The 902,158-nt window shown below is 41.7% G+C and overlaps 8 protein-coding genes, 3 long non-coding RNA genes, 5 other non-coding genes and 6 pseudogenes across 42 annotated transcripts; 13 read left to right on the top strand and 9 right to left on the bottom strand.

Annotated features, from left to right (window-relative positions):
• Window positions 1-9,230: 9,230 nt before the first annotated feature.
• On the bottom strand, window positions 9,231-9,313 carry LOC118147064 (small Cajal body-specific RNA 18). The gene has a single exon (XR_004733235.1).
• A 78-nt stretch (window positions 9,314-9,391) lies between these two features.
• Window positions 9,392-9,530, bottom strand: LOC118147068 (small Cajal body-specific RNA 17). The gene has a single exon (XR_004733239.1).
• Window positions 9,531-9,730: 200 nt separating this feature from the next.
• Window positions 9,731-39,058, top strand: ACAA2 (acetyl-CoA acyltransferase 2). 4 transcript variants are annotated; one of them, XM_078348124.1, is made up of 11 exons: window positions 9,731-9,871; window positions 18,544-18,710; window positions 21,564-21,692; window positions 24,052-24,168; window positions 25,885-26,032; window positions 27,585-27,760; window positions 28,284-28,413; window positions 34,508-34,591; window positions 35,489-35,559; window positions 37,276-37,430; window positions 38,634-39,058. In XM_078348124.1, the coding sequence occupies exons 1-11, from the start codon at window positions 9,865-9,867 to the stop codon at window positions 38,716-38,718; spliced, it is 1,269 nt and encodes a 422-aa protein (XP_078204250.1). In that variant the 5' UTR covers window positions 9,731-9,864; the 3' UTR covers window positions 38,719-39,058. The 4 variants fall into 4 exon arrangements, with proteins under 4 accessions (XP_078204250.1, XP_078204251.1, XP_078204249.1 ...); XM_078348123.1 differs by lacking the exon at window positions 9,731-9,871 and adding an exon at window positions 10,158-10,222; XM_078348125.1 differs by lacking the exon at window positions 34,508-34,591.
• LOC128929483 (uncharacterized) lies at window positions 28,397-84,996 on the bottom strand. The gene is made up of 3 exons (XR_008476069.2): window positions 84,860-84,996; window positions 84,211-84,285; window positions 28,397-28,493 (listed from the first exon to the last, which is right to left on the bottom strand). It is a non-coding gene; the product is annotated as an uncharacterized LOC128929483 (long non-coding RNA).
• A 79,899-nt stretch (window positions 84,997-164,895) lies between these two features.
• On the bottom strand, window positions 164,896-166,118 carry LOC100401926 (L-lactate dehydrogenase A chain pseudogene; annotated as a pseudogene).
• Window positions 166,119-174,729: 8,611 nt separating this feature from the next.
• LOC118146701 (single-strand selective monofunctional uracil DNA glycosylase pseudogene) lies at window positions 174,730-179,036 on the bottom strand (annotated as a pseudogene).
• A 54,737-nt stretch (window positions 179,037-233,773) lies between these two features.
• Window positions 233,774-234,588, bottom strand: LOC100401303 (translationally-controlled tumor protein-like). Its single transcript, XM_035271030.3, has one exon. It carries the CDS (start codon window positions 234,535-234,537, stop codon window positions 234,019-234,021), a length of 519 nt encoding a protein of 172 aa, XP_035126921.3. The 5' UTR covers window positions 234,538-234,588; the 3' UTR covers window positions 233,774-234,018.
• Window positions 234,589-244,803: 10,215 nt separating this feature from the next.
• On the top strand, window positions 244,804-245,565 carry LOC100400937 (large ribosomal subunit protein uL2 pseudogene; annotated as a pseudogene).
• A 6,911-nt stretch (window positions 245,566-252,476) lies between these two features.
• Window positions 252,477-280,790, bottom strand: LIPG (lipase G, endothelial type). 3 transcript variants are annotated; one of them, XM_002757228.7, is made up of 10 exons: window positions 280,427-280,790; window positions 277,415-277,596; window positions 275,011-275,190; window positions 273,397-273,508; window positions 266,874-267,095; window positions 263,537-263,779; window positions 262,722-262,842; window positions 261,273-261,491; window positions 258,174-258,278; window positions 252,477-254,820 (listed from the first exon to the last, which is right to left on the bottom strand). In XM_002757228.7, exons 1-10 carry the CDS (start codon window positions 280,521-280,523, stop codon window positions 254,799-254,801), a joined length of 1,503 nt encoding a protein of 500 aa, XP_002757274.1. In that variant the 5' UTR covers window positions 280,524-280,790; the 3' UTR covers window positions 252,477-254,798. The 3 variants fall into 3 exon arrangements, with proteins under 3 accessions (XP_002757274.1, XP_035126919.1, XP_078204246.1); XM_035271028.3 differs by lacking the exon at window positions 280,427-280,790 and adding an exon at window positions 280,077-280,142; XM_078348120.1 differs by lacking the exon at window positions 266,874-267,095.
• LOC144579063 (uncharacterized) lies at window positions 280,259-282,988 on the top strand. Its single transcript, XM_078348121.1, has 2 exons — window positions 280,259-281,175; window positions 281,273-282,988. The coding sequence occupies exons 1-2, from the start codon at window positions 280,849-280,851 to the stop codon at window positions 281,462-281,464; spliced, it is 519 nt and encodes a 172-aa protein (XP_078204247.1). The 5' UTR covers window positions 280,259-280,848; the 3' UTR covers window positions 281,465-282,988.
• A 21,921-nt stretch (window positions 282,989-304,909) lies between these two features.
• LOC103787665 (uncharacterized) lies at window positions 304,910-316,347 on the bottom strand. 3 transcript variants are annotated; one of them, XR_008476067.2, is made up of 4 exons: window positions 316,125-316,347; window positions 315,830-315,989; window positions 310,392-310,517; window positions 304,910-305,793 (listed from the first exon to the last, which is right to left on the bottom strand). It is a non-coding gene; the product is annotated as an uncharacterized LOC103787665 (long non-coding RNA). The 3 variants fall into 3 exon arrangements; XR_613367.5 differs by lacking the exon at window positions 310,392-310,517 and having other exon boundaries at window positions 305,340-305,793; XR_013525894.1 differs by lacking the exons at window positions 304,910-305,793; window positions 310,392-310,517 and adding an exon at window positions 315,342-315,766 and having other exon boundaries at window positions 315,845-315,989.
• A 1,677-nt stretch (window positions 316,348-318,024) lies between these two features.
• On the top strand, window positions 318,025-322,039 carry RPL17 (ribosomal protein L17). Of its 4 annotated transcripts, none has more exons than XM_003734653.7 (7): window positions 318,025-318,091; window positions 318,986-319,038; window positions 319,125-319,165; window positions 319,640-319,774; window positions 320,013-320,111; window positions 321,287-321,478; window positions 321,957-322,039. In XM_003734653.7, the coding sequence occupies exons 2-7, from the start codon at window positions 318,999-319,001 to the stop codon at window positions 322,002-322,004; spliced, it is 555 nt and encodes a 184-aa protein (XP_003734701.1). In that variant the 5' UTR covers window positions 318,025-318,091; window positions 318,986-318,998; the 3' UTR covers window positions 322,005-322,039. The 4 variants fall into 4 exon arrangements, with proteins under 4 accessions (XP_003734701.1, XP_054100149.1, XP_008978011.1 ...); XM_054244174.2 differs by having other exon boundaries at window positions 318,740-319,038; XM_008979763.4 differs by having other exon boundaries at window positions 318,025-318,180.
• On the top strand, window positions 318,844-318,909 carry LOC118147058 (small nucleolar RNA SNORD58). The gene has a single exon (XR_004733230.1). It is a non-coding gene; the product is annotated as a small nucleolar RNA SNORD58 (small nucleolar RNA).
• Window positions 319,222-319,286, top strand: LOC118147055 (small nucleolar RNA SNORD58). The gene has a single exon (XR_004733228.1). It is a non-coding gene; the product is annotated as a small nucleolar RNA SNORD58 (small nucleolar RNA).
• On the top strand, window positions 321,529-321,592 carry LOC118147057 (small nucleolar RNA SNORD58). Its single transcript, XR_004733229.1, has one exon. It is a non-coding gene; the product is annotated as a small nucleolar RNA SNORD58 (small nucleolar RNA).
• A 1,206-nt stretch (window positions 322,040-323,245) lies between the features above and the next one.
• Window positions 323,246-329,534, top strand: C13H18orf32 (chromosome 13 C18orf32 homolog). Of its 5 annotated transcripts, none has more exons than XM_054244176.2 (4): window positions 323,246-323,273; window positions 326,693-326,713; window positions 327,789-327,984; window positions 328,775-329,534. In XM_054244176.2, the coding sequence occupies exons 3-4, from the start codon at window positions 327,820-327,822 to the stop codon at window positions 328,838-328,840; spliced, it is 231 nt and encodes a 76-aa protein (XP_054100151.1). In that variant the 5' UTR covers window positions 323,246-323,273; window positions 326,693-326,713; window positions 327,789-327,819; the 3' UTR covers window positions 328,841-329,534. The 5 variants fall into 5 exon arrangements, with proteins under 5 accessions (XP_054100151.1, XP_054100150.1, XP_003734703.1 ...); XM_054244175.2 differs by lacking the exon at window positions 326,693-326,713 and adding an exon at window positions 325,497-325,658 and having other exon boundaries at window positions 323,246-323,430; XM_003734655.6 differs by lacking the exon at window positions 326,693-326,713.
• Window positions 329,535-343,971: 14,437 nt separating this feature from the next.
• On the top strand, window positions 343,972-825,738 carry DYM (dymeclin). 10 transcript variants are annotated; one of them, XM_035271020.3, is made up of 19 exons: window positions 343,972-344,253; window positions 370,035-370,226; window positions 401,447-401,499; window positions 410,245-410,338; window positions 411,542-411,675; window positions 433,110-433,182; window positions 490,621-490,746; window positions 492,404-492,546; window positions 568,156-568,338; window positions 572,470-572,648; window positions 581,820-581,945; window positions 607,023-607,136; window positions 608,402-608,496; window positions 650,910-651,074; window positions 694,590-694,692; window positions 751,274-751,456; window positions 766,458-766,571; window positions 781,136-781,175; window positions 824,860-825,738. In XM_035271020.3, exons 2-19 carry the CDS (start codon window positions 370,087-370,089, stop codon window positions 824,904-824,906), a joined length of 2,112 nt encoding a protein of 703 aa, XP_035126911.1. In that variant the 5' UTR covers window positions 343,972-344,253; window positions 370,035-370,086; the 3' UTR covers window positions 824,907-825,738. The 10 variants fall into 10 exon arrangements, with proteins under 10 accessions (XP_035126911.1, XP_035126910.1, XP_078204245.1 ...); XM_035271019.3 differs by lacking the exon at window positions 781,136-781,175 and having other exon boundaries at window positions 568,159-568,338; XM_078348119.1 differs by lacking the exon at window positions 650,910-651,074.
• Window positions 585,555-587,728, top strand: LOC103787664 (large ribosomal subunit protein eL15 pseudogene; annotated as a pseudogene). Its single transcript, XR_013525893.1, has one exon. The product of XR_013525893.1 is annotated as a large ribosomal subunit protein eL15 pseudogene (transcript).
• Window positions 825,739-831,360: 5,622 nt separating the features above from the next.
• LOC144579061 (large ribosomal subunit protein uL24 pseudogene) lies at window positions 831,361-832,079 on the top strand (annotated as a pseudogene).
• Window positions 832,080-834,468: 2,389 nt separating this feature from the next.
• On the top strand, window positions 834,469-835,028 carry LOC144579062 (cytochrome c oxidase subunit NDUFA4 pseudogene; annotated as a pseudogene).
• Window positions 835,029-848,490: 13,462 nt separating this feature from the next.
• LOC128929481 (uncharacterized) lies at window positions 848,491-850,562 on the top strand. The gene is given in 3 exon segments (XM_054244173.2): window positions 848,491-849,916; window positions 850,050-850,172; window positions 850,175-850,562. Coding segments are annotated over 3 exon segments (1,668 nt in total). The 5' UTR covers window positions 848,491-848,628; the 3' UTR covers window positions 850,432-850,562.
• Window positions 850,563-888,002: 37,440 nt separating this feature from the next.
• On the bottom strand, window positions 888,003-894,244 carry LOC144578877 (uncharacterized). 3 transcript variants are annotated; one of them, XR_013525338.1, is made up of 3 exons: window positions 894,164-894,244; window positions 888,742-888,985; window positions 888,003-888,560 (listed from the first exon to the last, which is right to left on the bottom strand). It is a non-coding gene; the product is annotated as an uncharacterized LOC144578877 (long non-coding RNA). The 3 variants fall into 3 exon arrangements; XR_013525336.1 differs by having other exon boundaries at window positions 888,003-892,466; XR_013525337.1 differs by having other exon boundaries at window positions 888,003-888,985.
• Between the last annotated feature and the right edge of the window lie 7,914 nt (window positions 894,245-902,158).

The following is a 902,158-nucleotide window of genomic DNA, read 5'->3' as shown; positions in this document are numbered from 1 at the left end:
TTTTAATGTTCAATGTGATATCATGGTGGAGTTTTGTCTTTTAAAACAGAAGCATTTTAAATATTAAGAATCAAATATTTGTAGATCAAAAAACTTGTGTTTTAAGTATTCTAAGGGATCTGTTTACTTACAGTAAATGTGTATGTACACATGAGTCATTGCTGAAGCCGACAAGCATATTCCATACATGCATTTTCCCTGTGCCATCGTCATTGCAGTTAGAGTGCCGGTACCTGTAGGCTTGCCTGGGAGGCAGATTAAACCCAAAGCTAGAATTTTTCCCTTTTCCATGAAGCATGTCAGTGGGAGTTGCTTCCTTTGATTTCCCTAGTACTAAATTTTGAGACTTTAAAAAAAAGCAAAAAACTAGGAACTTGGAACATTCTAAAAAAATTAATGCTGCTACCATCAATTCATCAAATACTTAGAGCCTTCATACATTACCAATAAATGAGAATTAATTTCTTCTGCAAAAGTAAGTTTTCATACCCTTAACCTACTAAGACAGCAAGGATGTCCTGAATTGAGGCATTTGTATAATGCCTACATAACTAAATGGTCACTAAAAGGTGACAGCATGGGGAGAGACCTTATGGTTCTTCACAGAATATTTGTGGCAAGTTTCTCCAGTTAATTTGCTGCATGAGCCCAATAACCATAATTCACTTTTTGTACCCACTGGTGCCATAATTAGATAATTAGAGGGTGTAGACAGAGGTTAATGCCAATGACAAACACAGGACATTTTTTAGTATTATAAAGGTCATTAGGTACAAAAGATTGTTGTCCAAAAAAAAAGTTTCCAATTCTAACAAAGGAGATCAATCAGAAATGAAACTAAGCTTTCCAAAGTGACGTTGTTTCAGAATAATCCAGATTTGAATATAACATTTTGCCACCAACTGACATTTAGATGAAGGACTTCCTCTCCAAAAGTGTTCAGATCATATTCAGGGGTGAATCTGACACCATGGAAGAAATACTACTGATGAAAATATTTTTCCACTTTGAACAAATCTGTAAACTATACCTTTGCTTATAGAAAAAATGCTTGTAATAGTCACTGTAATATTTAGCTGTGGATAAAAATTTATGGAAATAAATACTTTTGAATAAAGTGTTGTGCCAAATCTAAATGAAATTTAAAACTCTGCAGCTACAGGTTAACAAAGTTTCTTTGTAATGCTCTCTTGAGAAGCTTCATAATGGGGTCTATATTCTAATATGTGTCATGATCATTTAAACCAGAGGTCAGCATCTTACAGTCCAAAGTTGGTGGAAGGGAGAAACTCCAAGATAACAAGGCCTATTGAGCAATTAATTACTTTACAACTATGAGATTAAAGGTAGTTTTGGTGTAGGCAAAGACAAACAGATCAATGAAACAGAACAGAGAGTGCAGAGATAGGCCCAACGCTATGTATAACATAGCATATGGTTTTATGCATGGAAAATCAATGAGAAAATAGTCACAAATCTGTATGGAGGAATTTGTAAAATATAAGTGAAAAACAATGACAACATTAAAATGGAGAAATAAATTAGGAACATGAATCCAAAGACTCCATACCACTAGAAGTTTGTCATTTGTCCCCAAGTTGATCTATAGATTAAAAATCAACGGCAACTGTTTCTCTGTGAAAATTGACAAGCTCATTATAAGATTTATATGGAAGAGCAAAGGCCCATGGATAAGGAAGACCCTCCTTGAGAAAGTGGGAAGCTTTCCTTAGTAGGCATCGAGACTTACAAAATTTCAGTAATTAAGATGTGTGAGAATGACAGAGATGGAAAAATTGACCAGTGGAACAGAATAGAGGGCCCAGAAACTGAACATCTACATGGAAATTTTTTTATAAATTTTTTTTATAAACTGAACATCTATATGGATACATTTTTTTCTTAACTAGGAGCACACATCAAAATTACCTGGAAATCTTTTTTAAAATTTACACCCAAATTTAGGGAACAAGACATCTCCAGAGATGGTGCCCTTCAACACCCATTGTTAACCTGACCCACCTAAAAATATACAAGATGACACATCTCCAGGGATGGTGCCCTTAAACACCCACCATTGGAGACCACTATTGAAATATTTCATCATAGAGAAAAATGGTCACAGCATTATTGGTCCTTCACATCGATAGGTTCTAGGAAACCATGAGTAGAAACAAAATGACATATAATGACACCAATTTTAACATAAGCTAGTTAATGTAAACAGTTCAGTCCCTACAACATATTTATGGTCATATGAACATCAAACTTTATTATTTTTGAGACAGTCTTGCTCTGTTGCCCAGGATGGAGTGCAGTGGTGAGATCTCGGCTCACTGCAACCTCTGCCTCAGCCTCCATAATAGCTGGGATTACAGGTGTCTGGCCATCATGCCTGCCTCATTTTTTTTGTATTTTAATAGAGATGGGGTTTCACTCTGCTGGCCAGGCTGGTCTCAAACTCCTGCTCTCCAGTGATCCACCCGCCTCGGTCTCCCAAAATACTGGGATTACAGGTGTGAGCCATTGCGCCCAGCCAAAACATCACCAAACTTCTAAATAAAGACCAAAACACTTCCAGTATTAAACACTGAAATGAAAACTATACATACATTTTAGAAAGATTAATAAAAACAAATAAAGTTACTTGTCCACTTATTCCAACTCAGAGTCACTGAAGGCCCATCTCTCCTGGCAGCTCAGGGTGCCAGGCAGGCACCATGCCTGGAAAGGACCCCATCCTGTCGCTGAGTGTGCTCACAAACCCACACTCAGATTGGGATCACTTAGACACACCCATTCACCTCACCTATACAGCTTTGGCACATGGGAGGAAACTGGAGAATCCAAAGAAAACAGTCATGGGATCTCACCAGTGGAACGTATCCGTGTCTGTATGAAAGAGGCAGCAGCCTCAATTCTTGCCACCTCAGAAGAAAGAATTTGAGGGGTGTACAGCAGAAGGAGATACCAAGGCAAGCTTTAGAGCAGGAGTGAAAGGCAGGAAAGTACATTTGGAAGAGAACCAAGTGGGTGACTTGAAAGAGTCAAAAGCGCAGCTTAACCTTTGACTTGGGATTTTATACATTGGCCTACTTTTGGGGTCTTCTGTTACTTCTCTCAACTCCCGAGATCTTGTCAGGAACTGGCCAATCACCAATTTCAGGTGTTTTCTGTCTATTAGGAGACTGACTTTCCCTGGTGCTGACTGTAACCAATTACTACTTTAGAAAGACAGTTAACAACAGCCTTGACCATCACCAGATGGTTGCCCAATTCTCCTGGTGTGTGTGTGGAGAGGGGAACCCCCTCCTGCCCTGCTCATGCCTGACTAGATACCCACAGGGAGAACCCACAGACTCCACACACAATGGCTCTGGCCTGGAAGCCATTCTTTTTTTCTCGCCAACATTATGTCAAAAAGCAACGTTATGTAGGGTCCTGCTGTACACTGTGCAGTGAAAAGTTGACTTTTGAATCCACTTTCCAACCTTAAGATGGATTCACTTTTTTGAGTGGCGGACCAAAGAATACCATCACTTGAGAAAAGCCTTCAGCTCATACTCAAAGAGGTTTAGGACTAGCCTCAGAGCCTCAACAGGAAAACCATGTTGGAAAAGAGGCAAATGTCATAGAAGATACACTTACTTAGTAACAGTTCAGAAAGAAAAGCAGCCTGACATCCAGGAACTAAACGGAAACACAGAGCTACCCCTGGGTTGTGCTAAAAGCTGGCCTGGTGCTCTCTGCTGGGCCATGTTGTTCTTTTGCCATGAACAGCCTTACAAAAAACCAACATCAGACTTTAGTGTGAGTACACTAAAGTGAGATGAAACAAGATGGTAATTTTGCCCAAGCATAGAAACAAGATCACCGTGTAAACCATATAACACCAAATATGCCGTTACAGGTAATATGAGGGAGTGTAACTGCTTTCCCAGGTGCAGCTTGAGCCTAGCTCTAATTGGCCCTCTTTCAGGATAAGGTGATAGTAAGATATTGTGATGGTTAATATTAGGTGTCCACTTGATTGAAGGATGCCTGGATAGCTGGTATTGTTCCTGAGTGAGTCTGTGAGGGTGTTGCCAGAGGAGATCAACATTTGAGTTGGTGGTCTGGGAGAGTGTGTGCCTGGTGGTCTGGTGCCTCAGTGTGGGTGGGCACCATGCGATTGGCTGCCAGCATGGCTAGAACAAAGCAGGTGGAAGGTGGACTAAGCTGGTTTGCTGAGTATTATGGCTTTTATCTTTCTCTTGTGCTGGATGCTTCCTTCTGTTTCTCCTGCCCTTGGGCATCAGACTCCAGGTTCTTCAGTCTTTGGACTCTTGGACTTACACCAATGTCTTGCTAGGGGCTCTCAGGTGGCCTTCAGCTACAGACTGAAGCCTGCATTGTTGGCTTCTCTACTTTTGAGGCTTTTGGATCGGGACTGAACCACTCCTGTCTTCCTACCGCATGAGCCTGCAGTTGGCCTATCATGGGACTTGACCTTGTGATCATGTGAGTCAATTCTCCTTAATAAACTCCCTTTCATATGTACATATATCCTGTCAGTTCTGTCCCTTTGGAGAACCCTAATACAAATACCCAAAGACTTGTCCCTACTTCCTGACAGTACCCAATCCAGAGCGAACCCTTACTTCCTTAGATCCTCCCCAAATCACCTAACCACACCCAAATCCTACCACCCGTAAACTGAGATGTGCTGCAGTTCCCAAAGGTACACCATGATGTGCAATCTCCCTTCTTCCAAAGAACATTAAACCCAATTTATAGGTGTGTTTCTGGAGGTTTTGGCTAAAGGGCAATAATGGTATTGTCTCCTTCTAACAACATTAGTATTTTTTTTTTTTTTGAGACGGAGTTTCGCTCTTGTTACCCAGGCTGGAGTGCAATGGCGCAATCTCCGCTCACTACAACCTCCGCCTCCTGGATTCAGGCAATTCTCCTGCCTCAGCCTCCCGAGTAGCTGGGACTACAGGCACGCACCACCATGCCCAGCTAATTTTTTGTATTTTTAGTAGAGATGGGTTTTCACCATGTTGACCAGGATGGTCTCCATCTCTTGACCTCGTGATCCACCCGCCTCGGCCTCCTAAAGTGCTGGGATTACAGGCGTGAGCCACTGCGCCCGGCCACAACATTAGTATTTTGCAGAGTAAACTTAGCTCCAAGGAAGATTTGCCTAAGGTTATATTACTAAATGAAAGTCGAACTAAAGATACAGATGCTGCAAATAACTTTCAGATAAACAGAGAAAAAAAACAAATGTTCATCCACCTAAGTTTGAGACAGTGCCTTAAGGTTACTGGGAACACACCAAGACTTAGGGTAAACTTGAAATGAGGGGAGTTTGGCAAATTGGTGTCTGTATTACGTTCTGTCTACATTCCATTAGAATAGGTAGCCAGGCATACTTGAGCAGGGCAGGAGAGGACCTCCTCCACCCCGTCCAGGAACGTCAGGTGACCTTCAGGTGATGGTCAGGCAGTTATTAAACTCTCTCTCTAAAATAATCATTGGTCTCACCTGGTGTCAGGGAAAGGCATTCTCCCAATAGATGGAAAATACTAGCATCTGGTGATCAGCAGCTTCTGGATAAGATTTTGGGAGAGCGGGCTCAAATATGCTCACTAAGAGGCAAAATGGTGGAGTTTGACTGGTATATGACCTTCCTCTAGGAACATGACTGGTAAGGGAAGAATGTCTCAAGTGAGTATGTGCACAACTTCAGCAAACACACAGCGCATGCCGCCCCTACCCAGTGCTGGCAGGTCACTGAGCATGCGGACAGCCCACCACAAGGGAAGAATCGGGAGAAGTAATGCAAGGCCTAGAACCATACCAATATATCAATCTCCAAATCAAGAGTCAGGTGGCACAGTTGAGTCTCTCAAGTTGCCCACTTGGCCCTCTTCCAAGTGTACTTTACTTACTTTTATTCCTGTTCCAATACTTTTTAATAAACTCTCACTCCTGCTCAAAAACTTCCTTGGTCTCTCACTCTGCCTTAAGCTTCTTTCCTTTGAGGAGGCAAGAAGTGAGTTGCCGCAGACCCATGCAGATGTGCTGCTGCTAACAATTTCATTCAACCAATGTTCTTGGTTGGCAACTTGAACTTTCTGAAGAGTTAGTATTTGTTGTAAGGATAAAACCACATTCAACATTTGCCTTCTAACAAAAATTGAAGTTATTTCCAAAGCAATTAGATTAACAATGGGTACCCACGTGACTTTCCAAACTACTCAAGATCAGCATATTCATTTGTCTCACTCATTCAGATTCATGTAATCATTTTTAAAAGTTCCCCTGGGCTGTACTGACTTCATCAGCTTTTCCCAGTTTCCATTACTGAAACTTCTAAAGCCCCTATGGCTTAAGCTACCATCAATTTTTAGTGTTATAGGAAGGCAGGAGAAACTGTGTTTACGCACACGAAAATAAGTATGGAAACAACAATATTGCATTTCTAAAAATATTGAAAGTTAAATGTCTAAGAGTAGAACAATAACTTTACATCTCATGAAAGACTCCACATGTAGACAAAAATTATAAAATAATTTTAATATACATATTGAAATTACAAGAATATATACCTGCTTAAATATGATGTAAACCTGAAAAGGACTAAATATTTTCAAAAATAACTTGTTTCAAGCAATCTTGTAGCTTACTTGAAGGACATTTTCTCCCAACTTGTATTTTGAAAGAGTTAAAACCTAGAGAAAAGTTGCAAAAATAGAAGAATGCGGTACACACCTATAGTCCCAGCTACTCAGGAGGCCAGGGTATCCCTTGAGCTCAGGAGTTTGAGGACAGCCCCAGCAACACAGCAAGCAAGACTCCCCTTTTAGAAAAAGAGTAATGGGCTGGGAGCAGTGCCTCATGCCTCTAATGCTAGCACTTTGAGAGGCCTCGATGAACAGATCACCTGAGGTCAGGAATTCGAGACTAGCCTGGCAAGCATGGCAAAACCCTGTCTCTCCTAAAAATACAAAAATTAGCCAGGCAGGGTGGCATGCACCTGTAATCCCAGATACTTAGGAGGCTGAGGCAGGAGAATTGCTTGAACGTGGGAGGTGGAGGTTGCAGTGAGCTGAGATCATGCCACTGCACTCCAGCCTCGGCAACAGAGTGAGATCCTGTCTCAAAAGAACAGAAAAGAAAAAAGAATAATGAACAATGGTATACTCTTCATCTGGATTCTCCCGTTGGTAATATTTTGCCATATTTGCTTTTTCTTTCTCTGCCAGTGTACAATCACTGGATGACCATACATACACTTCATGACCATGAAGGTAGCAGTTTCAATGATTCAGGCAATGGCAGAATACGTATGACAGTAGTCTCATAAAATCAGAATATTTTTTTCTGTATCTATCCTATGTTTAGATGCACAGATGCTTACTATTGTGTTACAGCTGCCTACAGTGTTCAGTACAATAACACGCTGTACAGGTTTGTAGCCTGGGAGCAATAGGCTGTACTGTATAGCCTAGGTGTGTAGTAGGCACTACCATCAAGGTTTGTGTAAGAACACTCTATGCTGTTCACACAATGAGGAAATCGCCTAATAGCACATCGCTCAGGATGTATTTTCGTGGTTAAGCAATGCATAACTGTATAAATATATGTATTTTTTTGAGTCATTAGAGAGTTAGTTGCAGGCTTCATGATTCTTCACCCCTATTTCAGCATGTATTTCCTAAGAACAAAGAACAATCTCCTACATAACTACAATATAATTATCATGATCAGGAAAATTAATGTCAATATTACCATGTCATCTATAATTTATATGTCTCCAATTGTCCTAATATGGTCTTTTAGAGTTTTTTTAATCCAGGTTTTAATTAAGGATCCCATATAATATCTGTCACATCTCTAGTCTCCTTTAATGTGACACTATTCCTAGCTATTTCTTGGTTTTCACCACACTGACATTTTTAAAGAGTTCAGGTCAGTTGTTTTGTAGAATGTACCTCCATGTGGATTTGTCTCATTGTTTCCTCATAATTTGATTCAGGCCAGACGTTTTCAGGGGAAATCCTATGCAAGTGAAATTGTGTTGTCACTGTTGGGGGGCGGGGAGCGTGCATGAAGTCAGTTTATCCCATTATTGGTGATTCGACACCATTACTTCATCATTTGGTGAAGTAATACCTGGAAGATTTCTCCATTGTCAAGGTACCCTTTCTTCTTCATGAGACTTGGAGACTATGTAAGCAATCTCTCATATATTTGCATGTTTTAATATATGTAAACCTTTCCCTGAATGATTTTAGAATCCACTCATTAGTGACATTTCCCATTAGAGAAAACAGTACATTTGGAAAGACCTGCCGATGGAGGTCTGCGGTGGTAAGTTGTGATACTTAACCTTTCTTAAATATGTGGAGGGCAAATTTTAGAAAAGCGTGTACAAAAGTGAACACATTTGTGAAGCTTGTCTAAGATTTATACATTTGATTGCATGGATATTTTGCCTTAAAGCGAACTGTAAATGAATAATGTATGCCGATTTCATGGGTGTAGAGTACTAAGGTCTGCGACAAAAAAAAAAAAAAAAAAAAAAAGGTAAGATGGGGCTGGGCGCGGTGGCTCCCGTCTGCAATCCCAGCACTTTGGGAGACCGAGGCAGGCGGATCACAAGGTCAGGAGATAAACACCATCCTGACTAACACGGTGAAATCCCGTCTCTATTAAAAATACAAAACATTATCCAGGGGCGGTGACACGTGCCGGTAATCCCAGCTACTCGGGAGGCTGAGGCAGGAGAATCGCTTGAACCCGGGAGGTAGCAGTGAGCAGAGATTGCGCCACTGCACTCCAGCCTGGGCGACAAAGCGAGATTGAGTCTCGATAAATAAATAAAATAATTTTTAAAATAAGATGGTTTGATGGAAGAACAGGGGGATAGCAATATAGCAAAATGTTAACAATTGGGGTATATAGGTGGTGGATATGTGTGCACTGTACAAGTCTTTCCACTTTTCTGTAAACTTGCAAGTTTTCATAATAAAAATTTGGATTAGAAAAAACACTGCAAGAGTGCCACCAAAGCGTTTGAAAAGCAGGATTCAAAATCTGGCATTCGCTGACGACTCAGAGAAACCGTCCTTTCCACCCACCACCCCCCATGCCAAGAAGCCCTAGGCAGCCCGGCCTTCTAAGCCCTGGTACAGAGGGGCTCTCCGCCTCTCCCCTCCACCGGTCGCCTCCTGCTCGCCCGGCCTCAGTCTGTTTTCAGAACACACTCCATCACCTGGTTCCCAGAACTCAGATTGCGCAGTGGTCTCGTCATCATCGGCCAGAGCTCACAGTAACCGCGGCAGAGGCCTCACTAGACTTCCCTCTCGCCCAGCCTCACCCGCTGCTTCTCACGCCCCAGCTCCGGGTCCCCCGGCACCACTCCGCTCGCCACGTTTTCATAATCCTCTCAGGCTCCGGGCAAACGGCCCACAACGGGACCTGATCATATAAGGAAAATACTGTGGGCTCATCCGGGGGCTGCAATGGGGACCCGAAAGCGCCCTAGCCTACTACACTTGCCGCACCCCAACTGCCGCCCACCTCTCCGCCTCCCCGCCAGTACAGTACCCAAACCCGATCCCGCGTCCCGCTGGGCGGCCTGAGCCCCTTCCCACAGCACTACGCAGCCGCGGGCCCCAGCCAATCCCACCGCGCCGCCGCCGCGCAGGCCCAAAGGACTTCCGGTCTTGCCCCCAGCAGGCGGCAGCCAGACCCCCGGCCCAGGCCGGATGGGCACTTGCCCGCGTTTAGCGTTCTGTCTCCCAGTGGTAGTTTCAGCAGTATCTGTAGCGGAGACCAAGGGGAACAGTCATTGCCTATCGAGGCAGGAATATGATGGGTGAGAAGTGTTAAACCAAATTCTCTTGGTTTGGAAACAGAAGGAGAAAATCTAAAAACGAGGATGTTAGGCAAAAGTCCGCTCTCAAGGCGCGCTGTGGTCTCCCCGAGCCCCGCCCCCCCGGGCTCCCGCGGACTGGAGTGCGGCGGAATGCGACGTGTGGGGTCGGATCCTCTTACGCTGGGGCCCAGCCTGGGGGCCCCAGGAAATAGGCGAAAGGTCGGGGGCGTGGCTCTAGGGGCGTCACCCACTCTCTTGAAGTCTGAGTGACTGTGGGCGGCCGTTCAGCGTCCCCAAGACCAGAAGTCTGTGCCGTCGAGGACCCAGCCACCACCATGGCTCTGCTCCGAGGTGAGCGCGTCCCCCTCCTCCTCTCCTTGCCCCTCGGGGTCCTGCCTTCCCCAGGCCCAGCCTCCGCTTCTGGCCGCCGCGGAGAGTCGTGGGTCGTGGGGTGAAGTTCACTCAGCCTCCTCGGTTTGGGAGCCGACGAAATAAAAATCCAGCCCGAAAGGCTTGTTTGGGTTAAGGAGAAAATCCTTACTTGTAAGGCGCTAGCGACAGCGATGTCGGTGCAATTTCCTGTTGAGGAGGTGAGATCAAAGTTTGCTTGCATGTGACCTTGGAGGTCCTTCCTTTCTTCGCCTAACAGTGACCCCACTAGTTCGAGTCCAAGTATTAGGAAAAATTTGGCGGCGCCATAGGCCGCGGGCGCCTGCTGCGGGGCTTTGGTGTGAATCGATGCTCCCTGTCACCCGGGAGTGGCCTGGCCTGCAGAAACGGTAGCTGGTGTTCTGCTGGAAGACCTGCCCTGCTCCCTTTCCCTTCTGTTGCTTTCTTAGAGCAGTTTCTCTTTATCACAATCCTAAAGTATAGGATTGTGAACTTGTTTAAAACAACTGTGTAATAACTCCCTTTTCAAAACCAAAGGGCACAGTCAGTGGAATCTTACTCGAAGGATGTATCTGTGGAAGAGCATTCAGGTGGAACACCTATCAAGGCCCTGAGACAGGAAAAAGCTTGGCAGGATCTAAGAACCAAGCATTTTGGTGCTCCAGGGCCCTGTGGGCTTCTGTAAGAAGGTGGGGTTTTGTTCCATATCCAATGGAAGGCAATACAAGGATTTGAAGCGGGGTAATGACAGGATCTGATTTCCACTCTGTCCGGATTTGGGGAGGTCTTTCTAACGGCGAAGAGACCATTTAAGGATCTATTGTAGAGGTCCAGACAACAGCAAATGATGGGTTTGAGTCGTGTGGTGCAGTGTAGTTGGGAAGAAAAGGGGAGGGGTGAGTTGAGGTAGATTTGCAGGCGCATTTGATAGAACATAGATTGGATGTGGTGGGGTAAATATAAGAAGAAAATGTTAAGAATGATGAAAAGTGTCTGGTTTGGTGAACCGTGTTCATGATGATACCACTTAGGGAGGAAAACTGGGAAAGGAATAGATGTGGAAAGGAGGATTGAGAATTCAGTTTCAGGCAGAAAACTTTCTGGCGTTTGTGAAGCAGACAAGTGGAGATGCCAGCTAAGCATTGGTTAGGGGGATCTGAAAGTCAGAAGAACCAAAGTTGCATGGGAACAAATCCAGGGAAAAATCGGCATTCTGAGACCAAATGCAGTGTGTACAGTTTCCTGCAACATGGATTTCATTTGCCCATGCCCTTCCTGACTGGATTTGATAGAAAGGCAGAGCTGCTGTTTCTCTCCAAGTGTTGTTTTTCCTGTGCTGTCAAATGAGCACATCTTCTCAAGCCCTTTCTTGGAACTTCTTGAAGTTCCAAGTTCACTACACTCTGGGTTAATATGTCTCTTCATTGTCTTTGGTTTTTGGAAATCTTTAGCTTCTGAATTTTCAGGGTGTTTTAAAATAAGTGAGATTTCAATTTGGTGTTAAAGATTGTTAAGTTTTAGACCTTTAAATATTCACAGAAAGTTGACATCAAATGAAGGTTGATATGGTATCCAGTTTATGAAATTAAAAGAAAAAACCTTTAAACTTTAAACCTTTATAGTCTTTGTATCTGCGCATCCCAGATTATTTTTTAAAATATATTTAATAGAGAAACCCAGTCTCTATAAAAAATACAAAAATTAGCCAGGCATGGTGGCACTCGCCTTATAGTCCCAGCTACTCCGGAGGCTGTGGTGGAGGATTGCTTGAGCCCAGGAGGTCAAGGCTGCAGTGAGCTGAGATCATGCTACTGCACTCCAATCTGGGTGACAAACAAACAAAAAACTCCAAAACCAAAAATATATATTTAAGAACATTTTCTCTCGTCAAAATAATTGTATTAGTTCAGCTAAGGCCTTCCTTGAGCTAATCTTTACAGTCTGGGAGCACCAAGTAAGATGGAATATAGGGAAAGGGGAGGTTCTTTTTTTGTTTTTATTTTCCCACACACACCCTTCCTTTGTAGATACTGCACATTTCACTACTAGCACTGCCCTCTCACAAATGCTTTCTTAGAATATGAGTACAGGGAGAAACATACAAAAGGAACTTTGTAGAGAGACAAATGAAATTAGGCTCCATTGTTTCTGAGGAGAAGTCAGGGGTCATTTCCATGTATGCAGTATGTCGGTTTTATTTCCAGATGCTTTATATGTTTTTGTTATATTTGGATTTCAGAAGTTTGACAATGATGTGTCAAGCTGCTGGGGAAGGCGGTGTGGAGTGTTTTGTGTAGAGTTGGGGTTTACTAAGTTTGAATCTAAATTTACGGTTTTTAAATCAAATTTGGAAATTTCTTCTTTATTATTTCTGCAATTTTTTTTTTAATCCATTCTCTCTCTTCTCCTTCTATGACTGTAACTGTTGTTAGTCCTTGAGGTTCTGCCTGGGTTTTTCTTCTGACTTTAAAAAAAAAAATTAACAAACTTTGTTTTTGAGCAGTTTTAGCTTTTACAGAAAAATTGAGCGGAAAGTAAGGAGTATTACCATATGCTCCCTCACCCTATCCATCTCCCCTGTTATTAACATGTTGCATTAGTGTGGTACATGTGTTACAATCCATGAGCTGACACTGATACATTATTATTCACTCAAGTTCATATTTTGCATTCAAGTTCATTCATTGTATTGAACAGTTCTACGGGTTTTGACAAATGTGCAAATGACTGATGTCAGTACTATAGTATCATGCAGATTAATTTCACTGCTCTAAATGTCATCTGTGTTCTACTTATTCATCTCTGTCTCTGAACCCCTATCAAGAACTGATCTTTTTACTGTCTCCATAGCTTTGCCTTTTCCAGATATCACATAGATGGAATCATACAGTATATGGCCTTTCCATACTGGCTTCTTTCACTTAGCAACATGCATTTAAGATTTCTTCTTTTTATGGCTTGATAGCTCACTTCTTTTTAATTGCTGAATAATATTCCATTGTATGGCTGTATCACAGTTTGTTTATCCATTCAGACATTGAAGTACATCCTGTTTGCTTCCAAGTTTTGACAATTATGAATAAATATTTGTATACAGGTTTTTGTGTGAACGTAAGTTTTCAAATCATTTAGGTAAATATAAAGGAACATGATTCCTGTATCATGTGGTGTTAGGTATGTTTAGTTTTGTAAGAAACTGCCAAAATATCTTCCAGACTGGCCATACCATTTGCATTCCCACCAGTAATGAATGAATTTCTGTTGTTCTACATCCTCACCAGCATTTCATGTTGTCTGTGTTTGGGATTTTAGCCTTTCTGAAATCCAGAAGGCTAGTATCTCATTGTTTTAATTTGCAATTCCCTAATGACATGATGTTGAACATCTTTTCATATGCTTATTTGCCATCTGTATATCTTCTTTGGTAAGATATCTGTTCAGATCTTTTGCCCATTTTTAAATTGGGTTGTTTGGAGTTTTTTTAGTTGCTAATCTTTAAGAACTCTGTATGTTTTGGATACCAGCTCCTTATCAGGTACTTGTTTTTGTAAATATTTTCTCAAAGTCTTGGCTTGTCTTTTCATTCTCTTAGCGTATTTTGCAGAGCAGAAGTTATTTATTCATTCGTTTTTAGAGGGTCCTGCTCTGTCATCCAGGCTGGAGTACAGTGGTGTGAACACGGCTCACTGTAGCCTTGACCTCCTGGGCTCAAGCAGTACCCTCGCCTCAGCCTCCCAAATGTCTGGGACAACAAGCACACACCATCATGCTCAGCTGATTTCTTGATTTTTTGTACAGACAGGGTCTCATCATGTTTCCCAGGCTTGTCTCAAACTCCTGGGCTCAAGCAGTCCTCCTACCTCAGCCTCCCAAAGTGCTGGGATTATAGGCATGAGCCACTGCACATAGCCAGAAAGTTTCCAATTTTAACAAAGTCCAACTTAAGTTTTCCTTTCATGGATCCTGCTTTTGGTGCTATGTCTGAAAAGTTATCACCAAACCCAAAGTCATGTAGATTTTTCTCCTATGTTCCAAAAGTTTTGCATTTTATATTTAATCTATGATCTCTTTGTTTTCATTTTTGTTTTTTCAGATAAGATGTTTCACTCTGTCACCCAGACTGGACTGCAGTGACTTGATTGTAGCCCACAGTAGCTTTAAAGTCAGCCTCCTGAATAGCTGGGCCTACAGGCACATTCCACTATGCCAAACTAATTTTCCACATTTTTTAGAGATGGGGATCTCGCTGTGTTGCCAAGGCTGGTTTCAAACTCCTGTCCTGACATAGTCCTCCCACCTCAGCCTCTTGAGTAGCTGAGATTATAGGCTTGAGCGACTGTGCCCAGCCCATGATCAATGTTGAGACATTTTTGCCTGGTTTCATTTTGTTTGGTATACGGATGTCTCGTTCCAGCACTATTTGTTGGAAAAACAGTTTTTCCATTGAATTACCTTTCTGCCTTTGTCAGACCTCAAGGTTCTGTCTTTGTTTTTCAATCTTTTTTTTTTTTCATCTGTTCTTCAGATTGGATAATTTCTGTTTATCTATCTTCAAAGTGCTAGAATTTTCTCTCTTCATTTCTATTCTGCTGTTAAGCCCATCCAGGGAATTTTTTATTTCAGGTATTTTTCAGTTTTAGAATTTCCATTTTGGATTTTTATGGGATATATTTATTTGCTGAGATGTCCTGTTTTATTAGGAGCATATTTTCCTCTACATCCTTGAGCACAGTTATAATAGATAGTGGTTTTAAAATCCTTGTCTGTTAATTTCAGCATCTGGGTCTTCTTGGGGTTAGTCTCTGTTGTCTTTTTTCTTGAAAATGAGTCATATTTTTTTGTTTCCTCATATGTGGGTTAATTTTAAGTTGTGTTGTGGACATTGCATATGAAATATTATGGAGACTGGATTCTGTTATAATCCTGCAGTCATAATTGACTTATTGATTGTTTGGCTATTTATTTTTTGTAGGCAGTTAACTCCCTTGCACCCCCATGATAAACTGTGTTTCCCATTATAGTGGGCAGCAGCTTAAATCTAAGTTCAGTTATTTTAGGCTTGGCTTAGGTGCTTGTGGTCTGACCTACACATGAATGGTTAAACAGTCAGCCAAATATTTGGGCAGAGTTTATATGTGAAATTTGGACTGTCCCTCTGTGGTGCTCCCCTTTCCCAGATTCTTGCTCACTTTGCAGTGGCTGTGCTTACCATGAACTTTATTATCTGATTCTTCAAGCCAATGAGACTATGAGTTTCTGAGTTCCAGCCATTCCATGCATCATGGATTGTTAGCCTTCAGGTTAGTTGCTATAAATAAATTGGGCACTTACCCTGTTGAGTTCCCTTCCTGCAAGTATCAACTCTTCTCCTTATCTGTCTAGTTTTGTTCATTTCCAAGACCTTCAGGTAGTAGTTGTTCTTATAGATTGTCTGGAGTTTTCCATTGTTATCTGTTGGAGGGTTGGTCGGATAGGAGCATAGTAGGCCATGACCAGAAGCAGAACTAATGACATTAGGAAGAAGGTATGGAAAGGGGAGAAGAATGAAATAAAACAAGCACTAATAGGCTAGGTGCAGTAGCCCATGCCTGTAATCCTAGCAGTTTGAAAGCTCAAGGTGGGAGGATTGTTTGAGCCCAGGAGTTCAAGACCAGCCTGGGAAATACAGCAAGACCCCATCTCTACCAAAAAAATAAATAAATAAAAAAGTAAACATTAGCCAGGTGTGGTGGCACACAGCTATAGTCCTACCTACTTGGGAGGCTGAGGCAAGGGGATCACTTGAGTTGGGGAGGTTGAGGCTGCAGAGGTCGAGGCTGCAGTGAGCTGTCACCATACCACTGCACTCTAGCCTGGGCACAGAGCAAGACCTTGTCTCAAAAAAAGAAAACACTGATATAAAAAAAAAGGCAGAGACTGTTCAGGAAGGAGGATGAGAGGAAACTTGAAAAGATTCGGGACGGCATCATGGTACGAAATAACCCATTTACCAGAACAAAACATTTGTAATGCACCAGACTAGTATTTATGGCCTTTTGTAACTATCTGAATATTTTATCTGTAAAGAATGGAGTGAATCTGTTGTAAATTATAGTTATGTATGTTGCTCCTAATATTCCTTTAGACTATAAATTTCTCTAAGTAGGAATTAAAAGAGAGGTTGAAATAGAAATATTTTAGGCTAGGTTTGGTTTGATGAAAGAGCTCATAGACATAAACTGTAAGATTATTCTTAGATACCAATAGTGGTATAATGCTTGAATAGTCTCATTTGTAGGTCAGTATCTTAGCATATACCCATTGACAAAAGTCCCATAATGACAAGATGTGGAAATGTGAGCTTAGATTGTTTTAGAGAGAATAAAGTTAGTATATGCAAAAAAAGTCTATTGCATAAGTGTCCCCTCTCTGTTAGCTGTAATATTTAACTTGCAGAGTTGTTGGGAAGATTAGATTTTGTATGGAAAGTGATAAAATATCTAGTATTTAGTAGCCCTTATGAGTGTCAGTATGATGAAATGGCTGTAACTGATGCTACTTACTGATAAGCCTGTTTTGCACTGTACAGCTGTAATGATGATGAGTGGGTACCACTTACATCATAATTATTATAGATTTGTAGAGTCACAAGTGTTTTTTTGGCAGATGGCAGTAGGTGATTGGGAAGGGGTGATTTTTATTTATTTGTACAAGGACACTGAGTTAACTAATAGTGTTGCTGTACGTTTATAATCTTAGTTTGCATTAATAGATGTATAGATAATTCCTCTGTATTCTTTGTGCTTAGATAAAATGCATGCTATTTCTTTATATTCTAAGGGACACATTTGAATAGGATGTTGGCAAATTACAATGTCTTTAGCGGAAAGCAGTCAGAATTAATGTCAAATAAAGAACTATTGAAAAAATGCCTTTTATTTACCTGAGATGGGTCTGGGGACTTAAAGGTTAGCTGACTTCAGACACTGGAGGTGGGGGATACACCTGTAGAAGGTAACCTGTTTTGCCCATTTCTAAGAGTAAAAGAAAATAGTTCAGGTTATTTGAAGTCTGTAACTTGAGTGATCCTGTGACTCTAGATACGGTGGTGTATATAAATCAAATTCAAAGCAGCATATATTCTAGAAAGTACATCTCCATCTGTCTTGGTGCTTTTGGATAGAACTAGAATTGATGAATGAAAGACTTGGTAAGCTGAGTCAGAATAAAGAAATATTGTTATACCCAGACAAGTTAGATGGAACAGCGCCATGCTCTGAGTTTGAATCATGAGTCCTTTATTCATAAGCGGGTGGCGGAGAGACGGCTAATGCTCACAGTTCTCTCTGCCCCAAGGGAGGAGCTGGATTCCTTTTTATACCTTGCTTAAGGTAGGGGAGGGGAAACCTAGCTGGAGCAGAGTTTACAGAAGCAGAGCAAGCAAGTTAGATAAGGAGGCTGATAACCAGGAGGCAGGAGGTTCTCATGATTGTTGATTTTCAAGGAGGGTATGCACAAGTGGTTCCCATGATTGCTGGTTACCAAGGGGGTATTTGGTACTTGTCATATAATCAATCAAGGGTGGGCATTCACAATGGCAAGTGGGCTTGCCAAGCAGGCTATGGTTATAAAGGTTATATGTTTCTATAGTTCTAAGTACAGCATGACCCAGCACAGTAGCAAGACCCAGGTATGCACTTAATGGAGGAGTGGCAGGAGGGGTGAGGCATAGTTCAAGATGGAGTCTGTCTGGCTAACCCAGGGTAGGTTAGCACAATATCATTAGTTTATGTTGTCTGCTGATGGACACAATGCTTCATGCAGTAGCATATGCTGCCTTACTGAAAGTTTTCTGGCAGAGGTTTAGAGAGAATTTTTTGTCAGGAATTTTTAGAGGTCGTTCGTATAGGGGGAATGGTTGACCTTAGGCAACCCTGAGGCACCTTTGAAGATTCTTTTATTCTAATAATAGGCAATATACTCCAGCACATAGAAGGATTTTAGTTCTCAACAAATGTTTCTAGCATTGTGAAGCATCAGAGAACAAGAAAGTTGTCTAACCAGAATGGCTTTACATCACAGCATGCAGTGCAGTTCTTGGTACCTGCATGTAGGTAATGATCAAACTGGCAATCCTTAAGACTCTACTTCCATGGATGTGACTTGTTCTAGGTATTACTGCATGACAGAAATATCCATGACCTAATTTAAAATTGTATAAGGTTTCACAGTGAGATTATTTGAAGCATTTAGAGGTATTTACTAATCTGTGATTATTTATAAATCTCCCCTTGTTGCAATAGGTGTGTTTGTCATTGCTGCTAAGCGAACACCCTTTGGAGCTTACGGAGGTCTTCTGAAAGACTTTACTGCTACTGACTTGTCTGAATTTGCCACCAAGGCTGCGTTGTCTGCGGGCAAAGTCTCACCTGAAACTGTTGACAGTGTGATTGTAGGCAATGTCTTGCAGGTTAGTAGGGTAAAGGAAGGGGTTCACTCCTATTGCTTCTTTGATCAGATTCTAAAAATAATTCCTTAACATATCATTAAACAACTCTGTTATAAGTTAATAATAGTTACATACTTTAGTTACAAATTACTCAGATTACAAATTTGAGTAATTCTCTGACTCCAGAATCAATGGCATACATAATTCAAAGCATCATATGTTCTGGAAACTGTCTGTCTGTCTGACTTGGGATGTATTTCAGTGCAGCAGATTGACTTCCTTGGCTTACGTGAAGTTACTTTTCTCTATATGGCACCTTAGTAAACACAAGCAATACAGCACACCTCCCCAAATTTTCTTACACATTGTAGGAGCTTGATCAGTGTTTGTTGTAAGAAATAAGATCCTTCTTTACCCTCCGTCTTGCTATGTGTGATGTACAAAATCAATCATTCATATGAAGGTAATTGAAAGTTCAGAATTCCTTTAAAGTATACAAACATTTATTGGATACCTAGTTAGAGGCTATTGTAGGTGCTATGATACCCAAGGTGGACCAAAAGAAGGTAATAATCTATTGAAAGAGGTAAGATACACACACACACACACCCCTTATATATCTATCTACACAAACATATTTATGATATCTCTATTTAAAGGTGTCAGTGAGGTGATCATTGCTAAAGGAAAGAGAATGACAATGGACATAGAAATCACTAGGCCTTGAATTTGAACTTTATTCTGTTCATCTTGCCACTGGGTATCTTCACACCCAGAAAAAGCAGGGACCTTTTTCTTTGCAGTTAATCTCTTGAACCTACAATATTTTCATAAAGAATTTTTTATATTATCTTTTTTTTAATCTTGTAACTTTTACCTCTGACCTAAGAAGACGTTAGAACAGATTCAAAAGAAATGGGTTACTTTTGGGGTTTGTGTTTTCTAGAGTGTATTTTAAAGGAGGTTTTTTCTTTTACAATTCTGTTTTTTCCCAGCATGGATTCTCTCAAACTTTGTAACACAAAGTCACTAAAAATAGTATCAGTTTCATTGTGTTTGTGTCTGTGATCCTAAAGACAGTCTTGCACTAAGTTTTCTGTCAGGCCATGATAGAGTTTTCTTGTAAGGATGTTAAGTGCTTAACAGATAAATATTTTGAGTTAGGCCTTTATTAAGAGAGAACAGAATACGCGTCTAATAACATTTGACAAATACCACAAAGCTGGTTTTCTAATTGAGTTTAATATTATTAAATATCACTTGGAACAAATGAGTTTTACTTTATTCTTAGGAAACAATGAAATTCAATCTGGATTACTTTTTTTTCTTTTTCTTCCCTAATTGCCCTGGCTAGAATCTCCAGTGTTGAATAGAATTACAAGAAATGGATATCTTTGTCTTATTCCTGATTATAGGGAGAAAGCATGTGGCCTTTCACCTTTACATATGATGATAGCTGTGGGTTTTTTATAGATTCCCTTTGTCAGATTGAGAAAGTTGCCATCTGTTCCTAGTTTGTTCAGTGTTTTTGTCATGAAATGGTGTTGGATTTTGTCAAATGCTTTTCTGTGTTGACTGAGATGATCATGTACATTTTTTATTCTGTTGATATGATGTGATGTATTATTTGACAAACCTTGGCAAAAGAATATCCATTAGCCATTAATTTTTTAATGATATTATTTTGTAAAATAAGATAATTTCATCTCAGTCGACAAATGAAACATTTAATTAGTGGATTAATGGATGTTATACTGAGTTCCTCCCAATTCCATCTGTATTCAAAACGCTTAACTTATAAATGTGCCGCATTTGTTGAATTTTATTTTGAAAATCTTGAAACCTACACAGAAGTTAAAAGAATAGCACAATGAACATCCTAAAATCCTGTACCTTGATGAACCAATTTTTTATATTTTGTCAACTATGCTTTTGCTCTTGCTACAATACAGGCTGTTAATGTTTTTAGTTATTATTGGGGTTTTTTTTAACTCATTTTTTTTACTCAAAGTGTGGTCCTTGACTAACAACTTGCAAAATGGTTGTTAGTCACCTGCGAAATGGTTAGAAATGCAGAATCTCAGGCAGACCTAGACCTGTTGATTCAGAACCTATATTTTGTTATAACAAGATGCCCTGGTATGCATTTAAAGTTTGGTGAGTGGTGGTCTAGTCCTACCTGTTACTCTCCTGACCAGTCATTCATCTGTCTTAGTATACAGTATACAGTCCTCAGCCTGTTTTACATTAGAATTACTTAGGATGCTTTTTAAGACTACTGATGCCCAGGCTCCACTGGTTTTGCCTTTCCAGTTTAATTGATTTGCTTAGGAACTTGAACATGAGTGTGTTAATAAAGCCGCCTAGGTTATTCCAGCCTGCAACCAAGGTTGAGAACCACAGCCCCAGATACTTCCTCTATTAAGGAGCATACTACTTTAGGATAGCCTATTCCATTTTTAAACAACTCTGTTATAAATTTCTGTCTTATATTAAGGACTTAATGGGATTTCTCTAAGAAGCAGTCATCTTTAATATATTTGAAAACCAGTTGACCGTGGTTACACAACATTATTAATGTGTTTAAGTAATACCATTCAACTATATACACTTAAAAATGGTTACAGTGGTAAATTTTATGTGTATTTTACCACAATAAAAAAATAGAAAAAAAACCCAATTGACTAAATTATAGTTTTTATTCAGATCATAAACACATATTAGGTATATTGTACTAAGATGCATTTTGTCCTAGCTTAGAGCCACATAGTTTATCATTTTTGATAGATTGCCAACATTTCCATGTCATTTTATGCTTATTTTTAATTCCTAGATTTATAGAGGAAATTATTTTTCTTTTCTTTCTCTGTTCAGAGTTCTTCAGATGCTCCATATTTGGCAAGGCATGTTGGTTTACGTGTGGGAATCCCAAAGGAGATCCCAGCTCTCACAATTAATAGGCTCTGTGGTTCTGGTTTTCAGTCCATTGTGAATGGATGTCAGGTATGGACAATATTTTTTTTTAATTCTCTGAAAATATGTTAGTAGATACTAGAAGAAATGTCCTAGCACTTTAGTCATCTTATAATGCTGATTAGAAGTCAATAATTGATTTTTCTTAGAAAAAATATACACGGGAAGAAAATAGTTTCTTAAAAGCTAAGAAGGAGGATCACTTGAGCCCAGGAATTTGAGACTAGCCTGAGAATATAGTGAGACCTCATCTCTACAAAAAAAAATTTTTTAATTAGCTGGGTGTGGTGGTACATATCTGTAGTCCCAGCTACTTGGGAGGCTGAGCTGGGAGGATTGCTTGAGCTCTGGAGGTCACATGAACCATAATCATACCACTACATTCCAGCCATGGGCAACAGAGTGAGACCCTATCTCTGGGGGAAAAAAAAAAAAAGCTAATAATGAACCTGAAAGCGGAATAGGCCTGTCACAAAAGAACAAATACTTTTATGTTTCTACTTCTTTGAGATACCTAGAGTAGTCAAATTCATAGAGACAGAAAGTAGAATGGTGTTTCCAGCGGCTGGTGAGGGAAAGTTAGTGTTTAATGGATATGGAGTTTGTTTTGCAAGATGAAAAGCATTCTGGAGACGGATGGTTCTGAGATGGATGGTTGCATCACAGTATGAATACATTTAATGCCACTGAACTGTATACTTAAAAATGGTTAAAATGGTAAGTTTTACACATACTTTACTAATATTTATTTATTTTTTGAGGCGGAGTTTTACTCTTGTTGCCTATGCTGGAGTGCACTGGTGTGATCTCGGCTCACTGCAACCTCCACCACCTCCCAGATTCAAGCGATTCTCCTGCCTCAGCCTTCTGAGTAGTTGAGATTACAGGCATGTGCCACCATGCCCTGCTAATTTTGTATTTTTAGTAGAGATGGGGTTTCTCCATTTTGGTCAGGCTTGTCTGGAACTCCTGACCTCAAATGATCCACCCACTTTGGCCTCCCAAAGTGCTGGGATTACAGGTGGGAGCCTCTGCGCCTGGCCCTCCTACAATGTTTTTTAAAGTTAGTATATTCATCATTGTTTCTGAGTGCTTCTTTGTAAATCTAGGCACCCTGCTAGATTTACATTCAATATCTCATTTAATCTTACAGCCATCATGTGAACCAAGAACTTGTTAGTATTCCCATTTTACAAACAAGGAAACTGATTATTAAAGCCATTGAGGTTTCTGAGTCATAGAATTTGAACCCAGGTCTGTGAGAGTTACCTGTTGAGGCACTGAATAAAGACTGAGGCAAGCAGGAGAGCTCAAGAATTTAGGAGATAAGGAAATGTGTTTTATTGCAAAGGAAGTGAATGATGATGTTAGTAGAAGTACAAACTTAGTTTGACCTTTTTAAAGGATGGTTGGTTAAATATATTTGTTTCTTTGAGCACAGGGGAAGAGAGTACAGGGAAATCCAATTTTATTTGTAAAAGTCTTCATTTTATTACAAAGTAAGAGCCAGAGGTATATTTTAATGAATAAACTGTTTTCACATTAATTTTTTTCTATAACAATATATCTTGAATAGTGACCTCAGTTTTCCTAGTAATAATTTTAAGAACTATTGGGTTCTTAGAAGCTCATTTTTTGCTGCTTTTCTGAGAAAGGCAAATGGTGGCAAGTGCTAGAAGAATGAAATGACTTCCTTTTTGTGAGCCATCTAGATTGAACTAGTTCTTGTAAATCTCTGGGATATATATTTATTAATGGGATACATTTTTCTTTTGCCTATTTTTATTTTTTATTTTTTGAGACAGAGTTGGCTCTGTCACCAGGCACCAGCCTGGAGTGCAGTGGCAGGATCTCACCTCACTGCAACCTCTGCCTCAGGGGTTCAAGCAATTCTGCCTCAGCCTCCCGAGTAGCTGGGACTACAGGGCGTGTACCACCAGGCCCAGCTAATTTTTGTATTTTTTTAATAGAGACAGGGTTTCACCATGTTGGCCAGGATGGTCTCGATCTCTTGACCTTGTAATACGCCCACCTTGGCCTCCCAAAGTGCTTCTTTTGCCTTTTTAAAGGGTTTATCCTTTATTATCTGTTGTACATTTATGTCAGACCTTAATATCTCTGCTAATTTTCAAGATTTATATTGTGTTAAGAATTAATATTCTTAGCCAAATGTAGGTAGGGTCTGTTACTCAGGCAAACATGACTGAAACCTTTTAGTTTTCTCCCCCTATATCTTGGTAATGGATACTTCAGCATTTCCTTTTGAAACACTGTAAGCTAGGGCAAAATATTTGTTAGAATCACCACTAATTTGTAAAATCAGTATGTTTCTTAATACATTGTTTGGGTATGGTAAAAGGAGTTTTTATTGTTGTTTGTTTTTAAATAGGAAATTTGTGTGAAAGAAGCTGAAGTTGTTTTATGTGCAGGAACTGAAAGCATGAGCCAAGCTCCCTACTGTGTCAGAAGTGTGCGTTTTGGAACCAAGCTTGGATCAGATATCAAGGTTGGAACCATAAAAACTTTAAGTAATTAGTTCTTATTAGCATTATGTAAGTAATTTTAATAGCATACCTTTTATGGGAGAGAAAACTAATTTTGAAACCAGTTTTTTTGATGAGGATTGGCAAGATTTGAATGATCTGAAGTTTGTAAACTCTTTTTTTTTTTTTTTTAAAGACAGGGTTTCACCATGTTGGTCAGGCTGGTCTTGAACTCCCGACCTCAGGTGATCCTCCCGCCTTGACCTCCAAAGTGCTTGAATTACAGGTGTCAGCCACCACACCCGACTTGTAAACTATTTCAAAACTCTATTTTGGTTGTTGGTTTTGACATTTTAACCATATGAAACTAGATTCTATCTCAGCAGAACTTTAGAAGTGTAATTATCCTGTGTAAGGGGCCATAGGCATGGGAGTGATGGAGGAAGGGAAGAAGTGGATTAAAAAGATGGGCAAAGGCCGGGCGCGGTGGCTCACACCTATAATCCCAGCACTTTGGGAAGCCGAGGCGGGTGGATCACGAGGTCAAGAGATCGAGACCCTCCTGGTCAACAAGGTGAAACCCCGTCTCTACTAAAAAAATACAAAAATTAGCTGGGCATGGTGGTGGATGCTTGTAGTCCCAGCTACTCGGGAGGCTGAGGCAGGAGAATTGCTTGAACCCAGAAGGCAGAGGTTGCGGTGAGCCGAGATCGTGCTATTGCACTCTGGGTAACAACAGCGAAACTCTGTCTCAAAAAAAAAAAAAAAAAGATGGGCAAAAGAGTGAAGTAATCTACTTAAAGTTAGTCATCTGAGTAATTAAATTTTGTTTCTCAATCTCAGAATAGATTTCCTATTCTTCACAGAAAACTTTATCTTTGAATACAGATTATATTGTCCCAAATGAAACAAATACTGATCTTTTATCTTTGAGAGCTTACAACTTGAGAATGAAATTAAGTTTTCTTCTCATTCCCATGTGAAAGGGTTACTGACATTTTATATTTTTTAGCATTTTCAATAGTAATATTTGACTTACACTGTTCACCCAGTTTCTCACCTGGCCTTTTTGGAAGTTGAAAGGAAAAGAGAATCTATGAGTATTTTAGCCACCAAACACATTGGAGAAATCCTTTACAAAGACAAGTCAGTGAGTCAAACGTTGATGAGGCAGCAAAATGGGGCACGCTTACCGAAGACTCTACTTAAATAATAATTAATAACCTTTCTGTAACTCTGGGAGCCTGTCCCAAGTTCTTTTCAGCCGCATAGTACCGTTAGAATGAACTATTCCTGTCACTGAGGCACAGGATGAAAAAGAAACACAGATATACTCTTTATTGAAGAGCTCAGAGCTGGTTTACAAAGGTGGTTACAAGAAAACATTGCATGAAGACTCCTTGTCAGGTTTTCTACAAAATATGACCTTGAGGCTTTAATTTTTTATGGTAAAACAATTTCTGTGATCTCACCATACACATCTAGTCCTGTTGGCTGTCCTTAGACCCCCACATTTAGAGAGGGGCAGAGAATATGTGCATTTTATTGTGTGACATTGAATGTTTTCAAAACATTGCATCTAAAAAAAAAAATCCCAGAACTGAATAAGAATAGTAATAGTAAATGTTTATGAGAAAGTCTTAATTTTGTTTATTGGAAGTGTTGATTATATAAAGAAATTATAACATATTACTTTTTAAAGGTAATGCCTTAACAAATCACTTTGTTAATGTCTTTAGCTGGAAGATTATTTGTGGGTAGGATTAACAGATCAGCATATAAAACTCCCCATGGCAATTACTGCAGAGAACCTTGCTGTGAAACACAAAATAAGCAGAGAAGAATGTGACAAATATGCTCTGCAGTCGCAGCAGAGATGGAAAGCTGGTGAGTGAAACTGGAAAATATCAATATTTATAGAATATAGGAAATATTTTCATCATTTCTATTATGGTTATATAATATTTACAAATCATACCTTTAAGAATTTTTACATCATCTTTTCATTATTCCTTTGTTTTTAGATGATCAGCTACTTTATTAATTATTGCAAAATTAACTAGAAATTTCTCTTTTGGCCGGGCGTGGTGGCTCACGCCTGTAGTCCCAGCACTTTGGGAGGCCGAGGCAGGTGGATCACGAGGTCAAGAGATCGAGACCATCCTGGTCAACATGGTGAAACCCCATCTCTACTAAAAATATAAAAAAAAAAATTAGCTGGGCATGGTGGCGCGTGCCTGTAATCCCAGCTACTCGGGAGGCTGAGGCAGGAGAATTGCCTGAACCCAGGAGGCGGAGGTTGCGGTGAGCCGAGATCACGCCATTGCACTCCAGCCTGGATGACAAGAGCGAAACTCTGTCTCAAAAAAAAAAAAAAAGAATCATTGCACCTGACTCAGACTTAGAACTAGTCCAAGACTCTAGAGTGCCCTGGTGTAGCACAGCAGGTTGCTACAGAGCCAGTCCAAAAACAGGCAACATGATAGCAGTTGTTTTATCAGTGCAGCAAGTTGAAGAAATGTGATATTTTAAAAATTAAACTGTTAAAGCAAGTGGAAACTCTTATTTAGGAATATTAAATGCTTGAAGCAGTGTGAATAAAATCCATCTTAGCATTTCAGAAGGATAAGTGGAATAGAGCTGATGCCATCCAACTCATCTGTGCTTTTTAGTTATATGTTCATAGTGGAAGAGGATTGGTCTAGAAGTCAAGAGTTATCAGTTATATTTCTAGCTCTACCGTACACAAGTTATCAAGCTCAGTCAAATCATTTATTCACTGAACCTCTGTAAAATAGAGAGAACAATATTTGCCTTCCCTGTTTACCTAATAAGGTTGTTTTAAAACCAAATAAGGGTATATAAGGACAGTATTTTGCCAATTATAAAGTGATAGCAAAATTAAGGTGGGTATTACCCTATTTCTGAAGCTGTAGATTACTACAGTACATTCCAGTCAGTGGAGGTCAAAATAGGTAAGATGTTTTACTTATAATTGTATTAGTGATCGCTCTCATAATTTCTTCAGGTTGCCTATCACTATTAAGTTTCAGTTAGAGTACTTTGTGGCATAGACTTCTTGGTAACTTTTTAATTAAGCATCTCACCAAAACAAGTTTAAAAGGGGCATTAAATCCATTTGGTGCCATTACGTCTATAGCTAAGAGACAAATGCTGCTAACAGTTTTAGCAGTGCCTCATCAAAAAAATTGTGGTTAAAAAAATTAAAATACAATTATTAAAAGATGTAACATGCATCTATAGAAACACATGATGGTATTGTAAATCCTCCAATAGGGAAGGTAAGTTGTGTAAGTAAATAATAAAGACTCAAATTAAAGCAGACTGTGAGGAAAGGGTAGATCAGAAATTAAATTGAAGAATGTTTATTTTCATGTTTCTTTTTTTTATTCTTATGATAGTCTTTCTACTATTTTAGCTAATGATGCTGGCTTCTTTAATAATGAAATGGCATCAATTGAAGTGAAGACAAAGAAAGGAAAACAGATAATGGAGGTAGATGAGCATGCTCGGCCCCAAACAACCCTGGAGCAGTTACAGAAACTTCCTCCAGTCTTCAAGAAGGATGGAACTGTCACTGCAGGGAATGCATCGGTTGGTATCCCCACAGATTAGCTTGAATTCTTCCTGATGTGGTCAACACAAAATAACCATGAAGTATCTTGTAAATACTTTTTATGCCAGTCTTTAGTGTTTAGCTTAAACTAATAGTGTTCATATTCAATTAATTTGGTTTTTCACAGTCCCACACAAAATCTTTTCATATTTATATAACACTCTTCTGATTTCTTAGTTTTTTTCAGAACGTTGAAAAGAAATCTATCTGGTTTATTATTTGGCTTTCAAGCTTTTTTTCCTCATGCATACAGTTCATCAGATTTCTTCTTACATCTACTCACATCTAGATAAAAGTTTTTCCTTGACACCCTTTTCCTTTTCATTTAGTAAAGTTGTATTCTGTGTCTTTAAATATCTCCTTCATCTACAGATGGAGTTCTAATTGTATCCCACATTGTGCAGTGGCTTCCTATGTACTGCCATATTCCTAATACTACTCCAATAGTAATACTACTCCATTATTTTAGCTTTTAGATAATCTAGTATTTTTATTTTCAAGGGGATAGCTGATGGTGCTGGAGCTGTTATCATAGCTAGTGAAAATGCTGTTAAGAAACATAACTTCACACCACTGGCAAGAATCGTGGGCTACTTCGTAGCTGGATGTGATCCCTCTATCATGGGTATTGGTAAGTTTGTAGTAGAACAAACTGGTTCTATAATATTTCTGGAGATAAATCTTCTGAAAAGGTGGCCAAACCAAGGTCACCTGTGGAGAAAAGAAGATGAGTAATCAGTTTAAACAAAAAATCTTTATGAAGAACTGTCCTAGACACAATAGAAAAACCAAGACTGTGTAGACTCCAAGTAGGCAGTAATCATATTTGAGATTTAAAAAAATCAACACACAGTAATCATATCTTATTGTTCCTTTGAGATTTTAGAAATCAAAACACAGAAAATAACAGAATTACATGATTCTGACAAAAGAAATTATGAGATAGGAGAAGTCTTGGGGCGAAATGGAGAAGGCTGTATGGAGAAGGTGGTACTGCAGCATCTTGCTGGTTGTTTTACACACAATCCAAGTACCTCATTCAGTCTTCCCATGTCTCCAGTAAGGAAGACATCTTTGTGAATGAGGAAATTGAGGCTTAGGGAGGTTGTCTTGTAAGGTTCCAAATCAGTGACAGCCAGGGTATGAATCCAAGTCTCTGAATTCAAGTGCTCTCTTCACTGCAAGTTAAATGCATAGTCTCAGGAAGTCAAAGTAATATTCCTTTTGCTCAGGTATTAGCAAAATAAAGAATTATAAATAATTATTTAGATTATTAAAGTACTAGCTGGAGAAAATTTGGAACTCTATAAACCTGTATAGTTTTGGCTTAAAATACTTGGTTTGGAAGTAGAACAAAGAGCTTTTTGCTGGATACACTAGGAACCATGCATGATGCTGAATTTTAATAGTTCCTGTCATTATTCTCTGGGGAAACAGGGAACAAATTAAGTGCCTCACTTGGAAAAATAAAATTTGGTGCTTAGTAGCTTTGAGCTCTCCCACCTATAACCTCCCACTCTAAGGAAAAGCCTGTCCTAGGGTATAAATTTCAGATTGTTTATAGGTCCAAGTGTTTTTCTATCAGCTTAGCCCTTTTTTTTTTTTTTTTTGAGACGGCGTTTTGCTCTTGTTACCCAGGCTGGAGTGCAATGGCGCGATCTCAGCTCACTGCAATCTCTGCCTCCTGGGTTCAGGCAATTCTCCTGCCTCAGCCTCCGGAGTAGCTGGGATTACAGGCACGTGCCACCTTGAGTAACTAAATTGTTTTCTGAGGTGGATTCCAAGAGAGGAGGAGGATAGCCTGTTACTGACCTGCCGTCTCAGAGATCCTTCAGTGTAAGTCCACAGGTCCTACTCAAACAATAACCACCTATGCTGATTTGGGATTAAAACTCAACCATATTTGCTGCCATGTCCCTCAGAGAAGACATATCTCTGTACAGAATTCCTAAGAAAGAAAGCTGGCATGCTCATATCTTGTCATCTTTCAATATATGCCACTATTCAAATTTATGTCAGCAAGAACTGCAAGATATTATGGCATTTATTATTTTGATATCTAGAGCACTGGTTCCCAACCCCAGATGATTGTCAAAATCCACTCACAACCACACACCCTTAGATTTTGTGTCAGTAGGTCCAGAGTGGAGCCCAAGAGCAGAGGGGTTTTTTTTTTGTTGTTTTTGGTTGTTTTTTTTTTCAAGACAGAGTCTTGCTCTGTCACCCAGGCTGGAGTACAGTGGCACAATCTCGGCTCACTGCAACCTCCACCTCCCGGGTTCAAGTGATTCTCCTGCCTCAGCCTCCCCAGTAGCTGGGATTATAGGTGCCTGCCACCATGCCTGGCTAATTTTGGTATTTTTAGTAGAAATGGGTTTCTCCATGTTGGCCAGGCTGGTCACAAACTCCTGACATCAGGTGATCCACCCACTTCAGCCTCCCAAAGTGGCTGGGCTTACAGGCAGAGCCAGCACCCCTGACCCAAGAGCAGATTGTTTTTGTTTTTGTTTTTTTTTCCATACAGTTAGATGTTTTTGATGATCAAACAAATTTATGTGACATAGGTTAGTTATTTTATACTTCTTTTTCATATTTAATAGGTTCTGATAGATTAGCATAGTCAGTGAGCAAAGAAAGTGTTGTTTTCCTTCCTTCTGTTCCTGGGCTTGAATATTTGTCCTAAAGTACAATGAATGCCACTGTGGTAGGACTGTCATTTTTCCTGAGGGCTTGAACAGAGCTGTGTGTTCTAAGTGTCCCACAGTATCAGATGCCCCCTTCACCTAGAAGCCTGGCTGTCACTTATGTGTAATGATGGGATTAAACAAGGTAACTACTTGAAGCATCCCAGATGAATAAGCAGGGAGAATAAGTTATTGAGTAATGGGAATTATAGCTAACTATATCTAACTTATAAGAATATTGGTTCCTCAGTTCTGTGGTTACATAATGGATAGCAATCCTTAGCCCTGCAGAATAGCTGCAGATCAAGAAAAACGGGGAAGCCATGACTTAAAGAGAATAGTAATGGTTCTGAGGAAGTACACAACTATATAAAGACAGCACTCCCTGGAACTCTTCAGGGGTGGCAATGGTGGAGGTGGGTGGGTGGAATTTTGAGCCTCTTCAGCTGGAGCAGTTCTGGCATTATCTATTATTTGGCTTCATATGCAGAAGGAATTCTGATGCTAAAAGAGAAAAAGTTTGAAAACCAATTCAGAGTACTACTGATGAGTAGCTTGATGACCAGAGAGATGCACAAAGTCACACAGCTGTTAGTGGCAGGAACCAGACTAGAAATAAGGTCTCCTTTTCCTAACAAGAATACTAAACCTTCCTCATCCCAGTAAATAACAGAGTGGTCTGGGAAGAGTCCTTTAAAAATCAAGTTATGGTCTAGCATAGTGTTACAGTTGATTCTGAGTTAAAGTGAACATACTGAGTCATGCTTGCTGTATTGTTTCTGCAAATAAGGAAGTATGTATAATGGTCTGAACATCGTCCACCCTTCCTTTTATGTGTCTGTCACCACTGTTGGCTACTTTGTACCCTGACCAGGCTGGATGACGGATGATTTACTATTGACTACTCATCTCATTTTCACATTTTTATGCTTTAGACAAAGAGAATCTGGAATTGCATCCTGTAGTAAATTGGTAGCCACATGGAACTGGCACTTTAAATTGAAATGCAGTAACTGGATAGTCCTAATCAATAAGCACATGATTTGTTGTTCAAAAAGCATTCTGTGTGACAAAATAAATGAATATTAGATTTCATTATGCCTTTCTTGTAAAGACTGATTTTCCATTTTATAAGGTAAAATGCTTGTGAAACTTGATGCAGAATATTTGACTACTTGCATTCAACAGAACATACCAGATATTCTTTGTAGACATTTTTGGCAGTTTCATTCTTCAAGAACAAGAAGAGAAGTAGATCATCTTCTCTAGCCAAATTTTTTATGTTTTGGGAAAAAATACTGATTTACTTAAATTCTGAGCAATATTAAACTCTCATTAGTAGATTATCAGAAACTTGGGAGCTACAGTTTATTTCAGAAATCTTGTAAGATGGAGTTGCATTTCTTAAGTTAGGAATTATGTTTTAAATTTTCTGCCTACACTTGGAGTTGTAAACATCGCCTTACTGCATAAAACTTTCCCGGAGAGGATCCAAGAGGCAGTTTAGGAGCAGCTCAGGATTGCAGCTCCCAATGAATGCGGTGAGTGGACACCACATTTCCAGGTTGATATCTATTGCCCACAGGCCAGGAGATTCCCCAGGCGGAGGAGCCCCACAGGTCGCCAGCGCGGCTGTTTTGGCCGGCGCGGCTATTTTGCCAGCACCCCAGTGTGGCGGATCTCCGTACAAAATACACTGGTCTGGTTCCCTTTTAAGCTGGCAATTGGAGCTCCAGGAAGGCAGTCGCCCACTCATCTGATTAAACAGGGGACAGAAACAGGGAGCCAGGCCAGGAGATTCTCAGGCAGCACCATTGTTTCAGCCGGTGCAGTGGGTCGCCACATGGGAAATCACACAGAGCCCGGCGCCTTCTCAACAGGCGACTGGAACACCTGGGAGAGAGTCAACCATTCAACATTTAAAAAAAAAAAAGGCTCTCAGGCAGGGAGCCAGGTGATCAGGCTCGGCGGGTCCCACCCCCACCACACAAAAAAAACCCCAGCAATTGGAAATGCCCTGGGTTGAGAGTTTCATGGCAAGCACAGCTGAACCTGGGATGGTCCAGCTCTGAGCGGGAGGGGCGTCCATCATTACTGAGGCACTCCACCCCTACGGAGGTAGTCCGCCATTGCTGAGGCAGCCCGCTGTTGCCGAGGCAACCCGCCACTACAGAGAGAGTCTGCCATTATAGAGGTAGGCCACCATTGCCAAGGCAGTTCTAACCACACCCATATAAACAGGACCGCTGGGAAGTCCACGTGGCAGTACAGTAAAGCCCACAGCAGCTCAGCAAAGCCTCTGCAGGCAGACAGTGACTAGGCTGCCTCCTTGCTGGGCAGGGCAGCCCTGAAAAAAAAGGCAGCAGCACAACGGAAACCCATAAATAAAGCCCTAACTCCCCGGGACAGAGCGCCTGGGTAAAAAAAGAGGGGTTTATGAGTTCTGCTGCAGCAGACTTAAACATACCTGCCCAGCAGCTCTGAACAACAGAGCTCACAGCTCAGCACTTGAGCTCCTATAAAGGACATACTGTCTCCTTAAGCAGCTCCCTGACCCCCGTATATCCAAAGAGTCACCTCACAAAGGACTGATCAGACTGACATTTGGCAGACATCATTCTGGGACAAAGATAGCAGAAGAAGAAACTGGTAGCAACCCGAACCGTTCCGCAGCTGCTGCAGGTGATCCCCAGGCAAGCAGAGCCTGGAGTGGACCTCTGTAGTCCTACAGCAGAGGGGCCAGACTGTTAGAAGGAAAAATAAGAAACAGAAATAACCTCATCTTCAACTGGACTTCCCACTCAGAGACCCAATATGAAAATCGGCAACTACAAAGACAACAGGTGGATAAATCCACAAAGATGGGAAGAAACCAGCACAAAAAGGAGGAAAACACCCCAAACCAGAACACCAGACATCACACTATCGGACTTCAAACTATACAACAAGGCTATAATAATCAAAACAGCATGGTACTGGTACCAAAACAGAGATATAGACCAATGGAACAGAACAGAGGCCTCAGAGGCAACATAACATATCTACAACCATCTGATCTTTGACAAACCTGACAAAAACAAGCAATGGGGAAAGGATTCCCTGCTTAATAAATGGTGTTGGGAAAACTGGCTAGCTATGTGCAGAAAGCAGAAACTGGACCCCTTCCTGACACCTTACACTAAAATTAACTCCACATGGATTAAAGACTTAAACATAAGACCTAACACCATAAAAACCCTAGAAGAAAATCTAGGCAAAACCATCCAGGACATAGGAGTAGGCAAGGACTTCATGACTAAAACACCAAAAGCATTGGCAGCAAAAGCCAAAATAGACAAATGGGACCTAAGCAAACTCCACAGCTTCTGCATGGCAAAAGAAACAGTCACTAAAGTGAATCGGCAACCAACAGAATGGAAAAACAGTTTTGCAGTTTACCCAATCTGACAAAGGGCTGATATCCAGAATTTACAAAGGACTAAAACAGATTTACAAGAACAAAACAAACAAGCCCATTCAAAAGTGGGCAAAGGATATGAACAGACACTTTACAAAAGAAGACATACAAGAGGCCAACAAACATATGAAAAAATGATCATCACTGGTCATTAGAGAAATGCAAATCAAAACCACATTGAGATAACCATCTCACGCCAGTTAGAATGGCGATCATTAAAAAATCTGGAGACAACAGATGCTGGAGAGGATGTGGAGAAAAAGGAGCAGTTTTACACTGCTGGTAGGAGTGTAAATTAGTTCCACCATTGTGGAAGACAGTGTGGCAATTCCTCAAGGACTTAGAAATAGAAATTCCATTTGACCCAGCAATCCCATTATTGGGTATATATCCAAATGATTATAAATCATTCTACTATAAAGACACATGCACACGCATGTTCATTGCAGCACTGTTTACAATAGCAAAGACCTGGAACCAACGCAAATGCCCACCGATGATAGACTGGACAGGGAAAATGTGGCACATATACACCATGGAATATTATGCAGCAATCAGAAACAATGAGTTTGTGTCCTTTGTAGGGACATGGATGAATCTGGAGAGCATCATTCTCAGCAAACTGACACAAGAACAGAAAATGAAATACCGCATGTTCTCACTCATAGGTGGGTGTTGAACAATGAGAACGCATGGACAAAGGGAGGGGAGCACTACACACTGGGGTCTGTTGGGGGGAATAGGGGAGGGACAGCGGAGGGGTGGGGAGTTGGGGAGAGATAGCATGGGGAGAAATGCCAGATATAGGTGAATGGGAGGAAGGCAGCAAATCACACTGCCACGTGTGTACCTATGCAACTATCTTGCATGTTCTTCACATGTACCCCAAAACCCAAAATGCAATAAAAAAAAAACCTTCCCTGAAGTGCCTCATAGTTTCCCATCTCTCTGTGCCCATGTGAAGATACTATACTGCTGCTATTTCTTGACTTTTATCCAAATGGACCTGAAAATTCAGAGTGTAGCCACAGTAACTTCTGTACTATGAATGCATATGACTTGGATCCCAGGAAACCACTCAGTCTGCCTTGCTCTTTGATATCAGTTATAATCTATTAATATAACTGCCTGTAAAATCCCATATATGACTACTTTGGCTGTTTGAAATCTTAAAGCCATTTATGGTAGAACTTTTCGTGTAATTCTGCCATCTGCAATTTGAATGTATAAATAGCTTTTCACCTTGGTTACATTTTATTTTTATTTTCTTTTTTAAAGACAGGGTCTTGCTGTTTGCCCAGGCTGGTCTTGAACTCCTGGCCTCAAGTGATCCTCCTACATCAGCCTCCCAAAATGCTGAGATTACAGGCATGAGACACCGTGCCTGGCCCCTTTTTCTTCCTCTTTATTGTCACCTCATTTAATAGGAGCTGTCAAGGTAGTAAGATTTGTGGCTACTAATAACTGCCACATTTCCTCCTTAGTTGGAAAGGAGAAGCTTGATACATAAATATAAAATGACATTTATTTCTATATTTTTATAGAAGATTTTTATTTATTTATAGGTCCTGTCCCTGCTATCAATGGAGCACTGAAGAAAGCAGGACTGAGTCTTAAGGACATGGATTTGGTAGAGGTAAGTGTTCTTTTTTTACAACACAAATAAACCACATATTTTTGTAGCATAAATGGCTTTAATTTGGTCTCTTATCAGTCTTTGCATTTCATTGTAGTTAGCCTTTCCAAATGATGTACATCTAAATGAATATTAGCTTCATGAGATGCTTTGCGTTGGTGCTTTTCCCTACCTAGTTAAAATCCTTTATTTATATTTGAATATTCAAACTGCCTGATTTCCCCTACTAAAGTATAAATTCCTGGAAATTTCCTAGTACTTTATAAAAATTGGTTATATTTTAGACTATTAACATGCCTGTTGAATATTATATAAGGTGAAAGAAAATGGCTTTAATTTTATATATTAAACTGAAAAAATATATGTAAAATAATTGACATAATAGAAAAGCAGTATCTAGTGCCAAATCTACAAGTTTTTTGCCCTTCTCCCCAAATAGAGCCTCCTCCCTTAAATGTATCTGTGGCTTTTATACCATAGTTGTAGCTTGATTTGGGAAATACCTATAATTTTTGACACTGGAACTTAAATTTATTGATAGAGTGATCTTTTTCCGAATGTTAGTATTACAACTAAAATGTCTTAAGCATTTAGCATAATTAAAAGAAGAGGTGGAAACAACACTTAAAGATGACTGTTTATGTTCCACACTTTGAGTATTTGAAAATTTTAGGTGATTAAGCATGTGCTGCTTGGCATTGGGAAATAACTAACAGAACAAAGGAAATGTGTCTATTTAACTTGATAGAGAAGGGGTAGGCACAGGTGTGATTTCCTCTCTATGACAGTCTCTCACCCACGAAACCATGATTTCAGACAAATGGTTTATCCTTAAATCTCTTCCACTTTTAGTAGATCACAGTTCAGAGCCTCAAGTATAGAATAGAAAGATAATGGTGGATCTAAGCACAAATGAGGCACCATCTTGAGAGACCACAAGGTATAGTAGGAAAGAGTACAAGACTGAATTTTATCCCAACTCTGCAAAAGTTACCTTAGAATGAATTTCCTTATCTATAAAATTCCTGAATTAAGATAATACGGTACTATAAACTTAAAGTAAGGTAATTGCCAGTTTGGGTAAGTATAATATAATATGATACTTTCCAGTTATGCCACATTTCAACATAGTAACTAACCATTCCCTTTATGTATGTATGTGGCTTTGAAGGTTTATCCTTGGTTGTGTGTCAGCTTCTTGGAAGGATAGCTCCAGGTACTGCATAATAATAATAATAATAATAATAATAATAATAATAATGGCAGCCACTTACTGAGAACTTGCCATGTTTCAGGAATACACTGGACACTTAATACCCATGCTTTTACTTAACCTTGACAGTGACCCTTAGCATGATACCACAGTCACATTTTCATATGCAGAAATGTGAATTTAAAGAATATATACAAGGTCCCACACTAACAAATGATATAGCCAATATTTGAACCATCCATCTAGTTCTAAAACCTGTGGGCTTGCTACAGTATCCTACTGCATCTAGTATGTGTCCATTTATGAGATTACTGAGAATTTCCTCTAAGGGATGCATTTGACTAAAAGTATTATTTACTAAATATACCAATTTCAAACCTGATAGCTTTATATGGAATAATTGAAGATAAAATAACTTTGTGAGGTAATTTAAATAGGAAGAAATAGCAGAGTCTGCTATTGATAGGACTGGACCTTGTTAGTGTTTTACTTTTTGTTTTAAGGTGAATGAAGCTTTTGCTCCCCAGTACTTGGCTGTTGAGAAGAGTTTGGATCTTGATCCAAGTAAAACCAATGTGAATGGAGGAGCCATTGCTTTGGGTCACCCACTGGGAGGATCTGGATCAAGAATTACTGCACACCTGGTTCATGAATTAAGGTACTTGCTAGAAATAGCTGCATTTCAGATTTGCAGTTCTTTATAGAAATGCATGGATTTAGGATTCCCCAGAACAATCCAGCATTTTTCATTCTCCTTTGTGTCTCCTGCACTGGCTCTTACCAGGAACAAGCTACTTGGGCAGTGCTTTCCATCTGGTCTTACAGATGAGTCAGAGTTAGCTGTTAGTGGCTCTGCACGTAGGAACCAAGCTCTTCATCTATGTGTCCAGTCTCTGTGCACTGTGTGGCCACTCAGCATGTGTTCACTGCATGAGCAGATGATGAGGCCCTGGTTCTTATGGCACTTGTATTTTAGTGCCAGTTAGAGGAGTAAAATAAATTTATTTTGGAAAAAATAAAAGTACTGAGTACTGATCTAGATGCCATCATTTATGAAACTTGGTCTGAGCTGTTTTTATTTTCAGCTTCCAGGAGGAGCTTTCTGTGTGTGTTTGGTACATTTTAGTTTTGATGGAAGAGCTCCTCCTTCTGGTACTACGTATTTTTGGAACATTCTGCTCTGCAGAAAAATTGCAAACAAAACCAAGTAAGTCAGGCTGAAAAAATAAAACTCTGACTCCCTGTTAGGCCAGGGGAAATGCGACTCTTATTTCACTTAATAATTCATTGAGTTGAAATGAGTGATTGACACATACAAAAATAATTCCTGGATAATTTTCTCAGTCATCATCTTAGGAGTGAGGAGTACATTAAAAGAGTCTAATTTTTATGACAGGGACATGAATCGTTTCTAAATTATCTGCCCTTTCATAGGGATAAACTTTATTAATTACGTATCTTCTAAGGTGCCGTGAGGCTGTCACACCATATAAATCAAAGGAGCTGAATGTTCTTCTTTCCCAGCTTCTTCTGTTTATCAATATACCTCCTCTTCTCACTCCTTTCCCATAACACATGCAAGCTTATATATGTGTTTCAGGTCCTCGAAACCTAAATCCATTCATCTCCTTTTTAGAGTGCCTCTCTTTTCTGTGTTTTCTTTTTTTTTTTTTTTTTTTTTGGATGATTGATAAATTTTTAGCTTTCCATGTTGTAATTATAAACCAATATTGAGGACCAGGGAAAAGATTGAGCAGATGAGCTGAATAAGAATGAATAGTGCAAATATGATTGTTATTAGTTCTATTTAGTTAATTAATTTTTTATTAGAATAGATTTTAGTCACTGCTTTCTTTCTCAGGCGTCGAGGTGGAAAGTATGCCATTGGATCAGCTTGCATTGGAGGTGGCCAAGGTATCGCTGTCATCATTCAGAACACAGCCTAAAGAGACCAATGAGCTCACTCTGACCCACTGTTACTCTGCTTGGCCAGGCCACAGTAAAACAGGTGACCTTCAGAGCAGCTGCCACAACTGGCCATGCCCTGCCATTGAAACAGTGATCGAGTTTCATCAAGTCATGGTGACACAAAAATGCATTTATCATGAATAAGAGCCCATGCTAGAAGTATGTTCTCTCAGATTTTTACTAGTGAAATATGTATTTCTGAACTAAAATTCAACTCTAGAAGACATTAAAAGAAATTGTATTCTTGCCAAGTAACCACTACTTCTGCCTTAGATAATATGATTATAAGGAAATTAAATAAATGTTGCCTTAACTTCAGTTAATGTTTTCCTATTATATTTTTTAAAATTTTAAATTGTGATAAAATACATATTACATAAACTTTACTATCTTAACCCTTTTTTAGCATATAGTTCACTGGCATTAAGTATATTCACATTGTTGTACAAATATCACCACTATTTACCTACAGAACTTTTTCGATCATCACACATGGAAATTCTGTGCCCAGTAAACAATAACTCCTGATTCTCCCATCCCCTGACAACCACAAATGTATTTTGTCTCAATGAATTTGATGATTCTAGGTACCTCATAAGTGGAATTATAAATATTTGTCCTTTCATGACTGGCTTATTTTACTTCATATAATATTCTCAAGATTCGTCCACCTTATGTTGTAGCCTGTGTCAGAACTTCTTTTTTAAAAAGCTGAATAATATTCCATTGTGTGTATGAACCTTACTTCCATTCTTCCCAGCATAAAGGCCATCTTTCATCTTTTGTTTTCTCCCTTCAAAATGCCCTACAACATTTCCATTGCTTTGTCTGTTCTAAGACTGGATATCTAGTAGGGAAAGGCCCTGTTCTTGTTAACTTCATGAAAGAGCCATTGGAAATTTTAATTGAGATTAAATTGAATTTATGGGTTATAAACGTATTAGGGAAAATCTTTTTTTTTTTTTTTTTTTTTTTTTTTTGAGACAGCAGCTTGCTCTGTCACCCAGGCTGGATTACAATGGCACAATCATGGCTTACTGAATAATAGATAATACTAAATAATACTAGATAATGTTAAATAATAGCATCATGGTTCCTCAACCTTTTGCTCATATGGCTTCCTTTATTGGATTAAAAAGTTGGAGTGGCACATACATCCTCCTTTCTGTCATAGAGAGGCAAGCAGCCCACCCATGTTTTGAGATAATGGACTAGAGGCAACAGCAAGTCCAGCTTTTCTTGTTTGGGATCCTTATTGAGAAGTAGGTTTCCTCTAATGTCATAAAAATATTAAAAAGTAAGAGCACTGTATAATTTCTCATAATTAATAAAACAATATTTTGCAGAACATTTTGGTTTTTACATTTTCTTTTGTTGTAACTTATAATAAACTATCTCTGTAGGATGAAATGACATTACCATCTTCTAGAAACACTATTGATAGTTTATCAAGCCCATGAATTTCCAGATGAAGGAGGAATTGTCACCAATTAAATAGCTGAAGCAAGCCCCTTCATAGGGCATCTCCTGGCACAGGCCTTGGTAAAGGTTTATTGCTTTTCCCCATAAAAGTCTTATGTAGTTTTGTTATTCCACTGAGACCTTTCTCCTATTTTCTTGACATTTGGTTATTGCTAATGAATAGCTTTGGATATTATATATCTAGCCATGCTAATCTACAGCCTATGGAACCTCTTCCGCAGGGGCTCCCTTCCCCCTCAGTGATTCCTCAAGATTGGCCTGTAATTGTTATTGACTTAAAAGACTGTTTTTATATGATTCCACTTGCAGAACAGGACAGAGAAAAATTTGCGTTTACAATACCAGCTATTAATAATGAACGGCCAGCTTGTTGATTTAATTGGAAAGTGTTTCCTCAAGGAATGCTAAATAGTTCTATCATGTGTCAGTTTCCTGTAACTCAGGCTTTGCTCCCCAGTAGAAAAGAATTTCCTGATTGCAAAATTACTCATTTTATGGACGATATACTACTGGCAGCCCCAGTGGGGCCAGCACTTTTATTTATTTTATGTTTTTAAAAATTTTTTTTTATTATTTTATTTTAGGTTTTGGGGTATATGTGCAGAAAGCGTGCAAGATAGTTGCATAGGTACACACATGGCAGTGTGTTTTGCTGCCTTCCTCCCCTTCACCCACATTTGGTATTTCTCCCCATGCTATCCCTCCCCAGCTCCCCCCCCCGCTGTCCCTCCCCTATTCCCCCCAGTAGACCCCAGTGTGTAGTACCCCCTTCCCTGTGTCCATGTGTTCTCATTTTTCCTCACCCACCTATGAGTGAGAATATGTGGTGTTTCATTTTCTGTTCTTGTGTCAGTTTGCTGAGAATGATGTTCTCCAGATTCATCCATGTCCCTACAAAGGACACAAACTCATCATTTTTGATTGCTGCATAATATTCCATGGTGTATATGTGCCACATTTTCCCAGTCCAGTCTATCATCAATGGGCAATTGGGTTGGTTCCAGGTCTTTGCTATTGTAAACAGTGCTGCAGTGAACATTCGTGTGCATGTGTCCTTATAGTAGAACGATTTATAGTCCTTTGGATATATACCCAGTAATGGGATTGCTGGGTCAAATGGAATTTCTATTTCTAAGGCCTTGAGGAATTGCCACACTGTCTTCCACAATGGTTGAACTAATTTACACTCCCACCAGCAGTGGAAAAATGTTCCTATTTCTCCACATCCTCTCCAGCATCTGTTGTCTCCAGATTTGTTAATGATCGCCATTCTATCTGGTGTGAGATGGTATCTCAATGTGGTTTTGATTTGCATCTCTCTAATGACCAGTGATGATGAGCATTTTTTCATATGTTTGTTGGCCTCATGTATGTCTTCTTTTGTAAAGTGTCTGTTATATCCTTTGCCCATTTTTGAATGGCCTTGTTTGTTTTTTTCCTGTAAATCTGTTTGAGTTCTTTGTAAATTCTGGATATCAGCCCTTTGTCAGATGGGTAAACTGCAAAGATTTTTTCCCATTCTGTTGGTTGCCAATTCACTCTAGTGACTGTTTCTTTTGCTGTGCAGAAGCTGTGGAGTTTGATTAGGTCCCATTTGCCTATTTTGGCTTTTGTTGCCAATGCTTTTGGTGTTTTGGTCATGAAGTCTTTGCCTACTCCTATGTCCTGAATGGTTTTGCCTAGATTTTCTTCTAGGGTTTTTATGGTGCCAGGTCTTATGTTTAAGTCTTTAATCCATGTGGAGTTAATTTTAGTGTAAGGTGTCAGGAAGGGGTCCAGTTTCTGCTTTCTGCACATGGCTAGCCAGTTTTCCCAACACCATTTATTAAACAGGGAATCCTTTCCCCATTGCTTGTTTTTGTCAGGTTTATCAAAGATTGTATGGTTGTAGATATGTTGTGTTGCCTCCAATGCCTCTGTTCTGTTCCATTGGTCTATATCTCTGTTTTGGTACCAGTACCATGCTGTTTTGATTACTGTAGCCTTGTAGTATAGTTTGAAGTCCGGTAGTGTGATGCCTCCCGCTGTGTTCTTTTTACTTAGATTGACTTGGCTATGCGGGCTCTCTTTTGGTTCCATATGAAGTTCATGGTGGTTTTTTCCAGTTCTGTGAAGAAATTCAATGGTAGCTTGATGGGGATAGCGTTGAGTCTGTAAATTACTTTGGGCAGTATAGCCATTTTCACGATATTGATTCTTCCTAACCATGAACATGGAATGTTTCTCCATCTGTTTGTGTCCTCTCTGATTTCGTTGAGCAGTGGTTTGTAGTTTTCCTTGAAGAGGTCTCTTATGTTCCTTGTGAGTTGTATTCCTAGGTATTTTATTCTTTTTGTAGCAATTGTGAATGGCAGTTCGTTCTTGATTTGGCTTTCTTTAAGTCTGTTATTGGTGTAGACGAATGCTTGTGATTTTTGCACATTGATTTTATATCCTGAGACTTTGCTGAAGTTGCTTATCAGTTTCAGGAGTTTTTGGGCTGAGGCGATGGGGTCTTCTAGATATACTATCATGTCGTCTGCAAATAGAGACAATTTGGCTTCCTCCTTTCCTATTTGAATACCCTTTATTTCTTTTTCTTGCCTGATTGCTCTGGCTAGAACTTCCAGTACTATATTGAATAGGAGTAGTGAGAGAGGGCATCCTTGTCTAGTGCCAGATTTCAAAGGGAATGCTTCCAGTTTTTGCCCATTCAGTATGATATTGGCTGTTGGTTTGTCGTAAATAGCTTTTATTACTTTGAGATACGTTCCATCGATACCGAGTTTATTGAGGGTTTTTAGCATAAAGGGCTGTTGAATTTTGTCAAATGCCTTCTCTGCGTCAATTGAGATAATCATGTGGTTTTTGTTTTTGGTTCTGTTTATGTGGTGAATTACGTTTATAGACTTGCATATATTGAACCAGCCTTGCATCCCCAGGATGAATCCTACTTAATCATGATGGAAAAGTTTTTTGATGTGCTGTTGCAGTTGGTTTGCCAGTATTTTATTGAAGATTTTTGCATCTATGTTCATCATGGATATTGGCCTGAAGTTTTCTTTTCTTGTTGAGTCTCTGCCAGGTTTTGGTATCAGGATGATGTTGGTCTCATAAAATGATTTGGGAAGGATTCCCTCTTTTTGGATTATTTGGAATAGTTTCAGAAGGAATGGTACCAGCTCCTCTTTGTGTGTCTGGTAGAATTCGGCTGTGAACCCATTGGGACCTGGGCTTTTTTTGTGTCGTAGGCTCTTAATTGCTGCCTCAACTTCAGACCTTGTTATTGGTGTATTCATAGTTTCAGCTTCCTCCTGGTTTAGGCTTGGGAGGACACAGGTGTCCAGGAATTTATCCATTTCTTCCAGGTTTACTAGTTGATGTGCATAGAGTTGTTTGTAGTATTCTGATGATGGTTTGAATTTCTGTGGAATCTGTGGTGATTTCCCCTTTATCGGTTTTTATTGCATCTGTTTGGTTGTCCTCTCTTTTCTTTTTTATCAGTCTGGCTAGTGGTCTGTCTATTTAGTTGATCTTTTCAAAAAACCAGCTCTTGAATTTATTGATTTTTTTGAAGGGTTTTTCGTGTCTCTATCTCCTCCAGTTCTGCTCTGATCTATTTCTTGTCTTCTGCTAGGTTTTGAGTTTTTTTGATCTTGCTCCTCTAGCTCTTTCAATTTTGATGATAGGGTGTCAATTTTGGATATCTCCTTGCTTCTCATGTGGGGACTTATTGCTATATAGTTTCCTACTTTAAATGTGTCCCAGAGATTCTGATATGTTGTGTCTTCATTCTCGTTGGTTTCGAAGAACTTCTTTATTTCTGGCTTCATTTCATTGTTTATCCAATTAACATTCAAGAGCCAATTGTTCAGTTTCCATGAAGCTGTGCGGTTCTAAGTTAGTTTCTGGATTCTGAGTTCTAACTTGATTGCACTATGGTCTGAGAGACTGTTTGTTATGATTTCAGTTGTTTTGCATTTGCTGAGGAGTGCTTTACTTCCAATTATGTGGTCAGTTTTAGAGTAGGTGTGATGTGGTGCTGAGAAGAATGTGTATTCTGTGGATTTGGGGTGGAGAGTTCTGTAAATGTCTATCAGGTTTGCTTGTTCCAGGTCTGAGTTCAAGCCCTGGATATCCTTGTTGATTTTCTGTCTGGTTGATCTGTCTAATATTGACAGTGGAGTGTTAAAGTCTCCCACTATTATTGTGTGGGAGTCTAAGTCTCTTTGTAAGTCATTAAGAACTTGCCTTATATATCTGGGTGCTCCTGTATTCGGTCCATATATATTTAGGATCGTTAGCTCTTCTTGTTGTATCAATCCTTTTACCATTATGTAATGTCCTTCTTTGTCTCTTTTGATCTTTGTTGCTTTAAAGTCTATTTTATCAGAGATGAGAATTGCAACTCCTGCTTTTTTTTTGCTCTCCATTTGCTTGGTAAATCTTCCTCCATCCCTTTATTTTGAGCCTTTGGATATCCTTGCATGTGAGATGGGTTTCCTGGCTACAGCACACCGATGGGTTTTGGTTTTTTATCCAGTTTGCTAGTTTGTGTCTTTTGATTGGTGCATTTAGCCCATTTACATTTAGGGTTAATATTGTTATGTGTGAATTTGATACTGCCATTTTGATGCTACCTGGCTGTTTTGCCCGTTAGTTGATGAAGATTCTTCATTTTATTGATGCTCTTTAGCATTTGGTGTGTTTTTAGAATGGCTAGTACTGGTTGTTCCTTTCTATGTGTAGTGCCTCTTTCAGGAGCTCTTGTAAAGCAGGCCTGGTGGTGACAAAATCTCTAAGTACTTGCTTGTTGGCAAAGGATTTTCTTTTTCCTTCACTTCTGAAGCTCAGTTTGGCTGGATATGAAATTCTGGGTTGAAAGTTTTTTTCTTTAAGGATGGTGAATATTGGCCCCCACTCTCTTCTTGCTTGTAGAGTTTCTGCTGAGAGATCTGCTGTGAGTCTGATGGGCTTCTCTTTGTGGGTGACCCGACCTTTCTCTCTGGCTGCCCTTAGTATTTTCTCCTTCATTTCAACCCTGGTGAATCTGATGATGATGTGCCTTGGGGTTGCTCTTCTTGCAGAATATCTTTGTGGTGCTCTCTGTATTTCCTGGACTTGAATATTGGCCTGTCTTGCTAGGTTGGGGAAATTTTCCTGGATAATATCCTGAAGAGTATTTTCCAGCTTGGATTCATTCTCATCATCACATTCTGGTACACCTATCAAACATAGGTTAGGTCTCTTCACATAGTCCCACATTTCTTGGAGACTTTGTTCATTCCTTTTTGTGCTTTTTTCTCTAATCTTGGTTTCTTGTTTTATTTCATTGAGTTGATCTTCGACTTCTGATATTCTTTCTTCTGCTTGGTCAATTCGGCTGTTGAAACTTGTGCATGCTTCGCAAAGTTCTCGTGTTGTGTTTTTCAGCTCCTTCAATTCATTCATATTCCTCTCTAAGTTGTCCATTCTTGTTATCATTTCCTTGAATCTTTTTTCAAATCTTTTTTCAAGGTTCTTAGTTTCTTTGCATTGATTTAGAACATGTTCTTTTAGCTCTCGGAAGTTTCTCATTATCCACTTTCTGAAGTCTGATTCCGTCATTTTGTCACACTGATTCTTAGTCCAGCTTTGTTCCCTTGCTGGTGTGGAGTTTTGGTCCTTTGTAGGAGGCGAGGTGTTTTGGTTTCGGGTGTTTTCCTCCTTTTTGCGCTGGTTTCTTCCCATCTTTGGGGATTTATCCACCTGTCGTCTGAGTAGTTGCTGACTTTTCGATTGGGTCTCTGAGTGGATGCCCAGATTGTTGATGATGAAGTATTTCTATTACTTAGTTTTCCTTCTAACAGTCTAGCCACTCTGCTGTATAACTGCTGAGGTCCACTCCAGGCCCTGCTTGTCTGGGGTACACCTGTAGCAGCCTCTGCGCCTTCGCTGAGAGCTGTAATCCTGAGTTGTTCCTATCGTGCCATCTTGGAAATCTCCTCTCCGGGGCCAGCACTTTTAAATTTATATTCCTGTCGTCAAGAATACACAGCTAAGAGGTTTAATGATTGCACCTGAAAAGGTACAAATGTCCTCTCCTTGGAAATATCTTGGATATGTACTAACTTCCCAGTCAAACAGTTAAATACTGCAATTTACACACCTTAAATGATTATTCAGAAATTACTGGGTAAACTAAACTGACTCCACCCCATTTTAGGTATATCTACAGATAAACGACAAAGCCTGTTTTTTTCTCTTAAAGGGCAGTACAGCCCTAGATTTCCCCAGATACTTAACTCCTGCAGCAAAAAGTGAAATGGAGGAAATAGAACAATCTATCTCTCAAAGGCAACTAGATCGCATTGATCTAGGCTGCTCAATTGTTTTGAACACCCCCCTAACAGGGTTAATAGGACAGATGGCCTCTGGGCTATGCTTTCTAAGTAGGATTTTGCCTACATACCCAGACTAAAACTAAAACACTCTCTGTCTATATTAAATTACTCAGTAAAGTCATCTTTTCAGGCCACAAAGGATGCAGTCACTTGCTAGGTTATGATCCTGATATCATCAGGGTTCCTTTAAGTAAAAAGCAGTTTAAAGCAGTATTGCCAGTATCTAACGATCTGCAAATAGCTCACTCTGATTACACAGGACAAATAAAGTATGTTCTTCCTGCTATTAAGCTCCTTCAGTTCTTACCTTGTACTTCTGTGATCTTACTTACAAAAATAGTTCACTCCCCCATGCCTAATGCTTTAACACTGTTTACACACAAAGTAAACAGTGTTAAAGCATTAGGCATGGGGGTGTGAACTATTTTTACACAAAGAAAACAGTGTTAAAGCATTAGGCAAACAGGGAAAAGTGGCAGTCTGGTGGCAAGCACATAATTTTCTCACTCGGTCAGTACTAGCACTCAGAGAGCTGAGGTTGGAGCACTTACATTGGCCCTGGAAACTTTCCACCTAGCCCATCAATATAGTCAGTGACTGCTTACTCTATGTAATTTTTTTTTACTCTGTATTTTTATTATAGAACCCTGAGACAGCTCTGATAAAGAACTCAGTTGAGCCCACCCTGGTTGCTTCAGCTTCAGTAATTGCTGGATCAATGCAAACATCCTGTGTTTATCTCATACATATTCAAGCTCACAGCTCCCTGCCTGGCCCATTAGCTTATGGCAATGAACAAGCAGATCTTTAAGTTATGACATCACTACTTGCCCAAGCCACCCAGTCGCATCAATTTTTTCACCAAAACTGGAGAAACTTAGCTACACAATTTCAACTTACCCGCAAGCTAGCTAAAAAAATTATCCTGCAATGCGCAGATTGCCAGTTCACAGGCACTTCCCCTCCAACAGGTGTTAACCCTAGAGGGTATCAGTTACGGCAAGCAGATGTTACACATGTCCCTGAATTTGGTAAACTAAGATATGTATGTGTCTGTGTTGATACCAATTCTTACCTAATTAGTGCACACACTTTTCCTTGAGAATCCGCTCGATATGTTGTTAAACATCTTCTTTTAAGATGTTTAAAAACAACTTTTGCATGTGGGGTGGCCCACAAAAATTAAAGCTGATAATGATCTAGCTTATGCCAGCTCACAATTTCAACAATTTTGTCACACATGGAACATCTAACATTCCACAGGCATCCCACATAACCCCCAAGGACAGGCCATAGTAGAACGTACCCACTCCATCCTTAAAAATATGCTCAAAAAACAAAAGGGGGTTAATGGGTAAGGACCCTGCAACACTACTAGTACAAGCCTTATTTACCCTTAGTTTCTTAAATTTAGATAATAGGTCAATCAGCTATGGAAAAGCACTTCGCTAAAACCTCTCAAAACATAAAACCTGCAGTTTTATGGAAACGTGTAAAAGTAATGAATGGTGTGGTCCAAATGAATTGCTAACATGGGGGAGAGGATATACCTGTGTTCACACCCCCTCAGGTCCTCACTGGCTTCCAGCACAACACATCAAACCATACTATCGTGTGGTCAGGACCCAACCTGATACCGGAGATTCAGAAGATGACTCTGCAGGACCCACAGCTCCGGATGATTCGGCTTCTTTGAACCACACATGCCCCAGACATTACCTGGGGGATACTGAAAAGGACAACACAGGAGGCTGAGTGAATCCTGCTCCAGACAGATACCATTCACTCCAGATAACCTGTTCCTTGCTATGCTCTGCTGTACATTGCAACTCACATAGGGTATTAATCCTTTTTATGCTCTTACTTTGTCTGCAATCTGTACCTGCTATACTCTATTGGGCTCCTATCTTAGATCTGCCTTTCTTTCACCCTGTCACCTGGGCAGACACCCCCTTCCCAGCCTTTAATAATGTAACTGCTTGGCTAGGAGGGATAGATTTACCGGTGCCAGGTAACACTACATATCACTGCTATCCTCCCAGTGTGTGTAAGTTAGGAAAGTTATAACCCTTACTGTGCACCTGCTCAAACACTATTATGGCTACATCATGGCAAAGGAAATGCCTTACCAGTCTTAGCGGCAGGTAGCCTCAAATTGGGTAATGTAGTCAATGCCATTTTCCCAAATATTCCTTCCTGTGCTAAATGACAAAGCCAGGAAAGTAATGAATTTCACTTTAGCTGGGAGGTCTGTCATGGGGAAAAAGCCCGTAGCCTCCAATTGGGCAATTATAACATCTTAGACTGGAGCCCCCACAGTCATTTATTGAATGACCTTACTGGTGTCTTCATCCGTCATGGCGTCAATCACAGTTTTGTAGCCACAGCCCGTTCCCCTATGATGTGGGCCAAGGGGGATGGGATATCCCAGACCCCAAGTAAAGTCCATGCCACCCCAGGACACCTTATGGTGCCTGGGGCATCTTTGTACTCTCTTAACACCTGGCATGGGACATAATTCCAGTAAGAATTATACTATAACCTTTATTCATAATCACACTGATCAGTGCCTGATTTGCACTACCCATCCATATGTTTTCCATATGGGAACTAATATCTCCATTACACCCCAAAACTCCACGTCTGTGACCCAGGTGCATGGACAGGCTTGGTTCACCTCATGTATCACTAATTACAATATATTTAAATATTACTAGTATCATGGTGTTAAGGAGACAGTCTGAGGCATTCCTACCCGCCAGTTTAACATGTAATTGGCAAGGTTCCTCTGCCCTACCACATTAGAACATGCCTTGTCCCAGGTCAGATCCAAAAGATTCATAGGCACACCTACAGCATTTATAATCTCAGCCATAGTCACCCTGGCAACTGCTAGCATTGCTACAGCATCTATTACTGATTTGGCCAGAAATGTGTCTAATGAACTTCTCCTGCAGCAAGGTATAGCTCAATAAATTCTTGCACATCTGCAACCCCTCGAGGCTGCCTTGGAATATATATGTAGGACAGTGACAAGATGCACTGGCATTCCAACAGCAATTAAGCTGCCACTGGGAACATAAAAATATCTGTCACTTCTCTTCCATGGAATCAATCACTATTTAGTTGGGATGAGGTGAAACACCTCCGGGAACCTTTCATGACAATTCAACAGCAGACATAAAGCAACTTAAAAATTTTAGAATCACTTCACACCATAGCTCTACATACCCAACAAACAGCCATATGGAAGGGTGTGCAAGATCATGTCTCTCCTAGATAAACCCCTGCTCCTGAAGGTCACTCCTAGATTAGAAAAGAATGTTGCTAATTATACTCAGGTTTGTCTCATGTTATTTTCTGATTCTAGGATGCAAAGCTGGAATAAGAGCAATGTCCTTGACTGATGGACTGTTGCTGCACACGTGGGCACTCTTCAGTTATTAAAGCCAGATGAAAAAACAAAAAAGACAGACAAGGGGAAGATGTGGGAGTTCAGTCAGGGTGGTGGCAAAAATTTTAAAGGAAAAATATTAGAGATAGTTATAGGAAATAGTCACAAAACCCCCTTGGAAGGCCTGGCTGTTTACATAGCTTCAAAAGAGAATGGGCAGGAGGCAGCCAGTTCTTCCCCTAGGGCATTAGGACATAGAGTAAATACCAGGAATTGTCAAGAGGCTTCTCCATTAGGTTTGCTAAAGGAGGTGGGGGTCTATTTACCTGGACCTCACCTCCATTGAAAAACCTTTGATCATCCTGGTATGTGCCTAACTGCCTTCTACTCAGGGGGTTGGCAGAAGTTAATGACCCTCTAATGATGTTTATCCAAAGATCCTTGTCCTTTGATCTACAGAAAATAAAAGCCCACAGGGCCAGTGGTGGTTACCCCAGCCCACTCTTTACTGAAAATCTGTGTCTGAGTGAATTTATTCATCTGTCCTTGGGTCAGGGTCTGCCTATCAGACCCTGGCAGTGGTGCCCTGTGTGAGGAGATTCGTCAACGGCCTTTCTTGCACAGCTTGCACACCATGCTCTTCCACATAGGGCTTCAGCCGATGTTCTTTCCTCTGCCTTCCCAGGCCTGGGTCCTGCTCACCAAGTCTCAGATGCTTCCTCTTTAGTCAGGTTCTCTGTTCACCCTAAGTTCCTCTATCCGAGACTCATTGTAGCACCCTCATTGTAGACTGTTATGGACCTTTCCGAATTCATATTCACTTAGTAGTCCATTTACTGTCTCACTCCCTCATTAGACTGTAAACTCCATAAAGGCAAAGACTTCATGTGCTTAGCATAGCACCTGGCACATGGTAGATGCACCACAGTGTTGAAGGAATGAGTGACTGGATGAATGGGTAGATGGATAGGTGGACAGATGATGTTTGAAGAAATTATAGCATAAAAAGTTGCTTAATCTTTAAAGAATTAAGATGGTGGATAGAGACCAGGCATAGTGGCTCATGCCTGTAATCCCAGCACTTTGGGAGGCTAAGGTGGGCAGATCACCTGAGGTCAGGAGTTCGAGACCAGCCTGATCAATATGGTGAAACCCTATCTCTACTAAAAATATAAAATTAGCTGGGCGTGGTGACACGTGCCTGTAATCCTAGCTACTCAGGAGGCTGAGGCAGGAGAATCACTTGAAGCTAGGAGGTAGAGGTTACAGTGAGCCAAGGTCATGCCATTGTACTCCAGCCTGGGCAACAAGGGTAAAACTCCATCTCAAAAAACAAAACAAAAACAAAAGATGGTGGATAGAAGGCAGAACTAGATTACAGCTCCCACAGAGATGGACAGAGCAGCGTATGGAAACTAACATCATGAACTTCTGCTCCAAGAACTATGGCAGGAACATACAAGGAAAGTAGAGACAATCCACACACAGACTCCTTTGTGAAGGAACTGGATCACCGCTGCAGGCTCCTTGAGACACCAAAAAACTGTGAGTCTGCTTGCTTTCTAAATGGGAAGACTTATGATCTGGGGCAAGTTCTCCATCTCCCCCCGACCCGCCGCAAAAAAAAAAAAGACAAAGAGGGACATTGTATAATGATAAAAGGAGTAGTCCAACAGGAAAATACCACAATCCTAAATATATATGCACTTAACATTGGAGCTCCCAAATTCATAAAACAACTACTACTAGACCTAAGAAATGAGATAGACAGCAACACAGTAAGAGTGGGAGACTTCAATACTCCACTGACAGCACTAGACAGGTCATCAAGACATAAAGTCAATAAAGAAACAATGGACTTAAACTATACCCTAGAACAAATGGACTTAAAAGACATTTCCAAAACACTCTACACAACAACTGCAGAATATACATTCTATTCATTGGCACATGGAACATTCTTCAAGGTAGACCATATGATAAGCCACAAAACAAGTCTAAGAAAATTCAAGAAAATTGAAATTATATCAGGTACTCTCTCAGACCACAGTAGAATAAAATTAGAAATCAATTCCAAAAGGAACCCTGAAAACCATGCAAATACATGGGAACTAAATAACCTGCTCCTGAATGATTGTTTGGTCAACAATTAAATAAAGATAGAAATTTAAAAATTCTTTCAACAATAATAATTGTTCAAAGATATCCAAATTGATAAAGGGGAAGGCATTTGACAACCTATCAAAACCTCTGGGATACGGCAAAAGAGGTGCTAAGAGAAAAGTTCATAGCATTAAATGCCTATATTAAAAAGTCTGAAAGAACACAGATAAGACAATCTAAGGTCATACCTCATGGAACTGGAGAAATGAGAACAATCTGAACCCAAACCCAGCAAGAAAAGAAATAATGATGATCAGAGGAGAAGGAAATGAAATTGAAACAAAAAAAAATACAAAACATAAATTAAACAAAAAGCTGGTTTTTTGAAAAGATAATAAAATTGATAGACCATTGGCAAGATTAACCAAGAAAAGAAGAGAGAGAAGATTCAAATAAACTCAATGAGAAATGAAATGGGAGATATCACAACTGATATCACAGAAATACAAAAGATTATTCAGGGCTATTACGAACACCTTTACATGCGTAAACTAGAAAACCTAGAAGAGATGGATAAATTCCTGTAAATATATGACCCTCCTAGATTAAACCAGGAAGATATAGAAACTCTGAACAGACCAATAACAAGCAGTGAGATTGAAATGGTAAATTTTAAAATTGCCAACAACAACAAAAAAATCCAGGACCAGAAAGATTCACAGCTGAATTCTATCAGACATTCAAAGAAGAATTGGTGTCAATCCTATTGACACTATTCCAAAGGACAGAGAAAGAGGGGATCCTCCCTAAATCATTCTATGAAGCCAGTATCACCCTAATACCCAAACCAGAGGACTTAAAAAAGAAAACTACAGACCAATATCCCTGATGAACATAGGTACAAAAATCCTCAGCAAAATACTAGTGAATCAAATCCAACAGCATATCAAAAAGATAATTCACCATGATCAAGTGGATTTTATACCTGGGATGCAGGGATGATTTAACGTACATAAGTCAATAAATGTGATACACCACATAAACAGAATTAAAAACAAGAATCAAATGATTATCTCAATAGATGCAGAAAAGCATTTGACAAAATCCAGCATCCCTTTACGATTAAAAACCCTCAGCAAAATTGGCATAGAAGGGAAGAGACATACCCTAAGGAAATAAAAAAAATTCCATGAAAAACCCACAGCCAGCATTATGCTGAACAGGAAAAAGTTGAAAGCATTCCACCTGAGAACTAGAACAAGACAAGGATGCCAACTTTCACCACTTCTATATAGTACTGGAAATCCTAGCCTGAGCAATCAGACAAGAGAAAGAAATAAAAGATATCTAAATTGATAAAGGGGAAGTAAAACTGTCACTGTTTTCAGATGCTATGATTGTATACCTAGAAAACCCTAAAGACTCATCCAAAAAAGCTCTAGAATTGATAAATGAATTCAGTAAAGGTTCAGGATACAAAATTAATCTACACAAATCAGTAGCTCTGCTGTACACCAACAACAACAAAGCTGAGAATGAAATCAACCTTTTGTAATAGCTGCAAAAAAAATTAAATACTTAGAAATATACCTAACCAAGGAGGTGAAAGACCTCCACAAGGATGACTACAAACCCTGCTGAAAGAAAGCATAGACAACACAAACAAATGGAAACACATCCCATGCTCATGGATGGGTAGAATCAATATTGTGAAAATGGCCATACTGCCAAAAGCAGCCTACAAATGCAATGCAATTTCCAGGAAAATACCACCATAATTCTTCACAGAACTAGAAAAAAGTACTAAAATTCATATGGAACAAAAACAAAAAAAAAGCCCACATAGCCAAAGCCAGACTAAGCAAAAAGAACAAATCTGGAATGGGCTCAGTGGTTCATGCTTGTAATCCCAGCACTTTGGGAGGCCAAGGTGTGTGGATCACAAGATCAGTAGCTCGAGACCATCCTGGCCAACATAGTGAAACCCTGTCTCTACTAAAAATACCAGAAAAATTAGTGGGGCATGGGGGTGCATGCCTGTAGTCCCAGCTACACAGGAGGCTGAGGCAGGAGAATTGCTTGAACCCAGGAGGCAGAGATTGCAGTGAGCTGAGATCGCACCACTGCACTATAGCCTGGGTGACAGTGTGAGACTCTGTCTCAAAAAAAAAAAAAAAAAAAAAAAATCTGGAAACATCACATTACTCAACTTCAAACTATACAAGGCCATAGTCACCAAAACAGCCTGGTAGTGTTATAAAAATAGATACATAGCCCAATGGAATAGAATAGATAACCCAGAAATAAAGCCAATAGTTACAGTCAACTGATCTTCAACAAAGCAAACAAAAACATTAAGTGGGGAAAGGACACCCTATTCAACAAATGGTCCCGGGATAATTGGCAAGACACATGTAGAAAAATGAAGCTGGATCCTCATTTCTCACCCTATACAAAAATCAACTCAAGATGGATCAAAGGCTTAAGTCTAAGACCTGAAACCATAAAAATTCTAAAAGATAACATCGGGAAAACCCTTCTAGACATTGGCTTAGGCAAAGACTTCATGACCAAGAATCCAAAAGCAAATGCAACAAAAACAAAGAAACATATGAGACTTAATTAAACTAAAAAGTTTCTGCACAGCAAAAGAAATACTCAGCAGAGTTACCAGACAACACACAGAGTGGGAGAAAATCTTTACAATCTATACATCCAGCAAAAGACTAATATCCAGAATCTACAAAGAACTCAAATAAATTAGCAAGAAGAAAACAATCAATCCCATCAAAAAGTAGGCTTGGGACATGAATAGACAATTTTCAAAAGAAGATATACAAATGGCCAACAAGCATATGGAAAAATGTTGAATATGACTAATTATCAGGGAAATGCAAATTAAAACCACAGTGCAGTACAACCTTACTCCTGCAAAAATGGCCATAATCAAAAAGTCAAAAAATAATAGATGTTGGCATGGATGTGGTGAAAAGGGAACACTGTTACACTGTTGGTGGCCATGTAAACTAGTACAACCACTATAGAAAACAGTGCAGAGATTTCTTAAAGAACTAAAAGTAGATCTACTGTTTGATCCAGCAATCCCACTACTAGGTATCTAGCCAGAGGAAAAGAAGTCATATACAAACAAAGATACTTGCTCATGCATGTTTATAGCAGCACAATTTACAATAGCAAACATATGGAACCAGCCCAAATGCCCATCAGTCAATGAGTGAATAAAGAAAATATGGGGTAGCTGGGTGCAGTGGCTCACACTTGTATCCCGGCACCTTAGGAGGCCAAAGTGGGCAGATCACCTGAGGTCAGGAGTTCAAGACCAGCCCGGCCAACATGGCAAAACCCTGAGTCTACTAAAAATACAAAAATTAGGCCAGGCGTGGTGGCTCACATCCGTAATCCCAGCACTTTGGGAGGCCAAGGCGGGCAGATCACCTGAGGTTAGGAGTTCGAGACCAGCCTAACCAACATGGAGAAACTCCATCTCTATTAAAAAAAAAAAAAATCAGCTGGGCATGGTGGTGGGTGCCTGTAATCCCAGCTACTTGGGAGGTTGAGGCAGGAGAATCACTTGAACCCAGGAGGTGGAGATTGCAGTGAGCCGAGATCGAGTCATTGCACTTAAGCCTGGACAACAAAAGAGAAACTGTATCTCAAAAAAAAAAAAGAAAAGAAAATGTGGTATATATACATACTATGAGATACAACTCAGCCATAAGAAGGAACAAAATAGGCCGGGCGCGGTGGCTCAAGCCTGTAATCACAGCACTTTGGGAGGCTGAGACGGGTGGATCACGAGGTCGAGAGATCGAGACCATCCTGGTCAACATGGTGAAACCCCGTCTCTACTAAGAATACAAAAAATTAGCTGGGCATGGTGGCGCTTGCCTGTAATCCCAGCTACTCAGGAGGCTGAGGCGGGAGAATTGCCTGAACCCAGGAGGCGGAGGTTGCGGTGAGCCGAGATCGCGCCATTGCACTCCAGCCTGGGTAACAAGAGCGAAACTCCGTCTCAAAAAAAAAAAAAAGAAGGAACAAAATAATAGCATTTGCAGCAACCTGGATGGAACTGGAGACTATTATTCTAAGTGAAATAACTCAGGAATGGAAATCCAAACGTCGTATGTTCTCACTCATTAGTGGGAGCTAAGCTATGAGGATGCAAAGGTATAAGAATGATACATTGGACTTTGAGGACTCTGGGGAAAGGGTGGGAGGGGGCGGGGCATAAAAGACTACATATTGGGTACAGTGTACACTGCTTGGGTGACTTGTACACCAAAACTTTAGAAATCACCAGCAAAGAACTTATCCATGGAACCAAACACCCCCTGCTCCCTAAAAACCTATTGAAATTTTTTAAAAGTCACAAAAAATAATAAACTCAAAATCATACAGAAGTCGAGCTTATCATGGAGTGTGTGTATGTCTGCACATATACATGTGTATGCCTATGTGTTTCCAAAAGAGAAAGAGAAGTTTCAATGGAGAACTGAAGAAGATTCTAAAGATGTTGCCACCTGGCACTAAAGATCAATAGAAAGTGGGGTGACTAAGGGAAATTTGCTTCTAACTATATGCTATAGAGAGAGTTAGGAAATAAAGCCAAATGCATCAGACGTTGGCCCTAGGATGACCAGTGAATTTATCATTCAAACCAGGTCAGTCTTGAAAAGTGAAAGGGGACACAATAATTACCCTGGGGCAAAAGGTGTAAGCTGGGACAGGCAAACTGGGACCTATAGGCACCCTACTTATAATAACCGAAGTGCACTGCAGTGACTCCACCTCAAGGTCAAGGAAGCTGAGCAAATATATGAAATAGGATTGTTGGGTGTGATGAAGATGAGAAAGTAGTTTGCCAGAGTGGGATTCATTGAGTCCTTGACGTTTGAGCAAATGCTTGAAGGAGGTGAAAGGTGGCTATACCGGTGTCTGGGAGAAGAGCAGGGGAAACCACCAGTGCCCGAGCTGAGGTGGGAGCGTGCTGCCTGTGGTCAGGGAACAGCATTCAGTGCAGCTGGAGCAGAGTGAGCGGGGTGCACGTCATGAAGAGCCTTGTAAGTCATTAGGAGAGATTTTGACATTTATTCTGAGTAAAATGGGAACCTATTACAGCCTTTTGAGTAGAGAAAAGACATCATCTGACTTGCATTTCTGTTGAAATGTTCTATTGAAATGAACTTCAGAGGGAGAGAGTTGGAAGCGGGAAGGTCAGTTAGGATGCTACTGCAGTCATCCAGGCCAAGGAATAATGGTCTGGGAGTCTGCAGTGGGGACAGTAAGAGGTTGCCAGATGCTGGATATATTTTGAAACAGAGTCTTGAGATTTTTCCAATGGGTTTATTAGCTGTGAGTTGGCCGAGAGAAGTAAAGGTGATTCCTGGGCTTTTTCTCTTCGCCACTGAGATGGAGAAAGTTGCAGGCAGAGCAGGTTTTGAGGGGAGTTCAGACAATCAGATGGAGACACTGAGCAGGCCTTTAGGTGAAGGAGTCTGAAGTCTGAAAGAATTTGGGATGGGGATATAGACTTGAGAGCCATCAGCCTATAAATGGGAATTGGTCAAGAATGAGTGGCCTCCATCCTAGATGGATGTAAACAAGGAATAAAGATCATTTTTTCTTCTTATAACATTCCTAGGTTTTTATTTTTATGACTTGAAGAAAAATATGAATGACAAAAATAAAAGAGAAAATCAAATATATCTGTATTGCCCTTTGGGGGACCCCATCTCTTGCCCACTTTACACAGTAAATGCCATTTCCTTCACCTCCGTGGAAAACATGTTGTAAATTACTCACTGAATAATAATTGAATAACTTAAAACATAGGGCGGGACCATACATTTTAAAGGAATGTCTTTGTAAATGAGAAATCATTTTTATAAAGTGAATGATGGCTCTTCTTTCCCATTCTTTCCATTCTAATTTTAAATGTGAGTCCTGAAACTTCACTGACTGGGTGACTTGCTATAAAGTCCAGCAACAGGCCCCAGCACACCTCGTCCCCCAGGTGGCGCCTCAGGCTTGGGCTCCCTCAGTCACTTTCTCATCAGCATCTCAAGAAGCATCTCAGCAAAACTGGCCTAACTCCTACCCTCTCACTTCCTGATACTTGAAGAAAGAGAAGGAGCCAGCAGTAAAGAAACCTACAGTAGCAGGTGGGGAGCAAATGCCCCACCTCCTAGCCACCGCCCCAATACTGTCGGCCAAAGTCACTGCCTCTTGTTTCTCCTCAGCGAAAATGCGCAGTCACAAAGCCCCCAGAGCTGGGGAGTTCTGGTAACACAGCCCCTGAGCCAGTAACAGACCACAGGCCCCCCACCCCGCACCGAGGTGCTGAGCACCAGGGCAAATGGGGACATGGAGGGACACAGCAGGGAACATGGTCTGGCAACAATCATGGAGCTCCCTATGCTTCTGTCCTGGAGCCCCTGGAGCTGAGGTGGCTCCTCTTCCTCACCCTGGTCCCTGAGTTTGAGAGTCCACAACAGCTCCCAGCTGCTCAGGTGCAACAGGGCCGGGATGCAGGAGCTGCCTGTCCACCCCATGTCTCACTTTCTTGGACACCAGCTGATGGAGCTGTTACCTGAGAGGTCTGGAGGGGCATGGGGAGCAGCACAAAGACACGTGGGGAGATGTGTGTCCTGTGCCCTCATCTTCCTTCCCCACTGAGCTGCCCAGCTCCTGGGACACGGGCCCTGCTGCAAACTGTGCTCACACAGCCTAGTGCCTCTGATGCGGCAGCCTCAGCAAAGAAACAAGCATCTGACAGATGCAAAACTTTCCAGGAGCACAGCCAGCATGGAACACAAGTCCCCACCTGTCTGTGTTGCAATATCTATCTCCGTGCAGTCCACCAGTTCCATTAAGTGAGAACAAAGGAAGTCATGAGATAAGCTCCTTCAGGTCAAGCCCTGGACCAGTCTCAGCACACCCAACATGTAGACACATTCCAGAAGCTTGGACCTTCCACGATGTTGTGTAAACAAGGGACATCGGCAGAAGTAAAATGCAGAACTGGATTTTAAACATGTAGTCCTTGGGAGCCTTTTGAGTCATACAAGATCAAATCAGAAACCACACAATGAGGGAACATGCAGATACCAAGAGCAAGCTAAGCTGGCTTCTCTCTCTCTCTCTCTCTCTCTCTCTCTCATATTCCTCAGACTACATTTCTCGATTTCAAAGAAAAGCAAAGTCCCCATGACCTGAGGCCCACAGTGCAGACTAGATGGAACTCATTCCATGCTGGCCGGTAGGTTAATGCGTGGTGTGACCATGAGCCTAATGCCGGGACCCTACTCATCATCACCCAGGGCTCTAGGCCTGCGTCTTCTAGGGATGCAGGAACTAACGGCACCCCCAGCCTTGCTGTCTCCCAGTTCTATGCATCAGTTCATTACCCAGGCTACTTTCTCGTCCCAACATGCAGCTCAGAGCCCTGAGACCACACAGATCTGCCCACTGGAGACATGTCTTCAGGTGGGTGCCCCCAAGCTGCCCCATCTGCAGTGTCTGGACAGTGCAGGTCTCAGCAGCTGCCCCTACCCCACCCCAGGCCTTGCTCCATGACTTGTCCCCTGCCTTCTAACTGGCTGAGTACCTGCCCTGGGAAGAAGCAGGAGATGAGGCAGAACCCTCCCAAACACACAGACCCAGTGATGGAAGGCCCAGTGCCCACGGCAGGCACCCCAGCGCCACCAAGTGTTGGTTTTGCTCAGCCCAGGGCTCTTCCTCTAACACTGAATCTGCCCCTTCAAGTCCTGAGCATCCTGCCAGGCCTCATTCCCCACATGCTTAGCAAACATCTTCAAGTAACAACATAAATGGGGAGAAGAGCACCAGAGGAACATTCCAGTGAGTTCAGCTACTTTTCAGAGGAAGGGAAAAATAAACAATGCATGCAGACAAAGAGGCTAGGCTGGCAAGGAGGGGTGTTAGAGACTCCCCTTTGCTGTCCACGTGGAATCCCATCGCTTGAAGCCTGGTGGGCCCAACCCCCACTTTACAGCTGAAGCTCCTGAGACCCAGAGAGGGAAATGGTCTGTCCAAGACCATGGCTCCCATCAACAGCTGAGCTGGGCGGAAGGCAGGCACCCTGAATAACCGGCTGGAGGTGGGTGGTCTTCCACCTCACAAGGCTGGGTGCTATGCTAGAGGCTGAGACCCACATAGCGGTGTTTTGTCTCTTTCATTGTTGTGTAAATGTCCCAAACTCACCTGCTCACCTCCCAGGATGCTTTTACAGTGAATCAAAATAAGAAATAGAGCCCAGAGGTTCTGAAAAAACCTCCTGAGACCTCACTTCCCAAGACTGTTCTCCCAGAACATTCTAACTCTGGACACACTTCTCCCATCACACCCTAACTCCCAGATATCGAGAACATTAACCGAGTCTGTGTCCGCGCTTGCCTGATCTGCTCTTCCCAGAAAAATCAGCCCGATTCGTGTCAGGCCCTCAAAAACCCAGGCTTATTTGGACTTCTATTTCCTTTGTCGTTGCTAACTCAAGGCATGCCACATTCTCAGCTTGGAGTTTTGTGAACAAACCTCTCAACGGCAGCACCCACCTCACTCGGGCCCCCCAGACAGAAGAGGGTGTTTGCATTATTACAAGGCCGTCATCTTGGAGGGGCTGAGGGAGAGTTAGGGAGGGATTTGGAAAATCATGAAGACAGAACAAGGAAAGGAGAGAGTGGGCATAAATTTCCTTGCTGGAGTGGGTAAGAAGCAGAGATGATGAGGAGGAAACTGGGGCCCAGAAGGGGTGAAGAGAGCAGAAAGAGAGGGGGAAGAGGACCAGAGGGGAGGGAGCCAGGAAAGCAGTAGATGGCTTGCAGAAACAGGGCTTCCAGGCAGGACCCCTAGCCTTCAGCTTCCTGTAGAGGTGGGGCAGGTAAAGGCATCCTGTGTCCTCACTCGGCCCTCTCTGTGGTTCCCAAGAGCAGCAGATGCCTGGACTCAGAGCACTGGGGGTGGCCTGCAGAGCCCTCACCAATTCAGTGTGGAGTGAGGCTGAGGGATTAAGGCCACTCCCTGTCCTGTGTCCCCTGTCCTTCTCATGGTATTCAGGGCTCTGGAGTCAAGCCCCTTGGGCGGGGCAGGCAGGGAGCTGGGCAGTCTCAGGCCACCGCTCACCTGGGAAATCTGAGCTGGAGATCAGCCCTGGAGGCCCAGTGGGCAGAACACTGGGTGGCAGCCAGGGCATAGACTCTCTACCAGAGCCCACCTGAGGCTGCTGGGCCTTTGACCGGAGCTTCTGGCTGTCACCCTTGGGGTTCTTTGGTGCTACATTGAACAGGGCACAGGAGTCAGCAAAGAAATGGAAAAACTGGGAGCTGGCTGAGGTGAGCCTCCCTGAGGTCCTACAGCAAGCAGCCTCGGCCACAGTCTGCACTAATGCCTTGCCTTACCCATGAGGGGCTCCATCTTCCACCCCCGGGCCAGGCTTCCGCCTGATATGCTGGCACTGCCAGAACTCCGGTGCAGGCCTCCTAACCCAAACCTGGCTTGAAGGGCGGCTCAGGGAGGGCTTTGATGCCACGCTACCTGCAGTGGTGGTCCCTTCCAGTCTCTAGGTACCTGGGCTCATGGGGCCCTGCCATCCAGCTCTGTCCTCTTGGGCCTCCAAATGGCTGCCTCTGCACCATTCATCAGCCATTATCCCCCCAGCATCGGGCAAGTCCAGGCCTCAGCGAGGCAGCAATCTTGCCCAGCCCCTTGGTCCTGCCCTGTGTCCAGTGTGCACGTTGAGGGCCTGTTGGAGACCCAACAGCCTCCATTCAAAGATTCTAACCACAGGATTCTGGGCACTGAGAGAACATTTTGGTCCACACAGCCTCTGGGCCCCTCCAGATCTTCCGGCCTCAACTCGGGGCTACCCTGGATGCCACATTCCACAAGGCCAGCCCACCCACTTCTCTCCTGGTGGCCTTCTCCATGGGCCCTGAAGAGTGGATGTGTGTTTGGATGCGTGTGTGGATGTGTGTGTGCATGTATGTCTGTGTGTGTGTGCATGGATGCATGTCTGTGCATGTCTGTGCATGTGTGTGTGTATGTGTATGTGTATGGGGGGATATGGGGGATGTATGGGGAGCGTGTGTGTGCGCGTGTGGAGGGGTGTGGGGTGTGGGTGTGTGTATGTGGGTGAGTGTCGGGGGTGGGGGTTTGGGGGATGTATGTATGTGTGTGGTGTGTGTGAATGTGCATGTGTGTGAGGGATGTGTGTGTGGGGGGCGGTGCATGTGTGTGGGTGTGAGTGGGAGGTGTGTGTCGGGGTATGAGTGTGAGTGTGCATGTGGGGGTACCTGAGTATGGGTGGAGGTGCATGTGTATGGGGTTGCATGTGTATGGGGGTACATGTGTATGGGGGGTGCATGTGTATGGGGAGTGCATGGGTATGGGGAGTGCATGGGTATGGGGAGTGCATGGGTATGGGGATTCATGTGTATGGGGGGTGCATGTGTATGGGGGGTGCATGTGTATGGGGGTGCATGTGTATGGGGGTGCATGTGTATGGGGGTGCATGTGTATGGGGGTACATGTGTATGGAGCGCATGTGTATGGGGAGTGTATGTGTATGGGGGCGCATGTGTATGGGGGTGCATGTGTATGGGGGTGCATGTGTATGGGGGGTGCATGTGTATGGGGAGTGCATGGGTATGGGGAGTGCATGGGTATGGGAATTCATGTGTATGGGGGGTGCATGTGTATGGGGGGGTGCATGTGTATGGGGGTGCATGTGTATGGGGGTGCATGTGTATGGGGGTGCATGTGTATGGAGCGCATGTGTATGGGGAGTGTATGTGTATGGGGGTTGCATGTGTGTGGGTGTGGGGGGGGAGGTTCGTGGAGGGGTATGACTGAGTGTGGGTGTGAGTGTGTGGGGAGTCTGTCTGGCAGGTTTGCCCTTTGCTAAAGGCCCGAAATGGCCAGGGCTGAGGCTCTGCCATCCCATGGAGGGGAGGCTGCTCCATCGTCCCCACCTGCTCCTGCCCAAGGCAGCACCTCAGAGCCACACAGATGCACTGAACGAACCAGCTGGAGGTCTGGCGAGGGCAGCAGGTGCAGTTTGGGATGAGCTGGGCAAGCCCTGGCCCTGCACATTTCCTGACCCCTCATTTCCTTATTTCCGCCCCCCAAAATGGAGTCTCATTCTGTCTCCCAGGCTGGAGTACAATGGTGCAATCTCGGCTCACTGCAACCTCTGCCTCCTGGGTTCAAGCAATTCTCCTGCCTCAGGATCCCAAGTAGTTGACACTACAGGCACACACCAACATGCCTGGATAAGTTTTGTATTTTTAGTAGAGACAGGGTTTCGCCATGTTGGCCAGACTGGTCTCCAACTACTGACCTTGTGATCCCCTTGCCTTGGCCTCCCAAAGTGCTGGGATTACAGGTGTGAGCCACCACGCCCAGCCCCAGTGCCTTCATTTCTTTTTTTCTTTTTTTGAGATGGAGTCTCACTCTGTCACCCAGGCTGGTGTGCAGTGGCACGATCTTGCCTCACTGCAACCCTCCCCTCCTGGGTTCAAGCAGTTCTCTTCCTCAGCCTCCTGAGTAGCTGGGATTACAGGCATGAGCCACCACACCTGGCCTGGCCCCCTCATTTCTAAGGTGGGCCACTATGGAGCCCTAAGGCCTCTTCAGCCGCCCTGCAGATGGACTCCCATATCCCAGGAAGGCACCTGAGAAGGAAGCAGCTTAACTTACATGAAAACTGCAGATATTCACTGAGAGTGTCCTCTGGCAGGCCTTCATCCAAGCTCCCCACAACCAGGTGAGGCAGGCGCTGTTATCAGCACCCCCTGTTCAGACAAGGAACCCGAAATCCACAGGGTCAGGGAGCTCCTGCATGGTGGAGGCAGGCTTTGAACAGGCAGCCAGACTGACCCTAACACATCCCCTGCCACCTGACCTTGCACAGGGACCCCACCTCTCCCCTCACTCCCTGCCTCTATCTGTACAGACTATCCTCTGGCGCCCTTTAAGTCCTCCTTTAACCAGGCCCCCTCCTCCCTGCCACAGACTTGCAGCCTGAGCAGCTCCACGCAGTTGATGGGCCCCACCCCCAGTACTGTGTCCCTGGCCAGACTGTAAGCTCCTTACAACTGGGGAGGTGGGGGGTGCTCACACGCTCCATGAAGGCCTGGATTTCCCAGGACAAGGCTGATCCTGAATAACCTGGATGTTGAACATGACCCCTACTCTCTCAACACACACCTCCCTGCCCTTGCAGCAGCCTTTAGGGGTGAAATAAGGGCTTGGGGGTTCATGGTGAAGTAGCTTGGGACACACTCAGATTTCTATAGGTTTCTTAACTGCAGGGCTTCTCAGAGCTTTCAAAAGGCTAAACACACACCGGTCAGCTGTAGGAGGAAAGCCTACAGCTGCACAGGTGCAGCAGCTCCCCAAAGGCTGGTGACCAGGGAACAGACTCTTTATCACTGAATATCTCAAGGGAGCCCACTTTGAGAAATCCTGCCCAGAGCACCGGTACCAACATAATAGTCCCATCCAACAGAGGGTCTCTAAATCACTGTAAGTCCGTGAATAGTACCGGAGGGACGCACTGCAAGGATGAATAAAATCTCCTGAGACGTCATAGCCTCTATCCCCAATGCCCTCCACCTTCTCCCCTGGCGTTGATCAGCTGGAACTTGTTGACAGCTTGTAGGCACTTTGCATTGTGGAAACCCACCCCCATCAGCCACCAGGAGAAAGAGTCAGGGCAGCTTCTGGACCATCGGGAAGCTAAATCACCCCTCGGGAAACTCCAAGTTGATGTTAGTGGCACTGGGGGTGAGGAAGGAGAAGCTGTGACAACACCAGCCTAAGGCCCACTGCTACCTGAACAGTGAGAAAACAGCCCACACGGTGCAGTTCGCAGCACACCTTCACATCCACTTCTTTATTTGGTCCTCACAATAGCTCTGTGTGGTAATTAAAACAAGTATCTTTGGGAGGCCGAGGAGGGTGGATCATGAGGTCAAGAGATCAAGACCATTCTGGTCAACATGGTGAAACCCTGTCTCTACTAAAAATACAAAAAAAATTAGCTGGGCACGGTGGCGCATGCCTGTAATCCCAGCTACTCAGGAGGCTGAGGCAGGAGAATTGCCTGAACCCAGGAGGCGGAGGTTGTGGTGAGCCAAGATCGCACCATTGCACTCCAGCCTGGGTGAAAAGAGTGAAACTCCGTCTCAAAAAAAACCAAAACAAATACCACTAATGAAAATATGGTTGGGTGTGATTGTGTGTCTGGCTTTGTTCAATGGAGTAAATTTGCCAGGCAAAGACACAGGGCCCTGGCTGATTCCTCTTACTTTTTTGTCCCAGCCCATCACTCTGCAAGTCCTGTTAGCAGCACCCCCTCAACATATCCCAGGCCAACTTTTTAACTCCCCAACACCGATGCCGTCCGGGACACGTGGGCACTGCAACAGCCTCCCAGTGGTCTCCTGACTTCTACTTCTGCTAACCTGGAGTCTGTTCTTAACACAGCAGCCAGCTCAAGTCAACCACCTGCTTAAAATTCTGCAGTGGCTTTCCACTGCATTTGGAGAAACGTACCAAGTCTGTCTGTCTTCATCTGCCTTGCCGGCTCCAGCCCCACCCCCTCCTCCTTGGCAGCCCCACCTCTCCTCCCTGGCAGCCCCAGTGGCTCAACAAACCTCAGCTCCTATCCCCTGGCCCCTACTAGGCTGTTCCTATCCCTGGCATCCTCCCCAACTGTCTCCTCATGTCCAAATGTCATCTTCACAGAAAGACTCAGCCTTGACTCACCAGCCTGCCACCAACCACTCTAGAGCATCACCGTCTCTATGGCCTTTATCCTGAAAGCCGTTTTTCCTCTCAGTTTGCTTCCATATGATTTTGCTCTGAGGACAGAGGCAAGCGTCTTGATCACCACTCTACCTCCACGTTGAGAGCAGCACCCAGCCCACAGTGGATGCTGGACAGTGGGATGGCGAATGGTCAGTGACCTCTGGACCTCACCTCCTCATCTGCAGTGGGGCCCAAAAGGGTCTGCAAGTCTGCCCTGGCTCTCACGTTTATCTTCCCTTCCCTCTGTCCTGCTCATCCAGAGCCACACATTGGCTGTCACACACTGGCTTGGTTTGGTCCCCAAATTCTTGATCTCATCTTTGTCACAATTCAGAACAGAAGGGAGACAAGATGGAGGACAAAGTGATCCCAGGAGATGCTGAAGAGGAAAAGGGCCCTGAAAGGAAGACATTGCGTCCAGGAGTGGGTGAGGTCTTCCCTGCCTGTGCCCTCACACAGGCTGCAGGGCATTCAAAGTTGGGGGGGCAGAGGGGCAGAGCTGCTCTGTGACAAGAGACCAGGTGGGCAGCAGGGGCTATGGGAGGTGGCAGGGACAGGATCCAGAAGAGGGGCCAGCTCTTTCCACAAAGGACAGAGACCTCAGCCTGGCACATCTGCCAGATCAAGACCCATGTTAGGACAAAGCTCCCTCCACCCAGAAAACCCCGGGCTGACTCTTTTCTCCTTCCAGGCAGTTTTTGATAATTATTTGAGCCAGGGTGACCCCATAGGTTATTGCTCAAGCTGCGACACTGTTGAGAGTGCAAGGAGAACTATGAATAATTATGTCAGGACACCAGGTGTAAGGTAGGTCCATTTTAGGCAAGTCAGGGTGTGCAGTCACACTATTTTAATCCCATTTCACCAGATTAAACATCATAAAATAAAATGCAGGCAAGCAGGCCCAACATGTTCCTACAGAATTAATCCCATCCTCACAAATTCCAGAAATAGTAGCAGGGGGAGAGGAAGGAAGATATGAATTCTAAATCCAGCCCCCATGACTCCTGGTGAAGTGGACAGAGGCTGGCAATGGTGACTCCAGACATGGTCACAGTAGCCTTGGGCACCTCCCTCCCCGCCACATTGCTGAGGATTGGGCAGACCATAAGGACCAGGAGGGCTCCAAGGAGGAGGTGAACAGGTGCACAGATGCACGCCTGCCGCCGCCTTGTCCCCTGTGTCCCACTCCCAGCTGCAGTTACTTATGATCTGTCAGGAAGGCACAATCAGGCCGTGAAACCTTCCAGAGTGCTCTGACCCCTGCAGACCCAGAAGCTGAATGCAGTTGATGGGGGCCATTCACTCCCCACGAAGTCAGTGGACTGTCTTGGGAAACGCTCCCTAAATGACATCTCGTGGCCCAGAGGGCACTAGGCAGAGAACTCGAATTAATGCTGTTATTTAGCTGCTACTTGCTCCCTGCGAAGGATCACTGGCTTCTCTCAGAGCAGCCCCAGGACTCACTCATGCGCTGTCTCCCTTGCTTTTCCACCGGCTTGTTTGGTTTTATTCCACTGTGTTCCCTTGGTTTGCCTTTCTGCACTTGGCTGTCCCAGGATCTGCCCTGACAGAAGCATTGGAATTTTCTGAGCCCATCCACAGAGATGCTTGTCCAGCATGGGGCCACCAGCAAGTCCAGCTGGAGTCCAGAGTGGAGCCTTTAAGAGGGGCCAGTCACAGTTCTCTCTGAAAGGTTCATTCACTGAGTCCCCTGGCCACCCTGCATTAGAGAGTCTCCTTCCAGGTCCATGGGCCCAAGAGCCCCCAGTGATGTGTACACAGGAATAAGGATAAGTTGTGGAGACTGCAGGCATTCCGTTGTGCTCAGTGACAGTGGTGGCTTCTGCTGCTATTTACCAACAACACATCCTGATCAGGGCCCTGCTGTGTGCTTGGCGCTGTGCTAGCCAAGGGAAGCAGCAGTGGACAAATGGAGGGAGGTCCCTGTCCTCACCGAGCTTACACTCAAATGGAGGAAATTGACAGTTCACAAACAGATATATACTTAGGGTCAGGTAGTGGTAAAGAAAAGTAAAGCCAGGTAAGAATGTGGGAAGTAACTGGGGTGGGCAGGGGTGTTATGTCAGAGAAGGATCAAGAAAGCCTCTTTGAGTGAAGACTGGAGTGAAATGAGGGTGCAGGACACAGAAACTCCCTGGGGAAGGACAGTCTCAGGAAGGAGGAACAGCAAGTAGACATTCTCAAAACAGTGGGAGGCTTTGAGGCTGCAGAGGATAGAAGGATGTTGGAGTCAGCGAGGTGGTGACCAATGGCCAGATTATTGGCCAAGGTCAAAGGTCTTCAGTCTCCCAGTGAAACTAATGTATAATCAACGCCCAGTGCAATGCCTGACACACAATTAACAATCAGTAGGAGTAGCAAGGATGACAGTGATGATGACAACCAGCATATCTGCTGGCTAAATATTTTCCGCTCTTATTAGTTACACACTTTGCTGGGAGCGGGCAGGGGTTGGCAGGTGTGAAAACTTACCAGCAAAGCTCCAGGGCCCTTTCTCATCTGTTACCTCACTGGATCTTTAGAGCGGTGCTGGAGGGCAAATGGGAGGATATTAATATGATGCCACCTCTCACTGGTTGCTTAGCCTCCGCTGGCCTTAGTTTCATCATCTGTAAAACGGGGAGAACGCCTACCCCTACAGAAGTGATTTGAGGATTCAATGAGATACAATGGGAATGGAAGACATAATGCCAACCGAATCTAAATGGAAATCAGCTCCATTTACATTACAGATGATGAAGCCGAAGCTTGGACTCAAGTGCCCGTGGGTTGCCTCCCCTTCTTGTAGCACAGAAAACACAGGCTGCTGAGTCAAACATGTTTGTGACTAGATGTATCGACCCACAAGAATGTTCATTTGCCCTGAGCACTCTTTCAATCCGAATGTCTGAGTCAGTGATTATATACAGACAAGCCTGATGTGAGGATTATTTCTATCTTCCTCTCAAATAATTAACTGAAAGGGGTGAAGTGAGTTTACCGATAGTTGTAAGTCACGCATTTTCTAAATATCGGAAAGCTAGAGAAAAGCTTCACAGGCCTTGGCCTAAATAATGAGTTTAGTTCTCCACCGTGGATATGCAGAGCCCTTCTCTTCCCGTCCCCTTCTGAAGATATTCTCAGGGGAGAGCCTAAAACTCACAGGAAATAGCAGTAATACATGTGAGTATGTGTGCTGCGGAAATACGGGCTTTCACAGAAATGAAAGGGTAAGATTAAGGACTTCACAGAAAAATATATATTGAATAATTAAACATCAATTTTAAAAAGTATCTTGTGATAGAAATCAAAACAGTGATTGCCTCTGGGGCAGGGGGACATTGACTAGAAAAGAAAATAAGGGAACCTCTCCCAGCAAATGGACATGTCGACATTTTGTAAGAGGAGTGGTTATTCCACAGGTATTTACAATGGTCAAAAAGAGAGTTTCGGATTGCTGGCAAGATGGCTGAATAGGAACAGCACTGGTGTGCAGCTCCCAGGCAAGATCGACGCAGAAGGCAGGCGATCTCCGCATTTCCAACTCAGGTACCTAGTTCATCTCATCTTAGGTGGTGGTAAGTTCAGTAAAGAAAAGTAAAGCCAGGTAAGAACGTGGGAAGTAACTGGGGTTGGGATGTGCTATTTCAGAGAAGGATCAAGAAAGCCTCTTTGAGAAGGTGGGTGATCTCCAAGGAGGGTGAGCCAAAGCAGGGTGGAGCATTGCCTCACTCAGGAAGCACAAGGGGCCAAGGAACTCCCTCTCCAAGCCAAGGGAAGCCATTAGGGACTGTCCCCTGCACTCCAGCCCAGATAATGCACTTTTTCCATGGTCTTCACAACCTGCAGACCAGGAGATTCCCTCTAGTGCCTACAACACAAGGGCCCTGGGTTTCCAGCACAAAACTGGGTGCCCATTTGGGAAGACACCAAGCTAGCCACAGCAGTTTTGGTTTTTATAGCCCAGTGGCACCTTGAACACCAGCAAGACAGAACCGTTCACTCCCCTAGAAAGGGGACTGAAGCCAGGTAGCCAGATCCCAGGTGGGGATCTAGAAGACCCCCACAAAGACCAGCAAGCTAAGATCCACTGGCTTGAAATTCTTGAGTTCTGAGCTCGACCAAGGATGTTTGAGCTTGGTGGGGAGAGGGGTGTCAGTCCTTGTCGATGCTTAAGTAGGCAGTTTTAACAGCACAGTCAAGAAGTTTAAACTGGGCAGAGCCCATAGCAGCTCAGCAAGGCCTCTGTGGGGAGACCGTGTCACTAGACTCCCTCCTTGCTGGGCAGGGCATCTTTGAAAAAAAGGCAGCAGCCCATCAGGGACTTATAAATAAAGACTCCACCTTCCTGGGAAAGAGCACCTGAGAAAACAGGAGGTTGTGGGTACAGCTTCAGTAGACTTAAACATCCTTGCTTGGCAGCTCTGAAAAGAGCATTGGATCTCACAGCACAGCATTCAAGCTCTGATAAGGGGCAGACTGCCTCCTCAAGTGGCTCCCTGACCCCCATGTATCCTGACTGGGAGACACCTCCTAGTAGGGGCTGACAGACACCTCATATAGGAGAGCTCTGGCTGGCATCTGGCAGGTACCCTTCTGGGACAAAGCTGCAGAGGAAGGAACAAGCAGCAGTCTTTGGTGTTCTGCAGCCCCCGCTAGTGATTTCCAGGCAAGCAGAGTCTGGAGTGGACCTCCAGCAAACTCCAGCATGCCTGCAGCAGGGGATCCTGACTGTTAGAAGGAAAACTAGCAAATAGAAATAATTTCAACATCAAGAGAAAGGACATCCACTCAGAGACCCATCCAAAGGTCACTGACTTAAAAGACCAAAGGTAAATAAATCCATGAAGATGGGAAGAAACCAGCGCAAAATGGCTGAAAATTTCAAAAACCAGAACTCTGCTTCTCCTCCAAGTGATCACAATTCCTCCCTAGCAAGGGAACAAAACGGGACAGAGAATTAGTTTGACAAAGTGACAGAAGCAGACTTCAGAAGGTGGGTAATAACAAACATCCCCAAGCTAAGGGAGCATGTTCTAACCAAATGCAAGGCAGCTAAGGACCTGGAAAAAAGTTTAGATGAAATGCTAACTAGAATAGCCGGTTTAGGGAAGAACATAAACGACCTGATGGAGCTGAAAAACACAGCACAAGAACTTTGTGAAGCATACACAAGTTTCAATAGCTTACTTGATCAAGCAGAAGAAAGGATATCAGAGATTGAAGATCAATTCAATGAAATAAAGTGAGAAGGCAAGATTAGAGAAAAAAGAGTGAAAATAAATGAACAAAACCTCCAAGAAATATGGGATTATGTGAAAAGATGAGATCTACGTTTGACTGGTGTACCTGAAAGTGACAGGGAGAATGAAACCAAGTTGGAAAACACTCTTCAGGATATTATCCAGGAGAACTTCCCCAACCTAGCAAAGCAGGCCAACATTCAATTTCAGGAAATACAGAAAACACCACAATGATACTCCTCGAGAAGAGCAACCCCAAGGCACATAATTGTCAGATTTACCAGGATTGAAATTAAGGAAAAAAATGTTAAGGACAGCCAGAAAGGTTGGGTTACCCACAAAGGAAAGCCCATCAGACTCACAGTGGATCTCTCAGCAAAAAACCCTACAAGCCAGAAGAGAGTGGGGGCCAATATTCAACATTCTTAAAGAAAACAATTTTCAACCCAGAATTTCATATCCAGCCAAACTAAGCTTCATAAGTGAAGGGAAAGTAAAATCCTTTATAGACAAAAAACTGCTGAGAGATTTTGTCACCACCAGGCTTGCCTTACAAGAGCTCCTGAAGGAAGCACTAAACATAGAAAGGAACAGCCAGTACCGGCCACTGCAAAAACATACAAAACTGTTAAGACCATTGATGCTATGAAGAAACTGCATCAACTAACAGGCAAAATAACCAGTTAGCATAATAATGACAGCATCAAATCCTGACTGGGAGACACCTCCCTCTCCTGAATACAGCACACCCATCTCACATGCAAAGATACACATAAACTCAAAAAAAGGAATGGAGGAATTTACCAAGCAAATGGAAAGCAAAAAAAAAAAAAAAAAAAAAAAAAAAAAGCAGATGTTAAAATCCTACTCTCTGATAAAGCCTTTAAACCAACGAAGATCAAAAGAGACAAAGAAGGGTGTTACATAATGGTAAAGGGATCAATGCAACAAGAAGAGCTAACTATCCTAAATATCTATGCACACAATACAGGAGCACCCAGACTCATAAAGCAAGTTCTTAGAGACCTACAAAGAGACTTAGACTCCCACACAATAATAGTGGGAGACTTTAACACCCCACTGTCAATATTAGATCAACAAGACAAAAAATTAACAAGGATATCCAGGACTTGAACTCAGATCTGGACCAAGCAGACCTAATAGACATCTACAGAACTCTCCACCCCAAATCCACAGAATATACATTCTTCTCAGCACCACATCACACCTACTCTAAAACTGACCACATAATTGGAAGTAAAACAGTCCTCAGTAAATGCAAAAGAACAGAAATCATAACAGTCTCTCAGACCACAGTGCAATAAAATTAGAACTTAACTACATGGAAACTGAACAACCTGCTCCTGCATGACTACTGGATAAATAATGAAGGTGGAAATAAAGAGGTTGTTTGAAACCAATGAAAATGAAGACACAAAATACCAGAATCTCTGGGACATATTTAAAGTGTGTGTACAGGGTAATTTATAGCACTAAATGCCCATAAGAGAAAGGAGGAAAGATCTAAAATTGACACTTAGTGTCATAATTAAAAGAACTAGAGGATCAAGAACAAACAAATTCAAAACCTAGTAGAAGACAAGAAATAACAAAGATCAGAGCAGAACTGAAAAAGATAGATACACAAATAACCTTCAAAAAAAAATCAATAAATCCAGGAGGTGGTTTTTTGAAAGGAGCAACACAATAGATAGACCACTACGTAGACTAATAAAGAAGAAATGAGAAGAATCAAATAGAGGCAATAAAAAAATGATAAAGGAGATATCACCCCTGATCCCAAAGAAATGCGAACTACCATCAGAGAGCACTACAAACGCCTCTATGCAAATAAACCAGAAAATCTAGAAGAAACGGATAAATTCCTAGACACTTACTCCCTCCCAAGATTAAACCAGGAAGAAATCAAATCCCTGAATAGAATAATAACAAGGTCTAAAATTGAGGCAGCAATTAATAGCCTACCACACAAAAAAAGTCCAGGAGCAGACAGGGTCACAGCCAAATTCTACCAGAGGTACAAAGAGGAGCTGGTACTATTACTTCCGAAACTATTCCAAACAATAGAAAAAGAGGGAATCCTCCCTAACTCATCTTATGAGACCAACATCATCCTGATACCAAAGCCTGGCAGGGACACAATTAAAAAAGAAAATTTCAGGCCAATATCCATGATGAACATCGATGCAAAAATCCTCAACAAATACTGGCAAATCGAATCCAACAGCACATCAAAAAGCTTATCCATCACGATCAAGTCAGCTTCATCCTGGGGATGCAAGGCTGGTTCAACATATGCAAATCAATAAACACAATCCATCACATAAACAGAATCAAAGACAAAAACCATATGATTATTTCAATAGATGCAGAGAAGGCCTTCAACAAAATTCAACAGCCATTTATGCTAAAACAAAAAAACTCTCAATAAACTAGGTATTTATAGAACGTATCTTAAAATAATAAGAGCTATTTATGACAAACCCACAGCCAATTATCATACCTAATGGGCAAAACCTGGAAGCATTCCCTTTGAAATCTGGCACAAGACAAGGATGCCCTCTCTCACCACTCCTATTCAACATAGTATTGGAAGTTCTGGCCAGGGCAATCAGGGAAGAAAAAGAAATAAAGGGTATTCAATAGGAAAAGAGGAAGTCAAGTTGTCTTTATTTGCAGATGACATGATTGTATATTTAGAAGACTCCATCATCTCAGCCCCAAATCTCCTTAAGCTGATAAGCAACTTCAGCAAAGTCTCAGAATACAAAATCAATGTGCGAAAATCACAAGCATTCCTATACACCAATAACAGACAAAGAGAGCCAAATCATCAGTGAACTCCCATTCACAATTACTACAAAGAGAATAAACTACCTAGGAATACAACTAACAAGGGATGGGAAGGACCTCTTCAAGGAGAACTACAAACCACTGCTCAAGGTAATAAGAGAAGACACAAACAGATGGAAAAACATTCCATGCTTGTGGTTAGGAAGAATCAGTATCATGAAAATGGCCATAATGCCCAAAGTAATTTATAGATTCAATGCTATTCCCATCAAGTTACCATTGACTTTTTTCACAGAATTGGGGGGAAAAAAAACCCTTAAATTTCATATGGAACAAAAAAAGAGCCCGCATAGCCAAGACAATCCTAAGGAGGATGGGGAGGGACACAAAGCTACAGACATCATGCTGCTTGACTCCAAACTATATTACAAGGCTATGGTAATCAAAACAGCATGGTACTGGTACCAAAACAGAGATATAGATCAATGGAACAGAACAGAGGCCTTGGAAGTAACACCACACATCTACAATCATCTGATCTTTGACAAACCTGAAAAAAACAAGCAATGAGGAAAGGATTTCCTATTTAATAAATGGTGTTGGGAAAACTGGCTAGCCATTTACAGAAAGCTGAAACTGCATCCCTTCCTTACACCTTATACAAAAATTAAGTCCAGATGGATATAAGATCTAAAACCATAAAATCCCCAGAAGAAAACCTAGGCAATACCAATCAGGACTTAGGCATGGGCAAGGACTTCATGACTAAAACGCCAAAAGCAATGGCAACAAAAGCCAAAATAGACAAATGGGATCTAATTAAACTAAAGAGCTTCTGCACAGCAAAAGAAACTGTCATTGGAGTGAAGAGGCAACCTACAGAATGGGAAAAAAATTTTGTCATCTACCCATCTGACAAAAGGCTAATATCTAGAATCTACAAAGCACTTAAATTTACAAGAAAAAAAACAACCATCAAAAAGTGGGCAAAGGATATGAATAGACACTTTTTCAAAAGAAGACATTTACATGGCCAACAACCATATTGAAAAAAGCTCATCATCACTGGCCATTAGAGAAATGCAAATCAAAACCCTGACAAGATACCATCTTATGCCAGTTAGAATGGCCATTATTAAAAAATCAGGAGATAACAGATGCTGGAGAGATGTTGGTGGGAGTGTAAATTAGTTCAACCATTATGGAAGACAGTGTGGTGATTTGTCAAGGATCTAGAACTAGAAATACCATTTGATCCAGCAATCCCATTACTAGGTATATACCCAAAGGATTATAAATCATTCTATTATAAAGACACATGCACACGTATGTTCATTGAGGCACTCTTCACAACAGCAAAGACTTGCAACTAACCCAAATGCCCTCGACAATAGACTGGACAAGGAAAATGTGGCACATATACACCAAGGAATACTATGCAGCCATGAATAAGGATGAGCTCATGTCATTTGTGGGGACATGGATGAAGCTGGAAACCATCATTCTCAGCAAACTGACACAAGAACAGAAAACCAAACACCACATGTTCTCACTCATAAATGGGAGTAGAACAATGAGAACACATGGACACAGGGAGGGGAGCATCACACACTGGGGCCTGTTGGGGAGTGGGGGGCTAGAGGTTGGATAGCATTAGGAGAAATACCTAATGTAGATAACAGGGTGATGGATGCAGCAAACTACCATGACACATGTATAACTATGTGACAAACCTGCATGTTCTTCACACGTACCCTAGAACTTAAAATACAAAAAACGAGAGTGTCAATACATATGTCAGAACTATATGCATATGTACACCTAAGTTTGTGTGTTATTGTATGTGATTATACCTCAATAAAAAAGACTACTTGAGAAAAGTATGCTTTTTTAATAAAAGCAAAAAATATAAGGAACAAATAAATCAATCAAACTGAAGATGTATAAAACATCAATGGAAAAAAGTACAAAACTTAATATCAAAGATATGCCAAGCTTGTGAATACAATGATTCAATGTTACAAAGATGTCAATTCTGCCTAAATTAATTTTTGAATTTACTGTTCAACATTTCGTACCACTGGAAAACAGTTTTAAGTCCAACTAAACTCAATGTCAAGTATGCTGAGAAATGCTAACACATACACACTGCTAAAAAGAAGTGGAAAGAATTCAAAGGTGCACACATTCTACAATCCAGCACCATCACTGTCAGGCGCATATCCTATCCCTCAGGTCTGCAAAAGGAAACATACAAGTATAGTCACTGCAGCATGATTTATAACAACAAAAGCAAAGAAAAGACCTGGAAAACAGCCTAGAAGCCTGTCAACCAGAGAAAGGATAAATGACAGTATTTTTACATAATGGAATACCATACCGCAGTGAAAATGAAAAACTACAGCTACATGTATCAACATATTGTGTGTGTGTGTGAATAAAATTTACAAACAAGTAGCAAAAAAAATAGATGCATGGAAATGATAAATACCAAATTAATTAGAGTGGTTACTGGTGTGGCTGGAAGTGAGGGAGGTTCAGTAGAGGAAGAATATGCCAGAGTGTTTATTGTATTTGTAACACTTTACTTCATATGCTGCGTGGTGGGTTCATGGGGTGTATTTACATTCTTCCTTCTATTTTTTGTACATCTTAAATATTTTATAATCATTCAAAAATCTGCACTGAGCCTAGATATTGATATTTGATATCAACCAACAGTTACCAACCACCTAACTCAGGGATGCTGGGATTACAGGATAAACAGAGCCCTCGCCATGTGTCAGGTGTTGAGTTAGGTAAGACACAATCCTCTGCTGAATGACTCTGAAGTTGGAATATCAGACATCAGCATCAGCATGGGCAGGGATAAGCCAAACCTCTACCTCCTTGCTACCTAACAAAGTCTCTTGCCAGGGGAAACTTAGGTAGCATGGAAAGTTTCCAGCGTTAACCTCAAAGGGAGTTTAAGTAGGCCCCTGCCCATGAGGAGGGACCCTTTTCCCTTACGTGTGGGAAAACATGCAAAAGACCTACCTGGGCTATAAAACATCAACAACCTTGGCCAGAGTCTTTCTAGAAGCAGAAGCACCAGCTCCAACCAAAGCCATCCCCAGGCTGGAGACCTCCGGTCCAACTGGACAAGTGTTTGCTCAGCTCACACCAGGGAAGGCACATGCTTACTTTCTAGTTAGAGAGAGAGTGCAGAAACATGAGGCTTCTTACATGAAAATAGGCAAGTTAAATAGCAGATCCCACTGCCATCTAAGACAGGACCTCTGCTGGGAATACCAGATTGATGAGCCAGAAGGCGATGCAGGCATTATAGTTTCTGGACTTGAAGAAGTGAGCAGCCCCCTCCGGCTGTGCCATCCACGCTGTTCTTAGGCAGGGTTGGGAGCCTGTCTCTGAGCGCGGTATGTCTCAGAAATGATTTTGATCCTCTCTGAACACCCAACTCCATTGAATGGCTCCTGAAAAAGTCAGGGTTTCAGACCAAGTTGGCATCAACTCTTCTAAGGCAAGTGTTGACCAGAAATGGTCCAAGGCAGAGCTCTACGTCAAGCTGGTAAGGTCGGCTTTGGGACTTTGGTTCCCAGGAATCCGGAGATCACGTATCCAATGAGGCACCCAAGGTTCTGGTTACCACTTTCCCCAGTTCTGCCAGGGACCCTTGAATGGCCCTGGGTAAGTCATTTAACCTCCCTGTTTCTCCAGCTGTATCTGTCACATCACAGTTATCGAAGGAGGAATGCAACAGAGGATGGAAAAGCGAACTGAGAAGTGTAAAGCACTCTCCCGCTGTGGGAGGGCATGCCAGGAATCAAAGCCTTCGACTCAAGAATGTAGCTTTCCAAAGAGGACTGAGGGCATCTGTTCATAGGTAGGAGAATTCTTTGGAAGCAAGGTGGACAAAAAAACCCTACCAAAGCCTCTTGGAATCATGCCCTGGGGATCCCTCTATGAAAAGCCTAGCCCTGCAGAAAGTGCCACTTGGTGCATGACTGCTCAAAGTTGACACTCCAAATTGCTATCACCAGTGAAGAATTGTTTAGCAGGCTAGGCAAAGCCTGATAGTATTCACTTCTTTCTTATTGTCCAGAACAAAACCTGTCATCAACCTGTTCTCGCTACTGTCACTTATTGCTTAATGTTATTTGTTGTTGCACACGTGTGCGCGCACACACACGCGCACACACACACGCACGAGCACACACGCATACACACACGCACACACGCGCGCGCGCACACACGTGCACACACACACGCACGAGCGCACATGCATACACACACGCACACACGCGCACACACACACGTGCACACACACAGAGTTACCACTTCCTGAGAACTTGCTACCGCCCAGGGTTTAGGTACATGTCATTGCTAAACCCTCACAACAACTCTTACTACTGTCTGTCCCATCTTACATCAGGAAACTGCCACTCAGGAAGATTAAGCACCTTGTCCAAGTGACATAGGTGGAAAGTGCTAGAACAGGGACGTACTCTCAAATATGCACCAGCCACAGAATTGCCCTGCATTTCACCATTGTGTGGTCTCTCCTTTAAAATGATCATGACCATGAGCCAGATTTCTGGGAGTGAGGATGGGGTGCTGGAGCCACCCACCCTGTCCTGGCTGTCCCCGTGGGTAGACTTGGGCTGGCAGTAGTGGGGAGGGGGTTGATGGCTCTGTTTGCAGCCCTGGAGCACAGTGGGACTGCTGAGACTTTCTGGGGTCACTGGCAGGGGGCACTCCCCTGTCTGTCTCACTTCCCATCCAAAAGGAAAGCCCAAATGCTTCCTGATCCGTGCCCAGGGCAAGCAGCTCAGAGAGGGCTTCCAAACTCAAAACCCCATTTCATTTACACACAAACTCCCCAAGGAGGCAATACAGGGACATGACCTCCCTGGGGAGCTGAGGAGTCCGGGGCTCAGAGAGACGAGACATGGAAGAGCTGGGGCTACAGCCTAGGGCTTCTGGCTCTTCGTAAAGTCAGTTGAGCTCTCTCCACTTGCCAAAAGCCTCTTAGTAGAAAGCAAAGGCAGACAAAGTATCTGCCGCCTGCACTGATGTTCACCCAAAGTAAACCACCTAAGTTATGCCCCAAATACTGCCTCCAAGTTATTTTCTAAATGATCTTAAATTAATAAAAAATATGTGAACATGTTCCTTGTAAAAAATAAAATAAGGGTTGGGCACAGTGGTTCATACCTGTAATCCCAGCGTTTTGGTAGGTTGAGGCAGGAGGATTGCTTGAGGCCAGGTTCAAGATCAACCTGAGTAACAGCAAAACCCTGTCTCTACAATATATATATGTATACAGTGTGTGTGTGTGTGTGTGTACACATATTTTTAATTAGCCAGGTGTGGTAGCATACACTTGGATGCATGCTACTCAGGAGACTGAGGCAGGAGGATAGCTTAAGCCCAGGAGTTTGAAGTTACAGTGAGCTATAATGATGCCACTATTCTCCAGCCTGGGCAAAAGAGCAAGACTCTGTCTAAATAAATAAATGTTCTGAAGCTAAAACTTTCTTTGACTGTCCTGAGCTCAATGCCCTTCCCACATATAACCATTGCTGCCAGTATGGTACATTTCCTTCCAGATTTGTTTCATTTATATTTGTACTCAAATATTGATTGAAAATACAAAGTATTGTTTTGTAGCTTTTTTTTTTTTTTTTTTTTTTTGCGACATAGTTTCACTTTAGTCACCCAGGCTGGGGTGCAGTGGCATGATCTCAGCTCAGTGCAACCTCTGCCTCCTGGGTTCAAGCAATTCTCCTTCCTCAGCCTCCTGAGAAGCTGGGATTACAGGCGCCTGCCACCATGCCTGGCTAATTTTTGTATTTTTAGTAGAGATGTTGTTTTACCACATTGGCCAGGCTGGTCTCGAACTCCTGACCTCAGGTGACCTGCCTGCCTCAGCCTCCCAAAGTGCTGAGATTACAGGCGTGAGCCACCATGCCTGGACTGCTTTGTAGCTTTTTTGTTAACCAACAATATCATGCTATAGGTGACATTCTGCAGCCCCTGATTCCAATGCTAGCCTGAAGTGCATTTGGGATTTGTTTCCTCATCTGTCAAATGAGGTGACAACAGTACCTGGCATATAGGATTGCAGAATGAAGTGACACAAGGCATGAAAGATGCTTGGAGAAGGGCTTGGCACAGAGTAAGCTCCGATTTTTTGTTGTTGATGTTTTCATTTAAGCACGTCTTGAAAACCTACACAGCTCAGCACAGTATACACAGCCTTCCTGAACTGTGTTGGAAATGTGCTTCCAGTGTATTTGCAATCTGCACATTCTATTTGGTGCCTCAGTCTCTTCCTTTCAGGTCAGCACACGGATCCAACTGTTTATTCCTGTGCTGAGAAAATGATGTGTTTCTAATATATTTTTTTCCTGATAGTTTCTAACATTTCTCTATAGCTCACTTTCTTTAAATGGACTTGGCTATTACTGTGCTCTTATCCTTTCACAGAGTTCAGAATAAACTTATAATGATACAAAATTTCAAAACAAATACATCAGAAAAACACTGCCCTGTGGTAATTTATTTCGCTTCTCTCCTATTGATGGACTTTCAGGTTGTTTCCAATTTTGTGCCCTTGTCACAAATGTGCCCAATCATATTATTTTTTTTTTTTTTAGACAGAGTCTCCTCTGTTGCCCAGGCCGAAGTGCAGCGTCACAATCTTGGCTCACTGCAGCCTTTGCCTCCTGGGTCAAGCGATTCTTTCTCCTGCCTCAGCCTCTCAAATGGCTGGGACTGCAGGCACCCACCACCATGCCTGGCAAATTTTTTGTATTTTTAGTAGAGACAGGGTTTTACCATGTTGGTCAGGCTGGTCTCAAACTCCTGATCTCCAGCGATCTTCCCACCTAAGCCTCCCAAAGTGTTGGGATTTCAGGGGTGAGCCACTGCACCTGGCCTCCAACCAATTTTTTATAAAGGTGCAAAATCCCATCAATGGAGGAAAGAGAATCTTTCAACCCATGGATGCCTACTGGAGGAACTGGACACCCATCCAAAAAAAATGAACCTCAACCTTGGTCTCACATCTTACATGAAAATTGACTCAGAATGGGTCACAAACTTGAATGTAAAGCATAAAACTATACAACTTTTAGAAAAAAATAGGAGGAAATCTTCAGGGCATAGAGCTAGGCAAAGTGTTCTTAGACTCAATACAAAAAGCATAATCCATAAAAGAAAATGTTGATAAATTGGGCCTCATCAAAATTTAGAATGTTAGACTGGGAGAAAACATTTGCAAACTGCATAACTGACAAAGTACTAGTTACTAGAATATATAAAGAACTCACAGCAGTAAAATACGGCCAATCAGTCCAACAAGGAAATGGGCAAAACACATGAAGAGACATTTCAGTGGAGAGGTGTACAGACAGCAAACAAGCATAAGATGTCCAACATCACCAGCTATTGGGGAAACGTGAACGAAAACTACAAATGATATGTCACTACACGCCTATCAGAATGGCTAAAATTAAAAACAGTGGCAACATCAAATGATGATGAGGATGTGGAGAAAGGGATTGCTGACACATTGCTGGTGGGTATGTCAAATGTTACAGCCACTCTGGAAAACAGTTTGGCAGTTTCTTAAAACACGAAATATGCAACTCTAATACTACCTAGTGATTGCACTTTTGGGCATTTATCCCACAGAAATGAAGACTCAAGTTCACACAAAAAACTGTAAATGAAAGTTGATCGTAGCTTGACTTAAAACAGACCAAAACTGGAAGATACACTTCACTGCGTATGTGGTTGAACACACTACGGTGCGTCCATACCATCAACAGTACTCAGCAATAAAAAGGAAAAAACTATTGATAAGCAACCTGGATGAACTGCCAAGGAATTAGCCTGAGTGGAAAAAAAGCTAATCCTAATAAATTACATAGTACATGATTTCATTTAAATCACCTCCTAGAAATGAAAAAGTCATAGAAACAAATAACAGATTAGCCATTGAGAGGGAGTAAGGAGTGCTGGGTGTGAGGGAAGTGGGCGTGGCTGGGAAAGGGCCACATGATCTTTGTGATGATGGAAGTGCTTTGTATCTCAGCTGTGTCTGTGTCGATATGCTGAATGTGAGATTGTACCACAGTTTTGTAAGATGTTACCTTTGGGGAAAATTAGGTAAAGGGTACAGGGGTATCTCTGGATTATTTATTCTGACTACATGTGAATCTATAACTAACTCAAAATGGAAAGTTTAATTAAAAGGAGAGTTTGTCCATCTGACAGGTAAAGCATAGCATCTCTTGGTTTCAATGTATAATGAGGTTGAGCACTTGGGACACTGTCACTCAGAAGTGTTTGATTATGTGGTAATCAAATTATGAGACTTCAGGATGGGCGTGGTGGCTCACACCTGTAATCCCAGCACTTTGGGAGGCCAAGGCAAGTGGATCACCTGAGGTCAGGAAATCGAGACCAGCCTGGCCAACAGGTGAAATCCCCTCTACTAAAAACACAAAAATTAGCCAGGTATGGTGGCAGGCACCTGTTATCCCAGCTACTGGGGAGGCTGAGGCAAGAGAATCACTTGAACCCAGGAGTCAGAGGTTGCAGTGAGCTGAGATTCCACCACTACACTCCAGCCTGGGCAACAGAACAAGGCTGCATCTTAAAAAAAAAAAGATTTCAAACTTTTCCTTTCTGCTGTGTCTATGTGTCTGTGTTTGTGTAAAAGGTCTTCTTTTCCCCAAGGTCATCAATACATTTTATATTTTCTTCTAACGTATTTATAGCATACTTTAACCCACCCCCCCCCCCATTTATCTTTGTAACTGGTATGAGGTATTGTTACAACTTAATTTTTTCCTGATAACCAACTATCCCAACACTGAATCATATTTCCTTTCCTACTGACTGGAAATGACATTTCTTATAAAATACCAAATTCCTATGCATCTGTGAATTCGTGTTTGGACTTCCCATTTTGTTCAATTTGTGGAAGAAACAAAAGGAAGAAGAAAATAAACTTAACCTGAGGAATGTAAGTCCCTTTAAATGATCAGGCCCAGAGAGGCACTGGCATGAATCAGCAGTCACGTCCGTCCCCGTTGAGCTAAACAATTACCTCTTGCAGCCACTCGCTAAGGGGCTCTGGACTGAGAGAGTAGCTATAAAATGCTGGACACCTTAACTCCTACGCTGTAGTTCAACAGTGTATAGCCAATCACAAATCATCTTATCTCTGTCAACCAATGAATTCCTTCCAAACAACTTTGTCCAGCCCATTCCTGTTCCCTTTTCTTTAAAGACCTGCTTGCAGCAAAGGCTGCCAGAGCGCTCCCCACGGCAACTTGGAAGTGAGTCTCAGGCAGCTGTCCTCACTCTGACTTAACTAAACTCTCACATTATATTTGGTGCCTTGGCATCTTTCTTCCTTTCAGGTCAACACGCTGATCCAATTGTATATTCCTGTGCTAAGAAATTATGTATTTCTAACATTTTTTTTCCGAATAGTTTCTAACATAGCTTTGTACCTCACTGCTCTTTCTTTAAATGGACTTGGCTATTACTGTGCAATTATCGTTTCACAAGATTCAGAATAAACTTATCAAGATACAAAATTTCAAAACAAGTGTATCAAAAAACAAATACTATTTCTCCTCTCACACGGTCAACACTCAACACTTCACTCCAAAATATGTGGGGATGTCTCCCCACCAGCAACCAATTGCCCAGGCAAACACCAAGTGATTGCGCTGTAATTTAACTTAATCTGACACTGTCTGCCTGGAGATCCATCAGACCCCACATGTTAGGACTGAGTCCCACAAGACTGCCCCCCCATGAGATTGGCACGTCAGATGCCAATCACAAGTAGTAGGTTGTCACCTATACCTCTAACCAGTCAACTTTAAATCAGGGTTCCCACTACCCTCTTCCTTGCATTAGATTAATTTGTAATGGAACTTCCCTGCCCTCCCTGGGCTTGCCGCCCTCCAGACGCCTCCGTGTGTTTGGCAGCCAGGAAGCTCTCCAGGCCCTGTCCTTCTGGATTTCTATGGAGGCTTCCACACTGGGCATGACTGATCAAATAATTGGCCATTTGCAATCAACTCAACCTCCAGTCTCCTCTCCTCTCCTGTATTAGTCTGTTTTCACACTGCAGTAAAGAACGGCCCAAGGCTGGGTAATTTATAAACAAAAGAGGTTTCATTGACTCACGGTTCAGCATGGCTGCGGAGGCCTCAGGTAATTTACAATCATGGCAGAAGGGGAAGCAGGCACCTTCTTCACAAGCTGGCAAGAGAGAGAACGAGTGTATGTAGGAGGAAATGTCAGACACTTACAAAGCCATCAGATCTCGTGAGAACTCACTATCACGAGAACAGCAGGAGAGAAACCACCCCCATGATCCAATCACCTCCCACCAAGTCCCACCCACAATGTGGAAATTACGGGGATTACAATTAGAGATGAGATTTAGGTGGGGACAAAATTATGGAGATTACAATTAGAGATGAGATGTGGTTTGGGTGAGTCAGACCACAACACCTCCCCACAAGTGGAGGAGGTAGGGCTGAAAATGTCAACCCTTTAATCAACAGCTAACCAGCTCCCACCTGGCAGCTAGCTGGGGGCTTGCTGAAAGTCGCCTTATTAACATAAACTCAGGTGTGGTGGAAAGGGGCGTTTAGGAAATTTTTAAAGACACTCCTCTCACCTGTATGACTTTGGAGCTATTTCAGGAACCAGGGCAAAGCCCAAATATAATAACAATAGATGCTCTTTTTCCCTTTTACTACTTAGGAACTGACAAGCATTTTAGGAGCTTTGGTCAGGAGTGAAAACCAAAATATATATTTCTTCTTACATCACAGTGTCATTCTATCTTCAAATACAGTCACATTCTGTGGTAACGGAGGTTAGGACTTCAACATACAAAACTGGAGAGGACACAGTTGAGTCCATAACACGGCAACATCCTTCTCAAACTCCAAGGCCTTCCCCAGCCTGCCTGCATGTTCCAGCCCATCTCTTCTTTCCAGCTGGCCATTTCCTGGGACAAAACAAATGACCCCTCTCCTGTTCAGTCACGGGTTAATGACTCCTATCCCCCCTATTAATCATGGCGCCTCTAATGAGCTATTTGTGGGCCTGTCTTCCCTACTCTACTGTCACCTGCTTCGTCTTAGAAGCCACTTCTCTTCAGCTCCTGGGGTTCTGTGTATTAGGGGTCGCCCCTCTTTGGGTCTCTGATCTTCCATCCAAAAGAGAAAAGCGAGGCTTAGACTTGTCAAGGCTCTCAGTGCTCTGCCTGCTGCAGCAGATGCCAGACATGAGTGCCAGAACAGCGTTTGCTCTGAGCATGGTTACCTGACCTTTGCCCAAAGGTGGACCAAAGTGTGAGTGTCTGCAGAGATGCAGAATCACACACAGCCGGACTGAAACTGATGGAAAAAGAAAGGGAATGTGCTATGGGTCAGGAGCACCCATGAGATGGGCCTTACCCCAGGAGAGGAGGTGCAATCATTTTTAGAATAGGCTAGAATGTTCTCATCGGACCTGTGCTGACAAGAATTGGCCTCTTCATTGTGTCAGTTTCACAGGGGAGGCAGGTTCAAGGTCACTCCTTGCACAGCTGACCTTTCCTTGAGGAACATGGACTTCTGATAATGACATCTTTTCCGTGGGCCCTGGGAAACAGAGTGGCACTTATATCCTGGTATATGGAGAAACTGCCCAATAAGTGGTACCAATGGAGCTGAGCCCAACCTGCCCTGTGGCACTGCCTCTGCCCTCTGCCCAGGCCCCTACAGCTGGCCACCATGTGGTCCTGCCTCCCCTCCACGCGGCAGCTGGGGCATCCGGTAGAACCTGAAGCATATGCTGCAGACACCAGACCCCTACCTTCAGGAAATTTCATATCAGAGTCACCTGAGCTGGGTGTGTGGCGCAGTCTGCATGAGCAGCTGGCAAAATGGGAAGGCCAGACAGTGAAGACAGCGGAAGAACAATCCCTTCCTCTGTCCTGGGCTAACTGCACTCCCTGAGATGGACAGGTCCTGTTAGTCCTCATCACCCTTCCTTCTCTTGGAGGAAGACTTTCCTTCATTCAGGTCCCTATGCCCCTTCCCAACCACCCATGTGGTTCCAGTGGGGACCACCCATCATGCCTTCCTTTCCCCTGACCATAGGCGCTAGCACTTGACCCAAGATAGGCCAAAGTTCTTCCCCGAAGGTGTTCACATTAACAAAGCGAAGAGACTCAGCTCCATCACAATGATGATGATGACGATGATGACGCTAAAAGCAGCCGTAAGGCTTAGCAATTACGAACAGTGAGCACCCACTAAATGCCGGTTCTGTTGCATCATCTTTAATCTCTCTAACAGTCATGAAGTAGATTCTGTGATTATCTCATTTTGTGCTGTGGGTCAGGAATAAGGAATCTAAGGTCAGAAAGGTTAAGGAATTTGCTCAAGTAAATGGCAGAGCCAGAATTGAAACCCAGGCCATCTAGCTGCGGAAACGTCACTCTCAGCACCTCACACGCTGTCTCTTTCCTGGCGGAACTGCCAACCTGAGGCCTGCAGAGGCTGGCAGCCATGCTCCCTACTGTGTGGGAAAGCCGCATTAAAACCAACCTGCAGAGAAGCAGATATGAGTGATGGAAATCAGAACTTGGCAACTTTTGAGTCCTTAGTTCTGCTTCCAAATTTTTCTCCTTTCCCATCTCTTGGTTTGGTTACATGAGGCAATAATCTCTCTTTAAAATTATTATTATTACTACTATTATTTGAGATGGGATCTCTCTGTCACCCAGGCTAGAATACAATGGCATGAACATGGCTCACTGGGCTTAAGTGATTCTAACCTCAAACTCCTGGGCTTAAGTGATTCTCCCACCTCCGCATCCTGAGTAGCTAGGACCACAGGTGTGCACCACCACACCTGGCTAATTAATAAAAACTTTTTTTTTTATAAAGACAGGCATCTCACCGTGTTGCCCAGGTTGGTCTGGAACTCCTGGGCTCAAGCAATTCTTCTGCCTTGGCCTCCCAAAGTGCTCAGATTAACAGGTGTGAGCCACCATGCCCAGTCAGTAAATGATCTATTTTTCCTAAGGTGGTTCAGATAGATCTGTTACTTGCATCCTGGCTTGTGACCCCATCGCCTACCGACCACCTTTCCATCACTGTGTGGTTTTCCTTTATCTTCCACCTCTCCCCACCCTGACCCCTTTCACAGGTCCACTAAATTGCTAAAGCCTCGCTCTGCCTAATATAAACCCCCTTTCTCCTGCTAAGTCTGCACAGCTGCGTCTTTCCCTCTCCTTTCATACCACTCCGGGAAGAGCTGTCTCACTTGTCACCATCTGCTCATTCCTTTGCCCGCCAGGACGCTGATGCTTATCTCCCTTGGAGGCCAATCTCTGAAGACCCAGCCCAGTGGTCTTTTCTCAGCCTTCATCCTCTTCAATCTCTTTCTCTTCTTGGTATTCCCTAAATGTATAGGCCCCCCCAAGGTTTTGGACTTGGCCCTTCACATGTTGGTACTAACTTGTCCTTCCGCAATGCCATCTGCCTCCTTGTTTAGATGTCCTTACCATGGCCCTCAGGTCTGCCCCTTGGTCCCTGACCCCTCTCCAGCCCTGACTTCACAGTGGCCCTGAACACAGCCCCACCTGGATGCTTCATCAGCACCTCAAACTCAAACTGCCCAGACAACACCTGGATATCATCAGAATAAGATGACATTGGACCCATCCCTTAGACCCTACACCAGAACACATTCCAAATGGATGAGAAACCTGTATTTGAATAGTATAAAGGAAAAATTTGAGACACAAAAACACTTTAAAGAGTTTATTTGAGGAAGAAGCAATTCATGAATTGGGGTATGCCAGATTAAAGAAAAAAAGATCAGTGTCCTGATGACATACCATCAGTAGCAAGTATTTTTAGGGTGAATACAGAAGCAAGATAAATTATTTGATGGGTGGCAGTTACAAAATTACCTTATTTGATTCATCCCATTTGAAAGTCCCTAGTTATATAATTAGAAACTTTTTGGCTGCTAATAATTGGCTGTGGTTAAGTTTTGTTTCTAACATGAGCATTTACCAGAAATGGCTAAAGTTAAGTTTCGTTTTCTTTTGCAGATTAAGCAAGGTTAAGATGACTTATGAGGCCTGACTGCTTTTGTCTACTCAGAGATTCTTCAGGCCTGGTCTCTCTCCATTTTAATTTACTTTAAGAATGGTGAACTCATACAGGCATTAGAATAAAGACAGTCTGCAAGACTGAAGACATATCACTCATCAGGAAAATGCTCTAACCGTAAACCCTCAGACACATTCTGGCTTAACCGTTAAACCAAAAACTTTTTTTTTTTTTTTTTTTGCACATTCAGGACAAAAATAATTCATTTACAAGGAGAAAAATCAGGTAGGCTTCAGATGCCCTTCCAGCAGCAATCAGTGCCAGAGCACAGGAGACGTGTCTAGAAGGAAAGGAGAATATGACCCAAACAGATTCTACCCAGCCAAGTTGGAGCTTAGGTATAAAGGCAAGAGCTCACATTTTCAGACATGAAATGACGCAGAAAATACAGCATCTGTTAACTCCTGTGAAAAATCTACTTGATGGTGAAAGCTTGTTAACTAAAGGTTGCATCAAAATAGAGTCCTGACATTCTGAATCTGTAGAGGTGGGACTGGTGGGGAGCATGGAACCCAGGAGAATACAGGAATTCTGTTAACACCCAGGAGAGGTGTGGTTTTAGATGCATAATGAAATGTTGCATACTCTGAAAAGTTGAAGTAATTTAAGCATCGAAACCAGAAGGAAGAAGACGGCAGGATAGAGGTGCATCTAAGTGTCATCTCTTATCTTTCCCAGCATGTAATCAATCAATTTCATCTTTATAGAAACTCACCTTTTTTTTTTTTTTTTTTTTGAGATATATCACTCTGTTGTCCAGGCTAGAGTGCAGTGGCGTGATCTCAGCTAGGCATGATCTCAGCTCACTGCAACCTCCACTTCCTGGGTTCAAATGATTCTCCTGCCTCAGCCTCCTGAGTAGCTAAAATTACGGGTGTGTGACATGACACCCAGGTAATTCTTTTTGTATTACAGAGATGGGGTTTCACCATGTTGGCCAGGCTGGTCTTGAACTCCTAACCTCAGGTGATCTGCCTGCCTTGGCCTCCCAAAGTGCTGGGATTACAGGCATGAGCCGCTGTGCCTGGTCAAAAACTCACGTTTTAAAAAACCCATGCAAAAAAACAATGCAAAAACTAACAGATGCTGGTGAAGTTGTGGAGAAAAGGGACAACTTATACACTCCAAGTGGGAATGTAAATTAGTTCAGCCATTGTGGAAAGTAGTGTGGCAATTCCTCAAAGAACTTAAAAAAGAATTACCATCTGACCCAGCAATCTCACTGTTGGGTATACACCCAAAGGAATATAAATTGTTCTACTGCAAAGTCACATGCATGTAAACGTTCATCACAATACTAGTCACAATAGCAAAGATATAGAATCAACCTAAATGCCCAACGGTAGACTGGATAAAGAAAATATGGTATACTTATACCATGGAATACTATGCAGCTATAAAAAAGAATGAAATCATGCCCTTTGCAGCAACATGGATGGAGCTGGAGGCCATCATCCTAAGCAAATTAACACAGGGACAGAAAACCAGATGCCACACTTCTCATTTATAAGTGGGAGCTAAATGTTGAGTACATTTGACACAAAGAAAGGAATGACAGACACTCGGGTCTCCTTGAGGGTGGAGGGTGGGAGAATTAGGAACGAAAACTACCTATTGGGCACCATGCTTATTACCTAGGTGATGAAAGAATCTGCATACCAAACCTGTATGACAAACAATTTACCTATATAAAAACCCGCACATGTACCCCTCAACCTGAAATAAAAGTTAATAAATAAAAAATAAAAACCCCATAGTGAGTCCAATTTCATAAATTCCCTCAAATTTAGTACCACCTTCTAGGAATTTATTTCCTTTGTAGGAAGAAACAAGGGTCTGAAGTACAGTTTGACCTAAGCTTTTGTTCCTGTTAAATTCTTTTAAAATTAAATGTAGTGCTTATTTTCAAAAATACATCACATACTGTCAATTCCACCAGGATGCAGTTGTTTTCACTTGCTTCAGTGTCTCCTTCTGTCTTTTTCTCTGCCTCCTTCTCTGTCTTTCTCTAGATCCTTCTTTCTTTCTATGCATAGAGAGATGTCTGGAGCGGTGTCAGTCAAATGTTATAATCAATTATTTTTAGGTTGTATAACTTTTGCTAATTTGTTGCTTTCTTATTGATACTTTTTTGTATTTCTTAATTTTTTAATAATTAGTATGTATAGTTTATATTGAAATAATAACACACTTCAAGAAAATAAAGCAATGGACAAAGATACTAGATATGCTTAGAAAGAAAGCAGGAGTAGACAGAACTACCAACATCAGGTAAAGGAGAATTTTTTTTTTTGAGTCGGAGTTTTGTTCCTATTGCCCAGGCTGGAGTGCAATGATGTGATCTCGGCTCACCGCAACCTCTGCCTCCTGGGTTCAAGCAATTCTCCTGCCTCAGCCTCCCGAGTAGCTGGGATGACAGACACCTGCCACCACACCTGGCTTTAGTAGAGACGGGGGTTTCACTGTGTTGGCCAGGCTGGTTGTGAACTCCTGACCTCAGGTGATTCACCTGCCTCGGCCTCCCAAAGTGCTGGGATTACAGGTATGAGCCACCGTGCCTGGCCAGCAAAGTAGAATTTAAAGTCAAAAACATTCACTGGAGTCATGGGAGATATTATGGTATGCTAAAATATACATACGGGAAAAAATATAATAGCTATAAATTTTGATATTACAAATAGTACAGTTATATGTAAAACAAAAACTACTACAAATATAAGAAGAACTTAAAGTATATGCAGACACACACACAGCTCCACACATATACTGTAGTAAGATACTTTAAATATGCCTACTTTTGAATCTTATTTATTTATTCATTTTTTGAGACAGGGTCTTGCTCTGTCACCCAGGCTGGAGTGCACTGGCTCAATCATGGCTCACTGCACCCTTGCCCTCCCGGCCTCAATTACTTCCAAATTTGGAAGATCTAGTAAAATGAAAATAAATGACATACAGAATCTCAATATTACAATCAACAAGCTTGATTTAGTACGTACATAGAATTCAGTGTCTTACCAACGAAAAATAAACCTTATTTTATTTTGTCATTGGAATCTTTGTAAAAATTAATTTCATATTTGGATCCAAAGAAAAATAAAATATAAAAAGTGGAGATACACAAGCTACATGTCCTGAGCCTCAGACTATACAATTAAAATTGATCAAAAAAGCATACCTTAAAGAGTCTTAACTACTTAGAATTAAGAAACATTCTCCTAAATAGCTTCTACAAGAGTACTTTAAAATTAAAATGGTCTAGAAAAGAATAAAAAAGAGATATACATGAATGCATAACGAATTGAAAGAAAAGAGGGAAGGGGCAGGAGAGAGGGAGAGAGAACTAATTAAGTATTTTTTAGTTGTTTGAAAAAGCCATCAGTTGATGCTAGTTAATAAAACCACACCATGAGTCAGCAGGTCTAGGCTCTGGTCTAACATCTGGGATCGTCTTGGTGAGTCATTTCTTCCTCTGGACCTCAGACTCCTAGCTCCAAAATGACACTCAGCAAGATGATCTAGGGATTCTCCTGCTTCAGTTCATTTGAGCAGCATCTTTTACATATCTCAATTAGTCACCCATGTTTACATAGCAGAAGGTTTGACACACAAAAAAAATCCATCTGTTTTCTTTTAAAAACCAGTGTTTGAGGTGACACTTCTGAGTCTGGCTGTCCCTTTAGGTCACCAGAGTTCCTACCATCAGCTTCACTCTGGTCTGCCTGGACTGTAGGGTTTTCAGCCCCTGAGCAGAAGGAGGACCTTAGAGTATTAGCTGTGACTCTCTCCAGAGAAAACTCAAGGCTCTTTTTTCTTTTTTTAAGTTTTCCCCTTACAGCAAATATGGAGTCCAAGCGAACAAAACCTCAAACTAATTCTATAAATTCTCATTTTTGTTCTTCATAAAAATTTCCACCCAGACACAGTTTAAATAAGCCCAGTTGTTTCCAAGAAAATAGAAGGGGAAGCTGAGGAAACTCCTCCACCCACCCCCAGCTCCCAGGGCTCAAGCACTTGCTCTGTGCCCCTGATTACTGCCCATCTGGATCCGGGTTGCGTTAGGGGGGCGGACGTGGGAGGGCACCATGCGGTAGAGAACTTACTGAGGCTTGGCTGAGTTGTCTATGTGAAGCTTTTGTTCTCAAATAAACTTTAGAAGATTCTTGCTGAATATAAGGGTATGAGATGTAGAGATAAATGTTCTAGAAAGAAAAACAAATTAAAAATTAACATAGGCAACAATCTTTCTTCTTCTTCTTCTTTTTTTTGAGACGTAGTCTTGCTCTGTCATCAGGCTGGAGTGCAGTGGCGTGATCCTGGCTCACTGCAAACTCCACCTCCCAGGTTCAAGCAATTCTCTTGCCTCAGCCTCCGGAGTAGCTGTGCCTACAGAAGTGCACCACCACGCCCAGCTAATTTTTGTATTTTTAGTAGAGATGGGGTTTCACCATGTTGTCCAGGATGGTCTCTCTTGACCTCGTGATCCACCCTCCTCAGCCTCCTGAAGTGCTGGGATTATAGGTGTGAGCCACCACGCCCAGCCAGTCTTTCATCTTCTTAGAGCAGTCTAGTCCAGGAAGCTGCTCCTGCTTTTGAAGGTTTTTCTTTAATATTAAAACAATATTAATTTTAATATTATTAAAATTAATAATTACAGTGGCTCATGCCTGTTATCTCAGCACTTTGGGAAGTCGAGGTGGGAGGATTGCTTGAGGCCAGGAGTTTGAGACCAGCTTGGCACTATCTCTACAAAAAAGTTTAAAAAAAATGAAATTAGTGGCTGGGTGTGATAGCTCCCTTCTGTAATCCCAGCACTTTGGGAGTCCAAGGCTGGTGGATCACTTGAGGTCAGGAGTTCAAGACCAGCCTGGCCAACATGGTGAAACCCTGTCTCTACTAAAAATACAAAACTTAGCCAGGCATGGTGGTGCATGCCCGTAATCCCAACTACTTGGGAGTCTGAGGCAGGAGAATTGCTTGAACCTGGGAGACAGAGGTTCATGTTCAGTGGTACAATCCTGGCTCCCATGAACCAAGATTGCACCACTGCACTCCAGCCTGAGCAACAGCCTGTAGATGTCTTTAAAATATATATAAAATTTTAAATAAAATGTATGCTTTTTCTCTTCTCTCAATGGACCCACTTTTCTATGCTTCTTGTGAATGGCCTCACTACCCAATCCTTTTTCCCATGATGAACGTGCCCAGAGAATGCAGGTCAGCCAGATGCCAGAAGGGGAAGTGGAAAGACTGTGAGCTCTTGTCACTGAACTAGGGATGGATAGGAACTGTCTCTCAAACTTGGAAGTTGAGAACAAGATATCCACAAATCCCACAAGCCAGAAAGAGCTACTGAGACCATCTGCATGAACCCTTCTCTTGGTATGTTTTGGAGATTTAACCATACATTGTATGCAACTTTATATGAATTTGGTGTGAAGTTTTAGATGACTAGAATCGTGTTGTTTAGAATGTTTTCTGTTCAGCAATATGTGATGGATACATCTCAATATGAAGAAATAAAAGATCGACATCAGCTGGGTGCAGTGGCTCATACCTGTAATGCCAGCACTTTGGGAGGCTGAGGCGGATGGATCACCTGATCTGGGGAGTTCAAGACCAGCCTGAGCAATGTAGAGAAACCCTGTCTCTACTAAAAATATAAAAAAATTAGTTGGGTGTAGCTACTTGGGAGGCTGAGACAGAAGAATCACTTGAATCCAGGAGACGGAGGTTGCAGTAAGCTGAGATCACGCCATTGCACTCCAGCCTGGGTAACAAGAGTGAAACTCTCTCAAAAAAATAAAAAGATCTGCATCAGTGGGGCCAGGCATAGTGGCTCACGCCTGTAATCCCAGCACTTTGGGAGGCTATAGTGGGAGGATCACCTGAGGTCAGGAGTTCGAGACCAGCCTGGCCAACAGGGTGAAACCCCATCTCTACTAAAAATACAAAAATTAGCCTGGTGCCGTGGTGTACGCCTATAGTCCCAAGTGCTCAGGACGCTGAGGCAGGAGAATTGCTTGAACCTGGGAAGCAGAGGTTGCAATAAGCTAAGATCACGCCATTGCACTCCAGCCTGGGTAACAGAGTGAGGCTCTGTCTCAAAAACAAACAAAACAAACAAACAAAAATCAAGATCTGTGTCAGTGTTGGTACTGAACATAGGTACCACTTCAACCACCGGCTTCCTGAAGTGCTGCATCTGTTTATGGTCCTAACAACAGGATGTGACCTCGCCCATCTCTCCTAGACCTTTTCAACACCTGCTTTTATCGCTCTGTTTATTCTTCGCCAATCTAAAACTGTTCAAATACAATGTAAAATTTAAATTTAAATAAAATGTGCATTTCGCTGATTAAGTTGGAATATCATTATCTTTTCATAGCTCTTGGGCAACTGTATTTCTTCTTTCAGATTTACACAGTCCTGTCCTCCCAAATTTTCAATGAGGTGCCCATTCTTACTGAAAAGTAAGTGTACCTTTTATAATGGGAGTATTAACCTTTTGTCTTTTTTTTCTTACTGCAGATTTTTGCAAAATCTTTGTGGCTGGTCTTTCCACTCTGATTTGAGTAATAGTCTTGGTTTGGGTTTTGTTTTTTTGTTTTAAAGAAAACCACTATGCTACCATTTTAAATTTCTATATAGACAAATCTTCAGTCTGGAACTTGACAGAAAGGAAGTCAGATGTGTGTGAACAGAAGCAGGAGAGCTGCGGTGGATTGCGCAGGAGGCTCTCATGACCCTGAGCAGAGTGGCGCTCACCTGTGAGTTCTGACAGGTAATCCCTGACAGTCCAATAACTGCTGGCAACGGTGAACAAAGGAAATCTTCTGTGCCTCCGGCGAAACAGAATTAGAGGAAAAGCTAATGAAAGGAATGACTGAGTAAGGAGCAAATACGCGTCTGTTAAATAGATGTCTGAAGCCACAGACTTCAAGATTTGGAGCAAAAGACAACATATTAAAAACTCAGGTAAATGGACTCTTTTTTTTTTTTTTTTAACTGAATAAAGGTTTGGAAATACCCCTGTGCAAAAGGGCCCCACGAAGCCTCTTTGCTTCTCTCACCCATCAATTCCTCTTCTGGAAATTTCACAGGAAGGCATATATTTTGAATCTCAAATGAGGACAGGAAAGAACGATAAATAACCAAAATACCAGGAAACCAGCTTCACTAATCTGAAGTGCAAAATAGTCTCCAAGAATAGTGTCCAAGCCCCCCAAGGAAGAGAGCCAATGTCTCTCCAAGTAGCTGGAACGTGGAATGAACCCTCCATACAAGGCAACTTTGTATTTCTAAAGACTCAAAGGCCAATAAGAGGTGACAAAACTCATGGTAGAATAGCCTGTATTTGGAGCAGTTTCATCTTTTGAGGGTTTTCGATGTGAAAGAGCCTGCTAGATTAGCGCAGCTGTGTTTGAGGACAATGTGCTGGAAGAAAAACGTGCACTGTAGGAGAAAGCCTGCACTTTATCAGCCCCAGACCCTGTGTAACAGTTGATCTACAAGCCACAGCATTGTATTGAGAGCTGGCACTTTCCTCCCGGGCATACTAGTTTTCTATTGCTGTGTAACGCTGACCACAAACTTAGTGTTTAAAACAGCACACACACTGACTATCTCCTAGCTTCCATGGATCAGAACTCTGAGGACAGCTCAGCTCTCTGCTCAGGATCTCGCGGGGCTGCAGTTCCATTGCCCTGTTGGCGGGGCTGCAGTGTTCTCACCTGAAGCTGTGATCCCTTTCCAAGCTCCTGTGGTTGTTGGTAGAACTCCGTTTCCTGCAGCTGTATCATGACACCCTCAGCTCCTAAAGGGCACCCAGAGTTCCTGCCCATGTGGCCCTCTCTGTAGGCAGTTTACAGCAGAGCAATTTGCTGCTTCAAGTAGGGGAATCTCTCTAGCACACGCCAGCAAGGTGGAGCTACCTGTATGCATTATGTCTGTAAATCTTGTTCTCTTTCTTTATCTTGTAACATAATCATGGAGGTAGCATTCCATCTACTTTGCCATATTCTAATGGCTAGAAACAAGTGACAGGTCTTATGCTCCAACGGAAGGGATTATCCAGGGCGTAAACTTGGGCCCTCCCCCCATAGCGTCCATCCATCACACCAGGCTTGTGATCCCCTAACCCAGAGTTTCCCAAGGGGTGTACCTGAAACACTAACCCCACAACAACTATTTTTTTAAAATGGTACTTGAGTCATACAAGTTTGAAATTGGTACATGTTCTCTCCACCTCTTGGAGATTCAAAAGACACATTAGCATATTAAAAGTACTGAGACTTGGCCAGGCGCGGTGGCTCAAGCCTGTAATCCCAGCACTTTGGGAGGCCGAGGTGGGTGGATCACAAGGTCAGGAGATCGAGACCATCCTGGTCAACCTGGTGAAACCCCGTCTCTACTAAAAATACAAAAAGTTAGCTGGGCACAGTGGTGCGTGCCTGTGGTCCCAGCTACTCGGGAGGCTGAGGCAAGAGAATTGCCTGAACCCAGGAGGCGGAGGTTGCAGTGAGCCGGGATTGCGCCATTGCACTCCAGCCTGGGTAAACAAGAGCAAAACTCCGTCTCAAAAAAAAAAAAACAAAAAGTACTGAGACTTTCTGGGTATCAATTATGATTTCATTCAGAAGCAAAAACAAAAACAGAAAACTTGATAATAATGCCTTGAAATGTTGAGTTTTTTTAAAAATACAAGAAGCCTTTGGGAGGCCTGGGCAGGTGGATCACCTGGGGTCAGGAGATCGAGACCAGCTTGACCAATATGGTGAAACCCTGTCTCTACTAAAAATACAAAAATTAGCCAGGGTTGGTGACGTGAACCTGTAGTCCCAGCTACTTGGGAGGCTGAGACGGGAGAATTGCTTGAACCCGGGCGGCAGAGGTTGCAGTTAGCCGAGATTAGACCACTGCACTCCAACCTGGGTGACACAGCAAAACTCTGTCTCAAAAAAAAAAAAGACAAGAAGCTCTGAGAGAGAAAGTTGCTGACCTGGATTCAACGGATCAGTCACGTTCGGGCAGTCGTGACTGTGATTTTCTTGGCTTTCCCTCATCGTCATCAAGATGGCTGTCACTGCTTCAGCCATCATGTCTGTATTTACAGCACACAGGAGGAGGATGGAAAAATCCCACGTTGGTCCTCTGTTTCATTTATCATGAAAGCATAAGGCTTCTAGGGAACTCCCAACCTCTGCTTCTATCTCATGGTTAAAACATGATCATGTGGCTATCTGCAAGGAAGACTATGGAAGTAAATATTTCATAAGTCTGGCCTTGACACTGAGAAATGGCAAGGGAGATAGGAATTGAGAGAGCCTTTAGGGGTAGCCAGTTATCAGTGTCTGCTACACAAAGTCTTAAAGAAATGTGTTTAAATTTTTCCACATGATGCTCTAACATGTAACCTCAGAGACAGCTTCAACAACATTGCTGTAGCCAGAATGTCTTGGGATGACAGAAAATTAAACTAAAGAAAACAAAAACTAAACTCCTAACTCTTTGGCCTGGACATCCGACACTAAAGTCTCCTCTGGTTCCTCTCATTCTTGAGAATAGCTCCGAACTCAACCATGGGGTGAAGGGTAACCCTCTTGGATGCTTCAACTCATCAGGTGTCAGCTGCGCACAGCCACATTCTCAAATCTTCTCTTCCCTTTTCCACCAGTTTGTCCACAAGCTCAAAAGGGTAGCCTTCTGGCCTCTAGACTGAAACCCCAAGGCCCAGAAAACTGCTAGTCCACTATCCCTTCCTCTTATGCCACAGCCAAGAAAGGCTCCTCACTGGGAAGGGCTCAAGAAAAGCTACCGAGCAGGAAACTGACGCGAGGGTTCACCCGGCTGGTTTCTAATAAGTTCTTTTCAAACTCTCCCTTTCCTTTAATTCCATTTTCCAGTTTCTCTCTCACTTCTTCCTTTGACCCAAAATGGGTGTCAAGAAATCCCTTTCCTAGTCTGACATCTTCAGTGAGATTGGCTGACATCCCTTCATCTCCTCCAGCTATGCTTGGCATTTTCACTGGCGACTGCAAAGTGGAGACTGTGAAATACTCTTGGCATATTCCAAATGGTTGCAGATTTTCAGGTATTGTCAGTATGAGGGGGCAACATGGTTTTGCCATATTCTAATGGTTAGAAGCAAATGACAAGGTCTTATGTTCCAAAGGAAAGGATTATCCAAGGCATGAACATGACCCCCCTCCCATAGTGTCCGTCCATCACAGCAGGCTTGTGATCCCCTAGCCCAGAGTTTCCCAAGGGGTGTACCTGAAACATAAGAGGAGACATAGGTCTCCCAGGAAGGAGCAGAAGGTTCCAGAAGAAGTAGCACTGTACATAAATTGTGAGAACAAGAAGTCACCCTGATGGGGACAAGAGGAGGCCTGGTGGGCTCATGCCTGTGATCCCAGCCCTTTGGGAGGCTGCATGGGTGGATCACTTGCACTCAGGAGTTTGAGGCCAGCCTGGGCAACATGGTGAAACCCCATCTCTACAAAAACATACAAAAAATTAGCTGGGCATGGTGGTATACACCTGTAGTCCCAGATAATCGGGAGGCTGAGATGGGAAGAGGATCACCTGAGCCTGGGAGGTCGAGGCTGTGGTGAGCCATGATTGTGCCACTGCACTGCAGCCTCGATGACAGAGCAAGACCCTGTCTAAAACAAAAAAAAGAGGCCTTCCTGGGAGAGGGAGCAGCATTGCAGAGACGTGGAGGAGAGGGTTAATGTGTTCTGGGAACAGCAGACAGTTTAGTAATGCCCAGGCATCAGGGGCTGCAGGGCTGGGTGGGGTAGGAATGCAGGAGGGAGGCCGAGCTGCTCAGCCAGGGTCATATCAAGGGTCTAATGAAGTCTCCCCATATCTGGTACCATTTCAGTTTTCTGAGCCCAACAAAGTAGATGTAATACCTTCTTATTCTCCATATAGAAATCCTTAGGTATATAAACAGAAATACCAAAGCCCCCAAAATATACATTTTAGAATACTCATCTTTTCACCAAGCTAAAAAACCTGAGTGGCCCATATGGCCAAACGTTCCTGAGCTCAGCCCCCAAGGAACTGATCCAAGCTTCTCTACAGGAGCCACTGAGCACAGGCAAGAGCTAGCCTGTGGAGGAAGGAAGCCAAGCAGCCAGTCACCTAAGCATGGTCAAAGAAGGCTGGGGGAAAGCAGTCATTGCTCAGGCGTGTCATTCAGAAGCCTGTTCCAGTGGCCCCTCCCCTTCCTCGCTCTCCTCACCTCCCCAGACTGAATTCCTTCTCCAAGGTATGATTCTGGACCTTGCATGGACTTGCATAAGTACACATATCGCTGTGTGCTATGGTTCACTTAATAACAGGTTCTGAGTCTATAAATTCCTTGAAAGCAGGAACTATGTCCTAATAATCTTTTTCTTGCACAGCATAGCACAGGGCTTGCTATACAGAAGTTCAATAAACATTTATTCAATGAGGCTGAACTTTGGGATCTGGCAGGAGATGCATTCCATGATTATGATGATCCAAAGAACCACAGCCAAAGAATAGGAGTAGAAAATAACTGCAGGGGGGATGGCCGATTTGGCACCCCTGTGCCAAAGCTACCAAGAGAGAAAATCTGACTCAATTTCATTATATAAAAATATTTCTCATGACTGAAAGTTCTCCCAGGAGAACTTCAGGTGAAGCTTCATCTGGTAGCTCAAACACTGTGACTAGGATTCAGTCTGTGTCCCCTGCGTTTGTTCTCTGGGCTGTCTTTGTTCTCTGTCTCTATGTGGGGCAGTAGTTGCATGGCGGGTCCAGGCCCTCGGTGTCCAGGTTTGTGCATAGCTAGAAGGGACATGCACCTTACTCTCAGTGAGTACAGCAAAAGCAGCATTGATTATCACCAGCTCTGCTGAAATAATTTCCACCCGGAACCAGTCACTGCAGCCAGGGAATGGGATGTTCTGATTTTACAGCTGTAGGATAAGGATGATGGCCAGTCTGCAAGTACTGTGCTCATGGCAAATCACGCAACTCATTCCCAGGTACAAATGGGCTCACTGGAAGTTTAAGCAGGGGACTGTGGTTCAAGATCATTGGTCAGCCCCCCCCCCCACCCTGCCAGTAATTAGCATGTGAACAGGGCAAGTCACTTCACACAGCTTCCCAGACTTCAATCTCCTTATCCATGAAATGCAGCTGCGTTGTGGATCTCTGTGGGACCCTCTCCAGTGATCTCTCTTGGAAAGATTACTTGCCAAGCTCCACCCTTCCAGTGACAGCACCCTGGAGGCCTGCCTGCCCTAGTTCCTACCCTTTCCCTAACAGCCCGTCTGGCCATTTCTACCTCCGGCCACAGGTGTCTGACCATAGATGTCACCTGAGCCTGCAGCCTGGGCATTTGGATTTGGGTTTCCGCCCCTCTGGTTTCCAGGAGTCACTGCCCATCGCAAAGGCCCTGGGCCCCGAGGAGCACAGCCTCATGCGGCAGAACTTCCAAATGAGGGAGGCTTCATTTACACAGCACCTACACTGAGCCACTGGAAAAATGTGTGAGATTTTTTGACTCAGGAGCAGGCTGAGGGAGTGCAGTAAGTTTGAGAATGTCAGGGTTGAACTAGGAAGACACCAGCCCGCGGGAGGCAGCAACATGCAAGAAGCTTTATTGGGTGGCATTTGGACAGTGTCGAATGAAAGGGGGTGTCACTCCTGGCAAGGGACCTTCTACAGCCAGTGGGCAAGACCACCACGCAGAAGGGGAGTAGGGCTAGGGCTGGGGAGCTCCTGGGAATAAGGGGGAATTGGTTGGGTGATGTCCCTCTACAAGGTGGGGAGTCCCTGGGCCTGAGAGCTTTGAAAGGCATCAACAATGCGGGGTCCTTCACAGCCATAGCATTTGTCTTATCCATGGTCAGCGGATGTTGGGTGCAAGAAATATGCAAAATAGGTAGGCTCTAAATTGCTGGAAATACAGATGCTCCCCAATTTACAATGGGGCTGCCTCCTGACAAGTCCATCATAAGCCGAAACTATCTAACCCCATCGAAGGTCAGAGAGCATACCGACTGTGCAGTGCTTTCGCAACATTGTAGAGTTGAAAAGTTTTTAACGGAACCATTACAAGTCAGGGAGTATCTGTACATTTATTTGGATGACATTCCAGGCAACTGGATGTGTAAGAATTTGAGTTTGGCGCTGGTCGGCTTTGGGCTAATGGTCATAGTCAGCTGTGAATAAGTGAACAAGATAGGAACACATTAGACCAAGCCCCGGAGGCCACGCTTGGCCCATTCATGAAACAGTGAGATGCAGCTGAGCGAGTATGTCTCCCGGATGTGGGCCCCCCACCAGCCAGGCATGTAGAAACTCCACCAGATAATGGTGAAATTATCCCCAGAACGTTCAACCCTCCAGGGTCCGAGGAAGTTCCCACTGTGATTTTCTTTCAAGGAATTAAATTAATAATAACCTTTTAAGTATGAGTGGAACTTTATCCTTTTCAAAGCCCTTTCATACTTGCTTCCTGCAACAACATCTGAGAGAATCAGAATAGGAATGCCCCCCACCCTGAACCGCAGCACTGCACAGATGGGGACATAGGTTCAGACATGTTGAAAGGACACTTGGGAACAGGAACAGGCACAGCCAGGACTGAAAGCTGGCTCCAGCTTTTTTTTTTTTTTTTTCTCCCCAGGCTATCCCTCCCCACTTCCCCCTCCCACTGGCCCTCCCCTTTTCCCCACAATAGACCCCACTGTTTAGTACTCTCCTTTCTGTGTCCATGTGTTCTCATTGTTCATCACCCGCCTATGAGTGAGAATATGCGGTGTTTCATTTTCTGTTCTTGTGTCAGTTTGCTGAGGATGACGTTCTCCAGATTCATCCATGTCCCTACAAACGACACGAACTCATCATTTCTGATTGCTGCATAATATTCCATGGTGTATATGTGCCACATTTTTCCAATCCAGTCTATTATCAATGGGCATTTGGGTTGATTCCAGGTCTTTGCAATTGTAAACAGTGCTGCAATGAACATTCGTGTACATGTGTCCTTATAGTAGAACGATTTATAGTCCTTTGGATATATACCCAGTAATGGGATTGCTGGGTCAAATGGAATTTCTATTTCTAAGGCCTTGAGGAATCGCCACACTGTCTTCCACAATGGTTGAACTAATTTACACTCCCACCAACAGTTACCAAACAGTTACCAAACAGACTCCTAAACTTCTGACCACTCTATTTTGCCAAACTGCTGGGGAAGCAGCTGCAAGCTGTGCTCAGAGGGTGAGAGAGGACAGCTCCAGATTGTTTTCTGCCCTGCATCCCTGAATTGCACAGACTGGCGAAGATTTCATGATCTTGTGCTGTGATCATGAGCTAGTTGCTCCTATTTTTTCTTGAGATGGAGTCTTGCTCTGCCACCCAGGCTGGAGTGCAGTGGTACGATCTCGGCTCACTGCTACCTCTGCCTTCCTGGTTCAAGTGATTCTCCTGCCTCGGACTCCCAAGTAGCTGGGATTACAAGCGCGCACCCAACATGTCTGGCTAATTTTTGTATTTTTGTAGAGATGAGGTTTTACCATGTTGGCCAGGCTGGTCTTGAACTGCTGACCTCACGTCATCTGCCCACCTTGGCCTCCCAAAGTGCTGGGTTTACAGGCATAAGCCACTGCACCCGGCTTTTTTTTTTTAAATGAAATGGTGCAGTCATTACGGAATTTAAAGAGAAAGCAGTACCAACATCTTTGCTTTGCCTCACCCATTATCTCAACTTGACAGCTCCCTGAGTCACTTAGGCATTTCATAGATGGAGGAACGAACGCCCACGAGAGAAGTCTCGCCCAAGGCTCAGGGCCCTGCAGTGCCTTTTCCCTCATCAGGCTTGCTCCAGCCTTTGGGCCCTAGGGGGCGCCAGCCAGCCTCACCTTTCCCAGAATTTACGTTGAGAGGAGAATGTTGCCACGGAAAGCCCAGTGAAGGCCAGTCGGCCTCCCGCTCTTCAAGACATTGCTCTCCCAAGTCTCTGCAGCACCCTGATCCTGGGGCCCTCAATATCAGAACTCAGTGCTCTAAGGGCCTATGAGGGACCTGACTTCCCTTCCCCACGGGAGTTTAAGGTCTACAGGCTCCTTTTTCCAGGAATGCTTTCATTGCTCCAGAGCCCTTCACCTTCACCAGGAAAAAACTCTCCAGGGTAGCCCCAGACACTGCTGCTGGGATGCCCCAGACTGTCTTCTGGAAGCCACTCCTTGCTCTGCCGAGGCCCAAGGGTATTCACGCTGGCCCCAGCTTGCTGCCGTCCTGTGGCCAGCCATTTCCAGAAATGTTCTGGTTTGAGGACTGAAAGGTCCACGTCCCGGGAAACCCCTCCGTCCTGCGCAAACGGGGACACTGGTCACTGTATTGTCTGCTCCCTCATGGTAGGTCGGCTCCAGCCCCGGGCTCAGCCCAGTTCTCAGACCCCAAGAGTGGGTTTTGATTATTACTCCAAACCATGAACCAAGCAAGAGGTTCTCTCTGCCAATCCATAAGGGTTGGCAGGGGCCTGCCCTGTGCCAGTGTCACCCCTGTCCAGCCAAGGAAACAGACTTAGTTATGACCTTAGCAAACAAGGAGAAACTGTGTGAGTGAAACAGGACGGCATCAGTGCCAGAGCAAATAATAACAGTAACGGTGCTAAGTCTCTAACCAGTGCTCAGGCCAACGCTGGGAGCTCTGTGTGGACTCTTGCATTTAACCCGCGCTGCAAACTATAAGGTGGGTCTCTGCCATGCCGGTTCTACAGATGGAGACCTGGCAGCTCGGCAATCATCATCAGCTTACCTGAGGTGACCCTGACTCTAAGGGCACAGTCACAAACTCTGTCAATCATGTTACCCTGGCTCAGGAGACAGGGCATCTGGCTTCTCATCTCAGCTTTTTCATTAGCTAATTACGTGACTTTGAGGGAGTCCCTTGGAACCCCGGAGCTCTAAGCAAGGTGCTCTCCAAAGTCCTTTTGGGGGTAGCTTAGTGATAGAACGTGGGCCCTGAGCTGAGATGGGGCTGAGTTGAATGTCAGTGCTGCCATTTACAATGCATGTGGCCAGGGACAAGTTACTTAACCTGACTTCACCCATAAAAAATCAGGATACTATCTCTAGTAGTTTGTGGTAAGGAGTAAATGAAATGAGGCACCAAGGTTGGTATTTATTAAAATTTTTTTTTAATGCCAGCTCTTATTGTTCCAGCTCCGTCATGTTAGGACATTATGCCCCCCTTTCCCACCCCATTTCACCAACCCTTAGAACAGATCTGTATTGCCCAGAATGCATTGTTTGCAGAGCTAGAGATAACTTCTTGGCCAGGCAAGGTGGCTCACTCCTGTAATCCCAGCACTTTGGGAGGCCAAGCCCCAAGGATCACTTGAAGTCAGTTCAAGATCAGCCTAGCCAACATGGTGAAACCCTGTCTCTACTAAAGAATACAAAAATTAGGGGATGGAGGCAGCAAACCACATTGCCATGTATGCACCTATGCAACAATCCTGCATGATCTGCACATGTACCCCGGAACCTAAACCTCAATAAAAATATATATTTAAAAAATACAAAAATTAGCCAGGCATAGTAGTACATGCCTGTAATCCCAGCTACTTGGGAGTCTGAGGCAGGAGAATTGCTTGAACCTGGGAGGCAGTGGTTGCAGTGAGCTGAAATTGTGCCACTGAACTCCAGCCTGGACAAAAAGAGTGAGACTCCACCTCAAAAAAAAAAAAAAAAAAGCAGTAACTTCTTGACTTTTTTTCTCAAAAATTGTTCTAGAAAATAAAAAAGATGTGCCCATGGTAAACAGAGAGAGGTGGTGGCCTGCAGAGATGGAGGGGAGGAAAAGAGTTGGCTGAGGCCTGACCTAGAAGATAGGAGCCCGTGGTCACTCTGGCCAGTCGATTTCCAGACAGTTGCCATGGGAGAGTTGGTAAATCCTCCCTTCTAGAATTTCAGAGCACAGTCTTAAGATCCAAACCAGGAATGAGCTGCTACTACAGAAAGTGTGATTTTTCTGCAGGATTAAGAAGCTTTCACACTTTTTCAATCACATCTGAACTGCCACCCCTGGGATGGCTGAGTTGGATAATCTGAACCAGGTGCAGGCCTTGTGGCCTGTTCTTTACAGGGCAGACACTCACACACAGATTTTGTTGGCTGTGCCATGGACTGTCTTTCCTATTTTCCTAAAGTCAGGACTTTCTTCCAAACTTCGCAGACAGTTTCGAGAAGCCACACACGCTGCCTGCCAAGGGCCGGGCAGAGGCTGGAAGGCCATGGTGGTAGAAATGCACTCCAGTGTCCCAGAGCCATGCAATCACTTGGGTCTGCTCCCTTCCAATAAGAGCAAGACTAGCTTTCTTCCAAGGGATCAGGAGATCCTCCCAGCCAATGCAAGGCCGGACCCCTATAACTCTGACATGTGGCTTCTCAAGCAGATTTCCCAGGACTGCATGAAAGGCTGATAGACTATTACTATCTGGTTTCATGTTCCTCCTTTTGTTAAAATTCCTAATATAAGGAAGTGGGGGTGGGGGACTGAAGGAAGTCTCACTTTGCAGCCCAACCACCACTCCCTGGCAGCTCAGCTATTGCTGGCCCTCCAGAGTGGCAAGAGACAGAAGTTTATTTCCCAGGAACAAGTCTAAGAGCTCCTCCCTCTTCTCCTCTCTTTCCTTATCAAGCTTGTTAATCTTACTGGAATTCACTTCAGTACAGCGAATGGGGCCAGAGGGTAGAGGGGAGGAAATGACCCCAAGGTGGCTTGCCTATAAATCTTCAGGGCCCTGGGAAACTTCCTGGGGCCCCTCAGCCCCTGTCAGGCCCCAGGGACTTGTACCAGGTCCCAAATTCCCAAACCCTGGGGATGGAGACTGAGCCAGGAAAGGTGGGCTCAGTGAGAAGGTAGAATGAACCCTCTTACCCCTACTCCAATATATACTTTTTAAATATTTTCAAATTATTTTTAAATTTTCTTACTAAAATTTCAAACCTATTAAAAAATAGAATGCATACCTATCATCCAGCTTTTATGATTATCAACATTAAGGTGCATATTTAACATTTCTGAAATTGGGATGCATCCTACAGTCAGTAGGTATATTTAGTGTGTGTTTATCCCTCTCCTCCCACCCCTAAAGCTACTATTAAATCTATGCGCTATCTGATAACTGCTAATGGATGAACAGGTTGACATAAGTGAATAAGGAAGAAACAGATATTCCCTGTATGTTACCATTCAGTATCCTTTTTTTTTTTTTTTTTTTGCCATTTTCTTCCCATTGTCCTTGGGTTTTAATGGTTTTTATCTACTAATGTTTTAAATAATCTTTTCAAATTAATTAGAAACCAATACCAACTTGTACACCACGGTTTATAGCAGCATTATTCACAATAGCCAAAAGGTGGAAGCAAGCTGAATGTCTGGATCCAGCGTTAAAAAGGAATGATAAATCCTGATTCACGCTCCACGGTGAATGAACCTTGAGGACATTACGCTAGGGAAATGAGCCAGACACAAAAGGCTAATACTATATGATTCTGCTATATAAGGCTCCTAGAGTAGTAAAATTCACAGAGATAGAGGTAAAATAGAAGTTACCAGGGGCTGGGGGAATGGGGGATGGTGGAGTTATTGATTGGTAAGTACAGCATTTCTGCGTGGAACGATGAAAAAGTTCTGCAGATGGATGGTGGTGATGGCTGTGGAACATGGCAAATGTCCTCAACGCCACTGAACTGTGCGCTTAAAAATGGCTAAAATGGTAAATTTTATGTTAAATATATTTTACCACAATAAAAAAAATTTTAAGATAAAATTATTCAGGATTCCAAGCTGGTGACAGCACAGCATTAAACCAAGCACAGGGCTTTCTGATTACGGGGCCCTGAACCATGGCACAGGCTGCAAGCCTGTGAAGCCACCTGGTTGCACCTGGCATTGGAGACAGCAGCAAATCGGACCTGGCCCTGCCAGTGAGCAGCTGCAGACTGCACCAAACCCCGAGACGCTTCCCAACACTGGCTGGGCAGGAAGAGCTCCTGACCGGTGTTTCCTCACCTGGGTTCCTCACTTTCTGGCACAGAAAGTACAGGAATTTTGGCATGTAGACTAACTTTTGTGAAATACTCTTTCATGACACAAGACATTTCTTATAGGTGAGGCAACTTTTGGTATTCTTTTAAAATAGAATTGCAGAATCTGGGTAAATCAAAGGTTCCATCTCAAAGCTAGGTCTCATCATCACTTTCACCACTCTGACCTTCCTTTCCATTAAGGTGAGACTCAAACAAGAAAATGCCACCTTGTGGTTCCTCAATGCAAATAGGAGCCACTGAGATCAGGGTCAAAATGGCACTGTGAGGTGGCCCTGGGGTTCCACACCTTCTACAGGGTGACAACTACTGTGGACTGAGAATATGGGAGGAGGTGAGTCAGAGGGAGAAATCACTGATAAGGAACAATGCTCAACCATCAACTGACGCCTCCTTGCTGATAAATCTCACCCTCTGGAAAAGGCCCAGAGTTTCTCTTTGCAAATTACTAAGGAAAATGAAGAACCTCTCCTCTTCTGGACAATTTTTCCATCTCTCCTTACAAACAGAAATGTGATCACTGCCTGCCGGCCGTTCTCCCACATCCTGCACTGCACTCTGCCCTCGCGATGCCTAGAGTGAGCCACAAAACAGGACAAATGCCAGGGCTGCCTTTGAGTCATGGCTGCGAGAGAGGGTAGAGCCATGTTTCCGTTTCTCTCTCCTTTTGTTGTTTTCTTGACCTTTTTTAACACGTGAAAGCTTTCCTTAAATCCTTCAGGAAGATGGCATTACATAAAAACAAAACAAAAAGACAAAAAGTCAAGAGTGAAACAAGGACAGCTGTTGTCTCAAATAACTAAATGCAGAAATACATAAGTTCCTACCATAACCTGGCCACTGACCATGTGTCAGAATAAAAATGCTGACCTGGGAGTGACTTTGGTCAAATTGCCTTAATCACACTATGTGCCCTTTGAGATCCTTCTTGTGTCAAACAAGGATGCTCCTGTTTCCCTGAGGTGTTTGGATGCCAAATGAAATCCCCTACACAAAGTCTAAAAACCCCATTGGACCCAACCTTAAGTAACATTTGGGTCAGAGAACACACCACAGAACGGATGGTCAGCGGTTGGTTGTGTCCAGAGAGCCAGGAGGGCTTTTCTGCAAAGCTGTATTTTACTCAGAATATATCTATGCCTGTTTCCCTTCCAGATCTCCCAGCAAGATAAGTTTATCCTGCGATGTTGTGTTCCTGGCCCCATGGTTTGACAAGAGCTACCTTAAAGAAAGGGCAGGGCTGAGCACCATGCCTTTGCTGCAATTTACTTTAAAATGCTTTGGTGTGAACAGTATGATGTACTCATGTGAAATTATCTTCTGTATTTACTTGCTCAGAACAGGTAACACATTCACACGGTAAAACCATCAAAACAATATAGAGTGTATTACAGTGAAAAGCCTTGTTTCCACTCCTACCCCTATTGGCCCTATTTCAAATCCTCTTTCCTACCCCGATCCCCAAAGGTAACTTACTAGTTTTCTGCACATGTGTCAGGAGGCTTTTTATGTAATTACAGCAAATACAAACCCTTATTTGCCTCCAGCTCCATTGAATCCAGCAAATTATTCCCTTAGATGTTAACACCTTGATCTTTCCCTGAGCCCTATATCTTGGGGTGGGGGCAGGCCTTTCCCCACCAGTTCCTGGAGAGCTTTCTTATTTGTTTACTTCAGTAGCACACTGTTCCATTGTGTGACTGCACCACATTTTCCTTAGCGAGTCTCATGTAGGTGGGCACTTCAGTTGTTCCTAGTTGTAAGTTAACTTAAATCAACATTCCGAGAGTGGCTAGTTAGCATTTGAAGCACTAACCAGTTGATTTCAATATTTAAGTCAGAGGGCTCCAGAATTAACAAGAGATGATAGAAATAATTTCTAACTTTTCATTGGTGACATGAATGTTGATCAATGTGGTTAGCTAGAAAGATCTTACAATACACGCTATCCATGAAAACAGCCTAAGAAGCCAGCCGGCCCAGCAACCCAGACCCTGTGGAGTGCAGCCTAGCGTGTGAAATCCATTTGGTTCGGGGTTTGCCACTTCATGGCAATGGGGCGGGGGCCATCTGCCGCTGACTCACAATTAGGATATTATTCCACCCACCTCAGAGTGCACATACGGCGCAAGGGGCTTGATGCATATCTGTGAGTGGGAACATCCCTGACTTTGGAAGGACAGGTCATTTGACTGCTTTTATGTAGAATTTGTTCTAATACTTGTGTAGGGAATGAAAAAATATCTCTTTTCTCACCCATCACTAGGTTCATGACCAAAGACCCTGTAACAAAAGACAGATTACAGAAGAAAAGCATACAGATTTTCTAAACAGATGTTTTATATGACATAGGAGCTTTCAAAAAGGAGGATTGAAATAAACAGGTAAACGTGTATACTTATGCTCAGGTTTGATGAAGCCATGGGGCAGCATGACTAGCAGACAAATGGGTGTGATCTAACAGGAATAAACTGGGAGAACTTAGCGGGGCCTGTCCAGATTCTTCTTGGCATTTCTGTCTTTGGCTCCTTTATAGAGAGGGTACCTCTTGAATGGGGATCTCAGATCTGCTTCAAGGGAAATGAGGGGGAGACGGTAAGAGTGACCTTCCTGCTCCTGTGGCTTTCCCAAATGTCAAGTGGCTGTATTTTGGGGTAACATGTCCTGAACCCCATCACTTGCTTTTGTTGTAGCATGCTACTTCAGGGAGAAATTGGGGGAAGGGGAAAAAGTGCCTCTATTATTTCCCACTTCTGGAAGCTTCTGAGAAGATGCAACTCCCGAAAATGGAGTCGCATCTTGTCCTGAAGTCAGAATAAAAATAGAAAATCAAACAAATAAAAATCATCCTTGAAAATCCCTTTCCCAACAAGAACACCACACACGGTGTTGTATACGCAGCTTTGGATCAGTTCCTGTAATTGTTAGGTAAGACTTCTCTACAACCCTTAATGCGGTTCTTTCATTTCTTCTTCAAGAAATGAAAAACCATCACTCACCTGCCTGGCCATTTGCAGATGGGCTGTACTCTCTCTGCCACGGGTCAGGACCCATATGTTCATTCCACAGGTCTTGCTTGCACTGGTCCAGGTCTGGCTGCCTCCACCGCTGTCTACCACGATGATGCAAAAGTCTGGATGCTCAAGGTTGGATATGAATTCCCGTAAGTTACATGTGTCTAGGAAGCAACTGCTGTGCCTTCCATGTGGGGCAGCCACAGGAGAGCCCTGAAGAAGTGGGGATGCCCCAGGGACCTAGGTACCAAAATCCAGGACAAAAACAGCTACATGGGAGATTTGAAGTTGAGGGTGGGGAGAGAAAGGCAAAACATTTTTTTTTTAAAGGAATAGCTCTGCTAAAGGAAAGTTGAAGGTCTGAGTCCTGAAGACCTTCCTCTGGAGTCTCAGTAAATTTATTTAATCTAGATGGGTCCAGGTGCCAGGAGTGATGACCCTTATCTTGTCACCTGCTAAATCATGGAGGTTTGGGCAGTTCCTTCAGACCCCCAATAAACTTGTTTGTGGAGATCTGAGTTTCTTCAGACTCCCAATAAAACTTGTTTAACCCTGAACAGGTCCTGTTAAGGATTCCTTCTTTATCTTGTCATGCTTCAAGGCCCAGAAAGGGCCTGGGCAAAACTCTTTGTAGGCTTTTGTTACATTCCAGCCTTTGTATAAAGACACTGGCTCTTTCACCTTTTAATATTTAACTTAACCATTCAGTCAGTGCTGAAATAGTTGTTACGGAGGCCGGTGTTAGTGAGACGTGGCCTGCTACATTAGGTTTTCTGTTCCTGCATTATGCTTAGGATAATGGCCACCAGCTGCACCCACATTGCTGCAAAGAACACAATTTCATTCTTTTCAGGGCTGCATAATATTCCATAGTGTATGTACCACATTTTCATTTATCCAGTCCGCCACTGATGGGCACCTCGGTTGATTCCATGTCTTTGCCATTGTGAATAGTGCTCTAGTGAACATACACATGCATGTGTAAATGGCTGTTTTCCTGATTTCCATTCCTCTCCAAAATCTGCACAGAGAAGGAATTGGCACATCAGTGGCTCCTTAGCTCCTCAGCTGTCCCCTGGCAGTCCCTAGCCCATTTCTGGCCCTGGCATCAGGAAGCCCCCAGGAAATGCAGAGGCTGGCTGTGACCCAGCAGAGCTTGGCAGGGTGCAGTCCTGGGGTCAGACTCAAGTTTCCGGGGAAGTGCCTATAATTATGGGTGCGTGGCCTTTCTCAGTATAAAACCCATACTTCCCCTTTCAACGGCAAACTCCAGCAAAAGGAGCTGCCCGTGGGAGCATCTTCCTACGAAGACGGGAACAGGGATACCATGCATCCCCCTCAGTGGCACTAGTGGTGTCCTCTCTCCTGCCTCATTTCCTCCAGAGAAAGCCAGGGTGCAAACTAGGGAAGCTTGTTTCCCCGCATCAGAAACCACAGCAAGAAGTGAAAAGCATGCAGACTAATGAAGGCTTGTGATGTGTCAGACACTTTGCAGGGTTTAGGCTAATGGGAGAGAGAAAATATCAACACTGGACTCCACTTGGATGTACTAAGTGCTCTCAAAGTGCTGAGGAAGCCCAGAGGAGGTAGTTTCTAGTTGCCCGGGGGAGCCAAGAAAGGCTCTACCAAGAATACAAGGCCTCAACAGGGTCTTAAAGAGCAGATAAAACATTTGCCAGAGGCCAGGTGCAGTGGCTTATGCCTGTAATCCCAGCACTTTGGGAGGCCAAGGCAGGCAGATCATTTGAGGAGTTTGAGCCTATCCTGACCAATATAGTGAAACCCCGTCTCTACTAAAAATACAAAAATTAGCCAGGTGTGGCAGTGCATACCTGTAATCCTAGCTACTAGAAAGGCTGAAGGAAGAGAATTGCTTGAGGAGGTGGAGGCTGCAGTGAGGCAAGCTCGAGCCACTGTACTCCAGCCTAAGTGACCATTTGCCAGATGGAAAAGATGGCAATTCACTAGGCCACTTACCTCAACACTATAGCAAGTCCTGGGTGATTTGATTCTGGGCTACTGCCTTCGTAGGAGCAGGGGACATGAGATTTTCCTTTTAAAAGACATCACCTTTTACCTTTCTGGTGGGTAGTAAATGCTGGAGTTTGCCTTGCACACTAGTTAGCAAAGGATCATTCATTCAGCCTCTCCTCCCTCCCACTGTGAAACAGGCCTGTGTAAATGCAACTCAGTGAAGCTCTAGCACTAACTGCAGGGCAGAAGCCGTCTCCCGATGGCCAACTTGATTTTTCTGCTTACACCTTACTTCCTCCTACATAAAACTTTCCCTCCTAGACACAAGTTGAAAATAATATACTGATGGCTACTTAGTAACCTCAGTAAGAATTAAAACTGAGGTCATTTGCTTGCTTAAGAGAAAAAACTTACCTTTAAATCTTCCATCCTCTTTTGGTGAAGGTTTCCATTTAGGAAAAAAGGTGTCAAACAATCCCTGATTTTTAAAAATTTTTTTTTTTTGAGATGGAGTCTCACTCTGTCACCCAGGCTGGAGTACGGTGGCATGGTCTCGACTCACTGCAACCTCCACCTCCTGGGTTCAAGTGATTCTCCTGCCTCAGCCTCCCGAGTAGCTGGGACTACAGGTGCATGCCACCACACCTGGCTAATTTTTGTATTTTTAGTAGAGATGGGGTTTCACTATGTTGGCCAGGCTGGTCTCAGACTCCTGACCTGTGATCTGCCCACCTTGGCCTCCCAAAGTGCTGGGATTACAGGCGTGAGCCATCTCACCCAGACTGATTTTTTTTTTTTGGTATCATTTTCATTATTACACCAAATAAATGTTGGGAGTTGCAGGAAAAAAAAGTTGACAGAAGAAATAGCAGGGCAAAATGGGCTCTGGAATCTGCTTTAATTGAATTTCAATTACAGTGAGATTTTGCATAAGTTGCTCTCTAAGGGCACTTTCCACAGCTGGGAATCTCCCACCATAATGATCTGTGCCTTCTGGGAACCCAAAGGGGAACTTAGATGTTTATGGTTGATAAACACAATCTTCAACACCATCTTACCCCAGGAGGCTGAGTTAGGCTTTGAAAAAAGTAAAACAGGAAAGGATATTACAGGTGAGTGGTATTCAGCTTGACTTCCAGTTTGACCAAAATATGTAAAAGTGTGTTATTTCAAGAGTGAGGCATATCATTAAAAATGCTTGAGCTTTTTAGCCTGAGAGATAGCAAATTTTAGCCAAGAAGTCTCAATGTTTGCTCTGAATTGGGCTGCATCTTACAAACATCTTCTCTCTGGATCAGAAACCAGCTACTAGAGCTGACCAGAGATGAGAAAAAACTACTGGCTCCCTCTGTAAACGAGAAACTCAATAAAGTGAAGACAGCCAGACCGCCCATCCACCTTTAGCAAGTCTCTTTAAACCATGTGGATTCATCAGGGGCATTTCCAGAAACTGCTTCAAGGTCAAGCAAGTTTGAACTCAGCCAGACTGTCTTCACCACTGTTTGGAAACAAGCAGGCTCCCCCACCTGCAAATGCCTTTGACTTGTGCCTGGGGCTGCCTTCCAGCCTGGGGGCAGCTGACCTCACCAGCCCTATCCAGTGGCTGCTTTCTCAACCCACCTAGAAGGAAAGTAGCTGTGAATTGTGTAGGAGTCTCTAGTGTCTAATTTGTATGACTTTCCTTCTCTCTCATCTCTTCTCTACCTTCTGACATCCCTGCCCCATATACCTCCCCTCTGGCCGGCCACACACAATCAGTGCAGCCCCAAAGCTGCTCCAGGCTGCTGCTTATGGAGAAGGGATGATCGCAGTCTCAGGGATGAGCAGGCAGCTGTTAATGACACCACCATCCACAGCCACTTCACACGTGGAAGGCAAAAAACATCATGTTTGTTGAAAACTGGAAACATTTCAAGAGCTAAGATGGATGTGTGAAGGTTTTCCAGGTATTCCACTATATCTTTCTCTATTGCTGAAATCTTTTGAATAGTACAAAAAATTTACAGATCCACGTGAAATATGCTCACCATCACTAACTGCTAGGAAAATGCAAATCAAAACCACAACGAGATACCATGTCACACCCATTAGGATGGCGGAAGAAATGGAAAATAACAAAATTGGGGCCCTGGTGTATTGCTGGTGGGTAAGCGAAATGGGGCAGCTACTGTGGGAACTAGTATTGTGGCTCCTCAAAAAAATTTCACATAGATTACCATAGGATCAGCAATCCCACTTCTGAGTGTGTTCCTCCAAAAGACTGGAAACAGGGACTCAAACAGCTATTTGCACATCCTGATTCATAGCAGCATCATCCTCAATAGCCAAAGGTGGAAACAGCCCAAATGCCCATCAACAGAGAACTGTGGAATGTCCACACCGTGGAATATTATTCAGCCTTCAAAAAGAAGGGAATTCTGGCACATGCCATGACATGGATGAACCTTGAAAACAATTTGTTAAAAGAGGTAAGACAGACACAAAAGGACAAATACTGTATGGTTGGTTCCACTTGCCTGAGATACCTATAGCAATCAAATTCCTAGAGGCAGAAAACAGAATGGTGGTGGCCAGGGGGCTGGTGGGAGAAAAGGGAAGGAGGAGCCTGTGTTTAATGGATACAGAATGTCCGTCTGGGAAGAAGAAAATGCTCTAGAGATGGGTAGTGGTGATAACAGCACAACATCGTCAAGTACTCAATGTCACTCAATTGTTTATTTAGAAATGGTTCACATGGGCTGGGCACAGTGGCTCACGCCTATAATCCCATTTTGGGAGGCCAAGGTGTGTGGATCCTCTGAGATCAGTTTGAGACCAGCCTGGCCAACATGGTAAAATCCCCTCTCTACTAAAAATACAAAAATTAGCCAGGCATGGTGGTGGGCACCTATAATCCCAGCCAGTTGGGAGGCTGAGGCAGGAAAATCACTTGAATCCGGGAGACGGAGGTTACAGTGAGCTGAGATTGTGCCACTGCACTCCAGCCCAGGTGACAGAGTCAGACTCCATCTCAGGAAAGAAATGGCTCAGGTGGTAAATTTTTATGTTATATATATTCTACTATAATTGGTCAGATGCAGTGGCTCATGCCTGTAATCCCAACACTTTGGGAGGCTGAGGCAGGTGGATCACTTGAGGTCAGGAGTTTGAGACCAGCCTGGCCAACATGGTGAAACTCCAACTCTACTAAAAATAAATACAGGCCAGGTGCGGTGGCTCATGGCTGTAATCCCAGCACTTTGGAAGGCCAAGGCAGGCAGATCACAAGGTCAAGAAATCAAGACCATCCTGGCCAACATGGTGAAACCCCGTCTCTACTAAAAATACAAAAATTACTGGGCGTGGTGGCATGCGCCTGTAGTCCCAGCTATTCGGGAGGCTTAGGCAGGAGAATTGCTTGAACCAGGGAGCTGGAGGTTGCAGTGAACCAAGATCGTGCCACTGCACTCTAGCCTGGCACCTAGCAATGGAGCGAGACTCTGTCTCAAAAATGAAAAAAATAAAAATAAATAAATAATACACAATTTAAAAAAATACAAAAAAGGGGAAAATATGACGTCATTCAGATGCAAAAAATTTTTTTAAAACTAAGTAAATAAAAAATCCACAGATATCTTGGAAAGTTAATTATAAAATAGTCAAACAATGTTGATAAAGCAAAAGTCCTTGATTACACCATGCCCTCAACATAACCGTTGTCTGCAGTAGAGAGCTTATCTACATTTCCAATAGTGGCCATATCTGTGTGGAATTCACATATTTCTGTCTTTTACTCAACTTTTACATAATTATTGTCATATTGAGCACCATGGCCAATCAACTTAAACTCTATTCCTCATACTAGATTGATTTCTGGCTTTCTCATTGGGCTTATCATTTCTTCCTCTCCTTCATGGTTTTCCAAGATCATGGTTTCCCATGTCCTCCCTGCCTGATACTTCTGGGCCGAGAGAACCTCCCTTTCTTTAATTCCTAACATTTTGGAAGAATGCAGGAACTTAGAAAGTGTCTGGCATGGCCTCAAAGTGGCACACGACCGCTTTCACTCTCACTGTACCCTGCAGCCCCCGGGCTTGTCTCGGATTGGACCATGTCCACTTAACATTGAGCATACGGCGTAGTTCCCAGCACCTAGCACAGCACTCAGCACATACAAGTACTAGGAAAAGACTTTTTAAAATGAAACAATAAAACCAAAGCACTTGATTAATGCTTTTCTGGTAAATCTCTGAATCCAGCCAAGCACTTACAGGCTCTTGGCAGAGAAGGAAGTCATGAATGTCTGCCTGGCCTGGCTTCTCTCTTTTATACCTGGCAGTGTAAGTGTGTGTGTGTGTGTTTTTTCATTTCATTCAAATACTTGGAAAATCTGTGAGTCAGCTCCCCCACGCTGTCTGCTGCCTATTACTGTGGCCCCTTTCCCGGAGAAGCAGCTCCCAGGAGACAGGTCCTCAGGGTGCTTGTGTTCAGTGAGCCCCAGTTGGGAGCCAGTCCCACAAAAAGACAATCTGAAGATTAAAGAACAAAACTGGGAGTGGAGGGGAGAGGGTTGGGCTTTTTGAAGGCTCATTAATGGAAGCACAATCAGCCCTGAAAACGTGAAATAAGGAACTCTTGCTTTGCAGCCACTTGAAAATAGAAAACTGAGTTCTCATGCTATTTGCCAGCAAAAGGGAAAGGGGTTATCACCTGTACCTTTCCAGAAACCTCCAGAGCCTCTCCGCAGCCAGGTGACTGAACACTAGCAGGACAGGAATTGGCCTCAATATTGGTCACAGGTCTCTGGATAGACCCTCACAGGACTAGATTTGGTGAGAATTGGGTGAGATTTTTTATTTTTTTGAGACAGGTCTCACTCTGTCACCCAGGTTGGAGTGCAGCTTCACCATTACGGCTCACTGCAGACTTGCCCTCCTGGGCTCAAGCGATCCTCCCACCTCAGCTTCCAGAGTAGCTGGGACCACAGACACATGTCACCATGTCTGACTGATTTTTGTATTTTTTGTAGAGATGGGGTTTCACCATGTTGCCTAGGCTGGCCTCAGACTCCTGGGCTCAAGTGATCCACCCTCCTTGGCCCCACCAAGTGCTGGGGCTGAAGCAGTGAGCCAATTGCGCCTGGCCTGGTGACAATTTTTGTGCTTTTTAAGCTAGTTCTCCAAGATGAAAAAAATCTGTTGGCATGTTTTTCTTTTACAACTTTACTGAGGTATAATTAACATCCAATAAACTTCACATATTTAAAGTATACAATTTGACATGCTTTGATATTTGCATGCACCCATAAAACCACATCTTAATCAAGGGATGGAACCGTTTCCATTACTCCTAAAACTTCCTAATATGCCTTTGTCATTCTTCCCTTCCTCCCCATCCCCTTCCTAGGCAACCAATGGTCTGCTTTCTGTCATTATAGGGTAGTTGGACTTGTCTAGAATTTTATATAAATAAAATAAAAATTTGGGGGCCTTTTTTTTAACAGAGTCTCATTCTGTTGCCCAGGCTGGAGTACAGTGGGGCAATCTCTGCCTCCCAGGTTTAAGCAGTTCTGCCTCAGCCTCCTGAGTAGCTGGGATTATAGGTGCATGATGCCATGCCAGGCTAATTTTTGTATTTTTAGTAGAGATGAGGTTTCAGCGTGTTGGCCAGACTGATCTCAAACTCCTGACCTCAAGTAATCCACCCACCTCGGCTTCCCAAAGTGCTGGGATTATAGGCATGAGCCACCACACCCAGCTAATTTTTATTTCTAGTTTTTTGTAGAGACGTATATTGCCCATGCTGGTCTTGAACTCCTGGCCTTAAGTGGTCCTCCTGTGTGGGGATCGCTCCTGTGTGAGGCCCCTAGGAAATGGGCCATACGGTGAGCTTGAGCCCGGACACAGATCCCTGGTTGGGGGAGTCGAGCTGAGGGAAAGCAGGAACTGAGAGAGGGACTATGTTATTCAAAATAATTAACAGACATTACTTTATGGATATGAGGACATGGGAAGCATTGTGTCGACTTTCGGCTTCTTATGGTTTATTGCTTGATTGTGTTCATTTTGGACCGTTGTTACCTTCATTGTAAAATATTAACTTAAGTATTTACACTTGGTAACTTACTTACCTTAACTTACTGGGTGTGACTGTAACTTACTTACCTTGACCTATTGGGCATAACCTACTTACTGGAAGTAACCTACTTACTGGGCGTAACCTACTTCCTGGGCTTAACCTACTTACTGGGCTTAACTTACTTACCGGGCGTTAACTTGCTTGCTGTAACTTAAGTATGTTGATCTGGCGTAAACAACTTTTACTTCAGAAAAGTATATAATGAAACGTATTGCAAAAATAAAATTGCTGCTTGGACATAGCCTAAGCCAGCCCTCCAGACTCCGCTTTCCTTTATTATTTCACTTCCGCACACTCTCTCCCTCAGGTTGAACGAGACATCTACGTTGGCGGTCTCGGGGACTCCTGCAGGTCGGTAGTCCCCCAGCAGACGTGCCGGACCCCAACACTCCTGTCTTGGCCTCCCAAAGCACTGGGATTACAGGCATGAGCCACCGTGCATGGCCTGGTCTGACTTCTTTCATTTCAGCATCATGACTTTGAGATTCATCCATGTTGCCACACACATCAATAGTTCCATTTGTTCTTTTTCATTACATTGTACAAATATACCACAATCTGTCTATCCATTCATCTGTTGATGGACATTTGGATTGCTTCCAGTTTGGGGCTATTACCAAAAAGACTGTAATGAATATTTGTGTACAAGTGTTTGTGTGGACAGATGTTTTCATTTCTCTTGGGTAAATACCTGGGAGTACGATGGCTGGGCCACATTCATGGGTTTTTCAACAGGCCCTGGGCATGGTGGTCATACCTATAATCCCAAAACTTTGGGAGGCCAAGGCAGAAGGACTGCTTGAGGCCAGGAGTTCAAGACCAGCCTGGGCAACATATGTCTCTACAACAATTAAAAATTAGCAGGGTGTGGTGGTGTGCACCTGTAATACTAGCTATTTGAGAGGCTTAGGCAGGAGGATCACTTGAGCCCAGGAGTTTGAGACTTCAGTGGGCCATGATTGTGCCCTGGTACCACTCTAGCCTGGGTAAAACAGCAAGACCCTGTCTCAACAAAACAAAACAAAAAAAGCAGGCCCAAAACAGCCCTGAGCTTTCTGCCTAGACTGAGGAAGGCACGTGGAGCCTGATGTTCCAGTTCCCATCTCAAACGCAGCAGCAGCTTCACAAGGATCCTCAAATATTTGCTTCCTCTGTCAGCTTTTCTTTGAAGAAAGGTTTCCACAGCCAAGAAAAAAAAATGTTTGAAAATTAAATTCTCCTTCTTACTCTCCTCAGCCCCATGATTTTACAGATGATGAAAACTAAGGTTGCCACAGCCCATGGCCAAGGGTAGTGGACTAGATGCTAAGCCTGCACTTCCTAGGCCTGGGTTCAGGCCAGGGATCGTGGCCTTTTGAGTCATCATTTTCAGCTTCTGGGGAGGGAAGAAGCTGCTGGAAGTATCAGACTGGCATCAGAATCATATCTCAAATATGTAGACATTTCCCTTAGAAGCTCATCAAGCCGGACACAGCAGACAATTGAGGCCGAGGGGTCAGGAAGGTACTGATGGGGGGCTTTCCAGAGCTGCAAAGTGATCTTCCAGGGAATCCCAGTGGACCCACTCCCCCTCCACTAGCACAGATCTGAGCCAGACAGTGCTGGAGGAGATTGATGATCAGGCCTGTCTTTTGCCCTCCAGCAGAGGGAAAGAAGGAAGGATCCTCAGGGCCCAGCCTCACCTCACTGCTCCTACAAGGAAAATGAATGGCTCTTCAGGCCCTCCAGCCTAGCAGGCCCCTAGGCACTACATTCTGAGGACAGGGGCTGAGCTAGTTTGCCTCCGTTTATCCAGCTGTTCAAGATGAGTTGCAGCATGGTGGCCGCCAGGTTTGGTTCTCTGAGCTCCCCTTTCCTGGGCCCACGCTGTCACTCCCCCAAGGCCTCGGGCCCGAGCTCAGGAGGAAGCCCTGACTTGTCTTTGCAGAAGTCACTCCACCCATCCCAGCTTTGCACCCCTAATCCTGGCCATGCATCTCTTTGCTAGAGCTCCATCTCCCCTTTAAGGGCCCCTTTCTTGATCTGGACACGGGCCTCCTCCATAGTGTCCTGCTGTCTGGCTCCCTAGCAAATTGAGCAGCTACAAACTACACACATCCCTTGGTCCCACCTCAACAGCCGACCCACCATGAACCTCTGAGGTCAGGACCGATCCCCAGGTGATACTAACGCTTCTAAGTTAGGGACCCCTGGTTGCCTCTGTCTTTGGCCATCATTGGCATTTTCATGACGGAATGAGAAAGACAAAAAGGTTCAACCAGCCAGAACTCTGTCAGGGCAGAGCGTCAGTCAGCTCGCCAGGTGAGCGGATGTGTGGCAAACTGGCTGCACATGTTACCTGAAACCTAGCTGTTGGGGCCAACTACACTAGGGCTGAAAGCCCAGCCCTGGGCTCCGTCACCCTGGGTTCAGGCAGCAGCTCAGCGTGGTGAAAACTGAGCCATGTCCTTGCCTGGGAACCTGTGTCTCCCTCCTGGGAGTTAATTCCACTTTGTATTTTCCTCTACGTCTGGTGACAAGGATTTCCTAACTTTGTATGGCACATGTACTTTTTCGCCAGCAGTACTTCACTGTATCTCTCCAGAATTGAAACTGAGATGCAGAGAAGCAAAGGTCACAGATGACAATGGGGCCAGGGGGTAGCTGGCAATGCCTGGGGCAGGCCCAGGTCTGTGGATTGAAGGCTGGAGTTTTGGCTCTGCTACTACCAGGAAAAGGTGGCTTCTTTCACTCCTTAAAATAATCTTCAGCTCCACGAACCCTTCTTTTCAAGAAATCCGAAAAACGATGAAGGGACTTTTCACTCACTTTCTTACCAGTCTGACCTAGACAAAGACTGGCAGAAACTTTTGTTGTTGTTGTTGTTCCAGAAACGACGGGAAGCAGCCAGCAGCCACTCCATTGCGACCGAGAATTTGCCGGTTACAGAACTCATGACTTAGGGGCTTGTCTGAGTATTTTGCCAAATAATTATAACTCAAAATTTATTTCCTGAATCACACTAAAGAAATACGGAATGAGGAAGGGAGAGCATCAGGCCAGTCTGTTTTTAACCTATGTGGAAGCAGGCTTATCCTTGGCTTGCAGAGATCAATTATTCAACTAGAATTTCATTTCCTTTTGACATATATTTATCGAGTACATCTATTTACTATGTGCCAGGAAATGTATTGGAAACTCTCAAGAATAAAACATGCTCTCAGAGGGTTACAGATGAGGCAAAAGAGAGAAGTGAGGTCACACAGAGACATGCAGGTTTGAACTGGGTCTTGAGAGCAATAGGCAGCCCGGACAGGAGGTGGCCTGGCCACAGTTCTGTGGCTGAGCACAAACCCGGGAATCAGGCATAATTCAGCTCTCAGGAGCTGCCTCTAGCAAGACAGGACCAAATGAGGTACTGTGTGAGAAGCCATCTGATGACAGTCAAGATGAGAGTCTGGGCCGGACACAGTGGCTCACACCTGTAACCCTAGCACATTGGGAGGCCGAGGTGGGTGGATCACCTGAGGTCAGGAGTTTGAGACCAGCCTGGACAACATGGGGAAACCCTGTCTCTACTAAAAATACAAAAATTAGCTGGGTGTGGTGGCTTATGCCTGTAATTGTGAATCATTTGAACCCAGGAGGCAGAGGTTACAGTGAGCCGAGATCGTGCCACTGCACTCCAGCCTTGGTAACAGAGCCAGACTCAGTCTCAAAAAAAAAATTCTCATTGGAGGATTCAGAGAAGGCTTCCTGGAGGGGGGTAGCATTGAAGCTGGGCCTTGAAGGGCATGGTAGTTTGGATGGGCAGAGGGAAAGAAGGCAGGCTTACAGGCCTGGATGTGGAAGACCAGCCTTGGAAACAAGCAGTCCAGCAGAGTGGTCTGCTGGGAGGAGCAGGAGGGAGGGGAGAAGAGGAGGAGGAGGAGGAGGAGAAGCAGGTTAGGAAGGACTGCACAGTGCTAATAGCACGTTGAGGATATGTGTTTTTTTTGTGTAGGGAGAGGTGTATACTTGAAGCTGAAGCTTGTTCATGCCCCTAGCAGGGCTCTGCCACCTGGCAAGCCACCCAGGTAACACCGGTGCATCACTTGCCTGAAGGGGTTCCGGAAGACTGCTCCTTGCTCCTTCCCATACTCAGGCCCTTCCTTGGGTCATCTCTGAGGGGAGCAGAGCACCAAGGGCCACTAAGCTGCATGCTTTCCATGTCCCCACCCTCTTCATTCAGGAAGATCAAGTTATCCAGGGTGCAGAACTTGGTAGTAATGAATTTTTATTGAATGCATAAAGGAATATATAAATGAATGAATGAGTACATAAATACATAATTGAAAACTTCAAAGGGAAGTCACAAAAGGAGAGAGAGAGAGAGAGAGAGTATGTGTGTGTGTGTGAGTGTGTGTGTAAAGGAGGTGTGGCGGTACAGTTCCACCCTTTGCCTTGGCGTGTGGGACTGGGAGTGCTTCAGAGGGAGGAAGGGGGCAGACTGAGCAGAAGTTTCAAGGTGGTTCTCCAGCAACTCCATCTCTATTTGTGCTTTTCCCATACACAGTCCCCCACTACCAATCTCCACACACAGGGCCAAGCCTGGATTTCCCAGCACTGGGAAACACTCCATCCCGGCCCTGGGGCTGAGCCACATTCCAAGGATATGAGGACTCTGCTGTCTCCCGTGTGGGCAGCAAAGGACTTGCTGGAAAGCTGTCCAGGTCTCTCCAGTCGTTAGTGCTGTTTTCCATAAGATCCACTTCCTACTGAGTCCCTGTGTGAACCTGCCAGCCAGAGCCTCAGGCCACCCAAGCCATGCCAGTTCCTCCCTCATCACCCTGAACTCCCCACGCCCAGTCCCTGCAAGCTTGTGTTAGTGCAGACTGAGGACAGAGGGCCGTGCCACCTCCTCCCACAGGTTCCTCCCTAATCTCACACTCACACTTCACAGTCTCAGAAGGCAGCAGAGAGCAGCTGTTCCTGTGCCATCAGTCAGGACCAGTGGGGAACCCCAGATCCTTTCCCATCCTCTCAGAACCTCATCTGTAAATGGGAATGGTGATTACTTACCTCACAGGATTAGAAGGACCAAATGGCAATATCCTACAAGAGAAGTGGCTACCAATTCAGTCCACAAACATTGAATGTTTTTTATCTTTTCCTTTAAATTAATCAATTCTGACTCCCAGTTTCTGCTCTAGATGTAGCAATCTGGAAAGAACACTGCCCAGACTTTTACCACAACAAAAAAGCTGGAAAACCTGCAAGTTTAGAACTCTCATTGAAGCCAGCAGAGAGCTCAGGTTCAGCCAACTAGCCTGAAATTTAAGAAAAGACAGGTGCCCACAGGAAGAGATGGGATGGGAAAACTGGCACACCTGGGGCCCCGCAGCTGCACAGCAGTAAGGATTCAGCTGGAATGCTTAGTGAACCGGTAGGGATGGAGTGTGGGTGGGCAAGAAAATGTGACATCCGAAGCAAGAGTTTGCACCCTTTCCAGGCTTTACCCCACAGACCCCAGGTCGGGGGAGAGTACGAGAAAGCATCCCTCATGATACAGGCCCGAGGGATGGGACAGCAGCCACCGCAGAAGGAACCTAAGACCCCACCCAGATGTCTCTCCCCGAACTCTCCTATGGATAAAAGCTTTGACCTGTAGGGGAAAGGGCAACACCATTGCCATGAGGGCACCAGTGGAAACCCTTCAGACCTGGATTAAGGGAAAAGAAAGAACCTGTACCCTGGGAGAGGAGCAGGAATATGTTCCAGGCCCAGAACTACGCACCAGCTCCACACCACAGCCGTCAACAGAATGGGGCAGAATCTACAGAACCAGATTCAACACAGACACTGAAACTACCTGACAGGGAACTTAACCGTGGTGAGTATGTTAAAGGCTCTGATGGAAAAGATGGACAATGTGCAAGATTAGAAAGGTCCCTTCATCAAAAACAGAAACTATACGAAAGAATCTAACGGAAATGCTGGAAATGAAAACGCAGTAACAGGAATAAAGAATGTTTTCAAGGAGCTCATTAGTAGAGTTGACACAGCTGAGGAAATAATTAAAGATAGTGCTATAGAGGCCGGGCACGGTGGCTCACGCTGTAATCCCAGCACTTTGGAAGGCCGAGGTGGGTGGATCACGAGGTCAAGAGATCGAGACCAACCTGGTCAACATGGTGAAACCCTGTCTCTACTAAAAATACAAAAAATTAGCTGGGCATGGTGGCGCGTGCCTGTAATCCCAGCTACTCGGGAGGCTGAGGCAGGAGAATTGCCTGAACCCAGGAGGCGGAGGTTTCAGTGAGCCGAGATCGTGCCATTGCTCTCCAGCCTGGGTAACAAGAGCGAAACTCCGTCTCAAAAAAAAAGCTAGTGCTACAGAAATTACCCAAACTGAAACACAAAGAGAAAAGACTGAGGGGGAAAAAAGAACAGAACATCCAAAAGCTTTGAAACAATGTCAAAGATCCTAACACACATGTAATTAGAGTCCAAGAAATCAATGAAAAAAGAGAACAAGGTAGGGGAAATATTTGGAGAAATGATGGCTGAGAATTTTCCAATAATAATGACACTAAGTCACAGATGCAAAAAGCTCAGTGAGTACCGGATTAAATAACACCAGAAAATACACACACAGATCTAAGCATACCATATTACAGCTGCTGAAAATAGAAAAGAGAATATCTTGAAGGCAAACATAGAAGAAAAAACACATTATATCCAGAGGAACAAAGACAAGAATTACAGCAGATCTCTTGTCAGAAGCCATGCAAGTCAGATTACAGAGTGACAGCTTTAAAACACTGAAAGAAAAAAGAAACAACCCAGAAATTTATACTCAATGAAAATCACTTTCCAAAATAAAGGAAAGACAAAGACTTTCTCAGACAAAAACAGAGAATTCATTGTCAGCAGACCCACAACACAAGATATTTTAAAAGAAGTTATTCAGGGCCGGGCGCGGTGGCTCACGCCTGTAATCCCAGCACTTTGGGAGGCTGAGATGGGTGGATCACGAGGTCAAGAGATCAAGACCATCCTGGTCAACATGGTGAAACCCCGTCTCTACTAAAAATACAAAAAATTAGCTGGGCACGGTGGCCCGTGCCTGTAATTTGGAATTCCAGCAGGTGAATTCCAAAACCATGGAGAAGCCCAGTGCTTGTAAAGACAGTTTATGCAAAAAAGTACTGCCCCAGCCCCGCCCTAACTCCAGCCCCAGCTGACAAAATAAGCTTGGCTCACTTAAAAGACTCTCCTTAGGCCAGTCACGGTGGCCCACACCTGTAATCCCAGCAGTTTGGCAGGCCAAGGTGAGTGGATTACTTGAGCCCAGGAGTTTGAGACAAGCTTGGGCAATATGGGGAAACCCCATCTCTACAAAAGAATAAACAGATTAGCTGGACATGGTGGTGCTCACCTGTGGTACCAGCTACTCGGTAGGCTAAGGTGGGAAGATCACCTGAGCCTGGGAAGGGCAAGGCTGCAGTGAGCCATGATGGCACCACTGCACTATAACCTGGGTGACAAAGAGAGAGCCTGCCTTAGACAAAATTCTCATTAAAAATTTAAAATAATAAAATAAAAGCCAACTTCTGCTGTCAATATAAAATATCTCCTTAAAAACTTTAGTGTTTCTTTGTCCACTTTTCTTTGGGGTCTGCTGAGGGGTTGGCCTGGTGTGGCTGGGTCCCATGCCTTCTTTCCCAGAGCTTACGTTCCTAAGACAGCACTTAGAGTAACCTGGCCAGCCTAGAAGTCCAAAGCAAGCGCTTGCCCCTTCACTGGAATCCATACAATAATTGTTTAAATTAATGTCTCCTGAAAGATTTCAAACTCCTAACAGCCAGACTGTGGGCTGACCCACACTATCTCTGCAGCTTTATTCATTCATTTCTTTTTCACCAACCCTGTACTATCAAAATTAGTGCTTGGGATCCAACTGGGCACCCATACGATCTCTGCCCTCATGGACCTGACAGTATAGGGGGAGATGCACATTAATCAAATAATCACACAAACACGTAATCAATAACTATGGTGGTAAGTCCTGTGAAGGAGGAGACCAGCTCAGGGTGAGAGTGTGTAGCAGGGAACTGGCTCTGGCCAGGCCTGTCTACCACAAACATCCCCTACCGTGTCCCTGCCATGTGTCTCTGGCCTGGATGGCCTTCTCTGCTGCTTTCCACCCATCCTAAGCCTATTTGTCCAAGTCAGGTCACTTCTTTTCCATAAATCCTGACAGTTTGGCCTTGGGATCTCTTCCTCCTCTTTCTCCTTTCAGCAGGACCACTCCCTTGGATCTTAAGGACTGTGGGAACTTCCGGTCAAAATGGTGTCATGCATTCACTCTTTGATCACTAAGTGTTGACAGATAAATATTCCGAAAAGATAACCAAAAATACTTCTCCAGACTCAAAAACGACATTAGCATCTTTGTGGACAAGCAGTAGGAGCACAGAGGGGTGAATAGGGCTAAAACTGCAGCCTGCTGGGCTTCCGGTCTGGAGGCGACAGTGGAAGCTGGGAATGGAGGACTAAAGGAGTGCTATTCAAGATCGTGGAAGGGACCAGAGACAGGCTCAGTTCCTGAAGGTAGGTGGTGAATTAGGGCTCCCTTCTTACCTGTGAAATTAGGCTGACCAACCTCTGCCAAGAGGTAGGAATTTCCAAAAGCTGCAGATGTAAGAGGCTGGAGAACAAGACATTGCCTTGTGACCAGAAGCTCAGACTAGCTACCCTTTGCCTCTGAGTCCAGATCTACAGAACCCTCAAATCCCCACAGGCTAGGAAACTCTCACCTGCTATTCAAGGATCCAGTTCTGTATTGGGGGCCTAGAGGGCTGAGTGGTGGCAGTCACAGAACTGCTTGTTAAGGAAGAATGTGTACAGAGAAAAAAGAAAAACAGAACAAATGAAAAAGCAAGTACTCCAAGCCTCCCCAATTCAAATAAGCCTGTATATCAGAATTCCAAAACACATGGAGAAGCCCAGTGCTTACAAAGACAGTTCACAGATTTAACATTCAAAATACTAATTTGCTCCAGATGAAATTAATTTTATAGAACAGTCTGACAAAGGCTCTTCAATCAATATGCTTAGGGCGTTAAAGATATAAATGAAGGCATAAGTTATGCAATCTAGATGTGGTATAAGCAAAGTGTGTGACCTGAAACAAAACTTTACTTGACTCCCACGTAAACTGAATTCAACAACTTTATTTGGTTCCTTCTTAGTTCCTGCCTCTCCAGGCTGCCTGGAATGCAGCCATGCCATGAACCAAGAAGATGGGGACACTCCCTACAGATGGCGGAGGGCTTGGAGGTAGGAGCCCAAGACCCAGAGGGTTCCATGAGAAGGAGATGATGCCCCATCAGCCCTGGACTTTTTGGCTTGTCTTGAGGTTTTTAGTTACAACTGAACCTAATCCCAATTATATACACAGAGCCACGCTATCTTTTTACGTGCATGTATCTGTTTTCTTAGCTGGATTATATGGCTCTTGAGGGGGAAAGTGGTGTCTTAGAAATTTTCGGTATATGCTTAATATCTAGCTTTATATTACTTGGTTTTCACAGTGGCCCAGTCTAGGACCAAACTCTGGTGAGTGTATCTTACATGTTGGCTTTGTAAACATTGTAGAAACAAGTGTCTGTATCCTAAATCCCCGGTGACTGCTGTAGGTTGGACTCGTCTTTGTCAATCACAGACTCCAGGTCTAAAATTACAATGAGCTTACAGTGTCTGGAAACCTAATTCATTTTGGACAGAGCCCAGCACTGTCAGAAACTATTTACAAGTTTGCCATTCTCCACCCTAATTCACACCTTTTTTTCTTAATCTTGTGCTTCCTGCCTGGGACCCTGGGCACCCCCAGAAATAAACAACTTAACTTACTCTGAGAACCTGTCTGCAATGTATTATTGTTGTTAACAAAAAGTGTCATTTAGCGGAGAAAACACATTCAGTCCATGATTTAAAATCATACACACATGCTGGCAATCTCACAGAATCCTCACCATTAAAGCTGATTCCTTTTATTCTTGGCTACTCACTCATTTCTTGGGCCTCGTCCCCAGAGTGGCCTAAGAGGTGGCTGTTTCTGGCCCAGCTGTGATAGATGAAGGGACCAGTGCCTACAGACGGGCTGTGACTTCCTTAGGTGGTGGAGGGGGCTGTGGAGGCTTGGACACTGGAATGTTTGACATAACAGCTGAGGTAGGATTTGGGGAACATCATAACAGAGTTTATTTTTTTGAGAGGGAGTTTATCTTTTTAGAAAGCACAGATAGAACCCAACATGCCCTAGACCAGGGGTCAGGTAACTTTTTCTATAAAAGACCAGATAATAAATATTGTAGGTTTTGTGGGCCACACGGTTTCATCACAACTACTCAACCCTGCCATTGCAGCATGAAAACAAAATGAGTGTAGCTGTGTTCCAATAAAATTCATTTGCAAAAAAGAGGCAGTCAGCCAGAATACACCCACAGGCTGTAGTCTGCAGGCCTCTGCCACGTATCACTGCCTACCTATTCCAGAACCTTGAGGTCTCCTCTACAGGGGAATGGGAGTTTCCCCTTCCTTTGTCCAAGCCAGTTCTCTGGGTCTACCATGCCATTCCACAGTCCCCATAGAGATCTCACAGCTGGAAGAGGCTGCTGACAGGCAAAACCCTGACCTGTCACAGCCCTAGGCCAAGTCTGTCCTTGCCAACATTTCCCTCTCTGTTCAGGGATGTCCAGCTATTTCTTGAAGGCCTCTTGGCTGCAGGCTTCCCAGCATGCCCTTCAGGTCCCAGCCAGGATGCCCACCAATTCTTGTGCTCTAGGACTCTGAGACTTCACTGTTCCTTCCACCACTGAAATGGACCTCTTAGGAGGAAAGGTAAGTCAGCAACCTAATCACCCTAAAGATGATGCACCTGCCGTACATCCATGCCCTACTGATGCAATAGAAAAAAGCCATGATGTGGGGCTTCAGGCCTTCCAGTGGCAGAAGAACTAGGTACATGGTGACCCAGAGTGTCTATGCACAAGGCTGGTTAATCTAACCTATCACAGGAGATGGTCTTGGGGCTGGGCTGCCCTGCCCTGCCTCCAGGAACATAACAGAGGCTCCCCTCAGGCTGGAACTCATTTAATGGTCCAGCTAGTGATAATTTGGCCCAGTGGGGCTCTTGGTCAGTTTCCTATAAGGGCTCTTCCTGGAAGAGACCTTGACATTTTCTATTTGTCTGGCTATGGGGCCACTAGCAAAGGTACATGATTTTATGACACTGACCACGTGTCATAAAAACAGACTTGTTAGTTCTCTCAACTTTTGCATCCCTCAATGAACACCTTGATCAGCTAGTAGCAGCTCTCCATCCCACAACCCCCTAGCCAATGCTCCAAAAGCCACATAGAACTTCTGCAGGAGGGATTTGGGACCCTGCCAGGTTACTGTGCGTGGGTCTGTAGACACCACTACCTCCCAGTTCTCTGCCCCCACACCCTTCCACTCCCCTGGTTTTTCCCTCACCTTACTGTCATCCAACTAATGGCCAGCTAATTCCGACAAAGCTACTTCTTGTTTAATGTAGATGACAATCACTGGAGAGAGGGTGGGGAGGAATATTTATTTCGCTAGAATATCAGGAATCATGGATCAGCTATGCAGAAAGTTTTGGGAAACCAAGTAGATTCAAATGACTCAGATGGGACTCATTTCTTCTCACTCCAGTTATTTTGGTTTTCTAAAGCACTGTAGCCCTGGAATGCACAAGCAATTTCTCTTTCTATTTTGATCTTTAAAGAGGTTGAAAAAGTCATCACTTTTATTTTTGCTTTCAAGTATTTTTATTCTAGTTTCCATTAGCATTTTATTTATTGCTGGTGGATAAAAACTTTAAAATATGATTATGTTTTAATTTCTGTCTTCTAGGATTGGATCAGTAGAGGTACAATACTGGGCATATAATGAGAAAATGAATGAAGTATATCATTCTATCATTGTGAATTCATTGCAGTGAGGCTGGGATAGGAGGAAGCTGAAGGGGAGCCATGAGTATCTGTTCATATTTGACTCTGGATCTCTGACCCAGCAAATACTTAGGAGTCAATTTTCCTAACTTTTTTTAAAAGTAGTTTTAGACTATAGAAAATTTGTAAAGATAATACAGGTTTTTCATATATCTTTTACCCAGCTATCCCTAATGTTAACATTTTACATGACACAAACACTATTTCCAAAAGCAGAAAATCAACACTGATGAAATACTGTTAATTAACTGTAGATCTTAGTTGAATTTCACCAGCTTTCTCACTAATGTACTTTTTCTTTTTTTGGTCTGGTATCCAACGCAGAATCCCACATGGATTTAGTCATCATGCCTGCTTGGTCTCCTCTGGTCTGTAACTGTCTCAGTTTGGGATTTTGTCTGATGTTTTCTTATGATTAGATTGAGATTACTCAATCTTGGCAATGCTCTCTCTCTCTCTGTGTGTCGTGTTGGCGTCCATGATGTCAGTAGGTTTTATTAGTTGTTAGGTTGACCACATATTAAGGTGGTTTCTCCACTAGAAAGGTACTATTTTATGCTTTGTGAGTAAGGAACATATTGTGGAGAGATACTTTGAAACCATGCAGATACCATGTTTCTCATGCTTTTGCCTACTGATTTTGCATCCCTCTAGGGTTCTTGCTTATTAGTGTGGTATTTGCCCAATGATAATTTTCTATCGTCCTCATTCCTCCTATATTTAATAATTGGAATTCTGTAAGAAGAATTTGTCCCTTCTCTACCAATATTTCTTTATTTAATTATTTACTTATAACAGTATGAATGTTTATGTCATTCTACTTAGTAATCTATATTTATATAATCTAATCTTCTCATTTTTAATAGTATTACTTGACTTCTCCCATGTTTGGCATTGGGAGCTCTTTCAGGCTGGGGCCTATGTCCCTTGTCATACCCCATCTCTTTTTGAGCACTTCCTTACCTTCTGACATAAGATATTTTTGGTTCATGTCATGTTTTTCCCTGCCCTAACCCTGGAATCAACCATTTCACCAATGAATGCTCCTTCCTTTTATTGGAGAATGGTAGTTAGGAACCAAGATCTGAGCAGTAGGCATACTCATTGCTAAAGGAGTGCCATTTCTTCTAAGTATCCTCAGCAGCAGACAGACACAGAAAATGAGTGCGTGCGCACGCACATGCACACGCACACACACTCATGCCTCTATTAATTTCTGTATTCATCTATCTGTATACACATTATGTTTATTAATTTGTTCTAGTGTAGACATAAAATAACTTCAGAACTGAAGAAAAATTTCCTGTGAGAAATGAATTTACTGACTAGAATACAATATTTACATAGAATTATTTTTGTCTTTAGCCTTGTAGCCAGTGAAAATAGTAAATTTGAACTTATTTAGTGTTTAAGAGTCATTCTAACACCCTTTTCTGTGTGTGAAATGCCTGTTGATGACTTTCCTTCATTTTTTATAAGGTTTTTGATGTTTTGCCCTTCAGTTTTTGAGAGTTCTTTATATTGTAGAAATATTAGCTCATGGTTAGTGCTGTATGTTGCAAATAACTTCTCCAATGACATTGGTTATCATTTGAATTTGTTTAGGGTGATTTTTTTTTTTTTTGTCATGAAGACTTGTTTTTTAAGACAGGGTCTCACTCTGTTGTCCAGGCTGGAGTGCAATGGTGTGATCATGACTCACTGAAGCCTCAACCTCCTAGGCTGAAAAGATCCTTCCACTTCAGCCTCCTGAGTAGCTTGGACCACAGGAGCATTCCACCACACCTGGCTAATTTTACATTTCTTTTGTAGAGATGGAGGTCTCCTTATGTTATCCAGTATGGTCTCAAACTCCTGGGTTCAAACGATCCTCCTACCTCAGCCTCCCAAAGTGCTAAGATTACAGGCAGAGGTAACTGAGTTAACCTCTTAGCTGTGGTTAACAGAAATTCACCCAGTTGTTCTCCAGAATTTTAATGGTTTCATATTTTACATTTAGATTTCTAATCCACTTGAAGTTTATTCTTACATGTGGTGTCATGTATGGTTCTAACTGTATCCTTTTCCAAGTGGAGATCCAGTTGTCCCAGCACCATCTATTTAAAAACCCAACTTTGCTTTGGAATTTGAGATGCTACCTCTATTATACACTAAATTTCCATATGAACTTAGGTCTATTGATGGACTTTCTATTATTTTCTACTTGTCTATATTTATATTCATGTACCAATGTCATGCTTTTAATTCAGAGGTTTATTGTATGTTTTACTGTCCAGTGAAGTCAGTGTCTTCCATACTTTTTATTTTTCAGTGTTTTCCATCCACTGTTGCAGGCCTGTTTTTCCATATGAATTTTAGTATCAACTTATCTGAACACTCTAAAAAAAGGCTTGTTGGTATTTTTATTGGTAATTGCATCATATTTCTCCTATAACCTAGAGAGAACTAATCTCTTTACAACATTGAGTCATCTTGTTCAACAACTGGAGCTACCTTTCCCACTTCTTAAAGCCTACTTTTGTGTCTTTCAAGAATGTTTTTGAAGTCCTTTTTGTAGACTTTGCTTGTTTTTAACCAGAATAAGCTTAGCAAAGTTTATACCAAAGTATTTAATCTTTCTTATTGCTGTGATAAATTAAATTTCCTCTACTATTATTTCCTTTAACTGGTTTTTATTTGTATATGTAACAGATATTGGGTTTTATATGTTAATATTATTTTTTATTTGTAATATTTATTGGCACATAATAGTTGTACATATTTATGAGGTACATGTATTATTTTGATACAAGCGTATAATATGTAATGATTAAGTCAGGGCAATTGGGTATCTATCACATCAGACATTATTTGTTGAAAAGATTCCAAATCTACTTCTCTAGTTATTTTGAAATATATAAAATATTATTAATTCTACTATGGTACCACCAAATACTAGATCTTATTCTTACTATATAATTGTATTTTTATACCCATTAATCAACCCTTCTTCCCATCCCAACCATATGTTAATTTATACCCTGCTACCTTACTGAATTTTTTGTTGTTTGAGTTAGTTTTGTCATTGATTTCTAAGGTTTTCCAAGTACAGTAGCTGTCATGGGCTGAACTGTGTTTTCTTAAATTTCATATGTTGAAGCCCTAAGCCTCACTACCTCAGCATAAGACTGTATTTGGAGACAGAGCATTAGAGAAGTGAAGTTAAAATGAGGTTTTTAGAGTGAGCCCTAATCCAATCTGATGTGTGTCCTTATAATCGGAGGAAATTTGAACACACACAATAGGCAACAGGGATGGGCCTGCACAGAGGAAAGACCACGTAAGCGAGAAGAGAGCCATCTCCAAGTCAAAGAGAGAGGCCTCGGGACTAACCAACCCTGCTGACACCTTTATCTTGGACTTCTAGCCTTCAGAACTTGAAGAAAATAAATTTCTATTGTTTAAGCCACCCGGTCCGTGATATTCTGTTATGGCAACCCTACCAAACAAATACACTAACATATTGTCTGCAAATTGGGATAGCTTTTTTTTAAAAAAACCCATTCTTATGTTACTGAGGCAGGGGTCCCCAATCCCCAGGTCTGTACCAGTACGGGTCTGTGGCCTGTTAGGAACTGGGCTGCACATCAAGAGGTGAGCAGCAGAAGAGTGAGCATTACCACTTGAGCTCTGCATCCTGTCAGATCAGAAGTGGCATTAGATTCTCATGGGAGCTCAAACCCTATTGTGAACTGTGCATGCAAGGGATCAGGGTTGTACTCTCCTAATGAGAATCTAATGCCCAGTGAAACCATCCCCCACTTCCTTCACCCAGGGGAAAAATAATCTTCCACAAAACCAGTCCCTGGTGCCAGCAAAGGTTGGGGACTGCTGTTCCAAGTGATTTCTCTCATTTAATTGTATTAGGACACCAGCATAATGTTGAATCACAGTGGAAATAGTCCTGATCTTTAAGGATGTACCTTTGGTGTTTTGCAGGGGTTATGATTACATGACCCACAGCTGAAGAAAAAAAATAAGTATAGCTAATATTTATTGAGCAATTGTAATTTCCTTCTCTGTCTTCACAAAGCATCCCAGCAAAAACCCGCCTCATTTTATCCCAAATGAGGGAAAAGCAGCTATGTATCTGACTTAGGTTTTGGATGTAATAGTCCCAGGTATTTTGAATCAGTCAAGATTGTCTTTGTACCCCATCACAAAACTGTGCCCTAGTTTTTCTTCTTACACAAATCCACAGGAGATAACTCACTAGGCAAAATCTCTGAGAACTCCAGATCATCTACCTTGGGAAAGTTTTATAGCATCGTCCAATAAAAATACAACGTGAGCCACATGTGTAATTTAAAGTGTTTAAATTGTCACTTTAAGAACATTAACACTTTGGGAGGCCAAGGCAGGCAGATCACCTGAGGTCAGGAGTTTGAGACCAGCCTGCCCAACATGGCAAAACCCCATCTCTACTAAAAATACAAAAAATTAGCCAGGCATGGCAGCACTTGTCTGTGGTCCCAGCTACTCGGGAGTCTGAGGCAGAAGAATCGCTTGAACCCTGGAGGCAAAGGTTGCAATGAGTGGAGATCACGCCACTGCACTCCAGTCTGGGTGACAAGAGCAAAACTCCATCTCAAAAAAAAAAAAAAAAAATTAAAAGAAAGTGGGTTAAATTAATTTAAGAATATATTCTATTTAAAGTAATCCATTTGTAACATTATCACTTAAATGTGTAATTAAATTTTACATTTTTTTCACACAAAATCTTCAAAATCCACTGTATCTTTTACACACACAGCAGATCTCAATTTAGACTGCACACTTCATGTGCTCAATAGCCACATGTGGCTGGTGGCTACTATGTTGGGTGGTACAGGTTTAGGACAATTAGAATTCCTATTTCACCAAGAAAAAATGAAATTATATTTATTGAGTACCAAGGCACTATAGTCCTTTTAATACACATGATCTCATTTAATCTTCATTATAATGCTATAAAGTTGGCATGATTGTCCACATTTTACACATAAGAAAGCTGAAGCTCAGAGACGTTAACTAGCTTCCCCAAGTTCACACAGTCATTTGACTTCAAAATTGATGCTATCTAACCACCTGGGAAAGAATAATTGAGCCTGCAGGTAGAGTAGGGAAAATGCAGCCAGAAATCACTCCATTCTCACAAGAAAGGGAAGAAACAGCAATTATAACTGACTAGGGGCACCGTTTCCTCTGCTCAGGTTTCCAAAGACTTCTAGTCCCTCCCCAGTACTTGCTGTCTGCATGCACATTGCATACTTGACTATATCCTGCCTCGAATTGCTCTCTCAATAAAAATGAGGTACCTCAATGAGATCTTCATTGTCTCAAAAGCAGGGATGTAAATTTCTATTTCTCTCCTTGTGCCTTCTACTCAGTAGTGATTGCGGGCATGATAGGTGCTCATGACTAATTGATAAAACAATAGGAAGCTTCTGCGTCTGACCCTGAATCTTATCCCATGGGCAATCTTTAGAAACAAAAGTGTATTTCCTATTTGCCTTTCTAAAGTTTGGTTTAGTGTTGCTCCAGTTCCAGGCAGTCAGTCTTGATGTGGAGATAGCTTTCTTTGTTCCACATATGAGCAAGACTTCCTGGTGGGAACTGGTGAATTCATTATATTTTGCCCCCTGCACGTGTATCTCTTCCTGGAGTTGTGAGCCAAAAGACCAGAATGTAAACATTCAGAACCTCCCTTGTTTCACAATTTTTAAATTTTATCCAGAGTCAGCTTTGTCGGTATCAAAGTTTACAGGAACCAGAGTCCACAGCCTGTTGGTAAATGGGCAATCAGGAGAGCCCGTCAGTCACTTGGGAACAGCCAGGCATAAATTTTCTCCTGGCCACAGCCTCCACCGTGGCTACAGCTGTTTCCAGCACACATAGTGGTGCTTAAACAATTATCTGCTGGAGAGAAGTTGGATGGATGGATGGATGGATGGATGGATGGATGGATGGATGGATGCATCAATGATAGGCCAACAAATGAATGGAAGAATGAATGTAAGGATGGATGGATGGATGGATGGATGGATGGATATATGCATGATTCCTGCTTCATGTGTCTAAAGTAGGAATCTGTAATCTGTCCATTTTTCCAACTTCTTTGGTAACTCTGATAATTGGCCAAGGATGGAGCAGCCTTCAGCCCTGTCCCCTGGCCCTGCAACTTCTGGACCTTTCACTTTGTGACTAGGAAGGGAATAAGAATCTCCCTTTTTACTGTGAGTTAACATTGGCTGAAAAACCATAGTTTGTTTACTGAGAGGAGTTTTCTAGATTCTCCCATTCAGAGATGATAAGCTGTCAACTCTGTTTGAGCGTGCTTGGCCTGCAACATTTAAAATTAGATGATTTTTCTAAAATCTGGATTTCTGAATTTTCTTGGGAATAAAAATACAGAGAGAGAGAAAAAGAAGTCCTGGTAGAGTTGGGTCCTTATTCTTGCAAGGCACTAGAATGAAGACCCAGAGAGAAGAAATCATTTGGATGGATTCAGGTTGCTAGCCAAGGATAGACAATCCAGATTCCCCAGTGCCCAGAGAACCAGATTCCCATGTCTTTTCCTGCTGCATGTTAACTATCAAAGCAGGTCAAGAAGACAGATCCAAAATGTGTTCAAGGAAAATGAAGTAAGAAGTTGGCTGATTAAAGCATGGTCATCATCATCACCTTAAAAAATATACAGCATGTATTATTTAAAAAGTACCCTTCCAGGCAACAGAGTAAGAGACACAACAAACACCTGATGAGGATATTAAGGAGAAAAAGCATTTAAGGATTATTTCAGAATGTGTGATAATATGAAGCACTATGCTACCACACTTCCTAAAATACCACACATGCACTAAGCAAACAGATCATTTAGTAGAAAGAAAAGAACTTAATGTTTTCTCAAAATGGATAAAAATGTATCTTGGATATTATTTTGTTAGTTGATACATAACCAAATAACAAAATTAACTCAATCAGCTCAAAACTGTTAGATCCAAAGGAAACAGGAGACCTAGGCCATTTTCAAGTTATAGGCAATCTCTAAACTTTATTTTACGCCAGAAACTTACCAACCTTTTGTAATGTCCAACCAAATCTTTGTTGCAAATTGCATCCCACTTCCCCCTGCCCCTCACTGTCCCTTTTATGCTCTTCCCTCCTCCCTAACCCTCACTCCTGAATCAAACTCTTGATCCAGAAGGATCAGACAAACTCACTAATATGGTTAGGCTTTGTGCCCCACCCAAATTTCATCTTGAATTGTAATCCCCATAATCCTCAGGTGTCAAGGCAGAGACCAGGTGGAGGTAATTGAATCATGGGGGTGGTTTCCCACATGCTATTCTCATGACAGTGAGTTCTCATGAGATCTGTTTGTCTCATGAGGGGTTCTTCCCTCTTCTCCTTCCTGCCATCTTTTGAGGAAGGTACTTGCTTCCCCTTTGCCTTCCACCATGATTGTAAGCTTCCTGAGGCCTCCCCTGCCATATTGAACTGTGAGTCAGTTAAACTTCTTTCCTTTATAAATTACCCAGTCTGGGGCAGTTCTTCATAGCAGTATGAAAATGGACTAATACACTCACTAATGTTGAAATGTATGTGACTTACACAAGCATTCGGGGTCACAACTTCCAGAGGTGCTTAAGCTTTAATGGATTTAAGAACTGCATTTGTAAGTGAGCATTTCTAAAGTGTATCAAGGCTCACAGGACACCCATCCTGGGGGGTATATTTTTTCCCTATGTCCCTGAAATCACTCCCACCCAACCCACATCCTTCTCTGCAGTCACCAGTCTCCCAGCAGGAGCTATACCAGCCAGGACCTGAGACAAACCCTGTCCCAGTGCCCTGCCCTATGGGCCGATGGTCCCTGGTCAGAACTTTTAACTTGCTTCCCCCAGTGCCCAGGGATTTCGATTTCAATGGGACAGTCCTGGTCCACGTTGTTAAGTTTGACAACAAACCTTTGACTTACAGGATGGCTTTTGGCAGGAGCTGACAGGCCTTATCTCTGCCCACAGCTAAGTCACCTCATGGTAGCAAAACAGCAAAATAAGCAGATGCTGCCAGTGTCACCCAGTTTGCTGACACTTACTATTTTCAAAGCATTTCTCCATCAACTCCTCACTCCCACCAACAGCTCCTATGATAAGCATCATAAGCCCAAGTTTTCAGAGAAAAACACACGGTCCAGAAAGTTCACATGACCAGCTTTGATCACATAGCCCAGCCGCTGTGGACATCTGAGTCAGCCTCAGGATCCCTGCTTTGCAGCCTGTCCACTCTGTGGGACAATTCCAAAGGATAGCCACACACATCTGGAAAGTCCCAAGCAGGTCAGTAGCCCAAGAATTTGCCCAGCTGGTTCGTGGAGGTCACCTCAACCTGGGAGGTGATTGGTGAGCATCCACGCAAAGGTATGCGCCTCAGAAATGGACGGTTGGAGACCGGGCACAGTGGTTCATGCCTGTAATCCCAGCACTTTGGGAGGCCAAGGTGGGCAGAACACCTGAGGTCAGGTGTTCAAGACCAGCCTGACCAATATGGCCTCCCAAAGTGCTGAGATTACAGGCATGAGCCACTGTGCCCGGCCATCCTCCACTCACTTCCAAGTGAGCATTTACCAATAAATAGGCAGCAACTGCAGCAGCTGAGAACAGAAAGAGGAATTGTATTCTGGATAACTGAGGCTTCCCTCCACTGAGGGTCAGCTCAGCACCTGATACAGTGTCTAGGACTGCCTGGGGGGCAAATGAATGAATAAACCCTTCTAAAAATATGATTTTAATTCAACAATTTTTAAATTTTATTTATTTATTTATTTTGAGACAGAGTTTCACCCTTGTTACCCAGGCTGGAGTGCAATGGCACAATCTCGGCTCACTGCAACCTCCGCCTCCTGGGTTCAGGCAATTCTCCCGCCTCAGCCTCCTGAGTAGCTGGGATTACAGGCACGCGCCACCATGCCCAGCTAATTTTTTGTATTTTTAGTAGAGACGGGGGTTTCACCATGTTGACCACGATGGTCTCGATCTGTTGACCTCGTGATCCACCCGCCTCGGCCTCCCAAAGTGCTGGGATTACAGGCTTGAGCCACCGCACCCAGCCAAATTTTGTTTTTAAATGTTTTACCTGTCATTGACTTGAAGCTCATAATTTAACAAATTTTAATGGACCCTATCCTAAAGTGCAGTGATACTTCTCTGCAGTTAGAATTTTATAGAAAGATGTGGGATTTTGCATGAGGAAATACTACACCTGTTAGCTCTGTGACCCTGTGCATCTCTGCCTCTGCAAACCAGCGACAGGATGATCTGAATCCCACAGGTTGTGATGAGCAGGAAATGAGGCAGTGTGCAGAGAAGCTCTTCATCAACTGTAAAGTACTATGTACATATTGTCATCCTATTGTTCTCTCGACAGGATCAACACGGAAAACAATCTTTTCCTAATAATTCAATACCACTGTTCCAAGCATCAGCCACCACAGTGTTCTTTAATTACAGCTGCAAAAGACATATGAACACCATCCTGGGTAATAGCAGAAATGCCCTGACCTCCATACCACCCACTCCCAGAGATGCAATGCGCCTATGGCTTGGGGATACCACCCAAGGATCTGTCCCCCTAAAACATCCCGGAATCGGTGATTCTGATGTTTCATAGCAACTGCATTTATGCATCAAACACTAGCTCTCCCTTTTCCCAAGTGAGGGACAGCATGGGTAACTGTTTATCCCCCTTCGCTTTGAATCTGCAGAATCATTATATTGTCTCTTCCATTATTACCAAGTATCCTCTGCTTGGCCTTGGGACTGTTCACTGCTTGCCACATAAGCAGCTGCCTAACTGCTGCATCTGAAAGCAGATGACCACAGCTGCTTTCACGCCTCGGTGCCCCACCCCTCCCCCACTCTCTTCTTCTCCAGGTCCTGCCGCTTCTCCTTTGCCCCACAGATTCTATAAAAGAAGACTGGCCTTTGGCAGATCTCACCAACATAGCCCGAGACCCCAGTGCCCTGGGCTTCTATCTGCTGAGCAACCCCACCCAGGACTGGGTCCAGTTCAATAGTATCTCCTTCTAGTACCTGGGGAGGCGAGGGGTTGTTTGTTGGCTTGGTTGGTTTTCTTCCGGAAGGCTTTGACGCAAACAGTTCATGTGACTGAATGCCTGAGAGACCAAGAGGAAAGAACAAATTGGCATTTGTAGGGAGTTATCGAGGGGGAATTCTTAGAGAAGGGAGAATCGGAGTAGGGTTTCCACAGGCATCGCTGGAGTGTTTCTCTAATAAAGCTGGCCCCGCTTCTCCACGAAAAATGCAAAATGACTTGCAGTTGATGTTGCAAACACTTCACTAATTCATGCTAAGAGCAGAAGGGAGCAAATCCACATTTCATTTCTTCCATAACACCTATCTTCATCCTTTCAAGTTTTTGCAGACACTAATAGCCCAAAGGGAACTGAGGCTCATTGTTAAAGGCAACGCTGGCCCCAGAGATCAAATGAACAAAGGATTCTGAGATCAGAAGGAAGGTTTCCTGGATGCTCTCTTGCCTGCTCCATGTCTTTCTGTCCCCTCTCAGCACTGCAGTCCACATTGCTGGTGGCTTCACTGTGATCTTCTCACAGCAAGACTGACTTGGGACACTTTGGTCCTGCAGATTAGGTCAGGTATGGGTTCGTAGAACACGTGAACAGATAGTTTCTTTGTTTTCATAGGGATTAGTTTGCTAGGGTTGCTGTAACAGAGAACCACAAAGTGGGGGACTTAAACAGCAGAAATTGATTGTCTCACAGTTCTGGAGGCCAGAAGTTCAAAAGCAAGGTGTTGGCAGGGTTGTTTTCTTCTGCAACTGTGAGAGGGAATCTGCTCTGGGCCTCTCTCCTGGCTTCCGGTGGTCTGGCAATTTTTGGTGTTTCTTGGCTTGTGGAAGGATCATTCCCATCTTTGCTTTCATCGTCACATGCCTTCTCCCTGTATATGTGTCTGTGTCCAAATTTCCCCTTTTTGAAGGACATGAGTCGTATAGGATGAAAGGCCCAACATTCTGCACTATGACCTCATCCTAACATAATCACTTAACGTCTGCAAGGATCTCCAAACACAGTCACATTTTGAAGTGCCAAGAGTTAGGACTTCCATATGTGAATTTTGGGAGGACAAAATTCAATCCATAACACTATGTAACTGACCTGGTCCTCTTCATGGACTCCCACTTGCTGAATAGTGTGTGGTGGGGAGGGGCAGGGAGATACAAGGTATAGCTAGTGTAATGGTTAATTTATGTGTTAACTTGGATGGACCATGGGGTGCCCAGATTAAGCATTAGTCTGGGTGTGCCAGTGAGAGTGATTCCAGGTGAGGTTGGCATTGAATCAGTGGACTCAGTAAAGTAGACTGTCCTCCCAATGTGGTTGAGTATATCATTCAATCCACTGAGGTCTGAATAGAACAAAGGGTAGAAGGGGAAATTTTCCCTTTTATTCCTGCCTCCTGGTTGAGCTGGGATATCATCTCATTCTCTCATGCCCTCAGTCTGGAATTTACATTAATTTCCATGGCTCTCATGGAATTAATGCAAATTCCAGACTGAGGGCAGAGTCATCCTGAATTACACCTCTGGCTTTTCTGGGTCTCCATTTTGCAGGTGGCATGTCCAGTGTTCCTCAACTTAGGATAGGGTTATATCCCAATAAATCCATAGTAAAGTTGAAAAACCATAAATCTAACCATTGTAAATCAGAAACTGTCTGTATAGGTCTTTTGTTGGTTCTGCTTCTTTGGAAAACTCTAATATACCCAGTCCAACAAAATAATTTCAACAAGCTTTCCAGAAAAGGTTTATCTCTCTAAGAAAAAGAAAATGATCGTATCTCTGACCCCTCCCCTTCCTCTCCCACGTTCCTCTCTAAGATGACTGAAGGGTTCATGGCAGACGAGGTGGCTTAATAAGCCTATGGCTTCCAGAAGAGTTGATTCTTTCAGCATGCTGCCCTAAGCCAGCCTGCCTTCAAGGCAGTGTCCCTCCTCTTCCTGGTTGCTGCTTGTCCTGCTGTCATTTGAAGCTTAGGTCAATAGCTGGTGAAGTTAAGACCCATCTCCTGGGCATCCAGGGCCCAGGCCATCCACTCTAGCCTTGCCCTCTCAGATTACTCTTCCTGGAGCTAAGGTCAGGCTGCAGCAGGCATGTGGTCCTGTGGTCCTTGACCCAGGTGATCAACCCAGCTGCCCAAAGCTACAGGACCACATGGTCACCCCATTCTCCACATGAACTGGTTTTCAAAAATTACCTCTGTTATTTTTAAAGGGCACTGAAAACCTTTGTACTCAGGGGCCCGCCCTGCCATAGACTAGCAGGTGCTACATCAGTCCCTGGAGGTTACCAAGGGCTGGAAATGGCCTGTGCTTGGTTAGGGGGAACTGAAGTGACCTGTGCCTTCTAATTTCCTTTTTCTTTCAGTATTGAGATGCCTTTTGCCCTCTGCCACCTCCTTTTAACTTCCTTAACAGGCTCCAAGTTCCAAACCAAACTGAACTAAGAGAAAAGATAGACATCCATCCTTATTGCTCTTGTGATTGAGCCAGAGGCCACTGTCAGTTGCCCTGGGGACAGCCAGTGAGGTGAAAGGGAGGCCAGATGGTTTCTGGTCCTCAGGGTTCCTTCCTCACTTGCATCTGCTGTGAAGGCCTAACATGTGCAGAACCAAGGATCTTACAGTATCAACGTGAAAACCGAAACATCACGTGTGCATGTGCCCTGAGGCACTAATGTAGCCCTTGTTCAACTTGCAAGGAAGATTGAGACATTAATTAATTACTCAAGCATCAAACAATATGAATGAAAACAGAAGCAGGAAGGAAGGAGATGTGTTCACTCACTCTCATCTTTCTCAGGTGGCTTTTTTTCTCATCCCACTGCCAGCCCAGCAAACTATTTCCTCCACTGAACTTTCACAGGACCAGATCCCATGGCCACCTCTCATTCTTCTTTTTCCTTGAACTCTGTGCAGTAGGGAGCACTCCTGATCACAACCACACCAGCTAATGTTTATCCTATGCTTATGATGCCAGGCAGCCTTCTAAGGTCTTTACACTTTTTATTACAATTCATCATTTTAAAAAACCCTATGAGAGAGGCACTATTATCAGCCATAATTTATAAAGAAGGAAATGGAAGCATAGAGAGGCTGTGTAACTTGCCCAAGGGCACACAGGATGTGGTGGAGCCAAGAACTGCTCTTGGGCTTTTGTTTCCAGAGCTCATGTTCTCCTTGGCCAGGTCCTAGCAAGAGGGAAAGGTGTTTAGGTCTTTGATGCAGACTCTGAAAAAGTCAAGTTGGTGGGGGTGGGAGTGAGATAGCAGAATTTCCACGTGCACAAGGATGAGCTGTTTTTCTTTCTTAAACAGAGTCTTACTCTGTCACCCAGGCAGCTGAAGTGCAGTGGTGTGATCACACTGTAGCCTCCATCGCTCAGGATTAAGCAATCCTTCCCTGCCAGCCTCCCAAGTAGCTGGGACTTCAGGTGTGTGCCATGATGCCCAGCTAATTTTTTTTTTTTGAGGCAGAGTCTCACTCTGTCACCCAGGCTGGAGTGCAACGGCATGGTCTCAGCTCACTGCAAGCTTTGCCTCTAGGGTTCAAGCGATTCTCCCACCTCAGCTTCCTGAGTAGCTGGGACCACAGGCACATGCCACCACACCCAGCTAATTTTTGTATTTTTAGTAGAGACGGGTTTTCACTATGTTGGCCAGGCTGGTCTTGACCTCCTGACCTTATGATCTGCCCACCTCAGCCTCCCAAGGTGCTGGAATTACAAGGATGAGATGAGTCACCATGCCAGACCTTTTTTAATTTTTGTTTTATAGTAGAGATGAGGGCTTGCCATGTTGCCCAGGCTGGTCCCAAATTCCTGAATTCAAGCCATGCTCTTGCCTCAGCCTCTCAAAGTGTTGGGATTACAGGCATGAGCCACCATACCTGGCTCTAAGTCTTTTTTTAAAGAGATTCTTGGTGGGTCTTGGCTCACATCATGGTGGGATGAAATTATATGAGTCACATGACCTTGTCCTTCCTCTGGTTAAAAAAAAAGATACCTCATGCCACGGCCCTGGACATCCTTTCCCTGTCTGTATATATAATTCACTGAGACTTGTTGGAGTTTCATTTGTCTAGCATGGAGTTGGTGCTTTGGAAGCCACTACAGGCAATGTCATGCCCTCCCCCTCTGAGATCCATGCTCTCTGAAGTCCTAGCACACATGACACCTGACCCAGGATGTCAGCATCCCTTGCTTGGGTCAGGTGCCTCCTAGTCTCACCATGTCACCATGTTGCTGTGGGGATAACCCCTGGGATGGGAAGGAGGTGAAGCTGTAAAGGACCTGGAAATTCATATGTAGACCCAGTTCTACTCTTGAATGTACAAATCCTTGAACTATATCGCCTACAGATTGAATAGTGTGTTCACACATATATTTTATTTTTGGGCTTTAAAAATTATTTTTAATTGTGGTAAAAGACATAAAACATGAAATTTACCATTTTTATTTGTCTGTTTGCTTTTTGTTGTTGCTGTTGTTGTTTTGAGATAGACTTTCACTCTTGTCGCCCAGGCTAGAGTGCAATGGCATGATCTTGGCTCACTGCAACCTCTGGCTCCTGGGTTCAAGCTATTCTCCTGTCTCATCTTCCCAAGTAGCTGGGATTACAGGTGCTCACCACCACACCCAGCTAATTTTTGTATTTTTGGTAGAGACGGGGTTTCACCATGTTGGCAAGGCTGGTCTCAAACTCCTAACTAACCTCAGGTGATCTGCCTGCCTCAGCCTCCCAAAGTGCTGGATTACAGGCATAAGCCACTGCACCTGGCCCCAAAATTGACCATCTTAACCATTCTTAATTTTCCAGTTCAGTGGCATTAAGCACATTCACATCGTTCGATGTGATCGCATGGATGACATTCACATAGTCATCGCCATCACTAACCTCCAGAACTCTTTTCCTCTTGCAAAACGGAAACTCTGTCCCCATTAAACACTAACTTCCATTTCCCTTTCCTCCCAGGTTACTGCCCTTCTACTTCCTATCTCCATGAATCTGACTTCTCTAGGTACCTCATCTAAGTGGAATTATACAGTGTTTGTCTTGCTGTGTCTGGCTTATTTCCCTCAGCGTAATGATGCCCTCAAGAGCCATTCTTGGTGCATTATGGCACTCATGTACTTCAAATGTTTGTAGAGATTATGCTCAAAAGTCAAATTCATTTAAAAGCATTAGTGACTTTTTGGTGATAACTAATATTTACATGGTGTTTTTACTCTTTGCTAGAAAAGTTAGGCTAGTTAGGCTCTATCCTAAGCACCGTACATGAATTAACTGATTTGATCTTCACAATAGTTTGGGAGAAGAGTATAATTATTATTATCCCTATTTTACTGATCACGCAACTGAGAAACAGAGAAGCTAAGCAACTTGCCTAAGGCCACACAGCTAGTAAGTGGGAAACACAGAATTTGATCACAGTGCATGGGCTCTGAACCACTGTACTACACAAGCAGCTCTTTGCTGGTCCACATTTCCTCAGCCAATGGATACTATGAACATAATGATTCCAACATCACATGGATGGGAAGAGGCCTGCAAACCTAAAAAGTTCCAAAACCTTAGCTCTATGGTAAATGCCACTTTTCTTTTCTTTTCTTTTCTTTTTTTTTTTTGAGACAGAGTCTTGCTCTGTCACCCAGGCTGGAGTGCAGTGGCGATCTTGGCTCACAGCAACCTCCACTTCTTAGGTCCAAGCGATTCTCCTGCCTTAGTCTCCTGAGTAGCAGGGATTACAGGTCATGCACCGCCATGCCCAGCTGATTTTAGTATTTTTATTTTTTGAGACGGAGTTTCACTCTTGTTGCCCAGTCTGGAGTGCAATTGCATGATCTCGACTAACCACAACCTCTGCCTCCTGGGTTCAATCGATTCTCCTGCCTCAGCCTCCTGAGTAGCTGAGATTACAGGCATCTGCCACCATGCCTGGCTAATTTTGTGTTTTTAGTAGAGACAAGGTTTCTCCATGTTGGTGAATGGCTGGTCTTGAACTCCTGATCTCAGGTGATACACTCGCCTGGGCTTCCCAAACTGCTGGAATTACAGGCGTGAGCCACCAAACCTGGTCTCATTTTTGTTTTTTTAGTAGAGACAGGGTTTCACCTTCACCATGTTGTCCAGGCTGGACTCTAACTCCTGACCTCAAGTGATCTGTCTGCCTTGGCCTCCTAAAGTGCTAGGATTACAGGTGTGAGCCACCACACCTGGCCCATACTTTTCTTAAACCTTTTATTTTGGAATGTATTCAATTTACAGAGAGTTTCTGCATACTCATTTAGTTGTAACTTTGCCCAATGTTATCGACTTCCATTGATACATTTGTCAAAACTAAGAAAGCAACACTGGTACGTTGCCATTAACTGAACTCTAGATTTTGTCTGCAGTTCACCTGTTTTCCTATGAATGTTGTTTTCTGTGCTCCAGGACCCAATCCAGGGTTCCACATTGTAGTTCGCCACATGTCTTCTTGGTCTCCCCTGGTCTGTGACGTTTCTCACACTTTTCCTTGTTTTTCATGACCTTGAAAAACAAGTTTTAAGGAGCCCTGGTCAGGCATTTTGTGGAATGTCCCTCAGTTTGGGATTAATATTTTTTCTTGATTAGACTGGGGTTACAGGTTTTTTGGAAAGATTATCCTAAAGGTGAAATGTCCTCTTGTCATTTTCCACGTGGGGTACGTAATATCCACATTACCAGTGGTGTCAACCCCAACCATTTGGGTAAGGTGCTGTTTGCCAGGTTCTCTACCATGTGAAGCTCTTAGTTTTCCTTATCCATACTCTGTCCTTTGGAAGCAAGTCAGTGAGTCTAACCCACTTACCCGGTAGGGACACGAGTAGATGAAAGTCTTCCTCTGGGAGATGCAAGTATCACACGTTATTTGGAATTCTTCTGTAAGGAAGAATTGTCTCCTCAAATACATGCATGGATTCATGTATTTGATAATTTATCTAGATAATGTGGAGTCATGTGTAGATGCCACTTCTAGCATAACCGTTGGTTTTGCTTTCTCTCCAGAGAGCCCTTGGTGCAGCTTTAGCTGCTCTGGCCTGGGCCAGGTCCTGTCCTCCTTGGTGCCCGCCCAGCACCCCCATTCCTCTCCACACTTCCACTTGCACTGCTTGCTAAGCCCAGAGTATCTTGCACATGCTTGTCCTCCATCCAAGTCCTGCTTGTTTTTAATGACCAGCTCAAGATGCACCTCCTTAATGCAGCATTCGCAAAGCTTCTCTCTCTCTCTCTCTCTCTCTCTCTCAAAACAAAACAAAACAAACAACTTCTACAACACCAACTGACTACATCACCCAACCTGGCAGTTATGTTGCTTACCGGATGTTTCACTTGACTAATTCTTATAGCCCTCCCCTCCCCTCCCCTCCCCTCTCCTCCCCTCCTTTCCTTTCCTTTTTCCTGCCTCCCTCCCTCCCTTGTTCTCTCTCTTATAATTCTATTAACTCCTTAAGGAAAGAGAATATTCTCTTTTCTTTCTCTTTGACCCCTTCAAATAGTGGGTATTCAACAATTCAATTCATTGAACAGAACAGCAACCGAGGATCAAATCTACACATACCAGAACAAATCTAGATAGTACTGTATGCCTTCTTTAAACCATGCTATTTCCCAGGAACAAAAGGCCAATTTTCTTTTATGACTAGTACGTAATTTTCCTATAACTAAGCACACCTCCCTTAAAGACTGTGGCCTTTCCCAGACCAAATGTCAGATCTGTTCTTATTGATGAATTGTATCTAATCTTTTTCTTTTCTTCTGCAGATTCCATTAGCCAATTTGACCACTGTTCATAATCAAGGGATTAGCTGACTAATTACTGATTGTGCTAATATTGAAAAAGCAGGTAGGGGACCTTATCCTAGGAGATGTAGGAAGCAGAATTGTTTCCCTAGTGCTCCATATGAAAAAGCCTTCAGAGTGCAATGCTACAGGATTACAAATGCTGGTTTCAGGAGGGAAGCAATGGGAGATGAGCATGAGGGGTGTACAGCACTCGACGCAGCGTGTTGCTACAATATGCCCCGGTCCGGGTAACCCTCTGATTTTTGAAGTACAATCCTTCCCTATATATGCCTGACCTAATGGGTTGCCCATCAATGCAGAAGGTAGACCTGCAACCCACACCAGCTTTGAGAGTAAGATGGTTTCCAAGTGGTCAGACTAAGCCTGTTTGGTGTGCTTTGGTGGAGGAGGTTGGTGGAAAAGGATATTCCTCTCATTACCAGGCAAATTGAAGACTTAAGAACCCAGCTCAAAGCTGAGTCTCCGTTCACTGAAATGACTGGTTGGTAGAAACATCAGTTTGAATCTGTTCCCCTACTACATGACTGGCTTTTGAAGTGATCGGATGCACATGACTTCCATGCCTCTCACACGCAGCTTCCCCTTTTCAGAGGTAATTTTGATTAGCCAGGAACCTGCCCACTCGGAAATGACCCCCTTGCTCTCCAAGGCTCTCAGGCTACACTGGGGGCCAAGCCATTATCAGAAGTTAAAAGGTCATGAGAACCTTGTGAGGAGTTTGTATGGTGTTGCCATCTGCGACATTTCCACCCTCACCCCTGTGAGCAGAATTGCTAATACTGTTCCTCTATGTCTGCTCCAAAGGGAACCTTCTCCCATGCTTAGAACCTGGGCAGGGATAGTACCAGGGCTTCTATTCAGGAATTCATAACACTGACTACATTCTTCACAGCTGGGCTGGACATAAGCATAAAATTATCATACAACAGTCGCCAAGTGTCACACTGGCAGAGAAAACAAAAACCTTGATGTCACATGGCCAAGTTACTTCATTAAACTGTACCTTTCAAGCTCTCAAAAGGGACAGAAACTTTACAGAAAATGAAATGAGTAAATACAGGGTGTTTTGTTGCTGCTGTTATTGTTTTACCATCTTCAGTCAAGAGGAAAGAATATGAACTTGGATGGAGGAGGTAAGAAACTCAAGTCTTTCCCAGGAGCTCCCACCCAGTGAGAGACACTGACCACGAGGTCACCTGGAAGCCCATCAGAGGCTACTCTCCTGCCTCCTCTCCAAGCCTTCCACAGCCACAGAGTCCTTCCAAGAACCAGGAGTCTCAGCTTCTCACTTGTAGTTTGTGATGATTAATTTTGTGTGGCAGTTTGGCTGGGCCACAGTCCCCAGATATTTTGTCAAATGTCATTCTGGATATTGTCATGAAGGAGTTATTTGAATGAGATTAACATTTACATTAGTAGACTCTGAGTAAAGCAGATGACCCTCCATCATGTGCATGGGCTTCATCTTCTCAGCTGAAGGCCTGAGAGAAGAAAGACTGACCTTCCCTGAGCAAGAAGGAATTCTGCCAGCGACCTGCCTCTCACCACACTTCATTTGTGTTAGCCAATTCCTTAAAATAAATCTCTGTGTGTATGTGTCTGTGTGTGTGTCTGTCTGTCTCTATACATACATATACAGATATATAACTCTGATTAGTGTATAGTTAACTCCTGCTTTCATGGAGAGCTCCCAGAGGATTGGTCTGGTGGCTTTTCTAAAATATCAGCTGAACTCATAAACCCCCAAAGACCCATGTTTTACTCAGAGGCCTCTGATTCATGGCTTTAATTCAAAAGCACTGCTCTTGTTCCATATGAAGTTTCACTCACCCCAAATCCTAGTATATGATATACTTTTTTTGTAGTCTTCAGACCTCTGATGATTACAAAAGTAGAATCTCCTTCATTCTTAGATCTCAAGTCAAGCCTAGTTTAGTTGTAGAAAGTGCAAGAGGGAACACATTCTACAAATCTCCCCTAGGATCTTCAAGCCTCTGAGTTCCCAGCTATACCATGTTCCCACCTCCCAAGGAGGTAGATGGTGTCATTCTGATTCTAGATTAGGAGATGCAGCTGATATATTCAAGGGTATGGCACTTCTGGAGTAGGATAAGCATGAGAACATAAGCTTTGGTTTCCAGCCTTGAGCATCAAACAGTGCCATCCTCAGCTTGCCTAAGTCTTATTTCAGCATATACTTCAGTTTATTTCCATAATCTCTCTTATTTATCTAATTGGCTATTCCTGGGAGGAGCAAGTCCCCAGATGCCAAAGCATCAGAAATAAAGAAAAGATGTGGTTAATACAGGAGGCTTCTGCATCCCAACAAAAATCCTCCCAAGTAAAGAATATGAGGGCTACACCATGAAGTAGAATGTTCCAGAAACATCACTCCACCTTTAAACAAATACACTTTTTTCCTGAAATATGCACCTCTTTTGATGCCCTGATGGTTTGATATCAGTCAATTAGATTACTTGGTTGACACTGCCTTGGCTCCAGGAAAACAAAATAACTTTGGATCAGAAGTAATGCTTCAGAACAAGGTAGAAAGAGCACTGGACAAGAAGCTCGGTGGGATCTATTCCTTCTTCCCTCACTCGCTGGGTGTGTGACCTTGGGCAAGTCACTTTCCCTCCCTTCAAGGGGGGATTGTTCTACTTATACCACTATAAGTTTGGCCAAATGCTCTCCAGGTCTGTCTTAGTCTATTGGGGCTGCATTAACAAAAATTCCACAGACTGGGTGGCTTATGAACAACAGAAATTTATTTCTCACAGTTCTGAGGGTAGGAAGTTCAAGATCAAGGCACTGGCAGACTCTGCGTCTGGAGAGGGTCCACTTCCTGGTTCCCAGACACTACCTTTTTGCTGCATCCTCACATACAGAGGTGGAAGGGGCAAATAAACTCTCTGGAGCCTCTGTTATAGGGGCGCTAATCCCATCTGTGAGGTCCCACCGTCTTGACTAATCACCTCCCAAGAGTTCCACTTTAAAATACCCTGTCATTGGGGATTAGTCAAGTCACTGTATGAATTTTGAGGGGACATCAACATTCAGTCTATAGAAAGGCTTGATTCAGTTCTGGCCTCCTGTGACCACTACCCCTGTGGAGCTGGTACAGCCTAGTTACACAGGACTTTCTTCTATGGCATGTCCACATCGCTGCTGACAGCTATCACATCTTCATAGAGCTCTGTAGTAAGCCAAAATTGTCTAATTTTGCCAAATGCAATTCATAGGTTTAGTTTAATAAAACAAAGGTGTTAGCATGTTTTAGAGCTCTTCACTTTCCTTTGAGGCAATATTTTCTAAAATAATGTGTCTTAAAATTATATTTACATTTGGAATGTAAATATATTCCTCTATTTTAGGAATTTTTTTAAAAAAATCATTAATACTTCCTAGTAGCATAGAGGGACATGAATTTTTGAGAAGGAAGCCACAGAAATTGATTAATGCTCAGCTCACTGACTGAGTAGTCCACTGTAAGGAGAGACGTCATCTCACAGAACAGAGGGCATCACTTCTATTCTTATTAATAACATTTGCGGTTAGAAGATACTTTGTCATATACAGAACACCACCACTTACCTGTGTCATTTAACCACCATGATAACACCATGAGGGAGGTGTCATTACCTCTAGTTTACAAATGAGGAGACTGAGGCTCATGAAGTTGAAAAGACTTCTCCAGATTGCTTGAGAAGATTGCTGGCTGAGCGTGGTGGTTTATGCCTATAATCCCACCACTTTGGGATGCTGAGGCGGGGTGACCACCTGAGGTCAGGAGTTCAAGGCCAGCTTGGCCAACGTGGCAGAACCCCGCCTCTATGAAAAATACAAAAAATTAGCCAGCCATGGTAGCAGCAGCCTATAATCCCAGCTACTCGGGAGGGTGAGGCAGGAGAATCACCTGAACCTGGGAGGTGGAGGTTGCAGTGAACTGAGATCATGCCATTGCACTCCAGCCTGGACAAGAGTGAGACTCCATCTCAAAAAAAAAAAAGAAGATTGCTTTGGGTTCTAGAAGAGTGGAAGAAAAGCCAGTCTCCAAATCCCTTGGTTATTTGATAAATACTGGCTGATGACGGCGAGGCAGTAGAGACCATAACACAACCTGTCTGACGCTTCAGATTATGAAAAATGGTGAATTTAAAAAGTCAGATGAAAATCAAATCCTTTTAAATGTTCACCTAGGGAATTTGCCTTGAAAAACCTTGCGGTGACTCATTTCTTACTAGTAAAGATTAAAACTGTGAGGCGCATATTTATCCCTTTATTCATCTATTTTTAAAATCCAGATTGTTCCATGCTTACATGACCCAAGTGCACGGCCCATTATTAACATCATGAAGAGAAACGCCTGGGTGGTTGAAGCAAAATCAGTGCTGTGAATCACAATGCCAGGCGCCTTGGACAAATGCTCACTCCACTTTTCTAGACGACACCTTCTTCATTCAGACTTGACAACTGACAAATAATTTAAGATAGATTTGGACTCACACTTGGAGAGTGATCAGTCTTTCTGACCCATTCCTTAAGGCAAATGTGGGAAGAAAGAAGGAAAGGAAAGAAGGTCCTGGTCCTTTGATCCAGGACCTCGTGACCTGCACCGGTTGACAGTGTTTGAATGGAGTTACTCTTCTTATTCCCCTCCCTATTCTTTTGTTTAAATGACAAATGGTCAGAAAACGTTGCGATGCATTGGCCTCCCTTCCCTTCTCTCCACTCCTAATTCAGTCTAAATGAAGCTTCAGATTCTGTTAGGAAGGGGAACAGATTTCCTTGGTGAAGAGCCAAGTTCTCCGTGAGAGACTCTGAGAATTTAGTCTGTTCACGTTTCCTGAAGACTCTGGGGTTGAGCACAGCTTCGGCTACAGAGCACAATAGGTTCATCCCACATCCCGGCAGTCATGTAAATACTAGCTGCTCCCCAGCAGTGACCTTGGACGAGAAGCGGCTGGCTTCCCTGGCTCTGCCCAAGATAACAAGGACCAGAACACCAGCAAGGAAGGGAGATGAAGAAAGATAGCATAGGACCAAGGCTACCCAGAAAGAGGGGTCCTACCACCTGCCCCTCACCTGGAATGTACCTAGTGACCTTCCCCCTCTTCCCTCCCCCACCCACCCCTGCCACTTGCACACAGCTCAAGAGGCCCAGAGGGAGAATGGGATGGAAGAGCTGCCTGCCTGGAGAGTTATTCAGACTTCCAGGGAAAGAGCAAAAGTCCCTGAAGTTTCCAGCGTGGGAGAGAAGGGACAGGCTTTGCGGAAGGGGAAAGGGAGTTAAAAAAAAAAAAAAAAAAAAAAAAGAGTGGGGGGATTGTCGGGTGTGGTGACTCACACCTGTAGTCTCAGCACTTTGGGAGGCTGAGGCAGGAGGGTCGCTTGAGCTCAGGAGTTCAAGAACAGGCTGGGCAACATAGCAAGACCCTGTATTCAAAAAAAAAAGAAAGAAAGAAAGAAGGAAAAGAAAAGGTGTTAAAAATAGAAGGGTTATAAAAAAAAGCTCAGTGAAAAGGACCAGAGAGGTTCTTTACACGGTGACCAGAAGGAACTTGGTGCTCATTTACAACGCCTTTCCTCTCAGAGCATAGACTAACCCATGTTAGGGCAAGAAGGGAAACAGAACTCAGCCTGGAGAGTCTGGTAAAAAGCTGGGGACCTCTCCTGAGAAAAGCGCATGTGCACATCACGCACGCATATATGTTCACGTAAGAATTTAGGGCTTTTACAAATGCCTCAAAGCTCCTCTTTAAGATCCCCAAGATCTACAGCTCCCTAGCTTAAGAACTCTGCTTCCAGTCTAGCACTTCTCAACCGAGGGCGATTTTGCCTCTCCCCATTTCCCCTCCCAGAGGACGTTTGGCAGTGTCTGGAGACATTTTTTGGTTGTCCCAACAGAGAAGGACAGGGCACGACAAGTGTGTAGAGGTCACAGGTGCCACTAATCATATTATCACGCACAGGACAGGCCCCTGTAGCACAATTATTGGCCCAAAATGTCGACAGTGCAGACATTAAGAACCCTGCTTCTCTCCCAACACGTCGAATCACAGAAATCTCAATAATCTGCCCAAGATCACAGGCATAGTTATTCGCAAGAGCAGGACTCCTACTTTCGATAAGAAATGATGATTGCTTATTAATTGAGAACTTACTGTGTTCCAGACACTATTCCAAGTACTTCACATGAATGGATTCTTTTAATTCTCACAATTATCCTCTGAGATGAATGTAGGTATCCCCATTTCACAGATAAAAAAATTGAGGCAAAGAGAAGCGAAGTCTCCCACCCAACACCACACAGTCACAGTGACAAGGCAGAGTGTGAACCCGGGCAGATGGGCTTGAGGATTCATCCAGCCAGCAACACTTACAGGTCCCTGCCATGATCCTAGTAATCACCTAGATTCCAAAAGGGCCAGCGCAAACACAGTGTCCTCCTGGCTTTGTGATCTCAGTCCTCTAAAGCCTTTTTTCCTCATCCAGACCCCAGCTTTAGCTTCTTAGTGTTTTAGTCTTGGCAGTTTTCCTTTTTCTGAGGATTTACTTTTCCCATTCCTAAGGGCATCTTACATTTCTACTGTCACTTAAAATTTTCAAAATATCATCCAGTATTTCATCTGAGCATCTAAACAAGCCTATAAAGCAAACAGGACACTTCACAGCTGATGAGAAGGAAGAATAAGGTCACTGGGGAACTAAATGTCCAGATCCAGCACTGGCAGCCTCTGAGGGATGCGTGTTTCCAAGCTTTTGTGTCCTTCCTCCAACCACTGCCACCAGTCCAGGTGGCCCTGCCTTAGGCTTGAGTGAGCTGGGAAGCCCAGACCCTCAGCTTGAGAGTGGAAGCGCCCTTCTAGCGTCTGCAACATGGAATTCTTACTCACATGCCTACTGTATTAAGCATTTTATTGACCTTCGATAGAAGCACAAATCTGGGTTAACAATGCATGACTTTGTGTGAAATGTATGCATTTAATCTTTGCTAATGGGATAAAACAATCTAAAATTCCCACGCATCATGATAGCTCCTGAATTGCTTAATCTGTCTCCCTTCCAGCTCCTTGCTATATTTTTCTGTTCAGGATAGTGCTATGCCGCCATTGGTGGTGGTGTTTCATTTTGATTTTTCAAAACAATGAGCTGTGCTGGGCTGCCTGCCAGCTGGTGCCCCGACTCCATCCAAAAAACCAAACCCCTCTTAGCAGCCTCTGTATATCCTCAGACTCCAAAATCAAAGGGTCCAATCTACAATTTGCATCTTGTCTGGGCCGAAATCTCTTCTGCAAGAAATAGTATGAATAAGATTCAGTCATTTTAAGCAATATTCAAAACTAGATTCCAGAACAGAAAAAAGAAGTTCCAATTTGACTTGTCTTTTCCCCTCAGCATCTTACAGGCCTTGCCTCTTGATTCTTTGCAGCAAACAGAGTTGCCTCTAGGTAGAGAAAAAGTGAATGGATTCTCCGTTTTCCTTAATTACAAATATATGCACTGGCTCATCTCCTATCTCATATATGCATAGCATCTATTACATACTACTTGTTATGCCTCAACATGCTCTGATTTAAGGCAGATGAAGGAGTTATTTGCAAAGACAACTAATTCTGTTTGGTTTAATCATATAACCATACCTTTACTGTCTCCTATTTTTTTTTTCCTCTCAGGCTGGAGTGCGCACTGTAGCCTCAAACTCTTGGGCTTATGTCTGCTGACTATTCTAAATCAAGACGAGTCCTTCCCAAGAGACATTTCAAATCATTTTGGAGAAGTAAGATATTCATACATGAAGTACTTGGATATTCATAAATAGGTACCTCCAACCCATGAGTGGGTTAACTCATATAGGTCAGGATTCTGTCATATATAAGGGACAAAAAGTTCACTGTGGCTGAAGGAAAGGAGTCAGGGAAGCACAGGGACAGTGCCTGTCTCAGGGACAGCCAGGATGGGGAGCTCCCAAGATGGACTGGGAGAACCTTGCCCTCCTCTGGATTCTGCTTCCCAGCACCAGCCCCCAGGTTGGGATTATTCTTCCTGCTGTAGAGGCTTTCTCTAAATGGCAGTGGGAGGCAGATCAAGGGCAAGACAAGACAAGACTTCAACAAACAGGCAATGGACTGAATGTTATGTCCCCCCAAAATTCATATGTCACAATCCTCATCCCCAAGATGATGGTATCAGGGAGTGGGGCCTTAGGGAGGTAATTAGGTCCTGGGGATGGAGTCTTCATGAATGGAATTACTGTCCTCATAAATAAGGCCCAGGAGAGACCCCCTTGCCCCTTTGACCATGTGAGGACATAGTGAAAAGTCACCATCTATGTCTTAAGCCTGTTTTCTGAACTGAGCAATTTATAAAGAAAAAGAATGTATTTCTTACAGTTATGGACTCTAAGAGGTCCAAGGTAGAAGGTGTCACATCTGATGAGAGCCTTCTTGCTGGTGGGAACTCTGAAGAACACCAAGGCAACACAGGCCATCATCACAAAGCAAGGGGACAAAGTGTGCAAACCTACTTCCTCAGGTCTCTCTTCCTCTTCTCATAAAGCCACCAGTCCCCCTCCCATGCTATCCCATTAATCCATTCATCCATAAATAGATTAATCCATTCATTGATAAATGGTTTAATCCATTCAAGAGAGGAGCCCTTCACTTACCTCTTAAAAGCTCTGCCTCTCAATACTGCCACATTGGGGATTAAGTTTCAACATGAGTTTTAGAGGGGACATTCAAACTATAGCAGGCTATGAGCCAGAAAGCAGGCCATCACCAGACACCGGATCTGCTGGCACCTTGATCTTGAACTTCCCAGTCTGCAGAACAGGGAGAAATAACTTGTTTTTAAGCCTCCCAGTCTAAGGTATTTTGTTATAGAAGCCTGAATAGACAGAGAAACTCATATCACCCCTGCTCAGAAACCTCCACTGGAAGGAAAGGGTCGTTTTATTTGCCTCCTTATGTCAAAATCTCAAGGCAGAATGGCAATTGACCAGACCTTGGTCATGGATCGTAGGGACCAATCATTGTGTAGGTGGGGGGTGGAGCTACTGTGATTGGCCAAGCCCGGGTCACATGTCCATCCCTGGGACCCAGCAGTGGAGTTACATCATGGCAGCCCCAGCAGGGTCACAAGTTTGGAGTTTAAGAGATACAATTCCCCAGAGGAAGGGGAGTAGGTGGTATAGTTCCCAGAAGAAGGGGAAAGGGCCATTGGACAGGCCAAAAACAACAGATGTTCACTGTAATTATGTTCTAGGAGTTCCTCTGAAAGTGGTTGTTTGGAACTAAGTTACATTTCCCAATAAAAACAATTGTATAACAATGTCTTATGTTTGTGTGACCTTTTATGAGGCAGTTCCTCATCCATTATGTCACTTGACCCCTCAGTTGCCCTGCCAGGTAGAAAGGCTAGGTAATTGCCTTCTGCCACATTGAGCCAGCCCTTAAAATGCTCCATCTGAGGGGCCCTCTGTGCCAGCTCCTGGGAGGGGAGCCCTGAGGTTCTGGGCAGGGAAGGAACTTCTGCGGAAGGACTTCCAGGACAGGGCAAGTGTCAAGGGGAGCTGGCTATTCCTACCAGGCCTGAATGCTTCCGCTCCTTTCTCCCCTGTTGCCTGGGCCCCTTGAATGGAGCCCCCCAGACTGTCTCCAGGACTATGTAAAATGCTGGTTGGAGTATAAGCAGAGAATAGAATGAGAAAGAGCAGGGGGCATGCCCACACTGCATCCAGGGCAAGAAGTGGAGCTGAGCTGAGCAGCACTGTGAATGGCTGGAAGTAGGAAATGGGAGGAAGTTGGGGGGATTTTAATGGCAGAAATATTTCATTTTAATTATCCATTGCATGATACTGCAATAAAACTCTCCTCACATAAATCCCTGAATCACCAGTTAAACTGTCCAGGACAAGACACTCAGCTTGTCTGAGGAGGTAGGGTAAGTGTTGAGGGATCACAGGGAAGAGGCAGAGGCAAGGACGATTTGAAGAGCTCTGGAGAAGCAGGAAATTAGAATCAGAGATGACTGAAGGACACATAAACTCCAAGGAAAAGCAGGAATTGTGGGAGGACAATGAACACCCCAGGATGGGAGGTGCCTATTGGAGAAGTTCTGGTCACAGGTCTGGGGACCTCTGTTCAGCAACATGGCAGTCCCTGCCCCAGCCTCAGTGCTCTGTCACCTGAACCCAACACCAAGTGCTGACATATACCCAGGCTCTCGAGGTGGGGGCCAGGGATGGAGAAGGCTAAAGAGGATGACAGGTGGTGGGAACATGAAGGCAGAGCCCTTCCTCCTTGATTATGGACACTGGATCATTCTCAGGGGAGGAGTGGAGACCAGGCAGGAGCCCCAGGGGTTGTCCTTCATAAAGAAGTTAAAGTAATCAGCAAAAATGAGAAGAAAAGATACTTCCCACATCACTCTTCTCAGAAATTTCCAGTCATTCCCTAGGACCTAGGGCAGTAAAGACCTTTGAAATCTGCAGAAACTTTGGCCTAGTAATTCTGCCTCTAGAAATTTATTCTTAAGAAATAATCAGAGGCACGTGTAAATATGTATATACAAGAATGCCATCAAGGCTTCACATATCCTGAAAAATACAAAATAATCAGATAACCATTAATAAATAATTGATTAAGTATATTACAGTCTTCCCTCAGTATTCAGAGAGATTGGTTCCAGGATCCCTGAAAATAACAAAATCTGGGATGTCAAGTCCCTAATATAAAATGGCATCATGTTTGCATATGACCTACACACATCCTCCCCTAGACTCTAAACCATCTCTACATTGCTTATAATATCTAATACAATGTAAATGCCATGAAAATAGTTGCTGTACTATATTGTTTTTTAATGTGCATTATTTTTTATTGTTGTATTGTTATTTTTGTTTTTTTCTAGTATTTTTTATCCAAGTTTGGTTTAATCCTCAGATGCAGAACTCACAGATATGTAAGGCCTGGTATAAAGATGAGTTACTCTACATCCATTAAAAATCATGTTTCAAAAGATGGCCTCATGAAGAAATGATCACAACATATTAATGACACTTTTAAAACAAGTTATGAAGCACCATGCAACACATGACTACGATGACCATGACCAAAACTTACTGGAGGGAAATACATCAAAGGCACTGCATTCCTTAGGGGATATGCTGACTTATGATTCCTTTGGGCTTTATTCTGTTCTACATTTTCTAACATTACTATAATTAGCATGTATTACCTTAGTTAAAAAAGTAAAGGCACAGTTATATTAAGATATAGTGACCTCAAGTTTTTCTTCAAAGAATCGGTATGTCAGTGTGTTCAGCTCTCTTATTCTTTAATTCTCCATTGTAAAGTTTAACTTCCTGGTTCTCTGAACCCTGTTGCCTCTAGTTTCAGTAAACAACTTTCCCAACAGTTCTAATCAGTAATTCACATCTGTTCCCTGGTCCCCTGCTCCATCCTGACTCATCCCAATCACCTGCTCTGGTCACCTGCTCCATCCTGACTCATCCTGGTCACCTGCTTTGACCTGAGCCACCCCTGGTCACCTGCTCTGCCATAACCATTTTTCCTGCTAAACCTCTCACCCTACCACTCTGGCTCATACCCCTGCTCTCTTTAAAACAGCCAATCAGAATTAGCTTAGACTGTGCCATCTAATCCTAGCCAATAGGGGTTAGGGGTTAGCCCCTAGCAGTAGGGGCTGTGTCAGGGATAAGAACCTCTTCCCCTCCCCTGTTCAGGTGTATGCTGGCCATTGCTCCATCTATGAGATACACTCTTCTATAGAAGTAAATTGCCTTGATGAGAAAATTAATATTCGAGTGCCACTTGTTTTCTGGCACCAAAATTTATATATAATAATTATTTGTTGATTATCCATTTTAAAAGAGTACTCTGCTGCCTGCAGGAACCATTTTAGCTCTTCATCTTGGCATGCAAGACTTCACAACATGTCATGTTCCCCATCTCCTGCCCTCTCCCCTGCTCAAGCCAATGCTTTCCGGGCCCCTATACAGGTTGTCCCCCATCCCCTCCCCAGCATCTCTTACCTTCTTCTCTACCTATTCACATCCCAACAGTGTTTGCAGTGTCACCTCCCTAAAGCACTTCCAGGCCTTACATATTTGAACTGGGCCAGAAACAAGCACCTGGGCTTGACTGGCTGTGTGGCCTCTTCAGTTCTCAGAACATCAAGGGTAAAGAAAACCTCACTTTTGCTAGTAACCCTCCCAATGGGAGCTTACAGCAGCCTCTCACACACCTGCACACTCTTTCCTTCCTCCTCACTGTTGTGCTGTGCATAAAGGGGAGTGGGTGCTCACCAAAGTATGGAGGCCACTCCTGTTGCCTTTGGACTGCCAATGAACATTGAAAATCGAAGTCAGCTCAATTCAATGGTCAAAATTTTAACATTTGGAAACCACTTCTGACCCTAAGGAAAAAGGAGAAAGATACAACCACTTCACTCATCCATTTATTTACCCTTCTTACATTTATTCATTTTTTGGTTTACTCACTTGGATGTTAATTAAGGCTGCAAATACTTGAGTATCTACAAGCACTCTCCCAGGTGCTAGGACTATTCAGATGTACCCGCAGTGTCTGCTGCCTTCATGAGACAGTCAGTCTATGCAGGGAGGCAGGCGAATGCAACCATAGGACAGTAAAAGGCAAGACCAGCCGGGCCCACTCCCAGCACACACTCAGGCACAGGGACCTGCAGGCACACAAATACACATGCATTTCTAGAGCAGAGCATGGAGTCTGGCCCATAGCAAGCTAGATGAAGGTGTGGCAGGGCATCAGTGAATTGTTTTTTTCTCTCAACCCCTTCAATACCAAATGTACGGGAGTTTTTTCCCATCTCAGCCAATTCTCCAACTCTCTGACACCAACTGTGTGTCCTGGAAGTCAATTCAATTCTGTCACTACTACTAGCATAGACCCTCCAGGTGAAAGGCTGAGTCCTATAAACCCCTCACTTCACATGGGGACTCTTGAAAGTCTCATGTTGCCACATGTTCTTTGAACCCACTGACTATAAATCAGGGGTACCCATGACCCCCTCCTCAGGTTTGAGAACTTGCTAGAACTGTTCACAGAACTCATAAAAACATTTTATTACACTAACTATTTATTATAAAAGAAACAGCTCAAGAACAGCCAAACAAAAGAGGTGCAAGTTTCATTCTGCAGGCACGATTAATGAAATCATTTGGGCTTTGGTGATTAAGTTTATCTCCAACTTCTCTCTCCTTCCTGGAGGTGGGGGGTGGGGCTGAAAGTTCTACCCTTTAGTCATTCCTTGGTCCTCTGGCAACTGCCCCTCTTGAAGCTATCTAGCTATCAGGAGTGGCCTCATTAGAACAAAAGACTTCCTATCACCCAAGAAACTCCAAGGAATTTAGGAGCTGTGTGCCAGGAACAGGGTGGTGGGGGAGACCAATATTTAATTTTCATATCACAGGGGCCCTTTAAATAAATAACTGCCTCTCACTCAACCCCAAACAAGAAAGGAGAAAAGATGTTTTAACATGGTAATAGTCATTAGGCTCAGAGGTTGTTTCCCAGCAGTGGAAAGTTCTGTATGGACATTTATAAAGACACAGAAATAAAGGAAAGTAGTTCAGTGTGGCTAGAAGCTCAGCCTCCAGGCTGGGATGATGGGTAATGTACCGCTGGAGGGGTGGGCAGGCCTAGGTCTCAAGAAGAATGCTTTACGCCATACACGAGAAAACTTCATGCTGAGAACAATGGTGTCCACTGAAAGGTTGATATGAGTCAATTTATCACTATGAGTGATGCCTCTGCCTAAAAGGAAAAAGGATGGGGAGAAAGGAGAAGAGGAAATGTAGTAGGGCCAGCACATTTTATGGATGATTGGTGGGTTGCCACAAAGAGAGGGGTGATGGCCTAGACTAGGGCAGTGCCTGAGGAAATGATGAGACATAGAAGAATTAGAATCATATTTACATATCTTGGTTTCTAATTCCATTCTCAATAAAAGGAACCAAGGCTCCTTAGAGACATAAGGGACATTCCTGCCTCCTGGAACAGGAAATGCAGGGAAATATACACCAAAATGAGCCTGGTGCATCTTGCAGTGCCAGAAAATAAGGAAGTGCTATACACGCGTGCACACACACATACACACAGATGGGAATTTGTCCAAGGAGCATGGGAGCCAACTGAAAGAGCTTCCAAGGACCAATGCTGGAACAATATGATCAACAAAATAAAGTAGGATCAGATTAAGATGCAAAGTGTAAAATAAATATCCAGGAATCCATGCTAATATAAATTATATAATTAATATAAATAAATTGCCTAATAAACGAGAGAGAAGGGATAAATTTCCTGTGCAGTAGAAATCCAAATAAATTATATAGACACCCAGTCCTCATAAGTCCCACTCCTCAAGTGTGATCTGCTGATAGTGATTTCCTTCCAAACAATACAGAGTGGAAAAGCAGAAAAAAACAGTAATTTTACAGTGGAGAAACCTGACAAATTCCACCTCCGCCAGGTGATCAAGGTCAACATCAACAATGATAAATTGTAACAACAGTATGTGCCCTTGATAGGATGTGAAGTCTATTCAAAGAGGTAAGAGTTCATTCATTCATAACATATAATGCATATAAGCTATTTATTCACGTGACAAATATTGAGAGTCTTTGTACCAGGCACTGGTCTATATGTTGAAGATTCATCTACTGGAGGGAGATAAACAATTTAAACAAGGAAATAGCACTGCAGGTGTAAGTGCTGTGAAAAAAGAAAAAGCAGGGTAAGAATGTCAGGAGGGTTTTTTTTACAAGGGGTAGGCTGTGAGGGCCTCTCTGATAAGGAACATTAGAGCAGGAATCTTGAGGAAGCAGAGATCAGCCTTGCAGTTGCTGAGGGAAGGACATCACAGGCAGAGACCTGTGTGGTTGCGGCCTCCAGGATGTCTCCAGCGATCCCCACCTCCCATCATTTGCACCCCATGTGACACCTCCCACTCTGAATCAGGACAGCTCTGTGTGGCCAACCAAATGCATCAGGAGTGACGATGTATGACTTCAGGGCTAAGTCATAAAAGGCATTACAGCTTCCACCTGGCTCCCTGGACCCTTTCGCTTTGAGGAAATCCAACCTTCATGCCCTCAAGACATTCTACTGCAAACCCACAGAGAGCTCCACGTGTCTAAGAACTGAGGCTCCGGCCAACAGCCAATACTAACTTGCCAGCCACATGAGAGGGTCCCTTCGTAAATAGAGCCCCCCTCCTAGCCAACCCTCAGATGACTTGGCCGCTGCCAGCATCTGTCTGCAACCTCATGGAAGGCCATAAGCCAGGACCATCCTGCCTTGCTGTTCCTGGATTACCATCCCACAGAAACCAGGAGAGATCATAGGTTATTATTACTGTTTAAAGCCACTAAGTTTTGGAGTGATCTGTCATGCAGCCTTAGATAACTGAAACCTCCAGCAGGCACAAAGACCCTAGGCAGTTGTGATATTCAGAGATCCATGGAGCAGGGCTAGGGGCCAGTGTAGCTGGACCTCAATGAGAGTATAGAAAGGAAGGGGCCACAGTGAGGATAATGGAGTGACTCTGAGTGACATGGCAAACTGCAGAGGGTTTGAGCTGAGCAGAGGATCACGGTCAGATAGACAGACAGATAGATACTATACATATAATACAGATATATATAATTTTATTTGTTTTTGAGATAGAGTCTCACCCTGGTGCCCAGGCTGAAGTGCAGTGGTGCAATCAAGGCTCACTGTAGCCTCAACCTCCCAGTTTCAAGCAATTCTCCTGCCTGAGCCTCCAGAGCAGCTGAGACTACAGGTTTGTGCCACCAGACTCAGCTAATTTTTATTTTACTTTTTGTAGATATGAGGTCCCACTATGTTGCCCAGGCTGGTCTTGAACTCCTGGGCTCAAGTGATCTTCCTGCCTTGGTTTCCCACAGTGCTGGGATTACAGGCATCAGCTACTTACTGCACAAGTATACACACACACACACCTCTGTGTATGTGTGTGTGTGTGTGTGTGTGTGTATTTTTAACTGTTCAAAGTTTATTGGGGGTTTTAGTTGGTGTAACACTTGGATAGTTGGTTGCATTGTTTATATGTAGAGCTCTTTACCTTATATGGTAATGTACACTACTGATATATATAGCTCACCAAATAAGATCCTTTGGAACAGTCATGCACAAGACATGCGATACTGGATTTGTACACTGGATCCCAGGATCTGACTGATTGGGGAAACATGTAGGACTAGGCATGTTCAGTGAAGGAGCCAGGAAGTTATATAACACACGGTAAACATTCGTCTGGCTCAAGGGGCAGCTGCAGCATGTGCAGCATTGGCAGTGGTGCCTCAGAGGTGGCAGAACTATTTCACACTAACCAGTTTAGGACTACACAAGGTTACCGCCATCCAGCATCAGGATATAGCTGTAGGATTTTACAAACCGTTCCTATTTCTAACTTCTGGAATTGATGTTTTTCCCAGTCCATCTTAAAATATGACTGCTTTAATCACAGATCAGATAAAAAGGACAACATGCACAACCTCCAGCTAAAATCCTGTTGTGGCCTAGACAGTGAAATGCTATGACATCAGAAGACTTTCAAATTGCAGCTCTTTTTGGATCCCCCAAAGTGTATCCGCACTCTTCCTCAAACGGGCCTCTTCCTCAGGAGTCAGAGTCACCTTCACAACGTCTGAGATTCCATTCTGTCCCAAAATGCAAGGAAAACCAAGGAAGACATCATCCTTTATTCCATAGAGACCCTTAATCATGGTGGAAATTGGGTGCACCCGCCTGGATTCTTCATTATAGTCTCTGCCAAATCTGCCACAGAGAGTCCAGTGGCCCAGGATGTGTAGTCTTTGAGTTTGATCACCTCGTAAGCACTCTCAGCCACCTGCTTGTGAACCTCTTTCCACTGTTCCTTATTTGTATCAGTCCCTAAATCCGGGTGCAGAGTCTTCAGGGAGACACCAGCAACATTCACTCCACTCCACACAGGCACACTGGAATCTCCATGTTTCCCAAGGACCCACCCATGACAGCTTAATGGGTGAACTCCCAGCCTTTCCCCCATCAGGTAAGGGAATCGGTCTGAATCCAGATTGCAATCACTTCCAATAACACGGTTTTTGGGAAAGCCACTTATCTTCTAAGCCACATAGGTCATGATATCCACTGGATTTGAAACAATAAGCGACTTGCAGTTCGGGCTGTATTTTACAACATTAGGAATGATGAATTTAAAGATGTTCACATTACGCAGGACCAGATGAGGACGGCTTTCTCCCTCCTGCTGACGTGCCCCAGCCGTAATAATGACAAGCTTAGAGTTTGCAGTTACATTGTAGTCTTTGCCGGAGACAGTCTTTGGTGTTCTAAGGGAAAGGCTGCCATGCTGGAGATCCATCATCTCTCCCTTCAATTTGTCTTCCATAACATCAGCAAGAGCAAGTTAATCTGCCAAGTCCTTCATCAAGATATTGATAGCACAGACCATGCCAACAGCACCAACCCCAACAACTGTAATCTTATTCTGGGGGATCTGTTCTTCCTTTAGATGATTATGAATCAGCTGATCCTTGAGAGTTGCCATATTAGACTTGGAACCAAAAGGAATCAGGAGTGCACATTAGGCAGGTTGGGGAGGGTGGGGCGCATACGGCAATGAGATCTGGACTCAGCAGCAGCAGCTGCAGCACTGTGTGTATTTAAATATATACTGGGCTCATGCTGGGATTACAGGCAGGCGCCACTGCACCAGACTGTCGCGGGTGGGGGGTAGGCGAGGAGGGTGTATTTAGAGACAGGGTCGGTCTTGCTCTGTTGCCCAGTCTGGAATGCAGTGGTGCAATCACAGCTCATTATAACCTCAAACTCCTGGGCTCAAGTGACCCTCCTATCTCAGCCTACAGTTGTGCACCAGCTAATATTTTTTTAAAAAATTATAGAGATGGGGTCTTGCTATGTTGCCCTGGCTAGAGTACAGTAACTACTCACAGGCACGATTATGGCACACTGCAGTCTTGAACTCCGGGCTCAAGCGATCCTCCCTCTTCACTGTACCAAAGCACTGGGATTACAGGTATGGGCCACAGTGCCTGGCTATCCAACTCTTATTTTGACAGGATCCCTCCCTGGCAGCACTGGGAATAGGCAGCAGCAGGGTGAGGTGGAAGCAGGAGGAGCAATCAGGACATTTCCACAGCGTCCCAAGCAAGAGCTGATGGTGGTCTGCACCAGGATGGCAGAAGCAGACAGTGAGGTGGGGTCTGAGAGAGTTAAGAATGTCTCCAAAGTGTATGGCCTGAACACCTGTAAGAGTGGAGTTGCCACTTACTAAAGGAAATGATTAATTGGGAAAAATAAAAAGTTTGTTTTGTGAGTTGACTAAATGGGAGGAGAACGATGATGGTGCAGAAGGAGAAGTCAAGGACAACATCTAGATTCCCAACGGAGACAGGCGTCTGCTTCTGGCCTTGGCAGAGGTGGCTTTTCCTTGCAGCTGTGTTCTTGATCCTTTGGAACATGAGCCAACCGTTGGGGTCCCTGAGGCTGCTATGATCACATGACTTCTTCCACTGAAGATACTTTCTTTACCTTCTAGTCTCTTTGTTTTGGTGCCCCAGGTAACATAGGCCAGGACAGCTCTGGAAATGAGGAAACTGGAGGGTCAATGCCGCATCATGAGTGACAACCACGATTGAGAACACAGGGCTGTCATAGCTTCCATTTTATCAAGAGGGACTTGAAATTCAGATTTTTATGCAAAATCTTCTTCTTTAATTGTCATGCAATTCCATTTTTTTCTTGTTGTTGAGACAGGGTCTCTCTCTGTTACCCAGGCTGGAGTGCAGTGGCATAATTATGGCTTACTACAGCCTCAACTGCCCCAGCATAAGTGATTCTTCCACCTCGGCCTCCCAAGTAGCTGGGACCACAGGTGTGTGTCACCACACCTGGCTACTTTTTTTTAATTATTTGTAGAGACCAAGTCTTGCTATGTTGCCCAGGTTGGTCTTGAACTCCTGGGCTTGGCCTCCCAAAGTGCTGGAATTAAACGTGTGAGTCACCAATTCAATTTTGTTTAAAAAAATTATGTAGACCACAAAACACAACAGTGGCCTGGAGGTGGCCTGGGGACCCCTCCTCCCCGCACTATGCAATCATGGCTTTAGATCATAAGCTTGTGGTCCTTTCTGACTCACTCTCCCTGCCTGTGAAGTAGAGTTGAATATCTCACACCTCTGCTGGGAAGCAGAAGAATTAGATTGTGTGAGGGATAAGGCTTATAAATTCCAGGACCTACCAAAGCAGAGTGGTGTTACTGCTGTGGGTTTCATTGCTGTCATTACAGTCATCAAGCCTGTGATGCAATGCCCCTTCATTAATCTTTGTTGACACCACCAACAGCGCAAGTCTCTACCCTGGAGTGCAATTCAGTTACTCACATTACTCAGTAATTTATTTATTTCCCACAACACCTAATGATTGACCCATAATGGATAACCGAAAAGTAGTTGCTATAGGTGATGTTAGTCATTTATTCACTCACTAATTCCACTAGGATTTTCTTTCCTTTGGTACCAATTATGTGCCTATTGTTGCCTGGGGGTACTATGGAAAATACCCAACTTCAATTGCACCCAGAGACCATCCAGGTGTGAAGAACACACGGACCCCTGAGCACTCAGTGGAAAGAGAACTGTTCATGCAAAGGAAGCAAATCTAGCTATCCAGGTTTGCCTGGAACTGAGTGGTCTCTCAGAATGTGGGACTTAAAGAGCTTGAACCAGGACAGTCCAAAATAAAGCAGGATTGTTGGCCACCCTGAGTAGAATAACAAATGGTTACAAACATAGACTCAAAACCAGACAGCACACAGTGATCCCTTTCTCACTGACCTGGCTGTGTGATCTTACACAAGTTACTTAATCTGTTCAAGCCTTTATTTTCTCAATTATAAAATAAGAATTTATCTTGTGAAGTGATTTTAAGGACTAACTGAGAAAATACAGTAAATACTCAATAAATGGCAGCCACCATCATCAGCACGGTTCCTGGTAAAGGGGAAAAACTGTGCTTCTCTGACATTCCCAGCACTTTGCTCTTGTCCTTTTGTGGTGGGACCCTCAAGATCCACCAGCTGCTCTCATGGTAACATCATAACTCTATGGCCTATTATTCTGGGGCAAGACAACTCTGGTCTGTTTTCTGAGGCTGGACACAACATGAAGGAGGTCTTAGAACATTTCAATCAACTCAAGAGCGGAAATGAGAAGTCAGACACAATGCCAAGCAGCTATCTCAGTGATAAAAAAAAACCCACACATGGGAGAGAGATCCAAGATGGCTGATTGCTAGCGCTCAGGATTGTAGCTCCCAGTGAAAGTGCAAAGAACAAGAGAATGCCACACTTTCAGATGAATTTTTGTGGTTCACGGACCAGGAGATTCCCAGCGGAGGAGCCCCACGGGTTGCCAGCGTGACTCTTGTGGCCGGCACGGTGGTTTTGTCAGCTCCCCAACACAGACGTTCTTGGTGCAGAGTAAACGGGACTGGGTCCCCTTTTGGTCGATGTTTGGAGCTCCGGGAAGGCAGAGTCACCTATTCAACTGATTGAAAAAGGGACTCAAGAAGGAAGCCAGACTGGAGATTCCCGGGCAGAAAAGCTCCATGAATCCTAACGCCGCTGTTTTAGCCGGTGCAGCGGGTTGCTCAGATTCCAGCACTGGGAATCAACAAGCTGGACATCCACTCAGAGACCTAATTTGAAAGTCGGTAATTACAAAGATGACAGGTGGATAAATTTACAATGATGGGAAGAAACCAGTGTAAAAAGGCTGAGAATATCCAAGATCAGAAAGCCTCTACCTCTACAGGGGATCACAGTTCCTCATCAACAAGGGAACAACGCCTGATGGAGAAGAAGTGCATTCCATTAACAGAAGGTGGATAATAAGAAACTTCTGTGAGTTAAAAAAACATGTTCTGGCCCAATGTAAAGAAACTAAGAACCTTGAAAAAATGTTTGATGAAATCCTAACAAGAATAGGCAATTTAGAGAGGAATATAAGTGAATTAATGGAACTGAAGAATATGAGAACTCCACGAAGTATGCACCAGTTTTAACAGTCAAATTGATCAAGCAGAAGAAAGGATATCAGAGATTGAAGACCAACTTAATGAAATAAAATGAAAAGACAAGATTAGAGAAGAAAGAGTAAAAAGGAATGAGCAAAGTCTCCAAGAAATATGGGACTATGTGAAAAGACCTAATTTACATTTGATAGGTGTACCTGAATGTCATAAAGAGAATGAATCTAAGCTGGAAAATATTCTTCAGGATATTATTCAGCAAAACTTTCCTAACCTAGTAACGCAAGACAATACTCAACTCCAGGTAATACAGAGAACACCACAAAGATATCCCTCAAGTAGAGCAACCCCAAGACACATAATCATTAGATACACCAGGGTTGAAATAAAGGAGAAAATTCTAAGGGCAGCTGGAGAGAAAGGTCAGGTTACCCATAAAGGGAAGCCTATCAGACTCACAGCAGATCTCTCAGCAGAAACCCTACAAACTAGAAGAGAGTGAGGGTCAATATTCAACATCCTCAAAGAAAAGAATTTTCAACCCAGAATCTCATATCCAGCGAAACTAAGCTTCATAAATGAAGGAAAAATAAAATTTTTCACAAACAAGCAAGCACTCAGAGATTTCATCACCACCAGGCTTGCTTTACAAGAGCTTCTGAAAGAAGCACTATACACAAAAAGGAACAACCAGTATCAGTCATCCCAAAAACTTACCAAAAGGTAAAGAGTATCTCATAATGAAGAATCTATATCAACTAATGGGTAAAATAGCCAGCTATTAAACTCATAAATATCAATATTAATCCTAAGTTTAAATGGATTAAATGTCCCAATCAAAGACACAGACAGGCATATTGAATAAAAAGTCAAAACCCATCGGTACGCTGTATCCAGATCCATTTCATAAGCACAGACGCACAAAGACTCAAAACAAAGGGTTGGTGGAAGACTTATCAATCAAATGGAAAGCAAAAAAAAAAAAACAGGAGTTGTAACTTTCGTCTCTGACAAAATAGACTTTAATAGTAACAAAGACTAAAAGAATCAAAGAAGGACATTACATAATGATAAAAGGATCAATGCAACGACAGGAGTCAATGATCATAAATATATATGCACCCAATATAGGAATACCCAGATACATAAGACAAGTTCTTAATGACTTATAAAGAGACTTGGACTCCTGCACAATAGCGGGAGACTTTGACACCACATTGTTCATATTCAATGGATCAAGAAGATAGAAAATTAACAGGGATATCTATGATTTGAAGTCAGACCTAGAACAAGTAAACTCAGCGAATATTTATAGAATTCTTCACCCCAGGTCTACAGAGTGTACATTTTTCTCAGTATCACATTACACCTATGTTGAAAGTGACCACATAATTGGAAGCAAATCACTCTTCAGCATTTGCATAGCATTTCACAGACTTAAAGGAAATATTGGTTGGCTGTTTGTTGTTTTCTTCCCTTATTCCTTCCTGTCTCCACTGTTAAGCACAATTATCGGCATAAAAGAGGTTTTTAATACCTGTTTTTGGATTACATTCCAGCCTGGGCAATAGAACAAGACTCCTGTTCTCTCTCCCCCTTTCTCTTTCTCTTTCTTTCTTTCAAAAAAAAAAAAAAATCCACGCACAATCAAGATATCCCACCTTAAAAGTAGGGATGCCTGGAGGGGCTCTGGAGTCTCCCATTCTGCCCTCTATATATTCCAAATGGGTTGTAGGCAGCACATACAAGACAATGGGCAACATTTGGACCCCCTCAATTAAAAACCAAGGGCGTCACAATCCATTGAGAACAGTGAGGGTGCCTTACTCTGGCAGCTGCTATATCCTCATCCTGCACTCCTGAGATACTGTGGTTCTCTGCTTCTCACCACTCTCTGGCACCACACCTGGCTGTAGTCCTACCCCCATCATGTGCCACTCCATCCTTAACAACTATAACCTTTCTTGAGTGACATTTTTTTCTCCGAGACAGAGTCTCACCCTATCACACAGGCTAGAGTGCAATGGTGCAATCTTGGTTCAGTGAAACCTGTGCTTCCTCAGCTCAAGCGATCCTCCCACATCAGTCTCCTAAGGAGCTGGGATCACAAGTGTGAACCACCACACCTAGATAATTTTTCTGTATTTTTTGGAGATACGATGTTTTCCCATGTTGTCCTGGCTGGTCTCGAACTCCTAGGCTCAAACAAGTCACCCTCCTCGACCTCCCAAAGTGCTAAGATTACAGATGTGAGCCACTGCACCGAGACTCTTGAGTGACTTTTAAAAAATAAATATAATACAGCTGTATTACATTATCTTATATTTTATTATTTTACTAATATGTATTTTAAAATATTTAAAATTTTAAAATTTATTTTAAAAATAAACAATGTAGCTGTATTATATTGTCAAATATGCAAAATCAAGAAGGTAAAAATTACCTTTAAAATTCTTTCAGCTAGGAATAAACATCAAAAGAACTTGATGTCTACCCTTCTAGAAGCACATCAATCAATAGATAGATGACAGATGCAGAGATACATACATACATATATATTTACATGGATATACACATACATACTGTGATGGTTAAGGTGAGTGGCAACTTGACTGGATTGAAGGATACAAAGCATTGATCCTGGGTGTGTCTGTGGGGTGTTGCCAAAGGAGATTAACATTGGAGTCAGTGGACTGGAATTGGCAGACCCACCCTCAATCTGGGTGGGCACTACCTAATCAGCTGCAGCATGGCTAGAATAAAATCAGGCAGACGAATGTGGAGAGGCTAGACTGGTTTTGTCTCCCAGCCTACATCTTTCTCCTATACTGGATGCTTCCTGCCCTCAAACACTGAACTCCAACTCAAACAGTGAACTCCACGTTCTTCAGCTTTAAGATTCAGACTGGCTTCCTGGCTCCTCAACTTACAGACAGCCTCACCTTGGGACCTCACCTTGTGACTGGGTGAGTCAATACTCCTTAATAAACTCACCTTTATATATTCATCTGTCCTATCAGTTCTGTCACTCTAGAGAACCCTTACTAATACACACACACATATACTTACATACTTACATACTATGGGATCCATTCCTCCCTTCTTCCTTACTAACAAAATCTCAGTTGTACCCAAATAAAAATTCTGATTTGCCAACATTCCCTCATAGCTAGGGATGGCCAAGAGATGTGATCTGACCCCAGAGTCCTAAGCATTCGCTTGCTGAAGATTTCTCAGAAAGTTTTTCTTTTCCTGATATAAGTTCTTCCCCTTCCTTCTTGTTTTTTTTCTTTTTGTTTTCCTGACTGGAATATTTAAATAGCGTGTACTTTTTGGAAATGCTGAGGCTGGATACAACTATGACAAACATCCTGAACCCGAAGCTTTGCACACATTCACGATGATTTAATAAATTCCTAGAAATGGAAATTGCTGGGACAAATGACATGCATCATTTTTTCATATTTTTGATTGCAAAATGCCCTCAGGAGTTGATGTATCAATTTAGATTCCCATCAGTAGCATGTGAGCTCTTCCCTCACCCCCACACATGCCCCTGCTAAATTTTTGCAAGTTTAATAGACAGAAATTACAGAGACATACATTTCTGGCAGCATGGCAGACTAGGAAACTTAGAAATCTTTCTGCTCTAAAAACACCTAGAAGTGGTAGAGAAAAGATAACAAACAGGCTTTCAAATGCACTAACTGAGCTTTGCTAAAGAAAGGAAAATCCAGCAGCAAAAAAGAAGACAAAGAAAACTGAAACCAAAGAAGCAGGAGATCCTGGGGCAGCTGTATTGGATGTGGAGGAGTTGGAAGGGGAGAGCTGCCAATCTTGATACCCAAGAAGCTTTGGATGTAATGGCCACCAACAGGGACAGAAGCTGAGGCCTGGGCCTAGAGCACACATGGGTCAGAGCTGCGATTTCTGCATACAGCCAAGATCTTCTGAGGTTTCCACTCTAGATAAAAAGGTGACAGAAAAAAACAATCTGCTGACTTGCAAAGAGAGATATGAAATAGCTTATCTAGCTTGCCCAGGGCTCTAGATAGAAAACGTATCTCCCCTGATCATTGACAAGGGTTCTGTCTTTATCTAGGCATGAGATTCAAATGTATATGATCTACATGATCCATTAAGCTCCCATCTCACCCCAGGTAAGAAATCAACATCCCAGACTGAAACCATGGGCTCCAATGCAACACTGTTCTCCAGAGTCCACACAGGACTCTCAAAGGCGAAACCCCGAGAAACATGAATTTACGATCCAAAATTCCAAATATGCAAGGAAAGAAGCCACCTCAAGCACAAGTCAGCAGGAACCAGTAACTAATAAGCTTCCAATCACTTCGGACGACAGAATTGTTGCATACACACCATAGTACCGTTTTGATCTCCAACAAATATCTTCTTAAAACGCCACTTTCTGTCCATGACCAATTCCTATTCAATGATTTTTAATCAATGTCTTAGTGAAAGACATACGCTTGTCACATTTATCAATGACGTGTAGCTTGAAGAGACCACAAGCCTTTCATGTGGAGGTCCAATGAGATTTTGAAGGGATAGAAAGAGGAGCTGAAATTACAAGAAAAACTGTGACATGAACAACATACATTTCTGTTACATTTGGGAGGCCAAGGTGGGCAGATAACAAGGTCAGGAGATTGAGACCTTCCTGGCCAACTTGGTGAAACACCGTCTCTATTAAAAATACAAAAATTAGCTGGGTGTGGTGGCATGTGCCTGTAATCCCAGCTACTCAGGAGGCCGAGGCACAAGAATCACTTTAATCCTGGAGGCAGAGGTTGCAGTGAGCCTGGTGACAGTGAGACTCTATCTCTAAAAAAAAAAAAAAAATCATCAACTGCAAAGTGCAAAATACAGAATCAAGAGACTTGGCTTGCAGTAAATCAGGCAAAATAAGATTGAGGAGTGGAGAGATGTGGCTGGCACAGAGACAGAGGAAGTGCTTTATAGCTATTTTGAAGGTTTGAGAGTTTTTATTTATTTATTTATGAGATGGAGTCTCACTCTGATGCCCAGGCTGGAGTGCAGTGGTGTGATTTTTGGCTCACCGCAACCTCCGCCTCCTAGGTTCAAGCGATTCTCCTGCCTCAGCCTCCCAAGCAGCTGGAATTGTAGGCACGTCCACTACACCTGGCTAATTTTTCTATTTTTAGTAGAGATGGGGTTTCACCATGTTGGCCAGGCTGGTCTCAAACTCCTGACCTCAAGTGATCTGCCTGCCTCAGCCCCCAAAGTGCTGGGATTATGGGTGTGAGCCACCACAGTGGGCTGGGTTTAGGAGCTTTTAATGCTTAGACTGGAAAAATCACAGGCTGGGTTTGTCACAAACTCACTGGTCCATCTCTGACAGATAAAGAATTTGCCCCTCACCTTGGCCACAGCTGGGAGCCCGGACTCTTCCCAAGCAAGGTGTTCTGAGTGGAGAGGGGCTTCCCTTGGAGCACAGTGCAGTGACTCCCCAACCCCGAGGTAAGAAAGCAAGAAAGCAAAGCCATGAGCCAGGCCTGTGCAAGACAATTCAAGTGTTGTCTCCATTAACCTTCACACCAACCCTAGGAGGGAGGCAGCCCCATTTTACAGATGAGGAGCCTGAGGCCCAGGCTTCATCAATTTGTCCATTATAAAGCTTACAAATCACAAGCTGGGATGAAAATCCAGATCTTCTGACTCACACCACCACACTGAATTCTTCCTTTACCCAGCCTCAGCCTCTCATGAGAAGGTTACTCTGAATTTCTTGTCCCATGCTTTGTCCTGGCCCCTATGAGGAAAGGGGTCAGCTGAAGGCAGCTGTTCTATAAGCATGCGTAGGGATCCTGACAAGATATTTCCTCTGAAAAACCAAATGCGACCTTAGAAGGCAGTCTAAGGAGCTCCTCATTTAATAGAGACTTCCAAGGAAACGACAAGGTAGAAGCATCTGAAATGCAACAGATCACCTTCTGCTGATTCCCTCCCACAAAGGGGCAATGCTCAGGCAAGGTGAGGAAAGCAGGACTCAGCAGGGCGAACAGAGTGCTGTCAAAACTGCCACAGCAGGTTGGAAGACTTCAACAGATTGAAGCGTGTGTTTCCTGGTAACTAGGGAGCCCAGGAGGACCTTTGGCTTCAGTCTAGGAGGTGTATTGTTAGCCGCTTGCCCAAGAGTGACTTGGAGGCCCTGAATGTGTCCTATGTGTCCCATGCCAGGCCTTGGGGCACTAATTTCAACAGCCACGGCAGCAGCCCCAATTCAGTCAGTTCATTTGGTGACTGCCTACCAGCCCTGTTGGCCTGTGGGTTATGGGGAGAGTGGTGCAGGAGCCCCTCCACCTGGATCTCTGGCATCAGGCCTGCCAGAGCCATTCGTGCCCACTACTGCCCCAGCCGGCCCACTCCCACCCCCAGCCGCACCCACCGCAGCTGCACCTGTTGGCAGAGGGCTGCACCACAGATCCCAAGAAGCTGTTCTTGCTGCTTGGCAGGCAGCTCAGCAGGAGGGAGGCTGTGCTCTCTGGAGCCAGGAATAGCAGAGAACACAGACTGTGGACAAAGCAGTGACAAGAGAAGACCCCAGGTTTCCCCAGGAAAAGCCCCAGAATCAGGCACTGCTCGCCTCTGACTGTGAGCACCCCACCAGCACCAATTGCTTAGGTGCTTAGGGTGCTCTTGGGGAGGGGTGAGCACAGGCCCTCTAATGCCCAGCCAGTTCCAGACTATGTTAAGTTCCCCAAAGGGCACTCGTGTCTGGGCCATGACAAAAGGTCCTGGGTTTGTGCCCAGGAAGAGCACTTCTTTGAGGCCCTGGCAGCAGCAAGTCATGAAGCTGCGATGTGTCTAATACAATTCTCCATGGGATTGTGGATGATGCCTTCAGACTCCAAAGACTGTGGTTGGCTCAGCTCAGCACTAAGCCAAAGTTCCTCCTCCAGGAAGCCCTCAGCCAAGCCTTGAGGGCAGAGCTGAGGCTCTCTCCGGGCACCTGCAGGATCATGGAGGGTCCCTCTTGAAAAAGTCTGAGGCATGGCCATGCTGTTATCACCTGGTCCAGCCCCCTATTCTTTTTTTTTGCAATACATCTCCCATACCGTTAGTGCACAATTCAGCAATTTTTAGTGTATTCCTGTGATTGTACAACTATCACCTTTATCTAGTTCCAGAAAATTTTCATCAGCCCCCAGAGAAACCCCAAACCCATTAGCAGTCACTCTCCTTCTCTCTTCCCCCAGCCCCAGCAGCCACTGATCCACCTTCTGCTCTATGGATTTGGCTGTCTATTCAGCACATTTCATATAAATGTAGTCATGCAATATGTGGCCTTTGTGCCTGGCCTCTTGGGATCAGCATAACATTTTCCAGGCTTATCCATGTTGGAGCATGTGGCAGGACTTCTTTCCTTTCTTACGGCTGACCAGCATCCCACTGTACGGACAGCCCACCTTCTGTTCATCCAGTCATCACTGATGGACAGTTGGTTTGTTTCCACTTTGGGCCATTATGAATGATGCTGCTGTGAATATTTGTGTACAAGTTTTTGTACACAATTTTTCTCCCATTTGGTGGTTTGTCTTTTCACTTTCTTACAATAGTGTCCTTAGAAACAAAAAAGCTTTTAATTTCGATGATGCCCAACTTAATTATTTTTTCTTTTATCGCTTGTGCTTTTGGTACCCTATCTAAGAAACCACTGCTTATTCCAAGGTCACCAAGATTTACCCCTACATTTTCTTCCAAGAATCTTGTAGTTTTTAGCTCTTCCAAAATGTCTTATAGATGGTGTGAAGCAGGGTCCATCTTCATTCTTTCTTTTTTTTTTTTTTTTGAGATGGAGTTTCACTCTTGTTACCCAGGCTGGAGTGCAATGGCACGATCTCGGCTCACTGCAACCTCCGCCTCCTGGGTTCAGGCAATTCTCCTGCCTCAGCCTCCTGAGTAGCTGGGATTACAGGCACGCGCCACCATGCCCAGCTAACTTTTTGTATTTTTAGTAGAGACGGGGTTTCACCATGTTGACCAGGATAGCACTTTGGGAGGCCGAGGCGGGTGGATCACGAGGTCAAGAGATCGAGACCATCTTCATTCTTTCAGAGGTGATATCCAGTTGTCCTGGCACTCTTTGTTGAAAAGACACGACAATTTCCCTATTGACTTGTCTTGGCACTTGATAGTTATATTCAGTGTGATTGTCAGAGAACCCAAAAGGAAGCCAAAAGCCAAGGGAAATTTAGGATTCATTAATAACCATTGCCAGAGTGCCAATACTTCTTCTCTGGAACAGACATGTCCATCAGGCACCTCCACCACCCCTGAGTACCACTCCTAGGGGAAGCTCTGTCAGTTCTCCAGACTTGACTTTTTTTTTTTTAAGCTATGCCTGGATGTAAAAGTCAGTCGTGCTTTAATGGCTGTATTCACAAAGCTAGTACAGAAATTGTTCAGAAATTGTACAGAAATTGTTCTAGCTTTGTGAGTCTTTTCCGACCAGTAGTAGGTATTTCTCTGAATCATTGGCCATTTGTTCCTTATAAACAATTGTTTTATTTATTTCATTTTTTTATTTTTTTGAGACGGAGTCTTGCTCTGTCGCCAGGCTAGAGTGCTGTGGCGCAATCTCGGCTCACTGCAACCTCTGCCTCCTGGGTTCAAGCAATTCTTCCGCCTCAGCCTCCCGAGTAGCCAGGACCACAGGGACGTGCCACCATGCCTGGCTATTTTTTGTATTTTTAGTGGAGATGGGGTTTCACTGTGTTGGCCAGGATGGTCTCGATCTCCTGACCTCGTGATCCTCCCACCTTTGCCTCCCAAAGTACTGGGATTACAGGCATGAGCCACTGTGCCCAGCCCTATTTATTTATTTTGAAACAGAATTTTGCTCTGTCACCCAGGCTGGGGTGCAGTGGCACAATCTCAGCTCACGGCAACCTCTGCCTCCCAGGTTCAAGTGATTCTTGTGCCTCAGCCCCCTGAGTAGCTGGGATTACAGGCATGCACCACCACGCCTGACTAATTTTATGTTTTTTCATAAAAGAGATAAGGTTTCGCCATATTGGCCAGGCTGGTCTCAAACTCTTGGCCTCAAGTGATCTGCCCGCCTTGGCCTTGCAAAGTGCTGGGAATACAGGCCTGAGCCACTGCACCTGGCCTCACATAAACAATTTAAATGCTAGAAAAGTCCATCATTTCAGCTACAGCCGACCTTTTCCTGAAAGCAGCTGTTCCCAGCTCCATGAATGTGGAGTGACCTCAGCAGACACTGGGCGCAGGCCATATTCACCAGGGAGGACACAGTGGGAAGTCAAGCTGCCCCACCCACTTCTGCAAGACAGCTTGACTTGAGTGAAGCTATATGGGCTGCTGGGTAACTGGATTTACTTGCATGCTCCTGGTTCCGGAGTCTTTTCCTTTGTCAGAGCCATAGACTTGCAATGGCCAAGTCTTCCTGGATTGCTTTGGGAAACATTCATCACTTAGAGACTTCCCAACATTTTGCTTACAGCTTTACTATAGCACTGATCAGACTGAATTGTAATAAAATTAATGGCTAACATGGATTGAGAATTTCTTATGAACCAGGTTTTGATCCAAGAACATCACTTGTGTTACGACCAAGTACTGCGTTTATGCCCACTTTACAAATGAGGAAATAGAGTGTTTAGGTAACTTTAGAATGATCACACAGCTCATAGGGATTTGACCCCCTGGAGCCTGGCCCCAAACCATTAATCATTCACATACTCAGATTGTGAGCTCATGGAGGACACCATCTGCCTCTGTTACTTTCCTTCGGCCCACAAAAAACTGCGTGTTGAGAGCTGCTCAAGGATCCTGAACTTGATCGAAAAGTATCTTAGTCCCTTTGTGTTGCTATAAAGGAACACCGGCAGCTGAGTAGTTTATAAAGAAATTAGCAACAGTAAAGTGCTTTTTCCCTTTACTCATGGCTCATTTAAGCAAAAATGTCAACATTATAAGAAATGTCTACAATGAGACTTTGGATGTGCCTCTTGCCCATGTCAGATTCCTCCACATGGAACCCAGGGCACCAGCAGGGCTACAGTCAGATCCACTGCTGACCATACCTCATGAGTACGCCAAAAGCAACATGCAGGCTCCACCAAAGGCCATTTGCATGGCCCCTGGGGTGAGAGACAAGCTGAGAAATGCCATTTCAGGATCCCTGGGCTGTTTCAAAGATACATGGGGATGACAGGACAGAATATGTGAAATCAAGTTTTGCTGAGGAGATCTTGACTGTGAAGTCTCCATAGTTGCTAGGCCAACAACCTGGTTTAATGAAGCTTCAAGCAAAAGAATAGTAAAAACATTAATCAGCCTCACCACAGAACAAATTTTCTCCAAAGAACTCCCAGCTCTGACTGATGTTTTATCACCTTTATCATCAGAGGACAGCTACACAGAAGAGAAGGCTGCTATTTTGCTGTAGTTTTAGTTAGCAAGTACAAGGTTCAAGGATAATGGGCCTGCCTAAGGCCACAGAACCAGCTTCCAGCAGAACTGGCCGCATGCCACACTCAACCCACCCACACCCCATTGCCATTTCCTCATTCAGAATTTGATCCTCAATCAAAATCAGGCCACTCATTTAAACTTTGAAACTTTGACACATGGTATTAAAGGTTTTTAGTATGTATATGGTAGATCAGTTGTTCTCAACTGGAGATTATTTTCCTCCCCAGGGGACACTTGGCAATGTCTAAAAACATTTTTGGTTGTCACAGTTCAGTTTGCAGGCTGTTGCCATTGGCGTCTGGTGGGTAGAGACCACAGATGCTGCGAAATATCCCACAACGCACAGAACAACTCCCCACAACAAGGAATTGTGCAACCCCAAGTGTCAATAGTGTCTCGGCTCTTGATTCCAGAGTATGGGGGGTTAGGGTAAGAGGGGATATAGGGGGAGTCATTCCAGATTAATCCAAGAAGGGGGCAAGTCCAAATTGCTGCTTTGGGTCCAGGCCAGGGAGACAATTACAGCCAGCTTTGGTTTGTTTGAGTGTTTGTATAAAGGGGGGACTGTTTATGTTCTTCAAAAGTCCCATGGAACTGACTTTTCCTGCCATTGCCAAGGAGGCCCGTCAGCCCAGAGCAAGCACATTCCTTCCTAAGGAAGGGAGCTCTGGCTGCCATTCTTCCCTAGCCCCACACAGGCTGATGCTTCAACCAAAATGAAGTGCCCCGGAACACACACGAATACTCAAACCTTCGGGATCCTCCTTCCCGCTTCCTAATGCAGCTCTCCCCAGGGACAAAGGGCCATCGCTCAGATTCTGCCATAGCCTGGCTCAGAATCTGTCTTGTGCCCCCTCAGTGGAGAGAGAAGAGTGGCCTGGATCTCGAAATTTCCTGTGGAAGACATGCTCTCCTCCATCCTCCGCCTCCTCACATTCATTGTTTCTGACCAAATTCCCCTCCTGGTGAACTACTTCCTGAGGCATGGAACACGAAGATAGAAGACCGTCATCACATGGTGAAGGAAAGGCAGGGAGAAAGTTTGCTACAGACCTAATTTGTTAGGCAAGTCTATTGCAAGAAAAATAATTAGCAAATTAATAAATGAGGATCCTATTCTACCTTAAAGTCAACTCTATCCTTTATCTCATGTGAATAAAGGTTTATAATTTTTTTAGGCATTATTTCCCATTAATATATAGAAAAATTATTTCTAGCCTCATAGATATTTTTATTTTTGACATCATTAGCATTTCAGGGCAGATACAATGTATTTCAGATGAGAAATGATATCTCATTGGCTAATAATGCTTCATGCTAGCATCATGGAAGCAAATCGTTTTTCCTTGCTCAGGTCCTCATCCAAAGGCCTTTCTCTGCACTCAACAAACACTGGCAGAGCTCAGGTGAGTTACAGGCCAGGGCTACCAAGGTAAGCAAGGGTCTGCTCTATGGGACTATGGACCAGCAGGGGTGACAGACACATAAGAAATAAGAGTAGGGGGGCTGGGAGGATCCAAGATGGCCGAATAGGAACAGCTCTAGAGTGCAGTTCCCAGCAAGAGCAAAACAGAGGCCCTGAATGGAACAACGGAGCTCCGAGCACAGCACTTGAGCTCCTCTAAGGGACAGTCTCCTCAAGCAGCTCCCTGACCCCCGTATATCCAAAAAGACACCTCATAGAGCTCAGGCTGACATCTGGCGGGTATCCTACTGGGACGAAGATAACAGAAAGAGAAACTGGCAGCAACCCTTACTGTTCTGCAGCCACCACATGTGATTCCCCAGGCAAGCAGGGTCTGGAGTGGACCTCCAGCAGTCCTACAGCAGAGGGGCCTGACTGTTAAAAGGAAAACTAAAAAAAAAAAAAACAGAAAGAAATAACTTAAACATCAATAAAAAGGACATCCACTCAGAGACACCACCCGAAAGTCATCAACTACAAAGACCGCAGGTAGATAAATCCACAAAGATGGGAAGAAACAAGCACAAAAATGAAAACACCCAAAACCAGAACTCCTCTCCTCTTCCAAGGGCTCACAACTCCTCACCAGCAAGGGAACAAAGCTGGATGGAGCATGAGTCTGATGAATTGACAGAAACAGGCTTCAGAAGGTGGGTAATAACAAAATTCTCTGAACTCAAAGAACATGTTCTAACCCAATGCAAAGAAATTGAACTCAAAGAACCTGTTCTAACCCAATGCAAAGAAATTGAGAACTTTGTCAAAAGGTTTGACAAAATGCTAGCGAGAATAAACAGCTTAGAGAAGAATATGAATGACTTGATGGAGCTGAAAAACACCACACAAGAGCTTCGCAAAGCACACACAAGTTTCAATAGCCAAACTGACCAAGCAGAAGAAAGGATATCAGAGGTCAAAGATCGACTCAATGAAATAAAACAAAAAGGTAAGATTAGAGAAAAAAGAGTGAAAAGAAATGAACAAAGCCTCCAAAAAATATGAGATTATGTGAAAAGACTTAATTTATGTTGATAGGTGTACCTGAATGTGACAGAGAGAATGAATCCAAGCTGGAAAACACTCTTCAGGATATTATCCAGGAGAACTTCCCCAACCTAGCAAGGCAGGCCAATATTCAAGTCCAGGAAATACAGAGAACACCACAAAGATACTCCTCAAGAAGAGCAACCCCGAGGCACATAATCATCAGATTCACTAGGGTTGAAATGAAGAAAAAAATGCTAAGGGCAGCCAGAGAGAAAGGTTGGGTTACCCACAAAGGGAAGTCCATGAGACTCACAGTGGATCTCTTGGAAGAAACTCTACAAGCCAGAAAACAGTGGGGGCCAATATTCAACATCCTTAAAGAAAAGAACTTTCAACCTAGAATTTCACATCCAGCCAAACTAAGCTTCATAAGCAAAGGAGAAATAAGATCCTTTACAAACAAGCAATTGCTGAGAGATTTTGTCACCACCAGGCCTGCCTTAAAAAGCTGCTGAAAGAAGCACTAAACATAGAAAGAAACAACCAGTACCAGCTACTCCAAAAATATACCAAATGGTGAAGAGCATCAACACAATGAAGAAACTGCATCAACTAACAGGCAAAACAACCAGCTAGCATCAAAATGTTAGGATCGAATTCACACATAACAATATTAACCTTAAATGTAAAGGGGCTAAATGCCCCAATCAAAAGACACAGACTGGCAAACTGGATAAAAAGTCAAAACTCATCAGTGTGCTGTATCCAGGAAACCCATCTCACGTGCAGGACATGCATAGGCTCAAAATAAAGGGATGGAGGAAGATTCACCAAGCAATTGGAGAGCAAAAAAAAAGCAGGAATTGCAGTCCTAGTCTCTGATAAAATAGACTTTAAACCAACAAAGATCAAAAGAGACAAAGAAGGGCATTACATAATGGTAAAAGGATAAATGCAACAAGAAGAGCTAATGATCCTAAATATATACACATCCAATACAGGTGCACCCAGATACATAAAGCAAGTTCTTAACAACCTACAGAGAGACTTAGACTCCCACATAATATTGGGAGACTTTAACACTTCACTGTCAGTATTAGACAGCTCACCAAGACAGATAATTAACAAGGATATCCAGAACTTGAACTCAGATCTGGACCATGCAAATCTAACAGATATCTACAGAACTCTCCACCCCAAATCCACAGAATTCTTCCCAGCACCACATCACACCTACTCTAAAATTGACCACATAATTGAAAGTAAATCACTCCTCAGGAAATGCAAAAGGATGGAAATCATAACAAACAGTCTCTCAGACCACAGTGCAATCAAATTAGAACTCAGGATTAAGAAACTAACTCAGAACTGCACAACTTCATGGAAACTGAACAACTGGCTCTTGAATGTTGATTGGACAAACCATGAAATGAAGGCAGAAATAAAGATGTTCTTCAAAACCAAAGAGAACAAAGACACAATATACCAGAATCTCTGGGACACGTTTAAAGCAGTGTCTAGAGGAAAATTTATAGCAATAAATGCCCACATTAGAAGCAAGGAAAGATCTAAAATCGATACCCTATCATCAAAATGGAAAGAGCTAGAGAAGCAAGATCAAAAAAATTCAAAAGGTAGCAGAAGACAAGAAATAATTAAGATCAGAGCAGAACTGAAGGAGAGAGAGACACAAAAAAAACCTTCAAAAAATCAATTAATCCAGGAGCTGGTTTTTTGAGAAGATCAACAAAATAGACAAACCATTAGCCAGATTAATAATAAAAAAAAAGAGAGAGAGAGAGAATAATCAAATAGATTCAACAAAAAACGATAAAGGGTATGTCACCACCAATTTCACAGAAATTCAAACTACCATCAGCGATTACTACAAACAACTCTATGCACATAAACCAGTAAACCTGGAAGAAATGGATAAATTCCTGGACACTAGCATCCTCCCAAGCCTAAAACAGGAAGAAGAAGAAACCCTGAATAGATCAATAACAAGGGCTGAAGTTGAGGCAGGAAGTAACAGCCTACCAACCAAAGAAAGCCCAGATCCAGATGGGTTCACAGCCAAATTCTGCCAGACATACAAAGAGGAGCTGGTACCACTCCTTCTGAAACTATTCCAAACAATCCGAAAAGAGGGAATCCTTCCCAAAGCATTTTATGAGACCAACATCATCCCGATACCAAAACCTGGCAGAGACTCAACAAAAAGAGAAAACTTCAGGCCAATATCCACGATGAACGTCAATGCAAAAATCTTCAATAAAATACTAGCAAACCGATTGTAGCACATCAAAAAGTTTAACCATCCCAATCAAGTAGGCTTCATCTCAGGGGTGCAAGGCTAGTTCAATATTCACAAGCCTATAAACAAAATTCACCACATAAACAGAACCAAAGACAAAAACCACATGCTTATCTCAATAGATGCAGAGAAGGCCTTTGGCAAAATTCAACAGCACTTTATGCTAAAAACTCTCAATAAATTAGGTATTGACAAAACATATCTCAAAATAATAAAAGCTATTTGTGACAAACCCACAGCCAATATACTGAATGGGCAAAAACTGGAAGCATTCCCTTTGAAATCTGGCACTAGACAAGGATGCCCTCTTTCACCACTCCTATTCAATATAGTATTGGAAGTTCTAACCGGAGCAATCAGGCAAGAAAAAGAAATAAAGGGTATTCAATTAGGAAAGGAGGAAGTCAAATTGTCTCTATTTGCAGATGACATGATTGTAGATTTAGAAGACCCCATTATCTTAGCCCAAAATCTCCTGACACTGATAAGCAACTTCAGCAAAGTCTCAGGATACAAAATCAGTGTGCAGCAATCACAAGCATTCCTATACACCAATAGCACACTTAAAGAAAGCCAAATCAAGAACAAACTGCCATTCACAATTGCTACAAAGAGAATAAAATACCTAGGAATACAACTAACAAAGATGTAAAGAACCTCTTCAAGGAGAACTACAAACCATTGCTCAAGGAAATAAGAGAGGACACAGATGGAAAAGTATTCCATGCTCGCAGTTAGGAAGAATCAATATTGTGAAAATGGCCACACTGCCCAAAGTCATTTATAAATTCAACACTATCCCCATCAAGCTACCTAGGACCCTCTTCACAGAACCAGAAAAAAACCACCTTAAACTTCATATGGAACCAAAAGAGAGGATGCATAGCCAAGACAATCCTAAGCAAAAAGAACAAAGCTGGAGGCATCATGCTACCTGACTTCAAACTATACTACAAGGCTACAGTAATCAAAACAGCATAGTACTGGTACCAAAACAGAGATAAAGATCAATGGAACAGAACAGAGGCCTTGGAGGCAATGCCACACATCTACAACCATCTGATCTTTGACAAACCTGACAAAAAAAAGCAACGGGGAAAGGATTCCCTGTTTAACAAATGGTGTTGGGAAAACTGGCTAGCCATGTGCAGAAAGCAGAAACTGGACCCCTTTCTGACACCTTACACTAAAATTAACTCCAGATGGATTAAAGACTTAAACATAAGACCTAACACCATAAAAACCCAAGAAGAAAACCTAGGCAAAACCATTTAGGACACAGGCATAGGCAAGGACTTCATGACCAAAACACCAAAAGCACTGGCAACAAAAGCCAAAATAAACAAATGGAATCTAATTAAACTCCAGAGCTTCTGCACAGCAAAAGAAACAATCATTAGAGTGAACTGGCAACCAACAGAATGGGAAAACATTTTTGCAATCTACTCATCTGACAAAGGGCTAATATCCAGAATCTACAAAAAACTAAAACAGATTTACAAGAAAAAAAAAAAAAAAGAACCCATTCAAAAGTAGGCGAAGGACATGAACAGACACTTTTCAAAAGAAGACATTTATGAGGCCAATAAACATGAAAAAATGCTCATCATCACTGGTCATTAGAGAAATGCAAATCAAAACCACAATGAGATACCATCTCATGCCAGTTAGAATGGCAATGATTAAAAATCTGGAGACAACAGATGCTGGAGAGGATGTGGAGAAATACAAACACTCTTACACTGTTGGTGGGAGTGTAAATTAGTTCAGCCATTGTGGAAGACAGTGTGGCGATTCCTCAAGGACCTAGAAATAGAAATTCCATTTGACCCAGCAATCCCATTACTTGGCATATATATCCAAAGGATTATAAATCATTCTATTATAAAGATACATGCATACATATATTCATTGCAGCACCACTTACAATAGGAGAGACCTGGAACCAACCCAAATGCCCATTGATGACAGACTGGTCAAGGAAAATGTGGCACATATACATCATGGAATACTAGGCAATTCATGTCCTTTGTAGGGAGATGGATGAATCTGGAAACCATTACTCTCAGCAAACTGACACAAGAACAGAAAATCAAACACCGCATGTTCTCACTCATAAGCAGGTGTTGAACAATGAGAACACATGGACACAAGAAGGGGAGCCTCACACACTGGGGTCTGTTGTGGGAGAACAGGGGAGGGACAGCAGTGGGTAGGGAGGTTGGGGAGGGATAACATGGGGATAAATGCCAGACATAGGTGATGGGGGGATGGAGGCAGCAAACTTCATTGCCACGTATGTACCTATGCAACAATCCTGCATGATCTGCACATGTACCCCAGAACCTAAAGTGTAATAAAATAGATATATAAAAATATACATATATATAATTAATTAATAATTAACACTTATAAAAACAAGAAGTGGCCTTTGGGAACTGCAGAGAGCTGAGGTTTACTAGCAGGTAGGCATGAGTTGGGGAGCACCAAATGATACTGGAAAGGCAGGCAGCACTAAGGATTAAGCTCTTTTGTTCTGAGGAACCACAGGACCATAGTAGAAAGGAATAAAGTGATCAGAGTTACTTTTTGGACTCCTGAGTGAAGACTCTTCTATGGCAGCCAAGGCCCTGCCACTGCCCAGATGAGAGACCATACTGGCCTGAACCCTATGCCTGCAGGGTGCCCTCGGGGACTCCAGGCCTGGCTGCTCCCAGCTTCCTCATCAGGGTAGACTGGAAGGGGGTCAGCCCAGGGCAGCAAAGTCAGTTCAGGATGCCACCATAATCATTCAGACAAAAGGAAAGAAATGAGTCTTAGTGAGACCAATTTGCAGGTAATTGAGATAACATCCTAGGAACTAGGTGCTGGTTGAAGGAGGGGTCAGGGTTCTCTCTTTTTCCTGACTTGGGCAAGTGGTGGAAGAGACTTGGGGTTCTATCTTCCCAGATATGTGAAAGACAGAGCAGTTGTAGAGAAGGAAATGAGGTCACTCAGGAATGTGATTAACTGGGGGCCCCATGGCTCAGTGAGGGTGCCATGAGGCAGCATCAGACCCAGAACCCAGGACTTGGCCAGAGAGTGGGAAGTGCTGGACTTGGGAGTCAGATGGCCTGGGTTCCATCTGCAGCCCTGTTATCCCTAGCTCTGCCAACTCTCTGGGCCTCACATTCCTCCTCTCCCAAATGGGAGTACTACTAACACTCACTGCCCAAAGTGGCCATCAGGAGTAGAGGATAATGCCTGTGCACTGCCTACACGGTGCCCAGGCCAGCACAAGGTAGGTGCCCTGTGGACATTAGCTATGGTTATTTCAGGAGGTGCTTAATAGATTCGTGTTGGATGAGACCAAGACTATGTCAATGAAATTAAAACCAACTATAAGACAGGCAAGACCCCAAAGGACAAGTACTCTATGACTCCACTTATATGAGATACCTAGAATAATCAAATTCATATAGAAAGCAGAATGGTCATTGCCAAAGCTGGGGAGGGAAAATGGAGATCTGTTGTTTCATGGAGGCAGAGTTTCAGTTTGGGAAGATGAAAAAGTCCTGTGGATGGATGGTGGTGATGTTTGCACAACAATGTGAATGCACTTAATGCTTCTGAACTGTACACTTAAATGGTTAATATGGTAAGTTTTTCATTATTCCTATTTTACTATAATCAAAATAAAATTTAAAAAAGCAGAATAGCTAAGAAAGCCTTGGGAAAAGGAATGGAATGAGAAGATAAGAGGACAATTGAGAAAACATGATAGAGAAGAAGGTGCTTTCATTCAAAGCTCAGTGCAAATAAGATATAATTAACAATGTGGTCCATTCGCCATCAGAGAAATACAAATTAAAACCACAATTCGATATCACCTCACACCTGTTAGGATGGCTACTATCAAAAAGATGAAAGAGGACATGTTGGAGAGGATGTGGGGAAAAGGGAACACGGGCACGCTGTTGGTGGGAATGGAAATGAGTGCGTCCACTGTGGAGAACAGTACAGAGGCACTTCAAAAAGTTAGACAGAATTTTCCTCAAAAAAGAATATGGTCTGGTTCTAAGACTTTAAAGACTCATTTCAAAACTCCATGCTCCCTGGCTTTGCACTCCAAAGTTCACCAAACCAGGAGCTGATCAGTATGTCGAAGAGATATCTGCACTCCCGGGTTTATTACAGCTGTATTCACAACAATCAAGATATGGAATCAACCTAAGTGTCCCTCAACAGATGAATGGATTAAAAAAAAAGATGTTATATATACGCAATGCAGTGCCATCCAGCCTTAATAAAGAAGGAAATCCTGTCGTTTGTGGCAACATGGATGATCCTGGAGCATATTATATTAAGTAAAATAAACCAGGCACAGAAAGACAAATACTGCATGACGTCACTTGTGTCTGGAATCTAAACAAGTTAAACTAATAGAAGCAGGGAGTAGGATGGTGCTTACCAGAGACTAGAGTAGGAGATTTGAGGAATTGAGGTGCTGCTGATCAAAGGTCATACAATTTCAGTTAGACAGGAGTTCAAGAGATCTCCTGTACCACCTAATGACTACAGTTAACAATATATTACATACTTAAAGATTGCTGAGAGAGAAGAATTTAAGTGTTCTCACCACAAATAAACACGTGAAGTAATATATGTCAATGAGCTTGATTTAATCATTCCACAATATATGCATATTTCTTTTTTTATTTTTTTGAGACAGAGTCTTGCTCTGTCACCCAGGCTGGATTGCAGAGGTGTGATCTTGGCTCACTGCAACCTCCGCCTCCCAGGTTTAAGCAATTCTCCAGCCTCAGCCTTCCGAGTAGCTGGGATTACAGACATGTGCCACCATGCCCAGCTAATTTTTGTACTTTTAGTGGAGATGGGGTTTCACTGTGTTGGCCAGGCTGGTCTCAAACTCCTGACCTCAAGTGATCCACCTGCCTCGGCCTCCCAAAGTCCTGGGATTACAGGCATGAGCCATCACGCCTGGCCAATATGTGCATATTTCAAAACATCATGTTATGTACTACAAATATATATCATTTTTATTTGCCAATTAAAAATAAATAATTCCCTTTTAAAATAATATATTCTGGTTCTAAGGCTTTAAAGACTCATTTCAAAATTCCAGGTTCCCTGGCTTCACACATGAAAGTTTATCAAACCAGGAGCTAATCGTGTATGTAGCTCTTATGCTGGGCATGTAAGCACCTCCCACGTGCATAAGAGCAGCCCCTGCCGTGAAGAAGCTACAGTCTACACCAGATGACATAATAGAATAAAGAAGAACGTGTTTCAAGAACCATGAAGTGCTGTAGAAATCATTGTAGAATGCAGGCTTCTGGGTAGAGACTTCTGCTTCCTTTCCCCATCCACAGAATGCCTGGTGCTTACAGGTACCCCCAGGCTGGCTGGACCTTCAGTTGCCTTCTCTGTAAAACTGGTTGCTAGACCTGGGCATAGGAAGGTGCCCTCTCCTGCCACATTCCATGAGCTTAATACTCCTGCCCCAAAACATATGTAGTGAGTGATACTTGTCCTCTCTCTATGACACCGGCTGAGCCCACTGAGGTTCCTCCCCAAAACCACCCCCAAACACATACACTCCTTCATTTTTCCCTCCAATCAAAAAATTTAACATTTATTTACACCAACTAATAACCAGCTTTCCTCTCACTTCAAACATAGCTTCTGGTGTGGGCAGCTACCTGGTCACCTGCCTATGTGTGGGTCACTACTGATCTTTCTGAACACATGTGGTGAGAGGTTCAAGGTGGGGGTCACATTTGCTGTGTATTTCTGCACAGCTGTCCCCAGGATACACATCGCCAGATCAAACTGCCCTCTTTTTATTCCTCTTTTTCTGCCCCTTGGCACTCCCCTTTTCTATTCAAAGATGCCCCCCTAATGCTGGGGGCCTTCAGTTCCCATTGAGCGGAGGTTCCGGCAAAACCAGCTTCACTCTGGCCCTGCCCTCAAATCACACTATGCTGCCACAGAAGAGAGAGACCCCAAGGAGCCCCAGCCACACCTGCCTCCCTGGGAATACTGGCCCCGCTGACCAAGCAGAGGATGGGAGAGAAAAAGAACTGTCTGCCTCTGAAGGGACTCCCCTAGAACTTGCCCCTCCTGGAAGAAGGAGGCAAGCCTGGTGCTGGGGTACCCTCAGGGATATTTCATGACTCTTCTCACCCATGTTCAGCTCCATTCACCTGCTGGCTCCTCTCAGCCCTCCCTGAAGCCCAGGCCCAGCTGATTTTCCCTTTCTCAGCTCCCACTAGGCATAGTTTCCTGCCAGTGTGCTTCCAGGGGTGGCTCTTTGGGCTACAGCCTGTCTTGAGAATGAAGACACTAGTGGCATAGAAAGGGCTCTGGAAGCACTGGGAGCTTCCCTCTGCCTCCCTGGGCTAGGCTTGAGATCTGTGTGAGCTGAGCTGCTGAGCGCCCCTCTACCCCAATGTGAGGCACCCTCTTTGCAACAGACATTGCTGCATCAGGTGGCACAGCTAGGGCAGGGAGGAAAAAGGTTGGCAGTGGAGGTGGGGTTGTGAGGGTGGAGCAATCTTTTCTGTTCAGGATAAAATGTAAAGAGAGAAAACTCACATGAGATCATTTCTGCAGCTATGACCAAAATCTGGGGAGCCCCTTCAGTGAATCCTTCAGTTCCTCGGCTTCCTCCCCATAGCCCAGGAAGTCAGGACAGCCTGGCCACCGCAGCTTGGCCACTCCATGCGCTGCTGGTCAGAGCCTACGAGGAAGCGGCCACGGTGAGTTAGCAAGGGACCCACAGTGACCTTTCCGGGTTCTGCTAACTCAGAGTTGCATCTTCTCATTAGACTCTCATCAACGTGGCCTTGGGCAAGCCCGAGCAGAAGCACAGGAGGTTCCTGTCTCCTCAGTTCCTTCCCAGAAAGGCCTCAACACCATCATTCTCCTCCCTCTTCCAGCCTCCCTCACCCTCCTCATCTCCACCCTTGCCCTTAAGAGAACAGCACTGTTACTAAAAACGTGACGATTCAAACCATACTGGCAGCTTGGTTGTCAGGCCTGGATAGGACCCAGAAGGAAAGGGCATAGAGTACCCTACCGTGTAAACAGGAGTGGTGTGCATCCATAACACAGGAGAAAACATCAAAACATGACCAGAGCCTGCAGCCAACACGACAGGGCCCTTCCCCATGCGCCCTGCAACTGCGTACACTGACCAAACTTCCCAAGCTTGAGTTCTGCCGAAGGACCAGGTGGGGAGCCGCAAACCACAGGTGGTGCTCTCACAGAGCCAAAGCAGCAACAGTTGTCCCTACACCTGTCATATCTACCCAGGGTACAATGGGGTGGAGAAGGCAGAGGGTTTGAGGGGAGAAGTCCTGGGTGCACCCTCAGTGGTGCATCTCACACGTAGTGTCCCTCGAGTCCTTTGTAATTTATCTGAACCTCATTTTCCATAGGTACAAAGCAAGACTAATAAAAACCCACAGGTTTATTGTATAAAAAGACAAACAAAATGCTCCCTGATGTTGACTATAATTATGGCAGTGATTATCCAATTGCTTGGTTAATCAACATGTATGTATCGATCTCCTACTGTGTGCCAAGGACATTATACACATTGCTTCACGTCATCTTCACAACAGCCCTCAAAAGACAACAGTATTATTCCCATTTTATGGATAAGGACAGGAGGTTTTGGTTAATCATTTGCTGAAAGTTACTTTGCTAATAAGTGACAATGCACGTGCAGGTGTGGGGGTCTCCAAAGCCCATGCTCTTTGCACTGCGGGACTCTGTCCCAGATATCAAGGACAAAAAACATACACAAGAGACAGATGCAAGTGGATAAAACAATTCAAATGTGGGTAATACCGAGGGTAAGGACATGCGGGGAAGCTTCTAGCAGATGGTGAGGCGTGCCCAGGCCTCCCATGGGGGTTCCAAGTGAAAGTTGGGTGCAACTGGGGAACAGGGCAAGAAGGTAGGCTTGGCAGGTGTGCCAGGTCGCAGAGGTCCATGGCAAGTCTCTGGAAATGTTCTTTCCTTCTAGAAAGTGTGGTATCCCCATCCCCAAACCCCAATCCCTACCCAGGGCATAATTACAACAGGGCACAGTCAGCCTGTATCCCCTAAAGCCTTCCCCTGTCATCTCTGAGATTCCCTTCCCATCTCAGTACCCGAGGCCTCCAGATTCCTCCCCTCTTCCACTTGTTCTCAACACTGTGAGCATTAGAATCTCCTGGGGACTTTTAAAAACATAGATATGGACTCCCCCTAGAAATGCTGTTTCAATTGGTCTAGAGGCAGGAAGGAAATGCTGGACAATTGCCTAAAAGATGAAAGGTCACCAGGCGCGGTGGCTCACGCCTGTAATCCCAGCACTCTGGGAGGCTGAGGTGGGTGGATCACGAGATCAAGATATCGAGACCGTCCTGGTCAACATGGTGACCCCCTATCCCTACTAAAAATACAAAAAAAAAATTATCTGGGCATGGTGGTGCATGCCTGTAATCCCAGCTACTCTGGAGGCTGAGGCAGGAGAATTGTCTGAACCCAGGAGGCAGAGGTTGCAGTGAGCCGAGATCGCGCCATTGCACTCCAGCCTGGGTAACAAGAGCGAAACTCCGTCTCAAGGAAAGAAAAAAAAAAAAGATGAAATGTCTAGCCCAGGTCACAAAGCCGCCTGGTAGGGAAGCTTGGACTGAGATAAGGCTCCCCACAGCCATCAGGAGCGGAGTATGTAACAGGTGCTAAGGGCTGTCCCATGCTTGTTTCTCAGATTTTGGACTTACAAGTTGGAGCTCCTTTCTCAGCACCATTCTGCCCCCAACAATGACCACTGTGGTTTCCCGGTTGATGTCACAAGCACGTCCCTCAACAGAGTCTGACTTTTGGACTTTGGACAGTGAAAAATACACCTTTGACAGCCAGGCTGTGTAGAGCCTGAAATGTTTCCAAACTCCTGTTAGCCGCAAGGCCTGTAAACAGACCTCTCTTAACACCCCTCAGGTCAACTCCTAGAGGCCCTTAGAGCTGCTTTCCAACTCAACAGAAAATAAATGATAGCAATATGTAACTTACAAGGCTCTTGTAAGAATTACTTGACATAATACCCACCAGGAGGGAGTGTAAATTAGTTCAACCATTGTGGAAGACAGCCTGGCGATTCCTCAATGACCTAGAAATAGAAATTCCATTTGACCCAGCAATCCCGTTACTGGGTATATATCCAAAGGACTATAAACCTTTCTACTATAAGGACACATGCACACGAATGTTCATTGCAGCACTGTTTACAATAGCAAAGACCTGGAACCAACCCAAATGTCCATCGATGATAGACTGGACTGGGAAAATGTGGCACATATACACCATGGAATATTATGCAGCCATCAAAAACGATGAGTTCATGTCCTTTGTAGGGACGTGGATAAACCTGGAGAATATCATTCTCAGCAAACTGACACAAGAACAGAAAATCAAATACCACATGTTCTCACTCATAGGAGGCTGATGGACAATGAGAACACATGGACACAGGGAGGGGAGCACTACACACTGGGGTCTGTTGGGGGGAATAGGGGAGGGATAGCGGCGGGGGAGTTGGGGAGAGATAGCATGGGGAGAAATGCCAGATGTGGGTGAAGGGGAGGAAGGCAGCAAATCACACAGCCATGTGTGTGCCTATGCAACAATCTTGCATGTTCTGCACATGTACCCCAAAACCTAAAATGCAATAAAAAAAAAAATATGCACCAGGAATAATGCCCGACAGGTAAGCCAGCAACCAGTCATCCACAAATGCTTCTGCAGGATCTGCCATGCAGCAAGCACCGTCTGAACATGGGGGTACCCCTAAGGTGGCCCAGGATCTGCCATGGGCCAAGCACTATCTGGGCATGGGGGCACATGGCGGCACCCCTAAGATGGCCCTGTGCCTGCTGGACTGCCGGTCTAGTCTAGGGAGCTCATCACAGCTCAAACAGAAAGAGTGTGTTAGTGTCCTCGAGCTGCCATAACGGATGACCACAAACTGGGTTAAATGATTCTCTCCCAGTTCTAGAGGCTGGAAGCTCAAAGTCAAGGTGTTGGCAGGGCCTCCGGAGGCTCTAGGGGCGGACCCTTCCTTGCCCTTCCAGCTATCCTTGGTGCTCCTTGGCTCACTGCTTCATCACTACATCCAATCTCTGGTTTTGGTAACAGTGCCACTTTGGTAATAAAGAACGTGATGCCCCAGGCTACACTGGCAGCTCAGATGTCAGGCATAGGATAGGACCAAGAAGGAAAGGGCAGAGAGTGTGTGCCTGCCCCACCGCTGCCCCATGACATAAAAAGGAGTGGTGCACATCTGATACCACAGGAGAAAACATCAAAACATGACCAGACACGCAGAGAGGAAAGCCAAGGAACTCACAGCTGCATTGCTTCATCCCATCTCTGCCACCTCCACGTGGCCTTCCTCTCTGTGTGTCATCTGTTAAACAGACACCAGCCATTTGACTTAGAGGCCACCCTAACCTCATCTCGATCCTTAGGTAATTATGTCAGCAAAGACCCAATTACCAAATAAGGGTAGATTCTGAGGTTCTGGGCAGACGTGAATTTGGGGGGAGGGGACACTATTCAACCCGATATTGAGCCAAGGGTGGAAGTAGAAAGAGACGAGACCTCCGATGTAGGCGGGGGACATGCTTGAACTGTGGACTTTATCCAGGGACAGTGGTGAGAGGTGGAGGTGTTTCAGGCAAGGTCACCAGGTAGAATGCAACTTTAAAAAGCTCTGCTGACTGCAGGGCAGAGAAGAGATTGGGCATGAGCCAAAGCAGGTACGGAGGAACAGCAGAGGATGCTGTGGCAGCAATGCAGGTGAAAAATCTCCCTTGACACTCCCTAACACACAGGAGAGAGAAGTGACAAGGTTCCATAGTGACTAGGAAGTAATATGGAAGTTCTTATGTGTTGTTCCCAAGGTTCTGGCTTGAGCACCAGAAGAGAAAAAACAGGAGGAGGGCGATCCAAGGTAAGACGTGAAGACTCAGGTTCGGCACATTACCCTCTAGCTGAGGGGAGCCCTCCAGCTGGAGCCATGAGAACACAGTGGCCCAGGGAGCATGTATAACATGAGGAAGCCTCAGAGCCTGCCCAGAGGAGCACCTGCTTGTCTGGGTCGGGCAGACGAGGAGCCACAAAGACCAGGCAGGAGGGAAGGAAAGAGCAGGGGAAGAAGGGGCAGCAAGGAAGCCACATGCAGGCAGCATCAAGCTTTTCCCATGATGACCCTGTTCTGCCTCCTGTCTGGTTCCCTTTCTGCTTCACCACAGCAGGGAATGCACTTGACCTTTTTAGCAGGGTGAGGGAGGAGAGCTTCATGGGATGCAGAGCCCCTATTTATATTATTTACTCAAGGATGTTCTGTGCTTTTGTTACCTAATCACAACCTGGACTAGGCAAAAGTCTGGTTTTTCAGTTCCATCATCCGCTGTTAAGCTCTAGGGCCAAGGTCCAGGTTACCTGGAGCCCTCCCTGCCGTCATCTCTGACAAGAGGCCACATCTCCAGTGTTCTCTCCAGCATGGCAGCTCCAGCCCCATGTGGCTCCCAGTCACTTGAGATGGGCTAGTCTGAGATGTGCTGCACGTGTAAAATACACAACAATTTCAAAGATTTGATGAAATTATATGTAAAATATCTCAGGAATAATTTTTTATTGACTAGATATTGAAAATACATGAAGGTAATTAAGGTATATTATTAAAATGAATTTTGCCTCCTTCTTTTTACTTTTTAAAATATGCCTACTGGAAAACTTAAACTTGTGTCTGTGGCTCGTGTTATATTTCTATTGGATAGTGCTGTTCCAGAGGCCTTCCGCAGTGTCAAAACTCACCCAAACACACAGTGGTTTTCCACTTCCCCAGAGCTCTATTAGCATGATACAGGAAGGAAGACGGGGATGTCCTATTTTGTACCTGGTGTTTGACATGGTTCCGTTGTATTTTTCATAACCGAAAATCAGAGGCCAAATTTTAACTCATGTTCATTCCATTCCTAAGCTCATAATTTTCCCAATACATGAAGTTATTGAATCTAATGGTCTTCATTTTTTTAAGACAGGGTCTTGCTCCGTTCCCCAGGCTGGAGCACAGTGGTGTGATCCCAGCTCACAGCAGCCTCAACCTCCGAGGCTCTCACCTGAGCCTCACCTCAGCTGAGATCGTGGGTGTATGCCACCATGCCTGGCTAATTTTTTTTTAATTTTTAGAGAAAAGGTCTCACCATGGTGCCTAGACTGGTCTCAAACTCCTGGGCTCACGCGATCCTCCTGCCTCAGTCTCCCAAAGTGCTGGAATTACAGGCAAGAGCCACTGAGCCCGGTCTTTAAGATATCTCAGATAATAATCTCAAGTCATTTACATCATCTCATTAACTCCAAAAGAAAACCTTAAGATCACAATACTCTCTTAGATTTTTATTTTTAAATTTTGTAATACACAATGTAAGTACATGGTAAAAAATTAAAAGGTGCAAAGGAATAAGCAGAGAAATGTCAATGGCCCCGCACCTCTAACTTCTTCCTTCCTTCCCTCCCTCCGCCCTATTCCTATTCCCATCCCTGCCAACAACGCACCTGCATATTCTCTCACTGATGGTGAATGCACAAATATAGTCAAATATGTGTAGGTGGATATAGAACTTTTCTAGAAAACCTCAAACAGTAGATTATCCCCACCTTCCACACGTTGCTTTCTCTTGGAGACCCTTCCATATCAGTACTAAAAGATCTGCCTTTAACTGGACATATGTCATCTCTAAATGAAAAGAATTTCATAAATTACAAAATCATATTCCAATCAGAAAACCGAGTTCAGAGTAGTCATTTGTTTGCTCCAACAGTGACAGTGACAGAGAGAGGACAGACACCAGGCCACCTGACCCCAGCCAGAGCTGACTCTTTCTTCCGACCGTCCAAGTGTCCTCATCTTTGACATCGTGGAAATAATTTCTGGCCCATCTGCTGTGGAACTGACACATAGGTCAACTGAGCTAATGAAACCTGGAAGGCACGATCTAAACAAGAGACATTAGCATTATTCTTTTTTTCTTTTTTCAGACAGAGTCTCTCTCACTCTGTCACCAGGCTGGAGTATAGTGGCACAATCTCAGCTCACTGCATCCTCCGCTTCCCAGGTTCAAGTGATTCTCCTGCCTCAGTCTCCCAAGTAGTTGGGACTATAGGTGCACACCACCACACCCAGCTAATTTTTGTATTTTCTGTAAAGATGGGGTTTCACCGTGTTGTCCAGAATGGTCTTGATTTCTTGACCTCATGATCCTCCCACGTTGGCCTCCCAAAGTGCTGGGATTACAGGCATGAGCCACCACACCTAGCCATTCTTTATTCATTTATTTTTTTTTGAGACAGAGTATTGCTCTGTTACCCAGGCATGACCTTGGTTCACTGCAACCTCTGCCTCCTGGGTTCAAGGGATTCCCCTGCCTCAGCCTCCCCAGGTGTGCACCACCACACCAGGCTAATTTTTGTATTTTTGTAGACAGGGTTTTACCATGTTGGCCAGGCTAGTCTCAAACTCCTGATCTCAAGTGATCTGTCTGCTTTGGTCTCCCAAAGTGCTGGGATTACAGACATGAGCCACGACGTCCGGCCTGTACTATGACTTTCTTATCTGATCTGTACTGGTAGAATTTTGAGCAACACAAGGGAGGGACAGATGTATCTGGATGGGGATATTTTTTCTCTATTCGAATCACACCACAAGGAATGATCCACTGAGCACATCCCATGGCCCCCATCCAGTGCTGTTACTGCTCATGGGACAGACCCCAGCTGCCTCTCTGGAAAGAGTCAGAATGTTCTGAAGTGATCTGAATGTGAATGCCCACTCCCCACTCAGACCCTCCCCTGGTGGGGAACAGATGGGCACAGGTCCAGAGCCCCCAAAAGACAGGCCTCCCCAGGAAGGAGACTCTACCCATAGGGCTGAGACGTAAACACAGACAGACACAGGCCCAGGAACCCTCGGGCGAGGTGCGTGGAAAGCCATCCTCAGTGCAGTAGTGGCTGGGTTGTTTACATACAGTCTGCCATTGCCTGCCATTTTCCAGACCCAAGCCCACGACCCACAGAGAGAACGGAGAGGCTGACAGTTCCCATGCACCACTGCTGCAGGCCAGATGCAGGGAGCAGCATGAATGATGGGAACCACAGCGAAGTGGTTGGCCAGAGGGTGTGGCTTATACCATCATGCCAGCAAACACTGGTGAAAGGCATTCCGAGGCCTTGTATCACTGGGTGGTCATGCCCACAGCGTTGGTGCCTGGGAGGTGGTTCTCCTTGCTGCTTCCTGGGTCTCCCCTGGCTCAGGGTCTTGAGGGAAAAAGAAAAGGGAAAAACAAATCTCCAGGGAAGAAAAAGCCAATTCAGGCTCACTCAAGCTAAATCCAGACCACCAGCCACCTCATCTGGACATGCCCTGGATATCTGTGCAGCTTCTCCAAGAGGCCCCGTGGTCCCCAGCACGTAGCACAGGCCCTCTGAAGCTATGTGAGCACAAAGGTGCAGCCTCCCTGGTAGAAGGAGCCTCCAGAATTGGGGCATTTATTTACCTTGACTCATCAGCGGTCCCCACCCAGGGAGGTGGAAGATAGTCCACCCATTCTGTTTCTAGAAAAGATATGGGGAGAACGAGGAGACACTCACCCAGGTGTTCCCCACTTGCTAGTGCTCAGCTGTTAGACTCGTCTCAACCACCCATCCACTTTCACAGAAGTCAGCCAGTGAGTGTTCTGTTTAGTTGGTCCGTAAAGAAAAGCAAATGTGGCCGGGCATGGTGGCTCATGGCTGTAATCCTAGCACTTTGGGAGGCTGAGGTGGGTGGATCACCTGAGGTCAGGAGTTCAAGACCAGCCTGGCCATCATGGTGAAACCCCATCTTAAAAAAAAAATTTTTTTTTAATTAAATAAAAAAGAAAATGTGTTAGGCCATTCTTGTATTGTTATAAAGAAACACCTGAGGCCGGGTAATTTATAAAGACAAGAGGTTTAATTGACTTAAGGTTCTGACGGCTGTACAGGAAGCACGGTGCCAGCATCTGCTTGCCTTTGGTGGGATCTCAGGGAGCTTTTACTCATGGCAGAAGGTAAACTGGGATTAGCACATCACATAGTGAGAGCAGGAGCAAAAGAGAGAAGGGGTCCTAGATTCTTTCAAACAACCAGATCTTGCATGAACTAACTGATGAGAACTCACTCATCACCAAGGGGATGGTGCTAAGCCACTCATGAGGGATCCGTCCCCATGATCCCTCCCACCAGGCCCCACCTCCAACATTGAGAATCACATTTTAACATGAGATTTGGAGGGGAAAAACATACAAAAACATCCAAACCATGTCAAAATGTATTAACAGTTGACTATTCCAAGCGGACACATTGGTGAACAATCCTCCACTTAAACAAATGAATTAATTACAGGACTTCCCTAAAGAGGTAACTCACTTAGGCCATCTAAAACAGACTTTTACAGCCTGGGCAACATGGCAAAATCCCATCTCTACAAAACATACAAAAAAATTTACAGAGGCCAGCAGCAGTGGCTCACACCTGTAATCCCAGCACTTTGGGAGACCAAGGTAGGTAGATCACTTGAGATCAGGAGTTTGAGACCAGCCTGGACAACATAGTGAAACCCTGTCTCTACTAAAAATACAAAAAATTAGCTGGGCGTGGTGGCAGGCATGGTAATCCCAACTACTCAGGAGGCTGAGGCAGGAGAATCACTTGAACCCAGGAGGCGGAGGTTGCAGTGAGCCAAGATCACACCATTGCACTCTAGCCTGGACAACAAGAGTAAAATTACATCTCAAAAAAAAAAAAAAAATTAGCAGGTATGGTGGCTCACTTCTGAAGTCCCAGCTACTTGGGAGGCTGAGGTGGGAGAATTGCTTGAGCCCAGAAGGCGGAGGTTGCAGTGAACTCACACCACTGCATTCCAGCCTGGGCAATCCTAGCTCAAAAAAAAATGCTTTTGGATGGAGACCCTGTCTCAAAGGGAGACTCTGTCTCAAAAAAATTTTTTAAATAAAATTTTATTTATATAGCATCAATCTATTCACACAAATATTTTTCTTTAAAACAAAGGTTCACAATTTGCATATAGTTCTCTATGTGTGTATGGCTGTGTTCTTATGATAAATGTGATTTAGGCAGGACCTTTCAGGTGAGGAAAGCAGGACTTGAAGAGGTTCTAAGAAAAAACAGATATTCCCAGCACTCCATATTTTGCGGTCCATTGATGAGAGCACATTTCTCAACATGCCAAAAACTCTGTTGTTAAGACTATAGTTTTAGGGATTATTTCTATAGTTTGTTACTAGAGAAATTTCTTCGAATGTGTAGGAGAAAAACCTATTGTTATACCTGCACTGTCTACAGAAAGTAGAGTAGAGAGTACTAGGGACTGGCATGAGAAGGCAATGGCAGCTATTGTTTAACAACTTGTGTTTGTGATCATGAAAAGGTTTTAGAGTTTCTGTTTGGGATAATGAAAAAGTTCTAGAATTCCTGTTTGGGATGAGAAAGTTCTAGAGTTTCTGTTTGAGATGATGAAACAGGTATAGTGTTTCTGTTTGAGATAATGAGAAAGTTCTAGAGTTTCTGTTAGGGATAATAAAACAGTTCTAGAGTTTCTATTTGGGATAATGAAACAGTTCTAGAGTTTCTGTCTGGGATAATGAGAAAGTGCCAGAGTTTCTGATTGGGATGAGAAAGTTCTAGAGTTTCTGTTTGGGATAATAAAAGAGTTCTAGCGTTTCTGATTGGGATAATGAGAAAGTTCTAGAGTTTCTGCTGGAGCTAATGAAACAGCTCTAGAGTTTGGGATAATGAAAAAGTTCTAGAGTTTCTGTCTGGGGTAATGAAACAGTTCTAGAGTTTCTGTTTGGGAAAATTAGGAAGTGCTAGAGTTTCTGTTGGGAATAATGAAACAGTTCTAGAGTATGTCTGGGGTAATGAGAAAGGTCTAGAGTCTCTGTTTGGGATAATGAGAAATTAGAGTTTCTGTTTGGGATAATGAGAAAGTTCTAGAGTTTCTGTTTGGGATAATGAAAAAGTTCTAGGAACGGATAGTGGTTATGGTTGACAACAATGGGAGTGTACTGTGTACTTAATGCCACTGAATTGTACACTTAAAAATCGTTAAAAGGGTAAATTTTATGTAATATATATTTTATCACATAAAAAATTAAATAAAAAATTTATGATTAAAAACTAAAAATAGAAACCAACATAGGAAAAAAAAAGACCTAGTACAAACTCTGGATCATAGTATGCTTGTAATGTTGTCAGCTCAACTTCCCCTCTGCCCTGCCCTTCTCCCTGTCTCTATCCCAGTGTAAAATAGAAGACTAATTTAAAGAAAATATTCAGAATTGAAGTAATACTGAGATACCTCTAACCCAGGAGACTGGCAAAAAATGATGTGTGATGATATCCTTTGCTTAAAAGTATGCAGGAACAGGATACTTTCATATATTGCTATTGAAAAGAAGACTTGGTCAACCTATTTGGAAAGCAACTGGGCAATACTTTATAAAAATGCATTTATTAAAATAAAAACACACAAAAATATCTGGTATTAGAGAAAGCATAGACATATAGATTAATGGAAAAGATTAGAAGGTCCAGAAATAGACCTAACCAAATATGGTCGGTTGATTTTTTACAAAGATGTGAAGGCATTTCCATGAGAAAGGATGATCCTTTCAGCCAATGTTGCCAAACAATTGGATGTCCATATGCAAACGAATTAACCTCAACCGACACAGCCTATCTTATTCAAAAATTCACTTTAAAAATGAATCATATGTCTAAGTGTAAAACCAAAAACTACAAACCTAAAATTATAAAACACAGAAGAAAACATGCAAGAATAGCTCCATGACTTTATGTTAGGCAAAGATTTCTCAGGTGCTATACTAAAACCATGATCCAGAGAAGACAAAAATTGATATTAGATGCTACAATATTAAAACTTCTTTTTAAAACCACTCTTAAGAGAAAGAAAAAACAGGCTACACTCTGGAAAATAGTATTTGCAAACACATAAAGAACTTGTATCCAGGTTATACAAAGAACTGGCAAACAAGAAAACAAGCAGTTGCATAAAGAAAAGAGGTAAAAGATTTGAACAGAATTTTTGAGAAAGAAAAGAAACATATATGGCAATTAAGAACAGGAAATGATGTTTGATGACACTTGTCATTAGGGAAGTACAAATTAAATCCATAATGAGATACCGGGAAACACTAGGATGGCCAAAATCAAAATAACAACACCATGTGCTATCAAGGGCACAGAACAACATGTGCTGCTGGTGGGAATTGAAAGTGGTACAGCCATAGAAAACAGGTTGGCAGTTCCTTATAAAATAAATATGGCCGGGCGTGGTGGCTCACACCTGTAATCCCAGCCCTTTGGGAGGCCAAGGAAGGCATATCACGTGGTTAGGAGATTGAGACCACGCTGGCCAACATGGTGAGACCCCATCTGTACTAAAAATACAAAAAATAAGCTGAACGTGGTGGTGCAAATCTGTAGTCACAGCTACTTGGGAGGCTGAGGCAGAAGAATCACTTGAACCAGGGAGGCAGAGGTTGCAGTGAGCCAAGACGACACCACCGTACTCCAGCCTGGGTGACAGAGCAAGATTCCGTCTCAAAACAAAAAAAAAAATTTAAGTATATACTTACCGTACAACTCAGAAATTCTACTTCTAGAAATTTAGCCAAGAGAAATGAAACCATACACCCACATAAATAACCTTTACATGAATGTTTATAGCAGTTTTATTTATAATTGTCAAAAAATTGAAACGACCCAAATGTCTCTCAACTGAGAAATACATAAATAATCCATTAGTAGGTCCATAGAGCAGAATACTAGTCAGCAATAAAGAGAAGCAAATCACTGATATTTGCAACAATATGAATCTTGTTATAAATGAATGATGTGGATGGATTTTTTTATGAATGAATGAATCTTGTTGTGGATGAATCTTATCATGCTAAGTGAAAGAAGCCAGACTCAAAAGTCTACTCTGTGATCCCATTTATATGACATTCTAGAAAAGGCAAAACCATAGAAATAAATCAACAGTTGCAAGGGTGGGAGATGGGGAAGAAACTGACTACAAAAAAAAAAAAAAGAATGGAACTTTCCAGGGTTACGGACCTGTTCTGTACCTTTATTATGGTGTTGGTTATATTATATATGTATCTGTGCAGACTTGCAGCAATCTACATGAACATGGGTTAATTTTATTATACCTAAATCATACCTTCATGCATTCTGTTTAATCAGAAATCATGTGTAGGAATCTATTCCATAGTATTTAAAAACTCCAATTGGCTGGGCATGGTGGCTCACACCTGTAATCCCAGTGCTTTGGGAGGCCAAGGCTGGTAGATTGCCTGAGGTCAGGAGTTGGAGACCAGTCTGACCAACATGGTGAAACCCCATCTTGCCTAAGAATATAAATATTAGCCGGGCGTGGTGGTGGGCACCTGTAATCCCAGCTACTAGGGAGGCTGAGGCAGGAGAATCACTTGAACCAAGGAGGCAGAAGATCACTCCACAGTGAGCCAAGATCATTCCATTACACTCCAGCCTGGGTGACAAGAGCTAAACTCAGTCTTGGGGAGCAGGGGGAAAGCACCAACACAGAAGCATTGTTTATATTGCACAAAACAGAAAACAGTCTGATGGCCCATCAATAGAAACCTGTTTAATAAATGGTGTTATAGCCCTTTCAAGGAATAGGATTTAGCCACTTAAAAATGCATACTACTTACGCCAGTTAACATGGAGAGATTTTCATATGATATTGTTAAGTGAGAATAGCAGGATACAGCAAGTATAGATAGAATGATATTTTTTTAAAATACACGACCATGAGTTAACCTACAGAGGAGTTTGTATGATTGTGTGCACATACATGAAGAAAGTTGTGATGGGATGTGCATTAATCTGCTAACATTGATGACTTGAGTTGGAGAGCTGGGATTCGAGAGTCAAGGGGAGTTTGAAAGGTGGGAGGGAATGGAGGGAGGTCAGGCTCAAAGGATGAAGGAAGGAGGAATGCCTAGAACTAGCCTGAGATTAGCTGTGACTACAGACCTCTCCTTTGCTAGGTTCTCTCTCCTTAGAGCTGAGACTTCTTATCAATATCTCAGTCCCACCAGGAGAGGGAGAGGAAGATAAAGGGAATTTCAAAACTTCTCCAAAGGACCTGCAACCTTCCTACAGCACAAGGGGCTAGGACTGGCATCACTCAGTTCTTCATCCCAGCCGGGATGCAGAGGGAAGCTTGTCCCTTTGCTGTGGGCTGCCTTCCCTCGCTCCAGGACAAGGCAAACATTGCGGGGCTGGTGGGAAAGGACCACAGCAGGAAGGGCTTGGGGAGGAGAGGCAGCTGTGAATAGAGCTGATGTCTTCTTGAGGATAGGAAGCAGTGAGGCAAACGTCTTGCTTTCTGAGAAGCTGGAGCAGAGCCAGAGTCATTCTCTGATGAGCTCTGGAAACAAGAATCAGTCAACAAGCCCTGACACTCCCTTACTGTGTGCTTAGCTCTGCACGAGTTGCTAAGGAGGAAAATGAGAAAATAGGTCTCATACACCAGGGAATGGACCTCACAGGGTTTGTGCTTTCATTAGAGAGATGAGTATTGCATTTAAAAAGTAAAGAGCACTCAAAGAGTATTTATTAATGTAAATGGAGCTCAGAAGAGAGGGACCAAGCACAGAAATTTTTGAAATCATACTGTCATGCCCCTCTTTTGTCTTCCTCCTTACCTTACGCAGCTCTCACAGGTGGTGGCTTCAGTTTCCTTGATTGGGAGAATTTTGCAGTAGAGCTTCTGAACTTTTCAAAGTTGAGGAGAACAGAGTCTGAAGAAGGGGATGTTCCTAGACTAAAATCAGTAAATGGGGAGTGGCCTTGGGTCCCCAAAACAATAGAAACATGCAACCTGCTCCCTGAAAGGACCTCACACTGAGAGGCTCTCAGAAGGAATGGCTTTTATGGCACAGCAGGGAGACGGGACCTTGGGCACTGTAGTTCACCACAGAAGCCAATAACCCAAAGGGGACCAAAAAGATGAAAAGCAGTAGACCCACAGAGACCACACCCGCCAGGCAGGGGCATCCTCCACTGTGACCAGTATGGACCCCTGGCAAGAGGGGCTGGGAACATTCAGCCAACCCCGTGGGGGACCAAAGAGGGACCAAAGAAAGACCTGGGTTGGATTTCTGGACAGCTCAGTCTGATGGGGATGTGAAGTCAACATTAAGTCATTTTACAGAAAATGAAGACCTATGGAATTGCTTGGGTATTCCAGTTGGTGAACTGAGCATTTTCAGTCTTCCAGCCCCAAGAGGTCTGGAGGTAGGAATTATGGATGAGGTGGGGTTCAATCTGACCTTGGGGACAATAGGCAAGACTGGGGACCAAAGTAGGAACTAGAGAACAAAATGAGCAAACATGATCACCCAAGGGAGCAGGGAGCACGTGATAGGGACAATGAAGAAATGGACTTGGCTGGAGCCCAGGGTCCAAATCAGAGAGCAGAAAGAAAGCTACTTTCAGTGTCTCTCTTTATCATTAGAACACATCTGTCACACAACACCTATAGGCACAAAATGCCTGGCTGCCTGCGAAGTTGTAGAGGAGTGAAATGCATGGCTGTGCCTTCTGTGAGCTCACAAGGCGGTAAGATGATACACGCACATGCAAACAAGCACACCTAAGGCAGAGTGCTGCATGAAGAAGAGTGCGAGTATTGATCCAGCCGGGGCCTCACGAGCAACTTCTTCACACCATGCTAAGCACTACAGATGCACAGGTGATTAATACAAGGTGCCACCCTGGAGAAATGCCCAGAAATCACTCCCAGTGGAGGCAGGCTTCCTAGAACTGGTCCTCAAAGGTATGGTGGGATTTGGCAGGTGTCTAGGAAGAAAGCAGTGCTCTCCACCTTTGGTACCAATGGCACATAGGATCAAAGGCCTGAAAGTCCCAGGTGAGTCAAGGATGAGGTGGGCAGAGAGCAGACCAGTCTGAGCAGAAGATCCAAGGGAGAGCAAAGGCAGAAGGGGCTGGACAGGACAGTTGGGAGCAGATGATAAAATGTCCTGGACGGCACTCAAAGCCCTCTGGGCTTTATGCTGTGGGCTTCTGGAGCTACTGAGGATTTCTGATCTGCAGTGGACCATAAATGTGCCCCCACGAAAGCTCCTAACACTTCCAAAGTGAGTGGCAAATGGAACTGCATGAGGACGGGGTTTCCATATGGGGAATGTGTCCCAGCAAAGATCATTTGTTTAGCCTGGTTATCTAGTGGCCATCTCTGAGTAGCCTTCTCCCAGACCTCCTGCCAGCCGTGGACACCACGAGAGCCTGAGGACCCTGAGTCCTGAGGGAGCCCACTGTTCTCTGCAATTGGCTGGTTTCAGGCATTCCTTTTTCCTTCCAGTCAGATAAGAAAAGATAACAGAGGGGCCCCATCACAGCAACTTCTGTCCCCACTGCCACCTGAAAAGGGGAGCAATGAATCCCTGGGGCCCACAGTAAATCTGAAAGCACTCCATGAGTCCCAGGATTGCTCAGATGGAGTCTGGTCCAACAAGGCCTGGTTGACCATCACCTTCTTAACTACAGGATGCACAAAATGTGTCTTCAGGGGCCTCAGGTAAGGGGTGTGTGTGTGTGTGCGCACGCACGTGCATCTGCAAGGCTCCTGGGCACAAGGTGTCGTGTAACCCAGTCCAGATGTCCCAGCCCCACAGCAGCTAAAGGATTGCAACAGGTCTTGCCTTTGGAGATGCCAGCAAGCAAACTCCCTGCAAGCAGGTCATTGTCCCCACGAACCCTGACATCATGAACAAATTGCACCATATACTCCCTCTTCTCACAGAAAGTCCTGTATGGCTGAAAGAAACCCAACACCAAAAGCAGCCTAGACTTTAAGCTGTACAGCTATTTTCACCAACACTTAGGTACCCAATAAATGTGTGCTGATTTAATGGTAAAGGGGTCACAAAAAGACCAACCTAAGGGAGTTTTGTAGGACATGCAAGTGCAAGAGGAGCTTTTTTCACCACTTACCTTTGGATGGTAATAATGGTGGTACAGGTAGTGGTGTTGATAGGAAGAGACAGAAGTTGTAGATTTGCTAATTCTACTGGCCCATGTTCCCTGACCCCCCTGTCCCCTGCTAATCTAAAACTTTCAGGTCTAGGTTTGCTTTTTTAGGAGTGAAAATTAAAATTTTTTAGAAGTATAGGCTTGCTCTCTTGATGAGAACGAATGAATGAATTCCCAGGTTACTAGCAAAAAGGCATTAATATATTCTAAAGCACCCCAGGTGAAGTCAAAGATTAAGAACCAACTGCCCCAAGGGAAGAGTCTCAAAGAGGAGCCTGCTTTCAAACCAAATTACACGCCTGGAATCGATCAATCAACCATTTCTGTAGAGCCCACCCTTGAGCCACCATTGCACCCCAGATTTCTGCCTCCTGCTATGGGCTCCATTCCACATCACCCCTATGTGTCCTGCTCCCCACTAGACTGCCAATCCCTTAGCACTTCCTTCCAGCCTCACGTGTGAAAAACCTGTGATCACTGCCCACTGTCTACACCCCACCACCTCCCACCCTGTATGCTTTGGGATCCTCCCCTGACTGCAAGAGGTAAGAAGGGTTTTGAATTGTATTTGTTTCCCAAGCATGCAGGCAGCCAGATGCAGGCAAAATAAGAGCATATTCAACATATGACTGCCAGGTGTGAGGGCGAGCACCCGCTGGATCACCAGCTGACTACAGCCCTGCCAGGGCGCCCTGCACTTGGGAGTCCTTAAATGCAAATTTCCCCAGTGGCAGTGGAAGGAAAGACGGGATTTAAACTGGTAATCAAGCACTATACCAAACTGGACTTTGACCTTGTTCAGAATTCCATTGGCTCATGTTCGCTGAGCCCCCCTGCCCCCCTGCTTCTGCCCAATTGTTCCCTTGAGTAGCTGCCTGTCATCTGAGGCAGTCAGGTGGGCTGTTGCCAGCTGCTGCCTCCCTGGCTACCTTCCACCTGGCCAGCTCAGACAGCAGTGGAAAACAAACAGCTTCACCTTTCCAGCTTCTCTTGCTGTGTCTGGGCTGGGAGCAAGACAAGAGTGGTTTAGATGAGGCCTCGGCCCCGTCTGGGCCTGCTTGTAGGGCATGGGAAGAGGGGAGTGCAGCCCCAGCACATCCGTCACTCTCAGTGCATTCTTGGTTACCAGGGCGATTTCCAGACAAGGCCTGGAATGGTCAGCATGGCCCACCAGCCTGCAGCATCCAGGGCAGCAGCATGGAGCCCGTATTTATTTCTTCAAGCACCCTCCATTGCCCCAGAACACCCTCTGATCTCACTGCAAGACACCAAGGTTTTGCTTATTTCTTCTCTCTGGAAGGTCTTCCACGTTCTCATCTATTTGTCTAAATTCTGCCCTTACTTCCAGGGGTGGGAAACCTCTCGCTTCCTAGAGAGCACCTACCCTCTCCTACAGCCCCATCATCCTTCTCTTACCTCCTCAATCCATAATTCAAATCAAGTATCTGGGCATTTAATCACATCCTGATTTGCCTTGTCCCATTGTTTCAAGTCTCATCTTCCCAACATATGGTAATCTCCCAGGGACTATGTATTACCTAGATTGGCACTGAGTAGGTCTACCAGGAATTAATGAAGGGGAAAATAAATGAATGAGTAAATATAGTGCTTTGGTCACTGAAATGCTTTCTTTATAAGCCCAGGAATTCTTCCCACCAAAAGAGCTAGCTCTTCTTTGCATTAGGGTTCCTGGAGACCAAGCCTGTAGTGGAAACTGCCTTCAATGCCTCCAAGGAAGCCAGGAAATATCTCACCAGGGGTAGCCAGTTAGCCAAGCAGCTAGACTTCTATCAGCATGCAGGGCACTAGTGAGGGAAAGGCACATCACCTGCCCTCTTTGATCTAACTGGGATGATAGAATGTGCCCACATGAAGCTTTGGTTTCCTGTCAATGTGCAAAGTCATGGCCATGGCATATAAGTGCTGAGAACAACAGGGTATAAAAGGGACCTGAGCCAGGCTATTTTAATCAGAGAGCACTTGAAGGACATAGCAAAGAGAGCTGTTGAGTGGAAGCAAGGAAACCCTCTCCTACTTCCTTCCCAGATAGATTCCATCCCTGTCTACTTCCTCTACTCGAGTCAGCAAGAGTCAAAGGATGGGACCAGGATGAGAGATAAGATTGAGGATGGGGTGGAGAATGGCTGATTAACTCAGGGCATTCATCTGAGGGGCCAATCTTGGGATTGGCCACATAAGAATGCAAGGTAGCCTCCACATGTTCACTATTGATCCAAAAGGGGAAACAAAGAGGAGAAAGAGGCTCAAAAAGCCAACTGAGAATGGGTGCAGTGGCTCACACACAATCCCAGAACTTTGGGGCACTAAGATAGAATAAACACTTGAGCCAGGAGTTCAAGACCAGCCTGGGCAACATAGTGAAACTACATCTCCACCAAAATAAAAAATTAGACATGGGGGCACACACCTGTGGTCCTAGCTACTTGGGAGGCTGACATGGGAGGATCACTTGAGCCTAGGAAGTTGAGGTTGCAGTGAGCCATGACCACACCACTAAACTTCAACAAGAGCAAGACCTTGTCTCAGAGAGAGGGGGAAAGAGAGAGAGAGAGAGAGAGAGAGAGAGAGAGAGAGAGAGAGAGAGAGAGAACACTAAAAGTACAATCTATTTTTAAAAATTGATAAACTGGACTTTATAAAAAATAAAAACAAAAGCCAGTAGGATGGAAGAACAGACAGGAAGGAAAGAAGATGTGGAAAGACAAGTGAGATATGAGCTGTTGCATTTTGACACAGGGAGCCGGGGGCTGCTGAGGTCTACTGATGACCTCTGTGCACAGGACCTCCTTCTTCAATCTCAGAAGGAAATCAGGAGCCAGGGGCCACACTGGGTGCAGCCCAGGCAAGATGTGTGCTCTGGAGTACCCCTTGTGTGCCATTACACACCTCTGTCCTCCCTTTGGCAAGGGCAGGAAGCCCTTCAGATGACCAGAGGCCAGTGTTTGTCTTCTGGGGAAAAGGGGAGGGGGCTTGTAGCACAGAATGCTGAGGGAAGTCGGGTGGGCAGTGACTGGCTGACAGGAAAGCATGCAAGTGCACAATGTGTGCCTGTGGGCCTGGAAAAACAGAGCTGAGGAGGCTTTCTGGGGCACCCCTAGGGACAAAGGCCCCTAGGGATTTCCCCAACAGTAAATTCCCAGGAGACAGTATGGGCCCCTCCACCCTGGGTTAGAGTCCTTGCCACTGTGCAAGCAGCCTCATCTATCATCAGTAACTGAGCCTAGTGTGTCAATTCTGCTCCTTTTACTACCCATGCATTCCCAGGGAAAGATAAGAACCCAAAGAACAAAGAAGCCACTGTGGGCCGGCACTTGTGGGCACACCTCACAGCTAACTCAGCCTCTTTCTTTCCAGAGGAATTATTTATTTTATTTATTTATTTGCTTGTTTGTTTGTTTGTTTTGAGACGGAGTCTTTTTCTGTCACCCAGGCAGGAATACAATGGCACAATCTCAGCTCACTGCAACCTCTGCCTCCCAGATTCAAATGATTCTCCTGCCTTAGCCTCCCAGATAGCTGGGACTACAGGCTCAAGAGTAGCTGGGATTATGGGCACGCGATACCAGGCCCTGCTAATTTTTGTATTTTTAGTAGAGACAGGGTTTCACCATGTTGGAAAAGCTGGTCTCGAACTTCTGACCTCAGGTGATCCACCTGCCTCGGCCTTCCAGAGTGCTGGGATTACATTAGCCACCGCATCCAGCCTCATAAAATTCCAGAGGAATTTTATACAACTCACTGTAAGACCACATATTGATGGCAAAACTGTTGGTCCACAGAACTGGTGTCCAGACCAGAGAAAGCCCCACTTCTGGGGCACACCTGTTCCTTTTGCTTCCTAATGTCCCCCAAGGCCATGGGAGGGCTCTGCTCCCTCCAACAAAGGAAGAGCATTCCAAAGCCCAGGCATGCACGCAGGGAAACTTCTCCTACGCAGCCTGAAATGTGGAAATGAGGAAAGGAGTGATCCTCAAAACTGGCAGGGTGGGGCTGTGGGAGAGTTTCATTCATTGTGGGGAGGATGGATCTGAGAACTGCACACTCTTGAGCATGCACACATGCACGTGCACACACACACACACAGAGAGTGTAGCGTGGCAGCTGGGAAACAGTGGAGAACACGGAGAGGGAACAGTAAGGGGGCCAATTTGGAAGCTGATTTATCCACTTCTAGTCACTTCATACTGGGTTAGGGCTGTGGTTCCCGTATCTGGCTATGTGGCAGAATCACCTGGTGAGCTCAGTAAACATGCAGATTCTCAGGGCCCACTGCAATTCTACCAAGATACAACCACATGGGTAGGTAAATTTGTGTGTGTGTGTGTGTGTGTGTGTGTGTGTGTGTGTGTGTGTGTTTCACAAGCTCCCCTGGGAATTGGATGCTGTTTCCCTATTCCGAGTTTAGAACTGCTGGATTTAAGTGAGGTGCAGGCAAATTGGCAATGCTCTTGTTCAGGTCACAGGCAGCCCTCTAAGGACACACTCTGGGCCCAGAACACAGACTGGGAAAACCAGATTTACTCCCAGGGAAGCATCATACAGTTGTCACATCGTGGCCACACTAGCTGATCACCTTTTGCCCCGATTGATAGACTTTCACTATTCCATAGGACTTCTCTTATAGCGCTTTGTTTTCACAAGATCAAATATTACAGACATTTAATGATGGAAATCTGAATGCTATTCTCATTCCTGTTTAACATGTTTGCCCACCAACCTCACCTGCCAGAGGTAATATAGAAATCCATTCCCCACTGGCTCATTCAAGATGCGCCTGGGGTCATTAAACCATGACCTTATTTTCTTTGGAGCTTCTATGTGCCTGAATTGTTCTACCTTCCACTGCAAAGGGATTTGGAAAGCGAAGCTTAGACCAGTACCCCTGGGCACAACAGCTGCGCAAAATGAGACGGTGCCTTTGTTTCTCTGTTTTTTCTACTTAAGCTAAGCACAGTCACAGAAGAAAGAGGACAGCATCTGTGTGGGCTTGAGCCCAGTCCTGTGATTCACCACTGAGGTCGCACTCAGGAATGACCCTAGGTCTGAGTCACACATGGCAGGGCCTCAAAGAGGAGAAAAAGTAATTCCTGAAATGAGTTCACATTTTGGCCAGGAAGGCCATACCATGGAATACTCCTTCTCACCCACATGGTCAGGACTGGTCAATGATGGAAATCGGTGACAGAGGTTGTGAAGCTGGAGAACATGGAACAAAGGCTGGAGCCATCCCACAGTGGGTAGTCAGACAGGAAAATTTATGCTGGATTCCCAAAGGTCTAAACCCAAGTGGAAAGGTAGAATAAGAAAATATCTGTCCCACAAAGTGAGGAAGGTTACTTGTCTCAAACTTGGCACTGAGTCAAGGGGAAATTGTCTTCCCTGAGAATGTATAGGGAAGGAAGGATGGGGAAAAGGAAGCCAGAAAACTGATACCTACTGGGTGTCCTTTATATGACACCTATTAAATGACAGGCACTCACACCACACTGCCATAGTTAACCTCACAGATTCTCTCCATTTGTATAGAAGCAGCAGCTAAGACTTCTTCTTAGTTTGGAGGCTGCAGTGAGCTGGCATCATGAGAATGCACCAGTGCACTCCAGCCAGACAGAGCAAGACTTTGTCTAAATAAATAAATAAAAGGAATGCATGTATAGGGGGAAAAAACACTGTACCATATGTAGGTTCTGGTACTAACCACAGTTTTAGGCATCTACTGAAAGTCTTGGAATGTGGATCCCCTCTGAGAATAAGGGGAGACTGCTGTAGCCACAGTTAAAGAATCTCAGTGCTGAAGGGGAGCCCAGTGAAGCTCATCTGGTCCAAGCCTCTGTTTTATACATGGGGAAACTGAGGTTCTAAGAGAGGATAGAGCTCTCACATAGCCTGACAATGCAGAAGTCAGGACTAGATCCCAAGGAGTGCACTCTAGGCAAGAGGATTATGAGAGAGAGAGAGAGAGAGAGAGACAGAGACAGAGAGAGTGTGTGTGTGTATGTGTGTGTGTGTGGTCACGCACTGAAATTGGGGGAAGGTGAGGGGCCAGAGCATGGGTACTGTGGGCTGCAGATAAGTTTAAAATAGGGAAGGGCCTAGGAAAGCACCAGGTCCCTGAGTGAGTTGTTCAGAATGGGTCCACCATATTTGGAGGGAGCTTCTAAACACGTTTGTTTGGCCTGGGGTGTGGCATGAAGAAGTCTTACAGCTGTGTGAAGGAACACTGGGCAAGAGAAAAACAGGCAAACGAAACCTCCTAAAAGCCAAGTCTTGAGACAGACGTCTGTAACTAGAGATGTAAATTAGGAGACACCATCCAGGTTAGAGCCAGAGGGGATGCATTGCCAGACTCCGCTAGGAAAGGGTAACTGGGGTCGGGGAAGAACATGGGGGAAGGCAGAAGGAGAAAGAATGCATTATGAAGGAAAGAACTTGCAGATTATGTCAGTGCTAAAAAAGAATGAAAACATAAAAAATAAATAGAAAGTTAGAGACCACAAGCCTACCTTCCAAGGAATTACCCCAACTGTTCAAAGCCAGGAATATCAGGGAGCCATAGAGAAGCTGAGAAGCCATTCCACAGCCCCTGGTCACAGCCACCACAGCAGCCTGAAGGGCCATGTGGCCCTGCAGCTTCCAAGCTCCTGGATGGGGGTGAGACGAGTTAGCCTATGTCACTGCTGCAGCATCTTGCCCCCTTTCTCCCACCCCTTCCAGGCCTTCTAGGGTCTGTTTTTTTCCCTGAAGTTTCGTCCTGGGAAATGGGGGCATGCCTTCCACACTCGTCAGGGCTACAGAGCCCCACCCAGCAGTGGCAACATTCACACATCTAGCCCCTCCTTAAAAACCCTCCCTCCCTGCCCAGGCCTGCCCTCAGTCACCACTTCTTGTCTGGGGACTTCAGCTGTTGAATCAACTCTCTGCTGAGGTGCCCGACCCATCTCAGGAAAAGATCAAGACGATTTTCCTGTTTGGGTTCAGCCTCAAGGCCATTCTCCAAGAGGAATCTGCCAGCATCCTGCCTTGACAACCGTTCATTATTAAAATGTTGCAAGCATGAATAAAACATATTAGTTTCTAAAAAGAGAGAACCTGCTCCATCTCATGCCTCTCTCCTCCCTTCCCCGTTTCTCTGTCTCTCCTTTCCAAACCTGCTCTCAGAGGATGGGGAAGAAGTGCTGGGTTACAAGGAGCATTCCCGTACTTACCAGTCACCCCACAGAGACAAGCACACACTTCAGTTGCAACCCCAGGCTTCTGGCTTGAGCCGCTCATCGAGGCACAGGGAATGGAGAGCAGGGCACAGCAAGTCTCACACGCTCAGTTTGGGTGTCTGGAGACAGCCAAGCTGAGCTCAGGAAAGATGTCCAGAAAGGAATGAGGGGTTGGTGGTGGTTTGTACATTGCATTGGAGAAACAGCTGAGAGTGAATGTAGGAAAAAGAGAGAGAAAAGAGTGTTTAGGATGCAAGAACAGAGACTGGTCAAGGAGACTGAAGAGAGGAAGTCGGAGACCCAGGAAACTGGGAACAGGTATGGGATCACAGACTCTAAGAATGAGATGTTTTCCCAGAAACAAGAGGTCACCCATTGTGGAAAGCAGTGTGACAATTCCTCAAAAAGCTTAAAGCTAAACTACCATTCGACCCAGCAATCCCATTACTGGGCATATACTCAGAGGAATATAAATTATTCTGTTATAAAGATACATGCACACAAATGTTCATTGCAGCACTATTCAAAATGGCAAAGACATGAAATCAACTGAAATGCCCATCAATGACAAACTGGATAAAGAAAATGGCCAGGTGCAGTGGCTCACCCCTGTAATCCCTGCACTTTGGGAGGCTGAGGTGGGTAGATCACTTGCCAGGAGTTCAAGACCAGCCTGGCCAACATAATGAAACCCCATCTCTACTAAAAATGCAAAACATTAGCTGGGTGTGGTGGTGCAAGCCTGTAATCCCAGCTACTTGGGAAGCTGAGGCAGGAGAATCACTTGAACCAGGATGATGGAGACTACAGTGAGCAGAGATTGTGCCACTGCACTCCAGCCTGGTTGACAGAGCAAGACTCTGTCTCAAAAAAAAAATGTGGTACATGTACACCATGGAATAACTATGCAGTCATAAAAAATGAAGTCATGTCTTTTGTGGGAACATGGATGGAGCTGGAAGCTGTTTTTCTTAACAACTAAAGCAGGAACAGAAAACCAAATTACCATGTTCTCACTTATAAGTGGGAGCTAAATGATGAGACCTCATGAACATGAAGGAAAGAAAAGACACTGGGATCTACTTGAGGGTTGAGAGTGTGGGGAGGGAAAGTAGCAGAAAGAATAATAATTGGGTACTGGGCTTAAATCCTGGGTGATAAATAATCTGTATAACAAACCCCCGTGACATGATTTTACCTATGTAACAAACCTTCACATGTACAAAAAGGAAGTCAAGAGAATTTTCTCGACCTCTGTCAAGAATCTGTCTAGAAAAATAAACAATGGTCCTACACACAGGCATTTTGGCACCTCACTGAGAGCAGTGTTGGTCCTGAGAAGACAGACAAGCCAGACAGCTGTGAGTTAAGGCAGGAATGAGAGGTAAGGCAGTTGTGCAAAGGGCAAGTATAGAAAACACCTTCAAGAAGGTACGAGGAACAGAAAGGTAGCAACCTGGGGATGTGAAGGCAAGGCAGCTGGAGGGAGCTTTATTTATTCACTTTTTTAAATGAATGAGACTTGACAATGCTAAATGCAGACAGAAAAAGCTAGCCCAGAGGGAAGGGGTTAAAGACATACAGGAGACAATGTTTGGTGGGACCAGCAGGTTGTAGAATCCAGGGCACAGTTAGCAGGGAGGGGTCTTTCTCTTTAGGGAAGGCCTATTTCAAATGGAGGAGAATGCCCAAGGCATCATAGGGGTGACAGACTTGCAGTCCCTATGGCAACTGCCTTCCAAGACATGTAGCCAGCCGTGGGCAAGCATCTGATCTGGCCCATGACATAGCAGCTTCTCTCCAGAGGGACTGCCTCGAGCTCCAGGAGGACACATGATGAAATCATGGCTTCAGTCTACCAGCTCATGGTGGCAGAAACGTGGGTCTCCACAGAAATGCACAACCGACTTGGTGTGGCTCTGCAGCTGCCCTGGGCTGTGCAGCCATTACAGACTTCTGGGACTTTCCCAACAATACCCTAAACCGCTGTCACACATGTTGGCACCTCCCTAGTACTGGCTTTCACATTCCACCACAGACCACAGCCATCCACGTGGCTTTATTTGATGTCTTTTCCTGTGGGTTCCTTAAGAGCAAGAACCCCATGGTTTTGAATTTTGTATCTCTGCTCAAAATTGCTCTCTATGTGAAATGGATCATATTTTGGCTAAATCCCACCATCCTTGTGCCAATGTTTTGGCTCAGCCATCACTCAGAGATGGCCCCAGGAAGCCACCACCCGCTGCCATGGCATTGGCCTGCTTCACAGGAGTGTTTTAACAAGATGATGGTTAGGGATTTGTAACTCACGCTGCCCCACTCCCAGCAGCCAGATACAAAAGGAGAATTCCAGATCTTCAACCCTTCCCAGCTCAGCTGCCTCCCTATCAAAAAGGAACTTCTGTGAGTTTGTGCAATCCCAAGTCCACAGCTTCCTTTGTTCAGCACAGGAGTCACCGGCCTTCCCCTTTATTAACTCAACCTCTGGGAGTGCTGCAGAGAGATGGCCACATTCCAGTCCTGTTGTAACTGGGGAAACAATAAAATGCCTGACTGGCTATAAACTGTGGCAGAGATAAAGGCCAGTCCCTGATCACTCCCCAACAATGGCCTTCTGCAGGGACTGGGAGTGCAGTCCCAGGAACACTTGGTTTGCTCACTCAGCAGAAATTAGAAAAACATTGCCAACAATTTTTTGTCTTGTTTTGAGACAAGGTCTTGCTCTCACTCAGGCTGGAGTGCAGTGGCACAATCATAGTTCACTGCATCTTCAAATTCCTGGACTCAAGCATGAACATGCGGTAATTTGGTTTTCTGTTTCTGCTTTATTTTGCTAAGGATAAAAGCTTCCAGCTCCATCCATGTTCCCACAAAAGACATGATCTCATTGACGAGGGTGGGGGGGTGGGCAGAGTCTCGTTCTGTTGCCCTGGCTGGAGTGCTGTGGCGTGATCTCAGCTCACTACAACCTCCGCCTCCCTGGTTCAAGCGATTCCCCTGCCTCAGCCTTCCTTAGTAGCTGGAGTTACAGGTGTCCGCCACCACATCCAGCTATTTTTTTATATTTTTAGTAGAGAAGGGATTTCACCACATTGGCCAGGATGGTCTCAGTCGCGTGACCTCACGATCCACCCACCTTGGCCTTTCAAAGCACTGGAATTACAGGTGTGAACCACTGCACCCAGCCCCATATTGCCAGCTTTGAAGCCCCAACTGGCTCTAGCTCAGGGAAGAATGGGCAAGAGACACAAGACAACAGACAGTGCTGCCAAGCTGGAGGGCCCCATAACTGAGCAGAGAGCACTCTACACCCACATGCACCCCACACCCCTTGCAAGCCTGTGTGGTCTGATTTAGCAGATATCTTGGGGAGGAAGAGTCCAGCTGGTCTGTAATCAAAACAGTCAACTCTTACATCAGAACAGCACATGGCAGCACCTCGGGCTGTTTCACATCTTTATTTCATTTGATCCTCAAAACAAGCTAGGAAAAGTATTATTGTCCCCATTTTATAGATGAGAAAACTGAGACCCAGGTAGTTGAAGCACCCATGGATCTTAAATGGCAGAACCACTCAGGTCTTCTGACTTCTTAATTCACAGCCTTTTCCTAAAAAGTGCACTGCCTGCCTTTACAGGGTGTAGTTTTTGCATCTGAAGTTATCAACAAGTTATCTGAAGACTCTGAGGATGCTATAATTATTTTGTGCTCTCCAAGCCCATTTGGCAACAGTGCATCAGAAAAGGTCTCTCGGTTTTGTGATATAAGAACCCTTCCTAGAACAAGCTCCGAGCAAGATAGAAAACTACTCTCCCTGTCTGATCTGAGCCAGGTGGTGAACAACACTGGCCTGGGATCCCCAGGCTCTCCAGCAGGCCTGATGGAAGTGGTCTGGGGATACATCTCATTGCAGAAGTAAAAGGACCCAGAGCACAGACCGCATCCCCCACCCTTTCAAACAACCAATCTGAGCTGCTTTCAGAGTCAGACTGAAATGGCAAATTTCAATGTATATAATTTAGGAGATGTGAAAACCACTTTGGTTTTTCAGCTTACAATTCATCTAGCCAATCAACAAGTATTTTAGGGGCAACCCCTCTTTCCCCAGCCCAAGGCTATGCACAGAGAGAGAGGCAAATGCCTTTTGAAAATGGGCCCTTTGCAGAGCCCAGTGATGCATCATCTTCGCTTGCTTTCCTGCCTGAAACATCAAGGCTAAAGAAGAGAGAATAGAGCTCTACCAGAATCTCTGCTCTAGCCACCAACTGAGACTCAAAATCGGGCCTTCATGGGTTAAGCTTTTCATGGTGCCAAGGGCAGACAGAGGCTCCTTCAATGCTTTGCTGAAGAACAGAGAGAAGGATGCACCAGGATGAACACCTAGGAGGCTGCCTTTCCTCCCTGCAGTTCTGGGTCTGCTCTGGCACTGGATTACCTTGAAAGGTTGGTTACAGCACACAGTAGAACCAGAGTTTTCAGACCACTTCACTAACCTATGGGCTAATTTCAGGGCAGATCTGAACTGGTCTGGTCCAAACAACTACTTCCCATTGGAGCCCACATATATGGCTTCACATGAACCTACAATCCCCTAAGACTTGCTGTGGTCATCCTCATTCTTCAATGAGATAGCAAGTGGTCTGAGGGCAGGGAGGGAGGCAGTTGACCCCCAGAGCCATCACTTCCCATTGCTCACCCCTTTGCCCTCCAAAGAATCCCTCCTTCCCTCTCAGTTGCTTAACATTCTTCCAGGCCCTTCCAATGAAAACCCACCCTTTGATTTACCACATGAGGAGACCGAGATTACTGCAGTACTTAAGATGTGTCCCTGCCCCTGCACCTCAGATTTACAGAGACCAGGAAAATTCTAGGCATCAGTAAGGAGGTACATATTATTTGTGAGCGGCCAGCACCCATTTCTGAAATCAACACTAGTAACTTCTGCTTCCCTTTCAAGATTCTTCATGGCCCAGCAGAGACAAGACTTAGCACACACTTGACACCCACAATACCAGTCATGGGAACAAATAAGTAAGCAATTCAGGGTCTATGACCCTGTCGTGGACATGCCTGAGCTCGCACTTAAACATTATTCACAAGACACTGGCCTTGGGTCGGTGATCAGAGCAACTCAGAGCCCTCTGTTCTTGCACCATTTTTCTCGGTTATGCTAGAGTCACCATATGCCCTGCAGCTCCATCCCCAGGACACTCACAGTTCACCCCAGGCAGGCAGTGACTGGCAGCAGGAGCCCTCATCCAACATCTCGCTCATACAAGCTGATTCAAGAGACAGCTATTGAGCACGTATTTTGTGCCAGGCCTTGGGACAGGTGCAGGGCAGCCAAACTCACAGAAAGCCTTTTCCCTGTTAGCCCCACAGTCTCATGCGGGAAGACGCGTTACCAGCAACCCCAGATTACTACATGGGTGCCTTCCTAAAGCTCTTCAGAGGGCTGAGGGGCTAAGACAACAGCGTCCAGCCAAGACTGAGGTGAGCAGTGGTGCTGAGGGGGCTGGAGGGGCAGTGAGCAGGGGTACCAAGGGGAGGCTACAGGGCAGATGTTCACCTACAGTCAATTTCAGTAAAATGTGAAAAGTGAAAAGGACAGAGATATGCACAAAATCTGCCTTAACACAGAAGCCTTCCCTACACCTGTTCCCTTTTATCTGCACTTTATTATCTCCTACCTTTATAGCAGGGTTTTTTGAAATTATTATCCACACTCATTCCCCACTCCATTGAAATTGTCCTATAATCACCAGTCACCTCATCATTGATGACCCAGCCAACTCACCTGCATCTCAGAAGCCCCCAAGGTATCTGGGTCTCTTGGCACTCTTTCCTCCTTTCTTGGCCTCCCTTTCCCTGCCCCCGCCCCCCTCGCTGATTCCTTGGCGATTCCCCAGGGTCACTGTATTCACATCCAGCTTCAACACCCATTCCCCCCACCGTGCCCGCCGCCTCCCACCTACGATTGAAACAGTTTCCTGAGTGCCTATAATGTCCCAAGCATTGTGTTAAGCACTTCACGTGTGTTATCTTGCTTAGTCTTCCAAAAATCTTATAAGACAGTACTTAGACTCCTTTTTAACAAAAAAAGAGAACAACACACAATGTGTATGTTATGTCTTCCTCAAAAGTATACAATTAGGAAGAGGCAAAGTGAGGATTCAAATTCAGCTCAGACTCCAAAACATCTTCTCTGAGGCACCAGATTTTGCCACTTCCAACATCAAGATCTCTCCTTCATTCCAGACCTGTATGTCCAACTTCCCAAGAGTTAAGTCCAAGCCAATCCACAGACACAGAAAGTAGATGGTGGCTGCCTCTCTATGGACATCTTTCCCGGGGGCACCTGAAAACCTGTCAGGAAAAGAGCTCCTCCTCCTCCAGCATGACTGTGCTTTCTATGTCTCCTCTGTCTCCATTCCCGTAGCACCACCATTTACTCAGGCACCAACCCCAGACCTTGAGCTAGAATTATACCCCAATACCCTCTTCCTCACAGCTTCCTTTCTTTCCCCACTCTCCCTGCCTTGGTCTCACTCCTCAGCAGTTCAGATGCCTTCCTAGTCTCCCCACTTCCAGAGAGACCTATAATCTATTCTCCACACCGCAGCCACTCCAGCATAGTTTGGATATCTGTCCCTGCCCAAATCTCATGTTGAATCATAATCCGCAGGGCTGGAGATGGGGCCTGGTGAGAGGTGTTTGGGTCATGAAGGTAGGTCTCTCCTGGCTTGGTGCTCACCTAGCAATAGTGAGTTCTCTCGAGATTCAGCTGTTGCACAGTGTGGCACCTTTCCCCAAGCCCCCCACCATGGGAAGGGCTTGCTCTCACTTTGCCTTCAGCCATGAGTAAAAGCTCCTGGAGGCCTCCCCAAAAGCAGATGCCACCATGCTTCCTATACAGCCTATAGAACTGGGAGCCAAACCTCTTTTCTTATCAATTACCCAATTGGTTCTTTTTTTTATAAGTTGTTTTATTTTTATTTTATTTTATTTTTTGAGATGGAGTTTCACTCTTGTTGCCCAGGCTGAAGAGCAGCGGGGCAATCTTGGTTCACTGCAACCTCTGCCTTCTTGGTTCACATGATTCCCACCTCAGCCTCCGGAGTAGCTGGGATTACAGGCACCTGCCACCACACCCAGCTAATTTTTTTTTTTTTTTTTTTTTTTGTATTTTTAGTAGAGACAAGGTTTCACCATGTTGACTAGACCAGTTGACTAGACTGGTCTTGAACTCCTGATCTCAGGTGATCCTCCTACCTCAGCCTCCCAGAGTGCTAGGATTACAGGCGTGAGCCACCATGCCTGGGCCAGTTGGGTACTTCTCTATAGCAACGCAAGAACAACCTAACACATACTCTCTTTCTAAAACATAATTCTAACCACTTGACCCTCTCATTAAAATTCCTCACTGGTTGCCCAGTACCCTCAAGTTAACTCCTAAACATTTTAGCTTGGAAGATAGAGCCTTTTAGGATCCACCCAATGTCTGGGTCTCCACTTTTCCTCTGTGCCTCTCCACAGCCCAGCTATGGTCCATGATCTGGCCACAGCTGAATGACCTTAGCTACCCATTGTTCCAAGAAAGCCTCAAACCCCTTCCCGTTCATGTGATTTTGTACATGCCTTTCCCTGTCTGAAACAGCTATGCGATAAACCCCTACTCATCTTTAATAATGCTCAGATGTCACCCTCCAGGAAGCCTTCCTCAACTCCTCCCACCTCCCTGCCCTTCCCAGGCATGGTACTGTATTAACTGTAGTCACCATGTTGTGCAATAGACATCCAGAAATTAGTCATCCTGTCTAACTGAAACTCTGTACTCTTTGACCAACATCTCCCATTCCCCACCTCCCCAAATAGTCTGTTTTAGCAAGCTCTCCAGGTAACAGCTTGGAACCTCTCTGATCAAGGACTTTCTCTGCCCAGTGTCAGCGACTCCCAGAGGCCACAGGCAGTCTTCAGCTGCTCTACTGAGGGACTGCTCCGGGTTGGGAAGCATTTGGGAGGGAATGGAAGCACTTGCTAGCCCTCTACAGTGGTTCTCAAGCTCTCCTCAGCACCCCCAGAGCATTCAGTGCCTCCCTCTATTCACAGGAGTACACAGCAGCTCACTCAGCTGTAACCCCTGCACCCTCGCTGGGCTGCACATGCCTCATTCCCAATGGGGCCTTATTAATCTTTGTATCTGCAGGCTTAGCACAGTTCCTGGCAAATAGTTTCTTTAATAGATATTCATTGGTTGGTTAATGTATTAAATATAAAACAAGGTCCCCTGTAAAGGAACTATGGTTTAGAGGGGAGGGAAACCAGTCCCAGATGAGACAATAAAAGATAATGCTAAGAGCTAGCAAGTTGTTCTGTCCACAAGGAGCTGTAGAAAGATTTGAGAGAGCTCAAGTGGCCCAAGTAGCAGGTGTCCTGGATGAGAAAAGCATTCATCAATGCGCAAGCCTGGACCATGGTTCCACCTACACCTGCTTTATGATTGGAAACAGCAGCATTAGGAGAAGCATCGGCGCCAAGAGGCACCCAGGGTCCCTTTCAAGTAATTAGCATGTCTCTGGGGGAGGCCTGAATCCCACAGTCTGGGATGTAGACAAAGAGAGTCTGTTCCAGTTATGCTAATTGCTGCCTCTCTCCCACAGGGGATGGGGCTGTGAGAGATTCCAGGAGGCAGCCAAGCGAATGGGGAATTCCTCAGCTAAAGCCTCCCCTGCTCCTCCAGCCGCCCATACCCAGAGAGGGGCCTGCCCTCCATCACCAAGAAAAGCTGTAGGCAGAGCTGCATCCATATGGAAGGTGGGATTTGAAGACCAGGCAGCTTCCTACCAAGGAGCCCCAAAGCTTAAAATTCCACTTTAGAAACAGTGCTTTCTCCAGAATGCTGCCTTTTAAATGCAAATAACCTTAAAGAGGAAACACATGATGTTCCTAACACCTACCAAGGTGCCTGAGCAGCTTTTCCAAGGGACCTGGGGGCAGCCAGGATGGCAGATGCCCTGAGCTGAGAGGGAAGACAGGAGGCCCCAAATCCACTCCTGCCACACATGTTCTCCCCATCCCATTTAATACCCAGTGGCCCAGTGCTAAGCTGGCCCCTCCCTGTGCCACCATCCTGGGCTGAAGGACCCTCTCATCCTTAGCAGTACCCACATTCACTAAAACCTCTCCGGTCAAGAACTTTTTCTGCCGAGGATCAGCAAGTCCCAGAGGCCACAAGCAGTCTTCAGCTGCTCTACTGAGTGCTACTCCAGGGTTGGGAAGCATTTGGGAGGGAATAGACGCACTTGCTAGCCTGCTACAGTGGTTCCCAAGCTCCAGCGTGCATTAGCATCACCTGGAGAGCTTGCTAAAACAGACTGCTTGGGGAGGTGGGGAATGGGAGATGTTGGTCAAAGAGTAGAGTTTCAATTAACAGGATGACTAATTTCTGGATGTCTATTGCATGGTGACTACAGTTAATAATCATGTATCATATACTTGAAAGTTGTTAAGAGATCTTTTTTATTTTATTTATTTATTTATTTTTATTTTTATTTTTATTTATTTATTTTTTTTGAGACGGAGTTTCGCTCTTGTTACCCAGGCTGGAGTGCAATGGCGCGATCTCGGCTCACGGCAACCTCCGCCTCCTGGGTTCAGGCAATTCTCCTGCCTCAGCCTCCCGAGTAGCTGGGATTACAGGCATGCGCCACCATGCCCAGCTAATTTTTTGTATTTTTAGTAGAGACGGGGTTTCGCCATGTTGACCAGGATGGTCTCGATCTCTTGACCTCGTGATCCACCCGCCTCGGCCTCCCAAAGTGCTGGGATTACAGGCGTGAGCCACCGCGCCCGGCAAGAGATCTTAAGTGTTCTTTTCACATACAAAAGATAACTATGTGAGACAATGGATATGTTAAATAGCTTGACTGTGGTCATTTCACAATGTATACATACATTAAAACATATGTTGTATATCATAAATGTATACAATAATACTTTTTAAAAATACATTGTTGGGCTCCACCCCCAGAGTTCCTGATTCAATAAGTCTGAGATGGGGCCTGAGAATCTGCATTTCTAACAAGTTCCCAAGTGATACTGATGCCCGTTGAGGACTCACACTTTGAGAACCATGGCTATGTAGCCTTGCTACTCAAGCTGCAGTCTGCAGACCTGCATCCCATTTCTAACCGGAAGCCGGTTAGAAATACAGAATCAGAAGCTGCAGTTTAGCAAGGTCCCCAGGTGATTTGCATGCACATTACATTCCGAGAGGACTTCTCTAAAGCAGTGTATCTCAAAATGTGGTCCAGACCACCTGCATCACAATCATCAGGGAGCTTGTTAATAATGAAGATGCAACCAGGTGCAGTAACTCACGCCTGTAATCCCAGCACTGTGGGAGGCTAAGGCAGGTGGATCACTTGAGGTCAGGAGTTTGGGACCAGTCTGGCCAACATGGTGAAACCCCATTTCTATAAAAATACAAAAATTAGCTGGGCATGGTGGCAGGCACCTGTAATCCCAGCTATGAGGGAGGCTGAGTTAGGAGAATCGCTTGAACCTGGGAGGTGGAGGTTGTAGTGAGCTGAGATTGTGCCACTGCACTCCAGCCTGGGTGACAGTGAGACTGTGTGTCAAAAAAAATTTTTAAATGATGAAGATACCCAGCTCCACCCCAGATCCCCTGAATCAGAACTTCTGGGGACAGAGTTCAAGAAAGTGCATTTTAACAGCCCCCCAGTGATCCTTACAATCACCACCATAAGCACTGTGTCCACTTTGGCTGCTCATCAGAATCTCCTGCAGTGCTTGTCCAGGCTGTATCCCAGAACAATTAAATCAGGCTCTTTTTGGGGACACTCAAGCAATGGCATTTTTTAGACACCCCTCGGGTCATTCCAATGTGCATATGAAGTCGAGAACTTCTGGTCAACAGCATTATTCTCGTGACAGCAAGTGTTGGAACACTTACCGCAGATTACATCAGAGCTTCTCAAATTTGGATACAAATCAGATTCCCCTGGGAAGCATTTTACTTTTTGTTTTTTGAGATGAAATTCCTGTAATATAAAATGCATCATTTTAACCATTTTAGGTTGTACAACTATCACTACTATCTAATTCCAGAACATTTTCATCACCTCAAAAAGAAAGCTTATACCTATCAATTCCTTCCTCTTTCCATCCTCTAGCAACCAGGAATCTAACTTCTGTACCCATGGATTTCCCTATTCTGGGAATTTCATGTAAATGGACTCACTCATATAACAAAAGCCTCTTTTGTCTGGCTTCTTTCATTTAACATAATGTTTTTGAGATTCTTCCATGCATCTTGTCAGTACTTGATTCCTTTCTGTGGCTAAATAAGATTCCATTGAATGGATATGCCATGTTTTATTTAACCATTCATCAGTCGATAAACATTTGGATTGTTTTGACTTTTTGGCTAAGTATTGCTACAATGCTACTATGAATATTCATGTACAAGTTTTTGTGGGAACATATATTTTCAGTTATCTTGGGTGTATATCTTGGAATGAAATTGCTGGATCATATAATAATTCCACGTTTAATGTTTTTGGAACTGCCAAGCTGTTTTCCAAAGCATCTGCACCATTTTACATTCCCATCAGCAGTGTATAAGGGTTCTGAGTTCACCACGTCCTCACCAACACTTTTCTTTTTTTTAATATAGCCATTGTCGGGGCACAAAAAAGATACTATAAAATGTGGCACTTTGACATACCAAATTAAGAAGCAGGCTTAAGGTCTCTCTGACCTTCCCCCACCTCTCCTGTCTTTCCCAAAGCACAGGATGAGGCTATTCTCTGAAATTTCCTTAACTACCTAGAACCTGGGTCTGCTAAAGAGAAACACAATTGCTTTTGATCCCTTCCCTAAAATTATATTCAGCAGAGAAGATGAAAATTCATGTCTCTCACCACACCAAAAGTCCAGACCAACTTTGCTCCAAACTATATTGTTTGTTCTCTCTTCAATTTACAAAGAGAATCCTTCCCAGACTAATTTCTGTCTCCAAAGTCCATTCATCTCTCCTACAATCATTTACTCCTACACCCTCTGTCTGCCCTTCCCCTATGTAAAAGGGTATGAAAGCATCTGGACATCATTGGGTTACTAGTAATCATCCTCCTGCAATTCCCCCTTTGTCACATTAAGCAAATTCGTCTGCCTTTTTTTCTGTTAATCCATCTACCATCGATTCATTTCAACAGCCTTAGACTCAAATCTTCAGAGGAAAGTTTGAAATTTCCTCACACCATCCTATTATCTATGAAGTGTATCTCTCAGCTTTGATTTGCATTTCCTTAATAATACCGAATACCTTCTTCTGTATTTATGGGCCATTTGTAAATCTTCCTTGGGAAAATATCCATTCAAATACTTTGCCTATTATTTTTAATTGGGTAATTCCCCCAATCTGTAGTCAGTGTTGAAAACCACTGGTTTATGCCATGCAGCCACGCAGGAACAGATGCCACATAAGTGCCCACAGAGTTTATGATCTTACCCGATCACCATCAGGCCTGATTGGGCCTGTTCATTGTCAAACAAGTGCTTTTTTTGTGCCAACCATAGTGTTAAAGTGAGGAGAGATGGAGATCGCGAAGAAATGAAGACAAAAGAGATGCAGCTACTGTGTGTAAGAGCCATCAGCCTCATGGAGAAGACAGATTCCACACAAATCATTACAACATAAAGTGCCCCAATGGAAACATGTGCAGAGTGGCAAAGAGACTCAAGGAAGCAACTCCTTCCTTCCTGAGTGCATCAGTATCACTGAAGTGCATTAATGGTCACCTGGGCCTCTGCTCTTCAGGACAGTTCCCTAGCAGCAGAGAGAGTTAGCACCCATGGGAGTTTATTAGAAATGTAGAGGCCCAGGCCCCACCTCAGACCTACTGAATCAGAATCAAGTTTAACTAGGTCCCCAGGTGATTCATATGTACATTAAAGTTTGAAATACACTGACATTAAGTAATGTCAATTAAGAAGCATCCAGAATGTCTGCCTGCCTAAAAAAAATAAACAAAAGCTACTGCAATGAGCTCATTAAGTTGTTCCGTAAGATAACTGACTTCCTCTCTGCATCCCTCTTAGTCATACATATCTTGGCATGAATTTGTTTACCAGGATGGTTTCACCTATGCCATTCTCTTTCTGAAGCTTCTCTGCCAGCCAAGTTACTAAGGAACACGAGTTGGAAACAGATTGGGGTAACATTGACACTTAGGACACGAGCACAGTTGAAACTGAAGTATCAGCAACAGGGAAACAGAAAACAGCTTCGTGATTTCTTTCAAAGCCAATCCTTACAATTTTATAGCAAATTTGTAGAGGCAAGTGTCTTGCCCAGCATCAGCTAGCCAGCAACAGCTGGTTTAAAATTTGGGTGAAATACTCCATTTGACTCTATTCAACCCATTAGATCATACTTGATCTTGATTCTTCAACAGACTAAATCACAACCTATCCCCTGACTGCGGGGCTTTCCAAGGTTGAATGATCCATGCCCCAGTCTCATAGGGTTACATCTAATTCCAAATATCCTCCTACATAAAAGGTCCCACTTCGTCCCAGAGGTGATTCAGCCCACTGTTTTGTCAGCTTTGCTACTGGAGAAATCTTTTGATTTAACTTAAATGCAATATACAAGGGAAGATGAGAATTATTAAAGGAAACTGATTTCCTTGTGCCAGGTTTCCATGCTGAAATGCTAAATGAGATCCTTCTGCTCTCAGCCCCTCAGTCTCACAGACCAAGACCCCAAATGAAACCCCAGGTGTAGTGCTCACTGAGGGGTGAAGAGATGTGCAAATATACAGTATGGTTGGTTCTATTAAAGCCTTAATTCACAACCCCTTTGGACCACTGCCAAAATCCCTTCCAAGTGCTAAATCCTAAGACTTAAGCCTAATTCTTTTCTTCTCTTCCCCCTCACTGACTGGGCATTAACAAAGAGCCAGGAACCTCAGAATTTGTCCATTCAAGTGGCTGCTGGCTTCAGCCTCTGCAGTGTTCAGGCCAGGCCCCCTCCTTATCCCCCTACATAGCCCTCAGCTGTGGTCCCAGGAGCACTCTAGGAGATACAAACACAGCTGCAGCTTCTCTCCTTCAACACCCAGAATCTTACACATGGGCTCTCCTTACTCATTTTTAACCACTTTATTGAGATATAATTAACATGCCATACAATTCATCCATTTAAAGAGTACAAGACAACAGTGGTTAGTATGTTCACAGAGCTGTACAACCATCACTACAATCCATTTCAGAACCTTTTTTTCTTAGACGGAGTCTCACTCTGTCACCCAGGCTGGAGTGCAGTGGCACAATCTCAGCTCGCTGCAACTTCTGCCTCCTAGGTTCAAGCGATTCTCCTGCCTCAGCCTCCCAAGTAGCTGGGACTACAGACACACGACACCATGCCTGGCTAATTTTTGTATTTTTAGTAGAGACGGGGTTTCACCATATTTGTCAGGCTTGTCTTGAACTCCTGACCTTGTGATCTGGCCACCTTGGCCTCCCAACATTTCAGGACATTTTTATCACACCAAAAAGAAACTCTATACCATTTAGCAGCTACTCCCCTATGTCCCTCACCCAGCCCCAGCCCCTCAACCAAATGAAACCAACCACTAACCAACTTTCTGTCTCTATAGATTTGCCTATTCTGGACATTTCTGCTGTTGGGGCTCAGAAAACAATATCCAAAAATGAAGGCCTCAGATGCAAAAGTTTTTCTCTGACCTTATCCTGCCCTCCTGTCTCTGGCCTCTCATTCTCACCCTGAGGCTAGCCATAGAAACTAGACTCCCTCTTCCCCGAGGTGGGTGATAGAAACCAGAACTCCTTTCCCCAAAGCCAGCCATAAAACTAAAGATATCATATTACTCTTTCTCCCTGCCTGTCTGTGTAAAACCTGCTTATAAAGAATTATCTCACCTACCTTGTTTGGTTATAAGTAATAAGACCTCCATTCCAGAAACTGTCTGGCCCCAACTCAAAAGGAAGGAATTCTGCACAAGGAGAATCTAGACAGACAGGCCTTCCTGGGTTTCCCTATTCAGTCTACCAAAGTTAGATTGACCCTTTTTGTTCAACCATATTTCTACACGGCTGTCGGTACCTTGTTGAATCAAAACATAAAAATGAACAGTTTCCCCTGTATCTTCAGGTCTTCATTCTGAAGGCTCCTGTGTCATGTGAAACTGTGATCCAGTAAATTTGTATTTACTTTTCTCCTATCAATCTGCCTTTGTCAGTGATTTCCAGGGAAATTTCAGAGGGCAGTGGGGAAGTTTTCCCCTGACCCCAACACCATACAGATTTTCTTCCATATGGATGGAACCATACAATATATGGTTTTCTGTGTCTGGCTTCTTTCAGTTAACATAATGTTTTTTTTTTTAAATAATTTTTTTAAATTTGTATTTTAGGTTCAGGGGTACCTGTACAGATTTGTTATGTAGATAAACTTATGTCCTGGGGGTTTGCTATACAGATTATTTCATCACTCAGGTACATACCCAATAGTTATCTTTTCTGCACCTCTCCGTCCTCCCACACTCCTCCTTCAAGTAGGCCCCAGTGTCTGTTGTTCTCTTCTTTGTGTCCATGTATTCTTATCATTTAGCTCTCACTTATAAGTGAGAACATTAAGTATTTGGTTTTCTGTTCCTGTGTTAGTTTGCTAAGGATATTGGCCTCCAGCTCCATCCATATTCCTGCAAAGGATACAATCTTGTTCTTTCTTTGGCTGCATAATATTCCATGGTATATATGTACCACATTTTCTTTATCCAGTCTTTCATTGATGGATATTTAGGTTGATTCCATTTATTTGCTATTGTGAATAGTGCTGCAATGAACAAACATATAGCATCATATTTTCAAGGTTTATTTACATTTAACATGTATGAGAATGTAATTCCTTTTTTGACTGAGTGTTATTCCATTGTATTGATAGGACACATTTTGCTTAACCATTCTTCAGTTAATGGACATTTGGGTTGTTTCCACCTTTTGGCTATTATGAATAATGCTACTATGAACATACATGTACAAGTTTTTTGTGTAGGCATATATTTTCAATTATTTCAGGTATTTACTTAGGAGTAGAATTTTGGGGTCATATGATAACTATTTAACTTTTAAAAGAACTGCCAAAGTGTTATCCAAAATGACTACATCAGTTACATTCCCAGCAGCAGTATATAAACATTCCAACTTGTTCACATCCTTGCCAGGATTTGTTATTATCTGTGTATCTTATTATACTCATCCTAATGGGTATAAAGTGGTATATCACTGTGGATTAAACTTTCATTTTCCTAATAGCCAATAATTTTGTGCATATTTACATGAGCTTATTGGCCATTTGTATATTTTCTTCAGAGAAATATGTATTCATGTCCTTTGACCATTTTTAAATTGGGTTAGCTGGGGTTTGAGTTGTTCTTTATTTGGTATATAAGTCTTTTATCAAATATACGATTTTCAAATATTTTCTTCCATTTTGTAAGTTGTCTTTTCACTTTCTTTTTTTTTGAAATGGAGTCTTGCTCTGTTGCCCAGGAGCCCAGGCTGGAGTGCAGTGGTGCAATCTTGGCTCACTGCAACCTCCGCCTCCTGGGTTCAAGCAATTCTCCTGCCTCAGCCTCCTGAGTAGCTAGGATTACAGGCACGTGCCACCACACCTGGCCAATTTTTTCTATTTTTAGTAGAGATGGGGTTTCACCGTGTTAGCCAGGATAGTCTCCATCTCCTGACCTCGTGATCCACCCACCTCAGCCTCTCAAAGTGCTGGGATTACAGGTGTGAGCTACTGTGCCCTGCCTGTCTTTTCACTTTCTTGATGTGTCTTTTGATGCACAAAAGTTTTAATTTTGATAAAGTATAACTTATCTATTTTTCTTTCATTACTCATGCTTTCATTGTTACATATAAGAATTCATTGCTAAATCCAAGGTCATTAACATTCATTCCTATGTGGGGTTTTTTTTGTGTTTTTTGTTTGTTTTGAGATGGAGTCTCACTCTGTTGCCCAGGCTGGAGTGCAGTGGTGCGATCTCAGCTCACCACAACCTCCGCCTACCAGGTTCAAGCGATTCTCCTGCCTCAGCCTCCCAAGTGGCTGGAACTACAGGCACTAACCACCATGCCCAGCTAATTTTTTTTTTTTTTTGTATTTTTAGTAGAGACATCATTTCACCATGTTGGCCAGGATGGTTTTGATCTCTTGACCTTATGATCCACCTACCTTGGCCTCCCAAAGCGCCGAGATTACAGGCATGAGCCACTGTGCCCAGCCCTCATTCCTATGTTTTTTTCCAAGAAGTGGATACTTTTACTGCTTATATTTAGGTCACAGATCCATTTTTAGTTAATTTTTGTATATGATGTCATATGAGGTCCAACTTTATTTGTTTGCGTGTAAATATTCAGTTGTCTCACCACCACTGTTGAAGAGACTTAGCACTCTTGTTGCACATTAACTGATCAGAGATTTATGTGTTTATTTCCGGAGTCTATAATCCACTGTACTTTGCCAGTACCATACTATTTTTATTGATATGGCTTTGTAGTAAGTTTTAAAATCAGGAAGTGTTGGTCCTTCAATTTTATTCTTCCTTTTCAAGGTTGTTTTGGCTACTCAGGACCCCTTGTAACTCCATATAAATGTTAGAATTAGCTTGTCAATTTTTACAAAGAAGCCAATTGAGCTTCTGATATAGATTGCATTGAATCTGTAGCGTTAGGGGATATATTTTTAACATCTTAACAATGTTAAGCTCCAGAATTTCTGCTTGGTTTCCTATGATGATTTCTATGTCTTTCTTGATATTTTCTATTTGTTCATACATCATTCTTTTGGTTTGTTTTAGCTCTTTGAGCATATTTAAGATTTTTGATTTATAGTCTTTGCCTAGTAAGTTCAATGTCTGTGCTTCCTCGGCAATAGTTTGTATCAATTTCTTCTATAAATGAACCATACTTCCTTGTTTCTTTACATGCTTCATGCCTTTTGTTTAAAACAGGATCTTTAACTCTGGAAATCAGATTCTTCCCCCTACTCAGGATTTATTGTTTGCTGTGGGTTCTATCTATTCATTTGCTTAGTGACTTTTCTAAACTCTCTTTGTAAAGCCTATATTCTTTATCATATATGGTCTCTGAGGTCTCTGTTCCTTTAGCTTGCAATCAGCTAGTGTTTTGACAGAGATTCCCTTCAACAGCAGAAGCCAAAAATAGAAAAGAAAAGAGAAAAAAAAAATTCTCCTAGTGATTGCAATGGGCGCTGTGTTGGGTCCACCTTCAATGCTTAGCCATGTCATTTACAACTCTGTCTTAGCCTTCACTTCCTGCTGGTACCAAGTCTAAAGACCAGCCAGAGTCAAAAGCATGAGGTCTTCTCAGATCTTTTCTGAGCATTTACTCTGTCCTGGACACGCAGGTAGCTTTCTAAATTCACCAGTGGATACAGTTGAATGCCCTCATTTCCTAACAAAACTCTCTCCAAACTTTTCCTCCCAGCTTTTGGTCATCAGTTGTTTACCTTAATTGTAATCTTTTTTTTTTTTTTTTTTTTTTTTTGAGTTTAAATGCATTTTATTTTTAGAGAAACTACATGACATGTTTTTCTTAAAAACAATGCCTCCACTCCAAATAAATCACGGTCAAAATAAATGAAGAGCTCAAGATCACGTCAGTCCCATTTGTCTTAAGTCCTGGTGTGTGGATGACAAGCAGAAGCCAGTTATGACGACAGGCGATAGATCCAAAGTAATTGCCAAATTTGTTAACATTTTTCCATTTCTAAACCATCCTTAAAGAAAATCACATATGGGGTCACACCATCCTCACGGTAGTCCAATAGAGCAACCATGCCATCTGGATTCATGTTTTCACCAATAAAGAACTGGTGGTTTTTGAAATTAGCAAGGATGTGCTTGATTTGTTCTGCAGCCCCTGTCATAAAAGGTTTTACTCTTTCTGGTCTCTGTTCTTCAAGTTTGCCTTTGATTGATTTCATGTAATCTTTGATGTACTTCTTGTAGGCTTCTTTTGTGAAACTTGTTTCCTGCAGGTGATGGTTCATGACAATATCGACACCAGTGACTACTGTGCTTTCGGTACCTTCGCCCTCGGGGCCTTCGGCGGAGGCATTTCCACCAGTGAGCGAGTCATCAATGTTACCTTCTGTCCTACTGACCATCTTCCCCTCCACCCCCAGGCACAGCCCGTCCGCGATCTCCCGGATCTTGTAGATGTCAGAGAACATCTCATCGTGGCTGATGAGATCCCGGTAGATAATCATGATGGCGGCTGACGGGAGAGGACGGCGGCGCTAGCTTAGCAGGAGCCCGACGCTAGGAGCTAGCGCTGTGCAGCCGAAGCGGCGCTAGCGGGGAGGAGGGAGCGGGCGGAAAGCCTTAATTGTAATCTTTTGTAAAAGGCCGATGAAGTAAACAATTGTTCATTTTTCCAGCAATGTTTTCCAGGAATTCCCTCCATATAGATGCACTTACACACTGAGTAAGTTCTGAGTTAGGTGAAACAAAGACAAGAGCTTTGCATTAGTCCTTTAGGTAGCCTGGTAGACAGGTTAGAACAGACAAACACAATTATTTGAGAATAAGATTTGCTCTGCTCTTTCCAGAACCAGGGACCAAGACCTACACTTGGAATGCAGGCTGCTGTCTTCAGGACTGCTGCCTTGCTGAGGAGGGGAATGAGTCAAGGGCAAGTAAGAATATGGCAAAACTCTTCTACCACTTTTAAGGTTTTTTTTATTTTAAATTCATTGTTTGCTTGGTTGGTTGCTGTACACCAGTGACTATTTTCAGAGTTTTGACAAAATTAATACTGGCAGTTTTTGCTGGGGTTTTCCATGTTTCTGCAGAGGGACAGGTCCTTGGAGCTACCTACTCTTCCATTTTTGCTGATGAACCTAACGTATTTTTAACTTTAAAATATTCCCATCCTCCTCATTCTGTACACCATATTGTTTCCTCATGCTACTGGTTCAAATGCCTTCTGTGGGTTTGCCTGTTACTAGAATCTGATCTGAACAATGGCTACATACCACTTGAGCTCTAAAACTAAAATGCTTTTTGCTTCCCAAAAGAACCAGGAAAAACAAGAATCCTGTTGATGACCTGGGATATAAATAAATTGGTGCAAGGAAAGTAGTCAGCAAGGTTCATTCTCTTGGGCCATTTATATTTACTACACTTCATTCTTGTTGTTTTAATTAATTGCGCCTTACCTTTCCTAAGGGAATTTGGAGACCATTTATTAAATCCTTATTAGAGCATTTACCCATTATACATGACAGCCAAAATTCCAGAACAAAATAAAAGAAAATGACCATCATATGGATAACACATTATCATTCAGATATTATACCCACAGCCAGATGTTCACAACCATCCCACCTTCCCTGTGGTGACCAGACCCAATGAGCCAGCATCTTCCCCTGGCCTTCATGTACCATGAAGTGTCACTCCTCAGCAGTGTCAGCCAGTTCTGCCTTCATGGAGTTTGGGCAAAGCCACCAGGAGTTGCTGAGAAACACATCTTCAGGTTAGGATGATCCAAGGCCTGTAACATCCTGCCGAAAGTTCAAGCTCATTCTCTAAGCACCAGCTGAGTATTTTTCCAGAGTCTTTTATTTATGGAATAATTTGCACATCTTTAGAACTCAGGTGAATCTTGTTATACCAGTTAATACCATAATAAACTTCCTGATTTTGCACAAATTAGGACCAATGACTCCTTAGTGTCTCCAGGCTGGTTTAGCTGTAGTCAGGGAACACAACGTTGATCTTTGTCTTCTTTTCCTCTAATAGTAATTAGGATTCTCATGAGCACATTCCAGCAGGTGCAGGCTCTTGCTGGGTCTTCCTTGCCAGTCACCACTACTCATGTCCATTTCTGTACCTCTCCTTTATTCTGACACACCCATAATTATCTGTGCACAAACTTTTAGCTTATCTTTTCTCACTGTTAAAACTGGTTTGAGCATGGTAAAGATTTGTACCATACCATGGACTGAATTCTTGGTAGACTGCTAACTCCTTGATGAAAAAGTGTCTGAATTACTGTATAAAATCATAGTTTTAAAAATATTCAGTTGGACTTCTATTCAGCCAAAATGCTGAGGACTTCAGCCTTAATGAAGTACACTGATGATGACAGATAGAGAAGAGAATGGAGTGGAGGCCCTCGCTTATTTATCGTGATGTGCAAACCCAGGGAGGCACTTCCCTAAAGATGGTCTTCATGTAATCCAAACTTTCTCCAGAGTAAAGCATATAGATATAGATGTCATCTGATTTCCTGGGCTGTTTGCATTCTGAGGGTAAGCAGGAGATGTAGTCTGGGAGGAAGCCACCCACAGCAGATAGCCATGATTGGTCCCCACTATACAAAAGGGGAGTGTGGCCAGATGGAGGAAGGGCAGGATGCAGCCGTTTGGCCAGTGGGGCCAGCATCCCCCATCAGGTGCCCAGCCCTGGGCAAAGCATAGCAGTAGCCATAGTGAGTAAGGCCAGGAGGCAGAACAGGAGCTCTCCAGCAAACCCCCTGGCAATTGTTTACATAGGGGCCAAGGGATAAAATTCCCTATCGCCCTCTAAAAGTTAGCTGGAAATCACTGACAAAGGGCAGATTGATATAAGAAAAGGCATACAAATTTATTGGATCAGTTTTACATGATGCAGGAGCCTTCAGAATGAAGACCCAAAGATACAGGGGAAACTGTTCATTTTTATGCTTAGATTCAACCAAGTACAGACAGCCTTGTAGGAATATGATTGGACAAAAAGAGTAGGATTAATGCTAATAGAATGAATGGAGAGCTCACACCTGTAATCCCAGCACTTTGGGAGGCCGAGGTGGGTGGATCACCTGAGGTCAGGAGTTCGGGACCACCTTGGCCAACACGGCAGAACCCCGTCTCTACTAAAAATACAAAAATTAGCTGGGTATGGTGGCAGGTACCTGTATTCCCAGCTACTCAGGAGGTTGAGGCAGGAGAATCGCTTGAACCCGGGAGGCAGAAGTTGCAGTGAGCTAAGGCCACACCATTGCAGTCCAACCTGGGAGATAGAGTGAAACATGTCTCAAAAAAAAAAAAAAAAAAAAAAAAGGAATAAATGGGGAAACCCAGACCCAGCAAGGCCTGTCTGGATTCTTCCTGGCATCTCTGTGCAGCATGCCTTCCTTCTAAATTGGAACAGGACCCTCTCTGGAATGGAGGTGTTATGACCCAAAGATGCAGGGGAAACTGTTCATTTTTATGCTTAGATTCAACAAAGCATGAACAGACATGCAGAAATATGATTGGACAAGGTAGGTCAGATGATCCCTTTATGGCCAGTTCTTACACAGACAGGCAAAGGGAAAATTAGAGTAATATCTTCAGGTTTCATGTCTGGCTTTGGGGGAAAGTGGTTCTGGTTTCTAATACCTGCCTTAGGGAAGAGGGAGTCTAGTTTCCATGACTAGCCTCAGGGAAGAATAAGAGGCCAGAGACAGGAGGGCAGCAGGGCAGAGAGAGCTGATTCTGAGACCTTCATTTTGGGGTTTCGCAGACCCTCGGATGTGGCCTGCGGCCTGACCACACGGAAAACAGTGGCAGTGCCTGGGGAACCAGAATTCAGCATACCACCCTTCTGGCAACACCATTTACAAGGCCACCTGTCAGGGTCCAAACTGCTTGTGCTTATAAGGGATTCTCTGATGGGCAGGTTGAGATGGGAAAGAAGATGTCTCCCAAAGTAAGCTCAGGTAAGCACAGAGCTCTGGTCAGCCTCACAAGGCAGGAGGAGCATTACATTACCTAGTGGACTCTGTCTGCTGAGTAAAGTGTCTGAGCCAGATGCTGCCCTGCCCCTCCCCGCATTACCAGCCTCTCCCCCTCTTAGTGAGAAAATGTTGAAGAAATATTTTAAATATGGGTCTGAATGCAATACAATTCATTATTCTGCTTCACTCTGTATTCAATACAACACAGTGATGTAAAAGCAACAGATTTGGAGTCAAAGAGACTGGGCTCAAATCCTAACCACCACTTATATTTGCTAAGCCTTGGCATTTCAGCCTCTCCAAGACTCCATTTCCCATTTGAAATAAAGGAAGGAAAACTGGCCTCACACCAGTACAGTGAAGATTAAATATGATAGGCCTGAAAAGGGTCTGGTTTCATGCTGGACCCTCCATGACTTCCAGAACTTTCTGAGCCTACTGATAGTGTAGCATGTCCAGGACTGATAGCTGGAGCATGTCCAGGACTCAGTTCATAGATTCCTCCTCCTTGCCACTCCTGTTCCCGTAGCTTCTCTTCTTTCCAGGTACTGTCCCTTCCCATCACAGGAGTGGTTCTGCTGGTAAAACGTCCCTAAGCCATTCTTCAGGAATGTGTGTGATACTGGATGTCCCCAGAGAGCCAGTTGGGCAAGTTTGGAAATCTTGGCAACTGCCAATCTCTCACTAGCCTGATGCAGGAGAGACAGTATTTCTTCACTGTCCATTTTCTTACGAGACAGTCTTGAAATGGATGCTTTCCCAAAGAAAGCAGGGAGGCCTCACTTCATAATAGATAAACATTGAAATTTATACAGAAGAGAGAAACTCACTACAGGAGTCTTCAGAAAGGCAAATTCTTACAGTGCTTTTAAGGGAAGGATACAGCTCAGGTTTTAGTATCTGTGAACCCACATTTAAATTCAAATTTTTTTCACTAAGTTGCCTCATACCTGCCATTTACCTCTTTGAACTTCAGTGTTCTCCTCTTCCAAGGAGAAATATCTGCCACACAGACTATTGTAAAGGTGAAATGAGGGAACACAGGCAAAAGGACTTAGTAATACAATTAATATATTTGTCATTGTTTTATGATTCAATTTACAAATATATATATGTAAGTATCTCTGCTGTATAAAGTGATGCTCACTGACATGAGGAAGTCCAAGACTGTTTGTTTGAAAACTTTTTTAGAGACAGGGTCTTGCTATGTTGCCCAGGCTAGTCTTGAACCACTGGGCTCATGCTGTCCTCCTGCCTTAGCCACCCAAGTATCTGGGAGGGCAGGCGTGAGCCACCATGCCCAAGTCTTTTTTTGAAGGCACTATCCTATCTTAAAAAAAAAAAAAAAGGTGGGCACATATCCTTGGGACAGACTAAGACAAGATTTATGTCAAGATGGAAAACACAACGTTGGCTCATGTCTGTGGCAAAGAAGAGTAATTAGGAAACACATCTGTTAGATATCTTGTTTGCCCACACCTTGCTTCTGTAACTCTGGGTTTATTCAGCATCTGTAGGTGAATGAAAATGTGTGAATACCACAATGTTCAATTTTCTAGTACTTCTGGTACAATTTCCTCTGACTTACCATCTCCCACCTCCACTCTCATTGAATAGGAATTGAAAAAAGCTACAAAGTGGTCTTCTTTACCTTCTTCATCAGGGCACCCCTCCAATGTTGTGATCCCCTATTCCCAGTGGGCAAGCCTCTGTTCAGCTTCCCTTGCCCTATACCGAAAAGCTCCCTCTTTCCCTCTCTCACTCCATTGTATCATCCAGGTCCCTACCACTCTGAAGAGGCAGAAGCCTCCCAGGTATTTTCTCTGCCTCCCACTGTCAGGCAGATTCATGCAGTGATATGAGGCATGAGAGGGAAAGCCCCTTGGACTAAAGCAAGTGACTTGGACTGTATGCCATCTGGGGCCACTGACAACCTTGCCTTTCTGTTTTCCCCATCTCTCATACCTAAGCCTCTGGGCTGCTTGAAGATTGATAGTTACAATCTTTTAAGTCCTTGCATTATTTGCAAACTGATTAGGAAATAATCATCTGTCTTAAGTTGGATTCCCTGGGAACACTGTCTGAGATAGAGATTTGCATGCTGAAGTTTACTGGGGTTAGCTCTTGGGACAAACACCTGCTTGATGGGACCCACCTCCCCTCACCCCTCCCTACCAACCAGGTGTTTGTCTTTGTGAACTTCTTACAGATGATACTAAAAAGAACATCTCTAAGAGAACAAATTGATAAATTGTATTTCATAAAAATTTAAAACTTCCACTCCTTTAAAGACACTAATGTGAGAATGAAATGACAAATAACAAAATGAGATTTGCAAATCATGTATCTGATAAAGAATGTATATCCAGAACTTATATCCATTACATAAAGAATGTCCAACACTCAATAAGAAAGTAAACAACCTTCCTCAAACTGGGCAAAAGATCTGAACTGATACTTCACCAAAGAAAATATGTCAATGGCAAATAAATGCATTAAAATATACTCAGCATCATTAGTTAATGAAGTTAAAACACAATGAGATACCATGATATATCTGTGAGAATGACTAAAATTGAAAAGACCAACCATATCAAGTGTTGGAGAGAATGTAGGACAACTGGAATTCTCATAGCTTGTTGGTGGCAATGTAATATGGTACAACCACTTTGGAAAACAGTTTGGCAGTTTCTTTAAAAGTTAAACATATACATTCCATATGACCCAGCCATTCTACTCCCAAGAGAAATGAAAGCACATATCCATACAAATACTCATATGCAAATGTTCATAGTAGCTGTACTCATAATAACTCAAAACTGGAGATGACTAAAAGTTCCTCAACCAGTAAATAGATAAACAAAACGTTATTTATCTATATAGTGGAATACTGCTCAGCAATAAAATGGAATGACTGATCCCTGCAAAAACATGGATGAATCTCAAAATAATTATGCTGAGGGCAAGAAGGGAGAAACAAAAGAGAACATACTGTACATATACTCCACTTACACAAAATTCTAGAAAAATGCAACCAATCTACAATGACAGAAAGCAGATCAGGGAAAACCTGGGGAGACAGAAGTGGAAAGAATTACAAAGGGGCACAAGGAAACTTCTGGTGGTAGTATGTTCACAATCTTGATGTGGTAAGACTTTCAGTTTTGTGGTAATTTCCTACATTAAAATGTCAAATTACATGATTCACCTGTGTGCAGTTCATTGTGTGCCTGTTATACCTCAATAAAAAACTGTGAGAAGAAGGAGAAGAGGAAGAGAGGAGAGAAAGAGAAAGAAGCAGGCAGGAGGGGAAGGAGAGATGAAGTCAACCTTAAAGGAGAGAGAGGCAGAATGGCCAGGCCCAATGGCTCATATCTGTAATCCCAGCACTTTGGGAGGCCAAGGTGGGTAGATTGCTTGAACTCAGGAGTTCGATACCAACCTGAGCAATAAGGCAAAACCCCATCTCTACAAAAAATACAAAAACTAGCCAGGCATAGTGGAGTACACCTGTGGTCCCAGCTATTTGGGAGGGTGACATGCGAGTATTACTTGAGCCCAGGAAGTCGAGGCTGCAGTGAGCAGTGATGGTGCCACTGCACTCCAGTATGGACTATACAGCGAGACCCTGTCTCTAAAAAAAAGAGAGAGAGAGAGAGGCAGCAGTTGGGGAAACACACTTCAGGGTTGTGAAGCCACATTTCCTAGGACCTCTTTTTAGCTTATCAAAAAGAATCCTATATGGAATTTGGGGCAGCCTAGGCAGAAGAAAGACAATCTATGTAGCTAATAGAGGACACAGGATGAACAGTAGGATTGACATCTCTGGCAGGAAAATGAAAATGAATTATCAAGATCATGATGGAGTGCTCTCCCTCACAATAGTTGACGCTCTGACTTCATAACAAGCCTACTGAAGTTGCCTTGGGATAATAACCAGGGCAGAAGTAAAGATAATGTCATTTTAGCTTCTCCATTCCAGTGAGATAACCCTGCCTCTGTTCCTGGCCTCAGTCCTTTCTCATGTGGCATCTGTCCATTGCCTCTGGCCATGACCAATTCTTTCCAAAACCACCTAGCATGTGAACTCATTTGGGCTGAAATAATTAGCACTGGCCCAGATAACTCTGCTCCCTGCTGCCCCAGCTGGCCTCTGGGCCTGAGCCCTCGCCTGCTCAGACCTGTCCTAGCTTCCAAACTCTTCTTGCGGCCCTTCCCCACTGCACACACACATGCACTGGTATGATTTAAGGAAAGTCAAGGTTAAATGGTATGGATAACCACACAGGTTTAGGAAAACAAATGACTTGGGCCCTGATTTATATCTGTTTTATTCTTAGTCCTTTTATTTACATATTAATTTTTTCAGGAGAGGCCACTCCTCTGTCTATAGATAACCTACAGTTACAAAAGAGGGCACTGACACCTCTCTTCACCTCTCTATGGCAACTGCTGCTGCCATGGAAACCACTGGGCATATGCGAGGGACAAATACTGGTGTTTACTGAAAGGCTCTGTAAGTTAAGGAGGGAAGGAATGAAATCAACTGTGAAAATCAGAAATATTTTAGGGGCCTGGATTAGAAGAAAGATTCCCAAGCAGATCTAGCCTATGTGTAAGGCGGATGTCCTGCTCCAGTGCTTCCCTACCCCTACGGGAACCTTTCCTTTTGTTTCTTTTCTTTTTTTTTTTTTTCCTGTGTCTGCTTGCTAGGGAGAGGAAACTTTCCTTTTGATTTTCTTTACTGCCTCTATGCAAATCAAAGATGGCTCTGGAGTAACAAGTGTCTTCTTTAAACAATGCAGACTACTCTGGGCCAAGTAAAGGTCTATTAGCTATTGAAAATGTTCATGACTGCAGTTCAGTTACAAGCTCCCAACAGATCTCTTGTGGAAATCAGCTACAGAGAGCTGGGGCTAAGGGAGCAGGAAGTCAAATGCATTTGGAAAATGGAGCACTTCAGGGGTATGGGAGGGGAAATGCTTGGAGCCACATGATAATATGTCACAAGGGCCAGGAAATGAGGCACCAAGGGTCCAGGGTGGACAGAAAAGGAATGTGGATCTGATGGTCAGCAACAGAGGAACGGCCAAGAAAACAGTAGTTGTCCATCCGCTGGATGGAAATTTCTGTGGCCATTTTACAAACGGTCATTAAGGCTAGGCACAGTGGCTCACGCCTGTAATCCCAGCACTTCAGAAGGCCGAGGTGGGCGGATCATGAGGTCAGGAGATTGAGACCATCCTGGCTAACATGGTGAAACCCCGTCTCTACTAAAAATACAAAAAAATTAGCTGGGCATGGTGGTGTGCGCCTGTAGTCCCACTTACTCGGGAGGCTGAGGCAGGAGAACCACTTGAACCCGAGAGGCGGAGGTTGCAATGAGCCGAGATTGTGCCACTGCACTCCAGCCTGGGCAACAGAGACTCTGTCAAAAAAAAAAAAGAAAGAAAGAAAGTCATTAAGCTGCACTCCCATAGATTAATTATTTCACCCCCAATATAATGAAAAATGAGGGAAGTAAGAGGCAAAAGAAAGAAATGTCAGAGATCGACAAATACAAACTTCGCCCAGTTAAATATTTTAACTAGAGTTGGACTTGAAAGTCTTCCTTCTTTTCCTTCTTTTTCTAACATCCTGATTCCTAAGACACAGAACCCAAGTGAGTTCTATTACTACTGTATTTCAGCTACATGACACACGGAATAGACCAGTAGTCTAGCAAGCACTAGGAATATAACCATGGTCTATAGCACTGTCCCTATGGGGAAAGCTTGAACATGCTCAACATTCCATTTAAAAATGCACTTTTATTTATGAATTAGAGACTGCTTATAAGAATAATTTCTATTTATTTGTTTACTTATTCTTTAGAGACAGGATCTTGCTCTGTTGCCCAAGTTGGAGTGCAGTGGTGCCATCACTGCTCACTGTAACCTCAAACTCCTGGGCCAAGCACTAGTCCTACCTTTGCCTCCCAAGTAGCTAGGACTACAGTTGCACACTACCACACCCAGATAATTTTTAAATTCTTTTGTAGAAGCAGTGTCTTGCCCAGTCTGGTCTCAAACTCCTACCCTCAAGCAATTCTCCTGCCTCAGGCTTCCAAAGTGCTGGGATTAAAAGCATGAGCCACCACGCCTGGCCATATAAGTATAAATCTTGGACCATTTTGCTAATTTTACTATTTTAATAAAGGGATTAATTCTTTTAGATAAAGCAGAGTTGACCAGATTATGTGGTTTGTCTCCCCTTCTATCTTCTCCTGGAGAGGACTCATTTTTGGGTACTGCCAGGACATTCCTCTCCCCTCCAGCAACAACTATACCTGAGTTCAGCCTCTGCACAACCCACCTGCAAATCCAACAGACTGTGAGGGAAAACTGGTGCTTTGGGAAATGAAACAATTGAAATCCGGGTTGGGGCTCTCATGCACTGTGTTAGGAATTGCTCTGCTTGTGCTTAGAATCATTCTAGGTCACCGACAACAAAGAATGAGCAAGGAAAAGGCTGTGTCGAGGAATTTCATTTCTATTTTAATTATTTCACTTTCTTTTTTTATTTTATTTTTGGACCTCCGCTTCAGAGCTGACTTACCCGTTCTCCTCTGTTCCTGGCGTTGTATCATCCTGAAAGTCTCTCTGGCTTCACCTGCATTTTCCACTTTCTACTTAATCCCAACTTTCATTATTTTCCTGTCCACCAGAGGCACCGACTCTAACACACTTGATACATATTTTTATAAAATATATCGTGTTGCTCCTTTGGCTGCGCTCGTGAGCAGGACCCGTCGCCATGGGCCGCGTGATCCGAGGACAGAGGAAGGGCCCCCAGTCTGTGTTCCGCGCGCACCGGAAGTACGGTAAGGACACTGTGCGCCTGCGCACCGTGGATTTTGCTGAGCGGCTCGGCTGCATCAAGGGCATCGTGAAGAACATTATCCACAACCCGGGCCGCAGCGGGATCTCTACCGGTTTAAGAAGCGGATGGAGCTGTTCAAGGTCGCCGAGGGCATTCACATGGGCCAGTTTGTGTACTGCGGCAAGAAGGCCCAGCTCAGCCTTGGCAATGCGCTTGCTTCCTGTGGGCACTGTGCCTGAGGGTACGATCGTTTGATGCCTGGGGACCGTGGCAAGCTGGCCTGGGCCTCAGGGAACTATGCCACCGTTATCTCTCACAACCCTGACACCAAGAAGGCCCGGATGACGCTGCCCTCTGGCTCCAAGAAGGTTATCTCCTCAGCCAACAGAGCTGCAGTTGGTGTGGTGCCTGGAGGTAGCCGAATTGACAAACCTATCTTGAAGCCTGACTGGGCCTACCACAAATATAAGGCAAAGAGGAACTGCTGGCCACGAGTACAGGGTGTGCCCATGAACTCCGTGGAGCAGCCTTTTGGAGGTGGCAACCACCAGCATGTCACCAAGCCCTCCACCCTCCACAGAGATGACGCTGCCGGCCGCATAGTGGGTCTCATTGCTGCCCACGGGACTGGACGTCTCAGGAAACCAAGACTGTGCAAGAGAAAGAGAACTAGTTCTGAGGGGCTCAATAAAGTTTGTCTTTATGCCATATATATATATATATATAATGTTATTTTGAGTATATACTATTTTATAATTTCTATTTTTATTTTAGATTCATGGGATACACGTATACACGTGCAGGTCTGTTACATGGGTCTTTTATGCATTAATTTCCAAAAAATATCCTGTACTTAAACATCAATCTTATTTTTTTGCTTATTTTTTTGTTTAGAGGTTTTCAAGACCCATCCAATTTGCATCTAGTTTAAGGATTCTATTCCATGTTACCTTCTATGCCCTAAAATGAATCCACTACATTTTACTTACGCATAACTCTAGGGAAGGACACTGGTGTGATAGGCAGATTCTATGATGGTCCCAAGATTCCTACCCTCTGGTGGATGTGCCCTGTGCAATATCTGGCCTGTCTGTGTGGATGGAGCTTGTGACTATTATGGGATGTCACTACCATGATTGGGTTACTAATCAGTTGACTTAGCATGAATCAAAAGAGAAAGCACCCTGGGTGGGCCTGACGTAATCAGCTGAGGCCTATGAAAGAAGGTGATGCATGAAAGAGATGCTTATCTTACTGGCCTCAAGAAAATGAAAGCTGCCCATGAGCTCTACATCCGCATGCAACTGAATTTTGCCAACAATCTCACGAGCTTGGATAAAGACTCCAGCATTAGATGTGATCACAGACCCAGCCAAGGCTGTGATTGAACATCTGTGAGACCTGAACAGAAGACCCAGCTGGACTGTGCCTGAATTCCTGGCCCACAGAAACTGTGAGATCATAAATGGACATTATTTTAAGTCATTAAATTTGGGATAATTTGTTAGGCAGCAATAGAAACCTAATACATCTAGGTTGCCCCCAACACTCCACTGTAATAAACAATAATGGCATAAATATAATTAACATGCCCCACTAGGAACCAATGTGAGAATAGCTCTAGGATATATATATATAGATACAGATATATAGATAGAGTGTGGGGGATGTAGGTTATAAAGTATATATATTTATATTCACTAAACAGCCCTACATTATTCTCCAGAATGGTGGTGCATACCACCGTGCATAGGGTTCCTTTAACAAACATCTTTACCAGAACTTGGTTTCATCCTTTTTGTAATTTTTGCCATTCTGGTGGCATAAAGTAGTACCTCACTGTTGTAATTTACATTTATTTGATTTCTGTGAATTTGAGTATGTTGTCCTATACTTCCTAGTTACTTTTTTATATATTTTTTCATGTTTCTATTGAAATCCTATATCTTGTTGATTTACTGAGGCTAACAATGTATATTAGATACTCATCTCTTACCAATTTTATTTCTCACAAATATCTTCTCCCAGTCTGCCATCTGTCTATTAGTTTTTTCTGGTTCGTATAGCACAGAATCAAGAACACAGGATTTGGAGCTAGAATTCCTAGTCAAATGCTGACTCCATCACTTGCTAGCTATTTAAACTTGGGCAAATTACCTAAGCTTTCTCTGCCTCCATTTTTTCACTTGTAAAAGTGGATTATAAGAATAATTATATTTATGAAATTGTTGTAAAAATTAAATAAGTTAATACACATAAACCTCTTAAAACAGTATGTGGCACATAGTAAGTGCCTAATAAATATTGGTTATTATTTATTAATGTAACTTGTTGAACAGAGATCCTTAATATTCATATAATCAAATCCATCAATTTTCAATCACTAGTTAATACTTTGACGTTCATATTTAACCATTTTTTTCTGCTCTAAGATATCAAAGATATTCTCCTTCAATTATCTTTATACTTTTACTTCTCACTTTTAAGCTTCTAGCCCATCTGCAGTCTGCCATTTTATATGATATGAGATAGGGGCTCAGCATTGCTTTTCTCCATATATTAAATCAGTTTTCCCAGCAGCATCTCTTAAATAAGATTTCCCCCCATTGCTTTGTGGTATCACCTTTGCCATAAAGCAAGTCCCCATAAATACATTGGTTTGCTTTTTATCTGTTACATTCCATTAACTTATTTGACTGATAATGTGCCAGTAGCAGACTGTTTTTACTACCATGGCTTTATAGCAGGTCTTAGTATCTTTTAGGAAAATGTTTCCATTTTGCTCTTCTTTTTCAGCATTAAATTATGTATTTCTGGACTCTACCCTTCATGTGCATTTTAGAATAAAAGTTTTAGATCTTTAAAAAATACTGCTGGGATTTTGACTAGGACTGCATTGAATTTGTGGAATAATTTTATATCTCTGTAGTGTTAAACCATCTCACCCATTAAAGGTTCATTTATACAGGTCTACTTATAAGAGTGTTTCTTTCTTCCTTTTTAGAGAGCTGGAAAAAAATAAGAAAAATATTTCCAAAATTGCTCCTCAAAGATTTTGTACAGTATTTGTTAGATTAATTCTAGAATTTTTTAGAGTTTGGGTTGCAATTATAAATGTCAATATATTTTATTTTGAAAGTTCTAAGTAGTAATAACTGGTAAAGAGAATCACTTGATTTTTATTATCTGGCAATATTGTCAAATTATTTCATTATTTCTAAATCATCAGTTCATTTACTATATTAGGTTGCCTCTGTAGATGATCATGTAATCTGCAAATAATAGTTTTATCCTTTTCCTTTCAATCATGCACCACTTATTTTTCTTTCCTTATTGCATTGGCCAGTACTATGTTAAATGGTGAGAATGATAACAAGGATCCTGTCTTCTTACTAACCTAAAGAAAACGTGTCCAAAATTTCTTCATTAAATGTATTTCCTGTGCACTTTTGGTAAAGAGGCTTTGTCAAGTTACAGAAGTTCTAAAAATGTTTGTGAAACACTTTTCCTGAATCAATTGAGAAAATTTTGTAGTATTTCTCTTTTAGTAAATTAATTGGATGAATTACACTGATAAATTTTCTAATAAGCCATTCTTGCATTTCTGGGATAAACCAAGACCACAATGCATTGTTTTATAGCATTTGTTGGGTTCAGTAGCGGTTTTAATTTGCCAGGGCTGCCATAACAAAATACTACAGACTGAGTGACTTAAACAACAGACACTTATTTTCTCATAGTCCTGGAAGGTGGAAGTTCAAGATCAAGGTATCTGCAAGTTTCTGAGGCCTCTTTCCTTGGCTTGCAGGTGGCTTTTTCTCTGTGCACACACATTCTCAATGTCTCTTTTGTGTATCCAAATTTCCTCTCATAAGAACACCAGCCAGATTAGATTAGGGCCCACCCATATGACCTCATGGAATCTCAGTTACCTCTTTAGAGGCCCTGTCTTCAAAAAATTCACATTCTGAGACACTGGACATTTGGGCTCCAACATATAAATTTGGGGAAAACACACTTCAGCCCATAAGAATGGCTAATATCTTGAACTTTTCATTTATGTTCACAATGAAATTTGGCCTATAATTTTCTTTTCTAAATGAGTTGGTAAGATTTGGATATATTTCTCCTTTTTTCTGTTATCTGGAACTACTTGTGTAAGTTTGGGAGTATATGCTCCTTGAAATCCTGGTAAAATTTCCCAGAAAAATCTCTATGACTAGGAAGTTTTTAAAATATATGAAATCAAGGAGAATATTTTATGCTATTTTATTTATTTATTTATATTTGAAATGGAGTTTTGCTCCTGTCGCCCAGGCTGAAGTGCAATGGCATGGCCTCGGCTCACTGCAGCCTCCACTTCCTGGGTTCAAGTGATTCTCCTACCTCAGCACCCTGAGTAACTGGGATTACAGGCACCTGCCACCACACACACCTGGCAATTTTTTGTACTTTTAGTAGAGACAGGGTTTCACCATGTTGGCCAGGCTGGTCTCTAATCCTGACCTCAGGTGATGCACCGGCCTTGGTCTCCCAAAGTGCTGAGATTACAGGTGTGAGCCACTGCACCCAGCCCCAAGAAGAATATTTTATTAGCATTTTAATTTATTTAATATTTGTTGTTCTATTTAAATTTTCTTATTCTAATTATGACATTTTACATTTTTTCAGTTTTTATACAGGTTTCATAATATCTATTAGCATGATGATTTTCACATTTATACCTTTTATTCAAGTGGAATTCATTTTTGTTTTGGGGGGTTGATGGTTTTTTAACTTTTATTTTAGGTTCAGGGGTATAAGTGCAGGTTTGTTATATAGGTAAATGGTATGTCACAGAAGTTTGCTGGGGAGATTTCATCACTCAGGTAATAAGCATAGTACCCAATAGGTATTTTGGAATTCATCTTTGTTGCAAGTTAAGATAGGGATCTCTTTATTAAATGAGCTTACTTTCTCATCATCCATCCATTTCTTTCCCAAAGATTAATAGATCCCCTTTATCATTTATAAAATTTCCACATATACATGGAAATGATTTTATTTTTATTTTATCTTTGTCTCTTATCAATTCAAGTGTTTACAAAACAGATACTTTCTTTCTTACCATGTACCTTTAATATTCACAACAAGCCTGAGTATTGTCTCTGTTTCTTAAATGAGCAGATACTCAGAAAGGTTCTATTTAGCCTAAAGCTCACGTAATGCTAGATGACACACCAAGAATTCTGATTCCAAACTAACCGCTCTTTTCCCAGATTACCTTCTGCCTGTTTAAGCACCTGGTTTCTTATATCTAATTTCATCTATTTAAATACTCATTGAACACCCATGATGTTCCAGACACTATTCTAGGTTCTAAAACAATGGCAGATAACAAGCCAGATACAAATCTGTGCCCTCAGAGAACTTACATAGCAGAGGGCTCAGGGTAGCTCTGAACACAGAGGTGACAACTGAGAAAGCATATTTGAAGACAAAGACTGTTCTGATACCTACTTTGTATCCATTCTTTCAAGGAGCTTGGGGCTTGTTTGGAGAGTCAAAGGAAGGCCTGTGGATGTTCCCCTGACTCTAATTAGTAACTGAACCCTCAAGTCAAACAAGGTACTTGAAGTCACCCAGGCTATGACTCTTCCTTTGGGAAATTTCAACAATTTTCCTTAGTATGCCAGAGACACCATTTTCTGCTTTCCTCTGACATCTGAAGTAAGTTAAGACCTTACCTCTTATTGTCTTCCCCAACTCCCTACAGCCATTATCAAGCCTGGTTTCAGAATGTCCTTGGTAGAGAGGGACAGTGGAGTTTCCACCAACATTAAAGCCTCTTACATAAAGCTTTCTTCTCATTTTAAAATGTTTTCACACTTAAGATCAGAAATAGACTCAAACTGATGTAACTCATTATACTTCATAGTCATAGAGCAATTTAAGGTTAATAAAAATCTACTAGAGGATTAATCATTTAAAGGGTACTCTGGTCTGTCTCTCTGGCTTTAGCAGATAAAAATTAATTCCTGATAAACAGATAGTAATATCCAATTTCCCTTTTTATAAATAGTAATTGGTAGGGGGAAGGGGAAATAGGGACAAAACTGTTAAAAGATACAAAATTACAGCTACTGGCCAGGCATAGTGGCTCATGCTTATAATCTCAACAGTTTGGAAGGCTGAGGCGGGTGGATCACTTGAGGTCAGTTCAAGACCAGTCTGGGCAACATGGTGAAACCCTACAAAAATTAGCTGAGCGTGGTGGTGCATGCCTGTAATGCCAGGTACTTGGGAGGCTGAGGCAGGAGAATCACTTGAACCTAAGAGGTAGAGGTTGCAGTGAGCCAAGATTGTGCCACTGAAACCTGGGCCACAGAGTGAGACTCCATCTCAAAAAAAAAGAAGGAGGAATAAGTTCTAGTGTCCTATACCACTGTAGGGTAACTAGAGTTACTAAAATATGGATTCAAGTAACTAGAAGAATATTGACTCTTCCAATACAAAGAAATGATACATGTTTGAGATGATGGATATGCTAATTATTCTGATATGATCACTATACCTTGTATATATCAAAACATCACTATTTACCCCACAAATATGTACCATTATTATATGTTAGTTTTTAAAAATAAATAAATAAATAATAGTAATTGGATCTTTAGCTGGGCCCATGGGCACCCTGAACAAAGGCCGTATTTCCCAGCCTCTCGTGTGATCATGGATTCATTTCCAGCCAATAGAATGTAGGCAACTTCTCAATCATGTCTTTAAGAGGAGACTGTCCATCCCTTCCCTTTTCTACCTTTCCATTGGCTGGTAAGGGACCTAATGGGGAACCTCTGGGCTGTGGGGATACAAGGAATACCCTATGAATGGCACAGTGAAAAACTAAGAACCTGCACCCCTCTTTGCCTGAGAAATAGAATCTTATTACCAACTGGGACTTGAACCATAGAGAAATCAGCTTCCCTCTGGTCCAAGTCACTGATATCTAGGTCCCATTCAACCAGACCTATAGCCTCACTAATGCTCCCCAATGTCCAGCCAAGCTCCCTGTTCTTCCTAATATCCATCTTCAGGCCTTCTAGCTGCTACAATTGAAGTAATTTTTCTTCTCATCTTTAGGGAAAGGATGCTCTCGTTCTGGTTCTTTAGTGAACCGCTTCTGCCAACAATGAGTGTCACATAAAGAACGTGCCTTATATTAGAGTAACTTTTTTTCAGGCTTTAGGTCAGGGCAGCTATAATGCTTTCAAACTTTAAGAATTGGGCAGGCCTGGTGGTTCATGCCTATAATCCCAGCACTTTTGGAGGTCGAGGCAGGTGGATCACTTGAGGCCAGGAGTTCAAAACCAGTCTGACCAACCTGGCCAACATGGTGAAACCCCATCTTTTTTAAAAAATACAAAGTTTAGCCAGGCCTGGCGGCTCGTGCCTGTAATCCCAGCTACTTGGGAGGCTGAGGTGGGAGGATCACCTGAGCCCAGGAGGGGGAGGTTGTAGTTAGCTGAGATTACCACAGCACTCCAGCCTGGGTAACAGAGAAAGGCTCTGTCAAAAAAAAAGAAGAAGAATTGAGTTGACAAATCATTAAGAACTTTATAATTTTTATTCTTTTACTACTTAAAAAATTTAATCTTGAAATTGGTCAACCTTAGGTAAAACTAACGATATATTTGTTTTTATACATTATATACACTTGAGAAATAAATAGTCCTCTAAGTAGCATTTTTAAAAAAGCATCATTATATACAATTAAGGCTTCAAGCCAGGTGTATAAATATACAACCTGCTGAGATTTCAATTCCCAAACCTTCCTTTAGTAAAAACAGAAGTCAGAAGTGACCAGGATGTACAGCCACCAATACAGGTTGAACATCCCTAATCCAAAAATCCAAAATCCAAAACTTTTTGAGCACCAACAAGACACCACAAGTAGAAAACCCCACACATAAGGACTTAACATAAACCGAGCTTCATGCACATGATTTAAAATATTGTATAAAATTACCCTCAGGCTATGTGGATACAGTGTAAATGACACATAAATAAATTTTGTGTTTAGAGTTGGGTCCTATTCCCAAAATACCTCATTATGTATATGCATATATTCCAATATCTGAAAATAACCTGAAATTTGAAACACTTCTGATTCCAAGCATTTTGGATAAGGGATACTCAACCTATACAAGCTTCACTTCGGCTAGAAAGCAATCACAGAAACAAGAGAAGCACACAATTGGCTTGAGAACATACCTTGAATGAACACTTAACTGGTTATGTCTTCAGAAGTTTAACAGTGATACAACTTTGGCATGACACAGATTAAAACAATGTCCTTAGAAAACCTAAGTACGAAGAAAATCATTCTTCCTCCCCCACACTTCCTCCCAAATCTCAGCCATAAAAAGTCCAATCTCTTGGTACAGATATTCTCCTTGTTATACATTAATAAAAGGGCTTAGGATTTTATTGATGGTTCTACAAAAAAAAAAAAAAAAAGTCCTTGTTTGTCTCACACCTAGGGTGTATTGGTGGGAATTGGTTGCAAACGTCTTCATGGAGTTTCAGAGATGGACTTTGCCTCCGGGAAATCTGGGTCCTCTGCCTGGCTGCACCGCTAACTAGGTATATAAGTCTAGGCATGTGGCTGAACCTCACTAAGCCTCAGTTTTGTAAAATAGGGATAAAAATAGCTGCCCTTTTCTCCCTACTCTAATTAGGTAATGTACACACACAAATCTTTTGAAAAGTATAGGTGTCTCAGATATTGCATGCATTAATTCAAACCAAGATCTAGAATTGGTGGCTTTTCCAAGAAGTTCAACAAGAAAAGGCACTGGTGCACTGCAAGAACTCTTAGAACCAGCTCTGTCTGGCAGGTGCTGGATTCTGTGTACACAGATACGTATTACATATGTCATACCTTCTATCTCCCTAAACAGAAGAGATTTGCTCCAAAGCAGTTGTGTCTGGCAACTGGCCATCATCCTGGCCCCAGCATGTATGATATTCTGCTTGCTGTTCTGCTAGTGATCAAACATGTCACTCATAGGGGAGGTGGCACATATTAACTAAGAAGAAATAGAAACCACTTAACACCTCAGGATCCCTGATGCTTACATCCTACAGCCTCCACCAGGCCCCAAGTGCCTTGTCCCATGCATATACACATATACCATCCAAACAGAAAGGGGGTTGAGAAATCACAACTCCACTGGGTTCTGAATGGAGAGGCTCAGTAATATGCCCACTACCACATTCTAACTAATTTTAAGTGTTCAGTACACATTTGCTCAATTAAAAAATGGACAACAGAAAAATAAGAAAGCCAATGATGTGTGCTTCAGAGAGTGAGCTGGGGAGCAGGACAGAATGGCTAAGATATAACCAGTATGGTCAGTGTAGTCCATGAGAACTCAACAGTCAGAGCCTGAACAAGATATCAGGCCTGCTCCCATGATATAAGTCAGCTGCCATCAGAAGGACTTCTCACTAAGGCTCAAGGCAGGCTAAGCAGCTGACAGCCTTCCACGCAGACCCTCTTTGGAGCCAGCATTCCTTGTCAGGCAGCGTACAGGCTCACCCAGCAACTGAGAAACCAGTCCAGTGTGCATGATAGGCCCCGGGGCACCCAGCTGCTTACACACAAATCTGTACTTGGTGCTCTGGAGGTATGGACAGAGGCTTGGAGTTAGAGCTATTCAAGAGAGGCAGCAGGAGCTATAGCAGCGCACAATCCCCTCCCGCGAGGAGTCCCAGCAATCACAGGAGACCACTTGTTCCCAGTACTCCAGGGTCAAGGCCGAGAAGAATCCTTCCATCGGGAGGATCCTCAGCAGTAACTTTCCTCCATGTGCTTGGATAGCAGGAAGTCTTGCAGCCTTGCTGGCAAGACTTGCCCGGGCACCCTCAGGGAAGCTTCACAGTGGGACTGAAAAAAACCATGTGAGAGTGCCATTCATTAGCTCAGGTACCAGCAAACATGCGAACCTGTATTCTAGGTATGCTCTGTTGACCTCAAGGCCAAGCTTTCTGACACCCCTAGGGAACTATTTTACCTGCATTTCTTTCAGAATAAATGGACAAGGTCCCAAGTGCTGCCTTTGCTCCCTAACCCGACAAGCCACAGATGTACTTTGAGAAACACCACACGGCAGCACCCTCTAGACCCCCTAGCTGAGTACATCACAGTTCTTGCATTTGTATATTTAGCCCAATACCCACCCACAACATGCACATACACACAATCACAGACACACAAGTGTGGGGAGAACTATCAAAGCATCCTCGTTGCCTTGATCTAGAAATACAAGAGAGACCCTGTTATGGCAGGAAGGGGGCAAGACTGGGAGTTGGGAGACCTGGGTGCTAGTCTCAGCTATGGGAACATACCACTGAGCCCCTCCAAATCTCAACCTCCTTCTCAGTGAACGTGTGAACAGCATCCATGTCAGGAGGGAGGATGTGAACATGTTACATATGGTGCCATGGCTTCCTAATGTTCATTTATGACTTGGGCTCCTACTGTTTTTGAGGGAAAGGGAAATGACAACTTATTTACTAAAATTAGTAGTGAGAGGGTGAGTGATAGAATGCTCAGGTAAATGAATTCCAAAGCAGGAAAGAAGAATAAATATCTTAGCCTTTATCATAAGAATAGCTATTCTGACCAGGCGTGGTGGCTCATGCCTGCAAACCCAGCACTTCGGGAGGCCGAGGCAGGCAGCTCATTTCAGCCCAGGAGTTGGAGACCAGCTTGGGCAACATAGTGAAACCTCATCTCTATAAAAAGTACAAAAATTAGCCAGGCATGATGACACATTCTTGTAATCCAAGCTCCTCAGGAGGCTGAGGTAGGAGGATCATCTGAGCACAGGGATGTCGAGGCTGCAATGAGCTGTGATAGTGTCACTGTACTCCAGCCTGGGTGACAGAGCAAGGCACTATTTCAAAAAAAAAAAAAAAAAAAGAATAGCCTTCCTTAGCCATTTTTCCTGGGTGTGTCCAATCTACATGGTTGTCTGGAGGATCAATGAAGCTAATATATGTGGAAACACTTTGAGATGTATAAATTTAAATACATAAAGATTTATAATTGTTATGATAGCAGGAAAAATCATACAAGCCTATGCTAGACCAAGTCTCTTAATTAGATGAGCACAAGTCCTGTGATGATGGGGCTTGTGGTGGTGTTGAGCTTTTAACCAGGAGACAGAGCACTGGGATGCAGCCCAGCCTCAGGGGTGGCAAATGGTTAATCACAGGGGATCCCAGAGCATGGGCACAGCTGCCTGATAATTGATACCCAGGCAGAAGTGAGGAGATTCATCTGAGCACATGGAGCCTCGGTGCTCAAGGGCACAGGCCTTGGAGTAGACAGACCTGCTTCAACTTTCTCTGCCATTGCTGTGGGACTTGGGAGAGAAACTTTGTCTCTCTGAGGCTCGGTTTCTCATCTGTACACAGGGATAACAACCCCCGCCTCATGGGGTTGATGATGAGCATGATCATGTAAGTCCCTGGGTGCAGGCTGGGCCCAAGCTAAGTGCTAGGTGTACCAGAGCAGTATTATTATCTAGTACCCTGGTTACAGCAAGGGGTGGGGGTAGGCATGGTGCAGGGAGACAGTCTCCTTCCTCCTCAGCAGGTGTTTCAGCTTAGAGGGCATGTGGCTGGTTCCCCAGGATGAACCCACTGCCTCACACCACCAGATGGGCCTTCCTCATGTCTGAAATAATGGATTGCAGCATGGGAGAAGGGGATAGTGAAGCATGACAATTCCTATGTCTCCCTTAGCTCCACATACATGAGAATTTCTGTTTCTCAAAGAGGGAGAAGATGGGGGTTGGGCACAGTGGCTTGTAATGCCAGCACTTTGGGAGGCCAAGGCAGGCAGATCATTTGAAGTCAAAAGTTTGAGACCAGGGTGGCCAACATGGTGAAACCCCTTCTCTTCAAAAAAAAAAGAAAAAAATTAGCCAAGTATGGTAGCAGGCACCTGTAATCCCAGCTACTCAGGAGGCTGAGGAAGGAGAATTGCTTGAACCCAGGAGGCGGAAGCTGTAGTGAGCCAAGATTGTTCTACTGCACTCCAGCCTAGGCAACAGAGCAAGACTCTGTCTCAAAAAAAAAAAAAAAAAAGTATGAGGGAGAACTAGGCCCACACTCACCTGGGTTCTAGAAAACCTAAGGAAGGAGAACATGCTTTATGCTTCTCCTTATCTCACACCCCATTCCCAGCCCTGACCTGGTGGCCAGCAGGAAGCTAGGAGCCCTTAGGCACCTTCCCACAGGTCTAGTTATTACGGAGAAGACGTCAGTCAAAGATGGCAGGGTACAGTGGTTCACGCCTGTAATCCCAGCACTTTGGGAGGCCAAGGCAGGTGGATCACTTGAGCCAAGGAGTTCAAGACCAGACCGGGAGACATGATGAAACCCTGTCTCTGCAAAAATACATAAATTAGCTGGGTATGGTGGCATGTGCCTGTGGTCCCAGCTGTTCAGGAGGCAAAGGTGGAAGGATCACCCAAGCCTGGGGAGGTTGAGACTGCAGTGAGCCGGGATCATGCCACGGCACTCCAGCCTGGGTGACAGAGTAAGATCCTGTCTCAAGGGGAAAAAAAGATACTTCAAAGATGGCAGGCATGGGCACCAACCTGGGGACTTAGTTACCAAGAACACCTCATCCAGTAGGGTTATGTGCAATGAACCCCTACAGGTTGAGGCAGGACAAAGTGCAGAAGAGACATTAACACCTCCAACAGCCTATCTATGGTATTTCACTTGCTGTTTTATCTCCTTCTAGCAGAAGATCAGCTTCTTTATTTTATTTATTTATTTATTTATTATTGAGACAGAGCTTCGTTCTTGTCACCCAGACTGGAGTACAATGGTGCAGTCTCGGCTCACTGTAGCTTCCACCTCTTGGGTTCAAGCAATTCTCCTGCCTCAGCCTCCCAAGTAGTTGGGATTACAGGTGTGCACCACCACATCTAGCTAAGTGTGTGTGTGTGTGTGTGTGTGTGTGTGTGTGTGTGTGTCTGTATTTTTAGTAGAGACGGGGTTTCACCATATTGGTCAGGCTGGTCTTGAAGTCCTGACCTCAGGTGATCTGCCCACCTCAGCCTCCCAAAGTGCTGGGATTACAGGCGTGAGCCACCATGCCAGCTTCTTTAGGGAAGACTTTTTATCTGTTTTGTTCATGCTATGTCCCCCAGACCCAGATCCACGCTAGGCGATCAGTCAACATGTGCTGAGTGAAACACATGAGAAAGTCCTGGTTACCTGGTTTCATTTTTCATCCTCCAGCCATCCCGACACTTGTGAAACCAGAGCTCCCGGCCTGGGGATATGCTGGTGTTCTCAGGGTCCTCTGCGCAAAATGTCAGTCTAGGAAGGAAAAGAAACTACTGATGTAGCCAGAACTCTAGATGGATTCCAGCTGTGCTTTCTGGATTCAAGACAGATGGGTGAGGAGGCAGGGGTGAAATTCTCCTGCCATGCCTTAACTCAAAAGCCTTCAGAATTCCCCGGTCACTACTGCAGGGACTCCAAACTGTGTCTCACTTTGAGGCTTCCATGATCCAGCCTCATGCAGCCTCAGCCAGACCTCTCCAACCTGCTTCCCTCTGTCTATCCAAAAACACCACCTGCCTCTCAAGGCCATAGCCTCTCAGAAACCTCCATGACTGTCTGAGCCCTCATTAACCTAACCCTCCCTTGGCCTTTCAACTGGTTACAAAGTATGTCCTTATATAAATATTGCTTTTGTTAGTGTTGCTACTTCTTGCAACATGGAGTTTAAAAAGAACTTTTTATTTTAACATGTTATGCCCTGCCTGAAATTGCTTGCTGATATCTGTGGTTGACTTCTCAACTAGACTCTAAGCTTGAAGGAGTGATTCAAAATATCTCTAGTTCAGTGCTCTGTAAATATCCATTGACAAGAGCAACTGGAACTCAGCTGCAAGTCAAAACCAAAGATTCAGCAAATGGACAGCCAAGAACACAAGAAAGAATCAGGGCCTAATAACCATTGTCCTGGAACTTATGGCTGCCCCACTCAGCAGCCTGGGGGACGTGTGATTAGCATGACCACGTAATCCTTAAGTGTGTCCTGCACCTGACCCTGGAGCTGAGGCAGGACAAAAGCCCCATTCAGAACAGTTTAAGAGCCTTTCCCAGGAAACCCTAAGGACCTTAGGACCCATATGTTTATACACATATAAAAACATGACCTATCTCATGCACAATCAGGAAATGCAAATTCAAACAACAGCAGGGAGCCCATTCACACCTAACAAAATGGCAAGAATGTTCCGCGAGATATGGGTAAAAAGGAGGGAAAGGGGAACTCTTCATCTATAGTTAAGTTGGAAAATTAGTCCAACCACTTTGAAGAGAGATTTAATAATATCTGGTCAGGCTGGAGAATGCATATACCACAACCCAGCAATTCCGCTTTTTGGAACACATGCTGAAAATCAGCCCTTGCACACTTGTGCACAAGGAAAATGCAGAGGATATTCATCTAGGCACCATTCGTAACTATGAAAAAGCAGCAACAACTTAAGTTTTCAGCAGAACAATGGCAAAACTATTTGTGCAATGGTCATTTACATACAGGAGTTAAACAAGAATAGATTCGATTTTTATGTTTTGGATAAACTTCACAAACAATATTTGCATGAAAAAATCAAATTGTAAAATATTATGTCCACTCATGCAAAATTCAGAAGCATCTTAAAACAATTCTATACATAGTTTATGTATACAAACACAAGTACTAAGGGGGCCGGGTGCAGTGGCTCATACCTGTAATCCCAGCACTTAGGGAGGCCAAGGCAGGTGGATCACCTGAGATCAGGAGTTCAAGACCAGCCTGGCCAACATGGCAAAACCCTGTCTCTACTAAAAATACAAAATTAACTGGGCATGGTGGCACATGCCTGTAATCCCAGCTACTCAGGAGGCTGAGGCAGGGAAATAACTTGAATCCAGGAGATGGAGGTTGCAGTAAGCTGAGATCACACCACTGCACTCCAGCCTGGAATACAAAATGAGACTCAGTCAAAAGAAAAAAAGAGAGAGAGAGAGAGAGAGGGACGGAGGGAGGGAGGGAGGGAGAGAAAGAAAAGAGAGTATAAAACAATGAAGGAAGGAAAACCTTCCTTCCAGTTATATTTGGTTTGAAAGAGGAGTGGGAGAGAGCAGAGAAGGACACAGGGACTTCAACTGTATTTATAATGTTTTACTTTTTAAAAATCTTATATCTGAAACCAACATGGAAAACTATTTATATTTTTAAGTCTCGGTGGTGGTTTAATCAGTGTTTATTTTCTCTGAAATTTTTTATTTATAAATGATGATCTTTCTGCTATCACACCCATAGGTATAGTTTGCACCTGCAAGAGCCCAGAGAAGTAAAAAGATACACAGTCTAGACCACAAGCTGGCACCCGCAGTTCACAGATTTCTAGACTAGAATCATTCAGCTGAGGGCCCCAAGCCTCCACTTTACTTCCCTCTGCTGCCAAGCTGTGCCACAGATGATGCGTGTAAGTAAACAAGACATGGCAAGAATTATAATGGAGAAAATGCCAGAGAAGGGATAAAGGAGGCAGCTGCCTCCGCCCATGCCAAGGCCGGCAGTGACCTCTCTGGAGGTCACCTGAAGGGCTTGGTTAAGGAAACCCTCCCCTCTTGACAAAGGTCTCCAGGCTTCCCTGGCTTCTGTTTAGAAAGAAGCCTGCTCAGGGAGTCAAGTTGCAGTGTTAGAAGCTGATAGAAAGGTCTGGATCTTTTATGCTAGGCTTGGGGTTAAAAGAAATGGGAAACTGCCAGCTAGCATGGCACAGAGGATTCTCTGTTATTTGCAGTAAGGACCGCTGCCCCACATCCTTGACTTAGAACCTCTGAAGGAGAGGTATAATCATGCTCTGAAAATCACATGCTGGGGAAAAACCAGACCCTCCCACAGACCTCATCCGTGGGGGCTCCCTGGACGTGACACTCCGGTCTGCTCTGGTCAGAAACAAGCAAAGCCTTTTGTCTGCACGGACACCACAGTAAACAGATCAACAAGGCAGCACTCCTAAAAAGCCTGGTCCAAGAGAAGCCCCCCTCCTTCAGGCTGACACAAGGCCTGGCAAACAGAGCCAGGGCTGAACTCCCGCCTCCACTGGCCCACCCCTCTCAGCCGAGAGCCTATGATCAGGGCATGAGATGCACAACAGTTGGCAGAAGACTTGATCTGGAAGTCACTTGTCCTTGGGAAGGTGTTTAAGGTTGTACCTGCATGCTGGAGGAAGGACTGAGGATGGATACGGCAAAGGAAAAGAATGGCAGAGGCACAGCCAGGCAGAAGGAGCAGGAGGCACTTACTTCCTCTGGGTTTCCCCAGACTTCACCCGGATGCGCCTGATATGCAGCTCCTGCCTGGGGTTGCGGGGTTGAGACAGGTAGCTGCGAAGCTCCTTCCACAGGCTGTACCAAGACTGAGAGGTCCCCTCCCAGGTGAGCTGGATCTTCAGGAGGTCTCCCAAGTCCTCCTCAGTGTAGACCAGGAAGGTGTTGGTGGCATTCTGCTCGATCTGCTCCACTCTACAAGTGAGAGAGAAGCTGATCTCACTCCCCTGACAGCTGGAAAACTGCCACACTGTAGGGTGACAGTGGCAGTAACAACCACACACAGGAGAGAGACAGTGTGAGCCCTTCCCCCACCTCTAGCCCTCCACATCCCATGATCAGGACCAAGGTGGAAGCTTAGATGTGCTCCACATGGGCTGAGCTAACTTTGCCCACAGCACCCCAGCTTCTTATCAAAACCATTTCTGGGCACCCCTCCACCCCATTTGTGCTACTTCCTGAAGAGACAGGACGAAGAAAGAACACAGTAAGAAAACACAGCCTGGAGCAGCAGCTCACACCTGTAATCCCAGCACACTGAGAGGCCGAGGCTGGTGGATCACGAGGTCCGGAGTTCGAGACCAGCCTGGCCAACATGGTGAAACCCGTCTCCACTAAAAATACAAAAATTAGCCAGGCATGGTAGTGGGCACCTGTAATCCCAGCTACTCAGGAGGCTGAGGCAGGAGAATTGCTTGAGCCCAGAGGTGGAGGTTTCGGTGAGCCAAGATCACACCACTGCACTCCAGCCTGGTGAGACTCCGTCTCAAAAAAAAGAAAACACAGAAAAGTCACATCCACACTTAAGTGCGCTGTTTTGCTCAGCTCACAGGCATCTGTCTCCCCCAAACTCCTAGCCACTTCCTGTCTGACTCTCTCATTTGGCTTGGCCTGGTTGGCCTTGCCCCATTTGTGCAAAAGTGTGTATGTATGTTTATGAACCTGGTCTCTCAGCTAGACCCTGAGCCCTGAGAAGTGAGCTGCTTTGATGATGTTTCATCACAATCCCAACATGACTTGGCATGACACTTTGTCCCTGGTAGATATTCAACATATATATATACAGATCGCTACACACCCCTCCACAGCCGCCTCATGAGGAAAGGTCCAGGGATGACGTTGATGAAGTTCTAGGTTGCCTGAAGCCTCGTCAGGCATTGCCTAGAATTAAACAGGTTTCTGCCCTGCTGATCCAGCAGCTTCTCATGCTGCTGATTCATCCCAGGAGCTTTCCTCCCAGAAACCTGAATCAGGGCTTGGTGGAGCGAGGACCACAGAGGCCAGCCAAGCCACCTGGCTCCTCCCCAAGCCATCGGACTCCACTCTCCTGCGTCCTGCACTTGTTCACACACTCCCTTGTGCTCTCTCATTCTCAAACCAACCTGTTACCTGTCCCAAACCCAGCAAGGGAAACTGATGACTTACATTTCCAGTGGCAGAGTCTGGGAATCTGCATTAGTGCCATAAAGGGTGACATAAAAGGTGGGCTCAATGTCTCTCATGTTCTTGTAACTGAAGACATGGATTTTCATCTGATAATGGTAAACTGCAGAGACAGCAGAACAAAGATCCTTGTAACCCTTGCTTGTCATCAGAGGACAACCCCTGACCCAAACTGAGTCGCCCAGCACAGAGATTTTAGGACTGACATTCTTTTGGTTGAGCCCAACCTGAGCCCCCATCTGCTCTTGTTCTGTCCAATGCCATGAGGCCACTGCAGTGTAGAAGAAGGAGCCCTGTGCTTGGGAGTTAGATCTTTTGAGGATTTTCACTTCCCTACTTTCTAGCTACATCCCCCTGGATTAAGGCCAAGGTATTAACCTCTCTGAGCCTTAACTAAAATAATACCCACAGTACCCAGAAAACCTTGTGATTGTATAGCGCATTACAAAAATGTAACATGTCATTTTGGTCCCCTGTTCATCTGCCTCGAGTTTCTTACGATGATCAAATGAGAAAACAAATATGAAACAGCTTTGAAAGTTACATCCAAGATAGAAACTTAAGATATTGATATTGTGATCATGGACTGATAGCCACATCAGAGAAGGAGTCTCCAATGTTTATTTTGCAAAGATTCCCCTTCCTAGGACATGCACAGTGTAATCTGATTTGCAATGATTTGATTGAACTATGCTGGCCACTTCTCCTAGGCTGGGACATGCCCTGCTCTGTGATGTAGTATTAAGAAGGAGGTATTTAGGGCCTTCCTCAGGGACACTTGAGGGACTGGAGGTTACCTCTGAAAGGCATGCCCGCCCGGGTCTTTAGGTACATTTTGCTATTCCTCTTGTTCCTCATTTTCTTGGCATTGTAGCCAATGCTATTACAACGGTTCTTGCGGCAGCTCAGGCAGATCCCCTTTTTGAAGCGGTTGGAGTCAGTGCACTGGAAGGCAAAGCTTGGCTTGTCCTGATTCACCAGGGAGTCAACAAAGAGGTGGACGGCCCGTTCATGCTCACATTTTACCACCTCCGTGATTGCTGGGGGTAGGAGGGACAGAAAGCATGCAGGATGAGCCCTTCTCGATGATTAGACACTCAAACAGTCAGGACCATACTCCTCATCAGTGATAGCTGTTTATTGATGCTGTTAGTATTTTCATGTAATTCTTCTGCTTGTTTCCTTTTTGTTTTGAGACAGGGTCTCACTCTGTTGCCCAGGCTATAATACAGGGGGACAATCACGACTCACAGATCACAGCAGCCTCAACCACTGAGGTTCAGGTGATCCTCTCACCTCAGCCTCCCCAGTGTCTGGGACTACAGGCACACAACCACCACACCTGGCTAATTTTTGTAGTTTTTACAGATACGGGGTTTCACCATGTTGCCCAGGCTGGTCTTGAACTCCTGGGCTCAAGCAGTCTTCCCACCTTTGCCTCCTAAAGTGCTGGGATTACAGATGTGCGCCACTGCACTTGGCCTCTGTAATTCTTAATGTCCAGCAAGGTGCTAGGCTCCCATTAAGATGTAGAATTTTGGCCAGGTGCGGTGGCTCATGCCTGTAATCCCAGCGTTTTGGGAGGCCGAGGCAGGTGGATCACGAGGTCAACAGATCGAGACCATCCTGGTCAACATGGTGAAACCCTGTCTCTACTAAAAATACAAAAAATTAGCTAGGCATGGTGGTGCGTGCCTGTAATCCCAGCTACTCAGGAGGCTGAGGCAGGAGAATTGCCTGAACCCAGGAGGCGGAGGTTGCAGTGAGCCGAGATCGCGCCATTGCACTCCAGCCTGGGTAACAAGAGCGAAACTCCATCTCAATTAAAAAAAAAAAAAAAAGATGTAGAATTTCAGGCAATTCCTGCTGCCTAATTGTTCACGCTCTTGGTGGGAAGACAGCACTAATACACACAAAGCAATAAGGAGCAAGAAAGTGCATATAATAAGCGCTAAGTAGAGTGCGGCAGACCGGCTGTGCAGCAGGAGTCACTCCTTCCTAATAGGGCTATACAGTCACAAATGCTGCCAGTGAATCAGATCCTAAACATCGTCTCATCCAGGGCTCAGCAAAACATAGCTTGCAGGCTGGCTACCTCTTTTTTTGCTTTTTGTTTTTGTTTTATAGACAGTGTCTCATTATGTTGCCCAGCTGGCCTCAAACTCCTGGGCTCAAGTGATCCTCACCTGAGCCTAAGCAGTCCTCCTGCCTCAGCATCCCAAATAGGTGGGACTACAGGTGCACCACACTATGCCTGCTGGCTACCTGTTTTTGTAAATAAAGTTTTATTGGGACAGTCACCCTCATTTGTTTATGTATTGTCTATGGCAACTTCTTTTTTTGAGATGGACTCTTGATCCCATCACACAGGCTGGAGTACAGTGATGTGATCTCAGCTCACTGAAACCTCTGCCTCCTGGGCTCAAGTAATTCTCGTTTCTCAGCCTCAAGTACCTGAGGTTACAGGCATGAACCACCACACCTGTCTAATTTTTGTATTTCTAGTACAGATGGAATTTCATCATGTTGGCCAGGCTGGTCTTGAACTCCTGACCTCAGGTGATACACCCACCTCGCCCTCCCAAAGTGCTAGGATTATAGGCATGAGCAACCATGCACAGCCTGTCGGTGGCAACTTTCATGCTATATCAGCAGAGTTGGAACAGATACAATACAGCCTGCAAAGCCTAAAACAGTTACTGTCTGATGCTTTAAGATGTTTACCAAACCCATCTAGTCCAAGCCCTTCAATTATAGATTATAACCCAAAGGTCCATGGGGGTGAGGTAATCTGCTCAGGGTCATAGAGACAGTTGCTTACAAAGTTAGGCATACAATTTGGATTTTCTAATCCAGGTAATTTCAGGGATCTTACAAAAAATTTGGCAAGGCCACCCCCAATCCTGCCTCGTTGGTGCTGGCAGCCTTAAATGGTATCATCCGGCCGAGTGCAGTGGCTCATGCCTGTATTCCCAACACCTTGGGAGGCCGAGGCAGGTGGATCACCTGCGGACAGAAGTTTGAGACCAGCCTAGCCAAGGGGGTGCAACCCCATCTCTACAAAAATACGAAAAATTAGCTGGGCATGGTGGCAGGTGCCTGTAATCCCAGCTGCTCAGGAGGCCAAAGCAGGAGAATTGCTTGAACCTGGGAGGCAATGGTTGCAGAGAGCCAAGATCCCACCATTGCACTCCAGCCTGGGCAACAAGAATGAAACTTCATCTCAAAAAGAAAGAAAGAGTCTGTCTTTTAAAAAAAGAAAAGAAAAGAAAAAGAATGTCCACAATATGTTATTACACAAAAAAAGAAAATTGAAAAAAAATAAAGTTGTAGAACAATGTGAGTTTGGGAAGGAAATGTGCATGCCAATAAATTTGCAAAGAAAAAATACTAGAAGGACCCACACAAAAGCATCCCTACTAGCTACATTTGAAGAGTGGAAGTAGGGCTGGGAGGAGGAGCGCACTTTTGCTTTATGGAAGTCTATAATGCTTGATTTCTTTTTCAACAAATGTGTCTATTGCTTTTGTCATAAAAAGAAATTAATCAGCCAGGCATGGTGGCTCACCTGTAATCTCAACATTTTGGGAGGCCAACGCAGGTGGATCACCTGAGGTCCAGAGTTTGAAACCAGCCTGACCAACATGGTGAAACCCTGTCTCTACTAAAAATACAAAATTAGGCTGGCATGGTGGCACATGCCTGTAGTTCCAGCTACTCAGGAGTCTGAGGCAGGAGAATCAGTTGAACCAGGGAGGTGGAGGTTACAGTGAGCTGAGGTTGCACCATTGCACTCCAGCCTGGGCAACAAGAGCAAAACTCTGTCAAAAAAAGAAAGAAAAGAAAAGAAGAGAGAGAGAAAGGGAAGGAAGGAAGGAAGGAAGGAAGGAAGGAAGGAAGGAAGGAAGGAAGGAAGGAAAGACAACTGTGACCTTAAAGTATGAGAAAGCAGAGTAGAAACCCCTGGGTGAGTTAGTCTTGGAGGACAATGAGAAACATCAGAACAGCGCTGGAGGGCCACTGTGGCGGGAGGTGAAAATAATGAACAAGCAGTGCCTGCAGCACTGAAGGCTCTGGCTGATGTAGAAAGAGATGGGACTGAGTCAAACACAAAGCAGAAAAGAGGGAACTCACTTCCATATCCAATTGTTCCCAGGACATCGTTGAGTCCACAGCCAGGCTGGAAGTCACCCCCGTTGGGGTAGATGTCAATGTGGCCCACAGGCATCTGAATACCAATGCTCAAGCCGAAGGAACGTGTGTAGGTGTGGAGGACATCCACAAAATCCGCATCGTCAGGAGAGAGCCTCTTGTGGATATCTGCCCCCTCAAACATAGGCCCAGCAGGGTCCAAACCTGCAGCAGAAGCGGGACCAAACCAGCTATGTCAGGCACACCAAGTCAGTGAGTCCTGAGTCCAGTTAAGTCTCAGTGTGCAGAATGAAGATGCCTTCTGAACCCAGCCTGGAGAATCCGGACATGGGAAGCATGGAAGAAAACAAGAAACCCATTTCCAAATGTTGCATTGAACTTAGCACAGAAAGTCAACACCAGAACAAAAGTATGCCAAATTGCAGGGTTTATTGCCGGCCACCACGGAGGGCTCACGTCTCTCCAACCCGTGGCCAAGAAAGAAGAGTGACAAGACCTTTTTATACCCACAAAACCACCTTGGGAGTGGGGGTGAAGAGTGGAGATGGGGATGAAAGCTGTCAATCACCTCCTAGGCTGAGACAAGGGTGAGGGGGCTCCAGATATTCCAAGGGCCAGGGGACTTTTGTCATTCCGATTGCCACCTAAGTGGTTTACAGAGGTCCAGGTAAACATTAGTTTATACATTATTTGGACAGGTGTGGGGTCCACATAATTTTAGGTTACTTGGCGCCAGGATGGAATTATCTGGGGGTGCTTACTTTGGTAAACAAAGGCCAGCAATTCTGGCAGTTACAGATAAGAGAAGGTATGCAGCTTGTCCTCTCTTTGCATTTTGCAAGGTAATCTTAGTAGTTTACAGAAGCCATGGCTAATAGTCATTGTGAGGAGAATGGAAACAGTTTTCCCATTTTAAAATGGCATTGTACTGGTTCTAATTCTAGGCCAGCTATATCACACATATGCAATGGACCCCAAGACATCATTGGGTAAATTAAATCCTATTGCTGTGGAATTGACCCTTTCTTCTGAAGCCTTCATGTATCCCGACACCTCAGCCAAACCCCATAAACTAGCCACAAGGTTCATGCTGCCGCCACACAGCTCCAAGGAACTGCTCCTGTTAAAACTGAAGCAGTTCTAGAAAGAACTGCCTGAAATGTAGCCATTTGTCCCATTCATTCTGCCACTGACCACCTTTCATGTCCTTAATTTAAGCAGAATTTTTCCAGAATAACTAAGCTGCCTATATCCTTCTGGAAGGAAAACCCAGTCTCCCCAAACTGAGCTATTTGTGTTTGGACTTATTCTTCCCCTTCCTTTAGTTATGAGCCAGGCTGAGGGGTGGAATCATGAGAGAGAAGAGGATGCCCAATACTCTGAGAATCCATACATCAGGCCTTCAGAATTGCTCTATTTTGCAGCCACAGTGAGAAAACCTTTCTGCCTCCGAACGTTTTGTGTTGAGCAGGCAAGCGGCACTGTTGAGAGCACTAGTTCTCATATTCGAAACTGTACAAATAGCACTGGGCACTTGTTAAATTCCACCATACAGCTGCACAAAGTTCTGGAGGGACATACAAGCAACTAGTTACCTGTATGTCTGTGCGCTGGGGAGAGGGTGGGTAAGTGAACTGGACAGGTAGCCAGAACAGTAAGAGAGACTTTTCACCATCTTTTGATTTGAAAACTGCATTGATGTAAAACTGTTCCAAGAAAGAACTTGCAAAGTATAAAAATGCAGATTCCCAAGTCCTGGCCTCCTAGAGATTCTGATGATTAGACATGAATTACGGAGCCTAGAAGTAGATATTCATTCCCTAGATGATCCTAAAAGTAGGTATTCTGTGGACCAAATATTGAAAAACTTTGTGCTTTACTATCATTTATAAGATGGAACCTGAATTTATCCCTTAATTCATACAGTCCACGTGAGATCTTAAGAGACTGAGTGACCATCAGTATTAGCTACTGCTACCAAGCCCAAGTAATTATGGGAACCAGATTTATCCCAACCAGAACAGCTCTTTGCCCCACAGGCACACAGGAAGGACCTGGAGAAAGTTAAGAGACAAAATATGCCAGAAAGGAAGGGCCTCTGGAACAGTGGTTCATCACTACAAGTGGTTTTGCCCCCACAGGGGACATTTGGCAATGCCTGGAGATGTTTTGTTGCCCCCATTCTGATGGAGAGAGCTGCTGGCATCTAGCTGGGCCAGGCCAGAAATACAGCTAAGCATCCTACAGTGCACAAGTCAATCCCCCTGAATACACACGCATGCACACACACACACACACACACCCCCCATACCAAAACCTTACCTGGCCCCAAATGTCAATAATGCCTAGACTGAGAAACCCTGGCCTCGAAACACCAAGACTGGGAGGAGATGTGACCTGTAGGAGTCCTGAAAGGAGGAAATGGGTAACTGAACCGTGTTCACCACCCCCCAGCACATTAGAACCAGGGAGCCCATCGGGAGATTTGAGAGGGTCATTTCAGGATAAACAACAGGCAGAGCTACTGTCTAGAGTGGACAGTCCACTTGCAGAACTCATTACTCATGAGAACTGGTAGAGGATGAAATGCTAAAGAGTTTCCAAAAATTTAGATAATGTTATGTAGACAGAAAGGGTGCCCAGGCTTCTTGAGGGTTCAACCCTAGCTCAGGACCCAAAAGAAAGATGGCACAAAAGCAGCGTCCTCCCAGAATAGCCCACGACAACCCATTTCAGAGGTGGCAAAAAACACAGTACTGATACAGTGGCCTCTCCCTGCCTCTCACCATGTCCCCTGGAGGAGAGAGAAAGAGAGAGCAACATTCTGCTTTGCAATCAATACAAGAGAGAGGCTCTTTACTTGGTGTGAACAAAGGTCCCCACCAGACAGTCAGTGCCATGGAAACCAGGCTGTGCTGAAGGAATGCCAGAAGCTGATGGGGTTTCACAGTCTGGCTGGTGGGCAAGGCTGGGCCTTCACCTACCCAGCCAGAACCTGCCTGCCCTGCTCTGACTGTCCTTGACACATATCTATGGCCCACAGATTCAGGGGCACAGTGGCACATTTAACTTTTTTAACTAGGGATGAATGAGAGGGAAAACTGCCCCCTTAAATAAAGGGGAGATAGAGAACTCCTGCTTTTTTCATTCAGTCATAGACTCCTCCACAGTTGCTTTGTCCAGCAAATGGAGCACACACACATGCACGCATGCAAAACTTCTAGGGCTGCGCCAGGGCCTGCTATAAGTTCAATACCTACTTTTTTTTTTTTTTTAGACAGGGTCTCACTCTGTCACCCAGGCTGGAGTGCAGTGGCACAATCTCAGCTCACTGCAACTTCTGCCTCCTGGGCTCAGGTGATCCTCCCACCTCAGCCTCCTGAGTAGCTAGGATTACAGGCATGCACCACTATGCCTGGCCACTTTATCTCTACCTACAGAAGAGAGGCAGCATAGCACAGCAGTGAGGTCATTGGGATCTGGAATCTGACAGCATGGGTTTGAGACCCAGCTCTGCTGCTTATAGGGCCTAGGATAATGGGCACTGTACTTAATCACTGAGTTCTAGTTCAGGATTGCTATGTGGCTCACAGATAGCATAAAGTAGCTGTCACACATGAGGTATTTGACATTAGCTAGCATCTAGCCTACACATACTGGACACTGAATCCACATTTCTTGAATAAATACATCTGCTTACTTACCTGTTTATAACAAACAAGACGCAGGTTCAATTACAAAGATATGACCTCTTTCCTAGTATATCACAGACTTCTCCCGGAAGCCTAAGAGAGTAAGACTCTAGCAAACCACATCTACACCCTCTGGCCCAAGCAAGACCGGGGTTCATGTATCCCCTTGCAAGGCCCGGGCTAAGACCGCCTGGTGGCCTTGGCATAGTGCCATCACTGGACGCAGAACCCATGCAAGCCTCAATCCATCCTCTTACCAGTTACAATCACCTGGTCCACAGGTCTGTGAGAAGTTACCAACTAAGGGGAGAGAAGAGGACATAGCCTCGTCCATCAGATATGCACAATAGCGTGTGTCAGGTAAGTCAAATAATCCCTGGGTGCTGCTTGGCAGCTGGACAGAAGCCAGACCCCTGCTCTACAGAGAAAGGCCAGAGGGAAGGGGCTGTGCTCAGGGCATGTGGGCCTCAAGCTCCATGCAAATATCACAGAGCACTAATTAGCATTCTGCCTGGCTCCCCTACCATCCTCTAGAGAGAAGCCCTCACCCCAGCAGATGCCACTCAAACAGGCAGCGGAAAGAGAGAACTGGAAAACTCTCTCCCTAGCCCCATCTCATTTCAGATTTAGAAACAGAAAAAGGCAGGATCTGCATTTTGTCATTGTCATTGACACCGTGGCCTGATTCTGGTGTGTGCTACAATTTGAACTCAGCTGCCTGGATCTGAAACATCACACCTATCATTCAGGAGCTAGGAAGAGGCCCTCAGACAATGGAACCGGAGTGGCTTCAGGCAAAACTGCTTTGCACCAGCAAGGGGTTAAGGAGCAGTCATGGGTGGCCACATAATCATAGCCCACTTTGGGCAGCTCAAGCCCCATAGTCTTGGAAATCAAAAATAAAGCTCTCAAGCTAGGATGAATCAAATCATTGGATCAGCAGGCATGTGCATGCATGCGTGTTGGTGTGTGTGCAACGCATGTACTAGATTCAAGCCCAGGGACAAGGTTCAGGAGAGCCAGGAAAACCTCACAAATGTTCTCTTTAAAATTCTACCATACCAGCTTGTCACTGAAACCTAAAATTCTACCTTTACCAAATCATTATTTAGCTAAGGAATCTCTTCTACCTGAGTTTTGTTTTGTTTTTTGAGACGGAGTCTTGCTCTGTCACCCAGGCTGGAGTGCGGTGGCATGATCTAGGTTCACTGCAACCTCCACCTCCCAGGTTCAAGCAATTCTCCTGCCTCAGCCTCCTGAGTAGGTGGGATTACAGGCACGCACCACCACACCCCGCTAATTTTTATATTTTTTGTGCAGACAGGATTTCACCGTGTTGGCCAGACTGGTCCCAAACTCCTGACCTCAAGTAATATGCCCACCTTGGCCTCCCAAAGTGCTGGGATTACAGGCATGAGCCCCTGCACCTGGCCTGAGTTTTGTTTTAAAATGAAAATGCTGCAGGGAAAGGAATTGTTAGATTTTTTCTTCTAGGTGATCACCCTTAGTGTCTTGGGAGTGAGGTGGAAGCTAGAGGTGAATATAAATAAAATAACACTGGAAGGAGGAAAGAAGTTCAGGGAAACAAATTTACCATTAATTTTAGCATAGAGGAAGCTTTGGGTATATACTTGAGGGGCCCCAAAATGAGAAAGAAAACATTTTACACTTTTCACAATCATTAAATGATTTAATCCAAACCCTCACATTAAAAGTCAGTGAGATGCAGTTTTCAACATGGAAAATTCAATTTTCTATTGGCCCCCTGGGGACTAATATCAGAAAGGTCCCTTTTATTACAAAGTTGAACTCCCCATTCTAAATTGGTAGCTATCATTCATAAATATACTACCTTATAATATGGGAAAGAGACTATTGGGAGACAAGATAGAAATCAGAGGCAGAGGCCGGGTGCAGTGGCTCACACCTGTAATCCCAGCGCTTTGGGAGGCCAATGTGGGCGGATCACTAGGTCAGGAGATCAAGACCGTTTTTGCCAATATGGTGAAACCCTGTCTCTACTAAAAATACAAAACTTAGCTGGGTGTGGTCCACGTGCCTGTAATCCCAGCTACTCAGGAGGCTGAGGCAGGGGAATCATTTGAATCTGGGAGGCAGAGGTTGCACTGAGCCGAGATCACACCACTGCACTCCAACCTGGTGACCGAGGATGACTCTGTCTCAAAAAAAAAAAAAAAAAAAGAGAAATCAGACGCACTGCACTCCAGCCTGGATGACAGAGTGAGACTCCATCTCAAAAAAAAAGAATTCAAACTAGAAACCTAGAATCCAGTCTTCATTCTTTCCCCCTGAGTCCTTGGGTGGAGACCTGAAGTGAACACCCAAAAGCTTTGGGGCAGGACTCCATCAGCTTCTGCTCTTGAGTTATTAGCTGTTTGCCCCTGGGCAAGTTGCCTCACCTCTCTGTGTCTGTTTCCTCACCTGTTGGACTAGAACAATGGTTTTCAAACTGTGTTCCCTGGTGCTCTGATACTCTGAGATGCCTCCAGGGAAAGGGAAACCCCACGTTGGCAAGGCTAACACAACCCATCACATACCCACCCTGCTTCACCCACAGCAACCCCCTCTCTCTCTGCCTCATATATTGGGGGACTGTGCAAGTTCAGTTTGAAAACAAAGGGTCCTGTGACTAAAAAGAACATTTGGGAAGTTTTGGATTAGGTGTTCTCCAGGTTCCTTCCAAAGCTAACCTTCTATGACTCACTCCACTGCCTCATTTGATAGCATTCTGGTTCAACACAGCTGAGGGATCCCAGCAATCCCCAGCTGTTAGTGATGGAAGCAGAGCTCACCTGTGATCCGGCCCACCGTTCCTTTCACGAAGTTGCCAGCATACCCGGCCACATGTGCTCCAAGGCTGTAGCCGATCAGGTGGACATTACCGAGAGAAAATTCATCCTTCTCCTGCAGAAAGTCACCAAAGTATGTGGGCAGAAGAGCAGGGTCTGGAGCCCCCAGAGTCAGCAGCAATTCAACAATTCAATCACTGTGCAGGAGGAGATGCAGGGGCCATGGGCACAGACTCCCCAGGGCCCCTCTGGCTTTGCTAGTGATGCCATATATGTGGGTCACAGCCAGCTTAAGGGATGCCAAAAGGACTTGGTGTCACTGTAAATGTTAAGCACGGGGGCAGGGTGGAGGGTATGACTAGAGGCTGAATACCTGGCTGTTTCCTACATGTTTTCCATTCTTTCTGGCAGTTTCTAAGAGAGGGGAGGGTGGCAAGGTGAAAGCTGCCTTAGTCACTGGAGACTGCAGTGTCAGCCACAGCCCTCAGCAGAATGCCCTCTGCCTGCCCTCTTAAGTCCTGACCTCCACCCAGCCCCGGGAGCTGCTGACTTCCTCCCCAGAAGCCCACCTGGGACCCCAGGCTTGAAGCACTGTCCCCTGTCAGAGCACTCATTTGGGGGGTAAGGAGGTAACCCCACGGCTTGGGAACCAAACTCTGTAGAACAGCTTAGACAGAGGACAGAGGGATTACTCAAGAATCCTGAGCAGAATTCTACCAGAATTCATCCCACTTCATGGGAATAAGGAAGGCCAGCCAGAATGACCTAGATAATGATGCTGCTTCGACAGGGCAGCCTGCCCTGCCTTCTCCCAGCTAAGTCCATTGATCTCAGGCAAATTATTAACCTATTAAAAGTAAATAGGCCAGGTGAGGTGGCTCATGCCTATAATCCCAGCATTTTTGGGAGGGTGAGGTAGGCGGATCACCTGAGGTAAGGTGTTTGGGACTAGCCCTGCCAACATGGTGAAACCCCATCTCTTCTAAAAATAAAAAAAAGTAGCTGGGTGTGGTGGCAGTTACCTGTAATCCCAGCTACTCAGGAGGCTGAGGCAGGAGAACCACTTGAACCCAGGAGTTAGAGGTTGCAGTGAGCTGAGATCATGCCACTGCACTCCAGTGACAGTGAGACTGGGTAACCGCGAGACTCCGTCTCAAAAAAAAAGTAAACATAAGACTTCAAGATCTGTTTTCTACAATTCATATTTTAAAAGAGGTATTAGGCTGCATTTTTGAAATAACCCCCTCCCCACCCTCAGCACAGCCATGCTTCAGAGGCAAGAGCAGGCTTTGTAGGAATTTCAGATCACAAGCCTGGCCTGGTTCCTGGTATCCCCAACCAACCTAAGGGCATCTGTTTCTAAGATCAGGAAGGAACAACTCATAAGGCCAATTTTCAGCAAATTAAGAAACAGGAAAAATCCAGAGATCTGTCAATAATTAAAAGGCTTTAGAAAAGTCCCAGCATTCAAGTATTCCGAGCAATACTTAATTCAACAAAACTTTTAATCCTAAAGATTTGAAGTTCACAGCAACAGATGTATGATCTGTATTTCTCAGGAAGACTGTGGTTTGAGATCCTGCTGGCAACAGGAGACTCCCCCTCAGCCCCCGGTACCTGCAGCCAGTCGAGCATCCTGGCAATGCTGCGTCCCACCGCCCTGGTGTTATTGACCGCATCCGTGTAAAGCTGGTGGGCCAGGGGGAGCCAGTTAACCACAACTACATTGGCGTCCCTCTCTCTTGTGTGCAGGGCTGACACGAGTTTGTGCAGCCAGTTTTCAAAGATACCACTCATCTGCAGAAAAAAGTGGAAGTTATTTTTTACTCTTCTTGGTTTCAGTAAGTCCTAAACAATATGGAATTCCATTCTATATGACCCTCTCTCCGGCTAATTTTTATTTTTTGAATCAGGGTTTTGCTCTGTTGCCCAGGCTGGAGTGCACTGATAACAATCTCAGCTCATGATAGCCTCAAACTCCTGGGCTGAGGCGATCCTCCCACTTCAACCTCTAGAGTAGCTGGGGTTACATGCACACACCATTTTTTTTTTTTTTCTGAGATGGAGCCTTGCTCTGTCACCCAGGCTGGAGTGCAGTGGTGCAATCTCAGCTCACTGCAAACTCCACCTCCTGGGTTCAAGTGATTCTCCTGCCTCAGCCTCCTGAGTAGCTGGGACTACAGACACATGCCACCATGCCTGGCTAATTTTTTGTATTTTTAATAGATCTGGGCTTTCACTGTGTTAGCCAGTATGGTCTCCATCTCCTGACCTCGTGATCCACCTGTCTCAGCCTCCCAAAGTGCTGGGATTACAGGCATGAGCCACCGCGCCCGGCCAATTTTTAAATTTTTTGTAGCAACAGGGTCTCACTTTGTTGCCCAGGCTGGTCTCAAACTCCTGGGCTCAAGCGATCCTCCCATATTGGCCTTCCAGAGCGCTGGGATCCAGAGCCACCATGCCCAGCCCCCAGCCAATTTTAGAACCTGCACATTGGCTGCTCAGAGACCAAACATTTGCACATGAGCAGGACCAGCACAGGCAGAACCACTATGCAGGTATTTGTCTTCCATTGCTCTTTACATCACCAGTATTTCCCGTCAAAACTTTCCTAGTTAATGTCCTATACTGTTGCCCCCCTGTCTGCTAGGGCCACTATGAGATATGCTTTAAGGGTGATACTGGCATGAGGCTGGTCTGAGTCCCTGTTACAGGCAGACAAGTGGCCTGGTCCATCCTTCAAAGGCAGCTGGGGAGGGTTTCCCTGGAGAATTAGGTTCTCTCTTAGAGATGCAGGGAGATGCTGTCTCCTAGGTGAATGCGGAGTTAACAAGTGACCCCTTCCCACAACCCATCTCTGCCATTCCTCTTGACCCCAGAGTAGGGAAAATCTGTCCCTGGAATCCCAAATTACAACTCAAAACATATTTTCCCACAGAAACAAAGTTATAAATGGTGACTAGTCCAGTTGTAAACCTATCCACAAGCACACTGTCAAATAAATAGACTTTCTGTGCCCAGCCTGGGAACCCAAACGCCACTTACAATCTTGCTTCTATGGGAAACTGCTGTTCCAAGTTCCAAAAAAATTACAAAAGAACTTTCTGGAATGCAACCCATTTGTAAGTCACAGGCAGCTTGTATTTGCATTTTGACAGGGGGCCTTAAAAAGATTCAAACATATGATTCCGATTGTAGGCTATGTGATGAGCAGGGATGGACAGGCTCTTAATCATCTCTGCATCCATCAAAGTAGGTAGGCACCAACCCTCTCCTGCCCCTGACCGCAACCGTGGATCTTAGACCTAAAGACCCCAAAAGCATGTAACAGATATGAATTTCTCATCATTAAAAGGAGACTGTCCCCTTCCAATTAGTCCAGGCAGAAATCTGCTCACTTAATAGTGCCATTTCCCTGCGGACTGTCATTATATGAATGAATAGATCCCTAGCTGGTCAAAAGCTTCTGAAGCTGAGCACTAAAGCCCTTTTTTGTTGAAGTTTGTCATGGGCTTTTCAATTTGAATTGCTCAGCTAGGACACATAAAGAGCCCCAGTGCCTTTAAACGGAGCTATCTCTATGCAAACAGGAGGGCACCATGCCAAGGGCAGCCGGCAATCCAGGCCAGCTGGCTACTCACAGGTTCTTGGAGCCAGTCAAGTTGCTTTAGTTAAGCTCAGCTCTCACGGCAGGATAGCCCCTTCCAGGCAGTGGTTGACCAGCATAATTAAGTGTAATTAAAGGGGTCCTTAAGAGCCAGTGGAGCTGGGCTGCTGCCCTCAAGAGAGCCACTTTCTGAAAGCCCGTTGTGTGCCAGCATTAATACTACCCTGCTGGAGTCCAGATTGCCCCTTAGCGAATGCCCGTTACATTCTTCACAGCTGTCTGAAATACAAGCAGCCCACAAGGAAACGGGGGAAGAGGGTTTGGAATCTGGAAACACCAGAATTCTTTCTAATTGACCAAAACAAAGGGAATCAAATCTTGTGTAAAGCCGCCGACCTCCCTCCTGGGGCTCACCGTCCATCCATGAATGATGAAAAAGGTTTTAGCTGTCATGTTGAAACCACAGTCTTCTAAGGGCTGGCTGTGCCCAAGGGAGAGGTAGCATCCTTCATGCTCTGGGTCTTTGGAGGTGCGGAGGTTAAACCTCACAGAGGGTTTGACCTCAGCCTGTACAGCTTTGGGTTTGTAGATCTCATCTGGGAAGAAAGAATAGAATGTGGGTGCATCTAGCAGACTTGGGGAGTGAGAGACCTGGGGTCTGGTTCTATTTCAATAGTGAGCAAATTGCTTAAGCCTTCTGGGTTTCAGTTTTTATATCTGCTGAATGTTCCCTTTTCACCTCCCAGAGAAACTGTGAAGGTATTATAAAAAGGACATCTCATCTATACTTAATGTGTATTAATTAGTCACCAGTATTAATTATTGTCACTCTGAAATAAATAGGTCTCTCTCCTGCTTTTCCCTTTCTTTCCTATCAAAAGGAGTTCTCCTTCCTTCCTACTTTTAGGGCATGGGTCCTCAATTCTTTTTCTGAAATGCTTGGGACCAGGTGACTTTCAGAATTCAGAAGTTTTCAGATTTTAGAAAGGCATTATGGAGCATATACCATATATTAAATAATGCTGCCAGTGTGGTCTGGGCTATCCCCCCAGATCAAAAACCCTAATATTTCTGCAGAGAAACACATAATCACTCACATTTCAGGGCAAGCATAATCAATAGCCTCCTGTCATCTCAGGCCAGGTTCTTGCTGCCTAATGAGTTCAGATCAGGTAAGGCCAAACAAGCTCTTGCTGCCAAACGAGTTACCAAACACATTTTCCAATTTTGAGAGATTGCGCGTTTTGGAATTGAGGTAAGAGGCTGCTGATCTGTTGGAAAATAGGCTTCCCCTAGTGTTCCCACCTAGTGAACCTCAGGCATCCTCAGTGCCCTTTCTAGTGGTGGCATATGCCAGGCATTCTTCCAGTTTGTTAAGTGAATGACTAAAGCCATGGAGAAACTCCTAAGAGCAACAGAATCCCCCCTTCCAGCTTCACTGCTCATGCACAGTGTCACCTGGGAGATGGCCCTGCTCCCAAAGTGAAGCTCATGTCACTGATGGCCCCTGTGGCTTAACACTAGGTAGGTGCTGGCATCATGACACTGTTTCAGAAAGTCATACATGGACCCACCCAGCACTCTTACAGCCATCCTGGATGCATCACTGGATAACGGGCCAGAGAGTAATCAAATCTATTACCCAGCAGGGAAAGATGCCAAATGACCATCTTGGAGTTAATTTATCTCAGAGTTAAGAAGCAAAAGGAAAAAGGATACCAAAAGGAAAGAGATATATCGGTGGAGAGGGTAGAGGGAAAGGAATGGGAGAGGGGGAGAATGCAGCAGATGGAAGAGGGATAAGGTTCCAGAAAAGGCTGCTGAATGCACATGAGTAGAAATCAGGTTAACTGTCATGAAAGTCATGAACAAAAGCCCCAACCAGCAGAAATGTGAACCACAGGCATAACGAGTTCGACAACTCCCCAGCTTCTACACAGATAGCCACTCACGCAGAGACCAGATAGGGAAGTCTAGGAGAAAAGGAGGCTGCTGGCTTTCTGAGACAGATCTGTGGATAAACCTGCATAAAGACAAAGACTCTTCCCCTTGCCATCTGACCAGCTCTGACCACAAAGTTCTCTAGCTGCATCTGTACTACTTTTGGCCTGGTCACTTCAGCCTCTGGAACTTTCTGATTGTTCTTCACCCAGATGTCCTGGTGCCTCCTTCTCTCACCCACTTCAGCTCTTTGCTCAATGGCCAACTTCTCCACAAGGCCTTCCCCGACCACGACCGCATGGTAACATTGCGCCACCTTCCCCCACCAGCATGCCCACCTTCCTCCTCTGCTTGATTTTTCTCCATAACACTGAGCACCACTGACACTTTAATCAGCGCACTGCCTGTTTTCCCGCCACTGAAAGGTAAGCATCACAAGGGCAGAGATTGCCATCTATTTCATTCACTGCTGTCTCCCCTGCTCCCAAAATAGTGCCTGGCTCAAAGTAGCCATACAGGAAATAGTTTTTGAAATGAATGAAATGACTCACACATACTCAGAGGCATGAAACACAGAAGTTAGAAGGAACTTAAGCATTTAACAGGTGAGGAGCCAGAGATGAGACCTGCCCCAGGCAATGCTTCTTGTTAGCACCAGAGTTGGAAACATGATGAGTTGAGCCAAGCTTTCCATTCATTCAGAGACCCCCTCCCACACATGCAGAAGCAGACACAGACCTTTTGGCACAACCTCAGCAGACTAGGAGAAGATGAGATGATGGGATTCAGTTTAGGGGCTCTCCAGCCCTCCCCTGCTTAACCAGCTGACTTAGTTCTCACTCTGGGTGACTGACTGGCTCCCCCAGGGCAGGCTGCCTTCACTGGAAAAGACTGCCATGCAGATCTCAAGAGGAAGAAAAGCTAGAAGCCAGAAGGAGGAAAAGGAAGAGGAGTAGGAAGAGGAAGAATGGGGGAGCACAATAGTGTTGAAGAGGAAAAGGCTGGCAACCTAGGGGAGTAAGCCCTGCAGCTTCTAAGCACAAGTGACCTACTGGAGGCTCCCGGCAAGCACTATTAAACCACAGCCTCCTACCCTGCTACCTGAACTTTCTAACAACCGTCTTGCCTCTCAGACCTCCAGGTTCAGGCATCAGGACAAGGTTTCAGAGCTGCTGGCGGGCCACTGGGCTAGCTGGACAGCACCAGCGCAGACTGAGGGAGCCATATAAGGAAGGGGGTGGGGGAGAGAGGGCTGGGAAGAGCCAGTGCACCCTGCCAGCCTTTCCCTCTTCATGACTTGCCCGGGAAACCTACATCAGAAGCGAGGAGAGACAAGTGGACTCCAAGGTGGATTGGAGGAGAAATGGGCTGCACAGTGGGAAAGGAAGAATTTCAGAGGAGCAAGGAGGGATTGAAGAACCGGCAAGACAGAGGGGATCCAGCATAGAGAAGTGGCTAGGGGGAATAAAAATAAATGCACGTTACCTTCCAGCCGTCCCTCTGGATCAAAAGATGCAGGGCTCCCTGCAGCAAAACAACAACAGAGGCTCCAGAAACAGAGCAGAGGAACGGAATTTCTCATCCTGCCTTGTCACAACCCCTCCCCCGAGAGAGGAGTTTTAAAAAACAAAAACCACCTCTCGGTGTTTCCAGCAGTCCGGGCTAGTAAGACCAGAAGTGGGCAGCCTTCTCTCGACCAGGGGCTGGGGGTGCTGGACGTGGAGTAAGTGGAAAAGGAAAATTTGGCCGCACGGAGCCACCGGCAGTGGCAAGGAGCGAGTGTGAACGGCTTGCACCAGAACCAGATCTGCCCTCGCCCGGAGCCGCCGAGAGGCTAGGGCTCGTTGCTGTCACACTCCTATAGAGGTAGTTTTTTAAAGTATGGGAGTCATCTGACCCATCGCCAGATGGTGATTTGCATAATTTATTCCCGTCTCTGGACTCTGATTGGTCCCACCTTCGCAGACGCCGGAACCGAGATTGAAGAAAGTTTGAATGAAAGAACTGCACACTCACAACGTGGACGCCGCACACTCGGCCTAGCTTCCTCCCGGGCCCACTCCGGCAGCCCCAGCTTTCTCCCACTGCCCTACCCCGGACCCCTAGAGCCTCCTCTCGCCCCTGCCGCCCTAAGTGACGGGGGCGGACATTTCCCCGAAACTCTGCTCCCGCTGGGGACGCGATCCCTGAAGAAGGAGATCACCCTCTCCAAGGCGCAAAGCCACACACTCTCTGTGAGTAGTGTATCCGCCCCCCGGGCCGGGAGTCCGTCGGGGAAGAGCCACCTGGTCATCCCCTTTGTCCTTCCCTTCTCCTTCCCGTCGCTCCCAGCGAGGGCTGCAACAGGTGCAGACTCCGCGGCAGCACAGTAACCCGGAGGAACAAAGCGGCTGCGGGCTGCGGCCGGCGCTGGAGGATCGCACAGTCCCTGCTCCAGGTCCTCCCTCCTCCACTAGCTGCAAAACTCCAGGCGAGCCGGCCAGCTTCTCCGAGGCGATTCTCTCGTCCACAATACGTGGGTGATAATGTATCCGCGGCTTAGAGATGTTGGGAAAACTAAGAGTTCACATAGCAAAGCACTTAGCGGGGCGCAGGGCGCAGGGCGCAGGTCGCGTGGCAGGCGCTCTCCTACGGTGGGGTGGAGGGCCAGAGGAACACCAAGCGACCTCCTTAAAGGGATCAGAGAGCCGAGATTTGGGGTCTAAGAAGCGTAGCCAGCGCCCGGTGTCGGCCGATGAGCAGTAACTCCTTGGTGAGTGAAATCAAGCACCTCCTTTCTCTCTTTTCTCCATCATTTCCCCCCGGCTCTCCTTCCCTTTATGAATGTGGGTCCTGGGGCAGAAAGCAGCTAGCAGAGGGAGAATTTGGCCCAGAGTCTGCGTCTGGCGCTGGGGAGCGGGGACTAAGTCCGGAACACCCGCGGGGCGGCTGCGCCAACAGCCACTGCGGACGCAGAGCGGGTGTGAGAGGCTGAGAGGCTGCATCCCGCCGCCCAGCCTCGCTCCAGCCGGGAGGAGCCGGCTCTTCAAGGCGACACCCTTGACCGCGAGTAACCCTGCAGTGGCCCAGAACAGGTCCTTCCCCTACCTAGGGAGGCAAACCCTCGAAGCAGCCCCGCTCCCTGCCTCCCCAGCGTGGGGGCTTTAGCTGGAGAAACCTGTGTGGGGAAAGTGAGCTGGGAGCCAGCAGTTCCTGTTCCGACCTCCCCTTGTTACTTTTGTTACTCCAGCAGTTAGCAGAGCACTCTTTGTCCCTCCCGTGTGCTATCATTCATTAGCAGGACGCAGGCTGGGGTTAATTTTTGACTACAAAACTCAACTGTCTGTATGGGATGGTAAATGTCATCCCCAGATATGTCGTTCCCACTCTCTTAATTGGCAAACTATGCAGACATAGGTGTGTGTTATCTCCATTTTACAGATGGGAAAACTGAGTCATGGGGACAGGCTGCAGATTTGAACAAAGTCTCAGGACAACCTGAGTCATGGGGACATGCTTCGGATTTGAAGAAAGTCTCAGGACAACTCTCTTCTCTGTTCTAGGTTTGATTTGGTCAATTTACCTTTAAATGTGAGCCCTTGGCAACCTGGTTGCCATCTCTTTAGTGGCTGAGGCAGGGGGTAAGCTGTAGTCAAAAATCCTCTTCCCTAGCCCTGGTAACATAGAAAGACACTTGTCTCCACACACAAAAAAGGTTTTTTTAAATAGCTAGGCAAGGTGGTACTCCTGTGTGCAAGCTATTAATACTTGGGAGGCTGAGATGGAAGGAATCCTTGAACCCAGGAGTTCAGCGCTACAGTGTACCAGGATCACACCACTGCACTCCAGCCTGGACAACAGAGCCACAAAAAAAACTCCTTCCCTGTTCTGAGTTGCTCACAGCCATGCTTCCTAGATAATTAACTAGATAATGTGGAGGGTGTGTCTTGAGAACCTTTGTCATAGGTGAGATACCCCCACAGAAGCTAGGGTATTTTGCAGGGTATTTTTGCAAGGTAGTACTGCAAAGTTGGTTATCCTGCCTAGAAAAAAAAAAAAGAAAAAGCTGTGTTTTACAGTTTCAACAAAAGCAACCTCCATTTTTTAACTGCCAAAGCTATGAAACCATTCAGGTTTGTTATTACTAGTTGGTTAGAGTGCCCTCCTGTGTCTCTGCATTAAAATATTGTCTGAGAACTTTCAAAGGACATCATGAAATTATAATTGTAGCATTAGAATGTATGACATCAACAGTTCTGCTTCATACTTCCTAGAACAAGATCTGAAGAGACTCCCATGTGAAGGAGATCCAGCTGAGGGGTCTCGGTGGAACTTCCGCTGTGTTGCAGTCAAAATGTCAAAGTCTCAGGCAACACAAGGAAAGGGTTCCAGTCATTCTTACTTGGTAGCTCAGCATCTAAAGACCCTTCCTGGCCGGGTGCAGTGGCTCAAGCCTGTAATCCCAGCACTTTGGGAGGCTGAGGCAGGTGGATCACGAGGTCAACAGATCGAGACCATCCTGGTCAACATGGTGAAACCCCGTCTCTACTAAAAATTACAAAAAATTAGCTGGGCACGGTGGCGCGTGCCTGTAATCCCAGCTACTCAGGAGGCTGAGGCAGGAGAATGCCTGAACCCAGCGGGCGGAGGTTGCGGTGAGCCTAGATCGCACCATTGCACTCCAGCCTGGGTAACAAGAGTGAAACTCCGTCTCAAAAAAAAAAAAAACAAAAAAACCCTTCCTATGTTAAAGGAATAAATCTTCTGCTTATGATAAGGACCCACTTTCCACTTAAGAAAAGCTCAAAAGCAATTGCTCACCTTCCCAGACTCCCTTGCAGCTAGAGTCCCCGATTCAAATTCAATCAATCGAACTCTGAACTGGAAACTAACAGGGCTGGAAGCACATACCAACTTCACTCTGCCAATGGGCAACCTGCTCTGGTTCTCAGGGGCAGCAGTGGAGTCACTCCCAGACTAGTCTGCAGTGGGATTTGGGACATCACTGCCTGCCTCAGTATATCCTCCAAGCTTCTGCCCTGCAGAGATTCCAATTGTTATCCAATATTCTCTAAATGAGGTCCTCTTGTATATACATTATCCAGAGACTGTTTATATTCTTGCGACTAAGAAAATGACTTAATTGCCAGATGCTTATTGAGCAGCTACTAGGGAGGAAACACTGGTCTAGGGACCATCCCTGTGCTCTCACAGACACAATGTAGAAAATTACAAGTGCCAGAAGGCTGGCTGATAAGGTAGAAGTTCCCAAATACCTGAACCAATGCTATCCAACGTAAATATATAATACAAACTGCATGTCTTGGTCAGGTTGGGCTGCCAGAACAAAATACCATAGACTTAGTGGCTTAAAACAACAGAAATTTATTTTCTCATAGTTCTGGAGGCTAGAAGTCCAAGATCAGGGTATCAGCATAGTCAGTTTCTGGTGAGGGCCCTCTTTCTGGCTGCTAGATGGCTGCCTTCTCACTGCGTCCTCACATGGCAGAGAGAGAGAGACGGCGCTGATGTCTCTTCCAATAACAACTCTTAATCCCATCATGTTGCCTCACCTCAGAACATCATCTAAACCTAATGATCTCCCACAGGCCCATCTCCAAATACCATCATAGGGAGTTAGGGCTTCAACATAGGAATTTGAGGGGATCCCCATTCAGTCCATAGCAGCACATATAGAATTTTGTGTTTTCTAGCAGTCCTATTATAAAGGTAAAAAGAAACATATGAAATTAAAATTAAGCAGCTGGGTGTGGTGGCTCAGGCCTATAATCCTGGCACTTTGAGAGGCCAAGGCAGGAGGATGGCTTGAGTCCAGGAATTTGAGACTAGCCTGGACAACATAAGGAGACCTCATCTCTACCCAAATAAATAAGTAAAAACATTTTTAAAAAGAAATTAATAATATTAATATATTTTACTTAAACCAAGACATCCAAAATATTATCGTTTCAACATGTATAAAATATAAATACAAAAATTATTGAGATATTTTTCATTCTTATTTGAAATCCAGTGTGTATTTTATAGTTACAGCACATGTCAGTTTGGACTAGCCACATTCAAGTGCTCAATAGCCACATATTTCTGGTCACTACCATATTGGACAGCATAGATCTAGTTTTAAAACTAAAACAAACCTTTGAGATCATTTAGTACAACCATCTCACTTTATGAATAATGAACCCAAGACCCAGCCAGATTCACTGACTTGCTCAAGGTCACACAGTTGGTAAAAAGGCAGAGATGGAACACAAACTTGGGTTACTAATTCCACTTTTTTTTTTTTTGAGACAGTGTCTCACTCTGTCACCCAGACTGGAGTGCAGTGACACAATCATGGCTCACTGCAGCCTCAAATTCCTAAGCTCAAGTGATCTTCCCACCTCAACCTCCCAAGCTGCTAGACTACAAGTGCCTGCCACTGTGCCCAGCTACTTATTTCCTTTTGAGATGGAGTCTTGCTCTGTTGCCCAGGCTAGAGTGCAGTGGTGCCATCTCGGCTCACTGTAAGCTCCGCCTCCTGGATTCAAGTGATCCTTCTGCCATAGCCTCCTGAGTAGCTGGGATTACAGGCACCTGCCACCACCCCTGGCTAATTTTTGTATTTTTAGTAGAGACAAGATTTCATCATGTTGGCCAGGCTGGTCTCGAACGGCCTCCCAAAGTGCTGGGATTACAGGCATAAGCCACCATGCCTGGCCTTATTTTCTTTTATGTTTTTGTAGAGACAGGGTCTCACTATGTTGCCCATATTCATTTCAAACTTCTGGGCTCAAGCAATCCTCATGATTGGGCCTCCCAAAGTGCTGGAATTACAGGCATACGCTATGGCGCCCACTCTAATTCCAAGATGGGTGCTTTTCCCATGGCCTCTCCCCATTCAAAGACAGAAGAGATGACGAAGGACTGAGAGGACCAGACTTAGTGGAAGACCTGAAATAAAGACATACCACTGCCTCAAAAAAAAGACACAAACGTGACCCCTTCAAACACTTACTCGGCACCTACCACATTCCTGCATTGTGCTAGATGCTGTAGGAAACTAGAAAAGAAATGACAAGTATAACTGAATGCACAGCTTACTCACACTCTGAATTCCAAGTGCAGAGAAAAGAAAAAGTCTAAGTGAAGCAAATTGCTAGGACGGACCATTGGGTGAAGGTAAGACTTGGGAGGACCTTAAGGGATGAAAAGCTCTTACTTTTTGGCCTTGGCTAGCACTTGGATCCTCCTGAGTTATTTGCTGCCTATAAAGCTTAGAAAGGGACTGCCAGGTTTCCACCAAGGGAGCAGCATCTCTGTGCCTACCGGTCTTAGTTCTGGATAACATGTAGCCTGGCTATCCCCTCAATAAGTTAAGAGGCCTGAAACCTCCGACTGCTTAAGGGCTTTTGGGGGGTTTTCTAGTTTTGTTTTGTTTGAGACAGCATCTCTTTTTGTCTCCCAGGCTGGAATACAGCGGCTTGAGCATCGCACACTGCAGGCTTGAACTTCTAAGCTCAAGCAGTCCTCTCCCCTCAGCTTCCCAAGTAGCTGCAACCATGGGGGATTCCTGACATGCCCAGCTAATTTCTTTGTTTTGTTTTTTGAAATGAAGTCTTGCTCTGTTGCCCAGACTAGAGTGCAGTGGCACAATTTCAGCTCACTGCAACCTCTGCCTCCCAGGTTCAAGCTATTCTCCTGCCTCAGCCTCTGGAATAGCTAGGATTACAGGCAGCCGCCACCACACCCAGATAATTTTTGTATTTTTAGTAAAGATAGGGTTTCACTGTGTCAGCCAGGCTGGGCTGGTCTTGAACTCCTAACCTCGTGATCTACCCACCTTGGCCTCCCAAAGTGCTGGGATTACAGATGTGAGCCACTGCACCCAGCCTTGTTTTATTTTTTATAGAGACAGTGTGTCACTATGATATCCAGGCTGGTCTTGAACTCTTGGCCTCAAGCCATCCTCCTGCCTCAGCCTCCCCAGGAACTGAGACTACAAGCATGAGCCACCATGCCCAACTCTTGCTTAAGTTTATATTAGCAGCAAGACTTCCTCTAAGTGTAGTCAACCAGAGCAGCATTTCCCCGTGTGGCCCTAGGACACTGCGAGGTGCTACATGAAATAAAAATGGGAACACTGAGTTAAACAAGCAAGAACGGGCTTTTTCCCTGTAGAACTCCTCAGTTCTAATATGTTTTATGCCATCGGTGGCTCAGCTTCAAGATCAAGATCCTTAATATGCCTACACCACCGTCCATGAGCTGGCCCAGGTGAAGGGCAGCACCTCACCTCACAGCCTTGTCCCTCCACCTTCCTGCTACACTGGCCCTGCTGCCAGCTCCTCTAGATCCATGTCATCGAGTGCAGCATCCACAGGCCACTTGTGGCTACTGGGAACTTGAGACGTGGCTGGTCTACACTGAGATGTGCTGTAAGCATAAAATACCTACCAGATAATGAAGACTTCAGACAAAAAAAGAATGTAAATTTCTACATTAATAATTTTTATGTTGATCGCACATCAAAATAACAATATTTTGGACAGACTGAGTTAGGTAAAATATTAAAATTATTTTCACCTGTTTCTTTTTACTTTTCATAATGTGGTTGCTCGAGAAGTTGTAATTACATATGTGGATCACAGTAGATTTTTATTGGACATCCTAAAGCCTCGAGATCTGTCTGTTGGTCTGGTTAATGGTAACTCTGCAAGCTCCAGATAACTGTTTGCATCCTTTCCTCAAAGCCACTTTCCCTGACCCCTTGCCTAGATTTCCTATAAGCGTATTCCTTTCTTTTGTAGAACTTACCTTGGTTTGTAATTATTCATTATGTGTTTGGCTATTTGATTAATGTCTATCTCCCCATTATGGTAAAAGATCCATGAAAGCAGCAATTGAAGTTGCTTTCCTTTATTAACATTCTCCAGAGAATGGCTCTGGAGAATGGTAATAAAGGAAAGCACAATAGAAAGAGCTTTCTACGTGATTACACAAATGAAGTGTGTTGTGAATCTCCAAGAGAGGGACTGAGTTTTCAGCTTTTACTAAATTGATCTGACCACAGAACCCTCGCCCCACAAAGAGTTTAGTGAGTGTTTAAAGCAAACTAAACATGGCCTGAGAAGGACCTCTACTTCTGTGGTTGAGTCCTTGTAGACAAACCATAAACTACATTAATAGGTAGATGAGATAGAGAACGTAATTTAGGAGTATTTGCCTGTAGCAATAGCTGAGTCTTGGCTAATCCCAGCTCAATTTTCAACCTAGGTGCTACTTGGAATGAAAATGGGAACACTGAGTTAAACAAGAAAGAACGGGCTTGCTATTATGAATGCGCACTCATAAACTGCTGAGGTTCAGCTCAGAGTGTTTTTTTGAGATGGAGTCTCACTCTGTCACCCACGCTGGAGTACAGTGGTACAATCTCGGCTCACTGCAACCTCCACCCGCCCCCCGCCCCCCCGGGCTCAAGCAGTTCTCCCACCTCAACCTCCCAAGTAGCTGGAATTACAGGCATGCCACCACACCTGGCTAGTCAATTTCAATCTTCAGCCACTCAGAGACTGCTGAGTGTTCAAACTGTGTTCAAATAAGGCAAACGCCAACCTGTAACTAATCTAATAATTTCTGTACCTCACTTCTGATTTCTGTACAACACTTTCCATTTTTTGTCTAAATTTGTTCTGACCACGAGGCATGCTAAGAGCCTCTCTGAATCTGCTGTGATTCTGAGGGCTGCCCGATTCTCGAATCATGCATTGCTTAATTAGACTCCTTTAAATTTACTTTGACTGAAGTTTTTGTTTTTAACTTGAGGGATCAGAATTCTTCAGGAACACAGTCTGGGAAGCATCAGGTTAGAGACTACAGAGGAAGGTAATTGAGTCTAAATTGAAATCTCCACTTGCAATATGACCTCGGCTCTCCTGAATGCTGAAGGTACCTTCTGATAGCTGTATTTTGGTTTCTTTCTTTCTTCCTTTCTTTCCTTCTTCTTTCTTTTTCTTCCTTTCTTTCCTTCTTTCCTTTTTTCTTCTTTCTTTCTCTCTCTCTCTTTCTTTCTTTCCTTTTCTTTCTTTTTTTTTTGGAGACATGGTTTTACCATGTTGCTCAGGCTGGTCTTCAACTCCTGAGCTCAAGGGATTCACTCACCTTGACCTCCCAAAGTGCTGGAATACAGGTGTGAGCCTCCACGCCTTGCCTCGTTTCCTTACTTTTTATGTTTCCCCTCCTTTGCACATCACGAGTTCCAATTTCTTGAAGTCTTCCATTCAGAAGACATCTATGGGAAGCTGAATAATTTATTTTCATGCAACTTCAGGCATGCTGTTCATGCATGGGTGTATGTTTTTCTCCTGTATTTATGTAGGCAAGGAGCAGGTGAAAAATTAGGTTTAACCAGCATTTGGGGGAGTTCTAAGAAATTTACTTGAGAAACCAGCCAGGCCTGGTACATTTCTTTTGTGAGAGGTTTTGCATGGTAATTGGCCACGTTATGAGAGGCTCAGGGAATGGTTGCCAAGCTCCACTGACCCCACCCTCCCCACTCCTATAAAAACAAAAAATATACCAGAGTCATTCAGCTCAGAGTGTTATTTTTTTGTTTTTATTTTGTTTTTTGAGATGGAGTCTCACTCTGTCACCCGCACTGGAGTACAGTGGCGTGATCTCAGCTTACTGTAACCTCTGCCTCCTGGGTTCAAGCGATTCTCCCACGCCAGCCTCTGAAGTATCTGGGATTACAGGTCGGTGCCACCACACCTGGCTGAGTTTTGTATTTTTAATAGAGACGGGGTTTTGCCATGTTGACCAGGCTGATCTTGAACTCCTGACCTCAGGTGATCCTCCCACCTCAGCCTTCCAAAGTGCTGGGATTACAGGCATGAGCCACCACTCTTTTTTTTTTTTTTTAAATAACTCTTAGCCCAAAGTGTTATTTTAATTTACCAGGTTAATAATCTCCTACTTGTCCTATACACAAAAACTAAATGACCACTAATGAGATCAGTCAAGAACTTCACAATTCTGAGCAAGCCTAGAGATCAGCAGCTCCCGTTGATGGCTGATGTGATACCTTGGTTCTTGTCTTCTTGGCTTAAAACAATTTAAACAGGAGACACAGCAAAGGAGGTGTAGCATAAAGTAATTTACTGCAAAAGAAAAATAATATTTTGAAAACTAAGTGCAGAATAGTTGATATAATTTGGCTGTATCCCCACCCAAATCTCACCTTGAATTGTTATCCACATAATCCCCATGTGTCAAGGGCAGGACCAGGTGGAGGCAATTAAATCATGGGGGTGGTTTCCCCCATGCTGATCTCATGATAGTGAATTCTCACGAGATCTAATGGTTTTTATAAGCATCTAGCATTTTCTCTGCTGGCTCTTATTCTCTCTCCTGCCGTCCTGTGAAGAGGTACCTTCCATCATGATTATAAGTTTTCTGGGGCCTCCCCAGGCATGCTGAACTGAGAGTCAATTAAACCTCTTTCCTTTATAAATTACCAAGTCTCCGGTATTTCTTCATAGCAGTGTAAGAATGGACTAATACAACAGTACACCCTGAGAGAGTTCAGGGCAGGCTGCATGTAAGGATGAGACGGCAAAGACTGGCACTAGGGGACTCCCTTTCTGGGAGTCTTACATGATTATTCATAAGAAGGTGGGAAGAGGTGCTGCTAGTAAGCATGTTCTGGGGGGTCCTCTGGGTGCACACGTGCAGTAGCCATACGTGTTTGTTCATGCAGTGTGTGCCTCATAGGCATCTTAAATCTCCACCCAGGGGTGTGTCTTTTACTATTATAATGAGCAAAGGGTCAGTCTGAGGACAAGTAAAATCAAAATATACATGCTCTCTAGAGGGGAAAGTCTCTGCTGAAGATAGCTTTGCTTGGATGAGCCGTTACAATGAGAATGCTGAGGCTTATTGTGTTGACTGTGTGGTCATCATGGTTGCTGCCTCCTAAGAACATGGTCACTTCCTTGACTACCTATCCTGTCTCACTCCCAGGGACAGGACTGTAGCCAGCACTGTACTGATGAAACACAGCTGGACTAGCCATGCACCCCACCTGCTGACATGCTTCTCTCCCATCACTTCCACAGACTGGAAGAGAGCAGGGCGAATGGCAGACTGGAGGCCTAGATCATCAAGCAAAGTTCAGTTTCAAATGCTCTCGGCATCTCCAAAGTTCTGTGAAGGAAAAACAAAACAAAACCTGATCCAAAATGGTCCATTTTCTAGCAAAATATGTGATAAAAAAACTGACGCTAGAAGATATAGAGTATCTAAAAGGACCAATAAACACAAGAAAAAAAAATAATAAAAATGACTATACTATCCAACCTCCCACCCCAAAATGCCAAGGGCATATGGTTCCCCAGGTAAATTTCTTTAAACCACCAAACTCTTGGTTAAATCCAATTTTTTTTTTTCTTACCTGTTCTGGTACATATACCACCACAACAGAACAAACTAGGAAAAAGCACTGCTAAATTAAATTAATGACCACTAAACTCAACAGGTTTTTAATTCTGCCTAGCAATAAAATTTTATTTCCCCGGACCCCACATATTCCTCCTTCTAGACAACCCTCTCACATCTTTCTCCTAGAACTTCCATCACCTTCATCATCTCTCCCATCCTCATCCTCAGCTGATGACCTGACTTCATAGAAAAATAAAAACAACCAGAAGAGAACATCCATGAGCCCCCTCCTCTATCACACCCATCCCCCTCCTCTATCACACCCATCCACCTATTTGTATCTGTACCATGTTCTCAGCCTCCCTTCCTGTTCAGACTGTCTGTGCTTCTGTCTAAACTCACACCCCCTCCATTTACACACCAGATTCCGTCCCCTCACTTACACAAGGACACTACACTCCAACTATTTTTTGCTCTCTACTGGATCATTCCCGTCAGTTTGCAAGTCAGTTATAATTTCTCCCTCGTTAAAACATGCAATTAACTCCACTTCCCTCTCTAGATTCACTCTATTCCCTGCTTCCCTTTACAGTAAAATTCCTTCAAAGAGTCTTCTGTATTCCCTGGTTCCAATTCTTCCCTATTACCTCCTATTAGGCTCCAGCCACCTTTGCCCCCAACCTCAACCACTCTCATCAAATTCCCCCATGGCCTCCTCTGAGCCATAAGCCTCTGCTCTCACCCACTCCCCGCGCTCATCAACTACTCCCTCCTCCGTGAAGCCCCTTCTGGTTTCCCTCCTCTTTCACTGGTCCTTCATCTCAATCTCCTCTGTTCACTGACTCCTTGTTGCTGGAGAGCCTGGGGTTCAGTCCATGGACCTCTTCGTTTTTGTTTATCTAAAACCACTCCTTTGTTAATCTCATCTACTCTCATGCTTTCAAAGCCATCTGTATGTCATTCTCAAATCTTATCTCCAGCCTGAACCTCCTCCCTGAACTCCACAATTGCCTATCCCCTTACATATATGAAAAGCATCTCAAATGTATTATGTCTGAAATTGAATCACTGATCATCCCCAGAAATCTACTCCTGCCTGTCTTCCCAATCTCAATAAAGGGCAAACAAATCCTTCCAGTCACTCCAGCCAAAAACTGGAGTCAGATTTGGCTTCTCCCATTTTTTCTTATCCCATATCCAATACCCAACAGATCCCAGCGGATCCACCTGCAAGCTCTGTCAGGAGTGTGGCAACCTCTGAACACCTCCATTGCTCCCATCCTGGTCCAACCACCCTCAGCTGTCACCTGAAATAAGCCACCAGAAATACCTTCCAGTGACTCCTCAAGTCATTCATTGTAAAGATGACGCCTTACCTCTCAAGACCCCCTCTATCTCTAATGTGAATTCACTCTTCTTTCCCCCGGCTCAGCCCTCCTTCTTCTGACCTTCTTACTGTTCTTTGAACACCCCAGGCAGTTCCCATTTCAGGGCTTTAGAACTGCTCTTCCCAATATTGACCAATCACTAAGTACAGGACTCATTCCCTCACCTCCTTCAGGTCTTTTCTCAAATGTCACTGTCTCTGTGGGGCTTCCCTGACCTCCCCTCATTTTTTTTAAGACAGTGTCTCATTCTGTTGCCCAGGCTGGAGTGCAATGGTGCAGTCTCTGCTCACTGCAACCTCCCCGTCGAGGGCTCAAGTGATTCTTCTGCTTCAGCTTCCTGCGTAGCTGGGATTACAGGTACCCACCACCATGCTTGGCTAATTTTTAGTAGAAATGGGGTTTCACCATCTTGGCCAGGGTGATTTCAAACTCCTGACCTCAAATGATCTGCCCCACTTGACCTCTCAAAGTGTAGGGATTACAGGCATGAGTCACCATGCCTGGCCTCCCCATTTAAAACAGCAACCCCTGCCCCTGCCTCCTAGCACCTGTCTCCCTCCTCTGCTTCATTTTCTCTAGAACACTACCATCCCTGACATATATCTTAACTATTTATTTGTTTACAGTCTCCCTTCCCCAGCTTAGATGAAAGGCATTTTTGTCTATTTTGGTCTTTGCTGTATTTCCAGTGCCAGGACTGAATAAATACTTGTTGAATAAATGCATGATAAATTCTGAAGCTATTCAAACTTTTACAGAGACAGACCAAACAATGAAAGTGTCAAAATTTTTACAAAGTCAGAATAACACTAAAAACAAATCTGAAAAAAAAAAATGGAAACGCAAAAACAAGAAAATCATAAATCAGTCTTATTTCGAGTATTTTCTAATTTTAGCAAATAAAACTAAACAGTGCATTAGAAGGTCATAACAAATTGAGGGAGATTCAACTCAGAAATGCGAGCAAGCATGGCTTGATACAAGGAAATCTGCACATAGAGTTTACCACATCCACACATCAAAGGTGGACCAAAACATTTTTCAGTAGGCACTTTAAAAACATTAGACAGGAAATAATCTAATAACAAGTGTGATTACATACTTAATATACAAATGTCTCTTTTTTTAACTTGATGGTAATTTACTTTTTCAATCTCATAAAGAAGGGCTCTCTAAGCAAGATATAAACACAGAAAATGTAAAAATAAATAATAAACTTGGCTACGCAATTGTTTTTTTTTGAAACAGAGTCTTGCTCTCTCACCCAGGCTAGAGTGCAATGGTGCAATCTCAGCTCACTGCAACCTTTGTCTCCCAGGTTCAAACAATTCTCATGCCTCAGCCATCAGGGTAGATGAGACTACAGTCATGCGACACCTGCCCCCACCCCACCCCTATCGCTGGCTAATTTTTCTATTTTTAGTAGAGACAGGGTTTCACCATGTTGGCTAAATTTTTTTTAACTCTGATGAAAAAGAGTTTAAGCAAAGTCAAAGATAATTTAAAATTAAGTCACAAAATATTTGCAACATATAAGAACTTGTTTTCTTAATTTTCAAAAATTTTTACACAATTTTTTTAAAAGCCAAAAATCCCATATGTCACGTTGATGCAAATTAGAAAAAGGACCCTCTTCCTCTTCACACTTTACCTGCACTTCTTGGAAAAACTATCACAATGTACTAATTTTATTAGAGCAGACACTTGACTGGCATCTGCCAGAAAAATGGCATAATAAATACTAAATCTATGATTTCTATGATGTGACCGGCATCCCTTAGGTTGGACAGAACTGAACAACTGTTAACATCTATGTTCTAGATTTACATAATAGTAAACAGGATTTTTCACTTATGTAAACACCTACCGTGATTAAAACACTGTGTTAGATGAAGGTAAATTCTTTTTTTTTTTTTTAGGATGATAAACATTCTTTACCACCTCCCCAAGTCTGTAATACCTGCAATCATTGAAACAATCAAAACTACTCCCAACCTTTCCAAAGTGTCCCCAGGAGATGGTGCTCCCCTTTGAGAATCAGGGGTCTGGAAGTTGCTGGGGGTGAGGCGGCTATTTTAACTCTTAATTTTATGCTTTTTGATATGGTTTGGATATTTGTCCCCTCCAAATCTCATGTTGAAATGTAGTCCCCAGTGTGGGAGGTGGGCCTGGCGGGAGGTAGTGGATCCTGGGGGCAGATCCCTCATGAATGACTTGGTGCTGTCCTCACTGTAATGAACGTGTTCTCTGGAGAGCTGGTTGTTTGGAAGGGTGTGGCCCCTTCCCTCTCTCTTGCTCCGGCTCTGGCCATGTGATGAGCCTACTCTCTGTTCACCTTCCACTGGGAGTGAAAGCTTCCTGAGGCCTCCCCAGAAGCCGATGTGACACCACACTTCTTGTACAGCCTGAAGAACCATGAGCCAATTAAACCTCTTTTCTTTACAAATTACCCAGTCTCTGGTATTCCATTAAAGCAACACAAAAAAAGCCTAATATATTTCTCTCTACAGCTTGAATTTCACCATGTACATACATAAAAAATAACTACAATATAAAAATATAAATAAATGAAATTAGTACTCTACGGAGGAGATCAATATCAGGAATGGAGGTGATTCCAGTAAAAGCCACATAATATTTATGCTGGTATGTAATAGTAACAGAGGTCTGAGGTCTAGCTTAGCAGTAACTAGTTGAACAAGCTTGGTCCAGAAAGCCAAAGGCTTGCATCTTATGGTATTTTGCACCTCTAAATAGATGGATGGCCCAGAGTCCAACAGTGCTCAGACCCATTCAGATGGGAAAGCACCTGTGAGTCATGATACTTTCTGCTGAAGAGTATTAAATATGAAATATTTCATTCTACCACATAAACTATGATCTCACAAACACCATTCATTAAGCTAATGTGCCTTGATTTAAAATGTCAGCTTAATGAAATTTGCATGCTTTAAAAGATAATGGAAAACATGATTTTAAAATACAGATGAAAAACCAGCTATCTATGCGTTATTGGCAAATTTTGAGTCTTTTCATTACTACTCCTCTGTTACTGGTTTATGGGTTCTTTTATCTTTTGAAAGCATGAAAGTTGTAGAAAGCACAAAAACTTTTTTAAAAACTAAGGTTTAATTTTCCATGACCCTGGCCAGGCATGGTGGCTCATGCCTGTAATCCCAGCATATTTGGAGGCCATGGTGGGAAGATCACTTGCAGCCAGGAGTTTGAGACCAGCCTGGGTAATAAAGTGAGGCCCCATCTGTATAAAAAAATTTTTTTTTAAGTTAGCCAAGTGCAGGAATTCAAGGTTACAGTGAACTCCTAGAATTCATAGAAAGCTATGGTCAATGCACTGCACTCCAGCATAGGCAACAAAGTGAGACTCTGCCTAAAAAAATAGAAAATAAAAATAACTTTATGTAAGCCTAAAGTAAGTTCAAAGTAAGTTTTTTAACATGATAACATTGGTCGGGTGTGGTGGCTCATGCCTGTAATCCCAGCACTTTGGGAGGCCAAGGTAGGCAGAACACTTGAAGTCAGGAGTTCAAGACCAGCCTGGCCAACATAGTGAGACCCTGTCTCTACTAAAAACACAAAAATTAGCCCAGTATGGTGGTGGGCACTCACCACCATATTGGGCTAATTTTTGTGTTTTTAGTAGAGACAGGGTTTAGTAGAGACTGGGTGAGTAATCCCAGCTACTTGGGAGGCTAAGGCAGGAGAATCGTTTGAACCCAGGAGGTAGAGGTTGCAGTAAGCCAAAATCATGCCACTGCACTCCATCCTGAGTGACAGAGTGAGACTTTGTCTAAAAAATCAATTAATTTAATTTAATGATAAAATTCAAGTAAGTTCTGTAGTTAGTAATATTGTACAAATATTGAGCTCCTAGTTCTGATCATTTTGCAGTGATTACATAAAATGTTAACATTAGGGGAAGCTTGTGAGGGGTGTACAGGGCTCAGTATACTATTTTTGCAACTTTTTTGTAAGGCGAAAATTAGTTCAAAATTAAAAATTAAGAACATTATGGGAGAAAACTTAAATTTGAGAATGTTACCTACATTAAATTAAGTTTTTCTGCAAATTAGGAAAAGGCAGTTATTCCATTTTAGTTAAGAATGTTTTATTCCCGCCTGAAATGCGCCAGAGGAAGCACGGTTTGGAAAACAAGGTGTAGGACTCAGCAGAGACCTGAGGTCCCAGCCTGGCTTTGCTGCTAATTCAGTCAATGCAACACCTTAGTTTCTTCATTTGCAAACTGAAGGGATAAGACCAAATGGGTTCTTTTCCAAGGAGCCCAGACGTTTGTGTGTTGCAGAAGCTCCTCAAGTGATTTGAACCCATGCCCTTGGTAAAAACCACAGGGGGAAGTTCTCTTTAAAGTCTCTTTCCAACCCCTTTGTCTTGTCTGCTTGATTATGTCCTATTTATTCTTAAAAACCTAAGTTTGAAATCATCTCTGTGAAGTCCTCCCACCAACAAGACCAACCAGAATTCTGGAGATGCTGAAGTAAATTTATGTGATAAATCCAGAGGAGCCGACTGGCTCAAGGATACCCTGCAGTGGGTGTAGTGGCACATGATGCCCCTCTCAGGGCCCAGGCACTCATTCTCTCAACTGATGGAGTGTTGGCAGCTGAGGATTCATAGTTAAGTCCCTCCGTGGGAGTTACTCTTGGCTTGAGGGAACAAACCACCTGCACACAAATCTTTTCACCAAAATCTGTTTTCTGGGCCAGGTGCAGTGGCTCATGCCTGTAATCCCAGCACTTTGGGAGGCCAAGGCAGGTGAATTACCTGAGGTCAGGAGCTCGAGACCATCCTGGCCAACATGGCAAAACCCCATCTCTACCAAAAATTCAAAAATTAGCTGGATGTGGTGGCACACACCAGCTACTCAGGAGACTGAGGCAGGAGGATCACTTGAGCCTGGGAAGTGGAGGTTGCAGTGAGCTGAGATTGTGCCACTGCACTCCAGCCCGGATGAGAAAGCAAGACTTCATCTCAAAAAAAAAAAAAAATCCATTTTCTAGAGGATCCACCTTAAGACAATTATCACTACCAATACCCTGCACTGTGCAAAGTTACATATGTGCAGGAACATTTATTGCAGCATGTTTGCAACAGCAAAACTGAAACATCGTCCATCAGCAGGGAGCCGTAAATCATGGCACACCACACAACAGAATAATATGCAGCTGGATAAAAGAATGAGAAAGCACCTATGTCATGATATGACACAAACTTCAATATATAAAGTGGCTGGGCACAGTGGCTTACACCTGTAATTCCAGCAGTTAGGGAGGCTGAGGCGGGAGGATAACTTGAGGCCAGGAATTGGAGACCTTACATAGACTAAAGTACTTTAGTCAAACTAAGGAGACTGAAGAAAGCAAAACAGAATAAATGTTGGGGACTGAAGAGAGACCTTTGGGCTTGGAGAACAACAGCCATGGATGGTCCTCAGGAAAGTTTCTACAGAGTTATACAGAGAGAGCATTTAGGCCAGGCATAGTGGCTCACACCTGTAATCCCTGCATTTTGGGAGGCCTAGGCAGGTGGATTGCCTGAGCCCAACATTGCAAAACCCCATCTCTACAAAAAAATACAAAAATTAGCCAGCCATGGTGGTGCGCATGCCTGTGCTCCCAGCTGCTTGGGAGGCTAAGGTGGGAGGATCACTTGAGTCCAGGAGTTAAAACTGCAGCGTAAGCCATGATCGTGCAACTGCACTCCAGCCTGGGAAACAGAACAAAACCTTGTCCCAAAATAATTTTTTTTAAAAAGAAAAAGAAATAGAGCTCTTCTTGGGGCAGAGTCAGTGGGGAACAGGAGGAGAGGAAGTGAGAGAAAACACACTCAGGCCACTCTTCCAAGATGTCTGGGAAAGCAGGGGAGGTTTCTTCTCTGTGTCCCTGGCCCTGCCTTCACAGGTGGACATGTGAGCCAAGCACAACTATTTCCTGAGCTGGCCAGCAGCCTGCAAGGTAGCAAGCACTCTAAACTCCCCCTTTCAGGAACAAACTTAGCTAATCAAGTTTCTCCGTATTCAGCCTTTGACCTGGGGAATATGTAAAGCATCAAGGAAGAGCCAAGAGTGAAGCCTAAGAGATGCACAGAGACAGGCAGTTGGATTGAGGGACTCTGTTAGGCCATGCAGGGCGCACCATCACCAGTGAGCAAAGCAAGTTAAGAGGTAGAGACACAGGGAGCAGGAGGTGTGAACCATTTTTGGAGAATAAAAACATCAATGATAGAGAAAATAAGCTTGGTATAGTGGCTCCCGCCTGTAACCCCAGCACTTTGGGGGGCCAAGGTGGGTGGATCACCTGAGATCAGGAGTTCGAGACCAGCCTGGCCAACATAGTGAAACCCCATCTCTACTAAAAATACAAAAATTAGCTGGGTGTGTGGTGGTACACGCCTGTAACCCAGCTACTCAAGTGGCTGAGACAGGACAATCACTTGAACCCAGCAGAAAGATGTCGCAGTGAGCCAAGACGGCACCACTGCACTCTAGCCTGAGCAGCAAGAGTGAAGATCTGTCTCAAAAAAATAAAAAATAATAGAGAAAACAGAGAAGGTAGCTGCACAACCACCATGATTCCACAAGAGTTGGGCCAAGATCCATGGGCTTCTGTGACTGAGGTTGCCACGCCTGCTTTAGACGGGGGAGTTCTCAAAGTGTGGGGCCTGGACCAGCAGCATCAGTATTACCTGCAAGCTTGTGAGAAATGCACATTCTCTGGCCCCATCTCGGTCCGACTGAATCAAAAACCCTGGAGATGAGACTCTGAAACCTGGGCTTTCACCAGCCCTCCGGGTGATTCTGGTGCACTTAGTTTGCAATCCACTGCCTTAGACCCTGTCTCCACAAGGCCCAGTTGTAACAGGAGCCCTATGCATGGATCCCTAGCTGTATGTCTTTACAATTTCTTCACCAAAAGGGCCTAACACAGCCATGCCTCACTAGTCAAAAGAACTCCCATTCTTACTTTGAGCCACCTCCTCCAAGAAGCCTTCCCTGCAGATCTATCCCAGTCTAAGTTAGACGTCACTCCTCCGTGTTCCTGCAGCCACCCTTGTTGTGCGGAACCCCCATCAACTCCAGTGGGGATGGCACCAGGTTCAAGACACCAAAAAAGAGACCTGAAGACAGCCAATGAGACATGAGTTTTTTACTGGGCACTTACATGTTGGGGAGAATGTCCAGGACAGCAGGCTGAGCAGGAGATCTGCAACCACTTGCAAAAGGCATACAGTTTCGACAGCATTTCACATAGTATCCTCCCACTAACAACCTCCACCTGGCAACCTTCATTTAACCCCAAACTAAGGGCCTGGATCCCCTGTACAGCCCAAATTCCACAGGATGGGGATAGGGTCAGGGCTCAGAGGCTCTTCATAGACGAGGAATAAATCTCCAGGGTAAGCCACTCCTGGATTCCATAGCTCAGAACTCCCAACTGCATGCAGGGTCATCCACCATATGAGCTCCTTCTCAGGGCAGGCTCAAGTAACTCCTATCAGGTCAGTTGACCAGACACCACACCCTCCCCCGCAAGCCCCTGCAACTTCAGACATAACACTATCAACCTGTCCGGTCAGCAAAGATTTATTAGTGCACCTCCCACTAGAATGGGACTATGTCTTCTCTGTATTTCCAGCACTGGGTACTCAGTTAATACTAACTATTAATAACCATTATTATTAAGCAGTCTATACACAGAAGGGAGAGGAGCGAATGCTTATTATTTTATATAAACCGTAGCAGTCTCTTTAAACATCTAACTGCTCTCTTGTGAGTCTGCCCAGCAGGACAAGCCTGCTGAGCCAGGTAATAATTATTAGTAATCCTGAGTTGAATTAACCCATTGTTTCTGTGTGGGGAATTCCACATGGTTAGCAGATGATCATTGGGCAGAGGCAACAGAAGATGGCCAGATGGCATGCCCCGTGGACTGGGACTGGACCATATAAAAGGTCCCTTCCCTCAAGGATCCTGCCCACCAGGGAGGCAGGCACATATTGGGTCACTATATCACAAATGGTAAGTTCTACAAGGATGGTACAACAGTGAGATAAAGGGAGAGGGTTCAAGTACAGTGGCTCGCACCTGTAATCCCAGCACCTTGGGAGGCTGCAGCAAGTGGATTGCTTGAGCCTGGAAATTGAAGACCAGCATGGGCAGCATGGCAAAACCCCATCTCTACAAAAAATACAATTAGCCAGGAGTGGTGATGTGCACCCATAGTCCCAGCTACTCAGGAGGCCGAAGTAGGAGTATTACTTGAGCCGAGAAAGTGGAGGCTGCAGTGAGCCAAGATTGCAGCACTGCCCTTCAGCCTGGGTGACAAAGCGAGATGCTGTCTTAATGATAATAATAAGAAGAATGGGAGAGGAAGAGAGAGAAAATAAGAGAGTACTGAATATAGACCCACAGCATATATATGTGAGCCAAAACCATGAGAGGATAAAGGGAAAATGTGCATAACTGTTACTATCCTCATTTCTTTTCTTTCCTTTTTTGAAATAGAGTTTCACTCTTATTGCCCAGGCTGGAGTGCAGTGGCATGATCTCGGCTCACTGCAATCTCCACCTCCCAGGTTCAAGTAATTCTCCTGCCTCAGCCTTCTGAATAGCTAGGATTACAGGCACCTGCCATCACACCTGACTAATTTTTGTATTTTTAGTAGAGCTGGGGTTTCACCAGGCTGGTCTGAAACTCCTGACCTCAGGTGATCTGCCCGCCTTGATTTCCCAAAGTGCTGAGATTCCAGGTGAGAGCCATCATGCCCAGCCTACTATCCTCATTTATATGCTAGTCACAAGCTATTTTCTTCCACTACTCATTCCATGTTGCAGTTCCTCAGCCAGTATCTCAGCTGCTCAAGTTCTTTACTTGGGGGAATAACTCAAACCTCCACTCCCAAAGTGGGTGACTCCTTGGTGAGCCTACCTTTTTTACATTTAACATTTCTCATTGGGCATGGTAATACTAAGAGGTGTTCCAGAGACTGCCTTGGGTTCCAGACACGGCCTTCCTTGCCTCTGCTGTATGACAGCCACCGAATTCCCCCTAATAATTGGAATCAATCACTCCAGCCAGTAGTTCATGGCCAAGCGACCCTCTTATCTCCAAATCAATGCAAGCAACATGGCGTCTCCTAGTGGAAGAATTCCCAAGACCTCCAAACCAACCGAACCCAACATTGCAGGAACAGCAGGCAAAAATTCTGTGAATGGGTTAGAAAGAAAGTGTGTAGAAAGAAAAATCTAAGACAGAATACAATTTAAAGAGTTTGAAGAAGAAGCAATTTACAAATTGGAGAACACCAGGCCAAAAGAGGTTAAGTATTCCAATGAGAATTCACCGCTTGTGGTGAGCCAAGATCGCATCATTGCACTCCAGCCTGGGCAACGAGAGTGAAATTCTGTCTCAAAAACAAAAAGAAAAGAAAACCAATTTCTTCTCAGAAAAGGGGGTGCTCAGCTGTCATATTCTAATTAGCACTTTCCAGAAATGCAATGAATTTAAAGCCAGTTTAGCTAAAGACAGGTTAGTCAGGGAACGTTTTGGTCTGAGCAGTGCAGGAGAAGAAAATAATAATGCCTGGCATTTGCCCTTTGAGAGAAAACCTTTCACAGGCATGATCTTATGTGACTTAACCCAGAATACCCTCCCCATACCACCCCAACCAAAACACACAGTGTATCCAGAATAATGTATGTGTATGCATATTTATTTAGCAGGGAAGAAGGGCCTCATTGCATCAGATTCTCCAAGGGCTTTGTTAAAGGGTTAGGGCCACTGGTCTGATAGATGCAGCCCAGAATTGGTTTTTGGCAAACTGGGTCCAGGTCCTCATCTGCTGAAAAGCAGCGTTGGGTGGTATGATCTCAGTAACCTCTTCCAGCTCCTGCTGCCCCTCTCTTTGTTACACTCTCCAGGCACTTGGGAGTCAGAACTTATTTCCAGGACCTAGAGGTGGCCCAATCTTCACCATCTATCACGCCTTGCCCCAGGACCTGTCATGAAGTGATGAGGATGTCTTGCCTGCCTGGTGACAGGATTTGCAGCCAATAAAACCCTCCACCAGGCAAGAGGATTGTGAGACCTGTCTGGCTACAATATATTCTCCTTGGTGACTTTGACTGACTGCAGCCAAGTGCCAGGAAATTTGAATCTGAATGCTGCTGCCTGTGAAATTAGCTTAGAAAAACATACAGACTCTCTTCAACAATGGGCAATTCCAGCTGAATCTAAAGAACCACAATTGAAGTGGGACAAAGACACACAAGCAGACACCGTCCAGCTCAGGAGAGTCTTGGGAAACCAGAGGGAGATTAACTTCTTACTGGAGGGAGCACTTTAACCTGTGGGAGAGGCAGTCGCTCAGCCTAGAAAGGTTGAATGGAGGCAGGAGAGACCCGAAGGGATGGGGGAGAAGTCAGAAAAGCATTATTGAGCTCATCTGAAGAATGCATTCAGGAAGTCATGGGTTTGAGCAAGAAAAGGGCAGCTTCAAGGAAGATATGCAAGCACATTAGTTGCAGCAATGTGTGTGTAGGAGCACAAGGTTGGAGGCAACCTACATGTGCATCCCTGGGAGACCACTGAAACATACTGGGGAATACTATGTGGCCATTGAAAAGAATGTGGTAGAGGTTGGGTGCAATGGCTCACACCGGTAATCCCTTTGGGAGGTCAAGGTGGGCAGCACCTGAGGTCAGGAGTTTGAGACCAGCCTGGCTAACATGACAAAACCCCATCTCTACTAAAAACACAAAAATTAGCCTGGCGTGTGGTGGGCGCCTATAATCCCAGCTACTCGGGAGGCTGAGGCAGGGAGAATTGCTTGAACTTGGGAGGCGGAGGTTGCAGTGAGCCGAGATCAGGCCACTGCACTCCAGCATGGGTGACAGAGCAAGACTTCATCTCAAAAAAAAAAAAAAAGAAAAAGAGTGGCCGGGAACAGTTGTGCATGCCTGTAATCCCAGCACTTTGGGAGGCCGAGGCAGTTGGATCATGAGGTCAGGAGTTCGAGACCAGCCTGGCCAACATGGTGAAACCCTGTCTCTACTAAAAATACAAAAATTAACTGGGCATGGTGGCAAGCGCCTGTGATCCCAGCTACTTGGGAGGCTGAGGCAGGAGAATTGCTTGAACCCAGGAGGCGGAGGTTGCAATAAGCCGAGACTGCACCACTGAATTCCAGCCTGGGCGACCGAGCAAGACTCAAAAAATAATAATAATAAATAAATAAAAGAATGTGGTAGATCAATGTGGACTCGTACAGAAAAAACTCCATTTTTCTTTACTTTGCTGAATAAAGAAAAAAGCAAGGCATAGAAAAACATGAAGTATGTGGAATATGTTACTCTTTATGCTTTTAAAAGGAAAATGCTTATAGATTTGTTTTTTGTTTTTTAATTTTTTATTGCATTTTAGGTTTTGGGGTACATGAGCAGAGCATGTAAGACAGTTGCGTAGGAACACACATGGCAGTGTGTTTTGCTTCCTTTCTCCCCTTCACCCACATTTGGCATTTCTCCCCAGGCTATCCCTCCCCACCTCCCCCTCCCACTGGCCCTCCCCTTTTCCCCCCAATAGACCCCGGTGTTTAGTACTCCCCTCCCTGTTATAGATTTGTTTTATCTCTCTGAAAGAATTCCCAAGAAACAGGTCAGAAGTAGAAGGGAGACTCACTTTTCATCTTCTACCTTTTCAGAACTTTTGAATTATTTACTACATGCCTGTATTACAGTTTGAAAGTGTAAATAAGTGAATAATGTTTAAAAAAAAAAAAAAAAGGAGAAGGGGCGAAAAGCATCAGTTGCTACCCTCCCTCCAAAGTCAGCTCTGCCACGAAGCCATCTTCCCTTTCCAGATGGGATAGTTAACTTCATGTGCCAACTTGGTGAGCCACGGTACCCAGCTAGTTGGTCAAACATTATTCCAGATGTTTCTTTGAAGGTGTTTTTGTTTTTTTCATTTTGTTGTTTTATGAGATGGAATTTCACTCTTTTCACCCAGGCTGGAGTGCAATGGTGCAATCTTGGCTTACTGCAACCTCTGCCACCCATGTTCAAGCAATCCTCCTGCCTCAGCCTGCCAAGTAGCTGGGATAACAGGCATGCGCCACCATGCCCAGCTAATTTTTTTTTTTTTTTTGTATTTTTAGTATAGACATGTTGCCCAGGCTGGTCTCGAACTCCTGATCTCCAGTAATCCATCTACTTCCACCTCCCAAAGTGCTGAAATTACAGGCATGAGCCACCACACTCAGCCAAAGATGTTTTCAAATGAGATTAACATTTAAATCAATAGACTTTTAGTAAATTAGATGACCCTCCATTGAATGGGTGGGCCTCATCCAATAATTTCCTCAGAGGCAAGAGGGAATTCTGCCAGCAGACTGCCTTGGGACTCAAACTTCAACTCCTCCCTGGGTTTCCAGACTGCAGGACTACCCTGTAGATTTTGGACTTGCCAGCCTCCATTGTCATTCGAGCCAATGCCTTAAAATAAACTTCTCTATAGATATAGCCCCTGCTGGTTCTCTTGATCTGGAGAGCAGAGACACTAGGGCTTGAGAGAATCTCTGGGCCCAGGCTTGTGCATAGGCACAGATGACGCAGCCTTTGCAACCTGCTGGGGAAAGGATGGGGTCTGAGAATCATTCACATGGAGACTGGACACTGACCTCACTTTGGGGTCAGAGCTGGGAGGAAGGTAGCTATAGCCAGGCCTCCCCCTGCATGTGAAGCAAGCCCACCCATAGCTCTCCCATGGACACTTTGAATACTCCCGGAGCGTGAACTGGAAGCTCTATTTGCTTCCTCCTGGCCCTTCCTCAGAATCTTTCTTTTCTGTTTCCTCTCTCACTCTCCAAGTCCCTTCCCTTCCATGTCTTCTTTGTGAACAAGGTTATATCAATAAGGCAAAAATAAAGACGTTGCTATGTTGCTGTTTCCTCCCAAGCTATGAGCTTATTCGCCTCCGTTCAGTTACTCTTCATGGCTTTCAGTGCCAGCAAGTCCTGCTGAGCAGAAAAGACAGTCAATCAGCTGGTTACTTTGTCTCAAAGACCCACATAGTAAGTTTGACCATTGTCCTCAGCTTTCCTTGACCAAATAAAACCAGGCGATTCAAGTCAAGATGGCTGAAAATGACATGTAGATAGATGCTGGGTGCGGTGGTTCATGCCGGTAATCCCAGTACTTTGGGAGGCTGAGGCAGGCGGATGGATCACTTGAGGTCAGGAGTTTGAAACCAGACTGGTCACCATGATGAAACCCCATCTCTACCAAAAATATAAAAAATCAGATGGGTATGATGGCATGCTACTGTAATCCCAGCTACTCAGGAGGCTGAGGCAGGAGAATCACTTGAACCTAGGAGGTGAAGGTTGCAATGAGCCGAGATCGCACCACCACACTCCAGCCTGAGCGACAGAGCAAGACTCCATCTCAAAAAAAAAAAAAAAAATGACATGAACAGATGGCCTCTTTTTTCTCCCTTCCCAACTCACGATACACTGCATTTTTCATTCGGATTGTGTTATTCTTTCCTTATTCCACCATGAAATCGGGCATAAAATAATCTCAGAACTTGTATTGGGTGGTCCCTTTACACTAAGTCTCCTTCCAGATTCAATTAAGCAGTCAATCCACAAAGACATATTGAGCTCAGTTATGATGAAGGCAGCACACTAGCCATTGAAAAGATTCAAAAAGGCAGAAAAAGAGCTTATGGACAAGATGAGTGGATAAAGCACAACACATAGATACTACTCAGGAGGCTGAGGCAAGAAAATCACTTGAACTTGGGAGGTGGAGGTTGCAGTGAGCCGAGATTGTGCCACTGCACTCCAGCCTGCGTGACAAAGCAAGACTTAGTCTCAAAAATAAAAATAAATAAGCTCACATTTGAGTTTGTCTGACGTTATGTCAGAAACTCACAGAGGAAGTAATAGTAAAATAACACTATTCAGCCGAATAAATAAATGGAGCTTTATCATCCATGCAAAGTTATGTACGTTGCCCCAGAGCTGATAGTTTCAGCCACACACAGGAGAATTATCAGCAAGACAAGGAATTTGTTCTAGGAGCAATAAATAACAAAGACCCACATGTGGGGTGAGTTGTTCACTTCAGCTCATTGGTCTGGGCCTCCAAATGGACAAGACTCCACCATCAGGTGACCAGCCTGGTTACATTATCACTGGGAGCTGTTACAAGCCCGGCTGATGTGAGCAGAAAAGAATTGCATGTGATCTGCCAAGAGATACTGGACAGTGGCCTCCACTTTCTCTACCCAGATCACCCAGTCTCCTTATCGGCACAGTCAGGATAATAAAGCTTAGGTTTATTTGGATCCCTCAGAGGACACTTCCACGTGGGAACAACTGCAGCTGTCATCTTGGACTTTACTCCCAGCAGACTCAGTGGAGAAAGTGGGGAGCATTCTGGGTACCTCTGTAGAGGGGCTTCAGATCTGAATAGATTCCCAAGCAGGACGAAGTTCAACTTCCTCCAGGATATTTCCTCCAGCTGGCTGCTGGGTTTTGCAATATCCTCCCTTCATATTCTCTAGAAATTCAGACCCCCTACTTTTTTTTCTTTTTTCTTTTTGAGATAGAGTCTCGCTGTGTCACCCAGGCTGGAGTGCAATGGAATGGTCTAGTCTCACTGCAACCTCCGCCTCCCAGGTTCAAGAAATTCTCCCTGTCTCAGCCTCCCGAGTAGCTGGGATTACAGGTGCCCACCACCACGCCTGGCTAATTTTTGTATTTTTAGTAGAGATGGGGTTTCGCCATGTTGGCCAGGCTGGTCTTGAACTCCTGATCTCAAGTGATCTGCCTGCTTTGCCCTCCCAAAGTGCTGGGATTACAGGTGTGAGCCACTGCGCCCAGCCTATTTTACAACTTTATAAGTTACAGATAAATTATAACAATGGAAAATAGGCTGGGCACGGTAGCCTACACCTGTAATCCCAGCAATTTGAGAGGCTGAGGTGGGCGGATCACTTGAGGTCAGGAGTTCAAGACCACCTTGGCCAACATGGTGAAACCCCATCTCAACTAAAAATACAAAAAATTAGCCAGGCGTGGTGGTGGGCACCTGTAATCCCATCTACTAGGGAGGCTGAGGCAGGAGAATTCCTTGAACCTGGGAGGTGGAGGTTGCAGTAAGCCAAGATCACACCATTGCACTCCAGCCTAGGCAACAGAGTCAGACTCCATCTCAAAAAAAAAAAAAGTTTCACCTTCACTTACACATTTATTTTAATATTCCCAATCTCTTTCTCTTCACCCAGTCTGAAGTGCAGTGATGCAATCTTGGCTCACTGCAACCTCCTCACCTCCTCCTCCTGGGTTCAAGCAATTCTTGTGCCTGGTAGCTGGGACTACAGGCACATGCCACCACACCAGGCTAATTTTTGTATTTTTAGTAGAGATGGGGTTTGACCATGTTGGCCAGGCTGTTCTCTAACTCCTGACCTCACATGATCCTCTCTCCTTGGCCTCCCAAAGTGCTGGGATTATAGGCATAAGCCACTGAACCTGGCCTGGATTGTCCCTTTTTTTTTCTTCCATTGTTTTTTGAGACACAGTCTCATGCTTTCACCCAGGCTGGAGAGCAGTGACATGATCTCAGCTCACTGCTGCCTCTGCCTCCCAGGTTCTAGCGATTCTCCTGCCTCAGCCTCTGGAGTAACTGGGATTACAAGCACGTGCCACCACACCCGGTTAATTTTGACTTTTAGTGGAAACAGGGTTTCACCATGTTGGCCAGACTGATCTTGAACCCCTGACCTCAAGGGATCTACCACCCTTGGCCTCCCAAAGTGATGGGATTACAGGGGTGAGCCACCACATCTGGCCTGGATTGTCCTTTAAACTGGTTTTAACTCCTTGCCAGTTTTCTTTTTCATGAGTTAAGTTAAATATAATCTTTTTTTTTTTTTTTTATGAGACAGGTTCTCATTCTAGGGCCCAGGCTACAGTGCAGTGGTGTGATCATGGATCACTGCAGGCTCGATTTCCAGGCTCAAGCGATTCTCCTACCTTGGCCTCCAGAGTAGTTGGGACCATAGGCATGGGCCACCAAACCTGGCTATTCTTTTTTTAATTTTTTTGTAATGATGGGTTCGCACTATGTTGCCCAGGCTAGACTCCAACTCCTGGGCTTAAACGATCTTCCCACGTCAGCCTCCCAAAGTGCTGGGATTTCACGCATAAATCACTATGCCCAGCAAAATCTTATCATGTATTAACTTTTTAAAAGAAATCTACTCCTGGCCAGGCACGGTGGCTCACATCTGTAATCCCAGCACTTTGGGAGGCCGAGGTGGGTAAATCATTTGAGTTCAGCAGTTCGAGACCAGCCTGGCCAACATGGTGAGACCCTATCTCTACTAAAAAATACAAAAATTAGCCAGGCACGGTGGCCGGGGACTGTAATCCCAGCTACTTGGGAGGTTGAAGCAGGAGAATCACTTGAACCCAGGAGGTGAAGGTTGCAGTGAGCCAAGATCGTACCACTGCACTCCAGCCTGGGCCACAGAGTAAGACTCTGTCTCAAAAAATAAAAAAAAAAAAAAAAAAAAATTAGCCAGGCATGGTGGTGCACATCTGCAATCCCAGCTACTCAGGAGGCTGAGGCAAGAGAATTGCTTGCATCTGGGAGAAAGTGGTGCAGTGAGTTGAGATGGTGCCACTGTACTCCAACCCAGGTGACAGAGCGAGACAACATCTCAAAAATTAAAAATAAAAAAATTGCCCACTCCAGAGATGCTATGTCATACAGACTCCAAGATGTCCTCTGTGGCATTCCCCTGCTGGTACTCACTCTCCTTCCTGTGCCACCATGAGGAGCAAAGACAGAGTACTACATGCACCCTTTGCTGACAAAAATGATGGGGAAAAGCTTATTCTGACAGTGAACTGGTGCCATCTAGTGGCCCATTGTGTCCCTCAGCCACTCCACTGAAGAAATGTGTCCTTCAAATGAAGTTTTTGTGAATAGTAATATTTGGAGCTTCTTTCTGGGCTAATCTTTGGTAATATCCAAGACAAGTTTTCCCATAATTTTGGTATCCCTTTTCTGAAATCCTCCCCCATGACAGGCAGGCATAATGGAGAGAGAGCAGGTGTCAGGTCCGCCTAACTCTATGCATAATGCATCCACAACCACTTACTGGCTATATAGGACCTTGGCAAATTACCAAACTTCCCTGAGCCCAGAGTTCTTCCTTTGTAAAACATGGTAGTACAATCCTCTTTACAAAGCTCTTCTGGAGAATAGGTGTGAGGAACCATACACAGTGCTCAGCATACAAGTAGATGCTAGCTAAATAATTAGTTATAGTCTCCTGTCTTCCCTTTATCATAGTTGCATCCTATCTTCTCTCTGGGCTCCAGAATTGCTCTCCATTACCTAAAATATTCATTGACACTAAGAAGCATGAGATTGCATGTATTCCTCTCCCCAGAAACACAAAGGATTCATGCCAGGAGGCCTGGGGTTCAGTCCTGCTCCAGCTGTGCCATTTACTGGGTTAGTTAACCTTTCTCATAACAAGAAAATTGGGTTGTAAAGATTATTTGATTTAATGAATGTGAAAGTAACTCACATAAGCATTCAGGCTGGGTGCAGCAGCTCATGCCTATAATTCCAGCACTTTGGGAGGCCAAGGAGGGTAAGTCACTTGAAGTCAGGAGTTCAAAACCATTCTGGCCAACATGGTGAAACCCTGTTTCTACTGAAAATATACAAAAATTAGCTGGGCATGCTGGCACATGCTTGTAATTCTAGCTACTCAGGAGGCTGAGGCACTAAAATCATTTGAAACTGGGAGGCAGAGGTTGCAGTGAGCAGAGACTGTGCCACTGCACTCCAGACTGGGAGATGGAGTGCGATTCTGTCTCAAAAAAAAAAAAGCATTCAATAAATCTGAATATTCATTCCAGAAATAGATGCATTTTATAACAGGAAAGATGGAAGGAGGCAACTCTAACATAATTGGTCACTGTGGAATTTTAGACATGAAGTCAGATATCCAGGCACGAATTGTATCTAATTGCATTTCAACTCTACACAGGCATGTTAATCCCAGTCTCATAGTTCCCTTCAAGTTTTTAGAAAAATATTTGTCATGGAGTATGTAGAACAAATCAATTCTGTAATAATTGTTAGTATAAAGGAGTTAGCACGCTGAAAAGAAATGGAATTAACATGTTGAAGAGGAGGATGGGGAAGTGGTTCACACCTGTAATCCCAGCACTTTGGGAGGGCAAAGCAGGCAGATCACTTGAGGTCAGGAGTTCAAGACCAGCCTGGCCAACATGACGAAATCCCGTCTCTACTAAAAATACAAAAATTAGCCGGGCGTGGTGATGGGAGCCTGTAATCCCAACTACTCGGGAGGCTGAGGCAGGAGAATCGCTTGAACCTGGGAGGCAGAGGTTGCAGGGAGCCGAGATCGTGCCACTGAACTCCAGCCTGGGAAACAGAGTGAGACTCTCTCTCAAAAAAAAAGAAAAAAGAAAAGATTTGCTAACCCCTGTCTAGTCTCAAGGAGAGCAGACAGTCATCACCACATCCAGTTGTCAACCTCAGCATCCCTCAAGGCGGCCACCCAGGTATGTCTGCTAGAGGATACAATGTGGAGTAGACAATAGCATCTATAATGTACTCCAGCCAAAATTACCTAATTGGAATCCACCCAGTTCAAAGCTATGATACCACAAAGAAGCAACTAGACAAATCCAAAAGATGGTAAATTATGTAGATAAACTGGCTTGACATCTTCAACAAGACTGTCGTGTAAACAGAAGCTATGAAAAATTAAGAGACCCAAGAAAGCTGGGCATGGTGGCTCACAAGATCTCAGCACTTTTGGAAGGATTGAGGATCACCCGAACTCAGGTTCAAGATCGCTCTGGGCAACACAGTGATACCTCTTCTCTACAAATAATTTAAAAATTAGCTGGCAGGGTGCAGTGGCTCATGCCTGTAATCCCAACACTTTGGGAGGCCGAGGCAGGTGGATCATGAGGTCAGAAGTTCAAGACCAGACTGGGCAACATGGTAAAACGCCATCTCTACTAAAAAATAGAAAAAATAGCTGGGCTTGGTGGCTCATGCCTGTAATCCCAGCTACTTGGGAGGCTGAGGTAGGAGAATTGCTTGAACCTGGACCCGGGAGGCAGAGGCTGCAGTGAGCCGAGATTGGGCACTGCACTCCAGCCTGGGATACAGAGCAAGAATCCATCCCAAAAAAAAAAAAAAAAAATAGCTCGGTATTGTGGCAGGTGCCTGGAGTCCCAGCTACTCAGGAGGCTGAGGTGAAAGAGTCGCTTGAGCCCAGGAAATCCAGGCTGTAGTGAGCAGTGATTGCACCACTGCTCATCTAGCCTGGGTGACAGAGTGAGATTCCATCTAAAAAAAAAAAAAAAAAAAAAAAGAGGCTCAAGACAACCAGGCCCCTCACAGTGTCTGATGCCTGTAATCCCAACACTTTGGAAGGCTGAGGCGGGCGGATCACTTGAGGTCAGGAGTTTGAAACCAGCCTGGCCAACATGGTGAAACCAGTCTCTACTAAAAATATAAAAATTAGCTGGGCATGTGGGGGGTACCTGTAATCCCAGCTACTCAGGAGGCTGAGGCAAGAGAATCACTTGAACCCCAGACGCTGAGGTTGCAGTGAGCCAAGATTGCACCACTACACTCCAGCCTGGATGACAGCAAGTCCGCCGCAAAAATGAAATGAAATAAAAAGAAACAACAACCAGATGTCAGGTAGGACCTAGATTGGGTCTTGCTTTGCTTTGTTTCTGGTGTTTTTGTTGTTGTTGTAGCTGCTTTTTTTTTTAGACAGAGCCTTGCTCTGTGGCCCAGGCTGGAAATGCAGTGACAGGATCTCAGCTCACTGCAACCTCTGTCTACCAGCTACAAGCAATTCATGTGCCTCAGCCTCCAGAGCAGTTGGGACTACAGGTGTGTGCCACCACAGCCTGCTAATTTTTTCCATTTTTAGTAGAGACAGCGTTTCACCAAGTTGGCCAGGCTGGTTTTGAACTCCTGGCCTCAAGTGATCTGCCTGCCTCAGCTTCCCAAAGTGCTGGGATTATAGGTGTAAGTCACCACACCCAGTGGATCTTGCTTCCAACAAACCAACTGGAAAGAACATTTGGGGAACAACTGGGATAACTGAAATTCAGGTTCGGTATTAGAAGAGATGAAAATGTATTGACAAGGTAAAATTGAGATTAACTGGAAAACAATCAGATTACAAAATAATATGGTTTCACCTGGTAAACATGTATATATACACACATATGAAGTATATACCTCACACTATACTAGGATATATATTAAAGGTTAATCTTTTGGAAATATAAGGATTTTCTTTTCTTTTCTTTTCTTTTTTTTTTTGAGACTGAATCTTGCTCAGTCGCCCAAGCTAGAGAGTAGTGGTGCAATCTTGGCTCACTGCAACCTCCGCCTCCTGGGTTCAAGCAATTCTCCTGCCTCAGCCTCCCAAGTAGCTGAGATTACAGGTACCTGTCTGTGCCTGGCTAATTTTTGTGTTCTTAGTAGACACAGGGTTTCACCATCTTGGCCAGGCTGGTCTCCAACTCCTGACCTCGTGATCCACCCACCTCGGCCTCCCAAAGTGCTGAGATTACAGGCATGAGCCACCACACCCAGCCTAGGATTTTATTTTCTTAATCTTCTTATCTGCTATATCTAACTTTCTACAAAACACATAAATAATTTTAAATTTTGGAATAATTTAAAATTTTTACTTATTTATTTATTGAGATGGAGTCTCACTCCGTCACCCAGGCTGGAGTGCAATGGTGCTATCTCGGCTCACTGTAACCTCTGCCTCCCAAGTTCAAGCAATTGTCCTACCTCAGCCTCCCAAGTAGCTGGGATTACAGGCATGTGCCACCATGCCTGGCTAATTTTTTCTATTTTCAATAGACATAGGGTTTCATCATGTTGACTGGGCTGATCTTGAACTCCTGGCCTCAAGTGGTCTGCCCACCCCGACCTCTCAAAGCACTGGGAATACAAGTGTGAGCCGCTGCACCTGGCCAATTTAAATTTTTTAAATAAATAAATGGCTCTGGCTGCTCTAGATGGATTACAGGGGCAATCAAGAGTGGAAGCAGGTTGTCTAGTTGATCAGCAATATGCTTTTCAGTATGTTTCCCAAGTCCAGGTGAAAGCCAGACTTTTTTTTTGAGATGTAGTCTCAATGGTGCTATCTCAGCTCACTGCACTGCAACCTCTCTGCCTCCCAGGTTCAAGTGATTCTCCTGCCTCAGCTTCTCGAGTAGCCGGGATTACAGGTGCACACCACCACACCCAGCTAATTTTTGCATTTTTAGTAGAGATGGTGTTTCACCATGTTGGCCAGGCTGGTCTTAAATTCCTGATCTCAGGTGATCCTCCTGCCTCGGCCTCCCAAAGTTCTGGGATTACAGGCCTGAGCCACTGTACCCAACTGGAAGCCAGATTCTTGCTGGAAATGAAGCTTTTCCTTCATGAGAATCCCACATGCATGACCAAAGAGATCTTATGGCTGGGAGCATAAACTGGGGATGTTAAAGGGCTTGATATTATCTGGGGTATTTTGTTGCCCAGAAGAGCTGGGTGGAGATTTGCATAGGTCCAAGGAGCTGCTCAGTAGAGAAGTGTTCGGAAGAGTGCTATCCAGAAGCCTAAGGCAAGGCACCAGCTCTCTTTGAAGTTATACAAAGGCACTGCCAGGGAAATCACACTCACACACAAACACACACACACACACACACACACCATCAGTTACAGACAAGACGAAAAAATAATGTACTTTTAAAGAAAAAATTTAAAAAAGAAAAAAATAATGTACTTTTAAATTTGATCTTAAAACAATTCACACCTCTTAAATATTATGCAGAATAAGTAGAGCTCTAGTAATAAAAAGCAAACTTTGCAGCTTGAGGAATTAAAGTGTCTCAGGAAAACAAAGAGAATGAAATCCCTTAGGAAAACCTAGTGAAGAAAAATAATGTCAGCTGTTACCCTAACTCTGGGAGGTAAGGGAGAGACAGCCACACGGCAGAGAGGAGCAGCCAGCAGCCCAACATAGGGAGAGGTGAATAAAGGGACTCCAGCCCCCTGAGTAAGGGATTACATTTTCTGATTGTTGTGAAAAGAATTCCCCTTTCCTAAATAATAAGGCCAATTTCTAAGTGAAGCTCAAAACAGCATTGTATGGGAGGCTCAGACTAAGAAGAGCAAAATAAATCCCTGGCAAGGGATTAAGACTTCCCTCTCCCCCCCACCACCCTACCCTACTGCCTGCTCTCCTGAAGGCCCAGGAGCCACGAGGGGCAGGGGAAGTGGATGATAATGCTGAAAGACAGAGCATTGAATATTCACTCATCCGAAAATCCCCAAAGACATTCCTTTCTAAGAAGATGATCAGAGTAATTCATATTAGCCAACTGATTTAGTGTGCCACGGACAAACCCTTTCCTAAGAATTTATAGCCTCAACTAAAAACAGTTGTTTGGACAAACTGTCAAACTCCTGTAGGGCTCAATGGACATCTGTCTGTGTGAGGTCAGTGAGGAGAATGGCTATTATTGGAAAAAGCTAAGGGTTTGTTGTTTCCTGCTGCTCCCAGGAGATCTACAGAGTAAGTGGAGCCTCTGTGGTTACCATTAGGCAGAACCCAATAGAAGGCTCGGGAGAGCTGCGTTTAAATTCAGCACTTGCGGGAGACCGGCCAATCACTTGAGGTCGGGAGTTCCAGACTAGCCTGGCCAACATGGCGAAATACTGTCTCTACTAAAAATACAAAAAATTAGCTGAGTATGGTGGCGGGCACCAGTAATCCTAGCCACTTGGGAGGCTGAGGCAAGAGAATCACTTGAATCCTGGAGGCTGAGATTGCTGTGAGCCAAGATTACACCACTGTACTCCAGCCTGGGCAACAGAGTGAGACTCCATCTGAAAAAAAAAAATAATTAATTAATTAACTAACTAATTCAGTACTTGCTACTCCATTCCCACCTTCTTGGCCCTTGCCTGGATTTCTGTACAGCTCTTCTGGTTCTCTGCTTGGAATTCAGTCCCAGGTTCCCGGCCTCACCAATGTACCCAGCCTCAGCAGCAGAATAATCCTCCTCAGCACAGCTTTCATTGGGTCCACTTTGATAAGTTCAGGCAGCAGCTAAGACAGAATGGGATGTGGTGGATGAAGCCGTGAGGGCAGAGCCAAAGCTGGGATGAAGAGAGACAGCTGACCAAGAGACAGACTGCCAGGCAGGACAGGAGAGCAAGACTAGGACACTGAGCCCCGCATTACCTGGGAATATGGCGGGCACCGTAAGAAGTCGAGAGGCATGAAAATGTGCCGAATTGGCAGCAAGAATGGTGGAAAACAGCACAGGATTCACAGGTGTTAATAGATCTAGGCTCACATCCTGGCTCTGTCCCTTCTGAACTTCCGATTTCTCATGGGTAAAACGACACATGCATAGCTGCTGCGGTACACACTGGGATGTGCTTCCCAGACACCTCCCGGGAGTGAAGGACTTAATCTCCCTCTGCTGGGAGGGCTGTTAGTCCTCTCTGAGGATTGGCTGAAGAAGACTGCCCCACCCAAGGTCACGCTTCTTCCTGGGCGCCCACAGCCAATGACTGAATAATACGGGAGGAACAAAAGCCCAGCCCCACCCCTTGGCAACTGCAGGAATGCCAGGCAACTGCAGGGATCTCCAGCCCCTGAATCCCCTTGGGGTGGAGGCGGGTTGCTGGCGCTATGTCTGTCTGCTCTTCAGTTCTTCCTAACGCTCCCTACCATTGTAGAACGCAGGGGCACGGCTTACTCTCTGAGTCCGCTTCCTGGGCAGCCAGCTTGCCACAGCCATCTCATCTAATCATGAGGTTCCGTGAACTTTTTTTTTTTTTTTTTTTAATTTATTTTTTGAGACAAGGTCTCACCCTGTTACCCAGGCTGGAGTGCAGTGGCGCGATCTTGGCTCACTGCAACCTCCACCTCCTGGGTTCAAGTGATTCTCATGTCTCAGCCTCCAGAGTAGCTGGGATTACAGGCGTGTGCCACTATGCCCGGCTAATTTTTGTATTTTTTAGTAGAGACAGGGTTTCACCATATTGGTCAGGCTGGTCTCGAACTCCTGACCTCAGGTGATCCGCCTGCCGCGGCCTTCCAAAGTGCTGGGATTACAGGCGTGAGCCACCGAGCCCAGCCCGTGAACTACTAATGGTAAATGTAAAGCATCCGGCCACAACACGTAGTATAGGTTGAGTATCTCTAACCTGAAAATCTGAAATCCGAAATGCTCCAAAATCCAAAACTTTTTGAGCGCCAACATACCACAAGTGGAAAATTCCACACCTGACCTCACACGACAGGCCACAGTGAAAATGCAGATGTGCAACACAGTTTATTTAACATACCCAAGGAACAAAGACCCTCCCAGTGCCCAGTGCCCTTCAGCTGCACTAGATGCAGGCTGGACGCACCAAGGGCAGGTTCCCCTAGATGATATCCCGCATGGATCCAAGACCTATGTGCATTAACTTACCGCATTTTTTTGCTTCTTCTCTGCTCTATGGTGTAAAAATATTGAAAGATAACCAAATTATTGAAAGAGGGAAAATTCTTTTCTACACAGTCCAATATAAAAATGCTAATGGAATAACAGAATTACAAAATCATTTTTCGACACCTGATGAAATAACGAATATGAGCACTGAACTTTAATACTGCTGAAGCCATTAGATGAAAAGCTGATGAGGAACTTTATATGGAAGGGATCACAGCAACAATTCCTGAACTCGTTTGCCCCTTTTTATTTACTTATTTATTATTATTATTTTATTTTGGAGACTGTGTCTCAATCTGTTACCCCGGCTACAGTGAAGTGGCACAATCATGGCTCACTGCAGGTTCAAACTCTAGGGCTAAAGCAATCAGAGTCACATAATCAAACCTAACAAATGTTGACGAATAAATAAAATATTCCTTTCTTATCTAATAATATGTAGTCCTGTCCTACAACTACAACCCTGTTTTTAATTGACTGACATTTAAAATCCGTAACTTTTATTTCTGTATTCAAAAAAAGAGAACTTTGAGACAGTCCCTAAAATGGCAATTCGTTTTCACACGTTCTTAAAACATATTCCACACTCCCTTTCCCCTCCCTCCTCAGATCTCGTTCTTCGGCTACAAATCTCGCGACAAGTCAAGTTCTCATGAGTTCTCCCAGAAGTCACCGTTCTTCCTCTTTCCCCAAGCGGCCTGAGGTGAGTGTTTCTTCTGTGTTGCTCCAAGTGCTCAATCCTCCTGTCATCACCGCCATCCTGGCCTCGGGGGCGGCGGCCTCCAGGGCCCGGTGAGGAGAACTCCCAAGGCTACTAAATCCTCGCTGATGGCGATGGTTTCTTACGCGGTGGGGGGGGGGGACGTGGCTGAGCGCCGACTTTGGAAGCCAGTGCCGATGGGCCTCTGCCATTCGCAGAGGAACGTGATGGGCGGGAGTGAGGACGACCTAGCCCCCCTCCACTGGTAGGGGCGGGCGGGCGGGCGGGCGCGGGCCGCCGGTGGTCCATGCCGACTCCGGACGTCCAGTGTCTAGCGGTGAGTGGTGGCTGAATACGCGACTCATTTGTGGCCGCAACGAGGAAAAGTTTTGGGGAAAATAAAGTCGGGTGGAGCCTTTACACATTTTTACCAGACTTGCCTGCCGGAGGGCGCTTAACGTGGGTAATAGTCCGAAGGTGTTGGGAGACAGCATGTTACCCGCGCAGCTCTTGAGAGTAAAGGGTTTTCTGTAGAGCGGTAGGGAGGAGGTAGAGGGTTGTAGTTGAGTTGTGCCATACGGCTGCGTCAAGTCATTTTACGTTCGGAAGATCAGCATCTTGAATTGAAACAGGCTGCCTTTTCTTCCAAAGGGTAGACTGGATTGGTGAGGTCCGTGAGGCTGCTTTCGTGGAAACAGTGCTGTGGTTACTCGCAGATGAAAGGGAAAGAAAGCACTGGATGGAGGAAAGGATGGCTGCGATGATGGCATTTCTTAGGACACCTTTGGATTAATAATGAAAACAACTACTCTCTGAGCAGCTGTTCGAATAATACTTAATACTGAATGAGTTATTGTTAAGTACGTATTGACAGAATTACCCTGTACTTTCCTCCAGGTAATCTGTGAAAATGGTTCGCTATTCACTTGATCCGGAGAACCCCACAAAGTGTAAGTGAACACCTTAGATACCTATTTCTTATATGGGGGTTGGCATAAGATACCAAAAATTAACCAAAGTGTTTTTTATTTTCTAGCATGCAAATCAAGAGGTTCCAATCTTCGCGTTCACTTTAAGGTATGCGACTCATAGTTGTGATCCAAGAGTTTCTCGTGTTCCACCCAAAAAGGTAGCTGCAGTGATGACTTTCTTAGGACACCTTTGGATTTACCATGAAAATGAATAAATTCTGAGCAGCCACCTTATATTTAGGCATTGATCGTCAGGTATAATGATGTAGAGTTTGTGGAATTAAGTAGAACTACCAGAAAACCATCTGAAAATCTAGTGTGCAGATCAAGATATGGGACACACTCATTATAATAACATGATAGATGTAAACATGTTACAGTGAGTAAATGGAGTTTGGAGGTTAATTTTTCCCTAGCTTCAACTAAGTCTTCCTAGCTTTTACTCACAAGTTTTTTTAATTGCTTTGTCACCAAAAAATAGAAATAACTCGACATTTTGAAAAGCTAAAAATTGAATGTTTACTTCAAAAATTAAGCAATGCTTTGACTAGTTAATTAACACTTTATTTTTCATACTTAGAACACACGTGAAACTGCCCAGGCCATCAAGGGTATGCATATACGAAAAGCCACGAAGTATCTGAAAGATGTCACTTTACAGAAACAGTGCGTACCATTCCGACGTTACAATGGTGGAGTTGGCAGGTGCGCCCAGGTGAGAATTCTTAGTTGCGATTTGAAAAGAAATTTTATGGAAAAGTGATGGGATAGGATAAGAATGGCTAAGATCTGTGCTGATCAACCTATTTCTGATTGCTGTAATGACAGGATAGCTTGGATTGATGGTGAAATGAACCATATCCTAAGAAACCTTGATGCTGGGTAAAATAAATTCATCCTGGCTGAAATGTTAATTTAAATCAAGGGAAATGATAATCTCCATTTTCTTTCAGGCCAAGCAGTGGGGCTGGACACAAGGTCGGTGGCCCAAAAAGAGTGCTGAATTTTTGCTGCACATGCTTAAAAATGCAGAGAGTAATGCTGAACTTAAGGTACCCAAACCGTTGACATCCTGTGCAACTTGTGTGGTTATTTTAATTAATGTTGGCTGCTCAGATGTATGTCCTTGTTTTTGTTCTCAGTAATTAACTCGTTTAAAATTTTTAAAGTTACTTTCTTTTGTTGTTGGTTTTGTTTGTTTGTTCTCTTGAGTCCCTTTATGACAAAATTCTGTGAAGACCCAGAAGCATGGTCTGCAGTCTCTCTAAGCCTAACAGTATCTCTATTTTTCTGCTGTCTTTTATACTGGAGATACTTTACCAAGGGCTTTTAACCCTTGTGCCATACACCTTTTTGGTAGTATGGTTATTTATCAAAATGATAGCTTGGCAGTGGTTGGTATGGTTTGTGGCCTACCTTCATAATGAAGAGCCATGTGACATTTCGGAAAAAAATTGTTTAAACTTATTGAAAGTTTAAACAGTGACAAACTTGTGTTGACAAAACAAGTTTCTCCATTTTGTATATTACCCATTAGCCTTTTGCATTTGAAGGTCTGAGCCAGAACTGGAATTGGTTTAGGTCTGTGTGGCTCTAAACCTTCTAAGCCATGCTGAGAAACTCTGTTTATCATCAAAACTTTGAATTGAGTTCTTCCTTATCCCTCAGCTCTCCATGCCTCTTAATGATCTTTGGGAAGGCCACTCACAGACAATGTATTTATATTTAGCACACTGAGTTTGGTGGCAATTTAGACACTTAAAGGTGAAGGCAGACAACTGCTTAAACATGCTGTTTTAATCAAAGGATTGCCTTTCAAAAATGATTTCATTGAGGCAGGACATTTGAGCATGTGGTTGCTGTGATGACTATTTTAGGACACCTTTCGTTTTTGAGGTAGAGTCTTCCTCTGTGATCTTGGCTCATTGCGGCCTCCACCTCCAGGGTTCAAGTGATTCCCCTGCCTCAGCTTCCTGAGTAGCTGGGACTACAGGTGCACACCACCACCCCCAGCTAATTTTTGTATTTTTTGTAGAGATGGGGTTTCACCATGTTGGCCAGGATGGTCTCCATCTCTTGACCTCCTGATCTGCCCACCTCAGCCTTTCAAAGTGCTGGGATTACAGGCATGAGCCACCGTGCCTGACTAGAATTCATATTTACCAATGATAGTTTGTGGTGTTTTGCTAATTAGGGATGTTCCTGATTTCATTCTCCTCCTCTCTAGGGTTTAGATGTAGATTCTCTGGTCATTGAGCATATCCAAGTGAACAAAGCACCCAAGATGCGCCGCCGGACCTACAGAGCTCATGGTCGAATTAACCCATACATGAGTTCTCCCTGCCACATTGAGATGATCCTTACTGAAAAGGAACAGATTGTTCCTAAACCAGAAGAGGAGGTTGCCCAGAAGAAGAAGGTAAATTAGTAGTTGCTCAGTTTTATTAGTGGTAGTAGAAATATTTGTGGTTGCTGTGATGGCTATCTTAGGACACCTCTGGAATCACCATGAAAGAAAACTATTCTGAGCAACCCTTTCTCCTGTCTTATTTGGCTTTTGTGAGTTTGTTTGTTGACTAATAATAAGTGGTAGTTTTATATTCAATATATCAGGCCCATATGATTATCTGCTTCTGGCTCCACTTAGATGTACACAGCCATTTCAAAAAGGGCCCTCTCCCCAAATCTCAGAAGCTTGTTTTAAGTCAAGGACCTGAGTGATTCTGTACACTTCTCATTACACCCAATGAACTTAGGTTCTGTTGATTTTATCTTTGAAGTATTTTCCCCCTTAGTTCTTAACAACTAGGTTTCCTGCCTCCAGAATAAGCTGCAGTCCTCCGAGATGTACTGTGGGTTTCTCCAAGAAACTTAACAATCTATTTTCCTTTCCCCAGATATCCCAGAAGAAACTGAAGAAGCAAAAACTTATGGCACGGGAGTAAATTCAGCCTTAAAATAAATGCAACTAAAAGGAAAAGAATGTTGGTTGTCTTTATTATTTCAAGTGTCCTTACAAGATGGATCAAATGGGGATTTTTAGGATTTGAATTAGAAACACAGATTGTTTACCTTATACCATTAAACATTTTCATGGCTGGGCACAAGTGCCTCATTTCTATAATCCCAGCATTTTGAGAGGCGAAGGTTGGTAGCTTGAGTCCAGGAGTTCAAGACCTGGGCAACAGGACAAGCCTGTCTACAAATATATATATATATACATACATACATACATATACATATATATATACACACTGAAATTCACTGAGTGTGATGTCACTTCCATGTAGTCTAAGCTATTTGGGGGATTTAGGTGGGTGGTTACAGTGAGCACTACTGCACTCTTAACCTGGGCAAGACAGAATAAGACCCTATCTTAAAACAGAATAATCCAGTGTTGTGTGAATATACCATTTCATCATCCCCAACAGGAAATGTTTGCATTGAGCATTGCCATTGTCATGACAGCAGTCAGGTTCAGATTTTGAAGCTTTTTTGAGTAACGATCATCAACCTGTATCATTTCATCAATTGATAAACAGGTTTAGTTTTTGCTGTTAGAAACGATCCTACTGTAAACCTTCACAGATTTTTGTGTTTTTTCATTTCTCGGGTATATACTTGACTGGAATTGCTAGATCATACGGTAACCTGAATAAACATCTGAGGAAGTTTGAAATATTTCCAAAAAGGCTGCACATTACATTTCAACAGCAGGGTGTGAGGGTCCCAGTTGCCATGCATCATCGCCAACAGGTACTGACACCCTAGCGGGTGTCCACTGTTGTATAAAGTGATTTAACTGCTTAAACAACTAATGTCTAACGTTGGCTTTAGTTAATGTTTGCTCTGCCCTTGAATTTAAGAAACTCGCAAACCGCCTAGCTGCCATCTTCCCTGTGGATGCCACGCCATTTTCACGGGCGTCATCCTTTGCCGAGGCAGTGTTCTTAATTTTAATCCTGCTTTCCGAGTCAGGGAGTTGTCAGGTGAGGCTTTCCTCGCGGAGCGGAGCTCTGATTTGGACACCTGGGAAGCACAGGGCGCAGCGCTGGAAGCCCCGCCGCGTCCCGCTGGGCGACATTGCTGCGAGCTGTGTGGGCTGACGCAGGCGCGCCTTTGTCATTTCCGTTGGAAGCTCCCATTGGCTCGGCTGCGGCTCGGCTCTCCCTCCGGAAGTGCGGACATTCTCAGCTCCGCTTCCGTGGTCGCGTGTAAGTGTGTCTGGACTGCCGGCTTGCGGTGGGCTTGGGGGGCTGCTCGGCAGGCCCAGGCACTCGCAGAACCCTAGCCAGTGCGCGGCCTCCTGCCTCCCGCCCTCCTTGGCGCTCTGGCCCGCCGGCTTCAGCAGTGCCCGCCTTCGCTCTCACGGTACCTTCCTTCCGCATGGGCGCCGACCCGCCCTCCCCGGCCCTGCGCTTCTGTCTGCATTCCTTGTTCACCACCCGTGCCCTCGGTGCTTGCATTGGCCTCTCCGATACTTTATATTGGTTTTGTTCTTTTCCGTGGGCAAGTATTGTTGGTTTCACATCCCTTCTATGACCTTCACCGTTAGACCTCTTTTCTCTCCTCTTTTCAATCATTGTCTTTGACTTAACCTGTCTCCTCCCCAACCCCCCCCCCCCCGCCCTGCCCTCCCGTCTCCACCAAGATGACATGCTCAACTGGATGACTTGAAGGAAGGTGGCTTTCCCTATTATGCCTGCCCTGTTTCAGATGGAGCCTCAGACTTTTCCTGTCTCCTCTATTGTCTGTACTTAAGTCGAGGGAAAGAAGATTCCTCTGCAACAGCTTTAATCCGTTTTACTTGGTTGGCTTGGAGAGAATAGTTAAAATGATAATATCTCCTAGCTACCTTCTAGACTTTTTCTGACCCACTTTCCACATGCGTGAAGTAAAATATCTTACCGAAGAATTATTCTGAAGATTAAAAGATAAGATACAAGTAGGCTTCATTCTGAAGAGAACTAAAAAGTCTCTTAAATGCCATAATTATGGCCTAAGTGATGAGTAGTGTTTGTTCTTGAGAGTTTATTTACACCATACTGTGTGAGCTTGCTTAAAACACAACTACAGAAGTAAAAATGAATCTTTATGATGGAGGGCCTGTCAGTCACTAACTAAGCTAGTACTGGTAGCATTGCCAGTTGTTTTGAAGGGGGTTAGTTGGTTTGGATCGTTTGGTAAAAGGGAATAACATGACCACTGTGGTTTTGGAAGAGGAAAAGCCAAGAACATTGAGGAAAACAAGAACTGGAAATAATACTCTTAGCCAGCCCTAATTCCCTGTTACCTCTGTGAGAACTTTGGACAGGTTACAACTTTTGGATTTATTTATTTATTTATTATCTTGAGACAGGGTCTGTTTCTGTGGCCCAGGCTGGAGCACAGTGGGCTGTCATAATTCACAACAGCCTTGACTTTCCCGGGCCCAAGTGGTTCTCTCCTTCCTCAGCTCCCCAAATAGCTGGGACTACAGGCATGTGCCACCACACTTGGCAAATCATTGAAAAAAAAAACAGACCAGGTTTCGGTAATCCCAGCACTTTGGGAGGACAAGGCAGAAGGGTCACTTGAGTTCAGGACTGAGCAACACAGTGAGACCTCATCTCTACTGAAAATTTAAAAATTAGTCGGGTGTGGTAGCATGGGGCTGTGGTCCTAGCTACTCAGGAGGCTGAAGTATAGGGATAGCTTGAGTCTAGGAGGTCGAGGCTGCAGTGAACTCTGAACACAAGTGGTATGTTTGAGCCACTGACTTTAGCCTGAGCAACAGAGCAAGATCTTGTCTCAAAAAAAAAAAAAATCACCGTTGCCCAGGCAATTTTTTTTTTGAGGTGGAGTTTTGCTCGTCATGCAGGCTGGTGTGCAATGCAACCTCCGCCTCCCAGGTTCAAGTGATTCTCCTGCCTCAGCCTTCCAAGTAACTGGGATTACAGGTGCACGCCACCACACCCAGCTCATTTTTTTATTTTTAGTAGAGATGGGGTTTCACCATGTTGGCCAGGCTGGTCTCCTGACCTCAGGCGATCCACCTGCCTCAGTTTCCCAAGGTGCTGGGATTACAGGCGTGATCCACTGTTCCCTGCCTCAATTTACATTTTTGTTCATAGCTCTTGCTTGTAATTCATTTCAAAGACATACTCAGATTGGATTGTCTATACCACTGTTCACCTGCATTGTGAATAATTTTAAAATGTCTTAGCATAGTCATAGTACTGACTCATTTGCCAGCAGATCCTACTTAATTTGGAATATTTTGAAAAATAGCTCATTTTTTAGTGGAGACAGGGCCAGGCTGGTCTTGAACTTCAGACCTCAAGTGATCTGTCTACCTCGGCCTCCCAAAGTGCTGTGATTGCAGACATGAGCCACCCCTCCCGGCCTTAAAATAAGATTTTCTCTTTTTTTGAGTTGGAATATCACTTTGTTGCCAGACTGCAGTACAGTGGCGTGATATCAGCTCACTGCAACGGGGTTTCACCATGTTGGTCAGGATGGTCTCGATCTCCTGACCTCATGATCCACCCGCCTCAGCCTCCCAAAGTGCTGGAATTACAGGTGTGAGCCACGGCGCCTGGACAAGAATTCTTAACATGGTAACTTACCAGCATTATGCACTGTTTGAAAGCTTCTTTCTTTTGTACTTTTTAAGGCTCTCTATCCTATTCTAGGTGATTAAAAAGTCTCGTAAATTTAAGAGATCATTTGGTTTAATAATATATTATGGAACTAGTATTGGTTCTTCTTCAAGAAATTGCTGATTTTGAGAAGTTCCCACATGATTTCTAATCATCAAGGAAATCAGTAGTGTTGATTTGTTAGTTTTGAGACAAGGTCTTGCACTATTGCCCAGCTAGAGTGCAGTGGCATGATCATAGCTTTCTGCAGCCTTGAACTTCTGAGCTCAAGTGATCCTCCTGAGCCTGGCACAGTGGCTCACACCTGTAATCTGAGCAACCCAGAACCCTGAGGCAGGAGGATCACTTGAGGTCACACATTTGAGACCAGCCTGGGCAACATAGTAAGATTCCCCCCATCTCTACAGAACTTTTCTAAAACTAGCCATGCATTGTGGCTCATTGCTTAGGCTCAGAAGTTTAGGGCTGCAGTGAGTGATAATTGTGCCACTGCACTTCCAGCCTGGGTGACAGTTTAAGACCTTGTCTCAAAACAAACAAAGTAACACCACTAATTTCCTTGATGATTAGAAATCACATTGGAATTTCTCAAAGTCAGCAAACTCAGGAGACTGAGGTGAGAGGATCACTTGAGCCCAGGAGGTCAAGGCTACAGTAAACCATGATGGTGCCACTGCACTCCAGCCTGGGCTACAGAGTGAGAAGGGTCTTGAGAAAAAGCAAGAAAAAAGCGATCTTCTCACCTTATTCTTCCAAGTAGCTAGGATTACCGCTCTGTGCCAGCAAAGTCAGCATAGGTGTTAATTTTTGGAAATGGACAATTTACGTAGAAATACGATAATAAAATTTTTTTGTTACTTGACACACCTTAAATTATGCCCTTAAAAATAAAAGCAAAATATATCAAAGAAGAGTTGTTGCCTGGGAAAGGCCAGGTGATTTTCAACCTAGAGGTCTCTCAAAGTAATGTCTTTGTATGTTTTGTATTGCAGGATTTGCCGTCGGTGTTGTAGGTATGGCTAATTGATATTGTCAGTCCCTGAAGATTAAGACTAGTTATCTCACTCGAAGTCCATTCCACACTTAAATGGAGTATAAGTCATAAATCTCTAAATAGAGATAGTAGCAAAGGCACCCAACCTTACTGATGGTTTTTAGGATTAAATGAGTTGATAGATGTAAACTGCCTAGCACCTACCAAATGTTATCTTTCCTTTATCATCAAATTCATGATTAGGGAGCAGTGATTGGAAAAGTTTGGAAGCAAGCACCTCATTATTATCCATGTCTACCACCTATTATTTCTTTTTTTCTTTTCTTTGAGACGAAGTCTTGCTCTTTCACCCAGGCTGGAGCGCAGTGGCAGGATCTTGGCTCATTGCAGCCTCCACCTCCTGGGTTCAAGCAATTCTGCCTCAGCCTCCCAAGTAGCTGGGATTACAGGTGCACTTCACTACGCCCAGCTAATTTTTGTATCTTTAGTGGAGATGGTGTTTCACCATGTTGGCCAGGCTGGTCTCGAATTCCTGACCTAATGATCTGCCCTCCTCGGCCTCCCAAAGTGCTGGGATTACAGGCATGAGCCACTGCTCCTGCCCTACTTTACCTTGTAGATAGCAGCATTTTTGTTTAATAAAGTCTCTCTTTTTTTTTTTTTTTTTTTTTTTGTAAATGTATGTTTTAAGTTTTCCCTACACTGTAAAGTAGTCCTTTCAGATATGTATATATATTTTTCTTTTTTGAGACAAAGTCTCTGTGTCATCCAGGCTGGAGAGCAGTGGCATGAACATGGCCCACTACCGCCTCAACCTCCTGGGCTCTAGTGAACCTCCTGTCTCAGCCACTTATGTAGCTGGGACCACAGGAGTATGCCACCATGCCCAGCTAACTTTTTTACCTTGTAGAGACAAGGTCTCACTCTGTTGTGCAAGATGGTTTCAAACTCCTGGGCCCAAGTATCCTCTTGCCTCCCAAAATGCTGGGATTACAGGCGTCAGCCACCACACCTCGCCCCTTTCAGATACCTTAATCTTGGTAAATTCCTTCAGTTACTAATCTGTGATGAACTAATTTATTTTCTTTGTATAGATCAACAGTTGAGGAGCTCAAGCCCAGGACAATGGTGTGCATTCCTTGTATTGTCATTCCAGTTCTGCTCTGGATCTACAAAAAATTCCTGGAGCCATACATATACCCTCTGATTTCCCCCTTCGTTGGTCGTATATGGCCTAAAAAAGCTGTACAAGAAACCAATGATACAAACAAAGGCAAAGTAGACTGTAAGGTAAGAACATTCACATGCCTTCAGTAAGAGCAGTGAAAGGGGGTGGTATGTGGGTGAAACACTTAGATTTTGGAAAGACAGGTTTTAGAACCAGAAAACCTGGTTTTCTGACATTTGGTTTAAATTAAGGTTTTAAAGTAAGCCTCTGATTTCTTCTGTTCCTACAATGCATTTGCCTTTTGGCCAAAATGGTAACCAATATTTCCTGACTGATAAGTGTAATGGTAAATAGCTAATGGATGAGAAGAGATACACTGATACAAATCAGTTTCACTGATTGATAACTTTGGTAAGAGCTTTAATTAGAAGGATCATAGAGATTTTTTTTTAATGAGTAGACAGCTCTGTTATCTTTAGAATTGTTGCTTTTTTTAGATTCAGCTTTATGCTCAGCTGCACTAATTTAGCCGTCCTGCCCATGTCTGGAAGCAAAATGTTTCACTCTGGAGCTTGTTGCCTTTTTTGTTTGTTTTTTTGGAGACAGAATTTCACTCTTGTCGCTCAGGCTGGGGTTCAGTGGCACAATCTCGGCTCACCGCAACCTCCATCTCCCTGGTTCAAGCAATTCTCCTGCCTTGACCTCCTGAGTAGCTGGGATTACAAGCATGCACCACCACATCTGACTAATTTTATATTTTTAGTAGAGACAGGGTTTCTCCATGTTGGTCAGGCTGGTGTCGAACTACTGACCTCAGGTGATCCACCCGCCTCAGCCTCCCAGCACTTTGGGAGTATGTCTCTTAATGAATATCTTTTTGTTACAATAATTTGTAAATTTTTTTTCATTTAGGGTGCAGACATGAATGGATTACCAACAAAAGGACCAACAGAGATCTCTGATAAAAAGAAAGACTAAAGCAATTTCCTAGAGGACCTCATCATTAAAAAAATGGACCTGATAATATGAAGCATCTTCCTTGTAACTGTCTTTGACCTTTTTATCTGAGACCAGAATTCAGGATAGAAGTCTAGATACTTGCCGGATACTAATCAGGAAATACATAATATCTGTATTTAAAATGTAGTTAGTTATATTTAATGACCTCATTCCTAAGTTTCTTTTTCATTAATGTAGCTTTCATTTCTGTTGTTGTTGTTTTAATAATATGATGAAATAGAAAGTCTGTGCCAGTAGACACTATGTTACTAAATCAGCACTTTAAAATCTTTGGTTCTCTATCATTCATTCATATGAATTTGACTGCTGTTTGCCATCATTTGTTTCGGCTCTTCTAATTTGAGTGGAGTACAGTTTTATTGTGAAACTGTGCAGGGAAATGAAGGTAGAATTTTGGGAGGTAATAATGATGTGAAACGTAAAGATATAATAATTACTGTCCAATACAGTAGAGCAGCTTGTCCCTAAATGTAGTAATGACTATTTATTGCTCTGAGGAAGATAAAAAAAAAAAAAAGATAGGGAAAAGGGGGAAACTTCTTTGAAAAATGAAACATCTTTTACAAATATGTCAAATGTAATTATAAGATTTTAATCCTTACTACATTTCTTCTGTTCCTACAAATGTATTAAACATTCAGTTTAACTGGTAGTTCTTTTTCTTTTAAAGTCTGTTTAAATATTCAAAAGGGAAATTTTCATCACATCAGCAGAATTCTGACATTGTGATGGCCTTTGTATAGTGGCGGGTCAGCAGGTACTATTGTTGCATAACAAGACACTCCAAATTTAGTGGTTTTCAGCAACACTCACTCAACTGAGCAGTTCTTTGCTGTTCTGGGCCTGGGTCTGGACCTAGGCCACTATATGACTTTTAGCTTTTAATATTCAGCGTAGGGACCTATAAATACTGAAAAATGATGAGATGCATCCTTTTATATTGTTTTATTCCCTCTGAAGCTGGGAAAGATTAAAGGGGACTCTTGATTCAATGAAGTCCTGGTCCTAATTCAGACTGTATTAAGTTCTATGTCTGGTCAAGTCACTGATTTATTTGGACTTCATTTGCTATAAATCAGAAGGTCTCAGCTTTTCTGTCCAAAGCCACCTGAGGGAGAAGATAAATTCTCATTAACAAATACATTGTTTTTTAAGATATAAATACTGTTACAAAAATAACATATTCATAGTAAAACAATGCAAGAGCACACTAAATGAAAAGCAAATGTTCTTTCTGAATGCTGGTTCCCTAATTCCAGCTCCACAGAATTAACAAATTTTTTGGTTGTTTGTTTGATCTTGTTAGACAGCAAGTCTTACTCACAGTGCTGCTCCTTGTGGAGCAAGGCTAACTCATAGGCAGTGTGCCCAGAGTCTGCCCCAGTTGGTTTTGTGTGTAACCTGCTAGCAACTTTTTGAAAATTAATTTGTATTTAAGTACACATATCTTTTTTATATTTACTATTTTCTTTTTTTTTTTTTTTTTTTTTTGAGTCTCACTCTGTCACTCAAGCTGGAGGGCAGCAGTGAGATCATGGCTCCCTACAGTCTTGACCTCTAGTCCTGAAGTGATCCTCTCATTTTAGCCTTCCAAGTAGCTGGGACTACAGGTGGATGCCACCATCCCCAGCTAATGTTTTTGTATCTTTTTGTAGAGATAGTTTGGCCTTGTCATCTGGGCTGGTCTCAAACTCCTGGGATCAAGTGATTCTCCACTTTGACCTCCAAAAGTGCTGGGATTATAGACATGAGCCACTATACCTGGCTTACACATTATCTTTTAAAAATTAAATAATATGGCCAGGGCGCGGTTGTTCATGCCTGTAATCCCAGCACTTTGGGAGGCCAAGGCGGGTAGAACATGAGGTCAGGAGATCGAGACCATCTGGCTAACATGCTGAAACCCCGTCTCTATTAAAAATACAAAAAAAAAAAAAAATTAGCTGGGCATGGTGGCACATGCCTGTAATCCCAGATACTCAGGAGGCTAAGGCAGGAGAATCGCTTGAGCCCAGGAGGCAGAGATTGCAGTGAGCCAAGATTGTGCCACTGCACTCCAGCTTGGGTGACAGAGCAAGACTGTCTGAAAAACAAAACTAAACAAAAAACTCCTGGACACTTAGACCCTCCCAAGCCTAAACGAGCAAGAAGATGAAACCCTGAATAGACCAATAACAAGGGCTGAAGTTGAGGCAGCAATTAATAGCCTACCGACCAAAGGAATCCCAGGTCCAGATGGGTTCACAGCCGAATTCTACCAGACATACAAAGAGGAGCTGGTACCACTCATTCTGAAACTATTCCAAACAAACCAAAAAGAGGGAACCCTTCCCAAATCATTTTTTGAGAGCAACATCATCCATATACCAAAACCCGGTAGAGACTCAACAAAAAAAAACTTCAGGCCGATACCCATGATGAACATAGATGCAAAAATCTTCAATAAAATACTGGCAAACCAATTGCAACAGCACATCAAAAAGCTTATCCATCATGATCAAGTAGGCTTCATTCCAGGGATGCAAGGCTGGTTCAACATACGCAAGTCTTTAAATGTAATTAACCACATAAACAGAACCAAAGACAAAAACCACACGATTATCTCAATAGATGCAGAGAAGGCCTTTGACAAAATTCAAAAGCCCTCAATAAACTAGGTATCAGCAGAATGTATTTAAAAATAATAAAAGCTATACAAACCTATGGGCAGTGTCATACTGAATGGGCAAAAACTGGAAGCATTCCCTTTGAAATCTGGCACTAGACAAGGATGCCCTGTGTCACCACTCTTACTCAATATAGTATTGGAAGTTCTAGCCAGAGCAATCAGACAAAAAGAAATAAAGGGTATTGTTAGGTAAAGAGGAAGTCAAATTGTCTCTATTTGCAGACGACATGATTGTAAATTCAGAAGACCCCATCGTCTCAGCCCAAAATCTGAAACAAGCAACTTCAGCAAAGTCTCAGAATACAAAATCAATGTGCAGAAATCACAAGCATTCCTATTTACCAATAACAGACTTAAAGAGAGCCGAATCAAGAACAAACCGCCATTCACAATTGCTACAAAGGGAATAAAATACCTAGGAATACAACTAACAAAGGATGTAAAGGACCTCTTCAAGGAGAACTACAAACCACTGCTCAATGAAATAAGACAGGACACAAACAGATGGAGAAACATCCCATGCTCACGGTTAGGAAGAATCAATATTGTGAAAATGGCCATACTGCCCAAAGTAATTTATAGATTCAGCGCTATCCCCATCAAGTTACCTATGACCCTCTTCACAGAACTGGAAAAAAAACCCTTAAGCTTCACATGGAACCAAATGAGAGCCTGCATAGCCAAGACAATTCTAAGCAAAAAGAACAAAGCTGGAGGCATCACACTACCTGACTTCAAACTATACTACAAGGCTGCAGTAATCAAAACAGCATGGTACTGGTACCAAAACAGAGATATAGACCAATGGAACAGAACAGAGGCCTCAGAGGCAATGCCACACATCTACAACCATCTGATCTTTGACAAACCTGACAAACCAGGAATGGGGAAAGGATTCCCTGTTTAATAAATGGTTTTGGGAAAACTGGCTAGCCATGTGCAGAAAGCAGAAACTGGGCCCCTTTCTGACACCTTAAAGACTTAAACATAAGACCTAACACCATAAAAACCCTAGAAGAAAACCTAGGCAAAACCATTTAGGACACAGGCATAGGCAAGGACTTCATGACCAAAACACCAACAGCACTGGCAACAAAAGCCAAAATAAACAAATGGAATCTAATTAAACTCCAGAGCTTCTGCACAGCAAAGGAAACAATCATTAGAGTGAACTGGCAACCAACAGAATGGGAAAACATTTTTGCAATCTACTCATCTGACAAAGGGCTAATATCCAGAATCTACAAAAAACTAAAACAGATTTACAAGAAAAAAACAAATGAACCCATTCAAAAGTAGGCGAAGGACATGAACAGACACTTTTCAATAGAAGACATTTATGAGGCCAACCAACATATGAAAAAATGCTCATCATCATGGTCATTAGAGAAATGCAAATCAAAACCACATTGAGATACCATCTCACGCCAGTTAGAATGGCAGTCATTAAAAAATCTGGAGACAACAGATGCTGGAGAGGATGTGAAGAAATAGAAATGCTTTTACACTGTTGGTGGGAGTGTAAATTAGTTCAACCATTGTGGAAGACAGTGTGGTGATTCCTCAAGGACCTAGAAATAGAAATTCCATATGACCCAGCAATCCCATTACTGGGTATATATCCAAAGGATTATCAATCATTCTATTATAAAGACACATGCACACGTATGTTCATTGTGACACTGTTTACAATAGCAAAGACCTGGAACCAACCCAAATGCTCACTGATGATAGACTGGACAGGGAAAGTGTGGCACATATACACCATGGAATTGTATGCAGCCATAGAAACAATGAGTTCATGTCCTTTGTGGGGAGATGGATGAATCTGGAAACCATCATTCTCAGCAAACCGACACAAGAACAGAAAAACACTGCATGTTCTCACTCATAGGCAGGTGTTGAACAATGAGAACATATGGACACAGGGAGGGGAGCAAGACACACTGGGGTCTGGTGGGGGAACAGGGGAGGGACAGCGGGGGGTAGGGAGATCGGGGAGGGATAACATGGGGAGAAATGCCAGATATAGGTGATGGGGGGGATGGAGGCAGCAAACCACATTGCCATGTAGGTACGTATGCAACAATCCTGCATGTTTTGCATAGGTACCCCAGAGTCTAACGTGCAATAAAATATGTATGTGTGTGTGTGTATATATATATTTATATATATATATATAAATTAATATTGCAACATTTCTAATTGTCCCTACTTCTTTGCTCCCAAAAGGCTTTACCTATTGAGCTGTGGGGTTTTTATATTTATCTCCACATTTATAAGTAATACATATAAACATTTTATTTTTTGAGACAGGGTCTCATTGTCACCCAGGCTGGCTGGAGTGCAGCAGCATGATCATAGCTCACTGTAGCCTCCAACTCCTGGACTCAGGTGATCCTCCCACCTCAGCCTCCTGAATTGCTAGGACTACATGAGAATCATTTGAACCCAGGAGGTGGAGGTTGCAGTGAGCTAAGATCACGCCACTGCCCTCCAGCCTGGGTGACAGAGCAAAACTCTGTCCAAAAAAAAAAAAGAGAAACAGGATCCCAGCCTGGGAAACAAAGGGAGACCTTGTCTCCATCCAAAATAAAAAAAATTTAGCCAAGCATGGTGGTGTGTACCTGTGGTCCCAGCTACTCTGGAGGCTGATGTGGGAGGATTGCTTGAACCCAAGTTGTCAAAGGCTACAGTGAACTTTGATGAAGCCACTGCACTCTAGCCTGGGCAACAGAGCAAGACCCTGTCTTAAAAAAGAAAAAAGGCATAATGGAGTTTAAATATGTAAATAACAAGTCTAGGATTTCAAGTTCATACTTTTAACTCACGCTGTCTAAGGAGACATCACAGCTACTGATATTTTAATTGTTAGTAATACCTTATTGGCAATAATTAGGCAGAAATGGAGAGGGTGAGTTTAGACTAATCAGTATTTGTAAACTTGTTTTAAAGTTTCTGGAGGCTGAGGTGAGAGGATTGCTTAAGCCCAGGAGGCGGAAGTTGCAGTGAGCCGAGATCACACCACTGCACTCAGCCTGGGCAGCAGAGCAATATGCTGTCTCAAAAAAATAATAATAAAGTTAATTTTGCTAACCTTGTATCATGACTTTTTAATTTACCTACTTTTCAACAACTTGTTTTTGCTTTAGTGAATTTTAAGTGCATTTCCTGTCTCTTTTTATGAGTTAGACTCATTTTCTCAGTTTATTATTTAAGGCCAAAACTCTTGGGTCTTGTCCCTTTTTTTTTTTTCATTACTAGGCTGCCTTCCTAGGAAACATAGGTGACTCGGCACTTCCTCAGAGTGACCATTCATTGGCATGTTGAGCTATTAGACAGAATGACTGGATTAAAAAGAAACTCCAACCACTGATCTTTTCATTTTTTTAATTATTTTTTAGAGACAGAGTCTCACTCTATTACCCAGGCTGGAGTGCAGTGACGTGATCAGAGCTCACTTCAGCCTCAAACTCCTGGGCTGAAGTGATCCTCTTGTCTCAGCCTCCCGAGTAGCTGGGAATACAGGCATGAACCACGTTGCCCAGCCCAAGGACTGATCTTAAGCCTAGTTCACTCATAATCAAAGAGGAAATCTAGGGAAGTTTTCTTACGGTTTCCTTCACAGGGAGCTACTTGTTTGTTCCATCCTCATAGCTAACTTTATTGACGTGGCGACAGCTCCCTAAAAAAGAAGCACAGACTGTGGGTTCTTTGGTTTGAATGTGCCCTCCAAAACTCATGTTGAAACTTAATCCCCAACATGGTAGTACTGAGAGTTAGGGCCTTTAAGAGGCAATTGGGTCAGCCCTCATGAATAGATTAATCCACTCATGGATTTATGGATTAGTGGGTTAATAGATTAATCAGTTATCTTGGGAGAACTGGAAGCTTTTATAAGAAGAGGAAAAGGCTGGGTAGGCACCGTGGCTCACGCCTGTAATTAAAGCACTTTGGGCGGCCAAGATAGGAGGATTGCTTAAGGTGAGGCATTTGAAACCAGCCTGGGCAACATAGTAAGACCCTCATCTCTACAAAAAAATAAAAATAAAACAATCAGCCTGGCATGGTGGTGCCTGCCTGTGGTTCTAGCTACTTAGAAGGCTGAGGCAGGAGGATTACTGAAACTTGGGAGTTTGAAGCTACAGTGAACTACGATAACGCCACTTCACTCCAGCCTGGGCAACAGAGGGAAACTGTCTCAGAATAATAATAAAATAGATAAAAGACCCTGTCTCTACAAAAAATTAAAAATAAATTATCTAGGCTTAGTGGGGCCCTCCTGTTACCCCAGCTACTTAGAAGACTGAACTGGGAGGATCGCTTGAGTCTAGGAGTTTGAGGCTACAGTGACCTGTGATCATGGCGCTCTAGTCCAGCCTGGGTAACAAAACAGGAAAAAATCTGAGTTAGCACACTTGGCCATGTGATGTCCTGCACTGCCTTGGGACTCTGCCTCCCAGCAAGGAGGCTCTCACCAGATGCACCCCTCGACCTGGGACTTCTTAGCCTCCAGAATTCTGAAAAATAAATTTGATTTATAAACTACCTGGTTTCAGTTACTCAGTTATAATAACAGAAAACAGAATAAGACAACAGGCAACCTGTTTTTATGAACTGACAGCATGGAAGATTTTAAGAAAAAGAGCAGAAGGCATTTGGTCAGAGAGTTGAATATTGGTAAGTTTAAACTTAAGATGTAAAGAAATTTCAGATTTGTCAAGTGAAGGGAGAGGGTGAAATTGAGAAAGTAATGACTATAGGTGAACTGTGAAGGGCCAACGTATGGTAGAGGATTCACAAAATATACCAAATGCTCTAAACGTTGAGCTGGTCTGGACCTTAGGGTTCATCCTCTCATTTTTACTAAGGGCAAAAAAAGGTTAAAAGAGGAAGCCCAGGCTGGGTACGGTGGCTCACACCTGTAATCCCAACACTTTGGGAGGCCAAGGAGGGCGGATCACGAGGTCGGGAGATAGAGACCATCCTGGCCAACATGGCGAAACCCTGTCTTTACTAAAAATATAAAAATTATCTGGGCTTGGTGGCATACGCCTGTAATCCCAGCTATTCAAGAGGCTGAAGCAGGAGAATCGCTTGAATCCGGGAGGCAGAGGTTGCAGTGAGCCGAGATGGCGCCACTGCATTCCAGCCTGGCTGCAGAGTAAGACTTCATCTCAAAACTAAAAATAAAAAAAGAGGTAGCCCAGATGCTGGAACAGTATGTGAGTAAAATTTCCTACGAGGCTGTTGTGTCCAGCTGGGCTAAGTGTGCACTGCCCAATTTCAAATGGCACCATATGCAGTGACAACAATGTCAAAGATTCCCCTGGGTCTATGCTTTACACGGGCAGCCTGTTTCTGACTTGATAATTCAGCAGGTGAAGTTCCATAATTCCTTGGTGCATTGGTTTTCTATAGCTGCATAACAGATCGCCATAAATGTAAGGACTTAAAGCAACACAAATCTAATACCTCACTGTTATAGGGGTCAGATGTCCTGGTTTGGTCTAGTTGGATTCTCTGCTCAGGGTTTCACCAGACTAAAATCAGGATGCGGGCCAGGTCTGCAGTTCTTATCAGGGCTCAGGGTCCTCCTCCAAGCTCACTGGTTGTCAGCAAAATTCATTTCCTTGTAGTCCTGTTTTCCTCCTGGTTGGCCAGGGCCTGCTCTTAGCTCCCAGAAACTACTCGAAGTTCCTTAGCACGTGGCCCCCAAGGTCAGCTCCCCACGTTGATATTCCCTTTCTTCCAACTCATCTGGAGCACATCTTTCTGCCTTCTAATCTTCTGGGACCAGCTAGAAAATTCCCTGCTTTTAAAGGGCAGAGTGATTTAATCACACATGACTGAATAATCTCCCAAGGTCAACTAATTTGGGACCTTAATTATACACTATCTGCAAAATTGCTTCACAGCAGCAACCAAATGAGTATTTTCATTCTTTTTTCTTTTGTTTTTGTTTTTGTTTTTTTAGATGGAGTCTGGTGCAGTGGCATCATCTCAGTTCACTGCAACCTCTGCCTCCCAGGTTCAAGCGATTCTCTTGCCTCAGCCTCCCAAGTAGCTGGGACTAAAGGCATGTGCCACCATGCCCGATTAATTTTTGCTTATTTATTTATTTATGACAGTCTTGCTCTGTCGCCCAGGCTGGAGTGCAGCAGCGCAATCTTGGCTCACTGCAGTCTCTGCCTCCCTGGTTCAAACGATTCTCTTGCATTAGCCTCCTGAGTAGCTGGGATTACAGGCATGCCCCACCACGCCCAGCTAATTTTTGTGTTTTTGGTAAAGATGGGGTTTCATCATGTTTGCCGAGCTAGTCTTGATTCCTGACCTCAGGTGATACACCCACCTTGGCCTTCCAAAGGGTTGGGATTACAGGCATGAGCCACTGTGCCTGAGCTAAATGAGTATTTGATTGGTGTTTGGGAGAAAGTGCCTGTACTCCCCGATCCAGGAATCTAGGGGCCTATCACAGAAGTCTCCCCACCAAACTTGGCCCTTTTCCTGACCAATGATTCCAGTCCTTCAATTACTTGGAAACCTGCTGAGGACTGGAATCTCATAGTTCCCCTCTATGAATGCCCCCAGGCTTTATTGATTTTAAACTCTGGAGAGTTTATCATCTTGTCATTTAGAGAGCCACTCAGCAGTCTTTACTGACCCTAAATCGGGTGACTAGAAATCATTTCAAAGAAGACAAGTGCATAAATATGAAGAACAGGTTTCATCAGAAAAATGCAAATTAGAACCATAATGAGAAGCCACCAGAATGGTTAATATTAAAGATCAAAAGTTGAAAGGATAAAGAGAAGAGGTAGTTCTTGTGTACTGGTGGGAGTGCAAATTGGTACAACGGCTTTGTCAGCATTATCTGGTAAAGCTAAACATGCATGGCCAGGCGCAGTGGCTCACGCCTGTAATCCCAGCATTTTGGGAGACTGAGGTTGGGGAATCAATTGAGACCAACAGTTTGAGACCAACCTGGCCAACATGTTGAAACCCCATCTTTACTAAAAACACAAAAATTAGCTGGGCATGGTGGCAGGCATCTGTAATCCCAGCTACTCAAGAGGCTGAGGCAGAATTGCTTAAACTGGGGAGGCAGAGGTTGCATGAGCCAAGACCATGCCACTGCACAATTTGAAGGAAAATAAATCAATATCAATGACGGTCATGCACACTCAAGCAATGTTTCAAAGCCTAATCATTTGTCATCTATTCTCAGTGTTTCTATTGTGATTTTTTTTTTTTTTTTTGAGATGGAGTCTTGCTCTGTTGCCCAGGATCAATCTTGGCTCACCACAACCTCTGCCTCCCGGGTCAAGCGATTCTCCTGCCTCAGCCTCCTGAGTAGCTGGGACTACAGGTGTGCGCCACCATGCCGGGTTAATTTTTGTATTTTTAGTAAAGGCGGGGTTTCACTGTGTTGGCCAGGCTGTTCTCGAACACCTGACCTCATGATCAACCTGCCTTGGCCTCCCAAAGTGCTGGGATCACAGGCGTAAGCCACTGTGCCTGGCTTGTAATTTTTATTATAACAATAGTACATGCTGAATCCCCAGCACCTATAGCAGTGCCTGGTTCAGAATCGGCACAAATATTTATGGAATGAATAGTAAATGTTCTTTCAAAAAAATGATAACTTAGAAGTATCTGTATATTGCAAAAGATAAAAGGTCTTTCTTACCCTCCCTGTTTCCATACTTGTAATTCTGATGATTGTGTGAAAGGAAAAGCTTCTATTCTTGGTGAATCTCTCATTTAGCTCCTCTTTTTTAAAGAAGCTGTGGCCAGGCATGGTGGTGTGTGCCTGTAGTTCCAGCTACTTGGGAGGCTGAGGTGGGAGGATCGCTTGAGCCCAGGAGTTCTGGGCTGTAGTGCGCTATGCTGATTGGGTGTCTGCACTAAGTTCGGCATCAATATGGTGACCTCCCAGGAGCAGGGGACCACCAGGTTGCCTAAGGAGGGGTGAACCGGCCCAGGTTGGAAACAGAGCAGGTCAAAACTCCTGTGCTGATCAGTAGTGGGATCGCGCCTGTGAATAACCACCGCACTCCAGCCTGGGCAACATAGTGAGACCCTCTCTCTAAAAAAAAAAAAAAAAAAAGAAGAAGTTGTGTATTCTGGTGGTCTTTCACAGAAGAGGACTGTGTGCTATAGGGTGTTCCTTGCCACCTGTAGGAGGCAAAATAACCTGTGATGAGTTAGCCCCATCGAAGTACCACGCCTCTAGGAAGCCTTCAACTCCTCCCCTTCTCTTGCCCTTGTTTCTGCAGGCTCTGTACAACACTTCTCATTCAAGTGACCTTGCACTACAGGTAGCTGGCTACCTGCTGTGTGTTTCACAGGATGGTGAGCTCCTTGTAGACAGCAACTGTCCTTATCTTGCCACTTCCCACAGTGCCTTGGAGGGTACATTTGCTAAACATTTTGAAACTAAACAGAAAAAACACAGTACAATTAGAAATTACCAAATGCTAAATCAACAAATTACTCAAATCTCTTCCCTGCCACTTTAGTAGCTCTTGAAAGGGCAATTTCAGTGATCTTGTCAAACAGCTAAGTCACCTGGTGGCCTAGTAGAGGGCTTGAAAGTTTGAGTCACTGCTGTTCAGTACTCTTTCCTCTTGACATCCTGACCCCCAACCTCTGCAAAATGATGAATAGCGCAGAGTAGGTCATAAGTCTTTTTTTCCCCACTTTGGTAGAAATGGGATCTTGCTGTGTTGCCCAGGCTGATCTCGAACTCCTGGGCTCAAGACCCTCTCACCCCGGCTTCCCAAAGAATTGCATGCCTTTCAAAGTGAAGTATAATGAAGTATAATTTTCTTGTGGGCCAGGCATGGTGGCTCACACTCGTAATCCCAGCATTTTGGAAGGCTGAGATGGGCGAATTGCTTGGGCTCAGGAGTTTGAGACCAGCCTTTGCAATACAGCGAGACCTACTCTCTACAAATAATAAGGAAATTACTGGGCATGGTGTTGCATGCCTGTGGTCTCAGCTACTCAGGAGGTTGAGCTGGGAAGATCGCTTGAGCTTGGGTGGTTGAGGCTGCTGTGAGTTGTGAGCAACTCCAGCCTGAATGACAGAGCAAGAACCTGTCTCAAAAAAAATTTTTTTTGGGTGCATTTTCTGTTTTGCAGGTCCTTTCTAAGGAGCATGAATAATTGTAGAGTCCCAGATTGAACATGTGTTGGAAAGACAGGCAGCCATTCGGAAGTTTTCTTTTTAATTACACTTTAAAAAATTTATTTATTTATAGAGATGGAGTCTCACTATGTTTCCCAGGCTGATCTCGATCTCACAGTCTCAAGAGATCCTCCTGCCTCAGCCTCCCAAAGTGCTGGGATTTCAAACATGAGCCACTACGCCCAGTCTAATTATGCTTTTTTTTTTTTTAATTTTTGAGTGTATTTATTTTCTTTTGCTACTGTAACACATTACCAGAAACTTAGTGGCTTAAAATGACATATATGTATTATCTGTTCTGTAGGTCCCAAGTCAGATACAGTCTAATTGGGCTAAAATCATGGCATAGGCAAGGCTTCATTCCCTCTTGGAGATTCGGGAGGACAACCTGTTTCCGTACCTTTCCCAGGTGGTAGAGACCACTGCCCGCACTCCTAGGCTCTTGCTATCTTCAAGAAAGCCAGTGATGCCTGGTCCTCACATTGCTCACTCTGGTCTTCTTCCATAGCCACCTCTCCCTCTGACTCTTCTGCCTCCCTCTTCTACTTTTCTTTTTTTTTTTTTAACTAAAAAAAAAATATGAATTTTATTTGGGAAAGTATGCCTTTCACGTTTCTTTTTTTAAATTGCATTTTAGGTTTTGGGGTACATGTGCAGAACATGCAAGATAGTTGCATAGGTACACGTGTGGCAGTGTGATTTGCTGTCTTCCTCCCCTTCGCCCACATCTGGCATTTCTCCCCATGCTATCCCTCCCCAGCTCCCCCCCACCGCTATCACTCCCCTATTCCCCTCAATAGACCACAGTGTGTAGTGCTCCATTCCCTGTGTCCATGTGTTCTCATTGTTCACCCCCATATTAGTGAGAATATGCGGTATTTCATTTTCTGTTCACCCACCTATTAGTGAGAATATGCGGTATTTTGTTCACCTGCCTATTAGTGAGAATATGTGGTATTTCATTTTCTGTTCTTGTGTCAGTTTGCTGAGAATGATGTTCTCCAGATTCATCCATGTCCCTACAAAAAACACGAACTCATCATGTTTGATTGCTGCATAATATTCCATGGTGTATATGTGCCACATTTTCCTGGTCCCGTCTATCATCGATGGGCATTTGGGTTGGTTCCAGGTCTTTGCTATTGTAAACAGTGCTGCAATGAACATTTGTGTGCATGTGTCCTTATAGTAGAATGATTTATAGTCCTTTGGATATATACCCCAGTAATGGGATTGATGGGTCAAATGGAATTTCTATTTCTAGGTCCTTGAGGAATTGCCACACTGTCTTCCACAATGGTTGAACTAATTTACACTCCCACCAGCAGTGTAAAAGTGTTCCTATTTCTCCACATCCTCTCCAGCATCTGTTGTCCCCAGATTTGTTAATGATCGCCATTCTAACTGGTGTGAGATGGTATCTCAAGTTAGCTTTGATTGGCATTTCTCTGATGACCAGTGATGATGAGCATTTTTTCATATGTTTGTTGGCCTCATGTATGTCTTCTTTTGAAAAGTGTCTGTTCATATCCTTTGCCCATTTTTGAATGGGCTTGTTTGTTTATTTCTTGTAAATCTGTTTGAGTTCTTTGTAAATTCCGGATATCAGCCTTTTGTCAGATGGTAAACTGCAAAATTTTTTTCCCATTCTGTTGGTTGCCGATTCATGCTAGTGACTGTTTCTTTTGCCGTGCGGAAGCTGTGGAGTTTGATTAGGTCCCATTTGTCTATTTTGGCTTTTGTTGCCAATGCTTTTGGTGTTTTGGTCATGAAGTCCTTGCCTACTCCTATGTCCTGGCTGGTTTTGCCTAGATTTTCTTCTAGGGTTTTTATGGTGCCAGGTCTTATGTTTAAGTGTTTAATCCATCTGGAGTTAATTTTAGTGTAAGGTGTCAGGAAGGGGTCCAGTTTCTGCTTTCTGCATGTAGCTAGCCAGTTTCCCCAACACCATTTATTAAACAGGGAATCATTTCCCCATTGCTTGTTTTTGTCAGGTTTATCAAAATTGTATGGTTGTAAATATGTTGTGTGGCCTCCGATGCTGATGTTCTGTTCCATTGGTCTATATTTACTTCTTTTGTTTTTTTTTAAGATGGAGTCTTGCTCTTTTGCCCAGGCTGGAGGGGAGTGGTGTGATCATGGCTTACTGGAATCTTCGCCTCCCAGGTTCTCCTGCCTCAGCCTCCCGAATAGCTGGGACTGCAGGCATTCACCACCACAACTAGCTAATTTTTATTTTTTTGTATTTTTAATAGAGACAGGGTTTCACCATGTTGGCCAGGCTCATCTTGAACTTCTCAGGTGATTTGGCTGCTTTGGCCTCCCAAAGTGCTAGGATTACAGGCATGAGCCACTGTGCCCAGCCCTGAGTCTCTTTTTGTTGTAATTTAAAAATAAAATTGCACATGCACTTCATATTCCTTGCAGAAAAATTAAAAAACACAGAGAAAAACTAATTTTAATCACACATGATCTCATCACCCAAAGTTGCAATATCGTTAACATTGTCTTTTTTCCCTCAGCACATAAACATAGGTATTACAAATATTATGTTACATAAAAGTAAACATACAAATATAATTATAATTATAGTACATAATTATATATTATAAATAAAGTGGCAAAACCATAATTTTTTGCACCAACCTAATTTACTTATAAAAATTTGATATTATATATGTTTCCACTCAATGCATCATCAAAATGCTTTCAAATAAATATGCATCCATAGCATTCTTTATAATAGTTGCATAGTAGTGCCCATGGTTAGGTAGTTTTATTTATTTATTTATTTATTTATTTTTTGAGGCAGAGTTTTGCTCTTGTTGCTGAGGCTGGAGTGCAATGGCATGATCTCAGCTCACCGCAACCTCTGCTTTCCAGGTTCAAGTGATTCTCCTGCGTAGCTGGGATTACATTCATGCACCACCATGACCAGCTAATTTTGTATTTTTAGTAGAGATGGGGTTTCTTCATGTTGGTCAGGCTGGTCTTGAACGGCTGACCTCAGGTGATCCGCTCACCTCAGCCTCCTAAAGTCCCGGGATTACAGGAACGAGCCACCGCGCTGGGCGGTTTTTGCACTTCTCAATTTCTCCACGTGGCTTTGCGGATGCCCAGAAGGCGCTAGGAGGGCGGAGGCATGAGTAACAACGGAAGGACTGCATTTCCCAGTGGCCCGCGCGCGCCGCACGCCACATGACTGCCTGGCTGGCGCGCGCGCCCGGCGGTTCGGTCCCTAGCACCGTTCTCGGTCGCTTCCCTTTTGACTCGCAGTCTCCCGGCCTCCGCAACAACGCAGCCCGGGCTGGAGCCGAGCCGAAGCCGAGCTGCAGGCCGAGTCCGGGCCAGACCCGTACCCGCAGAAACGTGGAAACAAGGAGGCCTGAGCTGGCGTGCGCCACCCGGGGCTGCGGCGGCGACCGCGACTTCTCCTGACCCCTCTGCCACCCGCCGGTCCGTGCGCGGGTCCGTGGAACTGGAGCAGATCCCCCCAGCCGGCTGAGACAGGTGGGCTGTGGCGCCGACCCCGCAGCGCGGTCCGGCCCGAAAGCCCGGCCGCCCCCGGCCTCCTGTCAAAGCGGGTCCGGGGCCACCCTCCGCTCCCCGGCCAGCGCCCGAAGGCGAGGGGCAGCGTCGCGGGGCGGCGGCGAAGGGACCTTCCCTTTCCTGCCCGTGGGCGCCTGGGCCACCCCAAAGGGGCTGTGCTGAGAGCGGAGGGACCTCTGTCCCAGTCCGCTTTGGGAGTTGTGGGGATACCGAAGGCCAGGTCAGTGCTTCCGGAGATGGGGCGGTGTTGGTCTGACAAATGGGCGTGTGATGGGCAGGGTGAGCAATAGTTGTTGGCTTTTTCTTTCTTTTTTTTACATTCATATTTTATTGAGATATAATTCACATATCAGGAAACTAACCCTTTAAAAGTACAACTCAGTGGTTTTTAGTATATTCACGGGGTTGAACAGCCATCACCACCGTTAATTCCAGAGCATTTTTATAACCCCCCCCAAAGAAATTAGCCACTCCTCCTTCCTGTCTCCCCTGCCCTACTACTATCGATCTACTTTCAGTCTCCGTGGATTTGCCTGAGCACTTGTGTTTTGACTGAAAAGTGAAAGGGTGGGTGTTTGTGAACTGGGGGGCAGTAGTGGGGTTTGAGGGTATTGGGGTGATAGCGCTGATTGGATAAAGCTGTTCTCTACTGAACAGGAGTAGGGAAGTGATGGGATAATTGTAATCAGGCCAGCAAAGCGGGTACGCAGGATAGACTGATGAGGGGGCACAAATGAAATGAGATCCTTGAAAGAAGACAGGGGAAGTTGGAGAGAGGGTTGTGTAGAGCAAGGGTGATGTGCTGAAAGATGAAAACCTGGAGGGTGGAGGCGGTAGAGAGGAATGTAGCTTCGAACTCAGGTGCTTAGGCTGATGTGTTGAGGGGTCAAGGGAGGAACGAGGTGGAAGGGAAGAGAATCTATAGGGCTGAGTGAATGGTTATTGCAGAGGACGAAATTTATGAATATATGGATTTCTGGAGTGATTATCCTGCTTTGAAGTTTTATTTTAGATAATCCTCTCAGCTACTCAGACGTAGACCGGACGAGTATGAATATTCCCATTCTGTAAATGAAGAACTCGGCTTTTAGAGGTCAGGTGTCTGGCTTAAGCTCATAAAGTGACTACATAGGACAAAATGAGTTGGAATAATTGATGAAACTATCAGTCGCAAATGCATTAAATGGCAGAGAATTGAGTTGGAGCAATGTTAATAGGAAGGAGATTCAACTATTAAGAAGTCTATGTTGTTATGACATATAGGTCAAGGAGTTTTTATGGTTTTGCACCTTTTAACCATAGAAAAGTTCACACAGTGAAATAATACAGTGTACTCCCATGTACCTATTACCCAGCTTCAACAATTAACTCGTGCCAGTTTAGTTTCATGTTTATCCCTATCCGTTCTATCCCCACTCACAATTATTTTAAAGCAAATCATAGGCTTCAATTTCATCTGTAGAAAATTGAATCGCTTTTCTTTTTTGGCGGGGGAGGCAGAGTCTCACTTTTGTCATTCAGGCTGGAGTGCTGTGGCACAATCACGGTTCACTGCAACCTCTGCCCCCCAGGTTCAAGCAATTCTCCTGCCTCAGCCTCCCAAGTAGCTGGGATTACAGGTGCGTGCTAATTTTTTACATGGCCAGCTAATTTTTTATATTTTTAGTAGAGTTGGGGTCTCATCACGAATTCCAGACCTCAGATATTCTTCCCTCCTCAGCCTGTAATCCCAAAGTACTGGGATTACAGGGGTGAGCCACTGTGCCTGGCCTGCTCTCTTTTTAATAGACCCAAATACCATTATCACACATAAAAATTAATAGTAAATTCTTAATATCTAGAAAGATTTAGTGTACTTTAAAAAATGGATGGTATCCATTTGATACAAGGAGGATGAACAGTGCAAACTCTTTTATGTTTGACTCTGAAAAATGTGGCATAGTTATCTGCTGATTTTCCATTAGAGCCTGCCATCCTGAGTGTTCCATTTTTTTAAATTAATATGGCTCATTCTTCTACAAAAAGTTTGTAGAATTATCACTTTGACTGGCTTTTTAATGAATGGAGTTTTGTGAGGGCAGGAGAGAAATAGAAGTGAAATATGTTACAACATGTACAAATGGCTGTTACATTGCTCCAAATATTTGGGTAATTTGGTTTTGCTTTTCTAATTTCATATACTGTTAGAAGTTGTTCAATGTTATATATCAGTACTCTATGATTGCTGTAACATGTTGCCATAAATTTAAAACAATGCCCTTATTATTTTATAGTTCTGTAGGTTAGAGTTCAAAATGGGTCTCACTGATTGTCAACAAGGCTATGTTCTTTTCTGGAGGTTTCTAGGGGAGCATCTATGCCTCTTTCAGCTTCTAGAGACCACCACTTTCCTTGGCTTGTGGCACACTTCCTCTGTTTTCAAAGCCACCAGTGTTGCATCTCTCTGATCATACTTCCATTCGTAAGTCTCTGACCACAGGTGGGAAATGTTCTCTGCTTTTAAGGACCCATGTAATTAGATCAGGCCCACTTGGCTAATTCAGGATAATTCCCCTTCTGGAGGTTCTTAATTTAATACACCTGCAAAGTCCCTTTTCCCAGTAATGTAATCACAGCTTCTATAGATTAGGATGTAGACATCTTTGGAGGCTATTATTCTGACTACCACAGTGTGTTTTGGAATATTTTGCTGAGCCTTAAGAAAGTAGGTGATTTCTTTTGCTGCTGTACATGCAATGAGAGGCCCATCTTTCACTTAGGATTGTAGATAATGGGAGTGGTTAGATCTAGAGAGGACTGTTCATTTTTCTTTTTAGTGACTACAAACAAAGATATGGGAAATACCCGTGACACTTGTAGTATAGGCTTTGGTAAAATGAGGCCTTTAAAAGTGATTTAAGTATAAAAGCAATACAGCTCCACATAAAGTTGTTCTATATTTTGTTTTGGTCTCTTTTTCATATTCATCGCTTAAAACATATTATGTACTTGTAATCAGAGGGCTAACCTGATACTTGACACAGGACACACTGGGGGCAATGATGGTTCCCATGCCCAGGGTGAGGCGGCAGGGACTCTCTGTCCCAAAAGGCACCGCCATTTCAGCAGCAAGCAAGGACTCCTAATGAAAGTGAGAACATCTTCAGGCAGAATGAACTACTGTGAGATTTGGACTTGAAACCAGCTCCTTCTCAAGTTCTTCAGTGACTCAGCTGGACATAGTAGAGTGCTGTGGGCCTAACAGAGCAGAGTGGTAAGATGGCCATTGCTGCTTTTCCTTTTTCCAGAGAGAAGACAATTTTAGAGGTGGGAAGGATTTCTGAAAGTCCTCCAGTTTGGTATCCTGTTTCTTGGTGGGGTTTCACATTGCTACTTAGGTGTCAAGGTCTCTAGGTGTGAAGGTTTTGGCTTTCTGGTGGTGGCTCATCACTTATCAGGAAATGTGATGGGTCTTCTTAAGTATCTGCTTTTGCCTTTAAGCATTTTTTTTTTCTAGTAAGGTTTTTAGCAGAGCTTAATGCTTTGAACTTTGCTTATAAACAGTTTGTAAGTTACCTCAAATTATTTCTAGACAAAATGAACTAGTGGGGCTGGAAACAACTTTACATATAGGTCTTATTTGCTGAAAGTTTTTGTTTTTTTCATTTCTTTGAGGAAGTTTGGTTAGTAATTTTTGATATCTTCTCTGATTTTTATCACATTCTTTTAAGAATGCAGATACCAAGAGTGGCTGAAACTTTCCAATAAGGACATTGGAATAATTATTTTTAAAAAGCTTATCTTTTTAAAAATTATTCAGTCTTTTGGGCGTTTAAAACCTTTTGTCCGTCATATGAACGATGATAAATTTGTTAGGTTGAGTCAGTCACTCAATCTTGACAATTCTTCCTTCAGAATATGCCATGCAACCCTCCACCCAGAATACTTTGAAAGCCCTGCCTGTATCAGGTAGGATTAGGTTTGGTTATGAATAAGAGACCTGAAAAATAATAGCTTAAACATATGACTAGTTTGTTTCTTTTGTAGAAGAATTCCATTGGTGGACAATTAAAGGCTGGTTTGGCAGCTGTGCTGTCATCAGGAACCCAGCCTCTTTGCATTTTCTTACACTGTTAACCCTAAAGTATGGCCCTTGATTTCTGGGTAGAAGATGGCTGCTGAAGTTATAGCTAAAATTTCCATGTTCCATACATAGAGGAAGGGATAAAGAAGTGACTGTCCACTTTTAGAGACTTAAATGTATCTTAGTTGAACAGGAATATGCCTAGCCAAAAAATTGGAGTTGTCTGACTAAAAGGAAGGGAGAACTGGAGATTGGGTAGGCAATTAGTATTTTTCACTATTCTTCTTCTTTTTCTTTTTTTGTTTTAAGACAGAGTCTGGCTCTGTTGCCCAGGCTGGAGTGCAATGGTGTGATCTCGGCTCACTGCAACCTCTGCCTCCCAGGTTCAAGTGATTCTCTTGCCTCAGCCTCCTGAGTAGCTAGGATGACAGGCATGTACCACCATGCCTGGCTAATTTTTGTATTTTTTTTTTTAGTTTGCTCAGGCTGGTCTTAATCTCCTGATCTCAGGTGATCCACCTGCCTAGGCCTCCCACAGTGCTGGGATTACATATGGGAGCCACTTCGCCCAGCCTCTGCTATTCTTTATAATTAGTTTTCTGTCTGGACCCAGACTAACCTACATGCTTTAAAAAACTCTAGGTTTCAATCCTAGTTCTGTCATTTACTTGCTTTGACATGTTACTCAACCTTTTTGAGCTTCGGTTTTCTCATCCGTTATATGGGACTAATATATACTGTATATGTTTATTAGAGAATTAAATGAAAATACCTCTATGTATCTAGCAGTATATACACTGTAACTATTAGTTGTTTTTCATTCTCTTCCTTTAGGTTTCTTGGCTTGGATATCTGAATGAGTGGTATAAAAAGATGAGAATTGGAGATGGACAAGAGGAAGGATATGTATATATTCAGTACTGAGCATGTGGAGTTTGAGGTGCCCTTGGAACACCAGATGGTGACAGATGTTAGGCAATTAGATAAATGGGTCTGGCACTCAAAAGACAGTTCTGACTAGATGTAGATATTTTGGGATTGTCAGTGTATAGGGGTAGAGGTCATCAATCTGGAAGTCTTAGGGAGGATGTATGCAATTGTATGGTTGCTAGTGCAGAGTAAGAAGACATGTCTTTTAGTGAGTCTCTGTGTAAAGCATCAAGCATCAGATTACTTTCTGGCCTCTTATCATTTTTATTTTTATTTTTGTGGGTTAGGGAGTGGAAAGTTTAATAGAAGAAAGGAGAGAGGAGAGTAGCTCCTTGAGAGAGAGACATCCAAAAAAGCGGGGAGGCCATGGACGGAAGCCGATTTTATGTGGAGAGGTGGTGTCTGATTTACATAGCACTCACAGATTGGTTCAATCAGGTATGACATCTACAGAGTGTACAGGGGTGGGGAAGGCTGGTTGCCTCAACCTAATCTTATGCAAATGGGTTTTCCAGTTGATTGGTACCATCCTGTCTGCTCCTTTACAGTACATGAGGCTGTCAGAGAAGGGAAGATGAAGCCACCATTTTTCCTTAGTTGCTGCTTGCGTCCACCAGTGCAGGCTCCCAGCTTGCAGGCTGCTCTTTGTTAGAAAATGATTTGGGGCTGCTTTTCATTGAAAAGAAAAGCCTTACTGAGGACTCCCATGCCCTTGCTATCTGCCTGTTTCTTTGTTAACTCCTATATCATCATTCCTCACCCTGGAGTGGCAAACCTAACTCCTGTTAGAGGGTCTTGAGTGACAATTATTTCTGGCTACTTCTGGCTGACAAGGAGAACAGCAGCTGGGCCTCTTCCTGGGGTTGATCTAAGGGTCCTTGGAAGAGAGGCATGTCCTTGTGTGATTCTGTCTGTAGCATTGTTTGGAGTTTGATTCTGTCAGCCATTCTCATGGGTTGTAACACTGGTTTGCCTCCACCAGATGTTGCTAAAATGTTAAAATAAAAGTAACATTCCTTTTAGAATAAGTGGCATTGGATTTGGGTAGCTGGAGTAACTTTAGTGTTAACCTTGGCTAGATCTTTCTTGCTGTTATTCATCCCTTGATAACTTCTACAGAAAATCTCTTTCCTTTATAACCTTCTTTGCAGAGCCAGGGTGTGACATATTAGCAAACCCAATAAGAAGATCTAGCAAACTCGGTGATAGTAAAACTTTCATGCTTCCTTTTTGTTGGTAATTATCCCTGCTGTAAGGATAATAATTAAGCAAAAGATACAGCAATGAAAAGCCTCTGTCCAGTATTTCAGTTAGGAGGTGCTACCATGTTTAACCCTACTGCAAATAGAATGAATATAGCAATTCCTACAAGTGTGGTGTAATAGATCCTTTTCATCTAAAATTTTACTTGCCAAGGTATCCAGAGTTTTACGTTACCCATCCCTTTTTGTTTCTTCCAAGCTTTAAGAGATCACCCCTTGATTCACAGAAATAAGCAGGGTTAGTCTAAAATGTAGACACAAAACTTAAAAACAGTGTGACTAGGATGTAATGACAAATGTATGATAAGCTTTGGAACATAATTTCTTTCTCTAGACCTCATTTTTGATAAAAACAAATTATGATAGGACTGTGTTGTTCATAGCATAAACTTCAGTTTTATACTTGGCCTGGTTACTTGCATAAAATGCAGCAAGAATAATTATTTCTTTTACTCTGTTGCCCAGGCTAGAGTGCAGTGGCGTGTTCTCGGCTCACTGCAACCTCCTGCAATTCTCCTGCCTCAGCCTCTCGAGGACCTGGGATTACAGGTGCCTGCCACCTTGCCTGGCTAGTATTTTGTATTTTTAGTAGAGATGGGGTTTCACCATCTTTGCCAGGCTGATCTTGAACTCTTGACCTCATGACCTACCTGCCTCTTCTCAAAGTGCTGGGATTACAGGCGTGAGCCACCACACCCTGCCAAGAGTAATTATTTCTACATAGGCTTTTTGGATTGGCTTTGATGGAACTCTATTCCACAGGGAATCTCAGATAAGGCCTCTTAAAGCTGAGTCCAGCCATGGGTTTGTATCCTCACATACCTGTGAGTGAGGTGATCCTTTTCTCTTAAGGTCCCAAGCTAAACTTGGAGCTTCTTGGACCTGTTAGAAAGTGACATTCTTTACTGACCACAGCTTAGGCACCCTGTGCAGGGACTGTGTAGACAGGTATGAGGCCAGTTCTTCCCATGGGACTTTTATCGGCTCTGCAAATTGAGATTGATTCCTTAAAGGGAAGGATACCCTTCCAGTCAAAGCCTTGACAAAATTACCAGTTTTTCCAATTCTGTCCTGTTGAAAAAGAAAAATGGATTCTTATTGCACTGATGCAAACAACTATATTGCCATAAGTTAAGAGTTCTCACAGATTAGAGGAACCAGGCAGAGAGAAACAAACATGCTCCAAAGTATGTTCACAGGAGTATACCTTACTCACTTATTAGGGCCGGGTGCGGTGGCTCAAGCCTATAATCCCAGCACTTTGGGAGGCCCAGGCGGGTGGATCACGAGGTCAACAGATCGAGACCATCCTGGTCAACAAGGTGAAACCCCGTCTCTACTGAAAATACAAAAATTAGCTGGGCATGGTGGTGCGTGCCTGTAGTCCCAGCTACTTGGGAGGCTGAGGCAGGAGAATTGCTTGAACCCAGGAGGCGAAGGTTGCAGTGAGCCGAGATCATGCCATTGCACTCTAGTCTGGGTAACAACAGCGAAACTTCATCTCAAAAAAAGAAAAAGAACCGTACTCACTTATTAAAGGCTGTAAATAGTTCAAAACCCATTTCCTTTACCCTGAAAAACAAAGCAAGGATCAGCAATATTCCAAGCAAAAGTAAAAAAGTTTTCTTTAGCTTTCTGAGTGCAGTGCATTTAGTCAACTCTTGTTTTGCTTGATATTTGTGAACATTTCAGTTCTTCATGAATCCTGTACATTCTTTCTCTATTCCAATGTTACAATATTCAAAGTTGTTAAAAACCTGCATTTGAGAACACCTGTTAAAAGTCCTTAATATAGCTTGATTATAAACCATCTTTTGAGAAGGAACAAAGCAAGACAACAATTGTCTGTGAATGATAAAATTTCCAGGATAGTTACAGTTAAAAATATGACTGAAAGTTTAGTTAACCTTAATTGTTATTGATAGCACATACTTAGACATTAGAATTTTAGAAATCTCATACACTTTTGGGTACATATATTTTGACATAGGATTTTAGAAATCGCATACAATTTTGGGTACACCACAAACTATAACTTAAAGAAGATAGGACAGTTTCTCATTTTGGCAATTCTCATATGGCTAAATATGTCAGATAATCCTGTTTACCTCTTTTCTGGATGTTCCAGGGGCCCCCTGAACAATCCAGAAAGGCAGGCATCAGGAAAGAAAATTTTGGAAACTTGAAACTTGATTTTGGGATCACTGTTAAGTGTTAGAGGTTTAAAACACTTGATGTTATGAAATAGATTTCCAAATTGCCATTAAGTAATTATTTTGCCAAAATGATGACTCAAAAGGCAAAAATCTTTCATTAGCCTTTACTATTACATGAAAATCCTGTTTTAAGCCAAATTTTACCCTTGTATTAGTTTATTAAAGTTGTGAACAACCTTTTGATAAAATCTCATAGAAAATTCCATCTAATCTTAACCAATGACCATGGGGTGAAACTCTTTATAACCCTTTATGCTAAAGGGCAGATTAGTGTCTTAAGACAACCTTGCTGTGCTCTTCTTTCAGTGCTTAATTTATGAAAATGCCATATAATACCCTCTTGAATTTAGTTAATATTTACACATTTTGCAAGATTAATTTTTATAGTCTTTCTATAACTTCCTTAAATGTCTATTTCTATGTTATTAAATTTGAGATAATCCCTTATCCCTGGGCAAAATTTATATTTTTATGCTTTCCTATAATCTTTTACTAAAAAACACATTTCACTGTTTTTATAAGCCTTGCACGTAAAACTGTGTAGAGATCTCAAATACATGTTGCACTGTTAACTTTTAGCAACTTTTATTTTTGGTGAAAAACCTGGTAAGTCATTCTAATTATGTACCAGGTATGAAGCCTGGGACCCAGACAGAAGTCGGGCTTATGGGGTCCTGCAGGCCATAATAGCAGGATACAGAATTCCGTCTAGCATACCCCCTCCATTAAAGGGCCCTTGCCCAACTATTATGTAGTTTTTCTTGAGATCAATTTTTTAGGAAGCCAAGCAAGTCACACAAGTCTAGGAAGTTGAAGGGAAATCAGAGGCAGAGGAATAGAGCCACTTGGGTGAGCGTGACTAGCCCCAGTGACTTAATTCCTCTGGTTCCATGGCTGGAGGTCATACCTGTAACTGTTGGCAGCACTTTCAACAAGGTGCTAGGGACCCGGGAAACACGGAGGGGAAAAAAGCAGGGGGGGATGCCCCCACTGTCTTCCTGTCCACCATGGATCACACCAAAAGGAAGGAAACTAAAGGGACACCTTTTTCTCACTTCTCTTTTTAAATGGGTACCATCTTCATCCTGCACTCCCTTGGAGTGCATTCTGAAGCAAAAGGACTCCTTTGATCCTGAAACTTTAAAGAAAAAGCAGCTCATCTTATTTTGCACAAGGGCATGGCCTTTTCACCAGACTTTTGCAAGCGTTGCAAAATCAACCTAGCCCTTTTAGCAATCATATTGAGCAGACCTAAAGAGAATTATTTCCCCCAAACTAGAGAAGCAACTTCCAGGGGAATCACCTGAGGCAGCTATTGGGTGTACAGTCCCCCTTATTTAGGGCCACCTCCAACCATACTACCAGCTCTGTGCCTAAGTGTTTACCCTTAGAGAATGGTTCCAGTTAACTTCCAAACTTAAAATTCCCTTGCTAATTAAGTATCACTCTAATTGGAGGTGGAATATGTGCCTTAAAAAAATGTAGGAATCGAATGGCCATTTTCCTGTTGATGAGAGTATTGAGACTAAAATTTGGCTCTGGAGGATATTTTACCTTTAATTGTTTAAGGCAGAATTTCCCATTTACAGAAGCAGCATAAAGCCCAGTTTCTAGTAAAGAGGCCCAAAAAGGAAAGAGAATTGGGAGACTAGGGTGTTTTGGTGAAGGACTGACAATGTGCCTCCCGGAGAGGATGCCTGTTCTACTAGGTGGCACAGTTGACCTTGAAACACCATGTACTCTCTAGATCAAGGGCAGAGAGACACCTAGAAAATGGCATGTGATCTCCAGACCAAGGGCAGAAAGAGAGAGAGATATGCTCACTCTTAGGGGGTGAGGGGTTCTGTTCTTAGAAAATCACAAAGATGCCTTCCCTTGAGCTATATACCTGGTTTCTATGGTATTCCCTGATCTTGTCAAACAAGATTACTTCCTTGAACTGTAAAACTTCCCACACATTTCATACACAGAGAAGGTAAGAGATATGATAGTCACGAACAGGAAAGGAGGAAATTACAATAGGAAAGTTGGAGATACTGTTGCTGACACCCCATCCGGGTGGTTGGAGGCTGGGGTCAGTCCAGAAACCTTTGGATAACACCAGGGGTTATCCCTGGCCAGAAATTCTCAGTTGCCTCAGGACTTCTTCCAGTCGGAGGCAATGGCTAAGTCCTCTGTGAAAGGTCTAAAATGGAGGCTGAGAGCCTTGGAATGAAAGGACAGAGTTGGAGTTTGCTTCTCTACTTACCATTTTGATGAATGTTGTACGTTGGTATCCCAGACGAAGCCCCCAGCGAAGTGGCTACGCTGTCTAGGGTGTACACCTTGGGGTTTGTTGTTGCGCACAGAGAAGGAATTAGGATACGGACATGTGGGTGGGTTAAGGAGTGGAAAGTTTAATAGAAGAAAGCAGAGAGGAGAGCAGCTCCTTGAGAAAGAAAGACGTCTGAAAAAGGTACTTTCTGGCCTCTTATGCTTCTGCTTTGATTCCCTTTCTGTTCCAGCCATGTTAAACTTCTTTCTGGTCCTTGAACAGGCCCTACCTGTTATTTCTTAACCAAAGGGCTTCACATGTGCCATTGTCTGCTTTGGAAGTTTCTGAATTTCCACATCCACCCAGGCCAACCCTTTTTGTCCTTTAGGTCTTAACTTTTTCTTTTTCTTTTTTTTTTTTTTTTTTTATGATGGAGTCTTGCTTAGTCTGGAGTGCAGCAGCTCAATCTAGGCTCACTGCAGCCTCCACTTCCCTGGTTCAAGTGATTCCCCTGTTTCAGCCTCCCAAGTAGCTGGGATTACAGGTGCCTGCCACCACACCTGGCTAATTTTTGTATTTTCAGTAGAGATAAAGTTTCAGCATGTTGGCCAGGCTGGTCTTAATGGTTATTCAGCTGCAGTTATTAGAGGCTTTCATAAAGTTAAGCTGCCAGAACAAGCGGTATAGCGTGAGCAAGGTATTTAGCACCTGGCAGGTGAGGATTTTGTGCTTCTCTCTCTCTTTTTTTTTGAGACAAGAGTCTAGCTCTTTTGCCAGACTGGAGTGCTGTGGTATGATCTTGGCTCACTGCAGCCTCTGGCTCCTGGGTTCAATCAATATCCCTGCTGAAGCAGGAGTATTGATTAGCTGGAATTAGGAGTACTGAGTAGCTGGAATTACAGCCATGCACCGCCATGCTCAGCTAATTTTTGTTTTTTCTTTAGACAGAGTCTCACTCTTGTCCAGGCTGGAGTGTAGTGGTGTGATCTTGGCTCACTGCAACCTCTGCCTCCCAGGTTAAAGCAATACTCCTGCCTCAGCTTCCTGAGTAGCTGAAATTATAGGCATGCACTGCCACGCCCAGCTAATTTTTGTATTTATTTATTTTTTTTTCTTGAAACAGAGTGTCATTCTGTTGGCTAGGCTAGAATGCAATGGTGTGATCTTGGCTCACTGCAGCTGCCACCTCCCAGGCTCAAGTGATTCTCCTGCCGTAGCGTCCCGAGTAGCTGGGACTATAGGCACAATTTTGTTCTCCAGCATGTCCAGCTGATTTTTGTATTTTTAGTAGAGACAGGGTTTCACCATGTTGGCCAGGCTAGTCTCGAGCTCCTTACTTCAGGTGATTCACCTACCTTGGCCTCCCAAAGTGCTGGGATTACAGGCATGTGCCACTGTGCCTGGCTGCTCTTAACTTTTATGGTATGACCTCTTGGAAGCTTTCCCCAAGTCTTGAATAGTTGCCATCTTAAAATTTCTTGTTGATTCATCTGTATCTCTGTATATAATTCCATTCTTCACAACCTTAACCCTGGCACTTTGCATACTGCTGGCCACATAGTGGGCACTCAGGAAATGTTTCTTGACCATTGATAGGCTTCTTGTGCTTAATGTAACCATAATGTGATGTAGCTTATATATTGCTTATTTGTTTTTTCAACCCTGTACTGTTCTTTGGTATTTTCATGTTGAATTGCTTATGTGAATCATTAATTTGAAATAGTAAAGCACATTCTCTCCTATTTATTTTGATATTTTTTCTATGTAAAACTTGTGTATTGTTAGAAAAGATAATAGTAAAGGCAGGTTATAAAAAATCAACAATATCCTTACCTATCCCCACTTTTTAGTTTTGTTCTCAGATGCAGTTACTTTTAAGAACTCTCGCTCTTCTTTTTTTTTTTGGTAGAGATGGGATCTTGCTGTGTTGCCTGGACTGTTCCTGAGCTGCTAGCCTCCAATACTCCTCCTGCCTGGACCTCCCAAAGTGCTGAGATTACGGGCCTGAGCCACTGTGCTTAGTCCTAAAAATTCTTTTAAGCTTTTTCTTTTGATACTTACCTCTGTGTTTATAAATCTGCCTAAACTGCTATTTTGTGATTTATTAATTTTAGGTAATACATATTGGCTTCTTGTTATGGTAGGTGAGGTGCTCTTCCACTTTCTTCCCCTATTCTAGCCCTTCCAATATAGGTATATAAGAATTCTTGGTTAATTTAGTGTTTAACTTTTATATTATTATGACTATATAAATATTATTCACTGCTGGTGAGTACTTTACCTTGTTTCTCCTTATCTCCCTCTAGTTTGCTTAGTTTTCCATGAATATATTATTAATTTTTACCAAATACTTTGGACAGCCTATGGGAATTAGTGCCTAAGAAACTGATGCAAGGTGTTACTCTGGCTACTGCTATCGTAGTGAGTAATAAGTTATTTTTATACCTGTTCCAGAGGTTTCATGTCTTTGTTAGCTTTGTCAGTAAAGTAAAATCGCATCCCCACAGTGCCTGACTTGACAGTGTAACATCTCCCTATTTTGTTTGTGCTTTCTTTTTGAAACTTTTATTATTAATATATTAAAATCTTCTAAATTATTCTTGAAATTTTCTAATTTTTCTCCTCCTGTTTTTTACTTATTTGTCTTGTTCTTTATTATGGAAGTTCCTTGACTTTATCTTTTCTCCTTTTTATTGAGTTTTTTAGTACTTTCTTGTTCTTTATTTCCTTTTTTATGACATCCTACTCTTGCTTCATGAAGCAATATGATACAGTGATAAAAGAGCATGGTTTCTCTACCTATCCTACCTAGGTTTAAAACCTGATATGCCACTTTCTAGCTCTGTAGTCTTGGACAAATTACTTAACCTTTCTTTGCTTTAGTTTATTCATGTAGTCTAGGAGTTGGCACACGTTTTATGTAAAGGACTAGATCATAAATATTTCAGGCTTTATGAGCCAAAAGGGAAAATGAAGGATATTTAAAATTATTTAATCATTTAATTATGTAAGTACTTATATATAACAAGAGAGAAAACATTTCTACAAGATTTTTATTGATAATATTCTAAATGCAGTACTAATAATGATTTAGAAAAATTTTGCAGCAAAGATTTGCTAATGAGAAGAATGAATTTTTTTTTTTTGAGGAGAGGGCATAATTGGAGTTTTTTTTTTTTTTTTGAGGAGAGGGCGTAATATTTGGCTTAATTGGAATTTAAAGTTAGTGTTCTCTATCATCAAAATTGATTATAAATTTCCACCTATTAATGCTGATTTGTAATGAGATTTCATGTATTCACCTTTGAAAATGTCGTCTTAGGTACTGCCAAATACTGCTAATAGTCTGTGAACATATGGTTCTAATAGAGTATATTCATTCCTTGGAAGATATTTATAGAATTCTTTTAGACTCTTTCCTTGATATTTAATGTTTAGCAAATCATTACACTGCAGCCTAATCACTTCCAATTGAGGATTAGGTAGAAACTCCTCATTGCAGTTACTTGGTTTTTGAAATGTGGAATGTTCTTTTCTACTTGCATTGAGGTCTGAAAAAAAGACTGCTGGAAATGTTTGATTTTGGAAAATATGTCTGCTGCATATTTGTGTGGCAGTGGAAATCTTCTCATTTTAATTTTTGACAGCAAAGGAAGTGCATGAAACATCTTGACATGACTTATGACTCAGGCAATATTAGTTGTCCCTGAAATGTCTCAGTATATGTTTTGCAGGTAGACCCTGTTGTCCTTCTAAGTTTAGGTTGAATTCATTAACAGATATATCAGGTCTGCAGCAACAATAGTGGTTGAGGGGCATTCTCTTCATTCAAGAAAATTTGTCTCAGCCTGGAGCTTGAAAAATTTCAATAAAACTCTGTTATTGTTAAGCCATTGTATTGTTATGTGGCAGGACAAGTCAGGATATTTAGCCTTTATTTCTGACAAAAGTGTCATGAGAACAAATGAATTTACTTTTGTGATATTTCTGGTTCAGCAACACATGATAGATTCACATGTTTTCTGCACAGTACCTGCCAATTGAGAATACAATGAATAATCATTAAGTTTTAGACACCTTCCATTTCACAATGCTTGTAAATTTGTCCAGCTAAGCCTTTTTCTGCTATATACATATTTTTATACCATCAGTTGTTACACATCTTAGCAGATTCTACTTCAGGTTGTAGTGAATTAGTATTTTCTCAACTTTTTTGGAAATATTTATAGCTGTAATTGTTTCATACATACTGTACTTTGAGCCACCATTTTCATGGAAACAGTAAGATGGTAAAGATGTGTATTTTCTCTGGACACAATTCTTTGGCTGCTGCAATGAAACATAATTGAATTAACTCACCATTGGTAAATCCTTTCCTTGCTTGCTTAACAAATGAGCCATATGGAGATTTACTTTGGTTGTAGCCTCATTTCCATTTTTAATTTTTGGCAAGACATTCTGCCCTGAGGAGATTTACCTTGTTTTACATTTGCTCATTTTCCTGTTCATGGCTCTCATGAGTTGGGAGTGAATGCTGTGTGACAGGGCATGTCGAGATATTGTGATGAGTGCTTAGTATAGTAATGCTTCCTATATTGTATTTTTTTTGGCACAGCCGTGATGCTTTTACATAATAAAGTGCTTTGACATCTAACTAGATTAAAAAAATCTACAGTCCACTGTGAATTACAAGTGTGATATCAGAGTACTTATGCCCTTTTGATGTGATATTCACTGGTAAAAAAGTTACAGTATGGCAATACTCATGGCACTTGAAATGCTGTTGAGTACAACCATGTCATTGAGAGTTGTGGTGTACTGAGCAGCAGTATAAAGGGATACATAATGTCTTATTAGAATGAGCATGGCTGTGTTCTAATAAGACTTTATGGTCACCGAAATATTTGTTTTATATAATTTTCATGTCACAAAATAGCCTTTTGATTTTTTTCAACCATTTAAAAATGTAAAAATCAGGCTGGGCGCAGTGGCTCGCACCTGTAATCCCAGCACTTTGGGAGGCTGAGGCGGGCGGATCACCTGACATCAGGAGTTTGAGACCAGCCTGCCCAACATGGTGAAACCTCATCTCTACTAAAAATACAAAAATTAGCCAAGCATGGTGGCACATACCTGTAGTCCCAACTACTACGGAGGCTGAGGTGGGAGGATTGCTTAAACCTGGGAGGCAAAGGTTCCAGTGAGCTGAGATTACACCTCTGTACTCCAGCCTGAGTCACAGAGCAAGACCCTGACTGAAAAAAAAAAAAGTAAAAATCATTCTTCAGACAGCAGATGAGATTTAGCTCTTGGGCTGAATCTCATTCCCTAAATCACAAATCATCAATTTATGATTTAGGGAATGAGAAAAAAAAGTACTACACCATACTTTGTGGTGAGTGTTAAATCAGTATGTGTGAAACACTTAAGATGGTGCCTCTGGACAATTATTATTGTTATTGTTTTCGTTATCTTTCTAAGGATATTTTAGTTTTTATTATTTTCTTAGACTCATCTGTTTTCTTTGATTCCTTTCTTTAGTTTCTTTTGCTTTTTTTTTTCTTTTGATACAGGATCTTGTTCTGTTGCCCAGGCTAGAGTGTGGTGGCATGATCACAGCTCACTGCAGCCTCAACCTCTCAGGCTCTGCCGATCCTCTCACTTCAGCCTCCAAGTAGCAGGAACTATAAGCGTGCACCACCACATCTGGCTAATTTGTTTATTGTTTGTAGAGACAGGGTCTTGCTGTGTTGCCCAGGTTGATCTCTAAGTCCTGGGCTCAAGTGATCTTCTTGCCTTGGCCTCCCAAAGTGCTGAGATTCTAGGAGTGAGTCACCATGCCCAGGCTGTTTTGGTTTCTGTATTTCACATTGGAGGCTGTCCTCACAAGTTGAATCCTTTTTGACTGCCCATTCTTACCCCAAAACTTATTGGAAGCTCTTTGTGTAAGTGGATTTTGTTGAGTGGTGGGCATTGCTGTAAGGTGACAATCTATTTTTTAAATTGGCCTGACAATTTCAAGATGCCTGTATCTTTTCCCTAGGTTCCTATTCAGTTTCTTTTGAGAGGAATCCTTCTGTCTCCTGCCTTCGAGGCAGGGAAACTCACTATGGAACAGTAGCAAGTTGACTTTATCTTCAGTCTCCTGATTTCTTCATTTTCCACCTTATTTCCCTCCCCGATGTTGGCGTTGGTCTCTCTAGTCATATTTCTTTGGAGAACATGTATAGTAGACTCTTCCTGGGGAGACAGACCCCCAGACTTTGGCCCTGCACCTTGCCCCATCTTCCTCGGTGCCCTGTCTCTTGCTCTGTAGCCTTCCCACTGCTCCATGGAGTGAATTACGTTTCTTCTTGTTAGTGTCCCCCTTGGCAGGACCTCCCACTGGGGTTTCCGCAGGTCTGCTGGTTCAGGTACACTCCTCTGTCACCTTCCCATCTTCCATACTCCCCTTGATCTGGTCTTTGTGGGTTTATATCTTTCCATTGCTTTATTTTCATTAGGTGGGGAATACCCAACTCTACTTAATATAGCACTTGGAATATAGTTGCGTTTAAGAGAATGTTCTATTACTTGTAGACTCATGGCACCTGTGGCATTTAGTATGTCATTTGGCTGGTGATTATAGCCCGTTATTTCTCTGATCTCCTGTTTCAGTTTTCTCCTTAAAGTCTCTTAGGTATAAGGGTGTGTGTGTGTGTGTGTGTGTGTGTGTGTGTGTGTTTGGAATCCTTGGCAGGGATCATTGCAGAAGAGATGCCATTGGGTCTCAGTTTTTTACTTTGCTTTCTGTGCGGGAGCAGATGGATCCTTCTGGCAAGAGTACCTCAGTGGCTACTGGTCTTAGTATGTCTGAACTTGTTCCTCCTGTATATTCCAGCTATCCAGGGCATTGCCTTCACTCTGTTCTAGCAGGCAGCATGCTATTGTTGCTACCTATGGCAGTGAGGGTTTGGGCAGGGGTGTCTAGTCAGGGTGCACAGGCCAAGCTTCTTTTAGTTGCTTCTGGGCTCTAGCCTCTGGCCTTTCTGCCTTTGTGCTTGAGTTGCTGTTCACACTCTTTGGGACGGTGCCCTTGAAGGCCCTTGAGCCTGCTCTGGGATGCCATTTCCCTTTTTAGCCCGTCTCCAGCTGTTTTCTATTTTATGGGGATTCTTCACAGCTTCTGGTCCCCTGAGATTTTTTGAGCATGGCTGTGTAATCACTGACACTATAAAAAATATTATTTATCTTATTTCCAGGGTTTGGTGAGAAAAAATGGGGAAGGAGGCACTGTACCCTTTGCTTAATTGGCTGTCTCGATTTTTTTTTGTTAGCATTATGTTCAGTGTCTCTCCTGATATGCTTGTAGGCTTTATTCATGTTGTTTTAGAAAGATTTCATAGTGTTCTTGGACTGAGAAGTTCTTTTGACTTATTAGTTTTATTTTTGATACAGAGTCTTGCTCTGTTTCACAGTGCAGTGGTGCAGCCATGGCTCATTGCAGCCTCAAACTCCTGAACTCAAGCAGCCCTCCTGCGTAGCTGGGACCACAGGCTTGTGCCACTATGCCCAGCTGGTTTTTAAGTTTTTTATATAGATGGGGTCTTGCCATTGTTGCCCAGGCTGGCCTCATACTCCTGGGCTCAAGCAATCCTCCTGCTTCTGCCTCCCAAAGTGTTGGGATTACAGGTGTGAGCCACCACTCCTGGCCATTTATTTTGATTTAAGACTTAATTTTGTGGTCTATCCTAGCAGCTTTGAAAATGAAGTTTATGTTCTATAAACCAGTAGAAAACAGTCATAGGATATGAACAGGTAATGGCCTTATTCATGGTAAGAGAGATGCACAATATAATTATATTGAAAAACTGTTTTTTAAAAAAATCTAAGTTGGCAAGGATCAGAATGTTTGATTAAACGGTGGCAGCTGTGGAGTAGAGAAATAGGCATTGGTGGTGAGAATCCAAGTTGGTATAAACTCTATAGAAGGCAACCAGGCAGTAGCTATGAAAATTACAAATGCATATACCCTTTGACCCAGCAATTCTGTTTTTCTGGATTGATTATATCTGTCTACTCATACATGTGTGAAATATTTTGTGTACTTATGTAAGTGATGGTATAAGCTATAAGTTATATATATCTTATTGGAGAATGATTTGTAATAGGAAAATATTGTAGACTACCTAAATGTCCACCAATATAGTATTTGTTAAATTGTAAAATGAAATGCTTCATATATTGATACATAATGACTTCCTATATATCGATAAGTGGGAATAGCAGACTGCAGAGGAATATGTCATATGCTGTGGTTTGTTTAAAAAGAGGAAGAACATATGTTTGTATATACACAGAATGTCTGTGGAATGATACCCAAGAAATTGGGAATGTTTTCTCTGAGTTGAGAAACAAGGTGGTTAGACAGTGGGATGGGAAGAAGACTTTTCACTGTGTATCCTTTGAAGCTTTTGTATTTTGTACCATGTATTTTACCGATTCAAAAAGAACGTAAAAACATCTGACAACTTTTGTTAGTAGACTCCTTGATAGTATTGTTTCTCATTGTTGCTTCACCTGGTGGGAGGAGGGACTTGATTCCAAAATGAAATTTTGTTCTTTTGAAAATTCAGCATTCACGTACCTAATTAAATTCCCAGAGTAAAATTGCTTGCTTTTAAGGTATCACACAAGAAAAGTAATATACTGGTCTATTCAACTGAGAACAAATGGTTATGATTCTCATTTCTTTTGATCTAGTGTCATTTTTATCCTGTTAATTTTAATGAAGCACAGAGAAGGAAAATTGAGTACATGGTAGAGCCAGGAGAACCCATACTTCAATTGCTGTCAGTAAACCAACACTTTGAACTAATTCACTTTCACCCATACAGTTAGAGGTGCTTATTCAGTACACCAGTATTAGGCCGACAAATCCTAACTGCTAATTATCATGAGTCCCCTGATAAATAGCAAACTGTAAACAGGTTCTTAAGGTCTTTTTAATTTGTTTAACATTTATTGAAACATATTCAGGGTCATGGGGATTATTGGACAAATAAAAAGAATTTGAAAGGTTTGGCTGAAAAGGAACTAGCAATATTCTTAGGTAGGTGGTAGAGGACAATATCTGTTGTGTACTCCTCAGAGTTAATGAAGTTAATACAGAATCCCCAAAGGGCCTAAGTGCATTACTTATTATGCTTTTATTGGAAAAGTTCAATTTTGAATAATATTTGAAAGAAATACTTTATTGGGTGGCTAGGAAAGGTGGCTCATACCACTAATCCCAGTGCTTTGGGAAGCCCAGGCAAGAGGATCTCTTGAGGCTAGAAGATTGAGATTAGCCTCAGCAACACAGTGAGACCCCCATTTCTACAAAATTTTTAAAAAGTTAGCAGGGTGTGATGGCATGTACCTATAATCCCAGCTACTCAGGTGACTAAGGCAGAAGGATTGCTTGAACCCAGGAGTCTGAGGCTACAGTGAACTATGTACACCCCACTGCACTCTAGCCTAGGTGGCAGAGTGAAACCATATCTCTAAGTAAATAAATTTATTTTGGAAAACTAGTCCAAGTGAAAGAGCATTCTATAATGGACACCGAGTTAACTAGAATATGAGATCCTAATATCTCATCATGTGATAATATAGATGATGAAGTAACTTATGTAAAAACAATCCTAGTGGTTGTGAAAGAAAGTACCTATTAGTCCGATTTGTTGGCACCTTTCTGGGAGATGTAGATACGATTTTTTTTTTTTAATGGAATTTTGCTCTTGTTGACCAGGCTCTAGTGCCGTGGTGCGATCTTGGCTCATTGCAACTTCCGCCTCCTGGGTTCAAGCAATTCTCCTGCATCAGTGTCCTGAGTAGCTGGGATTACAGATGCCTGCCACCTTGTCTGGCTAATTTTTGTGTTTTTAGAAGAGACGGGGTTTCATTATGTTGGCAGTTCCAACAGGAGGAGTTAGGCTGGTCTCTAACTCCTGACCTCAGGTGATCCACCTGCTTTGGCCTCCCAAAGTGTTGGGATTACAGATGTGAGCCACCACACCCCATGTTGTGGTTTTAATTGAGCGTTTTATGAGATTCAGTTTTCTCTTTTCGTAGCATATAAATTTTACCTTTTTCTGTTTTTTTTTACTTTTTTGGTGATTACCCTAGAGTTTACAATCTACATTTAAAGCAATCCAAGACTGCTTTTAAATAACACAATAACACTACCGCTTCATAGACTGTGGAAGTACATTATAATAACAGAGTATTCCTAATTTTTCCTGTCTGTCATGTTTTCAGTTCACATACACATTGCTGTCCTTCATTTCACTTGTACATAAGCTATAATCATTCGATTGGGAATGGGCTATTTTCACATATGAGATTTGTCCAAATTGTTGGGTTTATTAATAGTTGTTTCCTGTTATTTCATTGTATGAATGTTCCAGCTTGCTTATCAGTTTACTTGTTGAAGGACATTTGGGTTGTTTCCAGTTTGGCTATTACAAATAGAGCTGCCGTGAACATTTATGTATTTTTTTTGTTGCTCACTTTTCATTTCTCTAGGATTATAGGTTAGGGGGTCAATTGCTGGGTTGAATGGCACATATGTGTTTAACTTTATAAGAAACTACTAAACCCTTTTCCAGAATGGTGGTATGATTTTATATTCCCAGCAGGAACATACAAGAGATCCAGTTTCTCAACATCTTCAGCAGCATTTGGAACTGTCAGTGTTTCTTATTTTAGCTTTTCCAGTAGATGTGCAGTGGTATGTCATTGTGGTTTTAATTTTCAGTTCTCCAATGGCTAATCATGTTAGGATATCTTTTCATGTGTTTATTTTCCTTGACTAATCATCTTTGGTCGTGTGTTAAAATCTTTTGCACATTTTCTAATTGGATTGTTTGTTTTGTGAAGCTTAGAGAGTTCTTTATATGATCTAGATACAAGTCCTTTGTTGGATATGTGATTTTCAAATATTTTTTTCAAGTCTGTGGCTTGTCTTTTCATTCTCTTAGCAGAGTCTTTTACAGACTAAAAGTTTTTATTTTCGTCTTTTTTTTTTGAGATAGAATCTCACTCTGTCACCCAGACTGAAGTGCAGTGGTATGATCTTGGCTTACTGCAAACTCTGCCTCCTGGGTTCAAGTGATTCTTGTGCCTTAGCTCCCCGAGTAGCTGGGATTACAGGCGCATGCCACCATGTTTTCTAATTTTTGTATTTTTAGTAGAGACGGGGTTTTACTGTGTTGGCAAGGCCAGTCTTGAACTCCTGACCTCAAGTCATCTACCTGCCCCGACCTCCTAAAGTGCTTGGATTACAGGCATGAGCTACTGTACCTTGCCCAAAAGTTTTTAATTTGATGAAAGCACAGTTTATCAGTTTTTTTTTTTAATGGATTGTGCTTTCTTCTTATTTTTTAAAAGTTGGAATCTCCATGCACCACCACACCTAATTAAAATAATTTTTTTTAGAGACAGAATATTGCTATGTTGCCCAGGCTGGTGTCGGATCCCTGGCCTCAAGTGATCCTCCTGCCTCAGCTTCCTGAGTTGCTGTGATTATAGGCATGATCCAGTGCACCTGGCCACGAAATATTGTATTTTTAATCAAAGTAGTATAAGGACATGGTTTTGAAAAGTCAACTAATATGAGACTTAACATAAAAAACTGCTCTATCACCCTCCCCACTCCAGAGTCCTTTTCCTCAGAGGTGGCCACTTTCAAATCTATAAGCTGTTGCTTCTTGCTATTTACCTTCTTATTTATTTATTTTGAGACAGAGTTTCACTCTAGCTAATTTTTATATTTTTAGTAGAGTTGGGTTTTTATTGTGTTGGCCAGGTTGGTGTTAAACTTCTGGCCTTAAGTGATCTGCCTGCCTTGGCCTCCCAAAGTGTTGGGCTTATACCGCATCTGGTCCTACCTCCTTATTTGTAACATACATTTTTACTGTGCTTTTTGCTTTAGTAACTTTATATATTTTCTATTGAGCACTACCTATGATGGAAGATGAAAATGTAGCATTCATAGACCACCAATCCTGCTTCTTTTTCCAGAATCTTCTCAGTATAGTTACCTCACAATTTTTGGTTAAATATTTGGTATTTATATCATAATAATTATGTAAATATTCATTACCATTGAATTTTGTCATATACTCTGATTATATGACCTTTCTTGAATAATTTCTGTTTTTCCCAAAGTATTTGGTCTGTATAAAAATAATATATTTTCCGTATAACTATTATTCGTTGCTTCTAAATTCCCCTATACCATTGTAACATTCCTCAGAATAAGGTTAGACACATCAAGTGAACTATCAGTTCTATGCTTTCTTCTCCTGGAGATCTGGGAGCCATTTTGACTCTTGTCCCAGCCTGCTGCATGGCTATTACTTACTATACCACTGCCCTGTGTTGGATCCCCTGTTTCTTGAATTTCTTCCTTTTTCTTGGCTTATTTCCTCATGTGGAAGGAGTATATCTTGTAGCTTTCTTGTAGGTTCCTGGGAGGTCTTTTGAATCCTGGCAAATCAGAAAAAAAATTTTTTTTCAAAGTCTCTCTCTCTTGCCTAGGCTGGAGTGCAGTGGTGTGATCTCAGCTCACTGCAGCTTCCACCTCCTAGGTTCAAGCAGTTCTCTGCCTCAGCCTCTCGAGTAGCTGGGATTACAGTCACCTGCCATCATGCCTGGCTAATTTTTTTGTATTTTTAATAGAGACGGGGTTTCACCATCTTGGCCAGGCTGGTCTTGAACTCCTGACTTCATGATCCACCCGCCTCAGCCTCCCAAAGTACTGGGATTACAGGCGTGAGCCATTGTACCTGGCCAGAAAATATATTTATTCTACTTTCAAACTTAATTGGTAGCTTGAAAAGCTATAGAATTCTAGTTAAATTATTTCCTCTTGGCCAGGCTCAGTGGCTCACACCTGTAATCTCAGTGCTTTGGGAAGCCAAGGCAGAAGGAGTTTGAGAACAGCCTGGGCAACACAGTGAGACTCTATCTCTGCCAAAGAAAAAATATTAGCTGGGCTTTGGTGGCATGTACCTGTAGTTCCAGCTACTCAGGAGGTGTGAGGATCCCTTGAGCCTAGGAGTTTGAGGTTACAGTAAGCCATGATCATGCCACTGTACCCCAGCACTGTACTTAGCAACCGAGTGAAACCCTGTCTCTTAAAAAAACAAACTTGCACTAGATATGGATAAATCCATAATGTTTTTTGCAAGTTTTAAAATCTTATGGTCTGGTGAAACTATACTATATATATTAGGTAGCTTTCTTTTTTTTAAACATTTTATAGTTTTGAGATGTATCCATTTAGCTCTGTTTCATTTATTTTCACTAGTATATTATGTCCCCTTATAATTTTGATAGCTTAAAATACTATTGTAAGTTAGGGGTTTATGTATTTCAGGGTATTTTTTGTTTTGGTTTGTTTTGTTGCCCAGGCTGGAGTACAATGGTACAATCTCGGCTCACCGCAACCTCTACCTCCTGGATTCAAGTGATTCTCCTGCCTCAGCCTCCCGAGTAGCTGGGATTACAGGCATGGGCCACCATGCTCAGCCAATTTTGTATTTTTAGTAGAGATGGGGTTTCTTGATGTTAGTCAGGCTCGTCTCGAACTCTGACCTCAGACCTCAGATGATCTGCCTGCTTTGGCCTCCCAAAGTGCTGGGATTGCAGGCATGAGCAACTGTGCCTGGCTTTCAGGGTGTTTCTTTATAGCATTTTCTAATTGGGCTTAACAAGTCCTATTTTAAGAAACTAAACCTTATGATTAGCTGGCTTAATATAAAGTCTTGATTGAAGCTGAATTCAGTTGAAGTGAAATTGAGTTATTAGGGCCCCTGTCCTCTTGCAGGAAGGATGAAAGTAATGGCCGGCCTCAGGTTCAGGGGAAGGTGATAGGAGCCAGATCAGTGTTTCTCTCTCAGATTCAGAAGACCCAGCTGTCCATGTGCATCACTGGGGAAGCCTCTTGCCCTGAGAATAAGCACCTCAGTCCAGCTTCCAAATTTTGACCATGGCTTCAGTGCCGTTGTGGAATGAAGAGGGACATGAGGAAGCAAGCGAGTCACTAATACACATTCTCACCTGACCTGAGCTGCATTTGGTCCCTGGACCCATGTAGTTTCCTTTTGTTGTGATGGTAATTTTAAACTAGTATAAATTATTGATCTTATCACCATTTTATTATTGAATGAGAGACCTTTTCTAGACAAATCAAGATAAAACATCTAGAGCTATGTTAAGTGTGATGTAAGGAAGACAGTGATTCATATTTGTAACTATTAGTTTTCTTCCGTTAGTGACTGAGAACAACCAGTACTGAAGAGCCTTGTGCATACTAATTGTTTATTCACTCCTTTGTTCCTTCAACATACTGTTTAGGGAATGCCTCTTACATGCTAGCCTAATCATTGGGGATAAAAAGATGAATAAGATAATTCCTGTCATAGACATGTGCATGGTTTAGGAGAAGAGGCATGTCAACAAAAACTACATATGTGCACTATAGCAGAATGAGAGAAACATTACATGTGATTCCTTTGTAATTGGGATCTTTCACTTGAAGTGGGTAATTCAGATTTGTCCCCATGATCCCCATAAGTGGAGGTAGCACATGGTGATTACTAGAGCTATGTTATCTTCGTTGCACATTCAAGCCATCCAGATTTCTGTATTTCTTTATCAGCATTGTTTTGGTTATCAAACAGCTTCATTTTCAGACTGTTAATAAAGTTATTGTTATGATTTTGCTCTGAGACATTTTCTTGGGTAGAGGCATGCCCATTCTAAGATACGTGGTATAAGTACCATATAGATTTGGATTTCTGTGTTTGTATTGGCTAAGACAGGTGATAGCCCTGTATTTCTTGTAACTTTGTATCTGATGTCTATTATATTTACAAATACAGACAAATGTGATTTTCTTTAGTACGTTTATAGTTTTTTTGTAGGTAGGCAAAGCATGATGACTTTTGAACAAGTTTAAAGTTTTTTTTGTTTTCATTTTTTCATAGGTTGTCTTGTGGAAATGCAGGCTTAAGGACAAGTTACCTGCCAAACTAGAAGATGGGATCGAACAGCAGCAGAATCGGTGATCTTCCTAAAAATGAGTACTTGAAAAAATTATCAGGCACAGAATCTGTCTCTGAGAATGACCCGTTCTGGAACCAGCTTCTCTCATTTTCTTTCCCTGCACCAACTAGCAGGTAGGAGATTGTCTGGATATTGAAAATTTGAATACAGGGCCATATCAACTTGTGTGGTATGCTGATTTAAAAAAAAATTTAGGAATGTTCTGTCTATCTGTCATACATAGACCCCTAGAAACTCCAAAAGGTTTGGAAGTAGAAAATAAGCTTTTCTATTCTTTTCACCCCACTCAGCAGCCGCTTCCCTTCTTTAGAAGTGATCACTGGTAGCAATTTATTTGGAATCATTCTAGAGATAGTATAGGTTACTTAAGCATATATCCCGTATAGTTTCACAAAATTGTTTAAATACAAATGATAGCAAACGATATGTGTACTGTTCTGTCCCTTGCTTTTTACCCCACAGTTAAGTAAAATATATCTTGTACATGTGACACTTGCGCAACTGCCTGTTTCTTTTTAATGCTATGGAGTATCTGTAGAATGTATTTCATCGGTTTTATGTTGATGAACAATTAGATTGTTTTCATTCTTTGTTGTAACAGGTATTGCTGCCTTCATCATTTCTCATACATACAAATGTATCTTTAGTATAAATTCCTTGAAGTAGAATTGCTGGGTCAAAGTGTATGTGTATTTGCAATTTGGTGTCTATGCCAAATTGTGCTCCATGGAAGTTGTGGCATTTACACACCTACCAGCAATGTATGAGAGGTGTGTTTCCCCATAGTTTTGTCAGTTTGATGCATTTTTAGACCAGTTTATCTCATTTTAAACTCTTATAAAAACTGACAGACAATAATAATGTAGAATGACTACAATATTGAATTCTCATAGACTTAATAACTAGATTAAAAAAATTTTATTTACTTTTTAAGAGCTTTCTTATGATAGGCAGAATAGTAGCCCCCCAAAGATGTCCACGTCCTTGTCTGGAGGATCTGAATATGTTACATTATATTGCAAAGGGGAATTAAAATAGCAAATGGCATTAAGGTTACTTGTCAGCTGCCTTTAAAATAGGGAGATTATCCTGGATTATCTGGGCAGGCCCAGTATAATCACAGGATTCTTGAAAATAGAAGAGGGAGGTAGAAGAGAAAGTCAGATGTGATGCGAGGAGGACTCATCCTGCCCTTGCTGGCTTTGAAGATGGAAGGGAGGTCATGAGCCAAGAAATGTGAGCAGCTTCTAGAAGCTGGCAGAGGCAAGGATGCAGATTTCCCTCTAGAGCCTCCAGAAAGGAATGCAGCCTTCTTGACATCTTGATCTTAGCTTATTGAGTGTTAGACTTCTGACCTGCAGAACTGTAAGATGATAAATTTATGTTGTTTACACCACTAAATTTTGATGACTTTTATAGTAGCAATACAAAAGTAATACACTTTTTGAGATATGCTTCATATATCATGTAATTCACCCATTTAAAGTATATTATTCAGTGTTTTTATTCACAGAATTGTGTAACAATCTCTAGTCAATTTTAGGACATTATTATCCCAGAAAGGACCTCTATCCCATGCCCATTAGCATACATTACCCCAAACTCTAGATTACACTAGCAACCACGTATTTATTTATTTTTTGACGGGGAGTTTCACTCTGCCACCTAGGCTGGAGTGCAGTGGTGTGATCACTGCTCAGTGCAATCTCTGCCTCCTGGATTCAAGCAATTCTCCTGCCTCACCCTCTGGAGAAAGTGGGATTACAGGTACATGCCACCACACCTGGCTAAATTTTGTATTTTTTGTGGAGATGAGGTTTCACCATGTTGGCCAGGCTGGTCTCGAATTCCTGACCTCAAGTGATCCACCCTCCTCAGCCTCCCAAAGTGCTGGGATTACAGGCATGAGCCATTGTACCCGGCCACGAATTTAGTAACTACTACTAAGTTTGCCTCTTCTAGATGTTTCATGTAAATGGAATTGTAACAATAGGTGGTCTTTTGTAACTGGATTCTTTATTTTCTTTTTCTTTTTTAGAGATGGCGTCTTGTTATGTTGCCCAGGCTGGTCTTGTACTCCTGGGCTTAAGCAATCCTCCCACTTTGGCACCCCGAAGTGCTGGGATTACTAGCGTGAGCCACCACACCTAGCCATGACTGGCTTCTTTGACTGGGTGTAATATTCATACATGTTGGAGCATGTACCAATACTTCCATTCCTTTTTTTTATTTTTTTGAGACAGGGTCTCAGGCTATTGCTCAGGCCGGATTGCAGTGGTATGATCTTAGCTCATTACAGCCTTGAACTCCTGGGCTCAAGTGATCCTTCCACTTGGTTACTGAGTAGCTGGGACCACAGGCATGTGCCACCATGCCTGCCTTTTTTTTTTTTTGAGACAGAATCTTGCTCTGTTGCCAGGCTGGAGTGCAGTGGGGTGATCTCGACTTACTGCAACCTCTGCCTCCTGGGTTCAAGCAATTCTCCTGCCTTAGTCTCCTGAGTAGCTGGAATTACAGGCATGTGCCACCATGCCCAGCTAATTCTTGTATTTTTAGTAGAGACAGGGTTTTACCATGTTGGCCAGGACGGTCTCTATCTCCTGACCTGTGATCTGCCTCCCTCAGCCTCCTAACGTACTAAGATTACAGGTGTGAGCCACCGTGCCCAGCCCATGCTTGACTGTTTTTTAAAAAAATTTTGTAAACATAAGGTCTTGTGATGTTGCCCAGGCTGGTCTTGAATACCTGGCCTCAAGTGATCCTCCTTCCTCTGCTTCTGAAAGTGTTGGGATTATAGGCATGAGTCACTGCACCAGCCTCTATTCCTTTTTATTGCTGAGTGATACTCCATTGTGTGGATATACTACGTTTTGTTTATCCATTCAGAAATCATTTGGGTTGTTTCTATATTTTGTTCTTTATTTTTTAAGTATCTTAAAGTATATATTTTTTTACATAACTCTAATACCATTATCACACCTAACAAAATTAACTATAATTCCTGCTACCCAGTTTATATTTAATTTTTTCCAGTTGTTTTATAGTTTATTACAATTAGGAGCCAAATAAGGTGCGTATGTTGCATTTGATGGTTCTCGTTCTTTAGTGTCTTTTAATCTAGAGTAGGTATCCACTTCCCCCCCTTGCCACTGTTTTCTCCTTCATGCCATTTTAAAAACAAATTGTGTCAGTTCTTCTGTAAAATGTTCCATCTTCTGTATTTATCTGATTGCTTCTCTTACCTTGTAACTTGTTCTTTTATTCCATATATTTCCTGCAAATTGGAAATGAGATTTAAAAGCTTGATAAAATGTAGGTTAATCATTTTTTGGTAAGATATTCTTTATGTAGAAAAAGTATGTTTTATATCAGTTATCATGCTAAGATTGATCAGAATTTTGAGTGTATTTTAGCAACTGTTGATCTTTGTCTGAATGACCTGTTTTATAGGAGGTTACAAAACGGTATTTCCAATACAGTCATTTCTACATATTACCAGGAGTTCTTCTGTAAAGAGGACTTTACATCATCAGTTAGGTTATGTAAAGTTTTTACTGTATTTATTACTAAATAAGGTTAAGCACTTCATTTGTTTTCTTTACTAGTTTTCAGAAAGGGATTGATGTAATCGTGACAAATGAATCTGTACTTCTCTTCTCCCTTGACCTCAGAGGTAGAGGGCCTATTTCTCTGTCTTTTGACACTCTCTCTCGCTCTCTCTCTCTCTCTCTCTCTCTCTCTGTGTGTCTCACATTTTTCAGTGTGACTAATTACAGCTGTTTTTTTGTTTTTTTTTTTAATTTTTAAAATAATTTTGTTGTTGGACGTTAGGTTCCGGGGTACATGTGCAGATCATGCAGGGTTGTTGCATCGGTACTTACATGACAAGACACTTACATTGGCAAGGTGGTTTGCTACCTCCATCCTCCTGTCACCTATATCTGGCATGTCTCCCCATGTTATCCCTTTCCAACCTCCTCACCCTCCACTGTCCCTCCCTTGGCCCCTCCTGCAACAGACCCCAGTCTGTGATGCTCCCCTCCCTGTGTCCATGTGTGCTCTTTGTTCAATGTCTGCCTATGTGTGAGAATGTGCAGTGTTTGTTTTTCTGTTCTTGTGTCAGTTTGCTGAGAATGATGGTTTCCAGATTCATCCATGTCCCTACAAAGGACAAGAACTCATCAGTTTTTATGATGTTAGCTGTTTTTCTTTTTGATATCCAGTTCAGCAAGTTTTGGATAGTGGTCCTTGTGGTTTTATTTGCCTTTCTTAAATATTTAAGATTGTGTTTATTTTCATATGTTTAAGGAGTATTGATATTTCCTTTTCCATGAGCTGTTTGTCTTTTAGCAATAAATTTTAATTTTTAACTTTATTGTATACAATTGGATTGTGCCTTAGAAGTTTAACTTAGTTTAAGCTGGGCGCGGTGGCTCATGCCTGTAATCCAGCAGTTTGGGTGGCTGAGGTAAGTGGATCACCTGAAGTCAGCAGTTCAAGACCAGCCTGGTCAAATGGTGAAACCCTGTCTCTACTAAAAATACAAAAAATTAGCTGAGCATGGTGGTGAGTGCCTGTAATCCCAGCTAGTCGGGAGGCTGAGGCAGGAAAATCTCAGTTGCAGTGAGGCAGAGGTTGCAGTGAGCCCAGATTGCGCCACTGTGCTCCAGCCTGGGTGACAAGAGCAAGACTCTGTCTCAAAAACAAACAAACAAAAAAAACAAAAAGAAGTTTAACTTAGTTTATAATTAATCTGATGACTTGGATTAGATATATTTTATATTGAAGTGGTTACTTATTTCTGCTTCTGAGATCCTTGGAAAATTTTTGTCCACCTGTGCCAGTCGAAGTTATTATGGCTTTATAGTTTGTTTTGTTAATTATTACTTTTACTGAAAGATTTCTTTGCTGCTCTCATGTGTTTATTCTTTTCAATGCCATTCCCTTTTCTTAAATCACCCTGGTTTATAGAGAAAGGTATAAAGGGATCTTAGAAAGTGAAAAAATTGTGACGTGAATAAACTGTGCGTTGTATATCTGTGGGGATATATTTACAAAGGTTTCTCTCCCCACCACCGCCTCAAGTGAGTCCACATGATAGAGGTTTCATTTGTGGTGTTGCATATACTTTTGGCCTTTCTGTCACTTTCTTTTTGAGACTGCCCTGCTCCTCAGTGATGGTATTTGATGTGTGATCTTGGGACTGAGTAAGCTTTGAGGTAGCAGGTGCCTCCTCGTTGACAAAGTCAAGGACCAAGATTACCTACTTTATGAATTATTCAGGACTAAGATGAGTCTCAGTAGAGGAGACTCTGAATCTAGGTAATTCTGAGATTCTTCACTCTTGGAATTCCTTAGATACACATGTGCTGTTTTCAAGTAAAGTCCACTTTTTGCAGCAAAAAATTGATGTTTGCTGCAATCTTTAGAAATACTAATAAGGTCTTTAGGACTAATCTGATCCTTTCTTAATATTAACTATTTTTAGCATTAGAGTAATCAGATTTTGTTAGAGTTTCCAGGTGTGGTTGCAAAATCTTCCTTAAATTATTTAATAGTTTTTATGGCCGGGCGTGGTGGCTCACGCCTGTAATCCCAGCACTTTGGGAGACCAAGGCGGATGGATCACGAGGTCAAGAGATCAAGACCATCCTGGTCAACATGGTGAAACCCCGTCTCTACTAAAAATACAAAAAATTAGCTGGGCATGGTGGCGCGTGCTTGTAATCCCAGCTACTCAGGAGGCTGAGGCAGGAGAATTGCCTGAACCCAGGAGGTGGAGATTGCGGTGAGCCGAGATGGCGCCATTGCACTCCAGCCTGGGTAACAAGAACGAAACTCTGTCTCAAAAAAATAAAATAGTTTTTAATTTTTCACTATGTTAAAATTAGTTGTGCAGCATAGGTCTGAAACAAAATGAAGACTAAAGACTAAAGGTTAAGTAATGTATACTGTTTTTATTTTCCTGAATATTTTGAACTACTTATATGACTGATTTTAATACATGTTTCTAAACTATTACATAATAGCAGCAAAAATGAAAAAACAGACCTGTGCTTATTATTTTTTGGTTCATAGGCATCTGAGGCTATGGTGTGTGTGAACATAATCATGTGAGTCATGCTTATCATTGAGAATTGCTAGAATAGATGACCTATCTTTATGTATCAAACTGTTTATTTATTTGTTTCTCAGGCCATAATAGTTAGCTAGATATATGATGTCTCTTGTCCTTAAAGGGCTTATATCTTATCTGTAAATCAACAAGCAAGTATGGTGAAATATTATAAAGGGTGTTATAGAAGAATTGCGTTTTATGCATATGCAAACAAATACACATATATATTTCCTCTCCTTTTTTGACAAATAATAGCATGTGTGTTGTACACACTTTTTTACTTTGTGCTTTTTTTCATCAGTTATAACTCGGAGAGTCTTCTATATATTAACTTCCTCACTCTTTTTGATGGGAGCCATAGCATTTGTTTTCTAAATATATCAAAATTAATTGTATTTACCATTTAGATTGCTTCCAGTGTTTTGTTATTATATATAATGTAGCAATGAATAACTACATAGGCTGGATGTGGTGGTTCATCCTTGTAATTCCAGCATTTTAAGATGCTGAGGCAGGAGGATCTTTTGAGGCAAGGGGTTTGAGACTAGCCTGGGCAACATGGTATTTTTGTAGCCATCGCTACAAAAAATAAAAAACATTAGTTGGGCACAGTGGCTTATGCTTGTAGTTCCACTTACTTGGGAGGCTGAGTCAGGAGGATCGCCTGAGCCCAGGAGTTCAAGGTTGTAGTGACTATAATCAGGCCAATGCTCTCTCCAGCCTGGGCAGCAGAGCAAGCCCCTGTCTCAAACAACAACAGCACCACACCACCACCACATAATACTTGTGGGTAGAAGTGACTTCTTTTACTGTAAAGGAAATGTGACCAAATGACTTCTAGTAATTCTTCTAGTCTGTGTTGAGAGGAATGGGAATCAGACGTAATAGGCTGGGAGTGCAGAAAGTGCTTCCCAACGTATTTCATGTTTCAGAGTAAATTGATAAGGCTGCTTGGGTCTAGCGTGGTCTCAAGCTCTCAAGGGTGTAGGGGCTCTGACTGTGTGGAAGGCTGAACTGGGAAATAAAAATCTGTCTACCTGTTACCTGTTTTTAGTACACTTTTTAGAAAGCTGAGGATTAGAAGTTGGCTCCCTTGTAGGGTCTTGTTGAGTGCATTTGGAGGAAACATTGTTTCAGAGACATTATTTTTTTAAGTAGGGTAAGTGATAGACTGGAAAGTGCAGGAGAAAAAACTAGGACAAAAAACCCAAATCTGAGGTGTCTGCAGCAATGTACTTGTGATGAGAAGGTCTGAATTTCTATTCCTGTGTGGGAGATGGAAAATCTTACATCTCTGTAAGTGCTGTAACCAGCTAATAGCAGTATAGAGATAATACCTTTAAAAAGTTCTTTTGTTTTAAATTAATACTTGATTTGAGTGTTAATACTTCATGAGCTTAGAGTTCCGGATCTGAGAGCAGCGCTGAGCAGTATAGCAGCAGCCTGAATGCTCTTCTTCAGGGAAATCATTTTGCTAAAAGGTGCAGTGACTTTGGGTGAAGTGTGAAGAATGGAGGCCATGAAGCATGGGGGCGGGGGGAACCTGGATTTTGGAGCCAAACTGACCTTGCCCGAGCTCCACAACATTGGTCACATTTCCTTACAGTTTGTGAACTTAGGAAAGCTGCTTAATCATACTGAGCCTGTTGTGCTTTTGTAAAATGGAAATAATCTTACCACTTAGATTCATAGGGATGATGGAACACCATCACGTATGTAAAGTGTCTTGAGTTTGCTCATCTTTCAAGGAGTAATTACCAATTAGTTTACAAAAGATCAAGGACTCTGTCTTGAGAGTTAGTCTAAAATATTTAAGGAATGAAAGTAAGCAGCAAAAATTTAACCAATTTTCTGATGACCACTTTATCTTGATGATTGAAAGTCTAGTGCCTTTTTTGAACTAATTGTTCTGCTGTTTTAAAAATTAGGCCAGACAGTGAGTATAGTAAGAGTTGTCTTTGTATATAAACAATCTACTTTGTTATTTTTGAGATGGAGTTTCACTCTTGTTGCCCAGGCTGGTGTGTGTTGGCGTGATCTGGGCTCACTTCAGCCTCTGCCTCCCAGGTTCAAGTGATTCTCCTGCCTCAGCCTCCCAAGTAGCTGAAATTATAGGCACATGCTACCATGCCTGGCTAGTTTTGTATTTTTAGCAGAGATGGAGTTTCACCATGTTGTTCAGGCTGGTCTCAAACTCCTGCCCTCAATCAATCCACCTGTGTCAGCCTCCCAAAGTGCTGGGATTACAGGTATGAGCCACCATGCCTGGCCACAATCTACTTTTTATAAAGGCTACATTTCAGAAAACTTTACCATGTTATACAAATTGTATTATATGTACTGAGCACTAGATGGTGCTCATATAAGGCAAAAAGAGCAGCTCTTGGTACAGTCAATTAAAACTCATTTTTCTGAGTACCAAGGTAATGCATGTTCATTTTTAATACTTTTAAATACAGGCACCAGGAAAGCAAAAAAAAAAAAAAGATAAAAATAATAATAACCAGGAGTAACTTGTAAACATTTTAGGATATATCCTTTTCATTATCATTTTAATTTTTTTTTTTTTTTTTTTGAGAGACCCAGTCTCATTCTGTCGCCCAGGGTGGAGTGCAGTGGTATGATCTCAGCTTACTGCAACCTCCACCTCCCGGGTTCAAGGGATTCTCCTGCCTCAGGCTCCAGAATAGCTGGGACTACGGGTGTGTACCACACTCGGCTAATTTTTGTATTTTTGGTAGAGATGGAGTTTTGCCATGTTGGTCAGGCTGGTCTCAAACTCCTGACCTCAGGCTGAACCCTGGAGATGGAGGTTTCAGTGAGCCTAGATCATGCCACTGCACTCCAGCCTGGGTGACAGAGGGAAATTTCTTATCCAAAAAAAAGGAAAAAAAAGTTTTTAAAATTAATATACCTAAAAAAATAGTTATGGAATGTCTTTTGGTTGCCAGGGACTCTTTTTAAGAACTGAAAATGTGAGTGACACGGTCCCTGCCCTCATGTAGTTTATACGTTACTGGAGGAGATAAGCGATAAAAGAGTGAACAAATAAATATGTTAGGTCGTTTCTGGAAGTATCAAGTGTAAGAAAAGTGGAGCAGAGGGAGGTCATGGAGAGCAATAGCTTTAGGAGATTTCTTTAGCCAGAGAGTCTCTGGGAAAGCAGCATTTGAGCAGGCACATTAGTGAAGCCAGGGAGTGAGTCATGCACATTTTGGGGAAAGTATTCCAGGTAGAGAGGGCAGCAAGAGTCAAGAGGCTGAAGCAGGAGTAAGTTCTGCAGATTGGAAGAACAGCAAAAGGTCCGTGTAGCAGAACAGCCAACACGAAACAAATTAATAGGGACTTTGGCTGCATGAAAGGTTTTTAAGTTGGATGGTATTCCAGAGATGAGCCTGTTTCAGTGTCACTATTTGGGAATCAAGTTTAGTCTGCTGTAATTTACTAACTATCCTATAATATGGAAATATTTTGTTCATGTAATTTTTTTTACTGTGGTAACCAAAATTTACCTTTCCAACCATTTTTAAAATTATTGGTTTTTTTGATCTGGTCCTCTTGATTTTTGTAACCTTTTCAACCATTTTTAATTATACAATTTAGTGGCATTAAGTGCATTCACAGGATTGTGCAGCCATCCCTGTGATCCCTCTCCAGAATGTTTTCATCACCTTAGATAGAAATGCTGTACCTGCTAAACAATAACTTCCCATCCTCTCCCCCCAGTTTCTGATCACCTCTATTTTAATTTCTGTCTCTATGAATTTGACTACTCTGGGTATGTCATATAAGTAGAATCATACAATATTTGTCTTTTCGTGATTAGCTTATTTCATGTAACATAATGTTTTCTTTTCTTTCTTGTTTTGAGACAGAGTCTCACTCTGTTGCCCAAGCTGGAGTGCAGTGGCACAATTTCAGCTCACTGTAACCTCTGCCTCCTATGTTCAAGTGATCCTCCCACCTGAGCCTCCCAAGTAGCTGAGATTACAAGTGTGCACCACCATGCCTGGCTAATTTTTGTCTTTTAGTGGAGTTGGGGTTTCACCATGTTGGCCAGGCTAGTCTTCAACTCCTGGCCTCAAATGATCTGCCCGCCTCGGCCTCCCAAAGTGCTGGGATTATAGGTGTGAGCCACTGTGCCTGGCCTAGTATAATGTTTTTAAAGTTCATCCATGATGCAATTTCCTTCCATAAGTCAGACTAATACCCACTGTAGTCATAGACCATATCATATAATGTTTTCTAAACTTCAGTTTGCTGTACTCCTATCCTTTTAAAGGGCTTCCATTTCTCTTTAGCATTGTTAGTTTCCACTTGTTACTTTGACTTTTCTTTCAGAGATTTTTCTTGCATCATAAAAAATTTAATTCTACTGAGATAAATGATAAAAGATAATGATAATTTCATTCTGCTAAGAGGCTTCACTAACATAAGCATCATTGTTACTTGACCAGTTATTTATTGTGCTCACTGTGTGTCAGGTGCTGGGCTCATTACTGTAGGCACCTCCCTTTGCTTAATTCTATTATTATTTTTCAAATCTATTATTATTTCCATGTGTGAGAGAACTGAGGCCTAGGAAGGTTGTCTGAAGTCACATAGTAGCGGCTAAGGACCAGATTTAAACCACGTTTATGTATCTTAAGTCTAGAGAGGAATGCTGTTGACCATCATGCCACACAGTCTCCTTGGGAAGCACAGACTAATCTGAGATTAAGTTTCACAGAATTATTAAAGAGTTGCAAATTAAATTGTATGGTAGTCTTTGAGAGTAGAACCACCAGATCATATGTTCACATTTTCAAGCACTTTTCTTTCTTTCTTTTTTTTTTTTAAAATGAATCAAGCACTTTTCAAAGCTGCAGATCGTAAGCACAGGTACCTTATGTTTGAATGCCATTATTTACAGTGCTCACACAAGCTGATGGGTAATCTGTTTAGTATTTTAGCCTTGCCTGGAGTGGAGTGTATCTTCTCTCTGTTTAAGCCGAGCTGCCTGAATGATCCTTTGTCAAAGTTTCTTAGTCTGTTTCCTCAGTTGACACACAAGAAGAGACACCTCTGTTGAATTAGGTCACGTTTTTAATTGACAGAAACAAGCGATTGTAAAATTATTTTCATCTTTGAATCTTTGATGCGGCCTCTTTCTATATTTTTAGTCTCTTTAGCACACTGTATGTTCAATTTTATTAGAACTTTTCAGGTTGAAAAATCTGCTCTGTTGTAGAGGGGGGCCTGGGGTTGCTAGTAAACCATCTTCTAAATTCTGTTTTAGTTTTTTCATCATAGGTTTGCTTGGTTGGTGACCAAAATAATGTAGAAGGATGTTTTACTCAGGGAATAAATAATTTGAGACTTTTCTTGGCATCTTACTATATTTTTCAAATTGAGGGACCACAAGAAGTTCAGTTTTTGCATCTTGAGTCAAAATCTTTATTTCCCATCCTTTCATTTATACCTTTCTATGCAAAAATCATTTTAGAATATGCTTAAGTTTTCCCAAGATTAATCAGTCCCTTAAACTAAAAGCTTCAATGGGAGAAATACGTCCTTTAAAGCCTTAAAGTAAAGGGACATGTAAGTTTTACTCCACATGCACCCTTGATTAGTTTTCTCACTGTGTTGGTTGGAATCTTGTTTTTTTTTAAGTCAATTTTTTTCTCTCTCTTGAGAAAATAAATACAATATAATTTAGTATAGTAGTTGCTGAAATTTTGACCTTTTAATAGTTATAGTTCCTTTCATTTGGGCAGTTGAATGACAGCATATAGGATTGTCTGTGAATCACATGAATATAAACACCTTTTTGGTTCCGCATGGATGCATTAAAAATTGCTATAATTTATATGCAGTTTTTAATCCTTTGACTTTTTCCTATGAATAGGTCCTCTTAAGACATTAACCTTCCCACAGTTTTACCACTGAATGAGCTGATTCTTGTTGGTTTTGTGAATGATTTCTATAATTCTCTTTGCTAAGGTAAGGGGGGAAATACCTTCAGAAATGCTTGTATCCTTTCCTGAATGGTTACTTGTTGATTTATTGAGGTCATATCGTAAACTGACTAACATTATATACTTGTTAGAATTTGTACGTTGTTGACTGAAAATGACATCATTAATATAAAATGTCAGTTTTGAAAGAATTTTGTGGCAGAACTTTCAGCCAAAGGGACTAAGGAGTTTCAGTGTTTATGAAACTTACAGTTTCTTTGATTGTTCAGCAAACCTGTGTTCAGAAGTCTGCTATAACTTCTCCCCCAACAAGTTTTTACCTATCTAAAAAGATTTGAACTATGAATTTCTCATTTTTTCTTAGCCTAAAAGTAAAATAAAACCAGTCTAAATTACTGAAAACTTTGAATTAGGGGCTATTTAATTTAAAAATTTAGCTTCCTGACCACACTATAGTTTATGATTTCTTGGAAGTTACAAGAAAGTTGTCTATCATCTTACCATTTCCTTATTAGATTTAGAATTTTGTTTTCTTTCAGTTCTTTATAATTCATATAATGTGAACATGATTGTAATTACAATGTAGATATACTTTTAATAACAATTAATGTATGACACAACTTCTTTTAGGTATATATAGAAATTTCAACTAGTTGCTGGAGTGTTTCCAGATTGATATTGTGTGGGTTTGCCTTAAGAGTATCTAATTTAACATTTTTCATATTGAAAGTATTAATCTGGAAGTTAGATATGTTTATTCTTATATTGTGACCTTGGACAAGTTACTTAGGTTCTCTGTTTCTGTCACTTGTAAAGTGAGTTTACTCCCATATCCTTGGTCAACTTCTCAGGGTTTTTAAGAGAAATCAAATAAAATAATAAAGGTGAAAGAACTTTGAATAGTGTATATGGGCCTGTACAAAACGCAAGTTTTCAGCAAATTTATTTGCATGTGAAGAATAATATGCTAACATCTTTAAACACATTTATTTTGTAGAAGGTTAAATAATACTTTTTCTAAATCCCCTCCTCTCTCATTAGAATGATTTCTTTAAAGTATAACACGAAAGTCAGTTTCAACTCAATTTGTTTAATTTTAATTTTAATGTTTTTGAGACCGGATTTTGCTGTGTTGCCCAGGTTGGAGTGTAGGTGATTGCAGCTTCCACCTCGTGGGCTCAAGGAGTAGCTGGGACTACAAGCACTCTACCATGCCCAGCTAATTTTTTTTTTCTTTTTTGTAGAGACAAGGTCTCACTATGTTGTTTAAGCATCAACTCAATTTTAGACAAACAGCCCCGAATCCTGAATTAGTAGATTTCAAATCAGTGAAGTTCTGCTAAATGTATATAATAAGACTTTTTTTTTCAAGGTTGTGGTGTTATACAACCAATTGGTAAGCATTTTTTTCTAAGATTATATATGATTCAACTTCTTATTTTATTTTATTTTTTTACCTTAATCCCTGAGGACCAACACCCTGGCCTGGCAGTGTTCATTGGGACCTCTTATGATACTTAAAAATCCAGTGGCCGGGTACGGTGGCTTATGCCTATAATCCCAGTACTTGGGTGGTCAAGGCAGGAGGATTGTTTGAGGCCGGGAGTTCTAGACCAGATTGGGCAACATAGTGAGGCAAAAAAAAAAGAAAATTTGATACAAAAAGAAAATTAGCCGGGAATGGTGGCACGCATCTGTAGTCCTGGCTACTTGGGAGGCTGAGGTGGGAGGATTGCTTGAGTCCAGGAGTTCTAAGCTGCAGTAAGCTGGGATCATGACACTGTATTCCAGCCTGGGCAATGCATCGAGACCGTATCTCTCAAAAACACACACACAGAATCCAAAGTGTACAGATGAAGAAGGAAGAGACAAATGAGTTGGTAGAAAAGAAGAGTGAGATGACAAAGGAAGGAAGTGTTGGATGATAGAAACCACTAAAGAGGCACACATCATTCCTTCAGTTCTTGTGTATAGGCTCCACCATCTAAGTCACAGAACATCAACTAAGTTAGCTTAAGTGTGCTGCTTCTGTTAACCCCAGTTGTGAGTATTTTACTTGCAAACTGTAGCCTGCCTTACCTGCTACATCAATTGACCAACATATTGTAAATGTCTCTTGCATATTTTCATATGCTACAATGATCATGAATAGGTATTTAGTTTATTAGATGATCCATGTTATGTATTTATTTTGATTGTGGAAACTTGAATTATTGAACTACATGCTTCATGTGAAAGAGGCTTTTTTTCCCTACCAACAAATATTTTTTCCTTATTCATTTGGCAGGATGAGAAAACTACTTGACAACCAAGAATGGTACTCTGTTGATGAATGCAGGGATACGTGCTTTAACACCAAGCTCTGGTCTTTTTATTCCATTATTCATGAACTAATGGTGGGGTCTCCCCTGAGGTTGTGGTGGAGAGCAGATCTAACATTAAGGTCATGGTTGTTTCTCTTCTGCCACCTCCTGAATTGTGGCTGATGACATTTGGAAGCATTTTCTGCTTAAGCAGCAATATAGTTGATCATCTGTCTTTATAATGAACAAATATAATCCAGAATTTTTTTTTTTTTTTTTTTTTAAGACAGAGTCTCACCCTATCACCTGGACTAGAGTGCAGTGGCACAATCTCGGCTTACTGCAACCTCCACCTCCTGGGTTCAGGTGATTCTCCTGCCTTAGCCTCCTGAGTAGCTGGGACTATAGGTGTGAACCACCATGCCCGGCTAATTTTTGTATTTTTAGTAGAGATGGGGTTTTGCCATGTTGGGAAGCTAGTCCTGAATTCCCTGACCTCAGGTGATCCACCCGCCTTGGCCTCCCAAAGTGCTGGGATTACAAGTGTGAGCTACCATGCCCAGCCAACATTTGCTAAGTTTTTAGTTTTTCTGTCACAAATGAATATTTCTGTGTCCTGTTGACTAGACCATTCTTGAAGTTTAGCCCAGAGCTCTTTGTCATGCCAGAGGATTCTCACATGAGTTTAGGTCCATAGAGGTTGTAAACTCTGTATAATATTTATGTGCCCCATCCTTCTTGTTATTTAATACAACAATTGATTGCCCCTGACAGTTAAATAATTTAGGTGGTGTTGAGTAGGGTTCCTTCTAAATTTACAGTGGCGTGGTAATAATTTGCTAGTTAGATATCGTATTCTTTCTGAGTTCCTCTGTAGGCCATTTTAGAGAGGAAACAATCTGCATTTGTAATAAAGGTTCTTATGCTTGCTTACTGTCATCACTTACTTATTTGAGTATAAAGATAACTAGATTTGGTGTCAAAAGATCTCGATTTGCAACTTTGCAAATCTAGCAATGTGTGGAAGATTATAAGCCACAATTATGCACTGTTGGTGGGTAATCTTTCTGGAATGTAATTTGCAACATTCATCAGAACAGAAGTATTCATTGACCTAGCAATTGCACTTCTAGATTTATGTTAAGGACATAATTGGACAAGTTCAGAAATATATATATAGAGAGATACATGTGTAAATACATTCATAGCAATGTTTATGGTAGAAAATTGCTAACAACTTAAGTGTCTACCAGTAAGATTGGCTACATAAATAAAAATGGTGCATTTGCACACTGGAACAACATATAGCCATTAAAAATAATCCTATGTTTTTAGATATGGAAAAGGACCTACAGCATATTAAGTGGTTAAAGCCAGTTATAAAACCATATATACAGCATAATTTTATTCATGCAAAATCATATATGTATTTAAAAATGTATATAGTATATTTATTTAAATTTCTAATACAAGTTTGTATAGCTTTTTATGGTTCACAGATTTGTTTTTTTTTGAGATGGGGTCTTGCTAGGTTGCCCAAGACCCCATCTCAAAAAAAACCCAGGCTGTTCTCGAACTCCTGGACTCAAGCTGTCCTCTCCCTTCAGCCTCCTGAGTAGCTGGCACTACAGACATGTGCCACTGCACCTGACTGGTTCAGTTTTTAAAGATTACTTGGAAATAATTTAGGTTGATGAGAAGTTGCAAAAATGTACAGGGTGGTTCTTTAGCTCCTATAGTTTCCTCCAACTGTAACATCTTGTAAAGCTTCAGTACAGTATAAAAAATAGGAAACTGACAGTCAGTTTGGTACAATCCCCAGAGCGTACTGAGATTTTAGCAGTTAGTGATATGGTTTGGATATTTTTGTCCCCTCCTAATATCATGTTGAAATGTGGCCTCCAGTATTGGAAGGTAGGTAGGGCTTGGTGAAAAGTGTTTGGTCATGGTGGCAGATCCCTCATGAATGACTGGTGCCATCCCCCTGGTGATGAGTGAATTCTTGCTCAGTTTACACAAGATCTAGTTGTTTAAAAGAGTATGGCATCTCTTCCCTTACTCTCTTGCTTCTTCTTGCTGTGTGATATGCTGGCTCCCCCTTCACCTTCTGCAATGATTTTAAGCTTCCTGAGGCCTTACCAGAAGCTGAGAAGATGCTAACACCATGCTTGCTATACAATTTGCAGAACCATGAACAAATTAAACCTCTTTTCTTTATAAATTATTCAGGCTCAGGTATTCCTTTATAGCCATGCAAAATGGACTAACACAGTTATTTATTTGCATGTTTATGTAAAGTTCTATCCAATTTTATTATGTGAGCAGATTTATATAACCAACCATGGTCAAGATACAGTGCTTACCCTTTGTAGCCACACCCATCCTCTCTTCCCCATCTCTATACCTAATCCCTGGCAGCCACTAATCAGTTTTCCATCTCTGTAGTTTTATTTCAGCAATATTATATAAATGAAATTTTACATTATGTAATATTTTGAGATGGGCTCTTTTCATTCAGCATAATGTCTTTGAGATCTATTAGAAATTATCATGGGTCTCACTTGTTCATTCCTTTTTAATTGCTAAGTCGTATTCTTTGTTGTAGATGTGCCATAGTTTGTTTAGGCAGTCACTCATTGAGAGACATTTGGCTGTAATGAATAAAGCTGCTTTGAAATTCATGTACAAGTTTTTGAGTGAACGTAAGTTTTCATTTCTTTGAGATAAATGTTCAAGAGTGCAGTTGCTGTGTTGTATGGTTACTGCATATTTAGCTTTATAGTAAGTTGCCAAATGGCTTTCCAGAGTGGTCATGTCTCTTTATTTTCCCACCAGCAATGTATGAGAGAGCCAGTTTATCTGCTTCCTCACTGGCATTGGATGTTGTCACTAGTTTTTATTTTTACAGTTTTGATAGGTGTGTAGTGTTACCTCCTTGTGATTTTGGGATGGTTCATTTTTACAATAATAAAAAGTAAAAAAAGTAATAGCCACTTCTTTCTTTTTTCTTTTGTTTTGAGACAGAGTTTCACTGTGGAGTGCAGTGGTGTGATCTTGGCTCTCTGCAACCGCCATCTCCCAGGTTCTAGTAATTATCGTGTCTCAACCTTCCGAGTAGTTGGGATTACAGTCGTGAGCCATTACACATGGCTAATTTTTGTTGTTTTAGTAGAAATGGGGTTTCACCATGTTGGGGCCAGACTGGTCTTGAACTCCTGACCTCAGGTCATCTGCCTGTCTTGGCCTCCCAAAGTGCTGGGATTACAGACATGAGCCACCATGCACGGCCAAAGTAATAGCCATTTCCTTTTAAAAAATAAAAATTACGAACATCTAGCCTGAACAATCAGACAAGAGAAAGAAATAAAAAGTACCCAAATAGGAAAAGAAGGAGTCAAACCATCTCTCTTTGCTGGCAGTATACTTCTAGAAAATCCTAAAAACTCCTCCAGAAGGCTCCTAGAGGAGATAAATGACTTCAGTAGGATACGAAATCAATGTACAAAAATTGGTAGCATTTCTATGCATTGATAATATTCAAGCTTACAGCCAAATCAAGAATGCAATCCCATTTACAACTGTTTCACAAAAAACAAAATATCTAGGAATACATCTATCCAAGGAGGTGGAAGATGCCTATAAGAAGAACAAGAAAACACTGCTGAAAAAAATCATAGACAACACAAATGGAAAAAACATTTTATACTCATGGATTGGAAGAATTAACATTGTTAAAATGGCCATAGTCTCTGAAGCAGTGTACAGATTCAGTACAATTCTTATGAAACTACCATCTCATTTTTCACAGAATTAGAAAAAAACTATTAAAAAAAACCATATGTAACCAAAAAAAGAGTTTGATTAGCTAAAATGATCCTAAGCAAAAAGACCAAAGCTGGAGGCATCATATTATTTGACTTCAAACTATACTATAAGGCTACAGTAACAAAATCCAGCATGGTACTGGCATAAAAACAGACCAATGGGACAGAACAGAGAAATAAAGCCATATACCTACAGCTATCTGATCTTTCTCAAAATGGACAAAAGTAAGCAATAAGAAAAGGGCTTCCTATTCCATAAATGGTGCTGCGAGAGCTGGCTGGCCATATGCAGAATAATGAAACTGGACCCCTACCTTTCACCATATAAAAAGTTTGACTGCAGATGGATTCAAGATTTAAATGCAAGAACTTGAACTGTAAGAGTCCTACAAGAAAACCTAGGAAACACCATTCTGGACATTGGCCATGGGAAAGAATTTGTGACTAAGTCCTGAAAAGCAATCACAGCAAAACAAAAATTAACACATGGAATCTGTTTAAAGAGCATCTGCACAGCAAAATAAACTGTCAACAGAGTAAACAGACAGCCTACAGAATGGAAGAAAATATTTGCAAACTGTATTCAACAAACATCTAACATCCAGAATCTATAAGGAATATAAACAGTTTAATAAGCAAAAACCAAATAACCCCATTAGAAAGTGGGGAAAAGACATGAATGGACAGATTTCAACAGGAGACATTTAAGAAGCCAACAAATATATGAAAAAGTGCTCCACATCATTAATTTTTAGAGAAAAGCAAATCAAAACCACAGTGATTTGCCATCTCACACCAGTCACAATGGCTGTTATTAACAGGGCAAAAAATAACAGATGCTGGTGAGGCTGCAGAGAAAAGGGAATGCTTATACATCACTGATGAGAATGTAAATTTGTTCAGCCACCATGGAAAACAGTCCGGAGGTTTCTCAAAGAACTTAAAACAGAATTACCATTTCACCCAGCAATCCTATTACTAGGTATATATTCAAAAGAAAATAAATAATTGTACCAAAAAGACATATGTACTTGTATATTTATCACAGCAGTATTTGCAGTAGCAAAAACATCAAATCAACCTAGGTGCACTTCAACATTGGATTACAGGCTGGGTGCAGTGGCTCCTGCCTCTAATTCCAGCACTTTGGGAGGCTGAGGTGGACAGATTATTTGAGGTCAGGAGTTTGAGACCAGCCTGGCCAACATAGTGAAACCTCATCTCTACTGAAAATACAAAAATTAGCCAGGTGTGGTTGCTCACACCTGTAATCTCAGCTACTTAGGAGGCTGAGGCAGGAGAATAACTTGAATCTGAGAGGTGAAGGTTGCAGTGAGCTGAGATCACCATTGCACTCCAGCCTGGGCAACAAGAGTGAAATGCCATCTAAAAAACAACAACAACAACAAAACAACAGCAAAACAGAAAAAGCAACAGTGGATTGGATAAAGAAAATGTGATATATATATATGCCATGGAATATTATGCATCCATAAAAAGAATGAAATATATTTTTTGCAAGCAACATGGATGCAGCTAGAGGCCATTATCCTAAGCAAATTAACATAGGAACAGAAAACCAAATACTGCATGTTCTTGCATATAAGTGAAAACTAAACATTGATTACTTATGTATATAAAGATGACAACAATAGATACTGGGGACTAATATGGGGGGAAGAAGAAAAGGGACAAGCGTTAAAAATCTGTTGGGTTCTTTGCTCACTACCTGAGTGATGGGATCATTCATATCCCAAATCTCAGCATCATACAATATACCCACGTAACAAACCTGCACATGTAGCCCCCTGAATCTAAAATAAAAGTTGAAATTTTTAAAAAGTAAAATAAAATAACTTCGACTTACATCTTTGTTCTGCCACTTAGTATTTTCATCAGTGCCAATATCTCACCTATAATAGAAAGACTATCTAGTATTCCTTTTTCACAAGATGGCTGTTTCAAATGAAATAATATATTCAGAACTACCTTGTAAACTATAAAACATCATACAAATATAAGTTGCTTGATTCTGAGAATTTTTCTGGGTATGAACAAGGGTATTGATTTTCTTTGTCATCTGCTAGGTTTGTACTTCTGTAATGAACCATTAATGTAAATAAAATCAAAATAGATTACCTACAGTTGTTTAATAGAGCTGCTCTGGTATTATTTCAAAGTGTATAACCACTTCAAAATTACTAGATGATGTTTATTCTCTCCTCCTGCCCAATGCAGGGGAAGATAAGGGAAGGCTGATAAGTTACTTTAGTAATTTAAGTGTGTATTAAGGGATAAATAAATAAATACTTGAGGGTTTTGTTGTTGTTGGAGAATTAGGGAACTCACATTTATTGAGCTGTGTGCTGGGCACTTTCCACACATTGCCATATCATCTTCATAGCTGTCCTATGAGTTGGTGGCATCTTTGCCTTTATTTTACAGATGAGAACCGAGATTCTCAAATTAAGTAATGTGGCTAGGTAACGAGTAGTTATTGAAGAAGTTGGAACTTAAATATGCAGCTTCAAAAACCGATCTCTTTCTATTATACTAGGGACATACCTGCTTTTCAGTAACAAGCACATGATTGGAAATCTATGTGAGCAGTGCGCAGGAGTTTGTTAATTGATGGCAGTGGTTAAACTGAGAGATAGAGTACACTAAGTATATATATTTTAAACATGATCTGCCTATAAATACAGTGAGTGCAGAGGCATTTCATATTCTTGCTGTTTGAATTTCTTCCTAGTTTTTCAATTTGGTCTGGAATTTTAGTGGAATTAAACAAGAATTTTTAAAGATTATGTACTTGACTGTGTTACGATTTAGTAACAGTGATTCATCCAAATCTAGCTGGACACTTGGCGGCAGTGGTTAATTATATAGGGATTGTTGTGAGCACATGGTTAGACTTTATCAAATACACTGATGGAGACATTATGATTATTTCTGTCGTTCTCATCTTTTTTTTTTTCCCCCCTAAAATCTCAGGATGGTTGAGGCTAGGGTCAGATATTTAACCATTACATACCCGGGTCGCCTTGCTGCTGCTCTAAGGGTTTTGTTAGTGTTTGTTTTTTATTTTGTGCTAAATAACTCTCCATTAGATGTAGGATGGAATCCAAACTCCTCAGCATGACATAAGGATACTTCATTCTATTTCTTTTGTTTTTGTTTTTTTCTTCTTTAGGGATACTTCATTCTTTTGCTCTGATTTACCTTACCAGTCTTCTCTGCAACCCACATTTCTCAGTAACTTTGTCATGATATATGTTGGTAGGCTCAGTAGAGATGGCATAGATTACATTGATTGAGATGTAACTTAGAAATAACTTGGTTGTATTATTGGTGTTCATTGTTGGACTTTGTAGCATAAGCTCCTGTAGAAGCATGTAGAAGGTATGAGGTTGAGATTGATGACAGCTGTTTTTCTATGGAGAGTCTCTTCATGAAATCAAAGGAAGAAAGCAAATAGAATATAGCCCAGAAGCGGCAATGGTAATGTTTAAGAGCTTTCCCTATAGTTGTGAACATTTTTTTTTAAGTTGGAGTTTTGCTCTTGTCACTCAGGGTGGAGTACAATGTCGTGATCTTGGCTCCCTGCAACCTCCATCTCCTGGGTTCAAGTGATTTTCTTGCCTCAGCCTCCCAAGTAGCTGGGATTATAGGCACAGACCACCACACCCAGCTAATTTTTGTATTTTTAGTAGAGACAGAGTTTTGCCATGTTGGCCAGGCTGGTCTCGAACTCCTGACCTCAGGTGATCCACCTGCCTTGGCCTCCCTAAGGGTTGGGATTACAGGCTTGAGCCACTAGGCTGGGTAGCCTAGTTGTAAACATTTTCATAACTGCTTCCTTACTAAATTCTCTTCCAAGTAGCCCAATGAAGGTTCTTAACCTTCTCTCTCTCTCTCTCTCTCTCTCTCTCTCTCTCTCTCTCTCTGTGTGTGTGTGTGTGTGTGTGTTTAGAGGGAAAGAGAGAATGATTCTTGGGCATAGTTCCCTAGTCCCTTAGTCATTGTTCATTGTGATGTCACCAGCAAAACTGACACAAAGAAATGATAAATATTTTAGAATCATCTAAATGATGTCCCGGTTACCCTGATTTGATCATTACATCCTGTATACATGTATCAAAATACCACACGTATCCCACAAATATTTACAGTTATTATGTATCACTGAAAAAAACAAAACGGGATTCCAGTTTTGTGACTCCCATCTGTTGCTCCCAGAGTGATAGTGTGGCCATCCTCTGAGAAGAAGGCTTCTAGTAAGAGCATTGCTTCAGGGAGAGTTGCACCTGGTCGTTGGATCAGTATGATTGTTGAGAGTTTAGTTTATTTAGCCACTTGGACTAAGAGATTATTAGTTTTAAGTATTTATCCCTAATTTTCCACTATTGACAGTTTTCAAATTGACCTGGAGGTATGAAATTTAAGTGTACCTTAAGCTTGAAGTATACTGTGTGATATTAATTTATTTAGTCTGAATTAGTATGAATATTTGACACTGCCTTTTTGCCCCCTTTTACATGCTTTTACTGCCCAAATCTGCCTTCAGAAACATTTGGTTTCTAATTGTAATATTCTTGGAAACATTGGCATATTTTTACAGTACCATTTTACTTTTATTTACTGCAAATGATGATTTGTTGGTTGCCTGCTGCCAGAACATCTGAGCTCATTTGTTTAACTAAAACCGTACTGTGCATAGATGCTTGTAACAGGCAGCAACAGTTACCAGCCACCCCACTTCCTTACCACCTCGTTATAGCTCTAAAGCAAGCAAATGGGAAAGCAGATTATTCTTAAAATGTTCCAAGAAGTTTCGAAAATTCAAGGATGGAAGGATGAGAGGAAAGGAATTCTATTATAACCAATTGGCGTGTTGCTTTTGGCAGGGGTGTGCCTGGCTGATTTCCTTTGTAGAAATAAGTAATACTTCAGAGTGCAGAAATTGCAGGCATCCTGCAACAAACAGAGCTCCCTGACTCCTTCAGTTAATAAATAATTACTAAGTTTTTTTTTTTTTTTTCCTTTCTGGCTGAACCACTGCATCAGGCATGTGGGGGATGTAGGAGTGAATGAGATTGTCCTGTTCTCTTGAAGCTTATAGTGTGGGCTCTGAAGATGCTTCAGCCCTAAAGTGATTGTTGAATGAGGCAGTGGCAGTGATGATGTTTCAGATTGTGGTCATATGTTTTGGGATTCAGGCCTGAGGGACATAGTCACAAAGTGGCAGGTGCTGGCTGGCTCATCATAGCTGGGAGCTTTCCAGATAATTCTGACATATCAGACTGCTTCAAAAGAATATGCTCTTTTACATTCAGAAAGAAATAAATGTCTTTTAGTCTAGATGTGGTGGCTCATGCCTGTAATTCCAGCACTTTGGGAGGCTGAGGTAGGTGGATCACCTGAGGTCAGGAGTTCAAGACCGGCCTGGCCAATATGGTGAAACCTCATCTCTACTAAAAATAAAAAAAAATTAGCCAGGTGTGGTGGCAAGCGCCTGTAATCCCAGATACTTAGGAGGCTAAGGTAGGAGGATTGCTTGAGCCTGGGAGGCAGAGGTTGTAGTGAGTCAAGATCGCACCACTGCATTCCAGCCTGGGTGACAAAAGAAGACTTTGTCTAAAAAAAAATAAAAGAAATAAATGTCTTTAAGAAAATATGTTAGCAGAAATTTAAACTTGAGAGGCAGATCTTGCCTTGAGGGCTGGAGACTGGGAAGTGTTTCCTAAGGAGCTAGGGGAAATAATTCTGTCTTCTGGTAGTGAAGGCCTGAGTGGTGTCTGACAGTGCCTAACTGCTTGCTTTGTACCAGGCTGGGAATACTGTGATGAACAAGGAGCCCATAATTTAGTGAGGGCCACAGATAAGCAATTGGACAATCTTACTGCCACATGCTCAGTTTTATGATTGAGTGCTTTTGGGGTGGAGAATGGCTTCTCACTTCATCTTAGGTGAGACCTGTTAAAAGAAGGCTTCCTGAAAGAAGTGATATCCAAACCAACCTCACTAATACATGTTGGAATTAATCCCCTTTTCAGGCTAATACTATGTTAAAAATAAGCCAGAGCCCTGTTTTGGTTTTTGTTTATACCCAAAACCAGAGTGAAGCGATTGAACTTCATACTCTAGCCATCCAGAATACTTTTCCAGCTTTGTAGTTTGCCATTCCCCTGTGTTGATTAACCACCACTTCCCAGGGCATGCCAGACTGTCTGTGACTGCCATGCCTCTGCATATGCTATTGTTTTGTTCTGACTGTCTGACTTCTCTTGGCCCTTCAGGAAGAATAGTTACTTCCTCCAGGATGGCCTCTTTGATTCCTCCTCTGGTACATTGAGTGCACCTCCTGTGAGCTCACACACAGGGCTCGTTTGAGGATTCATACTTTTCTGTCTGTCTCTTCGTTCCTCCATGTAGCCTGGAGGCAGAGGCAGCATCCTTCACAGAGCCTAGCATGACCTAGGCACCCAAGCAATCTTTGCTGAATGAACAAATTTAGCAGCTTCGAAGATTATAGCCATGTGTGTATAATGGAAACGCTTGGTTCCAGTCAGTTTTAAAAGAGAGGGCCATTAACTGAAGAAAGTGGAAGCACCAGTGAAATGGATTTTATGCATGTGGTCTAGTTATTAATTTCATAAAGCTTTTTACAGTCCTTTGCATTTTATACCTCTTTTACTTTTTATCTGAATATCCAATAAACTGAGTAATTCATACTTCCCACTTCTTGCCAACTACTAATGTGCATCATTAAATCTGATCACAGTGATTGATTAATTAGAAGTCTAATGGTTGTTAACAAAAATCAATTTTACTTAGTATATGCCAGAGAAAGTGGAAGGTGTGATGAAGAGACTGGAGTGTCTCATAGAATCCAAGGTCAGGAACACATCTAGGCTTCTGGAAGAACTGGTCCCAAGAATTGGAAAGCCATCAGTAATCCTGAGAGTCCTTTCTGTTTATGTCTCTTGCTTTCTGCAAAGCTCTTTTACTCATCTTTCTTACTAACTGGTTTTCTCTGCCACTCTGTGGGTAGAGGATGGCCTCCCACAGCCCACAGTTATGTAGCCAAGTTCTAGCCAAATGGAAAGGCTGTCTTTCCATCTCAATTCTAAATTCTCTAAGACTTGAACTAGGCTTGTGTTAGATGTCTGTCCCTGAACCAGTCAGCTGTGGCCAGAAGCAGAGACATGCTGCACATACCTGTCTGCCTCTGCTCACCTCTGAAAAGTAGATGGGAAGATAGAAAAGAGGGTGGGAAGGCAGCAGACAGACAGCAGAGAGACACTGTAAGGCTGGCAGACATTTAAAAAATATCTAACATGGTGAGTCTCCATAAATTACTACCCATAAACTATATCATAGGATCACTACTAGGTTATCTTGTCAAAAAACAAGTCGATCTTAGATGAAACTTAAAGATTTAATGTTAAAAAGACAGTATAAAATATGCATATAATTTGAGACTCTTAAGGTAATGGCATATTCACTGAAGTAGATAGTAGGTCTTAGCTTTGTGTGTATGTATATTTCTTATACATGACACTGCCTTTATTTGCCGGGAGGTTCTAGCAGCTCTGTCCAGCAGAAATAAAAGGTAAGCCACATATGTAATTTAAAGTTTTGTAGTAGCCACATTGAAAAAGTAAAATGAAAACGGTGAATTTAATTTTAATATATTTTATTTAATCCCAATTTCCCAGGTATTATAATTTTATGAATGTAAAATTAATAATGAAATGTTTTATGTTCTTTGAAAAATCTTTGAAATCTGGTATGTATTTTATACCTCAGCACATCTCAGTTTGGACCATTTCAGGTGGTCAGCAGCTATGTGTGGCTAGAACTAAGAGCAATCCATTTTCTTCCACAGTTTTTCTAAAAATTTCTTGTCAAAAACCATGATGCTATGAGCCACTCTTTTTAAAAGTGCACTTCACCAGTAACAGAACAGAACTCTGGAGGGGTTTTAAAGCTGCCATAAAAGCCTTGCCCATTTGGAGAATTTGCTGAACCATGTGTACTGGCAGAAAGAAAACATAATTTTAAACCAAGTCACTGGGCTCTAAAGCTGGTTCTTGTTTTTCTCAGACTTCTGATTCCTGGAATTTTACTTTAAACTCCTTGGATGCCTCAGTTTGCTTATCTATAAAAATAAGGTTTATAATGGTCTTGGTCCTTAGAGATTTTCATGGGATTTAATTGCACCAATGTATTTGAAAGTGTTTTGAAAGATATTAAAGGGTTAAACAGATGTGAGGCATTATTTTAATTTATTAACTATGGGGACACTCCTACATTTTGGGATAAATAATAGCTATCATTTAAAAAAGTTTTATTTTGTTAATTGATGCATAATTACACGTATTTATGGGGTACTATAGGATGTTTTGATGCATGTATACATTGTGTACTGATTAAATCAGGGCAATTAGCATATCCATTACCTCAAACACTTGTTATTTCTTTGTGGCAAGAATGTTCAAAATTATTTTAGCCATTTTGAAATGTGAAGTAATTATTGTTAACTGTAGTCACCTTACTGTGTAATAGAACATCAGGACTTATCCCTTTTATCTATCTAATGTAACTGTACCTGCTGACCTCTCTCCCTCTCCCTGCCTGTCCTACTGAGCCTTTGATACCACTGTTATACTCTTTACCTCTATGGGATCAACTTTTTAAGTTTGTACAGATCAGTGAGATCATGTGGTTTTTGCCTTTTGTGCTTGACTTACTTCACTTAATGTCTTGTGGGTTTATCCAGGTGCTGCAAATGACAGGATTTCATTCATTTTTATGGCTGAATAGTATTCCATTGTGTTTATGTACCTCATTAAAAACAATCTATCCATCTGTTGATAGATACTTAGGTTGATTCCATATTTTGGCAATTGTGAATAGTGCTGCAGTAAACATGGGAGTGCAGATATTCTTTGTCATACCAATTTCATTTCCTTAGGATATAGAGGTTGAGTATCCCTAATCCAAAAATCTGAAATTCAGAATGCTCCAAAATCCAAAACTTTTTGAGCACTGACCTGATACTTAAAGGATAATGCTCATTGTACTATTTTGGATTTTGGATTTTTGGATTAGGGATGCTCAACTATATGCAAATATTCCAAAATCAGGAAAAAAAAGTCTGAAATCAGAAATATTCCTGATCTCAAGCATTTTGGGTGAGGGATACTCAATGTTTATATCCGGTAGTGGGATTCTTGGAGTTTATGGTAGTTCTATTTTTAGTTTGTTGGAAAACTTCCCTACTGTTGTCCTTAGTGGCTGTAGTAATTTACTTTTCTACTGTCTTGGTCTGTTTTGTGTTGCTATAAAGGAATACCAGAGACTGGGTAATTTATAAAGAAAAGAGATTTATTTGGCTCACATTTCTGCTGGCTAGTACCAGCATCTGCATCTGATGAGGGCCTCAGGCTGCTTCCACTCATGGCAGAGGTGAAAGGGAGCTGGTGTGTACAGACAAGATACGATGAGAAAATAAGCAATGGGGCAGGGAGGTGCCAGGGCCTTTTTTACAACCAGTACTAATGGGAATAGAGTGAGAAGTTACCCACTCCTGAGGGAGGGCATCAGTCTGTTCGTAAGGGGTCTGCCCCGCTGACCCAAACACCTCCCATTAGGCCCCACCTCTGACATTGGGGATCAGATTTCAATATGAGGTTTGCGGGGATCAAACATCCAAATTATAGCACCTATCAACATTGTATAAGAGTTTCCCTTTCTCTGCATCCTTGCCAATGTTTGTAATTTTTTGTCTTTTTAATAATAGCCATTCTGATGGGTGATGTGATATCTCATTGTGGTTTTGATTTGCTTTTTTCTGGTATTAGTGGTGATGAGCATATTTTATATGTTGTCTTTTGAGAAGTGTCTATTTAGGTCTTCTGTTCATTTTTAAATGGTATTTTTTTTTTTTTTCTGTTGAGTTGTTTGAGTGTATCCTGGATGAGTCCCTTGTCAGATGCATAGTTTGTAAATATTTTTTACTATTCTGTGGATTGTCTCTTCACTTTGTTGTTTCCTTTGTTGTACAGAAGCTTTTTAGTTTGATATAATCCTATTTGTCTATGTTTGCTTTTGTTCTCTGTGCTTTTGACCTCTTACCCAACAAGTTCTTGCCACACCAATGTCTTCAAGCATTTCACCTAATCAAGTAGTTTCATAGTTTCAGGTCTTACATTTAAGTCTGTATTTTGAGTTCATTTTTCTAAGTGGATAGAGATAAGGGTCTAGTTTCATTTTGCTCCCTGTGAATATTCAGTTTTCCAAGTACCATTTATTGAAGGTACTGTTCTTTCCCCACAGTGTATCTTGATGCCTTTGTCAAAAATCATGTGTGGATTTATTTCTGGGCTCTTGATTCTGTTGAACTATCTGAAAAAGAAATAAAGAAGGTAATACATTTACAGTAGCTGTTAAAAAAACAACTAGCAGTACATTTAACTGAGGAGGTAAAGATCTCTACAATGAAAACTATAAGATCTTGATGAAAAAAATGGAAGGAGACATAAATAAATGCAAAGAATATTCCTTGCTATGTACCTGGAGAATAAATATTGTTAAAATGTTTATGCTATCTAAAGCGATCTACAGATTCAATGCAATTCCTATTAAAATACCAGTGACATTTTTCACAGAAATAGAAAAAAAAAATTCTAAAATTTCTGTGGAAACACAGAAGACCCAGAGTAGCCAAAGCATACTTGAGCAAAAAAAGCAAATCTGGAGGCATTACATTACCTGATTTCAAAATATACTACAAAGCATTAGTAACCAAAACAGCATGGTACTGGCATAAAAACAAACACAGACAAATGGGACAGAATCTATCATTTATTGAGGATTTACTTTATCTCAGGCACTGTTCTAAGTGCTTTATCAATATTATATAATTTAATCATAATAGTCTTATGAAGGGTAGTGTTACTATCACTGTTTTGTATATGAGGAAATTAAGAAATAAAGAATTAACGAACCAGCCCAAGGTCAGCTATCTAGTAAGTAGTTGAACTGGAGTTGGAATGCACTTAAAAAAATTGTGGTGAAATATACACAACATAAAATAGTCATTGTAACCATTTTTAACTGTATAGCTCTGTGACATTAAGTATATTCACATTGTTGTGCAGCCATTGACATCATCTCTAAAACCTTTACATCTTGGCAAACTGAAACTCTGTACTGACTAAACACCAATTCCCTTTTCTCCCATCCCCAGCTCCTGGCAACCACCTTTCTACTTTTTCTCTATGGGTTTAACTCCTCTAGGAGCCTCATATAAGAGGAATCACAATATTTATCTTTTTGTGGCTGGCTTATTTCACATAGCATAATGTCTTCAAGGTTCATTCATGTTGTAGCATATATTGAAATTCCTTATTTCTTAAGGCTGAATAATACTTCATTGTGTATATGTACATTTCATTTATCCATCTATCTGTTGGTAGACATGAGACACGTGGGTTACTTCTACCTCTTGGCTATTGTTAATGGCGTTGCTGTGAACATGAGTGTACAACTATCTCTTAAAGACTGTGCTTTCACTTCTTTTTGGTGTCTACCCAGGAGTAGAACTGCCGGGTCACACGGTAATTTTAAGTTTAATTTTTAAAGGAACTACCATATGTTTGCCATAGTGGCTGCATCATTTTACATATCTTCAGTGCACAAGAGGCCTAATTTCTCTACATCCTTGCTAACACTTGTTACTTTGTTTTTTTTTTTTTCTCTTTTTTCTTCTTCTTCTTCTTCTTCTTTTTTTTTTTTTGAGACAGAGTCTGGCTCTGTCACCCAGATTGAAGTGCAGTGGCATGATCTTGGCTCACTGCAACCTCCATCTTCCAGGTTCAAGTGATTCTCTTGCCGCAGCTTCCTGAGTAGCTGGGATTATAGGTGTGTACCACCATGCCTGGCTAATTTTTGTATTTTTAGTAGAGATGGGGTTTCACCATGTTGGCCAGGATGGCCTTGAATTCCTGACCTCAAATGATCTCTCAGCCTCCCAAAGTGCTGGGATTACAGGTATGAGCCCACCGTGCCTAGCCTCTTCTTTTTTTTCTTTTTTTCTTTACTTAATAAAAGCCATCCCAGTGGGTGTGAAGTAGTATTCACTCTGGTTTTGTGTTTCCCTAATGTCTAGTGATGTTGAGTATGTTTTCATGTACTTATTGGTCATTTCTATATCCTCTTTGGAAAATGGCTCTTTAAGTCATTCGTCCATTTTAAAATTGGGTTGTTTGGTTTTTGTTGTTGTTGAGTCGTAGGAGATTTAAAAGTATGTTCTGGATGTTGGTCTCTTATCAGATTTAAAAATACTGTTTTCCATTCTGTGAGTTGACTTTTCACTCTGTAGATAGTGTCCTTTGATGCACAGGAGTTTTTAATTTTGATAAAGTCTAGCATGTCTGTTTTTTTCTTTTGATACCTGTGTTTTTTGGTGTCATATCCAAGAAATTGTTGTCAAATCCAATCTCAAGAAACATATTTTCTTCTAAGCTTTATTTCTGTCTGTTTGTGCCTCTTTTCTCAGTGTTAGTTTGAGTCTGTGTTTGTATCTGTTTCTGTATGTCTGTATCTGTTTTTATGGCTTTTTCTATGTATTTATAAACCATCAAAACGTACATGTATTATCTCTCTTTTCTTGCCTATTTCTTCATTTTCCTTTTTTGTTTTTGAACTCTTCGAAAGTGTTGCAGAAATCATGACACTGCATGTATTTCCTAAAGATACTTGCATCTTTCTAAACTATAATTAGTACTGCTTTTAGAATCAGGCACACAGGGCCCCTGCCTTGTGCTCTCTACTTTGGAGTGCCTTTATTGAATTTTTCTAAGTCTCCCTCCTGCCTCAATGCCTGAAAGGCAGGGTGCCTCAAACTCTTCTCTTTAGGAATCTCATATTTAGAATTATAGTAAATCTCCTAATTAAACTGACAATTGAAGCCTAACTTTTTTTGTTGATCTTATTCATTACTGTGTACCATATTTTTCTTCTATATTATTTTTTATTATCTTTATGTATTTCTTCAACTGATTAGTGTGTACATATTTAGTATTGTAGTCATTAATTACCTTTATTCTTCTGTCTCTCCAGTACTGAATTGAAACTCTTGGAGGAAGCAACCATTTCAGTCTGCAGATCACTAGGTAAGTGGGAAAAACGTGTTTGTGTAAGTGAGTGGGGGCATTGTTTTCAAATTTTGATTTAGATTTTGACAGTATAATGTGAATTGAATTAATGAAGTAATTCTTCTTCTTTGATAGCAATAGTAATATTTTTTTCTATTTGTGGCATTCACAGATGCTGCTAGAAGGTACCCTTCAGTCAATAGCAATATGACACTTGCTTGGCTATATCTGCAGTAGTGGTAATGGACTCTGCTAAGCCATAGACACTCTTTCAGCTTGTTCTTTTTGTGAATTTTGAAATACTGAAAAAATAATATTAAGTTAGTTTTGTAGTTGCCTGGACAATTCATGTAGCTAATACAGGACCATTCGTGTTGTGATTTACCAGTTGCTATTATTGTTATTACTATGCTCACCAGAATAATTATTACTTCTTAAAATAATATATATTAGGAAGCTTGTATAAAAACTTAGTATTATGGTAAAGAGCATGGAATCCAGAATCATTTTATGATTTTAATTTTGGTTGCGCTACTTCTTAGCTGAACCTTAATTTCCTCATGTAAATTGATGATAAGAACAACTATTTACAGGGTTCTTATGAGGAAAAACTAGGTAATATGAAATATTTAGTACAATGTGTGGCATGTAGTCATATCAAATCATTTGTATTGTAGTCATTAACAACTATTACCTTTTTCAGGCCTTGTTTCTCAAATGCTTAACTTTCATTTTTGTAGCAAATGGAAGGAAATTGTATATATTTTTAAAATGAAGGCAGTTATACTTAGATTGTGCTGGTGCTTTGAAAATGAAAGATAATGTGTCTGTAAAATACCTAGTGTACGGGAGTGTAAAGTGAGAACAATATTCTGTTTTAAAATTGAGCTATATAGGCTGGACGTGGTGGCTCACGCCTGTAATCCCAGCACTTTGGGAGGCTGAGGTGGGTGGATCACAAGGTCAGGAGTTCAAGACCAGCCTGGCCAAGATGGCGAAACCCCATCTCTACTAAAAATAGAAAAATTAGCCGGGCATGGTGGTAGGTGCCTGTAATCCCAGCTACTCTTGAGTCTGAGGCAGAGAAATTGCTTGAACCTGGGAGGCAGAGGTTGTAGTGAGCCAAGATTGCACCACTGCACTTCAGCCTGGGCGACAGAGTGAGACTTGGTCTCAAAAAAATAAATAAATAAGTAAAATCGAGCTATATGGATAATTATAAGCTATTTTGCTAAAAACAGTTTTTGATTTTTTTTTTTTGAAGAGATAGAGTCTTGCTTTGTTGCCCAGGCTGGAGTGCACTGGTGCCATCATGGCTCACTGCAGCCTTGATCTCCTGGGCTTTAGTGATCCTCCCATCTCAGCCTCCTGAGAAGCCGGGGCTACAGGTGTATGGCACCACACCTGCCTGCTGATTTTATTTTATTTTTTTGTAGAGATGGGGGTCTCCTATGTTGTGGAGGCTAGTCTCAGGCTACTGGCCTCATGCCATCCTCCTCCTGCCTTGGACTCCCAAAATGTTGGGATATTACAGGCATGAGCCACTGTGCCTGGGCCCAAATATTTTTGTTTTAAAAACAAACTATGTTGATAATGATAAAAGTGTTATTGTAGTAGTTGCCTTGCCTTGCAGCCATAGCTTAGGAAGTTTTTTGCTAAGTAGAGCTGGCTTTCAAAAGCCATGTGGCCGTTCAGTGCTGAAAACTAAGGAGTTTTATGTAACAACGATATTAGTGTAGTTACTATGATAATGGCTTTTAAGGCGACTTTGGGTTTTTATAAAAATCAAAAAATTAAAAGATAAAAATAGAAAAATATAACAAAATAAAACAATGAAAACACAAAGAAAATTACATTAAGAAAACTGAAATTAGCTGGGAGTGGTGGCTCATGCCTATAATCCTGGTAACTTAGGAGGCTGAAACAGGAGGGTTGGTTGAGGTCAGAGTTCAAGACCAGCGTGGGCAACATTATAAGACCCCGTCTCTACACACAAAAAATGAAAAACTTAGCCAGGCATGATGGCACCTTCTATAGTCTCAACTGCTAGGGATACTGAGGTAGGAGGATTGATTGAGCCCAGGAATTTGAGGCTGCAGGGATCCATGATGGCGCCACTACTCTCCAATCTGAACAATAGAGCAAGACTCTAAATCTAGGGGTGAAAAAAGGCAAGTAATATTTACCCATTATGTATAATGTGAAAACCATACTAAAATGTAAAAAAGGTAGTAATTGCTCATAATTTGAAAACCCTACGTAGCCATTGTTAATATTTTTGTATTTTTTTCTTCCACTACTTATTCAATGGATATAAATTTATATATATCATCCAACACACACACACACACACATTTTAATCTGTGTTTTTCACTTGACATTGTATCAGGAATGTGTTATGTGTTTAAAAATACTTTCAGGAACAGCAAAAAGAGATATACAGTTATTGTCCAAAATTCCAGTAATATGATGGTATGGCTAAATAAAAATCAGCTCATATTAAACAGTACATATGTAATCACTGCTAATCTTTTGTGAGAATTTTATGTAAATGGTATTATTTATATGTTGTTTGAACTCAGCTGCATGTCACAAGCCTCTTTTCACATCAGTAGGTATAAGTGCTTGTCAACTTTAAGGGCTATGTGAGTATGCTTAGTTTCCTCTTCGAAAAAATGAAACTTTTTTTTTTTTGAAATGGAGTTTTGCTCCTGTTACCCAGGCTGGAGTGCAATGGTGCAATCTTGGCTTACCGCAACATCCACCTCCTGGGTTCAGGCAATTCTCCTGCCTCAGCCTCCTGAGTAGCTGGGATTACAGGCACGCACCACCATGCCCAGCTAATTTTTTGTATTTTTAGTAGAGACGGGTTTCACCATGTTGACCAGGATGGTCTCGATCTCTTGACCTTGTGATCCACCCGCTTTGTTCTCCCAAAGTGCTGGGATTATAGGCGTGAAAAAATAAAACTTTTTTAAAAGTGCTAGTTTGCTGGCAACCATTTTCTCTCTCTTTCCTTCTTTTTTTGTCTGAAAATGTTCTATTTTTTTCTTTACTTTTGAAGTATATGCTTGCTGGATATAGAATTTTAAGTAGACATTAATTTCTTTTCCATACTTTAAAGGTATCCTTTTGTTATTTTCTAGCTTTTCTTATTTTTGTTGTGAAGAAAGCTGTCAACCTTAGTGTTGCTTCTGTGAAAATAATGGAATTTTAAACTTCTGGCTACTTTTAAGTTTTCCTTTTTATCTTTTGATTTTCAGTAGCCTTAGAGTGATGTGCTGAGGAGAGGTTTTCTTTGTTTCTTTGTTTCCTGAGGTTTGTAGATTCTTTTTTTTTTGGAGATGAAATCTTGCTGTATCGCCAGGCTGGAGTGCAGTGGTACAATCTCAGCTCACTGCAGCCTCCGTCTCTTGGGTTCAAGCGATTCCCCCTGCCTCAGCTTCCTGAGTAGCTGGGACTACAGGTGCATGCTACCATGCCTGGCTAATTTTTTGTAGTTTAGTAGTTTCACCATCTTGTCCAGGATGGTCTTAATCTCGTGACTTCATGATCTGCCTGCCTCAGCCTCCCAAAGTGCTGGGATTACAGGCATGAACCACCGCGCCTACCCTGTAGAGATCCTTAAATTTGTGGGTTGGTGTCTTTTATAAGTATTGGAAAATTCTTAGCCATTATCTGTTTATATATAAAATTTTTGTTCTATATCTCCTCTCCTTCTAGGATACTTGTTTGTTATACTTCTGTTTAATGTTTTTGTTTCCATTGAGTCCCATATACTTGTTAGGCTTTTTTTTTTCTTTTGTAGTTTTCATTCTTTTTCTCTCTTACCTTCAATGAGATATTTTCTGTTAATTCATCTTTAGTTTCTAATCTTTCCTCTTTTTTTTTTTTTTGAGACAGGGTCTCTCTCTGTTTCCCAGGATAGCGTGCAGGGGCACTATCATTGCTCACTGCAACCTCAACTTCCTGGGCTCAAGAGATTCTACCACTTGAGCATCCTGAGTAGCTGGGACTCCGGACATATTTTACATGCCTGGATAATTTTTAAGGTTTTTGTAGAGGTGGGGATTTCCCGTGTTGTCTATGCTGGTCTTGAACTTCTGGGCTCAAGTGATCCTCCCACCTTGGCTCCCACAAAGTGCTGAGGTTACAAGTGTGAGCTACTTTGCTAATCTTATCTTCTGGTATGTCCTATTTCCTATTAAACCTATCTACTGAGATTTTTAAAACAAGCTCTTAATTTTAAAATAGCTCTAGATTTGTGGAAATGTTTCAAAGCTAGTTTAGAGCATTCCTGTATACTCTTTACCATTTCCCCTATTTTAACATTTTTCTTCAGTATGGTACATTTGTTTCAACAAAGGAGTCAACATTGGTACAGGTATACCACAGAGATACTGTGGGTCAGTTCTAGACGACTGAGATAAAGCAAGTATATAGAGTGAGTTGCATAAATTTTTTGGTTTCCCCATGCTTATGAATGTTATGTTTACATTATACCATGGTCTATCAAATGTGCAATAATATGTGTTAAATGTACTTATCTTAATTTTATAACTGTATAGCAAAAAAAAAATGCTAACACATCATCTGAGCCTTTATGAGTCATAATCTTCTTGCTGGTGACAATATGACATCAAAGATCACTGATTTGGCCAGCCATGGTGGCTCATGCCTGTAATCCCAGCACTTTGGAAGGCTGAGGTGGGTGTATCACCTGAGGTCAGGACTTCAAGATCAGCCTGGCCAACATGGTGAAACCACATCTTTACAAAAATACAAAAATTAGCCGGGCATGGTAGCAGGTGACTGTAAGCTCAGTTACTTGGGAGGCTGAGGTGGGAGAATTGCTTGAACCTGGAAGGCGGAGGTTACAGTGAGCCGAGATCATGCCATTGCACTCCATCCTGGGTGACAGAGTGAGACTCTGTCTCAAAAAACCCAAAAGATCACTGATTAGAGATCACTATAACAGATATAACAATGAAATGTTTGAAAAATTGCAAGAATTGGCTTGGCATGGTGGCCTGTAATCACAACACTTTGGGAGGCCAAGTCAGGAGGATTGCTTGAGTCCAGGAGTTTGAGACCAGTCTTGGCAACATAGCAAGACCCTGTCTCTACAAAAAAATTAAAAGAAAGGAGGCTGAGGTGGGCAGATCTCTTGAGCCTGGGAGGTTGAGGCTGCAGTAAGCTGTGATGCTCTCAGCCTAGGTGACAGAATGAGACCCTGTCTCAAAAAAATAAAAGTAAATAAAGATGAAGAAAATTTGCAAGAATTACCAAAATGTGATGCAGAGACATGAAGTAAGCACGTGTTGTTGGAAAAATGGCGCTGATAGACTTGCTAACTGCAAGGTTGCCACAAACCTTCAATTTGTATAAAATGCAGTATCTTTGAAGCACAATAAAGCGAAGCACAATAAAATGAGGTTATGTTAATGCTTTTAACTAAACTACACACTTCCTCTGTCCTGTGATTTTCTCTACATTGGTTGTTGGATTTTAGGGCTCATGAGTCTTTTAGTGAGATCTTAGGAAAGTTTGTTTCAGGGGCTAGAAGCAAATTTAATCTCTTGTCTCAAACAGAAATCCTGTTTACAATAACCTTATCTGAATATTACCCAAACTTTGCTTGAATTCTTGTAGAGATGGGGGCATTCCCTTCTTTACACAAACATCACTAGTTAACAGACTACCACAAGTTCAAGCTCTAGAATCAGGTAAGTTAGCTTTTTATTACTTAAGCAATATTGTTATCTTAATTTTACAGATGAGAAAACTGAGGCAGGGGGCAGTTAGGTAAGTTGCCAAGTGTTCTGCAGTCGGTCAGTGGTGGAACTGAGATTTGAACCTTGTTAAATTCTATATTCTAGTCCCATTACACTTTTCTGCTTTCCCTCCTGTGTTGTTACTCTGGCTTCCAAAGCTTCTTCAGCTCAACATGGCATTTTATTTGTACCAATTAACTGTGATCATGTGAAATATCTTTTCTTCTACCATTGAGATATTTTGGAATCCTGACTTTACTGTGGAGTATTGTTTAAAATCATTGAGTGTATTTAATTTTGTTAACTTATTTCCCTAGTCTTCATCTTATCCAAAAGAATATCATGGAAACTTTTTAACTGTCTTGATAGGTAAGGTCCATGAAGACAGGGAGTTCTCTTTACAGATATCTCCTTAGTATCTGAGACAGTGTGAGCACCTCTGAGTAGCTCAGTAAGTACATGCTGATTGAATGAATGCATGAGAAAGGTACACAGCACTTTAATTACATCAATCAAGTCGTCTGGTTACTCATTCCAAAAACACAAGATGTTTTGTTTTGTTTTTTAAATAGCTAATACATTCAAACAATTAAAAGGCTGTTCAGTAATAAAGGGGGCTATTGAGTGAACAAAGATTTCAAAGTTGGGATTCTGAGTGATGATTGTAGTCATGTCGCCCTCAGCTTAGTTTGTTTCAGCATTTTGTTCTGATTTATAATAACTAGATAGTATTAAGTCCCACAGAGATGCACTTGCAAACATTAACTGTTTTTTTTTTTTCCTTAAACAGTTTATTCTGAGGTCTTTGGGTATTCTTTCATTAAACTAACCCTAAAGCTTGAAAGAGGAATAGGACATTTTTGTTTCAAAGGGAAACTTAACATTATCTACTATCTGATCACATATCTATTGTTGATTATGAAGGTCGGACGAAACTCTTCTGATTGACAACAAATGCACTTTGCTACTCACAGTGGGGTTCTCCAGCAGCAGCAGCAGCAGTGGACATCACCTGGGAGCAGTAGAGATGCTGAATCTTGGTGCACATCTCACACATGTAGAATCAATTTGCATTTTAATAAGAATGCTTTGTGACGTAAATGTACATTAAACTTTGGGAAGTACTGTCAACTTTGGTTTGGAGTATGGTGGACCTGGGATTCTGAACTTCCACCAGGCTCCCAGATAATGCCGTTGTGGCTAGTCCGTGAGCCACACTTGGAATAGCACAGTGCTTGACATTTTATCACAGTTAGAAAGTTAGGCAGTTACTTGGATTGACTCTCAAGTCGTGACAAGAATATATATCCAGAAGGTAGTGAGCTCGGCAGTTATTAAACACAATGCAGGTATGCTGTAATGCTGTACTTATTCCCATGTATAATACTTTAGAATATATATGTATGGGCCTGAATTTAAAAAAAAATATTCTGGAAAACGACATTTTTTCAAATCTTGACTCATTTCAAGTAGTTCAAATATACAAGTCTGGGCAACATAGGGCAATCCCGTCTCTACAAAAAATAAAATTAACTGGGCCTGTTGGTACATGCCTGTAGCACTAACTACTTGGAAGGCTGAGGCAGAAGGATCACTTGAACCCAGGAGTTCAAGACTGCAGAAGCGATGATTGTACCACTGCTGTCCAGCCTGGGTGGCAGCGCAAGACCCTGTTTCTACATTAAAAAAATAAAAGAAGTTCAAATATATGCAAAAATTCCCAGATCTGCAAAATTGAACTGCAAAAATTATCTGCAAAAATGAACTCTCCTGGCAGCACTAGCCAGTGTGTTTGAATGTTTGCATTTTCAGTTTTCAAACTAGTTAAAAATATACTTCAGAAGAGAAACAATAATCCAGGACTTGAGAATCTGACATTTTGAAAACCACTGGTCAAGGAAAAAGACTGCATTTGCTACTAACATATTGTTGCCGTTAAGCCCAGGGCTTAGCCTTTCTGAGCCTGTTTTTTCTTCATCAGTCAAATGAGTTTCTACAAAATAGTCTCTCCCTTCTGATGAATTCTTAACTTCTGTGCTTCCGTGACTTGCTGTGCAGCCCAGCAAAACTTTATAGTTTGATTAAGTCCAATTTCTTGATTATAGAGGTTGCTTCAACTTAGCAGTTTAGAGTCAAAGATTTGAGCCAGTTGATAAGGATGTTTCCTTGCGCAAGTAACAACCTACAGGTGAGGATCTGTGAAATGGAAGTGCTGCTAGCTCTTTTCTTGGAGGGTTGGTATGAGGATTAAATGAGTTAATGCATGTAAAGTACCTACTCTTTATTGTTCGGTATATGTTAGCTGTTGTTTCTTTTACAGATGAGAAAACTGAGGTTGGAGAAGTAAAGTGATTTGTCTGAGGTTCAATATTTAGTTAATTATAGACCTGGATCTAGAAACGACATCTTCTGATTTCTGATACAGTATTTCCTCTATTTAGGCTGCCTTGCTGAAATGCTCATCGTTTAAACTTAAAAATAAATTATTTAAAGTTTTTTCTGGTTAGATAGCTCCCCCTCTAGCCACACTGCTTTGTTGATAAGTTTTCTTAATTTTTCATTCAAATGATTTGTGATCTGAACACTTTTAGATTTAATAAACTTTTATAGTTTATTATATTCTACATACTGGGGACATAGATCCATTTTTGAGTTTTTAAAAATCTTTTTTAGAGAAAGATTTATGTGTGTAAGTTGATTATGTCTATTAACTATTATTTTTTCCTTTATGATTTTGGATTCTAAGATAAGATGGCTACTTGTCCTGTTTCTATCATTTTCATTTTGCAGATCAGTTTTGATGTTCAGAATTAAGATTAAAAGGAGCAGTTTCTCTCATTGGTTATTTCTCTAATTAGATGTAAAATTAGCAGTAAGGTTGGTCACTGAGTAATATCAATATGACATTTGGATTTATAAATGTTATGATAAGCCCACTTTGATTTTAGTTCTTAAATATAACTTTATAAAATCTTTTCTTCTCTTGCAGTTGAAAACAATCCTCGAACAGGAAATCTTGGTGCACTAATTAAGGTCTTCCTTTCTAGAACCAAAGAACTAAAACTTTCAGCAGAATGTCAGAAGTAAGCTGGCTGATTAAACCATGTTTGCTTTGTATTTAACAATGTGAATTTTAGTTTTCATTTATTGGTGGAAATGGAGGTTTTAGTTTAGTGCCTAAGTCATATGGGTGAGATTATAGATTTTGGAATCTGATTTCAGCTTTTCAGACAATCTTTAGAAATACATTCTTTAAGAAGATGAATAATTATGTAATTATAATTAAGAAGGTAATTTCCAGGCGGGGTGCGGAGGCTAATGCTTATAATCCCAGCACTTTGGGAGGCTGAGGCCGGTGGATCACCTGAGGTCGGGAGTTCAAGACCAGCCTGACAAACATGGAGAAACCCCATTTCTACTAAAAATACAGAATTAGCTGAGCCTGGTGGCACATCCCTGTAATCCCAGCTACTTGGGAGGCTGAGGCAGGAGAATCGCTTGAACCCGGGAGACGGAGGTTGCAGTGAGCCGAGATGGCGCCATTGCACTCCAGCCTGGGCAACAAGAGTGAAACTCCCCCTCAAAAAAAAAAAAGTAATTTCCTCCCCATTATCACTGGTGCTGCTATCCAGTTTAAATGCTATCTAGTTTGAATGATGACTTTAGTGAGTTTTATTTCTTTCTACATCTGTCAGTGGAAGGTTAACTTTTTATACGCTCAAGCATTTTTCAAAACCATGTTTGGATGTGTCTCTGAAAAGATGAAAAGATTTTGTGTTGTCTTGCTTCTAAACAAATTACATTGAATCCAATAAAGTTTTTCTTAGGAGCTCATGGCCACAGATACATACACAAAAAAGTGTTTTTCTGTGCTACTGGCAATGCCCCATTGAACATTTCGGTTACATGTTTGCATATATTCTTTTTATGTTACCACAATTAAAAAACTTTTTTTTGTGTGTGGCTTTCTTCTCTTTGAATTGCCTGTATGTGGTATACCTACTAAGAACAAAGAATGTCATTCCCATGGTCATCAGTAAAGATTTTTATTAAGTAGATTCATTATGTAAAATACACGGAATGAACTTTGAAGTAAAACATAATAGATATCACTGGTATAATGTAATAAATCATGAGCCGTTAAAAGATGTGGACACTGTCCTAATATTACCAATAGGTTGGACAAAATGGTTGACAAATCAGGAAGAAATCATGAACTAGAAATAAACCAGTGATGCTTATGGTTAAATATTGATTCTTGTGTGATTTTGGTCTTTCCTTTCTAGCCATATCTTCATTTGGCAGACACACAATGCTTTGTTTATTATTTGCTGTTTGCTGAAGGTGTTCATCTGTGAGATGTCAGAGGAGGAATTACAGCTTCATTTTACTTATGAAGAAAAATCTCCTGGAAATTACAGTAAGTATTGTGTTTGACGATGTTCTGGATATAGCATGTATAACATTGTAAGGATAAAATTTCAGGAATAAAAGCATAATTTTGAAAATTACAGTTATCCTTATAATTTTCATTTTAAAATGAACTTACACTGTCATTTTTTCTTTTTCTGTATTAATTTAAATGAGTCAAGAGAGTTTTTTTCTTTTCTTTTTAAATAAGAAAGGCTGTGGGGTTGAGGCTTTCATTTTTTTTAACTTTGATGCACGTGGATGAAGACGAAAGTGTTATAAAACTCACAAATATTTATTCCTTTCAGAAAACAAAAGTATCAGTTTTAAATATCATTGCCAAGTCAATATATTATTAAAGGAGTCAACTAGTCAGAATTACAGATTTTATGTTAAAGCTTACTTTCATAGGGCACCGCAATAGCTTCTGGGTCTGAGTGTCTTTGGGACTACTTTATCAGAAGTAATATTTTCAAGGGCAATTTATTATGCCTAAGTGTGTCATCTTTTTCTGAAGATACAGGGAAAGATTACCCTTCATGCTATCTTTCCTTTCTGAGGGCAAGGCAGTGTTGCCCCCTGGTTTTCTGAGTTGTGTTTTCAAAACAGATCTCTACCCTCATCAGGCGGACAACATCACATGTGTGATTCAACGTCAAATGTTACCATCTCTTGTGGGGACAGGTATTGGGAGAGAACTTTGTGATGTGTATACTTTAATTGGAGATCTGTGTGCTATGTGGTTTTCATATATATATGATCACATTTTCATATACCTAGGAGTAATTTTTCACTGTGGTTTCAGCTGTGGTTGCTAAATACCTGCTTTTAAATGTCAAAGTCAAATATTGACAAAGGGAAACAAATGTATAACTGAGTTACTGTTCATCCAGGTGAACGTTATAATATACTGATTTTTCAGTATATCTATGTCTATGTGGAATATTTCTTAAATTGTTTTACAAATTTTTTTTTTTTTAAGACGGAGTTTTGCCCTGTCACCCAGGCTGGAGTGCAGTGGCATGATCTCAGCTCACTGCAACCTCTACCTCCTGGGTTCAAGCAATTCTTCTGTCTCAGCTTCCTGAATAGCTGGGACTACAGGCACACACCACCACACCTGGCTAATTTTTGTATTTTTAGTAGAGATGGGATTTCGTCATGTTGGCCAGGCTGGTCTTGAACTCCTCACCTTAGGTAATTCACCCTCCTTGGGCTCCCAAAGTGCTGGGATTACGGGTGTGAGCCAAAGCACCTAGCCTAGAATTTTTTAAAACAATATTATGGGAGGTAGAAAAGATTCTGTGGAAAGTCAACCTTTTGTGCACTCTAGTATTTCTTAAAATTATTTTTAGATGGCAAAAATCTTGTATCATTTAAATATATTAAGGGATTATGTTACATTTTGAGCAAATGAAAAGACATGGTACGTAAACTATTGTTTAATAGTTTATGATACTTTCAACTCTGGTAGCGTTGTATACTTATCTCTACGCCCTCTGAGACCTCTTCTACCTGATGTTAGAATAATTTTCCACACATACCATTGAGTAAATTAGGATAGTCATTTCATCCTTTTTTAGGCTTCTTATGGCCTCTTTGAAGATCAAGAAACAGTTTTGGAGAAATAGAATATCAATTTTTGTTTTACTGCAATCTTTTTCTTCATTCCAATCCTCAGTGTATTTCCAAATTAGAGAAGGACATTATTCTTGACTCACACTTTCAAAATACGATTTTACCATCTTCTAACATTTTAACATCTTTTCTGTGGCTGGCCACCTTGATAGCCATTAGCCATTTCACAGGTTCATGTCCAAGGAGGCTATCGTCTTTCATTTCTTTTTTTTTTTGAAATTTTTATTGCATTTTAGGTTTTGGGGTATATGTGCAGAATGTGCAAGACAGCTGCATAGGTACACACATGGCAGTGTGTTTTGCTTCCTTTCTCCCCTTCACCCACATTTGTGATTTTTCCCCAGGCTATTCCTCCCCAGCCCCCCCCCCCGGCTGGCCCTCCCCTTTTCCCCCAATAGACCCCAATGTTTAGTACTCCCCTCCCTGTGTCCATGTGTTCTCATTTTTCATCACCTGCCTATGAGTGAGAATATGCGGTATTTCATTTTCTGTTCTTGTGTCAGTTTGCTGAGAATGATGTTCTCTAGATTCATCCATGTCCCTACAAATGACATGAACTCATCATTTCTGATTGCTGCATAATATTCCATGGTGTATATGTGCCACATTTTCCCAATCCAGTCTATCAATGGGCATTTGGGTTGGTTCCAGTTGTTTGCTCTTATAAACAGTGCTGCAGTGAACATTCGTGTGCATGTGTCCTTATAGTAGAACGATTTATAGTCCTTTGGATATATACCCAGTAATGGGATTGCTGGGTCAAATGGAATTTCTATTTCTAAGGCCTTGAGGAATCGCCACACTGTCTTCCACAATGGTTGAACTAATTTACACTCCCACCAACAGTGTAAAAGTGTTCCTTTTTCTCCACATCCTCTCCAGCATCTGCTGTCTCCAGATTTTTAAATGATCGCCATTCTAACTGGCGTGAGATGGTATCTCAATGTGGTTTTGATTTGCATCTCTCTAATGACCAGTGATGATGAGCATTTTTTCATATGTTTCTTGGCCTCACATATGTCTTCTTTTGTAAAGTGTCTGTTCATATCCTTTGCCCACTTTTGAATGGGCTTGTTTGTTTTCTTGTAAATCTGTTTGAGTTCTTTGTAAATTCTGGATATCAGCCCTTTGTCAGATGGGTAAACTGCAAAGATTTTTTCCCATTCTGTTGGTTGCCGATTCACTCTAGTGACTGTTTCTTTTGCCGTGCAGAAGCTGTGGAGTTTGATTAGGTCCCATTTGTCTATTTTGGCTTTTGTTGCCAATGCTTTTGGTGTTTTGTTCATGAAGTCCTTGCCTACTCCTATGTCCTGGATGGTTTTGCCTAGATTTTCTTCTAGGGTGTTTATGGTGTCAGGTCTTGTGTTTAAGTCTTTAATCCATCTGGAGTTAATTTTAGTGTAAGGTGTCAGGAAGGGGTCCAGTTTCTGCATTGTGCACATGCCTAGCTAGTTTTCCAAGCACCATTTATTAAACAGGGAATCCTTTCCCCATTGCTTGTTTCGGTCAGGTTCATCAAAGATTGTATGGTTGTAGATATGTTGTGTTGCCTCCAATGCCTCTGTTTTGTTCCATTGGTCTATATCTCTGTTTTGTACCAGTACCATGCTTTTTTGATTACTGTAGCCTTGTAGTATAGTTTGAAATCTGGTAGTGTGATGCCCCCTGCTGTGTTCTTTTTGCTTAGAATTGACTTGGCTATACTGGCTCTCTTTTGGTTCCATACGAAGTTCATGGTGGTTTTTTCCAGTTCTGTGAAGAAAGTCAATGGTAGCTTGATGGGGATAGCGTTGATTCTGTAAATTACTTTGGGCAGTATAGCCATTTTCACGATATTAATTCTTCCTAACCATGAACATGGAATGTTTGTCCATCTGTTTGTGTCCTCTCTTATTTCGTTGAGCAGTGGTTTGTAGTTTTCCTTGAAGAGGTCCCTTAACGTTCCTTGTGAGTTGTACTCCTAGGTATTTTATTCTTTTTGTAGCAATTGTGAATGGCAGTTCGTTCTTGATTTGGCTCTCTTTATGTCTGTTATTGGTGTAGAGGAATGCTTGTGATTTTTGCACATTTATTTTATATCCTGAGACTTTGCTGAAGTTGCTTATCAGTTTCAGGAGTTTTTGGGCTGAGGCGATGGGGTCTTCTAGGTATACTATCATGTCATCTGCAAATAGAGACAATTTGGTTTCCACCTTTCCTATTTGAATACCCTTTATTTCTTTTTCTTGCCTGATTGCTCTGGCTAGAACTTCCAGTACTATATTGAATAGGAGTGGTGAGAGAGGGCATCCTTGTCTAGTGCCAGATTTCAAAGGGAATGCTTCCAGTTTTTGCCCATTTAATATGATATTGGCTGTTGGTTTGTTGTAAATAGCTTTTATTACTTTGAGATACGTTCCATCGATACCGAGTTTATTGAGGGTTCTTTTTTTTTTTAATTTTTTATTGGATTTTAGGTTTTGGGGTACATGAGCAGAGCATGCAAGACAGTTGCGTAGGTACACACATGGAAGCATTTGCTTCTCCCCTTCACCCACATTTGGCATTTCTCCCCAGGCTATCCCTCCCCACCTCCCCCTCCCACTTGCCCTCCCCTTTTCCCCCCAATAGACCCCAGTATTTAGTACTCCCCTTTCTGTGTCCATGTGTTCTCATTTTTCATCACCCGCCTATGAGTGAGAATATGCAGTGTTTCATTTTCTGTTCTTGTGTCAGTTTGCTGAGGATGATGTTCTCCAGATTCATCCATGTCCCTACAAACGACACAAACTCATCATTTCTGATTGCTGCATAATATTCCATGGTGTATATGTGCCACATTTTTCCAATCCAGTCTATTATCAATGGGCATTTGGGTTGATTCCAGGTCTTTGCTATTGTAAACAGTGCTGCAATGAACATTCGTGTACATGTGTCCTTATAGTAGAACGATTTATAGTCTTTTGGATATATACCCAGTAATGGGATTGCTGGGTCAAATGGCATTTTTATTTCTAAGGCCTTGAGGAATATTGAGGGTTTTTAGCATAAAGCGCTGGTGAATTTTGTCGAATGCCTTCTCTGCGTCAATTGAGGTAATCATGTGGTTTTTGTTTTTGGTTCTGTTTATGTGGTGAATTACGTTTATAGACTTGCGTATGTTGAACCAGCCTTGCATCCCCGGGATGAATCCTACTTGATCATAATGGATAAGTTTTTTGATTTGCTCTTGCAATCAGCTTGCCAATATTTTATTAAAGAATTTTGCATCTATGTTCATCATGGATATTGGCCTGAAGTTTTCTTTTCTTGTTGGGTCGCTGCCGGGTTTTGGTATCAGGATGATGTTGGTCTCACAAAATGATTTGGGAAGGATTCCGTCGTTTTGGATTATTGTGAATAGTTTCAGAAGGAATGGTACCAGCTCCTCTTTGTGTGTCTGGTAGAATTCACCGTGAACCCATCTGGACCTGGGCTTTTTTTTGTGTGGTAGGCTCTTAATTGCCGCCTCGACTTCAGACCTTGTTATTGGTCTATTCATAGTTTCAGCTTCCTCCTGGTTTAGGCTTGGGAGGACACAGGAGTTCAGGAGTTTATCCATTTCTTCCAGGTTTACTAGTTTATGTGCATAGAGTTGTTTGTAATATTCTCTGATGATGGTTTGAATTTCTGTGGAATCTGTGCTGATTTCCCCTTTATCATTTTTTATTGCATCTATTTGGTTGTTCTCTCTTTTCTCTTTTATCAGTCTGGCTAGTGGTTTGTCTATTTTGTTGATCTTTTCAAAAAACCAGCTCTTGGATTTATTGATTTTTTGAAGGGTTTTTTGTGTCTCTATCTCCTTCAGTTCTGCTCTGATCTTAGTTATTTCTTGTCTTCTGCTGGGTTTTGAGTTTTTTTGATCTTGCTCCTCTAGCTCTTTCAATTTTGACGATAGGATGTCAATTTTGGATCTCTCCGTTCTCCTCATATGGGCACTTATTGCTATATATTTTCCTCTGGAGACTGCTTTAAATGTGTCCCAGAGATCTGGCATGTTGTGTCTTCGTTCTCATTGGTTTTGAAGAACTTCTTTATTTCTGCCTTCATTTCATTGTTTATCCAATCAACATTCAGGAGCCAGTTGTTCAGTTTCCATGAAGCTGTGTGGTTCTGAGTTGGTTTCTGAATTCTGAGTTCTAACTTGATTGCACTATGGTCTGAGAGACTGTTTGTTATGATTTTCGTTCTTTTGCATTTGCTGAGGAGTGCTTTACTTCCAATTATTTGGTCAATTTTAGAGTAGGTGTGATGTGGTGCTGAGAAGAATGTATATTCTATGGATTTGGGGTGGAGAGTTCTGTAAATGTCTATACAGGTTTGCTTGTTCCAGGTCTGAGTTCAAGCCCTGGATATCCTTGTTGATTTTCTGTCTGGTTGATCTGTCTAATATTGACAGTGGAGTGTTAAAGTCTCCCACTATTATTGTTTGGGAGTCTAAGTCTCTTTGTAAGTCATTAAGAAGTTGCCTTATGTATCTGGGTGCTCCTGTATTGGGTCCATATATGTTTAGGATCGTTAGCTCTTCTTGTTGTATCGATCCTTTTACCATTATGTAATGACCTTCTTTGTCTCTTTTGATATTTGTGGCTTTAAAGTCTATTTTATCAGATATGAGAATTGTAACTCCTGCTTTTTCTTGCTCTCCATTTTCTTGGTAAATCTTCCTCCATCCCTTTATTTTGAGCCTTTGTGTATCCTTGCATGTGAGTTGGGTTTCCTGGATACAGCACACGGATGGGTTTTGTTTTTTTTGCAGTTTGCCAGTCTGTATCTTTTGATTGGTGCATTTAGTCCATTTATATTTAGGGTTAATATTGTTATGTGTGAATTTGATACTGCCATTTTGATGCTAGCTGACTGTTTTGCCCATTAGTTGATGTAGATTCTTCATTGTGTTGATGCTCTTTAGCATTTAGTGTGATTTTGTAATGGCTGGTACTGGTTGTTCCTTTCTATGTGTAGTGCCTCTTTCAGGAGCTCGTGTAAAGCAGGCCTGGTGGTGACAAAATCTCCGAGTACTTGCTTGTTCGCAAAGGATTTTATTTTTCCTTCACTTACAAAGCTCAGTTTTGCTGGATATAAAATTCTGGATTGAAAGTTCTTTTCTTTAAGGATGTTGAATATTGGCCCCCACTCTCTTCTGGCTTGTAGAGTTTCTGCTGAGAGATCTGCTTTGAGTATGATGGCCTTCCCTTTGTGGGTTACCCGACCTTTTTCTCTGGCTGCCCTTAGTATTTTCTCCTTTATTTCAACCCTGTTGAATCTGACGATTATGTGCCTTGAAGTTCTTGCAGAATATCTTTGTGGTGTTCTATGTATTTCCTGAATTTGAGAGTTGGCCTGCCTTGCTAGGTTGGGGAAATTTTCCTGGATAATATCCTGAAGAGTATTTTCCAGCTTGGATTCATTCTCTTCATCCTCTTCTGGTATACCTATCAAACGTAGGTTAGGTCTCTTCACATAGTCCCACATTTCTTGGAGACTTTGTTCATTCCTTTTAGCGCTTTTTTCTCTAATCTTGGTTTCTCGTTTTATTTCTTTGAGTTGATCTTCGAGTTCTGATATTCTTTCTTCTGCTTGGTCAATTCGGCTGTTGAAACTTGTGCATGCTTCGCGAAGTTCTCGTATTGTGTTTTTCAGCTCCTTCAATTCATTCATAATCCTCTCTAAGTTGTCCATTCTTGTTATCATTTCCTCGAATCTTTTTTCAAGGTTCTTAGTTTCTTTGCATTGATTTAGAATATGTTCTTTTAGCTCACAGAAGTTTCTCATTACCCACCTTCTGAAGTCTAATTTCGTCATTTCGTCACAGTCATTCTCCGTCCAGCTTTGTTCCCTTGCTGTTGAGGAGTTTTGGTCCTTTGTAGGAGGCGAGGTGTTCTGGTTTTGGGTGTTTTCCTCCTTTTGCGCTGGTTTCTTCCCATCTTTGTTGATTTATCTACCCGTCATCTGAGTAGTTGCTGACTTTTCGATTGGGTCTCTGAGTGGACGCCCAGATTGTTGATGATGAGGTGTTTCATCTAGTCTTTCAACCAGTCTAGCCCCTCCATTGTACGACTGCTGAGGTCCACTCCAGGCCCTGCTTGTCTGGGGTACACCTGTAGCAGCTGCAGAACGGTGAGGGATGCTACCAGTTTCTTTTTCTGCTGTGTTTGTTTCAGAATGGTGCCCGCCTAATGTCAGTCTGATCAGTTTTTTTTTGAGGTGACTCTGGATATACAGGGGTCTGGGAGCTGCTTGAGGAGACAGTCTGTACTTTATAGGAGGTCAAGTGCTGAGCTATGAGCTCTGTTGTTCATTCAGGGCTGTTAGGCAGGTGCATTTAATTCTGCTGCAGCACAACTCTTAGAACCCCTTTTTTTCCTTAGATCCTCTGTCTCGGGGTGGGGGTTGGGGCTTTCTTTATGAGTGTCCATGGCACTATCCTGCCCAGCTAGGAGGCAGTCTAGTCACTATTTGCCTGCTGAGGCTCTGCCCTGCTGATGTGGTGTGGGCCCTGTTACTGCGGGCTCTGCCGTGCAGCCGCGGGCTCTGCGGCAGGCTCCGCCCTGCTGCCACCATCTCCGCTCTGCAGCAGAGTTTCTCTGTTATGGTGTGTTGCCTCGGCAACGGCAGGCTGAGTCAGCAATGGGAGTGTACCTCCTTAGGGGGCGGATATCCTCAGTAATGGCAAACGCTTCTCCCCCATTGAGCTTCACTGTCCTGGGTTCAGCTGTGCTGGGAGTGAGACTCTCCACCCTGAGTGTTTTGAGTTGCCCTTTTGTTTGTCCCTGTGGGGGTGATACCCACTGAGCCCGCTCGCTTGACTCCCTGCCTCAGAGCACCTTTCTTTTTTTTTTTTTTTCCCTAAGTTGAACGGATGGCTCTCTTCCAGGTGTTTTGGTCGCCCGCTGTTAGAGCACCAGAATCTGTGTGATTTCCCGTGCAGCTAGCCACTGTACTGGCTGAAACGCTACTTCCCAGGAATCTCCTGGTCTGGCTCACTGTCCAAGTCCTGTTTAATCAGATGGATATGCTAATCTGCCCTCCCAAATCTCAGATTGCCAGTTTAGCAGGGCACCCAGGCCCGTGTGTTTTGTGTGGATTGTTGGGGAGTGCCTGCGCTGTGGCACGGGCCGAAGCTGCTGCAACAGCTGAACCGGCTGCGCTTGCATCTTGTGTCTTTCCTACACCTGGGACTTTCCCCGTCCTGTGGGCAACAAAGATCCATCTGGAAATGCGGCTTTGACTCACCCTCTGAGCATTCGCTGAGAGCTGTGGTCCCGAGTTGTTCTTACTGCGCCATCTTGAAAACCTGCTGTCCAGGCGCGGTGGCTCAAGCCTGTAATCCCAGCACTTTGGGAGGCCGAGGCGGGTGGATTACGAGGTCAACAGATAGAGACCATCCTGGTCAACAAGGTGAAACCCCGTCTCTACTAAAATTACAAAAGAAAATTAGCTGGGCATGGTGGCGCGTGCCTGTAATCCCAGCTACACGGGAGGCTGAGGCAGGAGAATTGCCTGAATCCAGGAGATTGCGCCATTGCACCCCAGCCTCGGTAACAAGAGCGAAACTCCGTCTCAAAAAAAAAAAAAGAAAGAAAACCTGCCTCCGTCTTTTATTTCTTTAAGGTCTAAATCTCACTAAGTTCTGCCGGTTTTGAGGAAACTGAAAGGTGGCAAATGTCACAGGGCAGTAAACCAGTGCCTCATTGCAATGCTGTATACAAGGCATGCAAAAAATTTAGCAGGCAAGAGCTTTTCGTTTTCTTTGGTCGGAAGTTTGTAGACTGAATGAAATTTGCTGCAGTTTACATGTGTCCTGTCCCCACATATGCAGGTAGATGAGCAAACTCTAGTTTGTGCTTGAGCAAAATATCAACAATGTTTTGTTTTATGTTTTCTTTTTATGTGGAAATTTTTTCCCCCTCTACTGATATCGGACAAATACAGGTTGAATTTGTATTTGTATATTTAAATTCAAGTTTCATCCTTGAGGGTGCTGAATTAAAAATGTCACAATTAAGTTTGTTTTATGAGTGTTCTAAAGCTTCCAGCAGGTGACATAGTTGGCTGGTTGCAGGGGAGTGAAATCATATGTTCCACTTTTTTTGAAGGTTATTGTATTAGTCAGGGTTCTTTAGAGGGACAGAACTAATAGGATAGATGTATCTATGAAGGGGAGTTTATTAAGGAGTATTGGCTCACATGATCACAAGGTGAAGTCCCACAATAGGCTGTGTGCAAGCTGAGGAGCAAGGAAGCCAGTCCAAGTTCCAGAATCTCAAAAGTAGGGCTGACAGTGCACCCTTCGGTCTGTGGCTGGCAAATCACTGGTGTAGTCCAAGAGTCCAGAAACTGAAGAACTTGGAGTCCAATGTTTGAGGGCAAGAAGCATCCACCATAGGAGATGAAAGATGAAGGCTGGGAGTCTCAGCAACTCTGCTCCTTCCACCTTCTTCTGCCTGCTTTATTCTAGTTACGCTGGCAGCTGATAAGATGGTGCCCACCCAGATTGAGGGTGGGTCTGCCTTCCCCAGCCAAATGTTAATCTCCTTTGGCAGTACCCTCACAGGGATATCCAGGAACAATACATCCTTCAGTCCAATCAAATGGACACTGAATATTAACCATCGCAGTATCACAGTTACTATTCTACATTTCATAGTTAAAATGTTGATAACTTTATGATATTCTTGAATAAGCAACAATATTGATTTTAGCAGTTTTATTTGCTGTCATCTTTTATTTTCCCTTCTGTTCCAGAAGACCATTTCATGGAAAATCACATACTGTTTTGCCTAGTTTTGAGTTAGTATGAATTACTACCCATTCACTTTGGGGGATGCGGGGAAGGGGATTAGTACTAAAATTCTCTTTGATGCTGTTAAAAAAATGTTAAATTTCAGATACTGTACCATGTTATAATTTAGTAAGTAAAGAGTAAGTTCTTATAAAGGGTGAATAAAATGACAGTCAACATGTGTATATGTTTTTTTTTAAAGCCCAAGGCAGGTATAGGGGTGTGTGTATGTGTGTGTGCGTGTGTGTGTCTTTTCCCTTTCCCATTTTGTAACTGTGAAAGCCCCACGTGTTTAGTGGCTGCTCCATGAGTATTTCCCTTGGATGAAAATTTTTACTTTGTCTTCTCAGAGGAAACAACTCTCTAGTTTCATTGTAGATCAAACATTCCTTAGATTCTGTGCTTTTTACTCTGGAATAATTCCTGCTGAACTTTTGAGATTCTACTCTAAAAAAGATAGGCAGCCATTGTGGTTTTTTTTTTTTTGCGATAGAATTTTGCTCTCGTTGCCCAGGCTGGAGTGCAATGGCATGATCTCAGCTCACTGCAGTCTCCCCCTCCCGGATTCAAGTGATTCTCCTACCTCAGTCTCCCAAGTAGCTGGGATTAGAGGTATGTGCCACCACACCTGGCTAATTTTGTATTTTCAGTAGAGATGGGGTTTCACCATGTTGGCCAGGCTGGTCTTGAACAACTCCTGACCTCACTTGATCTGCCCGACTCAGCCTCCCAAGGTGCTGGGATTACAGGTGTGAGCCACTGTGCCCAGCCTGGGAAGCCAAATTTTATTGAAGCTACCTTTGATTAACCTACATTGGAAAAGGGAGCTGAGGCACAGGAAGCAAACTGAACCATCCTAATATTTTTAGAGACTGAGCATTTGTCATTTCATGAAAGCATTTCATTAATAAAAGCCCCTTTTACTTCACATTTGATTAGTGGTACTGGAAAAACATGTATTTTTTCTCCCCGCCCCTAAACTTTCCCAGGCAAAATACATTTTCTATCTCTTCCTCAATCACTGGGAAGGAAAGGAACATAGTGAAGTCAACAGCTTCTAAGTTGTTTCTGAATATAGGTAGATTTTTTTGCTGGTCTTGGTCTTATTTCGGGATTGACCATTATGTTCTCTGACTACCATATGACTGTATGTTATAGTATAGACTTAATCAAGGATTTTGAGAAAGTTAACTAAGTTGGTGTGTGAGAAATTCTGCAGAATTTTGGTATTTTGAATGTTATATACTTTGTCTTATTTCTAGGATGGAATGTTTGTGAGAATTATGTAGAATCTAAATTGAATGTAACTAACCCTAAACCACATCATCATCTTTCACAGTTACTGTTGATCATTCAGTCAGAGCTTGTGCTTTATACATTGATTTTGAGATTCAAGAGATGAATAAGTTTAATTTACTATTTTGAGGATTAGCCTTCTGTATTTGTTAAATATATACTGATGGCTAAAGTTAGAGCTTTTAATTAGAATTGTGTCTTGAGTGTGTTAGTTTTGTTAATGCTGGCCTTCATGTTTTTGATGCCAGCACTACCAAAAACATAGTTCTGCTTGGTAAGTTGCAAACCTTCCCACGAAGTGCTAGCAGCAAGATGGTGTGAATGTTTATCCTCACAGGGCCCAGGAGTATAGCTCACTCAATACTTGCAAACCCAGCACTTTGTTTTGTGTTATGTCTTATAAAATATGCATATTTTATACTTTATTTTACATGATATTGTCAGAGGCATATGAAGCAGAACAACACCATCTTGAATAGGAGGTGGGTAAGAGGAAACTGAAACCTGTTCTTCGTTTATACAGAGTTGACAGTTCAGGATTTTATACAGGATTTTTTTTTTTTTTTGAGACAGATTCTTGCTCTGTCACCCAGGCTGGAGTTCATTTGCATGATCTTGGCTCACTGCAACCTCCACCTCCTGGGTTCAAGTGATTCTTCTGTCTCAGCCTCCTGAGTAGCTGGGATTCCAGGTGCCCACCACCATGCTTGGCTAATTTTTGTATTTTTTTTTTTTTAGTAGAGATGGGGTTTCACCATGTTGGCTAGGCTGGTCACGAACTCCTGACCTCAGGTGATCTGCCTGCTTCAGCCTTTCTGGGATTATAGGCGTTCAGGCATGAGCCACCATGCCCGGCTCTATACATGCTCTTTAGTGTTGTTCTTTGTGTTAATAATTGAGCCTACTCTTGGTCCACCAGCTTAAGTCCAGTGAATATCTTTTAAGACTAAAGACTTTCTGTTTTTGGCACATGTAATTATTTTTACCTTAGTCTTCCATGTTGTTAGTTTGAGATTTCTGCTTTCGCCCTTTTTGTATTTTCTACCAATTTCTTTTTACAGTTGATAAAAGAGCAATAAATTAAATGATTGCACAGATACTGCTGAAAGGGGGAAAATAGAGCATTACCATACAGTGGCTGAAGACATCCACTTATCAGCTCATATATGAGATCTGATTTAGGTATATGAAAAACGGGGGTCGATAATATACAGTGGTACAGCCTGTTTGAAGGTCAAATTTACGAAAGTAGAGGGCCATCTGCAAACAATTGAGCGAAGCCAACTGAGGCATCTTAGGTATGTTGGCTTATTCCGCATACAGCATTTTTTTCTTTATTCCAATCCATTGTAATACTGCTGTGATCACATGGATATTGCTGGTATTTTCAGTGAAGCAGTCTTTATGAGAGTAATGTGACCGTCAGTAAGCTCTTAGCTTGTAATCTAAATTTGTGAGGATTTTGTATTTGAACATTTTCCCATAGTCTATGTATGATGTGGTAGCAGATTGTTAGAATTTGTATTATTATATGAGGATAGCTCTTTCCATTAGTCCATGCCTTTGAGAATCAGTCAAAGGGGACAAAGCCAGCCCTAGGCGAAACTATGAAGTAATACAAAATTGTTTTCCATTTTCCTTTTGCCTTCAATGTGAGTTTTTCTTTCCTCTGGCTTGGTGTTGTACTCCATTCTTGCCAAGGTAATACTGATATTTATTTTACATTTTGTGTCTCATAAATCCAACATTTTAAGTTCTTAGGGATCTAAATCTGTTGTTTGTTTTTGCAAACACTTATAATGGCTTGTTTCCTTATGTATTTGATGACACTGATTGTGGTTTTTTTTTTTTTGGAGACAAAGTCTCTGTCACTCAGGCTGGAGTGCAGTGGCACAGTCACAGCTCACTGAAGCCCAGCCTCCTGAATAGCTAGGGCTGCAGGCACGTATCACCAAGCCTGGCTAATTTTTAAAGATTATTTTTGGTAAGAGATGGGGTCTCACTATGTTGCCCAGGCTGGTCTTGAATTCTTGGCCTCAAGCAATCCTCCTGCCTTGGCCTCTGAAAGCACTGGGATTATAGGCATGAGCCACCATACCTAGACTTGTTTGATCTTATTTGAGGCGCCAAATAAGGGAGAGACTTGCATTTGCCTCCAAAGGGATCCAGGGGCTGTAACAACTGATGCCGTGTTAGCTTCCTTCAGCAGATCTTAATGTAGAGTCTCAGGTTCAGGTCCAGGTCCCATTCCTTGCCACTGACTGAAAGCTTCATCTCCCAGTAGTGGGCTTCGTTCTAACTGGCATTCGTCTCAGGGTTACCTGTCTTAGAATTTGCTTGCTGCTCAGTGTTTTACTCTGAATTCATGTCCATTTATTTGTTTGTGGGTTGTCCTTTTTGGTTATGGGATTGGAGTCTTGGAAGTTTGCTTTACATTCTGGAAGCCCATCAATGCACTAAAAAGTGTTACTTTAGCCAAGAATGTTTTGTACAGGAGGGCTCATTGGAGTAACAACTCCACCATGCTGTTTGATAGTTTCTTCTTTTTTTGAGATGGAGTCTTGCTCTGTTGCCCAGGCTGGAGTGCAGTGGCACGATTTTGGCTCACTGCAACCTCCACTTCCTGGATTCAGGTGATTCTCCTGCCTTAGCCTCCTAGGTAGCTGGGATCACAGGCACACATCACCATGTCCAGCTGATTTTTATATTTTTAGTAGAGACAGGGTTTCACCATGTTGGCCAGACTGTTCTTGAACCTGACCTCAAGTGATCCACCCGCCTTGGCCTCCGAAAGTGTTGGGATTACAGGCATGAGCCACTGCACCCAGTGAAAGTTTCTTTACAAATATTTTTTGTTTATTTTTGAAATGAGGGAAGAAGCCTTTGGAGATTGAGAGACTGAAGATAAAAGCAACAAAGTTGGGGTGAAATAAAGCTGAAAGGAAGGTCCAGGGAAGTAGGAGGTGCTAGGATGAAGAGCCTGGAGAGGGAGTTAGTCTTGCTTTGAAAGAGATTACCACCTGTGGCTCAGTGGGCAGCTGTGTGAGCACTGAGGGGAGGGAGGCAGCAATCAGCTGCCCAGACCTGGGGCGAGCGAGGTGTGTGGGCCCAAGACACTGTATAACCTGGGAGTACAGCATTGTGGAGAGTGGGAAAGAGACAGGGACTAGAGAAGGCCAAGCAAAAGCCTGGGCGCTTCCATGGCATCAAGCAGTGCAATATAAATTTATTTTTAAAAGTTATTTTGTGGGACTTCTCTTAAGCATAGTGAATTAAACATACATGTTTATCTTTACTTTCTCCTGGAACTCCAATAAAATGTCAGCAAAGGGACTTTTAAAAAGTCACAAATTTATTAGATTGAAGAAGAGAGGGGAACACAATGTTAATAACATTTTGAAAGTTGGAAAATGGAGTAATGATGAACTTCACTGATCTGTGAAAGCTGAAAGCTAAATGGCTTCAGGGTTGGAGAACTCCAGAAAAAAAGCCGGTTCTTGCTCCAGAACCCTGGAAAGACTTAGAAATCGGAAGTGCCAGGTGTCTCTGAAGGCATTCAGGCTTGGTTGGAAGAAGCAGTTCTGTCCAAGGTTTGATCCTTTGCCACGAAGTCAGGAGGCCACCGCTTTCCCAGTTTAATACTGGATATCTGTTATCCTTAGAGGCTGAACCCAGAGGGCCTCCTGAGTGAACTCTCAGGCAGTGGGGCGGTAGCCTACTGAGGCCAGGCTCAGTGGAAAGGCCACAGATGGAAGGGTGTCTTGACTTGGCTGCTAGAATGCTGGCACCAGGATTTTACCCACCCTATTCCCATTTCTGCCAGATTAGTGGATATTCTTGTAGGGAAAATGAACCAAAATGGGGAAAAGACTTACATTTCAGTGTCCCCCAATGAAGCAGCCCAAAACCCTCCAACAGGAACCACCGTTTGCAGGTTCCGCCTGTGCATACCACTCACTCTTCCAGTCAGCACTGGCCTCATGCTGGCATGTCAGTGGAGAGCCAAGGATTCCAAACAGTGAAGGCAGCGCCTGACTTGTGAGAGATCAAAACAACAAAAAAATGACATAAGATAGGAAATTTGCGGAAGTATATTTAAAATTTGTTAATTACGCCTCTCTAACACAACCAATTTCCTTTTCATTCTCCCAGGCTTAAAACGTATTTGAAACTCTTATTTTGTAACTCTGTATATTTGTTTTGCTAAACTTGGTGGCAGTGAGTCCTGTGAAGCTAGCTTTGTTTTTCCAGATGGCTCAGGTGCTTTGGCTGCCAGGCAGCAGGTTCCCTTGCTCTCCTTTCTCTTCTGGAACTGGGCCCTAGAGACTGGGGCAGGCGGTAGCTTAGGAGGTAAACCCAAAATTGTATAGTGAGGTTGGGTGGTTTTTGCTTTGTTTATTTAAATACCAATTTAATAATTTAACCTCATTAGTTATAGGTAAGCATCACAAAAAACAAACTCATATGGAAAAATGTGGCTCAGAGAAAAAAGAAAGCATGGATTTCTTCCTTTTAAATACTGACTTTTAATGTATAAGACTAGTAGTCTGTCTCTGCAGAAAAACAAAAGTGCCGTTAGGAATTCTGGATCTATTATTTGGTCATATAATAGGTGTGATTGTTTTGTAATATTTCTGTCTCTTCTCTCCCTTTCTTTCCCTTACATTATCAGTGGAACAAAATCAATTTAACTTTTCTAATAGGCACATTTTACAATCAAACCTGGTAGAGTATAGTATCTTTTAGGGTAATTAGAAACATTTCTGTTTGACCAAAATAATAGCAGTCAACCAGAATTATTACTGATGTGATTGCAATGGCATAGGACACAAGCTTGTAATTGTAGTGCACTGAAATACAGGTCAGTTTTCTTTTTAGAAGAGTCCTTTTGCCTTTCCTCCTTATGATTAACCTACAAGAAACATTTTTGTTTTTGCTAAGTAGAAGTTCAAATCTAATATTTTAGAGTAACTTCAATGTTAGTTTCACTATTAAAGTGGCAGTAACATAGACTCAACCTTGAGTCTTTTATTTTCTGAATGTCAGTTTTAATAAATATAATCTAATTACATGTCTTCCATTTTAAGAGAGCCTTATTCTGAACTTCTAAGGTGCTCTGTTAACCTGTTTTTGGAGTACAGCCCTGCATGATTAAATTTTTAGTGCTTGTATTTGGCACAGTGTAATTTTGGGCAGCATTAAGAAACTGTAAGTTCAACTTTCTGAATGCAAAGAAAACAAAGAGCAGCAATTAGCTCTGTCTTTTAACATTTCTTTTGATGACTGTATTCTGATTTAAATCCATATGTTATTTTTCTGGTTGCTTTGTTTTCTAATGATCAGTGAGTGCTTTTTAAAAATAATTTTTTTCTCTCTCTTCCCTTCCCCTCCTACTGTGATGGAAGGCATTTGATTAGGACAGTATTATACTGTTCTCTGCTTCTCTCCCTAAGGACAAAACAAGAGTGCTATGTCAGCACATGAAACTGAACGGATGCTGAATAGAATAAACTAGGAGGGACTGCAGCTTAATTTTGGGGTATAGATGATTAGAGCCTTAAGGGACCCTAGATACCATCTCACTTGTCTACTTCTTCCCCTGGTGAATTTCACAGGGACTAGAGCAGGGTGGCTTTAGAATGAGAGAGCTCCAGGGATAGGGCTGGGATTTCAGTGACCTTGTTCTGCACAATATGGATGATAATAGCTTATATTTATTCATTGTTTTAGATTATTTGTACATTGGATATTGAAGGAGTAAAGAACTTCTCATATGTGTTGATGTACAAACTGATATGTCATCTTGATGTATAAACTAATATGTAGTACTTCAGATGTTTCCCTCCTATCCGGGCCCATAGTACTTTGGGTTTTGTGTTTACAGTGTTCAGCAAAACACGAATTGGTTAAATATTTTCCCCCAACTTTGTAAAGAAACATGTCTTTAAAAATAATTTAAAGACATAATTTAAAATATTTTCCTTTTAATTTTTTCCCTTGAGAGTATAGATTTGAGTTCAAATCTGGGTTCTTCCCCTTACTCTAATTAAACTAACCTCTCTGAGCCTTGATTTCTTCATCTGTAAAATGATTATCATAATCATTTATTCCTCAAGAGTTATCAGGATTAACATTATCGTGACATTGAGTATAAAGTGCTCATCACAATGCCTGTCAAAGGGGATAGAGTACTTGGTAAATGTTTCCTGTTAATATGATCTCACAGAAACTAAGATGGAGCTATTGTGGTAATTTAAAACTCTTTAAGGGAGAACTCTTGTTTGTTTGAAGAGACAGTGTCTTGCTATGTTGCCCAAGCTGGCCTTCAACTCCTGGGCTCAAGAGATCCTCCTGCCTTAGCCTCTTGAGTAGCTGGGACTATAGCCTGTGCCACTGCTGCCAGCATTGAGGGAAAACTCTTAGGAGAGAAGTGTTCTTTCTTAGAGAACTCTAAGTTATAAAACTTCACCATACAATAAACACATTGAATCTTTGCACATACCTTTACTCAAAGAACTTCAGTTTACTTTGTTATTGACCTGCAAATTTCAAGGACTTTAAAAATTCTCTTTACTGTATGAAATGCTTGAATGTGTTACTATACTTTTGTAGGTGAGTTTATATTTATTTTTTCGAACTAAGGAAGATATTTGGCTTAGAAAGCTAAGGTGATATGAGTGCTAGTTGGAAAATAATGCAGTATGAATGCCTTGCTTGATGTCAAGCCTGGTAAGCAGTCAAAGCTTGTCACTTTTCACTTAAAATACAGTTATTTACTTCTAGATTATCCGAGAAATAGGAATACAGAATTCGGAGGGCTTTTTTTAGTGAATGGAAGTCTTAAGAGATTCCATCTGGAAATTGCTTATTGTCTTTTGTTAGAGCTTTGGCCTTGAAGTATTACATTTTACTTGTATGAAATGTATTTATCATCATCATTATTTGAGTAGGTTGATAACAAAGCTGTGCATATACTTCTTAATTGACCCAACTGTAAATTTGGCTGAAGTTATGATTTGAGCAGCACATAGAATTGAATAGAAATCCTTGTCATCATTTTAAAATAATAAAAATTAGATGTTTTTATACCTCTGGAAGTTAAAAAATCACATCAGGCACCATATGTGGTTCCTGAGTGCTTGATCTCTTATCTTTCGTACTTAAAAAGCTATGCTGGCTGCTTGGCTGAACAGGAGTTATTAAACTGGCATTTGGCCTGAAATGTTCCTTAGGGAATCACTGAGTGATTTTAATTATTCCTACTTGTGCCTGCAACACTGCATTCTGTAGAATGAGTTAAGGAGTGACTGTTTAGCAAATGTGTATTGAGTGTATATTATATACCAACAAATCAACTTGTAGGAGTAGGTTGTTAGCTTGAGTTATGTTGGACAGCCTTGACAATGAGAGGGACTTAGATCTGCTAACCAATCATGCAGTCTGAGAGACAAGTGTGACTTACTCTCTTATTTTTTTCACTAATAGAGCCAAGCCTGGTGCTTTTTGGTGTCAGATTTCATGTGGTTGTTGAACTTGAGTCTTTCTGTGCATCCTTTTTAGCAATGATTGGTGTGTTCATTGTGATTTAATATTCTTTTCAAAATTTGTACTTCTCACGGGCTTAACTTTTCAAAATTTGTACTTAACTTCTACTGTGCCAGTTCTTTTGTGGTAAAGCAGGATGAAATTTCTTTATCGTTTCTGAATGCTTGGTGATATTGTGGCCTAGAAAAGAAATTGCTAAACTTTTTTTTTTGAGACTCCAAATGCTTTCATGCTTTGCAGTTAACTGCTGGGTTTTTCCTGAGAAACTTGGGCTCAGTTAAGCAAATTGTATTGAGTACATATTATGTGCAAGCTCTTTGTGAATCATCATCCTCAAGAAGTATAGAGTCCAGTAGGGGCCTGCCTGCTGGAGACAAAAAATGATGGCATAATGTAACCAACACATGCAATGCAAGAGGCATGCATAAGGCATAGATACTTTATAGTATCTATGTTAAGAATACATAGTGTAATAAGCATAAGAATACTTATTCAGGGTGAGGCAAGGGAGTGGGTTTTATGGAGAAGATTAAATTGAGGATGCTTCAGATGGACACAGATGGGCTTTTTAGAAATTAGGTTTTCATTGTTGGAGGATATTCCAGGAAGAGGGAATGTTACAGAGGTGTGAAATGGCATGTAGTGGATAGTTTGGCATTGCTGGAATACGCACTGCAGTACTGGAGGGAGATAAGGGCAGAAAGGGATGCAGGACCTGTATCTCCAGGAGTCTGGCATGCTGTACTTTGGAGCATGAAATTTTTCTGGTATATATTAATCAACTTAAAGTAATTGAAAAGATCTAAGCCAGGAGAGTGAAAGGATGGAGTTTAGTTAGTGCTCTCTGATTGCAATCTGGAGTTTGGATTGCAGAGGAGTAAAATTGGAAGTACAAGTACTAACTAGTTAGGAAGGTTTAAAGGAGTCCAGGAGTCAGTTTTGTTTTTTTTTTTTTTTGAGACACAGTCTCACTTTGTTACCCAGGCTGGAGTGCCATGGTGCAACCTCAGCTCACTGCAGTCTCTTCCTCCCTGTTCAAGCAATTCTCCTGCCTTAGCCTCCTTGGTAGCTGGTACCACAGGCATGTGCCACCATGCTGGACTAATTTTTGTATTTTTAGTAGAGATGGGGGTTTCACCATGTTGACCAGGCTGGTCTTGAACTCCTGACCTCAGGTGATCTGCCTGCCTTGACCTCCCAAAGTGCTGGAATTACAGGTGTGAGCCACCACACCCAGCCCAGGAGTGAGTTTTAATTTAGTAAACTTGTTTAGCAGAACTGTGGTGATGAGCTAAAGAGCACGACAGTGGTGGAACTGTGGGGAACATGTCATTTGAAAGGTATTTTGAGGAAGCAGACACTGGGAAAAATAGAAAAAGAAGTTGGTTAAAAATAAGGTATTATAGGAACTGAGGAAATAAAGAATTTCATGAAGCAGTAGGTATCAGGAATGTCCAAGACCAGAAGTCACATAAGATACTGACTGGCTTTGGGAATTTGGAGCAGTCTGGGATAGAGGGACACTTAGCTGTAGCAGTTTGGGATAGAGGAACATTTCCATTGGAATGATAATTTGCATTCTGCCTTTGCTACTTATTTATTCTGTGACTTAGGAAAACCCTTTTACCTTTGACTCATTGTCTGTAAAGAGGAGGTTGGCCTCTTTAATGGGGTTTGGTCTATGATCTTCGAAGCTCCAGGGGTTCATAAAAGGTACCTTGAGGCCCATCAAGAAATCAAAGATAAGACCAGATATTTGTTGGAAAGGGAGGGATACAAGTCTTCTACCCCTGCTTCAAACAAAGGAGCGAGAGCAGCTGGATTTTTATGTTTTGTATATTTGACTCTAATGTAAGATTTCATTGAAAGAAACATAGTGCAGTATAAGAAATTTGATAACTACTGGCCTATAGGAGCCTTAATTACTTTCAAGCTTTAAAAGCTATATTATTAATAGATGGTGTTGAAAGGTCCTATACAAGATGAATATCGTGATAGATGTTAACTTGTTCATGATTTGGATTTTATTCAGAGGTCCACATTAATTTCTGAGTTTATATAATGGTAACTGCTCTTATTAGGAATGAAAATGTAACTTCTAAACAACTGTATTGTACTGTGTATTTTGTTAAAAAAAAATAACTTTTTATGTGTCTTACCAGGTTCTGACTCAGAAGATCTTTTGGAAGAATTGCTGTGCTGTTTGATGCAGCTAATTACTGATATTCCACTCTTGTAAGTTCTGGCTAGGCCAGGAGTTGTTTTACCTTCTTTGTAGGTGGCAGATAAGCATTGGTCATGTTGAGGAGTTTGTGGGTCCTGGTGTAGTACTTACATGTGTGCCTTTTAAGGATTCTATATCCACGGAGTTCTTTTCTCTCTGCCTAATATTTAGACAGAATATTCATTGTCAAAACAAAAATGTTATGTTGTTAAGGAGAAAACAGTGAAACTATATTAAGAATATGGTAGGCACAGAATTAGTCTCTGTAATAAGAGATTTTATAGATCTTTGGAAACAAGAGTTTAAGCGAGAAGCAATTTGAATTCACTTCATACTGTAGTAGACACAGTGAGTTGAGGTCTCCTTATCTTCCTGACTTCTTGATTGCATTTCCAGCCTCTTTTGGTGAGGCCACAGTTTTCATTTCCAGCCTTCTTTGAAGCAAGGCATAGTCAGTGAAATGTAGAGGAAGGTCCTTTAATGAGACCTCTGGGTAAAGCTCTCTAAAAGGAGCTGACTCAGTCAGCTAGGAGGCATATCTTTTTGATCTTGACAGCCCTTTTTCCTGCTGTCTGGAATGTGGACAGTCTTTTGAGTTGCATAGCCTTCTTGGCACCATGAACCAAGAGATTCACAGAAAATTCTGCTTTGATATCATTGAGCTGCTGAACCAAAGTCAGCAACTACCAGTATCTCCCTTTTCACCCTGAACTTCTCATGTGACATAAATAGACCCTTATTTGTTTACACTGCTGTAACTGGGCTTCTGTCACTGCAGCTCAATGCAATTCCTATATGATTTGAAATGTTCATCTCATTTGTTACTTTTTAAAATTTAAAGTAGAGACAGGTCATTGCTGTGTAAGCCAGGTTGGTCTCAAACTTTCAGCCTCAAGTGATCCTCCCACCTCAGCCTCCAAAAGTGCTGGGATTATAGGTGTGAGCCACTGTGCCTGGCCTCATTTGTTATTTTAAAGCAGTGATTCTCAACCTTTAAAAAAAATTATTGGCCAGGTGCAGTGTCTCATGCCTGTAATCCCAGCACTTTGGGAGCCCAAGGCAGGTGTATGTCTTGGATACAGGAATTGGAGACCAGCCTGGGCAATATAGTGAGACCCTGTCTCTACTTAAAAAAAAAATATATATATATATATATATATATATATATATATATATATATATATATATATATATATTGTCTCCCTGAGAACCCTTGTTTGGCATTTCTTTCATCATTGCCTCTCCATCTTGATGAAATTTGAATCCCCAAACATACTATCTGCTTATATCCTGCAGCCCTTTGGAGGACCAGAAACCGTTATTATTGTATCTAGGAAGATATTTACTTACCTCTGTAGAACCAGTTTACATCTCTTGTTGAAAATGCATATATACTAGGAATTATTTTTGAAATAAAGAAGTATATTTTAATGTTACTCATCACAGAATCTCAGTCTACATGGGGATATAATTGGAAATGTGCTATTTGTTTCTGTCCCCAAAAGGAAAGACAGGTATTTGTGAGAAAATGGGTTCCAAGCTGCTGTTGTACATGAATGCAGCATCTAGATTTTTAATATAGATTTAGAGGTGAGATCCACCAACCCCTGTCGTGAGTTGGTCTGGTGGTATGCAGCCAGGAAGGTAGGGCTGAGACAACTGAAGAGTCATCTCCTACGAAAGGAAATGGGACAATTTCCCATTTGACTGGAGCTCCCGCAGCCATGCATGCACGCCATGCTTTCTCCCCTTTCGTTATAACAGAGCTCCAATATTGTTTAGAGTGGCGTTGGCATTGTGTGCCCCAATTAGTTTTTCAGACACTTTGGCGGCTCCGTGTGACCATGTGACATAGTTTGGGCTAACTATATGTGAGCAGAAATCATGAACTTGCAGAGCATATCTACTCCAGGCTTTTGCTTATTGCCCTCCCTTCCTTCCTGGAATGTGGAGGCAATGCTTGGGCTGTCCTGAAACTATGTTAATGAGCATTGCATGCAAAGAATAGTGTCCTGGGAGCATGGGATATTGGTGACATTATGAAACTATTACATTGGCCCTGGATCCCATATCTTCGGGTTTCTCCTTCATGAGAAAAATAGACACCTGTCTTGCTTAGGCCACTATGGTTAGGTTTCTTTTGATATGGTCTGATCAGGGAAGGTAAATACATATACTGTGTACTGTTTCTTTGTCATGGTATGAAGAGTGCTTCATATGTTCCTGATGTAATTTTAAAAGTAGCACCACCTCTAATTTTTTTTTTTTTTGAGACGAAGTCTTGTTCTGTCGCCCAGGCTAGAGTGTGGTGGCGTGATCTCAGCTCACTGCAACCTCCGCCTCCTAAGTTCAAGCGATTCTCCTGCCTCAGTCTCCTGAGTAGCTGGGATCACAGACAAGTGCCACCACATTCAGCTAATTTTTGTATATTTGGTATTGATGGGGTTTCACCCTGTTGGCCAGGCTGGTCTCAAACTCCTGACTCGTGATTCATCTACCTCGGCCTCCCAAAGTGCTGGGCTTGTAGGCGTGAGCCATCTCACCTTGCCCTAAATATATATTTTTTTATAACATAAGACCAGAAGTGTAGTATATATCCTAAATGAGTATATATATTTTTCCCCTTTGTTGATAAAATTTTTAGGTGACATTCAGGGGGATGGAAACAGTAAATGCCTTTAGATAGTAAGTAAATCGACTCTGAACAATGAATAGAGCAGCCATTTAAACATTCTAGAGGAGCAAGCCGATTGTGTTGTAATATATCAAACATTTCAGTATTTTAATGTATTTATACCTTTTAAATTAACTGAAAATGCACAGCTAGCCAGTTGTCTTGTATTATGTACCCTCAGCTTTAACCAGCCACTGAAACAATTTCTGATGATTTAATGTTCTTGGAACTTCATCCTACAAGAAGGTTTGTCTTGGTAACGGTTTCCATGTGAAACCAAACTACTCTTTAAATGTTTAGTCTCTTCTGAGTGCAGTATTATAGATCAGCGTATAATTTAAGAAGAAATAGGAATATATGCAAACCAGGAATGCTCTCACACCTGAACATCATCAGTAGTGCTATAAAGGTTTCACATTTCACAGTATTAATTCATTCTGTGCTGCATTAGCAGGTGAATAACAAGATGAAACTAATTTTAATGGCCACAGAGGGAAATTCTAAACTAGCTTAAATGTTTCTTATGAGACTTTTAAAATCATTCTATTAATATTGAGAGCAAAGGGGTTACCACGAACACATATACATACATACATATGTATGTGTATACTATGTATTTATTTAGACATTTGTAAACTAAAATGTAAATGATACCTTGTTATAAAGAGAATAGGATCAATGGCAGTGTTGAAATAAGCTCCCAGAAGTTCATTACAGTGAACTTTGTAGGAGTTCATTTGTAATGAAGATTGACTTTTATGTAGTTATTGGCTACTGTTTCTTAAACACTTTGGATTTCTTGGTAAAATATTCACTCACTCATTAGTACTGAGGTACTAGTCTTCATTAAAATTGTTCATCTTTTAGGCATTCTTCCTTAAGTCCATACCTCTCAGCATTTATATATTTAAGATAAAGGTTAAGTCATGCATGGGCTTGACATTTTTCAGTGTATATTGGATTGATCTCCCTAGAATTTAAATAAATCTGCTACAAGCAAAACCTTGCCTTTGCTTTTTATACCTTCTCTATGTCTCAGTGAAGTAAACAGGAAAGTAATAAAGGTGTTTTCCTCAAAACACTAATATGGAGTGTAACAGAAAGAGCGTAGGTAGGTAAGCCCAGCGCTTGGAATTTGTGACATTGTCTGGGTTCTTGTGTTGTTACTATAAGGGCTAAATGACACCTGTGGGAACCAGCCAAGTGGTGGAGTCATATGGAGCCATAGCAGCAGAAGCAGTGATGTTTTATAGACCCATTCTTATATTTTGGGGACTACTTGTGATGCTGTTTTGTTAAGAAATAGGAGTTATTTTGAGGACTCAAATTAGATTTTTTTCCCTTGTCTTTTTGTCTGTTTTTGTTGCTATCATTTTTCAGCAGAGCTGTGACTGTTAGCTGTGCATGATGATGTCAGTGTCAAGCACAGGCCCCAGCTGTGCATGATGATGTCAGTGTCAAGCACAGGCCCCACCCCTTCTCGCTAGTGCCACCACTCTGGGCAGGCCTACTCAGAGTAGGCCTCTTTCTATTGGCCTCAGGTCCAAAATACAGCCTCTTTCTCTGGGATCCATTTCTGTGGTCGACTTTCTTATGAACCTGTGAACTCATTGAGAACTGTTTAATTTTTAGCCTGGCCCTGATTTGCAGATTTGTCAATTATAATTTAAGAAAACGTTTTCTAAGTTTTTAGGTATAGATTGATAAAGATGAGATTCTCATAATTAATTGCTTTCACTGCCTTTTACAGGGATGTATATCTATTTGTGTGTAGTGTGGGCTTTCAAGTACAGGGGACGTCTGATGTCATCTGCCAACCCTCACTGGTAGTCTTGCTAATGTGGAGCATGCCAGTCCATGCTGTGTCTAGGGCCTTTGCCTTCTTTCCTTCTGTAGTCTGTCTTCCTTTAGATATTTGCATGGTGCTCACATTCTGACCTCCTTCAATCTTTCATCTTCTTCAAATGTTGTTTCTTTAGAAATGTCGCCTTGACTACCCTGTAGAGCACCTCTGACCATCTGAAAATAGCTCCGCTTTCATTCTCTGTCCATTTTTTATGTCTTATTTATTTATTTGAGATGGGATCCCACTCTGTCACCCAGCCTGGAATACAGTAGCATGACGAAGGCTCACTGTAGCCTCAGCTGTCTGGGCTCAAGTAATTTTCCTACCTCAGCCTCCTGAGTATCTGGGGCCACAGGTGTGTGCCACCATGCTTGGCTAATTTTTAAAATTATTTGTAGAGATGAGATCTTGCTCTGTTGCCCAGGCTGGTCTGAACTTCTGTGTTCAAGCAACCCTCCTGCCTGGGCCTCCCAGAGTGCTGGGATTACAGACAAGAGCCACCATGCCCAACCTATTTTTTTGTCTTAATACTTTTCATATTATCTGTTCACTCTCTTGCTCATATATTCCCAATAAAATCAGAATGAAAGCTCCATGAAAACAAGGGCTCTTATGGCAGCCTTTTGGTTTTCTCACTGCTCATGTATCTGAAATTTGAGTCTGGCACATGGTAGACTCAGATAGTTCTTTACTGAGTAAATTAGTAAGGGTCTAACCTGTTCAGTGTGCTTAAAGCATTTCCTTTGTTTGTTTCTCTGCATCTAGTCTATATGGAAACAGTATTATGCTAAGGCATTTTCCAACACAGGTGTAATGGCTCATTTGTAGTTGGCATATTGTAACAACTGGCTGTCTTACTGACATTTGTAGTAGAAAGGGGCTACTGGAAGCTGAAACACTGAGAAATAACACCTGAGAATGTTTAAGGAACTACTAGATTAATTAGTTATAAATGCTTAGTATTCTGGGGTCCTTTAGCTTGTGACAATGGTCTTTATATCTCAGCAGTTCCTAGATGATTCCTTCCTAGTATAATAATTTCTTTTGAATTCAGTTCATCCTCAAAAACATATCGGGAATATACTATGTGTATATAGGGTATTAGATCCTGAACAGAGAAAGGTGCAATTCTTGAAGAGTTTAGAGGTAGATAGATAGAAAGATACCCTGATGACAGGAACATTTGATAAATGCCACAATCATTTGGAGTTGAACTGATTAGCACTGGCTAAATGATTACAGAGGCAGAAAAGAACTGGGTAGGGACCTCTTAGGTATGAATAATGTATTTAGAGAATCACAAGTGCATTAGGTTGAGCAGAAGGTTTGTGGAACATTAGGGATAAAGAAACTACATTGTTGTAGCAAAGACTCAAATATTAGAGGACTAAAGATTCGATTATTTTTAGGGTCCTCTGTTTATTGAGATGAAAAGAATATAATTATTTGAAATACTTCTCTAAAATCAACTTTGGAAGTATTTGAGGGTGAAACTGAGAATCTTATAAAATTCAGTTGATAGCATTTCTAAAATGTAATAACATTATATAAAATGCACATGTATTAGAACCATAGACTAATAGTTCTGGCTTAGATGTTGTACTGTGGAAATGTGAGTATTACAAACATTTGGTGGTTCAAGAACCTAAAGAGTCATAAATGGTGTCTTTACGGAGTTTCCAAATTGTTGGATGAGCGTGAAGGTACAGGAGAGGGCCGGCAACAAAGGGCCTAACTGTTGGGAAAATGCCTTTCTACAGCCCTGCATGTTGATGCTAAAATGTTTCTCCAAATCTAGCCTCAAGTGGGTAAGGTGGGTAGAGGAGTGAGGGTGGGGTTGGGGAGTGACTAAAGCAAGTCAGCATTTTAAGTTTTAGGTGCTGTAAGATAAATATCTAGTATAGCTTTCTGAACAAATTAGGCATTTAAGGCATTAATTGAATCATGGAATCAAATATTGTACTATTTTCAGATACCAGGATAGTATTATATATTAAGTTCACCATAGCTTTTTAGTTTGAAAATTGATGTCTGGTACACTGAGGGGGAAAAATCCTAGTTAAAATTTTTTAAAATATGTAATCTATTACCTGGTTTATGAAAAAAATCTGACCAAAATATATTCAGTAGCACAAATAATGTTGTTTTTACAAGATATGTATTTAGATTGCTCACAAATGCATAATTGATTATCATCAAGTAGTATAGAATATATTACATAGCAGAAAAAATTCACCAATCCTGGATTGAGAAGAAATGGTTTGAATCCTAGCTCTGCCCGCCACTAACCAGCAACTTCACTCCAGTCCTGGGTTTTCTCATTTTAAAATTGTGGTTTATAGATCAGAGATTGCCACTTGGAAAAGATATTTGAAGACCTGTAGTTCAGTTTTCAAAATATTTTAGATATGGAAATTGAATTTTGTAGCCCTTGCGGAGTCTCACCTAGCTGTTGAAGGAACAGCGAGGCAAATTGGTAGTTTAATTTTTATTCTGTCCTTCGTTGAAGTAGAGGGGCGGGTGCCGAGAGAGAGCATTTCATCTGGGCTGAGATCTATGTGATGCTCTCGTGACCTGTTCTAATGGCTTAGCATTGTATTGAGGATCACAGTAATGCCCTTGAAAATGCTTAAATATTATTTACTTATTTTTTCTAAACGGGGGTCTCATTGTGTCATTTAGGCTGAAGTGCAGTGGTACCATCTTGGCTCACTGCAACCTCCACCTCCTGGGTTCAAGCAATTCTTCTGCCTCAGCCTCCAAAATAGCTGGGATTACAGGCCCATCTCACCATGTCTGACTAACTTTTGTATTTTTAGTAAAGACGGGGTTTCACCATGTTGGTCAGGCTGGTCTCAAACTCCTGATCTCAGGTGATCCGCCCCTCAGCCTCCCAAAGTGCTGGGATTACAGGTGTGAGCCACAACACCCAGCCTGCTTTTTAAAATTTAAAATGCTATGTAACTATGAGATGTTTTATCTTGCACATACTATGTACTCAAGAAAACCATGGAATTTATTTGCTTCTGAATTTATTTTCATACTTTAAAATGAATAAATAATAAGTAGTAGCACTTGGTCATTAACAAGTACAATGGTCACAAGATGCAGGATATCTGAGATTTAAAAGAACAAAGTTAAATAATTTGTGTGGAAACTGAAGCAAGCTTCTGTTGTGTCCAGCTGCTGTTGTGTCTCTGGCTGTTACTAGCCTAACATTAGATGTGAAAGATTCACAGCAACAAAAGCAGAGTCTTGAATTCTGTCTGACGTTTTGCCTGGGTATGGAAATTTCCTTATATGCTCTCTGCTATTTAAGAGTATAGGCTGGGCATGGTGGCTCATGCCTATAATCCCAGGCATAGAGGCGGAGGTGGGTGGATCACTTGAGGTCAGGAGTTCAAGACCAGCCAGGCCAACATGGTGAAACACCCCTGTCTCTACTAAAAATAACAAAATTAACCAGGCCTGGTGGTGCATATCTGTGGTCCCAGCTACTCAGGAGGCTGAGGCAGGAGAATTGCTTGAACCCAGGAGGTGGACGTTGCAGTGAGCTGAGATTGTGCCACTGCACTCCAGCCTGGGTGACAGAGCCAGACTCAGTCTCAAAAAAAAAAAAAGAGTTGTATAGTCATTGGATTTTAGAACTGGAATTGTATTTATCTAACCCTTTTATATGTGATGCCACTGAGGTAGAGATTAAGGAAGTGACTTTGCTAAGTTTGGTTTGTAGGATTATTAGGTAGGTCAGCCCTTAAGAGAAATCTTCACATCTCTGCCTTTAGAGAATTTTTACTGGTAAAAAACCAAGATTTTTACTGAATGCTGCTGTTAATTTTTTTTTCTGTTATTAATACATGTATAGTAAGATATGAATAAAGTGATTTGACATTAGTAACTGCAAATTTTAATTCTCCCAACAAACAATTGAGTTTTTCTTTTTAATTTTTTCTGACACTTACATAACGTGTTTCTTTACAGAGTAATTTCTTTAGAGACATAATCCAGATTATATTACATTTGAATATTTTCTTGTAGTCATTGGTGCTGAATTTTAAGTGGTTATATATGTATACAGATGGTTTGGTGACAAAATCACCTTGCGCAGAGGGCTTATAATGAGAACAAACGTTCTTTGTACCATCCCTTTTAAAATATTTCCTCCTGAGTGACAACCATTTTAAATTCTCAGCTCTTCTGGTGGTTTATATAAATTTTTAACTTCATTTAACCTTTTCTGTTTCTAAATAATAAGAATAGTAAGTAATGCTTAACTGTCTTCCAAAATGCCCATACCAATTTTCTCATTCCCACCAGTAATGAATGAGAGTTCCTGTTGCTCCATATCCTTGTCAGCATTTGGTGGTATTAGTGTTTCAAGTTTTGACATTTGAATAGGTGGGTATGTTGTTTTAATTTGCAGTTCTCTAATGACATACGATGTTGAACATCTCTTCATAGGCTTATTTGCCATCTGTGTATCTTTTTTGATGATGTATCTGTTAAAGTCTTTAGTCCACTTTTTAATTGGGTTGTTTGTGTTCTTGTTGAATTTTAAGAGTTCTTTGTATATTTTAGATGACGTTCCATTATCAGATATGTCTTCTGCAAATATTTTCTCCCAGCCTGTGGCATTTCTTCTTGTTCTCTTTACAGTGTCTTTGGCAGAATAGAAATTTTTAATTTTAATGAGGCCCTTGCTATAATTTTTTTCATGGCTCATGTCTTTCACAGAGTAGGAAACTTTAAATTTTAAAGTTTTAATCTTACTATCAATAATTTCTTTCATGAATTGTACCTTTGGTGTTGTTTCCAAAAAGTCATTACCATACTCAAGGTCATTTGGATTTTTTCCTATTTTATCTTTTTAGAGTTTTATAGTTTTGTATTTTGTATTTAGATCTGTCTCTCTTATTGCATGTGGATGTCCAGTTGTTTCAGCATCTGGTTGAGGAGACTACCTTTCCCCATTGTACTGTCTTTACTCCTGTGTCAAAGACCAATTAATTATATGTGGGTCTATTTATTAATTAAAAAGTTATTTATATTTGGGTCTATTTCTGAGTGCTAAGTTCTGTTCTATTGATCTGTTTATTCTTTTACCAGTGTCATGCTGTCTTGATTACTATAGCTTTATAATAGGTCTTAAAGGATAATGCCAGTCCTTTTAGTTTGTTCTGCTCTTTCAATTTTGTGTTGACTTTTATAGTCCTTTTGCCTTTCCAGGTAAACTTTAGAACAAGTTTGTTGAGATCTACAAAGAAACTTGCAGGTGTTTTGATTTGGATTGTGTTGGATCTGTAGGTCACATTGAGAGGAATCTTGACAAGATTGAGTCTTTCTATCCGTGAACATGGAATATCTTTATATTTAGTTATTTGATTTCTTTCATCAAAATTTTGTGGTTTTTCTCATAAAGATTTTATATATATTTTGTTAGATTTATATCCAAGTGTTTCTTTTTTTTAGTTCTTAATGTAAATATATGCCACTTTTTTGATTCCTTATTTATTGATGTTTACTCAGATGATTATCTCCTTCTTTCTACTAGCACCATTTCCCTTGCTGTATTCTTTTACTATATCTAAATCATCATATTTAATTTTTCCGTGTAGTATATGTCTTTCTGTTTTTCCAACTCTAGGCAGTAACACTTAACTCTCCCATTGTAAATTAAAGATACTGCTTCCTACACAATTCATTGAGTTCTCTTTCTTTTCACTTCCTAATTGTATTATCTGTACTTTTATATCTACTTCTTTTCCCCCCAGGGGGACAAGTTTATTTAAGAATATTCTTTGTAGGAAGTACGCAAAAGGAAGCCAAAGAGCAGGGATTAGTTGGGTTCAATAAAAATAGTGAGATGGCAGAACTCTCCATCACTTAAATTTTTACTATGGAGGTGGGGACTCAAGATGGCGCGGTGAGAACAACCCAGGATTGAGGCTCTCAGTGAATGTGCGGAGAGGGTGAGTCAGGGCCGCATTTCCAGACGGATCTTTGTTGCCCACAGAACGGGGAAATTCCCAGGTATAAAAGAGACGAAGGATGCCAGGCAGAGGTTTTGGCTGGCACTGTAGCCCAGCGGCGCTACACAGCACTCTGCACAAAGCGCACTGGTCTGGGTGCCCTATTGAACCAGCAATCTGAGACTTGAGAGGGATGAACTTGAGACTGAAAGGGACTTGGACAGTGAGCCAGGCGAGGAGATTCCAGGGAAACAGTGTTTGGGGTAGCGCAGTGGGACAAACAAAATGGTGATTCAAAATGCTCCGGGTGGAGAGGTTCCCTGAGGGCACAGCTGAACCCAGGATGGTGCAGCTCCGTGGGGGAGGGGCGTCTGCCATAACCGAGGCAATCCGCCCCTACTGAGGTACACGCCCATTGCTGACGCAGCCTGCCATTGCCGAGGCAACCCACCACAACAGAGAGACTCCGCCACAGGGCATAGCCCATGGCAGCAGGGCGGAGACATCAGCAGCAGGGCAGAGCCTGCAGCAACAGGGCGAACCTAACACCAGCAGGGCGGAGCCTCGGCAGGCAAATAGTGACTAGACTGCCTCCTAGCTGGGCAGGAGAGCACAACGGACACTCACAAAGAAAGCCCCAGTCCCCACGAGACAGAGCATCTGAGAAAAAAAGGGTTTTTTAATGAGTTCTGCTGCAGCAGAATTAAACGTAGCAGCCTAACAGCCCTGAATGAACAACAGAGCTCACAGTTCAGCACTTGAGCTCCTATAAAGTACAGAACGTCTCCTCAAGCAGCTCCCTGACCCCTCTATATCCAAAAAACTGACATTTGGCAGGCATCATTCTGGGACAAAGATAGCAGAAAAAGAAACTGGTAGCATACCTCACTGTTCTGCAGCAGCTATAGCTGCACCCCAGACAAGCAGGGCCTGGAGTGGACCTCAGCAGTCATACAGTGGAGGGGCTAGACTGGTAGAAGGAAAACCAAGCAACAGAAATACTTCATCATCAACAATCTGGGCGTCCTCTCAGAGACCCAATCGAAAAGTCAGCAACTACACAGACGATAGGTGGATAAATCCACAAAGATGGGAAGAAACCAGCGCAAAAAGGAGGAAAACACCAGAAACCAGAACACCTCACCTCCTAGAAAGGACCAAAACTCCTCACCAGCAAGGGAAGAAAGCTGGATGGAGAATGACTGTGATGAAATGACGGAATTAGACTTCAGAAGGTGGATAATGAGAAACTTTTGTGAGCTAAAAGAACATGTTTTAAATCAATGCAAAGAAACTAAGAACGTTGAAAAAAGATTTGAAAAATGATTCGAGGAAATGATAACAAGAATGGATAACTTAGAGAGGAATATGAATGAATTAAAGGAGCTGAAAAACACAACACGAGAACTTCATGAAGCATGCACAAGTCTCAACAGAAACCAATGAGAATGAAGACACAACATGCCAGAATCTCTGGGACACATTTAAAGCAGCCTCTAGAGGAAAATATATAGCAATAAGTGCCCATATGAGGAGAATGGAGAGATCCAAAATTGACACTCTATCGTCAATATTGAAAGAGCTAGAGGAGCAAGATCAAAAAGCTCAAAACCCAGCAGAAGACAAGAAATAACTAAGATCAGAGCAGAACTGAAGGACATAGAGACACGAAAATCCCTTTAAAAAATCAATAAATCCAAGAGCTGGTTTTTTGAAAAGATCAACAAAATAGACCACTAGCCAGATTGATTAAAAATAAAAGAGAGAACAACCAAATAGATGCAATAAAAAACGATAAAGGGGAAATCACCACAGATTCCACAGAAATTCAAACCATCATCAGAGAATATTACAAACAACTCTATGCGCATAAACTAGTAAACCTGGAAGGAATGGATAAATTCCTGGACTCCTGTGTCCTCCCAAGCCTAAACCAGGAGGAAGCTGAAACTATGAATAGACCAATAACAAGATCCAAAGTCGAGGCAGCAATTAAGAGCATACCACACAAAAAAAGCCCAGGTCCAGATGGGTTCACAGCCAAATTCTACCAGACACACAAAGAGGAGCTGGTACCATTCCTTCTGAAACTATTCCAAATAATCCAAAAAGAGGGAATTCTTCCCAAATCATTTTATGAGACCAACATCATCCTGATAACAAAACCCGGCAGAGACCCAACAAGAAAAGAAAACTTCAGGCCAATATCCATGATGAACATAGATGCAAAAATCTTCAATAAAATATAGGCAAGCCGATTGCAAGAGCAAATCAAAAAACTTATCCATCATGATCAAGTAGGATTCATCCCGGGGATGCAAGGCTGGTTCAACATACGCAAGTCTATAAACGTAATTCACCGCATAAACAGAACCAAAAACAAAAACCACATGATTATCTCAATTGACGCAGAGAAGGCATTTGACAAAATTCAGCAGACCTTTATGCTAAAAACCCTCAATAAACTCGGTATCGATGGAACGTATCTCAAAGTAATAAAAGCTATTTATGACAAACCAACAGCCAATATCATACTGAATGGGCAAAAACTGGAAGCATTCCCCTTGAAATCCGGCACTAGACACGGATGCCCTCTTTCACCACTCTTATTCAATATAGTCCTGGAAGTTCTAGCCAGAGCAATCAGGCAAGAAAAAGAAATAAAGGGTATTCAAAAAGGAAAGCTGGAAGCCAAATTGTCTCTATTTGCAGACGACATGACTGTATACCTAGAAGACCCCATCACCTTAGCCCAAAAACTCCTGAAACTGATAAGCAACTTCAGCAAAGTCTCAGGATATAAAATAAATGTCCAAAAATCACAAGCATTCCTATACACCAATAACAGACTTAAAGAAAGCCAAATCAAGAGTGAACTGCCATTCGCAATTGCTACAAAAAGAATAAAATACCTTGGAATACAACTCACAAGGAACGTAAGGGACCTCTTCAAGGAGAACTACAAACCACTGCTCAACGAAATCAGAGAGGACACAAACAGATGGAGAAACATTCCATGTTCATGGTTAGGAAGAATTAATATCGTGAAAATGGCTATACTGCCCAAAGTAATTTACAGAATTAACGCTATCCCCATCAAGCTACCATTGACTTTCTTCACAGAACTGGAAAAAACCACCATGAACTTCATATGGAATCAAAAGAGAGCCCGCATAGCCAAGTCAATTCTAAGCAAAAAGAACACAGCGGGGGGCATCACACTACCGGATTTCAAACTATTCTACAAGGCTACAGTAATCAAAACAGCATGGTACTGGTACCAAAACAGAGATACAGACCAATGGAACAAAACAGAAGCATCGGAGGCAACACAGCATATCTACAACCATACAATCTTTGATAAACCTGACCAAAACAAGCAGTGGGGAAAGGATTCCCTGTTTAACAAATGGTGTTGGGAAAACTGGCTAGCCATGTGCAGAAAGCAGAAACTGGACCCCTTCCTGACACCTTACACTAAAATTAACTCCAGATGGATTAAAGACTTAAACATAAGACCTGGCACGATAAAAACCCTAGAAGGAAATCTAGGCAAAACTATCCAGGACATAGGAGTAGGCAAGGACTTCATGAACAAAACACCAAAAGCATTGGCAACAAAAGCCAAAATAGACAAATGGGACCTAATCAAACTCCACAGCTTCTGCACAGCAAAAGAAACAGTCACTAGAGTGAATTGGCAACCAACAGAATGGGAAAAAATTTTTGCAGTTTACCCATCTGACAAAGGGCTGATATCCAGAATTTACAAAGAACTTAAACAGATTTACAGGAAAAAAACAAATCATTCAAAATTGGGCAAAGGATATGAACAGACACTTTACGAAAGAAGACATATATGAGGTCAACAATCATATGAAAAAATGCTCATTATCACTGGTCATCAGAGAGATGCAAATCAAAACCACATTGAGATACCATCTCACGCCAGTTAGAATAGCAATCATTAAGAAATCTGGAGACAACAGATGCTGGAGAGGATGTGGAGAGAAAGGAACACTCTTACACTGTTGGTGGGAGTGTAAATTAGTTCAACCGTTGTGGAAGACAGTGTGGCAATTCCTCAAGGCCTTAGAAATAGAAATTCCATTTGACCCAGCAATCCCATTACTGGGTATATATCCAAAGGACTATACATCGTTCTACTATAAGGACACATGCACACGAATGTTCATTGCAGCACTGTTTACAATAGCAAAGACCTGGAGCCAACCCAAATGCCCATCGATGATAGACTGGATTGGGAAAATGTGGCACATATACACCATGGAATATTATGCAGCAATCAGAAATGATGGGTTCGTGTCGTTTGTAGGGACATGGATGAATCTGGAGAACATCATTCTCAGCAAACTGACACAAGAACAGAAAATGAAATACCGCATATTTTCACTCATAGGCGGGTGATGAAAAATGAGAACACATGGACACAGGGAGGGGAGTACTATACACTGGGGTCTATTGGGGGGAAAAGGGGAGGGATAGCCTGGGGAGAAATGCCAAATGTGGGTGAAGGGGAGAAAGGAAGCAAAACACACTGCCATGTGTGTACCTATGGAACTGTCTTGCATGTTCTGCAGATGTACCCCAAAAGATAAAATCCAAAAAAAAAATTTTTACTATGTATCTTAATTCTTTTAAAATATTACTGATTTCTAGATCAGAAGACATCTAGGTATAGCTCTCTTAGAACATGATTGGAGCTAAGTTAGGGGATAACCTAAATGGCAAAAGTGACTTCGAAATGCGTATATGTTTTAATTTTCTTTTTAGTACCTTTATTGTTTTGAGAACTTACTTTAAATTGGTTAGTCAAACTAGTCTGTGAAGACCTGACTAGGGAGGAATTTGGAAGCTTTTTTGTTTCTACATTTTGGACATATTTCATTCCCTCCCAAAAATCTTTCAGGATGACAGAGTATCAGAATTTACAGAGAAAGCAATGTATGTACTTGGAATTTGCCATAGATATGTTGTACTTCAATGAAGAGTATTGAAAAGCTTTAAAAAAAAATTGAAGTTAATCTACTTACTAGTTACTCCCAGTAATCTACTTAGGTACAGGGAGAGTTTAATAACGTAAATCAGTGGATGCTGTCAATTATTTGGTCATCAAACTTTGCTAAAGGATTTATAGTTGATGCTGAAGAGGGACAGCTGAAAACAGGGAGAAATGTGATATGGCTTGGCAGGTCCCACCTCCACAAAGACCAGCAAATTGAAGCCCTCTTGCTTGAGACCTTCATAGCCAACATATCAGTCCGAGCTCCACCTGGGACATGGAGCTTGGTGGGGGGAAGAGCGTCGACCATTGCAAAGCCGGATATAATCTCAGCTCTGTAAACAAAAGCCAGAGGAGGCCTACATAGCCACCAGGTTGGTCCAAGGCAGCCCAGCGGCACCTTTGCAGGCAGGCAAGGAACAGACTGCCTCTTCAAGTGGCTCCCTGACCCCTGAATAACCAAAAAAATGCATCATACTGGAGAGCTCAGGCCGATACCTGGTGGATACCTTTCTGGGATGAAGCTACCAGAGAAAGTATCACACAGTAATCCTCACTGCTTTGCAGCTTCTGTGGGTGACTCCCAGGAAAGCAAGGTCTGGAGTGGACCTCCAGCAGTCCTACAGCAGAGAGGCCTGTTATTAGGAAAACTAAAAACAAAAAGAAATAGCTTCAACATCAACAGAAAGGACATCCACTCAGAGACCCCATCCAAAATCACCAACTTTAAAGATTAAAGGTAGATAAACTTATGAAGATGGGAAGAAACCAGTGCAAAATGGATGAAATCATCAAAGACCAGTATGTTGCTCCTCCTACAAGGGATCACAACTCCTCACCAGCAAGGGAACAAAACAGATGGAAAATGAGTTTAATGATTTGACAGAAGCATGCTTCAGAAGGTGGGTAATAACAAATTTCTCTGAGCTAAAGGAACATGTTCTACAGTGCAAATAAACTAAAAACCTTGAAAAAAGGTAAGACAGAATGCTAACTAGAATAAACAGCTTAGAGAAGAACATAAACAACTTGATGGAGCTGAAAAACTGCACGAGAACTTTGTGAAGCATAAACAAGTTTCGATAGCCGAATCAATTAAACAGAAGAAAGGATATCAGAGATTGAAGATTAACTCAGTGAAATAACACGAGAAGGCAAGATTAGAGAAAAAAAGAGTAAAAAGAAATGAACAAAGCCTCCAATAAATGTGGAATTATGTGAAAAGACCTAATCTACACTTGTTTGGTGTACCTGAATTTGACGGAGAGAATGAATTCAAGCTGGAAACAATACTCTTCAGGATATTATTCAGGAGAACTTTCCAACCTCGCAAAGCAGACCAGCATTCAAATCCAGGAAATACAGAGAACACCACAAAAACACCTCTCAAGAAGAGCAACCCCAAGGCACATAATTGTCAGATTCACCAGGGTTGAAATGAGGGGAAAAAATGCTAAGCGCAGTCAGAGAGAAAGGTTGGGTCACCCACAAAGGGAAGCCCATCAGACTCACAGCAGATCTCTCAGCAGAAGCCCTGCAAGCCAGAAGAGAGTGGGGGCCAATATTCAACATCCTTAAAGAAAAGAACTTTGAACCTAGAATCATATCCAGCCAAACTGAGCTTCATAAGCAAAGGAGAAACATAACCTTTTATGGACAAGCAAATGCTGAGAGATTTCATCGCCACCAGACCTGCCTTCCAAGAGCTCCTGAAGGAAGCATTGAACATGAAAAGGAACAACCAGTACCAGCCACTGCAAAAATGTACCAAATGATAAAGACCAACAGTGCAATGAAGAAACTGTGTCAACTAATGGGCAAAGCAACCAGCCAGTAAGAAAATGTCAGGATCAAATTCATGCATAACAATATTAATATTAAATGTAAAGAACCTAAATGCCCCAATCAAAAGACACAGACTGGCAAACTGTATAAAAAGCCAAGACCCATCAGTGCGCTGTATTCAACAGACCTATCTGATATGCAAAGACATGCATAGACTCAAAATAAAGGGATGGAAGAAGATTTACGAAGCAAATGAAGAGCCAAAAAAAAAAAAAGAAAAAAAAACAGCAGGGGTTGCAATCCTCATCTCTGATAAAACGGACTTTAAATGAACAAAGATCAAAAGGGGCAAAGAAGAGCATTACATAATGGTAAAAGGATCAATGCAACAAGAAGAGCTAATGATCCTAAATATATATGCACCCAATACAGGAACAGCCAGATACATAAAGTAAATGCTTAACGACTTACAAAGAGACTGACTCCCGCACATTAACAGTGGGAGACTTTAACACTCCACTGTCAGTATTAGATCAATGAGACAGAAAATCAACAAGGATATTCAGGACTTGAATGCAGATCTGAACCAAGCAAACCTAATAGACATCTACAAAACTCGCCACCCCAAATCCACAGAATATACGTTATTCTCAGCACCACACCGTACTTACTCTAAAATTGACCACATAATTGGAACCAAATCACTCGTCAGCAAATAGAAAAGAATGGAAATCATAACAAATAGTTTCTCAGACCACAGTGCAACCAAATTAGAACTCAGGATTAAGAACCTTACTCAAAACTGCACAACTCCATGGAAACTGAACAACTGGCTCCTGAATGATGACTGGATAAACAATGAAATGAGGGCAGAAATAAAGATGTTTTTTGAAATCAACGAGAATAAAGACACGATGTACCTGAATCTCTGGGACACATTTAAAGTGGTTATCTAGAGGGAAATTTGTAGCAATAAATGCCCACATGTGAAACAAAGAAAGATCTAAAGTTGACACCCTGCTATCAAAATTGAAAGAGCTAGAGAAGCAAGATAAAAAAAACTGAAAAGCTAGCAGAAGACAAGTGATAACTAAGATCAGAGACGATCTGAAGGAGATAGAGACACAAAAAACCCTTCAAACAATCCATAAATCCAGGAGCTGTTTTTTTGAAAAGATCAACAAAATAGACCACTAGCCAGATTAATAAAAAAGAAAAGAGAAAAGAATTGAATAGATACAATAAAAAACAATAAAGGAGATACCACCACCAACCACAGAAATACAAACTACTATCAGAGATTACTGCAAACAACTCTATGCACATAAACCAGTAAATCTGGAAAAAATGGATAAATCCCTGGACAGTTGCACCCTCCCAAGCTTAAAACAGGAAGAAGTTGAAATCCTGAATAGACCAGTAACAAGGGCTGAAGTTTAGCCAGCAAGTAACAGCCCACCAACCAAAAAAAAGCCCAGGTCCAGACAGGTTCACAGCCATATTCTACCAGATATAAAAAGAGTAGCTGGTACCATTCCTTCTGAAACTATTCCAAACAATACAAAAGGAGGGAATCCTCCCTAACTCTTTCTTTGAGACTAACATCATTCGGATACTAAAACCTGGCAAAGACACAACTAAGAAAGAAAACTTCAGGCCAATATCAATGATGAACATTGATGCCAAAATCTTCAGTAAAATACTGGCAAACTGAATGCAACAGGACATCGAAAAGCTTATCCATCATGATCAAGTAGGCTTCATCCCAGGGATGCAAGGCTGGTTCTACATATGCAAATCTATAAACATAATCCATCACATAAACAGAGCCAAAGACAAAAACCACATGATTATCTCAATAGATACAGAGAAGGCCTTCAACAAAATTCAACAGCCCTTTATGGTAAAAACCCTCAATAAACTAGGTATTGATGGAATGTATCTCAAAATAATAAAAGCTATTTATGGCAAACCCACAGCCAATATCATACTGAACAGGCAAAAACTGGAAGCTAGACAAGGATGCCCTCTGTCACCACTCTTATTCAATATAGTATTGGAAGTTCTAGCCAGAGCAGTCAGGCAAGAAAAAGAAATAAAAGGTATTCAGTTATGTAAAGAGGAAGTCAAATTGTTTCTATTTGCTGATGACATGATTGTATATTTAGAAGACCCCATCATCTCAGCCCAAAATCTCCTGACACTGATAAGCAACTTCAGCAAAGTCTCAGAACAATGTGCAAAATCAATGTGCAGAAATCACAAGCATTCCTATACACCAATAACAGAGAGCCAAATCAAGAACGAACTGCCATTCACAATTTCTACAAAGTGAATAAAACACCTAGGAATACAACTAACAAACAACATAAAGGACCTCTTCAAGGACAACTAGAAACCACTACTCAAGGAAATCAGAGAGGACACAAACAGATGGAAAAACATTTCATGCTCATGGTTAGGAAGAATCAATATTTTGAAAATGGCCATATTGCCCAAAGTAATTTATAGATTCAACTCTATCCCCATCAAGCTACCAATGACCCTCTTCACAGACCTGGAAAAAACCACTTTAATATTTATATGGAACCAAAAGAGAGCCCACATAACCAAGGCAATCCTAAGCAAAAAGAACAAAGCTGAAGGCATCACGCTACCTGACTTCAAACTATACTACAAGACTACAGTAATCCAAAGAGCATGGTACTGGTACCAAAACAGAGGTATAGACCAGTGGAACAGAACAGAGGCCTTGGAAGCAACTCCACACATCTGCAACCATCTGATCTTTGACAAACCTAACAAAAGCAAGCAATGAGGAAGAGATTCCCTGTTTATCAAATGGTATTGGGAAAACTGGCTAGCTATGTGCAGAAAGCAGAACCTGGACCCCTTCCTGACACCTTACACTAAAATTAACTACACATAGATTAACGATTTAAACGTAAGACCTAACACCATAAAAACCCTAAAGAAAACCTAGGCAAAACCATTCAGGACATAGGCATAGGCAAGGACTTCATGACTAAAACACCAAAAGCATTGGCAACAAGAGCCAAAATAGATAAATGGGATCTAATTAAACTCCAGAGCTTCTGCACAGCAAAAGAAACAATCATTAGCATGAACTGGCAACCAACAGAATGGGAAAACATTTTTGCAATCTACCCATCTGACAAAGGGCTAATATCCAGAATCTACAAAGAACTAAAGCAGATTTACAAGAAAACAAACAAACCCATTCAAAAGTGGATGAAGCATATAAACAGACACTTTTCAAACGAAGACATATATGAGGCCAACAAACATGAAAAAACTGCTTATCATAACTAGTCATTAGAGAAATGCAAATCAAAGCCATATTGAGATACCATCTCTGCCAGTTAGAATGGCAATCATTAAAAAATCTGGAGACAACAGATGCTGGAGAAGATGTGGAGAAATAGGAACACTTTTACACAGTTGGTGAGAGTGTAAATTAGTTCAACCATTGTGGAAGACAGCATGGCAATTCCTCAAGGAACTGGAAATAGAAATTCCATTTGACCCAGCAATCCCATTACTGTCCATATATCTAAAGGATTATAAATAGTTCTGTTATAAAGACACATGCACACATATGTTCATTGGAGCACCGTTTACAATAGCAAATACTTGAAACCAATCCAAATGCCCATTGATGATAGACTGGACGAGGAAAATGTGGCACATATATGCCATGGAATACTATGCAGCCATAAAAAATGATGAGTTTGTTTTTTGTAGGGACATGGACGAATCTGGAAACCATCATTCTCAGCAAACTGACACAAGAACAGAAAATCAAACACTACATGTTCTCACTCATAGGCAGGTGTTGAACAATGAGAACACATGGATACAGGTAGGGGAGCATCACATACTGGGGTCTGTTGGAGGGAACTAGAGGAGGGATGCGGGTAGGGAGTTGCGGAGAGATAACATGGGGAGAAATGCCAGATATAGGTGATTGCAGGATGGAGGCAGCAAACCACATTGCCATGTATGTACCTATGCAGCAATCCTGCATGTTCTGCACATGTACCCCAGAACCTAAATTGCAGTAAAAAATATTTATATCAATGTATATATATCAATATCAATCTATATATAAATAAATCAACTTCAGCTGCAAAAATGTACTCCAGTGTTACAGGGGTTTTATTTTATTTTTTTTAAAAGTCAGGTTTATTGCTGGCATGGTGGCTCATGCCTGTAATCCCAGCACTTTGGGAGGCCGAGGCAGGTGGATCACTAGGCCAAGAGATCGAGACCATCCTGGCCAACATGGTGAAACCACATCTCTTACTAAAAATGCAAAAATTAGCTGGGCATGGTGGCATGCACCTGTGGTCCCAGCTACTCAGGAGACTGAGGTGGAAGAATTGCTTGAACCCAGGAGGTGGAGGTTGCAGTGAGCCGAGATTGTGCTACTGCACTCCAGCCTGGTGACAAAGAAAGACGATCTCCAAAAAAAAAAAAAAACAGGTTAGGTTTATTGACATATAATTTACATTTAGCAAAATTCATCTTTTCTGTTGTGCTGTTGTATGAGTTTTGACAAATGCGTCCAGTTACACATGCTGAAATTATGATATAGAACAGTTCAGTCACATCCCTCTCATCTCAAGTTCCCTAGTTTCCCTTGTAGTGAGTCTGCTCCAACTCCCAGTCCCTGGCAACCAGTTGACAAGAAGTATGGTGTGATCTGTTTTCTCATGTAAGTTTTTGTTTTTCCTTTAATTTATTGGCGTTTATTAGCTTTTTGTGTATTTTCCTTTATTTTAGCTTTCCTTTTAAATATAAAGCCTTATTATTATTATTATTTTTTTAATTTTTTATTGGATTATAGGTTTTGGGGTACATGAGCAGAGCATGCAAGACAGTTGCGTAGGTACACACCTGGCAGTGTGCTTTGCTTTTCTTCTCCCCTTCACCCGCATTTGGCATTTCTCCCCAGGCTATCCCTCCCCACCTGCCCCTCCCACTGGCCCTCCCCTTTTCCCCCCAATAGACCCCAGTGTTTAGTACTCCCCTTTCTGTGTCCATGTGTTCTCATTTTTCATCACCCACCTATGAGTGAGAATATGCGGTGTTTCATTTTCTGTTCTTGTGTCAGTTTGCTGAGGATGATGTTCTCCAGATTCATCCATGTCCCTACAAACGACACAAACTCATCATTTCTGATTGCTGCATAATATTCCATGGTGTATATGTGCCACATTTTTCCAATCCAGTCTATTATCAATGGGCATTTGGGTTGATTCCAGGTCTTTGCTATTGTAAACAGTGCTGCAATGAACATTCGTGTACATGTGTCCTTATAGTAGAATGATTTATAGTCTTTTGGATATATACCCAGTAATGGGATTGCTGGGTCAAATGGAATTTCTATTTCTAAGGCCTTGAGGAATCGCCACACTGTCTTCCACAATGGTTGAACTAATTTACACTCCCACCAACAGTGTAAAAGTGTTCCTTTTTCTCCACATCCTCTCCAGCATCTGTTGTCTCCAGATTTTTTTATTTTTTTATTTTTTTTTATTGGATTATAGGTTTTGGGGTACATGAGCAGAGCATGCAAGACAGTTGCGTAGGTACACACATGGCAGTGTGCTTTCTTTTCTTCTCCCCTTCACCCACATTTGGCATTTCTCCCCAGGCTATCCCTCCCCACCTCCCCCTCCCACTGGCCCTCCCCTTTTCCCCCCAATAGACCCCAGTGTTTAGTACTCCCCTTTTTGTGTCCATGTGTTCTCATTTTTCATCACCCGCCTATGAGTGAGAATATGCGGTGTTTCATTTTCTGTTCTTGTGTCAGTTTGCTGAGGATGACGTTCTCCAGATTCATCCATGTCCCTACAAACGACACAAACTCATCATTTCTGATTGCTGCATAATATTCCATGGTGTATATGTGCCACATTTTTCCAATCCAGTCTATTATCAATGGGCATTTGGGTTGATTCCAGGTCTTCGCTATTGTAAACAGTGCTGCAATGAACATTCGTGTACATGTGTCCTTATAGTAGAACGATTTATAGTCTTTTGGATATATACCCAGTAATGGGATTGCTGGGTCAAATGGAATTTCTATTTCTAAGGCCTTGAGGAATCGCCACACTGTCTTCCACAATGGTTGAACTAATTTACACTCCCACCAACAGTGTAAAAGTGTTCCTTTTTCTCCACATCCTCTCCAGCATCTGTTGTCTCCAGATTTTTTAATGATCGCCATTCTAACTGGCGTGAGATGGTATCTCAATGTGGTTTTGATTTGCATCTCTCTGATGACCAGTGACGATGAGCATTTTTTCATATGATTGTTGGCCTCATATATGTCTTCTTTCGTAAAGTATCTGTTCATATCCTTTGCCCACTTTTGAATGGGCTTGTTTGTTTTTTTCCTGTAAATCTGCTTGAGTTGTTTGTAAATTCTGGATATCAGCCCTTTGTCAGATGGGTAGACTGCGAAAATTTTTTCCCATTCTGTTGGTTGCCGATCCACTCTAGTGACTCTTTCTTTTGCCGTGCAGAAGCTGTGGAGTTTGATTAGGTCCCATTTGTCTATTTTGGCTTTTGTTGCCAATGTTCTTGGTGTTTTGTTCATGAAGTCCTTGCCTACTCCTATGTCCTGGATAGTTTTGCCTAGATTTCCTTCTAGGGTTTTTATGGTGCCAGGTCTTATGTTTAAGTCTTTAATCCATCTGGAGTTAATTTTAGTGTAAGGTGTCAGGAAGGGGTCCAGTTTCTGCTTTCTGCACATGGCTAGCCAGTTTTCCCAACACCATTTGTTAAACATGGAATCCTTGCCCCATTGCTTGTTTTTGTCAGGTTTATCAAAGATTGTATAGTTGTATGTATGTTGTGTTGCCTCCGGTGCCTCTGTTTTGTTCCATTGGTCTATATCTCTGTTTTGGTACCAGTACCATGCTGTTTTGATTACTGTAGCCTTGTAGTATAGTTTGAAATCCGGTAGTGTGATGCCCCCGCTGTGTTCTTTTTGCTTAGAATTGACTTGGCTATGCGGGCTCTCTTTTGATTCCATATGAAGTTCATGGTGGTTTTTTCCAGTTCTGTGAAGAAAGTTGATGGTAGCTTGATGGGGATAGCGTTGATTCTGTAAATTACTTTGGGCAGTATAGCCATTTTCACGATATTAATTCTTCCTAACCATGAACATGGAATGTTTCTCCATCTGTTTGTGTCCTCTCTGATTTCGTTGAGCAGTGGTTTGTAGTTCTCCTCGAAGAGGTCCCTTACGTTCCTTGTGAGTTGTATTCCAAGGTATTTTATTCTTTTTGTAGCAATTGCGAATGGCAGTTCACTCTTGATTTGGCTTTCTTTAAGTCTGTTATTGGTGTATAGGAATGCTTGTGATTTTTGCACATTTATTTTATATCCTGAGACTTTGCTGAAGTTGTTTATCAGTTTCAGGAGTTTTTGGGCTGAGGCAATGGGGTCTTCTAGGTATACTATCATGTCGTCTGCAAATAGAGACAATTTGGCTTCCACCTTTCCTATTTGAATACCCTTTATTTCTTTTTCTTGCCTGATTGCTCTGGCTAGAACTTCCAGGACTATATTGAATAAGAGTGGTGAGAGAGGGCATCCTTGTCTAGTGCCAGATTTCAAAGGGAATGCTTCCAGTTTTTGCCCATTCAGTATGATATTGGCTGTTGGTTTGTCATAAATAGCTTTTATTACTTTGAGATACGTTCCATCAATACCGAGTTTATTGAGGGTTTTTAGCATAAAGGGCTGTTGAATTTTGTCAAATGCCTTCTCTGCGTCAATTGAGATAATCATGTGGTTTTTGTTTTTGGTTCTGTTTATGTGGTGAATTACGTTGATAGACTTGCGTATGTTGAACCAGCCTTGCATCCCCGGGATGAATCCTACTTGATCATGATGAATAAGTTTTTTGATTTGCTGTTGCAATCAGCTTGCCAATATTTTATTGAAGATTTTTGCATCTATGTTCATCATGGATATTGGCCTGAAGTTTTCTTTTCTTGTTGGGTCTCTGCCAGGTTTTGGTATCAGGATGATGTTGGTCTCATAAAATGATTTGGGAAGGATTCCCTCTTTTTGGATTGTTTGAAATAGTTTTAGAAGGAATGGTACCAGCTCCTCCTTGTGTGTCTGGTAGAATTCGGCTGTGAACCCGTCTGGACCTGGGCTTTTTTTGTGTGGTAGGCTCTTAATTGCTGCCTCGACTTCAGACCTTGTTATTGGTCTATTCATAGTTTCAGCTTCCTCCTGGTTTAGGCTTGTGAGGACACAGGAGTCCAGGAATTTATCCATTTCTTCCGGGTTTACTAGTTTATGTGCATAGAGTTGTTTGTAACCTTCTCTGATGATGGTTTCAATTTCTGTGGAATCTGTGGTGATTTCCCCTTTATCGTTTTTTATTGCATCTATTTGGTTGTTCTCTCTTTTATTTTTAATCAATCTGGCTAGTGGTCTGTCTATTTTGTTGATCTTTTCAGAAAACCAGCTCTTGGATTTATTGATTTTTTGAAGGGTTTTTCGTGTCTCAATCTCCTTCAGCTCTGCTCTGATCTTAGTAATTTCTTGTCTTCTGCTGGGTATAAAGCCTTATTGAGATAGCATTCATATGCCACAAAATTCAGCTTCTAACTTGTACAATTAACTGATTTTCGTTGTCACAAAATTGTGCAACCATCACCATTATCTAATACCAGGACACTTTTATCACCCCATGAAGAAACCATGTGCCCATTAGCTGTCACTCTTAAATTCTCAGACCCTAGCAAAACTGACCTACTTCGTGTTTCTATGGGATTTGCCTATTCTAGACATAGCATACAAATTGTATCATATCACACGTGGTCCTTTGTGTTTGCATTGCTTTACTTATATGTTTTCAGGATACGTTCTAGTTGTAGCATGAATCAGTACTTAATTCTTTTTTTATTATTTTAGTCTCATTTAAAAAGTTCCATGTGTAGTCTTGAGACTGCCCTCATTGCCACCATCAGTCCTCTTGTTTTAATCTAGATTGGTTGCTTTGTAGGCCTATCACATAGCTGTATCATTTGGGATTCTTCTTTACTATTTTCTTGGGTGGCCTCCACTGTTGCCTGATATTTTTTTCAAAGGCTTTTTTGGTTCATATTCTCAGTTTTTATGAAGCACATCCTCATGTAGCTTTTGAAGAAAGTATTAGTCCTTACTTGTCTATATTTATATGTATTTGTCTTATATGTCTTGTATGTCTACATTTGAATGATGAGTAGGCTAGTTATAAGTTTCTGATTGAAAAGCATTATTCCTTAGAGTTTTAAATATATTCCATCATTATGTAATAATAATATTAGTGTTGTTAAAGGGAATTCTGATACCATCTGATTATCATTGTTTTGTAGGTTTTTTTTTTTCTTTTCCTTGGTGGAAGATTTTAGAATCTTGGGTTTGTCTTTAAAATTCTGAAATATGGTGATGTGTTAGTGTGGGTGATTTTTTTTTTATTGAATGCCTGCTTATTCAATAAATATTTGTTCTTCAGCTGTGGGCAGTTTTTTGTGTTATTTAATATTTCTTTGTGCATTTCTTCCCTGTTTTTAAATTTATTTTTACTTATTTTTAATTTTGATTTTTGAGACAGTCTTGGTCTGTTGCCCAGGCTGGAGTGCGTGGTACGATCTCGACTCACTGCAACCTCTGCCTCCTGGGTTCAAGTGATTTCCAGCTAATTTTTGTATTTTTAGTAGAGCTGAGGTTTCGTCCTGTTGATCAGGCTGATCTCGCACTCCTAACCTCAAGTGTTCTGCCCTCTTTGGCTTTCCAAAATGCTAGGATTACAGGCATAAGCCACCACACCCAGCCCTTTCCTCTTTTTTTTTTTTCACATCTCTCTAAAATTTATGTTCAAGTTAGATATTGGATTTTGTAGATTTAATCTCTTTTATCTCAACTTTTTACGTCTTTAAAAAAATTCTAATTCGTTGCAAATTTGTTCAGTTTTTATCTTTTGACCTCCCTTATCAAAATTTCTGTACTGAAATATTTATTTTTAATAGGTAATATGTGTGCATGGAAAAAAATCAGACAGTATAAAAGGGTGCATAATAAGTCATCTTCTCTCTTTTGACCCTTACTGTCTAATCTAGTTGCTCTCTCAGCCGTAGAATACTATATAAAAAGTATTTTTTTTTTTTTTGAGACGGAGTTTCGCTCTTGTTACACAGGCTGGAGTGCAATGGCGCGATCTCGGCTCATCGCCATCTCCGCCTCCTGGATTCAGGCAATTCTCCTGCCTCAGCCTCCCGAGCAGCTGGGATTACAGGCACCCACCACCGTGCTCAGCTAATTTTTTGTAATTTTTAGTAGAGACGGGGTTTCACCATGTTGACCAAGATGGTCTCGATCTGCTGACCTCGTGATCCACCTGCCTCGGCCTCCCAAAGTGCTGGGATTACAGGCTTGAGCCACCGCGCCCGGCCTATAAAAAGTATTTTTAAATAAAAATGATACCAGCCACACAAACTATTCTGTGAGTTGCTTTTATCACTTTTAACTTGATTTTTCATAATCAGTAGCTATAGATCAACTTTGATTTTTGTAGCTATGTATGGATTGTCTGAATAGATCATAATTTAATCAGTCTCTTATGAAAATTTAGTTTATTTCCAGTCCTTTACTGTTATAAACAACACTCCAATGAATATTCATGTTTATAAATTCACTTCATATATACAGTTATAGCCATCGTATGTATTTTAGAGTTGGCATTAATTGTGCACATTTTATGTTTTGATGAAGATGTGATAAATTTGGTAACAATTTATTCTCTAAAGAGATTATGCCAATTATAGTCCCAGTAAAAGCCTCTAACAGAGCCTTGCAAACATTTTGTATTATAAAACTTTCTGTATGTTAAAAATTAAAATCATATTATGGTCCTTCTTAAAATTTTTTTGAGACAGGTTCTCACTCTGTCAGTCAGGTTGGAGTACAGTGGTGTGATATGCTCACTGCAAGCTTGAATTCCTGGGCTCAAGCAAGCCTCCCTCCTCCACTTCCCCAGTAGCTGGTTCTACAGATGTGTGCCATCACGCCCAGCTAATTTTTTAAATTTTTAGTGGAGACAGGGTCTTGCTATGTTTCCCAGACTGATCTTAAACTTCTGGCCTCAAGCAATCCTTCTGGTTTTGCCTCCCAAAGTTTTGGGATTACAGATGTGAGCCATGGCACCTAGTTATATTGTGATTCTTATGTGCATTTTCTCATTATAAGTGAAGTTGAATGTCTCTTAATATTTTTAAAAGTTGTTTCTAACTTTTGATGAACTTTTATAATTGTTTTTAGTTCCTGAGAGCCCTTTTTCTCTGATTATTCCATGTTTTACGAATGCAACATTTTGAGTTGGCCTAATTGCACTTTGGACATGTACCTACGCACCATAAATTCTACCCTTGTTACAGTTTTGGAATATTTGCTTTATCATTATGTATCCATCTTATTAATCTGTCAATCTATCTTAATTTTTGCTTTTAAGAATATTTCTAATAGCTCTTTTTTTGTGTTGAACTTCAAGAAAATTTGTGGCTATATGTTAAACATTTGATGCATTTTGAGGTGTGCTAAGTATAGTGTTTAAATTAATAGAGGTTCGGTTTTTGTTTTTTTTTTTTAAATCACAGAATCTCAATCTTTCACCCAGGCTGGAGTACAGCAGTGCAATCCCAGCTCACTGCAACCTCCGCCTCCCAGGTTCAAGCAATTCTTATGCCTCAGCCTTCCCAATAGCTGGGATTACAGGCGCCCTCCACCATACCCCGCTAATTTTTGTATTTTTAGTGGAGACGGGGTTTTGCCATGTTGGCCAGTCTGGTCTCAACCTCCTGTGCTCAAGTAATTTGCCCATATCGGCCTCCCAAAGTGCTGAGATTACAGGAGTGACCCACTGCGTCTGGCTGTTTTTTTAAAAATATACCGTAAAAACATGGAATGGATATTTGAATTTGTGTGATCCATCCCTTTAGTTTTACATATGATAAAGTTGATAGGTAACACTGTTGATAATGGTAATGAGTTTAGTTCTGAGACTCAAATCCACATTTCCTGAATCTCAAATGCCAAGCACTCTTTCTTCTAGTGTTAAGACTTTTATAAATGAAGAGTATTGCCATGTCTTTGATTTGTTAACTTTTAAAACTAGCCATTATACTAACATACTGTTGTTGACAATATCTGTACTATGGCATATTGCTTTTAATCTTTCCCCATATTTGACTTCTAGAATCTCCATGTTGGCATGACATTGATATTTCTAAATTTTGGTTTCAATCCTTTGAACTTTTCAGTTGTTTTTATTAAACTTCTGTTCCGTTTACAGTACCATTAGATTTCTTATCCAATAGTAAGTAAAAGGAGAATGTTTTTTTCCTCTGTATTCACTGACTGCCCTTAGCCAACACTAACACCCATTTCATGAAGTCTTTTGTCTTTATCCAAGTGTTCCACTGTGCCCTAGCAGAGCAGTGCAGGGTCATGGCGCCTGCCTCTTTTTCTTCACATGAAATTAATAACTTGCTCCAGCAGTAGTTTGTTCTAGGACATTTCCAGACCAGATGGTGGAAAGTTCTTAGGATAATATGGCAGCCAAAGCAGTATTTTGGCTTTTTAAGGTTGACTTTGTTTTGGTGATTGTGTAATGAAAATCTTCTGAAGATTATACAAGGACATTAAACCAAGAAAGATCTGTTGGCTTAAAACATTTTTCATCTTCTGAAAACCACCACACTGAGCATGGTAGAATTTTGGTTTCTTTCAAGTACTGACCTCTCTGGCTCTTTTCCTTGATTATTTGGCACTTAAGATAGCCCAATTAATAAATTTTTAATTTTGTCTTCACAGAAATGTAACATTGCTTTTGAATTCCTTTTTTTTTTTTTTTAAGTATTATAGGAAGTAATAGAAAGGAAAGTAATATAAAAAGGAAATGACAGTAGAGGTCCTCTTGCACAATGTACTTATTTACAAATAAGGAAACTGAGACCCAAAGAAGTTATTTTTTATTTTTTAAATATATTTTATTGTGCTTTAGGTTCTGGGGTACATGTGCAGAACATGCAGGATTGTTGCATAGGTACCTACATGGCAATTGGGTTTGCTGCCTCCATCCCCGTCACCTATATCTCACATCTCTCCCCATGTTATCCCTCCCCAACTCCTTACCCCCTGCTGTCCCTCTCCTAGTCCCCCCAACAGACCCCGTTGTGTGATGCTGCCCTCCCTGTGTCCATGTGTTCTCATTGTTCAACACCTGCCTATGAGTGAGAACATGCGGTGTTTGTTTTTCTGTTCTTGTGTCAGTTTGCTGAGAATGATGGTTTCCAGATTCATCCATGTTCCTACAAAGGACACGAACTCATTATTTTTTATGGCTGGATACTATGCCATGGTGTATATGTGCCACACCTTGTCCAGTTTATCATTGATGGGCATTTTGGTTGGTTCCAGGTCTTTGCTATTGTAAATGGTGCCCCAGTGAACATATGTGTGCATGTGTTTTTATAACAGAACAATTTCTAATCCTTTGGATATATACCCAGTAATGGGATTGCTGGGTCAAGTGGAATTTCTGTTTCTAGGTCCCTGAGGAATCACCACACTGTTTTCCACAATGGTTGAACTAATCTACACTCCCAACAGTATAAAAGTGTTCCTGTTTCTCCATGCCCTTTCCAGCATCTGTTGTCTCCAGATTTTTTAATGATTGCTATTCTAACTGGCATGAGATGGTATCTGAATGTGGATTTAATTTGCATTTCTCTAATGACCAGTGATGATGAGCATTTTTTCATGTTTGTTGGCCTCCTATATGTCTTCTTTTAAAAAGTGTCTGTTCATGTCCTTTGCCCACTTTTGAATGAGTTTGTTTGTTTTTTCTTGTAAATCTGTTGTAGTTCTTTGTAGATTCTGGATATTAGCCCTTTGTCAGATGGGTAGATTGCAAAAATGTTTTCCCATTCTGTTGGTTGCCAGTTCACTCTAATGATTGTTTCTTTTGCTATGCAGAAGCTCTGGAGTTTAATTAGATCCCATTTGTCTATTTTGGCTTTTGTTGCCAATGCTTTTGGTGTTTCCAGAGAAGTTATTTATTGAAGTTAACAGAGTGAGTTAATAGACACTTAGAAGCAGACCCTAACTTTCTTAATTTTGATTCGGTAACTCCTTCAGCATACTGTATGTGATTTGGGTAACTTTGTTTTTTTCTTTACTTTTTTTCAATATATTATACTTTAATTAATAAAAGTTCAGTTTTTAGTATTTATGGCAATCTTCTGTTTTTAGTTATTGACTTAATTTTTATATAGAGGAAATGTTTATATTATTTAAAAATCCAACACATGAAAGTATACATGAATGGTCCCCCTCTCATCCTTGTCTCCCATCTTCCAAGTCCTTTTCTTTGCCTCCATAGTTAACTACTATTCTTAGTTTTGTATTTATCCTTCTGATAATTTGTCACAAATAATGGATGATCTCCAAATTAACGATAATTTGACTTATGATTTTTTTGAATTTACAATCATGTGAAAGTGATAGGCATTCAGTAGAAACTGTACTTCAAGTACCTATACAATGATCTTATTTTTCACTTTCAGTACAGTATTCAATAAATTACATGAAATATTCAACACTTTATTATAAAGTAGGCTTTGTGTTAGATGACTTTGCCCAATTGTAGGCTTATTTAAGTGTTGAAGCATGTTTAAGGTAAGCTAGGCTAATTAGGGTATTTAAATGCATGTTTGGCTTTTGATACTTTCAACTTACAGTAGATTTATTGGAACATAATCCTATCTAAGTCAAAGAGCATCTGTATGTTCAGATGGATATAGATTCTTATTTCACCTGCTTTCACATGAAAGGCAGAAAATTCTGCAAACTGTTTTGAACTTTGTTCTTTTTCTAGTTAACATTCTATGTGGGCAGTTGTTGCACACTAGCATATATAGAACGTTCTCATTTTTATTTTTAAATAACTTTATTGAGAAATATTTTAAATACTAATATTTTCACGATTTAAAAATATACAGTTCAGAGGTTTGCAGTGTGTTCAAAGTTGTGAAACCCACACCACTATCTAATTCTAGAACATTTCATTACCCCAAAGAGAAATTGTGTACCCATTAGCAGTCATGCCTCATTTATCCCTTTCCTCTTACCCTGGTACCACTTATCTGCTTTCTGTCTATGCATTTGCCTTTTCTGGACATTTTATGCATGTGAAATCATACAATATGTGGCTTTTACTTTGTTTAATGTGTTCGGAGTTCTAATATGTACCAGCGCCTCATTCTTTTTTTGTGCTGAAAAGTATCCCATTGTCTGTATATACCACGTTTTACTTATTCACCAGTTGATAAGCATGGGGTTTATTTTGACTTTTGGCCATTATGAATAATGCCGCTATGAGCATCAATGTACAAGATTTTGTATGGAAACATTTTCATTTCTTCTAGGTATATATCTAGGAATGGAACTTCTAGGTGATATGGTAACTCTGTATTTAACTTTTTGAGTTAACAGCGAGACTTTTCCACAGCGGCATCACCATTTTACCTTCCTGCCAGCCATGGGAAAGGGTTTCAATTTCTCCACAGCGTTTCTCACTCTTCTTTAAAAGCCACATAATGTTCTGTTGTAGATCAGTATCAAAATACTTTAATCATGCCCCTATTGATGGACGTTAGGTTTGTTAATTTGTTTTTGCTCAGTTTGTATTGCTGCCTCTATTATATCTTTCTAAAACCCCCTTTTTTGTATTAGAATTTAAATTACATTTTTTCCAGTTTGCCTGTTGACTTGCTTATAGGATATTTTTGTTTTTGTCAGGACGATTTTTTAATAAAATAATTTTGAACAATTTAAATTTATCAGTATTTTATAGCTTTGGGCTTAAGGATCTATAAACTGACTCAGTTTTACCTTTTTAAAGCTCATCTCTTACTAGTCTTCGTCTTGCACATTCTATTTTAGACTTACTGGCCTCTTTGTTGTTCCTTAAAGGTACTAGACGTGTTCCTACCTTGGGGACTGTGTGTGCCGGGCCCTCTGCTTGGAAGACATTTGCCTTGCCCCCTTGCTTTTTTCGTCTTTGCTCAGATGTCAAATCCTTGTTGAGGTCTTCTTATTTAAAATTGTAACACATCTATGATAAGTTGCAGTAGTCCCCCATATTTATATTCTTCTTTATTTAGAGTTTAGCTGGTCAACAGCTGTCCAGGTAGAGATGCCATTTATCAGGCTCCCCTGCAGCTGGCTGTGAGTGTACCAGAAAAAGTGATATTTGCTACTTTTACCTTTTAAACAATGTTATGACTTGCCTTGGAGTACATTTTTCCCCCTTCTCTGTGATGGGAAATTATGACAAGTGGCAAAACTTTGAAGCACGTGCAAAGAGTAGTAAAGCTTCCCTCCCAGCATGGGCACTGGGTATTTTTATTAAGTAGAGCCTACCTGATCCGCATTATTAGATACCAGAGAAATTAACTTTGATTCTGTTTTAGATACTTTACCTTTAGACCTCTTTGTCACAGCAGCTTAGCCTGTTATTTACCCTTCTACACCAACCTGGTGTTCTCCGTCCTACCTTTATACCTTACTGTTTTCATAGCACTTACCAACTTTTAATTTAATGTGTGACATATTTATTTATCTTCCCCTCTAGATTTAAGCTTCATGAAGCTTGTCATGTAGTAAACACACAATAAATATGTGGAATGAATGGTTGGAAAGACCTTCTCTAAAGCATATTATAAAGGAATTTTTCCATTTCATTTTAGATTTAAACCTTTGTTACGTTTGGGATTTATTTTTGTATAGAGTCTGAGATACGGCTTCAGGTTTTTTTTTTCCCCTCTAGGTTATACAGTTGTCCTATTATATGTTTAGAATGTTACTGATGAAGTCCTGTTATTAACTTCTGTAACAGTGATTTAAAAATAAGAAATGCCTACTCTTCTTCCTAATATATTTCTCACGGGAGAGATAAATAACTGCAGACTCAATCATTGTCAGATCAAAAGAGATTTTTTTTAAGGTGTTAATTCTTTTTCTCTAAATCTTGTATTTTTATTCACATTAAGTGGTGTGTTAACTTGTGACATCTCTTGATCTTTGGCTTGTAGTTATTAACTAGGCTGTTTTTGTAAATCAAGAATAACAAGTTATGTCACTAAGCTGTGTCACTGAGCTTTACACCGAGTAAAATTTTTTGGTACTGAAATGTGTACTCACTTTTCATGGTTATTACAAATTAGATGTCTGGGAGTGTTAGAATGCTATTTTTTTTCTTATGAAGGAACAGCATTTCTAGGTGTAAAATCTGTCAGTGTTTAAATGCTTGTACTAACCAGATGCTTTTAATGAGACTGAATCTGCAACTCTGTGCCCTCAGTAGTGAAAAATTTGATTCTCATCTTTGATTGGCAGGTGTGGCTGACTCACATTAGATGGTTTTTCCCTAGTTGCATACCTCTTTTACTTTATTCACAGTGAAGTGAGAGAGAGGAATAACTGAGAGAACTCCTGGTTGAAATGAGAATGGATATAATCCTTGGGTCATCTCATGATTTTTTTTTTCCAGAAATTTCTAGTAGACACAAGTGATTTGAAGCAAATGTTTCTCCCATCCATTTTCTCTGTACCCTTCCCATTTTAGAAATTTAAATTAAAAAGTCACCTGTAATCTCATCTCCCAGGATTGCTGCTCATGTTTTTTGCATGTTAGCATCTGCATGTATATGCATACATAGGTACATTTGCTATCAGGCAGAGTCTACTGTCTTTGCTTAACATTATATAATGAAGCAAATGTTACAATACAGTATGTTTCAAAAGCAAATTGAATATTTGTTTTATGAGGCCAGCATAACCCTGTACCAAAACCTAACAGCACCATTACATAAAAAGAAAATTACAGATTGACATCTCATGAACATAGAAGCAAAAATATTTAAAAAGTTAGCAACTTGCATCCAGTAATATATGAAAAAGATAACACATCATAACCAAGTGTGCCTTATCTCAGGGATACAAGACTGCATAACACTTGAAAATCAATGTAATTTGCCAAGCCGATAAATTAGAAATGCCATCTCACTATATGTGGAAAAAGCATTTGACCAAATTTAACATCTTCATGAAAAAAGCTCTGCAAACTAGGAAGAGAAGGACACATCCTCAACTGGATAAAGGGCATCTACATTTAACATGAATCGTTCAATGCTTTCCCTTAGTTATGATTAGGAACAAGTCAGGGATGCTTGCTTCAGCATTTTATTTTTAATTTTTGGATCGAGGGAAGGGTCAGGTTTTAATGTCCCAGTCCTCTGGGGCTGAGCCAGCCAGTCCCCATGGCTCTGTGGTTTGCCCAGGTGGTAGCTGGCCTGCTTCATCTGAGTCTTTTCCAGCTTCCAAGCTGTTATTCTGGCCTTCCCACACCATGCACAGGTCCCCTAGTGGGAAGAAGCCACAGGCCACTTCCCAACCCCCCTGTCATTCTGCATGAAAGCAGTGACCCCAATGCCAGGAGACCATCGTGGAACCAGGAAAGGGAGGCGATCTCATGTGCCTTCTGGAGGAGCCAGGCATCTGTGCAGCCAAGTTCCAACACAAGTGAGGTGAGGGTGGGGGATGAAGACTAGGGAAGGGGCTGTGTCCTTCTTCTAGGGCTGCTGAGGGGCTGCAGTGACACCTTGAAGAGGAGATGGGCCAGTCTGGTGGCCCAACTGCTTCAGCATTTCTGTTCACCATTGCATCTGAAGCCCCAGCCAGTACAATAAAGCAAAGAAATGAAAGGCAGAGCGATTGGAAAGAAGGAAGTAAACTTAACGCTTATTTGCTGGCAACACTATCATTTATGTAGAAAATCCTAAGGTATATACAGAAGTTATTTGAACTTAAAAATGAACCTAACCAGGCTGTAGATTGCAAGGTCCATTATGGATTCCTTGTTTGTGTCCCAACTTCAGTTCATATGTTGAAACCTAATCCTCAATGCAATGATAGGGGGTACTCAGGTCATGAGGTTCACGTGGAGTGCCCTCCTTAATGGGATTAGAGGAGACACTAGAGCTTGCTCCATCTCTCTGCCCTCTATCATGTGAGGAGCAGGAATAAGGCCATCTGCAAACTAGAAAGTGGGCTATCACCACGCATTGAATCAGCTGGCAGTGGGATCTAAACTCCCCAACCTCCAGAATTGTGAGGAATAAGTATTGTTTAAGGCACCCAGTCTACTGTAATTTGTTATAGCAACCCATACTAATTAAGACAAGACCATTATACAAAAATCATGTATTACAGTGATTAATTGGAAAATAAAAACTTTAAAATTCCATAAAAAATCCAAACCATGAATCACTTAGGAGTAAATGAATATGATAACTATACTGGTAACTAAAAAACAATGCTCACTGAATTAAAGAAGACTTAAGTGTAACATACATCATGTTCGTGAATTGAAAAACTTAATATTGTTAAGATGCCAGTATCACTCAATTGAAGTACAGATTCATTTCATCTATTGGTATCAGAATTGTTTAAATGTAGATATTGACAAAGTGATTCTAAAATACCTATGTAAAGACAAAAAACTTAGAATATAGACAGCAATATTGAAAAAGAAGACATGAAATACTTCTACTATTCCAGTTTTCATGATGTACTATAAAGTTACAGATTTCAAGACTGTGTTACTTACAGAGAAGTAAGTCGGTGGATCAGAACAGGGAGCCAAGAAATAGATTTACACATATATGGCCAATTGGTTATTGAGAAAGGCAGCAAAATAATTCAGTCAGGGAGATAAGGCTTTTTTGACTAATCATGCTGGAAAGCCTAGTTATTTATATGGGGAAAAAACAAAGCTAAACAAAAAGCATTGACCCCTTATCTTCATATGACGCATAGATTAGGAAAATATGCCAAGCTTTAGTTTAGGCAGAGTTAATAGAAAGGACCCAGAAAGCAGTAACCATTTAAAAAAAAAAACTTGAAAAGTTAAACTTTAAAAACTTTGACCCATCAAAAGACACTGTTTAGAAATGGGTCAAGCCACAGATTGGAGAAAATACCTGCAAACATGTATCTGACAAAAGACTTCCAAAATATATCAAGAGCTATTATATTTTTAAAAATAACCCAATAAAAATTGGACAAAAGATTAAAATTGATATGCCACATAAAAGGTTTAAGAATGGCCAATAAGCACATTAAAAGTGGTTAATGCGATTATTTATCAGGGAAATGCAAATTAAAACCATAATGAGGTCGGGCGCGGTGGCTCAAGCCTGTAATCCCAGCACTTTGGGAGGCCGAGGCGGGTGGATCACGAGGTCAAGAGATTGAGACCATCCTGGTCAACATGGTGAAACCCCGTCTCTACTAACAATACAAAAAATTAGCTGGACATGGTGGCGCATGCCTGTAATCCCAGCTACTCAGGATGCCGAGGCAGGAGAATTGCCTGAACCCAGGAGGCGGAGATTGCGGTGAGCCGAGATGGCGCCATTGCACTCCAGCCTGGGTAACAAGAGCGAAACTCCATCTCAAGAAAAAAGAAAAAAAGAAAAACCATAATGAGGTATCACACTGTACACCCATTTTAGAATAGCTAAAATTAAGACAGTACCGAACATTGGTGAAAATGTGGAGCAATTAGAACTTTCAAAAATTGCTGTGGGAGAAAAAGCTAATCTGAAAAGGCTATGTACTGTATGATTCCAACTATGTAATATTCAGGAAAAGGCAAAACCTATGGAGACAGTGAAAAGATCAGTGGTTGCTAGGGGTTTTGGGGGAGGGCAGGAATCAATAGGTGGAGCAGTTTTTAGGTCAGTGAAACTATTTTGTATGATACCATAATTTTGGATACGTATTATTAAACATTTGTCAAACATACAGCAACTAATGTAAACCATGGACTTTAGCTGATACTAGTGCTACAGTATTGGTTCATTAATTGTAATAACTGTATTACTCTAGTGGGGAAGGTTGTGCATGTGTAATGGAGAATGGGTATATGGAAACTCTGTGCTTTCCATCAATTTTCTGTGAACATAAAACTGCTCTAAAAATCTATATTAAAGGCCAAGTGTGGTGGCTCACGCCTGTAATCCCAGCACTTTGGGAGGCGGGCGGATCACAAGATCAGGAGTTCAAGACCAGCCTGTCTGGTATGGTGAAACCCTGTATCTACCAAAAATATAAAAATTTAGCTGGGTATGGTGGTGCGTGCTTGTAGTTTCAGTTACTTGGGAGGCTGAGGCAGGAGAATATCTTGAACCTGGGAGGTAGAGGTTGCTGTGATCAATGCCACTTCACTCCAGCCTGGGCGACAGAGCTCAACCAAGTTTTGTATTTTTAGTAGAGACGGGGTTTCATTATATTGGCCAGGCTGGTCTCGAATTCCTGGTCTCAAGCAGTTTATCTGCCTTGGCCTTGCAAAGTGCTGGGATTACAGGAGTGAGCCACTGTGCCTGGCCTTATTTTGTTTTTTCTTTTCTTTCTTTCTTTCTTTTTATTTATTTATTTATTTATTTATTTTTGAGATGGAGTTTCGCTCTTGTTACCCAGGCTGGAGTGCAATAGCGCGATCTCGGCTCACCGCAACCTCCGCCTCCTGGGTTCAAGCAATTCTCCTGCCTCGGCATCCTGAGTAGCTGGGATTACAGGCACGTGCCACTGTGCCCAGCTGTTTTTTTGTATTTTTAGTAGAGATGGGGTTTCACCATATTGACCAGGATGATCTCGATCTCTTGATCTCGTGATCCACCCGCCTCAGCCTCCCAAAGTGCTGGGATTACAGGCGTGAGCCACCACGCCCGGCCTGTTTTTTCTTTTATTTTTAAAACTCAATTGAATTTTTTTTTTTTTGAGACGGAGTTTTGCTCTTGTTACCCAGGCTGGAGTGCAATGGTGTGATCTCGGCTCACCGCAACCTCTGCCTCCTGGGTTCAAGCAATTCTCCTGTCTCAGCCTCCTGAGTGGCTGGGACTACAGGCGTGCACCACCATGCCCAGCTAATTTTTGTATTTTTAGTAGAGACGGGGTTTCACCTTGTTAATCAGGATTGTCTCGATCTTTTGACCACATGATCCCCCTGCCTCGGCCTCCCAAAATGCTGAGATTATAGGTGTGAGCCACCACACCCGGCCCAAATCAACTGAATTTTTAAAAAGTTAGCTATTATATTTTTTTGGTTCTAGAATGTTTTCTAGAATTAAGTTTTGTAGAACTTAATTTTTTTTAATTGGTTTTATTACTTTGTATTGTCTACAGGTCTTCAGGAAATTTTTAACTTGAAAATTTTGGCTTTTATCCTATGAGTATAGTAAGCGTAATTGTGTTTGGTAATTATTATTATTATATTGGGAGGATTTTGTTTGTTTTGGGTATATAGTGGTTCTTGTTCATGTGGTCTTGTCTCTGTGTGCCTATTTTTGATTGACTTTTTAGTGTTTGTAAAGTGGTAGAAGCAATTTGATGGTTAGGATGATTTTCTTTTTCTTCAGAAAGGATTGCCTCGTTTCTGGTTAGTACCTTGGATTCATCTTAGTTCAGTTTCAGGGCTGAAATTTTCTGGCCACCTAGACAAGTTTAACCTGGGCTGCAGTCCATGAGAGTTGATTTACTTCCTCTCTCCTTTACTGCTAAGGTGAGGATCTCTTTGAGGACTCCACACTTTTGTGTGGGGTGAATTACCAGGGCTTGTGTCCTTGGACTCCAGCTTTTGTCCCTAGACCCTCAACCTTGTCAAAAGCACTGCTCAGATTCTCAGCCTCCTCTTACGGAATCAGTAAACATGTTCTTGGCCAAAGCAATTCCAGACATCAGGCCGAGGTCTGGATTTTTCTAGTGCCTTGTATCTTTGCCTTATAATCCTTCAATATTCTGTTAGCTCTTTGATGCTTTTAGGAAGTGCCCTTCCTGACTTCCTCTGCCCTTGAATGGTTTTTGTTGACTTTATTTGGACAGTTCTTCCGAGTGTCCTGTCCATTACAGCTGGAAATGGAAGTAGCTCCAGCCCCTGTATTCTCTTTAAACACTATGTGGTTCTATAACTTAATATGTAAGTTGTGTTTTATATTTATTTCTTCTCTTTTCGAGATGGAGTCTTGCTCTGTTGCCCAGGCTGGAGTGCAGTGCTGTGATCTCGGCTCACTGCAACTTCCGCCTCCTGGGTTCAAGCAATCCTCCCACTTCAGCCTCCCGAGTAGCTGAAATTACAGTTGTGTGCCACCATGCTCGGCTACTTTTTGTATTTTTAGTAGAGACGAGGTTTCATCCTGTTAGCCAGGCTGATCTTGAACTCCTGACCTCAGATGATTCGCCTACCTCGGCCTCCCAAAGTGCTGGGATTTCAGGTGTGCACCACCATACCCGGCCTACATTTTTCATTTATTTTCTAATGCCAATTGGATTTTTAATTCAAATATTTATTGCCGTGTATGATGTAGACTATATAAAGTATGAAAAGCATTATAATAATGATGTTCAGAATATATTATAGGAACACCATTAACCTGCTTCCTGGGTCAAGGAAGGTTTCTGGAGGTGAAGCTAATCCAAAATCTTGAGTTATGAATTTGAATTAGCCAAGCAGTTTGGAGGCAGAAGTACTTGGGAGATGTGAGGGAATGTGGTAACTAGGAAGCAGTAGTTGATGGATAATTGCATTTTGCCCACATGTGTCTTTAAAATGTTTTTCTTAAATGGTTGTTACAGGGTTTTTCTGTTTACATCATGTTTTCCCCAGATATGTAGAATTCATCTTTGGGTTTCTTACTTTTAAGCTGACTTTTTAAAAACATCCATCATCTTCAATATCATTTATGACAGAAAATGGATTAAATGAAGGCATTGGCTACTTTGAGTAAGTCTTGGTTCAAAGGAATGTTGAGTAATTATTTTTGTTGTTGTTACTAGTTCTGTTACTGTGGCTCCAGGAGTCTAGTGATTTTTTTTTTTTTTAATGTGGTGTAGAGGTGGGGTCTTGCCATGTTGCCCAAGCCTGTCTTCAACTCCTGGCCTCAAGTGATCTTCCTGCCTTGGGCTCCCAAAATGTTAGGATTACAGGCATGAGCCAGCATGCCCACGCACTAATTTTTCTGCATAAAAAAGTGTTTAGAAGCTGGGAGTTTCTGATACTTTTTGTCATCTAAAATTTGTACACAAATGGATGTATTTTTCATGGTTTCGATAAGCCCAAAATAGTATTAATTTCTCACTGTGTCTATGAGCATAATAGAAGAGACTATTTAAAAAGACGTGAGTACTTGTCCCTGTTTTAGGTGCTAGGGATACAGTACTGAATAAAACATAAGTTCTAGTTACAAGTGGGACAGGACAGATAATAAACACCTTAATATGTAATGTCAGGATGTGATAAGGGCAGTAAAAGAAATAGTACTGTGGTAGTATTTTAGCCAAGATCCTAAGGGAGGGCTTCTTGTGAAGTGGACCTTAGAAACCGAAATAAAGTCAGGTTGCTATTTGATGGGAGAGTATTCTAACAGAGGGAACAGCAGCTACAAGGGGGGCACATGCTTGGTCTATTCAACGACATTAAGCAGGCCAGTAGAGCTGAGCAGAATGAGCAAGGATGGAGAGGGTATGTGGTAGGAGGTAAGTTAGTATGGAGGCAGAAGTCATAGAGCATCTTAGAGGCTGAGTTAAGGACTCTGAATTTTATTCTTAGTGGGGTGGGCAGCTGTGGGATGGTCATCATCCTTGTCTGAATATTTTCACTCTGTGTATTTAGATTTTCCCTTGCTTTGTGGTTATAAAAACTATCCTCAGACAACCAGAATTGGAAATTAGGTTCTTGACATCTTTGTGCACCTTCTTCTTCCCAAATCATTCTGTTCTCGCTATTTCTAATATTTATACCTTTGCTAACATTTGAAGCTGTGCTTCATTGTATACACAGTTATGCATTGCTTAACGATGGGGATATTGTGAGAAATGCATTGTTGGGTGATTTCATCATTGTGCAAACATGATAGAGTGTACTTACATAAACCTAGATGTTAGGGCCTGCTACATACCTCGGCTGAATAGTATAACCTGTTGCTCCTAGTCTACAAACCTGTATAGCATGTTACTGTACTAAATACTGTAGGCAGTTGTAACACAGTGGTATTTATGTATCTACACATATCTAAACATAAAAAAATATGGCATTATAATATTGTGGAAGCATTATCATATATGTTGTTCATTGTTGACTGACATATTGTTACGGGACACATGAATGTATTTTTGTTATCCTCACCTCCCCAACTAATCTGACAGATAAGTATAACAATGAGTAATATTTTTATGCTGGCTGGTAGGCAGATTTTTGGTTCTTACTGAAATTAGCACATAATCTGATTCTTATTGGGTGCTAGTGGTAGGCAGAATAATGCCATTCCAAACCCCAAACATGTCCATGCTCTAATCCCTGGAACCTGTGAGTAATATAACTTATATGTCAAAAGTGATGTTGTGAATATGTTTGAATTTAAAGACCTTTTGATGGAGAGACTGTCACTCATTTTCCTGTTGGGCCCAGTCTAATTACATAAGTTTTAAAATGAATAAAGCAGAGTGAATCAGAGAGCTGTGATATAAGGAGTCACTTAAAGCCCCTTGCTTGCTTTCAAGATGGAGTAAGAGATCCATGGTCCAAGGAATGTGGTGACCCCTAGAAGCTGAGAAGTGCCCTCAGTTTACACCCAGCAAGAAAATGGGGACCTGGGTCCTATAACCACAAGGAAATGAGTCCTGCCAAAAACCCAGATGAGTAGGAAATGAATTCTTCCTTGGACCCTCCAGAATGGAATGCGGCTTCCCGATACCTGGATTTAGCCTCATGAGACCTATAATGGACTTCTGACCCCCAGGACTGTATGATAACAAATTGTGCAGTTTAAAGCAGCTACGTTTGTGATGATTTGTTAATGGCAGCAATGTAAAACAATACAATGCTGATAGAACAAATTCAGCTTCTCAAAGTAGACACCTTTAGCAAATTAGATTTATTAAATACAGAATTTTCAATGGTTCATTCATTCTAATACTTGTTAAATACCTACTATTTTCTGGGAACTGTGGGAGGAGCTAGGAATAAGAGAGGTTCCTGATTTCCCCAAACTCATGGTCTAGAGTCACTTCATAAATAGTTAATTTTTTATTTTATATTTTTGAACTTAAGGAAAATTTCAAGCATATAAATATAGAGAAAATAATGAAACTCCATGTGCTTGTCACTCAGCTTCAATAACTTTCAACTCATGGCCACTCTTGTTTCATGACTACCCCATCCACATTCACCCTCCCTCTACCTCTTGGATTATTTTCAAGAAAATTTCAGACACCATGTTATAGCTGGGTAGTCAATTTTATATGAGGTTTTGCTATGCAGTCATTATCTTGGGCTCCTCAATGACACATGGAAAATACAGACCTTGCTTTTTATTTTGTCATCTTTATCATAGTATAATTTATCTGTGAATTCATTTGGAAGTTTTTACTTTCTATTTTTTGTCATGAAATTTGGTCTAGGTTTTTTTTGGTGCGAGTTAGAAAATTAATGTAGATTAGTTCAGTTTACAGAAGTGCTGCAATACTGATTTGGGGGTTACAAATAAATTTTAGTGAATAGGTGATTTTAGAAATACAGAATCTGTGAATCATGAGTGTTGACTATATATTGTGATCTTCCATTTCCTGTGTTCTTGATTTAGTTAATAGCATCACCATCTCAGGGTTCTCAATCTAGAAAGCTTAGTCTTTCTTGATTAATCTGTTTTTCTTGCCTACTTTATTTCTGATCTGTCACTGAATGGTAGGAGTTTTATTTTGTTAAATGTCATTCATGTCTGACTGCTTTTTCATTAACGTTGTTGTTTTAGTGGAGGTCCTCATTATGTTCCCCCTAAATGATTTATCGCATGCATCTTTTGCTTCCCGGATTAGTTTAAACATTTTCCCACATCAGTATATTTCCCATCCTCTTATGCCTACTTTCATCCCATAAGCCCTGATTTTAGACCCATCAGACATAGGGTTGAATTTGTCACATTCTTTAGCGCTGTCATCATCAGTTCCTGCAAGGCCTGTCCTTTCCTCTATTAAATATGTATCCATTCATTTATTCCCTTTTATCTTAACTCACTAATTCCTTTTCTTTCCCATAAATAGCCATTCTAGGGTGTTTAATATGTTTACTTCTATATGTATATGTTCAAGTACAAAATGTTATTTGTATGTGTACATGTATTTTTAACATGTATGTGAATAGAATCATGTTATAGAATTCATTCTGTTTTTTACCTTTTCCCTCTCAAAACTCTTTTTAAGAGTTACTTATGATGCAAAGTGAACATCTAGTCTGTGGCTTTTAAACTGCTCCATGTGTGGCTCTACCACATTTTACTTATTTAATTCCTCAGATATACCTGGATTGCCTCCAACTTTGCCCTCCCACAAATAATGGATTTTTCATGTTCATCTATTGCTGCATAAAATATTATCCTAAAACTGAGCTGTTTAGAACAATAAATATTATTGTATAGTTTTTTAGGGTAAGAGATCTGAGTATACCTTAGCTTTAAGCCTCTGACTCAAGGTGTCATATGAGGTTGTAGTCAAGCTGGAGCTGTGGTCTCACTTGAAGCCTCAGCTGCGGGAGGCCTTGCTTCCTAGGTCTCTCATTTGGTCATTGGCAAGATTCAGCTCCCCAAGGTTGTTAGACTGAGGACCTCAGTTCCTCACTGGCTGTTGATTGGAGGCCTCCCTTAGTTCTTTGCTATGTGGACCTCTCAGTAAGTCAGCCCACAGCAAGGCAGCTGGCCAGCAAATGGAAGAGCGAGAGAGGACACTCAACACACATCGTAGTCTTTTCATAAGGTGATCTCTCAGAATTGTCATGACTGTCACTTTTGTTGTATTCTGTGAGTTACTAGATCCAGCATACGCTGAAGGAGAGGGGATTACACAAGGGCATGAATAGCAGGAAGCAGGTGTGATTGGGGGTCATTTTAGAGGATGCCTACTACAGTCCTCAGACATATCTCTGTGGATTATTCTTTGGCATGCACACGTGTGTGTGTGTGTGTGTCTGTGTGAACGGACCTAGGTTCTCTAAAACTGACTATGTTGGTCAGTATTCCCATCAGCAGAGCATGAGGGTTTTTTTTTTGTTGTTTGTTTGTTTTTTGAGACGGAGTTTCGCTCTTGTTACCCAGGCTGAAGTGCAATGGCGCCATCTCGGCTCACCGCAACCTCTGCCTCCTGGGTTCAGGCAATTCTCCTGCCTCAGCCTCCTGAGTAGCTGGGATTACAGGCATGCACCACCATGCCCAGCTAGTTTTTTGTATTTTTAATAGAGACGGGGTTTCATCATGTTGACCAGGATGGTCTCAATCTCTTGACCTCGTGATCCACCCGCCTCGGCCTCCCAAAGTGCTGAGATTACAGGCTTGAGCCACCGCGCCCGGCCGCATGAGGGTTTTTATGTCACCACCTGCCTGGCAACACATTGCATTATCTAGGGCATAAGGGCATATCGCATTGTTTCAGATTGCCTGTTTTTATCTTTTGATTTTTTTTTTTTCCTCGCAGATTATCTGCCTTTTTATTGGTTGTTTGTAGAAGTTACTTGTGATAGTCTCGATATTAGTTTCTTGTTTTTCTTTCAGTCTATTATCTACCTGTTAACTTTGTCCACAGATTCATTTGCTGAGCAATAATCTTTAATTCTGAGGTAATTAAATGGTAATTTTTGTCTTTGTGGTTTTTGTTCTTAGGATTTATTTAATTTTCTTGTGCTTATGTTCTCATTATACATTTCCTTCTGTTAAGTTTTATCATTCACATCTAAGTCATTAATTCTTCTGTAGTAGGTCTTTGAGTATGTTTTAAGTGTAGAGATCTGCAATTATGAAATGAGAGGTTTTCCCCAGTACCATCTTCTGTACAATCTGTTTTTCTCCATTGATATGTGGAGTCACCTTTATTGTATATTATTTCCATATATACATAGGTCTGTCTTTGAATTATCAGTTGGGGTCCTTTGGTTTGTTTATTTTTCATACAAATATGAGGCTTTTTTATTACTACAGCTGTATAGTGTGGCTTGATAGCTGGTAGGGAAAGTGCCCCTCTTCACTCTTTATTGTCAAGGTTGACTTGGCTGTTTATTATTTCATAAAAGTGAGTCAGTTTATGCACTTCTTCGGAAAAGTTCAATGAGAATTTTGATTGAATTCCTTGACTTTCTGTACTAATCTGTGTAGAATTATTATCTTCATAGTATTGTCATTCTGTTCAAATCATCCACTGTGTCTTTTTTAAATGTTTTTCTTCATAAAGGCCCTATGACTTCTTAATTTCCAAATATTTTAGTTACTGTGGCAGTCTTGCAAAATGCTATCTTGTTTTTGATAGTCTATTGTTGGTTAGTGCTGCTAAGGAGAAATGCTATCTTTCAAAGTTGATCTTGTATCTGGCCTAGTTGAATTTTTAATTAATTTGAATAGTGTGTTGATTTTTTAATAACTGTTTTAATCTCACTTCTCCAATATATACATGCTTCTTTTCCATTTTATTTATCTCTCAACTCCCAGCTTCGAGTCCCTTTGCCCCCACTTTCTTGTAATCTGATTAGTATTAAATTTCTTGTTTTCTTCAAAACTACCAGACCTTTTTGTGGCTGCCTTTGTATGGTTTCTTCACTTTCATGCCCTTCCCCTTCCTCTTGTTCTTCCTCTGCTCAAATATCATCATCTTGGTGAAGCATTTCCCTTCTGCCCCAGGCAGAATTGGTTGCTGTTATCTTTGTGTTCCTAATACAGATAGTTCATATTCTTTCATGGGATTTACTGGATTTCATAGTGATTTCTTTTTCTATGTCTGATTATTCTGCTGACGCTTCACTAGGACTCCTCTCTCTCTCCTCTCCTTTTTGCTCCTTCTCCCTCAGTCTCTTGTCACTGCTGTGTTTGTCCTCTCAATTTGCCACTTTCTCAGGCACGATCCATCAACAGAGAAAATCAGCGAAAGCTCTACCCATACGTGGTTCTTAGGACTCACAATCTCAGAGGGAGAGAGTACCTCTTTTCTGATAGTTCCAGAAGTGCTGGGAAGGATTTTGACAAGGACCATTTTTATTGGCCAAATGTGGATCACCTTTTATGACCAGGAGGCAGAGTCAGGCCCCATCCAATCCACATGTATGGAGAGGAGGGAGATTCTAGGGAGGACTAAGGGCTGATTTTGCCAGAAGAAGAAGTGGATGTTGGTCAGGCAAAATCAACAAAGGACAGCTGTAAGCCAGTCAACAACATTCTGGATCCTTCTTTCATGAAATCCTCTTTACATTTTTGTTGCAATGCATATTCCATTTGTGCTTATGAACATACATTACCCAACCTCAGCATTCTTATTCCTCTTTGCTATTCTAAGTTATATATGCCTATACATTATGTGACAGATCTATTAAGGAAGGTGTTCAATAAGTTTCCAATCAACATGAAAACAGTAAAGATCCCTCCATCTCTCCATTTATCCATTGAGTATCTTTTATATACTAGAGTTGAGAATACAAACAGCAAAAATGAAAGGGCCTCTAGCTAGAATCCTGTATGTTCTAGAGAGAGAGAGAGAGAGAGAGATTTGTCTGTAAGTAATTGTCACTCATACTTTGGGTTTTAAACGCCATTTTTTAAGAGAAGCTTTCTTTTCATCTCATGGTTAATATCAGAGTGTCCTGTAATCCTCTTTTGTTATTACTTGTTCTTTTTCTTTATGTCCCTTTTTGGAGTGATTATTGTTTGATTTTTCTCTTTTCCACTTAATTGTAAGCTTCATAAAGGCAGGAGCCTTATCTATTTGTTGATGGATATGTCTCCAATGTGTAGTGTAATGCCTGTCTAGACATAGCAAGAATACATTTTTAATCAGTATTTGTTGAACAACATATGAGCAAAAATACAGTGTGATAAGCAATTTGATATAATTTGTTACTCTGGGCCTACAGAAGACACACATGGTTCCATTTAGGAATTTTGGGAAATGTGTTTTCAGCTTGGTGTGACTCTTATTGTCATGTTGCTTCAGTATTCTTATGTGCTGGAAGCTTTCTTACCTCCCAGCATCAAATCCTCTGTTCTTCATTTGTTTACATTTATAGAATTCCACAGCAGGAGAGGATGATCCAAGGTTAGTACCTTTTTTGTTCTCTCACTTCTGATTGTGTTTGGCCCAATTAATTTTGAAAGAGAACAACCTTTTTTTTCTAAATACATATTCTTTCCCTAAGGTTATTAGACCTAGTATTTATTAATAGTAATAGATTTTAGTTTAAACAAACTAAATTTGTTTCTAGATCTGGGGCACAGAGTAAGATATTAAATTGTAAACCACCACAGCTGATTCTTTACTATTGATGCAATGAAAAAATACTTTTATGACCAGCCATGGTGGCTCATGCCTGTAATCCCAACTCTTTGGGAGGCCCAGGTGGGCAGACCAACAGAAGTTCCAGACCAACCTGGACAATGTGGTAAAGCCTACATTTTTGTCTCTACAAAAAAGGCAAAAATTAGCCGGGCATAGTGGTGTGTGCTTTTAGTACCAGCTACTCGAGAGGCTGAGGCAGGAGGATCAATTGAGCCTGGGAGGTAGAGGTTGCAGTGAGCCAAGATCACGCCTCTAGGGGTCAGCCTAGGTGACAGACAGAGACCCTGTCCCCACCTCCCCACAAGAAAGAATACGTTTGCAAATGTATTGGATGTAGTCCTCTATCTACCTATCTAAATAGACTGTAAGTCACAGCCCAGTATTTGTTACTTCAGGATTTGGCTTTAAACCCTGACCCAACTGAAAAGCCTAGCCAAGTGATTCTGGAGCACGGATATGGATTCCAGAGAGGCGTGGGCTATGTTATGAATGAATGATAATTGCGATACAAAATTTTCTTGGGTTCCAAGCACCCAAATCAAATCATCATTAATAAATCATAACATGAAACAAAACATCAAGTTTGTCTTTCATTCAGTTCATGAAAGAAGAACAAATACAAGAATTGCTTTATTTTGTTTTTTAAATTTTTTATTATTTGAGACAGAGTCTCACTCTATTGCCTAGGTTTGAATGCAGTGATGTGATCTCGGCTCACTTCAACCTCCGCATTCTGGGTTCAAGCGATTCTTGTGCCTCAGCCTTCCAAGTAGCTGGGGTTACAGACATCTACCACCACGCCCAAGAATTACTTTTTACGTGGTTAATTTTTACAACAGTGATTATGGAAAGTTTAGGAAACAAATTGTTTTTACAGTACTTTAAAAGTCAGATTTCTGAGTAGAACTGAGCTTTACTCAATACTAGTAAGGCTAATTGTGTGGGCCTCTCATGTTTTGTTTTGTGTATCTTATTTTTAAACACATTTCTTTCTTTCTTTTTTTTTTTTGAGATGGAGTTTGGCTCTTAATGCCCAGGCTGGAATGCAGTGGCATGACCTCGGCTCACTGCAACCTCTGCCTCCCCAGTTCAAGTGATTCTCCTGCCTCTGCCTCTCCTGCTACCATGCCCAGCTAATTTTTTGGATTTTTAGTAGAGGTGAGGTTTCACCATGTTGGCCAGGCTGTTCTCAAACTCCTGACCTCAGGTGAGCCACCTGCCTCAGCCTCCCAAAGTGCTGGGATTACAGGCATGATCCCACACCTAGCCTTTTAAATATATTTCTATCAGTAATAACTCCTTAAGCTATCTGGTAGAATTTAAGTTTTCCTGTTCTAGAAATGAGTCATCACTCATTAAATGAGCTTTCATTTAAGTAGGTGGTATTTTTCTTTGTTTCTCATATTTCATTTTGATAAAAATATTTTAGTATCCTTTGGTGTTATCGCTCTTTTTGCTGTGTTGTTCAGGTTTCTACTTCATTGATCTTGACATGTTCCCCATTCTGATCCTGTTTAAACTTTTGCAGTAACTGAACATTTCTGGATGCCTTTATTCCTCTTTGTGCTTTCTACTCAGCTGAATCTTTTTCTTTTTCTTTTATCTAAGACTTATTTCCAAAAGGGATTAATGATCTTGAGAGGACAGAGTAACGCTTCATAATCAAAATATACTTAATAAAACAGGAATAAGTTATTTACTGTTAATATTTTGCTGAACATGCAAAGTCGGCCTTGACAAAGATAGGCACTGGAGACACAAGATCTAAGGTGTATTACTGTTCTGCTGGTAAAGTGATCATCAATATCAAAAGGCATAGTTTTCTTCCCTACACTGTAACTTCTCTTCAGATTTACAATCTGAGTATTTGTCTCTGTGTTATCACTAAACAGAAATGAATATAGAGGTCTAGAGTGGATCTTCAGAACACTGCTGGTAACTATTTCCATTATATGCAAATAGACCTTTCATTTTTTTTTTTTTTTTTTTTTAAATTTTTATTGGATTATAGGTTTTGGGGTACATGAGCAGAGCATGCAAGACAGTTGCGTAGGTACACACATGGCAGTGTGCTTTGCTTTTCTTCTCCCCTTCACCCACATTTGGCATTTCTCCCCAGGCTATCCCTCCCCACCTCCCCCTCCCACTGGCCCTCCCCTTTTCCCCCCAATAGACCCCAGTGTTTAGTACTCCCCTTTCTGTGTCCATGTGTTCTCATTTTTCATCACCCACCTATGAGTGAGAATATGCAGTGTTTCATTTTCTGTTCTTGTGTCAGTTTGCTGAGGATGATGTTTTCCAGATTCATCCATGTCCCTACAAACGACACGAACTCATCATTTCTGATTGCTGCATAATATTCCATGGTGTATATGTGCCACATTTTTCCAATCCAGTCTATTATCAATGGGCATTTGGGTTGATTCCAGGTCTTTGCTATTGTAAACAGTGCTGCAATGAACATTCGTGTACATGTGTCCTTATAGTAGAACGATTTATAGTCTTTTGGATATATACCCAGTAATGGGATTGCTGGGTCAAATGGAATTTCTATTTCTAAGGCCTTGAGGAATCGCCACACCGTCTTCCACAATGGTTGAACTAATTTACACTCCCACCAACAGTGTAAAAGTGTTCCTTTTTCTCCACATCCTCTCCAGCATCTGTTGTCTCCAGATTTTTTAATGATCGCCATTCTAATTGGCGTGAGATGGTATCTCAATGTGGTTTTGATTTGCATCTCTCTGATGACCAGTGACGATGAGCATTTTTTCATATGATTGTTGGCCTCATATATGTCTTCTTTCGTAAAGTATCTGTTCATATCCTTTGCCCACTTTTGAATGGGCTTGTTTGTTTTTTTCCTGTAAATCTGCTTGAGTTGTTTGTAAATTCTGGATATCAGCCCTTTGTCAGATGGGTAGACTGCGAAAATTTTTTCCCATTCTGTTGGTTGCCGATCCACTCTAGTGACTGTTTCTTTTGCCGTGCAGAAGCTGTGGAGTTTGATTAGGTCCCATTTGTCTATTTTGGCTTTTGTTGCCAATGCTCTTGGTGTTTTGTTCATGAAGTCCTTGCCTACTCCTATGTCCTGGATAGTTTTGCCTAGATTTCCTTCTAGGGTTTTTATCGTGCCAGGTCTTATGTTTAAGTCTTTAATCCATCTGGAGTTAATTTTAGTGTAAGGTGTCAGGAAGGGGTCCAGTTTCTGCTTTCTGCACATGGCTAGCCAGTTTTCCCAACACCATTTGTTAAACATGGAATCCTTGCCCCATTGCTTGTTTTTGTCAGGTTTATCAAAGATTGTATAGTTGTATGTATGTTGTGTTGCCTCCGGTGCCTCTGTTTTGTTCCATTGGTCTATATCTCTGTTTTGGTACCAGTACCATGCTGTTTTGATTACTGTAGCCTTGTAGTATAGTTTGAAATCCGGTAGTGTGATGCCCCCCGCTGTGTTCTTTTTGCTTAGAATTGACTTGGCTATGCGGGCTCTCTTTTGGTTCCATATGAAGTTCATGGTGGTTTTTTCCAGTTCTGTGAAGAAAGTTGATGGTAGCTTGATGGGGATAGCGTTGATTCTGTAAATTACTTTGGGCAGTATAGCCATTTTCACGATATTAATTCTTCCTAACCATGAACATGGAATGTTTCTCCATCTGTTTGTGTCCTCTCTGATTTCGTTGAGCAGTGGTTTGTAGTTCTCCTTGAAGAGGTCCCTTACGTTCCTTGTGAGTTGTATTCCAAGGTATTTTATTCTTTTTGTAGCAATTGCGAATGGCAGTTCGCTCTTGATTTGGCTTTCTTTAAGTCTGTTATTGGTGTAGACGAATGCTTGTGATTTTTGCACATTGATTTTATATCCTGAGACTTTGCTGAAGTTGTTTATCAGTTTCAGGAGTTTTTGGACTGAGGCGATGGGGTCTTCTAGGTATACTATCATGTCGTCTGCAAATAGAGACAATTTGGCTTCCACCTTTCCTATTTGAATACCCTTTATTTCTTTTTCTTGCCTGATTGCTCTGGCTAGAACTTCCAGTACTATATTGAATAGGAGTGGTGAGAGAGGGCATCCTTGTCTAGTACCAGATTTCAAAGGGAATGCTTCCAGTTTTTGCCCATTCAGTATGATATTGGCTGTTGGTTTGTCATAAATAGCTTTTATTACTTTGAGATACGTTCCATCGATACCGAGTTTATTGAGGGTTTTTAGCATAAAGGGCTGTTGAATTTTGTCAAATGCCTTCTCTGCGTCAATTGAGATAATCATGTGGTTTTTGTTTTTGGTTCTGTTTATGTGGTGAATTACATTTATAGACTTGCGTATGTTGAACCAGCCTTGCATCCCTGGGATGAATCCTACTTGATCATGATGAATAAGTTTTTTGATTTGCTGTTGCAATCGGCTTGCCAATATTTTATTGAAGATTTTTGCATCTATGTTCATCATGGATATTGGCCTGAAGTTTTCTTTTCTCGTTGGGTCTCTGCCGGGTTTTGGTATCAGGATGATGTTGGTCTCATAAAATGATTTGGGAAGGATTCCCTCTTTTGGGATTGTTTGAAATAGTTTTAGAAGGAATGGTACCAGCTCCTCCTTGTGTGTCTGGTAGAATTCGGCTGTGAACCCATCTGGACCTGGGCTTTTTTTGTGAGGTAGGCTCTTAATTGCTGCCTCAACTTCAGACCTTTTTATTGGTCTATTCATAGTTTCAGCTTCCTCCTGGTTTAGGCTTGGGAGGACACAGGAGTCCAGGAATTTATCCATTTCTTCCAGGTTTACTAGTTTATGTGCATAGAGTTGTTTGTAATATTCTCTGATGATGGTTTGAATTTCTGTGGAATCTGTGCTGATTTCCCCTTTATCATTTTTTATTGCATCTATTTGGTTGTTCTCTCTTTTCTTTTCAATCAATCTGGCTAGTGGTCTGTCTATTTTGTTGATCTTTTCAAAAAACCAGCTCTTGGATTTATTGATTTTTTTGAAGGGTTTTTCGTGTCTCAATCTCCTTCAGCTCAGCTCTGATCTTAGTAATTTCTTGTCTTCTGCTGGGTTTTGAGTTTTTTTGATCTTGCTCCTCTAGCTCTTTCAATTTTGACGATAGGGTGTCAATTTTGGATCTCTCCATTCTCCTCATATGGGCACTTATTGCTATATACTTTCCTCTAGAGACTGCTTTACATGTGTCCCAGAGGTTCTGGCACGTTGTGTCTTCATTCTCATTGGTTTCGAAGAACTTCTTTATTTCTGCCTTCATTTCGTTGTTTACCCAGTCAACATTCAAGAGCCAGTTGTTCAGTTTCCATGAAGCTGTGCGGTTCTGGGTCGGTTTCTGAATTCTGAGTTCTAACTTGATTGCATTATGGTCTGAGAGGCTGTTTGTTATGATTTCAGTTGTTTTGCATTTGTTGAGCAGTGCTTTACTTCCAATTATGTGGTCAATTTTAGAGTAGGTGTGATGTGGTGCTGAGAAGAATGTGTATTCTGTGGATTTGGGGTGGAGAGTTCTGTAAATGTCCACCAGGTTTGCTTGCTCCAGGTCTGAGTTCAAGCCCTGGGTATCCTTGTTGATTTTCTGTCTGGTTGATCTGTCTAGTATTGACAGTGGAGTGTTAAAGTCTCCCACTATTATTGTGTGGGAGTCTAAGTCCTTCTGTAAGTCATTAAGAACTTGCCTTATGTATCTGGGTGCTCCTGTGTTGGGTCCATATATGTTTAGGATCGTTAGCTCTTCTTGTTGTATCGATCCTTTTACCATTATGTAATGGCCTTCTTTGTCTCTTTTGATCTTTGTTGCTTTAAAGTCTATTTTATCAGAGATGAGAATTGCAACTCCTGCTTTTTTTTGCTTTCCATTAGCTTGGTAAATCTTCCTCCATCCCTTTATTTTGAGCCTTTGTGTATCCTTGCATGTGAGATGGGTTTCCTGGATACAGCACACTGATGGGTTTTGGATTTTTATCCAATTTGCCAGTCTGTGTCTTTTGATTGGTGCATTTAGTCCATTTACATTTAGGGTTAATATTGTTATGTGTGAATTTGATACTGCCATTTTGATTCTAAGTGGCTGTTTTGCCTGTTAGTTGTTGTAGATTCTTCATTATGTTGAAGCTCTTTAGCATTCAGTGTGATTTTGGAATGGCTGGTACTGATTGATCCTTTCTATGTGTAGTGCCTCTTTTAGGAGCTCTTGTAAAGCAGGCCTGGTGGTGACAAAATCTCTGAGTACTTGCTTGTTCGCAAAGGATTTTATTCTTCCTTCACTTTTGAAGCTCAGTTTGGCTGGATATGAAATTCTGGGTTGAAAGTTCTTTTCTTTAAGGATGTTGAATATTGGCCCCCACTCTCGTCTGGCTTGTAGTGTTTCTGCCGAGAGATCTGCTGTGAGTCTGATGGGCTTCCCTTTGTGGGTGACCCGACCTTTCTCTCTGGCTGCCCTTAGTATTCTCTCCTTTATTTCAACCCTGTTGAATCTGACGATTATGTGCCTTGGGGTTGCTCTTCTTGCAGAGTATCTTTGTGGTGTTCTCTGTATTTCCTGCAATTGAGTGTTGGCTTGTCTTGCTAGGTGGGGGAAATTTTCCTGGATGATGTCCTGAAGATTATTTTCCAGCTGGGATTCATTCTCTTCGTCCCCTTCTGGTACACCTATCAAACGTAGGTTAGGTCTTTTCACATAGTCCCACATTTCTTGGAGACTTTGTTCATTCCTTTTTGCGCTTTTTTCTCTGATCTTGGTTTCTTGTTTTATTTCATTGAGTTGGTCTTCGACTTCAGATATTCTTTCTTCTGCTTGGTCAATTCGGCTATTGAAACTTGCGTTTGCTTCGCGAAGTTCTCGTATTGTGTTTTTCAGCTCCTTTAATTCATTCATATTCCTCTCTAAGGTATCCATTCTTGTTATCATTTCCTCGAATCTTTTTTCAAATCTTTTTTCAAGGTTCTTAGTTTCTTTGCATTGATTTAATACATGATCTTTTAGCTCACAAAAGTTTCTCATTATCCATCTTCTGAAGTCTAATTCCGTCATTTCGTCACAGTCATTCTCCGTCCAGCTTTGTTCCCTTGCTGGTGAGGAGGTTTGGTCCTTTCTAGGAGGTGATGTGTTCTGGTTTCGGGTGTTTTCCTCCTTTTTGCGCTGGTTTCTTCCCATCTTTGTGGATTTGTCCACTGGTCGTCTGCGTAGTTGCTGACTTTTCGTTTGGGTCTCTGAGTGGACACCCAGAATGTTGATGATGAAGTATTTCTGTTGCTTGGTTTTCCTTCTACCAGTCTAGCCCCTTCGCTGTATGACTGTTGAGGTCCGCTCCAGACCCTGCTTGTCTGGGGTGCACCTCTAGTAGCCGTGGCACAGCGAGGGATGCTACCAGTTTCTTTTTCTGCTCTCTTTGTCCCAGGATGATGCCTGCCTAATGACAGTCTTTTGGATATAGAGGGGTCAGGGAGCTGCTTGAGGAGACAGTTTGTACTTTATAGGGGTTTAATTGCTGAGTTGTGCACTCTGTTGTTCATTCAGGGCTGTTAGGCTGCTATGTTTGATTCTGCTGCAACACAGCTCATTAAACAACCCTTTTTTTTTTCTCAAATGCTCTGTGTTGAGGGGTTTGGGCTTTATTTTTGGATGTCCGATCAGGTGTCCTGCCCAGCTCAAAGGCAGACTAGCCACTGTTTGGCTGCCGAGGCTCCGCCCTGCTGTTGAGTGATTCGCGCTGTTCCTGCAGGTTCTGCTGTGGTCTCCGCCACGTCCTGCGGCGGAGTCTCTTCGTTGTAGCGTGTTGCCTCAGCAACGGCAGGCTGCGTCAGCAGTGGGCGTGTATCTCAGTAGGGACGGGTTGCCTCGGCAACGGCTGGCTGCGTCAGCAGTGGGCGTGTATCTCAGTTGGGGCGGGTTGCCTCGTCAACGGCTGGCTGCCTCAGCAGTGGGCGTGTATATCACTTGAGGCAGGTTGCCTCCGTAGTGTTGGATGCCCCTCCCCCACAGAGCGTCTCGGACCGTCTGCCCGGGATAGTTTGAAATCGCGGTTTTGTTCGTCCCACTGGGTATCCCAAACGATCTGTCCCTGCAATCCCCTGGGCTGGGCTACTGTGCAAGTCTCGTTCAGTCTCAAGTCCAGCCCTCTCAAGTCTCAGGTTGCCGGTTCAACAAGGCACCCGGACAACGCGCCCTGTGGGGATTGCTGGGTAGGGCCGGCCGCCGCCGCCCCGGCTGCCGGCTTCGCCAGGCAGACCTACTGCCTGGCGTCCCGTGTCTTTTTATACTTGGGAGTTTCCCCGTTCTGTGGGCAACAAAGATCAGTCTGGAAATGCAGCACTGACTCACCGTTTGCGAATTCAACGCGGGCTCCAATCCTGGGTTGTTCTCACAGCGCCATCTTGAGTCCCCTCCAGACCTTTCATTTAATAGGAGATGGGAACTGGAAAATAGGGAAATAATGGGATAACTAACCCCAAAACACGAGCTAATGACGGGAAGGAGTTTAATATTTTTGCTTGACTTAATTTTTATATTAAACATATTAATATTTTTCAGTAACCTGAAAATATTGAATATTTAGATTTGAGTTCTTAAATGTACAGATCATTTAGAAAAGAATAGTGTCTTAATCTTCCAAAGTGATTGTTACACTTTTTTTTCTCCATTTCAGAGATATTACATATGAAATATCAGTAGAAGCTATATCAACAATGGTTGTTTTCCTTTCCTGCCAACTTTTCCACAAAGAAGTTTTGCGACAGAGCATCAGCCACAAGTATTTGATGCGAGGTCCATGGTATGTTTCTACTTTAAATATGTCTAGTTTTTTCATTGTATAAAGTTGTATTTTTAGTCTTGTTTCTCATCTGAGTATTGTCTCGTATCTCCAACCAGGTATTTTCTCTAGTTGTTCTATAGTCTCTTTAAACCCAGTGCATAAGGAACCGCCTTCTGCTTTCCTGTGCAATCTACCCATCCTCCCTGTTCTTCCTGTCCCCCAGCTTCATTATCCTCTCCAGTGGTTGCTTCCTAAAATAAAAACTTTGAAATCATCTTTTTCTTTCTTCTCCTTCATTCACTATGTTTAAGCAGTCAAGTCATATTTGTTGTTCAAATTATTTTTGTGTCTTCTTCTTCTCACTAGTCCCTTTGAAACAAACTGTGATCTATACCCTGTCACCTTCTTTGGACTTCTCCAACAGCCTCTTCACTGACTCTTTCTACTTCGTTGAGCCTGCAGATAGTTACTGTGTGCTAACCACGTGCCAGGCATGTTAGGCTGTGAGACTGTGCTCTTGAGCAGAAGCTTAAACAATCTCCTAGGGGGTGGGGATGTAAATGACTAACACACATGCACATACCTGATTTTGTATTAACATAATCTTCACACTTTAAAAATCTTAAACAAATCCAAATGAAGTACCTTTGAGGAAGTTCTCAGGTAGTGGGGAGCTTTGTCTTCTTCATGTTTTTTTGCTACCGTGATTATTCCTGTGACATGTATGTTCTTTGAACATATTTGAAAATCACTGATAAGAGGCAGAGGACCTGGGCTTTGGAGACAGAGGATTGCATCGGAACGGTCTCTGACTGTGCTGGCATCGTGGGACTGTGTGCATCTTTGCTAAAACAAGATTGTGAACTTCATTCCTTATAGTGCCAGAAGTATTCAAGTTGCTTTTTAAAAATAGGCATAGAGAGTGTTAGTGTTCTTATTTTCTAAGGAAGTTTTTATAGTATCACTATGGTGCCAAATATTTAAACCATACTATGTTCTTTACTGATTTTTGTGGTTCATCTTGGAAACCGTATTTCAAAAGCTCAATAGTACATTAAAGAATCTGTTAAAAGGTTTACTCTAGATTTCAGAAATTAGTTTAATACTAATTGAATAATTGAATAATTTCATACTTAAAAAGTATAGTCTTTTTGTTATTTTAAAATAATTGCTTTTTTCTACTTGTTCTATATTACTACTTCCCTTCAACTGCCAGGTAATGTATTATGCACTAATTTCATAATAGCTCACAGTGTTATATAGAAAACAGATAAAGTAACCGAAGCGCGAGAGTGCAAGTGGACTGGGCATGGTGGTTCATGTCTGTAATCCCAGCACTTTGGGAGGCTAAGGCTGGAGGATCGCTTGAGTTTAGGAGTTTGAGACCAGCCTGGGCAATATAGTGAGACCTTGTCTCTCCCCGCAGCAAAGAAAAAGTATTTAATTAATTTGATCAATATCTTATGATGTGATAAGAGGAAAAGCCAGGATTAAGCCTCAAAATTGGTCTCCAAGCCATGGTCTTACTATTATGTGACAGTGCTCAATTTCTGTGAGCTGTGCCAATAACCCTTTTATATTAATACATAGTGTTAGGCAGAGTTATTTCTATGTTGTTATTCAGAATTAGATGACTCCCATAAATATGAGTTTGATTTTTTTCCTTTTTGTGTAGTCTTCCGTACACCAGCAAACTTGTGAAGACCTTATTGTATAACTTTATCAGACAAGAAAAGCCACCTCCTCCAGGAGCCCATGTTTTCCCTCAACAATCGGATGGGGGAGGACTGCTTTATGGACTTGCATCAGGAGTAGCAAGTAAGTTTTATCAGATTTTTTTCAATTCTTTGGTGTACATAAATTTTGTTTATTTAGGCATAAGAAATTCTGTTTGCTTGGCTGCCACTGTTAACAGTTACATTGAATTTGTGTAGCTGGTTAAATGTGAAAACAAAGTAATTAAAATATTAATCTTTCTGTGTTATGTAGTGATTTTTGTTAAATATGCAAATAATGAATCTATTACCTACAAAACATTGTTTTTCGGGAAGAATGTTTACACATAAATATGTATATTGCATGAATTCTAGCCATACAGTAAAATAAGATTAAGCATTTGTAAACTTATAACACTACTTGTGTTATAAGAGGAAATCTACTTTAGGTTTTTTAAGGGCATTTTTTGGTTATGATTTTATGTGACTAATTAGGTGCAGTTTTCCTATTATGCTAAGTGCTTTATTCAGTGACAACCAAATATTTTGCAGAATTTTGTAATAAGCTGTGAAGTGGCACAGACTTGAGTTTTGTCTGATTGGGTCCAAATTTTCCTAAGTGAAGAAAGCTCTTCCCTATCTTACAGTCAATCCTCGTATCTGCTTCACTTCACAGTATTCAGACTACAGACACTGGAAAGAATACGAGAGTAGTTCTGGAGGGCCTGGGCCATGTGAAGTTATAGAAATGAAACTTCCTAGAGTGACACTTTGGCACTTGGGAGGTCTGCCTGGGAGCTCCTTACTCCTCCTAAACCTGCAGCATGTCCTCTCCTTAATCACACAGGACAGGGTCAAATGAAGCAGATTTCCGCAGCTGCATTATGGATGTGGCATGCTCTACGCTCCAGCTGGACATCAGTTTGATATGAAAAGGGAGCACTGTGATAACTTACTATATAACCAGTGTTGGGAGCTTCTTTGGATGTAGAGACCTCTTTAAAAACCGGTAGACTTGGTCTATTAATGGAGAGAATTGATCAATAAACTGAACTTTCTTAGATTTACCTTCCTTTGATTTCTTTTAATATTGGGAATTGAGTCACACTTGTGATCACTTTCGCCTTTGGTGCTGAGCAGCCTGCCAAGAGTGCCACACCTGCTAGGTTCTTTGAGTTACTCCTATCCAATTTCCTCTTTATTTCAGGGGCTTTTTGTATCCCATGGGAAGGTTTAATTGCTCTGTTACTATTTTCTTGTCTTTTTTAATCATTAAAATGTTATAAGTATTTAAAAGCTGAATATTTTCCAATATTCCAATATGGTTAGAGGTTTTTTTTTGAGGGTGGGGAGATAGTCTAAGCTCATAAGTGCTTTCTTCAAAACAGTGGTAATACTTGGCTTTTTTTTTTTTTAAAGTAAACCTAGATTTGTGTATATTTTTTGGTTTTTCTTTCATTTATGTGTCATATCAAAAGGAAGTCCAGTATTGTATGTGGTGTCATTAGTGTGCTGGGTGCCAAAAAAACATGAATTTAACTTTAGATATTTTCCTAACTAGATAGCAGGAAGGAAGCCCCTTAATTTTCCTAGTTCTCAATTTCCTTGTCTATTTAATGAGAAGGTAGGTTGGGATGGTGATTTCTGAGATTATTACTATGTAACTTTTTATGGTCTTTGTTTTTACCATTTTAAAATTTAATAGTTAAATGAATTAAAATAGATTTATGGCTTTTAGTGTGCTAAGACATTTTACATAGCTTTCTTCCTAAATCTTTATGAAACTATTCATGTAAAAGTATAAATCAAGGCCGGATGCGGCGGCTCATGCCTGTAATCCCAGCACTTTAGGAGGCCGAGGGGGCTGGATCACGAGGTCAGTAGTTTGAGACCAGCCTGACCAACATGGTGAAACCCCGTCTATACTAAAAATAAAAAAAAATTAGCCAGGCGTGGTGGCAGGCACTTGTAATCCCAGCTACTCAGGAAGCGGAGGCAGAAGAACCACTTGAATCTGGGAGACGGAGGTTTTAATAAGCCGAGATCGTGCCACTGCACTCCAAGAGTGGTGACAGAGTGAGACTCTGTCTCAAAAAAAAAAAAAAGTATAAATCAAGATGGAATAATTATGGATTCATTATTTCATGATATGTGTGACTCAAAGGATTATAAAAAACAACAAAATGACATTCTCCTAAGAAGTACAGCTATGTACTATGGGCAAAATGAAATGTAAAAACAATCACAGTCATGTAATTTTAAGTTAATCCACATTCCAGGAAAGTCAATCAGGTTGCCAGCATTTGACTTAAGTTGTATGATCACTTTGATGATGTTTTGGTTGGTAGTTAAAGAATTCTCTTACTTTACTGTTGACTTGAGAAAATATGATTTGGAAGTTTCGAAAAAAATTATATTCTGAAGCCAAATGTAAATTTTAAACTCATTAGGATTATGTTCATTTTCATTGGGATTGAAGTTTTTCTGGATATAGCAAACATTTGTTTTCATAGCGGTGCATGCATTGTATGTTTTGCTTACATTATTCCCTTTGAAAAAGAGTGCTTCATTGTAAAAAACCTTACAAATTCCAGAGTGAAATGTGTGGGCACTGGCAGGGCAGGAGGAGAATCCCTGTGCTGGAACTGGGGCTGGATGAATAGTGACCACTTGCTCAGACCCGCCTTTGAGTCAGGCAACGCCTTCTGTGGTTGCTTCACATTTGCTTTGACAGTTGTGGTTTTGGTTATCCCCCTGTTTGTTTCTGAGACTCTGTGAAATATTCTGTTACTTTGTTGCATCCTGATGCTCCCCCTTTTCACGGCTTCAATAGGATCCTCAGTAGCTTAGAGTCCTACTTACTCCTCTCTCCAGCTCTATTTTCTGCCCTTCCATCCATTAAAGACCATCTTGAGTTTCCCCTTCTACATGAAGACTTCCTTTGCCCTCCTGGCTAGATGTGATCTTTTCCTGTACTGCTTTACTACTGTGCCACTCTGCTTTGTAGTTACTTAGGTACATGCATCATTCTTCCCATGTTGGCTCCACATACAATAAAATGAGAACTAACGTTTATATGATATGAGTTTACAGTGCCACTGTTTTAGCATCTCATTTATTCTCATAATAGGCTCATCTATCTGAAACAGATAGATGATAGTTTTAATTTTTTAATGTGATAGATGAAGAGATTTTCCTAGCTAATATATTATTTTGTCTAAGATTACATAGGAAAGAGATGATGTTGGCTTGTTAATTTAAGCCAAGTTTGTGGAACCCCTGAGTCTTTGCTGTTTTTGCCTTTTGTTATTGTGATCAACCGAATCCTGAGGGCATAAGCTCCTTGACCTGTGTGGGTGTCCCCTGCAGTGTCCAGCAGAGCACCACCTGACATCTGTGGACTGTAGTAAATCCTGGTGTGCAATTAAATGCCAAAAGCTAATAGTCAAGATAGAGGTGAATTCATTTGTAATAAAGATGTCTGGCATTTGCTGAATGCTTTCTGTTTGCCTGGCACTGTGGTAGCTACTTTACGTACCTAATTTCTTTTATTCTTTATTTTTAACATTTTATTACAGAAAATTGCAAGAATGTACAGCATAAATACCAGGCGTGGTGGCTCACTCCTGTAATCCCAGTATTTTGGGAGGCTGAGGTGGGTGGACTGCTTGAGCTCAGGAGTTTGAGACTATTCTGGACAACATAGTGAGACACCACCTCCACAAAAAAGTACAAAAATTAGCTGGGCATAGTGGTGCACACCTATAGATCCAGCTACTTAGGAGTCTGAAGTAGGATGATCGCCTGAACCTGGGAGGTAAAGGCTGCAGTGAGCTATGATCATGCCACCATAGTTCAGTCTGAGTGACGAAGCTCTGTCTCAAAAACAAAACAAAACAAAACAAAACAAAACAAAACCCCTAAAGAAATAAGTTCACACTTATAGAAAAGTCCCCAAAATAAAAAATCACAAAACTACATGTAACTGTACACAGATTGATTTATTAATATTTTATCCCAATTTGTATGTTGTTTTTTCTCTTCCTCTCTGTCATTCTGTACTTTCTTCTCTCTCCCCACCCCCCGTCTCTCTCTGTCTATGTCTCTCTCTCTCTCTCTCTCTCTCTCTCTCTCTCTCTCTCTCTCTCACACACACACACACACACACACACACACACACCCCACAGTTTCTTTTAACCACTTAAGGTAAGTTGCATGCATCCTATTACTCCTAAACACTTCAATGTGTATTTCCTGAAAGAGGGTATTGCTTATGCTACCACAGTATAACAGTAAATTTAACATCCAAATGTCCTCAAAAGCCATTTGCTTCTACGTCAATAAAAATAAGGAAATGGTATTTTCCTCAGTATTTTAAAATCTCTTTATAGCGTTGTTTGTATTTCACTTAACTTGGAATTTTTCAATTAGGTTTTCTTGTAACCACTCTGCTATCAATTTATCTATCTTAAACTAAAAGCCCCATGAGGCAGCACACACCTCTTTTCCTCCTGTTTATTTTATTTTATTAAAAAAAAAATTTTTTTTTTTGGGGGGGAGGAAGGCAGGAAGGGAGGGAAGAAGGACGGTAGGGAGGAAGGAAGGGATGAAGGAAGGAAGGAAGGAAGGAAGGGAGGAAGCGGGGAGGGAGGGAGAGAGGGAAGGGAAGGAAGGAAATCAAGCAATGAGAGAGACATTGCGGACCTGGATCTAGAGGTTTACAAGTTGATTTCTTTTTTTTTGAGAGAAGGAAAGAAAAAAAAATAATAAGTAAAAGAGAGGAAGAAAGAGGAAGAAAAAGAGGGAGAGTAAATGGAAATATGGCTTTATTTTGAAAAAAATTGGGTATTAATAATGACCAATCAATGTTTCATTTAAACTTATGGGTAGGTGTGATGTGGTATTGACAAGAATGTATATTTTGTGTATTTGAAGTGGAGAGCTCTATAAATACTTATTAAGTTTACTTGTTCCGTATCTGAGTTCGAGTCCTTGATATCCTTATTAATTTTCTGTCTCATTGAATCTAAGTCTCATATCTGGGTGTTAGGATCGTTAACTCTTGTTGTTGCATTGATCCTTTTACCACTGCATCTTTGTTGCTTTAAAATCTATTTTTTCCGATACGAGAATTGCAACTCCTGCTTTTTATTTATTTATTATTTATTTTTGCTCTCCATTTGGTTGGTAAATCTTTCTCCATCCCTTTGTTTTGAGTCTTTGTGTATCCTTGCATGTGAAACAGGTCTGGATGTAACATGCCATTGGGTTTTGGCTGTGTCTTTTGATTGGGGGATTTAGTCAATTTATATTTAGGGTTACTGCCATTTGATGTTGACTGGCTGTTTTATCCATTCGTTGGTGTAAATTCTTCTTTATGTTGGTGCTCTTTACTTTTTGGTGTATTTTTAGAAAGGCTAATACTGGTTGTTTCTTTCTGTGTGTAATGCTTCTTTCAGAAGCTCTTGTAAAGCAGGCCTGGTGGTAATAAAATCTCTGAGTTCTTGCTTGTTCATAAAAGATTTTATTTTTCCTTCAGTTGTGAAGCTTAGTTTGGCTGGATATGAAATTCTGGGCTAAAGGTTCTGTTCTTTGAGGATGTTGAATATTGGCCCCCACTCTCTTCTGGCTTGTAGAGTTTCTGCCGAGAGATCTGCTGTAAGTCTGATAGGCTTGCCTTTGTGGGTAACATGACCTTTCTCTCTGGCTGCCCTTAGTATTTTCTCCTTCATTTCAACCCTGGTGAATCTAACGATTATGTGCCTTGGGGTTGCTCTTCTTGAGGAATATCTTTGTGGTGTTCTCTGTATTACCTGGGGTTGAATGTTGACCTGCTTTGCTAGTTTAGGAAAAGTTTCCTGAATAATATCCTGAAGGGTATTTTCCAGCTTGGATTCATTCTCTCCGTCGCATTCAGGTACACCTATCAACCGCAAATTTGGTCTTTTCACATAGTCCCACATTTCTTGGAGACTTTGCTCATTTCTTTTTATCCTTTTTTCTCTAATGTTTTCTTCACGTTTTATTTCATTAAGTTGGACTTTGACCTCTGATATCTCTTCTTCTGCTTGAACAATTTGAGTGTTTAAACCTGTGCATACTTCTCGGAGTTCCTGTATTGTATTCTTCAGTTCCATTAATTCACTCATACTCCTGTCTAAGTTGTCTATTCTCAATAGGATTTCATCAAACCTTTTTTCAAAGTTCCTAGTTTCTTTACGTTGGGCTACAACATGTTCTTTTAACTCACCGAAGTTTGTTATTATCCATTCCTTGAAGAGTGATTCTGTCATCAGGATGCGCTCGTTCTCCATCAAGCCTTGTTCCATTGTTGATGTGGAACTGTGATCATCTTTAGAGGGAGAGGCATTCTGACTTTGAGTATTCTCAGCTTTTTTATGTTGGTTTCTTCCCATCATTGTAAATTTATCCTCCTGTCGTCTTTGAAATTACCAACTTTCAGATTAGGTCTCTTGAGTGGACGTCCAGGTTGTTAGTTCCCAGAGCCAGAGCAGCGGTGTTAAAACTGATGGTGCTTTTCTGCCCAGGATTCTCCTGTCTGGCTTCCTTCTTGTGTCCGTAGTAGGTGACTCTGCCTTCCTGGGGCTCCAAACCTTGGTCAGAAGGGGAACCCGTCCTGTTTACTCTGCGCTGAGCGCTGCCGCGCGGAGGTGCAGTCACTGTCGCTGCGCCGGGCTCTGGTGTTGTGCTGGGGGCCCGTGCGGTTCCTCCAAATGTGTTTACTCTGCTCCGAGAGCTGCCGCGCCGAGGTGCGGGCGGAACCGTGGCGTCGGCCACGAGAGTCACGCTGGCGACCCGTGTGTTTCCTCCACTGGGGGATCTTCTGCTCAGTGAGCAACCAGACTTTGTCTGAAAGTGTGGTGTTCTCTAGTTCTCTGCGCCTTCCCTGAGAGCTGCAATCTCGGGATGTTAGCGATCGGCCATCTTGGGTTGTTCTCCTAAAAAATTTTTTTATTGCATTTTAGGTTTTGGTGTACATGTGCAGAACACGCAAGACAATTGCATAGGTACACACATGGCAGTGTGTTTTGCTTCCTTTCTCCCCTTCACCCACATTTGGCATTTCTCCCCAGGCTATCCCTCCCCACCTCCCCCCCTCCTTCGCTGGCCCTCCCCTTTTCCCCCCAATAGACCCCAGTGTTTAGTACTCCCCTCCCCGTGTCCATGTGTTCTCATTTTTCATCACCCGCCTATGAGTGAGAATATGCGGTGTTTCATTTTCTGTTCTTGTGTCAGTTTGCTGAGAATGATGTTCTCCAGATTCATCCATGTCCCTACAAACGACACGAACTCATCATTTCTGATTGCTGCATAATATTCCATGGTGTATATGTGCCACATTTTCCCAATCCAGTCTATCATCAATGGGCATTTGGGTTGGTTCCAGTTCTTTGCTATTGTAAACAGTGCTGCAGTGAACATTCGTGTGCATGTGTCCTTATAATAGAACGATTTATAGTCCTTTGGATATATACCCAGTAATAGGATTGCTGGGTCAAATGGAATTTCTATTTCTAAGGCCTTGAGAAATTGCCACACTGTCTTCCACAATGGTTGAACTAATTTACACTCTCACCAACAGTGTAAAAGTGTTCCTTTTTCTCCACATCCTCTCCAGCATCTGCTGTCTCCAGATTTTTAAATGATCGCCATTCTAACTGGCGTGAGATGGTATCTCAATGTGGTTTTGATTTGCATCTCTCTAATGACCAGTGATGATGAGCATTTTTTCATATGTTTCTTGGCCTCACATATGTCTTCTTTTGTAAAGCGTCTGTTCATATCCTTTGCCCATTTTTGAATGGGCTTTTTTGTTTTCTTGTAAATCTGTTTGAGTTCTTTGTAAATTCTGGATATCAGCCCTTTGTCAGATGGGTAAACTGCAAAAATTTTTTCCCATTCTGTTGGTTGCCGATCAACTCTAGTAACTGTTTCTTTTGCCGTGCAGAAGCTGTGGAGTTTGATTAGGTCCCATTTGTTTATTTTGGCTTTGTTGCCAGTGCTTTTGGTGTTTCGTTCATGAAGTCCTTGCCTACTCCTATGTCCTGAATGGTTTTGACTAGATTTCCTTCTAGGGTTTTTATGGTGCCAGGTCTTATGTTTAAGTCTTTAATCCATCTGGAGTTAATTTTAGTGTAAGGTGTCAGGAAGGGGTCCAGTTTCTGCTTTCTGCACATGGCTAGCCAGTTTTCCCAACACCATTTGTTAAACAGGGAATCCTTTCCCCATTGCTTGTTTTGGTCAGGTTTATCAAAGATTGTATGGTTGTAGATATGTTGTGTTGCCTCCGATGCCTCTGTTTTGTTCCATGGGTCTATATCTCTATTTTGGTACCAGTACCATGCTGTTTTGATTACTGTAGCCTTGTAGTATAGTTTGAAATCCGGTAGTGTGATGACCCCCGCTGTGTTCTTTTTGCTTAGAATTGACTTGGCTATGCAGGCTCTCTTTTGGTTTCATATGAAGTTCATGGTGGTTTTTTCCAGTTCTGTGAAGAAAGTCAATGGTAGCTTGATGGGGATAGTGTTGAGTCTGTAAATTACTTTGGGCAGTATAGCCATTTTCACGATATTATTTCTTTCTAACCATGAACATGGAATGTCTCTCCATCTGTTTGTGTCCTCTCTGATTTCGTTGAGCAGTGGTTTGTAGTTCTCCTTGAAGAGGTCCCTTACATTCCTTGTGAGTTGTATTCCAAGGTATTTTATTCTTTTTGTGGCAATTGTGAATGGCAGTTCGTTCTTGATTTGGCTTTCTTTAAGTCTGTTATTGGTGTAGACGAATGCTTGTGGTTTTTGCACATTGATTTTATATCCTGAGACTTTGCTGAAGTTGCTTATCAGTTTCAGGAGTTTTTGGGCTGAGGCGATGGGGTCTTCTAGGTATACCATCATGTCGTCTGCAAATAGAGACAGTTTGGTTTCCATCTTTCCTTTTTGAATACCCTTTATTTCTTTTTCTTGCCTGATTGCTCTGGCTAGAACTTCCAGTACTATACTGAATAGGAGTGGTGAAAGAGGGCATCCTTGTCTAGTGCTGGATTTCAAAGGGAATGCTTCTAGTTTTTGCCCATTCAGTAAGATATTGGCTGTTGGTTTGTCATAAATAGCTTTTATTACTTTGAGATATGTTCCATCGATACTGAGTTTATTGAGGGTTTTTAGCATAAATGGCTGCTGAATTTTGTCAAATGCCTTCTCTGCATCAATTGAGATAATCATGTGGTTTTTGTTTTTGGTTCTGTTTATGTGGTGAATTACATTTATAGACTTGTGTATGTTGAACCAGCCTTGCATCCCCGGGATGAATCCTACTTGATGATGATGAATAAGTTTTTTGATTTGCTGTTGCATTCGGCTTGCCAATATTTTATTGAAGATTTTTGCATCTATGTTCATCATGGATATTGGCCTGAAGTTTTCTTTTCTTGTTTTGTCGCTGCCAGGTTTTGGTATCAGGATGATGTTGGTCTCATAAAATGATTTGGGAAAGATTCCCTCTTTTTGGATTATTTGGAATAATTTTAGAAGGAATGGTACCAGCTCCTCTTTGTGTGTTTGGTAGAATTCGGCTGTGAACCCATCTGGACCTGGGCTTTTTTTGTGTGGTAGGCTCTTAATTGCTGCCTCGACTTCTGACCTTGTTATAGGTCTATTCATAGTTTCAGCTTCCTCCTGGTTTAAGCTTGGGAGGACACAGGAATCCAGGAATTTATCCATTTCTTCCAGGTTTACTAGTTTATGTGCATAGAGTTGTTTGTAATATTCTCTGATGATGGTTTGAATTTCTGTGGAATCTGTGCTGATTTCCCCTTTATCATTTTTTATTGCATCTATCTGGTTGTTCTCTCTTTTCTTTTTTATCAATCTGGCTCGTGGTCTGTCTATTTTGTTGATCTTTTTAAAAAACCAGCTTTTGGATTTATTGATTTTTTGAAGGGTTTTTCGTGTCTCAATCTCCTTCAGTTCAGCTCTGATCTTAGTTATTTCTTGTCTTCTGCTGGGTTTTGAGTTTTTTTGATCTTGCTCCTCTAGGTCTTTCAATTTTGACGATAGGGTGTCAATTTTGGATCTCTCCATTCTCCTCATATGGGCACTTATTGCTATATACTTTTCTCTAGAGACTGCTTTAAATGTGTCCCAGAGATTCTGGCATGTTGTGTCTTCATTCTCATTGGTTTCGAAGAACTTCTTTATTTCTGCCTTCATTTCATTGTTTACCCAGGCAACATTCAAGAGCCAGTTGTTCAGTTTTCATGAAGCTGTGTGGTTCTGGGTTGGTTTCTGAATTCTGAGTTCTAACTTGATTGTACTATGGTCTGAGAGGCTGTTTGTTATGATTTCAGATGTTTTGCATTTGCTGAGGAGTGCTTTACTTCCAATTATGTGGTCAATTTTAGAGTAGGTGTGATGTGGTGCTGAGAAGAATGTATATTCCATGGATTTGGGGTGGAGAGTTCTGTAAATGTCTATCAGGTTTGCTTGCTCCAGGTCTGAGTTCAAGCCCTGGATATCCTTGTTGATTTTCTGTCTGGTTGATCTATTATTGACAGTGGAGTGTTAAAGTCTCCCACTATTATTGTGTGGGAGTCTAAGTCTCTTTGTAAGTCATTAAGAACTTGTCTTATATATCTGGGTGCTCCTGTATTGGGTCCATATATATTTAGGGTCGTTAGCTCTTCTTGTTGTATCGATCCTTTCACCATTATGTAATGTCCTTCTTTGTCTCTTTTGATCTTTGTTGCTTTAAAATCTATTTTATCAGAGATGAGAATTGCAACTCCTGCTTTTTTTTGCTCTCCATTTGCTTGGTAAATCTTCCTCCATCCCTTTATTTTGAGCCTTTGTGTATCCTTGCATGTGAGATGGGTTTCCTGGATACAGCACACTGATGAGTTTTGGATTTTTATCCAATTTGCCAGTCTGTGTCTTTTGATTGGTGCATTTAGTCCATTTACATTTAGGGTTCATATTGTTATGTGTGAATTTGATACTGCCATTTTGATGCTACCTGGTTGTTTTGCCCGTTAGTTGTTGTAGATTCTTCATTATGTTGATGCTCTTTAGCATTTAGGTTGATTTTATAATGGCTGGTACTGGTTTTTCCTTTCTATGTCTAGTGCCTCTTTCAGGAGCTCTTGTAAAGCAGGCCTGGTGGTGACAAAATGTCTGAGTACTTGCTTGTTCGCAAAGGATTTTATTTTTCCTTCACTTCTGACGCTCAGTTTTGCTGGATATGAAATTCTGGGTTGAAGGTTCTTTTCTTTTAGGATGTTGAATATCGGCCCGCACTCTCTTCTGGCCTGTAGGGTTTCTGCCGAGAGATCTGCTGTGAGTCTGATTGGTTTCCCTTTGTGGGTGACCCGTCCTTTCTCCCTGGCTGCCCTTAGTATTTTCTCCTTTATTTCAACCTTGTTGAATCTGACGATTATGTGCCTTGGGGTTGCTCTTCTTGCGGAATATCTTAGTGGTGTTCTCTGTATTTCCTGCATTTGAGTGTTGGCCTGTCTTGCTAGGTGGGGGAAATTTTCCTGGATAATGTCCTGAAGAGTATTTTCCAGCTTGGATTCGTTCTTATCGTCACATTCTGGTACACCTATCAAACGTAGGTTAGGTCTCTTCACATAATACCACATTTCTTGGAGACTTTGTTCATTCCTTCTTGTGCTTTTTTCTCTGATCTTGGTTTCTCGTTTTATTTCATTGAGTTGATCTTCAACTTCTGATATCCTTTCTTCTGCTTGGTCAGTTCGGCTGTTGAGACTTGTGCATGCTTCGCGAAGTTCTCATATTGTGTTTTTCAGCTCCTTTAATTCATTCATATTCCTCTCTAAGTTATCCATTCTTGTTATCATTTCCTCGAATCTTTTTTGAAATCTTTTTTCAAGGTTCTTAGTTTCTTTGCATTGATTTAAAACATGTTCTTTTAGCTCACAAAAGTTTCTCATTATCCACCTTCTGAAGTCTTAATTCCGTCATTTCGTCACAGTCATTCTCCGTCCAGCTTTGTTCCCTTGCTGGTGAGGAGTTTTGGTCTTTTCTAGGAGGCGAGGTGTTCTGGTTTCTGGTGTTTTCCTCCTTTTTGTGCTGGTTGCTTCCCATCTTTGTGAATTTATCCACCTGTCGTCTGTGTAGTTGCTGACTTTTCGATTGGGTCTCTGAGTGGACGCCCAGATTGTTGATGATGAAATATTTCTGTTACTTGGTTTTCCTTCTACCAGTCTAGCCCCTCCACTGTACGACTGCTGAGGTCCACTCCAGGCCCTGCTTGTCTGGGGTGCACCTATAGCAGCTGCGGAACAGTGAGGGATGCTACCAGTTTCTTTTTCTGCTATCTTTGTCCCAGAATGATGCCTGCCAAATGTCAGTCTTTTGTATATAGAGGGATCAGGGAGCTGCTTGGGAGACAGTCTTTACTTTATAGGAGCTCTGTTGTGCATTCTGGGCCGTTAGGCTGCTACGTTTAATTCTGCTGCAACAGAACTCATTAAAAAAACCCTTTTTTTCTCAGATGCTCTGTCTCGTGGGGGTTGGGGCTTTCTTTGTGAGTGTCTGTTGTGCTGTTTTACCCAGTTAGGAGGCAGTCAAGTCACTATTTGCCTGCTGAGGCTCCGCCCTGCTGTTGTGAGGTTCGCCCTGTTGCTGCAGGCTCTGCCCTTCTGCTGCGGTTTCCGCTCTGCTGCCACAGGCTATGCCCTGTGGCGGAGTTTCTCTGTTGTAGCGGGTTGCCTCGGCAACGGCAGGCTGCATCAGCAATGTGCGTTTACCTCAGTAGGGGCCGATTGCCTCGGTAATGGCAGACGCCTTTCCCCGATGGAGCTGCACCGTCCTGGGTTCAGCTGTGCCCGCGTCCGGAGCGTTTGGAATCGCCGTTTTGTTTGTTCCTCTGCGCTACCCCAAACGGTGCTTCCCTGGAATCTCCTGGGCTGGCTCACTGTCCAAGTCCCGTTAAGTCTCAAGTTCAGCCTTCTCAAGTCTCAGATTGCCGGTTTAACAGGGCAGCCAGACCAGTGCTCTTTGTGCGGAGCGCTGTGTAGTGCCGCTGCGCTACAGCGCCGGCCAAAACCTCTGCCTGGCGTCCCACGTCTCTTTTATACCTGGAAATTTCCCCGTTCTGTGGGCAACAAAGATCTGTCTGGAAATGCGGCCCTGACTCACCCTTTCCATGCATTCACCGAGAGCTTCAATCCTGGGATGTTCTTACCGCAGCATCTTGAGTCCTCTCCCTCCTTCTGTTTATTATTAGTGCTGCAGTACTCAGTGAGTGAGTGATAGGCATTCAGTCAGAATGTAATCCCTGTAATAAATAACTGGAGGAATTACTAATACCTTTTAATTACCACTAGTATGTTTTGAAAATAAGTGTAATAGAAGTTAACTTATAGATTTTAGGGTTTTGTTTTTTTTTTACAGTTTTTTCAGATGTGGCAAGTGTGATTTCTTTCACTGGAAGTGGTTAGAATGAATTATATGTTAATACATTTATCTTGTTATATTTATACTATGTGCAAGCAAACCTGTATTCATAATTTTCCAGCATAAGAAAAAATTGTTTTCATTCTGTTTAGTTTAAATATTCTTCTAATATGCTGACAAAACGGATAAAGAATTGATTGATATATTACCTTACTAATTAGAAGAGGGTCCTGCAGTTTTAATTAATGTGTATTTATTAATGAACTTTTTACTGAATCATAGAATTCCACAACCACCTGGCATACTTTAAAAAAATAAATGTACATTGTAGTTAGAACTTGGAATTTCTAGTTCATTAGCCATGAGAACCTGGGTCAGTAAGTATTCTAGGTGATTCTGATGTATCTGAACCATTTCAGCATCACTGATGAATGCACCCTCCTTTCCAGTGCTTGAATCTTTCCTGCCGTGGGCCTTTCATGGTGGGTAGTTGAGCTAGTACTGCTAACTACTGAGTAAATGTATTGTTTCTAGACACTTTGTAATGGATTTAATGGACCCCTTCCTCATGTATGACCTTGGTTTCTGGTCTCAGTGTACTTTGTTGCTGATGAGGTCCAGTTTTCAGGATAAATATTTGAATCTGACAGTGAGTACAGTACTCTAGCATGGAATAGGTAAATTGCAACTCTAACTTCCCTGATTCTGGACTCTACGTTTAAAAAACTTAATCGAAATGCACACTAACTCTTTTGGTGCTAATATTTAGTTGTTAGTGAAAATTTTCTCAATTTTATCATCTAAGCCTTTTCTATAGCTATTGTTTTTATGTCCTGTCTTCCTTTTTCAAATTTTATATATAAAGGTATGGCTCTTAGTGTAGGTCAGTGAGATTTAATTTTGTTAGGTGTGGTGTGGCCCATAATTATAGCCAAGATTTGCTCATATTTTCAGCTCCAGATCATCATCGAACCTATATTTTGAGGCTTTTTGCTTTTATTCAGGACTGTATCCTTCGTTCCATGTTGAGAGAGGAGTAGCACATTTTAATTCTTGTGTGGAGAGCAGAGTGTTTCTGTAGATGTCACCTGTGAAATAAGAACAAAAGGGAATGTAACTAGGGATTTTTTGACGGTTCTTTATAGAATAGATTTCATTTCCTGGGAACCTGGTAAGACTTTGCTGTGAAGGCAGTAGCCTGGGTTTTCCAGGCAACAGACTTTAGAGTTATTTAGGAATAAGGATTCCTGTAGTTTCCCCTGTGTTTTAGGACTTACCCTACAGGAATCTTTGTGAAACTGGAGCTAGTAGTCTCCCTGGTGGCTAGAGGTGCCTGGGAGCTTCTTGGGGGTTCAAATCCCCCCAGTATCTTCAACCTGGATTATGCCCCAGGGACCTCTCAGAGGCTTTTTCTCATCTTCCACTCTTGGTCATCCTGGTGGCTAAGGGTGGGTTCTAGAGCCTGATAATCAGAATCAGAAGATTTGGGATAGAGTCACAGCTCAGCATGACCTTACCAAGTTCTCCAGTGTTTTAAAATCTCATTACCTGATGTGTAATGCTGATAAACATAAGACCTTTTGAACAGCGTTACTGTGAGGAATAAGTGAGTTATTATATAGAAAATAGAAAATTATGCAACATCTGTTCTATGTTAGTAACTGTTTTTGTTTTCTGCCCTGAAGCTCTGCTGGTGCTTATTAGTTGAAATAAAAATAATTAGAAAGAAAATAAATTTAATTAGAACAACAGCTAATGATCAGAAAATCCGGTACAGATTTATTTAAGACAATTAAAAAATTTAAGAACTTTGGACCTTTTTGGTCTGCTCAAATTTGAAATTTATGTTAAATATATTTTGAAAAACTGACAAAAGTGAATATGCCAGCCATGTTTTTGCTTTTTCTCCAACTGGCTTTTCATTTTATGTAGTGCAAAATTTGGCCAATGACAGTTAAAAAAGGAAAATTTCATTGTTAAATAGATACTGCCCACAAGAGGTTTCTCCTTGCTTCCTCAATGAACTTGCCTCGACAACAATCACTGTGGTACCATTTCTTACCGATTGATTTATCTGCAAGGTTATTATATTTGCTTTTTTGACAGTTTGTTTATAAAATTAGCCAATTAAAAATTTTAATAAAATATTTGATGTGCACTCAACCAGAATTATTATAAATATTTCAAATGTTTCAGACTAATCAATGTTGTCAGTATTATTGGTAGCCTTAAGTATACTCAGTAAGGCAGTTAATAGTTAATTCTTTCTTTAATCTATAAGCACATCACCCTACCATGTTAAAGGTTTTTTGTTTTGTTTTGTTTTTTGAGACAGAGCCTAGCTCTGTCGCTCAGGCTAGAGTGCAGTGGTGTGGTGTAAGCTCACTACAACCTCTGCCTCCCAGGCCCAAATCATTATGCTGCCTCAGCCTCCTGAGTAGCTGTGATTACAGGCATCCACCACTACTCCTAGCTACTTTTGTATTTTTACTACAGATCGGGTTTAATGGTGTTGGCCAGGCTGGTCTTGAACTGCTGACCTCAAGTGATGTGCCTGCCTCGGCCTCCCAAAGTGTTGGGAATACAGGCATCAGCCATTGCGCTCATCTGTTAAAGATGTTTTATAAAGAAAATGACTGAAGACCCCTACTTTCATAATTTGCTATGTGATGGGATAGGATGTTAGACGGTAAGGTATTGTCTTAGTCAGCTTGGGCTGCTGTAACAAAATACCATAGACTGGGTGTCTTGAACAACAACAGAAATATATTTCTCACAGATCTGAAGGCTGGGAAGTCAGAGATCCAGGTGCCAGGAGATTCAATTCTTGGTGTAGAACCCTCTTCCTGATTTGCAGATGTCCACCTTCTTGGTGTGTCCTCACAGGGCAGAGAAAGGAAACTCTGATCTTTTCTTATGAGGGCACTAAGCCCATCAGGGGGGCTTCACGCTCACGATCTCATCTAAGCCTAATCACTTCTAGAGGCTCCACCTCTGATGACATCACATTGAGAGCTGTGGCTTCAAGATAGGAATTTTGAGGGTGACACAAAAATTCAGTCCAGACCAGGTATTAAGTAGACTATGCTGGAATGCTTGTCACCGAAATTCTCGATTTGGAAGGCCACTGGACTCTCTTGCATGTTGGCATTTAAAGCACCTTTGAGCTCTGGTCATTATCTTAAACCACAGCTCTGCTTAGTGGTGGTGGTGAGGATTGTGGCCAAAGTGGATCACTCAATACCCATTCTAACCCCACTAACTTGTTATTGTTTTTGTTTTTAACAAGGTCGAAATGTATAAGGAGCCCCTCAAGAAACAATTCTGTGATTGAGACAGGTTATCCTCTTTTCTCATTTTGACAGCTATCACTTACATTGTGCTTTGGAAGATCTAGCTGTGGGTTACCATATTTGGTATTATAGAAGAGGGTTGTGTTGGACTCTAGATGTTAGTATTACGTAGACCTAGAATTGAATGCCGGACCTGCCACTTATTAACTGTGTTCTTGGGCTCTTAACCTCTCAATGACTTAAATTCCTCACAATAAAATGAGAATAATACCTTTTTTCATGGGGCTGCTGAGATCAAGTGAGCAAATGTATAGGAAAAAGACTGGTACCTTGGAAGTGTACAATAAATGGTCACTATTAGTAACAGATAATATTACATGGTACTATTTAAAATATAACTTTCATTTAAAAAATGCTGAAAAGGGCCTTATGATTTACAAGTTACTCAGATTTTTAATGTAAATAAATTATGAAAATTAGGTATTTGGTATATATACCACAGTAATGTATACAATAAACGTATAATAGAGATTCAGGTAGATGATGAAAGAAATATATTGAAAATTTGATATGAGGTGAAATAAGTTATAGAATTTTTTTTTTCATTTGAGTCTATCCTTACCACTTTGGCCTTCTCTTTTAATATATTTTCTCTAATGTCTAAAAAAGGGGTGAAGCAAGGAAGTTCTGTGTTTTAAGTTATAAGTCAAAGCTGTAATGTCATTGTAATTATTTAATATTTTGAAGAGTCAAATCTAATTGAATGTGTCTGCCAAACTTCATTTTCCGCCACAAGTTCTGAGGTTTTACACAATAACTTCTGATACATGGTTTTTCCATTTGAATGAGCCATCTAAAATGTTTCTTTTTTCCCCTTTGCTTGCAATGGTGAGTGTCCCAGCTAAATTATAAGGCCAAAGCAGTGTTTATTTCTTTAGGCAAATGCTATGATAGAGAATTAATAGAGTAGAACTTGAAGATTAAAACTAATATTCCTAGTTTCTGTTTTTTAAAAAGCTATTGAATTCATTTTGATGGTTATGGTATGCAGTAATTATAATCTATTTTACTTGATTGTTATTTTTTTCTTCAGTTTTAGGTTTTTCTAGGGTGACTCATTGAGAGAGAAAAATTACAGTAAGACAAAAAGTATGTGGCAATCAGAAACAGGCATAGTTGTGAAAATAACAGATTTCTAATTAAAACACTGAACTTTCAAAAAAGAAACTGCTTAATAACAATAATTATATTCTCGTTTCATCTCTATTTGGAATGATTTGATAGATTTTATATACTCACAGAAAAAAATGACTTTTTTCTTCCCCCTTTTCAGGATTGAACTCATTTGTGACTTATAAAATACAGTTAATTTCAGTTTACCATTTGTTTGCAGTGGTTCCTTGCAGGGACACATTGAGGATTTAGAATAGTATTTATGAAGCAAAAGAACTATATTTAATTGTAGAGTAGTAATAAGAGTTATTTTATTTTTAATTGCTCTTTGACAAAAGTATTGTTTCAGATTTTAGACTTCTTAAAAGATGTTTTAAAAATGATATGCATTGGAAGTAATCTATTGTCAAAATACACCTTTGTTATCTTTGGTTCTCACAATTTGCTGACAACCACTTTTAAACCAGTCCCCAGAATTGGCTTTGGGAGTCATTATGCCCACCCTCTACTCTCATTTTCTTTATTTCCTTTTTTTTTTTTTTTTTTTAAAGACAGAGTCTCTTACTCTGTCCCCCAGGCTGGTGTGCAGTGGAATGATCTCGGCTCACTGCAACCTCCGCCTCCCAGGCTCAAGCAATTCTCCTCCTGCCTCAACTTCCCGAATAGCTGGGACTACAGGCGCATACCACTACACCCAGCTAATTTTTGTGTTTTTAGTAGAGACGGGGTTTCACCATGTTGGCCAGGATGGTCTTGATCTCTTGACCTTATGATCCGCCCACCTTGGCCTTCCAAAGTGCTGGAATTACAGGTGTGAGCCACCGCACCTGGCCCAGGATGGTCTTAATCTCCTGACCTTGTGATCCGCATGTCTTGGCCTCCCAAAGTGCTGGCATTACAGGCATGAGCCATTGCACTTGGCCTCATTTTCTTATTAACAGATTTGAAGGGAAGACTGGTGGCCCCTTTCGTGCTACAAATACTTGAGGAATGAATTAGTTTGTATTTACCAGGAAGAATATAAATAAAACTATCAATTGCAGATGAAATTCTGGGTTAAGTTTCTGAGGCTTGCTATAAGTGATGTTTATTTGGTGCTAATGATTTAATCTACTTTTGAGACTGTATTGTAAAATTGTAGAATTTAAAAATATTTAAAAGTGAGACTATTAAAATTATGGAATTCTATTTTTTTTGAGAATATAAATCTTATTCTTTGAAAAATGAAGTGGTTAAAACTGATTTCCTTTAAACCTGTTACATTAAATCCCAGTCAAGTAAGTGTAACTTTGATTAAACAGCTGTTTTAATTTATGTTAATTTCAGAATGGGTGTTTGGAGTAAATTCAAAGATTAAATTTATTCAAGGTTACTCACTGACAGAATTTGTGAATGGTAGGAAAAATCCTGAAACTATAGCTTGTGGAGTTTGAATACCACCTTTTACATGGATAATTCTTAATATTTATAATTACATAAGTAATTTTTTTAAAGGCAAATATTAAGAGTTATTCAAAACGTTCTCTTTTAAAATAGGATCAGGTTGGGTGTGATGGCTCAAACCTGTAATCCCAGCACTTTGGGAGGCCTAGGCAGGCAGATACCTGAGGTCAGGAGTTCAGGACTAGACTGGCCAACATGGTGAAACCCTGTCTCTACTAAAAATACTAAAATTAGCCGGACGTGGTGGCACACCTGTAATCCTGGCTATTCTGTAAGCTGAGGTGAGAAGACTACTTGAACCCGGGAGACAGAGATTGCAGTGAGCTGGGATTGTAACACTGCACTCCAGCGTGGGTGACGGAGCTAGACTGCGTCTTGATTTAAAAAGAATAATAAAAAAATAGAATCACTGTGTTTCTCGAACTTAACTTTTACATACGTTAATAAAATAAGTTACATTTATGAATGAATAGAAGGATTGATAGATGGATAGAGATACTGCAAATACAGCAAAATGCTAATGTAAAATCTAGCAGCTGAGTTTATGGGTATTCACTATAGAGGTTTTTTTTTTTTTGACTTTTCTCTATGTTTGACCATTTTCATAATAAATCTTGGAGAAAAATAGAATTTTTTTTCTTTTTTTCAGCACTATTTTTCTATTTTCTATTTTTCATGAGGATGAATTACTGTTGTGAATTTCAATTTGTCTATTAAAAAGGTATGTTTTAATCCTTAGTCCTTCCGGAAGTGCTTGGTAAGACTGTGTATAAAGAATGTGGGATCTGATCAGACCTGACTGCACACTAATTAGCTCTATACTTGGGAAAGTTATGTAATTTCTCTAAGCTTTTCATTATCTGTAAAAACAGAATGATGATTCTTTATAGGATTATGGCACATGGCTCTTCATTTTTCCTCTCTTGTACTTGTTCATAATCTTTGTGAGACCATGGTCCTTAAAGGTCCATCAAACACAATTGAACAAGTGGTGGAGAGAGCAGGATGCCATTCATTGTGGTGCTTAGCAGCCTTCATCTCACTTCTGCAGGACACAGGGGTCCCATACTTGACAAAAGAAAGAAAGGAAGAGAAGTAGCTGTTCCTTCTTGCCAGCAGGGTGGTGGGTTGGAGGAGACTATAGCTTTTGGCATCAGAAAGGTTTCAGCTAGAAATCAGGCCCTGCCTTTTACAAGTTGAGTCACCTCAGCAACTTCACTGAGCCCCCATTTCCTCATTTAAAAATGGAACTTAGAGCATCTTTGTCTTTGGGCTTTTGTCACATTTAAATAATGCGTGATAAGTGTTGAGAACAAAATGAGATCTGAAAGCAGATACTTGTTTACCATTCACCTACCTCATATTTTTTTCTCCCTCTCATCTATGTTGATTTCTTTAGTTTTCCAAACAACCTTAAATGTTTTTATCTTTCTTGTTTCATGGTCCTTTAGCCTGTCAGCTTGCAAAATTACCTGCAAAATTAATGTAATATTCCCGTTTTCGATTATTAAGAAGGATAATAAGTGCAGATTAAATAGCAACCCCCTTAGCACCTTTCACCATAACCTCACCAAATTGGAAGCCTTGCCACCTATTATATCAGTATCATTTTTCAGGCCTATTAACACTTTTCAGGACTATTAACTCTAGACCTTATGATGTAGTTTAGATCTAGTTTGTTTATTTTAGAAAGTGTGGACTAGCAGATACTAGCTTTAATCTAGCAGGTGTCTTCAATAGTAACTTCCAAAGTATAAAGCTTTGCAACAATGTTTCTAAAAGCAGAAATAATGTTACCTGTTTATATTACATATGTTGATCAAGAGACTGTGTGAGTAAATAAAAAAATTGTGGGACTCTTTTTTTTTATTTTATTTTCATTTCAAACAAGCTTTTCTTTTTTAACACAAACAATTGCTGTCAAATATATGTGTAAAAGGTAAGAGTAAAATCAGATGTCAGTTGGTATCATTTTGTGTAATGAACTTTAACAAAACCAGTGGTTTGAACTACTGAAAACTAGAAAATTCATGAAAAGGAAATTTCTTCTTTCTCCATCTATTTCTTTCTCTGCCTCCAAGCTGTAAGATGAAATAAGAAACAACATTTGTACACCATTAACATACACTAATAACTTTCTAAATCTATGAGTCAACCCTGTGTACATCTGTTGTCTCAATAAGGATAAAACAAAACATTTTCTTTTTGCAACACAGACCCTTGGATGTTAGAATGCTCATACTTTCCATGGCTTCAACGATCAGATCCTATTAACCTTGTTGCCCTCTTGCCCACCACTAGCAGTGCTTGTTTTTGTCTTGAGAGGTCACTCTATGATTTCCATAAATCTTTCCACCTAAAAAGTCTGTTCTCTTTACACAAACCATACATACTCCAGACCCTCAGTTTCCATATGAGAATGAGGCTGTTATCAGACATCCACAGATAAGAAGATTCGGAAAGAGAGTGAAAGGAAATAAAGAAAATATACGCTAAGACTTAATTACCAATTTAGTGATAAACACGAAATTTCTTTTCTTTTGACTGTCATATGAAATAAAAAGATATAAAAAGAACTAATATTTATATATTAATCACAAAGTGCAGTCTCACTTGAAATCCTTAACTTTTTACACCTATATAAGTAGAGTAGTCAACCTTCTCAATGACATTATTAGTACAAGAGACTACATTTCTGTGGCCAAGCGGTTAAGGCCCAAGTGGTGCATGGCCCAGCCACTTCGCTGCTGCTTATTTTTTATTTATTTAATTTTTTTGAGACGGAGTTTCGCTCTTGTTACCCAGGCTGGAGTGCAATGGCGCCATCTCGGCTCACCGCAACCTCCACCCCCTGGGTTCAGGCAATTCTCCTGCCTCAGCCTCCTGAGTAGCTGGGATTACAGGCACACGCCACCGTGCCCAGCTAATTTTTTGTAATTTTTAGTAGAGACGGGGTTTCACCATGTTGACCAGGATGGTCTCGATCTGTTGACCTCGTGATCCACCCGCCTCGGCCTCCCAAAGTGCTGGGATTACAGGCTTGAGCCACCGTGCCTGGCCTGCTGCTTATTTTTATGACCTTTCTCTGAACAAGTATTGATCTCCATTACTGGGCCTAATAGGTTTTCCATCTGTAGCAATCTTTTTTTTTTCCTTAATTGCATTTTAGGTTTTGGGGTACATGTGCAGGACATGCAAGATAGTTGCATACGTACACATGTGGCAGTGTGATTTGCTGCCTTCCTCCCTTTCACCCACTTCTAGCATTTCTCCCCATGCAATCCCTCCCCAGCTCCCCGCCCTCACTCTCCCTCCCCAGCTCCCCTGCTTGCTCTCCCTCCCCTATTCCCCCAATAGACCCCAGTGTGTAGTGCTCCCCTCCCTGTGTCCATGTGTTCTCATTGTTCATCACCCGCCTGTGAGTGAGAACATGCAGTATTTCATTTTCTGTTCTTGTGTCAGTTTGCTGATAATGATGTTCTCCAGATTCATCCATGTCCCCACAAAGGACACAAACTCATCGTTTTGATTGCTGCATAATATTTCATGGTGTATATGTATCACATTTTCCCAGTCCAGTCTATCATCGATGGGCACTTGGGTTGGTTCCAGGTCTTTGCTACTGTAAACAGTGCTGCAATGAACATTCGTGTGCATGTGTCCTTATAGTAGAATGATTTATAGTCCTTTGGATATATACCCAGTAATGGGATTGCTGGGTCAAATGGAATTTCTATTTCTAGGTCCCTGAGGAATTGCCACACTGTCTTCCACAATGGTTGAACTAATTTACACTCCCACTAACAGCGTAAAAGTGGTCCTATTTCTCCACATCCTCTCCAGCATCTGCTGTCTCCAGATTTTTTAATGATTGCCATTCTAACTGGTGTGAGATGGTATCTCAGTGTAGTTTTGATTTGCATTTCTCTGATGACCAGTGATGGTGAGCATTTTTTCATATGTTTGTTGGCCTCATGTATGTCTTCTTTTGTAAAGTGCCTGTTCATATCCTTTGCCCATTTTGAATTGGTTGTTTTTTTTTTTTTCCTGTAAATCTGTTTGAGTTCTTTGTAAATTCTGGATATCAGCCCTTTGTCAGATGGGTAAACTGCAAAGATTTTTTCCCATTCTGTTGGTTGCCGATTCACTCTAGTGACTGTTTCTTTTGCCGTGCAGAAGCTGTGGAGTTTCATTAGGTCCCATTTGTCTATTTTGGCTTTTGTTACCAATGCTTTTGGTGTTTTGTTCATGAAGTCCTTGCCTACTCCTATGTCCTGAATGGTTTTGCCTAGATTTTCTTCTAGGGTTTTTATGGTGCCAGGTCTTATGTTTAAGTGTTTAATGCATCTGGAGTTAATTTTAGTGTAAGGTGTCAGGAAGGGGTCCAGTTTCTGCTTTCTGCACATGGCTAGCCAGTTTTCCCAACACCATTTATTAAACAGAGACTCCTTTCCCCATTGCTTGTTTTTGTCAGGTTTATCAAAGATTGTATGGTTGTAGATATGTTGTGTTGCCTCCAATGCCTCTGTTCTGTTCCATTGGTCTAAATCTCTGTTTTGGTACCAGTACCATGCTGTTTTGATTACTGTAGCCTTGTAGTATAGTTTGAATTCTGGTAGTGTGATGCCTCCCGCTGTGTTCTTTTTGCTTAGAATTGACTTGGCTATGCAGGCTCTCTTTTGGTTCCATATGAAGTTCAAGGTGGTTCTTTCCAGTTCTGTGAACAAGGTCATTGGTAGCTTGATTGGGATAGCGTTGATTCTGTAAATTACTTTGGGCAGTCTGGCCATTTTCAGGATATTGATTCTTCCTAACCATGAACATGGAATGTTTCTCCATCTGTTTGTATCCTCTCTTATTTTGTTGAGCAGTGGTTTGTAGTTCTCCTTGAAGAGGTCCTTTACATTCCTTGTGAGTTGTATTCCAAGGTATTTTATTCTCTTTGTTGCAATTGTGAATGGCAGTTCATTCTTGATTTGGCTCTCTTTAAGTCTGTTATTGCTGTAGAGGAATGCTTGTGATTTTTGCACATCTATTTTGTATCCTGAGACTTTGCTGAAGTTGCTTACCAATTTCAGGAGCTTTTGGGCTGAGATGACGGGGTCTTCTAGATATACAATCATGTCGTCTGCAGATAGAGACAATTTGGCTTCCTCCTTTTCTATTGGAATACCCTTTATTTCTTTTTCTTGCCTGATTGCTGTGGCTAGAACTTCCAGTACTATATTGAATAGGAGTGGTGAGAGAGGGCATCCTTGTCTAGTGCTAGATTTCAAAGGGAATGCTTCCAGTTTTTTTCCCATTCATTATGATATTGGCTGTTGGTTTGTCATAAATAGCTTTCATTATTTTGAGATACCGAGTTCCATCAATACCAAGTTTATTGAGGGTTTTTAGCATAAAGGGCTTCTCTGCGTCAATTGAGATAATCATGTGGTTTTTGTTTTTAGTTCTGTTTATGTGGTGAATTACATTTATAGACTTGCGTATGTTTAACCAGCCTTGTATCCCCAGGATGAATACTACTTGATCATGGTGGATAAGCTTTTTGATGTGCTGTTGCAATCGGCTTGCCAGTATTTTATTGAAGAGTTTTGCGTCTATGTTCATCATGGATATTGGCCTAAAGTTTTCTTTTCTTGTTGAGTCTCTGCCAGGTTTTGGTATCAGGATGATGTTAGTCTCATAAAATGATTTGGGAAGGATTCCCTCTTTTTGGATTATTTGGAATTGTTTCAGAAGGCACGGTACCAGCTCCTATTTGTGTGTCTGGTAGAATTCGGCTGTGAACCCATCTGGACCTGGGCTTTTTTTGTCTGGTAGGCTCTTAATTGCTGCCTCGACTTCAGACCTTGTTATTGGTCTATTCATAGTTTCAGCTTCCTCCTGGTTTAGGCTTGGGAGGACACAGGTGTCCAGGAATTTATCCATTTCTTCCGGGTTTACTAGTTTATATGGATAGAGTTGTTTGTAATATTCTCTGATGATGGTTTGAATATCTGTGGAATCTGTGGTGATTTCCCCTTTATCGTTTTTTATTGCATCTATTTGGTTATTCTGTCTTTTCTTTTTTATCAATCTGGCTAGTGGTCTGTCTATTTTGTTGATCTTTTCAAAAACCAGCTCTTGGACTTACTGATTTTTTGAAGGGTTTTTCATGTCTCTATGTCCTTCAGTTCTGCTCTGATCTTAGTTATTTCTTGTCTTCTTCTAGGTTTTGAGTTTTTTTGATCTTGCTCCTCCAGCTCTTTCAATTTTGACATTAGGATGTCAATTTTGGATCTCTCCACTCTTCTCATATGGGCACTTGTTGCTATATATTTTCCTCTAGAGACTGCTTTAAATGTGTCCCAGAGATTCTGGTATGTTGTGTCTTCGTTCTCGTTGATTTTGAAGAACTTCTTCATTTCTGCCTTCATTTCATTGTTTATCCAATCAACATTCAAGAGGCAGTTGTTCAGTTTCCATGCGGCTGTGCGGTTCTGCGTTAGTTTCTGAATTCTGAGTTCTAACTTGATTGCACTATGGCCTGAGAGACTGTTATTATTTCAGTTGTTTTGCATTTCCTGAGGAGTGCTTTACTTCCAATTATGTGGTCAATTTTAGAGTAGGTGTGATGTAGTGCTGAGAAGAATGTATATTCTGTGGATTTGGGGTGGAGAGTTCTGTAAATGTCTATCAGGTTTGCTTGTTCCAGGTCTGAGTTCATGTCCTGGCTATCCTTGTTGATTTTCTGTCTGGTTGATCTGTCTAATATTGACAGTGGAGTGTTAAAGTCTCCCACTATTATTGTGTGGGAGTCTAAGTCTCTTTGTAAGTCATTAAGGACTTGCCTTATATATCTGGGTGCTCCTATATTGGGTCCATATATATTTAGGATCGTTAGCTCTTCTTGTTGTATCGATCCTTTCACCATTATGTAATGTCCTTCTTTGTCTCTTTTGATCTTTGTTGCTTTAAAGTCTACTTTATCAGAGACGAGAATTGCAACTCCTGCTTTTTTTGCTCTCCATTTGCTTGGTAAATCTTCCTCCATCCCTTTATTTTGAGCCTTTGTGTATCCTTGCATGTGAGATGGGTTTTCTGGATACAGCACACTGATGGGTTTTGGCTTTTTAACCAATTTGCCAGTCTGTGTCTTTTGATTGGTGCATTGAGCCCATTTACATTTAGGGTTAATATTGTTATGTATGAATTTGATACACCATTTTGATGCTAGCTGACTGTTTTGCCTATTAGTTGATGCAGATTCGTCTTTTTCTTTATGCTCTTTAGCATTTAGTATGTTTTTGTAATGGCTGGCACTGGTGTTTCCTTTCTATGTCTAGTGCCTCTTTCAGGAGCTCTTGTAAGGCAGGCCCGTTGGTAATAAAATCTCTGAGTACTTGCTTGTTTGCAAAGGATTTTATTTTTCCTTGACTTACGAAGCTCAGTTTGGCTAGATATGAAATTCTGGGTTTAAAGTTCTTTTCTTTAAGGATGTTGAATATTGGCCCCCACTCTCTTCTGGCTTGTAGGGTTTCTGCCGAGAGATCTGCGGTGAGTCTGATGGGCTTCCCTTTGTAGGTGACCTGACCTTTCTCTCTGGCTGCCCTTAGCATTTTCTCCTTCATTTCCACCCTGGTGAATCTGACGATTATGTGCTTTGGGGTTGCTCTTCTTGTGGAATATTTTCGTGGTGTTCTCTGTATTTCCTTGACTTGCATATTGGCCTGCCTTGCTAGGGGGAAATTTTTCTGGATAATATCCTGAAGAGTATTTTCCAGCTTGGATTCATTCTCTTCGTCACATTCAGGTACACCTATCAAACGTAGATTAGGTCTCCTCACAGGGTCCCACGTTTCTTGGAGACTTTGTTCATTCCTTTTTGCGTTTTTTTCTCTAATCTTGGCTTCTTGTTTTATTTCATTGAGTTGATCTTCGACCTCTGATATCCTTTCTTCTGCCTGGTCAATTCGGCTGTTGAGACTTGTGCATGCTTCATGAAGTTCTCGTGTTGTGTTTTTCAGTTCCATCAATTCACTCATATTCCTCTCTAAGTTGTCCATTCTTGTTATCATTTCCTCAAATCTTTTTTCAAGGTTCTTAGTTTCTTTGCATTGAGTTAGAACATGTTCTTTTATCTCACGGAAGTTTCTCATTACCCACCTTCTGAAGTCTGATTTTGTCATTTCATGAGTCTCATTCTCTGTCCAGCTTTATTCCCTTGCTGGTGAGGGATTGTGGTCTTTTGTAGGAGGCAAGGTGTTCCGGTTTCAAGTGTTTTCCTCCTTTTTGTGCTGGTTTCTTCTTATCTTTGTGGATTTATCCACCTGTCATCTGAGTAGTTGCTGACTTTCTGATTGGGTCTCTGAGTGGATGTCCAGATTGTTGATGATGAAGTATTTGTGTTTCTTAGTTTTTCTTCTAACAGTCTAGCCCCTCTGCTGTAGGACTGCTGAGGTCCACTCCAGGCCCTGCTTGCCTGGGGAACACCAGGCCTGCAGAACAGTGAGGGTTGCTACCGGTTTCTTCTTCTGCTATCTTTGTCCCTGAATGATGCCCGCCAAATGTCAGTCTGATCAGTTTTTTGTTAAGTGACTCTTTGGATATACAGGGGGTCACGGAGCTGCTTGAGAAGACTGTCCTTTATAGGAGCTCAAGTCCTGAGCTGTGAGCTCCATTGTTCATTCAGGGCTGCTAGACAGGTACATTTCAGTCTGCTGCAGCAGAACTCTTAAAGCCCCTTTATTTCCTCAGGTGCTCTGTCCCGGGGAGTTAGGGCTTTATGAGTATCCGTTGCACTGTCCTGCCCAGCAAGGAGGCAGTCTAGTCACCACCTCCCTGCTGAGGCTATGCTGAGCTGCTCTGGGCTCCTCTTTGCTGCCGTGGGCTCTGCCTGTTTGCCATCGGCTCTGCCCTGCTGCCGTGGGCTCCGCCCTCCTTCCATGTGTAATTCCCTGTAGTCCTGTTTATATGGGTGTGGTTAGAACTGCTGTGGCGATGGTGGCCCGCCTGTGTAATGGTGGACTCTCTTTTTTATGGCAGGTTGCCTTGGCAACGGCAGGCTGCCTCAGCAATGGCAGATTAACTCCGTAGGGGTCAAGTGCCTCGGTAATGGCGGATGCCCCACTCCCACCAAGCTGCACCGTCCTGTGTTCAGCTGTGCTTGCCGTGAAACTCTCAACCCCAAGCGTTTCCAATTGCTCTTTTGTTTGTTTTTGTGGGGGGGGTGGGACCCGCAGAGCCTGATCACCTGGCTCCCTGCCTCAGAGCCTCTTTTTTTCTTAAGTTGAACAGTTGACTCTCTCCCAGGTGTTACAGTCACCTGCTGAAAGTGCACCGGGATTTGTGCGATTTCCTGTGCGGCGACCCACTGTGCCGGCTGAAACAACGTCTCTGCCCGGGAATCTCCTGACCTGGCTTACTGTTTAAGTTCTATTTAATCAGATGAATGTGCTAATCTGCCTTCCCAAATCTCAGTTGCCAGTTTAACAGGGAATCCAGACCAGTGTATTTTGTGCAGAGTGCTGCTGCGCTGTGGCGCTGGCCGAAACAGCCGCACTGGAGGCCCGTGGGGTTCCTGTACCTGGGAATCTCCTGGTCTGTGGGTAATAAAGATCTGTCTGGAAATGTGGCATCCACTCACCCTCTGCGCTTTCACTGGGAGCTGTAATCCTGAGTTGCTCCTATAGCACCATCTTTTCCTCTCCTCCAGGACTCTTATTTTTAAAAATAATATCTTTTTTTTTTTTCTTTTTTGAGACTGAGTCTCACTCTGTTCCCAGGCTAGAGTACAGTGGCACAATCTTGGCTCACTGCAACCTCTGACTCCCTGGTTCAGGTGATTCTCCTGCCTTAGCTTCCTACTTAGCTGAGATTACAGGCATGCCTCACTACACCCAGCTAATTTTTTTTTTTTTTTTTTTAAGTAGAGACAATGTTTTACTGTGTTTGCGAGGGTGGTCTCGATCTCCTGATTGTGTGATCCACCCACCTCAGCCTCCCAAAGTGCTGGGATTACTAGTGTGAGCCACTGCCCCCAGCTTAAAGATACTTCCTATACCTAGTTTGTTCTCAAGTTCCCTATTGTCTTCTGTCAGTCCCCCATATTGTTCTGATTCTTCTTCATTGCTCTTGGCTTAGTAGCCATTGCATTTCTTGCCTTAGTATGCTTCTATGTGTGATGCTGCCCTGAACAACTGCTTGCATCTTTGGGTTGCCATGATGCTATATGGTGGCTCCAGGCGAAACAATGGGGTCATGAGTTTGTGGACCTTGGGGCAAGGGTCTGGGGTATCAGGTGTAGGTGTGGAGCAGAGTGAAATGGAGTAGAGAATTAGAGTGGAGAGAGGGTAGAGCCTGTGTAGAATCATCTGTTTTCCTGGGTAGACCTGGGTTCTTAAACTGCTCTAGGCCTCTCCATTACCTAACTATTATCTGGTGCTAGAATGTGAAGAGGTCTTATAATAGGAGTTGCTTATTGTACCTGCACACTCAGTGTGCAGCAGAGAGCTTGGGTTGTGGGAGCTACTAAATATTTGTTAAAAGGATGAATGCCGTCAGGCTTTTCGAGCAGTCTCAAAAATCTTGATGGCTTATCCAGGCTTGGTGGCAGGTGCCTGTAGTCCTAGCTACTTGGGAGGCTGAGGCAGGAGAATTGCTTGAACCCAGGAAGCAGAGGTTGGAGAGAGCTGAGATCATGCCAATGTAACTCCAGCCTGTGGTTATGCGTTTATCCTTTTAATTACACCTTTACATTTTACTTTAAAAATTAATAGACTTTATTTTTGGAGCAGTTCTAGGTTTACAAAAAAATGAGTGGAAAGTACATACAGTCTTCATATATACATTTCCTCTTCAAGTTTCCTGTTACCATCTTCTATTAGTGTACTACATTTGTGACAGTTGATGAGCCAATATTGATAGATTATTATGGACTAAAGTCCATAGTTTAGGGTTTACTCTGTGTTGTACAGTACTAAGCGTTTAGATAAATGCATCATTGCCTCAAATTGGAAGCAAACAAAATGTCCTTCTATAGATGAGTCAAACTGGTACATTCATAAAGTGGAATTTTATTCAGCAATAAGAAAAAAAGAGCTATTAAGCCAGGAAAAGACATGGAAGAACCTTAAATGCATATAGCTAAAGGAAAGAAGCCAGTCTACAGAGGCTTTCTATATTGTATGATTCCAATTATGTGACATTCTGGAAAGTTCAAAAAAAAAAATGGAGATGGTAAAAAGATCAGTGGTAGCCAAGGGCTCAGGTGAAGGAGAAGAGGGATAAGAAGATAGAGCACAGAGCATTTTGGGGGCAGTGACACTATTCTGTATGATGTAATGATATATCCTGCTGATCGGCCGGGTGCGGTGGCTCAAGCCTGTAATTCCAGCACTTTGGGAGGCCGAGGCGGGTGGATCACGAGGTCAAGAGATTGAGACCATCCTGGTCAATTTGGTGAAACCCCGTCTCTACTAAAAATGCAAAAAATTCGCTGGGCATGGTGGTACGTGCCTGTAATCCCAGCTACTTGGGAGGCTGAGGCAGGAGAATTGCCTGAACCCAGGAGGCGGAGGTTGCGGTGAGCCGAGATCGCGCCATTGTACTCCAGCCTGGGTAACAAGAGTGAAACTCCGTCTCAAAAAAAAAAATGATATATCCTGCTGATTAGCTGTAAACTTGATCACATTGTTCATTTTGTTATAAACTTCAGTAAGCATTGTTTTTATTATCTCTTCTGTGTGGATTTACTATCATTTATTTAAATTGTATTTTATTGTACATTTAGATGGTTTATAAATTTTTACTTAAGTATCATTGTAGTAAAACATCTTTTTCCCTGATGTTTTTCTTCTGTAATTGGGATTATTTTTTTCAGATATATTAATTCCAAGGCATTTTGATTGAGGCCTTCAGTTTTACAAAATAAGCCAGTGAAAACTTACATTCCTTTTTTTCCTAATTTTTGTAAAATATTTCTCTATATTTAACTTGAAAAGTATTGATGATTTTTTTTTTTTTTTTTTTTTTGAGACTGAGTCTCACTCTGTTGCCCAGGCTGGAGTGTAGTGGCATGATCTTGGCTCACTGCCACCTCTGCCTCCCAGGTTCAAGCGATTCTCTTGACCTAGCCTCCTGAGTAGCTGGAATTAGAGGCGTGCCACCACGCCCGGCTAATTTTAGTATTTTTAGTAGAGGTGGGGTTTTACCATGTTGCCAGGCTGGTCTTGAACTCCTGACCTCAAGCAATCTGCCCGCCTTGGCTTTCCAAAGTGCTGGGATTGCAGGTGTGAGCCACTACACATGGACTAGTCATGATTATTTTATTTTATAAAATATATGTATATTTTTAGCAAACTAGGGTATTTTATTGTCCTGGCACTTCCATTATATTTCTAAAAGAAAATGCTTGTTTCAGATTTTTCTCCAATAGATTGGTTTCCTCTAATTCAGCAGCAGAGTGTTGCCACAGGATTACAATTACGTTACCACTGAGATGTTTTCAGATTGTCAATGATTATATGGGTATTTTGGTATAACAAAATTATATACTATGATTCATTTTTTTAAGTTATATTTTTATGTTTTAAAATTTTGTTTGTATGTTTAAGATTCTGGCAGAATTAGAAAATGTGCTGATTATTTGAAATGTATTTATTTTGAAAGATTTTTAAAAATCATGTCTTTTAGTCTTTCATGTAGTCAGTGCAGCAGTAAGCGTAATTTAAGTAATCAGACCATAAATGTTGATAGTCTTTCACAATGGGCAAAGATGGGTAGAAAGAGGTGAGTTCTCTGGAAAACATAATCTTATTGTTGCTTCTGAAGCACTGAGCCACTATGCCTGGCCTTTAAGCTATCTTAATAAACATGACTGCAACACACAAAAAGAGTGAGCCAAACACAAGAGAGAATGAAGAGTTCTAATGACCTTGGGATTCTTGGGATAACTTCCAGAGATGTACAGAAGCCAATCATAGGATATGAACATCTGAATTCCCCCTGCTCGTTCTGTGTGGAGCTAGATGTTGCTTATTAGACTGGAGATGTAATTTTACTCTTTATTTTGCATAAAGTGAAAATGAACTAAATCTGTTTCAAAATTGGGCAAATATTGAAAACGGGTACAATTGCAAAACTGGAGATGAAGGTTACATTTACATTGTAAAAGAAGGCAGTGCACCAGTAGGAAATCTTACTTTGTTAAGAATGTAGTTAAGTGCAGCTGCTTTGTTTGGTGTTTATTTAGTAAAACTCAATATGTATCTACTCTTTAACACACTGCCTCCATTCTTAGGTGTATTCTATAGAGGAATTTGCCTGTGTGTATCAGGAAGCCCATATACAAACATTCGTAGCAGCATTCTTTATAATGGTCTCAGGCTTGAAGCAAGTCAGACCAACAGTGGCGTGGATGAAAAGTATTATGTCAGTATACGCAGCTGAAGGACCTACAGCTACTCATATAACCCTGGATGACACTTACAGCACAATGTTGAGTGAAAAGTAAATTACAAAAGAACACATATACAGTGTGAAAGTCCAATAGGCAAAACTGTATTTTTTGAAAACTGGCAAAACTAAACTATATCATTTAGGTTTTTATCTATAGGTAGTTTCTGTATATAAAGAAAAGTGAGGAAATGATTATCATAAACTTGTAAAATAATATTTGATAAGGAAGAAACTACCTATCCTTAGTTTATCCTCATTCGGGTGACAGTGGCATGTAAGAAGATCGTGTTTTATTCTTTAGATGTCTTTGCTTTGCACGTTGACATTAATTTCTTACTTACTCTTAATTTATATTTTTATATTCCACCTGCCTTATAATTGTGGCGGAATCCTCCTCCTCATCCACTTCGTTTTAGTTTAGCAACATTTCCTCTGGCATAGAGAAAGGCTAAGTGCTTGGAATATGAGATCCAGGGCTAAGCTTATCTGTCTGTGTGTCTTACAGCTACGTTAAGGCTGATGTGATTATTCTGTTTTTATATTTTCCTTTGATACAGCTGAGCCTAGGCATGGAAATGGGGGAGAATAGTTGAGTTGGATGTGTAAGTAGGGGGAAGGGAAATGAGAGAGACCTGGAGAGAGAGTGAATAGGTAGTCATCATGCCTACTTTAAATCTCCATGGCATCTTACAGATTCTAAATGACCTCACATATAGGGGGGTATTTTTTTATTTTTATTTTTTGAGATGGAGTCTCACTCTGTTGCCTTCTCTGGAGTGCAACGGCATGATCTTGGCTCACTGCAACCTCCGTCTCCTGGTTCAAGTGATTCTTGTACCTCAGCTTCCTGAGTAGCTAGGATTACAGGTGCCCACCACCATATGACCTGTCTGCCTTGGCTTCCCAAAGTGCTGGGATTACAGGCGTGAGCTACTGCACTCAGCAACACATGTTTTTTTTTTTTTTTTTTTTAAATGTGATATTTCCAACAGCCCTTGGAGGGGAGGTAAGTGGTGCAAGTCAAAAGTCATCTTTTTTGTTAATGTTATTTATACCAGTGGCTTTGTTACCGGACCCCACTGCTTACCCAAAGTTAGCCCTGGGTCAGGGGTTTCCTCAGTATTGTTCCTTCTGTGGGTTGCCAGAAGGATGTTATCAGAAAGGGGGTCCTGATCTGGATCCTAAGAGAGGGTTCTTGGATCTTGTACAAGAAAGAATTCTAGGCAAATCCATACAGTAAAGTGAAAGCAAGTTTATTAAGAAAGTAAAGGCACAAAAGAATGGCTACTCCATAGATAGAGCAGTCCTGAGGGCTACTGGTTGCCCATTTCTGTGGTTCTTTCTTGATGATATGCTAAATAAGGGGTGGATTATTCATGCTTCCCCTTTTTAGATCATATAGGGTAATGTCTTTGACATGGCATTTGTTAACCGTCCTGGTGCAGGTGGAGTGAAGCAGTGAGAACGCCTAGAGGTCACTCTCTTTGCCATCTTGGTTTTGGTTGGTGTTGGCTGGTTTTGGCCAGTGTCTTTACTGGAACCTGTTTTATCAGCAAGGTCTTTATGACTTGTATCTTGTGGGTGCTGACCTTCTGTCTCATTCTGTGACTCAGAATGCCTTAATCTCCTGGGAATGCAGCCCAGCAGGTCTCAGCCTTATTTAACTCAACTTCTGTTCAAGATAGAGTGGCTCTGGCTTAAATGCTTCTGACAGACAGCTTCAAGAATTAATTACAATTACGTGTTCATAATGCCTTATCTCTGGCACCCACCTCTCCTCTAACTTTGTGGCACATGTGATTAGGACCTGTTAGTCTTAGAGGTACCTAGATCTGTGCTTTCACTCTACCTTTGCTGTCTTAGAAAACCTACCTTCCATTAGCTCTCAAAGCCAAGAGCTAACCCAACTGATGTAGGATTTTTCTTCTCAGTCATTTTGCAAGCTGGGGAACCACGCTGACATGCCTTCACTCACCTGTGTTATAGCTTGTACTGATGTTTGGTGGTTCCCAAGCTCTTGTACCATGCCCAAGAAGAATGATAGGCAGGACACTGAAGGATGAGGAGGGCAGAGAAGAATTTTACTGAGCTGTGAAATTGGCTTTCAGCAGAGTGGAGATACAAGGGGGATGCCTCCCTTACCTGAAGGTGGGAAAGTTCCCCCGATGTGGCTGGGTCCAGGGTCTCTTATCGACTCAGACTGGGAAGTGTGTGCTGATAGGTTTGTGAGTCTGCAAAAAAGGTTAAAGCGAAGGCACCACTCCAAGGTGGGCACGAAAGTGTAAAAAACCAATTAGGAAAGGGTAAGTATGTGTAAAATAGGTGAAGGGTGGGGAGCAGTCAGAAGAAAACAAACAGGAGGACAAGGTCTGAGGATTTAATTTGCAGCTTGACTTTGAGGCTTTAAACTGTCTTTGGCTTGGAGTGAAGTTTCCCCCCAGGGACCTGCCCCTATCTGCCTGGGCATTTGGCTGCCTCCTGCTGCCCTCACAACCTCTGCTCTTGATTTCAGCCTTTACTTGCCCCACTCCCCAATATGCCCTCCGTTATACAGTCACACACAGTGCATGAACATAAACAACAGGGAAAATTACCAGTTATACCAGTGTCTATAGCATTCCTAGAAATAAAGATAGCCAGTATATGACAAAAGAAAAAAGTCACCAGGAAAATATAAATATCCTAAGTTTGTAGGTACTTCTCAATTTTACCTTCAGATCATCTGTCTGTCCCCTCCTCTTGTAGCCTTAACCATCATCTCTCATGTTAATTCTTACAGACCTACCTTTTCTTACATACAGGCTTTTCTACACGGAGAGCACTTTCTAAAACAGCTTTCTAAAACTTGATTGTGTTGGCTCTCTTATACCCTTTTGGTGTGGGTCCTGTTGATAATAAGATTGTAAAGCCCTCAGTGGCACACAGTGACCACTGTAACTGGTGGTTTGCCTGCCTGTTGATCCTCAACTCCACTTACATGATCCTTCCCTTTTCCAGCTGTGGTCTGTGCTACTCTGCCTCTGTGGCTTCGGTCCTGTTGTCCCTCTGCCTAGACCTGCACTATCTCTAAGGAAGCCCCTAGCCACATGTGACTTTTGAGCATTGAAATACAGCTAGTTGAATTGATGTGTTCCAGGTGGAAAATACCAGATTCCAAAGGCTTTATCAAAATGTAAAATACTAAAAAAAAAAAAAAAAAAGTAAAATACTTCCTAATTTTTATATTGATTGCATTGGAATGCTAATACGTTGTCTATATTGGATTAAATAAAATATATTAATGTAATCACTTTTACCTGTTTCTTTGTAAGTTTTTAGTTGTCTACTAGAAAATTTAAAATGATAAACGTGGCCCTTATTATTTCAATTGAACAGCATTTGGCTAGAATGCTTTTACCTTCTTTTTTGCCTATCAATCTCATCTGTAATCCTCCCAAGCACATATATTTTTTTCATGTAAAGGCAACATTTTCTGTATTCTGTGAATTAATGAGATACTAATATAGAGGAACATCTTAGCAACAAAGTAAAATGGCCTTGGAAATACAGATAACAAATATATACCCTGTATTTGGAAAATATAGAGAATTGTAAAGAAAACTTAAAATATCTAATAATTCTTTGAGCCAGACATAATTTTGATTAATGGTTTGATATATCTCTTATGTATATGTGGCAAATATACATACATATGTATATGCGTAACTGAGGTCAACTTCAGGTATGTAATTTTACATATGGGGGGCATCTCGTGCTCAGAAAGTAATACTGGCAGTTATGTTTTATACTAAGATTTTTATACTTTATTAAAGTAACATTTTCAAGTTTATCCTTTACTTTAGCTTTTAAGTTTAGGCTAAATTAAATTGAATAAATTTTAGCAATAGCTTTCAAGGGGACCTTTGATTAGTATTCACTGAACTCAGGTTAAACAGACTGAATCCCATGTAATTAATGTCATTAATAAACTTGGCTAATTATATCCATTAAAATAATGAAACTGCCATTATGAATTTGCTATGTTAGATTTTCTTTTTAATGATTTGACTTGTCTACCCAAAGTACTTCCTATTCTTAAACAGTCATAGTATATTCAATACAGTGGATTTCTAGTTCTTTTTTATTTTGTTATTAAAATATAAAAATATAAAATCTATAATATTTTGGTATTATTTATAAACTTTGATTTTTATATGTCTTGGTGCTGCATGCATTCATGCTATTTTTCCTTAATACAGGGTTGGCTGGCTATATACTGAACCATTCTGTTGTTACTGTGATAGCTAAGAAATCTGGGTCCATGCCCTCTGGATATGGTTGATTATGACCCTACCATGCACCCATGGGTTCAAGTTATATTAGTACTTTATTCTTCAGGGAGATTTATATTGGCCAGTGTTTCTTAACCTTTTTTTTCTATTATTGTCGTGTGGATCATGTCAGTTCACCCCACATTGGGTGCCAAACACTCAGACACAGAGTACAGTGAATGAATGGGCTAGGGAAGTTGTCACCTGCTATCAGAGGATGATTGAAGCTACCTGACCCCCAACTAGCTGTTCCTCCTTGCATTTTTTGAGTATGGATTCAATAACAGAGGTTCTAAGTCAACAGGCTTGTGGATAATTAACATGGTTAAAAGAGTGATTTTACAAATGATAAAAGGTTTTCTTCAGGGACCCAGAGCAAACACCATTAATGGCTAATTTCTCTGGTTGACCTCGCCCCAAGACAGCCATCTGGCTCTCAGGTTACATGAGTAAACAAGCTAGTTAGAGTAGAGACAAAGGAATGTGGGGTAAACAGACTTAAATGGGGAAGCTTCTATTATCCCTAGTCTTTACCCTATGATTTAATGATCTAAGGTAAGAATCAGCCACCCTGAGCCTGTTCCATTATTATAAGTTAGGAAAACCTTTTGGCCTTCCAAAAGGTTTGAGACTATATCTTACTACTTTCTGTAATATTTCCCTTAATATTTTACCAACCACCTTGACTGGAATTCCAGCACATTATCATTCCCCTAAGGATCCTTTTTGGGTCATTTTTTCCTAATTGTCATTTCTCTTGCAATGGCAGGAAATTTTAAGACCACAGATATACTATGTATTATATGTTTTATATATCTGTGATTTATACATTGAACAGTTAGGTTAAAGATTTTTAGTTTATTGAGATGAAGTCTCACACTGTCACTGGAGTGCAGTGGCACAATCATGGCTCACCTGCAGTCTCCACCTGCTGGGTTCAAGCAATCTTCTGCTTCAGCCTCCCAAATAGTTGGGATTACGATGCCACCACCACACCCAGCTAATATTTTGTATTTTTAGTAGAGATGGGGCCTCACCACATTAGCCAGCCTGGTCTCAAACTCCTGACCTTGTGATCTGCCTGCCTCAGCCTCGCAAAGTGCTGGGATTACAGGTGAGAACCACTGTGCATGACCAAATTTTTTTTTTTTTAAAGACAGGATCTTGCTCTGTCACCTAGGCTGGAATTCAGTGGTGCATCATGGCTCACTATAGCCTCAACTTCCTAGGCTAAAGCTGTCTTCTTGCTTCAGCCTGCTGAGTAGCTGGGACTACAAGCACGCACCATGACACCCAGCTAATTATTTATTTTTAATAGAGACAGCATCTTGCTGTGTTGCTCAGGCTGGTCTCAAACTCCTGGCCTCTAGCCAACCTCCTGCCTCAGCTTCACAAACTGCTAGGATTATGGATATGAGCCACTGCACCCATCCCAAAAGGTTAGTTAAAATAAAACAAAACAAAACAAAACAAAACAAAAAAACAAATAAACCTCCCAGTCAAATTTTCAAGTTTGCCACCTCTGAGAGAAAATTCATGGCGTAAGCAAAAATATGCAGCCCTCTACTTAGGTTGAGCCAGTTTTCTCCAAGTATACTTTTTACTGCTGGGTTGCGTTTTCTGTTCTTTTCATACCTTTCTATCAGGCTTGGACATAACTCTCATAGATATTTAAATGATACTGAATCTGAATCTGCGTTTTTGTAATGCTCTTGCCTAGCTCTGCATTACCACCACCAAAATAATGCTAATGACAATATAGCTTTTTAAAATCCTGTCTTGTTTATGTACCTTTATGGTCTATTTTCCATGCCATTAATATTTCTTCATGAATGTTATTTTAATGGTGTATTACATGGATCTACCCAAGTTTATTTAGCCTTCACGCTATGGTTGGTCATTTTGGTGGTTTTCAGTATTTTGACATTCCAGATAACAGTTTAATGAAAATCTTTCTATATTACATTGCAATAGAACCTGCCAGCTCCACTCCCATGGGAGCCTTACTACCTGAGCAGGAAGCCATTGGATCAGTAGTTGCATCTGCCAGAGACCCTACAGAAAGCAAAAATAAAAATGGTTCCCTCATTTTTTTTCCCTTTCGGTCTCCGGCCAGTGTCTCCCATTGTTAGACCCTAACCTGAAGCCAGCAGGCAAAGTAGTTTTGGGCATATAGTTTGTAAGTCTAGCTTCCTACAGTACAGATCATAGATGGAAATACCATCTGTCTCTATCTTTATACTATATACATCTGTGTAAGATATATATACATGTGTATGAAGTGTCTGTTTATATAAAATTTTAAAACATTGCATGAAGAGCATTCAAAGTTTTGAAAATTAAAAAGTAAGTTTAGCTATAATTCTGCCTCTGTTTAAAAAGTAGAGCAATTTTTGATCTTTCTCATTCTTTTTCAGTTTTTGTTCCTAGATATATGTGTAGATTACATTTCAGCAGATTAGTATTATAGTAGTTATTGTTTAAAATGTTAATGTCATTTTATCTTGTCAGAACATTAAGGATACATTATGAAAGTAAAATTGCATATTACAATATTTTTGAAAAGTTGGAGTCCTACTACAGAAAGGTACAGTTTGAATCCAAGCTGTCGCTTTTATTAGTTTTAGTTCATGACTTGGTCACATCAAGAAAGGAGGCAAATTCTTGCTGTCAAACAACTGAAGTCATTTTCCCCCTTTTGGTCCCATAATTAATAGCACATGTTTTGAGGCACCCTGTTGCTTGTATTTAAAGGGAGGATGGTAGGGTACTTCTGCCAGTTTTTATGTTGTTAATGAAGCTCACTGGTTTATCTGGGCACAGTTGTTTCTGCTGATCTAAGTTAAAGAAAGGACATGAAGGACAGGGTATGGAAGGTAAACTATCTTTTCTGTCATATCAAGTGAAAGGGCATATTTTTGGGACACTTGGAAAGTTTTACTCAGATGAGGTGTGACAGTGACTGCTAGTTGTACTACTTCTTCATTTTAGCTGACTACATGCACACCTAGAATAGACCATATTGCTCATTCTTTCTTGCAACCAGCTGTGGTCCATAGTTTGGCAAATAGAATGTAAGTACAAATAGTATGGGAAAATTTGCAGGTAGAATTCTTAAAGGGAGTACATGTGCTCATCTTTCTCCTGCTGACCTGAATGAAGATGTGATGGATCCTGGACCATGGGTAACCTTAAGAATGGAGACAGTCCACAGTGAAGCAACAAGAGAAAAGGAACCTGGTTGTTGACCATAATGAGGCAATGTGCAAACTCTGCTGCACTTACTTTTGAACGTTTACTGAAGCCATTATCATACAGGTGTGTTGTAACTCTCCCTAATCCTTACACTAAGATATGATGATGTATAGTAGAAGAAGGCAAGACCATGATATAATAAACTAGCTTTCTGGGTCGGATTATTTTTAGAAGTGATTATCAGAGCTTCATAACAAGCAGAAGAGAGTGGGATGAGAGAGAACCATGCATTAGTCTTCTCCCTTTCTGGGTATCAGTTTGTGTGCTAAGTCTCTCAACATTTTCGTCATACTCTTCATAAAATAAAACATTTAAATCCAGAGTAGGGAGAGGGAGAAGATGGCGCTGTAGGACCAACTCAGGATTGCAGCTCCCAGTGAAAACGAATAGGGTGAGTGGACGCCGCATTTCCAGACGGATCTTTATTGCCCACAGACCAGGAGATTCCCAGGTGTAGGAGCCCCATGGGCCGCCAGCGTGGCTGTTCTGGCCAGCGCAGCTGTTTGGGCTGGGGCCGCAGCGCAGTGGCACTCCATACAAAATACACTGGTTTGGTTGCCCTGTTAAACCAGCAATTGGAGATTTGGGAAGGCAGATTAGCACATTCATCTGATTAAATGGGACTTAAACAGAAAGCCAGGCCAGGAGATTCCCAGGCAGCAACGTTGTTCCAGCTGGTGCAGTTGGTTGCTGCCTGGGAAATCACACAGATCCCAGTGCCCTTTCAGCAGGCACTGGAACACCTGGGAGAGAGTCAGCTGTTCAACGTAAAAAAAAAAAAAAAAAAAAAAAAGGGCTCCGAGGCAGGGAGCCAGGTGATCAGGCTCAGCCAGTCCCACCCCCACAAAAACAAACAAAACAGCAATTGGAAATGCTCAGGGTTGAGAGTTTCACAGCAAGCACAGCTGAACCCAGGACAGTGCAGCTCAGTGGGGAAGGGGCGTCTGCCATTACAGAGGCACTCGACCCTTATGGAGGGACTCTGCCATTGCTGACGCAGCTGGCCGTTGCCGAGGCAACCCATCATAACAGAGAGAGTCCGCCACTACAGAGGCGGGCCACCATCACCATGGCAGCTCTAACCACACTCATATAAACAGGACTACAGGGAATTATACACAGCAGCAGGGCAGAGCCCACGACAGCAGGGTGGAGCCCCGGCAATAGGGCAGAGCCCGTGGCAGCTCAGCATAGCCACTACAGGCAGGCAGTGATTAGACTGCCTCCTTGCTGGGCAGGACAGTGCAATGGGTACTCAAAAATAAAGCCCTAACTCCCCGGGACAGAGCACCTGAGGAAAAAAAGGGGCTTCATGAGTACTGCTGCAGCAGACTTAAATGTACTTACCTAGCAGCCCTGAATGAACAACGGAGCTCACAGCTCAGCACTTGAGCTCCTGTAAAGGACAGGCTGTCTCCTCAAGCAGCTCCCTGACCCCTGTATATCCAAAGAGTCACCTCACAAAGGACTGATCAGACTGACATTTGGCGGGCATCATTCAGGGACAAAGATAGCAACAGAAGAAACCTGTAGCCACCCTCACAGTTCCAAAGCTGCTACAGGTGTAACACAGGCAAGCACGGCCTGGAGTGGACCTCAGCAGTTCTACAGCAGAGGGGCCAGACTGTTAGAAGGAAAACTAAGAAACAGAAATACTTCATCATCAACAATCTGGACATCCACTCAGAGACCCAGTCAAAATTAGCAACTACTCAGATGACAGGTGGATAAATCCACAAAGATGGGAAGAAACCAGCGCAAAAAGGAGGAAAACACCCGAAACCAGAAAACCTCACCTCCTACAAGGGACCACAACTCCTCACCAGCAAGGGAACAAAGCTGGATGGAGAATGAGTATGATGAAATGACAGAATCAGACTTCAGAAGGTGGGTAATGAGAAACTTCCGTGAGCCAAAAGAACACGTTCTAACTCAATGCAAAGAAACTAAGAACCTTGAAAAAAGATTTGAGGTAATGATGACAAAAATGGACAACTTAGGGAGGAATATGAGTGAATTGATGGAACTGAAAAACGCAACACGAGAACTTCATGAAGCATGCACAAGTCTCAACAGCCGAATTGACCAGGCAGAAGAAAGGATATCAGAGGTCGAAGATCAACTCAATGAAATAAAACGAGAAGCCAAGATTAGAGAAAAAAACGCAAAAAGGAATGAACAAAGTCTCCAAGAAACGTGGGACCCTGTGAAGAGAACTAATCTACATTTGATAGGTGTACCTGAATGTGACGAAGAGAATGAATCCAAGCTGGAAAATACTCTTCAGGATATTATCCAGGAAAATTTCCCCAACCTAGCAAGGCAGGCCAATATTCAAGTCCAAGAAATACAGAGAACATCACAAAGATATTCTGCAAGAAGAGCAACCCCAAGGCACATCATCGTCAGATTCACCAGGGTTGAAATAAAGGAGAAAATACTAAGGGCAGCCAGAGAGAAAGGTCGAGTTACCCACAAAGGGAAGCCCATCAGACTCACAGCAGATCTCTCGGCAGAAACACTACAAGCCAGAAGAGATTGGGGGCCAATATTCAACATTCTTAAAGAAAAGAACCTTCAACCCAGAATTTCATATCCAGCCAAACTGAGCTTCAGAAGTGAAGGAAAAATAAAATCCTTTGTGAACAAGCAAGTACTCAGAGATTTTGTCACCACCAGGCCAGCTTTACAAGAGCTCCTAAAAGAGGCACTACACATAGAAAGGAACAACCAGTACCAGCCATTCCAAAATCACACTAAAAGTTAAAGAGCATCAGCATAATGAAGATTCTACAACAACTAACAGGCAAAACAACCACTTAGCATCAAAATGGCAGTATCAAATTCACACATAACAATATTAACCCTAAATGTAAATGGACTAAATGCACCAATCAAAAGAAATAGACTGGCAAATTGGATAAAAATCCAAAACCCATCAGTGTGCTGTATCCAGGAAACCCATCTCACATGCAAGGATACACAAAGGCTCAAAATAAAGGGATGGAGGAAGATTTACCAAGCAAATGGAGAGCAAAAAAAAGCAGGAGTTGCAGTTCTCGTCTCTGATAAAATAGACTTTAAAGCAACAAAGATCAAAAGAGACAAAGAAGGCCATTACATAATGGTAAAAGGATCGATAAAACAAGAAGAGCTAACGATCCTAAACGTATATGGACCCAATGCAGGAGCACCCAGATACATAAGGCAAGTTCTTAATGACTTACAAAGAGACTTAGACTCCCACACAATAATAGTGGGAGACTTTAACACTCCACTGTCAATATTAGACAGATCAACCAGACAGAAAATCAACAAGGATATCCAGGGCTTGAACTCAGACCTGGAGCAAGCAAACCTGATAGACATTTACAGAACTCTCCACCCCAAATCCATAGAATATATATTCTTCTCAGCACCACATCACACCTACTCAAAAATTGACCACATAATTGGAAGTAAAGCACTGCTCAACAAATGCAAAACAACTGAAATCATAACAAACAGCCTCTCAGACCATAGTGCAATCAAGTTAGAACTCAGAATACAGAAACCAACCCAGAACCGCACAGCTTCATGGAAACTGAACAACTGGCTCTTGAATGTTGACTGGGTAAACAATGAAATGAAGTCAGAAATAAAGAAGTTCTTCGAAACCAATGAGAACGAAGACACAACATGCCAGAACCTCTGGGACACATGTAAAGCAGTCTCTAGAGGAAAGTATATAGCAATAAGTGCCCATATGAGGAGAATGGAGAGATCCAAAATTGACACCCTATCGTCAAAATTGAAAGAGCTAGAGGAGCAAGATCAAAAAAACTCAAAACCCAGCAGAAGACAAGAAATAACTAAGATCAGAGCAGAACGGAAGGAGATAGAGGCACGAAAAACCCTTCAAAAAATCAATAAATCCAAGAGCTGGTTTTTGGAAAAGACCAACAAAATAGACAGACCACTAGCCAGATTGATTAAAAATAAAAGAGAGAACAACCAAATAGATGCAATAAAAAATGATAAAGGGGAAATCAGCACAGATTCCACAGAAATTCAAACCATCATCAGAGAATATTACAAACAACGCTATGCACATAAACTAGTAAACCTGGAAGAAATGGATAAATTCCTGGACTCCTGTGTCCTCCCAAGCCTAAACCAGGAGGAAGCTGAAACTATGAATAGACCAATAACAAGGTCAGAAGTCGAGGCAGCAATTAAGAGCCTACCACACAAAAAAAGCCCGGGTCCAGACGGGTTCACAGCCGAATTCTACCAGACACACAAAGAGGAGCTGGTACCATTCCTTCTAAAACTATTTCAAACAATCCCAAAAGAGGGAATACTTCCCAAATCATTTCACGAGACCAACATCATCCTGATACCAAAACCCGGCAGAGACCCAACAAGAAAAGAAAATTTCAGGCCAATATCCATGATGAACATAGATGCAAAAATCTTCAATAAAATATTGGCAAGCCGAATGCAACAGCAAATCAAAAAACTTATTCACCATGATCAAGTAGGATTCATCCCGGGGATGCAAGGCTGGTTCAACATACGCAAGTCTATAAACGTAATTCACCACGTAAACAGAACCAAAAACAAAAACCACATGATTATCTCAATTGACGCAGAGAAGGCATTTGACAAAATTCAACAGCCCTTTATGCTAAAAACCCTCAATAAACTCGGTATCGATGGAACATATCTCAAAGTAATAAAAGCTATTTATGACAAACCAACAGCCAATATCATACTGAATGGGCAAAAACTGGAAGCATTCCCTTTGAAATCTGGCACTAGACAAGGATGCCCTGTTTCACCACTCCTATTCAATGTAGTTCTGGAAGTTCTAGCCAGAGCAATCAGGCAAGAAAAAGAAATAAAGGGTATTCAAATAGGAAAGGTGGAAGCCAAATTGTCTCTATTTGCAGACGACATGATAGTATACCTAGAAGACCCCATCGCCTCAGCCCAAAAACTCCTGAAACTGATAAGCAACTTCAGCAAAGTCTCAGGATATAAAATCAATGTGCAAAAATCACAAGCATTCCTATACACCAATAACAGACTTAAAGAAAGCCAAATCAAGAGCGAACTGCCATTCACAATTGCTACAAAAAGAATAAAATACCTTGGAATACAACTCACAAGGAACGTAAGGGACCTCTTCTAGGAGAACTACAAACCACTGCTCAACGAAATCAGAGAGGACACAAACAGATGGAGAAACATTCCATGTTCATGGTTAGGAAGAATTAATATCGTGAAAATGGCTATACTGCCCAAAGTAATTTACAGAATCAACGCTATCCCCATCAAGCTACCATTGACTTTCTTCACAGAACTGGAAAAAACCACCATGAACTTCATATGGAACCAAAAGAGAGCCCGCATAGTCAAGTCAATTCTAAGCAAAAAGAACACAGCGGGGGGCATCACACTACCGAATTTCAAACTATACTACAAGGCTACAGTAATCAAAACAGCATGGTACTGGTACCAAAACAGAGATATAGACCAATGGAACAAAACAGAGGCACCGGAGGCAACACAACATATCTACAACTATACAATCTTTGATAAACCTGACAAAAACAAGCAAGGGGGAAAGGATTCCCTGTTTAACAAATGGTGTTGGGAAAACTGGCTAGCCATGTGCAGAAAGCAGAAACTGGACCCCTTCCTGACACCTCACACTAAAATTAACTCCAGATGGATTAAAGACTTAAACATAAGACCTGGCACCATAAAAACTCTAGAAGGAAATCTAGGCAAAATTATCCAGGACATAGGAGTAGGCAAGGACTTTATGAACAAAACACCAAAAGCATTGGCAACAAAAGCCGAAATAGACAAATGGGACCTAATGAAACTCCACAGCTTCTGCACGGCAAAAGAAACAGTCACTAGAGTGGATCGGCAACCAACAGAATGGGAAAAAATGTTTGCAGTTTACCCATCTGACAAAGGGCTGATATCCAGAATTTACAAAGAACTCAAACGGATTTACAGGAAAAAAACAAACAAGCCCCTTCAAAAGTGGGCAAAGGATATGAACAGACACTTTACGAAAGAAGACATATATGAGGCCAACAATCATATGAAAAAATGCTGATTATCACTGATCATCAGAGAGGTGCAAATCAAAACCACATTGAGATACCATCTCACGCCAGTTAGAATGGCGATCATTAAAAAATCTGGAGACAACAGATGCTGGAGAGGATGTGGAGAAAAAGGAACACTTTTACACTGTTGGTGGGAGTGTAAATTAGTTCAACCATTGTGGAAGACGGTGTGGCGATTCCTCAAGGCCTTAGAAATAGACATCCCATTTGACCCAGCAATCCCATTACTGGGTATATATCCAAAAGACTATAAATCGTTCTACTATAAGGACACATGTACACGAATGTTCATTGTAGCACTGTTTACAATAGCAAAGACCTGGAATCAACCCAAATGCTGGGTTATAGCCCAGATAATAGACTGGATTGGAAAAATGTGGCACATATACACCATGGAATATTATGCAGCAATCAGAAATGATGAGTTTCTGTCGTTTGTAGGGACATGGATGAATCTGGAGAACGTCATCCTCAGCAAACTGACACAAGAACAGAAAATGAAACACCGCATATTCTCACTCATAGGCGGGTGATGAAAAATGAGAACACATGGACACAGAAAGGGGAGTACTAAACACTGGGGTCTATTGGGGGGAAAAGGGGAGGGCCAGTGGGAGGGGGAGGTGGGGAGGGATAGCCTGGGGAGAAATGCCAAATGTGGGTGAAGGGGAGAAGGAAAGAAAAGCACACTGCCATGTGTGTTCCTACACAACTGTCTTACATACTCTCCTCATGTACCCCAAAACCTAAAATCCAATAAAAAATAAAAAATAAAAAAAAAAGAAATAAAAAATGCAAAAAAATAAAAAAAAACCTGATAGACATTTACAGAACTCTCCACCCCAAATCCACAGAATATACATTCTTCTCAGCACCACATCGCACCTACTCTAAAACTGACCATGTAATTGGAAGTAAAGCACTGCTCAACAAATGCATCATAACAGACAGTCTCTCGGATCATAGTGTAATCAAGTTAGAACTGAGAATTCAGAAACTAACTCAGAACTGCACAGCTGCATGGAAACTGAACAATTGGCTCCTGAATGTTTACTGAATAAACAATGAAATGAAGACAGAAATAAAGAAGTTCTTCGAAACCAATGAGAATGAAGACACAACATACCAGAATCTCTGAGACACATTTAAAGCAGTCTCTAGAGGAAAATATATAGCAATAAGTGCCCACATGAGAAGAGTGGAGAGATGCAAAATCAATACCCTAATTTTAAAATTGAAAGAGCTGGAGAAGCAAGATCAAAAAGAAAACTCAAAACCTAGCAGAAGACAAGAAATAACTAAGATCAGAGCAGAACTGAAGGAGAAAGAGACACAGAAAATCCCTTTAAAAAATCAATAAATCCAAGAGCTGTTTTTTTGAAAAGAACAAAATAGACCGCTAGCCAGACTGATAAAAAAGAAAAGAGAGGGGGTCCAAAGTGGCTCCCGCCGGAGGTCATGGCGCTTGCGAAGGCGAGGTCATCAGTTCAAGGCTAAGCTGAGCAACCTCTTAAGCTCAAACTGATTGGCAAAAAAAGAAAAAAAAAGAAAGAAAAGAAAAGAGAGCACAACCAAATAGATGCAATAAAAAATGATAAAGGGGAAATCACCACAGATTCCACAGATATTCAAACCATCATCATAGAATATTACAAACAACGCTATGCACATAAACTAGTAAACCTGGAAGAAATGGATAAATTCCTGGACACTTGTGTCCTCCCACGCCTAAACGAGGAGGAAGCCGAAACTATGAATAGACCAATAACAAGGTCTGAAGTCGAGGCAGCAATTAAGAGCCTACCACACAAAAAAAGCCCAAGTCCAGACGGGTTCATAGCTGAATTCTACCAGACACACAAAGAGGAACTGTTACCATTCGTTCTGAAACTATTCCAAATAGTCCAAAAAGAGGGAATCCTTCCCAAATCATTTTATGAGACCAACATCATCCTGATACCAAAACCCGGCAGAGACTCAACAAGAAAAGAAAACTTCAGGCCAATATCCATGATGAACATAGACACAAAAATCTTCAATAAAATACTGGCAAGCTGATTGCAACAGCAAATCAAAAAGCTTATCCACCATGATCAAGTAGTATTCATCCCGGGGATGCATGGCTGGTTCAACATACGCAAGTCTATAAATGTAATTCACCACATAAACAGAACCAAAAACAAAAACCACATGATTATCTCAATTGACAGAGAGAAGGCCTTTGATAAAATTCAGCAGCCGTTTATCCTAAAAACCCTCAATAAACTTGGTATTGATGGAACGTGTCTCAAAGTAATAAAAGCTATTTACGACAAACCAACAGCCAATATCATACTGAATGGGCAAAAACTGGAAGCATTCCCTTTGAAACCTGGCACTAGACAAGGATGCCCTCTCTCACCACTCCTATTCAATATAATACTGGAAGTTCTACCATCTTACACCAGTTAGAATGGCAATCATCAAAAAATCTGGAGACAACAGATGCTGGAGAGGATGTGGAGAAATAGAAACACTTTTACACTGCTGCTGGGAGTGTAAATTAGTTCAACCATTGTGGAAGACAGTGTGGCGATTCCTCAAGGACCTAGAAATAGAAATTCCATTTGACCCAGCAATCCCATTACTGGGTGTATATCCAAAGATTATAAATCATTCTTTTATAAGGACACATGCACAGGAATGTTCATTGTAGCACTGTTTACAATAGCAAAGATCTGGAACCAACCCAGATGCCCATCGATGATAGACTGGACTGGAAAATGTGGCGCATATACACCATGGAATATTATGCAGCAATCAAAAACGATGAGTTCATGTCCTTTGTAGGGACATGGATGAATCTGGAGAACATCATTCTCAGCAAACTGACACAAGAACAGAAAATGAAATACCGCATATTCTCACTCATGGGCGGTTGATGAACAATGAGAACACATGGACACAGGGAGGGGAGCACTACACACTGGGGTCTGTTGTTGGGAATAAGGGAGGGACAGCGGGTGGGGGGAGCTGGGGAGGGATTGCCTGGGGAGAAATGCCAGATTTGGGTGAAAGGGAGGAAGGCAGCAAATCACACTGCCACGTGTGCACCTGTGCAACTATCTTGCATGTTCTGCACATGCACCCCAAAACCTAAAATGCAATAAATTAATATAAAATAAATAAATCCAGAGTAGAACAAATAGGAAAAACGTAGCGAATTACATGAAGAATCATTTTTGTTGTCTTTAAACAGACCCTGAATCTTGAGAATCGTAGTAATTCACAGGTTGTTGAGAAAGCTATCAGAGGGCTCCTTAAGCTTAGCCTTTAAAGTGGAAGATGATGAGTGCATGACTCATTTATGGATCGAGGAGTTTGTTAGAAGCCTGTTACCACATGCTCAGGTTTTATAGTTTATCTTATAAATGCACATTTGAAGTTCTACTTTGGTAAATATATTCATGTTTGTTTTATTATTGAAAAGATATAGTCGCATGCCAATTCAGTTACTTAATTAACTTCCTTGAATTGCTTTTCGAAAATTAATGGTCCAGGAAAATGTCATTTTGTGGTTTTTTTATTCCTAATGCATCATGAGCTATCATCAAGAGTTTACACATCCCAGTTTAAGAAGCAGGATGATATGTGAATTGTGCCTAAAGTAGTTTCTGAACCAGTTGGATTTTTCTTTCTTTTCTGAGTGATGTGGTGTATCGCAAAAAACATAAAACCTAGATTTAAGCCTGCTAGTTTTCTAACTTTAGAAGGGGAAAAAATAATTGAATCTGTGCTTTTGCGTAACTTTTGTGATCTGAAGTTTTAATTTGTTGTGTTATGTCTCTGCTATTCATTTACTTCTGAAAATGCCCTGTCAGGCTTGTTGGCCCTTCTTATTCTGTTCTTCATGTGTCTTGGTATCTCATAGTTTCCATTTGTCTCCCATCTGTGTTTTGGGTAATTTGCTTGGATTTATCTTTCAGTCCACTAATCTTCTTTTCAGCTGTATCTGATCTACCATGAAATACGTTTATTGACATTTTCTAATGTTTGAGTTATAATGTGTGTGCAATAAAGTACAAATCTTAATTGTACAACTTGATGCAGATCTAAGTAAGAGATTAAGGTGAGGACTTTTAGTAGACTGTTGGTAAATAAATGAAGCTGGTACAATGGAAGTCGGTGGTTACTTTGTCATGAATCATTTATTTGGCATGATGTTTAGGAAGCTAATTAGGATGGGTTGAAGGGAGAAAGGAAGTCAGAGTATAGGCAGAAAAATAAGGCAGCAAATGGAAGGCGTCATGGATTCTAGAGAGGTTTTTTGGTTTTGACTGGAAAATTTTACATGTTTGTACACTGTGATAGGAATAATTCAGCTTAATTCAACAATGATTTATTAAATGCCTACACTTCATAGCGCTTACATTTTATTAGAAACAAAGATTGATATCCTAAGGATAGGAGGAAGGATATTTCATCCCTTTTATAACAGGGGTGAAGGCAGAATATGTACATGTTGATACAGGTGAATATGTGGTCTTCAGGTGGAAAGACAAGGTAATTCGCTTCTGATAGATTCCGTCTTTCAGTTAAAAAGAGGTGAAAGCATGAAGATTAGGGATTGTTGTTAAAAGTTTAAAGAGAGCAGTAGGAGAGTCAGGTTCCCTAGGGACTAGGTCAATGTAGTAGATCGCTGGGCAGAGCTGGGGGTCACTTGACGTTTGTGGTGATGAATTTAAAGTAACTGCAAGTGGAATGGTTGTGTTGTTCTTTAGCTATATGTAACTGCCCTGGGACATGGAGTTGATGAAGAGTTAGATTTAGTCAAAGTTAGGGTTTTGCCAGGCACATATGATGGAGGAAAAGAGGAGTGAGGAAATTTGGGAAGGCATTTGCAAGAAAGTGATGCCAGTACTGATCTGCAGAATCCTAGTTGGGCAGGGAGGGAAGTGAGGACATGAAGATGGCGATGGACAATGAGAAAAATAGTAGAGATAACAGAGCAGGTCAAAAACTGAGTCAGGACTGGAGGAAATCACCTGAATGCTGCAAAGTGGTAGTCAGGGAGTGGAATGCATGAATTCAGAATTGTAGGGGCAGTGCAGTTACTAATGGAGAGAATGTCTAGGCAGGGTGAGACCAAGGGGCTGGGTAGCTGAGATAGAATAGGGGAAGTGAGTAAGCAGATGGAGGACTTAGAGGTTATGTTGTTGGGTGCCTTGTCTACAGGGATGTAGAAATTTACAAAATGAGCATGGGAATAGTGTGGAGGGAAAGACAGTGAGCTAGGTGCTCAGATTGTCAGAAAATAAGCAGGAGTGATGGTGATGTCTGCAGATGACTCAAGCAAGAAAGGTTGGTAGATGGAGAGTCTGATGGGCTATTTCAAGGTAGCTGGGGTGTTTGAGGAGAAATGATTTGGAAGCAGTTATGAAGAGCCATCTCCATGGGTATGTGGCTTGTGGAGAGAGAACTAAGAGGTCACCAGTTGAAAAGCCTTCTGAGAAAGAGCTGTCCTCAGGGGACATCCAGGTTTCTGTTAGATCAAGGGTGTTCAAGGAGGCTGAGGAGGGTTTTTTTCCTAATGAAAAATGTGTGCTCCAGAGGGCTCAGTGGAAAGGTTGGAAGGGAGAAAGCTGTGGATAATAGACAGGGATATAAAGCATAAAATGATAATGTTAATGTTTTGAGGGGAGGGGAGGTAATTAGTTCTGATTCTAGCCTTTGACAATTTGCCGGGGCAAGACTGTTGGCCTCCTGGCCAGAAAAGCGGGTGTCCAACCTGAAGGGTTCAGAGCCTCTCTTATATCCTGCTGCTTTGTTATATTCTAGCAGGGGAAGATGTCTGCGGACTATTGTCTTAACGGTCATGCATCACTGTATTGTGTAGAGAACCCACATCCATCTTTGACCATTTTGAACTCAATAGAAAGTTAAAACTAAAAAAGCCAGAGATGCATCAGTTGAAGACTATGACCAATATAAAACCAAGTGCATTTTATGGTATTAATCACAGATCACCCTTCTTCCAAACTACAGGAATTCCAGACACCTGTGGTGTGTGTCTGTGTGTGCATGTATGTGCATGAGGAGCTCTGCAACATAAACAAGCATTGCATGCATAGCAGCCAGACTGTTTTGTAGGGGACTTAGTTAGGATGTCCTGTAAATTCTAGTAATTTTCCCTCCTATGTATATGAAACGCAATATCCCATAACTCATTTAGTGAATGAATACTAAGTTGGTAGTAATTGTAGTAAAAATGAAAATGAAAGATACATACTTTATGCCTTTCATTTGTATGAACATAGGAAAGCACTTGAACTTTTGGCCTGTCTGTGGTCCTTCAGAATTGGGCAGTGGAGCATCCTGTGGGAAGCACTGTCATGTGGGTGCCTCACAGCCTGCCCTCTCTCTTCAGCCTTACCTCACGGCACAGCTCCAACCAAAGTGCCATGTGCACCAAAGGATCACACCTGACCAGCTTTGTCTGAATTATTCCATACACTGAAATTCCTCCTATCCACCTGCAGATCTGTCTCCAGCACACTCCAGATCACAGGCAGCCATCTTTGGGAAGCTCTCCTGGAGTTCCCTAGCAGACGTTGTCCTCTGTGTTCCCACAAGACTCTGTAAACCTCTCATTATATGGTATTAGAATGACATTCTTCTTTAAAATCAGAGGCACCTTAAATGTAGTGACAACAATTTATTCATTGAGGAATTTGAGCAGGCCTGCCAAAGAGACAGTTCAGTGAATGCTTGTTGAAGGAATGAACCATAAAGAAAGGAGCAAAATGCCTAAGAGAGATTGTCCCTTAGGAGAAATCAGAAAATGCAGATACGATACCAAGATGAACAGAAGGCAGAAGAGCCAACAAATCAAAACAAGCAAACACAAAACCACAAAATTGCATCTTTTTGGGCGAGTAACTGTTTCCTTTTGGATATGGGGTTCTGTGGATGAGGATGAAGGAGTGGGAGAGAAGTCTGGAGAGATAATTTGGTTTTGGAGTAGGAGAGGCATGGCTTGGTGGTTGAAAGAATCCGTTTTAGAGTTGGAACAGCATGGTGCAGGTCTGCGTAGCGTTCGGTAATATAAAGAACTTAACTGCCTCGAGCTTTAATTCTTTATGGGTAAAAGTGGGTATATAAAAATGCATCATGAGATTTCAATGTGGTAATTTCTGTGGATCATCATTAAATCGCAGAAGCTGCTGTTTTTCTTCCCCTTTCTCTTCTTTGACTCACCTCTCCCACCCCCACCTTCAACAGTTCCTTGGGTACAATGGACTTTAAACTTTATGAATCATGTGTCCCATCAATATAACCTTTGAAAGCAGCACCCTCATTTAGGTGAATTGATTTAGAAATTATATAATGCATAGTTATATTAATATATATGACATCTACAAATTGACATTTTTCCAAGGATAAGATTAAATATAATTTTTAAAGCATTTAAAATTGTGTTTTCATAAGAAGAAATTTTTTTAGATTGGAAAAACCATTAATAATTATCTGAATAAGTTTTATAACATGCTTTGCTAATCATGATGGCTTCATGGTATCATTGTTTAATGTCACAAAGAACGGTATCTGTTTAGAGACATATATATATATATATATTATTTTTAAGATGGAGTCTTGCTCTGTTGTGAGTTGGCATAATTTCTGTGTATATTTGTGAAGTCTTGTTCTTACTTTAATGACTCCAAAAGATTTTCAACTCTTACCATTGTATAGCATTTTATCTTGTGTGTATTTTTTCAGCTCTACTATAGAAAGGATATGACATAAATATTTACTCAGTCTCAGCAGAATTGGCCTTATTTCATGGCTCCAGATTATCAGACTTCACTGATCTAATATTTGTGGCATGGATGTTGAAGAATCAAAACTTAGAGCTCAGTTTTTTAAGCAGAATTTTATAATGGTTATAAATCGTTTTGCCAAGAGGCCGTTTGTACAAAATAATGACTTTAAAAGTGAGCAGGCTTTTCGATGATCATAAAATGTGCTGAATGTGCTATTTTATACCTGTTTATTTGTGAACTCAATTTTTCCATTACATTTTTAGCGTTTATACCTCAGATTATTCAGTGCAGACAGATGTGTGTGGACTGAAGAACACCTTTGATTTTAGGATCCAGTTATTCTTCACATCCCCCAAAGACTAGATTTTTTAAGACAAGTATCTTAGTTTCTCTGGATGACATGAAAAGGTGAATTTTAATGTTTCAGGCTGAATTGTGTGTCTTTGATGGCTGTTTTTGTAATGAGCATGTGCTTTGGGTCTTTTTTCCTTTAGTCAACTCCATTCCCACTGGAACCAACTTGGCATCTGTGGGAGTCATCATTTTAATGTGTGCTGTATCCATCCACCACTTCCTTTGGTACAAAGAGGAACGTAATGACATTGAAATGGTTCTTTCAAAAGTTGTAAACAAATCTTATCAATAAATTATTTTAAGTAAATTTTGTTCTTAGGAAATCTGTTAGTTTTCCTTTCATCCTAACTCTATATTCATGAAAAGAAAGTGTCAGAAATTTTGAATGCATGTCTGCATTTGTGGAATTTTAGACCTCACTTATTAGACCACAAGTAGAGTAGACAGCAACATGCTATTAACACATTGAAATACAACTTCAAGCCATGCAGGATTGTTGCATAGGTACATACATGGCAATGAGGTTTGCTGCCTCCATCCCTGTCACCTATATCTCACATCTCTCCCCATGTTGTCCCTCCCCAATTCCCTACCCGCTGCTGACCCTCCCTTAGTCACCCCCAGCTTATCCCAGTGTGTGATGCTCCCCTTCCTGTATACATGTGTTCTCATTGTTCAACAGCTGCTTATGAATGAGAACATGCGGTGTTTGATTTTGTGTTCTTGTGTCAGTTTGCCGAGAATGATGGTTTCCAGATTCATCCATGTCCCTACAAAGGAAATGAACTCATCGTTTTTTATGGCTGCATAGTATTCCATGCTGTATATGTGCCACACGTTTCTTGTCCAGTCTATCAAATCCATAGGCGTTTGGGTTGGTTCCAGGTCTTTGCTATTGTAAACAGTGCCGCAGCGAACATACATGTACATGTGTCTTTATAATAGAACGATTTATAACCCTTTGGATATATACCCAGTAAAGGGATTGCTGGGTTGAATGGAATTTCTGTTTCTAGGTCCTTGAGGAATTGCCACACTGTCTTCCACAATGGTTGAACTAATTTACACTCCCACCAACAGTGTAAAAGTATTCCTGTTTCTCCACATCCTCTCCAGCATTTGTTGTCTCAGATTTTTTAATGATTGCCATTCTACCATTCTAACTGGTGTGAGATGATACCTCAGTGTGATTTTGATTTGCATTTCTCTAATGACCAGTGATGAGTATTTTTTTCATGTTTGTTGGCTGCATAAATGTCTTCTTTTGAAAAGTGTCTGTTCATATCCTTCACCCGCTTTTTTGAAGGGGTTGTTTGTTTTTTTCTTATAAATCTGTTTTAGTTCTTTGTAGATTCTGGATATCAGCCCTTTGTCAGATGGGTAGTTGCAAAAATGTTTTCCCACTCTGTTAGTTGCTGGTTCACTCTAATGATTGTTTCTTTTGCTGTGCAGAAGCTTTGGAGTTTAATTAGATCCCTTTTGTCTATTTTGGCTTTTGTTGCCAGTGCTTTTGGTGTTTTAGTCACGAAGTCCTTGCCTATGCTTATGTGCTGAATGGTTTTGCCTAGGTTTTCTTCTAGGGTTTTTATGGTGTTAGGTTTTATGTTTAAGTCTTTAATCAATGTGGAGTTAACTTTAGTGTAAGGCAGCAGGAAGGCATCCAGTTTCTGCTTTTTGTACATGGCTAGCCAGTTTTCCCAACACCATTTATTAAACAGGGAATCCTTTCCTCATTGCTTGTTTTTGTCAGGTTTGTCAAAGATCAGATGGTTGTAGATGTGTGGCGTTGCCTCTGAGGCCTCTGTTCTGTTCCATTGATTTATATATCGGTTTTGGTGCCTGTACCATGCTGTTTAATTACTGTAGTCTTGTAGTATAGTTTGAAGTCAGGTAGTGTGATATCTCCAGCTTTGTTCTTTTTGCTTAGTATTGTCTTGGCTATGTGGGCTCTCTTTTGGTTCCATATGAAGTTTAAGTGGCTTTTTCTGGTTCTGTGAAGAAGGTCATGGGTAGCTTGATGGAGATAGCATTGAATCTATAAATTACTCCGGGCATTATGGCCATTTTCATAATATTGATCTTCCTAACCATGAGCATGGAATGTTTCTCCATCTGTTTGTGTCCTCTCTGATTTCCTTGAGCAGCGGCTTGTAGTGTTAGAGGTCCTTTACGTTCCCTGTTAGTTGTATTCCTAGGTATTTTATTCTCTTTGTAGCAATTGTGAATGGCAGTTCATAATTGATTTGGCTGTCATTAAGTCTGTTATTGGTGTATAAGAATGCTTTTGATTTCTGCACATTGATTTTGTATTCTGAGACTTTGCTGAAGTTGCTTATTAGCTTAAGGAGATTTTGGCTGAGACCATGGGCTCTTCTAAATCTACAATCATGTCATCTGCAAGTAGAGACAATTTGACTTCCTCCTTTCCTAACTGAATACCCTTTATTTCTTTTTCTTGCCTGATTGCTCTGGCTAGAACTTCCAATACTATATTGAATAGGAGTGGTGAAAGAGGGCATCCTTGTCTAGTGCCAGATTTCAAAGGGAATGCTTCCAGTTTTTGCCCATTAAGTATGATATTGGCTGTGGGTTTGTCATAAATAGCTTTTATTGTTTTGAGATACGTTCCATCAATACTGAGTTTATTGAGGGTTTTTAGCATAAAGGACTGTTGAATAATGTTGAAGGCCTTCTCTGCATCTATTGAGATGATCATGTGGTTTTTGTCTTTGGTTCTGTTTATGTGGTGAATTACGTTTATAGACTTGCGTATGTTGAACCAGCCTTGCATCCTGGGTACAAAGCCTACTTGATTGTGATGGATAAGCTTTTTGATGTGCTGTTGCATTCGGTTTGCCAGTATTGAAGATTTTTGCATCTGTGTTCATCACGGATATTGGCCTGAAGTTTTCTTTTTTGTTGTTGTTGTTGAGTCTCTGCTGGATTTTGGTGATTCCATTATTTTTAAATGGAATTTTATGAGAACCAGTTTAGTTAAACCTAGGTGGTAGGATTACACACACTCAACCACCATGTGTCTCATTTTGTGAGAGAGAAGGAAAGAGAGGGTGTCTCTCACCTCTGTTGCATGGCAGAGCTGCAGTCTTCCCTCAGAATACCTAGGACACTGCACATGACTGTGACTTCCTGACAGATGGACTGAGTGCGGGTGGCAGTGTCAGGCTGGATTATGCATACTGCTGAAGCTTAGCTGCTTCCTGTTTCTGAAATGAAAAACAAAGCTCTAATATTTTCTTTCCTTACCTGCTTTGGAGACTACTAGTGTTGGTGTATGTTTATTAACTGCCTGTTGAAATGAATTGAATGCTTTGGGAATATTTTTTTTATGTCATTAATACTTTCAGCTCATTCCTATCACTTCTATTTGCATATTTCACATTTACTACATGTAACTTTCTTTTGTTCATTACTTGTGTCTTGGGAACCTTCTTAATTATTTTTGAGGAGCAAAGGCATACACATTTATTTAACATGTATACATGAAGACCCCTTGATTCATTAATTTGAAATCCTTTTTCAAATACTTAGGCATGTCCCTTTAGTTCCTTTTTGAAATACTGATGTGTGTCCCTTTAGATTTTAGTTTTCCAGTGCTTCCCGAACCCCCATGTTAATCCTTTCCTTAGCTTGATGACTTTGCTATTGCACTAAGGTTTGAGACACCATGCTTCATAACTCAGGCTTTCTTCTTGGTATTATCAATAAAATCAACATAGGGTTTGGGGAAGAAACGCTATCTTTCCCTGAATATTACTTTCAACTATGGAGTAGTACTTACCCAAGTATTCTGTTACCTTTGGCCCATAATGATCTTGCATGGAACCAATGCTTAATTCCCAGAAAACTAATAGCCAGAGACCTATATGGAAAACATGGCTTATTGGAGGTAGGAATATATCTATACAATGTACTTTATCACGTCTTTTGTAATTTGGTTTATATTTACTCCTCACTAGTAGAGCTCAAGTTCACTTGATGTTTGTTTCTTTTGTTTGTTTGTTTGAGACAGAGTCTCACTCTTTTGTCCAGGCTGGAGTGCAGTGCCACGAACATCAGCTCACTGCAGTCTCCGCCTCCCAGGTTCAAGCAGTTCTTTTGTCTCAGCCTGCCAAGTAGCTGGGACTACAGGCATGCCCCACCATGCCCGCCTAATTTTTAGTATTTTAGTAGAGACGAGCTTTCACTATATTGCCCAGGCTGGTCTCGAACTCCTGGTATCAGGCAACTTGCCTACCTCATTCTCCCAGTGTCCTAGGATTACTGGCCTGAACCACAGTGCCCAGCCTACTATGTAGAAACTTTTATTTGTAGTTTTCAATTTGATTCTTTTTGGTTACTATATTGTTAAAGTTAAGAAGTATATTCTTTATATTTTTGAATATATCAAAACATAATACTATATACTATAATAATAGTATATTTGTATAGATTGTTTCTGACAAAATAAAATCTCTTACATAATTTAGGCTTCAATCTTGATTTTTATTTGGAGAAAGAATGTCATATGAATATTTTTACATAAAATGTAAAAAATCAACCTGCAAAAATATAAAATTTTGAAAATTGTCATTGATTTCTTATTTAATGTAATACAAAAGATTATGCTAGATTCTAGGAGTACAAAGGAATCAAACCATGGTGAAGGAGGAAAGGCCCTCTCTCAGGGAACACACAGTTTAGCAGGAAAGATGGGTGTGCTTGCCAGGGCTGTGCAGTAGTTGAGGGTGGACTGGGTGTTGCAAGGTTAAAGTCTGTATATTGCAGAGGAACTGTGTTAGAGACAGGGCTTGTTTTGTTTGAAGAAGGAGTCTTTGGTGGTGGTATACACTGTCAGATGCTTAGAGGCTTGTTTATTTTCTTAAAGGGTAGTATTGCCAAAATTTCAGCCACATCCATGCAACTGCCATGATTTTGTCTTATATGAGTACCACTTGAATTCCACTTTACTTAGTTGACTTTAGAATGACTTTTTCAAAATTTTAAGCATATTATTTACCTTATTCTTAAACTATGTGGTAAAGTCCTTGACACTTCTGAGATTGATATGCTAGTTATATATATGTCTAATATAACTATTAAAGATTGTTTTAAAAGTTTTCCTGTGCTTACATTATCACTGATCCATGTACCATTGTGGGAAACACTGCTTTAGGGGATGACGTGGGGACATGTGGAATGAAGTTACTGGGAACTAGACGTGGACTTGTTTAAGGGAAGGGCTGTCTGTCCCTCTGAGCTCGCAGCACCCTTTCCTATTTCATGGATCATAGTTAATTGGTTTATTGTGGGTGAGGTAGGATTTATCTCTGAGGACACATTTATTTTACATTTATCTTGTTTCCTTTTTTGCTTTACATTTGAATATATTACCTGGCTCATCTAAGTTTCTAATAAATGTTTATTTTATGGATATGTAAACCAAGAGTTTTACTGAGACAATTGAATTCTAGTCCCTTTCATCATTTTTTGTTTTTGAAAACATGTAAACAGGAATCAATCTTTATAATTATTGAAGTATTTTAGTGAATTTTTTCAACCTTTTGGTAACAATTCTATTTTCTATTCTTCAAGGAATTAAGCTTTTTAAAAACTTCCATATGGCATATATTATGCCAAATTATAAGTCAGAGAGATTCTGACAGATTTGAAACTATAAAGGTGATAAAATGTTTTACGATGCTATGAATTAAAAAAATTTTTTTTTCTTTGTTCCCCTGTGGTTTTTTTTTTTTTTTTTTTTTTCTTCCTTCCTTGAGATGGTCAAAACATTCCTTTTGGGAGACAGGATGGGTTAGTAATATCATGTTGTTTTGTGTTAGGAAAATTGAGTTTGACTCAAAACTGTTTTAGGAACTAGCAGTCACTAGATATTTCAAGAGTGCTTTAAATGTAAACACATGTAAAAAAGTGAAACTATTAGTGACCCTTTTTCCCCCTTTCCTAGCATTATAACATGATTGGCTGTAGGTCAGGGTTGTTGTGTATGTTACTGTTTTATGTTCATTTTTTAGGCTGGCAAAAATAGGTATTGGAAACTGTGTTTTCTTAACATATAAGATTATTACATAGAAAAAGTGATAGTTGAGGATTATGCCCTTTAATAAAGATGCAACATCAAGTGTGATATTTTTTTTTTTTCTGATGACACCAACACTATTTCTTTTAGGAAACGTTGTTCTAGGGCTATTCTATTAATTGTTTTCTAAATAAATTTTGTTGTTTCTTTTGCTGTATGTTCATTTTAGAAATCAAAGTATTTTGATGAGGAAAAAAAATTACCCAACATATAAACATAAGCACTTTGAGCATGATATATATCTATCATCATTGTTATCATCTTTTTACAAAAAGGGTTACATACTGTGTTTTTCTTTTTCTTAATGGCAAACTTCTTATATTTAAATGTAACACACAGAAAAGTACATAATTAGTGTGTAGCTCAAGTAATTCTTATAAAGTGAATGTGTTCAGTCAGGTGAAATAATTCTAGCATCCCAGAAACCTCTGTCAAACACTCTCATATTCACTCTTCCTTCCCAGCCACTGAGGATATCACTATCCCAACTTCTAACACTCTAGGTTAGTCTTGCTTTGTTTTGAACTTTATATTGTTGTATTCTTTTTTGTTTGACTTCTTTTGTTTATTTGTGAAATTCGTCCACATTTCTGCATGAAGTATAGTTTATTCATTTTTATTGTTACACATATTCCATTTTAAAGACATCTTATGTTTTATTCTTTATACTGCTATGTATATTTGGCTTATTTCTAACTTTTGTCTGTTAAAATAATGCTATGTCATTCTTAAACATTTCTTTGCATGCATGTAATCATTTTCATGGGTATAATAATTACTAGTATAATTTCTGTGTCCTAGTTATGCACCATTCAATTTCAATAGTTGCAACTAAACAGTTTTCCAAAGTAGTTAAAACTCTCAGTAGAGTATATATATGTGGGACCTGGTTGTTTCACATCCATACTAGCACTCTTTTTTTTTTGGAGTGGAGAGGGTAGAATCAGGTTTATTGAGGTATAATTTGTATATAGTAACATTTACCCTTTCTACTGTATCGTCCTGTTAGTTTTAACAGGTGTGTACAGTCATGTAACAACCACCATAATCAAGATATCAAACACTTCCATACCCCTTGTGGTCCCATTCTAACAACCCATGCTCCAATATGGTTATACAATGCAGATGTCCACCATTTGACATCGGTAATTCATTCATGAAAATCAGACATTCTGTTAAAAATGCTAATCTGGAATCTATTTTATTTTAAATTTAAAAATATATGTTATAAACCAAAATATTCAGCCAATTTTCTAAAACACACTAAGAAGCCTGTTTTTAAGTTAGTATCACATTTTTATGTAAAGTGCTTAAAACATAGCATCTTTTTATATGTTTTCAAATTTTATTTTAGATTCAGGGGGTAGATGTTCAGGTTTGTTACCTGGATATATTATATGATGCTGAGGTTTGGGGTATGAATGATCCCATCACCCGGGAACCGAGCATTGTACTCAACAGTTTTGCAACCACTTCTAGTATCCCCCAGTGTCTATTACTGCCATCTTTATATCCACGAGTACCCAATATTTAGCTCCTACTTAAGAGCAAGAACTTGCAGTATTTGCTTTTCTGTTCCTGAATTAATTCTCTCAGGATAATGGCCTCTAGCTGCACCTGTGTTGCTACAAAGGCCATGATTTCATTCTTTTTAATGGCTACATAATTTTCCATGGCATGTATGTGCTACATTTTAAAATTCACCATTGATGGGCCCCTTTGTTGATTCTATCTATTTGGTAGTGTGAATAGCATAGCAATGAACATACAAGTGCATCTGTCTTTTGGTATAATGATTTATTTTCCTTTGGGTTTATACCCAGTAATGGGACTGCTGGCTCAAATGGCAGTTCTGTTTTAAGTTCTTTGAGAAGTCTCCAAACTGTTATCTGTAGTGGCCGAACTAATTTACATTCCCATCAGCAGTGTATAAGCGTTTCCTTTCTCCTGTAGCCTTACCAACATCTGTCACTTTTTGACATTTTGATAATAACCATTCTGACTGATGTGAGATGGTATCTCATGGTGGTTTTGATTTGCATTTCTCTGATGATTTGTGTTGTGAACCACTTTTCATGTTTGGCCTCTTGTATGTGTTCTTTTGAGAAGTGTCTTTTCATGTTTTTTTCCCATTTTAAATAGGGTTATTTGCTTTTTGCTAGTTTTATTGTTCATTATAGATTCTGGATATTAGACCTTTGTTGGATGCAGAGTTTGTGAATCTGTCCTCCCATTATGTAGGTTGTCTGTTTAGTTTGTTGGTTTTTTTTTTATTTCCAACTTTTAAGTTCAGGGGCACACGTGCAGGATGTGCAAGTTTGTTACACAGGTAAGCATGTGCTGTGGCGATTTGCTGCACAGATCATCGCATTACCCAGGTATTAAGCTCAGCATCCATTAGCTATTCTTCCTGATCCTCTCCTTCCCACTACCCCCTGTTCTCCGACAGGCCCTAGTGTGTGTTGTTTCCCCACATGTGTCCACATGTTCTCCCACTTATAAGTGAGAACGTGTGGTGTTTTGCTTTCTGTTCCTGTGTTAGTTTGCTAAGGATAATGGCCTCAGCTCCATCTATGTTCCTGCAAAGGACATGATCTCATTTGTTTTTATGGCTGCATGGTATTCAAAACATGGCTTCTTAATCAAGTAATGACTGTTAATGAACATGTGTTTTGTAGGTAGTAACATTCTCTTCCATTCTCTGTTCTCCCCTGCCGCCCCACCCATTTTGTTCCCCTTGCCAGAATTCTGTTTTAACACCTTCTCAACTTTTACTTTTTGGTGTATAACACTCAGCAAAATCAAGGGCTCAACATGAAAAGTTTTACGGAAACACATTTAGTGTGTGTGCATAGTAGTAGAGAATGGCTTACACTGGTTGTAATGCTGTGATGCTGTCTTAGCACCAACGTCTGAGACATAGATCTACTTTGTTTACACTCAATTCAGTTTTTAAAATGTCAAGTTATATCATACCAATTGTATTTGTAATGAAACTTGATTCCTCCCCCACCAATACAATATTTTTTAAATGCTTGTAGCATTTTGGAGATATAAAATATTACTTTATATTAAAGATTGGTTGAAAAGCATTAAACTGAGTGACACATTCTAGGAAGTTTGGATATTAAAACGTAGGTGACATTCTACTGGGAAAATGTGAACTTTGTTGATGTTCTGGGTGATAATGTGTGAATTTCTAACTATGAGTGTGGTTCACTATTCTGTTGATGAGTATGTGACAACCAATTTCATCTTATATTTTAAGTACAGTATATACATTTTCACGACTTAAGATGAGCAGCCTTTTAATTTGATCTTTGTGTTCATGCTTTAGGATAATTATAGAATTAGGGTTTGGTAGGCCAAATAGCCTGCATTTTTAAAAAATGCTTTTGATTCTCAGACTCTCCCTAATTACAGTCCTACCACTAGTATCTGAAAGTACCTATCTCCTAGTGCCCTCATCAGTGTTAAAGTATTACAACTTAAAATGCAGAATTAAAGCCAATTGACATCTATATTTAGAACTTTGATAACATGCTTTTCCTTTAAATAGCAAATCTAAAATTCTTATTACTTGTACACTTTAAAAATATCCTTCAGTAAGTACTTTGTGAAAGAATAAATTAAGTTTATAAGTTGGAGCCCTCTAAGATTTATAGAATGTGAAAAAGAGACAGCTCTTTCTCTTCAAGGAGTCTACAGGAAGACTTGTGTATATATAATACACCTAAGTATAGTCCAAGTCAGACAGTGGTGCAGATGATAATAGGAGATATAATCAATGTGCTATGAAGAAGAGAGGAAAGAATAGTTATTGTTTGCTTTGTATTAGAACAAATGACTGTGACTTGGATCTTGAAGAATTTTCTAAGCAAGGAAAAAGGAGAGAAATGAGAGAAAATTTTAAAAAGAGAGGAAATAGAACGGCATTCTTGGTTGAGTCTAAACATGTAAAAAGCGCATAAATCAATGATCAGTTTATTCATCGATAGATCTCTGAACTAGTTTCCCTTACCAATAGTCATGACATTTAGGTAACTTTTCTTATTTCCCCTGGACAAACTCACTGCAGTTTATTTATCTATTTGTCTCTGTTTCATGTTAGTTTCTCCTTTAGACTGAAAGCTGCATAGGTAGGGCATTAGTGTCTCTTTGGTTTATCAGTGTCTAATCCAGTTTTTTGCACTTTGCTTAATCCATAGCAGGCCCTTAATAAATGATGAATTGAATGTATACAGGTACATAGGCAGCAAATACACATTTGGGCACAGCAGGCTTCCTCTGTGCTAAAGTATAGATTGGTCAGGACCCATGAAAGAAATCAACTTTAAAGAAACTAACTGATCATCTGAAAAATATTTTTTTCCATATGAATGCTTCTAACTGGAAATAGAATGGTTTAGGGTGCGGGTGCAGTGGCTCATGCCTGTCATCCCAGGACTTTGGAAGGCCGAGGTTGGCAGATCACTTAAGGCCAGCAGTTTGAGATCAGCCTGGTCATCATGGTGAAACCCTGTCTACTAAAAATGCAAAAAGTAGTTGGGTGTGGTGGCAAACACCCGTAATCCTAGCTACTCGGGAGGCTGAGGCAGGAGAATTGCTTGAACCCAGGATGCAGAGGTTGCCGTGAGCATAGATCATGCCACTGTTCTCCAGCCTGGGTGACAGAATGAAACTCAGTCTCCAAAAAAAAAAAAAAAGGTTTTGTTTTTTGTATTTTGACTGTATCAGTGTCAATATCCTGCTCTTGATAGTGCATTATGGTTTTTTTTTTTAATTTTAATTTTTTTTTTATTGCATTTTAGGTTTTGGGGTACATGTGCAGAGCATGCAATACAGTTGCATAGGTATACACAGGGCAATGTGTTTTGTTTGCTTTCTCCCCTTCACCCACATTTGGTATTTCTCCCCTGGCAATCCCTCCCCACCTCCCCCTCCCACTGGCCCTCCCCTTTTCCCCCTATAGACCCCAGTGTTTAGTACTCCCCTCTCTGTGTCCATGTGTTCTCATTTTTCATCACCCGCCTATGAGTGAGAATATGCGGTGTTTCCTTTTCTGTTCTTGTGTCAGTTTGCTGAGAATGATGTTCTCCAGATTCATCCATGTCCCTATAAACGACACGAACTCATCATTTCTGATTGCTGCATAATATTCCATGGTGTATATGTGCCACATTTTCCCAATCCAGTCTATCATCAATGGGCATTTGGGTTGATTCCAGGTCTTTGCTATTGTAAACAGTGCTGCAGTGAACATTCGTGTGCATGTGTCCTTGTAGTAGAACGATTTATAGTCCTTTGGATATATACCCAGTAATGGGATTGCTGTGTCAAATGGGATTTCTATTTCTAAGGCCTTGAGGAATCGCCACACCGTCTTCCACAATGGTTGGACTAATTTACACTCCCACCAACAGTGTAAAAGTGTTCCTTTTTCTCCACATCCTCTCCAGCATCTGTTGTCTCCAGATTTTTTAATGATCGCCATTCTAACTGGCGTGAGATGGTATCTCAATGTGGTTTTGATTTGCATCTCTCTGATGACCAGTGACGATGAGCATTTTTTCATATGATTGTTGGCCTCATATATGTCTTCTTTCGTAAAGTGTCTGTTCATATCCTTTGACCACTTTTGCATGGGCTTGTTTGTTTTTTTCCTGTAAATCTGTTTGAGTTCCTTGTAAATTCTGGATATCAGCCCTTTGTCAGATGGGTAAACTGCAAAAATTTTTTCCCATTCTGTTGGTTGCCGATTCACACTAGAGACTGTTTCTTTTGCTGTGCAGAAGCTGTGGAGTTTGATTAGGTCCCATTTGTCTATTTTGGCTTTTGTTGCCAATGCTTTTGGTATTAGTGCATTATAGTTTTAAAAGATATTACCATTAGAGGAAGTTGGGTAAAAGGTACATGGAGTACCTGTGTATTATTTTTTAGCAAAGCATGTGAATTTACAATTATCTTGAAATAACAAGTTTAAAAAATTGTGATGAGCCAAGAATATTTTTAAAAAGCAGTAATATTCTGGAATTTTATAATACATACCTGCATTAGTTAGGATATTGGTTTGGCTTTTAATAGAGACGGGACACCAGTGGCTTAAACAAGAGAGAAGGCTTACATTTCTCTCACATGGAAGCCTCAACTAGTCAAGAGGCAGGCTTGCCTCCTGAGGTCATCCAAGGACCAGAGTTTCTCCTCTCTTGTTTACCATTCCTTGTGCAGTGTCCTCATACATGGTCTGGCTGCCATCACTACATCTGGGTTCTAGCCAGTGGCAAGGATAAAGATGTGAGGAGAAAATGGCTTCCTTTTAAGGTATGACCTGAAACTTGCATGTGCTGCTCCCATTCATATCCCATTTGTTGAGATTTAGTTAATGCAGACATAGTTTGCTGCAAGAAAGACTGGGAAATGTAGTCCTACCCAGCTAAATCCTAGAGTTTAAAATTTTATTTTATTTTTAGGAAAAAGAAGAAAGGGAGCATGGAATGAAAGTCAGGTAGCTCTGCTACAGTGTTTGTCCTGCAATGCTTGTTCAATAAATTTTCGGTGAAACTTCTTTCCTTATTAGTTTACTATACTTATGTAGGAAGAGCATGAAAATCAGTTTATATGCAGTTGTTGTTCTAATACTTGTATCCTCCTTGTACTGTGAACTTCTTTTTCTTTTTTTTGAGACAGAGTCTTGCCCTGTTGCCCAGGCTGGAGTGCAGTGGCATGATCTCAGCTCGCTACAACCTCTGCCCCCTGGGTTCAAGGGATTCTCCTGCCTCAGCCTCCTGAGTAGCTGGGATTACAGGTGTGTGCCACCACACCCGGCTAATTTTTTGTATCTTTAGTAGAGGTGGGGTTTCACCATATTGGCCAGGCTGGTCTTCAACTCTGGACCTTGTGATCTGCCCACCTTGGCCTCCCAAAGTGCTGGGATTACAGGCGTGAGCCACCATGTCCCCATTCCCCCATTACACTGTTAACTTCCCCCAAGGCAGAGTGTTCCTTCTTTGTATTTTTGGTTCCTAGCATGGGACCTGACCCTAACAGAAACTCATTATGAACTCATTATGGGCTTATTGACTGTTAGCGTTTTATAGATGTTGATTGAACATCTCTAGTAGAATTTTTATACATCTCTGATATCTGGCCTAGTGTCTGCTTAATTCTTTCATGGTATATGGTTTGTATCAATATTACAGGTTTAAAATATATGATATATCTTTTTTAGCAGATTTTTGTAACTGTGGCTGACTGTGCATAGTATCATTTTTATTGTAGCTCTGATTGAATAGTGTTTTATAATATATTTGTTAGATGTAAGAAATCACTTATAGTTTAGCAAGTAGCATGTTTAATGTGAAAAAGCAGTAACTTACCTCTATTTTATTCAACCTTAATAAATTTATCAAGTATTTGCATTCATTTTTAAAAATGAGTGTTATTTTTTTCTTCATTATTATTTTTATTGATGTTTCATATTTTGTGTCCTCTTCACATTTTGAATGTTAAGGATAAATACACTTCAGTCAGTACTTCTATAAAAAACTTGAATTGTTAACACCAGATTTGTTCTTTTAGTTAATTTCAGTATTATTTGGTTTCGGTTACACGGATTTTAAGAGTATTTGGAAGACCCAAGGGATATAATTAAGGAACTTGGGGGACCCTCCTCAATTTGCTTTTTAGAACACAAAGAAATATACTGTAAATTTTGTTATCTTTCTGGAGGAGAGGGTGTTGTTTTGTTTTGTTGGTTTTTTTCTCCCCCAACAGGAAAATGCAATTCCAGTAAGATTCTTGGGTCATAGATCAGAGGCTTGGACCAGCAAAGAAAAATGAACTTTTAGAAGAATCTTTGTCCAGTATTATGGGCCAGTTTAATCTATGATGTAGGCAATGACAGGCTGCTTCATTTCTCCTGCAGTACAGTTTACCAGAAAAAGGAAGGAGGGCTGTGTGTGTGTGTGTGTGTGTGTGTGTGTGTTTTGATGGACTCAGGGAAAGAGAGAAGCTTCACAGTAAAATGTTAGTTTATCTGACATTAGAAGCAGCTTCTCAGCCCTCTTGGAAAATCTTTAAGAAAGGAGAGTGAATCTGGGCTGAAAGAGAATCAGAATTTTCTTTGTGCGATTTGTTCACTGGTAGTCCACTCTTATTTCTACTAGCAATGAAGATGAGCAGCTGTGGAAGATCCAAAAAACACTTACATTTGACCTTGGAGAACATGTTGTGATTATTTTTGTTGCAGATTGAACTTTGTAATTGTATTTTTCATTGCTCTGAATCCTGGAACACACAGTGATAAATATTGGAGCAGACGGTCATGGAGGATACTCTGAGTGTGAGAAAGTGGCTTGAAATGTTGTAAAATGTTAAAAATAAATAAATTAATCAAACAAATCAATCCCAAAGCAAATATTAATACTTGGCTACTGGCTTTACTTTCTTAATAATTTTGATTCTCTTATTAAATGTTTCAAGTTCGTCAACTATGTCACGAACATTGTTTCAAATAAATTTAAATTTGTGGTATATAATACCAATTATTGAAAATTTTAATCCACATTTTCCTTATGAAAAGGAGGGAGCACATTATTTAACAGAAATTTTCCTATGTTCCTCAGGGACCTTAAAATCCTTCCTGTGTTAAAAAATAACCCTCTTCTTACTGATCTTCGAGTTTGCTTATACCTATACTGAACATTTACACCAGATGTGCAGTTTGAGGTTCCCTATATACTCTCCTTTGGAGACCTCAAAATCTGGGGATGGAGATTTTTTCCCCCCACTTCCCCCATAACAGCTCCTTAAAAGTTAGTAGTAAAACCATTTCGGTAATCATAAAAAAGCTTGATATTTGTAGTCTCACAATTATGTGAGAAATTACATATTGTTAGGCTATTTATAAGGTACTTTATTTTGTGTGTTCAATAAAAAGTACAAAATATTAGAAATGAACAGATGTTCACATTGAACTGTTTACAATGTAAAGTAGAAATAAAAAGTATCTGCCTATGTTCAGGAGAAACAAAAGTGTCAGTTGCTTATTTTATAATACATTGTTTTAAATTTCTTTACAGAAGTATTTAATTCCTTTAATAAAAGTTTTTTTTTATAAAAAAGGACACCTGTCCATTATAATAAATAATAAAAATATGTATATGCAGATTAAAATTAAATATCACATCCATTGCCATGGTCCTTGATATAATCAGAGCTAACATGTTGATTTTTCCCTCCAAAATTATCAGGAGTTTTTCTGTTTTCTTGTTAAAGTAAAAATTAAAGGGCTGGATCCCTAGTTTCTAAGTATTCGCATTACATTTTTGGAAGAGTTGGTGACCAGGAATTTTCCTCCTTCCCTTCCTTATTATTTTTTAATTGCTTGTTATGCTTGAATACATCTATGTTGTAGAAGAGTCAAGCAATAGAGTAATACTACACTGAACAAAATGAGACTCTTCTCAACCTACCTTCACTCCCACTCTGCTCCATGACAAATGACCACTGTCCACAGTGGACCCTGCCAGGGACCTGTAGATGGATTTATATGCATAGATATGTATATTAGCAAGTTCTTAAGACAAATGGAGCATTCCTATATATACATATATACCTATAGATATATAGTTTGTGAATGGCCTTTTTCACTTAGTGATTTCTGGTGAGGTTTTCCCATATTCCACATAGTGATGGGATCTATATTGTTGTGTTATTTTAATTTTATTCTTTTACATTTATTTCTAAAGAATTAAATACATTATTTCTGGGGAAAAAATTAAACTATACAAGTAAAACAAAAGTCTTCCTTGAATTCCATGCAGTCCCACTTCATCCTCTATAGATAATCTGTTACCAGTGTGAGGTACACTCAGTCCTTCTTGTTTTTTTTTTCTTTAATGTGTTTATATATGTCTGTGTACATACAGATACCTACCTATATGGTTTGGTAAGTGATTTTTAAAATTGTTACATTGGTTTTTCTGCAACTTGCTTTTTTCACTTAACAGTATGCCTTAAAGATATTTTGTTGTTGGTACATAGACATCTACCTCTTTATATTGTGTTCTGTGGTATAGGTTAACCATAGCTTATGTTACCATTGTTACTGGTGAGAATTTATATGTTTACATTATTTGACCATTATAAACAATATCACAGCAAACATTCCTATACATGCTTTTGTGTGTACCTATTCAAGTATTCCCTGGTATAGAAAGAAAAAAAAGAATTGCTGGGTTGATGAGTGTGTACATTTTATTTTCAATGAAAACTGCCAAATATGCTTTAAAAAGTCCTGTACCACTTTGGTCTCTTACTGTTAGTAATTTTCTATACCTTTACTGTCACTACTGAGTATTATCAGTCTTTAAAAAATTTTCTAGTCTCATGAGTCATCTCACCAGCATTACATTTTTAAAAATTATTTTTATTGTTTGGAGATATATGTAAGTATACACACACACACACACACACACACACACACACACACACACACATTTGAGATAGGAGCATGTTCTGTTGCCCAGGTTGGAGTGCAGTGGCACAGTCACAGCTTACTGCAGGCTGGATCTCCTGGGCTCAAGTCATCCTCCTGCCTCAGCCTTCTGAGTAGCTGGGACTACAGGCATGCACCACCATGCCCAGCTGTTTTCTTTTTAAATTATTATTATTTGTAGAGACACAGTCTCACTGTGTTGCCCAGGCTGGTCTTGGACTCCTGGGCTCAAGCAGTCCTCATACCTCAGCCTTCCTTATTGTCCATTTTAATTTTGGATTACTATTTTTTTAACTGATTTGTAGATTTTTTAAAAAATTCCTTTTGTTTTACATGTTATAAATGTTTTCTTCCTCATATGTTACTTGCCTTAACTTTATGATGTATTTTATCATGTAAAAGTATTTAACTTTTAATTGGTCAAATAAGTGTTCTTCATATATTCTTGAATGTTGTTTCTTGAATAAGAAAAGGGCTTCCCTAACTCAAAGTTTATACAGATACTTCTATAATTAAATACTAAGAAAGTTTTTTTTGTCCCAAGAACACTTAACAGAATTTTACTTTTTTTTCTTACTGATCTGGCATACTACCTTTATCATAATATTAATTGTCAAATACATGTAGCTCTGTTCTAACCTAATTTCTCTTCTGTTGACCTATGTATGTGTCTGCTCTGCTGCCAAATCACACTTTTACATGAGCATATCTTTATAAAAATTTTACTATGTGAATTGATGTATAATCTTCCCAGATCAGTCTCAGAATTGTTTTCTTATGTATTTTTTCATATAGCAGTGCTTTATTTATACTGTATTATAAAATATAAAGTTTCGTTGGTATTTTTATGGTTATTATACTGAATTTTAGATTTACTTAGAGACAGATTTGACTTTTTTTGTTTTGTTTTGTTTTTTTTGGGACAAAGTCTTATTGTGTCGCCCAGGCTGGAGTGGAGTGGCGTGATCTCCGCTCACTGCCACCTCCACCTCCAGGGTTCAAGAGATTCTCCTGCCTCAGCCTCCCAAGTAGCTGAGAGTACAAGCATGTACCACCATGCCCAGCTAATTTTTGTATTTTTAGTAGAGATGGGGTTTCACCATGTTGTCCAGGCTGGCCTTGAACTCCTGACCTCAGGTGATCTGTCTGCCTTAGCCTCCCAAAGTGCTGGGATTACAGGCATGAGCCACTGCACCCAGCCTAGATTTTTTAAATAGTATTGACTCTTTTTGTCCAGAAACATGTTATGTGTTTACATTAATTCAGATCTCATATGGTCTTCAGTCAAATTCTATTGTTGTCAGTCTAAAGGTCCTCTTTTATGTTTACTCCCAAATATTTTATTGGATTTGTTGCTATTTTGATTGGATTTAAATATATTTTCTAATTATTTATTGTGTATAGAACTTTTGATTTTTATTGTTGTTGTTGACCATCTAGCTATAGTAGTGCACCAAAATCTTCTATTAGTTCTAATAGTGTGTCAGTAATGGAGTGTCAGTTGATTCTCTTTGATATTCTAGAATAACTAACTCTGTCCAATAGAAATGTAATAGAAGCCACATAGGTAATTTAAAATTTTCTAGTGGTCATGTTCAAAAAGTAAAAAGAAACAGGTGAAAGTAATTTTAAAACTTTAACCCAATGTATCTGAAATATTTCAGAGTGTATTTAGCATAAAATATTAGTGAGATAATTTACTTTCTTTTTTGGGTATTAAGTTTTCAAAATTTCGTGTGTATTTTATACTCATAGCACAGTGTGATTTGAGCTAAGTAGTCTCACTTTAAATGCTCAGAACCACAAGTGGCTAGTGGCCAGTACTGGACAGTGCATTTCTAAGTGGACCAGCATGTTGCTTGCAAATAGTGAAACTTTTTCTCTAAAATTTTTTTGGTCTTTTTTTCTTTTGCCTTAATGTTTTTGCTTGAAGCGTCAGTACTACAATGCTGATACTGATGATATTTAATGGGAATACTTACACTGTTTGACCACTAAGAATTTTTGGTTAGAGGTGTCCTTTTGTTTCTAGTTTGTAAGAATTTTTCTTTCCTTAAGACTTCTATTTTTCTATTTTTTTTTAAAATTTTACTTTATGGGGTACATGTACAGATCTTGCAGGATTGTTACATAGGTATACATTTGCCATGGTGGTTTGCTGCTTCCTTCCCCCTGTCACCTATATGAGGTATTTCTCCTAATGTTATTCCTCCCCAATCTCCCACCCACTACTATCCCTCTCCTAGCCACCACCCACCAACAGACCCCAGTGTGTGATATTCCCTTCCCTGTGTCCATGTGTTGTCAATGTTCAGCACCCTCTTATGAATGAGAACATGCAGTGTTTGGTTTTCTGTTCTTGTGTCAGTTTGCTGAGAATGATAGTTTCCAGATTCATCCATTTCCCTGCAAAGGACATGAATTCATCCTTTTTTATGTCTGCATAGTATTCCATGCTGTATATGTGCCACATTTTTTTTATCCAGTCTATCATTGATGGGCATTTGGGTTAGTTCCAAGTCTTTGCTATTGTAAATAGTGCCACAGTGAACATACGTGCGCATGTGTCTTTGTAATAGAACGATTATATTCATTTGGGTATATACCCAGTAATGGGATTTCTGGGTCAAATGACATTTCTATGTTTAGATCCTTGAAGAATTGCCACAGTGTCTTCCACAGTGGTTGAACTAACTTACACTCCCACCAACAGTGTAAAAGCATTTCTATTTCTCCACATCCTCTCCAGCATCTGTTGTCTCCTGATTTTTTAATGGTCACCATTGTAACTGGAGTGAGATGGTATCTCAATGTGGTTTTGATTTACATTTCTCTAATGACCAGTGAAGATGAGCATTTTTTCATATGTTTGTTGGCTGCATAAATGTCTTCTTTTGAAAAGTGTCTGTTCATATCTTTCACCCACTTTTTGATGGGGTTGTTTTTTTCCTGTAAATTTTAGTTCTTTGTAGATTCTAGATATTAGCCCTTTGTCAGATAAGTAGCTTGCAAAAATGTTTTCCTGTTCTGTTGTTGCAGTTCACTCTAATGATGGTTTCTTTTGCTGTGCAGAAGCTCTTAAGTTTAATTAAATCCCAGTTGTCTATTTTGGCTTTTGTTGCCATTGCTTTTGGAAGTTCTTGCATAATGCCCATATCCTGAATGGTATTGCCTAGGTTTTCTTCTAGGGTTTTTATTATGTTAGGTCTTATGTTAAAATCTTTAATCCATGTGGAGTTAATTTTAGTGTGACATGTCAGGAAGGGGTCCAGTTTCTGCTTTCTGCACATGGCTAGCCAGTTTTCCCAACACCATTTATTTAACAGTGAATCCTTTCCCCATTGCTTGCTTTTGTCAGGTTTGTCAAAGATCAGATGGTTGTAGATGTGTGGTGTTGCCTCCAAGGCCTCTGTTCTGTTCCATTGGTTTATATCTCTGTTTTGATTGCTGTAGCTTTGTAGTATAGTTTGAAGTCAGGTAGTGTGATACCTCCAGCTTTGTCCTTTTTCTTTAGGATTGTCTTGGCTATGCAGGTTCTTTTTTGGTTCCATATGAACTTTAAGGTGGTGTTTTCCAGTTCTGTGAAGAAGGTCAATGGTTTGATGGGGATAGCATTGAATCTATAAATTACGTTGGGCAGTGTGGCCATTTTCCCGATACTGATTCTTCCTAACCATGAGCATGGAATGTTTTTCCATCTGTTTGTGTCCTCTCTTTATTTCCTTGAGCAGTGGTTTGTAGTTATTAAGTTTAAAAAATACATATTTGAATATATATATGAAAACATGGGAACTCTTGAGATGACTATATTATTTTTAAAAATTGAAATAATACTTCTAAAATGGTGAACAATTCTTTTATTTTAGAGACTAAGCCTCTTGATCATAATGCATTTATTTTTATTTTGAGACCGAGTCTCGCTTGTCACCCAGCTGGAGTGCAGTGGCGCCATCTTGGCTAACTGCAACCTCTGCCTCTGGGGTTCAAGTGATTCTTCTGCCTCAGTCTCCCGAGTAGCTCGGACTACAGGCATGTGCCACCACACCTGGCTAATTTTTGTATTTTTAGTAGAGACAGGGGTTTACCATATTGATCAGGCTGGTCTCGAAGTCCTGACCTCATGGTACACCTGCTTCGGCCTCCCAAAGTGCTGGGATTACAGATGTGAGCCACTGCATTTGGCCTGCATTAATTTTTTTAGCAATTTTTCTATTAGATTTCATTTACTTTTTAAAAAAATTTAGACTAATCATAAAAATTTGTATTTCTCTATTTTGTTTTAAATACAGTCCATCTTTGTCTAGTTTTTATATAAAGGAGGATTTTTCTGGCCTTGTGGAATGTATAGACATGATTCTTGTTCTACACTTTGGAACTGCTCATTACAATATTGTATTATATTACACAGAATACTGTACAGAAAGAAATACATTCATCTCATTGGTGGTGGTACATCCTAACAGTGTGTTTTCCTCCCCAGCAGGACTCTGGACTGTCTTCACACTAGGTGGTGTGGGCAGCAAAGCGGCTGCATCTCCAGAGCTTTCTTCCCCTCTGGCCAACCAGAGTCTCCTGCTTCTGCTAGTGTTGGCCAATCTGACAGATGCCTCAGATGTGCCAAACCCCTACAGACAGGCCATTATGTCCTTCAAGAACACACAAGGTTTGTGGTATTTTTTCTCTAATATTCTTTCTAATGAGGAGAGTATTGCTTATTCTATATTGTTGATTGTCTTATAGTTTTGGAGATGAGTATCCATTTGTACATTTTCATGTTGGTTAAACATGAGAAAAACTTCAGTGTTTCCTATCAGTATTCTCAGGAAGGTCAAGCAAATCTGAGAACAGGGCTGTGATTCTTTATATCTGTTTAAATTCATATTTCTTTCAGAGATAATCAAACCAGCACATGCTTAATTTGGGTCAGTCTGTACTACCTGTTAGGGATAGGAATTAACCTGGAAAACCCAAATGCTAGGTTATTTTAAATTTTGAGTTAAAATCTGTGTTCTAGAGTTTTATAGAACTAAAAATTAGAACATAAATCAGAAAACCTTTTTCTTTAAGGGGTCATGGCTTTGTTGAGCCACATGGTCTCTGCTGCAATCTCTTACCATCAAAGCAGCCATAGGTAATATATAAACAAGCGAGATGGCTGTGCTCCAATAAATCTCTACTTCCAAACAAGGGGTGGGCTGCCCATGCACTGTAACTTGGTATCAATAACTCCTAAAGTAGAAGGTGGGCATATAGCTTCATGTTGAAACAGTATCTCTTCTCAAAAGGTTACACTCTGAAAGCAAGATTCCTGTAGTACAGTTCAGTGCTACTTAATGGCAAGGCTGTGTTCCATTAGGCAGTTTTGTCACTGTGTGAATGTCATAGTGTACTTAGACAAACCTAGATGGCATAGATACCATGTGGTGTAGCCTGTTTCCCCTAGCCAAAAAAATCTGTTCAGCGTGATGATGTACTGAATACTGTAGTCAGTCGTAACACAGTGGTAAGTATTTGTGTATCTAAGCAATCTAAACATAGAAAAGGTATAGTAAAAATGTGGTATTATAGAAAAATTAGCCAGGTGTGGTGGCTTGCACCTGTAATCCTAGCTTCTTGGGAGGCTGAGGCAAGAGAATCACTTGAACCCGGGAGGCAGAGGTTGCAGAGATTGTGTTATTGCAGTTCAGCCTGGGTGACAAGAGCAAGACTCCGTCTCAAATAAAAAAAAATGTGGTATTATAATCATATGGGATCATTGTTGAATATGTGGTCTATCATTGACTGAAACGTTATTATGCAGTATGTGACCAGATTTTCAAGACATTTCTAACACTAATGAAGATGGGTAGGAAGTGCAGTTGTTGGATGGGAGCATTTGTAAGGCTTTTGATGCCCTGTGCCGTGTTTTTTCCAGGTTATTCTGATCCACATTGTTTACAGATGTGGCTAAGTGTGCTTGTTACTTATGCCTTTACCTATTTTGGTATTATCGTTTGCAGCGTGTCTTTGTCCATTCGTGCTGCTCTAACAAAACACCTGAGACTCAATAACTTGTAAAGAATAGACATTTATTTCTCACAGCTCTGCACAGTTCTGGAAGCTGGGAAGTGAATCTAAGATCTAGGCACCAGCAGATTTGGTGTCTACGGAGAGTCTCTGCTTCCAAGATGGATCCTTCTAGCTGTGTCCTCACATGGCAGAAAAGACTGAAGGGCAAAAGGGGCTGAATGCTGTGTGGGCCCTGTTTTTACAAAGGCCTGCATCCTATTTATAAGAGAGGGACCTTTATGACCTAATTACGTTGTAAAGGCCCCACCTCTCAACTTTATTTCATTGGAGATTAAATTTCAACATGAATTTTGGAGAGGACATGAACAATCAAACTATAACACAAGACAATAGAGAATTAATAACAATTTTATGAATTAAACCACAAAAAGTCATATATCTCTTATTATTTTTCTGTTCCTGTTACTTATTCTTCTTGGTGACAGTATGGCTTAATGGTTAAGAAAACAGGTTTCAGAGTCAAGCATACCTGGGTTCAGACCACACCTCTATCTCCTCAGAGTATGAGACCTTTGACAGTTCGCTTCATCTCAATTCGTTTCAAAAGCTTTGCCTGTAAAATAGAGATAATGTCACCTAATATATACACATAGTATTTATATAAAGACCAAGCAAGGTAAAACTTTAAAGTGATTAGCCCAGATTTTGCAACAAAGCAGGTATTGAGTACACGGTATCTACTGTTGTTACTCTTGCTGCTCATGCCAAATGTTGGTATTTAGGGCTGAATTTTGCTTGGGATGGTCATGGTCTGGGAGACCATATAGTACAGTGATGCAAAATGTTGGCTATAGAGTGTTCATATCCATCAGGGTTGATCTTGGCAAAGTTACCTAATTCCTTTAAGCATCTATTACATTCCTTATAAAACTGATCAGAGTAATGACATGTTTGTTTTATGGGTTAAGTAAGGGATAACACACACAAAATGCTTAGTTTAACAGCTGGTTCAGGGCATTTATTAGCTAGTAATATATAGATATGTGGATACATGCATGCAACACACATCTTCCCTTTGTAGTCAGGTATAATACAGGTTGGTGAATATGTTACTTTGCTTCCATTTTGAAGAAGTGAAGTGTGTCTAGAATCTTCCTCTGGTGAGCATTCTGTAGCTTCCATAATATCTGCAAACTCACAGCACATGGTAACACTTCCTTTTGCCCTCCCTTGCAAAAAATATAAAGGCAATCACAAAAAAGGAATTATTTTTGTAAGTGGTAAAAATGCAGTATTGTTAGTATTGAAAAAATAACCGATATTTCAAATGTGGAAGGAAAAGTGAGGATACTGGATAGTAAAATTGAAGGCGTTTTAGTTGCATTCTCTTCATAATCGTAAAGCGTAGAAAGAATCTGAGAGCATAGGGCTGTGCTGTCAAGGATTGTGTTGGAACACATCTCTGTTTCCATAAGAGCACAGCTTTTAGAAATGTTAAAGCAAGTTGTTTTGTTTTGGTAGTGCCTCTATGTTCTAAAGGCTTACACTTTTTGGAACTTTTTAGAACATAAAAATACTAGCTCTTTGTGCTACCATGTTCAGCATTTAATTTGAGTGGATGATGACTTTCTCTTAATCCATTGAACTTATCTTTATCTCTTTTTTTACTTCCTAACCTTGGTTGCTTCAGTTTCTCAGCAAATCCACTTAGCTGTTGGAAAGGGGCTGTGTTGGTTTAGAATATCAAGAACTTTCCTAATACAGGCTGTGATTTTTGCTTTTCATTGTTCCAGTGACTGTACTTAAAAAAGTAAGTTTCTTAGCAGTTGTTGTCAGTTAGGTTTGCATTGGAGATTATTGGATTATATTTTGTATTATATTAAGTTTTTCTTTAAAGAAAAATAAAGTTATAGAAGTTTCTGGTAGTTGTCTCAAGATTGGTATGCTCTGTTTATTATCGAGCCGAACGTTGAACATACACAGATGGCCCCCAACCTGCAATGGCTGGACTTAGGATTTTCTGACTTTTTGATGGTGCAAAAGCAATACAAATTCAGTACTATATTTGACAAATTACATGAGATATTCAACACTTTGTTATAAGATAGGCCTATGGTTACAGTTGGATTAATATAATTTAGAGCTATATACAAATATATTAGGCTAGGCTACGCTATGATATTTGGTAGGTTAGGCGAATTAAATGCATTTCAACTTAGAATATTTTCAATTTAATGATTAATGTATGGGAATATGACCCCATTGTAAGTTGAAGAATATTTGTACTGATTTTGATGTAAGTAGATACTTCACCCACAATATATTCATTTGAAGAAAACCCAGCTTTAAAGGCAATTTTTCTTTTTAATTCTGTCTTAAAAGAATTTTCTATTTTGTGTGAAAATTATATCTTTTGTCTCTCTATATTTTTATTTAGGACTGATGGTTATTTAGTTTTGGTACAAAGTATTTCATCTCAATGTCCTGGTTAAATTGTATTGATGGGAGGGCCTTTTGCCTGGCTCATAATTCTGTTTATTTAAGTTCATGTTCTTACAGCTGATTTATTTTGGCTATGTTAAAGGAAAATAGTAACAAAGTCAAACTATATGACTTAGTTTAGTTCTTTTTAAAGTAAATTTTATATAAATTAAAATTTTGAATCTGAAATGTAGTGACTTTTCATAAAATGAATGGGAATTGAGTTGTACACATTACTTAACAGTATTTTTATTTATATAAAGCACAGCTAGAAAATACTGATGTGCTGTTTTCTGTATTCCAGATAGCAGTCCTTTCCCCTCATCAATTCCACATGCCTTCCAGATCAACTTTAATAGTTTGTACACAGCTCTTTGTGAACAGCAGACATCTGATCAAGCAACTCTCCTCTTGTATACATTGCTCCATCAAAATAGTAATATTAGAACATACATGTTGGCTCGCACAGATATGGAAAATCTTGTAAGTATCATACTAAATGTTCCATGCATTTGTATTTTATATTTTGAAGAAACACTTCTTTTCCCAAGAGGCAAGTATATTTGCCTGATTGCCACAAAGGTGACGATCTAGACACAGACAGAGGGTAGGAGCTTCTTCAGCCTACGAAACAGCTCATGTGGAGGTGGCCTCCAAAAACAGGACAGAGCAGCATCCCTGGCTGGCTTGATATACCTCCCTGTCCTTACAGTCTTTAATGGCCACCTGTTGCCCAGGAGTCAGCCTGTTCGAGTCTTCCAAGAACCCTCTGCAATTCTCAAGGAGATGTTTAAATCATCTTGGTCCCTTCCATCTGCTAAGTGCCTGCACACCAAGTTCACATTATTCATTACAATTGCAGCATATTCCTGATGAGAATGCTGAAAGAAAAGTGATGTTTCAACTCAGCTGCCCAAATGTCCCATCCCCTCTGTCAGGCTTAGACTTTAGGACTGTTTGAACTCATTCCCTGGAGTGTGACAGTCATTTTAAGATACCTTTGCCAGATATCACTTAAATTATACTATTTATCACTACATGAGTGAAATTAGTTCTCAAATTTTTGTTCGTAGACAAAAACTCCTGTAAGCAATAATTAATTTCCTTTATGACTAATGTGCAAACATCAGTGTTTCTATGAAGGGCAGAGTAGTCTACCTCACCAAGGTGTTAATGTTGTTTGAAATACATAGTATGTAGATAACTATGGACCATTAATACATTCATAAAAATGTGAACATTCTCGAAATGCCGTTAGCTGGTTGATAGCAATGAAATATCCCCTCTGTATCAGTTTTTACAGGTTGATAGCAGGATTCTCCCAGTATTTGATTACCATTTTTTGATTTGATTACCAAATCTCCCAGTATTTGATTACACAGTAAAATACTGTGTAAATAGTGAAGAAACATGGAATACTAGAATTCATTGAACATATTCTGCATCATATTGACACTAAGAACAAAAGATGGCTGGGTGCGGTGGCTCAAGCCTGTAATCCCAGCACTTTGGGAGGCCGAGGTGGGTGGATCACGAGGTCAAGAGATCGAGACCATCCTGGTCAACATGGTGAAACCCTGTCTCTACTAAAAATACACCCACAAAAAAAATTAGCTGGGCATGGTGGCGTGTGCCTGTCATCCCAGCTACTCAGGAGGCTGAGGCAGGAGAATTGCCTGAACCCAGGAGGCGGAGGTTGCGGTGAGCCAAGATCACGCCATTGCACTCCAGCCTGGGTAACAAGAGCAAAACTCCATCTCAAAAATAAAAAAAAAAGGTGTCCTGAAAGAGTCTGTCTCCACATCAGGTCTATGTGGAAAGCATTGCTTAAATAGCAAATTGAGTGTGAAAGTACACTGCTCATATGAGTAAAATCCTGTAAAGAGAAGGCTTGTTTCCAGATGAGTGTGTATAGGCATAGAGACAATTCTGAGTGTGATGTATTCTAAGGGAAACATTGGCATTAAGCAGGAAGCCCGTGCCATCACCTGTTTCAGAAAGTTATATGGTAAGGATGCAGGTATATAAGATGGTGCAGGGAGCAGCTGTCTCTGTGTTTGCTGACATGCCTGGTGAAAAGTTAAAAGGTTTTGTGTAGTAGTTTTTTTGGAGGCTGGTGTTTGTTTACTCATTCTGGTTTTGTTGGATAATTTCTTAATTTAAGCCCCATCTGTCCTTTTGCCTTTCTTCTATAGTAAATATGCTTAGGCTTTGATTAGAAAATATATTATCAGTAGGAAATTTACTGTGGTGATCTGATTTTGTTGTGGCTATCAATTTTTTTATTCTACAGTCATTGACATTAAGAAGGTAATATTTGACAGATGACAGTGTTTGTAAGAAATACTTTATTGTGTGTAAATCCTGTAAGGCCAGAGGCAGACTTGCCTCTTCAGCGTCAGATGTTGGCTGATTTGGATTCTTTCTATTGATGATCTGACTCACTACTGATTGACTTGTTTTAACTTAATACAAGTTCATTAATCTGGTATAACTTCTTATGGTACATTCTCAATTGGTATCTATTAGAATAACAATACACTGACTTGCATTTTCTTTTTATGTCTCTGATTAGTGTCTGGGGTGAATCCAAGTCTGTGAATATTAAGAACAGGGCTTAAGAGGGCATTTTTTTTTTTTTTAAGAAAAACCCATTATGGATGGGAACACAATTTTTATATTTTGTCACAAGCAAATGATTACCAAGAAAAGTAGCTAGACATTTGAAATAGTCATGATTCTTTTAGTTGCAACAAACCCATTTATGCCTACATAAACAGAAATATATTTGTACAAATGAAAAATTTGTGCATTTTTTTTTGGCTTCAGTCATAGCTGGTCCTAGGGGCTAAATGATATTATCCAGGCTTGGCCTCTCCATCCTTTGCCTCTGCCTTCTATGGCTTTGGCCTTATTCTCAGGCACACACTTTACAAGTGGGGAGAGAGGTGGCCAGCAGCAACTTTGGACATATGTCCATCTTGCAGCTCATAAGCTAAAAGGAAGAAAGATTATATGACTACTTCAGAAATATTTCATGAAGGGCTCCAAAGGTTGTGTATCCACTTATTTGACCAATGACTGTGGAAGTCTACCCTACAAGGGTAGAGGGAAATTCCCTAAGGAAGAGATCTTGGAAAAATAATATATAGTCACTTCAACACAGCGTTGCTTATAACTTTCATAATCAGGCCATTATGAATTGTTGCTCTTTTAATTTCTGTTTGTGTTAGTCCAGCAGAGATTAGGCTGGTATTTCCCTTAGGCCTCCAGTATTTATCTACTTTTGGGTCAAGTCTTGAGCCTGCACAGATATTGCAGATATGCAGCTCTTGACATTTTGATATCTTACTCATTTGAGACTTCACTGAAGAGACACTTAGAAAATGAGATTAATGTTTACAGTGATTATGATTTGTCATTAATTGTAAAAGAAATGACATGGGATCTTTATATCTTGTTTTAGATGAACTAATAGTCCTTTATTTTCTGAGTGTGGTTTTTATGCAAGCATCGAAAAGGAAAAGTATTTGTTTAGCCCTTTCTCTTTTCCTTTTCATGCTACCTTTCTTAAAAGCCTTGAGCCACATTCTTTGCCTTTACTTCTTGTGCACTTTTCTACCTTTTGTGATCTAATATCTGTTCCTACAACTCCCTCATCAGCAGCTCTAATTGTTAGTAAATCTTTGGGGATGTTTCATCATTATCTTGTTTGACTGCACTGCTGCATATGACACTGTTCATCTCTTTATTCTTTAAACTGCTTAATACCTTTGTCTTAGCCAGTTCTGGCTTATTTCAGAATTTAGTGAGTCCTGACTGCTTTAACAAATATACCACAGACTGGTGCTTAAACAATAGAGAGTTATTTCTCACAGTTCTATAGGCTGGGATTTCCAAGACAGAGATATCAGCCCCCTTGGTGTCCGGTGCAGGCCTGCTTCCTGGTTTGTCAATAGTCATCTACTTACTGTGTCCTCACATGGCCATGAGCAGTGGCAAAGAAGCAAGCTCTCTCCTATCTCTTCTTATAAGGGTACTAATCCCATTATGAGGGCTCTACCCCTATTACCTAATCACCTCCCAAAGGCTCTGCCTCTTTATAGTGTCATATTGGGGGTTAGAGTTTCAACATATGAATTTTGGGGGCCCAAACATGCATCTATAAATATATTCCTTAGCAATCAAGTTTATTATAAAAAAAAGAAAAAATATATATACACATTAGCTTTCTGATCATTGTAGTCTGCTGGTTTTCCCACCTCTATGTCTACTGCTTTTCTCTCTTTTTTATGTATTATTTTTCCTTGTCCTTAAATGTGTCCTACTGCACGGTTCTGTCCTCCTTTTTGTTTTTTCTCTGTATTTCTCCCTAAAGCATCTAAGCAAATTCAATGTCATTTATATGTTGCCAGTGTATATGTTCCTGTTAATATGAGCCATATATATTCAGTTCTATGTTTGCAGTCCCGATTGCCTATGTCTCGTATCCATGTATCCAGCTGCCCCAGACATTTCCCAGTGGCTGTCTCATAGGCACCTTAAACCAAATATGTAAAAATCGGTCTCATTATTTTTCCTGCTCTTCCTTCTCTTACTCCTGTATTCCGTATCACACTGAGCCATTCATAGTTGGCAAAAGCTTTGACTCCTCTGTTTCATTTTCCCATATCCAACCAAATCTTTTTATTTTCTTATTGTCTTTGGAGTGTTTTAGTGTTCTTTTTCCTCATTGCCATTCCTTTGGTTTAAACTGCCTTCATCTCTGACTTCAATTATTGCAACATCTTTAACTGGTTTTCCTGCTTTCTGTGTTGCTATTCTATAACACTTTTTTACCCTGTTTCGAGAGTGAGTTGATTAGAGTCACATCTGATCATGTCACTTCCCTGCTTTTAAAGTACTTTCGTGGCTCCACAGTCCCTCAGGTTGAAGCTCTCACTCTTTAATGTAACTAACAAGACACTTTATAATTTTGCCACAGCTTCCGTTTTGGGTCTCATCTCTTTGCCATATGTCCTTTGTATTCTTTATTTAATCATAATGAATTAATTTAATTTCTCTCAATCTAACCTATCTCCTAAGTTTAGACTTGGTTTTCTCTCTAGAATACTTCTCCTTTGAATTTTCTCCTTGTTCCTCTTCTCAGATAACTCCTAGTAGTTTTTCAGATCTCAGTTTAGATAGTTCTTTCAGAACCAAAGTGCAATTATAACAGTAATTATATACTGTATCCAAGTGGGATTTATCCCAGGGATGTAAGCTTGATTAGACCTCTGAAAGTCTGTTACTGTGATATATCGTATCAACAGAGTAAAAACAAAAATCATATGATTATTTAAATAGATCCAGAAAAAAGCATTTAACAAAATCATCACCTTTTTTTTGAAATAAAAGTATTTAACAAACTAGGAATAGAAGGGAACTTCCTCAGATTAATAAAGGGCTTCTATGAAAACCCCACAGCTGACATCATACTTAATGGTAAAAGACTAGGTTTTCTTTCTCCCTAAGATCATCTACAAAACAAGGATATCTGCTTTTGCCATTTCATTCAACAATATAGTGGAGTTCTAGCCTGGGCATTTGAGCAAAAGAAAGAAATGAAACATATCTAGATTGGAAAGCAAGGTATAAAATTATCTGTATTTGCAGATGGCATTATCTTGTATATAGAAAATCCTAAGGAATCCACTAAAAAACTATTATAATTAATAGATGAGTTTAGCAAAATTGCGGGATACTGGTTTAGTATAAAAAGTCAGTATGCAAAAAATTTTATTTTTATATATGAGCAATCCCAAAATGAAGTTAATAAAATAGTTTTATTTAAATAGCACCAGAAATTTAACAAAAGAAGTACAAAACTTAAACTCTGAAAACTACAAAATATTATTAAAAGAAATGGCAAAACAGATATTCATTGATCACAACACTTAAAAAAAAAATAGAGATAGGGTCTTGCTATGTTGCCCAGGCTGGTCTTAAACTTCTGGCCTCAAGCAGTCCTCCCTCACTGACCTCCTAAAGTGCTGGGATTGCAGGCATGCATCACCATACTCAGCCCTGATCATAGTATTTCACACTCTAAGATGGAAGTATTCTCCAGACTGACATACACATTGAGCATAATACCTATCAGAATCCCAGCTGACTTCTTTATAGAGATTGACAAGATGATTTAAAAATTCATATAAAATTACAAAGGACCAAGAATAGCCAAAACAAGCCTGAAAAAGAGCAAATTTGGAGGACTCATACTTCCTGATTTCAAAACTTAATATAAAGTAACACTAATCAATACAGTATGGTACTGGCACAAAGATAGACGTAATACATCAATGGAGTTGAACTGAGAGTCTAGAAATAAACCCGTATACCTATCATCAACTGATTTACAGCTGGGGTGCCAAGATCAACATGGAAAGAATAGTTTTTTCAACAAATGGTACTAGTGCAACTGTGTAGCTACTTGAAAAAGAATGAAAGTTCGGCTTTTGTTTCACCCCATATACAAAATGAATTCAAAATGGGTCAAAGACCTAAAAAGAGCTAAAACTATAATTCTCATAGAAGAAAATGGGGGTAATCTTCATGACCTTGGAATTGCAGATGACTCTTAGATATAACACCAAAAGCGTGAGCAACAAAGGAAAAAACAGGTAAATTGGACTGCATCAAAATAGAAACTTTTGTGCTTCAAAGGACCATCAAGAAAGTGAAAAAGCAGCCTACAGAATGTGAGAAAATATTTGCAGATCACTTATCTGGTAAGGAACTGTATCTGCAATATATAAAGAACTCTTAAAACTCAATAGTAGAAGGACAGCCCAATTGAAAAATTGATGAAAAATCTGAATAAACATTTCTGCTGGGAAGATACTCAAATAGCTAGTAATACACACACGAATAAAAACTTGATATTATTATTCATCAGGTAAGTGTAAATCAAAACCACAGTGAAATGCCACTTTACTCCCAGTGTGATGCCTAGGATAAAATGTTAGATAATTAAAAGTGAGGATGTGGAGAAATCTAATCTCTCATACACTGTTGGTGGAAATGTAAAGTATTGCAACGGCTTTGAAACACTCTGGCAGTTCCTGGAACAATTAAACAGTTACCATATGATTCACCAATTTCTCTTGGTTACATATATAACCAAGAGAAATGAGTATATGCCTGCAGGAAAACTTGTATATGAATGTTTCTAGCAACATTGTTCATAACAGCAAAAAAGTGTGCAGTTCAAATGTTAGTCAACAGAAGAATGAGTAAGTGAAATGTGGTATGTCTTTGCAATATTATTCGACATAAAAAGGAATGAAATCCTGATACATACTGCAACATGGATGAACCTTGGTAACATGTTCAGTGAAAGAAGGCAGTCACAAAAATCTACATAGCCTATGATTCTATTCATACAGAAGTCCAGAATAGGGAAATCTATAGAGACAGAAAGTGGTTCCTTTGGGCAGGGCAAATAAGGGACTGGGGAAGGTGATAATTAAACAGTATGGGGTTTCTTTTTGAGGCAGCAAAATTTTTCAAGTTGACTATGGTGATGATTACACATTTATGAGTATATTGTAAACCACTGAATTACACACTATAAATGGATTGTATAGTCTGTAAATTGTATCTCAATAAAAATATTTAAAAGAATGAAGTACTATTTTGACATAGGCTCATTGGACCTGTTACTTTTATATTATTATTTCCTTAAATATACCATTTATTTGTGTGACTTGAATAGTAAAGTCCAGAGTCTCAAGAATACTTTCAGTACTCTGTTGGTATTATATACTGTAGGTAAGACATGCTTCCTGCAGGCTTAGCAAAATAAAAAACATGGCATAAAATATATAGTCACATGTTGCTTAATGTGGGGATGCATTCTGACAAATGTTTTATTAGGTGATATTGTCACTGTGCAGATATCATACAGAGTAGTGTACTTACACAAACCTAGGTCATATAGCCTAACCACACACCCAAGCTTTATGGTATAGCCTGTGGCTCCTAGGCCATAAACTGTACACCATGTGACCATACTAAATACTGCAGGCATTTGTAACACAGTGGGATTTGTGTATCTAAACATAGAAAGGGTACAGTAAAAATATGGTGTTATCATCTTATGAGACCATACAACTACAGACTATTATATGTTGTCTATCGTTAATGGAAATGTTGTGTGGCGTATCGAAAACTCCAGAAGCAGAATTAACAGACGCTGAGTTAAATCATTTAAATATAACTGCTTACTAGGTAATGTTGACTGTGAGTACAGTGTATTATGTTTGACACAGTGTCAGAAGGAACTCCCAAGATAAGAATGCCTGGGAAAAGAGAAGGAGCAATGACTACTTGGTGACTGATACACTTCGTTCCTGGAATTTAGCAGTGCTCATGCATGGAACTTCACAATTTAGAAGAATTTTTAGCTACAACTTGTGAAAGAATAAAACATACCAGTGCCACATTTTAAAAGCTTCCTATGATAGGTGTGCCTGCCAAAACATGTATGCCCCGATGTGCGGCATGTCAGCCCATTTTGGTGGGCTTTGCATACCGGCCTGTGCTTTGGGACTTGTATGTATAAACAATTTACTTATTACACGTATTGTTTGATTTCAGTGATAGATTTTTTTTTTTTTTTTGCTTATTTTCTAGCATTGAGTAGATAGTTAGTGTTCATGGTTTCATACAAGACATGCTATGTAGCTAGTCTGCCCATCTTTAATAAGTAACTTTAGTAACCTTACTTCAGTAAAGAAGGAACAAATTGAAAAAATTGAAGGTGTCAAAGTAATGATTTGAAATAAGCACAGTTGGTCTGCATGTAAACGGCATTATGAAATGAAATGTTTGACAGATACACTGAAGAGCAGATCTTAATACATATGTTGGGAAAATGCAGACTTGTGTGACTTGTCAAGTAAAGTACAGAGTCTCAAGAATATTTTCAGTACTCTATTGGTATTATATACTGTAGGTAAGATGTGCTTCCTGCAGGCTTAGCAAAATAAAAAACATGGCAGACCCTTGTATATGAATGTTTCTAGCAACATTGTTCATAACAGCAAAAAAGTGAAAGCAATTCAAATGTTAGTCAACAGAAGAATGAGTAAGTGAAATGTGGTATGTCTTTGCAATATTATTTGACATGAATAATACCCTTGGTTTGCAAGTCTGTTTAATGACATGTTTGCTTTAAATATATTTCTTGAAATATATTTTTTACTTGTTAGCTTTTAAAAAGTGGTGCTAAGCACATAAAATGTTAACTTCTGAGCAGCTGTGCTCTCCCCTCTACTCCCACTTTTTAGTTAAGTTGGGAGAAGGCTATGTGACTTCTTAAAATCTTCAAAACAAACCATGAGCCTAAATGGTCCTTGCAGATCCAACCTTTATGTTGGTTAGATCTTCAGAGACCTTTACAGAGTTAGTGATGATTTTCTCTACTGGCATCTTAACTATACATATGGAAAGTACATTCATCAAAAGTGGGTTTATATTGTTTTATTTTCTCTAATGAAAAATATAACTATGATATTAAAGCAAAGAGTATAAAATAAAATTGTAAAGATTTAAAATATTTGGATATATAATCAAGTATTGAAATAGTCAATTATAATTTTTATTCTCTAGGTTTTACCAATTCTTGAGATTCTGTATCACGTTGAAGAAAGGAATTCTCACCATGTGTATATGGCCCTTATAATATTGTTGATTCTTACAGAAGATGATGGCTTCAACAGATCCATTCATGAAGTGGTAAGTTACCAATAGTTGAATTAGAGTTAGAGTTACAGAACAGACATGTCCCTGTGTAAGATTTACTATAGTCCTTGCATTTCTTTCTGGTAGATGTTCCTGTGAGAACCTGTGTCAGAAATGACATGTTTTCAGATTTATGAAGCAGTGCTTTCCCCCCCACCCCAGAATGCCTATTAAGCACTATTAAAAATTCTCTCAAAATGGTTCTTTAATAATTGATATAAATGTTTTTGCTGATATTGGGTTCATTTTTCTTAAGCATTTTATTTCCACGTTTTCATTGTGGCAGAAATGATCAAGCAGGTTTGCTTCATGCATATGGAATTAGAGAAGAAAACAAGTCCAAAAGGGGAGTTTGAGAAATCCATTGTTTTATTTATATTTTTTAAAGAATGTAACATAGTTTAACTCTTTAAATTTTGGTCTTGTTGGAGACTTTCATTCCCAAATTGGTTTTATTTCTTTTGGCATTTATTTTATTTTATGCATCAAAGTAATACACATATGTAGTTTTAAAACTTATATGGAAGTATGAGGTTTTAATGAAAAATAACAGACCCATGTTCACCCTGTTTCTGATTCCCATTCTGCTAAGGCAGATGCTTTCAGTTCTGTCTATGTTTCTAAGTAACATACGCATTTTGTGATTTTTTTTTCAGCTTTAGATATTAACTATTCTTGTCCTAAGATGGAATATGGTCATTGGTTCTTCCTGCATACCACATGTGTTCCCTCTGGGTTTCTAGCACCACTTGCCGCCACACAGACTTTTTCCTTTTTCCATCTTATTAGCATTTTTGGTTAACTCAGCTTTTATATTATTATTTTCGATGTTATTTTAGTTCAACTATGTACTATAGGATAATTGCATTTCCTTTCTTGAACATGTTTTACTGTTTCTGTTGCACTTCATTGCCCTGTTTTTTTTAATTTGTGTACCAATCACTGATTTGACCCCCAATACTTCAACAGAACTGAAACTTTGCTCAAAATATATTTAAATTTACTGAGTTTTCTTTTTGGACTCCTGTCTTTCCTGGAGCAGCTGGTGGCCCTGGTTGATCTGTTCATCTGTAGGAGTAAGCACTAAGAAGTCAATTTGGAAGTTCTGTGTGTGGGCAGGGCTAACTTATTGTGCCTTGCTGAACATAGTCTCTTTTTCTGGGACTCTGTCCCTGTAGACTATTGTTTTGGGTGGATTGTTTCTCAGGATTCTTCCAGTCTCCTTGTTGGGGTCTATAGGAAAAGGGGGCAGGGGCAGGGCTTTCACTCTTTATAAGAGTACAGACCCTTTGCTTTCTTCTCATTTTCAGTAGGGCTGTTATATTATCTTTACCCTTCTCTCATGTTCCTTTAAATCACGTTTTTGCCTCTTACATAATATGACCATAATTTCAACTAAGATTTAAGGAATCTTGACCATCGTGGAAAGAGTACAGAACATACAAATTTATTTTTTGTGTATATATTTAAGTTGATGTTTTGAAATATATTAATACATATACATAGAGAATTGGCTATTTTAGTCAAGTAAATTAGCATATCTGTCATCTCACACAGTTACCCCCTTTATTGTTTGTGGCAGGAGCAATGATACTCTCCTTTGGCAAAAATTCTGAATACAATATCGTTAACTACAGTCCTCATATTATACATTAGATCTCTAGACTTCATCCTATACACCTGCAGCTTTGGCCTGTATCTCCCCATTTCCCTATCTCCACCCCCTGGTTCCCATTGTAATATCCTCTATCTCTGTGTATTTGACTTTTTAAAAAGATACTCTGCATAGATGTGAGATCGTGAAGTATTTTTTTCCTTTGGTTTATTTCACTTAGAATAATCTCCTCCAGGTTTACCTATGTTGTGCCAAATGTCAAGGTCTCCTTCTTTAAGGCTGAACAATATTCCTTTGTTTACACAGCCACGCACTACTTAACAATTGGGAAGCATTGTGAGAAATGCATTGTTAGGCAGTTTTATCATTATGCGAACAACACAGAAGATAGTGTAGCCTACTACACAAACAGGCTGTGTGGTATAGCTTGTTGCTCCTGGCCATGAACCAGTACAGCATTGTTACTGTATACTGTAAGCAATTGTAACACAACGGTAAGTATTTGTTTATCTAAGCATGGAAAAACACAGTATAAAAGATTTTAAAAGGCACACCTGTATAGGGCATGTCCATGAATGGAACTGGAAGTGGTACTGATTGTATCAATGAGTGAGTGGTGAGTAAATGTGAGGGACCAGGACATTACTGTACACTACTGTAGACTTGATAAAGTCACCACAAACACATGAACAGTGTGTAGTGCTACAATGGCTACAACATCTAGGTGATAGGAATTTTGTTGTAATCATCTGGGACCATCATTGTATATGTAGTCAGGCATTGAGAAACATTGTTATGTGGCAGATGACTGTACGTACATTTTCTTTATCCATTTGTCTGTTGATGGACTCTCTGGCTATGTCCATGTCTTGGGTATTCTGAATAGTGTTCCAGTGAACTTGGGAGTGCAGCTATCTTTATGAGGTGGTGATTTCATTTTCCCTACACCCAGAAGAGGAATTGTGAGATGATGCTCTAGTTCTATTTTTAATTTCTGTAATAATCTATATATTGTCTCACTGTGGTGGCTCAAATCTGCATTTCCATTAACAGTGTGCAAGGGTTCCGTTTCCTGCACCCGCTCCCGTACTTGTTACCTCTTGTCTTTTTCAAAATAACCATCGCACTGGTATGATGGTTTTGATTTGCATTTCCCTGATAATTAGCAATTTTGAGCACATTTTCATATACTTCTTGACCATATTTATGTATCTTTTGGAAGAATGTCTATTCAGATTCTTTGCCCATTTTTTAATGGGGTTATTTGTTTTTCTGCTGTTGAGTTGTGTGAGTTCTTTATATATTTTAGATATTAGCTCTTTATCAGGTACATGGTTTGCAAATATTTTATGTCAATTCAAAGGCTGCCTTTTCATTTTGCTGATTATTTCCTTTGCTGTGCAGAGCTTTTAGTTTAATATAGTCCCATGAATTCATTTTTGTTTTTGTAGCCTGACCTTTTGGTGCGAACGTAGACATTTCTTAGTTCTTGTTTTCAGTGAAATACTATGAGAAATAATATTTTCATTGATTTACTCAACTTTTTAAATATAACTTTTAATAAGGAATTAAAAACAAGTATGATTTTTAAAAACATTTTAAAATTGAAGTATAATATGCATGTAAAGTACACAAATTTTAAAGGAAAACTAGTGAAATTTACATTCTATATTTGTGTTACCACCCAGATCAAGATATTGAACATTTCTAGTATAATAGACGATGCCCTTATGCCCTTTCCTGATCAATACCCCAACCCAACCAGAGTTAATTGTTATCCTGACTTACCTCACAATAGATTAGGTTTTGTCTTTTTAAAAATTACTGTGCGTTTTCTTATATTGGCTTCTTTTGTTCAGAATAGTGTTGGTGAGATTCATTTATGTTATTGCATCATTAGTGTGTTCTTCTATATTGTTATGTGCTATTCTGTTGTATGAATATGCCACAGTATATACATATCCATTATTTTGTTGTGGGCATTCTTTTCCAGTTTTATGCTATTTTTAATAAAGCTGTGTACATTTCAAATTGTATTTTCATGGACAAATACACTCATTTCTCTCGAGTATAGAAGTAGTAATAGAATTGCTGGATCCCTTTCCGTCTGGCGACAGCCATCAGGTAAGCCAAGATGGGTGCGTGCAAGTACATCCACGAGCTATGGAGGAAGAAGCAGTCTGATGTCACGTGCTTTCCTCTGAGGGTCAGCTGCTGGCAGTACTGCCAGCTCTCTGCGCTCTACAGGGCTCAGTGCCCCACCTGTTCTGATAAAGTGCGCCAACTGGGCTACAAGGCCAAGCAAGGTTATATTATATATAGGATTCATGTTTGCCATGGTAGCCCAAAATGCCCAGTTCCTAAGGGTGCATCTTACGGCAACCCTGTACATCATGGTGGTAACCAGCTAAAGTTTCCTCAGAGCCTTCAGCCTGTTGCAGAGGAGCAAGCTGGAAGCCACTGTTGGACTCTAAGAGTCTTGAATTCATACTGGGTTGGTGAAGATTCCACATATAAACTTTTTGAGGTTATTCTCATTGATCCATTCCATAAAGCTATCAGAAGAAATCTTGACACCCAGTGGATCACCGAACCAGTCCACAAGCACGAGGAGATGAGTGGGCTGACATCTGTAGGCCAAAAGAGCCTTGGAAAGGGCCATAAGTTCCACCACACCATTGGTGGTTCTCGCTGGGCAGCTTGTAGAAGGCGCAATACTCTCCAGCTCCACCATTACTGCTAATATAAGTAAAGTTTGTAAAATTCATAGCTAATAAACAATTTAGGACAGTCATGTCTGCTTACAGGTGTTATTTTTCTGTTAAAACTGGTCTGCAGATTGTTTCATGAATGCTTTGTCCAATTAAGAAAGTTAAAGTGCAATGATGTTTGAAGACGGAAAGTGATGGTGTATCTTGTTGCTAATAAGATAAACTTTTATGTCTTTGCTTTATCTTATTAGGAAGTCATATGTCAGTGTATAAAACATACTGTGTGGTATACTAGGCTTAAAATAACTTTTTTAAAAGAGAAATACTGAAACTAGTCCTGTAGATTTGTCTGGTGCATGTGATGAAACCTGCAGCTTTATTGGGGTGATGGCAATGCCCTGCTGGTTTACTTTCAAGTGGCTGGGTGGTTTTTAGTTTGGCAGGTATAGACTTTTTAAATTGAGCTTTGCTTTAGAAATTGTAGGGTGGGAGGAGGACATCTTAACTATGTCATGATTATATTTAGAAAATTATGGGCACAAATCAGGGTTAACCTGAATAAAATTGCCTCAGTCTCCACAGTACCATTTTAAGTTCACGTAAAAGGTGAAAGCCCCTGGTTCAGTGCCTTGGCTTCACAGCATTCAGTGCTATTAACACTGGTATGTTTTGAAATTGAATGTTAGATACAATTATTAGTCTTAATGTTGGTAAGCTAGGAATCAGTGCCAGTGGGGTAAGCTGGCGAGCCAGTGTCCACTAGATAAACATGTTTTAAGTGTGAGCTTAGAAGTCAACCTTAAAATACTTAACTGTAACACTAGTTTGTGATCATTATGAATCCTTTCAGTCACATTAGTGGGGAAAGTAGTTGACTATAAATACCTCACTCTTGGTCTAGTCAGTCTTAAAAACGTCTTGGGTTACCCACTCTTCCCACTCCCATAGGCTATAGAAAAAGTCGTACATGTGCATGGTTTCCAACTGTATGTATTTTCTGCAGTTATTTCTCTAGTTTCTGGCCAAACCACCCTAAAAATCCTTACCATTCCCCAAGGTTGGCCTATCACTTGTGCGCCCACTTTCACAGTAAGTATACCACCCTGTTGCATCTCTGTTTGCATCATGTCTTCCAGGAGACTAGGCTACTGTTTTCCAAGGTGAATTTGAATGAGAAGGAAATGTAGACAAGGAATTGCTCAATTCTGAATTTTGACTTTGCTGATGTAATTTAAATGCTCATTTCTCTGAACCAGTTTTCTCCTATCTTCCTTAGAGGTTTCAGAAGGCTCAGTTAATTTATTTCCAAGTACTCATAGCAAGTTCATAAAAGTTCTTGAGACCTAAATTTCTTCTCAAAAAAAAGAAAAGATCTTAAGTCATACATTTTGATTGTGTAGAGATTGTTTAACTAAAGGAATAAATGTCTATTAAACTTAAAAAAAAAAAAAGAAGTGCTGGATCATAAGACAGGTGTGTATTTAAGAGATACTAGTAAAACTGAAGCTGTATATACCCCACAAATCTGCAATTTCACTTTAAGCTTCACTAGGAAGACTCTCACATGTTTACATGGAAAAGTCATTCCCATTAATGCTCATCACAGCATTGCTTATGATCTTCAAAATGCTTAGAACATGCAAAGTAAAATAATCAGAGTACTGACTGTATCAGAGTAAGACAAGGAAATGCAAATGGTGCACGGTGGGGTTCACCGAGGTCTGTAAAGTTTTGTTTGCTCCAGCAGCAGCAACAAAATAATCAGAACAAGAAGTAACCACACAAAAAAGTTTGCAGCAAACGTGACAAAAATGTTAATTTTTGGCATAATTCATGTGTGAGTATACTTTTTATTGTGCTATTTTCTATATTTTTCCATATCCTTGTTATATTCTATAATTAAACACTTTCAAGTTAGCAGAGAGTTTTGCATTAAAATTAAACTTCACTGACTGCCAAAACGGGGTCGGTAGGATAGGGGAAGTTCAGTTCACATTCAAGTTCGGTTCCGTAGGATTTCAGGATATTTTAGATGACATTTCAACTTCAGATATTGAAACACTGGTTCTTTTTCTCTTGAATCTGACTTTCTTGTTGATCTCCATTTATTTTGATTCCTTCCCTTTCCGTAGTAGAAAAGAGTATGTTCAAATGTTTTACCAAGTTTCTCTACATCGAATCACAACCTAATTGCCTATGAAATACATATTGTTATCTCATTTTGACTGGAATTTGCATTTCCTAATACCCAGTGATACAGAGAACTTATTTTTAATGTGCTTTTTATGTGCTTGTGAATTTTTTTTTGCCATTTTTTAAAATTCTCCTTTTTACTTTGACATAATTGTAGATTCATAGGCAGTTTTAAGAAAAATAAGAGAGACCTCATATACCCTTAAACTAGTTTTTCCTGGTGGCAACTATCATTGTAAAACTGTAGTACAATATCACAGCCAAGATATTTGATACTTTTGTTTGTTCGAGATGCAGTCTTGCTTTGTCGGCCAGGCCAGAGTTCAGTGGTGCCATCTCAGCTCACTGCAACCTCTGCCTCCTGAGTTCAAGCATTTCTCACGCTCAGCCTCCCAAGTAACTGGGACTATAGGCACATACCACCTGCTTTTGTATTTTTAGTGAAGACAGGGATGTTTCACCATGATGGTCAGGCTGGTTTTGAACTCATGACCCCAAGTGATCCACCTGCCTGGGCTTCCCAAAGTGCCGAGATTGCAGGTGTGAGCCACCATGCCCAGCCTGATAGTGATACTTTTAAAGGTATAGAACATTTCTATCATCACAGAAGTATTTCCCTCATCTTGCTCTTGAATAGCCATACCCCGCTTTAAAAACTAGGCTTATTATTGAGTTGTAAGAATTCTTTATTCTGGATCATTTGCTTTTTATATTTTAGTTTGTTAATGTAGTTGCTTAAACTATTATTTGTTGAATATCAAATCAACTTTGCATTCAGGGATAAACTACACTTGGACATGATATGTTTTTAAATGTAATTTCATATACAGTCTGGTTAAGTTTTGGACTTTACGTTTTCTGAGGAATTTGTACATTTCTTTTGAGGTAATAAATTCACTGTTACTACCTTTAAAAAAAAAGTTACTTTTTAATGTCTATACTAGCCATAGAGATATTACCCCTCATTCTTCATGCTGATCATGTGTCTGTCTCTTCTTTATCTTTCAAACTTTTTTAAAAGTTAAGAAAAAATCTTTTAAGAACTGTTGATTCCATTGAGTTTTTCCTCTCTTTTTTGTTTTCTGTTTCAATTATTTCTGCTCTTCATTATTTCCTTTCTCTTGCTCACTTGAGCCTCAACCTGCTTTTTTTTTTTCTCAAAGTTTCTTAAGATAGAAGCTTACACCTTTGATTTTACATCTTCTGCTTTTCCATTGTAAGCAACATGTATGAAAATGGTTTTCAGACTTTGGACAATAGGCAGCACAGGACAGCAATGCTAGAAAGAACAACAATTTATTTAACAGTAATTGTTTTTAAGAATTTGCAAATACATTAAAGGTAAACTTTATTACCACCTAAGATGGTAATACCTTGGCTTAAGACAAGTGTAAATGATGTATACTCATTCATTAACTAGAAATTACAGCTATAACATTAGGTGAACATCATTTTCAGAAAATTTTCTTATTTTTTTAAAGTTGAGACAGAGCCTCACTCTTGGCACCCAGGCTGGAGTGCAGTGGCACAATCGCTGCTTACTGTAGCCTCAATTTCCTGGGTTCAGGTGATCCTCCCACCTCCACCTCCTGAGTAGCTGGGACTGCAGGCACATGCCACCACACCCAGCCAATTTTTGTTTTTGTGGAGACAGGTTTTGCCGTGTTGCCATGCTGGCCTCAAACTCCTGGGCTCAAATGATTTGCCTACCTCAGCCTCCCAAAGTTCTGTGATTACAGGCATGAGCCACCATGCCAGGCCTTCATTATATAGATATATTTTAAAATATTCTTATGGTGAAGAAAAGAGATTTTGGAAAGCTAAGATGTTAGGATCATTTTTAGCTATTTTAAATCCATGTTGCAGCAATAGAGAGAATCAGTGTATTTCTTAATGAGAAACATGAGGACATTATTAATTCCACACTTCTTTCCATCTCCTTCTTCCACTTTTTTGTTTGATTGATTAATTGATTGATTTTTGAGACACAGTCTCACTCTGTTGCCCAGGCTGGAGTGCAGTGGCACAATTTTGGCTCACTGCAACCTCCACCTCCCCAGTTTATGCAATTCTCATGCCTCAGCCTCTCGAGTAGCTGGGATTACAGGCAAGTGCTACCAAACCTGGCTAATTGTTTTTTTAGGTTATTCAAAACTTATAACATTTCCATTCTGTTTTGTAACTCAGATTGCCAAAAACCTAATACTGGTTTTGTTGAATGTACGGTCTACCATCAGCCCGTTTACCATAGCTTCTCTATTCCTGAGTTCTTTATTTATATTCATCTTCTTCTATATGTCTGGCTTTTGTTTTCAGTTATTCACTGAATGTTTCCGTGGTTGTTTTATTCACTTTCTCATGTTTGAAAATGTCCGAAGGTTTTCATTTTCTCTCCCACACCTCTTTCTGCTGTTTAGTTGGAAGAAGAAACAAATAAATAAACCTACCAAACTTGTTTCTCTCTCTAGATTTGAGAATTTTCAGGATTTTGTTAGTTTTTCCAAGGGACTGCTGCAAGGTAAGGCAGGATTCAGTCAAGCGTGTGCCTCTTGTCCCTGCCCCAGGGTTTTCTCCTTTATCATCAGTCATAGACCCCAGTACACCTGTGACTTGTGTGGTTGGGCTCATAGAAGTTGTTTTTTTTTTTTTTTTTTTTTAAACCACATGTTACCATTGGACAGCCTGCGACTTATAGCACATATATTGTTTAGTGAGATTGTGTAAAGGACTGTACGTTGTCCACTCCCATATGGGCTTGAGATTAGTATATTTGGTATTACTAATTCATGTACCACCTCTCATACCTGTGGTAACAGTTCAATGAATTTTAAGACACAGTCACTTCTTTAGTATAGCTCCTAGTTTTTACTCGCTAGATAAGTCGTGTGCTTTTATTCTGTCTCCAGATTATAGAGGTGTGGTAGACTTTGAGGATATTACGTTTGTTCTCTAGTCTGTTTGTTCAGTGTACTACTCTTCTAAGGCAAAACTTTAAAATTGTGATGTCACAGTTTGTACCTATTTTCATGCCTAGAGATGTGACACATTTATTGCTTTTTGTATAGACATGGTTATACCTAGCACAAAGTATTCCATAGAAAAATTGGCAAAATAATAGAAAAACAGAATAGAGACCCCGAACAATAATCATTCATAAAGGTTGTTCAACCTGATACTTCATCAGGATCATGCCGTATAAAGCAACTGAAATATTCTGTGCCAATCAGAGTAGCAAAAATAACAAAATCTGATGTATCAAGAGTTGGTGATGCTTTTATTACTATGGGATTGATGAAAGAAAAAAGAATTGGTGAGGATATGGAGAAAAAGGACTCTCATATGCTGGTAGTGGGAGTATAAATTGGTAGAACCACTTTTGAGAGCAATTTGTCCTCTCAAATTCCTCAAATTTTGTACAGAAATAACTACTTCACCTCTCAGAAGTTCCATTTCAGGGTTTATGTCCTAGGAAGAACTTCTTCATGGATCCCAAGAACATATTTGAAAGAATTTTCATTGTAGTATTGTTAGTTATATTTAGAAATTGAATACAGCTCCATTAATGTGAGAGCAGCTAATGTAAATGAAGCAGCTAGAATGAATGCATAAAGCTACATGTATTGATAGTAATAAAACTCAAACAAACAAGTCCATCCAATTTCAGGATAGTGGCTGACTCTGCGGAGGGAGATTATCAGTGTAGAACAATGAGGGGGTGTCAGGTACTTTAGAAGCAAGAATACTAACATTCAATAAATCTAGGTGATGAATACAGTGGGGGTCTCTATACCAGGCTAATCAATTAAACGTTCTATCCTGATAGAAGTCTTCTATGACTGCACTGTACACTGTGCTTACACTTGAAATGTAGCTAGTATGGTTGAGGATTCTGTTTTACTTTTATTAAATTTTAATGTAAATATCCACTTGTGGCTGGTGCCACTATGTTGGACACTGCTGCTCTGTGCTTTTCAGTGTGTTAACATAGTTAATAGTAACTATACTTCTATTTTTAAAAGAAGATACTCAATGATTTGGCAATTCTGCCTCCTAGTAAATACTTACTGATGTACTTATGAAGTCGTGCAGGTATTTTTGCTTTCAAAATCTGTGTGATACCTGAAATTAGGTAAATGTCTGAGGATAGTTAGAATATGGAGAGTAAGGAACACTTTCTTACTCTCTGTCTTTCATATAGTGAGATTTAGAATAGTGATCTGAATTGTAACATTGTTTTAAATAGGAAAACAACTGGAAATAACCTAAATTTCCATTAATAGAGGAATGGATTTTTTTTTTTTAAATGTGGCCTACTAATATGGTACTCTAGAGTGGTTACATGGAATGAAGTCGACTTGGATATAGAGGTGATATTCAAATGATTTAACTAGTATGGATGGCACTGACACCAGCCAGTAAGAATGGATGTGGACCATAGTCCTTTGTTCTCTGCTGTATATTACTTGGGGGAGTGGCTTGTAGGAACAGCTATTTAATAACTAGTATTGAGTATTCCATTTTTAAAAATAACTTGTACTATCAGACAGGCATAGCTGGTGAATATTCTTCTTATATGTATCAATATAGGAGGGTTACAAAAGCATAGTGAAAAAAGTAAGATGCAAACAAACCAGATGTGTGTTAGTTTCTTAGAGCTACTGTAACTGAGCACCACAGTTACTGAGTACTGCTGACGTAAATGAAAGACACTTGCTCTCTTCCACAGTTGTCTGAGTACCACAGCTAGGTGACTCCTAGCGACAGAAATTTATTGTGTTCTGGAGCCTGAAAGTCCAAAGTCAAGGTTCCAGCAGGGCTGAGCTCTCTCTGAAGGCTCTAGGGGAAGACCCTTTCTTGTGTCGCCCTAGCTTCTGGTGGTTGCAAGCAATACTTGGTGTCCTCTGGCTTGCCAGCTGCATCACTCCAGTCTGCTGCTGTCATCACATCCTTCTCTCTGGAGGTGTCTCTCACTGTGTCTCTCTTCCTCAGTATGACACCAGCAGTCATACTGACCTAGAGTCCACATTAATCTAATGCAGTCTCATCTTGATTGTATTTTCAAAGACCCTCTATCCATATAAGGTCACATTCACAGGTTTTGAATGACATAGATTTGGGGAACACCATTCATTCTAATACATTACGTATGGTACTATTTATGTGTACTAGAAAACACACAAAGGAATGCTGGTTTCTGACATATATATGTATGTACATATATGTATATATGCAGATAAAGTAACTGAAATAGTCTAGAGGATACATATTAAACTCAAGATAGTAGTTGTTCCTCATGGGGAAATAAAATGAAATATATTTTAAAAATATTAACAGTAATGTGAATTGTGGGAGTATAGTCAATTATTTTTTGTACTTTAATTTTTTAAACAAGTTGATATTATATGATGTTACTGTATAATACACTATCATATATAACTTATGGATTATTCCATAGAAGCAAATCATATGGGGGCAAAAAAAGCTAAAAAATGAAAAGACTTAAACCAGAAATAATTCTCATATGCTTTTTTAGGAGGAAGACATATTTAGATCCTCAAGGGGTTTCCTTCTGCATACTATTTTAATTATTATTTTAGTTATACTGTAGTTATGTTAACTAATACTGTAGTTATGTTAACTAATAACTACATTAGTTATATTGAACCAATCATTAAAGAGATTTTATATATATGTACATAAATAAGCAAGATATCGGTCTGCAGCTCTTAAACCATATGAACACCTATACAATGATGAGGAATTGTTTTTATAAGAACCAAATAAGTAGGACTACAACCAGATTACTAAGAAATTTTTCTGACTGGGTGTGGTGGGTCACACCTGTAACCCTAACACTTCGGGAGGCCAAGATGGGTACATCACGAGGTCAGGAGTTCAAGACCAGCCTGGCCAAGATGCTGAAACCCTGTCTCTACTAAAAATACAAAAATTAGCTGGGCATGGTGGCACACGCCTGTAATTCCAGGTACTCCAGAGGCTGAGGGAGGAGAATTGTTTGAACCCGGGCAGCAGAGGTTGCAGTGAGCCAATATCACGTCTCTGCACGCCGGCCTGGGCGACAGAGCAAGACTCTGTCTCAGGGAAAAAAAATTCTGTATGCTGCCTATTAATTATGCATTAATGTCCCATGGGAAGCTATGTAAACGCTATAACAGATTATTTATAATTTTTCTTAAACTACTACCCAGAATTTCTAGACAATGATATATTTTTCACAGGAAGAGAAGACAAACCTTTCTATAAATGCTAAATTAGATTCCTAATTTGCATAGTCAAATTGTAGCTTTACTATGTGGAACTCATAAACTATTGAATATTAAGTGAATAAAAGTACTTTTATTCAAAATGCTTTCTCCATTAATTTGTATAATTGATGTACACAAGCAGAGACATCAAGAACAAATGACCTCTGTTCCACGTGAGGTTGGCTTGTGATCATTTATTTATTTATAAATGAGCCAAAAGAGAGGAGAAACCATATATTCAAGTGTATGTCCTTTTAGATTTTTTTTTTGAGGCAGAGTTTCGCCTTGTTGCCCAGGCTGGAGTACAGTGGCACAATCTCGGCTCACTGCAACCTCTGCCTCCCAGGTTCAAGCAATTCTGCCTCAGCCTGTCAAGTAGCCGAGACCGTAGGCACCCACCACTACACCTGGCCAATAAAATATTTTTAAATGAGAATTACTATCTTCCACAAACAAAAATTTAGTGAGAAGCGTGGCATTGCTTTGTATTTTTGCAAATGAATTGCCCTAACAAGACAAGTAGTTTCTCACGTCTGTTCTATATTTGTTAACACTATCAAGACATCTTATGTGGCCTCTGGAAAACTCCACTTATGGATATGGAGGGTAGAAAATAATGTCTTAGTATGATTGTGAAAGTAGTTTTGACTTTGAGAATTCTCTAGAAATGTCTCAGGGATCTCTGTTGGTCCCAGGACCACATATTGAGAACTACTGCCTTAAAGAGTACATCAGAAGGAATAAGCACTTCACCCCTTCTAAAAGTTCAACTGGTAAAAGTTGTTGCTCTGCACTTTTTCACTTGTTATGTAGGTTATTTCTTTGACTTAAGACCATTGTTAGTCATAAATAAGTGGAAATGTTGAAAATTTTACTTATGTATTTATTTTTGAGACATTGTCTTGTTATTTCGTCCAGGCTAGAGTGCAGTCACTACAACCTCTGCCTCCCTAGTTCAAGCAATTCTCCTGCCTCACCCTCCCAAGTAGCTGGGACTACAGGTCTGTGCCACCACACTCGGCTAATTTTTAGCAGAGATGGGGTTTCACCATGTTGACCAGGCTGATATCAAACTCCTGACCTCAGGTGACCCCCACCTCTCCCCTTGGCCTCCCAAAGTGCTGGGATTACAGGTGTGAGCCACTATGCCAAACTTTTGTGGTTTTTACTTTTCAGTTCTAAATAATATCTAACCACTATGTAGTGTGTATTTGTTACATGCCAGCCTCTGAGTGGAGAATGTGGTTGTGGGTGTATTTATATGGAGGATGCTGGGTGATGTGGAGCTTGCCAGAGAGATAAACCGAGTGATAATATGTATAGGAAAATCACCTGTATATCCTTGTACTCTCAAATATATTGACATTAAATTGAGCATGGTATTCCCTTGTAATTTTATTCTTTTTATCTCCCTTCCCATTCCTAATATTTTTTGAATTTTTTTTGGTTAGACTTGCTAAGGAATTATCTATTTTAATTCTCTTTTAGAAAAACTAAGTTACAGCCATATTATTTAGACTTAATTCTGTTTTTCTGATTTCATGGATGACTATTGTGTTTGTTGCTGTTTGTATTCCATATTCTCCTTCTCTTGAATTCTCCTGGATTTGTCCTGCTGTTACTGTGGTGAGGAGGGGTAGCTAAAAACTTACATGTGTGGTGGTGGTTTTCCTTTTTCTCCCAGAAATGGTACGTAGGTAGTTCATGCTGAGTTTATTTTGCCACATACTTACGTGGTAGCTTCTCAAGATGTAGAATTCTAGAATTATAATGTCTTCCCTAAAAAATCTTGAGACATTGTTGTGCTATCCTTCAGATGTGTAGAGTTTAAGATGGGAACTCTAAGGTTAGTCTGTTTCTCTTTCCATTGGTGATAACATGTTTCTTCTGTCTGGAAGCCAATGGAACTTTCTCATACACTGCAAATTCATTTATCTTACGAGAATATTTTGATTGTTTTTCGTGATTTTTTTCTTGGAATGTTGAATGTTTTTTTTTCTTCTCAAGAAATTTTCTCATATTACTAATTGTTGTATTTTCCTTCCAGTTTATTTCTTCTGGCATTTTAAAGCAGCTATGTTGTCTGTACTTTTAAAGTTTCTGTGGAGAACTCAGTTTGGTCCTTCACATCACAAATTTAATTCTCCGTGATGCTCACTCAGCTATGCCCAGGCTGGAGTGCACTGGCGCCATCTCAGTTCACTGGAACCTCCACCTCCCAAATTGAAGGGATTCTCATGCCCAGCCTCCCAAGAAGTTGGCACTATAGACATGCACTACCACACCTGGCTAATTTTTTGTATTCTTAGAGAGTCATCATTGGGCAAGGCTGGTCTCAAACTCTTGGACTCGATTTACCAAAGTGCTGGGATTACAGAGGTCAGCCACCGTGCCCAGTTGCCATCATATTTTTAAACAACTTTTCTTTGTTCTGTGATTTACTTTTTTCGGCAGTCTCTTCTTATTTTATGGATGCATTATTCTATCAAATCTCACCTAATATAGTAAGTAGAATTTTTTTTTTTTTTTTTTGAGATGGAGTCTCGCTCTGTCACTGAGGCTGGAGTTCAATGGCGTGATCTCAGCTTACTGCATCCTCTGCCGCCCGGGTTCAAGCAATTCTCCTGCCTCAGCCTCCTGAGTAGCTGGGACGACAGGCACTTGTCACCATGCCTGGCTGATTTTTTTTGTATTTTACTAGAGACGGGGTTTCACCGTGTTGGCCAGGATGGTTTCGATCTCCTGACCTCATGATCTGCTCACCTTGGCCTCCCAAAGTGCTGGGATTACAGGCATGAGCCACTGCACTTGGCTAATTAGAATTTTTTTTAATTAAAAAAATTTTTAAGATACTTTAACTTCTGGGGTACATGTGCAGATTTTACAGGATCGTTAGATAGGTATACGCTTGCCATGATGGTTTGCTACCTCCATCACTGCCCCACAAACTAGGTATTTCTCCCAATGTTATCCTTCCCCAACCTCCTCACTCCCTTCTATCCCTCCCCTAGTCCCCAGTCCCCCACCAGACCCCATTGTGTGATGTTCCCCTCCCTGTGTCCTCATTGTTCAACACCCACCTATAAGTGAGAATGTGCGGTGTTTGGTTTTCTGTTCTTTGGTGTGTGAGTTTGCTGAGAATGATGGTTTCCAGATTCAACCATGTGCCTGCAAAGGACATGAACTCATCCCTTTTTTATGGCTGCATACTATTCCATGGTGTATATGTGCCACATTTTCTTTATTCAGTCTATCATTGATGGACATTTGGGTTGGTTCCCGGTCTTTGCTATTGTAAACAACGCTGCACTGAACATACATGTGCATGTGTCTTTATAATAGAATGTTTTATAATCCTTTGAGTATATACCCAGTAATGGGATTGCAGGTCAAATGGTATTTATAGTTCTAGATCCTTGAGGAATCGCCACACTGTCTTCCACAATGGCTGAACTAATTTACACTCCCACCAACAGTGTAAACTGTTCCTGTTTCTCCATATCCTCTCCAGCATTTGTCTCTAGATATTTTAATGATTGCTATTCTAACTGGTGTGAGATGGTATCTCAATGTGATGACCAATGACGATGAGCATTTTTGTTATTGCATTTTAGGTTTTGGGGTACATGTGCAGAACATGCAAGATAGTTGCATAGGTACACACATGGCAGTGTGTTTTCCTGCCTTCCTCCCCTTCACCCACATTTGGCATTTCTCCCCAGGCTATCCCTCCCCAGCTCCCCCGCCTGCTGTCCCTCCCCTATTCCCCCCAATAGATCCCAGTGTGTAGTACTCCCTTCCCTGTGTCCATGTGTTCTCATTTTTCATCACCCGCCTATGAGTGAGAATATGCGGTATTTCATTTTCTGTTCTTGTGTCAGTTTGCTGAAAATGATGTTCTCCAGATTCATCCATGTCCCTGCAAAGGACACGAACTCCTCATTTTTCTTTGCTGCATAACATTCCATGGTGTATATGTGCCACATTTTCCTAATCCAGTCTATCATCGATGGGCATTTGGGTTGGTTCCAGGTCTTTCCTATTGTAAACAGTGCTGCAATGAACATTCGTGTGCATGTGTCCTTATAGTAGGACGATTTGTAGTCCTTTGGATATATACCCAGTAATGGGATTGCTGGGTCAAATGGAATTTCTATTTCTAAGGCCTTGAGGAATTGCCACACTGTCTTCCACAATGGTTGAACTAATTTACACTCCCACCAGCAGCGTAAAAGTGTTCCTATTTCTCCACATCCTCTCCAGAATCTGTTGTCTCCAGATTTTTTAATGATCGCCATTCTAACTGGCATGAGATGGTATCTCAATGTGGTTTTGATTTGCATCTCTCTAATGACCAGTGATGATGAGCATTTTTTCATATGTTTCTTGGCCTCACGTATGTCTTCTTTTGTAAAGTGTCTGTTCATATCCTTTGCCCATTTTTGAATGGGCTTTTTTGTTTTCTTGTAAATCTGTTTGAGTTCTTTGTAAATTCTGGATATCAGCCCTTTGTCAGATGGGAAAACTGCAAACATTTTTTCCCATTCTGTTGGTTGCCGATCCACTCTAGTGACTGTTTCTTTTGCCATGCAGAAGCTGTGGAGTTTGATTAGGTCCCATTTGTCTATTTTGGCTTTTGTTGCCAATGCTTTTGGTGTTTTGGTCATGAAGTCCTTGCCTACTCCTATGTCCTGAATGCTTTTGCCTAGATTTTCTTCTAGGGTTTTTATGGTGCCAGGTCTTATGTTTAAGTGTTTAATCCATCTGAAGTTAATTTTAGTGTAAGGTGTCAGGAAGGGGTCCAGTTTCTGCTTTCTGCACATAGCCAGCCAGTTTTCCCAACCCCATTTATTAAACAGGGACTCCTTTCCCCATTGCTTGTTTTTGTCAGGTTTATCAAAGATTGTATGGTTGTAGATATGTTGTATTGCCTCCAATGCCTCTGTTCTGTTCCATTGGTCTAAATCTCTGTTTTGGTACCAGTACCATGCTGTTTTGATTACTGTAGCCTTGTACTATAGTTTGAAGTCTGGTAGTGTGATGCCTCCTGCGGTGTTCTTTTTGCTCAGAATTGACTTGGCTATGCGGGCTCTCTTTTGGTTCCATATGAAGTTCATGGTGGTTTTTTCCAGTTCTGTGAAGAAAGTCAATGGTAGCTTAATGGGGATAGCGTTGATTCTGTAAATTACTTTGGGCAGTCTGGCCATTTTCAGGATATTGATTCTTCCTAACCATGAACATGGAATGTTTCTCCATCTGTTTGTGTCCTCTCTTATTTCGTTGAGCAGTGGTTTGTAGTTTTCCTTGAAGAGGTCCCTTACGTTCTTTGTAAGTTGTATTCCTAGGTATTTTATTCTCTTTGTTGCAATTGTGAATGGCAGTTCGTTCTTGATTTGGCTTTCTTTAAGTCTGTTATTGGTGTAGACAAATGCTTGTGATTTTTGCACATTGATTTTATATCCTGAGACTTTGCTGAAGTTGCTTATCAGTTTCAGGAGTTTTTAGGCTGAGGCGATGGGGTCTTCTAGGTATACAATCATGTCGTCTGCAAATAGAGACAGTTTGGCTTCCACCTTTCCTATTTGAATACCCTTTATTTCTTTTTCTTGCCTGATTGCTCTGGCTAGAACTTCCATTACTATACTGAATAGGAGTGATTACAGAGGGTATCCTTGTCTAGTGCCAGATTTCAAAGGGAATGCTTCCAGTTTTTGCCCATTCAGTATGATATTGGCTGTTGGTTTGTCATAAATAGCTTTTATTACTTTGAGATATGTTCCATCAATACTGAGTTTATTGAGGGTTTTTAGCATAAAGGGCTGTTGAATTTCATCAAATGCCTTCTCTGTGTCAATTATGATAATCATGTGGGTTTTGTTTTTGGTTCTATTTATGTGGTGAATTATGTTTATACACTTGCGTATGTTGAACCAGCCTTGCATACCCGGGATGAATCCTACTTGATTATGATGGATAAGTTTTTTAATGTGCTGTTGCAATCAGCTTGCCAATATTTTATTGAAGATTTTTGCATCTATGTTCATCATGGATATTGGCCTGAAGTTTTCTTTTCTTGTTGAGTCTCTGCCAGGTTTTGGTATCAGGATGATGTTGGTCTCAAAATGATTTGGGAAGGATTCCCTCTTTTTGGATTATTTGGAATAGTTTCAGAAGGAATGGTACCAGCTCCTCTTTGTGTGTCTGGTAGAATTCGGCTGTGAACCCATCTGGACCTGGGCTTTTTTTGTGTGGTAGGCTCTTAATTGCTGCCTCGACTTCTGACCTTGTTATTGGTCTATTCATAGTTTCAGCTTCCTCCTGGTTTAGGCTTGGGAGGACACAGGTGTCCAGGAATTTATCCATTTCTTCCAGGTTTACTAGTTTATGTGCATAGAGTTGTTTGTAATATTCTCTGATGATGGTTTGAATTTCTGTGGAATCTGTGGTGATTTCCCCTTTATCATTTTTTATTGCATCTATTTGGTTGTTCTCTCTTTTCTTTTTAATCAGTCTGGCTAGTGGTCTGTCTATTTTGTTGATCTTTACAAAAAACCTGCTCTTGGATTTATTGATGTTTTGAAGGGTTTTTTCTGTTTCTATCTCGTTCAGTTCTGCTCTGATCTTAGTTATTTCTTGTCTTTTGCTAGGTTTTGAGTTTTTTTGATCTTGCTCCTCTAGCTCTTTCAATTTTGATGATAGGGTGTCAGTTTTGGATCTCTCCACTCTTCTCATATGGGCACTTATTGCTATATATTTTCCTCTGGAGACTGCTTTAAATGTGTCCCAGAGATTATTGTATGTGTGTCTTCGTTTTCGCTGGTTTTGAAGAACTTCTTTATTTCTGCCTTCATTTCATTGTTTATCCATTCAACATTCAAGAGCCAGTTGTTCAGTTTCCATGAAGCTGTGCCGTTCTGAGTTAGTTTCTGAATTCTGAGTTCTAACTTGATTGCACTGTGGTCTGAGAGACTGTTTGTTATGATTTCAGTGGTTTTGCATTTCCTGAGGAGTGCTTTACTTCCAATTATGTGGTCAATTTAAGAGTAGGTGTGATGTGGTGCTGAGAAGAATATATATTCTGTGGATTTGGGGTGGAGAGTTCTGTAAATGTCTATCAGGTTTGCTTGTTCCAGGTCTCAGTTCGAGTCCTGGCTATCCTTGTTAATTTTCTGTCTGGCTGATCCATCTAATATTGACAGTGGAGTGTTAAAGTCTCCCACTATTATTGTGTGGGAGTCTAAGTCTCTTTGTAAGTCGTTAAGAACTTGCCTTATATATCTGGGTGCTCCTGTATTGGGTCCATATATATTTAGGATCATTAGCTCTTCTTGTTGTATCGATCCTTTTACCATTATGTAATGACCTTCTTTGTGTCTCTTTTGATCTTTGTTGCTTTAAAGTCTATTTTATTAGAGACAAGAATTGCAACTCCTGCTTTTTTTTGCTCTCCATTTGCTTGGTAAATCTTCCTCCATTCCTTTATTTTGAGCCTTTGTGTATCCTTGCATGTGAGATGGGTTTCCTGGATACAGCACACCGATGGGTTTTGGTTTTTTATCCAATTTGCCAGTCTGTGTCTTTTGATTGGTCCATTTAGTGCATTTACATTTAGGGTTAATATTGTTATGTGTGAATTCGATACTGCCATTTTGATGCTAGCTGGCTGTTTTGCCCGTTAGTTGATGCAGATCCTTCATTTTGTCAATGCTCTTTAGCATTTAGTGTGTTTTTGGAATGGCTGGTACTGGTTGTTCCTTTCTCTGTGTAGTGCCTCTTTCAGGAGCTCTTGTAAAGCAGGCCTGGTGGTGACAAAATCTCTGAGTACTTGCTTGTTCGCTAAGGATTTTCTTTTTCCTTCACTTCTGAAGCTCAGTTTGGCTGGATATGAAATTCTGGGTTGAAAGTTCTTTTCTTTAAGGATGTTGAATATTGGCCCCCACTCTCTTCTGGCTTGTAGGGTTTCTGCTGAGAGATCTGCTGTGAGTGTGATGGGCTTCCCTTTGTGAGTGACCCGACCTTTCTCTCTGGCTGCCCTTAGTATTTTCTCCTTCATTTCAACCCTGGTGAATCTGACGATGATGTGCCTTGGGGTTTCTCTTCTTGCGGAATATCTTTGAGGTGTTCTCTTTATTTCCTGGACTTTAATACTGCCATGCTAGGTTGGGGAAATTTTCCTGGATAATATCCTGAAGAGTATTTTCCAGCTTGGATTCATTCTCTTTGTCGCATTCTGGTACACCTTTCAAACGTAGGTTAGGTTTCTTCACATAGTCCAGCATTTCTTGGAGACTTTGTTCATTCCTTTTTGTGCTTTTTTCTCTAATCTTGGTTTCTCGTTTTATTTCATTGAGTTGATCTTTGACTTCTCATATTCTTTCTTCTGCTTGGTCAATTCGGCTATTGAAACTTGTGCATGCTTTGCGAAGTTCTCGTGTTGTGTTTCTCAGCTCCTTCAATTCATTCATATTTCTCTCTAAGTTGTCCATTCTTGTTATCATTTCCTCGAATCTTTTTTCAACGTTCTTAGTTTCTTTGCGTTGATTTAGAACATGTGCTTTTAGCTCACGGAAGTTTCTCATTACCCACCTTCTGAAGTCTGATTTCATCATTTCATCACACTTATTCTCTGTCCAGCTTTGTTCCCTTGCTGGTGAGGAGTTTTGTTCCTTTTTAGGAGGTGAGGTGTTTTTGTTTCTGGTGTTTTCCTCTTTTTTGCGCTGGTTTCTTCCCATCTTTGTGGGTTTATCCACCTGTCATCTGAATAGTTGCTGACTTTTCGATTGGGTCTCTGTGTGGACACCCAGATTGTTGATGATGAAGTATTTCTGTTACTTAGTTTTTCTTTTAACAGTCTGGCCCCTCTTCTGTAGGACTGCTGACGTCCACTCTAGGCCCTGCTTGTCTGGGGTACACCTGTAGCAGCTGCAGAACAGTGAGGGATGCTGCCAGTTTCTTCTTCTGCTATCTTTGTCCCAGAATGATGCTCGCCAAATGTCAGTCTGATCAGTCCTTTTTGAGGTGACTCTTTGGATATCCTGGGGTCAGGGAACTGCTTGCAGAGGTGGTCTGTACTTTATAGGAGCTCAAGTACTGAGCTGTGAGCTATGTTGATCATTCAGGGCTGTGAGGCAGGAACGTTTACATCTGCTGCAGCAGAACTCATAAAACTTTATTTTTTCCTCAGATGCTCTGTCTCGTGGAGTTAGGGCTTTCTTTGTGAGTATTTGTTGCAGTGTGCTGCTCAGCTAGGAGGCAGTCTAGTCACTATTTGCCTGTCCAGGCTCCGCCCTGCTGCTGTGGGGTCTGCCCTGTTGCTGTGGACTCTGCCCTGCTGTCGTGGGCTCCTCCCTGTGGCCATGGGCTACACCCTGCTGTCGTGGGCTCCGCCCTGTTGGCAGAGTCTCTGTTACGGCAGTTTGCCTTGGCAACGGCAGGCTGTGTCAGCAATGGGAGTGTACCTCGGTAGGGGCGGAATGCCTCATGGAGGACACTCCTCCCCCACCAAGCTGCATCATCCTGGGTTCAGCCGTGCCCGCAGTGAAACTGTCAACCCCAAGCGTTTCAAATCGTCATTTTTCTTGTGCCCATGGGGGTGGGACCCACTGAGCCTGACCACCTGGCTCCCTGCCTCAGAGCCCTTTTTTTTTCTCTTTTTAATTTGAACAGTTGACTCTCTCCCAGGCATTTCAGTCGCCTGCTGGTAGGGCACCGGGATCTGTGTGATTTCCTGTGCAGTGACCCACTGCACCGTCTCAAACTTTACCGCCCGGGAATCTCCTGGTCTGGCTCACTGTCCATGTCCTGTTTAATCAGATGGATATGGTAATCTGCCCTCCCAAATCTTAGATTGCCAATTTAACAGGGCACCCAGACTAGTGTGTTTTGCGTGGACTGCCGCTGCGCTGAGGTGCCGGCCAAAACAGCCACGCCAGCCGAAGCTGCTGCGCTGGCGTCCCATGTCTCTCTGTGGGCAACAAATATCTGTCTGGAAATGCAGCCTGCACTCACCCTCTGCGTCTTCATTGAGAGCTGCAATCTTGAGTTGCCCCTACCATGCCATCTTCCCAGGAAATCCAGGCGACGATGAGCATTTTTTTCATGTTTGTTGGCTGCATAAATGTCTTCTTTTGAAAAATGTCTGTTCATACCTTTCGCTCACTTTTTGATGGAGTTATTTGTTTTTTTCTTGTAAAGTTGTTTTAGTTCTTTGTAGATTCTAGATAATAGCCCTTTGTCAGATGGGTAGCTTGCAAATATTTTTTCACATTCTGTTGGTTGCTGGTTCACTCTAATTATTGTTTCTTTTGCTGTGCAGAAGCTCTTAATTAGATCCCATTTGTCTATTTTGGCTTTTGTTTCCAGTGCTTTTGGTGTTTTAGTCAGGAAGTCCTTGCTTATGCCTGTGTCCTGAATGGTGTTGCCTAGGTTTTTTTCTAGGGTTTTTATGGTGTTAGGTTTTATATCTAAATCTTTAATTCATCTGCAGTTAATTCATATACAAGGTGTAAGGAAGGGTGGGTCCAGTTTCAGCTTTCTGCACATGGCTAGCCAGTTTTCCCAACACCATTTATTAAACAGGGAATCCTTTCCCCATTGCTTGTTTGTGTCCGGTTTGTCAAATATCAGATGGTTGTAGATGTGTGGTGTTACTTCCAAGGCCTCCATTAATTAGAATTTTTAAAAAAAATTTCCAGCTTCCTAAATCCTCTCTGTTTAATTGGAGATATATTTGCTCTGCCTGTTCAGTTCACACTTTATTATTTGTTTATATACTTGATAAAGTTTTGATTATGAACACTGTGAAACTTAAACATAATTGGAGAAAATAGTAGCATGGATCTTCATATAATTATTAACACTCTGCTGTTCTTTCATCCACCTACCTTAGCCTCACTATCTTTTACATTTTGATTTTTTCTACCTTTTTCTACCATTTCTATTTTTTTCTACCTTAAAATATTTTTAAATTCCTTTTTCTTCTAATTATACTTTAAGTTCTGGGGTATGTGTGCAGTTCATGTAGGATTCTTACATAGGCTTACACATGCTATGATGGTTTGCTGCATCCATCTTCCTGTCATCTACATTCTATTTTTAAAAATAAATCTTCCATATATTTTCATGTGTTAGCATTTTAGTATGTTCTTTTAGTAAGTATGGATTTTCAAAAATATACCAGTAGTACATTCAGCAAAATTAATAATTTTTAAATTCTTCCCGACAATTTATCTCTAATTATTTTTTAAATGTCTTCTGTAGTTGATTTGTTTTAATCAGGTTCCCACATCTATTGTATTTAGTTCTTAAGAGTCATAAATATATAGCACTCTTTCCCTATACCAGCTTTTTTTTAATCCCTTGTTGAAGAAACTGGGTTATCTGTTTAGTAGGATTCCCTGCATTTGTCTTTAGCTGGTTACGTATCATCATGGTATTTTTCTGTCCTGTCCACTGTGTTTCATGTGCACTGGTAATTAGAGGAATCTTGATTGGGTTCAGCATATCACTCTCTTAGGCTGTTGTCAGTCTTCACTTTCTTGGTGGTTTTGTTGCTCATCTGTAGTTATAAACACAAGTCTAGACTAACTTGTTTTGCAAAGTGTTGGGTTTTCCCACTCAGTTGTGGGTGGTGAGGAGTCTGCTGTGCTCTGTGGAGATGTCTATCTTCTTAAGGGACAAGGCAAGAATCAGCCCAGAAGTCTCTTCTTTTCATGCATAGATAGAGAACACTATGGCACAGTGACTCTCCTTGAGTCATAGAGAAAGGATACAGGAGTAACCGTAATGGAAGAGAACATTAGGGAGTTCTAGGGCTCAGCTGAGCCTGTTGGTTTGTTTATTGTTTTTTTACCCGCATTGTACCTCTTTCTTTATGGCAGCCCAGATTTGGCTGCTGTGCTCCCCAGTATTTGTACCTGCCTGCCTGCCTGTCTCTGTCTCTCTCTCTCCCTGTCTGTCTTTCATTCTGTCTCTCTCTTTGTCTCTCTGTCTCTGTCTCTCATCCCCAGGTTACAAATCTACAGTGGAAATGTCTTAACTTAGAAAACAGTTCTTGCTTACTTAGGCCTGGAGGTGTGCGCCAGAACTGCCTGCTCTCCATAGCCACGGCAGAACACTGGAGCATCTCTCCTTGAAGATCTGGATCGTTTGCTTTCGTGACCTCTCTCTGTGCGGCTAAACTCCGCTTCAGAGCAAAGTTGTGGTTTATCAAAAATTGTGGACATGGAGTAATTCTTTTGTCTGTAAAATATTCGGTTTTTACTTAAACCTCTGTTCCCTATTACAGATACTAAAGAATATTACTTGGTATTCAGAACGAGTTTTAACTGAAATCTCCTTGGGGAGTCTCCTGATCCTGGTGGTAATAAGAACCGTTCAGTACAACATGACTAGGACGAGAGTAAGTATTCCAGCTGCTGTTCTATCTTTTTTGCATACAGTACAAATAGTGTAAGACAATAGTTTAAATCAGTCCCAATTTTTAGGGTGCTAAAATTCTCATGACATGGTAGAAAATACAGATCAGTGTATAGTCACTGTATTACATGATCCTAATGTAACATAAGGTCTTTTTCTCAATATTGAATAGATAGTATGATTAGAGGTATTTTACATGAAATAGAAAACAAGCAGTGCAAAAGATTTAGATAAAAGCTATTGTATGTTATTTGGCCAATAATACCGATTTGCCTTTTAATAGCAACAAATAACAAAGTACAAGAAGATATAAGCACAAGAAAATTTGAATTCAAATGAGAAAGAAAAGCAGAAGAGAGAGAGAATTTTAAAGAATAAAAGAAAAATTTCTGGTGGATTCTATTCACAGAAGCCGGGAGCAAATTTCAGTTCTGGTTAATAGAAATATATTGTTAAAGAGAAGCAGAATACAGAATTCATAACTAAGAGAAATGGGATTTTTATTTGGAGCTCTGATTGTTCCACTGTACCCCAGCCTAGGCTGCACTGGAGTGCAATGGCACAATCATAGCTCACTGTAACCTCCAATTCCTGGGCTTAAGTGATCCTCCTGCCTCACCCTCCTGAGGAGCTGGGACTACAGGCATGTGCCACCACACCTGGCTCTTTTTTCTTTTTTTTTTTTTTTGTAAAGCCAGAGTCTCACCATATTACCCAGACTGGTCTTGAATTGGTTTTGAACTTCTGTCCTTAAGTGATCCTCCCAAAGTGTTGGGATTATTGGCATGAGCCATGGCTCTCAGCCCATTTTCAGTTATTTTCCTCTGTGGGGCTTTGTAGATACACATTCATGTTTTTTATCTGAAACCCTAGGAGCCAGCTATGTTTTAGAAAGCAGAAGTTTTTGGATTTTAGAAAGATAATTATAGTTTATGTACTCTACTATGTGTAACCATTAGGATCTTAAGTAGCATGCTGTAATTAAACATTGTATTTCTATAGCAGAATATTTCAATATTCACCATGGAGGGAATATTGAAGACTACCAGGAACATCATCATTTTTTGTGTTGTGAAAAAACTTTGAATTTCCAGTGCTTTATGGATTTAGAATTAGAAAAAAGAGATTGTGGATCTGAGCTTACTACAATCAGTGACAACGGAGTTTACATTTGCTTCTATTAATAGTTAAGTTAACATTGGTTAAAATATGGAGGTTGTATGTTTTACGCCTTCTGTTTCCTCACAGGACAAGTACCTTCACACAAATTGTTTGGCAGCTTTAGCAAATATGTCGGCACAGTTTCGTTCCCTCCATCAGTATGCTGCCCAGAGGATCATCAGGTAAATATGAACTGTAAAAGAAATACTGATTTGCCTCTGGCTGAGCTATTAAGACAGATACTATGGTTGTTCCTTTTAAATGTTACCTGTGAGAAATGTCAAATTTTCTTACTTAATTTTTACCACCTTCTTGTTTGGTTGAAAATATCTTGTTCTGTTTTGTCTTCTAACCTAACTTTTTGAGTAAAGTTAATTGTATTTGTGTTCAATCTTTTTATAAAATGTAATTTTAAGTGTAATGTTGATAGTTTTTTACAGAGGAGCAGTCATGCAAATTAAATATTAATGTATTTGATGAGCATTTTATAGAGCATCACACTGTACTTATAAGGAGTTATCTGTGTGTGTTTTAGACAATTTTTATAGCAGTTCAGCCATGTATTGGTTCCCTATTGTTGCCATAACAAATCACCACAAATTAGTGGCTAAAAGCACAAATTAGTCATCTTAAAATTCTATAATTTACAAGTACACTGTGGATCTCACTAGGCTAAAATTGAAACAGAGCTGCATTTCTGTCTGGAGGCTGTGAAGGAGAATCTGCTGCCATGCCTCTTCTAGCTGTTGAAGGCTGCCTGCATTCCTTGGCTCATGGCCCCTTCCTCTGTTATCAAAGCCAGCAACAGTAGGTTGTTGAGTCCTTCTCATACTTCATCACTCTCACCTCTTCTTGTGGTTCCCTCTTCTAAGTTGAAGACTCTTGTGATTTCCTGGTCCCTTCTTGATCCAGGATTATCTTCCCATCTCAAGATCAGAATCAATTACAATGTCCCTTTTGCCATATAAGGTTATATTCATAAGTTCAGGGGATTAGGACATGGACATTTGAGGGAACCATTATTCTGTCAGCCAGAAACCCTCCCATTGCCAAAGACCTGACTTTTAAGGATGGGAAAGCTAACTAACCAGTCATATGTGAATATCATTGCTAGGCTTTTTTAACATATAGGGGTACTTTTTTTCTTCCTGTAGGATCCTCAGTATTGTCCAAGTAGCTCTCAAATAGAACCTAAGTGCAGCTATATTGTTCCCTTGAATTTTTGCTTTTAGGGCAATACAGGGTTTTTCTTGTTTTGTTTTTTTTTAAGAGAAGGATTTCACTCTGTCAGCCAGGCTAGAGGAGTGCAGTGGAGCAATCACAGCTCATTGAAAGCTCAAACTCCTGGGCTCAAGGGCTCCTCCTGCCTTAGCCTGGTCATGTGGTTTTGAATGTTCAGTTTTCTATAACAGTCATTGGTGGTGATCACAACACTATATCACTTTTAAGCTCTGATCTCACATTCTATTTTTTGGTTAGATGTTATTTGACCTGGGCTCGTTTTTAAGTTACTCAAAATTAAGTTATTTTGTCTGTTTATCTTCAGAATTTAGTAGAAGATGTTTTGCATTGACTCACTTTAATTTATGTCTGGTCTTACTACATTCCATTAGATTGTTTTTGGGGTTTGTACTTGAGATGTCATCTGCTTAGCTGACGTTGAACTAATGTGAACTTCATGATGTACAGTAAACAGAATGTTCTCCTCCCACCTTGGAGTTTTTCAGGTATTCTGAAGAGCCTTTAGTTTCCAGAAGTTAACCTTTGTCACCAGGCTTTATTTCACTATAACAGAGTTGATGATTTCCGTGCTGCTGTGTAGGCTCTTTCTCACTGTTTATGTGCAGTTTTATAATGGTTTCATGAAGATTTCATTACATAATTAACTTTTCTCAGATGATAAACGAACATTTGGCCTGTTGAATATGAAAATGCCAAATTAGCTCGTTGAGAATTTAAGTTCTGATAAAATACATTAAGCACAATTAAATATTTTGGAGATTCAAAAATATTCTAGCTGGGAAAAATGCATAATAAAACACTGTGCCCAATTTTTAGTCTAAAATGAGAAAAGTAGAAAATAAAATTTACAATGGGAATGTAAATTAGTTCAACCATTATGGAAGATAGTGTGGTGATTCCTCAAGGATCTAAAAACAGAAATACCATTTGACCCAGCAATCCATTACTGGGTATGTACTCAAAGGATTATAAATCATTCTATTATAAAGACACATGCACACATGTTTATTGTGGCACCGTTCACAATAGCAAAGACTTGGAACCAACCCAAATGCCCATCAGTGATAGACTGGGTAAAGAAAATGTGGCACATATACACCATGGAATGCTATGCAGCCATAAAAAAGAATGAGTTCATGTCCTTTGCAGGACATGAATGAAGCTGGAAAACAGCATTCTCAGCAAACTGACACAAGAATAGAAAACCAAACACTGAGCATTCTCACTTACGGATGGGTGTTGAACAATGAGAACACATGGACATAGGGAGGGGAACATCACACACTGGGGCCTGCTGGGGCATGGGGAGCTAGGGGAGGGATAGCATTAGGAGAAATACCTGATGTAGATGAAGGGGTGATGGATGCAGCAAACCACCATGGCACGTGTACACCTATGTAACAGACTTGCATGTTGTACACATGTATCCCAGAACTTAAAGTACAATAGCAAAAAAGTAAAGAAACCAATCCTATTTGAAGGTAAAAGAAACGTTGTTTAGATTTGTGATTTGAGAATAGTTAGTAGTGCTTTACTTCATTTTAATAGATTTTTAGTTAGCATAATATGAGTACAGAACTACTTTAAGCAATGCAAGAAGTATTCAAATAAGAAAGATTCCTGCCCTCAAGTAGCTTGCAATTCAGTAACAGGAATAAGACCAGGACCCATCCTTGTATATATAAGATACAAGGATCTTTTATTCAACAGAATGTTATATGAAATCTATATTATTATATGTTAATATTATAATGAAAGAAAAATTGCTATGTAATGGGGGTGAATGGCTGCTTCCAAGAATGCCGAGAACATTTCTCATTGAAAGATTAGACAGGGTGACTAGAGAAAGATGACATGATAGGTAATAGAGACTGGCCTGATACAGAAATCATCAACTACAACAAACTGAAGCAAAACAAGAGGGGATAAGGTGAGAGAGCATGATTTATATGTAGAAAATAGCCGGTTTCCTGGAACTGGCATGCTGTGACTTCTATGGGGATTGCAGGTGAGAAGCGTGAAAGAAACAGCTGGGGCCACACTGTGGAGGGGCTTAAGGGTTGGACTCACAGTTTAGAATAATAGAAAGGAATGGAGAGAAAAGGTCTTTTCTTAATAACAACAAGAAAGAAAGTGTGATTGAATGAGTTTTTAAGTGGATTTTGAAGAAAAGAATTTAAGGTAAATTTCTAGAGTCACCTGTTTGAGCAGATGATAGTATCATGTTCTGTTTGTCACACTGAGGAAAGTGTAGTTTTGGTTCTGTCCAGCTTCCAACACTTTTCTTGTTCAAGTACCACATTTGAGTAGCTGGTGTGGACCGGAGCTTTGTGTTCATGCAGGTGGGAGCTTGTTGGAACATGGAATGTAGGTATGGTTTCTGACCTACTGGATCAGAGTCTTCTTTTTAACAAGATCCCCGGATGATTTGTATTCACATTAAAGTTTAGAAAACACTTTGAGTTTTATCCTGGAAATCATTTATTTCCTGAGAAAACACTTGTCTTGAGCTAGAAATGGAGGTCAGCTTTTTTGTACTTTGAGGGAACTCATTTTCTACTAAATATTTGTCTTTAGTGTGTAGAAATTTCAAGTGTGATAAGGGATAAATAATGAAAACAGTTTAGATACCCAGAAGGTTTATTACAGCAGTACAACCAAGAATTGATGAGATGCTCTAGTAACTGATTCAAGTGAGAAGTAAGCAGTTTTCATATACATGATTCCTATGTCCTCTCTTAGGAGGAGACTACACAATTTTATATTAGTCAGTTGCAAAACTTAGAAGAGTCAGTATTTCACATGATCTTTAGCAAATTGCAAAACAGAGTAACATGTTACCTTGCTGTAAAAGGATGTGGATAAAGCTTTGAAAAACCTCCTTAGCTGGACATAAATGTAAGGAATGATTTCTTACACTGCCTAGGCTGTTGCTCATATTTAATGACAATGCATCTTCCACAGACTCTTGATGTTCTAGGAGAGTCACAGATCTAATTTGAGTTTTGCTCAACTTTGTAAATCTTTTAAATGTGCCGTAAGTGTGGGTAATTGCTGTGTTCATTATTTGGGATTATGAGGTTGTTCAATTTCAAGACATTTATAGAGTAGATTTTATGCAAGGGATTGCTGTGGGTTAGAAAGATAGCATTTACTTCTAGCCCTTAAGACTGTGCCTTATTGTCCCTCGTGTCCCTCCACTGGGTCTTTCCTCTAGCTTCTCCTTCACCCTTTGCTTAACAGGTAGTTTTCGCTAGCATCTCATTCTTTCTTGTTTTCTTCTGTCTTTACACGTTTTATCTGGGAGATCACATATATGTCTATGAATTTACCTACTGTCATTTGTATACTGAAAATTACCTGACGTGGTTAGGCTTAGTGTCCCCACCCAAAATCTCATCTTGAATTGTAATCCCCATAATCCCCACATGTCAAGGGAGAAAACAGGTGGAGGTATTTGAATCATGGGGGCACTTTCCCCCATGCTGTTCTCCTGATAGTGAGTCTCACAAGATCTGATGGTTTTATAAGGAGCTCTTGTCCTTTGGCTCTGCGACTCTTCTCCCTGCCACCTTGTGAAAAATGTGCCATGCTTCTCCTCCTTCCACCATGATTGAAAGTTTCCTGAGGCCTTCCCAGCTGTGCTGAACTGTGAGTCAATTAAACATCTTACCTTTATAAATTACCCAGTCTCAGGCAGTTCTTTTTTTTTTCTTTTTCTTCTTCCTTTTTTTTTTTTTTTTTTTTATCCCGAGACAAGTCTTACTCTGTTGGCCAGGCTGGAGTGCAGTGGCACAGTCTCAGCTCACTGCAGCCTCCGCCTCTTGGGTTCAAGTGATTCTCCTGCCTCAGCCTCCCAAGTAGCTGGAATTACAGGTAGGTGCATGCCACCACGCCTGGCTAGTTTTTGTATTTTTAGTAGAGATGGGGTTTCACCATGTCGGCCAGGCTGTTCTTGAACTCCTGGCCTCCACCCACCTTGGCTTCCCAAAGTGCTGGGATTACAGATGTGAGCCACTGCAACCAGCCTTAGGCAGTTGTTTATAGCAGCATGAAACTGACTGAAACACCACTCGAATCTAAATTCATAATCTAGATCTTTCTCCTTCACTGTACTGGTAGACAGTACAATGTAGAGGATAAGGACATAGGCTCTGGAGCCAGACTGCCAGGGTTTGAGATCGCAGCTCCAGAACTTTACTACCTGTGGAATCTTGGCGATGATGTTCTTTACCTTCTCTATGCAGCAGTTTCCCATCTGTAAGATGGGAGCGGCAGTAGCTGCTTTCTCAAAGGATTATGGTGAGGATGAAGTGCGTTGACAATTGTAAAGGGCCTCGCATGTAATTTGCACTGAGTAAGCATTAGCTGGCTGAGCACCAGCTCTCTGCTAGGTTCGCTACCTGGGTATCCCACACTTACTTCAGACTTCCATTATGTTTAAAACTGAACTCATCTTCAAATCTGCTTTTCCTTTTAAATCCCCTATCCTAGGTAATGGCCCTTACTATAGTCACTTAAATTGTCGAGTCAGTTCTGTAACTTTTCTCCCTTTTTCTCAAATTCTATCTTATTGGACCCTGAAGTTGTACCTAATTCTGCCATTGTAATTTGCATGTATATGCTCTTTCCTTTCTCCATGGCTGCTGTCTTGGTTCACATGTGTATCATCTTCACCCACACTATGCCAGGAGTCTGAGTGGGTCTTTTTGCCTCCCTACTTGCCCTTGCACACTGCTGTATTTATTTGAAAAGCAAGTCTCATCTTATTGCTTCCTTTGCTTAAAAACATTAAATGGCTTCCCATTGTTATCAGGTTAAAAATCTGACCTGTGTTCTTCACTGGGGTGATTTTGCCCTCCAGGGGACATTTGACAATATGTGGAGATTTTGTTGTTGTTGCCAGAACTGGGGAAGAGGTTTCTACTGACATCTAGTGGGTAGAGGCCAGAGATGTTTCTAAACATTCCATAATGCACACACAGCCCCCCACAAGGAATCATTACCCAACCCAGAATGTCTGTAGTGTCAAGGCTGAGAAACCCTTTCTTAAAGTGATGTAGTCTGGGCCCTGCCCTTTGCCCTTCATCTTCTATTGCCATTTGCCATATACCCACTGCTTCAGCTTTACTGAATCATTATAGTTTCTTGCCCTTTCATAGCTCTACTCCTGAATCTGGATAAACGTGGTCTGGAACTAGAAAATAGTTGAGGCCGTTCTTTGTGTCACCTCTTTTTTTTCTGTAGGTCTTTCTTTTTCAACCAGCTTCCCACGCCTTTATCCCATGTCTTTGATCTTGAACCTGCAGTGGCTTCTTCAACTTGATGAGGCCTCCCCAGTTCAGCTCTTAGGGCTTTTATTTGGACCAAGCCACTGCTAACATAGTTGTTTCATATTCCCCATTCTTCAGATTACAAAGAGAAAGAACCCACTTGGCCCTATTCATCTCTTCATAGCAGCCCATGGGTCACTGCCAGTTTCTGGCCTAAGGGCTAGTTACTGAGGCTGGAGCAGGAAGGAAAGGCCCAGCAAAGGAGAAAGTTACATGTTAGAAGATCTGGCTGTGGTTATTGGGCTTCTTTCAGAAGTAGATGTGGGAAAGATAGAACTTCGGAGTGGAGTCTTGACCTCTCCATTGTAGGTACTTGAACACACTGGCCTGGCCTGGAGTTGCAAGTCCTGTTGCTTAAGCACAGTAATAATTATTGGAGATAAAATACTTGTTTTCTATTTCTTTGCATTACTTTATTATAGAGAGTTGCTCTCTGTAGGCACACAATAGACTTTTAATAAATACTTGGTGACCAATTCCTAGAAGATGGGCTGGCATCTGGAATTTAAATTTAGTTCTGGCACCCACTATTCTGAGACTTTATGCAAGTTGATTAGCATCTGGCTATGTTTTGCAGTTATCTGCTGCTGCTTAAAGCTAGTGAAGTTGATGAGCTGATGTCCATAAGATGCTTTAGACAGTGCCAAACACTACTGAAAGCTTTCTGGTTTTTCACACCTCTTGAGAATAAAGTAATACAAAATATAGATTAGGTTTTCATTAAAACAATTTTATGAGACCAATACAGTTATTTTTGATAAAATTTAATCATGCAATTTAAGAATTTTAAAATTCTCAAATCCATGACTTACGCTTTCACTTTTTCTCAGCCATCAGGAGTGAGCGTATACACTTTAGGTTTTAAGTGTATAGCTGTGCAACTTCGTGCGGTCTCATGCTGGCATTTTATGTGAGCTGCCTTTTCCTGCCCTGCACACATGATGACACGTATTTTAGTCACTCAGCATTTTTCTGAAGACTACAAATACAATTTGGTTATTGAACTCTGTGGTCAGCTCCTCTATTTTGGGCAAATAAGATTTTTTAGACCATTCAGACCCATGGAATCAAAGGAAGAAAGATAATTTTCCCCCAGCCCTCATTTAAACAATTTGTTAGTATTAACTTATCACAACAGGCTTCCACATTTCTGTTCCCATTGAATTAAGTTTTCATGGGTGTTTTTCTCAAACCTAAAAGGGAATATTAATAAGCAAATTAACCTGTTTGTTGGAGTGAATTTATATTATACACACACGCACAACTCAAATATATAATATAGTAACATATATGGTTATGATCTTTTAGAAATATTGCCTTATTTTTTTTAAAGTCCATTTAATGATAAATTTATACCTGTGATCCTCAGTGTCTCACTACTTATCTCTCTTTTGTTACATTTAAGGCTAGAAGTCTGGAGGTTTAGATAGTCGAGGGTACTTACTCTTCACAGCTAGTAAGTGGGCCGTTTCAGGTTTGTCCAGATCAAAAGCCTGGCTTACTTCAAGAATGGCAGAATATTCCTTCTGAGAGTGACTCACTCACCATGGGACCATGGAGCCAAACTCCTGAGATTTATCTGGAACAGATAGTTCTCTACAATTTAAGGTAGCTGTGTCCTTGGGGGTCATTCAGTTTGCTTTCCCCCAGCCCTGATTCCACCTGCCTCCCAATCTAGCTAAATATCTGAAGTTACAGTAGCAAAGACAGTAGGATCTTTTCCACTTTTTTTTTTGAACTGACATGTTTGAGACAGATATGGATGTGTTCAGGTATTATATAATACATGATATGTAGAAATTATAATGGAAAAGAAGATAAGAACTGTATGTCTTTTAGCCTGAGATGACAATATTTTTATATCTAATCCTTGATGTTGAGTTTTATTTTTAATTTAATAAATACTTACGAGTGCCGACCACTGTGGAAGTCGTCTTTAATTTGAGAGATCTCATGTTTTTATTGCAGATGAGTACCATTTGTTGTATCTAGAAATTAAGTGTTATAGTTGGTTTTGTATTTTTAAACTTTGATTTTTATTTTGACCTCATATTATTGTTAGCACTGTTGTCAGGAAATTATTTCTTTAGGGAAGGAATTATCATAGTAACAGTTGTAATGAATAGTTTAGGTCTGTTTCCAAAATCTTAGTAGGTTATTTAACTTGTTTTTCATCTCTTGAATGAGATATGATACCTACTTCATTTGAGTGGTATAAGAGTTAATCATGGCTTGTAAAGTCTCGCATCTCTGTTTTCTCTATTATAGTATTATGACATTTTTGAGATATTTTGAATGTAAAAATAATTCTGGATAACATCTTTACAAAAGAATTTCTTGGTCTCTGCTAATATTCCTAGATTCTGATTCCCTGCCCAATGGATTTTTGAATTGCTTGTATTCCCCAAATATTTTTCTAACGAAGCAAATGAAGATCTCACTGAACATAGATAGAAGTTTTTAATAATAATATGTTTGTAGATTGGTAGGAGATCTGAGCAGTGACTTTCAGTATAAATACTTCTCTTAAATGTATATTATTTCATTTTTTACAAGATAGAATTAGCTTACTCTTGCCCAATGCCCAGGCAATAAAAAGGTTCCAGTTTCTTCATTCCTTCGGTCTTTGCTGGTCCTTGTTTGATCTTGGCATAGTAGTAGCCAGGAACGGAAGGAGGAATGTTTGCCTTGAAAATCTGGCTTCCTGTATTTCCTACAGCCAGTGGTACTTTGAAGGCAGCTAATTTTTTTCAGGGAAATCTAGCTAGGTTTGAGTTTTCAGTTTAGTCCTTTCTTAAGAAGTTACATTGAGAACATTTAGATAGCTCCTCTCTGAAAATTTATGTTTCCAATAGAATATTGTTACCTATTCAGAAAATTGCTAGTATTGTATAATAGGGTATCTTGGCAGACTTGATGGAACACATGAAAACTTCCTAATTGGTTTAATTTCAGTTTAGACTGCTGGCACATTCAAAATGTCAGCTTTAAAGAAGCATGTCGTACATTTATCAGATTTTTTTATTTCTTATAAGTGAAGACCTTTGTGGACAAAATTGCTGTATAGTAAATTAAACTTTAAAGTAACTTTCATAGAGCTTTATTGAATGTCACCATCATGTTACAGAGGTAACTGGGTGTGGTTCATACTTTGTTATAGCCATGAATTATTAAGCCTCCAGTGCTGTCTATTTTTATGAAGGTTATAAGCTTTTTGCCTACTTTCAAGCTAACAAATTCACCTCCTGTGGTTTTGTGGATTCTAGTAGGACACTCAAGACTCATGGGTCAGAGACAAAGAAGAGTTTGTTATTGTCCTCTTATTATATTTTTATGGTAAAGTATTGCTCACAGGAATAGCGGGAGCCAGAATATTTTTTTCTCGTGTGGTTCCCATGCCCACAGAGCAACATGACAACCCACTGGTTGCAGTACAGGAGAGGAACCCAGAGCTTGGGAATCCCCAGTCTTGTATAATAGGCTTCAAGCATGCCTGCCAAACCTTTGCTTTGAAGGGAGATATCTTTAATGTATTTGATAGCAAACTACTCTCTGCTCTAGAAAGAGACACTATCTCTGTCTTCCAAGTCTGTTCATTGTACAAGCATCCATGCAGAGATAGCCCGGAGCACAAGGCTGCTAATGCCTCTGCTTTTAAGACATGCAAAAAGAAGAGAGAATGGGGAATTGTCTCCCAACGCTCCTTACCTAGTTATGAATTTCTGTTGCCATTGGAAAAACCTGTCACTGTTTCATGACGGTAGCTAGTTGATACTGCTCTAGGTTTTATCTCTCAGTTGCTAATGCATTGCATTTAAATACCTTAGAAGAAGCAAGGATGGTATGGCCTCATTCCTCTTTGCTTTTGCATGTGTCATAACGAACCTTCAACTCAGATGTCAGTGTCATTAACTGCACCCCTGAAGTCTTGTTTACAAGTCTTAAAATTATGGACTTAGAAGGACCTTTAAAGATCATCTAAGGCAAATTTGCACATTTTACATATGGAAATATTAAAATCTCAAGTTATTGTGTGGCCAGTCCAAGTAAACACTGTTGCAGAAGCAGAAATAAAATCAATTATTCTAAGTTTGTAGCCTAGTATTTTTCCTAGAACAGAGCAAAAAGAGGCACTCTCTCTCTCTCTTATACAAAATCATGATATTTGATATGTTATAAAATGCTAAGGCCGGGTAAGAAAAATAAAGTGACTTAATAAAGCATTTTCCTTCTTGATGAATTGCATGTGTTTTATGGACTTTTAAAAAGTACCTTTTCCAAGAGAAAGAAACAGTGTTGTGTTAACAGGAGAAATGGGAATAAGCAAAGGTAAAAAGATTTAAAATGGCACCTGTGTCCAATGTAAATACATATTGAATCAGATGTCCCAGAGACAGGACAAATAAGGGAAGAAAGAATGCTTCCTTAGGAGAGACAAGAGGACAGTTTGGGAAAGCTAGCTTTAAAAAGGTAGATAGATAACTCACTGTGACAAGTATTGTGAGTTTTCCAAGCATTTAAAATTTGTTTATTTGTTTAATGTGCTTCAGTTTCTTCATTTACACACTGGGACTACTCTCCTAGGGTCACTGTGAAGACTAATAAGTTAATACATGTCAAGTGGTTAGAATAGTATCTTCTGAATAGCAGTCACCCCATAATTATCAAAGGAAAAAGATCTTCCTTGTTAGAGGGCTCACAGCACCATGTCTTGTTCATCTTGGCCCAGTAGGTATTTGAATAAATGATGAAATTCTGATACTTGAGCTAAAGCAAGTGGTTAAAATCTACTGGCTATAGGTAAGGAGGAACCAGTGTGCCATGCTTGTTTTCGGGTGGTCTTCCTCCTTCCTCCTTCCTCCTTCCTTCTTTCTTCTGCAAAGCTGGTTCTTCTGCAAAGCTTGTGTCTGTCACACACATACTGGACCCTATGCAATAGGTTATTTGTGTTATCCAATAATATGAGTATTATTTATATTTAATCATGAAGAAACTAAATCTCAGAGAAGTAACTTGTCTGTGGACAGTGACAACATTGATATTTAAACCTGTCTGTGCTCCATCTACAACACTGCACCAGTATTGTATAAACTTCCATTGCCACTGCTTCTTATAGTTGAAGTTTTACATTAAAAACAAGTAATTTGTGTATTTGGCTATATCAAAGAACACTTTACTTGGGGGCAACCTTTCTAAACATGTGATTCCCTATTGACATGTTTTTAAAAACCCATTGACTATCAGTAGTTACTGACTGAAAAGATTTGAGGGTGAACAGTGGGGTCCCAGACACCCTGTGATAGATAGTCTAGGAGCTTTTCCCAATCAGAGTTCATAAGAGAATCAAGTCCAGCAGAGAACCAGATGAGTGAGGATTTCCTCAGTTCTCCCAAGGAGATAGTCATAGTAGTGAATACCTTCTAAATGAGTAGGAGTAAAGTTAGTTGACGAGAAACCTTTTGCTCTCTTAAGAATCCTGGTTTAAAAGATCTGCAAGGTCTTCTGGGTTTGAGGTCCACTGGTTAAGAAAAATTACTATAAAAACCCATTGTGAGACTCCTGTTAATGATTTTTTTAAACAAAATCTAAAATGTGCCTGCTCTCTTCATTAGTCAAACATCATATTGAAGCTTGAGAACATTTGTCTATTCTGTACTTGAATAAAGTTTCATGGACCCTTTATAGTCCTGGACATTAAGAAGTATGTATAACTCTGTTGTAGCTTACTGCCTGATAACCACATAATAATATTATTTTACTGCATAAGCCAATTGGAGACCTTCATATCATTATGAACTTCCGATTTAGAGTCATTCAGTGTTAAAAGAATCACTGAGATTCTAAGTATGTCCTCTGAGAAACTAGAAGGACTGGTTCTAGCAATGATTTCTTCTTTTTCTTTTCTTTTCTTTTCTTTTTTATTTTTTTTTATTTTTTTTACACACAGAGTCTTGTGTTGTCACCCAGGCTGGAGTGCAGTGGCATGATCTTGGCTCAGTGTAACCTCTGCCTCCCAGGTTCAAGTGATTCTCTTGCCTCAGCTGCCCAAGCAGCTGGGATTGCAGGCACATACCAACATACCTTGCTAATTTTTGCATTTTTAGTAGACAGGGATTTATCATGTTGGCCAGGCTGCTTTCAAATCCTGACCTCAGGTGATCTGCCTGTCTCAGCCTCCCAAAGTGCTGGGATTACAGGTGCGAGCTACTGCACCCAGCCCAGATTGCTTTAAATTAGATCAACAGTTCTCAGCTGGAGTGAGCTGGTGGGGTGGGGTGAGAGCAAGTGGAGTGTGTAACTTCAGGTAGCAGAAAGGTTCCTGAAGAACATGTGTGGTACATGTTATAGTGCCGGGAAAACGTTTGCAAACTCACAGCGTAGAAGGTGACTTACTATAGAGTCTATGAATTTGTATGTCATTAAATTAACCACAGTCAGTGCATAATTATTTAGAAGGCTTTCAAATGAGTGATTGGTTTTTTCCTTTTAAATTTGAAAAATTGGAAACATGTTTGAAGAGAATTATATAATGAAACTTTAGATTCTCAGCACCTACCTTCAGGAGATACCAGTTCTTGACAAACTTTATTTCTCTTATTTCCCTATATTTTCCTCCCTACCGTGGATTATTTGGAAGCAATTCTTGACATTATTTCATCTATCAGAATTGTATTATGTAAAGAGATACATTTTTATGAATATCCATTTATGATTTGGTCCCTCTACAAGTGGTAGAGAGAAAAATAAAATCAGGTTACCACCACCTTGCAAAACATGGAAATTAGCCATAGTTTTGGTTTTAAGTCATTTAGAGTCTGATTCAGTTCAGGCCTTACTCTGTATTACTCATATTGCTAGTCAGTGTTAAGTGGACCCCTGTCTTATTTAATTGTAACTCTAGCAATCTATACAATACAGAATTTCTGTTTAACAGATGAAACAGCCTCTTCTATTGAGGCTCAGAGAGACTGAAACTTATCCAAGATCGAGTAGCTAATAGTGTGGTGGAGCTGAAATTGAAATCCAAGTTTGACCCTAGCCTAGAAGTATTCTTTTTGGCAGACCAGACGTTGATAAAACTGAACAGGATAGGCAGATATCATCTGCCTTATATGCGTACACTCAGGTTCTCAGTTGTGAATGAGTAGAATGTCCACTATATAAAGTTTCTGTGCAGTCTTGGATCACTTCTGTACATTGATTCTCAAAGTGTGTTCTGTGGACCACAGAGGGTCCATGGAGTCTAAGCCTTTTATATAATAAGACATCATTTGCTATTTCCACTGTGCTGACATTTGCATCTAGGATACAATAGCAAAGTTGGGGTAAAACTGCTGAGACCCTTAGCATAGATAAAGTGGTGCCTAAATGTACTAGTACTTACTGTATTTTCCACAACCATCCACACACTTGTGCTAAAGCTTTTCATTTTCACTGAAAAACTCCTTTGTGGAATAGTAAAAATCATTAGTTGTTACAAATCTTGACCCTTGAATATGTCGTTTTGATATTTTCTGTGATAACAGTAAAAGCTCACATAGTGCACTTCTACTCCATACTGAGTTCCAATGATTGTCTTGAGGAAAAGCAGGTGTGTGATAGAGTTGTGAGCTGAACTAGCCACTTTTCTGATGGAATAGCACTTTTACATATAAGAACATGTGACAGTCTTGGCAGGGAGGAAACTGCCAGTGTTGGCTGCCAATAAAAAAAAGTTTTCAAGTCAAAATTAGAATTTTGAAAAACTTACATTTGGCATCATGAGTTTCACAACTTCCTGATAATTTAGACTTTTGTTATAACATCAATAATGTTAGTAAATGTGGATTTTAAAAAATATTATTTGATGAAATGTGTCAACATTTGAAAGATCTGCATAATTCAGTAAACCAGTATTTTTCAAATGACTAAAGGGCTTTTTTCATTAACTGCATTACTGTTAACAGGTAATGTGTTTTTAATGAAATTTAAATGAACTAGTAAATATTTAATATTATTCTCAGTTTTAATATCCATCAGTATAACAGACATATAAAAAAGTTCTTTGGGCGTTCTTATTAATATTTTCAAGAGTCTAAAGGGGCCCTGAGAGAAGTATAAGAACCAGCACTCTAATGCCCTTTCAGGACGAGGTAGGTAGAGTGAATGTGAGCATGTCTGTATGACACAGTTTACTGTATATACTTTTAAACATCTACTATTTCTGAATTAATTATACCCTTACTTTCTTCCATCAGTATAATCAATATTTATATTTGTATTATTCATGCTTCCATTTAATACATATTTATTGAGAATAGTTATCAGAAGTTAGACGAGAAGGGGTATACAGAATATATATATCATATTTATTCTTGGTAAGAGCTCATAGTCTCTATCTTAAAAAGTCATAAGATGGCAATGTTACTGTACTAAATTGCCTTTTAAGTTTATTGCTTATCTTGCCTGGGTGTCAAAATTGAAAGAGCTAGAGGAGGAAGATCAAAAAACTCAAAACCTAGCAGAAGACAAGAAATAACTAAGATCGGAGCAGAACTGAAGGAGATAGACACACAAAAAAACCCTTCAAAAAAATCAATAAATCCAGAAGCTGGTTTTTTGGAAAGATCCACAAAATAGACCTCTAGCCAGATTAATAAAAAAGAAAAGAGAGAAGAATCAAATAGATGCAAGAAAAACAATAAAGGGGCTATCACCATGGATTCCACAGAAATACAAACTACCATCAGAGGTTACTACAAACAACTCTATGCACACAAACCAGTAAACCTGGAAGAAATGGTTAAATTCCTGGACCCTGGCACCCTCTGAAGCCTAAACCAGGAAGGAGTTGAAACCCTGAATAGACCAGTAATAAGGGCTGAAGTTGAGGCAGCAATTAATAGCCTACCAACCAAAAAAAGCCCAGGTCCAGATGGGTTCACAGCTGAATTCTACCAGACATACAAAGAGGAGCTGGTACCACTCCTGAAACTATTCCAAACAATCCAAAGAGAGGGAATCCTTCCCAAATCATTTTATGAGACCAACATCATCCTGATACCAAAACCTGGCAGAGGCTCAACAAGAAGAGAAAACTTCAGGCCAGTATCCATGAGTATAGATGCAAAAATATTTAATAAAATACTGACAAACCAATTGCAACAGCACATCAAAAAGCTTATCCATCACGATCAAGTAGGCTTCATCCTGCAGATACAAGGCTGGTTCAACATACGCAAATCTATAAACATAATTCACCACATAAACGGAACCAAAGACAAAAACCACATGATTATCTCAATAGACGCAAAGAAGGCCTTCAACAAAATTCAACAGCACTTTATGTTAAAAACTGTCAATAAACTAGGTGTTGACAGAACGTATCTCAAAATAATAAAAGCTATATATGACAAACCCACAGCCAATATACTGAATGGGCAAAAACTGGGAGTATTCCCTTTGAAATCTGGCACTAGACAAGGATGCCCTCTCTGACCACTCCTATTCAATATAGTATTGGAAGTTCTATCCAGAGCAATAAGGCAAGAAAAAGAAATAAAGGGTATTCATTTAGGAAAGGAAGAAGTCAAATTGTCTCTATTTGCAGATGACATGATTGTATATTTAGAAGACCCCATGTCTCGGCCCAAAATCTCCTGACACTGATAAGCAACTTGCAAAGTCTCAAGATACAAAATCAATGTGCAAAAATCACAAGCATTCCTGTACATCAATAACAGACTTAAAGAGAGCCAAATCAGTTACGAATTGCAATTCACAATTGCTACAAAGAGATTAAAATACCTAGTAATACAACAAACAAAGGATGTAAAGGACCTTTTCAAACAGAACCACAAACCACTGCTCAAGGAAATCAGAGAGGACACAAACAGATGGAAAAACATTCCATGCTTATGGTTAGAAAGAATCAATATTGTGAAAATGGCCATACCGCCCAAAGTAATTTATAGATTCAGTGCTATCCCCATTAAACTACCTATGACCCTCTTCACAGAACTGGAAAAAACCACCTTAAACTTCATATGGAACCAAAAGAGAGCCCAAATAGCCAAGTCAGTTCTACGCAAAAAGAACAAAGCTGGAGGCATCACACTACCTGACTTCAAACTGTACTACAAGGCTGCAGTAATCAAAAGAGCATGGTACTGGTACCAAAACAGAGATATAGACCAATGGAACAGAACAGAGGCCCTGGAGGCAACGCCACACATCTACAACCATCTGATCTTTGACAAACCTGACAAACACCAGCAATGGGGAAAGAATTCCCTGTTTAATAAATGGTGTTGGAAAAACTGGCTACCTATGTGCAGAAAGCAGAAACTAGACCCCTTCCTGACACCTTACACTAAAATTAACTCCAGTTGGATTAAACACTTAAACAGAAGAAGAACTAACACCATAAAAACCCTAGAAGAAAACCTAGGCAGAACCATTCAGGACATAGGCATAGACAAGGACTTCGTGACTAAAACACCAAAAGCATTGGCAACAAAAGTGAAAGTAGACAAGTGGGATCTAATTAAACTCCAGAGCTTCTGTACAGCAAATTAAACAGTCATTAGAGTGAACCTGCAGCTAACAGAATGGGAAAACATTTTTGCAATCTACCTGTCTGACAAAGAGCTAATATTCGGAATCTACAAAGAACTAGAACAGATTTATAAGAAAACACACAAACCCATTCAAAACTGGGCAAAGGATATGAAGAGACACTTTTCAAAAGAAGATATTTATATAGCCAACAAACATATGAAAAAATGCTCATCATCACTGGTCATTAGAGAAATGCAAATCAAAACCACATTGAGATACCATCTCACGCTAGTAGAATGGTGATCATTAAAAAATCAGGAGATAACAGATGCTGGAGAGGATGTGGAGAAATAGGAACACTTTTACACTGTTGGTGGGAGTGTAAATTAGTTCAACCATTGTGGAAGACTGTGTGGGTATTCTTCAAGGACCTAGAAATAGAAATTCCATTTGACCCAGCAATCTCATTACTGGGTATATATCCAAAGGGTTATAAATCATTCTGTTGTAAAGACACATGAACATGTATGTTCATTGCAGCACTGTTTATAATAGCAAAGACCTGGAACCAACCCAGATGCCCATTGATGATAGACTAGACAAGGAAAACGTGGCATATATACACCATGGAATAGTATGCAGCCATAGAAAACAATGAGTTCCTGTCATTTGTAGGGACATCTAAGAATCTGAAAACCATCATTCTCAGCAAACTGACACAAGAACAGAAAATCAAACACTGTGTGTTCTCACTCACAGGTGGGTGTTGAACAGTGAGAACACATGGACACAGGGAGGGGAGCATCATGCACTCGGGTTCGTTGTGGGGGACTAAGGGAGGGACATTGGGGTATAGGGAGTTGGGGAGGGATAACATGGGGAGAGATGCCAGATATAGGTGACAGGGATGGAGGTAGCAAACCACCTGGCCATGTATGTACCTATGCAGCAATCCTGCATGTTCTGCACATGTACCCCAGAACCTGAAGTGCAATAAAATAAGAAAGAAAAGAAAAGAAAACTTTACTGACATGCTATTTTTTACCTATTAGATTAGAAAAATCTGTTTTCCAGGTTGTTTGGAAACGGACCATCTCAAAATTTGCTGGTAGAAGTGTAAAGTGGTTCAACTCCTATGGAGAATGTGGCAACATCTGTCCAAATTTCAAATAACATCACTCTTTGACCTATGTGCATTTGTGCAAAATGACAATGTACTAGTTTGTTTTGGGAGTATGTTTTATAATAGCAAAAGATTAGGAACAACTCAAATATCCACCAATAGAGACCTACTTAAATATAGTACATTGACGTAATTGTGTGCATCTGTAAAAAAATAATAAGGTACTGATGGAAGGCTCTTTCAGATGCATTTTGGGAAAAATACAAGACATGAAACAATACATGTAGTATGTGATTAGTGTGGGGGAAAATAATACATGTTTGCATTTATCTTTGTTTACATGCAGAAACTCTGGAAGGATGCACAAGAAACTGATACAAGTGGTTATGGGGTGGGAGGAGAGCTAGACTTCGCTGTTGTTTTTCTTCTCCTGTCTTGCTATATAAGCACCAAAGGGGCAGTGATCTTTACTTTGTTCACTAATGTATCCTTATAACAATACATGGCACATAAATACTTTTAGAGTAAGTAGTTATTCAAGAATACCTCAGAACAAAAACTACATAAGCTGATAACAAAAAATATAGACAAACTTGAAGACAACTATTAATATCAAGTCTGTTTCCAAGTAATCCTTAAATTGATGTCTTGGTGGATAACACTCTAGATAAAATGTTCTGCTTGTGTATATGCAGTATATTTTTTTTAACGTTTATATGCATTTTCCATAATCTATGTTGAAAGATACATGGCCTCAAAATATCATTGAATTTGTCCCGTTAAAATTGCTAATGCCATATATTAGGACATTTGTTTATATATATGTATGTCTAGACACGTACAAACATCTCTGGAAAGAAAATCTTCACTCATGCATAAGAAACAGGGTATGCCAGTGATTACTGGAGTGAGACCCACCTCCACTTCTTGCCAGCTGTGTGATCTTGAAGTTACCTAACCTTTCAGTGTGTGATCCTTTAGGACTTGTCCTCTATAGTGATCCCTGGGGTCACAAGCAGGAGACTCTTATGGATAATTTGCTTGGTAAAATTGAGCTTGAAGATACCTGGGTGAGCAACTGCAGGAGTTTCTCTCTTCAAGGGGGTGGGGCTAGGTAAACTGCTCCCAGATCTGATGTGTGTCTTGAGCTTTGTTAAGCAGCAGGGAAAAGGATTCAGAGTCTAGCGGGGCAAGTTAAAGATGCGGGACCACTGATTCCTTGGTTCACCTTGCTAAGTTATATTTGCAAAGAGCCGATCAGTTTGGACTAATCTGACTAGCATGCATGTTGTTTTTATCCTCTACCTCAGAGTCTGGGAGTTCTGCAGGCCCAGCTCCTACGGAGTGGCCTTTTGGGAGTGAGTTCACATTTTTCCATTTACTTACATCATTATTTTTTAAAGACTTTGTTTTCATTTCTCATTGTTAATTGGCTCTTGAAATTCACTCCTATTTCCCTTCTTGAATCTTGCCATTTATAAGGCAGTTTCTTCTTTCCATATATTAGTTTTCCTAAAGTGGGGTATATTTGATCAAATTCAAATAGTTCTGAAATACCAGTAACATGACTGAGAATGACTATTTATATATTTTTTTAAATTTATAAATGGGCATTTCACAGGTCATTCTCATATGGAGGAGAATTGGAAATTCTTTCAAATACGTTTTTTAAAAGGTTTTAATTTTTAAGTTAGCCAAAGTGACACCTGTAATGTCAATAGGACATTCCAGAAAAAAAAGTTGAAACAGAATTATTATGGGGTTTTATACAAATTTTGTACTCCTTATATAGCTAGAAATCAAACATTTTATTTTAAAATGAGAATTGAATTAGTTTCAACAAATTTTGTTTTTAGAAGTCTGATTCTTTGTGAGGAGGAAAGGATAGTATGAAAATTTTATAGTATTAGGTTTTTATGTTGCACTTACGAAATTGAGTGATTAGTGTAATGATTGAAAGATTTTAGGCATTTTTTTCAAGCCACAAGTATTTTTTTTCTTTCACAGATATATGGTACTTACTGGAAATTGTACTTTTCTTTGCTACCATATCATTTGTACCTGTTTTGCTGGTGTGTGTTGATTGGTTTTATTGTATCTCATAAGTAATTACTAACCCTCACTGGTCTAGACACTGACTGGTAGCAGTGTAATCTCATGCCACTTAAAATAACTTTCTTATAATTGAGCTACAGACTAAATGTTAAGTTTGAAGTATCACACCGTATCTTTGTTGCAACTGAGAAAGTGAAAATGGGCCTTTTAAATTCTGTTTAACTTTTATCATTACATCTAGTTTTTAAAATTGTTCACAACTTGAATAGCATTTCACTTTAGCTTCTGTTATTCTTTAGCTGTTGACAATGATATTGTTATGTGTTGAAAGTATTTCATCAAGTGTATCAGTCACATTTAGGTTCAACTGTGAATAAAAGAAAAACCTAAAATCTGAGTAGCTTAAAGAAAGAATTTCATCAAGTGTATCAGTCAGATTTAGGTTCAACTGTGAATAAGAGAAAAAAACTAAAATCTGAGTAGCTTAAAGAAGAAATCATTTCCTTTCTCTCCAAGAAAAGTCCAGAGTAGTCCTTCTGAGACTGACAAGGAGACTCTGCTCCTGCAAACTTAACTGCTTAATCAACACGGGTCTATCATCTTACAGTTCTGTAGATCAGAAATCTGGCTTTGCTCAGCTGGTTTTTCTGCTCCAGGTTTCATAAGGTTGAAATCAAGTTGTAGGCCTGCTGGGCTCATATTATGAGGCTCTGGGAAGCTACCTCTAGGCTCATTAAGGTTGTTGGCAGAATCTAGTTCCTTGTGATTGTAGAACTGAGTTTCCCCTTGCCTTACTGGTGTCCAGCTGAGGGCTGCTTTTAGCTCTTGGAAACCTCTCTCTGGTCCTTAGATGTGGGTCCTTTCATCTCACTGGCACTTCAAAGAATGCTTCTCATGCTTGGAATCCCTCTGATTTCTTCTGCCTCATGTCTCTGATTCCAGCCAGATAAAGTTCTCTGCTTTTAAGGTCACGTGTGGTTAGATTGTGCATATTTGGATAATCTAGGATAATCTCCCATTTTAAGGACAATAATCTTAGATTGCAAATTATGTTTTGACCTGTATTGTAACATGTTCACAGGTTACAGGCATTAGGGCATGGACATCTTTGAGTAGGGGGAATTCTGCCTCTCACAACGTTTGCAGAGATACTCTTTTTAGATCCATCATCCCTAGGATTTGATCCTCCTTCTTGGGTCCAGGAAGCATCTGAGTTCAAGCCACAGGATAGGGGAGGAGGCAAACAATAAAAAATGAGGCAAGACACTGGGTGACTTTTCTTTCTTTCTTTCTTTCTTTTTTTTTTTTTTTTTTTTTTTGAGACAGGGTCTCACTCTGTCACCCAGGCTGGAGTGTGGTGGCACAATCTTGGCTCACTGCAATCTCCTCTTCCTAGGCTCAAGCAGTCCTCCCACTTCAGCTTTCCTGGGACTACAGGCATACACAACCATGACCAGCTAATTATTTTCTATTTTTCGTAAACACAGGGTTTTGCTGTGTTGCCCAGGCTGTTCTCAAACTCCTGGACTTAAGCAGTCCTCCTTCCTCGACCTCCCCAATTGCTGGGATTACAGGTATGAGCCACCCTGCCTGGCCAGCACTGGGTAACTCTTAAGGAAGGTTCTGAGAAGCTACCAAGAGACCTTCAATCTGGCAATATAGAATTTTGTTATGTGACCATTCTTAGCAGCAGTGGAAGCTGAGAAATGCAGTCTTTATTAATTGCAGCCATGTGCCCAGCTTAAAAAAAAAAATCTGTTAGTGTAGAAGAAAGGGAGAAATGGATCATTGGGAAACAGTCGACAGCTTCTGTCCCACCAAGTGCATTTTTCTAATCATTGGAAACCAGCAAACTGGAGAGAATTATAGCACAACTACCATGTAGTGGGATGTACAACAGCACCATCATAGGCAATTTGGAGGTCTGTAGGGTTAGACTGAAGAGAAATCTGTCATGTAACTTAACATCTGAGCACAAAGATTTTATACCTGAAAGAGCATCTAGTCTGGATTTATTTTTTCTATTACTATAATACTTGGTATGGTGCTTTTACAAAGTAAGTCTTAGTAATTATTTTTTGAATGAATTGAAATGTTACTCCTCGTGGCATTTTCAGTGAGAGGGTATTTCATAAGGCCACAGTGGATGCTTTTTTCATCTGACTGTTCTGTGAAAGGTACTTTTTTTTTGAGACAGAATCTTGCTCTGTAGCCCATGCCTCATGGATTCCAGCAATTCTCCTGCCTCAGCCTCCTGGGTAGCTGGTGGATCACCTGAGGTCAGGAGTTCAAGACCAGCCTGGCCAACCTAGTGAAACCCTGTCTCTACTAAAAATACAAAAATTAGCCAGGTGTGGTGCCATGCACCTATAATCCCAGCTACTTGGGAGGCTGAGGCAGGAGAATTGCTTGAACCTGGGAAGTAGAAGTTGCAATGAGCCGAGATCTCACCACTGCACTCTAGTCTGGGCAACAAAGCAAGACTCTGCCTCAAAAAAGAAAGGAAGAAATTCCATTTCAATTCAGTAGGATTTCTGTATAGCCAGCTAATATAAGACAGAAAGTGATAAATTGTGCAAAGTATAGGAAAATGGAAAGTTGGGAGAGTATATAGTTCCAAACTAGGATAAAACAGAAGACTTCATAATGTACCTATCTTTCAAACAAGATCCTAACAGATGAATAGTATCTCAATAGGTAAAAGGGGAACAGGAATATTGCATATGTAATTTGGAAACATCAACAGGTTGGCAAGAAGAAGAATTTTGGAAAGTTATATGTAACTGAGTATTATTATAAAAGTTACATGTTTTTTGTATCAATGAATGTTTACTTCTGAAGATTTCTTGTCTCCAACCTCTGTTCCTTTTCTTGTGTGCAGAAGTAAAATCAGATAAAGACGTCGTAATTCTAAGAATCACATTGATGTGACCCTCTTCAAGGCTAGTTAGTACTTACAATTTGTGTTTAGACTTTGACTAAGATTCCTCTGGTAACTTTTTAGCTCCAGTTGTGCTAGTACAGTAAGAAGCATTGGAACAGCTGTTTATTTCTTTAGAGTTGGGTCTAGACTACCACTAACACAGAGGAACCAGATACAAGTAGATCCTCTCCACTTTATTTTGCAAAGGAAACATGCTGTTGCTAATAACTAAAAGGAATGTGGCAACTCGTTCATGTATTTCAGTATCTTTCACGTAGAACAGTGTAATTATGACCTGCATTTTGCCTTGTGAAAGAGCCCTGGGAAAGACCTAAGAGGACTTAAGCTATTCAGTAGTGGCTGCCTACCTTCGGAGGCACCATCGGAGAGATGGATGGAAAATTGGGTAAAGGAAGGTCTCCCCATCAATCTAAGATTCTGTGATTCTGATACCTTTACTTTAAAGCAGTGGTTTTCAGGTTTTGTGTTTTGTTCTCGTACTGTGTATCTCCTGCTTTCTTTGCTGGTGGCAACATGAGCAGCCACCAACTACTCTTGGATACCCAGTCTACAACTCCCAGAGCAGCTTCACTCCGCTTTGATCCGTTTACACATTGCCATTCACATCAGCTTTCATTGGAAGAACGGGTTCCATTGCCTTAACTATATGCATATGTAAGCACATACATATATGAATAAATAGGTTGAAAATTAGAAAACTCTTCTTAAGGGATGGAGTAATGAGGTTGATGTTAAGGGTCTTTGAACTTCTCAAAAGGCAGTGTAATATTCTGAGCTGTTATGTCTAGCTAAAAGATGAATATTGTACATTAGAAAAATTGTATTCTCTTAGTGACAGTCATAAAGTCATTTTTAAAATAATGGACCCATTTGATTATTTAAGCTCTATGTATATTTTAAAATATATCATCATGTAGAAATATTCTTTTTTGTCTTTTACTTATTTCTACATATAAGTCATTGAGTTTTTCTACATGGTTCTATATCTCTCTTGTTCTCTGCCTCTGCAGAATTTTAACTAATAACAGAATGTGGATTCTTATGGAGAAAATCTGTTTTATTAATTATAAGGCATATGTCTCAGACTACCAAACCAAGTATACCGAGCATTTTGAATTAAATATTTAGTGCTTCATTGACTATTTCCTCTGACTTCCATTAAGACCTTGAAGAATAACTCTTCTCTAATAAGCCTTTTGTTTATTTGGGGCCAATATACAGATCAATGTGGAATGAACCACTGCTGTAGTATTTAGGGTGTGGTAAGCTTTTCTCAGGAACTTATCTCATTTCAGTATAGCTCATTTTTGGTAGGAATAGTAACAACTCTCTCTCATTGCAGGAAACACTTGGTTTTGTTCCCAGATGTCTGATAGTAGTTCTTTTTTGAGAATAGTAAGAATTTTTGGATGCTAGCATGGGAAAGAAATGTAAAAAGTGTACAGAGATTATAAGGGGCTTGATATCAAAGGTTTTTAAAGGCAATTGGTCTGTGCTTGAACAAGACGTTAGAATTGCACTTAAAGTCTATAACCTAATTTTCTTCTTCCCTTGAATACAGTTAGTATAGTATATTTGATCAGCGTAGGCTACTGCTTCACCATAGTGACTGTTGTTTTTAACTTTTTAGGGCAGTAAAGAAATGTGTTACATATAGAAAATTTCTCTCTTTTAGTAAACAGTTCTTTGAGTAGACAAACACATATAGTCATGTATTTACCACCACAGTGAAGATAAAGTTCATCACCCTAAAGATTCCTCTGTCCTACTCTTTAGTCAAACCATTCTTACTACCCAAACCTCTTTCTGTTCTTTAGTTTTCATTTACCACTTTGTCATAAATGAAATCATATGGTATTTGGTCTTTTGAGACTGGAGATTTATCCATGTTCTTGTATGTATTAAGCAAGTATTTTATTATATGGATACCACAGTTTATCCATTCACTGGTTGAAGGACATTTGAAATGTTTTCATTTTGGGACAATTATATATGAAGCTGCCATAAATATTTGTATAGAGAATCTGTGGGAACCTAGATTTTCCTTTCTCTTGGGTAAATACCTACGAGTTGAGTTTCTCAGGCATTTGTAATTGTATGTTTAACTTTATAAGAAAGTGTCAAAGTATTTTCCAAAGTGGCCATACCTTTTCACATTCTTGCCAGCAATATCTGATAGTTCCAGTTATTCCACATCTTCACCAGAAATTAGTATTTTCTTTTTGTGAAAGCCATTCTAATAGTTCTGTGGTGCTCACTCATGGTTTTAGTTTGCATTTTCCGAATGACAAATAATGTTGAGCACCTTTTCATGCGTTCTTTTGCCATCCATATAACTTCTTTGGTGAAATGTCTGTTTAGCCCTTTATCCTTTTTAATATTGGGTTGAGTTTTTTATTTTTGAGTTTTGAGTGTTTGAATGTTCTCTATGTATTTTGGATACAAGTACTTTGCAAGTATGCTGTTTTGTAAATGTATTTATTTCTTCCAGGCTGTTGCTTGTATTTTTCTCTTAACAGTGTCTTTCAAACAACCCATAATACCCACTTGTAATTTCTCTCCTGATACTAGTTTATGTTTCTATTGTACATCTTCAACTAGATTATAAACTGCTTGATGAGTAACCATTGGTTAATTTTCTTATAAATTATGTACAGGGCCGGGAACGGTGGCTCACGCCTATAATCCCAGCACTTTGGGAGGCCAAGGTGGGTGTATCACGAGGTCAAGAGATTGAGACCATCCTGGTCAACATGGTGAAACCCCGTCTCTACTCAAAATACAAAAAATTAGCTGGGCATGGTGGCACATGCCTGTAATCCCAGCTACTCAGGAGGCTGAGGCAGGAGAATTGCCTGAACCCAGGAGGCGGAGGTTGCGGTGAGCGGAGATCGTGCCATTGCACTCCAGCCTGGGTAACAAGAGTGAAACTCCGTCTCAAATAAATAAATAAATAAATAAATAAATAAAATTATGTACAAAATGGAGATAAAGGGAAGAGTTAAATAACTAATAACTGTTTATTCAGATGTGCGAGAAATATGACCCTATGTCCCTTTCATTGGAATTTAGGTCTTGCTTGGACCCAGTTTTCTCCTTCTAGGAATGTCCACCAAAAATGCACTTTAGCTTGTCTTCCTATCCACAGTAAATTTCCTCTCAACCCCCACCGTCATCTCTTTCATCCCACCTCGCCCATTTCCTATATCTAACAGTTACAACTTTTGCCTGAAAAAGGATAGGTAACCTTTTATAAGACCCTAGTTCTAGAGGTTAGTAGAAGTATTGCTGATTTTGATTAACAATAATCTGAAATAATTCATAGAATGAATAAAGTGATAACTATAAGGTTTTCAGAACTCTTTCAGGTTGGCCAACTGTGAGATTAATCAGGTTGTTCTAGTTCTCTATTCTGCTGGAAAAAAAATGGAAAACTTTCTTTTTGGTTGGGAACCAGGGGTGATTAAAATGATTGAATTTTTCTCACTTCTGCAAAGTGGCCAAATTGCAGGGTTTTCTTAAAATTAAAAAAAAAAAAAAAAGCAGTTAAGACCTTGGGAATTATTGTGTAAGTTCCTATTGCCAGTGATTTACAGGCCTTTGCTTACTCCTAAGGAAGGAAGTAATTTTATGTTTATGGTTATGAATCCCAGCCCAGCCTAAACTGTTCTTGTCAGTCTGATATAAAGGTAATGGTGATGCATACAAACTCCCATAAATAACTTGTGGATCATTGAATACAGAACATTAATTTTTGTCCATTTCCATCAGTTAATAAATATGGTGTTTTCTTATGCCAAGCACTATACTAGGTACTAAGGAAACTAAAATAAAAACTGAACATCTGCCCTCAAAAAGTTTATGATTATTGAGAGGGGAGATAGACAATAAAGCCGTTTACAAATGCATTTTGTAAAGTTGTTTGTTGGGAGTAAGCATAAGGCACAATGGGAACCTAGAAGAAAGAGCACCAAAATGTGCTTGTAGCAGCAGGGAAGGCCTCATAAATAGTCACACTCAGTGAAGAGTAGGAGTTTGCCAAAGGATAAGTAGATTGAAGGAGCATCTCCAGACAGTCAGCAACAGGTACAAAGACCCAGAGGCAAGAGACTGCATAGCTTGTCCTTTTCCCCTGGAGAAGATGCTGTAGTATATGCCTCAGTCACTATGGCAGTCAAGCTGATACATCAGTTAGGCTGCTTAGAACATTGAGCTGGTGAAACCAAAAATCAGTCTTTTCCTCTCCACCCATCCACCCCAACAAGCTTCAATTTCTGATGACTACATTCCTGTAACAAGACAGCTCCCATAATCCTCACCTGCCAGCTCACAGATGTGGGTTTAGTGTGTGTCACCACACCCATGTGGGTAAAAAGGTGGAGGGACTGTGGATGTTTCTGTGTATATCCATGGCAACTGAAAAATGATTCTGAGATGATCTTCTGGTAATGACTTATTGGCATAATTTCTGTGTATATATATATGAAGACTTGTTCTTATTTTAATGACTCCAAAAGATTTTCAACTCTTACCATTATATAGCATTTTATCTTGTGTGTATTTTTTCAGCCCTACTATAGAAAGGATATGACATAAATATTTACTCGGTCTCAGCAGAATTGGCCTTATTTCATGGCTCCAGATTATCAGACTTCACTGATCTAATATCTGTGGCATGGATGTTGAAGAATCAAAACTTAGAGCTCAGTTTTTTAAGAAGAATTTTATAATGACTATAAATCGTTTTGCCAAGATGCCGTTTGTACAAAATAATGACTTTAAAAATGAGCAGGCTTTTCGATGATCATAAAATGTGCTGAATGTGCTATTTTATACCTGTTTATTTGTGAACCAATTTTTCCATTACATTTTTAGCGTTTATACCTCAGATTATTCAGTGCAGACAGATGTGTGTGGACTGAAGAACACCTTTGATTTTAGGATCCAGTCATTCTTCACGTCCCCCAAAGACTAGATTTTTTAAGACAAGTATCTTAGTTTCTCTGGATGACATGAAAAGGTGAATTTTAATGTTTCAGGCTGAATTGTGTGTCTTTGATGGCTGTTTTTGTAATGAGCATGTTCTTTGGGTCTTTCTTTCTTTAGTCAATTCCATTCCCACTGGAACCAACTTGGCATCTGTGGGAGTCATCATTTTAATGTGTGCTGTATCCATCCACCACTTCCTTTGGTACAAAGAGGAACGTAATGACATTGAAATGGTTCTTTCAAAAGTTGTAAACAAATCTCATCAATAAATTATTTTAAGTAAATTTTGTTCTTAGGAAATCTCTGTTAGTTTTCCTTTCATCCTAACTCTATATTCATGAAAAGAAAGTGTCAGAAATTTTGAATGCATGTCTGCATTTGTGGAATTTTAGACCTCACTTATTAGACCACAAGTAGGGTAGACAGCAACATGCTATTAACACATTGAAATACAACTTCAAGCCATATAGCAAACTGTGCATTGCTGGGAACCAAGCCAGCTTCACATTGCTGCATGGCCATTTTGGGCATTTGCAGACCAAATGTCTGTAATGGAGAGCCACGACAACATTCTTTTTAAATAGTTGTTTTGTCCAAAGTCAAAAGACATTTTTCATTCACATACCATGTAGGAAGGAATGCTGGTGATAAATCCATTTTTTTATCCACACCTGTAAATGTAGATGGTACATCTGTAAAACAAGGGACAGTGGTATACTTAAGGAGCACTCTGTACATTTTCATCTCAGTCTGGTAATTTTAGATACCTGGTGCATATGACTTACTGTTTACAAAACTTTTAAAAACTATTTTCAGGTGCCTTGTCCCCTTTGCTTTGGTAGTATATGAGAATCAGTGCCTTTAACTACTTTATTTTTTATGAGGAAGGAATGAGATTCTATAAACTGTGATCAAGTCTTCAAAGAAAAGTTGAAGTTCTCAAAAATATTATTGGAAATAAAATTTGTAAGAGGTATATGATTATTTCTGTAGCTATTGCCAAATTTATATCTGAACCTAATAATATTTACAATATTTTAAAATCAGAAAGCAAGTAATTTGACAGAGATATTATGAAATTGCTGTCTAAGATATTTGGCTGTTATTTACATTTCTACATATGTTTAGGTTTTAGATCTTTATTGATACATTTATATACCAAAATGAGTGGCTAATTTAGGATGAAAGGGCTTGTTGGAAGATTTTGAAATCAGAGAATAGGATTAAATCTCAAGTACTAGTAATGTTATATATTTTAATTGATTAAAAAGTTGTATTTTTCTACAAATGTAGGAATTTCTTATTCTGAATTTCTTCAGCAATTAATAAAACAACTCACAGAAAAGATGCTAATGTAGTTATGTTATATTGTAAAAACGTTCTTTATTATTATTATTACAGTCTCTATTATTTTATAAATCTGGCAGTGGGATATTAGGTCATTTTATCCCTTTTGAGCTAGTACTAGATTGTTCCTTTCAATATATTTTCCAGTGTTTGAGCCAGTCTGTTAATCCTTCATACTAGAGATTCCCAGGATGTTCATTGCTGGCAATAGATTCAGCTCCAGGAAAAATGGCTTCTGCTGCCAAGGAGTTAAATGATTCAAGGGTTGTGTGCTTCCACCACTGTTGTATAGTTTCCTGACATTCGTTCCAGATTTTCCTTTGCTTATTTTCTTGGATATGTAAGTTTTATACTGTGTAAAAAAATTGTACGTGTATGTGCGCACACTATTTTATGAATTTTTAGTTTGCAAAAATTTTCCCTGGAAACTTAATGCATATTTAATGCATGTGAATGAGCTAATCAGTGGGATTAAGATATATCAGAAAGTAATACATTCAGATCATGTTTTAATCAATGGTATTTTAAATATTACTAACGAAAAGAACTGTTGGCCTCCATATTGCCAAATGCAGTGGACGTTTTCTGTCTCAGTAGTCCTTTTGGTTGCATTTGACACTGGTAACCACTCTTTCCTCAAGATAACCTCTTCTTGGTTTCCTCATCTTCTTTATGGTTTTTTTTTTTTTGGCCACTCTTCAAAATTCTGTAGAAGTTTATCTTCTTCTGTCTAGATCTAAAGTGATCTTGTGACACTTTAAATGTTGGTATTTCTCAGGGTCACCCTGTCTTAGTTTTGGTTGCTATAACAAAATACCATATGGTGGATAGCTTATAAACAACAGACATTTACATCCCACAGATCTGAAGTCTGGGAAGTCCATGATCAAGGCGCCGACTGATTTGGTGTCTAGTGAGGACCTGCTGACTGACCCAAAGAGGGCAGTCTTTTTCTCTTGTCTTCCCATGGTGGATAGCAGAAGGAAGCAAGCTGTCTCAGGACTCTTATAGGGACATTAATCCCATACATGAAGGCTCTACCCTCATGACCTCACCTAATCCTAATGGCTTCCCAAACACCCCACCTCCTAATGCCATCACCTTGGGGGCTAGGATTTTAACATATAAATTTGTGATGGACACAAACATTCAGACTGTAGCAAACCCCCTTCTCTTTCTCTCTCTACTCTTTTCCTTGGTGATTGTTGCCACTCCCATCCTTATACATATGACTCACAAATATACATCTAGCTAGCCCTGTCCTCTGGCCTCAGACCTGCATGTTCAGTCAGATGATTGATATCATCTTTTGAGTTTATCACAGACATCTCAAACTCAGCATGTCGAAAATGGAAATCTTGCCCTTTCCCAGCCTCTTTTGATCCCATTTCCTTGTTCTGCCTCAGTGAATGACACTACCATTTATGCAAGCCAGAAACCTGAGAGTCAGTTTTGACATTCCTTGTCACCTGCCATAGCCAATTCATTACCAAGTCTTGTCAGGAACCACCCCTCAAATCCATTCATTCTCCTTTATCATTTCCTTAGTGCCTACTCTACTGTAGTAACTCTTTAACAGGCCTGATGTCAACTCTTGCTTCATCAGTCTGCAACCAGAGGGATCATTTCGAAATGCAGATCTCATCCTGTGACTCTTCTGCTTTATATACTTCAGTTGATCCTTCCCATTGTTCCTAGAATGAAGGCATAATTCGTTGGTGATTTTACCTAACTCTGTTCTTCCCCAAGATCAGCTCTTTACACACTGTTCTTTACTTTTGCATGGGACACATGTTTCCTTCCAGCTTAGGTCTTATGTCTGCCTGTTCCTTCACTTGTAATTACTTTTCTCCTTATCTTTAGTCATCCTGCAAATCTTGGCTGAGTCATTGCTTTCATGAGGACACCTTCCCTTACCTATCTATTCAGGTGAAATCTCATCTCTTTCAGGTTTCATCGGTAGCACTTTGTTACTCATTTACATCAATGATTAATTAGTTTGTGCACTCAAGAATATTCTTAACACTTCCCTTAATATTATCTGATTCCAACCTCATAGTCACATTGCACCTGATTATCTTTGAAAAAAATATATTTTGGTTAATTAAAATCAGGATTCATACAGGATCCCACACCACATTTGATTAGTCCTATGTTTTAGCTTTTTCAGTGGAGCAGAGGTGGGTTTTTGTACATGAAGCTTTGTTAGAACCACAGCCATGCCCATTTGTGTGTATCCTGTGGCTGCTTTCTCACATCAGTTGCAGAGTGAAGTAATGCTAAGTGGGACAATATGGACTGCAACTATTTGCTATCTGACCATTTAAGAAAAAAGTTGCTGATCTGTAGTTTAGAGCAGTACTACTTGCTCGCTTTTCTTTTTTTAACTCTTCAACTCATAGCTTTGACTAGTTGGTCAACAGGTAAGCTGCCTTACAGAGTATCTCATGTTTTGGATTTGTTTGTTTGTCTCTTTCTGTGTCCTTCAGTGTGTTTCATCTCATCAATTTCTCTGAAAATTAATTCTAGAGGATAGATCATTTAGATGGAATTTTTGGGCAAAAATACTTAATAAATGTTTCTTTATATTTCATATTGTATCATATAAGGAGATCCATGATGTCTAGTTATCCTGGTGATACTAAGATTTATCAGTAGGTTCAGATGGTGATAGCTAAACTTTTCATTCTAAATTTCACCATCTTTCTTTCATGTGAGTTTCATTTAACTAAACTGTTTTATTATATGTTGCCATTGGCAAATTTCTAATATTATGTGCATATTTGTGAGATAGAATTTTTCTGTAAATAAGAATTTTCCTTCATCTACTGTGTAACTATAGTTGGAAAGAGAGGAGTAATGCTTAACTTTTTCCTTTTATTATTTAATTTTCAAAACTAGAGTTTGATGCTTTTGGTACCTCTAGAAGTAATTGACACATTTTCGATTTTTGGGGTTTTTGTTTATTTTATTAGGAACTTCTGTTCACATTATACATATAGATTACGTGTTTTTGATCACTTGCAGAGCAGTTATTCTTTTTGATTTCTGACGGTTTCATTTTTGGCTGTTGGGAGATCCCTTATATTGTCCCTTATGTCCTTTTGACAGGACTCCATTCATCTTTGACAGTTTCTTTGCTTCCTTCCTTGCTTTTAGGCCAAAAAGATGTTTCAGACTCATTTATATTAAATACATTTCTTGTCTGAGACCTAGAAACCGCAATGTGGTTGGTAGGTGATAGGAGCTCATTGTTGGGGAGTTTGTAATTTTTTTTAGGTGTCTTTAGTGGACAAAGCTAAAAAGATGGAAATTCTTGTACAGAAAAAAGATTATTTATACTCGTAGTTCTGATTCAAATTTAAGATTACTTAACAGAAGAACATTAATGTAATATTTTTCTTTTTATTCTACTCTGTGTGTATACAGTTGTTTCACAATAGTATTAATATTATGACTAATTTTAAGTCAGTGACTGAAGTTTAGGATTTCTTTGTGTGTGTTTCTATTTGTCCTTAGAACACACTCCACTGAGTAATATGGTCAGTTCTACATTTTAAAGTTATTCAAAACAATTTTTTGTGTAGTTTTATTACCACTTGATATACAATTAAATTTGTTTTAGTTTTCAATTTGAGGGAATTTGTTTTTCTTTTTAATTTAACTTTGGTTTTTGAATATGTATAATTTTGACCTGCATTATAGAATGTAATCTTTTCAGCACTGCCCAAAACATGGCACATTTAGAATGATGTGTTTACTTCTTTTTGCCATATTTTAGGAATGACCAGCATGGTATATGGTATCAAGGGTGGCATGATGCGAGTGGTTTACCCTGGATCTGGATGGCAGTAAGGGGATATGTTGTCTATGTCTGTAAAGAATTTCAAAACTATAGTAAAACTGATAATATTTGGTCTGGGTTTTTATTCTCATCATGCACCAACAATTCTGAATACTACCAGTGAGAAAGTACTACTCCTTATGCTGAGTGTGTTGCTGAGAAGCTTATTAGGCACTGTGAGTATCCAAGGAGAGTAACAAGACTGATGAGGAATCCAAAAACCATAGCCCATGAGAGATGAACAGATTTTAATATCAATCAGAGAAGAAAAGATGAAAGAGATTCACAGGTTCCTCGTCTATTTGAAGACTGTAGTGTAAGGAAATAAGTTAGATTTTGTGTATCGAATTCCAAGTTTCGTTACTGGGTAGAAGTTACAGAACAAGTGGATTTGGGTTATTATAAGAAGAAGTTTTCTAATTATTAGATTTATGTGTCTGTGGAATGAGGCTATTTGTCTAACTAGAGAGTTCCTTTTTGCTTAAAGATGTATAATAAGAGCAGTGTGAGCATCTCATGGGGCTTGTTAGAAAAACATTCTTCTGTGGATAGATCTTGCACAAGATGACCTAGGCTCTCCCAGCCCTGTGATTCTGAGATCACAGTGCCCATTTTCAGGAATGCTCACTGTCTAGACCCATCCATAAAATGAATCATATTATTCACATCTAACCTCCATTACAAGTTTATTAATATAATCTCAGTGGAAATGAGAAACATTTTTGTTCAGTTATGCTAATGTAAATTAGCTCATAATGTTGTCAGATGCTTGAGAAGTTGAGATTGTAGTTCTTAAGGGTATTTGTTTCTCATGTCAAATGTCATACCATTGGTGAAATCGATCGTAACCACCAAAATTAACAATTAGCTCCTTCAGCCTCTCTTCCACCTTTATCATATTTTCTTTATTTTGTTAGCAAAATTATCTTGTTTATTTTTTTACTCGTTGCTTCTGAATCTCCCTGTATATAAATGTATGTTCTGTGACAGCAGTCCTCAACCTTTGTTGCACCAGGGACCAGTTTTGTGGAAGTCAGTTTCTCCATGGACAGGGGCAAAACGGGATGGTTTTGGGATGAAACTGTTTCACCTCAGGTCATATCATCAGGCATTAGATTCTCATAAGAAGCATACACCCTGGATTCCTTGCATGCACAGTTCATAATAAACTTCACATTCCTCTGAGAATCTAATACCACCACGGATTTGACAGGAGACAGAGCTCAGGTGGTAATGCGAACAATGGGGAGTGGCTGTGAATACAGATTAAGCTTCACTCTTTCAACTGTCACTCACCTCCTGCTATGTAGCCCAGTTCCTAACAGGCTTCAGAGTGGGGGATGCGGACCCCTGTTATGTGAAAGCAGAATCCACGTATCTCTTTGTGCCACCGAATCCCAAGTGTTTAAGACGATCCCAGTTTTTTAGTATACATACACTCAGAAAACCTATGTTGAATAAATGAGGAAAAGAATAGTATTTGAAGTCCTATGTACGTATTGGCAAAATTATTCCTAGAATCTACTTTTGAGTCTCTGTCTATGCTATCTCCTGATTTTTGTCTCAGTTTTAACTTTTGTGTCTAGACTTAAGATAACTTGATAGTCTAGAAAAAAACAAAAGAGACTCAAATCTTAATTCTAGACCATGGGAAGTTAGGTTTTGTTGTTGTTTTGCCCCCCCCCGCCTTTTTTTTTTTTTTTTTTTTAAAGACAGTCTTGTTCTGTTGCCCAGGCTGGAGTGTGTGTAGTGGCGTGATCTTGGGTCATGGCAATCGCCACCCACCAGGTTCAAGTGATTCTCCTGCCTCAGCCTCCCAAGTGATTGGGATTACAGGTGCCAGCCACCATGCCTGGCTAATTTTTTTGTATTTTTAGTAGAGACAGGGTTTCAACATCTTGGCCAGGCTGGTCTTGAACTCCCAACCTCATGATCCACCTGCCTCAGCCTCCCAAAGTGCTGGGATTACAGGTGTGAGCCACCGCGCCCAGCTGGTAAAACAATGTTAACAAGGCTACTATAATACAGTAATAAAAATGGAATTACTGAGTCAAATGCAATTTACATTTTGATGATTTATCAGTTACTACATTGCTTTCCAAAGACATTGCCCAGCTAACATTGAATAAAGTATGCATGACAATGTCCATATTTCTATACTCCAGCAATCATTCTTTTTTAAAAAAATCTAATTTGATAGCCAAAAATTGATATTTCATACTTGTAATTTTATGTTTTAATCACTGGTGAGAGAATTGTTTTCTAAATGTTAACTGCTTGTGTATTTTGTGAATTGCCAGTATGTATACTTTGTTCATTTGTCAGTTGTATTTTTCATCTTTCACTTACTGATTTCAGTGTCAGTTGTATTTTTCATATTTTACTTACTGATTTTAAAGAGCTCTTAATAAACACAAGGATAAATTGGCTGCTTATGTGATGTTTTAAATGTGTGTTGCCTTTTAATTTTATTGAGGATGGGCTTTGAGATTTTAGATATTTATATAGTCACATTGGCCAGTCTTTTTTCTTAATGCCACTTCTTCCACTTCTCTCTTTTATTCTTGTTTCTTTTGTGAATTCATTGTTTTACATTCAACTCTATATGGAATTAGTTTGATTTGCTATGTAAGATAAATGTCTTATTTTTAAAAGAAATACAGTCATTCATCACTTAATGGGAATACATTCTGAGAAATGTGTCATTAAGTGGTTATGATAGAGTGTACTTATACAAACCTCAGTGGTATAGCCTGCTACACACTGAGGCTATTGCTTCTATGCTACAAACCTGTACTGAATACTGTAAGCAGTTATAATGCAACGGTAAGTATATGCATATCTAAATATAGAAGAGAGACAGTAAAAATGCGGTCTAAAAGAAAAAACGTGTTACACTTGTATAGGCCACTTACTGTTACTATTCGGAGCTTGCAGGACTGGAAGTTGCTCCGGTTGAGACAATGAGTGAATGTTAAGTAAATGTGAAAGCCTTGTGTGTTACTGTACACTACTGTACAGTACTACACAATTATACAGTTAACTGTATAAAATACAGTTATAACACTGTACACTTAGGGTACGCTAAATTTATTTTAAATGTTTTTCTTCAATAATAGTTTAATGAAATTAAAGTTTGAATTTGTAAAGTTTATAATCTTTAAAATTTTTTTAAACAATTGATTCTTTTGTGATAACACTTAGCTCAACACACAAATACGTTGTACAGCTATACAAAAATATTTTCCTTTATATCCTTAATTTTGTAAATCTTTGTCTATTTTTATTTAATTTTTTTGCTTTTTAAACTTCTTTGTTAACAACTAAGACACGAACATGTACATTAGCTTAGGCCTACACAGGGTCAGGGTCAGCAGCATCACCGTCTTCCACCTCCACATCTTGCTGCCTTCTGGATACCTCCTGAAGGACCTACCTCAGGCTGTTTGCAGTTGACTTTTGTAAGTGGAAGAAATACACTCTAGAACAATAAAAGGCATCATGTAGTAACTACAGATAGCACTAACACAAATACATAAACTAGTAACACAGTTATTATCATTAGAAAGTATTATACTTTATACATAATTGGAAGGAGGACTGGCAGAGCAGTAAGTTTGTTTTCACCAGGATTTCCACAGATATGTCAGTAATTCATTGTGCTAATATATTATAATATCTGTGATATCACTAGGCCTTAGGAATTTTTTAGCTACATTATAATCTTATGAGACCACTGTCATATACGCAATTGACTGAAAGGTTATCATGCAGCATATGACTTTATGTAACCAGAGATACATATAAAAACAACCTTTTCATCCAAAATTTAAATAGTCTTTATTACATGCTAGATTCTATGTTTGGGATTTTCTTTTTTTTTTTTTTTTGAGACGGAGTTTCACTCTTGTTACCCAGGCTGGAGTGCAATGGCGCCATCTCGGCTCACCGCAACCTCCGCCTCCTGGGTTCAGGCAATTCTCCTACCTCAACCTCCCGAGTAGCTGGGATTACAGCACGCGCCACCATGCCCAGCTAATTTTTTGTATTTTTAGTAGAGATGGGGTTTCACCATGTTGACCAGGATGGTCTTGATCTCTTGACCTCGTGATCTACCTGCCTCGGCCTCCCAAAGTGCTGGGATTACAGGCTTGAGCCACCGCGCCCCGCTATGTTTGGGATTTTCTGTGCTATTATGTTGATTCATGTGTCTATTCTTCCTGTAGCATTCATTCTTATTGTTGTGTATATATTGTCAAATACATGTATTTGAATAGCCTACGGTTAAACCCCTCCTTAGTACTGTTACTTTTAGAAGCTGTCTTGGATCCTTTCACCTATTTCTTTTTCGTCCGAGGACTTCATTACTTGCACTTCGTGAATCTGGGGCATGGAGATAGTATGAATGGGCCCTAGCAGCTCTATGAAGACCTTGACATCTTATATAAAGTTTGTATCTCTGTAACTTGGTATATTTTTCTGTAAGAGAATCCATGTCTTTTGTTGGCTTTTAAAATGGCCACCTAAAAAAATGTAGGAACTACTGTAAGAGTAATGTTGTCAAAATCAATGATGACTATTGAGATTTTGATCGGTGATGGGTAATGGCATTCTTGATGATATTTTGTCTTCCCATCCAAAAACATGCTAGCGTCTCTTCATTTATTCAAGATTTCTTTTATTTCAAATAGTAAATTTTGGTAATTTTCTTCATATAGCCTATACACATTTATTATTTAATTTCTTGGGTATTTTTTAATCTATTAATGGATCTCCTAATGAGCTTTCTCAAAGGAAGGCAAGAAGGGAAGATGAAATTGGAAAAGAGTATACAGAATATTTTGAATAGTCTAGGTAAAGTTTAACTTGCCTCTGGTAATCTCATTTTTTTAAAGTTCTTTAAGCATATAGATAATTAAGAAAATAAGTTGGCTGGGCATGGTGGCTCACACCTGTAATCCCAGCACTTTGGGAGGCCGAGGCTGGTGGATTGCCTGGGGTCAGGATTTCAAGACCAGGCTGACCAATATGGGTTTCAAGACCAGTGAAACCCCTTCTCTACTAAAAACACAAAAATTAGCCAGACGTGGTGGCATGCACCTATAGTCCCAGCTACTCGGGAGGCTGAGACAGGAGAATTGCTTGAACCCAGGAGACGGAGGTTGCAGTGAGCTGAGATCACACCACTGCACTCCAGCTTGGGCAACAGAGCATGACTCCATCTCAAGAAAAAACAAAAGAACTTATAAAAAGTTGTTATGAAAATGTGTTATAATTTTATTATCAGAGTACTGCAAAATACGTTATTAGAAACTTCACCCCAGAATCTTGTGTAAGCATCACTCTTTTGCTTGTGGTTTTTGTCATCTTTTACAGACTTGAATGTTGTTCTAGGACAGAATATTGTCATACTTTACTTGGTGAAGAATAACCATATTGAATAACATTTCAGAACTATACATTGCATAATCTTGGACATTTTCATGTAAGAAGGCACTAAGGAGGTTTTATTTTTATGAAAGTGTAATTTTTAAGTAACAGTGACTGTTTTATATGGGTTAGCTCCAGACCACATTTGCATACTTCCCATGATTTTGTTTTTCTGTTGTCCCAAGTGTTAAATGTAGAGGTCAGAATGACATTTTAGAACTCTAGGTTTGAATCTCATAATCTTAAAATGAGTATTATTCAATTTATCAAAAAGACCAATTCTGGTTTTTTGTTTTTCAGATTAAAAATAATGTATGCCAGGCATGGTGATTTAGGCCTATAATCCCACTTTGGGAGGCCAGGGTAGGTGGATCACTTGAGCCCAGGAATTTAAGACCAGATTGGGCCACATAGTGAGACCCTGTCTCTAGTAAAAATTTTAAAAATTAGCTGAATGTGGTGGCATGCATCTGTGCTTCTAGCTACTCGGGAGGCTGAGGTAAGAGGATTGCTTGCCCAGGTAGTCAAGGAGTCAAGGCTGCAGTGAGCTGTGATCATGCCACTGCACTCCAGCCTGGGTGACAGAATGAGACTCTGTCTCAAAAAAAAAAAAAAATTAGTTTTACCAAAAAATTGCATAAGTAGTGTAAATAATTTTCATTTACCTTTAACTCACATTCTCAAATGTTAAAATTTTACATTTGCTTTACTATCGTGTTTGTCTCCTTTTTTTGGAAATGTTTGAGAATAAGTTTATAGGTATGATGCCTTACTACTAAGTACTGCATGATGTATTTCTTAAAAATAAGGATATTTGTCAAAATTAGGAAATTAACATTGATAAAAACTATTTTAAGTAAAAAATGCCTTGTTTTTCCTCCAAGTCAGGGATTTCTTTTTCTTTTTTTGAGACAGAGTCTTGCTCCGTTGCCAGGTGCCAGGCCGGAGTGCAGTGGCACGATCTTGGCTCACTGCAACCTCCGCCTCCCGGGTTCAAGCAATTCTCCTGCCTTAGCCTCCCGAGTAGCTGGGACTACAGGCGTGGGCCACCATGCCCAGCTAATTTTTGTATTTTTAGTAGAGACGGGGTTTCACCACATTGGCCAGGATGGTCTCGATCTCTTGACCTCATGATCCGACTGCTGCCTCGGCCTCCCAAAGTGCTGGGATTACAGGCGTGAGCCACTGCACCCGGCCCAAGTCAGGGATTTAATACCAAAATCATGTTACATGTAGTTGTCTTCTTTCATCTTCTTTAATCTGAAATGGTCCCTCAGTCTTTCTTTGTCTTTCAGGGCCTCCAAAATTTGGAGAATACGGAACAGTTTTTTATTTGTAGAATATCCCTCAATTTTGGTTTGCTTGATTTCTTGGGGGGGTTAGATTTTGGCTATGCTACGATCATATCAGGAGACATATGACATCTACTTGTTCCATTACTGATGATAATGTTAACTGTGATTACTTGTTTAAAGTGCTGGTGATGTACATTTTTCAAGAATATATTTGTTTTCTTTTATTAAGATTTTGCTCTCTTTTAGTGGGTTGAGTCCTGGAATCCTTTCCAAGACTTAATATAAGTATCTCTTTAAATATAAGCCTACTTTAAAAGATTTTTAACTCTACTGTGTTTTGGAAATTAACAGCTTCTTAAGACTTTCTGTATTTCAGAGGGATTTTGTTACTGTCTAATAATCTGTCTCCTGCTCTAGGTTGTAAGCTCCTTAAGGGTAGATATTGTGTATATATCATTCCCTGCCCTGTCTTCAATGCCCAGGACAGTTCCCATATGCAGTGGATAGTAGTTACTGCTTGACTGATTGGTTGTTTGATAGGCTAGTGGTTGAACAGATAAATGGATTGTTTATTTGTGGAAATTTGCCCATTTCAGATCTTCTAACTTATTAGTTTTATTTCGAATTCAACATACTTTAAAAATTACCTGTCACCCTCTTGGTATTAATAATTTGATACAGTTTTGATGTAGTTCTTTAGACTTGAATCTCAAGGACTGATAATAGCCTAGCCATATCATGTGATAGGTTCACTAGTTTGTTGATTCACCTTGTCAGATTGATTTTATTTTTTTCTCTCTAGCTTGCTATTCTTAAATGGCCTGAAATGTGGCATCAGTGAAATTACTCTGACAATAGTAGTAATAATTCTTATTGGTCTTCTTGTTATTTTATTTTTTGTACTAGCACTTTAAAATCTTGGAGCAGCTTAAAATTTTTACTTCTTTGTTGTTTGCTTACGAGTTTGAGGCTTAGAGAGATCATATACCCACTATTATAAAGCTGCCAATGTGTGAGCAGAATTTAGATTTCTAAGTTTTCTCTTTATTTAAAAAATTTTATTTTTGCAAGCACTTTTCCAAAGGATTTCTAAGTTTTCTGACTCCTAATTCAGTGTTCTATCTACCATGATCTCTTACATATTGTAGTAGTGTCATTGCCTACTTGCCGGGAATGAATTCATAATACCATGAAGAAATAGTATTTTGTGTCACTTTGTTCTACCAAGGCATGTTTTATGTGGTTCACTAATGACAGACTCGTATTTTGAGACTTTTCTCCCAGTGAATATGTCTTTTTCTTGCCTAAATAAACTTTTTAAAGAGCAGTTTTAGGTTCACAGCAAAAGTGATCAGAAAGTATAGAGTTCCCACATATCCCCTGGCCTCTAACCTCCCCAACTATCAGCATCCTGTACCAGAGTGGCATATTTATTATAGTTGATGAACCTGCATTGACACAGTATCACCCAAAGTTACATAGTTTACATTAGGATTCACTCTTGGTGTTATATATTCTTTGGTTTTTGACGAGTGTATGTATCCACCATTATAATGTTGTACAGTGTAGTAGCTTCACTGCCCTAAAAATCCTCTGTGCTTTGTATATTCATCCCTCCCTCCCCTCTAACTCCTGGCAACCCTTAACCTTTTTACTGTCTTCGTAATTTTTCCTTTTCCAGAATATCATATAACTGGAATCACACAGTATGTAGGCTTTTGCAGATTGGTGGCTTTAACTTAGTAATGTGCGTTTAGGATCATCCATGTCTTTTCATGACTTGATAACTCATTGTTTTAGCCCTAAATAATAATCCATCATCTGGATGTGCCACAGTTTGTTTATTTATTCATTTATCTACTAAAGGACACCTTGGATGCTTCCAAGTTTGGGAATTAATGAATAAAGGTGCCATAAATACCTATGTGCAGATTTTTGTATGAATGTAAGTTTTCAACTCTTTTGGATAAATTCTAAGGAGCACAATTGTAGGATTGTATGGTAAGAGTGTATTTAGTTTTATAAGAAACTGCTGAACTGCCTTCCAAAGTAGCTATACCATTTTGCATTTCCACCAGCAGTGAATGAGAGTTCCTGTTGCTCCACATCCTCTCCTGCATTTGGTGTAATCCATGTTCTGGATGTGGGCCATTCACACAGTCTGTAGCGGTGTCTCATTGTTTGAATTTGCATTTCCTAGTGATGTGTGATGTCAAGTGTCTCCTCATATGCTTATTTGCCATCTTAGATCTTCTTTGATAAACTGTTTAGAACTTTTGTCCATTTTTTATTCTGATTGTTCATTTTCTTTTCTATCTTTTTATTCTCTTTAACACTTTTTTTCCTTGGGCACCATCTAGTGAAGATACACAGAAAGCTTTGAGGACATAATGTTTTATTTTTTCAAAGGAAAACTCCTCTTTCTGTTTCTCTCCTTTTACCTTTGTCTTTCAGTTATACCTGCCGCCACTTGCGGAGATATGTTTATGTGTTGGACAAACTGTATTTCCCCCACTCTCACTGTTCTACGCTTCAGCATTGCTTCTCGACCCTCAGTGACAATGGAGAGGAACTCTTGTCTTTAACTTGCTCTCACATTCTCAGATCCTATGCTTCCAGGTTATTAACCTCTGCTGTCCATTTACTGCATGCTGCATGTTGTATATGACAAACAATTGCATGTTTTAATGGGGCACGTGTCAATTAAATGATTAAAGAGAACATTTATATTTGAAATGGTACTAAATAATGTTTTTAAATAATAGCAGGGTTTTGTGTCCTTACAATTGACTTCTTAAGTAATTTGTGTTATGTTTCATGGGAGAGAGGAAAGCTTTCAACTACAGAGTTGTTAATATAAACTTGCCAGAACTATTCTATACCTCATTCCATTTGGGAATCTTTTGATTTAATTTATAGTAGTCGGAGTGCTGTCTGATTTGCATATGAAATAGACTCTACAGTTACTATGACTTTTGAGTTCACCTTCATACAAGCATACCTGAGAAGCTAGCTGTAGGATTTCACTCGTGTTCTGATAGAGGCGCATTCAGAGGAGCAGGTTGATTTTATAGGAAGGCAGAAAGTATCCTATTGGGGTTTTGTATTTTTTCACTCATTTTATTTACATACAGCATAGCTATAAAATCAGCAAGTTGCAATGTGTCACGGATGAATGTAAATTAAACATAATGATGGTGGGTGGAGTAAGAAAGAGACAAGCTATCAATCTCAAATATCAGAGAAAATCAACACCTGCTGTTTCGTGTGTTTCGTGCACCAAAATAGAAGGGCAGTATGACATTAACTGCTTTGTGCTTTGCAGTTGACATTTTTAACACACATTTTTTTCTAAGTAAGAGATTACTTAAACCAGCACTGTACTCTTAGCTAGATATGATGATTTAAGGCAATATCTTCATTGCCAGATGATTTAGATGAAGAAGGAAGAAACTTCTTGGCAGGCTTAACCAGAAATTAGCAAACATTTAGAATTTAAAATAGACCTTTTCAGATGACGAAACATATACAATTTCAGACTATGCATAATATCTAAGTAAAAACACTTGATTGCTAGGAAAGGAAAGCAGTATGGTGTGTAAGTTGACAGAGACTTTTCTTGGTAGCAGAAAGATTTTACAGACTCATGATGATGTTGATCAGCCTCTTATCAAGTCAACGTAGATACTTTAGAGAAATAAAAACGGCAGGTATAGAAAAGCAGGTGAAAATAACAGAATTAACTTTTAAGTATGTAATGTTAGAAGAACTTATCAAATTTAGCAAACTAAGGCCAGTAACTTTCCACTGGCTTATGTAAAGTGAGGGAATATCAGGTAAGTTGCATGATATTCTTAGGAATTGGAGACAGAGTGTGTCTGGTTTTAAGGAATGAGGAGAGCTACTGCTGATCGTTGAACTTCTCAAATGGGCAGCATAATTGACCTTACTCTTTCTCTTTCTTTTTTTTTTTTTTTTTTTGAGATGGAGTCTTGCTCTGTCACTCAGGCTAGGGTGCAGTAACTCAGTCTCAGCTCACTGCAACCTCTGCTTACCGGGTTCAAGCAATTCTCCCGCCTCAACCTCCTAAGTAACTGGGATTATAGGCTTGGGCCACCATGCCTAGCTAATTTTTATATTTTTAGTTGAGACAGGGTTTCACCATGTTGGCCAGGCTAGTCTTGAACTCCTGACCTCAAGTGATCTGCCCTCCTCAGCCTCCCAAAGTGCTGACATTACAGGCATGAGCCACTGTGTCCAGCTGACCTTACTCTTATTTACTAGTGTATCACCAGGGCTCTCCACAAAACCAATAGGAGCTTTTATATGTAAGTGGAGAGAGAGAGACAGAGACAGAGCTATTTTAGGAATTGGCTTTGGCGTAGGAGCTTTCAAGTGTGAAATCTGTAGGACAGGTTGGCAGCCTGGAAATTCAGGTGTGCCTTAATGTTGCAGTCTTAAATAACAAATTCACAGGGCAGGTCATCAGGCAAGTAACTCAGGCAGGATTTTATGTTGTGGTCTTCAGAGAGAATCCTTCTTCCTCGGGAAATCTTAGTCTTTATGAGACTTTTTTTTTTTTTTTTTTTGAGACAGAGTTTCGCTCTTGTTACCCAGCCAGGAGTGCAACGGCGCGATCTCGGCTCACCGCAACCTCCGCCTCCTGGGTTCAGGCAATTCTCCTGCCTCAGCCTCCCGAGTAGCTGGGATTACAGGCACGTGCCACCATGCCCAGCTAATTTTTTTGCATTTTTAGTAGAGACGGGGTTTCACCATGTTGACCAGGATGGTCTCGATCTGTTGACCTCGTGATCCACCCGCCTCGGCCTCCATTTAATTGGGTGAGTCCCACTCATGTTACAAAGGGTACTTTGCTTTCCTTAAAGTCAGCTGATCATAAATGTTAATCACGTCTGCAAATACCTTCACAGCAACATCTAGACTAGTGTTTGACCAAACAACTGGGCAACATAGTTCAGCCAGGTTTACACATAAAATTCATCATCACACTATGCTTCTCCTCTGTGTTCTTTGTCTATCATGTATCTGTTCCATGTGTTTTTCTTTGTATCCTATCCTGTCATATCTATCCTATGATTTTTGGGGAAACTATAAGCCTTCTGGGGGTAAACACTGTATCTTGTTCATTGTTACACATCATATAGCATGTCATGCCTGGCACATTGTTAACCCTCATTAATACTGCTAGTAGCAGGTTTTAGCATTTGTCATGTGTGACAGAGGCCACTGTCTTTTTTCTCCTGGAGTCACACTCCTCACCCAGCAGGAGCAGACAGGAGAGAGAAATACATGGTCAGCTGGGAAAATAAAAGGAAAAGAAGGAAGACAAAGTAGGGAGGAAGAAAAGTTTAAAAATGAGAGGAGAAAGCTGAAGACACCATGTGGTGAAAGCAGTGTCCGATTCCTGAGCCCCCTTCCCCTGATACCTGGTAGAGTTCAGCCGACACTCAGTTTCTGACTCAGTGTAGAATTCCTTCTGCATTTTCTGTTTCCTCTTTCAGCACCCTTCCTGGAACCCCCCTCATACCTTACCCACTTGGGTTCCTCAGTACTCTCAGCTAGGGTTTACAGTATGAAGCCAGTATTTTTTCAATATCAACCCTCCTGAGGCCCTGCCCATTTTTTCTGAACAACAGAGATGAAATACAGTGTTAATACATAATGTATTTTAATTAAATGTACAAATCTAGAGAAATGTGTTTTTGTGTGAAAAAAATCTGGTAATTCTGTGTGAGCCAAGACATGCCTGTTTTAAATCACTCCAGTCTTAGGACAAATTAACAGTATAATTTATTACAGATCACCATAGTGGATGAGAAAAAATACATATAATTTATAACTGTAATTTTATAATTCATATTATTAAATTATAAAATAAACTGAAATATTACGTCCAATTCTAGATATCACATTTTACGATGGGTACTATCAAATACAGATCATCCAAGAAGATAATAAAAACGACTGCATAATCTAAAAATCATCTGCTATCAGGAATGGTTTAAGTGGCCTAAGTATTTAAGCTAAAGAAAACAAAAATTAAGGGGAGTCAATGACAGGTGTTTTCAAAAACCCGAGGGGACCTCGTAAATGGCAGAGCTTATACATTTGTGTGTTTCTCTAAAGCACAGAGCTATAGCCAATATATAAAAATTATTGGTAGGCAGACTTAACATTTGCCAATCTTTCTAAAAATGAAACGGCAAGAGCTTTACTGCCTTCTGAGGTCAGCAGCACACATGATTAGGAACATGGGCTCTGGAGTTAAGGCTTCCTCCCCAAACCCCCAAGCAGCTTTCACTCCTTGCCTCACCACTTGCAATCTGGCACAGGACAGAGGATACTTTTCTATCCAGGCCAGACTTGAATAGACTCACATAAAAGGAGTATCTGGTCATCTTCTCTTGTAGTGTTCCTTTGTAGGTGACTAACATTTTGCATACAGAGTGACACATGGCCAAGTGGAGTCTAGTCCCTGCAGGTGAGAGATTTTCTTCAACAGAACTACGTTATATAGACAGAAAAACCAAGCCAAATATCTGAGTGGAGCAATCACAGACTCAACAAAATCAGTTAGCTTTTGGTTATGCAGAATTTAAAAATGTAAGTGACTTCTTAGAACTACAAGCTTATTCCTTAAAAAAGAAACTTACCAGTTGGGTGCGGTGGCTCATGCCTGTAATCTCAGTACTTTGGGAGGCTGAGGTGGGCAGATCATGAGATCAGGAGATCAAGACCATCCTTGCTAACATGGTGAAACCCTGTCTCTACTAAAACTACAAAAAATTATTCGGGCATGGTGGTACACGCCTGTAGTCTGAACTACTTGGGAGGCTGAGGCAGGAGAATTGCTTGAACCCAGGAGGCAGAGGTTGCAGTGAGCTGAGATCACAACACTGCACTCCAGCCTGTATCAGACTCTGTATCAAAAGATAAAAAAGAACTTTACCTTAGTCTAACATAACTTACTGCTATAGATAGAAGTCTTATTCCACTGCAAACTTCTTCCAAATGTAGGAATTCTTTTCACAGCATCCCTGAAAGAGAGCACTTCTATGTGCTGCTGACCTCAGAAGGCAGTAAAGCTCTTGCTGTTTCATTCTTAGAAAGACTGGCGTATGTTAAGTCTGCCTACCAATAATTTTTATATATTGGCTACAGCTCTGTGCTTTAGAGAAACACACAAATGTATAAACTGTGCCATTTACCAGGTCCCCTCGGGTTTTTGAACCCTGTCATTGACTCCCCTTAATTTTTGTTCTCTTTAGATTAAATAACTTGGCCGCTTAAACCATTCCTGACAGCAGATGATTTTTAGATTATGCAGTCTTTTTATTATCTTTTTGGATGATCTGTATTTGATAGTACCCACTATAAAAATTTGATGATAGCCAGAATTGGATATAATATTTCAGTATATTTTATAATTTAAAAATATGAATCATAAAATTATAGTTACAAATTACATGTATTTTTTCTCATCTACTATGACGATCTGTAATAAATTATACTGTTAATTTGTCCTAAGACTAGAGTGATTTTTTTTAAAACAGGCATGCCTTGGTTCACACAGAATTACTAGATCTTTTTCACACGAAAATACATTACTTTACATTTGTTCTTATTGAAATGTAATGTATTGAAGCTGGCCATGGTGACCTATGCCTATAATTCCAGCACTTTGGGAGGCTGAGGCGGGTAGATCACCTGAAGTCAGGATTTCAAGACCAGCCTGGCCGAAGTGGCTCTACTAAAAATACAAAAATTAGCTTGGCGTGGTGGCGCAAGCCTATAGTCCCAGCTACTTGGGAGGCTGGGGCAGGAGAATCACTTGAACCCAGAGGCAGAGGTTGCAGTGAGCCAAGATCACACCACTACAGCCTAGGCAACAGAGTGAGACTCCATCTCAAAAAAAAAAAAAAAAAAAAAACATTAAAAAAAAAATATATATATATGTAACGTATTGAGTTCATCTTGTCTCTGAGTCACATTTCATGAAGCCATAGCCTATCAAACCCCGTAGCTCCTCCATTTTACCCCCAGAAGCATTGAAATTAACTCACAAGTTACCAGCCTTGGATTTGACTTCTCTAGAAATCAAATTTAGAATTTTGAGTAAGCACTTGAGAATTTCAGTCACTGCTAGGCTTTCTTGGTTTGTGTGGATTTCAGTAGCCAGTTGAGGTTTATTTAGTGCTTTTGAGCATGACTGTGATATGGTCAAAGCATACTACTCCCGATAGCATGTAAGTGGATCTGAGGGGAAAGAATCTGAATTTAGGTCATAGACCAACACTGCCTAGAGTCCCACATTCAATTTTAAGTTCTACTTTCTTCAGTTTCATGGTGGAGTGGGGAGTAAGTTTGCTGAGCAATCTGTAGAGTAAGAAAGTACCTATTTGTCTTTATTTTTACTTCACATACTTGGCTGGTGTCAAAAATATAGCTGCTACTATTGTTTTAATTGGGCCTGAGGCAAGGAAAAATGAAGGGCTAAGTTTAGTGTCGAGTTAATTCTGTTGCAGTGGCACAATTTATTTTGAGTTACTATTAACTCGGCTCTTCAGATTGTTGCTGCCTGTTTTGAGAAAGCTGAGAAAGAGCATCAGTAATGTTTAAAAATTATTTTCTGACACACATTGAGTTTAAAACATTATGTTCTCTTCTTATAAAGTAAAGCATGTTAACACTGAAGTCCTTGACTAGTTAATACTTTTCCAAGATCAGTTGTTCCTGACCTTTTGGGGCTCATAGAACTCTTGTAGAATCTATTAAAAATTATGGGCCCTCTCTTCAAAAACATGGAAATAGGAGTTTTTGCCTCTAAATTTTACATGGACCTGATTTATGTTTACATGGACCTGATTTACGTAGAATTTTAGATAGAGCTGCTGGGTAAAAGAGACACCCGTGCCCAAATAATAGTGGCTTAAAGAGGTAAATGGAAGTTTACTTCTCAAGTAAAACTATGAGCTGACGTGGCAGCTCTTCCCCATAGAATTTTCAAGACCCAGAGTTCTCTCTCGTGTTTCATCACCTCTCTGTGTTGCTCTTACCAAATGGCTCACCACAAGCTCTGCATTTCAGATAGCAGAAGGGTGGAAGGGCCTAGGGTTGGATGTACATTTTCATTTTAAGGATATCACACATCCCTTTGTCCAAAAGTGTGTCATAGGACTACCCAACGTGCTTAGTAAGTCAAAAATAAAGTTTTTTGCTAGGTGGCCTGTGGCCTGCTAAATGTTCTGTTATTGGGTAACAAGGGAGGATGGTTATGGGAACAACTAAGAGTCTCTGCCATACCATTGAAAGTTCCTGTTCTGAGTAATCAACAAATGATGATTAGAGTGTGATTAGTCCTGTGCCGAAGAGCAAGAGGGGTTCACAGTGAAGACGGAAAGATAATACCACTGGGAAAAAAATAGTTATTAAATATAAAATTAGTAACATACAGAAAATGATCTGACAGGAGAATCTGAAATGGTCTGAAACGGGATTATTTGATCAGGAACTATGAATAGATAATGTTCTATTAGCTGAGTAGACATGGAAAACTCAAGTGCAGAAGTTCACTTATGGGAGAGCACATGACATATTCTGGAGCAGTAAATAGATGTTTACCAAACGCAGATTTATCTGTGATATTAATCAGTATTGCAATGAGTTATATTGTCTAGGGCCAAACTCCTGAAGGCCTTGTATGCTTTGCCAGCCCATTTCACACGTTTTGTTTTTGGCTTTTTTTGTTTGTGTATGATTTCAGTAGTCAGTTGAGTTTCGCTTAGTGCTTTTTTTTTTTTTTTAATTTTTTATTGGATTTTAGGTTTTGGGGTACATGAGCAGAGCATGCAAGACAGTTGCGTAGGAACACACATGGCAGTGTGCTTTTCTTTCCTTCTCCCCTTCACCCACATTTGGCATTTCTCCCCAGGCTATCCCTCCCCACCTCCCCCTCCCACTGGCCCTCCCCTTTCCCCCCCAATAGACCCCAGTGTTTAGTACTCCCCTTTCTGTGTCCATGTGTTCTCATTTTTCATCACCCGCCTATGAGTGAGAATATGCGGTGTTTCATTTTCTGTTCTTGTGTCAGTTTGCTGAGGATGATGTTCTCCAGATTTATCCATGTCCCTACAAACGACATGAACTCATCATTTCTGATTGCTGCATAATATTCCATGGTGTATATGTGCCACATTTTTCCAATCCAGTCTATTATCAATGGGCATTTTGGTTGATTCCAGGTCTTTGCTATTGTAAACAGTGCTGCAATGAACATTTTTGAGCATGACTGTGATGTGGTCAAAACATACTGCTTCTGACGACTGTTGTGCATTTAAATGAATCTGAGGGGAAAAAATCTGAATTTAGGTAATAGACCAACACATAGACTGCCTGATATGGCCGTAGAGATGAAAGAAGAAGGACTCAATGGAGGTGAATTTTGAAAAAAAAAAAAAGAATTGAAGTATGATATTGAGAGAACATAATTCAACATTGAAATGGTATAGTATGAAATATTAGTAGGAACTGTGTTACTACTTCTGTGCGTGTAGTTAGTTCCTATTAACATGGCAGGTATTTAGTATGTATTATTTGTGTGGTTTATATTTTATACTGTAGGAGGAGTGTACTAGGAGTATTCTTGTTACCAATACTTAATATTAAAAGCTTTGTGTAAAAAGATTGATTCTTTTAAGAGTGAAGATTTTTTGAACTGTCCAAACAACCATTAATTTGTTATACTAAAGATATGGCATAATACTTGATTCTGGATTATTTTCCAGTCATACAATGCAATACAAAGAACAGTGATTCAAGAGATCTGTTTCACAACATGGTGATTATTGTTAATAACAATGTATTGTATACATGAAAATTGCTAAGACAGTAGATTTTTAAGTGTTCGTACCACAAAAAGTATGTGAAGCAATAAGTTAATTTCCTTGATTTAATTATTTCCACAATGTACACCTATATCAAAACATCATGTTGTACATCATAAATATATATAATTTTTGTCAATTAAATTTTAGTAGTAATGAAAATAGTGGATTCTACAAAGAAATACATTAGAAATATTTACAAAAAGTCATTAAAATGTTAATATATTGGAATTTTTCCTAAGGGAAGAACTTAACCTAAGGAAAGAGTTATATTTAGGAACAAAATAAAATAATGGTCAAATAAACTATATCCTGTCAACTCAATGGAATCTCATACAGCCATTAAAAATATTATAAAGAAAAATAAATAGCAATTGGAAAATATTTGATATAATGTTAAATGAAAAAGAATATAAAATTATATACTGCTATTAAAACAACTATATGAAAATTATGTGTGTCCAAAAACTAGATAATATATAAAAATAGTTGTGAACAGTGGTAAAATGTACTTGACATTTCTTTTTAAAATAACTTAAAATGTATCTTTTACAAATTAAAAAAATTATACAAATTTAAATAAGTATTTCCTTTTTTCTCTGCCCTCCTCCCAACCACCCAAGTTATATATATGTCTTTGGATTTTCTTTTCTTTTTCTTTTTTTCCCTCTACTAATATAATGTAATGCCATTTTATCAATAGGCAAAGAACTCCAGTGGGTTACAGGATAAGATAGGAGTTCCTCCATGTGATCACAGATAATTTCTCCCATAGTTTATTTTAGAACTTTTATAGATTTACTTTGTTTTCTTTTTAACCAAATGGATTTATAATTCTAAGTAAGTGTAACATGAAATCATTTCTGTATCTAAATTGTAGCAGTTTCAAATTTAGGAATATTTTTACCCATTTGTCAGTCTTTTATACTTTTTTTTTTTAACCACATCTGGTGCCATTTTATTGCTTTCAAAGGATTGCATCTTCAGTCTAAATCTAAGACAAAGTTCTAAAGAGTTTCCTCAAAATAATTTTGAAAAATTGCTGGAATGGTTTTGTCATACAGTATGCTACTCGCTAAATCTGTAATGAATAAATACTTGAAGCTGTAATAATAATTTTTCATGTATATGATACTGTCTTAATAATTCTATTGTGGCTGTGTGCTTTATTGATTTCTATGCCACTTCTGTGGCATGAAATGAAATGTATTATCCCACTTAAACCATTATGGTTTCCTTTTGAATTACATATTCACTACTTGATCCTGTCATCAAGCCGATTCCATTTTCTATTATGTGGTATTCAGTCTTAGAGATTTACAGTGTTAGTACTCAGTGCAGTATAAGTCAAAATAGGACGAGTAAATTCAGATCAGAAAAGTTGGTAAGAAAATATAACAGATACATTTTTAAAAATTATTCTTCTAACTTAGTATGTTTGTGGTTTGGGGTCTTCTTTCTCTTTTTCAAGAACCATGGGAATGAATTGTTTACATGCATTCTAGGGGAGAGAGGAAGGCACAGTTTGAGAAACCTCACCACCTACTTTACTTGACCTCAACAGATGAGCTAGGCAGCGCAGCCCCTCTCTCTTCTCTTGGCTTCTGTGACAACATACTTCTGGCTTTCTTCCCTCCCTTTTGCCTTTTCTTTTTATGCTTTTTGGTTTTAAACATTAGAACTCTTTAAAAAGCTTGTTCCTAAAGCTTTTTTCTGTACTTAAACTCTTACCTTAAGCATTTTCATCAATTTCTGTGACTTTACATGACATCCATGTGCCAATGTGTTTCAAATTGATAATCCAACTGAAACTCTGAGCCCTTGTCCTGTCCTGACAAGCTGCCTTACTGTTAATGTCAACACTCATACCTCACATGTCCCATCTCCCAAGGGAACTCTTAAGCCTTCTCCATAAACCTTTTCATCCCCGTGAATGGTACCTGTAGAGTTATCGGCATTTTCCTCTCACCCCATGTTTCAACTCTCACTATATCCATTTCAGTTCTATATCCAAAATATAAAGCAAATCTGTACTTTTTTTTTTTTTTTTTTACCTCTGTTACCACTTCCAGTCACCCTAGCTCAGACAGTCTTTATCACACACCTGTACTCCCACCTGGTCCTTTTCCTCGAGTTCTGTCACCCCACCCTCACCCCTAATTCCTGATCTAGCAAGCATTTTCATAGATTCTAAGTCACGTGTCTCTTCCTTGCTCAACCCTTTAGTGGCTTTTCTCTACCCGTAGGATGCTACCTTCTCTAGCCACACCAGTTGTGTTTTCTTTTCTAGGAGTTACCCCTTTTCTATCTGAGGACTTTTTGCATGTTCGCTCCTGTCTTTTCCCTTCTCTTTGTTTTCTTATATTTGTCACTTCCTCAGACAGGTTTTCCTTTATCCATCACGTTGTTATGTTAATATTATAGTTCCTGCCACACACCACCCCACTGCACTCTCTCACTCTTGCTGTCACTCTCGCTCTAAGAGTAGACTGTTAGTTCCATAAGGGCAGAAAGGTGTGTGTGTGTGTGTGTGTGTGTGTAAAACCACTGATCTCTAGCACTTAGTGTAAAACTTGGGTATACAATAGGTGCTTCATATTTGTTGAGAATGAGTAATTTTGTTTTGCTGAAATGAATGTAACCTTTTGCAAAATTGCCCAGTCTACTAATGACCACTTCTGTAGAGATTTAGAGAAGCAGTGAAGTGTGATCCAGTTATAAAGCTACTGTGTCTTAAAAGTAGCATTCGAGGCCAGGTACAGTGGCTCACACCTGAAACCCCAGCACTTTGGGAGGCCAAGGCAAGCATATCACCTGAGGATAGGAGATCAAGATCAGCCTGGGCAACATGGTGAAACCCCATCTCTACTCTAACTACAAAAAATTAGCTGGGCATGGTGGCATGCACCTGTGATCCCAGCTACTCAGGAGGCTGAGGCAGGAGAATCACTTGAACCCAGAAGGTGGAAATTGCAGTGAGCCAAAATCACATCACTGCACCCCAGCTTGGGCAATAGAGCAAGACTCCGTCTCAAAAAAAAAAAGTACCATTCAAGAGAGCATAATTAGATAATGAAGTATTTGGTGTAGTTCTCTGGTTATGGTGTCTATAGATGTACAGTAAAACTACCTGACTAAAGGGAGGCTCCTTAAGTCTTCTTGAATATGTGGAATTGCATTGCTTTTCCTCCCAGTAAAATAATTTTCCACTTATTATCTGATAACCATGACCATCAAGGCAATATCAACATGCTTTGAAAGATGCCTCCTAAAAGCACAAAACTTTTTACTGTAGATGTATCTGTAGTGTTGGTTGGGTAGGGTGCTTTGACTTCAATTCTGGATAGATGCAGTAGTCTAGACGCTGTATGATTTCTTCAGCTAGGAGGCGAGAATAGGGACAGGCTGGTTAATGAATACAAAAGTATAGCTAGCTAGAAAGAATGAGTTCTGGTGTTCTGCAGTACTGAAGGGTGAAATATGCTTAACTGTAATTTATTGTATATTCTCAAAAAGCTAGAAGAGAGGATTTTGAATGCTCACAACACAAACGATAAATATTTGTGAGGTGATGGCTACCCTAATTACCCTGATTTGATCATTACATATTGTATATACATACAGATATATACAATGTATATACAGTATAGATATATCACTCTGTCAGCAATGAATTGCTCAAAGATATGCTTGAAAAAATAGTGAAAAGTATCACTCTGTATCACATAAACATGTATAGTTATAATGTGTCAACTAAAAAGGAAAAACTTAAAGTAACACAAAACTTTTCTGAACTGAGCTAACAATTACATCTTGTTAAATAAGAATAAACTGTTGGGAAAATAGATACATATGTGACCATTAATTAAAAGCATGAAATAAATCATAAACTAACATTTACTCTGCTAGCTCCAGGTAAGCAGAGGAACACAGAAGGGAAAGCAAAATTATTTTACATTAAATTTTGCCTCTTGAAATTTAAACACAAAATAGGAAAACAATTTGAAAACAGAGTAGTCCTGGTAAGCCTTACTATCACCACTCACTTCCCCAGAAAGTTTCCTTTGGCAGAAGTAAATTATGGAGGCTAATGACTGCAATAGTTGTAAGAGTGAAGTTTGAGGAATATAGGTAAAACATAAGAAAATGTGTATTTGTGTATATTAAAAATACCATTTGGGCCAGGCGCGGTGGCTCAAGCCTGTAATCCCAGCACTTTGCGAGGCCGAGGTGGGTGGATCATGAGGTTAAGAGATCGAGACCATCCTGGTCAACATGGTGAAACCCTGTCTCTACTAAAAATACAGAAAAATTAGCTGGGCATGGTGACACATGCCTGTAGTCCCAGCTACTTGGGAGGCTGAGGCAGGAGAATTGCCTGAACCCAGGAGGCGGAGGTTGGGGTGAGCCAAGATCACGCCATTGCACTCCAGCCTGGGTGACAAGAGCGAAACTGCGTCTCAAAAAAAAAAAAAACCATTTAACTTTTTAACTCAAAATGACTTAGCAGAAAAGCAAATAAATTTGTACTATACCTGGTAATATTTTTAAAATATTTTTGTAGTGTTACTTATAAGAATATTGTAAAGATTTATTGAAGACTAACAGTAACATTAAAACCAAAACCCCACCCAGAATAAATTTTAGATTACTAACCAGCCATGGTGATCTACACTAAGATGTCACCAAATTGTAGTATCATTCAAAAATGGAAGAAATTAAGTCAGTAACTAAAAATATAACAAAAATAAAACTGGATGTTTAATCTGTAAGAAGGAGGTCATGAGAACTTTGGTGTATGGAAACAGCATAAGACTGGGACCTTAGGAAAGAACAATATGAAGTTCATATTTGACCCAAAAAATGGTAGTAGATCCTTTTTTTCCCACCAGACGCTCCTAGGTGTAGATGGCACTGGTGAAGGAGGCATTCAAGTCTCAGTTGATGTGGAGTGTGTAGGTGTGGATGTGTAGGTGTGACCAGAATTCCTGAATATGAACATGCTAAATAACAAATTAAAATTTCTCATGCAGTTTAAAATATATGTATGGAGGATTTGGAGTGGATACAAAATTCCTCAAGTTGGATGCTCTTCCCCCGGGCTGCCATTTGCAGGGAATTTCATGTACATATTCAGACATGCAGACTTGCACAACTGCTTATTATAGAAATATTCTTTGTTACTAAATGTCTAACAGACTTAAACATACAGGGTTTCCGTATATGGAGAAGTGATTCCACCCACTCCATGCCGTGGCACGTCATGATGCCAGCCCTTACATTTATTTGACTTCCAGAATTTAAATAGACAGTGATGTAAATCAGAAGTTAATGTTTCACCTACTGGCACTGAGTAACTAAATCATCACACTTGTGATGAGGAAGGTAAATCCTTTTCAATTTGGCTACAGAATGGAAATGGCATTTGTTCTAATATGATCTCTCTAAGTTATATTGACAACAGAATGATTTATTTCTATGTTACAAAAGATGAGGAAGGAGAGGAGAATACAGAGAAGTTTGGCAGTGATCACACAACAAGCCAAAAGTAAAATCCAAGTCTCTCTGGAGTCCCTTTTCTGATCAGTTTCATCTTATTGAATGTCACAGCATTATAAAGTGAGATAAATGTATCTCACCACACATGTGCTTAGTAAATTATTCTCAGTAGATAGCTTCTTCTATTTTTAAAAATTTTGTTCTGAGACTTTAAAATTTCAGTTCTATTCTCTTATGTTTTAAAATGTTGCTTACAGATTTGAGCTAAAATGGGAATCGAAGAGTGACTTTGGCATTTTTCCATGACTATTCTTGTATTGATCTTAAACTGGCATCACACGTGTTCCCGGAGGGCACTTGTTTTGCACAACAGTTCTACAAACTAGCTTTCTGTAAGAGGCAGTTCATTAAAAATTAATTTGGGCTGGGCACAGTGGCTCACGCCTGTAATCCCAGCACTTTGGGAGGCCAAGGCAGGTGGATCACAAGATCAAGAGATCGAGACCTTCCCAGTCAACATGGTGAAACCCCATCTCTACTAAAAATAGAAAAATTAGGTGGGCATGGTGGTGCGTGCCTGTAATCCCAGCTACTCAGGAGGCTGAGGCAGGAGAATTGCCTGAACCCAGGAGGCGGAGGTTGCGGTGAGCCGAGATCACACCATTGCACTCTAGCCTGGGTAACAAGAGCAAAACTCCATCTCAAAAAAAAAAAAAAAAATTAATTTTTAAATGAACTTTAGATGTATTGTATAGATTTTTTCAAAGGCTACATATTAGAGAAAGCATGCATACAAATTTTTTCTGCCCAGTAGTTGTGATAATAGCTAATATTTATTGAACTCTTACTCTGTAATAGCCACTGTTCCAGTTATTAACTCTTTTATTTTAATTTTTAAAATTTTATTATTATAAATTGACAAATTATAGTTACATATATTTACGGGGTGCAAAGTGGTGTTGAGAGTTTTGAATACAATGTGGAAAGAGTAAGTTAAGCTACTTAGCATATCCATCACCTTGATATTTAACACTTTTTGTGATAAGAACATTAGAGATTTACTCTGTTAGTGATATTGAAATGTGTATAACAATTATATTGACCATGCTGTGGAATTGATATAAAAAAGGATCAACTTCTTCTTCCTGCCTAACTGAGGCTTTATACCCGTTGACTATAATCTCCTTTTCCCCCCTGCCCCCTTGGCCTCTGGTAACCACCATTCTACTCTCTACTTCTGTGAGTTTAGTGGTTTTTCAATGGAATCTCTGTAAGAATTCCAATGTCATTTCTCAAACATACAGAAAAGTAATCCTAAAATTTATATAGAACAACAGAGAAATTCAAGCAGCCAAAGCAATTGTAAGCAAAAAGAACAAAGCTCGAGGCATTACACTACGAGATTTTAAACTACTGTATTCTATCAAACGATAGTAATTAAAACAGCGTTGTGCTGGTATAAAAAATAGACACATTGACCAGTGGGACAGAATAGAGAGCCCAGCAAAGAACCCATGTAATTATGTCAGTTGATCTTCAACAAAGGTGTCAAGAATATACAATGGGAAAGGACAGTCTCTTCAGTAAATGGTGCTGGAAAATTGGATACCTATATGCAAAAGGAAATTGGACCCTTACCTCACACCACCTACAAAATCAAATCAAATTGGATTAACATCTTCAACATAAGACCTGAAACTTAAACTACTGGGAGAAAACATAGGAGAAAAGCTAAGTGACATTGTGTCTGCACAATGATATTTATAGTTATTAACTATTTTTATTTAAATCCTCAAAACAACTCTGTGAGATATTATATTATTAACCCCATTTTATGGATAAGGAAACTGATGTACAAAGTGATTAAATAACTAGCTAGAGGCCAGGTGCAGTGACTCATGTCTTATAATCCCAGAACTCTGGGAACCAAGGTAGAAGGATAGCTTGAGTTCAAGAAGTTCAAGGATGGCCAGGAGTTCAAGGATGGCCAGGAGTTCAAGACCAGCTTGGGCAAGACTGTTTCTACAAATATATTATAAAAGCCAGGTATGGTGGCACATGCATATAGTCCCAGCTACTCAGGAGGCTGAGACAGGAGGATCTCTTGAGCCCAGGTGTTTGAGGCTGCAGTAAGCTATGATTGCACTACTACACTCCAGCCTGGGTAACAGAGTGAGACCTAGTCTCCAAAATGAATGAATACCTTGCCTAGAAAGGTATTAAAGCCAGTATTGCAATCCAGACATTCTGGCCCCCAAAGCCCCGTTTTTGACCTTATTCTTTGCTTCTGAAGAATCCTTTTTTTACCCTTGATATAATTTTGACTCATCGTAGAGCCATTAGAATTAACAATTTATGTCTGGTTAGGGTGGTTTCATTAAGTTTCATCTGATACCCTTCAGTCCTAAACCTCCAAAATCATTTTTAAAGGTAGCAATTTAACGATATACAATAATATTTCAGTCTTTTCTGTAAAATGTTAAACAGTAAAAGAAAAACCAGTCTAATATCAGTGAATAAAAAGCTGCAGGAAAATTAATTTCTATGTGGTCAGTTAGAAAAGAGTGTTTGGGAAATACTTTTCACAGTTTGGCTGATTGTACAATAGCCTCTGAATTTTTCTGACTCTTTAAATGGTCGAGTCAGAGAGCATCATTATGGATTAAATACACATCAGTAAGACACAGTGGGCAGTCATCTGTTCTGTGATTATCTTGCTGTTTTCTTGTCTTTCAAGCACTATTGTACAGTAGCAGGCAGCTATTGAAACAATGTTGTGATTGTCTAGTTTAACGGGAGGAAAAGAGCTTTTGTTTTCATGAGTTTTTTTAATATTCCTTTTGAAGAGTCACTGCCATTTAATTTTGGTGCCTGCTACTCAGCAGTAAATGCAAGAGGTATGCAGACTACCAAATTTTATGTAACAGTTAATGTGACTATTGAAAGAGTTTGTGGAATTTCCTGTTGCCATGGTTGTTTAGAGAAATTTTATTTCACCCTTACTGTCTAGTTTTCTAGTCCCTCCTTTTCCCTGTGACTTTATTACTGATACGAATCACCTGTTTGTGCATTGATTCTATATACAGTAATAGTCTGTGGTTCCATAGAAAGATGATCTACTTGAGCTAGAATCATGGTATAAACTAAGAGGCACTGGTTACAAAGTCGTCAATGTAACTTATGCCTATGACTTTTGGATTCTTTGGGTTTATTCTTCTGTTACTCCTTTTGCGCACATGCTTGTTATTTGGTCATTCTGGGCTTGGGTGATTGTTTGACAGATGGTAAATATATATTACTTGTTTTTTTAAACTTCTCTGGGGACAAAATTTGGTAACAGTATATTATCTTATGCTTCCTGGGTGCTTCATATGACATTTAGAAGTTTGGCCAGAACTATAAAAGCAAAGTTCTTTTGCCCTGGAGAAGAAGCAGTTGAACCCTTATTCTTTTCCCCACCTCAACCCCTTTTGTAAAAACTTTCGATTCAGGGGATACATATGCAAGTTTGTTATAAGTATGTATTGCTTGATGCTGAGGCTTGGGCTTCTGTTGATCCCGTCACCCATATAGTGAACATAGTACCTGATAGGAAGTTCTTCAACCCTTGTCCCCTTCCTCTGTCCCCCATTTTGGAGTTCCTAATTTCTGTTATTCCCATCTTTATGTCCATGTGTACTCAGTGTTTTGCCCCCACTTATAAATGAGAATGTGTGATATCTAGTTTTCTCTTTCTGTGTTAATTCACCTAGGAATTAATGGATGCAGCCTCCAGCTGCACTCATGTTGCTGCAGAATACATGATTTTGTTCTTGTTTATGGCAGCATAGTATTTCATGGTGTAAGTGTACCACATTTTCTTTATCCACTCCACCATCGATGGTGTTCTAGGTTGATTCCATGCCTTTGCTATTATGAATAGTGCTGTGATAAACTTGCAAGTGTAGGCATCTTTGTACCCATATTCTTGAGGGAAACGTTTCACTTAGGAACCGCTAGATCTTAGAGGCCCACTTTCCTTTTCCATTGTATGAATGTCATGTTAACAGTACATTCCATCTGTGCTGCATTGTCTAGCTGTGATGGGCCTCAGAAAACAAAATGGACAGAACCAGGACTCCCTGGATAGAGTACTTCCACTTCCTGCCTCATATGCATTTCTTCTTTAAATGACACCAAGTCAGTTTGCTGTCAGTTTGAAATGCCTTCTACAGTCAGACTAGTGGAGGTTTTGTTCTGCCATGGTGAGAATGCTACCCCCAAACAGCCAAATGAACTCTTTTATATATATTTTATTGCACATTACCAAATGAACTCTTAAAATGTTTCTTTATACTTAGCTCAGCTCGTGATATTTGTATTCTTAGATTTCAGTTTGTTGGCACATGACTAAAATCACTGCTTTTTATGTATTAAGGAACATATATCCTTATTTGAGTAGTTCTCTTTAACTTCAAGAATGAAAAAGCATCACTAAGTTGTCTTTTCAGAGGATAAAGTGGCCTTATTGATTTATAACATGTGGAAGTTTACTATCTTTCTCCATAACCAAAACCATAGAACTCACTTTCTCAATACTTACTGTGTTTTTTAGCATAAATAAGCCATATATATTATGTTATTTTTTCTAACAAGCTTCTATAGGTGACATTCTCTGACTGCGTACATTTAGAAAAGCTAGTTTTCCCCTCTTACATAACCGAATGACATTTCTTCTGATGGTCTATATTTATATGAATAGAATAGTTATTTTCTGGCCTATTAATATTGGTTACTCAAATATTTGGGGAGAGTTTCATTCTCATTCTATTATTTTTAGATATATTATATCTCATTAAAAATATCTTTCTGATGTCCTGTTTCAGCTTTGAATTTTAATTCCTTGTATTTGTCTTAAACCATCATGTTCAAAAATTAGTGTTACCTAGAATTAATTGTCTTGCTTAATGTACAATTCTGCTGAAAAATATAATATGTTAATGGTATTTCTAACGCCTTAGCTCATTATACTAGCTCACTGAATGTACAGTCTTTGGCCCAAAAGAGACAGCTTTCCATGTGTGCTATTTTGTTTTTTTTATTACTGTCCTCACTGTCAATGTTAACAAATGGGCACAGAGTTGGTATTCAGAATTGGGCAAGTTGTAGGTGTTAGGAGCAGGACAAGACCAGATCTTCACTTCACCCATTTTCCCTGTGAGATTGGGAGTAACTTTTCTTAGATTGTGTACCACCAATGAATATATGATCTCCCTTTAGACAATCAGATATTCACATCTGAGTGTTTGTCCCTATGTCCTCTGAAAGCGATAGTTGGATTTATAATTTTTTAATAAGAACCATCTGTATTATGCATGCATTTTGATTATTAGACGTAGATATACCTGAAAGCCCCACTTTTACATTGTAAAGTTTGTTAGAATTCACATTCTCTTCCATGTGCATGAAGATGGTGAACCTCCTAATAGTGTAAAAAATAATAAAATGTTTCAAATTTGAGCCTCAAAGAGGTTGGCCTGATGGATTCAGCCCATCAATAGGACAGGTGGGTGGTTGGATGATCTTAGGTGGGCTTCACTGACTAAAGTGACTTTTAAAGAAGTGATTGGAGGACAGACCTTTGGTGGATTAATAGGTTTGTTCCAAGCATAGGGGCTGGCATGAAAGAAGATATAGGCAAGAGTGGGCGAGAGAGACAAAGGATTCATTGAGGAGAAAACAATAGGGAATGGGACAGGATGTGGGAGGAGATGAGATCAGACATAAAATTGGAAAAGAGTTATGGACCATTTAACGACAAGAAAAAAAGTTGTGCTTTAAATGTTGAGAGCCAACAGTAATTAGAAGTGTGTTTGAACATATATTCCCTCCGAATGAAAGAATGCTAGCAGTTTAGGAAGTTTCATTGTTTAATAAAAAGGACAGTGAGTAGGCAGAGCAAAAAATAAAGTGATTATTGAGTGATTATTTAATTTATGATCCAAACCTGGTTACTTTAAGAGAGTAAAAGGGGGATACTATTTAAAAGTTATGCTGAGACAACATGTGTAAACTGGGACTGGACAAATCAAGATGTGCTTATCCCATTGTTATTAAATAATCATTTGGAATTCATTAATAAATCACAAAGGAAGAATTAAAATCCTGAGTTTTGGAAGGTGACATATGGAGCATCACACACTGGGGTCTGTTGGGGGAAATAGAGGAGGGACAGCAGGGGGTGGGGAGTTGGGGAGACATAGCATGGGGAGAAATGCCAGATATAGGTGAAGGGGAGGAAGGCAGCAAATCACACTGCCATGTTTGTACCTATACAACAACCTTGTATGTTCTTCACATGTACCCCAAAACCTAAAATGCAATTAAAAAGTTTAAAAAATAGAAAAAAAAACTAGGAAGGTGTTAGATTTTGGTCAGGATAAGCAAAAACAGTTACTGAGGTTGATAGACAAATGTTGGTGTTTTCATAGCATTGTGCATGGCACTTAGGCTATGAGACAGGCTGCCTAGGCATGAGTTCTGGTTCTGCCACTGACCAGCTGGTAATCGTCAGCAAGAAATTTGGGGATAACCAGGAAACCTTCCCCTATGGGTTAAGGCCAGGTTTAAATGAAGCAATGTGTGTAAAATACTCTGCACAGTACCTGTCACATGCTAAATGCTCATATGTGGCTATTATATTTTTCTACTATTACTACAATAACAACTACTTTTTACATATCAGCAGTTAGCATATTTTCAGTTTAAAGATAAATATTTTAAGCTTTCTGATGTTGCTTCTAGCTTTCTGCCTTTTGTTTCTAACAGTAGTTCAGTAATTGATGAAATAAATTTGAAAAACTGTTTTTTATACCAGCTTTAATATAATGAAGCTCACATTACACCTTCTACCTGTTCTCACTTTTCATATGTGGACAAGTTTTCCCAGTCATATAATTGAATTATTGAATACAGTAATTCTCATTTTACATTCAAGTAAGCCTTAAGATGTTTTTAGCAGCATTGTGTTTTTCAAATCCAGTTCCTGTTCTGAAGCAGATAGGTTTCGTTGTTGCTATACATGATAGCTGAAGAGTAATCATTTAATTTTCTGTTCTAAGATGAGACTTACTTTTCTTGTGGATGGGGGATGGTTCTTAGCAAACAAAAATGATGTGATTTCAGTCTTTTAAAGAAATTCATGAGATTACTTGTAATTCGACTTGAACATGTCCTTCTTACTATGTTGTTTTTATTTATTGTTTCTTTTTACTGAAATATTGTTTCTCAAGATTCTGTACAACACACACACACACAGAGCATCTTCAGGTCTTTGCTTATATGGCACCTCCTCAGTGAAGCCTTCTCTGACTACCCCAACCAAAAACCAAAGCCTCTTTCTAGTACTCCTCATTCTTCTTTAGCTTTATTTTGTAATGTCATAAATGATGGTTATTTTAGAAGCACTGTGATAGTTCTTCTTACCTCTGAGATATATGCAGTGATCCCCTATTATCCTCAGTTTCATTTTCCATGGTTTCAGTTACCCACAATCAAATGCTGTCTAAAAATTTTAAATGGAAAATTTCAGAAATAGAAAATTCGTAAGTTTTAGATTGTGCACTGTACTGTGTAGTGTAATTAAATCTTGCCCTGTCCCACCTGGGATGCAAATCATCCCTTTGTGTAGTGTATCCATATTGTATATGCGACCTGCCCATTAGTCACTTAACAGCCATAGTCACTTAGCAGCCGTCTCGGTTATCAGATTAAAAAAACCACAGTATATATTGGGTTTGCTACTATCCATGGTTTTGGGAATCCACTGGGCGTCTTAGAATGTGTCCCTCATGGATAAGGGGGGGACTACTTTATTGCTGAAGTATCTCTGAACTCTGACTCTGTGATGGAATAAGGGTTAGCACTTCTCTACTACCTCAGTAACCCAGTCATCAGGGAACTGAGCTTTCTTTTAGAATTAGTTTGCTTGTAAGAAAACTTTGGAATGTCTAATCTTAGTTGTAAGTGAGCTGTGGTGGCCTTGGCTAAGGATGAAGTGACAGTAGTCTTTCAATCATAGCTCTCTGGAGAAAAGGCGATTTCCCTTCCCCCTCCAAAAAAAGGTTTTTTTTCCCCAACAGAAGAGTTTTCACTGCTGGAGACCCAAGAGCCCTAGCTTGCTTTTTAGTAGGAAAAGAGGAACTGCCTCATCTGAAACACATCCCTGTCTACATTAGTCAGCTCAGGCTTATAACAAAATCCCGTGGACTGAGTAGCTTAAACAACAGAAGTTGATTTTCTCACGGTTGTAGAAACTGGAATTCCAAGATCAAAGCGCTAGTAGGGTGGGGTCTGATGAAGGCCCTCCCCTTGGGCTGCAGATGGCTGCCTTCTCACTGAGTGTTCACAAGGCCTTTTCTTTGTGCACAGAGAGAGAGCTCTCTGGTGTGTCTTCTTATGAGGACACTAATGCTGTTGGATCAGAGCCTCATCCTTATGCCCTCATTAGCCTTAATTACTTTCTTATTCTAATTACAGCCATACTAGGGGTTAGGACTTCAACATATGAAATTGGGGGTGGGGGACACATACATTCAGTCCCTGACACTATGCATCCCACATTATTGCTGAGTTCAGTTCAATTAAACAAACATGTGTCCAGCTGTTAAATGTACAGGCAGTACACTGGGCATCAAAGAGGCAGAAATGAATTATCCCAGGATCAAGAACTTAATATTTTTAGTGAAATAAACATGTATACTATTAACTTGAAAATGTGGTAAATATTTTTATAAGCTGCATCTTGAAGGATGAATGGAAATTTCCCAGGCAGGTTTGTATAGGAGAGGGAAGTGAGTTTAGGCCGAATAGTTAACAGAGGAGCAGAGTGGAGTGTGCAGGAATGATGAGTGGACCAAAGTGGACACGTGGAGTGAAGTGAGGAGCGGTGGACACAGATTTAGAAATGCAGGACTGCCTTGTGGTGTTTGTCTTTCCTGATGGTGCCACAACATTATCTGGAAAAGTAGCGAGTACCTAGTATGCTGATTTTCACAATGGAGGGTAAATTTTAAAAGACTGGCAGTGACTGGCATTTGCAATCTACGATAAAAGTCTAATTGTGCAAATAAAATATAGTGATACGAAGCACAGAATTAGTGGGAATAAGTGAATAAAATTTCCACACAAATATTTAGTGTTGTATTTGAAAAATCAGCATGAAATTTAAAATATTGGGGTTATCAGAGATAGAAAAAAGTGCAATCACCACTTCAAGTAAGGAAAAATATTGTTTTAAAAATCTTTGGTTTTCTCCAATGTTCTTTAAGTTTCTATGTAAAATTTCTAAACTTGAGTTTTTTTCACACAGAAGTTCAAACATTACTATTCACTTCCAACCAAGATAGAGTTAACAGAGACTGGATTTACCCTCTGCCTGAAACAGCAACAAAAACAGACACACTGTATGCAGCAGGGGATTTTAAGACATTGGGCTTCAGGCAACAAAAGAAACAAATCCCTGAGACATGTTAACAATTGAGGGGAGACCTGTGAGTGTCATAGCTTACTGTCTTGAGAGTTCCCAGACCACTGTTCAGAATTACAGCTAATAAGCCAACAAATGGAATCATAAAAACACCCAACCCAAAAGAAGACAAAAAATGTAAAAGGAGGAAAAAAAGAATAGATAGGACAAATGGAAAACTACAGCATAAGGATAGACATAAATGCAACCATGTCACTAACACTGGTCAAAAGAAGGCAGGAGGGACTTATCAAGCAAAGTGACTTCAGAGAGCAAATGTCACCAGAATAAAGAAAATTATTCCATAATGATGAAGGAATCAGTGTATCAAGAGGACTATTATAATCCTAAATGTGTACATTATAACCTATGCATTTGAAGCAAAAACTGATAAAATTTCAAGGAGAAACAAATTACAGTTATAGTTGGAACTTTCAGTATCTCTTTGTTAATAATTAATAGAAAACATAGACAAAAAATGAGTAAGAGTGGGGCATACTTAATACTATCAACCAACTTGACCTAGTTAACATTTATGGAACAGTCCAACCAATGGCATTTGCATAGGAACATTTGCCAAGAAAGACTATATTCTATGCTATCAAACAAGTCTCAGTAAGATTCAGGTCATAAGATTCAAGTCATGGAAAGCTTGTTCTCCGACCACTGTGGAATTATAATAGATGTCAATAATGGATAGCTTTCTGAAAATCCTCAATATTTCTAAATTAAATGACATACTTCTAAATAATCCATGGATCAAAGAAGAAACCAAAAGCAATTTTTAAACTAAGTGAAAATGAAAATAGAACATGCCAAAAATTGTGAGACGGCTGCCACTAAAGCAGTATTTTGAAGGAAAGGCATAGCCTGAAATGCCTGTATTGGAAAGAAAGAAAGATCTCAAATCAGTGACTGCAGCTTTCACCTTAAGAAACTAGGAAAAAAAAAATTATGCCCAAAATAAAGATAATACAAAGCAGAAATCACTGATGTAGAAAAAAAATGCAGTAGATAAAATTAAAACCAAAAGATCATTCCTTGAAACGCTCAACAAAAATGATAAACCTTTGCCAAGATTTTATGTGGAGTAATTTTGGACTGTATCTTGAACCTATGATGGTTACACAGATTAAGTATCCCTAATCCAAAAATCAGAAATACTCCAAAATTCAGAACTTTTTGAGCACCAACATAATGCTCAAAGGAAACATTCCCTGGAGCATTTCAGATTTCAAATTTTGGGATTTGGTATGTTCACCTGTTAAGTATCGTGCCAATATTCCAAAATTTGCAAAAATTCAAAATTGAAAACACTTCTGGTTCCAAGCATTTCAGATGAGGGAAACTCAACCTGTATTGTGGGGACTCTGGACAATTCTATTATAAACCAGCTGATCTATCTCTCATAAAACAGAGAATTACATATTCTCTTTACTGGGAGATCAAGGATCAAATTAAAATATATTATATAAAAATGAAAGATTTTTTCAATGGCATGTATAGTTCTGAGTGATCTCAAAGTCACGCTGTCCCAGGGAAACATGCTTTTTGCTTTGAGTTTCTCTCATAAAATCATCTTAGCCCTTACCCTTGACTTTTCCCACCAGAGCACATCTCTTTTATTTAGAACACCCATTTAACTCCAACACAACCTTGACTCTAGATGGTTTGCCCCATTTCATGACATGTAGTATTTCCAGCAACTCTCCAAATTAGAAACTGCATATTAACAGCCCGCAGCCTGGACTCAGCCTAGAGAGGTGCTCTGTTCCGTTTGCACAGTTTTGTTTTTTGTTTTTTTTAAGTTTGTTGCAAACATATAACAAGTTGGAATCGCTGGCAACACAGAGCCCAGGGTCCTCCATGCCAGAAATCCATTGGAACTGAATGGCGGCTTTTTCCATAGGTTCTCTCTTAAGGGTGTTTACATTCATTTCCTCAATTTAACCATCACAGCAACTCTTATTCAGTAACTGCCACCATCATTATCACCACGTATAAGGAAACTGATTCTCAGAAAAATTGAGTGTTGAAAATCTCATGGGCTATTAAATGGAGGAGCTGGTGTATAAATACAGATGTATTTGAACTATCCTGTATTCCTTTCTGCATAGCATAAAAAATGAGGTTATTTTATCTTTCAGTTGAAAAATCATTGTTATCCATAAAGATATGATGCTATAGTGCCCTAGGTATTGTTTATTATGTTACTTAAATTGTGTAAGGTTAGAATTTACATTCATTTGTAAATTTTCTTTAAGCTCCTTAATGTTGAGTTCACTATAGGCTACTTTCTCATTTCTAGAATACTGACTTTTGTTACCTGCACTGTTCATATAGGTTATTGATAAATAATTGAGAAAGAGATTTATTTTAACATTGCTCTTCTATTTAAATACTTTATTTAATATGATTCCCTTTTATGAAAATAACAACTAATCACTACCAGAGAACGAGGATGGGCACTGACGTCTATAGTTTTCTGGTTTCAAAAGGAACACAGAAATTAAACTTCATTTTGAATAAAAGTTGTCCATGATTTCGATAACAATTTATATCTCTTATCAAGGAAAAAAGCCTTCCTCACAAAGATAGACTTGTATATTCTAGCTTAATCAATATTTACTTTTTGACAGAACAGATTAGATTATTTAATCTGGGACTGTGTTTCTACCTCAATAGCATTGTTATCAGACTAGAGTTAGGTTTTCCACACAGCAGATCACTTGACAAATAAGTAAATACACCTATTATACAAAAGCAAATTGGAATTAAATACTAACATTTATAGTTTAGGTTACGTAATTTCCTCTACTGAAAGTAAGGAAAATATTAACCCTTTCTACTTTAGCAGAAGCTTTAAAAGAAGTTAAGCAGATTGGATTCATACTTTGGATAAAGTATCTTTTGCTTTCTTTTTTTTGCCTTAAGTGGAAATGATGGTGCTGGTAGTAAGAGACTCTTTTACTGTTGCTATCTCTGTTAAGAATGAATAAAATAACAAAATATTTACATACAGAAGAAGTAGTAGATACTCGTTAAACAGACATTGGGCAATTTACTTTCCCTCAGCTTCCTTCTCTATAAAATAAAGATAGTAATATCTACCTTATATTGACAAGAATTTCTCTAAAGACCCAACTCTGTGTTTGTTACTTAATAGATACTCTGTACATGGTAACTATCAGCCTCTTCATCCTTGTCATCATCTTCATCATCACAACAAAATGACTTCATGGTTTTACAGACGTAAAGATCTATTATGTGGTAACTATATATTCCAAATTGTGACATGGTTTGTAAGAAAATGGTAGAATCACATTAGGTGACATTTTAAGTACTCAGTATATCAAGAAACTTTACAGTAGGTGTCTTAAATTGGGCACTGTCTAAACAAATTAGAAACGTGGATACTCTTTAAGCCTAATAGGTCTGTATTGAATATTGGTCAAATCTGCTTATCAGTTGTGATTATAGTACAGTGAAAAATCTGTGAAACCCAAAGATACTGAGCTCAGATTTTTAATAACTCCCGTAGCAAAATAAAGTTCAATAATAGTCTTGTACATGAAAGCAGGGAGATCATTATGGAGTGGAAGGAGTACTGGATTGGAAATCAAAAGACCAGAGTTGTTCTGGCTCCCAGAACGCATTGTGACTGTGGACTAGTTATGTCACCTCTCCTGTTTTTCATCAACACTCAAAGAAGGGAGCTGGATTACATTGTAAAGATCCCAAATATAATGTGCCAATCTTTCAGTGTGCTGTATTGGGAATTGGCTGTAGCTTTTGAGCCAGCAGAGGGAGCACAAAGCATTAATTTATGTCTGGGTTTTAGGACAATGGGGGTGGGGTGGGGGTGGGCTACATGGTTAAACATTAATCACAGTTCTTAAAATAGATTATTTCCTATCAGGTTATGCCCAAGTTGATTTGAGCTATAATTTTGTCTGGAGATGGTGGCATTTTTACAACTGCTGATAGAATTCTACCTCTATAATTATTGGTAGTTATAATAAAGGACTGTATTCTAAAAAGACATTTAATCATTGGTTATTTGTGAAGATTAATATCATTTATTTCCTCTATTAGTATATTTTATTAGAATTATAATTTTATCATTTTAGAAATATTCTGTTGATACTGTGATAACTGAGCTGTTTGAAGCCATAAGGCTTTAGAATCTTTAAGTGATACCTCATTTATCTGGCATTCTGGGGAATTGTGGAGTTCCACATATTTTCCAAATAACAAAAGTATGTCTCACTAAAGTACCATCTTAAAAATGTTAAAAAGTATTTGGGATAAGATCTTGCCTGTTGCAGAATTTTGTGAGTTTCAAGTAAAGAGCTTACACACATTTGAATCTTTTCCTCGTTACTGCAGGACTGTTGATTTGAGCGTGTACTGTGGTACTAAAGCATAGTGGAATTCTGAGTTTGCTCCTTCTTTGATGTTGAGGCTCCTTTTTCTCTTTTTGGTCACACTACTATTAATTTTTTCCCATTTCCACATACTCCCATTCTGGTTTTTCTTTCTACTTTTTTGCTTTTATTATTTAGAAGCTTTAGCTGAGGAAGCCGGTAACTGAGCTTTCTGAGAATTAAGACTCTAATTCAAGGCCTAAGGAGTTAAATCCTTGGCTTTGCTGTGGGCATTGATAACAACTTCATTCATGGAAATTGTTCACTCTTTGTGGTGTGGGTTTTTGTATTAAGAGGTTGGAAAGGGGGCTACTTCTTCATTCAGGATGAGTCACAGTGGAGGTGGGTTTCCTAGGAAGTTACTGTAAATATATGATTGGTTTTGTGGTTTTTCTAAAAAGTAGTTTAGAACTTTAATTCAAAGAATATCTTATCCACCAGTCAGTGGATATTTTATTTAAAAGGAAAATGAGGGATAACTAACCCACTGAAACCACTGGTATATACAGGAGGCATTGTGGAAGTGTTAAAAGAGGAAAAGAGGAATGGACATCTCTGCCCTTGAACTTGTATTCACAGAAATGACACAAACATCCATCCTGGCTAACACAGTGAAACCCTGTCTCTACTAAAAACACAAAAAATTAGCCAGGTGTGGTGGCACAGGCCTGTATCTCCAGCTACTCTAGAAGCAGAAGAATCGCCTGAACCTGGGAGGCAGAGGTTGCAGTGAGCTGACATCATGCCACTGCACTCCAGCCGGGGCGACAGAGTGAGACTTTGTCTCCAGAAAGAAAAAAAGAAATGAGACAAACATACAAGCAAAAGATAAAGGAGGACATGTGAAAAATGTGTACAGCAAGTATAAATTAATAATTAGGCACACTAAGGTCAAAAGGAAGTTGAAATAAATGGATAAAGTTTTTACAGACCTAAGATTTTTTTATAGTGATGAAGCTATTAGGTGTTGGAAAAAAGGCATTTACTAATAAAGACCTATAATTTCAATTAAGACATCCTGTTCCTATGGCCATCCTAAAGATTGATTATATTCACTAAATTAAGATTAAGGACTAAGCAAAAAAGAAATTTCCAAGTTTGAGTTGGGATTCTCAAGGGTCCAATACCTGGGAAATAGCTTGGCTATCTATTGTGTTATAACATAGGTATAGGTACTCTGCAGCAGTTCCACAAAGCTAGCAGTGTCATGTTTCCTGTGTCTCTTTGTAATATCTGACATATAGTAAACATGCTTTATTTGGTAGGTTTCCCCTGAGAGGAAATTTCTTTACACTTAGGAAGTGCCTTATGACCTGTGACAATAATAACTTCTACACTGCCATCCTGGCTCCTCTTGCACTCACTGTGAGGTCATTCCACTTTCCAAATGAATTTTCTCATTCAGTGTTATTTTGATCCCAATTATTTCCATAAATTAATGACACTTTGCCACAGGATTTTTTAAAAACTGGATAGGTTTGCTATTTGCTTGGCAGTAGTTTTCTCAAGAGACTAAGAAAGGGTCACCAAAAAAGAGAACCAAACTTCTTTCAAGTCAGATCTCTTCCTTTCTTCACAGAATATAATTTTCTAATAGAGAAGAGAAAATGCCATAAAACTTCTAACAAGATATCTTTAGAATTGCATACTAATTATAAAAAAAAACTTAGTCTTTCATCACAGTTTAGTTTATAAAGGGTATACATTTTTAGAATACATTATCTGTGAAATATGTATAAAAGCAGTAAAGTTTTTTTGAGAGAAATTACCAATTTTTAATGTTGTAATTTTTGCTAAATAACATTTATAATCAAATCTAGTCAAAACTGGAAAGAAGCCAGGCACAGTGGCTCACACCTGTAATCCCAGCACTTTGGGAGGCTGAACTGGGAGGATCATTTGAGGCCAGAGTTTAAGACCAGTGTCAGCAACAAGGCAAGACCTTGTCTCTACAAAAAAAAGAAATTAGCTGGGCTTGGTGACACGTGCCTGTTGTCCCAGCTACTCAGGAGACTGAAGCTGGAGAATCACTTGGGTCTAGAAGCATGAGCTCTGATTGCACCACTGTACTCTAGCCTGGGCAACAGAATGAGACCCTGTCTCTTAAAAAAAAAAAAGTGAATAAAATATGCATATGTTAAAAACACACAAATGAAATTTGCATGAATGGTTTTGTAGAAAATGAAAATAAACGTCTTTAAGCTAATGTTAGATTCTCTTATTTCACTCTCTTATAAATTTGATAATATAGTTACCAGAATATATGTTTACAGACTATATATTTTATCCATTATTCTCAACATGTTTTCTCAGGAATAATTGGTGTGACGTCGTTTTTAAAGTTGTTAGCCATCTTCCAGTTCAGTTTCTGTGTCTTCCATGTTTTGACTTTAGTTACCTTAGCTAGGGGAAATTCAGTTCCTGAGTTTCAGCATTTCTTTTTTTAAGAAACATTATTTAGTCAAATACTTTGCCATGTTCTATGACTAGTTATTTTTGGGTTTACATATAATTTTTGATTATGCAGTCATACCATGAAGATCATACTGAATGTTGTAGCTATAATTTTAAGTTCTTGCTAAGGTACATTGTGTGTTTTTAGATACTGGGATTGGGTTCTCCAGTTATAATTCGAGGAGTACCCTTTTGGTGGAAACCTCTTTCGCTAATCATCACATGTATATTTCTTTGTCTTTTGCTTTTACGATAGGGTTTTTGAAGAAGATGAGTGACTGTGTTTTTCTTATAGTGTTGAAATATGGAGCAGTAGGTTCTACTAGACCATGTGTGGTGCTTGGTGTACTGAAGGACACATCTGTTGTCCATGCATTATGCTGTGTACTGCTAGTCACAAGACATTTGCATTTTAACAAGCATTGCTTGACAGTCAGCAAGCTGGTGGTGCTGAGGTTCGTTATTTTGTTCTGTACCTTTTATGCCATAAAATCAACAATTTTAGCTCTTGACCTAGATGGAAATGAATTTTAAGCTAGTTATTATATACCTAAAATAGTGTTTATGGTTATTAAGGCAACTAAATGTGAATGAATGGGCAGTTTACTCTGCCCTAACCTTGCTTCTTTGTATAAATGTCAGTGTTCTTAGCAAAGATTGTTATGTAATTAGCCTCTCCTTCATTTTAACTTTTGGTCCTTAAAAATAAGGTTTTTAAACTAAAATCAACTCAGACTGCTTGTTTCTGATTTTGTAAGGCAAGAATACTGATGTCATTGCAGTTTCTTTTATTGGAGTAAGAATGATAGAAAAGAAGAGAAATCATCAATTAGTCGTAAGCATATTTTAGACCATGTTGTGTGCAGAACCCAAGGATCTACAATCAAGGCCTTAAATGAACTTGGCATTTGGAAAAATACATGTTTACAGTACAAATATGCATTACACTTGGGTGTAGCAGTTTAAGAGCAACTATGAAGCAGCATATTGAAGCAAACAAATAATTAGGATTACATAATTTGATAGAGAAAAAAAGCTTGAGAAGTTACTATTTCTATTATAATCTGCAAGTACAAAGAGACAAGTTTCATAACATCAGTTTGTTCTGTCTTCGTTGGCTTTGATGATTTTCTTGTTTGTATTACGGTCACATCTTTTCCTTATTTTTTAGAACCATCATTATGTGTCCTTTCTCCTTCAGCCTTTTCCCTCAGTTCTCTCTGTCTCTCTCTCTCTCTCTTTCTCTCTCTCTCTCTCTCTCTCTCTCTCTCTCTCTCTCTCTTCCTCTCTCTCTTTCCTTAAGTTCACTTTGTTCCCTCTTCTTGCACATGGGTTTTCTTCATGAAGCTAAGCCCTGACCATAGCCAACTCCAGAATTACGTCTTTACAATCCTCTGACCAGAGAGAAAAAGCAGCTTTCTCACCCTTTCTAGTTAGTAAAATTCTAGGGAATATTTCCAGCTGGCTCAACTTAGAGCTTATATTCATTGACCAATCTCTGTGACTCAGGTAATGAGATTGTGTCATAATCTCACTTTTTTCAGGAAAGTAGTTTCTGTTTCTGAAAAAGTTGGGGGTGAGAGTGAATCATATTGGACAGGAAAAAAAAGATAGCCACCGTAATTAGCAAATCTCCATATGAGAGATAATGAAGTGGTCATGAGTCCACAGTGTGAACTCAGATTACCAGGTGTGAGTTCTAGCTCTTCCATTTATGAATAGTATAGTCCTTGGCAAGTTAATTTACTTCTGTATGTCATCACTTACAATGTGATGATAATAGTAATACTGTCTTCATTAAGGAGTTGTATATTTAGTTAACAAATATAAAAGGTTAGAGAGATGAGTGGCATAGAGCACATTCTCAGTAAGTGGTAGCTACCATCATTCTTATTATCTACATCATCATCATATAAAAAGATACCATTGGGACCCATCCTATGAATGTAAGTTTGGTTTAACATGCCATAATCAATCAGTACAATCCACTACTTTATTAGACTTAAAAGAAAACTATATAATCATCTCAGTAGGTATAGAAAAAGCATTTGACAAAATTCAGTGGCCATTTATGAAAAAAAATGAAACCAACTTTCTCATAACAACAAATGGAGGGAATTTCTTCAACCCAACAAAGAGCATCAATGAAACACTTACAACTAAAATCATACTTAGTGAAAAATGGCTCTTTTCCTCTAAGATCAGGAAAATGGCAAGGATGTCTACTCTGACCTTTATTCAGTATTGTACTATAGGTCCTAGCCAATACCATAAGTCAAGAAACAGAAAATTTTAATATCCAAATTGGAAAAGATTTAAAACTATCTTTTACATTTTATTATTTAGCTATTTGCATAAGACATGATTATTTATGTTTTAAAAGTCCTAATGAATCTACAGAAAACCTACTAGAATTGATAAATGAATTTAGCATGATCATAGGATACAACAAGGTCAGTATATAACAATAATTTTATTTCTACATTCTTGCTGTGAACAATCAGTAATTGAAATTTTAAAATAATACCATTTATGGCAGTATCAAAAATATGAAATAATTTAAGGATAGACTTAAAATATATTCAAGACCTGGTACACTGAAAACTTTAAAACATAGCTGAAAGAAATTAAGGAAGAATTATTTAAACAGGGTTATTTTATCCTGACTTAGTATTCTTACGATCCTGAAATTGATCTATATGTTAAACACAATCCTAATTAAAATCTTACCAGGTGATTTGGTTGAAATTGACAAGTTGGTTCTAAAATTTGTATGGAAATACTATACAAAGGACCTAGAATAGCCAAAAGCAATTTTGACAAAGCCTAAGTTGGAAGACTCACACTACCTGATTTCAAGATTTACTATATAAAGCTGGAGTAATCAAGACAGTGGGATAATACTGTATGACAGATTTATGGACCAATGGAATTGAATAGAATCGAGAAATAGACCAGTGCATATATGCTCAATGAAATTTCATCAATGGTACCAAGGTAATTTAAGGGAGAAAGGATAATCTTCTCAACAAATGGTACTGGAACAATTAAATATCTGCATGCAAAAACAAAAAACCAAACCAATGAAATAAATTGTGACTCTTCATGCCATATACACATATTAACTCAAAGTGGATCACAGATCTAAAGATAAGAGCTAAAACTATAAAATGTATAGAATAAATCATAGAAAAAATCTTTGGGATCTTGGATTATGCAAAAACTTCTTAGAGAAGACGTAAAAAATTTTTTTTTTAAATTTGATGAACTGATGAATTTTATTAAATTTAAAATGTTTGCTCTTCAAAAGGACTGTTTTTGTGAAGAAAATGAAAAAAGATAAACGGCCCCACTACCACCACGCCCAGGCCATAGGCTAGGGAGAAAATATTTACAAAACATACCTGAGAAAGAACTTATATCCCAAATGTATGAAGAACTCTTACAACTCAAGGAGAAGAAAAACAACCCATTGTTTTAAATGGGCAACAGATTTGAATAGACACTTCTCCTAAGACAACATGTGAGCACTAGAAAACTCATTCAGAAAATGCAAATTAAAACCACAGAGAAAATTACTTCACATCCACTAATACGGCTAAAGTTAAAAAGACTGAAATGCCAAGTGTTTGCAAGAACGTGTAAGAGTTTAGTGGTTTCTTATAGAGTTAAACGAATAACATACAGTCCAGCAATCCTACACATAGGTATTTATTCAAGAGAAATGAAAACATAGGTTCACATAAAAACCTGTGCCAATTGTTCATAGCAGCCTTCTTCATAATACCCCAACACTGGAAACAACTACAACTGGTAAAGAAAGAAATTGAGGCACGTCTGTACAATGGAAAACTATTCAGCAGTTAAAAGGAATGAATTACTGATATCCAAAACAGCTTGGTTGCATTCGAAAAGCTTTATGCTGAGTGATAGATGGCAAAAACAAAACAGTACCTATGGTATGATTCTATTTGCAGGAAATTTTAGAAAAGGCAAAACTGCAGTGACAGGAAGCAGATTAGTGGTTGCCTGGAAGTTGGTGGGGGGAGGGGTGGCAGGTCGAGGGTGGTATTGGAGTAAAAGAGCCTGGGGAACTTTTTGGCGTGATGGAAATGTTCTGTATCATGATTGTAGTGATGGATTACATGAATGTTTACATTTTTCAAAACTCATTGTATTGTCTATTTCAAATTGGTGAGTTTTATTATATAAAGATTATTTCTCAATAAAGCTGATTAAAACTAATGTAACCAGTAGTGTAGGACTGTAATTAAGGACCAGCAGGGGTTCAGAAGCAGGGAGAGCACAGGTTTGAGAACTCTTTCCCAGAGGGTGTGGAATCAGTGGTGTGGGGACTGTGATTTGCAGGAGAGGAGGAAGGAAGGGTGTCTACATGTAGAGGGAATTAGCATCTACAGTTGAGAGCATGACACCTGGTATGAGATTTGGTTTCTAGCTCCCACTCTACCTCTAATAACTTTAATAGTTTTTTTTTTTTTTTTCATTTTAGTAGCTCTTTAGGATTTATAAAGAACTTTTGTATTCACTACACAATGTAAATTTGATCGTGGGTCCAAGTACCTAATGCTGTACACCTAGGTTTCTTTATCTGTAAATCATCTGCTCCCAAGTCTTTTGTGAAGTTCAGTTACTTCTTTTTTCCCCTGTTACTGCTGTTACTAGTGTGTTAGAGGAAGGACTGAGGAATGGAGATTTGTGAGGACTGGAAGGGCTCTCGTAGGAAATGTCTGAAACTTTCAAAGAGAGAACCTCCACACTTCCTCCCAGTAAGTGACCTTTCTGTGATGCATTCCCTTTCCCTTCGGAGCATTACTGTAGCTCTCTGCTCCCCAGCAACGTTCAGTTTCTTAAAAGTCTACACCTATTTTCTCTGCTTCCTCACATCCTACTTATTTCTCAAGCACTGCAGTCCAGCTTCTGCCTCCTCCTCCTCTCTGAAAGTGGATAAGGTCACCACTGATTTGTTTCCTTTTGCCAAATGCAGTTTGTAAATCCTACTTTACCGTTTGACAGCTTTTAACAGTCACAATTATTCTCTCCTTAAAATTGTTTTCTTGGCTTCCAGAACATCTTTCCTACTTCTTCTCCTCCTTCTATTTCTTTAAGTGACCCTTTCTGGCCTCTCTTCACACCCTTTCAGTCTTGATGTTTCTTACAATCTCCTTTTTTTCCTTTTTTTTTTTTTTGAGATGGAGTCTCACTCTGTCACCCAGGCTGGTGTGCAATGGCGCAATCTTGGCTCGCTCACTGCATCCTCCGCCTCCCAGGTTCAAGCAATTATCCTGCCTCAGCCTCCTGAGTAGCTAGGATTACAGGCACACACCACCACGCCCGGCTAATTTTTGTATTTTTAGTAGAGACAGGGTTTCACCACATTGGTCAGACTGATCTCAAACTCCTGACCTTGTGATCCACCTGCCTCAACCTCCCAAAGTGCTGGGATTACAGGCATGAGCCACCACACCCAGTCTCCCACAGTTCTTTCTTACATTGCACAATATCTGTGGGTGATCACCTCCACTTTTATGATGGCAGCTGATGCAAATAACCCTAAAATTTCTCCTCCCCTCTCTTCTGAGCACCAAATTAGTATTTCTAAACTGCCCATCTGCTTCTTTCTGACCATCTCCACCTGGTGTTCCTGAGCACCTGTACTTTCCCTAAAAGGTTTGTTAACAGCATGGATTCTGGAGCCAGCAATACTAGCACTGACTCCTGACTCCACCACTAAGCTGTATGCCTGGGCAAATTACTCTGTGGTTCATTCCATCATCCATTTAAAAAGCGGGGAGAGAGAATGGATAATGGTAGGACCTACATCACACAGTTGTTCACAGCACCTGAAACATAACTCATAACTGCTGCTACTGTTACTAATTTCTTTGTCTTCCTGAGCCCTCTCCCTCCCTTTCAACTTGTTTGTATTGCTAGCATGTCAGTCACCTTATCAGCTAACCACTGTGTTTCCCAGATTAGAGACCTCAGTCAGCCCTGATTCCTTTCCTTCCGTCTCCATGCTGTCTCTGCCTTCCACACAGCTCTATTTGCTTTAACTTGAGGCCTCCTCATCTCATCCTTTGGGTAATGTGGATGTTTCTGAAAGGTCCTGTTTCTACTCTTGTTCACTTGTCATCTCCTGGCCATTCTTTTCTCCAGGAGCAGAGAAGTCTTTCTAAAACAAATAGAATTTTATATACTTGGACTATGTTGCTCAGGTCAGTGGTTTTCAACCTTCAGTTCTAGGTACCCTGAAGTAGGGACTCTGTAGCCACCATACATGGCAGGGCTTAGGGAGGAGGCTCAGGACATAGATGCACAGGTAGTATTCTGCCATCCTTACTGCGGAGCCCTGCCTCCCACCTCGAAACTGAATACCAAACACAGCAGCTTTGCGTTGATCCCGTAGTGTAGTCCTGCTTTCATAGAGCACCACTGGCTTTCAGAATAAAGTCCAAGGTCTGAGGGACTTAAGAGGTACTTGATGAACCATCCTCACTGCTACCCAGCCTCATTGCTGTGCTCTGCTGTGTACTCATACTTGATGAACATGCAATGCTGTTTCCTCCACCCTCAGGGCTCATATTTCTCAACCTTAGCCCCTGTTCCATTCTCTGCCCAAATCACCTTTGTCGTTGCCGGATTTGCTCGGCTGACTCCTAATTGTTTCGTAAGAATGCAGTGCAGGCATCATCTCCAGAAGTGATTTCTTCTTTCTCCCTTCGAGTGCAGTTGGGCAGTCCTCACCTGTGTCCCCCTAACATTCCATGTTCACCTCCAGTCTATTAGGCATGTCCTTTCTCACCTGACTGCGCCCTCTGGGAGGTGCAACTTGCTTTCATGTTGCCTGGCACATAGTAGACCCTTGGTAAATATTTGACTCACTGTCTGTCTCAATGGCTGAGCAAGATGAAATGCATACCTCTTAGCATGGTCCATGTGGCCTTTTTCTTTGGCGCTTCTTGTCTTGCCGACTTCATTTCTTGCTACCTCTCACCCCCGTGAATTTTCTCTATTCTTGCCTTATAAGCTATGGGTATTTCTTTGAAATCTCTCAGTGCCTTTCTGAACACTTTCCCCCTTCTGAATTACTCTTCCTCCTGCTTTGCTTTTTCAAATAGCAAGTCCCCTAACCTTCAAGGCCACAGTCAAGATAGATTTCCTCTGTGGAATGCACCTAATCTTCCCCCTCTTCTCCCACAGTGCTCTCTTCAGACCCGTGGCAGTCTCTGATTTCAGTATTGTAGACATGTTTTTTTTTTCCCGTCATCCCAGTAGACTTGAGGTCCTTGGGGCAGGGAGCCATGTCTCTTTCATTATTTTGTAAGACCAATGTGCCATTAGCTTCTCACTCCAAATAGGATAAAGGTCCAGGGCTTTTGATGTGCCATAAAGCAGCCCTTCACAGTATGGCTTCAAACTGTCTTCATTCTGGTGTCATCTCCTGCCACCATCTGTGCACCCTACACTACAGCCATTCCACCAGCTTGTGATTTTCTCAGCGTGCTCCCGTTTGGACTGACCACACTTATTCTGTTTACATGCTGCTTTCTTTTGTGAAATGCTGTCTGTTGGCAGGGGCTCTGTTTCCTTCGGGATAGCGTGTTCTTTTTATCAGATTTTTAAAATGCTATATAATACTTTCTGCATACACAAAAAATAGAGTAATATAGCACTCTCTTGTATATGTATCCAGTGTTACCAAAAGAACATTTTTTATCTACTGTATATATGTGCATATATATGTATATATATATATATATATATATAGAGAGAGAGAGAGAGAGAGAGAGAGAGAGAGAGAACTTATGCGAGAACTGTACTCCATTTCCTCCTTCCTCAGAGAACAGTGGTGATCCTAAATGTAGGATTTATCATTTCCATATATATTTGATGTTATTACTTCATATGTTTAATCTGTAAATGATATGTAATGTTGTTTTCCATTTTTAAAACATAAAATCACCTTGTTCATGTTCTCTAAGGATTTCTGACTATTTTTTACTCAACATTTTTTTTGAGATGTATCCATACTGATACATGTAGCTTTAGGTAATTTTAAATTGCTATATAATATTTCCTTGTATAAATATCATACAGTTTATTTACTCATTCTACTCTTGATTAGTGTTTTGGCTGTCTTCATTTTTTAAATTTGTAGTGAACATTCTTATAAAAAGAAAAACTAGTCTTTTCAAGTTTTTAAAAAGTATTTTAGCAAATAGACCCCAACTAAGTGAATTTTAAGAAGACTTGAAGAACATTTTTATTTTTAAAACTCATTTTTAATATCAAATTTATTATCCAGGCGTGATGACTCATGCCTGTAATCGCAGCACTTTGGGAGGCTGAGGCAGGCGGATCACCTGAGGTCAGGGGTTCGAAACCAGCCTAGCCAACATGGTGAAACCCCGTCTCTACTAAAAATAAAAAATTAGCCAGATGTGGTGGCATACGCCTTTAGTTCCAGCTACTTGGGAGGCTGAGACAGGAGAATTGCTTGAACCTGGGAGGTTGAGGTGGCAGTGGGCTGAGATTGCGCCACTGCACTCCAGCCTGGGTGACAGAGTAAGATTCTGTCTCAAAAAAATAATAAAATGTATCCATTTACATATAAACATCATATGTCTTTATTACTTACTCTAATTAGCATTAAGCTAGGGGATAAGTACTTTGCAAAGCTTTAAGCAAAAGTCACTCTTTTCACTTGGCAGTTTGCAACTCGTGTCTTATATACATTTTGCCTTAAAAATGCTAAATAAAATTAGAATGTTTATTAGAATGTTTAAATAAAACTTTGAAAGCACTTGCTATATGATTTTAGTAAAATGCCTGTTAAATTGTATGATAGTGACAAAGTAAGTGTGAGTTCTATTTCTCTTTGATGGAGAGCTGAATGTGACCTCAAATGATCTGTTCTTATACAAAATTTCTTAGAGATAGCTGGAAGCAGTATCCACAGCTTCTTGGGGTATACCATTTCAACATTTTATGTCCTTAGTAGTGAAATTTTCCATTACGCTCAACCAAAAGATCTCATGTTTGAATTGAAGCTCACTTCCTTGTTTGGTGTCCTACTAGCAAGCAAAATAGAGTGTTCATACTCTTTTAAAATAAGTAAATAAACTAGCCTTTCTTCTCCAAAGGAAACAGTTTTAAGTGTTTTTTACTCTGGTCCCTAGGACTGTTTAATAATTTTCTTAAATTGATGATGAAAGTTACTATAGGTCACCTTTATTATTCTCTGATGGTGCACTAATAGGGGGCATACGCACACACGCACACACACGGAATGTGAGAATGAACATCCCAGGTTTGCTGAACTCATGAAGTACCTCTCGAGTTCTTATTTTTTCTTCAACTCTGCAAAGTATGCTGCTGTGCTTCACTTGTACCATTTCTTCTTCCTAACACCAAGAAGATCACTTCTTTCAGGCATGTGTATTGCTTTCCTTTCTTTGTTTGGTAGCCAATTTACGTTTTTGAGTCTTGCCACACCTTGTGCAAGAATCAACTACCCAAATTTCTTTTAGTCTCAAAAAACTTTTGAAATTCCATTTATTCCAGAAAATATACTGCAACCAGTTAGAAGCATATTATTGATTTCCTGCTATATGCATTTCTATGTGAACATGTCTTATACAAAATCTCAATTTTTTAACCTTTATTTTGCATGTCCTGTAAAATAATTTGCATACTTGAAAATATGGACCTTCTAATGCAGTTCAGTATTACGTTCAGTCTTACTCAGCAGTTTTGCTTCAGGCAATATGTTAAAGGTAGTCTCACTCAGGCATGCTAAAAATTATTCACAAGGGTATTCATTACAATGCTGCTTATAATATAAAAATTTGGAAACAGTTGCATTGACTGATTAATAATGGACTAAATAAATTATGGCATATCCATATCCTTTTGATATCAAGTAACAGGCACTCAAGTGTTTGTTGAATGAATGAAGGAATATACTGTTAGATGGACAAAGTGCAAGATCCAGCATACTACATATTTCATGGAATAAAAAAGATGGAGATAGGTATATATGGATACAGTATGCATTTGTTTACATGTCTTGATGTATATAACATTTCTGGAATCATACACAATAAACTGTTCATATTAGTTATCAGTGATTCATGGGAATAATGGTGAGTGGAAGGTATGGTGTTTACTGTTAAAAAGGAAAGCGAAAGCAAAACTAAATCTCAAATGGAGAAGACCCAGAAAAATAAAATGATTAAAAAAATGTATGCGCCCTTATGTACTGAATCCTGTTTCCTCTTTCCCGTATAGTACCTCCATTCCAATGTTCTTGCTCTCTCCTACTTTTGCCTCATGCTTTGCCTTCTATTTGGAAGTGCCTTTCATTTGCTCTTACACAAATAACTCTTCCTTCTTTTTCAAGACATCGTGTAGGGCCTAAACTGACCTTCATGAAACTTCACTGGAGTATTTCATTCAGCGAAATGGTTCTGTCAGATATATCCTCAGCATGTAACCAGTATCATATGATTTCATACTTATTCATTCAGTAATTATTTCATGTAATTATTTTTCTTCTCACTTTATTTAAGTATAAACTTAAATAATGTTCATTGCCTCTGTTGTTTGTTTTGGGCAACATCTAACATTACCAATAAATGTTTAAGGAATTTTTTTTCCTTGATGATATTGGTTGAAACTTAATCTAGAAAGACTACTTAGTAGCCTGTGGATATCCTTTTTAAACCATCTGAAATAATTACAGATTTTCCTAAATTGATATTTAAATAAATATTTTCTTTGTAAGGGGATTACTGAATACTACAGTGAAGTTTTGGCTTGAAAAACAGTACTGTGGGCCATACTTCTGATTTTTATGAGAAGTACATGGAATCAGAATTGCCTTTATTTTTAAGTTGCCATCTACCCCAAAGAATTCTTTCTTTATTAAATATAATAAATGTCATATTGGTATCACATAGTTACAATATATATCTCTGAAGTTCTTTTATTAGGCACATACATATTTAGTATTGTTGTGTTTTCATGGTAAACTGACTTTGATCATTATAAAATCTCTCTCTTTATCTCTAGTAATAATAATATTGTTCTGAAGCCTACCTTGTCTGAAATTAATATGGCCACTCCAACTTCCTTATGATTAATGTTTCTATAGGATGTCTTTTTTGTATCCTTTTGTGAACTTATCTGTATCTTTAAATTTACAAGTATGTCTCTCTCAAATAGCACATGGTTAGTTCTTGCTTTTTTTTTTTTGAGACGGAGTTTCGCTCTTGTTACCCAGGCTGGAGTGCAATGGCGTGATCTTGGCTCACTGCAACCTCTGCCTCCTGGGTTCAGGCAATTCTGCTGCCTCAGCCTCCCTAGTAGCTGGGATTACAGGCACGTGCCACCACGCCCAGCTAATTTTTTGTATTTTTAGTAGAGACGGGGTTTCACCATATTGACCAAGATGGTCTCGATCTCTTGACCTCGTGATCCACCCGCCTCAGCCTCCCAAAATGCTGGGATTACAGGCTTGAGCCACTGTGCCCGGCCCTGGGTCTTGCTTTTTTATCCAGTCTGGAAATCTGTGCCATTTAACTGGAGTTTAGTGCACTTATAGTTAATGTAAATCAGTTGTATTCTTTGAAGATTGTTTGTTTTGCTGTATCAGGGTACCTCTTAGAATAAGGTAATCTGTGCTCTAGAGTAGAATAGCTTGACTCCTAAAGCATGGCCTTTCTAAGAATTCAACTGAACGTTCATGTTCAACGAGTTTTGTCTCCCGGCTAGTTGGAGCTCCCGTGTCCCTTAGTTTGGTACGATCCCCAAAATCTATATTTAGTTTACAGCTCCTGGATAGTTGTTTACTGCCACACTTTGTGGAGTCTTGCTGTGCACAATACAGCTTACCATTTACCCAAACATTCAAGAAAACACTTGGATTTCTGGATCTGCTTTCTGGAAATTCTCTCCTCTCTAGTATTCTGCCTTGCAAAATGCAGTTGCCACAGCAGTGTTAAATTCTTCTTTCTATCTTCTCAGCTCAGCCCAGTAATTCTGTGTACTCTTCTGTGTACTCTTTGGGTCCCACCTTCTTGGACTGTAGTCCGCAATGTTCCTTGAGACAGAACTTATCATTATGGGGCTCATGTTTATCTCCCTTCTGTTAGGGATTATAATCCTTTACTTCAGATGTTGTACAACATCTAAAAACAGTTGTTTCTTTTTTTTTTTTTTGAGACAGAGTCTCACTCTGTCTCAGGCTGGCGTGCAATGAGGTGATCTCGGCTCACTACAACCTCTGCCTCCCAGGTTCAAGCAATTCTCCTGCCTCAGCCTCCCGAGTAGCTGGGACTACAGGCATGTGCCACAACTTCCAGCTAATTTTTGTATTTTATTTTTTTTAGTAGAGACAGCATTTGACCATGCTGGCCAGGATGGTCTCGAACTCCTGACCTCATGATCCACCTGCCTCAGCCACCCAAAGTGCTGGGATTACAGGCGTGAGCCACCATGCCCAGCCTGATATTTCTTTTAGTTTTTAGTTAGTGATAGCAGGAGAGTTAGTCCAGTGTTGGTTGATCCATCATGGCCAGAACAGAAATCTTATAAAACATTTCAAGTCATTATTTTTTAGAAATAAAGCTATAGCCAGGTGCAGTGGCTCACGCCTGAAATCCCAGCACTTTGCAAGGCCTAGGTGAGCAGATCACGAGGTCAAGAGATAGAGACCATCCTGGCCAACATGGTGAAACCCCGTCACTACTAAAAAAATACAAAAATCAGCTGGGCTTGGTGGCATGCGCCTGTATTCCCAGTTACTCAGGAGGCTGAGGCAGGAGAATTGCTTGAACCCGGGAGGCAGAGGTTGCAGTGAGACTCTTGTCTCAAAAAAAACTATAATACAGAACCATAGACTCTATATTATGACAGAGAAACAATTTCCAATGCACTTTTTTGGAAGGTGAGAAGGTACACAAGCTCAAGTGACTTGTAGTAGATTACACTATGAGTTAGTCATAGTCTATATTTCACGTTTTCTCCACTATTCTTTTCCCTATAGTAATCTTATGAAAAATTCTCCCGTGTTTGAAACTTAATTTTAAACTGTCATTAAAAACAATTTTTTAGAACTCTTACAATTTAAGCATCCTCCTCCTTTTTTTTTCCTTATATAAATAGTATTGTTAATCTTGCTGTTAACATAGGCATGAAGAAAGAATTATTTACAAGTATATTTTAGAATAATTGACATGCTGTGGGACTATATAATTCCATATAAGACCTAGAAAAGAAAACAGTTCCTTTAATATAATTGGTTTTTTGTTTGTTTTTCCAGTTTATTTTCTTTGCTGTCTAAAAAGCACAACAAAGTTCTGGAACAAGCCACACAGTCCTTGAGAGGTTCGCTGAGTTCTAATGATGTTCCTCTACCAGATTATGTAAGTAGTTACCTTATTTCATTAATACAAAATTTTTCTTTTGGCCGGGTGCAGTGGCTCACGCCTGTAATCTCAGCACTTTGGGAGGCCAAGGCAGACAGGTCACTTTGTTAGGAGTTCAAGACCAGCATGGCCAACATGGTGAAACCTTGTCTCTACTAAAAAAAGAAAGATTAGCTGCGTGTGGTGGTGCACACCTGTAGTCCCAGCTACTTGGGAGGCTGAGGCAGGAGAATCACTTGAATCCAGGAAGCAGAGGTTGCAGTGAGCTGAGATCATACCACTGCACCCCAGCCTGGGAGTCTTACTGTGACATTTTTATATTTTGGAACATGGCTTAGATGAAGATGCTAAATATTGTCTTGCCATCAACCATAGGAGAAGTTCATCAAGTTCTAATAAGGACGTCCCCAAATCCAGATATCAACATAGTGGGTTGGTATTTCAGAATGTTATTAGAGAACTCTTTAATGCTAAGTTTGCAGTGATGATGCATCCCAGGCAGCTGCAGAGCTGCCTTGCTTGTTTCCTGTGGTTTGTTTCATTTCTAAATGATTGTCCTGATATGAGACTGTGGGAACAGCACCCAATCCAGATATTAGTCAATGATAAACAAAGATAGCTGTGTGCAGCCACAACCTGACTGGTGCTAGTTTTTTCTCGTGTGTGGTGTGTGTGTGTGTGTGTGTGTGTGTGTGTGTATGTGTGTGTGATGTCACAATCTGCTATCCTCTTAAGGTATTAAGTTTAAAATTCCAAAACTTATCTTTCAAGATTTTCCTGCTAAGTTGAATGTTCTAATTTTTTAATTGGCATAACAGCTCACTTAATTCTACACTTGCCATACCTGTGATAAGAAAAATACATCTAGTAACTGTTCAGAAACCCCAGCTGGGGCCAGGGAGGCATTAGGGAATTATGTTTACTAAAAACTTGAATTTGGGTCATCTGCAAATGTTTTATTAATAAGCAATTATTTGATTTATTTAATATTCCTGTGCCATTTACTCCACAAAAATGTGTTGTATGTATATAGTTCTGAAGTTCTGAGGTTGCCTTAGTAGCATTCTTCTTTAATCAGAGATCTGTAAAATTGATATTTCTTTGAGGAAATAGGTCACATTCACTGGTATTTGTCAATCATGGAGGTGATTATGCAATGATAGGACAGTTTGAATTTGTAACAGTCCTGTGAATTCTGCTGTTAAAGGGTACAGATTTTAGAGTCACTAATTGACTATTTTCTTGTGTGAAATTTTCACTAAGTAAAAATGAATTTCTTATAGCATCTGTGTCCTAGAAATACTGGGAAAATTCCATTTGGAATCGTCATTGACAATTCTTTTTTGTTAACATTTATGTGTATGAGACTTTGTAAAGCACAATATTTTTCAAATGGGTTTATGAACTTGAATTTTGCTGCCTTTTCTCAGAGTTAATTGAAGAGAATGGTTAGCACTGATTCAGTAGGCAAGATGACTGTGAATCAGTCCTGATAGAGTCCTGAAAGGTGATTAAACAAACAGCAGTAACCCTGACAATGAGCACCATCGTACGTTCTTTCATGATAATATCATGTTTTATTGGTCATCCCCATTGCTCAAAACACTGTTGTATAAGTGATTTACACATTTGAAACCATTTTCTCTTTAACGCTAGTCATTAACTGGGAAAATGAACATGTTCCTTCCTTTTCTTTCGCAGAATTTATACATAAGTGCCCTTGCCAATAATCACTTAAAATTCTGTGTCCTGAGCTAATGCTTTAAACCACTTGTTTGTAAAAGATGAAAAAGGAAAGTGAGAAGGTCTTAATGCAGCTGTGGAATCCCAGATGTGACTTTCTATACCAAGACCGAATGAACTGTATTAGCAAACGGTTTGAATAAGTACTTAAAAATAAGAACATATTTTTCTTCTCACTGTAGTACATAGAGTACTTTCAGTCTACCTAGAGGTTTCTAAGTTTATTAGGAAAATGTTTATCCTCATTATACTGTACAATTCACAAGTCAGTTAAGTAACAACATAGAAAGCAAATTGCAAGTTCCAAAAACATTAGTATTAGTGCTTTAGTGCAACCATGTTGGTCTGAAGATCTCTGGGGAAACCTGAAACCTTCAAATGAGCCTAGATAATGAGGAAACCGCCCTGGCTGTTTAAGGGGAAATAAAACAAAAATTGTACTCAAACCTGTGGGGAGAGAGAATGCCTCGACAGGGGCAATAAGGGTGTATAAGAAAGCAAGTAAAGTTCCATTGGCTTGGCTGTGCTTTGGTGTTTGTATTATCAGAATTACATAAAATTTTATTCGGTGAGTAAAGGGAACAGGAGAGAATTGTTAAAGGAGAATCTTTCAATGGATTTTTTAAAAATAAAAATGAACGGAACTTTCAGAGAAGTTTGGTTACATATAACCAAATATAGAACCTGAATATAGAAAATGAAACAAAGATCATAAATGAATTATGATTGCGTTTTAAACTATATCCATGTGAATAAATTATAACAATGATGAATATTGTTACAGCATCATATAAGCTTTGTTTCTCTAATTCCTAACAATCATCTTAGCAACTATTTGAGATGAGAAGAATTTAACTTTTATTCTAGTTGCAACCATAAGAAACCAAATTATATTGCCCTGTGGTCATCAAATACCTTTGAATCTTTCTGTAGGACTGACTCTACCATCTAACTCCAAAATTGGAGAGATGAGTTCTCACTATATTGCCCAGGCTGGTCTTGAACTCCTGGCCTCAAATGATTGTCCTGCCTTCTCCTCCCAAAGTGCTAGGATTACAGGCATGAGCCACTGTGCCCTACAGATAGTTTGCTTCTTAAATTGTAGCTTTCTTTTTTTTTTTTTTTTTTTTTTGCTAATGACAAACTTTACTAGATAAGCATTTAAAAGAAACTAGTGTCCATTTTTAAGTTTTAAATATATGCTATTTTTATATTTTTACACAAAATAAAACTGCAATCCAAGTTTAGAAGCAAAGAATAGCCTTACATTGCTAAATGTATATATACACACACACACATACATATTTAGCAGAATATGGTAAGAGTCTCATATAAAAAAGAAATATTTGGGGAATAAACTGTAGCTTTCTAAAGAGTAAAAGCCATCATCCACTTGAAATTTATTTTCATCAAGTCATGATCTCTTGTTATTCTGTATGGAATCCTAAGATACCGTTAGCCCTGTAATATATCATTGGCTCACTTTTTGACTTGCTAGCTTTTATTTTATTTCATTTTATTTTATTTGAAACTGAGTTTTGCTCTTGTTGCCCAGGCTGGAGTGCAATGGCGCAATCTCAACTCACCGCAACCTCTGCCTCTCAGGTTCAAGCAATTCTCCTGCCTCAGCCTTCTGAGTGGCTGGGATTACAGGCATGACTGCCTAATTTTGTATTTTTAGAAGAGAGGGGGTTCCTCCTTGTTGGTCAGGCTGGTCTTGAACTCCCACCCTCAGGTTATCCACCTGCTTTGGCCTCCCAAAGTGCTGGGATTACAGGCATGAGCCACCATGCCTGGCCAATAGCTTTTATTAATTATCTTTTAGACCTTGTTTACAAACTTTTAAATCTGCTTTCAGATATTTAATTTCTTCAGAAATGTATTATAGGATATTCTGATCTGATTTTCATATGACAAGAAAATTTTAATTCAAAGATTTCTATTTTCTACCCCATTCTTTTTAGGTTGTTCTATTAAGATTCTGTGCTGGTGTTTACTCTTTAACTTAGATCTCAAATTCATTTGATTCAATAGTTGATGGATAAGTAATACTGAAAACTATCTTCAGTCATTGTTTTATACAATGTTTGTGCCTTTACTGAGCTAGTGTTAAAATGCTCCTCTGTGCACACACATACACGTAAATAATACAAAGATATGCATACATACTCTTTGTATATAATGTTATTAGAGTATTCTGTTTTACATTTTTATGGGTACATAGACAATGTATATATTTATGGGGTTCACGAGATATTTTTATACTCACATACAATGAATAATAACATTAGGGTAAATGCGGTATCCATTTATCCTTTCTTTCCAATTATACTCTTCTAGTTATTTTAAACATACAGTAAATTACTATTAGCTGTAATCACCCTATTGTGCTAGTATCAAATACTCGATCTTACTCATTCTATCCAACTATATTTCGTTTACTCATGAACCATCCCCTCCCTACCCTAACTGCCCTTCCCAGCCTCTGGTAACCATCCTTCTTGTTAAGTGAAACAGGCCAGGTGAAGAAAGACAAACATCACACATTCTTACTTACTTGTGGGAGCTAAAAATTAATGCAACTGAACTCATGAAGATAGAGAGTAGAATAATGGTATTAGTTCTTGATGGAAGTGTCCCTTAAAGATTTTTCTGGAAGATGTAAACACTGGGGTAATTTAACATTTATGTAACATGGAAACAGTTATCTTAGATATGCTGCCATATCCAAGAAGTTTGGAATGCTGAAATGTGTTACTCCTAAAACAGCTCCTTTCACATGTTGTCAGTTTTGACAATTGCTTTTGGGGATCAGCTTTTTGTGCGTTTATTCCAGTGATGACAACAGCAATCAGAATATTATTAAACTTCTGTTTTACATTACTTTACCGTGGTGTAAGAGGTCATGGTACCTACTTACCAGCATAGTTAAAACAAATGCATAACTAAAGTACAATTCAAAAGATAACAAATTTTATAAAAGCTATATAACCAAACTTGTGGGAATGTCAGAAGAGAGAGAGAGTGAGAGAGAATAACTTTCAGGAAGAAGGGGAGGTATTGTGGCAGTCTTCATTGAAAGGGGTTGAAATTTGAGCTGGGTAGTATTTTTAAAAGGAGACATCAGGCAAGAAAACATCCCAGGTGTTATGCTTCTTCAACAAGGGCATGAAAGTGAAAAATGATTATACATCACGCATCACTGTCACTGAGTTGTTTGTATCCAGCACAGTATCTGGTATATAATAGGTGTTCAATAATTATTTGTACCCCTCACTCATACTATACACAAGAACTAACTCAAAATGGACCATAGACCTAAAGGTGAGAGCTAACATTATAAAACTTTTAGAAGAAAATATGATTAAACCTTCATGACTTTGGGTTAAGCAAAGACTTCTTAGATGACACCAAAAACTCAAATGACAACAGAAAAATAGATAAATTAGACTTTATCAAAATTTAAAACTTTGTGTTTTAAAGGATGCAATTAAGAAAGTGAAAAGACAATCCACAGAATGGGAGAGGATATTTTCAAATAATCTATTTGATAAAGAACTAATATCTATAAAATGTAAAGAGCTCAATAATAAAAAGATAAATAGCAGAATTTTTAAATAGACAAAAATTATATTTTGTGCACTGGTTCTGTGGCTTGTGACCTGTGTGGCCTTGAGCAGGTAGTTTTGCCTCACCGGGTCTCAGTTACCTTGTCTGTACTATGATGCCAGAACCAAAAAGACAGATAATAATGAGAACTGAACACCTGGAGTTCTTGTGAGGATTAAATGAATGAGTCGATGTAGGATTCTTGGCACAAAGCAAGTGCTTGATAAAGTTAGCTATTACAGTTATGCCATGCTGCCCATGTGTAGGAGAGACAGTCTGGGACCACCAGCATTAGTTCAAAAGATGGAACTGTGTCTGTGTTCTTTAGTGCAGAAAGAGCTTCCTGCAGGAAGTGGAATGGTGTGATATTAGATGGAAAGGTAGGGATCACAATAGCCAGTCACTGACTACAGGTGAGCAGCAACATCAGGAGGATTCTTTAATCTGTCTGGGAACATCTGGGTAGTTATTTGACATCACAGAGTGTACCGGAACCCCAAAGATGGACTCCTCCTTCCCAGGGTGCTTCCTGACCTTGGAATTGCCAGGGCTTGCTATGTCCTAGAGCCCCAGAAATCAGCCAGACCAAAGTGACCACTAAGAACAAAGAAATGAGGATTATGTTGGCAGGCTTCTGGTCAATCAGCTACCTTTCCTGAATGCCAGTCATGTGCTGAGCACCCCAATAGGCTTTAGGTGAGGCAGAGACTGGCTGATGTTCCACCAAAAACATTTCCTCTCCCTGATTATTACAGCAAAGCATCATTTCCCAGCTTCCTTGCATCTAGGAGGGGACCATATGACTAGCTCTAGTCAGTGAAATGTAGGTAGAAATGCTGTCATCCAGGCTGGAGTGCAGTGGCACAATCTCAGCTCACTGCAGCCTCTGATCCTGGGTTCAAGCAATTCTCCTGCCTCAGACCCCTGAGTAGCTGAGACTGCAGGCATGCACCACCACACCCTGCTAATTTTTGTATTTTTAGTAAAGACAGGGTCTCCTTGCCCAGGCTGGTTTCAAACTCCTGACCTCAGGTGATCCACCTACCTCAGTCCCCCAGATTTATGGGATTATAGGCATGAGCCACTGCACCTGACCATTTTTTGTTCAGGGTGTGTGTGTGTGTGTGTGTGTGTCTTCCTTCATCATTTGTTAGCTAGTTGCCGGAGACCCAGTGGGAGATTCCAAGTTCCCACAGGATGACATTGCCTGGATCCCTGGATCCTCTCATGGAAGGCCAACTGAGCACCCTGTTCGACTGGGATGCAAGTTAGCAATAAAATTTTTGAGGTATTTTTTTTTAATGGGAAAAGTCCTAATAGACATTTTGAGAAGATCTAAAAAGTGGCCAATTTGCATATCAAAGGATACTCAGCATCATTGACCATTAAGGAAATGCAGATCAAAACCATGAGATACTACTTCACACATCTATTTTGATGGCCAGAATAAAAAAGGCAGATAATAACAAGTGTTGGTGAAGATGTGGAGAAATCAGAATCCTTATGTACTGCTCATGGGAATGTTAAATGGTGCAGCCATTTTATTTCATCAGTAATTAAACACAGAATTATCACATGATGGAGGAATTTCATTTCTGAATTTACATACAAATGAATTGAAGACATATGTCCACCTGAAAATTTGACTGTTCATAGAACCATTATTGGTGATAGCCAAAAATGGAAACAACCGAAATATCCATCAGCAGACAAATGGATAAATAAAACATGGTATATCCATACCATGTGAGATACTACTCAACTATGAAAAGGAGTTAAACACTAATATATTCTTTATCCTGGATGAACTTTGGAAATGTTAGGCTAAATGAAAGAAGCCAGTAACAAGTAAACTTATTGTTTGAGCCCATGTATATAGAATGTCCAGAATAGGCAAATCTTATAGAGGTAGACAGTAGATGCCTTAGGGCTGGAGTGTGAGGCAGAATGGGGTGTGACTACTAATGGGCACCAAGTTTATTTTGGGAGGTGATGAAATGTTTTAAAATTAGGCTGTGGTGATGTTTGCACAGCTCTGTGAATGTACCAAAAACCATTCAATGATACACTTTAGATTGGTGGAATATATGGTGTATGAATTGTATCTTGATGAAGCCATTGAAAAAAGTAGTGTTTTGAGCACTGGGGGAAAAGAGAGCTATTTGTTGGGTGTGTGTACTAGCAGATCAAGAACAGCATGGCTACCTAGCATTATGGAGCAAAGGTGAATGTAGGAAAATAAATTTTACACTATGAAATGATTAATATTTTAAGAAGGCAAAATATGTTTCTTGAGTGATTTGACTTTAGAAACTGCAAAAGTCAGCTAGATATGCAGTTACACTAAGGCGTGTATATTCCTCAGCCTTGTTTAAGAACAAAAAATAGAAATAAGCAAAATATCCATCAATAAGGGATTTATTCAATAAAGTATGAATTCATCCAGTGCAGTATTCTACAGCTATTTTTTGAGTGAATTCAATCTCCATGGGTTTATATGAAAAGATACCCATGATACATAAACCAGTAAGAAAAATACTTTATAGCATATAGGTTATATGTACATGTATGCTTGAAAATATGCATTACAATTTTCAATAATGCACAAGAAACTATTGAATAATGGTTACCTGTGGGGAGTCAGACTGAAGAATCTCAAAGAAAAAAAGAATAACATACTTTTTACTTTATATTCTTCTTTATAGGTATAGATCTCGAATTTCTGTCAAGTATACATGCAACTTTCTTTCTCTCCCTCCCTTCCTCCATTAAGATAATTTTAGACTTACAGAGACATTTTAATGAATTTCTGACTGGGCACGGTGGCTCATGCCTGTAATCCTGGCACTTTGGGAGGCCAAGGTGGGTGGATCACCTCAGATCAGGAGTTTGAGATCAGCCTGACCAACATGGTGAAACCCCATTTCCACTAAAAATACAAAAATTAGCCAGGCGTGGTGGGAGGCAACTGTAATCCCAGCTACTTGGGAGGCTGAGACAGGAGAATTGCTTGAACCCAGGAAGCAGAGGTAGCAGTGAGCCGAGATCATGCCATTGCACTCCAGCCTGGGTGACAAGAGGGAAACTCCATTCAAGATTAAGGATTTAACATTGGAACAATACTGTTAACTTTAATAAAAGTCTCATTCAGATTTTACAGTTTTAACATTAGTACCTCTATTCTTTTCTGGGAGCCAACCCAGGATCCCGTATTAAATTTCCTTGTCATGTCTCCTATGTCTTCCTTGTCTTTTATGACCTCAACACTTCTAAAGATTATCAGTCAGTTATTTTGTGGAATATCCCCCAATTTGGATTTGGCTGGTGTTTTCTTATGGTAAGATTGAGGTTGTGCATTACTGACAAAGATTGGGAAGAGGTGAGCCCTTCTCAATGCATCATACCAGGAAATACATGATACTGATATGTATTACTGTGAGGTTTCCCTTGACCATATTGCTAAGGTGAGGTATGCCAACATTTTTTACTGTAAACTTGTTATTTTTCTGTTTGTAATGACTGTATGTTCTGGGGAGATACTTTGAGACTATGCCAACATCCTGCTTTTGCTTACAAATTTTTCTACAAATTTTGGAATTCACTGATGGATCTTGCCTGCAGCATATATCGCTGATTTACCAGTGATTTTCTATTTTTCTCATTCCTTCTGCTATATTAGTAGAATTCTATAAGGAAGAGTTGTCACTTCTTTCCAGTATATTATTGGGTTATTTATTTCTGTCAGTGTGGACACATGGATCCTTATTTTATTCTGTGTGTTATAACCAGTACTGTTATTACCATGTTGCTCACATTGTTCCAGCTTTGACCACTGGGAGCTTTCATGTTGTGTCCTTCTGCCCTCTCAGTTTGCTCCTGTCTTCTTTTGAGACCTTCAAAGTGCCCCAGTTCATCATGTATTTTCTCTGCCCCAGCCCTGGAATCAACCACTTCTCCAGGAGGATTACAAAATTTGGGTCAATATATTTATATTTATTTTCATATGGAAGAAACTGTGTAAAACAGTTAGAGCCAAACCCTGTGGATAAGGTTAGTGAACATCCCTGGCACAACTGCTTTGACTTAAATGGATTCCAAGCCCCACATTGATCAGATCCAAGTAACTTTCTTCTTTAGTGCAATCAATTTTTTCCCAGGCATATGAGTCATAATAAATAAAAAATTTTGTATTTTGGAGTGTACATGATTTACTGTATGTATACATGTGAAACGATTACCACAATTAAGTTAATTAACGCATCCGTCACCTCGCATAGTTACCATTTTGTGTGATGAGAACACTTATGATCTACTCTTTAGCAAATATCACATATACAACACAGTGTTATTAACTACAGTCACCATACTGCACACTGGGTTCACAGAACTTACTCATCTTATGTAACTGAAAGTTTGTACCCTGTAACCAGCATCTCCTTTCCTCCACCCCCTGGTAACCACTGTTCTGCTCTGATTCTATGATTTTGATTTTTTTAGATTTCATATCTAAGTGAGATCGCACAGTATTTGCCTTTTTGTCTCTGTCTCATTTACTTAGCATAATGTTCTCCAGGTTTATCCATGTTGTCGCAAATGATAGGATCTCCTTATTTATGGCTGAATGATATTCCATTGTGGATATGCACCATGTTTTCTTTCTCCATGTATCTGTCAGCAAGCTCTTAGGTTGTCTTCATATCTTAGCTTTAGTTAATAATGCTGAAATGAATACAGGAGTGCAAATATAGATATCTCATTTCCTTTGGATATACACCCAGAAATGGGATTGCTGGATCATAGGATCATTCTATTTTTAATTATTTGAGGAACCTCCTGCTGCTTTTCATAATGGCTATACCAGTTTACTTGATTTTAAAATTCAAGTAAAATTTCTAGCGAGTGAGCAAACTCCTCATCCTCCGACCCCACCACATTTTTCCTCATTAAAAACCAGGCCTGACTTTGACATAATAAAACCAATTTTCATGGTTGTGTTATAACTTGGCTAGGATGTGAGAGTTCCAAAAATGTTCTGAGAGTGATTCTAAGGACAATATTGAGTTGAAGGGCTCCCCTCTTTTAAAACAAAAACAAAACCTTCCTTCATTTTTAAACCGAAGGATTGAGGGAAGCACTATTGCCTTTTCTTACTCCTGAAGAGGAAGGTTGTTCTGTCCATTCTTATGGAATACAGTAGAATATTCTTTTTAAGGACTTTTTAAAAATTTATTATTAAAAATACTTAAGTAACTTTTATGTTCCTTACTCTCTCTAGCTTATAAAAAGAAATAGGATGTGTTTGCATTGAAATCTGGCAAGGATTAATTAACTTTCTAAGTGAAGTTTAAAGAATTAAGAAAAAATAACCCATGCATATTCAGTAGTAATGTGTGATAGATTTATAAAAACCAGTGATCACAGTTTCTTTCCTCCTCTTTCCATTCTAGTGAAAAGTTTTTACCTACTGCTGCATGGAGCTAATATAAAAACACCTTTTCCTGAAATATTTTTAAATTTCCTTTTACTTTTTTGAGAAATCTTTAATTTTCTGTTCACTCACATCTTGATTGCTTTTCCTTCTTTTTCTCCCTTTCTGCCTGTTCATAGTTCCTAATAGGAAGAAAAGAAGTGTCCTATTTGGAATTTTCTTTGATTTATCCTTGATTTACATGGCAAATGGAAAGCAGCTGTCTATTTAAGCATCTAATTCTTGAAACCATAGTTCCCTCAAGCGTCATCTGGAAATAATGTAGCTTGTAAAACAAAGCTAAGAAGAAAAGGCAATGTTTGTTTTATGTGGGATGAATGATTTCTGTTGGGGTCCTTTAATTCGGCTATTATGAGGGTTATTAAAAAGCAGTATTACAAAAGAGGCTTAAATGAAAAGAATTTTTTAAGCTGGTATCTTATTATTACAGTTGATTATAGTCAAAGCTACAAATGTTTTGTAAATGGCAATTTATTTGAGTTTCTCTAAATAAGACCCCCAAAACCAGTAATTTTATTCATTGTATGAGTGGAAATTCAACCCTTTCCTTGGTTGATTTAATTTCTGAAAACAAATTATATTCAAGAATTCAGCTCTGCTTGTTTTTCTGGAAATTTCACGGATTTCTGACAAATTCATAACAAGAATCCTTACAGGAATATTTGAGAATCACCTTATAAATGCAGAGAATGAGCATTAAAAACATCAGACTTTATCTAGACTTAAGGTATATTTAGAAAATTCACTGAACACTAGATAAAGTTGTCCTAAACTGTTTCTTAATTTATTCATAAATTATTTGAGTTTCTGAGATAGAAATTTGGAGTTCTTGGCAATGGGAAGTGGTATACTTTGGGAAGCAGAAAGTCCAGTAAGTTTGTGCTTTGATGGTTGTTAGAGGCTATTTCATGATTGGAGTGTAGTGATTTTCTTGATTTATTTGTTAATGCAACAAAGCAGTTATTTTTGGATAGTTGACATGTCAGAACTAAACATTCAGTCCTTAATTATACTTGGAATCACAGAAATGGAATTACTTAGCATGTTTGTTTAATAATCAATAGGGCAGTCCTGTTTAATTATTTTCACACATTTGAGTCACCTGTAATCACTCCCCTACTCTCTTCTGTGATCTTAAATTTGTATCATGCTTGATGTCATGAAGAACATTGTTGCTAAGAAACGTATCCTTTGTCCTTTTATAGGCAGTGCTAGCCAGTCAGTCTAGTTGCTGAATGAATAATCCATCCTCTGTAGGGCTGTGTTTTAAGCCTGTGTTAGTCGGCTCAAGATGCCCTAACAAAATATAGACTGGGTGGTTTAACAACAGGAATCTATTTCCTCACAGTTCATGAGGCAGAATGTCCAAGATGGAGCGTCAACACAGTTGGGTTCTGGTGAGGCCCCTCTTCCTGGTTTCCAGACAGCCACCTTCTCAACCTGTGCTCAAATGACCTTTTGTTCACATCTACCTTGTCAGAGGGACCAAGAATAAGCTCTCTCGTGTCTTTTGCTATAAGGGTACTTATGTCATCAGACTCAGCTATGCCCTTATCACCTGCTTACCTCCCAAACACCCCCTCTCCAAATATCATTACATTGGGGGTTAGGCCTTCAGCATGTGAATTTGAGTGGGAACACATTCAGTCTATAACAAAGCCTGACCTGTACTGAGACCTTAATAATCAGATATACTCTCTCTTAAGAAGTTTTATACTGGTTAATGAATTCCAGTTAGACTAACTCTTGTTCCATTAGTAGTATTGCTTTAAACCTCTATGTGAAATAACTCATTAACCAATTCCAAGTCCTAAATTTCCCATACCCATTATGAATGCTCTGTAAGTTATAAACATTCTCCAGGTTATCAGTTTTAAATAACAATTGTGAAAGACTACTACAAATATAAAAACACTTTGTAATGATTCTTGAAATTTCTTATTCTTTCATCTAACAGATGTTTGGTGAGCAGCTTCTGTGTTCTAGGCACTGTTCTCTGCCCAGTGATAATAAAAAGATCTCTGCTCTCATGAAGCAATAATTTGATGCATGGGTGAATGAATGAAAAAATTAATAAAATGTTAGAAGGTAATGAGTTCCATGGGAAAATAAAGCAGGTTGAAGAGATTGGGAATTCTGGGAATGGGAAGGTAGCAGTGCATAGGGGGTGATCAGTGGAGCATATATCTCATTTAGGTGATAGTTGAACAAAGACCTAAAGCAGGAGAGGGAATGAGCTTTGTAGGTCTCTAGGGGAAGTGCGTACTCATACAAAGGTTCCCAACCCTTGGACCAATGCTGGCCCATGGCCTATTAGGGACTGAGCCATACAGCAGGAGGTGATTGTCAGGCAACTGAGCGAAGCTTCATCGGTATTGGCGGCTGCTCCCCATCACTCCATTACCGCCTGAGCTCCGTCTCCTGTCAGATCAGCAGCAGCATTAGATTCTCACAGGAGTGTGAACCCTATTGTGAACTGCACATGCAAGGGATCTAGGTGACATGCTACTTATGAGAATCTGATGCCCGATGATCTGTCCCCTGGTGCTGTTCTAATAAAATAAATCAGAGAGTGCAGAGGCCTTGAGGCAGGAGCCTCATGGACCCCTAGCAAGGTTTGGGGCTGGAAAGGAGTTTATCTGAATCTTGTTTATAATCATCTTAAACAAATGCTAATTGAGGAAAGATCCAGAAAAGTTTTGGGTAGAGTGATAGACTGAGAATTAGAAGACCTGAGTTCTGTTTTGAGCTAACTTTAACCTACTGTGAGCTTGGGCAACTTATTTTGCCATTTTGACCCTTGATTTTCTTGCATTTAAAATGTATCTTAAAGTCTGGGCGCACTGGCTCACACCTGTAATCCAGCAATTTGGGAGGCTGAAGCAGGAGAATTTCTTGAACCTCGGAGTTCGAAGACCAACCTGAGCAATATAGGGAGACTCTGTCTCTACAAAAAATTAATTAATTAAAAAAATTTTAAATAACTTTTTAAAATGTATCTTAAAGTAGATTTTCTATTTTCTAATTTTTTTGTTAGCTTTAGAATTCTCTGACTTCATCATTTCCTTGAGGATACCCTGGATCTATAGAAAGGGATTTAGGATATTACTTCAAGTTAGATGCTGGGAGAGAAGGAGGAGGAAGAAATGAGGCAATTAGCTAATTTCATTATTGCATATAGTAGGGAATCAATAGAAAAGGACAATTAAAAAATAAGGGGATCAGGTACTTATACGAAATAAGTTATATGAATAAGTTATTAAAAAATAAGGGGATCAGGGAGTTATTCATGTAAAGCGAACTATCAGAACAAGGATATAAACCTTCCTAAATACCAAAAAAAAAAAAGTAAAAGCTAAAATATAAAAAGAAAACAAGTAAAATAGACCATATATTGAAAAACTACTTACATAAATATAATACTTAGAAATATATACGAGAACATTAAAACCAAACAGACAAATCTACCTACAGCTTCATCAGTAAGAATTTGAATAAACTTTTGGTACATTCACACAAGAAAGTATTATACCATGCAGCTATAAAAAGTGAATGAAAACATCTCCATATGAAGCTCTGTATGCCACCACATAGGCATCCGCAGGACAGGTTGATGATACCCATTTGTATCTATTTATATTTTGAAAACAAATAGAGGAAGGACAAACTATAGAAAAAAAATGTTAAACAGTTACCTATAAAGATAGTGAAGAAATTGGGTAAAAGTGAGAGAGGAATGAAACTAGACTTCTTTGAATATTTCTTGTTCTTTGATGTAACTTAAGAACTCCATAAATATTTTACATGATTATGAAACAAACATTTAAAAGAGCAGGCCCTAAAATTTAAATAAATTAAAATCAGTGAACCTAAATGTATTATCCATTTGGTGGCATAACCAAACATCTAAGTGACTACTCCTAGTGGGCTGTACCTTAAAGACACAGTTGAAAAAACGATTTTTACTAAATATGTTTGTATGGAAACCTTTGTATTGTTGCTTCAAGGCATGTATGTAACGTGAGTTTTATAAAGCAAATGAGTAATTGTGAAATACTCTAATTTAGTTTTCCCATTGGGAACCTATATTTGTATATTATATGTATAAATTATTATATATATGTGTATATATATGAATTTTTTTTGAGACAGGATCTTGCTCTGTTGCCTAGGCTGGAGTGCAGTGGTATGATCATAGTTCACTGCAGCCTTGAACTCCTGAGCTCGAGCAATACTCCTGCCTCAGCCTGTGGAGTAGCTAGGACCATAGGCATGCATCACCACACTCAGCTAAGTTTTTTTTTTTTTTTTTTTTTTTTATAAGTGTGGCAAGATCCCACTGTGTTGCCCAGACTGGTCCAAAACTTGTGCCCTCAAGCGGTCCTCCTGCTTTCTCCTCCTAAAATTCTGAGATTACAGGAAAGAGCCCTGCTGTGCCTAGCCTAGGAACCTAGATTCTTGACATGAAAACATTACATGCAGATTTAAAATAAAAGAGATTAAGTAAAAATGCTTTGATCTTGAATTTGAATAGGTAGTATTTGCATGGACATATGCTTTTGTTGCTTTAATATTTATAGTTATGTCTAGTCATTCTGCTTCTCTCCTTTGAATTCGTGGAAACAGGGACCAACCCAATAACAGCGTAGAGCATCTGTAACAACCAGATTTCTACTAAAAGGAACTAGGAATTTATCCTGCCTTCAAATAAGATGGTAACACTAGATGTCAATATAGGGGATATGGAGAAGTTCCTCTTTAGAGAAATACTAATAACTGAAAAAGAAATGATAGAATATCACTATTTTTGCAAACCCTAATTAGTAGATTCAAGCATTGAGCACTAGTGGCTGCTAATTTACAAAAAGAGGCAACCATACTTTATGTTTCTCCTGATGTACACCGTCTATGAAGTAGTCTTGCTATTAAATAAAACCCACAAAACTAATCTGACCAAGCCTCTAGATTTAGCTACAAATTTTCTGGAAATACCTAGAACAGAGAAAAATTAACCACCACCAAAATTCAGGTTGCAGGAATCTATATAGGACAAATAACCTGGTTTGTTCAGAGAACAAATCGCAATAAGAAAGGGGAAAGAGAAAAACACGTTAATGAAGGCCAGTTACACTGTAAAGATTTTATTTGAATTCTTCATTTTGCCTTTTCTAAGAAACTTTTTTAAAAACCTAATTAGAAAGTTGAGCACTGTCTGGATATTTGGTAATTTTCAGGGATTACTATTAATTTTTTATGTGTGAAAATGGTATTGTGTATGTTTTTAAAAGAATATATTTTAGAGATACTTAACCAATATATTTATGGCTGAAAGAATTATTTGGACTTTGTTTCAGAGTAACAGTGGAGAGAAGGAAATTAATGAGTATAAGGAAACAAGATTAGCCATAAGTTGGAGCTGGGTGATAGGTACATGGAATTTGATTATACTATCCTGTCTGTTTTTGTAGATATTTGAAATTTTCCAATAAAGAAAATTACAGAGGTTATACAGCAGCACAAGCATGCTTAGCACCACTGAACTGTACACTCAACAATGGTTACAATGGTAAATTTTATGTTTATTTCACCACAATTTTTTTAAGTTAAATAATATGAGTGTTGGAATCAGAAAGAATTAGATTTAACCTTTACATGACTTTGACCCTAACCTCTCTGACATTTGGTTTTCTCCACAGTTAAGTAAGAACAGTAGTATCTAGCTTACCGAATTGTTTTGAGAATTAAATTAAATACTATAGAAAGTACTTAGCAAAATATTTGGCATATAGCAAGTACTATGCAAATATTAGTGGCCTTAATTAGTCCCACTATGGCTTCTACCATCTGAAATGTAGGAAGATATGCTCTTTATTCTCTTATCATCTAAAACCAAAGCTTATTACTGAGGAAGGCTATTTAAAATTCTCTTTTTATTGCACTATGGTGTAAAGGAATAAACTTACATTGCAAGTCAGACAGACTTCACTCCCCATTTTGGGATTTACTCTGTTGGTTAGTACATATTTAGTTACCTTAGAGAAGTTACTCTGCTCTCATGTATAAAGTGAGAATACTAATATCTCCTTTCCAAAATAGGATCGAATATTAGTAATTTTACATGTAATGTTCTTGGCATAATGCCGTTATCATAGTAGGTTTTCAGTAAATGATAGATATAATCATATTATGATTGTATTCAAATATGATTATCATTATTCAACAATGGAAAGTAAGAAAAGGTCTTTTCCATATATTCTTCCTAAACAAAATTGATCTGAGCATAGAACAATCTATTTCTGATTTAATTGTTGGTTTTAAAATATATTATTAAATGGTACTTATTTTTCTCAATTTTAAACATTTATATCTTTATTTAACAGATCCTTATCATCTTTTTGGTTAGGGGGATGATAAGGTGCTATTGTGTTGACGGTTGTGGCAGATTAAAAATAGTTTTTTTTTATATCTGTTATTAAAAATACAGGTATAATGATGCCCAGGGTCAACGTATTTTTTTGTTAGTAACCTGAAAATGTTATACCAAGAAGGACTGGTTATTTGCCAGATGCAAATAGATAAAGTACTCTGCCTATCCCTTTCAGTACTAGAGATTCAAGTACAACAGAGATGAATTCTGCATCTAACAGAATTGCTTTTAAAACAGACTCTGGAAATCTTTTGTTGGAAAGAGACAAAAAATGAATTGATTGTAGAAAATCTGTATTATCAATACATGAGTAATAACATGCATCTTCTCTTTCAGAATAAAAGCAAACCATTCAAATGCTCATTTCTTACGTCATTGATAAATCACTTCATATGTCCAAGCTTCAGTTTCCCTACCTAAGAACAAAGACTCTAGATTAGAAATACCTGGATCTTAATCCTAGTTCTGTCTTTTAATAACCATGAAACAGTAAGGAAGTTACTTAATCATTTTGAGTTTCAATTCTACGTCGGAAAATAAAATACTATTATTAATTATATTATCTTTTAAATAGGATAAGATATAGTAGAGGCAAAAGCAAAATATGGAATAAATACAAGGAAAGTGTTATCTATAAATATGTTTAAAATATATTTATTGATTTTATTCATGTCATGTTTTGCCCTAGACATTGAGTACATAGCGATGAATACACAGACATGGACCTTGACTCAAGAAGCTAGTGGAGGAAAAATAAACATCATTTAGCAATTAAAAATGGAGCTAAAATAACAGGGGCATAATATAAGAGAATCACAAGAATCCTATTTTAGATTTGGAGGCTTAGGAGTTCAGGGGTTTGCTTGCTGAGAAAGTGATATTTAATTGAGACCTGATGATGAATAAGAGTTGCCAAAGAAAGAATGAGGATAGAGTGTTTTAAACAGCATGTGTGAGGGCCCTGAAGCAGGACAGAGCTCTCTGTTTATTCAAGGAACTGTAAACAGGCCAGTATAGATTGGAGTGTGGATCAGTGGGAGAGAGTGGCATTAAATGAGTTTGAAGGAATAGGTCATTGCAGGGCTATGTTCGAGGCCTGATGAGCTCATCCATGGTAGAGTTTGGAGGTTAGCCATAGTTCAGCATAAAGTCACTGAAAGATTTTGGGCAGTGAAGTAACCTGGCCTGATGTACCTTTGAAAAAAGCACTGTGGAGAAGTGATTTAAAGGGCTAAGTGTTGAGGCTGGGAGGCCAGTTGTCAGTGTGCGGAGAGATGACAGTAGCTTGGAACTCAAGAGGAAAAGGCTAGGCTGCAGATGAAAATGTAGGTGACATCAGATGTTCAAATGAGATGTTCAGAGTTATGGCAATTGACGAGTGCACAATGGGAAGGAAAGAGGGATCAATCCAGAGCTCTGAGAGACCTCCAACCTTCAGCAGCTGGGTAGAAAAGAAAATGCTAACAAAAGGCATCAGAAAAACCACAAGAGCGTGGTGTCAGGTAGGCATGTCTTAAAATGGAAGAAATAGTGAACAACTATAGATTGAAGATTGAGGGTAAGATGAGGATTAAAACATGTACATTGGATTTGGCAAAACAGAGGTGGCATCTGAGCATGGAAAAGTGGGGATTATTTTCAATAGTAAACTGACAAGTAGCTAGATTAATCATGAGAAAAGATTCTCTTAGGGAATAGGTTTTTTAGTTGAAGTCTAAGAAAGAAAGGGTATGAAATTTATTATTCTCAATCTTCTATTTAGCCTGCCTTAACTTAGAGTATGTCCATACCCCTGTTCCTATTTTGTCCAAACCCAACTCTATGAAGTTCTTGTGGAGACTAATGGTAATATATAAGCTTATTTAAAATATGAGTTTTATATCACTACATTAATTAATAACAACTCATAATAAACCTTATAGTTGCTAAATATCTCGACTTTTAAAATTTTGCATCAGATTTTAAGTCATGCTTAACAAACAAGTGAAAAATACTAAAGTCAAAGTGTATTGGCATATCTTAGTTTACAGGAAGCTCCAAGTGTCCTCATTATGACACTGGAATTATTTCCATGAGATTGAAGAATGGATTTCAGTATCTCTTACATTGTATAATAAGCCTTGCAGTGATCAGCCCTTTTCAAGGAAATACTCCGTGAAAGTATGTATTAATGTGTTTTTGCTTTACAAATGTTTGTAATTTTCCTATCGAAAAAATACAGAAGAAGAGGTTTTGGAACTGAGTACAAATGAGGAAAATGAGTGCTATGTGGCAGAAGATGACAACCTCGTGTGTGTGTGTGTGTGTGTGTGTGTGTGTGTGTGTGTCTTCTGAAAAAGCTTTAGACTGTTTTTTTCTTTTTAATGTTTTATCCTAGCTTTCTTACTATTATGTTACTTATGTAGAGCCTCTGTCCATTGAGTTCAAAGCACTTACAATCATCAAGTCATTTATTTTTGAATTTATTGAAAGGGTACCCATTGTTCAAAAGCCTGTGGGCGTAAGTACAAAGTTATAAAAGCACACAAATTAACTGTAATGGCACAGGAGTAAGAGAGAAAGCCAGCAGGATCACCGCTGTGCCTATTGGGAGCCAGACTCTTAAAAAGAAAGAAAAGAAGAGAAAACAAAAGGGAAAAGGAAAAAAACCAACAACGTAGGAGTCATTATATTCTGAGAGTTACAAAATACATTTGTCAGTCAAAGGGAATGACCATGGGGTGCAGTTAAGAGAGTCCTAATTGAATTTACAGGGCCCTCTGAAAATGCTCCAGCACTCACAGACCCAGATTTTCCTCTAATGACCAAGCCTGAGAAACTATTGTTCTCTCTTCTTTATTTTAATGATAGACATTCAGATATGAGGGGATTTGCTTAACTGCCATTGTCTCAAAGCAGTATTGTAAATTTGAAACATGATCTTATTCTCAGATTCCCAGTTAATTCTTGGTTTTATTTCTTTCAGTCATTTATTTTAAAGAAATATCCATTTCATTTTAGTTGTCTCCCTCACACAGTGGTTTTAAAAATGGATATTTTTACAGTTTAGTAAGCTCATTCTAAAATTAATTTAGTGAAGGGAATTCCTTGTTTTTTAAGAGTAAGAAGTCAGTAGATAATTGAAAATTATAAAATTTAAAATTAATAATAGTAAACATTATTTCAGAATAAGAAGGCAAATGTTGGAGGAAATAGCTAAAATGGTTCTAAGTATTTGCCTCTGGCTCCTGGATTTGGGGGAAGGGAAAGGATGGATCAGAGGACTGCTCCTTTTCTGTTTAAGTCTAATAGTCTTGAATATCAAACTGCTCTCTTAGCACTTCCATAAAAATTAAAATTACAACAAAAGTTCAGGAAAAAGAAAAATGAGAACAGGAAAGTTATTCCTCATGTACAATAAATTTTGGAATCATTTTCAAAACTGAGCTTAATATATTATTTTCTAAGTATTAGTCTGTATAGTAATAGGCTCATCAGTCCCCTCCCTCTCTAAAGCATAGTCTAACTCTCAGTAATTCAGGAGAGCCTGGCTATAACTGCTAATAAATTATGCATTCCACAATTAGGCCTTTTCTCCTGTTTCTGGTATTACTCCTCATTTAAGTGAAATCTCTAATGACGCTTAACTGAAACTCTTGAAAGTATTATAATAAGAAGACTTAAATCAGACACTTCCTGTGCTTTTGTACTCAGGTCTCAGTCTAAATTGTATTAATATTTATCCTCCCTTTTCTTTGCTTTCGTAGCATTTTTTACAATTTTCAGTTCTCCTCTACTGGACTCTAAATTCCAGTTAATATGGTACCTGTTCATAATGTCAGTATTTAGTATTTGTTAAATAAAGGACACATTTCATCTGGGAATATTGTGGTATCTAATTGATAGCTATTGGGAGAACTGACCAAATTGCATCAATTAGCCTGTTACTCTGAAGACGTTAATAGAACTTCCCCACCTGCTAGATTACATTAAACCAAACCTACCAAGACCAGTAAATTACAGTGAAGCAGAGACCACTGTACAGGTATTAAGTATCCCTGTTATCAAGGCCCCTAGGAGGTGCCAGGGATATTCAGATAGTAACTGTTCTGGGATCTTTTGTAAAAGGCAGTTTGCAACTATGGTTTTTTGTGTGTGCAGTTAATGCATTTTTAATTTTTCCCTCTGTGTCTTTGCCTTTCCGTTTTCTTATTCTTGTTGTTCAGCATGTCTGATTCCTCATCCAATTTACTCAAAATTTAATTGACATAAAGTTGAAGCCATTTAGAAGGTTATAATCATTCTTTTCTTTGGCTTGTTGACATACCAAAGGGTTAGAGTTAGCAGTGACTATTGAATAATAACCAGTAAATTAGTTCAAATAATGGCACAACATGTTTCTTATATATAAATCACATACATAAAAAGAGAAAAACTGCTTCCTAAACATTTTGCCTGCTGAGGCATTTTTATTAAGAAGGCAATTAGATTACTAAAATTGGTTTTATACTACCGTTTTCCTATTCTTTGGACATAGAGATTTCTTATTCACTTAACTCTCAGTGTAAAACCAAGGGGGGTTTGGAAATGTTTTAACTGATCATCATTGGCTTTATTGATGAAATGTGGCAGAGTTTTTCTAGTTGCCCCTGTGCACATTTAGGCACTTGCCAAGGTTAAATGAGTGGTGTCCACTGCAAAACACTTTCTGTTGCTCCCCATCTCTGTGATTGGTGCTGAGGTGCTATGTATAGCCTGTCCCACTTGGACTGGTGCCTGTCTCGTGACGTCTCTGACTTTGGATCTTAGGGAAAGTATGGTTTGTTTTCAACTAAAGAAAAACTACGCTATTTACAAACTTAGAGGACAGCTGACCAATGAGAATTATGACCACTTCCTTAATCCGATGCTAAATTATCTACCCTTACTGCTTTCTTAATATTCCTACTAACATAGGCAGTGGCAGAGTTTCTAGAGTCAAAGGCAAAAATTCAGTCTTAACATGGTTGATTATATATTTCTATAGCATTTACAGTTAAGTCATTTTCAAATTAGTCAATTCCCATAACTTTACAAGGCAGGCAAGCATTATATTTCTACTTAACAAATTCTGAGAGATTAAATGAGTTAAATGTTCAAACTCTGAAGCAACTATTTAGCAGAGTCAGATCTAGAACCAAGGTCTTTTGACTCCCTGCGCAGTATTCTTTCCATTTCACCAGGACAGGACTAGGAAAGGATTCTTCACTACTTACCAAGTGCCAGGCCTGTTCTGACTGCGTTATTTAACTCATTCACTTCTCATGGCACCTTCATGAAGTAGGTTGGTGCAGAAAGGAAATGTCTACTTGTCACGTTGTCATAGCAGAAGACATGCTGGCGGCCGTCAGTTTAGTGTGTTCTGGTGATAAGATTGTCCTATCCCAATGTTAGAGTTCATGTATTGTAGAATCAGCTGCATCTTCATTCTACACTGTCACTATACTTTGACTAGAAATGCTACCAAGTGAATTTTAGTTTTGCTGCTATTGATGCTAGTGTAAGTACTGATGCCAGCGTGAGTACTGAAAGTTTTCTTGTTACAGTGTATTCATTACCACAAAATGCCTTTTACTTGCATTCTGTATCTTTCTCATAACAAAATCTTTTCCTTATACCCAAACTGATATGAGTAGATCAAAGAAATGAAATCAAAGAAAGGAGAGAGTTAGGGTGGGGATCAGATTCCTTCTTACCAAGTAAACTTTGTCTGAGAACACTCCTTTAATAGCGTTTTTCTGGGTTTCTACATTAATATCAACTTCTCTTTGCCTCTAAAAAACAGGATTTTCTTCATGCCTCATTAAGAGTGGTTTTATTTCTATTTTGATTTTATATTTTATATATTGAGAGTTGTTTCTACAGACTTCTTTCCAAGAAGACTATCAGGAAAATAAAATTAACCATTTGTGTCTTCCAAAGAAATTGGCACCGTATAGCAAAATGGCAGGCAGCTCCCAACTCATGACATAATTGATTGCTAGGATACAGTTCCCAGGTTGAGCCATTTTAAGTCAGACCCTTATAAATATTATACGTATTAAGTCCTATTCCCCCCAAACTAAATTCATTATCATAAAAACACAAAAATAGATTACAATGAATGAAAAATTTGTGTTTTAAAACCAAGTAATCATAAGAGTCACTAAAAATTGGGATACATATATAACATATATTTATGCTTTTGGGTGCCTTTGGGGTTTTGAAAATGTAAGTCCATTGCTATTTGGACTGAAGACATCTTGTTATAGTAACGCTTGCTATAGTAAGCATTCTTCATTACTCTAAGGGCTTTCAAACTGTTTTTAAAATTAGTTTCTGCCACAGGAAATAAATTGCAAATTTAATGCAGGATTGCCTCCTAAAGTTCTTGAATGGTAATGGCTGGGCCACAGGCAGTTTCCATGACAACCTCAGTGATCCCTTGCTCTAATTGTACCAGCAGACTGAGTTAGCCTCACTGCTGTTGACCTTGACTGAATCATGAGCATTAGCAGTTGTTTGGACAAAATGTGGGCATTGATTCCATTCATTAGACAACCATAAATACAGCTTTTGGTCATGATTGTGAAATACAGTTATAATGCAGTGAGGCTTCAAATCAGGCTGCCTCGAATCAGGGTCACCTATATTTCAACTCTAGACTTGAAATTTTTTTTAACATATACATAATATTTTCTAAGGAGAATAACCAGAATTTAGTATAACACTAGCATTAGATTCTTAAAGTGCATTATAATGCACTTAAATGTTCTAAAATTCAAATTTCAAATTTCAGCCTGATGGAAACACTTCTCTGTAAGAAGACATTAAAGTACAAGTCAGAAAAAGTTAGTTTCTCTTAGTGCCTGATAGCCTTAATATACCTCCCAAATCCATCTGTCCCTAATAAGAAACATTCATTATTACCATTGCTTTTCCTAGTGAGAGCAACACTTTCTTGAGCTTCTCCTCTGTATTAGGCATTGGGGTAGGTGCTTTGCATGTTCATCGTCTTCTGTAATAGTTTTGCTGATAATGAAATAAAGGTTCAGATTTTGCCCAAGGTCACGTAAGCAATGAATAATAGAACAGGGATTCAAAGGCAAGTCATAAGAGCCTGGCCTGTTAACTCCTGTGCCACAGTATTTCCTTTTCTTTATCTGGCCACTTTTTCATACAACTGACAGTCTTTAATATACAGAGTAGTTGTTCCTGATTTGAATCTGTGACAGTAGTTTTTTGTGTCTTCAGTGAAGTTCAGCATTTCTCAAATATATCTGCAGTATTATTTCCAAGTAGAAATAGACATTTTTTAAAACATGTTGTTTATTTACATATCTGGAGAGAATATGTGAACAGTCAAATAATATCTTATGCTTGCGGAATTTTTATTTTTTTGTGTGTTTTGTTTTGAGACAGAATTTTGCTCTTGTTGCCCAGGCTGGATTGCAGCGGCGCATTCTCGGCTTACTGCTACCTCCACCTCCTGGGTTCAAGTGATCCTCCTGCCTCGGCCTTCCTGAGTAGCTGGGATTATAGGCATGTGCCACCGTGCCTAAATTTGTTGTATTTTTAGTAGAGATGGGGTTTTGCCACATTGGCCAGGCTTGTCTCAAACTCCTGACCTCAGGTGATCCATCTACCTCAGCCTCCCAAAGTGCTAGAATTACAGGCGTGAGCCACCACGCCCAGCTGAGAGAAATGTTTTTGATAGATTTCTGCCTTGCAAAACTAAACAGGATTTTATAATTCTAAGGTAAAATAAATGACAAGGACTACATCTTATTTTAGATCCTTGATATCTGTTCTCAGTGCTTAAGACAGTGCTACATGTCATGATGTTAGCACTCAGCTGTTTGTGAAATCATCATGATTATTTTCTATTCATTTTATTGTTTGTCTGTTTCAGTAAACAGGATCTGTTTTGTCAAATTTTGTTAAACTGTGAGGTAGATTCGCTTATTTCCATCTAGAAATAGTTAAATCAAGACAGCATTAGTTTTATGTGTTAATTATTCTAGAGGAAACTTCCCTTTTGAAAATAAAAATTCCTCAAGCATGAGATATTATTTGACTTTTCACTAACAATTCAAAAAATGCATCTTATACTATTGCTTTTTTTAATTTGCTAATTACTTGAAAAATAAAGTGAGGTGATATTTAATACTGTTTGAGACCTATTCTTCTTATAAACCATTATGCAAAAGATTACTCCTGCTGCTTTACTCAAAATCTCTTCATAAATGTCTAGATTTTCACCCAGTGAAGTTGGATCATCAGGGCTAATTGTTTTTTTCTCCAATATTTTATTATTAAAATTTTCAAATATACAAAAAAGTTGAAAATTTTTGTAGTGAATGCCCATATACCTACTCTCCAGATTCTCCAGTAAATTACCATTTTACCAGACTTGTTTATCACTCTCTTTTTATCTGTTCTGCTGTCAATCAATCCATCCTGTTTTATGCATTTCAAAGTTAGTTACATGATACCTCATTTTAATAGCTTCAAGGTATCACTTTGTCCAGATGTACTATAATTTAATCAGCCATCTACTATCAGACATTTGGAATTATCGTAGATATAATAATTGCCGCTGAAAAGTGTCCACCTCCTATCCCCAGAACCTGTAGGTATGATAAGTTACATAGCAAAAGGGACTTTGCAGATATGGACCGTAATATAGGGCATTGGACTGATTATTCCAGGTGGGTCCAGTCTAAACACACAGGCTCTCAAAAGCAGGGAGATTTGTCCAGCCAAAGCAGGAGAGATGTACCAGAAGGGGATCTCAGAGAGCTTCACAGCTGAGTGGCATTTCACTTGCCATTGCTGGTTTGAAGCTGAAAGGCGCAATGTGATGGGGAATGCAGGCACAGACTCCCAGCTTATACCAGAAGAATAGCTCTGCAACTACAAGGAATGCCTCTAATCTGAATGAACTTGGAAGAGATTCCCTCCCTGAGCTCCCAGAAAAGAACCCTGCTCAGCTGAAACCTTACTTTTGGGCTCATTAGGCGCAGAGGAACCAAACCTATCTGAATGGCTACAGAACTGTGAGACAACAAATTTTGCGTTGTTTTAAGTGGCTAAATTTATGGGAGTTTGTTATGACAGTAACAGAAAACAAATTCAGGGATGATAAAAGTGTTTTGTTATTGTATAATAGACATCCACAAAGCTAAATCTGTGAGCACAGTCTTATTTCCTTAGGATAAATTTCTAATATTAGAATTGTAGGGACAAAGAGTCTTCATATTTTTTAAGACTCTTACATACATATTTATAAATGGGTCCCTGGAAAAGTAGTTTCAGATGATACTTTAATCAGTGCTCTGTTGAGAATGCTGTCTCCTTTCTTCTTGACAGCATAGAATTACAATCATTTATTATTATTTTTTAATTGCATTTTAGGTTTTGGGGTACATGTGCAGAACATGCAAGACATTTGCATAGGTATACACATGGTAGTGTGTTTTGCTGCCTTCCTCCCCTTCACCCACATTTGGCATTTCTCCCCAGGCTATCTCTCCCCAGCTCCCCACCGGCTGTCCCTCCCCTCTTCCCCCCAATAGACCCCAGTGTTTGGTACTCCCTTCCCTGTGTCCATGTGTTCTCATTTTTCATCACCCACCTATAAGTGAGAATATGCAGTATTTCAGTTTCTGTTCTTGTGTCAGTTTGCTGAGAATGATGTTCTCCAGATTCATCCATGTCCCTACAAACGACACGAACTCATCATTTTTTATTGCTGCATAATATTCCATGGTGTATATGTGCCACATTTTCCCAATCCAGTCTATCATCGATGGGCATTTGGGTTGGTTCCAGGTCTTTGCTAATGTAAACAGTGCTGCAGTGAACATTCGTGTACATGTGTCCTTATAGTAGAACGATTTGTAGTCCTTTGGATATATACCAAGTAATGGGATTGCTGGGTCAAATGGAATTTCTATTTCTAAGGCCTTGAGGAATCGCCACACCGTCTTCCACAATGGTTGAACTAATTTACACTCCCACCAACAGTGTAAAAGTGTTCCTATTTCTCCACATCCTCTCCAGCATCTGTTGTCTCCAGATTTTTTAATGATCGCCATTCTAACTGGCGTGAGATGGTATCTCAATGTGGTTTTGATTTGCATCTCTCTAATGACCAGTGATGATGAGCATTTTTTCATATGATTGTTGGCCTCATGTATGTCTTCTTTTGTAAAGTGTCTGTTCATATCCTTTGCCCATTTTTGAATGGGCTTGTTTGTTTTTTTTCTGTAAATCTGTTTGAGTTCTTTGTAAATTCTGGATATCAGCCCTTTGTCAGTTGGGTAGACTGCAAAAATTGTTTTCCATTCTGTTGGTTGCCGATTCACTGTAGTGACTGTTTCTTTTGCCGTGCAGAAGCTGTGGAGTTTGATTAGGTCCCATTTGTCTATTTTGGCTTTTGTTGCCAGTGCTTTTGGTGTTTTGGTCATGAAGTCCTTGCCTACTCCTATGTCCTGAATGGTTTTGCCTAGATTTTCTTCTAGGGTTTTTATGGTGCCAGGTCTTATGTTTAAGTGTTTAATCCATCTGGAGTTAATTTTAGTGTAAGGTGTCAGGAAGGGGTCCAGTTTCTGCTTTGTGCACATGGCTAGCCAGTTTTCCCAACACCATTTATTAAACAGGGAATCCTTTCCCCATTGCTTGTTTTGGTCAGGTTTATCAAAGACTGTATGGTTGTAGATATGTTGTGTTGCCTCCCATGCCTCTGTTCTGTTCCATTGGTCTATATCTCTGTTTTGGTACCAGTACCATGCTGTTTTGATTACTGTAGCCTTGTAGTAGAGTTTGAAGTCCGGTAGTGTGATGCCTCCTGCTGTGTTCTTTTTGCTTAGAATTGACTTGGCTATGCAGGTTCTCTTTTGGTTCCATATGAAGTTCATGGTGTTTTTTTCCAGTTCTGTGAAGAAAGTCAATGGTAGCTTGATGGGGATAGCATTGAATCTGTAAATTACTTTGTGCAGTATAGCCATTTCCACGATATTAATTCTTCCTAACCATGAACATGGAATGTTTCTCCATCTGTTTGTGTCCTCTCTTATTTCGTTGAGCAGTGGTTTGTAGTTTTCCTTGAAGAGGTCCCTTAAGTTCCTTGTGAGTTGTATTCCTAGGTATTTTATTCTTTTTGTAGCAACTGTGAATGGCAGTTCATTCTTGATTTGGCTCTCTTTAAGTCTGTTATTGGTGTATAGGAATGCTTGTGATTGTTGCACATTGATTTTATATCCTGAGACTTTGCTGAAGTTGCTTATCAGTTTCAGGAGTTCTGGGGCTGAGACGATGGGGTCTTCTAGGTATACTATCATGCGTCTGCAAATAGAGACAATTTGGCTTCCACCTTTCCTATTTGAATGCCCTTTATTTCTTTTTCTTGCCTGATTGCTCTGGCTAGAACTTCCAGTACTATATTGAATAGGAGTGGTGAGAGAGGGCATCCTTGTCTGGTGCCAGATTTCAAAGGGAATGCTTCCAGTTTTTGCCCATTCAGTATGACATTGGCTGTTGGTTTGTCATAAATAGCTTTTATTACTTTGAGATACGCTCCACCAATACCGAGTTTATTGAGGGTTTTTAGCATAAAGGGCTGTTGAATTTTGTCGAATGCCTTCTCTGCGTCAATTGAGATAATTACGTGGTTTTTGTTTTTGGTTCTGTTTATGTGGTGAATTACATTTATAGACTTGTGTATGTTGAACCAGCCTTGCATCCCTGGGATGAATCCTACTTGATCATGATGGATAAGTTTTTTGATGTGCTGTTGCAATCTGCTTGCCAGTATTTTATTGAAGATTTTGGCATCTATGTTCATCATGGATATTGGCCTGAAGTTTTCTTTTCTCGTTGAGTCTCTGCCGGGTTTTGGTATCAGAATGATGTTGGTCTCATAAAATGATTTGGGAAGGATTCCCTCTTTTTGGATTATTTGGAATAGTTTCAGAAGGAATGGTACCACCTCCTCTTTGTGTGTCTAGTAGAATTCGGCTGTGAACCCATCTGGACCTGGACTTTTTTTGAGTGGTAGGCTCTTAATTGCTGCCTCAACTTCAGACCTTGTTATTGGTCTATTCATAATTTTGGCTTCCTCCTGGTTTAGGCTTGGGAGGACACAGTCTGTGTCCCAATTTGCCAGTCTGTGTCTTTTGATTGGTGCATTTAGCCCATTTACATTTAGGGTTTGTATTGTTATGTGTGAATTTGATACTGTCATTTTGATGCTACCTGGCTGTTTTGCTCATTAGTTGATGAAGATTCTTCATTTTGTTGATGCTCTTTAGCATTTAGTCTGTTTTTGGAATGGCTGGTACTGGTTGTTCCTTTCTCTGTGTAGTGCCTCTTTCAGGAGCTCTTGTAAAGCAGGCCTGGTGGTGACAAAATCTCTGAGTACTTGCTTGTTCGCAAAGGATTTTCTTTTTCCTTCACTTATGAAGCTCAGTTTGGCTGGATATGTAATTCTGGGTTGAAAGTTCTTTTCTTTAAGGATGTTGAATATTGGCCCCCACTCTCTTCTAGCTTGTAGGGTTTCTGCCGAGAGATCTGCTGTGAGTGTGATGGGCTTCCCTTTGTGGGTGACCCGGCCTTTCTCTCTGGCTGCCCTTAGTATTTTCTCCTTCATTTCAACCCTGGCGAATCTGACGATGATGTGCCTTGGGGTTGCTCTTCTTGAGAAATATCTTTGTGGTGTTCTCTGTATTTCCTGGACTTGAATATTGGCCTGCCTTGCTAGTTTGGGGAAATTTTCCTGGATAATATTCTGAAGAGTATTTTCCAGCTTTAATTCATTCTCTTCGTCCCCTTCTGGTACACCTATCAAACGTAGGTTAGGTCTCTTCACATAGTCCCACATTTCTTGGAGACTTTGTTCATTCCTTTTTGCGTTTTTTTTCTCTAATCTTGGTTTCTCGTTTTATTTCATAGAATTGATCTTCAACTTCTGATATTCTTTCTTCTGCTTGGTCAATTCAGCTGTTGAAACTTGTGCATGCTTCACAAAGTTCTCGTGTTGTGTTTTTCAGCTCCTTCAATTCATTCATATTCCTCTCTAAGTTGTTCATTCTTGTTATCATTTCCTCGAATTTTTTTTCAAATCTTTTTTCAAGGTTCTTAGTTTCTTTGCATTGATTTAGAACATGTTGTTTTAGCTCATGGAAGTTTCTCATTACCCACCTTCTGAAGTCTGATTTCATCCCAGTCATTCTCTGTCTAGTTTGTTCCCTTGCTGGTGAGGAGTTTTGGTCCTTTGTAGGAGGTGAGGTGTTCTGGTTTCGGGTGTTTTCCTTTTTTTTGTGCTGGTTTCTTCCCATCTTTGTGGATTTATCCACCTGTCGTCTGAGTAGTTGCTGACTTTTCGATTGAGTCTCTTAGTGGACGCTCAGATTGTTGATGATGAGGTATTTCTGTTACTTTGTTTTCCTTCTACCAGTCTAACCCCTTTGCTGTATGACTGCTGAGGTCCACTCCAGGCCCTGCTTTTCTGGGGTACACCTGTAGCAGCTGCAGAACAGTGAGGGATGCTACCAGTTCCTTCTTCTGCTATCTTTGTCTCAGAATGATGCCCGCCTAATGTCAGTCTGATCAGTCCTTTTTGAGGTGACTCTGGATATACAGGGGTCAGGGAGCTGCTTGAGGAGGTGGTCTGTACTTTATAAGAGCTCAAGTGCTGAGCTGTGAGCTCCATTGTTCATTCAGGGCTGTTAGGCTGCTACATTTATGTCTGCTGCAGCAGAACTCTTTAAAACCCCTTTTTTTCCTTAGATGCTCTGTCTCGGGGAGTCGGGGCCTACTTCATGAGTGTCCATTGCACTATCCTGCCCAGCTAGGAAGCAGTCTAGTCACTATTTGCCTGCCGAGGCTTTCCCCCTGCTGATGTGGGGTCTGCCCTGTTGCTGCGGGCTCTGCCCGGCAGCAGCGGGCTCCATTCTGCTGCCCCAGGCTCTTCCCTGCAGCGGAGTCTCTCTGTTATGGCGGGTTGCCTCGGCAATGGCAGGCTGCATCAGCAGTGGGAGTGTACCTCAGTAGGGGCGGATTGCCTTGGTAATGGCGGACCCCCCTCCCCCACTGAGCTGCACTGTTCTGGGTTCAGCTGTGCCTGCAGTGAAACTCTCCACCTGGAGCATTTCGAATTGCCGTTTTGTTTGTCCCTGTGGGGGTGAAACCCACCGAGCCTGCTCGCCTGGCTCCCTGCCTCAGAGCGCCTTTCTTTTTTTATTTTTATTTTTTTTAAGTTGAACGGATGGCTCTCTCCCAGGTGTTTCAGTCGCCCGCTGTTAGGGCACTGGGATCTGTGTGATTTCCTGTGCAGCGAGCCACTGTGCTGGCTCAAACTCCACTTCCCAGGAATCTCCTGGTCTGGCTCACTGTCCAAGTCCCGTTTAATCAGATGGATATGTTAATCTGCCCTCCCAAATCTCAGTTTGCCAATTTAGCAGGGCACCCGGGCCAGTGTGTTTTGTGCGGATTGTTGTGGAGTGCCGCTGCGCTGCGGCGCCGGCCAAAGCGGCTGCAACAGCCAAAACAGCTGCACTTGCATCTCGTGTCTTTCCTACACCTGGGAATTTCCCCATTCTGTGGGCAACAAAGATCCGTCTGGAAATGCGGCTTTGACTCACCCTCTGAGCGTTCACTGAGAGCTGTGATCCTGAGTTGTTCTTACCGCATCATCTTGAATCCCCCATCCATTTGTTATTTTTATAACAAAAACAAATGGCCAAAAAGGTAGAGCATTATAATTTAACAGACATTGTTTAAATTCCAGCAAAGTTGAACGTATTTTAATATTTTCTTTGGTGAATTGTGTGTTTGTATCTATTGAGTTGTTTGTCAGGAAGCCCCTTTCTCCTATTTTACTGAAACAATTTTTTATTTGAGAAGTGACTACTGACTTTTCCCTAATTCCTATTCAAAATCTATTTTTTTCCTTTGAATATTTATTCTGAGTACATCAATAGATTTCCTAGAGTTGTACTTTTGCAGAATTCTTGAAATTACTTGGATTGTAGCCTTTTTAGGACAATGTTGAATTTAATATGCATACGTTTGAGTATTTTAATGGCATTGGGTTTTATTTTTATTTTTCAACTAACTTTACCGATATTTGAAGTTATAGTTACGTTACCTCTGTTTAAGGAAGAACAAAATGAGAAACATTCTTTTTTTCTGATTTAGAAAGGCTTAAATGGCATAGTAATATTCCTTGAAGATATAAAGGAGTTTACTCATAAAACCATATGAAGCCAACCCCCTTTTTTAACAGCATATCTCTGATGGATTTTTCCCTTTTTTTCATGGTTATTCCGTTCACATTTTTTGTTTGATCTTAGGTCAAGTTGAAGAATTTATAGTTTCCTACACAGTTTTCCCTTCATTTAAGTTGTCGATTTAAAAATTTTCCTAATGAAAAAGTTCAAACATACACAAAAGTAGTTTAATGAACCCCCATATGCTCATTACTTTGATTCTGCAATTAGATTTTGTCATATATCCTATATCTGAGCTTTTTATTTTTCCTTTGCTTCAGTATCTTTAAATAAATCTTGAGATTTTACTCCTTCATATTTTGGTATGCCTCTCTAAAAATAGTAACATTTTCTTTCATAATCACATATCATTATCACGTCTAACAAAAGTAGCAATACTTCCTAGGTATAATCTAATACACAGCATATTCACATTTCTCTGGAAGTCTCAAAAATAGCTATTGGCAATGTGTCAAAATCAGAATCCAAATAAAATTCACACATTTGGTTGTTGTGTCTCTTGTCTCTTTTCATCTAGAGCAATCCTCTCGTTCTTTTTTCCTCCCATCCAGCAGAAATTGAATCATTTGTCCTGTAGAATCTTTCACATTTTTGTATATCTATATGTTTCCTTTTGGTGTCATTTAACTTGTTCTCTGCCCTTCATATTTACTGTAATTAAAGGTAGCTCTAAAATCTTGAATAGTTTCAGATTCTCCTCTCTTGTCAAGAATACTGCATAGGTGGTACTATTTGGTTCACATATGAGGAGGTATGATTGTCTCATTTGAGTGATGGTTAAGTGTTGTAGACGAAACTGTTTTCTCCAAATTAAAATGTTGAAGCCCTAACCCCCAATAAGACTGTGTTTGGAGATAGGACCTTTAATGAGATAATTAAGGTTACACAAGGATGTGCCCTTATCTAGCAGGGCCAGTGCCCTCATAAGAAGAGGCAGAGGCTGGGCACAGTGGTTCATGCCTGTATTCCTAGCACTTTGGGAAGCTCGAGCTCAGGAGTTCGCGACCAGCATGGACGACATGGCAAAACCCAGTTTCTACAAAAAATATTAAAAAATTGAAAAGTCTGCTGGGTGTGGTGGAGCGAGGCTCTGCCAAAAAAAAAAAGAGAGACACCAGAGCTCACTTGCTCGCTTGCATGCTGCTCTCAGAAGGCCCTGTAAGGACACAGGAAGAAGGTGGCATCTGCAAGGCAGGATGATTGAAATGTCCTCCATGTCTGCAGTCACCTTCTCTTTGTCACCTTAAAGTTGTGTGTGTGTGGTTTTCCTCCTTTTTTCTTCTTTTTTCAGATTAACATTTTGTCTGTTGTTTGTGGTATTTTAATAACCAGCAAGTAAGGAACACTCTTTATCTGCTACACAAGACGCAGATAGCTTTAAATACACTATTTAATCCTCAAATCCTCTAAAGTAAGTAGTTCTCTCATTTTTCTCATGGGAAAGCTGAGGCTCAAAGAGGTTCAGTGAATTGCCCAAGGACACACAGCTAACATACGGCAAAGCTGGGATTCAAGACTGACTCTGGGGCCTATGGCTCTGTCCTCCTCCCCACAAAACCCCCAACCCTATTCCAAGTGCTCCCATAGCACCCTGTGCTTTCACAGGGGGCCTCTCCCCTAAATGGTAACCTGTGTGAGGGCAGGAACGTGTCTGGATGGCCACTTCAACCCAGTATTTGTCATAGTGCCTACCAAGTTATATAGTCCATTATGGACTATGTGATTTTTTCAGGTGTCTTATTTTTCTACTGAATGCCAGACATTGTTCTAGGACATTAGCATCTGAGGTTAAAAGCATTTATGCCTGTAAATGGGGAGACCTTTGCTTTTAGGCTGTTAATGTGCAGTTGGTTCCATGCAGTCAGAACTTAAGCAGAGTTGGGTTTTGTGTCTTCAGTGCACCACCAGCTTTAGAATCCCCTAGCAGCTCTCACTTTATGCTTAAACGGTGGAGTCTGCAGTATCAGAGGGCTTTTTTCAGTGTTTCGTTTCTACTCCGTTTTCAGCAGTCCCAGCAATAGGGTTGGAGAAGAGATCTCTCTGTTGTTCTAGTCCAGCCTCAATCCTGAGAGTCCCTGTGTGCACCTGGATCTCAGAGGTAGACCTTTCTCTTCACTCCTGTCCTTTCTCCAGTGGTAGCAGACCTGTGCTTGGTATTGGTATGGGTATAGGATCCTGAACTCAACTTGGTTTCCTGCCTCAAATCCCAGCACTAGAAAGTTTTTTTGCTTTTATCTCTCTGTCAGTAGGATTGGATCTTTATGCTCTGGAGGTGAGAGAGCTTCCTACCTTTTGTTCAGGGGCAAACAAGTTATATTTCTACCTTCTGCACCAGTGAATTAACAACATAAAGTTAACAAGAGTCTATCACCAAGTGATTGCCTTTGAAGGCCCTAGAGACAATGAAAATTTGCCTGTGCTACAGGCCAACGGATATAAGGCTTTTTCTTAGCCAGAAAGAAGGGTCAAGGAGGCAAGCGAGTCTTGGAGCCTGTCCCCAGCAGCAGTCATCACCTCCTGCAAGCTTGAGCAGTGATAGAGGGGCCCTCTTCAGTCTCCTGCTCCAAACCAGCCTTTCTCATGAGCACCTGGTAGAGGATAGTGAGAAAGAGCTCTTAAGTGAACATAAAATCTCTTGCATCTGGGCTTCAGGTTTAAAGACTGACACATTAGACCACACTTAGTCTTTAATAATTCATCAGCATGTTAGCTGCTTTCTTCTTAGCCACTTCTGTGGACATTACTTTCTCCTTCCATGTTCAGCCAAAGGTGAGTGTTCGCTTTATTCCTTCTTCCCTTAGAAGAGGGACTTGGCCCTCATTGGAATTCATTTCTCTGGTTGCCTTGTGAAATCATATTCCGATGAACTTAGGTCTCTGAAGAAGATTTAAGATTTATTAAATTATCTGTTTTTTTCTCCTCATTAAGTAGAGTCATTCTTTGTTACTGTTCACATTCTACACCGAAACCGAAACCCAGATTCCTTATAACGTGTCCCCAAGTGCCCCCAGACAGCCTATTTGTCTTACAGTTGAAGGAACTGAGGCCTGAGAAAGTGACTTGCCCTGTCCATGGCAAAACTGGGACTAGAACCCAATTTGGAGCTTCTCTCCATGGACTTGGGGCTACTGTTTTTCTCCCTTTTTTTTTTAACTTGAACTTATTGCACCCCTATATATGATCCTTAACTGCCTCTTTTGGCATCACTGACTCTTCTTCCCAAGAAAGAATGAAAAAAGGCATCAAGTATCATAGGTCTCTGAAGTCAATGTATAATCCATGACACACAAGTTTCGAGATTATTTCCCTTCTGTGTATGAACAGTATCAAAGATAAATAGCATATATTGAAAACAGAAGAATTAATAGGTTCCTTGAGTTGGTGAATGATTATTTTGCAACTTAGCTTTGTGCATTTTTATTTGTAAAGGTTTTTGGAGTTTTTTTCTTCTTCTGAAAACTAATCATGGCTCTATTCAAGGTGTCAGAGTAATCTAAATTCTGAATTTTTCTTAAGTTTGAAGTTACTCTGAATACTTTTCTATATTAATTACATTTCTGGTCATATTAATAAAATTTGCCTTCCAAGTTCAGTATTGTCTAAATACTTTATGAAGGTGAGACTAGAGAATAGGAAGGGGTTTTTAAAAACCACATAAGTACTTATTTTTGCAAATAAAAACTGTAACTCAAGTAAGTGATGTAGCAAAGATCACACAGCTAAATATTGGCAGTTCTGGGACTGAATGAAAATGAACACTAATACGTAATGTAAAACACTGAATTTTTAAAAACAGAACACCAACCTCTGGTATGTGCTTGTCTTTTCTGCTGGCAGGGGGCCTGAAGAAGGGTGAGAAATCCTGTTCTGCCCAGCACAAGTGGCCTATCTGATATGATCTGATTGTCAGGGGCTGCAGCTTTGTGGGGTTTCCATCAGAACATTACTTTTTGTGTGTTTCTCTGGCTCTTCAGATGTGGAAAAACGTGACTTTAGCCAGTGTCCCCTGGCAGCCACCATTCTCTTATCCCTGACTCCAGTGCCTTTGCAGTACTGTATGTTAAAGAACGACTTCCCAGTGTTGTGGTTGAGGCTCATGGGTCACATTCAAACCACGTCCAAAGAGTGTAGAAAAAGACCACATGGTTTTACATTCCTGCACAAGACCAGTGGTGCTGTAAAGACTCTCTCCTTGCCCCCTCCCCCTCCCACCACTTTATTAAGGTTACCCATTGTCTTTTTAGGTCACAGGATTTATTCTTCAGCTGTGATTTTGTGTGTAATATAAAACCTGTTCTTTCTATCAGAAGCTCAATATTTTGGGACAAATCCTGTTCTGGCAGAAATAACATAGCCACAAAGCTTTCCAGTGTGTGTGCGCCAGTGAATTAACAACATAAAGATAACAAGAGTCTATCACCAAGTGATTGCCTTTGAAGGCCATTGGCGCATTAACTTTAAAGAGAGCCTTGCCTGTGCATTTCCTCCCCCTACTTCCGCCTTTTGGCAAAATCCCATTAATTTTGTTGAAGGTTTTATTTTCTGCTGAAAATGCAGGAAATTTAGACAGCTCTCTTGGAATCCCCCCAAAACTAATACAAACAAGATACATATGCTTCTCTTAAGGAAACTAAAAATAAAGATTTGAAACTATTTAACTGTATAAATTCCCTCTTAAAAGGAAAAGGAAGTTTATAGAATGAGAGGCAACTGACTGCTGTTAACAAGGTAAAACATTCCCACAACTGCCAACTTGTCTATTTGATGTGAAATTACTATGTAGCATAGAATTTGTTGAGCTTTCATTCCCAACATGTATGATGTATCAGAAACATCTGAAAATGGGATCATTTTCTTGTTTTTACATTTGAAATTGTGTGCAGTAAAATGAGTATGCCCATTATTTGGAGGAGGAAGCCTGTTTGATCTGGGATCTGTTCCTGTTATGGAAGCTGTATGCACCGAAAGGAAAATAGCATGGCTGCTCTATTGACAAGCCATCAGATTGTATCTCTGACAAAGCTAGTTTTGACACAATACAGAGGAAATATGGTTAATATTCAAAAGTGTGTCTTATGTAAAATCTTATTTCACAAGTGCAAGTCGGTTTTTCTATACATTGACTACTTTTATAAATTAATAAGTGTGGGATTTTGGACTTACATTTAAAACTAAGAAACATGGGTTCTGAGTTCTGTGCACTTACAGTAATTTCAACTTTGGAAAGCCATTTATATTTTTGTTTATTTTATGATACTGTCTAAAGTTAAAATGATTTTTCTCCTTGAAAATACTTTGATAATATATTGGTGGATGTTTTGGATAACACTCACATAGTGCTTACTGTTGTGTTACACACTGTTTTATGGACTTTACAAATGCTACCTCATGTAAACTTTATGAAAAAGATATCAAATAGTATTAAAAACCATTTGAAATTCTGGCATGCAAATAATAAGATTAGGTAACATTTTAGGTCTTTTTAAATAATGAAATTTGGATGGTTTTATACTTTTCAAGAAACTCCAAATTCACGCTTTTTCTTCTTTTTACAAGTGGTGATTATAACCCAATAATCCTTTTAAAAAAATGAAACATAAAGGATTTCATCTGTTTATTACCATTTGTAGTGGATACCTGCAACAGTGGTAGCATAGTAGCAAGTTGAAGATTCAAATAACTGGGAAATTATAATTGTTGAGATAGTTTCCTTTAGAAATTAGATTTAGCCAAAAATTTGATTCTTCATTTTTAGTTAATCAGAATCTCACGGTACATAATTTACCCCTCTGGCTGGTGAATATTTCATGATCTACTCAGTGCCTAGAAGCTGTAGTTGATCTTCCAACACGAATGGGAGGATCCAGAGCGTGGTCTCCAGGAAACGACTTACACAGTAGGAACTCTGGCTGTTCCATAAAGGATAATTAAAGCAGTGGTTAGCAGAGAACTGTTGTCACTTAAAAATAAAAATGACTTAGTTGCAAGGATTACAAATGTATATATACTTATGTGCCTTAATGGAGATAATGGGATACACAGAATTACATCTGTGATCAAAACAGTCCAAATGTTAGACATCTAGCAAAGTGTGAATAAGATGATGAGAAGGCTTTAAACCAGGTTGTGATAAGGGACACTTGAAATTGCTGATGGGTTTGAGAAGAAGACGATAGCTATGACAGTGGAATAGACTTAGGACCGCTGAGTAGGAGTAGGGAGATGGACTTCTGCTTAACGGCAGCAGCTTTCTGTACTGCATAGAAAGAACCAGGAGCCTTTCAAAAGTGTTCCGTATTCAAGGATAGGCTGGTTGACCACTTGGTATGAATTTTATGGAAGGGATTCTAGCATTAAGGGGAGTGACTTTAGTGTCTTTTGTATTTTCTGAGTGTGTTTTATGATTTTATGATTCTCTGATCAAATACTAAGCTTTCTAATTGGTTAGATAATAACTGAATTAGTCAGAAGTAAAGAATTGCTGAATTGAAAACAGTAGAAATTCTTGGCATGGTGTTGGAATATAATAGAACCAATTAACATAGACCTGCTTTCAAGGAAACATCATTTTATTTCTCTTTCTTGAAAGAAAGTTCTTGAAAGTACTTGTGTTACTACTACCACTGACATCGAGCCAATGCAAGTTAGTCGGGCTATCCTGGTTGTGGTCAACCTGCCTCCACTAGGACTAGCAGTGCCAACTAGTTGTTAAATATGTGGAATTTCACCCCTGGGTATAACCAGAAAGGAAACTATTCTTAACCTCATAAAAAACGTATTTATATTGGGGTTTATAGGGATTCTTTATATTGAAATTTTAATAACCTAAATTATTTAGAGTATTGCACATTAAAGCAAATATTGACAGAAAATTATCAGCTATTCTTTAAACTTATTTCTGAATTATGTTTCTCGTTTTTTTTTCAAAATAGTTATACATTAAAATATAGAAGACTCTTTCTAGCATGGTAGTCCAGCCAAATATGGTATCATATAAAATGTGTTTGCTATAACTTCCCATAGTATGTTGTTAGTCAATTTCAGTAATGTCAGAAACTATATGTTCTCGTCATTTAATTTATAAATCTGCAACTGAATATAACCTATAAAAGATAACATTAGAATTTATCACAGGAACAATATAAGAGGGGTTAGGTAAAATACCCAGTAACTCCTTTAAAAATAAGAGGGCTAGTGTAACTCTTAAAGAGTCTTTAGTCAGATTCATGCCAAGTAAAAACTAAGGTAGAGCATGCTTATTAATCTAGTTTCTTTTTTTTTTTTTTATGTTTTTGTTTTTTAGACAGGTTCTCACTCTCTTGCCCAGCCTGGAGTGTAGTGGCATGATCATAGCTCACTGCAGCCTCAAACCCCTAAACTCAGGCAATCCTCCTGTCTCAGCCTCTTGAGTAGCTGGGACTATAGGCATGCATCACCACGTCACACCTGGCTAAATTTTTTTTTTTTTGTAGAAATGGGGTCTTGCTTGGTTGCCCAAACTGGTTTTGACGCCTGGCCCCAAGTGATCCTCCTGCTTCAGTCTCCCAAAGTGCTAGGATTACAGATATGAGTTGCTATGCCTGGCCCAAGGTTTCTATTTTATACTTGCCCTTACTTGGGAATAAAATAAATGGTCAATATTTTAGCCTGGGTTTGAACTAGCAGGTACCTATTTAGGAGATGGTATATCACCCTGTTTCTTTCAGCAAATTACTTATTTAAACATTGAGAATAAACTCTCAATGTGTTTGAAGGCAGAAATTGTAAGCTGTCCATAGATAAATAATTATTGAAGTATAAGTTTCATATGTCAGGGCTTATACTTAGCATAAGTGATTGTATAAAATATATATGAACATAAAATTCTACAGAAAGCTAATATTTTGACTTGATTAAATTTCTAAAGTAGTCATACTATTTCATTGGGTTACCCTTAAATAACCATGAGAGAGAATTCTGAAGCTTGAAGTCTCTTCCTTCTATATTAGTTCAAATACCAAAATGAGAAGCAAATATAATTCAGAGAACTTCTGGTCAAGATTATCTTGTTAGTTCCAAATTTGAAGTCTCATCTCCTCCCCTTTGCTTCAAAAGCATAACAATAATAGATGAATCATAAAAAGAAAACATTTTAAACACATAGCCAATTCCCAAAATGAGACAGCTATTTCTTGATCGACCAAAAACAGAAAAAGCAGTCAAAACAGTGAGCCTGCTGAGCTGGAAGGAGGAGAAGTGGTTGGGAGCTCAGCTTCTGCAGGCAGGACACTAGTGCCAGGTTCCCTGCTAGAAAATAGGAGCTGGACTAGATCCTTTATTGAAATAAAGTGCCTGAATAAATGTGTTAATAATAACAGTTAAATTCTATGTCTAGGGAGGCAGGAGTACACAGAAAGAGCCTCACCATGGGATCTTTAGGTAAACTGATACTGGTGTGGTGACAGACCCTGTCAGCACTGTCTTTAGGGCGACTGCAGGGCAGGAGCACCGAGGTACCAATTATGAGACCTGGTTTCAGTCTGAGACTCCAGGAAGCCACCTATAGATTGGAAGTATTAAACCATATTAGATAAGACTGCATAACAAAATACATGCTGAAATCTAACAATAAAAAGATAACAGAGAATATCATAATTAAGGTAAATTTATCCAAGTAGAATTAAAAACTAATAATTTGGGAACTACTTTGAGGAGCCTCAAAGATAAATGAAGGAATAATATTCATAAAAGGAATACTTATGCAATAAAAACAAAGAAATGAAATAACATGACTGCGAGAGAGAACTAGTTAACTAGAAAGCTTAAAATGAAAAGTATCGTCATTAAAATTCAAAGCTTAGTAGACAAGATTGATCTATACTGGACACTATCAAAGAGAGTTAATAAATTGAAAGATAATAACTAGACAAGATTATCCAGGTTATCTTTATGGAAGAGACTAGGTTGTCAGGCCAAAAGTGCACTCCAAATATACTGAACAAGATGAATAAAAATAAAAAGCCAATATCTAGACTTGTGATTGTGAAACTGAAGAATGTCAACTAGTGGTCCTCAACTGTTTTGGCACCAGGGACCGGTTTTGTGGAAGACAATTTTTCCATGGACTGGTTGATGGTTTCAGGATGATTCAAGAGCATAACATTTATTGTGTACTTTGCTTCTATTATTATTACATTGTAATGTATAATGAAATAATTATACAACTCAATATAATGTAGAATCAAGGAGAGCACTGAGCTTGTTAATCTGTATTTGCAGCTGTTCCCAGCATTAGCATCAACTCCTCAGTTCTACCTCAGATCATCAGCCATTAGATTCCCGTAAGGAGCACAGATCCCTCACATGTACAGTTCACAATAGGGTTTGCACTCTTAAGAGAATCTAATGCCACCACTGATATGACAGGAGGTGGAGTTCAGGCAGTAATGTGAGCAAGGAGGAATGGCTATAAATACAGATGAAGCTTTGCTTGCTTGCCCACCACTCACCTCCTGCTGCATGGCCTGGTACTGGTCTGTGGCCTAGGGGTTGGGTACCCCTGAATTAAAGGATAAAAATAAAGTCTTTTTAAAAAGCTATCAAAAAGAAAAAACAGGTTATCTACAGGGGAATACTAGTTACATTTATAATAAGCTTTTCAACTGCAAAAATAGATATCAGAATAAAATGAAACAATATCTTTAAAATGCAGAAGAAAATAACTAGAATTCTACACCCAGATAAACTTTAATGTAAGAATGAATGCAAGACAAAGACATATGTCCATCATTCAAAGCCTAACAGGGTTTATTATTTATAGACCCTCACTGAAAGCACTACTAAAGGATGTACTTCAAGTGGAAGAAAAGTGGATCTGTAAAGGAGAATGCAAGAAACAATGCTGTGTGCTGAAATTAATATGTAAATTTAACCATTGGCTTTTCAAAAATCAATTTATGTTTTTTAAGAAGAAATTAAAAATCAAAGCAACTATAACACAGAAGAAGGATGAAGTCTCAGACTGCTGTTCAAGGAGGAATGAAAGTATATTAGCCTCCTTGAATCTTATTTAGGAGATGGATAGCAGTGCTTTAAAAGTTGGAGTTTATGTTTAGAATATAAGATCTACCCTTACAAGAATAGAAATATTATCTTTAGACTTCACACCAATGAGAGGAAAAGGCAGAGCAAGGTAATAAAAAGCTTTATCAATTCAACAGAGGTTAGAAAAGGAAGGCAAGGTTGGAAGAGATGAACTAGAGATAAAGGATGATAAATGGAAATATGGCAGGTTATATTTTCTGAAATGACTACAATATATCCTGCCCCACATATTTAGAGCTTTGCTACTCCCTCATCAGGTAAGGGAGGCTGTATTCCCTCCACTTGAACCCATGTAGGCCTTTGTGACTGCCTTAACCAATAGAGTATGGTAGAAGTGACCTGAGTTGTTTTCAAAATTACATCTCTTGCAACCTGCATACTGTGAAGAAGCTCATGCAGCCTGGAAGAGGCCATATGCAGAAGAATCAAAGACCTTGGTCCACATCCCCTAGCTCACAGCTAGCACCATTTACCAGCCACGTTGAACTGTCATGAAGGCCAGCCTCCATGTAATGCCACATAAAGCAGGGACAAGCTGTAATCCCTAAGCCCAGCTCAGAGAACAAAATAAATGTTGATTGCTATTTTAAGCTGCTACATTTTGGGATAGTTTGTTAACATCCGTAGATGCCTGATACAGGAATCACAAAATAAGACCATGGGGATCAATGCAAAGATAACAATAGTAACAATAAATGTAAATGAACTAAACTCACTTAAAGTCCATTTAGACTAAAATATAAAACTATAGATTATCCAGTTAGATTAAAATATAAGCGGGGCATGGTGGTTCATGCCTGTAATACCAGCACTTTGGGAGGTTGAGGCAGGAGGGGCACTTGAGGCCAGGAGTTTGAGATGAGCCTGGGTAACATAGCCAGACCCTGTCTCTACAAAACTAAAAAATAAAAATTTAGCCAGTTTCGGTGGCTCATGTCTGTGGTCCCAGCTACTTGTGAGGCTGAGGTGAGAGGATCACTTGAGCCCACGCCTCCAAGGCTACAGTGAGCTAGTATCTTGCCACTGCATTCTAGCATGGGCAACCCTGCCTAAAAAAAAAAAAAAAAAAAAAAAAAAAAATCACAAATCCTAGCCAGATACTTGCTTTTAACTATATACATTTTCAACTTTCACTACAGAAAGCTTAAAAATTAAAGACTGGAGAAAGATAAACATAGTAAATGCTAAACAAAATGGAGATATTGTAGTAATAACGTATCAGTAAACAGACACTTTAATAAGTGTTTATAGACAACATGTAATGATTACAATGTTTTTTAAAAGATGACAATCATGAACCTGTGGTCCCTTTGAATATATAAGTCACTTGGAGAAATTGATAAATCTTTAATCATAGGAAGTTTTGACACAAGTCTATCAGAAACTGATCAGTCAGACATAAAAGTAAGGATATAGAAGATCTAAAAGTAGTCATTTTTAATAACATTTCAGGAAATGGGAACTTGTTATAACATCTGTTATAAAATGTTATAAAAATTGACTTACGTGCTAAATAGAGAAACTTCAAAAACATTACAAAGATTGAATATCTTAGAGACCACATTCACTAATATCACAGTTTAGTCACATTTTTTAAATTGTTGTAAACTAAATAACTCATGGATTAAGGAAAAAGTTTCAATAGAAATTATTATAAACAGTAATCCCCCTTATCCACAGTTTTGCTTTCTGTGGTTTCAGTTATCCACAGTCATTTGTGCTCTGAAAATATTACATGGAAAATTCCAGAAATAATAAGTTAAATTGTATGCTGTCTAAATAGTGTGATGACATCTCACACCATTCAGCACAGGACGTGAACTAGCCCTTTGTCCAGTGTAATCCATGGTATTTTCACTACCTGCCCATCAGTCACTTAGTAGCAGTCTTGGTTATCAAATCCGCTGTCATGGTGTCACAGTGCTTAGATTCATGTAACCCTTATTTTACTTAATGGCCCCAAAGCTCAAGATTAGTGATGCTGGCATATTATTATAATTGTTCTATTTTATTATTAGTTGTTGCTGTTAATCTCTTACTATGCCTAATTTATAAATTAAACTTCATCATCATAGGTATGTATGTGTAGAAATAAACAGTATATGTAGAGTTCAGTACTATCCACAGTGTCAGGAATCCACTGGGAATCTTGGAATGTATTCCTCGTAGATAAAGAGGGATGACTGTTCTTAGAACAAAACTTGAGGTAGATAGTTTCCCAGTGAGCCCTTCCTCCTTGTATTCATGCCTTTGTATAATCCCCTCACTAGAATGTAGGAGGGACTTAATGACTTGCTTTAACAAATAGAATAAAGCAGAAGCTATAACATGTTGCTTCTGAGATGAGGTTACAAATGACTCTGGTGTCCATCTTGATGCCCACTCTCACTGTTTCTCAACTCATTCCCTCTGGGCGAAGCCAGCTTCCACATTGTGGGCTGCCATATGGAGAGGCCCACGTGACCAGGAACTGATGTCTTCAGCCAAGAGCTGGTGAGAACCTGGGGCCTGCTAGCAGACATGAGAATGAAATTGGATGTGAATTTTACCCCAACGCGTGCCTTGAGATGACTGTAAGGCTCTGATGGCAGCCTTGAAGGGTACCATAAGCCAGCGGTACCCAGTTAAGCCACATCCAGATTCTTGACCCACATGCATATTAGTTTTTTAAGAAGCTATGTTTTGGGGTAATTTGTATTCAGCAATAGGTAACTAATGATACATACTACATATCAAAACCTGGAGATTGTGGCCAAATAGTAAATCTAGAGCCTCAAGTACTGATGTTAGAAAAAGGAGAAAGCCTGAAGATAAATATTGTTAAATTATGTAAAGAAGTCCAGATTAAAGAAATGAGAAATAAAGGAATGATGAGAAAAAGCAAAAACTAGTTTTTTGAAAAAAAAAAAAAAAAAAAAAAAAAACAATAAAAACAGTCAAGCCTCTGGTAACTTTTACCTTGGAAAAAAGAGAAATCAAAAATAAACAATCTTAGAAATGAGAAAGGAGACATAACTATAAACACAGATTTTTAAAACCATAAGAAACTGTTGTGATTAATAAATATGAAAACTTAGACAAAGTGAGTGATTCTTAAGAGTCAAGAGTTACACTATTAAAATAAAGACTTTATTTTATGTATTTATTATTATTATTATTATTATTATTTTTAAAGATGGGGTTTCACCATGATGGCCAGGCTGGTCTTGAACTCCTGACCTCAGGTGATCCACCCACCTCAGCCTCCAAAAGTTCTAGGATTACAGGCGTGAGCCACCACACCTGGGTCTAAAAGAACTCTTAAAGATTGATAAGGAAACAACTCACTTGAAAAAAAATGGTTAGAGATATATAAAGAGACAACTCGCTCAAGTGCAGATCAATCCAAATGACATCGTATGAAAAAAGGCGCCGAGTGCGGTGGCTCACGCCTGTAATCCCAGCCCTTTGGGAGGCTGAGGCAGGTGGATCACGAGGTCAAGAGATCAAGACCATCCTGGTCAAACAAGGTGAAACCCCGTCTCTACTAAAAATACAAAAATTAGCTGGGCATGGTGGCGCGTGCCTGTAGTCCCAGCTACTCGGGAGGCTGAGGCAGGAGAATTGCTTGAACCCAGGAGGCGGAGGTTGCGGTGAGCCAAGATCACGCCATTGCACTCTGGGTAACAAGAGCGAAACTCCGTCTCAAAAGAAAAAAGGCTGAAGCTTGCCCCTCATTCAGGGAAATGGTCACTAAGGTAGTAACAATGTATTACTCTGTATCTTTCAGGTAGTGAGTTTTAAAAAGAACAAGTGTACCTGCTGTCCATGAGAAAATAGTAGAAAGGGCCTTCCTACGTTGCCGGTATAAATGTATTGTCATCACCCTAAACAATCTGATGGCATCTATTAACATTACAAATACAGCCTTTTCAGCAATCCCTCTCCTGGAATCTATCCCAGAGACGTAAAAGTACCCATATATAACACATTCACCAGGAGGCTTATCAGCCTTATTCATAGAAACAAGGAAACTGGATATACATTGGATGCCCATCAGCAGAATGTAATGATATATTTTACATGTTATAATATGCTATAAACCTATAATACATCTCTACTATTTTTGCTTTAGAAGTCAATTCTCTTTTAGAATGATTAAAAATGAGAAAAATATCTTTCTTCCCTTGTGGATATCTACGTTTCTGTCTGGTTTCATATTTCTTCTGCCTGAAGAAATCCCTTTAATATTTTGCATAGTGCAGGTAATAAATAATCTCAGCTTATTTTTGTCTGAAAAAGTATTTGTTTCACCTTCATATTTGAAAGATATTTTTGCTGTGTATGAGATTCTTGGCTGACTTGTTTTATTTCAGTGCTTTGATGATGCCACTGCATTTCGGTTGGACTGCATCATTTCTCATGTCAGCTGTGATTCTTATCTTTGTGCCTCTGTATTGTGTGTGTGTGTGTGTGTGTGTATGTGTGTGTGTGTCTGTCTGTGTGTGTGTGTTTAGCTGCCTTCAATATTTTCTCTGTCTTTAGTTTTTAATAATTTAAATTTGATGGATCTAAGTATGTGTGTTCTTTTGGTTTTTGTTTAGGGGTGGGGTGACCATGGGTATTTTCTGATGTTCTTAAATATGTTTGATTTTTTTTTTCATTATTTATGGAAATGCTCATTCATTATCTCTTCAAATATGTCTTTTGCCCATTCTTTCTCGCTTTTCCTTCTAGGAGTCAATTACATGTATATTAATATATTTTATATTATGTTATAGCCCTCATTAGACTCTCTTGTTTTCTCACTCCTTTTTCTCTTCACAGGGTTAGTCTGTGCAATTTCTGTTAACCTGCCTTCAAGATTGCAGTTCATTCCCAAGCTCTGTCCAGTCTGTTGTTGAACCTATTTAAGGCATTCCTAACTGCAGTTACCACATTTTACAAAACTTCTAGCATTACCATTTGTCTCTTTCTTATAGTTTTTTAACTCTGCTGAAATTCCCCATCAATTCAAACAAATTTGGTAGATCATAGTTCTTTTAGATTCCCTCTTTAATATTTTCAGAATCTTTTATCTGTGTCATATTCTGCTGATGACTTTGTCTCTTCAGCATGGATTCTTTTACTTGCGTTTTTGTGTGTCTCATGCATTTCAACTGAATGTTAGACATTGTTTTTAAGAAAATAGAGGCAGAGGCTGGGTTCAGTGGCTCACCCATTTTATCCCAGCATTTTGGGAGGCTAAGATGGGAGAATTGCTTGAACTCAGGAATTCAAGGCTGCAGTGAGCTAGAATTGCACCACTGCACTCCAGCCTAGGTGACAGCGTAAGACCCTGACTCAAAAAAAGTAAGAAAAGAAAGACAGAGATAAATTGTATGGAAATCGGCATATCTTTTCACTCTCAAGCAGGGGAAGTAAACTTTTACTGTGAAGAGCCAGATAGTCAATATTTTTTATTTCACAGGTTATATAGACTCTGAAGTCTACTTTACCTGATACTAATATAAGTCAGTCCTCCATATTTTGGACATTATGCATGCATGGATTCAACCAACGCAGATTGAAAGTACATACAGTTGGCCCTTCATATCCTCGGATTTCACATCCACAGATTACTTGAATCTATGGGTGGAGTGAGCATCTATAGTATGCCATTATATGTAAGGGACTTGAGCTTCTGCAGATTGTTGGTATTTCCGAGGTAGGAGGATGTCCTGGAACCAATTCCTTAAAGATACAGCACACCGTATAGCCACTTCTAATTTCTTTTAATTTATATTTGCATTGGTATCTTTTTCCATCCTTTTACTTTCAACCTAACTATATTAGAAGTTTCTCATATATAGCATACACTGGGGTATTGTGCTTTTAGTCCACTCTGCCAATCCTTGGATTTTAACTATTGTAGACTATTTGCAATTAATGTAGTTATCAATAGATAACTACCATTTTACTTTCTGTCTTTAGTTTCTTTTGCCTTTTTTTTTTTCCATTTTAGGTTTTGGGGTACATGTGCAGAACATGCAAGATAGTTGCATAGGTACACATATGGCAGTGTGTTTTGCTGCCTTCCTCCCCTTCACCCACATTTGGCATTTCTCCCCAGGCTATCCCTCCCCAGCTCCCCCCTCCACTGTCCCTCCCCTATTCCCCCTAATAGACCCCAGTGTGTAATACTCCCTTCCCCGTGTCCATGTGTTCTCGTTTTTCATCACCCACCTATGAGTGAGAATATGCAGTATTTCATTTTCTGTTCTTGTGTCAGTTTGCTGAGAATGATGTTCTCCAGCTTCATTCATGTCCCTACAAATGACACGAACTCATCATTTTTTATTGCTGCATAATATTCCATGGTGTATATGTGCCACATTTTCCCAGTTCAGTCTATCATTGATGGGCATTTGGGTTGGTTCCAGGTCTTTGCTATTGTAAACAGTGCTGCAATGAACATTCGTGGTCATGTGTCCTTATAGTACAGTGATTTATAGTCCTTTGGAGATATACCCAGTAATGGGATTGCTGGGTCAAATGGAATTTCTATTTCTAAGGCCTTGAGGAATCGCCACACTGTCTTCCACAATGGTTGAACTAATTTACACTCCCACCAACAGTGTAAAAGTGTTCCTATTTCTCCACATCCTCTCCAGCATCTGTTGTCTCCAGATTTTTTAATGATCGCCATTCTAACTGGCGTGAGATGGTATCTCAATGTGGTTTTGATTTGCATCTCTAATGACCAGTGATGATGAGCATTTTTTCATATGTTTGTTGGCCTCATGTATGTCTTCTTTTGTAAAGTGTCTGTTCATATCCTTTGCCCATTTTTGAATGGGCTTGTTTGTTTGTTTTTTTCTGTAAATCTGTTTGAGTTCTTTGTAAATTCTGGATATCCCTTTGTCGGATGAGTAAACTGCAAAAATTTTTTCCCATTCTGTTGGTTGCCGATTCACTGTAGTGACTGTTTCTTTTGCCGTGCAGAAGCTGTGGGGTTTCATTAGCTCCCATTTGTCTATTTTGACTTTTGTTGCCAATGTTCTTCGTGTTTTGGTCATGAAGTCCTTGCCTACTCCTATGTCCTGAATGGTTTTGCCTAGATTTTCTTCTAGGGTTTTTATGGTGCCAGGTCTTATGTTTAAGTGTTTAATCCATCTGGAGTTAATTTTAGTGTAAGGTGTCAGGAAGGGGTGCAGTTTCTGCCTTGTGCACATGGCTAGCCAGTTTTCCCAACACCATTTATTAAACAGGGAATCTTTTCCCCATTACTTGTTTTGGTCAGGTTTATCAAAGACTGTATGGTTGTAGATATGTTGTGTTGCCTCCGATGCCTCTGTTTTGTTCCATTGGTCTATATCTCTGTTTTGGTACCAGTACCATGCTGTTTTGATTACTGTAGCCTTGTAGTATAGTTTGAAGTCCAGTAGTGTGATGCCCCCTGCTGTGGTTTTTTGCTTAGAATTGACTTGGCTATGCAGGCTCTCTTTTGGTTCCACATGAAGCTCATGGTGGTTTTTTCCAGTTCTGTGAAGAAAGTCAATGGTAGCTTGATGGGGATAGCATTGAGTCTATAAATTACTTTGGGCAGTATAGCCATTTTCACGATATTGATTCTTCCTAACTGTGAACATGGAATGTTTCTCTATCTGTTTGTGTCCTCTCTTATTTCGTTGAGCAGTGGTTTGTAGTTTTCCTTGAAGAGGTCCCTAAAGTTCCTTGTAAGTTGTATTCCTAGGTATTTTATTCTCTTTGTAGCAATTGTAAATGGCAGTTTGTTCTTGATTTGGCTCTCTTTAAGTCTGTTATTGGTGTATAGGAATGCTTGTGATTGTTGCACATTGATTTTATATCCTGAGACTTTGCTGAAGTTGCTTATCAGTTTCAGGAGTTCTGGGGCTGAGACGATGGGGTCTTCTAGGTATACTATCATGTCGTCTGCAAATAGAGACAATTTGGCTTCCACCTTTCCTATTTGAATGCCCTTTATTTCTTTTTCTTGCCTGCTTGCTCTGGCTAGAACTTCCAGTACTATATTGAATAGGAGTGGTGAGAGAGGGCATCCTTGTCTAGTGCCAGATTTCAAAGGGAATGCTTCCAGTTTTTGCCCATTCAGTATGACATTGGCTGTTGGTTTGTCGTAAATAGCTTTTCTTACTTTGAGATACGTTCCATCAATACCGAGTTTATTGAGGGTTTTTAGCATAAAGGGCTGTTGAATTTCGTCAAATGCCTTCTCTGCGTCAATTGAGATAATCATGTGGTTTTTGTTTTTGGTTCTGTTTATGTGGTGAATTACATTGATAGAGTTGCGTATGTTGAACCAGCCTTGCATCCCCGGGATGAATCCTACTTGATCATGGTGGATAAGTTTTTTGATGTGCTGTTGCAATCAGTTTGTCAGTATTTTATTGAAGATTTTGGCATCTATGTTCATCATGGATATTGGCCTGAAGTTTTCTTTTCTTGTTGAGTCTCTGCCGGGTTTTGGTATCAGAATGATGTTGGTCTCATAAAATGATTTGGGAAGGATTCCCTCTTTTTGGATTATTTGGAATAGTTTCAGAAGGAATGGTACCAGCTCCTCTTTGTGTGTCTGGTAGAATTCGGCTGTGAACCCATCTGGACCTGGGCTTTTTTTGAGTGGTAGGCTCTTAATTGCTGCCTCAACTTCAGACCTTGTTATTGGTCTATTCATAATTTTGGCTTCCTCCTGGTTTAGGCTTGGGAGGACACAGGTGTCCAGGAATTTATCCATTTCTTCCAGGTTTACCAGTTTATGTGCATAGAGTTGTTTGTAGTATTCTCTGATGATGGTTTGAATTTCTGTGGAATCTGTGGTGATTTCCCCTTTATCGTTTTTTATTGCATCTGTTTGGTTGTTCTCTCTCTTCTTTTTATCAGTCTGGCTAGTGGTCTATTTTGTTGATCTTTTCAAAAAACCAGCTCTTGGATTTATTGATTTTTTTTGAAGGGTTTTTCGTGTCTCTATGTTCTTTGGTTCTGCTCTGATCTTAGTTAATTATTGTCTTCTGCTAGGTTTTGAGTTTTTTTGATCTTGCTCCTCTAGCTCTTTTTAAATTTTGATGATAGGGTGTCAATTTTGGATCTCTCCACTCTTCTCATGTGGGCACTTATTGCTATATATTTTCCTCTTGAGACTGCTTTAAATGTGTTCCAGAGATTCTGGTATGTTGTGTCTTCGTTCTTGTTGGTTTCGAAGAACTTATTTCTTTCTGCCTTCATTTCATAGTTTATCCAGTCAACATTCAAGAGCCAGTTGTTCAGTTTTCATGAAACTGTGCGGTTCTGAGTTAGTTTCTGAATTCTGAGTTCTAATTTGATTGTACTATGGTCTGAGAGACTTTTTGTTATGATTTCCGTTGTTTTGCACTTGCTGAGGAGTGCTTTACTTCCGTTTATGTGGTCAATTTTAGCGTAGGTGTGATGTGGTGCTGAGAAGAATGTATATTCTGTGGATTTGGGGTGGAGAGTTCTGTAAATGTCTATCAGGTTTGCTTGGTCCAGGTCTGAGTTCAAGCCCTGGATATCCTTGTTGATTTTCTGTCTGGTTGATCTGTCTAATATTGACAGTGGAGTGTTAAAGTCTCCCACTATTATTGTGTGGGCGTCTAAGTCTCTTTGTAAGTCATTAAGAACTTGCCTTATATATCTGGGTGCTCCTGTATTGGGTCCATATATATTTAGGATCGTTAGCTCTTCTTGTTGTATCGATCCTTTTACCATTATGTAATGACCTTCTTTGTTTCTTTTGATCTTTGTTGCTTTAAAGTCTATTTTATCAGAGATGAGAATTGCAACTCCTGCTTTTTTTTGCTCTCCATTTGCTTGGTAAATCTTCCTCCATCCCTTTATTTTGAACCTTTGTGTATCCTTGCATGTGAGATGGGTTTCCTGGATGCAGCACACCAATGGGTTTTGGTTTTTTATCCAAGTTGCCAGTCTGTGTCTTTTGATTGGTGCATTTAGCCCATTTACATTTAGGGTTAATATTGTTATGTGTGAATTTGATACTGCCATTTTGATGCCAGCTGGCTGTTTTGCCCATTAGTTGATGCAGATTCTTCATTTTGTTGATGCTTTTTAGCATTTGGTATGTTTTTGGAATGGCTGGTACTGGTTGTTACTTTCTCTGTGTAGTGCCTCTTTCAGGAGCTCTTGTAAAGCAGGCCTGGTGGTGACAAAAATCTCTGAGTACTTGCTTGTTCACAAAGGATTTTCTTTTTCCTTCACTTATGAAGCTCAGTTTAGCTAGATATGAAATTCTGGGTTGAAAGTTCTTTTATTTAAGGATGTTGAATATTGGCCCCCACTCTCTTCTGGCTTGTAGTGTTTCTGCCGAGAGATCTGCTGTGAGTCTGTTGGGCTTCCCTGTGTGGGTGACCTGACCTTTCTCTCTGGCTGCCCTTAGTATTTTCTCCTTCATTTCAACCCTGGTGAATCGACGATGATGTGCCTTGGAGTTACTCTTTTTACGGAATATCTTTGTGGTGTTCTCTGTATTTCCTGGACTTGAATATTGGACTGCCTTGCTGGGTTGGGGAAATTTTCCAGGATAATATTCTGAAGAGTATTTTCCAGCTTGAATTCGTTCTCTTCGTCCCCTTCTGGTACACCTATCAAACGTAGGTTTGGTCTCTTCACATAGTCCCACATTTTTGGAGACTTTGTTCATTCCTTTTTGTGTTTTTTTTTCTCTAATCTTGGTTTCTTGTTTTATTTCATTGAGTTGATCTTCAACTTCTGATATTCTTTCTTCTGCTTGGTCAATTCAGCTGTTGAAACTTGTGCATGCTTCACAAAGTTCTCATGTTATGTTTTTCAGCTCCTTCAATTCATTCATATTCCTCTCTAAGTTGTTCATTCTTGTTATCATTTCCTCGAATCTTTTTTCAAATCTTTTTTCGAGGTTCTTAGTTTCTTTCCATTGATTTAGAACATGTTCTTTTAGCTCACAGAAGTTTCTCATTACCCACCTTCTGAAGTCTGATTCCGTTCTTTCCTCACAGTCATTCTCTGTCCAGCTTTGTTCCCTTGCTGGTGAGGAGTTTTGGTCCTTTGTAGAAGGTGAGGTGTTTTGGTTTTGGGTGTTTTCCCTTTTTTTGTGCTGGTTTCTTCCCATCTTTGTGGATTTATTCACCTGTCTGCGTAGTTGCTGACTTTTCGATTGAGTCTCTGAGTGGACACCCAGATTGTTGATGATGAAGTATTTCTGTTACTTTGTTTTCCTTCTAACAGTCTAGCCCCTCTGCTGTACGACTGCTGAGGTCCACTCCAGGGCCTACTTGTCTGGGGTACACCTGTAGCAGCTGCAGAACAGTGAGGGATGCTACCAGTTTCTTCTTCTGCTATCTTTGTCCCAGTATGATGCCCACCAAATGTCAGTCAGATGAGTCCTTTTTGAGATGACTCTTTGGGTATATAGGGGTCAGGGAGCTGCTTGAGGAGACGGTCTGTACTTTATAGGAGCTCAAGTGCTGAGCTGTGAGCTCCGTTGTTCATTCAGGGCTGTTAGGCAGGTACATTTCAGTCTGCTGCAGCAGAACTTATAAAACCCCTTTTTTTCCTCAGATGCTCTGTCTCGGGGAGTTAGGGCTTTCTTTATGAGTATCCATTGCACTGTCCTGCCCAGCTAGGAGGCAATCTAGTCACTATTTGTTTGCCAAGGCTCCGCCCTGCTGCCGTGGGGTCCGCCCTGTTGCCATGGGCTCTTCCCTGCTGCTGTGGGCTCTGCCCTGCTGTCATGGGCTCCGCCCTGTTGCTGAGTGTAGTTCCCTGTAGTCCTGATTATATGGGTGTTGTTAGAACTGCTGTGGTGATAGTGGCCTGCCTCTGTATTGGCGGAGTCTCTCTGTTATGGCGGGTTGCCTCGGCAACGGCAGGCTGCGTCAGCAATGGGAGTGTACCTCAGTAGGGGCAGAATGCCTCGGTAATGGCGGTGCTTCTCCGCCATTGAGCTGCACCATCCTGGGTTCAGCTGTGCCCACAGTGAAACTCTCAACCCCGAGCGTTTCAAATCGCCGTTTTATTTGTCCCTGTGGGGGTGGTGCCTGCCGAGCCTAATCACCTTGCTCCCTACCTCAGAGCCCCTTTTTTTTTTTTTAAGTTGAACGGTTGACTCTCTCCCAGGTGTTTCAGTTGCCTGCTGATAGGGCACCGGGATCTGTGTGATTTCCCGTGCAACAACTCGCTGCGCTGGCTCAAACGTCGCTTCCCAGGAATCTCCTGGTCTGGCTCACTTTCCAAGTCCCATTTAATCAGATGGATGTGCTAATCTGCCCTTCCAAATCTCAGATTGCCGGTTTAACAGGGCACCCAGACTAGTACGTTCTGTGAGGAGGGCCACTGCGCTGCGGCGCCAGCCAAATGGCCGCGCCAGCCAAAACAGCTGCGCTGGCATCCCGTGTCTCTCCTACACCTGGGAATTTCCCCGTTCTGTGGCCAAAAAGATCCATCTGGAAATCCGGCTTGCACTCACCCTCTGCATCTTCACTGAGAGCTGCAATCCTGAGTTGCTCCTACCGCACCATCTTCTTTCAGTCTCTGACATGTACTTTCTTAATATTGATGTTGGGAAAAATTAGTGGGGAACAGAAACAAAAATGAATGTGATGGATTTAGCTAAATACCACCCTGAGTTGTTGTCTTTTCTAAACTTAAACCTGTGTTTAGTGTTTGATTCAGACACATTGATTCATTGTGTCTGTTTCGCCTTTTTTATTTGCCCTTTTTCTGCCTTCTTGTATGGAAATTATTTTAGAATCCCACTTCGATATATCTATAGTGTTTTGTGGTTTTTGTTATTGTTGTTGTGCTTTTGAGACAGGGTCTGGCTCTGTCAATCAGGCTGGAATGCAGTGGAGCAATCTCAACTCACTGTGAACTCCGACTCTCAGGCTTAAGCCAGCCTCCCACCTTAGCCTCCGGAGTAGCTGAGACTACAAGTGTGTTCCACCACGCCTGGCTAATTTTTGTATTTTTTGTACAGATGGGGTTTTGCCATGTTGTCCAGGCTGGGCTGGTGCTCCTGAGCTTAAGTGATCCACCCACCTTGGCCTCCCAAAGTGCTGGGATTACAGGCGTGAGCCACCGCACTTTGGGAGGTGGTATTTTTGTTTCTTTTCAGGAAGATTTGCTCTAGATGTTACATTATATGTACATAGCTTATCACAGTCTAGTAGTGTTGACATTTTACCAGTTCAAGTGAGATGTAGAAACCTTTGTCCCTTTAAATATCTACCCTTGTTTATGATTATCTTAGATATTCCTTTACATACATTGAGAACCACATCCATGTTACAATTTTTGCTTCAGCTGTCAAATATAGAAAACTGAAGAGGAGAGGAAAGTCTCTTGTATATGCCCACGTGCTTGCTCTTTCCATTGCTCTTTTCTTCCAGGAGGTTTGCTGATTGCTTACCTTGAGCTTTGCTGTTTGGTAACTATTTTATGTTCAGATTCCCAAAGACTGTTTACTCCAAGGAAACAGTGACAAAATCATAGTTTGTTTATCTGGCAATATAAAGACTGAAATGACAGTGTAGAGAAATGAAGTCATTTTCTGAATTAGGCATTTTTCTTGGAATGGGCACTACTCTAAAATCATGGAAGTCTAATGATTTAGGGTAATATGGATCTAATACGGGTCTATTAAATGAGGAGTTGAGTAAGCTCCAAATTTCCCTCTAGATTGGTAAGTCTGTAATTTGTTATATGAAATTCCTAATTATCACCATATTACGTTCAAAAAATGTTAACCCAAATTCTTTAGTAACTGACAAACCTCATTCTTAAGACTCTTGACAGAAATCATCTTGATGAGCTTCTCTGCATGATCTTTCCAATGCTGTTATAATTCTATGGCAATTACTCTTATTTTGATTAATTCTAATGCAAGGAGAGAAAGACTGACTCTGTGTTGGGGTTTCCTTTCTTTATAAGGCACAAGACCTAAATGTCATCGAAGAAGTGATTCGAATGATGTTGGAGATCATCAACTCTTGCCTGACAAATTCCCTTCACCACAATCCAAACTTGGTCTATGCCCTGCTGTACAAACGTGATCTCTTTGAACAATTTCGAACTCATCCTTCATTTCAGGATATAATGCAAAATATTGATCTGGTAAGTATAAAGATATCTGTTATTATTCTTTTTTAAGTGTTAAAGGAGAGAATGTTTAATAAGCCTTGGTAAGAACTATAACAGTAAGAGTTTCTTCCTTCAACATTAACTATATTTGCGTCTATTTTGCTATAATAGTTGTAGTAATCTGTGTATTTATTGTATGTACACATACATATTTAATAAAATTGAAGTCATACTTCATACAGTTCTTTATTCTGCCATTAGAATAAAGTTCTGCCATTTGTTCTTTATGCTACTTAGAACATGAGCATTTTTCTGTTATTATCAATTCTTTGCAGATCTCACATTTTAATTTCTGTCTAGACTGTGTGTCCTAAAATATATTTAATCATTATCCCTTTTTTGCTAATTTATTTCCAGTGTTTTATATCAATTCATAATGGATGAACAGTTTTTAAATAAGTTTTATCTCATATTTTAAAATTACATTTTTGGTAAGGTTTTAAAGCTTTACTAGTTTTTACCGTCAGAGGACGTCTTTATTTTCAAGATTCAACACAAGTTGCCAAATTGCTTTCCAGAAAAACTATAGCATTTATGCATGTGGACTAGGCACGGTGGCTCATGCCTGTAATCCCAGCACTTTAGGAGGCTGAGGTGGGTGAATCACTTGAGGTAGGAGTTCAAAACCAGCATTGCCAACATGGTGAAACCCCATTTCTACTAAAAATACTAAAATTTGCTGGGTGTGGTGCTCACACCTGTAATCCCAGCTACTTGAGAAACTGAGGCAGGAGAATCACTTGAACTTCGGAGGCGGAGGTTGCAATGAGCTGAGATCACACCATTGTTCTCTGGCCTGGGCAACAAGAGTGAAATTCTGTCTCACAAAAAAAAAAAAAAGAATGTATGCATCTGTATATCATATTATAGTTCCATGAGAAGATCTGTATACTTTTACAGCTTTGAACAGTGTAATTATTTTAATGTCTTTTTATAGCAAAAATGGTATATCGTCATATTTTAATTTCCTTCATTACTAGTGTGGTTGAACATTTTTTACAGGTCTGTGAACTTTTGCTTTCTGTCCTTTTAAAAAAATTTTTTTTGTTAAGTTTTCTACTGTCATATTAGTGTTTTCTGATTCAACTTGGTTCCATAAATATTTTTTGAATAGCTATTATAATTCACAGTGCTGGGCTCAAGTAAACTGAAGAGCTACCATCCCTGTCCTTGTATTACTTATATTTAGGAAGACATTCAATAATTAAATTATCAAACAATATATATAGTTTCAATAATAAGTAAGCACATGTACATACCTTTCTCTGGGGTGTTTACCCAATAGTGGAATTACTGGGTGTTGTGTATCATGCCAAACTATTTTCCATGGGGGTGCTACCATTTTACACTCTAGCCACTGGTGTATGAGAATTCCTGTTGCTTTACATACTCATAAAAAAAATTGTTTTGATAGTTTCATCAGTTTTGTAATGGCATCTTATTATACTTTTAATTTGTAATTCCTTGATTACTAATAAGGATAAGCATGTTTCATATGTTTATTAGCTGCTAGATTTTCTCTTTTAGGAGTGCCTGTTAAAGTCTTGCTAATTTTCTATTGAGTTATTTCTTTTTCTCTTGTTAATATATATTTTATTGTTATGTTTTGGATTCTAGATCTTTCTTGGTTATATGTTGCAGATAACCACTCTCTAACACATCTACAAACTTTTTGACAGAACTCTAAAACTCCTCTTCAAATAGATAGGTAACATTCTCAATTCCACTCTTTCTATGGAGACCTGCTGCCTGACACCCCCATTGTGCACTGATTCTGCACAGCTGCACTGTCTTGGGAATTGCCTTCACTGCTGTTGTTTGGTTGAGCCTGGCTCCTGTCTTCCTCTTTCTTGGTTTACTACTTTGTGTTGGTGGAACGTATATTATTGTAGCTTTCTGGAAAAGGGTATATATGAGATGGATTTTTTTATTTTTTACTTTATCATGTCTGAAACATCTTTCTTCTCCCTTTATGTATGACCTAATCTTTCTGGAAGCTTTTCTGATCTCTTTATCCTTGTGTTCTGGAACATCATGATTTGCTGTGCATTGGAAAATTGTATTGGATACTTGGAGAGCCATTTTAGTCTATAGACTGATGCTCAAAACAATCAAATATTCTTTTTGTTGCTGTTGGTTTTGAGACAGAGCCTTGCTCTGTTGCCTATGCTAGAGGCAGACTTATGGCGCATTACAACCTCTGACTCCCAGGCTCAAGCAGGCCTCCCAGCTCAGCCTCCCAGCTTACTGGGATACAGGCATGCATCGCCACATGCGTGCGTGTGTGTGTGTGTGTGTGTGTGTGTGTCAGTGTGTCAGTCAAGGTTAGATCTTGCTATGTTGCCCAAGCTGGTCTCAGACTCCCAGGCTCAAGTGATCCCCCCCGCTCAGCCTTCTGAAGTGTTGGAATTGCAGGCATGATCCATTACACCCAGCCAAATAGTCTTTTAAATTATTTCTTCTCTGCCACCTTTTGTCTGTGAAATTATTCTTAATCAAATGGTCCTTGGGAGCCCTTTTATATCCGTATCATTAAATGTTATTTTGGGGGCTAGTCCATGTCCTCAGATAAGAATTCTTTAGGCCCCTGTTTGGAGTATAGAAGCCTGTCTGTCAGAGTTTTGAAAGCAAAGATAGAGGCTGAACTACGTTGTGGATGGGGAGAGAAGGCAGAGAGAGTGGTGTCTAAATGAAAACCGGTTTGCTTTCAGTGTGGCAGCAACACATAGATTCTAGTCAAATTTCAGACATTTAAGAATGTCCTGTCTATTCTCATAAGCCAACTTACCCAAGTAGGTTAATCTTTTGCTCGTCTTGGTAGAGTTTTGTGTAGTTGTTAGGTACTTGGTTGAAATCAGGTTTGGGCCATAGCTAGCCTCCCATTCCAGACTCTTAACACATAGGATATATTAACTGCTGGATACTCTGGAATCTACACAATTAAATGTGAATTTAACCTACAGTTGAGTATATTGTTGCAAATCCGTTCATTGATTTTCACATCTTTTTCACGATTGCTGGTAAACAGAAATTAATATTAAAACTCTATTTTGTCAGCTTAATCCATGTTTTTGTTGGCTTTCCTTAAGCTGCTTCAGCTACATACATAATGGTTGCAGCTACAGCAAAATACTTTGCCATGCATACTCTTGTCATTTTCTTAAACTTATATCAACATCATTTAGGTATCATTAACAGAACTGGAAAGTAAATCGTCCATGGGGGTTGGGGGGCATCTCTTGGGAGAATGCCATCCCTGCTCTCATCTCAGCTCTCAAAGAAAGTATCCAGAATGCAAACAGTGCGTTTGTGTCCATTCGTCTTAACAGTTACTATTGCAAGCAGTCTTATGGATTATAACATTGAGTAGAAATCATTCTCTCTATGAAGGCAACTTTATAGGCTAGCTATTAACTTACTTCTGAAAAGCTGCTTCTAACCATGTTATTCATGAATTTGTCCAAATTCCTTTCTGTTTCTTGCCAGTACTATTTTTGGAGGTAAAAACTGAGTTTAAGACTCATTATGCTTGTTAGTAAAGATTTCACAAAACTCTTTCCCCTTTTACATGAGAAATTGGCCTTGGGTTAAGAAGCTTCTTGCTCAGTTTTCTGGAAATCTAATGGAGGTAGAGTGTCAGTTCTGTTACCAAGCAACACTGCTATGATAAAATGATAATGTGATAAAATGACATTTGATTGGCAAGCTGAGTCCTTACTTGGAAGACTAAGAATGAACCACAAATATTTGATAGGAAGTCGTAACTTTGGGCTTCTCTGAATGAGAGAACTCTTATAACTGGGCACATCCTTTCCAGGGACCTAGAAGCTGAGACTGTCACAAGGATATTGGTTTCTGTTTGGGACGTGGTTTCTCACGTAGGGTGGCTACTGCATCTACCTTCAGTAGTCTCATTCTCTCGCATCTGAACTGTCATTTGAAGGGTCAAAGACTAGCCCAGAAAACAAAAACCTGTGGGGCTATGCTGTTGGCATGCTGTTTTTCCTATCTTTATATCTTTTTAAAATTAATCTGATGCCAACTGTGGCCTTCTATAGTCTTGAGACTCTTGATGTCTAATATTTCATCTAAAAATATCACCCAAGAATGGGCATTGTAATGTTAAAATAGTATTTTCTTCTATTTGTTTATTAATGTATCTTTTTCAAGCTCCAGAGTTGGGGGATATTCCTGCTTTTCTAATATTTATTGAGATCTTTACATTCTAGAAATATCCAGCATGTCCATTTTCAGCCTTCGTGTTTCTAAACTGTGTCATTCCATTCATTTCAGTCTGCGCTTGTGGCAGTCCTCTAGCCCGTCTGTCCTAACTTTTGCCTTTCTCTGGACCTCCCTGATTCTAATTTCTGTTTTCATTCCTTCCTATCTTTCTTTTTTTCCTTTAAAAAAATTTTAAGGATAGTCACCTGAACTATGGACTATATATGTCTGGTAATATACACCTGCAGTATATTGGAGAGAAATAATCTCTAATTCCCAGTACCTTTCATTGTGATGGGCAATATTTTCTTTGTGTTTCTGACAAAAGGCGAAACCAGAGATTTTTTTTCCTGTGGTGATAGCTGTAATAGGCAATATTATACATCATTTGGAGTATTTAGATTTAAAATTTTATTTAAACCACATCAAAAGCCATTTGCTTCTTTTCTAATCATCTAAGCACTTACATGCATTAACTTACTTAATCCTTATTGAAAAATAAGCCATGAGGTATATTTCATGTTAGTCCTCAATTTACAGTTAAACCAAGTTAGAGTAACTTGTTCACTGTCACATATTTAGAAAGTGATATAGCCGGAACTTAAACCCAGAGAGTTTGATAATAAGGCCCATGTTTGTAATAATTCTGCCTAACCACTACATGCATTCACTAAGTGCTGCCACAGTTGCCTTATGAACCATCTGATCATATCCACAAACATATTTACTTTCTCTTTGAAGATCAGTTCTAATGATGTCAAATCGGTCTTTATGCCATCAATGGTAAAATGAGGAACATTCTTAGTAACCAGACAATTAATATTCCTAAAAATGTCTCTGAGAGCCAGGCGTGGTGGTACACTGTTATTCCAGCTACTCGGTAGACTGAGGCAGAAGAATCACTTGAGCCCAGGAATTCACGACCAGCCTGGGCAATGTAGCAAGATGCCATCTCTTAAACACACACACATGTACGCACAAAAGAAAATGAAAAAAAGTTTCTGAAAGACCATATTAATTTTTTTGTAGAAGGAGATAGAGAACCATGTAGAGAATTTAAACTACATCCATTTGAAACACATTCTCCTTTGTAAGAAGTGAAAGGCAGCGTGGAGGTGAGGATGTAGAAAGGACATCACTGTAAGCATACAGTATAGAACCGTGTAGAAATAAAAGCAGGATGTTAAGTTGGACTTATACCCAGTGCTTACTTTTCTATCATTGTCAGAAGAATGGGCCTCTTATTTACACTTCACCTGTATTCAGTAAAAAGTGCATTCTCAGGCTAAACGTTTGGCTATATGTTGTTATGCAGTTCTTAAAACCAGATCAACAAATGCCTAAACAATTTTAAGTACACCTTCTAAATGACGGGAATGAGGCTTGGGTGCCTCATGTGTATTACCTCTTTTACCATCCTTAATCCACGTGAGCTCGGATCATTATCCCACTTTACAGGTAAGAAAACCAAGACAATGAGAGGTTTCTCAGATGCTGTTAATACACATTCCGGCCTAAGGATCATTGTCTTGGATAATTATCGCATATCATTGCAGGGCGCTTTATCTCATTGGCCCTTTTACCATCCCTAGGAGGGCTAGACAAGAGAAATAGTGGGCTTGAGATCACTTAGCTAGCAAGTCACTAAGCCAGGCCGTGAATCCAGGTCTTCTCATTCTATTGAATCCCATATTTTCCACATTCACTTGGATAAACCTAAGTAGGATTCCAAATGAGCAGGTTTTTCAACAACTTTTTGTTGAATACTATCATCCAAAATAGTACTGGGTACCCTGGAAATTCATTTAAAAAACATTTTAAATTCCTTCTACATATTGTGAAAAGAATGCTGTGATAAAGGTATAAATAACATCTCTACTTTTTGCCTTTTTCAGCACTTCACCTTCCCCTTCCATCCCCCAAAGACCCCTGAAATTTTGGCTTAAACAAGCGTTTGCTATTTTCTTCTTTCATAGAGTTAAACTTCCAAAGTTAACTCTGTGAAAGACTGTAGAAGAAAAAAGTGGTGGGGGAGACGAATCTACTGTTATTTTTAGTGGACAGGGAGTTGAGAGTTGATATTTTTGGTTAAGACATTTAGCAGTAGTATCTCAGAAGACAGAAGTGACTAACCTTGGAGCACTTTTAACTTCTGCAGAAGGAGTTAGACATATGCTTTGCAAGTGCCCACATTTTTATTACACACTGGCACATGTCGCTCCCATCTAAGACATAAGGTGATATGGTCAGGCTGAATTAAGCAGCAGACAAGGTAGAATATGACACCAAATGAGAGAACATAAAAGACATTTTCTGGTTACCTAAGAAATGGCTGAATATAAGTAGTGGACAGATGCAATGAACTATAACCACTGTATAGTATGGTAAAGGCAAGAAATATTTTTATCTCTGGATAGTATAGAATTCACATTAGATCTTGTGTATTTCCAGACCTGACCACTCTGTTACTGACGACAGTCCCACAATTGTTGAACAAGGTTAAATCATAATTCTTGATATTCTACAAAAACCAATACAATATAAAATATTTTCTTCTACAATCTTTTTTATCCCAATATATGACATCAATATCTACCCAGTTGCTTAAGAAAAATAAAAGAATAAGAAAGGAGAATAAGGAGAGCTGGTTAGAATGGGGGTAGGAGATTGCACATTTAAAGAACGTGATCAGGGAAGGCCTCTCAGAAGGTGCACTTGAGCCAAACTTGAAGCGGGTAGATGGTGAGCTATGCAGCTGTCTGGGGACAGAGCGCTCTAGGCAGAGAATAGATGGGTGGGACGGAGTGATGGGGAACTGGCTGGGAAGGCAGAGTGAACGTTCTGTGATAATGAGGGGGAGATGGTTGGTTACAGGGTACGCATATTTGTTATAACTCATTGAACTGTGCCATTAAAATGAGTAGGTCTGTTTTATTGTGTGAAATTCTACCTCAATAAATTACTACTAAAAAATAATTTCCTAGTCTGGACTTCTGCCTAGGATATAGAAAGCTAGGAAGAGTTCTACCCTAACAAAGAGAAAATGAGGCAGACCTCAAAATCATAACCTTTCTTGAACCTATCAGAGAGCCAAGGTCACAGGGCAACCAAGTAGCCTAGATCCGAAGGAGGGATCATCAGCCAGCCCACCCCTCAAGCTGAAGTGAGACACCAGAAGTGGATCACCTGTGGCAGAGCATAGGACTAGGCAGCCGCCATACAAGTGGGTAAAAAGAAATCTCATGCAGTTTTAATAACTTGCTAAAGGCTGAGTGTGGACTAGGGTGACATTACAGAACACCTATGAGACTGAGGCACCAGAGGAATTTGCACTCACAGGCTGTTTTTCACTGAGACTAGGGCCAGGGCATGAAGCCAGAGAGAGCCTCCCAAAGTGATGCACATATAGAAAAATGCATAGCCTCATTCCCCTGCCAGCCTTTTCCTTCATATGGTGCAAAAGCCTTAGATTGCCAGAGGAGGAGGACCGAACCTTATTGCCCTCAGGACATAGGTAGAGTCCCATTATTGTGGGTAGAGGGTAAAAGAAAAAAATCTCTACTTCTAGGTAAATTAAACTCTCCCAGCCCCAGGATTATATAAGAGTATCATTAGAGGTATCCTACCAACAACTAACCACAGATACAGGGCAAAGTTTGGCTGCCATCGGAAGAAAGGGAAGAGAAAGCTAAGGAAGCCTTATGCCCTAAGCTGAGGCTTAGAGATTCCCGTTTTAGACTGAGGTCTTAGGACAGACAGCAGGTAGAGAATCCCTTACCTTCTACCATCAGCCTTGCAAGTACTGAGTAACAAGCAGCAGCATCTACGGCTGGGAAAGATTAAGGGCATGGATATAGACCCTAGGACCCAGCCATGCGGGCTCACTGAAAGCAGAAAGTGGAGCATGAATGTTGAAAAACCTGTGGCACTTCAGGTCCCAGCAAAGCAGAAAGCATCATTAGAGGATGTGGTGCACTAAAGGTAGCCACAGCAACAGAAAAACTCAAATTCAGCTCACCTTCTGAGTGAATTAGCTCAACCTCCAAGCCTGACCTAAGAAGTGATGTGCCCGAATTTATCATAAATAGTATTTCTCTCTGTCTCTACAGTTCTACACATGGTGTCTAACATTCAGCCAAGCATTATGAGATATAAAAAGGCAAGAAAAAAATCATATTGTCAACAGACAACAGAACCAGACTCAGTGATGACCCAGGTGTTGGAACTGTCAGACTGGGACTGTAATTATGATTAATTAGTTTTAAAGAACTGGTGCAAAGGTCAACTAAGTATGACCCATAGGGCAAATGCAACCTACAACTTGTCTTTGTATAGCCTGTGAAATAAGCTTTGGGTATATACCCAGTAATGGGATTCCATGCCATGCTGTTTTGATTACTGTAGCCTTATAATATAGTTTGAAGTCCAGCAGTGTGATGCCTCCAGCTTTGTTCTTTTTGCTTAGGATTGTCTTGGCTATGCAGGCTCTCTTGTGATTCCATATGAAGTTTAAAGTGGTTTGTTCCAGTTCTGTGAAGAAGGTCATTGGTAGCTTGTTGAGAATAGTGTTGAATTACTTTGGGCAGTATGGCCATTTTCACAATATTGATTCTTCCTAACCATGAGCATGGAATGTTTTTCCATCTGTTTGAAGATTTTGGGCCGAGACAATAGGGTCTTCTAAATATACAATAAAACAAACCTACTCATTTTAATGATACAGTTCAATGAGTTTTGACCAATATGCATACCCTGTAGCCCCTCATTATCACAGAATGTGATAATTTCAAAAAATTGAAACAGAAATATAGCTAGTAAGCCCAAAATGGAAATAAGATAGAATCATAAAATTATACCCAGTTCAAAGGCAAGCAGGAAAAGCAAAATAAATAATAGTGGAACAACAACAAAAAAAATCTAGATTTAAATCTATCCATGCCAATAATTAAGTCAAATGCAAATAATCCTGATGCCTCAATTAAAAGAAATTTTCAGATTGGATAAAAAGCAAGACCTAGCTATGTGCTGTCTATAAAAAACCCACCTTAAATATAAAGGAATCGATAGGTTAAAAGTAGAAGGATAAAAGAAGTTTTACTATGTAAGCACTAGTTTAAAAAAACAAGGGTAGGATGACTATATGAATAGCAAACAAAGTAGACTTCTACACAGAGAGCATTGCCAGGGAGAAAGAGGGATGCCATATAATAACAAATAAGTCAATCCACCAAGGAGACATAACAATTATAAATGTGTATACAACAGAGCTTCAAACTACATGAAATAAAAACTAATAGAATTGCAAGAAGATGGCCGGGTGTGGTGGCTCATGCCTATAATCCCAGCACTTTGGGAGGCTGAGGCAGGCAGATCATGAGGTCAAGAGATCAATCTGGCCAATGTGGTGAAACCCCGTCTCTACTAAAATAATAAAAATTAGCTGGACGTGGTGGCGCATGCCTGTAGTCCCAGCTACTTGGGAGGCTGAGGCAGGAGAATCCCTTGAACCCAGGATGTGGAGGTTGCAGTGAGCTGAGATCACGCCACTACACTCCAGCCTGGCGACAGAGTGAGACTCTGTCCAGTCAAAGAATATATTCTAGGTGATGTTAAGTCATTTAAATTTGCTGAGGTTTGTTTTAGGGCCCCATATATGGTCTACCTTAGTGGACAGTTTGCGTGCACTGATGTTGTTGGGTGGTATGTTTTATAAATGTCAACTAATCAAGTTGGTGGTTAGTATTGTTTGGGTTTTCTGTATTATTACAAATTTTCTGTTTATTTGTTGTATCAATTACTGAGAAAGAAGTGTTGACTTCTCCAATTATGGGGTTGTCTGTATCTTCCTGCAATTCCTTTTTTGTTTTTTGTACTTTTTTTTTTTTTGACAATGAAATTAAATGATTTAATAGAAATCAATAAGAAAGATATCTGGAAAATCTCCAAATACTTAGAAATTGAACAGTACACCCATGTGTCAAAAAGAAGTTTACAAGGGAAATAGAACACATTTAAAGTGAGCAAAAATGAAAATGCAACGTATCAAAATTTGTGGGACCCAGCAAAAGCTCAGAGAGAAATGTATAGCCTTACATAAGTTCATGTCTACACAGCGGGAAGTGCTTTGCACGTGGCCAATGCTCACAAAACGTTAGCTCTTATTGTTATTAGGTGTATATCAGTACTCTCATTGGCAGAATGATGAAGTTGCCCCATTATCATTGTTGGTTCCTATGCAGTAGATGCTGTAAATTTGTCACTTTGAAGATATTATAAGGAGAGGTAGGATTTAAACCTAAGCAGTCCGACACCAGGTACATTCTGTAAACCACTTCATCATGCTATGTCTAGATGTTGAGTGGTTTTCAAGTTACATTACTAGTAAATATCACAGGCAGGACTCAAGTCTAGGCCTTTTGAATTTGAGTAGTTCATTGTCCACTTTACCATGACATCTATTCTAATTATTCAGGTTTGATCTTATTTCCCAAATTATATTGCATCTTTCTTGAAGGAAGAAAGTGGTATCATCCATTTATCTCCCTGGCAAATCCTCAAGAGAGCTCCTCCGATGAATGGGCTGTCAATACATGTATTGACTAAAATACAGTAACTTAAGGGAAAACTCAAGTCAATGAGGAAATATATATGAATTTTACATATCTATTGTTGTCTTAAAAAACTTAGCTCTCTACTTCTACCTCTTAGGAGAGTGGCCATTTTTAGCAAGCAAGTATGTTTGCCTGACAACCACATATTAGCTCCTTTTTACCCTCCTCTATTCCAGAAAAGCTTCTCGTTTCTATTAATCTGTGATCTATTAATAATAATTATTCACTGGTTTCATGACAAGTGGTTAAATGTGAATAGACATTACTCAAAGTATACAACTGATTAATCAGAATATGACATTGGGCAATCACTGCTCAAAGCTAACAGCATAATGGAAGGTAATGTGCTATACTTGGATTTCATGAGTTGCAGCCAAATATGGTAGGTAGAGGAGGGCTGTAAAACAAGCACTGTGAAAAAGTACCTTCCTTTGAAAGGTTGTCGAGTTACACTGACAAAGCATTCATTCCTACTTTCACTAAAGGTTTTACTTAAATTTTTTCTGTTTTTGGCTGTGTCTCATGCAGAGATTTTCAGAGGAATAAAAGTTCATCTGTTTGAACAGTTTTAATGGTTGCTGTACAAATTGATAAAAGCCACACATCTGTTGTAATCATCATCACTAAAAGTACTATTATGTGCAAAAGTATAACCCGGTAGTAGAAAATAGAAGCTCATATCTTTGAATGAATTGTTTCCCGTTCTTTGCTGGTGTTGCAGTCAGACAACATCTGAAAGGTTTGGCTAAACTACTTATACCTTTCACTCAGATATTTTCTTTTTGAAAAACCAAGCTAATGCTCCATTTTGTTATGTAGAAATTGCTGGAGACATGATAAAGTAAGAAGAAATATCCGAGCTAGAGTCCTGCTCCTCCCAGTTGCCTGGGTCAGCCCAGTCTAGTTTCTTGTCCTTCTGATCCTTTTCACTGTTCTGTAGGACAGAGATTTTTTTATCAGCCTCATGGAATTGTTATGAGAATTAAATAAATAATGTTTGTACAGCACACTGTCCGTAATAAACATTCAGGATAGATTTGTTTCCTTTGTTTTTGGTACATAAATTATACTTCCCTTCTGCAAGTGGTAGTTTATCATTTTCTAAAATAGAGTGAGTTTGAATGCAAAAACATGAGAATGTCAGCTTTAAAACATACGAATGAGAGCCAGTTTGGAAAAGGAATTTAGTTAGAAACCGAGCCTCATGCCTGTTCTGCAGCTTTCCCAGTGGAAATGGAAATTCCTTGAGGCTTAGAGGAAAGCCAGTGGAGGCCACAGTCAACAAAGCAAAACTGTCATTGCATTACTTTTTCTTGCTGGTGTGACACGTAAGTGCGCTCCCTTTTGTTGGTTTCTCATGTCTTTGAGTAGTATGTGAATACTGTAAGTTCTGTTTAGCTTTGATTATGTGCATTTTGTTATCTAGATTAGTGATTATCAAAGGGGGTGGATGCACATGCCCCAGAGGTTGCACTAACAGTTCGTCCATAGAAGCATGGAAAGAAAATATTAGAGCTTTTATTTATTCATCTAAAAATAAAGAGATTTAGTTTTACTAATAGTATTGGCCTTTACAATGTGCCAGGATCTGTGTCAGCTTCAGTACTCCAGATATCCCGAGGGAGGAGATAGGAGGAGTTCCTCAACTCGTAGGGCTTGGCATACATGAGCTCACCTGTTCATTCACATAAAGCTTAGTGTAGTATATGTGTTCCTGGTTACAGTATCAGGATTTAATTAAACCCTCACGAAATAGTGTGTTTCCCCACAGACTGAAGGTGATAGAAAAATATAAGCACATATGACAAAAGAAAATGGCAGAGCTGACATCCCCCTCCTCCTAGAACAAGTGCCACATTACAGGGGGAAAACAATGACAAACCAGCCTAATCTCACAAGAAATGGATCCATAAAATATATCAGGAAGACTGTTAGCACTCTGGATTTATATTCACTGTAACAAACAATGCATCTTACTGTGGGTGAATATTGTGCTTGCTGATGGTTCTGTGAAACCGCTGTGATTTGTGGGACATAGAACTAATTACCCAAATTATTTTCAATAACATTTTAATGAGTACAAAAGTGTGTTTTATATCATTGATTTTTTAAAATCTAATTAATTTTATCTTTATCTCATTTGTTTACATTTATTTTTATGAATATTTTATAATATATAAAATATCAGTACTGTAGTATATTGTATGATTTAGAACGTACTAGAACATATATTGCAAGCACATCCTCATTTTTTTACTTGTAGATGTGTACAACCTGAAAAGTCTGGAGACCTCTGGTCTAGATTCTGACTGATCATCAAAATAACCTGGAGAGCCTGATGTATAATGGCAGGTCCCTGACCAGGCCCTGGAGTTAGCCTTTCACAAGGCTTCTCAGCTGCTTCTGATGATCAGCCATGCTTGAGAACTACTTCTTGTTTATGTTATCTACTGCTATAAACAAAACAAAACAAAAATCCAGTAGTGAAATGTCAGCTTTGAGCACATGTTAGAAAGAAAAAAGAAAGCAGTCAGTAATCTTCAAACATTTGTAACATCTACTTTTAATTTTTTTAATTATCTGTTTTTAACAGATATGCTCCTACTTTTTAAATGTCTTTTGGTCAAAGTAGATAATTTTATGGATAGGTGTTAGGTTGACCCATATGAAATTGCTAACATTGAACCCATTAAACCATATTTTTACCAACAAAAATAGCATTTCACATGTTAACCATTCTTTTTCTCATGTTTGCAACCTATGAAGATATTTACACAAAAGGAAAGCATTTCATATGCGTATTTGTTGTTGCATATTTTTAAAATAGGATTTTAATCTATTATGTTTTGCTATCTGTATTGTGTCTTTCTTCAAAGATTTATTCACTATACTATAGAAACCAATTTCTGGACCTGCTGCGTGTAAACTCTGTGAACAAATATTAATCCCAGAAACTCAAAAAGACTTAAAATCCGACATGGGGAGGAACAAGGCTCATAGGCACGTACTGAAAAACCAACTTATGGACGAAATAAGCAACTTGCAAAGGAGCCAAGTGGTGCCAGCAAACTGCTTGAGATAAAGAAATGGTTTATCTGGAATCACAAGCAGTGTCACTAGTCACGGGCTGCCTTTGTTCTCACTCATTGCCACAGAACTGTGAGGCACATGCTTGTTAATGGTCATGGCGCCAGCATTTAGTGGCATTTATGTAATATAGTGTACTTTCCACTGGAATGGTTAAAAGTTATTGTACCCTTAAACAATTAACATTTAAGAGAGTAATTCTGAAAGAAAATGCATTAAAATGTTTATGAATAATTGTTTGTAACTTAATATATTTAACCTATAAAATAGAAGACATAAAAGGTAATGCTCAACTTGACAAAAACACAATAATTTTTTATATTTTTGCATGTCTGACTACAAACATCTAAATGTTATTTTCTTGAGTTTAAAAGGGATCTGCAGTCTTCTTGCTTTATGAACACTGTGGTTTTTTAAATAATTTGCTGAAAAATGATGTTTTCATTTTTAGTGACAAATATTTAGGGACAGTGCTATCTCTAGAACGCTACTGTGTTAATATCTTGCTACATACTTTGAGCTGTGCTATAACATGAAGCAGAAGTAATTATAGGTTGCTATTCATTATCCCTGGTGATCAGGGTAAGGGAAATGTGGCTAAATTAAATTCATAGATAATCTTCAAAACATCATTTTAGCCATTAGCTTCAAATTCCTTTTCTGTTAAGCCCTTTTGAAATAGAAAGAGAGAGGGGCTACTACTGAGCTTCGAAAGTGATAGGCTTTAAGGTTTAGCTTTCTCCTAACTTTTCTGTTGGACACTGCTCTCTAAATGAAATATAAATGCAAGGTCGGGCAGCACAAGAAAGAGGAGAATTCAGGAGGCTACTTAATTCACAAAATAAATAATCAGCCCTGGGTACTGAGGGGTTGCCTCTGATTCAGCTGTCAAATCCAACAGAGAGCTAACTGCATTTGGGTGAGGGCTAGTGAATTAAAAGCCAGGTCATTGTAGGAATGCAATCATGATAGTTTGACTACCATGTAAGAAAAGCATCTACTAAAAATATATTTCATACATCTGCTTGTTTAAAAAATAACACTTTACATTACAGGTGATCACCTTCTTTAGCTCAAGGTTGCTGCAAGCTGGAGCTGAGCTGTCAGTGGAACGGGTCCTGGAAATAATTAAGCAAGGTGTCGTTGCACTGCCCAAAGACAGGCTGAAGGTAAGATGGCTAAAGAAATGTCCGCTTAACACTGCTGTGTCCCTTGATGTAAATGTTACTGTCTGAGCAGGTCCTATCCAGAATCATGCTACTTACTCAGTACATAGACTAGAAGGGCTCCTCAGAACTTTGATAAAGGTTTCTGACAGCTTTTTAAAAGAAAATAGCAAAAGAAACATTAATACTTTCATACCACCGTATATCTTACAAGTAACCATGGCATGCACTATAACTCAAATACTGTCAATAAAGGGACACATTATTTTTTTTTAATCCAGTGAAACAAATTCAACCTTAAAAGTATCATCAAGAGTTGATGAGAAGGTGCTGATTACAACAGTAGCTGATACAGTGTTTCACAGTGTGATTCAGTGCCACACAGGTTCTAAATGTATTATATCGAGCTCATTCAGTCCCTACCACAGCCCTTTGAGGTGGGTAGTGGTATCATCCTAATTTTTCAGATGAGGAAACTGATGTACAGTGAGATTAAGAAACTTAGCCGAAGCTATACAACTGGAAAATGAACGACTGCTGCGTGCCTGCGATGTAGTAGTAGAGAGAGATTAACTTTGTGGAGAAGGTGAGGAAATGCTGTATTTGAAGAGGCGTTTACATCTGTGTGATAGATGTTTTCCTGAAGCGGTCTCATGATATAAAACTCATACTTCAAGGCTAATTATCCCATAAGAAAAGATGTAAAGGGGATGCTTTGGGGGAATGCATGAATGTACAGCATTGCAGCTTACTTTTACTTTACTGTTCTTTTTAATTTTTTCTTCATTTGCTCTAATTTCTTAGAGTGCTTTCACCTAAATTACCAACACAGAGGTCATAGTGGATATTTGGCCTTCATAATGTTTTATCACAACTAACGTCTGTTCCAGTGTTACTGTTTCTGGGGGACTGTGTTTTTCAGCACTATCACTAGAACCACTGCTTAATGAATGCTTGAGAGATACTGTTGTAGGATATAAAAATATTTTCAATTATAATAACAGAGTTTGTAAAATAACAGCACATTAGTCATCATAATCACTTACAGAAGTTCCACTGTATATAAACAACAGTGAGATTCACACGGTCCTGAGTAAAGATGGCAAATGTTCCGTTTATCAGCCAAAGTGGCACCACCATGTGGTAAGAGCATAAAAACAAGTTACAGTTCATTGGGCCTCCACCTTGGATGTGTTCCTGTTCCCGACAATTTTCTAAATGTAGATAATTCATATTATTTCCATTTTTACATAAAATAAGACCTTGGTTTGTTGTTTGGGGGTATTTTTGTGGGATTTTTTTGAACTATTGCAAATTTATGTAAACTATACTATGTGAACCAGTACAAAAAAACAATCCATGAAGATTAGGGTGGCTACTCCCAGGAAGTGATGGATCTTGATGTCTAAGCTCAGTCAAGAACAAAGTAGAAATATCAAGAGGCTGCCAAAAAAGGACACTGCAATGGAGTCTGGGGAAGGGGGATTTTGATGAGATCAAAGAAGCAGCACAGTGTAAGTAACAGCGATTGCGATGAGAAAGCAGCGTATTTAGATTTCAGGTGTCAAAAGTGGAGCAGATCTTGGGGATGACATAGTCTGGATTTGGCCATGAGTATAGGGGATAGAGATGGGTGAATGTGGATGAAAGTCACTGTGATTGAGCCATTAACAGTTCATGAATTGGGAGCCTAGGATGAGTCACTCACATGAGCATCCTCTTAGTCACCCCAGATGATGACAAGTCAGAGGGGAAAGAGAAAGACTAGGAGCCAACTACCATGGTAAATGGGAGAATAGCCTAGAAGTCAATAGGGGCAGCTACCAGGGAGAGAAGAGGCTGGTACCAGCTTCATAGGGGAAGAACCTTTTGTTTAAGGGCAGAGTAATAATAGTGAGAGAACTACAATGAAAGCAAAGAGGACACCAACCTTCAGACCCTGAAGGGTATGAAATATGAAAGAATGTGCAGCCTCCACTTCCAAAGGTTCCAGGGGAATCAGAATCCTGCTGGGAGAGCCTGATTTCATGTAAAGCAGAAGTAGGGAGGGAGGATGCAGTACAAGGCCTGAGAATGTAGTGACACTTGATAACCACAAAGCTGAGTTTCAAAAAGGCACTATGAGTATGGGAGGACGAGAAGAAACAGATTGGATCGGGGGAGAGAAAGCACAAAGCAATATGGGAACACTGCACAGGAGAGGGTGGCTGTTTGGAATGACCAGTGAGATAAGGAGATGTGACATGTTAGGTTTCAGTGTACCACCGTGTTCTATCAACACTGAATAATCTTTAATAAGCATCTGCTCAGTGAGGGCCCTTGTTCTGCATGCCTGTAACCCAGGCAAGCAGAGATCATGCCCTCCCAGGGCCACAGACTAGTAGGAGGAGACAACAAGGACTAGTAACCATAATAAATAACAGAAGGCTCTAGTGTATTAGAACATGGAAAGTGCTGTGGACAATAGAGAAAAAAAATGGCAGGATTTGGGGAGCGTCTGTGAGAATGTGGTAGGAGAAAGTTATAGAATTAAAAGGGTGGTCTGGGCAACATTGAGCAAAGATAAGAAGGAGGTGAGCAAGTGTAACATGCTGACACCAGAGGAGTTCTCAGCACTAGAAACAGCCACTGAAAATGTCCTCAGGCAGGAGGACACCAGGCATGTTGCAGAAATAGCAAAGAGGGGACCACAGTAGCTAGAGCCGCAGGATCAAGGGGAGAGTTATGCATAGCAGATGGACAAAGATGATGGGGGTGGGAGGTCCTTGTAGACCAGTTTAATAATTTTGGTTTCTTTTCTGAGTGAAATGGGAACCAGTGCAAGATTTTAAGAAGAGGAGTGGAGAAAGACTAGGAGCCAAATGCCATGGTAAATGGGAGAATGGCCTATAAGTCAGTAGGGGCAGCCACCAGGGAGAGAAGAGGCTGATATCAGCCTCACAGGGGCAGAGGCTTTTGTTTAAGGGCAGAGTAATAATAGCTAATGTTGTTTAGATTTTAGTAGAATCACTGGCTACTGTGTTGAGAAGCAGAGCAGCCAGGTAGAAGACTGTTGCTTGTTATGCTGTAAAAGAAGAATTAAGCTTTTCATTTTATGCAAGAGGGCAATGGGTAGAAATTGGACCAAGACGTGTGAGTTTAACCTAAGGAAATGCTTTCTGACTACTGAAGTTGTTTAGCAATCAATATGTGGCTTCATGAAATACTTCATGAATACTTCACATGAAGTATTCATGATAAAGCCTGGATGGTAAATAGAAGATCACCAGATGGCAGGGGACTCAAATGTAAGACAGAGGGGGAAAGGGCCAAAAGAATTCCTATTAATGGAAAGTTACACAGGATGAACCCAAAGATTTCTTGGAGTTCTTAAGAGTCTAGAATTCTGTTATAATTCCATGATGAGTTTTGCAGGGCAGTACTCTAGTAACTCTATTTACAGATATTCAGAGGGCAAGGCCCTGTTGTTACCCAGTAAAGTCTGGGGTTCTTAGACTGGAATTCTAGACCATTTATTCACAATGTAACCCCAACCCACCATTTCAGTCTTTTTTCTCCCTATTTCCTTTTACCCACTCATTGCTCCAGCAAACCAGAACTCTTTCTGCCTTTTGCTTCTTCCTTTCTTGCATTTTTGGATTTGCTCACACAGTTCTTTCTTCTTGATAATTCATTCTCCCAACTTTGATTTTTCTTTTCTCTTTCCTTTAGAGGCAGGATCTCCCTATGTTGTCCAGGCTGGAACACAGTAGCTTTTCATAGGCTTGATCATGGCACACTAGAGCCTTGAACTTCAGGCCTCTGCCATCTCTGTGCCCCAGCCTCCAGAGCAGTGGGATGGTAGGCACTCAGCACTATGCCTGGCCCACCTTTGCTTTTTGCCTTTCTAAATTCTAAGGGTTCATTAAAGGCCTTGATGAACTTAACTTTTGTGAAGCTGTTCCCTTTACTCCTCAGTGTGCGTTTGTCTTCCTCAAACCACCCATAGCACTTTATGCCTGCAACCTGTGAGCCTCCTGTCATCTTCTAACTTGTGTTTAGTTTTTTAAAATGTTAGATAAATGAAAAGTTCACTTTATATACTGTAATGAGGAAATCGTTAGAATTTAAGAGTTTGGGAGTGACATTTTCTGTCTCTTGACCTGCTTTTCTAACTTTTATTCTGTCATCCTCTTTGGAAATTGAATTCATAGAAATGTTTCTTTCTCTGTGTGCCAGTTACTATCCTAGACACTGCAGATACAGCAATGGACAACAGTCACAATCCCTGCCCTCTTAGAGCTTTGTTTTATGGAGAATATACACAATATAATAAATAAGTAAACGTGTTATTTTAGATAGCAGCCAATAATAAAAAGTAAATAGGCTGGCTGCAGTGGCTCATGCCTGTAATCCCAACACTTTGGGAGGTCCAGGCAGGTGTATCACTTGTGGCCAGGAGTTTGAGACCAGTCAGGCCAACATGGCCAACATGGCAAAACCCCATCTATACTAAAAATATAAAAATCTGCCGGGAGTGGTGACATGCACCTGTAGTCTCAGCTACTCGGGTGGCTGAGGCAGGAGAATCACTTGAACCCAGAAAGTGGAGGTTGCAGGGAGGTGAGATCATGCCACTGTACTCCAGCCTGGGTGACAGGGTGAGACCCTATCTCAAAACAAACAAATAAATAATAAAATAGAAAGTAAATAAATGAGAGGAAGATAGACAATATTGGGAAGGAGACCATTTTAGATAGGATGGCCAGAAGGGGAGAGACTTGAGCTGATACTATTGGCATTTTCTTTTTTGTTTTTGTTTTTTTTACATTTTATTTTTAAGTAATTTAACACCTACAGAAAAGTTGCAAAAATAGAGTTCATATAAATCTTTTTCCCTTTGTATCCCTTCCTTATGATCACTTGTAGCCCCTTTCTTTTGGCTTATCTCTCACTAATTGTATCCTCAGCCCATTTTTGTTTACTTATTCCAATCTCAGATTTTCTTTTCTTTTTTTAAAAAAAAAGAAAAAGAAATAAAAGAAGAAAGAAAGAAAAAAAGAATGAAAGAGAGAAAGAGGGAGAGAGGACGGAAATCTTGCGCTATTGCTCAGGCTAGAATGCAGTCTAAAAATAGGTATTAAAAACCTCTTTTATACCAATAATTATGCTTAACAATGGAGACAGGAAGGAATAAGGGAAGAAAATAACAAACAAGCAGCCAACCAATATTTCATTAAAACCTGTGAAATGCTATCTGATTGCTGAGGAGTGATTTACTTCCAATTATGTAGTCACTTTTAAAGTAGGTGTGATGTGATTCTGAGAAGAATGTATGTTTTGTGGATTTGGGGTGGAGAGTTCTGTAAATGTTTATTAAGTTTATTTGTTCCAGGTCTGAGTTCAAGTCCTTGATATTCTTGTTAATTTTCTATCTCATTGATCTGTCTAATATTGACAATGTGGAGTTAAAGTCTCCCACTATTATTGTGTGGGAGTCTAAGTCTCTTTATAAGTCATTAAGAACTTGCCTTATGTATCTGGGTGCTCCTGTATTGGGTGCATATATATTTAGGATCGTTAGCTCTTCTTGTTGCATTGATCCTTTTATCATTATGTAATGTCCTTCTTTGTCTCTTTTGGTCTTTGTTGCTTTAAAGTCTATTTTATCAGAGAAGAGAATTGCAACTCCTGTTTTTTTGGTTTTTGGTTTGTTGTTTTTTTGTTTTTGTTTTTGTTTTTTTTTTTTTGCCTCTCCATTTGGTTGGTAAATCTTCTTCCTTCTCTTTGTTTTGAGTCTTTGTGTATCCTTACATGTGAGATGGGTCTGGATGCAGCATACCAATGGGTTTTGGCTTTTTGTCCAATTTGCCTGTGTCTTTTGATTGGGGCATTTAGTCCGTTTAAATTTAGGATTAATATTGATATATGTGAGTGAAATACTGCCATTTAATGCTAACTGGCTGTTTTGCCCATTAATTGATGTAGATTCTTCATTATGGTGATGCTCTTTACCTTTTGGTATGTTTTTGGAATGGCCGATACTGGTTGTTCCTTTCTATGTGTAGTGCTTCTTTCAGAAGCTCTTGTAAAGCAGGCCTGGTGGTGATGAAGTCTCTGAGTACTTATTTGTTCACAAATAATTCTACTTTTCCTTCACTTATGAAGCATAGTTTGTCTGGATATGAAATTATGGGTTGAAAATTCTTTTTTTAAGGATGTTGAATATTGGCCCCACTCTCTTCTGGCTTGTAGGGTTTCTGCTGTGAGTCTGATAGGCTTCCCTTTGTGGGTAACCTGACCTTTCTCTCTGGCTGCCCCTTAGTATTTTTTCCTTCATTTCAACCCTGGTGAATCTAACGATTATGTGCCTTGGAGTTGCTCTTCTTGAGGAATAGCTTCGTGGTGTTCTCTGTATTACCTGGAGTTGAGTGTTGTCCTGTCTTGCTAGGTTGGGAAAGTTTTCCTGGATAATATGCTGAAGAATATTTTCCAACTTGGATTCATTCTCTTCATCACATTCAGGTACACCTATCAAACGTAGATTAGGTCTTTTCACATAGTCCCATATTTCTTGGAGACTTTGCTCTTTCCTTTTTATCCCTTTTTTCTCTAATCTTGTCTTCCCATTTTATTTCATTGAGTTGGTCTTCGACCTCTGATATCCTTTCTTCTGCTTGATCAATTCAACTGTGAAAACTTGTGCATACTTCGCGAAGTTCTCGTATTGTGTTTTTCAGCTCCATTAATCCACTTACATCCCTCTCTAAATTGTCTATTCTCATTAGCATTTTGTCAAACCTTTTTTCAAGGTTCTTAGTTTCTTTGCATTGGGTTAGAACATGTTCTCTTAGCTCACAGAAGTTTCTTATTATCCACCTTCTGAAGCCTGATTCTGTCAATTCGTCACACTCATTCTCCATCAGGCCTTGCTCCCTTGCTGATGAGGAGCTGCAATCCCCTGTAGGAGGAGAGGCATTCTGATTTTGGGTGTTTTCCTCCTTTTTGTGCTGGTTTCTTCCCATCTTTGTGGATTTACCCACCTGTCATCTTTGTAATTGCTGACTTTAAGATTGGGTCTCTGAGTGGATGTCCAGCTTGTTGGTGATGAAGTTTTTTCTGTTTCTTAGTTTTCCTTTGGTGGACGCCCCTCCCTCACAGAGCTGGACCCTCCCGGGTTCAGCTGTGCTTGCTGTGAAACTCTCAATTCTCAGTGTTTCCAATTGCTGTTTTTTTGTGGGGGTGAGACCAGCTGAGCCTGATCACCTGGCTCCCTGTCTCAGGACCTTTTTGTTGTTGTTGTTGTTGTTGTTGTTGTTGTTGCTGTTTGTTGTTGTTGTTGTTGAACGGTCGATTCTCTCCTAGGTGTTCCAGTCGCCTGTTGAAAGGGCACCAGAATCTGTGTTATTTCCCTTGCAGCGACCCACTGCACCAGCTGAAACAGTGGCATTGAGATTTGTGGCACTTTTTTGCCTGGGAATCTCTTGGTCTGGCTCCCTGTTTCAGTCCCCTTTTCAATCAGCTGAATGGGCGACTCTGCCTTCCCAGACCTCCAAACACCAACTAAAAGGGCACCCAGTCCCATATACTCCGCACTGAGAACCACTGCGCCAGAGCGCTGGCAAAACAGCCACGCCGACCAAAAGAGTTGCGCTGTCAACCCATGGGGCTCCTCCACTGGGAATCTCCTGGTCCATGGGCAACAAAAATTCGTCTGGGAGTGTGGCGTCCACTCGCTCTCTGCGCTTTCACTGGGAGCTGCAATCCTGAGCTGCTGTTAATCGGTCATCTTGGCTCTCTCTCCAGATTTTATTTTCTAATTCCTTTAGTGAACATTCTTGTCCCAAGACCCCTTCCATGGCCATAGCAGATACTGAAGGTTAATCTTGTAGTTCACTGTAATACTTACCTCAAAGCAAAATGAATTAGTGTACAGCCTAAGTGCTTGAATGTTAATATTTGTTTATTTATTTTACTGTGTTCAAAAATAAAATGTTATTTATATTTGAGACAGTGACATATTTTTTAAAATGTAACCCTTTTCGCTTTTCAGAATTATGGCTGACTAGAGAAAATAATTGATCTATGGTAGGTCCCAGGCAGGTTGACTCTGGTTTAGAACAAGATCCTACTGAGGCCAAGGTCATGAGTAAGTTTCTTAAGTGGGCTAGTTAATTTGGTTCCGGAACATAGCAAGAAGTTGTATTCCTGACCTCAGCTTGCCATTTCACTTCATGGTTGCAAAAGGATACAGGATGAATGATTCAGTTTATAAAAAAAAAAAAAAAAAAAAATCTATCACCAGTACTGGAAAAGATTACATTTACTAAAATTACATTTACCCACAGATGGTGAGTCATCCTAGTTGGTTTAAATGATAGCATATTATTACCACAGATGTTACTAGGAAAAAAAAAAGCCTGTTTATCCGTACAATCAAGCCTTATCTCAATTATTTTAATCATCTTTTTGGATTGAGTGTTTATAATAAAATGAATCACTTAAAACCTCTAGAGTTTAATTCACAGAATACTACAGTATCTAAAGTTGACTGAAAATTGAAGCTGTGTGTTGAATAATATTTATATTATACTACATAACAGCACATTATAGTCTTTGGAGTCATTTACTAATATATACTGATAAAATAATTGTCAGGTATGTAATAATAGTTTTGTACATGATATTGATGTAAAAGTTGGTTTCAAATTGGAAATGCTGCCTTAATAAGCTCTCTGTGAAAATGTGGAATAATATATACTAATTGATTTGTTGTTTCTTAAAATATGTAAACACTTAGGAATTCAGAATTCTTTCCCACTACCTTCTGAGTTGTTGAGAGGATCACAGTGCCCCCTACTCGTGAGAAATTCACCAGCTAATGTTAGCTGAAGCTGATGAGCCAAAAGTTTCAGAAGTTTCCCTTGCATTGTAGAATTGAAGCCAAATTTGTAGAAGTAGTATTCTTCCAGTTTTGGGCAAGTAAACAGTAAGATCTGGAAGCCCATGGAAGAATAATTGACTTCCAACCAAATAAAATATTTTTCAATCAAATATTATTTGACGTAGCCTTCTAAAATATTTGTGTAATATCCTATGTGGGAATACATACTCTTTGGATAAATCTGTCTGTACAGTTAAACAACTTGGCTGTTCAGAGTAAATAGTATTAATATCATTCTAAACATTCTCCTCTTACTGGTATTCTGTGAAGTCTGGGAAAGGCAATACCAGGTAATTTTTTTTCCGGACCCTCCTGCTTAAATAGAGACCTAAAGAACAGGCTTTGAAATCCTGAGTCGCTTATTTCTCCTTTAGGGTTTGGAAGGAAATAAATAAAGTTAGTATATCCTCTGGGAGCCAACTTAGAAGCCGCAGCTCAAAGCTCTCACTGTCTGTATCCACAACAGGGCATGTTGCTGGCTCGCATTTCGCTTACTGTGGAGCAATTTGAATGTCATGGTGATGGGTCAGAATTCGTCCAGATCCGTGCGTGTTCTCATACCACTGCCACCTCAGATTTTATTATGTCGGGTTCCCAAGTCCCCGCTTTTCTTCAGTTTAGTGAATTATCTGTGTCATTTGAGGATTAAGAATTTTACTGTGTCTACTGTTTGAAAACTAGATTGTGCTTTTCAAGGGGAATTAACCAGAAGTAACTTACCTTTTAGTGTAAATAAAAAAGCATGGAATAATGTGTTATTGACATTAACCAAACTTTTCATTTACTCAAGACACTTGATAAGTCATAGGAATTAAAAGTAATTACCAGTTTCACACTAAATGATTTTTAAAGCATTCTTTTTATATCCACTTTTTAAACTACTTTCATGGTTGTCTTTAGTTGCATAAAGAAAATATCGAAAATTGGCTGGGCGTGGTGTCTCACGCATGTAATCCCAACACTTTGGGAGGACAAGGCAGGTGGTTCACAAGGTCAGGAGTTCGAGACCAGCCTGACCAAGTTAGTAAACCCCATCTCTACTAAAAATACAAAAATTAGCCAGGCATGGTAGTAGGTGCCTATAATCCCAGCTACTTGGGAGACTGAGGCAAGAGAATCACTTGAACCCGGGAGGCAGAGGTTGCAGTGAGCCAAGGTCGTGCCACTGCACTCCAGCCTGGGCGACAGAGCAAAACTCTGTCTCAATCAAAAAAAAAAAGAAAAGAAAAGAAAAAGGAAAATATAGAAAATTACACTAACTGAAATTTCAAGAGGTTTTTCACAGCTTCTTAATATCGACTTGCTTAAAACCTTTCCCCTTTCTCCGACTCGGGGTCTCTTCCCTATCTTACCCTAAGCAGTTCTCTACCCCTAGAGCAGATTCCTGAGTGCCTTGCTGGGACGGTCCCCTTGGAGTCCCACAGAAACAAGCGCAGCGTGTCCAGTCACTCTCTCCTGCCTCCACACACATCTGTGCTCCTTGGGTATCGCTACCTGTGGAAATATGAATAGCCAGCATCCTGCCTCTAACTTAAAAGTACTGTTATATTCCAAGCTCTAGACATTCCATTTCTCAAGTCATTCCTTTTCCTCCACATTGCCACCCTCCCATGTGGCTTCTCCACTTTTCCCCCACAGTCTATTGCTATAAACGCCTAATCAGGATCCCCACTTCCACGTTCTTCTTCCTCCCAGTTATCCTTAGCCCTTTTGCTGCCCATACACCCTGCTCTGATCCAGCATGCAAGGCACTAAGTTTTGTTCTTTTTCCTCCTATGGATCCCGTGCTCTAACCCTATCAGCCACTGGCCCATCACCAGGTGGGCAGAGTCCTTGCATGCCAGGCCTTCGTGTGTGCAGCTTCTGGGTTCTCACATTTTGTGGCCTGTCTGTCAGGAGGGCCTGTCGTGCTCCCTACTTTCTATGAAGCCCACTCTGATTCACCCGCACACACTCAGATGGTTTTCTCCACATTGCTGTGGCACCACGCAGGTCCCTCCGTTATAGCAAAAACCATCCCCCAGCACACCCATCTCATTCAATACATATTTGTAGGGTAAATTAACTTCTCCACTCTGCCTCTGGATTCCTATTTCTCGCCTTCTTCTCAGCCAAAATCCTGATTCCTCCTTTGGTCCTTCAACTCTCCTTATTCACTGCATGGCATTAGCGCGGAACATTAAAGGAGGGACTCTTCTTGGCGAAGAGTGAGGCTTTTCTTTATGGCATGCTGTCCCAAAGCCCCATCAGCCCAGGCTCTTGAGTGGAAGACGAAGGGTCTCTTACCACTAAGCTTTCCCTGCCAGTTGGTTTTCCAGTATTTGGCCCTGTTTCTACCACCCTTCCCTGCTGTCCCCAGATTTGCTTCTCAGGATATGTGCACTCATCTGTCCCTTTACATTAATTTTCATCATCATGATCATCACCAGTATCACCTGTAATATACAAACAAGCATCTCTTACAAATGTGGTTTGTTTCTTCCTACCACAGCTTGTTATTTTACCCTCACTTTGACCATAGCATTGCTAGGATGTTGGGGAAGCAGAAGTGTGTAAGACACCACCCCTCCCCTCAGAAAAATGTATCACCTTTGAGGAGAGAAAGGCACACCTTTGCATTGCACAGCTGAATAGAGCAGGGCAGTTTATGCTTTGTGTTAAATGAATGGTGTAGAAGTTCTGGAAGAAGGAACAGAGACACCACTGGAAAGAACTTGTCAGGGAAGGTTTAAGAGAAACCTGGACTTGACTTTCTCTGTCTTAAAGGTTTCCATAAAGCCAAGATGAAAGAGAAATCCAGGTGGGGAAATTTGTGTGTGACTGCAAGAGAAGGTCCAAGGCAAGTTCAGTTTAGTGTCCTACTGGAACAACAGGACTCCCCTAATTCTCTCTGCTATATTAATGTGGCTTGTATTACTTAATGATACAATAATTAGTCCAGTGGCTTTCAACCTTTTTAGACTACCACTCACAGCAAAAAATACATTTTACAGCATGATGCAGTTCACACATTTATATACAACTGAAATAAAAGTTTCATAAAACAGTACTTACCTTCATTGAACATGATGGGCTCCATTATTTCCTATTGTTTCTTTTTTTAAAATTGCTGGTCAAACCTATTAAATTGATTTAATGGTTCACTATTATTTAGTAACTCAGAATTTTAAAAATAATGTATCAAATCACTGTTTCTCAAAGTGTGATCCTCGTATCAGCAGTATCAACATCCCCTAGGAACTTGCTAGAAATGCAGGTTCTCGGGCCCTACCCCAGACCTATGGAATTAGAATCTGTGGGGCAGGGGCAGTAGGCACTTTAACATCAGCCCCAGTGTGAACTGATGCCTGCTTCAGTTTGAGAAGCACAGCACTAGATAATTCCTCCAAGCATACCTGCCCTCTTCACCCTTAGAGCCTTGCCTGGATCACTCTCCCTGCTCCAGATATCTGCTGACCTCATTTCTGCATCTCCTTCAAGTCTTTACTCTCATGAGCAAATGAAATCTCTCTATGAGACCTGCACGACCTCTCAGTTTACGTTTCTGCACTCCCAGTCCCCTAATCCTACTCTATGTTTTCTTTTTTCACATCAGTTGTCATCTATCATAATGTATAATTATTTGCTATTATCCTTTCAGATAATGTAAGCTCCAGGAGGCCAGGAGTCTTCATATTTTGTTCGCTGGGTTTTCTGAAATATACCTGGCACATACTGGGCACTTTAATATTTGCTCAATGGGAGGGAGGGAGGAAATGAGAAAGAGAAGGATACCAACGAAGAATGGGCCTGTTGACCATAAAATGCTGCTTCATATAAAACATTCTTTGAAGAAAGGCTCTCCATAGACTCTTGAAAGGTCGGTTTTTATTCCAAAATATGATAAAGAAGCTCAGTGAGAACTGAAGGCCTTGGTCACTTTGTTGGAACAGTCGCTTTTTAAAAGTCTGTGTTATTCCACACATGCATTCTTACATGTGAAGACCTCTGCTTTAGTAGATAAAGCAATAATCAGTAAGCTAATTCCTATGTAAATTGGCCTTACTAAATGTTTAATAGTTTCTCAGGGGTTCTCTTCTTGACTGTCACCTGCAGTGAGTTCAAGCAGAATAAAATATTCTGATTTATGCTATGAGGATAAATTTTTCAAGTGATCTCAATTTTTTCCCTATTTCTGAACCTTTCTCAGATGGTGAAGAGCATGGAGGGCCTGTCAGGCTCTATGAGGGTCCAATAAAGAGCCACTGTTTGCTTTTTCTGGTTCATTCTCTCTACTTTCCCTGATGCATGTAGAGCATGCATGTGCTCAGGGCCTGACAGAAACTGACAGGAGCCGAAGCCTCTGGCATCTGACTGGGAAGGTTGAGGAGACCGAATGCCTGGCACCGTCCACCAGCCCAGTAGCAAAGCCTCTTCTTCAGTCTAGGTCTGCTGCTAGCTTATAACTAATTTAATTATACAAATGACATCATTCGACCTTTTTCTCCGATATTTCTTTTTATCACTTTAGACTTTTTAAAAAAAATTGTTTTCTCTCTTTCCTGAAATGTTGTTACCTTTTTTCTGTGGGATGAGAACTAGGAAGCATTCAGCATAAAGGGGAAAGCTCTGTGCTGGGCTTCTGTCCTCAAAAGGGAGACATTTCACCAGGCCCAAGGTGATCTGAGCAGAATTCGACAATCACGGTGGTTCTCCTGCCCGTTCTGACTCTCCTTGAGTTTCTTGTTCAGTAAAGACAAACATCAAGTCTTATAAGTTACATCTGCCTCCCATGGAACAGTAAACACATGCTCATAAATGACTCCAGAAACTACTAGAATAATGTAGCACCCGATCCTTAGGACCATTTAATCCCCATATGAGAAATGTTATGTTGTGAACTCCATGACCTCTCACGCACATGTGCACACACACACATTTGCAGGATGTCACTACAGTTTTCCAAGTCACCAGTTTTACACGTTGAGAAGGAAGCAAATGGGCAATCTTAGCCAAGGCCAGTCCCTCAGTTGAATCCCTCAGAGTCATTTTGCAAGGACTGTAGGAAAGCACAATAGAACACCCATAATGTTGATACTAGAATCTCTTCTATTTGGGGATTATGTAAGAAGGATTCTGGTCACATTGATTCTCCCTCCACCAAAATGAGGATTTCAAGAGAATTCTCTTAATTAATGAACAGTCACCTGGGGCACTCTTTTCAAATGCAGGTTCTGGATCCCACCTGAGATTCTAACCTAGAAGACGGGATGAACTGAGGAATCTGTCTGGTTAAACAGTTCTTTGAGCATTGCTGTTAACCTGCCAAAATAGAAAATCTTTTACGTGTAACCCAAATATAAGATGAGAATTACTGTAAAATGAGACAGAGTAGTAAAATTCCATTAATGAAGTCTGTGGTCTTTTAAATGTTGCATATGCTCTTCCGTCTGACATAAGTATCCCTCTTTGGCTGGGCGTGGTGGCTCACGCCTGTAATCCAGGCACTTTGGAGGGTAAGGCAGGCAGATCACCTGAGGTTGGGAGTTCAAGACCAGCCTGACCGACATGGCGAAACCCCGTCTTTATAAAAAAATAAAAATAAACATAAATAATTATCCCTCTTTTGACTCAACTTCCTTTTTCTTTGTTGTTTACTATTCAGGTAACTTTAATTGAGGACTTGCTCTATACCAGGTGCTTTGGTAGGTATTTTTATATAGGTGATCTCATTTAGTCTCCCTAACAATTCTATGAGGTGTAAGGATAATTTGCCTTCTGCAAGTGAGGAAACTGAGGCTAAGGAGTTTATTGGAGCCAGGTTCAGTGACTCATGCCTGTAATCCCAGCAATTTGAGAGGCTGAGGCAGGATCACTTGAGCTCAGATGTTTGAGACCGTCTGGGAAACATAAGGAGACCTCATCTCTATTAAAACTCCCCGTCGACTTGGTGCGTGCCAGAAAATTAGCCTGGTGTAGTAGCACATACCTAAATTCCCACCTATTCAAGGGGCTGAAGCAGGAGGATCACTTGGGCCCTGGAAGTCAAGGCTGCAGTGAGCCCTGATCCTGCCACTGTACTCCACCCTAGGTGACAGACAAGATTATTTTAGTCCCTCTTATCTTTGAGCTATAGATTTCAGCTGTTCATTCTTTCAAATCCTAAATTTTTGCTTCCTCTTAACCCATTTGCTTTTAGACCAATTTATGTAACTGAAAGCATACATAATACATCAAATTAAGTTCTTGAGTTTGACAATATCTGCACTCAGTGTTGTAGAGTAACCTTTGAAACTTCTGAAAGTTGTGTCCATTGCTGCTTTATGGAGTACCGAAAAGCTGATAGGCCTTTCTTGTACCTGATACTGAAACTGCAGTAAACATGCAGTGGCTTAATGTCATATTTACTTTCTGGCTAATCATTCTTGATAAACAGGCTAATCCATGGTATTCATTATAAATGTCTTATATTATTTTTGTTTAATTAAATATATATTAGGTTTCTAAGCAGTTTGTAAGCAGTTTTTTTCCTTGCAATGGGTAAGTAAATTAAGTATAGTTTTTACTTTGTAATTCTAGAATAGAAAAATTTAGTCTTTATTATTGCATCTTGAATATAGTCAGAAAAAACTAAAACACTTCAATGAAAAGTGATAAATAATCTGATTTTTTTGGTAGCAAAATAAATCTTGCAGGCCAGGTATGGTGGCTCATGCCTGTAATCTCAGCACTTTGGGAGGCTGAGGCCGGCAGATCAAAAGGTCAAGAGATCGAGACCATCCTGGCCAACACGGTGAAACCCCATCTCTACTAAAAATACAAAAGTTAGCTGGTCATGGTGGCATGCACCTGTAGTACCACCTACTCAGGAGGCTAAGGCAGGAGAATCGCATGAACCTGGAAGGTGCAGGTGGCAATGAGCCAAGATCAGGCCGCTGCACTCCAGCCTGGGTGATAGACCTGAGTGACAGAGTGAGACTCCGTCAAAACAAACAAACAAACAAACAAACAAAATGGAAACAGTTATCCTTATTTGTCTGTCTCTTCTGTTAGATTTGTCCAAATATTGGACCAATATTGCACGAACTTCCTTATCTCTAATATAATGTCAGTTACTGGATTGTGAAACTCACTCCCAGCATGTTCTACTTGTCCCACTTGAATATCTACTCTCTTAAAAGCCCAACATTAAAAATGGTAAGTTGTACACTGTCTCTGTCTAGAAATAATCTTTGCTCATCAAAGCATGGTTTTTCAAATCGAAATTACCCTATTATATTTAAAATATGAAATAGTTTACTTAAAGTCAGCTTTTCTTTGGTGTAAGATAAGTTAAACTTGAGATGGGTTTGGTGTTAAATTATATTGTTACTCACTAGTCTCACAGTGAAATTGGAAGGAACATATTTTATACCCAATTTAAGAAGTTTATTGAGTCATAAGAATAATTCCCTATTTCTGGCCATACGTCATATCTAGAACATAGTCAAGATCTCACCTACTAATAAATCCAACCCCTCTTTTTTTTTTTTTTTTTTGTCTTGAGAGAGAGTCTCACTCTGTTGCCCAGGCTGGAGTGCAGTGGCACAATCTTGACTCACTGCAACCTCCGCCTCCCGGGTTCAAGAGATACCCCTGCCTCAGCCTCTCGAATAGCTGGCACTACAGGCATGTGCCACCATGCCCAGCTAATTTTTTGTATTTTTAGTAGAGCCGGGGTTTCACCGTGTTAGCCAGGATGGTCTTGATCTCCTGACTTCATGATTCGCCAGCCTCAGCCTCCCAAAGTGTTGGGATTAGAGGTGTGAGCCACCACACCCAACCTCTACTTTTATTTTTAACAGTGTAAATTGAAAGATCATATATACAAATAAACTATAGATGTATTTTTTTAAATAATAGTTACAAAGTAAATAATCATATAATGGCTATTTAGATCAAGAAAAGGTCAATCCCAACAGCCCAGAAGTCCCAATATACCCTCTAGAAGTAAAAACTCTCCTGATTTTGGGGATACCTGTCATCACTGTCTTCATAATTTTACCATCTGTGTGTATATTTCCAAACGATGTGGTTTCTAATTCTGACCTTTTCATAAATGAAACCATGCACTGTATTTTCCTTTGCAACTTTCTTCTTTCACTCAACATTGTGTTGATGAGAGACATTTATGTTGTTAGACAACATTTGTTCCTGTCCACTGAGGTATTGGTATTACATTATGTAAATAGTTCAGGTTACCCATTCTGCTATTGATAGACATCTAGATCATTTAAAATTTTGAGCTACAAAAAAATTCCCCAAAATAAATGAAGTAAAACCTGAAATAACTGAAAAGAAGTAGAGATAATTCAAAATAATAGTTGGAGACTTTGATACCCCAATAATAGAACATAGAAAGACAGCAAGAATGTAGAGTTGAACAGCACCATTAACCAGCATGATCTAACTGACATCTACAGAGCATCCACCCAACAGCAGCAGAATACATATTCTTTTCAAGTACACATGGAACACTCTCCAGGATAGACCACGTGTTGGGTCACAGAACAAGTCTCAAATTTGAAAGGAATGAAATCATACAGATATGTTTATTGACCAAACATAATTAAATTAGAAATCAACAAAAGAAAGGTATTTTCAAAATTGAATATTTGGAAATTAAGCAACATACTTTTAAAGGAAAATTTAAAAACAGTTTGAATGAAATGAAAATGAAAATACAGCATATCAAAATATGTGGGATACAGTTCAAGTGGCGCTTAGAGGAAAAGTTATAACTTTAAATCCTACATTAGAATAAAAGAAACATCAGATAATCTAAGCTTCTACCTTAAGAAACGTTAAAAAAAAAAAAGTAAAGTAAACCTCACATAAGCAAAAGGGCAGAAATCGTAAAGATTAGAGCACAAATCAATGAAATAGGAAACAGAAAAACAGTAGATAATATCAGTAAAACCAAAAGCTGATTCTTTCAAAAGATCAATAAAATAGATAAGACTTTACCTAGAATGAGCAAGAAAAAAAGAGGAGACACAGATTACCAAAGAATGAAAAAAGGGCATCATTACTAATCCTGCAGAAATTAAATATAAAGGAATACAATATTAGAAACAAGTTTAAACAAATTAAACGTTATAGATGAACAATTCTTAGAAAGATACAAACTATCAAAACTGATTTAAAAAGAAATGTAAAAACTGAATAGACCCCTCACTTTTTTTAATGCATTAGTAATTAAAATCTTCTTATAAAGAAGAACACAGGCTCGTGTGTCTTTACTGGTAAATAGTTTTGCAAAGAAATAGTGTGTATCCTACACAGACTCTTTCAGAAACTAGAGTAGGAGAAAGAAATGCTACCCAGCTAATTCAGGGAGGCCTGTATGATCTTGATAACAAAACCAGACAAAGACATCACATGAAAAGAACAGACTGGTATCTCTCATGAATAGAAACACAAAAATATTCTTCACAAAACATTAACGAACTGACACCAGCAGTGTATAGAAAGGATTATACACCATAACCAAGTCAGATTTATCCCAGGAATAGAAAATTAGTTTAATATCCAAAACTAAAATAGCATAATATGTCATATTAGTAGAATAAAGGACAAACCACATGATCATTTTAATAGACCAAGAATGAACAAACCACAACCCACAGGCCAAATCCTGCCTGCCACCTATTTTTGTAAATACAGCTTTCTTGGAACACAGCTACACCCACTTATTTATGTATTATCTGTGTCTGCTCTCACATGACAGTAGCAGTCAGGTAGTTGTGACGAAGATCATATGGCTCACAAACCCTCAAATGTTTATTACTGGGCCCTTTATGGAAAATGTTTGCCGACCCCCACAATACACACAGACAAAACCTAACATCTGTTCATGATAAAAAAATTCTCACAAAAGTAGGAATATAAGGCAACTTCCTCACCTGACAGTGGGCACCTGGAAAAAACCTACAGCTAATGTCACACATAATGATGAAAGACTAAATTATTTTTCCACTGATCAGAAACAAAGCAAGAATGTCCGCTCCCAGCACATCTACTCAGCATTGTGCTTGAGGCCCTAGAAGAGCATACAACAAGATAAACAAATCAAATGCATACAGATTAAAAAACGAATAAGTAGGCCTGGCACAGTAGCTCATGCCTATAATCCCAGCACTTTGGGAGGCCAAGGCAGGCAGATCACGAGGTCAGAGTTCAAGACCAGTCTGACCAACATGGTGAAATTTTAGTCTCTGCTAAAACTACAAAAATTAGCAAGGCGTGGTGGCATGTTCCTGTAATCCCAGCTACTCAGGAAGGTGAGATAGGAAAATAGCTTGAACCCAGAGGTGGTGGTTGCAGTGAGCAACGATCCCCCACTGCACTCCAGCCTGGGCGACAGAGCAAGACTCCATCTCAAAAAAAAGAATAAGTAAAACTGTCTGTATTTGGCCAAGTATAGTGGCTCACGCCTGTAATCCCAACACTTTGGGAGGCCGAGGTGGGAAGGACAGCTTAAGGCCAAGAGTTTGACAACCCCTGGGCAACATAGCGAAACCACATCTTTATATTAAAAACAACAAGAAAAACAATATTTGCAGGTGAAATTATCCTGTTTATGAAAATCTTAAGGAATCCATAGCACAACTAATAGAACCAATAAATGAGCGTCAGAAGTTGCTGGGTAAAAGATCAGTGTACAAAAATCAATTGTGTTTCTTTATACTAAAAACAATGCTGTATGGACAGTGGTATTCTGTCAGTATTGAAATGGAACATATGCGTCTGTTCGATTTCAGATCCAAACTGCTATCCAAAATAGTTGTGTCCATTTATATTTCCATCAAGAGTATTTGAGGGTTCTTGTTTTTCTACATACTCAAAAAAAGATATCATCCTTTTATTTTTCAATCCAGTGGCTGTGTGTAAGTATCTGTAGTCCTATACATTCTTTCTACTTTTCTGCTTCTTAGAAGATTTACCTCTTGCTTCTGTAAGTGCTATCTAAAACAGAAAGCTATTCTGGCTCCTTAACTGCCTCTAGACAGACACTGGGGATTACTGCTTTGTCTTCACCATCCCCTAAATATAGGTCTACCTTATCATTATGTCTTTCACACTCTTGGCCAAGACAGTCTCATCAGCCCTCCACTCTTATCCGCATTGAGCCACGTGCTCTTGCCACAGCATTACTTGCATTTTTCTACCTCTGTACCTTTGGATATGCAACTTCCTGTCTTTCTTTGAAATTATACCCATGTTTCAAAAAGCAATGCCAACACCCTCTCTCCAAGTTCTTCTTTACCATTTTGTACCGTTTTTATCTCTTGCTACCTTGTGTATTAATACATGTGTATGTATTTTAATCTCATTTCATTTTTAAGTTCATTGCTGTGTTTTCTATGTTTATGTCCCTCCATAGCATCCTGACATAATACACTACCTTGCACAGAATAGCTACTCATTAAACATTGCTGAATAAAGTAATGCACCGTGGTTGAAAATAGGCTTGGGAATTAAGTTTTTGCTTCTAGGTATCATGACCCTACCAGGTAATACACCCTACAGGAAACAACTATAACGTCTGAACATATAATACAAAACACAACTACCTGAAGATACTGGAAAGTGAATAGAAGCAAAGCATTTCAGGCTGTTGATGCTCATTTAGAGGAGAGGAGACAGGAAGCTATATACGTACATTTCTATTTCCATGGCTTTTAGCCTGGGACCAAGGACGGTCCATGTAGTTCATGGTATGGTAGGAAGCACCTCACATGGAAGACTCTTGATATTTCTGACCTGGGAAACCACAGAAGAGAAACTGGGAAAGCATGGATGCCAAAGAGAATAGAAGAATCCCGGAAGGGAAAGAGCTGGAAGGGAATCCCCAAACTGCCTGTCTACATCTGACTTGTCCCTGAATCATAGCAGCTCAGCCAGAGACCAAAACTCTGAACTAAGACCAGCTCCGAAGATACAGAAGAGTGAGCAGATGCAGAGACTCTCGTGAAGAGGGTGCACTCTTCACTTGGAGGATGGAAGATAACAAACCTTCTTCCTGACACTTTTGGCCTTGGGCTGGCTGCAGTCACAGCATCACACTGCACACAGAGCAGAGGTGGGGCACATGTGGAAAAGTAGCAGGGCCTTTCTGGCCTGAAAAACCAGAAAAGAGAAGTTGAGAATCCATAAACTCTGAAAATCGTGAAGGAATCCCAGAAGAGAGTCAGAGAAAGGGATCCTTAAACTCTGCCTGTCCACGTCTTTGACTAAACCTCAAACCACTCGTCTGCAGAACAAACTTTAAGCAGCCCAGCCAAAGACAAAAAATCTAAACAGAGACGGAGCTGCTGCTCAAAATACAGAGTTTTCAGTACTAGCCCAGACAAGAATCTCTACAATGTAATATTAATATTATTCAGGATACAACCCAAAATATCCCAACAGCCACAGAATCAAAAATATGGAACACATTTTCTACATACAACTGGAGTTCTACCCCAAGATGAACCAGATGTTAGAACTAACAAAGATTTTAAAGTAACTACTGTGGCTTTCCTCAGTTTTTTCTTTGCATGAAACTTGTTTTTAATGCATGAAAATTTCCGCAGAGAAAGGAGATGGCTCAGCGGAGAAATAGAAACAATTTAAAAGGGCCAAATGGAAAAAAGACAGACATTTGCAGATATGAGATGCTAACACCAAGCAGAATAAACCCAAAGAATCTCATGTCAAGGCATTTTAGCATCAAAACTGTTGAAAACCAATAATAAAAAACAAGAAAATCAACAAAGTATAACATAGTACCAAGTTCCCTTATGTGGGAACACCAACTCAATTAACCTCTCACTTCTCATTAGAAGTCATAAAGTCTCAAAGAGAATGGAACGATGCTAAAGGAAGTTCTTCAGGCTGAGCAAAAATGATGCCAGATGGAAACTCAGGCTTTCAGAGAAGAAAGAAAAATATTTACAACAAGTAGTAAATATCTAAGTAAATGCATAACATTCATATTTATATTTTTCATTCTATTTCCCTTCTTCCCTCCCTCCCTCCCTCCCTCCCTCCCTTTCTTCCCTTCTTTCTTCTTAATTTTTAAATAAACTAAAATTCCTAAATGACATAGTGGCAAGCACCTGACATGGGAAACTTGGTATTTGTGGCCTAGAAAAGCACAGGAGAGAAGCTGGGAAAGTATAAATACTGAAGAGAGTAGAAGAATCCCAGAAGGGAAAAAGCTGGAAGGGAATAACCAAAATTATCGCATTGCCTTTTAGGATTCATAATCTATGTGGATGTATATATAACAACCATAGCATGCAGGAGAGGAGAGGAGGGAAATGGCCCTGTATGGTTGTGAGAGTTGTATATTTTACATGAAGTAGTGTATTTTAATTTTTGTGGGTACATAGGTATATGTATTTATGGGATACGTGAGATTTTTTTGATACAGGCATGCAATATGAAATGAGAATGGGGCTATCTGTTCCCTTGAGGACATTTATCCTTCGAGTTACAAACAATCCAGTTATTCTCTTTAAGTTATTTTAAAATGTGCAGTTAAGTTATTGATTATGGTCACTCTAAATAGTATATTATTACCTGTAAGTTGACTGTGGAAAGTTAAGAACGTATATTGTAATCTCTAGGGCAACCACTAGAAAAGTAATAAAAAATAAATAAGTAAATAGCTCAAAAGCCAACAAGAAAATTAGAATTCTTAAAAACATTCAAGTAATTTTTTCCCCAAAGCAGGAAAGGAGGAACAAAGTGAGAGGATTCGAGTAGAAAACAAAACATAACATGGCAGACTGAAACCTAACCACATCAGTAATTACATAAATTCTCATGGACCAAACACTCATTGAAAAGCAAGAATTGTCAGAATGGATAAAATAACCCAATTGTGTGCTGTCTGCAAAGGACATGCTTTAAATATAATAATATAGGTTGAAAGCAGATAAGCAAGAGGTACCATGCAAACAGTAAGCATAAAGTGGCTTTACTAGTATCGCATAATACAGATTTCAAAACAAAACCAAAGGTGAATAGGGTTATTTCTTAATGATCACAGGGACAATTCAGCAGGAAGACAGCAACCACAAATGCGTATGTGCCAATAACAGCTAAAATATGAAACAAAAAGGTGACAGACAACTCCACTATGCTGCAGACTTAAACAATAGAACATCTAGACCATAAAAACTTACTGAAGACATAGAAGATCTGAAAAATACTTGCAGCCACCTCGCATTGATTGATACTCCCAGAACATTTCACCAGACAATGGCAGAAATTCACTTTCTTTTCAAATGTATGTAACACATTAAGATACATCCCATTTTGAGCCATAGAACAGATCTCAATAAGTTTAAAAAATTAGAATTATCAAAGCTAAATTGATGAAATCAATAAAATGCTAGAAAAAGCAAAACTGAGAGAGAAAGCAGATCTGTGACTCCCTTGGGCCCAGGGGGACAGCACAGATAATCATGTGCAAAGAGGCAGGAAGGGGCTTTCTACTCTGCATCTTAATTGTGTGGTCACACAATTGTATACAAATGATGAAATTTATGAAATTGAACACTTAAAATTAGTGAATTTATCATGTGATCATTTCAAGAGGCCAAAAAATAGGGAAACAGTTTGGTCATTTTCATCTAACAAATGCCAGAGTTCGATTTTAAACTGTAATTAGAGACCAGAAAAACATTTAAAAGGGAAAAAAGTACTTCTGTGAAGCTCCTGTGTTGTGCAGGGTACCATATGTTTCACCACTTGAGATGAGCTAATTTATGGTAGAGTGTTTAAAGAGTCCAGCTTTTTTGGAAAAAGGAACTATATGCAAGTTAAGCTTCTAAGGAGGACTTAGGAGCATTCTTTCTCCACATTCCTTCTTGCACAGCCCAGAACTAGTCTTGTAACAGGAGAAAAGCTAAGAAAGAACCACCCTGAAAAAAACCAAGCTTCTTTTTGTGCAACGAGAAGAAGATTTTTTGTCTAAGCATATAATCTGTTAAAAAGCGATCAGGGCTGACAGCAGCCGTCTGTTCTGTGGCATCCACAGCCTCTCTCTGGTGTTCCCAGGGAGAATTCTGGTAATAACTGCTACCACATTTTTGTAGTACCTTCATGGGTTGTTTTAAAACGGAATGTACAATTCACTTCTTCCCAGGTGTTGTCAGGATGTGAACATGCGACACTTTATGCTGTTATTACATTTTACATGATCACTCTTTATATAAAAAGTAAAATGGCTCTAGAAAATTATTTTATATCTCCCCTACTCTCAAAACCTAAACAAAACAGTGCTTCCTATTACATTGGTGTTGTGAATTACTTGAACTATTACAATAGCATGTTTCGCCAAAACATATTTCCGTAGTTTACTTTTGGCATAATATCGGCAGCATGGAGAGTAAATCAAAACCAGGAAATAATTTACAGTGTCGTCTCAAAGTAGAAAGGCATGGCACTTTTTCTTAATGGGTCTTTCAGACTCAAAGCTTAAAATATCATAATATTTTTCCTATGATTGCAACTTTTTATATTTATATATCTCTACAGACACATACACACAGATACACACACACAGATACAGACGGAGAAAGATTATTCCCCAAAATGAAAATATTTACTTTGAGCAGTAAGATTAAGGATGGGTGGATTCGTTGGTTGATCAGTTTTCCTTTGCTTTTTTGAAACTTAATGTTGTTATACTGCCTCTGTAGGAACAGCGTGCCCCTGCTAACACATTTCTGACATTGCCTTATCAAAATGGAGAATAAACATTGCCACAGCCCCAACATAGGAAAATGTGTTATCAAGCTTTTAAGTGTATGGGATTTTAACTCTTCTCATGTTATATCAGTTCTTTACTGTAAACTAGCCAGAATATTTCCCAGCAGAAAACAGTAAGTGTGTCTTCCACTGGAAAGAGCACTTCATAAAACTTGTTTCACTACAAAACAGAGTAAACAGTCTTTTGATCCCTTCTTCTTCCCCACATCAGAACTTAAACTGCCATTCCTTGTTTCCAAGACTCACAGTAATAAATGTTTTGAATTTTCCGTGTTGGAAAAATTCTGACATGAAATTATCTACTACCCACACCATCAAAATGAGGATGAGGCTGTGTGTCTGTAGTTTTACTCGTACCATGGTCATTTTCCCAAGTAAGGATCCAGAAATGTGTATTTTCCTCTTGACCCTGCCATCGATTCCCTGTTTATTCCTCACTGAATCCTTCCTTTTCTACATTTCCTTGGCTTCATAATGGACATATTTGCTCACTTCAATTAAAGATTCCTGAGTGACCCTGATCCTTGGATGAAAATTCTGAAGAGAGGTATAAGGAATAATGGGACAGGAGTAGGGGCATATCCCACAGCAGTGTTCAGAAACAAACCAGCATTCAGGCTTTGTCTGCCCCCAGCCAAGCCAGCACAACCTCCTCCTCAGGGGCTACAAACTCAGCCCTTGAAGGGACAGTATTGGGACTCGTGCTGATGGACAGAAACCAAGAAGGAAGAGAAAGCAACTGCAAGAGGGAATGTCCCTGGCTCCTCCTCGTCATAAGTACTTGAGGTCCCTAGGTTTATGGGTCCTCACTGATTATCTAGCTGTAAAAATTCATGCTGTCCATCTTCTCCAACAAGGAGACAGAAGTGGAAGCTAGGTTCCTGGCTTCCTGATTTGGGAGTTGATGAGCACACCCAGCTTATCTGCCTCCCCCATTGCTTCTCAGCAGCCCCTTCCTCAGGACTCTGTGAGTCCTGCCTTTGCCTTGGTGGTCTCAACATTAGTGTACTTTTAAGCCTTCTCTCCCCTCTATGCAACATCCATCCACATCTGGCTTCTGAATTTGAGATGATCTGAAAGCAACCATATTCAAAAGAAAACAGAAAAACATTTTAGTTCTCTTGGAACTCATTGTATAAGAAACTCATGTTCTTTGCAGAATATTTACAAGAAATGGTTCTTCAGATTAATTAGAGGTCTCAGATTTGCTTTTGGCCTTTAAAAGCCAGTCGTCATTTGTAGCTCTGTTCTACAAAGCACTGATGAGTATCCTCTAAATAACTCAGTTTTCATGTTATGAAGCAGACTAATTCTCCTACCATAGGTAATGAGCCCTATTTTTGAATCAGACCTTTTGATTTTTTCAGTTTGGCTTATTTTCTGAATATAAAAGTACTTTGCACAATTATTATATACGTAGACAATTAAAATTGAAATGGTTCATAAGCACAATACAGTTATCTCTCTGTAGCCATGAGGGATTGGTTCCAGGACTCCCTCAACACCTCCCCAAAATCCACAGATGTTCAAGTCCATAATATAAAATAGTATATTTGCATGTACCTGTGTACATCCTCCTGTATACTTTAAATCATCTCTAGATTACTTACGATACTTAATATAATGTAAATGCCATGTAAATAATTGTTATACTGTATCATTTAGGGATAATTGCAAGAAAAAACACTGTAATGTTCAGTACAGATGCAACCATCCTTTTTTTCCTCAGAATATTTTAAATCCATGGTTGGATGAATCCAGGGATGCAAAACCTGGGGATACAGAAAGCCCGACCATATTTATAAACTTAGTTTTTCTCTGTATTTATAAGCCGTGGAGACCGAAAGAGCCTTGGTGTGAAAGCGGCCATCTTTTTCAATTTATGTTACTGATCAGACTCACAACTCAGATGGTTTTTAAATAACCTGGGAGACCCCCTTTCTCTTCTGTCTTAACATTTTGATACCAAATTATTTTATCTTAACAAAGCACCTTTAACGCTGCCTCCCTGTAAGTGAGTGTACACAGACTTCTCCCTTATCCTGGGCTTGGAGACAACCCAACTCAGTGTCACCGAGAATGTAAAATCGAAGTCAAGAAAAGAATGCATCTTGTGGTTCCAAAACCATGGAAGAAGAAAAAATGGATTAAATGGTTGAAGAGGAAGCTTAGGGCTCATTGGCCTTCCCCTATTCCTCGTTTTAGACTTGGTTATTATCGGTGAGTGAAGTTAGCCTCGGCCTCTAGGCCTCCAGCATGTCCTTGTTGCTGCTGTGGCGTGGGTTTGCAGGGGGAATTTAATCAGCTCCAGGCGTCCTTACTGCCAGGCCAAGTCTGCCAGCCTCTTGAAAGCTCACTCGTTTCAGATTTTGTTGGGTTTTCTAATTTTTTGTAATTGAGGGCCTGAAGCCATTATTTAAGACTTTTTCAAACTTCTCTTGCCTTCAAGTGTTCATTGGACTATTTTATAGGGGTGAGGGGAGGTGGTATTGTGTGTGTGTTCTAAGCAAGCCCAAATTACATATTTTTTAATCTGTCCAGTTAACCTTTGACAAAAGTTTACTTGAATTCAGTAAACATATTTATGCTTTGGCCAATTCTGAATTAATGTGAAAAGTGTTAACATTTAAAAATTTTTAAGCATAAATATAGCATATATAGTTATGAGAATTGCTTTTTAGTTCACTTAAACATAAAGATCCTCATTTCAAGTTTAAAGTGTAAATGATACTGTGGCGAACGAGGCTGTTCCCATTTCAGATGAGCTTGTTTCAGTGCCTTGAGGCACTTTCTATCGTCATAACTTCCCTGGGATTGACTTACTATGTTTTACTCTTATTTATCCACGTATGTGTTTATTTTTATACTCTAAATCAAAACTGAATGCCGAGGATATTTTGTTTTTGCTTGGATGGGGGGGGTTACATTTAAATGAGAAGACTATTAAACCTGCTCTTCTGTAATAATTTTAATAGGCATATGTTTCCAGCCCTGCAGGTTAAAGAGCCTAGTCTAAGGGAAGGGGCGCACAATAGCAGTGTCATTTCTTAAAGGGATACCACATGTTTGTGAAGCCCTATCACTTGTGCTTCAGCAAGGGCTCCAAATGGAGTCTGGCAGCTCTGCTTTTTGCACGGTGCTGTCTAGCTCAGCAGTGACAAGCAAAGACAGGCTGGCTCCTTCAAGGAGCCTTTCAGTAAAGTCTCAGCTCTCAAACATTCCGAAACTCACTGGTGGACTTTCCCCTGTGGACCATTCATTTATCAGGAAATGAAATTGGTTACAGGGTTTCTCACATTGCCAAACCTCACTGACGAAATCTGTTTTTTTTCAAAGTTCAGGAAAAGCATTTACAATTTTTTGCTGTTCACTACCTTTTGTCTTTGTGGGAACCCCCATCAATACAAGGGTTTGAGAACTCCACAGGGAATAGTTGCCGTGGGAGGTGCTGAGGGAGTGAGTCTGGGGGCGACTTTCATAGATAGCAAATCCCATCCCTTTCGAATGGTATTTTTTTTTTATGTTGGCATCTTCATCTTTCAAACTACAGTGTCAGTTTCACAGGAGTGATTTTTTTCCACTTCAAAAACGAAAGCCTTTAAACATGACATGAATCACTTCATTGGCAGCATAGCCTTGTAACTTAGACCAGAGATCATTGTTTAAACTTCGTGAAACTAGAAGGAACAAAAATAAAGAGAAACATGTAGTTGTATGGCAAGAGAATGTCTGGATAAGTGAAGGTTAAATTATTACAAAGTATGTAATCTAGTTCATATGTTTAAGGACCGGAACTAGGCTAAATTATCTAAAATATTCTGACGCACTAAATCATTTCATTTTGTAAAACAAAATCTGACTAGCAGGGCATTCTGTTGTAGGCCAGTGTGTTGAGTGCAGTCTGCAACCTCCCGTGTTTGGAATTAGCAGGCCCAGAGGTAAGGCACAGCGTGCATGTGGCAGTTATTATGGCTGTGGAAGTGGTTGCTGGCTAATTGATAGCAGTAGCGGTAGAAACAGCCTTATTTAATTTTCAATAGTCCCTATGACGAGACGCTATAAACGGGATCCTTTGTAGTCTTACCATTATTGTCCTTTCTCTCTCTGCCATTAAATATGTGATAGTTAACATATACACTTGATGATATTAGGGAATGAATCCCTTTGACTCTTTGTCCCTCTTTGAAGCCTCTTTACATTTGACTTTTAGCCCTGATTATTTTAGGCACCCAAGTAAGTAGTGATTTACTGTCAGTGAGCCTGTTACCCTTGACTGTTGTAGCTTCGATTTGCTAAAAATGTACTTATGGTCATAAAGCCACCTCTTAGCCTATGCTGGCTGGTGGCTTTGCTCATAATCCGAACCCCAAAGAGACACACTGGTTCCATAAAGGGTAAATGAATGAATCATCTTCTCTGTTCATCATGGGAAGATAAGCTTTTGTGAACTTGAATTGCCTTTAGAGCATTGTGTCCATGGTTTGAACTGTATCACAGAACGTTACACAGACTGAAGTTAAGTGGTTACTTTTTGTCAAGGGTTATCTTATTTTTCTCCTTTCAGTTTAACATGTGTACTGCAAAAGACAGGATTTTTGGAAATGAAAACATAGTCTTTCATTTAAACTGTGCATTACAGGAATTTCACTAATGAAAGTATTCAAATCATGTGCCTACTTCTTGTTTCTAACAGCCTCTGCCATTAAATAAATATCGGTCTTATCAAAGTCATGCATTCAACATTTTTCCTGTTGATACAGGCATGAAAAATAAAAGCAGGTAGGCACTATGAAAGGTTTGCCTTCATCTTTGGTGATCTGTATCCCAGTCCTAACCTACAGGAACTGAGAATGAAAAATCAGTGATTATTTTTGTCCTTTATAAATGGTCTGCACATTCCACCATACAGCCTCACATTGTTAACAGTTCCTATTGAAGAGAAAACACCAAACCCAATATTAAGAGTTTTTCAAATCGGGGCACAATGGGGTTCAAGGAACCATGTGGACTCTTGATCATTATATTTATTTATGGTGTTCCCACAGTCTTCAGGACTCTGAGTCTTTGAATAAATATCTCTAACATCCAGTGGCTAACATTCCTTTTCCTACAAAGCTGCTATTTGCAATAGAGATTTTCTTGCCTTTCATTTATTTGTTCAACTAGTATTGATTGAGCAACTCCTGCCTGCACAGCACTCTGCGGGTGGGTGTCCCTTAAAGAACTTCATTGTTTAGAAGGGCACACTTTCTAAAGTAGCATTCAAGAAACAGCTTCTCTTCTACTCTCTCCTCTTCAAATGTGAGGAATCTTAAGCAAATTAGAGAATGCAAATGGGCAAAGGGGGCTTGGGAGGCAAACGCAGACTGTTTAAACTCTGAGGGCTTTGAGTTATCATGGTTTCCTCAGGTGTAAAACGACGAATGACTGTGGGCAGAGTGCAGACTCTGGAGCACGTAAGTGGAGAGGCAGGTGGGATGCTGGAGGAGTAAGAGTGAATCCCCAGTCCTGCAGTCTGGGGCAAGTTATTTAACCCTCACTGTGCATCCGTTTCTCACCTCAAGGACAGGTCTATCTCATCACCTTACCTACATCTTGGAAGAGTTGGAGAAATCAAAAGAAACAATGCCTGTAAACTCCCTAGCACAAAGCAAGCTCTTAGTAACTGTTAGCCAGTGTTAGTTTCTCTGTTAACCTCAGTTTTCCAGAACAAAGCCCAGAACTTGAGCTATAGATTCTGAACAATCAAAATGGATGGCTCAGAGCTCTTGTCTTGTAGTTTTTAAATCTAAGAGCGTTCTGAGCCTCTTGCTCACATCTATACTCCTTGCTTGATACACAGTTTTAATAAGTTTAGCCATCTGGTTCCTAAGTCCATAATAGAAGAAGCCACAACTTAAAAGAACTGCTACAAGTTAGTACACTAACAGTTGTGAAAATCAAGGGCCACTTGTCCTGATTAGCAAGGGAAGGGACACAGAACAACACACATAAGTCTTACTTTTCAGCATCTTATATGAACTTTTACATGCTACTCAGGAAAATATACCAGAAAGAGTTGTGAGTCTATGGCAATCATGACCCTGAGGAAAAGTTGAGATGATACAGGACATAGAGCTGATACCATCTCCACCCTTGAGAAACACAGGGTATTTGAGAATAGTGAGTGGGTGACCTAAGCCCAAAGAAGGCTCAAGGTGCCGGTCTGAGCTTTCAGAACAGACACATTGCTGAGAGATTTTCTTTAGCAGATTCATTTTCTTGTCATTTTACTATGGAAGGGATCGTAGCAAGATTCTTTTCAATGCCGACTTTAACATGTGATTTGATTTATAACAATTTAGTTTAGTCACTGTTTTCCATGAACACATTAGTAGCTCTGTCAAGACTAAGTTTGTCTAAGTTAAATTAGACATCTATGTAGATAAATATTTTACTAATATGTTGTCACATGAGGGTAAAGTAGGCTAACTCCGAAGATCTCTTCTTTCCATAATCAATGTATTATACTTCTTTTGTTTTACCTGTGTCTCCTCAGTATACATTCTGTTCTCACAATAAGCAAACTGAAAACTTGGTATTGTAAACTTTTCCCTGGTTCCAGTATTTGTATTTATTAAAAAAAAAAAAAAAACACATCAATTCAATACACACGTATTCACGTGAACTATTTAGAATTGACCTTGATTTCAAATCCCGTAAGTGACACTTTCCAGTAGAATAAAAAAGTTGGTTTGGAATTTAATCACTTCTGGAGAGGAAATAGGAGAAGTTATTTCCTTGTTTTAGATTTCCACTCTTTTATTCTGCTGAGAGAGGGCATAGAAAAAGGGGGAGAAAAGAATTTCTACTCTTTATCTTCAGCGTATGAGAGCTACATGTGGCTTTTTAAGTTTTAACAAAAGCAGCCAAGTGTCAGGGTACCCAGTTCAGTTTTGGGGTTCTGATTTGTCTTACACTTCTCACCTCCATCAGTCTAGCTTAACAAAAGCTGCTAAAATGACTTAAAAACAATATTCTCTGGAGCTCCCTTCATTTCTAAGGAACAGCATCAAACGCTGCCTTTTCTCCATTGCAAGCCTTAGGATTTGTGGGAAATGTTTTTCTTTAAAGAAAGGTACAGAGGAACCAGTCATAAGTCTTCTATTCTTAAGGAAGTGGACCAAAAAATATCCTTTCTCTCAGCATCAGTTGTTAGAATGGAGAGAGAAGAGATACTCGAGGAACCCTCTTTTCAAACCCCTTATTTTATGAATAGGGGAAATGAGAATTGCCCTCATCCAAGGTCGCAAGGCTGGTGGGGGCAGATCCAGGCCCTGATCCTGGACTTCCTGAGTGCACCTGGCAATGTCCGTTTGTACTACACATGGCTGTTCTCTGCATTCAAGGGACACTGTAACTGTTAATATCAGTCCATAGTCCCCTCTCAAAGCAGCCTCAAAAAAGCTTGAAAGTCCAGCTATTACTGGTCATTGGCCCTGTGCTATTCTTTGTGTGGAAGGATGGTGCCATGAGTTTTGGTTTGATGTTCATGATGTGTTTATGTTAACTTGAATTCTCTTTCACTGACCTGTCCTCTTTGTGACTAATGAAATGTCTTTGCAAGAGGGCCAGTGTTGGAGGGCTGGGTGGCCTGTCAGCAGTAACATCCCAGATCTGTCTAGGCCTTGGAGAGACCATGTCCTTGGGCAGTCTTAGGGGCTCAGCATTCTAATACCATAAATATTTTCAGAACTGTGTTTTGGAGTTGTACTTTCATACACATTTGTGACTAAATTAAATATTCTTAACTGCAGACTTTATTTTCTTATGTTATATATCAAGTTGCTCTTTAACTGGCCATTGGAGAGGCAGATTCTGCTGCTCTGCCCCTGCATGTGGCATGGACAATTCTTGCTGATCCCTCCCAGTTCTCTGAACATGGCATGCATGCTCCCAGCCTCAGCCTGTTTGTTTCCCACAAGGGCCAGCAAAGGCCAGTGCCTCTCTCCAAGATTTTCACATATCACTCCACTCCCACTCTGAACCTCTATAACATTGACATCACCCCACTCCTTCCCCACTGAACCTCCATAGTGCTCACATCACCCCACTCCTTTCCCTCCTGAACCCCCATAACATCACCCCATTCCTCCTCCTGAACCCCCATAACACATCAGTCCTTCCCCTTCTGAACCCCCATAACATCACCCCACTCCTTCCCCTCCTGAACCCCCATAACACATCACCCCACTCCTTCCCCTCCTGGACCCCCATAACATCACCCCACTCCTTCCCCTCTTGAACCCCATAACACTTATATCACCCCACTCCTTCCTCTCCTGAACTCCCATAACACATCACCCCACTCCTTCCCCTCCTGAACCTCCATAACACTCATCACCCCACTCCTTCCCCACTGAATCCCCATAACACATCACCCCACTCCTTCCCCTCCTGAACCCCCGTAACACTCACATCACCCCACTCCTTCCCCTTCTGAACCCCCATAGCACTCACATCACCCCACTCCTTCCTCTACTCAATTTTCATAGTGCTCATTACCTACACTATGTATTAGCTGTTTAGTATATGCTGCTTCTGGTAAGATCTTAGCTATATGTCCTTTTTTCCAAACTCGGTTTTAACATCTGATATCAGGGACCTGCTGTCTCCCTTTTTATATCCCCAATACTCAGCCTGGGGCCCTGCCCTCAATAGACACACACTGCATGTGTCTTCATTGTGATGGGCTGAAGAGGTATGAGTGGCCAAAGTACAGGAGGCTATGTTGGCCAAGATGCAAGTATGATAGCCACCTTGAAAGCTATGACAATGTCCAGGGAAGATTTGATATAGGGCAAGATCGGGGATAAGAAGGTATGATGTGGTCATGAAAACCCTGAAAAGAAAAGAATCCAAATTGTACAGATACTTTGGAAAACAGCTTGGCTTATCTACTAAAGTCAAACAGATACATTCTCCCTCCCACTCCCAGTATACATCTAACCTAAATGCCTGCCCTTGCATACGACAAGTTGTGTAAGAATGTCCACAGCACTATTGTTCATAACTGTCCACCCTGGAAACAACCCAGTGTCCATCAGTGGTAGAATTAATGAAGAAGTTGTGGTACATTCAGGCAACAGAATACAGCACTGACCATGAATGAATCACAGCCAACCCCAACATGTTTGAATCTCACACGCATAATGGTAAATGAAAGAATCCAAATACAGAAGGGTGTACAGTGTGTAATTCCATTAACATAAGACACATAGATAGGCAGAGCTCACTGAGAGTGCTATGGAATGCAGGTATAGGTGGTAAAAGTAAGTATAAGAAGGAGCAGAGAGTGCTCCCCACAAAAGTCAGGGTGGTGATGGCCAGGGAGATAGGAGAGAGTTCTCTGGCGAGGCTGGAGCAGAATTCCATACGTGCTTACCTTCTGCTGTAGGTTGGTGCAAAAGTTATTGCTGTTCTTACCATTACTTTTCATGGCAAAAGCCACAGTTACTTTTGCACCAACCTATTTAGTTGTCCCACTTTTATATGTGGGAACTTTTCGGTATGCACATATTTCACATGAGTTTTTTAATAAAGTGAGGAGGGACGGTCCATGAAGTCTCCTTTACTTAAAAAGTGAACAAAGTGTGGTAAGTGATAGAAAGTTAAACGGATTCCAATGGAGGTAAAAATTTTCCATCAACTATGTACAGTTATTCTCCTTGTCTCCATTTGCATATACAAATCAAGTGATTTCACCCATTTTTGCTCTCCTAAGATGTGATCTATGCCCATTACTAAAAGGACTAGAGAGACATACATCAAAGTATTTCATAGTTGTTATATATTTGGATTGTGGAACCAATTTTAGTGATAATTTTATAAGCTCTGTTTTTCATTTTTTTCAGTGAATAATGTATTTGATTTTACTACAAGTAATGTAAAGAAGGAAAACGTGGCCTAGGCAATATGAGTTAGAGGAAGTTGTTGTAATGAATGTGTGGACTTGTAGTGGAGTTACTGGTTTTAAAGCAAATGGGAATGGGAAAATAGATTATATCCCTGCTTTCTCTAAAATAAAGACCCAAGCCTTCTGTGGGTATTTTAGTGACGTGGAGTGCAAAGAAGCCCAAGCCAAGCTTGTGATTTGTCTGTGAGCACTTACAGTCAATTTGTAATTTTTAGTTATTCTCTCTGATCTAGCAATGAATTGGCTAAACAAGTAACTTTTAAGTATATCTTAAACAGTTCAATACTTTCAGAAATGAGTATAGCTAATTTAAATCATGTAAGCAAGTAAAAAGTTTGAGAAAACAAATCGTTAATAGCTTAGCAACCCTTGGGGCTAGAACACCTGTGTTTTTAAGAGGCAATGTTTAGTCATAAAATGACTGCAGATTAATACTAGATACATAATAAATAACAAAGAGGGTGAATTACAAAACAGTATTTGAAAGTAAAGAGAGAAACTACAATTTTGAACATGGTAAAAAATAAACCTACAGTTATTTTAGTTGCAGATTTAGAAGTGTGAAAAGGAAAAATATATGTATATATTGAACATGCCGTCCCAGTGATTTATTAATAGAGCTTAATACACTCTGGCTGGAGATTTCAAATGCATGCTAGCCTCTCCACATATAAGTGCAAAGGCTAAAACCTCCTTTGCATCAGTCTAGCTAGTTTGCAATTATTTTTAACTTTCAAGTAGGATTTAATCAAATAGATAATAGAGTGGCCCTAAGAAAGTGAATGTGAAATTTCTCACTGTGAGCAGTTTCTTTAGGGAGTATGACATCATTGTGTCGGACGTGGAGAGCTTCATAGAGGTGAATCTGTTTCCAGAATTATGTTTGATGTGAATTTTTGCATGTTTACTTCAAAGGCATTTTCATTACAAGTGTCAAATCACTTTTGAGAAGGGTAGAATAAAAAGATTAGCTTAAAATAATTAAAATCTGAGAAAATTTTATTGACCAATGAATAGGTTTATGAAGCATCCCGTTTTGAAATCAGAAAATGTATATTTCCAAATTCGAAGCTGCATAAAAATGCTTCTTTCCTAGGCATGGCAGTTGTTCTGAGTAGATTTTATATAATATATACGGTTAGACTATCAATTTCATGGTAGGATTCTATATAGGCTTATAAATTGTAAGTGGTCAGTATATAATAAATTAAAAATAAGAAGCCTAGTCCTTTTGGGAGTGACTGGTTTTACTGTCTCCCTTCTAAAGATAAAGTTATTTGTGTTGTTTTTGCAAACATGACTGTATTCAGATTTTTCCCCAATGTCTAAAGTTCTTCCCTACCCAAAGTCACCCCTTGCTCTTAGGGTTTAGAAATTATTACCTTCAGCTGGGCATGGTGGCTCACAGCTGTAATCTCAGCACTTTGGAAGGCCAAGGCAGATGGATTACTTGAGGCCAGGCATTCCAGACCAGCCTGGTCAACACGGCAGAACCTTGTCTCTACAAAAAAATTAGCTGGGCATGGTGGCGAGTGCCTGTAATCCCAGCTACCTGGGAGGCTGAAGAAGGGGGAGAATTGCTTGAACCTAGGAAGCAGAGGCTGCAGTGAGCCAAGATTGCACCACTGCACTCCAGCCTAGGTGACAGAGTGACACTCTGTCTCAAAAAAAAAAAAAGAAAGAAAGAAGAGAAAGAAATGACTACCTTCTCCGCAAAGCCTTTCCAACCACTTAGCAGCCCAGCTGTTAGAGCACTTCATACCTTGAATTATCAGTGTGTGATATGGTTGTGGCTGTCCCTTTAGAAAACGAGGTCCCACCAACAGTGACTGTCCTACACCATGTTTACTTTCCTAGCCCTGTGACAGTGTTTTGTATTTACATATTTCTTTAGTTGTTTATATATATTTACAAAATATAACTTATGTCCCAAGCTTTTTAGTAAGAGGGAAATTCTTTGGGTATAGATTTTTTTTTTAAACTGCCCTTTCTCTTTTGATTAATTCCTAATCTCACGGTTTCACTCATCCTTCTCATGTGGATTCTCCCTGGACAGGCCTGGGTCAGGTGTGGGAAATTGGGCAGAGCATGTAACAATCTCAGTGGAGGGTTCTGTGGCAGTTGTTTTTTAACTTGCTGAATATGTGCTTTTTCTCTTATTTGTTCCCTTGTCCTAAAAATAATTTAGTGAAAGTTCCAATTAGCAGGGTTCCATTTCCTGTAGGTTTTGCTACACTGGAAGTGAGAGGTGACTAAAAACTGATCATGGCAGAATATTCCAGAAAAAGAGCTTCTGGGCGGGGAGTTGGTTGTCTTCTGCCCACAGATTAAGGCATATTGCTTCAGTGGCTTCCCAGATCTCTCCTAATCTCCTTCCCATCACGACCCCCATTCCCACGCTCATTTTCAAAGGTGAAAGGAAACAGGGTGGGAAAGAATCCCTGGGCTGACATTTGGATGCACACTTCTGAAGGGGCATGACAGGATGACCCCTGACTGAAGTCAGCTTTTCTAAGCTGGAACTCTTAACCCTAGTGTGTTCCAAGGACTCTTATTTCCTTTCCAAATAATTCAGGACTCGGGCGCAGGAGAACAGATGGCAAACACCATGCCACCCGTGTGTGTTTTGTGCGTGGCAATCAGGGCTGGGCACTGTGCCGTTGGTGCAAAGCACCTGGAGTCTAGTCTGTTTTGACTTGCCTTGGGAATCTTAAGGGCTCATGGTTTTCCCTGAAACCTGTGGGAGGAAGCTTGCTGGCTTTACATTTATGGCAGGAGGACCAAAAGAGTCCATCAGTGTCTGCGGAGATCCCAGACTCAAGGCCTGGGGACTGGCCAGGTCACATTCAGCAGGTCCTGAGCTGGGCTAGATAAGGGTGTGCTTCCTCGACTCTGATCAGAAAGTTAATCGTTGGTGACAGTGAGTCTGCCCTTATTCCTAAGCTATTGTTTTCATTTTGTAATATTTATAGGGCTGGCAATCAGATTAAAATGTTCAGAATAAGTAAAAGCTTCTTCCTTCAGAAATGTGTACTAGGACTTTCTCCCAGGCTCCCTCTTCCCCTTTTCTAGCCTTAGAAGATAAAGGTAGGAGAATTATAATTCTGACAAGTGTTGCAGACAGCTTGCTTAATCTGGACTATGAGACTATCAGGCCCGAGGCTCGTCTCAGCAGCTACTGTTGAACTGAACATACAGGCACCATCAGGTCAGCTGCATAGAGACCCTTTCCCAGAGGCAAACTGGCTCAAAGAGACTGTATCAGAAAGATAAAGACTCATTAGGATGGAGCCAGATGGAGGCTGGAAACAGAATTTTATTTGTCTGCTCTTTCGTTTCTAGGGAAAAACAAAAGTAACACAGGTCACTGAACTCTAAACATATGAAGTTTGACTATTGACAGAGGAAGCTCTTGGATTCATTTCTAGATCTCTGCCTTCCCAGCACTGATTTCCTTCCCTTTCTGGGGAGAGGCAGCTCTTTGCCAAGTCTCCCTGCCCACTCACCCTGGTGGCATTGCCAGCTCTCCTCTGTTCCCACTGTCATCTTTGGGTCCCGGCCCTCAGCCCCCATTGCCTGGACCCTGCACTAGTCCCCAGCTGCTCCCCATCCAAGGGCTGCTTCCCTCCCATCAAAAGGAACCACATTGTTTCCCAAGTAGACTCCCAAGAATATGCTCAGGTCCTGGGCACAGCTCTGCTACGGTGTATGGAGTGGCCCCCCTTTGTACACAGAATAAAGTCTTGGCTCAGTCTCAGCAGACCTCCATAAACCTGTCTTCCAAGCTATTTTCACATTCCCCCTCTTGGGTTCCCCCCGTGGGCACCCTTGTGCTTTTCTGTCTCCCCATCTGTGCTTCTGTTATTCCTCTGTCTGGGATGCCCTTCCCCCTACCTCTGCATGCCCAAATCCTACCCTTGGTTTACAGACCACCCAAGTGCCACCTCCTCCTTGAAGCCTTTCTTGATGCTTCCAGTTTAATTTCTCCCTTCCCTGGATCCCCATAGATCATACTTATTTGCATGATTCAGATGATATCATCACTTCCTATTTTGTCCAGTAGTTTTATTTATTTACTTAGAGATGGAGTTTTGCTCTTGTTGCCCAGGCTAGAGTGCAAGGGTACAATCTCAGCTCACCGAAATCTCCACCTCCTGGGTTCAAACCATTTTCCTGCCTCAGCCTCCCAAGTAGCTGAGATTACAGGCATGCACCACCATGCCTGACTAATTTTGTATTTTTAGTAGAGATGGGATTTCTCCATGTTGGTCAGGCTGGTCTCAAACTCCCAACTTCAAGTGATCCACCCACCTCGGCCTCCCAAAGTGCTGGGATTACAGGTGTGAGCCACCGTGCCCAGCCATTGATAGTTATTTTTGTACATCTTTTATCTCCATGCCTAGATTATGAACATGGTTCAGAGGCTCTGCCTCTACTTTTTGGTATCTCCTATGGCAGTGGTTTCCATTAAGAAGCCATTGGGATTTGTTTAAATACAGAGTACATGATCAGATTTTTATTATAGACTTTTTTGTTCATGCCCCCCTCACTACCCACAAACTGCTTAGAAAGGTCATTATATGGGAGGGTTCAAACCTTTTTCTCAGTTGGCCAGGCTTCTGAACAATTTCCCCTGCCTAGAGAGTGCCTTCCACTTCTCTCCTCTCCATCAGGGCCACCCTAGGTGAATTATCTTGCCAGCATCCCTGACTGCACTTCCACAGAGTCAGTCTTTGTGTGTGTGTGTGTGTGTGTGTGTGTGTGTGTGTGTGTGTGTCTGTTTCTCTTGCTCTCTGTGTCTCTCTCTGTATCTGTCTCTACTAAGCCACCCTGTAGCAGAAAGTACTGTTTCTCACTCATCAGTGCCTGACCTGGGGCTGCATGACACACAGAAAGCCTACCTTCAAATCATTTATGTCCAGTGTTGAATGGAAACTATCCAAACCCAGGCACTTGGTAGGAAATGTACAGGTACTACTGTAGGCAGCCAGGGACGGGGCACTGGAGAGAACCATGCAAGACTCTGGAGGAAGGAGAAGCATGTGCACTGGCCCTGTAGGAAATGGAAGTATGGTGGGAAGGACATCCTCGCTATAAAGAGCCATGTCAGAAAAGGCATGGAGGTGGGCATTCGCCTGAGGTGTGCAGGAGATCCCAGGGAGCTCTGTTGGCGGAGGCTGATGGTTTGCTTAAATGAGAGGAAGCAAATGAAGCTCAGAGGCCCTGGGCAGACAGTTTGTGGAGACTCCAGAGTCCATCCAGATCAGAACTGGCAATGATTACATCGTACTTTCCAACATCAGGTTATGTTAGAGGATTGCTTTTTAGTGATTTTTTTTTTTCATTTTTAGTGATCTTTTTCATCCTTAAGGGCAGGGACCATATTTCATATTTTTATTAAATGCTTTTATGGTACAAAGGATTACCCTATAATTTACTTTATTATCATATTGGGTTTTCTTAAAGTGGAGCAAACTGTTCTTACCTGTTTAACAATATATAGGTTAATATTTAAGGGTGAAATTATATAATGTCCAGAATTAGCACCAAACTAACTTAGAGGAGGGAAGTTGGGGTAGATTAAATGAGTGCCCATGAGTTAATGACTTGTAGCTGGTTGATGGGCACTCAGTGTTCACAGTATTATTCTCTCCACTTTGGTGTATGTGGCTAATTTTCCATAATAAGATGTTGGGTCTCAGGTGGTACTGAGTAAGCCTTCAGCTTGCAGGGCTCCCAACACATCCCCTCCCTCATACCACCACACTGTGTAGCTGCCACCTGAGCCTCCAACTGCCAACTGAGCCCGTTGCTCCAGCCCTGACCTCTGGAACAGCCAGGAAAACAGCTAAGGATCAGCCATTGGGTTAGGGTCCTGGTATAGTCACAGCTAAGTGATACAGACCCATCAACTAGGTAGCAAAGACAACCATTATTTTGTTTTACTATTGTATTTGTTAAAGCACTAGTGATTATAGTTATAATGTAAATATTAACAAAAAGGAAGGAAGGATGCATGGGTGAGCAGGTCACCTTTTGTCTTTGTCTGCTGGGGCTGCTATAACCAAATACTGTCGAATGGGAGGCTTATAAACAACAGAAACTAATTTTTCACCGTTCTGGAGGCTGGGAAGTCTGAGATCAAAGCACCAGCAGGTTTGGTATCTGCTGAGGGCCCACTTTGTGTTTCGTAGTCAGGACCTCTAGCTGTGTCTTTACATGGTGGACGGAACTAGCTGGCTGCCTGTGGTCTCTTCTATAAGATACTAATCCTTGGGCCGGGCGCGGTGGCTCAAGCCTGTAATCCCAGCACTTTGGGAGGCCGAGGCGGGTGGATCACGAGGTCAAGAGATCGAGACCATCCTGGTCAACATGGTGAAACCCCGTCTCTACTAAAAATTACAAAAAATTAGCGGGGCATGGTGGCGCGTGCCTGTAATCCCAGCTACTCAGGAGGCTGAGGCAGGAGAATTGCCTGAACCCAGGGGGCGGAGGTTGCGGTGAGCCGAGATTGCGCCATTGCACTCCAGCCTGGGTAACAAGAGCGAAACTCCGTCTCAAAAAAAAAAAAAAAAGATACTAATCCTTGCAGGAGGGATTTAATCAGAAGTGTTTTGTTTTGTTTTGTTTTTTTGTTTTTGTTTTGAGATGGAGTCTTGCTCTGTTGCCAGGCTACAGTGCAGAGGCTCGAGCTCAGCTCACTGCAACCTCCGCCTTCCAGGTTCAAGCGATTCTCCTCCCTCAGCCTCCTGAGTAGCTGGGACTACAGGCGCATGCCACCATGCCCAGCTAATTTTTGGATTTTTAGTAGCGACTGGGATTTCACCAGGTTGGCCAGGATGGTCTGGATCTCTTGACCTTGTGATCCACCCGCCTTGGCCTCCTAAAGTGCTGGGATTACAGGTGTGAGCCACTGCGCCCAGCCCAGAAGTTTTATCTTAAAACATCTTTCTTCATCAGAAAGTGTTTTATATGCACTTAGAGGTAGTAACCATAGAAGCTGTATGTACAGTGTCAGTTTCTCTTTAAATAAGCACAGCATTCTATCTTCCTTAAATCTGCTTTTTTACTGTACAAGCTCCAAAACTCAGATACTGTCATTCCTTTCATCCTGAGTGTACATTAGTTCTCTCTAGGGGAAATTTAGAGTTTTCACTTTGTTTTCTTATTTTTACCAAATTTTGAGCAAAAAAAAAGGTATGTTCTGCATCCTCTTGCTCTAAGTAAACCCAAATATAAGTGTCTTGTTATTTGTTACCTATATCCAAATCCCAAAATATAGTATGTTGATTATTCAAATTTGGAATTTCCTTTTGAAAGGTCCTTTAAAATGTTTCCTGGATGTTTCCATGGTAAATCTCAATGTTGTTTAATTTGCTTACAGTGTATAACAAATGGAATTATCTATCACTGGTCCCCGAAAGTAAGTTAAGAGATAAGCAATGTGTCTTTCTTTATTGAAATATGTGAATCTGTGCCAGGCAGAGTGGCTCACACCTGTAGCCCAAGCACTTTGTAAGGCCAAAGCAGGAGGATCACTAGAGCACAAAACTAGCCTGGGAAACCTAGTGAGACCCCCATCTCTATAAAACAACTTGAAAATGTGTTGGGCATGGTGGTGCATACCATGATCCTAGCTACTCAGGAGGCTGAGGCAGGAGGATCCCTTAACCCCAGGAGTTTGAGACTGCATTGAACTATGATCCCATCACTGCACTCTAGCCTGAGCAACAGAGTGAGACCCTGCCTCTAAAAAAACAAAACAAAACAAAACAAAACAGAAAAAGAAGGGGGGGAGGGGGAAAAGGGTAAATCGGCATAATTGGAGCCTGTGTTATAAAATATGAGTGCTTGCTCTTAATTCTTTGTTTTGAAAATGACTAGAGATCTCCAAATACTCCATCTACAGATGTTTTACTTGCCTTCTGGAGCATTGACTTGGGGAAAAAAAAATAATAGAGAAGGGAAAGATCTTATATTCTCTAGTTGTCCTTTGGCTGTGACCTTTGTTCCAAGGCAGAAGATGGGCTCCTTTGAGACCCTTCTCTGGAACTGCTTGGACAAGGCAGAGCAAGGTGCTTACGGAGTCCAGCCAGCAGCCATGCCCGTATCACCTCAACGTCACATTTAGTCTGCAGCTCCGCTCTCCACCAGTCAGAGAAGGCTTCGTTGGCCATAATGGTTTACAGATGAAGTAACTAAATGTCAAGAGGGACTTTATTTGTCCGGGTTTATTAGTGTCGGAGCCACCTCTAAAATCCAGATGTCTTGAATTTTCCCTCCATGATACCATTCATAGCCTAGATGGGAGAGGTACGTGGTAGTCTTAAAAGTTTACACTTCTTTTTCATGGTATTTATTGAAATTTCCCATAATTGATCAATATGATAGTTGCCATGGGAAGCATGAAATGCCGGCTGCCTGCTCTTCTGCCTTCCAGCCTGTCAGGCTGGGGAGAGGAAGACACCAGACATCATGGTAGTGTGCCTGGCGCAGCTTCAGCTGTCAGACTAGGAACAACCGGGCAGGGCGGCTCCTGGGCCACCACCAGACCGCCCCACCCTCCAGTTAACACGTGGGGCAGGTGGGAATGAGCATGACTCCCAGCTCCCTTGCCCTGGCTCTTTTTGACCCCAGCATACCACAGGCCTGACTGGGAAACACTTTGCATGATCGTGTGTGGCCCTGCGTGAACCAGCCCCTGAGCAGGGTCCGAAAGAGACCTGGGCTCAAGGAACAACGGTCTGCAGAGGTGTCGAGTCCTTCCTCTCCACCGTGTCCTCCTCTGGTCATCAGCATCACTGCTTTGCCACCTCTGAATGTACTTTCCCTCTTTGAATGTACTTTGCCTGCAGTGTTATTGCTGGTTCATAAAGCTGTAATCTGTGAAACTGTTCCCTTCATAAGAAAATTACCAAAAAATCCAGATCACATGGATTTATACCAGTGCAGTTAAATTTCTAGCCTGCCCTAAGGCCAGATCAAGACTAATTTGGAGATGGTGTGCCAAGTTTTACATTGCTAACACACTGAGAAATGAAACTTATGACCTATGCCTTTTTGTACAGGAAAGGGTAAAAGCAGGAATCCAGCTGGGCGTCTCAGCACTTTAGGAGGCTGAGGTGGACAGATCTCTTGAGCCCCAGAGTTCAAGACCAGCCTGGTCAACATGGCAAAAACCTGTCTCTACAAAAAATACCCAGGTGTGGTGGCATCACCTGTAGTCCCAGCTACTAGAGAGGCTGAGACAGTAGCATTGCTAGAGTCTGAGAGGTTGAGGCTTCAGTGAGCCGAGATCGCAAAAATGCACTCCAGCGTGGCCAACAGAGTGAGACCCTGTCTTTAAAAAAAAAAAAGCAGAAATCATGAATGAAAAAGAATAGGCTTTTATAAATGGAGATTTCATCTTTGTTTCAGCTTACAAATATGAATCTTTTCACACTCACTAGCCCGCAGTGAAGATTCTCCTCTCCTCGATTTCATCTAAGAGCCAAATCCCGTTTCATTTCTGATCACATCACCTGTCCCTTGCTTATTAGCTTTCTCCACATTGGTTTTGGAAAACAGTTTCAAGTATGATTTTTCTTTTTCACTCTAACAGTGACAGTGAAACTGCCCTGTCTTCAGTGGCTTTTAGGGGCTCTGTGGCAGTGCTAGCAGAAAGCAGAACCTGAGCCCATTTTGTGGCTCTTGAGTCTCTGAGTTATCTGAAAAGTCCTGCCTCCTTCAGGGAAGTGGGAGCAGAGGATAGCAATGAAAAGACACGAACGACTTGAGAAACCCCAAAGTTTCCTTCAGCCTGTGTGCACCCTACCCCACCCTGCCCGTTACTCACTTCCCCCAGCCAGGCTCACGTAGCTGCTGGGCTCAGTTGCCTCTGCTCCCATGGCAGTGTGACCACCTCCATCCTCACTGGCCAGCAGCGTGGAGCCGTTGTTCCGTTAGAATCAGCCACTGGTTGCCTGTTCATCATTTGATGTGAGCCCTCCCAGGAAATTTCCTGTAACGCTGGAGGGAAACATTTCTTCACCCAGCGTTTCAGGCTTTAGCTCATCACAGTTGCTTCCTTCCCATTCTCACAGCAGAGAGACCTTTGGCCAAAAAAGGGAATTCAGGTTTCTCACCATGTTGGGAAGTTCTGCAGCTTGGCGTGGGCTACTCAGAAGATGGGCCATGGGCAGGATCCCACACAATCTGTTGAGAACCTCAAAGACAGTGTCACCACTATGGGTTAGGAAGAACTCTCGGCACCTTGTATTCAGATTCTATCTCTCACTAATATCATCTTTGAAGACAGACAGCAGAATTCTCCACTCTTGCCCTCATCTTCTACCTTGGAATCAAAATATTCTTCTCCCAGCCTCCTAGGTAGAAATTGATTTGCCTCAGCATCAGGCAGTTTCATTCGGTCATGCAGTCAGCCTCGAAGCTGATGGCTTTTAGATCACGAGTCTGTCCTCCACCTGTCCCCTCCACTCTAGGCTCTGAAGGTGAACAGGCTTCCCTCGAGGCCACCTCTGTGCCTCCACTCACCTTTCCATACGTATGTCTAGCCACACCTCACTGCTGGTCAGCCCCAGAAAAGCACTGTCAGCCTCTGTCTGCTCTAGAGGGTCCCTCCACCCCAGCCCTGTTTCCACAAGTCAGAACCCTGCCCACACGTCAAGGCAGCAGGAGGGCCTGCACCTTCCCTCCAGCCCCCAGAAAAGAGAGAGAAATTGAAAAGTGAAGATAAAGTTTCTCTCCTTTCTGTGAACCCCCTTAGCCTGGGTCTGTGACAGAGGTCGTACCAGGGACAAGATTTGCTCAAGATTTGGACTCAGCAGGGCTTCTAGTTCTAGTTGATGATATGATGGTTTGTGGAGAGCTTGTCCCAAGCATGGAGTTCCACTTTGTAACCTTCATGGTTTCCCTAAGAGTCTTTTCACCCTCAGTTACAGAAATACCATAGTGTCGCTTGTGGGCACTCCAAAGTGGTGAAACCATTTCCTGAACTCAGGGTCCATGTCTGCCAACCTTGTAAGTGCTCCTCTTGGGTGGTAACTTATTACCCAGAGACCTGCACCCCCTGCCCCCTGAAGCCAAGGGTCCCTCTGTGTGGCCAGCCACAGTGTTCCTAGATATGCAGTATGTTGCAGCTGTCTTCTGAGCAACTCCCATGGTGGGCTTCTTAATTTTAACTCTGTATTTCTTAATTTGTAACTTCTAATAAGCAGTCCTTTATTTTAAATTTAGTTCTGGCCTGGTGCAGTGGCTCACCTGTAATTCCAACACTGGATCACCTGAGGTCAGGAGTTCAAGACCAGCCTGGCCAACATGGTGAAACCCCGTCCCTACTAAAAATACAAAATTTAGCTGGGCATGGTGGTGTGCCCTTCTGATCCCAGCTACTCAGGAGGCTGAGGCAGGAGAATCGCTTGAAACTGGGAGGCAGAGGTTGCAGAGATTGCACCACTGCACTGCAACCTGGGTGACACAGCAAGATTCCATCTCAATAAATAAATAAATGTTTTCATTAATTTTAGAATTAACTCACATAAAATTAAACTTTTCCATATTCAGTGCTGATGTTATTCATAGACCAGTGCTTATCTTCTTTTTGTTAGGTTATATTTGATAGATTTGTCACTCCTTCCATTACACTTGGAAGAGCCTGCACTTCAGTCTTGATCAACAATTTAGCTGAACTGGTGATTCATTATTTTTCCCAGAGTTTGCCTTCCAAGCCCACCTGAAACTACTGGCCCTAGTGTTAGCTAGAACTACCTGGGAGAGCATCCTCGTGGAGTACCACCTGCTTCCCATCCTGGTCATGCTCTCTGCTTGTTCTTTCCTCCTGCTGACTGATGCACCCTGTTCAAGGTGCAAGTTAGTCCTCTCTTTCCTCTACAGCCAAGCGAATGCCTCATATTTAGTTGAAGCTCACCAACATTTGGTGTAAGGAATCATCATTGATGAACTAAAGTTACACAGCAATAGGATATGGGGGAGGAATGACAGTGATGCTACTTAATCCCCAAATTTATCATTCACCCCTGGAATTAGGAAAAGAATGTGGCCAGCCGTGGTGGCCCACACCTGTAATCTCAGCACTTTGGGAGGCCAAGGCAGGTGGATCACGAGGTCAAGAGATTGAGACCATCCTGGCCAATATGGTGAAACCCCGTCTCTACTAAAAATGCAAAAATTAGCCAGGTGTGGTGGTGTATGCCTGTAGTCCCAGCTACTTGGGAGGCTGAGGCAGGAGAATTGCTTGAACCCAGGAGGTGAAGGTTGCAGTGAGCCAAGATTGCACCACTGCACTCTAGCCTGGCGACAGAGCCAGACTCCATCTCAAAAAAAAAGAAAAGAAAAAAAAAGAATGTAAATGCATCCTTTACTATTTCATGACAGGATCTCGAAACCTGTATAGTTTTCATCTGAGCAGGACTACCCACCACAAGCCCTGTATGTGCTGTCTGTAGTAGCTAGCCCATCACTCTTGACCTGTGCCATCTGCCAGCAGTTACTGGTCTGCCTTGCAACCAACAATCGCCCATTTCCTTGTCTATTTCCAAGACCTAAGATGGTCTTGAATTTTTTTCAGTCTGCTATGTAGCTATTGGATTTTAAATTGTATTAAACTCTCTGGACCTATGCCAGGTGCTTGCTAGAGTTTCTGATGCTATCTTATATCATCTTTTGGTGGAAGGAGGAAAGTGCCATTGAACTTTCGTGGTAATAAAATTATTGCAGTTGTGCCCTCCCTCTGTTCACTCAACTTCCTCTGGGTTTTCACCAGATCACATGACTGACAGCAGAGAAGGCTTTCAGGGTTTTGGTCTGCTTGTTGTACCCAAGTCTCAACCACCAAACCAGACCCTTGCTTTGTCTCTGAGCTGGGCGTCCGGATGTCCCACTGTGGTAGGTTGATTCACTAGAGCTGATAAAAACATTCCGGTCAAACTTGAGAGTATAGCATTACCTCTGGCTCCAAAAATCAAAACAACAGGATTGCTGCAAGTAGCTTTGGATTGAGACCAAGCTACAAGCCTGAGAGATGGGTTTTCACTCCTTGTTGAGCTGTGTCACAGGACAAGTATCTCGGAAAGAGAAGAGTGAAAGCCAGGGGCTCCTCACCAAAGTAGTCTGGGCCTGAGAGTACCTTGCCCTGTGCCAGCCAATTCCAGTTGCATTCCTGCCCTAACTATGAGATCCAAGCCCCTCAATCCTTCCAGGCACCTCCTGTGCCTTCCTGGAGCTTTAGTAGCCCTCAAAGCACACTGACCATCAGAGTCACTCACTGGAGCCCAAAGGGGTTCTGAGAAGCCCAAGGGAGGGGAGATGTGGGTAGAGAAGAGCTGGACAGATGTCAGAGCTGGGCGGGGCTGGGGATGCCTGAGCAGCCAGGGCCCTGAGGCACCAAGAGGGTTTGTTGACCACGTCAGAGATGAAGACACTCTCAAGTGAGGAAGCTGGACTTAGCCTCACAGGATGGCATCATTGTTCTCTACAAAGGGACATAAAGGAAAGAGTGACTTTTTCTAGATTGTTGATTTGACATTCAGATTGACATTTCTTGGACTGAGTCCTGACAAAATGTGACCCCAGTGTCTTTAGTGCTGAATTGAACCTTTTGTCTTTCTTTTCCTTAGTACTTTAGACTTCTAAGACATCTTAGAGGGAGGAGCACATATTTTTAAAAATTACTGTTTAAGTCTCAAACCATGCTGGCACTCTCTATAGGGAGGTAGATGGACAGATAGATTCAGAGAGGGGCCAAGTTAAATTCAGCTCGGGCTTACCCAGGTTGACTGAATAACATTTTCAAAATTCTTTTATGAATTATTTCTAGTGTTCACTGTTTTAAAGTGTTCCCAGGCACTGCCCTGACAAACAACTCCCTCAGGAAAAAGGCAGCTCCTACCTTGTGCTTCCAGCCGTTTGCTTTGGGTACTCAGTCCTGGAGAACATGCGTAAATAGCAAACAGCCCAGTTCCCCTTCCTGAATGTTTTAGCTGCTGGTGAAAAGTTTCAAGCAAACAACCTCTCTGCTCCCTTGCTCCCTGTGGGAGAGAGCTGCACAGTGCCGCCTGCGTGTTCAGGCTTTCCAGGAATGGCCATGTCTTCATACTTCTCTCCCTACTGGCTCTCTCGGCCCCCATGACCATTGGTACATACTTGGGAGACAGCAGTTTAGGAACCCAGTCTGTGGAGGGAACCAGGCAGGCGTTCACTAGCCAGCACAGACGGGGGCGGCGCCTGGGACCTCAGCCCATAGCCTTTAAAACTGTCTATCGTCAACCCCCAGGACATTCAGATACCGCTTCCAATGTGAAGTCTGTCTAAGTAGAAATCAACAAGTGCTTGACTTCAGGGTTGCAGCTGAACCTAAGCCCAACCCATTCAGCTCTTTCTCCCAGTGAACTCTGCAAAGCCTAGAGGCATGGCAGGGAATACATCTTTAGACCTTATTGGTCTAAACATAAAACCGCATCTCATAAAACCACACCCAGTCAGAACTGGAAGAAGCTCAAAGGTCCTTCATTTCACACAAGGCCAGAAAACTGAGTCCTGGGAAATGCTGTGACTTGCCACAAACTGCCTAGCTTGCCAGTTGCTGAGCCAAGACAGAGCCAAGGCCTCCTGACCCCAGACTGGGGTCACCTGGTGATCAACCCCATCGTTCGAAGTGAGGAAACACGACCACAAAAGATTAAGTGACTTATCAGTTAGGAGGACATTCAGGAAACATCCAAAGCTCATTATCACTTGAAAGACATGAAAACCTAGTGTCCATGTTAACCACAGAGATTTTAAGAAGGGCACTCTCAGGTCCCTTTTGAAGGCTCCAGAGGAAAAGCCTGAGCTTCGTTCAGCTTCTGGCTCTGCCACCCACTGCTGTGGTCTCTTTTTCATGTGACTTATCCTTTTGGGGCCTTGGTTGTTTTAATCTCAATAATAATAATAATAATACCCATGTCACAAGATTTTTGAGCAGGTTTTAAGTCATTCATTCATTTAATTCTTCATTCAGCAAATGTGTCTTAAGGTGTTAGTGACATGCCAGATGCTCATAAGGTGAGAGAAGCCACTTTTGTTTTTAGAGGGTGGCCATTACTCAAGCGGAAAGTGCCTGGTCCATGGCAGCTCCAGTCAAAGTCACTTCCACCGAGCTTCCTGCTGGGTTGTTGCTGTGAACTCCAAGCAGAAGGCTTCATCCCTGGTCAGCCGCAGCCCCCACTTCCCCTGCAGCTCAGGGAGTCAGCTGCCAGGCCCCAGCATCAACGTGGATGTTGTTGAAGGTGCTGCGCGATCTTACAGGAAGGTGGTAAATGCCTAGGTCACGTACATGGCAGAAGTTACCTCTTAGACGGTAAACACTGCTTCATTATCCCCTTCTTAGTTATCCCATTAGATGGTAAACGCCTAGTGTCACATACATTATAGAAGTTACCCCGTCCACCTTACCATGGGCATAAACCTGCCCCAGGGCCAATTTTTTCCCCTCCAGTTGAGTCTGACTCTGAGACAGAGAAAGGCAGTTCTTCAGAACCTGCTTTCTACAGTGAAACAGCTTTGTTCTTTAAAAATGTGGGGGAAGATGAGCTCAGTGCCTTTAAGCCATTTGTCAGCACTTGTTTCTGGTTTTCATGCAGAAAGGCTTATTTCTAAGAGTCAGTGGCCAAGTGAGAAGTGTCCATTTGGGTGCATAAGAGAAATGGGCTGTGTAATCAAATCTCAAGACTAGACTTAGCTATGACCAGGCCATGGTGAGCATCACAGTATGTCTAGTCTTTAGGTTTGATTACAGAACACTATGAGGGCATACCTTACACTGGCATGCCATTTCAATGTCAGTGATAACGGCCAACATTTATTGAGTACTTACACTGTGGCAGGCGCTATACCAAGCCCTTCATGTGCCTTACCTCATCCGACTGTCAGTACAACTCCGTGAAGTAGGAAGGATAGTTCCATTCTAAGTCTCAGAGTATAGTAAGCCTCAGAATACAGTAAATCCATCTGAGCAAGGACATGAGACTAGTCCAAGGTCACTCAGCTAATAAGGACTGGAGAACTTGTGTGTCCTAGTGGCTGTGTATTTTGTTTTTTTTCTTCTTCTCTTTTTTTTTTTTTTTTTTTTTTTAATGAAAGAAAGAAAGAGAAAGAGAAAAGGGGTAGAGAGAACAGGAGTCTTGCTCTATTGCCCAGGCTAGAATGCAGTCTAAAAGTAAGTACTAAAACCCCTTTTATGCCAATAATTGTGCTTAACAGCAGAGACAGGAAGGAATAAGGAAAGAAAATAACCAACAGCCAACCAATATTTCATTTAAGTCTGTGAAATTCTATGCAAATGCTGAAGAGTGATTTGCTTCCATTTATGTGGTCACTTTCAAAATAGGTGTAATGTGATACTGAGAAAAATGTATGTTCTGTGGAGCTGGGGTGAAGAATTCTATAAATATTCGCTGAGTTTACTTGTTCCAGGTCTGAGTTCAAATCATAGATGTCCCTGTTAATTTTCTATCTCGTTGATCCGTCGAATATTAACAATGTGGTGTCAAAGTCTCCTGCTATTATTGTGCGGGAGTCCAAGTCTCTTTATAAGTCATTGAAAACTTGTCTTATGTGTCTGGGTGTTCCTGTACTGGGTGCACATATATTTATGATCATTGACTCCTGTTGTTGCACTGATCCTTTTACCATTATGTAATGTCCTTCTTTGTTTCTTTTAGTCTTTGTTACTATTAAAGTCTATTTTGTCAGAGACGAAAGTTACAACTCCTGTTTTTTTTTTATCTCTCTCCATTTGTTTGGTGAGTCTTTCTCCAACCTTTTGTTTTGAGTCTTTGTGTGTCCTTGCTTATGAGATGGATCTGGATACAGAGTGCCGATGTGTTTTGACTTTTTATTCAGTTTGGGTGTCTGTGTCTTTGATTGGGGCATTTAATCCATTTAAATTTAGGATTAATATTGATATTTGTGAGTTTAATGTTGTCATTTAATGCTAACTGGCTATTTTGCCCATTAGTTGATATAGATTCTTCATTATGGAGATACTCTTTACCTTTTGGTAAGTTTTTGGGATGACTGATACTGGTTGTTCCTTTCTGTGTATAGTGCTTCTTTTAGAAGCTCTTGTAAAGCAGGCTTGGTGGTGATGAAATCTCTGAGTGCTTGCTTGTTTGTGAAAAATTTTATTTTTCTTTCATTTATAAAGCTTAGTTTGGCTGGATATGAAATTCTGGGTTGAAAATTCTTTTCTTTAAGGATATTGAATATTGACCCCCCCCCCCCCCCCCCCTCTTCTAGTTTGCAGAGTTTCTGCTGAGAGATCTGCTGTGAGTCTGATAGGCTTCCCTTTATGGGTAACCTGACCTTTCTCTCTAGCTGCCCTTAGAATTTTCTCCTTTATTTCAACCCTGGTGAATCTAACGATTATGTGTCTTGGGGTTGCTTTACTTGAGGAATATCTTTGTGGTGTTCTCTGTATTACCTGGAGTTGAGTAATGTCCTGCCTTACTAGGCTAGGAAAGTTTTCCTGAGTAATATCCTGAAGAATATTTTCCAGCTTGGATTCATTCTCTTCATGACATTCAGGTACACCTATCAAACGTAAATTGCATCTTTTCACATAGTCCCATATTTCTTGGAGACTTTGCTCATTCCTTTTGGGAGAGACCCAAGATGGCTGATCACTAGCAGCTCAGGTTTGTAGCTCCCAGTGAAAGCACAGAGAACGAGAGGACACCACACTTTCAGATGAAGTTTTGTTGCTCACAGACCAGGAGATTCCCAGAGAAGGAGCCCCACGGGTCGCCAGGGCGACTCTTGTGGCCGGCACAGTGGTTTTGCCGGCACCCCGGCACGATGGTTCTTGGTTCAGAGTAAACGGGACTGAGTCCCCTTTTTGTCGACGTTTGGAGCTCCGCGAAGGCAGAGTCGCCTATTCAGCTGATTGAAGAACGGATTCAGGAGGGAAGCCAGACTGGAGACTCCTGGGCAGAAAAGCACCAAGAATCTTGACGCTGCTGTTTTAGCCGGCGCAGTGGGTTGCTCAGATTCCAGTGCTGGGAATTAACAAGTTGGACGTCCACTCGGAGACCTAATTTGAAAGTTGGTAATTACAAAGACAACAGATGGATAAATTTACAATGATGGGAAGAAACTAGCATAAAAAGGCTGAGAATACTAAAAATCAGAGTGCCTCTCCCTCTACAGAGGATCACAGTTCTTCATCAACAAGGGAACAAGGCCTGATGGAGAACGAGTGTTCCAATAACAGAATTAGGCTTCAGAAGGTAGATAATAAGAAGCTTCTGTGAGTTAAAAGAACATGTTCTAATCCAATGTAAAGAAACTAAGAACCTTGAAAAAAGGTTTGACGAAATCCTAACAAGAATAGACAATCTAGAGAGGAATATAAGTGAATTAATAGAACTGAAGAATACAATACGAGAACGCCGTTAAGTATGCACAGGTTTTAACACTCGAATTAATCAAGCAGAAGAAAGGATATCAGAGGTTGAAGACCAACTTAATGAAACGAGAAGAAAAGATTAGAGAAGAAAAAGTAAAAAGGAGTGGCTGTGTTTGAAATCCCGTGTTTACTATACACTAGGCCCTCAGTAACTATTTGCTGAGTGAATAAGTGGGAAAAGATGGGTCTGAAACTCTGATTATCTGCCTGCCTTTGGAGTTGCTTTTTCTAGTTGTTTCAAAGATGAAATGAGTAACTATATGTAAAGTCTTTGAATATGCCTGCCACATAATAAGTAATCTGTTGCATTTGCTATAAATATTAGGTATAATCTCAGAATTTATTATTTTTTATGGAGAACTTCTATGGAAATCTCAATCAGCTTGAAGAATAACTTCATAATAAAATCTACTGTCTGCTCTTGTTAAAGCTTATACTATTTTATACTATTTTTGTGTCTGTTATAACTGGATGTTCCTAAGATTTTGTTTGCAGCATTTGAAAGCCATAGTTATTACCGGCCAAGAAGTGTACTTTCCGATTAGAGGAAAGATCTCTGTGTTGTTAACAGATGTCCTGTGCCATTGTGGAGAGTGAGATGGGTTATTGTTTTGACATAAACTGGAGGCATTTTCACCTCTGTTTGTACCAGGTGGTGGGAAGGCTAGCCATGGGGCGCTGGTATTTTTCCCAGATCCTCTCCTGCAGGATTTAAAGGCAGTCTTTGACTCCTCACTCCTTCTAGCGGAATAGTCATCAACATTTCCCCAAAGCCATGAGGGCAGGTGAACTTACTGCCAGCCCATAAACTTAGTAGCGGCTCTTGCCTCAGTTTCGATAATTCAGCCGGAAGGAGTTCTTCTCCGGAAGGAGAGTGGTTTGCAGTTTGTTAGTTTTATTTCCCATTCCTCCCTCCTTAGAGATGAGGAGAGCAGCCTCGCGTAAGCTGCCTCACAGCCTTTCCTATGGCCTCCATCAGAAAACCCCACATAAGTCACTGAATAGAGAAAAGGTTTCACATCTTTGAGTCCTTTTTATTTCTAACAACAAGAAGTACGTTTTAATGGCGACTTTTCCACGTAGAAATGTAGGATGTTATTATTCCAACAAAACAGTCCGTGGGGGGACTCTGCGCCCCCACCCAGCCCCTCGATTCTCTTTGAGTAGGTGTGAGGTTTTCTAAAGTTTGAGGCCATCCTAAGAACTAGGACTGTCCCCTCCATTATTATGGGTTTCATTTCTTCTTCATGTACCACCGCTATCCTCTTGTGATTATTGCTGTCATGTGGCTCCTTTTTTAAGGACCAGCGGTGTGCTGAGTTCTGCGCCTCCCACCCAGAAGGGTTGTGTGGAGCCTGAGAAAATCAAATTTAAGGACAAAGCCTTACGGTGGCCCGAACTCTGATGTCACTTTTCAAACTAACTTTGCACGCAGTCATACCTAGGCTTTAAACCTGACCCCACCCCAGCAGGCTGCACGACCTTGCACTGGGCACTGAGCCTCTCTGAGCTTTGATTTACTTTCTCTCCATGGTATCGGCACCAGCCTCAGTGGGACATTTGATGACTGACTAGGATGCCACGGGAGCTTCAGACAGGCATGGTGTGTGGGGAGCGCGGGTTAGTGGGAGCTATTCATTGCCCTACTATTGCTACAAATGCAGATTTTTCACAAAAAAGAATCTCATCACGTTGGTACCTCTAAGACACCTGATTCCATGATGAAGACTTCCCTCTAAGCACCCACATACCTGAAAACCCCATGTCAAGCTGGAATCAACACAGTGTGTGAGGAGGCTCCCAAGCTCTCCAGGCTCTAGGAGACGCCCCCCCCCCCCCAGAGTTACGGAGCATCCAGAGAGCACTGCGCAGGGTGGGTGGGGTACAAGGGGATTTCAGGAGTGGACGAAGAGGGAATAGAAAGCTGGGGCCTTAGGTGTCAGCTGAGAGGGGGAAAGAATAAATAAAGAAAAATAAAGCTGGGGTCTCATTGAACTGGCTCACGTCAGCAGGTGCTGGAAGCAGTGCCACATCCTGACCTGATCACACTGCTAGACTGACCTGAAGAGCCCAGTTAAAGAAGTTGTCTCCAACTGTGGTCATGAACCATGTCGTCCACAGGCACTGAGACCTCCAGCCTGTGCTGGTGATGGCAAAGAGCCAACAGGAAACACTGGTGGTCTGAAAAGGCACAGGTTTCATCGGACTTGAGCAGCTTTGGAAAGGGGATGCCATGTGAGGTGGAGGGCATGGGAGATTTAGGCCTAGGTCGTGCTAGAGCTTGGCACCTATTTCTGTAACACACCTATTTCTGGGAGCCACGAAGTGGGGAGCTGCTGATCACGGAAGCCATAGAAGATGGGGTTGTGCTATCTGGTGTGTTGAAGTCACAGCAGCGGCCAGGACACCCTCCTTTTTAGGAATTCTTACATGCTTTTTCAAGATGTAACTCTTGCCACAAAGCCTTTCCAGCTTTGCTCTGCTCCTCTCTGGAACTCTGTAGATCCAGCACTTCGATGTTTTTAGTTGGTTTTCTTAAATTGATGTTTTAAATGTAATTAATTAATTTATTTTTAGAGACAGGATATCAGTCTTTAGCCTAGGCTGGAGGAAAATGGGTGTGGACTGCGATGATTCTAGCTCACTGCAGCCTCGAACTCCTGGGCTCCAGCAATCTTCCCTTCTCAGTCTCTCGAGTAGCTGCAGACATGCACCACCACATCTGGCTTTTTCATTTTTTGTAAAGATAAGGTCTTGCTAGGTTACTCAGGCTGGTCTTGAATTCCTGGGTTCAAGTGATCTTCCTGCCTTGGCCTCCCAAAGTGCTGGGATTACAGGCGTGAGCTATTGCTTTTAGTCTTAATCACTTGAACATTTAAATGTTATTTTTAAATTCTTATAACTGTGTGTGTGTGTGTGTGTGGTGTGGGTGTATCTGTGTGTCTGTGTAGTGTGTCTTTGTATTTTGTATATGTGTGTAGCTGTGTTGTGTATGTGTTGTGTGTGTGTGTCGTGTGGTGTATCTGTGTTATATATATCTGTGTTGTGTCTGTGTTGTCTGTGTGTGCCTGTGTGTGTAGCTGTGTGGTATATGTGTGTGTGGTATGTGTGTGTCAGTGTGTGGGTGTATCTGTGTTATGTATGTGTTGGGTGTGTGTTGGGTGTGTCTGAATGTGTATCTGTGTTGTGTATGTTGTGTGTCTGTGTTGTCTGTGCATGTCTGGGTGTGTCTGTGAGTATGTGTTGTGTGTGTGTTGTGGGTGTGGGTGTATATGTGTACATGCAGCTCCTCTACCTGCTCCTTCCCTTTCCTAAATATCTTTTAAATCCACCCAGCAAGCATCATCCTAGTCAGGCCTGTTTCTCCCTTCCCTGGACCAGACTCCTGCCCCTGCCTGCTGCCCCATGCCCTCCAGTTCTCCCCACTGTGATGGGAGCGGTCACTGCACAGTGCCATTCTCATCATGTTTTAGCCTTCAGGCCCTTCAGAGGCTGCCGGGACCTTACATGCACCTCCCGAGTCTGGCCTCCACTCCCCAGTGTGTGCTCTTCCCCTACCCGCTCCTTAGCCTCCAGGTGCTATGCCTCCTGCCTCACACCCAGGCCTTCCCCATGCGGGACCCTGGGGGAACTCACCTCCCCTGCATGTGGCTGCCACCTCCTCCCTTCTGGCTTCTGGAGCTCCTTGTCCTTCCCTGCCTTGCTGCCCTGTTATAACTGGCTTTTTGTTGCTGCTGCTGCTGTTTCTGTCTCCCTCCTCCATGAAGGCTTGCTTACCTTCTGTGAGGACAGGAGCTAGGTTTGGCTGCTGCACCCCCGTATCTCTAGGCTCTGGCCCACACAGTGCCTGCCTGGCACCCGGCAGAAAACAGTCAGTAGAATGAAGAATGAGTGAATAAACAAATGAATGGACTCCCATAAGAAAGACTAAATTAGATAATATACAGAAAGCATCTACAGTGTGTCTGGGACATAGTTGGCCCTCAATACATGGTTGATTGCTTCATTGATTCACTCACTCATCAGTTTATTAAGTGCCTGGCTAATATCCTTGGGGATACAGCAGCTGACAAAACAGATAAAAACCTCTCTGCCCTATGGGCCCTGCCTTCCGGTATAATGTAGTAAGTGCAGCTGTGGATGCATGTGGGGAGGTGTGTGGTTTCCTCTCTCTCTCTCTCTCAGCCTTCCCTCATATCCCTCCCCGCAGGGCCCTGTCCTCTCTCTTCCCTCCCCACCTGGGACAAGGGTCACCAAGCTGGAGCCACTCTTGCCAGCAACGCCTTGGCAAAGGAGAGGCCCAGGGGTCTTGGGTAAACTCTAGCCACTCCTCAAGCTGCTGAAAGTGGAATCACTTCCTCTGCCCTGGCTGGAATAAATAGGTCAGGAGTAAAATTAGAAAATCAAAAGCCCAAATCCCAGTGATGTGCTGAAGCCCAAGTGCCGCCGTAGGCCCCGGCGCTGCGCAGCTTCTTACGCTGCAGAGCACTGGAGCTCACAGACCAGGGCGCCTGCGGGGTGTGGGCAGAGCCGGGCCCACACCTTTCCCAGCCTCCATGAGGAGCAACCTCTGCAAAGCCAAAGCTATTGCTCCTGCCTCCGAGGAAGAAGAGACTAAGGCCAAGCTATGGCCAAGCAAGCCGGCCACCCCAAACCCCTGCTCCTCCAGAGCAGCCCCCCTCCACCAGAGGCATACTCCTACCCCTTCAGGTCAGGGCTCAGGATTGCGAGGGGAAGGGCCTTGCCTCCAGAATGACAGAACCCTGAAGACAGTGCCTCTCAAGGGCCAGCTCCCCTGATATTCACACACTGGGGAATATTGGCCTGAGCCCTGACTGCCTCCCAGGCAGGGTCCATGTCTCAGCTGGGATAGTTCTCATCATATCCTAACCTCTGTTGGGGTCCCTAGCAGGAAACTGTCAGCCAAACTGACATTAGCCAACCAGGACGCATTGTGTGATTTGCTCTCCCCATTGGTAATTCACATTTTCTTGGGAGCCGTTTGATAGCTGAAATATTTTAAAGCCCAGAGCTCTCAGGCCGTGGGACTGGTTGGCAGTGGTGGGTGGGCTCCCTGCCCACCACAGCACCACCTGGAAAATCCCACCGCCTTTGCTTGTGCATGGAACTGTGGGATTATAAAATCATCTTATTTTCATTGCAGAAATTTCCAGAATTGAAATTCAAATATGTGGAAGAGGAGCAGCCTGAGGAGTTTTTTATCCCTTATGTCTGGTCTCTTGTCTACAACTCAGCAGTCGGCTTGTACTGGAACCCTCAGGCCATCCAGCTGTTCACCATGGATTCCGACTGAGGGCAGGACGCTCTCCCACCTGACCCCTCCAGCCAAGCAGCCCTTCACGTCAGTTCGTTTCTGGGTAACAGGAGCAGACAGATTGCCTGCAGTATCTTCTGTTAAAGAGGATTGCACAAGTGTGTTTTCCTCACACACGTTGATTTGGAGAACTGGTGCCAGTTGGCAGTAGATCACTCAGCATAGACAGTAGTGCAAAAAGGGGAGGAAATACACAATAATAAATGTACAAACCTGCTATTCAACATGCAGCTTTATTTCTAAGCCAAAAATCTAGAGCTCTGCCAAGATCCTGATGCCTTAGGCACATCACACTTCAGCAGTGCACACTAGTCAACAGTGTACACGATTTTTTTTGCATGTTCAAGATAGTTGTTTTGGTCTTGTATGTGTGTGTGTGTGTGAGAGAGAGAGATTCCTTTAACATTAAGGAGCATCAGTGAGAAAAGATGATGAGGCAGGAATTAATAAAGAAATGAAGTCGTGTGTGTGTGTGTGGTTGCCTCTCAGTGGGCCCATAATTTCATAAACGTCATGCCTGGACAATTTGATATTCATCTTTAACACCCCTACATCTTTTCATTAAAGGAATATGGGCTGAGTGCAGCGGCTCACATTTGTCATCCTAGCACTTTGGGAGGCCAAGTTAGCAGAATCGCTTGAGGCCAGGAATCTCAGACCGATGTGGGCAACATAGTGAGATCCCATCTCTACAAAAAAAATTAAAAATTAGCCAGGCACGGTGGCATATTCCTGTAGTCCTAGCTACTCAGGAGGTTATGGTGGAGGATTGCCTGAGCCCAGGAGTAAGGCTGCAGTGAGCTAAGAAGGAGCCACTGTAACTCCAGCCTGAGCCACAGAGTGAGACCCTGTCTCTAAGGAACAACAAAAAAGAAAGAAAGAAAGTGGCTACTTCTCATGAAGCCCAGATTAAAGTTTCTGTGAAGATGGTCTGTGAACTGTTGTTGGAATGAAATTGGAGTCTAGCACAAATTAAGTTAATCTACTCTGTATTCATCATTGGGCAAAAGAAAATCTTTATTTGCAAATAGTCTTTTTCCTTCACCCACACTAATAGAAAAAGGAGACTAGTTTGTTCCTACTGGATTCCACTTGGGATGAAAAGCATGTTTTCTTCTTTGTTTCCGATTTTTTAAAAATGCTTCTGGGCCAGTGCGATCCATGTGTTGGTGCCTAGGCTGGAGGAAGGAGTTTCTTGGAGGGAAACAGCCACTGGGGCTCCGCGGAGGGCCAGGTGGGACCTTCCTTCCCAGTCACACTCTGTGTCCTTGCAGTCCCCTTCACAGTCTAGATGAGTAGCCTAGCTTCATTCTCAAAGACAGAAAAAGTATTTGCTTTTCAACATAGAAAGTGCATAACCCCAGATGAGACTGAGCATGTGGTTCCAATCCACTACAGCTCATCTGCTTCAGGCCTGCCTTCTCCTGTCCCGTGTCCCAGGGCTGCAGGCCCGAGTCATTCGGGTCCATCACATCTTCTGAAGGCCTAGGAGGAGCCATCCTCAGTCACCCCAAGCTCTGTAAAAGGTCGAAACACTGCCAGCACCTCAGTGCACCACTGTGTGGGCTCCACATGGGAAAGGCCCGACCAAGCCTTGCCCTCAGAGGCTATTGAGATAGTGCAGGCAGCCTCCCTATCCTCATTTGGATGGAATGAAACAGAAGCTCAATAAGGCCAAGGGACTCATGGAGGGCCCATCCCTGGTAGGGTCCCGGAGCTGAGTGCAGCTTGCCCCCCACCCCCAGACCCTGAGGGGCTTGTTCAGTCAGGCCTCCTCCTGTCACTGCTGGAGTGGGGACTCTGACTCCTGTGTTTACCTCAGAGTGCACGTACAGGACATCCAGTCTAGAGGTGAGGCTTGGTGACAGCTTCTACTGATACTTAGAATTGTGGGAGAGCAAGTCTGGAGGAGGAGGAGGAGGAGCAGCAGCGCTCTCAGCCAGCAGGGGGAGTGATGATTATCATTTCAGGTAGCAAGGATACATATTTCCTACCTGGGGAAAGGATTTGCAACTTTGTTTCCAGAGCATTTTGATTGGCTTCTTTTTCCTTTAAACCAAAAAATGTTTTAAATGTTTAAGGGTCATGTGAAGCAGCTGAGCTTCTGGCAAGACCGCAGAACTGTCCTCTGAGTCTGAGGGCTGGGCAGTGCCACAGGACAGTCCCTGGGCTCAGGACTGTCAGCTCTTGTCATGGGAGGAAATGAGGCCCCTCAAAAACCCAGTCACTTGACAGAGGGCACACTCCCAAGGAAGCCCTGACTGGGGAATCATACAGCCTCTCATCCAGGCCTCCCAGCTCACTGAGGTGTCCCCAGACTCCTGATCGCCCTCCTCTCTTTCTCTCTTCTCATTCATCACACAATAGAAGTACCCACTGACTAAAAGCTCAGCTGGGGCAGCAGCCTCCAAGGAGGCCTGCAAGTGATGCTCCCAACCCTGGTTCCTGCCCCACCACATGCATCACTGCCACAGCTCTGCACAGCCACCAGAGGTTTCTTATTTTTGTGAAAGATTTATTATATGGCAATAAATCTGAATGATAAACTTTCATTATACTTGCATTGATTTTGAGTATTTGCTTAGAAATTTTTACACGAAGTAAATATATGTAAGATGCAACACAGGATCATCATGTGTTCAGATGGAAATTAACATCTGATTTTACCCAAGATCTGAAGCTGTTACTGCATTGTGTCATTTTAACAACAAAGATTTCTGCCACATATTTAATTTTAAAAGAGTGTCCCTTTCAATAGCATCTTCCCTATCAAGAGTTCAAGGCACTTTGCAGAATAGCTTCAGAATTCTAACTCTAGTTCCCACAGTCCCGCATTGAGGGTGGTGTCATACAATCTATGAACAACAACCTTGCAACAGGACTGCCACCATTCAACAGTGCAGACAACACAGCTCAAGGACAAAGACAGAGAAAGGGAAGAAGAGAAGGTCCTGAAGGTGAGGCACAGAAAGTACACTGCACACAGTCCTCACTGGAAGGAAATCACAGGGGCTGGGAAGTAGACAGTGGAAAGAGGAATGGACACAGGACCAGCACCAGAACACTCAGCAACTTCCTAAGAGCTTGCTAAGTTACATCCAAGAGAAATATTTAGTCGGGGAAACTTTTAAATGCTAAATAAACTTCTTAATATATCATACTTTAAGCAACATTTTATCCTTTAGATTCTGAGGAGCCAGGGTTTTGCATTGGGTGGTATAGCTTTCTGCATAACTGAGTTACCCTGTGCTACTTTGGAGAGACATTAAGTTAGAGTTTCAGCACTCGCTATACTTCAGAGGCTTGAGTCTCCTAATTCTCTCCTAGGCACTACGCCTGCAATATCAGTAGTTGCCACTTGATTTTAGGGACTGATCTGTGCGCCTTCTGACTCCAGATTCACAACTATTCCAGCGTCCTGCATCACCTCCTGGAGTCAAAGAGGTCAGAGTCTCTATTCAGTGATGAAGAGCCAAGCTAACTACGCATATGAAGAGCTAAGGAGTAGATTATAGCTCATGATCCACAGCAAATAATGCATATTTATTTTGTAAGAATTCTATTAAAACATTAATCTCATTAGGGTATAGGTATCAGGGTTCCCACCCAAAGCAAGGGAGATTCACCAGCAGCCCCTAGCCCCTTGGTCAGGTCATACTCTGACCCCTAATCTGACTTCACAAGGCTATCCCAATGCCAGCTACTCAGACACAGCCTCTGGCCTTAGCAAAAACCCTGGAGGAAAAGCAACCCCACAGAGCTGAGCAGGTAATACTTCACTGTCTTGTTGGCTCTGGGATCCTTCAAGCAAATTTTTTAAATATTTTGACCAGATTTCCAAGTTGTCCTTGGCTGGAGGGTTGATCCTTCATTATTATCATTAGACTATCCCTCATGGGCTCTGCAATTCAACTTCTAAACCACCTCAGTACCTGAATGTGATCCAAGGTGAAACTAGATTACTAATGCCTTCAGGTGCCCAGCTGAAGCAAATGCAAATTCTGTGGAGAAAGTGAACATAACCCAAGGTCTCAAATTATTTCTGCTGTGTCGCCCCCAGAAATACCCAGGTATGAGAGAAGACCAGACAACATTAATTACTTGAATTAAAACCATTAGGGGAAAACACAGACAACTAATGTAGATATATTTAAGTAAACTTTAAGGCAATAATTTTTTTAAGAAACAAAAGGGTCAATTCAATTACTAGGAAGATAATCTAAATTTATGTGTACTTAAAATATAACCTCAAAATATGTAAAAGACAGTTTGATAGGAAATTTAGGCAAATATGTAACCAGAGTGATATTTTAACATGCCTATTTTGTTAATTGGTAGAAAAACTAGCATACAAAAATCAAGTTCTAAAAGATTTAGCAATGAAATGAGCAACCCAAATGGATGTATGTAGAACACCAAACTCAATAACGTACTTTTCAAACACAAATGGCACACACTATAAAATACTGAGCTATAAAAATTTCAACAGGCTAGATGCAGTGGCTCACATCTGTAATACCAGCACTTTGAGAGGCCAAGGCAGGAGGATCACTTGAACCCAGGAGTCTGAGACCAGCTTAGGCAACATAGTGAGACTCCATATCTACAAAAAATCCAAAAATTAGCCGGGCATGGTGGCATGTGCCTGTAGCCCCAGCTACTTGAGAGGCTGAGGCCGGAGAATCACTTGTGCCCAGGAGGTTGAGGCTGCAGTCAGCTATAATCGCACTACTGTGCTCTAGCTTGGGTGACAGAGCAAGACCCTGTCTCTGAAAAACAAAAACGTCTCAACAAACTTGAAAATACTTCAAATGAAACATGTTCTCTGACCATAAAGGAATCAAGACAAATTATTTACAAAAAGATAATTTTATAATCCTCATATTTTTGGAAATTAGATTTCCAAGTAACCCATCTATCCAAAAAATCATAATAGAAATTTGAAATATTTAAAACTGATCATGAAAATACTACATATCAAAACTAACGGAGAAAAAGTTTGTGGGATACAACTAAAACTATGCTTAGGAAGATGTGTTTTATTTTAAAATTAGAGGGTACGTGTTCAGGTTTGTTATGAGAGTATATTGTGTGATGCTGAGCTATGGGCTTCTAATGATCCTGTCACCCCAATAGTGAATATAACCAATGGAAAGTTTTTCAGCACTTGCTTCCCTCTCTCCTTCCCTTCCTCCCTCCTTTTGGAGTCCCTAGTGTCTATTGTTCCCAAAATATATATATCTTTAAATGCTTATGTTAGAAGAAAGGTTAAAAATCAATTAAGCAACTACCTCGAAATCAAATGAAACCTAAAAACAAGCCAAAACTACAGATACAGAACACAAATATACAATACAGGGAATCAAAGTTAAAAGCTGGTTATTTAAAAGGATTAAGAGGATTCATCGGCTGGGTGCGGTGGCTCACACCTGTAATCCCAGCACTTTGGGAGGCCAAGGCAAGTGGATCACCTGAGGTCAGGAGTTTGAGACCAGCCTGACTAACATGGTGAAACCTCATCTCTACTAAAAATACAAAAATTAGCTGGGCTTGGTGGTGGGCACCTGTAGTCCCAGCTACGCAGGAGGCTAAGGCAGGAGAATTGCTTGAACTTGGGAGGTGGAGATTTCAGTAAGCCAAGATTGCACCACTGCACTCCAGCCTGGGTGACAGAGTGAGACTCCATCTCAAAATAAATAAATAAAAGGATTCATAACCCCTTAAAATACTGATCAAAGAAGAAAGGAGAAAAGGCAGGAGAGAGGAATAACCAGTATCAGAAAGGACAACAGGCAAGTTACTTCAGATTATGCAGACATTTAAAATATTTAAGAGCCAGCCTGGCCAACATGGTGAAACCCTCCTGTCTCTACACACACACACACACACACACAAATTAGCTGAGCCTGATGGTGTGCGCCTATAGTCCCAGCTATCGGAGAGAGTAAGGTAGGAGGATTACCTGAGCCCAGGAGGTAGAAGCTGCAGTGAATTGTGGTCATGGCACCACATTCCAGCCTGGGCAACAGAGTGAGAGACCCTGTCTCAAAAAAATTTTTTCTTAAATATATATATCTATATATACACACATATTTTATAGACTATAATGAATACCAATAAATTTTAAATCTAGATGAAATATTTATTGCAGTGATAGGTGTATACATATATCTAATCAAATTGTACACTTTATTACATATGTGCAGTTTTTATATATTAAGTATGCCTTATTAAAGTTGCTTTTAGATTTTGCATAAAATGAACAAATTCTTTAAAAAAAAAAAAAAATAAAGCTCTCCAAAACTGACACGAAAAGATCCTGAACATTGGAATCATTCTATATCTAGTGCATAAACTAAGTCCATAATTACAATCTGCCACAGAAAATTTACAGACCAAAATGGATTCAGTAGTGAATTTAACCAAACATTTAAGAGCAAAATAGCCCTTTTGCGGCCATGACCTGAGCGGGAGCTGCCAAAATGAAGTTCAATCCTTTTGTGACTTCCGACTGAAGCAAAAATCGCAAAAGGCATTTCAACGCACCTTCCCACATTCGGAAGATTATGTCCTCCCCCCTTTCCAAAGAGCTGAGACAGAAGTACAACGTGTGATCCATGCCCATCCGAAAGGATGATGAAGTTCTGGTTGTACGAGGACACTATAAAGGTCGGCAGTTTGGCAAAGTAGTCCAGGTTTGCAGGAAGAAATATGTAATCTACATTGAACGGGTGCAGCGGGAAAAGGCTACTGGCACAACTGTCCATGTAGGCATTCACCCCAGCAAGGTGGTTATCACTAGGCTAAAACTGGACAAAGACCGCAAAAGGATCCTTGAACGGAAAGCCGAGTCTCGCCATGTAGGAAAGGAAAAGGGCAAATACAAGGAAGAAACAATTGAGAAGATGCAGGAATAAAGTAATCTTATATACAAGCTTTGATTAAAACTTGAAATGAGGGGGAAAAAAAAGAGCAAAATAATGCCAATTTTAGACAGACTCTCCCAGAGAATAGAAAACCTTCTATTTGTTTTCTGAAACCAGCTTAACCCTACATATAAAAAATCTGCCAAGAACAATACAAGAATTACAGGCTAGTCCTCATGGTATAGATGCAAAAGGTCTAAACAAAATGTTAGCAAATAAAAACCAGCAATCTGCAAAAACAATGTGTAAAAATACATCATGATCAGATTTGTCATTCACAAATCAATCAGAGTTATTCACATAATTCAGAAGGAAAAGTAATGCAGGTAAAAAATGTGATAAAATTCAGCAGTCTTGGGTGATCGAAATGTTTAGCAAACTAGGAAAAAAGGAAGCTATCTTAATCTTATAAACATTTAAATGCTACAGTAAACACATCATACTTAAAATATTAAAATCTTTCATTCCGAGATCAGAAGCAAAAAGAATGTCTGTCATCACTTCTATTCAAATGTCGCTAGGTAATACTATATGTGCCTAAGTATTTAGCGAGGAGTGTACTGGTACCTTAAATTACTTTAAAATGCATTATGAAAAGGGGAAAAAGGATGGCTTGATGGATAGATAGATAGGTGATAAAAACAGATATAGTAAACATGGTAAAATCTAGAATGGTAGAATCTAGATGGTGGCTCTAACAAATATACACTGTATAATATTCAATTTTGCTATACATTGAGGAAACTATCACCTGAGTTCCTAGCCTAATACAACAAGATTTTCTTTATAATTAATTGGGTAGGGTCAGACAAAAATGAACTATCATTATTTGTAAATGACATGATTGAGGATATAGATAATTTAAAAGAATCAGACAATAAACCTAGTAAAATTAAAAAGGTTTCTAGATACAAGGTCATGACAAAAATCACTTGTGTTTCTGATGCTAGCAAGAAATGATTCGAAAATGAAATTTTAAAAGCGAACCATTTACAATAACATTTTTTAAAACATTAAATATACAGAAATCGATCTAAAAAAATGTGACTGAAACTAAAGATCTAAATAAGGTTTCCCTAAATAAGAGACCATTCCAGGGTCATTAGATTCATGAGTTGGAAGGCTCAACATTATAGTTGGTTCCCTCAGAACTGATCTATGGATTCAGTGCAATATCAATCCAAAGTCCAGTTCTTTGGAGGAATAAGGAAACTTGACAAATTGATTCTAAAGTCTACATGGACATACGAAATGCCTAGAATTGCACAGAAAATCCCGAAAAAGAATAAAGCTCATACTTACATGGCGAGATGTCTACAACTTACAGATGTGCTCTGACCTATAGGCCAGGTGTGGTGGCTCAAACCTGTAATCCAAGCACTTGAGAGGCTAAGGGAGGAGGATTACTTGAGACCAGTCTAGGCAACATGGTGAAACCCTGTCTCTACAAAAAAATTTTTAAATTAGCCAGGTCTGAGGCTGGGCATGGTGGCTCATGCCTGTAATCCCAGCATTTTGGAAGGCGGAGGCGAGTGGATCACTTGAGGTCAAGAGTTCAAGACCAGCCTGGCCAACATGGAAAAACCCTGTCTCTACTAAAAGTGCATTAAAATTAGCCAAGCGTGGTGGCAAATGCCTGTAATCCCAGCTACTCAGAAGGTTGAGGCAGGAGGATCACTTGAACCTGGGAGGTGGAGGTTGCAGTGAGCCAAGATAGTGCCATTGCACTCCAGCCTGGGTGACAGAGCAAGACTCTGTCTCAAAAAAAAAAAATTGCCAGGTGTGGTGGTATACACCTGTTGTCCCAGCAACTGGAGAGGCTGAGGCAGGAGGATTGCTTGAGCCCAGAGGCAGAGGTTGCAGTGAGCCGAGGTCATACCACTGGACTCCAACCTAAGTGACAGAGCAAAACCCTGTCTAAAAACAAAGACTTACAGATTTACTCTAAGTTTAATATTGTTACAAGAGTAGACAAACTATGTCGATGAAATAGAACTTAAAAGGTCCACATATGTAAGGACAGTTGATTTGACTGCTGTATAATGGGGAAATGGTTTTTTTCCCAATAAATGGTGTGGGCACAGCGAAGGGAAAATGAATCTTGACCTCTACCTCACTCTCTCTACAAAATCAATTCCCAGGGGCTACAGAGCTAAATGTGAAAGGTTAAACCATAGTATTTTAGAATAAAGCATAGGAGACTATCTTCATGTCCTTAAGATAGACAACAAAAAATGCTAACCATAAAGGAAAGGTCAGATAAATCAGATTAGAGTCAAGTTAGGAACTTCTGTTTAACAGGAGACATCAATAAGAGAGTGAAAAGGTAAGCTACAGAGTGAAAGCAGGTCTTTGTAATGTATAGAACCACAAAGGGGTCAAATAAAGACAATATAAAGAATTCAATAAGGAAAAATAAAATTGGCACAAGACAAGCATTTCTGAAAATTTTTCAGTTCACCAATAACATGGAAAAGGACTGAAATCAAGGAAAAATGCAAACTGAACCCACAATGAGGTACCCGATACCCATTGCACAGTCACCAGAATGGCTAAATTAAAAAGGTCAACAAGATACTACTTAGCCCAGCGCCTAGTGGCTAGGCTGATTCTCTCCTTTCCAATCGGAGGCCTCTGCAATAAACATGCTCCAGATCACCGGTCAGACCAAGAAGCACCCGTGCTTGCTCCTCCTCCTTGTATTTATTGGAGCTGGAGGTATTGGAGCAGCACTGTATCTCTTGCATCTGGCATTGTTCAATCCAGATGTTAGTTGGGAAAGAAAGTATAACCCAAAGCCCTAGAACAAAGTAGGTGCCAGTGATCAAACAAGTTCTACCCAGTGAATGTGGATTACGGCAAACTGAAGAAAGAAGGTCCAGATTTCGAAATGAAATGTTTCACGATAAAGCTGCTTTAGAATGAAGGTCTTCCAGAAGCCATCGCACAGTTTTCCACTTAACCAGGAAATATTTCTCCTCTAAATGCATGAAATTGTGTTGATGTCATCTGTTGGAGATTACACTAATTAATAAATAACCGAAACAAAAAAAAAAAGGTCAACAACATCAAGTGTTGGTGAGGATGTGGAACAACAGGAAATCTCATACCCTATATGTATTCCATGTAGAAATATAAATTGATAGCACTTTGAAAAACTGTTTAGTAATATCCACCAAAGTTGAAGATGCTCATGCCCTAAGACCTAGCAACAGGTTAAATCAAGACTGTTGATGGTGCAATTATTCCTAATACCTCAAAACTAGAAACACCAGGAATATCCACAGTAGAATGTGTAAATAAATGGCAATATATCTATGCAATGTAATGCTATACAGCCGTGAAAAATAACCAGCTACATTCAGTTACACAGGTGAAACTCAAATGTTACAGCATCCAAGAAGACTGATAAAAAAGAACACATACTGTATGAGCTCATTCACATAGAGAAAAGGCCAAAATAAACCTAGTTGTGGGATGTACACTTAAGTAGTAAAACTTTGATGAAGGACAAGGGCAGGCCTAGCCTGAAAACCAGAATATGGGTTACTTTTGGGAAAACAGAAGCAACCATGATTGGGAGGGGCACAGGATGGACGAGAAGCTGGCAGTGTTCTGTTTCCTCAGGGCCAGTGGTCACAGAAGTGTTTCATTGGCAATAAATCAGCGAACTGTTCATTTTCATCTTGTGTATTTTCTGTATGTTTATTAGATCTTACAAGTAAAACTTAAAGGTAATCTCAAGTTAATTTGCATTTTAAACAAGACTGATAGAAATTTCCCTCAGAATAAGTTGCTCACCTCTCATGTCTCCTCACCCGCTAAGTTCTAGGTGGGTCTTGCTAGAGGAACAATATTGTAACTAGTCCTAAAACGCTGAATGAGACAGAAGATTTGGCTTCTGGGAGGTTGAGTTGATTGTTTTTCTTAAGTTCTCAAGATTTCTTCTTGGATATTTGATTACTGTTAAATGAATTTCTACTGACTGATGCATGGAACCCAATGAAACAGCTGTTCATTGAAATGAATGCCAAAATCGCCTCTCCCCACAGAAAGACAGTAGGCGCCAGTAAGCCCTGGCGGGCCCAGTCTCTACTCCCAGCCCCTTTCCCCCACCCAGTGCTATCAGCCCAGCACCTGAGCCTGAGCAGGTGACCCCCTGCACCCAGCCAGGAACACTGCCTGCCATGAGAAGGGCCCCTCCCACTAAGCATGGGAATTCCTGGTCTGTGTTCTTACCATTTCCTGAGGCAGAGGAGGGGCCTCCAACTCAAGACAGGGAATTTCTCCACACGTGTGGCAGCTGCTTTCTGGGCTCTGGGCCCCCAACTCTAAGCCAAGGCCATGGAGAGATGCTTAAACGTAAAGCCCTCATGGCCACCCTGGGCTTTGGGGAAGCAGCTCCACTCCTCACCCCAGGAGTGGAGGCTGCATGGCCCTGGGCAAGTCCCCCTGCTTCCTGACATCACCGTCTTCCTTGTGAAGCAGTACACTTACATGAGACACTGGGTAAGGGGGTGACATCCTCATGACATTACAGTTCACATATCCGTTTTCTCACTTGCCTATACTCATCTCAGCCCCAGCCCCACCTGTGACAGAGGAAAGACAGAGAAAGAGGCTGAGAAGTCACACCGTACCCAGAACAGACCTCGCCACTCTCCCATACCACACCACTGTCTCGTGGTCCTCATTTTTATGGGACATTGAGGAACCCCTTGCACCTGGCTCCCACTGTGTGGCTGGGGACATGGATTGCTTCCTTGAAAATGTTGCTATTGCAGCTGACAGAGTAGGTTCACTGTCCCTGAAGGGAGCCCAGGAGTAGCCTGTCAGAGAAGAGACCTACCCGCTGGCCTCCAAGGTCCTTCGCTGCACTTGGGGAGACGAGGCAGATTAGTGCGTGAGCCCGGGTGTAATTCAGCCAAATCATCGTGGTGGCATTGGGGGTGGGCACCTGTTCGTGGTCACCTTCATGGCTTCAGAGCCTGGGTTCCAGTTCCATGTGCCTGCTGTGAGAGCTCAGGCTGACACAGTCTCTTGGGGGCTCAGTTTCTACATCCTCCTATACCAAGGTGTGGCAGAACAAGGTCAGAGTTACTGAAAACAGGCCATTTGCTTCTTTAGGCAGGGTTACCAGAGGGTTTGGTGGAGGGGTGGTGACCCAAACAACAGTTCTCAAAGTGGGATTCAGAGACCTGGGGGTCCCTAAGGCACTTTCATCATCATCATCATCATCAGTTATTTGCCTTCTCTCTTGTGGAGTTTTCCAGAAGCTGCATGTGGTGATATTGCAACAGATTAAATGTGGAAACTGACACAAGAATCTGGCTGTCTTCTGTCAAGGCAGACATTGGAGATTTGCAAAAATGCAAAACAATGCCACTCTCCTCACAAATCTTTTTCTTTTGAAGCGTAGTATTCTTCATAAAAGTTATTTAGGTTAGCATTTCATGGATTTAGTATTGTAATTCTCTAGTGAATTAACATTTTTAAATTTGCTTAACTTTTAATAAATATGGGCAGACACAACCCACAGAAACAAAGCTTTGAGGAGTCCTCAGTGGTTGTTAAGAATGCAAAGTGGTGCCAATCCCAGAGACTCTGAGAACCACTGATCCGAGGGATGGTTTCTAGAGGGATGGTTCTGGTCTCTGCTTCTCAGCCTGGCCTGATCAATGGTGTTATCAGTGTGTGGAGGAAGATATAGAAAGAATCTTCACATCTGTGAGCGACGAGGTGACCGGGCTGCTCAATAGACCACCTGACAGAGAGGATCCAGAGAGAGGAACAGGCTGAGTCCGGGAGATGAACTGTAGCAGGATCCACTGTGGAGTTCAACCTTTGCGCCTGGCGGTTTGGGTTTAGGGGAGTGAGTGTCACCCAGTGGCTTCACTCTGGACAGTAATTAGGAGTTCCAGTTGTGTGTAGTGACTGCCAGAAATGATGATGTGATTATTCCTCATTAGTAGACATACCAAGTACCCAGGACAGCGTGGTCACTGTGCTGGTGACAAATTCAGCTTTTGTCTATCTATAAACACCTCTGTCTTGTCTTCATTTTTGAAGACGTTTTCAAAATTCTAGGTTGGAGTCTTGCTCTTCACAGGGTCAGCTTAGCCAGTGACTTAAGAGGAGTTACTGGCTAATGTGGGGCTCCTTCCTCTCTTGTTCCAGCCACACTGGCTAACCCAACCTGCACCCTCTGACTTGAGAGCCCAGGAAGCCCGTGACTTTGCTTGGGCTCTGTTTGCTGGTCCTGGTGTACTGGAGAGGCCGTGGGGAAATGCAGGCGAAGGAGGAGATTACTGAATTATTCCTAGCCAACATCCATGCTCGGCCACCTTCCCCTGCAGAGAGCACACACACCCTCCCAAAGAACAGAAGCCCAAAGGAAGTTCCATCTTGGGACTGCACCAGCCTCATGTCTGGTTGTGGTCTTCCTTCCTAAGTACAGGAGGCAACAGTCTGACCTAATCTCTCTACCCATACGGGGTGAATTCTCACCATCTACCACCAACCAACTCCAGTAAATGCATTTTAGGTGATGTTATTTGCAGTAAACATGTAATCTACTTGAGCTAATTTGGGGAGAAAAGGGCTTATTTCTGGATAGCTGCCCAATTCCAGGGTGAGCCAGGGACCTAAGCTTGGATAACACCCAGCCAGGGAAAAGGCCCAGGACTGAGAGGCAACATGGCTGCTGCCCTGCCCAACACTCAGTGTCCTGCCATGCAGCTAGAGACCAGTCAGATATTCTACCCATGGTGGCCCCGGAGAAGCCAGGGACCGCCGCTTCGCCCGAACGCCCATGCACTTGCTGTGTCCGATGCTCCCTCCACTTTCCGAGTCCCAGCTGGGTGGCTCTTCCTGGAGAAAGCTGGGCTGCATGCGGAACCCCGGCTTCAGAGGCGCCTGGAGAAGGAAGGCTTTTGCTTTCCTGCCTCTAGTGTCAGGAGAGCCAGAGAGGGCTCTATGTGGGAGACTGTGCCTCGCGACGCGAGATAGACTGTGACGTCTGTACTTCAGCTTCGGCTATGGTTTGAGGCTCAGTTGAAATGACATTCAAACAATGGAGAATATGACTGGACCTGTAATTCCAGCATGTTGGAAGGCCAAGGCAGAAGGGTGGCTTGAAGTCAGGAGTTTGAGACCAGGCTGGGCAATATAGCAAGACCCCGTCTCTACCCAAAAAACATTTTTTTTTTTAATTAGCCACATATGGTGGTGTGTGCTTGTGGTGCCAGCTACTCAGGAGGCTGAGGTGGGAGGATTCCTTGAGCCCAGGAGGTCAAGGCTGCAGCTAGCTATGACTGTGCCACTGTATTCCAGCCTGCATGACGGAGCAAGACTCTGTCTTTATTTTTTTTTAAATGGAGAATCTACCTTCTCAGGGAGCAGGGATTTATGTATAATTATGATTTCTGCACATCTGTGTCCCACACCTTGTAATCTACCTGATTGCAGGAAATAATGGTTGAATAATGTCAGCATTTAGCACTGTGTCTAGAAATGGTAAGCCCTCAGAAAATCAAAGCTAGTGTCATCTCACAGACAGGAAGCCCCAGCGAGGGCAGAGGCAGCAGCCCAGTGCTTCCTAAGGTCACATGCTCTGTCCCTCTGTACTTGACACCCTCTGGCTCCCTCATACTCACAAGACGGCTGCCACAGCTCCTGGTGTTACATCAAGGCATGATCTCATCTGGAGCACAGCTCAGGAGTGGGGCTCCTCTCCCAAAGGCCCCTTCACATGTCCTTACCCAGGCCTGTTTTCCACACTCATTTCTAAACCATTATTGGCAATGAGAGGAGTCTCCATCATGGCACCAGGAGGGAGCCAGCCTACGTAGCTGCAGAGAGAAGAATAAGCCCCAGGATAATAATCAGGCTCTGATATGGTTGGGATGTTTGTCCCCTTTAGATCTCATATTGAAATGTGATCCCCAGTGTTGGAGGTGGGGCCTGGTGGCAGGTATTGGATCATGGGGGTAGATCTCTCATGAATGGCTCAGTGCATTCCCTTGGGGATGAGTGAGTTCTTGCTCAGTTAGATATGGCTGTTTAAGAGTCTGGGGCCTCCCCCTTGGCTCTCTTGCTCCCTCTCTTGCCACATGATATACTGGATCCCCCTTCACCTTCTGCCATGACTGTAAGCTTCCTGAGGCCTCACCAGAAGCTGAACAGATGCCAGTGCCATGCTTCCTGTAGAGCCTGCAGAACCATGAACCAGTCAAACCTCTATAAATTACCCAGCCTCAGGCATTCCTTTATAGCAACGAGAAACAGGCTAACACAGACTCTTTCAGGAAGAAGGATTAGGAAGGCAGCAATGGGCAGGTGACCAACCATAGTTTGCCCAGGGGCACAGGGGAAGGTCAGAGCCAGGTTTGTAGTGAAGACCCCCATCCAGAGCCCTCCCAAGTCCCAGCTCTCTGCCCTTCAGTCAGATGAAGCTGCTCTAGAGCCAAGGGACAGTTCCCAGGACAAAGGCCAGCTCTGCCTATGTTGGCCAGGAGGCATGGGGGATGGATATGTGCATAGCCCTTCATGGCCTCCCCAGCCAGTCCTCAGCACCCCCTACATACATACACACACACACACACACACCCCACAGACTGCATGATGGAAGGCGACTTCTCCATCTCCCAGAGTCTGCTTAATAGGAAACAGGGTTTAGTGGAACAATTGATGGCAACCCGAGCCCTCAAACTGGAAACATCTGTCCTTGCCGTAGCACAAGCTCTGCAACCCAGCTCCAGCCCAGCTCCTGAAGGGGCCAACCCCGCCTGGCCCAGGGGACTCAAAAATCTTCCCCAAGCCTAGGAGGGGTCTGCAGACTCCCAGCTCTGGACCCCAGCGCCTCATGGGCTCTTAACCTCATGCTGCTCCAACCCCAGGCCACGGAGACTCAGAGCTGATGGTCCCTGGGCTAGACTTTATCTACCCACCCCTACTGGGGGCCAGGGCTGGACATAGAGATGTCTCAGGGGAGGGGTCTAGCCTTAGCCCCCCCAAGACCCTCACTCATTCCCCTACCTCTGCTCCATCTACACCACCCTTTCTGTCCCATCTCCTTGGTCAGTCACTGTCTACCTTCAAGACCAGGCTCAGCAGCTGTCCTTGCAGCCAGCCCAGCTGTCAGATGCCCCTCCCTGGGCCCACAGTGTTTGGGTCCAGACTGACTTCATGAGGTTAGGAAGCCACTCCGGGCAGCGTCATGCCATGCACTTCACACACAAGTCCCACTGCCATGCTGGCATCTGTTAGGCCACCAGGAACCTCTGGACAGGAGAACTCACCAAATACACCTGGGACCAAGGAGCCATGGCACAGGGTTGGGACCACTGCAGGTTCCAGAAGATAGAAGCTGATACCCACACACTTGGCTGCTTTCTAGCCACTACTGCTGGGGTGGAGACCAGGGTGCTCCCCTCAATCCCACTGGAGAGAACCTGGCCTTGGAGCAGCTGTCTGGCTACCCAGGGGCACCTGTGTGCCTGGGCTGTCACTGGACTCTCTGAACCTCAGTTTCCCCATCTGTTCCTGGGATGCCGAGCCTGTAGAAGCAGAACTGTGGAACACAAGGTGACAGAAGTGAAGTACCTGGGAAGCGGGGGATGGAGACATGTCAGGGGCTCAGTGGTGGCAGCTGTCACTGCAGGCTGCCAGGAATGTTGGTCCTAACCTGAATTCACCTGGATGACAACCTCACAAAGAGAATTTCCAGGGAATTTCTCTGAGTGTATGTTGAAAAGATGCAAAGGCCAGGCAGGGGGAGGGGCAGCACCTAAGCCCCAAGAGCTCTGCCCAGAGCCTGGCACGGGGACCTTGTGGCAGGGCTGTTGGTCTTTCGGGTGAGGGTAGAGGGAGTAGAAGAAACTCTGCCTGGAGCTAGAGCCTGGGTCTTAGCCACCTCAGAGGAGGACTCACCTCATTAAGCAGTTTAAATCCTGCCTCCTCTAGGAAGCCATCCTGGATCAGCCCAGCCCCAGTGTCCTTCCTTCCCTGGCTCCCAAAGCTCAACCACAGTCCTGCCATTCCCATTCCCTTCCAAGGGCACAGAACAAACAAAACACTGGCCTTTCCTGTTCCCCAGTCTCCAGTCTGCATCATGGGGATGACATTCTTCCCTACAGACCTCAGATGGCCATGGAGGCCAGAGGGGAGATTGGCCTGCCCTGAGGCTAGGAGGAGGCTGCTGCTTGGCAGGGGGCTGTTGGCTGAGGGACGTAGGGGCTGAAGGATCTGTTGTCACGGGGAGAGGCTAGGGCCAGGGTGTGGGGAGAGGGGACACGCGGGAAGGTGAGTCCTGCTCAGGGACAGCCCCTCCAGCTGCTGGCTGCACTCACCCAGTACACCCCCACCAGGATGGAGCTGGCAGAGCAGGGGGTATCCAGGGCAGAGAAACATCTCCAAACCAGCCACCCCAACCCCACAGAGAGCAGGAGGCCCCAACCCAGCCTCCTCCTCAGCTTAGAGACTAGGAAACCAGATGTTGTGAGGCGGCCATTCCAAAATGCACAGATCTTCAAAGCGGGGCTATTTTCCATGTCCTTTGGGCAATTTTAGAACAAGTTTATAAAGCTGGAATGTTAATGGATGACAGTCGCGCTGTGCTCATGCGTGCATCTGTGTCTGGGCACCTTTGGTGGCTGTTGCTGCTGCAGCCTCTTGGGAGGTGGGGCAGGGGGTGCATTTCTTAAAGGACCTCCAGGTTTCCTGTTAGGTTTGCTGCATGTTACAAAGGACTGAACCTTTAGGAATCGAGGGAGGGGCTTCATGGCCAGCTGTCAAGGGGGTGTGGACAGCCCTGAGGACCCCCTGTCTGGGGTGGGGGTGGAAGGCACAGTCTGGTCTGAAACCACCCTTCACATGCCCCTTATCCCAGCTCCATGTGGGATCCAGGTGTATTCACGGGCTGAGGTCGCCACGACAAAGTGCTGCAGACCGGGCGACTGAAACAACAGATGTGAATTTTCTGGCTGTTCTGGAGGCTGGACCTCCAAGATCAGGGTGTGAACCAAGCTGGCTGCCCCTGATGCCTCTTGCCTGGGCGTGCAGACAGCCACCTTCCCGCCGAGGCCTCGTGTGGTCACCCCTGGCCTGTGTCTTGTCTGGGCCCTAATCTCCTCTTCTTTAAAGGACATCTATCGTGTTGGGTCAGGACCCACCGACCTGGCCTCACTTTAACTTCATTACCTCTCTCTAAAACCCATCTCCGCTGGGCGCGGTGGCTCGTGCCTATACTCTCAGCACTTTGGGAGGCCAAGGCACGTGGATCACGAGGTCAAAAATACAAAAATTAGCTGGGCGTGGTGGTGCGCGCCTGTAGTCCTAGCTACTTGGGAGGCTGAGGCAGGAGAATCGCTTGAACTCAGGAGGTGGAGGTTGCAGTGAGCCAAGATGGTGCCATTGCACTCCAGCCTGGTGACAAAGCAAGACTCTGTCTCAAAAAAAAAAAAAAAAAAAGTCTCCAGGCCAGGCACAGTGGCTCATGCCTGTAACCCCATTGCTTTAGGAGGCTGAGGCCAGGAGTTTGAGACCAGCCTGAGCAACATGGTGAAACCCCATCTCTACAAAAATTAGCCAGGTGTGGTGGCACACACCCAGCATCCCAGCTACCAAGGAGGCTGAGGCAGGAGGATCTTCTGAACCTAAGAGGTAGAGGCTGAGGAGAGCTGTGATCATGCCCCTGCACTCCAGCCTGGGTGACAGAGCGAGACCCTGTCTCAAAAGAACAAAAATAAAACAAATCCGTCTCCAGCTCAGTCCCATTCTGAGATGCTGGGGGGTTAGGACTTCAACGGAAGAATATGGGGGGACATAATTCGGCCACAACACTGGATGCCTCCCATTCCTTCAGTCGGACCCCCAATGCTTCGGGGTTTAACCACGTTTCCTTGCTTTCCTCTTCTGTCAGGGGCCCTCCCCACTCCCCACCCCCTGCCCAACATACGCCCATCCACAGACAGGGTGGGGGGTCGAGAGCAGCTCCGGCTTCTCCTCCCTATCCCCGCCAGCCAGAGCTATCTGCTCACCCAGCAGAGCCACCCACCCCAAAGCAGAAACTCAGGTTCCACTGCTCCCAGGCAGCTCTCTCCCCGTGAACTCTGATTCTGCTTCCTCCTTGGCATGAAGAACCCGGGGTCTCCACCAGCCCTCCTGCCTGGGCCTGATTTACATAGTGCCTCCCTGGACCATCTCTCTGCGGCACCCCAGAGGCAGCTCAGTAGACCAGGTGACGAGGAAGGGGCTGCTGGAGGTCTGGGAGAAGAGGCAGGGCCAGGGGGCTTCAGGCTGCCGAGGAGACGTAGGACATGGTCTTCCCCGGAGACATGGGTTTGGGGTTGAATGCGTGGGAGATAAGCATAAGCTAAGGTGGAGACCCTAGGGGACACCCACATTCAGGGGTGCTAGACAGAAGGAGGCTCCTTGGGGGAATCTAAGGCCCAGGCATGGAGGAGGAGGAGGGAGCCAGTGGGAGGAGGGGTCATAGAAGCCAAGGGCCAGGGCCACACCAAGAAGGCTGGAATGGGGCCGAGAGGTGAAGAAAGGTCACGCAGAAATGAGCACAATGAATTTAGCCACCCGGAGGTGCCAGGCTTCGTGGTGACAGGAGTCTCTGTGCCGGGTGGGCAGGAAGCAGGTGGCAGCTGTTTGTTTATCAGTTACTACATGACAAACAATGCCAGAACTCAGCCGATTCAAACAACTGATTTCTTATGCACCCAGATTCTGTGGTCAGGAGACTGGACAAGGCGCAGAAGGGGCAGCTAGCCCTGTCCATGATGTCCAGGGCTTACTGTCAGGTCTCCAAATCTGGTGCCGAAATGACCTGGACCAGACTGTCTTCCCTCATGTCTGGGGGGTGACACTGGCTGTGGTCTGGGGCCTCCACCCGGGCTGTCGGCTGGAACCTGGCCTAGGGCCTGGGCTTCCTCCCACCTGGGACCTCACAGTAGGGACTTGGACATGGTGGCTCAGGGCACCAAGCGAGCGTCCAGCACACCCAGTCAGGGATCCATTACATTCATTCCAAAGCCAGAAGAGGAAAGGCAGCGTCACACAGGGGCTGAAGAACTAGGACCCGGAGACAGACCGCCTGGGTGCCAATCACACTCCAGCGTGTACTGGCTGTGGGACCTCTCAGGGCCTCCATTTCCTTATCTATAAAGTGAACATAATAACTGATGTCCATACGAAGTTGTCGTGAAGATTAAACCTGTGCTGCAAGGTGACGCCCTCAGAGCAGAGCCTGACGCAGCCTTGGTCTCCCAGCTGTGTGTGGCAATAAGTAGCATCCTAAGCCGAGTTCTTTTTTTTTTTCCTTTTTGGAGATGGAGTCTTGCTCTGTCACCCAGGCTGGAGTGCAATGGCACGATCTTGGCTCACTGCAAACTCTGCCTCCCAGGTTCAAGCAATTCTCCTGCCTCAGCCTCCTGAGTAGCTGGGATTAGAGGTACCCACCACCAAACCCAGTTAATCTTTGTATTTTTAGTAGAAACGGGGTTTCACCATATTGGCTAGGCTGGTCTTAAACTCCTGACCTCATGATCTGCCTGCCTTGACCTCCAAAAGTGCTGGGATTACAGGCGCGAGCCACACCATGCCTGGCCCCTGAGGGGCATTATTAAAAGGCAAGGTGTGGGCATGCCTGTGGGAGGGGAGGCAGGAGCCCAGGAAGGGGTAGCCTGCAGCCTCAGGGGGTGGCTGGCAAGGCCTTCCAGGGGCCACGGCAGCCTCCATGTGCAAGGTCACATTTCAGCTGTGTCTCAAAGTCCGGATGGGGGAGGTCCAGCCTGGGGACGTTGTGAGCCGGGGCTTGGCCAGCCCCAAATCGAGGCGGGTTCAGAGAATGGAAAGCAGCTGTGGCCTGGAGCTAAGGCCAGGGCCAGTGGAGAGCAGTGGCCCCAGCCGTGGCCTGGGGGTCCTAGTTAGGGCTGTGATCATGATTTTGACATTTGAGAACATGTGGCAGGCCCAGGAAAGTGGTTTCAGTTCAGGTCTTCCGTTCCAAACCCACACCCCTACGCCACAGTCTCTCCTTGACTTCGCTGTTGCCATCCTTAAACAGGGCAGAGGACGCAGGAGCCCATTAGGCCATGATTTTGATGCGAAATCACTCCCAAGAGGCTGTGTGAGCCCAGTGCTTTGGGAGACCATGACGGGAGGATCATCTGAGGCCAGGAGTTCAAGACCAACCTAAGCAACATAGGGAGATCTTGCCACCAAAAAACATTTTAAAATCTAGCTGGGTGTGGTGGCACACACCTGTAGTTCCAGGAGCTGAGGCGGGAGGATTGCTTGAGCCCAGGATGTGGAGGCTACAGTAGGCTAGGATCATGCCACTGCACTCCAGCCTGGGTGACACAGCAAGACCCACCTCTTTAAAAAAAGAAAAAGAGACTGTTGGACCAAGTATGCGTGTGTGTGCATGTGTGTGTGTGTGTGTGTGTGTGCGCGCACGTGGGGGGGTGTAATAATCAGGGCCATCACACTGCTGGTCCAGCCAGCATGTCAAGTCTGTGTGTGGGGCGCCCTCTGCAGTTAAGCAGTGCACAGCCCATGCAACAGTACCTGGCAGCCCTGAGTGTGGACTGTGGACTCTGGTCTGCTAGGTAACCTCCCTGAGGCCAGGCCCAGGACCCGCCTCCCAGCCCCTCATGCCCTGCCTTCAGGAGCTGCAAACCTGGGCTCACCACTCTACAGGCTAGGACAGAGCCAGGTGGGAGCTTGTGGCCAAAGTCCTCCCACAGGACCCTAATGGCTTCCCCTCTTTCCACCTGGTGAGGCTGCTCCCTGGGCCAAGTAGAGGAGGCAGCGCCCTCCAGTCCTGGCGTGCACCTCCTGAGATGCCCAGGACGGCAAGGTGCAGGGCGGCGTGATCTTGGCTCTGAGACTGGCTAGGCCCCTCCTCTCTTACCTGAGTCATGGAATTCTCGAGAAGCGGGCAGGGCTGTGGCATGGAGCCAGGAGAGGCGAGGTCATGGGTTATGTCCAGCACAGGCCCTGCCATAAGGCAGGGAAGGGTGTGTCCCCTCCATGGGGCGTGGTGGCTGAGCCCAGGTTTCCCGGAGCTCCTGGCTTTAACCTGAGCCGGAGCAGCCCTCCTGAGGCCCGGAGCTTCTTCATGGGTGCTGCACCTCCGTCCGGGGCTTCATATACCTCCACCTTTCTTGCCCAGCACTGGACAACAGGGAAGCCCTGTGAGGGGAGAGGGGGTGAGTGAGGGTACATGGGGGCTGTGTGCTGCAGGTGGAGGTGGGGCACACATGAGCAGTGCACTTCGCCTGGAGAGGCAGGGATAGGATGTCCTAGTGAAGGCTAGAGGGGCAACCAGGGCCTGACTGTGGCAGTGGGGCTCCAGTGTGGTGACCAGACCCGCCCCGGAGGGGTCTGAGCTGAGGCGTGTCTTGGCAAAGGTCATGGTGTAGCTGGGACAACTGTGTGGGAGGGGAGCAGAGGCCAGGGTGAGAGGGCCTCAGGCAATTGCAGCCTCGCCCTGAGGACTACACAGGCTCCCATGCGGGGTCTGGGCTCCCACGCGGGGTCCGGGACCCACTCTGCACACACCTCACCATGTCTCATGCCCTATTAGCCACTCTCCCACCAGCCCCGAAACAGAAGGGAAACTGAGGCCTTAGGAGGTAGCTCTGGGCCCCTGGGTCACACAGGGACTGCGGGACTTGGACCCAGCTTCCCCAACTCCAGAGCCAGCACCTCTTTCCCCTTGCCTGCCACCCGGCGGCCTCTGTGCGTCCTGGTTTCACTCCAGTTGATGGCCTCAGGCTGGGTGCCTGGGAGGGCGTCGTCAGTGTAGGGGGGTGGTGCGTTTCCGGAGCAAGGGGAGATGAGGCTGTTTTCAGGCATGCTGAGTCTGTGGCGGGGATGACACATCCCTGTGGACATGCAGAAACTACCTGAGATGTAGGTCTGGACTTGGGAGAGGCTATGACTGGGGCTTCCAATGTCAGCTCCCCAGAAGCAGGAAAGACAACTCCAAGCCACCTGAGCCTTCAGGACATTCAGAGAGGGGAGTGCTGGGATGGGGGATGGGGGAGGTTCTGTGGGGATTTGGGGAGCAGAGGTGCCGGGATGGGGGATGGGGGAGGTTCTGCGGGGATTTGGGGAGCAGAGATGCCGGGATGGGGGATGGGGGAGGTTCTACGGGGATTTGGGGAGCAGAGGTGCCGGGATGGGGGATGGGGGAGGTGCCGGGATAGAGGTAGGGTTGTGGGTTGCCAGACTTTCACCCCAAACCACAGCAAGCCACCACCCCGGAGCCTGGTTTGGGGTCTGGGACGGTCTACAGCAGGGGTGAGGGTGGAAGAGGCAGGGGGCACAGGGTGAGTGGCCAAGGGCAGCCTCCTTGGACTGAGGGGAAGGTGGGGTGCAGGCATCTGCACATCTGCCCAAGACCCCTGTCCCTAGGGCTGGCCACCATTCCTCCCACCCCAGAGCTGCAGGGGGGTGTGGTGGCAGGAAGCTGGGGCGATGGTGACAGCGAGACCACCTCTCCCTGCCTGATACCCTGCTCCTGTGTGAGGCACAGTCATGGTCGTCACCCCAGTGCTGCCTAGGGACCAGCTCTTCACGCTCAGCAGTTACAGCAGGAGCCAGGGCTGGGAAACAGTGGGTGGGTGTCTTGGGAGATACTGGAGCATCTTTCTTCATGCAGCCCCAGACTCACAGGGATCTGCACATGTGTGTACACACATACACACCACACATCACACACATACACCACACATCACACATACACACACACCACACATATACACCACACATCACACATACACACCACATACACGTCACACATACACGTCACACACACAAACCACACATCACACACATACCACACATCACACACACATCACACACACCACATATCACACATGCACCGCACATTACACACACATACCACACACAACCACACATCACACACACAGTGCACATCACACACGCACCACACATCACACACACGCACCGCACATCACACACACCACACATCACACATACACACACACAACACATACACACCACACATCACACACACACACCACACATACATACCACACCACACATACACACACACAACACATACACACCACTCATCACACACACACACCACACATACACACCACACCACACATACACCACACATCACACACACACCACACACACCACACATACACACCACACATCACACACACACACCACACATTACACATACACACCACACATCACACATACACACATCACACATACACACACACCACACATCATACACGCACTCATTCACACATACACACCACATATCACACACACACACCACACATCACACATACACATCACACATACACACACACCACACATACACACCACACATCACACATACACACCACATACACGTCACATATACACGTCACACACACAAACCACACATCACACACATACCACACATCACACACACATCACACACACCACATATCACACATGCACCGCACATTACACATACATACCACACACAACCACACATCACACACACAGTGCACATCACACACGCACCACACATCACACACACGCACCGCACATCACACACACCACACATCACACACACATCACACATACACACACACAACACATACACACCACACATCACACACACACACCACACATACACACCACACCACACATACACCACACATCACACACACACACCACACATACACACCACACACACCACACATACACACCACACATCACACACACACACCACACATTACACATACACACCACACATCACACATACACACATCACACATACACACACACCACACATCATACACACACTCATTCACACATACCACACCCACACATTCACTCACATACCATACAGCACACACACCACACATCACACACTTATTCACTCACATTCACACTTGTATATACATCACACACACTAATTCACACACCACACACACTCCTTCACTCACACACACCATGCATCACACAAGCTCATTCACTCACATTCACACTGGTACACACCACACACACGCTTACTCACATTCACACTTGTACATATCACACAGGCTCATTCACTCACACACAACACCATGCACATCACACACTCATTCACTCTCACACGCGCACACATACACAGACACACCTGCAGGCAAGATAGGGCTCACGTCATGGGACGGGGGACTCCAGGTGGAAGGGGATCCCTGGCTGGGTGTCCTTGAGGCAAGGTTGCACTCCACAACTGTGGCCAGCAGCCAGAGAGGGCAAAGGCTGCCAAAGGTCATCCAGCCTGTGGGGCGAACCAGGGCTGAATGGCAGAGCTGTGTCCCCCACACCCCCGGGCTCCCAGCTCACTTCCCTGCAGTTCTCCAGCCTCTGCTTCCCTTCAGGAAGGTGCTGCCAGGCCTGGGATGCTGGTGCCCCAGAGCCCAGGCCTGGAGGGGCCCCTTGAAGGTGTGCCCAATGCCTGGGGCGTGACTGTGTGCTCTGGGGTGGGGACTGTGTGCTCTAGTCCCTTGGTGGGCAGGAGCTCAGGGGTGCATGATGCCCGTCCCCTCCTGCAAAGGCCCAGACCCAGGCCTCTTAGGGGTCAGGAGCTCAGCTCAGCTGCTTCTGCAGGCCCGCCCGTCCCTTCCCTCTCCGGCATCTTCTGGGGTTCATGCTGCTACTCAGACTCCCCAGAGTGGGGGCAAAGCCTCTGCCTTGGTTTCCCCAAGAGTGCCTGGCCAGGTGGAGCAGGTCTGCAGTGGGGGCATCCCCTGGGAGGGCAGCATTGTGACCCCTGGGGGTGGGAGTTGGGGTGGTGCAAGAGGGGGCCATGGAGTCAGGGTGGACCCTGCACCCAAATCCGCCTTAGAAAGGAGCGGCCTAACTGGGCCTTTTTGACAGCCTTGATTTCCATGCATTTGGTGGAGGGAGTGGGGTGAGGGGGCTTCCTGCTTCTTGAGACCCTCTGTCCCCAGGGTGGCATCTGTGGGTGGACCCTCTCCCTCCTGGGCCTCAGTTTCCTCCTCCTGCAAGTTGGCACCAGCCTGGGACCGTCCCCATGAGCACTGAGGTCATGGCTGGGAGGCCTGGAGGCTCCCCCAGAAGGACGTGCCATAAATACCTGCTTGGCCTCATTATCCTCATTAGAGCCGGGAGCCCAGGCGTGCAGGCCAGTGAGTCACCTTAAAAGAATGCCCCCCAGCCCTGGAGGTGGGAGAATGGGCTTCCAGCACTGGATAGGGCTCCCCTAGTCCCCCAGCCTTGACCCTGAGGTCTCTCCTGCTTCTCCAGCCACCTCGCTCATCCTTTATCCCTCTCCTCCCCCGACACACACACACACACACACACACACACACACACCCCACACACACCCCTCACCTCTGCCTATAAACCCAGGGGAGGAGCACCCACTGTGTGCTACAGCCAGCTGTGACAATGCTGCCCACGGGTGCTGAGGAGTCAGCAGTGACCTAGGGGAAGACAGGGCTCTCCGGCTGCAGGTGTTCCTGAGGAGGAACTAGGAGAGAAGAGGAGAAGGCATGGGCAGAGGGAAGAAGGGGTGCTGTGCCTGGAGGGGGTGCCTAGAGGTGGGTAGGGTGGGAGAGCTGGCTGGGAGAGCAACAGGGGGACAGCCCTTTCTCTGGTCCCCCACGGCTCCCTGTCTGGGCAGAGGCAGGCCCAGCCCATCAGCACTTCTGAGCTGTGACAGGAGACCCACAGCAACCCCCCAGCTGGGCCCTGCCAGTCCCTTTTCCCTCTGAGGGCCCCTGCATAACCGAGGACTGTGAGCTGACAGCTTTCCCTCCCTCCATTGTTGGCTCCCCTCACTCTCCTCAGTCTTTCCCCACCCCCACCTCCACCCCTGGAGGCTGTGTCCACTCACAGGCCAGGGGACTGGGCCCTGCCCCAGCCCCAAGAGCCTCAGGGCTGTGATGATTTTTTATTTTTTGAGATGGAATCTCGCTCTTTGCCAGGCTGGAGTACAGTGGTGCAATCTCAGCTCACTGCAACCTTCGCCTCCCAGGCTCAAGCAATTCTCCTGCCTCAGCCTCCTGAGTAGCTGGGATTACAGGTGCAGGCCACCATGCCTGGCTAATTTTTGTATTTTTAGTCTCACCATGTTGGCCAGGGTGGTCTTGATCTCTTGACCTCATGATCTGCCCACCTCGGCCTCCCAGAATGCTGGGATAACAGGCATGAGGCACCGTGCCCGGCCCAGTTTACTATTTTTATTTTTGGCGGGGAGGGGATACATTCATGGAGGTAGAGCTCTCCCATCGCAACTTGAGTGTGAATCAGAAGAACAGACTGGTCACCTCTGGGGAGCAGGTAAGGGGTGTGGGAAGTAGCACTGAGGGCCCCCTGCAGGGATCAGAAAAGCCTGAGCAGTGGAGGGGCCATGTGCTCTCCTGCCATCTCTTAAATATTCCTATGACATTATGATAGCTTCAAATCTTTCGTGATAGGAACACTCAACAAACTAGGAACAGACAGGAACTTCCTCAATCCCATAAAGGATTTCTATGAAAAGCCATCACTAAGGTACTCAGTGGTGCAAGACTGGATGCTTCTCCCCTAAGAGCAGGACCGAGGCAGGGTGTCCCCATCGCAGTTTGTACTCAGCTCTGCCCTGGAGGTTCCAGCCAGGGTGATCAGGCAAGAAAAGAAGTAAAGGCCTCCAGACTAAAAAGGAAGAAGTAAAGCGACCTCTGCAGATGACAAGATATTATGTATACAAAATCCTAAAGAATCATTAGGAGATGATTAGGACTAATAAGTTCAGCAAATTTGCAGGATATAAAATCAATATACAAAAATTGACTTTATTTCTATAGCCTAGAAAAGAGGAATCTGAAATTAAATTTAAGAACAATTCTATTTACAATAGCATAAAAAAAATAACTTTAACAAAAGAAACGTAGCATTTTGAGAGCACAAGGTAGGCAGATCACCTGAGCCCAGGAGTTCAAGACTGGCCTGTGCAACATGGTGAGACCCAGTATCTACAAAAACAAAAAACAGCGAGGCTGTGGTCACAGCTACTCGGGAAGCTGAGGTGGGAGATCACCTGAACATGGGAGGTCAAGGCTGCAGGGAGCCATAATCTCACCACTGCACTTCAGGCTGGGTGATGAGAGTGAGACCCTCTTTCAAAAAAAAAAAAAAAAGATCTTTTTATACTCTAAAAACTATAAAATCTTGTTGAAGGAAATTTTTAAAAATTACAACAAATAGAGCCGGGCACAGTGGCTCACGCCTATAATCCCAGCACTTTGGGAGGCCGAGGCCGGTGGCTCACGAGGTCAAGAGATTGAGACCATGCTGGTCAACAAGGTGAAACCCTGTCTCTACTAAAAATACAAAAATTAGCTGGGCATGGTGGTGCGTGCCTGTTGTCCCAGCTACACGGGAGGCTGAGGCAGGAGAATTGCTTGAACCCAGGAGGAGGAGGTTGCGGCGAGCGGAGATTGTGCCATTGCACTCCAGCCTGGGTAACAAGAGCAAAACTCTGTCTCAAAAAAAAAAAAAAATTTTACAACAAATAGAAAGACATCCCATGTTCATGAACTGGTATTGTTAAGATGGCAATACTCCCCAAATCTAGAGATCCAACACAATTTCCCTTTCTTAAGGCTCTGAAATGTTTATTTCTGTGAAGCAGAGATGGGGCCCTTATTTGGGAGAGTTGAGGGTCTCACCTTTATCATCCCCTCAGGACTGTCCACAGCTAACACCATAGGGCTGTTCAGCTTAGGGCAGGAAGTTAGCTGTAGAAGGAAAACCTGGATGCTGGGGCCAGACAGGCCTGGTATGAATTCCAGAAATATGTGATCTTGAGTATATTGCTTAACCTCTCTGAGCCTCTTTTTCACAACTATAAGATGGGAATTGACATCACCTGTCTCACAGGGCAGTGAAAGATACAGAATGTTTGAGAAGCAGCTCTCAGGTGGTCCAGCCTACTCAGGGCATCCACCTAAAGTTGGCTCCTGCCTGCACCTTCTCTCACCCCAGCACCGCCAGTGCTCCTGGGTCAGATGGAGGCACTCACCTCAGGATAGGCCCAGGCGATGGCACTCATGGATGTTGCCCAGTGGCCCAACCTCCTGCCGCAGAGCTGGGACTCACTGGAGGCTCCCAGAGCCCTCGGGATCCTTCATCATCATTGTAAGCTCGAGGTTCTCCAACCCCCAGCTTCAAGGCTCCACTAAGAGATGGTTTGTGGGTGAGTGGAAGACACAGCCGCGGCTTCTGGGAGGCTTGTGGCAGGACCTCAGCCGTGTGGCTAGACCTGAGGCCGGGCTGCACGAGTTTCCCCGCAGGAAAGCTGGGCCCCTGGGAGCCGAGAGCAAAGAATGTGCATAACGAGGAACATCTGTGGAGCGTCCCGGGCACAAGAATGAGCCTGTATCAACTCACCAGATGCTGATAACTGCGTGATGAGGGAAGAGGTCTCTTCTCTGGTGGGTTTGCAGGGGTGGGAAGTGCTATCTCTCATCCCAGGTTTACAGAGAAGGAAGCTGAAGGTGGCACGGGCAGAACGTGGCTGCGCTGGGGCTAAAGCCGGGCTCCCTGGCTCTGGGGCTCGTCACTGCTGCTCTTAGCTCCTTGGTCAGGAGTGTGAGGCAGCGGCCTTGGAAATGGCCACAGCTACTGTGAACTGGGTGAGGAAAGGTGTCACGTGGGCTAACGTGGCCCTGACTGGAGAGACAGAGTTGGATTCCAGGTTTTGTTTGTTGGTTGGTTGGTTTGTTTTTTGAGACCGAGTCTTGATCTGTCGCCCAGGCTGGAGGGCAGTGGCATGATCTCGCTCACTGAAACCTCCGCCTCCCAGGTTCAAGCAATTCTCCTGCCTCAGACTCCTGAGTAGCTGGGATTACAGGCGCACCACCACGATGGGCTAATGAATTCCCAGTTTTGTCATACACCAACTCTGTGACCTTGGGCAAAATCACACCCTCTGCAAGCCTCAGTTTGCTCACCTATAAAACAGAGCTCTAATCCCCTTATCCTAGTGGATGGAAGAATTAGGGATAATACGTCGAAAGGGGCTGCAGGCCCCATGAATGGCAGAGGCTTTTATTAGCCTTTTAGAACGTAGGCATGCAGTATGAGGAATAAATCTGGAGGAGCGAGTCACTGGGCAGAGGGTCCTAAATGCATTTGGATTGGGCTGTGATGGAGAAGTTTGAGCTTCTGGGAAAGGAAGAAGCATGCCAGGTGCCAGGGATAGAAGTGGCCAAAGAAGGGAGGTGGGAAGGCACAAGAAGGAAAGCCAGTCCCTCTCCAAGCATTACAACACTCAGCCTTCCCGGGAGCTCACTTCAGACAGGAGACACTGGAGCCTCAAGCACTGAACAACCTTCCCTGAGGCTGTGTAGTGGGAGGGTGGAGTAATTCCCCTCTGTGGACTGCTAGCCTAGGGCCTCCCCATCCTGCCTCCCTGTGGGGTGAAGTGCGGGCTGCAGGCTGTGGGCTGGGCACCTGGAGGAGAGTGGGGGCACACAGGGAATGGATGGCCTGGATCAGGCACCCAATAACCCAGCCTTGAAAACTCCAGGAAATTGACCCAGGGTGAAAAAGAGAGAGGCGCAGAGCAAAGCCAAACCATACTGGAAAAAACTGTGAAGGCAGCAGGAAGTGACTGGCATCGAGTCAGGACAGTAGCTACTTTTAGGGGAAAGGAAGAGAAGAAGCTTGGGACTACTGGGAAGGGGCCCCCCGGGACGAGGATGGCTTCTGGGGTGCTGGAAACGTTCCCATGATCTATGTGGCTGCAGGCATTTCCTTCTGCATCATTTATTCCACTGCACATTTTTCTGGAATGCCTATTTCATGATAAGAAAAGTTTTCAAAAAGAAAAAACAAAATAGGACCAACAATAATAGGACCAACAAAGGGAGCACAGCCACAGGTAAGAGTGAGACTTTCACATTGCGAGGAAGTATTGTATATAGGCCGGGAGCCATGGCTCACACCTGTAATCCAAGCACTTTGGGAGGCTGAGGCAGGCGGATCATCTGAGGTCAGCAGTTCGAGGCCAAAACCTGCCTAACATGGTGAAATCCTCGCTACCAAAAATACAAAATTAACCGGGCATGGTGGTGGCATGCCTATATCCCAGCTACTCAGGAGGCTGAGGCAGGAAAATTGCTCGAACCCGGGAGGCAGAGGTTGCAGTGAGCCGAGGTCACGCCACTGCACCACTCCAGCCTGGGTGACAAAGCCAAACCCTGTCTCAAAAAAAAGTAAAGAATTTCTGTGCCGTAATGCTTGAAAGTGGGGCTGCTGTGGATGCGTTTTTGGAAACACAGGAGAAAATGATTTGAGAAGTGGTAGAAGGGGTCTGATCAGCTCCAGCACAGACCCCAGGCCTGGGATGGGGTCCAGGTGGCCAGCACACACAGCTGGCTTCTGGATGGCGCTGGGTTTTGTACGTAGCTTACGGTGCTTTTACAATCAAGAACAACCCAGATGCTTAACAAAAAGCAGCGGTGCTCATGGCTGCTGAGCAGGGCTGGCCAGGCAGTGGGAGGCTGTGCTCCTGAAGCCGCCCCACCATTGGCTCATTTTCCAGAGGCATCCTCCAGAGGCTGAGTGAGAAGGCTGGCGTCTCCCCTGGACTTGTGATGCAATCGGCCAGTCTGCCCGCTGGAGCCAGAGCCCCCCTTCTTCCGGAAAAGTCTATCAGCATATCTCTGCTATCTGGGTGCCTTGGAGGCAGCGCTGCAGAGAGGCCCTGCTGGCTGGGTCTGCCCTCGCCTGTCCCCTGGAGGCCAGCAGGATAGCATCTGGGAGGGCCAAATCCCCACCCACAGTTCCCGCTCACTTCCTGTCCTGGGGAAACCCCTCTGCCGGGAGGTTTGAGGCCTGGATCAGGCTAGTGGGCCAGGGATTGTAGCTGCAGCCCTGGCAGAGGCTCAAAGGCTTGGGTCCACCTGGACCGGGACCCCTGCCCGGCATTATACCCCTCCTGGTTAAGCCCCTTCTGGCTTGGCTCTTATACCAACAAGGTCTGAGGGTCAGACCTTCTTCCATCATGTTTACCCTGGGGGTTAGGGAGGTGAGGATCACCCAGAAAGCAGAAGGAAATCCTTTGCCTACCTGGAAGTGGACAGGGGAGAAAAAGACATCATTTAAAAAGTCCAGGCTGGGCGCGGTGGTGGCTCACGCCTATTATCCCAGCACTTTGGGAGGCCGAGGTGGGAGGATCATGAGGTCAAAAGTTTGAGACCAGCCTTGCCAATATGATGAATCCCCATCTCTACTGAAATACAAAAATTAGCTGGGTGTGGTGGCACATGCTTGCAGTCTCAGCTATTTGGGAGGCTGAGGCAGGAGAATTGCTTGAACCAGGAGGCAGAGGTTGCAGTGAACTGAGATCACGCCACTGCACTCCAGCATGGTCAACAGAGCAAGGCTCTGTCAAAAAACAAACAAACAAAAAAAGATGAGCTCAAGTTTGCAGAAACAAAACAGATCAAAGGTAGGTAATAATAGAGAATAAAGCCAGAGAGAGCGAGGGAGAGAGAGACTATCAAATCCAGAGAGTGGAACTTCGAGGAGGTGGCTGGAGATGGGGTAGATAATTCATTTTTTTTCCAAGTATTTTGTGAATATTTATTGAGAAACTAGTATGAACAAATGCTATTCTAAGTGCTGGAAATGGGGCGCCTTTTTTTTTTTTTTTTTTTTGAGACAGGGTCTTGTTCCATCACCCAGGCTGGAATGCAGTGGCCTCAATCTCCCTGCTCCAGCCATCTCCCCACCTCAGCCTCCGGAGTAGCTGGAACCAAAGCCTGGCTAAGTTTTAACATTTTTGATAGAGATGAAGTATTGCCATGCTGCTCAGCCTGGCCTCAAACTCGGGCTCAAGGAATCCTCCTGCCTCAGCCTCTCAAAGTGCTGGGATTACAGGCCTGAGCCACTGCGCCTGGCCAACATTCACTTCTTCCTTTAGATCCTTTGTGTTGTTTTAATATTTTTTCAGCAAACATGTAAAGAAAAGTTAGAAAATAAAAGGGATGATCTTGAGAGATCCAGCCAAAGCCCTGGGCTGAAGGAGGCTGTCGGTGTCGGGGTGAGAGTGGGACCGGGCTGTACTCTGGGTTCTGCGCAGATTGCCGCATCCCTGAGCCCTTCAAACTTTTTGGCTGCCTTTGGCCTCTTTGGCAGGACAGCTTCCTTCAGAACCCCCTACCCACCCAGGGCTTGGTGGGAAGCCACTGCCTGTGTTCCGCTGTGGCCTCTTCTAGGCTGGTCTTTTTGAAGTAGCGAGACCACTTCCTCCCCAGGCTGGAAGAATGAAGCCTCTGCGACGGCCCCCTCCATTCTTCTTTCCCCTTGAGGCCTGAGCCTCCTGCTAAAACCCACCACTGTGGCAGGCCTAGGCCTCAGCTCTGGGGCCCCTCCCCTCTCTGCCAGGCAAAGCCCACTCGCCCTGAAACTGCCTGGCTACCCTCTGGCCTTGGCCCCACCTGGCCCACCATTTTGTTATGGTCTCAGAAGGCTGGAAACTAGCCTCACTTACAAGGAAAGGGATGTGTAGCTGGGCGTGGCAGCTCACACCTGTAATCCCAGCACTTTGGGAGGCTGAGGTGGGCGGATCAACTGAGGTCGGGAGTTCGAGACCAACCTGGCCAACATGGAGAAACCCTGCCTCTACTACAAACACAAAAGTTAGCCGGGTGTCGTGGTGCATGCCTGTAATCCCAGCTACTCGGGAGGCTGAGGCAGGAAAATCGCTTGAGCCTGGAAGGCAGAGGTTGCGGCGAGCTGAGATTGTGCCATTGCACTAGAGACTGGGCAACAAGAGAGAAACTCTGTCTTCCAAAAAAAAAAAAGAAAGAAAGGGGTGTGTGTGTGTGTGTGTGTGTCTTTGTGTGTCTGTGTGGGTTTAAGGGGTGGTAATCTCAGAGGTTCCTGGGTCCTCTGCAATCTCAACCAGGGCCCCAAAGTCAACAGTTGATGGGTGGGTGGTTCTCTCCCTCAATGGGCAGAGAGTCCCGCTGCAGGGGACCCAGGTGGGGCAGGGAGAGGGACAGCGGCTGTCCTCTCCCCTCATGGCCTCCAGCCTTTTTTGGGAGTTGGGAGGACGGACACCAGCAACCCCTCACTCAGACCTTGATGGCCCCTAGCACCCCCCAGACCTCCCCTTTACTGCAGAAGTGGGAGGAGCTATGCGGGACCATCAGAGTGGCTGGGGGTGACACTCTTCACATGCCAATTCACCCTCCCCTGTCCAGTGCTTCCCAATGTTCTTAAAATTAAACAAAAAAAATTACAAAACACACTTGTTATTTAAAAAATCTGAACAGTAGGGAAGTATATATGGCGAATGTTGAAAAACCTTCACTCCCTCCCACACTCTCCAAAGCTTACTCCCCCACCTTTTTTTTTTTTTTTTTGAGACAGAGTCTCACTTTGTTGCTCAGGCTGGCGCGATCTCGGCTCCCTGCAACCTCTGCCTCCCGGGTTCAAGCGATTCTTCTTCTGTAGCCTCCCAAGTAGCTGGGATTACAGGCATGCAGTACCACGCTCGGCTAATTTTTTTTTTTGAGACAGAGGTCCTCTTGTTACCCAGGCTGGAGTGCAATGGTGCGATCTCGGCTCACCGCAACTTCTGCCTCCTGGGTTCAGGCAATTCTCCTGCCTCAGCCTCCTGAGTAGGGATTACAGGCACGCACCACCATGCCCAGTTAATTTTTTGTATTTTTAGGAGAGACGGGGTTTCATCATATTGACCAGGATGGTCTCGATCTCTTGACCTCGTGATCCACCCGCCTCAGCCTCCCAAAGTGCTAGGATTACAGGCTTGAGCCACCGCGCCCGGCCTAATTTTTGTATTTTTAGTACAAAAATATTGGCCAGGCTGGTCTTGAATGCCTGACCTCATGATCTACCACCTCAGCCTCCCAAAATGCTGGGATTACAGGCATGAGCCACCGCGCCTGGCTACTCCTCTTAATAGTTGAGAGTGAATCCTTCCAGACTTCCCCCAGTATGGAGAAGCCTCTCTTGTCCACATGCACATTGTAACCACAATGCTTCCCGTTTTCCTACTGCCTCCAAAGTCAACTCCCCAGCTTGGGGCCTGGGATTCTGCATAATCCTTCTTGTCTGGTGCATCCCATTTTATTCCTGTATCCATTCAACAAATATCTAGGCATCTGCTGTAGAGAATCTGACAGACAGACTCAGTCCACATGGAGCCTGCACTCTGATGAAGGAGCCAGCAAGTAAACCAAGGAGATACTTTTGGATGTCGCTGCTTGTCGCTCTAGACCCATCGCCACTGTCTCCTCGCTTGGAAGACCTTCACTCTCCCACTGATGTCGCATTTCCTCCCCACTGTCTAAAACGCATCTCAAATTATCCAGCCTGCTGGGATCTGTCTCCTCCACCAAACTTCTTCACTACTTACTTAGTGGTGCTATGTATTTTATTTTTCACCATGGAGTCACATTTGTCCTAGGAAAGCGTTAAGCACCTATATTAGTCACCTAGGATGTGCCAGGTTCCACGCTACAGAGTGAGGCCCGCTGATTAAACGTCACAACCCTACAGATTTGTTATGGCCATTTTACATATGAGGAAACTGAAGCTCAGAGAAGTAAAAAGACTGACTCAAGGTCACATAGAGTTGAAGCCCAGGTCAGCCTGCCTGCGGACTCTACTGCAGGAATCAGGTCTCAGTCCCATAGCCCCATGACACCCTGATGACACCATCCCTGATGGCCTGGGGCAGCCCTGACTTCAGTCCTCCCCATAACGTCCAAAGCTTTGTTCTTAAAACCTACTGTTCACCCCCTGAGCCCTGTGCTAGCAGAGTAGTGTGGTTTAGAAAAAAGATGGGGTGTGGATTTTGTGGGTGCCCGCCACCTTGCTCATCTCACAAAGGGGAAAGGAAGGGTCTGTGCATGGAAGAAATGCAGGCTGAGAGAGGAGTGGGTGGGAGGAGGGGGCGGCCCCTGGGCTCTGCCTGTGCTGACGAATCCTCCCAGCATGTTTTGACACGTCTGGCTCGGAGGAGGGTGTAATTATTTTCAGTAAGGGTTTCCTAACCTATCATTAATGGATCGTTTCCCGCCTGCTGCAGAAGGCGGTTGCTGAGAGACTGGGTGAAGGGGCACATTCTCTAAATGTGCATGAGAATCTAGAGGAAGCTGGATGGTGGCCCAGCCACCACATCAGCCCACCCTGCTCCCCAGCCCCCTCCTCACCACAGCAGACTCCCAGGAGCCAAGCATTCCCTGCCCAGCATTCGGGGAATGAGAAATGCTGGAGCTTTCTTTGTACCTTTATGCAGGCTGGATTATCCCAGCCCACTGAGGCTGGGTTACTTTTCTCCAGTGGTGATGGTGTCCACGCTGCAGTAGTGTGAGGCATGTGTCACCTCCTGCTGGAGGCTTCAGTGACCTTTTGAGAGGACTGGTAGAAACACCAAACACCAGCTCCTTCATCTGGGCAACTTTTGGTAAACTGCTTATCCTCTCTGAGTTCAGTTCTCTGTCCGTAAGATGGAGATAGTAAGGGTGGAGGGATGGGTGTAGAAAAGTTGGTTAAGGGACCAGGTGCAGTGGCTCATACCTGTAATCTCAGCACTATGGGAGGCCAAGGTGGACGGATCACTTGTGATCGGGAGTCCAAGACCAACCTGGCCAACATGGTGAAACTCTGACTCTACTAAAAATACAAAAATTAGCCAGGCATGGTGGCAGACGGCTGTAATCCCAGCTATTCAGGAGGCTGAGGCAGGAGAATTGCTTGAACCAGGGAGGCTGAGGTTGCAGTGAGCTGACATCATGCCACTGCACTCCAGACTGGGTGACCAAGTGAGACTCTGTCTCAAAAAAAACAAAGGTCAGGTGCGGTGGCTCACGCCTGTAATCCTAGCACTTTGAGAGGCCGAGGCAGGCAGATCACTTGAGGTCAGGAGTTCAAAACCAGCCTGGCCAATGTGGTGAAACCTGGTCTCCACTAAAAAATAGGGAAAAAAAAGCTGGGCGTGGTGGTGGACGCCTATAATCCCAGCTACCTAGGAAGCTAAGAGAGGAGAACCACTTGAACCCGGGAGGCGGAGGTTGCAGTGAGCCGAGATCGCACCACTGCACTCCTGCCTGAGCAACATAGCAAGACTCCATCTCAAAAAAAAAAAGGGGTTGGTTCATGGGTAGAAACATGCAGTCAGATGGAATAAGCTCTCGGGTTTGATAGCACAGTAGAGTGACTTCAGTTAATGATAACTTATTGTATGTTTTTAAATAGCTAGAAGAGAAGATTTGAAACATTCCCAACACAAAGAAATGAGAAATGTTGGAGGTAACAGCTATGCTCATTGCGCTGATGTGATCATTACACATTGTATGCATATATCAAAAGACAGCACATGGAGACCAAAATACATACAATTATTATGCAGCGAAAAGAAATTAAATGACCAAACTTACCCTAAAAATCATGAACTGTAACAGTAAAAAAATACATTAATTAGAAAGATAAAAAGCAAAAACAATTATTTTTAGGAGAAAAAAAATGGAGATGGTGCTGTGTAATTCCGAGAGAATTAGAGCTAATGTTTGAAAAGGAGTCAGATTTGGTTCAATTCATTCACTTCAGAGAACAAAAAGAAAAAAAGAAAAAAATGAAAAGGAGTCAGAATAAAATGTGCTCAAGAAATGGTAGTTATTGCTGTTTGGGGGTATGTGGATTTCATTCATTCAGTCAACAAACACTTATCCAGTGCTTCCTCACCTGGATTGAGGCACCTTAATAGACACTCAGGATGCATCAGTGAATGTAAGAGGCAAAGGCTCCTGTCCAAGTGGTGTTGACATTCTGGTGGGAGAAGTTAGTCTCTAAACAATAACATCATAAGAAAATTGTATGAAATAGTAGAAGGTAATAAATGCTATAGTGAAAAACAGAGTTTAAATTTTATTTTATTTTATTTTTTTGACACAGACTCTCACTCTGTTGCCCAGGCTGGAATGCTGTGGCGCTATCTCAGATCACTACAACCTCCCAGGTTCAAGTGATTCTCCTGCCTCAGCCCCCTGAGTAGCTAGGACTATAGGCGCCCACCACCATGCCCAGCTAAACTATTGTATTTTTAGTAGAAATGAGGTTTCATCACGTTGGCCAGGCTGGTCTCAAACTCCTGAGCTCAAGTGATCCACCTGCCTCAGCCTCCTAAAGTGCTGGGATTACAGGCATAAGCCACCATACCTGTCTGATTATTTTTGTATTTTTAATAGAGACGGAATTTGACATGTTGGCCAGGCTGCTCTCAAACTCCTGAACTTAGGTGATCCGACCACCTCCACCTCCCAAAATGCTGGGATTGCAGGCATGAGCCACTGTGCCTGGGCCAAGAGTTGAAATTTTAAATAGAGAAGGCAACACTGAGCCAAGACTTGAAGGAGGTGAGAGAGTGGGTAGTACCGGTACAGAGGACAGCCGGGACAGAGGCCGAGGGCAGGGTGTGACTTGGTGTCTGCTGGTCAGCAAGGTGGCCTCTGTGGCTGGAATGTAGTGATTGATTGGGGTGTGGGGGCGTGGGGCCATCAAGTAGGTCCTCACACTTCAGCCAGGACTGTCACGATCACCTGGAGGACTTGGGAAGCCCAGCTTACTATTCCCCCAGCCCCACCCAGAGTCTCTGGTTCAGTAGGTCTGGGGCAGATCCTCATTCCCAGGGGCAGGTATGGTGGTCTGGGGGTCCTACGTTGAGAGCCACTGTAAAGATCACTGCCAGGTCTTTGGTTTTACCCTGGTTGAATGGCAGCCCTTGGAGGGGTCAGCATTTTGAGCAGAGACTCAGTGATATGGCCTGCGTTTTAAAAGGATTCTCCAGCCACCCATTAAGAATTTATGTTGTCCTCTGGGCATATTTATCAAAATAATTTGGTTTAAATAGTATAAAAGAAAATTTGTGATCTATATAATTTATGTGTCTCCTTCATTGTAGATTTAGCAGGAAATGCATCACAATTATGATTTTTTTTTCACCAGTGAAACAATAAAGTTGCTATTAACAACAACAACAAAAAAGGATTCTCTGGTTGCGATGTTGGTGTGAGGCTGTAGAGGAACAAGGCTGGACACAGGAACGAGAGTGAGGATCAGAATTTCCAGATAAGATTGCCATGGTAATGCCGGTGGGAAGTGGTGGATTCTGGTGATATTTTGAAGGCGGAGTCAATAGGATTTCCTGATGGATTGGACACCGGGTTAGAGAGAGAGACAGGTCAGAGGTCAAGGATGACTGCCAGGTTTTGGCCTGAGTAATACGAAGCTGCCATGAGCCTAACTGGGGAATCCTTCGGGGAGAGCAGTTTGGGGAGAAGCTCAGGAGGTTGGATTTGTGGTGTTGAGTTTGATAAGGTTATTGGAGGTCAATGAGGAAAGGTCAAGGAAGCTGTTGGAATCATGAGCCTGGAGGTCAGGAGAGAGGTCTGGGTGGGACAATGAATGTGGGTGTTGTCAGCCAACAGGTGAGATTGGATGAGACCACCAAGGGAGTGGGGAACCAAAGGAGCAGAGTGGAGTCCAAGGACTGAGTGGAGTCCTGAGGGCAGGAGAAGAGGAAGCAGCCTAGGAGGAGGGAGAGGAGGCAGGAGATGGGGAGGGGAGAAGCATGGGGAGGGGAGAAGGTGAGGAGGATGGGGAAAAGGGAAGGAGGAGGAAGAGGAAGAAGGGGAGGAGGGGGAAGGAAAAAGGGAAGGGGGAAGGGAAGGAAGAGGAGGAGGAAGGGAAGGGGAGGAGGAAGGGGACGGGCAGAGGGACTGAGGAGAGGGGATGAGGAGGATGGGGAGGATGGGGAGGAGGAGGGAGGAGGTGAGAAAGGAAAAGGCAGGAGGGTTGTGCCTGGAAATGAAGGAAGTGGACCAGGCGCGGTGCTCACGCCTGTAATCCCAGCACTTTCGGAGGCCGAGGCGAGTGGATGACGAGGTCAGAAGATCGAGACCATCCTGGCCAACATGGTGAAACCCCGTTTCTACAAAAATACAAAAATTAGCTGGGCATGGGGTGCGCACCTGTAATCCCAGCGACTCAAGAGGCTGAGACAGGAGAATCGCTTGAACTTGGGAGGTGGAGGTTGCAGTGAGCTGAGATTGTGCCACTGCACTCCAGCCTGGGCGACAGAGCAAGACTCCATCTTAAAATAAAAAAGCAAAGAAAGAAAGTGAGTCAAGGAGGAGGGCGATCCCTGGGAATGCTGATAGATCAGACACATCAGGCCAGGTGAGGACTGAGACCCTGAGACCGACCGCTGGTCTTAGTATCATGGGTTATTTGGGTTCCTATCCTTCCTTCAGGTTCATGACTGACCCACTCCTGCATTCATTCAGGTATCTGCTGAGCACCAGCTCCGGGCCAGGCTATGTCCCAGATGGTGTCAGGGCCATGGGGAAATGGCAGCCCCTTCCTACCCTGGAGGCGGGTTCTGGGGCACCGTGGTGTGTACAGAGTACTTCGGCCATTGCAAGGGGTTTCTGCAGAAAGTCTTTATTCTCATTCTTTACAGAGGCATGCAGGAAGAAGGGAAGTTGTTAGCTGAGGGCCCTGCAGCCCACGTGGCTCTGAAGGGGTCCAGTGGTGGAGTGTCGTGAGAATCTAAGTTTTCAGGCCCCCCACGCGTTGAGGCTGCCTGGAAGAAATTCTCCGGGTAGTTGGAGGACACAAGAGCAGTCTGTTCTTGTGTTTTTCTTCTGTTTTCTACTTTTTAACTAAATAAGTAATCATGAACATGTGCCAATCGTGCATGATTTAGATGATACCAAAACACACAGCATGGAGAGGATATCTTTCTTTTTTCTTTTCTCTCTCTCTTTTTTTTTTTAACAAAGTCTCACTCTGTCACTAGGCTGGAGTGCAGTGGCTCAATCTCAGCTCACTGCAACCCCCGCCCCCCAGGTTCAAGTGATTCTCCTGCCTCAGCCTCCCAAGTAGATGAGACTTCAGGCGCGCGCCACCAAGCCTAGCTAATTTTTGTATTTTTAGTAGAGACAGGGTTTCACCATGTTGGCCAGGATAGTCTCGATCTCCTGGCCTCATGATCCAGCCGCGTTGGTGTGAGCCGCTGCGCCTGGCCAAGAGAATGTCTTTCTCCCTCCTGACCTTCTGGATCACGGGCATCCCAGGCTTGCTGTGTGCCCTCCGAGGTCTGTGCTAACAGCAGAAACTGAGGTGCAGGGAGGCTTATCTCGATATATGCGTGAGCCTCACCATGGGTATGCACCTGCAATTTGCTTCTTATTCTCACCGTGTCTTCAAGACCCTTTCTTGTCAGAACCAAAAGTCCATTGTCACGGACTCCAATGGCCTGAATGCTGCTCAACCCCCAGCCCCTCGGGATCCACTCCCCACCTCCCTGCTCAGCTGGACCAGGGAGGCTCCCAGCCAGGAAGTCAGAGGCAAAAGGAGGTGGTAAAGAACTCCCGCCCACTCTCTCCCCAAGGCTGAGGCTTGGTCAAGATTGTGTTCTTCCCCCAACTCCCTCCCCCAAGTCCCACAAATTGGTCCTCAAAACGCAGTTCACACCTGTAATCCCAGCACTTTGGGAGGCCAAGGCAGGTGGATCACAAGGTCAGGAGTTCAAGAACAGCCTGGCCAACGTGGTGAGACCCCGTCTCTATTAAAAACTACAAAAAGTAACCAGTCTCGGTGGCAGGTACCTGTAATCCCAGATACTGGGAGGCTGAGGCAGGAGAATTGCTTGAACTCAGGTGGCAGAGGTTGTAGTGAGCCAAGATCGAGCCACTGTACTCCAGCCTGGGGAACAAAGTGAGACTGTCTCAAAAAAAAAAAAGAAAAAGCAGCTCTCTCCCTGCTTTCTCACCCACCCCACCCCTCCGCCGGAACTATCTTCCTCCTGTGCCTTCAAGCTGGGCAGATGGTGCCTGGTTTCTCCTAACCTGCCCCAACCTTTGTAAGTTGTCCTTCCACCCCCTTGTCTTTGTCACCCCTTTGAGGTCCCTCTAGGGCTCCCTGTGGGGACCGTGCCCCAGGCAACCACTTTCTAGGTCCAGGCACAGCTCTGGGTCCTTTTCAAGCATTGACTCATGCAGTCCTCACATCAGCCCTCAAGATGGGAACTGCCAGAGCCCTGTTTTGCAGGTGGGACACCAAGGTCCAGTAAGGTGAAGCACCTTGACCTCACTCACCCTGCACGCGTATTAGCTAGGCCCCAGGATGGAATCGTGTCTCATGCTTTCTACATGCAAGCTTTGGGGCATTTGAAGCCAGGAGTGTGCTGGGTGTGGACCCCGGATGGCTTCCTCTAATTGCCCACCTTCCTTCTTATTTTTTATTATTATTTATCTATGTATTTATTTTCTGAAAGGGAGTTTCGCTCTCCGTGCCCAGACTGGAGTACAATGGCGCAATCTCAGCTCACTGCAACTTTCAACTCATGGGTTCAAGTGATTCTTCTGCCTCAGCCTCCTGAGTAGCTGGGATTACAGGCATGTGCCACCACGACCAGCTAATTTTTAGTAGAAACAGGGTTTCTCCCTTTTAGCCAGGCTGGTCTCAAACTCCTGACCTCAGGTGATCCACCCACCTCAGCCTCCCAGAGTGCTGGGATTACAGGTGAGAGCCACTGCACCCGGCCCCACCTTCCTTCTCTTTTCCCTCTTTTCCTTCCTTTCCTGCCTCCCTCTCTGGCCATCCAGCCCTCAGGAGTAGCTGCTCCGGATTCTAGGGGAGAGGGGCAGGCCTGAGGCCTTGGTAGAGGCAGGCTCAGATTCAAGGAAGATACACATGGGGCAGGCCCTGGAAGAGAGGGAGGCAGAGCCTGTCTCCTCCCCGGGCCTTGGCCCTGAGCACGTGCCCTCCTTCCACCCCCCATCCCCAAAATGTCACATGCTCTGCCCAGGAAGGCCACAGAGTCCAGGTCTGCCTGGAGTCTTGGGTTGAGGCAAAGGGCACCATGCCAGCTGGCCTCATCAGAGGGGTCAAGCTTGTGGGTTTGAGGGCGAAAACTCAAGGCTGGTTCCCGGATCTGGGGGACCTGGAGGGTGTGGAGGGAGCCACGAGGCACCACCTTGCTCCACCAGCCCTGACCTGCCTCCACCCCACCCACAGCCCAATTCACCCAAGCAGATTCAGAACAGAGACCTAATTATTTACATCAATTGACTTAACAAGATCTCACAGAAAGGCTCACACTGCTCCCTCGTCTCCCAGCCACCTCCACCTTCCCTGCTCTCCCATCCAGGGCCTCTTTTGTGATTCTCAAAAGCCTCATTTTTCCAGGATACTTGTCCATCAAAAAGAGACTAGTGGCCAGTCATGGTGGCTCACGCCTGGAATCCCAGCAGTTTGGGAGGCTGAGGTGGGCAGATCATGAGGTCAAGAAATAGAGACCATCCTGGCCAAGATGGTGAAACGCTGTCTCTACTAAAAAATACAAAAATTAGCTGGGTGTGTTGGTGCATGCCTGTAGTCCCAGCTACTCCAGAAGCTGAGGGAGGAGAATCACTTGAACCCAGGAGTCGAAGGTTGCAGTGAGCCGAGATTGCCCCACTGCACTCTAGCTTGGCGACAGAGCGAGACTGGGTCAGACCTATAGTCCCAGTTACTTGGGAGGCTGAGGCAGGAGGATCACTTAAGCTCAGGAGTTCGAGTCTAGCTTGGGCAACATAGTGAGACCTCATCTCTTAAGAATCAAAAATAAATGTAAGGCTAGGTACTGTGGCTCACGCCAACAATCCCAGCACTTGGGAGGCTGAGAACGACAGATTGCTTGAGCACAGGAGCTTGAGACCAGCCTGGGCAACATGGCAAAACCCCATCTCTGCTAAAAAGAAAAACATCAGCTGGGCTAGTGGTGTGCGCTTGTAGTCCCAGCTATTTGGGAGGGTGAGGTGGGAGGTTCGCTCGAACCCAGGAGGTCAAGGCTGCAGTCAGCCACGATCACTCCACTGCACTCCAGCCTGGGTGACAGAGCAAGACCTTGTCTTTAAAAAATAATTTAAAAGGCCAGGTGCAGTGGCTCACACCTGTAATCCCAGCACTGTGAGAGGCTAAGGCAGGCAGATCACGTGAGGTCAGGAGTTTGAGACCAGCCTGGTCAACATGGCAAAACTCTGTCTCTATTAAAAATACAAAAATTAGCAGTGTGTGGTGGCAGGCACCTGTAGTCCCAGCTACTTGGGAGGCTAAGGCAGGAGAATCGCTTGAACCCAGGAGGCAAAGGTTGCAGTGAACAAAGATTGCACCATTGCACTCCAGCCTGGGCAACAACAGCGAAACAGGGTCAAAAAAAAAAAAGAAAGAAAGAAAATGGGTTTGTCGGGATCCCTATGGACACACACATTGTAGCAGGCTTTCCGGGGAAGCGGGTGATGAGGGGCTGCTAACACTGTGAAGAGGCAAAGGGCCCCGGGTTCCCCTGGCAGGGCGTTTGCTGGAGAATCCCTTGAACCCGGGAGGCGGAGGTAGCAGTGAACTGAGATTGCACCACTGCACTTCAGGCAGCGACTACAAGGGACTAGGGGTGGAGGAAGGGAGGAAGAGGAGTTGTTTAAGGGGAACAGCTTCAGTTGGTGAGATGAGAAAGTTCTGGAGATCTGTCACATGGTGAATAAAGTTAACACCACTGAACCGCACACTTAAAAATGGTTATGAAGGAAACATTTACATTATGTGCTTTTCGCCACAATTAAAAATAAAAATAAATATAAACTGCCCAATGAACAAATCATAAAACTTATTTTGGTGGGTAGCCTGTGTTTGCTTGTTTGGGGTCCTGGAGCTCTATTTTTACCTGATACGCACACTGCCTTCATTATAGTTCCAAAACCCAACAACCAGTTCACCACCATTCTCATCAGCCAGCACCTTTTCTCCCCCGAGCCCTGGTCCAGCCTCTCGAGATCTTACGTCTCCCTCAGTACCCTGGAGTGGCCCCATCTGGAGGTACCTGGCCCTGGGCAGAGCACACAGCTAAGAACTGAGGCCTGGCTCAGGGTCTCGGAGCCTGAGGACTGTTGGCTCCTGGCAGAACAGGCAGCTCAGCTCAAGCCAGGAGAGGAATGTCAGAGCCCAGAGGGTGCCCAGGGCCCCAGAGATGCTTGCCAAAAGGGAAAAGCTCAGCAGCTGGTCGGGGAGGGGACGCTGGGCAGGAGTCCCTTGGCTCTCAACCCTGACTGTGCATTAGAATCTCACGGTTCCATCAGAATCAGGATATTTTAAAGCACCCTTGGTGGTTCCAACATGGAGCGGAGGCTGAGAACCACTGCTCTAGAGAATGGGATGGAAGGCTGTCCCCATGGGGCCCAGGACTGGGCCTATTGTCAGTGGGAGGTCTGGCTCGCGGCAAGGACGCCCTCCCAGCCTCCACCCTAGGGCTGGTGAGCCCAGCTCTCAGTCGCACCTGACCTTAATCAAGAACTGGCAGGCAGACACCAAGGGTCCCGCCTGGAATTCCAAGGCTGTCACGCATTCCCCACCACCCCACCTGGGAGCCAGGGGTGTTACATCATGTCCAGGGCCCTGAGTCACTACGGATGTCTCTGATGATGGCCACAGAAAAGCAGCCACCAAGCAGGAGGGAGGAAGCTGTGAGCACAGCCCCACTCCCACATCTACTCTCACAGCAGCCCCATAAACAGGACCAAGCTATTTTAGGGGAAGAAGATCAAATGTGGGGATCAGTTCCCCCAGCTACTTTTGACTCAGTCCTTCAGGCTATTTCTGTGAGGGCGCAGGCTGGTGTCACCCCGCGTCACCAAGCACTCTGGGCCTGAAATTAAACGTGTCTGCTGGAAGAATGAGTGTGAATTCCTATAGGATAGATGGTTGCCTGGCAACATAGTGTCAAGGCCAAAACATGGGCCAGGACAGGATGGGCGCGGGAGACACTCAGGTTTGCAAAGTGCCAACTCCAGCCTGTGACAGTCTCAAGGGTCTCCGATACACGAGAAACTGATATTTGCCCAGGACAACCGCAGACCTTTAGCCACACAAGGAAGAGGGTAGAGTGTGGAGCTGAGAGCCTTGTGCATCTGGATGCATCACAGCCTGGGCCCCTGCCAGGATGCAGCACCAAATTTTGACCAGTCATTCTGTACTATTTTCCTGAAGGAGACCCTCTTGCAAATTGTGTAAGCTCCAGGGCCCATCAAAACCTGGAGAAGCTTCTGACTCCTTTCTGTACCAGAAGAAAAAGTTTGGCCGGGTGTGGTGGCTCATGCCTGTAATTCCAGCACTTTAGGAGGCCGAGGCAGGTGGATGATGAGGTCGAGATGGAGACCAGGCCAGGCACGGTGGCTCAAGCCTGTAATCCCAGCACTTTGGGAGGCCAAGGTAGGTGGATCAAGAGGTCAAGAGATCAAGACCGTCCTGGTCAACAAGGTGAAACCCCATCTCTACTAAAAATACAAAAATTAGCTGGGCATGGTGGCGCACGCCTGTAGTCCCAGCTACTCGGGAGGCTGAGGCAGGAGAATTGCTTGAACCCAGGAGGCGGAGGTTGCGGTGAACCGAGATGGTGCCATTGCACTCCAGTCTGGGTAACAAGAGCGAAACTCCATCTCAAAAAAAAAAAAAAAGAGATCGAGACTATCGTAGCCAACATGGTGAAACCCTGTCTCTACTAAAAATGCAAAATATTAGCTGGGCATAGTGGCAGGCGCCTGTAGTGCCAGCTGCTCTGGAGGCCAAGGCAGGAGAATCACTTGAATCTGGGAGGTGGAGGTTGTGGTGAGCTGAAATCGCACCACTACACTCTGGCCTGGTGACAGAACGAGACACTGTCTCAAAAAAAAAGAAAAAGAAAGAAAAGAAAAGAAAAAGTTCTACCTGTGAGTAGCCAGGTCAATTTTATGTATAATTAACACCCCTGCAATTGAAGTCTCATGGACCAGCTTCGGTGAAACACTCAGTTAAAATCAGTTCCGTGTAAATAACTAGGAACTGGCAGGAACTTTAAACTGCACCTAGCTCGGCCCTTTTCTACCATAGGGAAACTCGACTGGGAGGTAAGGCTCCTGAGAGCGTGGTCAGCAGTGCCCGGGTCTCCACAGGCCCCTGGTGCTGGCAAGAAGGGGAACTGACCTGTGATTGCTTTTGAAAACATGCCTCAGAGGTGAAGACACAGGGTGCAATGTGGCATTTTTATTCTTCTCGCGATGTCATCTCTTTGAGAAGCTTATCTATACACACATCTCCCCACCCAAACAACAAAGTCAGCTTCAAAAAAGAAAGCCCTGAAGCAAACTGTTTGTTTCATGAGTTGCTTAGCAAGCAGAGGCATCTGCTCTCCAGATTCTAAAACTGTAGGTGTCGTGGGCAGCAGAGGCTCCCAGGTCTTACTGGCCCTGGCCTGCCCTTCCCGGACCAGCCAGGCCACAGCAGTGTCTGGGGGTGGGGCGGGGTTGTGGCCAGGAGGAGGAGAAGGCCTAAGCCAAGACAAGCCTCAAAGCCTCCTTCCTCTTCTCCAACACTGGCCCTGCCCCAGTGGCTTCCAGAATCCTCTGCCAGCCTCCCTGCCTTTGCTCCCAAGCCCACTTCCTGAAATGCTACCTCCTTCCTCCCGATTCACCTGTCCTCCAGAAGCAAGACCTGGAAAGAATTGCAGAATCATTCCAGTGTAGCAGCTTTTCAGGTGGAGCCCTGAGGCTCTGATGTGCTCAGGATCTGGGGACCATGCTGCTGACCTCTCACGCATCTTTGTGTTTTTCTTTTTTTGAGTCAGGGTCTTACTCTGTCACCCAGGCTGGAGTGCAGTGCCGCGATCTCAGCCCACTGCAACCTCCGCCTCCTGGGTTCAAGCAATTCTCCTACCTCAGCCCAAGCAGCTGGGACTGCAGGCACCACCATGCCTAGTTAATTTGTCTATTATTAGTAGAGACAGACTTTCACCATGTTAACCAGGCGGGTCTTGAATTCCTGACCTCAGGTGATCCACCCACCTCGGCCTCCCAAAATGCTAGGATTGCAGGCATGAGCCACCACACCCAGCCACCCTTGTGTTTTTCTGAACCACCAGTCTTTTCTCCTGAAACATCACTGCCCTAGGTCCTATTCCTATGGGGATTGGCTGGACCAGTGGTTTTCAGATTGTGGCACCTAGACCAGCAGCATCAGCCTTACCTGGAAAGTTCTGACACAGCAAATCCTCAGGTCCCACCCCAGATACCCGCTGGATGGGAACTCTGGGGCTGGGGCCAGCCTTCTGTGTTAACAACACCCCTCTCTAGGCAATTCGGTGGCACCTACAGCTTGGGCACCTTTCTTTAGACAGAAGCTTTATGAAAGCGGGGAGCCACCTGACTTGACCACTGCCACTTCAGCAGGGCTACTGGAAAATAGTGGCTGCCCACTATATGTTGTTGAGTGACTATCCTAGACCCAAGCCAGAGCTGCTGAAAATGGGTTTGTGAGGCCAGGCGCGGTGGCTCATGCCAGTAATCCCAGCACTTTGGGAGGCCGAGACGGGTGGATAACCTGAGGTCAGGCATTAAGACCGGCCTGGTCAGCATAGTGAAACCCCATCTCTACTAAAAATACAAAAACTTAGCTGGGCCTAGTGGCGGGTGCCTGTAGTCCCAGCTACTTGGGAGTCTGAGGCAGGAGAATCACTTGCACCTAGGAGGCGAAGGTTGTAGTGAGCAAGATTGCACCATTGCACTCCAGCCTGGGCAACAAGAGCAAAACTCAGCATCAAAAAAAGAAAGAAAATGGATTTGTGGGGGTCCCTATGGACATTCACATTTTAGCAGGCCTTCCAGGGAAGCAGGTGACGAAGGGCTGCGAACACCGTGAAGAGGCAAAGGGCTCCGGTTCCTCTGGCAGGGGTGTTTGCTGGACCTGAAAGCAGAGCAGGCAGCTGGCTTCGGGGGTGGGGGCTCCTTGATTCTCACACTGCCTTTATACAGCCAACTCTTTCACAGAAATGGTCCTTTCGGTTTCTGGGACATGAAGCCACTGAATAACCAAGAAGTGAAAGATGGGTCCATCACAAACCAGACAATCGCCCGGGACTCTGAGGATGTCCTGTCCAGTTCTCGATGCAGAGGAACCTATGTGGACATGTGGCTTGCTCCTAGGCTGACCCCTGGCCCAGCTCCAGGCTGGCATTGATGTCTGCCCTGTGCTCTGTCTTTCCAACCTGCTCACCAGCTTGGAGGATTCTGAAAGGGAGGCCGTGCCTAGGAGGTCTAGTGGCTTCTCCTGCCATCCTAATTCTGAGCCTGGCCACAAGGAGGTTTCCAAGAAGGGCCCTTGGTCAGTAGCACAGACAGCTCTTGGGCTCCTGAGCTGTGCCTTGTTGGGGCAGACCCTAGAATCCAGCCACAAGCACAGGCTCTCGCCACCACCTGTTCCATGTGGGTTCCCGCTCTGTGTACTGGGGTGCTAGGACACTGCTGGGCTCATTACAGGGCCTGTACCCCTCAAAAGACAGAGTCTGATTGCAGAAGGCAAACACTCCACAAATCTACCTGAAAAGCATTGAGTGGGTTGGCGGTGGGGGGCTCTGAGCGTGACCCCCTTGCCAAGGCATCTGCTCAGCGGCTGATGGGCAGGCAGGAGAGGCCCTGAAATCGGGGAACAGGATGTGGAGATGCAGTTTCTCCTAGGAAGGTGGTCTTGCAGGCTTGTGCCAGGATGGTTCAGAGAAGGGGTCCCAGGAAGCAGGGGACTGGTGTGGGTGTGGTGGGTGGGGTCACTGCTTGGGAGGCACCACAGCTGTCCCTTCTTCCCGCTGGCCTTCACACCCAATGGAATGAATTGGAGGCCACAGGGGCTGTTGCCTCAGAAGCCCCGACTCGCCCACCATCTCTGTGTCCCACTGCTGGCCACATTTTCACAAATAATGTTCAGCACAACTTTTTTCTTTCTGGGTTTGTCACAGCAGGGTTGTCCCTGGATGTTCTATAGGGTCATTGTGTGGGGGGCAAGGGTTGGGGGGGAGTAAAGGGGTGGGGGAAGGGAGGGCAGCACCCTGGGAATTACTTCTACACAAATAACTTGCTATTTTAGTTTCTCTACTGGACAAAATGCCAAGTATCAATTAAATCTTTTTTGAAGAAAAAATAGATGTATTAATCCCTGCTTCCTCCTTTTGTTGGCGTGTCTGCCTTTTGCCGTTTGTGAGGCCGGGTGTGGGTGTGAACCTCTGTGCGTGCACACGAAGACGTGCATGGGCTGGACACACGCTCTATCCATGCATGGAGGAACTCATGCCCAAATGATATGGCACCCTTCACCCATGATGAAACTGCTTCACACATCCAACCACAGAAATGACTGGATTCAGCGTTTTTATGGGGTGGGATGGTGAGGCACATCCCCCCAAGATGCCATCTCCCATGAGGACAGAAAAGAGCATCATACTTTATTTTACGACCAACAGGTCATTCGTCTATATCTGCTCTTGAAAGCCACTGAGGACATTTTGCCAATCACTAGGAGAAACTAAATAAACAGAGCCAAACAGTGTCAGCTCTCTGCGGCTGAGTAATTATGAGGAATTCCTCTTTAAATAGAAGTTTAAGTAAATATAGAAAGATCACTTTACAGAAGGCAGCTCAGGAAGAGATGGGGGAGCGGGGCAACTAGCGACCCTTCCAAGTCAAGGAGTAGGTGAAGACCGAGCTTGGAGAAACCAGAACTGCAGGCTTTCTGGTGTGAACCACGTTTCTCCCTCTTCGGGTCCTGGAAGCCATGTGCCAAGTTGTTTCTGTCTTCATCTTGGCAGGCTTCAATTTCAGATGCTTCATTTATAAAAATGGCTTCTGTTCTGGGCCTGGGCTGAAACCCTGGCTCTGAAGACTCACTCGTGTCCGCCAGCTTGCCGGGGGTCTGTCCCATTGGCCACTGTGCTGACCCTTGGAGGAGGGATGGAGTGTGGGAACAGGTAGAGCTCGGGAGATCGATGCACACTGAGGGGAGCCCTTGGTAACTCGTAGTAACCAGTTCATGAATGGCCAGCTGCAGTGGCTCACGCCTGTAATCCCAACACTTTGGGAGGCTGAGACAGGCGGAACACAAGGTCAAGAGATCAAAACCACCCTGGCCAACATGGTGAAACCCTGTCTCCACTAAAAATACAAAAATTAGCTGGGTGTGGTGGCGCGCACCTGTAGCCCCAGCTACTCAGGAGGCTGAGGCAAAAGAATGGCTTGAACCCAGGAGGCGGAGGTTGCAATGACCAGAGATCAAGCCACTGCACTACAGCCTGGCAACAGAGTGAGACTCTGTCTCAGAAAAAAATAAAATTAAAAAAAAGTAACTAGTTCATGATACTGTCAGTTGGTGCTAGGCAAGCCAGAAAGGCCAATGAGCAGTGGATGAGTCGAAGATGATTGTTACTGTGGTCAGGGGAGACAGAAGGCCTCTCATGCGTCTGGCAAGTCCCCATGGAGAAGCCACACCCCCTGCCAGCTGCCCACCATATTCTGTGAACGTGAGGGTTGTGCAATGATCTCTCCCTTGTCGGAACATTCTTTGGTCCCCCAAAGACCTGTGAATTCCCCATGGTCATGACAACTGGAAAAGTCGTTGCCTTGAAGGCTCAAGCAGAAAATCTGTTCTGTGCTGTGAAATACAAAGACCCATTCCAAGTCACTACCACACACAGACTGAGAAGTCCAGGAATGCTTCCCAGGGAGGTGGCATGCAAATGATGTTCTGAGGTATGAATAGGAGTTTGCTGGAGGAAGGAGGCAGGGCATTCTAGAGCAGGTGGACAACTCAGAGAGATAATTCCCAACATGTTGGGAAACTCTGGGCAGACAGAATGGCTGGAATGTGGGTGGAGGAGTGGGAGGAAAAGATGAGGGCAGACGCAGACAGGAGCGAGGGCTGAGGAAGGTCAGCCTCCTTCCAGAGGATTCTGTCCCAGAGCAGTGGGGAGCAATGGGAGGAGCCAGGCAGGAAAGTGGCACACCCAGGCTCCCCTGTTTCCAACTTCCTAAGGGGGCTGTATGGAGAAATGCTTACAGGGGGAGGAGTGTGGCAGCGAGACACTCAGTTAACAAATGGCTGCAGTGACAAGTGTCAGTGGCCTGGCCAGGCTGGTGGGGGGCAGTGGAGGGCAGTAGACAGAATGGGGAAGCAGGTGCTGAAGTCAGCCGTGAAGTTAGTAGGGTGAGGGCGGGAAGGAGTCAAGGACAAGGCTGAGGAGTCTGGTGGTGACACTGTCATTTGTGCAGTGGCAAAAGTGGAGCAGGAGCAGCCCGGGTGTGGCTGGGCTGGGCTGGGGCTGTGCCTGTGGGCGCCCAGGAGAGAGGGTCTACATGCAGCTGGTGAGGAGTCCGGAACTCAGAAAGGAGGTCCAGGGCAGAGAGGAGAGGCAGGGCCTCAGGCACAGAGAGCATGTGAAGCCATGGTTTGGGTGAAGTCACTCCTGGGAGAGTGTGGAGCCAGGACAGGACTGAGGCCAGTCCCCAGGGGACCCATATTTGGGACAAGTGGCAGGGGAGACTGAGAGTCCACTGTGAGGAGAGTTGGGGGGAGTGGGGAGTGTTCTAGAAGACGAGGTAGGAGGCAGAGGAAGGGACAGTCCATGGCATCGACATCACCCAGAGAGGTCCTGAAAAGCAGCCACTGGATGACAGCAGAGGAGGCTGGAGGCCAGGGAGAGGCCTGGGCAGTGAAGAAGGGGACATCCCCGCTGGCCTGGCCTGCAGACTGGCCCCTTCCAGCAATTGCTCCACTTCCTCCTGCCAGGAACATGGTTGGTTTGATAGTGCCAGATGGGGGACACTGTCCGGCCAGTGCTGGACAAGGCGAGCGGAGGAACCCAGGCCCATGCCTCCCCTCCATGTCTGACCTGAGCTTGAGGCTTCAGGGCAGGTGTGAGCTGAGCCTCTACTCCCGCTGGAGCAGACGCTGCCACCTTCCTGTGGGTCTGCACGGTGGCCAGCATGCAGTGCCTGGTGAAGGTGGCTGCCCCTGCCTGCAGGACAGACCAGCTGTGACAGCCATCTTCCTGGGCGAGCAGGGTGTTACCAGTGTGGTGAAAGGCGTTGGAGAAGGTACCTTCTCTGGAGACAAGTGAGGCCCTGAGGCCGGGTCCTGACCAGGCTACACCCTACACCAATTAACTCCAGCCTCTGCTGTGAGTCTCGCCCAGTGCTTGTGGAAGCTCCTCGGGTGATTCAACCCCTCCAGGGCTGACAACTGCCAATCCAGGGAGAGAGAACCCAGGTGTGGAGCCCTGTGAGCGCCTTAGGTCAGAGCAGACCAGCAGCCCTGAAGCAACAGAACCCAGGAAGAGGCTGAACTCAGAGGGGCAGGGCGGAAGCGTGGCAAGGTCAGCCTCCCTTTCAAGGGCTCCTTCCTTCTGCCTCTGACCCTCTAGGCCCTGGTGGTTTTCCTCCAGGAAGGGTGGTCCCACTCTACCCTCAGCCTCACATCTTAACCCAGCTAGATCCTCTGGGGCTTCTCCCTCCCCTGCCAGCCCACCCCAGTGCTTCTGGGACACTGCCCCAGTTGGGCTCCTGAGTGGTCATCCCCAAGCGCTCTGCGTTGGTAAAGGTCACAGCCCAAGGGCCAGCCCATGCCCTAACCTGAGGCCCCTTGCCAGTGTCAGAGAGATGCAGGACTGCCTGAGGCCCCTCAACCTACATCTGCCCTTGGACCCAGACCATGGAGAGAAGGCAGCCCACTGGGGTTACTGGCCTCAGAGCCCAGACTTTTGCTCTGAGCTGGGGAGGGCCCCAGGCTTGCCAGGTTGGGGCTCAGAAGGAAATGGGAGAGGGCTCAGAACAGTGTGGTCCCTCCTTCCTGGAGGAGACTCTTGGAGGCCCAGCGCCAGTTCTTCTGCTCGGAATCAGGAATGAAGCGGAGCTGCCTGGAGACCAGGTCAGAATCCCGTCCAGCCTCAGGGTAGGGTGGCAGCACCCCTCCCGGGGTGAACTCCCAGAATGACGTGACCCTGGTGTGACATGCCGAGCTCTCCCTGGCCTCCTTCCTAACAGGTTCTTCAGGGACAGATGGACCTCATCTCCCCCTGGGGTAGGACTGAGTGCACCTCGGACCGGAGGTGAGGCAACCTTCATGGGCCCGCGGCGCCTGGTGGTCTGGACAGTTCTAGAACCCCGCACTCCCGAGGCCTGCTCCTGTGGACTCTCCAAACCCTGCCACCATGACCAATAACGGTGACATGGACCGAGCATGGCCTGTATCTCCTGCCGCCCCCTCGGAAGCTCACTGAGGGGAGGGTGTGGGTGTGTAGCCCTTCGCTGTCCGGAGCCCACAGAGCGGGTGTGGACACCCCTCTTGCACTCACGCAAAAACCCCAGAAGCCTTGAGGCAGCAGTGTCTCTGCTAAGCCTCATGGCTCAGACTGGACCTGGGATGGGGACAGGTAGGGTTTGGGTGAGCAGTGTGGCAGGTAGAGAGTGCGAGAGGGTGAGCGGGTGTGTGGACAGGCAGGGAGGCTCCATCACAAGGCCGAGCCTCACTGTGTGGGAGGGAGGCTCCCTCTCTATCCCTGGCTGTGGGGCTGGATGGAGCAGGGACAGAGGGGCCCAGGACAGGGGAGGGCCTCTCATGCTGTGTCCAGGCCTGGCTCCCTCCCTTCCTACCGTTCCCTCCTTCCTGCCCATTGGCATATGGGAGGGCACCCAGCCATTCGCTTTTCGAGTTGTCTTTAGGGTTGTGGAAATGGAGAGAAATCAGGGCGTGGAAGGAAGGATGAGGCAGGAGGCTCCGCAGCGCAGTCCCAGGATTTCAAGAATCAAGTCACTGGGAGAAATGGGGCTTCTCCCTGGCCCCGGCCCCACACTGGGGTCTTCAGCTTGCCAGCCACCTCCGCCCTCATCCAAGTTAAAAGAGCCTGGAGCTGGATTAAGAATTCCAGGCCAGGACCTTTGGGCAGTAGAAACTGCCAATCTTATCCATTGGGCTCTGAGGAATTTGGCAGGGCCGTGAGGAAGGGGCTCCAGGGACTGGGCTGGCCGCCTCGGCCTATCTCCCCCGCCCTGGAGCAGGGGGTGCGCTCATTATTAATAGCTCCACAATAAACCCCAGCGATAAGGTGGCTCCTCCTCACACCACGCAGACAGTTCTTCTAGCTCAGAACAAGGAAACGGAACAAACCGCCAGACCCAACACAGTGGGATTTTGTCCATAGAAGAAATCTCTGGGTTGATGGCACAGTGCACAGTCTGAGATCTCACACCTTGGTCCACCCAACCTGCCAGGGGATTCTCTTTGATGTACAGAGGCAGCGTCCATCGAACCTCACCTCAGCTCCTCTGTTCAGCTGTCCTCTCCAGAGAGGCTGTCCCTCTCCCGGCCAGCCGAAAGCTAACCTAGGCATAGCAGCCAGTTCCAGTAAAGCCCCCCTTAGCCCCCGCCCCCCACGCAGTCTGAGTTTTCCGCCAAGGTAGGGGTAGAGGTGCACCTTTGGGGATTGGGCTAATTCTTTTCCCTGAGTGTGCCCTGTCTCCAGTTTGCAAAAGCCCAGGGGACAGCAGCCAGCCACTCCCCTCTGTGACCCCAAACCACTGATTTCTCAGAGCCCTTTTGTTTGTTTGCAGTTGTTTGTTGAATGCATACATGAATGAATGAGTCACAGAAGTTAGTCCACCTGTTTTCTAGTTCCTAGATGGAGATTTTTTTTTTTGGAGACGAAGTCTTGCTCTGTGGCCAGGCTGGAGTGCAGTGGCATGATCTCAGCTCACTACAACCTCCCTGGGTTCAAGCGATTCTCCTGCCTCAGCCTCCCGAGTGGCTGGGACTACAGGAACATGCCACCATGCCCAGCTAATTTCTGTATTTTTAGTAGATACAGGGTTTCACCATGTTGGCCAGGATGGTCTTGATGTCTTGACCTTGTGATCTGCCCGCCTCAGCCTCCCAAAGTGCTGGGATTACAGACATGAGCCACTGAGCCTGGCCAGAGATTTTTTTTTTTTTTTGAGGCAGGGGATCACCTGTCACCCAGGCTGAAGTGCAGTGGTGTGATTATGGCTCATTGCGGCCTCAAATTCCTGGGCTCAAATAACTCTCCTGTCTCAGCCTCCTGAACAGCTGGGATTACAGGCACATGCCACTACATCCAGCTTAGATGGGGTCTTAAGAGCAATCACACTGTGAAAGCAGAGAAAAACGGACTGGGGCACAGTCAGCAGCTACGGTGATGCCTGCCCTGACTCCAGGGTGCTGGGATCAGGGTCTAGCATCCTCTGCTGGCTGCAGGTTGGTTAATAGAGGACAAAATGCCCCTCAGTGACCTGCCCCCAACCTGCAGCCCTGTGCAGCCCCAGAGAGGCTATCCTCCCGATACCGCCACCTGGGTCAGGCCCGAGCCTGGGGTGCGGCCAGAGAACCTGATTTTGGGGTCAGCTCAGAAGCCCTCTAAGGTACTAAGTAGCCAACTTCTCAGGGTCCCACAGGAACAGTCAGAACTCCAGCAGAGGAGCTTGGCTTTGCCTGATTCTGACCTTGGCCTTGCCTGGCACAACCTGTGCCCTGGGAAGGCTTCCAGCACCTCCCTCACCTGTCAGGCTCCAGGATGCCGCCTTCACTTGGTCTGAGCCCCCAGCCTCGGGCCTGCTCTGAGCTCCTGGCTGACAGTGGCCCTGCTGCCCTATCTCCAGGCCTCAAGGCTGGGCAGGCTGCAGGGGGCCAGGCCTTCCTGGGGTACACCCTGCATGAAGCCAGCCTTCCTCCCCTAGTTCAGTCTGGGTTAGCAGAGAGCTCCCAAGACTGACGCCCACCACAGGACCAGAGGGGCCAAGATAGGAGCGTTGGGCATTTCAGAAAAACATGAGTCTCTTCCTCAGTACAAGCAAATTTTGGAAAACATTTTTTTTTTTTTTTGAGATGGAATCTAGCTCTGTCACCCAGGCTGGAATGCGGTGGCGCAATCTCAGCTCACTGCAACCTCCACCTCCCAAATTCAAGTGACTCTCCAGCCTCAGCCTCCTGAGTGGCTGGGACTACAGGCTCCTGCCACCATGCCCAGCTAATTTTTGTATTTTTAGTAGAGACAGGGTTGGCAGTTGGAGACCATGTTGGCCAAGCTGGTCTCGAACTGCTGACCTCAAGTGTTCCACCTGCCTCGGCCTCCCAAAGTGCTGGGATTACAGGTGTGAGCCGCCTCACCGGGCCTGGCAAACTTTCAGAACAAGGAAGCCGCATGGGGAGGGTGAAAGGGGACAAAGAAGAGAAGGGCAGAAGAGGCTAACTTTTTTTTTTTCTGAGAACACTTATTTCTCTCTGAGTAGCCAAGCAAGTCTTAATCCCAGCAGTTTTGGGGCAAGAGTCAATAAAAACTCTGTCTGCTGGGGCGTGGGTAAAGCCACCTAAAATAAATACGGGCTTGTCCTGTCTCCTGCAGCATGGAGGGCACTTCTACTGACGCTGGGCCCAGTGGGATATGGACTGAGCGTGGAATTCCCTCCCAGCCAATCACCTTCCTCTCTCCGTTAGGACCATTTAAAAATCATAAGTAGAGTTTCCGGTGTGGAGGAGGAAAAACAGAAGAGAGCATATTTGGTTGAAGGAAGAAAAAAAGAATTGCAGAAAGGCCAATTTATTTTCAAGCAGAGCTGTTAGACTGTTTTCTTATTTTCGGAAAATAATCTTTGTGGTGAGGGCCTTCCCTTAGCTCTCACACTGTCACCTCGCGTCTCCTTCCACTCCAGGCATGCGGCCCGCAAGGCCAGATGTCTAGAGTCAGGGCCAGCGCAGGGTCTTCCAGCAGCTCAGCGGCCCAGGACCTCCTGGAAAATGTGCACGCTGTTGGGACGGTGGCAGCTCTGCAGGCTGGGCTGGGGGATGACTGGAAGAAAATGTGTGGGAAACCAGGGTAGCAAAACGCTCAGGTCGCAGACAAGCAGCAGAGAGCCGGGCCAGTCAGCAGAGCAGACTTCAAAAACCAGGGATCCGGGAGCAGGAGGAGAAAGGATTGCATGTGATCCTGGGGGGCAGGGGGTTTTCTAGAAACCCAGGAGGACAGAAAGGGTGAGGCGCCACTGGATGAGTGGGTGGGTGGTCCAAACAGAACCGGGAGGACAGTGGAGAGCATGCGAATCCCCACTGGGGCCCAAGAACTAGAAACCCCCACTTTTTACAGTGTTACAGGTCAAAGCACTTGAACGGCCATCTAGGGGTGTGGAAAGTCCTAACCCAAAGGGTAGCTGCAAGAATGTGACCCATTTCCCATTTCATTGTCCAGACCCTCCCTCTCACTGTGGGGCTGGGAGCCTCCAGAGGCTGTGGGAGGGCAAGGGGTGAGCTGATGTTTCTTCCCTTTTACCACCCTGTGCCCAGGAAGGAAGCAACGGTCGGCTCTTGTCTTCCAAGGGACGGACACGGCACAGAGCTGCAGGGCTCCCATCTGTTCTGTCTGGAGTGGCTGCAGCCTGGAGAAGCCTTGTGCCCCTCTTTTGGCCACCGCCACCTCGGGGGGTGGGGTCCTCCCTGGACAGCAGAGGGCCACAGGCTCAGCTCACATGATCCCCACCCAGCCCCCGCACATGACATTCCACCCTCTACAGCCACGCTATTCGGGTCAGCATTATTCCCTCAAAAGTTCTTATTTCAAAATGAAGACATTCTTGACAGAACTGATTCTGAGAAGGGGTCTATCTGGCTGAATTCCTCAGGGAACTGGAGGATGAAAATGACATCATGGCCCAACTCTCATGCAGGGTTGGTGTCTCTGGTAGAGCCAACAGGTCCCCAAAGCTCTCTCCAATGCCTCAAAGTCAGCTTTGGTGGGCCAGGTGCAGTGGCTCTAGTCTGTAATCCCAGCACTTTAGGAGGCTGAGGTGGGTGGATCATCTGAGGTCAGGAGTTCGAGACCAGCCTGGCCACCATGATGAAACCCTGTCTCTACTAAAAATATAAAATGGAGCCAGGCGTGGTGGCGTGCACCTGTAGTCTCAGCTACTCAGGAGGCCGAAGCAGGAAGATGGCTGGAACCTGGGAGGTGGAGGTTGCAGTGAACTGAGATCCCACCATTGCACTCCAGCCTGGGCAACTGAGTGAGGCTCCATCTCCAAAAAAAAAAAAAGGCTTGGTGGCTCCTCGTACACAAGGAGAATCTCAAAGCCTTTATATTTTGGGGGAGGGAGAAAGAATGGAAGAACAGGACGAGAAGGTGCTGCTGAGTCTTAGGTCTGATTTGCACTTTTGAAGACAGGGTGGGTAGTCATGCGTAATTTAAAATAAGCTTCTTGGGGAAAGGACTTAATCTCTTTAGAAAGTGAATTTGCAACAAGTGGTGACATGTCAACTAGTCACAAATCCGTGTATCTAAAAATCTCTCATAGGACCAGAATTAAAATAGAAGAGACTTCTGAGCAGCCAAAATAGATATTAAAAACCCCTGCTCTAAAACACAAGCTCTTTGTTTATTCATGAGCCTTCAGTCAAAACCTTCGAATTCATACGTTATGTACGGTTGCAACTGCCTATGTGAAATGATATCCAAATCTCCAAATCTATGCAGGAGTAGAAGGTGCAAGGAGGGAAACGAACTGTTAGAAAAAACTTGATCAAAACTCAGCTGCCTGGCTGGGCGTGGTGTAATGCCTGCACTTTGGGAGGTTGAGGTGGGTGGATCACAAGGTCAGGAGTTTGAGACCAGCCTGGCCAATATGGTGAAACCCATCTCTACTAAAAATACAAAAAAATTAGCTGTGTGTGATGGCATGCGGCTATAGTCCCAGCTACTTGGGAGGCTGAGGCAGAAGAATCTCTCGAACCCGGAAGGCAGAGGTTGCAGTGAGCCGAAACTGAACCATTGCACTCCAGCCTGGGTGACAGAGTGAGACTCGGTCTCAAAAAAAAAACAAAAAACCTCAGCTGTCTGGAGTATTTGGTATAGGAATGGGGTGCTCCCTGTCACAGCACTCTGAAGTCACAGGATCTCAAAGCCCAAGGAGATAATAAGATCCATATGGGGACTACGAGTCAGCAAGAAAGCACTCAACTCTGCTCAGGGCAATATGTGATAGATTCAAGGAAAATTTATATCCAAAATTGAACAGGGCTCTGACTCTTAAAGGGATAAACACTCCGTTATTGGAGTGCCAGGTTTCTCCTCCAGCTGAGCTAGGGTGGAGATTTTACTGTGCCCAGCTCCACATCCAACAAGTTCCTCGGCTCTCCTGAAGCACTATTAGAGGAGAGGAGAACACTGGGGCCTGCGTCGGAAGCCTGCCTCAGTGACCAGTCCAGACCGGCGACCCCTGGGTGCCCTTTTACCTTCACTGTCTGACCTCAGCACCTGTGCCCATTCTTTCTTTTCTCTCTATTCTGCCTTCTCATTCTCTCTCCACCTCTCCTTCCTATTTCTCCTCTCCCCCCCTTTTTTTTTTCAGAGACCAAGTCTCACTCTGTCACCCACGCTGAAGTGCAGTGGCATAATCCCAGCTCATTGCAACCTCCGCCTCCCGGGTTCAAGCAATTCTCCTGCCACAGCCTCCCAAGTAGCTGCAATTACAGGCAGGTGCCACTATGCCTGGCTAATTTTGTATATTTAGTAGAGATGGAATTTCACCATGTTAGCCAGGCTGATCTCGAACTCCCAACATCAGGTGATCCACCCACCTTGGTCTCCCAAAGTGCTGGGATTACAGGTATGAGTCACTAAGCCCAGCCTCGCCTCTTCATTCTAACCACAACCACCCACCCACCCACTGACATCCAGTAGGACTTTGTGCAATGAGAGAGATGTTTTGCCTTTATGCTGCCAAACATAGGAGCAATGAGCCATGTGGCTACGGAGCACCTGAAATGTAGCTAGGGCAACCGAGGAACCTTATCTTTGACTTTCATTCATTTTAATAATTTTACTTATTTAATTTTATTTTTTGAGACAGGGTTTTTCTATTGCTCAGGCTGGAGTGAAGTGGCATGATCACAGTGCACTACAGCCTCGACCTCCAGGGCTCAAGCAAACCTCCTCCCTCAGCCTTCCGAGTAGCTGGGACTACAGGCATGTACCATACACCCAGCTAATTTTTGAAAATTCTTTGTAGAGATGAGGTCTCACCATGTTGCCCAGGCTGGTCCCAAACTCCTAGGCTTAAGTGATCCTCCCACCTCTACCTCCCAAAGTGCTGGGATTGCAGACGTGAGCCACTATGCCCAGCCTCATTTTAATTTAAACAGCTATATGTGGCCAGCAGTTACCGCTCCTGGACAGCACAGTGACCCTGGAGGGGTTCCAAGTGGTCCCCTCAGACTGCTCACTGGCCTGTTGGCCTGGATGACTGCAGGCATTCATGTATTATACATGCAACTGTTATGAAGCACCTGCTGGGTACCAAGCAGAAAAAGATTATCTTGTGAAATACTTCGGTGAACTCTCAGTCCCTTCCTTCTCTGTTTTTCCTTCCTTTCATCAGCAAATCCTGGTTGCCTACTAAGCGCTCGGTGCTGTATGACAATGTGCATGACCTGCAGTGAGCCTCAGGATCACTCCAGAGACCTGTTAAAAATGCAGAACCCCCTCTGGGTGCAGTGGCTTATGCCTGTAATCCCAGCACTTTGGCAAGGCAGCAGATCACCTGAGATCGGAAGTTCAAGACCAGCCTGACCAACATGGAGAAACTCCGTCTCTACTAAAATACAAAATTAACAGGGTTTGGTGGCGCATGCTTGTAATCCCAACTACTACTTGGGAGGCTGGGGCAGGAGAATCACTTGAACCTGGGAGGCTGAGGTTGTGGTGAGCTGAGTTCACGCCATTGCACTCCAACCTGGGCAACAAAAGTGAAACTCCACCTCAAAAAAAAAAAACAAAAAAAAGCAGAACCCCCTTTCCCACCCATTAGATTTACTGAACCAGAATCTCCAGGGCAGGCCCAGCATCAGAGCTCCCACAGGAGAATATATTCCCACGGGGAACACTAAACCAATGGCAGATGCTTTTCTACCAAAAGCTTATAATTTAGAAGGTGCGATTAAAAAAAAAAAAAAAAAAAAAAGGCCAATAGACGGTGAGCTCTTTTTACAAACTATTCCCTAAGAACTGTCTGAAAATACCCAAGAGAGAACTAATACCTTAAGCCTTTTTATGGTGACATCTTAAGGGAATGTCTTTGGCAGATGTTTTTCCTGCCATGGAGTCAAATAGCAGAGTGGTGAAGAACCAGGGCTGCAGGGCAGATCCGGCCTCAGGTCCTGCCTGTGTGACCTCGACAAGGCTGTTCGCTATCTGTAAAACAGAGAGAATTGTCTCTGGCTTCCATGCCACAACAGTTCATTTTGAGAGTGGATCATAGGGAGATGAGGACAAGTTGCAGAAAGCTAAGAACCTTAGGGTCCCAGGGCCCTCAAGGGCAAGAGTCCCCCAAACAAAGGGCATTTAGACCCTTAAGGCTTTTTAGCTTGGGACATTTTCAGTTGGGTAAACACTGTTCTAATTTTACTCTAGTCTGACCGCAGTGCATTTAGAAAATGCACAGATCTGGTTCCAATTCAAACTGGTACATTGGGTACTTCTTGGGTTAAAGAAAACTGACAAGGAATCAATTTAAAAAAAATCATCATCATGTCTGAGTTCAGGGTTAAACTTTTTAGTTGGAAAGTTGTGATTCCTTGCTTCAGTTCAAATACCGGTTTACAAATTAACTCTACAGGCATTTATTTAGCACCTAGATTTGTTCCAAGAATAAACCAGGTATGAGATAGCCGCAGGGAAATTCTGCTCAACTGTGGAAAGAGATCATGATCCCCATAATGACCAAACAAGCAAAATCCCAGGGATGCCCGCTAGGGAGCAAGGGGTTCCGGGGGTGGCTGGCCAGGAGAGACACCGTGGAGGGGTGGTGTGTGAGCTGGGTGCCCAACAGTGAGTCAGAGGGATTTCCTGGGCAGCTAGCGGTGGGGAGGAAGAGAAGCAGGAAGGTGAGATCAGCTGTGCTATGCAGGTAGTCGCAGAAGAAACGGAAGGATAGTCTGGACTGTGGGTGGTCCACAGGCTTGGGAGGTGCTTGCGGGAGATCATGGAGAACCATGCTCTGCCTCCAACTTGCTACTCTGTCCCCACCCCAGAAAGGGGACCATTTTTCCTGGCCGGAAAGAACCACATTTGTATTTCCTTGTGTATTTGTGTGTTTTAGTAGCTTTATTGAGATATAATGCATATACCACACAATCATTCATTCAAAGTGCATAACTGAATGATTTTTAGGACGGTCACAGATACATGCTGCCATCACCACAGTCAATTTAGAACATTTTTATCACTGCAAGACATCCCACATCCATTAGCTATCTTCCTCCCACCCACCCCCCATCACCCTCACCTCCTCCCCAGCCCTAAGCAACCTTGAATCTACTTTCTGTCTGTATAGATTTTCCTATTCTGGATATTACAAATAAATGGAGTTGGCTGGGCGTGGAGGCTCACGCCTGTAATCCCATCACTTTGGGAAGCCGAGGCGGATGGATCATCTGAGGTCAGGGAGTTCGAGACCAGCCTGGACATCATGGCGAAACTCTGTCTCTACTAAAAGTACAAAAATTAGCCAGGCATAGTGGCGGGCGCCTGTAATTCCAGCTACTTGGGAGGCTGAGGGAGGAGAACTGCTTGAAACTGGAAGGCGGAGATTGCAGTGAGATGAGATTGTGCCACTGCACTCCAGTCTGGGCCACAGCGAGACTCTGTCTCAAACAAAAACAAAAACAAATGAATGGAATCTTACAATATGTTGCTTTCAGCATCCGGCTTCTTTCATTTAGCATAAAGTCTTCATCTGTGTTGAGGCCCATCCATGTGGAAACATGTATCAGTCTGTCACCTCTTTTCATGACCAAAGAATATTTTATTCTATCGATATACCACCTTTTGTTTATCCGTTCGTCTGTGGATGGACGTCTGGGGTGTTCCCACCTCTTGGCTGTCATGAGCAAGGCTGTGTCAACATTCACGCACATGTTTCTTCATTTCATCACTGTCATGGCTCCCATGTCACAGATGGGGATGCACATTTTCATTCCACCTGGGAGTCCAACTGCTGGGTCACAGGGGAAATCTATATTCAACTCTGCAAGGAATGGCAGGGCTGTTTTGTATTTACATGTTGACTCTGAAAAGGACATGAACGAGAAGATAGCCATAGTAATGGAAACCTGCTGGAAGCCAAGGGGAGCCTGTGTTCAGGGAAAGGAGAGGTTACGGCACCAATGAGATCACGGCGGGTGGCATTACATCTCCCCAGCGACAGTGCCAGCTGGGAGGAGATGCATGCATGGCCAGCACCTTTGGCCACCCACCTGTGGACCGAAGGCAACTCCTTGCCACTGCCGCACCCCTCCACAAACCAAGGCCCAGGCTGGCTGTGAGTTGCCATGGAGCGAAGCAAACACGTCTCCGCCCCAGCCTGCCATCTCTCCCTCAGAGACAGTTAAAGAGTTCAAGGTCCACAGGGAAGAAACATATCCAAGGTCATGTTCTGGTGAGCCCCCACTACCTACAGGGACTGCTCGGCGCATCCGTATATTCCGTATACATAGTGCTCACTGTGAGCCAAACACTATTCCAAACCCTTTCCAAATCGAAATGCTTTCAATCCTCAAAATAACTCTATGAGAGACTTCCTGTTGGGACTCCCGTGTGACAGACAGGACACTGCGTCAGAAAGGGAAGCTAGCTTCCCCAAGGTTGCATGGTTCATGGTGGTGACGCTGAGGCTGAAAGGCAGTCTGTCTGGCTGCAGCACCCACCTTATGCCACATCAACTATTCTCCTGCAACAGCAGTGTTGAAATTCTCATTCCACAGACAAGGGCTTTGAGGCTGAGGCTGCTACACTTGGGTCCCAAGGTTGAGACTCAAGCCCAGTCTCTATTCCACACCAAGGCCTCCCTTTCTAGCAAGAGGGGGCAGAGCTCAGCATGCAGTGAGTCACAGCAGTTAGAAGCCATGTGCCTTTGTCTACTGCCACCTCTCTCAGGAAGCTCTCCCTGACTGTACCCTATTGAGGGTTAGAGGTCACCCCTCTGGGCTCCCACAGCTGCCAGGGATGTTCTGCCACAGCCCTACTCCCTGGGCATGGCCATTGGTGTGTAGGTAGCAGATGCCCGCTGAGGAGTGTGACCTCGTCCCCTCTGTCTCCCCAGCACTGAGCCAGGGCCTGGCCCCAGCAGGTGCCCCATAAGCTCGTGGGGGATGAAGGGTGTCCTCCAGCTACTAAGAGACTGAGGGGCTTGGGGAGGGACGAGCCAGCTGTACTTGGAGCCAGGTACTACAGGTGGGGCACCCAGGGCAGGGAGGAATGGGGGTGGGGCACAGGGCAGGGCCTTCCAGTGGGAAGGGCTGGGGATCCTCAGGGGCCTGAGGTCTCACTGTCCAGAGAGGACTGGAGGCAGGGTGGAGTGCTCTGTGGTCGTGGTACCAGTGCACAGGGCGCCTTAGTGCCAGTTAGGAGGTGCCCTTTCTCCCTCTGGGTGCCCAGCCCTGCCCCAGGACCCGGGGAGCTGCCTCAGACCCACAGCTGGGCACCCTTGTGTAGGACACAACCTGGGCGCTGCATGTGGGACTCTCTGGCGTGCCCTGTGGCTGTGTGGTGTGGGGGTGTGGGGTGTGCTATATAATGCACACATGAAGGGAGCAGGGGGTGTGGTTGGAGAGGGTTGTGTTGTGTGTACGTGGTTTGAGAATGGAGAATTAGTGTGGTGTGTGTGTGGTGTGTATGTGTGTGTGCTGTGTGTGGGTGTGTGTGAATTTCTGAGGCACTTTGCAAGCCTCCTGGGTTGGGTGCCCTCTGCACAGGGAGAGCTGGGAGGCTGAGCTGGGAGGGCGCCACGTCCTAGAGCCAGACACAGGTGTCTCGGTGGCCGAGCCTTCGCCTGCTTCTGGCAGTGGGGGCTGACACAGGGTCTGCAATGGCAGAGGACGGGCTGGAGGTCCCCAGCAGGCAGGCAGGCACAGCTGGTCTCTGCTCACGATGGCCCTTCCTTCCACAACTCCCGCCTATCCCTTAGTTAGGTAGGAAAGGTCTGGACAGACTGGGCGAAGGAACATATTCCCAGGGGGAGGAGTCAAGCGATGCCCTCAGCCTGAGGCACCTGGTCGGAGGCTCAGAAAAAGAGATCGGGGGGGCAGGCCGGGCCCATGTGAGGACGATGTTCTGGAAACCGAAGCCACCCAACCGTGGAGGAGGCCGCCTCCCAAGGGAGCAAAGCCCCACACCCTGTGCCCTTGACAAGTTCCAGACACACTGCGGCCCCCTCAGCAATGGAGTTGGACGAATCTCCCCTCTACGGTGCAGGGCGTGGGTCAGAACACGATCCCACAGACCCCTCACCCTCCCGGGTTCTAAAGAGGCAGTGGGGACCCCGGGGCCGCCTCCTTCCGGCAACTGCACCTGCTGCCCCTCCCCGGAAGTTCCTCCATCGCTTTCCCCAGTGGCCCCTCTGAATACTCCAGGATACCCAATGTGGAAGGCGGCTTAAAGCCACCCTCCCATTTTACAGATGAGGACACCAAGGCCCTACAAGGAAGGGACTCACCCAAGGTTACAGAAGTACAGCTAACACCAGGGGCATGCCTCACACCAGGGGCATGCCTTGAACCAGGCACCCACCTAACCGCCCTCATCTCCCACCACACCCAAGGCGGGACCTTCTCCATCATGCACCGGGAGGACTCGGCCTGGGATTGAGAGAGGCTGACATGGCCCAGGTCACAGCACTAGAAAGAGGGCAGGATTCTCATAGCGTCCCCTCTGCCGCCCAGGCCCTGACGCTCACACTCAGTGTCCCCTACACAGTGATGAATCAGATATGTCCCCTAAGAGAGGAAGACAGACCTGCTCTGTACCATCTGCCAGGGACAGGGTTAGGGAGGCTGGGCCGCTCACTCAGCCTGAGTTTGTTTCCCCAGTGGTCAAATGGGGATAAAAGTAACATTTGGGGCTTCTAAGTTTTCCATAAATAAAACAGGTGACATCTTCTCTTTGGAGACCTCAACAAGCAACATTTCTTCTCTCCATCCCCTCCCATGACCAAAGTGCTGCCCTCACCAAACCTCCTAGTCTCCTGGCTTCCCAGACCCTAACGGCCTTGGCCAGCTTTCTTGGCGTATCACCTACACACAGTAAGATGCACCTATTTTGCATCCAGTGTCGGATGGGTTAGGACTGTATACTTCCATCCAGATAACCACTCCTGGAGATGGGCACCCAGGGCCAGGGAGGAACGGGGAATGGGGGGTCATGGGGGAAAGGCCTTCCAGTGGGGCGGGCTGAGGGGTCCTCGGTAACCTGAGGTCTCAGGGTCCAGAGAGGCAGGTAGGTGGTTGGGAGTGCTCTGTGGTTACAGGTGCCAGAGCCTAGATCAAGATATGGGACACTTCCATCACCCCAGAGTTCCCTTGTCCTCATCCCAGTCACTGCTCCCGCCAGACAACCAATGCTTTTGGTGGACTAGGGACTACATTAGTCTCTGCTAGGGTTTTCCATAAATGAGGGCACACCATATGTAATCTTTTGTATCTGGCTTCTTCGATCCACATAATGTATGTGGGGTTTGCTCAGCTTCGTAGTCAGTCGGCTGATCCCTTTCATGTCTGCAGGAGAACAGAACCAACCAGAGTTAGCCTCCCCTCGGCCGCGCGCCTCCTGAGAACCTGCCGTGGCTTCTGAGCAGCTGTGGCTTCAGTGCTGGCCACACTGGGCCTGGCCCACAGGAAGGGCTTAAGTTTGTTGAGAGTAAATTGACTGAATCCTTGATATTTGTGAAAACACAAATTGCCAAAACGAAGTGGGGAGTCATTTCATTGCTTTTTAAAAAATTCCTTTTTTGAGACAGTCTCGCTCTGTCGCCCAGGTTGGAGTGCAATGGTGCCATCTCGGCTCACTACAACCTCCTCCTCCCAGGTTCAAGTGATTCTCGTGCCTCAGCCTCCCAAGTAGCTGGAACTACAGGCATGCACCACAAAGGCCGGCCAATTTCTTTCTCTCTTTCCGGCTCGTTTCTGTCTCTCTCTCACTCATTTTTTTTTTTTTTTTTTTTTTTTTTTGTATTTTTAGTAGAGAGAAGGTTTCACCATGTTGGCCAGGCTGGTCTTGAACTCCTGACCTCAGGTGATCCGCCCGCTTCGGCCTACCAAAGTGGTGGGATTATAGGCGTGAGCCACCGTGCCAGGCCCATTTCATTGCTTTTCAAGCAGCCTCAACAGCATGGAGAGGAAGGGGTAAAATTTAAATACGATGAAGTGGAAAGGAGGCTTCAGATAAGCGCTTGGCCGAAGGAACAGTCCCAGTGTTCAATTATCCAGCAGAACGCGGCCTCCCCACGCCCGCCCACCGGGGATAATTAAAAGCCGGAGGCCTCGGGCCCTTCCCCAGGGAGGCGGCGGTGCTCCCTGTGTGAACCGGCGCTCAGGAATGAACGGCGACACAGTGGCTTCATTGTTCGGCGGCGGGGGAAACTGAGGCCGGAAGGCGGACGGGAGGCCTCCGGGTGACTGGAGGCTGGGTCACCGCGTGAGTCAGCGGCGCAGACGGACAAGATTGCTGTCATTAAGGTTTACAGGTCTGCCGCCGCCGCCGCCCGGCCCCAGGCCTCGCTCCACCACCCCGCCTCGGCGCCCCGAGCGCAGCTGCAGGGAGTTCGGCCACCTCGCGGGGCTGCAAAGGTGGGCCCGACGGCCGCCGCCCCGCACCCGCTTCCCCGAGCCCGCCCTAGGACAGCGCCCGCGGAGGGCCAGCCAGGCGGCTGGAACCTGAGCCCTGGGGTGGCTCCCGCCCCCGCCCGGCCTCTACCTGCGCCACCCGCGCGGCGCCCCAGGAGGCGGCGCGGGCTCTGAGAGCGCGGCGCCGGGCAGACGGCTCACCGCCCAGCCCTCGCAGCCGCCCGGCGCCTCCGCCGCGCGCGCCCGCTGCCCCGCCCCCAACTCCTAGGCGCGCGCACCCGCTTTCCCCGAGGCCGCGGGGTCCTGGGCGCGCGCCCGGCCGGCCCGCCCGCTCCCCCAGCACCCCGGGCCTCGGGTCGCCACCCCGCTGAGTCACGGGCGATGAACACCCGGCGTCTGACTCTGCATGGGCCGCTCGGGCCTGGACTCCCGCGGTCCGGAAGGGACGGAAGCCCCGCGTCCCCACCCCCATCCCGGAGGGTCCCAGGGGCGGGTACCGGGGAGCAGCGAGAGCTCTCCGGAGGCCGCATTCCCACCCCGGCCCCGAGTCCTCCCGGAGAATCCCCCGCCCCGCGGCCCCGGTGGCCTCGCCTGCTCCGATCTCCCCGGGAATCGTATTTTCCCCTAACCTGGCCTTCGTGCGCGCCCAGGCGACGGCGGGATCCCGGTGCCGCCACCCCTCTGCCCCTCCTCTGCCGCCGCGCGGGACCGCGGTGGGGGAGGGGATGGGCGCGGTTTCGGGGAGGGTGATGGAGGTGGGCCGCGCCCGCCGCCCTGGCCACGGGGTGGAGGCCTGGGGGGATGACGGGGTCACCGGGCGGAACGCGCGCCCGTCTGACCTGCGGGGGTGTAGGCGGTGTGGACTGTGGACTGGAAGAGGTCCTTCGGTTTTTAAAAATAGTCTTGCTGTATGGAGAACACTGGACCCTTTAAGTCCGCACCCCTCGCCGGATTCGGCCCGGCTTGGTCCAGAGTGTAACTCCAAACATACTTATTAAGAAACTGTTGCTTTATTTTGACTCGTTTACATAAAATTTCCATTCTGGGGGGGGATGGCGGTGGGCTTGTGGATTTCCTAAAATAACTTTTAATGGAGCGAAGCCTTCCATTATGGGAAGCGCCTACACGCGGAGAGGCGTCTGGGGGGCTGATTTGCCGTCACAGCCCTGCCACCAACTAGCTGAGCCACCAGGGCACGTCGCTACCCCCGCTGCCAGTGTTAGAAGAGTGGCCGCGGCGGGGCGATTGCACGAGCTGCCCTAGGATTGAGAGCCGAGAGGCTGTCTCTCCTTTCCCTAACGTGCTCTGATTCCGCAGAGAGGCAAAGTGGAGTGAGATTATAAAGAAAATGCAAGCAGTTTGCTTTTCTGAATGGTGTGCTTTCCGCTCGACTCCAGCTGTATTTATCAGGCAGACAAGGTCAAGGTAACCTTCACGGTCTGGTCGGTTCCATTAATTACAGAGTGCCCTTTCACCAGGAGGAGACCTCCATTGAGAACTTCACTTCCCACATCACTTGGGAACCTTCAGGCCTTTGAAGGCTCCTACTCCAAAGGGTCAGGAGGGGAGAGGCCCGGAGGGACTGTGAGGAGGGACTTTTCAGAGGGGGAGAAGAATGAAGGTGAACAGGTGATGTCAACTTGACGTGTCACATTTGGGGAGCCATAAAAGGTTTATGGTCTGTCCCAGGAAGCCCTTGCCCTCCCCACCCCCATGGCTCCGAGGGGCTGAGTAATGTGGACACCCCAGGTGGTGTGGCCAGGAGACTTGACTGCCTGGTCATGTGCTCTGCTAACCTGTCTGGCTCCTTTCTCCCTCCACTCTGCTCTGTCAGGGTGGGTGGGGGCTGAGTGGAACAGAGCCCTCAGTGATGCTGTTTCACAAAGCCAGCGTCAGGGTCCCCTCCCACCGCCCCCCAGTAGCAAACACGTGCATTAGCATGTCTGATGGGTGAGAGGCAGCTGCAGAGGAGAAGCAAGGTTAATTTAAAATGATGGAGTGGGGCAAGAATGAAAGGCCACGATTAGAGCTCAACTTTGAAAGAAGGCAGGGAACAATTACTTTAAAAGGTTTTAATTGGTCCTGTTCTGAAGAACTCACTCCTCCTTTGCTAAAACCCCAGGCCAGCTCAGACCTGCATTTCTGGATTGCCTAAGTCCTCCCTGTTTTTCCCCTTTGAACAGTGATTCTCAGAGTGAATGCCTCCTCTGCACTCTCTCCATAGCCTTCTCTGTTTTGGTATATGGGTGTGTGTGTGTGTGTGTGTGTGTGTAGCTAGCTGGCTACTTATCGATCTTTATATAGCACATTTGTAGGCTCGCAGGTCAAAGGACTTGAAGGAGGAGAGGAGGGCCTCTGTAAGTTATTCTCTCTACTCAGCCTGACTCACTTGGGGCGGGTCTACGTCGCAATCTAAGTGAAGTGAGGGAGGAAAGTGGCTTCAAGCAAACTGAAAACCTTTTGAGAGAAAGGGTGACAGCCTGAAAGTGAGGGCCTAGCTATGCTAGCTGTGGAAACAGACACCCTGCAAAAACATTGAATTCCATTTCAAGTTACTTACCATTGACTGACTTGCACCAGATAGTAAGGCTGTGTTCTTTGCCACAAGAGGACTGCCTGAATCTTAATGGAAAAAAGGGTCAAAACTGGCCAGTCGACTCTGTTCAAAATGTTCAAAAATGGTAGATCCCAGGCCTGAGACGGGAAATGCTGAAGATGAGTCCGGAGCATCTTGTGGTGCTGGGAAGTCAGGAAGTGCTCAAGACGAAAGGGATGTGCGTGTGTCAGAGGACCAACCTGAAAGAGGGCCCAGACCCAAACCTGGAACAACTGGAACAACAAAATCAATAATGTAGTATTAGATTCTAATCCAAAATATAAAATAGGGGCCAGGCGGGGTGGTTCACGCCTGTAATCGCAGCACTTTGGGAGGCCAAGGCAGGCAGATCACCTGAGGTCAGGAGTTCAAGACCAGTCTGGTCAACATGGTGAAACTCCTTCTCTACTAAAAATGCAGAAATCAGCTGGGCGTAATGGCGGGCACCTGTAATCGTAGCTACTCGGGAGGCTGAGGCAGGAGAATCACTTGAACCCGGGAGGCAGAGGTTGCAGTGAGCCGAGATCGTACCACTGCACTCCAGCCTGGGCGACAAGAGCGAAACTCCATCTCAACATAAATCAATAAATACATAAAGAAAATAAATACCTGTGAATGAACCCATGCTAATATAAAGGCATGATTGAATAAGTAAATGAAGGAGAAGAGACAATTTCTCATACAGATAATTTCAAATAATTCATGTAGATAAAACTCTACATATCTACATATGTAGGTAAACTCCCCTGAAGGGAGCAGAGCCTAATTCCCTCTCTGTTGAGGGTGCGCTGCCCTTAGTGATATGGAAAGGGGTTGAGGCGGAGGGTAACTACAGTGGAGAAACCTTCAAATACTACCTTGCCAGGACTCAAGGTCAGCCTTGCCAGTGCTAAGTCATGTTGCCAGCATGTACCACAATATGATGGGATGGGAGTGGCCCTTCACCTCTGTGGACTGCTTCCCCCAAACCTGTAATTCCAGGCTAATGATGGGAAAAACATCAGTTGAGGGACATTCTACAAAATACTTGACCAATGTGGAATCCAGGATAGGTTCTGGAAGAGAAAAAGGGTGTTAGGGAAAAATGAGTTGAATTGAAGGGAAGTATGGCATTTAGTTAATAGTAACGTACCAATGATAGTTTCAAGGTTGTGACAAATATTGCCAGACTAATTCAAGATAGAAATTGAATATGGGATGATTCAGGAACTCTCTTTGCAACTTTCCTGTAAACCTAAAACTATTCTAAAGGAAATGGTTAAAAAAACAAGGCTGGGCACTGTGGCTCACGCCTGTAATCCCAGCACTTTGGGAGGCCTAGGCAGGCTGATGACCTGAGGTCGGGAGTTTGACACTAGCCTGGCCAACATGGCGAAACCTACTAAAAATACAAAATTAGCCCAGCATGGTGGCTCGTGCCTGTAATCCCAGCTACTGGGAGACTGAGGCAGGAGAATTGCTGGAACCCAGGAGGCAGAGGTTGCAGTGAGCTGAGATTGCACCACTGCACTCCAGCCTGGGTGACAGAGTGAGACTCTGTCTCAAAAATAAAAGGTGGGGGGGAGGGGGGAGAAAAGAAAAAAGAAATTATACAAAATAAGTTGATTTCCAGCATTAAAACTTGAGAGCTGGGAGAGACTACCACTCCTCTCTTCCCTCCCTCTACACTCCCCCATGCAAATGTCAAATAAATTTAGAGAGTTCAAAAATTTGCCTGGGGAGCATGAGGCCATCGAGAGCCCTGGGGTCCTTGCCCCTTGTTTAAAACAAGGTTCTTCCACTGGGCCTCTCTAGGTAGCAGTAAAACCCCCTTCACCAGCCCACAGGTCTGGGGACAGCGAGCACATCTTTGGGGACAGACTGCAAGGAAGGGCAGCACCAGTACCAACCTGGTGACCTTAGACCAGGTTTACCTGTGCCTCAGTTTACCTGCCTTTATAGAGGATTTCAAACTACTATGCTGTGTTGGTAGATCAGCCAAAAACGTTGCCTTGTTTTAAGTTAGACTTGTCTTGGTCTGTCTGATTTCTCAGATTCCACTGGAGAGTTGTTTGTGCATGAAAACAGGGATGTGAGGAAAATGCAGGCGACTAGTTCTGTAAGAAGATAACCGAGGGGAGGGGAGGGGAGGGGAGGGGAGACCAGAGCCGGTGGGTGGAGCCATCCACGGCTCTGTCTTGCACTCTGACTTCCAAGGGCCATTCAGAGGACATGTGGTCCAGTAAAGAGGACCCTGAGGCTCAAACAGAAAAGTGATTTGCCCAATGTCCCCCAGCTATTGGGCTACCGGAAGTAGTGACCTCTGTACAAGCTGCCACTGGGATCATGGGTTTTATTTCCTTAAATAAAGTTTAGTTATATTTTTCATAATGCCTTTTCAGTAAAGCACAACTACCAGAGTTGACTTGTCTTTCTGGCATCAACAATGCAAGTCTAAAAGGTATTTTTGTTTTTTGTTTTGAGATGAAGTCTTGCTCTATCTCCCAGGCTAGAGTGCAGTGGCACAGTCTCAGTTTACAGCAACCTCCGCCTCCCAGGTTCAAGTGATTCTTCTGCCTCAGTCTCCAGAGTAGCTGGGATTATGGGAGGCCGCTACCACACCCAGCTAATTTTTGTGGCAGGGTTTTACTGTGTTGGCCAGGCTGGCCTTGAACTTCTGACCTCAGGTGATCCTCCTGTCTCAGCCTCCCAAAGTGCTGGGATCACAGGCATGAGCCACCATGCCCCGCCTATTTCAATTTCTTAAAAGTTTTTTTTTTTTAGAACATTGTAAATTCACGTGCATTTGTAAGAAATACTATGGAAAGATCCTGTGTAATCTTCACCTAGTTTCCCCCAAAGATGTTAATCTCTCACTAAGATTGTCTTATTGCTTATGTGAGTTGAGGGAAGATCACCTAACCAGAATCTCTTCTCCTTTTTTTTTCTTTTTTTTTTGAGACAGTTTCACTCTTGTTGCTCAGGCTGGCGTGCAGTGGCGCTATCTCAGCTCTCTACAACCACCGCCTCATGAGTTCAAGCGATTCTCCTGCCTCAGCCTCCCGAGCAGCTGGGATTACCGCACCTGCCACCACACCCAGCTCCAGAATCTCTTCTTGTAGAGATAAGAAAACCACAGGTTGTGATGCTTCATGCCTTTAATACCAACACTTTGGGAGGCCAAGGCAGGTGGATTGCTTGAGCCTAGGAGTTGGAGACCAGCCTGAGCAACATATGGAAACCCCTGTCTCTACAAAAAAACACAGCAATGAGCTGGACATGGTGGTGTGTGCCTGCCACATACAGGCTGAGGAGAGTGGGTCACTGGAGCCTGAGAGGTCAGGGCTGCAGTAAGCCGTGATAGTGCCACTGCATTCCAGACTGGTGACAGAGTGAGACCCTCTCTCAAAAAATTAGATAAAATAAAATATAAATAAAATGAAGGGCCAGGCAAGATGGCTCATGCCTGTAATCCCAGCACTTTGGGAGGCCAAGTTAGGCGGATCACCTGAGGCTGGGAGTTCAAGACCAGCCTGACCAACATGGAGAAACCCAATCTCTACTAAAAATACAAAAAATTAGCCGGGTGTGGTGGTGCATGCCTGTAATTCCAGCTACTCGGGAGGCTGAGGCAGGAGAATTGCTTGAACCTGGGAGGTGGAGGTTGCAATGAGCCGAGATGGCACCATTGCATTCCAGCCTGGGCAACAGGAGTGAAACTCTGTCTCTTAAAAATAATAATAAAAAGTAAATAAATACAGTGAAGGCCTGCATTGTCTAAGTGACTTTCTCCAGATCACACCTGGGAATGGCAGGGTCTGGGGCTCTCTCTGGGTTCCTATAGCTCCATCTATGAGAGATTCCTTTTTCTGTCCCTCAGGACCCCTGAGGTCAGGTCAAGTTGGCAAGCAGACGTAGACATATTCTGCCTCTGACAACCTTTTTTTCCAGTGGTCCAGCAACAAAGGTCCATTTTCCACTCATGCTCTGTGTCCACTGCGGGTTGCCTGGAGGGCTCTCTGCTCTGGTCATCTCCACTGAGGGACATCCCATCTCTAGGTGGGCACGATTGCCAATGGCAGGCAATAAGAGCAGGACAACAGTGTGCGGCTCTGCCACTCACATTTCACTGGGTAAAGCAAGATGTATTGCTACCCTCACTCCAAGGCAGGGCGCAGGCAGTTCTACCTTTCACCTGGAAATGGAAACAGAAATATCTGTTAAGCAATGCTAATGAACACACCACTATCCTCCGGCTTTGAGTCAGTCACTGGCAAACTTCTTCATTTGCATGATGAGAGAGCTACTCTCGGTTTTCAGCTTTTCTGCTGTGCTGCCTTCTTTTTGGCAGGCTCCCAGAGCGGATGGGTTCCAGTCAATGGGCCTTGCGGGCCCCATCTCCCCAGGGAGGGAGAAGATCTGGGGAGGCATGCCCCAATCCCCAAACCAATGAGTTCTGGAAGCTCCTCCTGGAAAAGCTAATGAGTGAGGTAGGAAAGAAGGAAGGAAGGGACTGTCATTAAGAACACAAGAGAGAGAATGGTTCTTGTATCTGGTGATGCTGATTAGACCCCTTCCTCCTTCCTTCCCTCCTTCCCCCTTCCTTCCCTCCTTCCCTCCCTCCCTTCCTATTTTCCTTCCTTCCTTCCCTCCTTCCTCCTTCCCTCCCTCCCTCTTCTTGCCCTCCCTCCCTTCTTCCTTACCTCTCTCCCTCCCTCCCTTCTTCCTTACCTCTCTCCCTCCCTCCCTTCTTCCCTCCCGCCCTCCCTTCCTTCCTCACTCATAGCTAGAACATTCCATACCCAAACACTGCAGTCTGGGTGGCAATTTTTAACAGAAGTGTAGACCAATTGAGGTTCGCAGAGGAGGGTGACCATGAGCTGGACATCCTGCCCTGGGATGACCACCTGACAGAACAGGGCATGTTCAGTTCTTGGAAAGGGTGAAAGAGGATGCAGGAAAGGTGTTCAAGGAGGGCCAGCAGGTGGAATTAGATTACATTTGTCATGTAATTGCTGAAGACAAGAGTGTGATCAATAGGTAGAAGTTAGGACAGGTGCATTGGCTCATGCCTGTAATCCCAGCACTTTGGGAAGGTGAGATGGGAGGATGGCTTGAGCCCAGTTCAAGACTAACTTAAGCAACATAGAAAGACACCCTCCCTACAAAAAAATTTTAAAAATTAGCTGGGTGTGGTGGTGCACCCTCATACTCCCAGCTACCTGGGAGGCCGAGGTGGGAGGATTGCTGGAGCCCCAGAGGAAGAGCCTGCAGTGAGCCATGATAGTGTCATCACTGCACGACAGCTTGGGCAACAGAGCCAGACCCTGTCTCAAAGCAAGAAAAAACCACCAGCTGGAATTATAACCAGGTAACTTTCAGCTTAGATTGGAGTCAGCCTTTAAAATAGAAAGTTCAGTAAGGAAGAATGGGTTTCCTCAAAAGCAGGGAGTTCGCCGTTCCTGAAAGCCTTCAAACATCGACTGTTTCTACTGTTATTCCCAACTCTGAGTCCACAACTCCTGAGAAAAGAGACTGTACAGAATCTCTTATTTCAGGATCTAAAATTTCATCTTTAAATGAGGTCATCTACCTTCTAGCCTCAGAGTTGGTGTTTTCCTTGTACAGCTAAATTTTATTAATAATATTGGCCGGGCGCAGTGGCTTATGCCTGTAATCCCAGCACTTTGGGAGGCCGAGGAGGGCAGATCGTGAGGTCAAGACCATCCTGACCAACATGGTGAAACACCATCTCTACTAAAAATACAAAAATTAGCCAGGCTAATTTTTGAGCTGGGACCATGCCATTGCACTCCAGCCTGGGCAACAGAGTGAGATTCCGTCTCAAAAATAATAATAATGATGATATTGGTGATTTTTTTCTTGAGATAGTTTTGCTCTTGTCACCCAGGCTGGAGTGCAATGGCACAATCTTGGTTCACTGCAATCTCTGTCTCCTGCATTCAAGGGATTCTCCTGCCTCCGCATCCCGAGTAGCTGGGATTACAGGCACCCACCACTATGCCCAGCTAATTTTTGTATTTTTAGT

This window comes from Callithrix jacchus, chromosome 13, assembly GCF_049354715.1.
Source record: "Callithrix jacchus isolate 240 chromosome 13, calJac240_pri, whole genome shotgun sequence".
Classification (NCBI taxonomy): domain Eukaryota; kingdom Metazoa; phylum Chordata; class Mammalia; order Primates; family Cebidae; genus Callithrix; species Callithrix jacchus.
The sequence above is the reverse complement of the archived record's forward strand: the minus strand, read 5'-3'. Positions and strand labels throughout refer to the sequence as shown.

What these genes read in the sequence shown, in the direction of transcription:
- DYM (XM_035271016.3), top strand. Translation starts at nt 370,087, where the DNA reads ATGGGATCGAACAGCAGCAGAATCGGTGATCTTCCTAAAAATGAGTAC. An exon ending in ACTTGCATCAGGAGTAGCAA is followed by an intron (nt 492,547 to 568,155) that starts GTAAGTTTTATC and finishes TTTCCTCCCCAG; the next exon opens with CAGGACTCTGGACTGTCTTC. An exon ending in TAATGCAAAATATTGATCTG is followed by an intron (nt 751,457 to 766,457) that starts GTAAGTATAAAG and finishes TTTACATTACAG; the next exon opens with GTGATCACCTTCTTTAGCTC.
- LIPG (XM_002757228.7), bottom strand. Translation starts at nt 280,523, where the DNA reads ATGAGAAATTCCGTTCCTCTGCTCTGTTTCTGGAGCCTCTGTTGTTGT. An exon ending in TCATCATTCATGGATGGACG is followed by an intron (nt 275,191 to 277,414) that starts GTGAGCCCCAGG and finishes TTTTTTCTGCAG; the next exon opens with ATGAGTGGTATCTTTGAAAA. An exon ending in GGCGGGCATGCCTTTCAGAG is followed by an intron (nt 262,843 to 263,536) that starts GTAACCTCCAGT and finishes CTGTCTCTGCAG; the next exon opens with TTTACCATTATCAGATGAAA.
- RPL17 (XM_003734653.7), top strand. Translation starts at nt 318,999, where the DNA reads ATGGTTCGCTATTCACTTGATCCGGAGAACCCCACAAAGT. An exon ending in ATCTTCGCGTTCACTTTAAG is followed by an intron (nt 319,166 to 319,639) that starts GTATGCGACTCA and finishes TTTCATACTTAG; the next exon opens with AACACACGTGAAACTGCCCA. An exon ending in GAGTTGGCAGGTGCGCCCAG is followed by an intron (nt 319,775 to 320,012) that starts GTGAGAATTCTT and finishes ATTTTCTTTCAG; the next exon opens with GCCAAGCAGTGGGGCTGGAC.
- C13H18orf32 (XM_003734655.6), top strand. Translation starts at nt 327,820, where the DNA reads ATGGTGTGCATTCCTTGTATTGTCATTCCAGTTCTGCTCTGGATCTAC. An exon ending in AAGGCAAAGTAGACTGTAAG is followed by an intron (nt 327,985 to 328,774) that starts GTAAGAACATTC and finishes TTTTTCATTTAG; the next exon opens with GGTGCAGACATGAATGGATT.
- ACAA2 (XM_078348123.1), top strand. An exon ending in TTGTAGGCAATGTCTTGCAG is followed by an intron (nt 18,711 to 21,563) that starts GTTAGTAGGGTA and finishes TTCTCTGTTCAG; the next exon opens with AGTTCTTCAGATGCTCCATA. An exon ending in TCCCTCTATCATGGGTATTG is followed by an intron (nt 28,414 to 34,507) that starts GTAAGTTTGTAG and finishes TGTCCTTTGTAG; the next exon opens with GGACATGGATGAATCTGGAG.
- LOC144579063 (XM_078348121.1), top strand. Translation starts at nt 280,849, where the DNA reads ATGGTGATTTGCATAATTTATTCCCGTCTCTGGACTCTGATTGGTCCC. An exon ending in CGCAAAGCCACACACTCTCT is followed by an intron (nt 281,176 to 281,272) that starts GTGAGTAGTGTA and finishes CGTCGCTCCCAG; the next exon opens with CGAGGGCTGCAACAGGTGCA.
- LOC100401303 (XM_035271030.3), bottom strand. Translation starts at nt 234,537, where the DNA reads ATGATTATCTACCGGGATCTCATCAGCCACGATGAGATGTTCTCTGAC.